General features: G+C 44.0%; 1 protein-coding gene across 1 annotated transcript; it reads left to right on the top strand.

The window, feature by feature from the left end:
- The first annotated feature begins 390,824 nt into the window (after positions 1–390,824).
- LOC141082763 (contactin-associated protein-like 5) lies at positions 390,825–972,211 on the top strand. The gene is made up of 24 exons (XM_073566679.1): positions 390,825–391,267; positions 507,270–507,368; positions 508,288–508,481; positions 657,190–657,337; positions 709,956–710,159; positions 715,561–715,745; positions 729,306–729,449; positions 733,431–733,695; positions 748,627–748,776; positions 760,443–760,614; positions 780,656–780,762; positions 805,644–805,763; positions 852,163–852,363; positions 878,121–878,271; positions 886,234–886,361; positions 886,449–886,619; positions 919,855–920,073; positions 920,144–920,383; positions 924,555–924,779; positions 931,354–931,484; positions 940,469–940,556; positions 947,924–948,142; positions 948,803–948,874; positions 963,507–972,211. Exons 1-24 carry the CDS (start codon positions 391,186–391,188, stop codon positions 963,701–963,703), a joined length of 3,912 nt encoding a protein of 1,303 aa, XP_073422780.1. The 5' UTR covers positions 390,825–391,185; the 3' UTR covers positions 963,704–972,211.
- Positions 972,212–1,153,433: the final 181,222 nt, after the last annotated feature.

Here is a 1,153,433-nt window from a genome sequence, read left to right as displayed (position 1 = left end):
GTTTCCAAAGGAATTGTACCCCATTCTTATGTTAAAACACACACCGGTTCTTTGAGCGACGATGGCGGCAGAAATCGACGTCTGACCTGAATCTCTTAAACCGGCCATAAATGATCAATAATATTGAGGTCTGGGGATTGTGGGGGCCAGATGAGATGCTCAACTTCATTACAATATTCTTCGCGCCATGCTTTAACAATTCTAGCTGTATGAATTGATGCATTATCATCCTGAAAGATGGCGTTCCCCTCCGAGAACAGTGCTTGAACCATAGGATGCACTTGGTTGGCCAAAATGCCTAAATAATCGCGACTAGTGTTGAGCATTCCGATACTGCAAATATCGGGTATCGGAATTCCGATACCAAGTACCGATATTTTTACAATATCGAATACCGGAATTGGAAGTTCCCATAATGCAATGAGCCAGTTGTGTTATCCATGTTAACTAATGGCACGGCTGTGATTGGCTGCTGAAATGATGTCATCATGATGCACGGTCTGTTCGGGCCTGCCGGGGGTCTGTGCGGGCCTGCCGAGGGTCTGTGCGGGCCTGCCGGGGGTCTGTGCGGGCTTGCCGGGGGTCTGTGTAGCCTGCCGGGGGTCAGTGCGGGCTGCCGGGGGTCTGCGCGGGCCTGCAGGGGGTCTGTGCGGGCCTGCTGGGGGTCTGTGCGGGCTGCCGGGGGTCTGTGCGGGCCTACCAGGGGTTGTGTGTGTGTGCAGGCATCGTCCGATGGGACTACAAGTCCCATCAGGCTATGACTGCTACAATGACAGTGATTGACACATTAGCCAATGATGGGACAGTAGTAGACCCCCGGCAGGCCAGCACAGACCCCCGGCAGTCCTGCACAGAGCCCCGGCAGCCCGCACAGACCCCCGGTAGCCCACACAGACCCCCGGCAGTCCCGCACAGACCCCCAAGAGGCCCGTACAGACCCCGCCCGCACAAACAGACACGCACAGTGTCTGCCCACGCACCGCTCACACTCTTCCCCCCTCCCGAACTGGATGTGCAAGGAAAGAAAGGGTTTATTTTCATTCCGATATTTGCGCCCCATTGACTTGCATGGGTTTCCGGTATCGGAATCGGCGATACCCGATACTTTTTGGGTATCGGTCCGATCCAATCCGATCTGATATTTCACGATATCGGATGGTATCGCTCAACACTAATCGCGACTGTTAATTCTTCCATGAAGGGATATCATTGGCCCGACGGATCTCCACAAAATAGCACCCCAGATCATCACAGAACCTCCGCCATGTTTTACGGTTGGGAGAAGGCAGTCTGGATGGAATGCTTCTTTTGGCTGTCTCCAAACGTACACTCGGCCGGAAGGCGGAAATTGGATAAACGATGATTCGTCTGAGAATATCACATGTTTCCACTGCTTGAGGGACCTATTCTAGAGGTTTCTACACCGCTCCAAACACTTGGAAACATTTGTCAGTGAGAGCAGCGTTTTTAAAATTGCAGCTCTTCCGTGGAATCCAGATTTGTGCAGCTCCTGACGAACATTTTTCGTGGAAAGTGTGTTCTGTAGGTGTTCATTGAGCTCAGCATTGATTTTTGGAGCCGTGGTCTTGAGATTCTCTCTCACAATTCGCTTTAGAGTACGACAGTCTCTCTCAGTCAACTTCCACTTTCTGCCGGACCTGTGCTTTGCTGCGGACGTTTTGCCTTCTCTTTCCAACAAAGTCATGGACACAGTGCCTCTTGACACACCAAGCATTCGGGCACTTTCTGTTACACTAGCGCCTGCCATGCATGCATCATCAATTTGGCCTCTTTGAAAATCAGAGAGGTCTGCCATTGGTACCAGGTTTTCATCAATGTTCTTACAATTATGCAAAACAAACAGTTAATTTAAATACACATATCACATAACACAAATAATCAACTACAAAACATTACCATATGTCACGGTTTGCATGTTTATAACATGTTCGAAGATTATGATGCCAAAATGTTAAATGTTTGCATTATTTTGTCCAACCCCTGTATATACGGAGTGTATCTAAAAGTCCTCACCCCCGACCGCAATTTTTTTTCTGCCCATCTTTACAGCAGGGAGAGGTTGCTGATGCTTTTTATCATTTAGGAGGCACTTAGGCCTGTAAACAGAAGTTCTTATGTGCTTGTGCTGAACGCAATTGTGTACAGTTAGTGTGCAGTGACAGGGATTGATTTCCTTGTGTGCAGCAGCGCTGATTATTAGCCTGCCTTACAGCAGTATTGCTGTTGGGACACTGCTGTGCAAACTGTTTTTTACACAGCACTCCTACTTTTATTCTGTTTTCTGCACAGTGAACGAACATTCATTATTTCCCACACCGTATAGAGCTGTATGCTCCTCACACACTACCGTGCACCGGCTGCTATCACGGAGAAATACATGCTGACTATCTGTATGTGAGTCTCTAAATATATGGGAGATTTACATTTTCACTTACACTATATACACCTGGTATCTGCTGATACAGTACCTTAGTTCTAAATTTTTTATTACGGTATAATCCATACTGAGTGAGCGTGTGTGATTTACTCCTTCAATATATACGGAGATAAAAAATTTCCCCTATACTATATACACCTCCTATCTTGTGATACAGTACCTTTGTTAGACATTTTGTATTACAGTCAAATCCATACTGAGTGAGCGTTTGAGAGTGACTACGGAAATATATATGGAGATTTAAATTGTACCCTACAATATACACTCACTGGCCACTTTATTAGGTACACCTGTCCAACTGTGTGTTAAGACTTAATTTCTAATCAGCCAATCACATGGCGGCAACTCAGTGCATTTAGGCATGTAGACATGGTCAAGACAATCTCCTGCAGTTCAAACCGAGCATCAGTATGGGGAAGAAAGGTGATTTGAGTGCCTTTGAACGTGGCATGATTGTTGGTGCCAGAAGGGCTGGTCTGAGAATTTCAGAAACTGCTGATCTACTGGGATTTTCACGCACAACCATCTCTAGGGTTTACAGAGAATGGTCCGAAAAAGAAAAAAAATCCAGTGAGCGGCAGTTCTGTGGCCGGAAATGCCATGTTGATGCCAGAGGTCAGAGGAGAATGGGCAGACTGGTTTGAGCTGATAGAAAGGCAACAGTGACTCAAATTGCCACCCGTTACAACCAAGGTAGGCAGAAGAGCATCTCTGAACGCACAGTGCGTCGAACTTTGAGGCAGATGGGCTACAGCAGCAGAAGACCACACTGGGTACCACTCCTCTCAGCTAAGAACAGGAAACTGAGGCTACAATTTGCACAAGCTCATCGAAATTGGACAGTAGAAGATTGGAAAAACGTTGCCTGGTCTGATGAGTCTCGATTTCTGCTGCGACATTCGGATGGTAGGGTCAGAATTTGGCGTAAACAACATGAAAGCATGGATCCATCCTGCCTTGTATCAACGGTTCAGGCTGGTGGTGGTGGTGTCATGGTGTGGGGAATTTTTTCTGGGCACTCTTTGGGCCCCTTGGTACCAATTGAGCATCGTTGCAACGCCACAGCCTACCTGAGTATTGTTGCTGACCATGTCCATCCCTTTATGACCACAATGTACCCAACATCTGATGGCTACTTTCAGCAGGATAATGCGCCATGTCATAAAGCTCGAATCATCTCAGATTGGTTTCTTGAACATGACAATGAGTTTACTGTACTCAAATGGCCTCCTCAGTCACCAGATCTCAATCCAATAGAGCATCTTTGGGATGTGGTGGAACGGGAGATTCGCATCAGGGATGTGCAGCCGACAAATCTGCGCCAACTGTGTGATGCCATCATGTCAATATGGTCCAAAATCTCTGAGGAATGCTTCCAGCACCTTGTTGAATCTCTGCCACGAAGAATTGAGGCAGTTCTGAAGGCAAAAGGGGGTCCAACCCCTTACTAGCATGGTGTACCTAATAAAGTGGCCAGTGAGTGTATATACTTGCTATCTTGTTATCTAGTACCTTTTTTTAAACATTTTGTATTATGGTCAAATCCAGACTGAGTAAGCAACTGAGGGTGACTCTGGAAATATATACCAAGATTTAAATTTAGCCCAACACTGTATACAGCTGTATGCTTCTGATACAGTACCCTTTTTTGCTATTTAGATTCTGGTGTAATCCAGACTCAGCCTGTGAACGTCTGTCTGTTACTCCGGAAATATATTTGGAGATTTACGATTGCCACCACACTGTATACAGCTGTACGCTTGTGATACATTACCCATTTTTTAATGCTTTTTATATTCTGGTCTAATGCATACAGAGCCAGTGAGAGACTGTTTCTGACTCTGAAAATATATACAGAGATTTGCAATGACCCCTACACTGTATAAAGCTGTACGCTTCTGATCCATTACCCTTTTACTGCTTTTTATATTGTGGTGTAATCCATACTGAGCCTGAGAGCATCTGTGTCTGCTTACTGAAAAATATACGGAGATTTAGAATGTTTAAACTATACTATATATAACTGGCATCTGGTGTTACTGTACCCTTTCTAAACTTTCTATATTTTTGTCACTACATTCCCCTCGCACTCCACAGAGCCAGAATATGACCATGATGAAACTCAGGTGCCCCTTCCCGCATACTATTCCACCTTACACAGTGACACAGAGGAAGGTGCAGATGAAACTGCCGGTTCCCTGAGCAGGTGGGGGGGTGTTGTGAGTTAATTTTCCCCTTCACTACTGAGGCCCGAGGAACTCCCTCTTCTGGTAAAGAAAGGTAGTGAGCCTGATTATCAAACACCTGAGGCTGATGATGATGACTGGCTGAGTGGAGTTACTGACTGGATATAAGGCTGCCGACGCCCTTCTGCCCTGCGGGTGATTTCTCTGTGGGATCCTTGGAGACCAGTCTGAATTCCTGCTCCTCTAAAGCTAAGTTTGCTGCTCGGCTTTTTGCATTTGTGCTTTGACTTTGTTTTGCTTTGTTTTTCTGGATTTCTGCCATTCCCTGCTGGGGTGTGCTGAATTCCTTTAGCTCTGTCTTCTGAAAATACCTGAGTGCTGATTTAGTTTTTGAAGCCTAGCTGCTTCAGGGCCTTTTTCATATCAGCTTGTTGGCTTATGTCTTTGATAGGGTTTTGGCAGATTGCAGACAGCAGCCTTCCTGTCCTTTCCTATCTAGGTACTTTTGGGCCCTGGCTTTGCTCAGTCTATCTTTCTGTCTGTGTTAGTGTTTTCATCTTGCTTCACCGTCATTATATGTTGGGGGCTGCCTATTGCTTTGGGGTCTGCTCTGGGGCAGTTTAGATTTCCCCTTTCTTTCTTTAGGCCTATTTAATTCTCCGGCTGTGATCGAGGGGTCTAGGGCATCGTAGGAACCCCCCACGGCTACTGCTAGTTGTGTTGAAAGGTTCAGGGGTCTGCAATCTGATAGTTGCCAACTTCTCTGGTTTTCTGGACGTAGCTTGTATTTCTGTTTTTGCCTCCTACAGTGACTCTATCATAACAGAATCACCCGCCATTCCGCAGATCCTAGGGTACTCAATAGCAGGAAAGAATTGTAAAAAAAAAAAAAAAAAAAGTGTGTATATTTTTTCCTCTATATCTCTGAGGCCGTAGGGGGAATTTTTTTTTCTCTCAATGGAGATAAAGCAATTGTCTGATCGTGTGGAGCAGCTCGCTGCGGAAGTGCGGGGAATTTCCGCCTACCTTGCTTATTCACATGCTGCTGAACCAAGGATTCCTACACCTGATGTATTTTTTGGGGATCGGTCTAAATTTTTGAATTTCAAAAATAATTGTAAATTATTTTTTGCCTTGAAGCCTAACTCGTCAGGGAGCTCCGCACAGCAGGTTAAAATTGTCATCTCTTTGCTGTGTGGCGATCCCCAGGATTGGGCGTTTTCTTTGAAACCAGATGATCCTATTCTGACTAATGTGAACGCATTTTTTCAGGCCTTGGGGTTGTTGTATGATGAACCTAATGCCATTGATCAGGCTGAAAAGACCCTGCTGGCATTGAACCAGGGTCGTGATTCTGCAGAATTGTACTGTCAAAAATTCCAAAAGTGGGCAGTACTTACTACCTGGAATGATAATGCCTTGGCTGCTCTCTTTCGGAAGGGGTTGTCAGAAGCCGTAAAAGATACTATGGTGGGATTTCCTGTTCCCTCTGGTCTTGACGATTCTATGTCATTAGCCATTCAGGTTGATCGGCGTTTGTGTGAACGCAAAGCTGCACGAGAGGTGTTGCCACCTGTTGAACAAATGTCTGAACCTATGCAATGTGATAGAGTTTTTTCCAGAGAGCAGCGTCAGGAGTTCAGAAGGCGTAATAAGTTGTGTTTTTTCTGTGGAGATGCCTTGCATATTATTTCTGTCTGTCCTAAATGAGAGAAACGCTTTGCACACACGTTTTCTGTTGGGGGTGTTCAACCTAAGTTTCTTCTGGCTATTACTCTGATCTGCTCCCTGTCCACATTTTCCGCCAAGGCTTTTGTGGATTCGGGAGCAGCCCTAAACCTAATGGACTTGGATTTTGCTAAACGTTGTGGATTTCCGATGACACCTCTGCAGACGCCTATCCCTTTGAGGGGGATTGATGCTACTCCTTTGGCTAAAAATAAACCTCAGTTTTGGACCCAGGTGGTAATGCGGGTCGCCCAAGACCATCAAGAAAATTGCAGATTTTTGGTGTTGCATAATCTGCATGATACTATTGTTCTGGGGTTTCCCTGGTTACAAATTCATAATCCAGTTTTGGATTGGAAATCTGTGTCTGTGGTGAGTTGGGGTTGTCGGTGTGCCTTTAGTGAGGCTCCGGTGTTTTCCACCTCTCCTCAGTCGCATGATGTTCCTGATTATTTGGCGGACTTTTATGATGTATTTAGTGAGAATGAGTCTGCGTCTCTGCCTCCTCATAGGAGTTATGACTGTGCAATTGAACTGAGCCCGGGGTGTAAATTTCCCAAGGGTCGGCTCTTCAATTTATCTGTACCCGAGCACGAGGCTATGCGATCCTATATTAAGGAGGCGTTGGAGAAGGGTCATCCTAGACCATCCTCGTCACCCTTAGGTGCCGGTTTTTTTTTTTTGTAGCCAAAAAGGATGGATCATTAAGACCTTGTATTGATTATCGTGCCCTCAACAAAATTACTGTTAAATATCAGTATCCGTTACCCCTGATTTCTGATCTATTCTCCAGAGTTAAAGGTGCTTGCTGGTTTACCAAGCTTGACCTCAGGGTGGCATATAATCTTATTCGCATTAAGCATGGGGATGAATGGAAGACGGCGTTTAATACTCCGGAGGGACATTTTGAGTACCTGGTGATGCCTTTTGGGCTCACTAATGCCCCTTCTGTCTTCCAGTGCTTCATGAACGATATTTTCCGAGATTTTGTCGATAAATTTTTGATTATCTATCTGGATGATATTTTGATCTTCTCCAAGGATTGGGATTCTCATGTGGAACATATTCGGACTGTATTCCGGATCTTGAGGGAGAATTCCCTGTATGTCAAAGGATCTAAATGCCTTTTTGGAGTACAGAGGATTTCTTTTTTGGGATTTCTTTTGTCCCCGTCAACTATTGAAATGGACCCGGCCAAGGTACAGGCCATTTACGATTGGGTTCAGCCCACTTCTTTGAAGGCCCTCCAGAAGTTTTTGGGTTTTGCTAATTTTTATCGGAAATTTATAGCAAAATTTTCTAGTATTGCCAAGCCATTGACTGATTTGACTAAGAAGGGTGCTGATGTGTTAAATTGGTCTCCGGAGGCTGTTTCTTCCTTTCAGGAGCTGAAGCGAAGATTCACCTCCGCCCCAGTTTTGCGGCAACCTGATGTCTCACTTCCATTCCAGGTAGAGGTGGATGCTTCTGAGATTGGTGCAGGAGCTGTTTTGTCCCAAAAGGATCCTGTAACATCTAAAATGAATCCCTGTGCTTTCTTTTCCCGAAAGTTCTCTCCATCTGAACGTAACTATGATGTGGGGAATAGGGAACTGTTGGCCATGAAATGGGCATTTGAGGAGAGGAGACATTGGTTGGAGGGAGCTAAGCATCAAGTCGTGGTCCTCACTGACCACAAGAATTTGATTTACCTAGAGTCGGCTAAGCGCTTGAACCCTAGACAGGCTAGGTGGGCCTTGTTTTTTACACGTTTTGATTTTGTGGTTTCTTTTCTTCCTGGAACGAAGAATGTCAAGGCAGACGCCCTCTCTAGGAGCTTCTTTGCTGATTCTCTTGTGGTGACCAAGCCTGCTACCATCTTAGGCGAAGGGGTAGTTCTTTCTGCCATCTCGCCCGATTTGAGACATGCTCTGGAAGAGTTCCAGGAGGACAAACCTGAGCGTTGTCCCAGTGGAAAGTTGTATGTTCCTGACCAGTGGAAGAAGAGAGTGATGTCTGAAGTTCATTGCTCTGCTTTGACTGGTCATCCAGGTATTTTTGGTACTAGATATCTGGTGAGTCGGTTTTTTTGGTGGCCCTCCTTGTCTCGTGATGTCAGGAATTTTGTGCAGTCCTGTGGGACGTGCTCCCGGTCTAAATCGTGTTCTCGCTCTAGTGGGTTGTTGATGCCTTTGCCTGTCCCCAAGAGGCCATGGACCCATATTTCAATGGATTTCATCTCTGATATGCCTGTCTCTCAAAGGATGACTGTTATTTGGGTGATTTGTGATAGGTTCTCTAAGATGGTTCATCTTGTACCACTCCCTAAGTTGCCGTCTTCCTCTGAGTTGGTGCCCCTGTTTTTACAACAGGTGGTTCGTTTGCACGGGATTCCTGAGAACATTGTATCTGACAGAGGAGTCCAGTTTGTGTCTAGATTTTGGAGAACTTTCTGTTCCAGGCTGGGAATTCAGTTGTCCTTCTCCTCTGCTTTTCACCCTCAGACCAATGGGCAGACAGAGAGAACAAACCAGACCTTGGAGTCATATTTGAGATGTTTTATTTCTGCTGATCAGGATGATTGGGTTTCATTTTTGCCCTTGGCCGAATTTGCTTTAAATAATAGAGCTAGTTCTGCCACTTTGATGTCACCTTTTTTTTGTAACTTTGGGTTTCATCCTCGATTTTCTTCAGGGCAGGTGGAGCCCTCTGCCTGCCCAGGTGTTGACACTGTGGTGGAGAGAATGCACCAGATCTGGGACCAAGTGGTGGATAAGTTATCTCTCTCCCAGGAAAAGGCCCAGCGGTTTTCCAACCGACATAGGACCATTGGTCCCCAGTTTAAGGTTGGTGATATGGTGTGGTTATCATCAAAAAATATTGCTATGAAGGTGGCTTCTCCTAAGTTTAAGCCTAGATTTATTGGACCTTACAAGATTGTGGAGATTATTAATCCGGTCTCTTTTCGTTTGGCTCTTCCTGTCACATTTAAAATCCATAATGTGTTCCATAAATCTTTGTTGAAGAGGTTTGTTGAACCTGTTGTTCCGGGGGTGGCACCTCCAGACCCTGTATTGGTTGAAGGTAACATGGAATATGAGGTAGAGAAAGTACTGGATTCCCGTCTGGCTAGACGGAGACTCCAGTATTTGGTTAAGTGGAAGGGTTATGGTCAGGAGGACAATTCCTGGGTCTCTGCCTCTGATATTCATGCCAAAAGATTGGTGCGTGCCTTTCATCGGGCTCACCCTGATCGCCCTGGTGGCGTGGTTGAGGGTTCGGTGACCCCTCCTCAAGGGGGAGGTACTGTTGTGAGTTCATTTTCCCCTTCACTACTGAGGCCCGAGGAACTCCCTCTTCTGGTAAAGAAAGGTAGTGAGCCTGATTATCAAACACCTGAGGCTGATGATGATGACTGGCTGAGTGGAGTTGCTGACTGGATATAAGGCTGCCGACGCCCTTCTGCCCTGCGGGTGATTTCTCTGTGGGATCCTTGGAGACCAGTCTGAATTCCTGCTCCTCTAAAGCTAAGTTTGCTGCTCGGCTTTTTGCATTTGTGCTTTGACTTTGTTTTGCTTTGTTTTTCTGGATTTCTGCCATTCCCTGCTGGGGTGTGCTGAATTCCTTTAGCTCTGTCTTCTGAAAATACCTGAGTGCTGATTTAGTTTTTGAAGCCTAGCTGCTTCAGGGCCTTTTTCATATCAGCTTGTTGGCTTATGTCTTTGATAGGGTTTTGGCAGATTGCAGACAGCAGCCTTCCTGTCCTTTCCTATCTAGGTACTTTTGGGCCCCGGCTTTGCTCAGTCTATCTTTCTGTCTGTGTTAGTGTTTTCATCTTGCTTCACCGTCATTATATGTTGGGGGCTGCCTATTGCTTTGGGGTCTGCTCTGGGGCAGTTTAGATTTCCCCTTTCTTTCTTTAGGCCTATTTAATTCTCCGGCTGTGATCGAGGGGTCTAGGGCATCGTAGGAACCCCCCACGGCTACTGCTAGTTGTGTTGAAAGGTTCAGGGGTCTGCAATCTGATAGTTGCCAACTTCTCTGGTTCTCTGGACTTAGCTTGTATTTCTGTTTTTGCCTCCTACGGTGACTCTATCATAACAGGGGGGCATATTCGTGGGCGACGGCACTGGCACAGGGCCCCTCATAGTACGCAAAAGTGTCTCTGCCAGTGGGAGGGCCCACTCGCTGTCAGACACACCGGCATACTATGAGGGGCCCTGTGCCAGTGACGTCGCCCACGAGTGGGCCCTCCCTGCTTGCTCAGGGCCACAACACTTGCAATACTTATCTCTCCCTGCTTCACCGCTGTGACGTCTTCCGCTTTTCCTGACAGTGACATTCAGGTCAGAGAGCGCAATGACATCACATCTGTATGCCCTCTGCCTAAACAGTCCAAGTGCAGAGAGCTGGAAGACGGTGATGCTGAGGTGTCCATAGTAGAGCAGTGCCCAGCGAGGAGAGGTATTTAATTTTTTTAAAGGTTGGTAGCAATTTTTGGGGAGCACTAGACATTGTAGAATGAGATATGGGGCCCATCATACACTGGAGCATCATCCATAGGGCCCATCATATACTGGGGCATTCTAATTGGGGTAGATTATATATGGAGCATTATTTGGGCCCATCATACACTGGAGCATCATCCATGAGGCGCATCATATACTGGAGAATTCCAAATGGGGGATAACAGACACTGTAGCAGCATTTATGGGTCCCATTATACAATGGAGGATTAGAAATGGGGCCCATTAAATATGGAGCATTATTTGTGTCCATAACACAATGGAGCATCATCCATGGGGCCCATCATATACTGGAGCATTCTAAATCGGGGACATCAGACACTGGAGCAGCATTTAAGGGGCCCATTATACACTAGAGCATAAGAAATGGGGCCCATTATATATGGAGCATTATTTGGGCCCATCATACACTGGAGCATCATCCATGAGGCCAAACATATACTGGAGCATTCCAAATCGGGGACATCAGACACTGGAGCAGCATTTAAGGGGCCCATTATACACTAGAGCATAAGAAATGGGGCCCAATATATGGAGCATTATTTGGGCCCATCATATACTGGAGCATCATCCATGAGGCCCATCATATACTGGAGCATTCCAAATGGGGGACATCAGACACTGGAGCAGCATTTATGGGGCCCATTATACACTGGAGGATTAGAAATGGGGTCCATTAAATATGGAGCATTATTTGGGCCCATAAGACACTGGAGCATCATCCATGGGGCCCATCATATACTGGAGCATTTTAAATGGGGCAGATTATATATGGAGCATTATTTGGGCCCATCATACACTGGAGCATCATCCATGAGGCCCATCATATACTGGAGCATTCCAAATGGGGACATCAGACACTGGAGCAACATTTAAGGGGCCCATTATATATGGAGCATTATTTGGACCCATAAGACACTGGAGCATCATCCATGGGGCCCATCATATACTGGAGCATTCTAAATGGTGCAGCTCAGACACAGGAGCAGCATCTATGAGGCCCATTATACACTGGAGCATTAATAATGGGGCCCATTATATATGGAGCATTATTTGGGCCCATAAGACACTGGAGCATCATCCATGGGGACCATCATATACTGTAGCATTATGTGGAGCTCATCATATACTGTATGGAACATTATATGGGACCAATTCTGTGTGGAGAAATATATGGGGCTCATTATTCTGTATGGCGCACTATGTGGTGGCCATAATACTGTATGGAATAATATACTGTCCGTTATCAGTCATGATATGTAAGAAGTGAAGTATTTTTCATTGTACTATACCTATATTTCTGTGTCGTATCAGAGCATCATGAATTGTGGTATGTGTTAAAGGGGCGCACTGACACTCTTTGGCCCGGGGCACACAAAAACCTGGAGCCAGCCCTACCCCCCCCACAGCTTTATCAAAATAACCCCCGTAACTATTATTATAAAGTTAATTAAGATTGACAAGCTTAAGTAAAAAGAATTGATGTTTTTGGCATTGAAATGGGCACTGTAGGTGTGTTTACTGTCCTCCACTCCCTGTCGACTTTGCTTCCCCATTGACTTGCATTGGGTTTCGTGTTTCAGTCCGACCTCCGACTTTTCACTATAGTCGGCCCATTTCATTTGACTCGACTTTTGAGAAAGTCGGGTTTCATGAAACCCGACTCGACCCTAAAAAAGGCAAAGTCGCTCATCTCTAATGACCAGGTTTACTGGTGGACATATGATCTATCTTGAGTGTAATAGCAATTTATTTTTTTGAATACCTTAGTAAAGGAGGCCACCAGATATATGAACTTTACATTATGGAGCAGATTATACCTCATGTTACAATCTTTAATGGATGATATTGACCTTATTGACCTTATTTAAGAACCATTTAAAGATTTGACTATCACACCACTCATCTGACTTGTGATTATATTAATTTTAGATATGAGCCCAGGTACGGACTGGGGATGAAATTCAGCCCTGGTATTTGAAATCACACAGGCCCATGCTGTCATTGTCCCCAAGCACCAGATGGAGATATATTACTAATATAACCCTAAATGGAGGAAAGCAAGATTTACTACAAGACTATTTCTAATGATACCCATGGCTTGCTGGGGTAAGTGACGGAGTCAGCCAATTTGTGCTCCGTCACAACTCTTAACAGTATGGGTGTCTTGAGAACACCAATTCTGTTAATAACGTAGCAGACATGGCGGCCCACGATCAGACAGGCCCTTCTGGCATTTGCCAGAATAGCCAGATAGCCAGTCCGGCCCTGTATTAGCCTATGACCCTCAACCACCAAACTGGCATACTCCACTGATCTGATTTCTGACTTCTTTATCTTCATTTTGTTATTCACGTGTCCCAGCTGCAGTGCCAGGCTTGCTCCCTTCTCTTATGGTTGGCTCCCTGTGCACTAATTTGTGGATAATTACTCTAGTAAAAATAAAAAAATTTCCATGGCATTGTCACCCTTCCAGATGAGGCCAATTTCTTTTTTTTTTTTTTTTACTTTTTTTTCCACATCTTCTTCCAAGAGTCATAACTTTTTAATTTTTCTGTCCACATAGACATATGAGGGCTTGTTTTTTTGCTGGACGAGTTGCACTTTTGAATGGTACCATATATTTTAAATCACACTGTGTACAGGAAAACGGGAAAAAAAATTCCAACTGCGGAAAAATTGTGAAAACTCAATTCTAACATTGTTTTTTGGGGTTCTTCTGTTACAGTGTAAATTTTTGCAGTGAAAATAATCTCACAATATGATTTTCCTCCTCAGTACGATTACAGTGATACCAAACATATCCAGTTTTTTATTATTTCAGTGTAGAAAAAAAAAATCAAAAAGGCTGTTGTGACACCGTTTTCTGAGACCCGTAACGTTTTTATTTTTCGGTCGATGAAGCTGTGTGTTCGCTTATTTTTTGTGGGGTGAGACAATTCATTTATTGATACCATTTCAGGATAGATATAATATTTTGATTTGTTGCTCCTGCATTTTTTGTTATTGCATCATCCAAAAAACTTAATTTTGATGTTCTTTAATTTTTTTTCATTAACGGTGTTTACGAATTGAGTTTTGTTTTTTTGTATTTTGAGACAACAGACTTTTCTGAACATGGTGACACCACATATGTGCACATTTTTCATTATTTTTTTATGTGGGAAAAGGAGGTGACTTCTGCTTTTTTTCTTTTTTAATTTTTTAAAATATTTTTCAGTGTTTTTAATAGTCCCCTTAGGACTTGAAACTGTGATTGTCTGTATATAGCAGAAATCACAGTCTCCTTTCAAGCATAATGGTCTTCAATAGACCCCTACTGTCATAGCATTCCATTAGCGACCCACGATGATGTAACGGCACGCCGATAAGCACATGGAATGATATACTCCCATGCCGGCGAGTGTTAATGCCGCTGTCAAAGTTTGATAGCGGAATTTAACAGGTTAAAAATTACGGGCGGCGCATCGTCCTACCTGCAATTGTCAGGCTGTGTGCACATGTCTGGAATTCCCGCAAATTTTATGCGTTTTTGCAGTGTTTTTTCGCCGCGAAAACGCGGCGTAAACAATGCAAAGACGCAAAAAATAAGCAGCCCATTGAATTCAATGGCATTCCGCACATGCTGTGCTAATGCTGCATATTTTTCCGTGGCAAAATCGCATCGCGGAAAAATATGCAGCATGCTCATTCTTTGTGCGGAATCACGGGAATTCTGCACACATAGGAATGCATTGTTCGGCTTACTTTCCACATATGGCAATGCCCACAATGCGCAAAGTAAGCAGAAAATGTGCGGATGGTACCCAGGGTCTGGAGGAGATTAGATTCTCCTCCAGGCCCTGGATACCATATCCCTGTAAAAAAAATGAATTAAAATAAAAAATGGTGATATTCTCACCTTCCAGCATCCCACGCAGCGCCTCCAAGCCTCAGCGATGCTCCCGCCAGCTCCCGTACCCAGCGATGCCTTGCGACAATGACCTGTGAAGTAGCTGTCTCGCGAGACCGCTACTTCATCAAAGGTCATTGTTACAAGGCATAGCTGGGAACGGGACTTGCCGGGAGCATCGCGAGGATTGAGGGCTTTTCGTGGGACGCCGGAAGGTGAGAATATCACCATTTTTTTTTTTTTTTAATTAATTTTAACTTTATATCTTTTTACTGCTGATGCCGCATAGGCAGCCGCAATAGTAAAAAGTTTGTCACACATGTCAAACACTATGTTTGACGAGTATGACCAACCTGTCAATCAGTTTTCCAAGCGATGCTACAGATCGCTTGGAAAACGCTACCATTCTGCAAGCTAATAACGCTAGTTTATTGCGAGAAATATGCGGGAATTATGCATGCAGAATTCTAGCCCATTTCTCGTGGCAAGGAGTTGCGGAATTCCCACGGAAATTTCTGCGGGAATTCCGCAACGTGTGCACATAGCCTTAGAAGTCCTGGCTGTAACACATAGCCATCTCTCTGCATCTACTTTACCTCTGTGTGTATCCAAATGGCTGGCTTTGCTTCTTCTGGTACTTTCTACTCTCCTTGTCTGTCTCACATCCTGCATACACCACTGTCCTGGTCTCCAGTGGCTCACATGGTGGTCATCAAGACATGTTCCCCTGCACCATCGCTTCTGGTCCCATTTGCTCTTTATGACATATTGCTAAGAGATTCCACCAGATGAGCCTTTTTACAGAATTTTTTGCAAAGTGGAGATTATCACAATGTTTGGGCTGCACTCTTAAAAAGGCTGAGACTCGGAGAGTATTCTCAAGATTTTTAGTCACACTAATGCAATTCTGTGCTTTCCTTATTGTAAAAAAAAGTTGCATTTTTGTTTTCTTGCTTTGAGTGCCAGTCTGACATCGAAAAGCATTGGTGTGAACAAAAAACTTTGCATGGTTGATACCCCTGAGCGCAGGGAATTCATTACACTGGGCCTGGGTCAGATCCTTTCTTGCTTTCATGGGGTTTGGTGTCCATGCCTGGTACTATCGTTTCATTGTGAAAAAATGGGCACATGGATGTGGCTGTGCAGGAGTTAACAATGGTTCTTATACGGTTTTTGTGTGGTGGTAATCAGGTACGGACTGGGGCTGAAATTCAGCCCTGGCATTTGAAATTACACAGGACAATGCTGTCCCCACCCCCAAACACCAGATGGGATATATTACTAATATTACCCTGGATGGAGGAAAGACCAATATTTCTAATGATACCCATGGCCTGCTGGGGTAAGTGACTGAGTCAGCAACTTTGTGCTCCGTCACAACTCTTAAAAGTATGGGTGTCTTGAGATTACAGATTCTGTTAACATTGTCGTATACAAGGCAACCCACAACCAGACAGGCCCTTCTGACATTTGCCAGAATTGCCAGATGGCCAGTCCGGCCCTGGTGGTAATGGTGGTGTTCCCCATGGTGTTGGTGAGGAGGGAGACAGGAGAGAGAGAGGAGGCAGATGAACTTTAAAAACAGATAAAACTTTTACTTGTAACACAGCTAAAAAGGATTACAGCCATAGATGGCATAACATTACATGTGCATATGACAAATTTCCTCAGGCGGGCACTTAGCGACAAATGCAGGAAACGGCACATATGAGGCGTGATAAACAGCAAGTGTAAACAGAGCCTATCCTGATATCCAAGCAGACACGATACAGACTTCTTCTGTGCCACTGGGGAGATGTTCCCCAGTAGTCCCCCATATCCCTGCTTCCTCTGATTTTCATTATGATGTAGAATTCATGTTTTCCCATCTCTATTTTGGGGAACCAGCCTCCAGGTCACAGCGTACTATTGTGGTAGGTTAAGGCTGCTGTGCAGACCAGGGAATTCCATCTGTCTCAGGGGTCCTAGTCCTCAGGCTATCCTACAGGTTTTTTTGGTCAGTCCATCTCTATTCAGCACACTTGAAGGGGAAAAATAATAATCCCCTCACATAGTTTCTGTCTGGTTCACTGGCAGGTGACTGTACTCTGAGGTGCTCACTGGAACTCTGACTGGAATAACGGTTTCAGCTATTTTTAGTTCCCCCTAAGGCTCCACCCACCAAGCTATCACCAAGAGGCTCCACCCACCAAGATATCACAAAGAGGCTTCACCCACCAAGCTATAACCCACAAGCTCCACCCACCAAGCTATCGCCAAGCAACTGCCCCAGTTGGTAGTCTAACTCCTTCCTACCAGGGCTGCTGCACTAAGTGTTGATTCACCTTGATAAGACAAATCCTGAAATGAAACAATACTAAACTTCAATAATATAATAATAACATTATATTATTTTAAATAATTATTTATTATAAGTATAATAAATAATAAACGTATAAATATATATAATATATTATACAGTATATGTTTAATAATATATATAAATAAATATAATAAAAAAAAAATATAATAATAAAAGTACATAGAGATACAGTAATACCCTCTGCGGTATTACACTTATACTCTCCAGATCTCATCCTTTTCGTGAATGCAGCCTGGATAGCGTGACTGACAACTTTGTCAAACTGCTATCTGGACGATACTTTCCTCCAGCGACGTGACTGCAGCTATGGCACATCAGGCTTCTACAGGTGTTGTGTCCTTACACAACTCTCACAGGTGAGCACTACCAACACCCCCACTACTATGTTGTTCCTTATGATACTGCCCTTTCTGTGCATTTTTTATCCATCCGGATCTTGTATTTTAAGATCTACTTGTTAGTAGATTCATGCTGGCCAAATCATACACATAAGCCTGGCTGCATTATTGTAGCCAGGTATGCTTTACTCTTAAATGCTATATGGAGATACTTGACTTGTCTGGATCAATCTTAGACCAGCTTCTCAACACCCCAGAGCTAGCTGTTGGCAGGTCTCCTCCTTGTGTGCTCATAGATAGAGACCTGTTGATCACCTGGAACAGTGCAGAGACACACTGAGTTTGGGCCATGCTGGACTAGTCACTAGAGTTGAGCGACTTTGATCGGATCGGGTTTCATGAAACATAATTTGTTTCAGATGAAAGTGGTCCGACTAGGGCAAAAAAAGTCGGAGTTTCGTCCACTCAATGCCGACTTTTATTCCCCATTGACTTGCATTGGGGTCAGGTTTCGGACGAAACTCCGACTTTTTTTTGCCCTAGTCGGACCACTTTCATCTGAAACAAATTTTGTTTCATGAAACCCGATCCGACCAAAGTCGCTCAACTCTACTAGTCACTTCTCTCCGAAGCCAGGCTCTGATTCATACTGCCCATGGTGTCCAAGGTTCCAGCCACCGTTGACGAAGCTAAAGTCTATATCCTTCATTTGAGGGGACACCAGTGGAGGTTGACATTCTTTCGAGCCACCATCTTCCTTCATATCTTTACCTATTTTATCAAGTCAGCATACACTGTATAATATAATTTACATTTCTCCAGCTATACAAATGGCGACTGTTTTCTTTACCAAATGTCCATAAAAAAAGAAACTAAGAGAGAGAACTTTCCAAACCTCCACAAGACATTCTATATACAAAGCGTGTTTTGTTCTTTAAAATCTTTTCAACCCCCAAAATATTTTGTAAATGGTGTCCTGGTGAACGACTAAATCAGCGCTGCAAGCAAGGAGCACAACATCAGCCTGGAGAATTGCAATTTCCTTATCAGATGAAAGTTAAATATTTTTAAGATTTCAATTAAATGTTCCCCAGCCTCTCAGGTTGTGTATGCAAAGAGTATGATCATAGCAAGTAATAAAATATTTCCTATTACAGATATGCAGCATAAACAACATATAAAGGCATAATCCTACTTTATTTCCTTAAAATAAAAATAAACTAGTCTGTACTAAATAGTAATTTCATTTATGTAAAATGTAATCAGCGGACATTGCTGCACAGCAAAACATATCGTAATTTCGGACTGTCATGAGCTGTATCTCCCTCCTTCTCCTTTTCCTTGTCTAATTTTTTTTTTCAAAAAGTAAGAAAACAAAAACTGAACCATTAATCTATGGTTAGATAATAGCATGTATCAGTGGCTGACACAGACAGAAGAGGCCCCTGTGCAGAAACATGGGATCGCAGACCCTATAGATTTCTTACGACTAAGCAGACGACAATAAAAAAAAGCACTAGACACCTTAGCCGGCATGAAATGGCCGAGAGGCATTAATAGGGTGACTTTTTTAAATAAACGAATAAATATAATATTCATTAATACTAAAATAATCAAAGTTATCAAAGTCCATATATGAACCAATGAACTCAGGACCATTTTAACTTAAAACTTTCCCCTCAAGAAAGCCTCATGACGACTTTCCTTCGATGAACGTAGCAAACTCCAGGGGTTGGGTGGGCGGGGGACAGATAATTCATCTCTTCAGAGACACTTAGGAGAAAACCTGAGGGCAGGTATAAATAGGTCACCTTTCTGCACTTTTCCACCAATCAGAGTGACATCTGACAGACGACCAGGCCAGCCAATCAGCGCAACCGCCCGTCTCCGTTACTTTAACCCTTTACCGTTTGCTCATGAGAATCTTCATGAGAACTTAAGGAATCTATAAAAACAAAAACTGGAAAACAGCATAACAGTACTAAACCTCATTTAACATCCTTTAAACTTAAAGTGGCACAAACCCATGTAGCCGCCGCTCTAATTGCTGTGGGGGCTGTCCAATATATGGGCCCTTTCAAGTCCAATAGATCATCATAATATGCAATTCCACTAGCTTTGGAGATAACAGTGGACCCCCTTACCTCTTGGGACCCTGCAAGGATGCACAGACCGCTCCAATGAAATCTATACCCCTGTCACATATGTCTTCGCAGCTATACAAAGACATATTGGCTGTACAATCTACAGACTAGATCCATATACCAAGGGACCTCCATTATAACCTACAGTCATTATCCATATACCAGGACACCTCCAGTATAATCTACAGTAATTATGCATATACTGCGGGACCTCTAGCACAATATACAGTGAATATTCATATACTAGCGCACCTCCTGTACACTATACAATCATTTTCCATATACTTGGAGACCTGCTGTAAAATTTACAGTTGATCATCCACATGCAAGGAGACCTCCAATACAATATTGGGTGATTATCCTTATACCAGGAGAACTACAGTAAAATATACAGTTCATCGTCAACTGTATATATCTGGAGAATTCCAAAACAATATAATAAACAATAATATTTTTTTTCATATGGTGCCAACATATTCCGCAGCACTTTACAATTGAACTGTGACATACAGACAGTAAATTCAATACAAGGTAAGACAGTTTAGACAGTGACATTAGGAGGGGGGGTCCTGCTCGCAAGTTTACAATCTACAAGGACATAGGGGGGACAGAACAGGTGAAAAATGCTTGTTATTTCAGGTCTGGCAATTATAATAAATAGGGATTTTCAAATAAAGCTGCATGATCCGGTCATCATTCCATGTGTTTGAGTGCAATTATCAAGTGCATGGAGGGTATGGAGACAGATGAATATTATTTAGAAGGAGAGAACGAGGGAGAGTTAGGTTATTAAGTAGTGATGAGCGAGTATATTCTATACTATTCCCTATTCGCCCGGATAGTACGGTATTTGGGTTACTCATTACATTGCGTGTATTTTTGTACTCGCTATATTCGGATGTCCCCCCCTGCAGTTTTGGCGCCTCCTTTGCAGCCACTAAACATGGTGGGCTTCTTAACCAATCACAGTCATGCCGCAGACATCTTGTTTCAGGCATTACTCTGATTGGCTGGCCGCCCAGCGTCATAGGCTCTATTTAAGCCCTGCCTCCGCATTTTGCATACATTGCATCTACAAGCATAGGGAGAGATCGCTCAGCTGCTAGGGAGAGTCTTTAGGCCTCTTAATAACACAAAAGCCATTTTCAGGGCTACCTGCAGTGTATACTAGGTCAGTGTAGAGTAGGGAGAGAGAGATACTCGAGCAGGGACAATTTAAAGGAGCCGGTCACTAGCTCCATAATACCACCAAAAAATAGCTCTTTTCAGAGCTGAAGACACACAGCAAAGTCAGAATACAGGGAGGGTGAAATTGGTGTATTAGGTGGGGAGAGGTTAAAGTGTTCTTCCAGTGCTTATCTTAAAACAGGTCTTATTAGAGGAAATGCAATAATTTTCCAGCACACAGAGTACTAGCATTTTGTGCTGCCTTTCTTTTTAAAGCACCAGTCAATTCTCTCCTCCTTTTTGGGGTTAGTGCCCTACGCAAAGCAATAGTCCAAACATTGCCTACTGCCTGCTACCAAGCACGCACCGGCCATTGTCCCCACTGTTTTTGTGGTCACAGTCTGGCTTCTACTATCCACATTTGTCCACTAAAAAAGGAGGTTAGTTCCCTACGCAAAGCAATAGTCCAAACATTATCAGAGCTGTGGCAAGTTTTAAAACAACAGACTGATCAGTGGCTCTCCCCGCTGCACCACCAACCCGGTCTGGTTGTCTGCGATAATAGGTGTAACCTGGTGGAGGCTTTAAAGGTCAGCAAGTTGTTACACATGCCATGGATGGCGTTCTGAACCTAGTTGTTCATAAATTTCTGAAAAGTTACCCTGCATTGCTACTTGAGAAGGTGTGCTGTATTAGTGCCCATTTCCGCCATTCCTCTACCACTTTTGCTGGTCTTATAGTGCTGCAAAAATGCTTGAATTTGCCAAGTCATCGACTCATTTGCGACCTGCCCATGCGAGCAACCTATCATATGTTGGCGAACATTAGTGAGCAGCAGAGGGCAGTAGTTGAATACCAGCTTCAACATGCCTGTCAGACTGAGAGTCAGCCACCACACTAAACAACTGTGTGAATGGTTGTGGATCACTGACATTTGTGAGGTTCTTGAGAGAAAAAAAAGAAAAAAAAACTTTGAGTACTGCACCAACCTCATGAGCGGTGATCAGGCTATTATCAGCATAACCATCCCGCTGCTGTGTCTCTTGAAACAATCACTGCATAATTTCAAAGAGGAAGCTTTTAGTGCCCAGCATGTTGGTAGGGAGCCAGATTTCACAATGAGTGATACTACCCAGCCCAGCCAATATTCTGAGGCAACGTTGGGTGATGAGGAGGAAGAGGAGGAGAGAGAGGACTTGTTTTTCTGTGCTACCGAGGGGACTCATAATGCTAAAGAGGGGACACCCAACCCAAGTTTCATGTCTATGCAGCCTGAATGGGCTGGAGTGGAGGAGGTGGTGGAGGAGGAGGAGGCGAGTCAGCATGAGGAGAGGATGAGTACTGTTCCTACTGTTGGGGACACAGAACATTTGCCTTTTTGCAGCTTGGCTCACATGGCACAGTACATGTGTAAGTGTCTGTGGCAAGACCCTCACGTGATACACATTTTATCCAATAACCAATACTGATTGGCCACCTTTCTCGATCCACGGTACAAGGAGAAATTTCCTTCTCTCCTTTTGAAATCACCAAAGAGTTTTACAATGGAATTGTTCAAGAGGGCCATTGTAGATCAGTTGCTGAAAACATCACCCTCAGACAATGCTGGTGGCAGAGGTAGCGGCTGTTTTCACCGCCAAGGGATAATAGGGAGAGACATGAACACCAGGTCCAACAGAGGTGGGGCAAATTGTGCACAAATTGGGCAATTTTCAATAAACCAGCAGAACAGCAAGGGCTATCTGTGCATGTAACAATGCCAAGGAGGGAGAAGTTGCAGAACATGGTCAAGGGGTACTTAAGTGACCATATGTGCGTCCTTTCTGATGTTTCAGTTCCCTTTAATTATTGGGTGCACACGCCTCTCCATGGAAAATGCAGACTTATTCTGATTAAATTCAACAAGGACTGGATATCTCTACAGTTTGCAATCCCGCGAGATGACAGCAAGCCAACCTAAATTCACCAAAAATGCTGATTCATGCTACTGCTGTTAACGTCAACCCCTTCCCATAGAAACCCATTTTCTTCCTTCGTCAACCATGACTCAGCCCATAGGGCTAATTTTTACAAACCCTATGCACATTGCACAATGGACAAACCAGGGCTGTATTCCTACTCCAGCCTAAGTACTATTTGTGATTGAAGGCCCTTGGGATGGTGGCTTCCTGCGTCAACCATGACTCAGCCCATAGGGCTAATTTTTACAAACCCTGTGCACATTGTGCAGTGGACAAATCAGGAGAGTATTCCTACTCCAGCCTAACTACAATTTGTGATTGCAGGCCCTTGGGATGGTGGCTTCCTGCATCAACCATGACTCAGCCCATAGAGCTAATTTTTACAAACCCTTTGCACATTTTGTAGTGGACAAATCTTGAATGTAGAGTGTTCCTACCAAACTAATATTTGTCACTGGAGGCCCTTGTGACAGATAGGGGATACATATTCAAAAGAAATCTAGGTTTGGTAGTTGTTCTTGTGTATCTGTAAGAGTGGCGTAATACTGCGACAAACTTATTGCCAGAAACCATATGTGAGTCAGAAATGCATGCAGGCATATTCTCCAGGCTCTTCCCAATCTGTTTCATCACTTTCCCATACATTTCAGCTTTTTCCTCAGGCTCCAGATCCCTTTGTAGGGTCCAGCAGGAAATTACTAGCATTTCCTATTGACTTGCATTGTACTCGCTATTCGGAACGAATACGTGATTTTTACAAAGTATTCATTAAGAGTATAGCGATTACAAATATTACGGTACTCGCTCATCACTATTATTAAATTAAGATGATAACCTTACTTAAAGAGATGTGTTTTTAAAAAATGTTTAAAAACATGAGGGCTAGGAATCAATAAGATTGTCTGGGGTAGTGCATTCCAGAGATGTGGCACAGCACTGGAGAAATCTTGGAAACGGAGGTGAGGTTTGAATTATGGAAGATGCTAGTCTTAGGTCAGTTTCAGAATGGTGGGAGAGTACATGGGTCGCCCGCCCAGGGCTGTGGGGTACTCGGTACCGAGCCAGTCTCTCAGATGGGAATGTCCCAGCAGCGGTGACCCGGTCCGTGGCCCTGGGTGCCCATGTAAAAGGGGTGTTGAGTTGGGAATAAAGTTTATAAGTGATTCCTGACGCCACCTGTGGTGTTCGGCAAGGGAGGTGTTAAGCTGACGCTGCAAGCAGATCCTCTGGGACAGATGGTGTAGTGCAGCTATGATATTGTAGCCCTCCACAGGCAGGGCTGTTGGTCACAGGGCAGTGTAGATAAAGGTTTAGGAAGAGGGTGCAGTGTTTGGCGCAGAGATGTAGCAGTGCTGAGGATGTTGCAGGAAGGAGGCAAGGACACAACTGGGTGCAGTTTCTTTACCTTTACTTGGCAAACACAGTCCAGGGTCCTGATTACAGATGGCACAGGAGTAGGCTAGGCTGGAAGCAACTCAGGGATCTCTCTCTCAGATGGGTTGTGTAGTCTCCTTCCTAGCGCTGGCTTGAGGTACATGCAGTACAGTGTTACACTGAAGTTCCTCCTTCTTATCTTCTCTTAGAACTACCTCGTATGGCAGACAGCTGTAGCTCTCTATCTCTCTTGGCTCACCCGTTACTGTTGTGTCTCCGAGTCTTAGGTGGGAATAGAGCATTTACAGCTTCCTATTCCTCTGGTTTCTGTTGCAGGACCTTGAGTATCCATACAACCGTGGAGACCAGGCTCCAGATCATGTGCTATCACTGGGAGGGAGCTCTCTCTCCTTAGCTCTCTCTCCAGCTTCTCTCCACATGTCTACACACTTTGCCCTCCTCACACTAACTCCTATTTCCCCTCCTGGCCCTCAGAGAGCACTCCTAAAGACTGGCATAATGTGGAAGCATTGGTGAAGTGGCTTGACAGAAATACAACCCTGACTGCTATATTCAGTTGATCATCCATATTCCAAGAGCTCGCCAATAGTATATACAGTGATTATCAATAGCTCAGGAAACCTCCAGATCAATCACGTGTCATTATGAATGTACCGTGAGATCTCTAGTAAAACTGCAGTGACTCTACAAATGCCGAGAAACCTCAGCTGTAACTGCGGCATAAAACAATGTCGCCATGGCCACTAAGATGTACCTTATTAATGGTGGAGAAGATTACCAGGTGACAACGCTCTATTCTAACATCATGTCACATTTGATTCATTAGATGGAGATCTGTTTATTGGAGAGAATGAAACATTAATCTAAAATCAATGTCTCCACTTCATGGAACAATTCCATGATGTCAGCCGCAAGCACAAAACCATTGTCAAATTAAATGACAGAATATATTGGAGATGATACTCACATATCCTGTATCCTTAATGAGCTGACAGAATCAATAAAAAACAATGCCTGTCCCTCAGCCTCTGTGACGGCTTGTCTAAGGCTTCATGTGCATGACTCCATGAAACCTCCAAGCCATAGAAAGGCTTAAAGAAGACTTGCCACTGGGCCAAAAGTGGCCTGTTTTTGCTCTTATTTAGTTCTTGCTGTTCTGCCGGGTATTGAGATGCGAGACTCGTGCAAGTTTCTCGCAAGTGTGACCCTGGCCTAACACTGACTAACACGGTGCAAAGATATATTTTCCCTCTTCCTTATAAATAACAACTTGATTTGTTTTTTTTAGCTCATGATAAAACCTGATCATCAGTAAGTAGTAATATTATATTAAAATCACTGTACTTCAATCCGGGCTTGGCATATGGTATCTCGTACATTCTTCAATGCTTTAAATTAGCATTTCCTCACTAAGGGGCCCAATTCTTGAATGTGTTTTCAATGTAAAACACTTTTAAATGTCTCAAAATTCTGGAACTTTTTGCTTTTCACACTAGTTTTGGCTAGATCCGCCAAGGTGGGTAGAGCAGGGCTGAACGGAGTGTAGCAAAGCCAGCAACAAATTCATGAGAAGTTGTGATGTATCCTATGCAAAAAATCTTACTCCAGTACATTTTCAGTGGACGCAGATAGCAGTTGTAATATACACCTAAGTGGTGTGCGCTTTTACGGATTTAGAGGAATCTTACACTAACAAGCTCATCATTAAAACAGGGAAGCACAACAATAAGCTTAATAAATCGGGCACAGAGTACCATAAAGTGCTAACCGATGCCTAAATAACTGTAACATGCATTGGACTTATAATACTCCTAACATATCGAACAAAACAATAAACCATACATTATCTAAGTATCAGTGCAGCACAAAGTAGGCACTACCAAACAGTGCTTGTGTGGCGCCCCTGAGGGTCCAGTCGCCACAGAGGTACTGCACCTCACCCAGAGGTGTGGTACCCCACAACCAGGTAAGGTGAGTCCACCTGACCAGACTCCAATACCCACACCCCACACACACCTGCAGTGTAGCAGAGCACCCTTTATGGCTCCCTACTTGGAAAATGAAGAGTGCTGGGAGGTGGGCAGAGCATAGCTTAGAGCGGGAGCAAGATAGAAAGTGAGATGAGATCCCTCTGAGGGAGGGAAAGCAGAAGGACAGAAGCTCTACTGCTTAGAGGCTGCTGGTCATAATGGAACACAAGGGAAGCTCCCTAGGAAAGAAGGTTCTTCTGGGACCCGGCTGGAGCAAACTCCCCGTGGATCCCTTATCCACGCTGACTACAGGTCAGGTAGAGGAAGAAACTGGTCACAAAGGGAATGGCCCCTAGCCTAGATCGCATTCCTTTGGGTGCCACTAGCAAGTCGACAGCTTTGGTTACTTTATGGACCATCACCCCTACCACAGTTAGTCCGACTGGAAAGGTTGCTATAGAGAGTCACAGAAACGGTGGGGCGTTGTCTGAGCAGGATTCGCAGCCGCTGGCCCAGAACGATAACTGTGAAGTGCTGGAGTGGAAGTCAGGTGAGAAAAGCAGTATATTGTTTGGAGACGGCCAGGAAAGGCACACAATGATTAGGAAAGCTGGAAAGGTGCTTTTCATCTTATCTGGAAGTTGGCTGGACCCCTCACCTGGAGGACACAGCACTGAAGCGGGCATCTGTGTGTGCGGCAGAACTGTGAGTAAAGCCCATTGAACTACATGCAATGTGTACTCCGCATTCTTTCTGCGCCACCCATCCAGCACTGCTACAACCTCCACTCCACACTACCTCACCATTTACCAACTCATCTCTACAGCCCTGGGACTACAGCTCTACCTGTGGAGGGCTTCAACATCTCAGCTGCACCCAACATCTGTCCCAGAGAAGCAACACCGCAGCGCTGGTCAATCTGACCAAAAACCACAGGTGGCATCATGAATCACTACATAAACTTTATCCCCATTCAACTCAACCCCTTTTACATGACCGTCTGAGGCCACGGACCGGGTCACTGCCACTGTGACATCTCCCATTGAAGTTAACGGGCCCGGTACCGAGTATCCCACGGCCTCTGGGGCGCGTCACTTGAATAATAATACTAGATATGAGGGAATCGATTCACAGGACTCTATTCCAGTGGGCACGTCAGTATTACATGGCTGCTAGACAGGAGCCTTGCAAACCACCTCCTGCCTCTCAGCATTCCTAGTGCCTCTTCTGATTTGCTGGGCCTGCATGACCTCATGTCTAGCCTTCAGACCTGGTGTGTACATCTTTAATAGGGACGAGCAAGCAGTAAAATGCTCAGATGCTCGTTACTCAAACCAAGCAATTCCTAATGCTAGGATGCTCATTTCGAGTAACAAGTATAATATGAGTCAATGGGAAATCCAAGAATTTTTCCAGCAGACCCTACAAGGAGGTCTGGGGGGCAGTGAAAATGTTGAAATGGATGGAAAAAGTGCTGAATGGAAGGAGAATAGCATGACGAAGACCATTGGAAGCATCTCTAATGCCAATATTACTGCTGAGAACAATTGTGTCACACTTTCACTCTAGTTTAAGGACTAAAAATAAAACATTTAAGATTGATGAGAAATTGGAGTTTACAGAAAAAAAAGTTAAGAAACATTGCTTACTGTATGAATTATAAATAAGGCAACATTTAAAGAGGGTTTAAAAAAAGGAATAATATAACTGAACCAAAATTGTAATCTTTATTAAAAATTGGAAATTTTAGTGTAATTTTTTAAGAATTGCCATAAATTTGATGGAAGGTCTCACATACACCCAGTATTAGACCTAAAGGAGGGCCTCACACACATTCTGTTCAAATTGTCATGTAGTGGATATCCTAGACTCATAAAGGCAGTGCACTAAGTGCAAAAGCTGTCAAAAATTTGAATCAGTGTGGTCCATGTACCCTTCAAGGCACCAAATGAAGTACCTCATTCAAATATTGTGAACAAAGTGTAGCTGTGGTTCTTTCTTACTCATAAAAGGTCTGCACACTGTGAAAAAACTGCCAAAAATTACAAGCAGGGTAACCCATACACCTGTGAAGGCACCCACTGGAGTGCTTCATAAAAAAATTAAGAAAGTGTAGTTTTGTGACACTTCTACACTGGTAAAGGTATTTCACACAGTGCAAAGCCAGGAAAAATATTTAAGGAGAGTCATCCAGTCATCTATAGACTCTTGAAGGTAACAACTGGCGAGATTCGTTCAAATATTGAAGATTAAAAACTTATTATGTGCTGCTGTCACCTGGTTGTGCGGAAAAGTCGGGGCTAATCCATGCTTTGTTAATTTTTATCATTGTGAGCCTGTGTGCATTTTCTGTTGACAGCCGAAACTGCATGTCTGCTTTGTTCCCGCGGCGGCATCAGAAATCTCCTCAGACTCTAATGGCAGGCAAGCACAACACCTCCAAGGCACAGTGGGACAGCACATGCCAAGTGCCCAGCTTTGAGACCCAATAGTTGAAAACTGTAGAGGAGTGAGCTGGTTTTGTCAGCCAGGTATTGCTTGACCATCTTTAAAAATTTTCCTCTCCTTGTCAAAAATACCCAGTCATCCGGGCATGGATGCTGGGAGGGTGTTATGAGATTGACCAAGGTCATTGACAATATACCGCTGTTTCTGATGCAACTGGTGTGTGTCTCTTCTATTCTCCTCCTTGGTTGAGCAAAGAAGCTTGCCTCCTACCACTAGCATTGTCTGATGGGAATTTTTTCTACATATTTTCCACAATGGCCTACAGGTATAGTACCATTTTAGTAAACATATCCGCCTCAGGAAGGAGAGATTCAAAGTTCTACTTGTAGCATGGCTCTGGCAGGGTGAACAACCAGTATTCTTTTTTTGGCCAAGTTGAATATAACGCAAAGGTCACAAGAAAGGCAGCGGTACATAAAGTCGTCCATATGTGCCAAGCGCCATACAGCCAACACTTCCCTGTCTCCTCCATGACTACTCTCAATGTCCTACTCCTCCACCTCCATCTCTTCCTCCTCATTCCCCTCCTCATCCCATCCATGTAGTAGAGAAGGGGAAAAAGCTTGTGTTGACACTAGCTTCTGTTGTGCAAGCAACCAGTTCCTGTTCCTCCTCCTCATTCTCCCCATTCTCATTGTTACCCAATCCGCACTTAGGAGATGAGATGAGGCTGGGATGGGTAGTATCCCCCTGTCTCTCTCCATCTATACCCGGTGTGCATGCAAAACTTCAGCTTTAATTGTCAGCAGCAACTGTTTCAGTAAGCACAGAAGTGGGATTGTTGCGTCAATTATGACGTTGATGAGCTTACACTTCCATTGGCTGTTGCAGCACTGCCAGTGCAGGGGCAACTGTAGCCGAGTTGTGGAAATGAGCGCTGACATTGCTTAGCTTGACTAGAAGCTGTAGCAAATCTGGGTAGGTTTTCAAAAACTAAAAAGAGAAAAGAAGGCCATTAGAAGTCCACCAGGCCAGATCCTTTTTCTATCTACATCATTTGACAGAAGAAAGTCATGAGGCTCTCATAAACATTAGACTGTTGACTTAATCTGACCAGATTAGCTGACTATATTCTATTGCACCTGGGGTCCTTTTTGCTTGTTTTATTGTATTAGAACTTTAAGGGTGTGTGCACCCTTTTTACCGGTAAAAACGCTTAAAAATCGCTTAAAAGAAGCATCCCATTCATTTTAATGAATTCTGCACTTTTTGTGCATATTGTTGCCTTTTTTTTTCAGCGAAAAAAACGCATCGCGGTAAAAAACGCAGCATGCTCATTAATTTCAAACTATTTTCTATGAGAAGAATAAAGAGAAAAGGTCCTCCAATGAGAATAAAATTTTTTTAATTTTTATTTGGACATATAAGATAAACAGAATCGGCAAAGCATACTAGAAATGAAATGGCATGAAAAAACACACAGCCTCTGGGTGAAAAACACTTTTTCATAAATGAGGTAAAATGTAATTTTACACATAAATATGCAAACTGGCAACAAATAATCATATGGATCTCACAGAGCACATATTTTTGGTGGATAAATAGCTTGCATTAAAGTGCATAAATGAGGTAGAATGTAATTTTACACATAAATATGCAAGTTAGCAAAAAATAATCACAAAGCTCTCACAGAGCACATGTTTTCAATAAATAAACAACCTGCATTAAAGTGCATAAATGCGTTGTCTAAACATTGCTGGTTTCTCACATTCAATCATTCCCTATGCAGGAAATAGCCCGCAATATAAAGTTATAAGATTATTTTGAAAATTTATCAGGGGTAGATAAATGTGAAAAATACACCTTGTGCGTTAGACAATATACACAAATATTTCAAACATTATAAGTTTCTCACACCTCATCCCTCTCCAAGGGAAATGTCCCACAATACAAAAGTCATACAAAAATATATACAGATTTATGAGGGGAGAAAGGATAGATGTGAAAAAAAATATATCTCATGGCTCCATTAATAATATACTGATGAAAATCGTTACCAGAAAGGATCACCCAGGGACCCCCTGACGCGCATTTCGATATGAATATCTTCCTCAGAAGGGGTGCTCATATTTTCTATGAGACTGGGGCCGCTGCGGAAAAAACGCGCGTTTTCTGGGAAGGAGTCTGATTTTCATGCAGAAATTTTCTGCATACGTGTGCACATAACATCAAGTACACTCCTCAACATTAAAATTGGAAGACGAACAAGGAAAAATCATGGAATAGAAATCAGAGGATTGATAGACATGTTAATGATATCCAAATGATGAGAAAATAGACACAACATTTTTAAAACATCTCGATTTATTCAGTGTCAAGTATGAGAGACCTGTGTTGAAATCCCAACATTTACAAGACTTGGCTTTTATCATTGAGGTTAATAATAGTTGTATGAAAAATGTTCTGTCATGTGGAATGAACTTGGGCAAATCATCAAGATTTATATCTGGCAGCTCACTTCGCAATTACCAACTAATGACATTCCAGGTGTGCTCAATGGGAAACACGTCAGGACAAACGCCATAAAGAGGACTTCATGAGGAAATGTGAAATTGGCCCCATTCAATTTTTGATTACAGGTATAATAATAGCTCGGCATTACATTGATTTGGTTTTCAGAATGAGTTGTGTGGCCATTTCCACACAGCATCTCAGGAGCCCTTTTTAACACAAGACAAGGCAGCATGATGCTCATGATGTGGTGAGCACTATGTGTGGCCTGAATGTGCTACCATGGCCTGCAGTGTCTTCGGACTTGTCTTCCATGAAGCATATTTGGGAAGTCATTGGTCAGCAATTTCATATGGAGTTGTCAGCAGCGAATTTTGATTAGTTATGTACCCAAGCGCATCCAGTGTGGCAGAATATTCTTTAGAAAAACATTAATTGCTGGGCTAGTAACATGTCAAGGTGTTTATGTACAAGGATTTCTGCACGTGGCACTCAATTCAGTAGTAAATAAATGGAAATGTTCTAAAAATTTGTTTTCCATTTTGCTCATCATTTGCATATCATTAGCATGTCTATCCACCCTGTGATTTCCATAATTCCATGAGTTTTCCTTCTTGATGTTGTAATTTCAATGTAGGGGAGTGATAAGTAGACATCATACTTTCCAACCATAATGGATCCAGTAAGGCATTCACGGGTTTGTAAAGCCAGCCTATTTTCATGGGAGGTCAAGGTCAAATGTATCTGAGTCATGACTACATAAATACATTGGAATTAAGAGTTGGTGCATGGAGCCGTCAATACATGTCTCTGTTTCCAGTCTTTCAAAGTAGGGAGTCATGGTACTTTGGAGCTTTTTTATTGTTAATTAATGCATCTGACCATATTGACTGTGGCTGGAGCCATTTTTTTGTGAACATTCCTGTAGATTTTGGCAGTATGTCCTAGCAATTCTCTATACTTATTTTTATTATTGGTGTTAACTAAGTTATTTTAATGATTATAATGGCAGTTTCTGCTGCTCCTAATCTTGTCACCGACACGCTGTGCTAGGTCCATGGTTTAATTCTGCTATTCTAATGGCCGAATTACAGTCTACAGCTAATTAAGAAGCCTAATTAATCTTGATTAATGCACAATGCTACAAAAAGGCTAAAAATGTTGGAGTCACCTTAATTAATGACAAACAAAAGCCAATCCCTCCCTAATGCATGGCTACAGAACTGACCAGCAGGACCTGTAATTAGAGGCTGTGTTCACTGCTCAATCATGATTTGTGCTCTAATTGATAAGGAAAGGAATGAGATCCTGGGAGTGATCACCATCTTTGAGCATCTCACACCTTACTGGCATTTGAAGAATGAGTACCACATATTACCGAGCTTGTTTTCAAACATTTAAGACAATAGAGAGAAAAACAGTGCAATACATACAGTAGATTATATAGGGGAAATATAGGGTAATGCTCTGATTGTTATCACAGTCTGCTGTTGAAGAATAGAGCAGAGATGGGAAACAAATTTCCGTTTGTGCCAATTAAGTTCTTCTTAAAATGAAGCAGCTGGACAACAGGCATGCATGATAACCCTCTCACAGACTGAAAGAGAATTTCCCACAAGAACCACTTATCCAAGTAAGTACTAGACTCCCTTTAGCTACTTCTGGACTGCCCATAGATAATAAACATCTGGATGGTCCATCTTCTATTCTGCAGTGAAGTTCTAAAATATGCCTGCATAGAGCAGGGAGCCAGCGGTCAGACACAGTTGCTCTTCCCTATAGAAATGGCAGAGACGGTTTAGTACCATTTCTGCCTTCTTTATCACAGTATACACAGTGCTTAAAAAATGCTGTGTATTCAGAATATGAAGCGCTGCTAGTTACTAGCAGACCCATCTCTGCTATGTAGCCAGGAGATTAATTTCCTCTGCAACTGGGGCTAATATACCAGCCACAGTTACAATGGAAATCAGATTTTAAAAAAAACTACCGTATTTTTCGCTTTATAAGACGCACCTGATTATAAGGCTGGTTTCACATTTGCGCTTTTGTGCGCAGCGCATCGTGCGCACCAGTGCGCATGCGCACTGCGCACCTATATTTAACATGATGTGCGCATGGTCTTGCGCATACTTGTGCTTTCGTGCGCATGCGTTTTTTTGTCGTTCGCGCCAGGCGCGTCAGACGCAACATGTTGCATTTTTGGTTCCGCCCTGTCTCGTCAAAAAAACGCATGCGCACGCTTGCGCACGGAATGCGCAAAAACACCACATTGGAGCCTATGGGAGCGCATGCGTGCGCATGGTCTTGCGCACGCTTGCATTTTTATGCGCATGCGTTTTTAAGATAAACACGACTGAAATGTGGTCTAGACAGTAAAAAAAAAAATTAAACCAAGGTGATAAAATGGTGTGGGCACTGGGATTCCACAATACTTTAAGGATTGCTCACGAGTGGACACACAGCACAAGCTGCACCAATGTAAGTATGAAAAACCTAATGTCTGGCTGAAATTTCAATACATTTCTATGTACTTATGTCTCTTTTTTTTTTTATTGCAGCATGTCTTCATCTGGTGAGGAATATGTCCCCGGGACAGGGCAAGAGGCAGAAGAAGTGAGTACCATGCTTCCGTATGGATTGGAAAAAATAAACACATGTGGTTAATTTTTTTGGTTTAATTTTCAGACCTCATCCTCCATCACGCCACCACCACCGGAGGAACGGCAGGAGCAGCAAGGCCAAGTGCGGGCGGGAAGACGTGATGTAAGTACAGACGGACTGTTTTTTTTTTTTACTTATTTTCTAGGCTGGTTTATTTTTATTTATTTTTTTTTGGTATTTTTTAAAGTTTTTTTTTTTTAAATTTTCATGGTTGTTTTTTTCGATGTTTGTTGCTTTTTTTTGCATTTATTTTCATTTAAAACAAAAATTTTTTTCATGGCTTGTGTATCAATATCTAAAGCTCAAAGTGTGTATGTGTGTATGTGTATGTGTGTGTGTGTGTATGTTTGTTTGTTTGGGTATATGGGCACGGGACTATGGGATGGCGGATATGTATGATGGTATATGGGCACGGGACTATGGGATGGAGGATATATATGATGGGTATATGGGCATGGGACTATGGGATGGAGGATATGTATGATGGTATATGGGCATGGGACTATGGGATGGAGGATATGTATGACGGGTATATGGGCACAGGACTATGGGATGGCGAATATGTATGATGGGTATATGGGCACAGGACTATGGGATGGCGAATATGTATGATGGGTATATGGGCACAGGACTATGGGATGGCGAATATGTATGATGGGTATATGGGCACAGGACTATGGGATGGAGGATATGTATGATGGTATATGGGCACGGGACTATGGGATGGAGGATAATTATAATTTTCTATAACTAACCACAGTTAGTTACTATGCCCGGGCAGCGCCGGGCTCTTCAGCTAGTTTTCGAGATTTTTTATTTTAAAATCTTTCAAAGATTAATGTTTGTCTTTCTTTTCTAGGCTCCACAGCGGGAGGAGGACCTCGCCCTGGACAACGACGAGCTCATCCGTCTAGTCCAGGAGCGAGTCCCGTTGTGGGACACCCGTCACCAACTGCACTCGGACAACGTGGTGATCCGGCGGCTCTGGAACGAGGTGGCCGCATCGCTGATGGATGGCTGGGACAACGCCTCTCCCCGGGTCCGCAAGGATTTTCGTAAGTATTTAAATGCAGTGTGATGCAGCAGTGATCTTGGCCGGGATCACCCAACTGTGTGTGATGCTATTAACTCCATGGAGTTTCTATCATCACACACAGTTGGATGATCACAGCCTCCAGTGCATAGTCTTACTTTTTTTCTTTTTTTTTTTTTCCACCACAGTGAACAAAGTCAGAACCCATTGGCGCTCGATGAAGGACCGCTTCAACAGGGATATCCGTCAGGAGAATCAGGTTCGCAGTGGTGCTGCGGCAAGGACCGGCACGAAGTGCAGATACCATCGTGCCTTGGCATTTTTAAGACCGGTCCTTGCCTCCCGAACGTAAGTATTTTCTAGTTGTATTGTGTTTTATTGTGTGCTTTTCTATTCCACAGGAGTTGGCGATTGTTAATTTATGGTAGTAATTTCTTTCTTTTCTTTTCACAGCACCTGGAGCAGCACCCTGCAACCTGGGCCCGAAGCGGTCCTTCATCAAGCTGCCCCGGACCCCTCCCAGCCATCCATCAGCGAGGAAGCACCTTGCAGGTCTGCACCACAGTCATCTGGAGACCAGGAAGCTGGTCGCTCAGGTGTTCCCCTGTCCCAGGTCTCTGCCACTGGTTTTGCGGGCACTTCCCGCCAGCAGCGGCAGAGGACCTCGGACAGGCCTCTCATGCCCGAGTTCGTTGAATTGAGCTCGGTCTTTCAGAGTAGCCTCAAGGCACTCTCCGATAGACTTGAGAGTGGTTTCCTCCTTTTGGACCAACGCTACAAGTCTATCGAGGGTCGCCTTGAGTGCCTGGAAGTCGACCTCGCCAGACCAGCGCATCATTTTTATACCCAAATAGCTCGGGACACGGCGGAACACCTTACCCCTGACCTCCAGTTGACTGTCATGCAGGCCTGCAACAATGCTTTTATGCAGCAGAGTAGGATTATGCAGCAGTCAGCGGTGGCATTTCCACCGGTGCCACCCCTGACTCGTTTTACAGCATTACCTACTTCTGCTGCATATCACTGCACAGCCACCACACTTCCAAGCCTCGGCGGACACCAATATACCGCCCCAAGTCCGAGTGCAGCTGGACACTTACCCGCCAACACCATGCCAAGCGCTGCTCCTGCCTGGCCCACCACTGCTGCCGCCACCACCACTGGATAGCCCGTCGTCACCACCCCTGCCTGTAGCGCCGCCACCACCACCACCAGCGGGAGGACCACCCCGGTATGGACCGCCACAGCCACCACACCTGTATGGACCGCCACCACCACCAGCACCACCACCTCGGAGCAGCATCAGCTGGGGGACCCGCATTCAATATTTACGGCCCCTGCCAGGACATCCACCACCACCAGCATGCCACAGCAGGTACAAGATCCTGGCAGGCGGTCCACAAGCGCCAGGCGGTCCCCCAGCTCCAGCCAGTCCACAGCCTCCGGGCGTTCCAGAGGCTCAAGGCGGTCCAGAGGCTCAAGGCGGTCCAGAGGCTCAAGGCGGTCCCCGGGGTCTAGCCAGTCCTCAGGCTCTAGCGAGGACAGCAGCAAGACGACGGGCCACCGTCATAAAAAAACAAAGAGGAGGACTCTTACCCTCCCTCCTCCCTCACCTCCCACTTCACAACTTTCCTTGCCTCGGCTCCCTTCCCCCACTTCTTTGGTTCCTCCTTCCCCTAGAACCCCTTACTCCACCCAAAGCCGTTCCTCATCCCTCCACACCCCCCAGTTTCCACCAACTAAAAAATAAGTAAAATAAATGTTATATTTTTGTTTCAAAATAATGTTTGGTTATTGTGTCTTTCGCCGCCTGCACACACTGCGCCGTACACTATGGTTTGTTTTTCTTTAGTTTATACCGGATGGTCAGCCATCCAACTCTGAAAGGGATACTATATTTCATTTTTTTTTTTTATTTATATATATACAGTATATATATATATATATATATATATATATAAATAAAAAAATGAAATATAGTATCCCTTTCAGAGTTGGATGGCTGACCATCCGGTATAAAGTAAAGAAAGGGAAACCACCAAAAAAAAAAAAATAAATAATATATATATATATATAGATATATATATCTATATATATATCTATATATATATATACACTCACTGGCCACTTTATTAGGTACACCTGTCCAACTGTGTGTTAAGACTTAATTTCTAATCAGCCAATCACATGGCGGCAACTCAGTGCATTTAGGCATGTAGACATGGTCAAGACAATCTCCTGCAGTTCAAACCGAGCATCAGTATGGGGAAGAAAGGTGATTTGAGTGCCTTTGAAATTGGCATGATTGTTGGTGCCAGAAGGGCTGGTCTGAGAATTTCAGAAACTGCTGATCTACTGGGATTTTCACGCACAACCATCTCTAGGGTTTACAGAGAATGGTCCGAAAAAGAAAAAAAATCCAGTGAGCGGCAGTTCTGTGGCCGGAAATGCCATGTTGATGCCAGAGGTCAGAGGAGAATGGGCAGACTGGTTTGAGCTGATAGAAAGGCAACAGTGACTCAAATTGCCACCCGTTACAACCAAGGTAGGCAGAAGAGCATCTCTGAACGCACAGTGCGTCGAACTTTGAGGCAGATGGGCTACAGCAGCAGAAGACCACACTGGGTACCACTCCTCTCAGCTAAGAACAGGAAACTGAGGCTACAATTTGCACAAGCTCATCGAAATTGGACAGTAGAAGATTGGAAAAACGTTGCCTGGTCTGATGAGTCTCGATTTCTGCTGCGACATTCGGATGGTAGGGTCAGAATTTGGCGTAAACAACATGAAAGCATGGATCCATCCTGCCTTGTATCAACGGTTCAGGCTGGTGGTGGTGGTGTCATGGTGTGGGGAATTTTTTCTGGGCACTCTTTGGGCCCCTTGGTACCAATTGAGCATCGTTGCAACGCCACAGCCTACCTGAGTATTGTTGCTGACCATGTCCATCCCTTTATGACCACAATGTACCCAACATCTGATGGCTACTTTCAGCAGGATAATGCGCCATGTCATAAAGCTCGAATCATCTCAGATTGGTTTCTTGAACATGACAATGAGTTTACTGTACTCAAATGGCCTCCTCAGTCACCAGATCTCAATCCAATAGAGCATCTTTGGGATGTGGTGGAACGGGAGATTCGCATCAGGGATGTGCAGCCGACAAATCTGCGCCAACTGTGTGATGCCATCATGTCAATATGGTCCAAAATCTCTGAGGAATGCTTCCAGCACCTTGTTGAATCTCTGCCACGAAGAATTGAGGCAGTTCTGAAGGCAAAAGGGGGTCCAACCCCTTACCAGCATGGTGTACCTAATAAAGTGGCCAGTGAGTGTATATAGATATATATATAGTTATATATTTTTATATATATATTTATATATAAATATATATATATATATATATAAATATATATATATATATATATATAAATATATATAAATATATATATATATTTATATATTTATATATAGATTTATATATTTATATATATATTTATATATTAATATATATATATATATATATTTATATATATATATAAATATATATATATATAAATATATAAATATATATATATATAAATATATATAAATATATATATATTTATATATATTTATATATATATATATATATATATATATTTTTTTTTTTTATGGTGGTTTCCCTTTCTTCACTTTAACCTGGGCAGGTGAGTAGTGGAGTTTATTAAGACACAGTACACTGGGTACAGGTATAAAAAAACATGTATTTTATTTTTAACAAACAACAAAACTATTAAACCATTTGATCCTGCCATGCTACACGACCAACATCGGATAAAAAGAAGTCCGCAAATTGGACCCTCATTTGGGCAAGTTCGACTGAGGACCGAAGAGGGTGCTGAGTAAAATCTGGCAAAGGGTTGGCAGCAGGCTCATCCATGTCAAAGTTCGGCCGCTCCTTTGCCATAACAAAATTGTGCAGAACCACGCATGCCTTCACCACCTCATCCACTGTTTCCATTTTGAGATTGATGGCGGTGCTGAGAATTCGCCATCTGGACACTAGAATGCCAAAGGCGCACTCTACAGTCCTGCGAGCCCTCGTAAGCCTGTAGTTGAAAATTTTCTTGCGGTGGTCCAAGTCACGGCTGGAGTACGGCTTCAGCAGGTTTGGGCACATCTGAAATGCCTCATCCCCAACCACTACAAATGGCAGTGGTGGAGTTTGGGTTTGGGGAAGAGGCCGTGCCAGTGGAAAATTGAAATGGTTGCCGTACAACCTCCAGCCCATATCAGAGTTCTTAAAAGTCTGTGAATCGTTGCCCCGTCCGAATGCCCCTATGTCCACCGCCACAAACCGGCAGTCTGCATCCGCAATGGCCATTAGGACTGTGGAAAAGTACTTCTTGTAGTTGTAGTACTCAGAGCCACTTCTTGCAGGTTTTGTGATGCGGATGTGCTTCCCGTCCACCGCTCCTAGGCAGTTCGGGAAATTGCAGACTGCCCAGAATTTCTCCGATATTTGAAGCCACTTTTCGGCAGTGGGCAATGGCAGAAACTCCGGACACAGAACATCCCACAGAGCCCTGCAGGTGTCGGCAACAATCCCGGATAAAGTAGAGATTCCCAGCCGGTACTGGAAATGCAGGGATGAAAGACTCTCTCCAGTTGCCAGGAACCTGCCAAACATAAAAAGAAAAAATAATTATATTTCTGTCTTGGGTATTACTAAAAACACTGAAAATAAAAAAGTACATGGCCTAACTATTTTGCATGTTTTTTTAATACAACATAGCAAAAAAACATTTTATAAAGGCTTGGGATTAGTACATGCCAGAAGAAAAACCATTATGCAAAAAAGCAATTTCCCAAAAATAATGTTAAAATTCAATAGCCAAAAAAAAACCTAATTTTTTGGATCAAAAAAAAAAAATGGGATTAGTACATGACAGAAGAAAAACCATTATGCAAAAAAGCAATTTCCCAAAAATAATGTTAAACTTCAATAGCCAAAAAAAAACCTAATTTTTTGGATCAAAAAAAAAAAATGGGATTAGTACATGACAGAAGAAAAACCATTATGCAAAAAAGCAATTTCCCAAAAATAATGTTAAAATTCAATAGCCAAAAAAAACCTAATTTTTTGGATCAAAAAAAAAAAATGGGATTAGTACATGACAGAAGAAAAACCATTATGCAAAAAAGCAATTTCCCAAAAATAATGTTAAACTTCAATAGCCAAAAAAAAACCTAATTTTTTGGATCAAAAAAAAAAATGGGATTAATACATGACAGAAGAAAAACCATTATGCAAAAAAGAATTTCCCAAAAATAATGTTAAAATTCAATAGCCAAAAAAAAACCTAATTTTTTTGACCAAAAAAAAAAAAAAAAATGGAAAAAGCCAAAAAAATTATGCAAACATAACAACATACATACCGTAAGGTGACAAGGAGCCTTTCTTCGGGAGGAATGGCACGCCGGAGCTGAGTGTCCCGTCTCCGGATGTTTCCTCCAACCATACCCAGCAAGTCAAGGAAGCTTTCCTGGGACATCCGTGTATAGTCAGCAAATTTCTCCGGGTTTTCCTGTAGCTCGCTGTACAGCATGTGATATGCTCCACGGCTTGCCCGGAGTTCGATGATTGGATGCCTCCAAAACCGACGCCGCTGCCGTCTCTGCTGTCTCTCCCTCTCCCTTTCTTGCTGGCAACAAAAGGCATACGCCTGAGACAGCGCGATGTCAAGATCCAGCTTGAAGCGGAAATTATCCAGACGCAGGTCCATCTTGACACCGGAAACAGCAGCAAAATCTGATGAATTCAGCAGTACAGGGTCTATAAAACATTCCAATGACACACGCCCACTGGTGACCCATTGGTGTTCAAGGATTTTTCTATTGTGAAATGTCACACCTAAAAACGCATGCGCATAAAAAACGCAACCGCATGCAAAAACGCATATAAAACACAAGTAACGCTGCATTATTTTGACACATCAGCGTGCACATGACGAAAAAAAACGCGCGTTTGTTTTGCGTTTTTTATGCGCACGATGCGCTGCGCAAAAAAACGCTAATGTGAAACTAGCCTAAGACGCACCCCCAAATGTGGTGAAGGAATAGAGAATTTTTTAATAAATGGGGTCCGTCTTATAATGCCAGTGTCCGTCTAACAAATCATATAGGGTATATGTCCCTCATAGCCCCCCCATCCTAAAATTAGCCCCCTTAATCTAGATATGGCCACCTTATATTGAATATAGCCCCCTTGTGCTGGCACACGGGCCCCCTGTGGCTGGCACACGGGCCCCCTGTGGCTGAAACACGGCCCCCTGTGGCTGGCACACTGGCCCCCTGTGGCTGACACATGGCCCCCTGTGGCTGGCACACTGGCCCCCTGTGGCTGACACACGGCCCCTGTGGCTGGCACACGGCCCCCTGTGGCTGGCACACTGGCCCCCTGTGGCTGACACACGGCCCCCTGTGGCTGGCACACTGGCCCCCTGTGGCTGGCACACGGCCCCCTGTGGCTGGCACACGGCCCCCTGTGGCTGGCACACTGGCCCCCTGTGGCTGGCACACGGCCCCCTGTGGCTGGCATACTGGCCCCCTGTGGCTGACACATGGCCCCCTGTGGCTGGCACACTGGCCCCCTGTGGCTGACACATGGCCCCCTGTGGCTGACACACGGCCCCCTGTGGCTGGCACACTGGCCCCCTGTGGCTGGCACACGGCCCCCTGTGGCTGAAACACGGCCCCCTGTGGCTGACACACGGCCCCCTGTGGCTGACACACGGCCCCCTGTGGCTGACACATGGCCCCCTGTGGCTGGCACACTTGCCCCCTGTGGCTGACACACTGGCCCCCTGTGGCTGACACACGGCCCCCTGTGGCTGGCACACTGGCCCCCTGTGGCTGACACACTGGCCCCCTGTGGCTGACACACGGCCCCCTGTGGCTGGCACACTGGCCCCCTGTGGCTGACACACTGGCCCCCTGTGGCTGACACACGGCCCCCTGTGGCTGGCACACTGGCCCCCTGTGGCTGACACACGGCCCCCTGTGTTAGATATCGCCTCCATGCTGCTGCTTTTAGCAAAATAAACTCTTTCCTTACCTTCTCAGCGCTGTCCCTCCTCGTGTCTCCCTCAGTGTGGTTGAGCTCCTCCTCCACTTCCTGGTTCTCAGTGCTGGTCATGTGATCAGCACAGCAGAGTGATATCATCTCTGCGTGCCTGATGACAGCGGCAGCAGAGACACTGGGAGATCAGCGCTGGAGGAGGTAAGGAAAGAGTTTTTTATTTTACTATGGGCAGCAGCATGGGGGCGATATCTAACACAGGGGATCATGTGCGATCAAAGGAGGGCGCAGGCAGCTATAATATGCGCCGCTCCCCCAGCCAGTCACCGTGGTGCGGTTTCAGCACCATGGTGATGGACAGCGGAAGTGCATATTATATGAGCGGGAGCAGGAGATCAAAGGCTCCCTCCGGCAGCTTTTACCAGCTCACAGCACCGCTCCAAAGCTGCCCCCACCTCCCCTGGACCCTGCAGTATATATATATATATACACCCCCCTCCCCCGTATATTCGGATTATAAGACGCACCCCCTACTTTCCCCCAAAATTTGGGGGAACAAAAGTGCGTCTTATAAAGCGAAAAATACGGTATTTTGTGGTTAAAATTGAGCTGTAAAGTATAGAATTAAAAATCTCTACATTTGTAAGACTGGAAGACTATGTGAATTATTTTTTCAAATATACTAATATTAATTACCAAATATAAGGACGCCAACATCAGATTAAAACATAACAATGATAATCCTTCTTCCATATGTTTAGAGACAATATTAATAAAATAGTACAATACATATGCCTTTTGTAAACCGTGTTCATAATATATATTATTACTCTGAAACATTGAAATTGCATTACTGCCATAGAAGATGGGAAAAAGGAAACAAAGCACTATTTAATATATATATGAAATATTCATCTGCAAAATTGCAAAGCAAATTACATTAAAAATGAAGGTACTTAGCGCATAGATTGGCCAATATATGTGAGCCCAACTGCCATGTCAAGGTGTCCTTCAAAAGTTGGGTCCCTGTCCTGATATGTCACCTCTACTGGGCAAAAAAGCCTACAATTTATGGGGCAGGAATGGACCAGCTAACTACTTAAAATCACCTGTGGCTGATGGGAGTGGGAGTGCACAAGTCCAAAAAGGGTTTCATACAAACAGAAAAAGACCAGCACATCCAAACTAGTGTGAACAGGTGCCATCCAAAAAAAGCATATAACTTGAAAAACGGAAAAGGTTGCACCATGATTTACCAAGAATAATTACTCTGAAACATTAAAACTGCATTACTTGCATTACTGCCATAGAAGATGGGAAAAAAAGGAAAAAAGAGCTATTTAATGTATATACTGTATGAAATATTCAACAGCAAAACTACTATGAAAAATACAGGAAAAAAGGCGGTACTTATCCCAACTGATATATTAAGGTGCCCGTCAGAAGTTGGGCCCCTGTTCTGAAATGCCACCTTTCCAGGGACCCAACTTCTGAAGGATACCTTGATGTGGCAGTTGGGCTAAGTACCTTCTTTTTTACAGTAATTTTCATAGCAAATTTGAGGATGAATATTTCATATACACATTATATACATTAAAACTTTTCTGCCATCTGACGTACTATCCCGTCCATGTTACCTGGGACTTAATTCGCATTGACGGGATAGTACGTCAAAGCGATCAGCAGTGCTCACGGGGGGAGCACCGCTGATCGTTGCTGGGTGTCAGCTGATTATCACAGCTGACACCCGGCACTATGTGTCAGGGGCGGTCATGGACCGCCCCCAGCAGACTAACCCCCGGCATACTGCGATAAAACATGATTGCAGTGTACTGGGGGTATAGGGAAGAATCAGGCAGGGAGGGGGCTCCCTGCGTGCTTCCGTGAGCCCCTCAGAACAGCGGGATGTGATCGCACTGCTCCGAGGACCTCCTCCCTGCAGGCCCCGGATCCAAGATGGCCACGGGGGCCTTCGGGGTCCTGCAGTGAGGTAGCTTTCTCAGTGCCTGCTGAGAGCAGGCGCAGAGAAGCCTCCTACACTGCCTGATTGCTGTACAGTGATGTCTCCCCCGGGACAATATAATAAAGTTAAAAAAAAAATAATATGTTAAAATAATTAAAGAAAAAATTCTAAATAAATAAAAATAAGAAAATCCCTAATCAATTCTTTTTTTTTAAATAAAAAGAAAACAATAAAAATGCACATATTTAGTATTGCCGCGTCCGTAGCGACCAGCTCTATAAAAATGTCCCACTAGTTAACACCTTTAGTGAACCCCTTAAAAAAAAAACCCAAGGAAAAAAACAAAAGCTTTATCATCATATCGCCGAACAAAAAGTGCAATAACACGCAATCAAAAAGACGTATATAAATAAACATGATACCGCTGAAAATGTCATCTTGTCCCACAAAAACCGAGTTGCCATACAGCATCATCAGCAAAAAAAAATAAAAAAGTTATAGCTCGCAGAATAAAGCGATGCAAAAATAATTATGTTTTATATAAAATTGTTTTTATGGTATAAAAGCGCCAAAACATTTAAAAAAATGATATAAATGAGGTATCGGAATCGTACTGACCTGAAAAATAAAACTGCTTTATTAATTTTACCATACGCGGAATGGTGTAAACACCCCCCAAAGAAATTCATGAAATGCTGTTTTTTGTTCATTCTGCGTCCCAAAAAGCAATCAAAAAATGTCACATGCCCAAAAATGGTACCAATAAAAACGTCAACTTGTCCCGTAAAAAATAAGACCTCACATGACTCTGTGGGTCAAAATATGGAAAAATTATAGCTCTCAAAATGTGGTGGTGCAAAAACTATTTTTACAATAAAAAGCGTCTTTTAGCGTGTGACAGCTGCCAAACATAAAAACCCACCACAAATAGTAAATCAAACCCCCCGTTATCACCCCCTTAGTTAGGGAAAAATAATAAAATTAATTTTTTTTTTATTTATTTCCATTTTCCCATTAGGGTTAGGGCTAGGGATGGGGTTAGGGCTAGGGTTAGGGCTAGAGTTAGGGTTTGGACTAGGGTTAGGGCAGAAATTAGGGTTAGGGGTGTGTTGGGGTAAGAGTTGGAGTTAGAATTGTGGGGTTTCCACTGTTTAGGCACATCATGGGGTATCCAAATGCAACATAGCATCTGATCTCAATTCCAGCCAATTCTACGCTGAAAATGTCAAACAGTGCTTCTTCCCTTCCAAGCTCTATCATGCGTCCAAACAGTGGTTTATCTCTACATATGGGGTATCAGCCTACTCAGGACAAATTGCACAACTTTTTGGGTCCAATTTCTCCTGTTACCCTTGGGAAAATAAAAAATTGGGGGCAAAAATATAATTTTTGTGAAAAAAATATGATTTTTTTTATTTTCATGACTCTATGTTATAAACTTCTGTGAAGCACTTGGGGTTCAAAGTGCTCACCACACATCTAGGTAAGTTCCTTGGGGGGTCTAGTTTCCAAAATGGGGACACTTGTGGGGGGTTTCCACAGTTTAGGCACATCAGGGGCTCTCCAAATGCAAAATGACACCCGCAGACCATTCTATAAAAGTCTGCATTCCAAAACGTCACTTCTTCCCTTCCGAGCCCCGACGTGTGCCAATACAGTAGTTTTCTCCAACATTTGGGAAATCAGCATACTCAGGACAAATTGGACAACAACATTTGAGGTCCAAATTCCTCATGTTACCATTGGGAAAATAAAAAAAATAGGGACTAAAAGATCATGTTTGTGGAAAAAAATATGATTTTTTTGTTTTCACGCCCGGGCTCACTACACATCTAAATAAGTTCCTTGGGGGTGTAGTTTCCAAAATGGTGTCATTTGTGGGGGGTTTCCACTGTTTAGGCACATCAGAGGCTCTCCAAATGCGATATAGTGTCAAGTCAATTCTGCGTTGAAAAAGTCAAACAGAACTCATTCCCTTCTGAGCTCTGCCATGCGCCCAAACAGTGGTTTACCCCCACATATGGGGTATCAGTGTACTCAGGACAAATTGCACAATAACTTTTGGGGTCCGGTTTCCCTTGGTTCCCTTGGGAAAATAAAAATTGGGGGTGAAAATATAATTTTTGTAGAAAAAATATGATTTTTTAATTGCATGGCTGTACGTTATAAACTTCTGTGAAGCTCTTGAGGGTTCAAAGTTCTCAACACATATCTAGATAAGTTCCTTGTGGGGTCTAGTTTCCAAAATGGGGTCACTTGTCAGGGGTTTCCACTGTTTAGGCACATCAGGGGATCTCCAAACATGACATGGTGTCCGATCTCATTTCCAGCCAATTTTGTATCAAACGGCGCTACTTCCCTTCTGAACTCTGTCATGCGCTGAAACAGTGGTTGTCACCCACATATCAGGTATCAGCGTACTCAGGACAAATTGCACAATAACTTTCATGGTCCAATTTCTCCTGTTACCCTTGGTAAAATAAAAAAAATTGGACCTGAAATAATTTTTTTGTGAAAAAAAGTTAAATGTTCATTTTTTTAAAACATTCAAAAAATTCCTGTGAAGCACCTGAAGGGTTAATAAACTTCTTTAATGTGGTTTTGAGTACCGTCATGGGTGCAGTTTTTAGAATGGTGTCACTTTTGGGTATTTTCTATCACATAGACCCCTCAAAGTGACTTCAAATGTGATGTGGCCCCTAAAAAAATGGTGTTTTAAAAATGAAAAATCGCTGGTCAACTTTTAACCCTTATAACTTCCTAACAAAAAAAATTTGGGTTCCAAAATTGTGCTGATGTAAAGTAAGCATATGTGAAATGTTACTATATACTGTATATATATATATATATATATATATATATATATATATATATATATAGTCAGTCAAAAAAAAAATAAACATCCGGCACTGTCCCTGAGAAAAAAAATACGCGCAAAGTTACTTATAACCTCTATCAGTGTGACACCTGTAACCCTTGCTGAACGGGTGCTCTCTCCATGTGAAGAAAAAACATGAAATATCATAGTAGAAAAAGACAGCAGGATGGCACTCACCGTTCTATTGAAATGATTCACTTTATTTCATATTAATAAAGCATAGGCAATGGCACGGGAGAAATACAAAAAGACGGACGACAGCCGTTTCGTGCACAATGCACTTCAACATGGGACCTGTTGAAGTGCATTGTGCATGAAACGGCTGTCGTCCGTCTTTTTGCATTTCTCCCGTGCCATTGCCTATGCTTTATTAATATGAAAGAAAACGGTGAGTGCCATCCTGCTGTCTTTTTCTACTATGATATATATATATATATATATATATATATATATATATATAGCCTAATACCGATCCTCCGCGGATAGGGAGAAAATTCAGGATATGGCAACTGGTCCGATGAGAGGCAAAAAATTTCAATGAATAAAAACAATTTTACCTGTGGAAATTAAAAACAGGACTAGAAGAGGTAACCATGCATTTTGCCTCATTTCTTCCTGGCAGAATTCTTCAAAAGTTGTATCTTGTAGAGCAGTTGGCAATTTTTTTGCCCTTCTTTCCTGGCCCATTCACTTTTTTTTAAAAAAATGGATGCTTATCAAAAGCAACCCTGTTCCATGGGACTGCATGTAACATCTTCTACATTATTCGTAATCAATTTGATCAAAATTATGTTAACTAAATACCATTATTATTACTATGATTACTACCTTCATGCAATTTTTGCAATATATTTTTTTACTTCCTGGCAGAATTCTTCAAAAGTTGTATCTTGTAGAGCATTTGGCAATTTTTTTGCCATTCTTTCCTGGCCCATTCACTTTTTTTTAAAAAAATGGATGCTTATCAAAAGCAACCCTGTTCCATGGGATTGCATGTAACATCTTCTACATTATTCGTAATCAATTTGATCAAAATTATGTTAACTAAATACCCTTATTATTACTATGATTACTACCTTTATGCAATTTTTGCAATATATTTTTTTACTTTTTTATTCCGGGATATTTGTTTTGTGTTTTTGCTTTTGATTATTCGTAATCAGTAGAGATGGGCGAACCCGAATAGTAAAGTTCGGCGTCCGTCCCAAACACCTACTGCTCAGGCACAGACACCGAACATGGACTTCACCAGGAAGTCCGTATTACTGTTCAGGTACGGCTGCCCGAACACCGGGTGTTTATTGAGCTGTCATGTGCATAGCAGCGTGGCAAACACCGCTTCTGATCGGCGGTGAAATCACAGTGAAGTGAAGTCAAGTCAAAATACAGCTTGATCGCTCATCTGTGATCGGAGGTATAAACTTTACCTCCGGTCACTGGTGTCAGTTGATGGGACAACTGCTTCCATCATCTGACACCTGCTGCCGCTAATTACAGTGAGAGCAGGAGCGGCAGGTGGGAGTATTCATCAGCTGCTCCTGCGCTGTAAATAAATAAATTTTAAAAAAATGGCATGGGTTGCCTTGTATTTTTGCAAACCAGCCAGGCAAAAATCACAGCTGGGGACTGCAACCCTCAGCTGTCTGCTTCAGCAAGGCTAGTTAGCAAGAGTATAGCAGTCCCCATGCTGTTTTTTAATTATCTAAATAAATAATTTTAAAAAACGGCATGGGTCCCCCCCATTTTTGACAACCAACCTTGCTAAAGCAGACAGCTCGTGGCTGGTATTCTCAGGCTGATAAGGGGCCATGAATATTGACTCCCCAAGCCTAAAAATAGCAGACCGCAGCTGCCCAAAAAAGGCACATATGTTAGATGTGCCAATTCTAGCGCTTTGCCTGGCTATTCCCATTTGCCCTGTAGTGGTGGTAAATGGGGTTCATATTTGTGGGGTTGATGTCACCTTTGTATTGTCAGGTGACATCAAGCCCACGGCTTATTAATGGAGAGGTGTCTATAAGACACATATCCATTACTAATCCTATAGTTGTATGGTAAATAAAGACACACCCAGAATAAATTTATTTGAAATGAGACTAAGCACAGTTTTCCTTTTTTATTTAAACGCCTAATTTCAGCAAAGCCCTCGATCTCCTGTAATAAAAGTAAAATAAAAAAAACAACAATATACCATACCTGTACATTATTCTGTCCCACGCTGTAATCCATATCTGGGGGATAAACAGTTTTCAACCTGGACGGTGCTAAGATGCGTCCGTCCAGACTGAAAACCACTGGTGACTGAACTGCTTTGAGCGCAGCCTCATAGACCGGTGGTGACGTCATGGATGTTACGTCCAGTCATTGAGGCAACTGCCGTTACCTCGGTGACATCCCCGCTAGCACCATGAGGAAAAACTCTCACGCTGCTAATGGGGATTTCACCGAGGTCGCCGCAGTTCAGCCCGGCTGGGAACAGAGCTTATAGGGATAATTTCTTTGCCGATCAGAAGCGGTGTTTGCCATGCTGTCATGCACATGACAGCGCAGCAAATGCTGGATGTTTGGGCCCCCCATTCAAGTGAATGAGGTCCAGGTTAGTGTTTGGGTCCGGGTACTGTTCTGGCACCCGAACACAAACTTTTTGTAACTGTTCGTCCGAACCCGCTGGCCCCGAACATCCAGGTGTCCACCCTGCTCTAGTAATCAGAGGCATAGCTGTGTCATCTGTGGTGTTACATAGGACTGCAGGTAACACGTACTTCATTATTTGTACTCAGAGGGTTATACCTTCTGTGCCTTCTGTGGTGTCACATAGGACTGCAGGTAATGTGTACTTCATTATTTGTACTCAGAGGGTTTATATCTTTATCTGTGATGTTACACAGGACTGCGAGTTACAAGTACTGCATTATGAGTACTCAGAGTTGTTATTGTGTTATCTGTGGTTTCACATAGGACTGCAGATATCATCTTCTACACTATCTTTACTTAGATAATGTATACATTATCGGTGGTGTTACATAGGACTGCAAGTAACATCAAATGCATTATTTGTACTCAAAGGGTTACACTTTTATCATCTGTGGTGTTACAAAGGACTACATCTAATACATAATCTGTAATAAGAGAGTCATCACTGTGTTATCTGAGTTGTTACATAGGACTGCAGATCACATTACATTATCCATGCACAGGAGTAAAACTGTATTATCTGTGATGTTACATAGGATTGCTGGTGACATCTACTGCATTATCTGTGATCAGATCATTAGCACTGTGTTATATTTGGTGTTTCATAGGACTGCATGTGACATCTAATACATTATCTGTCCTAGGAGAATTATTACTGTGTTATAGGAGTAGTTGCCTAGGAATGCGTGTAACATGTTACATTATCTGTACAGAGGGGTAAAGCTGTGTTACCTGTAATGTTACACAGGACTGCAGGTAATACAGTCATATGTAAAAGTTTGGGCACCCCTATTAATGTTAACCTTTTTTCTTTATAACAATTTTGTTTTTTGCAACAGCTATTTCAGTTTTATATATCTAATAACTGATGGACTCAGTTATATTTCTGGATTCAAATGAGGTTTATTGTACTAACAGAAAATGTGCAATCTGCATTTAAACAAAATTTGACCGGTGCAAAAGTATGGGCACCCTTATCATTTTCTTGATTTGAACACTCCTAACTACTTTTTACTGACTTCCTGAAGCACTAAATTGGTTTTGTAACCTCATTGAGCTTTGAACTTCATAGCCAGGTGTATCAAATCATGAGAAAAGGTATTTAAAGTGGCCACTTGCAAGTAGTTCTCCTATTTGATTCTCCTATGAAGAGTGGCATCATGGGCTCCTCAAAACAACTCTCAAATGATCTGAAAACAAAGATTATTCAACATAGCTTTTCAGGGGAAGGATACAAAAAGTTGTCTCAGAGATTTAACCTGTCAGTTTCCACTGTGAGGAACATAGTAAGGAAATGGAAGAACACAGGTACAGTTCTTGTTAAGCCCAGAAGTGGCAGGCCAAGAAAAATATCAGAAAGGCAGAGAAGAAGAATGGTGAGAACAGTCAAGGACAATCCACAGACCACCTCCAAAGACCTGCAGCATCATCTTGCTGCAGATGGTGTCACTGTGCATCGGTCAACAATACAGCGCATGCATAACGCCTTTTTGTATGACCAAACAACTCAATCTTTGTTTCATCAGTCCACAGGACCTTCTTCCAAAATGTAACTGGCTTGTCCAAATGTGCTTTTGCATACCTCAGGCGACTCTGTTTGTGGCGTGCTTGCAGAAACGGCTTCTTTCGCATCACTCTCCGATACAGCTTCTCCTTGTGCAAAGTGCGCTGTATTGGTGACCGATGCACAGTGACACCATCTGCAGCAAGATGATGCTGCAGGTCTTTGGAGGTGGTCTGTGGATTGTCCTTGACTGTTCTCACCATTCTTCTTCTCTGCCTTTCGGATATTTTTCTTGGCCTGCCACTTCTGGGCTTAACAAGAACTGTACCTGTGTTCTTCCATTTCCTTACTATGTTCCTCACAGTGGAAACTGACAGGTTAAATCTCTGAGACAACTTTTTGTATCCTTCCCCTGAAAAGCTATGTTGAATAATCTTTGTTTTCAGATCATTTGAGAGTTGTTTTGAGGAGCCCATGATGCCACTCTTCATAGGAGAATCAAATAGGAGAACTACTTGCAAGTGGCCACCTTAAATACCTTTTCTCATGATTTGATACACCTGGCTATGAAGATCAAAGCTCAATGAGGTTACAAAACCAATTTAGTGCTTCAGGAAGTCAGTAAAAAGTAGTTAGGAGTGTTCAAATCAAGAAAATGATAAGGGTGCCCATACTTTTGCACCGGTGAAATTTTGTTTAAATGCAGATTGCACATTTTCTGTTAGTACAATAAACCTCATTTGAATCCAGAAATATAACTGAGTCCATCAGTTATTAGATATATGAAACTGAAATACCTGTTGCAAAAACCAAAATTGTTATAAAGAAAAAAGGTTGACATTAATAGGGGTGCCCAAACTTTTACATATGACTGTATCTACTGTACTCAGTGGCTTATGACCTTGTTATCTTTGGTGTTGCAATTTTTATAGGTGGAACATGGCAAAACATATGTCTTGAGACTTGCACTCCTGATCTTTTCTGACTACTAATGTCCCTAATTCAGCCTCATATTATAATACAGATCCCTTTTAGTGTAATCACCTTTAAAACGTTCAATCTTAAGTGACATTTAGCTCTACATCGTAGACATTATTGCTCATGTGTTTTAGTATTTTAGCTGGGTACAGTCAATTAAAATTGACAAGAAGAACCCAAGCCCTTACCTCGGCTAATTACCAGTAAATCCCTTCATTAGGTAATTGACTTACACTGGCATTATATATTTTGTAACTTGTGTCGTGATTCCGATGAAATCTTCTGCAGAACTTCAGCGCATGGTGTGATTGACGTTTCTCTTGTACGGTAATTGCTCTCATACCTCTCCTAATCTTATTATGAGGAATTTTATGTGTTTCACATACGTTGCGATTTTAGGTCTAATGAGCAGTTTGGTTGAAGGAAGAAGAGTCCTATAAATGTATCTGCATATTAATAAATGTAGCTGTTCATTAATTATATTTATTGCAGATGGAACAATTAAGCATTTTTTTTCTCAAATTTTAAAGAAAATCTCATCTCCAGATACAATTGAGCCAGCACGAATAAGTCCTCATTCGGACGTCAGTAGTTCTCCTACCAGTGTTGTACATGGATTTCACAGATAGAATTTATATCTGTGATAGTCTATGGGGCCATTCACATGTCCGTGATTTTTCTCCCGGTCTGCAGAAAATTTTGGAGACATGTCCGACTTTGATCCAAGCGTCGCTTCAAAGTGAACAATGCAAGTCTTTGGGTCCATGAAAACAAAAATCTGACTGCCTAGACTAGGATGATATCCAAGCACATTCCGAGTGGATAAACTTTTTTTTTACCTTGACAAAACTGATGACACTTGGGCAAGACTCTGATAAAAATAACCAGTCTGGTTTTCTGAATGAGGCTTAAGATTATAGAATGGAAAAAAGAAAAAGATATCTATCTCTTTAGAACTAGGGTTCAGTTGAACATCCTTTTTTCTTGAGCGAGTTCTATTCGAAATGTTCACAGATAGAACTCGTACCTAATTTAGTCTATGGAGCTGTTCACATGCCCACGTTTTTTTGCAAACTGAATAGTTTCAGGTCTCAAAGGATCCTCTAGGGCGTGTCTTTAGGCTCCTCTGCATAATAACCTTGTGTGCCACGCCCCCTTTGTAAAGGTCAGAAAAAGTATTAACAAATAGAAAGGTCCATATCTCTACAACTGTATGGTGTATTTTTAAAAATAAAAAAACTGAATACTCAGGGGAGCAGAGGGAATAAAAAAGGAGCAAAACTGCTCACTTTTGATGTGGTGACAGGTCTTCTATATGTGTGGTCTAAGTGTAAAAGTATAAGAACCGCCGTGAGCAATAATATTTTCCAGTTGTAGATTTGATAAGCCTTGTATCTTATCTATTATCCAGCTATAGAAATGCCTGGTATTCTACTGTATATTTACTGTGGATATGCATGCATATCAGTTTCATCAGAATTCTGCCAAGAGCTTTCTGTCGAATGGAGAAACCACATAATCCTTAATCATAATCATATAATCTTCTGTAATCACTAATGAGATATCGTTCTGCAGAACTAATAGCTTGTGGCTGCTCCTATTCCCACCATTAATCATATTTTATAAATATTTCACAATTTCTAATTACATTTCTGTGATGTTCAATTACCATAAAACTTGTCTGATCTGACAAAAGTTTCAAAATCCTCAGCTCCGACTTCAAGTGATGTCATTGGCGCTATTCCACAGAGAATTACCGAGACATTTATTAAAAAAGTTCACTTTTGATAAATTATGTCCCACATATAAGATTCACCATTAAGTAGTTTTGTTACACTTTCTAAAGCAAATTTATTAACTGGTTTACGATGAAGTCAATGTTTGTTTTTGCAAATTTTTTTATCCGCCTCATTTTTTCTAGAGTCATAACTTTTTCTTATCATTAGGTCAACTTAGCCATTGTGGGTTGAGTAATGGCATTCAAATAGACTATTAATTTTTACCATATCTAGTCCTGAAAATGAATGAAAAAAATATTCCAAATAAGGTGAAATGGGGACAAATACAAAATTCCACCATAGTTTTCAGGGTTTGCTTTTTAGTGCTCATTTTTGTTAGGCGTCAAGTACCCACCACTGCACAAGGGGAATCGAGCCATGTCCTCTGCGGTTTCCCTTTCTTCTTCAGCCTTAGAAGTTCCTGCTCAGCAGAGTTGTCAATCCCAATGTCTTGCTTAGGCCAATGCTATGCATTTGGTTGCTGCTGCCCCAGGTTCAGCTATAGCATTTAGCATTAGTCAGCGGCGAGCAGACGCTCCTGAGACTAAGTCCTGCTTTTTCCCATCTGAGCATGACTGTGAGACGACCGCTCATTGGTGGTCAGAGGTCACATGCTCAGGTCCTCAAGCAGCTCGGATTGGGCCATCAGCAAGGTCCTGGAAGGCTGCAACTATAAAACGATCGCACGGCCGTGCGCTAGTATAGTCCATGTGGAGTGAGTGTTGTATGCACATATGAATGTCTTGATAAATGACTCATTATGAAATCCCCTACGCTTGGTACTCATGTGTTATTCAGCCTTGCCAGTCAGTGCCTAGGCTGCAGGCAGGAGGCAGAGTCAGGGCCTAGCTTCAGCGCCAAGTAGTGGCTTTGCCTGTACGCCACTGTGCACTTGGTCTGCACTCCACAGTAGCCAGCGTCTATTAGTGGCATTCGCAGGTGCAATGCCATGCGCCTAGTGGGTCTAAAGAGGCTCTTACCCTGCGTCTTAGGGACAGATTCTTGTGACCGTACACTAGCGCTGATTCAGCTGTGCCCTGTGACAGTCAACAGGGTACGGCATCTGTGTTCTTCGGTTCTATGGCTCTGTGAAGCAATAGAGCCCTTTGCTACTACACACTGGGTGGCGTTTAATCCACGTGTGTCCAGTGCGATACCGCCATTTTGTGTCCGCCATTACCGAGCAGCAGTTATCATCTCTGCACGGCGGACCCCGGGCTGCGAACGCACCTTATTACGATCTTTATATTATTTGGTGTGTTCCTCCAGCCCATAACAATTTTTTTGTAGAAATGTCTTGTTAACACTAGAGATGAGAAGATCTTTTCATAATTGAAATTAACAACTTCCCCTAATTTTCCCAAAAACTGATTTATGTTGAATACATTTGTGCAAAACTCAAAACTGGAAATTGGTAATTGCTTAAAAAGTACACATAGAGTGAAGAGAGAGGACTTCATTGACCATAAGAGCTGCTGACCATAAGAGTTTACGCTTTGCAGAAGAAAGGACCCAGTTATCCACAATAGAGAGAGACTTAATGAATCTGGAGATGGAATACAAACTGTGCTCCACTGGGAGCCGCTGATCTGTGATGGCCCAACTATTGACCACCACTCTACAAGGTATGACAATCCCCTAGATGTCATCTCTACAGGGCATTATGTGGAGGCCCACAAGCCAACACAAAGTGACATCAATGCAGTTTTTGATGCTTTACCATGGTGGGAATTGTTGCTCTGAAAGGTTTTTTGTTTTTTTTTAGAGCTGCAAATTGAATCTCAAAATGTTCTAATTCATGCGAAGCCGTGAATTTCCAGAAATTAACTTGATCCTCCGTGCATAGATTCTGTCAACTCTAGTTAGCATAAGTCTTTAGGGCAGTATGATTGCAATAATAACAAACTTATTTTATTATTATTATTATTATTATTATTGTTTCAGTAATTAAAAAAACTGAACTTGAAAAAAATTGGTGTATATCTCTATTGTCGAAGAGCCATTCATTTTTCAATTACAAATTATGTTTTGACACTTAAATATGGCATTTCTCACATTTACTTTTTTCGGCATCCGAGATCTCAATCTGCGCATGCACTGCCATTTTCCCAAATTCGACCGCAGGGAAATCAATGGGAAAGAGACTCTGCTCACCACCGACATTTTATGAAAGCCTTGGACCTGCAGCCTCGCAGAGACAGGGCACCGCTCCTCCTGCACTAGTGACCCTGCCTCCTGTGGCCTAGCTAAGCTAAGCTCATATAATGCCCATTATAATATAATTTTATGTAGCCATTTTGACCTGGATTTTCAGTGAAAGTACACCAGTCTCATCAGATCTAAGAGTCCTGTTTAATAAAGTAGGCATTTTGTATTGTGAAACCTGCTGAAATATCTGCTATAATGAATTGGGTGCTCTTATTCTTTCTACCGTTCTATTTCTCCTTGTGTTACGGTTTTGTTATCTGTTAATGTGCCAATTACTTGTGCATTCATGCAAAGAACAAAGCTGCTTCACAAAGACTGATTCTATTATGCAAGGGAAAAAAGTTTACAGATCTGGTGTCTTCGCTAATATGGTACAACGGCTTCATATCATGTTCCTTATTAGCAGTCAAATACTGGAAGGAAGAAGGGAAATGTTTATCAGTTACTCGTCTATCCTGATCTGGACTCCCTTTCAGCAATTCTTTATGTCATGTAATGACACTAACCTTAGGGAATGTCTTCTCCATTGAGACATTGTCTGGTAGAAATAAAAAAGCTAATGGAATATCTTTATTATTTCCAAATTTTCTCCACTTTGGATTTAGACAGAATAGTTAAAAAGAGAATAAATGAATATAACAACTGTTCTGCCTTCTTCCATGTATGACGCTGTGTGGATTCCAGCATACGGCTAAACCTTTCATCCACTCCCAGAAACAAGACTGTATGGGTGCTTAACCCCTTAGCGACAGAGCCAGTTTGCAGCTTAATGACCAGGCCAATTTTTACAATTTTTTTTGTTAGGAAGTTATAAGGGTTAAAAGTTGACCAGCGATTTCTCATTTTTACAACAAAATTTACAAAACCATTTTTTTTAGGGACCACATCATATTGAAAGTCATTTTGAGGGGTGTACATGACAGAAAATACCCAAAAGTGGCACCATTCTAAACACTAGACCCCTCAAGGTGCTCAAAACCACATTCAAGAAGTTTATTAACCCTTTAAGTGCTTCACAGGAACTAAAGCAATGTGGAAGGAAAAAATTAATATTTAACTTTTTTTTGCAAAAAATTTACTTCAGAACCAATTTTTTTTATTTTCACAAGTGTTAAAAGAGAAAATCAACCACAAAATTTGTTGTACAATTTCTCCTGAATACGCCGATACCCTATATATGGGGGTAAACCACTATTTCAGCACACGGCAGAGCTCGCAAGGGATGGAGCACCGTTTGACTTTTTCAACACAGAATTGGCTGGAATTGAGATCGGATGCCATGTTGCGTTCGGAGAGCCCTTAATGTGCCTAAACAGTGGAAACCTCCAACAAGTGACCCCATTTTGGAAACTAGACCCATTAAGGAACTTATCTAGATGTGTGGTAAGCACTTTGAACCCCCAAGGGCTTCACAGAAGTTTATAACGTAGAGCCGTGAAAATAAGAAATCTATTTTTTTCCACAAAGATGATCTTTTCGCCCCAAAATTTTTATTTTTTACAAGGGTAACAGGAGAAATCATACCCGCACAGTTGTTATGCGATTTGTCCTGAGTACGCCGTTACCCCATATGTGGGGGGGAACCACTGTTTGGGCGCATGGGAGAGCTCGGAAGGGAAGGAGTGCCATTTTGGAATGCAGACTTTGATGGAATGGTCTGCGGACATCATGTTGCGCTTGCAGAGCCCCTGATGGGCCTAAACAGTGGAAACCCCCCACAAGTGACCCCATTTTGGAAACTAGACCCATTAAGGAACTTATCTAGATGTGTGGTGAGCACTTTGAACCTTCAAGTGCTTCACAGAAGTTTATAACGTAGAGCCGTGAAAATAAAAAATCCATTTTTTTTCCACAAAAATGATCTTTTCGCCCCCAAATTTTTATTTTTACAAGGGTAATAGGAGAAATCATACCCGCACAGTTGTTATGCGATTTGTCCTGAGTACGCCGATACCCCATATGTGGGGGGGAACCACTGTTTGGGCGCATGGGAGAGCTCGGAAGGGAAGGAGTGCCATTTTGGAATGCAGACTTTGATGGAATGGTCTGCGGGCATCATGTTGCGCTTGCAGAGCCCCTGATGGGCCTAAACAGTGGAAACTCCCCACAAGTGACCCCATTTTGGAAATTAGACCCCCTAATGAACTTATCTAGATGTGTGGTGAGCACTTTGAACCCCCAAGCGCTTCACAAAAGTTTATAAACGCAGAGCCATGAAAATAAAAAGTCTTTTTTTATTTCCACAAAAGGGATTTTTTAGACCTCAATTTTTAGACACCCAAAGTTGGCAAATGGTGGAAACCCCTCAATTCTTGCTCCAACCCTAACCCCAACACACCCCTAACCCTAATCCCAACCCTAACCCTAATCCCAACCCTAATCCTAATTCTAACCCTAATTCTAGTTCGCCCTAACCCTAATTCTAACCCTAGTCGTGACCCGAATCCTAACCCTAGCCCTAGCACAACCCTAACCCTAACCCTAGACTAACCCTAGCCCTAACCCTAGCCCAACCCTAACCCTAGCCCAACCCTAACCCTAGCCCAACCCTAACCCTAGCCCAACCCTAACCCTAGCCCAACCCTAACCCTAACCCTAACCCTACCCTAACCCTAACCCTAGCCCTAACCCACCCTAACCCTAGCCCTAACCCTAATGGAAAACTGAAAAAAAAAATATTTTCTTTATTTCATTATATTGGCCTATATAAGGGAGTGATAAACGGGGGGGGTTATGTACTATTTTTTTTATTTTGATCACTATGATCGTTTATCATAGTGATCAAAATAATGAATGGAATCTGCCAGCCGGAGCCGGCAGATTCCCGGCGGGCGCTCTGCGCATGCGCCTGCCATTTTCAAGATGGCGGCGCCCATCGGAGGATGCCGGCGGGACGTGGGACCACCGGGAGGGGACGGAGGGCCACGGAGAGGTACCGGGGGGGATCGGGGACCCTATTTCTCTCTCCTCTGATGTGCGATCACATCAGAGGAGAGAGAAATTAAATGTAAAATCGCGGCTTTTTTTTTTTTTTGCGGTCGCCGTTATAGGGTTAATAACGGCGATCGCAAAAGCGGGGGTCGGTAAAAACCGACCGATTCATGTTCTCTGGGGTCTCGGCTACCCCTGGCAGCCGAGACCCCGGAGAAAATCCGACACTGGGGGGCGCTATTCACTTAAATCACAGCGCCGTGAATTAACGGCGCTGTGGTTTTAGTACCCTTAATTACCGCCGTTAAAAGGCGTATCGGCGGTCGTTAAGGGGTTAAGTCTATTATTTATTGGGATGATATGGACAATGATGGGAGATGATAACAGGTGGATAACTCAGCAGATTGTTGTACAAAATGTGGACGACTCAGGTAAAAACTACAAAAGACAGATAATACAGTATGTCAGTACTAGTAGACAGTATGCAATACACAAATAATGGCAGGTAATAGCAATGCAGGGTATTATCACAACAGTGGCAATGATACAGGATGCTGTTATATCAGTAGCATGCATTATATAAGAGCTGAGCAATACAACATACACAGCAGTAAAAGAGAAAGAAATATCTAACACAACTAGTGGCTGCCAGCTTTACACTCACTGAACAGAGGATGCTTAATTAGAAGATGCTTATAATAAACATGCAGTGAAATAATATCACAGGAGCTGAGCATGCAGTGCAAACATCATTGGGGGCTGCATTTTGGCTGCTGACAGAGATGCATAACTCATAATTGCATTAACCTTACCGGAATCCGCTTGTTATAGCAATGGTTTTGCAAAGAGCTGAGCTAAACATGTGGGCTGCTTGGCAGAAGGCTGGAGAATGGTTACATGTTGTTGACCAAAGCTAGAAGAAGGGGCGGTTCTGAACAATTAACCACTCTGGGAACAGAAAATTCCAAACACAGGAATAAAAGAGAAGGGCAACTTATGACATCTACTGGTGATAGCTGGAACAGCACTTAAAAATATCTAGCTGCACAAAATGGGCAGAACAACCAATATCATAACTTTACCAATATTAAGAGTGAGCAGTGAGTAAGACAGAACAGTCTTCACCTAATGAAGGGCCCTTTTCTTGTGGAAGAACACCATTGGAAAGGTGGATCTAGGTGTCCAGTTTGCTTTAAGATAAGTGGACACTAAAGATGAGTGAATATGTTGAATTCTACTCAAATGCTGGAAAATTCAGCATTCCCCAAAATAATTTTTATAACTCCCCCCCACTAGGATTCATTAAAAATTTGAAACAGAGAACAACTCACCTGTCTGACCCCTCTGCTTTTTACCATCCCTTCTCCTGTCCTTTATGAATCTTCTAATCACTGCCACAGAGCACTGAATCCTCTTCATGTTCAGCCAGAAACTTCCAGCTTTGAGGAGGTTTGGGGCGTTTCCATGCATGTACAGTCATATGTTAAAGTTTGGGCACCCCTATTAATGTTAACCTTTTTTCTTTATAACAATTTTGGTTTTTGCAACAGCTATTTCAGTTTCATATATCTAATAACTGATGGACTTAGTTATATTTCTGGATTCAAATGAGGTTTATTGTACTAACAGAAAATGTGCAATCTGCATTTTAACAAAATATGACCGGTGCAAAAGTATGGGCACCTCAACATAAAAATGACATTAATATTTCGTAGATCCTCCTTTTGCAAAAATAACAGCCTCTAGTCGCTTCCTGTAGCTATTAATGAGTTCCTGGATGAAGGTATTTGTGACCATTCCTGTTTACCAAACAATTCCAGTTCAGTTAAGTTTGATGGTCGCCGAGCATGGACAGCCCGCTTCAAATCATCCCACAGATGTTCAATGATATTCAGGTCTGGGGACTGGGATGGCCATTCCAGAACATTGTAACTGTTCCTCTGCATGAATGCCTGAGTAGATTTGGAGCGGTGTTTTGGATCATTGTCTTGCTGAAATATCCATCCCCTGCGTAACTTCAACTTCGTCACTGATTCTTGCACATTATTGTCAAGAATCTGCTGATACTGAGTTGAATCCATGCGACCCTCAACTTTAACAAGATTCCCGGTGCCGGCATTGGCCACACAGCCCCAAAGCATGATGGAACCTCCACCAAATTTTACTGTGGGTAGCAAGTGTTTTTCTTGGATTGCTGTGCTTTTTAGCCTCCATGCATAACGCCTTTTTGTATGACCAAACAACTCAATCTTTGTTTCATCAGTCCACAGGACCTTCTTCCAAAATGTAACTGGCTTGTCCAAATGTGCTTTTGCATAACTCAGGTGACTCTGTTTGTGGCGTGCTTGCAGAAACGGCTTCTTTCGCATCACTCTCCCATACAGCTTCTCCTTGTGCAAAGTGCGCTGTATTGTTGACCGATGCACAGTGACACCATCTGCAGCAAGATGATGCTGTAGGTCTTTGAAGGTGGTCTGTGGATTGTCCTTGACTGTTCTCACCATTCTTCTTCTCTGCCTTTCTGATATTTTTCTTGGCCTTTCACTTCTGGGCTTAACAAGAACTGTACCTGTGTTCTTCCATTTCCTTACTATGTTCCTCACAGTGGAAACTGACAGGTTAAATCTCTGAGACAACTTTTTGTATCCTTCTCCTGAAAAGCTATGTTGAATAATCTTTGTTTTCAGATCATTTGAGAGTTGTTTTGAGGAGCCCATGATGCCACTCTTCATAGGAGAATCAAATAGGAGAACTACTTGCAAGTGGCCACCTTAAATACCTTTTCTCATGATTTGATACACCTGGCTATGAAGTTCAAAGCTCAATGAGGTCACAAAACCAATTTAGTGCTTCAGGAAGTCAGTAAAAAGTAGTTAGTGTTCAAATCAAGAAAATGATAAGGGTGTCCATACTTTTGCACCGGTCAAATTTTGTTAAAATGCAGATTGCACATTTTCTGTTAGTACAATAAACCTCATTTGAATCCAGAATTATAACTGAGTCCATCAGTTATTAGATATATGAAACTGAAATAGCTGTTGCAAAAACCAAAATTGTTATAAAGAAAATAGGTTAACATTAATAGGGGTGCCCAAACTTTAACATATGACTGTACGTGCAAGCACACAGCGCATGTCATGTCCTTACTTGGGATTATGCAGAAATGTCACAAGTCACAGTTTAATGTGTTAAGTAGAGATGAGCGAATTTGTTTGGATTCGGTTCTGAATATGATCAGACTCGAATATTACTTGTGCAATATTCGTTGAACACAGCCGAACGTCATTAGAATCAATGGGAGTAGAAATAACCGAATATGTTTGGAACCAATCATAAGACATACATTCAGTAAGAATAGTTTTCGAATATTGCCCGAATTTGTCAAAATCAGATTCGGGGCCAAAATCCGAACAAATTCTCTCATCTCTAGTGATGGGGATTCCGCACTCAGCAGCAGTGATGAGAAGATTCACTGAAGACCAGAAGGGTGACATTGAAGTGCGGCAGGAGAGGTGAGTGGTAAGGTGAATATGGGTATTTCTGTATTTTCTACATCTTACCTGTGGACAAATCAAAACCCTTTTTTTAGGGTATGGTCAAATGGCTGTTTTCTCTGCTTCAGAGAAAAATAGTCTGATTATTCTTAACAGAATCTGATCAGAGTTTGATAAGTGTGGCATGAATTTGTCTCGAACTTGGAGAGAAAAAAATGTTTCTCCACCTTCCCCATGCTGTCAGTCCATGAAAATCATCCAAGTGCAGTTAGAAAAATATTCAGAATTGAGAATCCTCAGTGGTTGATACCTTTTAATGGCTAACTGAAAAGATGGTAACACATTGCAAGCTTTCGAGACTACTCAAGACTCTACATCAGGCATTGACTAATACAAAATCTGAAGAGTCACATATTTAAGCACAAACATAGCACAGAAAAAATGCAATAGATAAGGCTAGTTTCACATTTGCATGTCAGGGCGCAGCGTCGGCCTGCGCACGGCCGCCGCTAAGCCCCGCCCCCTCCCACGCCTCCGCCGGTAGCTCCGCCTCTGGGCACATGACACTGCATGCGTCATGCGTCCCCTATCTTTACCACTGGGGACGCAGGCCGTGCGCAGTATGCATTTGGCGGCACCTGGTCCCTTTGACGGTGCGCCGTGCGCAACCAAATTGCAACAGGTTGCGTTTGGCACTGGTCGGCACACCGTCAAAAGGACACAGGCGCCGCCAAAATGCAAACTGCGCACGGCCTGCATCCTTAGTGATAAAGATAGGGGACGTATGACGCATGCAGCGTCATGCGCCCGGAGGCAGAGCTACCAGCGAAGGCGTGGCAGGGGGCAGGGCTTAGCGGCGGCCGTGCGCAGGCCGATGCTGCGCCCTGACACGCAAATGTGAAACTAGCCTAAGACAAGTGACGTGAAGCAGAACTATCATTATGGGAGAGGGAGAAACATAAATATTGGACCAGTTCATAGATAAGGAGTCTGGAAGCTTTATTGCCCTCTGATTGGGGTCTCCTAATGTGTTGTGATGCCCCCACAAGGTCTTAGGAGCAAATTCCTTAATTGATGTAAAAAGACATAAATCCATTTGACACATTCATTCCAGCTTTGAGAGTGTCAAAGGTCATCATGAGCTTGTACTCCCAGACTCTTCTCTCTCTCTGAGATGTGAAGTTACTTTTCAATACCAGTAATTTCATATCCATGGTTGATCAGGCATACAAAAATGTTTTGCCACAGGTAGATCAAAACATTTTTGTATGCCTGATCACAACACCATGGATATGAAATTACTGGTATTGAAAAGTAACGTCACATCTCAGAGAGAGAGGAGTCATGATGACCTTTGACACTCTCAATGCTGGAATGTGGAGGACAATAAAACATCCAGACTCCTTATCTATGAACTGGTCCAATATTTAACTGTCCACAAATTGAGAAAATAGATATCCGGCACCGTTGTGTGGAAAAATACCCTGGATGTCTACACATATATTTTTCACATTAATAAAAAAAACACCTTAATCCCACTTGGAGCGGGTGATCAATCCCATGTTGAAAAAACAGAACATTTCATTGTGAAGAGAAAGAAAAAATAGGATGGCACTCACCGTTCATGTGAATCAAATCACTTTATTTCACATACACAAGGCATCGGCATAGGCACGGGAGCAATGTGCTGGAAGACGGACAACAGCCGTTTTGCGCTCAATATGCTTCAACAGGTCCTGTTGAAGGGTATTGAGCGCGAAACGGCTGTTGTCCGTCTTCCAGCACATTGCTCCCATGCCTATGCCAATGCCTTGTGTATGTGAAATAAAGTGATTTGATTCACATGAACGGTGAGTGCCATCCTATTTTTCTCTTTCTCTTCACAATGAAATGGTCCAATATTTATGTTTCTCCCTCTCCCAAAATGATAGTTCTGCTTCACGCCACTTGTCTTAACTATTGCATTTTTTCTGTGCTATGTTGTGCATAAATATGTGACTCTTCAGATTTTGTATTAGTCAATGCCTGATGAAGAGACTTGAGTAGTCTCAAAAGCTTGCAATGTGTTACCATCTCTTCAGTTAGCCATTAAAAAGTATCAACCACCGAGGACTCTCAATTCTGAATATTTTTCTATCTACTGGCTAACACGGTACAAAGATATACATCTTTCCTGTACCAAGTGCAGTTAGAAATTTTTCACAAGTCCATAGATATTCTTTGCCGATTTTAAGAATCAGAATTCTAGAGTTGGAGGGGACCTCCAGGGTCATAGTGTCCAACCCCCTGCTCAAAGCAGGATTCACTAAACCATCTCAAACAGATGTCTGTTCAACCACTGTTTGAAGGCTTCCATTGAAGGATAACCCACCACCTCTTGTGGCATCCTGTTCCACTCATTGATCACTCTCACTGCCAAAAAAGTTTTTTCTAATACGTAATCTCCATCTTCTCCCTTTTAGTTTAATTCCATTGCTTCTCGTGTTTCCATGTGCAAATGAGAATAAGGATGAGTCTTCTACATTGTGACAGCCCTTCAGATATTTTTAGACAGCTATTAAGTCTTTTCTTAGCCTTCCTTTTTGCAAGCTAAACATTCCCAGATCTTTAATAGTTCCTCCTAGGACATACTTTGCAGTTCACTTACTATTCTGGTCACTCTTCTCTGAACTTGCTCCAGTTATTCAATGTCTTTTTAAAACATGGAACCCAGAACTAGACACAGTATTCCAGATGAGGCATGACCAAGGCATAATAGAGGGGAATAATTACTTTATATGATCTAGACTATATGCATCTCTTAATATATCCTAGAACTGTGCTTGCCTTTTTTTGCTGCTGCATCACACTATTGACTCATGTGCAGTCTGTGATCTATTATTATACCCAAGTTTTCTGTTGCTTACTTCTATTCCTTCCATGCCAAAGATGAAGAGGAAATTAGATTAGTCTGGCAAGACTTGTTTGCTACAAACCCGTGCTGGCTCTGGTAAATTACTGTATTCTTGTCCAAGTACTTATATACATGCTGTTTAATAATTTGTTCAAATATCTTTCCTGGTATAGAAGTAAGGCCCACTAGCCTGTAATTTCCTGGCTCCATCTTCTTTCCTTTTTTTGAAGGTAGGGACAAGATTTTTACTTTTTCTGTAAGTATTCACAGGGTTGGCACACACTCGCGGCTGTTAGAGGCATATTGATTGCTTATTAAATAGTGCAGGGAAAGATGTAGACTTGCACGTCAAAGGCAGGGCCACGACATATAAGGTAAATGTGCAGGAAGAGTCGTGAAAGAGTTAAGTTCATTAATTTAAAAACAGCCATCCACATGTATCCATCTGTATAGGCTGCAGAGAGGAACTTCCAGGACCCCACACATTCTAGGCTCAACCACACATGCAGAGACCCATTCAGAGTTAATGCCAGTCTATCGTCTCTTCAGTCCTTCTGATTCCCACAGAAAACAGTGGCTATGATGATATCATTGTCACGTGACTGTTCACAAAATCACGATATCCCCAAAGGGTCTTAAGTCCAACAAAGAACAAGTTCTGTGGTGACATCGTGGACACATGACCAGTCACCTGATCATGATGTCACAAAAGGTCCTGCATTTCTGCACAGTACAAGACCTGTGGTGACATCATGGACACATTGCCAGTCATCTGATCATGATGTCACCAAAGATCCTGAAGCAGTTTCCATATCGGAAGCTTCACTTATACTGCTATTATCGGTGAAGCTCTCACTGTAGACACTGGGGGCCCCCAAGTGAGTGGGGGTCTTTGGCAATTTCCCAGTTTCCCCTGCCTAATGCCAGCCCAGGTTATCTTTAATATACTTGTACACAGGATGCAGTATTATGGCAGGTATACACTTCTTAATAATCAAATAAAACAAATTGGTCCTAATACAGAACCTTGTGGTCCCCACTGCTGACTTTAACTTATTTACACATTGTACCAGTGATTCATCGTGTCCTGACTAGTGATAAGTGAGTATACTCGTTGCTCGGGTTTTCCCAAGCATGCTCGGGTGTCCTCCAAGTATTTTAGCGTGCTCGGAGAATTAGTGTTTGTCAACACAGCTGCATGATTTGCGGCTGCTAGACAGCCTGAATACATGTGTGGAATCCCTAACAAACAGGCAATCCCCACATGTATTCAGGCTGTCCAGCAACCGCAAATCATGCAGCTGCGTCGACCAAAACTAAATCTCCGAGCACGCCAAAATACTCGGAGACCACCCGAGTATGCTCGGGGAAAACCAGAGCAACGAGTATACTCGCTCATCACTAGTCCTGACCCTTACCCAGTTTTTTACTGTTGGGCACCCAGTGTCCTTTAGTCCCTGCTGCAATTCCTTTCAGACATATTGCCTCATCATACATTACATTCAGCAGTCTGAGTTACATACTTTTTATTATGTAGCAGTTTTTATACATCTTTGAACATAAGAACACTTCTGGTTGAAAATCTTTGTATACATAAACAATATTGAGGATAATTTGCTAAATTCTGAATATAATAAATAATTTCTGCTTTGGTGAAGACTTCCCAACGACGAACGAGCAGCTAGTGCCAGAGGCTGAAACACAGGGAGAAAAAAATCTATGAATTGATTGTTATTGCAGTAAACTGAGAGATTTTAATAACATTTCTTAGTCATTTTTTTATTAACTCATTACCATCCCACTGACATTATGTTTCACTGATAGGCAAAAATTATTCTTGGACAATTTTGAAACCTGTGATCCAAAATTGGTGAAACAAAATCCAAACCTTTCTGCCAGCAGTGATGAGTTCAACATATTTCACCGGAGTCTGTAATACAACATTTATCAACCAAAGTTTTATCACAATTTTCTACTCGTAATCTATTACTCAAAGGAGTTCAAGAAGCTGAGATACGAGATTTATTCTTTAACCCCTTGACTACCCGGCAATTTTCCAATTTTTTCATTTTCTTCCTTTCCTCCCCTTCTTCCAAGAGCATTAACCTTTTTTTTGTTTTTCTGGCTTTATGACCATATGAGGGCTTTTTTTTGTCAAGACAAGTTGTACTTTTGATCAACACAATAGATTTTACCATAAAATGTACTGGAAACGGGGAAAAAAATTACAAGTGGGTTGAAACTGCAAAAAAAGTGCAATTCCACAAATAATTTTTTACATTTTTTTATTAACCATATTTACTACATGGTAAAACTAAACTGGCAATAATTCCCAAGGTCAGAACAAGTACACAGATATCAAACACGTAGCGTTTATTTTTTTATTTACAGTTGCGGCTAAAAGTATTGACACCCCTGCAATTTTGTCAGATAATACTCAGTTTCTTCCTGAAAATGATTGCAAACACAAATTCTTAGGTATTATTATCTTCATTTAATTTGTCTTAAATGAAAAAACACAAAAGAGAATGAAGCAAAAAGCAAAACATTGATCATTTCACACAAAACTCCAAAAATGGGCCAGACAAAAGTATTGGCACCCTCAGCCTAATACTTGGTTGCACAACCTTTAGCCAAAATAACTGCGACCAACCGCTTCCGGTAACCATCAATGAGTTTCTTACAATGCTCTGCTGGAATTTTAGACCATTCTTCTTTGGCAAACTGCTCCTGGTCCCTGATATTAGAAGGGTGCCTTCTCCAAACTGCCATTTTTAGATCTCTCCACAGGTGTTCTATGGGATTCAGGTCTGGATTCATTGCTGGCCACCTTAGAAGTCTCCAGTGCTTTCTCTCAAACCATTTTCTAGTGCTTTTTGAAGTGTGTTTTGGGTCATTGTCCTGCCGGAAGACCCATGACCTCAGAGGGAGACCCAGCTTTCTCACACTGGGCCCTACATTATGCTACAAAATTTGTTGGTAGTCTTCAGACTTCATAATGCCATGCACACGGTCAAGCAGTCCAGTGCCAGAGGCAGCAAAGCAACCCCAAAACATCAGGGAACCTCCACCATGTTTGACTGTAGGGACCGTGTTTTTTCTTTGAATGCCTCTTTTTTTCTCCTGTAAACTCTATGTTGATGCCTTTGCCCAAAAAGCTCTACTTTTGCCTCATCTGACCAGAGAACATTCTTCCAAAACGTTTTAGGCTTTTTCAGGTAAGTTTTGGCAAACTCCAGCTTGGCTTTTTTATGTCTCGGGATAAGAAGTGGGGTCTTCCTGGGTCTCCTACCATACAGTCCCTTTTCATTCAGATGCCGACGGATAGTACAGGTTGACACTGTTGTACCCTTGGACTGCAGGGCAGCTTAAACTTGTTTGGATGTTAGTCGAGGTTCTTTATCCAACATCCGCACAATCTTGCGTTGAAATCTCTTGTCAATTTTTCTTTTCTGTCCACATCTAGGGAGGTTAGCCACAGTGCCATGGGCTTTAAACTTCTTGATGACACTGCTCATGGTAGACACAGGAACATTCAGGTCTTTGGAGATGGACTTGTAGCCTTGAGATTGCTCATGCTTCCTCACAATTTGGTTTCTCAAGTCCTCAGACAGTTCTTTGGTCTTCTTTCTTTTCTCCATGCTCAATGTGGTACACACAAGGACACAGGACAGAGGTTGAGTCAACTTTAATCCATGTCAACTGGCTGCAAGTGTGATTTAGTTATTGCCAACACCTGTTAGGAGCCACAGGTAAGTTACAGGTGCTGTTAATTACACAAATAAGAGAAGCATCACATGATGACAGTGCCAATACTTTTGTCTACCCTCTTTTTTATGTTTGGTGTGTAATTTTATCCAATTTGGCTTTAGGACAATTCTTTTTGTGTTTTTTCATTTAAGACAAATTAAATGAAGATAATAATAACAAAGAATTTGTGTTTGCAATAATTTTCAGGAAGAAACTGAGTATTATCTGACAAAATTGCAGGGTTGTCAATACTTTTGGCCACAACTGTACTGTAGGTGGTGAAAAAAAAATCATAATTTTTTGTAAAACATGCCATATTTTGCGGATTATAAGGTGCACTGGATTATAAGACGCACCCCAATATTTGAGGAGAAAAATAGGAAAACTAACTTTTTTTTTATAAAATGGTGGTGCTGCTTATATTCCATGCATCTTATTGCTTACCGGGGGGTTGTGGCTGCGGTGAAGCGGGGTCCCAGAGTTGCTGCTGGAAGAGGCAAGACTGGAGCCTTGCTGTAGGCCACAAGCTGGGTTGAGGGGGTGTTCCGATGTGCACCGCTGCGGGTGTTCGGGTGACGCGGCGGCTCTGCCGACATTTTGTGAAAGCCCAGAGCCCCCACACTTGCATGGTTTTATTGCGCAGTGGACTCTGGGAAAATGGCTGTTCGGGGTGGCGCATGCGCAGATGGAGATCTCGGCACCAAGATCTCGGGTGATGAGATCTCAACGCTAAGATCTCATCTCCCGAGATCTTGGTGTTGAGATCGCCATCTATGCATGCGCCGCCACGGCAGCCATTTTCCTGGAGTACACCACACAGTAAACCATGTATGTGCGGGGGGCTCTGGGTTTTCACAAAATGTCAGCAGAGCCCCCGCACCATTGAACACCTACAGTGGCGCACATCGGAACACCCCCTCAACCCAGCATGCGGCCTGCAGCAATGCTCCACTCTTGCCTCCTCCAGCAGCGACACCGGGACCCTGCTCCACTGTAGCTGGTAAGGTATATCCGCATTATAAGATGCAACCTCATTGTCCCCAAATTTTGAGCAAAAAAGTGCGCCTTATATTCCGAAAAATATCGTATATTCTTTTTTTAGTTGCCATCTTCCGAGACCTGTAACCTGGAGCTGTGTGATGGGTTATCTTTTGCTCTTTAGGCTGGTATTTTTATAGATTGCATTTGGGAGTAGATACAATGTTTTTATCGCCTGTTAGCGCATTTTATTGCAATGGCCAAACAAAGTAATTATGGAATTTAGATTTTTTTTCATTACCCCAATTTTTATTTTCCCAAGGGTAACAGAACCGTAAAAGTTATTGTGCAATTTGTCCTGAGTATGCTGATACCCCATATGTGGGTGTAAATGACTATTTGGGCGCATGGCAGAGCTTGGAAGGGAAGCAGCACCATTTGACTTTTTTGTCTGGAATTGAGATCGGACACCATGTCGCGTTTGGAAAGCCCCTGATGTACCAAAACAGAGGAAACCCCCCACAAATGACACCACTTTGGAAACTAGACCCCCCAAGGAACTTATCTAGATGTGTGGTGAGCACTTTGAACCCCCCAGTGCTTCACAGAAGTTTATAATGCCCGGGCAAGAAAATAAAAAAAATCATATTTTTTCCAAAACATGATCATTTAGTCCCCAATTTTTTATTTTCCCAAGGGTAACAGGAGAAATTGGAACCAAAAAGTTGTTGTCCAATTTGTCCTGAGTACGCTGACACCCCATATGTGGGAGAAAACAACTGTATGGGGACACGTCAGGGCTCGGAAGGGAAGTAGTGATGTTTTGGAATGCAGACTTTGATGGAATGGTCTGTGGGTGTCATGTTGCCTTTGGAGAGCCCCTGATGTACCTAAACAGTGGAAACCTCCCTCAAGTGACACCATTTTGGAAACTAGACCCCTAAGGAACTTATCTAGATGTGTAGTGAGCACTTTGAACCCCCCAGTGCTTCACAAAAGTTTATAACGCCGTGGCATGAAAATAAAAAAAATCATATTTTTTTCCACAAAAATGATATTTTTGCCCCCATTTTTTTATTTTCCTAAGGGTAACAGGAGAAATTGGACCACAAAAGTTGTTTTGCAATTTGTTCTGAGTAGGCTGATACCCCATAAGGGGGGGTAAAACATTGTTTGGGCACATGGCAGAGCTTGGAAGGGAAGGAGCACCATTTGACTTTTTCAACGCAGAATTGGCTGGAATTGAGATCAGACGCCATGTTGCGTTTGGAGAGCACCTGATGTGCCCAAACAGTGGAAACCCCCCAATTCTAACTCTAACTGTAACCCCAACACACCCCTAACCCTAATTTCAGCCCTAACCCTAGCCCTAACCCTAACCCTAACCCTAGCCCTAACCCTAATGGGAAAATGGAAATAAATACATTTTTTTTAATTTTATTATTTTTCCCTAGCTAAGGGGGTAATAACGGGGGGTTTGATTTACTATATATGGCGGGTTTTTATTTTTGGCAGCTGTCATACGCTAAAAGACACTTTTTATTGTAAAAAATAGTTTTTGCATCACCACATTTTGAGAGCTATAATTTTTCCGTATTTTGACCCACCGAGTCATGTGAGGTCTTATTTTTTGTGGGACGAGTTGACGTTTTTATTGGTACCATTTTTGGGCATGTGCCATGTTTTGATCACTTTTTATTCTGATTTTTTGGATGCAGAAAGAGCTAAAACCAACATTTCAAGAATTTCTTTTGGGGAGTGCATTTACACCGTTCCACGTGCGGTAAAATTGATAAGACAGTTTTATTCTTCGGGTCAGTACAGCGATACCTCATTTATGTCTTTTTTTTATGTTTTGGCGCTTTTATGCAACGAAAACAATTTTATATAAAAAATAATTATTTTCGCATCGCTTTATTCTGCGAGCTATAACTTTTTTTTTCTTTGCTGATGATGCTGTATGGTGGCTTGTTTTTTGCAGGACAAGAAGACGTTCTCAGCGGTACCATGGATATTTATAGCCGTCTTTTTGATCGCGTGTTATTGCACTTTTTGTTCGGCGGTATGATAATAAAGTATTATTTTTTGCTTTGTTTTTTATTTTTATTTTTGAAGGGGTTCACTAAGGGGGTTAACTAATGGGACAGTTTTATGGGGCATGTCATTACGGACGTGGTGATACCAAATATGTGTACTTTTATTGTTTTGTTTTTTTTATTTCCAAAAAATGAATTTATTAAGGAATATTTTTTTTTAAATTTATTTAGCGATTTTTTTTATAAATTATTATTACACTTTGCTTCTTTTTTTTTACTTTGTTACAATGTCCCAGGGGGGACATAAGTGTCATGTGACAGATCGCTGATCAGCGATCTGTCACAGGCAGTGCAGAAGGCTTCCTTGTGCCTGCGCTTTGCAGGCATGAGGAAGCCAGCTCCCTGGAGGCCCACAAAGGTCCCTGCCACAATTTTGGATTCGGGGACCTGCAGGGAAGGAGGCCCCTGTGGCAGCACTGCACATTGCGCTGCTGCGGGGGTCTCAGGGAAGCACAGAGGGAACCCCCTCCCTGCCGATGCTTCCCTAAAACCCCGGTACACTGCGATCGTGTTTGATCCCAGTGTGCCAGGGGCGGTCCGTGACTGCCCCTGACACATAGTGCCGGGTGTCAGCTGTGATAATCAGCTGACACCCAGCCGCGATCAGCAACGCTCACCAAATGAGCTCCGCTGATCGCTATTACGTACTATCCTATCCCTTGGAATTAAGTCCCAGGGCACATGGACAGGATAGTATGTCATATGGCAGAAAGGGGTTAAAAGGTAGTGAATGAATCCAGTATTATAATCTACAGCTGCATTCACAATTTTTCAACTTTCAGAGCAAAACCCTTCCAGAATTTCAAGTTCAATGTTATTTATTGATTGCTCTGGGAATTTTTTAATACCAGGCAACATGAAGCCATCTGATGTAGGAATACTAACTGATCCCTGATATCAAATAAGCTTAGCAAATTGTTTGTTCATAAGCTTGGCAAATGTTCCAAAAATAATTAGCAGAATAATGAATGCAGCTCCAGCATACATCACAAATTGTATGATCATGTACAAACTCATGATCAGTTTTGGAAAAATAATGTAAAAAATGTACAGTGATTTCACCAGCAGAATAGTGAGTGCAGCTCTGGGGTATAATGCAGGATGTATCTCAGGATCAGTAATATAATGTATGTATGTGATGCCCCTGAGGGTTCGGTCACCACAGAGATACTGCACCTCATCCAGAGGTGTAGTATCCCACTACCCAGATAAGATGGAGGCACCTGACCGCACTCTTACATCTGCACCCACCACACACTATAGCAGCAGGTGCTCCTATATCCCTGATGGCAAGGAAAGGGTGTTGGGAGGTGGGTGGAGCTTATGGTTCAGAGTGGGAGAACTGTAGGAAGTCAGGATCAGTTCTCCCCTAGGGGGAGAAGTGGAAGGACGTGGTTGGGGCAGCTCCTGGTTGGAAGGAGCTGATGGACGGAGAAGCTTTTGATGGAAGTTCCGTGTAGAGGGAAGGGATCCCAGAGGCATGGGCAGAGCATAGGCCACACTTGGTGCTCGTTCCACACTGACGGCTGTCAGGTGGAGGGATCAGGTCGCAGAAGGGTCTCGGTCCCTAGCCTAGTAGAGTGGACAACAGGACTCAGCTAGCAAGCCGACAGCTGTGGCAACTTTAGGGGTCACAGCCACTTACCACAGTTAACTTCACTGGAAAGGCAGCCATAAGGGAGTAAGGAAACGAACTGTGCACATTATCCGATAAGGCCCTCGGCTGCTGGACTGGGACACTGATTGTGAGGTGTTTTGTAGGAAGAGGCGAGAAATCAACACAGAGAGACAGTCAGGAAAGGCATATACTGAAGGGAGTGCTGGAAAAGTGTTTCTATCTGCCTGGGAGTTGACTGAGCCCCTTACCTGAAGGACACAGCACCAAGCGGGCATCTGTGCACACCAGAACTGTGAGTAAAGCTTTGTAACTGCACCCAGCTGTGTCTCCTGAGTTCTTTCATCAACACTCACTCAGCATTGCTACATCTACCATCGGCAAACATAACATCTTTAATAACCACTACTGCCCTGGGACAACCGCTCTGCCTGTGGAGAGCTATTCCAACTCTGCCGCATCACACCATCAATCCCAGCGGATCTGCAGCGCTGGTCACTTCTGATCAGATACCACAGGTGGCTTCACGAACACTTATTACAAACTCTTTTTATTTTTCCCCTGTAAATATCCCTATTATTGGAAGCCCAGGGCCACAGACTGGGTCACCACCACTGTAACACTGCCCCTTTAAGAAGTGGCCCGGTACCGAGTACCCCACGGCCCTGGCGGGAGCTCCATGTATGCAGTGACTGCACCAGCAGACTAGTGAGTGCAGCTCTGGGGTATAATAGAGGATATAACTAGGGATCAGTACAGGATCAGTAATGTAATGTATGTACACAGTGACTGCACCAGCAGAATAGTGAGTGCAGCTCTGGGGTATAATACAGGATGTAACTCAGGATCAGTAGTGTAATGTATGTATACAGTGACTGCACCAGCAGAATAGTGAGTGCAGCTCTGGGGTATAATACAGGATATAACTCGGGATCAGTACAGGATCAGTAATGTAATGTATGTACACAGTGACTGCACCAGCAGAATAGTGAGTGCAGCTCTGGGGTATAATACAGGATGTAACTCAGGATCAGTAATGTAATGTATGCATACAGTGACTGCACCAGCAGAATAGTAAGTGCAGCTCTGGGGTATAATACAGGATGTAACTCAGGTTCAGTAATGTAATGTATGTATACAGTGACTGTACCACCAGTATAGTGAGTGCAGCTCTGGAGTATAATACAGAATGTAACTCAGGATCAGTACAGGATCAGTAATATAATGTATGTACGCAGTGACTGCACCAGCAGAATAGTGAGTGCAGCTCTGGGGTATAATACAGGATGTAACTCAGGATCAGTAATGTAATGTATGTACACAGTGACTGTACCACCAGAATAGTGAATGCAGCTCTGGAGTATAATACAGAATGTAACTCAGGATCAGTAATGTAATGTATGTACGCAGTGACTGCACCAGCAGAATAGTGAGTGCAGCTCTGGAGAATAATACAGAATGTAACTCAGGATCAGTAATATAATGTATGTACGCAGTGACTGCACCAGCAGAATAGTGAGTGCAGCTCTGGAGAATAATACAGAATGTAACTCAGGATCAGTACAGGATCAGTAATATAATGTATGTACACAGTGACTGCACCAGCAGAATAATGAGGGCAGCTCTGGGGTATAATACAGGATGTAACTCAGGATCAGTACAGGATCAGTAATGTAATGTATGTACACAGTGACTGCACCAGCAGAATAGTGAGTGCAACTCTGGGGTATAATACGGGATGTAACTCAGGATCAGTACAGGATCAGTATTGCAATGTGTGTACACAGTGATTGCACCAGCAGAATAGTGAGTGCAGCTTTGGAGTATAATGCAGGATGTAACTCAGGATCAGTACAGGATCAGTAATGTAATGTATGTACACAGTGACTGCACCAGCAGAATAGTGAGTGCAACTCTGGGGTATAATACAGGATGTAACTCAGGATCAGTACAGGATCAGTAATGCAATGTATCTACACAGTGATGCCACCAGCAGAATAGTGAGTGCTGCTCTGGAGTACATTGGTATTGTGCATATTTTAAAGATATTCAGCATATTGTGGCTGTTGCAACTAAAACAGATCAATGGTAAAACAAAGAAGAAACGTTTACACTGTTAAAACAAAAATCTAAAATCTATTTTGGAGTCGGTCCAGCTTAATAGCAGTAACATTTCACACCACTGCCGCAGCACATTTCATAATAATTGCAGTCAATATGTATTTTGGGAAACATTTATGTCTGAGTAAAGTGACCTTTGAATTTGTGTAATCTTCCTAGCAGAATAGCTGAGGTAGCCCGTGGTTTCCCTTCATTGTTTTGTTTTACTTTTATTTATTTTTTTTATTTTGTGTGTTTTCAGCAATCATGAATCTCAGCCCAAGAGGATGCGAAGGAGAAAATATCGGCAAAACCCTATAAATGCTGTATTAAAAAGTGTTATTGTCAAAGCTTTACAGCGCACAGGAGATTTTTTCCAATCTGAGCCAAATATCGATAAAGCAATAAAACATTGGCTTTAATATCAATGTAAAGCTGTATCCAAATTACGTCTGTGCTGCTCAACTAGCTGTGGCAAAGGGGGCAATAATCTGACTTCAATCTGCCTTTTATTCAGGAAGTGGGGGCAATTACAAAAGTAAGTCACTGTGAATGCAATCTACACTGGAGACAGTCTTTTTGGGGGCTATGGTATTAATCACGGGGGGTAATAATATTCATGGACTGGATTAATTTCAGGGAACACCTAGGAAAACTGTTTATACAGAGTCATACTTTATGCAAATCAAAGCCTAATACTTGTGGGAAGGAATCAAGGCACTGCCCAATCAGTATTTGCACCATGTATCAATTTTGTCCAGCGTATTCCTTAACATTTTTGTATTTATAGTGTATGTAATATTCGAGTACTGCAGGTCATTGTAATACTTGCACTTCCAGCAGATGGAGCTCTAATTTATTGCAAAATAATAAATGATGAGGAGCAAGGTGTGACTATTTCCAGTTATTGGCGCAAAGCAAGAGCTCTAAAACAGAAAATGCACTGTTGATACTAGTTCTGCCTCACCAACTTTGTAGGTACAAGGAGTGACTGACCTGTGGTGACATTATGGTCATACTGTAGTACCATCACCAGTAGCTCAGCAGCAGTGGGAACACAAAATAAGTGGTAGAGGAGATAGGAGAGGAGCCAGGAACCTCTCCTCACATTCTCCCTTCCAATTCCAATATCACCAAGTCCTCTCTGATGGGGTGGAAATGTTGCTGTCAGCCTGGGCGGGATAGTAATGATGAAAATTTTGGGGTGAGTGAGGAAGAACATGTGATGAGATGGGATTCTGCAAAAAGAAAATGAGGAATCGGTGCTTTAGACAAAAGCATATGAAGGGAAACATTACTGTTGTCATACAAGGTTGTTTTAGGAAGGTGACAGTGCTTCTGTCATAGGAGGTAAGGTGAGGAAGGAGACAATGCTGCTATCAGAGGAAGTAAGATGAGGAAGGGGACAATGCTGCTATCAGAGGAAGTAAGATGAGGAAGGGGACAATGCTACTATCAGAGGAAGTAAGATGAGGAAGGGGACAATGCTGCTATCAGAGGAAGTAAGATAAGGAAGGGGACAATGCTGCTGTTGGAGGTGGTAGAGTTAGGAAGGGGACAATGCTGCTGTTGGAGGAGGTAGCGTTAGGAAGGGGACAATGCTGGTGTTGAAGGAGGTAGAGTTAGGACTGGAACAATGCTGCTGTTTGAAGAGGTAGAGTTTGGAACGGTGACAATGCTGCTGTTTTAGTAGGTAAGGTGAGGAAGGGGACAATGCTGCTGTTGGAGGAGGTAAGGTGAGGAAGGGGACAATGCTGCTGTTGGAGGAGGTAAGGTGAGGAAGGGGACAATGCTGCTGTTGGAGGAGGTAAGGTCAGGAAGGGGACAATGCTGCTGTTGGAGGAGGAAAGGTGAGCAAGGGAACAATGCTGCGTCAATTTTTCTGTCAGAGGAGGAAGGGCTAGGAAGGGGACAATGCCTTCAGGGGAGGCAGGATTAGAAAGGGGAATATTGGTTCTTTCATAGAAGGTAGTGTTTGGGAGGGGGTCACTGCTTCTGTCAGAGGAGGTAGGGTAATGAGTTAAAAAGTGGACAAAGCTGCTGTCAGAGGAGGTATGTTAGTAAGGTGACAATGCTGCTGTCAGAGGAGATGGGGTTAGGATGGGGACAATGCTGATACCAGAGGAGTTAGAGATAGGAAGGGAACAATGCTGCTGTCAGAAGAGGTAGGGTTAGGAAGTGGACAAAGCATCTGTCAGAGAAGTTAAGGAAGGAGACAATGCTGCTGTCATAGGATGTATGTTAGTAAGGGGACACTGCTTCTGTCCACAGAGATAAGGCTAGGAAGGGGACAATGTTGATGATGCCAGAGGAGGTAGCGTTAGGAAGGGGATAGTGCTGCTGTCATAGGAGGTATGGTTAGGAAAGGGACAAAGCTGCTATCAGAGGAGGTATGGTTAGTAAGGCGACAATGCTGCTGTCAGAGGACATGGGGTTAAGAAGGGGGACAATGCTGTTGTCAGAAGAGGTAGGGTGAGAAAGTGGACAAAGCATCTGTCAGAGAAGTTAAGGAAGGAGACAATGCTCCTGTCATAGGGTGTACGTTAGTAATGGGATACTGCTTCTGTCCACTGAGATAGGGCAAGGAAGGGGACAATGCTGATAATGCCAGAGGAGATAGGGCTAGGAAGGGGACAGTGTTGCTGTCATAGGAGGTAGAATTAGGAAGGGGACAGTGCTGCTATCATAGGAGGTATGGTTAGGAAGGGAACAATGCTGAAGCTAGAGGACGTAGGGTTAGTAAATGGACAGTGTGGTAGGAGATAAGGAAAGGAAAAGGACAATGTTGCTTACAATTAAGGTAGGTTTAGAAAGGGGACACAGAAGAATGATCTCGATGCTGGCATTACTCTGCATGCAGTATTTGTTCAGCACTTCATCTTTTAATTTTGATGCATTGGAGCAATAATAATATTGCAAAAGTATAGACATCCTTTAAAATATTAGAACTGTTTTAGAACTCACTATTGCAATTCTAACAAATTGAATTTGCAATATTTTAATATTGATTATGTTTAGAGAATGTGTACGAGTATTATGTGATAACTTTACGAGATTAGCATCAATTCTGTAAAATATGTACCTGAAATAAAGAACAGGATCATTATTTCATTCTGAAACATATCTCTTATGTCCCCAGGCTATGAGGCAAATAATGGTTAAGAAAAGTCCATCAGTGAAGCTATTACTGGTACTTAATGCCCTTAGCAGAGGAAATGACCTTTACCTCTTACAGCGTCTGCTGGTAAACACCCATATTGCTGGAAAGAGACATTCTGTGGTTTTCTATAGTTACCAACCTTTAAACTTCATAAGAAATTTAAGCTTCTCCCAGTGTAAAAGTAGTTGCCACAACTGGACTGAGCTATGTGATATCCAAAATCTATGCAAACTACAGTACCTGGTAAATAAGAAACCCTGGAACAAACATGTGAAGTGCCTTTTCCTCTTGTATCATAACTCCATATTACTCTTTACAAATTAACAGTCAGAGCTGAGATAAAAGGCCTAATTCATCAATATCAGCGTTGGCCACGCCGGTGTTGATAAGGAGGCATGGTGGTGTCAGACACTCCAATTTCATGAAAAGGTGCACACCTCTTCATGTGTCTGGAGCGTCTGATGAGGGACATGTGCCTCAACGCTCTACACCAAAATCTCACTCCACTCGGGGGTGAAGTGATATTTCTGGAATCCAAAAATCCACATGTCATCATAAATTTGCCAAATTTGACAAGAGATCTTCAAGCATTTAAGGAAACTCTGCAGAAGAAATGAGGCATCAATAATCTACATAGACTCTGACGATCTCTCTTCAAGACAAAATCCTTTCCAGAGCACTAGACCTTTGGGTCTCAACAGCGCAGGAGTAGGAGAACCTGTTTAATGAAAAGAATTAAAGATGCTTTCTCCTGGTCCATTTTTAATTCATGTTCTGGGATGATACATTCTCAAAGCAGTGAGGATCCCGGAGGCAGGTTAATGGAATCATTGTGCATACTGTGCGGAGACAGCATCTTCACTTCCTTCCCATTGAAGACGTCAGCACAAGATTAACAAGCGGATGGCAGACCTAGCAGAGAAGATGGCATCACCGGTTGCCGGACAAGACATGCAGGAAGCAGACACCTCTTGTGAGAGGACTGTCCCACAACGAAGCACTGGATTTCCATTCTAAGACGGGCTCATGAATATTCAGCCACAGAAAACCTAGGAGTAGTGGTGAAACAGACCAGGCAGCGTATGAAAAGCGATTCTCTCCTTATGCAGCATGCTTACCCGAAGCTTTACCTACTCAGTAACAACTCAAATGACTTCAGATAGGGCCATGCGATGCCTCCAGAGTCCCTTGGTAGTTTCCTTCATTGAAAGAAACAATGGAGGACACTACCAAGGGACTCTGGCGGCATCAAATGGGAAACCGATCCTCCACGGCTTGCTAAAAGAAATTTCCGCTGAAATGGAGTCAAGTTAGGCTGTCTCAACAAACCAAGCACCTCCACTAGACACATTCAGTGTCAACAGTGGAGGAAAATTATTTCCAGCCAGTGTCACTTCTCCTGCAAACCCAAAGCTTTGGAGTTTCTTCAGCTTGTTACAACAAGAACAGATGTGATGTTCCATGCTACCACAGTAGTAGCACAATCCCTTGGCATGACGGTGTTCCTGCTGCTGCTCAGCCAGCTTCACACAGTCGACTTGCATAGGTTCAGAGTAGACCACTGTCTCAGAAGGCTGGGAAACAAGTTGTCTATGGAAGAACGGAGCCAGATGCGATGGTTTCCTCTCACGTGTCATCTCTCTGGTCCATCTATGCAGATTGCCAGGAAAGGTCATCTAGGGTGGCAGGGATGTCTCGACCTGCCAGTTCATCCTTAATCTTTCCATAAACCCTCCCAGAAGGTGGCTACCAGAGAGAGCCTCGTCATTCCAGCCTAGTTTGCAAGACAGGGTGCAGAAACAGATGGTATACTGGCTTACAGACAGACCACACTGACGTAGACTGAGAATGGAATATGCAGCACAAGATACATGACCCACCTGAAAAGACCTTACAAAATGCAACCAGGAATGCCTGCAGATCCAAAGTAACAGGGTCCCCTCTCTTCCACAAGGGGTTGAGCTATGCTAAAGAGACCACAGGAGCCATAGGCGGAGTCTGATGATCTGTATGTGACCTCATCTCTGTTACATACTTTGATGCTGGGTGTGCAGATCCAGTGTAACCAGGTTACTCACTATATGAGGTATATGTGTAAAGGCTCTATTCCTGTGCTGTATACTTAACCTGTACCACAGGTCTGTATACATGATATCACTCCTCACTCTGCTATATACGGTTCATGCTGTGTTGTGAGTTCATTCTCTGGGTCACCAGTTGTGAGTTCTCCTTCCAGACTCCCTCTGGTGGTAACAGGAGGTAGTGAGGCTGATTTGATCGGTGGAGATCTGCCACCTGAGAATGAGGATGACGATTGGACCTCAGGAATCTCAGATTGGATTTAAGACAGCCGACGCCCTTTTCAGTTGCTGGTGCTTCCTTCTGGCTTGTCAGCTCTTGGTTATCAGCTCTTTTCCCGTCATCTAAAGCTAAGTTTTTCTGCTAATGTTCACACTTGATTTTGTTGGTCTAGTCAGTTTTTTGTGTGTTCAGCCAGCCCCGGCTGGGGGCTGTGCTGAATTTCCACTCTTATTTATCAGTATTTTGCCAATTTGCTTTTTGTCCCTTACTAGTTTGGTCTCTTTTTGCTCTGTTTCAGAATATTTCAGAGTGCTGATATAGTGTGAGAAGTCTAGTCACTTCAGGGTTAATTTTGCTATCAGAAGTGTTGGACATTATTTTTGTATGTTTTTTTGCAGGTTGCAGACAGTGTCTTTCCTTTCCTTTCCTTTCTAGTTAGTTTGGGCCCCATCGTTTGCTCAGCCTATTTTCCTGCCTGTGTTTGTGCCTTCATCTTGTTTCACCGTCAATACATGTGTGGGGGCTATCTATTCCTTTGGGGTCTGCTCTGGGACAGTTAGTTTTCCCCTTTTCATGCTTCAGGCTTATTTAGTCCTCCGGCTGTGACGAAGCATCTAGGAACATTGTAGGTATGCTCCACTGCTGCAGCTAGTTGTGTGGTAGGATCAGGGATCTGCAATCTGGATAGTTACCAACCTCTCTGGTTTTCTGTGACTTAGCTTGTTTTGCATTTTTCTCCTCGGTGACCCATTCATAACAGAACCACCAGCCATACCGTAGATTCTAGGGTACTCAAAAGCAGGAAAAAGTTGTTAAAAAAAGTGTCAGAATTTTTTTTATTTTTTTTTTTATATTTTTTCCTCTTTTTTTCTGGGGCCGTAGGAGGATTTTTTTTTCTTTTTCCTAATGGAGATTAAGCAATTGTCTGATCGTGTGGAGCAGCTGGCTGCTGAAGTGCAGGGAATTTCCACCTACCTCATTCATTCACATGCTGCTGAACCTAAGATCCCTACTCCTGATGTGTTTTCTGGGGATCGGTCTAAATTTCTGAATTTTAAGAATAATTGTAAATTATTTCTGGCCTTGAAGCCTAACTCATCGGGAAGCTCTGTGCAGCAGGTTAAAATTGTCATCTCCTTGCTGCGCGGCGATCCCCAGGATTGGGCTTTTTCTCTGACACCAGAAAATCCTACTCTGACTAATGTGGATGCATTTTTTCAAGCCTTGGGGTTGTTGTATGATGAACCTAATGCTGTTGATCAAGCTGAGAGAACCCTGTTGGCATTAAACCAGGGTCAGGATTCTGCAGAGTTATACTGTCAAAAATTCCAAAAGTGGGCGGACTTTACTACATGGAATGATAGTGCATTGGCAGCTCTCTTTCGGAAGGGTTTATCAGAGACCGTAAAAGATGTTATGGTGGGATTTCCTGTTCCCTCTGGTCTGGATGATTCTATGTCATTAGCCATTCAAGGTGATCGGCGTTTACGTGAACGTAAAACTACACGGGAGGCGCTGCCACCTTTTGAACAAACGTCTGAACCTATGCAATGTGATGGGGTTTTGTCTAGGGCGAATGTCAGGAGTTTAGAAGGTGTAATAAGCTGTGGTTTTTCTGTGGAGACGTCTCTCATACTATTTCTGTCTGCCCAAAATGAGAGAAACGTTTTGCACACACATTTGCTGTGGGCAGTATACAACCTAAGTTTCTTTTGGCAATTACTCTGATCTGCTCCTTATCCATGTTTTTTCCACGAAGGCTTTTGTGGATTCAGGAGCAGCGTTGAATCTGATGGATTTGGACTTTGCTAAACGTTATGATTTTTCAATGACGCCTTTGTGGATGCCTTTTCCTTTGAGGGGTATTGATGCTACTCCTTTGGCGGAGAATAAACCTCAGTTTTGGACCCAGGTGACAATGCGAGTTGCCCCAGACCACCAAGAAAATTGTAAATTTTTGGTGCTGCATAATTTGCATGATACTATTGTTCTGGGTTTTCCTTGGTTGCAAACTCATAATCCAGTTTTGGATTGGAAATCTGGGTCTGTCGTGAGTTGGGGTTGTCAGTGTGCTCTTAGGGACGCTCCTGTTTTCTCCACCTCTCCTCAGTCTCATGATATTCTTGATTATCTAGCCGATTTTTCTGATGTATTTAGTGAGAGCAAGTCTGCGTCTTTGCCTCCTCATAGGAGTTATGACTGACAATTGAGTTGATGCCTGGGTGTAAATTTCCCAAGGGCTTTTCAACTTATCAGTACTCGAACATGATGCTATGCTATCCTATATTAAGGAGTCATTGGAGAAGGGTCATATTAGACCATCCTCGTCACCTTTAGGTGCTGGGTTTTTTTTTGAGGCCAAGAAAGATGGTTCATTAAGACCGTGTATTGATTATCGTTCCCTTAACAAGATGACGGTTAAATATCAGTACCCATTACCTCTGATGTCTGATTTATTCTCCAGAGTTAAGAGTGCCTGCTGGTTTACTAAGCTTGACCTCAGGGGGGCGTATAATCTTATTCGCATCAAGCACGGGGATGAATGGAAGATACCGTTTAATACTCCGGAGGGACATTTTGAGTACCTGGTGATGCCTTTTGGGCTCACTAATGCCCCTTCTGTCTTCCAGTCCTTTATGAATGCTATTTTCCGTGACTTTGGGGATAAGTTTTTGATCATCTATCTGGATGATATTTTGATCTTTTCTAGTGATTGGGATTCTCATGTGGAACACGTCCGGACTGTGTTCCGGATTTTGAGGGAGAATTCCCTGTTTGTTAAGGGATCAAAATGCCTCTTTGGTGTACAGTGGATTTCATTTTTGGGATTTATCTTATCTCCATCGACTATTGAAATGGACCCGGCCAAGGTACAGGCCATTTATGATTGGGTTCAGCCTACTTCTTTGAAGGCCCTCCAGAAGTTTTTGGGGTTTGCTTATTTCTATCGTAAATTTATAGGTAATTTTTCTGGTATTGTCAAACCACTGACTGATCTGACCAAGAAGGGCGCTGATGTGCTGAATTGGTCTCCTGAGGCTATCTCAGCATTTCAGGAGCTTAAGCAGAGATTTACTTCAGCTCCAGTTTTACGGCAACCTGATGTCTCACTTCCATTTCAGGTGGAGGTAGATGTTTCTGAGATTGGTGCAGGAGCTGTTTTGTCCCAAAAAGACCCGGTGACTTCTAAGATGAATCCCTGTGCCTTCTTTTCTCGAAAGTTCTCCGCATCTGAACGCAACTATGACGTGGGGAATCGGGAATTGTTGGCCATGAAGTGGGCATTTGAGGAGTGGAGACATTGGTTGGAGGGAGCTAGACATCAAGTTGTGGTCCTCACCGATCACAAGAATTTGATTTATCTGGAGTCGGCCAAACGCTTGAATCCTGGACAGGCTAGATGGGCCTTGTTTTTCGCGCGTTTTAATTTTGTGGTCTCATTTCTTCCGGGCACAAAGAATGTTAAGGCAGACGCCCTTTCTAGGAGTTTCTTTGCCGATTCTCTTAGTGTGACCGAGCCTACTACCATCCTAGGTGAGAGGGTAGTTCTTTCTGCCATTTCACCCGATTTGAGACGCGCCCTGGAGGAATTTCAGGAGGATAAAACTGAGCGTTGCCCTATGGGAAAATTGTATGTTCCTGACCAGTGGAGAACGAGAGAGATGTCTGAAATTCATTGCTCCGCATTGGCTGGTCATCCAGGTATTTTTGGTACCAGAGATTTGGTGAGTTGGTCCTTTTGGTGGCCTGCCTTATCTCGTGACGTCAGGAATTTTGAACAGCCATGTGGAACTTGTTCTCGGTCTAAACCCTGTTCTCGTTCTAGTGGGTTGCTGGTGCCCTTGCCGGTGCCCAAGAGGTCATGGACCCATATCTCAATGGATTTTATTTCTGATCTTCCTGCCTCTCAGAGAATGACTATTATCTGGGTGATTTGTGATAGATTTTTGAAGATGGTCCATCTTGTACCACTCCCAAAGTTGCCATCTTCCGCTGAGTTGGTGCCCTTGTTTCTACAACAGGTGGTTCGGTCACATGGGATTCCTGAGAACATTGTGTCTGACAGAGGAGTCCAGTTTGTTTCCAGTTTCTGGAAAGCCTTGTGTTCCAATCTGGGAATTCAGTTATCCTTCTCCGCGTTTCATCCCCAGACAAATGGACAGACTGAGAGAACAAACCAGACCTTGGAGTCTTATTTGAGATGTTCTATATCTGCTGATCAGGATGATTGGGTCTCATTTTTGCCCTTGGCCGAATTCGCAGTGAACAATAGAGCTAGTTCTGCCACTTTAATGTCACCCTTTTTCTGTAATTTTGGGTTTCATCCTCGATTCTCTTCAGGGCAAGTGGAATCTTCGTCCTGCCCAGGTGTGGACACTGTGGTTAAGAGAATGCAGCAGATATGGGACCAAGTGGTGGATAAGTTGTCACTCTCTCAGGAAAAGGCCCAGCGATTTTCCAACCAGCATAGGACCATTGGTCCCCGGTTTAAAGTGGGTGATATGGTATGGTTATCGCCTAAGAATATTCCTATGAAGGTTGCATCTCCTAAATTTAAGCCAAGATTTATTGGTCCTTATAAGATTTTGGAAATTCTTAATCCTGTTTCGTTTCGATTGGCTCTTCCAGTTACGTTCAAGATCCATTATGTATTTCACAAATCTCTGTTGAAGAGGTTTGTTGAGCCAGTGGTTCCTATGGCAGCACCTCCTGGCCCTGTGTTGGTTGAAGGCAATGTGGAATATGAGGTAGAGAAAATATTGGATTCTCGTTTGGTTAGACGGAGACTCCAGTATTTGGTCAAATGGAAGGGTTATGGTCAGGAGGATAATTCTTGGGTCTCTGCCTCTGATATTCATGCCAATAGATTGGTTCCTGCTTTTCACCGGGCCCATCCTGATCGGCCTGGTGGCATGGATGAGGGTTCGGTGACCCCTCCTCAAGGGGGGGTACTGTTGTGAGTTCATTCTCTGGTTCACCAGTTGTGAGTTCTCCTTCCAGACTCCCTCTGGTGGTAACAGGAGGTAGTGAGGCTGATTTGATCGGTGGAGATCTGCCACCTGAGAATGAGGATGACTATTGGACCTCAGGAATCTCAGATTGGATTTAAGACAGCCGACGCCCTATTTAGTTGCTGGTGATTCCTTCTGGCTTGTCAGCTCTTGGTTTTCAGCTCTGTTCCAGTCATCTAATGCTAAGTTTTTCTGCTAATGTTCACACTTGATTTTGTTGGTCTATTCAGTTTTTTGTGTGTTCAGCCAGCCCCGCCTGAATTTCCACTCTTATTTATCAGTATTTTGCCAATTTGCTTTTTGTCCCTTACTAGTTTGGTCTCTTTTTGCTCTGTTTCAGAATATTTCAGAGTGCTGATATAGTGGGAGAAGTCTAGTCACTTCAGGGTTAATTTTGCTATCAGAAGTGTTGGACATTATTTTTGTATGGTTTTTTGCAGGTTGCAGACAGTGTCTTTCCTTTCCTTTCCTTTCCTTTCTAGTTAGTTTGGGCCCCATCGTTTGCTCAGCCTATTTTCCTGCCTGTGTTTGTGCCTTCATCTTCTTTCACCGTCAATATATGTGTGAGGGCTATCTATTCCTTTGGGGTCTGCTCTGGGGCAGTTAGTTTTCCCCTTTTCATGCTTCAGGCTTATTTAGTCCTCCGGCTGTGACGAAGCGTCTACAACCATCGTAGGTACGCTCCATGGCTGCTGCTAGTTGTCTGGTAGGATCAGGGATCTGCAATCTGCATAGTTACCAACCTCTCTGGTTTTCTGTGACTTAGCTTGTTTTGCTTTTTTCTCCTCAGTGACCCATTCATAATAATGCTGTGTATTAACATCCTGTGTCTCCAGGTTATTTTCCTGGCTGTACATATAATCTGGACATGACTTCCAGCTTAATGCTTGATTTCTGTAGCTATTGTTGCCTTTAGTCCTCTTATGTTACATGCTGCCCTTCCGGATATATCCGTCCTGTTTCTGTATATTGTCTCCCTCGCATGTTGCATGATCAGAGTATATCCACCAAGCAGGGGTGAACCTAGCCTATCTGCTGCCTGAGGCGAACAGCAAAATGAGGCCCCCCCGCACACAAAGTAAATTTTAATATCTATCCTGTAAAACTGAGTACAATAGTGGACATTTTGATTGAGATAAATAGAGAAAAAAGGTGTCCAAACACAAGGATGTCAGCACCATCACACGCACATACAAGAACAACACACAAGTATCCAAGGGTCATTAATGGCAATGGTATGCCTGGCACAGGGCTGGACTGGGACAAAATGCAGCCCTGCCACAGCCCTGCCACACAAACCCCACCAGCACACAAACTATAGCACTCCTCACCCTGATCAGTGAATTTTTGCTATACTTTGTCATCCCCTCATCACTCTCTTTAAGGAGTTATTTGAATAGCCACATGTGAATGGCACCACAGTGCGTATAATTGACCAAAGCTCCATTTACATGGTGCTCTTCAAAGCTATGTTTCCCAGGATCATGGAGGACCCAGCGGTCAGATCCACAACAGAAAGTCATCCCCTATCCCCACATAATGTCCATACAGTATAATTGGCCCCATATAATGCTCCATGCAATATTATGGGCCCCATATATTACTGCATACAGTATATTGGGCCCCAAATATTACTTCATACAGTATAACGGTCCCCATATATTACTTCATACAGTATAATGGGCCCCATATATTACTTCATACAGCATAATAGGCACCATATATTACTTAATACAGAATAATGGGCCCCATATATGACTTCATACAGTATAATGGGCCCAATATATTACTTCATACAGTACAATGGGTACCATATATGACTTCATACAGTATAATGGGCTCAATATATTACTTCATACAGTATAATGGGCCCCATATATGAATTCATACAGTATAATGGGCCCAATATATTACTTCATACAGTATAATGGGCCCCATATATTACTTCATACAGCATAAAAGGCACCATATATTACTTAATATAGTTTAATGGGCCCCATATATGACTTCATACAGCATAATGGGTCCCATATATTACTTCATACAGTATAATGGGCCCAATATATTACTTCATACAGTATAATGGGCCCCATATATTACTTCATACAGCATAAAAGGCACCATATATTACTTAATATAGTTTAATAGGCACCATATATTACTTCATACAGTATAATGGGCCCCATATATTACTGCATACAGCATAAAGGGCCCCATATATGACTTCATACAGCATAATGAGCCCCATATATTACTTCATACAGTATAATGGGCCATATATATTGCTTCATACAGTATAATGGGTCCCATATATGACTTCATACAGTATAATGGGCACAATATATTACTTCATACAGTATAATGGGTCCCATATATGACTTCATACAGTATAATGGGCCCAATATATTACTACATACAGTATAATGGGCCCCATATATTACTTCCTACAGCATAATAGGCACCATGTATTACTTCGTACAGTATAACGGGCACCATATATTACTTGATACAGTATAATAGACACCATATATTACTTCATACAGCATAATGGGCACCATATATTACTTTGTACAGTATAATGGGTCCCATATATGACTTCATACAGTATAATGGGCACAATATATTACTTCATACAGTATAATGGGCCCCATATATTATTTCATACAGTATAATGAGCCCCATATATTACTGTATACAGTATAATGGGCCCCAAATATTATTTCATACGGCATAATGGGTCCCATATATTACTTCTTACAGTATAATGAGCCCCATATATTACTTCATACAGTATAGTGGACCCCATATATTACTTCATACAGTATAATGGGCACCATATATTACTTCATACAGCATAATGGGCACCATATATTACTTCATACAGCATAAAAGGCACCATATATTACTTAATATAGTTTAATGGGCCCCATATATGACTTCATACAGCATAATGGGCCCCATATATTACTTCATACAGTATAATGGGCCATATATATTACTTCATAAAGTTTAATGGGCCCCATATATTATTTCATATAGTATAATGGGCCCCATATATTACTTCATACAGTATAATGGGCCATATATATTACTTCATACAGTATAATGGGCCCCATATATTACTTCATACAGTATAATGGGCGCCATATATTACTTCATACAGTATAATGGGCTCCATATATTACTTCATACAGTATAATGGGCCCCATATATGACTTCATACAGTATAATGGGCCCCATATATTACTGCATACAGCATAAAGGGCCCCATATATGACTTCATACAGCATAATGAGCCCCATATATTACTTCATACAGCATAATGGGCACCATATATTACTTTGTACAGCATAATGGGCACCATATATTACTGCATACAGTATAATGGGCACCATATATTACTTCATACAGCATAATGGGCACCATATATTATTTCATACAGTATAATGAGCCCCATATATTACTGTATACAGTATAATGGGCCCCAAATATTATTTCATACGGCATAATGGGTCCCATATATTACTTCTTACAGTATAATGGGCCCCATATATTACTTCATACAGTATAATGGACCCCATATATTACTTCATACAGTATAATGGGCACCATATATTACTTCATACAGCATAATGGGCACCATATATTACTTCATACAGTATAATGTGCACCATATATTACTTCATACAGCATAATGGGCACCATATATTACTTTGAACAGCTTAATGGGCACCATATATTACTGCATACAGTATAATGGGCACCATATATTATTTCATACAGCGTAATGGGCACCATATATTATTTCATACAGTATAATGAGCCCCATATATTACTGTATACAGTATAATGGGCCCCAAATATTATTTCATACAGCATAATGGGTCCCATATATTACTTCTTACAGTATAATGGGCCCCAAATATTATTTCATACAGCATAATGGGTCCCATATATTACTTCTTACAGTATAATGGGCCCCAAATATCATTTCATACAGCATAATGGGCACCATATATTACTTTGTACAGCATAATGGGCCCCATATATTACTGCATACAGCATAATGGGCCCCATATATTACTTCATACAGTATAATGGGCCCCATATATTACTTCATACAGCATGATGGGCACCATATATTATTTCATACAGTATAATGAGCCCCATATATTACTTCTTACAGTATAATGGGCCCCAAATATTATTTCATACAGCATAATGGGTCCCATATATTACTTCTTACAGTATAATGGGCCCCAAATATTATTTCATACAGCATAATGGGCACCATATATTACTTTGTACAGCATAATGGGCCCCTTATATTACTGCATACAGCATAATGGGCCCCATATATTACTTCATACAGTATAATGGGCCCCATATATTACTTCATACAGCATGATGGGCACCATATATTACTTCATACAGTATAATGGGCACCATATATTCATACAGTATAACGGGCACCATATATTACTTGTTACAGTATAATGGGCCCCATATATTACTTCATACAGCATAATGGGCCCCATATATTACTTCATACAGCATAATGGGCACCATATATTACTTCGTACAGTATAATGGGCACCATATATTACTTCATACAGTATAATAGACACCATATATTACTTCATACAGTATAATGGGCCCCAAATATTATTTCATACGGCATAATGGGTCCCATGTATTACTTCTTACAGTGTAATGGGCCCCATATATTACTTCATACAGTATAATGGGCACGATATATTACTTCATACAGCATAATGGGCACCATATATATATACCATACAGTTAGAAATATGAGGAAATTGGGATCCAGCAAAAGGATGAAAGTTCACCAGATTTATAAAAACTTCTTCTTTATTAATCCATTATATCATAAAAAGTATGAGCAACTCCAATCAATTGGTAGCATTCCAGCAAGGGACTACATGTTTCAGCACTATGTGCCTTCCTCACGGTCCTATTTGAACTGAGCTCCAACACTAGCAATATATCCTCCTTTGTGGAGCATATGCAAATGACCCTTAATTAACATATGATGCATACTATATGATGCATCTTTTCATATATGTTTATGTATTGTTGTATTTTTGGGGCAGTTATTTCATATTATTGTTGATTTATTCCTAAATGTTTATATCATTTGTCTATGTATAAAACATGTTCAATATAGGCATTTTTCTGGCAACATTTTTGAACTGAGTTTCAACCATCTACTCAGATGTTTTTAATTGGTTTGTTCCACTGTTTTTAATTAAGGGTCATTTGCATATGTTCCACAAAGGAGGATATATTGCTAGTGTTGGAGCTCAGTTCAAATAGGACCGTGAGGAAGGCACATAGTGCTGAAACATGTAGTCCCTTGCTGGAATGCTACCAATTGATTGGAGTTCCTCATACTTTTTATGATATAATGGATTAATAAAGAAGTTTTTATAAATCTGGTGAACTTTCATCCTTTTGCTGGATCTCAATTTCCTCATATTTCTATTTGTTGGGGCATACTCCCTGCCTGGATCCGTGCAAAGTATAGTGTGAACACTGATTACTGCTTCAAGAGGAACTCCTTTATGGTGAGCTGGCTATATGTTTTTCACATTGTTTGAATATTACTTCATACAGTATAATGGGCCCCATATATGACTTCATACAGTATAATGGGCCCCATATATTACTTCATACAGTATAATGGGCCCCATATATGACTTCATACAGTATAATGGGCCCAATATATTACTTCATACAGTATAATGGCACCATATATGACTTCATACAGTATAATGGGCCCCATATATTACTTCAAGCCTCTTTCTGTATGCTAGGAGACGGCATGTCTAGCATACAGAAAGTGGCTTGCATTCCACACTGGAGCGCGTGCCTGCAGTCATCAAGTATGAGACACCTGTCTGCGCATGCCCAGAGGAACGCCACAGGACCCTGGGTGCGCACCATGTTAGAACGCTCAGCTTGTATTTTAATCATTTGGAGCGCACGTCTATAACTGTTTAGAAATGTTATATTTATTTTATGAACGTTTAGCATCACAGTGAATTGATTTTGAAACACTCAACGTGTATTTCAGGTATTTAATTCATTCTAAGTCTCCTGCTTTTTACATAATATCATTCTATCCCCTTTTTGAATCATACCGCTGGAAATAGGGTTTGATGTGTGGGTTTTTTTTTCTTTTAGCAAATTCATTAATGAGACTCTATATATGACCTGGTGCGACCTGGGAAATGTGGGTGTGTCTGTCTTGGCTGGGCATGATTGGTCCTTGGACTCTATTTTAGGATATATAAACTAGTCCTATATGGCATTTGGATAGGTTTGCCTCTCTATCTGGACTCCTCACATCCATGAATTGGCTGGTTCCTTATTGTGCCTCCTGATGATCCGAGTGGACGGGGAAACGCATGGAGGCTAGAAGCTAAGTTTGGGTTAACCCCCAGCTGTTTCTATAATTTTTTTTTTTTGGCAATAGGTATCATCCATTGCCTTCTATGGGAACCAATATGGATATAATTCTGATGTTCTTTTATTGAACCATGCTATTTTTTACCTCTTGTCTGTGCTTGTCTGATTTTACTGCAGAGAGATTTTTTTTGGCTTTATTTGATAATGCATATGGAATCTGTTTTCTGTAGTCTATTAATACCCAAAAAGACAAGATTGCCAGTATCTACTGGTAGCTTATGGAATCTATATTTTCTGTGCTCTATTAATACCCAAAAAGACAAGACTTATTACTATCTATTGGTTATACAAGAGGTTTCTCTATGTTTACATGTAATAGCCTGTCTTTTATATATTGTACGTTAATAGCCTGTGTATTATATTACGCACTATCTTTCATCTCTTTTATTTGCTTATTGTTTTCCCACCTGTAGTTTATAAGGGTCATTTAGGGCGAGTCTGGGACAGCCGCCGCGGAGTGGGGGCGCCAAATCGTATCTTTTAGGGTGCCAACCTCCACTGTCAGGAAGGGATAGCAGGCTAGTGTAGGGCTATCGCAGGTTATTATTGTATAGAGTTTGTTAATTGTTATTGCACTAGGGGGGTGTTTTTACCTCAATTTATTAAAGTTCCATGTTTTTCAAGGGATTATATGATTGCAATTTTGATATTTCTTCCCTGGTCCTGTGGACTTTTTTTGGTTGGATAGTAAGTCAAGACTTCCAAGAGCAGGTCACAGATAAACTGTAGACTTTATTCTGAAGCACTGGCAAGTGGCAAAGAACAGGGTGTAAACATAGCAACTGAAAACTCCATACTGGTTAAGGGCAGGGTAGATACAGCATGACAGAAATCAAAATGGCCGACAGGGAAAACTAGGTTCAATTAAAAATAACAGCAGAAATGGCAAAGAGTCTAAAATCCTTACATTACTCCCCCCTTAGGGACAGCCACCAGATGACCCCAGTCAGCCTTGTCTGGGTACGTCTGATGGAACTGGCGAAGTAAGCGAGGAGCATTTATGTTATTAGCTGGTTCCCATGAGTTGTATGCAATTGGGTAGCCCTGTCACGTAATCAGATATTGTAGCTGACTTCTATGTAACCGGGAATCCAGAATCTTTTTCACCACAAATTCCTCCTGACCATCAATGAGCACTGGATCAGGATGAGGAGAAGAATGTCCAGAAAACATATTGGGTATTGCTGCCTTGAGTAAGGAAACGTGAAAAACAGGGTGAATTCTCATAGTTCTGAGCAGATTAAGACAAGCCATGGCACTTACAATCTTACTGATCTTATAGGGACCAATGTACTTATGTCCCAATTTGGATGAATTTTCAACTTGACGTTCCTAATTGACAGCCAGATCAAGTCTCCTACCTTGAAGGCTGGTGCAGGTTTACAGAACTTATCTTCTGCTTTCTTATATCTTTACTGACCTGATTGCAGAATCTCCTTTAGAAGATCAACTTTTCGTTGTAGAGAAGCGATTCTGTCGGCCACAGCTGGCAAAGGCATATCTATGGGAAATAGAGGAAGTATGTTAAGATGATAACTCAGGTTAGCATTGAAAGGAAACTGCTTGGTGGAAGCGCTCTGAGAGTTATTGTAAGAACACTCAGCCAGTGGAAGTAAATCCACCCAATCATCCTGTATGTGGCAGATAAAGCAGCTGAGAAACTGCTCCAGGGTCTGGTTGGTCCGCTCTGTTTGACCATTAGTCTAAGGATGAAAGGCAGAAGAAAGGTTTACTTTAATGTCCAATGTGGCACGGAAATTCTGACAAAACCTTGAAGTGAATTGTACCCCCGATCAGAAATGACCTCATCAGGTAGTTACTCCATGCAAGCAAAACACATTTTGAATTATTAAAGCTGAAGTCTGTCTAGCAGTGGGTAATCCGTTACAGGGAATAAAGTGAGCTGCCTTTATCAAACAATCCACCACCACCAGAGTGGTGTTTTTACCTTGAGAGGTTGGCAACTCCACAATGAATCCCATGGAAATGGATCCCCACAGACAGGATGGGGTGGGTAGGGGTTGTAATAGACCCATTGGAGAAGAACATGGTGCCTTGCATCTCGCACACACTTCGCATGAAGTGACAAAATTTAGAACGTCTCTTCTGCAAGTGGGCAACCAAAAGAAGCGAGAAAGAAATTCTTGAGTCTTTAAAACTCCTCTGTTAAACTATCTTAGAGTCGTGGATGAGTTGCAGTATTCTCAATCTGACCGTTTCAGGTATATACAGGCATTGCCCCTGAATCCACACACCATTCTTATAAACAAGACTTACATCTCTAGGAGTTTGTGCCAACAAGGAATCCGAATGGTATGCCTCCTTGATGTCCTTAAGTAGGTCTTGATTACGAATCACTCCCATAAACCTGGAATCGGAAAGAATAGTCTTAGAAGAAGTAAGTGGAGAGGTCGTAGTTGAATGGATCCTAGAGAGTGCATCCGCCTTTCCATTGCGTGATCCTGGCCTATAAGAGATTACAAAATTAAATTGATTTAATGGCGATGAGTCAAGCTGATCTGATAAATTCAAGATTGCGATGGTAGGTCAGACGACTATCTGCTGTGAAGCTCCCTGAAGATGATGTCTCCATTCCTTCAAGGCAGCAATGATGGCCAACAATTCCCTATTGTCCATGTCGTAGTTCTATTCTGCTGCAGACAACCACTGGGAAAATAAAGCACAGGGATGCAAAACATTCTTCTCACCTGTTCTCTGGGAGAGTATAGCTCCGATCGCACAGTCTGAGGGATCCACCTCTACTATGAAGGCCAATTCACTGTTGGGATGCACTAGGATAAGTGCTGTGGTAAATTTACTCTTCAGACGAGAAAACGCTTCTTTGGCTTGAGGAGTCCAGGTGAAGATAGACCTCTTATGGGTAAGTTGTGTGATAGGTGACACAACCTCAGAAAAGTTCCTAATAAAACACCTGTAGAAATTGGAAAACCTGATGAGGCGCTGTACTTCCTTCACTTTCTTAGGAACTGGCCAGTTCTTGATGGCCTGGATCTTACTTTCATCCATTCAAATTCCTCGTGAAGACATTACATGCCCCAAAAATTGTATCTTGGTCCGATGGAATTCGCATTTTTCAAGTTTGATATAAAGACGATTCTGTCGTAGGCTTTCTAAGACCATTCTCACATGTCCATGATGTTCCTCTGTGGAGTTAGAAAAAAATTAAAATATCATCTAAATATATCACCACAAAAGTATCCAAGAGATCCCTGAAAATGTCGCTCACTAAATGTTGGAAAGTTGCTGGGGTGTTACACAGACCGACAGGCATGACTAAGTATTCAAAATGTCCATAACGTGACCTGAATGCAGTTTTCCATTCATCCCCGGGTCTAATGCGGACCAAATTATAGGCCCCATGGAGATCCAGTTTAGAAAAAAATTTTGGCTTGCAGTACTCTCTCTCTAGCTCAGGGATCAACGGCGGTGGGTATCAGTTTCTGATAAACTTATTGAGCTCCCGATAATCTACAGTATGTAGGGTCTAAGAGATCCATCTTTCTTCTTCACAACAAGATTGGTGAGCCTGCAGGCGATGAGGAGTGGCATATGAAGCCTTTGGCTAAATTTTTATCGATATAGTCCTTCAAAGCCTTTAGCTCGGGCCCTGCCAAAGGATATATTTTACCAAAGGGTATACCTGCTTCAGGCAAAAGTTCAATTGGACAATCGTATGGACGGTGAGGGGGAAGCTGGTCAGCGTTCCTTTTGTCACATGCACCAGCATTCATGGTACATAGCTGGTAGCTCTGAGACTGTCATGGGTCCTTCAGGAACAGCACAATCTGCAACTTCTGGACCAATCTGTTTCTCCAGGAAGTGCAGCTCCTTGGTCTCCCAGTTAATTGTAGGGTTCTGAGCATGCAGCCATGGCAGCCCTAAAATGACGGGGAAATGGGGAGAAGCGATAAGCATAAAAAACAGTCTCTCTTGATGATTTTCACTCATGAAGACCTTCAAGGGCTCTGTCTCCTGACCCACTGGTCCGGAGTTTAACAGGGAGCCATTCACAATCTCCATCTGTACAGGAGTAGCCCTCTTGCCCATGTTTCTGGGCAAAGACGATGGTCCATAAAATTGCCGCTTGGCCCTAAGTCAATCATGGCAGAGCTAGACACCCATATTGAGTCGACCCAGAGCTTAATGGAGAGGGAGCAATGAGAAATGTTCTTATAGCTCAACTGGGACACTGCAGGGAAAACCTGAAAAACTGCTGCATTTATACAATGATAGGGCTACAAAATAACGGAGTTCAAGTCCAAAAAGTCAGTATCTATAGCTGCAGATATTCCTGGAACCTGAGGTTCAGACTTGACAGATCCCCTTTCGCAGTACTCACAGTGTACGACTGTTGCAGCAGTCTTAGGAGAACGGCTGGGGCAGCTTGTAATGAAGTGCCCTGACTTACCGCAATAGAAACAGAGATTTTCCTTTAGTGATGTTCCTTGCATGCATCACTAGCCTGTCTCTGTAAAGAGTCCACCTGCATAGGTTCAGTCTCTGGTTCCCACCTGATCCAGCTCAAAGACTCCTTAGCTGGGGAAGGAGGCAGGAAATGATTAGTGCGATTAATTTTGGACCATCTCTCCTGTCTGCGTTCAGTAAGACTGGCATCACTACGGATGCAGTAGTTAATAAAGTGTCCTAACGCAGTGGGAGGGTCAGCACAAACAAGTTCATCCTTAATCATGGGAGACAACTCTTTCCAGAAAATAGATTTTTTTGGCGGAACTGTCCCAAGTGGTATCAAAGGCCCATCTCTTGAAATCCTAGGCATATTCGGCTGCTGAGCACTTACCTTAGCGCAAAGCCACCATGGCTGCTTCAGCTGTCACACCTCGGTTCGGGTCATCAAACACCTGCCCCATGGCTGAAGCGAAAGCATCAAAATTATTTAGACATTCATCCTCAGTCTCAATCAGAGGGTTTGCCCACATCAGAGCTTTGTTGCAGAGTAGCATGATTATACTAAGTACTTTGGATCATTCAGATGGAAATTGCAAAGCATGAGCAGAGAAAAACAGTTTGCATTGGTTAATAAATCCCCTGAATTTTTCACGTTCACCGCCAAAACGAAAAGGAGGTAACTTGGGAATCCCATATCTTGGGGGTATGGCTGGTTCCTCCAGAGCCTCAATCCTGGTTCTCAATTACTGAGTATTCTGTCCGAAAACTTGCAGATTGTGATTATTAAGATCCTGCAGGCTTGCAAAGCTAGTCTTTAAAGCCTGTATATCTGTAAGAATTGTATCAGTAACTCCACACAAGTCCTTTACGTGAGCCTTCATGTTCCCAGATCCTTTGATGCAGAAGTGCTGGAAGTGGAAAAGGGCACCCAATAGTGTTTACCTGTTAAACACACCAGACTAGAAAGAAGGGAATGCGCTCACCTGAAATGCTTGCAAGAAGTCACAACTACTGTCATCACAGAAAGTATAAATGGATATCTGGCATCTATGGTCCACAGCAGACTCGGCGTTCACAGACCCAGTAGACACTAATGTTGGCTTCAGAATCTTGCCAAGTGTGGAATACAGTCTGTACAGAATCTTGTGCTTGGGTGTGAGGAAACACAGAAGGCACAGGCTTATTTAAGTAGTTCTTGTATTATTTCATGCAAGTAAGGGTTAACAACACACTTGCAGGTACAGGGCAGGAGACAAGACAGGCAGGAATAAACCTGAAGTCCAGCAAAGTCACAGAAGAAAAGTACAAGCCTCTCTCTCTCTTACTTCCCTTTTAAATGCTGATGATAAGCTGGGGAATTCCTGAGTCCACAAGTGTCCAAAGATCAAAAGTAGAAGGTGGTTGGATAGTAAGTCGAAGACTTCCAAGAACAGGTCACAGGTAAACTGCAGACTTGATTCTAAAGCTCTGATTAAACAGCTGATCCTGCTTAAAAGGGCAAGTGGCAGAGAACAGGGTGGAAACTTAGAAACTGAAAACTCCATACTGGTTAAGAGCAAAGTAGATGCAGCATGACAGAAAGCAAAATGGCCGACAGGGAAAACTAGGTTCAATTAAAAAATAACAGCAGAGTCTAAAAACCTTATAGCTGTGGTTCCCATGCTGTTGGATCACAGCATGAGCCAACAGCTGTGACCGGCGGTAAAAAGGTTACCTCCAGTCACATGCGTCTACTGATGAAAGCACACTACTCCAATCAGCCTTTGCCTGCTGATGCTGAAAACAGCAAGAGCAGGCACAGCAGATGGGAGTATTCATCAGATGGCACCTGTGCCATAAATAAATAATGTTTAAAAAAAGACTTGCGGTCTCATCCACTTTTAATAACCAGTGCAGGCAAAACTGACAGCTTTGGGCTGCAACCCTCAGCTGTCAGTTTTATCATGGCTGGTTATCAAAAATAGAGAGATCCTGATGCTTTTTTAATTATTTAAATAAATTATTTAAAAAACGGAGTGGGTCCCCCTATTTTTACAACCAGCCAAGCTAAAGCAGACAGCTGCAGGGTGGTATTCTTAGGCTGGAAAGGGACCATGGATATTGACCCCATCCAACTTAAATATAGCAGCCCACAGTCGCCCCCCCAAAAAATTCTTGCACATTGCCCAGCTCCTCACAGTTACCTTGGTGCTGTGGTAAGTAGGTTAATCGTTGTGGGGTTGATGTCAGCAGTTTTATGGCCATTAACATCAAGCCCACAGGTTAGTAATGGAGAGAAGTCTATGTTTTCAGTGACAGCAGGCGTAGGCTGATGGGAGTAGTACTCATCAGCTGATGTGTGTGACTGTAGGTAACCTTTTTTCCACTAGTCATAGCTGCTGGCTCATGCTGTCATCTGACAGGATGAGAACAGCAGTTTTCTGACTGGCGGTCATGATCTTACCGCTGATCAGAGCCTCCTTTGTTTCTCACACTGCAGATTACAGCATGGAAAACATTTAATGTCCTGGCTTCCGAATCCAAACAGTAACAGGGACTTCCTGAAGAAGTCCGCATTTGGACTCCGTGCCCCTCATTTTGACAGCCAGCTAAGCTAAAGCAGACAGCTGTGGGCTGATATTCTCAGGCTGATAAGGGACCATGGATATTGGCCCCACCGAACCTAAAAATAGCAGCCCGCAGTCACCCGAGGAGTAACATGGACTTCCTGGAGAAGTCCATATTTGGGCTCTGTGCCTTTACTGTTTGGGTTTGCCTATCTCTAGACAGCAGGTTTTTGTTATGTAATCTAAAAGCAGCATAATTTAGGCAAAGACACCTTGAATCCAACTATGTATTACTGATATTAATGGGTGCAGCTGTTGTGACATAATCAGAGTCCTTAGCACAGTCAGATAGTCATACAACAAAGATGATGATCATATTGCAATGCTTGGACTGCCCAGTGGCTCTCCTGACTCAAGCTTAAGAGCATGTATTTCTATGCTGCTGTCATGCTCGGGTCAGGAGAGCCGACAACCATTTCAAACATTGCAATACAATCGTTATCCTTGTTTTAGGGCCATCTGACTGTGCCCTTAAAAGTAGACTGCAGTAGAGCTGAAAAACCTAGCCCCTACCCATACCACAGCGGACCCCACCCACACCAGGCTCTATATGTACATTGTCTATAGACAGTGAGATGCTTATCAGAGGAGGGAGTGAAATTGGACCTGCAAGCACATGCACCAGCTAGTCACAGCAATGATAATCACCACGTGATAAAATCTTCAGTTGAGCTAAACAACAGTACACAGCTAGACATGTGACTAGTGTTGAGCGATACCTTCCAATATCGGGAAATATTGGATCCGATTGGATCTGACCGATACAAAAAAAGTATCGGATATCGCCGATTCCGATAACGGAAACCAATGCAAGTCAATGGGACAGAAATATCGGAATTAAAATAAACCCTTTCTTTCCTTGTAGGTTAATTCTACATGAAGGAAAACAACTAAGAATAATGTAGAATGTATTGGGGGAGGTGGAGGAGACATTAAAGGCATAGAGGTTTAGCCCAATCAAATGGAATAGCAGGAATAAAAAATTTTAAGACGTTCGGAGTTACAAAGATATTGACTGTTAACATTTCTTACATTTTGTCAGATATGTATGTTTCACTACTTCCATGCTCTTCATCTTCTCTTTTACTTCTCCCACATTTTCTCCTTCATGATCCTCAGCAGTAGCAGCATCTTTTTCATCAACTTCTTCTTCACCTTATTCATCTTCTTCACCTTCTTCCTATTATTCTTTTTTTTTACATTCTTCATATTCTTCTTATTCAACTATTATTCTTCTTCATATACTACTTCTTCATCTTCTTCCTATTCTTCTTCTTCATCATATTCTTATTTGTGACAGGCATTCCTGTAGTTGTTATCTATAAAAGTTTGAAGATTACACCTTCCGTTCTGCCTGTCACAAAAGATTTACAACAGGATGTGTCCGCGTTCAGGTTGGCGTGCAGCAGCAGGCTTTTTCCAGGGGCACCAGGAGGAGAAACGGACTCACCCCCATGCACTGCTTAGTCTTCTTCTGCTTATAATTTAGATAATATCTTTTGCACTGATTTTTAGTCTTATGCTTAATGTTCTTCTGCTTTTTGTTCTTCTGCTTTTTGTTCTTCTGGTCTTGGTCTTCTGTCTCTTGTTGTTCTGTATCTTGGTGGTTGTCTTCATGTTCTTTGTCATCTTGGCCATCTTCTTCAGGGTCATCTTTTTGGTCTTCTTTGGGGTGGTCTTCAGGGTCATCGTCTTTGGGGTCGTTGTCTTCTTCCGGGTGGTCTTCAGGGTCGTCGCCTTCAGGGTCATCATCTTCGGGGTCGTCGTCTTCTTCGGAGTGGTCTTCAGGGTCGTTGTCTTCAGGGTCATCGTCAGGGAGATCCAGAGTGATTACCAAAAACCATTTCAAAAAGCTTGAACTTGGAAATGTAGCAGAAGGTACAAGAAGGCTGAGGAACTGCCGAGAACCAGCTGACGGTACTGGAACCCGGAGGGGTAGCAGAAGGAACAAGAGCCAATGGCACTACAGAGGACCAGCTGATGGTACTGGAACCTGGTTACTAAGCAGGAGGTACCTGTGCTAGAAAGCACTACCAAGGATCAGCAGACGTTGCTGGAACTCAGATACCGAAAAGGAGGCACCTAAGAGAAAGGCACTGCTGAGAACCAGCTGACGGTAGTGGGAATGTGGACAGAGGAGGAGAAATTGCAGGACACACAGCAGGGGATCAGCTGACGTTACAGAACCCCAGTACAGGAGTCTTGATTGTGCAGACGGCACTTCTGAGCAGCAACTGGCGGTGTTGGAGCCCAGGGTAAATACTAGAGACAGAGTGTAGCCAGAGGCCTAATTGGAGCAAATTTGAAATCAGTAGTAGTGTGAATGTGGACAGAGCAGGAAACATTGCCGGACACACAGCAGGGGAGCAGCTGACGTTACTGAACCCCAATAACACAGGAGCTAGTGTTTTTCTGTGCAGATGGCACTTCTGAGCAGCAACTGGCTGTGTTGGATCCCAGGGATTACAGTTCAGGTGGTAGAAACATGAACACAACAGGAGACCTGGATACTGTTGCCAACCAATTATTTAATCTGGAAGAGGACTGGCAAATTCCAGCGAGATCCAGGCCTTGTTCATTTTCAGAAAAGTAAGCCGGTCAACGTTATCGGAGGATAGTCGCATGCGAGGGTCTGTTAGTACACCACCAGTGGCACAAAAGACGCGTTCCTATAATACACTAGCAGCAGGGCAAGCCAGCACCTCCAATGCATACTGGCTAAGCTCTGGCCATGTATCTAGCTTAGAGACCCAAAACTTGAAGGGGGAAGAGCTGTCTTGGAGTACACTGAGAGGGCAAAACATGTAGTCTGTCACCATTTGACGGAAATGTTGCCTCCTGCTGACTGGAGCCATCTGTGATGGTGTAGACATTTGTGGTGGGGACACAAAACTTTGCCACATTTGGGCTATACTGGTCTTGTCTTGTGCTGAGGCACTACTTCTGCTCCCTCTTTGTGCAGAGCTTCCTCCACTGCCTTGACGCACAGTGCTGCTTTGTAAAGCACTAGCAGCAGCACTGCTCTCGGGTGGAATGGAGAACATGATGGAATGCATCAGTGTGTCTTGGTACTCCCGAATTTTACACTCCCGGTTCAACGGTGTTATGAGGCTTTGTGAGTTGTCCCGGTAGCGAGGATCTAGGAGGGTGTACACCCAATAATCAGCCATGTTGAGAATGTGGGCGATGCGGCGGTCATTTCTCAGGCACTGCAGCATGAATTCAACCATGTGCTGCAGACTCCCAACTGGCCAAGAAACGCTGTCCACTGCTTGAGGCGTCTTCTCTGCCTGCTCTGCATCACCCCACTCTCGCTCTACATACTGAATACTAGAGCATTGTGTACCTCCCTCCTCTGGAGAGATGTCTTCCTCCTTCATTGACTCCTCCTCATCCTCCTCACAAAGTGTCCCCTGCCTAGGCCTTTGTGAGGAACCACGTTGCGCAGACTGTCCAGAAGCAGATGGCATTTGCGACTCCTCATCCTCCACCTCTTCCAAAACCTCCTCCCTTAGTGCTTGCAGTGTTTTTTGAAGCAGGCAGATAAGGGGGACAGTCATACTGACTAGTGCATCATCTGCAATCGCCATCCACGTGGAATCATCGAAGGCATGCAAAACATGTCAGATGTCCTTCATAGAGGCCCACTCAGTGGTGGTGAAGTGTGAACGGCGCACAGTGCGACTTGTTTGCGCCTGATGCAGCTGGTCCTCCATTACTGCTGCCCTGCTGCCTGCCTGCTGCTCACACAACCCTCCAACATATGTAAAGTTGAATTCCACCTGGTGGGTAGGTCACATATGATGCGATGTTCCGGAAGGCGGAATCGGCGCTGCAGAGCTGCAATGCGCAATCTTGCAATGCTGGAACGCCGCAAGTGAGCGCACTCTATACGGACCTTGTGCAGCAGTGCATCAAGATCCGGATAGTCCCTCAAAAAACTCTGCACGACCAAGTTGAGCACATGTGCCAGACATGGGATGTGAGTGAGGTTGCCTAGGCCCAGAGCTGCCACCAGATTTCGGCCATTGTCACACACTACCAAGCCTGGCTGGAGATTCGCTGGCACAAACCACACGTCGCTCTCCTGCTTGATGGCATTCCAGATCTCCTGAGCTGTGTGGCTTTGATTCCCCAAAGAAATTAACTTGAGTACGGCCTGTTGACGTTTGGCCACGGCTGTGCTCATATCGGTCGTGACTGGTAAGCGTTCACGGGTCCATGTGGAGGTAGACCGTGACGGCTCCTGCAGTGCTGATTCAGAGGAACTGGAGTATGAGGAGGAGTCAATGTGTCAATCCTTGGAGTTGGCAGAACACATACAGCGCCACTCTCAAGATCTGTACCCGGATCCACAACATTGACCCAATGGGCAGTGAGGGAAAGGTATTGTCCCTGTCCATGGTTACTGGTCCACGCATCGGTGGTCAGGTGGACCTTGCTACTGACGGCGTTTAGTAGTGCATGTTTAATTTTTCCCTCCACATGCTTTTGCAGGGCAGGGACAGCTTCCCTGCTGAAATAAAAGCGGCTGGGCACGTTGTATTGTGGGACTGCCAGTGCCTTGAAGTTACGGAAGGTGTCAGTCTCCACCAGCCTGAATGAGAGCATTTCAAGGGACAGTAGTTTTGCAATGCCAGCATTCAGAGCCTGTGCTCGAGGATGGTTTGCCGAGTATGGCTGCCTTTTCTCCCATGCCTGTGCTACCGACGGCTGTAGAGTGGCCTGGGAGTGTGAGGATGACAGGGAACGTGGTGCTGTGGGTGGAATTTCACTGGGTCTCTGTACAACAGTGCCAGAGGTTCCTCCATGGCAATCCTTTGAGGAAGCCGATCCAGCTGTGTGTGAGCTGGAGGAAGAGGCTACAACACTAGCTGAAGAGGTGGTAGGTGGTGCTGTAGGTTGGCCTACATCTTCAGTGTGTCCTTGTAACTCCACCATGTGCTTTATCCGCACTTGTTTCCACATATTTGTGGTATTGAGGTTGCTGACACTTTTCCCTCTTTTGACTTTCTGATTACACAGCTTGCATTTGACAATGCAAATGTCATCTGCAACTTTGTCAAAAAAGGACCTTGCACTGCAAGTCCTGGGAGCGCCCGTTTTGGGTTTTGGAAGAGGAATGCTCCTAATGGGTGCCGAAGTGGAGGCTACAGGCAACCAAGTATGCCCCCTCCCTCTCCCTCCTGTTTTGGCCGTTCAGGGAATCTCTTCCTCAGAGCTGCTCCCATCACCTTCCTGTTCCTCACGCCATGATGGGTCAAGGACCTCATCATCTACACTACCCTCTTCAAACACCTGCTTCTCCCGGGTAATCTCGCCAGCACTGTACGCACCAGAAAGTGGCACCTGAGTCTCATCATCAGATGCGTAATGAGGTGTGCTGACCATAGGCACTGGCCCACCCTCCTTTTGAGATTCAGAGAGACAAAGCAGTTGCACATCACTGCATACTCCCTCTTCTTCACATTCTAGAATGCTGCTTGGCTGGCCCCCTCTTTCCAAGCCACGAGATTCAGAGAACAGAAGAAGAGATGGCTCCTGTCCAGGGCTCTCTGACTGCCTGGGTAATTTGGCAGGTGGTGAAGAGATTGAGGGTTGCTCTTCAGTGCTCTGGACCTGAGAGGATGTGGAAGTAATTGAAGTCGATGCGTTAGCTGCCATCCAACAACGGCTTCAATTTGTTCATCCCGCAGCAGTGGGGTACGGCGAGCTCCTACAAAGCTGCGCATAAAGGACTGTTCCCTGGTAAAACTGGGGGATGCTGAGTCACTGGTGGCCGCAGCAGGCACAGAATCCCCACGTCCTCTCCCTGCTGAAACTCCACGCCCATGACCACGTGCCTTACTCCCTGCCTTCTTCATCTTGGTAGACTGATAAAGATAGGCAGAAAAGTACTAAGGGCTTAGTGTGCTTATTCCTGAACAGCTGCTAACAGGTATAAGAAACACTAATTTTATAAAGTGTTGACTACCCTTTAATATGAGCTAATGTGGCCCACACAACTGTAAAGTGGAGTGTTTGGTGAACTTTATTTACGTGTTTTTTTTCACGAAAAAAAGGATGTGACCAAAGATGTAAAAGCGATAGTATCACAAACTTTTTGTAGCTATTACAATGCAGGAAGGTAACCTACAATGCAATAGATGAGGCTCCAAAAAATAGGCTAATACTAATCTGGCTGGGGCTGCAGGGCACAAGCCAGCAGAAAGGCTCCTCTATCTACTCCTATATAGTGTTTGCAACCAATCTAGCTGGATTCGGATGGAAGCACACTAATAGGAGAAATTCAGGAAAAATAAGCAGCACTACAGCAAAAAAGGACAATGTATGAGGCAGTGATGCACGCTGAGCGGACTACAACCAGAGGTGGCTGCAGAACACACTACAGCGTGAGCTGCACTCTCACACAGAGACCTCACAGACAGCCATGAACAGTGCAGAGAGCTGTGCACAAGCACTGAAAGGCTGCAGAAAGGCTCTGCTATCTACTCCTAAATAGTATTTGCAGCCAATGTAGATGGATACGAATGGAAGCACACTTATAGGAGAAATCTGGAAAAATGAGCAGCAATAAAACAAAAAAGGACTATGTATGAAGCAGTGACGCACGCTGAGCAGCCTACAACCAGAGGTGGCTGCAGAACACACTACAGCGTGAGCTGCACTCACACACACAGACCTTGCAGACAGCAAGGCAAAATAAAGCTTCACACAGCGGTTGCTAAAGTAGCCTGGGTAAAGCACAATATAGCAAATCGCTATCTCAAACTGTCTCTCAGAGTCAGAACAGCAGCATCCTGTCCCTAACTGAATTCACAGCAGAGTGAACCCAAAATGGCGGCGGCGGCCTTTATACTGCATCATGACATCATTTCAGCAGCCAATCACAGCCATGCCATTAGTTAACATGCCTACATGCCTAACAGGATGTGCCCACACTTCTTAGGATTCCTCATTGGCTGAATCAAATCAAACTGGCTCATAGCATTATGGGAACTTCCAATTCCGGTATTCGATATGCAAAAAGGTATCGGAATTCCAATACCGCGAATATCGGCCGATACCTGATATTTGCAGTATCGGAATGCTCAACACTACATGTGACACATTGTCGAGTTAAGTATTTTAAACCCTACCTCATACTGTCCTCAAATTACTTAGCAAGAACTAGCTAACAATTTCCATTTAAGTGAGATTGCTGCCTCCTGCCAGTGCTTTAATTTCATTGACCTGGGCAGGTAAATACTTTTGCCATTTTTTTTTTTTTTTTTGCTGTTTTAATTTTTTAATTTTTGAAGCAATTTTGTCATGATCCAAGATGGGGTTTTGCTTTGGCCCGTCCTGGTCAGACAGGGGGTTAATTGTTTCTCCCTCTCTCTGGCAGAGGGCGGCTATTTAATGCTCACTGGACCTAGGTCCGGTGTCAGTTATACTTCTGCCCTCGGCTGAGTTAAGTGACCTCTTGTATACGTGTGCCTTGTGCCTGATAACTTGTTGCTTGTTTGGTTGTGATCCGATTCTGTCCCTGTTACGAGTTCTGCCTGACCCTCTTGTACTGCACCACCCCCTCGTGTATGACTCTCTGCTTGTGACTTGAATGCTCTCTGCTCGTCCTTTTGGTACCGCACCGCCCTCTTGTGTATGACCTTTGGCTTCATCTGACCTCCCATCTTCCTATTTCACCTGTACCTCGTTTGTCCGTACTGTGTATGACCTCCGTTTGCCCGACTCTGAGTGTTCTACCATCCCAGTAAGTAGGACGCTAAGCCCCGCCCCCTTGCGGTCACAAGACCGTAGGTCCTGTGCCTGCTTGCTGAAACTACAGCATTCAGGTCCTGTGCATCAGTACTTTCCAGCTGTTCCTGTCCCCGAAGCCCCTACTTTACGGGTGAGTCCCTGCGCAGCGCCGTCTGTACGCTGGCGCTGTTAGGATCCTGACATTATAACTCACCATTACCATTTTTTTCTCTCTGCTCCCCTTCTCCTATATGTGTGATGGATCCTATGCACGCTCTTTCTGAGCAGGTAAAGCACCTGACTCTGTCTCAGAAACTCCTTGGAGAACAACGAGTCCTGGTTCAGTCTCCGCAGATGATCGCTGACACCGTGCAGGGTTTTTTGTTTTCGGGGGCTCGGGACGTTACATTTGTTTCCCCTGAGTCTCCGGTTAAGTTACCGGATACCTTTTCTGGAGATAAAAAGGAATTCAGAGTTTTTAAGGAGGGCTGTAAGCTTTTTTTTTTCTTTGAGACCACACTCTTCTGGGGATGAAAGCCAGAGAGTGGGAGGTCATTATGTCTCTGTTAAGGGGAGCCCCCCAGGCTTGGGCTTTCTCCCTTCCGACCACGGCCCCTGAGTGTATGACTGTGGATGCATTTTTTGAGGCCCTGGTGCATATTTATGATGAGCCCGATCGGATACGTATGGCTGAGGACATGGTGATGAGTGTGTGCCAGGGGAAGCACTCAGCCGAGTGGTTTTGTTCAGAGTTCAGACGCTGGGCTGCTGAGGTCTGCTGGAATGATGCCGCCCTCCGGGGTTTGTTCCGTAGAGGCCTGTCTGAACATCTGAAAGATGCCTTGGCTCTCCACCCTCTGCCTGATTCCCTGGAGGAGGCTATGACACAGGACGTCCAAATGGATCGCAGGCTACGGGCGAGGGGAGTGATACAGATTGTGAGACCGTTATTCTCCCAAGGAGGGGGAGCTAGTCCTACATTGGGAACCATCGACCTCAAAGAGAAAGAAAGGAGACAACGACGCGTGGGAAAAGGCTGTTTTTTTCTGTGGCGATTCTGGACATTGGAAAAAGGATTTCCCCTCCTGTCCACTGACAAACAAGCGACTGAGCCCGGGTGATTATCGTGGAGGTCACCCAGGCTCTCAGGTACCCTTTTCTCCATTTTCAAAAATGTTATTACAAGTGGAACTTTGTTGTGGGAGTGCCTCCACATCCACTTCTGCCTTCGTGGATTGCGGATCGTCATTGAACGTTATTGACTCTGACTTGGTGTCCAGGTGTAAGTTAGGGACAGTTAGGTTGGAGACTCCTATTCACATTGTTTCCATTGACAAAACACCATTGGTTAAGAATGACATTATGCTTCGCACAGAAGAGTTTCTCCTTAAAGTGAGTTCCTTACACCAGGAACATATTTCATGTTTTGTTATGGACAACCTGCCTGCAGGACTGGTGTTGGGGTTCCCCTGGTTACAAGTGCGTAATCCAGTGATTAATTGGGAATCTTGGGACATTAAGTGGGGTCCCTATTGTTCTGAAAAATGTCTCGTTACTGTGTCTGTGTCGTCCGTAGGTCTGGACGGTATTCCAGAGTGCCTGAAAGACTATACGGACGTTTTCTCCGAAATGGAGGCCGAGGTTTTACCACCACACCGCCCATTTGATTGTGCCATTGACCTGGTTCCAAGTGCTAAATTGCCCAAAGCCCGCTTGTATAACCTTTCAGGTCCAGAACGGGCTGCAATGAAGGAATATATTTCCGAGAGTCTCCGTAAGGGACACATTCGTCCTTCTGTTTCTCCCGTGGCGGCTGGGTTCTATTTTGTAAAAAAAAAAGACGGTGGTTTACGCCCATGCCTCGATTTTCATGAGTTAAATAAGATAACTGTGAGGAATACGTATCCCCTTCCACTTATTCCTGATTTATACAACCAGTTGTCCGGAGCAAAGTGGTTTTCAAAACTAGATATACGGGGAACGTATAACCTTATCAGAGTCCGGGACGGAGATGAGTGGAAAACTGCTTTTCTCACTACTGAAGGGTTTTTTGAAAATTTGGTCATGCCTTTCAGCCTGACCAATGCTCCTGCGGTTTTTAAAATTTCATAAATCACGTGTTCTCTGATTTTATTGGACGTTTTATGGTGGTATATTTGGATGACATACTGATCTACTCTCCTGATAAACAGGCTCACATTGGTCATGTTCGGGCAGTTCTCCAAAGGCTCCGGGAGAACTGTCTCATTGCTAAACTTGAAAAATGTTTATTTTTTGTTCAAGAACTGTCTTTTCTGGGGTTCATTATGTCTGCTGAAGGGTATCGCATGGATCCTAATAAGGTGCAGGCCATTGTCGAGTGGGTTCAACCTTGTGATTTGAAGGCTCTACAGCATTTCCTAGGGTTCGCCAATTATTATCGTAAATTTATAAGGGGGTTCTCACAGGTGGTTAAACCCCTCACAGACATGACTCAAAAGGGGGCTGATATCAAGAATTGGTCAGCCGCAACGGTAGCGGCGTTTCAGTTTTTGAAAAAATGTTTCATGTCTGCCCCGGTTCTTATTCAACTGGACCCGTCTGAACCATTTATTGTTGAGGTGGATGCCTCAGAGGTGGGGGTGGAGGCGGTATTGTCCCAGGGACCCGCCACTTTGACCAATTTGAGACCTTGCACCTTTTTCTCAAAGAAATTCTCCCCTGCGGAGAGAAACTATGATGTTGGGAATCGAGAACTTCTGGCTGTGAAGTTGGCTTTTGAAGAATGGAGGCATTTTTTGTAGGGGGCTGTCCATCCTATAACCGTGATTATGGACCACAAAAACCTAGCTTACATTGAGTCAGCTAAAAGGTTGACTCCCAGACAGGCTAGATGGTCACTTTTTTTTTCCCAATTCAACTTCTCGATCACTTTTCGGCCAGGTTCCAAAAATGTCAGAGCTGATGCCTTGTCACGCAGTCTAGATCTGGTGTCCCCCCCGGAACCTCCATCCTCCATTCTTCAGCCTAGGGTGGTGGTGGCAGGTGTTTCTAACATGTTGGAATGGGAGATTCGGGAAGCCCAGTCTCTTGCACCTCCGGCTAAGCCGGTGGATAAACTCTTCGTGCCAGCTCAGTTTCGTCTCAAGGTCCTCCGGGAGTTCCATGACTCAGTTCTGGGTGGACATCCAGGGATCTCGGCTACCTGGAAGGCCATTGCTAGAGTATTCTAATGGTCTTCGTTAGCCTCTGATGTTGGGATATATTTGTCTGCATGTGATGTTTGTGCCCGTGCGAAAACCCCCCATAACCGGCCGGCCGGGGAATTGGTACCACTGCCAATTCCTGAGAGACCATGGACCCATTTGTCCATGGATTTCATCACCAACCTTCCCCCCTCCAAGGATAATACCGTCGTTTGGGTTGTGGTGGACAGGTTTAGTAAGCAGGCACATTTTGTACCTTTGGCAGCTCTACCTAATGCAGAAACATTGTCCAGATTGTTTGTTGAGCATGTGGTACGATTGCATGGGGTACCCTTGAATGTGGTGTCTGATAGAGGAGTACAATTTGTTTCCAGATTTTGGAGGACTTTTTGTAAGAGGTTGGGTATTGGTCTGTCCTTTTCATCTGCTTATCATCCTGAGACTAATGGGCATACCGAGCAGACCAATCAGTCTCTGGAGCAAATTCTGCGTTGCTTGACCTCAGCCCCCGACAGGATGATTGGTGTTCTGTGTTACCGTTGGCCGAGTTTGCATTTAACAACCGCATTAACCAGGCTACGGGTACATCTCCCTTTTTCTGCAATTATGGGTTTCATCCTCATTTTGGAGAATTTTCCCATTTGAATTCTGGGTGTCCTGGGGTGGATGAGACGATCCAGAGGTTGGGGGAGGTATGGTGGGAGGTCCAGAGTAACATTACGAACGCTCAGGATAAATTTAAATTTTTTGCAGACAAAAAATGATCTGCGGGACCGGTGTTTCAGGTTGGGGATAAGGTATGGTTATCCACCAAGAATATAAGGCTCAAGGTCCCCTCGGCGAAGCTTGGACCCAAGTTTATAGGTCCCTATGAAATTACCGAAGCAGTTAACCTGGTAGCTTTTCGGTTGCGTCTCCCGCCATCTCTGCGGATCCCAAATGTTTTCCATAGGGCCCTTTTGAAACCTGTGAGGTCTGGTGGGGAAGAATCATCAGCTTCCCCGCCACCGGTTTTGGTAGATGGGCAGTCTGAGTACAAGGTGGAACAAATTGTCTACTCCAGGTTGGTCCGTCATGCCCTCCAATATCTAGTACATTGGAAAGGCTACGGTCCTGAGGAACGCTCGTGGGTTCCTGCTCGATCGGTTCATGCGGATCGGTTGGTCTGGGCCTTTCACGCCAAGTACCCTGAGAGACCTGTGTGTCCGGTGGCCCCCCATTGAGAAGAGGGTACTGTCATGATCCAAGACGGGGTTTTGCTTTGGTCCGTGCTGGTCAGACAGGGGGTTAATTGTTTTTGCCTCTCTTTGGCAGAGGGCAGCTATTTAATGCTCACTGCCCCCTCATGTATGACTCTCTGCTTGTGACTTGAATGCTCTCTGCTCGTCCTTTTGGTACCGCACCGCCCTCTTGTGTATGACCTTTGGCTTCGTCTGACCCCCATCTGCCTATTCCTCCTGCACCTCGTTTGCCTGTACCGTGTATGACCTCCAGTTTGCCCGACTGAGTGTTCTACCATCCCAGTAAGCAGGACGCTAAGCCCCGCCCCCTTGTGGTCACATGACCGTAGGTCCTGTGCCTGCTTGCTAAAACTACAGCGTTTAGGTCCTGCGCATCAGTACTTTCCAGCTGTTCCTGACCCCGAGGCCCCTACATTACGGGTGAGTCCCTGCGCAGCGAAGGCTGTACGCCGGCGCTGTTAGGATCCTGATAAATTTTCATTTTTTTCTGTGTGTTTGCTTTTATTTTTCAAATGTGCAATTTACTAATTTTTAACATTTTCAACCATTCTTGAAGATAATAAACCTTTTCTTTTGTTTACAGATTGTTACAATGGAGACCGACCACTGCTACTCAACTATGAAACATGAGCAGGGAGTACAAGTTCTTTTCTATTGGCCTTGTAAACACTGTTTTTGAAACTAGGTTGGATCACTGGCACACACTGTTACAGCATAATCCTGGCTGCAGTTATTTTTTCTAAATTCACACAATGTTTGATAAATTTGACACATTTTAAGGGGAAGGTGCCATCAAACTTTTTTTTTTCCGGCAATTTAAAAAATGTAAAGAATTAATGTTTAAATTTTCTTAAAAAATATTATCATTTGTTTATAATTTATTAAAATATGAAAAATAATTTTAAAACATTTGGTATTTCCACTTTTAAACACTAGAGGAAGTAGCTACTGAAATTTGACAAAAACTAGTTTACAACTAGCTCACATTAATGCACTGCAGTAAATATGGGCCAAGTCTGCTGACATGGGTGTCATGTCACTCCTCTCCTCCCCTCCCCTCCTGGGTGTTTGCTAAGGGATAAAAGAGGACAACATCTAGGAACACAGTGAGCAGCCATTTTGTTGGTGACTGCAAAGTTATTGACAAGTAGACAGTCACCGAGGATGGCAGGCAGCAAGGATTCTGTTAGTTGGAGCTGCTCACTGTATCATACAGACATGCAGGGGAAGGAGGAGTGAATAGGAGGGAGAGCGACCCATGGGGAGAGAGACACGCAGGGGGGAGATGAGTGTATATGAGGTAGAGAGATCAAGGACAGGGGGATGGAGAGCACACATGCTGAGAGAGACCAGGCATGGGGGTGGAGATCATGCATGAGGAGAGAGACCAGGCACAAGGAGATGGAGAGCACACATGGGGAGACAGACCAGGCACAGGGGGATGAGCACATGGGGGATAGATAGTACATATAGGGAGAGAGACCAGCACAGGGGGTGGAGAACACACATAGGGAGAGAGATCAGGCACAGGGGGTGACAGTGACATTACTACTTGTGGAGTAGATATTATGTTATTACACTCTGCTATCCACCCTTTTCCTCGCTGGGCACTCAACGATCAGCACCATTACGGTATGTGCACATGGCTCAGCAGATAGTATTACACAGGAGAGGATGATACATGGCTCAGCAGACCGTATTACACAAAAGAGGATTAGATCCACGGCTCATCAGTCAGAATCACACAGGATAGCATTAGATACATGGCTCAGCACATAGTATCACACAGGATAGGATTAGATATATGGCTCAGCAGTCAGTATCACACAGGATAGGATTAGATATATGGCTCAACAGACAGTATCACACAGGACAGGATTAGATACACAGCTCAGCAGACTGTATCACACAGGATAGGATTAGATACACAGCTCAGCAGGCAGTATCACACAGGATAGGAATAGATACACGGCTCAGCAGTCAGTATCACACAGGATAGGATTATATACACAGCTCAGCAGTCAGTATCACACAGGATAGGATTACATACACAGCTCAGCAGGCAGTATCACACAGGATAGGAATAGATACATGGCTCAGCAGTCAGTATCACACAGGAGAGGATTACATACACAGCTCAGCAGGCAGTATCACACAGGATAGGAATAGATACACGGCTCAGCAGTCAGTATCACACAGGATAGGAATAGATACACATGGCTCAGCAGGCAGTATCACACAGGATAGCATTAGATACACTGCTCAGCAGTCAGTGTCACACAGGACAGGATTAGATACATGGCTCAGCAGACAGTATCACACAGGATAGCATTAGATACACAGCTCAGCACATAGTATCACACAGGATAGGATTAGATATATGGCTCAACAGACAGTAGGATAATGACCCAAAACACACAGCTAAAAACACCCAAGAATGGCTAAGAGAAATACATTGGACTATTCTGACGTGGCCTTCTATAAGCCCTGGCCTAAATCCTATTGAGCATCTTTGGAAAGAGCTGAAACATGCAGTCTGGAAAAGGCAACCTTCAAACACGAGACAACTGGAGCAGTTTGCTCTTGAGGAGTGGGCCAAAATGCCTGTCGAGAGGTGCAGAAGTCTCATTGACAGTTACAGGAATCATTTGATTGCAGTGATTGCCTCAAAAGGTTGTGCAACAAAATATTAACTTTCTGTCCAGGTCTATTTCATGAGTTTTATTTTTTAAAATATTCTGTGGAAGCAATGTCAGACTTCATTTGTTTATTTTCATAGATTTTTGATTTATTATTACTTTTGTCAGATTCAAGTTATTTCTGTGGCCACTGTGGGTTTTTCTGTCATTAAACGAGGAGTACCAACAATTTTGACCATGTGTACATAAGAACAACATTGAGATCTAAAGGGATAAAACTCTCATCCCCTTACATAAAATCACTCAAAAGCTGCTCGTAAATGGTGTACACCAAAGTCTGTGACTTCCTGATGACCAAAAATTGGGGTAAAATTCTTGATTACATGTTCCCCATCCACACTGAGTGAAATTTAAATAAACTCTCCAGGATAATGAATATTTCGATCTAATATAAATTCAACACTGATTGAACCTTGAGCAATTCATTAATTTGAAGCAGATCGTGAAAAGCTATTTAGATAGCAGAGAGAGGTGGCAGCATGAAGTGTGAATGTATAATACCATGCTCTCTCTGCAAGCATATCAGTCATCCTATCATTAATGCAAATAAGGATATTTTGCATAAACTGTTTTTTAACCAATTTAAATAAATATCACAGACAAGAAGCCTGCAAAAAAGAAAAAAATAACCAAACAGGTGGAAAAATACTCAAGATAAATACTGCAAGAGCAATAATCTAAATTCTATTCTGAGAGTCTCATTACACGCTTATACATGAACTTTTTATCCATTTCAGCTGACTATCCAATGCTAATGGCATTACTGACGCCTGCCAATAATGTCATGTCTTTAGATCCGCAGTTTTGGGCTATGAATAGCAAAAGCTATGTGTTTATGGCATGAGGAGCTAAATTTTGACAATTATTAGCTGATTTTTACAAGTGACCCCATTCTGAAGCAAATGGTGAACGTCAACTATACTCTTAACTATTTCACAACTTATGACGTACATTCACATTATATGTTGGGTCTCAGAATTTGATGCAAGCTCGCCCGCATTTTTACCTGCAGATGATGGCTGATTAAATCTATTATACCTACCAGGGCTGCCACTAGGAATTTCGGGGCCCCATATTGGCAAAATTTTCGAGACCACCTTGGGACTCCACCCAGGCTCCACCCTAGCCCCGCCTCCACCCTTCAAACTGTCACAGTCAAAAGATTTTTTAAGCCGCCACCACCACGACAATGTAGACTCTTTTGGCCGGGCCCTACTCTACTCTAACCTATTAAACATTTGTTAAAATATCCAATACAATTTAGGTAAATATTTAGTTATTTTTCAATTTTTAAAATGACCAATAATATCACATACAGGGGACAAATACCACCGCACCATGACCAGACACCATATTACCACCACATAGTGACCTATAATACCACATACGAGGAACAAATACCACCACATCATGTCCAGACCATATATTACCACTACAGTGACCACATAGTACCACATACAAGGAACAAATACCACCACACCATGACTAAACCACATATTGCCACCACATAGAGACCAAATAATAGCACATACAAGGAACAAATACCGCCACACCATGGCCGCACAACATATTACCACCACATAGTGACTGAATACTACAATACTGATCAGTATTAAAAAGCAGAATACTATTGTCACCATAAGTGCCATTACACACAGGAGATCTGTTCTTAGCATGCAGTGTCTTTGTACAGGAACTCTGCATATAGTGTATAATGTAAAGGTAATACAGTGATCACTGGTGACATTGTACACAGGACCGCTGTATATAGTATACAGTGTATAGTGTCAGTGTACAGGTAACACACTGACTCACCAGTGACATCTCTAGGTGAAGTCCTTCATCTTCGCTTTTAATCTTCATCCAGCACAGACCGCCGTCACCTCTTCCAGCCTGGGCTCATCTCTGCAGGAAATAACACAGTTATCTAGAGCACCGCTTGCTGAACACATTACTTTTTTTTTTTCCAAATTCTAAACTACACCAGATGAAGAAAAAAAGGAGACAGTGTTGCTCTGCACAGTAACAGGACCACCCACCCATTTAAAACAGCATCCTCTGAAAATAAAATAAATACATCACCACGGTAATAATATCGCTTAATTAGTCCCTATGGTAATAATATCCCCCATCCTGACCCCTGTGTGTCTCATTCCTTGCTCCAGCCATATATTCTCCTATCCTGCCCCCATGTGATGTCCCATCCTGCCCCACATGATCTCCCCATCCTGCCCCATCTGCCCCATGATTCTGCCCCATCTCTTGTGAATTCCCTTGCTTGGATTTCTGAGCCGAAGCTCCCTCTGGTGGTTACTGAGCGTTGTGGAGCTGGCCAGGTTGATGGACGTTCCCCACCTGATGACGATAATTAGGAACCTGGGATTACTGGCTGGGAGCATATAATTGAGCTGGCTGCTCTTGGTGGTTGCTGGTGATTTCCTCCTTGTGGATTTGGAGTTCTTTTGTCCTCTGCCTGATCTGCATGGTTTAGTTAAGTGATTCTTTTGCTAATCCTTTGCATCTAATCTGGTTGTGCCTTTTTTTTGCTTTCTGGTTTGTTGCCAGGGTTCAGCGTACTCCCTGCTGGGGAAGCGTTGGGCACTGCTCCATATGTTACAGCTTGTGTCAGTTTGTTCAGTCCCCTGTTATGTTAGTATCTTTTGCTTTGCTTCCAGTTTATACTGATCTAACAGGGGAGAGGTTGTGTGACCTCAGGCTTTTGTATATCAGAATTTTTGGATTTTTTAGCATTTTGTGCATGATTGCAGACAGTATCTTTTCTGTCCTGTCTTGTATAGACAGCTTGTGCCCTACAGTTTGCTAAGTCTGTTTGTCTCATCTTGCCTCACCGACAATATATGTTTGGGGGCTCTATTCTTTTGGGGATCTGCTCCGGGGCATTTTAGATTTCATCTTTCTGTCTTTAGGCTTAGTTAGTCCTCCGGCTGTGACGAAGCGTCTAGGGCATTGCAGGAACGCTCCACAGCTAGTGCTAGTTGTGCGGATAGGATCAGGGGTCTGCAATCCGCTTAGTTACCAATCTCTCTGGTTTTCTGGTGGCTTAGCCTGTTCCTGCCATTCTCCTCAGTGACGCATACATAACACCCATCTGTCACATGATCCTGCCCCATGATCCTACACCATCTGTCTCCATCCTGCCCATCTGTCTCCATCCTGCATCATGATCCTGCCCCATCTGTCTCCATCCTTCACCATGTCTCCCATCCTGCCCCCGTGTCTCCCATCCTGCCCCCATGTCTCCCATCCTGCCCCTGTCTACATTCTTCCCCATCTACTTTCTACCCCGTCTACATTCTGCCCCATCTCCTATTGTTCCTCTGTGTCTCCCATCCTGCCCCCATGTCTCCCATCCTGCCCCCATGTCTACCATCCTCGCCCCTGTCTACATTCTGCCCCCATCTCCCATCCTGCCCCATGTCTCCATTCTGCCCCTTGTCTCCAATCCTGGCCCTGTGTCTCCAATCCTGCCACTTGTCTTCAATCTGCCTGGTGTCTCCATTCTGCCTCTTATCTCCATTCTGCCCCCGTGTCTCCAGTCCTGCCTTTTGTCTCGATCCTGCCTCGTCTCCAATCCTGCCCCTTGTCTCCGTTCTGCCTCCATGTCACCAATCCTGCCCCTTGTCTCCATTCTGCCCCCGTGTCTCCAATCCTGCTCCCACATCTCCATTCTACCCCAGGCAGGATGGAGACACATGGTCAATGTGTCTCCATCCTGCTGGTGAAGCAATGCGGCTTGCCGCTTTCAATATAAAAAGAAAACTTTCTCCTTACCATGCCACACTTCTGTGGCTATGATCACTCCCGGCGTTTCAAGCACACACTTGCTGGCGAATGACAATGACGTCATATGCGGCGATGTACGCGCTGACATCACTGCCAGCCTCCGATTGGCTGGTGGCTTTAACTATTGCCGTGCGGGCCCGCAAGGCAAGAGAGTAACTGTACCTGCATCTCAGATTCAAGGTTCAGTTACTGCACTGGAGAATCCTGCCGCTGGGGCCCGATCAGCAGAAGAGACAGTGCTCGATGCGGTCCCCCTCTGCTGACCGGGCCCCATACGCCAGTCAGGGCAGTAATGCCCTGATGGCGGCCCTGATACCTACTATAATACTGGGGAAGACAGAGTCCTACTCACCCACATGCACTGTTTGAAAATCCAGAACAAAGGAAGAATCCCTGACTTGGACGTGGATGATTGCAAATAAAGAAAAATCCAGCTCCACGAAAATACAAAACACTACTTTTCTATTGTGAATAGAAACTCTTCAGTAAGTGAATTTAAAATGCCATGGTAGCATAAAAAACAAAAAATTTTCAGGTACTAAAACCCTTAATCCTGTTACAATATCATCTTTATAATATCATAATCATGTTACTATAACACCGCCCCTTATGTACAAGAATATAACTACTATAATACTGCTCCTATGCACAAGAATATAACTACTATAATACTGCTCCTATGTACAAGAATATAACTACTATAATACTGCTCCTGTGCACAAGAATATAACTACTATAATACTCTACCTGTGTGCAAAAATATAACTACTATAAACTACCACAATACTGCCCCTTATCTACAAGACCATAACTACTAAAATTCTGTCCTCTGTTACAAGGATACATCTACTATAATACAGCCCCTATATAAAAGAACATAGCTACTGTAATACTCTCTCTATGTACAAGAATATAACTACTATAATACTACTCCTATGTACAAGAATATAACTATTATAATACTGCCCTCTATGTACAAGAATATAACTACTGTATAATGCTGACCCCTATATACAAGAATATAACTACTATACAGCTCTGGCAAAAATTAAAAGAACACTTTCAAATGTTCAGTTTGTCCGATTTTTCTCTTTACAGGTATATTTTTGAGAAAGATGTAAATTGTTCTTTTAGTCTATAAACTTCTGACAACATGTCTCCAAATTTCCAAACAATAAAATACAGCAATATCAATGCAACCGATGCTCCTTGCTGGAAAAGTCTGCATCCCATAGAGCAGTGGATTCTACGGGCATTGGTCCAATAGACTTTAGTTTGTGGCCAGTTCCTCACAATGCTAATTTTGACTTCAAAATATCTTCTCATCTCTAACTATAATACTATCCCTATATACAAGAGTACAATTTCTATAATATTGCATCCTATGTACATGAGGAGCATCCTGATATTTGGAAGGTGAAAGGATTGGCATTTAATACAGTATGGCTTATTTACCTTTCAAGTCATATAATGATGTTAATTAGAACAGGGGTACATTTGAAAGAGCCTGTGACATTTTGATATTTATAATTATTATTAATGGAGAACAGGGGAAAGCGAGAATTAAAATATTTTGAAAAATGAAATGTACTGTCCTGCTCAATGTGGAAATTGCAACCCCAAGAAGGAAAAGTCATGGCACTATGGAAATCACAGGATCAATAAATATGATGATAATATGCATAAAATGAAAAAACAAAATTTGCAAAACGTCAAATGTATGGGGTGTTAGCATCACATGCAGAAGCCCCTGCACTTGACTGATATGAATGCACCTGAACTCACAAATCATCAAAATCCGCTGCTGGCAGCTCCCTTGGCAATAGCAAAACCCAGCACTAATAGATGGAATCCCTCAAACTCATTTTTGCTATTTACTCTGCAGAATTGTCCAAGACTTATTCTACTGAGAGCATACATTACATGAAAGGGAAGCACCACAGAAATAGAAAGTGAAACATGAGACACTGAAATTGAGAAACTGGGGCTGCCTACTCACATCAAAGATTAGCTAAAGATTCACACTTAGTATAGAAAACATAAAGAGTTTGCTATCCTCCAGAGCATTCAAGTTCCGCCAAATTCGTGTTTTGTATAGTATGTTTCTGTAATGGAGCAATTCCACGTAGTGCGGGGAGATAGGAATTCATAAGATTTGCTTGGAAATATCTGCATCTAGCCCTGGGACTAGCGGCAATCCTAATGAGAGCTGTACTATGTATTTACTACTTATTGAGAGTAACTCCGGCTGCTCAGTCATGTGTCACTGATTAATTCTGACCCAAGCCTATGTCTAACATAGCTAACAGCCCATGTCTTATTTAAAGATTACTAAGGCATTTGCATAATCCGGTTATGGGCGAGGAAAGGAAGGAGAAATAAACAAGAAACTTGTCAATTAATGGAGCAAAAATTTTCCTTAATTAAAAATAGAGTGGTATTCTGTAAGCTTATAAACAGAAAAAGATGGCAAAAAATGGATTTACTGCACAACTAGCACTTAATAATTAATAATTCTATACAATTCCATTATCAAAGAACACCCTTCCATTACTTCATTCAGCCCTGTAATCCAGTAATAATGGAAACGGGTTGTATTTGTAAATTGACTGGGCATTAACACAGTTGCATATAGTGTGTATATACTGTATGTATATATATATATACATACACTGTGTGCATGTATGTGTTTATATATATATAAACACTTATAAGTAAAGGGAACACTTAAACAACAGAATATAACTCCAAGTAAATCAAACTTCTGTGAAATCAAACTGTCCACTTAGGAAGCAACACTGATTGACAAATCAATTTCACTTGCTGTTGGGCATAAGTAATAGACAATAGATGGAAATTATTGGCAATTATCAAGACATCTCAATAAAGGAGTGGTTCTGCAGGTGAGTACCATAGACCACATCTCAGTACCAATGCTTTCTGGCTGATGTTTTGGTCAGTTTTGAATGTTGGTTGTGCTTTCACACTCGTGGTAGCATGAGACGGACTTTACAACCCACATAAGTGGCTCAGGTAGTGTAGCTCATCCAGGATGGCACACCAATGCGAACTGTGGCAAGAAGGTTTGCTGTCTGTCAGCGTAGTGTTCAGAGACTGGTGGCGCTATCAGGAGACAGGCCAGTACACCAGGATATGTGGAGGGGGCTGTAGGAGGGCAACAACCCAGCAGCAAGACTGCTATCTTAGTTATAATTATGATTTATAATGTGATTTTCTGGATTTTTTTGTATTCTGTCTATCAATATTAAAATTGGCCTACCCTTAAAATTATAGACTGTTCATGTCTTTGTCAGTGGGCAAACTTACAATATCAGCAAGGGATCAAATACTTATTTCCCTCTCTGTATACACAGATACACCATCTTTCTTCGCGCTTGATAGCTGATTTAATATGTGTATTTGGGTTGGAAGTGTTAAGGATGGGACAAAGTACTGCACTGTTTCAGCTCCCAGCTCAATTCTCAGCCAAACTCCATCCTCCACTAGGTGTTTCACAGTTAATATAGCAGCAGCATGTCAATTCCCTAGTGGAAGGTGCAGTAAAGGTAGAGGCACACTACCGTTTTATCTACATTCGAGAAAATCAATCTGATCATTCTCATCATGGTTTTATCAGAGTGGCATCAGTTTTTCTCAGATGTGGAGAGAGAACAAAAGAAAGATCTTTTACCTTCTCCATTCTGTCAGTCCATGAAAGTTGGACCGCACTCATGTCATCCAAACGCGGTCTGATTTTTTTCACAGCCCTATAGACTTGCATTGTCAGTTTGATTCAACACTGATCAAAATCGGACATGTCTTCGATTTTTTACATGGATCACTCAGTCTGAGGAAAAATTTGGACATGTGCAAAGCCCCATAAACTATCATAGGTATGAGTCCTATCTGAGAAAATCATGGATAGTACTGTCCGAGAAAATCAGTCATGTACACAAGCCCTTTATTTGAGAATGGAGATTGAGCTGTGGCAGTGGAAGTCATATTTCTAGTCTCATTTAGATGTCGCTTCTAATTTCTAATGTCAACTTCTCTGTATAAAATTTGCCAAAAGTTTTGAAAAATCATAAATTTTTCAATTTTTATGATTTTAGAAAAGATAACCATGCCACTCAAAATAAGTAGCCAATATAATCTACTATACATCTTCTTTACATTGGCATAAGCTTTATTTTAACATACTTTTATTTTTTAGGATGCTAGAAGACTAAGAAATGTAAAATACATTTTTGAAAGAAATTTCTAAAATCAGATTTTTCAAGGACCAATTCAGATATGAATTGCTGTGATAGGCCTATAAATTAGAAATCTAAGATAACTTACCCCAGTTTAAAAATTGTGACCCTCAAAGTATTCAAGACTGCCTTCAGTTTCTTCACAAGAATTAAGACAAAAGTTTAATGAAAACTTACATTATTTCCAAATAAAATTATGATACAGCCCCAAATTTCTCATTCTTTTAACAAGGAACAATAGGAGAGTAACTTCTGCAATTTCTTCTGAGTGTTAAAATACCCCATATGTTATAGGAAATTATATCTGGTATGTGAGGCTCTGAAGGGAAGGAGCTTCATTTTTCTTTTGGACTGCTTATTTTGTTTGAGTAGCTAGAGGATGCCATGTCACATTTGTAGAATCCCTAAGGTGCCGGCACATTAGAAAATCCCAAAATGTAATCTAATTCTGGAAACTAAAAATATTCCACAAATTCATCTAGTGCCATAGTGAACACTTTCAACAGGTTTCATTAAATGTTATAGAATTGGGCAGGGAAACTAAAACATTATATTGTTTTAAAATTATTTAATTTTCATTATCTTTTCTCTTAATTTATTTTAGCAAAAGGTAATAAGTTGTGATGGGCGAACCTGTACATGTTTGGGTTTGGCTGAACATCTAAAAAAAAGTTTGGTTTGAGTATCAGAACGGTACCTGAACCCGGATCTCATTCAGATAAATGGAGAGCCCGAACATCTATTGTTTGCCACGCTGTCATGCAGGCAAACACGGGCTTTGATCGGCATTAAGATCATTGCTGCCTGTCAGAAAGCTGAATTTCACACCCTGATGGGAGTATTCATCAGTCAGCACCTGTGCTGTAAATATTTTTTTTTTTTTAATGACGTGGGATCTCTTCTATTTTTGATAACCAGCACAGGAAAAACTGAAAGCTGCCGTCTGCGACCATCAGCTGTCAGCTTTATTATGGCTGATTATCCAAAACAGAGGGGTCCCACAATGTTTTTTTAATTATGTAAGTCCAGCTAAAGCAAACAGCTGGAGGCTGGTATTCTCAGACTGTAAGAGGCCATCGATATTGGCCCCCAGGCTGAAAATAGCAGCCCACAACTGCCCCAGAAAAGGTGCATCTATTAGATGTGCCAATTCTGGTGCTTTAAACAGCTCTTCCCACTTGCTCTGGTGTGGTGGCAAGTGGGGTAATGGTTGTGGGGCTGATGTCAGCTGTTTTATGGCCACTGACATCAACCCCAGAGGTTAGCAGTGGAAAGGTGTCTATAAGATACCCCCATTACTACTCCCTCTTAGTAATATTGTAAAAAAAGACACAGCCAGAGTATAATCATTTAATTGAAAGAAAGACACATAATTCTTTATTTAAAATAAAAATACAAAAGCACAGTTATACTCACCTATTGCCTAATCCATTGAAGAACATGTCATTTGTAAAATGTTGGACCGTCATGGGACAGTATGGATTATCTTCACTTCGGACAAGTTGTTTATTTTTTTTCTTCTTTTCCAGGGAACAGTCTGGAAGACCACAGCTGTCAGTTTTGCCTTCGCTGATTATCAAAAATAGAAGAGACTCCACATCATTTTATTTATTTATAGCAAAATTGACAACTAATGACACTGTGTGTGCGGCATAGCTTTTTTCTCATGAATATTCCCATCAGCGGTGCCTTCTCTCTATTATTATTAGCGACAGAAGTCGTTGGTTGATGGGAAGCGCTAGCTGAACCCATCAGGCGCAGGGCACAGGCTGAACCCACCAGGCAGTGATTCTATAACTCTCAGATTGTGCTTCAAAAAGGCTTAGTTAAGCCGAAACATTGATGGAATAATCTGAGATCATCAGGATCATTTTTTCCTTATGTTTGTTTGCCTCTGGAGTCGTATATGACAATAAACTTTCAGTTGAGTGCCGAAGTTCTGTTTTTTATACTATTTTCTTCTGAGCATCAACACCTTTAAGAGTCAGTGAGCACCCCTTGATCCCTTTATTGATTAGTAGTACTCGCTCATCAGGCGATGCCTGGGACTGGAAGTAACATTTTTTCCGCCAGTCAAAGCTGCTTGCTCACACTGTCATCTGACAGCGTGGAAACCACAGCTCTCTGTCCAGCGGTAATTATTTTACCACCAATCAGAGCAGTGAGTATTTCATCTGCATGACATAGTGAGAAACACCCGATGTTGGAGCTGCCAAACCTGAACATTAACTTGGACTTCCTGGAGAAGTCCATGTTAGGGGTCCGTACCCAAACACTGGGTGTTCAGTACGGACCCCAAACTTTACTGTTCTGGTTCTCCCATCTCTAGTAATAAGATAAAAAGTAATATATATATATATATATATATATATTTTGTAATTTGTCAAACAAGTTCTCATTGTAACTCAATACCCCATATGTGGTCATACAATCCTATTTATGGCATACAACAAGGATTAAAAAGAAAGGACCATTATTTGACATCTGGTGCACTTAGTGAGCTCCATGTCAAATCCAGCAGAACTCCTCCTAGGTCACCCTATTTTGCAAACTGCCCAGAGGGAAAACTGACCAAAAACACTTGGGAATAATGGAGATTTTTTTGGATTTTGAAATAAAATACAACTTTCCCTAATGGGCTGAACTACAAAACCAATTTATTTTATATATATTAATTCAACTATCATTGTATTTCATCTGAATTTGCGCCAATTTGCTTGCTATATGACAGTCAATATTTCCTTGCTCTGGGTTTTTGTTTTTCTTTCTCTTTGGAATCACCAGATAATCAATGGTTAATTAGTGTAGGACGCATCTGTTGTTTCTAAATGCAATTATCATTCCTTTGCACGTGATTGGTATTTATCAGTATATACTGTATATATCCCATGTGAATTGCAAACCTTTATCCTATGACTAAGGGTGCCTGCATTGTGCCAGAAATGCATCAGGTTTTATATGACTTTCATGGATCCTTGGTTTTAATAGCTTGTGAATAAACTGGATTTTAATGTTGGATGGTTGTGTCGGATTCCTTCCTCCATCCTCTTTATGACTGTGCCTCACCAAGAGAAGCGGCAACCGCCACATTTATCTCCATCCCAGACATCGATTACTTTGCAGCATGGTAAGCTCCATCCAATTTCCCCTTTTCCCTTTTCTCTTTACTAGAGAAGTAAGATGAGTATACAATTTTTAAGATTTTTTCCGGAAAAATGGAGGCTCCAGAAAACTGGGACTTGAACATGCTAACTACGGATTTTTGTTAAACTACACTGCAATATTTGTTTTAATTTCTAATGTAGAGCCAATTAGACCCTTTTTATTTGTTCTAGAAATGTTAATATTTTTCTTAAGCTTTCATATTTAGTCGAATAATTTCTTTCACCTATGCAAGACTTTGAGAAACTGTTTGTTATGGGTAGTCCACTGGTAAAGGCCCAAGAGCTAAGGTCATGGCATATTTCTGAGAAGGAGTAGGTTGGTGGAAATTTCTATTGGTAACTACATCTGTCTGTAAATGGTATAAGAAAACTGTTTATTCTCACAACCGGTTTATACTTCTTATCTTGAAGCACTCACGATAGAGGGCTTAGTCCCACCATTTGGCCACTGTGGTGATGCTTTAATTGAACTTGAGTGAGAACAAATAGCTACAACATATTGTAGGGTCTAATAGGCCACTCTGGTTGACAGAAAATTTATTGGTATCTGGTTGCTGTGGCAACCATCATCACCCTACAAATGACTTGTGGGAGACCAATGGGGTGAAAGAAAGAGGGCCACATGCAAATAAAGGTCACCATGGACAACTGCATCTAAGTTGCTAAACAGCCAGAATTGATGCTGTCACTGACATTTTGTCACCTTTCAGTTAAGCTAAGCTTCGGTCGAGCCCACCATATTACCATGACATACATGTACACCATATCTTGACAAGAACTTACCCACCATGATGTGCATGTATGACATATGTAAGGAATAAGTTAAATTAGACTTATTTTTGATTGTAAGGCTTTGTGGTTAGGCGAGAAAAAAAAATTAGAAATAGAATCTCTCCCTTTGTAACATCAGAATGATCTGCTCGATGGATTCTCTATTAACTTATCCTGCATGCTACAATAGATAGTGCAACACAGAGGTTAAAGAAGGCAAATAGTGCAAAGTTTCCAATGACATCCAATAACAAAAAATATCCAATTAAGTATGAAAAAAATGTCTCCAAATGTATAACCTCTCCAACCCTATCCATTCCCTAAATTACCTATACAGAAAAAAACAATTATGAAGAAATGCCATGCATTCTCTGTGGGATTTCTACAAGACAGGAAAATTCTGCAGCAAACTAACATTGATGGCCAGTGGTCCTACTATGTGGTGGCTTTTATCATTGATCTTGAGCTTTTCTTGGCCGTGAAGTTGATATGCTTATTAGAATATACAGTATCACAACTTTTTGCATATTCAGATGTTTACAATTTCCTTGCATATTCGTTAGGCATATAGGTCGTACAGATAAAGATGTCTTCACCTCGCGAATGCTGTATGGCTGAGTGCTCTCACACAATATAGATATCACAGGAGCCGATAAGGTCATCTCTTTCTTCTATTGGATTAAGTTAATATATCAAAAACTTCTCTGCTGAGGACAAAATCCTCTTCACAAGGGCAGATTTGTTCTCAAACAGTTATTTTCTCAGGTAATATTGGCTCCTGGTAATAAAAGTCATGAAGATTTAGGAAGACTTTGGGTCTGAGAAACACATTGTATTTGGAGAGAGAGAATACAGCATTCTTATAAAGGTTACAGATATTGTACAAAGGTGTTATTCGAGTCCATGGACAAAACGTCTGTGGTTCAAAAATGATACATTTGCCATAAAGTATGGAAATGGTAAGAGAATGAAAGAAACAGAAATCACTGTCAAAATACAATTAGACAGCTTAGAAATTAACGACTAGCAAAACTCAATATAACAATAGAGAAAATACAAGTACCGTATATAATCGTGTATAAGCTGACCCCACCCTAATTTTGCCATAAAAAACTGGGAAAACTTATTGACTCGCGCATAAGCCTAGGGTGGAAAATGCAGCAGCTACTGATAAAGTTCAAAAATAAAAATATATACCAATAAAAGTAAAATTAATTGAGACATCAGTAGGTTAAATGTTTTTGAATATCCATATTGAATCAGGAGCCCCATATAATGCTGCACAAAGGTTAATAATGGCCCCATAAAATGTTCCATAGATTATGCCCCATAAGATGCTCCATAAGATGCTCCAAAGATTATGCCCCCGTATGCTGCCCCATAAGATGCTCCATAGATTATGCCCCAATAAGATGCTTCATAAGATGCTCCATAGATTATGCCCCCATAAGATGCTCCATAAAATGCTCCATAGATTATGCCTCATAAGATGCTCCATAGATTATACCCCCATAAAATGCTCCATAGATTATGCCCTATAAAATGCCCAATGAGATGCTGCATAGATTATGTCCCAATAAGATGCTCCATAAAATGCTCCATAGATTATGCCCCATAAGATGCCCTATAAGATGTTCCATAGATTATGCCCCCATAAAATGCTCCATAGATTATGCCCCATAAGATGCCCCATAAAATGCTCAATAGAATATGCCCCATATGCTGCTCCATAGATTATGCCCCCATAAGATGCTCCATAGATTATGCCCCCATAAAATGCCCCATATGCTGCTCCATAGATTATGCCCCCATATGCTGCCCCATAGATTATGCCCCCATATGCTGCTGCAAATAAAAAAATGACATACTCACCTCTTGTCGCTGGGGGCCAGGTGCCGGTGTCACTGCTGGCTCAGGGCCCCGGCACATGCTATATTCACCTGTCCCTGATCCGTCGCTGCCGCTCTTTCTTCCGGTCCTCTGTCAGTGACGTTCAGGCAGAGGGCACGGCGCACCCTCTGATCTGAACGTCACAGTCAGAGGATGCGGAGGACAGAGCAGCGTGCAGCGATGGACCCGGGACAGGTGAATATTGCATACACTTACCTCCTCCTGGTGTGGTCTCTGCAGCCCTGCTACTCTCGGTCTCAGGCTCCTTCTTTCAGCGGTCACATGGTACTGCTCCTTAAAGTCATGAATATGTGCATATTCATTACTTCAATGAGCGGTACCACGTGACCGCTGAAGGAAGGAGCCTGAGACCGGGAGAAGTGCGGCGGCTGCAGAGACGCGCCGGGGGGTAAGTATGATGTGACACCCCCGCTCCCCATCCCTCGCCGACCCCCAGTATATGACTCGCGTATAAGCCGAGAGGGAGACTTTCAGCCCAAAAAAAAGCCTGAAAATCTCAGCTTATATGCGAGCATATACGGTAAGTCAGTATGTAAAATAGTGATATGTAAAAAAAATGCTATGACAAAACGGATCGGTAGATAATATACATTACTTACACTAGGCTTAAACTAGAATGGGTTTTCCCAAGGACAAAGTACATTTTACTCAATAGATCTTGGAATAACTTCCACAATTGGAGGTTGTCATGGTCCTGACAGCGCCAGCATACAGCCTCCGCTAAGCAGGGAATCACCCGCACCGTAGGGACCCCTGGGGACAAGAACAGCTGGAAAATAAAGATGCACAGGACCTGAATGTAGAAGTTTAGCAAGCTGGCACAGGACCTCTGGTCATGTGACTGCAAGGGGCGGGGCTTAGCATCCTTCTTGCAGAGAAGGTAGAAAACTCAGAGTCGGGCAAAGCGGAGGTCATGCACAATACAGGCAAGCGACGTACAGGAGGGATAAACAGACGGGAGGTCAGACAAAGCCAAAGGTCATACACAAGATATCAGTAAAGTACCAGGGATGAGACAGTTGGATAGTCAGGGCCAAGCAAAGATCAAAACCAAACAGACGTAGAAGGTTCCAAGCTGAATCCAAAGCAATATCCAGAGAACAGACCGAGTCATACACAGAGAATCATGCAACCAGAACACAGCACTGACACACTCAGGGGTCACCACACAATGCCAAGGGCGAAAGTATAACTGACGGGAGATGGGAGCTTCCTGAGGCTATAAGAAGCCTTCCCAGAACCAATGAGAGGCCACCATAATAGGTCCCAGGTGTGCAGGTGAGAGTCTGCACTGACGTCAGGTCATTAACCCCAGAAGTGCCGGTCACCCAGCACTAGTATCAAGACAGTACCCCCCTCTCAAGGGGGGCCTCTGGACCCCCAGGCTTGCCCGGGTATCTAGCATGGAATGCGTGAACCAGACGATCCACATGCATCAACCGGGCCGGCACCCAGGACCTGTTCTCCAGCCCATACCCCTTCCAATGAACTAGGTACTGTACTGACCACCGTACCAACCTAGAATCTACGATGTAACCAATCTCATATTTCACATGTCCCTCAACCGAAACCGGAGGAGCAGCGGACTCGGATTCTCCCCGGACTGCTTCAAACAGCTTCAGTAGAGATCTATGGAAGACGTTAGGGATCTTGACAGAGGGTGGAAGGCACAGCCTGTACGCTACTGGGTTGATTTTTTCCACAATCTTGTACGGGCCAATGAATTTGGGGCCCAACTTGGCTGACGGAATCTTTAACTTAATGTTTCGCGTGGAGAGCCAAACTTTCTCTCCAACCTGAAACATGGGACCAGGTGTTCGTTTCCTGTCCGCGAAAAACTTATACCTGCCTTGAGACCTAGATATACGCCGCTGGACTTCTGCCCATGTATCTTTTAACCGCTGAACAGAGTCCTCAGCCCCGGGGCACCCCGAATCCAGACGAGAAAACTCACCAAAATGAGGACTGAACCCATAGTTGATCAAGAAAGGGGACATACCAGTGGATTGACTCACCCGACTATTGAAGGCAAATTCAGCCAATGGCAGTATATCACACCAGTCATTCTGTCTAGCAGAAGTCAGACATCTGAGGATCTGTTCCAGAGACTGATTAGTGCGTTCCGTCTGACCATTACTCTCAGGATGGTATGCAGACGAAAAGGACAGAGATATCCCTAATTTTTTACTTAGCCACAAACTGCACACCACGATCAGACACCACATTCAGGGGTACCCCATGCAAGCGGACCACATGCTGCACAAACAATCTGGATAAGGTCTCAGCTGAAGGTAATGCGGACAGGGGTACAAAATGAGCCTGCTTTGAAAATCTGTCCACCACTACCCATACCACCATATTACCCCTGGAAGAGGGAAGATTGGTAATAAAATCCATGGACCGATGGGTCCACGGTCTTTCAGGAACTTCCAAGGGCATCAGCTCACCCGCTGGCCGGCTATGGGAGCTTTTAGAACGAGCGCAGACCCCACAACCAGAAATGAATTTCTTTATATCAGAACCAAGAGTAGGCCACCAGAAGATCCTAGCCACTGCCAGTCGCGTGGCTGATATACCAGGGTGAGCACACAACTTGGATTCGTGGAACTCTTGCAAGAGTTTAAGGCGAAGTTGCTCTGGGACAAACAACTTGCCCCCTGGCTTGGCCGCAGGAGCCAGCAACTGGGCCCCCTCAATTTCCCGTTCCAATTCAGACGAGATCCCTGCTGACACCACCCCAGGGTGCAGAATGGAGGACGGTGGCTCAGGGACAGACACAGGGTGAAAACTACGAGATAAGGCATCAGCCTTGACATCCTTTGACCCTGGATGGAATGTAATAGTAAACTGGAAACGAGAAAAAAAAAGTGACCAACGGGCCTGTCTGGACGTTAATCTTTTAGCAGACTCAATGTGAGACAAATTTATGTGATTAGTGATCACAGTAACCGGGTGACTGGCCCCCTCCAAAAAGTGCCTTCATTCCTCAAACGCCATCTTGACCGCAAGAAGCTCTCTATTGCCTGCATCATAATTTCTTTCAACAGCAGAGAACTTCCTGGAAAAGAAAGCACATGGCCTGAGTTTGGTTAGAGTGGCAGGCCCTTGGGATAACACTGCCCCCACCCCCACCTCGGAGGCATCCACCTCCACCACAAATGGTTTGGATGGATCTGGCTGTACCAAGACAGGAGCAGACATAAAACATTTTTTCAGCGTCGCAAAGGCCTCTTTTGCGAGTGAGGACCAATTTCTCACATCCGCACCTTTGCATGTTAGATCCGTGAGAGGTTTGACCACTTGCAAAATCCCCCGGATAAATTTGCGGTAATAATTGGCGAACCCCAAGAAGCGCTGAAGACCCTTAAGATCTCGGGGTTGCACCCAATCCACAATGGCCTGCACCTTCTTGGGGTCCATGCGAAAACCCTCACCGGATACAATTAATCCCAAAAAAGACAATTCTTGCACACAGAATACACATTTTTCCAATTTGGCATACAGATGATTTTCTCTCAGTCTTTGGAGAACAGTTCGTACATGTTCCAAATGAGAATGCTTGTCGGAGGAGTATATCAAAATATCATCTAAGTAGATAACGACAAAAAGACCAATGAGATCCGAGAATACCACGTTGATGAAATTCTGAAATATGGCGGGGGCGTTGGTAAGACCAAACGGCATGACTAAATTTTCAAACAGTCCCTCGGTCGTGAGGAACGCGGTTTTCCATTCATCTCCCTCTCGGATCCTTATCAAATTATATGCCCCCCGAAGATCCAGTTTAGAAAACCACTTTGCCCCTGATAGTTGGTTACATAAATCGGGAATCAATGGAAGGGGGTACGTATTCCGTACAGTAATCTGATTAAGCTCCCGAAAATCGAGACAGGGACGTAACCCGCCATCTTTTTTCTTTACAAAAAAGAAACCTGCCACCACAGGTGAGACTGAAGGACGTATGAGTCCTTTGCGCAGACTTTCAGCAATGTACTCCTTCATAGCCAAGTGCTCAGGATCGGACAAATTAAACAGACGGGCTTTAGGTAATTTAGCCCCCGGGACCAGCTCAATAGCGCAGTCAAAGGGTCTATGTGGCAGTAACGTCTCGGCCTCGCTTTCAGAGAATACATCTTCGAAGTCCTTCAGGCATTCCGGAATACCTTCCAGCTCGACAGATGATACAGACACAGATTTAACAGGTTCAACCAGCAGTGTGGATTTATCACACAACTTAAAATCTGTCACGCTCACCTGTTGTAGCTGTCAGGAGTGATGTGATAGGCGAGCGTCAGCGGGCCCTGAAGATGCTGAGACTCCAGGGGAAGGTAACTCTTGGTGGCTGGGCAGGGGCGCAGTATCTGAGATCAGGAAAACGGTCACAGGACCTGCGGGAGGGTAGGAGCGATGGAGAGGCATTCAGTACCCGCAGGTACTTCCACCATGTGACTGCTTATCAGAGGAGGGGGCGGGGCTTACCCCCGGGATGCAGCGGTGACAGGCAGGAGACTAAGTCACACAGGGGCTGAGCAGCGGCGATAGTCAGATAAAGCAGGGGGTCATACACAAATCTAGCAACGCAGTACAGATTCAGAATGGCAGAGGATCATCAGGTGTAGCAGAGGGTCAGACATGGGTTGGGCAATGCAGTCCTGAATCAGGATGATAGGGAGCAGTCAGGGGAAGCAGAGGGTCATATACGGGTCGAGCAGTACAGTACCAAATCAGAAACCAAGAGACGTAAACCAAGTCCAGAATAGATCATACACCAAACAACATATGAGAACAGGCGAGAGGCACTAGCAATGCAGGGTCGGGCACACTCTAGTTAGGAGTATAAACGACAGGGAGGGGTGCTCACCTAAGGTTATAAAAACCCTCCCTGGCATCAAAGAGAGGCTCTCCCTATTAACCCCTGCACCATCTGTCCAGAATCCTGAATAACTCATGACAAAATCATTAAACCCTCATTGAACAATCTCCCCTGTTTTCCAGTTAGTAACTGGGTTATGGCGCTGTAACCAGGGCATGCCCAACACCAACCCTGCAGGTAGATTGTCCAGAACAAAACAACTTAGGTTTTCCACATGAGTAGCGCCCACTCTGAGTGAAAACAAGTCAGACATAAAGAGAATTCCCTCCATAGTGAGGGGAGAGGAGTCAATGGCCATCACCTTGATCGGAACCTTGAGCCTAACTGTCCCTATCTTGCAGTGTGTGACCAATTGGGAGTCAATGAGATTAATCGATGATCCGCAGTCCACGAAGGCTGTAGAGGAAAAAGAACTACCGTCCACAAACAGTTCCACAGGCAATAACACTTTAGAAAACGAGGAAAAGGGTACCTGAGGGTCTGAGTAGTCTCCCCGTTGACTACCCAGACTTAGTCGTTTCCCGCCGACCGGGTTGAAGACTGGCAATCAGGACACTCCCTTTTCCAATGTCCCATTTTACTGCAGTAAAAGCATAACTGCTTGTCCTTCTGGTGTTTCCCCTCCGTATCCTTCACGGAGAGGGCGCCTACATCCATGAGCTCAGGGGCAGTCTCTTTTCCACTGGGGAACAATGGAGTCTCCACCTGCATCACCCCTCTGGCCCGCAGCCTGCGGTCCATCGGGACAGCCTGCGTCATGGCATCCTCGAGAGAGTTAGGTGGGGGATGTAACGCCAAGGCCTCCTGCAGCCGCTCGGACAGGCCTCTACGAAGGAGTCCTCGGAGTGCGGCGTCGTTCCAAGAGACCTCTGCTGCCAGCGGTGGAATTCAGTACAAAACCACTCAGCTGAGTGTTTCCCCTGACAGACGCTCATCACCATGTCCTCTGCCAATCGCACTCGGTCAGGCTCATCATAAATGTGCCAGAGGGCCTCAAAAAATGCATTCACCGACACTCTCTCAGGGGCAGTGGGAGGAAGGGAGAAAGTCTAAGCTTGTGGGGACCCTCTTAACAGAGACATAATGACCCCAACCTTCTGTCTTTCGTCCCCAGAGGAACGTGGTCTCAAACTAAAAAAAAGTTTGCACCCCTCCATGAAGACCCTGAACTCTTTTTTGTTTCCAGAAAAAAAAGTCAGGCAGTTTAACAGGTGGTTCTGGGGACACCAAAACAACATCACTCGCCCCTGCCCACAGAGACCCAGCAGCTAACGCCTCCCGCACTGTCTCAGAAACCTGCTGCTGAGAACGAGCCAGAGCTTGCTGCTCCAGAGATAAACCCTGAAACATCTGACTCAGACTTTTCATCTGGTCAGCCAGAGACTGTATGGGATCCATAACTCTCTGCATAAAAAACCCCCAAAAAACTTAATGGTCAGTTATAATGTCAGGGTCCTGACAGCGCCGGCGTGCAGCCTCCGCTAAGCAGGGACTCACCCGCACTGCAGGGACCCCTGGGGACAAGAACCGCTGGAAAATAAAGATGCACAGGACCTGAATGTAGAAGTTTAGCAAGCCAGCACAGGACCTATGGTCATGTGACTGCTAGGGGCAGGGCTTAGCGTCCTGCTTTCAGAGAAGGTAGAAAACTCAGAGTCGGGCAAAGCGGAGGTCATGCACAATACAGGCAAGCGACGTACAGGAGGGATAAACAGATGGGAGGTCAGACAAAGCCAAAGGTCATACACAAGATATCAGTAAAGTACCAGGGATGAGACAGAACGGATAGTCAGGGCCAAGCAGAGATCAAAACCAAACAGACGTAGAAGGTACCAAGCAGAATCCAAAGCAATATCCAGAGAACAGACTGAGTTATACACAGAGAATCATGCAACCAGAACACAGCACTAACACACTCAGGGGTCACCACACAATGCCAAGGGTGAAAGTATAACTGACGGGAGATGGGAGCTTCCTGATGCTATAGAAGCCCCCAGAACCAATGAGAGGCCACCATAATAGGTCCCAGGAGTGCAGGTGAGAGTCTGCACTGAGATCAGAACATTAACTCCAGAAGTGCCGGTCACCCAGCACTGGTATCATGACAGAGGTGTTAAAAAAAAATGTTACTTTGCAGAGATAATCTTATAAATGTTCCCCTGCTGTTAAGGTGTAATGGCTGTGTCTCATCATGCAGAGCTGCTCCAGTATATGGTCGGCAAATAGCACAGGTCCAAGGTAATGATCACAAGAGTGTATACAGATGAGACACTACAAGATCACAGCTGATTCTTTCTCTAAGTTAAAATACATTTTTAAACAGGTTAAGAGCTGTGTTATGATCAGACCATGTTCCTGCACGGTCAGACACACCTATAACTCACTAGATAGCAGGGGGACATTTATAAGATTGTCTCAGCACAGGAACATTTTTTTAACACATCCAATTATAAAACGTATTTTTATTCCAAGAGCTAGTGATTAAAATGTACTTTATTTGTGGTACTAACCATTTAAGGAATAAGATTTACATGAAAGGTATACAAGCGTGTTTTGACACCAATGGCCAGAGTGTACTTGATGCCAAATTGGTGACTAAAGAACCTATAAATGGTCTATATAATAGTTAAGGAACATTTAGATGGTGCAATAATTGGGGAACAATGTTTTGTAGAAACACTTATTTCTAGTTGTGACGAACCTGCACCCCGCCTGACATCACTATTACAAAGCACTATTATGTCAGAGGGATCATGTGGTACAGTTTCCTCACTTGCACAAACGTGACATTCCACACCCTCTGGGGACATGTAAGGTCAGCTTTGCACTGTTTTACACAGACATCCCCCCTGTCCACCCAGGCCCAGGGAGGCATGGCGAGTAAGAGGATGTGGCTCACACAGTCACTGATGTGACATCACACTCGCTCACAGCTCTGACAGGCTGAGAGGCCCCTTTCACTAACAACAGTGAAACAGAACCTTATCAGCCCAGTAGGACTGCCACCAGTTCCTTGTTAGATATAAGCCCAGTCCGTTAACGGGATTATATTGGGCCAGAAACCAGTCCCGGTAGCATGGAAAGTTAAATCCTGAGAACACGGATGTGTGGATTTGTGGATCAAGATAAAAGAGCATCCCCAGGTTAATTTATATATTTAATCTCCTTAAAGGTGCTCTAGGCAATGTACTATATACACAAGAGTTACACATATACAATGGTCCAATATGCAAATACAGGTGATAGTACAAAATTTAAAAGGAGATGAATCATATTAATTACGGGTTTGATGTTCGACCACCATGCCCCCATACGGTCCACCACATGTGCTGGTCCATATTGGGGCATGGGGCTGTCAGCTGATTCAGTTTCTTCCAGCACATTACACAAGGTAGCCCACCCTTTACAGTAGAAGTGAACAAGAAGCATGACAAACAGGTATATGGCTAGGATGTATGATACCTCCATATTAATCTTAAATCTCTTTATGAAATTCCCCTCTGACTGGACAAAGCAGTTACACAGCGTGGGCTCCACAGGATTTCATCTTCTATGAGCTTGGATACTAGCTGGTGAGGCTGGATCACTTGCTGAGCCAGGTGTCCTGTTACAGCTATGCATGCTGAATGAGGATTGCAATCTGCCAGAAAATCCCCCCATTCTTCACACTAGTTAACAACCCATCCAAATAGACTAGCAAATACCTATAGAATGAGAAAACCAGCTGTTCAGCTGATTGAGCAAGGGTCAGCAGTGGTGGTACAGATGAGCAGTAAGGTATAATTTCGTGTTTAGTTTTTTTTCACCCATTTTCCCACCCTCTATAAATCCTCATCAGGATTGTCCACAGCACTGTCTGTATATGGGCCTTTGAAGTTCATATGCAAACATCCTCTGTAAGCAAGGGACCATTAATAGAGATTTTTCCTCTGGTGTGTTTACTTTTCCCTCTATATGGTTTTGCCGCATTATAAGAAGGCATCATCATAAAAACACAAAAATAACTAATAAAAAATAAAAATAGCAAACTCCCTCAGAGGATGTCAAAACATGTTTTTTAATGTCATCTGGAGAGACTTAATGGCTCTGAATAAGCAAGACCATTTTCTATTCGGTCTTGATGAAGGAGCATGTTGGGGTTATGAATCAAGAGCAACGAATGAGCAGTGTGTGCCTTGAGACACTAGTCCCTGCCTAAATTAATAAACAATGACATCATGTCCCCATCGTGTCCCTGTCATACTCCAACCTACATCCAGCTCTTCTCATTATTTTGGCATAGCTAGGAGAAACTGTTGTGAAAACAGCAGAAGTAGCAATATTTTTGCACAAGTTTGATTTGCATCAAAATTGTATGACTTCTCAAAGCAATTTAGGCCAAAATTCTGGTGACATTGCTTTGATAAACTTAGTCACACTGACATGTCCTCCCTTTTGCTTACTGAAATTATTGCTCTGAGAGAGGAGAAGAGCTGCTCTATAATGTCATTACATTCAGCTCTCTGGATTTATTCCAGGTATCATAGAATAATGCCTTAATACCTGGAATACATCCAGAGCATTGTCCCAACTGCAGCTCTTCTCTCCCAGTGTTATAATGACTTTACTGTGCCGGGAGAGGAGAGCTGCAGCGGACATTACAGTATAGCTCTCTTCCTCTTCCAACACTTGTAACATCAGTAAGTGAGGGCAATGATGAGATCTCAGTGTGATATGATTAGACACATTGTTCACATTTATAAAGCCCGGCTCTGATATTTTCTGCAAGGTTTTCTTTTTTTTCCCCTTCTATGATGCTGCTCCAATAAGACTGGACAACATCATATGGGGGAAAAGCAAACTCGCTCAGAGTAGACTCTCTATTAGGCCAGAGTCACACTACAGCGAGATATGGCCGAGTCTCGCAGGTTAAAACCAAGCTCTGGCACCGGCACTCCGGAGCGGAGCGTGCAGCTCCACATATTGCTGTGCGGCTGCACGCTCCGCTCCAGAGTGCCGGCGCCAGAGCTTGGTTTTAATCTGCGAGACTCGGCCGTATCTTGCTGTGTGTGATCCCGGCCTTAACGCCACCCTTGGAAGAAGGGGAAAACTGCACATAAACTTCAAAAGCCCATATCTTCTTAATACCATGGGGGAAAAAAAAATTGAAACAGTTCTTCTGCCACTGATTTAAGCAGAGTTGAATAAAACAATTGTGAAAGTTCCTTTTTAAATCTTATTCATCCCTTGATCCCCAGTAGCATAAACATTGCGTTTTTTATGGTGCATATTTTTGTGCAGAAAATCAGCTGCACTTACCACTTTAAGCAAAGTGGATGTGATTTAACCCCTATCCTACACTGGACGTACTATTCCATCCATGTGACCTGGGACCTAAGTCCCATGGATGAAACAGCACATCACACATGTGGGGAGCGCCGCAGATTACGGCCGGTGTCAGCTGATTATCACAGCTGACACCCGGTACTGTGTGTCAGGGGTGGTCAAAGACCGCCCCTGCCACATTAACCCCTGGCACACTGCGATCAAACATGATCACAGAGTACCGGGGTCTCAGGGAAGAATCACGCAGGGAGGGGGCTTCCCTAAGACCCTTGGAGCAGCGCGATATGCTTGCGCTGCTTCGAGGGTCTCCTCCCTGCAGGCCCCCGGATTCAATATGGCCGCGAGGGCCTTCGGGGTCCAACAGGGAGACGGCTTTGTCAGTGAATGCTGAGAGCATATAAAAATAAATTCCTAAATAAATAAATTTAAAAAAATTCCTTAATAAATTCTTTTTTTTGTAAATAAAAGAACAAAAAACAATAAAAGTACACATAAACTGTCCCACTAGTTAACCCCTTCAAAAAAAAGCAGAAAACAATGCTTTATCATCATACCACCAAACAAAAAGTGCAATAATGCAATAACACGCGATCAAAAAGACGGATATGAATAAACATGGTACCGCTGAAAACATCATCTTGTCCCACAAAAAATGAGCCACCATACAGTGTCATATGTGAAAAAATAAAAAAGTTATAGCTTGCAGAATAAAGCAATGCAAAAATAATTATTTTTTATATAAAATTGCTTTTATTGTATAAAAGCGCCAAAACATAAAAACATATAAATAAGGTATCGCTGTAATTGTACTGACCCGTAGAATAAAACCGCTTTATCAATTTTACCGCACATGGAACGATGTAAACGCCCCCCAAAAGAAATTCATGAAATGCTGGTTTTTGATCATTCTGCATCCCAAAAATCGGAATAAAAAGTGATCAAAAAATGTCATGTGCCTGAAAATTGTACCAATAAAAATGTCAACTTGTCCAGCAAAAAATAAGTCCTCACATGACTCTATGGGTAAAAATATGGAAAAATTATAGCTCTCAAAATCTGGTGACGCAAAAACTATTTTTACAATAAAAATCGTCTTTTAAGATATGACAGCTGCCAAACATAAAAACCCACTATAAATAGTAAATCAACCCCCCTTTATCACACCCCCTTAGTTAGGGAAAAATAATAAAATTATAAAAAAATTATTTATTTCCATTTTCCCATTAGGGTTAGGGCTGAGATTGGGGTTAGGGGTGTGTTGGGATTAGGGTTAGAGTTAGAATTGGGGGTTTCCACTGTTTGGGCACATCAGGGGCTCTCCAAATGCAACATGGCATCTGATCTCAATTCCAAATTAAACAAAATGATACTCGCGCTATGAATCAATGTAGAATAAAAATATATATATATATATAGTTACCTGTAGGATCAAGGCAACAAACTCACAAGCACTAGATGTCAGAGGATACTGAGTATTGATGGATCAAACTACAAAAAGACAAAACAAAGCATAAGTTTTAAATCTGAAAATGCAAAGTCATACCAAAAAAAAAAAAAAGGGTGAAGTGTCCGGGTTAGACTCTAGTGACTAAGAGCATGGTTGGTATTGCGTTCTAATAGTTAATTAAAAACACCTAATTAACGATTAGGACGCAATACCGACCTTGCTCTTAGTCACTAGAGTCTAACCCGGACACTTCACACTTTTTTTTTTTGGTATGTCTTTGCATTTTCAGATTTAAAACTTACGCTTTGTTTTGTCTTTTTGTAGTTTGATCCATCAATACTCAGTATCCTCTGACATCTAGTGCTTGTGAGTTTGTTGCCTTGATCCTACAGGTAACTATATATATATATATATATATATATATATATTCTCCATTGATTCATAGCGCGAGTATCATTTTGTTTAAATTGTTTATTTTCACCCCTGGTGGTGTGGGGGTTCCTTACTCGCTGCTGAATCAATGAATCAACCCTGCACACTAGCGCCATTGGTATATTGTATATATATTTGATCTCATTTCCAGCCAATTCTGCTCTGAAAAAGTCAAATGGTGCTCCATCCCTTCCAAGCTCTGCCATGCGCTCAAACAGTGGTTTACCCCCACATATGGGGTATCAGCCTACTCAGGACAAATTTCACAATAACTTTTGGGGTCCTGTTTCCCTTGGGAAAATAAAAATTATGAGTGAAAAGATAATTTTTGTGGAAAAAATATGATTTTTTAATTGTACGGCTGTACGTTATAAACTTCTGTGAGGCACTTGGGGTTTCAAAGTTCTCACCACACATCTAGATAAGTTCCTTGGGGGGGTCTAGTTTCCAAAATGGTGTCATTTGTGGGGGGTTTCCACTGTCTAGGCACATCACAGGCTCTCCAAATGCAACATGGCGTCCGATCTCAATTCCAGCCAAAAAAGTCAAATGGCGCTGCTTCCCTTCCGAACTCTGCCATGCGCCAAAATAGTGGTTTACCCCCATATATGGGGTATCATCGTACTCAGGACAAATTGCACAATAACTTTTGGGGCCCTGTTACCCTTGGGAAAATAAAAATTGGGGGTGAAAAGATCATTTTTTTGGAAAAAATATGATTATTTAATTGTACAGCTGTACGTTATAAACTTCTGTGAAGCCCTTGGGGGTTCGAAGTTCTCACCACATACCTAGATAAATTCCATGGGGAGTCTAGTTTCCAAAATGGGGTCACTTGTGGGGGTTTTCCACTGTTTAGGCACATCAGGGGCTCTCCAAATGTGACATGGCGCCCGATCTCAATCCCAGCCAACTTTGTGTTGAAAAAGTCAAGCAGAGCTCGTTCCCTTCCGAGCTCTGCCATGTGCCGAAACAGTGGTTCCCCCCACACATCAGGCATCAGCGTACTCAGGACAAATTGCACAATAACTTTTGCAGTCCAATTTCTCCTGCTACCCTTGGTAAAATAAAAAAAATTGTACCTGAAGTAATTTTTTTTGTGAAAAAAAAGTTAAATGTTCTTTTTTTAAACATTCAAAAAATTCCTGTGAAGCATCTGAAGGGTTAGTAAACTTCTTAAGGGTGTGTGCACACGTAAACATTTCTTTCATGTTTTTTAAGCGTTTTTACCTGCAAAAATGCTTAAAAATGCTTACAAGAAGCATCCCATTCATTTTAATGAATTCTTCACTTTTTGTGCATATTGATGCATTTTTTTCCGCGAAAAAATGCATTACGGCAAAAAAACGCTGCATGCTCATTAATTTTGCGGAAAAATCTGCATTTCTAGCTATTGTCTATGAGACTGGGGTCGATCCAGAAAAACACATAAAAACGTGCTTTTTTGCGGAAATAACGCGTGGAAAAAACGCATGTTTTCTGGGAAGGAGTCCAGTTTTCAGTCAGGAATTTTCTGCATACGTGGGTACATAGCCTGAATGTGGTTTTGAGCACCTTCAGGGGCGCAATTTTTAGAATGGTGTCACTTTTTGGTATTTTCTATCATATAGACCCCTCAAAATGACTTCAAATGTGATGTGGTCCTTAAAAATAAAATGATGTTGTGAAAATGAGAAATTGATGGTCAACTTTTAACCCTTATAACTTCCTAACAAAAAAAAAATTTGGTTCCCAAATTGTGCTGATGTAAAGTAAACATTTGGGTAATGTTACTTATTAAGTTTTTTTGTGTGCCATATCTCTGTGATTTCAAAGTTGGAAAATTGCAAAATTTTCTAAATTTTCACCAAATTTCTGTTTTTTTCTCAAAGAAACGCAAGTTATATGAATTAAATTGTACTAATATCCTGAATTACAATATGTCACGAGAAAACAGATCCATGGAAGCATTTCAGAGTTATTACCTCATAAAGGGACAGTGGTCAGAATTGTAAAAATTGGCCCGGTCATTAACGTGCAAGCCACTCTTGGGAGTAAAGGGGTTAAGAAAAACTCATGCCCACCTTGCATTTAAAGACTTATTAAACTATGTTTTTATGGTTGTTGTTTTGGTTCATTTTTTCCTTATATGCAGCTATGGTGAGTCTGAAGAAAGCATATACAGTATAAAAATTGCAGTTGTTTTTTAAGTGCAGAAACCCCAGCGTTTTGTCAATAAAGAAAGCATTGAAAATGCTGGTTAAATCTTCACCAAAAACACATAAAGGTGGAAAAATGCATAAAGAATACAGCAAAAACATAAATATTGCATATTTTAGTGTGGAGACTTGCCGAAAAAACAGTACATGGAAAAAGGTGTTTTTGCATGTGCGAACACGACTTTACTATTTCTATTTCTTTGTTCAGAAAACTCTTGGAATCCTGTAATCCTGTGTTTAGCAATGTTTTTAGAACCCTCCAGAGTTGAGATACAGCATCTCCTGCAGATTTATCCATCTCATCTCCTTTGCTCCGTTATATTTTACAGGCTGTAATAAAATCCCCTTCTCTGCAGAAATTTATCATCACTTGATAAGATCTAACAAACTGGAGTCTGAATTCTTCCTACAGTCGGATGTTTCTGTATATCTTCCACAGTGGATATTATGTCTTTGTCAAGAAAAAAAAATTCTTTCTTGTATAACTAAGACGAAAAATAATTTCTCATGATAATACAATCATTTATATAAAGCTCTACGGATGATTTTATTTATCCCTTATTTTCCAGGATTTAAAAAACCCTTGACAAAAATCTATGTGAAAGACACCATAAAAAATTTCATGTTGTGATGCAGTGACCCCTGTTACAGCTAAGAGGTGCTGTATGTGCTCCTCAGGAAATGCATGTGAGCGTTTCTTTGATTGTGATGGTGAAACAGTGATCGGCATGATTGTAAATGGTCGGTATGTGTCACAGAGGTCCTCTGCGCTGTAAGCTCAAAAATGATGTTGTTGTGCTGGGACTTGTAGTCCATTAGTTTATTTACCTATCAGGGGGGCTTATAGGGCTAGTTGGAGAGCTGGGCAGGATGGCTAGCCACACATACACCACTCACTCACATATGGGGGTGATTTGTCATATATAATGTGACTGAGGTCTGGTCACATGTCATGTGTTTTGAACCTGAGTGGTCAGAGTGCAAGGTCCTGGAAGGCCTGTGTGCTGGGAATTGCTAACTTCTGGAAGAGCACATGGTGAGGCCTTGGACCTGGAGACCGGTGTGTTGGGAGGTCCTGGCCGTGGGATCTGATCCCTGAATAGCACCCAGTGAGGCCTGTTTGTTGGACGGACGTCCTGAATAGCACCTGCTGAGACCATGTGTGAGCAGAGTCTGTGACGGCCCTGCGTTGGGTGGGAGAGAGAACTGACAAGAAGTCAGTCTGGAGAAGGCGCTCCTGTAAGGTACCTCCACAGACTTGTTGGTGCTTGCATTGTTCCATGAACGTTAAGGAACTGTTTGGTGTGCGGTCGCCCCGGTAACTGGACAGGGAGGACTAGCAGGTTTAGGGACTGCAAGTTAAAGCTACTTGTTGAAATATTATGGACGGTGGTAGGCCTGTGAGGTGCAACAGGGCCTACCGTGTGATTTATGTTGTGTAAAATAAACCGATAGAGACTGTTTTATGTGCAAAACCATGCCTGTCTACGTTAATCCCGTGCCAAGCGAGTGTCCCCCAACTCACACAGTAGGCGCAGAGCTACAATGCCCACAGAATTTTATGCTTTAAAAAAGATTAACACCAAGTGAAGCAATATATAAAAAATATTAAAATTAAAACACTTTCTGAACTATGTAAGCAGCATTTCTGAACTAAAAAAAAAGTGAAAAATTGCAATGAAAACTTAAAAAACTAGTAAAAACACTGTGGGGTGTGGTTACAAAATTAAATGTGCTAGAAATCTGGCAAAATTAGGCTCTTATGTGACGGAAAATTTCTGCCATGTCCCACCTACTCTGTCAATTTCTTTTGTTGAAGGCAGAGGAGGGAACAGGGCTCAATTATAAATTTTGCTATGGATCCCCATGATTTCTATGTACTCCCCTGTACAGACAGACATGTGAACATAGCCTTTCTTCAAGAATCTGTACTAGTCTACTAAAAAGTATCTGCTTTTTTCCATAAAAAACAGCTCCTGACTTTGGCTAGTTCTTGCAGTTCAACAAAATCCATACAAATTCCAGATATACAGTAGTCAATGGGAAAATAAAATTAGACTTTTCCATCTAATCGCATACAAACTCTTTGAAGATAAACCAGAACAAGATGAAGGAAAGAATTTCTTGGACACTCAAAGTGCTTACCCACCTGATTTCCCCTGTAACCGGAACTGGTATATTACAGTGAAAATTCAGACCTGTGGCTACATAGTAGAGCTGACTGAGTCACCTAGGACCTAGCAGCTCCTTCTCCCTCCGTACACTCAGCAATCACATGACCGGTGGGTCCAAAAGGGGAAGCGCAGACGGTGCTTCCTGTTACTGCACAGACAGTGTTTGTTCAGCAATGTCTATAAAACTATCGAAAAGGCGCTCATAGGGAGTCTGGCTGTGTCTGACAGCTTGATCCCTGCTCACGATCTACTATTCATTGGTGTTTTAGAACATAACTGCAGAATAAAACGCGAACCACCTGGACGGTTATCATCCATGGCGGGTCTGAAAGTAGGTAAAGTGAGACTCCAAGAATACATGAATAATTAGCAATGCTATTGGGGGAAGGTAATATATTAGGGCTGTTAGTTTATTCAATGCATTCCTGCAAATACAAGCTTCCACTCTACTCTATGTGCAGCACAGTAGGTTGGAACACAAAAGGCATTAGCAAACTGCTGCAGATAACTACTTTTCATAAAGGATGAATTCATAATCATCTTGCAAAAGATACTTGGTACTCATTCGATGCATTCAAACAGGAATATTTTATTCAAAGTGGAATATCCAGAAAAGAATAAAGATGTTTCTGTCAATATAAGACCTTCTTCAGTCATCTGGATGGTGGGAGACTGAGTTCTGCAGTGCAGTCTGCGAAATCCATCACTTAGGCTAGGTTCACAATTGCATTGGGCAGAGCTGTGGAGGGCTGCTTACTTCCTGCGTTAAGCCCCACCCACTGCCACACCTCTTCCATTCATCTCTGCCTATGTCTGCATGCATCCTGCATACTTATCTTTAACATTGGGTATGCAGGCCATGCGAATGTATGCTGATGCCTCCGCATGCGTCGTTTTGGCGCTGCGCCGACCGCAACAAAATGCATCATGCTGCGTTTGGCGCAGCTTGATGCAGCATTAAACCAACGCATGCAGAAGGATCCGCATACATTCGCATGGCCTGCGTACCCAATGTTAAAGATAGGTACACAGGACGCATGCAGACGTAGGCGGAGCTGAATAGAAGTGGTGCGGCAGTGGGTGGGGCTTAAAGGAGGAACTACGCAGCCCTCCGCAGCTCTGTCCTATGCAAATGTGAACCTAGCCTTAGATATCTGGCACTTCTCCTAACATCGACCTAAGGTATTGTTATATAGAGCTTGACACTACATGCCCAAATAATTGTAGGCTTTTAGCCAGGAAGAGGCATCATGATAGGTTTAGATTTCAACAAAGAAGTACGCGCTGTCACCAGCTGTTGGGCTCGCTCACATGAACTGGCCAATTTTGTGCTAACAACCTTCAGTATTTAACATGGTTTCTACAGCAGCAATGCAGTTCCAATTTCATGTATTCAATGTTACACATTATAGCATATGAGTTCATAGAAACTTCATTCTTATAATGTCTATATGTAAATTATTCATAATTATTGCATTGCGTTTTCTAAATCTACAGTATCCGTACTAATTAGGTGCAGGAAAACGAAAATAAGCACAGTCTCTGTGAAAGCCTCTAGAAGGGATTAACAGGTTAAATAGTAAAAAACTATTACATAAATGCTACTGCTGAACTTTCAATTAAGATTTTGCAGATCGCTTATTTATTGTGGTGAATTGGAAAGATTACTTATTAGCAGAGTAAAACACTTAATTCCTTCACCTGTTTCACAACAAGAAATCCCTGGAGGTGAAAGTGAGCGTCCACGTGTGATAACATCCAGTGAAAGTGATAGCAAACATTTTCTGTCATGTTGATTCATTCTAATAAGTAATCTTATTCAATGTGATAACATGCACAAAAATGAAAATGGATTTGTCATCAGGTTTCACCGTAAAACTGCTTCTATTAATAAACAGATCTCTTAAATCTGATGAGTACTTATCATATAAAGAATCATGTCAGAATGGACATACAACACTTTTTAAATATTTACCCACCTAACCTGGTTGACACCTCAGTATTCGACTTCCATACTATTTCTGAATTTCTTCTACCCTAGCCTGATTCACAGTTCTTCAGTGTCCCTCTTCACTGCTGCTGCTAAATCTCTCTGACTTAGCTGGATTCACAGTTCTTGAATGTTCCTCCTCCATGCTTATGCTAAATATCTGCCCATCTAGCCTTATTCACAGTTCTTAAGTGTATCTCCTTCCTGCTGATGCTGAATATCTCCACATCTAGCTTGATTCACATTTCCTCAGAGTCCCTCTTCACTGCTGATGCTTAATCTCTGCATACTTAGTGGGATTCACACATCCTCAGTGTACCTCCTCCCTGCTGTTGTTGAAATGCGCATCTAGCTTGATTCATGATTCCTCAGTGTCCCTCTTCACTGTTGATACCTATTCTCTGCCCATTTAGCTGGATTTACAGTTCCTCCTCCATGCTTATGCTAAATATCTGCCCATCTAGCCTGATTCACAATTCTTCAGCGTACCTCCTCCCTGCTGATGTTGAATATCTCCACATCTAGTTTGATTCACAGTTCCTCAGAGTCCCTCTTCACTGCTGATGCTTAATCTCTGCATACTTAGTGAGATTCACAGGTCCTCAGTGTACCTCCTCCCTGATGATGTTGAAAATCTGCGCATCTAGCTTGATTCCTGGTTCCTCAGTGTCCCTCTTCACTGCTGATACCTAATCTCTGCCCCCTTAGCCAGATTTACAGTTCCTCGGCGTACCCCCTACTTGCCGATGTTGAATATCTACCCTGATTCACAGTTCCTTTGTTTCCTTCTTTACTGCGGATGCTGAATCACTGCCCACTTAGCCTGATTCACAGATTTTTTTTTTTATCCCCTTCACAATACACAATGTATATTTACATCATAAGCCGTGTCCCTGTGCTGAGCCAGCGTCTTTCCCCGCAAATGTGCCTCTAATGACTACCTGTCATTAGTATCCTCCTGGGAACACTGGCCTTTGATAGTAGATCGTGATTTCTGCTATATATATCAGTGCTAATGCTCAGCTATATATAGCACAAGCAAATGGATGACCACAGATTTAAGTTCAATTGGGGTACTATTAAATACAGTAAAAAGTGGGGAGAAAAGTTTTACCCCATTGAAAATAAAGCAATAAAAAAAAATAGAAATATTTGGTATCACTGCATTCAGAAACGCCGGATCTATCAAAATTTGATACAAACTAATCCAATTGGCAAACAGCATAATGAAAAAAATGCAAAGCCAGAATTACGTTTTTCTGTCCATCCGCAACATTGTAATAAAATGCAATGAGGGATGATCAAAGCATCGCATCTACCTTAAAATGGCAATCGAAAAAACGTAAGCCACCACACAGCCCTGTTAGCAGAAAAATGGAAATGGTACAGGTCTTGGAAAATGGTGACAAAGGCCAAAAATTTGTACTGATCTGGAGAATCATATTGCCAGTTCAGTTTAACCATATAGTGAACATCTATATATATAATCGTCTTATCATGTCTGTCTGTCTGTCTGTAACCGAAATCCCGCGTCGCAGATTGGTCGCGGCCGCCAGGCTCAATCTGTAAAAAATAGAATTAAAATTATAAAAGGTTATACTCACCTTCCGACGGCGTCCGATCTCCTTTCCACGTGCCCGGCCTCGTGGTCCCAGTAATGCTTTGCGCCTTAGACCGGAGATGACATCACTCTCGCGAGAGCGCGACGTCGTCAGCGGACTAAGCCGCAAAGCATTACTGGGACCGCGAGGCTGGGCGCGTGGAAATATGTAAAAAATAGACTTAAAATAAAAAATAGTTATATACTCACCTTCCAAAGGCCCGCGATCTCCACTCCACGCTCCACGCGCCTGGCACCTTCCAGTCCCAGTAATGCTCTGCACGAGAGCGCAACATCATCAGCCGTGTTTTGCACAAAGCATTACTGGGACCAGAAGATGCCGGGCGCAAGGAGCGTATATAATTATTTTTTATTTTAACAGAGACTATGCATACCAGGAAAGGGGGATGAGGGGACCATGCATACCAGGAAAGGCGGGTGAGGGGACCATGCATACCAGGATAAGGGGAGTGAGAGGACCATGCATACCAGGATAGGGGGGGTGAGAGGACCATGCATACCACAAAAGGAGGGTGAGGGGACCATGCATACCAGGAAAGAGAGGTGAGGGGACCATGCTTACCAGGATTGGGGGTGAGGGGACCATGCATACCAGGAAAGGGAGGTGTAGGGACCATGCATACCAGGAAAGGGGGTTGAGGGGACCATGCATACCAGGAAAGGGGGGTGAGGGGACCATGAATACCAGGAAAGGGGGTTGAGGGGGACCACGCATACCAGGAATGGGGGGTGAGGGGACCATGCATACCAGGAAAGGGGGGTGAAGGGACCATGCATACCAGGAAAGGGAGGTGAGGGGTACCATGCATATCAGGATTGGGGGGGGTGAGGGGACCATGCATACTAGGAAAGGGAGGTGAGGGGTACCATGCATATCAGGATTGGGGGGTGAGAGGACCATGCATTTCAGGATTGGGGGGTGAGGGGTCCATGCATATCAGGATTGGGGGGTTAGAGGACCATGCATACAAGGAAAGGGGGGGTGACGGGATCATGCATACCAGGAAAGGGTGGTGAGAGGACCATGCTTACCAGGAAAGAGGGGTGAGAGGACCATGCATACCAGGATTGGGGGGTGAGAGGACCATGCATTCCAGGATTGGAGGGTGAGGGGACCATGCATACCAGGATAGGGGGGGAGGGGTACCATGCATATCAGGATTGGGGGGTGAGAGGACCATGTATATCAGGATTGGGGGGTGAGAGGACCATGCATATCAGGATTGGGGGGTGCATTATTGCATTATTATTACAACTTCATAAATAAACTACATACATATTCTAGAATACCCGATGTGTTAGAATCAGGCCACCATCTAGTCTACTATATAATCGTCTAATTTTGTCTGTCTGTAACAGAAATCAGCGCATTCGAATGACGCACACCCCCGTCGGGAGATTTGCGGCACAGAGAGAGAGAGATAAAATATATATATATATAGATATACGTCTGTATGAGGAGAAATATATATATATATATATATATATATATATATATATATATAGTAGAAAAGAGTGGCAACATGTAACCTGTGGAAGCGCCTTTGCAGCGCGAAACGATCGTCGTTGCTATCTCCTTTTTGCACCCGTTCTCCTGCTGATATGCTTTTATAATAAAGCCTTGACTACACTACCCGGTGAGTGCCACTCTTTTCTACTATTTTTGCTATGCGGATTAGCTTATTTTCCATGAATGTGCACCTAAGGGTAAACAGTTATATTGCCGGCTGCGTCTCTTTTATACACGTATGATGGTTCGGATGTGTGGACTATTGTGATGGTGCTCGCCTTCTATTTCTGGACTATATATATATATATATATACAGTATATACACGTCTGTATGAGGACAAATATATATCTATATACACGTCTGCATGAGGTGAAATACATATATACACATCTGTATGAGGAGACATATATATATACACGTCAGTATGAGGAGAAATATATATATATATATATATATATATATACTGTATATATGTCTGTATGAGGAGAAATATATATAGTAGCTGAAGAGCCCGCCATTGTCTGGGCATAGTAACCAACTGTGGTTAGTTATAACAAATTATAATGATTATATTGCACATAAAAACCGTGCATCTAATCCTATCCTGTGTGATACTGACTGCTGAGCCGTGTATCTAATCCTATCCTGTGTTACTGACTGCTGAGCCATGTATCTAATCCTATCCTGTGTGATACTGTCTGCTGAGCCGTGTATCTAATCCTATTCTGTGTGATACTGTCTGCTGAGCCGTGTATCTAATACTATTCTGTGTGATACTGTGTGCTGAGCCGTGTATCTATTCCTATCCTGTATGATACTGACTGCTGAGCTGTGCATCTAATCCTATCCTGTGTGATACTGACTGCTGAGCCATGTATCTAATCCTATCCTGTGTGATACTGACTGCTGAGCCGTGTATCTAATCCTATTCTGTATGATACTGTCTGCTGAGCCGTGTATCTAATACTATTTTGTGTGATACTGTGTGCTGAGCTGCGTATCTAATCCTATCCTGTGTGATACTGTCTGCTGAGCAGTGTATCTAATCCTGTCCTGTGTGATACTGTCTGCTGAGCCGTGTATCTAATCCTATCCTGTGTGATACTGACTGCTGAGCTGTGTATCTATTCCTATCCTGTGTGATACTGACTGCTGAGCTGTGTATCTAATCCTATCCTGTGTGATACTGACTGCTGAGCTGTGTATCTAATCCTATCCTGTGTGATACTGACTGCTGAGCTGTGTATCTAAACTTTTCCTGTGTGATACTGACTGCTGAGCTGTGTATCTAATCCTATTCTGTGTGTTATATTGACTGCTGAGCTGGGTATCTAATCCTCTTCTGTGTGATACTGACTGCTGAGCCGTGTATCTAATCCTCTCCTGTGTGATACTGACTGCTGAGCCGTGTATCTAATCCTATCCAGTGTGATACTGGGCTCCCCCTGCAGTCTGTGTCAGAGGGTGGTCTGTGTTGGCACGGTAATAAATTGTGTTATTTCCAGCTTTACAGAAGGACAATAACACCATAGAAATGATAAGAATAATAGGCCTCAGTTACCACAACTGTCTACAAAGAAAACTGTTGCTGATAGCAACCAATCACAGCTCATTTTTCATCTTTTAAACAGCTCTGGGACAGCGTGGCGAGTTTTGAGTGGTGACTTTTGTGTTTTGACTTTTATGTGGCGAGGTTGGTGTATGTGTGGTGAAATGTGTGCTGAGGGTGGTATATGTGTAGAAGCACGTGGTAGTGTGTGGCGCATTTTGTGTGTGTTCATATCCCCGTGTGTGGTGAGTATCCCATGTCAGGGCCCCACCTTAACAACTGTACAGTATATACTGTTTGGCGCCATCACTCTCATTCTTTAAGTCCCCCTTGTTCACATCTGGCAGCTGTCAATTTGCCTCCAACACTTTTCCTTTCACTTTTTCCCCATTATGTAGATAGAGGCAAAATTGTTTGGTGAATTGGAACATGCGGGGTTAAAATTTCGCCACACAACATAGCCTATGATACTCTCGGGGTTCAGACATGTGACTGTGCAAAATTTTATGGCTGTAGCTGCGACGGTGCAGATGCCAATCCCGGACATACACACATACATATATACACACCCACATTGAGCTTTATATATTAGATATACATGTCTGTATGAGGAGAAATATGTATATATACTAGATTATGGCCCGATGCTATCGCATCGGGAGGATGCGATAGCATCACACCTCTTGCCATGTTAACCCTCAACACACACACTCCTCTCACCTTTCACCATCTCCACTCTTTCACTCCACATACGACCCCTTCTCTCACTCCGTCTCTCATACTCACGCCGTCATCGCCGCTGCTCCACGATCCCCGACATCTTCTTCCGCCAGCGCCATCCTGGATCCAGACGTTGTCCACGCCGGCGACATCTTCTTGCGGCGACGCAATCTTGAGTATCATGAAATCCCGCGATACTCAAGATGGCGTCGCTGGAAGAACATGTAACCGGCGTGGACGACGTCGGGATCCAAAATGGCGTCGGCGAAATCTCGTGAGTTTTCGCCGACGCCATTTTGGATCCCTACGTCGTCCTCGCCGGCGACATGTTCTTGCGGCGACGCCATCTTGAGTGTCGCGGGATTTCGCCGATCCAAAATAGCGTCGCCGCAGGAACATGTCGCCGGCGTGGATGCCGTCGGGATCCAAAATGGCGTCGGCAAAATCTCGCGAGATTTCGCTGACGCCATTTTGGATCCTGACGTCCTCCACGTCGGCGACATGTTCTTGCGGCGACACCATGTTCAGTATCGCGGGATTTCGCCGATCCAAAATGGCGTCGCCGCAAGAACATGTCGCCGGCGTGGAGGACGTCTGGATCCAGGATGGTGCCGGCGGAAGAAGATGTCGGGGATCATGGATCAGCGGCGATGACGGCGTGAGTATGAGAGACGGAGTGAGAGAAAGGGTCGTATGTGGAGTGAAAGAGTGAGTGGACGTGAGTGGAGATGGTGAAAGGTGAGTGGAGTGTGTGTGTTGAGGGTTAACATGGAAAGAGGTGAGCGGTGACGTCACCGGTTACAACTGGACGGAAGTTGTTACAACCGGAAGCTGCTTAGGGCATTTATTATTATAGATATACACTTCTGTATGAGGAGAAATATATATATATACACATCTGTATGAGGAGAAATATATATATACACGTCTGTATGTGGAGAAATATATATATATACACATCTGTATGAGGAGAAATATATATATACACGTCTGTATGTGGAGAAATATATATATATACACATCTGTATGAGGAGAAATATATATACACGTCTGTATGAGGAAAAATATATATATATACACATCTGTATGAGGAGAAATATATATATATACACGTCTGTATGAGGAGAAATATATATATACACGTCTGTATGTGGAGAAATATATATATATACACGTCTGTATGAGGAGAAATATATACACTCACTGGCCACTTTATTAGGTACACCTGTCCAACTGTGTGTTAAGACTTAATTTCTAATCAGCCAATCACATGGCGGCAACTCAGTGCATTTAGGCATGTAGACATGGTCAAGACAATCTCCTGCAGTTCAAACCGAGCATCAGTATGGGGAAGAAAGGTGATTTGAGTGCCTTTGAACGTGGCATGATTGTTGGTGCCAGAAGGGCTGGTCTGAGAATTTCAGAAACTGCTGATCTACTGGGATTTTCACGCACAACCATCTCTAGGGTTTACAGAGAATGGTCCGAAAAAGAAAAAAAATCCAGTGAGCGGCAGTTCTGTGGCCGGAAATGCCATGTTGATGCCAGAGGTCAGAGGAGAATGGGCAGACTGGTTCGAGCTGATAGAAAGGCAACAGTGACTCAAATTGCCACCCGTTACAACCAAGGTAGGCAGAAGAGCATCTCTGAACGCACAGTGCGTCGAACTTTGAGGCAGATGGGCTACAGCAGCAGAAGACCACACTGGGTACCACTCCTCTCAGCTAAGAACAGGAAACTGAGGCTACAATTTGCACAAGCTCATCGAAATTGGACAGTAGAAGATTGGAAAAACGTTGCCTGGTCTGATGAGTCTCGATTTCTGCTGCGACATTCGGATGGTAGGGTCAGAATTTGGTGTAAACAACATGAAAGCATGGATCCATCCTGCCTTGTATCAACGGTTCAGGCTGGTGGTGGTGGTGTCATGGTGTGGGGAATTTTTTCTGGGCACTCTTTGGGCCCCTTGGTACCAATTGAGCATCGTTGCAACGCCACAGCCTACCTGAGTATTGTTGCTGACCATGTCCATCCCTTTATGACCACAATGTACCCAACATCTGATGGCTACTTTCAGCAGGATAATGCGCCATGTCATAAAGCTCGAATCATCTCAGATTGGTTTCTTGAACATGACAATGAGTTCACTGTACTCAAATGGCCTCCTCAGTCACCAGATCTCAATCCAATAGAGCATCTTTGGGATGTGGTGGAACGGGAGATTCGCATCAGGGATGTGCAGCCGACAAATCTGCGCCAACTGTGTGATGCCATCATGTCAATATGGTCCAAAATCTCTGAGGAATGCTTCCAGCACCTTGTTGAATCTCTGCCACGAAGAATTGAGGCAGTTCTGAAGGCAAAAGGGGGTCCAACCCCTTACTAGCATGGTGTACCTAATAAAGTGGCCAGTGAGTGTATATATATACACGTCTGTATGAGGAGAAATATATATATTCACGTCTTTATGAGGAGAAATATATATATACACGTCTGTATGAGGAGAAATATATATACATGTCTGTATGAGGAGAAATATATATATATACACGTCTGTATGAGGAGAAATATATATATATACACACGTCTGTATGAGAAGAAATATATATATATATATACACGTCTGTATGAGAAGAAATATATATATATATACACGTCTGTATGAGGAGAAATATATATATATACACGTCTGTATGAGGAGAAATATATATATATATATATACACGTCTGTATGTGGAGAAATATATATATATATACACGTCTGTATGAGGAGAAATATATATATACACGTCTTTATGAGGAGAAATATATATATACACTTCTGTATGAGGAGAAATATATATACACGTCTGTATGAGGAGAAACATATATACACGTCTGTATGAGGAGAAATATATATATATATACACACGTCTGTATGAGAAGAAATATATATATATATATATACACGTCTGTATGAGGAGAAATATATATACACGTCTGTATGAGGAGAAACATATATACACGTCTGTATAAGGAGAAATATATATATTATATATACACGTCTGTATGAGGAGAAATATATATATACACGTCTGTATGAAAAATATATATATATATACACGTCTGTATGAGGAGAAATATATATATACACGTCTGTATGTGGAGAAATATATATACACATCTGTATGAGGAGAAATATATATATACACGTCTGTATGAGGAGAAATATATATATACACGCCGTATGAGGAGAAATATATATACACGTCTGTATGAGGAAAAATATATACAGTGGGGCAAAAAAGTATTTAGTCAGTCAGCAATAGTGCAAGTTCCACCACTTAAAAAGATGAGAGGTGTCTGTAATTTACATCATAGGTAGACCTCAACTATGGGAGACAAACTGAGAAAAAAAAATCCAGAAAATCACATTGTCTGTTTTTTTTTTCATTTTATTTGCATATTATGGTGGAAAATAAGTATTTGGTCAGAAACAAGCAATCAAGATTTCTGGCTCTCACAGACCTGTAACTTCTTCTTTAAGAGTCTCCTCTTTCCTCCACTCATTACCTGTAGTAATGGCACCTGTTTAAACTTGTTATCAGTATAAAAAGACACCTGTGCACACCCTCAAACAGTCTGACTCCAAACTCCACTATGGTGAAGACCAAAGAGCTGTCAAAGGACACCAGAAACAAAATTGTAGCCCTGCACCAGGCTGGGAAGACTGAATCTGCAATAGCCAACCAGCTTGGAGTGAAGAAATCAACTGTGGGAGCAATAATTAGAAAATGGAAGACATACAAGACCACTGATAATCTCCCTCGATCTGGTGCTCCACACAAAATCCCATCCCGTGGGGTCAGAATGATCACAAGAACGGTGAGCAAAAATCCCAGAACCACGCGGGGGGACCTAGTGAATGAACTGCAGAGAGCTGGGACCAATGTAACAAGGCCTACCATAAGTAACACACTACGCCACCATGGACTCAGATCCTGCAGTGTCAGACGTGTCCCACTGCTTAAGCCTGTACATGTCCGGGCCCGTCTGAAGTTTGCTAGAGAGCATTTGGATGATCCAGAGGAGTTTTGGGAGAATGTCCTATGGTCTGATGAAACCAAACTGGAACTGTTTGGTAGAAACACAACTTGTTGTGTTTGGAGGAAAAAGAATACTGAGTTGCATCCAGCAAACACCATACCTACTGTAAAGCATGGTGGTGGAAACATCATGCTTTGGGGCTGTTTCTCTGCAAAGGGGCCAGGACGACTGATCCGGGTACATGAAAGAATGAATGGGGCCATGTATCGTGAGATTTTGAGTGCAAACCTCCTTCCATCAGCAAGGGCATTGAATATGAAACGTGGCTGGGTCTTTCAACATGACAATGGTCCAAAGCACACCGCCAGGGCAACGAAGGAGTGGCTTCGTAAGAAGCATTTCAAGGTCCTGGAGTGGCCTAGCCAGTCTCCAGATCTCAACCCTATAGAAAACCTTTGGAGGGAGTTGAAAGTCCGTGTTGCCAAGCGAAAAGCCAAAAACATCACTGCTCTAGAGGAGATCTGCATGGAGCAATGGGCCAACATACCAACAACAGTGTGTGGCAACCTTGTGAAGACTTACAGAAAACGTTTGACCTCTGTCATTGCCAACAAAGGATATATCACAAAGTATTGAGATGAAATTTTGTTTCTGACCAAATACTTATTTTCCACCATAATATGCAAATAAAATGAAAAAAAAACAGACAATGTGATTTTCTGGATTTTTTTTTCTCAGTTTGTCTCCCATAGTTGAGGTCTACCTATGATGTAAATTACAGACGCCTCTCATCTTTTTAAGTGGTGGAACTTGCACTATTGCTGACTGACTAAATACTTTTTTGCCCCACTGTATATACACGTCTGTATGAGGAGAGAAATATATATATATACACGTCTGTATGAGGAGAGAAATATATATATATACACGTCTGTATGAGGGGAAATATATATATATATACACGTCTGTATGGAGAAATATATATATACACATCTGTATGAGGAGAAATATATATATACACGTCTGTATGAGGAGAAATATATATACACGTCTGTATGAGGAAAAATATATATATATACACATCTGTATGAGGAGAAATATATATATATACACGTCTGTATGAGGAGAAATATATATACACGTCTGTATGAGGAAAAATATATACAGTGGGGCAAAAAAGTATTTAGTCAGTCAGCAATAGTGCAAGTTCCACCACTTAAAAAGATGAGAGGTGTCTGTAATTTACATCATAGGTAGACCTCAACTATGGGAGACAAACTGAGAAAAAAAAATCCAGAAAATCACATTGTCTGTTTTTTTTTTCATTTTATTTGCATATTATGGTGGAAAATAAGTATTTGGTCAGAAACAAGCAATCAAGATTTCTGGCTCTCACAGACCTGTAACTTCTTCTTTAAGAGTCTCCTCTTTCCTCCACTCATTACCTGTAGTAATGGCACCTGTTTAAACTTGTTATCAGTATAAAAAGACACCTGTGCACACCCTCAAACAGTCTGACTCCAAACTCCACTATGGTGAAGACCAAAGAGCTGTCAAAGGACACCAGAAACAAAATTGTAGCCCTGCACCAGGCTGGGAAGACTGAATCTGCAATAGCCAACCAGCTTGGAGTGAAGAAATCAACTGTGGGAGCAATAATTAGAAAATGGAAGACATACAAGACCACTGATAATCTCCCTCGATCTGGTGCTCCACACAAAATCCCATCCCGTGGGGTCAGAATGATCACAAGAACGGTGAGCAAAAATCCCAGAACCACGCGGGGGGACCTAGTGAATGAACTGCAGAGAGCTGGGACCAATGTAACAAGGCCTACCATAAGTAACACACTACGCCACCATGGACTCAGATCCTGCAGTGTCAGACGTGTCCCACTGCTTAAGCCTGTACATGTCCGGGCCCGTCTGAAGTTTGCTAGAGAGCATTTGGATGATCCAGAGGAGTTTTGGGAGAATGTCCTATGGTCTGATGAAACCAAACTGGAACTGTTTGGTAGAAACACAACTTGTTGTGTTTGGAGGAAAAAGAATACTGAGTTGCATCCAGCAAACACCATACCTACTGTAAAGCATGGTGGTGGAAACATCATGCTTTGGGGCTGTTTCTCTGCAAAGGGGCCAGGACGACTGATCCGGGTACATGAAAGAATGAATGGGGCCATGTATCGTGAGATTTTGAGTGCAAACCTCCTTCCATCAGCAAGGGCATTGAATATGAAACGTGGCTGGGTCTTTCAACATGACAATGGTCCAAAGCACACCGCCAGGGCAACGAAGGAGTGGCTTCGTAAGAAGCATTTCAAGGTCCTGGAGTGGCCTAGCCAGTCTCCAGATCTCAACCCTATAGAAAACCTTTGGAGGGAGTTGAAAGTCCGTGTTGCCAAGCGAAAAGCCAAAAACATCACTGCTCTAGAGGAGATCTGCATGGAGCAATGGGCCAACATACCAACAACAGTGTGTGGCAACCTTGTGAAGACTTACAGAAAACGTTTGACCTCTGTCATTGCCAACAAAGGATATATCACAAAGTATTGAGATGAAATTTTGTTTCTGACCAAATACTTATTTTCCACCATAATATGCAAATAAAATGAAAAAAAAACAGACAATGTGATTTTCTGGATTTTTTTTTCTCAGTTTGTCTCCCATAGTTGAGGTCTACCTATGATGTAAATTACAGACGCCTCTCATCTTTTTAAGTGGTGGAACTTGCACTTTTGCTGACTGACTAAATACTTTTTTGCCCCACTGTATATACACGTCTGTATGAGGAGAGAAATATATATATATACACGTCTGTATGAGGAGAGAAATATATATATATACACGTCTGTATGAGGGGAAATATATATATATATACACGTCTGTATGGAGAAATATATATATACACATCTGTATGAGGAGAAATATATATATACACGTCTGTATGAGGAGAAATATATATACACGTCTGTATGAGGAAAAATATATATATATACACATCTGTATGAGGAGAAATATATATATATACACGTCTGTATGAGGAGAAATATATATATATACACGTCTGTATGAGGAGAAATATATATACACGTCTGTATGAGGAAAAATATATATATACACATCTGTATGAGGAGAAATATATATATACACGTCTGTATGAGGAGAAATATATATATACACGTCTGTATGAGGAGAAATATATATACACGTCTGTATGAGGAAAAATATATATATATACACATCTGTATGAGGAGAAATATATATATATACACGTCTGTATGAGGAGAAATATATATATATACACGTCTGTATGAGGAGAAATATATATACACGTCTGTATGAGGAAAAATATATATATACACGTCTGTATGAGGAGAAATATATATATATACACATCTGTATGAGGAGAAATATATATATATACACGTCTGTATGAGGAGAAATATATATATATATACACGTCTGTATGAGGAGAAATATATATATATATACACGTCTGTATGTGGAGAAATATATATATATACACGTCTGTATGAGGACAAATATATATATATACATGTCTGTATGAGGAGAAATATATATATATATACACGTCTGTATGAGGATAAATATATATATATACACATCTGTATGAGGAGAAATATATATATACACGTCTGTATGAGGAGAAATATATATATACATGTCTGTATGAGGAGAAATATATATATACACGTCTGTATGAGGAGAAATATATATATATATACACGTCTGTATGAGGAGAAATATATATATCCACGTCTGTATGAGGAGAAATATATATATATATACACGTCTGTATGAGGAGAAATATATAAATATAATCGTCTGTATGAGGAGAAATTCATATACAGTATACATTCTGTATGAGGAGAAATATATATATACACGTCTGTATGAGGAGAAATATATAAATATAATCGTCTGTATGAGGAGAAATTCATATACAGTATACATTCTGTATGAGGAGAAATATATATATATATACACGTCTGTATGAGGAGAAATATATATATATATATACTCGTCTGTATGAGGAGAAATTCATATACAGTATACATTCTGTATGAGGAGAAATATATATATATATATATATATATATATATTCTGTCTGTCTCTCTGTTTGTAACGGAAATCCCGCATCGCTGATTGGCCAACCGGGCGTGACCAATCAGCGGCAGGCGCAGTCCAGCCGCGAATTGGCACGGAATTCGAACGATGCACGCCACTGCTACCATCGGGAGATCTGTGGCGCTAGCTGCTGATCTGTCGATGGTTGCCGCGTGTCATCTCCTGCCGCACAGATTTGCCGCAATCATTGATATTGGCACGGAATCTTCAGAAATAAACTACATACATATTCTAGAATACCCGATGCGTTAGAATCGGGCCACCATCTAGTAGTGAATAAAAGGGTTAAAAAAAACATTGCGACATTGCACTTTTTTTAACACTTTTTTACAGTTTCACCACACTTGAATTTTTTTCCTGTTTTCCAGTACAACCGACCGAAACCCGACCCCAATGCAAGTCAATGGGGAATAAAAGTTGGCAGGGAGTGGAGGACAGTAAACACACCTACAGTGCCCATTTCAATGGCAACGACATCAATTTTTATTACTCAAGCTTGACAACCTTAATTTACTTTATAATAATAGTAACGCATTGAAAACTGGGGGTTATTTGGCTAAAGTTGGGGGGGTTACAGCCCAGTTAGGGAGATGGAAAAACTGGCATATGTTAAGGTGTAGGCTGCACGTTCAGCAACTGCAAATGGAGGAATTGGAGAAGTCGGAGGAAGAGGAGGACAAAGCGAGCCAGGGGAAGGTGGTACAAGTTCCTTTGAAACCCAGGCATGATTCATTTTAATGAAGGTGAGATCACCTACATTTTGGGTCGACAGCCGGGTCCTTCTCTCTGTCAGGATTGATCCAGCAGCACTGAAGACTCTTTCTGATAGCACACTTCCAGCAGTGCAAGCGAGCTCCTGTAAGGCATATTGTGCCAATTAAGGCCAGATGTCCAGTTTACAGGCCCAGTAGTCAAAGGGGAATGAACAGTGAGGGAGAACATTGATAGGGGAGGAGAGGTAATTTTGAACCATAGTTGACAACTGCTGTCTCCTGTCTGTTGCAATTAATTCAGTATTACCAGTCGTGTGAGCGGTACTCGAGAAATCAGTCCACAACATGGTCATGAAACCCCTATCTCCAACACCACTTCGGCTGTGTGCACCACGAACACCTCCTCCATGTTGCCCAGTACGACTCGTAGTAGAACCTGCACCGCTGCTGTGTGCTGGGAATGCCTCTAACAAACGGTTTACCAGAGTTACTTGTTTGTTCGCCAATATTAGCTCTAGGTTCTCCTGTGGCATGATGTTCTGTAATTAGCCTTTATAGCGTGGATCGAGGATGCTGGCCAAGTAGTAGTCGTCAACGTCATCCTTCATAATTTTGGCAATGCGGGGGTCCCTTTTTAGGATCCGCAAGAGATAATCACACATGTGGGCCAATGTTCCAGGTGTCAATGATGCACTGCCAGTGGTGGGTGAAGGAGCACTTTCTGCCAAATCCACATCCCTCCAGTCACGCACAAACCCTGTTTTTCTCTTGCCCCCTGAGAAGCATCCTCCTCCCTAAAATAATCATCCCCCTCATCCTCCTCCGCCTTTTCTTCCTCTTCTTCCTCCACCTCGTCCAGGACAGTTCCCTGAGCAGACAATGCCTGACTGTCATCAAGGCTTCCCTCTTCCTCCTCTTCCGCTGCAGACGCCTGATCCTTAATGTGCGTCAAAGTTTGCATGAGCAGACGCATAAGTGGGATGCTCATGCTTATGATGGCGCCGTCTGCACTTACCAACCATGTGCATTCCTCAAAACACTGAAGGACTTTACAGAGGTCTTTTAGCTTTGACCACTGCACATCCGACAACTTGATGTCTGCCCTCAAACTGCCTGCCTGTGTATCCCCCCACAAATGCATTACAGCCTGCCTCTGTTCGCACAGCCTTTCAACCATGTGCATTGTGGAGTTCCACCTTGTTGCAACGTCTATGATTAGGCGGTGCTTGGGGAGGAGAAGTGACCGCTGCAGCCTCTGCATATGACTGGAGTCTATGGGCGAGCGACGGATATGCGAGCACAGTCTTCGCACCTTATGGAGCAGGGCTGGTAACTCCAGATAATTATTTATGAAGCACTGCCCCACCAGGTTCAAGGTGTGAGCCAGGCAAGGTATGTGTCTGAGTATTGTCTGAGTATTGCCAGGGCTATGGCCTCCACAAAATTACGTCCATTATCACTGACTACCTTGCCCAGCCATGACTCAGTTTCTTGCTGCAAGTAGTCGGCCAGTATCTCCGCGGTGTGTCTGCTGTCGCCCAAAGAGATCATCTTTAAAACAGCCTGCTGACGCTTACCACTAGCTGTTCGACAGTGGGACACCCCGTGTGCAACACTGGCAGCTGCGGATGGAGTGCTTGTGCAACTGCGCTCTGTCAACGAGCTTTCGCTTCAGGAGGAGGAGGAGGCAGAGGGTCGAATGCCTACAGTCAACTGTTGCCTATACCATGGGCTAGGCAGCACTGTCCCACCGCTGCTGTCCTCTGTCGACCCTGCATCCACCACATTCACCCAGTGTGCAGTGATGAACACGTAATGGCCCTGGCCATGCCGACTGGACCATGCATGTGTTATGAGGTGCACCTTTCCACTCACTGATTGTTTGAGTGCATGGCCAATGTGGTCTTTCACATGCAGGTGGAGGGCAGGGATGGCTTTTCTAGAAAAGAAGTGCCGACTGGGTAGGTCATAGCGTGGGACAGCATAGGCCATGAGCTCTTGGAACGGCCAAATGGAAAGGCATCATCTCTAATGAGATCAGTTTGGCAATGTAGGCGTTCAAAGCTAGTGTACATGGATGAGAGGATGAGTACATTCTTGTCCTACTCAGAGTCTCTGCTAGGGTGAGCTGGACTTGAGAGCTGCATATGGTGGATTTAGCGGTGGACATGGTGGACTGAGAGGGGGATGGTGATGGTGATGGTGGTGGTGGTGATGGCCTAGATGCAGTCTTTCGTTGGAAAAACATTGTGATTCCCTGAATGCTTTGGCCTTCTGACAACACCTCAATATTTCAAGCTGGTGGTGTGCTAACTGGTGGGCTTACAGTGGGGGAAGCGATGTAGCGTTGCTGGCTACCTTCAGTCAGAGCAGGTGCACGTGTGCTAGCCGAGGTTTTGTAGTCCGTCCACGCTTGCAAGTGCATGATGTATACATGTCTAAGCATGCAATTGGCATTCAAATTTTGGATATTTTTCCCTCGGCTATTGGTCCTTCCGCACTTCTTACAGATAACCTTTGCCTCATCAATAGGATTTTGGTAAAAAAAAGTGCCACATTGCACTCTTCCTACTATGGGAAAAATTTTCAGGGCTTGCACGCTGTGCTAATTTGACCATCTGGCCAAGCTGTCCTGCAACTCTTTTTGTTTTTTTAACACATTTTTGGACTGCTACGGGCCTGCCAGATAACCGCAGCTGCGATGTCGATGCCTGCTGCGGATCCTCCTCCTCTTCTGAGCTATTGCCAGGGGCACCCTCTTGCCCCAATGGATGCCAATCCGGGTCAACAACTGGGTCATCCATCACCAACTCTTCAATTTCATCTGCACCTTCCTCTGTGTCTCCTTGTAAGGTGGTATAGTACGAGGGAAGGGGCACCTGAATTTCATCAGGGTCAGAATCTGGCTCAGTAGACTGCAAGGGCAATGCAGTGCTCTGGGTGAATGTACCAGCAGAATCAAATAGCACTGGCTGTGCATCAGTGCATTCCATGTCAGTTTCATCTTGGACTGAGGAATTCAGGATTTCACTTGATAACTTAGGCATGGTATGTGAAAAGAGTTCCAGGGAGTAATCTGAAGTGTGGCCTGCCGCATCCTTCACTTTTGGTGGGGGTGAAGGACACAAGGAAAGGTGTTGTTCCTGACCAGGAGCCTGCACTGATGACTCAGTGCTTGCAGTTTTTGAAACTTCAGAAAAGGAGTCAATAGAGCTGGAGGCTGTTTCAGCAATGTAAGCCAAAACCTGTTCCTGATGCTCCGGCTTTAAAAGCGGTTTACCTACTCCCAGAAAAGGGAGCCTTCTAGGCCTTCCGGAGCCAGATGATGATGCAGGCTCAACACCTCCTGCCTTAGGTGCTATTGTGCTCTTGGCACTACCAGCAGATGCACCACCACCACCATCAGTACCAGCTGGCCCCCCCAGCCCACATCCGCAGCCTCTTCCATCATACTTCCTCATGTTTGGGAAAATGTACCAAAAATACCAGCAGATATAAGGCACTGTATGAGGAGCGTACAGCTGTATACGGTGTAGGGAAAAATTTAAATTTCATTATGTATTTCCGGAGTCACACACAGACGCTCACTCAGTATGGATTTGACCGTTATACAAACAGCAGATATACTGTACTGTATGAGGAGCGTATAGCTGTATACGGTGTAGGGGAAAATTTAAATCTCCATATTGATTTCCGGAGTCACACACAGATAGTCAGCATGTATTTGTCCGTGATACCAGCCGGTACATGTTAGTGTGTGAGGAGCGTACTGCTCTATATGGTGTGGGAAAAAATGAATGGTCGATAACTGTGCAGAAAAAAATAATAAAAGTATTAGTGCTGAGTAAAAAGCAGTCTGCATAGCAGTGAACACACAGCAATACATCTATCAGGCAGCCTTAACAACCAGCGCTGCTACACACAAGAAAATCCTCCCCTGTCACTGCACACTAACTGTACAGCACAATTGCTATCAGCACATGCACATAAGAACTTCTTATATCTTTACAGTCCTAACTCTTTCCCTACTGATCAACTGCAACCTCTCCCTACTGTTAAGATCGGCAGAAGTAAAATGGAGGTCGGCGGTCAGGGCTTTTATAGACACTATGATGCCCCCCAAAGCAAGCCAATCACTGCAATGCCCTTCTCTACGATGATGGAGGATGCTGCACATGTCATCTCATTGCCCACAGTGGACGTCCTTGCTCATTGGCTGAAAAAAAGGCACCTGCAAGCATTCTGGGAAATCCGACTTTTGCGCTCGTTTTGCCGACCACATGGCCGACTTCACGCTCTGGTCGGGTTTCGGTCGGCGAAAACTGACTTTGGCATAAGTCTTAGCACTATGAGCCTGCTTCTCTGGGACCTACATCACTGAGGCTTAGCACATCAGGGACACATACCTCCTGTCCACGGCTTGTCCAGCTGCCACCTTGCAAATGTCTCAACCTCCAAATGCATTTCTATATGCATGTGCAAAGAGGACATGGACCTGGTTACAGACAGATGCTCTGGCTTAGTGTTAAGAGACCGAGGTTTAAGCACAAGGTGGCAGTAAAGAGAGGTGGCAAGAATAGTACTGGAGGGGGCACCTAGTAGAGGTGTTGGTAGATAAGGATAAGATGAGTACAGTATTTATTTTTTTAACCTCACCCTCTAAAGTTTGGTAAAAGGGTGACCAGTTGGTTGACATCTTGCTGAATTAATGCATACCAAATAAAAAAAAAACATACTGGAGAATATACATTTTTGAAAAATTCAAAACTCCAATCCCACATGAATAAATCTTTCTCTGGTTAGCACAGCTACTTTAGAGATCTGGAGTTCTGGTACTAAATGCATTTGGATCATGAGACCTTGTGGACAAGTGAGTGATGACAAAAAATGCAGCGAGCTTTGAAATTTGTTGATGCCATAAAAAGCGAAAAGAAATAAGAGTAATAATAAAAAACAGATCCTCTATACTAAAGACACAGGAGAGTTAACAAATCCTCTACAGTATACACTATACTAGACAGAGGAGCTGATGAATTCTCTATATATCACACTAAACAGGAAGACTCAAAGATCCCCTAAATTCTACACCACACAGGACATATCCTCTATATACTACACCATACAGGACAGCTGACAGATTCTCTATAAACTACACCACACGGGAGAGCTGACAGATCCTCTATATACTACACCACACAGGAGAGCCGATAGATCCTCTATGAACTACACCACACAGGAAAGTTGACAGATCCTCTATATACTACACCAAACAGGAGAGCTGACAGATCCTCTATATACTATACCACACAGGAGAGCCGACAGATCCTCTTTATACTACAACACACAGGAGAGCTGACAGATCCTCTATATACTACACCACACAGGAGAGCCGACAGATCCTCTATATACTACACCACACAGGAGATCTGACAGATCCTCTATATACTACACCACACAGGAGAGCCGACAGATCCTCTATATACTACACCACACAGGAGAGCTGACAGATGATATACTATACCACACAGGAGAGCTGACAGATCCTCTATATACTACACCACACAGGAGATCTGACAGATCCTCTATATACTACACCACACAGGAGAGCCGACAGATCCTCTATATACTACACCACACAGGAGAGCTGACAGATTCTCTATATACTATACCACACAGGAGATCTGACAGATCCTCTATATACTACACCACACAGGAGAGCTGACAGATCCTCTATATACTACACCACACAGGAGAGCTGACAGATTCTCTATATACTATACCACACAGGAGAGCCGACAGATCCTCTTTATACTACAACACACAGGAGAGCTGACAGATCCTCTATATACTACACCACACAGGAGAGCCAACAGATCCTCTATATACTACACCACACAGGAGATCTGACAGATCCTCTATATACTACACCACACAGGAGAGCCGACAGATCCTCTATATACTACACCACACAGGAGAGCTGACAGATTATATACTATACCACACAGGAGAGCTGACAGATCCTCTATATACTACACCACACAGGAGATCTGACAGATCCTCTATATACTACACCACACAGGAGAGCCGACAGATCCTCTATATACTACACCACACAGGAGAGCTGACAGATTCTCTATATACTATACCACACAGGAGATCTGACAGATCCTCTATATACTACACCACACAGGAGAGCTGACAGATCCTCTATATACTACACCACACAGGAGAGCTGACAGATTCTCTATATACTATACCACACAGGAGAGCTGACAGATCCTCTATATACTATACCACACAGGAGATCTGACAGATCCTCTATATACTACACCACACAGGAGAGCTGACAGATCCTCTATATACTACACCACACAGGAGAGCTGACAGATTCTCTATATACTATACCACACAGGAGAGCTGACAGATCCTCTATATACTTCACCACACAGGAGAGCTGACAGATCCTCTATATACTACACCACACATGAGATCTGACAGATCCTCTATATACTATACCACACAGGAGAGCTGACAGATTCTCTATATACTATACCACACAGGAGAGCTGACAGATTCTCTATATACTACACCACACAGGAGAGCCGACAGATCCTCTATATACTATACCACACAGGAGAGCTGACAGATTCTCTATATACTATACCACACAGGAGAGCTGACAGATTCTCTATATACTACACCACACAGGAGAGCTGACAGATTCTCTATATACTACACCACACAGGAGAGCTGACAGATTCTCTATATACTATACCACACAGGAGAGCTGACAGATCCTCTATATACTACACCACACAGGAGAGCTGACAGATCCTCTATATACTACACCACACAGGAGATCTGACAGATCCTCTATATACTATACCACACAGGAGAGCTGACAGATTCTCTATATACTATACCACACAGGAGAGCTGACAGATTCTCTATATACTACACCTCACAGGAGAGCCGACAGGTCCTCTATATACTACACCACACAGGAGAGCTGACAGATCCTCTATATACTACACCACACAGATGATCTGACAGATCTCCAATAAACTACACCACACAGAAGAGCTGACAGATCATCTATATACTGTTAGGGTTGGCGGATTGCACTAAATAAAATATAAAATAAAGTGCAATCGCAACTCGGGGTCCACCGTGCAAAGATGTAGCCAACTCCGGGTACTCCGGTTTCCTCCCACATCCTAAAGACATACTGATAGGGAATTTAGATTGTGAGCCCCATCGGGGACAGTGATGAAAATATGTGCAAACTGTAAAGCGCTGCGGAATATGTTAGCGCTATATAAAAATAAAGATTATTATTATTATAACTACTAGTGTAAACTATGACGGAAAAAGCAGCAAGCGTTCACCTTACACACACTGTGTTAACACCACACAGAGGTATAAGAACACTGAGTACCAAGCTCTGTTACATCACAGAGAGGTACATCACTAAGGCCTGTTTCACACATCTGTTTGTGTCCATCAGTCAAAATCCGCCGTTTTGCAAAAAAAACGGATCGGACATTTTTCTTGGCGGATCCTTTTTTTCCCATTGAGTTGCATTACTGGCGGATCTTGACGGATGGCCATCCGTTGGATCCGTTTTTTTGCGGATCCGCCAAAATTTTGACGTCCGCCGACATGCCCGAACGGACCATGCAACGTTTTTTCGGGGAGCAGGATCAGCACTTATCACTGCGCATGCCCGAAAGACTTCACTCAGACGGAAATTTAACCCTAAACTCTGTTCTGGCCGCTGAAAAGTCTCTCTATCTCTCTCCTTCCCCAGGGCAGCGGGCCCTTTAAAATTCTTCCTTTGACGGATCCGTTAAAATAACGGTTCGGTGACAAACGTTGTGGTCAGTACAGGAACGGATCCGCTATCCGCCATTTTAGCGGATTTTGACTGACAAAAAAAGCTGATGTGTGAAACAGGCCTAAGTATGCTAAGTACTATGCCCTGTTAACATCACAAGGAAGTTAGCACATGGATTGAGCTATCTCTGCAACTAAACTGTGCTAACCGCAAACAGGAGTGAAGCAGATGCTGAGCCAAAAGAAAGAACTCTTATGACGCTAGGTACAATACCCTGTTGCCTTTATAGAGAAGGATAACAAAGGGTTGAGCTTGCTCTGTAGCTGAACTGTGCTAACCGCACACAAGAACACAACAGATGCTAAGCCAAGTGGTTAGTAACCCAATCCTGACGCTACTGAACTTGTGCCTGACCATCACCCTAAGCATGTAGCATAATAGAGACTCAGGCACTGACTCATGGGTACAATGTGGCACCCCTGAGGGTTCAGTCACCACAGAGGTACTGAATCTCCTCCTGAGGTGTAGTACTCCACTCTTCAGGTAAGATGGGGACACCTGACCAGACTACAGCACCTGCACTCAGCATGGAAACCTTGGAACAGAAGGGCACTGTCATGGTCACGTGTGACTGGACACACCGCCTCCAGCAGGGCGAATTTATATGACACGCGTGACCCTGGATACACCGCCTCCAGCAGGGTGAATTTAAATAATAGAACATGCAGCCGGATACACCGCCTCCAGCAGGCGAATTTCAGTAGTACACGTATGTCTGGATACACCGCCTCCAGCAGGGCGAATTTCAGAATAAAGGGGAAAACCAGGAAAACAATTACAATGGTGGCCCTGCGTAGGGAGCGGGGATGTGGAGACCTTCTGCACTCCCCTGAGTCAGTGTCTCTACACTCCTAATGATCCCTAGGCCGGTTCCGTACCGGGCACTGATTAGGATACCTGAAGTCCCTCGCTCGCCCTAAACCAATTCCTTACTAGAGAAGTGGATGGTGCAGAAACTAATCCCACCACTGCACTAAAACACACCTTGAGGAAAGTGACAAACAGGGAAACACCACTTAGCTTTGCTCTGTTGCTAATGCTCTCCCAGCAACAGTGTCCGACAACTGAGTGCATCTATTCCTCCAACCGGATCCAACACCTAAGTGCAGCTTTCAGGTAACAGAGTCCAGCATCCAAGTGCAGTTTTCCAGCAACAGAGTCCAGCATCCGAGTGCAGCTTTCCAGCAACAGAGTCCAGCATGTGAGTGTAGTTATCTTCCAGCAACAGAGTCCAGCATCTGAGTGCAGCTTTCAGCAAAGCTGCCACTCCACCAAGCTGTGCAAGAACTCCTCGCTGACACCATAGCTGCCACTCCACCAAGCTTTTCAAGAACTCCACACTGACACAATAGCTGCCACTCCAGGATTCTGACTGAGCTGCCTGGGACTCTTCTCAAGTTCCTTCCTTCACCAAGGATGGTTGGAAAAGACCAATATCACCAACAGTGAGTGAGAACACCTGACACACCATTATAGTTAGGAGCCAGAGTCTCACACGGTGCAATAACGCTCACCATCACCAGGGGCAAACTAGAGCAAAAAACACCACTGTGTAATAACCCTAATGGCCACCGGGGGCAAAACCAATTCTAAGCAACCGTCTCAAAGGAAAAAAAAAGGTTACTTATTCTAAACCTGTCGTATCCAACCCGGATCATGACAGTACTCCCCCTCAATGAGGGGCCTCTGGACCCTCAAGACCATTCAAAACCTGCCATATCCAACCCGGATCATGACAGTACTCTCCCTCAATGAGGGGCCTCTGGACCCTCAAGACTGCTCCTCATCAGGGAACCACCTACAGAGGGGATGCCCAGATCCATACTTCACCTCTGCAACTACCTGTACCTCAGGTTAATGACAAATGGGCACCGCTGGTATTGGCAATGCATGTTCTGGTGGCATTGCACATCCCCAGAGCACCGTCCTGGGGAGTGAGTTGTGTATGAGCATGTTTGGAGGTAAAACAAGCTGACAAAACTCCGCACACACTTCCAATGGATGTTATTTGGTGGACACCCATACACGCTCATTCACACACTGGTCCGGACCAGAACGTTTATAGCCACCCATTACTTTGTCAAATACTGTGAACTTTTACTGGAACTGACAACAGAGGCGTCCCCCTGTGTCACCACACTCACACCCCCGCTATTCACAAAGGGAAACACCACCCTCCAACCCCTCCTACTACGAGGCCTGCGCCTTTCTGGGTTGGCTAATGGCAAGGGTTGAGACTTGCCCTTACTCCCTGGCAGCACCCCTGCAGCCACAACTGGAGGAGAAGGGGATGGGGGTATGGAGGAAATATACACTCCTTGGTCGCCTTCCTTCATACGACCAGGAGGGGGCGGCTTCTTCGGTGGTATGGAAGGTTTGGCGTGAGCCCCGCTGACTATAACACAAATCCGCCCACCACAGGGAAGTACCCCTTCACCTCGGGGAACACCAGGCAGCACCATGGGGACACCCACTCCTCCCACCTGCCTGGGTGCATCCGCGTGCATGAGCAAGTCCCGCTCACCAGCAGGGACTCTGGGGGCTTCTTTGCCAGAGCTGCAATTTGATTTTCTGGTTGAGCCAGAGGGAAGGCCCCCAAACCTTGATAACTGCCGCTGGAGCTGCTTCAACACACCATGCAGCTCCTCACTCACCTCAGTGAGGCCCAGCAGCAATTACTCACCGGCCTGAACCTGGCCAAAGGCCTACCAGGAAAAAAAATGTACGGTTGGTGATAATGTCATGGTCACGTGTGACTGGACACACCGCCTCCAGCAGGGCGAATTTAAATGACACACGTGACCCTGGATACACCGCCTCCAGCAGGACGAATTTAAATAATAAAACGCGCAGCCGGATACACCACCTCCAGCAGGCGAATTTCAGTAGTACACGTATTTCTGGATACACCGCCTCCAGCAGGGCGAATTTCAGAATAAAGGGGAAAACCAGGAAAACAATTACAATAGTGGCCCTGCGATAGGGAACAGGGATGTGGACACCTCCTGCACTCCCTTGAGTCAGTGTCTCTACACTCCTAACGATCCCTAGGCCGGTTCCGCACCGGGCGCCGATCAGGATACCTGAAGTCCCTCGCTCGCCCTAAACCAATCCCTTACTAGTGAAGTGGACGGTGCAGAAACTAATCCCACCACTGCACTAAAACACACATTGAGGAAAGTGACAAACAGGGAAACACCACTTAGCTTTGCTCTGTTGCTAATGCTCCCAGCAACAGAGTCAGACACCTAAGTGCATCTATTCCTCCAACCGGATCCAACATCTGAGTGCAGCTTTCCAGCAACAGAGTCCCGCATCTGAGTGCAGCTTTACAGCAACAGAGTCCAGCATCCAAGTGCAGTTTTCCAGCAACAGAGTCCAGCATCCGAGTGCAGCTTTCCAGCAACAGAGTCCAGCATCTGAGTGCAGCTCTCTTCCAGCAACAGAGTGCAGCTTTCACCATAGCTGCCACTCCACCAAGCTTTGCAAGAACTCCTCGCTGACACCATAGCTGCCTCTCCACCAAGCTTTTGCAAGAACTCCTCGCTGACACCATAGCTGCCACTCCACCAAGCTTTGCAAGAACTCCACACTGACACCATAGCTGCCACTCCAGGATTCTGACTGAGCTGCCTGGGACTCTTCTCAAGTTCCTTCCTTCACCAAGGATGGTTGGAAAAGACCAATATCACCAACAGTAAGTGAGAACACCTGACACACCTTTATAGTTAGGAGCCAAAGTGTCACACCTGTTAGAGATTCCCATGCAATAACGCTCACCACCACCAGGGGGCAAACTAGAACAAAAGACACCACTGTGTAATAACCCTAATGGCCACCGGGGGCAAAACCAACTCTAAGAAACCCGCTCAAAAGAAAAAAAAGGTTACTTATTCAAATTCTGTCATATCCAACCAGGATCATGACCCCTGCTTGATTCATGAAGGGTGATGGGAGGTGGGTGGAGCTTAGTTTGCACTAGAAAGGGGAAAACTGACAGGAAGTTAGGAGCAGATCCCCAGAAAGGGATGGAGAGAGAAGATGTTTATTCAGCAGCCTCCTGTGAGCTGGAGCTGCTGGCAAGGAAAGAAAGATCAGTTCTTCAGAAGAAAGTTAGATAAGGATGGAACATATGGAGGAGAGCTGGGGACTGGGGCTACAGCAGAGCCCTTCCCTAAGTTTAAGCGCCAAAGGCCGGGTGCCGGTATCCGATGCTGTGTGAATACTATTGGTTCTACAGCAGAAACCGGAGGAATAGAAGTTGTGACCACTTTATTCCCACCTAAGACTCGACGACACAGTAGCAAGGATTGTAAGGAGTCCCTGAAGAAGGTTACAGCTGCCTGGCATGCGAGTGGAGTTCAAAGTAACAGCAAGAAAGAGGAACTTGAGTGTAATTCGTAACTGCAAGTACTTCAGATTAGCGATAGTAAGGAGACGTTCAGAAAAGGCACATAAGGAAAGGATTGCTGGAAGGGTGTTCTCCATCTGCCTCAGAGTTGGCTGAGCCCCTCACCTGGAGGACACAGTACTGAAGCAGGCACCTGTGTATGCCAGAAATGTGAGTAAAGCTTTGGAACTGCATTCAGTTGTGTCTCTGCCTTCTTCCTGTGTCACCTACTCACCACTGCTACATCCTTTGCCTGAACACTACACTATCTACTTCAACATCTACTATCACTGCCCTGGGACTACAGCTCTGCCTGTGGAGAGCTATTACACCTCTGCTGCATCACACCATCTGTCCCAGATGATCTGCATTGCAGCGCTGGTCCCCTTCTGACCAGATACTACAGGTGGAGTCACAAACTTATCTACACATAAACTTTATTCCACCTATTTTACATGGACATCCAGGGCCATGGACTGGGTTACTGCCACTGTGACACATCCCCTTTGAGACACCAGCCCGGTACTGAGTGAGTGAACCCCACTTGCCCTGGTGGTGATCCATACAAAACCACATAGATGTGCTATCTGCCTGCCAACTTGTACAATCTTTGAGCATAGACAGATACACACAAACTTGCATAGAGAGTCGTAGAGTATTGTAACGATAATGTAAAAAATGACGTAAGATTTTCCTGATCATCACGTTTTCTGGAACATTTCAAACTCTTTTATTCACATTCTGAACTCTGCTATGCCCAGCTGTGACCCCCCTTCCTTTCCTGTGCCTGTCACAGCTGCAACTTTTTCTCCCTCTGCCTGACTGTAATACGAGACTACAGCTCACACACACACTCAAACTGCTTCCCGCCTCACAGCAGGGGGTTCCTTTGTCTACAAAATGTGCAGCTACTCTCATAGACAATAATGAGAATCTAATCACTTGGTTCTAAAATGCCGCTAGATTATGATAGAAATATAAAAATGACATCTTGGGACGTGCTCCGATCGGGCATCAGTGGTTCTTGCTAAATTCTGGCACCAACAGAACCAGAGAAGTGGATTTCTCCTGAGTAGAGCGGAATAGACAGCTAGTGTTTGATGTCAACAGAAAGTTAATTTCAATATAAGATGAAAGATGGTTCTGCCGATATTCTGCTAGGCTCTCAAGCCCAGATATGATGGTTATACGTTTTCAGAATCCAAATCTGTACATTGAGAAAGGGGAGGACTGTCACAAGCCAGCCCCTTTAGTGATGTCACAGGCCCAAAGGTATAAGGTATTTTCCCCTATCCCTCCCTCATTCGAGCTTGGGATGCTGTGGCAATAAGATCTCTAATGCATGGAGACGTTTGGCTCCTCTTCCCCGCATGGTTCTGCCTAAGATGATCTAAGCAATATGTAAGTTTTATTTCTGCTTTTTAAATCCCTTTTATTTGTATTCGCTCTATACATACTGTTATTGTCTCACATTGTAAAACCTTTTTATCTTCTGTAATCACTGCTTATCTTTTGATAATAAACTATAGAATTTATTAGTTCCATCTCCTTGCTCTGTGACAAATTCATGTGCCTATAAGCTAATTACTCTACTAATTTGGGTTTGCTTCGAACCTAATTTTTAATATTAATAAGAGAAATCTGAAGCTGGTAGCAGCGAAGTGTGTTCTGGCTAGGTGAGTAGCACTGGCAGTGACTGAGCAGGTTTTATAAGCTGATTGTGTGGCTGCGGCCAAAGCATTTATAACTCCCTCACTGCAAGCGGGCCTAATAGCCATTGCACACCAAGTAGCCTGTCCAGTGACTAATTATCCTAGGTGCAGTTCTCTGACTGACCTGAGGGTAAGGGAGGTGCCAGCAAGCTGTGAGTTCCAAAGTGGAACTGAAAGTGGGATATACATAAATCCCAGCAGCTTGTGATACAGTGTGGCAGATGTGGGATAGCCAAAATAAGCCCCCCTGCGGTAAATTGTTAGGGCAAGACTAGCTTGCTGTTTTCATCACATTGTTGGCAGCAGTGGGATAACTAAGATAAGCCCCCTGCACATGTGATAGCCATGTGCGGCCAATGGTCACACCCCTGATTGTGACAAGTATCCACCCACACACCAAACAGAAATGACACTAGTGCGCAGGTGAGAGCCTTTTATATGCTAGGCCCAACCCCAAACAGTCACACCCAGTCGATTGAGGCATCGCCCGGGGGCCAGTCCAGAGCTGCCACATCACCAGAGCAGCTAACGTCCAACCACCAATAAGAAGATGCCACATCACGGACATGCTCAGTAATGTGATCTCTGGACTTAGACTCCGGAGCTCAAGGCTGCACCTGTATACCAGTGGTTACCATATACTTGGCTGGAGAGCAAGCAGTAACCAAATGTATACCACGAGCCTGAGCAAGACACTGGGATCGATGTCTGTGCTGGGCAGCACCTGCAGCGGCCGGACCTGAATGGGAGACCACAGTACAAGCTAATGCTTGGGATCTATCCCGTGCAGTGAGAGACTCCTGACGCCTAACTTATACTACACCACACAGGAGAGATGACGGATCCTGTATATACTACACCACACAGGAGATCTGACAGATCCTCTATATACCACATCACACAGGTGAGCTGACAGATACGTTATGTACTACACCACACAGGAGAGATGACAGATCCTATATATACTACACCACACAGGAGAGCTGACGGATCCTCTTTATACTACAACACACAAGAGAGCTGACAGATCCTACATATACTACACCACACGAGAGCTGACAGATCCTACATATACTACACCACACAGGAGAGCTGATGGATCCTCTATACACTACACCACACAGGAGAGCTGATGGATCCTCTATACACTACACCACAAAGGAGAGCTAAAATAAATCCTTTATATACTACATGGGAGAGCCGTCATATCTTCTGTACACCACATGAAAGAATGAACAGCTCATATAAAATGTCCTCTTTTTTAAAAAATGCTGTCGAAAAACTCCCACAATCTCTTCAATAACACAAAACTTAATAATCATTGGAATCTGCCATAATAAATATTATTTCACTGAAGCTTTGCCTTAAATAGCCTTAAGGTTTCATTTGTCAGCTGGCCTGCAAATACAGTATTAACCTACCTTTTCTAAAGCTTATAAAAAATAGGATTACCCTATATTTTTCTAAACTATTACAGATAGTTGATCCCATTAAAGCAGAAAAGTCCCAGTATACAGCATTTATGAAACAACTATTTGTGCCAAAATGTTCCCATTCAAAAATCCCCAGTGGAAAAAAGACTTTAATATATCATTCTGTGACTACATTACTGTATGGTATAAATTTCTCTTGACATTCAAAAATGTGTCTATACAGATCTGTGTTGATATTTTCTCGAAATATAGATGGCAATACAAACTCTTCAAGGACAGTCTTGGGTCAGAAGGGGCTTCCCATTTAAGTTCCGTTTTACCTATAAAAGTTCCTCTCATATTATTACACTCCTAGATGTTTACAGTCAACTTTTAGTGCACCTCGGTCTTCACACTGAACCCCATGATCCATTATTAAGGCATCGGTCACAAAGATGAAAACACTTGTAGACGATTGCTCAGAGAAGAATGCTTCAGTTGTCATTCACCAGGACCACATTAGGCTCCTTGGATCTTTAAAAGGACTTTAGCAATCATAAAGTATAGCTGAAATGTTTAGTAGTTATGCCTTCTAACAAAGTTAGGGTTCTCGCTATAAACTAAAAAGCTTTCTTGTTCACTGTCTACTAGTTGCCGGATACTTGCATCTCACCTGCATGCTGACCATAAAGCCATAGTATCACTCCTTTCCATTTTTGGCTACCTACTCTGAGCAGTATTTTGGCATTTTGTTGAATTATGTTATTAAATGGTTGATACTAGAGTCATAGGGTTTACAGTAGATACTTTAGCATTTTTTGTTACTCTCTAACTTTCCCAAGTTAACCAGTTGGGGAAAAAAGAAGTCTAAAAAGAAGTCATTTCCCGAGTAGCTTCTTTGTATGGAGTAATATATAGGGTATTATAATCTAAGGGATGGTACTGTCTCCATAATTCCATTAGCGATAGATGATGTAATATATTAAGGATTTCGGAAGAGATCACATAAAATCTTTGTGGGAACTCCCATCTCTTTCGTCATAAGGAACCACAATTAAATCCCCACTTGAAAAATATCGAGAGTCAGAGAAATACCGCATATACTCAAATATATTCCGAGATTTTTCAGCCCATTGTTTTGGGCTGAAAGTCCTCCTCTCGGCTTATATTCGAGTCATATACACCAGGGGGTCAAAGGGGGAGAGGGGGCAGGGGTGTCAGGTCATACTTACCCATCCTGGCGCTGTCTCTTCAGCCCCCAGCTTCTCCGCGATCTCCCTTCCTTCTTTCAGCGGTCACATGGTACCGCTCATTAAACTCATGAATATGCCCATATTCATGAGTTTTAATGAGTGGCAGCACGTGACCGCTGAAGACAGGAAGGGAGATCACAGAGAAGCTGGGGGCTGAAGAGACAGCACCAGGATGGGTAAGTATAGCAATACTCACCTGTCCTGTATCCATGGCTGCATGCTGCTGTCTATCACATCATCTGTCAGTGACTTTCAGACAGCAGATGGCGCGGTGACGTGGTTAGTGTGCGCCGTGCCCCCTGCAGTCTGAACGTCACTGACAGATGATGAGCCAGACAGCAGCAAGCAGCCATGGATGCAGGACAGGTGAGTATCTCAGGTGCCAGCAGTGACACCGGCACCTGGCCCCCAGCGACGGAGAGGTGAGTATGTCTTTTTTTATTTTTAAATGCAGCAGCAGCGGAAGCACATGGGGGCATAATCTATGGAACATCTTATGGGGGCAGCATATGGGGGCATAATCTACGGAGCATCTTATGGGGGCATAATCTATGGAGCATCTTATGGGGGCAGCATATGGAGGAATAATCTATGGAGCATCTTATGGGGGCAGCATATGGGGGCATAATCTATGGAGCATCTTATGGGGGCAGCATATGGGGGCATAATCTATGGAGCATCTTATGGGGGCATAATCTATGGAACATCTTATGGGGCCATAACCTTTATGGAGCAGCATATGGGGCATATTATTCTATGGAGCATCTTATGGGGCCATTATTAACCTTTGTGCAGCATTATATGGGGTGTATTTTGTATGGAGCATCTTATGGGGCCATCATGAACTGTATGGAGCATTATGTGGGGCTCCTGATTCAATATGGATATTCAAAAACATTTAACCTACTGATGTCTCAATTAATTTTACTTTTATTGGTATCTACTTTTATTTTTTAAATTCACCAGTAGCTGCTGCATTTTACACCCTAGGCTTTTACTCGAGTCAAAATTAGGGGGGTTGGCTTATACTCGGGTCGGCTTATACTTGAGTATATACGGTATATAAATGACAGGCGAATGTAAAGAAAAAGAAGGAGAGGAATAAGCTGCATATTGAGTAAAAAAATGTTATTCTGTGTTTTGTTAAAGTCCAATAACAATTAAATACGGTCATGAAAATATATAGGAAAGGAGGTGAATTATGAATTACAATAGCTAAAGCTTTTACTTTAGGGTCTGATGTGGCCAATTTTAGCCTATGGTAATGTCTATCTAAGATAGATGGGTTGCTGGAGTAAAAAAATGGGCCTTCTGAAGTTTTATAGCATTGCAATAGAGTCCTCCTTATCATGTAAAAGCCACCTATCTCTTTACTGTGCTATTAAAGCCTGAAACATTGTGACTTATAACAATACAGCCAATTACTGTCATGTTTGCCAAAGAACCCTTACAGTTCATCACAAAGCAACATATCTCTCTGCAAATCTCCTAAAAATTCTGACTTCATGCTATGCTGAACATATCTGTAAACTCATTTAAATGAGTATGAGTATCAAAATTCCTTATGGTCTTGAGAAATTGTGCTTAAGGGTGGCAGATTTTAAACATCACACCTTGGGTTGATCTTTAAAAAGGCTCAAAATCTTTCAAAAAGATTGCTTCGATATGAATTATTTTAGAAGATCGGTCCAGGTGTCAGATATCTTGGTTGACCCACTTAGCTACAGTTTGAATGTCCATTCTTGCTCAACATGCCTACTTGTATTGGACCCACTCGGTAAGATTCTATAACCATGTAGTTCCAGTATTATCTTTCTTCTCATTTTGTTTAGATGGCTTTATGGAATTGCAATTCCCAACAGGTTAAGTGGATACTTTTTTAATTTCTCACTGTTTCCTTATCATTCCTAATGTTATTAAAGTGGTGACTTTCATTAGATCTGAACCTGACTCTCACTACAAATACAAATCTGTATTTTCTCACATTTTGGCTTACCTACCTCTCTCTCCCTTGCACTCCTCAATTTATCTTACCCAATACTGACTTTCATATGGGCGTTGCTCATCTGAATTTCCTTGGTGGTTTCAGAATGATTTCTTATTGGAAATTCTACAGAGATGGAGATGTGATCTTTTTTCTGCTATGGAGGAATCATAAGATCCCACTGTGAGAACATTTCTTTTACATGGAGGTCCATCTATTTTGTTCTGCCTCTTAAGTTCCTGCCTACAAACTTCCTATTAATAACATTTGGAGTAAACCAATGGAGAAAGACTTTATATCTACCATTTACATTAGGCTTACAGCTGAGACTTTTAGTGTCTCCTATTTATATATGAAAATATAAGAATGAAAGTTGAGACCAATCCCATTGAAAACATTTTATTTTATAGATCCATTAGGTGTTTTGTCTAATACAAGTGCTACTCTAAATTAGAATATAATCAAAAAGTTAATTTATTTCAGTTCTTCAATACAAAAAGTGAAACTCATATTATATAGAGTCATTACAGAGTGATCTATTTCAAGTGTTTATTTCTGTTAATGTTGATGATTATGGCTTACAGCCAAAGAAAACCCAAAAGTTATTAGCTCAGTAAATCAGAATACTTTATAACACCAACTTGAAAAATGATTTTAAAATCCGAAATGTTGGCCTACTGAAATGTATGATCAGCAAATACACATAGTACTTGGTTGGGGATCTTTTTGCATCAGTTATTGCATCAATGCGGCGTGCCATGGAGGTGATCAGCCTGTGGCACTGCTGAGGTGTTATGAAAGCCCAGGTTGCTTTGATAGCAGCCTTCAGCTCATCTGCATTGTTGGGTCTGGTGTCTCTCATCTTCCTCATGGCAATACTCCATAGATTCTCTATGAGGTTAAGGTCAAACAAGTTTGCTGGGTAATCAAGCACAGAGATCCTGTTGTTTTTAAATCAGGTGTTGGTCCTTTTGGCAGTGTAGACAGATGGAAATTTCCACCTCCAAAAGTTTGTCGGCAGAAGAAGCATGAAGTGCTCTAAAATTTCCTGGTAGACGGCTGCTCTGACTTTGGTCTTGATAAAACACAGTGGACCTACACCAGCAGATGACATGGCTCCCCAAACCATCACTGATTGTGGAAACTTCACACTAGACCTCAAGCAGCTTGGATTGTGGCCTCTCCACTCTTCCTCCAGAAACTGGGACCTTGATTTTCAAATGAAATGCAGAATTTACGTTCATCTGAAAACAACACCTTGGACCCCTGAGCAACGGTCCAGTTCTTTCTTTTTCTCCTTGGCCCAGGTAAGATGCTCCTGGCGTTGCCTATTGGTTATGAGTGGCTTGACACAAGGAATGTGACACTTGTAGCCCATGCCCTGGATACGTCTGTGTGTGGTGGCTCTTGAAGCAATGACTCCAGCAGTAGTCCACTCCTTGTGAAGCTCCCCCAAATTTTTGAATGGCCTTTTCTTAACAATACTTTCAAGGCTGCAGTTATCCCGGTTGCTTGTTCACCTTTTTCTACCACACTTTTTCCATCCACTCAGCGTTCTATTAATATGCTTGGATACAGCACTCTGTGAACAGCCAGCTTCTTTAGCAATGACCTTTTGTGGCTTACCCTCCTTGTGGAGTGCGTCAATGACTGCCTTCTGGACATCTGTCAAGTCAGCAGTTTTTCCCATGATTGTGTAGCCAACTGAAACAGACCTTTTTAAATGCTTAGGAAGCCTTTGCAGGTGGTTTTTGTTAATTATTCTAATTTCCTGAGATAATGACGTTTGGGTTTTCATTGGCTGTAAGCCATAATCATCAACATTAACAGAAATAAACACTTGAAATATATCACTCTGTAATGACTCTATATCATATATGAGTTTCACATTTTTGTATTGAAGAACTGAAATAAATTTACTTTTCGATGATAGTCTAATTTAGTGAGAAGCACTTGTAACATCAAATAAATCTCAGACAAAATCTCTTCTTTGGGTTATAAAAGGGAATAAGTCAGTAATCTGAGAGCAGCATTATGTAGATGCAGAGATCCTGATTCCAGGGATGTGTCACTTACTTCGCAGCTTGCAGTAGTTTCAATGAAATTCATGCTTTATCAGTAGGAGACTGACACTAGAGGACTAGTAGTCACATGCAAGGCAGTCCAGCTAATCTGTGTAACCCCGCCCCCACCACTGATTGGCAGCTTGCTGACAATGTACAGTGTACACAGGAAACTGCCAATCAGGAGTGTGTGTGGGTTTAAACAAAGCTTGGAATTAAAAGTGCTGCTACATCTACTGCAAAGAATACAGAGATTTTATCAAAACTGCAGCAAGCAGCCTACTAAGACACATCGCTGGAATCAGGATCTTTGCCTCTACATCATGCTGCTCTCAGATTCCATAGCAAAAAACCTTCTGGCAGATTCCCTGTAAAAACCTTTAATACTATGACTTAAGACTTCCTAAATTGTGGAGAAATAGTATTAATGTTCCATTTCAGGTTGTTCTATCCAATAGCCCCATGTCACTGGCATACAGTTTAAAGGTTTACCAATTCCACACTCACAAGTGTTTGCCTATTTCCACTGTCCTATGAAGAGCAGATACATGTCTCCCCAAAAACCTCAAGAACTTAGTGTCCCATATACTTGTCACTATCCAATGGCAGTCTTGGCCAATTATGTTTCTCCCAGACATTACCTAAAATGTGAAATATTTAGCATGATGAATGGTTTGCATAGCCTTAAAGTACAACTCCAATTTTTTTGTTTTTTCTTCCAGGGCTGGAGTGCTCCTTCTAATGTAAAGTCCCTTCCCCCTGGTCTTAAACTCAATTTTCAGCATCTTCACTGTTATTCGTCAACCCTTTGGTTTACGGTGCTATCTTGTGACCCCAATTTATGACTGTCGAGAAGTCAGAAGCTAAGGCCGGTTTCACACTAGCGCATTTTCAGCGCGCGCACGGCCGGGGGTAGCTCCGCCCCCGATCCGGCTCTCTGCCCGGCGTGCCCGCCCCTTCCTTGTAGCGCCGCCTCCTAGCGGACAGCGGCGCCTGCGATCGGCGCACCCTATCTTTAGCATAGGGTGCGCCGATCGTGCGCAGGCCGTGCGCTAGTTGCGCTTTGACCTGCGCTGCGCACTTTTGACGGTGCGCCGTGCGCGCCAAAATCCGAAAAGTTTGATTTTGGCGCGCACGGCGCACCGTCAAAAGTGCGCAGCGCAGGTCAAAGCGCAACTAGCGCACGATCGGCGCACCCTATGCTAAAGATAGGGTGCGCCGATCGCAGGCGCCGCTGTCCGCTAGGAGGCGGCGCTACAAGGAAGGGGCGGGCACGCCGGGCAGAGAGCCGGCTCGGGGGCGGAGCTACCCCCGGCCGTGCGCGCGCTGAAAATGCGCTAGTGTGAAACCGGCCTTAGACACAAGCTCTTAATGCAAGTCTTTTAGAGCCAGAATGAAATAAGAATGAGGCTCTCATAGACTTATATGGCGCTGTGACTTTGGCTCGCTGCATAAAGCGATCCGGCAGGGTACAAACTGCTGAAGACCGATAGGAGCTGTGGTTATAGAAGGTGAAGACGTTGGAAGGTGAGTATAAAAGTATGATCAGGAACCTTAGATTAGAAGCACCACTCCAGCAGTAAAATAAGCCTGATTTGCATGTGAGAGTTCCTGGGAAAGTAGATTTTTGATCTCAGACTACTTCCTATTTACATCTTTCTGGTCACCTTGACCCATCTTTCAGATTTTTGTTCTCTTGAACTGTTTGTTTTATTGGTTCTTTAGGGCAATGTCAAATCACTGATGATATAACCCATCATTCCTTCCACAACTTACCTTTTTGCCCCTCTACTTTATCATTCCTCTACATGGCTCTTGTATCCCCAAAGTATATTGAAGTTTCCCTGCTCCAAACATAAGAAATAAGTTACAAAATAAAAGGTTCTCAGTCATGTTCTCTTACCACAAGTCCACAATGGCGGCTGGATATTGTAGGAATTTTACATTTCTGCAAAAAGGAATTTGGCAAAAGAATAAAAAGAACAGTTCTCAGACAACATGCTGTTACATAGCTCTTTGTCTTTCTCTTTCTTGGCAAGGATAAAATAAATACCAACAGGGAGTGCTTTGAAAACAGGCACTAACCGCTGTGTGCAATCCATAATGTAAATTCTACAGTCACACCTTCAGTGTTTAACATGTATTTAACGGCAACGTGAAACAAAAAGGAATAATCTGCTCAACACATTGAGTATCTTCCATTTTATGACCCTGTGATGTGATAATCCTTAGTTTCGCTACATGATTTATAAAGAGCAGCATTTTAATTTGCTTATTTGCTTTACGGTTTATAAGAACGCTCTGCGGTATGTCCGTTGAGTAAAGCTAATCTGAAAATCCTCAAGATAAGGCATGATACTTAAGACAGCTCTGTAATCATAATGACTTCAATTTAGCTAAATGTAGAGCGTAATATTTGTATGTGGGATATGTATCCTACAAGGTCGTAAAAAGTTGGAAGACTGGCAAACTGTTTTTGTATTTCAAAAAGGGCTGTTTACTTTCACAAAATGTTTTGACCCGGATGGCAGTTTGTTAAAAAATAACAAAGCACTTTACACTTACCGTCTTACAGTCCACCGTTGAGTCTCTGTTGCCAATCCCTGGCATTGGCCGTGGAGCGGACGTCTCATCAAAAGAGCAACAGCCAATTAGTGAGCTCAGCAGCTCTGCCAGAGTAGACATAATGCCCCCTTCAGAGCCACTGAGCTCACTCATTTACTGGCGCACTGTCAATGTGATGTCAGTTTCGCAGCCAATGTCAGGGCACCAGGAGCAACCGGGGAGACTCACCAGTGGACCGGCTCATGTTCTCTTATTTTTTTAATCAGTTTACATCTAGGGCTGAAACATTATCTGACTACTTTAAGGGGTAGTTTGGTTTAGAAAACTACTTTCAGTTAACAGGGGTTTCAGAGTGGAAATTGTCTCTCTTAATGACCTGTCAAGTCCTACATTACACACACAATGTATGGATAGTAGTAAACCCTATATAATGCTGCATTTCCTCTGTGGTGGAGCTGGAGGAAAAATTAACACTTATTTTAGATTGCCCTGTTATTTAGTACTGATCAATATTGAAAAATATTCTTTTTAAAGGGTTGTTATCACTTTTCATCATCAGCAGTACATGGTACTTTTGAATCCTAGTCTCCTGAGTGCCAGGGGTGGGTCACATCTTAAGATTGACAGAAGACCTGTGTCATGGTTTTGTAGCTTACTCGATCTGTGATCCCTCCAATGCTGCAGCTGCGGCAGTAAAACAATCTGGGATGGATTTGCTGGAGCAAATCTGAACAAAAATCTGTCCCAACTCACAATTCAAGTAGATTTTGTTATTTCTCCTTTCTAAAATCTGTTGTTGAGTAGTGACCTGTTATAACAAAATCAGCTTATTCACCTTGCAGTCTTCTGCTTGCCCCTTTTTTCATGACTTTCACCATGATATTTCATCATAGAAGGACATACGAAAAGAGATGAGCATAAAACTGGTAAGGTGAGCTAGCTCATTTTTATAATAGTCATGTAATATAGAAGACTCAATAGGTTCCCTGTGTAATATGTAAAAACTAAAGGTAATGGAGTAAATCTGGAACATGAAAACAACCTATTCACTAAAAACACTGTGTATGGAAGTCCACTTTTAAACATTGAAACTTCAGAAGGGCTAATTTAAATACATTCTGAACAAGCAAACTAATAGGAAAGTGTTCCTTACTGGTTGATTACTAGGTAAAACTGATCTGAAGAGGAGCGAGTTTAAGTCAAATTTCCTGAAATTTTGAGATTTGATTTTTGGTTTGCATAAAAGAAAACCTTTCCTGGTGCCATTTCCCAAACTGAGTGTAAGCTCTTAAGATCAGCTGGGTCCTCTCTCTCTCATTCTTCTGTTGAGTGTAAACTTTTAAGGTTAGCGGGTTCCTCTCTTATTCTAATGTAGAATGTAAACTCATTATCAGCGGGGTACTCTTTCTCTCCAATAGAGTGTAAGCACTTATGGTTAGTAGAGTCCTTTCTCTCCTGTAGAGTGTAAGCTTTTACGGTTAATAGGATCCTCTCTCATGTAGAATGTAAACACTTATGGTCAGCAGGGTCCCTTCTTTCTCTCTCTTTTGTGGAGTGTAAGTTCTTATGGTCAGCGGTTCCTCTGACTCTCCTATAGAGTGTAAGCTTTTATGGTTAGCGGGGTGCTTTTTCTCTTGTAGACGGTAAGATTCTATTGTCAATGGGTTCCTCTCTCTCCTTCTACTGTAGAATGTAAGATCATAATCCGCACGGTCCTCTCTCTCCTGTATAGTGTAAGTTCTTATGGTCAGCGTGGTCCTCACTCTCTCTTCTTGCGTGTAAGCTCTTATGATCCGCAGGGTCAATTCTTTCTCTCATCTCCGTCATGTCTATTTACTGAGCAATTACAAGCTTTCCAATAATGAGATTCAAGAAAATGTATTTGTCTGGGAAAATTTAGCGAAGCCAGCCAACTCAAATTTCAAAAGATCTGCTCATCTCTACTTTTGGACAATGTTTTAAAAGCAAAACTGGTAGCTCGGTCTAGGGCCCATTACAACAGGAGAGGTACTCATCTTGATGAGATGAATACATTATGTAAAACAGGGTAAAGATGCTCCAAAGATATAGAAACCGTATGACAAGAATAGAAACGAAAGTAAATGGAAAAGAAGATGAAAACGTATTATCATCTCCCCACAGATCAGATGTAACTGGATTTCCATGATTTTTGAAGATATAATCCGCTTACAGTTTCAAAAACTTGTCGTTTTCGAAACTGTAAATCATTTTGTACCATCACAAGTGGAAACGTTACATCTCTACATTTTAATGTCAAATTTAATATTAATCTGCAATAATTCTTTTTTCTCTAAAATAAAGTCATTTTTATAAAGGGCAATGAATTCTATGAATTTAAAGAAGGGCTGACAATTAAGAGAGCAACACAAAGCTTTTGAGAGGCACCACATTCGTACACCAGGTACCACTGACTTAGATACCCTGGGTTGAGTCTTTAAAGTAGCCACTGGCTAGTTGAGTGGGCTGATAGGAATGGTCAAGCCAACAGATCAGAACCAGTAGACGAGGAACAAAAAATGAGTCCGAAGAATTGTCAGTTAATGGGCCAAATTTGCAACAATGATCAAACAGTAAATGCAGGGGAAGAACAGAATAGACAAGAATTATTATGATCTATAACTCACAGCTAAGTTTTAAACGTGTGTGGTGCATCCCATTAGCCTAAATAGGGAGCTGAATTATTTAGCTAGACAGAACACACACTCATGCTGCTAGACTGTATGGCACTACAGGAACTAGGCAGCCTATTCTCAGTGGCTGGGCAGAAAATGCAACACTCAAATATATGAGAGTTGCGACATCAGTATCATTGCCTGTCTTTCCTGTCTCTGCTTCTGATGGCACCACACTCTTGTTGCAGGTGACACGAGGGTGAAAACTTTAGTTCTGTGCTCCCTATAACTTGTAGTTCCGTTCATGCCAGGGATTTGATGATTAAGTTTTGTCAGTGTTTGCTTTGTCCTGTGAGGCATAGGTGAGGCTCAAAGCTATTTAAGCCAGTTATAATTTGACTAGATTTAGTGAACATATGGGTATCCTGATTTAATTCCCAGTTGTAAATTGTATAGATTTAGTGAACATATGAGTATCCTGCTTTAATTCTCAGTTATAATTTGACTAGATATAGTGAACTTATGGGTATCCTGCTTTAATTTCCAGTTATAATTTGACTAGATTTAGTGAATATATGGCTATCCTGATTTAATTCCCAGTAGACACTTCTGATTTTTTGACTACTCATCTGAATTTCTATTTATCCCTGAATTGACCTTCTACTGGACCATGCTTCTTGCCAAACCACACCATCAAAAAGCAACTATCATCATGGCTCCAGTCTAGGGGTCCCTGTCGAAGTCTAGATCCTTGTATAGGTGGTTAAAAGTTGAAGGTCAGAGCAACTCTAGGGATCTGATAGATTAAGTAAGTGTAAGGAGGAAGGCTGCGGATACTTGTATTGAGCTGGGTCTGGAACTGTCGAGGCTGCATCCCATATTTCCCTGGGGAAGGAATAGGGGACCGGAGAGGCCCGATGACCCGGGCAGGGGGGGTCGTGGTTAGACAGGGAACCCGGTCGGAAGCTGAGAGAAAAGCGCATGAAGCAGCAGTGGGATTCCCACTGTCAGCATGCGAGCAGCAAAGTGGGCAGTGTGCTTGGCACCCAAAGTGCCAGTGCTGTGGCGGACAGCAGCAGATAGCTCTCAGTGCCACCAGCGAGACAGCTAGTGTAGGAGGCACCGTGCACCCAGTGACAGTAAAGTAGGTGCACATGCAGAGAGCCCAGGGCCGGTTACAGGACAGTACCCTGCGGACCTTATTGCAATACAGCATACCACAACCCTCGTTTAACCCCCGAATTGCTGCAGCTATTGTTGTGTTTGTTGCACCAGCTTATGGATTAGGGGCTCAGCGGAAGGTATCGGAGACCGACCGCTGCTGCCTGAAGATGGATAGCTAACCTTGGACCCTCCTTGAGGAAATTTCGTCGACAGCTACAAAGACTACTACCTTCATCGGAACATTTGCGGCTGAGGAAACCATAGACACGATAAGTTTACTGAGTGAACTGTTGCTATTTACTGTTATTCTTTCCCAGTTTAACTGTTTATCTCCCTGCAAGGACTACCTTTATTTTTAATTAAATTTGTTAACCCTTGCTCTGCCTCCTGTTTGTCACTGCATCCCGCACTTAGCGTTGTTGGCAGGATGCAGTCTACAAGCACAGAGACAGCAGACCAAGTGGCCATGGGTGCCCCAAGGGCTAGCTAACTCCTGGGGGCCATGCTTAGCAATCTCCCAAAATTTATGGGAAGCAATTGTAACGAATGGAAGCGGAGGCAGAGATGGTGAAGTTCACATTCGTTTTTTATTTTTAAAGTGGAACCTCGGGACCACGGTCCGGGGGGCTCCGAAGGGGGTGTAACTAGTGAGCCCCAGGTACCCGTAGTAAAGCCCCTCAGACAGGACCAGAATGGAATACCCGGAGGACACAGGTGCTACCTCCAGTTAGACCCCGGACACGTGGCAGCTGTCTCAGCGGGACCAAAAGGGATAACAGAAATGACAGCAGAGTTCATAATGAGATGGGTCCTGGATCCGGGTAGATGGTGTGTAGCTGGCTCCAGTAACCTTGACTCAGTTCTCGGACTCAGATGGCTGTTGGCGGAACGGGATGGCTTTCGCCCAGATGATTGCAGGTATGACCAGGGTTATCAGGATTCAGATATTTCTGTGGAGACAGACAGCATAAGAAAATGCACAGAGACTGCTACGCAGCGCAGACAGGTTAGCAACAGAACCAGGTGTAGCAATGATTGATACTCATTGCTCCGGCGCTCACCCTATGGAGGAGAGGCCAGAAATAGCAGCCAGTGCACTGCCATTGGATAATTGCTTATTTTGAAAAATGCACGCTGTCCCTTTAAGAAGCCAGGGGGTCATGCGCGCGTGCCCTAATAGCTCTGGCTGAAGACCTGCCGACAGGACCCCAGGAGGTGGGGGAAGGGGAGAGAACTGAACGCTGAGAACTAGGATGGGACACACAGGGAGCTGGCTGCTGCACAGGCACCGCGTGCAAGGCACGAGGTGAGTGCCCTGAACGGGGAGCAGCAGCAGACCGAGGCACAGAGCCAGGACAGGGACCGGGTATAACAGTATCCCCCTCTTTATGCCCCCTCTTTTTCAAGCCTGCGTGAAATCTTTTAAGAAGAAGAGGAGCCTGGATGTTCTCCCTAGGCTCCCAAGATCTCTCCTCAGGACCAAAGCCCTTCCAGTCCACCAGGTAATAAGTCTTACCCCTTACTTTCTTAGTGGCCAGGATATTTTTTACCTCAAAAACATCATCCTCTGAGAGAGGGTCAGGAGTGGTACCCAGATCCTTAAAGAAGGGGCTCAAAACTACTGGTTTGAGGAGAGAAACACGAAAGGAGTTAGGCACACGTAAAGAAGAAGGCAGCTTCAGCTTATAAGAGACTGGATTGATTTGTTTCAAGACCTCAAATGGTCCAATGTATCGGGGGCCCAATTTGTAGGATGACAACTTCAGATAGATATACTTGGAGGAGAGCCATACCTTGTCTCCGGGCGAAAGGTAGGCGCATCCAAACATCTCTTGTCCGCGTGCCTCTTCATAGGCTGGGAGGCTTTATCCAGAGCAGTTTTGGTGTCCCTCCAAACCTTAGAAAAAAATTCAGAGAAAGTATAGGCAGCCAGAACGCCAGATGATCCGGAGATGGGAAGAGGTGCCAGACGATTGCAGGTATAACCAGGGTTATCAGGATTCAGATACTTCTGTGGAGACAGACAGCATAAGAAAATGCACAGAGACTGCTACGCAGCGCAGACAGGTTAGCAACAGAACCGGATGTAGCAATGATTGATACTCGTTGCTCCGGCACTCTTCCTATGGAGGAGAAGCCAGAAATAGCAGCCAGTGCGCTGCCATTGGATAATTGCTTATTTTGAAAAATGCACTCTGTTCATTTAAGAAGCCAGTGGGTGTGCGCGCGTTCCCTAATATCTCTGGCTGAAGACCTGCCGACAGGACGCCAGGAGGTGGGGGAAGGGGAGAGAACTGAACACTGAGAAGCAGGATGGGACACACAGGGAGCCGGCTGCTGCACAGGCACAGCATGCAAGGCACGAGGTGAGTGCCCTGAAAGGGAAGCAGCGGCAGACCGAGGCGCAAAGCCAGGACAGGGAGTGGGTATAACAGCAATTCACTGCTGTGGGATTGGACCGAGTGAGTCAAGGGAATGCTGAGAATGCACCCTATGACTCCCGCTAAGCAGGCAGAGATTGTTGTGATGGCCCTGGACAGAGAAGCCAGATGTTCTGTTATGTTTCAGCCCCCGCATGAGCAGAACGCTTTCACCAAGGTGTTGCAAATTTTGGAAGAGATGCATGGGGACCCCACGGATGTCAGGGAACTGCACATGCACCTGTTTAACCGCATACAGAGTGAGAGGGAGTTTGTGACCCAGTACATAAACGCCTTACAAGAGATTGACGCGGCAATCACCAAGCAGGATGATGTGGGTGTGGGGCCCCCTGATGTGATTTTAAGAGACCAACCAGTAGCCAGTCTCAGAAGTTCGCTGCTTAAGCAGGCCCTGCGTGAGTGCTTGCGTGTTAATCCTCAGATGTCTTTCTTAGAAACTGGAGCGGAAACGCGCATGCATGAGCAGGAGCAGGGGATGGCAGCCTTGGCAGGGAAGGTCCAGAGTGGGGAGGTACCCACTTCACCCATAGCTGAACCAGGATGGGTCAGAGAGATCCCAAAATAGACACAGGAAATGCGAGAAGAGAGGTCTGACCTCAGAAAACCCCCCTCTGTGGCTCCGAATCTATCCAAAGACAGAAACAGCCCAGAGTCTCACTTGCCCCCAATACCTCGCCAGGAAATGAGACAACCCCAGACAGAGGGACGACCAATCTGTGTCAGATGTGGAGACATTGGACACTATGCTCGTGGGTATATGCAAATTGGGGAAGACAGCTCACCCAGCAGCCGTTAAACTAGTGGGCTCCATGGTGGGGGGATGACGCCCGGAGCCTTAGCTGCCAAGAAAGATAGAAGGCAGGCCTGCAAGTTTGATTTCCTTGTGCCCTCTCGCATGGGCTGATATGGTCAGCCGAAGTGTCCACTATCTCATTGATACTGGTTCCCAGGTGACCACCATGCCAGAAACTTACTTCAGATGTCATTTTTCTGAAGCGATGCGGCACGAATGGGTCCCAGTGATTAGACTAACAGCGGCCAACCAGTTGCCCATCCCGGTCTCAGTGGTTGTCTGGATGCAGATTACCATGTGTAGCAAGGATGTGGGCCAAAAAGGAATTGTATTAACTGCTGGAGACTCAGGCAATGGCCCCACCATGACTTTGGGGATGAATCTACTAAAAGATCTCAGAACTTTCCTGATCAGCGAGTCACCAGACACTTTTCTAGACCAATGGAGCCCCCAAACTCCCCAGAGGAAAGTGTTTCAACAACTGATACGAGTTACCCAGGCTCAAGAAACATCAAGATGACTTCGGATGCACTACAGCTATAACACACGAGATACTCACAGGAAGTGCCGCACCGATCCGGGAGACATACCGCCAGATTCCACCTCAGATGTATCAAGAGGTGAAAGAAATGTCACACATACTGCAGAGTGGAGTCATTCGGGAGACTCAAAGCCCGTGGGCAGCTCCCATTGTGCTAGTGCAGAAGAAGGATGGGACCTTGCATTTTTGTGTTGACTATCGGCAACTGAATGCCTATACAGTGCGGGACTCTTATCCCATACCAATAACTGAGGAGCCGTTGTCTGCCCTGGGAAAAGCTAATTATTTTTCATTGTTAGATCTGGTCAGTGGTTATTGGCAAGTGCCCATGCCTGAGCAGGACCAGCTAAAGACGGCATTCATACTGCCCATGAGGTTGTTCGAATTCAACTAAATTCCCTTCAGTCTTACCAATGCGCTTGGAACCTTTCAGCGACTGATGGAGTGGTGTTTAGGAGACTTGAACTTTGAGGCTACTCTCATTCATCTGGATGATGAAGCTACTTTTAAAGAGCATCTCCGATGGCTAAAGCAGGTGTTGAGTCGGCTGCAGAAGCACAGCCTGAAGGTGAAGCCTCAAAAATGTCACCTTTTCCGCAAGCAGATCGAATATCTGGGGCATGTTGTATCCACTAAAGGAGTGAGGCCTGCGAAGATAGCTGCAGTCCAGGATTGGCCCACCCCGAAGACGGTGAAAGATGTACGAGCCTGTCTGGGGCTCACTGGATATTACTGAAGGTTCGTAAAGAATTTCACTAGCATCGCCAATCCGTTGTTAGAATTACACAAAGGAGTGCCGTCAGGTGCGAAGGATCAGACCATCCAGTGGGGAAGTGGCCAGGAGGAGGCCTTTCAGGCTTTGAATATGGCCCTGACAGAAGCTCCAATACTGGCCTATGCAGACTTCTCCCAGCCCTTCATTCTGCACACCAACGGGAGCCTAAAAGGGCTGGGGGCTGTGCTATCTCAAATGCTAGAGGGGAAAGAACGAGTGATTGCCTACCCAAGCCAGACCCTGCATGACTCCGAATGGAACCCGATAACTACAGTTCCTTCTAGCTGGAGTTGCTGGCGCTAGTATTGGCAATGACCAAAACATTTGCTGAATTCTTGTTGGGGTCCGAAGTCTTGGTGCAAACTGACAACAATCCCTTGGCTCACATGGAAAATGTCAAACTGGGAGCCCTGGAGCAAAGATGGGTGGCCCATTGTCACGATCCATGTTTGGATCAATGTCAGATCTGGATCCTCATATATAATCTTTGTTCATTTCTGGCCATCGGTGGTTAATGTCAGTTGTTGCCCCCGGTGGCCACTGGTGTTGCTACAACTTTAGTTAGTTTGCTGGTGGGTTCCCCCCCCAGTTGCCGCTCATGTTACTGCATTGTGATTAATTATCCATGCAGGCGGAAACCACTCCCACCTTCCTATTTAAACTCATCAGGTGCACCAACTAACTCTTGGTGATATTGTTCCTCTTAGGAAACCAACCAAGCTGGAGTTCAAGAGCTGACAGAGTTCTGTGGTGCTACAGTTGTATCCTGTTTCAAGTGGCTAACTCTGCTGTCCTGGAGCATTGCTGCAAAGCAAGCTAAGTCTAGTCTTTTACTTTATTTAACCCCAAGGTGTCTGTATTGCCTTTTTCTTGGATTTTTGGTGCAGTTTACTTTATTCCCTGTCTCACCTCCTGGGGAGGGGGTTGGGTGTTTACCTCAGGGCTAAACAGGAGATAAGGACAGGTCGGAGACTTGGGCCTCACTACCATTAAGTGTACCCCCAAGTTAAGTAGAGTCAGGACCCCCCTAGTCTTAGGGGCAGTTCAGGGGCCCTGGTTCCACATCCCCTGTTTTCCCCTTGCTGCCCCATGACATTATCACCAACCCATCCCATTTTCTTTTTTTTCCCTGGTAAGCCATGACTCAAATTCAGACCTTAGCCCAACTGGTTCAGCCTCTCACCGATGTGCTCAGGGTGCTGCGGGGTGAGATGATGCAGCAGCTGATCCTAAGATATCTCTCCCTGACAAGTTTTTTGGCAGGAGAAACAAATTCTTAGTGTTTCAGGAGACCTGCAAATTATATTTCAGGCTCCACCCCTGTTCTTCTGGGAGTGAGGATCAGCGCGTAGGGATTATCTCCCTACTCAGGGGGATCCCCGGGCCTGGGCTTTTTCCCTGCCCACTCATTTGCCATCCTTACGAGCAGTAGACATTTTTTGCAACTCTGGCGCTGGTGTATGGCGATCTAGATGGCGTGTCTCTAGCAGAAACCAGACTCAGCAAAATCAAGCAGGGGGGCCCGCCGGTTGAGGAGTACTGCTCTGAGTTTAGGAGGTGGGCCACGGATACTCAGTGGAATGACCCTGCCCTTAGGAGTCATTTTGTGCAGGGTCTGTCCCCACGGTTGCAGGATACTCTTGTGCAGTGCACCGCCCCCAGGTTGCTGGAGGCCGCCATGTCCCTTGCCATCCATGTGGATAGACGCTTCAGGGAGAGACATACACCATATGTGCCCCCTATAGTCCTTCCTAAGGAGGAGGACACACCTGAACAGTCAGAGGAACCCATGCAGATCGGAGTAGTTGATTTAAAAAGGGGTTGCCTGCGATTCACAGTGGTGTGGGGGCATGTTTTTTCTGTGGGCAGACTGGCCATTTTATAGGAGTCTGCCCAGCATGCGGCAAATCTTCGGTGGAACCTAAGAAGTCGCATCCCCCTGGTGGTGTGGAGGGAGGCGACCAGGGAGTGTATATTTCCTCCATTTTGCCCTCTCAGTGTACTTTATCAGCTGAAGTGGTGGTTGACGGGGGAACCTGAGGGCATACCGGTGTTTGAAGTTAAGGAGAATCAGGATCCCCCTAGTCTTAGGGACAGTTCAGGGGCCCTTGTTTCCACATCCCCTGTTTTCCCCTTGTTGCCCCATGACACCCATATGGCAAAGTATCAGTATAAAATTGCATATCGGAAAGGAGCTGAAAATACACACGCCTATGCTCTGTCCCGAGTGACTCATGAGCGTCCGGGACACAACCGGCATGAAGAGTTAGAGGCAGAAGATATTCCTGGCTTCGGGGACTTCGCCAGGTCGTTGGCGGCAATGCAGATACAGATCGGCGAGGCGTCTGGAGAACAGGTGCTGGGACGACCTCAAGATGACTGGGTGCAGCTATAGCAGGAAAATGAGGAACTGGCCCAACTGAGATAGTGGATGGCATTGAAGCGTCTCGCTAGCCGAAATGAAAGAGGTGCTTTGTCCCTTGGGTTTCTGCAGATTCTATGACAATGGAAGAGGCTTCAATTAAGAGATGGCTTGCTGTATCGAAAAGTGCTGTTGGTGCGAGAATCGGGGATCACCTGGCAAGTGGTGCTCCCTGAGAAGCTGATCAGCATAGTGGCTACAGAGGCCCATAAAAGAGGGGCTCACTTTGGTCCAGAAAAGACGTTCCAGTGGCTACAGAAGCTTATCTATCACCCTCGCTTGAAGACTGTAGTAGAGGAAGCCCGTCAGCAATGCCGAAGTTGTGAACTGGCTTAATCTTCGGAGCAGATGGCCCCAACACTAACCATCATGACCGATGCTGCCAGAAGACGGATCTCTAACCTTGGACCTCCCTTGAGGACATTTCATCGACAGCTACAAGGACTACTACCCTCGTCGGAACATTTGCGGCTAAGGAAACCATAGACACAATAAGTTTACTGAGTGAACTGTTGCTATTTTTGCTATTCACTGCTATTCTTTCCCATTTAACTGTTTATCTCTCTGTGAGGAGTACCTTTATTGTTAAATTTGTTAACCCTTGCTCTGCCTCTTGTTTGTCAATGCATCCCACAACCTGCTTATATAGCTATCACCAATCCTATTCATTGTGGCTATCTTTATAATTGCTAGATGACCATAAACTGTGCCCCATTACAACATTACCCCATTTCTAAAAGGGGCTTTCAGATCCTTTGGACCAGGTCTAGCCATGATAATAGATGAAAGTCCACATTAGGTTGTAGTTGTTTTTGTTTATGTTATATATGGAATTTAATAACTCTCTTCTGGATCATAAAGTATCCAAAACATCAAATGTCATAAGGATCCCTCAACACATGTGAATCTAGGATTTTTTTGTACCTCATATTTGAAGTTTCATTTCATTATTATGGAAGGAAGATCTCTGACAGAATGAACAGAAGAATCCTATGACTTAGGTGGGGATATCTGAAACAAACCAGGTATTTTGAAGGACACAATAAGTTATAAGTGGAAACCTACAGAGTTAATGACCTTCATTATTTCATAAGTGCCAAAAAAAATTGAGACAGAGCTTGACAGAAGGAACTTTAAGCTTGATATCTTTCATTGTAAGCCACACCAAATAAGTTGGGAGTTTTAATGTGGTGTGGTGCTGTGTCCCATTGGCCAAATGTAGTTGTTTAATCGATAAGGAGAGCACACAAACCCATACTGCCAGAGTGGACAACTAGCTCCATAAGCGTCTGGTTTCATTGTCTTCTACAGCACCAGTACCTTAGAAGCAAATGTCACAGAAGCAGGTCCCAGAGGTGATATAGTAATAACATTCTAATAATAATAATCTTGATAGTAGAGATGTTTAAAAAAAGGTTCATGTCTTCAATTATCATCCAAACTATCTTGGAGGCCACAACAACAAATACAACAGTTATATACTTCATTAGATTGAATAAAGACACAACCATAAATTTGGCTCTTTATAAGCCTTGAATTGATAAAAATAAAGGTATTTCCTTATTCTTTATTTTAATTTATATGTGATATAACATTTTTTAACTGCCAACTCCAGGACATTAGGACACAGACAAGAAGTCATTAGAAAGAGATTGTATAAATTGCATTATGTTTTCGTATGAAAATCCTCATTTGATGGGAAAAAAAATACTGTAGATGCTCTTCAGCACATTGACCTAGAAAGATGTTGCTTACACTCTGTGACAACGGCAGGACGAGATGTTAATAATGTATGGATTGTACAATGCATTAACTAATTACACCAATTTTTGACAAGCAGGGTACATCTGCTCACACTTCGTGTTTACATCTGTATGATCAAGGAGCCTGAGATGAGATGAGGTAGAGATACAATTATTTTCATACATAATATTATCTATCTGGAGCCTTTCATGTTTCCAAATATTATATAAGGACAAGTTGAGGTAATTAGGAGCCATTGTGAATATTTATAAATAAAAAAGTAAGGTACCACATCTTATATTGAAGGAAGGAGAATGACAGAGAGAACAGAATATGGTAATTTAGATCTTTCTGCTTTCTCAGAGACCTCCTGTTCAGGCAAATGAGCAGACTCTAAAGGGATTGCCCACAGCAGGGATAACTTTTTCTCAGATAGTATATTTCCCTTTGTAAAATAATAACAGCCTGTACTCACCTCTGTTACTGGTGCTGTTCCAGTGACGTTAGTGCTGGTTCTCCCGAGGCTCACGTGACATTGTTATGTCACGTGAGCTCTGCAGCCAGTCAGCAGCTGCTAATGGGTCACTTCACTAACATCTGAAGGAATTGTGAGGCCGGCAAAAGTTATGACTTCTCTTGGATGTCATTTTCGTCCAAAGGAAGTGAGAGTAAAACACACTATTATCGGAAGAGCTCCATGAGACCTGGCACTGATGTCACTGTAACAGCGTTGACAACGGAGGTCAGTAAAGGCTGCTTTTATTTTACATAGGGGAATACAGTAATTGAAGATAGTTTTTCTGAATAGTAGTTCTATTATTTCATCAATTAAAAGGTGCTTACTGATATGTTATGTAATGTAGAGAAACATTGCTAGGATGACCACGATTGCTGGATATCTGCTGCTGGTTCCTAGCAAACCAAAATCAGCATTTCCAGTCATTTTTGTTACAATAATGGTCAATTTTTATTACTTGCAACTATGCTCCTATGAATGATCCAGTTACAAAGGAAAAAATGATTTGAAAAGGAAAAAAAATTTCTTATAGACCAATTTATGTAAATATAAACATATACAGCTCTGGCAAAAATTAAGAGATCACTGCAAAATTTTCAGTTTGCCTGATTTCTCTCTTTATAGGTATATTTCTGAGTAAAATGTAAATTGCTCTTTTATTCTATAAACTATTGACAACTCAGTGTTGAGCATTCCAATACCGCAAATATCGGGTATCGGCCGATATTCGCGGTATCGGAGATCCGATACTGAGTTCCGATACTTTTTGCATATTGAATACCGGAATCGGAAGTTCCCATAATGCTATGAGCCAGTTTGATTTGATTCAGCCAATGAGGAATCCTCAGAAGTGTGGGCACATCCTGTTAGGCATGTAGGCATGTTAACTAATGGCATGGCTGTGATTGGCTGCTGAAATAATGTCATGATGCACTATAAAAGCCGCTACCGCCGGCATTTAGGGTTCACTCTGCTGTGAATTCAGTTAGGGACAGGCTGCTGTTCAAGACTGTGAGGGACAGTTAGAGATAGCGATTAGCTAAATAATATTGTGCTTTACAATCACTAGGTATAGATATAATAATGTGTATTATTTTATTAAACAAATAATCAAGACATACAAAAATATCATTGCATACGATTTAGAACATTAGACTGCAGCAGGAAAAAACTGGGGTGCGTCACAGGAGGAACCATGCTTATTGCAGCTTATTTTTCCTGATTTTTTTCTCCTATTAGTGTGCTTCCATCCGTATCCATCTACATTGGTTGGTTGCAAACACTATATAGGAGTAGATAGAGGAGCCTTTTGCTGGCTTGTGCCCTGCAGCCGCAGCCAGACTAGTATTAGCCTATTTTTTGGAGCCTCATCTATTGCATTGTAGGTTACCTTCCTGCATTGTAATAGCTCCAAAAAGTTTTTGATACTATCGCTTTCACATCTTTGGTCACATCCTTTTTGCTTTTTTGAAAAAAAAAAACACGTAAATAAAGTTCACCAAACACTCCACTTGACAGTTGTGTAGGCCACATTAGCTCATATTAAAGTGTAGTCCACACACTTTATAAAATTAGTGTTTCTTATACCTGTTAGCAGCTGTTCAGGAATAAGCACACTAAGCCCCCCCTTACTTTTCTGCCTATCTTTATCAGTCTACCAAGATGAAGAAGGCAGGGAGTAAGGCACGTGGTCGTGGGCGTGGAGTTTCAGCAGGGAGAGGACGTGGGGATTCTGTGCCTGCTGCATGCACCAGTGACTCAGCATCCCCCAGTTTTACCAGGCAACAGTCCTTTATGCGCAGCTTTGTAAGACCTCGCCGTACCCCACTGCTGTGGGATGAACAAATTGAAGCTGTTGTCAGATGGATGGCAGCTAACACATCGACTTCAATTAGTTCCACATCCTCTCAGGGCAAGAGCACTGAAGAGCAACCATCTGTCTCTTCACCACCTGCCAAAGTGCCCAGGCAGTCAGAGAGCCCTGGACAGGAGCCATCTCTACTTCTGTTCTCTGAATCTCTTGGCTTGGAAACAGGGGGCCAGCCAAGCAGCATTCTAGAATGTGAAGAAGAGGGAGAATGCAGTGATGCGCAACTGCTTTGTCCCTCTGAATCTGAAGAGGTGAGTGGGCCAGTGCCTATGGTTAGCACACCTCAGTACGCATCAGATGATGAGACTCAGGTGCCACTTTCTGGTGCACACTTTGCTGGCAAGACTACCCAGGAGAAGCAGGTGTTTGAAGAGGGGAGTTTAGATGATGAGGTCCTTGACCCATCATGGCGTGACGAACAGGAATGTGGTGGGAGCAGCTCTGAGGAAGAGATTCCCCAAATGGCCAAAACAGGAGGGAGAGGGAGGGGGCAGACTTGCTTGCCTGTAGCCTCCTCTTTAGCACCCGTTAGGAGCATTCCTCTTCCAAAACCCAAAAAGGGCGCTCCCAGGACGTGCAGTGCGTGGTCCTTTTTTGACACAGTTGCAGATGACATTTGCTTTGTCAAATGCAATCTGTGTAATCAGAAAGTCAAAAGAGGGAAAAGTGTCAGCAACCTCAACACCACAAATATGTGGAAACATGTGCGGACCAAGCACGTTGTGGAGTTACAAAGACACACTGAAGATTTAGGCCAACCTACAGCACCACCTACCACCTCTTCAGCTCGTGTTGTAGCCTCTTCCTCCAGTTCACACACAGCTGGTTCGGCTTCCTCACAGGATCGCCATGGAAGAACCTCTGGCACTGTTGTCCAGAGACCCAGTGACATTCCACCCACAGCACCACATTCCCTGTCATCCTCTTACTCCCAGGCCACTCTACAGCCATTAGTAGCACAGGCATGGGAGAAAAGGCGGCCATACTCGGCAAACCATCCCCGAGCACAGACTCTGAATGCTGGCATTGCAAAACTACTGGCCCTTGAAATGCTCTCATTCAGGCTGGTGCAGACTGACACCTTCCGTAACTTCATGGCATTGGCAGTCCCACAATACACCGTGCCCAGCCGCTTTTATTTCAGCAGGCAAGCCATCCATGCCCTGCTAATGCATGTGGAGGGAAAAATTAAACATGCGCTACTAAACGCCGTCAGTAGCAAGGTCCACCTGACCACCGATGCGTGGACCAGTAACCGTGGACAGGGACGATACCTTTCCCTCACTGCCCATTGGTTCAATGTTGTGGAGCCGGGTACAGATCTTGAGAGTGGAGCTGTACCTGTTCTGCCAACTCCAAGGATTGCAGGAATCCAGTCTGTACACATTGACTCCTCCTCATACTCCAGTTCCTCAGAATTAGCGCTGCAGGAGCCTGTTACGACCGATATGAGCACAGCCGTGGCCAAACGTCAACAGGCCATACTGAAATTAATTTCTTTGGCGAATCGAAGCCACACAGCGCAGGAGCTCTGGAATGCCATCAAGCAGGAGAGCGACGTGTGGTTTGTGCCAGCGAATCTCCAGCCAGGCTTGGTAGTGTGTGACAATGGCCGAAATCTGGTGGCAGCTCTGGGCCTAGGCAACCTCACTCACATCCCATGTCTGGCACATGTGCTCAACTTGGTCATGCAGAGCTTTCTGAGGGACTATCCGGATCTTGATGCACTGCTGCACAAGGTCCGCATAGAGTGTGCTCACTTGCGGCGTTCCAGCATGGCAAGATCGCGCATTGCAGCTCTGCAGCGCCGAATCCGCCTTCCGGAACATCGCATCATATGTGACCTACCCACCAGGTGGAATTCAACATTACATATGTTGGAGCGGTTGTGTGAGCAGCAGGCAGCAGTAATGGAGTACCAGCTGCATCAGGCGCAAACAAGTTGCACTGTGCGCCGGTCACACTTCAGCACCACTGAGTGAGCCTCTATGAAGGACATCTGCCACGTTTTGCATGCCTTCGATGATTCCACGCGGATGGCGAGTGCAGATGAAGCACTAGTCAGCATGACTGTCCCCATTATCTGCCTGCTTCAAAAAACACTGCAAGCACTAAGTGAGGAGGTTTTGGAAGAGGTGGAGGATGAGGAGTCACAAATGCCATCTGCTTCTGGACAGTCTGCTCAACGTGGTTCCTCACAAAGGCTTAGGCAGGGGACACTTTGTGAGGAGGATAAGGAGAAGTCAATGGAGGAGGAAGACATCTCTCCAGAGGAGGGAGGTACACAATGCTCTAGTAGTCAGCATGTAGAGCGAGGGTGGGGTGATGCAGAGCAGGCAGAGATGACGCCTCAAGCAGGGGATAGCGTTTCTTGGGCAGTTGGGAGTCTGCAGCACATAGTTGATTTCATGCTGCAGTGCCTGAGAAACGGCCGCCGCATCGCCCACATTCTCAACACGGCTGATTATTGGGTGTACACCCTCCTAGATCCTCGCTACTGGGACAACTTACAAAGCCTCATAACACTGTTGAACCGGGAGCGTAAAATGCGGGAGTACCAAGACACACTGGTGCATTCCATCATGTTCTCCATTCCACCCGAGAGCAGTGCTGCTAGTGCTTTACAAAGCAGCTCTGTGCGTCGAGGCAGTAGAGGTAGCTCTGCACAAAGAGGGAGCAGAGGCAGCGCCTCAGCACAAGGCAAGACCAGTATGGCCCAAATGTGTCAAAGTTTTGTGTGCCCGCCACAAATGTCTACACCATCACAGACTGCTCCAGTCAGCAGGAGGCAACGTTTCCGTCAGATGGTGACAGACTACATGTCTTGCCCTGTCAGTGTACTCCCAGACGGCTCTTCCCCCTTCAAGTTTTGGGTCTCTAAGCTGGATACCTGGCAAGAGCTTAGCCAGTATGCATTGGAGGTGCTGGCTTGCCCTGCTGCTAGTGTATTATCGGAACGCTTCTTTAGTGCTGCAGGTGGTGTACTAACCGACCGTCGCACGCGACTATCCTTCGATAACGTTGACCATCTTACTTTTCTGAAAATGAACAAGGCCTGGATCTCGCCGGAATTTGCCAGTCCTCTTCCAGAATAAATAATTGGTTGGCAACAGTATCCAGGTCTCCTGTTGAGTTCATGTTTCTACCACCTGAACTGTAATCCCTGGGCTCCAACACCGCCAGTTGTTGCTCAGAAGTTCCGTCTGCACAGAAAAAAACACTAGCTCCTGTGTTAGTGGGGTTCAGTAACACCAGCTGTTCCCCTGCTGTGTGTCCGGCAATATCTCCTGCTCCCTCCACATTCAAACTACATCAGATTTTACACTTGCTCCAAGTAGGCCGCAGCCTAAGCCCTGATTGACCCTGGGCCAACACTGCCAGTTGCTGCTCAGACGTGCTGTCTGCACAGAGAAAAACACTAGCTCCTGTGTTAGTGGGGTTCAGTAACGCCAGCTGCTCCCCTGCTGTGTGTCTGGCAAATGTCTACTGCTGCCTCCACATTCACACTACTACTGATTTCAAACTTGCTCCAATTAGGCCTCTGTACTACTGTACTAGTAGTGGGAATGTGGAAAGAGCAGGAGACATTGCCAGACACACATCAGGGGATCAGCTGATGTTACTGAACCCCAGTAACACAGGAACAAGTGTTGATTGTGCAGATGGCACTTCAGAGCAGCAACTGGCGGTGTTGGAGACCAGGGTAAATACTAGAGACAGAGTGGAGCCAGAGGCCTAATTGGAGCACATTTAAAATCAGTAGTAGTCTACAACAGATAATAGACTTGATGAAATTAGGCCTCAGCCTACACCCTGATTGACCCTGGGCTCCAACATCATCAGTTGCTGCTCAGAAATGCTGTCTGCACAGTCAACATATGCTCCAGTGTTATTGGGGTTCAGAAATGTCATCTGATCCCCAGCTGTGTGTACAGCAATTTCTCCTGCTCTGTCCACACTCACACAACTACAGATTTTAAACCTCCGTCTCCACTCTGTTTGTAGTATTTTCCCTGGGTTCTAGCACCGCCAGCTGTTTCCCGGCATTGTCTTTGGCACTTGTACTCCTTCCTGCCCAGCCTGGTTCCTGCACGCCTGCTGTTTCTGGGTAGCGTCAACGTCACTTTGCCACCAATACGTTGTCCTGTCGTGTTGCGGTCGGGTTAGCCGAGTCTATGGTGCCTGCAGTTTATGGGCTTCCTTTGTGGGCTGCGGGATCTGGCAACAAAGGCTAGTTCCGTAGTACCAATAGGACAAGCACCCCCTGTAGGACTGTGGGTTTCGGTAACTGCGGCCGGCTCGTGGCCTTGCAACATTGTTTTTCATGGGTACCTTCTGCTACCCCTCTGGGTTCCAGTACCGTCAGCTGGTTCTCGGCAGTGCCTTTGGCTTAGGTGCCTCCTTCTCAGTATCCGAGTTCCAGCAATGTCTGCTGGTCCTTGGTAGTGCTTTCTAGCACAGGTACCTCCTGCTTAGTAACCAGGTTCTAGCACCGTCAGCTGGTCCTTGGTAATGCCTTTGGCTCTTATTCCTTCTGCTGCCCCTCCGGGTTCCAGCACCGTCAGCTGGTCCTCGCTAGTTCCATTGTCTCTTGCAACTTCTGCTACCCATCCGGGTTCCAGCACCGTCAGCTGGTTTTCGGCAGTGCCTTTGGCTTAGATGCCTACTTCTCGATATCCGAGTTCCAGCAATGTCTGCTGGTCCTTGGTAGTGCTTTCTAGCACAGGTACCTCCTGCTTAGTAACCAGGTTCCAGCACCATCAGCTGGTCCTCGGTAGTGCCATTGGCTCTTGTTCCTTCTGCTGCCCCTCCGGGTTCCAGCACCGTCAGCTGTTCCTCGGTAGTGCCATTGGCTCTTGTTCCTTCTGCTACCCATCTGGGTTTCAGTACCATCAGCTGGTTCTTCGCAGTTCCTCAGCCTTCTTGTACCTTCTGCTACATTTCCAAGTTCAAGCTTTTGGAAATGGTTTTTGGTTATCACTCTGGATCTCCGTGACGACGACCCTGAAGACCACCCCGAAGAAGACGACCACGAAAACGATGACCCTGACGATGACGACCCGGAAGACCACCCCTAAGAAGACCAAAAAGATGACCCTGAAGAAGATGACCAAGAGGACAAAGAACATGAAGACAACCACCAAGATACAGAACAACAAGAGACAGAAGACCAAGAAGCAGAAGAACAAAACGCAGAAGAGCATTAAGCATAAGACTAAAAATCAGAGCAAAAGATATTATCTAAATTATAAGCAGAAGAAGACTAAGCAGTGTATGGGGGTGAGTCCGTTCCTCCTCGTGGTGCCCCTGGAAAATGCCTGCTGCTGCAGGCCAAACTGAACGCGGACAAATCCGGTTGTAAATCTTTTGTGACAGGCAGAACGGAAGGTGTAATCTTCAAACTTTTATAGATGACAACTACAGGAATGACTGTCACAAACAAGAATATGATGAAGAAGAAGAATAGGAAGAAGATGAAGAAGTAGAATATGAAGAAGAATAATAGTTGAATGAGAAGAATATGAAGAATGTAAAAAAAAAGAATAATAGGAAGAAGAAAAAGATGAATAAAGTGAAGAAGAAGTTGATGAAAAAGATGCTGCTGCTGAGGATGATGAAGGAGAAAGTGTGGGAGAAGTAATAAAGAAGGTGAAGAGCATGGAAGTAGTGAAACATACATATCTCACAAAATATAAAAAAGCTTAACATAGTCAATATCTTTGTAACTCCAAACGTCTTTAAAAAAAATTCTTTATTCCTGCTATTCCATTTGATTGGGCTAAACCTCTATGCCTTTAATGTCTCCTCCACCTCCCCTAATACATTCTACATTATTCTTAGTCAACTTTTTTCTTCATGTAGAATTAACCTACAAGGAAAGAAAGGGTTTTTTTTAATTCCGATATTTCTGTCCCATTGACTTGCATTGGTTTCCGGCATCGGAATCGGCGATATCCGATACTTTTTGGGTATCGGTCCGATCCAATCCGATCCGATATTTCATGATATCGGATGGTATCACTCAACACTACTGACAACATGTCTTCAAATTTCCAAGCACTACATTTTGTATTTATTTTCAGAAAATGAGAAATGGTAAATGCAGGGCTTGCAGACCTCAAATAATGCAAAGAAAACGAGTTCATAATCATTTAGAAACAACAATACTAATGTTTTAACTCAGGAAGAGTTCAGAAATCAATATTTTGTGGAATAACCATGATTTTTAATCACAGCTTTCATGCGTCTTGGCATGCTTTCCACCAGTCTTTCACGCTGCTTTTGGGTGACCTTATGCCACTCCTGGTACAAAAAAGTAAGCAGTTCTTCTTTGTTTGATGGCTTGTGACTATCCATTTCCCCTTGATTGCATTCCAGAGGTTTTCGATGGGGTTCAGATCTGGAGATTGGGCTAGCCATGATAGGGAATTGATGAGGTGGTCCTTCATCCACTCATTGATTGACCTAGCTGAGTGGCATGGCACATTGTCCTCCTGGAAAAATCAGTCCTCAGAGTCGGGAAACATTGCCTAAGCAGAAGGAATCAACTGTTTTTCCAAAATAACCTTGTATGCGGCATGATTCATACGTCCTTCGCAAAGATTTACCTGCCCAATTCCAGCCTTGCTGAAGCATCCCCAGATCATTACCGATCCGCCACTAAATTTCACAGTGTCTGTGGCTTGTACATCTCTCCAGGCCTCCGTTTAACCATTAGACGACCAGGTGTTGGGCAAAGCTGAAAATTAGATTCAGCACAGAAAATTACCTTACTCCAGTCCTCTATGGTCCAATCTTTATGGTCTTTGGCAAACTTCAGCCTGACTCTCCTTTGTTTCTAATTGATGAAAGGTTTTTTTCTATCTCTATATGACTTGTTGGTCATCCCGGGAAGTGGAGAGTCGTTTTTGCCCTCTGCCGGTCTGTAGCTTCATTGTCCCCAATGTCTGCTGCTTGACCTTGTTGTAATGGACTGCCGTCTTAGAAATTTTAAGGATGGAGGCAACATGACACTAACTGTATCCCTCTGCTAGTGAAGCCAGAATTGACCCCTTCTTTTCCTCACTCAAGACTTTTCTTTTCAACTCTTTTGTCATGGTTAAAAGTTATTTTTTCATTCCTATTACTTTTGAGATATTACTAGCACTTGTTTTGCCATCCAACTTGTCCTATTGCAAGAGGAATGTGAACACCACAGCAGGGTTTTTTATACTCTCCTTTGGTAAATAAGATTTGTTTCAGGTGATCACCTAATCAGAAGCACATTAAGTAAAATGAGGTGTACTCTGGTTGGAATTCAACCGACACTGGAATGGAATGGCTGTCAGACATGTAGAGAAGCTGATTTTTATTATATATACAGTCATATGTTAAAGTTTGGGCACCCCTATTAATGTTAACCTTTTTTCTTTATAACAATTTTGGTTTTTGCAACAGCTATTTCAGTTTCATATATCTAATAACTGATGGACTCAGTTATATTTCTGGATTCAAATGAGGTTTATTGTACTAACAGAAAATGTGCAATCTGCATTTAAACAAAATTTGACTGGTGCAAAAGTATGGGCACCCTTATCATTTTCTTGATTTGAACACTCCTAACTACTTTTTACTGACTTCCTGAAGCACTAAATTGGTTTTGTAACTTCATTGAGCTTTGAACTTCATAGCCAGGTGTATCAAATCATGAGAAAAGGTATTTAAGGTGGCCACTTGCAAGTAGTTCTCCTATTTGATTCTCCTATTAAGAGTGGCATCAAGGGCTCCTCAAAACAACTCTCAAATGATCTGAAAACAAAGATTATTCAACATAGCTTTTCAGGGGAAGGATGCAAAAAGTTGTCTCAGAGATTTAACCTGTCAGTTTCCACTGTGAGGAACATAGTAAGGAAATGGAAGAACACAGGTACAGTTCTTGTTAAGCCCAGAAGTGGCAGGCCAAGAAAAATATCAGAAAGGCAGAGAAGAAGAATGGTGAGAACAGTCAAGGACAATCCACAGACCACCTCCAAAGACCTGCAGCATCATCTTGCTGCAGATGGTGTCACTGTGCATCGGTCAAATTTTGTTAAAATGCAGATTGCACATTTTCTGTTAGTACAATAAACCTCATTTGAATCCAGAAATATAACTGAGTCCATCAGTTATTAGATATATGAAACTGAAATAGCTGTTGCAAAAACCAAAATTGTTATAAAGAAAAAAGGTTAACATTAATAGGGGTGCCCAAACTTTAACATATGAATGTATATATGTATATATATATATATATATATATATATATACAGAGAGAGAGAGAAAGAGATGAGCGACTTTGCCTTTTTTAGGGTAGAGTCGGGTTTCATGAAACCCGACTTTCTCAAAAGTCGGGTCGAACGAAATCGGTCGACTATAGGGAAAAGTCGGAGGCCGCCTGAAACATGAAACCCAATGCAAGTCAAGTCAGCAGGGAGTGGAGGACAGTAAACACATCTACAGTGGCGGTCATCTACAGTAGCGGTCATATACCGGCCCCCAGGCTCACCCACCCACTTCCTGGACCATTTCTCTGCCTGGCTGCCGCACTTCATGTCCTCAGAACTACCAACCCTTATCCTGGGAGACTTCAACATCCCCATTAACAGCCCCACTTCCACATCTGCATCCCAGCTTCTATCACTAACCACTTCTCTAGGCCTCTCTCAGCTCTCAACCTCTGAAACACACAAAGACGGTAACACCCTGGACCTGGATTTCGCCCGGCTCTGCTCAATCTCCTACCTAGATAACTCACCGCTTCCCCTCTCTGACCACAACATTCTCTCCTTTACACTCACAAATCCTCGCTCACCCCAGCACCCTCCTACCTACCATTCAGTCAGGAATCTACAAGCCATTAACCGTCATACACTTTCAGACTCCCTACACTCATCACTGTCCCCTATCTCTTCTTTGTCCTGTCCTGATCTGGCTGTACATCACTTCAATGACACTCTTAGAAGCACCCTTGACCAAGTAGCTCCCCTCACCCTCAGAACCTCCAAACACAGAGTGAAACAGCCCTGGCTCACATCGCAAACCCGATTTCTCCAGCGATGCTCTAGGTGTGCTGAACGCTTATGGAGGAAAACACGCACACCAGAAGACTTCATACACTTCAAATTTATGTTAAGGACATATAACTCTGCCCTTCACCTTGCCAAACAGACCTACTTCACCACCCTGATCTCCTCACTATCCAACAACCCCAAGAAACTTTTTGACACCTTTCACTCCCTCCTCAGGCCAAAAGCACAAGCCCCTATCACAGACATTTGCGCTGATGACCTGGCCTCCCACTTTATAGAGAAAATAGACAATATCCGTCAGGAAATCCGCTCCCAATCACCAAGTTCAGTGACTCCCATCCCTCCCTGCATTTCCCCTGGCTCACTCTCCACATTTGCTCCCATCACAGAAGAAGAAGTCTCCAGGCTCCTCTCCTCTTCTCATCCGACTACATGCACAACCGACCCCATTCCCTCACATCTCCTCCAGTCTCTCTCCCCAGTCGTCACAACTCACCTAACTACAATCTTTAATCTCTCCCTCTCCTCTGGCATTTTCCCCTCCTCCTTCAAACACTCTATCATTACTCCATTACTAAAGAAACCCACCCTCGACCCATCCTGCACAAACAACTACAGACCAGTCTCCAATCTCCCCTTCATCTCTAAACTCTTGGAGCGCCTGATATACTCACGCCTTACCCGTTACTCTCCACTCACTCCCTCCTAGACCCTTCACAGTCCGGTTTCCGCCCCCTACATTCGACAGAAACTGCACTCATCAAAGTGACCAATGACCTTCTGACAGTAAAACGTAATGGTGACCACTCTCTGCTCATTCTTCTCAACCTTTCTGCAGCTTTCGACACTATTGACCATCCTCTCCTACTCTCTAGGCTCCAGTCACTAGGCATTAAGGACACTGCTCTTTCCTGGTTCTCCTCCTATCTTTCCGACCGCTCCTTCAGTGTTCTGTTTTCTGGCTCCACTTCATCCCCTCTTCCTCTCACTGTTGGGGTACCTCAGGGCTCAGTCCTTGGCCCCCTTCTCTTCTCTCTCTATACGGCCCCAATTGGACAGACCATCAGCAGATTTGGCTTTCAGTACCATCTTTATGCTGATGACACACACCTGTACACATCATCCCCTGACCTTACCTCTGCTGTACTACAGAATGCCACTGACTGTCTGTCTGCAGTCTCCAACATCATGTCTGCTCTCTATCTGAAACTCAACCTCTCCAAAACTGAACTTCTTCTGCTCCCACCATCTACTAACCTCCCTAAATCTGACATTTCCCTCTCTGTGGGTGGCACCATAATAACACCCCGACAGCAGGCGCGCTGTCTGGGTGTTATGTTCGACTCCGATCTCTCCTTCACCTCCCATATACAATCTCTTGCCCGCTCATGCCGCTTACACCTAAAGAACATCTCTAGAATCCGCCCTTTTCTCACCATGGAAACAACAAAAACTTTCACTGTCGCCCTGATCCACTCCCGCCTGGACTACTGTAATGCTCTATTAATTGGCCTCCCTCTCACTCGACTCTCCCCTCTCCAGTCTATCCTTAATGCAGCAGCCAGGGTTGTCCATCTGGCTAATCGTTACTCAGACGCGTCCGCTCTTCGCCAGTCGTTACACTGGCTGCCAATTCATTACAGGGTACAATTCAAAGTACTTGTTCTCACCCACAAAGCTCTCCACAGTGCGGCACCCCCTTACATCTCCTCCCTCATTTCTGTCTATCGGCCTAACCGACCGCTGCGCTCTGCAAATGACTTTCTACTAACCTCTGCCCTAATCCGTACCTCCCACTCCCGACTCCAAGACTTCTTCCGTGCTGCGCCAATCCTCTGGAATGCTCTACCCCAAGATATTAGGACCATCCACAATTTGCATAGTTTTAGGCGCTCGCTCAAAACACATTTGTTCAGAGCGGCCTATCACATTCAGTAATCAAAGTCATGTTATGTTTGTGTGTGTAGCCCATTCACTATCTCCATCTAACCCCCACCCCCTGAAGATGGCTGGACCATCATTGTAAATACATCATTGTAAATACAAACCTGTGCTTTGTATCTCCCCCACCTCATTGTAGATTGTAAGCTCCACAAGCAGGGTCGTCTTATTTCGCTTTAATTATTGTATTGTTAACGTTGTTACTTATGACTGTTATGTTTGAAACTGTTCAACTGTAAAGCGCTGCGGAATATGTTGGCGCTATATAAATAAAGATTATTATTATTATTACAGTGCCCATTTCAATGCCAAAAACATCAATTCTTATTACTTAAGCTTGGCAACCTTAATTTACTTTATAATAATAGTTACACACTTAAAACTGGGGGTTATTTGGATAAAGTTGTGGGAGGGTAGGGCTGGCTCCAGGTTTTCATGTGGCCTGGGCCAAAGAGCATCGCTTTAACACATACCACAACTCATGGTGCTCCGATACGGCACAGAAATATAGGTATAGTTCAATGACAAATACTTCACTGCTTACATGACATGACTGATCTATTTTATTGTACAATAGCTCAAAAAAAGGACAGTATATTGCTCCATACAGCATTATGGCCACCACATTGTGCGCCATACAAAATAATGAGCCCCATATATTTCTCCATACCAAATAATTAGTCACATATAATGTTCCATACAGTATCTGATGAGCTTCACAAAATGCTCCATATATAACGGGCCCCATTTCTAATGCTCCAGTGTATAATGTGCCCCATAGATGCTGCTCCAGTGTCTGATCTGCCCCATTTAGAATGCTCCAGTATATGATGGGCCCCATGGATGATGCTCCAGTGTCTTATGGGCCCTAATAATTCTCCATATATAATAGGCCCATTTCTAATGCTCCAGTGTATCATGTGCCATATGCTGCTCCAGTGTCTGATCTGCCCCATTTGGAATGCTCCAGTATATGATGGGCCTCATGGATGATGCTACAGTGTGAGATGTCCCCCATTTGGAAAGCTCCAGTATATGATGGGCCCCATAGATGCTGCTCCAGTGTCTGATCTGTCCCATTTAGAATGCTCCAGTATATGATAGACCTCATGGATGATGCTTCAGTGTCAGATGTCCCCCATTTTGAATGCTCCAGTATATGATGGGCCCCATTTTTAATGAACTCAGGCATGGTATGTGAAAAGAGCTCCATGGAGTAATCTGAAGTGTGTGCTGCCGCATCCTTTTCTCTTGGTGTGGGTGAAGGACACAAGGAAAGTGGTTGCTCCTGACCAGAAGCCTGCACTTACGACTCAGTGCTTGCATTTTTTTAAACTTGAGAAGAGGAGGCGATAGAGCTGGAGGCTGTTTCAGCAATGTAAGCCAAAAACAGTTCCTGACCCTCTGGCTTTTAAAGCAGCCTACCTACTCCCAGAAAATGGAGCCTTACAGGCCTTCCAGAGCTACACCATGACGCAGGCTCAACACGTCCTGCCTTAGCTGCTATTGTGTTTTTGGCACTACCAGCAGATGCACCACCACCACCAGGTGGCCCTCCATGCCGACGTCTGCATCCTCTTCCACCATACTTCCTCATGTTTTAGAAAATTGACCCAAGATACCAGCAGATATATGGTACTTTATCAGAAGCGTACAGCTCTATACAGTCTAGGGAAAACAGTAAATCTCCGTATATATTTCATGAGTCATACACAGATGCTCACAAGCTCAGTATGGATTACCCAATAAAATAAAAAGGTGAAAAAGGGTACAGTATCACCAGATACAAGGTATATATAGTATAGTGTAAACATTCTGAATCTCCGTATACATTTCAGGAGGCAGACACAAACGCTCTCAGGCCCAGTATGGATTACACAAGAATATGAAAAGCTGTAAATGGATAATGTAACACAAGCGTACAGCTGTATACAGTGTTGGCCAAATTTGAAATCTTGGTATATATTTCTGGACTCACCCTCAGACGCTCACTCAGTCTGGGGTGACCATAATAAAAAATGTTGGAAAAAAGGTACTGGATAACAAGATAGCAAGTATATGTATTATGGGGTACAATTGAAATCTCCATATACATAGTCCCGTAGTCAGTCTCAGATGCTCACTCAGTATGGATTTGACCGTAATACTAAATGTCGAACAAAGGTACTGTATAACAAGGTACAAGCTGTATCGAGTATAGGGTAAAAATTGGTCTCTTCGATTCACCGTATATATAGAAGGCGTAAACCACACACGCTCACTCACTATGGATGATACCGTAATACAAAATTTTGAGCAAAGTTACTGTATCAGCACATACCAAGTGTATCCAGTCTAGTGGTAATTGTAAATTTCCATCTATGCTTCCGGAGTCAGACACAGACACTCACAGGCTCAGTATGTATTACACCAGAATTTAACAAGTAGAAAAACGGAAAGGTAGTCGAAGCGTACAACAGTATAGTGTTGTGGTACTTTTAAATCTTCGTATATATTTCAATCTCAGTAAGCCAGTCCAGACTCTCCGCTACTGGAAACTACATGGATACAAGTACAGTATAGACGGAAATTCAAGTGTTATCAGAAATTTGGGAATTACTCATCGCGGGAAAACCTCCCGGTAGATGTTGCAGAGGCGATGCAGACCCTCAATTACTGTGTCTGAGGAGACAGCGAAAATGGTTCTTTGTGAAGAAAGGATTGCTTTATCGCAGTAGCGTGGATCACATCACCGTTACTCGTCTCCATCAAACTGTGATCACAGGGAGAGATGTACACGTGGTCCTCACTGCCTATCATGATGTGTCTGGTCATTTTGGAGTGCCAAAGACAGAAGCCACAGGCCGTAGGCGATTCTATTGGATTGGCATGAGAGGAGACATTGAAAAACGATGGCAGGAATGTCACACGTCTGTGACTATCACAACTGTGAAAGGTGATCATAAAGCACCACTGCATCTGCTTGTAAGTTGATGTCCATTACAAATGGTAGCCACTGATCATCTGAAGGTAGAGGCCAGCAGGACAGGGCATAGCTACATCTTAACCATCATCGATCAATGCACCAAATTTCTAGTGGCCGTCCCTGTGAAGAATTTAACTGCCCAGATTACACAGCGGTGGAGCAGGGAGAGGTAAGTATTGCAACTTGCAAGTGCTGTGGCCATGACCAAGCAGGGGGGGCACACTCTTGGTCGATGGTACTGGCACAGGGCCCCTCATAGAACGCTGGTGTGTCTGACGGTGAGTGGGCCCCTCAACGGTCATAGACACTGTATTGTACCATGAGGGGCCCTGTGCCAGTGCCGTCAGCCATCTGTGGTCCCATCCACCTGTTCAGAGCAACAGCACTTGCCCGGGTGCACCAGATGTTGACCCCAGCGATTGGGGGTGTGGGCAGCCCACTTAGGGAGGTTTAAAAAATGGCAGATGTTGATGTGTTGGCTGGACATTCAGCTGCTGCAAAGGGCGGAATTGGGCAAGTTCGAGGAAGAGTAGGACAAAAGCGAGGCAGTTTTCTGGGAACCTATGTGTCATCAGGGGAAGGTGGGACAAAATCCTTTGCAACCCATGCATGGTTCATTTTAATGAAGGTTAGATCATCAACATTTTGGGTAGACAGACGGGTCCTTTTTTCTGTCAGGATTGATCCAGCAGCACTGAAGACTCTTTCAGAAAACACACTAACAGCAGGGCAAGCGAGCTCCTGTAAGGCATATTGTGCCAATTCAGGCCAGGCGTCCAGTTTAGAGGCCCAATAGTCAAAGGGGAATGACTTGTGAGGGAGAACATCGATATGGGAGGGGAAGTAGTTTGTAACCATAGTTGACAACTGCTGTCTCCTGTCACTTTTAATCGATGTAGTATTAGCAGTCCTGTGAGCCGTACTTGAGAAATCATTCCACAACATGGTCATTAAACCCCCTGTCTCCAACGACACTTTGGCTGTGTGCACCACAACACTTCTTCCATTGTGCCCACTACGACTTGTGGGAGAAACAGCACCACTGCTGTGTGCTGTGAAAGCCTCAAACAACCTGCTTGTTTGTTAGCCAATATGATCTCTAGGTTCTCCTGTGGCATGATGTTGTGTAATTTGCCTTTGTAGCATGGATCGAGGATTCTGGCCAGCCAGTAGTCGCTATCTCTCATCGTTTTGGAAATGCGGGGGTCCCTTTTTAGGATCCGCAAGGCACAATCGCACATGTGGGCCAATGTTCCAGGTGACAATGATGCACTGCCAGTGTTGGGTGGAGGAGCACTTTCTGGCAAATCCACATCCCTACAGTCATGCACAAACACTGTACCCTGACCTTGGAACGCCAACATTTTCTCTTGCCCCCTGAGAAACATCCTCCTGCCCAAAATAATCATCCCACTCATCCTCCTCCTCCTCTTCCTCTTCTTCCTCCACCTCATCCAGGACAGTTCCCTGACCAGACAATGGCTGACTGTCATCAAGGCTTCCCTCCTCCTCCTCTGCAGATGCCTGATCCTTAATGTGCGTCAAACTTTGCATGAGCAGACGCAAAAGTGGGATGCTCATGTTTATGATGGTGTTGTCTGCGCTTACCAGCCGCGTGCATTCCTCAAAACACTGAAGGACTTTACAGAGGTCTTTCAGCTTTGACCATTGCACACCCGACAATTCCATGTCTTCCCTCAAACTGCCTGCCCGTGTATCCTCCCACAAATGCATTACAGCCTGCCTCTGTTCGCACAGTCTCTCAACCATGGTGGCTCAGTAGATAGCACTGCAGCCTTGCAGCACTGGGGTCCTGGGTTCGAATTCCACCAAGGACAACATCTGCAAGGAGTTTGTATGTTCTCCCCTTGTTTGCGTGGGTTTCCTCCGGGTACTCCGATTTCCTCCCACATTCCAAAGACATACTGATAGGGAATTTATATTGTGAGCCCCATCGGGTACAGTGATGATAATGTGTGCAAATTGTAAAGCGCTGCGGAGTATGTTAGTGCTATATATAAAAAAAATATAAAAACCATGTGCAGGGTGGAGTTCCACCTTGTTGCAACGTCTATGATTAGGCGGTGCTTGGGGAGGTGGAGCAATCGCTGCAGCTTCTGCATACGACTGGAGTGTACGGCCGAGCGACGGAAGTAGGGATGTTAACTCCGGATAATTATTAAGGAAGCACTGCACCACCAGGTTCAAAGTGTGAGCAAGGCAAGGTATGTGTGTGAGTTTTGCATAGGCTATGGATGACACAAAATTACGGTCATTATCACTGACTACCTTACCTGCCTCAAGATGTAGACTGCCCATCCATGACTCTGTTTGTCGCTGCAAGTAGTCGGTTAGTACCTCCGCGGTGTGTCTGTTGTTGCCCAAATACATCATCTTTAACACAGCCTGCTGACGCTTACCATTAGCTGTTCGATAGTGGGACACCTTGTGTGCAACACTGCCAGCTGCGGATGGAGTGCTCATGTGACTGCGCTCTGTGGACGACCTTTCGCTGATGGAGGAGGAGCAAAAGCCTACAGCCAACTGTTTCCAATACCGTGGGTTAGGCAGCACAGTTCCACCGCCGCTGTCCCCAGTGGAGCCTGCATCCACCACATTAACCCAGTGCACAGTGATGTACACGTAACGGCCCTGGCCATGCCTACTGGTCCATGCATCTGTTGTGAGGTGCACCTTTCCAGTCACTGACTGTTTTAGTGCATGGACAATGCGGTCTTTCACATGCCGGTGGAGGGCAGGGATGGCTTTTCGAGAAAAGAAGTGCCGACTGGGTAGGTCTTAGCTTGGGACAGTGTAGGCCATGAGGTCGCGGAAAGCTTTGCTTTCAACCAAACGGTAGGGCATCATCTCTAATGACATTAGTATGGCAATGTAGGTGTTCAAACACAGTGTACGCGGATGAGTGCTTACTTGTCCTACTCAGAGTGTCTGGTAGGGTGAGCTGGACTGGAGAGCTGCATATGGGGGAAGTAGTGGTGGACCGGATGGAGTGAGAGGGGGTTAGTGATGGTATTGGTGGTGATGGCCTAGATTCAGTGTTGTGTTGCAAAACCATTGTGATTCCCTGAGTGCTTTGGCCTTGCGACGACACCTCCACATTTAGAGCTGGTGGTGTGCTTAATGGTGGCTGTGGTCTTACAGTGGGGGAAGCGATGGAGCGTTGCTGGCTACCTTCAGTCGGAGCAGGTGCACATGTGCTACCTGAGGTTTTGTAGTCCGTCCATGCTTGCAAGTGCATGTTGATTAAATGTCTAAGCACGCAACTGGTATTCAAATTTCTGAGTTGTTTACCTCAGCTAAAGGTCCTTCCGCACTTCTTACAGGTAACCTCTGCCTCATCAGTAGGATTTTGGACAAAGAAGTGCCACACTGCACTCTTCCTACTATGGTATACATTTTCTGGCCTTGCACGCTGTGCTAAGTAGACCGTCTGTAGAAGCTGTCCTGCAACTCTTTTAGTTTTTGTTCCACGTTTTTGGATAGCTACGGGCCTGTCAGATAATCGCTGCTGCAATGCCAATGCCTGCTGCGGATCCTTCTCCATATCTGAACTATTGCCAGCGCCACCCTCCTCCCCCAATGGATGCCAATCCGGGTCAAGAACTGGGTCATCCATTGCCTCCTCTTCAAAGTCATCTGCAACTTCCCCTTTACCTTCCTCTGTGTCACCGTGTAAGGTGGTAAAGTATGCAGGAAGGGGCACCTGAGTTTCATCAGGGTCAGATTCTGGCTCAATAGACCGCGAGGTCAATGTAGTGCTCTGGGTCGATGTACCAGCAGAATCATCTAGCAGTGGCTGTGCATCAGCGCACTCTATGTCAGATTCATCATGGACTGGGGAATTCTGTATTTGACTGGATAACCCAGGCATGGTATGTGAAAAGAGCTCCATAGAGTAATCTGAAGTGTGGGCTGCTGCATCCTTAACTTTTGGTGGGGGTGAATGACACAAGGAAAGGTGTTTTTCCTGACCAGAACCCTGCACTGACGACTCTGTGCTTACAGGTTTCGAACGTTCAGAAGAGGAGGCAATAGAGCTGGTGGCTGTTTCGGCAATGTAGGCCAAAACCTGTTCCTGATGCTCCGGCTTCAAAAGCGGTTTTCCTACTCCAAGAAAAGGCAACCTTACAGGCCTTCTTGGGCCAGACAATGACACAGGCTCAACACTTCCTGCCTTAGCTGCTATTGTGCTTTTGCCAGAACCAGCCGATGAACCACCACCGTCAGTACCAGCTCCGCCCTCCTGCCCACGTCTGCGGACTCTTCCACCATACTTCCTCATGTTTGGGAAAATGTACCAAAAATACCAGCAGAGAGATGGTACTGTATGAGGAGCGTCCAGCTGCGTAAGGTGTATGAAAAAAATTAAATCTAAGTATATATTTTGTTAGTCACAGACGCTCTCACAGTATGTATTGGACCGTAATCCAACAAGCAGATATACGGAGCTGTATCAGAAGTGTACAGTTGTATACGTTTTTTGTGTAACTAACAATCTCTGTATATGTATTTACGGAGTTTCACACACACACACGCTGACTCTGTATAGATGTTACTGTAATGGGAAAGGCTGATATACAATACTGTTTGAGAATCAGACAGCTCTATACGATGTCTGTATGGAAAATTGTCAATCTCTATAGGGACTAACAAATATGAACCTAGCACTCAACTTAAAGGCGGTTTATTGTAGTACATGAAAAAAGACGTTTCGTTCAATGTGACCTTCTTCAGTTACTACAAGGGTAAATATAATTACAAAACAAAACGTCATATAAAACAGAAAAAATAACAAAGTAAAAAAAGGAAAAAAAACAAAAAATAAAGGAAAACAGAAGTATATACAAACAATAGTCAAAATGGTCATACAAAAATAGGATAAATTGGTCGCAGATAACGCCAGGTATCCCACACTGCCCATATCACGCCAAATAATTTAAAAAGAGCCATAGAAAATATATAACAGCAATCCATAAGAATGTCAAACATACCGTGTGGTATATAGATTGTGTAGAGCTTATAGGCATCTATCAGAAAGGACGATGATGCTTTAGGCATCTAAAAAACAAGATGTGGTGAAATGGAGCGTATGATAGTGGTTGTGAATCATGTAGCAGGAAAAAAAAAAAAGTACTTACTGAGGAGAATGATCTCTCTAAGGTAATGAGCTGTGGAGGATATAGCAAGGGGGAGCATTATTGCAATGTGTGCATAAATAGTATCACCTCCCCTGTTGATAGGTACATATCAGCACTAAGTATTTACCTTGTCAGTATATAGGAGAGGGGCAAACGTGCCTCCAGTAAACAGGAAGTGACTAACAGGAAGAATATGGCTGTGTGATCCACAGTACAGGGAGCTTGCTTTCCACCAGAAGAAAGACATAATACCAGCTGAAAATGTGGAGAAACACATGCTAATAATAGCGGCTATGTGTGGGGATGCTATATATTGTTGGTAGGGAGATTGGAAAGCAGAATTCAAGAGATAGAAATTAACATATAAATGACCATAGCCTGGTCAAGAGAAAACATTGAAGGGGTGGGAGTGAGCAGACAATGGTCCCTGGGTGTCGGGATTATGCTAATTGAGACACTGTGCAGAGGTCCAGAGAAATATACTAAATAACTTTATTGTGATAATTCATACAAAGGCAGTATATAGATCCATAGTATTTGAGCTGTGCAGACTTGTGGGAGAGAAATAACGCTATGTAATCCCAAATAGATAGAAATAGGCTTGCTTTGCTGTTTGCAAAGTGACATTAAACCACTGAAATTAGACTTTAAGCCTGTGTGTTGCCTCGTTACTGCAGCCCTGCCATTACCTACCAGAGCGAATCCCTAAAATTGGTGGAGAATGCAGACAAACGCAGTGAGGCCAGGCTTTTTTTTTGCTTATTTTTGATCTGTACCCCAGTCTATGTCCTGGGTGAAACAAGTTGCAGGATAAAAAAAATCCTGCAGCTTCTACGTCGGTCCCTCGTGGATCTGTGGTTTCTGCAACAGCGAATCCTCCATGCTTATTACAAGCTCCACCTGGTGAGTGCATTATTTTTAAATTGATATACCTACACTGGATAATACACTATTGCGCTATATCTCTTAAATAGTATCCCTGGGTGAAACAAGTGGCACAGACCCAGGCGGGGAACTTTCCAGAAATGGAGGCCATGGTCAAAACGCTCATAGAGGCCATGAGACAGCAGGCTATGCAGCAGCAACAGGAAACCAATCAGCTGTTGATACAGCATATCACGACAGCACAGACAAAAGGAACTAACCGGGGAATCCATGATGTCCGGAAAGCGGCTCATACAGCGGTTCCGAAAATGGAGAAGTCGGATGATGTGGAGGCGTACCTGGAGATGTTTGAAGGAGTGGCTGAGAGAGAGAAGCTACCCTGGGACCAGTGGGCAGAAATCATCGCTCCGTTTCTGGCCCAAGGACCTTTGAAAGCATATCAGGACCTACCCACGGAGCAAAGGGCGGACTACACGGTCGCCAAGGGTGAGATACTGGCACGTCTTGGGGTAAATGTGTTAATTCGGGCCCAGCGGGTACACCAGTGGGAGTTTACCTCCTCCAAGCCGGCTCGGTCCCAGTATTATGACCTGTCGCACATGTTACGAAAGTGGTTACAACCTGTGGTGTTGTCCCCCACTGCCATGCTGGACCGCATAGTGACTGATAAGTTTTGGAGGGCTTTGCCCCACTCCCTCCAGACATGGGTTGGACAGGCATCCCCTACTAATGCCATGCAAATGATAGACCTCATAGAAAGGTATGGGGCTACCAAAGAGCTACAGGGTGGGACTCCCCAGAAGGTAACAGGAAGGTTCCCTAAGTCTCCACCCCTGGTTCGGCGAGCGGAGCCCAGGAAGGCCGCTCAGGGCTTATCTGGGGAAGTAAGGAGCCCCATAATCTGCTGGCGGTGCCTGGAACCAGGGCATATGAGAGCTGGTTGCCCCCACCTGGCTGAGCCCATGCCCATGGACACGAACTTTGGGTACCGTCAGTCTCACTATGCTGAACCGATGTATGCAATGGGCACTCTGAAAGTTCCCAATATGGAACATTTGTGTCAGGTTAAAGTGGAGGGCACCCCGGCTGTGGCCCTATTGGACTCAGGGAGTCTTGTAACCCTGGTACAAGCCAGCTGGATACAAACCAGCGAGTATACAAGTCGGAAAATTGGGGTGTTGTGTACATGGGGACTTAAAAGACTATCCCACTGTACTTGTGGTGATCAGCACACCAGCGGGGAGGAAGTGCCACGAGGTGGGGGTTGTGACTAATTTGCATTATGAGGTGATAATTGGAAGAACCTTTCCCTTATTTTCTATGCTGTGGCCATCTGTTGTCTCACCCACGGAGCAACTGCCGGCACCAGAAGCAACCAGGTTACATTCTCCAGAAGTAGGGCATGAACCTGGTGGCCCGGAGGAAGAAGTGTTGGCGGTAGGGGTAACCCTTCAGTGGATGAGGGTAAGAGTTCTCCCATAGAAGTATTGGCTGGAGAGGTGGAAGACTTGCCACCGGGACCCGAGTTGTCAGACTTGAATGCGTCACGTGACAATTTTGGTACAGCGCAACTCCGAGACCTTACTTTGGCCCGGGCCAGAGAAAATGTACTGTTTGTCAATGGGGAACTTCAACTACCTGGGGCAGCTACAGTGCTGCCAAGCTTTGAGCTACACCAAGATTTGTTGTACCGAGTGGAGAAAATACGTGGGGAACTGGTAGAACAGTTACTCGTACCTCAGACATATCGTAGGCTGGTAATGGACATAGCGCATGTACTTGGTGGGCATTTGGGCCAAAAGAAAACCCTAGACCGAATTCTGCAGCAGTTCAACTGGCTAGGGGTCCATGAAGAAGTTAAACAGTACTGTAGTTCCTGTCCAGTGTGCCATGTAACAAGTCCCCAGCCTCATTTTCGGAGTCAATTGGTGCCTTTGCCAATTATAGAGGTACCCTTCGAGAGAGTGGCAATAGATTTGGTGGGCCTCTCAATAAGTCAACAAGGGGACACCAACACATCCTGGTCGTTCTAGATTATGCTACCCGATATCCTGAGGACATTCCTCTGCGCCACACATCAGCTAAGCTTATAGCAAAGGAACTCATGGGTATGTTTTTGCGGGTGGGAATTCCTTAAGAGATTTTAACAGACCAGGGACCTCCCTTTATGTCAAAAATTATGAAGGAACTCTGCCGTTTACTAAATGTTAAGCAGTTGCGCACATCGGACTATCATCCCCAAACAGACAGTCTGGTAGAAAGGTTCAATAAGACGCTGAAAAGCATGTTAAAAAAGGCAGTTTCCAAAGATGGGAAGGACTGGGATCTCTTATTGCCATATTTGTTGTTTGCAGTGCGGGAGGTGCCTCAGGCATCTACGGAGTTCTCGCCCTTTGAACTATTGTATGGCAGACATCCACGGGGCTTACTCGATATAGACAAAGAGGCCTGGGAGAACCAACCTACCCCCCCAAAAGTGTGATAGAACATGTTGCAAAAATGAACATATGGAGGCAGCACAACAGTCCCAGAGTCGGGTCTATAACCGGGAGGCTCGGGTAAGAACCTTTAGCCCTGGGGATCGGGTGTTGGTACTTGTGCCTACCGTAGATAGCAAATTCCTTGCAAGGTGGCAGGGACCATACGAGATCATGGAAAAGGTGGGGCCAGTAGAATACAAGGTACACCAGCCAGGACAGAGAAAGCCAGAACAGGTTTACCATGTTAATTTGCTTAAATCATGGAAAGATAGAGAAAACCTTGGTGGGGATAGTCCGCTGCCTGCGTTTCAGATGGAGAAGGCTCCATTACCTCTGGGCGAGGCAGGAGAAGCCTAACCCGCAGTCAAAATTGCAGGTACTTTGTCTCCTAGACCGGTTCAGGAGGTCCGGGAGTTCATTAGCCGAAATACAGATGTTTTTTCGGAGCTCCCCGGATGCACCTCCGTAATCCAACATGACATTGACACAGAGCCACAGGCCAAAGTCCGACTAAAGCTATATCGGGTGCCTGAGGCCCGGCGACAAGCCATCTCGGAAGAGGTGAAAACTACGCTACAGTTAGGGGTCATAGAAGAGTCCTAAAATGAGTGGGCCAGCCCGATAGTCCTAATACCCAAGCCTGATGGGTCTCTAAGGTTCTGTAATGATTTTAAAAAGCTTAGTGACATTTCAAAGTTTGACGCCTACCCCATGCCCCGGATTGACGAGTTGATAGAACGATTTGGGCAGGCACGGTATTTTACAACTCTGGACCTCACAAAAGGTTATTGTCAGGTACCCCTAATAGAGGCGGCGAAGGAAAAAACGGCTTTTGTAACGCCCGAGGGGCTGTTCCAGTATAAGGTGTTACCCTTGGGGTTGCATGGTGCACCAGCAACGTTCCAGCGATTCATGGATATTGTTCTCCGTCCCCATCTCCGCTATGCTTCAGTCTATCTAGACGATATTATTGTGTACAGCACCGACTGGGAAAGTCACTTAGCAAAAGTACAGGCAGTGATAGACTCTCTGCGACAAGCAGGGCTAACTGCCAACCCAAAAAAGTGTTCCATAGGGTTGGAGGAAGCTCAGTACTTGGGTTACGTCATTGTGAGAGGAGTTCTCAAGCCTCAAGTAAACAAAGTGGAGGCAATTCAGAACTGGCCCCGTCCTCTCACAAGAAAACAGGTAAAAGCCTTTTTAGGTTTGGTGGGATATTACAGGCAGTTCATTCCCAACTTTGCAACCCTGTCCGCGCCTTTAACAGACTGCTTAAAAGGAAGGAAATCTGTGATGGTCCACTGGAGTGATCAGTTATGGAGGGCCTTTACAAAGTTAAAAAAGGTACTGTGTGGTACACCAGTCCTGATCACTCCAAATTTCAAAAGAGAGTTCGTTGTGCAGACTGATGCCTCTGAGATAGGGCTCGGTCCCGTGCTGTCTCAGGAGGTTAACGGGGAAGAGCATCCCATTAGTTTCCTAAGCCAGAAGCTTACCCCAGCTGACACCAGGTACAATATGGTGGAGAGAGAGTGCCTGGCCATCAAGTGGGCACTGGAGTCATTGCGCTACTATTTGCTGGGGAGAACATTTCGGTTGGTGACATATCATTCCCCTCTTACGTGGATGAGTCAAGCTAAGGAGAGGAATGCCCGAGTCACCAGGTGATTCCTGTCTGCAAAATTTTAAATTTTCAGTAGAACATCGGGCAGGCAGACTACAGGGGAAAGCAGATGCCCTGTCCAGAGTTCACTGTATGTCATGTGTCCACCCCTCTAGGGTTGAACATAGGAGGGAGGTATGTGGTACAGTAAAGGGTGTTTTACTGGATGGGAGATACATTTCTCCCAGCAGATTAATGTTTGGCTGGGTTTTTCCCTAAAGACAGGACCTGCGATGATGTCATGGTCACGTGATTAGCTCATGTGATGTCTACCTCACCGGTGGGAAGGGTTATGGGCAATGTAATGGAGGTTGGTATTTGGCACATGGCGAGTGTGTGTCTGGAAGTTACAGGAACTTGGCTGGACTTAGCCTGAACTTGTATACAGGATCCCCGTGCTGCAGGACTACAGCAGCAAGACTCTCAACAACCCTGGGAATGGCATCTGGTGGATGCCGCAGGACCTGGCAGCCGCTTAGTTTAGCCCGTCCCGTGCAAGGGGTGAGTCTGTGATCAGTGGTTCTCCAAGCTGAAGTACATTTATGTTTTTCCCTTATTTTCTGTTAACCTGCTGTTTGCAAAGTGACATTAAACCACTGAAATTAGACTTTAAGCCTGTGTGTTGCCTCGTTACTGCAGCCCTGCCATTACCTACCAGAGCGAATCCCTACTATATATATATATATATATGTATATATATATATATATATATATATATATATATTGTGGTGTAGTGACCACTGTGTCCGCTAGGGGGTGCTGTGTGTATGTCCCAAGAGAGAGGATGAGTGGCAGATTCCTGAAGGACCTTTATGTATCTCAAGGTGGGTGGCCTTGAGATGGAGACTCATGTGTGTGTTGATCAGCAATGATATTGCTGAGGTGTTGTTTCAATGTGTCAGGGAGAAGTCTCCAGGTAACTGGGGAGACGGGCGGCCCAGTTACCTACAAACCCACCCAGGGGGTATGTTTGAGCACGTTGTGATAAAAGTGTGTGAATGGTTCAAGGACCTGTGATGAGGTCATAGCCATGTGAACCGGTGGGCGTTGCTACGGACCGTATAAGGTGGCCAGGGTAGGTCACATGTGGTGAATGCTGGAACCCGGTTTGTCCAGTGTGGAAGGTCCCGCTGAGATGGGGCTTCCTGGCTAACAGCCTGTGAAGTGGCTGTGAGTATTGGCTGCCAGTATCTGAGAGTTCCCAGAGGAGGGAATGAAAGTCTGGAGTGTGAAGCAGTCGTGAGGTAAACCCTGACTGGGTGAGATAACTTGGTGGCTAGAAAGCCTGTGCATTGAACATTACATAACCTGTATGACGACAGGATAAACAGAATGAAGCTCTGTCATGGACGATATGCTGATTATATGAATTTTATGTTGCTGCTGCGGGTTTATGTTGCTGAATAAACCGCATTGGACTGTGATTATTTTATGGAAAACCCATGCCGGATCTGGTTTTGTGGCTGCTAAGCGAGTGATCCCCTATGTGAATGACAGCGCTACCTTACTATATATATATATATATATATATATATATATATATATATATATATATATATATATATATATATATAGTGTGTATACATATATAGAGAGAGAGAGAGAGCAAAGACCAAAAGTTTGGACACACCTTCTCATTCAAAGAGTTTTTTTTATTTTCATGACTTTGAAAATTGTAGATTCACTCTGAAGGCATCAAAACTATAAATTTACACATGTGTAATTATATAATTAACAATGTGTGAAACAACTGAAAATACTGTATGTCTTATATTCTAAGTTCTTCAAAGTAGCCACCTTTTGCTTTGATTACTGCTTTGCACACTCTTGGCATTCTCTTGATGAGCTTCAAGAGGTAGTCACCGGAAATGGTTTTCACTTCACAGGTGTGCCCCGTCAGATTTAATAAGTGGGATGTTTTGCCTTATAAATGGGGTTGGGACCATCAGTAGTGTTGTACAGAAGTCTGGTGGATACACAGCTGATAGTCCTACTGAATAGACTGTTAGAATTTGTATTATGGCAAGAAAAAAGCAGCTAAGTAAAGAAAAACGAGTGGCCATCATTACTTTAAGAAATGAAGGTCAGTCAGTCCGAAAAATTGGGAAAACTTTGAAAGTGTCCCCAAGTGCAGTGGTAAAAACCATCAAGCGCTACAAAGAAACTGGCTCACATGAGGACCACCCCAGGAAAGGAAGGCCAAGAGTCACCTCTGCTGCGGAGGATAAGTTCATCCGAGTCCCAGCCTCAGAAATCGCAGGTTTACAGCAGCTCAGATTAGAGACCAGGTCAATGCCACACATAGTTCTAGCAGCAGACACATCTCTACAACAACTGTTAAGAGGAGACTTTGTGCAGCAGGCCTTCATGGTAAAATAGCTGCTAGGAAACCACTGCTAAGGACAGGCAACAAGCAGAAGAGACTTGTTTGGGCTAAAGAACACAAGGAATGGACAATAGACCAGTGGAAATCTGTGCTTTGGTCTGATGAGTCCAAATTTGAGATCTTTGGTTCCAACCACCGTGTCTTTGTGCGACGCAGAAAAGGTGAACGGATGGACTCTACATGCCTGGTTCCCACCACGAAGCATGGAGGAGGAGGTGTGATGGTGTGGGGGTGCTTTGCTGGTGACACTGTTGGGGATTTATGCAAAATTGAAGGCATACTGAACCAGCATGGCTACCTCAGCATCTTGCAGCGGCATGCTATTCCATCCGGTTTGCGTTTAGTTGGACCATCATTTATTTTTCAACAGAACAATGACCCCAAACACACCTCTAGGCTGTGTAAGGGCTATTTGACCAAGAAGGAGAGTGATGGGGTGCTATGCCAGATGACCTGGCCTCCACAGTCACCAGACCTGAACCAACTCTAGATGGTTTGGGGTGAGCTGGACCGCAGAGTGTAAGCAAAAGGGTCAACAAGTGCTAAGCATCTCTGGGAACTCCTTCAAGACTGTTGGAAGACCATTTCCGGTGACTACCTCTTGAAGCTCATCAAGAGAATGCCAAGAGTGTGCAAAGCAGTAGTCAAAGCAAAAGGTGGCTACTTTGAAGAACCTAGAATATAAGACATATTTTCAGTTGGATCACACTTTGTAAGGCCGGTTTCACATTAGCGCTTTTTCAGCGCGCGCACGGCCGTGGGTAGCTCCGCCCCCGAGCCGGCTCTCTGCCCGGCGTGCCCGCCCCTTGCTTGTAGCGCCGCCTACTAGCGGACAGCGGCGCCTGCGATCGGCGCATCCTATCTTTAGCATAGGGTGCGCAGATCGTGCGCAGGCCGTGCGCTAGATGCGCTTTGACCTGCGCTGCGCACTTTTGACGGTGCGCCGTGCGCGCCAAAATCCGAAAAGTTTGATTTTGGCGCGCACGGCGCACCGTCAAAAGTGCGCAGCGCAGGTCAAAGCGCAACTAGCGCACGGCCTGCGCACGATCTGCGCACCCTATGCTAAAGATAGGGTGCGCCGATCGCAGGCGCCGCTGTGCGCTAGGAGGCGGCGCTACAAGGAAGGGGCGGGCACGCCGGGCAGAGAGCCGGATCGGGGGCGGAGCTACCCCCGGCCGTGCGTGCGCTTAAAAAGCGCGAATGTGAAACCAGCCTTAATTATATAATTCCACATGTGTTAATTCATAGTTTTGATGCCTTCAGAGTGAATCTACAATTTTCATAGTCATGAAAAGAAAGAAAACTCTTTGAATGAGAAGGTGTGTCCAAACTTTTGGTCTGTACTGTATATATATATATATATATATATATATATATCATGTAAATGTGCAAAAAAGTAAAATAAAATATTAAACCATTTTTTTCAAATAAAATACATTTATTATATGCACATAAGAAAAAAAAACATAAAGTTACACAGTTACACACATGGGTATCTATATATAAAGCTGAACCAAAAAAATTAGATAAAGTAGACAAAAATGTGCATTAGAGATCAGCGAGCACTGAAATGACGAGATGCTCGTTACTCAAACCGAGAAATTCCTAATTCTCGGAAGCTCGTTACTCAAGCCAAGAAATTTCTAATGCTCGGATGCTCGTTTCGAGTAATGAGTATAATAGGAGTCAATGGCAAATCCAATCATTTTTCCCGCAGACCCTACAAGGAGGTCTGGGTTGCAGTAAAAATGTTCAAATGAATGGAAAAAAGTGCTGAATGGGAGGAAGATAGCATGGGGAAGAGCCCTGGAAGTATGTCTTACTCTCTGGTCGCTTCTGAAAAAAAATGTTAAGAAACATAATGACTTGTATATAAGGCAAAATTTTAAAAGGATTTGCAAAAAAAATAATTTTAATTAATCAAAACTGAATTTTTTTTATTAAAAAAATGGAAATTTCAGTGCAATTTATTATGGAAGCAAGAACTGCCAAAGATGTGATGGAAAAGGGGAAAAAAATATAAGAGGGTCATCCAATCACTCTTGGAGGCACCAACTGGGGTACCTCAAAGTGTAGTTGTGGTACTTCTAAACTCATAAAGGCTCTGCACCCTTGAAGTCAACAACTGGAGAGCCTAACTCAAATATTAAAGGTCAAAAACATTTAATGAGCTGCTGTCAACTGGTGATATGGAAAAGTTGGGGTTAATCCAGGCTTTGTTCATTTTGATCAGAGTGAGTCTGTGACCATTTATTGTTGACAAGTGAAAGCGCCTGTCTTTTATGACCCCCCCCCCAAAAGTCCACTCAGGCAAGATGCTAGCGATAGTGTAGCACACCACCTCCAATGACATCTCATGCCAGGTGTTCAGCTTTGAAACCCAATAGTTGAAGATCGCACATGAATTAGGGAGTACCTGGTTTTGTCAGCCAGATATTTCTTGACCATCTTTGAAACCGTTTCCCTCCTTGTCAAAAATAACCAGTCATCAGGGCAGGGACGCTAGGAGGGTGAAATTGGCCCAGGCCTTCAACGTGGTACCCATGCCTCTTCTGTACCCGGTGTCTCCCTTGCCTCTCCTCTTTGGTTCGGCAAGGAGCCCCCCTCACTATCGTTGTCTGATAAGAATTTTTTTCAACATATTTTCCACAATGACCTTCTGGTAGAGCACCATTTTAGTAGACCTCTATACCTCAGGAAGAAGAGATGCAAGGTTCTCCTTGTAGCATTGGTCTAGCAGAGTGAACAACCAGTACTCTTTTTTAACCAAGATGAATATAAAGTGAAGGTCAAAAAAAGGCAGCGGTACATAGAGCTGGCTCACTACAGCCAATACTTCTCTATCTCCACTATGATGACTGCTCTCCATCTCCTCCTCCACTTCATCCCCTTTCTCTTCTTCCTCATTCCCTTCCTTCAAAACCTTAAGGAACTTTTTTAAGGACTTCGTGTGCTGCTAAACAACGGGCACGATTCCAGTTGAGATGAAAGATTAATGTTTTAAAGTAATAGTTGAATATTTGAAATTTGGCGCCAATAGTCACATGTTTTTTTACAAGAAGTCAAAGTTCAAATGACGTTTGGATCTGTTTAATAAATATATTTTTAATATTCACATATCCATATGATTTTTTATTTTTTCTGATTGTAGTGAAAGTTCCCTTGGAGATCAGTACTCGTTGTGGTGTAGTGGTTAGAGCTTCTGATCTTCCTCTTTTTTCTTTTTTTTCAAAGTGGGATCTGATTTTTCGGACATAATGAAACATTTTTTATCATATTTCTTTCTTCTTTTTCTTCTTTTTCAAATTTTATCTGTGAATGAATAAAGAAATTGGGTTATTTTATATAGAAATTGAAGATTATGTTTTAACATGTGATAGATCCAAACATCATTTGAACTTTGACTTCTTGTAAAAAAAACATGTGACTATTGCCGCCAAATTTCAAATATGGAGTGTATTTAGTCTGGCAACAGCGTTATTTTTTCATGTCTGTCATCCCCTGAGGAAGAAGTAACTATTACGTCGAAACACGTTGGGAATAAAACATTAATCTTTCATCTCAACTGGAATTGTGTCCGTTGTTTAGCAGCGCACGAAGTCCATAAAAAAGTTCCATAAGGTTTTGATATATCGGCGGTCACTGGTTTGGCCCTTGGACGTGCAGCAGCTGAACACTTATTCCACATGCTTTATCTCTCCTATAACGGGTGAGTAGATATCATATATTTGTATATATTTTATCATCGGATAAGACCCTATTTGCGCTTCTTTCGTTCCTGCAGTATAAATCATTCCCCTCTTTAGCCTATCCACATAGGAAAGACGGGATAAAGCTTCTGTGGGTACTAGCCTCTGTAGCGCTAGCAACCAGGTGCAGGGTGGGAAGCATATACACCAGTGTCATGGACATGGAACTGGCAAGCACCTAGCACAGGGGAAGAGGCAGTGGTGTCACTCACTGGCACAAATTGTGGACCCATGCATTCGACCCACCAACACGGGTGCTTTGATGACATATCACTAACTGGTGGTGGTTAGGCTCTTAGTGTTCAGGCCGCTGCTGATCTTTGCATGGTACATTTTGCAAATAACCTTTTTTTTGTCTCAGAACTCTCTTTAAAAATGTCCCAGACTGGGGAGCACCTAGCTCTTTGACAGCAAATTACACGAGTGTCGGTGCCCTGCAGAACTCCTTCTAGTCATCTCACTGCCTCTTCCTGCCTGTTTCGGTGCTGCCAATCCCTTCCTCTCAGCACTGCTGGCCTCGCTATGCACGTCAGCTTCCCAGGTTGGGTAGTGACTTTGTTATCCACCACCTCGTCTTTCACCACCACATCCTGGTCTGCGTGACTTAACAACAACCTGACTTCTCGGCAACAGTGTCTCATCTTGCCATTCCTCACCATCATCTTCTTGTGACCTTTGCTGCTCTAAGTTTTGCCCATCACTAAATAGCATGTCTTCCTGTTCCTCTTGGAGCATGAAAGGTGAGAGGCCACAATCAAGAATTTATGTAAAAAGCTCCTCTGAGTGCACTAGTGGGCAATTGCAAGTCTCCTGGGACTCGACATGGTGGGAGGAAGGAGTAATAGAGTGAGGATTAAGTGATTCAGACTCTTGGCTGGTGAGAATAGACCGTGTCAAAGACTGGGTGGTGCTCGCAAGCATGCTGAAAGCATTATCTGCTATCCAACCGACCACCTGGTCGCACTGGTTTGGCTTCAGACGTGGTGTCCTATGCCTCCCTGAAAAGTTTGACAGGAAGCTATGTGTCATGGATGGGCGTGTTGCTTGTGTTCCAGCAATAGGCGCAATCGCACCTGCCCCACATCCTTGCCGTCTGCATGTACTATCATCAGCACTTCCAATTCACCGTTCCTTACCACAAAATTTATACATTTTCTAATTGATAAGTCTCTGCAAAAAAAATTGTGCTCATCCGTAGCAGCTATAGATTTAGCAACAGACTGCAAAGCCCTATGCCCTGTCTAGAGGCTTTATTCAGCCACTATCCCTGCTCCAGCTGTTCCTAGGCTAAAAGAAGAATGTATCGCATAGAAACAGTAAAGCACAAGATTAACCCTAAGAAAGACTTTTAGCATGATAGTTCAGCAAAGTATCACCAGTAGAGTTGAGCGATACCGTCCGATACTTCAAAGTATCGGATCGGAATGGATCGGCCGATCTTAAAAAAATGTATCGGTATCGCCGATTCCGATACCGGAAGTCCCATTCAAGTCTATGGGACTTCCGGTATCGGAATAAGAAAAATCCTGTTTTTCCCTTGTACAGCCTCTCTGGGGTCTGTACGGGCCTTTCGGGGGGCTGTGCCGGCCTGCCAGGGGGTCTGTGCAGGCTCCGGTGGTCTGTGCCGGCCTGCCGGGGGGCTGTGCCGGCCTGCCAGGGGGGCTGTGCAGGCTCCGGTGGGCTGTGCCGGCCTGCCGGGGGGCTGTGCCGGCCTGCCGGGGGGCTGTGCAGGCTCCGGGGGGCTGTGCCAGCCTGCCGGGGGGCTGTGCAGGCTTCGGGGGTCTGTGCAGGCATCGTCCGATGGGACTACAAGTCCCATCGGGCGATGCCTGCTACCATGACAGTGATTGACACATTAGCCAATGATGGGACAGTAGTAGTCCCATCATCCGGCTAATGTGTTGAATGTAAAAAAAAAAAAAAAAAAAAATTACATGCTACATACATACAACATGCATACTACATACATGCTACATTCATACTACATACTACATACATGCTACATTCATACTACATATATACTACATGCAACATACATACTACATATATACTACATGCAACATACATACTACATATATACTACATGCATGCAACATGCATACTACATATATACTACATGCAACATACATACTACATATATACTACATGCAACATACATACTACATATATACTACATGCATGCAACATGCATACTACATATATACTACATGCATGCAACATGCATACTACATATATACTACATGCTACATACATACTACATATATGCTACATACATACTACATATATACTACATGCATGCTACATACATACTACATACATACTACATATATGCTACATACATACTACATATATACTACATGCATGCTACATACATACTGCATGCTACATACATACTACATGCTACATACATACCACATATATACTACATACATACTACATGCATGCTACATGCTACATACATACCACATACATACTACATACATACTACATGCTACATACATACTACATATATACTACATGCATGCTACATACATACTACATGCTACATACATACTACATATATACTACATGCATGCTACATACATACTGCATGCTACATGCATGCTACATACATACTACATACATACTACATGCTACATACATACCACATATATACTACATACATACTACATACAATACATTCATACAATACATACATAGACATACAGTACATATAACATAGAGTAACATACTTACCAATACTTGTCACATTGTTCCCCGAAGCCATTGTCTTTTACGGAATAAATATTAACATAACAAACCACAAAAATACTCACCCACGATCCGAAGCAGTCCACGAGTGTGTCCCACGACGATCTTGGGTAGAGAACTGCAGCATCAGCTGTTGCTGCCGTTCTCTACGGGCTGCAGGAATCCAATGACGGAAGGTAGGTATCCTTCCGCACTGTATTCCTCCGCCACTTAAAAAAAAAAAAGTCCCTAGTCTCACTTTATGCCATTGCTGTGTGGTAGGCCGGTACAGACCCCGGGCAGTCCACACAGCCCCCCGGCAGGCCGGCACAGCCCCCCGGCAGGCCGGCAGAGACCCCCGGAAGGCCCGAAATGACGGTGCATCATGATGCGCACACACCGCGCATCATGATGACGTCAGGCTGTCAATCAACTTTGAACTTCCGATTCCGATGCCGACTTCCGATATTGAAAAAATATCGGAAGTCGGTATCGGAATTCCGATACAGCAAGTATCGGCCGATACCCGATACTTGCGGTATCGGAATGCTCAACACTAATCACCAGTATAGGAATCCGATTCCTAAAATTGTGCGCACAGGCCTGGAAAACTACTCTGTTCCTCTAAAAAGAACTGTCCTTGAGCTGTGTAATGGCATCAGTGTGCCGAGCGTGGTGACGACCTTCCTGGTATAACCTCTGATGAGGTAATGCGCCCAGCCAATCACAGTAATGCCACTACCAAGATGGCTATGGCATTACAATGACTGGAAGGCAATCTCCTCATCTTTATTGGATGTATAACAGGTGCCAAACATGTGAGGTGAGGAACTGAGCATTCAGTCCGAGCACCAGCCTAATGTTCGATGAGTGCCGAGCACATCCTTGCACTCAGATTCTTGAATGATATCCGAGTACCACTGAGCACGTTCGCTCATCACTAATTTGCAGGCATGTCAATACCGTGGTAAAAACAATCCAACTAATCATTAAGAAAACAAATCCCCATCATGAAAAAATAAAAAAAAAGTTATGATTGTAGAGAGGCTAAAAACTAAAAAAAATGACCAGTCAATAGTGCCCTTTAGGCATGGTTATTAGCAGGTTAATACAGATTACATAAGACTGTGTATGTGCAGCATATATAATAATAGCGAATAACTGGAAGGAATCACTGGCAGCAGATCAAAAAAGGAAAAAGTCATTTCAAATTGGGAAATAGGTTATGAATATTTCATTGTTTAGGAATATTTATATTGACAGCAAGAGGAGCAGCAAAGCCGAGATGAATATTCCTGGAGTCATGTAGTGTATACAGTCCTCGGTATGTTGCTCAGATGGAGTTACTGTCTGTAATCATATTGCAGAAATCACGAGTCTCATTTACCAGATACCAGTGTGGGAATGTCACCTGTCAATGTTATTCCATGAAGAGCTGATCTATACTATTCCTATGTCAAACTATTTGTTAGCCTTTGTCCCTATGACAAAATTCCCTACCTATCTTCCCTAGAAATATTTGCAGTCGTAACAGCCATTCATTTTTTTTCCCTTTATCTTATAATACATACATGTTTTGTAGAAATATAGCAGGGTTTTTATTGATTGCCATGATGCTCAGTGACCTTTGAAAGGGATTTTATCAGTAGGATTTAACCCCCAAACTATTTAAATGCACTCTGTAGCTCTTTCAAAGACAAGTCCAGATATACTTTTACAAATTCAGTCCATTCCTCCTTTATTAAGAAATGAATATATGAATTAATATGCAAATGATGCTGAAGACCTAAAAGAGATCTAAAGCCTCTGTCACTCCAGCTCTATTTCCCACCCAGCTCTGATCCTCCTGTTTGGCTAACAACATGTATGCTGTGTAAATTCAAGCAAAAGTGCCATCAGTAAAGCATTCGGAGTTGTTGCTGGGTGGCGCTCAATTTAGCTTGAGTGACAGAGGCTTCAGATCTATAATAACACTTTAGCCTCATTTTCAAATCAAATTTTTCAGGACTGACTTGGCCATGTAAAGGTATTGGCCATTAAGGTATCCTAAGAGCTGATTTGGATTTGAGAGATTCATGACCGTGCTATGGTTAGCTACAGAAGGGGAAGATCGATAGGTGACTGATTAGAGCACAGCTTTTATCAACCCCCAAATGAACAGGGGACATGACTGGACAGGAAAATCTTGGGTACGTACAAATGTGGTCACTCTAAATTTTGGAGCTGGATCCTTCTATATACAGTAAAATGTAACCTGTGCTACCACAGGGATGAATTTTACAATACATGATTTTTCCAATTGTACAACCAGAGGAGTCATCTATGTGGCAACCTGCCCTTATCACATGGATTAGATTGGCAAAGCAAAGTGGGAATTCTGAAGGCATGTGGGGGTACACTTAGAAGATATCAGAAATTCCAGAGATACAGATTGGGAAGACACATTAGATTTACACATGGGGTATCTTTGGTGAGTTATCTTTTAGGGTTTTTGAAGTAGTGACCCCATCATTAAGAAAAGGGGACTGGAATGGCATGCTATTACAAAAAGAATGCCAATGGATTTTCCGTTTTCAGTCAGTACAACCAAAGGGCCTAAAAAGCAGTTCACATGTGGTTACTTCACATAGCTTAATATTGTAAAATGTTGATTTAATCTTTTTTGGTTTTGGAGGTAGAGAATTCTTCTTTTTCATCTAGAAAAATAAGAGAATCAATGCAGAAATTGTTCTTTCACGTTGCTTTGAACCCCATAGCTATAGGGTGAGTGTTGCTTCTGTATTTACATAGTAGGCTAATTACTGTTAATTATACTATTCTTCTGATGATTTGAATGATAACATTGCTACTGACACATGGCATGATTACTTTATTTGATCATGTGTTTCCCATAGGTTATAGATGTAAATATGGGCATTCTTGTTCAAACATCGTACCTTTGTTCATACGATAGGCAATTGTGCCAAAGAAGGGACATAACTCTCCTGATGAACCCTATCAAATGATGCTTGAAAAGCGTCGGAACGAAGAAACTAGATGGGAACTATCCTATAAACCTAAATCAAAAAAGGGAATCTCTTTACTCATGCTAAGTGTAACCCTTATCTGAATTTTTGTATACGATATACAATTGTGCTCAAAAGTTTACATATCTCGACAGAATTCTTGCTTTCTTGGCCTTTTCAGAGAATATCAGTGATAACATCAAAACTTTTTCTCCACTCATGAATAGTGGTTGGGTGAAGCCATTTACGGTCAAACTGCTGTGTTTTCTCTTTTTAAATCATAATGACAACCAAAAACATTCAAATGACCCTGATCAAAAGTTCACATACCTAATTTCTTAATACTGTGCTTTGCCCCCTCTAACATCAATGACCGCTTGAAGTCTTTTGTGGTAGTTAGAGTTGAGCGACTTTGGTCGGATCGGGTTTCATGAAACAAAATTTGTTTCAGATGAAACTGGTCCAACTGGGGCAAAAAAAGCCGGAGTTTCGTCCGAAATCCGACCCCAATGCAAGTCAATGGGAAATAAAAGTCGGCATTGAGCGGATGACATTCATCCACTCAATGATGACTTTTATTCCCCATTGACTTGCATTGGGGTTGGGTTTCGGATGAAACTTCGCCTTTTTTTGCCCTAGTCGGACCAGTTTCATCTGAAACAAATTTTGTTTCATGAAACCCGGTCCGACCAAAGTCGCTCAACTCTAGTGGTAGTTATAGATGAGGTTCTTTATTTTCTCAGATGGTAAAGCTGCCCACTCTTCTTGGCAAAAAGCCTCCAGTTCCTGTAATTTCCTGGGCTATCTAGCTTGAAATGCATGCTTGATATCTCCCCAGAGTACAGTAGCTCAATGATATTGTAGTCAGGAGACTGAGATGTCCACTCCAGAACCTTCACTTTGTTCTGCTCTAGCCAATGACAGTTCGACTTGGCTTTTCCGTTTTGGATCGTTGTCATGTTGGAACGTCCAAGTATGTCCCATTCACAGTTTTCGGGCTGATGATTGCAAATTTGCCCCAAGTATTTGCTGATAACGTGTTGCATTCATCTCTACTTCAAATTTGACCAAGTTTCCTGTGCCTTTGTAGCTCACACATCCCCAAAACATCAGCAATTCACTTCCGCGCTTTATAGAAGGAATGGTGCTCCTTTCATCATAAGCCTTGTTGACCTCTCTCCAAATATAATGTTTATGGTTGTGGCCAAAAAGTAAAATTTGGTCTTATCACTCCAAATTACCTTGTTCCAGATGTTTTGAGGCTTGTCTCTGTGCTGTTTTGCATATTGTAGGTGAGATACTTTGTGGCATTTGCACAGTAATGGCTTTCTTCTTGTGACTCGACCATACAGCCCATTTTTTTTTCAAGCGCCTCCTTATTGTGCATCTTGAAACAGCCACACCACTAGTTGTCAAAGAGTTCAGTATTTCAACTGAGTATTTGTAGGTTTTTCTTTGCATCTCGAACAATTTTCCCGGCATTTTTTGGACTAAATTTTTGTTGGTCTACCTGACCGAGGTTTTGTTTTTACAGAGTCCCTGATTTTCCATTTGTTAATCACAGCTTGAACACTGCTGGATGGCATTATCAATTCCTTGGATATTGTTTTATATCTGTCACGGGGGCTTAGTTCAACTAAGGCTGAAATACCCGGGGCCCCTGTGGTGTCCCTTTACTAGGGGAAACCCTGTCTGACCCTCAACCCAGGGTTTTTGCTGAAGGTGCAAATGCCTGAGCCTCCGACCTTTCCTTATCTCCTGCTCAGCCCTGCACTTAACCCTCCACCCTCCACCCAGTGAGAAGTCACCACCAAAGCTCCCACACAAATAATGACAGACAGGGAGAACTTAAACTGCACTGCGCCGCACACACACAGGAATAAACAGTAATGTGAACAGGGCACAACTAAACACAAATATGGGAAGGAGAAAGGATAACGACGGATCATACGACACCAGATATGAATCTCTCTCTCTTGAACACCTCCACTCCAGACCGGAACCACTTGGTATGAAACACAAGCTATAATCGGCGACGCCCATAGGCCAGCATGACTATTTAAAGACCGTGGGCGTGACTAACCATCCAACCTGGTCTCCAGCAGGATTAACCCCCGAGAGCCTGAAGATCAGGCCGGCGCCACTGAGGCTATAGTGGCTGGAGGTGGAACTACCTCTGCCTGCCGGATGCTGTGGTGTGAACAGCGTCCGACATGACAGTACCCCGTCTTCTACGAGGGACCCCAGGGCCCTCAAGACTCATAGGACCCGGCTTGTCCGGATGACGACGGTGAAAAGAACTGACCAGCCGATCCGCATGTATGTCTGAGGCTGGAACCCAAGACCTCTCCTCTGGACCATACCCCCGCCAGTGCACCAAATACTGAAGAGTACGGCGTACTACTCGAGAGTCCACTACCTTGGCGACCTCGAACTCTAACTCGCCATCCACCATGACTGGAGGTGGCATCGGCGTCGTGTCCACCAAGCCTACCACCTTTTTCAATAAAGCCCTGTGAAAAACGTTATGTATTCTGTACACCGCAGGAAGTTCCAACCGATAAGCCACTGGGTTAATGATGGCAGAAATCCTAAAAGGCCCAATAAACCTTGGACCCAGTTTTAAAGAAGGGATTTTGAGTTTTATGTTCTTCGTAGCTAACCACACCCATTCACCCACACACAGGTCCGGACCTGGCACGCGTCTACTGTCAGCCACCCGTTTGTACCTGGCACTCATGCTCAACAAACGCTGTTTCACCCGCCTCCAGACTGATGACAATTGGGCTCCTAGCTGATCCTCCTCCGGGACACCCCCGGAGTCACCCTGACGTAAGGTACAAAACTGAGGATGTTGACCGTACACACAAAAGAATGGAGACTCTCCTGATGACTCTTGGCGGTGATTATTTAATGCAAATTCGGCCAGAGGAAGGAAAGTAGACCACTCCTCCTGGTTGTCGGACACAAAGCATCGTAAATATTGTTCTAGATTTTGGTTCATGCGCTCAGTTTGTCCATTAGACTGTGGATGAAACGCCGATGAATGTGACAACTTGATCCCCAACCTTGAGCAAAAAGCTTTCCAAAACCTCGCCACAAATTGCGTACCCCTATCAGATACTATGTCAGACGGTACTCCGTGGAGTCTGACCACCTCCTTCACAAATACCTGAGCCAACGTCTTAGCATTGGGCAAAGAGGACAACGCCACAAAATGCGCCATCTTTGAAAAACGGTCAACCACCACCAGGATGACCGTGTTCCCTGCCGAGGCTGGCAAGTCAGTGATAAAGTCCATGGAGATTTCTGTCCATGGCCTATTGGGTACCCCCAGAGGCTGTAGCGTGCCAGCAGGACGGGTTCGGGGTGACTTAGCCCTAGCGCACGTGATGCAAGCTGCCACATACGAGACCACGTCCTGCCGGATTTTGGGCCACCAGAAACGACGCGATACCAGCTCTAAGGTGCCCTTCACCCCTGGGTGACCAGCCAGTACCGAATCGTGGTGTTCCTTCAACACCTTAGGCCGAAGATGCAGGGGTACAAATGATTTGTTGGCGGGAAGTCCTGGTGGTACCTCCTCTTGGGCCTCGGCAATCTCCGCCTCTACCTCAGTCGTGAGAGCCGAGACCACTACCCCTTTCTGGAGGATGGGTACCGGCTCTTCCCGAGGTTCTCCCCCCGGAAAACACCTAGACAAAGCATCCGCCTTGGTGTTTTTAGCCCCGGGACGGTACGTCACAAGAAAATTGAAACGAGTAAAAAACAATGCCCAGCAAGCCTGCCTAGGAGACAGACGCTTGGCCGACTCCAGGTAGAGCAGATTCTTATGGTCGGTGATAACTGTGACCTGGTGAGCCGCCCCCTCCAAGAAGTGTCGCCATTCCTCAAAAGCCAGTTTGATGGCCAACAACTCCCTGTTGCCGATATCATAATTCCGTTCGGCCGGCGACAGCTTCTTGGAGAAGTAGGCGCATGGATGCATCTCGCTCAAGGACGAGCCTTGAGACAGTACTGCCCCCACTCCCACCTCCGACGCATCAACCTCTACCACAAAAGGTTTAGACACGTCTGGTTGCACCAGAATGGGGGCTGAAGCAAAACTATTCTTCAGACGCTCAAATGCACGTATAGCCACCTCAGGCCAGTTCGCCAGATCGGCACCCTTTTTAGTCATGTCCGTGAGCGGTTTGGCGACAGTCGAAAAGTGTTTTATAAATTTCCTATAATAATTCGCAAACCCAAGGAACCGCTGGAGTGCTTTCAGACTCTCCGGCCTCTCCCATTGCAACACCGCTTGCACCTTAGCGGTGTCCATTTTAAAACCAGCTGCGGACACAATATATCCCAAAAAGGGCAACTCCTGGACATAAAAATAAACATTTTTCCAGCTTAGCATAGAGCTGGTTCTCCCGGAGCAACTGTAACACCTGCCTAACATGCTGCAAATGAGTGTCCCGATCGCTAGAATAAATGAGGATATCATCCAGGTATACAATCACAAATCTCCCCAGGACATGAGCAAAGACATCATTAATAAAATGTTGGAAAACGGCAGGCGCGGTGGTCAACCCAAACGGCATAACCAGACTCTCAAAATGACCCTCAGGAGTGTTAAACGCCGTCTTCCACTCATCCCCCTGACGGACCCTTATGAGGTTATACGCCCCCCTGAGGTCCAGCTTGGAAAACCATTTTGCCCCCGCTACCTGGTTGAACAAATCCGGGATCAACGGCATTGGGTAGGGATCACGGATAGTAATCTGGTTTAACTCTCGGAAATCCAGACACGGGCGTAACCCCCCATCTTTCTTCTTAATGAAGAAAAACCCCGCGGCTACAGGCGAGGACGAAGGCCGGATGTGACCTTTGCTCAGACTCTCCGCGATGTAGTCTTTCAGAGCTTGTCTCTCAGGACCAGAAATATTAAACATCCTGGCCTTAGGTAATTTGGCCCCGGGTTTTAACCTAATAGCACAGTCATAGGCTCTATGTGGAGGCAGTTCTGAGCAACCCTTCTCAGAGAAAACATCCGCGAAATCCTGCAAAGCCTCCTGCAGGCTGGGCGTCACGGCGGACACACATGTGGCCAAGCAATTGTCTTGGCAGAAACCACTCCATTGTACTATGTCCTGAGTTTTCCAATCAATTACCGGGTTGTGCCTGGACAGCCATGGAAAACCCAGGACCATTTGAGCTGGGAGATTACGGAGGACCCTACATGTAACCGACTCAGAATGTAGGACCCCAATGTGGAGTTTCACCTCTGCCACAAACTCAGTAATCTCCCCTTGAGGGAGGGGAACAGCATTAATGGTCACCACCTGTATGGGGTGAGGAAGTTTTTCAATCTTAAACCCGGCGGTGTGTGCAAACTCCTCATCTATGAGATTGGTGGCGGAACCGCTATCCACAAACACTGATATAGGTAGCTCTCTGCCGGCGACAATAACCTTGGCAGGGAGCATACATTGAGATACCATCATGGAGGATATGCATACGCTCAGTTGGGTCTCCTCCATACCCTCTGAGCTTAACAGTTTTCCGCCGGTGTGACCCTCTTAGGTAGTACCGGGCAAACGTTAACATAATGACCTCCTTTACCACAGTAGAAACATGCTCCGGACTTCCGGACTCCCGGAGCGCGAGGCTGAACCTGTGCCACGCCAGCAATCTGCATAGGTTCAGGGGACTCATCTACTTCAACCACACCTGCACCTCTGTTTTCCCCCAGAGGTAGCGTCTCCTGTGCCCCCTGACGAAAACGGCGATCAATACGTATCACCAAACTCATGGCAGACTCCAATGATGCCGGAGTCTCATACATCAGGAGGGCTTGTTTCACCCTCCCTGATACCCCATGAATAAACTGGCTCCGCAGTGCTGGGTCATTCCACTGTGTGTCTACAGCCCAGCGGCGAAATTCCGAACAACAGTCTTCTGCCAAGCGCTCCCCCTGGAGGAGGGCGCGGATTTTAGATTCCGCTAGAGCCAGTCGGTCAGGGTCATCGTAAATGAGCCCGAGGGCAGAAAAAACATTATCGACCGAATGAAATGTAGCAGACTCAGGTGGTAAGGAAAATGCCCATGCTTGGGGGTCACCACTCAGTAATGACAACACCAGCCCTACTCGCTGGGCCTCATTACCTGAGGATATTGGCCGCATGCGGAAGTATAATTTGCAGGCCTCCCGAAATACGACAAATTTGCTGCGATCGCCTGAAAATCGTTCTGGCAGCGGAAACTTCGGCTCTGCACCGATACCTGCAGATGCCGTTTGCACCTTTGCTACTACCAGGCCCTGCTGCTGAACTGCCCCATTCAACTCGGAGACCTGTATGGACAGCGCCGCCAACTGGCGGGTTATGGAATCTAATGGATCCATGGACTCCTGAAAAAATGTGGGCCGATTATAATGTCACGGGGGCTTAGTTCAACTAAGGCTGAAATACCCGGGGCCCCTGTGGTGTCCCTTTACTAGGGGAAACCCTGTCTGACCCTCAACCCAGGGTTTTTGCTGAAGGTGCAAATGCCTGAGCCTCCGACCTTTCCTTATCTCCTGCTCAGCCCTGCACTTAACCCTCCACCCTCCACCCAGTGAGAAGTCACCACCAAAGCTCCCACACAAATAATGACAGACAGGGAGAACTTAAACTGCACTGCGCCGCACACACACAGGAATAAACAGTAATGTGAACAGGGCACAACTAAACACAAATATGGGAAGGAGAAAGGATAACGACGGATCATACGACACCAGATATGAATCTCTCTCTCTTGAACACCTCCACTCCAGACCGGAACCACTTGGTATGAAACACAAGCTATAATCGGCGACGCCCATAGGCCAGCATGACTATTTAAAGACCGTGGGCGTGACTAACCATCCAACCTGGTCTCCAGCAGGATTAACCCCCGAGAGCCTGAAGATCAGGCCGGCGCCACTGAGGCTATAGTGGCTGGAGGTGGAACTACCTCTGCCTGCCGGATGCTGTGGTGTGAACAGCGTCCGACATGACAATATCCCTTTCCTGTTTAAGGCTATGTGCACACGTTGCGGATTCTGCTGCGTTTCCGCAGTGTTTTTGGCTCTGCGGAACTGCAGCAGTTCCGCAGACATGGTACAGTACCATGTAACCCTATGGGTTTTAAAAACCGCTGTGCTCACGCTGCATTTTTTTCCGCGTGGTTTTGCTGCGGTTTATAAACCGCAACATGTCAATTGTTTCTGCGGATTCCGCTGTGGTTTCACACCTTTAACATAGTAGAGGTGTGAAACCGCAGGCCAAACTGCAGGAAAACTGCAGGTAACTTTACCTGCGGTTTTACCTGCGGTTCCGCACAGAAAAACCCGCAGGTGAATTCGCAGTGTGTGCACATAGCCTTATACAGTTCAACTACCTTTTCCCGTAGATCCTTTGACAATTCTTTTGCTTTCCCCATGACTCACAATCCAGAAACGTCAGTAGCAGGATGAAAGATGCAAGAGTCTGTCTGGATCCCAGAAACTCACTCAGCTTTTATGCACACACTGATTACAAGCAAACAGGTCACAGGTGAGGATGTTATCTTTAGTAGCCATTCAAACTCATTTGTGTCAACTTCTGTGCATGTTATCAGGCAAAAATCACCAGGGTATGTGAACTTTTGATCAGGGTCTACATGACTGTAGAAAAAGTTTTGGAGTTATCATTCATAATCTCTGGAAAAAGGCCAAGAAAGCAAAGATTCTGCCAGGGTATGTAAACTTTTGAGCATAACTGTATATTATTGAATAATAGGGCTATACTAAGAGACACACTCAGAGACACCTGGCAGTGAATGGGGGAGCCATATTGTGATTTTAAGGTGTCAACCCCAGTGGTCAGGCAGGGGTAGATAGGAGGGCTTTTACAGGGCCTGTATTGAAATAGGTATTCTCTGCTGCCACGTACACCAGTGTGTCACTGTATATGGCTGGATGCAATAATTTAAAGGTGACTCTATATAATAAAAAATTGGTTCACATTTATCTACATTAAGATCCTTTGGTCACAGCCATTAAAATTTATGTTATTATATATTTAGTTATTACAGGGCCTTTAGTTTAATAGGTTTTAATAACAAAATAAAGATGTGTATTTTAATATTAGATATTTTTTATGGAATCAAATTCGAATTCTATATATTACCCGAGACATCGTGAAGACTATTATCATTTCTGGTATTGTCTTTGAAAGATCTACATGTGCATGTAAGTAGTTTGGGGTGTGAAAACCTTCTGGCAGGTTCTCTTTAAAACCCAGAGCTATAAAATCATTATCAGGAGAGTTTTATCATGAAAACTTTGAAAAAAAGCTCTACTCAAGACTAAGATATGTATGTTTTATATGCAATAATGCAAATAGCCTCTTTAGAGAGGATGAGAACGTTAAATCACTTGCTACATATTGGATTTAGCAATCCTAGAAGTCAATATTCACCCTTTAATGAGCCTTGCTATATAACTTAGGAAAAAACACTCCACTCACAGACACATGTTATGGTGTTTCAGGGCGCTTGTGGGTCGCCCCCGCTGGCTTCACCCAGGGCTGTGGTGTACTCGGTACCGGGCCGGTGTCAGGGGGATGATGTGTCACAGCAGCGGTGACCCGGTCCGTGGCCCTGGGCCCCAATATCAATGGCGGTGGTGTTTGGTTGTAATGTAAAGTTCGTGACGCTACCCGTGGTATTTGGCAAGTAAGATGGTAAGCCAACGCTGCTTGCATATCCACTGGGACTGATGGTGTGATGCAGCTAAGATGGTGTAGCTCCCCACAGGTGGAGCTGTAGTCCCAGGGCAGTGTATTGGTGCGATGGAGGAGTAGGGGCACAGAATGGTGTAGATGTTGATACCCCCAATGTAGCGGTGCTGATGCGGGAATGAATGGAGGACATCAGGGCTTGCAGTTTCAAAGCTTTACTCACAGTTCGTGGTGCACACAGGTGCCCGCTTCGGTACCGTGTCCTCCAGGATAGAGGCCCAGTCAACCTCCAGGCAAGATAGGGCTCTCCCCGCCAGCACCCCTCCAACATGTGCCTTTGCTGAATGACTCCTCTATAGTGCCTATTAGTGTGAAGAGCTCCAGCACCGTGGTTCTCTGAAGTTCCTCCTGTCAGATGTTCCTAACAACTCTCTCACTTGTATGACAGACAGCTGTAGCCTGCTTCGGGGACTCCCTTCTCCTGAATCCCGGCTCTCTATCCGTTTTGCTGTTGTGTCCCAAGTCTTGGATGGGAGTAGTGCATTTACAGCCAACTACTCCCCCGGTGTCTGCTGCAGAACCATAAGTGTCCATACAACCTCGGGGACCGGGCCCCGGCCGTGCGCTGAGAACCTATAGGCAGGGTTCCTATCCAACCCACTCCTCCTCTCTGTTCTCCTTCCACTTCGTTCCGTACTTGTCTTTCTCTCTCTTATGGAAATGCAGGTTACAGTTCTACGTCTCTCTCTTTCTCTTTCCCGTGGGAGCTGGCTCAGGTCACTGAGGCAGCTGCAGCATTCTTTCTTCTCTTTCTTTCTTCCAGGGACCCTCACTCCTGTCTGAGTGGCTTCTGTCCCGACTGACCTTCTGTCAGCCTGTCCTCCTCAGGGACTGAGCTCGACTCCCCTCTGGTAGACTGACCTTTAATTCTATCTTTCCCATTCTTTTTATACTAACTCCACCCACCTCCCAGCACATCTCATGTTACGAAGCAGGGTTCCCTCTGCTACCCCCAGCCTGAAGCTGCTAGGTGTCCCTGCTGAACTATCCTGTGTGTGGGATGCAGGTGTTGGAGCGTGACACGGAGTTCCCACCTTACCTGGATGGTGGGGCACTACACTTTAGGAGAAGGTGCAGTACCTCTGTGGCGACCGAGCCTCAGGGGCGCCACACTTGCACCTCTTCAGTGCAAAAGCAGAAGATCGGAATTAGTTAGGCAAGAGGCCTTTGGCACGAGTTCTAATGGGGAACATTTCTCTTTGTGTATACTGTCAAGCTGACAGAAGTGTGACTAGGCTCATTAAGGAACCAATATTAACTTTTAGAATTAGGTGGCACTAGAGTTCCTCTTTTATTCCCCTCTGAAGAGACTACTTGCATATGTGTATTCCCAAAGAAGCAGTGCATGACCTATATGTCTACTTACACCAGCTTGACATTCTTCGAAAGGAGAAATATTCCCCCTTAACACTAGAATTACCGGAGGGGTCATTTTGACCATTTTGCTATTACTTTTTCCTATAATTTCTAAAATTTTAACAAATGAGTTCTGACTTTTTGTGACTTTTATTTATTTATGGTAGTGTACAGTATATTTTACGACACAAAAATGAATTGTAACTTTTTCAGGGGCCCGGATTTTACAATTCATACCTATAAGTACTGAAGGGGTCAATTTGACCCCATACATAAAAGAAGTAGTAGGCAAGTCACCTAATATTACAGAGTAAAGAAAATCACAGTGATTCTCCCTAGCTGTAGAGTGTAATTGTATCTTTGCATATCAGGGATGATTCAGCATTTTGTTTTGTCTAAACTTGTCTGAACATGGTTGATCCATGTCTCTTGTAGCGATTTCTGTCTGCACTTCAGTAGCAAACATTACAGTTGAAGCTACAACTCTGCATGTTTGTACAGTGTCGTTTTATTACTTCTGCGATCTTACAAGTCCCTTTTTGCAACGTATATTTGAAGCATGAGTAAGCAGAGGGGTCTGACAAGTGATGAAATTTTGAAATGTCTTCAGAATTTATCTGAAAATGAGTCAGAAGAAGTGGCTCATCATCCGCAATGTCTGAACCACAAACAAAAGGACAAGAAATCCGCAAGCGTCGAAAATCTGGAGTTGGAAGATGCAACGAAAACAAAACTACTTAAACTTGCGCAAGCTGTGACAAACCAGTTTGTGGAAAATGCACTGGGAAAGTGGAAGAAAGTACTGTTTGTGTTAACTGTTGGACACCGCATGCTATGACCATGTAAAAGGAAAATGCGTGCTGTACTTGGTCTTAACACTGTTCCTACTAAGTTAAAATAAATGTCCTTTAATTTGTTGGCAACAAAAAAGTTATTTTTACTCCAGAGTCAGTACTTTTGAATGAGGGTCAAAATGACCCCTAATGGTAGTTATAGGTATTATGAAACACGCGGTAGTTCTAGTGTTAAACTTCCTCTTATATATAAAACACATTACAAGGGGTCTAATAGAAATGTCTTATTTAGTGCACATTCAGAAAAGAGTATGATACATACTGGTTGAATTTGGAGTGTGGATATTTTGCTATTCTTAATACTTGTCCAATACTTGTCCAACCCCTTCTCAATCCCTTTGTTTCCACCTTAAAAAATAAAAACACCTATATGAAAATCTGGCTTAGGTGCCGTTCCAGCAGTATTGGCACTGACGCTCCAGGAGATCACTTAAAATCGTTACTAGTGATGAGCGAGCACTAAGGCTACTTTCACACTAGCGTCGGCCGACGTACGTCGCATGGCGTCGTTTTTGAGAAAAAACCGCATCCTGCAAAGTTGGCCGCAGGATGCGTTTTTTCGCCATACACTTACATTAGCGACGCATTGCGACGTATTGGCGCATGTCGCATCCGTCGCGCGACGGATGAGTCGTGTTTTGGCGACTGCGACGCACACAAAAACGTTACATGTAACTTTTTTTGTGCGTCGTCTCTGCCATTTTCGACCGCACATGCGCTGCTGAAACTCCGCCCCCTCCTCCCGGACATTACAATGGGGCAGCGGATGCGTTGGAAAACTGCATCCACTGCCCCCCGTTGTGCACAACTTTCACAACGTGCGACGGTATGTCGCCCCGACGCAGGGCGACGGCCATCGCACGACGCTAGTGTAAAAATAGCCTAAAATGCTCGGATACTCGTTACTCGAGTTGAGCAAATCGTAAAGCTCGTAAATACTCGAATAAAGAGTATAATGGAAGAAAATAAGAAGCTCAAGCATTTCTCTGGCGCCCACCATGGAGGTCTAGAGGGGTCTAAAAATTGCTGAAAATGATTAAAACAGTCCTAAAATGGCTTGGGAACAGAATATGGAAGACCCCTTTTAGCATCTCTGAATCCTAGGTCGGTGCTAAGAGCAATGTTGTCAGACTATTTCCCCACTTTTACAGACTGACAATAAAACATACAAAACCGCACTTAAAATGGATTTAGCTGGAAAAAAATATTAAGAAATATTCTTTCCAGGATAATTACTTGTATATAAGGCAAAATAAATAAGAAAAAAAATGCTCCTCCACACCTTGGGCTGTGTTCACACATATTGTTTTTGCTGCATTTTTGGACGTTTGCATTGCTTTCAATGGTGGAAAAAAAACATTCAGCAAGAAATGTAATTTTATCATTTTAATTCCTTATCTGGCCATGTAGTGTGTGTCAGACATGATCAGACACATTGAAATTCACAGTTTTTTTTCCTTTGCAATCAGCCAGCCATCACTGTTTGTAGAGGGACATCAGGTGGCCCTTTCTATGGTTAGACGACCAGCAGGTGTCTTGTGGACAGATGAGACTAAGGGTACAGTCATATGTTAAAGTTTGGGCACCCCTATTAATGTTAACCTTTTTTCTTTATAACAATTTTGGTTTTTGCAACAGCTATTTCAGTTTCATATATCTAATAACTGATGGACTCAGTTATATTTCTGGATTCAAATGAGGTTTATTGTACTAACAGAAAATGTGCAATCTGCAATTTAACAAAATTTGACCGGTGCAAAAGTATGGGCACCTCAACATAAAAGTGACATTAATATTTCGTAGATCCTCCTTTTGCAAAAATAACAGCCTCTAGTCGCTTCCTGTAGCTATTAATGAGTTCCTGGATCCTGGATGAAGGTATTTGTGACCATTCCTGTTTACCAAACAATTCCAGTTCAGTTTAGTTTGATGGCCGCCGAGCATGGACAGCCCGCTTCAAATCATCCCACAGATGTTCAATGATATTCAGGTCTGGGGACTGGGATGGCCATTCCAGAACATTGTAATTGTTCCTCTGCATGAATGCCTGAGTAGATTTGGAGCGGTGTTTTGGATCATTGTCTTGCCAAAATATCCATCCCCTGCGTAACTTCAACTTTGTCACTGATTCTTGCATATTATTGTCAAGAATCTGCTGATACTGAGTTGAATCCATGCAACCCTCAACTTTAACAAGATTCCCGGTGCCCGCATTGGCCACACAGCCCCAAAGCATGATGGAACCTCCACCAAATTTTACTGTGGGTAGCAAGTGTTTTTCTTGGAATGCTGTGTTTTTTAGCCTCCATGCATAACGCCTTTTTGTATGACCAAACAACTCAATCTTTGTTTCATCAGTCCACAGGACCTTCTTCCAAAATGTAACTGGCTTGTCCAAATGTGCTTTTGCATACCTCAGGCGACTCTGTTTATGGCGTGCTTGCAGAAACGGCTTCTTTCGCATCACTCTCCCATACAGCTTCTCCTTGTGCAAAGTGCACTGTATTGTTGACCAATGCACAGTGACACCATCTTCAGCAAGATGATGCTGCAGGTCTTTGGAGGTGGTCTGTGGATTGTCCTTGACTGTTCTCACCATTCTTCTTCTCTGCCTTTCTGATATTTTTCTTGGCTTGCCACTTCTGGGCTTAACAAGAACTGTACCTGTGTTCTTCCATTTCCTTACTATGTTCCTCACAGTGGAAACTGACAGGTTAAATCTCTGAGACAACTTTTTGTATCCTTCCCCTGAAAAGCTATGTTGAATAATCTTTGTTTTCAGATAATTTGAGAGTTGTTTTGAGGAGCCCATGATGCCACTCTTCATAGGAGAATCAAATAGGAGAACTACTTGCAAGTGGCCACCTTAAATACCTTTTCTCATGATTTGATACACCTGGCTATGAAGTTCAAAGCTCAATGAGGCTACAAAACCAATTTAGTGCTTCAGGAAGTCAGTAAAAAGTAGTTAGGAGTGTTCAAATCAAGAAAATGATAAGGGTGCCCTTACTTTTGCACCGGTCAAATTTTGTTTAAATGCAGATTGCACATTTTCTGTTAGTACAATAAACCTCATTTGAATCCAGAAATATAACTGAGTCCATCAGTTATTAGATATATGAAACTGAAATAGATGTTGCAAAAACCAAAATTGTAAAGAAAAAAGGTTAAAATTAATAGGGGTGCCCAAACTTTAACATATGACTGTATGTGCACACTTTGCAGATTTGTGTGCAGAATTTTCTGCACAAAAAATGCATCTCCTGGCAGAAAACGCAGCTGCAGATTTCACAAACTTCAAACTTCATTGCGTTTTTTGTGCTTTTTTGTGCGTATTCTATGCTTTTTTAATGTGGTTTTTCATTGTGATTTTCCACTTGTGGATTTCTAGAATGGAGCAGGTGGAAAACTGCAGCAAAAGCGCACAAAAGAAGTGACATGCTGCTTTTTTCATTCCGCACCAAATCTGCGTGGAAAAAAAAGCAGCATGTGCACTGCGGATTTTGTTTCACATAGGCTTTAATGCTACTGTACATCACATGTAGTTCTGCTGCACATACGCAGGGCCAAATCCGCTGCGTATATGCAGCAGAATCCGCACCGTGTGCACATAGCCTAAGACAGAGGTTTTTGGTAAAGCACATCATTCTACTGTTTACTGTAAATGGAGTGAGGCCCACAAATAAAAGAACATTGTAGTTACAGTCAAATATGATGGAGGTTCAAAGATATTCCCAAAAGATTTTGGGTCACAATGTCATGCCCAGGGTCAGAAAGATGGGTTTGTATCCTAGGTCAGTGGTCTTCAAGCAGGGCAATGACCCTAAATTTTCTTTAGGAACTACTCAGAAATAGATGGAAAAAAAGATTGGAGAGATCACAAGTAACTTGTGTGATGCCACCAATGGTGACACTGACGCAGTCTAGGGGGCGCTATCAGGGGGGCACGTGAAGGAGCGCAGGGAGTGCAGGAACAAGGCACGCCATACACAAGGACCTGACACTAAGCAGTGCGCACAGGACCTGGGACTAAGCAGTCACGTGACTAAGGGGCGGAGTCACCACACGTGAGTACAGGGAAGTCAACTGAGTGCACGAAGTACAGGGCACAAACAGTGAATGTAGTCAAAGGAGAGCCAAGGGTCAAAAGCCAGAAGGGAGATTAGTACCTAGGGATGAAGCCAGGGTCACACTGGCGAGGAATACGGCCGAGTGAGAGGCGCTAAAAGCACGCATTAGACACGGACAAATGATTCTCTATGGGGTCACTCGCACCAGGCGTATATTTCTCATCCGTATTCTACGCTCCGTGCCAATCGCAGCATGCTGCGATTGTCAGCGTACTACGCCCGTAGTACGCCAATGCAAGTCTATGGGTGCGCAAAAAATACGGATTACACACGGACCAGACGTCTTTTGGCTGGTGACAGGAAATGGGCCAATCCATCATCAGGAAGCCTAGACATGCAAATGAGCTCAAAAAGTGCTCCAGGCATCCCAGAAGTACGCCTCCACGGAGTACAGCAACAGCATGGCGTCCACTTACATATATGTGGAGATGCTCATTGTCCTGGTGCAGGAGCATCCCGAAATCTGGGACCAACGCAATGCCAATTATGCAAACCGGGCAAGAAAGGAGGCGTCATGGAGGCGCATCTGTCGCCAGATGTACCATGACTTTGGTGACCGACCACGTGAGGAGCAGCATAAAATTCGTAAGTACAAGGCAAAACATGAGTAACCTTAGCGCACAACAAAAAAGGAATATAGAATCAGCACCCCCCCTTCCTGTGCTTGTATTTTTTGCCTCACGAGGCCGTTAGATTTGGATGTGACACGTGGAATCACACAGCCATAATTTGGGGTTAGGCCACAAGCTCCTCATCCTCCTAGACAAACCAATTATTAAGTGTAGCTAAAGAGACCCTGTGTATCTGCCCAATTAGATATGCCACCATGGGTAGAAAGCACACTCCAGAAGGCCCCATGCCTAGACTACTGGTAGCAAATGTGACCTATCAAATATGTGAATTTGACAATATTTCCTGTCACATTGCAGTGGAAGATGTGATGAAACGCTGGCGAAGCATCCGGGACCAATACCGCCGGGAACGCCAGCAGCGGTCCAGGAGTGGGGATGCGGGATACGTAAAAAGGAAATACATCTATTATGACCGGCTCTCCTTCCTCGCCCCAATTCTGGATCTGAGACCGTAAGTAGATACCTCACACCACATTACCCAAATACTTTACAGGGCAAAAAATATTGATGTATTTTTGCCTCTGTTCTATTTCATAACAGAATTCAATCCAACCTTATGGATCGAGGAACGGCCTCAGAGACAGAGCCCATAATTGATCCTGTAGGGGATGAGGTGGCTGGCCCATCTTCTCCCCCTACAAGAAGGATGGCAGAAGATGAGGCATCACAGGACAGCCCATTGGTTGCCCAACACACAACACCACCAGGACGGTCTGCTGCTGCCCCATCACCCATCCTGGAAGAGCCGGGCAACTTGAGCAGCAGCCCAACTGGCCATATCAGGGGATCCCCACAGGCTGCTGTTACATCCCGGCGAACACGAAGAAGGCGCCAGGTCACTGTTCAAGAGAGTAGGACCAATGTGGACACAGGGGTGCTAAATTATTTATCAAGAGTAACTACAGATGATGAGGAGGAGGCCTACTCACGTAGCCTCACCCTTTATCTCCGTGCCCTTACCCGTGAGGTCAGGCTCCGTATTAGGGGATGTTTTCAGATCCGGCTTGATGCAATCACCACCCCCAATACCCCATATGAGCTTTTCGAATATCTGGAGAGGTGGCAGCTCTCACCCAGAAATCTAATGCGCATGAGACCATCCACACAGATGCTTGCTCAAGCAGGGTCCGATCATCCTCTAATACGTGGGCCTACACCTCACCCCTTCCTCTCACTACCCAACCTTCTATTCAGCAGCCACAAATGTCAGCCTCTAGCCAACCCCACCAATATGGCCACTTGTACCCACCCAGTGTTGGAGGCTGGTCCCAACATGGTTGGGGACGATCTGGCTATTTTGGTGGGTATGAGCCACCTGCCTACCACAGCCAACAAGATGCCCCTCCCCATCATCATTACTCTGGCCAGTATCCCCAACAGTCCCAGGAGGCAGGACAATTCCAACATCATGGGCAACAGTATGGCCCCACACAGGGCGATGTTGGCCACAGTGTCCAGCAGCACACACAGGCTGCTCTTCCACGTTCCCCTTCCCCAACCTATGAGGATTTATAAGTCTGATGGCCGTAGATGTCCAGTGCGGTTTAACTGGTGCTCCAAATACAAAGGAAAAAACAGGTGCTCTCCATCAGCAAACTTTGTTACCAAATTTAACATTCTAATTTTTTAACAATGTTTTCCAATCATATTAAGAATCCATCATGACAGGCAAGGCTACCTCACGCCTTTCAGACAGATATTACATGTGTGTACAAAAGAGAATATTTAAACGCGCTATGCTGTAAAGTCAAAGGATGAAAATACACTACTCACTTGCTAACGCCTAGGAAAGTCGTGCTGGCCTTAGTGAAGTAGTCACCTTTTTTGCTAGCAATCTATAGTAACAAATCAAGGCGACCAGCCTTCAGAATATCATGCTCTCTATGTCTTAACAAGTGAGTTTTGTTTTTTAATCCTTTCCAGTATAGCATGGTTAAATATTCTCTGTTCTACAGACAGGTAATATCTGTCTGAAAGCCGTGAGGTAGCCTTGCCTGTCATGGTGGAATATTTCTATGATTGGAAAACATTCTGAAGAAATGTGAGCGTTATCTTTTAGCATTAATTTTGTTGATGGAGCTCACCTATTTTTTTCCTTTCTAGTTAAATATTCGTATGCAGCAATGTTGTTATTGCCTAATGTTTTTTTGGGTTATGTTATATAATGTTACTTTTCAAAAAGTTTAAGAAGGCAAAAAGGGCCATTTTGCCCATTGCCAAAATGTTCATATGGCAATATTTTGTTTGCCTTTAAGAAACAAAAAAAAAAGGCAAAACTAAAAATTTGTCTACTATAGTTAACGTCTCTGTGTGATTTTTCAAAAACCCTGTCAACATACTAACATACACTAACCAATGCAATGAAACAGTCATAGAATCAAAAGGGCTTGAGTAATATATATTTAGACACACTTAAAGAAACAAATTATAACATAGACACAGCATGCTCTTGCCAAGAAGTTGCCCCCTCAGGTGAGATAAAGTAATTAGTGAAAATATCACGCACTTTGAGGCCAGAGAGCGGTCTACGTTGAGGGTTCATAGGTGGTCTCACCCTGCGCACATTGTCCTGCCTATGCACAACACCATCAGAGGAGGAACAATCATGTATCCTGGTGAAGTTATGCAGAATCACACAGGCTTTCACAACTTCATTCACATTTTGTTCTCTCAACTGAATGGCAGACTGGAGTACCCGCCATTTGGCACAAAGAATCCCAAAGGAACACTCCACCAGTCGCCTAGCACGTGATAGGCGCAAGTTAAAAATTCTGCGCCTGTGGTCAAGGTTGCGCCGGGGATATGGCCTCATGACATTGCACGATAACTGAAACGCCTCATCTGCCACAAGGACATAAAGGACTGATTCTTCAGGGGAGCCTGGTAGCTGGCGTGGTGGTAGATCCAACTAGTTGGTGCGTAGCCGCCGAGCCATTATGGAAGTATTGAAGACTCTAGAGTCTCCCGTCCTTCCATAGGCCCCAATGTCAACAATTATAAACTTGTATTGAGGGTCTACCAGAGCCAACAATACAGCAGAAAAGTATTGTTTATAATTGAAGAATTGGGAGCCAGAGTTCAGCGGCTTACGCACCCGGATATGTTTGCCATCCAGGGCCCCAATACAATTTGGAAACTGGCAGTCCTCCTCAAAGTCCCTTGATATCCTTAACCAGTCTTCCATCCTGGGCTCAGGCACTTGATGGAGTCTTGTCCAGATTTCTGTACATGTAGACCTCACTATGCCTGAAATGGTTGACTTTCCAATGAGAAACTCATGGTGGAGGGCGGCATAAGACAGGCCAGTGGACAGGAAGCTGTAGAACAACAGAAATTGATAATTTTAGAATGCATAAAGTCCAAAAACATCAGTTACATGCCGACCAAACTTGGTAGGTATTGAGATAGAAGAACACACACATATTTGGTTGCACAATGACTGCAGTGATATGCAGGACATATTAGAGCTAACATTCTGGTGTGTAAGTTGAAACATATTTGGAGTAAGATGAGAGCATTAAACTTAGTCCAAGAAGGCAAAAAAACAGACTTTAGCCCACACATTATGAACATAGAGAATGTGGTTGTGTAGTACATACCGTATTGTGAGTAGAAGTCGCTCCTCTGCAGATATCGCTTTGCGCATCCTTGTGTCCTGAAAGGTTATCCCAGGGCACACTGTCTCCAAGAGTCGATCAAATGTGGAAATGCTCATGCGACAGTATTGGTAGAATTTTACAGGATGCTCCCGCAGAGAAGAATAGAGGCGGTGAAAATGACCTCTTGTGAGTCGCTGCCTCAAAAGTGGATGGACCCACATGCGTCTCCTTCTCCGCGGATCCACTATCACTGGGTATGGTTGCCCAAAGCGCCATGACAAAAGACAGTTGAAGAGAACCTGCTCAGTTGTATTGAATCTCAGACCCTCTGCCATGTTGCACAAAGAACACCAACACACCTCGTGAAAGCAAGCTCACAAATGGACAGAATAGAGGCAGCCCACCTGTTTCTGAGTGTATAAATAGGGTGCAGGCTAATTATTTAAATTGTTAGCAGGCCTCAAAACCGTTAAATGTCCATTTTGCAAGGCTGCGAGAAAATCTCGCCATACGGATTGCATACGAATGACATACGGATTACATACGGATGCAGACATGCGCAAAATACGCGACCTCACCTTGCTTACGGATGACCTACGGAGCACTATTTAGAGGTCATTCATCCGTATTACGCCTGTAATCTACGGACCGTATTTTGCGCAGGTTAGTGTGACCCCAGCCTAAGACAAATAGTAAACAGAGACAAGCCAAGGGGTCAGATAACCAGGAGGGACAAAGCAGGATACAGAGGCAAGAGTCAGGGGATAAACCGGGTCATACACAGCAAAGCACAAAAGCACAGAGGCACAATGTTTATGGACGAGTAACCTGGGTCAGCAACCACAAACCGAGTATATGGAAATATCACCACACCAAATCCAGGAACTGCCAACATTAAATAGCCACCCCAGAACCAAAGAAGCAAACTAAAATTAACCCTGACCTGACTAGGATGGAGGCGGTGCCATCCTGTCCAGAGTTATGACTTCCTGCTCCAGTAGCGTAAAGTCTCCCACCTCTACCTCTTAGATACAGATGCTAGAGAGAAACTGTGATTGGAAACATTAAATCAATTCATTTTGCCTGCTTTGATGAACTACTTCAACACCTCACCGTAGAAAAATTACAGATAAGAGAGGTATTATTGTAGAATATGGAAGAGATTTAAACCAGCCGACAAAAGATTTTTTCTTGTACGTGGTAGCCACAAAGTCTGGAGGCACACAAGTAACACTGGCATCTTTAATGAATTTCTGAGTACAGATTAGCATGGAAAACATTAATCGGTCAATGAGTCCATGGAAAAAAAGCAGGGTAAAGCTTAGAATTTATAAGGCAATAATTCCTGGATAGATGCCTGTCATGCGCTATACCTACTGCTCCACCTCACAGTACACTAAGTACAGATAAGAGCGGTATTATTATAACAGAATAGAATCTGTTTGAATTAGCCTTGAAAAGAGCAATTAGTTTAATGTAGCAGTATCAAAGACTGCTATTTCATCAACGCTGCTGTGGAATATAGCGGAGCATTTCTCATCTACTCAGCCTGATATTAAAGTTACCCCAGGATCTTCTATACTAACTGTAAAAACTGTTCTGTCTCAGCTGTGAAATGCTGTATGCAGTGTGAGAACTCCCTATGTGTTGACCACCTGACAAAAAAGCATATATAGAATAGGAGAAATAGGGCTAAGCAACAGCATGCATGAAAAAGACTTGTATGCAATAATAGATCATAAACTGAACATGAGTAAACATGCAGCAGCAGAAAAATAAAATACAATTCTTTGATGTATTAACAGAAGCATACAGTCTAGATCACGTGAAGTCATTATTTCCCTCTACTCCTCTTTGGTCAGACCTCATCTGGAATATTGTGTCCAGTTTTGGGCACCACATTTTAAAAAAGACATCAACAAACTGGAGCAAGTTCAGAGAAGAGCGACCAGAATGGTGACCAGTCTGCAAACCCTGTCTTATGAAGAAAGGTTGCAGGATTTGGGAATATTTAGTTTGCAAAAGAGAAGACTGAGAGGAGACTTAATAGCTGTCTACAAATATCTAAAGGGCTGTCACATTGTAGAAGGATCAACTTTATTCTCATTTGCACAAGGAAAGACTAGAAGCAATGGGATGAAACTGAATGGGAGGAGACACAGATTAGATATTAGAAAAAACTTTTTGACAGTTAGAGTGATCAATGAGTGGAACAGGCTGCCACGAGAGGTGGTGAGTTCTCCTTCAATGGAAGTCTTCAAACAGAGGCTGGACAGACATCTGACTGGGATGATTTAGCGAATCCTGCTTTGAGCAGGGGGTTGGACCAGATGGCCCAGGAGGTCCCTTCCAACTCTACCATTCTATGATTCTGTGTAGTGAAGGTCCTAACGAAACATTTTTTTCCCATTATTAACCCCTTCCTGACATGAGACGTACTATCCCGTCCACGGTACCCGGGCCCGTATGACCGGGGACGGGATAGTACGTCTACCGCGATCAGCGGCGCCCACGTGGTGAGCGCCGCTGATCGCGGCCGGGTGTCAGCTGATTATCACAGCTGACACCCGGCACTACGTGTCAGGGGCGGTCACGGACCGCCCCCGACACGTTAACCCCTTGCACACCGCGATCAAACATGATCGCGGTGTACCGGGGGTTAAAGGGAAGCATCGGCAGGGAGGGGGCTCCCTCCGTGCTTCCCTGAGCCCCCCACGGCAGCGCAATGTGCAGCGCTGCTGCGGGGGGCTCCTTTCCTCCAGGCCCCCGAATCCAAGATGGCGACGGGGGCCTTCGGGGGCCTGGGGAAGCTGGCTTCCTCAGTGCCTGCAAAGCGCAGGCATGAGGAAGCCTTGTGCACTGCCTGTGACAGATTGCTGATCTGTCACAGTGATCTGTGATGTGACAGATCAGCGATCTGTCACAGGACAGTGATGTCCCACCTGGGACTATGTAATAAAGTAAAAAAAAAAATTAAAAAAAAGTGTAAAAATAAATTTAAAAAAATCGCCAAATAAATTAGTAAAAAAAAAAAAAAATATTCCCCAATAAATTCATTTTTTGAAAATAATAAAAAAAAAAAACAATAAAAGTACACATATTAGGTATCGCCGCGTCCGTAACGACCTGCCCTATAAAACTGTCCCATTAGTTAACCCCTTTAGCGAACCCCTTAAAAAATAAAAATAAAAAACGAAGCAAAAAATAATGATTTATTATCATACCGCCAAACAAAAAGTGCAATAACGCGCGATCAAAAAGACGCATATAAATATCCATGGTACCGCTGAAAACGTCATCTTGTCCCGCAAAAAACAAGCCGCCACACAGCATCATCAGCGAAAAAATAAAAAAGTTATAACTCGCAGAATAAAGCGATGCAAAAATAATTATTTTTTATATAAAATAGTTTTCATTGCATAAAACCGACAAAAACATAAAAAAACGACCTAAATGAGGTATCGCTGTAACCGTACTGACCCGAAGAATAAAACCGCTTTATCAATTTTACCGCACGCGGAACGGTGTAAACGCACCCCCCCCAAAAGAAATTCATGAAACGCTGGTTTTTGTTCATTCTGCGTCCCAAAAATCGGAATAAAAAGCGATCAAAAAATTTCACGTGCCCGAAAATGGTACCAATAAAAACGTCAACTCGTCCCGCAAAAAATAAGACCTCACATGACTCAGTGGGTCAAAATAAGGAAAAATTATAGCTCTCAATATGTGGTGATGCAAAAACTATTTTTACAATAAAAAGCGTCTTTTAGCGTATGACAGCTGCCAAATATAAAAACCGCCATAAATAGTAAATCAAACCCCCCGTTATCACCCCCTTAGTTAGGGAAAAATAATAAAATAAAAAAAATGTATTTATTTCCATTTTTCCATTAGGGTTAGGGCTAGGGTTAGGGCTAGGGGTGTGTTGGGGTAGGGTTAGGGCTAGGGTTAGGGCTAGGGCTAGGGTTAGGGCTAGGGTTAGGGCTAGGGTTAGGGCTAGGGTTAGGGGCGTGTTGGGGTTCGGGTTGGAGTTAGAATTGGGGGTTTCCACTGTTTGGGCACATCAGGGGCTCTCCAAATGCAACATGGCGTCTGATCTCAATTCCAGCCAATTCTGAGTTGAAAAAGTCAAATGGTGCTCCTTCCCTTCCAAGCTCTGCTATGCGCCCAAACAGTGTTTTACCCCCACATGTAGGGTAGCAGCCTACTCAGGACAAATTGCAAAACAATTTTTGGGGTCCAATTTCTCCTGTTACCCTTAGGAAAATAAAAAATTGGGGGCAAAAATATCATTTTTGTGGAAAAAAATGATTTTTTTATTTTCACATCCGAGTGTTATAAACTTCTGTGAAGCACTTGGGGGTTCAAAGTGCTCACCACACATCTAGATAAGTTCCGTGGGGGGTCTAGTGTCCAAAATGGGGTCACTTGTGGGGAGTTTCAATAGTTTAGGTACATCAGGGGCTCTCCAAACGCACATGACACCCGCAGACCATTCCATCAAAGTCTGCATTCCAAAACGTCACTGCTTCCCTTCCGAGCCCCGACGTGTGTCCATACAGTAGTTTTCTCCCACATATGGGGTGTCAGCGTACTCAGGACAAATTGGACAACAACTTTTGGGGTCCAATTTCTCCTGGTACCCTTGGGAAAATAAAAAAATGGTGACTAAAAGATCATGTTTGTGGAAAAAATACGAATTTTTTATTTTCACGCCCGGGCGTTGTAAACTTCTGTGAAGCACTGGGGGGTCAAAGTGCTCACCTCACATATAGATAAGTTCCTTAGGGGGTCTAGTTTACAAAATGGTGTCATTTGTGGGGGGTTTCCACTGTTTAGGTACATTAGGGGCTCTCCAAAGTCAACATGACACCCGCAGACCATTCCATCAAAGTCTGCATTCCAAAACGTCACTACTTCCCTTCCGAGCCCCGACGTGTGCCCATACAGTAGTTTTCTCCCACATATGGGGTAGCAGCGTACTCAGGACAAATTGGACAACAACTTTTGGTGTCCAATTTCTCCTGGTACCCTTGGGAAAATAAAAAAATGGTGACTAAAAGATCATATTTGTGGAAAAAATACGAATTTTTTATTTTCACGCCCGGGCGTTGTAAACTTCTGTGAAGCACTGGGGGGGTCAAAGTGCTCACCACACATCTAGATAAGTTCCTTGGGGGGTCTAGTTTACAAAATGGTGTCATTTGTGGGGGGTTTCCACTGTTTAGGTACATTAGGGGCTCTCCAAAGGCAACATGACACCCGCAGACCATTCCATCAAAGTCTACATTCCAAAACGTCACTACTTCCCTTCCGAGCCCTGACGTGTGCCCATACAGTAGTTTTCTCCCACATATGGGGTATCAGCATACTCAGGACAAATTGGACAACAACTTTTGGGGTCCAATTTCTCCTGGTACCCTTGGGAAAATAAAAAAATGGTGACTAAAAGATCATGTTTGTGGAAAAAATACGAATTTTTTATTTTCACACCCGGGCGTTGTAAACTTCTGTGAAGCACTGGGGGGGTCAAAGTGCTCACCACACATCTAGATAAGTTCCTTAGGGGGTCTAGTTTCCAAAATGGTGTCATTTGTGGGGGGGTTCCACTGTTTTGGTACATCAGGAGTTTTCCAAACGCGACATGGTGTCCGATCTCAATTCCAGCCCAAAACGTCAAATGGCGCTGCTTCCCTTCCGAGCTCTGCCATGCGCCCAAATAGTGGTTTACCCCCACATGTGGGGTATCAGCGTACTCAGGACAAATTGCACAATAACTTTTAGGGTCCTGTTACCCTTGGAAAAATAAGAATTGAGGGTGAAAAGATCATTTTTGTGGAAAAAATATGATTTTTTAATTGTATGGCTTTATGTTATAAACTTCTGTGAAGCCCATGGGGGTTCAAAGTTCTCACCACACATCTAGATAAGTTCCTTAGGGGGTCTAGTTTCCAAAATGGTGTCATTTGTGGGGGGTTTCCACTGTTTTGGTACATCAGGGGTTTTCCAAACGCGACATGGTGTCCGATCTCAATTCCAGCCAAAAACGTCAAATGGCGCTGCTTCCCTTCCGAGCTCTGCCATGCGCCCAAATAGTGGTTTACCCCCACATGTTGGGTATCAGCGTACTCAGGACAAATTGCACAATAACTTTTAGGGTCCTGTTACCCTTGGAAAAATAAGAATTGAGGGTGAAAAGATCATTTTTTTTGAAAAAATATGATTTTTTAATTGTATGGCTTTATGTTATAAACTTCTGTGAAGCCCATGGGGGTTCAAAGTTCTCACCACACATCTAGATAAGTTCCTTAGGGGGTCTATTTTCCAAAATGGTGTCATTTGTGGGGGGTTTCCACTGTTTTGGTACATCAGGGGTTTTCCAAATGCGACATGGTGTCCGATCTCAATTCCAGCCAAAAACGTCAAATGGCGCTGCTTCCCTTCCGAGCTCTGCCATGCGCCCAAATAGTGGTTTACCCCCACATGTGGGGTATCAGCGTACTCAGGACAAATTGCACAATAACTTTTAGGGTCCTGCTACCCTTGGGAAAATAAAAATTGGGGTGAAAAGATCATTTTTGTGGAAAAAATATGATTTTTTAATTGTACCGCTGTACGTTATAAACTTCTGTAAAGCCCTTGTGGGTTCAAAGTTCTCACCACATATCTAGATAAGTTCCTTGGGGGGTCTAGTTTCCAAAATGGGGTCACTTGTAGGGGGTTTCCACTGTTTAGGTACATCAGGGACTCTCCAAACGTGACATGGCGTCCAATCTGAATTCCAGCCAATTTTGCATTGAAAAAGTCAAATGGCGCTCCTTCCATTCTGAGCTCTGCCATGCGCCGAAACAGTCGTTCCCCCCCACATATCAGGTATCTGCGTACTCAGGACAAATTGCACAATAACTTTTGCAGTTCAATTTCTCCTGTTACCCTTGGTAAAATAAAAAAAATTGAACCTGAAGTATTTTTTTTATGAAAAAAAGTTAGATGTTCATTTTTTTTTAAATATTCAAAAAAATTCCTGTGACGCACCTAAAGGGTTAATTAAACTTCTTGAATGTGGTTTTGAGCACCTTAAGGGGTGCAGTTTTTAGAATGGTGTCACTTTTGGGTATTTTCTATCATATAGACCCCTCAAAGTGGCTTCAAATGTGATGTGGTCCTAAAAATAAAATGGTGTTGTAAAAATGAGAAATCGCTGGTCAACTTTTAACCCTTATAACTTCCTAACAAAAAAAAATTTTGGTTCCAAAATTGTGCTGATGTAAAGTAAACATGTGGGAAATGTTAGTTATCAAGTTTTTTGTGTGCCGTATCTCTGTGATTTAAGGGCATAAAAATTCAAAGTTGGAAAATTGCGAAATTTTCAAAATTTTCGCCAAATTTCCGTTTTTCTCACAAATAAACGCAAGTTATTTGAACGAAATGTTACCACAAACATGAAGTACAATATGTCACGAGAAAACAATGTCAGAATTACCGGTATCCATGGAAGCGTTCGAGAGTTATGACCTCATAAAGGTACAGTGGTCAGAATTGTAAAAATTGGCCCGGTCATGAACATGCAAACCACCCTTGGGGGTGAAGGGGTTAAGTAGTGAATGGGCTCAGAAATATTTAACCCTGGGGTATACACATATATAAAAGAACGTTCGAGGTATGACTCTAAAAATTGTCAATTGGCATCATTAACCCCTTAATCACATATGACGTACTATCCCGTCCATGTGCCCTGGGACTTAATTCCCAGGGACGGGATAGTACATCATAGCGATCAGCGGCGCCCACGATCGCGGTGTAGCGGGGGTTAAAGGGAAGCATCGGCAGGGAGGGGGCTCCCTCCGTGCTTCGCTGAGCCCCCCACAGCAGAGCAATGTGCAGCGCTGCTGCGGGGGTCTCTTTCCCTACAGGTCCCCGGATCCAAGATGGTGACGGGGACCTTCGGGGGCCTGCAGGGAGCTGGCTTCCTCAGTGCCTGCAAAGCGCAGGCATGAGGAAGCCTGCTGCACTGACTGTGACAGATCGCTGATCTGTCACAGTGATCTGTGATGTGACAGATCAGCGATCTGTCACAGGACAGTGATGTCCCACCTGGGACAAGGTAATAAAGTTAAAAAAAAAAGTATTAAAATAATTTTAAAAAAATCGTCAAATAAATTAGAAAAAAAAAAATACAGTCATATGTTAAAGTTTGGGCACCCCTATTAATGTTAACCTTTTTTCTTTATAACAATTTTGTTTTTTGCAACAGCTATTTCAGTTTCATATATCTAATAACTGATGGACTCAGTTATATTTCTGGATTCAAATGAGGTTTATTGTACTAACAGAAAATGTGCAATCTGCATTTTAACAAAATTTGACCAGTGCAAAAGTATGGGCACCCTTATCATTTTCTTGATTTGAACACTCCTAACTACTTTTTACTGACTTCCTGAAGCACTAAATTGGTTTTGTAACCTCATTGAGCTTTGAACTTCATAGCCAGGTGTATCAAATCATGAGAAAAGGTATTTAAGGTGGCCACTTGCAAGTAGTTCTCCTATTTGATTCTCCTATGAAGAGTGGCATCATGGGCTCCTCAAAACAACTCTCAAATGATCTGAAAACAAAGATTATTCAACATAGCTTTTCAGGGGAAGGATACAAAAAGTTGTCTCAGAGATTTAACCTGTCAGTTTCCACTGTGAGGAACATAGTAAGGAAATGGAAGAACACAGGTACAGTTCTTGTTAAGCCCAGAAGTGGCAGGCCAAGAAAAATATCAGAAAGGCAGAGAAGAAGAATGGTGAGAACAGTCAAGGACAATCCACAGACCACCTCCAAAGACCTGCAGCATCATCTTGCTGCAGATGGTGTCACTGTGCATCGGTCAACAATACAGCGCACTTTGCACAAGGAGAAGCTGTATGGGAGAGTGATGCGAAAGAAGCCGTTTCTGCAAGCACGCCACAAACAGAGTCGCCTGAGGTATGCAAAAGCACATTTGGACAAGCCAGTTACATTTTGGAAGAAGGTCCTGTGGACTGATGAAACAAAGATTGAGTTGTTTGGTCATACAAAAAGGCGTTATGCATGGAGGCTAAAAAACACAGCATTCCAAGAAAAACACTTGCTACCCACAGTAAAATTTGGTGGAGGTTCCATCATGCTTTGGGGCTGTGTGGCCAATGCCGGCACCGGGAATCTTGTTAAAGTTGAGGGTCGCATGGATTCAACTCAGTATCAGCAGATTCTTGACAATAATGTGCAAGAATCAGTGACAAAGTTGAAGTTACTCAGGGGATGGATATTTTGGCAAGACAATGATCCAAAACACCGCTCCAAATCTACTCAGGCATTCATACAGAGGAACAATTACAATGTTCTGGAATGGCCATCCCAGTCCCCAGACCTGAATATCATTGAACATCTGTGGGATGATTTGAAGTGGGCTGTCCATGCTCGGCGACCATCAAACTTAACTGAACTGGAATTGTTTTGTAAACAGTAATGGTCACAAATACCTTCATCCAGGATCCAGGAACTCATTAATAGCTACAGGAAGCGACTAGAGGCTGTTATTTTTGCAAAAGGAGGATCTACGAAATATTAATGTCACTTTTATGTTGAGGTGCCCATACTTTTGCACCAGTCAAATTTTGTTAAAATGCAGATTGCACATTTTCTGTTAGTACAATAAACCTCATTTGAGTCCAGAAATATAACTGAGCCCATCAGTTATTAGATATATGAAACTGAAATAGCTGTTGCAAAAACCACCAAAATTGTTATAAAGAAAAAAGGTTAACATTAATAGGGGTGCCCAAACTTTTACATATGACTGTATTCCCCCAATAAATTCATTTTTTGGAAATAATAAAAAAAAAATAAACGTACACATATTTGGTATTGCCGCGTCCGTAATGACCTGCCCTATAAAACTGTCCCATTAGTTAACCCCTTTAGCGAACCCCTTAAAAAATAAAAATAAAAAACGAAGCAAAAAATAATGATTTTTTATCATACCGCCGAACAAAAAGTGCAATAACGTGCGATCAAAAAGACGCATATGAATATCCATGGTACCACTGAAAACATCATATTGTCCTGCAAAAAACGAGCCACAATAGAGCATCATCAGCGAAAAAATAAAAAAGTTATAGCTCGCAGAATAAAGTGATGCAAAAATAATTATTTTTTATATAAAATAGTTTTCATTGCATAAAACCGACAAAACATAAAAAAAGACCTAAATGAGGTATCGCTGTAACCGTACTGACCCGAAGAATAAAACCGCTTTATCAATTTTACCGCAGGCGGAACCGTGTAAACGCACCCCCCCAACAGAAACTCATGAAACGCTGGGTTTTGTTCATTCTGTGTCCCAAAAATCCGAATAAAAAGCGATCAAAAAATGTCACGTGCCCGAAAATGGTATCAATAAAAACGTCAACTCGTCCCGCAAAAAATGACCTCACATGACTCTGTGGGTCAAAATACGGAAAAATTTTAGCTCTCAATATGTGGTGATGCAAAAACTATTTTTACAATAAAAAGGGTCTTTTAGCTTGTGACAGCTGCCAAAAATAAAAACCGCCATAAATAGTAAATCAAACCCCCCGTTATCACCCCCTGTATTTATTTCCATTTTCCCATTAGGGTTAGGGTTAGGGCTAGGGCTAGGGTTAGGGCCAGGGCTAGGGCTAGGGTTAGGGCTAGGGTTAGGGCTAGGGCTAGGGTTAGGGCTGAGATTAGGGTTAGGGGTGTGTTGGGGTTAGGGTTGGAGTTAGAATTGGGGGTTTCCACTGTTTGGGCACATCAGATGCTCTCCAAATGCAACATGGCATCTGATCTCAATTCCAGCCAATTCTGAGTTGAAAAAGTCAATTGGTGGTCCTTCCCTTCCAAGCTCTGCCATGCGCCCAAACAGTGTTTTACCCCCACATATAGGGTATCAGCCTACTCAGGACAAATTGCAAAACAACATTTGAGGTCCAATTTCTCCTGTTACCCTTAGGAAAATAAAAAATTGGGGGCAAAAATATCATTTTTGTGGAAAAAAATGATTTTTTTATTTTCACGCCCGGGCGGTATAAACTTCTGTGAAGCACTTGGGGGTTCAAAGTGCTCACCACACATCTAGATAAGTTCTGTGGGGGGTCTAGTTTCCAAAATGGGGTCACTTGTGGGGAGTTTCAATAGTTTAGGTACATCAGGGGCTCTCCAAACGCACATGACACCCGCACACCATTCCATCAAAGTCTGCATTCCAAAACGTCACTACTTCCCTTCCGAGCCCCGTCATGTGCCCATACAGTAGTTTTATTCCACATGTGAGGTATCAGCATACTCAGGACAAATTGGACAACAACTTTTGGGGTCCAATTTCTCCTGTTACCCTTGGGAAAATAAAAAAATTGGTGACTAAAAGATCATGTTTGTTGAAAAAATACGATTTTTTTATTTTCATGCCCGGTCGTTATAAACCTCTGTGAAGCACTGGAGGGTTCAAAGTGCTCACCACACAACCAGATAAGTTCTTTAGGGGGTCTAGTTTCCAAAATGGGGTCATTTGTGGGGGGTTTCCACTGTTTAGGTACATTAGGGGCTCTCCAAAGGCAACATGACACCTGCAGACCATTCCATCAAAGTCTACATTCCAAAACGTCACTACTTCCCTTCCGAGCCCCGACGTGTGTCCATACAGTAGTTTTCTCCCACATATGGGGTGTCAGCATACTCAGGACAAATTGTACAACAACTTTTGGGGTCCAATTTCTCCTGTTACCCTTGGGAAAATAAAAAAATGGGGACTAAAAGATCATGTTTGTTGAAAAAATACGATTTTTTTATTTTAACGCCCGGTCGTTATAAACTTCTGTGAAGCACTGGAGGGTTCAAAGTGCTCACCACACAACTAGATAAGTTCCTTAGGGGGTCTAGATTCCAAAATGGGGTCACATGTGGGGGGTTTCCACTGTTTAGGTACAGCAGGGGCTCTCCAAAAGCAACATGACACCCGCAGACCATTCCATCAAAGTCTGCATTCCAAAACGTCACTACTTCCCTTCCAAGCCCCGACGTGTGCCCATACAGTAGTTTTCTCCCACATATTGGGTATCAGCGTACTCAGGACAAATTGGACAACAACTCTTGGGGTCCAATTTCTCCTGGTACCCTTGGGAAAATAAAAAAATTGGTGACTAAAAGATCATGTTTGTGGAAAAAATACGATTTTTTTATTTTCACGCCCGAGCGTTATAAACTTCTGTGAAGCACTGGAGGGGTCAAAGTTCTCACCACACATCTAGATAAGTTCCTTGGGGGTCTAGTTTCCAAAATGGTGTCATTTGTGGGGGGTTTCCACTGTTTTGGTACATCAGGGGCTTTCCAAACGCGACATGGTGTCCGATCTCAATTCCAGCCCAAAACGTCAAATGGCGCTGCTTCCCTTCCGAGCTCTGCCATGCGCCCAAATAGTGGTCTACCCCTACATATGGGGTATCAGTGTACTCAGGACAAATAGCACAATAACTTTTAGGGTCCTGTTACCCTTGGAAAATAAGAATTGAGGGTGAAAAGATCATTTTTGTGGAAAAAAATATGATTTTTTAATTGTACGGCTGTACGTTATAAACTTCTGTGAAGCCCTTGTGGGTTCAAAGTTCTCAACACATATCTAGGGGGGTCTAGTTTCCAAAATGGGGTCACTTGTGGGGGGTTTCCATGATTAGGTACATCAGGGGCTCTCCAAACGTGACATGGCGTCCGATCAGAATTCCAGCCAATTTTGCATTGAAAAAGTCAAATGGCGCTCCTTCCATTCTGAGCTCAGCCATGCGCCGAAACAGTGGTTCCCACCCACATATCAGGTATCAGCGTACTCAGGACAAATTGCACAATAACTTTAGTAGTCAAATTTCTCCTGTTACTCTTGGTAAAATAAAAAAAATTGAACCTGAAGTATTTTTTTTGTGAAAAAAAGTTAAATGTTCATTTTTTTTTAAATATTCAGAAAATTCCTGTGACGCATCTAAAGGGTTAATAAACTTCGTGAATGTGGTTTTGAGCACCTTAAGGGGTGCAGTTTTTAGAATGGTGTCACTTTTGGGTATTTTCTATCTTATAGACCCCTCAAAGTGACCTCAAATGTGATGTGGTCCGTAAAAATAAAATGGGGTTGCAAAAGTTAGAAATCGCTGGTCAATTTTTAACCCTTATAACTTCCTAACAAAAAAAAATTTTGGTTCCAAAATTGTGCTGATGTAAAGTAAACATGTGGGAAATGTTACTTATCAAGTTTTTTGTGTGCCGTATCTCTGTGATTTAAGGGCATAAAAATTCAAAGTTGGAAAATTGCGAAATTTTCGCCAAATTTCCGTTTTATTCACAAATAAACGCAAGTTATATGAATGAAATTTTACCACTAACATGAAGTACAATATGTCACGAGAAAACAGTGTCAGAATCACCAGGATCCATGGAAGCGTTTCAGAGTTATGACCTCATAAAGGGGCAGTGGTCAGAATTGTCAAAATTGGCCCGGTCATGAACGTGCAAACCACCCTTCGGGCTTAAGGGGTTAAAGAAGTTGTCCACTACTATAACTTTTTTTTTTGATAACTCTTGCTATTATGTACCGCTAAAAACATCCACTGTGCTTATTTTAGCAATATTACTTTTTATCATGCTCTAGCAGTGCATTTTCAGTGCTGGCTCCAGCTCTCATGGGGTTAATTGACAACTTCCTTTCTCCTGACTTATTGTGCTCTAATACTACAAGTTCCATGATGCATTGCACTGCTGGCTTACATGCAACAAGCACACCCACTCCTAACCACACCCAAACCCCTCCCTCCTCTATCTTCAAGCTGAAGGATGTTATTGTAAGGGTCTGTGCACACGTTGTGTGGATTCTGCTGCGGAATTTTGCTGAATCCGCTGGTAAAATGACCTGCGGATTTTTTGCAGATTTTGTGCGGATTTCACCTGTGTTTTTACACCTGCGGATTCCTATATTGGAGCAGGTGTAAAACGCTGCGGAATCCGCACAAAGAATTGATGTGCATGTGCACAGTTTTTTGTTTTACATTGAAATTATGGTACTGTACAATGCAGGAGATTCTGCTGTGGATCCACAGGGCCAAATCCACTGCAGATCCACAGTAGAATCCGCAACGTCTATTGCGGATCCTCATATTTCCATAGATATATCTCTAGATATATACATATCCATGTTTATTAATGAACCATGTTTCATTTAAAAAAAAAAAAAAAATGGCGTGGGCGCCAGCGCAATTTTCTGCTCCATAGGGGGAAAGCCGACAGCCGGGGGCCAATATTTGTAGCCTGCGAAGGTGGTAATACCCATGGCCCCTTCCCAGGCTATGAATATCAGCCCGCAGCTGTCTGCATAGCCTTTACTTGCTATTAAAATAGGGGGACCCCCCCAAAAAATGACGTGGGGTCCCCCTATATTTTATAGCCAGAAAGGCTACGCAGACAGCTGCTGGCTGATATTCATAGCCTAGGAAGGGGCCATGGATATTGCTCCCCCCTGGCTACAAACACCAGCCTGCAGCCGCCCCAGAAATGGCACATCTATAAGATGCACCATTTCTGGCACTTAGCCCTCTCTTCCCACTCCCGCGTAGCGGTGGGATATGGGGTAGTAAGGAGTTAATGTTACCTTGCTATTGCAAGGTGACATTAAGCCCGGTTAATAATGGAGCGGCGTCAATAAGACACCGTTCCATTATTAATCTAAAAGTAATAATAGGTTAAAAAACACACACATAAGAATAAAGAATTTTAATGAAATAAAACACAACATGGTTTTCATATTTTTATTGCTCGCCCAGATCCAAGTGACGCCCTCGTCTCCTGTAATAAAAGTAAAAAAATAAACAAACCGCATACTCCATATCCGATGCAGTCCAATTAATAACGAAGGTCCCACGTCGATCTCCTCACTGCTCTATTGGGCCTCCCAGTGATGAACTGACAGGAGACAATGCCTCCTGCAGTCCATCACTGAGGTTACCTGAGTTCAGAGTCTCACTTTACAGCAATGCTGCGTGAGAATTAGGGTTAGGGCTAGGGTTAGGTCTAGGGTTAGGGTTAGGGCTAGGGTTAGGGTTAGGGCTAGGGCTAGGGTTAGGGCTAGGGCTAGGGTTAGGGTTAAGGCTAGGGTTAGGGTTAGGGCTAGGGTTACAGGACCTCTTTCCCGGCAGAGAGATATACATCACGGAGGATTACGTCTGCCTGTCATTTCAGTGCTGGAGCCCCTGGAGAGCGGTCGCATCAGCTGATGCGGCTGTTCTTCATGGGAGATCGTCGTGGGACCCTCGATATTAATTGGACTACGATGGAAAGGTAAAAATAGGTTGCTTTATTATTTTATGTTTATTACAGGTGATCGAGGGCTTAGGGGAATTAGGTGTGTGCGGTGAGTACGTGCGCTATGTTATGTGCTGTATGTTATATGTTGTATATTATGTATGTGTTTTTTCTGTTTTTTTTTACATTCAACACATTAGCCAGATGATGGGACTACTACTGTCCCATCATTGGCTAGTGTGTCACTCACTGTCAGGGTAGCAGGCATCGCCCGATGGGACTTATAGTCCCATCGGATGATGCCTGCATACAGACCCCCGCAAGGCCCACCCACCGCCCACACAGCAGTACGCACATTGCCGCCGCCACCCGCCCCGCACATTGCTGCCGCCTGCCCCGCACATTGCCATCGCACATTGCCGCCGCCCACCCCGCACATTACCACCACCCACCCCGCACATTACTGCCGCCCACCCCGCACATTACCGCCACCCCGCACATTACCGCCGCCCACTCCACACATTACCGCCGCCCACCCCCGCACATTACCGCTGCCCACCCACATATTACCGCCACCCTGCACCTACCGCCATCCACCCTACACATTACTGCCGCCCACCCCGCACATTACTGCCACCCCGCACATTACCGCCACCCCACACATAACTGCCGCCCACCCCGCACATTACCGCCACCACGCACAATACTGCCGCCCACTCCGCACATTACCACCGCCCACCCCGCACATTACAGCTGCCCACCATGCACATTACCGCCGCCCACCCCGCACATTACAGCCACCCTGCACATTACCGCTGCCCACCCCGCACATTACTGTTGCCCCGCACATTACCACTGCCCACCCTACACATTACCGCCGCCCTTCCCACACAATACCGCAGCCCCGCACATTACCGCCGCCCACCCCGAACATTACTGCTACCCTGCACATTACTGACGACCACCCCGCACATTACCACCGCCCACCCCGCACATTACCGCCGCCCAACCCGCACATTACCGCCACCCCGCACATTACCGCCACCCCGCACATTACCGCCCCCCACCCCGCACATTGCCGCCTTACATTAACGCCACCCACCCCGCACATTACTGCCACCCCGCACATTACCTCCGCCCACCCTGCACATTACCACCGCCCCGCACATTACCGCCCCCCACCCCGCACATTGCCGCCTTACATTAACGCCACCCACCCCGCACATTACCGCCGCCCCCCACATTACCACCGCCCACCCCGCCTATTGCCACCTTACATTAACACCGCCCACCCTGCACATTACCGCCGCCACCCACCCCTCACATTACTGCTGCCCCCCACATTACCACCACCCACCCTGCACATTGCCGCCATACATTAATGCCGCCCACTCCGCACATTACCGCCGCCGCCCACCCCGCACATTACCGCCACCCACCCCACACATTGCCGCCATACATTAATGCTGCCCACCCCGCACATTACTGCTGCCCCCCACATTACCACCACCCACCCTGCACATTGCCGCCATACATTAATGCTGCCCACCCCGCACATTACTGCTGCCCCCCACATTACCACCACCCACCCCGCACATTACCGCCACCCACCCCACACATTGCCGCCATACATTAATGCTGCCCACCCCGCACATTACCTCCGCCGCCCACCCCGCACATTACTGCTGCCCCCCACATTACCACCACCCACCCCACACATTGCCGCCAAACATTAATGCTGCCCACCCCGCACATTACCGCTGCCGCCCACCCCGCACATTACTGCTGCCCCCCACATTACCACCACCCACCCTGCACATTGCTGCCATACATTAATGCCGCCCACTCCGCACATTACCGCCACCCACCCCACACATTGCCGCCATACATTAATGCTGCCCACCCCGCACATTACCGCCGCCGCCCACCCCGCACATTACTGCTGCCCCCCACATTACCACCACCCACCCCACACATTGCCGCCATACATTAATGCTGCCCACCCCGCACATTACCGCTGCCACCCACCCCGCACATTACTGCTGCCCCCCACATTACCACCACCCACCCTGCACATTGCCGCCATACATTAATGCCGCCCACTCCGCACATTACCGCCACCCACCCCACACATTGCCGCCATACATTAATGCTGCCCACCCCGCACATTACCGCCGCCGCCCACCCCGCACATTACTGCTGCCCCCCACATTACCACCACCCACCCTGCACATTGCCGCCATACATTAATGCCGCCCACTCCGCACATTACCGCCACCGCCCACCCCGCACATTACCGCCACCCACATTACCACCACCCATCCTGCACATTGCCGCCATACATTAATGCCGCCCACTCCGCACATTGCCGCCATACATTAATGCCGCCCACTCCGCACAATACCGCCGCCGCCCACCCCGCACATTACCGCCACCCACCCCACACATTGCCGCCATACATTAATGCTGCCCACCCCGCACATTACCGCTGCCGCCCACCCCGCACATTGCCACCACCCACCCCGCACATTAACGCCGCCCGCCCCGCACATTGCCACCGCCCGCCCCGCACATTTATGCAGCCTGCCCCACACATTGCCGCTGCACATTACCGCCGCCCGCCCCGCACATTGCCGCCACCCCCACACATTGCCACTGCCCACCCCGCACACAGCCCGCACATCGCCACCCCCCACACACACAGCCTGCACATCGCCACCCCCCACACACACAGCCTGCACATCGCCACCCCCACACATCACTACCCCCCGCACACACAGCCCGCACATCACCACCCCCCACACACACAGCCTGCACATCGCCGCCCCCACACATCACTACCCCCTGCACACACAGCCCGCACATCGCCACCCCCCCCACACACAGCCTGCACATCGCCGCCCCCACACATCACTACCCCCCGCACACACAGCCCGCACATCGCCACCCCCCACACACACAGCCTGCACATCGCCACCCCCACACATCACTACCCCCGCACACACAGCCCGCACATCGCCACCCCCCACACACACAGCCTGCACATCGCCGCCCCCACACATCACTACCCCCCGCACACACAGCCCGCACATCGCCACCCCCCACACACACAGCCTGCACATCGCCGCCCCCACACATCACTACCCCCCGCACACACAGCCCGCACATCGCCACCCCCACACACACAGCCTGCACATCGCCGCCCCCACACATCACTACCCCCCGCACACACAGCCCGCACATCGCCAACCCCCACACACACAGCCTGCACATCGCCGCCCCCACACATCACTACCCCCCGCACACACAGCCCGCACATCACAGCCCCCTACAGCCCTGTCACTCTGAATGGGGGAGAGAGTGAGAAAGAAGCTGCAGAGCGAAGGGGCTGCTTGTGACGTGCGGTGCAGCTCCGCCCACTCCTTGACGAGTGACAGCAGTGTGCAGAGGCTGGGGCACACCTGCTGATACATCACGTCAAATTCCAGAGTCAGGAAATTGATGTAACATAGGTGGATGTTAGCGGCGGCTGCAGCCTGGGGGTCACGTGACCTGGACTCAGCCGCTGGCATAGCGCCGCTCAGAGGCAGAATTAGCAGCGCAAGGTAATTACAATGATCATTAGGGGTCCCGGGGGGATACAATGAGGGGTTAATAAAAAGTAGTGGACAACCCCTTTAACACCCTTAAAAAATTTATATCGAAGGTAGTATGATCACCCTGTTGATATGGTGGTTGAGGAGGAGAATGACACAAAAAAGACGAAATCCTGACGCATATACCGTTTTTTGAGTGGGAAAGGGTGCATGGGAATAGATCAGAAAAAAACAAACAAAAGAATACTGGATTTGCATTTATGTTCTGATGCTGTCATCCGATGGTGTACAGAAGTCTAGCCCAATCCAACCCTTGTTCATTATGATAAGGGTCAGCCTGTCTGCATTTTCAGTGGATGCACCTATATCAGTTATAATACACTCGGCGGTACTAAAAACCCTCTCTGACAAAACACTAGCAGCAGGGCAGGCTCGGACCTCCAAGGCGTAGAGAGACAGTTCATGCCACATGTCTAGCTTGGATACCCAATCGTTGTAAGGCAAAGAGAAATTATGGACGACGTTGGCAAGGTACTCCTTTTGCATGTTCCAAAACTTTTCCCTCCTTGTCAGAGTAACCTGCGCATCAGGGCTTGGGCACCTAGAGGTTCTGAGAGAACTGTCCCAGACATTTGAGAGTGTTCCCTTGCCTCTGCTGTATCTGGTGTGTGTCTCCTTAGTCTCCACTCCTTGGTTGTCCAAGTAACTTTGACTTCTGCTGCTAGTATTGTCAGATGAAAATTTTTGTTAAATAATTCTTCAACTATGGCCTTCTGGTACTGAAAACCCAGACGGCACTAAAAACCCTATCTGACAAAATGCTAGCATCAGGGCAGGCCAGGACCTCCAAGACGAGAGACAGTTCTTGCCACGTGTCTAGTTTGGATAATCAACAGTTGTAAGTCACAGAGGAATCATGGAGGATACTGGTACGTCCAGCAAGGTACTCCTTCAGCATCTTTCAATGCCTTTCCCTCCTTGTCAGAGTACACCATGCATCAGGGCTGGCCTGGGCTACATCCGGTGTGTGTCTCCCTAGTCTCCATTCCTTGATTGTCCAGGGAACGGTGATCTCTGCTGTCAGAATTTTTTTAAGAATTCTTCAACTAGAGCATTCTGGTACTGCAACATTTTATTAGACCTCTCTGTTACTGGAAGGAAAGATGTGAAGTTGGTGCTCTGGGGAACAGATGCCCACCTTGTGTGGCGCCCCTGAGGGTTCAGTCGCCACAGAGGTACTGCACCTCCTCCTGAGGTGTGGTACCCCACCATTCAGGTCAGGTGGAGACACCTGACCACACTCCAACACCTGCATCCCACACAACATAGTAGTGTAGCAAAGACCGCTTTGGTGGCTCCCTGCTTGGAACACGAAGCATGCTGGGAAGCGGGTGGAGTTTAGTCTGCACTAAAAGAGTGGGAAGAGTTTAGGATTTAGTCAGTCAGTCTGATGAGGTCAGTCTGTGAGAGAAGATCCCCTAAGTGGGATGGATGAAGGAAGTGCTGCAGCAGACCTCAGTGACCTGGGTCCGCTGGCACAGGAAAGGAACTTTGATAGAAAGCCTGACTCTCCATAAGAAGGAAAGGATTAGTACGGAACGTGAGGAGAAGAGAACTAAGGATTAGGGTTAGAGGAGAACCCTTCCCAAGTTCTAAGCGCAAGGCCGGGGTCCGGTCCCTGAGGTTGTATGGATACTAATGGTCCTGCAGCAGATACCGGAGGAATAGAAGTTGTCACCACTTTATTCCCACACCAGACTTGGGGGCACAACAGCAACGTAAGAGAGCTGGGACTAGGTAGTAAGGAGTCCCCGAAGCAGGCTACAGCTGTCTGCCGCACAAGTAGAGTTCATAGGAACATCTGACAGGAGGGACTCCGGTGTAACTCAGTACTGTGAGTACTTCAATAAAGGCGCTAAGAGGGAGACATTCAGAAAAGGCACATAAGTTGGTGGAGTGTTGGAAAGGAGTACTTCATCTTGCCTGGAAGTTGGCTGAGCTCCTGACCCGGATGACATGGCACGGATGCGGGCTCTGGTGCCACAACAGACTGTGAGTAAAGCTTTGGAACTACATGCCCCGGTGTCCTCCACTTATTCCTGGGTCAACCTGCCCCGCACTGCTACATCCCCTGCGCCCGACACTACACCATCTACGTGTCACTTCACCTACTCTGCCCTGGGACTAAAGCCCTGCCTGTGGAGGGCTATAACATCATTGCTGCACCACACCATCTGTCCCAGAGGATCTGTCTGCAGCGTCGGCTTAACACCTTCATTGCCAAACACCACAGGTGGCGTCACGACTCATTCATTCTAATCATCATAAGCACACTGAGCATTCCATTCCCACTATTTTACAATGGGTGCCCAGGGCCACGGGCCGGGTCCCAAGCTCCAGTGACATCTCCCATTGAAGCTCGTAGGGCCCGGTACCGAGTACCCCACAGCCCTGGGAGGGCGACCCACTTGTGTCTCTGGCCATTCAACTGCCATTTCCTGCCTGTTGTGGTGCTGCAGATTCTTCCCCCTATGCGCTGCTGTTCTTACTCTGTATGTCACTTTCCCAGCACGTGACTTCATCGTCCACTACCTCATCTTCAATTTCCGCCCCCTGGTCCTCCTCCTGATTTGCTGACGTAACAGCATCACTTCATGGCAATTGTGTTTCATTGTCAGTATCTACCTCTTGCAACAATAATTGCTTTTTCCCACGGTTGCCTTCTTGTAAGCGTGGCTGCTCAAATATTTGGGCATCGCTACATGTGATCTCCTCTTGTCCCACTTGAAACAGGCATGGCGAGACACCAGAATCTTTAAATGGAAATGTAAACAGCACTTCGGAGTGTCCAAGTGAGGATCACTTGTCTCTGGGCACTCGGCATGATGGGAGGAAGGAGAATCAGGGTGAGTATTACATGGTCCAGAATCACAGCTACTGAGACTGGACCGTGTCGTAGACAGGGTGTTGCTTACAAAGTGACTGGAAGTATTTAGTCTTCTAGAGTAGTGTTCCTCTCCCCCCTACAAAATGGAACAGGAAGTGTCATGATTAGTGTTGAGCATTCCGATACTGAAAGTATCGGGTATCGGCCGATATTAGCGGTATCGGAATTCCGATACTGACTTCCGATACTTTTGTCATATCGGATACCGGAATCGGAAGTTCCCGTCATGCTATGAGCCTGCTTGCTTTGATTAAGCCAATGGGAATCCTCCGAAGTGTGGGCACATCCTGTTAGGCATGTAGGCATGTTAACTATTGGCATGGCTGTGATTGGCTGCCGAAATGATGTCATGATGCACTATAAAAGCCACCGCAGCCGCCATTTCTGGTTCACTCTGCTGTGAATTCAGTTAGGGACAGGCTGCTGTAGAAGACTGTGAGGGACAGTTAGAAATAGCGATTCCACCAAACATCTAGTGCTTTACCCAGGCTACATAAACCACCACTGTAGCCTTCTTTGCCCTAGCAGCAGTGTTCACAGCTGTCTGCAAGGGCTGTGTGAGTGCAGCTCACGCTGTGGAGTGGGTCCTGCAGCCACGTCAGGTTGTAGGCTGCCCAGCGTGCCTCACTGCTGCCTCATACATCTTTTAATTTTTGAGCTGCATTTTTTACATAATTTCAATCTAGTGTGCTTCCATCCGTATCCATATACGTTGGTTGCAAACACTAGTAGTAGACAGCGGAGCCTTTCTGCAGCCTGTCAGTGCCAGTGCCCACTTAGCTGCACTGTTCACGGCTGTCTGAGAGGTCTCTGACTGTGTGTGAGTGCAGCTCACGCTGAGTAGAGTGTCCTGCAGCTACGTCTGGTTGTAGGACGCTCAACGTGCGTCACTGCCTCACACATATTTGTCTTTGAGTGCAGCTCATTTTTTCTTCTCCTATTAGTGTGCATCCATCCGTATCCATCAACATTGGTTGGTTGCAAACACTATATAGGAGTAGATAGAGGAGCCTTTTTTTCTGGCTTGTGCCCTGCCGGCGCAGCCAGATTAGTATTACCCAATTTTTTTGGAGCCTCATCTTTTGCATTGTAGGTTACCTGCCTGCATTGTAATAGCTCCAAAAAGTTGGTGATACTATCAGTTTCAATTCTTTGTTCACATACTTTGAGTTTGTTTCCAACAAAGAAACCACAAAAAAAGTTCACCAAACACTACATTTGGAACTTGTGTAGGCCACATCAGCTCCTATTAAAGTGTAGTCCACACACACACACTTCATAAAATTAGTGTTTCTTGTACCTGTAACCAGCTGTTCAGGAATAAGCACACTAAGGCCCCCCCTTTGTACTTTTCTGCCTATCTTAAGCAGTCTGGCAAGATGAAGAAGGCAGGGAGTAAGGCGCGTGGGCGTGGGCGTGGAGTTTCAGCAGGGAGAGGACGTGGGGATTCTGCAGGGAGAGGACGTGGGGATTCTGCAGGTAGAGGACGTGGGGATTCTGGGCCTGCTGCGGGCACCAGTGGATCAGCATCCCCCAGTTTTAGCAGGCAACAGTCCTTTATGCGCAGCTTTGTAGGACCTCAACGTACCCCACTGCTGCGGGAGGAACAAATTGAAGCCGTTGTCGGATGGATGGCAGCTAACGCATCGACTTCAATTACTTCCACAGCCTCTCAGGATCAGAGCACCGAAGAGCAACCATCTGTCTCTTCACCACCTGCCAAAGTGCCCAGGCAGTCAGAGAGACATGGACAGGAGCCATCACAGTCTCTACTTCTGTTTTCGGAATCTGTTGGCTTGGAAACAGGGGGCCAGCCAAGCAGCATTCCTGAATGTGAAGAAGAGGGAGTATGCAGTGATGCGCAACTTCTTTGTCCCTCTGAATCTGAAGAGGCGAGTGGGCCAGTGCCTATGGTCAGCACACCTCAGTACGCATCAGATGATGACGAGACTCAGTTGCCACTTTCTGGTGCGTACGGTGCTGGCGAGACAACCCTGGAGAAGCAGCTGTTTGAAGACGGGAGGGAAGATGATGAGGTCCTTGACCCATCATGGCGTGAGGAACAGGAAGGTGGTGGGAGCAGCTCGGAGGAAGAGATTCCCCTACCGGCCAAAACAGGAGGCAGAGGGAGGGGGAAGACTTGGTTGCCTGTACCCTCCATTTCGGCACCCGTTAGGAGCATTCCTCATTCCAAAGGCAAAACGGGCGCTCCCAAGACTTGCAGTGCGTGGTCCTTTTTTGACACAGTTGCAGATGACATTTGCTTTGTCAAATACAAGCTGTGTCATCAGAAAGTCAAAAGAGGGAGAAATGTCAGCAACCTCAATACCACAAATATGTGGAAACATGTGCGCACCAAGCACGAGTTGGAGTTGCAGAGACACCCTGAAGACGTAGGCCAACGTACAGCACCACCTACCACCTCTTCAGTTCGTGTTGGGGCCTCTTCCTCCAGCACACACACTGCTGGTTCGGCTTCCTCACAGGATCGCCAAGGAAGAACCTCTGCCACTGTTGTCCGGAGACCCTGTCAGATTCCACCCATAGCAGCACGTTCCCATCCATCACAGCCATCGGTAGCACAGGCATGGGATAAAAGGCGCCCTTACTCGGCAAACCATCCCCGAGCACAGTCTCTGAATGCTGGCATCGCCAAACTTCTGGCAGTTGAAATGCTGTCATTCAGGCTGGTGGACACTGACACCTTCCGGGACTTAATGGCATTGGCAGTCCCCCAATACAACGTGCCCAGCCGCTTTTATTTCAGCAGGCGAGCCGTCCCTGCCCTGCAGAAACATGTTGAGGGCAAAATAAAACATGCGCTACTAAACGCCGTTAGTAGCAAGGTCCACCTGACCACCGATGCGTGGACCAGTAAGCATGGACAGGGACGATACCTTTCCCTCACTGCCCACTGGGTCAATGTTGTGGAGCCGGGTACAGATCTGGAGAGTGGCGCTGTACGTGTTCTTCCAACGCCACGGATTGCAGGACTCCAGTCTGTACACATAGACTCCTCCTCCTACTCAAGTTCCTCAGAAACAGCAGAGCAGGAGCCTGTTACGACCGATATGAGCACAGCCGTGGCCAAACGTCAACAGGCTGTACTCAAATTAATTTCTTTGGGGAATCGAAGCCACACAGCGCAGGAGCTCTGGAATGCTATCAAGCAGGAAAGCGATGTGTGGTTTGGGCCAGCGAATCTCCAGCCGGGCTTGGTAGTGTGTGACAATGGCCGAAATCTGGTGGCAGCTCTTGGCCTAGGCAACCTCACACACATCCCATGTCTGGCACATGTGCTTAACTTGGTCGTGCAGAGCTTTCTGAGGGACTATCCGGATCTTGATACACTGTTGCACAAGGTCCGCATAGAGTGCGCTCACTTGCGGCGTTCCAGCACGGCAAGATCGCGCCTCGCTGCTCTGCAGCGACGATTTGGCCTTCCGGAACATCGCATCATATGTGACCTACCCACCTGGTGGAATTCAACGTTACATATGTTGGAGCGGTTGTGTGAGCAGCAGGCAGCAGTCATGGAGTACCAGCTGCATCAGGTGCAAACAAGTCGCACTGTGCGCCGTTCACACTTCAGCACCATTGAGTGGGCCTCTATGAAGGACATCTGCCTCGTTTTGCGTGCCTTCGATGAATCCACGCGGATGGCGAGTGCAGATGATGCACTAGTCAGCATGACTGTCCCCCTTATCTGCCTGCTTCAACAAACACTGCAAGCACTAAGGGATGAGGTTTCGGAAGAGGTGGAGGATGAGGAGTCCCAAATGCCATCTGCTTCTGGACAGTCTGCGCTACGTGTTTCCTCACAAAGGCCTAGGCAGGGGACACTTTGTGAGGAGGATGAGGAGGAGTCGATGGAGGAGGAAGACATCTCTCCAGAGGAGGGAGGTACACAAACCTCTACTCAGTATGTACAGCGAGGGTGGGGTGATGCAGAGCAGGCCGAGGTCATGCCTCAAACAGGGGACAGTGGTTCTTTGGCAGTTGGGAGTCTGCAGCACATGGTTGATTTCATGCTGCAGTGCCTGAGAAACGACCGCCGCATCACCCACATTCTCGTCTCGGCTGATTATTGGGTGTACACCCTCCTAGATCCTCGCTACCGGGACAGCGTACAAAGGCTCATACCAACGTTGAACCGGGAGCGTAAACTGCGGGAGTACGAAGAGTCACTGGTGCAGTCCATAATGTTTTCCATTCCACCCGACAGCATTGTTGCTAGTGCTTTACAAAGCAGCTCTGTGCGTCGAGGCAGTGGAGGAAACTCTGCACAAAGAGGGAGCAGAGGCAGCGCCGCAGCACAAGGCAAGACCACTATGGCCCAAATGTGGCAAAGTTTTGTGTGTCCACCACAATTGTCTACACCATCAGCGACGCCTCGAGTCAGCAGGAGGCAACGCTTCCATCAGATGGTGTCAGACTACATGTCTTGCCCTGTCGCTGTACTCCCAGATGGCTCTTCCCCCTTCAAGTTTTGGGTCTCTAAGCTGGATACATGGCCAAAGCTTAGCCAGTATGCATTGGAGGTGCTGGCTTGCCCTGCTGCCAGTGTATTATCGGAACGCGTCTTTAGTGCCGCAGGTGGTGTACTAACAGACCGTTGCACGCGACTATCTTCCGATAATGTTGACCGGCTGACTTTTCTGAAAATGAACAAGGCCTGGATCTCCAAAGACTTTGCCATTCCTCTTACAGACTAAATTAGTGGTTGGCAACTGTATCCAGGTCTGCTGGTGTGTTCATTTTTCTACCACCTGAACTATAATCCCTGTGCTTCAACACAGCCAGTTGTCGCTCAGATGTGTCGTCTGCATAGAGAAACACACTAGCTCCTGTGTTAGTGGGGTTCAGTAACGCCAGCTGATCCCCTGCTGTGTGGACGGCAAAGTCACCAGCTCCATCAACATTCAAACCACTACTGATTTTTAACCGTGCCCAACTTAGGTCTCTGGCTCCACTGTCTCTACTATTTCCCCTGGCCTCCAACCCCGCCATCTACATCTCTGAAGTGGCGTCAGCACAATCTACACTTGTTCCTGTGGCTCAGTCCCATCAGTTTATCCCCTGATGTGTGTCCGGCAAGGTCTCCTGCTCTGTCCACATTCCCATAACCAGTAGTGGGAATGAGGACAGAGCTGGCGAACTTGCCGGACAAACATCAGGGGATCAACTGACGGGACTGAGCACCAGTAACACAGGAACAAGTGTAGATTGTGCTGACGCCACTTCAGAGATGTAGCTGGCGGGGTTGGAGGCCAGGGTAAATAGTAGAGACAGTGGAGCCAGAGGCCTAAGTGGAGCATGGTTAGAATCAGTAGTAGTCAACAACCTCCATAAAAACCGCTGCCCATTGGCCTCTGCATGCGGCATGTGTAATCCTGGGCTCCAACAGCGTCAGTTGGTGTTCAGAAGTGTCGTCTCCACAGAGCCAAACACATTCGTTCAAGTGTTAGTGGGGTTCAGCACTGCCAGCTGTTCCCCTGCTGTGGAGATGGCAAGTCTCCTGCTGCCTACACCTGCCAAAATCCAGTAGGCCCCAGCCTGCTCCACGCCTGATCCTGGGCTCCAACAGCGTCAGTTGGTGTTCAGAAGTGTCGTCTCCACAGAGCCAAACACATTCGTTCAAGTGTTAGTGGGGTTCAGCACTGCCAGCTGTTCCCCTGCTGTGGAGATGGCAAGTCTCCTGCTGCCTTCAGCTGCCAAAAGCAACAGGCCCCAGCCTGCTCCTCGCCTAATCCTGGGCTCCAACAGCGTCAGTTGGTGTTCAGAAGTGTCATCTCCACAGAGCCAAACACATTCGTTCAAGTGTTAGTGGGGTTCAGCACTGCCAGCTGTTCCCCTGCTGTGGAGATGGCAAGTCTCCTGCTGCCTACACCTGCCAAAATCCAGTAGGCCCCAGCCTGCTCCTCGCCTAATCCTGGGCTCCAACAGCGTCAGTTGGTGTTCAGAAGTGTCGTCTCCACAGAGCCAAACACATTCGTTCAAGTGTTAGTGGGGTTCAGCACTGCCAGCTGCTCCCCTGATGTGGAGATGGCAAGTCTCCTGCTGCCTACACCAGCCAAAATCCAGTAGGCCCCAGCCTGCTCCACGCCTGATCCTGGGCTCCAACAGCGTCAGTTGGTGTTCAGAAGTGTCATCTCCACAGAGCCAAACACATTCGTTCAAGTGTTAGTGGGGTTCAGCACTGCCAGCTGTTCCCCTGCTGTGGAGATGGCAGTCTCTCCTGCTGTCTCCGCATTCCAAAGACAGTAGGCCTCTGCCTACACCCTCCTATTTCCTGGGCTTCAACACAGCCAGTTGTAGCTCGGAAGTGCCGTCCACACGGAATGAGACACTTGCTCCCGTGTCTCAGTGGGGTTCAGTAACGCTAGCTGATCCCCTGCTGTGTGGATGGCAAAGTCTCCTGCTGCCTACACAGTCCTACTACTACTGATTTTTAACCGTGCTCCAATTAGGCCTGTGGCTCCACTGTCTCTTGTATTTCCCCTGTCCTCCAACCCTGCCAGTTACAGCTCCGAAGTGGCGTCTGCACAATCCACACGTGTTCCTGTGTTACAGGTGTTCAGTCCGGTCAGTTAATCCCCTGATGTGTGTCCGGCAATGTCGCCTGCTCTGTCCACATTCCCATAACTAGTTATGGGAATGTGGACAGAGCAGGCGACATTGCCGGACACACATCAGGGGATTAACTGACCGGACTGAACACCTGTAACACAGGAACACGTGTGGATTGTGCAGACGCCACTTCGGAGCTGTAACTGGCGGGGTTGGAGGACAGGGGAAATACGAAAATCAGTGAAGCCACAGGCCTAAGTGGAGCTTGGTTAAAATTAGTAGAAGTCTACAACCGATCTTAAAATTTCTTCAATGCAGCCTCAGCCTGCTCCGTGCTTGTCCCTGGGCTTCAACACAGCCAGTTGTAGCTCAGAAGTGCCGTCCACACGGAAAGAGACACTTGCTGCCGTGTCTCAGTGGGGTTCAGTAACGTCAGCTGTTCCCCTGCTGTGTGGATGGCAGTCTCTCCTGCTGTCTCCACATTCCAAAGACAGTAGGCCTCTGCCTACACCCTCCTATTTCCTGGGCTTCAACACAGCCAGTTGTAGCTCGGAAGTGCCGTCCACACGGAAAGAGACACTTGCTCCCGTGTCTCAGTGGGGTTCAGTAACGCCAGCTGATCCCCTGCTGTGTGGATGGCAGTCTCTCCTGCTGTCTCCGCATTCCAAAGACAGTAGGCCTCTGCCTACACCCTCCTATTTCCTGGGCTTCAACACAGCCAGTTGTAGCTCGGAAGTGCCGTCCACACGGAAAGAGACACCTGCTCCCGTGTCTCAGTGGGGTTCAGTAATGCCAGCTGATCCCCTGCTGTGTGGATGGCAGTCTCTCCTGCTGTCTCCGCATTCCAAAGACAGTAGGCCTCTGCCTACTGTCTCCTATTTCCTGGGCTTCAACACAGCCAGTTGTAGCTCGGAAGTGCCGTCCACACGGAAAGAGACACTTGCTGCCGTGTCTCAGTGGGGTTCAGTAACGCCAGCTGTTCCCCTGCTGTGTGGATGGCAGTCTCTCCTGCTGTCTCCGCATTCCAAAGACAGTAGGCCTCTGCCTACACCCTCTTATTTCCTGGGCTTCAACACAGCCAGTTGTAGCTCGGAAGTGCCGTCCACACGGAAAGAGACACTTGCTCCCGTGTCTCAGTGGGGTTCAGTAACGCTAGCTGATCCCCTGCTGTGTGGATGGCAGTCTCTCCTGCTGTCTCCGCATTCCAAAGACAGTAGGCCTCTGCCTACACCCTCCTATTTCCTGGGCTTCAACACAGCCAGTTGTAGCTCGGAAGTGCTGTCCACACGGAAAGAGACACTTGCTCCCGTGTCTCAGTGGGGTTCAGCAACGCTAGCTGATCCCCTGCTGTGTGGATGGCAAAGTCTCCTGCTGCCTACACAGTCCTCCTACTACTGATTTTTAACTGTGCTCCAATTAGGCCTGTGGCTCCACTGTCTCTCGTATTTCCCCTGTCCTCCAACCCTGCCAGTTACAGCTCCGAAGTGGCGTCTGCACAATCCACACTTGTTCCTGTGTTACAGGTGTTCAGTCCGGTCAGTTAATCCCCTGATGTGTGTCCGGCAATGTCGCCTGCTCTGTCCACATTCCCATAACTAGTCCACTAGTTATGGGAATGTGGACAGAGCAGGCGACATTGCCGGACACACATCAGGGGATTAACTGACCGGACTGAACACCTGTAACACAGGAACAAGTGTGGATTGTGCAGACGCCACTTCGGAGCTGTAACTGGTGGGGTTGGAGGACAGGGGAAATACGAAAATCAGTGAAGTCACAGGCCTAAGTGGAGCTTGGTTAAAATTAGTAGAAGTCTACAACCGATCTTAAAATTTCTTCAATGCAGCCTCAGCCTTCTCCGTGCTTGTCCCTGGGCTTCATCACAGCCAGTTGTTGCTCGGAAGTGCCGTCTTCACAGAGTAAAACACTAGCTCCTGTGTTTGTGGGGTTCAGTAACGTCAGCTGTTCCCCTGCTGTTTTGATGGCAATCTGTCCTGCTGCCTCCCAATTGACAGCACATCAGGCCTCAGCCTGCTAAGTGCTTGTCCCTGGGCTCCAACATCGCCAGTTGCTGCTCATAACTGACTTTGGCATGGGTACTCCCTCCTGCCGAGCTTGGTTCCAGCCCTGCCTGCTGTTTCCGGGAAGTGTCAATGTCAGTTTGCCACCCCAAGTTGCCATGTCGTGTTGCGGTTGGGTTAGCCGAGGCTAGGGTGCCAGCAGTTTAGGTGCTTCCTATGTGGACTGCGGGTTCTGGTAAGAAAGGCTTGTTCCGTAGTGCCAGTAGGACAAGCACCCCCTGTAGGACTGTGTTATTCGGTAACTGCGGCCAGCTTGCGGCATGCCAACTTTGCTTTTCAGGGGTAACTTCAGCTGCCCCTCCGGGTTCCAGCACCGTCAGCTGGTTCTCGGCAGAACCTTTGGCCTAGGTGCCTCCATCTCGGTATCCGAGTTCCGGCAACGTCTGCTGGTCCTTGGTAGTGCTTTGTAGCACAGGTACCTCCTGCTTAGTAACCGTGTTCCAGCACCATCAGCTGGTCCTCGGTTGTGCCATTGGCTCTTATTCCTTCTGCTGCCCCTCCGGGTGCCAGCACTGTCAGCTGGTCCTCGCTATTTCCATTTGCTCTTGCAGCTTATGCTACCCATCCGGGTTCCAGCACCGTCAGCTGGTTCTCGGCAGAGCCTTTGGCCTAGGTGCCTCCATCTCGGTATCCGAGTTCCGGCAACGTCTGCTGGTCCTTGGTAGTGCTTTGTAGCACAGGTACCTCCTGCTTAGTAACCGTGTTCCAGCACTGTCAGCTGGTCCTCGGTTGTGCCATTGGCTCTTATTCCTTCTGCTGCCCCTCCGGGTGCCAGCACTGTCAGCTGGTCCTCGCTATTTCCATTTGCTCTTGCAGCTTATGCTACCCATCCGGGTTCCAGCACCGTCAGCTGGTTCTCGGCAAAGCCTTTGGCCTAGGTGCCTCCATCTCGGTATCCGAGTTCCGGCAACGTCTGCTGGTCCTTGGTAGTGCTTTGTAGCACAGGTACCTCCTGCTTAGTAACCGGGTTCCAGCACCGTCAGCTGGTCCTCGGTAGTGCCATTGGCTCTTGTTCCTTCTGCTGCCCCTCCGGGTGCCAGTACCGTCAGCTGGTTCAAGAGGACAAAGAACAGGAAGACAACCACCAAGATGCAGAACAACAAGAGAGAGAAGACAAAGAAGCATAAAAAAACAAAGCAGAAGAACATTAAGCATAAGACTAATACTCTGAGCAAATGATATTATCTTATTTATAAGCAGAAGAAGACTAAGCAGTGTATGGGGGTGAGTCCGTTCCTCCTCGTGGTGCCCCTGGAAAAGGCCTGCTGCTGCAGGCCAAACTGAACGCGGACAAATCCTGTTGTAAATCTTTTGTGACAGGCAGAACGGAAGGTGTAAACTTCTAACTTTTCTAGATAACAACTACAGGAATGCCTGACACAAATAAGAATATGATGAAGAAGAATAGGAAGAAGATGAAGAAGTTGAATATGTAGAATAATAATTGTTGAATAAGAAGAATATGAAGAATGTAAGAAAAGGAAGAAGAAGAAGAATGTAAAAAAAGGAAGTAGAAGAATTTAAAAAAAGGAAGAAGAAGAATGTAAAAAAAGGAAGAAGAAGAAGAATGTAAAAAAAGGAAGTAGAAGAATGTAAAAAAAGGAATAATAATAAGAAGAAGAATGTAAAAAAAGGAATAAGAAGAAGAAGAAGAAGGTAAAAAAAGGAAGAAGAATAAGAAAGAAGAAGAAAGAAGAAGACATACATGTCTGGCAAAATATAAATGAGGCTAACATAGTCAATAACTTTGTAACGTCTTTAAAAAAAAAGTTTAATTCCTGCTATTCCATTTGATTGGGCTAAACCTCTATGGCTTTAATGTCTCCTCCACCTCCCACAATACATTCTACATTATTCTTAGTTGTTTTTCTTCATGTAGAATTAACCTACAAGGAAAGAAAGGGTTTTTTTTAATTCCGATATTTTGGCCCCATTGACTTGCATTGGTTCCCGGTATCGGAATCGGCGATACCGATACTTTTTTTTAAGATCGGCCGATCCATTCCGATCCGATATTTTCAAGTATCGGCTGGTATCGCTCAACTCTAGTCATGATGTGTGTTTGTGTGTTTGTGCTCCCGCAGCAGGAAAGTTTCACCTTGCCCACAGCTTCATCTTCTGCGCTCACAATCAGCATCACGTCAACTTCCCCATCCCTTAACATGTGCCTTACCCATTTTAAATTATGTAGAAAAAAAGCTGCAGACGGTATTACAATGCCAGCAAAATTTGCCAACTATAGCTTGCAAACAACAAAGCTGGGAAAGAAAGGAAGCTCAATAGGGTCTTAACTGCTAACAAAATGGTGGCAAGGAAAGGGATCCACTCAACTTATATAGTTGCTACAGAGCAACATGTAACTGGCATGACATCAGCTGCTGCAAGAACATTGGTCCCTTGAAGGACCAAATAATGCATAACGATCGGGAGGGAAATGTCACCTCCTGCGCTGCTGATGATGAATCCACAATGGTTTCCAACAGATAAATTTTATTCATAATCCTTTGCCCTGATGAAGAGGTCCTGTGTGGTCTCGAAACGCATTGACCCTGTAAACCTGTTTTATCAATAAAATTTATCTGTTGGAAACCATTGTGGATTCATCAGCAGCAGCGCAGGAGTGACGTCTCCCTCCCGATCGTTTCCCACTATAGATTGACATATAAGACTGCAGTATCAATATAGCAATGCAATTTTAAAAAAAAATAATTTTGGGGGGGTATTTTGAGGCCCTACTATAGCATAATATATGCCCTATAATTTTTCATTGCAGAAAAAAATCACAGTAAAACAATGTCAGCAAAATGTGACCACTTCAGATGAACGTATAAGAAAGCAGAATCAATATAGCAATGCGACTTAGTTCACAAAGTATTTTTTTTTCTCTGGTTTTGAGGCCCAACTCTAGCACGATAAATGCTGTATAAAATGTTACTGCAGAAAAAAAATTTGCAGTATTATAATGTCAGGAAAATTTGCCCAATTCAGATAGATGTATAAGACTGCAGTATCAATATAGCAGTGATATTTGTAACTAAACCATTTTTATGTGTTTTGAGGCCCAACTCTAGCATCATAATTGAAGAATAAAATTTCACTGCTCAAAAAAATTGCAGTACTACAATACCAGCAAAATGTGCCCACTTCACATGGATGTATAAGACTGCAGTATCAATATAGCAATGCTATTGAGATCCAACCAAGTCTGGCTGTATGCTTTTGACACACAACTGCCACAGTAAAATTGGTGAGAACAATTTGCAGGATTAACAGCAAAAAAGAATATTATGAACCCTGAGAAGGGGTTTTGGTATGAGTTGCGGGCTGCAGCATAAAGGATGTACAATTCACCCTATCCTGTCCTACACAATCCCTTCAGCACAAACTCTCTCTAATTGCTGCTAACAGCATTATTACTATTGATTATCATTAGCCCTAAAAAGGGCTATTGTAGTACTTAAAAGGAATATAAATGTGGTTGTGTCCCTGGCTAATCTGCAGCTACAATTCTGTCCATCATTCAGCAGCAGGTCTCCCTGCTTTGCCTGTCTCAGGGTTACAGAGTTCCTAGCATAGCATTACAGGTCTTAAATCGACCTGATGGCGCTCTGTGGTCGGCCAATCACAGTCATAGAATCATAGAAATGTAGAGTTGGAAGGGACCTCCTGGGCCATCTGGTCCAACTCCCTGCTCAAAGCAGGATTCGCTAAATCATCCCAGTCAGATGTCTGTCCAGCCTCTGTTTGAAGACTTCCATTGAAGGAGAACTCACCACTTCTCGTGGCAGCTTGTTCCACTCATTGATCACTCTGTCAAAAAGTTTTTTCTAATATCTAATCTGTGTCTCCTCCCATTCAGTTTCATCCCATTGCTTCTAGTCTTTCCTTGTGCAAATGAGAATAAAGTTGATCCTTCTACAATGTGACAGCTCTTTAGATATTTGTAGACAGCTATTAAGTCTCCTCTCAGTCTTCTCTTTTGCAAACTAAACAATCCCAAATCCTGCAACCTTTCCCCATAAGACAGGGTTTGCAGACGGGTCACCATTCTGGTTGCTCTTTTCTGAACTTGCTCCAGTTTGTTGATGTCTTTTTTAAAATGTGGTGCCCAAAACTGGACACAATATTCCAGATGAGGTCTGACCAAAGAGGAGTAGAGGGAAATAATGACTTCACGTGATATAGACTGTATGCTTCTGTTAATACATCCTAGAATTGCATTTGCCTTTTTTGCTGCTGCATCACACTGTTGACTCATATTCAGTCTGTGATCTATTTGTATACCCAAGTCTTTTTCACATGTGCTGCTGCTTAGCCCTATTCCTCCCATTCTGTATATGCTTTTTTCATTTTTATTGCCCAGATGTAGTACTTTGCATTTTTCCCTGTTAAAAACCATTCTGTTAGTTGCTGCCCACTTCTCCAGTTTATTTATATCTTTTTGAATCCTCTCTCTCTCTTCTCTAGTATTAGCTATCCCTCCTAGCTTTGTGTCATCAGCAAATTTAATAAGTTTACCCTCAATTCCTTCATCTAAATCGTTGATAAAGATGTTGAACAATACAGGGCCCAGTACAGAGCCCTGTGGTACCCCACTTGAGACATTCTTCCAACTGGATGTGCAGCCATTTACGACCACTCTTTGGGTCCGATCACTAAGCCAGTTATGAATCCACCTAACAGTTGCCTTGTCCATTCCATACTTAGTCATTTTTTCAATAAGGATTGTATGAGATACTTTGTCAAATGCTTTGCTGAAGTCAAGATATACTATATCTACAGCATTTCCTTGATCCACCCAATCAGTGATTCCGTCATAGAAGGAAATTAAGTTAGTCTGACATGACTTATTAGTTACAAACCCATGCTGACTCTGTTTAATCACTTCATTCCTATCCAGGTACTGACATACATGTTGTTTAATAATTTGTTCAAAGATCTTTCCTGGTATAGAAGTCAGACTCACCGGCCTATAGTTGTCTGGGTCCACCTTCTTCCCCTTTTTGAAGATAGGAACAACATTTGCTCTTCTCCAGTCTTCTGGGACTTCTCCTGTTCTCCAAGAATTTTCAAAGATTATGGAGAGGGGTTCAAAAATTTCTTCTGTTATCTCCTTCAGTACTCTGGGGTGTAATTCATCTGGACCAGGAGACTTGAATTCATTTAGGTTAGCTAAGTGTTTCCTCGCTATCTTTCTGTTTATAGATATCCTGGATTCTTCTATTCCCTTAATAGGACAGTGAAGAACAGTTGATGTTATGTTTCCTTTCTAAGAGAAAACAGATGCAAAATAGGAATTTAAAAGTTCGGTCTTCTCAACATCCTGTCTTACCATTTCATCATTTTCATCCTGTAAAAATCCTATAGCATCTTTGACTTTTCTTTTACTTTTGACATATCCCCAAAATCCTTTATAATTGCTTTTGACATCTCTTGCGAGCCTCAATTCATTGTCAGCTTTAGCTAATCTGATTTGTGCCCTGCAGGTTCTGCAGACAGCATTATATTCTTCTTTAGATATGCCTCCCTCTTTCCATTTTATAAACGTTTTTTTCTTCCTTTTTAGCATGTGCTTAAGTTCTGTGTTCATCTATTCTGGCTTCCTTAAATGCTTCCTATTCTTCCCTCTTTTCGGAATTGTTAACAATTGTGCTTTGAGAATTTCATTTTTCAAGATTTCCCATCCTTCCTGGACATTTTTGTCTTTAAGGATATCCAGCCATTGGATCCCTCCAATTCTCTTTCTGAATCCCTTAAAATCTGCCTTTCTGAAATCAAACCTTGACGTCTGAGTCTTCACAGGTCTTCCTCCTCTAGTTATCCAAAATTCTAAAATAGCATGGTCGCTACCTCCTAGGGTCCCACCACTTTTACCTCCTCAACCATTTCCTCCCTGTTTATAAGAATTAGATCCAAGGTAGCAGTTCCCCTTGTTTTCTCCCCTACCTTTTGGAAGATAAAGTTGTCAGCAAGAGAGGATAAAAATTTCCTTGACCTGTTAGTTTTGCCTGAGAGAGATTCCCAACAAATGTCTGGATAGTTAAAATCTCCCATGACAACTATGTCATATTTTTTGGAGAACTTGGCCATTTGATGCATAAAGAGTTCATCCATATCTTCAGCTTGCACAGGCGGCCTGTAGTAAATGCCTACAATGGTGTCCTTTCCATTGTTCTGTCCTTGTATTCTTACCCAAACAGTTTCCACAGAACTCCCAGTCTCTGAAGCTTCAATCTCTGTGCAGATATACGCGTTTCTAACATACAATGCGACACCCCCTCCTCGTTTATCAAGTCTGTTTCTTGCAAATAAGTTGTATCCTTCTAGTCTTGTATTCCAATCATGTGTATCCTCCCACCAAGTTTCAGTGATTCCAATGACATCATATTTCTTTTCCTGTGTTAGTAGTTCCAATTTTCCTTGTTTGTTGCCCATGCTTTGTGCATTAGTATAGAAGCATTTTAGTTTGTGATTGGTTTCTCTTTCTCCAATATTTTTATTAATTAGATTCTTTTGTCTTTGTTCTTCCTTTCCACTTCTAATAGCAGAGTTCTCAATAGTATTTGTCAGGTGTATGGCTTTTTCTGGTCTTTTGCTTCCCTTCCCATGTTGTTCTAGTTTAAAGCTCTCCTTACAAGTGTAGCAAGGCGACTTCCAAATACATGTTTTCCAGTCCTCATAAGGTGCACCCCATCTCTAGCAAGTAGTCCATCGTAAAGGTAATTCACTCTGTGATCCATAAATCCAAATCGTTGCTGACGGCACCATCGACGTAGCCAGTTGTTCACCTGCAGAATCTTATTCCACCTCCTTGTTCCATGGCCATCCACTGGGAGGATGGAAGAGAAGACCACCTGCGCTCCCAGTTCTTTCACTTTCTTGCCTAAGTCTTCAAAGTCTCTGCAGATGGTTTCCAGGTCGTTTCTTGCGGTGTCATTTGTCCCCACATGTATTAGCAGGAATGGGTAGTCATCTGTAGGTCTGAAGAGTCCTGATATCCTGTCAGACACATCTTTAATTTTTGCACCTGGAAGACAGCACATTTCTCTTGAAGTTATATCCGGTCTGCAGATAGCGGCCTCTGTTCCTCTCAACAGGGAACCACCCATGACCACCACTCTCCGTTTCTTCTTCACAACATTTTTCTTTCTCCATCCAGGAGGACTCTGAAGGCGTACAAGGTTGCTGTTTGTGGGCAAAGTCTTATCCTGATGTATTTCTTCATCGTTTTCCTGCGTGAGAGCCTGGTACTGGTTCCTGAGGAGTATGGATGCTGACTGCCTCTTGATCCTCCTGCTTCTCTGGGTCACATGTCTCCATTCCTCTGTTTCTTCAGGTGCACTTCGAATTTCTTCTCTCTCTGTAACATGAAGAGATAATTCTGCTCTGTCTAAGAACTCTTCACCTTCCTTAATGATCTTCAATGTAGCTAACCTCTCTTCGAGATTTTGCAACTTTTCCTCCAACAGGGACACAAGCTTGCATTTGTGGCATGTGAAGTTCGGCTTTTCCACTGGTAAGTCTGTGAACATGTAGCAAGAAATGCAGCTCACCAAATGGCTCCTGGCATCTTCCATATTGAGATTTCTTAAAAACGATGCGCGGTTTTCCAATCTCCTCTTTTCAGCTGCAACGGCCAAAACCCAGTGATCGTTGAGCTCGCGGAGACTCTTCACTTATCCCAGAAGGCACTGGGAATATGCAAATGATCTCCTCAAGACTCTTCCCCTTGGCCCTGGCGTCTTCACCGTCATAAGTAATCCAGGTAACAGTGTGAACTAGGGTGCCTAGTGTTAGGTACAGGGAAGGAGTCCTGGGTTTTGCGATACCCGACAACAGAGTCATGACAGGGATACTTGAAAATGTAAAAATGTAAGGAATAAAATAAATTCTCAACTTTCCAATTGAAATTTTAAAAATACATTTGTATTCAATATAAATTTTTTTATGAAGAATAACATCAATTTTTTAAGTAAAAAATAAATAAATGAAAACAAACACTGTCCTAACGTTCAGCTACATGAAATCTGATGAGATTCATCTTATGTGGGTATAATGGCAGAACACTGACCTTTCTTTGATATTTAGAGATAACAAAGATGCAATGTATAATATCGGATAAAAGATCTATGGGGTGCTTTCCAATAGCCAGCCTCCTCCACCTTTTACATGTTTAGTTGAAGATCATGCGTCCTATGCTTGAAAGTTTACCTTCCGCTCAAAAAAAAATTGTGTGCCTACGTCCAGCATTGAGCCAAATAACTTTTTCTCTCAGCTTTATTAGTCAGACGATGCAGTGCGATCTGTTTCATTACTCCAAAGTGTGTTGATTTGTTGGATAAGCGAGTTTTATGAAAGCGCATAATATATGGCGGCAATGCTCCCGAGAAAATGAGATGCTCATTCTTCAAATTGATCACAGTAAACAGAGAAATGATCGTCATTAATAAAATATGTTTGTGGTGACACATTGTATCGGCAATTTCAGCTGCATTTTATAGTGCGGGATGGGAGGGGGATTGATGTATAAAGCAGCCAAAAGAACCAATGCTCTTACTTCAAGGAAGAAGAATTGAATCTAAAAGCAAGATGTCTAAGAGCAAAAGAATTAGAAAAAAGATATTTATGCTGAATAATTAGAGTGTGTAACATAATTAGAGACATTTTCAAAAAGGTATAAACCTACTTATACCCAACCCATATAGTATATACGTTCTTAGACTTAGAGAGCAATACAGTAGTAAAAAGATTCTTGAAATATTATAGTAGTTTTATTCCCATACAAAGGAGCAGTATTATAAAAACACTATTACAGTAGTTAAATTCTTGTAGTTAGGAGCAGTATTAAAGCAGTTATATTATTGTACATATGATCAGTATTATAGTAGATATATTTTTCTACACAAGAGCAGTATTATAGTAGTTATTTTCTTGTACATAGGAGCAGTATTATAGTAGTTATATTCTTGCGCATAGGAGCAGTATTATAGTAGTTATATTCTTGTACATAGGAGCAGTATTATAGTAGTTATTTTCTTGTACATAGGAGCAGTATTATAGTAGTTATATTCTTGTACATAAGAGAAGTATTATAGTAGTTATATTCTTGTACATAGGAGCAGTATTATAGTAGTTATATTCTTGTACATAGGAGCAGTATTATAGTAGTTATTTTCTTGTACATAGGAGCAGAATTATAGTAGTTATATTCTTGTACATAGGAGCAGTATTATAGTAATTATATTCTTGTATATAGGGGGCAGTATTATAGTAGTTATATTCTTATACATAGGAGCAGTATTATAGTAGTTATATTCTTGTACATAGGAGCAGTATTATAGCAGTTATACTATTGTACATAGGAACAGTATTATAGTAGTTATATTTTCCTACATAATAGCAGTATTATAGTAGCTATTTTCTTGTACATAGGGGCAGTATTATAGTAGTTATATTCTTGTACATAGGAGCAGTATTATAGTAGCTATATTCTTGTACATAGGAGCAGTATTATAATAGTTATATTCTTGTACATAGGAACAGTATTATAGTAGTTATATTCTTGTACATATGAGCAGTATTATAATAGTTATATTCTTGTACATAGGAGCGGTATTATAGTAATTTTATTCTTGTACATAGGAGCAGTATTATAATAGTTATATTCTTGTACATAGGGGCAGTAATATAGTAGTTATATTCTTGTACATAGGAGCAGTATTATAGTAGTTATATTCTTGTACATAGGAGCAGTATTATAGTAGTTATATTCTTGTACATAGGAGCGGTATTATAGTAGTTATATTCTTGTACATAGTGGGCAGTATTGTACAGTAGTAGTTATATTCTTGTACATAGAGGGCAGTATTATAGTAGTTAAATTTTTGTACTTAGGAGCAGTATTATAGCAGTTATATTATTGCACATATGATCAGTATTATAGTAGTTATATTGTTCTATATAAGAGCAGTATTATAGTAGTTATTTTCTTGTACACAGGGGCAGTATTATAGTAGTTATATTCTTATACATAGTGAGCAGTGTTATAGTAGTTATATTCTTATACAAAGAAGCAGTATTATAGTAGTTATATTCTTGTGCATAGGAACAGTATTATAGTAGTTATATTCTTGTACATAGGATGCACTATTATAGTAGTTATATTCTTGTACATAGGAGCAGTATTATAGCAGTTATATTCTTGTACATATGATCAGTATTATAGTAGTTATATTCTTGTACATAGGGGCAGTATTAAAGTAGTTATATTCTTGTACATAGAGGGCAGTATTATAGTAGTTAAATTCTTTTACTTAGGAGCAGTATTATAGCAGTTATATTGTTGTACATATGATCAGTATTATAGTAGTTATATTTTTCTACATACTGTAAGAGCAGTATTATAGTAATTATTTTCTTGTACATAGGGGCAGTATTATATTAGTTATATTCTTGCACATAGGAGGCAGTATTATAGTAGTTATATTCTTGTACATAGGAGCAGCATTATAGCAGTTATATTCTTGTACATAAGAGCAGTATTATAGTAGTTATTTTCTTTTACATAGGCGCAGTATTATACTAGTTATATTTTTGTACATAGTAGCAGTATTATAATAGTTATATTCTTGTACATAGAATCAGTATTATACTAGTTATATTCTTGCACATAGGAGGCAGTATTATAGTAGTTATATTCTTGTACTTGAAAGCAGTATTATAGTAGTTATTTTCTTGTACATAGGGGCAGTATTATAGTAGTTATATTCTTGTACATAGGGGCAGTATTATAGTACTTATATTCTTGTACATAGGAGCAGTGTTATAGTAGTTATATTCTTGTACATAGGAGCAGTATTATAGTAGTTATATTCTTGTACATAGGAGGCATTATTATAGTAGTTATATTATTGTACTTAGAAGCAGTATTATAGTAGTGATATGCTTATACATACAGGCAGTATTATAGTAGTTATATTCTTGTATATAGGGGCAGTATTATAGTAGTTATATTCTTGTACATAGGAGCAGTGTTATAGTAGTTATATTCTTGTACATAGGAGTAATATTATAGTAGTTATTTTCTTGTACATAGGAGCAGTATTATAGTAGTTATATTCTTGTACATAGGGCAGTATTATAGCAGTTATATTCTTGTACACAGGGGCAGTATTATAGTAGTTATATTCTTGTACATAGTAGTAATATTATAGTAGCTATAGTCTTGTCCCTAGGAGAAGACAGACGTATGTTTCTGAGCTCTCAGCAGGAATGAGGCTTGGCTTTTGAATCACATGGATGGAAGGGAAGCTGGGCTGATGATACACAGAAAACCCAGAGTCTGGTGTTTGGCATGCAGCATACCTTAAGTATTTTTAAGCTGGAATTTCAAATCAGCAAACTATAAGATGAAATAAAGAAAGTGACTGATCCAAAGATAAAACTGATGAAATGTGAGTATGTAAGGGGATGACAGAGGCCGCCATGTGCCTCTCCCTCTCCTGACTGTGTTGGCATTGCATATATATTGTTCCATTGAGTTTTATGTGCATTATTATATTTGCTTGATGTTATTATATTGTGTATGTACTTTACATTTGCTTGGTATAGGATTAGGGAAATATATAGAAGATAGCATAGAAGGGTAACAGTAGAATAGGACAATATTGGGAAAAGGTTAGTGGGGCACAATAGAGGTAGGAAATGAAAGTGTCAGGATAAGCTTAGCTAGAATAAGGGGTTTTCCCAGGTTGGGAGGAGTTACAGATGGGAGTAGAGCAGAGCAGTGAGCTATAGTGTGAGACTTCCTGTTTAGTGGGAAGTAGTGATGCAGCAGTGAAGAGGACAGACAGCCATGGGGGTGAAGTTTGCAATAAGGGACCCCAGGCTTAGCAGCATGCAAATGATCACCATCTAATTAAGTAACCATTTCAAAGAGGATCCGGGGCCTAAGGTCCAGATTAGGCAGAGCTAGGCACGCCTTTTACCTTTTCCAATTGAAACCGGATAAGGGAAATGGGAGGAAGTTAGTAGACCTAGGGGCACGGACGCCGCCGAAGAGAAAGGAGTATCTGCGGGACAGAGATTGTCGGAAGAGACAGGGATACAAGTGTTTTCAGGAAGGAAGTTGACAGAGAAGGCAGGGAGAGCTCAAGGAATGCCAATGTATGTGAACTGTGCTACATTTGTATTAAGAATCCTATTTTCAAGTAAAGTTGAATTGTTGAGTATGTACATGGAGTCTGGAGTTGTTTGTGTGAACCGTGAATCTGGAGCTGAGATTACGGAAACAGAAGGAACCCTGGAATCTAATGTGAGTGTTCTACTTGGTATCTATTACACACAACAGTCGGAACTTTGTGTTTCCTTTGTGGGGTGCCAGGGTGTGGGAATGCAACAGCACCTCACCACGACTACCACCCTGGCCACCTCACAAGTCCCTTGATGATTGCTAGAGATGGCCACAGAGAAAGAAAAACTGGACAAAGACTTAAACTCTGTGCACAGAATGGAAAATTGGGCTACGGAGAAAAAGAGAAGATCCAAAGCCCAGACTGTAAGTAGAAACCGCTTCACTGGTAATAAAGACATTAAAAATCAAGCTGTGTATGGTATTGTGGAGCAAGGAAGTCCAGTAAGAAGTGCAGCATTTGTATCAGGTACGCAATGTGAAGGAAAATGCTGGGAATGCTGCAGAGGAAAGTATGAGGGGAGCAATGAAGTGAACAGTTCTTCTGTGAGTGATAAAGTACCCCCTTTACTGATACTGTGAGTGAGACCCTGCTCACTAGTGTGAGCCAATGCCTGTCTGCAACAGAGAGAACAAATGTTATAATGGACTCTTAACTCTCCATGTCAGTGGAGACAATATTTTACAACAGTCAGTGGTAATGGACTCTCAGCCATCCATGTCAGTTAATGGAGATCACATTGTGCAATAATCAGTAGTGGATCTGAGCATCATTGCAGCACAATGAGGTGTCAGTAATAATGGGGCTGGGGAGAGCTCCAGTATTATCCTCCTGCAACAGTGAACACTTCCAGCACTAATCCACATGCGGCTGGGGAAATCTCTAGCACTGATACATTTGCTGATCAAAATTCGTTTAGGAGGCTATTCTCCAATGTTACAAAACTAGTGAATCTCCCACCTCAGACGAGGAATACTGTCAGGATTAGGGTATGTTCTCACGGTCCGTAAACTCTGCGGGTTTGACGCTGCTTTTATCCACAGCGTCAAACACACAGCGGCCAGATGTTACAGCATTCTGGAAGTCATCTCCACTATGCATTCAGAGATGCCTGCGACATCCCTGCGTAAAAGGACATGCGGTGCGTCTTTCCAGACTGCAGCATGTCTATTTATGTGGGGGAGACGCTCAGTAGTTGTAGGGGCAGGTGGAGAAGGGGCTGCTCCACAAGTCTTGGAATCCCTAAGGCCTGCCGGACAAACCTCTGTATCTAACACTCCTCCACTGCTTCTGACTCCTCCATCTCTTCTAGGGCCACCATCTGTGCCCTCAACCTCTCCCTTAATGTTACACACGTTCCAATAGTGCAGAGAGAAACCCCGCTCCCCACCTCCTTGGGGCTCATCACAATCAGGCAGTGTTAAAATTAATATACCTTGGAGATCTCAGTCACACAGCTATCCAGGCCTAGTTTGAGCAATAGCTGTCTACACTGAGCCTGAAGCTCAGTGCGATAATGGTGCAAACCTGGTGGCAGCCCTACGCCGTGGCAACCTCACACACGTGCCTAGCATGGCCCATGTCCTCAACCTGGTGGTACAGTAATTTCTCTGCCATTACCCTGGCCTGGATGCACTGCTGCAGAAAGCTTGGTCACTGTGTGCTCACTTCTGACAATCGCACCCCGCAGGTCATCGACTTGCATCACTGCAGAGGTCTTTTGGCCTACCAGTTTACCGCGACGGAGAGGATTCAGAAGACCAAAGCGTTTGATTTCTCCTACTCCTTTACTGATAGGAAGCACTTCACCTTCTTATTAAATGGTGTCAATTTCTTTTAACAGAGCAGAGGTTTATCTGCTCAGTTGAGGGGTTCTGTTGCTTTAGGGCTCTCAGTTGTGCACTGTTAGCCACTCTCATCTCCTATATAAACTGGGCCCTGGCTAGCACTCTTTGTCAGAGTAGCTTTTGCTGCAAGGCTGGAGGTTGTTGTTTGTGGTTATTGGAGAACACGGTTGTTGGATTTATCTGTGACTGTTGCATTTGAGTGTGTGATAATTCTCTTTCTTCTCCTACTTTGGTTTCTCCCCATCCTTCACTCCCCAGTGCATCCCTCTGTTATATGTGTATATACTTGTATGTTTGATATTTTTTGGGGTACATTTCTGTGTTATATAACTCTCCAAAAATGCATAGAAAAATTTGTCTGGATTTGATTACTCGTTCATGAAGTATTAAGTGCTTTCTGTTAAATTTTGGAGTCATATAAAACTAAAAAAAAACATTTAATCTTTTTTATGAATGCAATGATTCATCGATACACTGTAATGCAGTTTATGTCACATTACAATGGTATATAAAACTGCAAAAAACATTGCAAAACTTTTTATGTATTCAATGATTCATCCATACACTCTGCAAATTGCCTCTTCAGAGAGAAAGAGGACTTGAACTCTATAGCCTCACCTGTTGGAAGCAGCGATCCTACTGTACAAGTCACGATCAACCCGAGTCTTGCAATATGACTTAGGATAAAAGCCAAATCAAAACCACAATTTGCAGACATAGTGTGTTAGGGCTGGTGGAATGCACCAAATAAAATAAAGATGGTAATAAAGTGCATTCACAGCCCGGGGTCCACCGTGCAGAGATGTTAACTGCTGCTCGGAAATGGCAGATATTAAGTGGCAGTATCGCACTGGACACACATGGGTTAAACGCCACCCCTTATGTAGTAGCAACGGGCTCTGTTGCTTCACAGAGCCACTGGACCGCATAACATAGATGCCGTACCCTGTTAACTGTCACAGGACACAGCTGAGTCAGCGCTAGTGTACGGTCACAAGACTCTGCCTCAAGGACGCAGGTAAGAGCCTCTCTAGACCCACTAGGCGTACGGCATCACACCTGAGAATGCCACTAATAGGCGCTGTCTACTGTGGAGTGCAGACCAAGTGCACAGTGGCGTACAAGCAAAGCCACCACTTGGCGCCGAAGCTAACTCAGCCAAGGCACTACCTGGCAAGGCTGATCAACACATGCGTACCAAGGGTAGGGATTTCATAATGAGTCAGTCACCGGAGAGATTCATACGTGCATGCAACTCTCACTCCACATTGACTATACTAGCGCGCGGCCGTGCGATCCTTTTATAACCACAGCCTTCTGGGACATTCCTGATTGCCCAATCCAAGCTGCTTGGGGACCTGAGCATGTGACTCCCAACCACCAATGAGCGGTCATCTCACAGGCATGCTCAGATGGAGAAAAGCAGGACTTAGTACCAGGAGCGTCTGCTCACCGCAGACGGATGCTGCATGCTATAGCTGAACCTGGGGCGGCGGCAGCAGCAGCAGCCAAACGCATAGCATTAACCTGAGCAAGATGCTGAGACTGACGCCTCTGCTGAGCAGGGGCCTCTAACGGCTGCAGAAGAATGGGAGACCACAGAGGACACGGCTTGAGATTCCACCTGTGCAGTGGTGGGAACTCGATGCCTAACACGGTGTTTCGGGCTATTGGCCCTCGTCCGTGCGAAATGTGAGAGTATCTATACACTGTAACACTGTTCTTGTTACTTTACAATGGTATTTAACACTTGAAAAATCTTTCACGGATTCAGTGATTCACCCATACACTGCAACGCGGTTCTTATTACATTATGGTGATGTATAAAGCTGAAAAATTTCCAAAATTTTTTATTCATGCAATGATTCATCCATACACTATAACATGGTTCTTGTTACATTATGATGGTATATAACACTCCAAAAAAGCATTGAAAAAATGTCTGGATTCAGTTTGCCATCTATACAGTTAAATGTGGTTTGTGTAAAATTGCAATCTTTTAAAATAAAAAAAAAAGCTTGGCCTGATATAGTTCACAAAATATTTTTGCTCTAAAATTTATTTTTGTCATACATATTGTATAGTCTGCTTTGTGTGAAATTGTGTTTGAAATAAAAAAGAAAAATTGGCCTGCTACTGGTGTACAAATTTAGTTGTTCCACAATTGACTGTTATCATTTATACTGTAGAACCTGCTTTGTGTATACAGGTGTACATATTTGGTCCCTCATTACTCGCTTCCCAGCCGCCACTATTTCTCCCAGTTTGGCATCCCTGCCTTGTACCAGCACGTATCCAGGAACATCACCCGTGCCCTTACCAACATGGTGACTGTGATTGTCCACTTAAAGAGTCACACGTGGACAAGCACTTGTGGCCAGTGACACTACATTTCCCTGATGACACACTGTGGAGGCAGTGCCTTTTTAGCTTCATAGGCTTAGTGTACACAAAAGCCTGAATGTCCACCTCGAGGTTCCCAGGCCGACAGACGGATTTGAATGGACAGGTTCTTTGGCAATAAACTGCCCTGAGTAACAGGCTGAAGCTGTTCCTAGCAGCCTATACCTGAGACCACTGCCATCACTTCATCACACTCTCTGTAACTGAACTTGACACTTCTTGAACTTGGCACTAATCCTCAGTCCCTCCCTAATCCAGGTTGGCCTTTACAGTTAACCCTGTCTAGGCTAGGTTGCAGCCCCAGAGGGTTTTACTTTCAAATAACATACTAATATAAAGTACATTTAGCCACTTGGGGTGTCAAGGTGTAGAATATCACCTCCATCACTCATACATTTGGGTCACATGCCTAACTTTGTAGCTCTGCGGTTTCTGAAAACCAGCCAAGATTTGCCAGAGTTTCTGGTCAAGGTACGCCATGTGAGCGCCCAATTCCACAAGTTATCTACAGCTCCAACATGCCTGTCAGTATTCTGGTCAGCCTCCACACATAACAACTGAAGAGTGGGCATGGATGTCCGACATTCGTGCACTTCCCCAAAACTTTGAGGACTCCACAAAGATGGTGAACGTTGATGATGCCATCATCAGCACAAAGATCCCGCTTATGTGCTTACAGTTGCTGCAAAAAATTAAACATGAAGCATTGCATGCGGACCAGATGGAGATGAAGGAATACATGAGACAGGGAGTTACTACCCAGCCCAGCCTCATCTCATCTGCTCAGCTCAAATTGGTTAACAATGAGAAAGTGGAGGCTGAGAAAGAACAGGAGCTGGTTGCAACAGAGGCTATTACCGACACAAGCTTAGTCTCGTCTCTCCTATTTGCATGGGGTGAGGAAGAGATGGAGGAGGAAACGAAGAATAGCTATCATGGTGGAGGCAGGGAATTTTTGGCTGTAAGGACCTTGGCACACCTGACTCTCTTTCACCTGGCCCTTGTGTTCTCTTCATCTTGGTCAAAATACTGGTTGATCACCTCAAGAACAAATGCTAATGTCATGATCCAGGCTGGATCTGACAGTTTAAATGGACAAAGATGAACTTTTTTTCCTTTTGGCTAGGTGCCAAAGTGATGTAATTGCCCCCGGTGGCCATTAGAATTATTACACGTGGTGTTTCATTCTAAGTTGCCCGGTGGTGGTGAGTGGTATCGCACCTTAGTTTTAGGGTTAATGTGCACGCAATTACAAATCAGGTGTTAGGCTCTATAAAAGGGAGCCAGGTGGGTTCAATCACTGTTGGTGATATTGTGTGTTCATTTGGCAAGGAAGCCTGGGTGAGGAAGGAGCTGAACATGAGTCCTGCACAGCCCAGCAAGAGGGGATGAGTGGCAGCTACGTGGTCTGCAAGAAGGTCTGGCATGACGTGGTGGAGTCACAGTTTATGGTGTCGGCAGGAAGTGCTTGCATGGCTTGGTGGAGTGACAACTATGGAGAGTTGCACTCAGCTTGCGGGACTTGGTTTCTCAGAGCTGGACTCAAGCATGCTTGACTTTTTGGGCAGGAGCTGAACTCATCTTTGGGACTCTGTTACTGGACTTCTGCAATTGGTGGTGGACTCTGCTCCAAGGCTGCACTATGGTGAAGGATCCAGTTATGGTGATGGGTCCGGCTGGAGAAGATGCACACAGGTGATGGGCTCTGTTGCTAGGAGCGTACGCAACAGAGCAAAGCTAAGTGGTGTTTCCCTTGTTTTGTCATCTTTCCTCATGTGTGTTTTAGTGCAGTGGTGAGATTAGTTTCCGCACCGACCAATTCCCTAGTGAGGGTTTAGGTCTGGACGAGCTAGGGTTTTTAGGTTCCTGTTGCGCGCCCGGTGCGGAACCAGCATAGGGAATGTTAGGAGTCCAGGGACACTGGCTCAGGGGAGCTCAGGAGGTCTCCACTTCCCTATTCCCTATCGCAGGGCCCACCATTGTTAATGTTTCCCAGGTTTCCCTTAGGCTGAGTTCACACGTGGCATTTTTTTCTCGTTTCCGCGGCGGTTTTAACCGAGCAATTTTACCACGAAAACGCGAAAAATAAGCATCCCATGCATTCCTATGGGATTCCGCAATGCTGTGCTAATGCTGCGGTTTTTACCGCGGCGGAATCGCTTCGCGGTAAAAACTGCAGCATGCTCATTAATTTGCGGAATCGCGGCGATCCTGCACCCATAGGAATGCATTGTTCCGCTTATTTCCCGCCTGTGGCTGTGCCCACCATGCGGAAAGTAAGCAGAACAATTGCGGATGGTACCCACGGTCCGGAGGAGAGGAGACTGTCCTCCGGGCTTTGGGTACCATATCCCTGTAAAAAATAGAATTTAAAATAAAAAATATTGTTATTCTTACCTTCCGGCGTCCCGCGCAGCCTTCCCGCTTCTCTTCACGCTCTCGTTCCCAGTAAGCCTTTGCGAAAATGCCCGCGATTGCGTCCGTTCTCGCGGGATCGCGAAGTCTCGCGGTCATTCGCGCGACGTCATCGCGAATTACCGTGAGACATCGCGATCCCACGAGAACTGACGTCATCGCGGGCATTTTCGCAAAGGATTACTGGGAACGGCTGCGCGGGACGTCGGAGGGTGAGAATAACACCATTTTTTTTTTTTTTTTACATTCTATCTTTTACTACTGATGCTGCATAGGCGGCCTCAGTAGTAAAAAGTTGGTCACACACGTCAAACACTGTGTTTGACGAGTGTGACCAACCTGTCAATCAGTTCTCCAAGCGATGCTACAGATAGCTTGGAAAACGCTAGCATTTTGCAAGCTAAATACGCTTGCAAAATGCTAGTTTTTCCGCGGGAAAATCGCGGGAATTTAAAATGTGATTTTCCCGCGGACTGGAATTCCGGAATTCTCGCGGTAATTTCCGCGAGAGTTCCGCTACGTGTGCACTTAGCCTAATTGTTTAAATTCACCTTACTGTAGGCAGGGTTTCCAGACTTGTATATACGTGTAATGTCTAAATTCGCCAGTTGGAGGCAGTGTATCCAGCTGCACGTGTTTATTATTTAAATTCGCCCCACTGGAGGCGGTGTATCCAGGGTCACGGGGGTCTTATGGGTTCGCCTTGCGGTACTCGCTGCGTCCAGACACACGTGACCGTGACAGCTAAATGCAGAACTTTGCTCCTCTTCTTCGGGACGCAGAAAGGTCCTCTAAAATGGTGCTATACCAGGAGGCCATTGTTGAAAACATGTTGAAAAAATTGAATTCAAACAATACTAGTGGCAGGGGGCAAGCTTCCTCCTTGTCAAAACAATGAGGAAAGGTGAGGGAGACACACAGCAGAGCTGGTAAAGCTGGGAAAAAGATGTAGATAATTCTTCTTTCAAGCTGAGGTTGAAGTTTATTTAGAAATAAGCAAAGGACCAGTTCATGAAAGTCATTGAGACAAAGCATGCAGGCACAAACAGGTGACCAGACAGGAAAAGTAACGCTCTGATATCTGGCGATGGTCTGGCGATAGTGTGGCCTGGCAGTAAACTGGTGATGTGGCCTATTGGTAGACTGGTGATGTTGGTGATGTTTTTCTACATGGTTTACACAAAGAAAGCTGCACCTTGCAGCAAAGGGCAAATACATGATAATCTCATACTGCAGAGAAGAAACGTATTTAAGAACAAAACATTTAATGACACAATATGACAACATTAATGACTTTTTCCTATTAATCTCCATGTACCTTTTAGCTAATTTCATTACTCATATAACTCTTCATATACTGTCAGTTCATGATTCTAGTTTATATCTTAATTCTATTTATATAATACTCACTACCATATAATACCACTTATTTACTATCACAGTGCCCTGTAACTGTTCCATTTCACCTTTGTGCATACCAATTATACTTGCTAATAGCTATGATATCATCTTATGTCTCCAATCTGACTAGGGCTTCCAGAAGTACATCTTACTGTATTTGCTATAGAATTAGTTGGTCTCTAACTTTGCACAAGTTGCTGCCATATCCAACATGGCTGTTCAGTATACTATGGCTGACCATTATTTTACAAGGTACACTGTCAAAGGCCTGGGACAATTTCATGAGACCATCCCAGCCTCCAGGGTCTGATAACAGAGAATTTTTGACAAGGAAGGAATAGTTTTTAAGGTTGGTCAAGCAATACCTGGTTAACATTCAACTATTGGTTCTCAAAGCTGGATGGGTCTCCCTCACACCCAGTGCTGTGGGGTACTCGGTACCGGGCCGGTGTCTCACAGGGAAGTGTCACAGTAGCGGTGACCCAGCCCGTGGCCCTGGGCGCCCATTGTAAATGTTCAGTGTGAATGTATAAGTCGTGACGCCACCTGTGGTGTTTGGCAATGTAGATGTTAAGCCGACGCTGCAAACAGTTCCTCTGGGACAGATGGTTTGGTGCAGCAGTGATGGTATAGCCCTCCACAGGCAGGGCTGTAGTCCCAGGGCAGAGTGGATGTAGCGACACTTAGATGGTGTAGTGTCGGGCGCAAGGAATGTAGCAGTGCTGGGCAGGTTGACGCAGGAATAAGTGGAGGACACCAGGGCATGTAGTTCCAAAGCTTTACTCACAGTCTGTGGTGGCTCAAGAGCCCGCATCGGTGCCGTGTCCTCCGGGTCAGGAGCCCAGCCAACCTCCAGGCAAGATGAAGTACACCTTTCCAACACTCCTCCAACTTATGTGCCTTTTCTGAACATCTACCTCTTAGCGCCTTTAAGTGAAGTACTCCTAGTACTGAGTTACACTGGAGTTCCTCCTGTCCGATGTTCCTATGAACTCTACTTATACGGCAGACAGCTGTAGCCTGCTTCACGGACTCTCTGCTTCTAAGTCCCGGCTCTCTATCTCGCTGCTGTTGTGCCCCCAAGTCTTGTGTGGGAATAAAGTGATGACAAACTTCTATTCCTCCGGTGTCTGTTGCGGGACCATAAGTATCCAAACAACCTCGGGGACCGGACCCCGGCCTTGCGCCTAGAACTTGAGAGTGGTTCTCCTCTAACCCTCAATCCTCTGTTTTCTTCCTCTCCTCACGTTCTGTACTAATCCTTTACTTCTTATGGAGAGTCAGCGTTTCTTTCAGTGTCCCTTTCCTGTGCCAGCGGACCCAGATCACTGAGGTCGGCTGCAGCACTTTCCCTCCTTCATCCCTCTCAGGGGATCTCCTTACACAGGTCCGACCTCGTCAGACTCCTGTGACTAACTCCCTCTATCCTATCCTCTTCCCGCTCTTTACTGCAAACTAAACTCCACCCGCTTCCCAGCACGCTTCGTGTTCCAAGCAGGGAGCCACCAAAGGGTGCTTTGCTACACTACTGTGTTGTGTGGGCTGCAGATGTTGGAGCGTGGTCAGGGGTCTCCACCTTACCTGAATGGTGGGGTACCACACCTCAGGAGGAGGTGTAGTACCTCTGCGGCGACTGAACCCTCAGGGGCACCACATGGAAACCTGGCATGAGCTGTCCCTCTATGCCTTGGAGGTGTTGTACTGCCCTGCCACAAGCGTCTTGTTTGAGCAGATTTTTAGTGTTGCCTGGGGGGTCATAAAAGACAGGCGCTTTTGCCTGTCAACAGAAAGTGCCCACAAGCTCACTGTGTTAAAAATGAACAAAACTAGATTAGCCCTGGATTTTCCGCACCACCAGATGACAGCAACACATAAAGTGTTTTTAATTTTCAATATTTGAATAAGGCCTGCCAGTTGTTGCCATCAAGGATCTATGGATGACTGGATGACCCTACTTTTTGGGAGGCTTTGCACTTAGTGCATAGCCTTTATGAGTCTAGGAGTACCTCAGTTACAATTTGAATACATTATGTCTAATACAGGGTGTATCTGAGTCCCTGAGTCCCTAATTTTTGGCACTTTTTGCTTCCTTAGCAAATTACAGTAAAGAAAAAATTCAATTTTGACTTCCTAAAATATTTTTTTTTAAATCATTTTTAAATGTTATAGAGACCCAAGAAAGGAGGAAGTACCAGACAAGATAAAAGTTAAGGTTAGCCAGGAGGCTACAAACAATGAAGTACAATGTATACCTGTCAGATGGTGGCACAGAGATGAAGACCCCGACACGCATTTCGCTGATGTCACTTCTTCCAAGCCTCCTGGCTAACCTATGAATAGTGGCCCTTATCCACACATCTTACAGCACTCATTTTTGGCACTATTGTGTTTATTTAGCATGGATATTTCCTGGGCTTATAGGTTTACTTAAGTACAATAAACCCCCTTTTTTCAGCACGATGCACTTGTGTATGACTTTGTGAAATATGGCATTTTATATTCTGGCACAATGCACTTTTTACGATATACTGTAATTTAGTATCAGAAATTGTCTCACACGAATTCTAGACCACCACTTTCATATCCACATGGATTTATTGTTGTGAAATTAGTGGTCATTGTTCTGGTCTGTCACTAATGCAGTGTTTCTGCTGTTTTGTATATCTGATCACCTGATTTCACTTTTTTGGTTGCATGGAGTACATTCTGCCTTGTTCTTCATAATTCTTTGCACATCATTGAATGATTGATTTCATTTTAATTGTGATTAATAAAAATTTCTTAACTTTTTTCTTGTCTGGTACTTCCTCGTTTCTTGGGTCTATGTAATTCCTTTTGGAAGTTGACAATTAATTTTGGTCTCCCTTTTTGGGTTTCTCATTTTTAAATGTTGCCTTATATACAAGTTATTATACAGGAAAAAATGTTTATTATTTTTTTTTTCCTGTTAACTCCCAATTTCTCTTCACTTTTGAAGGTTTTATTGTCAGCCCTTAAAGTGGAGTAAAAGAGTGACTCCCATTGTTCTCAGCAGGGATCTGGAAGTTAGAGATGCTTCCAGGAGTCTTCTCCATGCTGTTCTCAATCTATTCAGCACTTTTCTCATTCATTTGAACATTTTCACTGCCTCCAGTTCTCCTTGTAGGTTCTACTGTAAAAACAAGGAAGAAAAAGACAATAGGGTTTTATCCAAGAGAGATAAATGTAGTTAAATAAGGTTATACCAACCTGATTTAGTTGTGTATACACAACATTTCAATTGCTTATATATCCAATTTCTGCAGGTCCAATGGGTCATCAGACCAGGAAAACACACGTAAAAAGGATTTGTGGATAATCTGCTCTGCTGGTCTTCCCTATAATAAATCCAAAAGCCAGACTGAAAGTACATGCATTTTTTTTCTTTATTTAGTTATTTATTTATTAGTTATTCCGGATATCTCATTGACTCCCATTATACTCATCACTCAAAACGAGCATGCGAGTATTAGGAATTGCTCGGATCAAGTAACGAGCATCATAGCATTTTAGTGCTCGCTCATATTAACAATGACTTACAAGACCATCGATAATCTGTCTTCTTCATATATCTCCAAACTTATCTGCTGCTACCTCCCCACATGTAATCTCTGGTCTTCACAAAACTTCCTTTTCTCATCAGCTATATCAATTTTTTGGCACCCATACGCTACTTTTTCACTTCATCACATTTGATGGGGAACTTAAGACCCATACCCATAAGCATATATAGTTTGTAATTGTTCTATTCTTTTTCAGAACTAGGAGGATACTCCATGCTATATATAGTGATGCCCGGTACTGCATGAAACCTATGAAGACTGAGGAAAGGGTCTTAAATTGTAATTAAAAGGATTATGAAAGTTTACGTTGTTTTATTTCAGAGGCACAAATGCTAAAATCTGAATATCTTACCTCTTTCGGAGCCAGCTCTGCCTCTCTGCTGCAGAACCTGGTCTTTGTTGATATGGTAGCAGTGGTGATGTCACTATTATAGCATGTGGCCATTGCAGCCAATCAGTGGGCTCCCTGACACCTTGTACCATCTACATTGCCTATGAAATAAAACATTGAAAACCCCTTTGCTGTATCTATTTAATCATTTTCAGACTTGAGTATTTAGAAAAGTTAGAACCTATTCTGTATCTTCTTCTGGGCAGGCTGGGGCAGAGATTTTGCACTCATATTGAGTTAATGCATGTTCAATAAATGCGTCTAGAATCCTCGAGCTTTCGTCTCTTCAGGAGACCAGACATCACCATTCCCTCTCAATTAATTTTCATTACCTTGAGGAAAGACAAGTCATTAACATCTGAGAAATCAATAATTTGTGTTTTGTGTCCCTTATTAGACAGAATAAACATTTTATACATGTGGCTGACGAGCGCCACCATCCAGCCTATTCCTCATTGAATTTCTCATTGTTAGAGATTATTTATGGCCAAGTTATAACAAACTAAGTGAGCAACAATGAGGGCTGATTAGTGATAACTAAAATAAACTATTGCTTATTCTATATCTTTGTGGACAGCGTAACTTGCATTTACATTTAGCGATTATCATGTATGAGCGTTTTCAACAACGCTCATAAAAAATAATCTAATAGTGTTAACAGGCTGCTGAGCACCCAATGAATAAGAAAATGCTAGTTCAACAAGTTACGATGATTTGTGCAGCGCAGAATATCATCGTTCTTGGTGGTCCATCGCCCTTTGTAGGCGGACATGAACTGCCAAGAACTATGGCAGCCTATGTGTACTGAGCGATATACTAGGTCATTTACTGTGAACTGCTTGCGTAAGCAGGCTATTAAACGGCCAACGATGATTAAATATTTATAGAACAAGGACTGCTTTGTGCCCCCTGTTAGTCCATGAAAGTGGACCCATAGCTAGTGGCATTGGTGTCATGTTATCAGCAATTCCATACAACTGGAAACAACGTGTGAGGTCTGAGTAGAAAGGTTTTGGGGGTGGTCACCCCGGGCACCACAAGTTTGGGTGGTGCAAAATTTCACTGCCAGCACTATAAATTGATCGGTACTTGAAAGTTTGAATTGAATGCTTGCCCTTCGTTGCTTATGCAGGATGGGGTGGATGCAGGTGGATGAGTTTGTCATCAGCCGTTGCACTGCACGACAAAGTTCAGTAGAGCGAAGTGAGCTTTGTCATCTTGGCAGCTCTTTATGCAGAGCGTAACAGCACATGATTCATTACTGTTTTATTCATTAATAAGAGCTACTTTCAGTTTTTTTTTGCAGCTTTTGTAACCTTAACCAGGGTTTGGGGTTAGGGCTAGAGAGTCAATAGAAACAAAGAGGAGCTCCCCTGATCCACTGAAGTAAAGATCAGCTTTAATGAATAATCCACTGACAAGAAAAAAGATGCTACTACAGACAGTACAGAAATGCAACGCATTTTGGATCACTTATTATGTGCTTCTTCATAGCATGGTTGACTTATAGTTCTTCATAACATAGCACACATTTCAGATCACATATGATTCTACTTCATAGCATGCTATGAAGAAGGATTAGAAGTCATCATAAGTGATCTGAAGCACGTTGCATTTCTGTACTGTCTGTACTTGTATCTTCTTTGTTATTTGTGGATTATTCAATAAAAGCCAATTTCTGCTTCAGTTGATCATGGGAGCTGGATTCTCTTAGTTTCTCTTGATTGCTTCACACTGACCATGTATTCCATGCACTTGGTGGTGAGTAAGGCTAGCTTCACACTAGCATTTTGGGCAGCAGCGCACGGCCGCTGCTAAGCCTCGCCCCCTACCCGCCCCCTCCGGTCATCTCCGCCTAGTATCGCACACGGCTGCATGCGATCTGCACACCCTATCTTTAGCATAGGGTGCGCAGACCATGCACTGACCGTGCACTAGTAGAATTTTGCGCGCGCTGCGCCCTTTTCATGGTGCGCCGGTGTGCACCGAACGCATCACGTTGCATTTTGGTGCGCTCGGAGCACAGTCAAAAGGGTGCAGCTCACACAAAATTCTACTAACGCATGGTCAGCGCACGGTCTGCGCACCCTATGCTAAAGATAGGGTGTGCAGATCACATGCAGCCATGTGCGATACTAGGCGGAGATGCACTGCGGCCCAAAACGCTAGTGTGAAACTAGCCTAAGTTGGATTTTTTTTTCTACTGCAGAGCTAGACAATGTTTTATGGCCTAGACTTAGGGTTAGGGCAAAGCTTTGCGCTACATATTAGTATAGCGTTACGCTTAGGGCTAGGTTTAGGAATTCGGTTAGGCTTAGAGTTAGGCTTTGGGGTAAACATAGGTTAGGTCTAAGGTAACATAAATGTTACTTAAAAAATAAAATAAAATGTAATAAAAGAACAAAACAATAATAACAGATGTAACAAAAAGCAGAAAAAATGTAGGAGGTCAAAGTGAAAACTTGAAAACTATAATTACATCAGTAATTTTCTCAAACTATAATACATGTGATTGGGGAACAAATGGTTCAATATTGAACTGGTAGAAGGAAATCTGGGAGAGATAACAGTTCACATGCTAGGTTTGCAAAATACTTGTCTTGCTCAATTTTTAATTAAATTGGGAAATTTACGACGTTAAAAATTGTCTTTTATGACTTGCACCATAATTATTCAGTATTTTAGACACTTTCTGTGTGTTGTCCAATAAGGTAGCGTGGTGCAGCGGTAGCACACTATGCAGTTATGAGGCAGTGACCCAGGAAATTTGAAAAACAAAACAGCTTATTAATGTTCAACTCACAAAACACAACACACGATATCCTCTGGTTCACAGATGGGAAACGGGACAGTCCACCTCCGGTTTGCAGCCAGGCACTTATCCTCTTGATTACAGTCACTAAACATGCCAGTACTCCTCTTGAGACTAGTTGCCATGGGCGACTGCACCATTGTGTTAATGTTCTACTCATATCATTACATAGTACACGATATCATTTGGATCGCAGCCAGGAACCATATCCTCCAGTTTACAGCACTAAACACGCCAGTCCTCCTTCAGGCACAGGACAGTCTACCTCCAGTCCACAGCCGGGCACAAGACAGTCCACCTCCGAGACCTGTTACTGTGAGTGACTGCACCACTGTGCACACTGTGGGTGCCATGCTTTTACAGCTGCCTTGACTGTTTGGCTCCACTGGCCTGTGTTCCCTTACACAGATTGAGCTCTGCAGAGCCTTCTGCTCTGTGCTCCTCCAAACACCAGACTGACACTGACTCTGAACCTGACACACCCAAACGCTATACTGCAGGGTTTTTATCTAGCAACCTGTGGCCTTCAGCCACATGGAAAACCTGGTCCTAAATGAAACGGGCTGCACCACTGCCATCTGTAGTCTGTTTCAAAACCCAAGAGCCCAGAGCAGGTTTTCTCTAAATATGCCTTGGACAACCAGCATGTCCAAGACCTCTCATGGCCTCAATACGCCTCCGTGTGCATCCTGGGGGGAACATACAGTGACATGTAATGCCAGTCACTGCCTCACAGTAGTCATAGCTTCACTGAAAAGGGACGTAGCCTAATGTGTGATGATGTGTGAAGAAAATGGACATTTTTAATGGATATTTCAGCAAGAATAAGCCAACTCATAAGTGATCTAACGTTAGAGTAGACCAACTAAAGATGGACAACATTTATGAACCTAGCACATTTTAAGATCATCTTGTCTAAGTTTGCGCTTTGATTTGCCAGTATTGATAAATGTGTCCATTTTTTAAAATTGTTTTGCATCATTATGTTTTATATTCCATAATATAATTTTGCAATGTATTCATTAGATGAAAATTACTTGTGAATTTCATTTTAGCCATGGCTTATCTAGACAGAAGCACAAATAATGAATTTCAATAATTAAATTAATTTTGCAATATTCTTCATGAATATTTCTTTGGCACTAATTACTAAATTACATGTACATAATTTGAGACTCTCCTCTTGTTTCATTTTTCAGCAGCCAAGAGTCATGATTAGAATCATTGTTCTATGAATATTTCTCACCTGCAACTGAAGTAATTCTAAAACTCATTTACAAAGTGAATTAAGAAACTGGCAATTTTACATGTTCCATTTTATTCAGAGACTAATAGTAATAGCTCACTTTCACTTTCTAATGGTACAAGGTGTGAATTATATCAATATTGCATTTGCCACTAGGCATAGGAGGGCAAGTGCCTAAGGTGGCAGTGTTTGGGAAGGCGGCATGTAAATGAGATTTGTTTTTAATCTTTCCAATTATTTTGAGTTCAAGGTTGGAAGCTTCTGAACTGCAGGGGAGGAGGTCTTTAGATGGGTAGCAGGATGAGTCTGGGGTCTGGTGAATTGTAGGCAGTAGGCAGCAACAGCAATCTTTTTTGCAAAAAAAACAAAAGACTGACCATCACTTACAAAGAGAAAACAGGTGTATACAGCAGAAAACTAAAAGTAGCCATCTCCATAGAAGACTAACAGTTAAATTTGCACTCTGTAGTGCTATAGCATGGAAACATGAAATATAGTGAAGAGCAAAAGGGTAACAATGTTTTGAACTTTTGACTTTCAGGCTCCATATCTCACCATCCACTACTGCTTTGATCTTGAGACTTCCAGCATTTTATAGACCATCATCTTGGCTGTCTTTTACATAAATTTCACTTGCAACTATTTAGCATATGATTAGTTATGCAGATTCTTGTCATGTCACTGCATTGTTACTGTTTTACTCGTGGTGGTAGAAAAATATTTTTCTTCCTGAATACTACAAAATACAACCTGTTGCAAGACTAAGAAAAATGGAGTAATCCATAAACCACCAAAGAGCTTAATATGAACTAAATACATTTATTTTCTTGATACAAAATATGCAGACATGTTAAAACAGAAGACACAGAGCAAAATATTTATATATATAAAAATGAGTGTATGTATGTATGTGTGTATCAGCCACACCTACTCCACATAGCAACCAATCACTAAGCATCTTTCATTTCACCAGAACTGTTTAAAAGAAGCTGAGCTGTGATTGGTTGCTCTGAGCAAGTTTTCCTTGTACACAGTTGTGGTAACTGAGGCCTATAATTCTTATCATTTCTATGGTGTTATCGTCCTTCTATAAAGCTAGAAATTACACAATTTATTACCATGCAAACACAGACCACCCTCTGACACAGACTGCAGGGGGAGCCCAGTATCACACAGGATAGGATTAGATACACAGCCTAATATCACCCAGGAAAGAATTAGATACATGCCTCAGCAGACAGTATCACACAGGATAGGATTAGATACATGGCTCAGCAGTCAGTAACACACGATAGGATTAGATACACGGCTGAGCAGTCAGTATCACACAGGATAGAATTAAATACAGGGCTCAGCAGACAGTATCACACAGGAGAAAATTAGATACACGGCTCATCAGACTGTATCACACAGGAGAGGATTAGATACACGGCTTAGCAGACAGTATCACACAGGATAGGATTAGATATACAGCTCAGCAGTCAGTATCACACTGGATAGGGTTAGATACACGGCTGAGCAGTCAGTATCACACAGGATAGGATTAGATACACAGCTCAGCAGTCAGTATCATACAGGATAGGATTAGATACACAGCTCAGCAGTCAGTATCACACAGGATAGGATTAGATACATGGCTCAGCAGACAATAACACACAGGAGACGATTAGATACACAGTTCAGCAGACAGTATCACACAGGAGAGGATTAGATACATGGCTCAGCACACAGTAACACTCAAGATAGGATTAGATACACAGCTCAGCACACGGTATAACACAGGATAGGAACAGATACATGGCTCAGCAGATGGTATCACACAGGATAGGATTAGAAACACAGCTCAGCAGTCAGTATCACACAGGATAGGATTAGAAACACAGGTCAACAGTCATGATCACACAGGATAGGATTAGATACATGGCTCAGAGATAATAATACATAGGAGAGGATTAGGCCTCTTTCACACTTCAGTTTTTTACAATCAGTCACAATCCGCCAGGCTTTGAAAAAAATGGATCCTCAATTTTCTTTTGAGGATCCGTTTTTTTCCCCCATTGACTTCCATTAATGGCGGATTGTGACGGATGGCCGTCCGTTTTTGAGGACCCGCCAAAAGTTGCTGTCCGTCACCATCCTCAAAGATTTGAAAACGGAGCTTACAACGTTTTTTTCTCTGGCGGATCCTCCAGACACTCATTTAACCCAAAATTCTTTCTGGGTGCCGGACAAAAACAAATTCTCTCTCTCTCTCTCTCTGCGATTCCTTTAAGATTCTTCATTTTGTGGATCCGTCAAAAAAAACGGATGGGTGGCATCCGTTGTCATCAGTACTAAAACGGATCCGCCATCCGTCCTTTTGGCGGATTTTGACTGATGCAAAAAACTGAAGTGTGAAAGAGGCCTTAGATACACAGCTCAGCAGACAGTATCACACAGGAGAAGATTAAATAGATGGCTCATCAGTCAGAATCACACAGGATAGGATTAGATACATGGCTCAGCAGTCAGTATCACACAGGATAGGATTAGATACATGGCTCAGCAGACAATATCACACAGGAGAGGATTAAATAGATGGCTCATCAGTCAGAATCACACAGGATAGGATTAGATACATGGCTCAGCAGACAGTATCACACAGGATAGGATTAGATACACAGCTCAGAAGACAGTATCACACAGGAGAGGATTAGATACACAGCTCAGCAGACAGTATCACACAGAATAGGATTAGATACACAGCTCAGCAGACAGTATCACACAGGAGAGGATTAGATACACAGCTCAGCAGTCAGTATCACACAGGATAGGATTAGATACACAGCTCAGCAGACAGTATCACACAGGAGAGGATTAGATACACAGCTCAGCAGACAGTATCACACAGGAGAGGATTAGATACACAGCTCAGCAGACAGTATCACACAGGAGAGGATTAAATAGATGGCTCATCAGTCAGAATCAAACAAGACAGGATTAGATACACGGCTCAGCAGACAGTATCACACAGGAGAGGATTAGACACATAGCACAGCAGACAGTGTCACACAGGATAGGATTAGATACACAGCTCAGCAATAGGATGTGCCAAAGGAGAGGACATCTTCAATCCAAGAATTCCACTCATTCCATCTGATTTGCCTTTTGATTTTAAACGCCTCCAGTTTCCACTTCGACTGGCATTTGCAATGTCCATTAACAATGGTCAGGGACAGTCCTTAAAGTAGTAGGGATTGATTTACAATCTCCATGCTTTTCTCATGGTCATCTTTACGTGGCCTGTGCAAGAGTTGGAACTGCCAAAAATCTGTTCATCTTTCCACCGAAATGAAAAACAAAAATGTTGTTTATCAAAAGGCTCTTGAATGAGTTGAAAGTAAAATACTATCAATACTAGTGTTGAATATATGATGTGAAATGTTTTTATGTGCAATATAATCATAATTTGTTATAACTAACTACAGTTAGTTACTATGCCCAGGCAACGCCTGGCTCTTCAGCTAGTAATATAATATAATGTGCATCGGCAGTGTGAGCTGTCATCAAGAATCATGCCTGCTTACCCATAGTAGGTCTGGACCACTGTCACCCTCCTTGCAGCCCCTAGGTCAGACCAACTATGGGTAACCCGGCAGACTACTGTAGGGAGGAGTGCCCCGCAGAGTGTCCGGGCCGGAACCAAAGGGACCGCCATCTGGGTTCCTAAGGGAACTGTACCCGGGGAACGGAGGAGGAGAGTGGACTGCTGGGATTGACAGGACAGCAAGGGGAGGGGCGAGTATAAAAGGGACAGGGACCGCGCAGGGGAGTCAGTTGGCGGAACGGCAGACACGAAGCAAGAGACTGTAGGAGTTTGAGAGGACCAGAGTGACAGACGGTGACCAGACAGGAGACTAGCGGCAGAGGGGAGATTTACAGTGGCCGTCAGAGAGGAAGCGCTGAACTTACCGACAAGAGACTGCGGCTTCACTCCAATCCGGGGTCACAACCTGCCCGCGGTCGTCCGCAGCCGTTGCCGCTGTGCTCCAGCCCGTTGCGGCCTGTCCGCCACCTCTTGCGGCTGCTGCAGCTTCACTCCAGCCCGCGGCTGCGGCCTGTTCATTATCGCCCGCAGCTGACATCACCCCGCAGTAGGGGCCTACTCCTTGCCTACGGAGAAACTCTTTGCCCAGGCCCAGGCCGTGCAAGTGGCCTGCCAACCGCCACTCCTGGTAACTGCGACACATACCTGCTTGGAGACTGGAGTCTGATTGAACTCGCTAACTAGCGGAACCCCGCTGTTTCTACAGGGGGTTACCTCATCAAAGGACTCCCTTGGGGCCTATTGTGCCCCAACTCCTCTTGGGCGCTGGGGCGCCTGAAGACTGCGACAGATCTTCAGCAGCTGGGCCCAGCGGCTGCGACACCAAAGCAGCTTCATCAGAGTCACTGAGGGATGTCAGGACGGATAAGTGATACTATAGGAAATAAGGACCCGAAGTCGGCCATATTGTGGCCCTATAGTAACCGGCCTTTGCTGGGTTAGTCTTGTTCCCTTTAAAAGTGTTTGTTTGTGCTGAGTCCCTGCGAGGACAATAGCTGTTACTTTATTTTGGTTGCTTAGTATAGCCCTAGCAGCTTAAATTTATAAAAGTTTCTCCCCAAAGTGCAACCAGTCTCGCGTCTTGTCACTGCATCCTGCGTACCTGCTATTACCTACACTACCAAGAACTACAGTTAGTTATTATGGGTCACTATTGTCACCCGGTAGACTACCAATAATAAAAGCATGGCAGGAAGACAGTCTACCTCTGATTCCCAGGGTGGGCTACAGGCACTTAATCTATTTACTCATTCTTTTACAGATGTCCAATTAGAGGTGTTGGGGAGGGGCCTGACCTTCTCTCCAACTAACACTTTTGATTATTTTACAGCCCTAAAGGATCTGCATTTATTTTCTCGAAAACTTATTTAAAAAAAATTACACTACAAAGATCAATGCATGCAAGAACTTTCAACTGAGACTGAGAGGGAGGCACTGCAAAATATGGGAGATCTACTTGGCGAACAGTCTACATCACTCCAAGGTATGTTCCCATCAACTATCATACACAGATCTACGAAGTTACTCCTTTGTCCTTATGTCCGGCTATTGACATCGTTACTAAATTAGTGTCTGAGGATTTGAAAAAATTATCCCCCGCACGAAAATTTGACAACCTTACGCATCAACAACTGCAGGCTGTCAAAGAACTACAATCCATTAGTGACATGGTTAATAAACTGGCGGACAAGCGGGGGGACATCGTGATCTGGCCATGTGACAAACATGAAATATAGGCCTTTCGCCAATTAAGAGATGTAGAAACATATGCAAAATTGTCATATAATCCTTTGACCTCCTTCCCATCTCAGTTACAACAGATCCTTGTCAGGGCCTTTGAGGATGGTATCATCAATAAGAAGGTGTTGGAGGGTTTGACAGTCAGGACCCCAAAATACCAACTTTCTACCTTTTACCTAAGGTCCACAAAGACAAAGATGCCGTCAACCCTCTGGGGCGCATGATCATGTTGGGCATTGAGGGTCTTTGTGATCGGGTATGAAAGTTCATTGATTATTACCTTAAAATTTTGGTTGAAACCTTACCATTATATGTCCGTGACATGATGGACATCCTTTCACGAGTTGACGGCGTCTCTGTGGACCAAGATGTTGTTTTGGTCACTGCTGATGTCCAAACCTTATACACGTGCATTGATCATACCCACGGCTAGGATGCTGTCCACCTCTTTTTGGTGACTTCTGACTTGAACGGCCCATTATATGAGCTTATTCTCTAGCTGTTGTGTTTTGTCCTCACCCATAACTTCTTTGTTTTTAAAGATGTTTTTAAAGATGCCTGTGCACCCTCGTAGGCTAATCTCTTCCTGGGTTCCTGGGATAGAGTCTTTTTTATCGATATGGGCGCGCAGACCTCTGACCATGTGCTGTGCTGGCTGAGATATATAGACGACATCTTTTTTATGTGGGGTGGGACGACACAGCACCTCGAGAGGTTTATGGATCAGCTTAATACAAACTCTTATAATATCAGGTTGACATACCAATACGATTCTCAGAATATTGACTTCTTAGATGTCACTCTGGAGATCAACACCTCCTGGCGTATCCAGACTAACATCTTTAGAAACTCAACTTTGGTTAACGCCTTGATTCATGCTGATTCTGCTCCCAACCCTGCCACCATTAGGGCCATCCCGGTTGGACAGTTCCTAAGGATGAGGTGAATCTGCTCCTCCAGGGATAAGTTTCATGCTCAGGCCACCGATCTTAGGTCACGGTTTGAATTATGCGGCTATAGCCGCAGGAGCATCAGATGTGGTTTTGATAGGGCCAGAAGAACACCACAGAATGATCTTTTATGCTCATTGAAAACTAAGAAGAGAGGTAGAGTGGAAGAAGACAAAATTAGATTTAAAGCAATGTATAATCACGAATTGACTAACATTAGAGACATCCTGACTAAACACTGGTCCATATTGAAGACCAAGCCCTCTCTGGGGCCAGTATTAGGCAACTTTCCATCCATGACTTCTAGGAGATCACCTAACCTGGGTAACCTCTTAGTTAGAAGCCATTATATCCCACCTACTAAAAATCTGTTTGACTCTAGAGGTACCCTATTAGGGTGCTTCCAATGTGGCCACTGTCTTGCCTGTGCAAATGTCCTGCACAGCTCAACCTTTGAGTCTTTAGATGGTTACACGTTACATGTGGTTGCTCTCTGATATATGTAGGACTGACATCGAGGGAGCTCCGGGTCCGAGTACATGAACACGTTCGGGACATTTGCGGGGCCAAGACAGTGGCCGATCCCACTGACTTAAAGACAATTCCCCATCACTTTAAATTATATCATGATTGTGACGCTGGGTCTCTGTCAGTCAGGGGGATCGAGAGTCTACATTTGGGCATTAGGGGGGGCAACTATATAAAACACTTAGCACAACGGGAGGCCAACTGGATGGTGCAACTTTATACCATGATAACCAGAGGCCTTAATGAGTCCCTCAGTTTCTCTTCATTTTTATGATCCATAATATATGCATAATTTGCATTATTGACTTTTGCATTTAATCTTTGTCCCATGCTCCTTTTCTTATCTCCTCAGACCTATTCTGGATTCCTTTCGTATTAACAAGTGAAACGCGCGTTGCAGTTCTCTTGAATGCATCCCGAAGCTTCTTACCCTCCATAAATACTGGTAAGCGCTGCTCTTGGTACAAGTATGTCTTATAGTGTTACTTGACAGTTGGTTATATTACTTATATTATTCATCGTATTGAGCAGCTCTCTGCCTTTGTATATATGTGTTAGGTGGTTAATTGGCTCCGGTGGTCCTCTTTTTCTATCCTTGTGCACTTTATTACTACTATTTTTGTACTTTTTTGCATTATTTAATTATGTGTTACTAATAAAAATATGCCTTTTTTAACCAAGTAACTCCCTCTTTCTCCTTCTTTGTCACACATAAAACGCAGTCTACCAGCACAGAATTACTGACCGGCAGCCTTTTAATACCACTACTTGGTTTCTATCAAGTAATTGGACCCTTACAGTTTGACTGTGTTACTCGCTCTGTGAAGCTTTCCCTGAGCTAACTCCTGCCACTAAGAAGACTGACCAGCAGACCCCTCTGTGATCCACTCAGGCCCAATTCTCCCTTATAGAAGATAGAAAAATCCAGCTCATAAATGAAATCCAAAAAAGGTACATGAAGCAAAGATTAAAATTATGTGTTCACAAAAAAGAGAATACAGGCATCTTTTGATGCGTTTTGAGCAACAAGCGCTCTTTGTCATGAGGGAGAACTTGCTTTGTGCTTTCTGATCCTTCTCTAGCTAATCATCTGGTAATGGATGAGGCACTTGTTCCTGAGTATATTTCCACTTACCTTCTCATATGAGCAGCAGCTTCACCTTGAATTTCCAGGACTGGTAGTTCTGGTTAGTAAGGTTTGACACTGAGAACTTGACAGGATTGCTGCTAGTGGACATCTTCTCTGTTGCTCTGTGCTGCATTTGCTTTGGGCTTCTGTTGCTATGTTACTCTGGGGTTCTTTGTCACTTTGGGCCCATAACCTGTTGGCAGCAGATTATTCAGGATACTCTCCAAGCGTGTGACAACAGCGCTTCTTTATTCAGGAACAAGCAGGAACAATATATGATAAGCTTAATAGATCAGGAATAAATCATTTGTGTGACTCTATCTGTGCAGCATCTACAGCAGGCTGCTTCTCTCATACACAGACACAGGAAACAATCAGAATATACAGTCACATGCTATTCCTGTGTGAGCCTATGGAAGTCTTTTTCATTCTCACTTTATAAACAGCATACAAATCTAGCAACTGAACACTCATAGACAGGAATTGAGTTGTTGCACCAAACATATTCCAACATCTACGATCAGCCAAGCATCTATTACCTGTTCATCATGTCATCTATGCTGTAGTACTTCTGCTTTCAGGGCAGAGATTGCTGACCCTACGCTGCCACACATCTCATTGCATGGCCTGTGCTAAGTTTTTTTTACAATTCGACTTCTCCCACTGCCACTGTACAGCCACGCCAATCACATGTCTCATCACTGCCTGGCCACTGTGTTTTATAGTGCTTGACTTTACTGATACTACAGGGCCTGCCTTTGCTGACCATTTATTGCTAAGACATCTCCCTGCTTGCTCAGTCCTTCTTCTCTACCATGCGTCTTCTGCTGTTGCTACTGTTACTGCACAACCACTCCAGCCATACCTTTGGCTGCAGACTGTATTTTACAACAATACATTGTACTTAACTGGCGGAAAATGTACTCTCGAGTGTACATAGACATCAAACATCCCATAAATTGGGGTTAATTGTTTGAATGGTGTCTTGACAAGCCTTTAAGTCCTAGCCTGTTCCTGCTCCCTGAATAAAGGGATAATTTTTAGAAGCCTTGTAAAAACACTTTTGTTTCTTCATTTAGCAAAAAAAAATCTTTAAACTCCCCAAAGAGGGAACATTTTTGCACCACCGCATAGGAAAACATTTTAACTTCTTCCTGTGACACATTTTGTGTATAAAATCTGACACAGCAAATTAATAATTTTGGGATAATTTTTTACAATTTATCAATTTAAGTACCCTAAAACGTCTGATTATGCAGTGTGCTGTTAAATATGCTATTGGTTACTTATGGATACTAGCTGCTTTTTCCTATTCAGGAAGGTTGAGGTCATTTGGCCATTTATAAGGCTATCTTTACATGGAGCTCAAAAGGGGTTCAAATACAGCCACAAGAGACTTCTGAGTGTCATACATCTCTTTTTTTGGCAATTAGAGGTTTTGCACCCTTTTGAATCAATTCACAGCAAATCAAATTCTTGGTGAAAATTATGTGAAGCAGCAGGGCCGGATTTAAGAGGTGGGTGGCTCAGGGCCCATTTTGGTGGGAGGCCCACTTTTCAAGGTGTTGCAATATGTAATGCAAAAACACAAAATGAAACTAACGCAAGTTTATTTAGAAAAACCATTTACGCAGATTAATTCAGGTAAAATCATTCATTTTTTACAGTCCAGGCATTTTCCTTGATTTTCATGCTGCAAAATCAATAATGATGTCACTAAAGTCCAATTCACGGACTATATCTGACTCGATGCTCATGATAGCCAAATTTACAAGTCGTTCCTGCTTCATGGATGTCCTTAATCGGTTTTCAACTAATTTGAGTTTTGAGAAGGAACGCTCACCACTGCAGTTTGTTACCATCAAAATTAGATATATCCTTAGAGCTATCTCAATCTTTGGGAAAGTGTCCTGCACACCTTTTCCATGATAAGCTTGTACATGAAAAGTTCAGTGCTGATATATTTTGGCTCCTCTTCTGTGAATAAATTGGCAAATGTTACAAACTGACACAGTTCATCGATAAATGTAAAGTCCAAGTCATTTGAATAAGACCTGACGAGTTGCTCTGCTGTGGCCTTAAGCTCGTCTGAAGATAGTTCTTTTAGATGGCTAAAAAAGCTAAATTTGCTTGATATATCTTTATATGCTTGAAGACATTGGTCAAGAGAAGAGATAAACTGATCAATGATAGGTAAGAAAGTTTCTGTTCTGTAGATTTCCGAGGGGCTGCGTTGTACTTCTTCCCTATGGCCATAATCCAATGGATTGAGACACATGTTTCGGTGCCTGTGTCAAGTTATCGTATGAACATACTCAGATGAACCAGACAGCTCTTCACCTTGCTTCTCATAAATTTTGAAGGAGTCACGCTTTGATGCGACATAGTTTTTTAAGCTGGTCAGTGACGCCACAGCAGTGTTTAGATCGAGTTTTGCGTGTTGTAGATTTTTACTAGTAGCATCTGTTCTTTGCAGGATATCATTCCAGAAGGTGGTGTTAATACCAATCTCAAGCTGATTTATTTGTCTTAGCAGTCCTTCTGCTTCACACCGTACACAGCTTTTTTTCTTCAAAGTCATTAGCAATCTGTTTACGTAGATCTTTATTCTGCTGATAGCCATGCTTAAAGGCGTTGTCCGGGCTTTTCACATAATCTCAGTACATATCTGGGTTGCAGAATTATGACAATAAGTAATTTACTTTCAGTCACTAGTTTGCACGGTTTTCTAGATATTCTGAACAGAACGTCCAGGGGGGGGTGTTATGGCATTGAAATGAGAACTAGTCGTAACCTCCTACTGTACTCCAAACATGCCCTCTATAGCAACAACCCCACCCTCCATAGCTACAGGCCCTCCCCATCCACATGAAGAAGCCCTCATCACACAGTAATGAATTCTTTCCCTCCAGCAGCCTCAGTGCAGAGAGCAGAGAGCTGCTCCTCCCCCAGACACACACTAAACAGTGATCTATGGAAAGTGAAACTAGTGAGGAGGAGGGAAAATTGTCCTGTATTCTGGGCCACTCCATGATTACAATACATAACTCATTATCAGTAATTCCTTCCTTCACTGTCCCAGGCTGCTGGCAGCAGTGAGAACAGACTGTGTGATGGCCAGTGATGGGGGTCTGCAGCTTCAAATCTGCACAGGGGATGTCAGTCACTGATGTAATCTGTTGTGTGACAAAGCCTCTGCTGCTGTGTGAATGAGACAGCTCTGTGTCACTGATGTCTTCACACAGCAGCAGATTTGGTGCAGTGTATGTGTGAGCACTGTGTCTCTAATGACACAAATACTGATGGGAGCAGCCTGTCCAATCAGCACCTGTAACAGTGTGAAGTGTTGTGGGGTGTGTGTATCTATGTATGTATGTATGTATTGTGCTGCTTTCACAAATACAGGATCACTGCTGTGTTCTTTCCAATGCTGGAATGATAATAAAGATGAGTGCTGGTGCAGTTTACTGCCAGCCAATGAGTGGGCAGTGGGTGGTGCTGGTCACTGGAGCTTGCTGGGAGTTTGGTGGAGCTTCGCACATACACTGCACCAAATCTGCTGCTGTGTGAAGATATCAGTGACACAGAGCTGTCTCATTCACACAGCAGAGGCTTTGTCACACAACAGATTGCATCAGTGACTGCCATCCCCTGTGCAGATTAGAAGCTGCAGACCCCCATCACTGGCCATCACACAGTCTGTTCTCACTGCTGCCAGCAGCCTGGGACAGTGAGGGAAGGAATTACTGATAATGAGTTATGTATTGTAATCATGGAGTGGCCCAGAATACAGGACGATTTTCCCTCCTCCTCACTAGTTTCACTTTGCATAGATAACTGTTCAGTGTGTGTCTGGGGGAGGAGCAGCTGCTCTCTGCACTGAGGCTGCTGGAGGGGAAGAATTTGTTACTGTGTGATGAGGGCTGCTTCATGTGGATGGGGAGGGCCTGTAGCTATGGAGGGTAGGGTTGTTGCTATAGAGGGCATGTTTGGAATAGAGTAGGAGGTTACGACTAGTTCTCATTTCAATGCCATAACACCCCCCCTTGGATGTTCTGTTTAGAATATCTAGAAAACCATGCAAACTAGTGACAGAAAGTAAATGACTTATTGTCATAATTCTGCAGCCCAGATATGTACTGAGATTATGTGAAAAGCCTGGACAACCCCTTTAAGGGCCTTAGTAGCTCCAGCTTTGCAGGACCAATGCATTGTTGTGACATGTTTGAATGTCAATGCTGTGGCTGAGTCAATATTTTTCAATGCCTCAGTCAGGAGCTGATGCCGATGCGTTGAAACTGTGAAGAAGAGGAACAACTTTTCAAGGAAGTCAAAAAAATGTACAGCACTCGAGCAGCTTTCTACAGCATTTTTAGCAACCAGATTTAAAGAGTGTGCCGTACAAGGAATCTAGGATGCAAGATTATTCTTCTCTCTCACCTTGGCTTGCAGGCCATTGTATTTGCCATTCATTGCAGAGGCATTGTCATAACTTTGACAGCGGCAATTTCCCAGGTCTAGGTCATGTCTCTTCAAAAATTCCAACAAGGCATTGAACATGTCTTGAGCGCCATGGTATTTGTTTGCCATGAATGTTACAAAGCATTCCACAGGGCGATCTTTCTCCATACATGCCAAAACAAGGGTTAGTTGGTAAACGTGAGCTGCATCGGGTGTGGAGTCCAAAGAGATGGAGTAGTATTTTGATTTGTTAACTTGAGAAATAGTTTCTCTGAGGACTTGTTGGCCCATTACATTGATAATTTCTTCCATAATTATAGATGACAGGTAGTTTGTATGACCCTTGCCGTGATTCGCTTGAGTTTTGATATGCTGTGCAAGAAAGTTGTCTTACTGGGCGATGAGTTCAAGAATGCCTAGAAAGTTTCCATTTCTAGGTGATCCAACCAATTCGTTATCTCCTCTAAGTCACGCTCGGCAATAAATTGAATAACATTTACTACTCGTTTCAATACTGACCTCCTGAGCCTCGACCTGTTGTGTTAAGCTCTGTATCAATTCACCCAATCGCTTTTAACCTCACATTGAAAGCAATTGTAGAGTTCAGATGTTCCGCTGACTGCTCATGACTTTTTATACATTCTTGTGAATGTTTCCAATCACAGAATCCATTAGACGAAAGCTGAGAAGACTCAGATGCTGTAATAAACCACATCAATCTGCACGTGAAGCAGTAAATGCGTCTTTTAGAGGGAGAGAAGCATAGCCAATTCCTCGTTATGACTTCTCCATTATGATTTTGATGACGGAAAAGCCCGAGTGTGCACATTCTTGGAATATTGTGGTCCTTTCTAGGTTGCTGGACCGAGTGTGCAATGAAGAAACTTTCATCACAGTGCTGGACTATTGATACACCCCTTTTCAGCCAGTAATCTTTCATCTATTCCAAAATAATGGATGGCCAAGTCCAATGTCATCGCCCCCTGGTGGGCCCTCAACTTCACCTTCTTCATAAGATGTGCCACTATCAGTCTCCTTTTCTTTGTGTACTTCAGTTGTACACATTACTATTTCAGCCTTTTCTTTGCCAGGATCAACAACCATTTACACTGAAGCATTGTCCGGTTGATCAGATTCTACAAGGTCATTATTTCTTTCCGACACTTGCCTTGAATGAACAGTGAGGATCTCTTCCAATTTTCTTGTCTTCGCTATCTCTTCTGTTGATTTCATTGTTGCTTCTTTTGCCTTATGTCTTTAAAGGCACTTTTACATTTAGCGATGCACCAGCGATCCGACCAGCGATCCGACCCGGTCAGGATCGCTGGTGCATCGCTAAATGATCACTAGTGAGCTTTCACACAGAAAGATCTCACAGCAATGCAGCAGCGATGCAGCGCACGATACTCACCTTTCATACACAGCGATGAAGACGTCCTCCCGCCCGCCTCCACGCGTCGCTCGTCGTCACAGCAGGAAGCCCCAGCAAGATGCAGACAACGAGAAATGGAGCCGGACATTCTCACGCGATCAGCGATAACCAGCGGGGGAGCCGGTCGGAGGTAAGTATCACACATAGCGATATCGCTAGCAATATCGCTATAACGTCACAAAATCGGTGACGTTATAGCAATATCGCTAGCGATATCGCTATGTGTAAAACCCCCTTTAGAAGCCCCAGACTCCCAAATTCGTGTGCGATGTCTGTGCCTATCTCCTTCATGATTGTCCATGATAGTAATCTAAAACTAACAAAATGACCTTGTCGACCCTTGAAGTCCTGAAAGGGAATTAAAGATTAGAATATGTACATATGTATGTATATTGTAGAAATTTGGCCTGTCTATATCAGAGACTGCTGCTGGGCTCTATATGTCAGAGGCTGCTACTGGGCTGTATATGTATGAGAGGCTTCTGCTGGGCTGTATATGTATGAGAGGCTTCTGCTGAGCTGTATATGTATGAGAGGCTTCTGCTGGGCTGTATACATTTATGAGGGGCTGTTGCTGGGCTGTATATATATATATATATATATATATATATATGAGGGGCTGCTGCTGGGCTGTATATATTAGAAGCTGTTGTATATATATGAGGGGCCTCTGCTGGGCAGTGTATATCATAGGCTGTTTATCTGGCTGTATATATCAGAGGCTGTTGCTGTGCTGGCTGTATATAGAACAGAGGCTGAGGGGCTGTATAAATTGTATACATAGCACTATACTGTAAACAGGTCCACACTATATACATACAGTATACGCAGACACTGTAATGCAGGAAATAGTGTGGGCCTGTATATACAGTATGGTACTGTGTAGGACAGGAGCTGCAAGAAAGATACACAGACAGACACACAGAGACACACACACAGACACACACACACAGATTGAGATCATACTCACCCACAGCGACATTGTGAAGACTGAACCACTTCACTCTGGATCTTCAGTGACCATGGTGGAGAATCCTCTTCTCGTGCCGACATCGTGGCTCCACCTCCTTCCTTGAAGGTAGGTGAACTGAGCAAACTCTCATCTGATCTAATCCAAGGGAGCGATATAGCTGAATAGTAGTGCGGCGCGCCTAGGAGCTTCTATTGGGATCGTAGAAGGCAGCCGCATGCCATAAACTAAGCATTAGGTACAGGTACTAAGGAAGTTTGGCTAGCCAGGTCAGTGGATTCTGATGCAGGAGCCATGACTCTGCCGCTCTGCGCCAGCCACTGAGATGTAGGACCGTAGCCAGGTCACTACACTTTCAATAGTTTCTCTTTTGTTAAATGTTCCTTATCATTAGAAAAGGTTCACAGCAAAGAGAGACATGTATTTTACATGTTTTGAGATATCTTTCCCTATATTGGTGGGAGGCCCCCGCTTGGTGGGTGGCCCAGGGCCCGGGCCCCTTTGCCCCCCCCCCAAATCCAGGCCTGTGAAGCAGGCAGATTCTAATTTCAAATGGTTGAATCCTCTCTAGACTTTATTCGAATTTAGCAGATCGATGGAATTAAGCCTAGAATTTGAGAAAAATAAATGTGTGGAAGTTATTAATTAGAATTGAATTTTTCTTATTATGCTATGAGGTCTTCTGAGGCCTCAAAGGATATTAAATGTAAGGAATAAAGAATGCTCACTTTGCCACTCACATGTCTCACAGCTCGCCCAGCCCACTGACTAGCCCCTTCTTTCTGTTTTCCTCCATCTTCCAACAGAGAATGGTGCCGAAATGTCACGACGCACGTCATAATGTCATGACATTGCAAGGCCTAGTCATGTGATGCACATTATAACATCATGATGTCACGACCTGTGCCACATGAAGCAAAGTCATATGATGTCTGAGGACTACTCAGTGTTGAGAAGCTAAGAAAGATGTCTTGTAAAGGTGGAAAATAGGGGCCGGGTGGCATGGAGGACAAGGCAGAAGGCGGCTGCGGAAGCAGTAGGGTGGGTGAGCAGCTAGTTGAGTATTATTATTTTTATTATCCCTTTTCCTGGCCCTCTGTAATTTAACAAAACAGAGATAATTTTTCTTGATGAATTCACAGCAAATCTTAAACATTCGGATACAAGAGGATCCAAAGACTATGTATAATTTGATGGAAATACAATTCACCTTAAAGCATTGCTTATTTCTAGAAGGGGGTGGATGAAATAAGAAAGGATGAAAGGAAAAGGAAAGAAATGAGGCACAAGAGAAAAGCAAATAATGCACAGAAAATAAAAACAAATGGATGCAGGAGGCAAAGAAATAAAGGAAAAAAGGAAGGTACAAGGACAATCTGTGGGTTTTTTTTCTGTATAAATATGTGATAGGAAAGAGGGAAGGAGAAATAGAGAAAAAAGGAGAGAAAGAAACAGTGAAGAAATTGTGGAAATAAAAAAGGAGGAGGGAAGGAAGGAGAGATTAAAGAAAGGCATGAGAGAATGAATAAGGAAGGGAGGAAGGCAGGAATTAGGAAATAAAGAAATAATGGGTGGAGAAAAAAAGAAAGAGAAAAAGAAAGAAAGATAAGGAAAGAAAAGAAAAAAGGAAGAGGAGGAGAGAAAAAGAAAGAAAGAAAAAGAAAGAAAAAGAAAGTGTAAAAAATGGAAGTACAGTAGGAAGAAATATTGAAAGAGAAAAAGAAGGGGTCAAAAAATGAAGGTATTAAGGAAGGAAATAAGGAAGATAGAAAGGACCATTCATGTCATTTCTTTCTTTCTTTCTTTCTTTCTTTCTTTCTTTCTTATTATGAAAATCTCTAAAATTATATATTACATAAACTAACCTTGGAAAATATGCACTGTAAATTACAGTGCATATTTCCCAGGGTAGTGTATGGATTTAGTATTGATAATTGCTTGACATGGTAAGAGAATAATCCAGTCTGTTGGGGAAAGCTTTTACTCACTTTACCCCTATCATGCAGTACATTTTTCAGAAATCGCTACCAGGGACAAGGCATGTGATGTCAAGGAAAGTGAATCTACTCGCCAACATCTTAATACCTCTGCAAAAAAAATTCTAAATGTTCCAGCAGGCAAAAAACCAACATGCACTCAGTGATTGATGGCACGTCTAATGGAAATATCCGCCTGATGACTGGAGCAGTGAGGATTTAACATTCCAATCTATCACCGTGATTTGCTTTAATGTTCCTCCTGGGATCTTTGTATGGAAATTCTAGGCCTCTTACACATAATGTATCTTGCAGTTTACACTTCAGCCACAGAGTTTATAGGTCATCGGAGGAGGGGGTCTCATCTATGGTATATCACAGGATAATGCACTCTGTGGAGCAGTCGTTAAAAGAAAGTAACATTTAATGCTCAATCAACAGAGCGAACACTGGAAGCGAGAAATCCGGAAGGACGAGGCTACAACATATGTTCTTCGTGTGTTATATCGAATGAATGTGCTCCTCGAGGCTGAACATTACAGAGAGGAAGGCATGAATTGTGCCATTTTTGGAAAAGTTTGTAAAATATCAGCTAATGTTTGTAATATGTTGTTTGATAGGAGCAGATTTGTGGATATACAATAGCTGAGCTGTGAATTATGAGGTTCTGCAGCAGCTGAGGTGTTGGTGTGTACTATGTGGTTCTGCAGCAGCTGAGGTGTGTACTATGTGGTTCTGCAGCAGCTGAGGTGTGTACTATGTGGTTCTGCAGCAGCTGAGGTGTGTACTATGTGGTTCTGCAGCAGCTGAGGTGTGTACTATATGGTTCTGCAGCAGCTGAGGTGTGTACTATGTGGTTCTGCAGCAGCTGAGGTGTGTACTATATGGTTCTGCAGCAGCTGAGGTGTGTACTATGTGGTTCTGCAGCAGCTGAGGTGTGTACTATGTGGTTCTGCAGCAGCTGAGGTGTGTACTATGTGGTTCTGCAGCAGCTGAGGTGTGTACTATGTGGTTCTGCAGCAGCTGAGGTGTGTACTATGTGGTTCTGCAGCAGCTGAGGTGTGTACTATGTGGTTCTGCAGCAGTTGAGGTGTGTACTATGTGGTTCTGCAGCAGTTGAGGTGTGTACTATGTGGTTCTGCAGCAGCTGAGGTGTGTACTATGTGGTTCTGCAGCAGTTGAGGTGTGTATTATGTGGTTCTGCAGCAGTTGAGGTGTGTATTATGTGGTTCTGCAGCAGCTGAGGTGTGTAATATGTGGTTCTGCAGCAGCTGAGGTGTGTACTATGTGGTTCTGCAGCAGTTGAGGTGTGTACTATGTGGTTCTGCAGCAGTTGAGGTGCGTACTATGTGGTTCTGCAGCAGTTGAGGTGTGTACTATGTGGTTCTGCAGCAGTTGAGGTGTGTATTATGTGGTTCTGCAGCAGCTGAGGTGTGTAATATGTGGTTCTGCAGCAGCTGAGGTGTGTACTATGTGGTTCTGCAGCAGCTGAGGTGTGTATTATGTGGTTCTGCAGCAGCTGAGGTGTGTAGTATGTGGTTCTGCAGCAGTTGAGGTGTGTACTATGTGGTTCTGCAGCAGTTGAGGTGTGTACTATGTGGTTCTGCAGCAGTTGAGGTGTTTACTATGTGGTTCTGCAGCAGTTGAGGTGTGTATTATGTGGTTCTGCAGCAGCTGAGGTGTGTAATATGTGGTTCTGCAGCAGCTGAGGTGTGTACTATGTGGTTCTGCAGCAGTTGAGGTGTGTATTATGTGGTACTGCAGCAGCTGAGGTGTGTACTATATGGTTCTGCAGCAGCTGAGGTGTGTACTATGTGGTTCTGCAGCAGTTGAGGTGTGTACTATGTGGTTCTGCAGCAGTTGAGGTGTGTATTATGTGGTTCTGCAGCAGCTGAGGTGTGTACTATGTGGTTCTGCAGCAGCTGAGGTGTGTACTATGTGGTTCCTCAGCAGCTGAGGTGTGTACTATGTGGTTCTGCTGCAGTTGAGGTGTGTATTATGTGGTTCTGCAGCAGCTGAGGTGTGTACTATATGGTTGTGCAGCAGCTGAGATGTGTACTATGAGGTTCATCAGCAGTTAAGTTGTGTATTACGATGGTCTGCAGCAGCTGATGCTCATGCGGAATTGAACCTGACACCACGTTTTTCGCTACCCCATCTGAGAGCGACAGTATTTTGGGGGCAGAGAATCCGATTCCAACTATTTGTCACTCACTGGACTGCTTGCTATGACTTTCATAAATCTGCTGCAGATCTAGCAGTTTTCTGAATGCTGAGCTGTGTATAACCTGGCCCCCACCACTGATTTGCATCTTTCTGCCTATGCACAGTGTATACAGAAAGTTGCCAATCAGTGGTGGGGGTGGGGTTATGCAGCATTCAGGGATATGTTGCTCTAAATGACAGCAGGTTACTAGACCTAGTTCTTCAGCAGCTGAAATTTGTGTTATGAGATTCTGCAGCATACAGTGTGTGAATTATTGAGTTTTGAAGCAGCTGATGTGTGAAAAATGATGTTCTGCGTCAGCTTATGAAAAAACATACTGGTCCAACAAAACCAATCCCTTTAATCAAAAGGGGTAACATTCCATAAAAACTTAGAATATACTGACCTCTAGAAATAGAGGACAAAGAAGTGCCAAACTGTAATAATAAAATTCTTTTTTTTTTAAAAAATCTTTACTTTATTAGTTCAATAAATATAAACCAATACAATGTATTCACTAAAAAGGTGCCTCTAGCCCAGAGGGACCACAGCTCAAAATAACTGGGTGCTTAATACTTACAGTTAGCAATAACTACACACACCTGAGTATACTATCCTTTGCCAGAAAATTTTTAAAAATATGACTACCTAATATTCCACTAAGGTCATTTGCTGTGAATAGCAACCTATGGAGTTTCGATGATTTAGGCTAATTTTCATTGTTGTGTATATGGAGCGCCCGCCAGGGCAGTGGGGTACCCGGTACCGGGCCGCTTCTAAAAGGGGCAGTGTCACAGCGGCGGTGACCCAGTCCATGGCCCCGGGCATCCAGTAAAAGGGAAGTATTTACAAGGGAATGAGAAATAAAAAGTTTTTGTATTAAGTGTTTGTGACGCCACCCGTCGTATCTGATCAGAAGTGACCAGTGCTGCAGTGCAGGTCCTCTGGGACTGATGGTGTGATGCAGCAGAGTTGGTATAGCTCCCCACAGGCAGAGCTGAGTCCCATGGCAGAGGAAAGATGTTGAAGAATATGGATGGTGATGTAGTATGGAGCAAAGGATGTAGCAGTGCTGAGAAGGTGATGCAGGGAGAATTCAAAGGACACAACAGAGTGCAGTTTCTTTTACATTTTACTGGGCTTTGTAGGTGCAGTCCAGGATTCAGATTACAGATGGTACAGAAGTTGGTCAGCCTGGAAGCACTTTGGGAATCTCTCTATGAGGATGGGTTGTGAGTAGAGTTGAGCGATACCGTCCGATACTTCAAAGTATCGTATCGGATGGTATCGGCCGATCTTTAAAAAAAGTATCGGTATCGCCGATTCCGATACCGGAAGTCCCATTCAAGTCTATGGGACTTCCGGTATCGGAATAAGAAAAACCCTTTCCTGCCCTTGTACAGCCTCTCTGGGGTCTGTACGGGCCTTTCGGGGGGCTGTGCCGGCCTGCCAGGGGGTCTGTGCAGGCTCCGGTGGTCTGTGCCGGCCTGCCGGTGGTCTGTGCAGGCTCCGGGGGGCTGTGCCGGCCTGCCGGGGGGCTGTGCCGGCCTGCCGGGGGGCTGTGCAGGCTCCGGGGGGCTGTGCCGGCCTGCCGGGGGGCTGTGCCGGCCTGCCGGTGGTCTGTGCCGGCCTGCCGGTGGTCTGTGCAGGCTCCGGGGGTCTGTGCAGGCATCGTCCGATGGGACTACAAGTCCCATCGGGCGATGCCTGCTACCATGACAGTGATTGACACATTAGCCAATGATGGGACAGTAGTAGTCCCATCATCCGGCTAATGTGTTAAATGTAAAAAAAAAAAAAAAAAATTACATGCTACATACATACAACATGCATACTACATACATGCTACATTCATACTACATACTACATACATGCTACATTCATACTACATACTACATACATGCTACATTCATACTACATAAATACTACATGCAACATACATACTACATATATACTACATGCATGCTACATACATACTGCATGCTACATACATACCACATATATACTACATACATACTACATGCATGCTACATGCATGCTACATGCTACATACATAACATATATACTACATGCATGCTACATACATACTACATGCTACATACTACATATATACTACATGCATGCTACATACATACTACATGCTACATACATACCACATATATACTACATGCATGCTACATACTACATGCTACATACATACTACATGCATGCTACATACATACTGCATGCTACATGCATGCTACATACATACTACATACATACTACATGCTACATACATACCACATATATACTACATACATACAATACATTCATACAATACATACATACAATACATACATAGACATACAGTACATATAACATAGAGTAACATACTTACCAATACTTGTCACATTGTTCCCCGAAGCCATTGTCTTTTCCGGAATAAATATTAACATAACAAACCACAAAAATACTCACCCACGATCCGAAGCAGTCCACGAGTGTGTCCCACGACGATCTTGGGTAGAGAACTGCAGCATCAGCTGTTGCTGCCGTTCTCTACGGGCTGCAGGAATCCAATGACCGAAGGTAGGTATCCTTCCGCACTGTATTCCTCCGCCACTTAAAAAAAAAAAAAAGTCCCTAGTCTCACTTTATGCCATTGCTGTGTGGGAATTTCCCACGCAGCAATGGCATAAAGTGAGACTAGGGACTTTTTTTTTTTTAAGTGGCGGAGGAATACAGTGCGGAAGGATACCTACCTTCCGTCATTGGATTCCTGCAGCCCGTAGAGAACGTCAGCATCATCTGATGCTGTCGTTCTCTACCCAAGATCGTCGTGGGACAAACTCGTGGACTGCTTCGGATCGTGGGTGAGTATTTTTGTGGTTTGTTATGTTAATATTTATTCCGGAAAAGACAATGGCTTCGGGGAACAATGTGACAAGTATTGGTAAGTATGTTACTCTATGTTATATGTACTGTATGTCTATGTATGTATTGTATGAATGTATTGTATGTATGTAGTATATATGTGGTATGTATGTAGCATGTAGTATGTATGTAGTATGTATGTAGCATGCATGTAGCATGTAGTATGTATGTAGCATGCATGTAGTATATATGTAGTATGTATGTAGCATGTATGTAGTATATATGTAGTATGTATGTAGCATGTAGTATGTATGTAGTATGTATGTGGTATGTATGTAGCATGTAGTATGTATGTAGCATGCATGTAGTATATATGTAGTATGTAGTATGTATGTAGTATGTATGTGGTATGTATGTAGCATGTAGTATGTATGTAGCATGCATGTAGTATGTATGTAGCATGCATGTAGCATGCATGTAGTATGTATGTAGTATGTATGTAGTATGTATGTAGCATGCAGTATGTATGTAGCATGTATGTAGTATGTATGTAGTATATATGTAGTATGTATGTAGTATATATGTAGTATGTATGTAGTATGTATGTAGCATGCATGTAGTATGTATGTAGCATGTATGTAGTATGTATGTAGTATATATGTAGTATGTATGTAGCATGTAGTATGTATGTAGCATGCATGTAGTATGTATGTAGTATTTTTTTTTTTTTTTTTTTAACATTTAACACATTAGCCGGATGATGGGACTACTACTGTCCCATCATTGGCTAATGTGTCAATCACTGTCATGGTAGCAGGCATCGCCCGATGGGACTTGTAGTCCCATCGGACGATGCTTGCACAGACCCCCGGACATCAGCACAGCCCCCCGGCAGGCCGGCACAGCCCCCCGGCAGGCCGGTACAGACCCCCACAGGGTGCACAGACCACCGGCAGGCCGGCACAGCCCCCCGGCAGGCCGGTACAGACCCCCACAGGGTGCACAGACCACCGGCAGGCCGGCACAGCCCCCCGGCAGGCCGGTACAGACCCCCACAGGGTGCACAGACCACCGGCAGGCCGGCACAGCCCCGCGGCAGGCCGGTACAGACCCCGGGCAGTCCACACAGCCCCCCGGCAGGCCGGCACAGCCCCCCGGCCGGCCGGCAGAGACCCCCGGAAGGCCCGAAATGACGGCGCATCATGATGCGCACACACCGCGCATCATGATGACGTCAGTCTGTCAATCAACTTTGAACTTCCGATTCCGATGCCGAATTCCGATATTGAAAAAATATCGGAAGTCGGTATCGGAATTCCGATACAGCAAGTATCGGCCGATACCCGATACTTGCGGTATCGGAATGCTCAACACTAGTTGTGAGGTCTCCTTTCTAGTGCTATTCTGAAGCACTTGCGGTTCTGAACTCCACACAAGTTCCTCTTTCTGTCTGTTACTTAGAACTCCACTTGCATGACAGGTAGCTGTAGCCTCCCTCATGAACTGCCCTTAATGGCATCTCTGGCTCACATGTTGCTATTGTGTCATCAAGTCTCAGTTGGGAACAGAGCATTTACAGCCTCTAATCCTCAGGTTTCTGCTGTTGGACCTTTAGTATCCACACAACCTTGGACTCCGGCGTCCGGTCACTGCGCTTCAGCTTGGGAACGGGCTCTGCTGTAGCCCCAGTCCCCAGCTCATCTTCCACATCCTCCTTCTTCCTTCTCCACAGTTCAACTACCCTAACTTCCTATTCCTGACCACAGAGAGCAGCTCTTCTGCAGTTAGGTTCAGAGGTCCCTCTGCTGGCCTGGATTAGGAACTGCGTTGTGTGCTGGAACTCCCTGATAAATAGATCCTTTCACTGCTCCCAGGCATGACATCACTCACCCCTGGAGGGAAGCAAGGCCAGTATGGCAGCCGTACTCCTGGGGGCGCCACATATATCCACTACAGCATAACAGAAACAAATGCTTCCAAACATCAAGTTGCAGGACAAATATCAAATAACTAAAAATATTTTTTTATGCAATTAATGTCCATTTGATGTGCACAAGATAGATATTAAAGCTAAAATTCATGAAATGGCAATGTCAAGTCATTTGGACGGGTAAAATATGAATGTAAATACAAGTTCATTGCCTGATCCTTTGGACTTCCCAGTGTGAGTGAGAGCTGTGTTCCTCCACCCCGACGCATGTTTCACTGTCACTTCTTCCTAAGTTGGGGTGGAGGAACACAGCTCTCACTCACATTGGGTAATCCAAAGTATCAAGTAATAAATCAGGCACCTTTTCAGTGAAGGCATTGTATAGTTTTATATTTATTGAATTAATAAAGTATAGAATTTTATTAGTACAAATTGGAATTTGAGCACTTCTATGTCCTCTATTTCTAGGCAGCTGATGAGTGCATTATGAGATACTCCAGTAGTTGAGGCGAGTATTAAAAGGTTCTGAGCAGGCTTGGGTATGAATATTAATGTTCTGCAGCAGGTAGGATGTTAAATATAATATACAGTTGTGCCTAGTAAGCTAGAGTCCTATTCTTAACCCGCGGTTCGGCATCTTCTCTCCCCTCTAAGGAACTACACTGCTCAAAAAAATAAAGGGAACACTTAAACAACAGAATATAACTCCAAGTAAATCAAACTTCTGTGAAATCAAACTATTGTGAGGTAGCGCTGTCATTCAAGTAGGGAATTCTCGCTTGGCAGCCAAATAACCACAACCATCACGGGTTTTCCATAAAACAATCTCAGTCCGTGTGGTTTATTCAGGCATCATAAACCATAACCAGCAAAATAAAGTTCATATTCACAGCATAGCGTCCTTGACAGAGCTTCACTCTGTCCTCCCTGTAGTCACACAGGTTATAACATGTTCCATACGCAGGCTCTTCAGCCTCATAGTTATCTCACCAACATCAGGGTTTCCTCATGGTTCCTTCACCATGCTGCAGACAACTATTCCCTCCAGGGAACCATCAGGCATCTGCAGCCATCACACACAGCCACTTCACATGCTGTTAGCCAGGAGATACATCTCCCAGCGGGACCTTCCACAACGGACAAACCAGGTCCCTGCATTCCCCACATGTGACCTACCCTGGCCACCTTATATGGTCCATAGCCACGCCCACCGGGTCACATGGCTATGACCTCATCACAGGTCCTTGAACCCTTCACACACACTTTGCAACAGCGTTCTTAAACACACCCCCTGGGTGGGTTTGTAGGTAACTGGGTCCTCCCGTCTCCCCAGCTACCTGGAGACTTCTCCCGGACACATTGACACAACACGTCAGCAGTATCACTGCTGATCAACATACACATCCGTCTCCATCTCAAGGCCACCCACCTTGAGATACATAATGGTCATTCATGACTTTGCCATTCATCCTCTCTCCTTGGACATCCACACAGCGCACCCTAGTGGACACAGTGGTCACTACACAACACTGTCCACTTAGAAGCTTAGGAAGCAACACTGATTGACAATAAATTTCACATGCTGTTGTGCAAACGGAATGGACAACAGATGGAAATTATTGGCAATTATCAAGACACCCTCAATAAAGGAGTGGTTCTGCAGGTGGGGACCACAGACCACATCTCAGTACCAATGTTACTGGCTGATATTTTGGTCACTTTTGAATGTTGGTTGTGCTTTCACACTCGTGGTAGCATGAGACGGACTCTACAACCAACACAAGTGGCTCAGTTAGTGCAGCTCATCCAGGATGGCACATCAATGCAAGCTGTGGCAAGAAGGTTTGCCGTGTCTGTCAGCCTAGTGTCCAGAGGCTGGAGGTGCAACCAGGAGACAGGCCAGTACATCAGGAGATGTGGAGGGGGCCATAGGAGAGCAACAACCCAGCAGCAGGACCGCTACCTTAGCCTTTGTGCAAGGAGGAACAAGGGGAGCACTGTTATGAATGAGTCACCGTAGGAGGCAAAAACAGAAATACAAGCCAAGTCCAGAAAACCAGAGAAGTTGTCAACTATCAGATTGCAGACCCCTGAACCTATCAACACAACTAGCAGTAGCCGTGGGAGGTTCCTACGATGCCCTAGACCCCTCGATCACAGCCGGAGAATTAAATAGGCCTAAAGAAAGAAAGGGGAAATCTAAACTGCCCCAGAGCAGACCCCAAAGCAATAGGGAGCCCCCAACATATAATGACGGTGAAGCAAGATGAAAACACTAACACAGACAGAAAGATAGACTGAGCAAAGACGGGGCCCAAAACTACCTAGATAGGAAAGGACAGGAAGGCTGCTGTCTGCAATCTGCCAAAACCCTATCAAAGACATAAGCCAACAAGCTGATATGAAAAAGGCCCTGAAGCAGCTAGGCTTCAAAAACTAAATCAGCACTCAGGTATTTTCAGAAGACAGAGCTAAAGGAATTCAGCACACCCCAGCAGGGAATGGCAGAAATCCAGAAAAGCAAAGCAAAACAAAGGCAAAGCACAAATGCAAAAAGCCGAGCAGCAAACTTAGCTTTAGAGGAGCAGGAATTCAGACTGGTCTCCAAGGATCCCACAGAGAAATCACCCGCAGGGCAGAAGGGCGTCGGCAGCCTTATATCCAGTCAGTAACTCCACTCAGCCGGTCATCATCATCAGCCTCAGGTGTTTGATAATCAGGCTCACTACCTTTCTTTACCAGAAGAGGGAGTTCCCCGGGCCTCAGTAATGAAGGGGAAAATGAACTCACAACAGTACCTCCCCCTTGAGGAGGGGTCACCGAACCCTCAACTATGCCACCAGGGTGATCAGGGTGAGCCCGATGAAAGGCACGCACCAATCTTTTGGCATGAATATCAGAGACCCAGGAATTATCCTCCTGACCATAACCCTTCCACTTAACCAAATACTGGAGTCTCCGTCTAGCCAGACGGGAATCCAGTACTTTCTCTACCTCATATTCCATGTTACCTTCAACCAATACAGGGTCTGGAGGTGCCACCCCCGGAACAACAGGTTCAACAAACCTCTTCAACAAAGATTTATGGAACACATTATGGATTTTAAATGTGACAGGAAGAGCCAAATGATAAGAGACCGGATTAATAATCTCCACAATCTTGTAAGGTCCAATAAATCTATGCTTAAACTTAGGAGAAGCCACCTTCATAGCAATATTTTTTGATGATAACCACACCATATCACCAACCTTAAACTGGGGACCAATGGTCCTATGTCGGTTGGAAAACCGCTGGGCCTTTTCCTGGGAGAGAGATAACTTATCCACCACTTGGTCCCAGATCTGGTGCATTCTCTCCACCACAGTGTCAACACCTGGGCAGGCAGAGGGCTCCACCTGCCCTGAAGAAAATCGAGGATGAAACCCAAAGTTACAAAAAAAAGGTGTCATCAAAGTGGCAGAACTAGCTCTATTATTTAAAGCAAATTCGGCCAAGGGCAAAAATGAAACCCAATCATCCTGATCAACAGAAATAAAACATCTCAAATATGACTCCAAGGTCTGGTTTGTTCTCTCTGTCTGCCCATTGGTCTGAGGGTGAAAAGCAGAGGAGAAGGACAACTGAATTCCCAGCCTGGAACAGAAAGTTCTCCAAAATCTAGACACAAACTGGACTCCTCTGTCAGATACAATGTTCTCAGGAATCCCGTGCAAACGAACCACCTGTTGTAAAAACAGGGGCACCAACTCAGAGGAAGACGGCAACTTAGGGAGTGGTACAAGATGAACCATCTTAGAGAACCTATCACAAATCACCCAAATAACAGTCATCTTTTGAGAGACAGGCATATCAGAGATGAAATCCATTGAAATATGGGTCCATGGCCTCTTGGGGACAGGCAAAGGCATCAACAACCCACTAGAGCGAGAACACGATTTAGACCGGGAGCACGTCCCACAGGACTGCACAAAATTCCTGACATCACGAGACAAGGAGGGCCACCAAAAAAACCGACTCACCAGATCTCTAGTACCAAAAATACCTGGATGACCAGCCAAAGCAGAGCAATGAACTTCAGACATCACTCTCTTCTTCCACTGGTCAGGAACATACAACTTTCCACTGGGACAACGCTCAGGTTTGTCCTCCTGGAACTCTTCCAGAGCACGTCTCAAATCGGGCGAGATGGCAGAAAGAACTACCCCTTTGCCTAAGATGGTAGCAGGCTTGGTCACCACAGGAGAATCAGCAAAGAAGCTCCTAGAGAGGGCGTCTGCCTTGACATTCTTCGTTCCAGGAAGAAAAGAAACCACAAAATCAAAACGTGTAAAAAACAAGGCCCACCTAGCCTGTCTAGAGTTCAAGCGCTTAGCCGACTCTAGGTAAATCAAATTCTTGTGGTCAGTGAGGACCACGACTTGATGCTTAGCTCCCTCCAACCAATGTCTCCACTCCTCAAATGCCCATTTCATGGCCAACAGTTCCCTATTCCCCACATCATAGTTACGTTCAGATGGAGAGAACTTTCGGGAAAAGAAAGCACATGGATTCATTTTAGATGTTACAGGATCCTTTTGGGACAAAACAGCTCCTGCACCAATCTCAGAAGCATCCACCTCTACCTGGAACGGAAGTGAGACATCAGGTTGCCGCAAAACCGGGGCGGAGGTGAATCTTCGCTTCAGCTCCTGAAAGGAAGAAACAGCTTCCGGAGACCAATTTAACACATCAGCACCCTTCTTAGTCAAATCAGTCAATGGCTTGGCAATACTAGAAAATTTTGCTATAAATTTCCGATAAAAATTAGCAAAACCCAAAAACTTCTGGAGGGCCTTCAAAGAAGTGGGCTGAACCCAATCGTAAATGGCCTGTACCTTGGCCGGGTCCATTTCAATAGTTGACGGGGACAAAATAAATCCCAAAAAAGAAATCCTCTGTACTCCAAAAAGGCATTTAGATCCTTTGACATACAGGGAATTCTCCCTCAAGATCCAGAACACAGTCCGAATATGTTCCACATGAGAATCCCAATCCTTGGAGAAGATCAAAATATCATCCAGATAGATAATCAAAAATTTATGGACAAAATCTCGGAAAATATCGTTCATGAAGCACTGGAAGACAGAAGGGGCATTAGTGAGCCCAAAAGGCATCACCAGGTACTCAAAATGTCCCTCCGGAGTATTAAACGCCGTCTTCCATTCATCCCCATGCTTAATGCGAATAAGATTATATGCCCCCCTGAGGTCAAGCTTGGTAAACCAGCAAGCACCTTTAACTCTGGAGAATAGATCAGAAATCAGGGGTAACGGATACTGATATTTAACAGTAATTTTGTTGAGGGCACGATAATCAATACAAGGTCTTAATGATCCATCCTTTTTGGCTACAAAAAAAAACCGGCACCTAAGGGTGACGAGGATGGTCTAATATGACCCTTCTCCAACGCCTCCTTAATATAGGATCGCATAGCCTCGTGCTCGGGTACAGATAAATTGAAGAGCCGACCCTTGGGAAATTTACACCCCTGGCTCAGTTCAATTGCAAAGTCATAACTCCTATGAGGAGGCAGAGACGCAGACTCATTCTCACTAAATACATCATAAAAGTCCGTCAAATAATCAGGAACATCATGCGACTGAGGAGAGGTGGAAAACACCGGAGCCTCACTAAAGGCACACCGACAACACCAACTCACCACAGACACAGATTTCCAATCCAAAACTGGATTATGAATTTGTAACCAGGGAAACCCCAGAACAATAGTATCATGCAGATTATGCAACACCAAAAATCTGCAATTTTCTTGATGGTCTGGGGTGACCCGCATTACCACCTGGGTCCAAAACTGAGGTTTATTTTTAGCCAAAGGAGTAGCATCAATCCCCCTCAAAGGGATAGGCGTCTGCAGAGGTGTCATCGGAAATCCACAACGTTTAGCAAAATCCAAGTCCATTAGGTTTAGGGCTGCTCCCGAATCCACAAAAGCCTTGGCGGAAAATGTGGACTGGGAGCAGATCAGAGTAATAGCCAGAAGAAACTTAGGTTGAACACCCCCAACAGAAAACGTGTGTGCAAAGCGTTTCTCTCGTTTAGGACAAACAGAAATAATATGCGAGGCATCTCCACAGAAAAAACACAACTTATTACGCCTTCTGAACTCCTGACGCTGCTCTCTGGAAAAAACTCTATCACATTGCATAGGTTCAGACATTTGTTCAACAGGTGGCAACAACTCTCGTGCAGCTTTGCGTTCGCGCAAACGCCGATCAACCTGAATGGCAAATTACATAGAATCGTCAAGACCAGAGGGAACAGGAAATCCCACCATAGTATCTTTTACGGCTACTGACAACCCCTTCCGAAAGAGAGCAGCCAAGGCATTATCATTCCAGGTAGTAAGTACTGCCCACTTTCGGAATGTTTGACAGTACAATTCTGCAGAATCATGACCCTGGTTCAATGCCAGCAGGTTCTTTTCAGCCTGATCAATGGCATTAGGTTCGTCATACAACAACCCCAAGGCCTGAAAAAATGCGCTCACATTAGTCAGAATAGGATCATCTGGTTTCAAAGCAAACGCCCAATCCTGGGGATCGCCACGCAGCAAAGAGATGACAATTTTAACCTGCTGCGCGGAGCTCCCTGACGAGTTAGGCTTCAAGGCAAAAAATAATTTACAATTATTTTTGAAATTCAAAAATTTAGACCGATCCCCAAAAAATACATCAGGTGTAGGAATCTTTGGTTCAGCAGCATGTGAATGAGCAAGGTAGGCGGAAATTCCCAACACTTCCGCAGCGAGCTGCTCCACACGATCAGACAATTGCTTTATCTCCATTGAGAGAAAAAAAAATTCCCCCTACGGCCTCAGAGATATAGAGGAAAAAATATACACACTTTTTTTTTTTTACAGTTCTTTCCTGCTAATGAGTACCCTAGGGTCTGCGGTATGGCGGGTGATTCTGTTATGAATGAGTCACCGTAGGAGGCAAAAACAGAAATACAAGCCAAGTCCAGAAAACCAGAGAAGTTGGCAACTATCAGATTGCAGACCTCTGAACCTATCAACACAGCTAGCAGTAGCCGTGGGGGGTTCCTACGATGCCCTAGACCCCTCGATCACAGCCGTAGAATTAAATAGGCCGAAAGAAAGAAAGGGGAAATCTAAACTGCCCCAGAGCAGACCCCAAAGCAATAGGCAGCCCCCAACATATAATGACGGTGAAGCAAGATGAAAACACTAACATAGACAGAAAGATAGACTGAGCAAAGACGGGGCCCAAAACTACCTAGATAGGAAAGGACAGGAAGGCTGCTGTCTGCAATCTGCCAAAACCCTATCAAAGACATAAGTCAACAAGCTGATATGAAAAAGGCCCTGAAGCAGCTAGGCTTCAAAAACTAAATCAGCACTCAGGTATTTTCAGAAGACAGAGCTAAAGGAATTCAGCACACCCCAGCAGGGAATGGCAGAAATCCAGAAAAGCAAGGCAAAGCACAAATGCAAAAAGCCGAGCAGCAAACTTAGCTTTAGAGGAGCAGGAATTCAGACTGGTCTCCAAGGATCCCACAGAGAAATCACCTGCAGGGCAGAAGGGCGTCGGCAGCCTTATATCCAGTCAGTAACTCCACTCAGCCAGTCATCATTATCAGCCTGAGGTGTTTGATAATCAGGCTCACTACCTTTCTTTACCAGAAGAGGGAGTTCCCCGGGCCTCAGTAATGAAGGGGAAAATGAACTCACAACAGAGCACTGCCAGAGCAATGCAAAATGACCTCCAGCAGGCCACAAATGTGCATGTGTCTGCACAAATGGTTAAAACTGACTCCATGAGGATGGTCTAAGTACCCGACATCCACAGATGGGGGTTGTGCTCACAGCCCAACACCATGTGGCCCTCAAAAGAAATGCCACCCCACACCATTACTGACCCACCGCCAAATCGGTCAGGAAGAATGTTGCAGGCAGCAGATCGCTCTCCATGGCGTCTCCAGACTCTGTCACGTCTGTCTCATGTGCTTAGTGTGAACCTGCTTTGATCTGTGAAGAACACAGGGCGCCCATGGCGAATTTGCCAATCCTGGTGTTCTGTGGCAAATGCCAAGCGTCCTGCATGGTGTTGGGCTGTGAGCACAACCAAAAGTTTTGGTTATCATTCATATTCTCTGAAAAAAGGCCAAGAAAGCAAAAATTCTGCCAGGGTATGTAAACTTTTGAGCACAACTGTATATCTGCAAGGTGGACACAAAACTTCATAATACAGTCCATACTGGACACAGGAGGAGAAGCTTTTGCAATAAGAAAAAAGACAAGCAGTGTATTTAGTGTTATCTATAATTTTGAGGACTATACTGTAAAGTATTACTTACAGACAGGTCATTATACTATTTTTACTGACAAAATATTTTACAGTCATCTAGGTGAGACTTTTACTCACTGAGCCAGCCCAATGTACTGCAGAACAGCTTTATGATTCTAGTTGACCAGTACAATGAGTAATTCTGGATCCTTTCAAACGTGAACAGTAAGATGAAACAAAATAAACTTCTTGGACAGAAGTCACTCCATCAGTGCTGAATATACGTTGGGTATTGTAAATATATTTTACAGATTTACTGGTTCAGAATGAAATTTTTTTTTTAAGAAACTTTGCAAATGTAACATTTCTGGAAGGAAGGAATTCTTAATGCGGTGAATCTTTGCATCATAAAGAGATGCCGAGTGTTTTATTCTGGGTACCCACAAAGCAGCCGAAAAAAAAAGGTCACATCCTCATCGGCTAAGAAGACATTTCGTGAAGTCAGAGATTATGCGCTGAGAAATGTCTCTGATTCCCATAAATAGATCTGAAATCCTTTGATAATCCAGATTTCGTGTTTTTTTTATTACAATAACTTTTTTGAAGCCAGAAATTATACTTACAGATTGTGACAGCGTGAGAGCGACCGAGAAGAGGAACATCTGCTCAGAAGCATTTATTATCACCGAATCCATTTATAAACTAAAGTTCATAATGGGAAAAGCTGGCCTACAGAAATCAGAATGGGCTCCATAATTAAAAAATACACTCTGGCATTACACCCTACCAGTAGCCCGCAGAGCTCAGTGCTTGCTGTCCTCTTGTAACATGGCACGGAGCAGTAGCCGTGGGCGAGTCACTTTGGCATGTTACATGGACATGGAGGTCCTGCCTGGGTGTGTGGACTCGCGCTGTGAAGGTGCTACTGCAGTGCACGCCACATGTAACCAATGTTGCTGGTTTGCCAGGACCAGATGTTTCACAGATCGATGAGGGAGGCCACCATTCAAAAATAAACTCTTTCCTAAATGGCAATTTAGTACGGGTTATATACAAAGGATAGCAGTTACAGAGTCTTAAGGATGTTTCCTTTGCGACTAGTGTTGAGCGATACTTTCCGATGTTGGGAAATATCGGATCGGATTGGATCGGACCGATACCTGAAAAGTATCGGGTATCGCCGATTCCGATACCGGGAACCCCATACAAGTCAATGGGACAGAAATATCGGAATTCAAAAAAACCCTATCTTTACTTGCACATCCAGTTCGGGAGGGGGGAAGAGTGTGGGCGGTGCGTGGGCGGCCACTGTGCGTATCTGTGTGTGCGGGCGGGGTCTGTACAGGCCTCTCAGGGGTCTGTGCGGCCCTGCCGGGGCTCTGTGAGGGCTGCCGGGGCTCTGTGTGGGCCTGCCGGGGCCCTGTGCGGGCTGCCGGGGCTCTGTGTGGGCTGCCGGGGCTCTGTGCGAGCATCGTCCGATGGGACTACAAGTCCCATCGGGCTATGCCTGCTACAATGACAGTGATTGACACATTAGCCAATGATGGGACAGTAGTAGTCCCATCATCCGGCTAATGTGTTGAATGTAAAAAAAAAAAACAAAAACATACTACATACATACTACATACATACTACATACACTCACTGGCCACTTTATTAGGTACACCTGTCCAACTGTGTGTTAAGACTTAATTTCTAATCAGCCAATCACATGGCGGCAACTCAGTGCATTTAGGCATGTAGACATGGTCAAGACAATCTCCTGCAGTTCAAACCGAGCATCAGTATGGGGAAGAAAGGTGATTTGAGTGCCTTTGAACGTGGCATGATTGTTGGTGCCAGAAGGGCTGGTCTGAGAATTTCAGAAACTGCTGATCTACTGGGATTTTCACGCACAACCATCTCTAGGGTTTACAAAGAATGGTCCGAAAAAGAAAAAAAATCCAGTGAGCGGCAGTTCTGTGGCCGGAAATGCCATGTTGATGCCAGAGGTCAGAGGAGAATGGGCAGACTGGTTCGAGCTGATAGAAAGGCAACAGTGACTCAAATTGCCACCCGTTACAACCAAGGTAGGCAGAAGAGCATCTCTGAACGCACAGTGCGTCGAACTTTGAGGCAGATGGGCTACAGCAGCAGAAGACCACACTGGGTACCACTCCTCTCAGCTAAGAACAGGAAACTGAGGCTACAATTTGCACAAGCTCATCGAAATTGGACAGTAGAAGATTGGAAAAACGTTGCCTGGTCTGATGAGTCTCGATTTCTGCTGCGACATTCGGATGGTAGGGTCAGAATTTGGCGTAAACAACATGAAAGCATGGATCCATCCTGCCTTGTATCAACGGTTCAGGCTGGTGGTGGTGGTGTCATGGTGTGGGGAATTTTTTCTGGGCACTCTTTGGGCCCCTTGGTACCAATTGAGCATCGTTGCAACGCCACAGCCTACCTGAGTATTGTTGCTGACCATGTCCATCCCTTTATGACCACAATGTACCCAACATCTGATGGCTACTTTCAGCAGGATAATGCGCCATGTCATAAAGCTCGAATCATCTCAGATTGGTTTCTTGAACATGACAATGAGTTTACTGTACTCAAATGGCCTCCTCAGTCACCAGATCTCAATCCAATAGAGCATCTTTGGGATGTGGTGGAACGGGAGATTCGCATCAGGGATGTGCAGCCGACAAATCTGCGCCAACTGTGTGATGCCATCATGTCAATATGGTCCAAAATCTCTGAGGAAGGCTTCCAGCACCTTGTTGAATCTCTGCCACGAAGAATTGAGGCAGTTCTGAAGGCAAAAGGGGGTCCAACCCCTTACTAGCATGGTGTACCTAATAAAGTGGCCAGTGAGTGTATATACAACATTCATACAACATACATACATACTACATATATACTACATTCATACAACATACATACATACATACTACATTCATACAACTTACATACTACATACATACTTCATATATACAACATTCATACAACATACATACATACTACATACATACTTCATATATACTACATTCATACAACATACATACTACATAATACATACATACAACATACATACATACTACATTCATACAACATACAATACATTCATACATTACATACATATAGACATACAGTACATATAACATAGAGTACATACTCACCATCACTTGTCACTTTGTTCCCCGAAGCCAGTGTCATCTATAAAAAATATTAAAATAACAAACAACCGATATACTCCCTGATCCGCAGAAATCCACGAGTGTCCCATGACGATCTCCCGTGGAGAACAGCAGCATCAGCTGATGCCACCGCTCTCTAGGGGCCCCAGGAATACAATGACGGGAGGTAGGTATCCTTCCGCACTGTATTCTTCCGCCACTGTAAAAAAATAGTCCCTAGTCTCACTTTTGGCATTGCTGTGTGAGAAAGTTCCCACGCAGCTTTTGCGATAAAGTGAGACCAGTGAATTATCCTAACCTCTCAGTGATGCAGTGCAGGAGATCGTTGTGGGACACTCGTGGATTTCTACGGATCAGGGAGTATATCGGTTGTTTGTTATTTTAATATTTTTTACAGTGAGATAACACTGGCTTCAGGGAACAAAGTGACAAGTGATGGTGAGTATGTACTCTAAGTTATATGTACTGTATGTCTATATGTATGTATTGTATGAATGTATGAATGGATTGCATGTAGTATGTATGTAGTATGTATGTTGCATGTATGTTGTATGTATGTTGTATGAATGTAGTATATATGTAGTATGTATGTATGTTGTATGAATGTAGTATATATGTAGTATGTATGTATGTTGTATGAATGTAGTATATATGAAGTATGTATGTAGTATGTATGTATGTTGCATGAATGTTGCATACATGTAGTATGTAAGTAGTATGTATGTTTTTTTTTTTTACATTCAACACATTAGCCGGATGATGGGACTACTACTGTCCCATCATTGGCTAATGTATCAATCACTGTCATTGTAGCAGGCATCGCCCGATGGGACTTGTAGTCCCATCGGACGATGCCTGCACAGACCCCCGGCAGGCCCGCACAGAGCCCCGGAAGGCCCACACAGAGCCCGGGCAGCCCGCACAGAGCCTCGGCAGCCCGCACAGAGCCCCAACATTCCCGCACAGATCCCCGGCAGGCCGGCACAGAGCCCCGGCAGCCCGCACAGAGCCCCGGCAGGCCCGCACAGAGCCTCGGCAGCCCGCACAGAGCCCCGACATTCCCGCACAGAGCCCCAGCAGGCCCGCACAGAGCCCCGGCAGCCCGCACAGAGCCCCGGCAGGCCCGCACAGACCGTGCATCATGATGCGCACAGACCGTGCATCATGATGACATCATTTCAGCAGTCAATCACAGCCACAGCACTGGCTCATTGCATTATGGGAACTTCCGATTCCGGTATTCGATATTGCTAAAATATCGGTACTCGGTATCGGAATTCCGAAACAGCGAATATCGGCCAATACCCAATATTTGCAGTATCGGAATGCTCAACACTATTTGCGACATGAAGCATTTCCACAGAGTAGCCTTCCTCTGTAGTATACTCCAGGTATCTTTATGTCCACTGTTCCTCCCTACTTCGCCACAACCCAACTTTAATGCTAGAGTCCTGATCAACAAGTCTTGTTGACTTGTTCAGCGGTTCCACATCCTATTTCTTCCACTACTGGAACCCTGGAACTCCAGTTTGGGACCCTTCATTAGTCCCAGTCCTGTTTATACCCGTTAATTTTCAGCGTTACGTGCTCAAAGTCTAGTGGCTAGGTGTCCTTTCCTTGGAACCATCTCCAGAAAGCCACTTGGTCTCTTGGTCACTTATCCTCAGGATCTCAATATCTCTCCTGTTCTGTTTCCTCTCATTTAGGATCACCTTCGTAAGTGGCACTGCTCATTCTGCACTCACTCCAGACCCTATCTGTCTACCCAGCAAAAAGTAGTCACTTTCCTTAACACTATCTCATCCCACTATGGGCTAGTCCCAAACATTAAGTTCTACTGCTCCTAAACTATACACATTCTAACACATTATATTAATCGATGGGCAGACCGGTGGAAGTTCGGGTTTTGGTACCTAACCCGAACTTTTTAGAAAATTCAGTTCAGGTACCAGAACAGTACATGAACTTCCACCATAACGTGAACCCCAATGAAAATATGGTTACATGAACTGGTAAGAACAAAAAAAAATCTCTCTCTCCTCCCGCATCGCCACGGACTTATCCGAACACTGCATCGAACTTCAACAGAAAGTCCATGTTCGGTGTCCAGGACCGAACAGTCACTGTCTGGTATGAACACCAAACATTTCTGTTCGAGTTCACCTATCTCTAATTAACAATATATAATCAGTGGAAAAATAGAAAAGCTATGGTTGCAAAGAAAAAAGCTAAGAAATTGGCCAGTCAATGTAGCCCTTTAGGCATGGTTGTTAGAGGGTTAATACAGATTACATACGACTGCATCTAATATATTAAGCTAATAACTAAAAGAAATCACATTCAGGCCTGAACAGTCATTGTCCGACACGAGCATCAAACATTCGCACATATGTTATTAACATTCATTTTCCATGGGGCTGTCAGAAAAGGCCAAGCAGAGAGCTCTGCAGCCCCATGGGGAAAGAAAGGCAGTACTGTACCCAGCGTCTCCATACTGTTGGTTACACTACAATGTTTCTACGTCTCCATATTTGTCACTCAATGAGATGATGTTAATAACACCTGAGTATGGAAGGTAACAGGACCTTTTCCAAAGGTTCTGGGTGGTGTACAACAGCAGTGCTAGTCCATCTAACTTAATAATAACTAATATTGTCCTCACCCCTGAAATCTGATGTTGACTGCCCAATGGTATGCTACTCAGACAAGGAGGAGACCAGAAAGTGCCCTGTCATTGCAACACTGATAGAAAGAGGAACTTTTAATTCCCTATTCACTCTTTCCAGCATCCCTATCTAGACTGACTGGAGAAACTATGGAGCATCCAACCTGCTGCTCCATTTTGTAACAGGGTTAAAAGTGCTCCAAGGGGGGTAAAAATTCCCCATTCTGCCAATCGGTGCAGCTCCCAGCAGTAAGACTCCACAGATCTATCCAGTAATAGTAATAATAGTCCAGACATCTAGGCATTGGTAACCCACATCTATAAGAATATGATGGCTTATCACATAGATGTGTAATGTGGTGCGGCACGGTAGCCATAGGCAAGCTACTCAACCCTTACTCCCCGGCACGTTATATGAAGGTTGGGGTCCTGACTAGGTATGTGGACTTGTGCTCTGGGGGCAGTACGCCCTTTTAGGAGGCAAGTTACTGATGATTTTGGTTGGGTAGGACCAGATATTTAACAGTTCAATGAGGGAGACCACCAGTAAAAAAATAAACTCATAACTTGGTGGGGATTATATACAGTAGATACACAACTTTATGTAGGTTTCCTTCACAACACAGAGCATTTTCTAGACACAGTTCCAATTCTTTTCACTTTACTCACCTGCTCTCTATCTTCACCTTTCTACTTCAGCACCATCCAGCTTACAGTCCAGTAAGCCAGAGTCCTATTCTCAAACCGGGGTTCTGCGTCTTCTCTCCCCTCTAAGGAACTAATTTGCCAGTATGTCTGGTACTTATTTTCTCTTTCCCTGACGCTCTGTAATTCCCACCTAGGGCACTCATTTAATCTCAGGTACTCTGTTCCGTCTAGGTCCGTTACCTCTCAGAGTTATAAACTCTGGGCTGTACTGTTAGGCATCCTTTCCCTGGACTCGTCTCCCGTCGATCACTCTCTTTTCGGTCATTTCACTCCTTCCTTCTATTAGGATCTCACTATCATCTTTCACGGTCTCCTCCCATGTTAGGGACACCCAACCGCTACTGTCCAGACCTTAGACAGAAACACATGGGCCATGCACACAGTGAACAAGTCTGTATGACAGTGTTCACATCACCAAAAGACTGAAACACAGAATAACACAGTATAGCAAACGTATAAAAATACTCTGTTGTAAAAAAAAGTAACAGTAAACAGCAAGTGCTAGTAAAAAGATGATAACAAAACAGGGTATCTGGTTGATATGTTTTTTTCAATGCACACAAAAAGCAGTCTTCCATGGCGTGTCCACATCGGACATTACCTCTCTGAATCCTGCTCATATAGGTACTATACACATGACCCGGTTTTTAAATACATCAGTTAGGGACTGCTCTTGGACGGGTATACCGTGACGTGGTGGAGTGGCTTAGTATACATTTTTTGCAAAAAACGTATCAACCAAATACCCTGTTTTGTAATCATCTTTTTACTAGCACTTGCTGCTTACTGTTACTTTTTTACAACAGAGGATTTGTATACATTTGTTTTACTGTGTTTTTCTGTGTTTCAGTCTTTTGGTGGTGTGAACACTATCATACAGACTTGTTCGCTGTGTACATAGCCAATGTGTTTGTGTCTAATTGATTTCTTGTTTTTGCAAGATTGGGGAGGTCTCCACCCCTCCCTTATGGGCCATGCACACAAAAGCCATCTTCCATAGCGTGTCCACATTGGACATTACCTGCCTGAATCCTGTTCATATAGGTACTATACACATGATCAGGTTTTTAAATACATCAGTTAGGGACTGCTCTGATAGGGGGTTACCTTGACGTTTGGTAGAGTGGCTTAGTATACATTTTTTGCAAAAAAACGTATCAGCCAAATACCCTGTTTTGTTATCATCTACTAGCACTTGCTGTTTACTGTTACTTTTTTACAACAGAGTATTTTTATATGCTTGTTTTACTGTGTTTTTCTGTGTTTCTGTCCAGACCTTAGGTCTAGTTTCAAGCACACTGGCCCATATCTCTTGTCTTGGCATGATATGTCTGGGTCCCTTCATCTTAGCACCTTCCACTCTGGGCTAGCTCCAAACGTATCTCTCCCTGTCGTCGGCCAACAAACAATACCAACATTAATACCACATTTTACAATTCGCATTTCACAATGCAACATTACACTTATTCTTCAAGAACAAACGTGAGCAGTATGTCCATCTCCTTACACATGCATTGTATGCCAGTATTTACATGCTGCTGCCAGAGCTAATAACAGCTGATCGGTGGGGGTACTATGAGTGTGGTCATCACTGACCTGACATGGATGACCTATAATAAGGATAGTGTTCCTATATAGTATGCCCAGACACCTCCTGCACTGGACACCCCATTATATTTGCTCATCCCTCATAAAACATCCATCATATGACTATTTTCCATTCTAGCTTCCACTTTATAATGTGACCTATATTATCACACATCAGAACATGCATGCTCTCCATCTCCTGCAGTTTAAAGCCTATGTATCTGGGACCCTCTGATTAATGGACATTATATACCCATCTGCAGCATTTTGTGTCTTCAGTGATAAATTTCTCCCTTGTACATGCAAGTCTGGCTGTGATAATAGAAAATCACTAATGTGTTCCTCCTTCATCTCTTTACCTGGGATATGTCAATAATCAGCGTCTTATAACTTGCCCACACAAGGCTGAGACGTGCAGGGACCCCTGACTTTTCCCAGGTGCAGGATTGATTCTTTATCTTGACAGCTGATTCTCCTTTTTATCCTATTCGATTCTCTCTCGGCTCAGTCAACGCAACTTCATCCCGCATAATGGGTCAAGCTGCTTTACCCTGAGCAGGTCTCCTACAAAATGCAGGACGTTGCCTTCAGCTCGAAGATGACCGTAAGATTAAAGGTGTCATAATAATTGTGTCACTTGTCGCGGCTCTTGCTTGATTATTTCATGTCCAGCTTGGTGGAAGCATGGAGCCGGATAATAGGTGAGAGCACTGAATAAATAATATAAGGTGAATTTCTAATTCCCATCTGTCATTAGGGGAGAGAGCAGGAGACCGGTTTATTACCAAGTCTCATTTTGTATTGGCGATGATACACATTCAGCACAGCTTGTACCGGTGAAGCTTCCATTCAGAACATTGGACGTCTAGCAGGGCCGGCCCGAACGTATAGGCGAACTAGGCGGCCGCCTAGGGCGCCGACCCAAAGGGGGTGCCAGAGAAAAAATAGAAAAAATTGTAAAAAATCTTTTCAAAAGACAAAAAGTTTTAGGGATGGAAAGAAAAGTGTACATATTTAAGGGCAAATATGACGCAAGAGAGGTTGGTTGGGTTGGCAACAATTTCGATAGAATCTGAAGTTGCTAAACAAATTAATCTCGGTGACTTAGTGTCATCCTTTTAAAAAAAAAAAAAGGCAAGGAAACAAAAATTTTAATTACCTATGGTCGTTTTTGTTTTGTGTTATTGATTACTTTGTATATATTTGTCCTATACAACTTCTCAGAAGATTAAAGAGTTAGGAGAGAGTTAATTAATCATTGTTGTTGTGGTTTATTTTGCTCCTAAATTTATATCCCAAGTTTTCATCTACTGCCAAGAATAGTAGGGGCGCAACAAAATAGTTTCGCCTAGGGCGCCGTAATCTCTCGGGCCGGCCCTGACGTCTAGCAGTAGATCCTAATTTTCTACACTTGAGATGACCAAGCATAGAAGTGGTATTAAAATCTACTTCAATCATTCCAAAACAGGATTCGCCAAAATATAATTTTTTTGCGATTTGCTTCTGCATGAATTCAGCAAAATTGCCAAAATTCAGTACCAAAGGGGACTGTGAAGCCCCATCAAAAGGTTAAAAAATAAACTTAAACATCCTTATAGTTACCTCACCGTTCACCTGTCCCCTCTCCGGCCCCTCTGTTCTGCTCTGAGCCTCATCACAACTTTTGATCACCTCTGCTCACTCTCAAATCCCTCATGCCTTTCATTCTAGGTTGGGACTTCCAGCTCTGATGAGGCCTGGGAGAGTTCTGTACGTGTAAGGTCACGGCATCGTGACCCCATTATTCTATATATTTTTTGACAGTGAGGGTGATCAATGAGTGGAACAGGCTGCCACGAGAGGTGGTGAGTTCTCCTTCAATGGACGTCTTCAAGCAGACATCTGTCTGAGATGGTTTTGTGAATCCTGCATTGAGAAGGAGGTTGGACATGATGACCCTTAAGGTCCCTTCCAAATCTAAAATTGTAGGATTCTATTCTATTATTCTATCATGACATCATGACCAAACTTTGAGGAGTGGTGAGGAGTGGAGTAGCTAGAGCCGTAAGATGAGTATATGTATTTTTTGTTATTTTATTTTTTACACTTTATATTTTTTATGCTCTCGGTCTAGAGAGACCCCAGAGCATAATAAGGAACATTAAATTCGTGGAGGCTAACTTCTCTACAAATCCAATTCTTGAAAATTCACACAAACAGGCGAATTTTATATTTTCCCGATCTACTCAATTCTCTATCCTAGGATCACGAGAATTTAACGAGGTCATCCAGGATTTGTTTTTCTCATTTTGGACTTCTTTAATTACTACGGTCTGTCTAGCCCACCAATCGCTGTCTGAGGCTTTCCAGATGAAACCATTATTCACTGCAGCCAAGGAGTTGTAGATGAATCTGCCCAGAAAGTCATAGATGGAAGACCGCCAGTATGGCCAATGTGAAACTGATCCATTGATGCTATATAATACTAGCCTAGCAACTAGCAGGTGATAGATAGCCCCGGTTTGCCTTTACTTGAAGCAATGAGGTCCTAGATTTTAAACTGGAACTATCAGTCATCCTATTTTTTATTTCATAAATCATTTGTACACATGAAAGTAAAGCATTTTTTAATTTAGCATATCAATGAAATAATAATAGCAAATACCTACAATTAGAAATGTAATATAGCTCTTCTGATTAGCTATGCTACTTACCTCATATGCAGAGTATTGTAGCAGGTTAGATATCTATGGTTATAATCACTAACACCTAACTGTCACTATAAGGGTATGTGCACACAATCAGGAATGGCTCAGTATTTGTTCATGGATACAGCTACTCTTAGGGTATGTTCCCACTGTCAGTAATCGCTGCGGGTTAGACAGCGCCCAACCCGCAGCGGGCAGATGTTACAGCATAGTGTAGACGGACATGCGGTGCGTCTTTCCAGATGGAATGTCTATTTATGTAGCAGAGATTCTCAGTCTCTGCCTTTGCGTAAATTAACCATAAAATTTGTGAGGCAGCGACTGGTGTTATTTGCGAGGGTCGCTATTTGTCCCCCAGGATGCGCTCAGAAGTGTATTAGATGCCTTGTGGTCACAGCAGGAAGCTTATGAGTCACTAGGCAGAATAAAAGTAAGCATGAACCTGATCAGGTTATATGGCCAAGGAATTGTTCAGGAAAACCCGGTATGGGCTTTTATTTTTGAAGTGGACAGAAGGAAGATAGTGGGGCTGGTCCGTTTCCTCCAGGCCGAATCTTATAAGTGACCCATGGCCACAGATTAAAGATCAGAGAAAGAAAACCTTGCAGGAAGGGTTTGGGTGTGTCAGTTTTGGTCTTGGAAGCAAATCGAGCAGGAGGCTTGGCAGAGCTCTTCCTGTGTTAGGCAACACAGGGCAAAGTGGAGCCAAAAGGCCTGGCACTTCAGCGTACGCTGTGGTGCAGTCGCCCACGGCAACAAGTCACAGACTATCTTTGTTTGCCTGGCTGTGATCTGGAGGATCCATTTTACTTTCTGCTTGTGAGTACGCTGTACATTAAATGAGACTTTATTTTGAACTGTTGCCGAGTCACTGCCTTCTCACTGCGCAGCGAAGACACTGCAGCGCTACAACTTTCATCAGATGCGGGAAAACCGCATTATCTTCTTAGTCACATGTGTATTAAGGAACGCAGCTTACTACGCATGTGTACTAATTTAAATAATGGTGTACCTTGTTTCAGCCATAAGTACACCTATACTGCAGTTCTTGCGATCAATCAGCTGATCGTGAGAACTGCAGCGCACGTGACTGCTGGGGACAGGGTTATCTGCAGTCATTAGCCAAGTTCTCATTATCAGCTGACTCCAAGAACTAGAGTGCTCGTGACCTCCGCGGACCAAGCTATCTCCGGTCATCATCTTCAAGCTCCGTTGTGTTCTGGATGTCAGGCTGAATGGTGGCATAATGCCTCCATTCAGCCAAAGGCATCCAGATGTAGCGAAACTCGACTCGTTGTGGGACAGTATGTGTATCTTCTTGTTGGACAGGTAAGCCAGGCTGAGAATACCAGGCCACAGCTGTATGTTTTTCCTATGTCAGCATTATTATGATGCAGCTCCTTGTGATATGTCAGCAATATTATGTGCACCCCTGTTCCATGTGATGTGTCAGCATTATTACGTGCACCTATGCTCCATGTGGTATGTCAGCATTATTATGTACACCCCTGCTCCATCTGATGTCAGTATTATTATGTGCACCCCTGTGCCATGTTATATGTCAGCATTATATATATGCATCCCTGCACCATGTGATATGTCAGCATTATTATGTGCATCCCTGCTTCATGTGATATGTTAGCATTATTATGTGCACCCCTGCTCCTTGTAATATGTCAGCGATATTATGTGCACTCCTGCTCCATGTGATATGTCAGCATTATTATGTGCACTCCTGCTCCATGTGATATGTCAGAAGAATTATTTATGTGCACCCTTGCTCTATGTGATATTTCAGCATTATTATGTGCACCTCAGCTTCAAGTGATATGTCAGCATTATTATGTGCACCCCTGCTTCATGTGCTATATCAGCATTATTTATGTGCACCCTTGCTCCATGTGATATGTCAGCGTTATTATGTGCACCCCTGCTACATGTGTAATGTCAACATTATTTATGTGCATCATTGCTCCATTTCATATGCCAGCATTATTATGTGCCCCCTACTCCATGTAATATGTCAGCAATATTATGCGCACGTTTGCTCCATGTAATATGTCAGCATTATATATATGCACCCCTGCTCCATGTGATATGTCAGCATTATTATGTGCACCCCTGCTCCATGTGATATGTCAGCATTATTATGTGCACCCCTGCTCCATGTGATATGTCAGCATTATTATGTGCACCCCTGCTCCATGTGATATGTCAGCATTATTATGTGCACTCCTGCTCCATGTGATATGTCAGCATTATTATGTGCACCACTGCTCCATGTGATATATCAGCATTATTATGTGCACCCCTGCTCCATATGATATGTCAGCAATTTTATGTGCACTCTTGCTTCATGTGATATATCAGCATTATTATGTACACCCTTGCTTCATGTGATATATCAGCATTATTATGTGCACCTCTTCATGTGATATGTCTGCATTAATATGTGCACCCCTGGTTGACTTGATATGTCAGCATTATTATGTGCACCCCTGCTCCATGTGATATCTCAGCATTATTATGTGCACCCCTGCTCCATGTGATATGTCAGCATTATTATGTGCACCCCTGCTCCATGTGATATGTCAGCAGTATTATGTGCCCCCCTGCTCCATGTGATATGTCAGCATTATTATGTGCACCCCTGCTCCATGTGATATGTCAGCATTATTATGTGCACTCCTGCTCCATGTGATATGTCAGCATTATTATGTGCACCACTGCTCCATGTGATATATCAGCATTATTATGTGCACCCCTGCTCCATATGATATGTCAGCAATTTTATGTGCACCCTTGCTTCATGTGATATATCAGCAATATTATGTACACCCTTGCTTCATGTGATATATCAGCATTATTATGTGCACCTCTTCATGTGATATGTCTGCATTAATATGTGCACCCCTGGTTGACTTGATATGTCAGCATTATTATGTGCACCCCTGGTTGATGTGATATGTCAGCATTATTACGTGCTGTTTCATGTGATATTTCAGCATTATATATGTGCACCCCTGCTCCATGTGATATGTCAGCATTATATATGTGCACCCCTGCTCCATGTGATATGTCAGCATTATTATGAGCACCCCTGCTCCATGTGATATGTCAGCATTATTATGTGCCCCCCTGCTCCATGTGATATGTCAGCGTTATTATGTGCCCCCCTGCTCCATGTGATGTCAGCATTATTATGTGCCCCCTGCTCCATGTGATATGTCAGCATTATATATGTGCCCCCCTGCTCCATGTGATATGTCAGCATTATTATGTGCCCCCCTGCTCCATGTGATATGTCAGCATTAAATATGTGCCCCCCTGCTCCATGTGATATGTCAGCATTATATATGTGCCCCCCTGCTCCATGTGATATGTCAGCATTATTATGTGCCCCCTGCTCCATGTGATATGTCAGCATTATATATGTGCCCCCCTGCTCCATGTGATATGTCAGCATTATATATGTGCACCCCTGCTCCATGTGATATGTCAGCATTATTATGTGCACCACTGCTCCATGTGATATATCAGCATTATTATGTGCACCACTGCTCCATGTGATATGTCAGCATTATTATGTGCACCCCTGCTCCATGTGATATGTCAGCATTATATATGTGCACCACTGGTTGATGTGATATGTCAGCATTATTATGTGCACCCCTGCTCCATGTGATATGTCAGCATTATTATGTGCCCCCTTGCTCCATGTGATATGTCAGCATTATATATGTGCCCCCTGCTCCATGTGATATGTCAGCATTGTTATGTGCCCCTGCTCCATGTGATATGTCAGCCTTATTATGTGCCCCCCTGCTCCATGTGATATGTCAGCATTATTATGTGCCCCCCTGCTCCATGTGATATGTCAGCATTATTATGTGCCCCCCTGCTCCATGTGATATGTCAGCATTATATATGTGCCCCCCTGCTCCATGTGATATGTCAGCATTATATATGTGCACCCCTGCTCCATGTGATATGTCAGCATTATTATGTGCACCCCTGCTCCATGTGATATATCAGCATTATATATGTGCACCCCTGGTTGATGTGATATGTCAGCATTATTATGTGCACTCCTGCTCCATGTGATATGTCAGCATTATTATGTGCCCCCCTGCTCCATGTGATATGTCAGCATTATATATGTGCACCCCTGGTTAATGTGATATGTCAGCATTATTATGTGCAACCCTGCTCCATGTGATATGTCAGCATTATTATGTGCACCCCTGCTCCATGTGATATGTCAGCATTATATATGTGCCCCCCTGCTCCATGTGATATGTCAGCATTATTATGTGCACCCCTGCTCAATGTGATATGTCAGCATTATTATGTGCCCCCCTGCTCCATGTGATATGTCAGCATTATATGTGCCCCCCTGCTCCATGTGATATGTCAGCATTATTATGTGCCCCCCTGCTCCATGTGATATGTCAGCATTATATATGTGCCCCCTGCTCCATGTGATATGTCAGCATTATATATGTGCACCCCTGCTCCATGTGATATGTCAGCATTATTATGTGCACCACTGCTCCATGTGATATATCAGCATTATTATGTGCCCCCCTGCTCCATGTGATATGTCAGCATTATTATGTGCACCCCTGCTCCATGTGATATGTCAGCATTATATATGTGCACCCCTGGTTGATGTGATATATGAGCATTATTATGTGCACCCCTGCTCCATGTGATATGTCAGTATTATTATGTTCCCCCCTGCTCCATGTGATGTCAGCATTATTATGTGCCCCCTGCTCCATGTGATATGTCAGCATTATATATGTGCCCCCCTGCTCCATGTGATATGTCAGCATTATTATGTGCCCCCCTGCTCCATGTGATATGTCAGCATTATATATGTGCCCCCCTGCTCCATGCGATATGTCAGCATTATTATGTGCCCCCCTGCTCCATGTGAAATGTCAGCATTATTATGTGCCCCCCTGCTCCATGTGATATGTCAGCATTATATATGTGCCCCCCTGCTCCATGTGATATGTCAGCATTATATATGTGCACCCCTGCTCCAGGTGATATGTCAGCATTATTATGTGCACCACTGCTTCATGTGATATGTCAGCATTATATATGTGCACCCCTGGTTGATGTGATATGTCAGCATTATTATGTGCACCCCTGCTCCATGTGATATGTCAGCATTATATATGTGCACCCCTGGTTGATGTGATATGTCAGCATTATTATGTGCACCCCTGCTCCATGTGATATGTCAGCATTATATATGTGCACCCCTGGTTGATGTGATATGTCAGCATTATTATGTGCACCCCTGCTCCATGTGATATGTCAGCATTATATATGTGCACCACTGGTTGATGTGATATGTCAGCATTATTATGTGCACCCATGCTCCATGTGATATGTCAGCATTATTATGTGCCCCCCTGCTCCATGTGATATGTCAGCATTATATATGTGCCCCCCCTGCTCCATGTGATATGTCAGCATTATTATGTGCCCCCTGCTCCATGTGATATGTCAGCATTATTATGTGCCCCCCTGCTCCATGTGATATGTCAGCATTATTATGTGCCCCCCTGCTCCATGTGATATGTCAGCATTATTATGTGCCCCCCTGCTCCATGTGATATGTCAGCATTATATATGTGCCCCCCTGCTCCATGTGATATGTCAGCATTATATATGTGCACCCCTGCTCCATGTGATATGTCAGCATTATTATGTGCACCCCTGCTCCATGTGATATATCAGCATTATATATGTGCACCCCTGGATGATGTGATATGTCAGCATTATTATGTGCACTCCTGCTCCATGTGATATGTCAGCATTATTATGTGCCCCCCTGCTCCATGTGATATGTCACCATTATATATGTGCACCCCTGGTTGATGTGATATGTCAGCATTATTATGTGCACCCCTGCTCCATGTGATATGTCAGCATTATTATGTGCACCCCTGCTCCATGTGATATGACAGCATTATATATGTGCCCCCATGCTCCATGTGATATGTCAGCATTATTATGTGCACCCCTGCTCCATGTGATATGTCAGCATTATTATGTGCCCCCCTGCTCCATGTGATATATCAGCATTATTATGTGCCCCCCTGCTCCATGTGATATGTCAGCATTATTATGTGCCCCCCTGCTCCATGTGATATGTATGCATTATATATGTGCCCCCCTGCTCCATGTGATATGTCAGCATTATATATGTGCACCCCTGCTCCATGTGATATGTCAGCATTATTATGTGCACCACTGCTCCATGTGATATGTCAGCATTATATATGTGCACCCCTGGTTGATGTGATATGTCAGCATTATTATGTGCACCCCTGCTCCATGTGATATGTCAGCATTATTATGTGCCCCCCTGCTCCATGTGATGTCAGCATTATTATGTGCCCCCTGCTCCATGTGATATGTCAGCATTATATATGTGCCCCCCTGCTCCTTGTAATATGTCAGCGATATTATGTGCACTCCTGCTCCATGTGATATTTCAGCATTATTATGTGCACCTCTGCTTCAAGTGATATGTCAGCATTATTATGTGCACCCCTGCTTCATGTGCTATATCAGCATTATTTATGTGCACCCTTGCTCCATGTGATATGTCAGCATTATTATGTGCACCCCTGCTACATGTGTAATGTCAACATTATTTATGTGCATCATTGCTCCATTTCATATGCCAGCATTATTATGTGCCCCCCTACTCCATGTAATATGTCAGCAATATTATGCGCACGTTTGCTCCATGTAATATGTCAGCATTATATATATGCACCCCTGCTCCATGTGATATGTCAGCATTATTATGTGCACCCCTGCTCCATGTGATATGTCAGCATTATTATGTGCACCCCTGCTCCATGTGATATGTCAGCATTATTATGTGCACCCCTGCTCCATGTGATATGTCAGCATTATTATGTGCACTCCTGCTCCATGTGATATGTCAGCATTATTATGTGCACCACTGCTCCATGTGATATATCAGCATTATTATGTGCACCCCTGCTCCATATGATATGTCAGCAATTTTATGTGCACTCTTGCTTCATGTGATATATCAGCATTATTATGTACACCCTTGCTTCATGTGATATATCAGCATTATTATGTGCACCTCTTCATGTGATATGTCTGCATTAATATGTGCACCCCTGGTTGACTTGATATGTCAGCATTATTATGTGCACCCCTGCTCCATGTGATATCTCAGCATTATTATGTGCACCCCTGCTCCATGTGATATGTCAGCATTATTATGTGCACCCCTGCTCCATGTGATATGTCAGCAGTATTATGTGCCCCCCTGCTCCATGTGATATGTCTGCATTATTATGTGCACCCCTGCTCCATGTGATATGTCAGCATTATTATGTGCACTCCTGCTCCATGTGATATGTCAGCATTATTATGTGCACCACTGCTCCATGTGATATATCAGCATTATTATGTGCACCCCTGCTCCATATGATATGTCAGCAATTTTATGTGCACCCTTGCTTCATGTGATATATCAGCAATATTATGTACACCCTTGCTTCATGTGATATATCAGCATTATTATGTGCACCTCTTCATGTGATATGTCTGCATTAATATGTGCACCCCTGGTTGACTTGATATGTCAGCATTATTATGTGCACCCCTGGTTGATGTGATATGTCAGATTACGTGCTGTTTCATGTGATATTCCAGCATTATATATGTGCACCCCTGCTCCATGTGATATGTCAGCATTATATATGTGCACCCCTGCTCCATGTGATATGTCAGCATTATTATGAGCACCCCTGCTCCATGTGATATGTCAGCATTATTATGTGCCCCCCTGCTCCATGTGATATGTCAGCGTTATTATGTGCCCCCCGGCTCCATGTGATGTCAGCATTATTATGTGCCCCCTGCTCCATGTGATATGTCAGCATTATATATGTGCCCCCCTGCTCCATGTGATATGTCAGCATTATTATGTACCCCCTGCTCCATGTGATATGTCAGCATTATATATGTGCCCCCCTGCTCCATGTGATATGTCAGCATTATTATGTGCCCCCCTGCTCCATCTGATATGTCAGCATTATATATGTGCCCCCCTGCTCCATGTGATATGTCAGCATTATATATGTGCACCCCTGCTCCATGTGATATGTCAGCATTATTATGTGCACCACTGCTCCATGTGATATATCAGCATTATTATGTGCACCACTGCTCCATGTGATATGTCAGCATTATTATGTGCACCCCTGCTCCATGTGATATGTCAGCATTATATATGTGCACCCCTGGTTGATGTGATATGTCAGCATTATTATGTGCACCCCTGCTCCATGTGATATGTCAGCATTATTATGTGCCCCCTTGCTCCATGTGATATGTCAGCATTATATATGTGCCCCCCTGCTCCATGTGATATGTCAGCATTGTTATGTGCCCCTGCTCCATGTGATAAGTCAGCATTATTATGTGCCCCCCTGCTCCATGTGATATGTCAGCATTATTATGTGCCCCCCTGCTCCATGTGATATGTCAGCATTATTATGTGCCCCCCTGCTCCATGTGATATGTCAGCATTATATATGTGCCCCCCTGCTCCATGTGATATGTCAGCATTATATATGTGCACCCCTGCTCCATGTGATATGTCAGCATTATTATGTGCACCCCTGCTCCATGTGATATATCAGCATTATATATGTGCACCCCTGGTTGATGTGATATGTCAGCATTATTATGTGCACTCCTGCTCCATGTGATATGTCAGCATTATTATGTGCCCCCCTGCTCCATGTGATATGTCAGCATTATATATGTGCACCCCTGGTTGATGTGATATGTCAGCATTATTATGTGCACCCCTGCTCCATGTGATATGTCAGCATTATTATGTGCACCCCTGCTCCATGTGATATGTCAGCATTATATATGTGCCCCCCTGCTCCATGTGATATGTCAGCATTATTATGTGCACCCCTGCTCAATGTGATATGTCAGCATTATTATGTGCCCCCTGCTCCATGTGATATGTCAGCATTATATGTGCCCCCCTGCTCCATGTGATATGTCAGCATTATTATGTGCCCCCCTGCTCCATGTGATATGTCAGCATTATATATGTGCCCCCCTGCTCCATGTGATATGTCAGCATTATATATGTGCACCCCTGCTCCATGTGATATGTCAGCATTATTATGTGCACCACTGCTCCATGTGATATATCAGCATTATTATGTGCCCCCCTGCTCCATGTGATATGTCAGCATTATTATGTGCACCCCTGCTCCATGTGATATGTCAGCATTATATATGTGCACCCCTGGTTGATGTGATATGTCAGCATTATTATGTGCACCCCTGCTCCATGTGATATGTCAGCATTATTATGTTCCCCCCTGCTCCATGTGATGTCAGCATTATTATGTGCCCCCTGCTCCATGTGATATGTCAGCATTATATATGTGCCCCCCTGCTCCATGTGATATGTCAGCATTATTATGTGCCCCCCTGCTCCATGTGATATGTCAGCATTATATATGTGCCCCCCTGCTCCATGCGATATGTCAGCATTATTATGTGCCCCCCTGCTCCATGTGAAATGTCAGCATTATTATGTGCCCCCCTGCTCCATGTGATATGTCAGCATTATATATGTGCCCCCCTGCTCCATGTGATATGTCAGCATTATATATGTGCACCCCTGCTCCAGGTGATATGTCAGCATTATTATGTGCACCACTGCTTCATGTGATATGTCAGCATTATATATGTGCACCCCTGGTTGATGTGATATGTCAGCATTATTATGTGCACCCCTGCTCCATGTGATATGTCAGCATTATATATGTGCACCCCTGGTTGATGTGATATGTCAGCATTATTATGTGCACCCCTGCTCCATGTGATATGTCAGCATTATATATGTGCACCCCTGGTTGATGTGATATGTCAGCATTATTATGTGCACCCCTGCTCCATGTGATATGTCAGCATTATATATGTGCACCACTGGTTGATGTGATATGTCAGCATTATTATGTGCACCCATGCTCCATGTGATATGTCAGCATTATTATGTGCCCCCTTGCTCCATGTGATATGTCAGCATTATATATGTGCCCCCCCTGCTCGATGTGATATGTCAGCATTATTATGTGCCCCCTGCTCCATGTGATATGTCAGCATTATTATGTGCCCCCCTGCTCCATGTGATATGTCAGCATTATTATGTGCCCCCCTGCTCCATGTGATATGTCAGCATTATTATGTGCCCCCCTGCTCCATGTGATATGTCAGCATTATATATGTGCCCCCCTGCTCCATGTGATATGTCAGCATTATATATGTGCACCCCTGCTCCATGTGATATGTCAGCATTATTATGTGCACCCCTGCTCCATGTGATATATCAGCATTATATATGTGCACCCCTGGTTGATGTGATATGTCAGCATTATTATGTGCACTCCTGCTCCATGTGATATGTCAGCATTATTATTTGCCCCCCTGCTCCATGTGATATGTCACCATTATATATGTGCACCCCTGGTTGATGTGATATCTCAGCATTATTATGTGCACCCCTGCTCCATGTGATATGTCAGCATTATTATGTGCCCCCCTGCTCCATGTGATATGACAGCATTATATATGTGCCCCCATGCTCCATGTGATATGTCAGCATTATTATGTGCACCCCTGCTCCATGTGATATGTCAGCATTATTATGTGCCCCCCTGCTCCATGTGATATATCAGCATTATTATGTGCCCCCCTGCTCCATGTGATATGTCAGCATTATTATGTGCCCCCCTGCTCTATGTGATATGTATGCATTATATATGTGCCCCCCTGCTCCATGTGATATGTCAGCATTATACACTCACTGGCCACTTTATTAGGTACACCTGTCCAACTGTGTGTTAAGACTTAATTTCTAATCAGCCAATCACATGGCGGCAACTCAGTGCATTTAGGCATGTAGACATGGTCAAGACAATCTCCTGCAGTTCAAACCGAGCATCAGTATGGGGAAGAAAGGTGATTTGAGTGCCTTTGAACGTGGCATGATTGTTGGTGCCAGAAGGGCTGGTCTGAGTATTTCAGAAACTGCTGATCTACTGGGATTTTCACGCACAACCATCTCTAGGGTTTACAGAGAATGGTCCGAAAAAGAAAAAAAATCCAGTGAGCGGCAGTTCTGTGGCCGGAAATGCCATGTTGATGCCAGAGGTCAGAGGAGAATGGGCAGACTGGTTCGAGCTGATAGAAAGGCAACAGTGACTCAAATTGCCACCCGTTACAACCAAGGTAGGCAGAAGAGCATCTCTGAACGCACAGTGCGTCGAACTTTGAGGCAGATGGGCTACAGCAGCAGAAGACCACACTGGGTACCACTCCTCTCAGCTAAGAACAGGAAACTGAGGCTACAATTTGCACAAGCTCATCGAAATTGGACAGTAGAAGATTGGAAAAACGTTGCCTGGTCTGATGAGTCTCGATTTCTGCTGCGACATTCGGATGGTAGGGTCAGAATTTGGATCCATCCTGCCTTGTATCAACGGTTCAGGCTGGTGGTGGTGGTGTCATGGTGTTGGGAATTTTTTCTGGGCACTTTTTGGGCCCCTTGGTACCAATTGAGCATCGTTGCAACGCCACAGCCTACCTGAGTATTGTTGCTGACCATGTCCATCCCTTTATGACCACAATGTACCCAACATCTGATGGCTACTTTCAGCAGGATAATGCGCCATGTCATAAAGCTCGAATCATCTCAGATTGGTTTCTTGAACATGACAATGAGTTTACTGTACTCAAATGGCCTCCTCAGTCACCAGATCTCAATCCAATAGAGCATCTTTGGGATGTGGTGGAACGGGAGATTCGCATCAGGGATGTGCAGCCGACAAATCTGCGCCAACTGTGTGATGCCATCATGTCAATATGGTCCAAAATCTCTGAGGAATGCTTCCAGCACCTTGTTGAATCTCTGCCACGAAGAATTGAGGCAGTTCTGAAGGCAAAAGGGGGTCCAACCCCTTACTAGCATGGTGTACCTAATAAAGTGGCCAGTGAGTGTATATGTGCACCCCTGCTCCATGTGATATGTCAGCATTATTATGTGCACCACTGCTCCATGTGATATATCAGCATCATTATGTGCACCCCTGCTCCATGTGATATGTCAGCATTATTATGTGCACCCCTGCTCCATGTGATATGTCAGCATTATAAATGTGCACCCCTGGTTGATGTGATATGTCAGCATTATTATGTGCACCCCTGCTCCATGTGATATGTCAGCATTATTATGTGCCCCCCTGCTCCATGTGATGTCAGCATTATTATGTGCCCACTGCTCCATGTGATATGTCAGCATTATATATGTGCCCCCCTGCTCCATGTGATATGTCAGCATTATATATGTGCACCCCTGCTCCATGTGATATGTCAGCATTATTATGTGCCCCCCTGCTCCATGTGATGTCAGCATTATTATGTGCCCCCTGCTCCATGTGATATGTCAGCATTATATATGTGCCCCCCTGCTCCATGTGATATGTCAGCATTATTATGTGCCCCCCTGCTCCATGTGATATGTCAGCATTATATATGTGCCCCCCTGCTCCATGTGATATGTCAGCATTATATATGTGCACCCCTGCTCCATGTGATATGTCAGCATTATTATGTGCACCACTGCTCCATGTGATATATCAGCATTATTATGTGCACCCCTGCTCCATGTGATATGTCAGCATTATTATGTGCACCCCTGCTCCATGTGATATGTCAGCATTATATATGTGCACCCCTGGTTGATGTGATATGTCAGCATTATTATGTGCACCCCTGCTCCATGTGATATGTCAGCATTATTATGTGCCCCCCTGCTCCATGTGATGTCAGCATAATTATGTGCCCCCTGCTCCATGTGATATGTCAGCATTATATATGTGCCCCCCTGCTCCATGTGATATGTCAGCATTATATATGTGCACCCCTGCTCCATGTGATATGTCAGCATTATTATGTGTCCCCCTGCTCCATGTGATATGTCAGCATTATATATGTGCACCCCTGGTTGATGTGATATGTCAGCATTATTATGTGCACCCCTGCTCCATGTGATATGTCAGCATTATATATGTGCACCCTGGTTGATGTGATATGTCAGCATCATTATGTGCACCCCTGCTCCATGTGATATGTCAGCATTATTATGTGCCCCCCTGCTCCATGTGATATGTCAGCATTATATATGTGCCCACCTGCTCCATGTGATATGTCAGCATTATATATGTGCCCCCCTGCTCCATGTGATGTCAGCATTATTATGTGCCCCCTGCTCCATGTGATATGTCAGCATTATATATGTGCCCCCCTGCTCCATGTGATATGTCAGCATTATTATGTGCCCCCCTGCTCCATGTGATATGTCAGCATTATATATGTGCCCCCCTGCTCCATGTGATATGTCAGCATTATTATGTGCCCCCTGCTCCATGTGATATGTCAGCATTATTATGTGCCCCTCTGATCCATGTGATATGTCAGCATTATATATGTGCCCTCCTGCTCCATGTGATATGTCAGCATTATGTGCCCCCCTGCTCCATGTGATATGTCAGCATTATTATGTGCCCCCCTGCTCCATGTGATATGTCAGCATTATATATGTGCCCCCCTGCTCCATGTGATATGTCAGCATTATATATGTGCCCCCCTGCTCCATGTGATATGTCAGCATTATATATGTGCCCCCCTGCTCCATGTGATATGTCAGCATTATATATGTGCACCCCTTCTCCATGTGATATGTCAGCATTATTATGTGCACCACTGCTCCATGTGATATGTCAGCATTATATATGTGCACCCCTGGTTGATGTGATATGTCAGCATTATTATGTGCACCCCTGCTCCATGTGATATGTCAGCATTATTATGTGCACCCCTGCTCCATGTGATATGTCAGCATTATATATGTGCACCCCTGGTTGATGTGATATGTCAGCATTATTATGTGCACCCCTGCTCCATGTGATATGTCAGCATTATTATGTGCCCCCCTGCTCCATGTGATATGTCAGCATTATATATGTGCCCCCCTGCTCCATGTGATATGTCAGCATTATATATGTACCCCCCTGCTCCATGTGATGTCAGCATTATTATGTGCCCCCTGCTCCATGTGATATGTCAGCATTATATATGTGCCCCCCTGCTCCATGTGATATGTCAGCATTATTATGTGCCCCCCTGCTCCATGTGATATGTCAGCATTATATATGTGCCCCCCTGCTCCATGTTATATGTCAGCATTATTATGTGCCCCCCTGCTCCATGTGATATGTCAGCATTATTATGTGCCCCCCTGCTCCATGTGATATGTCAGCATTATATATGTGCCCCCCTGCTCCATGTGATATGTCAGCATTATTATGTGCCCCCCTGCTCCATGTGATATGTCAGCATTATTATGTGCACCCCTGCTCCATGTGATATGTCAGCATTATATATGTGCCACCCTGCTCCATGTGATATGTCAGCATTATATATGTGCACCCCTGCTCCATGTGATATGTCAGCATTATTATGTGCACCACTGCTCCATGTGATATATCAGCATTATTATGTGCACCCCTGCTCCATGTGATATGTCAGCATTATTATGTGCACGCCTGCTCCATGTGATATGTCAACATTATATATGTGCACCCCTGGTTGATGTGATATGTCAGCATTATTATGTGCACCCCTGCTCCATGTGATATGTCAGCATTATTATGTGCCCCCCTGCTCCATGTGATGTCAGCATTATTATGTGCCCCCTGCTCCATGTGATATGTCAGCATTATATATGTGCCCCCCTGCTCCATGTGATATGTCAGCATTATTATGTGCCCCCCTGCTCCATGTGATATGTCAGCATTATATATGTGCCCCCCTGCTCCATGTGATATGTCAGCATTATATATGTGCCCCCCTGCTCCATGTTATATGTCAGCATTATTATGTGCCCCACTGCTCCATGTGATATGTCAGCATTATTATGTGCCCCCCTGCTCCATGTGATATGTCAGCATTATATATGTGCCCCCCTGCTCCATGTGATATGTCAGCATTATTATGTGCCCCCCTGCTCCATGTGATATGTCAGCATTATTATGTGCACCCCTGCTCCATGTGATATGTCAGCATTATATATGTGCCACCCTGCTCCATGTGATATGTCAGCATTATATATGTGCACCCCTGCTCCATGTGATATGTCAGCATTATTATGTGCACCACTGCTCCATGTGATATATCAGCATTATTATGTGCACCCCTGCTCCATGTGATATGTCAGCATTATTATGTGCACCCCTGCTCCATGTGATATGTCAACATTATATATGTGCACCCCTGGTTGATGTGATATGTCAGCATTATTATGTGCACCCCTGCTCCATGTGATATGTCAGCATTATTATGTGCCCCCCTGCTCCATGTGATGTCAGCATTATTATGTGCCCCCTGCTCCATGTGATATGTCAGCATTATATATGTGCCCCCCTGCTCCATGTGATATGTCAGCATTATTATGTGCCCCCCTGCTCCATGTGATGTCAGCATTATTATGTGCCCCATGCTCCATGTGATATGTCAGCATTATATATGTGCCCCCCTGCTCCATGTGATATGTCAGCATTATTATGTGCCCCCCTGCTCCATGTGATATGTCAGCATTATATATGTGCCCCCCTGCTCCATGTGATATGTCAGCATTATTATGTGCCCCCCTGCTCCATGTGATATGTCAGCATTATTATGTGCCCCCCTGCTCCATGTGATATGTCAGCATTATATATGTGCCCCCCTGCTCCATGTGATATGTCAGCATTATATATGTGCACCCCTGCTCCATGTGATATGTCAGCATTATTATGTGCACCACTGCTCCATGTGATATGTCAGCATTATATATGTGCACCCCTGGTTGATGTGATATGTCAGCATTATTATGTGCACCCCTGCTCCATGTGATATGTCAGCATTATATATGTGCACCCCTGGTTGATGTTATATGTCAGCATTATTATGTGCACCCCTGCTCCATGTGATATGTCAGCATTATATATGTGCACCCCTGGTTGATGTGATATGTCAGCATTATTATGTGCACCCCTGCTCCATGTGATATGTCAGCATTATACATGTGCACCCCTGGTTGATGTGATATGTCAGCATTATTATGTGCACCCCTGCTCCATGTGATATGTCAGCATTATTATGTGCCCCCCTGCTCCATGTAATATGTCAGCATTATATATGTGCCCCCCTGCTCCATGTGATATGTCAGCATTATTATGTGCCCCCTGCTCCATGTGATATGTCAGCATTATTATGTGCCCCCCTGCTCCATGTGATATGTCAGCATTATTATGTGCCCCCCTGCTCCATGTGATATGTCAGCATTATTATGTGCCCCCCTGCTCCATGTGATATGTCAGCATTATATATGTGCCCCCCTGCTCCATGTGATATGTCAGCGTTATATATGTGCACCCCTGCTCCATGTGATATGTCAGCATTATTATGTGCACCCCTGCTCAATGTGATATATCAGCATTATATATGTGCACCCCTGGTTGATGTGATATGTCAGCATTATTATGTGCACTCCTGCTCCATGTGATATGTCAGCATTATTATGTGCCCCCCTGCTCCATGTGATATGTCAGCATTATATATGTTCACCCCTGGTTGATGTGATATGTCAGCATTATTATGTGCACCCCTGCTCCATGTGATATGTCTGCATTATTATGTGCACCCCTGCTCCATGTGATATGTCAGCATTATATATGTGCCCCCCTGCTCCATGTGATATGTCAGCATTATTATGTGCACCCCTGCTCCATGTGATATGTCAGCATTATTATGTGCCCCCCTGCTCCATGTGATATGTCAGCATTATATGTGCCCCCCTGCTCCATGTGATATGTCAGCATTATTATGTGCCCCCCTGCTCCATGTGATATGTCAGCATTATATTTGTGCCCCCCTGCTCCATGTGATATGTCAGCATTATATATGTGCACCCCTGCTCCATGTGATATGTCAGCATTATTACGTGCACCACTGCTCCCTGTGATATATCAGCATTATTATGTGCACCCCTGCTCCATGTGATATGTCAGCATTATTATGTGCACCCCTGCTCCATGTGATATGTCAGCATTATATATGTGCACCCCTGGTTGATGTGATATGTCAGCATTATTATGTGCACCCCTGCTCCATGTGATATGTCAGCATTATTATGTTCCCCCCTGCTCCATGCGATGTCAGCATTATTATGAGCCCCCTGCTCCATGTGATATGTCAGCATTATACATGTGCCCCCCTGCTCCATGTGATATGTCAGCATTATTATGTGCCCCCCTGCTCCATGTGATATGTCAGCATTATATATGTGCCCCCCTGCTCCATGCGATATGTCAGCATTATTATGTGCCCCCCTGCTCCATGTGATATGTCAGCATTATTATGTGCCCCCTGCTCCATGTGATATGTCAGCATTATATATGTGCCCCCCTGCTCCATGTGATATGTCAGCATTATATATGTGCACCCCTGCTCCATGTGATATGTCAGCATTATTATGTGCACCACTGCTTCATGTGATATGTCAGCATTATATATGTGCACCCCTGGTTGATGTGATATGTCAGCATTATTATGTGCACCCCTGCTCCATGTGATATGTCAGCATTATATATGTGCACCCCTGGTTGATGTGATATGTCAGCATTATTATGTGCACCCCTGCTCCATGTGATATGTCAGCATTATATATGTGCACCCCTGGTTGATGTGATATGTCAGCATTATTATGTGCACCCCTGCTCCATGTGATATGTCAGCATTATATATGTGCACCCCTGGTTGATGTGATATGTCAGCATTATTATGTGCACCCCTGCTCCATGTGATATGTCAGCATTATTATGTGCCCCCTGCTCCATGTGATATGTCAGCATTATATATGTGCCCCCACGCTCCATGTGATATGTCAGCATTATTATGTGCCCCCCTGCTCCATGTGATATGTCAGCATTATTATGTGCCCCCCTGCTTCATGTGATATGTCAGCATTATTATGTGCCCCCCTGCTCCATGTGATATGTCAGCATTATTATGTGCCCCCCTGCTCCATGTGATATGTCAGCATTATATATGTGCCCCCCTGCTCCATGTGATATGTCAGCATTATATATGTGCACCCCTGCTCCATGTGATATGTCAGCATTATTATGTGCACCCCTGCTCCATGTGATATATCAGCATTATATATGTGCACCCCTGGTTGATGTGATATGTCAGCATTATTATGTGCACTCCTGCTCCATGTGATATGTCAGCATTATTATGTGCCCCCCTGCTCCACGTGATATGTCAGCATTATATATGTGCACCCCTGGTTGATGTGATATGTCAGCATTATTATGTGCACCCCTGCTCCATGTGATATGTCAGCATTATTATGTGCACCCCTGCTCCATGTGATATGTCAGCATTATATATGTGAACCCCTGCTCCATGTGATATGTCAGCATTATTATGTGCACCCCTGCTCCATGTGATATGTCAGCATTATTATGTGCCCCCCTGCTCCATGTGATATGTCAGCATTATATATGTGCACCCCTGCTCCATGTGATATGTCAGCATTATTATGTGCACCACTGCTCCATGTGATATATCAGCATTATTATGTGCACCCCTGCTCCATGTGATATGTCAGCATTATTATGTGCACCCCTGCTCCATGTGATATGTCAGCATTATATATGTGCACCCATGGTTGATGTGATATGTCAGCATTATTATGTGCACCCCTGCTCCATGTGATATGTCAGCATTATTATGTGCCCCCCTGCTCCATGTGATGTCAGCATTATTATGTGCCCCCTGCTCCATGTGATATGTCAGCATTATATATGTGCCCCCCTGCTCCATGTGATATGTCAGCATTATATATGTGCACCCCTGCTCCATGTGATATGTCAGCATTATTATGTGCCCCCCTGCTCCATGTAATGTCAGCATTATTATGTGCCCCCTGCTCCATGTGATATGTCAGCATTATATATGTGCCCCCCTGCTCCATGTGACATGTCAGCATTATTATGTGCCCCCCTGCTCCATGTGATATGTCAGCATTATATATGTGCCTCCCTGCTCCATGTGATATGTCAGCATTATATATGTGCACCCCTGCTCCATGTGATATGTCAGCATTATTATGTGCACCACTGCTCCATGTGATATATCAGCATTATTATGTGCACCCCTGCTCCATGTGATATGTCAGCATTATTATGTGCACCCCTGCTCCATGTGATATGTCAGCATTATATATGTGCACCCCTGGTTGATGTGATATGTCAGCATTATTATGTGCACCCCTGCTCCATGTGATATGTCAGCATTATTATGTGCCCCCCTGCTCCATGTGATGTCAGCATTATTATGTGCCCCCTTCTCCATGTGATATGTCAGCATTATATATGTGCCCCCCTGCTCCATGTGATATGTCAGCATTATATATGTGCACCCCTGCTCCATGTGATATGTCAGCATTATTATGTGCCCCCCTGCTCCATGTGATATGTCAGCGTTATATATGTGCACCCCTGGTTGATGTGATATGTCAGCATTATTATGTGCACCCCTGCTCCATGTGATATGTCAGCATTATATATGTGCACCCCTGGTTGATGTGATATGTCAGCATTATTATGTGCACCCCTGCTCCATGTGATATGTCAGCATTATTATGTGCCCCCCTGCTCCATGTGATATGTCAGCATTATATATGTGCCCCCCTGCTCCATGTGATATGTCAGCATTATATATGTGCCCCCCTACTCCATGTGATGTCAGCATTATTATGTGCCCCCTGCTCCATGTGATATGTCAGCATTATTTATGTGCCCCCCTGCTCCATGTGATATGTCAGCATTATTATGTGCCCCCCTGCTCCATGTGATATGTCAGCATTATATATGTGCCCTCCTGCTCCATGTGATATGTCAGCATTATTATGTGCCCCCCTGCTCCATGTGATATGTCAGCATTATTATGTGCCCCTCTGCTCCATGTGATATGTCAGCATTATATATGTGCCCCCCTGCTCCATGTGATATGTCAGCATTATTATATGCCCCCCTGCTCCATGTGATATGTCAGCATTATTATGTGCCCCCCTGCTCCATGTGATATGTCAGCATTATATATGTGCCCCCCTGCTCCATGTGATATGTCAGCATTATATATGTGCCCCCCTGCTCCATGTGATATGTCAGCATTATATATGTGCACCCCTGCTCCATGTGATATGTCAGCATTATATATGTGCACCCCTTCTCCATGTGATATGTCAGCATTATTATGTGCACCACTGCTCCATGTGATATGTCAGCATTATATATGTGCACCCCTGGTTGATGTGATATGTCAGCATTATTATGTGCACCCCTGCTCCATGTGATATGTCAGCATTATTATGTGCACCCCTGCTCCATGTGATATGTCAGCATTATATATGTGCACCCCTGGTTGATGTGATATGTCAGCATTATTATGTGCACCCCTGCTCCATGTGATATGTCAGCATTATTATGTGCCCCCCTGCTCCATGTGATATGTCAGCATTATATATGTGCCCCCCTGCTCCATGTGATGTCAGCATTATTATGTGCCCCCTGCTCCATGTGATATGTCAGCATTATATATGTGCCCCCCTGCTCCATGTGATATGTCAGCATTAATATGTGCCCCCCTGCTCCATGTGATATGTCAGCATTATATATGTGTCCCCCTGCTCCATGTGATATGTCAGCATTATTATGTGCCCCCCTGCTCCATGTGATATGTCAGCATTATTATGTGCCCCCCTGCTCCATGTGATATGTCAGCATTATATATGTGCCCCCCTGCTCCATGTGATCTGTCAGCATTATTATGTGCCCCCCTGCTCCATGTGATATGTCAGCATTATTATGTGCACCCCTGCACCATGTGATATGTCAGCATTATATATGTGCCCCCCTGCTCCATGTGATATGTCAGCATTATATATGTGCACCCCTGCTCCATATGATATGTCAGCATTATTATGTGCACCACTGCTCCATGTGATATATCAGCATTATTATGTGCACCCCTGCTCCATGTGATATGTCAGCATTATTATGTGCACCCCTGCTCCATGTGATATGTCAGCATTATATATGTGCACCCCTGGTTGATGTGATATGTCAGCATTATTATGTGCACCCCTGCTCCATGTGATATGTCAGCATTATTATGTGCCCCCCTGCTCCATGTGATGTCAGCATTATTATGTGCCCCCTGCTCCATGTGATATGTCAGCATTATATATGTGCCCCCCTGCTCCATGTGATATGTCAGCATTATTATGTGCCCCACTGCTCCATGTGATATGTCAGCATTATTATGTGCCCCCCTGCTCCATGTGATATGTCAGCATTATTATGTGCCCCCCTGCTCCATGTGATATGTCAGCATTATATATGTGCCCCCCTGCTCCATGTGATATGTCAGCATTATATATGTGCACCCCTGCTCCATGTGATATGTCAGCATTATTATGTGCACCACTGCTCCATGTGATATGTCAGCATTATATATGTGCACCCCTGGTTGATGTGATATGTCAGCATTATTATGTGCACCCCTGCTCCATGTGATATGTCAGCATTATATATGTGCACCCCTGGTTGATGTGATATGTCAGCATTATTAGGTGCACCCCTGCTCCATGTGATATGTCAGCATTATATATGTGCACCCCTGGTTGATGTGATATGTCAGCATTATTATGTGCACCCCTGCTCCATGTGATATGTCAGCATTATATATGTGCACCCCTGGTTGATGTGATATGTCAGCATTATTATGTGCACCCCTGCTCCATGTGATATGTCAGCATTATTATGTGCAAACCTGCTCCATGTGATATGTCAGCATTATATATGTGCACCCCTGGTTGATGTGATATTTCAGCATTATTATGTGCACCCCTGCTCCATGTGATATGTCTGCATTATTATGTGCCCCCCTGCTCCATGTGATATGTCAGCATTATATATGTGCCCCCTGCTCCATGTGATATGTCAGCATTATATATGTGCCCCCCTGCTCCATGTGATGTCAGCATTATTATGTGCCCCCTGCTCCATGTGATATGTCAGCATTATATATGTGCACCCCTGGTTGATGTGATATGTCAGCATTATTAGGTGCACCCCTGCTCCATGTGATATGTCAGCATTATATATGTGCACCCCTGGTTGATGTGATATGTCAGCATTATTATGTGCACCCCTGCTCCATGTGATATGTCAGCATTATACATGTGCACCCCTGGTTGATGTGATATGTCAGCATTATTATGTGCACCCCTGCTCCATGTGATATGTCAGCATTATTATGTGCCCCCCTGCTCCATGTGATATGTCAGCATTATATATGTGCCCCCCTGCTCCATGTGATATGTCAGCATTATTATGTGCCCCCTTCTCCATGTGATATGTCAGCATTATTATGTGCCCCCCTGCTCCATGTGATATGTCAGCATTATTATGTGCCCCCCTGCTCCATGTGATATGTCAGCATTATTATGTGCCCCCCTGCTCCATGTGATATGTCAGCATTATATATGTGCCCCCCTGCTCCATGTGATATGTCAGCATTATATATGTGCACCCCTGCTCCATGTGATATGTCAGCATTATTATGTGCCCCCCTGCTCCATGTGATATGTCAGCATTATTATGTGCCCCTCTTCTCCATGTGATATGTCAGCATTATATATGTGCCCCCCTGCTCCATGTGATATGTCAGCATTATTATATGCCCCCCTGCTCCATGCGATATGTCAGCATTATTATGTGCCCCCCTGCTCCATGTGATATGTCAGCATTATATATGTGCCCCCCTGCTCCATGTGATATGTCAGCATTATATATGTGCACCCCTGCTCCATGTGATATGTCAGCATTATATATGTGCACCCCTTCTCCATGTGATATGTCAGCATTATTATGTGCACCACTGCTCCATGTGATATGTCAGCATTATATATGTGCACCCCTGGTTGATGTGATATGTCAGCATTATTATGTGCACCCCTGCTCCATGTGATATGTCAGCATTATTATGTGCACCCCTGCTCCATGTGATATGTCAGCATTATATATGTGCACCCCTGGTTGATGTGATATTTCAGCATTATTATGTGCACCCCTGCTCCATGTGATATGTCAGCATTATTATGTGCCCCCCTGCTCCATGTGATATGTCAGCATTATATATGTGCCCCCCTGCTCCATGTGATATGTCAGCATTATATATGTGCCCCCCTGCTCCATGTGATGTCAGCATTATTATGTGCCCCCTGCTCCATGTGATATTTCAGCATTATGTATGTGCCCCCCTGCTCCATGTGATATGTCAGCATTAATATGTGCCCCCCTGCTCCATGTGATATGTCAGCATTATATATGTGTCCCCCTGCTCCATGTGATATGTCAGCATTATTATGTGCCCCCCTGCTCCATGTGATATGTCAGCATTATTATGTGCCCCCCTGCTCCATGTGATATGTCAGCATTATATATGTGCCCCCCTGCTCCATGTGATCTGTCAGAATTATTATGTGCCCCCCTGCTCCATGTGATATGTCAGCATTATTATGTGCACCCCTGCTCCATGTGATATGTCAGCATTATATATGTGCCCCCCTGCTCCATGTGATATGTCAGCATTATATATGTGCACCCCTACTCCATATGATATGTCAGCATTATTATGTGCACCACTGCTCCATGTGATATATCAGCATTATTATGTGCACCCCTGCTCCATGTGATATGTCAGCATTATTATGTGCACCCCTGCTCCATGTGATATGTCAGCATTATATATGTGCACCCCTGGTTGATGTGATATGTCAGCATTATTATGTGCACCCCTGCTCCATGTGATATGTCAGCATTATTATGTGCCCCCCTGCTCCATGTGATGTCAGCATTATTATGTGCCCCCTGCTCCATGTGATATGTCAGCATTATATATGTGCCCCCCTGCTCCATGTGATATGTCAGCATTATTATGTGACCCCCTGCTCCATGTGATATGTCAGCATTATATATGTGCCCCCCTGCTCCATGTGATATGTCAGCATTATTATGTGCCCCCCTGCTCCATGTGATATGTCAGCATTATTATGTGCCCCCCTGCTCCATGTGATATGTCAGCATTATATATGTGCCCCCCTGCTCCATGTGATATGTCAGCATTATATATGTGCACCCCTGCTCCATGTGATGTGTCAGCATTATTATGTGCACCACTGCTCCATGTGATATGTCAGCATTATATATGTGCACCCCTGGTTGATGTGATATGTCATCATTATTATGTGCACCCCTGCTCCATGTGATATGTCAGCATTATATATGTGCACCCCTGGTTGATGTGATATGTCAGCATTATTAGGTGCACCCCTGCTCCATGTGATATGTCAGCATTATATATGTGCACCCCTGGTTGATGTGATATGTCAGCATTATTATGTGCACCCCTGCTCCATGTGATATGTCAGCATTATACATGTGCACCCCTGGTTGATGTGATATGTCAGCATTATTATGTGCACCCCTGCTCCATGTGATATGTCAGCATTATTATGTGCCCCCCTGCTCCATGTGATATGTCAGCATTATATATGTGCCCCCCTGCTCCATGTGATATGTCAGCATTATTATGTGCCCCCTGCTCCATGTGATATGTCAGCATTATTATGTGCCCCCTGCTCCATGTGATATGTCAGCATTATTATGTGCCCCCCTGCTCCATGTGATATGTCAGCATTATTATGTGCCCCCCTGCTCCATGTGATATGTCAGCATTATATATGTGCCCCCCTGCTCCATGTGATATGTCAGCATTATATATGTGCACCCCTGCTCCATGTGATATGTCAGCATTATTATGTGCACCCCTGCTCCATGTGATATATCAGCATTATATATGTGCACCCCTGGTTGATGTGATATGTCAGCATTATTATGTGCACTCCTGCTCCATGTGATATGTCAGCATTATTATGTGCCCCCCTGCTCCATGTGATATGTCAGCATTATATATGTGCACCCCTGGTTGATGTGATATGTCAGCATTATTATGTGCACCCCTGCTCCATGTGATATGTCAGCATTATTATGTGCACCCCTGCTCCATGTGATATGTCAGCATTATATATGTGCCCCCCTGCTCCATGTGATATGTCAGCATTATTATGTGCACCCCTGTTCCATGTGATATGTCAGCATTATTATGTGCCCCCCTGCTCCATGTGATATGTCAGCATTATTATATGCCCCCCTGCTCCATGCGATATGTCAGCATTATTATGTGCCCCCCTGCTCCATGTGATATGTCAGCATTATATATGTGCCCCCCTGCTCAATGTGATATGTCAGCATTATATATGTGCCCCCCTGCTCCATGTGATATGTCAGCATTATATATGTGCACCCCTGCTCCATGTGATATGTCAGCATTATATATGTGCACCCTTCTCCATGTGATATGTCAGCATTATTATGTGCACCACTGCTCCATGTGATATGTCAGCATTATATATGTGCACCCCTGGTTGATGTGATATGTCAGCATTATTATGTGCACCCCTGCTCCATGTGATATGTCAGCATTATATATGTGCACCCCTGGTTGATGTGATATGTCAGGATTATTAGGTGCACCCCTGCTCCATGTGATATGTCAGCATTATATATGTGCACCCCTGGTTGATGTGATATGTCAGCATTATTATGTGCACCCCTGCTCCATGTGATATGTCAGCATTATATATGTGCACCCCTGGTTGATGTGATATGTCAGCATTATTATGTGCACCCCTGCTCCATGTGATATGTCAGCATTATTATGTGCAAACCTGCTCCATGTGATATGTCAGCATTATATATGTGCACCCCTGGTTGATGTGATATTTCAGCATTATTATGTGCACCCCTGCTCCATGTGATATGTCTGCATTATTATGTGCCCCCCTGCTCCATGTGATATGTCAGCATTATATATGTGCCCCCTGCTCCATGTGATATGTCAGCATTATATATGTGCCCCCCTGCTCCATGTGATGTCAGCATTATTATGTGCCCCCTGCTCCATGTGATATGTCAGCATTATATATGTGCACCCCTGGTTGATGTGATATGTCAGCATTATTAGGTGCACCCCTGCTCCATGTGATATGTCAGCATTATATATGTGCACCCCTGGTTGATGTGATATGTCAGCATTATTATGTGCACCCCTGCTCCATGTGATATGTCAGCATTATACATGTGCACCCCTGGTTGATGTGATATGTCAGCATTATTATGTGCACCCCTGCTCCATGTGATATGTCAGCATTATTATGTGCCCCCCTGCTCCATGTGATATGTCAGCATTATATATGTGCCACCCTGCTCCATGTGATATGTCAGCATTATTATGTGCCCCCTTCTCCATGTGATATGTCAGCATTATTATGTGCCCCCCTGCTCCATGTGATATGTCAGCATTATTATGTGCCCCCCTGCTCCATGTGATATGTCAGCATTATTATGTGCCCCCCTGCTCCATGTGATATGTCAGCATTATATATGTGCCCCCCTGCTCCATGTGATATGTCAGCATTATATATGTGCACCCCTGCTCCATGTGATATGTCAGCATTATTATGTGCCCCCCTGCTCCATGTGATATGTCAGCATTATTATGTGCCCCTCTGCTCCATGTGATATGTCAGCATTATATATGTGCCCCCCTGCTCCATGTGATATGTCAGCATTATTATATGCCCCCCTGCTCCATGCGATATGTCAGCATTATTATGTGCCCCCCTGCTCCATGTGATATGTCAGCATTATATATGTGCCCCCCTGCTCAATGTGATATGTCAGCATTATATATGTGCCCCCCTGCTCCATGTGATATGTCAGCATTATATATGTGCACCCCTTCTCCATGTGATATGTCAGCATTATTATGTGCACCACTGCTCCATGTGATATGTCAGCATTATATATGTGCACCCCTGGTTGATGTGATATGTCAGCATTATTATGTGCACCCCTGCTCCATGTGATATGTCAGCATTATTATGTGCACCCCTGCTCCATGTGATATGTCAGCATTATATATGTGCACCCCTGGTTGATGTGATATTTCAGCATTATTATGTGCACCCCTGCTCCATGTGATATGTCAGCATTATTATGTGCCCCCCTGCTCCATGTGATATGTCAGCATTATATATGTGCCCCCCTGCTCCATGTGATATGTCAGCATTATATATGTGCCCCCCTGCTCCATGTGATGTCAGCATTATTATGTGCCCCCTGCTCCATGTGATATTTCAGCATTATGTATGTGCCCCCCTGCTCCATGTGATATGTCAGCATTATATATGTGTCCCCCTGCTCCATGTGATATGTCAGCATTATTATGTGCCCCCCTGCTCCATGTGATATGTCAGCATTATTATGTGCCCCCCTGCTCCATGTGATATGTCAGCATTATATATGTGCCCCCCTGCTCCATGTGATCTGTCAGAATTATTATGTGCCCCCCTGCTCCATGTGATATGTCAGCATTATTATGTGCACCCCTGCTCCATGTGATATGTCAGCATTATATATGTGCCCCCCTGCTCCATGTGATATGTCAGCATTATATATGTGCACCCCTACTCCATATGATATGTCAGCATTATTATGTGCACCACTGCTCCATGTGATATATCAGCATTATTATGTGCACCCCTGCTCCATGTGATATGTCAGCATTATTATGTGCACCCCTGCTCCATGTGATATGTCAGCATTATATATGTGCACCCCTGGTTGATGTGATATGTCAGCATTATTATGTGCACCCCTGCTCCATGTGATATGTCAGCATTATTATGTGCCCCCCTGCTCCATGTGATGTCAGCATTATTATGTGCCCCCTGCTCCATGTGATATGTCAGCATTATATATGTGCCCCCCTGCTCCATGTGATATGTCAGCATTATTATGTGACCCCCTGCTCCATGTGATATGTCAGCATTATATATGTGCCCCCCTGCTCCATGTGATATGTCAGCATTATTATGTGCCCCCCTGCTCCATGTGATATGTCAGCATTATATATGTGCCCCCCTGCTCCATGTGATATGTCAGCATTATATATGTGCCCCCCTGCTCCATGTGATATGTCAGCATTATATATGTGCACCCCTGCTCCATGTGATATGTCAGCATTATTATGTGCACCACTGCTCCATGTGATATGTCAGCATTATATATGTGCACCCCTGGTTGATGTGATATGTCAGCATTATTATGTGCACCCCTGCTCCATGTGATATGTCAGCATTATATATGTGCACCCCTGGTTGATGTGATATGTCAGCATTATTAGGTGCACCCCTGCTCCATGTGATATGTCAGCATTATATATGTGCACCCCTGGTTGATGTGATATGTCAGCATTATTATGTGCACCCCTGCTCCATGTGATATGTCAGCATTATACATGTGCACCCCTGGTTGATGTGATATGTCAGCATTATTATGTGCACCCCTGCTCCATGTGATATGTCAGCATTATTATGTGCCCCCCTGCTCCATGTGATATGTCAGCATTATATATGTGCCCCCCTGCTCCATGTGATATGTCAGCATTATTATGTGCCCCCTGCTCCATGTGATATGTCAGCATTATTATGTGCCCCCTGCTCCATGTGATATGTCAGCATTATTATGTGCCCCCCTGCTCCATGTGATATGTCAGCATTATTATGTGCCCCCCTGCTCCATGTGATATGTCAGCATTATATATGTGCCCCCCTGCTCCATGTGATATGTCAGCATTATATATGTGCACCCCTGCTCCATGTGATATGTCAGCATTATTATGTGCACCCCTGCTCCATGTGATATATCAGCATTATATATGTGCACCCCTGGTTGATGTGATATGTCAGCATTATTATGTGCACTCCTGCTCCATGTGATATGTCAGCATTATTATGTGCCCCCCTGCTCCATGTGATATGTCAGCATTATATATGTGCACCCCTGGTTGATGTGATATGTCAGCATTATTATGTGCACCCCTGCTCCATGTGATATGTCAGCATTATTATGTGCACCCCTGCTCCATGTGATATGTCAGCATTATATATGTGCCCCCCTGCTCCATGTGATATGTCAGCATTATTATGTGCACCCCTGTTCCATGTGATATGTCAGCATTATTATGTGCCCCCCTGCTCCATGTGATATGTCAGCATTATTATGTGCCCCCCTGCTCCATGTGATATGTCAGCATTATTATGTGCCCCCCTGCTCCATGTGATATGTCAGCATTATATATGTGCCCCCCTGCTCCATGTGATATGTCAGCATTATATATGTGCACCCCTGCTCCATGTGATATGTCAGCATTATTATGTGCTCCACTGCTCCATGTGATATATCAGCATTATTATGTGCACCCCTGCTCCATGTGATATTTCAGCATTATTATGTGCACCCCTGCTCCATGTGATATGTCAGCATTATATATGTGCACCCCTGGTTGATGTGATATGTCAGCATTATTATGTGCACCCCTGATCCATGTGATATGTCAGCATTATTATGTGCCCCCCTGCTCCATGTGATGTCAGCATTATTATGTGCCCCCTGCTCCATGTGATATGTCAGCATTATATATGTGCCCCCCTGCTCCATGTGATATGTCAGCATTATATATGTGCACCCCTGCTCCATGTGATATGTCAGCATTATTATGTGCCCCCCTGCTCCATGTGATGTCAGCATTATTATGTGCCCCCCTGCTCCATGTGATATGTCAGCATTATATATGTGCCCCCCTGCTCCATGTGATATGTCAGCATTATTATGTGCCCCCTGCTCCATGTGATATGTCAGCATTATTATGTGCCCCCCTGCTCCATGTGATATGTCAGCATTATTATGTGCCCCCCTGCTCCATGTGATATGTCAGCATTATATATGTGCCCCCCTGCTCCATGTGATATGTCAGCATTATATATGTGCACCCCTGCTCCATGTGATATGTCAGCATTATTATGTGCACCCCTGCTCCATGTGATATATCAGCATTATATATGTGCACCCCTGGTTGATGTGATATGTCAGCATTACTATGTGCACTCCTGCTCCATGTGATATGTCAGCATTATTATGTTCCCCCCTGCTCCATGTTATGTCAGCATTATTATGTGCCCCCTGCTCCATGTGATATGTCAGCATTATATATGTGCCCCCCTGCTCCATGTGATATGTCAGCATTATATATGTGCACCCCTGCTCCATGTGATATGTCAGCATTATTATGTGCCCCCCTGCTCCATGTGATGTCAGCATTATTATGTGCCCCCTGCTCCATGTGATATGTCAGCATTATATATGTGCCCCCCTGCTCCATGTGATATGTCAGCATTATTATGTGCCCCCCTGCTCCATGTGATATGTCAGCATTATATATGTGCCCCCCTGCTCCATGTGATATGTCAGCATTATATATGTGCACCCCTGCTCCATGTGATATGTCAGCATTATTATGTGCACCACTGCTCCATGTGATATATCAGCATTATTATGTGCACCCCTGCTCCATGTGATATGTCAGCATTATTATGTGCACCCCTGCTCCATGTGATATGTCAGCATTATTATATGCCCCCCTGCTCCATGCGATATGTCAGCATTATTATGTGCCCCCCTGCTCCATGTGATATGTCAGCATTATTATGTGCCCCCCTGCTCCATGTGATGTCAGCATTATTATGTGCACCACTGCTCCATGTGATATGTCAGCATTATATATGTGCACCCCTGGTTGATGTGATATGTCAGCATTATTATGTGCACCCCTGGTTGATGTGATATGTCAGCATTATTATGTGCACCCCTGCTCCATGTGATATGTCAGCATTATATATGTGCACCCCTGGTTGATGTGATATGTCAGCATTATTATGTGCACCCCTGCTCCATGTGATATGTCAGCATTATTATGTGCCCCCCTGCTCCATGTGATATGTCAGCATTATATATGTGCCCCCCTGCTCCATGTGATTTGTCAGCATTATTATGTGCCCCCCTGCTCCATGTGATATGTCAGCATTATTATGTGCCCCCCTGGTTGATGTGATATGTCAGCATTATTATGTGCACCCCTGGTTGATGTGATATGTCATCATTATTATGTGCACCCCTGCTCCATGTGATATGTCAGCATTATATATGTGCACCCCTTCTCCATGTGATATGTCAGCATTATATATGTGCCCCCCTGCTCCATGTGATATGTCAGCATTATATATGTGCACCCCTGCTCCATGTGATATGTCAGCATTATTATGTGCACCCCTGCTCCATGTGATATGTCAGCATTATATATGTGCACCCCTGGTTGATGTGATATGTCAGCATTATTATGTTCCCTGCTCCATGTGATATGTCAGCATTATTATGTGCCCCCCTGCTCCATGTGATATGTCAGCATTATTATGTGCCCCCCTGCTCCATGTGATATGTCAGCATTATTATGTGCCCCCCTGCTCCATGTGATATGTCAGCATTATATATGTGCCCCCCTGCTCCATGTGATATGTCAGCATTATATATGTGCACCCCTGCTCCATGTGATATGTCAGCATTATTATGTGCACCCCTGCTCCATGTGATATATCAGCATTATATATGTGCACCCCTGGTTGATGTGATATGTCAGCATTACTATGTGCACTCCTGCTCCATGTGATATGTCAGCATTATTATGTTCCCCCCTGCTCCATGTTATGTCAGCATTATTATGTGCCCCCTGCTCCATGTGATATGTCAGCATTATATATGTGCTCCCCTGCTCCATGTGATATGTCAGCATTATATATGTGCACCCCTGCTCCATGTGATATGTCAGCATTATTATGTGCCCCCCTGCTCCATGTGATGTCAGCATTATTATGTGCCCCCTGGTCCATGTGATATGTCAGCATTATATATGTGCCCCCCTGCTCCATGTGATATGTCAGCATTATTATGTGCCCCCCTGCTCCATGTGATATGTCAGCATTATATATGTGCCCCCCTGCTCCATGTGATATGTCAGCATTATATATGTGCACCCCTGCTCCATGTGATATGTCAGCATTATTATGTGCACCACTGCTCCATGTGATATATCAGCATTATTATGTGCACCCCTGCTCCATGTGATATGTCAGCATTATTATGTGCACCCCTGCTCCATGTGATATGTCAGCATTATTATATGCCCCCCTGCTCCATGCGATATGTCAGCATTATTATGTGCCCCCCTGCTCCATGTGATATGTCAGCATTATTATGTGCCCCCCTGCTCCATGTGATGTCAGCATTATTATGTGCACCACTGCTCCATGTGATATGTCAGCATTATATATGTGCACCCCTGGTTGATGTGATATGTCAGCATTATTATGTGCACCCCTGGTTGATGTGATATGTCAGCATTATTATGTGCACCCCTGCTCCATGTGATATGTCAGCATTATATATGTGCACCCCTGGTTGATGTGATATGTCAGCATTATTATGTGCACCCCTGCTCCATGTGATATGTCAGCATTATTATGTGCCCCCCTGCTCCATGTGATATGTCAGCATTATATATGTGCCCCCCTGCTCCATGTGATTTGTCAGCATTATTATGTGCCCCCCTGCTCCATGTGATATGTCAGCATTATTATGTGCCCCCCTGGTTGATGTGATATGTCAGCATTATTATGTGCACCCCTGGTTGATGTGATATGTCATCATTATTATGTGCACCCCTGCTCCATGTGATATGTCAGCATTATATATGTGCACCCCTTCTCCATGTGATATGTCAGCATTATATATGTGCCCCCCTGCTCCATGTGATATGTCAGCATTATATATGTGCACCCCTGCTCCATGTGATATGTCAGCATTATTATGTGCACCCCTGCTCCATGTGATATGTCAGCATTATATATGTGCACCCCTGGTTGATGTGATATGTCAGCATTATTATGTTCCCCCTGCTCCATGTGATATGTCAGCATTATATATGTGCCCCCCTGCTCCATGTGATATGTCAGCATTATTATGTGCCCCCCTGCTCCATGTGATATGTCAGCATTATTATGTGCCCCCTGCTCCATGTGATATGTCAGCATTATATATGTGCCCCCCTGCTCCATGTGATATGTCAGCATTATTATGTGCCCCCCTGCTCCATGTGATTTGTCAGCATTATTATGTGCCCCCCTGGTTGATGTGATATGTCAGCATTATTATGTGCACCCCTGGTTGATGTGATATGTCAGCATTATTATGTGCACCCCTGCTCCATGTGATATGTCAGCATTATATATGTGCACCCCTTCTCCATGTGATATGTCAGCATTATATATGTGCCCCCCTGCTCCATGTGATATGTCAGCATTATTATGTGCACCCCTGCTCCATGTGATATGTCAGCATTATTATGTGCACCCCTGGTTGATGTGATATGTCAGCATTATTATGTGCACCCCTGCTCCATGTGATATGTCAGCATTATATATGTGCACCCCTTCTCCATGTGATATGTCAGCATTATATATGTGCCCCCCTGCTCCATGTGATATGTCAGCATTATATATGTGCACCCCTGCTCCATGTGATATGTCAGCATTATTATGTGCACCCCTTCTCCATGTGATATGTCAGCATTATATATGTGCCCCCCTGCTCCATGTGATATGTCAGCATTATATATGTGCACCCCTGCTCCATGTGATATGTCAGCATTATTATGTGCACCCCTGCTCCATGTGATATGTCAGCATTATATATGTGCACCCCTGCTCCATGTGATATGTCAGCATTATATATGTGCCCCCCTGCTCCATGTGATATGTCAGCATTATATATGTGCACCCCTGCTCCATGTGATATGTCAGCATTATTATGTGCACCCCTGCTCCATGTGATATGTCAGCATTATATATGTGCACCCCTGGTTGATGTGATATGTCAGCATTATTATGTGCACCCCTGCTCCTGTCACACACTGCAGCAGAGTCTAAGTCTGCCACTTGTGTGCTGCTCCTCTGCACAGGGGGAGCTGGGGGTATGATGCTGCACGAGAGCTCCGTGCAGCCAGTGGGTGCAACCTGCGCTGGCTGTGGGTGGAGAGCACAGTGTTTGCCTATAAGGAGCTGTCCACCATCTCTGGTGCTGATTCTCCTCCTGCTCAGCGATCTGCACGTGTGAGCAGCAGATCTCGCGGATGTGTCTCCCCTCCAGGTGCCCGGGATGTGCGCGGCTCAGGGAGCTGCTGGATGATGCTGAGACGCAAGGCTTGGTCTGAGCAGTCACAGCGCAGCGGTCTGGGGACCCCACTGTACACAAGGCTTGGTCTGAGCAGTCACAGCGCAGCGGTCTGGGGACCCCACTGTACACAAGGCTTGGTCTGAGCAGTCACAGCGCAGCGGTCTGGGGACCCCACTGTACACAAGGCTTGGTCTGAGCAGTCACAGCGCAGCGGTTTGGGGACCCCACTGTACACAATGGATTCGGATGTAAAAGTGTTCTGGGCGCTGCTGTGCCTGCTGCCTCCTCTGTGTCATCCCGGATCAACAGCTGCGAACTGTGAGTACTGCGGGGTCTTGTGTGTGAACGAGGGTCTGCAAGTCAGGGGGAAACTTAGTGACAGGATGATGGACCACTGTGGGAATATTCAGCTGGGATCTTCATGTGGAAGCACATACCGTGGGGGAGTACACAACCATCTACAGCCCCATTAGGAAATATATATATCTGTGGCCCCTAGTCTCAGGATAGCTGTACAGTGTGTATATCCGTGGCCCCTAGTCTCAGGATAGCTGTACAGTGTGTATATCTGTGGCCCCTAGTCTCAGGATAGCTGTACAGTGTGTATATCTGTGGCCCCTAGTCTCAGCATCACTGTACAGTGTGTATATCGGTGGCCCCTAGTCTCCGCATCACTGTACAGTGTATATATCTGTGGCCCCTAGTCTCAGCATCACTGTACAGTGTGTATATCTGTGGCCCCTAGTCTCAGCATCACTGTACAGTGTGTATATCTGTGGCCCCTAGTCTCAGCATCACTGTACAGTGTGTATATCTGTGGCCCCTAGTCTCCGCATCACTGTACAGTGTGTATATCTGTGGCCCCTAGTCTCAGCATCACTGTACAGTGTGTATATCTGTGGCCCCTAGTCTCAGCATCACTGTACAGTGTGTATATCGGTGGCCCCTAGTCCCATCATCACTGTACAGTGTGTATATCGGTGGCCCCTAGTCCCATCATCACTGTACAGTGTATATATCTGTGGCCCCTAGTCTCAGCATTACTGTACAGTGTATATATATGTGGCCCCTAGTCTCAGTATAGCTGTACTGTGTATGTATATCTGTGGCCCCTAGTCTCATCATCACTGTACAGTGTGTGTATATCGGTGGCCCCTAGTCTCAGCACCACTGTACAGTGTGTATATATATGTGGCCCCTAGTCTCAGGATAGCTGTACAGTGTATGTATATCTGTGGCCCCTAGTATCATCATCACTGTACAGTGTGTGTATATCTGTGGCCCCTAGTCTCAGCATCACTGTACAGTGTGTGTATATCTGTGGCCCCTAGTCTCAGCATTTCGGTGCAGTGTGTATATATCTGTGGCCCCTAGTCTCACCATTACTGTACAGTGTGTATATCTGTGGCCCCTAGTCTCATCATTACTGTACAGTGTGTATATCTGTGGCCCCTAGTCCCATCATCACTCTACAGTGTGTGTATATCTGTGGCCCCTAGTCTCAGCATAGCTGTACAGTGTGTATATATCTGTGGCCCCTAGTCTCAGCATCACTGTACAGTGTGTATATCCGTGGCCCCTAGTGGCCCCTAGTCTCAGGATAGCTGTACAGTGTATGTATATCTGTGGCCCCTAGTCTCAGCATCACTGTACAGTTTGTATATCTGTGGCCCCTAGTCCCATGATTACTGTACAGTGTGTATATCTGTGGCCCCTAGTCTCACCATCACTGTACAGTGTGTATATCGGTGGCCCCTAGTCTCAGCATCACTGTACAGTGTGTATATCTGTGGCCCCTAGTCCCATCATTACTGTACAGTGTGTATATCTGTGGCCCCTAGTCTCCGCATCACTGTACAGTGTGTATATCTGTGGCCCCTAGTCTCTGCACCACTGTACAGTGTGTATATCTGTGGCCCCTAGTCTCAGCATCACTGTACAGTGTGTATATCTGTGGCCCCTAGTCTCACCATTACTGTACAGTGTGTATATTTGTGGCCCCTAGTCTCATCATTACTGTACAGTGTGTAAATCTGTGGCCCCTAGTCCCATCATCACTCTACAGTGTGTGTATATCTGTGGCCCCTAGTCTCAGCATTTCAGTGCAGTGTGTATATATCTGTGGCCCCTAGTCTCAGCATAGCTATACAGTGTGTATATATCTGTGGCCCCTAGTCTCAGCATTTCAGTGCAGTGTGTATATATCTGTGGCCCCTAGTCTCAGGATAGCTGTACAGTGTATGTATATCTGTGGCCCCTAGTCTCAGCATCAATGTACAGTTTGTATATCTGTGGCCCCTAGTCCCATCATTACTGTACAGTGTGTATATCTGTGGCCCCTAGTCTCACCATCACTGTACAGTGTGTATATCTGTGGCCCCTAGTCTCAGCATCACTGTACAGTGTGTATATCGGTGGCCCCTAGTCTCAGCATCACTGTACAGTGTGTATATCTGTGGCCCCTAGTCTCACCATTACTGTACAGTGTGTATATTTGTGGCCCCTAGTCTCATCATTACTGTACAGTGTGTAAATCTGTGGCCCCTAGTCCCATCATCACTCTACAGTGTGTGTATATCTGTGGCCCCTAGTCTCAGCATTTCAGTGCAGTGTGTAAATATCTGTGGCCCCTAGTCTCAGCATAGCTGTACAGTGTGTATATATCTGTGGCCCCTAGTCTCAGCATTTCAGTGCAGTGTGTATATATCTGTGGCCCCTAGTCTCAGCATAGCTGTACAGTGTGTATATATCTGTGGCCCCTAGTCTCAGCATAGCTGTACAGTGTGTATATATCTGTGGCCCCTAGTCTCAGCATCACTGTACAGTGTGTATATCCGTGGCCCCTAGTTTCAGGATAGCTGTACAGTGTATGTATATCTGTGGCCCCTAGTCTCAGCATCAATGTACAGTTTGTATATCTGTGGCCCCTAGTCCCATCATTACTGTACAGTGTGTATATCTGTGGCCCCTAGTCTCAGCATCACTGTACAGTGTGTATATCTGTGGCCCCTAGTCTCACCATCACTGTACAGTGTGTATATCTGTGGCCCCTAGTCTCACCATCACTGTACAGTGTGTATATCTGTGGCCCCTAGTCTCAGCATTTCAGTGCAGTGTGTATATATATGTGGCCCCTAGTCTCAGCATCACTGTACAGTGTATATATATGTGGCCCCTAGTCCCAGCATCACTGTACAGTGTATATATCTGTGGCCCCTAGTCTCAGCATCACTGTACAGTGTGTATATATGTGGCCCCTAGTCCCAGCATCACTGTACAGTGTATATATATGTGGCCCCTAGTCCCATCATCACTGTACAGTGTATATATCTGTGGCCCCTAGTCTCAGCATCACTGTACAGTGTATATATATGTGGCCCCTAGTCCCATCATCACTGTACAGTGTGTATATCTGTGGCCCCTAGTCTCAGCATCACTGTACAGTGTGTATATCTGTGGCCCCTAGTCTCAGCATCACTGTACAGTGTATATATATGTGGCCCCTAGTCCCATCATCACTGTACAGTGTATATATCTGTGGCCCCTAGTCTCAGCATCACTGTACAGTGTGTATATCTGTGGCCCCTAGTCTCAGCATCATTGTACAGTGTGTATATATCTGTGGCCCCTAGTCCCATCATCACTGTACAGTGTGTATATCTGTGGCCCCTAGTCTCAGCATCATTGTACAGTGTGTATATATCTGTGGCCCCTAGTCCCATCATCACTGTACAGTGTGTATATCTGTGGCCCCTAGTCTCAGCATCATTGTACAGTATGTGTATATACCTGTGGCCCGTAGTCTATGTTACTGTATACCAATCTGTATCTCAGCACAGACCATAGCACAGACCCATCGTCCAGTTGCCATTTGTCTTGCAGCCGTTGCAGTCAGAGTCCAGACAGTTTGTCATTCCAACAATTGTAAAGGGAATCTGTTCTCCGATTTTTTCTATCACTTCCAACAGCACCATGATGTAGGGGCTGAGACCCTGATTCCAGCTATGTATCACTTAGTTTCTTGAGTGCAGCAGTTGTAATACTGAGTTTTAGATATAGCATAAAGCAGAGCTCAAAAGCTGAGCCTGCGCACACTACAGCCTACTGTGTACATAGTCTACTGACTGGGAGCTGCTCATCAGAGCTGTGTGCTTGGTTAGACTAGGAGGCACGAGCGGCTAGTCCGGAAGGCATAAAAACACCTTATGTCCTGCTGATAAAACACTTATTGTATTGAATCAACCGCACACAGCCCAATAAGTGACACATCTCTGAAATTAGGGTCTCAGCTCCTACACCATGATTATAGCCTTTAGCTCTTCTTGGCCGCTCTTACGGGGTCTTCGAGAAGCAACTTTCCTAATACCAGGCTGCAACAAAGTCGTAAGATCGTAACGGCGAGATATCATTGCGTGGGTCACATAATCAGTGTATGTAAGGCGCTGCAGACTATGGTGGTTCTATATAAGAAAGAATAGGAAATTAATTAAAAACATGGAGGCTTCACAGCTGTCAGGACTCCCGGGATGCAGCTGGACACAGCACTGGGAAATGTACAAGTTGTGAGCAGATTGCTCTGTACATCAGGGATTTTATCCCCCCCACCATGGTTTAAAACCGTGGACTGAGCACTAGAGGGCAGCACTGCTCGCTTTACAAGATCATCTCAAATTCAGCAAACCACAAGCAGAGATGACACATTGGATAAAGGATCGATGGCAGAGAAGGAAACGAGAGAAATTCTACATTTTCAGTCTCATCCAACGCAGGATAAATCGGTGCAAACTATTACAGGGGTCTTAATCAGCTGATAGTGTGCCCATGGGGATTCCTGAAATAATAAATAAGACACAGTGACCTACCAGATCCTTATCCCTGATCTGTACTTCTACCAGTGTCCTCCATCAATCTCTTTACTTGTTCTTCTGAGAGGGAGCATCAAATGACCGCTGCAATCAGTCAGTGGCCACTGATTTTTTTGGGATGATTCATTATCATCATTCTTTTCTGGGGCAGTTTCAGGCTAGACTAAATGGTGCTCAATAACTGATTATTTATTTTCATATATTTATTGATTTAGTGTGCCACTTATGGCCACTTTATATTGAGTTGTGATATTGTCCATTGCCATGGGTGATTCCATAGACATATCTAATGTGACTTTGTATACTTAACCCTTTTAGTATATGTATTGTAGGAGTTCTGCTGTATTTGGTCTCATGTGTGCTGTCCCTAGTACAATATTTCAGTCTTATTTTATGTTGTTTTGTTAATTTTGTGTATAATTGTTCAACAAAAAAAATTTTTTATATCTTTTTATACAATTTGTATTGGCTGATCCTTCAGGTGATCTCTTTTGATTTCATGAGTGGCCACTGATTAGCTGCAGTGGTCACATTCTGCATATATTCCTGTGAACCACACCAATAACTTTGGAAGCGAACCCTGTGCCACTAACGTAGTTTGCCTATCCTACAGTATACTATCGCTTGACAGATTTATACTATATATAATATAGAGGACTAGAAACAGACTAAATACTGTCTAAAAGACTAGATGCAGAATATACATGGTCTAGAAAACTAGATACAGACTATATATGGTCTAGAGGACTAGATACAGACTAAATAGTGTCTAGAGGACTAGATAAGATTAAATACGATCTAGAGGACTAGATACAGACTATATACGGTCTAGAGGATTTGATACAGACTATGTACGGTCTAGAGGACTAGATACAGACAATATATGGTCTAGAGGACTAGATACAGACTATATACGGTCTACAGGACTAGATAAAGACTAAGTATGGTATAGAAGACTAGATACAGACTATATATGGTTTACAGGACTAGATACAGACTATGTATGGTCTAGAGTACCAGATACAGACTAAATACGGTCTAGAGGACTAGTTATAGACTATGTATGGTCTAGAGGACTAGATACAGACTATATACAGTCTGGAGGACTAGATACAGACTATGTATGGTCTAGAGGTCTAGATACAGACAAAATATGGTCTACAGGACTAGATACAGACTACATACGGTCTAGAGGACTAGATACAGACTATATACGGTTTAGAGGACTAGATACAGGCTATATACAGTCTAGAGGACTAGATACAGACTATATACGGTCTAGAGGACTAGATACAGGCTATATACAGTCTAGAGGACTCGATACAGACTATGTACGATCTAGAGGACTAGATACAGACTATATACGGTCTAGAGGACTAGATACAGACTATATACGGTCTAGAGGACTAGATACAGACTATGTATGGTCTAGAGGACTAGATACAGACTAAATACGGTCTACAGGACTAGATACAGACTATATACGGTCTAGAGGACTAGATACAGGCTATATACAGTCTAGAGGACTCGATACAGACTATGTACGGCCTAGAGGACTAGATACAGACTATATACGGTCTAGAGGACTAGATACAGACTATACACGGTTTAGAGGACTAGATACAGGCTATATACAGTCTAGAGGACTCAATACAGATTATGTACGATCTAGAGGACTAGATACAGACTATATACAGTCTAGAGGACTAGATACAGACTATATTCTGGAGGTGACTTTCCAACCGATGCTGCACAGCTGAGCTGTAATGTGCTCTGCACTCTTCATATCTGTATGGATGGACTCCTACCAATCACAATGCCATTGCAAATTCTTGAAAATTCTTGCCCAATGATATCTCAGTAAAATCAGAGCACAGAATATATGGTTATATATTTTGTTCACTTTTGAATATATTTTCGTTTTCTTAACTACATGTATTTAGGGCTAAAGCTCATTTTTGCAATGGGGTGTCATTAAAAGTTTTGCACCATTTGTCTTCTACAGACTCTGCAGTTTCTGTTTCTCTACACATAAATCAGCGTAGACCTGGTCAGATAAAGACAAATATAAAGGTATAAACTATCTCAGCAGACTGTCAGAACAAGTTCACTGATAGATTCTCAGATGACTCATTCTGCAGCCAGCAATAGACAGTGCAACCCAGAGACAATAGCAGATAAACAAATATACACACATACTGTATATCTTTCTAAGTATGGACAACTTCTGTATAAAACTTCAGATAATGTGCAGAGATCTGACCATGACTTGTATATATGTAAGCAGTTCTCTCTCTCCTCTCCTTCATCCCTAAACGTGGACATTATTTAATGAGGTGCAGCACTATGTAAAACTTCATAAAATGTGCTGAGATCTCACCCTAAGCTGTATCCCCCATCCAATGATTATCTGCATATCTACAGATCAGAGTGCTATAAACAATCAGGACTTTAATAATAATAAATATTATTATTATTATTATTTATATTTTTAATATTATGTCTAAAATGGTAGTTTTCTTTTTTTAATATTCACAATTCTCCTATACTTTGATTGCTGACTCTATTAGCATAAGGTGATCCAGATATTCTAGAATGAGAGACATATGAAACATGATATATGCAAAGTGAAGGTTATCAGCATATATTTACGGAACTTGTTCCTAAAATTCTTCATCATTCATTCATTTTCTATATATTCTTAATTCATAACTCCCATCATCTACAGCACCGCACAGTTTTAAATGATCCTGCTGTCTTCTACTAGCGAGCAATGCATACTGTATATCCCTGCAGACACACTGCCCCCTAGTGGTTGAAGAATCTTCGCTTGTGTATATCAGAGAATGGAAGATGGGAGTTCTGTACTAAATACAGGTGCTTCTCACTAAATTAGAATATCAACACAAAGTTAATTTATTTCAGTTCTTCAATACAAAAAGAGAAACTCATATATTATATAGAGTCATTACACAGTGATCTATTTCACGTGTTTATTTCTGTTAATGTTGATGATTATGGCTTACAGACAATGAAAACCCAAAAGTCATTATCTCAGTAAATTAGAATACTTTATAACACCAGCTTGAAAATTATGATTTTAAATTTGAAATGTTGGCCTACTGAAATGTATTTTCAGTAAATGCACTCAATACTTGGTCGGGACTCCTTTGGCATCAGTTACTACATCAATGTGGCGTGGCATGGAGGCGATCAGCCTGTGGCGCTGCTGAGGTGTTATGGAAGCCCAGGTTGCTTTGATAGCAGCCTTCAGCTCGTCTGCATTGTTGGGTCTGGTGTCTCTCATCTTCCTCCTGACAATACACCATAGATTCTCTATGGGGTTAAGGTCAGTCAAGTTTGCTGGGTAATCAAGCACAGTGATACTGTTGTTTATAAACCAGGTATTGGTACTTTTGGCAGTGTGAACAGGTGCCAAGTCCTGCTGGAGAATGACATTTCCTTGTCGGCAGAGGGACGCATGAAGTGCTCTAAAATTTCCTGGTAGACGGCTGCACTGACTTTGGTCTTGATAAAACCCAGTGGACCTACTCCAGAAGATGACATGGCTCCCCAAACCATCACTGATTGTGGAAACTTCACACTAGACCTCAAGCAGCTTGGATTGTGGCCTCTCCACTCTTCCTCCAGACTCTGAGACCTTGATTTCCAAATGAAATGCAAAATTTACTTTAATCTCAAAACAACACCTTGGACCACTGAGCAACAGTCCAGTTCTTTTTCTCCTTGGCCCAGGTAAGACGCGTCAGACATTGTCTATTGGTCATCAGTGGCTTGACACAAGGAAAGTGACACTTGTAGCTCATGTCTTGGATACGTCTATGTGTGGTGACTCTTGAAGCAATGACTCCAGCAGCAGTCGTCTCCTTATTAAAAAAATCCCAGAAAAAGGAGTTAAAACTGGGTGATAAAAATAATAAAAGGTATACTCCAATAAAACTTGTAAACAAAAAAGAAAGAATAAGGAGCATCTAATACCATATGCAAATAGTATTTTATTGAATATAATCATAAGTTATAAAAAAAAAAAAGATTTTTATTTATTATTTATTGTTTCGTGCCCCCTGAGGAAGCCCAAGCGAAACGCACGTTGGGGCTGCTTGCCGTGACCGGTTACACAGATATTTTCGGGTGAGACCTTTTATACTATTCAGATTGTTCAAATAGATTGTATGTGGATACTAGTTTGACATATGCTATATGTATATATATGTATATCTAAAGTGGCATAAATAACTCTATATGTCTGGTACCATTGGTATATGTGTAGATATTATAAGGTTGTCTCCCTGATCTGTAATTATAGTAACTGTGTCGGACCTTATGTCTTGTGTCCTTCACATTTTTAAATAAATAAAACATTTTATATAAATAATAATTAATAAAAACCTTTTTTTATAACTTATGAATATATTCAATAAAATACTATTTGCATATGGTATTAGATTCTCCTTATTCTTTCTTTTTTGTTTACAAGCAGTCCACTCCTTGTGAGACTCCCCTATATTTTTGAATGACCTTTTGTTAACAATCCATTCAAGGCTGCGGTTATCCCAGTTGCTTGTGCACCTTTTTCTACCACACTTTTTCCTTCCACTCAACTTTCCATTAATTTGCATGGACACAGCACTCTATGAACAGCCAGCTTCTTTAGCAATGATCTTTTGTGGCTTACCCTCCTTGTGGAGTGTGTCAATGACTGCCTTCTGGACATCTGTCAAGTCAGCAGTCTTCCCCATGATTGTGGAGCCTACTGAAACAGATTAATGGACCTTTTTAAACACTTAGGAAGCCTTTGCAGGTGTTTTTTGGTAAGTATTCTAATTTACTGAGATAATGACCTTTGGGTTTTCATTGGCTGTAAGCCATAATCATCAACATTAACAGAAATAAACTCCTGAAATAGATCACTCTGTTTGTAATGACTCTGTATAATATATGAGTTTCACTTTTTGCATTGAAGAACGGAAATAAATTAACTTTTTGGTGATATTCTAATTTGGTGAGAAGCACCTGTATATGAAATTTGAATTGCGTTACTGCTCTAGAAAGTAGGAAAAAATTGAGATACATAGCCATGAGATACTTAGTTGTTTGCACCTGTGCAGTGTTTGCGAGTACTACATATGTATTGATGTGACTTGGACATTACTAAGGCTGCGTTTGCATTAAAGAGAATCTGTCAGCAGATTTTTGCTATGTGATCTGAGGATAGCATGAGGTAGGGGTTAAAACACAGATTTCAAAGATATGTCACATGACAGGCTGTGCGGCTTTTTTACTTACACTGAAGGTTTTATCACCTGGTGATTATCATTGCCTGGACTACAACAGCTACAGCTAGTCCAACTCCACTCCATCATATGATAAGAAGCTCACAGTGTATAGATAATGTACACAGAAAGCTGTGGTGTAGGCAGGGTTAGCTGTGGTGTAGGTGGGGTTAGCTGTAGTGTGAGTGGGGTTACTTCTCTCAGCTTTGCTGCATTGATAATTCTAAGGACTCTGTGTCAGATCCACTGCACCCAGTAAACTAAATGATGCATCACTGCATTAAGAGTCTCATTGCCTACATAAGGCTTGTCTTTGATGTGGTAGCAAAAACCTGCTGACAGATTTCAGTTAAAAAGCTTGAAATGGCATGAAAAAAGTACTGGAAGACCTTGGACTGCCACACACTTAATTTGAGAACACTTGGTAACTTTGGATCACGTTCGATTGAAGCATATTGATTTGGTTCACATTGAATTTTTTCATCCAATTCCAATGAATTGAACCTGAAACAAATTTGAGGAAATATACCTTCCAGCTTTAAGCAAAGGTGGCCTCAATGAAATAGTGAAACGAGGCAAGTAATAAAACCGCGCTCACAGCTGTTATTAGTAATCCTGAAATGTACTCACATCCAAAAGAAATTCATGTCGAAATAAAACATTCTACTGCAAAAATAAATTATTTTGTTCAGAAGAGATGTAAGTTCAAGCTTTCCATATTGAAAATACTATTTAAAGAGGACCTATCACTAGACCAAAAGTTGCCCAACTTTGCTTTAATTTTATTTTCTATCTATATTCTATTTTTTTATTTTTCTATCATATGGTTCCAGAGATGAGGGCTTTTTTATTTAGTGCAAATTTTCATGGTATTTACCTGTGGGGGGCGTGGCTCACAGGATCCTCTGGGGCGTGTCTTAAGACTGCTCTCCTTTACCATTGAGCCCATATCTATGGAACCATATGGCGGATTTTAATGCAGAAAAAAATGGAATTCTCGGGCAAGCAGTAAGAAGAAAATAAGAGCAGTTCATTCACTAGGTCCCCCCGCGTGGTTCTGGGATTTTTGCTCACCGTTCTTGTGATCATTCTGACCCCACGGGGTGGGATTTTGCGTGGAGCACCAGATCGAGGGAGATTATCAGTGGTCTTGTATGTCTTCCATTTTCTAATTATTGCTCCCACAGTTGATTTCTTCACTCCAAGCTGGTTGGCTATTGCAGATTCAGTCTTCCCAGCCTGGTGCAGGGCTACAATTTTGTTTCTGGTGTCCTTTGACAGCTCTTTGACAGCTCTTTGGTCTTCACCATAGTGGAGTTTGGAGTCAGACTGTTTGAGGGTGTGCACAGGTGTCTTTTTATACTGATAACAAGTTTAAACAGGTGCCATTACTACAGGTAATGAGTGGAGGAAAGAGGAGACTCTTAAAGAAGAAGTTACAGGTCTGTGAGAGCCAGAAATCTTGATTGCTTGTTTCTGACCAAATACTTATTTTCCACCATAATATGCAAATAAAATGAAAAAAAAACAGACAATGTGATTTTCTGGATTTTTTTTTTCTCAGTTTGTCTCCCATAGTTGAGGTCTACCTATGATGTAAATTACAGACGCCTCTCATCTTTTTAAGTGGTGGAACTTGCACTATTGCTGACTGACTAAATACTTTTTTTCCCCACTGTATTTTACGAGGGATGAGACTGGTATACTTGCACTGAACATCCATATCAGATTGGCTGCATAATCCTGATATTAAAATTAACATTATAGCATTGAAAAAGGATAATATATATATATATATACTTGTATTGTGTAAGTAAATACACCACCCTCATCAGGACTAAGAGATCTATGTACTAATGTATGCCGTTCATGTTGTGAAATCTGTTGTCGGATCCCTTTTAATGCGTTGTGTTTGGAGATGCCATCACCAGAACTCATTTTAGTCCATTTGATGTAAACAATGTTAGTTCTTATTGAATGACAGCAAGCAGAGATCTTCCAAACCTTGATGAATATTGATCTGTGTCAATCACCGGTAAGGGTGGAGAACCTCACATGCATATTTGTCTTATTATGTAATTGTCTCAGTCATTATTGATCATGGTAGATCCAGACATGATTGTCTGACATTTACTGACAAAGGTCACAGATCATTACGGAGGCCAATTATCCTAGATGAATAATTATGAGGCTTTGACATGAAACGACTTTGTAGATTTATGCCTGCTCCTCTACTTCATTATCTTCTGAGCTGCTCCTTGGGGAACTCTCATTAAAGAAGATACTAGAATATTTTTACTGGAAACATTATTAATACTCAAATTATTGCTCCTAGTAGTTTTCTTTTACTTGTCATTCAAATCACAGTTGCTGATTGATGACCCTATCACATGGACTGTCCATCACCTACTGGCCCTCCACAACATGGTCCATCTTTGTTCTGCCGGCTGAGCTGCAGAAATTCAGTCAGTATTGTGTCTCTATAATATCATCCATGTCAATTTAGACATTTTTGATCCATTATGGTCAGGTATTCACAGTTTAGCATCAGTGTTCCATTACAGACTGATAAACTCTTATCTATTTTATGAGTCTGACTTTGCACCCTTACAGTATCCCTAAATACTCCTTATTCTTCACTGTTGCCCTAGTACAACTTTGACCATACCCTACATACCAAGCTTTGGGTAATACAAAACCCAAAAGCAAGAGCATTTAATGAACCTTATGCTCAAGGCCCCCATACACATAAGACTAAAATTGCGTGAACGTGCCAATCTTGACGGGATTGGCCGAAAAGTGTAATGTGGCCATCCTGATTGTCCCTGGATTGATAATATCGAGGGGGGAGGACAGAAGGATCAGACATGTCCCGTTTTGATCTGCTGATATTTTTGTTTTTCAAGAGATAAGCCTTCATAAGAGGAGTCTGGCAGTGGCTCTTTCATAGGGAATACAAGAGATTTCGGAACAAGAGATATCTGCCAACCGAACCATCAACCAAATTATTGTTCTGCCAATGGTATATGGGAGGCTTTAATAGTACAAAGAGAAGTTGCTCTTTCCAGTGGCTCTTCTATTACTAAAACAAAAAGATCCTCTAAGACCTGTTTTCATAATGCCCATGTAGCGTTCACAGAAATGGGTTGTTTTCAAAGTGTCCCTACAATGATCTGCTGATCCATGTAGGATCAACTACTGATAACTACAGAGGCAATTTAGGATCACATAGTATTTTTATAGAATTCTCTACCTGAGAACGTTGAATATAATAATATGTGATCTACTGAGTTGGGAACTATATTAATTCCTGGCTTTGGCTATTAGAGAGGATTCCAGAGCAGGAATTATGGGATGTCTCTATTCTGTATTATAGCATATGGAAATTAATTATGTAGGTGAGAATGACCCCTTTACAAAAAGTACAACCACCCATATTAATGACACAAGGCAAAGTGATTATAATACAAAAGTTGTGCCGTGTGCAGGTATGTGGATTTAAACAAGGATCATGGATTCCTTGATGTTGCTGCTGGCCGATGGAACAAGCTGGCAGGAAACTCAAGTAGCCAAGTAAGAAGTAGGAGGTAAAGAAAAGATACAAAATTGCCAGCCAGAAGAAAACTCAGCAAAGGGGTCAATGCCTGAAACAGGAATAATCATTAGAATTACAGGAGCAGAGCACAGAGGTGTGGACCAGATAAAGGAGTACTTATAACTGGCAGATAGAGATTCAAGAGTTTAAAGGGAATCTGTCACCTCATTTTGGCGCTCTATGTAAATGAGTTGATGGGCGGTGATTGCCGTCTGATGGGTGGTGTTTTGGTTCCTTTCCTCCACCCCTCCTTGGCCGCTGTCCGCAATATTTCAGGTAATTTCCGTAGTTGTCCTCTGTATTACGCGCGTGCGCATTGCAACCAGAGCTCACAGCAAGAAGTCGATATTAAACACGCTAGGAAATAACCTCCAAGCTTTTTGCCTATTTGGTACCACATGTCGTTCAAGGACCTTTCATTAGTCTCATTGTCGCATTATTGAGATGCATCAATCAGAGTGAAGGTACCGCACCACTTATTGATGGAAGCAGGGGAGGCAGGTAGCAACGTAGATGTTAAGAAAGTGATTTCATCATCCATGATGAGTGCATATGATACAGTGGACATCCCTTCTTTTTCATCAGTAGAGATGGGTGAAAAACGTATATTTCGGATTTACCAGTGTATCAAGCTATCCTACAGGCCAACCATCTGGTGAATAGTGATTGATGCACCCATTCCTAGTCTTTGTCCGTTTTCCGCTACATTAATAAGACACGAAGGTCATCCTGGAGCAGCTTTAAAGCTCGCGAATTGATAAGGATACTGCAAGCGTTTCTCAGTTGAAACATTTTGCCACATATTTGACTATTGGACTTAGCAGTTTGCAGATCTTTCCCCAGAGAATCTATGAAAGACAACGACTTTTCTTCATTTCATGCATGTTGCCCTCTCGCTGTCATCAGAGATCGCCACATCTCTGCGTCAGCATTTACTTTAAGTAATGAGTGTCTCTGTGGAAATATGGGTACTTGGCATTTTTATTAATATGCAAATAGTAATGTCAAGGACACTGGCTTAAACAAATGAAATTCTGATGATACATCCAATGCTTGTGTAATTTATCCAGCAGTACAAAAGTTATCCCCTCGCCGCGCTGCTGATATTAAGAGCGATACAACCTTTCTGAGCGCCCTGCTGTAGAAGAAGGAAGATCGTTACTTAGCATGTTGTGATGTCTAAGATTAGAAGCTTTTTGTCTGTAGACAGAAGAAAGGAGCAGATCTTCATTTCAACGGAACACAATGTTTAATTCACTGATAAATGACTGTTCTATGTCCCAAGGTGTCAGAGCTTAAAGTCGAATTACCATGCCAGGATTAAAGACCTAGCTGACATGCAATGTTTTGCGAGATCATGATTTTTATGTGGTCTAGGATGGGCGTGAATTTATTTGCACAAGCTTCATAATAGATTTGTGACAATAATAAATTAATTATTAAGGCAGTAGTTGTTCACATTAAAAAGATTCTGTCAGCAGGTTTTTAGCTATGTAATCTGACAGTAGTATGATATAGGGTGTAGTAGAGCGGCTCACCTGGCTGCACACGGAGGTAGTCACGGGAACACTGTGTCTTTAAGGATGCGCTTGGTTTACTGGATATGTAGGTAACAGCAGGTTCACAGGATGCAGTGACGAGACACGAGACTGAGTGTTGCTTTGGAAAGTAACGTTTATGAACTGGAGCCGCTAGGGCTATACTGAGCAACCAAAAAGAGGTAACACTATTTGTCCTCGCAGGGACTCAACAACAATAACAACACTTTTCTTTAACGAGAATGCGACTGACCCGGCAAGGTCGGATATTATGGGGCCACGAAACGGCCAACTACGGGTCCTTATTTCCTAAAGTCAACTTATCCTTCCTGACGTCCCTCGGTGTCTCTAGTGTGGCTGCTTTGGTGTCGCTGATGTGGCTGCTTTGGTGTCGCAGCTGCTAGGCCCAGCTGTTGAGGAATCTGTAGTAGTCTTCAGGCGTCTCAGCACCCAGGAGAAGTTGGGGCACAACAGGCCCTAAGGAAGTCTTTAGTTGTGGTAACCCCCTGTAGCCACAGCAAGGTCCCGTTTGTTAGTGAGTCCACAGGGACTCCCACCCCCCCAAGCAGGGTAGTGACGTAGTCTGGAAGAGTGGCGGTTGGTAGGCCACGCGCACGGACTGGGCCTGTGCAAAGAGTCTCTCCGTAGGCAAGGAGCAGGCCCCAACTGCCAGAAGCAGCGGGTTAATGGCAGCTGTGGGCGGTGATGAACAGGCCGCAACCAAGGACAGAGGCGAGGCGGCAGCGGGCAGGCCGCAACCACAGGCTGAAGTGGCGCATCAGCGGCCGCGGGTGGCACCGGGCAGGCCGCAACGGGCTGGAGTGCAGCGGCAGCGGTTGAGGACGACCGTGGGCAGGTCGCGGGCCCAATTTGGAGAAGGGCGACAGTCTCTTGCTCGGTACCTCCTCTCTGAAGGCCGCCGTAGATCTCCTCTCTGCTCCTGATCTCACCTCTGGTCACCGTCAGTCACTCTGGCTCTGTCACACCCCCACAGTCTCTTTCTCTGTGTCTGGCGTACTACCAACTGACTTCCCGACGCGCTCCCTGCCCCCTTTATACTCGCCCCGCCCCTTGCTGACCTGTCACTTTCAGTAGCCCGCTCTCCTCCATTGTCCCCCGGATACCGTTTCTCTAGGAACCCAGATGGCGGTCCCCTTGGTTCCAGCCCAGACACTGTACGGGGGTCCTCCTCCCTACAGATACAGCATAAACCAAGTTTTGAGCACCAAAAATAAACACGGCTCTCTGGGCAAAACAGCAAATCAAAATGGTAGCACTATGTGCAATCCTTGCATTAGTGGGGGTCAGCCCACTTCGGGTTAGCAATCTCCTTTCACAAGCACTATGTGCACAAACACTCTCCTGGAGTCTTCCTCTCCGGGCACTCAACAACCCTGCGGTGTTTGGAAGGCAACTACTTAAGCCCCAGGCCAAGTGATGCCTCCATCATGTGACTGTGAAATCACACAGGTCCTGGCAGGACACGGTGGTGCCAACTCTGCTGGTAGAGATAAGGTGAACATTCTCCCACCCGCTCAATAAATGTCCACATAAATCCAGCCCATTTAAGCAACTTCAGCTTAGCTTCACAACAATTCAGAGTGCTGGAGGAAAATACTCTGGCTTTATATCACTGACACCATTAAGGGCGGTGATACATATCTCCCCTCCATTACCTTACCAGTGACTTTTTCAAAAGGGGGCTAGAGACCCTGATTCCAGCGATGTATCACTTACCGGGCTGTGTGTTGCTTTTTCAATACAAGTGCAGGTAATGGAGAAATGAATGGGTTAAATCTGTGCTGCCATGTGGAAAGGATGATAGATGTCAATATGAGTATAAGTGGTTTATTTGTCAATGCGTTTCAAAGTATACATACTCCTTCTTCAGGATTTTTGATTCAATATTTTTAACTGCAGGCTCCGAGTTCCACCAATCACAATACTGAGAAATTCGTCTCTCTAGGTCTTAATATTTTGGGATATTAAAAATAAAAGGTCTGGCCTACAGGATGTCGTCTTCAGATATGACATGACCTGTGTACCCTATTTTCCCACGATTGCTTAAAGACAACTTGTCAGCACCATTTCAACAGTTAGAGCAAAGAAATCGCCATAATGGAGCTGCTATACAGATTAATTACGGAAGATACTTTTAGTGAAGAAATCTGCACGGTGGTTATTCTTTTATCAGCATTTGTATGAAGTCTCTAAACAACGTCTTTGGCCTAGATCGGAAGCACGGCGACATTTTACAGAATACCACCCATCAATCTGCGCAAGTGTAACATGGCACATAGCGGTAGTCACACGCGAGGCACTCATCTCCTACCACCAGTCACGTTACATGAAGGTGAGGTTTCTTGCTGGGTGTGTGGACTTCGTCTAAAGGGGTGCTACGCCCTTACCGGTCGCATGATGCCGGTGAATTCGACTGGCCAGGGCCGGATGTTGAATTGTTCAGTGAGGGAGACCACCATTCAAAAATAAATAGTCTTTTACTCAACATTAACTTGATGGGAACTATGTGCATAACTTCACAAAAGTTTCTTTCATAATACGGAGCATCTTCACACACAATCTTTCTACCGCTTCAATTTTACTTGTTCCTGCTTCAAGTTTCTCTGTCTTCACCGCTACCCAGCACAGTACTACAGTCCAGTTAGTGAAAGTCCTATTCTCAATCCGCATCCTCTTTCCCTCTTCTAGATCATCACTGTGTCCACTACTTAGGTTATCAGCTTGCTGGCACCCTGGACACTCTCTTCGTCTCATGTTCCCTGTTCCTTCCTGACCCATTACTTCTCCAAGTTATAAACTCTGGCTGTACTGCTAGGTGTCATGTCCTAAGTGTATCACGTCTGTCTGTTACTTCTTTCTGCTCAGGATCTCGCTATCCACTGTTTCGGTCTTCCCTCACATCTAGGTCACCCACATCATGTGGCTCTTCTGACTAGTCAAACCTTAGGTCTACATCCACTGCACACTGGGCTCTGACTCCCTGACAGGAAACTGTCTCTGTCCCTTCATCTTAGCATTCACACTCTGGGCTAGTCCCAAACATTAACTCTATCGATGCCTGTTGCTGGGTAGAATGCAGCTTTATCACACGAAAATGCAAAACATTAATGAGGCAAACATTATAATGCATTACGTTACCTCACAACAACACACGTGACTTCAAGTGGGAACGTGGGCAGTATGTCCATCTCCTTACACAAGCAACGCCCGTGGCGAGGATGGGGGTAGTGTGAGCTTTCAGACAGGAGACAGATCACTGACAAAGCTGTGACTTGTCATACAGACACCAGCGGTAGGCAAAGGGGCCAAGGCAACACCATTCCCACTGTCCAGCTCCTATGCATCCAAATCTTATTACCCAAATTCTTCAAATGCTGATTAACGAACAGTCACCATACGAATTTCTTCACTAAAAGTATATATTTAATCTGTATTTCAGCCTCATTATGGCAATGCCTTTACCCTTCATGACCGCCTATACGTATATTTACTGACCTGAGATATAAGGGAATATCATCCCCATACAGGTGACAATCCAGCAGCTGTCGGCTGTCCACTATATCTGACAACTTTCTGTATCACAAATGATCGGTGTTGGCACCATCCATATCTGTTTAACCCCTTAGTTGCTGCTGTCAAAAGTGACTACATCAAATAAATGGTTAATAGATTGTGGGGGCTTGCACTTTAATCTAATTGACACACCGAGATCATGATTGTGTGGTCCTGATGTTTGCCATAGCAGTTTATGGCCAAATAGCGTCCTTAGAGGCTCCCGGCTATAGCGGTCAGTTCAAAAGTTAGTGACATCTAGGTGGTAAACAAGCACTTTTTCATTCCGGCTATACCACTTTGCATTAATTCCTGAAAATCACCTGAAGGGTTAATAAACTACCTGACAGCAGTTTTCAATATGTCAGGGGGTGCAGTTTTTAAAATAGTATCATGTTTGGGCTTTTCCAATATATAGCACTCCTAAAGTCGCTTCAAACTTGGATAGGTCCCTCAAAAAAATAAATTTTGTAAATTTCCTTGAAAAAATGAAAAATTATTGCTACATTTTAAAAACCTCCTAAAAGGCTAACAAAATACATTAGCGTTTTAAAAATGGTGCTGATGTAAAGCAGACATGTGGGAAATGTTATTTATTAATGTTTTTCTGTGGTATGACTATCTGGATTAAAGGGATAATCATTTAAAGTTTGAAAATTGCAATTTTTTTTACATTTTTGTCAAGTTTCTGATATTTTTTATAAACAAACACAAAATATATCAATCTAAATTTACCACTATCATAAATTCTAATGTGCCACGAAAAATCAATCTCAAAATCACTGGGATTTGTTGAAGCATTCCAGAGCTATGACCACATAAAGTGACATTGGTCAGAATTTAAAAAATTGGCCCGTCACGAAGGGGTTAAGATGCATAATCATCCTGACAGGTTCTCTTTAAAGGAAGCTGTGGAGACACAGGGTCATTGGGTGCTCTAGTCCGCTGGCCCAAGACCCACTGAACGCTCGCTCTCCTTTTTTCTGTGGGCATAATACTGCTCATACGTCACAGGGTGAGGGTAAAACAGCATGGCAATATTTCATTGAGCCACAAAACAGACAATAACACATAGAACATTTCCAGCAAAATACAAGATGGTGCAAAATTATACAGTCTCACCCTTCCACCGACTTGCCAGGATTAGAGCAGCTGCGACTTTAGGACTTCCAACTACCCCCACTTGTGACACCCACAGAGAGAAGGTTACAACAAGCTTAGGAAACTGACACTTCATTGAGGTACTACTCCAGGTGATCGGAGGGTCACAACCTGGCTTCTCCAAATATCTCCATGGAGCCAGATGACCTGTGAGTCACAATCCTGGTTTCCTCAAGTGTATCTATGGGACTCAGGTGACCGGTGAGCCCAAATCCTGATTTCCCCAAATGAATCCATGGGTTCAGTGATGGTCAATGGAACAGATCTGTATTCTTTCAGCCAGTGCTGTGGTTGCCTAAGTTGGTATCCTGCAGAATGTCAAATCTGTGGCCCTCATGATGAGCCATGATGTCCTGGCTGCTGTCCTGAGTGTTCCTGGGTGTGGTTTTATAAAGAGTCTCTCATTCTTCTGATCTCTTGTTACAGATGCATATCCACCTTATATCGTTCACAACTGTTGTCCTTCAATCCATCATCCAAGGGTCAAGAGGAAGGTGTGATGAGATTTACTCACTTTTTTGAGTATTTAATCAATTTGCATAATTTTCCACATGTTTTGCAAATCAACAAGCCACAAGATCCCACACAATGGTCATGCAACATATTATCAAACATCTATTTTTGGATTACCTATGTCTCTATCCCTCAAACATAGCAGAGAATGATCCTGCAGCTAACAACAACTTCAGAGTCACATTCAGGCTAGTATGAACAATAGTATGTGTTTCTCGACCAACCAAAGAACAAACACATACATTCAAAAGGCAACATAAAGATAACAGTCTATGCCTCCTGGCTTACTGAAAATAGACATCTGGATATTTAAAATGAAATGCTTTGTTGCCACAAAAGCCATTAGGAAACGACCTATTGTTTAAATTAGGTTTTTATGTTCAATTTATTTTTTCTTAATTTTGACTTTTTTTTTACCAAATTGCAATCTGCATTTGAAATAAAAGTTTTAAATTTAGCAGTTTTTACACTGGTCACTGGGGCTTCTATAGACACTAATTTCCACTTGTTTCTAGAACAACATATGTACATAGCTGACTCTAAAATTTGTATTGGAGCAGGTTGGCTGTGGCATATGTGGCACCTGTAACTTGTGGGTCCTGTGTGATTAGCTCTGTATAGAGGTGTTACCTGCTATTGTAATTCTGTCTCTGATGATAAGGAGTCTGCTGAAATCTCTTCCTAATAAGACAGAAAGTAAAAAAAATGAAAATGTTTTTTTAAAAAATACATGCAACACAAAAAAATCTTGAAATAAACTATATGTCACTTTGTGATGGTAGATTACATTTAAGTCAATGAGGGACTGATTATGAGAGGATCACCATTATGAGAAGCTACGTATTTCCTTGCATCAAACTAAAAGTAGAATTGTTAGGAGGGCACTGTCAATCAACTGCTCTCATCCAATCATTGCCAAGAGAGCCATAGTCGATGCTGTGCAGCTGACCGTCAGGACTAACCTCACAAAGCTCCTCCCTCAGATCCTTTTCAGCTGTATGAAATCATCGCATACATACAAGTATATAGTGACACTTTAGCAATAAAAGACTTAATACATAATGCCGTTCTGTAACATTCTTGCCTTCCACCACTTCCACACCGGCTGCCTTGGCTGTTATATGTCACTTCTCCAGTTCAGTGGGCGGCACATACAGCACTTGGCGGTGCACTCATTGCTCAGCATGCTCTGCCCGAGGGCACAAGTCACTCAGAGCTACTGAGCTCACTGATTGGCTACAGCGCTGTCGACACGATATCATGGTTCCACAGACTATCAGGCACCAGAAGCAGGTGTAGAGAATCAGCACTAGAAATGGAAGTAAGGTAAAGAACGTTTATTCTTTTTACAAACTATGTTAGGGAACAGGATTATTCCAAACCTAGAAAAACCCTTCAAATGCAGGTAGATGTTTAATATTTCCACCTATTAACATTTTGTTAACTTGAACCCAACATTTCATCACAAAAAGGGGCTTCAGGGAACCCTTAAGGGCCAAAAATGTGTCTAGACAAGCGTCTTATCCTTAGGAATTTAGTAATCAGTGACGATGAAGAGACGATGGCCCCCAATTCATCATAATGATTTTTCCAAAATTGCTTTGAAAAGTCTCAAAATTTTTGTGTAACTCAGAACTGCACACAAATTTTTACGAGTTTTCACGCCAGTTGTTCCCGACTCTGCCAAAATAGGCAGATCTGGTGTGGGACGGGTATGTGCGGCTCTCAGTGAATCACATCTCCTCAAGACAAATGAGAAAATCACCAGTCTTGCTTATTCGGGGCCGGTGTTAGGCTCAGCTTGAGGACATTAATTGGAATTTACCATATTCTTGCCATTAATTTGAGTCAAGTCCATTAGCTAGGGCCTTAACCCATGAGCTCAATTGATAAACCCTAAAGAATTGTAAACCACATAAAATCTAATATGATACTAAGCGCCATTGCTGTGATAAATAATAACGCCATACCTATTTATATCATTGCTTCTTGCTTTTTAATACTTAAGGTTTGTCTTCTCTCTGATTATATAAAACCGCCCATGTTATAAATCAGCTGCTCTGGATAGATTTTCGTTCTTCTTCTTGATTTCCCCTTGGCTTAGCAAAGCAGAACATGCTCCTCATGTCTTCTGGGATGTGATGGAGAACCCCATGACATACACCACTAATTGCTTGTATTTCTTGGATCTACCAACAATAAACATCAAATTCCGTTATCTCGGTCGCTGTCATGTCAATTCTCATTTCTCATTATTTCACAGGTTAGAGTGTTTGCAGATCTGTGGTTATTTGGCTGTCACATGGTATCATCTTCCAAGCTGTAGACAGCACATCCCGATAATTACAGGGAGCATCATTTTATCCTTTGTGAAAAGAAAAGGGAAGGTTGCCATCACTGGATGGTAAAAAAACAATACAAAGGTGCTTTATTGGACTTACAGCATGCAACATCACGTATGGGCCTTCCAAGTGCCTTGCAAATTTTATGCTTTAAGGGCATGTCACACTAAGAGATATCGCTAGCAATATCGCTATAACTAGTGACGTTATAGCGATATTGCTAGCGATATCTCTGTGTCTGATACTTACCAGCGACCGGCTCCCCCGCTGGTTATCGCTGATCGCGCGAGAACGTCCTGGACTGTTTCTCGTCGTCAGCTTCCTGCGGCGCTTCCTGCTGTGAGGACGAGCGACGCGTGGAGCCGGGCGGGAGGACGCAGGATCGCCTGGTGTGACAGGTAAGTAGCGATCCCCGTCCCCAGCGATGTCGCTGGTGAGATCTGCCTATGTGGCAGCTCACTAGTGACCACTTAGCGATGCACCAGCGATCCTGACCGCGTCATATCGCTGGTCGGGATCGCTGGTACATCGCTAAGTGTGACAGTACCTTCCTTTATGCATACTTGTATCACAATTCCACCCTTTTAAGATCTTTTTGTTAAAACAAGAGCCTACACTGGTGTGGGGTGTTGGACTTGTGACGGGTTGACACGCTTAGTTGCTTCTTGCTTCTTCACGTAGACACAGGAAAACTTTGAGGGCAGATTACCTGCTGGTTTATTATAGTCAGCATAGACCATGGAAGGGTTCTTGTGAAAATAAGCAGAGCCTTCCTCACTTAACGGAATAGAAAACAAAGTGCAAAAGAGTCTTCTCTGCAGATTTCAACCTGCAGACGCCACACACTGTCCTCATCTCCTGGAGGCACGTGGGAGTCCTTCCTCTCCCAAGTCACCACCTAGTCCCATGTCCAGGTATTAAACAACCCATGTGATGATCACATGACCTTGACATCACACATTTCCTGTCAGGACTCTGAAGGTGGAGATATGGTGTACCTCCTCCCACCCGCTCTATGAAGGTCCACTAAAACCAGCCCATTACATAACTTTCACTTAACCCTCTCAGCACGTAGCGTGCTGGAGGAAAACTATTCTGGTTTTACATCACATATCTCCCTTCATAAACTGTGCCAGTGACTCTGTCACATATTCCCACCTTTGCCCAAAGCCATGAGTTTTGGCACCTTCAGACACTAAACGGAATTCAAGAGAGAGCATTGCCATGTAACTTCCCTGGCATATGCTCTACGTGGAAAGTGAAGTCTTGAAGGGCTAAGAACCACCTAGTCACCCAGGCGTTCATACCCTTCTCTCTCAGCCATCTCAGAGGGGCATGTTCTGACACTAGCCTACACCTACAGCCTAGAATAGCATGAATATCTTGTGAGATACATCACAAAAACACACCCAAAAGGGTGGTATTTGAGTTACCCAATGAAAACAGGACTATTAAAAGGAAAATCGCTTATAATATTCCAAAAACCAAGAAAAAATATGCGATCAAAATCCAAATATGCTGAAAGTAGAAAAATATTTATTGAAATACACAGATACATGGAGAAGGGAAGTTACACCTAAAGGCACATGTTGAAAAAAGACGCGCCATGAATCAATGCTACAATAATAAATAACATACGGGATATAGGCAATACATAGAGTAAAAGTTAGTACAATACAATAGGGTACAAGTGTAAGGATCACTGATGTAATAATATATCACAAAATTGTATATAGAAAACCGCATAGTGCATTGCTATGAAGAATAAACAGTGATCACCAGCTGCCGAAGGGGGCTGCATAAAGTAATCATATCGTCCCTATTGTTGTGCCAACCCTCAAAGAATCAGTGGATATGCTACAAAACCCACCGCACCCCAAATAGTTGTGTAAAACATCAATTACCTAAAATAGTAGCGGGGGCAGGAGCTTGATCCAGTGGCATCACCCCGACGCGCGTTTCGGCTGGAAAGCCTTTCTCAAGGGCAAGGGGTGTAACCATAAGGGGAAGAGGAAGGATTAAAAAGGCCCATCAGCCAATCATATCGACTGAGGTAATGGTCGTCAAGGTAACAGGCTGGCCAATCAGGAGTTCAGATTGCATATCATGTATAATGCCAACCACTCAGACTCCATGGTATGATGCATGCGCAGACAGAGCCGAGGGGTGGGCAGCGGCGGCAGCATCACGTGACATGCGACGTCAGCACAGACGTCGCTATGCCAACATAGACGCCGGGAGCCGGCGCACAAACCAGGGTTATGGCGCGATTGCGTGCCGGGTCTGATGAGGCAGAATAGATAAAGGCAGGATGATTTATCACATCGTGGAAAATTAGTGTAATATGCAATCATGAGCAGAAGCCCACAACCGGAAGGAAGGAGTACATAACCATTAAAGCACATATGACAATATAAAGCGTGCTATCAGAACAACATCTGATTACCTGAAAGCTAGATGTATCACCATAGCCAACACTATCATGCTAAATAGCTATACGCATAGCAAGGAAAAGGAAGGAAATCAATATATACGTATATATGGATATAGTAAAATACCAACTATCTCAATGGGGGCAATCTATATTATTGCAACAGTGTATACGTAAGCCCAATATTAACATAATTCAATAGACAACATTAATACATCTATAGACACATACAACCATTATAAGATAAGATAATCCTTTAACCGTCCCACCATGGGGAAATTCAGAGCATTACAGCAGCAAGGCAGGAACAAGTACAGATACAGATGCATAAAGGCATTACATTGACAGTAGGTAGGTACATATACGAAAAAAAAGATATAACCGGACTGTCACAACTTTGGATCTATCATTTCACTGTTTGGGTCGTTCTCCGTTTTGGACAGTGCTGGTTATACAGCCTAACTGCAGCAGGAAGGAAGGACTTTTGATAGCGCTCCCTCTCACATTTAGGATGAAGTAGCCGGTCACTGACAGTACTGCACATCTTTGTCACGGTCTCATGCATAGGATGGGAATCATTCTGCACCATGTAGCTCACCTTGGCCAGTATCCTCCTGTCGCCTACTTCCTGAACTGGATCAAGGGGGCATCCCAGGACAGAGCTGGCCCTTCTAATCAGTTTGGCCAGCCTATTCCTGTCCCTGGTTGATATGCCACTACCCCAGCACGCCACACCAAAGAAGATGACTAATGCCACAACAGAGTTGAAGAAGGATGCAGGGAGTGCCCCCCTAACTCCGAAGGCTCTCAGCCTTCTGAGCAGATAAAGCCTACTGTGGCCCTTCCTGTACACTGCATCCAAGTGATGGGCCCAGTCAAGCTTATTATTGAGGATTTATATTTATTTATTTATATTTATTTATTGAGGATTTATTGAGGATTTATAATTAGATAGGCATAGCATATACTCCCACAGCATGAAAATGTTATCATGCCCTGGGTTTTTCATGCTGTGGGAGTATATGCTATATGTTGTTTTTTATCTATTTTTTCCTCTTTCATGGGCATAATTAATTGATACATCAATATACTGTAGTGATAATTATCTCGCTCTCATTGACTTTTGCTCTCTTTCCCCCTGATGGGCATAAGCTGGGCTTCTCTGTTAACGTCTCTGTGATGTCACAGGTGACTGGATACTCCACCTCCAGCAGGGCGAATTTCTATGACACCCGTGACCCTGGATACACCGCCTCCAGCAGGGCGAATTTAAACAATGAAACGTGCAGCTGGATACACCGCCTCCAGGAGGCGAATTTCAATAGTTACACGTGTATCTGGATACACCGCCTCCAGCAGGGCGAATTTACAGAGATAAGGGAAACACCAGGGAAACCGATACAATGGAGGGCCCTGAAATAGGGAACGGGGACGTGGAGACCTCCTGCACTCCCCTGAGTCAGTGTCTCTACACTCCTGACGGTCCCTAGGCAGGTCCCGCACCTGGCGACGAGCAGGATACCTAAAAACCCTAGCTTGCCCTGCACCTATTCCTTTCTAATGATTTGGATGGTGCAGAAACTAATCCCACCACTGCACTAAAACACACATAAGGAAAGTTACAAACAGGGAAAAACCACTTAGCTTTGCTCTGTTGCTATTGCTCCCAGCAACAGAGTCCAGCACCCACCTGAGTGCAGCTTTCCTCCTGAATAGCTGCTACTTCACCAAAGCTTTGTCAGAGCTGCAAGGAACTCCTCACTGTTGCTCCTTCCACGCCAGGGCTCTGACTGAGCTGCAAGGAACTCCTCTCTAGCTCCTTCCTCCACCAAGGATGGTTGGAAATGACCAATATCACCAACAGTGAGTGAGACCACCTGACTCTCCTTTATAGACATGAGCTAGAGCAATCACACCTGCTAGTGATTCCCGTGTAATAATTCTAGCCACCACGGGGGGCAAAACTAGAACTAAAGACACCACTGTGTAATGACCCTAATGGCCACTGGGGGCAAAACTAACTTTAAGCAAACAGCTTAAAGGAAAAAAAAAGGTTACATGTGCTCTTATCTGTCACAATCCAGCATGGATCGTGACAGTACCCTCCCTCAATGAGGGGCCTCTGGACCCTCAAGACCGCTCCTCATCCAGGAACCACCTACAGAGGGGACGCCCAGATCCAGAGTTCGCCGCAGCCACTACCTGAACTTCAGGTTCATGAACACCGCTGGTATTGGCAATGTATGTTCTGGAGGCACCACACCTCTCCAAAGCGCCGACCTGAGGGACGAGTTGTGTATGTGCATGTTTGGGGGTAACTCGAGCTGGCATGACTCCGCAAAACACTAACACTGGATGTTTTTTGGTGGCCACCTATACATGCTCGTTCACACACAGGTCCGGACCTGAAAGTTTATTGCCACACATTAGTTTGTCACAATACGGTGAACTCTTACTGGCACTGACAACAGAGGCATCCCTCTGTGTCACCACACTCACACCCCCGCAATTCACAAAGGGGCTCACCATCCTCCAACCCTTTCCACCACGAGGTCTGCGCCTCCCAGGGTTGGCTAATGGCGAGGGTTGAGACTTGCCCCTACTCTCCTGCAGCACATCTGCTGCTCCCACGGGAGAGGAAGGGGCCAGTTGCAAAGAGATGGCAGAGACAGTAGCCCCTAGGCAGCAGCCCTCACACTACTGCCCCCAGCTGACTACTTCCCTAGTCCGCCAATCTATTACCGGGTTGTGTTTTTTCAGCCAAGGGAGGCCTAAAACGATAGGCACTGGCATTCCCTCCAAGATGTAGCATGCCAAGGACTCCTCATGATGTCCTATCTGCAGATGGATATTTTCTACAACTTGAGTCAATCTCCCCTGGCTCAGTGGAACAGAGTTAATGGCCTGGACGCTTATAGGTTGGGCTAGTGTCCTACACCTCAGGCCATGAGTCTGGACAAAGCGAGCATCCACGAGATTGACTCCTGCTCCGCTGTCCACAAGCACCGGTATCACCTCCGGTACCCCGCCAGCCAACACCTCCGCTGACATAGTACCTTGGGAGGGCAAAATGGAGAAAATATACACTCCCTGGTCGCCTCCCTCCAAGCGACCAGGGGAATGTGGCTTCTGAGATGGCATAGATAATTTGGCACTCGTAGGGCAAGCCTTAAGGACATGACCAGTCTGCCCGCAGTGGAAACATGCCGACACCACTCCTTGAACCGTAGGCAGCCTTGTACACAAACTAGCTCCTCCTACTTGCATGGGTTTGTCTGGAGACTTGGCACGCACTGGGCAGGCTCCCATGAAATGGCCCGGCTTCCCACAGGAAAAGCATACCCCCCCACGGCGAGCCGCAGACAACCCTTTTTTGTAACAACAACACCGGGCTGCCTGGGTTCCTCCATCCGCACTGGTGGGTCCTCCTCCCTAGTGAGGACAACAGGGGGCACATTTTGTGAATGTCTCTCCCTAAGGCGTCTATCCACTCGGATGACATGGGACATGGTGGCCTCCAGCAACCTTGGGGCAGCGTACTGCACCAGAGTATCCTGCAACTTTGGAGACAGACCCTGCACAAATTGACTCCTATGTGCAGGGTCATTCCACTGAGTGTCAGTGGCCCACCTCCTAAACTCTGAGCAGTACTCCTCAGCAACCCGGGCTCCCTGTTTACACCTACGGAGTCGGGATTCCGCCAGGGAGACGCCATCAGGATCCCCATACACTATCGCCAAAGCTGCGAAAAACTCATCCATGGACTCTAATGATGGTGAATCGTCCGGCAGGGATAAGGCCCAGGATTGGGGATCCCCCTTAAGAAGGGACATAATGATTCACACACATTGCTCTTCACTCCCTGATGAACGAGGGCACAGCCTGAAGTATAACTTGCAGGCTTGCTGAAAAACCAAGAATTGATCTCTCCCTCCAGAAAACCTGTCAGGGAGGGATATCTTGGGTTCTGGCTGAGCCTGTTCCTGAACCAAGCCCCCAAAGCCCACCAACAGCTGCAGTTGCTGCACCAACTCACCGCGCAGCCCCCTAATCTCATCAGTAAATATCTGCAGCATTTGGGCAAAGGTCTGCATTGGGTCCATGGCTCAGCAGAAAAAATGTATGGTTGGTGATAATGTGATGTCACAGGTGACTGGATACTCTGCCTCCAGCAGGGTGAATTTCTATGACACCCGTGACCCTGGATACACCGCCTCCAGCAGGGCGAATTTAAACACTGAAACTTGCAGCCGGATACACTACCTCCAGCAGGCGAATTTCAATAGTTACATGTGTATCTGGATACACCGCCTCCAGCAGGGCGAATTTACATAGATAAGGGAAGCACCAAGCAAACCGATACAATGGAGGGCCATGCAATAGGGAACGGGGACGTGGAGACCTCCTGCACTCCCATGAGTCAGTGTCTCTACACTCCTGACGGTCCCAAGGCAGGTTCCGCACCTGGCAACGAGCAGGATACCTAAAAACCCTAGCTCGCCCTTCACCTATCCCTTTCTAATGAATTGGATGGTGCAGAAACTAATCCCACAACTGCACTAAAACACACATAAGGAAAGTTACAAACAGGGAAAAACCAATTAGCTTTGCTCTGTTGCTTTTGCTCCCAGCAACAGAGTCCAGCACCTAAGTGCAGCTTTCCTCCTGAATTGCTGCTACTTCACCAAAGCTTTGTCAGAGCTGCAAGGAACTCCTCACTGTTGCTCCTTCCACACCAGGGCTCTGACTGAGCTGCAAGGAACTCCTCTCTAGCTCCTTCCTCCACCAAGGATGGTTGGAAATGACCAATATCACCAACAGTGAGTGAGACCACCTGACTCTCCTTTATAGACAAGAGCCAGAGCAATCACACCTGCTAGTGATTCCCGTGTAATAATTCTAGCCACCACGGGGGGCAAAACTAGAACTAAGGACACCACTGTGTAATGACCCTAATGGCCACCTGGGGCAAAACTAACTTTAAGCAAACAGCTTAAAGGAAAAAAAAAGGATACATGTGCTTTTATCTGTCACAATCCAGCATGGATCGTGACAGTCTCATCCTCCTCTCCAGCAAGGACACACAGGGAATCTCCACCTTTAATTCTGATGGAGCCACCTTCAGAGGGGCCTGGCTTTTTCCCAGGACACTCTGTACAGCCCCCTTTTGCCACAAGTTCAAAAACAGTGAAAAATCTGTATGACAGGATGAATTAAGTCTTTTACTACTCCAACCTCATGAGACTTACTACCACAGTTTGTTGCGATGGTTACTCTGGCTACCAGGTAGTCCTTGGCATCTCCATGTATGCAGCGGATGCCCACAAACTTATTAGGGATTAACTGGTGGGGCAGTGCAGCGCTGATTACCAGACATCCAGAGTCCAACAGTCCCAGGACCATTCCCCATTGATGGACACGGCTTGGGACTGGGGACCCTCGCCGGGTTGACAGTCCACACTGCAGGCCGGAAAAGGCATTGTAGGAGCAGCATCTGCCTAGGCTACAATCCATATGTTCAGGGAGCATATGACATCAGGCAGCTATGTGTCAAGGATAGTGACACCGCCAACAGACCACATCCTTCAAAACAGCCTTAGGGGACCCCTGCGCAGGGTTGGGATGCCCCCCCAGTTGTGGGCCCTGACATCCATCCGTGGTGAGCCTGCCCCCTTTTGGGTATACCAATACGTGGAAGTAGCAACATCTGGTTTACCAAAGGACTTCTCAACAACCTGGTATCTCTCAACCAGTCCAACCAGGTTGTCTGCATTCCGAGGGTTGCCCTGGGCAACCCAGGTCTATATTGGTCTGGGAAGGGAATAGATGTACCTGTCCATCACCACGTGCTCAACCATCTGGGCTGGAGTGGAAGTCTCTGGCTGTAGTCACTTTTGACCCAGGTGCAACAGATCGAACATTTGGGAGTATGGGGTTTGTCCCCAGCATACGCCCAGCGGTGAACTTGCTGAACCCTTACAAACATTGTTACTTCCAGAAGCGCCAGAATTTTATCATTTCATTTTCTGTATTCTTTAGCATCCTGGAGGGCTAAGTCGTAATACGCCTTTGAGGTTCACCCAACAGATATGGTGCCAGTACCTCTTCCCACTGCTCTGGAGGTAGCTTCTCATGCTCTGCCACCTGCTTAAACACAGTAAAAAAGGCTTTCACATCAACCACGGGGTCATTTTCTGTATGACTCGTCTTACCGTTTTCCGTACGTATGCATCATCACCTGAAGATGGGGAAGAGACTGCCGGCCTCTGCGAGGAGCTCCATTTGCCATGTTAGCACCTCCTAATAGATAATTTGTCTCATGTTGCGCGAATTGCTTTGTTAACTGGTGACCTGGTGTTTCTTCTGTACCTGGAAGAGATGCTTCACAAGATCCTTCATGCTGTCGGACATCTAGATCTGATTGGAGGATTTCACCCAGGACATGCAGCTGTCCACAGCCTCTATATGTGTTACTAGAGCGCTGCTTGCCTTTGAAACACCACACATGAGGGGTTGACACGTGTAGCTGCTTCTTTAGGTAGACACATGAACGCTTTGATGGCAAATTAGCTGTTGGTTTATTATAGTCAGCATAGACCACGGCAGAGCAGAGCCTTCCTGGCTTAATGGAAAACAAAACAAAGTGCAAAAGAGTCCTTTCTCTGCAGGTTTCAACCAGCAGACACCACACACTGTCCTCTTCTCCTCCTGGAGCCACGTGGGAGTACTTCCTCTCCCAAGTCCCAACCCAGACTGGCTCCCATGTCCAGATATTTAACAACGCATGTGATGATCATATGATGCTGACATCACACAGGTCCTGCCAGGACTCTGCAGGTAGAGATACAGTACAGTGAACCTCCTCCCATCCCATCTATGAAGGTCAACTAAAACCAGCCCATAACTTTCACTTAACCCTCTCAGCACGTAGCATGCTGGAGGAAAACTATTCTGGTTTTACATCACTGATAGCAGTATGCACAGTGACATATCTCCCTTCATACAGTGTGCCAGTGACCCTGTCACAGGCTATAAAGCTTTTTTTTCTAAAATTTATGTAATATGGTTTTTATCCAAATCTTTCCATGGTGTTGACAGTAAAGTGGATCCATTGCACATGCTGTACAATGATAACACTGTTATTTTTCAAATCTTATGTTAATATTTTCATTATTCATAATAGGAGAGGTGAGGGGTAGACTACACAACTTGGAAGCATTGTAGTGAATGAAGCATGCGTACCCGATTGTATACCTTGTGAGACTTTCATCCATTGCCGTTTGGTCCAGCTATAATGTTCATTTGGCTCTTGCAGGCGCATCCTGCAGTGGACAAAGTTGAGAATGGAATTCTAACCGGTCTATGACTACATATCCTCATAAATAGCAAGCTAAAATGTATATTCTGCATATTATACTGCCTTTCTATTTTGGCTGTGATGTCTTAAATCTCTTAATGTGAACACAGTCTGGCCAACTGTGAATCCAAATTCTTTAGGGATGGTTTTGTTGTTACCTTTTCCAGTCTCAACAACGCTTCTTGTGAGGTCCTCAGAAATCTCCTTTGTTTCTTCCATTGAACACTTCCACAAATGTCCGTTGTAAAGATCAGATGTTAATAGATCCATAACCTTTGAATACAACAGGTCGACAACTCACACCAGATTGTCATCCTTTCTTTTTTAGAAGACTGTTATTTCCACTTTAAACCTATCTGCTAATCCTAATGGTTCACATATTTTTGCCACTAACAAAAATGTGATATTGCATCACTGTCTGCATTAAAAAATTGACAAAATGTGTTATTTATGCCTCATTTGTTTGATTCACTTTATCTCCTTTTATGAGATGTATGAAAATCTGATGCAGTTTCAGGTTGAGTTTATGTAGAAATATGGAAAAATCTGAAAGGTTTACAAATTTTTTTCAAGCACCACTTTATTAAATTGATTGACGGTGCGCTAAGGAAACTTTGGGGTTAAATCCTAGTTAGTTTGTATTTCTTCCTGCTGTCAGCCATGAGTGGTCCTAGTCATTATTTAACCCCCTGAGAAACAGTGACCACTGCCAGTTAGAACCTAACTATCTCTTGTATTGTGTGTTGCACAGATCCTGTGTCTTAGTGGATATTCCTGATTTTGACCTGTTTACTGACTATTCTCTTGCCTGACAATTTTGTACCTACCCATACCTCATGGTTTTAACACGGCTACTTAACAATTCTTCTTGCCTTCTTGCACCACCGGCCAGCAGCTGACTCCATGGACCCAACCTAAGGGTCTCTGCAAGTCCACATCCGTATACAGGGGTTAAAGGGTGAAGGCTAGGAAAAAATGGAAAAATGGAGTAGCTACAGCCAAACCTGTACATGGTAGCCATTTTTTCAGCTGTCAGGAGACTACAAACAGCAACCATGTGTCAGTAGCTCCCAATGTTTACCCCTTTGATTAACTAAAAGTGATTGCTTAGATTTCTTTCTTGGATAAGAGCTTAGCCGGATGAAAGATTACCGTATATGATGTCAGAGGGATTTGTCCATTTCTCTATTGCACAGAGGAATTTGTCCTCCAATAGGAATATAGGAATATGGGTAGGAAATTTATTCAACACAAACTATGACTTGAGTGTTAGAGCGACTATACGTGTGAAACAAGACTATAAGTGGGAAGACAGCCATAATGCTTACTGATGCAAGATAAGTAAAAGCTCTACTATAATTACCAGAATAGTGCACACAAGCCCACCGCACCAGAGAAGGACATTGCTTCTCATATTTACAGTCACAGATGTGTAAAGCTTCATTGTTCCCAGTCATACAGTTATATGTAGTTCACCGTGCAAGTTAGCTATCTATTGGTCACATCCATACTGTTACTCAATATGCAGACTGTGCAAGCTTCATAAGACAAATTTATCATCTAATTATTCTTCTTTCAAGGATTTATAACCTACAACAGCTCTATACAGAATATGTCCAGGTTATATTGGCATGGTACTCATTAGGCCGGTTTCACATTAGCGCTTTTTCAGCGCGCGCACGGCCGGGGGTAGCTCCGCCCCCGAGCCGGCTCTCTGCCCGGCGTGCCCGCCCCTTGCTTGTAGCGCCGCCTACTAGCGGACAGCGGCGCCTGCGATCGGCGCACCCTATCTTTAGCATAGGGTGCGCAGATCGTGCGCAGGCCGTGCGCTAGTTGCGCTTTGACCTGTGCTGCGCACTTTTGACGGTGCGCCGTGCGCGCCAAAATCAAACTTTTCGGATTTTGGCGTGCACGGCGCACCGTCAAAAGTGCGCAGCACAGGTCAAAGCGCAACTAGCGCACGGCCTGCGCACGATCTGCGCACCCTATGCTAAAGATAGGGTGCGCCGATCGCAGGCGCCGCTGTCCGCTAGTAGGCGGCGCTACAAGCAAGGGGCGGGCACGCCGGGCAGAGAGCCGGATCGGGGGCGGAGCTACCCCCGGCCGTGCGCGCGCTGAAAATGCGCTAATGTGAAACCGGCCTTACAGTGCCAGCTGTACATATCAAGTCAAGGCCAACAGTTCTCAGACTGACAAAACATTTTTTTCCACAAAGTTTTTAGCTTCTGTCTTATAGTGTCAAATTTGCAGTAGATTGTTATTAAGAGTAATCAGATGAATTGCAAAAAAAATATGCTAAGTCATTCATTGCCATGGAAATTAGCTTAATCACGAAAATCTTTTTTCTGCTGATTTTCAACACTGGCACAAATTGACCTGCATATAGCATCTCAGTGATATTCTCATTAGCTCAGGTCAACGTGTTAACAAGGATAAGGCAGCTGATACCACTCTGTCGGGCTGATTGATTTATAACAGCAAACTGGTTGCTGTTAAAGGGGGCTGGAGCTTGAAATCCTTGTCTTCTACTGTTAACCATGGTAAACAAATGTAATCGTAATTGCTTTGCATCAAAAGGGCTTTACAGGCAAGTACATTGCCGCTTGTAAGATTGTATAACTTGAAGCAGCTATATACAGAAGATGACAAGATTATACCAGCATAGTATATCACAATATACAAGAACATGTACAACTATATAAAAATGAAATACAGAAAATACCTAGCTTATACCAGCATGGTCCATATCATTATGGCGATGCCCAGTTTATACCAGCATGGTCTATATTACTAAACACAAGAAGATGTATAACTTTTGCCAGCTATTTATACAGCATGGTCCTTAGCACTAATAGGTGAAATATGTAAAATATGTGCTAACTATACATACAGAATTATATATCAGAAGATACCCAGGTTATACCAGCATGGTCTGTATTGCTATATACAGGAATACATTTATGGAAGCTGCACATAGAAAATTATTTGCAGTACCCAGCTTATATTAGTGAGGTCCATATTATATACAAGCAGATGTATGACTGATCTTTACCCTATGAGCTTATGTGGTGTTTTCCATCTTGGTTGAGTCTCTGGGGTCTGGTTTCACCTTTAGCTCATCTCCTATCCTCAGGATGATGATAACATGATGATAACATTATTCCTCTTCTGCCAACAAAACAACATCATTAGTATGACACTTGGTGTGGATCCAGGTATAATGGTGCTGCTAACATGCTGCACTGATTTTCTGGCTCAGGTTGAATCCTCCGAGAGCAGATGTTGGCAACACAAAATTCTCACCTCATTCAGCAGACATCACTTTTCATAGACAGGTTGAATGGGAAACAAGGACAATAATAAGGCTCAGCTGGTTTCATCAATTTATTCCTATGTAATTATGAAAGGCACGGGATATTGTTAGTGACCAAGGATCTAGGAGCCAATATAACCCTTAGTCTGGAGTGAGGGAGTTCTTGAAGAAAGGACAAGTGCTCATAGCTTAGAATAGTCTGTACAGAGAGGTACTGTACATTTCCCATATTTATAATGATCACCGTTGAGTACAGGACACAGCACATTATTGGGTTAATAGTATTCCAGCTGTTTCTGCCAATCCCAAAGGGTGAATGGATCCATGGAGAAGTCCAGAAGAAAGCAGGATGTTCTGACTATGCTTCTGGTACTTGGTGATCCAGTGACCAGTGATGTGTAAATAAATGTGTAGCATGCACAGCTCGACGCGTTTCTAGGTCAGACTGACCTCTTCATCTTCCTGATGAAGGGGTCAGTCTGACCAACAAATGCTTCGAGCTGTTCCAGCAGCACAGCCAGAGTATCCTGCTTTCCCTTGGACTTTAGTCCACAGTTACACCTTCATCATTTATGGCCAGAACTTTCTGATAATTCATTGCCAATGCCCTCTTAGATCCATGGTCACAGTGATTGGGGTGGTTCTTGGCTTGTTACTGCAAGCAGAAGTGAGTTTCCACTTTACTCATAGCTAGGCTACCCTATTTATTTAATTGGTCATGATGAGTGCTTCAAGATGATCAACTTTAAAAGGGAACATAAGCTGATACTCTGTCAGGAGAGGAGATGTTATGCTATATGTGTCTTCATAAATGTGTAACCTCTCAGCATTTGTCACATGTATTTCAACCTGTCAAGGATTTTGCTAACATGACTGCATAATGTGTTTAAAATGTGCATTGAAAGATTGAGGTACTTAAATGTAACCTGTCAGACTCCCTCCTAACCATTTTTCTCCCAATCCAAGCCCTTTAAAAGATAAAGCAGTCAATCCCTTTATGACCCTAAAGAACTGCTTCTGCAGCAAGAAATTGTTTTGAAGATGTCTTGAAGTGCACTGAGGCGTGACGCTGCACTTCCAGATTCTCAGCCTCACATTGTGTTCCCTCTCTAGCAGTACCCTCCCCTGGCAGAATGACAGGTTGTTTACTGTTGTATATGGCCACTGACCTGTCAATCAATCTAAGGAGAGTGCTGCTCTATGGTAATACAGCACGAGACTGAGATGGTATAAGGGCATCATCACGCCCCAATGCACTTCTAGACATAGCTTCAAAACCAAATTTCTCACTGCTAGAGCAGTGCTTTCGGGTTATAAATGGAACATCTGGCTTATCTTACTATCTGACTGTAAGGCGCAAAACAAGTTGCAATCATCACCCCCATCACCATGTTTGACAGTTGGTAGAAGATGTTAGTGCCAATATGCTGTATTTAGTTTTCGCCAATCCTGGTTCAGGACATTATGATCAAACATCTCTACTTTGGTGTTGTCCGAAGGACATTGTTCCATTGGGTTTGTTCAGATGCAACTTACAAACTATAGTCATGTCACCATGTTTTTAGAAATAAGAGGCTTTATCTGAGCAAGCCATACTTACTCAGTCATTTACTAATTGTACTGGTTAGGAGGATTGAAAGTCATCCTTAGGCCACATGCACACATCCAGTATTTGGTCAGTATTTTACCGCAGTATTTGCAAGCCAAGACCAGGAGTGGGTGATAAAGACAGAAGTGGTGACGTGTTTCTATTATACTTTTCCACTCCTGGTTTTGGCTTGCATATACTGGGGTAAAATACTGAACATGTGAACGTTGCCTTACAAGCATGCATACAATGAAAGAAGTCAATTACTGGCTACTTAACGACTAAGCAAAGAAGAAGCAGAGATTTAAATGAATGAAATGCAAGTTGTACTTTTTCCTGCAACAATATATTTGTTGGTCTGTTCCTCTTGTTCTTCCACATGATACTCGCAAATCAGTGTGTATACTATTTTACTATTTAGTACAAGAATTACCAGTATGCAGAACACTAAGCTCCCCCTAGTGGTAGCAACTGGCAGACAAAATGTTTTCATTTATCTCTAAGACTATATAGACTATTGACGCTTCACATTGTTTAAAAAAAAAGAAAAAAAAAAGATTGCTATAGTTGCTTTAGCTACTGTAAAGATGTATAAATATATTTATTTATAAAAAATTATGGGGATCCGCCCCGCTGAGGGTTAGCAACACCTTCAGATCCAGTTTAGCACCAATATAAGAACTTTCCTTGAGTTCCTTGCTCCATACGTGCTAACCACTGACTGCCTCTGCAGGCCAGCTACTTAAGCCCTAAACCCCACCCTGGGGTGGAGCTAAGGTGGACAACCTCCCACCTATGTTTGTGCACAAAAAACCCAGACCTTTTACAAATTGGCTGTTAACCCCTTGCAACAGTTAATGTGCTGAAGGAAAACTCCTGGGTTTCACATCATGAAGCCATTAGCCTCACCAAAACGTATCTCCCCTCCAGCACCTTATCAGTGATGTTTTCACACCTGCCATTGAATTAAAAAATTCTGACAGCACCCAGCCAACACTAGGTGGTGCCCCACTCATACAGATATATGCATATTTAATTATTTCAGGCGCCACCACTAGGGGGAACTCACTGCATAAATCAATGCATTGAATACAATATTCTAAGTATAAAACAGTGCGACGTAAGCTCCTGACATACTTCTAGTGATGACTACATGCACCAACATGTTATCACATACCTATATATTGGAACTAGCTGTTTCCAGCCAGCTAACGCTCGGCACACTCATTGCTATTTAATTAACGCTGCTGGTGATTAAACTAAAGTAAATAATGACAACATTCAATAGCGCTTACGCAGGTGGTAAATTATATTAAAATGAAGTTAATAACAATTATAATCATAAAAAATCTGAATAATACTAATGATACATTTTATTCACAGTGTAAAATCGAAATGGGGTGGGGGCGGAGCTACTATGCAGGAAGTGGGATTAGCGAGTAATCACGATGCCTCTTATATATATAGATTATATAAAAAAATCAACTTTGAAAATTATTATTTGTAAGATAATAGTGTCCTAGGATCATAAAATAGTGCAATCTGTTCAATTCATTGAATAAAAGGTCTCATCTGTTAGAGATCTGGGACTGGGTAGAGGTGAAAGCAATGGTAAAAGCAAGAATTCTAAACACAACGTCTTTCCCGGCACATCTAGTGTTTCTGCTGATACATTCTACTATTACTCTGCAATTTTAGCCATAGGTAGTGTTGAGCGATACCTTCCGATATCGTGAAATATCGGATCAGATTGGATCGGACCGATACCCAAAAAGTTTCGGATATCGCCGATTCCGATACAGGAAACCAATGCAAGTCAATGGGACAGAAATATCGGAATTAAAATAAACCCTTTCTTTCCTTGTAGGTTAATTCTACATGAAGAAAACAACTAATAATAATGCAGAATGTATTGTGGGAGGTGTAGGAGACATTAAAGGCATAGAGCTTTAGCCCAATCAAATGGAATAGCAGGAATAAAAATTTTTTTTAGAGACATTCGGAGTTACAAAGATATTGACTATGTTAACCTTTTTTATATTTTGTCAGATATGTATGTTTCACTACTTACATGCTCTTCACCTTCTTTTGTACTTCTCCCACACTTTCTCCTTCATGATCCTCAGCAGCAGCAGCATCTTTTTCATCAACTTCTTCTTCACCTTATTCATCTTCTTCTTCTTCACCTTCTTCCTATTATTCTTTTTTTTACATTCTTCATATTCTTCTTATTCAACTATTATTCTTCTTCATATTCTACTTCTTCATCTAATTCCTATTCTTCTTCTTCATCATATTCTTATTTGTGACAGTCATTCCTGTAGTTGTTATCTATAAAAGTTTGAAGATTACACCATCCGTTCTGCCTGTCACAAAAGATTTACAACAGGATTTGTCCGCATTCAGTTTGACCTGCAGCAGCAGGCATTTTCCAGGGGCACCACGAGGAGGAATGGACTCACCCCCATACACTGCTTAGTTTTCTTCTGCTTATAATTTAGATAATATCTTTTGCTCTGATTTTTAGTCTTATGCTTAATGTTCTTCTGCTTTTTGTTCTTCTGCTTTTTGTTCTTCTGCTTCTTGGTCTTCTGTCTCTTGTTGTTCTGTATCTTGGTGGTTGTCTTCATGTTCTTTGTCCTCTTGGTCATCTTCTTCATGGTCATCTTTTTGGTCTTCTTTGGGGTGGTCTTCAGGGTCGTCGTCAGGGAAATCCAGAGTGATTACCAAAAACCATTTCAAAAAGTTTGAACTTGGAAATGTAGCAGAAGGTACAAGAAGGCTGAGGAACTGCCGAGAACCAGCTGACAGTATGTGGAACCCGGATGGGTAGCAGACGGAACAAGAGCCAATGGAACTACCGAGGACCAGCTGATGGTACAGGAACCCAGTTACTAAGCAGGAGGTACCTGTGCTAGAGAGCACTACCAAGGACCATCAGACATTGCTGGAACTCAGATACCGAGATGGAGTCACCTAAGCCAAAGGCACTGCCGAGAGCCAGCTGACGGTGCTGGAACCCAGGGGTGCAGCTGAAGGAACAAGAGGCAATGGAACTACCGAGGATCAGCTGACGGTGCTGGAACCCGGATGGGTAGCAGAAGGAACAAGAGCCAACGGCACTACCGAGGACCAGCTGAAGTTACTGGAAACCGGTTACTAAGCAGGAGGTACCTGTGCTAGAAAGCACTACCAAGGACCAGCAGACATTGCTGGAACTCGGATACCGAGAAGGAGGCACCTAAGCCAAAGGCACTGCCGAGAACCAGCTGACGGTGCTGGAACCCAGATGGGTAGCAGAAGGTACCCATGAAAAACAAAGTTGCAGGGCCGCGAGCCGGCCACAGTTACCGAAACCCACAGTCCTACAGGGGGTGCTTGTCCTATTGGCACTACGGAACCAGCCTTTATTGCCAGAACCCGCAGCCCACATAGGATGCACCTAAACTGCAGGCACCTTAGAGTCGGCTAACCCGACCGCAACATGACAGGACAACGTGTTGGTGACATAGTGACGATGACACTTCCCGGACACAGCTGGCGTGCTGGAACCAGGCTGGGCAGGAGGGAGTACCCGTGCCAAAGACACTGCCGAGAACCAGCTGACGGTGCTGGAACCCGGAGGGGCAGCAGAAGGAACAAGAGCCAATGGCACTACCGAGGACCAGCTGACGGTACTGGAACCCGGTTACTAAGCAGGGAGGTACCTTTGCTAGAAAGCACTACCAAGGACCAGCAGACGTTGCTGGAACTCGGATACCGAGATGGAGGCACCTAAGCCAAAGGCACTGCCGAGAACCAGCTGACGGTGCTGGAACCCAGATGGGTAGCAGAAGGTACCCATGAAAAACAAAGTTGCAAGGCCGCGAACCGACCGCAGTTACCGAAACCCACAGTCCTACAGGGGGTGCTTGTCCTATTGGCACTACGGAACCAGCCTTTATTGCCAGAACCCGCAGCCCACATAGGAAGCACCTATACTGTTGGCACCATAGAGCCGGCTAACCCAACCGCAACACGACAGGACAATGTATTGGTGCCAAAGTGACGCTGACTCTTCCCTGAAACAGCTGACGGTGCTGGGACCCAGAGGGGCAGCAGAAGGAACAAGAGCCAATGGCACTACCGAGGACCAGCTGACGGTACTGGAACCCGGTGACTGAGCAGGAGGTACCTGTGCTAGAAAGCACTACCAAGGACCAGCAGACATTGCTGGAACTCGGATACCGAAATGGAGGCACCTAAGCCAAAGGCACTGCCGAGAACCAGCTGACGGTGCTGGAACCCGGATGGGTAGCAGAAAGTACCCATGAAAAACAGTTGCAAGGCCGCGAGCCGGCCACAGCTACTGAAACCCACAGTCCTACAGGGGGTGATTGTCCTATTGGCACTATGGAACCAGCCTTTATTGCCGGAACCCGCAGCCCACATAGGAAGCACCTAAACTGCAGGCACCATAGAGTCGGCTAACCCAACCGCAACACGACAGGACAACATATTGGTGACAAAGTGACGTTGACACCTCCCGGAAACAGCTGGCGTGCTGGAACCAGGCTGGCCAGGAAGGACTACCTGTGCCAAAGACACTTCTGAGCAGCAACTGGCGGTGTTGGAGCCCAGGGATTACAGTTCAAACAGAGTGGAGGAAGAGTCCTAATTGCAGCAAGTTTAAAATCTTTAGTTGTGTGAGTGTGGACAGAGCAGGAGACATTGCCGTACACACAGCTGGGGATCAGCTGACATTACTGAACTCCAATAACACTGGAGCATATGTTGACTGTGCACACGGCACTTCTGAGCAGCAACTGGCAGTGTTGGAGCCCAGGATCAATCATGATGTAGGCTGAGGCCTACTTGGAGCAAATTTAAAATCTGATGTATTTTGAATGTGGAGGGAGCAGGAGACATTGCCGTACACACAGCAGGGGACCAGCTGGCGTTACTGAACCCCACTAACACAGGAGCTAGTTTTTTTCTGTGCAGACGGCACTTCTGAGTAGCAACTGGTCGTGTTGGAGCCCAGGGATTACAGTTCAGGTGGTAGAAACATGAACACAACAGGAGACCTGGATAATGTTGCCAACCAATTATTTAATCTGGAAGAGGACAGGCAAATTCAGGTGAGATCCAGGCCTTGTTCATTTTCAGAAAAGTAAGCCAGTCAAAGTTATCGGAGGATAGCCGCATGCGACGGTCTATTAGTACACCACCTGCGGCACTAAAGACGCGTTCCAATAATACACTAGCAGCAGGGCAAGCCAGCACCTCCAATGCATATTGGCTAAGCTCTTGCCAGTTATCCAGCTTAGAGACCCAAAACTTGAAGGGGGAAGAGCCGTCTGGGAGTACACTGACAGGGCAAGACATGTAGTCTGTCACCATCTGACGGAAATGTCGCCTCCTGCTGACTGGAGCCGTCTGTGATAGTGTAGACATTTGTGGCGGGCACACAAAGCTTTGCCACATTTTGGCCATACTGGTCTTGCCTTGTGCTGAGGTGATGCTTCTGCTCCCTCTTTGTGCAGAGCTTCCTCCACTGCCTCGATGCACAGAGCTGCTTTGTAAAGCACTAGCAGAACTGCTCTCGCGTGGAATGGAGAACATGATGGAATGCACCATGATGTGTCTTGGTACTCCTGCATTTTACGCTCCCGGTTCAATTGTGTTATGAGGCTTTGTAAGTTGTCCTGGTAGCGAGGATCTAGGAGGGTGTACACCCAATAATCAGCCGTGTTGAGAATGTGGGCGATGCGGCGGTCGTTTCTCAGGCACTGCAGCATGAAATCAACTATGTGCTGCAGACTCCCAACTGGCCAAGAAACACTGTCCCCTGCTTGAGGCATCATCTCTGCCTGCTCTGCATCACCCCACCCTCGCTCTACATACTGACTACTAGAGCATTGTGTACCTCCCTCCTCTGGAGAGATGTTTTCCTCCTCCATTGACTCCTCCTCATCCTCCTCACAAAGTGTCCCCTGCCTAGGCCTTTGTGAGGAACCACGCTGCGCAGACTGTCCAGAAGCAGATGGCATTTGTGACTCCTCATCCTCCACCTCTTCCAAAACCTCCTCCCTTAGTGCTTGCAGTGTTTTTTGAAGCAGGCAGATAAGGGGGACAGTCATGCTGACTAGTGCATCATCTGCACTCACCATCCGCGTGGAATCATCGAAGGCACGCAAAACGTGGCAGGTGTCCTTCATAGAGGCCCACTCAGTGGTGGTGAAGTGTGACCGGCGCGCAGTGCGACTTGTTTGCGCCTGATGCAGCTGGTACTCCATTACTGCTGCCTGCTGCTCACACAACTGCTCCAACATATGTAACGTTGAATTCCACCTGGTGGGTAGGTCACATATGATGCGATGTTCCGGAAGGCGGAATCGGCGTTGCAGAGCTGCAATGCGCGATCTTGCCATGCTGGAACGCCGCAAGTGAGCGCACTCTATGCGGACCTTGTGCAGCAGTGCATCAAGATCCGGATAGTCCCTCAGAAAGCTCTGCACGACTAGGTTGAGCACATGTGCCAGACATGGGATGTGAGTGAGGTAGCCTAGGCCCAGAGCTGCCACCAGATTTCGACCATTGTCACATACTACCAAGCCTGGCTGGAGATTCGCTGGCACAAACCACACATCGCTCTCCTGCTTGATGGTATTCCAGAGCTCCTGCGCTGTGTGGCTTCGATTCCCCAAAGAAATTAATTTCAGTACGGCCTGTTGACGTTTGGCCACGGCTGTGCTCATATCAGTCGCAACAGGTAAGCGTTCACGGATCCATGTGGAGGTAGACCGTGACGGCTCCTGCAGCGCTGATTCTGAGGAACTGGAGTTTGAGGAGGAGTCAATGTGTACAGACTGGATTCCTGCAATCCTTGGAGTTGGCAGAACACGTACAGCGCCACTCTCAAGATCTGTACCCAGCTCCACAACATTGACCCAATGGGCAGTGAGGGAAAGGTATCGTCCCTGTCCATGGTTACTGGTTCACGCATCGGTGATCAGGTGGACCTTGCTACTGACGGCGTTTAGTAGAGCATGTTTAATTTTTCCTTCCACATGCTTTTGCAGGGCAGGGACGGCTTGCCTGCTGAAATAAAAGCGGCTGGGCACGGTGTATTGTGGGACTGCCAATACCATGAAGTTCCGAAAGGTGTCAGTCTCCATCAGCCTGAATGAGAGCATTTCAAGGGCCAGTAGTTTTGCAATGCCAGCATTCAGAGCCTGTACTCAGGGATGGTTTGCCGAGTATGGCCACCTTTTCTCCCATGCCTGTGCTACCGATGGCTGTAGAGTGGCCTGGGAGTGTGAGGATGACAGGGAACGTGGTGCTGTGGGTGGAATGTCACTGGGTCTCTGGACAACAGTGCCAGAGGTTCTTCCATGGCGATCCTGTGAGGAAGCCGAACCAGCTGTGTGTGAGCTGGAGGAAGAGGCTACAACATGAGTTGAAGAAGTGGTAGGTGGTGCTGTAGGTTGGCCTACGTCTTCAGTGTGTCTTTGTAACTCCACCACATGCTTGGTCCACACATGTTTCCACATATTTGTGGTATTGAGGTTGCTGTCACTTTTCCCTCTTTTGACTTTCTGATTACACAGCTTGCATTTGACAAAGCAAATGTCATCTGCAACTGTGTAAAAAAAGGACCACGCACTACAAGTCCTGGGAGCGCCCGTTTTGGGTTTTGGAAGAGTAGGCACCAGAAAGTGGCACCTGAGTCTCATCATCTGATGCGTACTGAGGTGTGCTGACCATAGGCACTGGCCCACCCACCTCTACAGATTCAGAGGGACAAAGCAGTTGCGCATCACTGCATACTCCCTCTTCTTCACAGTCTAGAATGCTGCTTGGCTGGCCCCCTGTTTCCAAGCCAAGAGATTCAGAGAACAGAAGTAGAGATGGCTCCTGACCAGGAATCTCTGACTGCCTGGGCAATTTGGCAGGTGGCGAAGAGACAGATGGTTGCTCTTCAGTGCTCTGGCCCTGAGGGGATGTGGAAGTAATTGAAGTCGATGTGTTAGCTGCCATCCATCCGACAACGGCTTCAATTTGTTCATCCCGCAGCAGTGGGGTACAGCTAGGTCCTACAAAGCTGCGCATAAAGGACTGTTCCCTGGTAAAACTGGGGGATGATGAGTCACTGGTGCCCGCAGCAGGCACAGAATCCCCACGTCCTCTTCCTGCTGAAACTCCACGCCCATGACCACGTGCCTTACTCTCTGCCTTCTTCATCTTGGTAGACTGATAAAGATAGGCAGAAAAGTACTATGGGGGGCTTAGTGTACTTATTCCTGAACAGCTGCTAACAGGTAATAATAATAATAAATTTTATTTCTATAGCACCGACATATTCCGCAGCACTTTACATTTCAGAGGGGACTTGTACAGACAATAGACATTACAGCATAACAATAATCACATAGATGATAACAAATACCAAGAGGAATGAGGGCCCTGCTCGCAAGCTTACAATCTATGAGGAAAAAAGGGGAGTCACGGTGGGTGGTAACAGGTGCTCTGATTGTATGGACCAACCATAATGTTAAGTGTGTAACAGTACAGACACAGAGGGCTAATGGATGCATAAAGCATCTGGGAACATGATGCGGGGAACCTGGTTATGGCAAAACTTTTGGCTGTGCCACACAGGGATAGATTAGTTTAATGTGTTGAGGTGATAGGCCAGTCTGAATAAATGCGTTTTCAGGGCACGCTTAAAATTGTGGGGATTGAGGACTACTCGTAATGACCTAGGAAGTGCATTCCAAAGAATTGGTGCAGAACGTGTATAGTCTTGGAGACGGGAGTGGAAGTTTCTGATTATTGAGGATGCTAACCTCAGGTCATCAGCAGAACAGAGGGTACGGGTAGGATGGTATACTGAAACAAGTGAGGAGATGTAGGGTGGTGCTGAGCCATGAAGAGCTTTGTGGGTGAGGGTAATAAGTTTGTACTGGATTCTGGAGTGGATGGGTAGCCAGTGTAATGACTGGCACCAGGTAGAGGCATCAGTGTAACGATTTGCGAGGAATATGATCCTGGCGGCAGCATTCAAGACAGATTGGAGGGGGAGAGTTTGGTAAGAGGGAGACCGATTAGAAGGGATTTACAATAGTCAAGACGAGAATGAATAAGAGAAACAGTCAGAGTTTTTGCGGAGTCAAAAGTAAGAAAAGGTCGAATTCTAGAAATGTTTTTGAGGTGCAGATAACAAGAGCGAGCCAGTGATCGTATGTGGGGGACAAAGGAAAGCTCGGAGTCAAGTATGACCCCAAGACAGCGGGCATGTTGCTGGGGAGTAATAGTGGAACCACACACAGAAATGGCAATGTAAGGTATAGGTACATTAGTAGCGGGAGGAAACACAAGGAGTTCAGTCTTTGACAGGTTCAGTTTCAGATATAGTGAGGACATGATGTTAGACGCAGCGTTTAGACAATCGCCGGTGTTTTCTAGAAAGGCTGGCGTGATGTCAGGAGAAGAAGCGTATTGAGTCATCAGCATAGAGATGGTACTGGAAACCAAATCTACTAATTGTTTGACCAATAGGGGTAGAAGAGACCAATAGGTATAAGAAACACTAATTTTATAAAGTGTGTGGACTACACTTTAATATGAGCTAATGTGGCCTACACAACTGTCAAGTGGAGTGTTTGGTGAACTTTATTTACGTGTTTTTTTTCAAAAAAACAAAAAGCATGTGACCAAAGATGTGAAAGCGATAGTATCACAAACTTTTTGTAGCTATTACAATGCAGGAAGGTAACCTACAATGCAATAGATGAGGCTCCAAAAAATAGGCTAATACTAATCTGGCTGGGGCTGCAGGGCACAACCCAGAAAAAAGGCTCCTCTATCTACTCCTATATAGTGTTTGCAACCAATCTAGGTGGATATGGATGGAAGCACGCTAATAGGAAAAATACAGGAAAAATAAGCAGCACTACAGCAAAAAAGAACAATGTATGAGGCAGTGATGCACGCTGAGCAGACTACAACCAGAGGTGGCTGCAGAACACACTACAGCTTGAGCTGCACTCACACACAGAGACCTCACAGACAGCCATGAACAGTGCAGAGAACTGGGCACTAGCACTGAAAGGCTGCAGAGAGGTTTCGCTGTCTACTCCTATATAGTGTTTGCAACTAAAGTAGATGGATACGGATGGATGCACACTAATAGGAGAATTAATGAAAAATGAGCAGCAATAAAACAAAAATAAATATGCATGAGGCAGTGATGCACACTGAGTGGCCTACAACCAGAGGTGGCTGCAGGACACACTACAGCGTGAGCTGCACTCAGACAGACCTTGCAGACAGCTGTGAATAGCGCTGCAAGGCAAAAGAAAGCTTCTCACAGGGGTTGCTAAACTAGCCTGGATAAAGTACAATCTAGCAAATCGCTATCTCTAATTGTCCCTCAGAGTCTTGAACAGCAGCCTGGCCCTAACTGAATTCACAGCAGAGTGAACCAGAAATGGCGGCGGCAGCTTTTATAGTGCATCATGACATCATTTCAGCAGCCAGTCACAGCCATGCCATTAGTTAACCCCTTCCTGACATCAGACGTACTATCCCGTCCATGGGACCCGGGCCCTTATGCCCATGGACGGGATAGTACATCTACCGCGATCAGCGGCGCCCACGTGGTGAGCGCCGCTGATTGCGGCCGGGTGTCAGCTGATTATCACAGCTGACACCCGGCACAATGTGTCAGGTGCGGTCACGGACCGCCCCCGACATGTTAACCCCTTGCACACCGCGATCAAACACGATCGCGGTGTACCGGGGGTTAAAGGGAAGAATCGGCAGGGAGGGGGCTCCCTCCGTGCTTCCCTGAGCCCCCCACGGCAGCGCAATGTGCAGCGCTGCTGCGGGGGGCACCTTTCCTGCAGGCCCCCAAATCCAAGATGGCGACGGGGGCCTTCGGGGGCCTGCAGGAAGCTGGCTTCCTCAGTGCCTGCAAAGCGCAGGCATGAGGAAGTTTTCTGCACTGCCTGTGACAGATCGCTGATCTGTCACAGTGATCTGTGATGTGACAGATCAGCAATCTGTCACAGGACAGTGATGTCCCACCTGGGACTATTTAATAAAGTTAAAAAAAAATAAAAAAAAGTGTTAAAATAAATTTAAAAAATCGCCAAATAAATTAGAAAAAAAAAAAAATATTCCCCCAAATAAATCCATTTTTTGGAAATAAAAAAAAAAACAATAAAAGTAGACATATTAGGTATCGCTGCGTCCGTAACGACCCGCCCTATAAAACTGTCTCATTAGTTAACCCCTTTAGCGAACCCCTTAAAAAATAAAAATAAAAACAAAGCAAAAAATAATGATTTATTATCATACCGCCAAACAAAAAGTGTAATAACGCGTGATCAAAAAGACGCATATAAATATCCATGGTACTGCTGAAAACGTCATCTTGTCCCGCAAAAAACGAGCCACCACAAAGCATCATCAGCGAAAAAATAAAAAGGTTATAGCTCGCAGAATAAAGCGATGCAAAAATAATTATTTTTTATATAGAATAGTTTTCATTGCATAAAACCGACAAAACATAAAAAAATGACCTAAATGAGGTATCACTGTAACCGAAATGACCCGAAGAATAAAACTGCTTTATCAATTTTATCGCAGGCGGAACGGTATAAACGCACCCCCCCAAAAGAAATTCATGAAACGCTGGTTTTTGTTCATTCTGCGTCCCAAAAATCGGAATAAAAAGCGATCAAAAAATGTCACATGCCCGAAAATAGTACCAATAAAAACGTCAACTCGTCCCGCAAAAAATAAGACCTCACATGACTCGGTGGGTCAAAATACGGAAAAATTATAGCTCTCAATATGTGGTGATGCAAAAACTATTTTTACATTAAAAAGCGTCTTTTAGCGTGCGACAGCTGCCAAATATAAAAACCGCCATAAATAGTAAATCAAACCCCCCGTTATCACCCCCTTAGTTAGGGAAAAATAATAAAATAAAAAAATGTATTTATTTCCATTTTTCCTTTAGGGTTAGGGCTAGGGTTAGGGCTAGGGTTAGGGTTAGGGTTAGGGTAGGGTTAGGGCTAGGGTTAGGGTTAGGGCTAGGGTTAGGGTTAGGGCTAGGGTTAGGGCTAGGGTTAGGGTTAGGGCTGAGATTAGGGTTAGGGGTGTGTTGGGGTTCGGCTTGGAGTTAGAATTGGGGGTTTCCACTGTTTGGGCACATCAGGGCCTCTACAAATGCAACATGGCGTCTGATCTCAATTCCAGCCAATTCTGAGTTGAAAAAGTCAAATGGTGCTCCTTCCCTTCCAAGCTCTGCCATGCACCCAAACAGTGTTTTACCCCCACATGTAGGGTATCAGCCTACTCAGGTCAAATTGCAAAACAATTTTTGGGGTCCAATTTCTCCTGTTACCCTTAGGAAAATAAAAAATTGGGGGCAAAAATATCATTTTTGTGGAAAAAAATGATTTTTTTATTTTCACGTCCGAGCGTTAATAAACTTCTGTGAAGCACTTGGGGGTTCAAAGTGCTCACCACACATCTAGATAAGTTCCGTGGGGGGTCTATTGTCCAAAATGGGGTCACTTGTGGGGAGTTTCAATAGTTTAGGTACATCAGGGGCTCTCCAAACGCACATGACACCCGCAGACCATTCCATCAAAGTCTGCATTCCAAAACATCACTGCTTCTCTTCCGAGCCCCGACGTGTGTCCATACAGTAGTTTTCTCCCACATATGGGGTGTCAGCGTACTCAAGACAAATTGGACAACAACTTTTGGGGTCCAATTTCTCCTGTTACCCTTGGGAAAATGAAAAAATTGGGGACTAATTGATCATGTTTGTGGAAAAAATACGATTTTTTTTATTTTCATGCCCTGGCATTATAAACTTCTGTGAAGCCCTTGGGGGTTCAAAGTGCTCACCACACATCTAGATAAGTTCCTTAGGGGGTCTCGTTTTCAAAATGGGGTCATTTGTGGGGGTGTCCACTGTTTAGGTACATTAGGGGTCTCCAAAGGCAACATGACACCCGCAGACCATTCAAAGTCTGCATTCCAAAACGTCACTACTTCCCTTCCGAGCCCTGACGTGTGTCCATACAGTAGTTTTCTCCCACATATGGGGTGTCAGTGTACTCAGGACAAATTGGACAACAACTTTTGGGGTTCAATTTCTCCTGTTACCCTTGGGAAAATAAAAAAATTGGGGACTAACTGATCATGTTTGTGGAAAAAATACGATTTTTTTATTTTCATGCCCTGGCATTATAAACTTCTGTGAAGCCTTTGGGGGTTCAAAGTGCTCACCACCTCACATCTAGATAAGTTCCTTAGGGGGTCTAGTTTTCAAAATGGGGTCATTTGTGGGGGGTTTCCACTGTTTAGGTACATTAGGGGCTCTCCAAAGGCAACATGACACCCGCAGACCATTCCATCAAAGTCTGCATTCCAAAACGTCACTACTTCCCTTTCGAGCCCCGACGTGTGCCCATACAGTAGTTTTCTCCCACATATGGGGTATCAGCATACTCAGGACAAATTGGACAACAACTTTTGGGGTCCAATTTCTCCTGGTACCCTTGGGAAAATAAAAAAATGGTGACTAAAGGATCATGCTTGTGGAAAAAATACGAATTTTTTATTTTCACGCCCGGGCGTTATAAACTTATGTGAAGCACTGGGGGGTTCAAAGTGCTCAACACACATCTAGATAAGTTCCCTGGGGGGTCTAGTTTACAAAATGGTGTTATTTGTGGGGGGGTTTCCACTGTTTAGGTACATCAGGGGTTTTCCAATCGCGACATGGTGTCCGATCTCAATTCCAGCCAAAAACGTCAAATGGCGCTGCTTCCCTTCCGAGCTCTGCCATGCACCCAAATAGTGGTTTACCCCAACATGTGGGGTATCAGTGTACTCAGGACAAATTGCACAATAACTTTTAGGGTCCTGTTACCCTTGGAAAAATAAGAATTGAGGGTGAAAAGATCATTTTTGTGGAAAAAATATGATTTTTTAATTGTACGGCTTTATGTTATAAACTTCTGTGAAGCCCTTGGGGGTTCAAAGTTCTCACCACACATCTAGATAAGTTCCTTAGGGGGTCTAGTTTCCAAAATGGTGTCATTTGTGGGGGGTTTCCACTGTTTTGGTACGTCAGGGGTTTTCCAATCGCGACATGATGTCCGATCTCAATTCCAGCCCAAAACGTCAAATGGCGCTGCTTTCCTTCCGAGCTCTGCCATGCGCCCAAATAGTGGTTTACCCCCACATATGGGGTATCAGCGTACTCAGGACAAATTGCACAATAACTTTTAGGGTCCTGTTACCCTTGCGAAAGTAAAAATTGGGGTGAAAAGATCATTTTTGTGGAAAAAATATGATTTTTTTATTGTACCAATGTACGTTATAAACTTCTGTAAAGCCCTTGTGGGTTCAAAGTTCTCACCACATATCTAGATAAGTTCCTTGGGGGTCTAGTTTCCAAAATGGTGTCACTTGTAGGGGGTTTCCACTGTTTAGGTACATCAGGGACTCTCCAAACGTGACATGGCATCCGATCTGAATTCCAGCCAATTTTGCATTGAAAAAGTCAAACGGCGCTCCTTCCATTCTGAGCTCTGCCATGCGCCGAAACAGTCGTTCCCCCCCACATATCAGGTATCAGCGTGCTCAGGACAAATTGCACAATAACTTTTGCAGTACAATTTTCTCCTTTTACCCTTGGTAAAATAAAAAAAATTGAACCTGAAGTATTTTTTTTGTGAAAAAAAGTTAGATGTTCATTTTTTTTAAAATATTCAAAAAAATTCCTGTGATGCACCTAAAGGGTTAATAAACTTCTTGAATGTGGTTTTGAGCACCTTAAGGGGTGCCGTTTTTAGAATGGTGTCACTTTTGGGTATTTTCTATCATATAGACCCCTCAAAGTGGCTTCAAATGTGATGTGGTCCTAAAAATAAAATGGTGTTGTAAAAATGAGAAATCGCTAGTCAACTTTTAACCCTTATAACTTCCTAACAAAAAAAAATTTTGGTTCCAAAATTGTGCTGATGTAAAGTAAACATGTGGGAAATGTTAGTTATCAAGTTTTTTGTGTGCAGTATCTCTGTGATTTAAGGGCATAAAAATTCAAATTTGGAAAATTGCAAAATTTTCAAAATTTTTTGCCAAATTTCCATTTTTCTCACAAATAAACACAAGTTATTTGAATGAAATTTTACCACTAACATGAAGTACAATATGTCACGAGAAAACATTGTCAGAATCACCGGGATCCATGGAAGCGTTCCAGAGTTATGACCTCATAAAGGTACAGTGGTCAGAATTGTAAAAATTGGCCCGGTCATGAACGTGCAAACCACCATTGGGGGTGAAGGGGTTAACATGCCTACGTGCCTAACAGGATGTGCCCACACTTCTTAGGATTCCTCATTGGCTGAATCAAATCAAACTGGCTCATAGCATTATGGGAACTTCTGATTCCGGTATTCGATATGCAAAAAGTATCGGAACTCAGTATCGGAATTCCGATACCGCGAATATACTGTATATTTGTTTTTTCAAATCCTCTCGCCAGGCGCCCAACATCAGACACTTTTAAGTCTGGGAAAAGTAGTGAGAGAAATAAATTAGCACATTTAACTTTGATTTTATGTTGTAATGCAGCAGATTCTTAAATCATAACCCTCCCCCACCCTTCATGTATCTCGCCTTCATGGACACCCACACAATAAAGTGCAAAATGCCTGAAACAGATTTTCTTACTGATTATACAGTGATACTGCTCTGTGCTGAAACATTGATTCATAGGGTGGATGCTGGCAGAGATTTTTCTGTCAAACTGATGCTAAAAGGGGTCAAGAAACACAAGACAGATAGATAGATAGATAGATAGATATGGGAGAGATAGATAGATAGATAGATAGATAGATAGATAGATAGATAGATATGGGAGAGATAGATAGATAGATAGATAGATAGATAGATAGATATGGGAGACATAGATAGATAGATAGATAGATAGAAAGATATGGGAGAGATAGATAGATTATAGATAGATAGATGATAGATAATAGATAGACAGATGACAGACAGATAGATAGATAGACAGATGATAGATAGATAGATAGATAGATGATTGACAGATCAATAGATATGCATAGATAGTTAGATAACAGATAGATGATATATAGATGATTGACAGATAGATTGATAGATAATATATAGATAGTGTGATAAAACACTCCGGGATCGCCTTTGCTGGGGTCAAAGGTCACGTTCGTTCAGCATGAAACTCAGGCGTAGAGCTGGGATTCGGGTGTAACTGACCCTGAGTCGGTTTATTAACGGTGAAAGCAATGCAAAAAGGAAATAAAACATAAAACAAATCCTTGCCTGTCCGGCACTAACTAAACAATGGACAACCTAACTACCAACTGGCGGGCTTCTCCCGTCCAGCCAAACCACAGTTGCAGTGGGCACTGCTTCCACTCACGTGTGTCTCTCACACAGACAGGCTCTCTGTGTTCCCAGGCTGAGACACTCACACAACCACCTGGCATCCTTTTATATCCACCTCCCATTATTCATTAGCAAGCAGGTGCGATACTGACCAGACTAGGCCACATAGGAAAGGAATCTGGGCGAGATATACCTGCCCTCATCCACTATTCCCACATGATTCTCACATATCCCCCCCTTCTGCTCAGACCACTCCGGTCGAGCAATGACACCCGCCAAACAGTGCACTCGGGACAGGGCATCTGCATTCCCCATCTGTACCCCTGGGCGGTGCTCCACCGTAAAAGTGTAGGCCTGCAGGGCAAGGAACCACCGGGTCACCCGGCTATTCCGTTCCTTGTTCAAGTGCATCCACTTGAGAGGGGCATGGTCAGTGATCAGCCTGAACTTTCGGCCCACCAGGAAATATTTGAGGGCCTCTAGAGCCCACTTAATGGCGAGGCACTCTTTTTCTACGACTGCATACCTTTGCTCGTGTTTATTCAGCTTCCTGCTGAGATAGAGGACTGGGTGTTCCACTCCGTCCCTCACTTGTGAGAGTACGGCCCCGATACCGGTATCAGAGGCATCTGTTTGTACCACAAACTCGCTGCAGAAGTCCGGAGTCACCAGTACGGGCTGAGAGCAAAGTGCCCGTTTTAGGCTATGGAAGGCTTCTTCAGCCGCTAAACTCCATTTAATCATGACGGAGTCTTTCCCTTTTGTAAGATCCATCAGGGGGGTAGCGATGGCTGCAAAATTGGGTATGAACCGGCGATAATAGCCGGCGATCCCCAGGAAGGCTTGTACCTGCTTCTTGTTGACAGGTTGCGGCCAGTCCTGAACTGCCTGAATCTTATCAACCTGGGGTTTAACAACACCCCTCCCAATTACATACCCCAAATACCGGGCTTCTTCTAGCCCGATGTGACATTTCTTGGGGTTCGCGGTTAGACCTGCCTCCCACAGGTCGTCAATCACAGCTTGTACTTTCTGGAGATGAGTCTCCCAGTCCAAGCTGTAAATGACAATGTCGTCCAAATAGGCCGAAGCGTACCGCCTATGTGGCCTCAGGACTCGATCCATCAGTCTCTGGAAGGTCGCCGGTGCTCCGTGCAGTCCAAACGGCATATACACATACTGAAATAGACCTTCTGGGGTAGCAAATGCCGTCTTTTCTCTGGCAGCCTCCGCCAGAGGGAGCTGCCAATACCCCTTTGTTAGGTCTAGGGTTGTAATATACCGGGCTTTTCCTAACCGATCTATTAACTCGTCGACCCGGGGCATAGGGTAGGCATCAAATTTTGAGACCGCATTCAGTTTCCTGAAGTCATTGCAGAACCGGATGGTGCCGTCCGGTTTAGGAATTAGCACAATCGGGCTGGACCAAGCACTGTGCGATTCCTCAATGACACCTAACTCTAACATTGCCTTCACTTCTCGGGAAACGGCTTCACGGCGCGCTTCCGGGATTCGGTAGGGCTTTACGTGAACTGTGACACCAGGTTCCATTACAATGTCATGTTTCATTAGCATATTCTGCCCGGGTTTTTCTGAGAAAAACTTTTGGTTGTAAAGTAGAAACTGCCTGACCTCAGTCTTTTGCCGCTCCGAGAGAGTCTCTGCAACCCGTACCTCCGGTACGGTATGTGAGCAGACGGGACGGGCCAGCTCCGCTGACAAGGCAGACCGATCTTTCCAGGGTTTTATCAGATTTACATGATAAATCTGTTCAGGTTTCCATTTACCTGCCTGGTATACTTTGTAGTTTACTTCACCAACTCTTTCCTTAATCTCAAAGGGGCCCTGCCACTTTGCCAGGAACTTACTGTCCACCGTGGGGACCAGGATCAACACCCTATCTCTGGGTGCAAACGTACGGATCTTGGCACCCCTATCATAGATTCTTTTTTGGGCTCCTTGAGCCTGTATCATGTGTTCTTTGATGATAGGCATAACAGCCGCAACACGGTCCTGCATTTGTGTGACGTGATCTATCACTGTTTTAAACGGTGTGACCTGACCCTCCCAGGTTTCTTTTGCAACGTCTAACAGTCCGCGAGGACGTCGGGCATACAATAACTCGAAAGGCGAGAATCCCGTGGAAGACTGGGGTACTTCCCTGATGGCAAAAAGCAAATACGGAAGTAAATAGTCCCAGTTCTTCCCATCCTTGTCTATCACCTTTCTCAGCATCTGCTTCAGAGTTTTATTGAACCGTTTGACCAACCCGTCTGTTTGAGGGTGATACACGGATGTGCGTAACGGTTCGATTTGTAACAATCGGCAGAGCTCCTTCATTACCCTGGACATAAAGGGGGTCCCCTGGTCGGTGAGTATCTGTTTTGGTATACCGACCCGACTAAACACATGCACCAGTTCCTTGGCAATCGTCTTGGTGGCCGTGTTACGCAAAGGGATGGCCTCCGGGTAACGAGTGGCATAATCCAAGATGACCAGGATATGTTGGTGTCCACGTGCAGACCGTGGAAGGGGCCCAACTAAATCCATCCCAATCCTCTCAAACGGGACTTCAATAATAGGTAGGGGTACCAAAGGGCTACAGAACCGGGGCTTACGTGCAGAGGCTTGGCATTCAGGACAAGACTCACAATATACACGAATATCGTGATGCATGCCTGGCCAAACAAAACAGTGTAATATCCTTTCGGTGGTTTTCTGGACTCCCAGGTGACCTCCCATCACATGTCCGTGGGCCAGGTCCAGCACCTGCCGCCGGTAGGGTTTTGGCACGACTAATAGTTGCACCGTATCTTCCCCCTTTTTCTCTATCTGATAGAGTAAATCATTCTCCAGAACCATGTAAGGATATGCCAGCCTAGAGCCAGGTTCTACGGGTACCCCATTTATCACTTTTACATTTGTCCTAGCCTGAGAAAGGGTAGGATCCTTTATTTGCTCACTTTGGAAGTCATCTTTCTGAACTTCTAAATCCGGCAAACGGGGAGGTGGATGGCTGTCGGCCTCCTCCTCTTCCCCGGTATCCTCCGTATCACCCGCCATGACTGAAAACGGGAACTGCAGGTCATTTCCCGCAGACTCTTCCCCCGAGTCTTCCGGGGAGACATCTTCCAGGGGTTCGAGACCCCCACGCGCCCTGGGAGAAGAATCATGTACACTATTACCCGAGGGCATCAACTGATTCTCCCACAATTGCCAGAAGTGGGGAAAATCCCGGCCCAGGATAACATCATGCAATAACGCCGGGACGAGTCCCACTTTATGTTGCACAGACCCATAGGAAGTAGTAATTCATATGACCGTGGTGAGGTACGAACAGGTGTCTCCATGCACACACGTTACAGAAAATTTGTCTGATGGTCCAGTCGGGGCTGACACCAGACTGGCCTTCACCAGAGTCACCACACTTCCCGAGTCTAACAATGCCACCACATTTTTGCCATCAACAGTTAAATCACACAAGTGTTTTTCCACATCCTTTTGACCGGCATTCACACTCACTACCCATGCAACCATAGACATGCGGTTTTTAGAGTCTGTGACGTTGCACTGCATGGGTTCAGTAGTGACCGGACAGTTCGCAGCAATATGTCCCATCTCTTGGCAGCAGAAACACCTAACGGGCCCCTTGCTTAGACCATAGTTCGTTACTCTCGGCCTCGCAGTGCGGGCAGTCCCGTTTTCCTCCCCCACTGTCTTAGGGATTTTTCCATCTCCCCTACTCCCTGGAACAGTCTTACCGGTTCCACGTGGAGATGATGAAGAACGAGGTGGGGTAGCGTCGTCTCGGAGTCCTTCCGCCACGGAGTAACGTTCAACCAGATCCACCAGTTGATCTGCCGTCGTAGGATTTCCATGGCTTACCCACTTCCTCAGGGCTGGCGGTAGAGCTCTCAAGTACTTGTCCATGATGACTCTCTGGATTATCTCTAGCGCTGTCAACACCTCGGGTTGTAGCCACTTCTTCGTCACGTGGATCAGGTCGAACATCTGTGACCGCGGTGGTTTATCCGGCTGATAAGTCCATTGATGCACTCTCTGTGCACGGACAGCGGTCGTCACTCCCAGCCGGGCCAAGATCTCGGCTTTCAGTTTGTCAAAGTCCTGCGCGGCTTCAGGCTCTAAGTCATAATAAGCCTTTTGGGCCTCTCCGGAACGAAACGGGGCAATCAGGCCGGCCCATCGTGCCTTCGGCCATTTTTCTCGCACCGCCGTCCGTTCAAACGTGGTCAGGTATGCCTCGACGTCATCTTCGGTCGTCATTTTCTGCCAGTACCGACTCACGTGAATCACTCTCGACTCGGCTTCCAGGTTAACCTCATGTAGGCTTGCCAGGTGCTGCGCCACCTGCTGGAGAAGCGAACGATCGGTAGCTGTCATGTCCACCAACTCCTTCAGCTGGGCCATCATCACCCGATTAGCTTCTTGCTGGACGGCGGTGGACTGTACCAGCGCTTTCACCATGTCCTCCATGCTCATGCTTGCAACGTGATGCCCGCGTTCTCCACCACAATGTGATAAAACACTCCGGGATCGCCTTTGCTGGGGTCAAAGGTCACGTGCATTCAGCATGAAACTCAGGCGCAGAGCTGGGATTCGGGTGTAACTGACCCTGGGTCAGGTTTATTAACGGTGAAAGCAATGCAAAAGGAAATAAAACATAAAACAAATCCTTGCCTGTCCGGCACTAACTAAACAATGGACAACCTAACTACCAACTGGCGGGCTTCTCCCGTCCAGCCAAACCACAGTTGCAGTGGGCACTGCTTCCACTCACGTGTTTCTCTCACACAGACAGGCTCTCTGTGTTCCCAGGCTGAGACACTCACACAACCACCTGGCATCCTTTTATATCCACCTCCCATTATTCATTAGCAAGCAGGTGCGATACTGACCAGACTAGGCCACATAGGAAAGGAATCTGGGCGAGATATACCTGCTCTCATCCACAATTCCCACATGATTCTCACAATAGATTTTAGATAGATAATAGATAGATAGATAGATAGATAGATAGATGATAGATAGATAGATATAGAGATAGATAGATATATAGAGATAGATAGATAGATAGATAGATCGATAGATAGATAGATAGATAGATCTATAGATAGATAGATCGATAGATAGATAATAGATAGATAGATGCTAGGTAGAAAGATAATAGATAAATGATAGATAATATATACCGTAGATAGATAATAAATAGATAGATAGATAGATAGATAGATAGATAGATAGATATGGGATAGAGAGATATGGGATAGATAGATAGATATGGGATAGAGAGATATGGGATAGATAGATAGATAGATAGATCGATAGATAGATTATAGATAATATATAAATAGATAGATAGATAGATAGATAGATAGATATGGGATAGAGAGATATGGGATAGATAGATAGATAGATAGATTAAAGATAGATAGATAGTTCGATAGATAGATAGATAGATAGATAGTTAGATAGATAAATAGATAGATATGGGATAGATAGATAGATAGATATGGGATAGAGAGATATGGGTTAGATAGATAGATAGATAGATAGATTGATGATAGATAGATAGATAGATAGATATCCTGACCACTGTGAGAAATGTGTATAACTGGACTCAAAACTGTATTTTCTCCCCCGAATCCCACGTTGTATGAAAAGATGTACTGTCTAAAGGATGAAAAGAGAGGGTGAGCAAGCGTTGCCACAAAGAAAACCTACTAAACTCTAAACCTAATATATTATATAATGAAATAATAAATATTTTATTGAAATACACAACTACACAATAAATATAAAATTGAAAAGTTAATAGTAATAGACAAGAAACAAGGCAAGTAATGGGAGGCAAATGAGGCACAGAATAATGAAAATAAGATTACATATCAAAGTTAGCCACCAGACTGCTGAATACTAAGCAGTAGTAGTGATAAAAGGTATGTACTGTATATGCACACATATATATGCACAATGTTTATAATTGCAATACAATTCTTCAAATTGGATATATAGAGATTTGGTGCAATGTAATGCACAAAAAATTAAATCAATAGTGAAAAATTAAGGATACATTATAGTCAGACATACCCAAAAGGATAATAATAGATTGTGTCACCACATCGAATTCCAGATCAAAACTCAACGCGCGTTTCGACCATGCTTGTGGAGCTCTAAACTTGCAAACCAGAAATCAGTCTGAGATTCTCCACTTATATAGAGTCAGGTATAAACATGTACATGACCTTTAAGCCACCTACTAATTTCTTCAGGAGCCTATACATGAAGCACAGCTGCCTACTATCTTAAAACAAACTTCTGTTATATCTAAATGTCATAAAGTGAGCATGTTCGGTACAATATTGACCACTTCATTTTAGCATTGGTCATTTTAAGTATTAGGAACATAAAAATTGAACATTACAAAGGATTAGCTGAAGAGACCGGCGCTGCCTGGGCAGAGTAACTAACTGTGGTTAGTTATAACAAATTCTGATTATTTCTATACATATATAAAGCTGAGTATAGAGCCCCGCTCACTTCGCATAGCCACACTCACGCTAATATCCCACATCATCCCATCAGCCAGAGCCACGGTATTACTACCCCTCATATCCCACATCATCCCGTCAGCCAGAGCCACCGGACAACTACCACTAATATCCCACATCATCCCGTCAGCTAGAGCCACCAGACTTCTACCCCTCATATCCCACATCATCCCGTCAGCCAGAGCCACCGGACTACTGCCACTAATATCCCACATCATCCCATCAGCCAGAGCCACAGGACTACTACCCCTAATATCCCACATCATCCCGTTAAAGCCACAGGACTACTACCCCTAATATCCCACATCATCCCGTTAAAGCCACCGGACTACTACCCCTAATATCCCACATCATCCCATCAGCCAGAGCCACAGGACTACTACCCCTAATATCCCACATCATCCCATCAGAGCCACCGGACTACTACCACAAAATCCCACATCATCCCATCAGAGCCACCAGACTACTACCACAAATATCCCACATCATCCCATCTGAGCCACCAGACTACTACCCCTAATATCCCACACCATCCCATCAGCCAGAGCCACTGGACTACTACCCCTCATATCCCACATCATCATGTCAGGCAGAGCCACCAGATTACTACCCCTTATATCCCACATCATCCCGTCAGAGCCACCGGACTACTACCACTAATATCCCACATCATCCCATTAGCCAGAGCCACCGGACTACTACCCCTAATATCCCACATCATCCCGTCAGCCAGAGCCACCGGACTACTACCACTAATATCCCACATCATCCCATCAGCCAGAGCCACAGGACTACTACCCCTAATATCCCACATCATCCCATCAGCCAGAGCCACAGGACTACTACCCCTAATATCCCACATCATCCCATCAGAGCCACCGGACTACTACCACAAAATCCCACATCATCCCATCAGAGCCACCAGACTACTACCACAAATATCCCACATCATCCCATCTGAGCCACCAGACTACTACCCCTAATATCCCACATCATCCCATCAGCCAGAGCCACCGGACTACTACCCCTCATATCCCACATCATCATGTCAGGCAGAGCCACCAGATTACTACCCCTTATATCCCACATCATCCCGTCAGAGCCACCGGACTACTACCACTAATATCCCACATCATCCCATTAGCCAGAGCCACCGGACTACTACCCCTAATATCCCACATTCACAGCCACCAGGCTACTACCCCTAATATCCCACATAATCCCGTCAGCCAGAGCCACTGGACTACTACCCCTAATGTCCCATATCATCTTGTCAGCCAGAGCCACTGGACTACTACCCCTAATATCCCACATAATCCCATCAGACAGAGCCACCGGACTACTACCCCTAATATCCCACATCATCCCATCAGACAGAGCCACCAGACTACTACCACTAATATCCCACATCATTCCATCAGCCAGAGCCACCGGACTACTACCCCTAATATCCCACATCCATTCACAGCCACCGGACTACTACCCCTAATATCCCACATAATCCCATCAGCCAGAGCCACTGGACTACTACCCCTAATGTCCCATATCATCCCGTCAGCCAGAGCCACTGGACTACTACCCCTAATATCCCACATCATCCCATCAGCCAGAGCCACTGGACTACTACCCCTAATACCCCACATCATCCCGTCAGCCAGAGCCACCGGACTACTACCCCTAATATCCCACATCATCCCGTCAGCCAGAGCCACCGGACTACTAATATCCCACATAATTCCATCAGACAGAGCCACCGGACTACTACCCCTAATATCCCACATCATCCCGTCAGCCAGAGCCACTGGACTACTACCCCTAATACCCCACATCATCCCGTCAGCCAGAGCCACCGGACTACTACCCCTAATATCCCACATCATCCCGTCAGCCAGAGCCACCGGACTACTAATATCCCACATCATCCCGTCAGAGCCACCGGACTACTACCACTAATATCCCACATCATCCCATTAGCCAGAGCCACCGGACTACTACCCCTAATATCCCACATCATTCCATCAGCCAGAGCCACCGGACTACAACCCCTAATATCCCACATCATCCTGTCAGCCAGAGCCACCAGACTACTACCCCTCATATCCCACATCATCCTGTCAGCCAGAGCCACCAGACTACTACCCCTAATATCCCACATCATCCCGTCAGAGCCACCGGACTACTACCACTAATATCCCACATCATCCCATTAGCCAGAGCCACCGGACTACTACCCCTAATATCCCACATCATTCCATCAGCCAGAGCCACCGGACTACTACCCCTAATATCCCACATCCATTCACAGCCACCGGACTACTACCCCTAATATCCCACATAATCCCATCAGCCAGAGCCACTGGACTACTACCCCTAATGTCCCATATCATCTTGTCAGCCAGAGCCACTGGACTACTACCCCTAATATCCCACATAATTCCATCAGACAGAGCCACCGGACTACTACCCCTAATATCCCACATCATCCCGTCAGCCAGAGCCACTGGACTACTACCCCTAATACCCCACATCATCCCGTCAGCCACAGCCACCGGACAACTATTCCTAATATCCCACATCATCCCATCTGAGCCACCAGACTACTACTCCTAATATCCCACATCATCCTGTCAGCCAGAGCCACCAGACTACTACCACTAATATCCCACATCATCCCATCTGAGCCACCAGACTACTACCCCTCATATCCCACATCATCATGTCAGGTAGAGCCACCAGATTACTACCCCTTATATCCCACATCATCCGTCAGAGCCATCGGAGTACTACCACTAATATCCCACATCATCCCATCAGCCAGAGCCACAGGACTACTACCCCTAATATCCCACATCATCCCATCAGAGCCACCAGACTACTACCACAAATATCCCACATCATCCCATCTGAGCCACCAGACTACTACCACTAATATCCCACATCATCCCATCTGAGCCACCAGACTACTACCCCTCATATCCCACATCATCATGTCAGGTAGAGCCACCAGATTACTACCCCTTATATCCCACATCATCCCGTCAGAGCCACCGGACTACTACCCCTAATATCCCACATCATTCCATCAGGCAGAGCCACCGGACTACTACCCCTAATATCCCACATCCATTCACAGCCACCAGGCTACTACCCCTAATATCCCACATAATCCCGTCAGCCAGAGCCACTGGACTACTACCCCTAATATCACACATAATCCCATCAGACAGAGCCACCGGACTACTACCCCTAATATCCCACATCATCCCGTCAGCCAGAGCCACTGGACTACTACCCCTAATACCCCACTTCATCCCATCAGCCAGAGCCACCGGACTACTACCCCTAATACCCCAGATCATCCCGTCAGCCACAGCCACCGGACAACTATTCCTAATATCCCACATCATCCCATCAGAGCCACCAGACTACTACCACTAATATCCCACATCATCCCATCTGAGCCACCAGACTACTACTCCTAATATCCCACATCATCCTGTCAGCCAGAGCCACTAGACTACTACCCCTAATATCCTACACCATCCCGTCAGAGCCATCGGAGTACTACCACTAATATCCCACATCATCCCATCAGCCAGAGCCACAGGACTACTACCCCTAATATCCCACATCATCCCATCAGAGCCACCGGACTACTACCACAAAATCCCACATCATCCCATCAGAGCCACCAGACTACTACCCCTCATATCCCACATCATCATGTCAGGTAGAGCCACCAGATTACTACCCCTTATATCCCACATCATCCCGTCAGAGCCACCGGACTACTACCACTAATATCCCACATCATCCCATTAGCCAGAGCCACCGGACTACTACCCCTAATATCCCACATCATCCCATCAGCCAGAGCCACCGGACTACTACCCCTAATATCCCACATCCATTCACAGCCACCAGGCTACTACCCCTAATATCCCACATAATCCCGTCAGCCAGAGCCACTGGACTACTACCCCAAATGTCCCATATCATCTTGTCAGCCAGAGCCACTGGACTACTACCCCTAATATCCCACATAATCCCATCAGACAGAGCCACCGGACTACTACCCCTAATATCCCACATCCATTCACAGCCACCGGACTACTACCCCTAATATCCCACATCATCCCATCAGACAGAGCCACCAGACTACTACCACTAATATCCCACATCATCCCATCTGAGCCACAGGACTACTACCCCTAATATCTCACATCATCCCGTCAGCCAGAGCCACTGGACTACTACCCCTAATACCCCACATCATCCGGTCAGCCAGAGCCACCGGACTACTACCCTTAATACCCCACATCATCCCGTCAGCCATAGCCACCGGACAACTATTCCTAATATCCCACATCATCCCATCAGAGCCACCAGACTACTACCACTAATATCCCACATCATCCCATCTGAGCCACCAGACTACTACTCCTAATATCCCACATCATCCTGTCAGCCAGAGCCACCGGACTACTACTTCTAATATCCCACGTCATCCTGTCAGCCAGGGCTACCAGACTACTACCCCTAATATCCCACATCATCCCATCTGAGCCACCGGACTACTACTCCTAATATCCCACATCATCCTGTCAGCCAGAGCCACCGGACTACTACTTCTAATATCCCACGTCATCCTGTCAGCCAGGGCTACCAGACTACTACCCCTAATATCCCACACCATCCCATCTGAGCCACCGGACTACTACCCCTAATATCCCACATCATCCCATCTGAGCCACCGGACTACTACCACTAATATCCCACATCATCCCATCAGAGCCACCGGACTACTACCACTAATATCCCACATCATCCCATCTGAGCCACCGGACTACTACCCATAATATCCCACATCATCCCATCAGCCAGAGCCACCGGACTACTACTCATAATATCCCACATCATCCTGTCAGCCAGAGCCACCAGACTACTACCCCTAATATCCCACATCATCCCTTCAGCCAGAGCCACCGGACTACTACTCCTAATATCCCACGTCATCCTGTCAGCCAGAGCCACCAGACTACTACCCCTAATATCCCACATCATCCCGTCAGCCAGAGCTACCGGACTACTACCCATAATATCCCACATCATCCCATCAGAGCCACCGGACTGCTACCCCTAATATCCCACATCATTCCATCAGCCAGGGCTACCAGACTACTACCCCTAATATTCCACATCATCCCGTCAGAAAGAACATTTTCAGGTTGGCACTGTTACAGCGATTAAAATGATACCTGGGTTGGAGAAATCCGTCTTGTGTTTTGTTTTTTAATCTGTGTTTGAATTTTTACATTAATGAAATGCTTCATGCCAGACAAAGAGAAGTTCCAGATTCTGGGTTCCCCCCCTGCAGTCTGTGTCAGAGGGTGGTCTGTGTTGGCACGGTAATAAATTGTGTTATTTCCAGCTATACAGAAGGACAATAACACCATAGAAATGATAAGAATAATAAGCCTCAATTACCACAACTGTCTACAAGGAAAACTGTTGCTCATACCAGACTTAGAGTATTATACAGTTAATCATTATGTAACATAAATATCCAAAGTATGATGTGACATTTCCAAAATCCTCAAGTCTTTTGTAACCTTCTTTGTTGAGGTTTTAATCAAGCAGCCATGGCAGATGGGATTTAATATCCGTTATCAAATCTGAACCTAAAACAATATTAGCAGCTCTTGATGAATGGAGGAACCATATGGCAGAGAGTCTCTACGTGGTTAATTATATTCATAGACATTAGCATGTACAATGGGTCACTTTGACCCCTAACTTTCTCCCTTAATATGTGAAAAAAAATTATCTAAAGAGCCTGGGGTAAAAAGCTGGAGTCTGCAAGAATAAAAAGCAAATACAAATGTTTATGTTTTACTGACTTTTTGTTTTAAATGGAGCTAAACTGAATGGTACATTATTTTATTCAAGAATCACTTCTCCCATCAGAGTTTGTGTCTTCTTAATATATCGCAGTCATTATATTACACAGCACTGTGTACTTACAATTGCTCACTTTGTCTTTCTACCCAGTTACTTATTCTCTTTTCTCTGCGCTATGTAGAAACAGGGAGGATCTTGTCCCTGCACGACTCATTCTCCCCTTCAACCCATGACTCAGTTGCTCCGCTATTTCCCCTTCCATGAACTAGACAGTGACTCATGACTTGTACAGGGAAAATTGACCTCCTATTTCTACGTGGAGCTTAGAAGGATTCAGATGGTCAGTTATTAATCACATGATGTCATAGACCTAATGGAAAAGAGAATTACCAGGGTAGAAAGGCAAAATGAGCAATTGTAAGTACAGAGATATATAATATGATGACTGCAATATATTAAGAGGATAACATTTTTGATGGGAATGCTTTTTTAACACTGTAAATAATGGCACTATTCTGAGGGCACTTTCCAACGCAATAGAAAAGGTAAAATGAGCCCTTAAAGGGAATCAATCAGCAGGTAATCTGAAAGCAGCACAATGTAGGGGCCTTAGAGCCTGATTCCAACGATGTGTCACTTACTGGTCTGCTTGCTGTCATTATAATCACTGTTTTCTCTGCTGTAGATCTAGCAGAGCTCTGAATGCTGAGTGATGTATAACTCCACCCACACCACTGATTTGCAGCTTTCTATGTGGACTGTATATTGATAGAAATCAGCTAATCATTGGTGGGGGTGGGGTTATACGGAGCAGTTGACACCTAGTCTTGTAGTGATAATCTCCTACTGATAAAACACGGATTTTATTGAAACGGCAAAACTCAACCCAATAAGTGACACATCATTTAAATCAGACTCTCAGCCCCTACATCATGCTGCTGTCAGATTACAGACCAGCAACCTGCTTAAAAAATCCCTTTAACCCCTTCCTGCCATCCGACGTACTATCCCGTCCACGGTACCCGGGCCCGTATGACCGGGGACGGGATAGTACGTCGGCGCGATCAGCGGCGCCCACGTGGTGAGCGCCGCTGATCGCGGCCGGGTGTCAGCTGATTATCACAGCTGACACCCGGCACAATGTGTCAGGGGCGGTCACGGACCGCCCCCGACACGTTAACCCCTTGCACACCGTGATCAAACACGATCGCGGTGTACCGGGGGTTAAAGGGAAGCATCGGCAGGGAGGGGGCTCCCTCCGTGCTTCCCTGAGCCCCCCACGGCAGCGCAATGTGCAGCGCTGCTGCGGGGGACTCCCTTCCTCCAGGCCCCCGAATCCAAGATGGGGACGGGGGGCCTTCGGGGGCCTGCGGAAGCTGGCTTCCTCAGTGCCTGCAAAGCGCAGGCATGAGGAAGCCTTCTGCAGTGCCTGTGTCAGATCGCTGATCTGTCACAGTGATCTGTGATGTGACAGATCAGCGATCTGTCACAGGACAGTGATGTCCCACCTGGGACTATTTAATAAAGTAAAAAAAAAAAATAAAAAAAGTGTAAAAATAATTTAAAAAAAAAATCGCCAAATAAATTAGAAAAAAAAAAAAAATATTCCCCCAATAAATCCATTTTTTGGAAATAATAATAAAAAAAAACAATAAAAGTACACATATTAGGTATCGCCGCGTCCGTAACGACCCGCCCTATAAAACTGTTGCATTAGTTAACCCCTTTAGCGAACCCCTTAAAAAATAAAAATAAAAAACGAAGCAAAAAATAATGATTTATTATCATACCGCCAAACAAAAAGTGTATTAACGCGCGATCAAAAAGACGCATATAAATAGCCATGGTACCGCTGAAAACATCATCTTGTCCCGCAAAAAACGAGCCACTACACAGCATCATCAGCGAAAAAATAAAAAAGTTATAGCTCGCTGAATAAAGCGATGCAAAAATAATTATTTTTTATATAAAATAGTTTTCATTGCATAAAACCGACAAAAACATAAAAAACGACCTAAATAAGGTATCGCTGTAACCGTACTGACCCGAGGAATAAAACCGCTTTATCAATTATACCGCACGCGGAACGGTGTAAACGCACCCCCCCAAAAGAAATTCATGAAACGCTGGTTTTTGTTCATTCTGCGTTCCAAAAATCGGAATAAAAAGCGATCAAAACATTTCACGTGCCCGAAAATGGTACCATTAAAAACGTCAACTTGTCCCGCAAAAAATAAGACCTCACATGACTCGGTGGGTCAAAATACGGAAAAATTATAGCTCTCAATATGTGGTGATGCAAAAACTATTTTTACAATAAAAAGCGTCTTTTAGCGTGCGACAGTCGCCAAACATAAAAACCGCCATAAATAGTAAATCAAACCCCCCGTTATCACCCCCTTAGTTAGGGAAAAATAATAAAATTAAAAAAATGTATTTATTTCCATTTTTCCATTAGGGTTAGGGCTAGGGTTAGGGCTAGGGGTGTGTTGGGGTAGGGTTAGGGTTAGGGCTAGGGCTAGGGTTAGGGTTAGGGCTAGGGTTAGGGTTAGGGCTAGGGTTAGGGCTAGGGTTAGGGTTAGGGGCGTGTTGGGGTTCGGGTTGGAGTTAGAATTGGGGGTTTCCACTGTTTGGGCACATCAGGGGCTCTCCAAATGCAACATGGCGTCTGATCTCAATTCCAGCCAATTCTGAGTTGAAAAAGTCAAATGGTGCTCCTTCCCTTCCAAGCTCTGCTATGCGCCCAAACAGTGTTTTACCCCCACATGTAGGGTATCAGCCTACTCAGGACAAATTGCAAAACAATTTTGGGGTCCAATTTCTCCTGTTACCCTTAGGAAAATAAAAAATTGGGGGCAAAAATATCATTTTTGTGGAAAAAAATGATTTTTTTATTTTCACGTCCGAGTGTTATAAACATCTGTGAAGCACTTGGGGGTCCAAAGTGCTCACCACACATCTAGATAAGTTCCGTGGGGGGTCTAGTATCCAAAATGGGGTCACTTGTGGGGAGTTTCAATAGTTTAGGCACATCAGGGGCTCTCCAAACGCACATGACACCCGCAGACCATTCCATCAAAGTCTGCATTCCAAAACGTCACTGCTTCCCTTCCGAGCCCCGACGTGTGTCCATACAGTAGTTTTCTCCCACATATGGGGTGTCAGCGTACTCAGGACAAATTGGACAACAACTTTTGGGGTCCAATTTCTCCTGTTACCCTTGGGAAAATGAAAAAATTGGGGACTAATTGATCATGTTTGTGGAAAAAATACGATTTTTTTATTTTCATGCCCTGGCATTATAAACTTCTGTGAAGCCCTTGGGGGTTCAAAGTGCTCACCTCACATCTAGATACGTTCCTTAGTGGGTCTAGTTTTCAAAATGGGGTCATTTGTGGGGGGTTTCCACTGTTTAGGTACATTAGGGGCTCTCCAAAGGCAACATGACACCCGCAGACCATTCCATCAAAGTCTGCATTCCAAAACGTCACTACTTCCCTTCCGAGCCCCGACGTGTGCCCATACAGTAGTTTTCTCCCAAATATGGGGTATCAGCATACTCAGGACAAATTGGACAACAACTTTTGGGGTCCAATTTCTCCTGGTACCCTTGGGAAAATAAAAAAATGGTGATTAAAAGATCATGTTTGTGGAAAAAATACGAATTTTTTATTTTCACGCCCGGGTGTTATAAACTTCTGTGAAGCACTGGGGGGGTCAAAGTGCTCACCACACATCTAGATAAGTTCCTTAGGGGGTCTAGTTTCCAAAATGGTGTCATTTGTGGGGGGGTTCCACTGTTTTGGTACATCAGGAGTTTTCCAAACGCGACATGGTGTCCAATCTCAATTCCAGCCAAAAACGTCAAATGGCGCTGCTTCCCTTCCGAGCTCTGCCATGCGCCCAAATAGTGGTTTACCCCCACATGTGGGGTATCAGCGTACTCAGGACAAATTGCACAATAACTTTTATGGTCCTGTTACCCTTGGAAAAATAAGAATTGAGGGTGAAAAGATCATTTTTGTGGAAAAAATATGATTTTTTAATTGTATGGCTTTATGTTATAAACTTCTGTGAAGCCCATGGGGGTTCAAAGTTCTCACCACACATCTAGATAAGTTCCTTAGGGGGTCTAGTTTCCAAAATGGTGTCATTTGTGGGGGGTTTCCACTGTTTTGGTACATCAGGGGTTTTCCAAACGCGACATCGTGTCCGATCTCAATTCCAGCCAAAAACGTCAAATGGCGCTGCTTCCCTTCTGAGCTCTGCCATGCGCCCAAATAGTGGTTTACCCCCACATTTGGGGTATCAGCGTACTCAGGACAAATTGCACAATAACTTTTAGGGTCCTGTTACCCTTGGGAAAATAAAAATTAGGGTGAAAAGATCATTTTTGTGGAAAAAATATGATTTTTTAATTGTACCGCTGTACGTTATAAACTTCTGTAAAGCCCTTGTGGGTTCAAAGTTCTCACCACATATCTAGATAAGTTCCTTGGGGGGTCTAGTTTCCAAAATGGGGTCACTTGTAGGGGGTTTCCACTGTTTAGGTACGTCAGGGACTCTCCAAACGTGACATGGCGTCCAATCTGAATTCCAGCCAATTTTGCATTGAAAAAGTCAAACGGCGCTCCTTCCATTCTGAGCTCTGCCATGCGCCGAAACAGTCGTTCCCCCCTACATATCAGGTATCTGCGTACTCAGGACAAATTGCACAATAACTTTTGCAGTTCAATTTCTCCTGTTACCCTTGGTAAAATAAAAAAAATTGAACCTGAAGTATTTTTTTTATGAAAAAAAGTTAGATGTTCATTTTTTTTAAATATTCAAAAAAATTCCTGTGACGCACCTAAAGGGTTAATAAACTTCTTGAATGTGGTTTTGAGCACCTTAAGGGGTGCAGTTTTTAGAATGGTGTCACTTTTGGGTATTTTCTATCATATAGACCCCTCAAAGTGGCTTCAAATGTGATGTGGTCCTAAAAATAAAATGGTGTTGTAAAAATGAGAAATCGCTAGTCAACTTTTAACCCTTATAACTTCCTAACAAAAAAAAATTTTGGTTCCAAAATTGTGCTGATGTAAAGTAAACATGTGGGAAATGATAGTTATCAAGTTTTTTGTGTGCCGTATCTCTGTTATTTAAGGGCATAAAAATTCAAAGTTGGAAAATCGCCAAATTTTCAAAATTTTCGCCAAATTTCCATTTTTCTCACAAATAAACGCAAGTTATTTGAATGAAATTTTACCACTAACATGAAGTACAATATGTCACGAGAAAACAATGTCAGAATCACCGGGATCCATGGAAGCGTTCCAGAGTTATGACCTCATAAAGGTACAGTGGTCAGAATTGTAAAAATTGGCCCGGTCATGAACGTGCAAACCACCCTTGGGGGTGAAAGGGTTAAGTACTCCTTGTTATTTTTCAATTGTTCTGCCCAGAAATGACCTACACCCTTTTATTGCCATCCCTTTGTGACTTGTTTTGTTTCATGATATCACAAGATATCAAGCCTATGCAGTAAATATATCATACCTTTACATTTGGACCAGAGTGAAGCACAAGGATCTGGGAGCAACAAATCAGCATTGTCTTACCCCTGAGGACCTGCCCCAAAGTGCCGGTCACTCTGTGTCTTCTTCCTCCTTAAGTTGCTCTCCACTGCCTATTGTCAAGTCTAATCCGTCTACAGAAACAGAAAAGCAGAGGCAGATCACACAAAGTAAGGATAGGGTCACATGACCGTTTTCTCTCCATCCAAGAAACATGCTAATCATACTCTAATCAGAGTTTAGGCAGAGAGGGGTCTGTTTTTCTTGAAAGTTGAAAGAAAATAAAAGTTTCTCCACTTTCTCTACTATACCTTTCAAGTGCAGTCTGACTTTTTTCATGGACCCATGGACTTCAATCGACGCGTGCCTTCTAATGCTGCATGCTGCGATGCTTTTCTTATGACACTCCGTCCAATGAAAAAAAATCATCTTCACAACCCCATAGAAAACCACGGATAGCAATCTTCATATTCATACGGTCTTGTGCACTAGCCCTGAGGGCAATGCTTTTCTTCTGCTAGCTGTGAACGGCTGTACGCAGAGCAGATAGAGCTGGAGATCTCCGTTTTTGCAGAGATTATGCATACCCCCTTCCTTGTCCCTCTTTTTATTGATCTCCGTTCCATCCACAACCTTTACACCCACATAGTAATTATTCAGTCATTACTATCCCATCGGGTCACTCTGATCTCAAATTTACTCCCTTATATGTAATACAATTTACTAGTTTTGCCTCATTGTTAGTGTTAGCAGTGTTACAACTTTCCATGCAACAGACTGGCTGATTAGATAGGGTACATGGCAGCACCAGACCCATCAATACATAAAGACAAAAGACTACAATCAATTTTGGAATAAATGGCCTTGATGCTTTATTTAGGGTTACTTTAATTAACAAACCTTTAAAATGTGAACTCAATAAATAAATTAACCATTAAATATCACTTAAATTACCAGCCAAAACAAACAATCTCCCCTTGAAAAGGGTGATTTTCCCGCAAATATCCATTCACGACAGAACAAAACAAAAAAAGGGGGAGGGAGGGTGGGATCTTCTTTTCTTCAATCAGCTCCGTAATGCAGGAACAGCCACAAACAGGGGTTTATATACATTTGATTCGCCCGCCAAAACATGAACTATCCAATGAAAACCTTTCAAATTTGGGCGCCAAAAACTGAATAAAACCTGTCAGGACTGGTCGTAGCAGTTTCAACAGCTAAACTGATGACCTTTGAATAACCCCAAAAAACTACCATTATGTGGTGAAATACCTTTCCATATGGAAGTGATAATTAGGTCTGTAATGCCATGAGATCCCCCTTTATTATATTTTTATTTGCAGGGGGGGGGCTTCCATGGCAGCACAAGACCCATCAATAAATAAAGACAAAAGACTACAATTAACTTTGGACTAAATGGCCTTGATGCTTTATTTAGGGTTACTTTAATTAAGAAACCTTTAAAATTTGAACTCAATAAATAAATTAACCATTAAATATCACTTAAATTACCAGCCAAAACAAACAATCCGCCCTTGAACAGAGCGATTTTCCCAAAAGCCACACCTTTTAAGGTATGGCCCCCCCAAAGCATCGCAGCCATTTCTCCACAATTGTCTGCAAACCAAGGTTTAATATATCCTAACCTATATCAGATAACGGAAATCTCGCGGACTGCGAGACTTCGGCGCCTGGGAGTGGCGAGACTTCGCGCGCACCTTCTTTGCCCGTCTTCCTGGTCGTGGCGGCGACAGCAGTGGTGAATAGGATGTCCGTGGCTTCCTGCTCCGAGTGCTGGCGACCGGGTTCTGTGATGAAGAAGGCTCTTGACATGGGGGAAGAGGAGGAGGACACGGTTCTAAGGAGGAAGTATGGCAACGGGAGCTGCCGCTGAAGGTTTTATAGCCAGGAAGCTCCGAAGCCATTCAGCTCCATCCCCTTCACTGGCCCTGGACAGGACTTGCTGAAGCAGCTCTTCCATCCTGACAGAGGTAATCTTCATTTCTTCAATCAGCTCCTTAATGCAGGAACAGCCACAAACAGGGGTTTATATACATTTGATTTGCCTGCCAAAACATGAAGTACGCAATCAAAACCTTTCAAATTTGGGCGCCAAAAACTGGATAAAACCGGCCAGGACTGCTCGTGGCAGTTACCACAACTAAACTGCTCACCTTTGAATAACCACCATTATGAGGTGAAATACCTTGCGGTATTTCTGTTTCAGGAAACATCCTTAAATAATTGTCCTCCGCCTATACAAGCCAACTTTCCTGCACCATCATAATCAACTTTTCAATTCTGTTTATTAAGTGTGTGTCTACCAAGACTTGTCTGTGTAGAGTGGCGAGAAGCTGCCGAGTCCTGCATTGAACTATTATTATTTAACAGCCTTTGTCTCTATCTCAAGCCATGGTGACTTGATGGATGAACGATATGTAGAAATATCGGCCATGTTACAGCCTAGATAGGTTCATCAGGATCTTCTCCACCATTATCTTGATAGTATCAAGCTATCGGGTTGCTGGTTTACATCTTCGACTTGTTCCTTCTATTCTTCCTACCATACTGTGCTTCTCTAGTGATTTCTCACTTCGTATAATATGTCAAAAACTAGGCAAGTCATAGCTTGTGATCGTTGCTACAAGTGACATGTCTGGCTTGATTTGTTCCAAGACTTATTTGTTTCTTCTTCCATGGTATTGATAACATCCCCTCCACCAGTACTACATTTCAAAGAATTTGAATTTTCTTCTGTATTGTTTCATTATCATCCAGATTTCGCATCCATATGTTACTACAGAAACTACGCCCTAACTATGTACGGAGCCGTGTCTTTGTCTCTAATAAAATGTTCCTCGATTTGAAGACCTTGTCCAGTGACTTCATTGTTGATTTGCCCATAGCGATTCTCCAATTTACTTCCAATGTTTTATCTTGAGTGATCATCAATCCAATTAGGTTGGAATTCCTTACAACTCCCAGTTCATCGCCATCCATTTCAAATGTGTCCTGGTCGTACCTGGCAGTAGTCGATATCTTTGTGTTCTATGTATAGAGTAGCAATCCCATGTTTGAGCTTTCCATCTTGACCATCCGCAGTAAGTCCTTCATTCAATGTGTGCTTGTTGTTATCAATGTTGTATCATCTGCGGATTTAGGAGTATTGATGAGTCGTCCAGATATTTTGATTCCATCTTCTTTTTCAGCCTTCCTGAAAAGAGCTTCTGCTTATATAATAAAGAGAAATGGAGACAGGATGCATTGGATTAGTCATTCAATTTTCAAGTCCCAATCTGACTCTCCATAGTATGTTGTCTCTTAAATGCTGCAGCATTTTAGAACAAGGGCTCATACAGACATAATTTTTTTCTGGTTCAAATGTACAATCGAGTGATCCGCACAAACCACAGAGGCTTGCCAAATATGGGTTTTAGTGTCTCATCAAACTCACCAGTGCAGGTCTATGGATCTGGGAAAAATTCGGACAGCAATCGGATGCCATAGATGTACTGTCTGCTTTTCACAAACTGATGGGAGAAGCCGAAGAAAGCGTCGCCAGTTTATTTTAAATTGTGGAAAAAATGATATGAAAATCTGATCAGAAACTCGGATTGCTGTTTGCATACAAGACAAATTACTTTGAAGAGGAATCTGTCACCCGAAATTTACACTAAGCACATAGTCAAATAGGGGTCTTAGTCTCTCTAAAAATGACACCATTATTTAATAAATCTGTCCATTTGTAGTGCAAAAATTCTCTTCTTATTCCCTTTACCCTAAATCGGGTACATGGTGCACCCTTGGTGTGGCCAAGCAGCTTCGGTGCACTGTTCCACCCCAAGTTTGGATATCCCTACCTTCTAGTCTGATGATTAACAGTGCTGGCTGCCCAAAGTGGTTTGACAAGAAGAAGCTCGTGACAAACTTTCAAGTGAATGACAGTTCTGGTTTGCCTTGAGCCAGCATTGCCTCAGTAGAAAGCTGGTACCGGCACTCACTCACTGTCGGAGTTCCTAGAGCCCAGTTTGGTGCACACACGTTGTTCCTCTCTAACTTGGCCGCTCTCTACCCTGTTTAATGGAACGTCTGCTACAGAGAGGAGAGAGTTGTTTGCACTTCCCGCTCCAATCTAGGAACGTTGAGACTAATGGAGCAAAGGCTATAGAATATGGGAAAAGTCAGTGCTGTCCATTACTAGGGAGGTGGACATGAGGTTTCTCCTAAGACAGTGCTGGCTCTGAAAAAACCAAGAATGTCCATCACCAGAGGTAAGGTATCCAAATTCATAGGGCAGAATGGGGCACTATCGCTGCTTGACCATACAAAAGATGCACCAAGCACACTAATTAGCATATGGTACTAAAAGACATTTTTGCACAACGTAGGGACAGATTTATTGTGCTAAAATATGATTTTTAGGGGCTTAATATCCCATATGAGTATGTTCTCAGATTAAATTGTGTTTGGGGGTGAACAGCATGCCTTTGGTGATATTATGGATGATTGAATTTTGCTGCTATAATGATACTCAGAAAGTTAGTCAAGTTGATTTTTTTAAATTTTTTTCTGGTCAGCGTCTCAGAAAAAATCATGGTCAGTAAACTTTTTCACGGACAGAGATAAATAAATCATTATTATAAGTGATTCGTGTCTACAGACCCTAAATTCTGTCTCAAGACATCAGCTCCATTCACTGTGAACTGTAAACGGGTGATAAAAACAGTCATAAAAATATGTGAATATGGATTGAATACATTTAGTAACCCTATACATCCCTGGTGATCATTCACATTACTCTGAACAGCACTCTGTGTGGCTAGGCAGGGTAATGCAAGTATAATATTAATCATTTTATTATGACTTAATAATGCATAACAACAAAACAGAAACTCCATGTGTTAAAAGATAATTTGACATGTACAACATTTGTGGATGACGCATGTCTGTGGTGGATCCGTCTTATAATGACTTGCCAGAACAGTCAAAAAGGATTAAATAAGCCAATTATTTAGATATATGACCAAGAATAAGATGCCAAGCCTGTGAAGATCAGAGAAAAGACGACTGTGCTCTGTGGTTTTTGATGAGTAATGCTGGCTTTCCAAAGCAAATGAGCTGGGTATGGCAAAGTAAAGCTGGATCGTGTGTGCACACTGTCCAGGTGATAAAGACCTTCATTCTGGGAAGTAAATTGCTGTACAGATGACTTTAGCTGAGAAGGAGAGAAATGTGACAATATTTCCTTTATTTCCTGGCTAATTGCGATGGGCAGCAGTCCAGCCTCCCGAATTCACAGTTTGAGTTATGTCTTGATTGAATGTAGCAATGAAATCCAGGCGGTCTGTCACTTGTATCCGGGAGGTCTGTCGCTTGGCACCCGTACCGCACCATTTACAAGAAAGATTTCTGAGATTCTTTTTTAAGTATTCGGTCACTGGCATGTTTTAGTTCCCTCATCTATTTATTTTTAATTATTCCATTTAAAAAAAAATAAATGTTAGGCTCATCTGGTGAGGTGGATACACTAAGATTTAGGACTAGGTGGGCACACGGACCCGGGCGTTGGTACAGTGGACGGGAAGGCACATAGAGAGCGAGGACTTGGCAAGGTGGCGAATACAGGAACACAATATCAGTTGAAGGGAGACACAGGATCACAAAAGTAGATGCAGACTAGGAGATGACGGTGGACCACACCATGTAGACCTAACATAGGGCTAAGGCTATGTTCCCACGGGCAGAAACCGGCAGCGCTTTGGACGCAGCACATGTCCGCTCCATCCAAAGTGCTGCCGGCTTTTGAACACCGGTGATTCTGCATGTGTTCATTGAACAGAGCGGAATCACCGCATCCCATTACATTGTACGTGTGACTTTATCTTGGGGAGACTGAGCGTCTCTGCAAGATAAATAGACATTCTGCAGTCGGTAAAGACGTACCGCATGTGCGTGTACGCAGGGAAGCCGGAGGCGTCTGTACACGCATAGCAGAGATGGGATTTCATGAAATCCCATCCACTATGCTGTAACATCTGGCTACTGCGGGTTGGACGCAGCATCCAACCTCCAGCATTTACTGACCGTGGGAACAGTCCATAAGAGTTTTAACCCTGAAATACAGGTGTGTGTCTTAGTGGGCCTTAAATAGGCCTAGGAAGATGATGTTGTTGAGCCACACCAGGCAACTTTCAAAACCTGACGCGGAGCACAAAAGAGGGCAGCAGACCCAGGGCCTGGGATACCCAGGACAGGTGTGCAACAGGAAAAATAGACTAAGGGTACCGTTACACCTAGCGACTCACCAGCGATCCCGACCAGCGATATGACGCGGTCAGGATCGCTGGTGAATCGCTAGGTGGTCGCTAGTGAGCTGCCACTCAGGCAGATCTCACCAGCGACATCGCTAGGGACGGGGATCGCTACTTACCTGTCAGACGCGACGATCCTGCGTCCTCCCGCCCGGCTCCACGCGTCACTCGTCGTCACAGCAGGAAGCGCCGCAGGAAGCTGACGACGAGAAATGGTCCAGCAGCTTCTCGCGCGATCATCGATAACCAGCGGGGGAGTCGGTCGGAGGTAAGTATCACACACAGCAATATCGCTAGCAATATCGCTGTAACGTCACAAAATCGGTGACTTTACAGCGATATTGCTAGCGATATCGCAATGTGTAACGGGGGCTTTAGTAATACAAAAAAGTGTAAATCTCTACTTAAATGTTGTTGCATACCATCACCCAAAGTCATACCATGTAGTTATATAAAATTGCTGATGTTTCATATGACAGATGGGAGGAGTTTCCATGGCATAATTCCATCCTTTATAATGTCAGACATTCATAGATTCATAGAATGTTAGAGTTGGAAGAGACCTCCAGGGTCATCGTGTCCAACTTCCTGCTCAAGGCAGGATTTATATGATTTAGGACATGCATGACTCTTGGGGATAGCAGTGGGGTTTGGAGTTTGTGCCTATGTGGAAAGAATAAGGGAAAACAATCATATTATTAATTATCATTGGGGTTTCTGTGGGTTCAGGTCGTATTTTGCTAATGTCCTATGGGCTGTGTGATGTCTTTGGTGGTTGGGTTGAGGTGTTCCTACTCCTTCTCTATTAATTAACTCTTTTGCTGCATTTCAGGTTCTCTTTTATCAGTCATAGACATTTGGGAAAAGAAAAAAGAAAGCTCAAGTTTATTGTACTTAACCCCTTAACGACCGGGGTTATTTTCGTTTTTGCGTTTTTGTTTTTCGCTCCCTTTCTTCCCAGAGCCATAACTTTTTATTTTTCCGTCAATATGGCCATGTGAGGGCTTATTTTTTGTGGGACGAGTTGTACTTTTGAACAACACCATTGATTTTACCATGTCGTGTACTTCAAAACGGGAAAAAAATTCCAAGTGCGGTGAAATTGCAAAAAAGGGCAACCCCACACTTGTTTTTTGCTGGGCTTTTTTGCTAGGTTCACTAAATGCTAAAACTAACCCACCATTATGATTCACCAGGTCATTACGAGTTCATAAACACCAAACATGTCTATGTTCTTTTTTATCTAAATGGTGAAAAAAAAAATCCAAAGTTTGCTAAAAAACCCCCAAAAAACCAACACCATTTTCCGAGACCCGTAGCATCTCCATTTCTCGTGATTTGGGGTCGGGTGAGGGCTTATTTTTTGCGTGCCGAGATGACATTTATAACGATAACACTTTTATGCAGACACGTTCTTTTGATCGCCCGTTATTGCATTTTAATGCATTGTCACAGAGATCAAAAAACGTAATTCTGGGGTTTTGACTTTTTTTCTTGCTACGCCGTTTAGCGATCGGGTTAATGCTTTTTTTTATTGATAGATCGGGCGATTCTGAATGCGGCGATACCTAATATGTATATGTGGGATTTTTACTGTTTTATTTTGATTGGGGCGAAAGGGGGGTGATTTGAACTTTGAGGGTTTTTTTTATTTTTTTTATTTTTAAACATTTTTTTTTTTTTTTACTTTTGGCATGCTTCAATAGCCTCCATAGGAGGCTTGAAGCATGCACAACTCAATCGGCTCTGCTACATATGGGCGATGAGCAGATCACCCATATGTAGCAGATTTACTCCTGTGCTTTCAGCGCCGACCACCGGAGTTTCCCTCTGCCTTCCAGGACCAGGACTATCTTCGTTCACTTGCATACAAATAAAGACAGAGCCCAAGTTTAACTCGCAATGCAGAACTTTACTGACGTCTCTTCGCAGCTCATTCAGATTACAAATGTGATGGACATTAAAATCTTTGTTATCTATATACATTATATAATCATTTTATCATGTCTGTCTGTAACCGAAATCCCGCGACGCTCATTAGTTGAGCCTGGCCGGCCGCGACCAATCAGCGACGCAGGATTTCCGTGACAAACAGACAGACAGGTACTGTATGATAATGGGTATGGCGCCGAAGATCGCGATATAATGGGTATGGCGCCGGAGATCGCGATCTCCGGCGCCATACTTACATCACCGGGAGGAGCGTTGCCGCGGCGCTTCTCTTCTTACGGTTACTGGGGCAGGAGGCTGCGGGAGGAGTGTGGCACTGATGCCGGAGTACGCGCATGTGCATAGCGCTATCCGGCGCTATTTTCCTGAAGACATATTTGCAGTCTGTCTTCAGGAAAATGGCGCTGGACAGCGCGGTGTGGGCATGCGCCTACTCTGGCGCCAGTGCCACACTCCTCCCCCAGCCTCCGGCAGAATTGGACTGCGCTGGACCACAGGAAAGATGGGTGAGTATAAATGTTTTTTTGTATGTTTGCAGTTTCCTAGGGGTGAGGGGGACCATACATACCAGGAAAGGGGGGTGAGGGGTACCATGCATACCACGAAAGGGGGGTGAGGGGTACCACACATACCACGAAAGGGGGGTGAGGGGTACCGTGCATGCCACGAAAGGGGGGTGAGGGGACCATGCATACCACGAAACGGGAGTGAGGGGACCATGCATACCACGAAAGGGGGGTGAGGAGACCATGCATACCACGAAAGAGGAGTGAGGGGTACCATGCATACCACGAAAGGGGGGTGAGGGGACCATGCATACCATGAAAGGGGGGTGAGGGGACCATGCACACCAGCAAAGGGGAGGTGACGGGACCATGCATACCAGGAAAGGGGGGTGAGGGGTACCATGCATACCACGAAAGGGGGGTGAGGGGACCATGCATACCACGAAAGGGGGGTGAGGGGACCATGCACACCAGCAAAGGGGAGGTGACGGGACCATGCATACCAGGAAAGGAGGGTGAGGGGTACCATGCATACCACAAAAGGGGGGTGAGGGGACCATGCATACCACAAAAGGGGGGTGACGGGACCGTGCATACCAGCAAAGGGGGGTGACGGGACCATGCATACCAGGAAAGGGGGGTGAAGGGTACCATGCATACCACGAAAGGGGGGTGAGAGGACCATGCATACCATGAAAGGGGGGTGAGGGGATCGTGCATACCACGAAAGGGGGGTTAGGGGACCACGCATATCACGAAAGGGGAGTGAGGGGACCATGCATACCACGAAAGGGGGTGAGGGGACCATGTATACCACAAAAGGGGGATGAGCGGTACCATGCATACCACGAAAGGGGGGTAAGGGGACCATGCATACAATGAAAGGGGAGTGAGGGGACCATGCATACTAGCAAAGGGGGTGTGATGGGACCATGCATACCAGGAAAGCTGCAATTATCCAATTGCTTGTGCTGTACATAGCAGGGCTTCTACCGAAATCATGATCTATGAATGCCAGCCATGGACTGGTGTTCACAGGAGTAACGTAATAACAGTCATGGGGGACATCACGTCACGAGAATGACAGTGAGAATTAACAGGTTAGTAGCCGTGGATGGATAGCCACTTTACCATCAGCTGTTAAAGGTACATGCTGCCTTGTTATGTTATATGAGCTGCCATGTGCCATGAAAGATGTAGGCTCGAAAAGCGAGCCTGCATCAAAGTAAGGGAACCAGCACATGACATAAATGTATGTCACATGTGGTGAAAGGGTAAATAAATTGTAAAGCCACTTTTCCAAGGTATGGCCAGTCTAACATACTCAAGCTGTAAAAGGTCCTCTTTAAATGGAAGCTATTGTCAGAAAATGATCTATTGTTTAAATCAGGTTTTTTTTATCAATGTTCTTTTTTTCCCAAAATAAAAAAAATAAATAAATCTTGCAGTTCTCATATTGACCACTGGGACATTTTTTTTTATTATAACTTACTGTTATTTCAGGTAATGACACACGTACATTAGCAGCAGTGAACAGACTTTATTTTTTTCTACTGAAGTGTCTAATAAGGGTGTGCAAACATTATTGTAAAGGGACGGGGGAGCTTTGACATCGCCTATTGTGAATGGTGGATCTTGTGTTATAAGAGGTTATTAGACGTGATAACAGTCATTGCAAAAGTGGTGACTGATTCCCTTTAATGGAAGAAGCAATGGTCTTTGAATCTATTAAAGACAACCTATCACCAAGTCACATGTAGCCATTTTTTTCTGTTATTTTATTCCTACTCTTCCCCTGAGTATTCTTTTTTTCATATTTTTAAAATCTGCCATATGGTTACAGAGATAAAGACAATTTAATTTACTGCAAATTGTTATGGTCTTTATTAAGAGGGGGCGTGTCTGGTTGCAGATGAGCCTAAAGACACGCCCTAGAGGATCCTGTGAGCACTACTCCCTTGCTAAAACCAATAATAATAGTACTACATAAAAAACACCACAACTCCAGAACCGTATGGCGTATTTAAAAAAGGAAAAAAAAGAAGAGGATATTCAGGGGAGAAGTGGGGGTAAAATTAGAGTTAGAATTGGCTACGTTTGACCTGGCGACAGGATATCTTTAATGCACATTCCTATGACATATAAATATATGACAGCGCCCATTAGGTAGGGTGAGTGTAGTAATTGTTGTCTATGCTTGTAGTGTTGTGCCAACCGGGGTCATGTTAGGTAAAAGAGGGCCGGAAAATGGCGCAGAGACAGCGGAAAGAAGATGCAAAATCTCTCTCCTCTCATTTGCTACAATACTTGAATGCATAGAACAAAAACCTTGTTGCCATTGATGGGCTCACATTTATGCGCTAAGAATCTTCATTTTTGTAAGTAATTTTTTAAAAAAAATTTTTTAACTTTTTATTACAGTTTACTCAGCAATTATGATAAATTTTGTGTTCGCATGTGCATTGGTCTCTACAGAGTGCTGCTGCGCTCCTCCTTTTTGCAATACTTGAATGCAGTTGTTCCCTCACCCCAAACTCCAGACTGCTTCGATATTTTGAAATTGGTGTTCTTAAAAGTAATCTATCAGGAGGTTTTTGCTATGTAATCTAAGAGGAGGGACAGAGAACCTGATTCCAGTACTGTGACTGGGATGTGTTTAGCTGTTTCAATAAAATCAGTGTTTTCCGGGCTAAGGCTAAATTTGTGCAGTTCCTCTGTGGCACTGTAGGTAGCCAAATCCTGACAGTTTGCAGTATGCACACTGTCGGGATTCTGCCTTTTTTCTGGCTTGACTGGTCCTCACGGGAGCACAAGTCAGCAGTTTGCCCACTGATAGATGCATTCAAACCAAGTCTTTCTTTCTCTATTTTATGTTAGGTTGAGGGAGGTGGATGCGAGTCACCAATCTCAATACTTGTGGTCACGTAACAACAGCTAAAGCAGAAACTCTTACAGCGTGCACATGGCACACTCTCAGGATTTGTGCAAAACATACTTTGAGTTTTAGCCTGTAAATTGTCAACTAAATAAAATGACGAATGTACGGTATGTTATAGCTTTCTTTGCACATTGGTTTTAATCCCTTTCTTGTTAATGTTTCAGCTATATCCAGGCATAATCCAGCATCGCCTGCAGCTACCTAACATGTTTTTCTAGAATAGACACTAATAAGACAGGGTCTGGTTCCTGTCACCTCCCTAATGGCTCCTTATATCTAAAAATACCTTCACAACCTTCATATGAAGATCCCTACTTACCAAAGAGGGACAATAGAATGCCTCCAAACTGTACAACTGACAGCTCTCCACTGAAAACAGACAATGAATCCTCAGTGACTTATTACATTAACGGAGTTCCAGTGAAAGTGGGAATTAGCGCATCATGGACAGTGAAGGTCTGTGAGGCCACAGCTCTAATTAATTGCAGGAAAACAGATGCATTATGCCTTATATATTCTTTACTACTTTAAGAAAAATGATGTTATTGTAAAATGATGGAGGTGTTGCCCATGTTTCCCCTGAAAGCATCGTGCATTGTTATGATACATTTGAATATGTAATGTGTTTAGTGACATACATTATTAATTATGGATTGTATTCTGCCCAGCAGTAGGGAGCTATTAGAGACAGTTAGCATTAATAGTTGGGACTAGCCCAGAGTGAGAGGTCTAAGGTGAAGGGAAAGAGAGAGTTTCCTATCAGAATGTCAGATAGGGCCCAGCGTGTAGCAGAGGCAGACCTATGGTCTAACCAAAGAGCAGAGCAGCATGAAGTGGGTGTCCCTGAAGTGAGAGGAGACCGAGGCAATGGATAGCAAGATCCAGAGTAGTTATGAGGAAGTGAGGTAGAAGGAATGAGAGATTCTCTGGACACAGGATCTTGGGCAGGACGCCTAGCGGGACAGTCCCGAGTATCCAAAGCGGTAATGGCATGAATCAGAACAGAGAATGCAATAGAAGAGAGTATCCCGTGTAGTAGTTCCAAGGCATCGGCAGGCAGAGAAGCTACGTAAGTAAAGGCCATAGTGGAAGAAGTAGCTTCCCTAAGGAGACAGGACGTGTTAAGAAATAAGACTCTCCCTTTCTGAACTGTTGTGCCGTTATTGTGGACAAGTGAAGCTCCTTCAGCAATGTGCTTCATTGTTGGAAAGGCAGAGGGACTAGCGGAGGCAGAATAGTGTGAGTTTTGGAAGGAAAGAAAAAATGTGTATAAAAATGTTCCATTTATTTAGAGAAACGTCCACGAAGATTTGGACATGCAATCCACTGTACATACTTCTCACCTACGTTATGTTATTGTTCAGTAAAAGACAGTTAATTTTAAAGTGGTGGTCTTCAATGGTGAAGTCCACATACCTAGCCAGGACCTCCATTTTCATGTAGCTTGCTGGGGTGCAGAAGACGAGTACCTCGCCGACGGCTGCCACTCTGCACCATATTACACCATGCTGTACGCTGTCACTCACAAAGCACAGTACTCAGTAGTGCAGTGAGTCATATATGTGTAATTTGATGGATGTGCTGCTGCAAGCTGTCGAAACCACTCAGGTCTAGTGTTGAGCGATACCTTCCGATATCGGGAAATATCGGATCGGACCGATACCCAAAAAGTATCAGATATCACTGATTCCAATACCGGAAACCAATGCAAGTCAGAAATATCGGAATTAAAATAAACCCTTTCTTTCCTTGTAGGTTAATTCTACATGGAGGAAAACAACTAAGAATAATGTAGAATGGATTGGGGGAGGTGGAGGAGACATTAAAGGCATAGAGGTTTAGCCCAATCAAATGGAATAGCAGGAATTATTTTTTTTAAGACGTTCGGAGTTACAAAGATATTGACTATGTAACCTTTTTTATATTTTGTCAGATATGTATGTTTCACTACTTCCATGCTCTTCACCTTTTTTACTTCTTCCACACTTTCTCCTTCATGATCCTCAGGAGGAGCAGCATCTTTTTCATCAACTTCTTCTTCACCTTATTCATCTTCTTCTTCTTCACCTTCTTCCTATTATTCTTTTTTTTTTTAACATTCTTCATATTCTTCTTATTCAACTAGTATTCTTCTTCATATTCTACTTCTTCATCTTCTTCCTATTCTTCTTCGTCATATTCTTATTTGTGACAGTCACTGACAGGCATTCCTGTAGTTGTTATCTATAAAAATTTGAAGATTACACCTTCTGTTCTGCCTGTCACAAAAGATTTACAACAGGATTTGTCCGCGTTCAGTTTGGCCTGCAGCAGCAGGCATTTTCCAGGGGCACCACGAGGAGGAAAGGACTCACCCCCATACAATGCTTAGTCTTCTTCTGCTTATAATTTAGATAATATCTTTTGCTCTGATTTTTAGATTTATGCTTAATGTTCTTCTGCTTTTGTTCTTCTGCTTTTTTTTCTTCTGCTTCTTGGTCTTCTGCTTCTTGGTCTTCTGTCTCTTGTTGTTCTGTATCTTGGTGATTGTCTTCATGTTCTTTGTCCTCTTGGTCATCTTCTTCAGGGTCATCTTTTTGGTCTTCTTTGGGGTGTTCTTCAGGGTCGTCGTCTTCAGGGTCGTCGTCTTTTGGGTCATCGTCTTCTTCGGGGTGGTCTTCAGGGTCATAGTCTTCGGGGTCGTCGTCTTCTTCGGGGTGGTCTTTAGGGTCATCATCTTCAGGGTCATCGTCAGGGAGATCCAGAGTGATTACCAAAAACCATTTCAAAAAGCTTGAACTTGGAAATGTAGCAGAAGGTACAAGAAGGCTGAGGAACTGCCGAGAACCAGCTGACGGTGCTGGAACCCGGATGAGTAGCAGAAGGAACAAGAGCCAATGGCACTACTGAGGACCAGCTGATGGAACTGGAAACCGGTTACTAAGCAGGAGGTACCTGTGCCAGAAAGCACTACCAAGGACCAGCAGACGTTGCTGGAACTCGGATACCGAGAAGGAGGCACCTAGACCAAAGGCACTGCCGAGAACCAGCTGACGGTACTGGAACCCGGATGGGTAACAGAAGCTACAAGAGCCAATGGAACTACTGAGGACCAGCTGACAGTGCTGGAACCCAGAGGGGCAGCAGAAGGAACAAGAGCCAATGGCATTACCGAGGACCAGCTGATGGTACTGGAACCCAGTTACTAAGCAGGAGGTACCTGTGCCAGAAAGCACTACCAAGGACCAGCAGACATTGCTGGAACTCGGATACCGAGAAGGAGGCACCTAAGCCAAAGGCACTGCCGAGAACCAGCTGACAGTACTGGAACCCGGATGGGTAGCAGAAGGTACCCATGAAAAAAAAAGTTGCAAGGCCATGAGCTAGCCGCAGTTCCCAAAACCCACAGGCCTACTGGGGGTGCTTGTCCTATTGGCACTATGGAACCAGCCTTTATTGCCAGGTCCCGCAGCCTACATAGGAAGCACCTAAACTGCAGGCACCATAGAGTCGGCTAACCCGACCGCAACACGACAGGACAAAGTTTTGGAGGCAAAGTGACGTTGACACTACCCGAAAACAGCTGGTGTGCTGGAAACAGGCTGGGCAGGAGGGAGTACCCATGCCAAAGGCACTGCCGGGGACCAGCTGGCGGTGCTGGAACCCAGGGTAAATACTACAAACAGAGTGGAGACAGAGGCTTAATTGGAGCAAGCTTAAAATCTGTAGTTGTGTGAATGTGGACAGAGCAAGATAAATTGCCGGACACACAGCTGGGGATCAGCTGACAATACTGAACCCCAATAACACTGGAGGATATGTTGACTGTGCAGATGGCACTTCTGAGCAGCAACTGGCGGTGTTGGAGCCCAGGATCAATCAGGGTGTAGGCAGAGGCCTAATTGGAGCAAGTTTAAAATCTGATGTTGTGTGAATGTGGACGGAGCAGGAGATATTGCCCAACACACAGCAGGGGAGCAGCTGGCGTTACTGAACCCCACTAACACAGGAGCTAGTGTTTTTCTGTGCAGACGGCACTTCTGAGCAGCAACTGGCGGTGTTGAAGCCCAGGGATTACAGTTCAGGTGGTAGAAACATGAACACAACAGGAGACTTGGATACTGTTGCCAACCAATTATTTAATCTGGAAGAGGACTGGCAGATTCCGGCGAGATCCAGGCCTTGTTCATTTTCAGAAAAGTAAGCCGGTTAACGTTATCGGAGGATAGTCGCATGCGACGGTCTGTTAGTACACCACCTGCAGCACTAAAGACGCGTTCCGATAATACACTAGCAGCAGGGCAAGCCAGCACCTCCAATGCATATTGGCTAAGCTCTGGCCATGTATCCAGCTTAGAGACCAAAAACTTGAAGGGGGAAGAGCCGTCTGGGAGTACACTGAGAGGGCAAGACATGTAGTCTGTCACCATCTGACGGAAACGTTGCCTCCTGCTGACTGGAGCCATCTGTGATGGTGTAGACATTTGTGGCGGGGACACAAAACTTTGCCACATTTGGGCCATACAGGTCTTGCCTTGTGCTGAGGCGCTGCTTCTGCTCCCTCTTTGTGCAGAGCTTCCTCCACTGCCTAGACGCACAGAGCTGCTTTGTAAAGCACTAGCAGCACTGCTCTCGAGTGGAATGGACATGATGGAATGCACCAGTGTGTCTTTGTACTCCCGCATTTTACGCTCCCGGTTCAAACGGTGTTATGAGGCTTTGTAAGTTGTCCCGGTAGTGAGGATCTAGGAGGGTGTACACCCAATAATCAGTCGTTTTGAGAGTGTGGGCGATGCGGCGGTCGTTTCTCAGGCACTGCAGAATGAAATCAACCATGTGCTGCAGCCTCCCAACTGGCCAAGAAGCGCTGTCCCCTGCTTGAGGCATCATCTCTGCCTGCTCTGCATCACCCCACCCTCGCTCTACATGCTGACTACTAGAGCATTGTGTACCTCCCTCCTCTGGAGAGATGTCTTCCTCCTCCATTGACTCCTCCTCATCCTCCTCACAAAGTGTCCCCTGCCTAGGCCTTTGTGAGGAACCACGTTGCGCAGACTGTCCAGAAGCAGATGCCAGTTTTGACTCCTCATCCTCCACCTCTTCCACAACCTCCTCCCTTAGTGCTTGCATTATTTTTTCAAGCAGGCAGATAAGGGGGACGCATGACTGCACTCGCCATCCACGTGGAATCATCGAAGGCACGCAAAATGTGGCAGATGTCCTTCATAGGGGCCCACAGTGGTGGTGAAGTGTGAATGGCGCACAGTGCGACTTGTTTGCGCCTGATGCAGCTGGTACTCCATGACTGCTGCCTGCTGCTCACACAACCGCTCCAACATATGTAACATTGAATTCCACCTGGTAAGTAGGTCACATATGATGCGATGTTCCGGAAGGCGGAATCGGCGCTGCAGAGCTGCAATGCACGATCTTGCCATGCTGGAACGCCGCAAGTGAGCGCACTCTATGCGGACCTTGTGCAGCAGTGCATCAAGATCTGGATAGTCCCTCAAAAAACTCTGCACGACCAAGTTGAGCACATGTGCCAGACATGGGATGTGAGTGAGGTTGCCTAGGCCCAGAGCTGCCACCAGATTTCAGCCATTGTCACACACTACCAAGCCTGGCTGGAGATTCGCTGACACAAACCACACATCACTCTCCTGCTTGATGGCATTCCAGAGCTCCTGCGCTGTGTGGCTTCGATTCCCCAAAGAAATTAATTTCAGTACGGCCTGTTGACGTTTGGCCACGGCTGTGCTCATATCGGTCGTAACAGGTAAGCGTTCATGGGTCCATGTGGAGGTAGACCGTGATGGCTCCTGCAGCGCTGATTCAGAGGAACTGGAGTATGAGGAGGAGTCAATGTGTACAGACTGGATTCCTGCAATCCTTGGAGTTGGCAGAACACATACAGCGCCACTCTCAAGATCTGTACCCGGCTCCACAACATTTACCCAATGGGCAGCGAGGGAAAGGTATTGTCCCTGTCCATGGTTACTGGTCCACGCATCGGTAGTCAGGTGGACCTTGCTACTGACGGCGTTTAGTAGCGCATGTTTAATTTTTCCCTCCACATACTTTTGCAGGGTAGGGACGTCTTGCCTGCTGAAATAAAAGCGGCTGGGCACATTGTATAGTGGGACTGCCAATGCAATGAAGTTACGGAAGGTGTCAGTCTCCACCAGCCTGAATGAGAGCATTTCAAGGGACAGTAGTTTTGCAATGCCAGCATTCAGAGCCTGTGCTTGGGGATGGTTTGCCGAGTATGGCCGCCTTTTCTCCCATGCCTGTGCTACCGATGGCTGTAGAGTGGCCTGGGAGTATGAGGATGACAGGGAACGTGGTGCTGTGGGTGGAATTACACTGGGTCTCTGTACAACAGTGCCAGAGGTTCTTCCATGGTGATCCTGTGAGGAAGCCGAACCAGCTGTGTGTGAGCTGAAGGAAGAGGCTACAACACAACCTGAAGAGGTGGCAGGTGGTGTTGTAGGTTGGCCTACGTCTTCAGTGTATCTTTGTAACTCCACCACGTGCTTGGTCCGCACATGTTTCCACATATTTGTGGTATTGAGGTTGCTGACACTTTTCCCTCTTTTGACTTTCTGATCACACAGCTTGCATTTGACAAAGCTAATGTCATCTGCAACTGTGTCAAAGAAGGACCACGCACTGCAAGTCCTGTGAGCACCCGTCTTGGGTTTTGGAAGAGGAATGCTCCTAATGGGTGCCGATGTGGAGGCTACAGGCAACCAAGTCTGCACCCTCCCTCTCCCTCATGTTTTGTCCGTTCAGGGAATCTCTTCCTCAGAGCTGCACCCTCCACCTTCCTGTTCCTCACGCCATGATGGGTCAAGTACCTCATCATCTACACTACCCTCTTCAAACACCTGCTTCTACTGGGTAGTCTCGCCAGCACAGTATGCACCAGAAAGTGGCACCTGAGTCTCATCATCAGATGCGTACTTAAGTGTGCTGACCATAGGCACTGGCCCACCCGCCTCTTCAGATTCAGAGAGACAAAGCTGTTGCGCATCACTGCATACTCCCTCTTCTTCACACTCTAGAATGCTGCTTGGCTGGCCCCCTCTTTCCAAGCCAAGAGATTCAGAGAACAGAAGTAGAGATGGCACCTGTCCAGGGCTCTCTGACTGCCTGGGCAATTTGGCAGGTTGTAAAGAGACAGATGGTTGCTCTTCAGTGCTCTGGACCTGAGAGGATGTGGAAGTAATTGAAGTTGATGTGTTAGCTGCCATCCATCCGACAACGGCTTCAATTTGTTCGTCCCGCAGCAGTGGGGTACGGCGAGCTCCTACAAAGCTGCGCATAAAGGACTGTTCCCTGGGAAAACTGGGGGATGCTGAGTCACTGGTGCCCGCAGCAGGCACAGAATCCCCACGTCCTCTCCCTGCTGAAACTCCACGCCCACGACCACGTGCCTTACTTCCTGCCTTCTTCATCTTGGTAGACTGATAAAGATAGGCAGAAAAGTACTAAGGGCTTAGTGTGCTTTTTCCTGAACAGCTGCTAACAGGTATAAGAAACACTAATTTTATAAAGTGTGGGCTACACTTTAATATGAGCTAATGTGGCCTACACAACTGTAAAGTGGAGTGTTTGGTGAACTTTTTTACGTGTTTTTTTTCACAAAAAAAAAAGATGTGACTAAAGATGTAAAAGCGATAGTATCACAAACTTTTTGTAGCTATTACAATGCAGGAAGGTAACCTACAATGCAATAGATGAGGCTACAAACATAGGCTAATACTAATCTGGCTGGGGCTGCAGGGCACAAGCCAGCAGAAAGGCTCCTCTATCTACTCCTATATAGTGTTTGCAGGCAATCTAGCTGGATACAGATGGAAGCACACTAATAGGAGAAATTCAAGAAAAATAAGCAGCACTACAGCAAAAAAGGACAATGTATGAGTCAGTGACGCACGCTGAGCGGACTACAACCAGAGGTAGCTGCAGAACACACTACGGCGTGAGCTGCACTCGCACAGAGACCTCACAGACAGCCATGAACAGTGCAGAGAACTGTGCACTAGCACTGAAAGGCTGCAGAAAGGCTCTGCTATCTACTCCTATGTAGTGTTTTAAACCAATGTAGATGGATACGGATGGAAGCACACTAATAGGAGAAATCAGGAAAAATGAGCAGCAATAAAACAAAAAAAGGACTATGTATGAGGCAGTGATGCACGCTGAGCGGACTACAACCAGAGGTGGCTGCAGGACACACTGCAGCGTGAGCTGCACTCACACAGACCTTGCAGACAGCTGTGAACAGCACTGCAAGGCAAAAGAAAGCTACAGCGGTTGATAAAGCAGCCTGGGTAAAGCACTATATAGAAAATCGCTATCTCTGACTGTCCCTCAGAGTCTGAACAGTAGCCTCCTGTCCCTAACTGAATTCACAGCAGAGTGAACCCAAAATGGCGGCGGCTTTTATAGTGCATCATAACATCATTTCAGCAGCCAATCACAGCCATGCCATTAGTTAACATGCCTACATGCCTAACAGGATGTGCCCACACATCTGGATTCCTCATTGGGTGAATCAAATCAAACTGGCTCATAGCATTATGGGAACTTCTGATTCCGGTAATCGATATGCAAAAAGTATTGGAACTCAGTATTTGGAATTCCGATACCGCGAATATCAGCCAGTACCCGATATAATGCTCAACACTACTCAGGTCTCTTCATCATTCATAGTTTACGACAATATCGGAAAAATGTCAAATTTATACACAACTGGAAATAGGAATGGTGCAGTAATAAAACAAGTGAAGTGAAGCATTAAGAAGAGAATGAAATGAAACGTTGCAGCTGTTAGGCGTCGGGTTTCTGCCACTGCACAGCAGGAATCCAGAGCCTTACATTCGGCGGTCTCCCATACTGCTTCGACCGCAGAGGAGCCTGCTCAGCAGTCTCATCATTCCCGACGCTCTGCTCAGACCAGCTCTGTGGGTCTGGCAGTTGTTGCCACCTCTGGGCCAGCAATAGCAACACAGGCTGTTCAGCAGCAAGCCACTCCAGAGGCTAAGCCCTTCCGTCGCTACACTGAGCATGCTCACGGGATGATTGGAGATCGGGAGTCACATGCACAGGTCCTTCTCCAGATCTGATTGGTCCATCACAGGGATCTGGAAGCTTCCGGAAGGTCTCGGCTATAAAAGATTTGCATGGCCGCTTGGCCATGTGCTAGTATAGACTCTAGTTGCTACATGTGTGAATGATGACGGATGCATGGAACTGCGAATGACTCATTAAGATTCCCTTCCCTCTGATATTACGTCTGTGGACAGGAAACTAGAGATAGAGTCAGCGCCAGTCAGTGGCAAGCTACAGGCCACGGTGCTTATCATTCCACTGTACTAGCGTCCGATAGTGTGGCCCATTACAGGGCATTATCGTACCGCGGCAGTGTCTGTTGCCTCACTGCAGTCCACAGCAGTTATTGGCGTTCACGGCTGCAACGCCGCACGCATGGTAGGTCTAGAGGGACACTGACCCTGTGTCTTGGGCCAGAGTCCTGTGACCGTATGCTGAGCATGCATCCTGCTGAGCTCTGTGAGCTTGAACGGGCTCAGTATTTGTGTTTAGTGCTTTGGCGACTCTGTGATGTAACAGAGCCTGCCCAGCGCACACCGGGTGATGTTCAACCCGCGTGTGTTATACTGCCATATTGTGCGTCCACCATTGCTTAGCAGCAGCGTATCACCTCTGCACGGTGGACCCCGGGCAGCGAATGCACCTACTATTATTTTATATTTGGTGCATTCCGCCAGCCCTAACATTATACTAGTGCCAGGGTCTGGCTAGTAATGGTGGAAAAGCAGCAGCTACTGCAGCACATTCGGCAGCTGGGGGGCAGGTTGGTGGCTCTCAAGCGTTCAGCCTCAGCTGCGAATGTTACTGCGGCCGCTGCTCAGGCAGCCGCTGAGGCTGTTTCCTATGTCCCCACGTCCATCCCTGCACTGATGTTATCCCACCTTCCACTGCCCAAGAAGTTCTCGGGCGATAGCGCCTACTGCATGGGATTCGTGAGTAAGTGTGCTATTCAGCTTGAGCTGCTGGCCGCGTGATTTCCCTCAGAGCGGGCTAAGGTCAGATTCATCAAGTCCCTTCTGGCTGGCAGGGCTCTGGAGAGGGCCACCCCACTGTGGGAGCGTGGTTCAGGGACCTTCGCAGTTCCTAGTTTCTCTAAAGCAGGTCTTTCTGGGACCGGGGGTCACACACGATACTGCGCTCCAGCTGTTGGCCTTGACGCAGGGTTCGTTCCCGGTCAATCTGTATGCCATTCGGTTTCGGACACTGGCTTCTGAGCTGGAATGGTCAGACAATACCCTAATACCAATTTTTTGGCGGGGTTTGGCTGACCACATCAAGGATGCGCTGGCCACTTGGGAGGTTCCCTGCACTCTGGAGGAGCTCATTACCATCTCCACCTGTTTTAATCTCCGCTTCTTAGAGCGAGGGTTGTAGCGCTCCCAGTCCAGATAGAGGTTTAGGTTGGCTCCAACTTTCTCCAAACCTCTGGAGTCTCCAGATCGAGCATCTGAGTCATCCGCAGTTAGGGAGGTGCCTCCCGCGGGCTCTAAGTTCCGTCCAGATCGAACCTCCATAACTCACGCTCACTGCCGACAGTCTGGTCACCTTGCCAATAGGTGCCCACAGCGCTCAGAGAAACGTCCGTGTCTAGTGGCAACAGTAGGAGGGTCACGAGACAGTGTCACTCCTTTTATGTCCAGATAGCCTCCACCAAGGTACTTGCGCATCTTTCCACACTCCCTAGTCACTACCAACAATATGCGGACGTGTTCTCGAAAAAGTCCCCTGAGACTCTTCCGCCACATCGCCCCTACGACTGTCCTATAGACCTCTTGCCAGGCGTGGAACCTCCTCGAGGTCGCGTATATCCTCTGTCCCTTCCGGAGACGGAGGCCATGTCCCAGTACATCCGTGAGAACCTGGCAAGGGGGTTTGTTAGGAAGTCGGTGTCACCAGCGGGGGCGGGTTTCTTCTTCGTACAGAAGAAAAGTGGAGAGCTGCACCCGTGCATTGATTACAGAGGTCTCAATGCAATAACCGTCAAAAACTGTTGTCAGACAGGTTGCGTGGGGCCTGGGTCTTCACTAAGCTAGACCTACGAGGGGCTTACAACCTGATCCGCATATGCGAAGGGGACGAGTGGAAGACAGCCTTTAATACCAGGGATGGCCATTATGAGAATCTGGTCATGCCCTTCGGCCTCTGTAACGCCCCAGCTGTCTTCCAGGACTTCGTAAATGATGTCTTTTGTGATATGCTCTTACCTTGGTGGTGGTCTATCTGGATGACATCCTCATCTTCTCTCCAGATTTGGCCTCTCACCGGAGAGACGTCTGTAAGGTCTTCGACCGCTTGCGGGCGAATTCTCTCTTCTCCAAGTAGAAGTGTCTGATTGAGCAGGAGTCTTTACCTTTTCTGGGCTATATAATCTCGGCCCAGGGGTTGGCTATGGATCCTGCCAAATTGCAAGCGGCAATGGACTGGCAGGAGCCCCACTCTCTTAAAGCGGTGCAGCGCTTTTTGGGGTTCGTTAATTACTACCGTCAGTTCATTCCCCACTTCTCCACACTGGTAGCTCCTTTGGTCGCCCTCACCAAAAAAGGAGCCAATCCCAAGGTTTGGTCAGAACAGGTCCCCGCGGCCTTCTCGTCTCTTAAGACCCATTTTGCTGGTGCTCCTGTCCTCCACCGTCCCGATGTGGATAAACTCTTTATCCTAGAGGTGGATGCCTCGTCCATCGGTGCAGGATCAGTCCTTTTCCAGAAGGATGCTCAAGGTCGGAAGCATCCCTGCTTCTTCTTCTCAAAGACCTTTTCACCGGCGGAGAAAAACTACTCCATCGGGGACAGGGAGTTGCTGGCAATGAAGCTGGCCTTTTCCAAGTGGAGACATCTCCTAAAAGGAGCCCGGTTTCCCTTTCAGGTGTACACTGACCATAAAAACCTGGTCTATTTACAAACGGCCCAGCGCTTGAACTCTCATCAAGCTAGGTGGTCGCTCTTCTTCTCCCACTTCCACTTCACCTTACACTATCTGTCTGGTGAGAAGAACGTCTGGGCTGATGCTCTCTCTCGCTCGGTGGTCTCAGCGGAGGAGGAGGCTGAGCCTCGGCTAATTGTCCCCACTGAGAGCCTGAGGACCATGGCTCCGGTTGCTCTCGAGTCAGTGCCGCTGGGCAAGACCTTTGTCCCTCCCCACCTGTGGCCAGAGGTTCTCACATGGGCACATGTGTCCAGGTTAGGTGGTCACTTTGGCAATAAGCAGACCACGGAACTCCTGGCAAGAACTTATTGGTGGCCTCACATGGCTCGGGACATGAGAGAATACATTCAGGCCTGCGTCTCTTGTGCTCAGAACAGGTCCTCTAGGCAGAGGCCGGCTGGGTTACTGTACCCCTTGCTGGTGGCAGACAGACCCTGAGAGATGGTTGGCAAGGATTTTGTGGTCGGCCTGCCCAAATCCGGTGGCAGCATGGTCATCTGGGTGGTCACTGATCATTTTTCTAAAATGGTGCATCTGGTGCCATTTGCGCGGCTGCCTTCTGCCCGTGGTCTCGCCGCGCTGTTCATAAACCACGTATTTCGTTTGCACGGTATGCCGGACAAGATAGTTAGCGACCGAGGTCCCCAATTTGTGTCTCGGTTTCGGAGGGAGCTCTGCAGTCTACTCAGTATCGAGCTAAACTTGTCCTCCGCCTACCATCCCGAGATGAACGGATTGGTTGAGAGAGCTAACCAATCTCTGGTCACATACCTGCGACATTTTGTCTCAGCCCGGCAGGATGACTGGGCATCCTTACTACCATGGGCCGAATTTGCTCTGATTAATGCAGTGGCTGATTCCACTGGTCAGGCTCCGTTCCTTTTTAATTGCGGCCAGCATCCGCGCGTCCCCGTCCCGATGCCAGTGTCTTCCACTGATTCCAGGGTGGCCGACTGGGCAGTGGAGGCTCGCGACATTTGGGATTGCACCCAGGATGCCACTCGAGCCTCTAAGGAGAGAATGAGGGCGTCCGCCGACACGCATCGGCGTCCCGCTCCAACTTTTGCCCCTGGCGACTTGGTGTGGCTCTCTGCCTGAAATATCAGGCTGCGGGCCTAGTCTACCAAGTTCGTGCCGCACTACATTGGTCCCTTCAAAGTCCTTGAGCGGATCAGCTCGGTGGTCTATCGTCAGGCTCTTCCACCACACTTGGCCATCTCTGATGCCTTCCATGTGTCCCTTCTCAAACCTGTTCACATGTACCTGTTTTCTGAGTCATCTGCCGAGACATCAGACTTGTCTTCGGACGAGTTTGAGGTCAACGTCATTGTGGGACGCAGGGTGGTGCGTGGCAAAAAGTTTTATTTGGTGGACTGGAAGGGTCATGGTCCAGAGGCTTGGACTTGGGAAACAGTGGAGAACATCCACGCTCTGCTCCTTATCGCGGCATTTGAGCGTAGCGAGGCTCAGAGGGGAGGGGGGGTAATGTTAGGCATCAGGTTCCTGCCACTGCACAGCAGGAATCCAGAGCCTTGCATTCGGTGGTCTCACATTCTGCTTTGACCGCATAGGAGCCTGCTCAGCAGTCCTGTCGTTCCCGATGCTCTGCTCAGACCAGCTCTGTGGGTCTGGCTGTTGCTGACACCTCTGGACCAGCAATAGCAATGCATTCTGTTCAGTAGCAAGCCACTCCAGAGGCTAAGTCCTTCCATCGCTCCACTGAGCATGCTCACTGGACGATCTCCCATTGGAGATCGGGAGTCACATGCACAGGTCCTTTTCCAGATCTGATTGGTCCATCACAGGGATCTGGAAGCTTCCGGAAGGTCTCGGCTATAAAAGGTTTGCATGGCCGCTCAGCCATACGCTAGTATAGACTCTAGTTGCTACATGTGTGAATGATGACGGATGCATGGAACTGCGAATGACTCATTAAGATTCCCCTCCCTCTGATATTACGTGTGTGGACAGGGAACTAGAGATAGAGTCAGCGCCAGACAGTGGCAAGCTACAGGCCACGGTGCTTATCATTCCACTGTACTAGCGTCCGATAGTGTGGCCCATTACAGGGCATTATCGTACAGCGGCAGTGTCTGTCACCTTGCTGCAGTCCTCAGCAGTTATTGGCGTTCGCAGCTGCGACACCACACGCACGGTAGATCTAGAGGGATGCTGACCCTGTGTCTTGGGCCAGAGTCCTGTGACCGTATACCGAGTACCGAGCGTGCATCCTGTTGAGCTCTGTGAGCTTGAACAGGCTCAGTATTTCTGTTTAGTGCTTCGGTGACTCTGTGATGCAACAGAGCCCGCCCAGCGCACACCGGGTGATGTTCAACCTGCGTGTGTTATACCGCCATATTGTGCGTCCGCCATTGCTTAGCAGCAGCGTAACACCTCTGCACAGTGGACCCCGGGCGGCGAACGCACCTACTATTATTTTATATGTGGTGCATTCCGCCAGCCCTAACAGTAGCAGTCACTTATAGAGCAGTTCATAAATGAGAAATAAGTTTCATTGCTCACTGATTAACCCCTTTCTGACATCAGACGTACTATCCCGTCCATGGGACCCGGGCCCCTATGCCCATGGACGGGATAGTACGTCTAGCGCGATCAGCGGCGCTCACGTGGTGAGCGCCGCTGATTGCGGCCGGGTGTCATCTGATTATCACAGCTGACACCCAGCACAATGTGTCAGAGGCAGTCACGGACCGCCCCCGACACGTTAATCCCTTGCACACCGCGATCAAACATTAAAGGGGGTTAAAGGGAAGCATCAGCAGGGAGGAGGCTCCCTCCGTGTTTCCCTGAGCCCCCCACAGCAGCGCAATGTGCAGTGTTGCTGTGGGGGGCTCCATCCCTGTAGGTCCCTGAATCCAAGATGGCGACAGGGACCTTCGGGGGCCTGCAGGGAGCTTGCTTCCTCAGTGCCTGCGAAGCGCAGGCACGAGGAAGCCAAGTGCAGTGCCTGTGACAGCGATCTGTCACATGACAGTTATGTCCCCCCTGGGACAGTGTAATAAAGTAAAAAAAAAAAAAATAAGTGTAAAGATAATTTTAAAAAAATCGCTAAATAAATTAAAAAAAAAATATTCCCTAATAAATTCATTTTTTGGAAATAAAAAAAAAAACAATAAAAGTACACATATTTGGTATCGCCGCATCCGTAACGACCCGCCCTATAAAACTGTGCCATTAGTTAACCCCTTTAGCGAACCCCTTAAAAAATCAAAATAAAAATCGAAGCAAAAAATGATTTATTATCATATCACCGAACAAAAAGTGCAATAACGCGCGATCAAAAAGATGCATATAAATATCCATGGTACCGCTGAAAACGTCATCTTGTCCTGAAAAAAACGAGCTTCCATTCAGCATCATCAGCAAAAGAATAAAAAAGTTATAGCTCGCAGAATAAAGCGATGCAAAAATAATTATTTTTTATATAAAATTGTTTTCATTGCATAAAAGCGCCAAAACATAAAAAACGACCTAAATGAGGTATCGCTGTAAACGTACTGACCCAAAGAATAAAACTGTCTTATCAATTTTACCGCACACATAACGGTGTAAACGCACCCCCCCAAAGGAAATTCATGAAACGCTGGTTTTTGCTCATTCTGTGTCCCAAAAATCGGAATAAAAAGCGATCAAAAGATATCACATGCCCGAAAATGATACCAATAAAAACATCAACTCGTCCCGCAGAAAATAAGACCTCACATGACTCAGTGGGTCAAAATATGGAAAAATTATAGCTCTCAATATGTGGTGATGCAAAAACTATTTTTACAATAAAAAGCGTCTTTTAGCGTTAACATAAAAACCGCCATAAATAGTAAATCAAACCCCCCTTTATCACCCCCTTAGTTAGGGAAAAATAATACAATTAAAAGAAAATGTATTTATTTCCATTTTCCCATTAGGGCTAGGGTTAGGGCTAGGGCAAGGGCTAGGGCTAGAGTTAGGGCTGTGATTAGGGTTAGAGGTGTGTTGGGGTTAGGGTTGGAGTTATAATTGGGGGGCTTCCACTGTTTGGGCACATCAGGGGGTCTCCAAATGCAACATGGCGTCTGATCTCAATTCCAGCCAATTCTGCGTTGAAGTCAAACGGCGCTCCTTCCGTCCCAAGCTCTGCCATGCGCCCAAACAGTGTTTTACCCCCACATATAGGGTAGCAGCCTACTCAGGATAAATTGCAAAACAACTGCTGGGGTCCAATTTCTCCTGTTACCCGTAGGAAAATAAAAAATTGGGGGCAAAAATATCATTTTTGTGGAAAAAAATGATTTTTTTATTTTCACGCCCGGGCGTTATAAACTTCTGTGAACCACTTGGGGGTTCAAAGTGCTCACCACACATCTAGATAAGTTCCTTAGGGTGTCTAGTTTCCAAAATGGTGTCATTTGTGGGGGGTTTCCACTGTTTAGGTACATGAGGGGCTCTCCAAAAGCAACATGACACCCACAGACCATTCCATCAAAGTCTGCATTCCAAAACGTCACTACTTCCCTTCCGAGCCCCGACGTGTGCCCATACAGTAGTTTTCTCCCACATATGAGGTATCAGCGTACTCAGGATAAATTGGACAATAACTTTTGGGGTCCAATTTCTCCTGGTACCCTTGGGAAAATAAAAAAATTGGTGACTAAATGATCATGTTTGTGGAAAAAATACGATTTTTTTTATTTTCACGCCCGGGGGGTTCAAAGTGCTCAGCACACATCTAGATAAGTTCCTTAGGGGGTCTAGTTTCCAAAATGGTGTCATTTGTGGGGGGTTTCCACTGTTTTGGTACATCAGGGGTTTTCCAATCGCGACATGGTGTCTGATCTCAATTCCAGCCAAAAAAGTCAAATGGTGCTGCTTCCCTTCCGAGCTCTGCCATGCGCCCAAATAGTCGTTTACTCCCACATATGGGGTATCAGCGTACTCAGGATAAATTGCACAATAACTTTTAGGGTCCTGTTACCCTTGGAAAAATAAAAATTGGGGGTGAAAAAACCTTTTTTTGGAAAAAATATGATTTTTTAATTGTACCGCTGTACGTTATAAACTTCTGTGAAGCCCTTGTGGGTTCAAAGTTCTCACCACATAACTAGATAAGTTCCTTGTGGGGTCTAGTTTCCAAAATGGGGTCACTTATGGGGGGTTTCCACTGTTTAGGTACATCAGGGGCTCTCCAAATGTGACATGGCGTCCGATCTGAATTCCAGCCAATTTTGCATTGAAAAAGTCAAACGGCGCTCCTTCCCTTCTGAGCTCTGCCATGCGCCGAAACAGTGGTTCCCCCCCACATATCAGGTATTAGGGTACTCAGGACAAATTGCACAATAGCTTTTACAGTCCAATTTCTCCTGTTACCCTTGGTAAAATTAAAAAATTGAACCTGAAGTATTTTTTTTGTGAAAAAAAAGTTAAATGTTCATTTTTTTTCAAATATTCAAAAAATTCCTGTGACGCACCTGAAGGGTTAATAAACTTCTTGAATGTGGTTTTGAGCACCATAAGGGGTGCAGTTTTTAGAATGGTGTCACTTTTGGGTATTTTCTATCATATAGACCCCTCAAAGTGGCTTCAAATGTGATGTGGTCCGTAAAAATAAAATGGTGTTGCAAAATTGAGAAATCGCTGGTCAACTTTTAACCCTTATAAGTTCCTAACAAAAAAAAAATTCTGGTTCCAAAATTGTGCTGATGTAAAGTAAACATGTGGAAAATGTTACTTATTAAGTTTTTTGTGTGCCATATCTCTGTGATTTAAGGGCATAAAAATTCAAAGTTGGAAAATTGCGAAATTTTCAAAGTTTGAAGTTTCTCCTTGTGGAGAGAGACTTAAAGGCCATGCAATATTCTATTGCAAATTTAAATAAGCAAATCAATTCTCCTGCTATGCACTAATGAGGGGCAAACTCTCCAAAACATGTCTGTAAATGGTGTTTTTGGAATGAATTCTTGCCAAAAGTCATGTGACAAGGCCCTTTCAAGAGTCAATATTGGACTATTAGGATTGCTACTTCCTAAGGGAGTATTTGATGACCAATAAGTTTCCCTACATGCCAACTTGGCACTATCCACAAGGAAAAATTACCCTTTATAAACCCTTTTAATCCCTTAGATGCCCTATTAGATACCCTATTAGTTCTCCTTATTTTGCTGATAAAGGGCAAATATATTAAAATTGTGTCTGTAAAGTGAATTTCTGGTATGACTTGTTATCCTACATCACGTGGCAAGGGTTTTTTAAAAAGTGAACATTGACTTTCTACCACTAATAGGTAATTAGGCTAATAGGCTAATTACTTCCTTACATGCCAACTTGGTGCTCTCCGCAAGGACAGCCACCTGTCAGAGGTTTCTCACCCAGCCATATCAGTTCTCCTGCTGTGCACAGATGAAGGGCAAATGCACTAAAACCGTGTCTGCAAATTGAGTTTTTGCTTGGCTTTTTTGCTAAGTCATGTGACAAGGGCTTTTAAAGAGTCGATGTTGACTTTTAAGATTGATGCTTCCCATAAGTGGCACTAAAGTTCCAGTCCTCTTCCTCATTGATGTAAAATGACACAAATCCATAGACAAATTCATGCTCTGCTCTGACTGTGTCAAAGGTTGTTAGAAGTTTGTACTCCCAAACTCTTCTGTCTCTCTGGGATTTAAAGTTTCCTTTCAATACTAATATTTTCATGTCCATGATGTTGTTATCAGGGCTACAAAAAAAATACTTTGGCCACAGGTTGATCTATTACAATTTTTTTTTTTCGTGTAGGCATAAGAATGGATTCTCTTTGTAAGCCTTTGCCCCGTTTCTTCTACATTTCGACACCTTGGTAAGACATTTGGTGCATGCAATTAGGTGTCCCACATTAGGTGCAGTTCAAGTGAAGGTACTTGGGATCTTGTAATCCTGATTGGTGCTGGGAATCTTTATCTTGTCCATAGTCATTATATACACACGGGCTTTACATTTTTTATGTTTGTAGGGAAAGGTTCCTGTCATTGTTTGAGAGGGCAGGGAGCTTCTGACAATGATGCTTCTCATGTTTGGAGGTTGCCTAAAACATGGAGGTGGTAGGCCTGGAAATATGGCTTTTAAACAAGTATATTTTTGTAATAAAAGTAGTTTTCACGTGGCTCCATTCAGCACCTCCAAATGTGGATTGTAGATGACTACTTCACGTACCCAATGCATTTTTTGTTGAGTTTAGTATTGTATAAAATTTTCATGTTATTGTTCATTATCTTGATGGTGTCCAAAAAGCTTATTTCTGGACAGCAGTAGTTGAGTGTTAGGCTGGGATCACACATGCGAAAAACTCAGATGAGTCTCGCATCTTAATACCCGGCAATGACGCCGGCACTTGGGAGCGGAGCGTGCGGTTCCTTGCATTTCTATGCGGCCATATGCTCCGATCCGAGTGACGGCAGCAGTGCCGGATATTAAGATGCAAGACTCGTCCGAGTTTCTCGCATGTGTAATCCCGACCTTAACATGATAGCGGGATGATACTGAAAGAAGTGCTCATAGAATGTCTTTAGCTGTTTCTCAGATTCAATGTACATGATTAATCCCTTCCCAACATAAGATGTAATTTTTCGTCCTTATGTTGGAATCCCCTGTATGGAACGAGCTCAGGAGCTGAGCCTGCACTCTACCATGTGCCATCTGCAATTCCTAAAAAGACCTTGACTTTTTTACACAATATAGAAGACTGCATCAGACAGAAAAGGTTCACATACCTTGTGATATGACTGGGCGAGCTTTCCAATATTGCTTTGCAGCTTCACATTACATAGTATAGCACAGCAAATCATAGTCGCAGTAAAAGCCAAAGCAGGGAATGCAACTACACAACCATATTGGGTTTAATCTTTATGGTAAGCGAATGCCGCAGCTCACACCATAGCAATATAAATAGGGAGAAGAAGTAAAAAAGCCTCTGAATATACTGTTTGATACTGTGTGACAGCAGGGAAGAACAGTTACCATCTGTTTGCCAATAGCTATATATGTGGAAGTCACTATGACATTACTAAAGTTGCGTGTGTTGTGTTATTTTTAAAGAGCTTGAAAGGGGTTTGAAACAGTCCTGTGAGACATCAGAGCGTTACCCAACAACTCTGGGAAATTAAAGGCTCAGCAATACTTGTGATTAGAGACAAATTTATTCACAGCAAATCAGTTTTTGGAAAAAAAAAAGCTGAAGTTAACAAACTCGAATTTCAAAAGATTCATTCATCTATGCATGTGAGCCATCGCAGCACATAGTTTTAGGTGTCGAGTTCCTGGCACTGCACAGCAGGAATCCAGAGCTTTGCCTTGGGTGGTCTCCCATTCCTCTCCAACTGCTGTGGAGCCTGCTCAGCAGACTTGTCGATCCCGACACTCTGCTCACACCAGCACTGTGGGTTTGTTTGCTGCTGCCACCTCTTGTCCAGCTATAGCAGCGCATGCTGGTCAGCAGCGAATGATTCTAGGGACTAAGTCCTCCTTTCGGTCCACTGAGCATTCCTGCGGGATGATCTCCCATTGGAGATCGGAGGTCACATGTTCAGGTCCTTCTAGTACGGACTCTGTGTGGTAACAGAGTCTGCTCTTGCAAGCACCGGGTCAGTGGTTGCCCGCCGGTGTCTGGCTTCCACCTCTGTTATTGTATCTGTCATTGTCTAGCAGGAGTTTCCATCTCTGCACGGTGGACCCCGGGCTGCAAACACTCCATATACCATCTTCTTTATCTGGTGCGTTCCACTAGCCCTTAACACATAGAGGGTTTATGGCTCATTAGGAAGATGGCTGCATACAGCAGTGTACAGCAGTACACAGAGCCAAAACAGCTCAGCTTTGCAAAGGCCATTCTAGGCTGCTGTAGCTCAGTGTTCATCAGGCTGTGCTTGTGCACTCAGTTTACAATGTACATTCAGCCACCACAGAGCTGCAAGCTTTTTACTGGGGCGGGAGAAAAGTTGCTGGTATGTTAGGAGTTAACTCTTCTCCTGGAATGTAACTACTGTGCACTCTCAGAGTCCAGGCAGGCACTATTGGCTGAGCTCCATGGAAATGAGCTGTATACTATGAAATAAAAAGGCGCTCATTGACCAGGAATGACAGCAGATAGAAAAAGCAAGTCAATTGCAAACTTGCTTATTTTCATGTTTTCTATCTACAGTAACTAAACCATTTAATAATTAGAAAATACAATGACAGTTTGTTTTGGCATTGACCAGGGTGCATGTAGTAGAGTTGTGCATGTACCCTGGGTGCCAGATAAGGTGTCCACAAGATACTCTGCAAGATGTTATGGTACTTAAATACAGAGATAGGTCAGTAAAAAGACTCTTTGCCCTCAAAGAAGAAAAGCATGGCTACAACTTTTGCTTCTATTGCTTTATTATCAGAATTTCTGGTTTATCAGATACCAGATAAGAGGAACATTCTTCTCATTTGTCAAGGCTGCACTGTTTCTAGAAGCCTGGCAGCTGTAAATAGAGCTTTCATACACAAGCAATTCCAATTATCAGATCCAAGTGATTGTTCTGGCCTCCTTCACCCTATCTGGAATTACACAGGGAACCCTGGGCGGTGGCCACAGAGTCAGCTGCTGATTGGTGAAGTAAGGTGATGGCAATAAAGATTTTTATGCAGTGTTAATACCAAGAGGTAACATCAAGGTCAAAATCAGAATGCAAGTAGGTGATCAAACTACAATCCAAGGTCATAAAACGGGATAAAATAGGAGAATAAACTTGAATAAGGATTAGGGCTATAGACCAGGAAAGCAATAATCATTGACTAAGTGGAAGCCACTGTCTTAGAAGGTTTAAATATCAGACAGCCCTTCTCGGGAGTCTCGGGAAAGAGTAATCAAAACCAGACAGCAATTAACTTCATAGCTCCCTGATTTAGCAGCACAAAAAGTCCCCGGAATAAAACAGGACTGTCCTATGCACACGTTACCTGCAACGAAGAGGGGACAGGAGCTGACACAGATGTTATACCACCATCCATCTAATACAACCTATAATCATGTTTTATTTATACTTGGTTTTTGTGTTTTCTACATTATAAAGCATTGATATCACGGATCTGCACAGGATCTCAGGTTTGCACCTGCAATATTCTCTATGAACTCACTCCACCTTCTCATAAAATGCAGAATTTATTTTCCTCCTTGGAAAGCAAAGCTCCTGAATATCTATTACACTGTTTGCTTCATTCGGAGTCTTAATAATCGCTCTCTTCATTTACCATAAGCATAATAATCACTTTATCAATGCTGCAATGTGTATAATACTAATGCAAGACTGAAATCAATACCTCAAGCGCTGAAGTAATCATCCAGCGCAGAGGCTTCATCCCTATTAAGCCCAACAGACCTCAGCCAATTAATGCAAACATGCCTGAGATTAGCATTGCTTAAAGGAAATGTTCATCACGGAGAAAAAACATGAACCTGACTTAATTAAAAAGTGAAAGTAATAGTTCAGTTTTACATTTACTGTAGCCATAAAGGTATTACTATCCATAAAGGGGAGCAGTGCACAGCTTGGACGGGAGATAAGGAGATAAACATAGAAAACTAGAGAGCACCGAGCCTCATGAATTTACTGAACGCAATGTGCAAGAACATAAAAAGTCTAAAGAGTTCATATTCTGCACAAATAACAGTAATAGAGCCGCTGCTGCAGCCAGGATGGAAACAGTAAAGGGGAACACCATCAGAATTTACCTAAAATAGAAATATTTGAAGATCATAAAGTTTGGACCAATAAAACAAAGTCTACTTGGCACTCTGTTAAACTTTTTTAGCGCTCTCCATGATCTCTGTGGTACTTGAAAGTGTAGCACCGGAGTCCCTATATTTTCTCCCCACTGTCAACAGGTCTGGCTGATGCCCAGGGTCTGTGCTCTGCTCGCAGATCCTTTGGTACTGTGCTTAGGGTGCCCACTCTCTTCTTAAAGAGACAGCATGCACCATCCTAAAGTGTCCACAGCCAGAACACCAAGATGCTGTAAGGACACAGAGGTAGCACGCCACAACACCGCCTGTGACATTCCTAATTTTTTAATTTTTGGCCAGCCCTGGCACCTATAACATCTAGTTTTCCCTTGGGCACTGCAGAGACACGTATTATTTAAGGCACCTCCACCTGATGGGAGGTGCTTGAGCAAAGTGTAATGTCAGTAGTGTGCATGCTTGCTAGTTCTCAGGTTCCTTGTACTCACCAGTCAGTTTACCTTTGATGTACCTGTCTGCCTGTTCTTACCTTGTGTTCCTGTATTTTTGCCATGCCCACCAGAACCTGCCTGCCTGTATATCAGCCATGTCTGCCAACATTTGCCTGCCAGTATATCAGCTGTACCCGCCTGCATCTGCCTGTATACCAGCCATTTCAGTCAGCATGTGCTGGCCTTTTTATCAGCCATGCCCACCTGTCTACCTATATGTCAGCCATACCCACCTGCACTTGCCTGTCAGTATATCAACCGTGTCCTCCAGCACTTGCCTGCCGGTATATCAGCCATGCAAGCCTGCACCTCACCTGCCTGCCTGTATATCAGCCATGCTCAACTGCCTGCCTGTGTATTGGCCATTCCTGATAGGACCTGCCTGCCTGTATATCAGAAATTCCCACCTGCGCATATCTGCCTGTATGTCAGTCGTGCCCACCTGCACCTGTCTGCCTGTATTTCAGCAGTACCTGCCAGCACCTGCCTGCCTATATGTCAGCCGTGCCTGCCAGTATTTTAGCAGTACCTACCAGCACCTGCCTGCCTATATATCAGCCGTGCCTGCCAGTACCTGCCTTCCTGAATATCAGCCGTGTCCGCCAGCACCTGCTTACCTGTATATCAGCCATGTCTGCCAGGACCTGACGTGCCAGTCTGTATACCAGCCAGCCATACTTACCTGCACCTGCCGTGCCAATATGCATACGGCAGCCATGTCTCTCAGTTTTCCTCTCATGCCTGCCAAGTCCATCTAGCCTTCACCGTTTCCATTAACCGGCCCCATTTATTAAATGAAGTAAATTATTTGATATCTTATGGTTATGAGTGGCAAAACTATGTGAACACTTAGACTCAGCAGACAGAATTGGGCAGAGCGATTCACGGGTCTCTGGTCCGTGTCCTGGGTCTGTAGATTAATATATGGCTCACGTCCGCCTACTTTTGAAGACATACAGATGTGAACTAGGCCATATAAGTAGTAACATACATGAGACATTTTTAAAGCTTTAAATAGCCTGCTCAAAGGCCAATGACACCCATGCAGATTAAAAAAGAGACAAGTGAATTAGTGACTCTGTGTGCATGCAGTGAGTAACATACCAGTGAGTAACAAGAAATAATAAAATTACATGGATTTGAACTTACCAGGTCTCATGATCATGACTCAATTGTATTAGATGTCTGCTGTGCCACCACTGAACTATCTATCAAGTGTGTAAACCGCTAGTTTCCAGTGTTGCCATCTTACCATTTATTGAGATGAATAAAAAACTAGACTCTGAACTGAGAAAGTAAGTTAACGTGTATGCACAATGTAAGTGCATATTAACACATGGCCATTACACAGAGAAAAAAACCCCACAAATATCCAAAAATTAAAAATTAAAAAATAAACTGCAAATAATGCATAAAGGTAACAATAATAATAAGGGTATTTAGTAAACATAATTTTGATCAAAATAATGTACAAGCCATCCCGCCACGTCAAGGCAACCCTTGTGGGACAATCCTACTCTAGTATTTTCACTTGCCAAGTGACGTGAATGTGAACAAGGATCGAGGGACTGAACCACTAGTAAAAGCATAGGCCAGACAGGATGGTTTTCCCAGCTCAGAAAGAGGGCGGTCACACCCTTATATGCACAGAGTGCACAATGAAGTGAATAAAAAACTGGAGTCTGAACTGAGAAAGTAAGCTAATGTGTATGCACAATGTAAGTGCATATTATCACATGGCCATTAAACAGAGAAAACAGCCCTCTTTCTGAGCTGGGAAAACCATCCTGTCTGGCCTATGCTTTTAGTCCCTCGATCCTTGTTCACATTCACGTCACTTGGCAAGTGGAAGGGTTTTAAATACTAGAGATAGGACTGTCCCACAAGGATTGCCGTGACGTGGCGGGATGGTTTGTACATTATTTTGATCAAAATTATGTTTACTAAATAACCTTATTATTATTACCTGTATGCATTATTTGCAGTTAATTTTTTATTTTAGAATATTTGTGTTTTTTTTTTTTTTTTTCTATTTATTGAGATGGTCAGATAGAACATGAGGAATGATATTTTAGCTGACTATATGAACATAGTTCCCATCATTGTAAAAATGACATCTTTGTGCACATGTTCCCTCTTACGTCATTTCTTTTAACCACGTCATAATTCAGAAACTTTGCAGTGGTTGAAACTTATGACATGCTCATTCTTTGGATGGCTTCCAATTGGCCTTTCTCTATTCTTTACAGTATAAAGTAAATGGGATAGCAGGCTCCAAAACTCCCACGCCTCTAACCACCTTCCCCGCTTACCAAATAAATGACAAGATAAAAGGCTGCGGTATTTATTAATGGTTACTCAAAATTAAATATATTCAACCAATAAATAATGGTTACCCAAATATTAAATATATTAAACCAATAAATAACAATAAAATTCATTACTCCATAGACACTAAAACCATCCAGTCTCCACCCAGAAAGCTGGGCGGGCACCATCCAATAAATACCACGACGACGTTAACTTACGGAGGGCAGGCGGGCAGCTGTAATTAAGATCCCAGCTGCTGTAATTCTTCTGACAGGAATGCAGTGTTTAAGAAGTTCTTCTCCTTGGTGCCGAAATCTGTTAACCAATCAGACTCCTGTTGCTCATTTCTGCCTGTCACCTGAGGACTAGAAGAACCAATCCAGCAAAAGGTAAGTACCATTAACACAACAAATCAAAGAGGGGGGAGATATGAATTAACCCTAAACATTGAGAGAACTAAGGGAACATACCAAAACTGAACTCTAATCCAATTAGCCAATAGAAAACATGGGGGAGCTGGTGCCGTAATCCCATGAAGCCCCCCAATTATTTGCTCTAAAGGGGGGCTTGTACAGGAGCCGTAAAAATGATGCCAAAACCACCTGTGAAGCTACTTCAGGACAATGACCGCCTTCATTTTCCTGAAGGTCTTGGAAAACTCAGTGGCTGCATCAGCCTCTAATTGCATTGTGCACATTTTTTAAAAATCTTTGAGCTCGCCTGATTCTGATGCTTTCCTTTTATTTTGCTATGCGTCCCGCTATCGAGATATTCACATTTGTTATATTTGGAGCGCATTATGTGAAGTCTCTGCTTGCAGACCAACTGGCTGTTTCTTCATTGTCTTCTCTAGTGACTTTCACCTCTCCCTCAGTAGCTGATCTAGCAGTCTAAAAGTCTCAGATGCTGTGAAAAAATTGTCCTCTGAATATACCAATTGACCAACAATGGTCTATGATTTTAACACAGACAGCACACGTCCATATAATACACAGGTCTGAGCGAGCCCCAAAGCTGATCAATCAAGAGAGTGATGGGCTCAGAGCCAAACCTGGTTGTTTGCTTTTCAGAGTCTAAATGAGTGTTGAGCTTTATTTCTTCCTGACTCTGGACACCTATGAGCACCTCAAGACTCCTTGCGGAATTCTGAGTTAATGCTTTTGCAGATAATGGATGATCAGCCTTGTGGTGTGCAGTCACCCTCCCTGGCTCAGCACCAAATAGTCCTGCCATACGTAAAGGAAAATTTTAGCTGATGTTAGTTATATTACAAATATGAGCATGTAAAGAGCCTTTCAGAAGTGGCTACACTAGTCTTTATGGCCTCTGGTTCACCAAGTGAATTACTGTTGCATCAATGTGTTGCAACTATGTGATCTTCCACCCTTTACCTATCTGTTTGAAGCCTGTATCAATGAGTTCTGAGCTTTCACTGGTTCCTGCTGTTACACTGTGTGTGCACGCTCCAGAGAATTCTTTCTAAGCAGCGCTTGCTATGGCCAAAAGTCAATCAACACCAATGGAAGCGACTGTCCACGACAATTAAGGGAGCTGTATGTTGCACCAAGGGCACGTAGGCTGCTATTGTTTTCAACAGCACAAGTCTTGTTAACATGGGACGATGAACTGCTGAGAACGATGCGGCACAAAAAATCATATGATCCAATGAACAAGTGTTTTGCTCATTCATCAGATGATTGGCAGCCTGTTTGCACTGAAGGATTATTGTGAAAGGAGTCTTATTAAGAGAGTTTAATCACAGTAATCTTTCAGTGTAAATACATTATTACATATCACTTACCTCAGCATGAGGATAGAGATTCAGCTTCGCCCATATGTCAGGTTCGTGCTTGGGGAGTATAAAACCTACTAGAAACAGAAGAGAAAGAACCTAGAACAATGGTGTTTGTTGTCAAACTGTAAGAACCCAATTCATTAAACAATTGTGCTAGAATTCTTCTTGAATTGCTTTGAAAAGTCTCACCATTTTTGAGCAACTCACAGTTACACAAAGATTTTACGACTTTTGCCATTTTAATTTGCCTGTTTCTCCCAAGCTTTGCCAAAACGGGCAGAGCTGAGGTAAGACAGGGGCACGGTGGGGTGTAACACCATAGCTTGCCTAAATCATGAGGATTTCTGGTGTTCTCTACTCCATGAATCTTATTCCATTCAGGGTCTTGAGTAAGGCGCATTGAGGCAGACGCCAATCTTCAGATGCTCCTGATTTATTAAGAGGCATGCATCTCTTAATACAATAGGAACATCTGACTCCTACATGTCCACGGTCCAGGCCACTATGAGGATCTCTGGTGTTGGTGAATCTAGTCCTTACTGTTTTTTATTCCTAAGTTTGTTGACACGGTCGTTTCTCCAAATAGCTTCTCAGTTAAAAACTGACATAGGCAGGATCTGAATAATTATATAATCATCCACCAACATTATTGTTATAAATGACTTTTTTTGAGTCACTGTGTGGCTTCTATTTTCCAGGTCCTGTTAGTGTGCACTCTGAACATTGTTAAGATTCCACTCTGCTTGCCTCCTGGTGTGATGGCCGCATGAGCTCTCACGTGAGATGAGGATGAAACTCAGTAGGTGTTTCTGTGTAAATTTATTTAAGAGCTACAGTATCATTCACATGCTACATATAACCATAATGGTACAAAAACACAGTAATACATAGCTACAAACATGAATTGGATAAAAGTAACAATAAACTATGGCATATTGTTACTAATGTAGGACCAAACTTGCACTGTGGAATAATATCTATATACTAGTATAGAATTAGCAATGAAGGACATCTATGGCACACAGAGCGCAGTGAACCTAGTACACCGGTCACAGGTCGAATCCTTCTTGTTATCCCATGGGGGTTTGTGTCCGTGCCCGATCCCTGGCGCTCCAGTGCAATGAAATAGGTATATGGTGTGCCGGGTTTAATCCAAGTAGTGCTCTCCCCTTGCCTCTATGGTGTTTGGTGGTGTTCCCAGTGGTGTTGATGTGGAGTGAGACAGGAGAGTAAGCAGGCAGGTTTTGTAATCCAGGTAGTACTGTCTCCTTGCCGGCATGGAGTTTGGTGGTGTTGGTGTGGTGGAATGAGACAGGAGAGTCAGAAGGCAGGCTTTGTAATCCAGGTAGTGCTGTACCCTCTCAACCATGGAGTTTGGTGGTGTTGGTGTGGTGGAATGAGACATGAGAGTCAGTAGGCAGGCTTTGTAATCCAGGTAGTGCTGTACCCTCTCGTCCATGGAGTTTGGTGATGTTGGTGTGGTTGAGGGAGGCAGGAGAGTCAGCAGGCAGGCTCTGTAGTAAAACAGATGTAAAACTTTACTAAACAGAACATGGTACATGTAGCAGTAGATGGTACCAATAAATGATGATTATTATTATTGTTTATTATTATAATGCCATTTATTTCATGGTGCTTTACATGTGAGAAGGGGTTTACCTAATAGAAAATGAGTACAGTAATCTTAAACAATACAAGTCAGTCATGACTGGTATAGAAGGAGAAGGTGAGAGGACCCAGCCCGCGAGGGCTCACAATCAACAAGCGATGGGTGAGGATACAGTAGGTGAGGGTAGAGCTGGTTGTGCAGCGGTTTAGTGGTTACTTCAGGTTGTAGGCTGGTCGGAAGAGGTGGGTTTTCAGGTTCCTTTTGAAGGTTTCCATAGTAGGCAAGAGTCTGATATGTTGGGGTAGAGAGCTTCAGAGTAGGGGGGAAGAGCGGGAGAAATCTTGTATGCGATTGTGGGAAGAGGAGATGAGAGGGGAGTAGAGAAGGAGATCTTGTGAGGATCGCAGGTTGCGTGTAGGTAAGTACAGTAAGACGAGGTCACAGATGTATGGAGCACTCAGGATGTGGATGGCTTTGTATGCTATGGTTAGGGTTTTGAACTGGAGTCTCTAGGTAATGGGGAGCCAGTGCAGGGATTGACAGAGGGGAGAGACCAGGGAATAGCAAGGAAACAGGTGGACTATTCAGGCAGCAAAGTTTAGAATAGAATGGAGGGATGCGAGAATGTTAGAGGGGAGGCCACACAGCAGGAGGTTGCAATAGTCAAGGCGAGAGATGATGAATGCATGGACTTTGGTTTTTGCAGATTCTTGTTTGAGGAATGTACTGATCCGGGAAACATTTTTGAGTTGAAGTCGGCAGGAAGTGGAAAGGGCTTGGATATGTAGTATGAAGGAGAGATCATAGTCAAGGATTACCCCAAGACAGCGAGCTTGTGGGATTGAGGAGAGTAAGCAGACATTTACTTTACTGAATAGGTCCGATGTGGGTGTCGAGTGAGATGGGGTATATTTTCGTAAAGTCTCCATGGTACAAGCTAGCAGCAGCAGTAGACGGTGGCACATACTCTGTGATGACAAGTTCTAAAACTCAGACAATCAATGGTAGCAGACATTGAGACCAAATGCATGAGAAGAGTGCAATGCAGCAAGTCCCTCCAGTGTGAAAGGTTGGTGTCCAGTGCTGACACTATGGAATGTTCTTCCACCCCTCTAGGGCCGTGATCCTTAGATGGCCTCCATGTTTCAGTCCCACTAGTCTTCAATATGAGTGGGTAGTTGGCATTCCCATCTGAACTATGGATGACCTACTTCTGCCTGAGTACTCCTCTTGCATCCACAGCACACTTGCAATTAGACTGTGTACTACTGGGGACCAAAGTATTCCTCCGCTTCCAGTAGTAGAAGTCTTAGATGCTTTCCTCACTTTCCTCCAACTAGTCTGCTCCATACGACCTGCTGGAATGGGAGGAGTAAATCTTCTCCATGTTGCTGTGCTGCTCTCTGCCTGAACACTGCAGTAACTTAACTCTAGCAAAACTAAGATTGCCATAGTTCTGTACCCCAAGCTTCACCCACAAAACTATTCCCTATCTACCAGATAAATGAAGTGATTAACTATTTAGTACCTGGGGCTGGGAGCCTGTAATGTATAAAATGCTAAATAATGGTGACACTCGCAGTACCACTATAGCAATGTAATGTATAAAATGGTGACGCACTGTGACACTATAGTTATCCTTGCAGGAAACCATGCAAAACTTTAGTATTATAAATAACATTACTAAAATATTCCCTAACTGTGAAGTATTACACATCTGCATTATAGTTTCCTACAAAATTAAAGGGGCCTTCCGGGACATTAATCCTTGTAGCCATTTTACCAATCTGCAGCTTGATGACTCCCAAAAGCAAACAACAGAAAAGGACCTCAATAGTGATGAGCGAGTATACTCATTGCTCGGGTTTTCCCAAGCATGTTCGGAAAAACCCGAGCAACGAGTATACTCGCTCATCACTAGACCTCAACTTCCTCGCCAGTCAGAGCTGCCGCCATGTAACCACCAACATGTAATCTGCATACCCATAGCTTAGCGCCAACTAGACCCTCACCCCTGAAAATAGAACTAATCATCAAGCAACAGCAAGAATGTACACCCTTAAAGACCAAAACTCAAAGGGCCTTAAAGATTAACCTTTTTTTTTTAATTTTGCCTTTACTCTTTTCAGTAGCCATTGGTGTGGCTGAATGAAACTTTGTTTTCATGCATGACAAATGGAATGACTTTTTTAGCCCTGGCCTGCAGTACTTTGTCATTTGTATTTTGTTTATTTTTTTTGCAGTGCAATTATTGAAAAAAGCAATCTTTAGTTTTTTTCTTATGTGTATAAGAAAATATGTATTTTCTATGATTTTTTTATTCTACTGTCTTTTTTCTTTTTGTTATTCCACCAGGTACTCTCTTGAAAAAGCAATGCAAAGCCACTGCCAAAAATGAACTGACCACTCTTGCTGATGATTCCCCTGCTTCCTCATCATCGTTTTCTCTTCCACTCTTCTCTGCTGTAGGGATGTAACTGCCAATGTAATGATGACTAAAAGCAGGCTCCGCGCTTCCTAACTGAGGGGAGCCAGTGGTCAATAAGCATTACATCTAAGGTGATGTCCTGTCAATAGAGCAGACTGGGAGAGGAAGAGCGGCTCTGTTGACATCAACTTAAAGGAAGCAGGAGAATTGCCATCTGAGCCAACAGATATTGCATTGATACAGTACAGTTAGAACTTAGCCCATATGCAAAATTAATACAAGTTCTGGATAATTTCTTCAAGCACTATTTAAATGAAATTAATTCCATAGACGTAGGACTTTAGGTTTTACCTATGGGAAACCTTAAATAAACCAAAAGTAATGCATAGTGTTGGTGGGCCACAATGTGCTAAATGATCAACTTATCTCTCATGTAACCAATTCAAATCATGGCTCCAATTCAAAACCCTAACCATGACATACAAAGCCATCCACAACCTGTCTTCTCCATACATCTGTGACATGGTCTCTAGGTACCTACCCGCACGCAACCTTCGATCCTCTGAAGATCTTCTTCTCTACTCCCCCCTTATCTCTTCTTCCCACAACCGCCTACAAGACTTCTCCCGTGCTTCCCCCATACTCTGGAACTCCCTGCCACAACACATCAGACTCTCACCATCAACGGAAACCTTCAAGAAGAACCTGAAGACCCACCTGTTCCGACAAACCTACAGCCTGCAATGATCCTCAGTCTACTGAACCACAGCATGACCTGCTCTACCCTCTCCTACTGTATCCTCACCAATCCCTGTAGACTGTGAGCCCTCGTGGGCAGGGTCCCCTCTCCTTATGTACTTGTGTGTCCCTTGCCTTACACATGTTTACTATACTTGTCTATATTTCCCCTTTTCACATGTAAAGCGCCAAGGAATAAATGATGCTATATAAATGCATAATAATAATAATGTAACCCTTGTATATTACTGTAGTGTGAAGTTGAGGGCAGCATTGTAGGAGGGTTCTTACAGGTGAGGTCTTCAGGTTCTCATGACAGATCAGTCTGTTAAGGGTTTGCAAGTTGAAAGTATGGATGCTGTTTTACAGTATGCGGCCGATAAATGTTTCCATGCTTTCCTTATATCAGTGTGGTGACAATGTATCTGCTCTTTCTGTTTTCTACAGATAATTGTGATGATCCACTGGTGTCTCCGCTACCACAGTCGGCATTTGACAGCTCCTCAGAAATGTCTCTTGGTAGTGTAAAGCTCAACAGTCGAGATGGTATGTATCAAGGAGAAATCGGCTGCTACCACAGCAAAATGCACTCTTCTCTAAACTGTGATTAGGAAAATAAAATAAGAGCTGAATGTGAAGATCAACACTCCTCACTGTCTGGGATTAAATATTTTTTTCAGAAAAAACTTAAAGTGCTTGTTTGATGTTGTGGTTGAGACCCTGATTCCAATGATGTGTCACTTGCTGGTCTGCTTGCTGTCATTTTGATGCAATCCTTGTTTTCCCTGCTGCACATTTAGCAGTGCTTTGAATGCTGAGCCCTGTTTAACCCCTCCCAAACCACTGATTGGCAGCTGTGTAAAACCCTGCCCACACAAGTGATTGGCAGCTGTGTATAACCACGCCCACACCACAGATAACTTTCTGTGTACATTGCATATTGACAGAAAGCTGCTAATCAGTGGTGGAGGCGGGGTTACATAGAGCAGGAGGACTAGGAAGCATGAGACATCTAATCCTGTAGTGATAATCTAAAACTGATTTTATTGAGGCAGCAGCGTGCATGTCCAGTAAGTGACACACCACTGGAATCAGACTCTGTTGCCCTATATTATACTGCTCTTAGATTACATAGCATACCCTGCTGACAGATTCCCTTTAATCTAACATATTTGCAGTGCTGAGAACCTCCAGAGACATTTATATCACGTGTGGGAGAGATCTGCATAAATAGCCATATTTAGCATTAATAGCCCTTTAAACAACAGAAGAAACTGTGAATTGTGTAAATGTGTAATTCTCACTGCAAAGGACAGTTAAGAAGTTGACGAGATGTCAACATCCCCCATTATGTTTGAGTTGATAATTGTTTCTTTCTTGGTAGAAAATAGTGGCTCCGAACAATGCATTGATTACAGACGATCGCCTGTATTTATCCGCTCTGTGTTCTCCTCCTCTCTCGCAGAAGCCGGTGGTTGGTCTCCGCTGGAATCGAATGCAAAGCAATGGCTGCAGATTGATTTGGGAGAGAGATTTGACATCACAGGGGCGGCCACACAGGGAAGACATGGAAGCTCCGACTGGGTGACACGCTTCAGTCTTATGTTTAGTGATACCGGACGCAACTGGAAACCGTATCATCACGATAACACCATCTGGGTAGGGTTCTGCTCTTTATCAGATTTCGTCTCTTAAACAGATGGATGATTCCAGGAGGAACGTATCATATATGAAAGTCTGGAGGTTGTTGAGTAGATGAGCTTCTGTTCTCACTATTCTATATTTTTGGATTATTAGATTATTTTTATTATCTTTTTATTTATTTTTTTTTCTAACAGATCAATATTTTTCTTGGCAAATTGAATCCTTTATTACAACTTTCCCAAAAGGCCAATGATATGGAAATGATGGAAAATTATACTGTCAAGTAGAGTTGAGCGAAACGGGTCGAACAATTTTCAAAAGTCGCCGACTTTTGGCAAAGTCGGGTTTCATGAAACGAAACCCGACCCTAGGATGAGGTCGGCCACGAGGTCGGCGACTTACGCGCCAAAGTCGCGTTTCAAAAGTTTGTTTAGCGCTCTTTTTCAGCCAATCAGGATCCACGGACACTGTTGGCAACGTGATGACATAGGCAGGGGTCGCCACCATCTTTCAGAAGGGCATGCAAGTGATTGGCTTGCTTTGGTGGGCGTCACAGGGGTTATAAAAGGGCGTGCACGCCGACCACCATCTTACTTCTGCCGATCTTAGCATAGGGAGAGGTTGCTGATTCTGTAGGGAGAGCGTTAGGCAGGGAAGAAGACAAAAAAAACTGCTTCTGCTGCTAGCGATTTTGCCTGTGCAACACACCAGTCACTGTGTGTGCAGTGCAAGGGGAGGCTATATTGTGGTGGATCAGAGGTGTTGGTTGTTAGGCTGCCTTCTAAGGCTTCCTGACAGCTGCATTGCTGTTTCCCCACTGCTCTGCAAACTGCTTTTTTAAAAGCAATCCCAATTTTTTTTTGTCCTGCAAAGGTACTGAGCGTGCATTTATTCACACCATACAGCGGTGTACGCTCCTCACACCGTACCGTGTAACGGCTGTTATCACAGCCACAGTGAAGCTATCTGTGTGTCACTGTGGAAGGATAAGTGGAGGACTTGTTCCGTTCTTACAGTCCTACTCTCTAGGGAGATTCCTATTCTGCCCAATTCTACAATTCACTTTTTTCACACCTGTGCCATCGAGCCTGTGACATAGCGCTCTGATATTCAGTGGGCCTCACACAATCCAAAAGTGTCCAGTGTCCACAAGTGTCTGCAGAAATTCAAAATCTCCCTTATCCTGTAGTCACTTTTTTCACACCTGCTGCATCGAGCCTGTGACATAGCGCTCTGATATTCAGTGGGCCTCACACAATCCAAAAGTGTCCAGTGTCTGCAGAAATTCAAAATCTCCCTTATCCTGTAGTCACTTTTTTCACACCTGCTGCATCGAGACTGTGACATAGCGTTCTGATATTCATTGGGCCTCACACAATCCAAAAGTGTCCAGTGTCCACAAGTGTCTGCAGAAATTCAAAATCTCCCTTATCCTGTAGTCACTTTTTTCACACCTGTGCCATCGAGCCTGTGACATAGCGCTGTGATATTCAGTGGGCCTCACACAATCCAAATGTCCAGTGTCCACAAGTGTCTGCAGAAATTTAAAATCTCCCTTATCCTGTAGTCACTTTTTTCACACCTGTGCCATCGAGCCTGTGACATAGCGCTGTGATATTCAGTGGGCCTCACACAATCCAAGTGTCCAGCGTCCACAAGTGTCTGCAGAAATTCAAAATCTCCCACAAATTCAAAATCTCCCTTATCCTGTAGTCACTTTTTTCACACCTGTGCCATCGAGCCTGTGACATAGCACTGTGATATTCAGTGGGCCTCACACAATCCAAGAGTCCAGTGTCCACAAGTGTCTGCAGAAATTCAAAATCTCCCTTATCCTGTAGTCACTTTTTTCACACCTGTGCCATCGAGCCTGTGACATAGCGCTGTGATATTCAGTGGGCCTCACACAATCCAAGTGTCCAGTGTCCACAAGTGTCTGCAGAAATTCAAAATCTCCCAGAAATTCAAAATCTCCCTTATCCTGTAGTCATTTTTTTCACACCTGTGCCATCGAGCCTGTGACATAGCACTGTGATATTCAGTGGGTCTCACACAATCCAAGTGTCCAGTGTCCACAAGTGTCTGCAGAAATTCAAAATCTCCCAGAAATTTAAAATCTCCCTTATCCTGTAGTCACTTTTTTCACACCTGTGCCATCGAGCCTGTGACATAGCGCTGTGATATTCAGTGGGCCTCACACAATACAAGTGTCCAGTGTCCACAAGTGTCTGCAGAAATTCAATATCTCCCTTATCCTGTAGTCACTTTTTTCACACCTGTGCCATCGAGCCTGTGACATAGCGCTGTGATATTCAGTGGGCCTCACACAATCCTAGTGTCCAGTGTCCACAAGTGTCTGCAGAAATTCAAAATCTCCCAGAAATTCAAAATCTCCCTTATCCTGTAGTCACTTTTTTCACACCTGTGCCATCGAGCCTGTGACATAGCACTGTGATATTCAGTGGGCCTCACACAATCCAAGTGTCCAGTGTCCACAAGTGTCTGCAGAAATTCAAAATCTCCCTTATCCTGTAGTCACTTTTTCACACCTGTGCCATCGAGCCTGTGACATAGCACTGTGATATTCAGTGGGCCTCACACAATCCAAGTGTCCAGTGTCCACAAGTGTCTGCAGAAATTCAAAATCTCCCAGAAATTCAAAATCTCCCTTATCCTGTAGTCACTTTTTTCACACCTGTGCCATCGAGCCTGTGACATAGCGCTCTGATATTCAGTGGGCCTCACACAATCCAAAAGTGTCCAGTGTCCACAATTGTCTGCAGAAATTCAAAATCTACCTTATCCTGTAGTCACTTTTTTCACACCTGTGCCATCGAGCCTGTGACATAGCGCTGTGATATTCAGTGGGCCTCACACAATCCAAGTGTCCAGTGTCCACAAGTGTCTGCAGAAATTTAAAATCTCCCTTATCCTGTAGTCACTTTTTTCACACCTGTGCCATCGAGCCTGTGACATAGCGCTGTGATATTCAGTGGGCCTCACACAATCCAAGTGTCCAGTGTCCACAAGTGTCTGCAAAAATTCAAAATCTCCCAAAAATTCAAAATCTCCCTTATCCTGTAGTCACTTTTTTCACACCTGTGCCATCGAGCCTGTGACATAGCGTTGTGATATTCAGTGGGCCTCACACAATCCAAGTGTCCAGTGTCCACAAGTGTCTGCAGAAATTCAAAATCTCCCAGAAATTCAAAATATCCCTTATCCTTTAGTCACTTTTTTCACACCTGTGCCATCGAGCCTGTGACATAGCACTGTGATATTCAGTGGGCCTCACACAATCCAAGTGTCCAGTGTCCATAAGTGTCTGCAGAAATTCAAAATCTCCCTTATCCTGTAGTCACTTTTTTCACACCTGTGCCATCGAGCCTGTGACATAGCGCTGTGATATTCAGTGGGCCTCACACAATCCAAGTGTCCAGCGTCCACAAGTGTCTGCAGAAATTCAAAATCTCCCAGAAATTCAAAATCTCCCTTATCCTGTAGTCACTTTTTTCACACCTGTGCCATCGAGTCTGTGACATAGCACTGTGATATTCAGTGGGCCTCACACAATCCCAGAGTCCAGTGTCCACAAGTGTCTGCAGAAATTCAAAATCTCCCTTATCCTGTAGTCACTTTTTTCACACCTGTGCCATCGAGCCTGTGACATAGCGCTGTGATATTCAGTGGGCCTCACAAAATCCAAGTGTCCAGTGTCCACAAGTGTCTGCAGAAATTCAAAATCTCCCAGAAATTCAAAATCTCCCTTATCCTGTAGTCACTTTTTTCACACCTGTGCCATCGAGCCTGTGACATAGCACTGTGATATTCAGTGGGTCTCACACAATCCAAGTGTCCAGTGTCCACAAGTGTCTGCAGAAATTCAAAATCTCCCAGAAATTTAAAATCTCCCTTATCCTGTAGTCACTTTTTTCACACCTGTGCCATCGAGCCTGTGACATAGCGCTGTGATATTCAGTGGGCCTCACACAATCCAAGAGTCCAGTGTCCACAAGTGTCTGCAGAAATTCAAAATCTCCCAGAAATTCAAAATCTCCCTTATCCTGTAGTCACTTTTTTCACACCTGTGCCATCGAGCCTGTGACATAGCGCTGTGATATTCAGTGGGCCTCACACAATCCTAGTGTCCAGTGTCCACAAGTGTCTGCAGAAATTCAAAATCTCCCTTATCCTGTAGTCACTTTTTTCACACCTGTGCCATCGAGCCTGTGACATAGCGCTGTGATATTCAGTGGGCCTCACACAATCCTAGTGTCCAGTGTCCACAAGTGTCTGCAGAAATTCAAAATCTCCCAGAAATTCAAAATCTCCCTTATCCTGTAGTCACTTTTTTCACACCTGTGCCATCGAGCCTGTGACATAACACTGTGATAATCAGTGGGCCTCACACAATCCAAGTGTCCAGTGTCCACAAGTGTCTGCAGAAATTCAAAATCTCCCAGAAATTCAAAATCTCCCTTATCCTGTAGTCACTTTTTTCACACCTGTGCCATCGAGCCTGTGACATAGCGCTCTGATATTCAGTGGGCCTCACACAATCCAAAAGTGTCCAGTGTCCACAAGTGTCTGCAGAAATTCAAAATCTCCCTTATCCTGTAGTCACTTTTTTCACACCTGTGCCATCGAGCCTGTGACATAGCGCTGTGATATTCAGTGGGCCTCACACAATCCAAGTGTCCAGTGTCCACAAGTGTCTGCAGAAATTCAAAATCTCCCAGAAATTCAAAATCTCCCTTATCCTGTAGTCACTTTTTTCACACCTGTACCATCGAGCCTGTGACATAGCACTGTGATATTCAGTGGGCCTCACACAATCCAAGTGTCCAGTGTCCACAAGTGTCTGAAGAAGTTCAAAATCTCCCTTATCCTGTAGTCACTTTTTTCACACCTGTGCCATCGAGCCTGTGACATAGCGCTGTGATATTCAGTGGGCCTCACACAATCCAAGTGTCCAGTGTCCACAAGTGTCTGCAGAAATTCAAAATCTCCCTTAGAATCATAGAATCATAGAATCATAGAATCGTAGAGTTGGAAGGGACCTCCTGGGCCATCTGGTCCAACCCCCTGCTCAAAGCAGGATTCGCTAAATCATCCCAGTCAGATGTCTGTCCAGCCTCTGTTTGAAGACTTCCATTGAAGGAGAACTCACCACTTCTCGTGGCAGCCTGTTCCACTCATTGATCACTCTAACTGTCAAAAAGTTTTTTCTAATATCTAATCTGTGTCTCCTCCCATTCAGTTTCATCCCATTGCTTCTAGTCTTTCCTTGTGCAAATGAGAATAAAGTTGATCCTTCTACAATGTGACAGCCCTTTAGATATTTGTAGACAGCAATTAAGTCTCCTCTCAGTCTTCTCTTTTGCAAACTAAACATTCCCAAATCCTGCAACCTTTCCTCATAAGACAGGGTTTGCAGACCGGTCAACATTCTGGTCGCTCTTTTCTGAACTTGCTCCAGTTTGTTGATGTCTTTTTTAAAATGTGGTGCCCAAAACTGGACACAATATTCCAGATGAGGTCTGACCAAAGAGGAGTAGAGGGAAATAATGACTTCACGTGATCTAGACTGTATGCTTCTGTTAATACATCCTAGAACTGCATTTGCCTTTTTTGCTGCTGCATCACACTGTTGACTCATATTCAGTCTGTGATCTATTAGTATACCCAAGTCTTTTTCACATGTGCTGTCACTTAGCCCTATTCCTCCCATTCTATATATGCTTTTTTCATTTTTATTGCCCAGATGTAGTACTTTGCATTTCTCCCTGTTAAAAACCATTCTGTTAGTTACTGCCCACTTCTCCAGTTATCCTGTAGTCACTTTTTTCACACCTGTGCCATCGAGCCTGTGACATAGCACTGTGATATTCAGTGGGCCTCACACAATCCAAGTGTCCAGTGTCCACAAGTGTCTGCAGAAATTCAAAATCTCCCAGAAATTCAAAATCTCCCTTATCCTGTAGTCACTTTTTTCACACCTGTGCCATCGAGCCTGTGACATAGCGCTGTGATATTCAGTGGGCCTCACACAATCCAAGTGTCCAGTGTCCACAAGTGTCTGCAGAAAATCTAAATCTCCCCTGTCCTATAGACACCTTGTACCTTGTTTTACATTACTATATAGTTTGTAGGATTTTGTCTACATTTCTACCAAAAATGAGGAAGGCTGGTGGAAGAGGCCGTGGAATTGGGCGGGGGTTGGCAGCTGGTAATGATGGTGTTGGTGGTGGATCTGATGGTAGTGGCAAAAGCAAAATAGGACCGAATGCAGGAGGTGTTGAGCCTGCGTCATCGTCTGGCTCCATAAGGCTTCGAAGGCTTAGTTTTCTAGGAGTTGGCAAACCGCTTTTAAAGCCAGAGCATCAGGAAAAAGTTTTGTCTTACATTGCTGACTCAGCCTCCAGCTCTATCACCTCCTCTTCTGAAGTTGTAAAAAGTAAAAGCACTGAGTCGTCATTGGAGGCTCATGTTCATGAACCACACCTTTCCTTGTGTCCTTCACCACAACCAAGATTGAAGGATGACGCAGGCCATACTACTGATTACTCCATGGAGCTGTTTTCACATACCATGCCTGGATTATCAAGTGAAATGGTGAATTACCCAGGCCAAGATGAATCTGACATGGAGTGCACTGATGCACAGCCGCTGATAGATGATTCTGCTGGTACATTCACTCAGAGCACTACATTGTCCTCGCAGTGTACAGAGCCAGATTCTGACCCTGATGAGACTCAGGTGCCCCTTCCCGCACACTATACCACCATACACGGTGACACAGAGGAAGGTGCACATGACATTGAAGAGGAGGTGATGGATGACCCAGTTGTTGACCCAGATTGGCATCCATTAGGGGAAGAGGGTGCTGCTTCCAATAGCTCAGATGAGGAGCATCCACCGCAGACATCAACATCGCAACAGCTGTTATCTGGCAGGCCCGGAGCACTCCAAAGACAGGTTCCAAAAATCAAAAGAGTTGCTGGACAGCTTGTCCAGAGGGTCAAAACATCACAGCATGCTAGGCCGCAAAATGTCTGCCAAAGTAGGAAGAGTGCAGTGTGGCACTTTTTTGAACAAAATCCTTATGATCAGGCCAAGGTTATCTGTAAGAAGTGCGCAAAGACCTTTAGCCGAGGGAAAAATCTGAAAACTTTGAATACCAGTTGCATGCTTAGACATTTAACCAGCATGCACTTGCAAGCGTGGACACAACACCAAACCTCAAGTGCCACATGTGCAACTGATCACAAAGAAGGTAGTCAGCAACGCTACATTGTTTCCCCCACTGTAAGCCCACCGGTTAGCACAGCAGCAAATGTTGAGGTGTCGTTGCAAGGCCACAGCAGTCAGGGAATCCCACTGTTATATCAACTAAATACTGAATCTAGGCCATCAGAAAGAACACCAACTCCATCACCATCATCAACCCTCTCTCAGTCCGCCCTGTCCACCACTACTTCCACCATATGCAGCTCTCAAGTCCAGCTCACCCTCCCAGACACTATGAGTAGGTCAAGAAAGTACTCAGTCTCTCATCCACGTACACTGGGTTTGAACGCCCACATTGCCAAACTAATCTCATTTGAGATGATGCCCTATCGGTTGGTGGAAAGCGCAGCTTTCCGCGAACTCATGGCCTATGCAGTACCACGCTATGACCTACCCAGTCGCCACTTCTTCTCTCGCAAAGCCATCCCAGCCCTCCACCATCATGTGAAAGACCGCATTGTCCATGCACTCAAGCAGTCAGTGAGTGGAAAGGTGCACCTCACAACTGATGCATGGTCCAGTCGGCATGGCCAGGGCCGTTACGTGTCCATCACTGCGCACTGGGTTAATGTGGTGGATGCAGGGTCCACAGGGGACAGCAGTGGTGGGACAGTGCTGCCTAGCCCACGGTATAGGAAACAGTTGGCTGTAGGCGTTCGACCCTCCTCCTCCTCCTCCAGAAGCGACAGCTCGTCCACAGAGCGCAGTCGTACGAGCACTCCATCTGCAGCTGCCACAGTTGCACACGATGTGTCCCCCTATCGAGCAGCTAGTGGAAAGCGTCAGCAGGCTGTGTTGCAGATGATGTGTTTGGGCGACAGACACACAGCCAAGGTGCTGGCCAAGTAATTGAAGCGACAAACTGAGTCATGGCTGGGCAGTGTACATCTTGAGGCAGGCAAGGTAGTTAGTGATAACGGCCGTAATTTTGTGGCAGCCATAGCCCTTTCAAAACTCAGCCACATACCTTGCTTGGCTCACACCTTGAACCTGGTGGTGCAGTGCTTCCTCAAAAATTATCCGGAGTTAACAGCCCTGCTCCATAAGGTGCGAAGACTGTGCGCGCACATCCGCCGGTCGCCTGTACACTCCGTTCGTATGCAGAAGCTGCAGCGATTGCTCCACCTTCCCAACCACCGCCTCATTATCGACATTGCAACAAGGTGGAACTCCACACTGCACATGGTGGAGCGGCTGTGCGAGCAGAGGCAGGCCATAATGCATTTGTGGGAGGATACACGGCCAGGCACTTTGAGAGCAGACATGGAGTTGACAGGTGTGCAGTGGTCGAAGCTGAAAGACCTCTGTAAAGTCCTTCAGTGTTTTGAGGAATGCACACGGCTGGTAAGCGCAGACGACGCCATCCTAAGCATGAGCATCCCACTTATGCGTCTGCTCATGCAAACTTTGATGCACCTTAAGGAGCAGGCGTCTGCAGCCAATGTTGACGAGGAGGAAGAGGTGGAGGGAATCCTTGATGACATTCAGCCATTGTCTGCTCAGGGACCTCTTCTAGACGAGTTGGAGGAAGAAGAGGAGGAGGAGGATGATGATGGGGATGATTACTTAGGGGAGGAGTGTGACGTCTGCCTGCGGGTCTGGGCTGCAGCCAGGCAACACCCCGAGAAACACTGATACCCTTTACCCCTATACAGGGATCTGGATTTATAGCAGAGCCCAGGAGGCGCTGTCTGAGTAGGAGCAGTGACCAGAGCAGGACGGTCGCCAGAAAGGTGTTCCAATACGGGACACAAACGTGGAGATATGCAAGTCTAAACCAGTCGGACAGCAATGGTACAAAAACGGTAGACAGAAGCAGAGTCAGATTCAGGCCGAGAGTCATAAACCAGGAGAGTAGCAGAGGTACAGAATCGTTAGGCAGAGGCAGAGTCAGATTCAGGCCGAAAGTCATAAACCAGGAGAGTAGCAGAGGTACAGAATCGTTAGGCAGAAGGAGAGTCAGAAGTCCAGGTCAAAGTCAGAGTCAGTCAGAAAGTAATTCGCACAGTAACACACGGGGGGGAACCAAGAATATATCCGGCGGCTTGCAAGACCAGTCCCAAGGTATTTCAGGGATCAGGTCACCCCTCATAGGTTCCTGAACTGATGATGTCATCAGTACCGCCCCCAGGACCAGGCCAGATGGAGATGCAGTAACCTCTTGATGACTGACAGAGGGGCGGAGCCTGCGTCCACCAGATGCCTGCGCAGGTGCCCTTACTCTGTCAGCACCATAACTCCCGGGCGAGCCATAGCGCCTCCTAGTGACCACGACAGGAGCAGCAGACCCAGAATTTAACGGCGACGTGACAGACCGGCGCCTCCTAGAGGCTAGAGCCGGGACAGTAGGCTCTGAGCCTGACGTGACAGAACCACGGCCCCTTCCAGTGGCCGAGGCAGGAACAGCCGTCCCTGAGTCTGACGATAAAGTGGCGGTACGGCGCCTCCTAGTGGCCGCGACCGGAACAGCAGGCCCTAAGTCTGGCGGAAACGTGACAGTACCCCCCCCTCCAAGAGGGGCCTCCGGACCCTCAAAACCCGGTTTATCAGGGTGAAGGAGGTGAAACCTTCTAATCAACCCCTTGGCATGAATGTCACTAGCGGGGACCCAGGACCTCTCCTCTGGGCCATAGCCTTTCCAATGAACTAAATATTGCACAGACTTTCTCACTAAACGGGAATCAAGGATGCCCTGGACTTCGTACTCCAAGGCACCCTTGACCAAAACTGGAGGAGGAGGGGATTGGACGGGACAAATTGGGGAGCGGTACACCTTGAGAAGGGATTTGTGGAAAACATTAGGAATTTTAAAAGCCTGAGGGAGCTTTAAACGAAAGGCTACCGGGTTAATTACTTCTAATATCTCGTAGGGACCAATAAACCTGGGCCCCAGTTTGGCAGACGGCACCTTAAGCTTAATGTTTCTGGTAGACAGCCAAACTTTGTCCCCAACTCCTAGGTGCGGCCCCGTGGACCTCCGTTTATTTGCGGCCGAAGCCTGCCTGACCTGGGACCCTTTCAAGTTTGTGTTCACCTCTGACCAGATTGTCCTTAAGTTACGTATGGAATTCTCTACTCCCGGAAGCTCCGACATCTTGGCCGAAAAGGAACCAAAACGTGGGTGCAAACCATGATTGCAGAAGAACGGGGTGGTTTTGATAGATTCCTGGTATTGGTTATTTAGAGCGAACTCAGCTAATGGGAGATGTTCCGCCCAATCAGACTGATGTTCCGAGACATAGCAGCGAAGATATTGCTCTAGAGCCTGGTTGGTACGCTCCGTTTGACCATTGGTCTCAGGGTGGTAAGCGGAGGAGAAGGATAATTCAATACCAATACGTTTGCAGAATGCCCTCCAGAATTTGGAAACAAACTGGGTACCTCGGTCGGACACGATATTCTCTGGAGCGCCATGCAGCCTTATCACATGAACAATAAACAACTTACTCAGAGTTTCTGAATTAGGTAATCCAGAGAGGGGAACGAAATGACATTGCTTACTGAACCTGTCCACCACCACCCAGATACATGTTTTCCCCTCTGAGGGTGGTAGGTCAGTAATGAAGTCCATGGAGATGTGGGTCCATGGACTCTCTGGAGCGGGCAAGGACTGGAGCCAGCCAGCAGGCCGATTGTGAGGGGACTTGGCGCGAGCACAGATTTCACAAGCTAGTACAAAATCCTTGCAGTCCTTAACTACCGTTGGCCACCAAAAACTCCTAGTCACCAGTCTGGCGGTATTATTGACCCCAGGATGGCCTGCCAGGACAGAGTCGTGCGACTCCTTCAGAACTTGTAGGCGAAACGGCGCTGGAACAAACAATTTCTGGGGGGGCGTCGAGTCAGGGGCTGGTTCTGGGGATCTACGGATCTCCTCCAGAAGGTCCAGAGACACAGCCGACACAACAATACCATTGGCCAGTATTGGAACTGGCTCCGAGTCCTCAGCCTGTGAGGGGCAGAAACTTCGAGAGAGAGCATCAGCCCTCACATTTTTGGTACCAGGACGAAAGGTTATTAAGAAGTCAAACCTAGAGAAGAACAAGGCCCACCTCGCTTGTCTAGGATTTAATCTTTTAGCTGACTCCAGGTAAGTCAGATTCTTGTGATCTGTAATCACAGTGATCTTATGTTTGGCGCCTTCGAGGAAGTGGCGCCATTCCTCGAAGGCCCATTTGATAGCCAATAACTCCCGATTACCTATATCGTAATTTTTCTCAGTGGGAGAGAATTTGCGGGAGAAAAAGGCACATGGGCGAAGCTGAGTGAGTGATGCAGTGCCTTGCGACAGCACTGCTCCCACTCCGACCTCAGAGGCGTCCACCTCTACAATAAACGGGCGGTCCAGATCAGGCTGAACCAAAACTGGGTTGGCTACAAAGCACTCTTTTAACAAAGCAAAAGCCTGAATTGCCTCAGGGTTCCAATTGGTCACGTCTGCCCCTTTTCGGGTCAAATCCGTGAGTGGTTTAGCAATTTCGGAGAAACCCCTGATGAATTTTCGGTAATAATTTGCAAACCCTAAAAATCGCTGCAGCGCTTTTAGCGACTTGGGTTGCACCCAAGTTTTAATAGGTTGGATCTTGGCAGGATCCATACGGAAGCCTGTGCTTGAAACCACATATCCTAAAAATTGTACCTCCTCCGCAAAAAAAACACATTTCTCCAGTTTAGCGAACAGGGAGTGTTCTCGCAGTCTCTGCAGTACGGAGCGAACGTGCTGAGCATGTGTCACAGGGTCAGCAGAATAAATCAAAATGTCATCTAAATACACGACGACATACACCCCACAGATGTCCCTGAAAATGTCATTTACAAAGTGCTGGAACACAGCAGGTGCGTTACTGAGTCCGAAGGGCATTACCAGGTACTCAAAGTGGCCAAGAGGGGTATTAAAGGCTGTTTTCCACTCATCCCCGTCTCTTATGCGGACTAGATTGTATGCCCCCCGGAGGTCCAGTTTAGTAAACCAACGGGCTCCCATTAGCTGATTAAAAAGATCAGGGATGAGTGGAAGCGGATACTGGTTCTTAATGGTGATTGCATTCAATTCCCGGTAATCAATGCAGGGTCTGAGACCACCATCTTTCTTTTCTACAAAGAAGAAGCCAGCTCCAACTGGTGAAATGGACGGTCTGATAAACCCTTTTCTTAGGCTATCCGCTATGTACTCGTTCATAGCCTGACGCTCTGGACCTGAGAGATTAAATATTCTCCCTTTTGGGAGACGGGCATCTGGAATCAGATCTATAGGGCAATCATACTTTCTGTGAGGGGGTAGCTTTTCAGATTTTGCAATAGAGAAGACATCCTCAAAATCTCTGAAGGCAAACGGTATGTGGAGGGGTTTAACTTTAACTTGATTTACTGTTAGCGACATGCAGTTTTCCTGACAGTGTGAACTCCAGCGTATAACATCGCCTAGGTGCCAGTCGATGACTGGGTTATGCTGGCGTAGCCATGGCATCCCCAAAATGACTGCAGCAGACAAATTATCCATCACAAAAAATGAAATAACCTCGGTATGCAATGCTCCCACCGACATAGTGATTTTGTCAGTAACAAATTTAACCCCCTCCTGGACAATAGATGTGCCATTAATAGCCGTAGTTTTTATAGGGGCATTAAGTCTTAATAGGGGTACACCGAGACTTTTAGCAACCAAAGAATCCATAAAATTCCCTTCAGATCCACAATCCACATATGCGTTCACACACTGAGATTTCTGACCAAAAGAAAGGGCAATAGGCAATAAAACTTTAGCCGCATCTGCGGGCAATACCTGTGCCCCTGGGCAACCATAGCCAGAGTTGCCCAGAGGCCGATGTCTCAGTAGTATGGATCTCTGACGCTCAGCTCTCTCTCTGAAGGCTCCAGACTGCAGCATACTGGTGCAGGAAGATGAAAGTGCTCCTTCCGGCTGTGCACTGAACCAGGTGTTTAGGCCAGAAATCAGCTCAGTCAGAAGAAGGGAGAGAAAAAAAAAAAAAAAGTTCAGGGAGACTGCTTTTGTATATGGTGGATATATACACAAGAAGCAGTTTTTTTGTACGTGGCCGGATATAAGGTGACGTCTGCCTGCGGGTCTGGGCTGCAGCCAGGCAACACCCCGAGAAACACTGATACCCTTTACCCCTATACAGGGATCTGGATTTATAGCAGAGCCCAGGAGGCGCTGTCTGAGTAGGAGCAGTGACCAGAGCAGGACGGTCGCCAGAAAGGTGTTCCAATACGGGACACAAACGTGAAGATATGCAAGTCTAAACCAGTCGGACAGCAATGGTACAAAAACGGTAGACAGAAGCAGAGTCAGATTCAGGCCGAGAGTCATAAACCAGGAGAGTAGCAGAGGTACAGAATCGTTAGGCAGAGGCAGAGTCAGATTCAGGCCGAAAGTCATAAACCAGGAGAGTAGCAGAGGTACAGAATCGTTAGGCAGAAGGAGAGTCAGAAGTCCAGGTCAAAGTCAGAGTCAGTCAGAAAGTAATTCGCACAGTAACACACGGGGGGGAACCAAGAATATATCCGGCGGCTTGCAAGACCAGTCCCAAGGTATTTCAGGGATCAGGTCACCCCTCATAGGTTCCTGAACTGATGATGTCATCAGTACCGCCCCCAGGACCAGGCCAGATGGAGATGCAGTAACCTCTTGATGACTGACAGAGGGGCGGAGCCTGCGTCCACCAGATGCCTGCGCAGGTGCCCTTACTCTGTCAGCACCATAACTCCCGGGCGAGCCATAGCGCCTCCTAGTGACCACGACAGGAGCAGCAGACCCAGAATTTAACGGCGACGTGACAGACCGGCGCCTCCTAGAGGCTAGAGCCGGGACAGTAGGCTCTGAGCCTGACGTGACAGAACCACGGCCCCTTCCAGTGGCCGAGGCAGGAACAGCCGTCCCTGAGTCTGACGATAAAGTGGCGGTACGGCGCCTCCTAGTGGCCGCGACCGGAACAGCAGGCCCTAAGTCTGGCGGAAACGTGACAAGGAGGATGCATCTCGTGGGGCAAGTGAAAATGTTGGCGTGGCAAGGTCTGGTACAGGGTTTGTGCGTGACTGGAGGGATGTGGATTTGCCAGAAAGTGCTCCTCCAACCAGCACTCGCAGTGCATCATTGACACCGGGAACATTGGCCCACATGTCAGATTATGCCTTGCGGATCCTAAAAAGGGACCCCCGCATTGCCAAAATGATGAACGATGATTACTACTGGTTGGCCAGCATCCTGGATCCACGCTATAAAGCCAAATTACAAAACATCATGCCACAGGAGAACCTTGACCTAATATTGGCTAATAAACAAGCAACTCTGGTAAATCGGTTGCTTGAGGCATTCCCAGCACACAGCAGCGGTGATGGTTCTCACACGAGCCGTACGGGCCGGGGGCAGCTTGGCAGAGGTGTTCCTGGTGCACACAGCAGAAGTGGCGTTGGAGACAGGGGTTTCATGACAATGTTGTGGACTGATTTTTCAAGTACCGCTCACACAACTGGTAATACAGCATCGATGGAAAGTGACAGGAGACAGCAGTTGTCAACTATGGTTACAAACTACTTTTCCTCCCATATCGATGTTCTCCCACACAGGTCATTCCCCTTTGACTATTGGGCTGCTAAACTGGACACCTGGCCTGAATTGGCACAATATGCCTTACAGGAGCTCGCTTGGCCAGCTTCAAGTGTGCTATCGGAAAGAGTCTTCAGTGCAGCTGGATCAATCCTGACAGAAAAAAGGACCTGTCTGTCAACCCAAAATGTGGATGATCTAACCTTCATTAAAATGAACCATGCATGGGTTTCCAAGGATTTTGTCCCACCTTCCCCTGATGACACATAGGGTGACAGAAAAATGGCTTGCTTTGGTCCACCTCTTCCTGGGACTTGACCTATTTCGCCTTTTGCATCGGCTGAATGTCCAACATCAACATATGCCACTTTCTAAAACTTCCTAACTGTGCTGCCTCCCCCCCATGGCCGGGGTCACCACCTAGCGCACGACACCGTGCGAGTGCCGTTGCCCTGGAAAGGTGGGTTGGCCGACTCTTGGGCGCGGGCACTGGCACAGGGTCCCTCATAGTGCAATCAAGTGTCTCTGACGGTGGTGGTGCACACCCGCCGTCAGACACACCGCCGTACTATGAGGGGCCCAGTGCCAGTACCGACGCACACGAGTGGGCCCCCCTTGCTTGGGCAGGGCCCCAGCATTTGCAATCTTTACCTCTCCCTGCTCCTCCGCTGTGTAGTCTGGGCCGTCAAATCCATACTGTGCCTGACACCGTCTGAGCCTGCCTCCTGATGTATAGACATATCTTTTGAATGTGTATGCTATCCATACATGTTATCCGGGGATACGGTACCCTTTCTCACCTTTGTGCAATCACTTGCAAGCCATACTGGGCCTAACACCGTCTAAGCCTGCCTCCTGATGTATAGAAATATCTTTTGAATGTGTACGCTATCCGTACATGTTATCCGGGGATACGGTACCCTTTCTCACCTTTGTGCAATCACGTGCTAGCCATACTAGGCCTAACACCGTCTGAGCCTGCTTCCTGATTTATAGACATATCTTTTGAATGTGTACGCTATCCATACATGTTATCCGGGGATACGGTACCCTTTCTCACCTTTGTGCAATCACGTGTAACCCATACTGGGCGTGAGAATGGCTGGCGAGCTGTTAAGCAAGCTACAGCACCTGTGGTTTGCACACGTAAGTTTTTCATTTTTTTCAGGAATGACGGTTAGGCCTAATTCCGGAACTGCGGTTGACCTGCACTTACTGGGAAATCATCGTTTGCGAGTAATAATTGTAATCCGTGATCCCCATCACTAACGTTGTTCAGCGGGTTATCTGCACCTGTAAGCGACAAACGCTGGCCTTTTCAGTGTAGCGCACATGCAGCCACGGACATGTAAGGGCATGACACACCAGTTATTGGCCAATCTCATGTGCCAGAGCCTCACGTGTCCCTCTAGTAAGCCGGACTCGGACCGCGGGGCATGATGGAGTCTCGTTCGTTAACGGAATTAAGCTTGCAATGTGTGCATCTGTTCTGTAGCTGGCATGGTTGAGGTTGCCCGTGTTGAGTCAAATTACGCCATAGGCTCCACTCCTGGTGGTGCCCTTCTGGACATTCCTTTAAGGTTCAGCTTTGCAACCATACTGCCCACGTAAAACAAACACTTTGCCTTCATGAACGCTGTTTGGAGGGTCATGACTCGTGGGAATAACGCCGCCCAATCAGTTAACCTGCTAGAGAGATCCTTCGTTGCTCCCAAGCATGACATCACACTCCCTAGGAGGAAGGTAATGCCACTGTGGCGACCGTACTCCTGGGGGCGACACAAGTGCACTGATGCCCAGCCACTGCTCGATGAATCTGCTGGTACATTGACCCAGACCACTACATTCCCCTCGCACGCTACCCGGCCTGAATCTGACCCTGATGAAACTCAGGTTACCCTTCCCATATACAGTTCCATCTTACACGGTGACAAAGAGGAAGCTGCAGATGAAAGTGCAGGTTCGGCCCACCCGCCTTCAGACACACCACCGTACTATCAGGGGCCCTGTGCCAGTGCCGTCTCCAGCGAGTGGGCCCCCCTGCTTGCTCAGGATCATAGCACTTGCAAGGTTGAAATACTGTGCAGTGAGATGGAAGATGGGGACGACGAGGAGTCCAGACTAGTACAGGGATTCCCTAGCGAGGAGACTTATTTGATTGTTTTCAATGTTGGGACAGCAATTTTTGGGGAGCACTATACTCTGGAGAATGATAGATGGGGCCCACCATACACTGGAACATTCCAAAGGTGGACATCAGACACTGGAGCAGCATTTACAGGGCCCATTGTACACTAGAGCATTAGAAATGGGGCCCATTATGTTTGGAGCATTATTTGGGCCCATAAGACAGTGGAGCTTCATCTATGGGGACCAACATATACTGTAGCATTATGTGGAGCTCATCCTATACTGTTTCAAACATTATATGGGACCAATGATTCTGTATGGAGAAATAGATGGGCCTCGACATGAGATGTAAAAAGTGAAGTATTTTTCATTGTACTATACCGCTATTTCTCTGCCGTATCGGAGCATGATGAGTTGTGGTATTATGTGTTAAAGGGGTGCTCTTTCGCCCAGGGCACATGAAAACCTGGAGCCAGCCCTACCCCCCCACAACTTTAGCCAAATAACCCCCATTTTTCAGTGCGTAACTTGTATTATGAAGTTAATTAAGGTTGACCAGCTTAAGTAAGAAGAATTGATGCTTTTGGCATTCAAATGGGCACTGTAGGTGTGTTTCCTGTCCTCCTCTCACTGCCGACTTTTATTCCCCATTGACTTACATTGGGTTTCGTGTTTCGGGACGACCCCGACTTTTCCCTATAATCGGCCGATCTTGCTCGACCCGACTTTTGGAAAAGTCGAGTTTCACGAAACGAAACTCGACCATAAAAAAACAAAAGTCGCTCAACTCTACTGTTAAGGCTATTTTCTGCTTTTTTTTTTCTGCAGGCAAAACCTGCTCGAAGCTACTACAAAAAAATGCAATTTTTGCCGCGTATTTACTGCGTTTTTGTTGCCTCGTGTCCACAAAAAATCATGATGCAACTTCCTTAAGGCTTTTGCACAAGAACACAGAAAAACCTGATACCTGCGATTTATGCTGCATTTTTGCAATTACCCATTGCTTCCTATAGGTGAAAAAACACTGAAACAAGTGACATACTGCAGTTTTCAAAAATGCAGCAGCTTTTTTAAGTCAGTCAGTTTTCCAAATCAATGTTAGGACATTGAGAATCTGGAATTCCTTGCCTGAGGAGATGTTGATGGTGTAAGGAGATAGACTGGACCTCGGGTATCTGCCTGCCAAGTCCGGAACTAGAAAGACTGCATCCATTGTTCCCGAGGGGAAGCCTGAGTGGGGCGGACCTTCCCCTGCTGTGTGAGGGAAGCATGAGAGAGATGCCGCTGCCTGCTGACAGGAGGGGGTGGGGAGAGCCAGAAAAGGGCGCGCAGCAGTAGAGAGATAAAAGGAGAAAGCGCGTGAAGCAGAGCAGTTTGGCGCCAGGGCAGAGCAGCGTGCAGAACAGTGAGTGGCGCGCTCTGCTTCTCTTGTCTCCTGCACGGAGTATGGACGCTGTGACGGGTCGCATAGGGAGGGCCCTTTCATCTGCAGAGTCAAGCATGCCCAGCAGTGCTATGGAGAGAGGGACCGCTGCAGAGCTGTGCAGAGCAGAGCAGAACTGTGCAGAGCCGAGCCATATACACAGAGCTGCGCTAGCCATGCACCAAACTGGGAGAGAAGTACCATGCCCCGAGAGCACTAGCAGCGTGCCAGATAGCGCCTGTCATCGCTCACCGCGAACAGCGGGGACCAGTGAGAAAGAGATGTCCAGCGAGTCCGGTGACTGTCGGGAAGCGAAGCACAGAATGCTCTGTGTCTTTGAGTATAACACACATGCCCCATACAAGTGAACGAGGACAAGACAGACCTTTGTACCCTGACCGTGCTGTTAAACAACTCCTTGGCCACGTGGGGTCTGTACCAGATCGTGACCCCTTTTACCATCAGCCACTTTGGTCTCGCTTGACCAAGACTGTGAGGAGAGTTGTGCAGGAGTCTCGTCGCGCTTAGACAGTAGTTGTGGCCCTTAATTTTGTAGGAAACTACAGTATATGGACTAGGGGCAGTGGAAGGTACCAGAGACCGACCACTGTCACCAGAAAATGGGGGTATTGTTGTCTGGTTGACCCCATTAATAAGAACACTGCGTCGGCCGTTGCTGGCACCATTGAGATCGCAGCAGGAGCTGCAGTATTAGGACTTCCTTATACGTTTTGCTAATATTTGAACCGCTGTATGGTACTGTGCCTTTAATACTGTTTAACTCTTTACCTCTATGCTTGGAGTATTTTCCCTGTAATTAAACCTGTTAACCCTTGCTCTGCTGCCTGGGTCCCGTCACTGCATCCCGCGTTCCTGATCGTAACCTTTACAATGGCACACTCAGTCGAGGGGTTCAAGAGAGGCCTGGATGTCTTCCTGGAGCGTAACAATATTGTATCTTACAGTTATTAGGGTCTTTAGAAGGACGTAGATCTGGGGATTTATTCTGACGGCATATAGGCTGAACTGGATGGACAAATGTCTTTTTTCGGCCTTGCTAACTATGTTACTATATAGTCAGGAAAATAAAACCAAGGTGTGTGCATAAGATTTCTGAAATCTCATAGGCTCTGCTGGTACTGTAAAATGCAGCTTAAAATTTGCATTAAAAAATCAGCAAGTTGTGAACATAGTCTAATTGTCATAGTGGGTGTGTCAGAAATTAATAGTGTTTCAAAAATTTGAGAAAAAGATCAGCTCTAGTGATGAGCGGGTCAGGCAAAATTCAAATTTGCCTGTTTGAACATTTTTTTCCTGGGAGATTTAATTTGCAGACGACTTATTCTCCAGTGTCCCTTATCATGTTCTAAGGTAATCTGTAAAAAATAGCAACACCCATTTTACTCATCCTAAACTAACCTATCCAGCCACTCCACTACTCACCACCACCTGTCCAGTCCATTCCGGCATTTTCTCATTCCAGCTACTGGAATTGGAATCTTCACTCCTTTCGCTCTGTGCCAGACCGGAGGGTTGTGGGCAGATGTGCACGAGGTCCACAGTGTCACAATTTGCTTCGTGAACTTCTGCGCAAAACACTCTCAGGTGCCATGATATTCGAAAGTCCGGCACAGTGTGAAAGGTCTGAAGATACCATGACAAGCAGCGGGTTATCAGAAAATGCATCAAGGACCAGACTGATTGGGGTGCGTAGTGGAGGGGCCTGAAAAAGTGAGTGATGAGGTGAATATAACATTTTTTTGAATTTTATAATTGGTTGATGGCTCATTATGGCTGAGAAAAATGGTGACCAGTGGCCGTCAACTTGCTGAATCCACAAGGAAACAAATTAGAAATAAAAGAAATTTTGGTGAATGCAATTTTTTGTAAAATTTGAGTAGAATTGAATTATGTTCAAATTTATTCACTCATCTCACCACCTTTAAAATCCTGCAGAATTGGGCTTCACTACGGCGAAGTTCACACTAGGCGTTTTTGCTGTCTTTTTAATGCTAATTTTCAGCTACGTTTTACAGTACCAGCAAAACCCATGAGATTTCAGAAATGTCAAACCTACACATTGATTTTTTTTTGCCATCAGTATTTTGTTCCTTGCATGTTTTTTCAACATAGAGCATGTCACTTCTTTCAGTGTTTTTTCAGCGTTTTTCACCGATTGACTTGAATGGATGGTGAAAAAACCGCAGGTATCATGTTGTGCTGCGTTTCTTGTGCCAAAACCTTATTCTATTGGATAGTTGTTTTTTTTTCTCAACACTAAACTTTATCAGCATGCACAAGAGACAAATCTAGAATGCCAAAACCGTCGCAAAAAAACGCATCAAAAAAGGCTACAAAAAGTGCAAGAAAGCCAAAGAAAACCAAGAAAACATATTTCATTTCTAGAGCTTGTTTCCTGCCATGATATCAGGTTTTACTTCAGAAAAAAAGGCTCAAAAAACGCCTAGCGTAAACTTACCTTAGGAGGCGGGACTTTTCTTGCTTGGACGTCTATTGTAAGTCAAACGAATTTTCTTAAGTTTGAAAGTTATTCACTAAACACGGGAAAGGAAATAATTCCCCATTTGCTAGGCGTCTGGCTTCAGAGACCCCCCCAACAATTCCAAGAATCAGGGCTCTTCGCCCTGTGTGAATGGAACGGTGGTTGATCATGTTCACTTCTGTTCCATGTATTCTAAGTAGGACTGTTGGACATAGCCTTCAGCTGGTCATCGGCACTATCGTAAAAATGAATGGAGCTGCAGTGTGTGTAATCAACCTCTACTCCATTCACACGTGGCTCTTTAGGTCCCAGATTTTCAGGATAGTGGAGGATCCAGCCACCAGAGCACCAGTGATCAGTAAATTGTTCTCTATCCCATGATTACGAGTTAAATTCCGAACTTGAAAATAATTTTTTAAGCAACGTGGAAAGGTTTTCCTGGAGGAACTTACTTCCCAGTCCAAGTTTGATAGGACCTGAGGTTAGAAAGCTTTGATGTCAGAGGTGCATTTTGCTTGGAAAATGTATTTGGATTATCCCTGAGATTCACCATACAACATAGTAGTGATAATGCTATCTTGGACAATTTTACGTGCTCACTTGCCTGAGGGAATATTGGAATAGACAAAGCTCTTGTGACAGCATTTAAATAGCTGTGGAAGGGGGTTTGTGTGAATTATGCAGGACTAAGGCCCCAATTCATCAAAGTGATTACTGAAAACATTTAGAAAAGTCTCAGATTTTGCGAATTTTTACAATGCGAGGCTGCACAAAAATGTGGATATCACTGACATTTTTTCAACCGTTGTGTCCTGCACCGCCAAATCCTTCCGTCATTTGCATCTTTTTTAAAGTCTGTCTTCAATGCGTTTTCCTGTTTGTTTTTTATGTTACCCATAGTGGGCAGTGTGTAGGTTTTCCAAATGTTTTTGCATGATCTATCATTTGTTAAATTTTCAAAATGTCACAAAATGTGTGCCTGCCAGTTGTTTTAGCGTAAATTTTGCTCAGGTTTGTGCTAAAAAAATGCAATAGCGGCAAAGAATACTGCACAAAATTTGTCAGAGAAAATAAGAAAAAATTCTGTGTGGAGAGTCTGTTTCTAATTAAAAGGTAGAGATTAAAACTGGGTCATAACTAGGACATGTCCTTTAGAGACTGTTCACATGTGAAGTTTTTGTATCGCTTTATGCGCAAGAATATAATTACTATAATACTGCTCCTTATGTACAAGAATATAACTACTATAATACTGCCATCTATGTACAAAAATATAACTACTATAATACTGCTCCTATGTACAGGAATATAACTACTATAATTATGCCCCTATGTACAAGAATATAACTACTATAATACTGCTCCTATGTACAAGAATATAACTGCTATAATACTGCCCCTATGTACAAGAATATAACTATTATAATTCTGCCTCTATGTACAAGAATATAACTTCTATAATACTGTCCCTATGTACAAGAATATAACTACTATAATACTGCCCCAATGTACAAGAATATAATTACTATAATACTGCTCCTATGTACAAGAATGTAACTACTATAATACTGCTCTCTATGTACAATGTACAAGAATATAACTACTACAATACTACCCCTATGTCCAAGAAAATAACTACTATAATACTGCCCCCTATGTACAAGAATATAACTACTATAATTCTGCCTCCTATATGCGAGAATATAACTACTATAATACTGTCCCTATGTACAAGAATATAATTACTATAATACTGCTCCTATGTCCAAGAAAATAACTACTATAATACTGCCCCCTATGTACAAGAATATAACTACTATAATTCTGCCTCCTATATACGAGAATATAACTACTATAATACTGTCCCTATGTACAAGAATATAATTACTATAATACTGCCTCTATGTACAAGAGTATAACTACTATAATACTGCTCCTATGTACAAGAATATAATTACTATAATACTGCCTCTATGTACAAGATTATAACTACTATAATACTGCTCCTATGTACAAGAATATAACTACTATAATACTGCCCCCTGTGTACAAGAATATAACTACTATTATACTGCTCCTATGCACAAGAACATAACTACTATAATACTGCTCCCTATGTACAAGAATATTACTACTATAATACTGCCTCCTATGTACAAGACTATAACTACTATAATACTGTCCCTATGTACAAGAATATAACTACTATAATACTGCCTCTAATGTACAAGAATATAACTACTATAATACTGTCCCTATGTACAAGAATATAATTAATATAATACTGCCTCTATGTACAAGAATATAACTACTATAATACTGCCTCCTATGTACAAGAATATAACTACTATAATACTGTCTCTATGTACAAGAATATAATTACTATAATACTGCCCCTATGTACAAGAATATAACTACTATAATACTGCCTCCTATGTACAAGAATATAACTACTATAATACTGCCCCCTATGTACTAGAATATAACTACTATAATACTGCTCCTATGTACAAGAATATAACTACTATAATACTGCTCCCATGTACAAGAATGTAACTACTATAATACTACCCCTATGTACAAAAATATAACTACTATAATACTGCTCCCTGTGTACAAGAATATAATTACTATAATACTGCCCCCATGTACAAGAATATAACTACTATAATACTGCTCCCTATGTACAAGAATATAACTACTATAATTCTGCCTCCTATGTACAAGAATATAACTACTATAATACTGTCCCTATGTACAACAATATAATTACTATAATACTGCCCCTATGGACAAGAATAGAACTACTATAATACTGCCCCTATGTACAAGAATTTAACTATTATAATTCTGCCCCTATTGTACAAGAATATAACTACTATAATACTGCTCCTATGTACAAGAATATAACTACTATAATACTGCTCCTATGTACAAGAATATAACTACTATAATACTGTCCCTATGTACAAGAATATAACTACTATAATACTGCCCCAATGTACAAGAATATAATTACTATAATACTGCTCCTATGTACAAGAATGTAACTACTATAATACTGCTCTCTATGTACAATGTACAAGAATATAACTACTATAATACTACCCCTATGTCCAAGAAAATAACTACTATAATACTGCCCCCTATGTACAAGAATATAACTACTATAATTCTGCCTCCTATATACGAGAATATAACTACTATAATACTGTCCCTATGTACAAGAATATAATTACTATAATACTGCCTCTATGTACAAGAGTATAACTACTATAATACTGCTCCTATGTACAAGAATATAATTACTATAATACTGCCTCTATGTACAAGATTATAACTACTATAATACTGCTCCTATGTACAAGAATATAACTACTATAATACTGCCCCCTGTGTACAAGAATATAACTACTATTATACTGCTCCTATGTACAAGAACATAACTACTATAATACTGCTCCCTATGTACAAGAATATAACTACTATAATACTGCCTCCTATGTACAAGACTATAACTACTATAATACTGTCCCTATGTACAAGAATATAACTACTATAATACTGCCTCTATGTACAAGAATATAACTACTATAATACTGTCCCTATGTACAAGAATATAATTAATATAATACTTCCTCTATGTACAAGAATATATAATACTGCCTCCTATGTACAAGAATATAACTACTATAATACTGTCTCTATGTACAAGAATATAATTACTATAATACTGCCCCTATGTACAAGAATATAACTACTATAATACTGCCTCCTATGTACAAGAATATAACTACTATAATACTGCTCCCTATGTACAAGAATATAACTACTATAATTCTGCCTCCTATGTACAAGAATATAACTACTATAATACTGTCCCTATGTACAACAATATAATTACTATAATACTGCCCCTATGGACAAGAATAGAACTACTATAATACTGCCCCTATGTACAAGAATATAACTACTATAATACTGCCCCCTATGTACTAGAATATAACTACTATAATACTGCTCCTATGTACAAGAATATAACTACTATAATACTGCTCCTATGTACAAGAATGTAACTACTATAATACTACCCCTATGTACAAAAATATAACTACTATAATACTGCTCCCTGTGTACAAGAATATAATTACTATAATACTGCCCCCATGTACAAGAATATAACTACTATAATACTGCTCCCTATGTACAAGAATATAACTACTATAATACTGTCCCTATGTACAAGAATATAATTAATATAATACTTCCTCTATGTACAAGAATATAACTACTATAATACTGCCTCCTATGTACAAGAATATAACTACTATAATACTGTCTCTATGTACAAGAATATAATTACTATAATACTGCCCCTATGTACAAGAATATAACTACTATAATACTGCCTCCTATGTACAAGAATATAACTACTATAATACTGCTCCCTATGTACAAGAATATAACTACTATAATTCTGCCTCCTATGTACAAGAATATAACTACTATAATACTGTCCCTATGTACAACAATATAATTACTATAATACTGCCCCTATGGACAAGAATAGAACTACTATAATACTGCCCCTATGTACAAGAATATAACTACTATAATACTGCCCCTATGTACAGGAATATAACTACTATAATACTGCCCTTATGTACAAGAATATAACTACTAAAATACTGCTCTTATGTACAAGAATATAATTACTATAATACTGCCTTTATGTACAAGAATATAACTACTATAATACTGCTCCTATGTACAGGAATATAATTACTATAATACTGCCCCTATGGACAAGAATATAACTACTATAATACTGCCCCTATGGACAAGAATATAACTACTATAATACTGCCCCTATGTACAAGAATATAACTACTATAATACTGCCCTTATGTACAAGAATATAACTACTATAATACTGCTCCTATGTACAAGAATATAATTACTATAATACTGCCTTTATTTACAAGAATATAACTACTATTACACTGCCCTTATGTACAAGAATATAATTACTATAATACTGCCTTTATGTACAAGAATATAACTACTATTATACTGCCCCTGTGTTCAAGAATATAATTACTATAATACTGCCCCTATGTACAAGAATATAACTACTATAATACTGGCCCTATGTACAAGAATATAACTACTATAATACTGCCCCTATGTACAAGAATATAACTACTATAATACTGCCTTTATGTACAAGAATATAACTACTATTATACTGCCCCTGTGTTCAAGAATATAATTACTATAATACTGCCCCTATGTACAAGAATATAATTACTATAATACTGCCCCTATGTACAAGAATATAATTACTGTAATACTGCCCCTATGTACAAGAATATAACTACTATAATACTGCCTCCTATGTACAAGAATATAACTACTATAATACTGCCTCCTATGTACAAGAATATAACTACTATAATACTGCTCCTATGTACAAGAATATAACTACTATAATACTGCCTCCTATGTACAAGAATATAACTACTATAATACTGCCTCTATGTACAAGATTATAAGCAGTTTTCTGCTTACAGTAGATAGAAGTACATATCACTGTACTCTTCCTCCTATAGACATGGTTATAAGACTGATCCTTTTTATACTTCACATTGCAGTGGTGTGTAGATGTAATGTATGCTTTTTTCCCTCTCTCACCCACTTAGTTTCCGTATTTTCTGTGATAAAAGTTCCATTGAAACATGTGAGAGGAAGGCCCCTCTTTTGGCACACGCAGAACGCGCTGAGGTGGTATATTGGTTCTGTGCCTGCAGAATACCTTGTCTGTGGAAACAATTGCAGCCTTACATAACTGGCAGCACAATAGAGGGACATCTCTCTCGGGCTGTCACCATTTCCCCAGCTGTCGGCTGATTCCCGCCACCAATTAAACATGTCATTTCTAAACTTGGCATCTTCAGAACAAATAAACTACTTGTAAATAGCCTGAATAGTGCACTTATCTGGATGAGATGCGGGGGAGAAAATCCAGCTTTCTTCTAAACAAATGCCTCATTAATTTGCCATTGGTAAACAGTTTGCAGAGATTAGTTTGTAAACAGTAGAACAGGGAGTACAGACGCCCGCGATGGCTCCGAGCCTTTATTGTATGTACAATGTGGACTCAGATGGTTATTATATAGAACTTCAGCTATGCTCGCTCCTAACTACACGGATCGGGTCCATAGAAAGGGTTTTTAATGTGTTTCCTGGTACGGTATTATTTTAATTGATTTTCCAAAGGGAACAGAAACATTACTAATGGGACAAAAGATTCCTACAATGATATATATTTTAATATGTTTGAAAAACTTTTCAAAAACTCCTTTTTTGTTGATTTTAGTACTTAAACGTTTCTGGTTTAATTTCATGGAAAAATCAGATTAGTATTAGTTGCACCCATACATCTTGATACATTAAAGGGAATCCATCAGCATGTTTTGGCTATTTAATCTGAGAGCAGCATGATGTTGGGGCCGATTCCAATGATGTGTCAGTAACTAACCTGTGAATTGTTTCAAATAAATCAGCAGGAGATTATCCCTGCAGGACTAGATGTCTCGTGCCTCCTAGTCTAGTCATGATCCTTTTTTGGATCTGTAGCAGATCTGGATTCTCACATTAAAAATTTTTCCTTTCAGGCCATTGTGGGTTATTGTCAGTTTTTTACCCCGGTGTCTGCTGGTGTAATTGCATTGCTGCTGAGTTTGCTGATGCAGGTGGTGACTAGTGTTGAGCTTTCCGATACCACAAGTATCGGGTATCGGCCGATATTTGCCGTATCGGAATTACGATACCGAGTACCGATACTTTTTTCGTATCGGATACCGGAATCGGAAGTCCAAAATGCAATGAGCCACTTTTGTGGCTCTGACTGGCTGCCGAAATGACGTCATCATGATGCGCTGTCTGTGCGCATCATGATGCGCCGTCAGTTCGGGCCTTCGGGGGGGCTGTGCCGACTGTCCGGGGGTCTGTGCCGGCCTGCCGGTGGTCTGTGCAGGCTCCGGGGGTCTGTGCCGGCCTGCCGGTGGTCTGTGCAGGCTCCGGTGGTCTGTGCCGGCCTGCCGGGGGGCTGTGCCGGCCTGCCGGTGGTCTGTGCAGGCTCCGGTGGTCTGTGCCGGCCTGCCGGGGGGCTGTGCCGGCCTGCCGGTGGTCTGTGCAGGCTCCGGTGGTCTGTGCCGGCCTGCCGGGGAGCTGTGCTGGCCTGCCGGTGGTCTGTGCAGGCTCCGGTGGTCTGTGCCGGCCTGCCGGGGGGCTGTGCCGGCCTGCCGGTGGTCTGTGCAGGCTCCGGGGGTCTGTGCCGGCCTGCCGGTGGTCTGTGCAGGCTCCGGTGGTCTGTGCCGGCCTGCCGGTGGTCTGTGCCGGCCTGCCGGTGGTCTGTGCAGGCCTGCCGGGGGGCTGTGCCGGCCTGCCGGTGGTCTGTGCAGGCTCCGGAGGTCTGTGCCGGCCTGCAGGGGGGCTGTGCCGGCCTGCCGGTGGTCTGTGCAGGCTCCGGTGGTCTGTGCCGGCCTGCCGGGGGGCTGTGCCGGCCTGCCGGTGGTCTGTGCAGGCTCCGGTGGTCTGTGCCGGCCTGCCGGGGGGATGTGCCGGCCTGCCGGTGGTCTGTGCAGGCTCCGGGGGTCTGTGCAGGCATCGTCCGATGGGACTACAAGTCCCATCGGGCGATGCCTGCTACCATGACAGTGATTGACACATTAGCCAATGACGGGACAGTAGTAGTCCCATCATCCGGCTAATGTGTTGAATGTAAAAAAAAAAAAAAATTTACATGCTACATACATACAACATGCATACTACATATATACTACATGCAACATGCATACTACATACATGCTACATACTACATGCATGCTACATACATGCTACATACTACATGCATGCAACATACATACTACATATATACTACATGTAACATACATACTACATATATACTACATGTAACATACATACAACATACATGCTACATACTACATGCATGCTACATACTACATACATGCTACATACATACTACATACATATATACTACATGCATGCAACATACATACAACATATATACTACATGCATGCAACATGCATACTACATATATACTATATATACTACATGTAACATACATACTACATATATACTACATGCAACATGCATACTACATACATGCTACATACATACTACATACATAATACATATATACTACATGCATGCAACATACATACAACATATATACTACATGCATGCAACATGCATACTACATATATACTATATATACTACATGTAACATACATACTACATGCTACATACATGCAACATACACACTACATGCTACATACATGCAACATACATACTACATACATGCTACATACATACACACTACATGCTACATACATGCTACATACATGCAACATACATACTACATACATGCTACATACTACATGCATGCTACATACTACATACATGCTACATACATACTACATACATAATACATATATACTACATGCATGCAACATACATACAACATATATACTACATGCATGCAACATGCATACTACATATATACTATATATACTACATGTAACATACATACTACATATATACTACATGCAACATGCATACTACATACATGCTACATACATACTACATACATAATACATATATACTACATGCATGCAACATACATACAACATATATACTACATGCATGCAACATGCATACTACATATATACTATATATACTACATGTAACATACATACTACGTATATACTACATACATGCAACATACACACTACATGCTACATACATGCAACATACATACTACATACATGCTACATACATGCAACATACATACTACATACATACTACATACATGCTACATACATACCACATGCATGCAACATGCATACTACACATATACTGCATATATACTACATGCATGCAACATACATATATACTACATACAATACATACATATAGACATACAGTACATATAACATAGAGTACATACTTACCGTCACTTGTCACTTTGATCCCCGAAGCCATTGTCACCTGAGGGATAAATATCAAAATAAAAAAACACCAATATACTTACCCCGATCCGCAGAAGTCCACGAGGGTCCCACTTCCATCTTGCGTGGAGAACAGCAGCATCAGCTGATGCTACCGTTCTCTACCAGCTCCAGGAATACAATGACGGAAGGTAGGTATCCTTCCGCACTGTATTCCTCCACCACTGTAAAAAAAAAAAAGTCCCTAGTCTCACTTTATGCCATTGCTGCGTGGGAATTTCCCACGAAGCAATGGCATAAAGTGAGACTAGGGACTTTTTTTTTTTTTTAAAGTGGTGGAGGAATACAGTGCGGAAGGATACCTACCTTCCGTCATTGTATTCCTGGAGCTGGTAGAGAACGGTAGCATCAGCTGATGCTGCTGTTCTCCACGCAAGATGGACGTGGGACCCTCGTGGACTTCTGCGGATCGGGGTAAGTATATTGGTGTTTTTTTATTTTGATATTTATCCCTCAGGTGACAATGGCTTCGGGGATCAAAGTGACAAGTGACGGTAAGTATGTACTCTATGTTATATGTACTGTATGTCTTTGTGTATGTATTGTATGTAGTATATATGTATGTTGCATGCATGTAGTATATATGCAGTATATATGTAGTATGCATGTTGCATGCATGTGGTATGTATGTAGCATGTATGTAGTATGTATGTAGTATGTATGTTGCATGTATGCAGCATGTATGTATTATGTATGTTGCATGTATGTAGCATGTAGTGTGTATGTATGTAGCATGTATGTTGCATGTATGTAGCATGTAGTGTGTATGTTGCATGTATGTAGCATGTAGTATAAATGTAGTATGTATGTTACTTGTAGTATATATAGTATATATTGTGATAAAACACTCCGGGATCGCCTTTGCTGGGGTCAAAGGTCACGTGCGTTCCGCATGAAACTCAGGCGCAGAGCTGGGATTCAGGTGTAACTGACACTGGGTCAGGTTTATTAACAGTGAAAGCAATGCAAAAGGAAATAAACCATAAAACAAATCCTTGCCTGTCCGGCACTAACTAAACAATGGACAACCTAACTACCAACTGGCGGGCTTCTCCCGTCCAGCCAAACCACAGTTGCAGTGGGCACTGCTTTCACTCACGTGTGTGTCTCTCACACAGACAGGCTCTCTGTGTTCCCAGGCTGAGACACTCACACAACCACCTTGCATCCTTTTATATCCACATCCCATTATTCATTAGCAAGCAGGTGCGATACTGACCAGACTAGGCCACATAGGAAAGGAATCTGGGTGAGATATACCTGCCCTCATCCACTATTCCCACATGATTCTCACATATCCCCCCTTCTGCTCAGACCACTCCGGTCGAGCAATGACACCCGCCAAACAGTGCACTCGGGACAGGGCATCTGCATTTCCCATCTGTACCCCTGGGCGGTGCTCCACCGTAAAAGTGTAGGCCTGCAGGGCAAGGAACCACCGGGTCACCCGGCTATTCCGTTCCTTGTTCAAGTGCATCCACTTGAGAGGGGCATGGTCAGTGATCAGCCTGAACTTTCGGCCCACCAGGTAATATTTGAGGGCCTCTAGAGCCCACTTAATGGCGATGCACTCTTTTTCTACGACTGCATACCTTTGCTCGTGTTTATTCAGCTTCCTGCTGAGATAGAGGACTGGGTGTTCCACTCCGTCCCTCACTTGTGAGAGTACAGCCCCGATACCGGTATCAGAGGCATCCGTTTGTACCACAAACTCACTGCGGAAGTCCGGAGTCACCAGTACGGGCTGAGAGCAAAGTGCCCATTTTAGGCTATGGAAGGCTTCTTCAGCCGCTAAACTCCATTTAATCATGACGGAGTCATTCCCTTTTGTAAGATCCGTCAGGGGGGTAGCGATGGCTGCAAAATTGGGTATGATCCGGCGATAATAACCGGCGATCCCCAGGAAGGCTTGCACCTGCTTCTTGTTGACAGGTTGTGGCCAGTCCTGAACCGCCTGAATCTTATCAACCTGGGGTTTAACAACACCCCTCCCAATTACATACCCCAAATACCGGGCTTCTTCTAGCCCGATGTGACATTTCTTGGGGTTCGCGGTTAGACCTGCCTCCCACAGGTCATCAATCACAGCTTGTACTTTCTGGAGATGAGTCTCCCAGTCCAAGCTGTAAATGACAATGTCATCCAAATAGGCCGAAGCATACCGCCTATGTGGCCTCAAGACTCGATCCATCAGTCTCTGGAAGGTCGCCGGTGCCCCGTGCAGTCCAAACGGCATATACACATACTGAAATAAACCTTCCGGCGTAGCAAATGCTGTCTTTTCTCTGGCAGCCTCCACCAGAGGGATCTGCCAATACCCCTTTGTTAGGTCTAGGGTCGTAATATACCGGGCTTTTCCTAACCGATCTATTAACTCGTCGACCCGGGGCATGGGGTAGGCATCAAATTTTGAGACCGCATTCAGTTTCCTGAAGTCATTGCAGAACCGGATGGTGCCGTCCGGTTTAGGAATTAGCCCAATCGGGCTGGACCACGCACTGTGCGATTCCTCAATGACTCCTAACTCTAACATTGCCTTCACTTCTCGGGAAACGGCTTCATGGCGCGCTTCCGGGATTCGGTAGGGCTTTACGTGAACTGTGACACCAGGTTCCGTTACGATGTCATGTTTCATTAGCATAGTCTGCCCGGGTTTTTCTGAGAAAAACTTTTGGTTGTGAAGTAGAAACTGCCTGACTTCCGTCTTTTGCCGCTCCGAGAGAGTCTCTGCAACCCGTACCTCCGGTACGGTATGCGAGCAGACAGGACGGGCCAGCTCCGCTGACAAGGCAGACCGATCCTTCCAGGGCTTTATCAGATTTACATGATAAATCTGTTCAGGTTTCCGTTTACCTGCCTGGTATACTTTGTAGTTTACTTCACCAACTCTTTCCTTGATCTCAAAGGGGCCCTGCCACTTTGCCAGGAACTTACTGTCCACCGTGGGGACCAGGATCAACACCCTATCTCCGGGTGCAAACGTACAGATCTTGGCGCCCCTATCATAGATTCTTTTTTGGGCTCCTTGAGCCTGTATCATGTGTTATTTGATGATAGGCATAACAGCCGCAATACGGTCCTGCATTTGTGTGACGTGATCTATCACTGTTTTAAACGGAGTGACCTGACCCTCCCAGGTTTCTTTTGCAACGTCTAACAGTCCGCGAGGACGTCGGGCGTACAATAACTCGAAAGGCGAGAATCCCGTGGAAGACTGGGGTACTTCCCTGATGGCAAAAAGCAAATACGGAAGTAAATAGTCCCAGTTCTTCCCATCCTTGTCTATCACCTTTCTCAGCATCTGCTTCAGAGTTTTATTGAACCGTTCGACCAACCCGTCTGTTTGAGGGTGATACACGGATGTGCGTAACGGTTCAATTTGTAACAATCGGCAGAGCTCCTTCATTACCCTGGACATAAAGGGGGTCCCCTGGTCGGTGAGTATCTATTTTGGTATACCGACCCGACTAAACACATGCACCAGTTCCTTGGCAATCGTCTTGGTGGCCGTGTTACGCAAAGGGATGGCCTCCGGGTAACGAGTGGCATAATCCAAGATGACCAGGATATGTTGGTGTCCACGTGCAGACCGTGGAAGGGGCCCAACTAAATCCATCCCAATCCTCTCAAACGGGACTTCAATAATAGGTAGGGGTACCAAAGGGCTACAGAACCGGGGCTTAGGTGCAGAGGCTTGGCAGTCAGGACAAGACTCACAATATACACGAATATCGTGATGCATGCCTGGCCAAACAAAACAGTGTAATATCCTTTCGGTGGTTTTCTGGACTCCCAGGTGACCTCCCATCACATGTCCGTGGGCCAGGTCCAGCACCTGCCGCCGGTAGGGTTTTGGCACGACTAATAGTTGCACCGTATCTTCCCCCTTTTTCTCTACCTGATAGAGTAAATCATTCTCCAGAACCATGTAAGGATATGCCAGCCTAGAGCCAGGTTCTACGGGTACCCCATTTATCACTTTTACATTTGTCCTAGCCTGAGAAAGGGTAGGATCATTTATTTGCTCGCTTTGGAAGTCATCTTTCTGACCTTCCAAATCCGGCAAACGGGGAGGTGAACGGCTGTCAGCCTCCTCCTCTTCCCCGGTCTCCTCCGTATCACCCGCCATGACTGAAAACGGGAACTGCAGGTCATTTCCCGCAGACTCTTCCCCAGAGTCTTCCGGGGAGACCTCTTCCAGGGGTTCGGGACCCACACGCGCCCTGGGAGAAGAATCATGTACACTATTACCCTGGGGTATCAACTGATTCTCCCACAATTGCCAGAAGTGGGGAAAATCCCGACCCAGGATAACATCATGCAATAACGCCGGGACGAGTCCCACTTTATGTTGCACAGACCCATAGGAAGTAGTAATGCATATGACAGTGGTGAGGTACGAACAGGTGTCTCCATGCACACACGTTACAGAAAATTTGTCTGATGGTCCAGTCGGGGCTGACACCAGACTATCTCCCATCTCTTGGCAGCGGAAACACCTAACGGGCCCCTTGCTTAGACCATAGTTCGTTACTCTCGGCCTCGCAGTGCGGGCAGTCCCGTTTTCCTCCCCCACTGTCTTAGGGATTTTTCCATCTCCCCTACTCCCTGGAACAGTCTTACCGGTTCCCCGTGGAGATGATGAAGAACGAGGTGGGGTAGCGTCGTCTCGGAGTCCTTCCGCCACGGAGTAACGTTCAACCAGATCCACCAGTTGATCTGCCGTCGTAGGATTTCCATGGCTTACCCACTTCCTCAGGGCTGGCGGTAGAGCTCTCAGGTACTTGTCCATGACAACTCTCTGAATTATCTCTGGCGCTGTCAACACCTCGGGTTGTAGCCACTTCTTCGTCACGTGGATCAGGTCGAACATCTGTGACCGCGGTGGTTTATCCGGCTGATAAGTCCATTGATGCACTCTCTGTGCACGGACAGCGGTCGTCACTCCCAGCCGGGCCAAGATCTCGGATTTCAATTTGTCAAAGTCCTGCGCAGCTTCAGGTTCCAAGTCATAATACGCCTTTTGGGCCTCACCGGAAAGAAACGGGGCAATCAGGCCGGCCCATCGTGCCTTCGGCCATTTTTCTTACACCGCCGTCCGTTCAAACGTGGTCAGGTATGCCTCGACGTCATCTTCAGTCGTCATCTTCTGCCAGTACCGACTCACGTGAATCACTCTCGACTCGGCTTCCAGGTTAACCTCATGTAGGCTTGCCAGGCGCTGCACCACCTGCTGGAGAAGTGAACGATCGGTAGCTGTCATGTCCACCAACTCCTTCAGCTGGGCCATCATCACCCGATTAGCTTCTTGCTGGACGGCGGTGGACTGTACCAGCGCTTTCACCACGTCCTCCATGCTCATGCTTGCAACGTGATGCCCGCGTTCTCCACCACAATGTGATAAAACACTCCGGGATCGCCTTTGCTGGGGTCAAAGGTCACGTGCGTTCCGCATGAAACAGGCGCAGAGCTGGGATTCAGGTGTAACTGACACTGGGTCAGGTTTATTAACAGTGAAAGCAATGCAAAAGGAAATAAACCATAAAACAAATCCTTGCCTGTCCGGCACTAACTAAACAATGGACAACCTAACTACCAACTGGCGGGCTTCTCCCGTCCAGCCAAACCACAGTTGCAGTGGGCACTGCTTTCACTCACGTGTGTGTCTCTCACACAGACAGGCTCTCTGTGTTCCCAGGCTGAGACACTCACACAACCACCTTGCATCCTTTTATATCCACCTCCCATTATTCATTAGCAAGCAGGTGCGATACTGACCAGACTAGGCCACATAGGAAAGGAATCTGGGCGAGATATACCTGCCCTCATCCACTATTCCCACATGATTCTCACAATATGTAGTATGCATGTTGCATGCATGTAGTATATATGTTGTATGTATGTTGCATGCATGTAGTATATATGTATTATGTATGTAGTATGTATGTAGCATGTATGTAGTATGTAGCATGCATGTAGTATGTAGCATGTATGTAGTATGTATGTTACATGTAGTATATATGTAGTATGTATGTTACATGTAGTATATATGTAGTATGTATGTTGCATGCATGTAGTATATATGTAGTATGTATGTAGCATGTATGTAGTATGTAGCATGTATGTAGTATGCATGTTGCATGTAGTATATTTGTAGTATGTATGTTACATGTAGTATATATGTAGTATGCATGTTGTATGTATGTAGCATGTATGTAGCTAGTAAATTTTTTTTTTTTTTTTTTACATTCAACACATTAGCCGGATGATGGGACTACTACTGTCCCATCATTGGCTAATGTGTCAATCACTGTCATGGTAGCAGGCATCGCCCGATGGGACTTGTAGTCCCATCGGACGATGCCTGCACAGACCCCCGGAGCCTGCACAGACCACCGGAAGGCCGGCACAGCCCCCCGGCAGGCCGGCACAGACCACCGTAGCCTGCACAGACCACCGGCAGGCCGGCACAGCCCTCCGGCAGGCCGGCACAGACCACCGGAGCCTGCACAGACCCCCCGGCAGGCCGGCACAGCCCCCCGGCAGGCCGGCACAGCCCCCCCGAAAGGCCCGTACAGACCCCAGAGAGGCTGTACAAGGCAAAAATAGGGTTTTTCTTATTCCGATACCGGAAGTCCCATAGACTTGAATGGGACTTCCGGTATCGGAATCGGCGATACCCGATATTTTTTTTAGATCGGCCGATACCATCCGATACGATACTTTTAAGTATCGGACGGTATCGCTCAACACTAGTGGTGACTACTCCCACCATCCATCAAAAGGTCACCTGATGCATCAGTTGACTGTTGGTGTTAGAATTCATTCTGCAGTGACCAAGCTGGGAGAAGAAGCTTGCTGGGAGCAGTTGTTCGTCAGCTGTATCTAGTGTTTAATTCTTGCTGTGCAGTTCTTTGCAGCAGAGAGCTAAGTGCTGTTTTCCTTTACCTAGTCTGTTATAGCTTCCCTTTGTGTTGTATAAGTGCAGTGGTGGTACCAGTGTCCTCACTTGCCAATTCCCTACTTAGGGATAGGTTCAGGGCAAGCAAGGGCTTAGCTGTCCTGCTCAGCGACAGGTTTAAAAAACCTGTATAGGAATGTCAGGAAGATCAGGGCACATCTTTAGGAGAGTGCAGAAGGTGTCCTTATCCCCCTTCCCTATCGCAGGGCCCACCGTTGTAATTTCTGTCCCCGGTGATCCCTTGTTTGTTGTGCTGTTGGTGACCGACCAACTGTTGAGTCGTTTCATACCAGGTCAGTCACTTTTGTGACATTAACACCGACCTTCCCATTTTTTCTGGTGAGCCAGGGCACAAAAGCAGGCCTTTGCCCATCTTCTTCATACTCTCACCACTGAGTTTAAGGAGATGCATGGTGAGGTGTTGCAGCAGCTGGTGGTTGGGGTTCTCATGTACATGCTCAACCAGACCCCAAGATATCTCTTCCTGACAGTTTTTTTGGTGGGAGAGATACATTTTTTGTTTTTAAGTAGGCCTGCGAGCTATACTTCAGTCTCCGCCCTCCATCACCAATCCTGAGCCATCTCCCTGCCGACGAGTTCTCCATCTCTTTGGTCAGTTGACAAGTTTTTTGCGGCTCTGGCGCTGCTGTGTGGAGATCCTGATGGCGACTCCCTGGCGGAATCCTGACTTTGTAAAATCAAGCAGGGGGGCCGGCCAGCCGGCTGAGTAGTACTGCTCGGAGTTCAGGAGGTGGGCCACTGACACACAGTGGAATGCCCTTGCCCTTAGGAGCCATTTCGTGCAGGGTCTGTCCCCAAGGTTGCAGGATAATCTTGTGCAGTACACCACCCCAGGCTCGTCCCTCCTGTTAGGGAGGAGGACACTCCTGAGCAGGAGGAAGAACCCATGCAGGTAGGAGGAGCTAGTTCCCAAAAGGTGTTGCCTGCGGTTCGCCGTGGAGAGGGGGCATGTTTTTACTGTGAGCTAACCGGTCATTTTATCAGTGTCTGACCAGCGTGTGCCAAAGTATCTGCACCATCTAAAAAGCCGCATCCCCCTGGTTGTGTGGAGGGAGGCAACCAGGGTGTGTATATTTTCTCCATTTCCTCATCTCAGTGTACCTTACCTGCTGAGGTGGTTGTTGGTAGCGTAACTGAGAATATATTGGTGCTTGTAGACAGCGGAGCGGGAGTCAATTTGGTGGATGCTCATTTTGTCCAGTCCCATGGCCTGAGGTGTAGAACGCTAGCAAGACCCCTAAGTGTCCAGACCATTGACTCTGTCCCACTCAGCCAGGGGAGGGTTACTCAAGTCGTAGGCAATATACATCTGCGTCTAGGGGCTTGTCATGAAGAGTCCCTGTTGTGCTACGTCTTGGAGGGTATGTCAACTCCCATAGTCTTAGGACTCCCTTGGTTGAAAACTCACAACCCGGTCATAGATTGGCGGTCCAGGGAAGTAGTCAGTTGGGGTCAGTCGTGTAAGGACTGCTGGCCGGGAGCTACGGTCTCTGCCGTCATTCTACAACCTGCCCCGTGTTGTTTTCCTTTACCATGTCTGTCATACCTTTGTGTTGTATTAGTGCAGCGGTGGGAACAGTGTTCTCACTTGCCAATTCCCTACTTAGGGATAGGTGCAAGGCAAGTGTGGGCTAAGGTATCCTGCTCAGCGACAGGTTGAAAAAACCTGTATAAGGACATCAAGGGAGATCAGGGCACATCCTTAGGAGAGTGCAGGAGGTGTCCATTTCCCCATTCCCTATCGCAGTGCCCACCAATGTAATTGTGTCCCCGGTGTCCCCTTGTTTGTTGTGATGTTGGTGACCGATCAACTGTTGGGTTGTTTCTTACAGTGTCAGTCACTTTTGTGACATTTAGTGCTCAACCACTGATTGGCAGCTTTCTGTCAATTATCAGTGAACACAGAAAGCTACCAATCAGTGGTGTGGGGGCGGGGTTATACACAGAAAGCTACCAATCAGTGTTATGGGCGGGGTTATACACAGAAAGCTATCAATCAGTGGTGTGGGCGGGGTTAGACACAAAGCTGCCAATCAGTGGTGTGGATGGAATTTTTATCTATGTATCTATAGCTATATGTATCTATCTATCCCATATCTGTCTATAGATCTATCTATCAATCTGTCTATCTATCTATAGATCTGTCTATCTCATTCCATCTATCTATCTATCTATCTATCTATGTGTAATGGAGTGTGGGTTGAAAAAATGTTAAAGAGGAGATTGGACCAGAAATGACATCACAAATCTTTTTTTTTAAATGATATCTCTTTATTTAGCTTGCAAAAATTGCATACAAATCCACATGAAACAACGCATCAAAAATGCATGTAAAAATGCATCAAAAACACAAGTGACCTGCCAGTGACCTCAGGAGCAGATTTGGTGCAGATTTTACCTGCGTTAAATCCTGAGCAAATATTCATAGATGCAGTCTTGACCGTGGAAACATATCCTTAATTCCTGGAAAAACATTTCATGTAAATGGCTTCCTAACCCTGACTTTTACACAGTCTATTTCCTTCCCTTAAGCTGCATTGGTATCAGAAGGTTTTCATTTGGAGTACAGATGATGGCAGTCAGTGGATCAGATCAGCACCTGTGTCTCACAGACTACATTCACATATTTGTGTGTCACAATCTGAGCATACAGTAATAAGAGAAATGCCTTTGATATAGCATGTGCTCAGACTGTGAGACACGGATATATGAATCTAGTATAACTCTGGGAATAAGTCTGCTCAGAGAGAATGTTCTGATAGGCAGAACACTCAGAGGAGGAGACAGGGGCTGACCCATCACTGCCATCATCTGTACTCCAAATGTGTGTGATCTTGTATCAGTGCAGCTGATAGCAGCACATAGACTGGGGAAATGCAGAGGTTTGGAAGCCACTTGCATGTAATATTTTTTTACATGAATGAATACAAATCACCTAATGGAATTATTTGTAAAGTTTCATAACTTTACAGTCTGGACAAAATTATTTTAAAAAATGAAAGTTTAGTTACTTTTTTAAGTAATCATGGTAATATATGTATAATTAATAAAGGGGATGTAATTTCCAAAAATTGTTAGTGTCTGCACATTTGCGTCTATATGTGTTTTTTTATCACTCATGAAATAAATCAGACCATTTTTACAGACAGAGTGCTGGTCTCTTTAAAGTGGATTTGGAAAGTATTCAGACCCCTTTAAATTTTTCACTCTTTGTTTCAATTGCAGCCATTTGGTAAATGGAAAAAAGATCATTTTATTGTACACTCTGCACCCCATCTTTACTGAAAAAAACAGAAATGAAGAAATTTTTGCAAATGTATTAAAAAAATAAAACTGAAATATCACATGGTGATAAGTATTCAGACCCTTTGCTCAGTATTGAGTAGAAGCATCCTTTTGAGCTAGTACATCCATGAATCTTCTTGGGAATGATGCAACAAGTTTTTCACACCTGGATTTAGGGATCCTCTGCCATTCTTCCTTGCTGATCCTCTCCAGTTCCATCAGGTTGGATGGTGAATGTTGGTGAACAGCCATTTTCAGGTCTCTCCAGAGACGCTCAATTGGGTTGAGGTCAGGGCTCTGGGCGAGTCAAGAATGGTTACAGAGTTGTTTTGAAGCCACTCCTTTGTTATTTTAGCTGTGTGGTTAGGATCAATGCCTTGTTGGAAGGTGAACCTTCAGCCAAGTCTGAGGTCCAGATCACTCTGGAAGAGGTTTTCATCCAAGATATCTCTGTACTCGGCCGCATTCATGTTTACTTCAATTGCAACCAGTCATCCTGTCCCTGCTACTGAAAAACACCCCCCATAGCATGATGCTACCACCACCATGTTTCACTGTTGGGATTGTATTAGGCAGGTGATGTGCAGTGCCTGTTTCTCCACACATACTGCTTAGAATTAGCACCAAAAAGGTCTATTTTTGTCTCATCAGACCAGAGAATCATATTTCTCATAGTCTGGGAGTCCTTCTTGCGTATTTTTAGCAAACCCTATGCGGGCTTTCATATGTCTGACACTGAGGAGAGGCTTCCGTCGGGCCACTCTGCCATAAAGACCCGACTGGTGGAGGGCTGCAGTGATAGTTGACTTTGTGGAACTTTCTCCCATCTCTGTACTGCATCTGTGGATTGAGCTCAGCCACAGTGATCTTGGGGTTCTTCTTTACCTCTTTCGCCAAGGCTCTTCACCCATGATTGCTCAGTTTTGCTGGATGGCAAGGTCTAGGAAGACTTATGGTGGTCACAAACTTCTTCCATTTAACACTAGGACTACTGGACTCGTGACCCCGCCTAGAACTACTGAAAGGAGTCATTTTGACTCCTTGCTTGTTTTCGTTTATTGTTAGAGTTTCATTTGTGGTTATTTATTAATAATTATATTTTTTGTAATGTATTATTATTGTGAGATCCAACAGTAATGCTTTTGATTGTTTTTTTTCTGCTTTTCTTATTTTTCTACAGAAAATAACAATAATTATAATAGACGTTTTTCAAACATTTTTTTTTATTCAAGTGCACACATATAAACAACAACTGAAGAACAAAAAGCAGAGAAAATGTAGGTGGAGGAGCATAAAAATGAAAATATGGCGCAGAATTCACCTTCTAAACATTTGGTGTTTCGCATTTTAGGCATTGCCTTTGATTTTTGTCAGTACATTGCCCACACAAAGACTTACCACAAGTCTTACAATTGCCGACAGATCTATTTTTCTTGCACTTTTCTTTGATCTGGCAAAATTTTGTTTGAACCATCACTTCTGAGCATGTAGAAACTTGGGACGTGGAACCCTTTTCCCTATCTGTGACATAAGGACCACTCAACTCTCTCACAAGCGTTTGCAAAAATGCCTTGCGTGACATTTTTTGGTGGGTAATCTCCTTGAATATTATCCATGCATTTATAACCGCAAAGTCTAAGGCATTTTCAAATGCATGAACAGGCCATCTCCTTGTGCATGTTCGTGTGGTATATTTTCGTGCCATCTGATCCACTACATCTACTCCATATTTTGTTTCATTGTAAAACTTTACCGTTTCTGGAGTTTTTTTAGCGGAATCAGACGCAACAACAACATCTGGATGGACGGAACTCAAAATGACAACATTTTTGTTGGGCTTTCCTTGATATACTGTAAGTGAAAAATTGTCTTCATTTCTAAACACTTTAGTGTTGTACAATTCCTCTTTCATGGATTTTATTTCTTTATGCACTTCTCGCCTTATCTTGTTCAGTGTTCCCACGATGGTTGTTCCTTTGCTTTTTAGCTGTTTAGCTAATTTTACTGAAGTAAAATAATTATCGGTTGTAACATTGCGACCTTTTTTCAAAAACGGGTCCAATAACTTCATTACCACATGGTCAGCTAAACGGTCCTCAGCACGGCGTGTGTCATCTTTTGCCTAGATAAGGGAAGCCATTTGCCAGATATTTGCTCTCCTTATCAACAGCTAGCCAATATTTGTGGCCATATTTATCTGGTTTGGAAGGCATGTACTGCGTGAATGGACACCTAGTTTTGCTTGGGAAAAGTTGCTCATCCACCGTTATGTATGGGCCAGGTTTGTAACACGCAATACAATTTTCAATAAACCTGTCCCACACAGTAGAAAATAGAGCAAACTTGTCCGTTTGCAGTCTCTCCGATCGAGTAGATTTCTCATCAAATCTGATAAGATAAGAGCCTAGAGTAAACAAGCTATTTTGTTCAGTATTACACAGTAACACAAGCAGGTAAAACACAAGGAAAATGTGAAAAGTTGACATGTAAATTGAACTACATCTATATGAACATCAGGGTAAATAAGACAGAGTGAAAAAATTATGCACAAAACTTTATAGCAACATTTAGTGACAAAAGGACCTCAAAATATAGTAGGGAGTCAAAATGACTCCCTTCAGTAGTTCTTGGTAAATTTTTAAAAAAACGCGCAAATTTTTCACCAAAATTATTTATTCTCACAAAATCTTTTTTCACATCATATTTGAGGAAAAGTCACCGAGTTTCAAGCCGGAATTCTGAAAAATGTAGTCACAGAAGAGAAATAAAAAACGAAAGGAGTCAAAATGACTCCATCAGTAGTTCTAGTGTTAAGAATTATGGAGGCCACTGTGCTCTTAGGAACCTTGAGTACAGCAGAAATTGTTTTGTAACCTTGGCCAGATGAGTGCCTTCTCACAGTTCTGTCTCTGAGCTCCTTGGCCAGTTCCTTTGACCTCATGATTCTCATTTGGTATGACATGCACTGTGAGCTGTGAGCTCTTATATAGACAGGTATGTGCCTTTACAAATCAAGGTCTATCAGTTTAATTAAACACAGCTGGACTCCAATGAAGGAGTAGAACCATCTCAAGGAGGATCACAAGGAAATGGACAGCTTGTGACTTAAATATGAGTGTCTGAGCAAAGGGTCTGAATACTTATGACCATGTAATAGTTCAGTTTTTATTTTTTAAGGAATTTTCAAACATATCTATATTTCTATTTTTTCAGTCAAGATGGGGTGCAGAGTGTACATTAAAGAGAAAAAAGTGAACTTTTTTGCATTTACCAAATGGCTGCAATGAAACAAAGAGTGAAAAAGGGGTCTGAATACTTTCCGGACCCACTGTACTACTTTTGCTGCTAGCACCGAGCACCAGAAGACGAAGATTTGTGGGTTTGGTGAGCTGTAATGATTTGCGAATGTGGTGGGATAAGGTGCTATCTGAGCATGGTCATGTGCTAACCAAGTGTCATCGGCGCTTTCGAAAAATATGTTAACAGACAGTTAGTCGCTGCCTGTTTTATGACTGTCGAACAACTGCGAGACATGCAGCCATGGGGACTCGAACATATTTTTCAAGCCTGTCAAAGATCCTTGGCTAGCACCCGAGCATGCTCACTCAGATAACACCTTATCCCCAACACGTTAGCTCATCACTAGTGAGCTATAATATATTTTTTCACATGGTAATAAGTGTTATATTTTTTTATAATGCTAAACTCAGGGAACTGAAGCATTGTCCCATGGTCCATTCACATCAATAGGTTGTCTGTCTAATTCATGTCCTCCAGCCTGGCCATGTGATGAAGGATTCTAAAGGTAGATCCACCTATTGACTGTCCACTAATGAATTAATTTTCCAGACTGGACAATTTCTTTGAAGGGTGATTTGGACTTTGATTTGGCCCTTCGTGACCGGGCCAATATTTTAAATTCTGACCAATGTCACTTTATGTGGTCATAACTCTGGAATGCTTAAACAAATCCCAGTGATTTTGAAATTGTTTTTTCGTGGCACATTATAATTTATGATAATAGTAAATTTAGATTGATATGTTTTGTGTTTATTTATAAAAAATATCAGAAACTTGACAAAAATGTTAAAAAAAATTGCAGTTTTCAAACTTTGAATGATCATCCTGTGATGGTGTGATATGTTATGTGGATGTCATTTTTTGTATATTCCTATTTTTAACAATTCCAGTTATTTTCATAGTGTTTTTCTTATTACATTGTAAGCCTACAGCCTCACTGTATCTGTCTCTTGATGACCCCCTGTAGTGCATTTAATCCCTAAGGCCCTTTGTTCTCTTCTGGGAGGCAACTTGTTTGACTACCCCTGGACAAGGAAGGGGGTAGGGGGAAGAACAGCAGCTGGACAGGTCAGTTCCGGTAGAGACAAGAGGGGGAAAAGGCTGCATTCAGAGAGAAGGACCCATTTTTATCCTCTGGTGCTAGAGTTTTGAAATCTCGTTTCCCTGGACCTTTTATCCTGATACTGGACTGCATTCTTATTCTGGACTATCTTATCCTTTGTGTGGTGGACTGAATATGGACCTTTTTGTATTTTTGCCTGAATAAAGGTCTTGGAATTGTTCACTCTTCGCTTGCTCTGTTGATTGTGTGATACCAGAGAAGGACCCCGTGACAATCCCTTTAATCCAGATAGTCATACCACAGACAAAGATTAATAAATAACATTTCCCACATGCCTGCTTTACATCAGCACCATTTTTAAAACTCTAATTTATTTTGTTAGCCTTTTAGGAGGTTTAAAAATGCAGCAGTAGTTTTTAATTTTTTCAAGGAAATTTACAAAATTTATTTTTTTAAGGGACCTATCCAGGTTTGAAGTGACTTTGGGGGTGCTATATATTGGAAAACCCCAAACGTGATACCATTTTAAAAACAGCACCCCCTGACATTTTGAAAACTGCTGTCAGGTAGTTTATTAACCCTTCAGGTGATTTTCAGGAATTAATGCAAAGTGGTATAGCCGGAAAGAAAAAGTGTTTACCACCTAAATGTCGCTGATTTCTGAACTGACCGCTGTAGCCGGGAGACTCTAAGGCCGCTATTTGGTCATGAACTGCTATGGCAAACATCAGGACCACACAATCATATTCTCGGTGTGTCAATTAGATTAAAGCGGAAGTCCCCACAATCTATTAGCCAATTATTTGATGTAGTCACTTTTGACATCAGCAACTAAGGGGTTAAATAAATATGGACGGTGCCAATGTGAGTAATAGCAGGTACGCAGGATGCAGTGACGAGACGCGAGACTGAGTTGTACTTTGGGGAGAAACTTTTATAAATTTAAGCCGCTAGGGCTATACTAAGCAACCAAAACAAAGTAACAGCTATTGTCCTCGCAGCGACTCAGCACAAACAAACACTTTCAAAGAGAACACGACTAACCCGGTAAAGGCCGGTTACTATAGGGCCACTATATGGCCGACTACGGGTCCTTATTTCCTATAGTGTCACTTATCCGTCCTGACGTCCCTCGGCGTCTCTGATGAAGCTGCTTTGGCGTAGCAGCCGCTGGGCCCAGCTGCTGAAGATCTGTCATAGTCTTTGGGTGCCCCAGCGCCAAGGAGGAGTTGGGGCACAACAGGCCCTGGTAACTCCCTGTAGAAACAGCGGGGTTCTGCTACTTAGCAAGTTCAATCAGACTCCAGCCCCAAGCAGGGTTGTGTCGCAGTTACCAGGAGTGGCAGTTGGCAGGCCACGTGCAAGGCCTGGGCCTGGGCAAAGAATTTCTCCATAGGCAAGGAGTAGGCCCCCACTGCCGACTGCAACTGGGTGATGTCAGCTGCGGGCGATGATGAACAGGCTGCAGCCGCGGGCTGAAGCGGGGCGGCAGCGGGATGGCCGCAGCCGCGGGCTGGAGTGAAGCGGCAGAAGCCGCGAGAGGTGGCGGACAGGCCACAACGACTGGAGCACAGCGGCAATGGCTGCGGACAACCGCGGGCAGGTCGTGACCCCGGATTGGAGTGACGTGGCAGTCTCTTGTCGGTAAGTTCGGCGCTTCCTACCCGCAGGCCACTGTAAATCTCCCCTCTGCCTCTGGTCTCCTCTCTGGTCACCGTCTGTCACTCTGGCTCTCTCAAACTCCCAGTCTCTTGCTTCATGTCTGCCGTTCAGCCAACTGCCTCCCTCGCGCGTTCCCTGTCCCTTTTATATTCGCCCCTCCCTTTGCTGTCCTGTCACTCCCAGCAGTCCACTCTCCTCCTCCGTTCCCCACGTACAGTTCTCTTAGGAACCTAGATGGCGGTCCCTTTGGTTCTGGCCCAGACACTCTGCGGGGGCCCTCCTCCCTACACGAACACCGATCATTTGTGATACAGCAAGTTGTCAGCTATAGTGGACAGCCGACAGCTTCTGGATTGTCACCTGTATGGGGATGATATTCCCTTATATCTCAGGTCAGTAAAAATATGTATTGGCTGTCATGAAGGGGTTAAAAACCTGATGGTCTAAGAAGGTCCACCAAAGGTTTGGCTCCTCATGTCCATAGTAAGTGACAGTTGGATGCTCCGTGCATTGTCTATATGCTATGGCGGCTGTTGGAGGCAGCTCATCCATTTTAGAACATGAATTATAATGTAGACCTAATTTGTACTCTTCACCTTTTGACTTGACATCGAGCTGTTAAGCTATAATAATACTGAGGTTTTTGTTAAGTGGAAACAATGGATTTTTCCATCTCCGAATTATGTCTTCAGCACTTTTATGGACCTTGGTGACAGAGGACATATGAGGGTAAATAACAGGAGAAATGCTTCCCACCTAAACAAATCCTGTGATAAATAATTCTAAAAATGAACCAAAGATGGAAATGAATCCATTCACTTGCAAGAATATTTATCTAAGCTTCTGCTTTATAACTCCCATATGAATATTACTGTGGTGATCATGGATGGGAGGATAAATATGGAAAGTGATTTATATCTTTATTGTTTTTATCATTGACCAATAAGCAAAGAAACCCATTTATTTGTATCAAATCATTATTAATTTCAATTAAAAGAATAAAATTATTATTGACATGTGCTGCTGCAGTGTAATACAGAGCAACCCCCACCAGGGGGTGATGGTGAGGGAAGAGAGGTTGCACACACACACACACACACACACACACACACACACACACACACACACACACACACACACACCGCGTAGTAACACAGAGCAACAGCACAGGTGTCACAGGTAATAAAAGAGTAGTCAGACTAGCTGAAGTCAGCAACTGTCAGGAGCTGAAGTACCAAGAGAGACAGCAAGTGCGTAGTCAGGGATGAGCAAGAAGTCAGGACCTACCAGGAACATGGTATCAGAAATGTAAGACATAAGCCATTGTCAGATAAGAAAAAAATCCGGCACTCCCAAATGCAAAAAGAAGTTCCTTTTTATTTTTCACAGCTTAATAATCCACATGATGTACATTCAATAACGTTTCGGTCTCTATAATGGACCTTCTTCAGACTGAAAGTGACACAACGAAAGAAAAAAGAAAACAAAAAATTACATAAATAAAATTAATAAAACAAAGCTGGTTCTCAAAACGCCTATCAAAATACAAATACTGTCAATGAAGACTAGATCTGCACAGGAAACCAGATTATATAAGAGTGAATCATATGCGCATCATATTTATCTAGTGGTCACAGAAATAAGAACACATAATAATCATATACACATTTTAGAGAGGTAAAGTATCCCATATGAAACAACACCAAAAATATCATACAGCATAATATAGAGAAATACAAATACAGATGGAACTCCCAATACACGGGTTACTGAAGAGATCTTCCATATAGCTATCAAATCGTCATTTAGCTAATATCATTAACGAAAGCAAGTGATAAAATGCCCAAAAGACTGACATCAGAGATCTTAAAAAAAATACAGGAGAAATACAGAAAAAAAAAAGAAAAAAATAAAGAAAAAAAAAGAAAAAAAAAAAAAAGATAAATAGCTAGTAGAGCAGAAATACTCAATGACCTAGCATATGTCTAACAAGTTGAATAATATTATTAAGGTTCAAAGTGACCCAATAAGTCACAATCATGTTGATTAATCTGAATAGACTATTTCTGCTCTACTAGCTATTTATCTTTTTTTCTTTTTTTTTTTCTTTATTTTTTTCTTTATTTTTTTCTGTATTTCTCCTGTATTTTTTTTAAGATCTCCTAGTATGCATGGTACCCCTCATCCCCCAATCCTGGTATGCATGGTACCCTTCATCCCCCAATCCTGGTATGCATGGTACCCCTCATCCCCCAATCCTGGTATGCATGGTACCCCTCATCCCCTAATCCTGGTATGCATGGTACCCCTCATCCCCCAATCCTGGTATGCGTGGAACCCCTCATCCCCCAATCCTGGTATGCATGGAACCCCTCATTCCCCAATCCTGGAATGCATGGTACCCCTCATCCCCCAATCCTGGTATGTATGGTCCCCTCACCCTCTATCCTGGTATGCATGGTACCCCTCATCCCCCAATCCTGGTATGCATGGAACCCCTCATCCCCCAATCCTTGAATGCATGGTACCCCTCACCCCCCTATCCTGGTATGCATGGTGCCCCTCACCCCCCAATCCTGGTATGCATGGTACCCTTCATCCCCCAATCCTGGCATGCATGGTACTCCCTCATCCCCAATCCTGGCATGCATAGTCCTGTCACCCCCCAATCCTGGTATGCATGGTACCCCTCATCCCCCAATCCTGGTAAGCATGGTCCTCTCACCTCGCCTATCCTGGTATGTGTGTTCCTCTCACCTCCCCTATCCTGGTATGCATGGTCCCCTCACTCCTATTAAACCTACACACATACAAAAAAAAAAAACACTTATACTCACCCTTCTTTCCTGTGCTCCAGCGCTGTCACCATGTTCTGCTGGAGGCCGGGGGAGGAGTCTGGCGCCGGAGTATGCGCATGCCCATAGTGCTGTCCGGCGCCATATTGCTGAAGACACACTGCAAGTGTGTCTTCAGTAAAATGGCGCCGGATCGCGCTATGCGCATGCGCGATTCCTGCCGCACTCCCGCCCTGGTCTCCGGCTGAAGAGAAGCGCCGCGGCAACGCTCCTCCCGGTCAGGTAAGTATGTAAGTATGGCATCGGAGATGGCGGTATGCAGTGTGTACAGTTCCGCCATCTCCAGCGCCATACACACTCCTCACCGTTGGCTGCCTCATTCTGTCTGGAGCCAGACTGCGCAGGCGCATCGCGCTTGCGCAGTCATAAAGGCTTCGGACAGAGTGACGCTTAGCCCGTTATATTATAGATAACAATATCTAACTATTATATAATTAGTAATAATATTAATAATATAATTTCTTGTATGTTTCAAAGAAATAAATTAAAATATCAAATTTGCTTTTGTACAGTATAAATCGAACACAATAAATAATAATCCTATTGAATGCAGTTTAGATATTATATTTTATTGTGTATTTATGGAAATATTTCCTACAAATCTTCAGGTAAATTATTTATGATTTGTATGGCTTTGTGCCAATCTAATATATAAAGCTCAAGTGTGTGTATGTATGTATGTATGTATGTGTGTATGTCTGGGATTGGCATCCGCACCATCGCAGCTACAGCCAGAAAATTTGGCACAGTGACACGTCTGGACCCCGAGAGCATCCTAGGCTATGTTGTGAGGCGAAATTTTAACCCCACGCCTTCCAATTCGCCAAACAATTTTGCCCCTATCTACATAATGGGGAAAAAGTGTGTGTGTATCAAGCCCCGCCCCTCATTATGATATCATAATGGTTGCCATGGTGACGCTGATGTCATCATAGGTTGCAAGCCCCGCCGCTCATTATGATGTCATAATGGTTGACTATGGGATGGAGGATGTGTGATGGGTATATGGGCACTGGACTGTGGGATGGAGGATATGTATGATGGGTATATGGGCACGGGACTATGGGATGGAGGATGTGTGATGGGTATATGGGCATGGGACTATGGGATGGAGGATATGTATGATGGGTATATGGGCATGGGACTATGAGATGAAGGATGTGTGATGGGTATATGGGCACGGGACTATGGGATGGAGGATGTGTGATGGGTATATGGGCATTCGACTATGGGATGACAAATATGTATGATGGGTATATGGGCATGGGACTATGAGATGGAGGATGTGTGATGGGTATATGGGCATGGGACTATGGGATGGAAGATGCGTGATGGGTATATGGGCACGGGACTATGGGATGGAGGATATGTATGATGGGTATATGGGCACGGGCCTATGGGATGGTGGATATGTATGATCGGTATATGGGCACTCGACTATGGGATGGAGGATATGTATGATGGGAATATGGGCATGGGACTATGGGATGGAGGATGTGTGATGGGTATATGGGCATGGGACTATGGGATGGAGGATGTGTGATGGGTATATTGGCACTGGACTATGGGATGGAGGATATGTATGATGGGTATATGGGCACGGACCTATGGGATCGTGGATATGTGTGATGGGTATATGGGCACTCGACTATGAGATGGAGGATGTGTGATGGTTATATGGGCATGGGACTATGGGATGGAGGATGTGTGATGGGTATATGGGCATGAGACTATGGGATGGAGGATGTGTGATGGGTATATGGGGACTCGACTATGGGATGGAGGATATGCATGATGGGTATATGGGCACGGGCCTATGGGATCGTGGATATGTGTGATGTGTATATGGGCATGGGACTATGGGATGGAGGATATGTATGATGGGTATATGGGCACGGGCCTATGGGATTGTGGATATGTATGATGGGTATATGGGCACGGGACTATGGGATGGAGGATAATTATAATTTGCTATAACTAACCACAGTTAGTTACTATGCCCGGTCAGCGCCGGGCTCTTCAGCTAGTTCTTTATATATTGCAATCAGATATTCAGCCCCGGCTGATATAATGTAATCATCCCGATGTGCGGATTTTACTTTAAATATTGCTATATAGTAATAGAAAAGGTGCGAGTTTCATAAGCAGTTGCATGATATAAGATTAAAATATATTGCGAGAGATTGAGATATAAGGCAGCAGTCTCGATCGGATCTGTATTAATAACCATCAGCATAATCCACATTCGGATGACGCTCCGCTTTATCAATACTGACAGCTGTAAAGCTCCCATTCTAGTAGAACAGTGAAAGCTGCCAATCACTATGGCTCCTCTGTTATCACCAATGGAGAATACAAATCCTGCAGATGTTCTTACTGATGCCAAGCAAATAAGTCTGTTAGACAAAATTTATGGAGAAAAATTGAGAAAAACAAATCATATTACCGTACGGATCATAGCAGCATTTTAGAGATGAAATAATCTGCTTGTTTGTATTTTAATATCTGTGGGAGTTTTATAGGTATTTAACTTATTTTAATTATCAATAAATATAACACTTTTTCATATTTATGTAAAAATTAGCAAGTACAAAAATCGAATTTACATTTTTCATGCAATTTAGAGAAATGTCTCTATTTCTGAAAACCCTTGTTCCCCAGTTTAAAAAAAAAAGGATTTCACAAACCCATCTTAGGTTTAGCGCCGAGTTTCTGCCACTGCTCTCGATGTCTGTTATTTAAAAGTGGACTGATTTCATGTTGACAGCGCTGCAGTCAATCAGTGATCTCAGCGGTCCTATGCAGCTCATGCCATCAGCTTAGGCAGAGTCGCTGAGCTCAGTTATTGGCTTCAGCGCTTTTAACGCGAAATCATCGTTGCAGATAATAACACATCGGGAGCAGCAGTGAAGTGTCAGTACTGGACCAGGGGATGGTGAAAAACGCATATAAAAATAACTGCAGCCAGGATATAGGGATTTTCCAAAATTATAAATCCCTTCTTTAAAGCCATAATCTAATCTATTTTCCAATATGCTTTAATTTAAAATCTAACTGCTTTTCTTTTGTGAGGACACTTTGATAATCCCGGTGCATGCTGAGATCCTCAAACGAATTATCACTATAGTGCAGAGACTGCAGTCAATGTAGCAGCCTCTGACCCTTTCCTGAAATGAAGTGTCATTAGTAACCATCATTTCAGGGGCTTGGTTAGCCCCTACTCTGTCACTGTGAGATGTGCACAATGACAGTGCGCTCTCTTGCTCACTCAGATCACCTGTAATAAGCCACCAACAGAGTGCACTGTTAGTGTGCGTTGTAAGAATACCTGACACTTGCTGGGGTGGCAATTGTCTCTGCAAGCCCAGCATTCCTCTTAGCATGCGCACTGACAGTGCACTCTCTTGCCAGTTTGTTCCTATTTGAGCAGGCAAGACAGTGCACTGTCATTGTGCACACCGCACAGTGACACAGCAGGGACTAGCCCAACCCCTGAAATGAAGGTCACTGATGACACTTAATTTCAGGGAGGGGGCAAGGGCTGCAGCAGTAATGGCAGCCTCTGCCCCCTGATGACTCTTCATTTGAGTATCCCAGCATGCACTGGGTTTCTCAAGCAAAAAATCTTTAAAAAGGACGCTAAAAAAAGCAGTTTGATAATGTAGTAAGGGTGGGATAGGGAATTTTTAATTAAAGTATATTAAAGTATATTAGAAAATAGATTAGATCATGGTATTTAGGATAAAAAATTTTATTTTTGACAACCCTTTTAGTCGCCCATTACTTTAATCTATTAGTTTGTATTTCAATATCTGTTTTATATGTACAGAATTTATTTTAATTATTTAAATCAATAAATAGAAATACATTTCTCAAATTTATCTAAACCTGTATAAATTGGCTGGTAAAACATTAGGATTTACATTTTTATGTGCAATTTAATATGTGACTTTTTTTTCAAATCTTAAACTGTATATCCAAATTGGTAAACACTTTCCAAAAATGCATCACTGCTAATTTGTGGATGATTTAGCCCTATGGCTAAACTACAACTTTACTTGCCCAACTGTTGCATGAACCTGAAATTTTTCAACAGTTGCATAGAAATAGAATAGAAATAAGCGCTGATGCACTATGCAACTTACCAGTTTTGTAACAACAAGGTATTTGACACATCATGAATATTGAACCTCCTGACGAAGCTGTGTATAAAAGCGAAACACACATAAAAGTTCTTTTTCCTTCTCTTGAGTGTGGATGTGGCAGTATTACTTACATTTTCATGTCATTAGGTAATAGATGCCTATATAGCATTTCCAATACTTTTTATTTCATTTTTACTGCCTTAAATTCTCATTACACTTTTTTAATCTGATTATTTTGATTTAATATTACAGTTACCTTTTGTCTGTGATTATATCATTGTTATTTAATCAAATTGTAATCCTACATATATCCTTTATTTATGATTTTTTTTTATGCATTTTGATGAGTCTGATCTTTTGGATTATTATGTCTTTGGAAATCCATTAATCTGACATGTTATATATCTAAGGGTTTTTAGATTAGATTTCTAAAAACCCTTTCACCCTCTTTTTTTACCCACAGCCTTTAATATATGAACAATTATGTTAACTTTTCTGGTCAAATAAATTAAAATGTTTCATATTTTTGATGCACAATGTTTCTTTTTGGTATTCCAACATCTATAGTAAATCCACAAAATCCAGACTGATACTATGCCTGACTGATTCAACATGAATCTTATATTCAATTTTCACACCATAGGCTTCTGCCAACATATTCTGCTTTATTTCTACTGAAGCAAAAAAAAAAAAGTTACAAAGCTTTTCTTGCACATTAGTTGCTTTATCGAAGTTAGAATTATTTTTTTTTTCATTTTTTTCCATATTTATTTAAATATATTTAAGAAAATAAATATGTCTTTAAAGGGAATCTTTCACCCTTTTTTTCAACTATTAGCTGCCGGCACCAACATCAGGGGCTTATCTTACAGCATTCTGTAATGCTGTAGATAAGCCCCCAATGTAACCTGAAAGAAAAGAAAAACTTGTTAGATTATACTCACCGGGGGAGCGGTCCGGTCCAATGGGTGTCGCAGTCTTGTCCGGCGCCACCCATCTTCATACGATGCTGTCCTCTTTTCTTCCTGTCGTGGCTCCGGCGCAGGCGCACTGCTCTGCCCTGTTGAGGGCAGAGCAGAATTTGCAGTGCGCAGGCACCGGACCTCTCTGACCTCTCCTGGCGCCTGTGCACTGCAGGACTGCAGGGCAGAGCAAGAAGCCACGACAGGAAGAAAAGAAGAGGATGGCATCGTATGAAGATGGGAGGCGCCGGACCGGACCGCTCCCCGGGTGAGTATAATCTAACTTGTTTTTCTTCTCTTTCAGGTTACATCGGGGGCTTACCTACAGCATTACAGAATGCTGTAGATAAGCCCCTGATGTCGGTGGCGGCAGCAAATAGTTGAAAAAAATGGTGACAGATTCCCTTTAAGCTGATTTTATTATAAGTAGAAAAGAAGTAAATAAAGAAAATTGTAATAAAGAAAAATATTAATAAATATATCTTTATCTCATTATTTTTTATTGAGATCAATTAACAAAATTATTATTATTAATAATACAATATGATTATGAATAATAATAATAATAATAATAATAATAATAATAATAATAATAATTCACTTACCTGCATTGCACAAGTTGAGGCACGAGAAGCTTTAAAAAAAAAAAATCACATGATAGTTTAACTAATTAGTATTCTTTACAGAGCCCGTGCTATCTCATAATTGATCTCCACCATTAAATTAATGGTAATTGATAATAATTAACTGGAACTAAAAAGTATAGCTCTAATTTATTAAAAAAAAGTGGCCGAGTCCCTGAGCTTAAATAAATGGTGGGAATTTTAATATTAGACTGCAATTAGTATTGGTGTCTTTGAACTTTGTAAGTGAAAGCTTCCAGTACAGTTAATGCCTATCTGCACAGCTGAAAAAAAAAAAATAAGTAGGGAAAAAAATAAAAAAATAAAATATTTAAAATTTTTTATATTAAATAAGCATGAAGGTAAAAAGGAAATAAAGACAAATTATCAAGGGACCGCCAATTGTAAAATTGTCTCAATAATGCTGAAGATGTTAACAACACACGTATGCTACATTGATATTCTTAGGTCTTTATAGAATTTGCAACCTCATGTTATTTGCATACAACCCGAGCGCACCATAAATAAAGAAATACATGCAAAATAAAAAAGGTCCAAACAGTCCCGTGTATCTTAAAATGGTTGAAGACAACTTCAGCTTTCAACAAGCCTCTTTAAAATGTAAACATATTTTTAAAAACATTCCTCTTTAAGTCTTGATTAACACATGTCCCTGCAGATTTAGTAAAACTGTGGTTCTAGCTGATTGCATTGGCAAATAAATCCTGCAGAGGCATTTAGTATACAATTTGTCAAAAGTGGGTTTCTTCTCTGGACAATTATTCTTCCAGATGTCCCAAAGTGTCTGAAGGAGGCTTCATCATAGAAAATAATTTTACCCGCGTTCTCTGAAGTCCTATACCTGTAATTCCTGCAAAATTGTTTTCTCTGATGACGCCCCCTTCAGACTGTTTAGACGATCGGGAAGAAGGATTGTTTGGAGAAGAGGTTGTGAGCGCTACCATGAGCTCTGTGTCATACCAACAGAAAAGCATCCTGGAACCAGTCGTGTGTGGTGGATTTTCATCCATGGAATGGGTTCATTCAGAATTTTGCCTAAGACCATGTTCATGAATAAAGAACGGGATCTGAACCTCCTCCATTAGCAACTTCTTCCAACCATCTAAGAGACACTTAGTGATGAACAGTGCTTTTTACGTCATGATGGAGACATTGTGACAAGGAAAAAGTGCTAGCTAAGGCTTGGTGAACAAAACATTGAAATGTCAGGTCCCTGGCCAAGAAACCCCCTAGATCTTAGTCCAAGTGAGAATTTAAATGGCAGGTGGGCAAACAAAACACAGAAATTGTGATAAACTCCAAGCACTACTTACCGTATTTTTTGGACTATAAGACGCACCTGACCATAAGAGGCATGTAGGTTTTAGAAGAGGAATTTAGGAAAAAAATTGAAGTAAAAAATATTGTCAATTCTTCACTTAATATTCCCTATACTGGTAGATATGGTCCCCCCATCCTGATACACATGGCCCCCTCATCCCTACCCTGGTATGCATGGCCCCCCTCATCCCTATCTTGGTATGCAGGGCCCCCTTATCTCTATCCTGGTATGCATGGCCCTCAACCCAATCCTGGTATGCATGACCCCCTCATCCCTACCCTGGTATGCATGGCCCCCCTGATCACTATCTTGGTATGCAGGGCCCCCCTATCTCTATCCTGGTATGCATGGCCCTCAACCCCATCCTGGTATGCATGACCCCCTCATCCCTAGCCTGGTATGCATGTCCCCTTATCTCTAGCCTGGTAGGCATAGCCCCCTCATCCCTATCCTGGCAGGAATGGTCATCCTCATCCCCATCTTGGTATGCAGGGCCCCCCATCTCGCCCTAGTATACATGGCCCCATCCCTATCCTGTAATGCAGGGCTCCATCCTTAACATGGTATGATTGACCCCCATTTCCATCCTGGTATGCAGGGCCCCATCATTATCATGGTATGATTGACCCCTACCCCCATATTGATATGCATGGCCCCATCAGAAAACATTAAAAGCAAACAAACCATTACACTTACCTTCCCAACGCTCCCTCGCAGTGTCCTGTTCCTATGTCAGCAGCTGCTTTAGGCTTGTAAGCAGCGCATGGCAGGGACGTCATGCGCTGCTTGCAAGCCGAAGGGCAGCTGCCGGAATACTCACTGCTCTGCACATTGGGACTGTTCATCACAGAGAGGAGTGAGTATTCATTGTTCTTAAATAGTGAGCACAGTGTCAGCCGCCAGCTTCCTGCAGCTGCCGGCGGTCACATGTGCTGCTACTTAAGAGAAATGAATATTCACCGCATTCCACTCCCAATTTTTTTTATTTTATAGACTTCCTATTTGTAAATAAAATCCACATTCTTTTGCAAAGCATCTTACTGAGTGCTGAGTTTTTCTTCTACTACCATTCTACTTCTACATCACCATTATACTTCCACCTCTATACAGTTATACTTCTACAGCTACCATATATATGTTATACATCTATCTCTATATCACCGCTATACATCTACCTCTATATCCCCACTATACATCTACCTCTATATCACCGTTCTAGTTCTACCTCTGTATCACCGCCACACTTCTACATCTATGTCACCGCTATGCTTCTACCTATATCTCACTGCTGTCCCTCTGCCTCAGCTTTTCCTGCATAATGGGTCCTCAGAGATCACAAAAAGGAAAAACAGACCCCATCAATTTCTTTAATGACTCCTTGGGAACAGATCCTGTTGTATTTAGGACGTTTTAACAATGTTTCCATTTGTGAGCTGCCAAAGTCCCCAAGGACCCGATTTATGGTCTGCTTTGGAAAGAGAAAAATGAAGGTCGATCTCAAGGACAGAGCTAGTTATCTCTAGTCTTATTTGTGTAATCCTCTGCCTATTACAACCATAAGAATAGAAAAATCTTTAATTTTCTTTTTGTTTAACTGGAATATTTTTACGTTCTAGAACTGTGTTTAGTTTAGTTCTGTAAGACCAGTAATCAATTTTACGCCTGTGCTTTTCCCAGAGCAGAAATTTGTGTAGTTATCCCTTTTTTTGGGGAAATGTGGAAATAAAATGTAGTCCAGTAGAAGAAATTTGCAAATGCAAAAATGATATTACATTTCAAATAACCACAAAATCAGAACAACTGTCTTTCATGACTTACCAAACAGAAATAAAATAACAATGCCACAAAGTTACCAAATAATACCCCCACACTATTTTTTAGTAACAGTGCCATATTGAACCTCAATTTTTTCCACTCCCACAAAAAATCAAAGCAGGAATACTATACAGTGATTAAATATTACTTTCAGATTGTGTCACATGGTGTCCAAGTAATAAAATTAAAAAAAGTTTTGAATAAAGACAGTTTCATTTGTGATGGGCTAGCATGCTTGGCACAGGTCGAGGCTCAATTGAGCATCTTGACACTCAATCAAGTACTCGAATACTCAGATGACATGCTCGATTCCCCGCCCCCATGTTTGGCGCATGATTTTCAGCCAATAAACCAGTGCATATTGCCTGCCAATCATGGTAATACTGTAGCCTTGTTGGCTATTGGCATTACTGTGATTTACCAGCCATATGGTGTCATTGGGTCTCTATAAGACATGACAACGCCATTTTGGGCGCATTTGTGCCTTGAAATAGTGTAGGGAGAGTCGCTTCTGCAGATGTGATATATTCTGATATACAGTGTGATATATTCTGCTTTGAGCTGCAAATAGGGTAGGAATAGCTGGTGGAGTAGGACTAGTGTATTAGTGGCATTTAGAGCAGGCTTGATTGCATTACAGTCCTTGTGCTGCTACTTACAAGCAAAACTCTTTTTAGTGGACAATTCTCTAATTCAGCTGTTATCTGCAATTCATTTAGAGTTAGCTGGCATAGTAGGGATAGCATATTACAGGCATCTACTTAGGGTTTATTGCCTTACAGTCTTTGCTGCTGCAACCTAAAACCAACAGTCCTTATCAAGGTTACGTCTATTCTATTCCCTATTATTACCACTCTTGCCTGCATTTAGTGTAGGGACAGGTGCTGAAGGAGGGATAGTTTTTTATTACAGAAAGAGGAGGGCAAAAAAAAGAAGAAACCTTGAAACGTATATGCTTATTTGGGTGGGAAGAGGTGCATGGGAATACACCAGAAAAAAAGAAAAATTTGACTTGGCTTTATGTTCCACTGCTGTCATCCGGTAGGATTGTAAAGTCTTTGCCAATTCAGGCATTGCTCATTTTGAAAAGAGAAGAGTCATGCGGGCATCATTTTCAGTTGACATGCGGATGCACCTATCAGTTATTATGCCCGCGGTGGCACTAAAAACTCACTCTTAAAAAGCGCTAGCAACAGGGCAGGCCAGCATCTCCAAAGCGTAGAGGGATAGTTCATGTGACATGTCCAGTTTGGATATCCAATACTTGAATGGCACACAGGAATCACAGTGGACCCTGATATGGTCATCTTGGTGCTTCTTCACCATCTACAAAAAGATGACTCTATAAGAGGAAATAACTTCTTAAAAAAAATATAGGGAAGGAGAATTTTTATGAATCAGCTCATCTATGCTTAAGAACATCTATGGCGCCATTGGTACTTGGACCTCAGCTGATCATCTGGGAAGCAATTGCTGAACTTACATCTGGATATTACTGCATGCATCGAATCTGCAGTCACCAGTAGAGATGGGTGAACTCGAACAGTAAAGTTCGGCGTCCGTACCAAACACCTACTGTTCGGGCACGGACTCCGAACACGGACGTCATCAGGAAGTCCATATTACTATTCGGGTTCGGCTACCCGAACACCCGGTATTTGTCATGCTGTCATGTGAATGACAGCACAGCAAATACTGCTTCTGATCGGCAGTGAAATCATCCCCCCAGTGAGAGAGCCGCGGTTCCCATGCATTCAAAAGACAACATGATGGCTCAGCTGTGATCAGAGGTATAAAGTTTACCTCTGGTCATTGGTGTCAGTGGATGGGACTATCGCTCCCATCATCCGACAGCAGCTGCTGCTAGTAACAGCGAGAGCAGGAGCACCAGATGGGAGTACTAAATCATCCTACACTGTAAATGAAAAAAAAAGCAAGGGTTCCCCTGTATTTTTGATACCCAACCAGGCAAACCTCACAGCTGGTGGCTGCAAACCTCAGCTGTCAGCTTCAGCAAGGCTGGTTATCAAGAATAGAGGGGTTCCCACACCTTATTTTTTAATTATTTAAATAAATAATTAAAAAACGGTATGGAGTCCCCCCCTATTTTTGACAATCAACCTTGTTAAAGCAGACAGCTGGGGGTTGGTATTCTCAGACTGGTAAGGGGCCATGGATAGTGGCCACCCCCCAGACTAAAACTAGCAGCCCGCAGCTGCACAGAAAAGGCACATCTATTAGATGTGCATTTTCTGGCACTTTGCCCGGCTATTCCCACTTGCCCTGTAGCGATGGCAAGTAGAGTTCAAATTTGTGGAGGAGATGTCACCTTTGTATTGTCAGGTGACATCAAGACCACGGCTTAGTAATGGAGAGGTGTCTATAAGACACCTAGCCATTACTAATCATATAGTTACAGTATATGGTGAAGCAAAACACACATTTACTTTTTTATTTAAAAATAACAAACACAGTTATATTCACCTAACGCCTAATTCTACCGAAGTCCTTGTCTTCTGTAAGAAAATAAAAAAATCAACAATATCCCTCACCTGTAGGTCGTTCTGTCCCTTGCCGTAATTCATATCTGAGGGAAAATCAGTTTTCAACCTGGAAGGTGCAAAGTTGAGACCGTCCAGGCTGAGAACTACTGGTGACTGAGCTGCTGCAAGCGCAGCCTTAGGGACCAGCGGTGACATCATTGAGGTTGCTGCCATGACCTTGGTGAGATCCCCACTAGCATCATGAGAGTTTTTCAGGTTCGGGTCCGGGTAGTGTTCTGGTACCCGAACCCAAACTTTTTGTAACTGTTCGTCCGAACCCGCCGGATCCAAACATCCAGGTGTCCGTCCATCTCTAGTCACCAGTGACTTTTCATAGCTATTATGGGATGTTTGAATGTGTATTTTTTATCCCATAAAACCACCTTGAAATAGAAAAATACAGAATCAATTTATGCAAAATAATAACCAATAGATGTAAAATGGTAAAATTATATCAATGTGTCACAACGTTTGTTTTTAAGTGATTCTACACATCAGGCCCCTCGGTGATAACATTCATTGAATAGATAGATACATATATTGTACATATGCACATTAATATTCATGTAAGCTCCCCCCCCCGAGCAGTAATATAAGCCGAGGAAGGAAATCTCCCTGGACATGGCGCTGCTAATCAATGTTTATGTTCCTAAATGAAGTACAATAGTACAGATCAGAGTCGGAGCTGACAGCTTTGCTTCACAGCACAATCTGGGCTTTACTGTATGGAACACAACTGCTTATGGTCTCAGACAAATAACAGATGGCGGCATCGTCCGCTCAGCGGGGGCAGAACTAATTAATGGGAGAGTCCTTTTCTTTCATTATGTATTGTGTCTAATATAGAAAAGCAATAAATAAAGCATTTTTGCAAATATTCTAGTTTAAATGTGTTCATTTTTGTGAATACATATCTAATGTATGTATGTAGACTTATCCGGTATCATGGCTATAGACGACAATCAAAGCTTTTATGGCTGAAATAGCCCTGTAGGATCAGACTACATAGGGATTGTTTGTAGTCTGTAACCATGGAGAAAGAATGCTATGTACAGCAAAATTAGCTTAAAGGGAATCAGTCAGTAGGATCCACCTTCCTAAGCTATTTAAATGGGCTTGTGTGTCATAGAATGTTGAATAAAAAGATACCTGGATATCTGCAATCCAATGTTTTATTCAAGGGTAATCCTTATTTAATTCAATATGCAAATGATCTGTTGAGCACTATGGACCGGACATAGATCTCCCTGAGAATTTGCCTCTAGGGATTCTTATAAATGAAAGGGGTAGTAACCATGTGAGACATGTAGATCAGTAGAGGGGACTATCAGTCATTACAAGATCTGTAGACGGAGTCTCAGGGAGATCTATAGACAATAGATCTTAAAAGCTAATTTACATATTAAGAAAAATACAGATTACTCTGGAATCAAACATTGGATCATAGATATTAAAGTATTATTTTATTCAACATTCTATGACATACATCACTATATAGATGGCTTAGGAGGGATAATCTTCTGACAGATTGTTCTTTAAGACTTTCTGGTTAATTTACTCATGTGTGATGCAGTTCACCTGCTATTTGTTTATAGATATTACATTATGTGGCAGCTCTCTTGATTTTATTGACCTGTTAGCTTTGAAGAAGTTGTCCACTACTTAGACAACCCCTTCTCAAACCCCACGCTTGGCCCTGATAAAAAAATAAAGCTTATATTCACTTCTCGTGCCGGCATCATTCCTGCGATGTAGGCACTCACTCTATCCCAGGGGCTCTCATGTGGTGTTATGACATGTGACCCCAGCGCACAATTAACGCTGGAGTCACTGTCCCCGCCTTCGTACATATCGAACATGAAGAGGAAGTCCGAGCTGCAGCTGATTTCTGACTTCTTCTTCATATGACTTCTTCATGTTCAACTCGACAGAGGGCGGGGACAGTGACGCCATCGCTGATTGGGCGCCGGGGTCATGTGTCACAACACTGCATAAGACCCCCGAGGAGAGTGAGTCCCAACAACCGCTTTAAATAAGGCTGAACCCACCAAATAGAAGATTTAATATTCTCTTACTTTTGGTTCTATAATGTGCTTTGTACAGTCAGAATCCATAATTTCAACACTTCTCAAAATGTGAAGTGGGCTTTTATGTTGATGCCCCCCTTTGTTGATTATGGCTGAATGTGTTTCTTCATGTCCTCAAGGATTCAGAGGTGCAGCAACCCCGTCCCACCAGAAATCATCTAATTGTTTCATCTCGAAAGGTATTGATCTGCTTTTGTTAAAAGTGACAACATGGGAATCAAGATCTTAAAGCTTGGCTGAATTATTGACATATGTGGAGGCAATTTGATTGCTTTTTGCCTGTTTGCTTTACATTTCACAGCACACCTCACTACCAATAACTTTCACTCTGTCTATAATCATCTTATCTTACACGAGTATCTTTGTGATGTAGAGACTTTTTGCAAGTTTTTTTTAAAGTTTACTTTTTATAGCTGTATCTAAATTCCAGACTAATTGCAACTTCTTACTCCACTTTTAGAATCTGAAGTACATGCTGCATTTAATAACTCTAAATGTTGTCTCATATAGTTATGGCTACTGTTATGGAACAAAATGCAACCCCAGGAGCTCGAAACCTTGGTAAATGTGCGGCATTGGGCAAATCAACAAAAGAAATCAAATGTCCATAATAGGAAGAAATATGGAGAAGGGAAATGGGCTGACTGGAGCCATGGTGGGTGATAATGAGTTAGGAGATTGTGGTAGTGGAATCTGTGGTTATTGTTTGAGGCTCTCTGGCTCGTACTGGTGGCTTGTTGCTTGGTATTAGTAGCTATGACTGGTATTATGGGAAGATAGTTAACAATGGCATAAACACGAAGAGTACTGAATACATTGAGTTTATTTCATCAACTTATTTTAGCCAGAAAACTAGCGTAAAACACTTTGAAAAGTTATAAGATTTTAGTGTGACACAGATTTTGCAACTTAATGGGCAAAAATGGAAATGTGGTTTCAAATTCTGTAATTTTGCATGCCAGAAATGCTACTCTAGTCCTACACTGGGGTAACATTTTCTGATGAAGTTCAATGGAGGTACATGCCACAGAGAAGATGAGCCAAATTCATGAAGTGTCTTGTGCCCCAGGAAACGTTCTTTAAGATTGACGTCGTAAATTCCGGACTTAATGAATTGGCTCCATTGTAGTTGTAATTGACACTTGAGTCACTTTTTTAGCATTGTTATGGAGAAACTGGATACCCTAAGAAATTTCATCCATGTCCCATTTTTGCTTGGATGACATTTTCTCCTGTAATGAGCAGACTAGGAGAGTCATTGACTCTGAGCTGAGGACATTTGTCGAAATAAAGTAACGTTTCTTCAAGTTTTCTACAATCAAAAAATTCAGTTCCATTGGAAAAAAGCTAAGTATTCCCACATCAACATGAACCTCCTGAAAAGTAATGCTTTACAATGCCAGTCATTTCATTTTAAAGCAATTATCTGAAAGGCAGGAAGAATACTCTGTAAAGGGGACAATTACCGTAGGTATACAGTACTGAGCAAAAGGCAGGGCTGGAAAACATCCCACAAAGTAAGAATGCTTTCAATAATAAAACTGTTAATATTTATCAGTTAACAAAATGCAAAGTGAGTGAACAAAAGGGAAATCTAAATGGGATTTTTATTTGTTGTTACCATACTTTGTCTTTAAAATGGCATAATTTCTTTTAGGTGTAACCTGTAGGGATTTCATATGATTAGGCCATGTTCAGATGTTCAATATTTGGTCAGTATCTTTAATCAGTATTTGTATTTAACTGTGTTTATTGATTTGGAAGTTAAGGGGAGGAATGAGGAGAGAAATGTAAGGTTTTAGGAAAAGGGGGAGAGGGGAAGGAAAGGGAAATAGAGTGACAATAAAAACTAGAAAACTCCAAATATACATTTCCATAGCTTTGCATATGAAATTAATGCAGATGTAAACTGTATCTAACTTAAGTTAATATCATAAAAAACTGTAGGCACTTAATGACCAGTATAATAATAAAAAGAAAATAATAAAAAAAAATGTGTGTTGACCAGATCTGTGGGAGTATTCCATCAACCGTACCGTAGAGCAGGTGTCGTTTATTATTTGAACAATAAAGTATATCTTTGGTTTAAGCTGTAATAGGAATTTATTTCCATTTGTCCCATTTCTTTGAGTGTTTCTTTAAGTTATTATTGACAATAGCGAAGCGTAGTTCCAAAGAGTAGTGCGAAGAGATTTCCTCCAAAATGTCTGAAAACTTTGGCACATCGACTCTTTTCCAGTACAATGCCAGGGAATTCCTAACCACCAGGAAAATATGTATTATAACAAACCTTATCGAAGAGTCGAACTCTTCAAGGTCGATAGAGAGAAGAGCGGCCTGTGGAGTTAACGGGAAATGCCTCTTGAGAAGGGAGTCAACGTATATCGATACCTGTTTCCACAGGCTTTTAACTTTAGGGCAACTCCAAAAAATATGGAGAAGATTACCGTGTAGTCTGCAATTCCTCCAACATAAGAGTGAGTTCTTTTGGTCAATATGAGCTAGGCGAGAAGGGGTGTAATACCATCTAACGAGGGTTTTATAGTAAGCCTCATGAAGGATCATAGAAATGTTGGACGAATATGAGTTTCTGATAGCGTTTTCCTATTGTTTGTGGTTAATAGAAGTATTTAGTTCTGATTCCCACTTTACCATAAGTTTTTATGGAAAGTATTATCTTTATTCAAATAACTATAAAGATTTTGGTGCTCCATAAAAATGTATTATTAGGATTTTCTAATAATATAGCAATCATTTCTGACTTCGGATTTTTGTTGTTTAAATTTACGAATGCTATCTTTTAAAATTGAAAAGAACATAAAGTCTTGGGAAGTTAGATTAAATTTTTCTTTGGCTTCTTTAAAGGGTATAAAATTCAGCCCATTATGCAAGTCTCTTACTTTTTTGATTCCCGATTGCTTCCAATTATCCGGAAGATCGATTTTATAGATGGTAGTGAGCAAGGAAATTGGGAAGTTTGTTGTTAATTCTAGTTTGTGTCTTCTCTTGTTAGGTTTAGCTAGTATAGTCCAAGCGCTAGTCAACGCCTGGAAGATGGGAGATTTAGGATTAGGTAAGTGTGGTCTAAAAAGGTGATTAATAGTGTTGAGCATTCCGATACTGCAAATATCGGGTATCAGCCGATATTCGCTCTATCAGAATTCCGATACCGAGTACCAATATTTTTTCAATATCGGAATCGGAAGTTCCCATAATGCAATGAGCCACTGTTGTGGCTCTGATTGGCTGCCGAAATGACGTCATCATGATGCGCGGTCTGTGCGCATCATGATGCGCCGTCAGTTCGGGCCTTCCGGGGGGTCTGTGCCGACTTCCCGGGGGTCCCGGGGGTCTGTGCCGGCCTGCCGGGGGTCTGTGCCGACTGCCCGGGGGTCTTTACTGGCCTGCCGGGGGGCTGTGCCGGCCTGCCGGTGGTCTGTGCCGACGGTCCGGGGGTCTGTGCGGAATGCCGGGGGTCTGTACCGGCCTGCCGGGGGGCTGTGCCGACTGTCCGGGGGTCTGTGCAGGCTGCGGGGTCTGTGCGGACATCGTCCGATGGGACTACAGTAGTAGTCCCATCATCCGGCTAATGTGTTGAATGTAAAAAAAAAATACATACTACATATATACTACATGCTACATATATACCACATGCATGCAACATGCATACTACATATATACTACATGCATGCAACATACATACTACATATATACCACATGCATGCAACATGCATACTACATATATACTACATGCATGCAACATACATATATACTACATACAATACATTCATACAATACATACATATAGACATACAGTACATATAACATAGAGTACATACTCACCATCACTTGTCACTTTGTTCCCCGAAGCCATTGTCATCTGTGGAATAAATATTAAAATAACAAACCACCAATATACTTACCCCTGATCCGCAGAAGTTCACGAGTGTCCCACGATGATCTTGCGTGGAGAACAGCAGCATCAGCTGATGCTACTGTTCTCTACAGGCTCCAGGAATCCAGTGACAGGAGGTAGGTATCCTTCCGCACTGTATTCCTCCACCACTGTAAAAAAAAGTCCCTAGTCTCACTTTATGGCAAAAGCTGCATGGGAAATTTCTCACACAGCAATGCCATAAAGTGAGACTAGGGATATTTATTCCACAGATGACAATGGCTTCGGGGAACAAAGTGACAAGTGATGGTGACTATGTACTGTATGTCTATATGTATGTATTGTATGAATGTATTGTATGTAGTATATATGTATGTTGCATGCATGTAGTATATATGTAGTATGCATGTTGCATGCATGTGGTATATATGTAGTATGTATGTTGCATGCATGTAGTATATATGTAGTATGCATGTTGCATGCATGTGGTATATATGTAGTATGTATGTTGCATGTAGTATATGTAGTATATATGTATGTTGCATGCATGTAGTATATATGTGGTATATATGTAGTATGCATGTTGCATGCATGTAGTATATATGTTGTATATATGTATGTTGCATGCATGTAGTATATATGTTGTATATATGTATGTTGCATGCATGTGGTATATATGTAGTATGCATGTAGTATATATGTGGTATATATGTAGTATGCATGTTGCATGCATGTAGTATATATGTAGTATGCATGTTGCATGCATGTAGTATATATGTTGTATATATGTATGTTGCATGCATGTAGTATATATGTTGTATATATGTATGTTGCATGCATGTGGTATATATGTAGTATGCATGTAGTATATATGTAGTATTCATGTTGCATGTAGTATATATGTAGTATATATGTATGTTGCATGCATGTAGTATATATGTGGTATATATGTAGTATGCATGTTGCATGCAAGTAGTATATATGTTGTATATATGTATGTTGCATGCATATCGTATATATGTAGTATGCATGTAGTATGCATGTAGTATATATGTAGTATGTATGTAGTGTGTATGTATGTTGCATGCATGTAGTATATATGTAGTATGTATGTTGCATGTAGTATATATGTAGTATATATGTATGTTGCATGCATGTAGTATATATGTAGTATGTATGTTGCATGTAGTATATATGTTGTATATATGTATGTTGCATGCATGTAGTATATATGTTGTATATATGTATGTTGCATACATGTGGTATACATGTAGTATGCATGTAGTATATATGTGGTATATATGTAGTATGCATGTTGCATGCATGTAGTATATATGTAGTATATATGTATGTTGCATGCATGTAGTATATATGTGGTATATATGTAGTATGCATGTTGCATGCATGTAGTATATATGTTGTGTATATGTATGTTGCATGCATGTGGTATATATGTAGTATGCATGTAGTATATATGTAATATGTAGTATGTATATATGTTACATGCATGAAGTATGTATGTATGTTGCGTGCATGTAGTATATACACTCACTGGCCACTTTATTAGGTACACCATGCTAGTAACGGGTTGGACCACCTTTTGCCTTCAGAACTGCCTCAATTCTTCGTGGCAGAGATTCAACAAGGTGCTGGAAGCATTTCTCAGAGATTTTGGACCATATTGACATGATGGCATCACACAGTTGGCGCAGATTTGTCGGCTGCACATCCCTGATGCGAATCTCCCGTTCCACCACATCCCAAAGATGCTCTATTGGATTGAGATCTGGTGTCTGAGGAGGCCATTTGAGTACAGTGAACTCATTGTCATGTTCAAGAAACCAATCTGAGATGATTCGAGCTTTATGACATGGCGCATTATCCTGCTGAAAGTAGCCATCAGATGTTGGGTACATTGTGGTCATAAAGGGATGGACATGGTCAGCAACAATACTCAGGTAGGCTGTGGCGTTGCAACGATGCTCAATTGGTACCAAGGGGCCCAAAGAGTGCCAAGAAAAAATTCCCCACACCATGACACCACCACCACCAGCCTGAACCGTTGATACAAGGCAGGATGGATCCATGCTTTCATGTTGTTTACGCCAAATTCTGACCCTACCATCCGAATGTCGCAGCAGAAATCGAGACTCATCAGACCAGGCAACGTTTTTCCAATCTTCTACTGGCCAATTTCGATGAGCTTGTGCAAATTGTAGCCTCAGTTTCCTGTTCTTAGCTGAGAGGAGTGGTACCCGGTGTGGTCTTCTGCTGCTGTAGCCCATCTGCCTCAAAGTTCGACGCACTGTGCGTTCAGAGATGCTCTTCTGCCTACCTTGGTTGTAACGGGGGGCAATTTGAGTCACTGTTGCCTTTCTATCAGCTCGAACCAGTCTGCCCATTCTCCTCTGACCTCTGGCATCAACAAGGCATTTCCGGCCACAGAACTGCCGCTCACTGGATTTTTTTGCTTTTTCGGACCATTCTCTGTAAACCCTAGAGATGGTTGTGCGTGAAAATCCCAGTAGATCAGCAGTTTCTGAAATTCTCAGACCAGCCCTTCTGGCACCAACAATCATGCCACGTTCAAAGGCACTCAAATCACCTTTCTTCCCCATACTGATGCTCGGTTTGAACTGCAGGAGATTGTCTTGACCATGTCTACATGCCTAAATGCACTGAGTTGCCGCCATGTGATTGGCTGATTAGAAATTAAGTCTTAACACACAGTTGGACAGGTGTACCTAATAAAGTGGCCAGTGAGTGTATGTAGTATGTATGTTGCATGTAGTATATATGTAGTATATATGTATGTTGCATGCATGTAGTATATATGTAGTATATATGTAGTATGTATGTTGCATGTAGTATATATGTTGTATATATGTATGTTGCATGCATGTAGTATATATGTTGTATATATGTATGTTGCATGCATGTGGTATATATGTAGTATGCATGTAGTATATATGTGGTATATAAGTAGTATGCATGTGGTATATATTTAGTATGTATGTATGTTGCATGCATGTAGTACATATGTAGTATGCATGTTGCATGTAGTATATATGTAGTATATATGTATGTTGCATGCATGTGGTACATATGTAATATGCATGTTGCATGCATGTGGTATATATGTAGTATGTATGTTGCATGCATGTAGTATATATGTAGTATGCATGTTGCATGCATGTAGTATATATGTTGTATGTATGTTGCATGCATCTATTATATATGTAGTATTGTTGTGAGTTCATTTTCCCCTTCACCATTGAGGTCTGATGAACTCCCTCTTCTGGTGAAGGAAGGTAGTGAGGCTGATTACAAAGCACCTGAGCAGAATGATGATGACTGGGTGACTGGGATTGCTGACTGGATATAAGGCAGCCGACGCCCTTCTGCCTTGTGGGTGATTACTCTGAGGGATTCTTGGAGACCAGTCTGATTCCTGCTCCTCAAAAGCTAAGTTTTCTGCTCTACTTTTTGCATTTGTGTTTTGGTTTTGTTTTGCCTTGTTTTTCTGGATTTCTGCCTTTTCCTGCTGGGTGAGCTGAATTCCTTTTTGCTCTGTCTTCAGATAATACCTGAGTACTGATATAGTCTTTTTGAAGCCTAGCGTCTTCAGGGCTTTTTTCCCTATCAGTCTGTTGGCTCTTGTTTTTGAGAGTGTTTTGGCGGATTGCAGACAGCAGCTTTTCTATTCTGTTCTATTTAGTTAGCTTGGGCCCCATCATTTGCTCAGCCTATCTTTCTATCTGTGTGTGTGTTTTTTCATCTTGCTTCACCGTCATTATATGTTGGGGGCTGCCTATTGCTTTGGGGTCTGCTCTGGGGCAGTTTAGATTTACCTTTCTATCTTTAGGCTATGTAGTTCTCTGGCTGTGATCGAGAGGTCTAGGGCACCGTAGGAACCCCCCACGGCTACTGCTAGTTGTTGTTGTTGTTAGGTTCAGGGGTCTGCAATCCGATAGCTGCCAACTTCTCTGGTTTTCTGGACTTAGCTAGTATTTCTGTTTTTGCCTCCTACGGTGACCCATTCATAACATAGTATGTATGTAGCATGTAGCATGTATGTAGTATGTATGTTGCATGTATGTAGTATGTACGTAGCATGTAGTATGTATGTATTTTTTTTTTTTTCTTACATTCAACACATTAGCCAGATGATGGGACTACTACTGTCCCATCATTGGCTAATGTGTCAATCACCATCATGGTAGCAGGCATCGCCCGATGGGACTTGTAGTCCCATCGGACGATGCCTGCACAGACCCCCGCAGCCTGCACAGACCCCCGGACAGTCGGTACAGCCCACCGGCAGGCCGGTACAGACCCCTGCAGCCTGCACAGACCCCCGACAGTTGGTACAGACCCCCGGCAGGCCGGTACAGACCCCCGGCAGTCCGCACAGACCCCCGGGCAGTCGGCACAGACCCCCGGCAGGCCGGTAGAGACCCCCAGAAGGTCCGTACACACCCCCGAGAGGCGGTACAAGGACAGAAAAGGGTTTTTCTTATTCCAATACCGGAAGTCCCATAGACTTGAATGGGACTTCCGGTATCGGAATCGGCGATACCCGATACTTTTTTCGTATCGGGCTGATACCATCCGATCCCATATTTTAGGGTATCGGATGGTATCGCTCCACACTAGTGATTAATAATTGTCCTGTAGAGGGCAGTGGCTATTTTTTAAATTTTAATCAGTATTTGTAAGCCAGAATCAGGAAAGGGTGATAAAACAGAATTGTTGATGTGTTTCTATTATACTTTTCCTCTGACTAGCTTGGCCTGTGCAAAATTTTCACACATTGGACGTCGGGGGCAAGGGCAATTTCAGCAAAAGCAAGTTGGCCAAATGTTAATGTATTTCATGAGCTGATGAACACAGACAGGTATTTATATATATATATAGATTGGTAATACAATAAATTGCTTTGATAAGTAGAGGCCAAAAAATGTTTTCCAGTTGAGGTGCCACCTGCAGGTCATTGTGTCTTTCTGCAGGTTTATGAAAATGAATGTTTAAACTGCATTTAGTGATAAAATCATGGATGTGTGATTTGTTTGGCTGTTTTCTTGCTGAAGGGGGCAAGTTTACCTTTCAAATGGTGTATCATGTGTGTGTGTGGGGTGAAGTTATGAGCGAAAAAGCAGTGCATGTTTACAAACGTGTTGGTAGTGTGCGGTGGGTAATGTGGTGCCACTTGCAGGTCATTTTTCCTTACTGCAGGTTTATGAAAATTAATGTTTAAACTGTATTTTGTGATCAAATCGTGGATGTGTGGTTTGCTTGGCTATTTTCTTACTGAAGGGGGCAAGTTACCTTTCAAATGGTGTATAATTTGTGTGTGTATGCAGTATGAACGGGCATACAAAGGAATCACTGAAAAACAGTGTTTAGAAATAATAGAATAGATTGTCCCACTCCTGGATTTAATTTGCATACATACTGATGTTAAATGCTGACCAAATACTGAGTGTGTGAACGTGGTATTATCTTTTAAGTTTTTTGAGTTATCAGTTATAACAAACAGGTGAGTATAATCAGAATTTTCATATGCAGTTAAGAACTTAATTATTTATTGAAACAGAAACAGCTGTGTAGGAAGTATAAAACATGGGTTAGGAACACTCAAACTCTGCTAAAAAGGTGAGGTTGTGAAAGACAGTTTCATGTCACAGGTCATACACCATGACAAGATAGAGCACAACAACGAGCCACAAGGCAGTTATTCTGCATCAGCAAGGTCGCTCCTGAGGAAAGATTTTAAAACAGAGTGAAGTTTCAAGATGTGTTCATGCTCTTTTGAAGAAGTTACACAAGCCGTAAATGCAGTGGTTGATCAAGGAAACTTAGTTCAGTAGATGAAATACACATCAAACTTACTTCCCTTTGAAATCTAAAGATGTCCACCAGCACTCTCAGATAGAGTTGAGCGAAACGGGTCGAAAAATTTCAAAAGTCGCCGACTTTTGGCAAAGTCGGGTTTCATGAAACGAAACCCGACCCTAGGATGAGGTCGGCCACGAGGTCGGCGACTTACGCGCCAAAGTCGCGTTTCAAAAGTTTGTTTTGCGCTCTTTTTCAGACAATCAGGATCCACGGACACTGTGGGCAACGTGATGACATAGGCAGGGGTCACCACCATCTTTCAGAAGGGCATGCAAGTGATTGGCTTGCTTTGGTGGGCGTCACAGGGGGTATAAAAGGGCGTGCACGCCGACCGCCATCTTACTTCTGCCGATCTCAGTATAGGGAGAGGTTGCTGCTGATTCTGTAGGGAGAGCGTTAGGCAGGGAAGAAGACAAAAAAACTGCTTCTGCTGCTAGCGATTTGGCCTGCACAACACACCAGTCACTGTGTGTGCAGTGCAAGGGGAGGCTATATTGTGGTGTATCAGTGGTGTTGGTTGTTGGGCTGCCTTCTAAGGCTTCCTGACATTCCTGCATTGCTGTTTACCCACTGCTCTGCAAACTGCTTTTTTAAAAGCAATCCAATCTCCCTTATCCTCTAGTCACTTTTGTCACAGCTGTGCCATCGAGCCTGTGACATAGCGCTCAGATATCAGTGGGCCTCACACAATCCAAAAGTGTCCAGTGTCCAAAAGTGTGTGCAGATATTCAAAATCTCCCTTATCCTCTAGTCACTTTGGTCACAGCTGTGCCATCGAGCCTGTCACATAGCGCTCAGATATTCATTGGGCCTCACACAAATCAAAAGTGTCCAGTGTCCAAAAGTGTGTGCAGAGATTCAAAATCTCCCTTATCCTCTAGTCACTTTGGTCACAGCTGTGCCATCGAGCCTGTCACATAGCGCTCAGATATTCATTGGGCCTCACACAATCCAAAAGTGTCCAGTGTCCAAAAGTGTGTGCAGAGATTCAAAATCTCCCTTATCCTCTAGTCACTTTGGTCACAGCTGTGCCATCGAGCCTGTCACATAGCGCTCAGATATTCATTGGGCCTCACACAATCCAAAAGTGTCCAGTGTCCAAAAGTGTGTGCAGAGATTCAAAATCTCCCTTATCCTCTAGTCACTTTGGTCACAGCTGTGCCATCGAGCCTGTCACATAGCGCTCAGATATTCATTGGGCCTCACACAATCCAAAAGTGTCCAGTGTCCAAAAGTGTGTGCAGAGATTCAAAATCTCCCTTATCCTCTAGTCACTTTGGTCACAGCTGTGCCATCGAGCCTGTCACATAGCGCTCAGATATTCATTGGGCCTCACACAATCCAAAAGTGTCCAGTGTCCAAAAGTGTGTGCAGAGATTCAAAATCTCCCTTATCCACTAGTCACTTTGGTCACAGCTGTGCCATCGAGCCTGTCACATAGCGCTCAGATATTCATTGGGCCTCACACAATCCAAAAGTGTCCAGTGTCCAAAAGTGTGTGCAGAGATTCAAAATCTCCCTTATCCTCTAGTCACTTTGGTCACAGCTGTGCCATCGAGCCTGTCACATAGCGCTCAGATATTCATTGGGCCTCACACAATCAAAAAGTGTCCAGTGTCCAAAAGTGTGTGCAGAGATTCAAAATCTCCCTTATCCTCTAGTCACTTTGGTCACAGCTGTGCCATCGAGCCTGTCACATAGCGCTCAGATATTCATTGGGCCTCACACAATCCAAAAGTGTCCAGTGTCCAAAAGTGTGTGCAGAGATTCAAAATCTCCCTTATCCTCTAGTCACTTTGGTCACAGCTGTGCCATCGAGCCTGTCACATAGCGCTCAGATATTCATTGGGCCTCACACAATCCAAAAGTGTCCAGTGTCCAAAAGTGTGTGCAGAGATTCAAAATCTCCCTTATCCACTAGTCACTTTGGTCACAGCTGTGCCATCGAGCCTGTCACATAGCGCTCAGATATTCATTGGGCCTCACACAATCCAAAAGTGTCCAGTGTCCAAAAGTGTGTGCAGAGATTCAAAATCTCCCTTATCCTCTAGTCACTTTGGTCACAGCTGTGCCATCGAGCCTGTCACATAGCGCTCAGATATTCATTGGGCCTCACACAATCAAAAAGTGTCCAGTGTCCAAAAGTGTGTGCAGAGATTCAAAATCTCCCTTATCCTCTAGTCACTTTGGTCACAGCTGTGCCATCGAGCCTGTCACATAGCGCTCAGATATTCATTGGGCCTCACACAATCCAAAAGTGTCCAGTGTCCAAAAGTGTGTGCAGAGATTCAAAATCTCCCTTATCCTCTAGTCACTTTGGTCACAGCTGTGCCATCGAGCCTGTCACATAGCGCTCAGATATTCATTGGGCCTCACACAATCCAAAAGTGTCCAGTGTCCAAAAGTGTGTGCAGAGATTCAAAATCTCCCTTATCCTCTAGTCACTTTGGTCACAGCTGTGCCATCGAGTCTGTCACATAGCGCTCAGATATTCATTGGGCCTCACACAATCCAAAAGTGTCCAGTGTCCAAAAGTGTGTTCAGAGATTCAAAATCTCCCTTATCCTCTAGTCACTTTGGTCACAGCTGTGCCATCGAGCCTGTCACATAGCGCTCAGATATTCATTGGGCCTCACACAATCCAAAAGTGTCCAGTGTCCACAATTGTCTGCAGAGATTCAAAATCTCCCTTATCCTCTAGTCACTTTGGTCACAGCTGTGCCATCGAGCCTGTCACATAGCGCTCAGATATTCATTGGGCCTCACACAATCCAAAAGTGTCCAGTGTCCAAAAGTGTGTGCAGAGATTCAAAATCTCCCTTATCCTCTAGTCACTTTGGTCACAGCTGTGCCATCGAGCCTGTCACATAGCGCTCAGATATTCATTGGGTCTCACACAATCCAAAAGTGTCCAGTGTCCAAAAGTGTGTGCAGAGATTCCAAATCTCCCTTATCCTCTAGTCACTTTGGTCACAGCTGTGCCATTGAGCCTGTCACATAGCGCTCAGATATTCATTGGGCCTCACACAATCCAAAAGTGTCCAGTGTCCAAAAGTGTGTGCAGAGATTCAAAATCTCCCTTATCCTCTAGTCACTTTGGTCACAGCTGTGCCATCGAGCCTGTCACATAGCGCTCAGATATCAGTGGGCCTCACACAATCCAAAAGTGTCCAGTGTCCACAAGTGTCTGCAGAAATTCAAAATCTCCCCTGTCCTATAGACACCTTGTACCTTGTTTTACATTACTATATAGTTTGTTGGATTTTGTCTACATTTCTACGAAAAATGAGGAAGGCTGGTGGAAGAGGCCGTGGAATTGGGCGGGGGTTGGCAGCTGGTAATGATGGTGTTGGTGGTGGATCTGATGGTAGTGGCAAGAGCAAAATAGGACCGAATTCAGGAGGTGTTGAGCCTGCGTCATCGTCTGGCTACATAAGGCCTCGAACGCTTAGTTTTCTAGGAGTTGGCAAACCGCTTTTAAAGCCAGAGCATCAGGAAAAAGTTTTGTCTTACATTGCTGACTCAGCCTCCAGCTCTATCGCCTCCTCTTCTTCAGTTGTAAAAAGTAAAAGCACTGAGTCGTCATTGGAGGCTCATGTTCATGAACCACACCTTTCCTTGTGTCCTTCACCCCAACCAAGATTGAAGGATTATGCAGGCCATACTACTGATTACTCCATGGAGCTGTTTTCACATACCATGCCTGGATTATCAAGTGAAATGGTGAATTACCCAGGCCAAGATGAATCTGACATGGAGTGCACTGATGCACAGCCGCTGATGGATGATTCTGCTGGTACATTCACTCAGAGCACTACATTGTCCTCGCAGTGTACAGAGCCAGATTCTGACCCTGATGAGACTCAGGTGCCCCTTCCCGCACACTATACCACCATACACGGTGACACAGAGGAAGGTGCACATGACATAGAAGAGGAGGTGATGGATGACCCAGTTGTTGACCCAGATTGGCATCCATTGGGGGAAGAGGGTGCTGCTTCCAATAGCTCAGATGAGGAGCATCCACAGCAGACATCGACATCGCAACAGCTGTTATCTGGCAGGCCCGGAGCACTCCAAAGACAGGTTCCAAACATCAAAAGAGTTGCTGGACAGCTTGTCCAGAGGGTCAAAAGATCACAGCGTGCTAGGCCGCAAAATGTCTGCCAAAGTAGGAAGAGTGCAGTGTGGCACTTTTTTGAACAAAATCCTCATGATCAGGCCAAGGTTATCTGTAAGAAGTGCGCAAAGACCTTTAGCCGAGGGAAAAATCTGAAAAATTTGAATACCAGTTGCATGCTTAGACATTTAACCAGCATGCACTTGCAAGCGTGGACACAACACCAAACCTCAAGTGCCACATGTGCAACTGATCACAACGAAGGTAGTCAGCAACGCTACATTGTTTCCCCCACTGTAAGCCCACCGGTTAGCACAGCAGCAAATGTTGAGGTGTCGTTGCAAGGCCACAGCAGTCAGGGAATCCCACTGTTATATCAATGAAAGACTGATTCTAGGCCATCAGAAAGAACACCAACTCCATCACCATCATCAACCCTCTCTCAGTCCGCCCTGTCCACCACTACTTCCACCATATGCAGCTCTCAAGTCCAGCTCACCCTCCCAGACACTATGAGTAGGTCAAGAAAGTACTCAGTCTCTCATCCGCGTACACTGGGTTTGAACGCCCACATTGCCAAACTAATCTTGTTTGAGATGATGCCCTTTCGGTTGGTGGAAAGCACAGCTTTCCGCGAACTCATGGCCTATGCAGTACCACGCTATGACCTACCCAGTCGCCACTTCTTCTCTCGCAAAGCCATCCCAGCCCTCCACCATCATGTGAAAGACCGCATTGTCCATGCACTCAAGCAGTCAGTGAGCGGAAAGGTGCACCTCACAACTGATGCATGGTCCAGTCGGCATGGCCAGGGCCGTTACGTGTCCATCACTGCGCACTGTGTTAATGTGGTGGATGCAGGGTCCACAGGGGACAGCGGTGGTGGGACAGTGCTGCCTAGCCCACGGTATAGGAAACAGTTGGCTGTAGGCGTTCGACCCTCCTCCTCCTCCTCCTCCAGAAGCGAAAGCTCGTCCACAGAGCGCAGTCGTACGAGCACTCCATCTGCAGCTGCCACTGTTGCACACGATGTGTCCCCCTATCGAGCAGCTAGTGGAAAGCGTCAGCAGGCTGTGTTGCAGATGATGTGTTTGGGCAACAGACACACCGCCGAGGTGCTGGCCGAGTACTTGAAGCGACAAACTGAGTCATGGCTGGGCAGTGTACATCTTGAGGCAGGCAAGGTAGTTAGTGATAACGGCCGTAATTTTGTGGCAGCCATAGCCCTTTCAAAACTCAGCCATATACCTTGCTTGGCTCACACCTTGAACCTGGTGGTGCCGTGCTTCCTCAAAAATTATCCGGAGTTAACAGCCCTGCTCCAGAAGGTGCGAAGACTGTGCGCGCACATCCGCCGGTCGCCTGTACACTCCGTTCGTATGCAGAAGCTGCAGCGATTGCTCCACCTTCCCAACCACCGCCTCATTATCGACATTGCAACAAGGTGGAACTCCACCCTGCACATGGTGGAGTGGCTGTGCGAGCAGAGGCAGGCCATAATGCATTTGTGGGAGGATACACGGCCAGGCACTTTGAGAGCAGACATGGAGTTGACAGGTGTGCAGTGGTCGAAGCTGAAAGACCTCTGTAAAGTCCTTCAGTGTTTTGAGTTATGCACACGGCTGGTAAGCGCAGACGACGCCATCCTAAGCATGAGCATCCCACTTATGCGTCTGCTCATGCAAACTTTGACGCACCTTAAGGAGCAGGCGTCTGCAGCCAATGTTGATGAGGAGGAAGAGGAGGAGGGAATCCTTGATGACATTCAGCCATTGTCTGCTCAGGGACCTCTCCTGGACGAGGTGGAGGAAGAAGATGAGGAGGAGGAGGATGGGGATGATTACTTAGGGGAGGAGGATGCATCTCGTGGGGCAAGTGAAAATGTTGGCGTGGCAAGGTCTGGTACAGGGTTTGTGCGTGACTGGAGGGATGTGGATTTGCCAGAAAGTGCTCCTCCAACCAGCACTCGCAGTGCATCATTGACACCGGGAACATTGGCCCACATGTCAGATTATGCCTTGCAGATCCTAAAAAGGGACCCACGCATTGCCAAAATGATGAACGATGACGACTACTGGTTGGCCAGCATCCTGGATCCACGCTATAAAGGCAAATTACAAAACATCATGCCACAGGAGAACCTTGACCTAATATTGGCTAATAAACAAGCAACTCTGGTAAATCGGTTGCTTGAGGCATTCCCAGCACACAGCAGCGGTGATGGTTCTCACACGAGCCGTACGGGCCGGGGGCAGCTTGGCAGAGGTGTTCGTGGTGCACACAGCAGAAGTGGCGTTGGAGACAGGGGTTTCATGACAATGTTGTGGACTGATTTTTCAAGTACCGCTCACACAACTGGTAATACTGCATCGATGGAAAGTGACAGGAGACAGCAGTTGTCAACTATGGTTACAAACTACTTTTCCTCCCATATCGATGTTCTCCCACACAGGTCATTCCCCTTTGACTATTGGGCCGCTAAACTGGACACCTGGCCTGAATTGGCCCAATATGCCTTACAGGAGCTCGCTTGCCCAGCTGCAAGTGTGCTATCGGAAAGAGTCTTCAGTGCAGCTGGATCAATCCTGACAGAAAAAAGGACCCGTCTGTCAACCCAAAATGTGGATGATCTAACCTTCATTAAAATGAACCACGCATGGGTTTCCAAGGATTTTGTCCCACCTTCCTCTGATGACACATAGGGTGACAGAAAAATGGCTTTCTTTGGTCCACCTCTTCCTGGGACTTGACCTATTTCACCTTTTGCATCAGCTGAATGTCCAACATCAACATATGCCACTTTCTGAAACTCCCTAACTGTGCTGCCTCCCCCCCCATGGCCGGGGTCACCACCTAGCGCACGACACCGTGCGAGTGCCGTTGCCCTGGACAGGTGCAGCGGCACAGGTGGGTAGGCCGACTCTTGGGCGCGGGCACTGGTACAGGGTCCTTCATAGTGCAATCAAGTGTCTCTGATGGTGGTGGTGCACACCCGCCGTCAGACACACCGCCGTACTATGAGGGGCCCAGTGCCAGTACCGACGCCCACGAGTGGGCCCCCCTTGCTTGGGCAGGGCCCCAGCATTTGCAATCTTTACCTCTCCCTGCTCCTCCGCTGTGTAGTCTGGGCCGTCAAATCCATACTGTGCCTGACACCGTCTGAGCCTGCCTGCTGATGTATAGACATATATTTTGAATGTGTACGCTATCCATACATGTTATCCGGGGATATGGTACCCTTTCTAACCTTTGTGCAATCACGTGCAATCCATACTGGGCCTAACACCGTCTGAGCCTGCCTCCTGAGACATATATTTTGAATGTGTACGCTATCCATACATGTTATCCGGGGATACGGTACCCTTTCTAACCTTTGTGCAATCACGTGCAATCCATACTGGGCCTAACACCGTCTGAGCCTGCCTCCTGAGACATATATTTTGAATGTGTACGCTATCCATACATGTTATCCGGGGATATAGTACCCTTTCTAACCTTTGTGCAATCACGTGCAATCCATACTGGGCCTAACACCGTCTGAGCCTGCCTCCTGAGACATGTATTTTGAATGTGTACGCTATCCATACATGTTATCCGGGGATACGGTACCCTTCCTAACCTTTGTGCAATCACATGCAATCCATACTGGGCCTAACACCGTCTGAGCCTGCCTCCTGAGACATATATTTTGAATGTGTATGCTATCCATACAAGTTATCCGGGGATACGGTACCCTTTCTAACCTTTGTGCAATCACGTGCAATCCATACTGGGCCTAACACCGTCTGAGTCTGCCTCCTGAGACATATATTTTGAATGTGTACGCTATCCATACATGTTATCTGGGGATACGGTACCCTTTCTAACCTTTGTGCAATCACGTGCAATCCATACTGGGCCTAACACCGTCTGAGCCTGCCTCCTGAGACATATATTTTTAATGTGTACGCTATCCATACATGTTATCCGGGGAAACGGTACCCTTTCTAACCTTTGTGCAATCACGTGCAATCCATACTGGGCCTAACACCGTCTGAGCCTGCCTCCTGATGTATAGACATATATTTTTAATGTGTACGCTATCCATACATGTTATCTGGGGATACGGTATCCTTTCTCACCTTTGTGCAATCACGTGTAATCCATACTGGGCGTGAGAACGGTTGGCGAGCTGTTAAGCAAGCTACAGCACCTGTGGTTTGCACACGTAAGTTTTTCATTTTTTCAGGAATGACGGTTAGGCCTAATTCCGGAACTGCGGTTGACCTGCACTTACTGGGAAATCATTGTTCGCGGGTAATAATTGTAATCAGTGATCCCCATCACTAACGTTGTTCAGCGGGTTATCTGCACCTGTAAGCGACAAACGCTGGCCTTTTCAGTGTAGCGCACATGCAGCCACGGACATGTAAGGGCATGACACACCAGTTATTGGCCAATCTCATGTGCCAGAACCTCACGTGTCCCTCTAGTAAGCCGGACTCGGACCGCAGGGCATGACGGAGTCTCGTTCGTTAACGGAATTAAGCTTGCAATGTGTGCATCTGTTCTGTAGCTGGCATGGTTGAGGTTTCCCAGGTGGAGTCGAATTTAACCGTAGGCTCCACTCCTGGTGGTGCCCTTCTGGACATTCCTTTAAGGTTCAGCTTTGCAACCATACTGCCCACGTAAAACAAACACTTTGCCTTCATGAACGCTGTTTGGAGGGTCATGACTCGTGGGAATAACGCCGCCCAATCAGTTAACCTGCTAGAGAGATCCTTCGTTGCTCCCAAGCATGACATCACACTCCCTAGGAAGAAGGTAATGCCACTGTGGCGACCGTACTCCTGGGGGCGACACAAGTGCACTGATGCCCAGCCACTCCTCGATGAATCTGCTGGTACATTGACCCAGACCACTACATTCCCCTCGCACGCTACACGACCTGAATCTGACCCTGATGAAACTCAGGTTACCCTTCCCATATACAGTTCCATCTTACACAGTGACAAATAGGAAGCTGCAGATGAAAGTGCAGGTTCGGCCCACCCGCCATCAGACACACCACCGTACTATCAGGGGTCCTGTGCCAGTGCCGTCGCCAACGAGTGGGCCCCCCCTGCTTGCTCAGGATCACAGCACTTGCAAAGTTGAAATACTGTGCAGTGAGATGGAAGATGGGGACGACGAGGAATCCAGACAAGTACAGGGATTCCCTAGCGAGGAGACTTATTTGATTGTTTTCAATGTTGGGACAGCAATTTTTGGGGAGCACTATACTCTGGAGAATGATAGATGGGGCCCACCATACACTGGAACATTCCAAAGGTGGACAAAAGACACTGGAGCAGCATTTACAGGGCCCATTATACACTAGAGCATTAGAAATGGGGCCCATTATGTTTGGAGCATTATTTGGGCCCATAAAACAGTGGAGCTTCATCCATGGGGACCAACATATACTGTAGCATTATGTGGAGCTCATCATATACTGTTTCAAACATTATATGGGACCAATGATTCTGTATGGAGAAATAGATGGGCCTCGTCATGAGATGTAAAAAGTGAGGTATTTTTCATTGTACTATACCGCTATTTCTCTGCCGTATCGGAGCATGATGAGTTGTGGTATGTGTTAAAGGGGCGCTCTTTCGCCCAGGGCACATGAAAACCTGCAGCCAGCCCTCCCCCCCCACAACTTTAGCCAAATAACCCCCATTTTTCAGTGCGTAACTTGTATTATGAAGTTAATTAAGGTTGACAAGCTTAAGTAAGAAGAATTGATGCTTTTGGCATTCAAATGGGCACTGTAGGTGTGTTTCCTGTCCTCCTCTCACTGCCGACTTTTATTCCCCATTGACTTACATTGGGTTTCGTGTTTCGGGACGACCCCGACTTTTCCCTATAATCGGACGATCTTGCTCGACCCGACTTTTGGAAAAATCGGGTTTCACGAAACGAAACGCGACCCTAAAAAACCAAAAGTCGCTCAACTCTACTCTCAGATCAGAACTGGGAGCCACCAGATGAACCCAGCTACACCCATTTACTGTTTGGGTAAATCTGGCTGCTATAGTCTTCATGGAAGAATTGCATCCTAAAAGCCATATCTTCAAAGTAGAAGAATGCCAAGTGCCTAAACTAAGCACAAAAATATGGAAACGGTGCAGCAAAATTGCAGTTGAGCTCGAAAGAGATGAGTCATCATTTGAAATATTTGGCTGTTGCAGAAAACAGTTTGTTTACCAAAGGGCTGGAGAGCAATGCAATAAGTGTCCAGGCAACAGTGAAGCATGGTGGAGGGTCCTTGCACATTTATGGCTGCATTTCAGCAAATAGAGTTAAGGATTTGATTATGATTAATGGTGTCCTCAGGAATAAAAAATTCAGGCAGATGCTTATCCATCATGTAATACCATCATGCAGGTGTCTCAATGGCTACAAATATATTTTGAAGTAGGGCAACGAGATTTAATGTATTTTATTGGCTTCAAATATATTCAACAGCCACAAACAAACATCCAATTCCATTAAGAATGATCTTCAGCATAAAGAAGTGCAAGGAGTCCAGGAATCTGCACATGTGACATACACAGAAAATCTGTGGTTAGTTCTCCAAGATGTTTGGAACAATCTCCTGCGGAGTTCCTTCAAAATCTGTGTACAAGTGTACAAATAGTGTTAGCAGGTTGCGGGATGCAGTACTGGACAGGAGGCAGAGCAAGGGTTAACAGTTTTTACTATAACAGATTTGTACTCCACACAGGGAGAAATATGGCAAATAAGGAAAAGGCAGGGTATGAGTATGCCATAGTTGAATATGATGCAAGTAAAAGGGGAAGGAACAAACAGTTCTTAAACGTATTATTTATCAGGTCCAGGAGACTCCCGGGGTGGTATGTCCACGAGCAGTAAGATGGCACCAACAACGTTCAGCGTGTGATGAGTCCGGCGTGGTCCTCCAGACATGGATGCACAGGGTCCTGTGGGAGCGGCGAGTCCTGGCTGTCTGTCGCAGGTTCCAGGTTCCGGGAAAGCAGGGTCAGTAGAGGGATAAAGTTCAGCATCTGGCCGGAGCTTAAAGTGGTCTAGCTGGTATAAACCGGGGTGTCAGAGTACAGTTACCTATAGCGGTTCCAGTCTTTTTTAGCCAGCAAGCGCATAGCACTTACGGGCCCAGAGTCTGTCATTTTGCCTTTTGGGCAGCAGCGGATGCTCAGCACATTCTCGATCACAGTCTCTGGTCATGCTAGCATGGATGCTGCAGTATGGGCCTGCACTGCTTTAGTGTTCAGAGGAGGGAGCACTTCTCCCTGCCGCGTGCTATCTCTTCCCGCCAAGTAAACCAGCTTCCGTGCACGCTTCGTCCAATTAAACCTAGCCATGCCTCCTGCTAACAAGTGCAAAGGTCGGTCCAGGCCTCTAAGCTTTCCCCCGGACAACAGAGGAGATGGCCCCGACAGTTTTGGACCCGGCGTAAGAGAGGTACCCCTGGTTCGGTCCTTCTTATAATAAGATTCACTTTTTTCCCCCATAACTTTTTGCGAAAGTGGGTGTGTGTCTTATTGTCCAAATGTACTTACCAGGAGTGAGGTGGCAGCAGTTGTCAGGTGATTCTGCCAGCCCTGGGCTGGGAAGAGGGGTTGTTCAGTGTTCCGACGGTGCAGGGCAATGATCTGACTCCCTTTCCAGGGAATGGTGCTTGGTTGTGGGGGCTCCGCCCACATTTTGTGAAAGTCTGGTGCCCCTGCACATCCATTGATGCAATGCGGTGGCCTCCGGGAAAATGGCCATCGGAGGCGGCGATTGTGCAGATTGAGATCTCACTCATCTGACACCCATCTGTTATCAGCCTGAGATGGGAGTCAGATCGTCAACGAACCACTGAACACCTCCTGTAACCTCACTCTACAAGTGCTGCTGATTTCCCTCCCGGTAAGCAGAATTCGGACGGTAAGATGGACCCCCGTTTGAGGCATTAATTTTTTTCCCATTTTTTTCCTTCTGAAAATTTGGGGTGATTCTTATGGTCTGAAACATGTGGTAAGTAACCCTTTGATGCTGTTTTGAAGGCAAAGTGCAGTCACAATAAATATTGATGCGATTTAGATTTTTCTTCAGAATGACATTAGTGAGGTGTTGAATTCTGTAGCTGTGAATCAGGTAACACCAGGAGAAATAAATAATGGATCCAATGGAAATCTGATACAATGTTGTAAATGCAACATTGACAGCTAAAGTGTCTCAGGTTATCAGACTTGTAAGCATCTATTGACCAAAGTAACCATCCTCAGTAGAAGGTATAAACTCTGCTCCAGCACCCAGTATAGATTACACACATTGAGCTGACCAAACTCTCAAATGATTCCTCAATTCTCTTTGAAATTTTAATATGTAGTAGTAGCGACAGTTCCCCCGCAGTTTTTATTTTTCTGATGTGGTTTGAGATAGATCTGTCATCTGATCTTTTCTACACCAAAGCCTTCTGTTACTTTTCGGTAAAATGGCAGTTTCTGTGTGACTCACAGGAAATATTGGAATATCTCTGCAAAATTTTTAAAACCAACTTTGTACCTGCATCGGAGCACAATTTAAGTGGTCTGTTGTGTATTCTTTCCATTCTCTGAGCATGGCGAGAATGTATCATAAAAAAAGGCAAAACAGTTTAAAAATTATAGCGTACTAATATTTTAATTGTTTCAAAGAATATATTTCAAACTTTTTTAATGGTTTAAAATATAGAAAGTAATTTAGAATGTTTTAATATATTCAACTTTTAAAACACTAGGGGGAGCAACTGTTGAAATTTCTTATGAAAACTTGCTAGCTCTCTTTAAGACTGCAGTAAATGTGGGCGGGATCTGCTCTCATGTATCGGATATTATCCCTTCCCATCCCCTTCTGGGTGTTTGGGAAAGGAAGGGGTGGAAAAAGTTTAGGATCATAGTGTAGAGCAATTTTGTTGGTGACTGCAATATGATAATTGATGGCAGATGACAAGGATGATTCTAACTTTCTAACTAAATTAAATTCCTGAAAATTATATTGTCACCCCTCCCCAGAGTACAGAAAACCCCATTGAATACAGCAAGAACAGCAATGAATGAATGCAATTTCTCCATTTGGGGATCATTTCTTATTTTTAGGGAGGAGTGGTTAGGTAACCCAAAAAAAAAACAAATACACCATTTTGATCATTTTTCTATTGAAGGGCATATACCCTAATCGATAATTCCCTAAAGACTGGACTTTTAGATAGTCATATCAACTATTTGTATTTTTTAGTTCTTTATTTTTAATTGAGGGATACCAGGGTGTGATTGAAATGTAGTATTTATTATGATTTGCTTTAAAGTATTTTTCAATCCCCTTTTATTAGTTAAGGAATGAATTAAAAATTTATAAACTTGGCATCAAAGCATCTATAAGAGTCCGATCTATTAGTTATTTTTTTAATGATACGTAAAACAGTAAAATGAAGAAAAGATTAAAAATGCAAAAATAGTGATTTTTATGGGGGGGGGGTTACTGCGCTATCCACAAAAAATGCAATAAGTGTAGACGAAATTGTAGATGTATCAAAGTGTAAATTCAGTATGCAAAAAAAAATCTCAAACACCTCCCTCAACGCGAAAATAAAAAGTTACAGGTCTAAGAAAATAGCACAAACCAGCTTATTTATATTCTTTAAGGCTAGTTTCACACTAGCGTTACCAAGCGCAGCACAGGGCCACCGCCATACCCCCTCCGGTCAGCTCCTCCTCTGGGCACATGACGCTGCATGCGACCAGCGTACCCTATATTTAGCATTGGGTATGCTGGCCGTGCGCTGGTATGGTTTTGCCAGCGCATGCGCCCTTTTTGCGCCGAGCCGAGCGCACAAAAATGCAACAGAGTGCGTTTGGCGCACGTCGGCGCAGCGCAAAAGGGGCGCATGTGCTGGCAAAACCATACCAGCGCATGGCCAGCATACCCAACGCTAAATATAGGGTACGCTGGTCGCATGCAGTGTAATGCGCTCAGAGGACGAGCTGACCGGAGGGGGCGCGGCCAGGGTCGGAGCTTAGCGGCAGCTCTGTGCTGCGCTTGGTAACGCTAGTATGAAACTAACCTAAAAAGTTAGAATTTTATTTAACACTTTAATGTAATAAAATACTTTATTTTCTCCCCGCAGCGTCCGGCTGTGTGCAAGCACCAGGCAGATTAATTAAACTATTAACCTGCAGATTAACCCCATACTTGCATGTCACTTTCTGGTGACAGGTTCCCTTTAATTTCATTTTCTCCATATATCAGCCCTTCGGGTAAACCAGCCTCACTTTATTTAAGCACCCTGTTCCCGACAATTCCACTATATTTGCAGGTAAATATCATTTTTTCGTTCCCTTTAATTCAGAGTGTAAACAATAAGGATAAGAGAAATGATGAGTATTCAATGATAGTGTCTTGCAGCAAATTCTCATAAAATAAACATCTGGGGAGACTCGCTTGTAAAATATGTTTCAGGCAGGCTGCTAGTTATAAATATTCCCTCAGGCATTTTGTCATTATATTATATTCCTGACTTGTCCCAAACGGAATGTAATCCCAAGGACTTCTCTTATTTATTCTGTAGGTGACCTAGGTTAGCGGAGAAAATGCATATAGTGTATCGATCACACTTTGATCCTGTGTGATGTGAAGATTTAGGATTTCTTAAGATGAAGAAATAACGAGAAGAAATGCAACTGTGATCAGGGTTGTTTTTTGACCATGATCAGTTCATCTACCTGCCTTAAAGGAAACAGTGATATTTGTAATAAATATACTGTATCTGTGCAAGACAATACTCTAAGTGGGACAGTTTGTAGTAATGATGACGTGTATACTGTAGTTCTTACAGTGTGGCTCAGACGAGGAGAAGGCAATGAATTTCCCTGAGAGGCTGTGAGACTGGGGACCTCCGGAAGTGAACCCTCAGGACCGCGATGACGAACCTCCCTCAGGCGAGCTGACCAGGTGGACCACCCCCTATACAGGGAGTGTTAGGGGCAGACCCAAGAGATACTATCGCCATGGAAGCTGATACCTGCGAACAACAGGGAGAGTATGCAGGCAGGAGGGTGCAGGCGACCAGATGGGAGATGGCGACGGCCACAGGGATTGCTGCAGAGACTGCGGGAACGGCGGTGGACAGCAGACATGAATGGCAATGGCGGGCAGCAGGAACCGGTGCAGGATGAGACACAGAAGCAGGAAGACAGGCAGGAACGGACTGGATCTAGGAGGGAACACAGGAAAGTCACAAACAGGGAAGTCAGCGGAGGCCACGGAGTGGTACACAGCGCAGAGACAAGAGGAACGCAGGAGCGCGTGGACCCGATACCACAAGTGATAGTCAGGCAGAGCGCATAGGGTGAAGCTGCTTGATATAGAGCACACTGGTGAACTTCCAGGTCAGAGTGCAGCAGTACCATGGGGCCAGGAGATAGGACGCCAGGTCTATGGGGCGTATCTAGCTGTACGCCTGTGTGAAGGAGCAGGGGCCGGCCGCAGGAAGGATGATTGACAAGTGCCAGCTGAGGGGGCGGGTCGAGAGGACCAGATGCACTGGAGAGCCCCAAGCAGTGTGAAGGCACGGGAGGCGGCAGGGACCGAAGGCGCCACAGGCTGTGGAGCCGCGGCATCGGCAGTGACAGGAGCCCGAGCAGAGGTAGCAGGAACAGCGGCCGCAGATCGGACCAGAGCTGGGGAGGTGAGCGTGCCAGGCGACAGGGAGGAGGTGAGCGTGACAGAGGCTACATAAGAGACCGCGACTGTTTTGTAGTGTCGAACCAATTGGTTGAAATTAATTCTGCTTAATATTAATATTAACAAATTATCTATAACATATTGTTAGGCGTCAGGAATCTTCCACTGTGCAGGATAGATCCCAAGCCTAATCTGCCTCTGTAGTCTCTCATTAAGGCCCGGCCGCTGGGATTCTTGCTCAGCACAGACGTCAGTGCCAGCATCTTGCGCTGCTTCATAGTGTTAATATGGTTACTGCTGGCTCTCCAGCTAAGTCTGTGGTAACCAGTGAAATCTTCTTACTGAGCTTGTCCGTGATGTGGCGCCTTCTCATTGGTGCTCGGACACTGACTGCTCTGGTGATGTGGCAGCTCCAGATTAGCCCACGGGATATGACCCATCCGACTGGGTGTGAGTGTTTGGGGGTGGAGCCTAGCACATAAAAGGCTTCCAGCGGCGCACGCGGGTGTGCTAGCGTCATTTATGCTTTGGTGTGTGTGGGTGGATACTCTACCACTCTATCTGTATGCTTTTGTGTGGTTAGCACTGGTCAGCTTCAGATAGGTAGTGTAGATTTTGCCTTTCTGCTTAACTTAGCACCTGTCTCGGCCATGTGTGCAGTTAGCACGAGTCAGATGCGGGACAAGCTCAACCAATGTGCTTATTCCTTGCGGATTTAACAGGGTATTGCACACTTCTCATTTTTCTGTGCCACTCGGTGGTTAGCTGAGCTTGATACTTAGATTTTCTTTGTCTCTCGGTGGATAGCTGAACTTGGTACTCTGCTTACTGTTCACTCTGTGTGGTTTTAACACAGCGTGTTTGCTAGTTTTTTGTCTGTCATTTGTTCACACTAGCAGCAGGTTAACATCTCTGCATGGTGGACCCCGGGTTGCAATAGCACTTTATAATTTATTTTAATTTAGTGCAATCCGCCAACCCTAACACATATATTATAAATTACAGCTGCCAGATCACTAGTTGAAACCTAAGATAGAAACAAAATGAACATATAATATTCTGTAAGTAGATAAGCAAAAAGAATAGTACACAGAAATAACATTCGGTACTTAGTATACACCCGTCTATGATCAAAAAAAGCATAAAAGCCATCCCAAATTGGGATGGTCCTAACCACTAGTATTAAAACCTTACCATGTGTCAAAAATGACCTCAATGTGAATAAGAGCTGAGCAGGATTGGGGCCCGTATACGGACACCCAGCCATGGAAGCTATATATACGTAATGTCCAGATGAAAGAAAGTGAGGCCACACCCTTTCCTGGAAAACTGAAAAAAAAATAACTGGAGTGTAAGTTGGTATGCATGCAAAATAGGAGCATGTTAACACTGGTCATTAAACAGGAAAAATCTAAGATAAAAACAAAATGAACAAATACCCTGCTATAAGTAAGTAAAATCAATAGTGCACTTTAATAACACAGGGTACTTAATAAACACTGTTTTTGATCAACAAGTGTAAAAGCCATCTCACCAGCATCAAGGTCAACCACAATCGGGATGGTCCTAACCTCTAGTTACACCATATGTCAAAGTGACGTTAATGTGAATAAGAGTTAAACAGGTTTTTTTCTTCAAAGTTCCATATTTAGATGTTAGGCATTATTTTTCCTGGTCAACTTTTCTACTGTCGAAAAATTTCCCATGCAACACCTTTTTTTTCCAATTGTCTATTCTTGTTTTGATTGTATGTTTCAGATATTCTTGCTTTGTCTCTTGGACTGTTCTTGATATAGACTGCCAGTGTATGCTTCCCTTCATTGATGTTTTGCCTAACTTATAGTGGCTCTCTGCTACCAGATTTTTTGGTCAGTTACTCTTATGACATCACTGATGTAAAGAATATTGAACAGTCATCAACTTTGTTGTTTTCTGATTGAGATTGACCAACTCCATTGTTTATATTCTTAATGGTGATGCCACCTTTCAGTTTCATCTGTAGATCTGTAGAATTTTTCACTTCTTTGAATGAACTCTTGAATGCCCTGACGCATCCAGTGTGTGTATATGTGTTGAAGTGCAGCGGGGTAGGTGCAGCGTGACAGACAGGCAATGACCCAGGAAAGTTCAAAACAAAATCTCTTAATAGTCAGCATACTCACAAAGCAGAAAGTAAATAGGATCGCAGCCGGGAAATAAGATAGTCCATAACTGGGACTGCCGCATACACTGAGGGGTGCCAGGCCTTTTGGCTCCACTTGGCTGTATTACCTCACAAAGGCGGAGCTCTCTGCAGAGCCTTCTGCTCTGCATGCTTGCAAGACTAAAACTGACACACCCAACCCTCTGCTGCAAGGTTTTTTTACAAGCAACCTGCGGCCGGGAAGGAAACGGACCACCTCACTACCATCCTGTAGTTTGTTTCAAATAATAAAAGCCCAGAGCAGGTTTTCTTAAACCCGCCTTGGACAAATAGCTTGCCCAAGACCAACACTCTTTTATTTTACATTGCAATCACAGCTATGTCCATGACTGCAATGAACTCATTATACCACTGCGCGCATCCTAGTGGACACATTTCGACCCTCGCATATGACACACACACATATATACACACACATAGACACTTTACTGCCCTTGCTGTTCATGAGTTTTCCCTTTTTAATAACCGCAGAAACAAATCTTTGAAGCCACACTCCATTAAGATGTTTGTACTGATTATTCTTATAGTATTGGTTAGTGATTGAACTTTAGTATCAGAATTTCCATACAACTTCAAATCATCCATATGTAGAAGATAAGAAATCCTCTCTGAATTCTTGCTGCCTTGATAACCCACATATGTTTCCTTTCGAATTGTTGATAATGGAATTATGGCAATGATCAACATCAATGGTGGCAATGAACCACCCTGGAAAATACCCATTCGGATGTTGACCAGTTCATAGTTTTAACTTACAACCATTAGTTCTCTTTCAGTGTTTCTTTGCCTTTTCTGAAAATATTTTCATGTTTTTCTTGATACCAGTTGCTTCTAAACATTTGCTGATCCAGCCATAACTCAGTAAATCAAATACCTTTACTAAGTCAATCCAGACCATGTGGTAATGTGTTTTTCAACTTTTGCAGTTCTAATATTTTATGAATCTAGGGCTCATCTCTTTTGCTTCTCCCTTTGGTTCCTCTCTGTTCTACTGCTAAGATATTGTTTGAACATTTTTGGAAGGTATGTCATTGGCAAGTAATTTACAGGTATTATGCCTTTGCTGGGCCTTTTTGTACCAGGTAAGTTTTGCCATTTGTTAACCAACCACCAATTTCACCATTCTTTCATTAAAGTGTTTGGCCAGTGTTGGGTGAAGGCTGGTCAGGCATTTGATCCAGAAGCAATGCAGCTGGTCTTGACCCGGCAATGTCCAATTTTTGGTTTTCGTTTCGCAGGACATGATCTTCTCCTGTTATAACCAGGTCATCCTTCTGAATTTTACTGAAACTTGTCAAATTCTTTGATCCATTTTGCATTTTTGTTGTCTTTTTATGTTTTTTTTTCCAAAACGCTTTTTAGATTTGTAATATTTCTACTTTATTAGTTTTTTTTCATTTGCTTACTATTGTTATCATTTATTTTTTGGTACACTGTCTTAGGTCTGACTGAAATAGCTGATTTTGCTTGTACTGGATCATTCTCGCTTCATATCTTTAAATGTTATTTGTTACTTGACAATTTTCAGTGCTTCATCAATTTTCCTCATGTTTAGCCAGTAGTTTTTTTTTAACAACCGCTTCTTAATCTTTTCATTTTTTAATTGTTGATCTTTCATGTTCTTCAAATTGCTGGCATCAAATCATATTTTTAATTTTTAGCTCCAATCTTAGTTTCGACAGCTGTTGTATGAGTTTTTTTGTCTTAGCATTTCAGTACCAAGTTGTTCTGTTGCAATCCCTGCCGTACTATAAATGAGCTCACTTGTCTCTTCCAATGATGTTATTTTCACAGTTGTAACTACTTTGTTCACGTCTTTCATTATTGGTGCTAATTATTTTTTTGGCACTCCTTCTAACGCTGGCAATCTTTGTCTTTCCACAGATCCACATCCGTGTTCAAATATTTTTCCCTTTTAGTTCTTGGTTTTGTGTCTGTTCATCAGTTGTTTTCTGACGTTTTCATGTTGTTGTGTTGTCATTTTTTCTTGTACAGTTGCTTCCTCTACAACCTCTTCCACATTTTCTTCATTATTTCCAATTGCAGTATATCAACTCGAATATTTTCACCTCTTTGACAGCTTTGCTGAATCTCTTTGAGTTCAGTCTCGCTGAATATTATTTTTCTGAATGATAAATTGTCTTTCATTAGCAAGTCTTTGATTGCTTCTTTCTGAACTAGAATAGTTTTCTTTCCCGATTTTGAAAATTTGCTTTAAGTAGCCTTGTTTTTATTTCCCTGACTTGTAATATCAGACCATATAATAGTACAATTTTACTCTATTCTATACTAAAAATATCCTAAAAATGTCTATAAATTAAATAATCTTGCAAAATAAAGTCATAATTCACTATTGTTACTTCTGATTATACAGGCGAAAATTGTTGAAAGCTTTTTCCGGTGAAAAATGTTCTGAGTTTTCTTTTATTGTGGAGCCATCTTTGCCCCGACAATGGCAACATGGCAGTTTTTGTTTTTTTTAAATCATCCCCTTCTTAATTACAATCTTGTGATTTCAGTAGATTTTTTAAATTGTTTTAAATTATATTAAAGAGAATGTTCCTTAGCATGACCCATGTTTCAGGTGTCAACCTGCCTTGCTGTTGCTTTAAGTGCGGAGGTTTTCAAAATATATCAAGTTCACTTTTCCCCAGGAAATTCTCCATATCTCTGTGCCACTTGACAGATTTAAAATACATAGATTTTTTTTGGCACAGATTATGTGCACTTATTGGGAGCACATCAGGGATTCTATGAGATTACATTGTGGTTTGTATTGCCAAGAATTAATTTCCTCTGTGTAATGTAGAATCTTGTAATGGGGGAAAATATCCAATAAATCATTTTGTGGTGGACAAGATACAAGAGATATGAGACTAAAGTGTACATAGGTTTTCATCCATTGCTAACATAATGAGTGTGTACAAAAAATTATTATGTGGAAATGTCCTACAGACATGCCAAATACAATAAATACATATCATGCAAATTTGCATAACATGGGGCTAATAAAGCACATTGGTAAAATAAAACAATCCTCCTAGTGGCTGTAGAACATTTTTTTCCCATGTTGGATGCAAAACTGCTTCTCATGGTGATATAGAGAAATGTCCCTTCATCAAGTGGAGGAAAAGGAAGTGTGTCAGCATATCCATCCAGGATATAAGTAAAATCTTTATTAGGAAATAGATTAAAACATGGTAAAATGAAACCTCAGGAAACCTGACGTGTTTCTGGTGTATACAACACACTTTCCTAGGAGGACTCCTTCATCCACTCCCCCAGTAACTGCAGAACTATGCGCTTCCTGCTGGATGCACTGCAATACTCCCAATTGTCAATCATGGAGAAATGTCCAGCTCAGGTATTCCTTAATACCTTTGTGGCATCGGACGTAATATTCCGTCCATGTGACCTTGGCCAATTTGACCATGGACGGAATATTATGTCGTCACGATCGCCCGTGTACACGGGTTGTGTGTGGGTGATCACCGCTGGGTGTCAGCTGATTCTGACAGTTGACACCCGGCACTAGGTGCCAGGAGCAGTCACAGACTTTATCCACCGAAATGCTGTGATTGAACACTATCACATCATTCCAGAAGACGGCAGAGGGTTGACGGCCCCTCTGTCTTTGGTTCAGAGACCACAGCGGCATGGTGCAGGGTCCCAATTGTTGCCATGGTGACCCGATGTCATGATGATGACACCCAGGTCACCAGAGCGAGGAAACTTGTTGAAACATGCGCAGTGAATGATCAGCAAGTGTCTCTGTCAGTGAAGAGCTGACAACTTCTATGGCACGGTGATGCTGCTTCATCTGCATGCTATGGAAGCGATCAGCCTGCAAAATATGATTGTCCCATAGTGGGACTAAGTAAAAAAGTTAGAAAAAAGTAAAAAAAAAATTTTTTTTAAATAATTCTAAAAATATTTTAACAAAAAAATCAAAAATATGGTAATTATAAAAAATACAGTATATATGTGTATATATATATATATATATATATATATATATATATTCCATCACTAAATAAATATTTGAATGGAAAAAAATCTAAACAATAAAAGTACATATATTTGGTATTACTACATCTGCAACAACCCGACCTATAAAACTGTCCTACTAGTTAACCCATTTAGTAAACACCATATAAAAAAGAAAAAACAAAGCAAAAAACAATGCTTTATCATCATACTGCCGAACAAAATGTGGAATAACACGTGATCAAAAAGACATGGTACCATCATCTTGTCCCGCAAAAAACAAACCACCATGCAGCTCCATCAGTGGAAAAATAAAAAAGTTATAGCTCTCAGAATAAATCGATGCAAAAATAATTATTTTTTCTACAAAATAGTTTTTATTGTACAAAAGCGCCAAAACATAAAAAAATATAAATCAGAAATCACTGTAATTGTACTGACCCCAAGAATAAAACTGCTTTATCAATTTTACCACACAGAACGGTATAAACATTTTTTGTTCATTCTGCTTTTCAAAAATCGGAATAGAAAGTGATCAAAAAATGTCATGTGCCTGAAAATGGTACCAATAAAAATGTCAACTCGTCCAACAAAAAACAAGACCTCACATGACTCTGTGGGCCAAAATATGGAAAAATTATAGCTCTCAAAACTTTTTTTAGTGTGTGACAGCAGCCAAACACAAGAACACGCTATAAGGCCTCGTTCACATGTCCTGATATTTCCAGTAATGAAGATGTCAGTGTCCGTGTGGGTAAGGCTATGTGCACACGTTACGGATTTGCCGTGGAAATTTCTGTGGGAATTCCGTAATTCCATTCCGCGGGAAATAAGCGAGAAAACCGCATTTTAATTCCCACCTATTTCCCGCAGAAAAACTAGTGATTTGCATGCATAATTAGCTTGCAGAATGCTAGCGGTTTCCAAGCGATCTGTAGCATTGCTTGGAAAACTGATTGACAGGTTGGTCACACTCGTCAAGCATAGTGTTTGACTAGTGTGACCAACTTTTTACTATTGAGGCAGTAGTAAAAAGATCTAATGTTAAAAATAATGAAAAAAAATAAAAAATGGTGTTTTTCTCACCTTCCGACATCCCGCAAAGCGTTCCCGATCATCACAGTGCTCCCGGCAGGTCCCGTTCCCAGTGATGCATTGCGGCAATGACCTTTGACGTCGCGGTCTAGCAAGACCGCTACGGTTTTGCGATACCACGACGCCATCAAAGGTCATTGCTGCAATGCATCACTGGGAACGGGACCTACCGGGAGCATCGCGGAGACCTGGTGATGCTCCGTTCCTCCCGAGTCTCTCTGTATGGATAAGTAGTACTGTACAGCCACAAATGAGGTATTGACACATTCCGTAGAAATTGTGGGACAAATTTTGGTGCCATATTTACCCTTTTCTTGTGTGAAAATGTAAAATCTTTGGCTAAAACAAAATTTTGGTGGTAAACATGTAGTTATTTTGTCTTCACTGCCCAATGGTATAAAATTCTATGACACACATGGTGTCAATATGATCACTGCACCCCTAGATTAATTCATTGAGAGGTGTATTTTATAAAATGGGGTCACTTATGGGGATTTCTGCTGTTCTGGCACCTCATGGGCTCTCCCAGTAGGTCATGGCACCTGCAAACCATAACAGTAAAATCTGGCGCTCCTTGCCTTCTGAGCTTTGCACTGTGCCTGAAAAATACTTCCCGATTACATATATGATATTGACACAATCAGGAAAAAGTTGACCTCAGTGTGTTGTAATAAGAATTTCCTATTAGCCCTTAAAATTAAAAACTTAGGGCTAAAACAACATTTTAGTGGTAAAAATGTAATTTATTCTTTCTTCACCGCTCAATGGTATAAAATTCTATGAGGCACATGTGATGTTAATATGATCCCTGCACCACTAGATAAATTTATTGGGGAGTGTAGTTTGTAAAATGATTTCACATATGAGGGGTTTCTGTTCTGGCATCTCAGGGGCTCTGCCAATGTGACATGGCACCCTCAAACCATTCCAGCAAAATTTTAACTCCAATATGGTGCCTCTTCCCTTCTGAGCTTTGCACTGTGCCTCAAAAGTAATATTCTCTTACATATGGGGCAGGAGAAATTGCACACGTTTTTGGGTCCAATTTCCCTTGTTACCCATAGTAAAATAAAAAATTGGGGGCAAAAAGCTTATTATTGTGGAAAAAAATATGCTTTTTTATTTTCACGGCTCTACGTTATAAACTTCTGTGAAGCACTTGAGGGTTCAAAGTGCTCACCACACAACTAGATAAGTTACTTGGAGGGTCTAGTTTCCAAAATGTTGTCACTTGTGGGTGGTTTCCACTGTTTAGGCACATCAGGGGCTCTCCAAATGCGACATAGCATCCAATCTCATTTACAGCCAATTTTGTGTTGAAAAAGTCAAACGGCGCTCCTTCCCTTCCGAGCTCTGCCGTGTTCCCAAATTGTGGTTTACTCCCACATATGGGGTATCAGTGTACTCAGCACAAATTGCCTGACAACTTTTGGGGTCCAATTTTTCTTGTTACCTGTGATTTTTGGGTGAAAAGACCATTTTTGTGGAAAAAATATGATTTTTTATTTTTACTGCTCTACGTTATAAACTTCTGTGAAGCAATTGGCTGTTCAAAGTGCTCACCACACATCTAGATAAGTTCCTTTGAGGGTCTAGTTTCCAAAATGTTGTCACTTGTGGGGGGGTTTCCACTGTTTAGGCACATCAGGGGCTCTCCAAACACGACATGGCGTCCGATCTCAATTCCAGCCAATTTTGCGTTGAAAAAGTCAAACTGCGCTCCTTCCCTTCCGAGCTCTGCCGTGCACCCAAACAGTGCTTTACCAGCACATATGGGGTATCATCGTATTCAGGACAAATTGCCCAACAACGTTCGGGGTCCAATTTCTCCTGTTACCCTTGGTAAAATAAAAAAAATTAGATCTGAATTAAATTTAAAAAAAAATAATTAAATGTTAATTTTTTTAAAACATTCCAAAAAAATTACTGTGAAGCACCTGAAGGGTTAATAAACTTCTTAAATATGGTTTTCAGCACCTTGAAGGGTGCAGTTTTTAAAATAGTGTCACGTTTTTGTATTGTGGCATTCTCTATTATATACACCCCTCAAAATGACTTCAAATCTGATGTACTCCCAAAAAAAGGTGAAAAAAAATGAGAAATTTCTGTTCAACTTTTAACCTTTATAACTTCCTAACAAAAAAATATTTTGGTTCCATATTTTCTTACAAATAAACAAAAGTAATATTAAAGAAGTTTTACCACTATCATGACGTACATATGTCACTAGAAAACATTGTCAGAATCACTGGAATCCATTGAACCGTTCCAGAGTTATTACCTCATAAAGGGACAGTGGTCAGAATTGTAAAAATTGGCCCGGATATTAACATGCAAACCACCCTTGGAGGTAAAGGGGTTAAATTCATGTTTATTCATAAATCATTAAAAATGTATCACAATTGGCATATTATGTCGCCAACCCTCAAGGAGGTACTATATCCAGGCAGACGCATTTCGAACCTTGCAGTTCTTAATGATTCCATTGCAATACTCCCCATTGTGGTTGTAAACCAATGCTCCTCATGGTAGGTATAGAATGGTGTTCTTTTTGGTGCAGGCATAATAACGCTCCTCATATTGCATGTAAAACAATGTTTCTCTTGGTGCAGGCATATTAAAGCTCCTCATGGTGGAGGTAAAACAATGTTCATAGCAAAAAATAGTAGAAAAGAACGGCACTCACCGGGTAGTGTAGTCAAGGCTTTATTATAAAAGCATATCAGCAGGAGAACGGGTGCAAAAAGGAGATAGCAACGACGATCGTTTCGCGCTGCAAAGGCGCTTCCAAAGGTTACATGGTGAGCTGCAGCCGGCCAAGGAAGAAATACCCACAACCATAAGTCAGGACCCCTCCCACCGGTGCCGCTCACCTGCTGAGCAATCAACAAAACAACAAAAAAATATATATACATAGTTCACATAAGTGAAAACAAAACTATATAATACATATAATATTACCATAAATACAAAAGGAAAGAGAGAAAAAAAGTCAAAAAGAGGCGAAAAAATAATGATTTTTCCCAAAAAAAATTTTTTTTACAAAAAATTTTTTTTTCATTTCACAAAAAAACAGACATATCAATCCTCTCATTGAGTCCCGTACGCTCTAAAGCACGGGTTTGCATAATCCACCTGGCCTCTTGTTTCAGTAAATTCCTATTCAGATCACCTCCCCGTGAGGGTAAAGTAACCCTTTCTATGGCAACAAATGATAATGCATCGGGATTGCCACCGTGTGCTTCTCTCATATAGTTAATAAGTCTAGGGACCCCTTTGCCTGTCAAAATAGAATTGAAGTGCTCCCTAAACCTAACATAAAGAGGACGTATAATTTTTCCTATGTAAAAAAACTTGCAAGGACAAAATAAAACATAAACAACATGAGTAGTTTTACAAGAAATAAAGTCAGTGACATAATGAGTTACCGCACCTATACGCAAACAACAAGAATATGATGAGAACAAAACTGACACTGCCCACATCGATAATTACCTTTCGGGGGCATCAAATTGAGCCAATTACTATGTGGGTCTTCCATGCGATTATGTACAAGAATATCCTTTAAACTGACACTTTTCCAACAAGCAAAAAGGGGTCCTCTCTCCACCACTTCTGATAAATCAGTGTCGCGACTTAAAATGTGCCAATTTTTACGGATTGCAGACCTGACTGCCCCGTCCATAGGACCAAAATCAAATGAAAAAACAAACCTCTTTTCATCCTTCTTGCAATTAACCCTTTTATTCGCTTCACCACTTGAGTTCTGATTAAACCTGGTCTGTGTTTTTTTAGCAGGTTTTCAGTGTAACCCCTCTTCAAAAATCTGTTATATAATTCTCGCGATTGGTCAACAAATCCTTTCTGGGTATTATTTATACCTTTTAGTCTAAGAAACTGACTACGGTATACGGTAAAGAATTTTTCATGTAAAAAGGGTGATAACTGTCATAGTGGAGCATGGCATTAGTGGATGATGGTTTACAAACAACTGAAGTAAAGAGAGAACCCTCTCTAACCTCTAAAAAAAAAGTCAGAAAATTCAATTGAGGTGCCCCCAAAATTTGGAAGTAAATGACATATTCATGTCACCTAAATTGTTAAGATACTCCACAAAATTGTCAAATACATCTGGGGGGCCGTCCCACACAATGAATACATCATCCACATATCTAATATACATCTTGATGTGTTTCAAAAAGACGTTATAAAGTTAATAGATATGCCTATTTTCAAAAACAGCCAAAAAAAGATTGGCGAAAGTGCACACCACCGGAGTCCCCATCGCGGTCCCGACCTGTTGTAGGTACCAAGTATTCTGAAATTTAAATGCATTGTGTCTCAAAACAAAACAGATCCCCTCACATACAAAGTCAATGAATGCAGCGTCTTTAGGGCCCGTTACACCTAGCGATATCGCTAGCAATATCGCTGTAACGTCACTGGTTTTGTGATGTACCAGCGATATTGCTAGCGATATCGCTACATGTGATACTTACCTCCGACCGGCTCCCCAGCAGTCTGTCGCTGATCGCGCGAGAACGTCCTGGACCATTTCTAGTTGGGCGCTTCCTGCTGGGCTTCCTGTGGCGCCGATAAGCGATGCGTGGACGCGGGCGGAGGACGTCAGGATCGCCGCGTCTGACAGGTAAGTAACGACCTCCCACCACTGCTATGTCGCTGGTGAGATCTGCCTGTGTGGCAGCTCACTAGCGACCACTTAGCGATGCACCAGCAATCCATATTGTTGTCGGGATCGCTGGTGCATCGCTTAGTGTAACGGTACCCTTTGTCCATTGTGGCTAAAATTTCCATTATCACATCTACCCCTAGATCCTGGGGAATCTTAGAACAGAGACTTTCCACATCAATGAACACAAGAGAAAAACCAGGCTGCCATTCAAAATCATTGACAACTTTCAAAAAATCTTTAGTATCCTTTATATATGAGGGGATGTCGCCAAGAAGAGGACGAAGCAGCCAATCCATATACTGGGAGAGAGGTTCAGTGAGAGACCCTATCCCGGACACAATGGGTCGGCCGGGAGGGCAGGACATAGACTTATGTATTTTAGGAATACAGTACCAATAGGGTTTTTTGGGGAACTCCGGTAGCAAGCGTTCTGCTAATTTCTTGGGGATGACCCATAATTCGACATATCTCCTGAGAAAAGAACGAAGATCATTTTTAAATTTTCCTGTGGGATCATTTTTAAGCTTCATGAAAGTATTAACATCAGAAAGTTTTCTGGTGGCTTCATTCAAATAAAGTGACCTTGGTAACAGCACCGTATTGCCACCTTTATCTGCGGTTCTTACCACAACATCAGACCACTTGGTGATCTCTGACAAAGCTCGCTTTTCCTCAGGAGATAAATTAGAGGGAGCTCTCTTGTAAACCAAAGCCTCCACATCCTTCAATACCTGCATTTCAAACAAATCAATCACATTGCCTGGAGAAATTGGAGGCATAAATGTGGATTTCACACACTCCGTGAACGGTTTAACAGATTAAAAAACCCCTGCATCATTGTTTTCTGCTGATGCATTTACGTCACATAAACTGTTTAATAAAGCCGCATCTTCCCTGATGGTTGCAAATGCACTGGAGTCCGCAAGAAAACCCAAATGACCCACAGTGCATGGGCTAACCACATCAGGTGCGGCATAGTCAGATTGCGCAAAAAAAAAAAAAATTGGTTCAGAAGTATTTTTCTGACTGCCTTAAAAAGGTCGATCTTAAAGTCCACAAAATCAAAGTCCTTGGGAAGGCAAAAATTCAAGCCTTTGGATGATAAAGAACGGTGAGCCGGTGATAAACGATGGTCGGTTAAATTGATCACTAGAGTTGAGCGACTTTTGGTTTTTTAGGGTCGAGTTTCGTTTCGTGAAACCCGACTTTTCCAAAAGTCGGGTCGAGCAAGATCGGCCGATTATAGGGAAAAGTCGGGGTCGTCCCAAAACACGAAACCCAATGTAAGTCAATGGGGAATAAAAGTCCTCAGTGAGAGGAGGACAGGAAACACACCTACAGTGCCCATTTGAATGCCAAAAGCATCAATTCTTCTTAAGCTTGTCAACCTTAATTAACTTCATAATACAAGTTACGCACTGAAAAATGGGGGTTATTTGGCTAAAGTTGTGGGGGGGGAGGGCTGGCTCCAGGTTTTCATGTGCCCTGGGCGAAAGAGCGCCCCTTTAGTACATACCACAACTCATCATGCTCAGATACGACAGAGAAATAGTGGTATAGTACAATGAAAAATATTTCACTTTTTACATCTCATGACAAGGCCCATCTATTTCTCCATACAGAATCATTGGTCCCATATAATGTTTGAAACAGTATATGAGGAGCTCCACATAATGCTACAGTATACTACAGTATATGTTGGTCCCCATGGATGAAGCTCCACTGTCTTATGGGCCCAAATAATGCTCCAAACATAATGGGCCCCATTTCTAATGCTCTAGTGTATAATGGGCCCTGTAAATGCTGCTCCAGTGTCTGATGTCCACCTTTGGAATGTTCCAGTGTATGGTGGGCCCCATCTATCATTCTCCAGAGTATAGTGCTCCCCAAAAATTGCTGTCCCAACATTGAAAACAATGAAATAAGTCTCCTCGCTAGGGAATCCCTGTACTAGTCTGGACTCCTCGTCGTTCCCATCTTCCATCTCACTGCACAGTATTTCAACCTTGCAAGTGCTGTGATCCTGAGCAAGCAGGGGGGCCCACTCGTTGGCGACGGCACTGGCACAGGGCCCCTGATAGTACGGTGGTGTGTCTGATGGCGGGTGGGCCGAACCTGCACTTTCATCTGCAGCTTCCTCTTTGTCACCGTGTAAGATGGAACTGTATATGGGAAGGGTAACCTGAGTTTCATCAGGGTCAGATTCAGGCGGTGTAGTGTGCGAGGGGAATGTAGTGGTCTGGGTCAATGTACCAGCAGATTCATCGAGCAGTGGCTGGGCATCAGTGCACTTGTGTCGCCCCCAGGAGTACGGTCGCCACAGTGGCATTACCTTCCTCCTAGGGAGTGTGATGTCATGCTTGCGAGCAACGAAGGATCTCTCTAGCAGGTTATCTGATTGGGCGGCATTATTCCCACGAGTCATGACCCTCCAAACAGAGTTCATGAAGGCAAAGTGTTTGTTTTACGTGGGCAGTATGGTTGCAAAGCTGAACCTTAAAGGAATGCCCAGAAGGGCACCACCAGGAGTGGAGCCTACGGTTTAATTCGACTCCACCTGGGAAACCTCAACCATGCAAGCTACAGAAAAGATGCACACATTGCAAGCTTAATTCCGTTAACGAACGAGACTCCGTCATGCCCCGAGGTCCGAGTCCGGCTTACTAGAGGGACACGTGAGGCTCTGGCACATGAGATTGGCCAATAACTGGTGTGTCATGCCCTTACATGTCCGTGGCTGCATGTGCGCTACACTGAAAAGGCCAGCGTTTGTCGCTTACAGGTGAAGATAACCCGCTGAACAACGTTAGTGATGGGGATCTGTGATTACAATTATTACCCGCGAACGATGATTTCCCAGTAAGTGCAGGTCAACCGCAGTTCCGGAATTAGGCCTAACCGTCATTCCTGAAAAAATGAAAAACTTACGTGTGCAAACCACAGGTGCTGTAGCTTGCTTAACAGCTCGCCAGCCGTTCTCAGGCCCAGTATGGCTTGCACGTGATTGCACAAAGGTGAGAAAGGGTACCGTATCCCCAGATAACATGTATGGATAGCGTACACATTCAAAATATATGTCTATACATCAGGAGGCAGGCTCAGACGGTATAGGCCCAGTATGGCTTGCACGTGATTGCACAAAGGTGAGAAAGGGTACCGTATCCCCGGATAACATGTATGGATAGCGTACACATTCAAAATATATGTCTATACATCAGGAGGCAGGCTCAGACGGTGTCAGGCACAGTATGGATTTGACGGCCCAGACTACACAGCGGAGGAGCAGGGAGAGGTAAAGATTGCAAATGCTGGGGCCCTGCCCAAGCAAGGGGGGCCCATTCGTGGGCATCGGTACTGGCACTGGGCCCCTCATAGTATGGCGGTGTGTCTGACGGCGGGTGTGCACCACCACCGTCAAAGACACTTGATTGCACTATGAGGGACCCTGTGCCAGTGCCCGCGCCCAAGAGTCGGCCTACCCACCTGTCCAGGGCAACGGCACTCGCACGATGTCGTGCGCTAGGTGGTGACCACGGCCATGGGGGGGGGAGGCAGCACAGTTAGGGAGTTTTTGAAAGTGGTATATGTTGATGTTGGACATTCAGCTGATGCAAAAGGCGAAATAGGTCAAGTCCCAGGAAGAGGTGGACCAAAGCAAGCCATTTTTCTGTCACCCTATGTGTCATCAGGGGAAGGTGGGACAAAATCCTTGGAAACCCATGCATGGTTCATTTTAATGAAGGTGAGATCATCCACATTTTGGGTTGACAGACGGGTCCTTTTTTCTGTCAGGATTGATCCAGCTGCACTGAAGACTCTTTCCGATAGCACACTTGCAGCTGGGCAAGCGAGCTCCTGTAAGGCATATTGTGTCAATTCAGGCCAGGTGTCCAGTTTAGCGGCCCAATAGTCAAAGGGGAATGACCTGTGTGGGAGAACATCGATATGGGAGGAAAAGTAGTTTGTAACCATAGTTGACAACTGCTGTCTCCTGTCACTTTCCATCAATGCAGTATTACCAGTTGTGTGAGCGGTACTTGAAAAATCAGTCCACAACATTGTCATGAAACCCCTGTCTCCAACGCCACTTCTGCTGTGTGCACCACGAACACCTCTGCCAAGCTGCCCCCGGCCCGTACGGCTCGTGTGAGAACCATCACCGCTGCTGTGTGCTGGGAATGCCTCAAGCAACCGATTTACCAGAGTTGCTTGTTTATTAGCCAATATTAGGTCAAGGTTCTCCTGTGGCATGAAGTTTTGTAATTTGCCTTTATAGCGTGGATCCAGGATGATGGCCAACCAGTAGTCATCATCGTTCATCATTTTGGCAATGCGTGGGTCCCTTTTTAGGATCTGCAAGGCATAATCTGACATGTGGGCCAATGTTCCCGGTGTCAATGATGCACTGCGAGTGCTGGTTGGAGGAGCACTTTCTGGAAAATCCACATCCCTCCAGTCACGCACAAACCCTGTACCAGACCTTGCCACGCCAACATTTTCACTTGCCCCACGAGATGCATCCTCCTCCCCTAAGTAATCATCCCCATCATCCTCCTCCTCCTCTTCTTCCTCCACCTCGTCCAGGAGAGGTCCCTGAGCAGACAATGGCTGAATGTCATCAAGGATTCCCTCCTCCTCTTCCTCCTCATCAACATTGGCTGCAGATGCCTGCTCCTTAAGGTGCGTCAAAGTTTGCATGAGCAGACGCATAAGTGGGATGCTCATGATTAGGATGGCGTCGTCTGCGCTTACCAGCCGTGTGCATTCCTCAAAACACTGAAGGACTTTACAGAGGTCTTTCAGCTTCGACCACTGCACACCTGTCAACTCCATGTCTGCTCTCAAAGTGCCTGGCCGTGTATCCTCCCACAAATGCATTATGGCCTGCCTCTGCTCGCACAGCCGCTCAACCAAGTGCAGGGTGGACTTCCACCTTGTTGCAATGTCGATAATGAGGCGGTGGTTGGGAAGGTGGAGCAATCGCTGCAGCTTCTGCATACGAACGGAGTGTACAGGCGACCGGCGGATGTGCGCGCTCAGTCTTCGCACCTTCTGGAGCAGGGCTGTTAACTCCGGATAATTATTGAGGAAGCACTGCACCACCACGTTCAAGGTGTGAGCCAAGCAAGGTATGTGGCTGAGTTTTGAAAGGGCTATGGCTGCCACAAAATTACGGCCGTTATCACTAACTACCTTGCCTGCCTCAAGATGTACACTGCCCAGCCATGACTCAGTTTGTCGCTTCAAGTACTCGGCCAGCACCTCGGCGGTGTGTCTGTCGCCCAAACACATCATCTGCAACACAGCCTGCTGACGCTTTCCACTAGCTGCTCGATAGGGGGACACCTCGTGTGCAACAGTGGCAGCTGCAGATGGAGTGCTCGTACGACTGCGCTCTGTGGACGAGCTTTCGCTTCTGGAGGAGGAGGAGGAGGGTGGAACGCCTACAGCCAACGGTTTCCTATACCGTGGGCTAGGCAGCACTGTCCCACCACCGCTGTCCCCTGTGGACCCTGCATCCACCACATTAACCCAGTGCGCAGTGATGGACACGTAACGGCCCTGGCCATGCCGACTGGACCATGCATCAGTTGTGAGGTGCACCTTTCCGCTCACTGACTGCTTGAGTGCATGGACAATGCGGTCTTTCACATGATGGTGGAGGGCTGGGATGGCTTTGCGAGAGAAGAAGTGGCGACTGGGTAGGTCATAGCATGGTACTGCATAGGCCATGAGTTCGCGGAAAGCTGCGCTTTCCACCAACCGAAAGGGCATCATCTCAAACGAGATTAGTTTGGCAATGTGGGCGTTCAAACCCAGTGTACGCGGATGAGAGACTCAGTACTTTCTTGACCTACTCATAGTGTCTGGGAGGGTGAGCTGGACTTGAGAGCTGCATATGGTGGAAGTAGCGGTGGACAGGGCGGACTGAGAGAGGGTTGATGATGGTGATGGAGTTGTTGTTCTTTCTGATGGCCTAGAATCAGTCTTTCGTTGATATAACAGTGGGATTCCCTGACTGCTGTGGCCTTGCAACGACACCTCAACATTTGCTGCTGTGCTAACCGGTGGGCTTACAGTGGGGGAAACATTGTAGCGTTGCTGACAACCTTCGTTGTGATCAGTTGCACATGTGGCACTTGAGGTTTGGTGTTGTGTCCACGCTTGCAAGTGCATGGTGGTTAAATGTCTAAGCATGCAACTGGTATTCAAATTTTTCAGATTTTTCCCTCGGCTAAAGGTCTTTGCGCACTTCTTACAGATAACCTTGGCCTGATCATGAGGATTTTGTTCAAAAAAGTGCCACACTGCACTCTTCCTACTTTGGCAGACATTTTGCGGCCTAGCACGCTGTGATCTTTTGACCCTCTGGACAAGCTGTCCAGCAGCTCTTTTGATTTTTGAAACCTGTCTTTGGAGTGCTCCGGGCCTGCCAGATAACAGCTGTTGTGATGTCGATGTCTGCTGTGGATTCTCCTCATCTGAGCTATTGGAAGCAGCACCCTCTTCCCCCAATGGATGCCAATCTGGGTCTACAACTGGGTCATCCATCACCTCCTCTTCAATGTCATGTGCACCTTCCTCTGTGTCACCGTGTATGGTGGTATAGTGTGCGGGAAGGGGCACCTGAGTCTCATCAGGGTCAAAATCTGGCTCTGTACACTGCGAGGACAATGTAGTGCTCTGAGTGAATGTACCAGCAGAATCATCTATCAGCGGCTGTGCATCAGTGCACTCCATGTCAGATTCATCTTGGCCTGGGTAATTCACCATTTCACTTGATAATCCAGGCATGGTATGTGAAAACAGCTCCATGGAGTAATCAGTAGTATGGCCTGCATCATCCTTCAATCTTGGTTGGGGTGAAGGACACAAGGAAAGGTGTCGTTCATGAACATGAGCCTCCAATGACGACTCAGTGCTTTTACTTTTTACAACTTCAGAAGAGGAGGCGATAGAGCTGGAGGCTGAGTCAGCAATGTAAGACAAAACTTTTTCCTGATGCTCTGGCTTTAAAAGCGGTTTGCCAACTCCTAGAAAACTAAGCCTTCGAAGCCTTATGGAGCCAGACGATGACGCAGGCTCAACACCTCCTGCATTCGGTCCTATTTTGCTCTTGCCACTACCATCAGATCCACCACCAACACCATCATTACCAGCTGCCAACCCCTGCCCAATTCCACGGCCTCTTCCACCAGCCTTCCTCATTTTTTGTAGAAATGTAGACAAAAACCAACAAACTATATAGAAATGTAAAACAAGGTACAAGGTGTCTATAGGACAGGGGAGATTTTGATTTTCTGCACACACTTGTGGACACTGGACACTTTTGGATTGTGTGAGGCCCACTGAATATCACAGCGCTATGTCACAGGCTCAATGGCACAGGTGTGAAAAAAGTGACTAGAGGATAAGGGAGATTTTGAATTTCTGCACACACTTGTGGACACTGGACACTTTTGGATTGTGTGAGGCCCACTGAATATCTGAGCACTATGTCACAGGCTCGATGGCACAGGTGTGAAAAAAGTGACTAGAGGATAAGGGAGATTTTGAATTTCTGCACACACTTGTGGACACTGGACACTTTTGGATTGTGTGAGGCCCACTGAATATCTGAGCGCTATGTCACAGGCTCAATGGCACAGGTGTGAAAAAAGTGACTAGAGGATAAGGGAGATTTTGAATTTCTGCACACACTTGTGGACACTGGACACTTTTGGATTGTGTGAGGCCCACTGAATATCTGAGCGCTATGTCACAGGCTCGATGGCACAGGTGTGAAAAAAGTGACTAGAGGATAAGGGAGATTTTGAAATTCTGCACACACTTGTGGACACTGGACACTTTTGGATTGTGTGAGGCCCACTGAATATCACAGCGCTATGTCACAGGCTCGATGGCACAGGTGTGAAAAAAGTGACTAGAGGATAAGGGAGATTTTGAATTTCTGCACACACTTGTGGACACTGGACACTTTTGGATTGTGTGAGGCCCACTGAATATCTGAGCGCTATGTCACAGGCTCGATGGCACAGGTGTGAAAAAAGTGACTAGAGGATAAGGGAGATTTTGAATTTCTGCACACACTTGTGGACACTGGACACTTTTGGATTGTGTGAGGCCCACTGAATATCACAGCGCTATGTTACAGGCAGAAATTGGCTAGTGTATCACAAACTACAAGGTGTATGTAGAATTGGGCAGAATAGGAATCTCCTTAGAGTGTAGGTCTGTAAGAACGGAACAAGTCCTCCACTTATCCTTCCACAGTGACACACAGATAGCTTCACTGTGGCCATGATAACAGCCGTTACACGGTACTGAGAGGAGCGTGCACGTACACGGCTGTCCGGTGTACGTAAAATTGTCAAGCTCCGTGTTATTTAAGTATACAGACTGACACGCTGTCTCTCTATAGTTTTGAATGCGATCAAACAGCAAATATATTTAACTGTTTGAAAGCTAGACAAAACTAGTAGGTGCAGGTCTGTAAGAACGGAACATGTCCTCGACTTATTCTCACAGAGTGACACACAGATAGCTTCACTGTGGCCGTGATAACAGCCGTTACACGGTACTGAGAGGAGCGTGCACGTACACGGCTGTCCGGTGTACGTTAAATTGTCAAGCTCCGTGTTTTTTAAGAATACGGACTGACACACGCTGTCTCTCTATAGTTTTGAATGCGATCAAACAGCAAATATATTTAACTGTTTGAAAGCTAGACAAAACTAGTAGGTGCAGGTCTGTAAGAACTGAACATGTCCTCGACTTATTCTCATAGAGTGACACACAGATAGCTTCACTGTGGCTGTGATAACAGCCGTTACACGGTACTGTGTGAGGAGCGTACACCGCTGTATGGTGTGAAAAAATGCATGCTCAGTACCTCAGCAGGACAAAAAAAAAAATTGGGATTGCTTTTAAAAAAGCAGTTTGCAGAGCAGTGGGTAAACAGCAATGCAGCCGTCAGGAAGCCTTAGAAGGCAGCCTAACAACCAACACCACTGATACACCACAATATAGCCTCCCCTTGCACTGCACACACAGTGACTGGTGTGTTGTACAGGCAAAATCGCTAACAGCAGAAGCATTTTTTTTTCTTCTTCCCTGCCTAACGCTCTCCCTACAGAATCAGCAGCAACCTCTCCCTATGCTAAGATCGGCAGAAGTAAGATGGCGGTCGGCGTGCACGCCCTTTTATACCCCCTGTGACGCCCACCAAAGCAAGCCAATCACTTGCATGCCCTTCTGAAAGATGGTGGTGACCCGTGCCTATGTCATCACGTTTCCCACAGTGTCCGTGGATCCTGATTGGCTGAAAAGAGCGCAAAACAAACTTTTGAAACGCGACTTTGGCGCGTAAGTTGCCGACCTCGTGGCCGACCTCATCCTAGGATCGGGTTTCGTTTCATGAAACCCGACTTTGCCAAAAGTCGGCGACTTTTGAAATTTTTCGACCCGTTTCGCTCAACTCTATTGATCACCATATCATCTGGAAGGGTTATCTCTCCTTCCTGTTCCAAGTCACCATTTTTCTCCTGTACTGGGGCATGACGCCTCCTCCTCTTGCCCCCTCGTCTCGTTCTCCGCCTAAAGGGACCTGTATTGCGGAAGTATGTACAGTATCAGATTCACAAACCGATGTATCATCTCTCAAATTGGTCATCACCGAGTTGTCGTCTCAGTAACTGGAATCAGAATCAGTGGTTAGATATTCCCTCTGATTTTTTTTGTATTTCCTGGGGCACCTATTCCCCCTAAAGCGTGGCCGGCCAATCTTATCGCTGCCACGATTCGCTTTATTCCAAGTGAAGATATGTCCTGATTGAAAGTCAGCTTTATCTCTGACAAATTTGTCTCTTTTTTTCTGCTTAATATCTGCTTGAATTGGAATAAGTTTGGTGTCCATTTTTTTATTTAAAACTGAACACTGTTGTTCAGTTAGGCGGGACTTCATTTCCTCCTTGGTTTTAGTTATGTCCCTGTTCTGATCCTCCTAACACTGCACGTTATATTTTATGACTAGTGTTGAGCATTCCGATAATGCAATATCGGGTATCGGCCGATATTCGCGGTATCAGAATTCCGATACTGAGTTCCGATACTTTTAGTTTATCGAATACCGGAATCGGAAGTTCCCATAATGCAATGAGCCAGTTTGATTTTATTCAGCCAATGAGGATCCTAAGAAGTGTGGGCACATCATGTTAGAGCATGTTAGGCATGTAACTACTGGCATGGCTGTGATTGGCTGCTGAAATGATATCATGATGCACTATAAAAGCCGCCGCTGCCATTTTGGGTTCACTCTGCTGTGAATTCAGTTAGGGATAGGATGCTGCTGTTCTGAGGGACAGTGTGACCTAGCAATTTGCTATATTGTGCTTTACCCAGGCTACTTTATCAACCGCTGTAGCTTTCTTTTGCCTTGCATCGCTGTTCACGGCTGTCTGCGAGGTCTCTGTGTGTGAGTGCAGCTCACGCTGTAGTGTGTTCTGCAGCCAGCCACCTCCAGTTGAAGTCCACTCAGCGTGCGTCATTGCCTCATACATTGTCCTTTTTTGCATTAGTGCTGCTCATTTTTCCTGATTTCTCCTATTAGTGTGCTTCCATCCGTATCCAGCTAGATTGCTTGCAAACACTATATTGGAGTAGATAGCGGAGCCTATCTGCAGCCTTTCAGTGCTAGTGCACAGTTCTCTGCACTGTTCACGGCTGTCTGCGAGGTCTCTGTGTGACTGCAGCTCACGCTTTAGTGTGTTCTGCAGCCACTTCCGGTTGTAGTCCGCTCAGCGTGTGTCACTGCCTCATACATTGTCCTTTTTTGCATTAGTGCTGCTCATTTTTCCAGATTTCTCCTATTAGTGTGGTTCCATCCGTATCCAGCTAGAATATTTGCAAACACTATATAGGAGTAGATAGAGGAGCCTTTCTGCTGGCTTGTGCCCTGCAGCCCAAGCCAGATTAGTATTAGCTTATTTTTTGGAGCCTCATCTATTGCATTGTAGGTTACCTTCCAGCACTGTAATAGCTACAAAAAGTTTGTGATACTATCGGTTTTACATCTTTGGGCACATCCAGTGTCTTTTTGTGAAAAAAAAAGTTAATAACGTTCACCAAACACTCCACTTTACAGTTGTGTAGGTCACATTAGCTCATATTAAAGTCTAGTCCACACTTTATAAAATTAGTGTTTCTTATACTTGTTAGCAGCTGTTCAAGAATAAGCACACTAAGCCCTTAGTACTTTTCCGCCTATCTTTATCAGTCTACCAAGATGAAGAAGGCAGGGAGTAAGGCATGTGGTCATGGAGTTTCTGCAGGGATAGGACGTGGGAATTCTGTGCCTGCTGTGGGCAACAGTGACTCAGCATCCCCCAGTTTTTCCAGGGAACAGTCCTTTATGTGCAGCTTTGTAGGAGCTCGCCATACCCCACTTCTGTGGGACGAACAAATTGGAGCCATTGTCGGATGGATGGCAGCTGACGCATCGACTTCAATTAGTGCCAGATCCTCTCAGGTCCAGAGCACTGAAGAGCACCCATCTGTCTCTTCACCACCTGCCAAATTGTCCAGGCAGTCAGAGAGTCCTGGACATGAGCCATCTCTACTTCTGTTCTCTGAATCTGTTGGCTTGGAAAGATGGGGCCAGCCAAGCAACATTTGAGAATTTGAAGAAGAGGTAGTATGCAGTGATGCGCAACAGCTTTGTCTCTCTGGATCTGAAGAGGCGGGTGGGCTAGTGCCTATGGTCAGCACACCTCAGTACGCATCTGATGATGAGACTCAGGTGCCACTTTCTGGTGCGTACTGTGCTGTCGAGACTACCCAGGAGAAGCAGTCGTTTGAAGAGGGTAGTGTAGATGATGAGGTCCTTGAGAGGGAGGGGGCAGACTCGGTTGCCTGTAGCCTCCACTTCGGCACCCATTAGGAGCATGCCTCTTCCAAAACCCAAAACGGGCGCTCCCAAGACTTGCAGTGCCTGATCTTTTTTTGACACAGTTGCAGATGACATTTGCTTTGTCAAATGCAAGCTGAGTAATCAGAAAGTGAAAAGAGGGAAAAGTGTCAGCAACCTCAATACCACAAATATGTGGAAACATATGCGGACCAAGCACGTGGTGGAGTTACAAAGACACACTAAAGACCTTGGCCAACCTACAGTGCCACCTATCACCTCTTCAGCTCGTGTTGTAGCCTCTTCCTCCAGCTCACACACAGCTGGTTCGGCTTCCTCACAGGATCGCCATGGAAGAACCTCTGGCACTGTTGTACAGAAACACAGTGTCATTCCACCCACAGCATGACATTCCCTGTCATCCTCACACTCCCAGTCAAGTCTACAGCCATCGGTAGCACAGGCATGGGAGAAAAGGCGCCCATACTTGGCAAACCATCCCCGAGCACAGGCTCTGAATGCTGGCATTGCAAAACTACTGTACCTTGAAACGCTCTCATTCAGGCTGGTGGAGACTGACACCTTCCGTAACTTCATGACATTGGCAGTCCCACAATACAACATGCCCAGCCGCTTTTATTTCAGCAGGCAAGCCGTCCCTGCCCTGCAAAAGCATGTGGAGGGAAAAATTAAACATGTGCTACTAAACACCGTCAGTAGCAAGGTCCACCTGACCACCGATGCGTGGACCAGTAACCATGGACAGGGATGATATCTTTCCCTCACTGCACATTGGGTAAATGTTGTGGAGCCGGGTACAGATCTTGAGTGTGGCGCTGTACGTGTTCTGCCAACTCCAAGGATTGCAGGAATCCAGTCTGTACACATTGACTCCTCCTCATACTCCAGTTCCTCTGAATCTGCGCTGCAGGAGCCGTCTACCTCCACATGGACCCGTGAACGCTTACCTGATACGACCAATATGAGCACAGCTGTGGCCAAACATCAACAGGCCATATTGAAATTAATTTCTTTGGGGAATCGAAGCCACACAGCGCAGGAGCTCTGGAATGCCATCAAGCAGGAAAGCGACATGTGGTTTGTGCCCGCGAATCTCCAGCCAAGCATGGTAGTGTGTGACAATGGCCGAAATCTGGTGGCAGCTATGGGCTTAGGGAACCTCGCTCACATCCCATGTCTGGCACATGTGCTCAACTTGGTCGGGCAGAGTTTTTTGAGGGACTATCCGGATCTTGATGCACTGCTGCACAAGGTCCGCATAGAGTGCGCTCACTTGCGGCGTTCCAGCATGGCAAGATCACGCATTGCAGCTCTGCAGCGCCAATTCTGCCTTCCGGAACATCACATCATATGTGACCTACCCACCAGGTGGAATTCAACAGTACATATGTTGGAGAGGTTGTGAGAGCAGCAGGCAGCAGCAATGGAGTACCAGCTGCATCAGGCGCAAACAAGTCGCACTGTGCGCCGTTCACACTTCACCACCACTGAGTGGGCCTCTATGAAGGACATCTGCCACGTTTTACGTGCCTTCGATGATTCCACGTGGATGGCGATTGCAGATGATGCACTATTCAGCATGACTATCCCCCTTATCTGCCTGCTTGAAAAAACACTACAAGCACTAAAGGAGGAGGTTGTGGAAGAGGTGGAGGATGAGGAGTCACAAATGCCATCTGCTTCTGGACAGTCTGCGCAATGTGGTTCCTCACAAAGGCCTAGGCAGGGGACACTTTGTGAGGAGGATGAGGAGGAGTCAATGGAGGAGGAAGACATCTGTCCAGAGGAGGGAGGTACACAATGCTCTAGTAGTCAGTATGTAGAGCGAGGGTGGAGTGATGCAGAGCAGGCAGAGATGACGCCTCAAGCAGGGGACAGCATTTCTTGGCCAGTTGGCAGTCTGCAACACATGGTTGATTTCATGCTGCAGTGCCTGAGAAACGACCGCCGCATCGCCCACATTCTCAACACGGCTGATTATTGGGTGTACACCCTCCAAGATCCTCGCTACCGGGACAACTTACAAAGCTTCATAACACCGTTGAACCGGGAGCGTAAAATGCGGGAGTACCAAGACACACTGGTGCATTCCATCATGTTCTCCATTCCACCCAAGAGCAGTGCTGCTAGTGCTTCACAAAGCAGCTCAGTGCGTCGAGGCAGTGGAGGAAGATCTGCACAAAGAGGGAGCAGAAGCAGCGCCCCAGCACAAGGCAAGACCTGTATGGCCCAAATGTGGCAAAGTTTTGTATCCTCACCACAAATGTCTACACCATCACCGACGGCTCCAGTCAGCAGGAGGCAACGTTTCCGTCAGATGGTGACAAAACTTCATGTCTTGCCCTCTCAGTGTTCTCCCACACGGCTCTTCACCCTTCAAGTTTTGGGTCTCTAAGCTGGATACATGGCCAGAGCTTAGCCAGTATGCATTGGAGGTGCTAGCTTGCCCTGCTGCTAGTGTATTATCGGAGCGCGTCTTTAGTGCCGCAGGTGGTGTACTAACAGACCGTTGCATGCGACTATCCTCCGATAACGTTGACCGGCTTACTTTTCTGAAAATGAACAAGACCTGGATCTCACAGGAATTTGACAGTCCTCTTCCAGATTAAATAATTGGTTGGCAACAGTATAAAGGTCTCCTGTTGTGTTCATGTTTCTACCACCAGAACTGTAATCCTTGGGCTCCAACACCGCCAGTTGCTGCTCATAAGTACCGTCTGCACAGTCAACACATGCTCCAGTGTTATTTGGGTTCAGTAACGTCAGCTGATCCCCTGCTGTGTGTCCGGCAATTTCTCCTGCTCTGTCCACATTCACACTACTACAGATATTAAACTTGCTCCAATTAGGCCTCTGCCTCCACTCTGTTTCTATTATTTACCCTGGGCTCCAACACCGCCAGTTGCTGCTCAGAAGTGCCGTCTGCAATGTCAACGCATGCTCCAGTGTTATTGGGGTTCAGTAACGTCAGCTGATCCCCTGCTGTGTGTCCGGCAATTTCTCCTGCTCTGTCCACATTGACACTACTACAGATATTAAACTTGCTCCAATTAGGCCTCTGGCTACACTCTGTTTCTACTGTAATCCCTGGGCTCCAACACCGCCAGTTGCTGCTCCGAAGTGTCTTTGGCACGGGTACTCCCTCCTGCCCAGCCTGGTTCCAGCACGCCAGCTGTTTGTGGGTAGTGTCAGCATCAGTTTGCCTCCAATACGTTGTACTCAGGGGTGGATTAAGGGTAGCCAGGGCCCGGGGCAGTTCAGACTCTGTGGGCCCCCCTCGTCACGTGACGGGGGTCACGAATCGTAGAGCCACACTCTACATAGAGAATAATGGGGCCTCCAGCACCGACCTCCACCCGCAGAGCCACACTCCACATTGAGAACAATGGAGCCTCCAGCACCGACCTCCACCCGCAGAGCCGCACTCCACATAGAGAATAATGGAGCCTCCAGCACCGACCTCCACCCGCAGAGCCGCACTCCACATAGAGAATAATGGAGCCTCCAGCACTGACCTCCACCCGCAGAGCCGCACTCCACATAGAGAATAATGGAGCCTCCAGCACCGACCTCCACCCGCACTCCACATAGAGAATAATGGGGCCTCCAGCACCGACCTCGACCCGCAGAGCCGCACTCCACATACATGGCTGCTCTCAGTGCTCTGTGCTGTGTGCACAGGACCTGTGATGAGGTCACAGGAGGGGAGGAGACAGGGGTCACATGATCGGGGGCCCTGACGCCTTACCTCCTGTGATCTCATCACAAGCCTTTGCACGCTACCAGCAGCATCAGCGTTCACGCTACTTGTAGATGCTGCTGGTAGCAGAGCACATAATGCCTCCCCCACGGTCACTCACTTTTAGGTGGGGAGAAGATGGAGTGCCATTGCAGCAGCCAGCAGGAATGTGGTGGGGGCCCCCTTAGAAGCTCTTGTGGTGGGGGCCCCGGGGCTGAAGCCCCGCCTGCCCTGCCTATAATCCGGCCCTGCGCGGTGGCGGATTATAATGGGGCAATTTACTGGCCTGGGCTGTGGGCCCCTTAACCCCACTGGGCCCGGGGCAACTGCCCAAATTGACCTCATTATAATCCGCCACTGGTTGTACTGTCGTGTTGCAGTCGGGTTAGCTGACTCTATGGTGCCTTCAGTTTAGGTGCTTCCTATGTGGGCTGTGGGATCTGGCAATGAAGGCTGGTTCCGTAGTGCCAATAGGACAAGCTCCCCATGTAGGACTGTGGGTTTCGGTAACTCCGGCCGGCTCGCGGCCTTGCAACTTTTTTTTTCATGTGTACCTTCTGCTGCCTATCTGAGTTCAAGTACCATTAGCTGGTTCTTTGGAAGTCAATCTTGAACATGTCCCCCTGGGTTCCAGTAACGTCAGCTGGTTCCAGGCAGAGCCTTTGGCTTAGGTGCCTCCTTCTCGGTATCCAAGTTCCACTAACGTCTGCTGGTCCTTGGTAGTGCTTCCTGGCACAGGTACCTCCTGCTTAGTAACCGGGCTCCAGTACCATTAGCTGGTTCTCGGTAGTTCCATTGGCTTTTGTACCTTCGGCTACCCATCCAGGTTCCAGTACCGTCAGCTGGTTCTCAGCAGTTCCTCAGCCTTCTTGTACCATCTGCTACATTTCCAAGGTCAAGCTTTTTTAAATCATTTTTGGTAATCACTCTGGATCTCCCTGACGACGACCCTAAAGATGACGACCCTGAAGACCACCCCAAAGAAGACGACGACTCCGAAAACGACGACCCTGGAGCCGACGACCCTGAAGACCACCCAGAAGAAGACCAAGAAGATGACCCTGAAGAGGATGATGAAGGAGAAAGTGTGGGAGAAGTAAAAAAGGTGAAGAGCATGGAAGTAGTGAAACATAAATATCTGACAAAATATAAAAAAGCTTAACATAGTCAATAGCTTTGTAACTCCGAACGTCTTAAAAAAAAAATTAATTCCTGCTATTCCATTTGATTGGGCTAAACCTCTATGCCTTTAATGTCTCCTCCACCTCCTCCAATACATTCTACATTATTCTTAGTTGTTTTCCTTCATGTAGAATTAACCTACAAGGAAATTAAGGGTTTATTTTCATTCCGATATTTGTGTCCCATTGACTTGCATTGGTTTCCAGTATCGGAATCGGTGATATCCGATATGTTTGGGGTATCGGTCCGATCCGATATTTCCCGATACCGGAAGGTATCGCTCAACACTATTTACGACCAGTTGCAAAAGTTTCTGGGATCACTCCAGAAAAATATTGTCCCATTCAGTCTTGAAATCAGGGTTATCTTTAAAATGTGATATGTCCTTGTAAACTCTTAAACCCCGAGGCACACGACTTCAGTCTATATAAGAACTGAGAGAGTTGTTAGTCCAAAAAAGCTTCATCTCTTTTTCCAGTAAAATGCCAAATTTGTGTTCCAAACTCTTGGAAAAAACCTCATCTCGTTGAACGCATTCCTTAAAAAACGCATCCACGGTCTCCCAACCTACTAAAAGGCCACTTGACACAGAGAAAGCCGCCAAATCCATTAGGAATTAGTCGGAACACGCTGCACCCTTTAAGAAAGCCACTCTTATTTGTCTGGCTGGGAAAGTGACTAAAAAATGCGTGCTCAAGCCCAAATAGAAAATCAGCAATACAAAGTCCAGAAATGTTCATCTTGGTGGATATAGAGCAATGCTCTTTGTTGCAGATTTAGACCAGTGTTCCTCCTTATAAATGTAAGCCAATACTTTTTATGGTGAATATACAGAAAAACAATGTTCCTCATAATGCATGTAAACCAATGCTCCTCTTGGTGGATGTAAAATTATGTTTCTCAAGGTAGATGTTGAACAGTGTTCCTTGTGATGGATGATGGAAGATGCTCCTTATGACTAATGTAAAATTAGGCTCTTCATGATGGATGTGATACAATGCAATGCATGATGGATGTAGATCAAAGTCCCTCATGGTTTATGTGGAGTAATGCTCCTCATTTTGGATGTAAAGTTATTCTCCTCCTAGCGGATGTGGAAAAATGCTCCTCGTGGTGTATATAGATCAATAAATCTCTAAATGAATGTCAGCAGGACCACAAGTGCATTATTGTTTAGACTCCAACCTCACAGCCGGTGCAGTCCACGGCAATCATTAGAGAACCACTTCAGCTGATACAATATAAAAGATGACAAACAGAAATGTTCGACTCACAAAGAGTCTTTCTAAAGCTAGTATCATAATAAATAGAGTATAAAGAAATCTTTTATACTTTATCAGCTGAAATGCCTTGGTTCTCTACTATTTTCCACACATGGAATAATGCCCATAGTTGCGGATGAAGAACAATGCTTATCATGGTGAACGTTGGACAATGCTTCTTGTAAATGCCCTTACCTCCAGTATTATATTTAAGAATAGATCCATTGTTTTGGTATGTTACACATTTCCTTTCCAGCCATAGCAAACCTTAAAGAGCTGCATCACAGCAGGCTGGATGATATCAGAGAATCCAAAGCTTCTTTTATTACCCACCCACTGCAATTTATTGGCTCAGACTGATCCCATCTTCATGTTTACTTATTGTTAAATGCTATATTTACTTTCTCAGAGATTTTTGTTTATAGTTCATTTGCAATTTTATTTTTGCTAGTCTTCTTTACCTTTTTTACTCATTATGCTGCTGGAAAGTGTATGCAATTTCCTTATCTACCTAAATAATCAGAAAAAAAAATTAGATAGTACCGTAATTCATTAGAGCTCCTGGTTCTAAATCTGAAGGCTTTCTTTTCTCTCCTCTCTTATTTTAGTGTAAAGCCCCCGTCACACACAGCGATCTCGCTAGCGAGATCGCTGCTGAGTCACAAGTTTTGTGATGCAACAGCGATCTCACGAGCGAGATCGCTGTGTGTGACAGGTATCAGCGACCGGCCCCCCTGCCGGGTATCGCTGATCGCTGTAGGAAAGCCCTGGACTTTTTTTTTGATCGTTTGTCTCCCGCTGGCCAGCACGCATCGCTGCGTGTGGCAGGCGGGAGAGCAGCGATCAGAGAGCTCCCAGCTCGTATCCAAGGTAAACAGCGGGTTTCTAAGCTCCGCGCGGTGCTTAGAAACCCTCTGTGTACCTTGGATACCAGTGCGCTGGTGCAGGGAGCTGGTAACCAAGGTAAACAGCGGGTTTCTAAGTGCCGCGCGTCGCTTAGAAACCCGATGTTTACCTTGGTTACCAGCTCCCTGCACCAGCGCGCTGGTATCTAAGGTACACAGCGACGCGTGTGCTCGTCGTCACTGGTGCTGATCGCTGGTGAAGCTGCCTGTTTGGCAGCTCACCAGCAATCATGTAGCGACACACCAGCGATCCTGACACATTGATATCATTGTCGGGAACGCTGGTGAGTCGCTATGTGTGACGGGGCCCTTAGAGATAGCAGAAGGGAGGGGGTTATTAACAGATCTGCAGTTGAGTGAGGGGAAAGTATCTAATGTTTTATGGAGAGCAGGGAAAAAGGCTATAGGGACTCCCTATGGACAGGACAGGACAGGAAATAAGTGTAACTTTGTAAGTGTGCTGATACATGAAAGCAAGTTAGCACAGCAGCACCCTGGATGCATACAGCATTTATTACTGGGAGAGACACTCCCTGAAGAAGAAAATTGTGAAACTGGTAACAGGCTGCAAAATGCAAATCGAGCTATTTCAAAATGAATAAAGAAATGAAGATTACTGACTAAAGTTTAGTTCAATTTTACAGGCTAAAAATAACCAGTAACATATGTAAAAATATTTTTTTCCCATGTCCTAGATATCCATAGCCTTTAAATAATATTTGCCATTTTTTTTTTTTAAAGAAGAAGAGTTAAAAACGAACAGGCAAAATTTGCTTCTATTCAACAGGTCTTAATTTCTCTGTCCTATTAAAGGAGCTGCCACATTTTTTATATTTTTGAAATCCCTATCACTTTTGTACAATATCTAGAAATGGGAATTCACAGCTTTATGACTCAATGCTCAATGACGTGGATTTGATTTGACTCAAAATGATTTAATTTAATTAATCACATCAGCCTAACTATAATTACAAGTACAGTTTACCTACCTTTCACTTTAATACACTCGGGAAAGAAGCTGATAATTGGGAGAAGAGCTTTGGATCATGAAAGAATGATTCTTCCTCTCGAAGCCTCAGATAAATGTTACAAATACAAGTTACAGTCATCCAGGATTCAATGACAGTTCTTGATAAATCATGTCCCAAGAACCTTGAAAAGATTAATCACAGTCAATAGATTGCAACAAATGTTTCCATCCCTGACATTATTGTCACTCCTGACGGCTCCTGCGCATAAATATTTTGTGTCCAGCATGGTTTGCATTGAATTAGGAGGATTAGTAGATTTTCTGAATATTTATAACCTGCTGCGTTGGGAATGACATGGAAGTACCTTGTATACAGCTTCATCGTAAAACACCTCAAGAGCGGTTTATATGCTTTGTATGCATCTCCTGTGATCGTTTATGTGACAGATGCACTTCTGCAGTAACCAGATAGACCATCCAGACTTTCAGTCGCAATGGCCTTCACACATGATTTTAGGGCTGTGCATCTAACTTCTCCGGAGGATGCACAGCATCCAATAAAGCTCCCATCTGTCATCCAAACACCGATCAAAGGCAAATTAACTATTATGGATAAATGCGGATTTTTTGCAGCAGTGTTTTTATTTTTTACATTCCAAACACAAGCGGAAGCTGCCAAAATAAGGGACTGGTCTCTTTTGCCACTTCACAGCTTTCGAAGTTGCAAAAAGTAAAAGAAGTGACACTAGAAAGTACGTATGAATGTTAAGTTGTTGTTTTGACACTGCTGTGCATTATTTTCATTCTTTTTGGGTTTTTGTTTAGCATTTTTTCAGATGGTTTTGGGATCTGTCTAAAAAAGTGGTCATGTGCAAATACTCTTATTGTACTTAAGTGTTCACCACACTTAACATCTAGACCATTTTACAGAAAATGTGGGCCAGATGTACACAGCTTTTTCACCTGTACATTGAATGTATACGTGACTGACTCAAAGAACAAACTAATAATAGTTATACCACTCATGTAGAGTTTTTTGGGCAGCGTGACTGACTGTTTTTCAGTAGTTGGGGCTGCAGGGTTGCGACACATTCTATCCAAGTATATGCCATAGAGCACTCATTTTGCATAAATTTAGCAATTAAAGTCTAAACAATTTATGTTCCTTCGTCTTGTTTTTTGATCATGAGTAGTTTTCCCCACTTTCCCTCGTCCCGCTTCTGTCCATGGGTATGAAGACTTCGCGAACGGTTTTGTTTTTAACACAAATTTACGTGGCGGACACAGACAGAGTAGGGTCCTTGTGGAAGAATAGTAAATGGGCCCATTGGTGGACACAGACTGAAGAGGGCCTCTGGGCAAGAACAGTATATTGGCCCTTCCTTGTGTCTATGACAGACAGAAGCAGTTTTCTTATTTGAAGGTGTTAATGGGCCCCCTTACCTCTCGGGCAGCTGTACAGGTTGCACCAATGGCATGTCTGCCCTTGAATTTACAATAAGCTGAGATCAGGAAAAAATAGCAGTAATCACTGGTGATAAGAAAAATGGCAAATTTTCCTTCAACGTCTCCTTAAGTGAAAATGTTCTGAACAGGAAACATTGGCCCACAAAGTGAATAACTTCTTCAGTCCCTGAATGTTTGCAGTCACAATCACTGAACCACAGGGCTACGGCCCCTGAGGGTATTGTCTCCACACCCTGTAGCTTGCACGTGGTCTCATTATGAGGAAGGTCGTTGTGCCTGAATCTTGTAGTCCCGCATACTGTATCTACATTTTGTCACGGTGCCTGGCAGTCATCCCCCCAGAGCAGTGACAGCCCGTCTACTGATTTTCGAAAACACATTGTATGAACAAAGATCCCAATAATGCACATCCAGTTTCAGCGCTTCTTGGCAGTTCTTGGGCATCACCGCTCCTGTTCCTTCTCAGTATCTGTATATGTTGCACATGGGATTTGTTTAGAATTATAGCTCAACCTCATCTGTATGGCAATGAGATGCAGTAACAGATCCAGCCAATGGACAGAAGTGGCGATATTACTGAAATAAAGCAGACCCCAATTTTACTAAGTTTAGGCAGACCCTATTCTTGAGATAATACTACTATAACTCTCATACATGAAATATTCGAGTACAACCTCTCCCACCTCTGTACAAAATATATTGTGAATTTGGACCCTGCTAGACCCTTCCTTACATGCTAGTTTTCTGCTGTGACATAAGAAGCTTCTTTTATCAAGAGCTCATTAGTAAAGATTAGAAAAGAGCAGATCAATTCACTGGACTGCTTTCCAGCATCCTGGTCAGTGGTACTAGATGGCATGCCCACAAAGCTCTTACCGTATGGCGTTCCCATCGTAGCTTTTCATATGTCAGGCTGATTCGACGTCATCTGTGTGACATGATGAACAGATGACATGACACCAGCCCTGGCTAATGAAAGGACACAATGGGGATGTCAGAAGGAAGGCAAGAGATTTGGGGACCTCCCATCTAGTCGCCAGGTACTCTGGAGCAGCGTGCTGCAAATCGATCTGCTCATCTCTCATTGGCAGTATGAGGAGCTGTTTTTTGTAAGCCCTCCATTTAGCACTGTGGGGGACTCTTTAGTAGACACCATTACACTCTTTCTTCATTTCATTGCTTTAAAATTGCTTTGCTTTCTTATCTTTCCATCGATGGAGCTGCATAAGAACTTTGTTTGTGGGGTGAGCTGTATTTTTTATTGTTTCCATTTGGTACATTTTTTATTTTTATTGTACCAATTAGTACATGCGACTTAAATATCTTTCCATTTATATTTTTTATGGAGATGATTTTTTTTGACAATGCGTGCAATAAATAACTATGAATTTTCAAAGATCTGTTTTTTTCCGCATTGGAGGAATCGGATATACCTTTGTTTCTTTTTTCTTTTCTATTTCCAAAATAGGAAAATAAGGTGATTTAATCCTTTAAGGTTTTTACTTTTTTTAAAAATGTTTCACCTTTTTAAACTATAGTCATCTTTTTTGAATTTCTTTAGTATTGCATTATATTCTCAGATTAGTGATAGGAAGTCTGGCCAAGGAGTGCAAACAGGGCAAAAATGGGAACCTGCAATAGTCACTTAACTGCCATGTCAAAATTATCAGGATTATTGCAGGTAAATAGATATCCAACCAGTTCAAATAACTTACAGGACGTGTAGCTGACAGTGATTGACAGTGTCATCAAGGAGTTCAGCAGTGATCATTTCCATGATGTACAACTAGATGCAGGTGTTGACTCTACAGGATACATGGCACCCGTCGTATATGGAGCAGGCTCAGCTCCTGAGCTCGTTCCATACATATGCGCCTGACATCAACTGTGTGTATGTAAAACAGATTTTGTGAAAGAATTGATTTATGACTGTTTTGGGCACTCTGCTCTCATTCAAACCTGTTTATCCCTTTTTTTCTCTATAGACATTATTATAGGCTTCTTTAAAATAACAAAAAACATGTATTAATCGGGGTCCAACTGACATATAACCACCAAGGAAAAGAAGCCCCTTATAAAATATAACCGGGGGTGCACAACTCCAGGCCTTAAAGGCCTCCAACAGTGCATGTTTCCAGGATTTCCTTATTATTATACAGGTGATAATTTACTCACCTGCACAGGTGATGATTCCAACACCTTGTGAAATGCTAAGGAAATCTTGAAAACATGCACAGTTGGTGGCCCTTGAGGACTGGAGTTGTGCATCCCTGCTCTGAAAGTACATTTGGACAATCATATGTTAAATTTGAATTTAAAAGTGAAAGGTGCTTAGAGATAAGAGGGCCACAAAAATGGTAAAAAAATATAAAAATATATATATGAAAGGTGACTAATGGTCCCGAGGTTCTCTCCTTTATTGACCCTACTAACCACGGAGGTTGGCACCCTTACTGATACCCTGGAGTATCATGGCCATCTGAATGGAGTACTGCATTGTGAGCACCCTTATGCTTACTAGTCTGTTGTCTCATATTTGGTTCCACTATATAGTCTTTTTGCTAGTCTCTGATGAAGACCTGGGATCAGTGGGGGAAACAAGTCGGGATATGAACAGGACATGGATTTCTGGAACCCTATGAACACTTTGGTATTTATTGGATGCAGTCTGTGTCTATTGGTTTATTGCAATCACCCTTTAGTAATGTATTATTGGATACCATTTGTGTAAATTGGCATATTGTAATCATTTTTTGGTAGTATATTATTGACTATACAGTAAGGGTGCAGACTAGGTCATCTAAGGCCAATAACGACGGTGAGCGGAGGTGCCATTGCATATCATTAAGGGTCCCAACCTACTTGATCAGTAGGGTCAACATGGGACCGATCTAGAGATGTTTAGTCACCTCTTTTATATATGTGTATATATATACTGTATATTATAATGTGTGTATATATATATATATATATATAGATAGATATCCATATGTCTAATATATAAAGCTCAATGTGTGTGTGTATGTATGTATGTCCGGGAGTGGCATCCGCACCGTCGCAGCTACAGCCACAAAATTTGGCACAGTCACACGTCTGGACCCCGAGGCATCATAGGCTATGTTGTGAGGCAAAATTTTAACCCCGCGCGGCGCGTTACAATTCACCAAACAATTTTGCCCCATCTACATAATGGGGAAAAAGTTTATGTATGTTTTGGCATCTGCACCGTTGTAGCTACAGCCACAAAATTTTGCACAGTCACACGTCTGGACCCCGAGAGCGTCATAGGCTAAGCTGTGAGGCAAAATTTTAACCTCACGTGTTCCAATTCACCAAACAATTTTGCCCCTATCTACATAATGGGGAAAAAGTGAAAGGAAAAGTGTTGGAGGCAAATTGACAGCTGCCAGATGTGAACAAGGGGGACTTAAAGAATGAGAGCGATGGCGCCAAAGAGTATATACCGTACAGTTGCTAAGGTGGGGCCCTGACATGGAATACTCACCACACACGGGGATATGAACACACACACAAAATGCGCCACACACTACCACGTGCTTCAACACATCTACCACCCTCAGCACACATTTCACCACACATACACCAACCTCACCACATAAAAGTCGAAACACAAAAGTTGCCACTCAGAACTCACCCCGCTGTCCCAGAGCTGTTTAAAAGATGAAAAATGAGCTGTGATTGGTTGCTATCAGCAACAGTTTTTTTTGGTAGACAGTTGTGGTAACTGATGCCTATTATTCTTATCATTTCTATGGTGTTATCGTCCTTCTGTAAAGCTGGAAATAACACAATTTATTACCGTACCGACACAGACCACCCTCTGACACAGACTGCAGGGGGAGCCCAGTATCACACAGGATAGGATTAGATACACGGCTCAGCAGGCAGTATCACACAGGATAGGATTAGATACACAGCTCAGCAGTCAGTATCACACAGGAGATGATTAGACACATGGCTCAATAGGCAGTATCACACAGGATAGGATTAGATACACAGCTCAGCAGTCAGTATCACACAGGATAGGATTAGATACACAGCTCAGTAGTCAGTATCACACAGGAGAGGATTAGGCCTCTTTCACACTTCCGTTTTTTACAATCAGTCACAATCCGCCAGGTTTTGAAAAAAAACGGATCCTCAAATTTTTTTTGAGGATCCGTTTTTTTCCCATTAACTTGCATTAATGGCGGATTGTGACGGATTGCTGTCCGTTGCATCCGTTTTTTGTGAGGATCCGCCAAAAGTTGCTGTCCGTCACCATCCTCAAAAATTTCAAAACGGAGCTTGTAACGTTTTTTTCTCTGGCGGAGCCTGCAAACACTGATTTAACCCGAATTTCTTTCTGGGTGCCGGACAAAAAAAAAAATTCTCTCTCTCTCTCTCTCTCTCTCTCTCTCTCTCCCAGCGATTCCTTTAAATTTCTTCATTTTCAGGATCCGTCTGAAAACGGATCCTGTGCCATCCGTTCACATCAGTTTAGAACGGATCCGCTTGTCCGCCTTTTTGGCGGATTATAACTGATGCAAAAAACTGAAGTGTGAAAGAGGCCTTAGATACACGGCTCAGCAGGCAGTATCACACAGGATAGGATTAGATACACAGCTCAGCAGTCAGTATCACACAGGATAGGATTAGATACACAGCTCAGCAGTCAGTATCACACAGGATAGGATTAGATACATAGCTCAGCAGACAGTATCACACAGGATAGGGTTAGATACACGGCTGAGCAGACTGTATCACACAGGATTAGATACACGGCTCAGCAGACAGTATCACACAGAATAGTATTAGATACATGGCTTAGCAGTCAGTATCACACAGGATAGGATTAGATGCACGGTTTTTATGTGCAATATAATCATTATAATTTGTTATAACTAACCACAGTTGGATACTATACCCAGGCAACGCCGGGCTCTTCAGCTAATATATATATGTGTATATATATATATATATATATATATATATATATATATATACAGCTCTGGCAAACATTAAGCAACCACTGCAACATTTTCAGCTTGTCTGATTTTTCTCTTTATAGGAATGTTTCTGAGTAAAATTTAAATTGCTCTTTTATTCTATAAACTACTGACAACATGGGTTCGAATTTCCAAGCACTAAATTTTGTATTTATTTTAAGAAAATGAGAAATGGTCAAAATAACAAAAAAAATTCAGTGCTTGCAGACCTCAAATAATGCTAAGAAACAAGTTCATAATCATTTAGAAACAATACTAATGTTTTATCTCAGGAAGAGTTCAGAAATCAATATTTTGTGGAATAACCATGATTTTTAATCACAGCTTTCATGCGTCTTGGCATGCTTTCCACCAGTCTTTCACACTGCTCTTGAGTGACCGTATGCCACTCATGGTATAAAAATATAAGCTGTTCTTCTTTGTTTGATGGCTTGAGACTATCCATTTTCCTCTTGATTACATTCCAGAGGTTTTCAATGGGGTTCAGGTCTGGAGATTGGGCTGGCCATGACAGGGATTTGATGTGGTGGTCCTTCATCCACACATTGATTGACCTAGCTGTGTGGCATGGCGCATTATCCTGCTGGAAAAAACAGTCCTCAAAGTTGGGGAACATTGCCTGAGCAGAAGGAATCAACTGTTTTTCCAGGTTAACCTTGTATGCGGCTTGAGTCATACATCCTTCACAAAGATTAACCTGCCCGAATCCAGCCTTGCTGATGCATGCCTAGATCATTACCGATCCTCCACCAAATTTCACAGTGGGTGCAAGACACTGTGGCTTGTACGCCTCTCCAGGTCTCTGTCTAACCATTAGATGACCAGTTGTTGGGCAAAGCTGAATATTACACTCATCAGAGAAGATTGCCTTACTCCATTCCTCTATGGTCCAATCCTGATGGTCTTTGGCAAACTTCAGCCTGGCTCTCCTTTGCTTCTCATTGATGAAAGGCTTTTTTCTATCTTTACATGACTTGAACCCTGCCTCTAGGAGCCTGTTACAAACTGTTCTTGCCGTGCACTTCACCCAAGCTGCCATTTGCCATTCCTTTTGTAAGTCACTTGATGTCATCCTGCGGTTGCTGAGTGACATTCGAATAAGATGATGGTCATCCTTGTCAGTGAAGTGTCGTTTTCACCCTCTGCCGGTCTGTAGCTTTGTTGTCATCAATGTCTGCTGCTTGACTTTGTTGTAATGGACAGCTGTCTTAGAAATTTTAAGGATGGAGGCAACATGATGCTCACTGTATCCTCTGCTAGTAAAGCCAGAATTGAGCTCTTCTTTTCCTCACTCAAGACTTTTCTTTTCAACTCCTTTGGCATAGTTAAAAGCTATTTTTTCATTCCTATTCCTTTTGGGATATTGCTAGCACTTGTTTTGCCATCCAGTTTGTCCTATTGCAAGAGGATTGTAAACATCAGAGCAGAGTTTTTTATGCTTTCCCTCGTTAAATAAGATTTGGTTCAGCTGATCACCTAATCAGAAGCACAGAAAAATGAGGTGAACTCTGGTTGGAATTCAACTGACACTGGAATGGAATGGCTGTCAGACATGGAGAGAAGCTGATTTTTTCTAAAACTGAGCAGTGGTCCCTTAATTTTTGCCAGAGCTGTATATATATATTGTTTTTTTTCCATTTTTTTGGCCCTGTTATCTCTAAGCACCTTTCAATTTTAAATTAACTCTTAACATTTGAGTGACCGTACATCATGTTAGAAAAAATCTATTAAAGGTTACATTTTATAAGGGCTATCTTTTCCTTGGTGGTTGTATATAAGCTTTTCTAGTACTGTTGTATTATTATTTCCTTTCTGTGTTACTTTCCTAATAACCTACACACTCAGAAAGAACAAGAGGCAAATGGAAGAGAGTACCATTTTCTTTTTTTGCTCACTATCCAATAAACTATCTTTCTGTCCCTTCATTTTATTTCCTACTTAATCAACTAATTAGACATTTCCTAAATTACTTCTTCGCTATTATCATTACTATGTAGAAGTCAATGATAGATAAACACATAAACCCGTCTAGTCCTTTCTAATCTGTTATGTTGAACCTTCCCTCGTTTTATGACTCAACGAAAAAATGGCAATTTTGTGGCTTCTCCAACATTTAATTGAATGTTTTTTATTGTCTGAAGACATCTAAACGAGACAATAGATTGAGACTAATGGGGCAAAACCAATAAAAAAATAAATGAATAGCAATAATGGAAAACTTTAATTGATTTTGGTTCTTTTGTCTCCCAAAATGTCACTTGGAAATTTCCATTTTTTTTTTATTTTTAGTAATTTTGAAATTGTTCTAGAATTTGACCCCTTATTGTGCTAGACAGTGTCTGTTTACAATCATTCTTCTCCATGAATTATCCCCATGCATACCATACATTTGTAAAAGCTCCCCCTAGTGGTGACTGCACACACCAAGGATTTTCTCACATAATTCCAGCTATGTGAGGAAAAGGCGAACAGTGAACTCCAACCCCTCTACGTATATTTTATAAATCCAATCATTACAAAATAGCGAATTATTTAAATGTATTCAAATGTGAGAATTAAAGAGGTTGTCCAATACTAGGACAATCCCTTCTTAAACTAAATGTTCGGCCCTGATAAAATAATAAAGCTTATACTCACCTCCTGTGTCGACTTCGTTCCCACGGTGTTGGCACTCGCGGTCCCAGGGCTGTGATGCTGTGGAATGACACGTGATCGCCGGCACCCAATCAGCGCCGACGTCACTGTCTCCCCTTTCGGACAAATCAAACATGAAATGGAAGTCAGGGTTGCAGCTGATCCCAGACTTTCTCTTCATGTTCAGTTTGTCTGAAGGCATAGACAGTGATGCCATTTCTGCGTGTGCCGGACATCACATGTCAATCCACCGCATCACAGCCTCAGACCACGAGTGCTGACGTGGGAGGTGAGTAAAGGCTTTATTATTTTATCGGGGCCAAATATTTAGTTTAAGCAGGGATTGTCCTAGTATTGGATAACCCATTTAACGGTAACAGAATAATGCTAAAATCTCTGTTTGTGACCAAAAATGGTGACATATGATGCCATTTGGCTGCAGCAGCCCAAGCAACAGCTTTCATTTTTCAAGAGCTAAGCTTAAAATGTGCATACATAGTGTGACATGAAAAGGCGACATGAAAAGTAAGAAAAAGGTTTTTTCTTGTTGGAATTTGCAAGTAAGTTTGTTGCCATAGATCAGCGAAACTTAGAAGAATATATTTGGTAAATGTGATCTGATTAGAAATGGCATTTCGTGTTGTGTGAAGCAATTTGAAACCATTGAGTGATTATGTCATGGGAAAAATCAGGCAGCTCAAACACTTCAGAAGAGATAATGCTGACTATTATGGAACTACAGATGCCAAAAACCATAGTATGGCATATCTTACAAAAACATCTACTTTGTGGACCATATAGATTGCATCTTCATCAGAAGGTGAAACCAGACAACAAACCCAAACCCAGTCATTTTTTATTTTACTTACAGGGTTGATTGGATGAAGATAAACTCACTGATGGCCTGGTGTTCAGCTATAAGGCTACTTTTCACCTTCACAACATTAAAATTTGAGGCTAAAAAATCCCTGCACCCTAATTGAGCACATGAGGGGCACACGCAACATAAATATTCTGTGCAATAAGCAGGTGCAAAGTATACAGTCCCTTTTTACTAAGGATAAAACTGCCATTGGCTATTCTTACCTGGAAATGTGAAAGGAATAACTTCTACTATCGATAGACTATGTTTGGAAGATCTTCCTGTACCAGCAGAACGGTGAACCTCCATATTTCCATTGGATGTTTGCCAAAACCTGAATAAGTTTCTACTGGAATATTGAAAAAGCCACGTCATAAACAATGATTCTCCAATGCTATGCTGGCCTCCACGTTCACCAAACCTAACACTGCCACTCATTTCTGTGGAGCTACTAAAAGGACTCAGTGTTTCTGCACCCCATTGCCAGCCACAGGAGGTGAACATGTAACTGGACAAAATTGGAGAACCGCCCAGACATCTGCTGCACTACCAATGGAAATCACTTTGAACAGACAGAGCTTGGATGCATAGTCTGCCTTTTCATAAAATTGTGTTATGCTCCATCAGTTTATGAATCCCGAGGTTATAATTTTGCTCCCATTCATTTTCAGTTTTATATATACAGTGTATAGTTCCTAGGCTAAAATGGCACTTCAAGCACTCCAAGGCAATCAGTTTTATTGGTTCCATAGAACAGCAAAACGCAATGCAAAGGATACAAAATAATTCTTAGTCTGGTTGACCACTAAGGCTGGTTTCACATTTGTGTTCAGGAGGGCTGCGGATGGCTGCCTACTTCCTCCTTTCTTCCTCCCTGAAGCTCCACCTAGGCTCTGCCTACTTCTGTATGCATCCTGCATTTCCCTGCGTACCTATTTTTAACATTGGGTACACAGCGACATGCGTTGTAGCGGATGCGTCCGCATGCGGCGATTTGACGCAGGATGCATACAGAAGTAGGCGGAATGTAGGCGGAGCTTCAGGGAGGAAGAAAGGAGGAAGTAGACAGCCATCCGCAGCCCTACTTAATGCAAATGTGTACCTAGTCTAACTAAACAGTCTAAGCCCCGACTCACTAGAGCTGGCCATAGTGCACAGATTATAACCAAACAATTACTTTACTACATAGAGCTATCCCAGGAACAGAGAGAGAGCATCAGCTTGTGGATTCTCTGCCCTTATATACCTCACTCACATGTCCAAATTTAAACATGTACATGAAAAAAATAATGGTACTGGTGTCAATAGTGTTTTGTATCCATGTGTCCATTTTTACCATCAGTGTGTCATCCATGTGTCCGTTTTACCATCAGTGTGTCTGTTTTTGCCATCAGTGTCATCCGTGTGTCCATTTTACCATCAGTGTGTCATCCATGTGTCCATTTTACCATCAGTGTGTCATCCATGTGTCTGTTTTTTACCATCAGTGTGTCATCCATGTGTCTGTTTTACCATCAGTGTGTCCGTTTTTACCACCAGTGTTTCATCCGTGTGTCTGTTTTTACCATCAGTGTGTCATCAGTGTGTTTGTTTTACCATCAGTGTGTCATCTGTGTGTCCATTTTTACCATCAGTGTGTCATCAGTATGTCCGTTTTACCATCAGTGTGTCCATCTTTATCATCAATGTGTTATCTCTGTCCGTTTTTACCATCAGTGTGTCATCCATGTGTCCGGTTTACCATCAGTGTGTCCGTTTCTACCATCAATTTTTCATCCGTGTGTCCATTTTTACCGTCACTTGCCATCAGTGTTATTCGAAGATGAGTAAAGAAAGGAATTAATGACAAAGCTTCTCTTTTTCTAATTTTCTGTACTGAACACATACAGCACATGGACTGTGCATCCTTGTGCTGTACATGTATTTCTTGGACCCTTAGACTTGTATTGGTCCTTGTCATCTGTGCTGCCAGAAAAAAACAGACGTGATTTGCACGGTCTATGAAAAAAAATTGACATGTGAAGAGCACCATAGATTACAGTGGGCACATGTTGTATCCCTGAAACAATGAATACAATGCCGTGCGTGCAACATGGACATCTGAATGAGGCCAAAAACAGGGACTGCGAGGAAATGTACACACACTTTTTCCATTCTCCTGTTAAATATTAAATTATATCAATGAATACATGTATATTATTTGACTTCCCCTCTCTCTAGTGCATGACTACAGCCCAACTAAATATCCCTAAGTTTCAGGCAGGTGTGGAAAAAAATAGAAAAGAAGGCTTTCAAAGATAGATGTGTTAAGCAATGTTCATACACAGCATTTTTGTTATGTTTTTTTCCTACAGCCAAAACCTGCTCTCTTCACAGTAAAAACATTGCATTTAAAATACCTGTATTCACTGCATTTTCATTGTGTCATTATTGGTGCTTTTTTTACAGCAGTTCTTGGTTGTGGATTACTTGTTTGCTTTGTCTATGGTATAAAACTAAGGCCGGAGTCACACTAGCGAGATATACGGGCGAGCGCTATGCACAAAAAAAATCGCATTGCACTCGTCCCAATGTTAATCTATGGGGCAGCTCCCATCTGCCGATTTTTTTCTCGGCCGTATTATACGTGCTGGTGAAAAGCAGCATGCTGAGATTTTCACCGTATTATGCCCGTAAAACGCTAATGTAAGTCTATGGGGGAGAGAAAAATACAGATTACATATGGACCAGATGTGTGACTTGCGAGAAATATGTACCGGTGTCCTTTAACAAAAGCCGACAATTCACTGCGTGTATACTATGAGTTATTTTTATATGGTTTCAATCAGTTTAATATAATATACACTGAGATGAGGTAAGCAAAAGGTCACTGAAACTTACTTAAGATAAAGGAATGTAAATTACTGGTCATTTGTTTATCCATCAACAAAGGAACATTGATATTCAAGGCAACTACCCTAATTAGATTGGGTGTGTTAACTTTCCCAAGGATGTTATCTTGTGCTCAGAAGCCCCTCCTCCAGCTTGCTGTATTTCTGCCATGTGGCACACATGAGGCCCCCGCCTCCAGCTTCCTGTATTATATACTGGTTAAAACAGGTATTGAGGGGATGTGTTTATAGCCAATGCACAATAGACTTGTGACATCATTCTCCACATGGCTCCGAAGCCCCTCCTCCAGCTTGCTGTATTTCTGCCATGTGGCACACATGAGGCCCCCTTGTTATGAATGAGTCACTGTAGGAGGCAAAAACAGAAATGCTAGCTAAGTCCTGAAAACCAGAGAAGTTGGCAACTATCAGATTGCAGACCCCTGAACCTATCAACACAACTAGCAGTAGCCGTGGGGGGTTCCTACGATGACCTAGACCCCTCGATCACAGCCGGAGAGATACATAGACCTAAAAAAGGAAAGGGGAAATCTAACTGCCCCAGAGCAGACCCCAAAGCAATAGGCAGCCCCCCACATATAATGACGGTGAAGCAAGATGAAAACACTTACACAGACAGAAAGACAGGCTGAGCAAAGACGGGGCCCAAAAACTACCTAGATAGGAACGGATAGGAAGGCTGCTGTCTGCAATCTGCCAAAACCCTATCAGAGACAAAAGCCAACAAGCTGATATAAAAATGGCCCTGAAGCAACTAAGCTTCAAAAACTAAATCAGCACTCAGGTACTTTCAGAAAACAGAGCTCAAGGAACACTGCACACTCCAGCAGGGAGTGGCAGAATCCAAAAAGCAAGAAAAACAAAAACAAATCTTAGATGCAAAAAGGCAAAACAGCAAACTTAGCTTTAGGAGAGCAGGAATCAGACTGGTGTCTAAGAGTCCACAGAGAAATCACCCGCAGGGCAGAAAGGGCGTAGGCTGCCTTAAATCCAGTCAGTGACTCCACTCAGCCAATCGTCTTCATTAGTCCCAGGTGCCTGATAATCAGGCTCACTACCTTCCTTCACTAGAACAGGGAGTTCACCAGGCCTCAGTGACGGAGGGGAAAATGAACTCACAACACCCCCTCCTCTAGCTTCCTGTATTATATACTGGTTAAAACAGGTATTGAGGGGATGTGTTTATAGCCAATGCACAATAGACTTGTGACATCATTCCCCACATGGTGGGGCTGGACACACCTTTTAGCTGGACATTTAAAAGAACTAGGACACATGTGCTCACTCTCTTTTGGCTCCTGAAGGATGACTGGTCGACGTCTATCTGAATAGTGTAATGTATGAATAATGTCTGTTTCTGATTAATGCATATGTATTTATAGTTTTATACTGTTTATTATTTGATATCACTTATTAAGTAAATCAATTTAGTAATTCAATTCTTGTGTGAGCATTTTCTTATTCATTACAATCCATTGGAAACCCTTACAATACAGTGCACGATACAGTAAAATCACACTGACAGGTTTAATAAAGAATAGAAACAATAGATATATACACATAGAATACATATACACTGCCCAAAAAACTAAAGGGAACACTTAAACAACAGAATATAACTCCAAGTAAATCAAACTTCTGTGAAATCAAACTGTCCACTTAAGGGCCTGTCACACTAAGAGATATCGCTAGCAATATCGCTATAACTAGTGACGTTATAGCGATATTGCTAGCGATATCGCTGTGTGAGATACTTACCTACGACCGGCTCCCCCGCTGGTTATCGCTGATCGCGCGAGAACGTTCAGGACTGTTTCTCGTCGTCAGCTTCCTGTGGCGCTTCCTGCTGTGAAGACGAGCGACGCGTGGAGCCGGGCGGGAGGACGCAGGATCGCCTGGTCTGACAGGTAAGTAGCGATCCCCGTCCCCAGCGATGTCGCTAGTGAGATCTGCCTATGTGGCAGCTCACTAGCGACTACTTAGCGATGTACCAGCGATCCTGACCGCGTCATATCGCTGGTCGGGATCGCTGGTACATCGCTAAGTGTGACAGTACCTTTAAGAAGCAACACTGATTGGCAATCAATTTCACATGCTGTTGTGCAAATGGAATAGATAACAGAAGGAAATTATTGGCTGATGTTTTGGTCACTTTTGAATGTTGGTTGTGCTTTTACACTCGTGGTAGCATGAGATGGACTCTACAACCCAGACAAGTGGCTCAGGTAGTGCAGCTCATCCAGGATGGCACATTAATGCAAGCTGTGGCAAGAAGGTTTGCTGTGTCTGTCAGCTTAGTGTCCAGAGGCTGGAGGTGCTACCAGGAGACAGGCCAGTACACCAGGAGACGTGAAGGGTGCTGTAAGAGGGCAACAACCCAGCAGCAGGACCGCTACCTCAGCCTTTGTGCAAGGAGGAACAGGAGGAGCACTGCCAGAGCCCTGCAAAATGACCTCCAGCAGGCCACAAATGTGTATGGTCTGTACAAATGGTTAGAAACCGACTACATGAGGATGGTCTGAGTGCCCGACATCCACAGATGGGGGTTGTGCTCACAGCCCAACACCATGCAGGACGCTTGGCATTTGCCACAGAACACCATTGGGGGGTGAAAAATTTTGTATTAGACGCAGATTTTACATTTTCACCTTGGGAAATGGGTAAAAATAGCACAAAAATTTATCACACAATTTCTGCTGATTGTGAAAATACCCCAAATGTGGCTGTACAGTACTGCTTAAGGCCCCGTTACACATATCGATGTCCCAGCGATCCCACCAACGATCTGACATGATGGGATTGCTGGGACATCGTTAGGCTGATCGCTAGTGAGCTGTCACAAGACAGCCCCTCCAGTGATCAGGACCAGCGACGCTGGACGCTGGTTTCTAATGTAAACATTGGGTATCTAAGAGCCGTGCGACTCCTGGATACCCGCTGTTTACCTTGGAAATCAGCGTGTACACCGGTTTCCAAGGTAAATAGCGGTTATCCAGGAGCCTTGGCTCCTGGATACCCCATGTTTACATTAGAAACCAGCTCTGGTCTCTTGCTGCCACATGCAGCAATGCGTGCTGGCCAGCGGGAGACCAGCGATCAAAAAATGGCCCAGGCCGATCGAGGACTATCAGCGATAACTGACAGGGGGGCCGGTCACTGATTCCCGTCACACACAGCGATCTCGCTGGCGAGATTGCTGTGGCGTCACAAAATCAGCGATCTCGCTAGTGAGATCACTGTGTGTGACGGGGCCTTTAGCCATACAGCGAGGCAAGGGAGGGATGGAGTTCTATTTGACTCTTGCTGCACAGACATTCATAGAATAGTTTGCGGACTCCATATATAAAGCACTTAAAAGCTAAAAGAGCAGAATCCCCCCTCTAGTGACCCCATTTTGGAAATTGCACCCTTTGGGAATTTATCTACAGATGTACTGATGATTTTGACTCCATGGGTGTTTTCCAAAAGCAAGCAGCAGTGGATGTTGCTAAGTGAATTTGAAAATCTGCCATTATCATAGACCAGACGATGTCCACAGTGCCTCTATTTGCCTCATTACAGGGAATTTTCCTCCAGGGGTTACGTCTGAATCAGATATTTCAGAGATTTCCTCGGAAACCCTGGTGTAAGAGCTCAACTGCGATCTTTGGGATGCAGAATGAAAAATCAACAGCATGTGAAGAATTGGTTTTATTTTTTACGCCTTTCCTTGTGCGGTATAAATGATTAGACGGCCAGATTTATATTGGGTTTTTATGTTTGACTGCTTTCATACTAAAAGACGCTTTGTTTTTTGCAAGAACAAGTTTTTGCATTGCCATATTTTAAAAAGCTGTATATTTTCTATATTTCTAACAGCAGAGTCACGTGAAGGCTTGTTTTTTTTGGCGGGATGAGCTAACGTTTTTAATGATAGCATATTCAGGCACATGACAGTTTTTGATCGCTTTCTGTTCTGATTTTTGGGAGGCAGAATGAACAATAACCAGCAATTCAGGAATTGTTTTATTTTTTAATACCATTCTTCCTGTGGTAAAATTGATAAGGCAGTTTTATTCTTCTGGTCAGTACAATTACAGCGATACCTCATTTATTTAATTTTTCTTATGTTTTGCTCCTTTTACAGAAATAATAGTTTTTGTATTGTTGTATTCTGAGAGCTATAACTTTTTTAATTTTCTGACGATGGAACTGTATGGCCACATGTTTCTTGCAGGACAAGATGTCGTTTTCCACAATACCATTTTTGATTCCATTCGACTTTTTGATTGCGTTGTCTTCCACTATTTGTTCTTTGATATGATGAAAAAGCATTGTTTTTGCCACTTTTTTATGGTGTTCACTGAAGGGGTTGATTAGTGTGACAGTTTATGATAGCAGGACTTTCTGGACGTGGCAGCACCAAACTTTTTGTATATATATATATATGTTTTTATTATAGGTAATCTAATTATGGCTTTTTTGTGATTTTAAAAAAAAATTGTAAATTTGTTTTACTTAGTTCCTTTTAGGAACTTTCAGAACTCTGATCGCTGGTGTAATGCATTGCAATGCATTGTACACTATTTGTCAGTATTACAATGACAGAAACCTCTTCAACCATGCTTCCTGGCATGGTCTAAACAGGCCACCGTTGCTGGTAGACCTGAAGGTCTTCATGAAGACCTCGGGTTGTCATGACGACTATTGGGCCCTTATGATGACATCACGGGGCGCTGCACTAAAGGGAGAGGGGGCTTCCTCCCTATCCTAGCCTACTAAATGTTGCAATCAATATAGATCGCAGCAGTTAGGGTGTTAAACAGTCAGGGGGCGATGTGGGCACTGATCCTCTCTGTGACTATCATGTAAGCCAAGCTCCCTTGGAGTACTGATCAATGAAGGATTTACACTTGGTGTTATTGACAAAAAAGAAAAAAATTTTATTACCATCATACCCTTCGATGGCAACTTTCTATTGCCAACCTAAAATACATAAAGACTTAAAGCCACTGAAGGGTAGGCCTATAGTTGCTGGTATTGATAGTTTGACACAAAACTTGGGGGTATACATTGACCAAGTATTAAGACCATTTGTGACAAATTTAAATTCATATGTCAGGGATACAGGTGACCTCCTACAGAAATTAGATGGCCTATACTTGGAACAAGATATAATCTTTGGAAGCATTGATGTGGAGGCCCTGTATTCCTCAATACCCCATGATAAAGGGCTAATGGCGGTGGAGTATTATCTAAAACCCCGTGGACGCTTTTTTGTAAGACACAGTACCTTTGTGCTAAAGGCTTTAGAATTTTGCTTGAAAATTATCGTGTTTCTGTTCGGTAACAAGTACTTCCACCAGCTCAGGGGCACCGCGCTGGGTTGTCCCTGTGCACCCACTCATGCAAATTTGCTCATGGGCTGGTGGGAGGAAAAAGTTGTATTTAATGACGCCATGAGTTCTCGACATGATAGTGTAGCCTTATGGCTACGCTACATTGACGATATATTCATTATCTGGAAAGGTACAGAAATTGACTTCATTTAATTTGTGGGAGAACTTAACTCTAATGATCTGGGGTTACGGTTTACATATGAGGTACACAGGTCCCAGATAACATTCCTAGATGTGAGTATCCAGAGGGGATTCAATGGCGAGATTGAGACGAGTAATTAAAGAGAGCCGACAGCCACAAACTTCCTTCTAAGATGGGAGAGCAGCCATCCCTATCCCCAGAAGGGAATACCAAAAGCACAATATCTATGGCTACGTCGTAACTGTTCTAACACTCTAATGTTTAAACAACAGGCAGATGAACTAAGAGGGCTGTTCCAGGAGAGGGGCTATCCAGACTCTATCCTAAAAGGAGCCTATAAACAGTGCATAGACAGAGACCGTAGGGAACTGTTGAGGAAGACTGACAAAACGGAGGAAACAGAAGTTACCCGCTTTATCACCAAATTCTCCAATGGGTCAGAAAAACTAAAGGAAATTTTACAACGCCATTGGTCCATATTGAAAATGGACGCGGATATTGAGGGAACTTTGGGTCCTAGACCCCAAGTGACTTTCAAACGAAATAGATCACTGAAGGATAGACTGGTACATAGTCACTTTAGTGAAGCAAAAACATCCACATGGATTGGTAAGGATCTTAAAGGCTGCTATAAATGTGGGAACTGTAAAGCGTGTCCATCAATAACACAGGGGAAATCCTTCAAGAGTAATAATACAGGGACTATGTATACCATTAAGCAGTTTATTAACTGCCGGACTGAGGGTGTAATTTACAAGGCGACCTGCTCTTGTGGAATTGAGTATGTTGGAAAAAATGAGGAGAGAGTTTAGGAAAAGGAACCGTGAACATACTGTATTGGGGATGTGGTGAATCGCAGAGATACGGCGATAGCTAACCACATTAATCGAGTACATCAAGGTGATTACAAGCAAATTAAGTTCATGGGGATAGATAAAATTGTTCCATCAATTCAAGGAGGGGATTGGGACAGACTCATTTTGCAAAAGGAATGCAAATGGATCTTTTGGCTTAAAACTATACAACCTATGGGGTTGAATGATCAGCTTTCCTTTGCTTCATTTTTATGAGTCAATGTTCTTCCCTCTCCCCACTTTTTTATGAATCTTCTAGGAGCTGTTCTTCACTGGGCTCCATGTGATTCCAGATCCCTGTATAGGGGTAAAGGGTTGTGGAGTTTCTCAGGAGACTGCCCCATGGATTTTTTTAATATTTATTTTTTCTATATAGGGATAAACCTTTTGGATAGGGGACAATCCTTTAATTTCAATCTCTCCTCACAACTATAGGAAATCATGTAAAATATGTATACTTTGTCAGTTTTTGTTAATCCTTCTGATAGGGACAATTCCTTTAACCAAATCTCTCCTTACAATTATAGGGAATCATGCAGAATGTATATACCTTGTCGGGAACGGCACTTAGTCTTTTTGATCAATATTGTATCTTTTTAACCTTTGAAAGGCTGATATGGTAGTGAATTTATGAGATATATAGTTCTACTACAATGCCTTTCTATATGGTTGCTGACATTGAAGCCTGACACCTTATGCTGTGATACCCCCTCCATGGCAGTTCTTGATGTTTAAATTAATTGTAATTTTAAGCCTGCTAATATTGCCGCAGATATATGATTTAATAGGGCATGCATAATGCATCTTGACGGTTTAATCTAAGTGACTACGTACTCTGATATGGAGGAAGAGATAGTCACTCTACGACAGATATAATGTGCCTGCGTAGACGCCCCTAGATACCACTGATGCCGTTAAGATTCGCGCCTGCGCGGAAGTGACTAGTGTTCTGCTTTGCGCCTGTGCAGTGGTTGTCTTTTCTCTCTACTGAGTGCGACTATGGTGGTTCAATCTGCGCCTGCGCAATAGAAGTTAAGACTGACCGGCGGGTGCGTGGTGGCTGCTGGGTCCTGACATGAAGCGTGACTCTGAAGCTATGATGGCGCTGCTAGGTTCGGCGCCTTTGCGGTGAGTGAGCTTGGTGATATATGATGCTTGTGCCTGAGCGATGGATGACTGTACTTTATTGAGATCTATGATACCGCCATGAGCGGCGCTTATACAGCTGATGCACCTAGGTTTACATGAGATGCGTCTATGTAACTATGGTAACACTGCTATGATCTGCGTTTGCGCAGTGGGGGTACTAAGATGGAGGCTATGCTGGCTTGGCTTGCGCCGGCGTGATGGGTGGACTGGGTGGCTCATTGCTACAGGAAGCGGTCAGCACTAATCACTTACTTCACCTGCAGTAGACAGGAAGTATAAAAAGTGGCGTGTAATATAAAGACAATTGGAGAGGCAGCCAATATGATGGCAGTTCTTTGATAAGAAAGCATTCATTTACATCATATTGACTTCCCTGATGATCTGGCTAACAGTGAAACGCGTTGGGAGACGGGAGATGCACTATATGGAGGAACCCAGCAGTGTATAACATGGGTGAGATCCTTCCTTTCTCAAATGCTATGAATGCAAATTTCTATTTATGAGGAGGTATTAATTCTTCCTATAAGATCCTTTAATGTGAAGGCGGTATATTTGAATGAAATGTCCCCCAGTGTGCTAGACATGCCACTTGTTTATTGCTGCTAGAATGTCTATGGAATACTGTGTCCTTTGCGGATAAGGAACTTTATGATGTTTGGTGCTCTGATTTGAGCTTGTGCTGTACCATAAATGTTGAAATGTTCACTCCTGTGATTACGAGGGTGGATATATATGGCTCCAATGGCTCGCTAAAGTGTGACAATATATTCCAAAAGGGACGATTGTATGGCATTCCCTAAGATTTGATAGACACTTTTCATTTTATCAAGGTTATGCGAGTAAAAGTCCTTTGGGGTTCATATCTGACTATCTGGATTGTGATTTCTGATAGTCTGTTCATGTTTGTTTGTCTTTTTGTTATGTGCACTTTTTATCAGGATTTATTTCCTTTTTAAAGATTTATAATAAAGTAGATTAGTTTTATTTCTATATATTATTTGACACTAGCCCGCTGCTATTCCAAGCTCCCAGAGGCGATTGCGCTGGCACAACATCGCCATGACGTATCTATACATCATCAATCAAAAACCCCTATAAAACCATGATGTATAGTTGGTCAAATGTCATGATGGGGGTAACAACAAAACCCAAAAATAATTGCGGAATTGTAGATTTTTGGCAAATTTGCTGCACTTGGATTTTTTTCTGCTTTCCAGTACATTACAGAGGCTGGACAGACATCTGTCTGGGATGATTTAGCGAATCCTGCTTTGAGCAGGGGGTTGGACCAGATGGCCCAGGAGGTCCCTTCCAACTCTACGATTCTATGATTCTATGACATGGTAAAATGGATGGTGTTGTTCAAAGTACAACTCGTTCTGCAAAAACAAGCCCTCATGTGGCTGGATCAAAGAAAAAGTTATGGCTCTTGGTAGAAGGGGAAGAAAAATTGAAAGGCATTATTTCTGTGGAGCTTAATTGTTCTTTATATGCGGGTTATACCTGTGCACATCACTTCTTCCCTATACCTTAGCTAACAGAAATGAGTTTGATATAATAACGTATTTTAGTAAAGAGCTGTAGACCGTGTTGGCACCATATTATTTAAGATAATCGATAAAAAAAAATATTTTGTTTCTCATTTTTATGAGAAAAGTTATCAGCAGGAAGTTCCTGTACAAGCCGAGTACAGTGGAATGGAACAGCTCGAATGCTTCTGAAATCCCAAATCAGCCTCTGTCGCTTCATAATATGGAATTACCTGATAAGAGGATTTACTAAAATCAGATTTAAAATGTCAAATCCCAACAGCAATGTCCAGACATAAATACAAAGAAAGCAAATGCATGACAAAAACATTTGTTATTCCGGCATATCCCCAAAGTATGCAGCAAAAAAAACCAAACAAGCAAACAAAAAGTAAGCATGATGAGGTTAAATAAAAATATTCATAAATGGGAAGCCATCACCCCCAAACCATTTATGTAACTATGTAGACTTTTAAAAGATCAGCCGGTCTATCCCATTATGACCCCAAAAATAGCTAACAGTGCGAATTTGTGACATGAGGATGCACTTACAACTTCTCAGTTTCAACTTTATTCCTGAACTAGAAACACCCTTCCCTTGGGTGATTGACAGGTCAGTGACCAGTGTACCAGAGCAAACGACCTGTCGATCAGCCACAGGAGGGTGTTGTTATTCCAAGAATATTGGCTTGTGTAGAGTTCCATATTTTCAGTCCGAGTACTGTCTGACAAATCATCTGAACGCACTCAGACCAATGTTATTCTTTGGGGCCGTACACATGTTCGATTTTTTTCTTCTCTGATCGGGTCTGCCCGAGGAAAAAATCTGCAGCAGGCTTGATTTGCATCCATAAATCGGATTGTAGTCGGGCATGCAAATCAATGAGTCCGTGGAAAATGTTGGACTGAACTTGAATGATATCCTAGTGTGGTCCTATTTACACAAACTGAAAGAAAGGAGAAGATAGATTTTTTTTTTTTTACCATCTTCTCCCGATCCAAGAAACTCGGATCACACTCTGATCTAACTATGAACAGAATTTTATCAGAGTGTGATAATCATAATATGCCTGATTTTCTCAGAATAGCTACAATCTAGTTGTGTGACCCTAGCCTATAGCCGAGACTGAGAAGCTGTAAGTTCATCGTTACGCCCCAATGCACTTCGAGACTGCACTGTAAACTGAGATTTCTAGCCACACTTGGGGGACATAAAGAGATTGACTGACCAGTCTTTTAAAAAACTACATAGTCATGTAAATGATTTGGTTGCATGTGTTAGGCAGAATTGCTGATAGGGTCCTTTTAACCTCTTTCCATCAAAGCCAATTTCGCTCTTTAAGACAAACCATTTGATTGTAGCGTGCCAGAAACATCCATTTATTTCAATATGTGAGGGCTTGTTTTATTTGTCAGTGTATTTGGGATATATACAACAATTTATTGCCTAACTTTTATAGACCCTTTATGGGAAGGAAACAAACTAGCAGGATAGTGTGCTGTACGAATGGAGTGTTAACTACATACAGTGAATCAGTGAGGATGTCAAGTAGATATTTATTATTGGTCTCTTCAATCAGGAGTTTCTGACTCCGCATCAAGACTAGAGAAAAGTGAACTTGTTCGGAAAACGTTTCCCCAATCTCAAATTTGGCACCAACGTAGCTCATTCGGACTCGTGTTCAGATTCCCATTTTTCCTAAAAATTGGCAAAAGATGTCCAAAGTTCGGTAAATGACTGCTGTAAGGAGCAGCTGAACAGATCAGCTGTTATGTGTTTGTAAAGGTGCATGAGGGAAGTCGTGGCTTTTGACGTTTGGTTATGCTCATCAGTTTGTCGAACAAGTCGGTGAGCATTTAAATGTTTGCCAAACCAAATCTGTACATGAAAAAGGTTCCCTCATCTCTAATAAAGACTGACATTGTTCATGCTAAGCTTGATGAATCACAGCCTTCTAATAATAATAATAATAATAAATTTTATTTTTATAGCGCCGACATATTCCGTAGCACTTTACATTTCAGAGGGGATTTGTACAGACAATAGACATTACAGCATAACAATAATCACATACAGTAGATTATAACAAAATACCAAGAGGAGTGAGGGCCCTGCTCGCAAGCTTACAGTCTATGAGGGAAAAAGGGAGACACGAAAGGTGGGTGGTAACATTATGGCTGGTCCGTACAATCAGGGCAACTGTTAAGTGTGTAACAGTACAGACACAGAGGGCTGATGGATGCATAAAGCATGTGGGAACATGATGCTGGGAACCTGGTTATGGTAAAACATTTGGCTGTGCCACACAGGGATAGATTAGGTTAATGTGTTGAGGCGATAGGCCTGTCTGAATAAATGCGTTTTCAGGGCACGCTTAAAATTGTGGGGATTGGGGACTAATCGTATTGACCTGGGAAGTGCATTCCAAAGAATTGGCGCAGCACGTGTAAAGTCTTGGAGACGGGAGTGGGAGGTTCTGACTATTGAGGATGCTAACCTGAGGTCATCAGCAGAACGGAGGGCGCGGGTAGGGTGGTATACTGAAACAAGGGAGGAGATGTAAGGTGGTGCTGAGCTATGGAGGGCTTTGTGGGTGAGGGCAATAAGTTTGTACTGGATTCTGGAGTGGATGGGTAGCCAGTGTAATGACTGGCACAAGGTAGAGGCATCGGTGTAACGATTGGTGAGGAATATGATCCTGGCTGCAGCATTCAAGACAGATTGGAGAGGGGAGAGTTTGGTAAGAGGGAGACCGATTAGAAGAGAGTTACAATAGTCGAGATGAGAGTGAATAAGAGAAACAGTAAGAGTTTTTGCAGAATCAAAAGTAAGAAAAGGTCGAATTCTAGAAATGTTTTTGAGGTGCAGTACAAGAGCGAGCCAGTGATCGAATGTGGGGGGCAAAGGAAAGCTCGGAATCAAGTATGACCCCAAGACAGCGGGCCTGTTGCTGGGGAGTAATAGTGGAACCACACGCGGAAATGGCAATGTTGGGTATAGGTGCATTAGTAGCGGGAGGAAACACAAGGAGTTCAGTCTTTGACAGGTTCAGTTTCAGATATAGTGAGGACATGATATTAGACACAGCGTTTAGACAATCGCCGGTGTTTTCTAGAAAGGCTGGCGTGATGTCGGGAGAAGAAGCGTATAATTGGGTGTCATCAGCATAGAGATGGTACTGGAAACCAAATCTACTAATTGTTTGACCAATAGGGGCAGTGTACAAGGAGAAGAGGAGGGGGCCTAGGACCGATCCTTGAGGAACCCCAACAGTAAGGGGAAGGTGAGCGGAGGAGGAGCCGGCAAAAGATACCGTAAAGGAGCGGTCAGAGAGATAGGAGGAGAACCATGAGAGAACGGTGTCCTTGAGGCCAATGGACCGGAGCATAGTGAGGAGGAGTTGATGATCCACAGTGTCGAATGCTGCAGAGAGATCCAAGAGAATTAGCATGGAGTAATGACCATTTGATTTAACTGTTAGTAGATCATTAGAGACTTTAGTGAGGGCAGTTTCAGTAGAGTGTAAAGAGCGGAAACCGGATTGGAGAGGGTCGAGAAGAGAGTTATCAGAGAGATAGCGGATCAGACGGGAGTGGACCAGGCGTTCCAGGAGTTTAGAGATGAAGGGAAGATTAGAGACAGGTCTATAGTTAGCGGCACAGTTTTGGTCGAGGGATGGTTTTTTAAGTAGTGGATGTATGATGGCATGCTTAAATGAGGAGGGAAAAATACCAGAAGAGACAGAGAGGTTAAATATTTTAGTTAGGTGAGGGGTGACAGCAGGGGAAAGGGACTGGAGCAGATGTGACGGAAATGGGTCACTGGTGCAAGTGGTTGGGCGAGAAGATGCAAGGAGCCTGCTTACTTCTTCTTCTGTGACTGGTTCAAAATCAGAGAGTGAGCTAGATGCAGTGGGGGAGGGAGGACAGTGCATGGTATGAGAGGATTTGGAGATAATTTCCTGTCGGATCTGGTCAATTTTTTCTTTGAAGTAATTGGCCAGATCGTCAGCTCGGAGCTCCGTGGTTGGGGCCTGTACTCTTGGGTTGAGTAGAGAATGAAAAGTGTCAAAGAGACATTTCGGGTTATTGGACAGTGACGTGATGAGGGTGTTGAAATAGGCTTGTTTGGAGAGGTGAAGGGCAGTGTTGTATGTTCTATGCATAAACTTAAAATGGATGAAATCTTCGTGTAGATTGGATTTTCTCCACAGACGTTCGGCGCACCTGGAGCACCGCTGCAGGAAACGTGTTTGCACCGTGTGCCAGGGTTGTCGCCGTCTGCATTGTGGTGTTCTATTTATAGGGGGTGCAAATTCATCCAGGGCACTTTGAAGTGTTTCATTGTAATGCTTCAATGCAGTATCAGGACCTGAGAGGGAGGAGATAGGGGCCAATGAATACTGCAAGTTCTTCATAAGTTTCTGGGTATTAATGGCCTGTATGTTTCTATAAGTCTGGACAGTGGGGGTGACCTGAGCAGCCTGGCAGTTCTTGATAGAGAATGAAAGAAGGTTGTGGTCAGAGAGCGGGAGAGGGGAGTTTGCAAAATCATCCACTGCACAAAGCCGAGAGAAGACCAAATCAAGGGAATTTCCGTCTTCATGCGTTGGAGAATTAGTAAGCTGCGAAAGGCCAAATGAGGAGGTTAGAGATAAAAGGTGAGTAGCAGATGGTGAGAAGGGAAGAGCAATGGGGATGTTGAAATCGCCCATGATGAGGGTAGGGATGTCACAGGAGAGAAAATGTGGAAAAAAATCTTCTATATTTTTCATGCCAGCCATGGCACCTGTACTGCAGCATAATCGCTTGGTTAATGGGCACTTAATCCCTTTTGCAGATTTACTTGAGCAAGGGAAGAAAAAAGTAATTTTGAAAATGGCGCTTGCCGCGCCTGCGCAGTAGCAGCTATCAGTTTGTATAGAAATCCGATAGCTGCTGTTGCGCAGGCACCGGTGGCATCATCTTGCTGGAGAAGAAAAAAAATGTCCTCCACCAAGATGGCGCCGCCTGCACATGCGCAATAACAGCTGTCAGCGATTTCTGAGAGCTGCTACTGCGCAAGCGCGGCGAACGCCATTTTAAAAATTACTTTTATTTGAGCGAGGAAAAAAGGGCACAGTAACCATGCGATTATGCTTCAGCGCAGGTGCCACGGCCGGCTCCTGCCTGCATAAGCAGTTTCTTTTATTCAGCATGTGATGGAATTCATTATGCAAACTAGGGGTCAGGTCAGTGAGGGATCAGTGACCTGTCAGTAGTCTGTATTATGAATGTCTAATCAGAGCACCACATATCACAGCCCTGCCTTAGGGCACGAGAATCTCATTAACACAAAACTGAAAATAAAGATTAAGAAACAACCATAAGATGCATTTCATCATCCAAGGTATCGTTTTATTCAGTATAACGATGTCGACCTGCCACTGTGTGTAGGTTACTATGCATAATTGTGCTGACATGTTCCCTTTAATGACTTCAAGTTTCATGATAGGACTTCCTTTCTACATCAGCTCTCTTATGACCTTGGGAATTCGATAGAGCATTAAGTTTACCCACACATGGGGTTCCATCAGAACCTTGTGTTCTATGATCTTTATACACCCCTGCAAATCTGAGAACAGGTCCCTATTCTGCTACAGCAATTCCTGACCCTGCTTTTTTGGGCTTCAACATTGCCTAAACTATTGCAACTCCTTCAACATCTGCTTTTGGCTTGACCAACAAACAGAGACTTTCAACGGACTCTCTGTTTTGTCACAGCTTGATGAGTTTGACCTGGTAGACCTGATAGGGTTTATGTCTTCCCAGTTGGTGAAATTTATACTGTAGTTCACTTCACCAAGCTTTTCCACCACATAATACCTAATGGGAATCATTACAAGGAATCGCTCCCGGGGCTGAACTGCCTCACTGTAGCCAACCGGTTGTAGACCCTAGCTTGAGGCCCTGGCTCCTGCACAATAACATTTATGACAGTTACATTATTGTACTCCTCTATTAGAGTTAGGCCCCTATGTTGGGTCGAAAAATTATAAAATATAAGGTTATCAAGATATTAATTATTTTCTGGTGCATATAAGCTTTTCTTATTACAGTAGTTATATTCTTGCCGCGGGATTAATAGAATCTGTAATCCTCGTTTTCTTCTGAGGCATGATGGGAATGACATTTAGAATTCAAAGGGGTGTTTTGTCCAATCAATCTTGTACACTTTCCTCACCACTTAACCCAGGAAAGTTTAGGTTATTGAAATGACTATCATGTGTGACAGGAGTCTCTCGATAAATACGCTTTCTTGCCTGAATAGGTTCTGAAAACATCAGGAAGGAGTTTCTAAAGGTCATTGTAAATTAAGAGACTGAAGTATATTGAAATTGGAATATTGTGGGTTTTCTTTTCAACAATCCTTATCTTATCTGTTTTTCAAATAAAACCAATGACAAGTAAATAAGTAGAATCTAAATCTGCTTTGTGCTTCTGCTGAATATTTCTTATAAAATCCTCCTTATTATGTTATTTTTTTACTTGTTACATTTCATCAACAGGAGTTTCCAGGAAACACAAACGCTGATGGTGTGGTCAATCACAAGTTCCAACATTCCATTAAAGCCAGATTTCTACGATTCATTCCACTGGAGTGGAACCCAAGTGGGAGAATTGGAATGAGGGTCGAGGTGTACGGCTGCTCGTACAGTAAGTTTTATCATTGTATAAAACATATTTTTTAGTTATTTTTCTTCATAACGGCTCTGACATTAAGTAATTTAAATTAGGTCAATAAATTTCTGATGTCCGAGTGTTCCACCATTTGTGAGAACCAGGGAGTGACTTATATTTCACTTTCAATGCAGACAGAAATATCTTATAAAGCTATCATGCTTCTGGATGTAATCCATTGATCCTGTGGCCAGCGTCTCTTTCTGCTGAACCAAAACAGTTGCACCTTTTTAGGGGTGTTAGTTTTGTTATTTTTGTTTCTGTCAGTTTTAAGTAACAGGCGTTTTTCAGTTATTCTGTTTGTTTGTCCTATCACCTTTCGGGTGCAGCTTTATATACCTTCCCTTGTTGGTGTTTCCTGGTGGTGATAGTCTTTGTTGGATTCATTCACTTTCACTTTCCTGTAATTTAAGTTGGTTGCATTTGTTTTGTGTGTGATTCTTTTATTCCATAAGGATTTGCTACTTTACCGATACTAGGAGATGCTGAGAACATTCAGGGTAAGCCGCCATCGAATGGGGGCGCCATGGTGTTATCTTAGAGTGCCAACCTTTGCTGTCAGGCAGCAACAGACCAGGATTAGGGATCAGCTTTTTCTAATTTGGACAGGGTTATGTCTGGTTCATGTATTTGTGTCCCTGGTTTGCACATTACCCGTGTGAATGTCCTCTAGCAGTCATAACAAAAAACATCAGGAAAACTATTTAGTTTCTTCCATTTATTTTATTGTACAGTTGGCTTTCACATATCTCTACAAAGAAGATTGGGACTTGTTGGTTTGGGAGTTTAGCAGTGCTGCGATGTGACACCCTCCAGTCCCTTAAAGCCTCCATCCACATTATGCAAATGTGGACTGAACTCGCCTATATTGACAGATTCTGTCAGTGGTCTAATGTGCATGGTGGTGCCATTCAACTGATGGTCGGGAGAGAGGATGATCGTGCATGTCTGATCTCGGACCTCCTATCACATTGTTCTCCTAGAAATAAGCTGCCAACCGATGTGTCAGTCAGCAGCATTCTCACAGAGAACACAGGAGCGCTCAACCAAACGAGTGTTTCTGTGCATGGGAGAGTCGGCTGAGATGGCTGTCGGCCAAGCGATCGGCTGGAGTATGGTTTGTCTGACAGCCATCTAATGTGTATAGCCAAGAATCAATTACAATGCACGATGCACAGTGTTTAAATGACTGCCATTGGTGATTATTTATTAGACTGTTCACAAAGTCAAACCAAGCTTCAGATCCTCACCAAACAATCTGGATTACATTGTTCAGTGCACATAGGCTGCCATTGTTCTCGACAGCACAGGTCCTATTTATACAGAATGATATGCTGCCGAGAAGGATGATCATTTTCCAGAACCTTCATTCTACGGTTGATCGGCAGCCTGTTTAGACTACACAACTATTGTGAATGAGAGGTTCCTTGAACTCACACAGTCCTTACCAGGACTACATCTACAAGAGCGGCAGAAGTTGAACTGTCACATACAGAATTTGCATATGTTAAAAACAAGATTTTTAAGTGTCTTTTATCTGGGTCCCCCAGTTATTATATGACTAGGCAGGTCAGTTCTCAGTTTATAGGTTGCATCACACATCTCCTTCCACTAGCAAGAAAACTGTAGCTTAATTGGTTTACAATTGGTGGTGGTTCCATCTACTACCCCCTCCCCTATTGATTTAAATTTTCTTCATATGACATCAGACATTTTCACCAGTAATTTACATGTACACGTTTCTTTTTTGTATCTATAAGATGTAATAAGGATACACTCGCTGGCAGCGTAATTGACACTAATCAGAATGAATTACCTTGTTTTCTGGCTTTCTGTAGCACCCATACATGTAATCAGCAATTATTCAGGCATAAATATTTATACCTATCTATCAAGATGACTTGTGTTCATTATGTAAATATTTTCAAGTCTGGTAACGACAAGAACCGGCCTCTCTACTGTTTATTTTGATAGAAGATAATGATGCATTAATTAAAAGCTTTTCTCTTTTTTTATATGCATCTGAGTCATTCTTAGTAATAAGTTTAATGGAATGTGAACAGTGTCCAACTGGGTTGGCAAAAGGCCCACCAGCAACATTGATTCTTGGGGCAAGCTGATCAGTTGCATGCACAAATAATCTGACCCTAATACACAAATTTACTTTTGCTTCTATGTAATATTAACTTGACAATTTTCTTTAAAGAATGTGTAGCTTGTAACTTTTTCTGAAAATTCAAAATCCAGTATAATAGCACTGCTCCTTAGCACTCATAGAATCATAGAATCGTAGAGTTGAAAGGGACCTCCTGGGCCATCTGGTCCAACCCCCTGCTCAAAGCAGGATTCCCTAAATCTTCCCAGACAGATGTATGTCCTGCCTCTGTTTGAAGACTTCCATTGAAGGAGAACTCACCACTTCTCGTGGCAGCCTGTTCCACTCATTGATCACTCTAACTGTCAAAAAGTTTTTTCTAATATCTAATCTGTGTCTCCTCCCATTCAGTTTCATCCCATTGCTTCTAGTCTTTCCTTGTGCAAATGAGAATAAAGTTGATCCTTCTACAATGTGACAGCCCTTCACAGGGGCGGCCTACCAGAGGATTTTCCTGCTCTACTGTGGGCCAGTCCGAGCCTGCATGTAAAGCATGTAACAATATTGCCATCTGCCCAGAGGAATTTTTCTTGGCCTCATTGTCTCATAGCTTTAAGGCTTGGACTACATGGCAACTTTGGCTACGATACCTCTTGCATGACTAAAATCCACCAGTTGCATCGTTGCACAATACAAGCGAATTGCAAAGTCCGGCGTGGAAGCACTTCTTGTAATACCGTGACGGCCAATGTAGCAGTGTAGCCTCAGCCTAATGCAATGAAAATCATACTCAGATCAAACTCTGATCAGTTTGATCTGAGTGTCATCTGAGTGTGATCCAACTATCTCTCATGAGTAAAACACAGAACAAGTGGAGAGAAGACAGAATATTTATTTTTTCATCCTCTCTGACGTCTGAGTCCGTGGAAATCGGATTGCATTTCAATGTCATCCAAGTGCAGTCCGATATTTTCTATAGACTTGAATAGGTGAGTGACATCCGATTGGCGAAGTCACTCACAGCTTGCTGCCACTTTTTTCTCATGCCGAATAACATTGGTCCTAGAGGAATCCGATTAAACCTTGCATAGAACTCGGACGATATTTATGCTCGTAAGAGCGAGCCCTAAGTCTATGTGCACACGTGTGGAATTCCCACGGAAATTTCCACAGGAATTTCGGAATTCCATTCCACGGGAAATATGCGAGAAATATGCGCATTTTAAATTCCCGCCTATTTCCCGCAGAAAAACTAGCGATTTGCAAGCATAATTAGCTTGCAGAATGCTAGCGTTTTCCAAGCGATCTGGAGCATCGCTTGTAGAACTGATTGACAGGTTGGTCACACTCGTCAAACATAGTTTGACGAGTGTGACCAACTTTTTACTATTGACGCTGCCTATGCGGCATCAGTAGTAAAAAGATATAAAGTTTAAAATAATAAAAAAAATAAAAAATCGTGATCTTCTCACCTTCCGGCGTCCCGCGCAGTGTTCCCGATCCTCGCATGCTCCCGGCAGGTCCCGTTCCCAGGGATGCCTTGTGACAATGACTTTTGATGACATCGCGGTCTCGCGAGACCGCTACGTTATCACGAGACCGTGACGTCATCAAAGGTCATTGTCGCAAGGCATCCCTGGGAACGGGAATTGCCGGAGCATCACTGAGGCCTGGTGACGCTGCGGGGAAGGCCGGAAGGTGAGAATATCATGATTTTTTATTTTAATTCTTTTTTTTAACAGGGAAATGGTACTCAGAGCCTAATTCTGAATAAATGAGAGGAGATTGTATCTCTTTAGACTGCAGAATATTGAGTTCAGCTCTGGAGTATAATACAGACCGTAAATCAGGATCAGTACAAGTTGAGTAGTGTAATTCATGTTCTTCGAGATTCCACCAACAGAAGAGAGAGTACAGAGAACTGGAAAATCTGGTGTTCTCTGACAAATGTCAATCAAGCTGCAGAATGCTGCTGGCGAGCACAGGCCACTCTATAAGATATACTGCACCAGGGGCGGACACTGACAGCTTGGGGCCCTGTGTAAGAACTGTGTCTGGGCCCCCCCTCCTTTCATGGTGTCAAAGCTACATGTGTGTGTGTATAAATATATATTTATATATATACACTCACTGGCCACTTTATTAGGTACACCATGCTAGTAACGGGTTGGACCCCCTTTTGCCTTCAGAACTGCCTCAATTCTTCGTGGCAGAGATTCAACAAGGTGCTGGAAGCATTCCTCAGAGATTTTGGACCATATTGACATGATGGCATCACACAGTTGGCGCAGATTTGTCGGCTGCACATCCCTGATGCGAATCTCCCGTTCCACCACATCCCAAAGATGCTCTATTGGATTGAGATCTGGTGACTGAGGAGGCCATTTGAGTACAGTGAACTCATTGTCATGTTCAAGAAACCAATCTGAGATGATTCGAGCTTTATGACATGGCGCATTATCCTGCTGAAAGTAGCCATCAGATGCCTGTTCTTAGCTGAGAGGAGTGGTACCCAGTGTGGTCTTCTGCTGCTGTAGCCCATCTGCCTCAAAGTTCGACGCACTGTGCGTTCAGAGATGCTCTTCTGCCTACCTTGGTTGTAACGGGTGGCAATTTGAGTCACTGTTGCCTTTCTATCAGCTCGAACCAGTATGCCCATTCTCCTCTGACCTCTGGCATCAACAAGGCATTTCCGGCCACAGAACTGCCGCTCACTGGATTTTTTTTCTTTTTCGGACCATTCTCTGTAAACCCTAGAGATGGTTGTGCGTGAAAATCCCAGTAGATCAGCAGTTTCTGAAATACTCAGACCAGCCCTTCTGGCACCAACAATCATGCCACGTTCAAAGGCACTCAAATCACCTTTCTTCCCCATACTGATGCTCGGTTTGAACTGCAGGAGATTGTCTTGACCATGTCTACATGCCTAAATACACTGAGTTGCCGCCATGTGATTGGCTGATTAGAAATTAAGTCTTAACACACAGTTGGACAGGTGTACCTAATAAAGTGGCCAGTGAGTGTATATAACCACACACACATACAGTATATGTATATATTATATAGTCTCCTTTATTATGCATATTGCCGTCACCTATTATACAGTGCCCTCTCTTGTCATGTACAGTACCGTCCCTTACATATTGGATTATATAGAGGCCTGTTTTTTATTACATACCGTCCTGTCTTGTTACCTGTATAATGCAGTGATGGCTGATGGAGCATGAGAAAGTGTCCTTTCTAATGGAGGAGCTGATGGACTGGTAGTCTGGTCACCGGCTCCTCGATCAGCAGTCATTTTATATCTAAAAAGAGAGGTGACTATGTAATAAAAGATGGTGCTGTGTATAACAAATTTAACAAGAATACACTATGTAAGAGACAGCACTATACATAACAGCAGATGAAGCTATATAATAAGGGACGGCACAATATATAACTAGAGAGGATGGTATGTAATACGGGACAATGTTATCTAATATATAAAGCTCAATGTGTGTATGTGTGTATGTATGTATGTGTGTGTATGTCCGGGATTGGCATCCGCACCGTCGCAGCTACAGCCACAAAATTTGGCACAGTCACACGTCTGGACCCCGAGAGCGTCATAGGCTATGTTGTGAGGCAAAATTTTAACCCTGCGTGTTCCAATTCACCAAACAATTTTGCCCCTATCTACATAATGGGGAAAAAGTGTGTGCGCATCAAGCCCCGCCCCTCATTATGATGTCATAATGCCCCTATCTACATAATGGGGAAAAAGCGTCTGCGTATCAAGCCCCGCCCCTCATGATGTCATAATGGTTGCCATGGCGACCCTGATTCGTCATAGGTTGCAAGTCCCGCCGCTCATTATGATGTCATAATGGTTGACTATGGAATGGAGGATGTGTGATGGGTGTATGGGCACTGGACTATGGGATGTAGGATATGAATGACGGGTATATGGGCACGGGACTATGGGATGGCGGATATGTATGATTGGTATATGGGCACGGGACTATGGGATGGAGGATGTGTGATGGGTATATGGGCACTCTACTATGGGATGGAGGATATGTATGATGGGTATATGGGCACTAGACTATGGTATGGAGGATATGTATGATGGGTATATTGGCACGGGCCTATGGGATGGTGGATATGTATGATGGGTATATGGGCATGGGACTATGGGATGGAGGATAATTATAATTTGTTATAGCTAACCACAGTTAGTTACTATGCCCGGGCAGCGCCGGGCTCTTCAGCTAGTACATAATAAAAGAGGAAACTACGTAACTAAAGATGATGTTATACAGAATTAGTGAGTACACTATATACTAAGGGACTTTGTTATACTTAATAAGTACATACACTATATACTAAGGGATTGTGTTAGACATAATAAGCGATAATAATGTCTTCCTCCACCTCCCCCTATTCCTAAGGCCATTATAAGTCCCCCTCCTCCCATCCCAAACCCCACACCCCTCATTGTCCTCCTCCCCTCGCATCCCATTATTGTCCTCTCCCCCACCCCATCATTGCCCTCTTCTCCACCTCCATCATTTTCTTCTCCCCCACCACTATCTTTGCTTTTTCCCCCACCACCCCATCATTGCCCATTCCACCACCTCCATCATTTCCTCCTCCTCCACCACCCCCATTACTGCCCTTTCCACCACCACCATCATTGCATTCTCCCCCACCCCATCATCATTTCTTTTTTCCCCACCACCCCATCATTGCCCTCTCCATCACCCCCATCATTGCCTTCTCCCCATCATGGCCTTCTCCTATCACACCAACATGGCCTTCTGCCCATCACCCCATCACGGCCTTCTCCCCATCATGGTCTTCTCCCCATCACCCCATCATGGCCTCCTAGCCATCACCCCATCATGGCCTCCTCCCCATCACCCCATCATGGCCTTCACCCCATCACCCCATCATGGCCTCCTCCCCATCACCCCATCATGACCTTCTCCCCATCACCCCATCATGGCCTCCTCCCCATCACCCCATCATGGCCTCCTCCCCATCATGGCCTTCTCCCCATCACCCCATCATGGCCTTCTCCCCATAACGGCCTCCTCTCCATCTCCATCTCTCTCCATCTCCATCACCCCATCATGGCCTCCTCCCTATCACCCCATCATGGCCTTCTCCCATAACCCCATCATTGCCTCCTCCCCATCACCCCATCATGGCCTTCTCCCATAACCCCATCATTGCCTTCTCCTCTTCACTCCCATCATTGCATTCTCCAAATCACTCCCATCATTGCCTTCTCCATCACCCCATTATTAGCCCTCTCCCCATCACTCCCCTCTCCCCATCACCCATCATGGCCTTCTCCATCACTCCCATCATTGCCTTCTCACCATCACTCCCATGATCCCATTAATGTCTTCTCTCCATCACCCCATCATGGCCTTCTCCCATCACCCCATCATGGCCTTCTCCCATCACCCCAGGGCCCAGACATCATGGCCTTCTTTCCCCATCACTCCTCATGCCCCCATAATTGATGGTTGACCTCCTCCAGGGCCAGGCAGCTCCACCTACACACACACACACATACACACACTGACTGACACACACACACTGACTGACACACACACTCACTAACACACACACACACATACTGACTTACACACACTCTCACACACACACTCACACAGACACCACTCCACCTCTCTCCACTCTCACCTGTCTGCAGCATCACCCGCAGCCGCGCTTCCTCACTCTGCTACAGCAGCGGCCGCTGAATGATGACGTCATTCAGCGGCATGCTCCTCTGTGTCAGAGACCTGCCGTCTCTGACACAGAGGAGCATGCCGCTGAATGACGCAGAAAGCAGGAATCTGGATGGATACTTGCAGCTCCGCTCCTGCAATTTTCTTTTGCAGGCAGCGGTGCTGCTTGTATCGCTCCCTGCCCCTCGCTGCAAGACTGCTGCACATGAGGGTAATCTGGCCAGGGGCCCCCGGAGCCTCGGGCCCAGAGAAAATGGCCAGATTTCCCTCCTCATTAGCTGCCCTGCAGGGGCCCCCTGGAGCGTCTGGGCCCCGGTGCAATGCACCGGTTGAACTGGCGGTATGTCCGCCCATGTACTCCACTCAAGGAGTCTGTTTCTCACAATTTGGTGAGACTTATGCACAGGAGCAACCTCCTGTAGTTTATCTCGTAGGGCTTTGGCAGTTCTCCTCATTTTCCTCCTTGTACCTTGGAGCAGATGCTTGTCCTACAGGCTGCACCTGTCTGTTAGGCTGGGGTAACACTGCGTTATGGCAGTCCGTTTAACGGATTGTGTTACACCCGCGATGTAACGCAATCCGTTAATGCTGCCATTCACTCCCATTAGGAGTGCATCGCTAGCACATGCCATAAATCAGCATGCTCTAGTGGTGTGAAGTCATTCACCCTCGGAAGCAGGCTGCAGCATCCAAGGGTCCGTCACCGCTAGCGCAGATGAAGCATCTGTGCTAGCGGGCTCACATAACGCGATCGCATTATGTGAGTAGCGTTACTATGCATTGAACGGACTGCATTAACGCTATGTGAACCTGGCCTTAGAGGCAACATTCAAATTTTAATGTTGTCGAGGATTTTTCTGGTATTTAATGTAGCTTATTATTCTTCGCTCAGCAGAATAGTGAGTGCAGCTCTGGAGTATAATACAGGATGTTACTCAGGATCAGTACAGGATCAGTAATGTATGTACACAGCGACTGCACCAGCAGAATAGTGAGTGCAGCTCTGGGGTGTAACACAGGATGTAACTCATGATCAGTACAGGATCAGTAATGTAATGTATGTACACAGTGACTGCACGAGCAGAATAGTGAGTGCTGCTCTGGAGTATAATACAGGATGTAACTCAGGATAAGTACAGGATCAGTAATGTAATGTATGTACACAGTGATTGCTCCTGCAGAATAGTGAGTGCAGCTCTGGAGTATAATGCAGGATGTAACTCAGGATCAGTACAGGATCAGTAATGCATGTACACAGCGACTGCACCAGCAGAATAGTGAGTGCAGCTCTGGGGTATAATACAGGATGTAACTCAAGATCAGTACAGGATCAGTAATGTAATGTATGTACGCAGTGACTGCACCAGCAGAATAATGAGTGCAGCTCTGGGGTATAATACAGGATGTAACTCAGGATCAGTAATGTAATGTGTGTAGACAGTGACTGCACGAGCAGAATAGTGAGTGCTGCTCTGGAGTATAATACAGGATGTAACTCAGGATAAGTACAGGATCAGTAATGTAATGTATGTACACAATGATTGCTCCAGCAGAATAGTGAGTGCAGCTCTGGAGTACAATGCAGGATGTTACTCAGGATCAGTACAGGATCAGTAATGCACGTACACAGCGACTGCGCCAGCAGAATAGTGAGTGCAGCTCTGGGGTATAATGCAGGATGTAACTCAAGATCAGTACAGGATCAGTAATGTAATGTGTGTACACAGTGACTGCACGAGCAGAATAGTGAGTGCTGCTCTGGAGTATAATACAGGATGTAACTCAGGATAAGTACAGGATCAGTAATGTAATGTATGTACACAGTGATTGCTCCAGCAGAATAGTGAGTGCAGCTCTGGAGTACAATGCAGGATGTAACTCAGGATCAGTACATGATCAGTAATGCATGTACACAGCGACTGCACCAGCAGAATAGTGAGTGCAGCTCTGGGGTATAATACAGGATGTAACTCAAGATCAGTACAGGATCAGTAATGTAATGTATGTACGCAGTGACTGCACCAGCAGAATAATGAGTGCAGCTCTGGGGTATAATACAGGATGTAACTCAGGATCAGTAAGGTAATGTGTGTACACAGCGACTGCACCAGCAGAATAGTGAGTGCAGCTCTGGGGTATAATGCAGGATGTAACTCAAGATCAGTACAGGATCAGTAATGTAATGTATGTACTCAGTGACTGCACCAGCAGAATAATGAGTGCAGCTCTGGGGTATAATAGAGGATGTAACTCAGAATCAGTACAGGATTAGTAATGTAATGTATGTACACAGTGACTGCACCAGCAGAATAATGAGTGCAGCTCTGGGGTATAATACAGGATGTAACTCAGGATCAGTACAGGATCTGTAATGTAATGTGTGTACACAGTGATTGCACCAGCAGAATAGTGAGTGCAGATCTGGAGTATAAGGGTATGTGCACACGCTGTGGATTCTGCTGCGGATCCACAGCGGATTTGGCCCTTCGGATCCGCAAGCAATGTACAGTACCATGTTAGCCAATGGGATTTCAAAACCTCAGTGCCCACAGTGCGGATTTTTCTGCGCGGATTTGCTGCGGTTTTAAATCCGCAACATGTCAATTCTTTGTGCGGATTCTGCAGCGGTTTGATACCTCTTCCATTGTCCAGGTGTCAAACTGCAGGGAAAAACCGCTGTCAAATCCGCAGGTCACTTTACCTGCAAATCTGCAGGTGAATCCCCACTGTGTGCACTCACCCTAATACAGGATATAACTCAGGATCAGTACAGGATCAGTAATGTAATAATAATAAATAATAATCTTTATTTTTATATAGCGCTAACATATTCTGCAGTGCTTTACAGTTTGCACAAATTATCATCACTGTCCCCGATGGGGCTCACAATCTAGATTCCCTATCAGTATGTCTTTGCAATGTGGGAAGAAACCGGAGGAAACCCAGAGGAAACCCACGCAGTCACAGGGAGAACATACAAACTCCTTGCAGATGTTGTCCTTGGTGGGATTCCAACCCAGGACTCCAGCGCTGCAAGGCTGCAATGCTAACCAACTCAGGATAAGTAATGTAATGTATGTACACAGTGACTGCACCAGCAGAATAGTGAGTGCAGCTCTAGGGTATAATACAAGATATAACTCAGGATCAGTAATGGTGGGCACTGATCTGATTAAGGAAAGTGCCACTGACTGGGTGTGCCTTTCCTACCCTCCCCTTACCCCTGATTGGTTCGGGCATGACAGCTGCCCTTCCATGATTTAATGAGGTGGGATTTAAGTATGGGGAGCCAATTGGGATAAAGAAGGGATTAGCACAGCCCCTTCCTATGTATATAAAATCCTGGGATTTTAGCAGCCCTTCCTCTTCCTCCGTTCACTGCGGTCCTGGAAGTGCTTTTCCCACCCTCCCTCCCCTTTTTGTTACAAATTTGCTGATGTTATGTTATTTCGTTCTTTTATTCGTAGTTATTACAAGTCACGGCGTTGGAGAAGTTATTGCACGAAGCTACGGCTTGCCGGCTGACTTGCCTGCGTCTATGGAGCGGGGCATTGAGCGGCTAGCGCGTTTTAAGAAAGCTAAGTGCCTGTTTACAAAAGGTTGTTAAATTTTATAAAAGAAGTTTAATAAAGCTGTGACCGACTTTCACCCATCATTTGTTTTCAGTGTCTAATTAATAGTGGTTAAGAGGGGCTGAGGAAATGCGTTAAGGGGTTACCTTCCCCTCCTTTTAGGTCAACACAGTCTGTATGTACACAGTGACTGCACCAGCAGAATAGTGAGTCCAGCTCAGGAGTATAACACAGGAGGTAACTTAGGATCACTAATGTAATGTATGTATACTGTGACTGCACCAGCAGAATAGTGAGTGCAGCTCTGGGGTATAACACAGGAGGAAACTCAGGATCACTAATGTAATGTATGTATACTGTGACTGCACCAGCAGAATAGTGAGTGCAGCTCTGGGGTATAACACAGGAGGAAACTCAGGATCAGTACATGATCAGCAATGTAATGTATGTACACAGTGGCTGCACCAGCAGAATAGTGAGTGCAGCTCTGTTCCGCTGCTGCTCATTGTGCTAATTGTTGGTGCGGTCGACAATGATCCTGCTGTGTGTTCCTGAGCTCCAGAGAATCAACACCACTCCACCTGGGGACCTGCTCTCTCTCCTACCCAGGGAGGGAGTGGGTTTCCTGGGATGAGTGAAGGAGCCAAGTCCCAGGCTTCTGTTTCCCAGACCAGGCCGGCAGGGAGCAGAAGAAACCAGCAACCGGCCTGCACATCAGCGGACTCGGGGTGAGACGCTCCACCAGGAGTTGCAGCAATGCGGCTCCTACTCCCCCCAGGTCTACAGAGACCCAGAGAAGCTATAAGGCTTCCAACATGGAGGAGAAGCCTGCTAACAGCGTGCAAGATGGCGGTCCTTCTGGAGGAAAGCCGAGTGCTCACAGAGGTAAGACCGACCTCGCTGAGGAAAGTTGGGGGCTGCAGAAACCAAAGGAGTCTGTGTCCACCTATGCCTCCCGGGTCATGAACCACCTCCGTGATTATGAAGAGGCAAGTAAGACCATCAGGAGGCTTCGGGAGGAGCTGCGCTGCACAAGCGCCAAAGCTGCTGGTTCCTCCAGACCCAGGAAGACCCAACTCCAAGCCGAGGTAAAGCAACTGAAGCTTGAAATTAATGAGCAGGAGGTGAGGAAAGCATTCCTAAGAGAAAAAAGTGGACCATTTAAAGAAAAACTAATGAATGAGGACAGATTTAGAGAAATGGCTGATAACAGAGAGCAAAGGCAGATGGGGCAGCAGCCTGAGAGCTAGGTGGGTGATGATGATGATGACCAGCAGAAAGTCCCACCTGGCAGCCTGCAAAGTCACCCGCAGGCCACATGCCGCAAGCTCCCTGCTGGACAGGCGACATTGGCATCTGGTCGCTGTTCTGCTGGCTCTGGAGAGGACAGTGACAACAGCGGCCAGGGAGGGGCACTAATGGCGGAGATCAAGCTCCTGGAGTCCCCAGTGTGCCTTCAGAACTTCCATCTTGGTGATGATTTACCAGAGGAGGCACCTGGGGGCCAGAAGAAAAAGGTAAAGAAGAACAAGCCAAAGCTCCAGAAAGCGGTGAGCTATGTGTATGCCCCCTACCTCTACCACTGAGTCAGCTGCAGGGTCAGCTCGCTGTATAAGCCCCGTTGCCCAGCCCAGCCCGGGTTCTGCTGTGGATATGGTGCAAAGGCGCGGGGAGAGTACAGAGCTCGGTAGTGAGGCGCAGAGCTCTGTCTCTGCTTGCAGTAGCCGGGGACTTAGCAGCAGGTGCATCAGCCGAGAGGATGGACAGTGAGGGCGGTCCGGCAGCGGGTATACGGTTAGGCCACGATACTGTGTTGTGCTCCTCAGTGGGAGGGGGGAGCGGTCCAGTGTTGGGTGCAGCTCCGGTAGCCTCGGCACTCCTGAATGCTGTTGCCGCTGATCACTTAGTTGAGAAGTGGCCGCAGTGTGAGGGGGCTGTCAGGCTGGGCTTTCCGATCCTCCCAAAATTCTTTTCTGCATTGGCGCAGCTGGTCAGCAAAATCCTGATGTAAAGGATCAGCAGTGCCTCACAGCTGCAAAAGATCAGCGGCGCCTAGTGAAGCAAAGAAAACTACCAACTGGCGATGCGGAGGGCACCGGTAAGTCCAGGGGTGAGGTCACCTCCAGTTCTGTGGAGGAGACTGAGCCCCTTGTGCCTGATGATGCGGAGGTCAAAATGCCACAGCCTGTTGTCACTGGTCCAGCAGGAGTGAATGCGGTGGGAGGTGTGGATGAGGAAATTTCTTTGTCTAGTGGTGTGGTTGCTGGTTTGGTGGAGAGTGAGGTTGTTATGGAGGTGGATAATAGTGATACTGTGGGTGTTGATGTGGTCACTGGTCTGGTTGCTCCCCCGGTGGTGGCAGCACCCGTTATTAGTTAGGCCGCTGTCACCTCCGGGGGAAATAGGGTGTCCTCCTCGTCTCCGGGCTCTGGGGACGACATGTTGCAGCGGCGTCTCCTGGAGGCTCTAAAGAAGGGGGAGAGATCACTAATGGTAGAGGGTCGAGAGGTTGATCTATCCTTCTGGATAGAGAGGCATGGCCTCGGGGCCTTCCGAGAGCAAAATGGGGGAAATACAGTTTGGTCCCTTCCGGGCCAGGTAGTGTGCGTAGGAATGGGGTCCGTCTTCGGTGGAGGGGCAGTGATGCGTGTCCTCCAAGGTCTAAGGTTGTGGAGCTCCTGCTGAAGATGGGCTTCAAGGCTATTGACATCTACGCCTTGATACATCCCTATTCCACGCCTGAGTTTGAAGTCAGCTTTGTTCGGCAAGAGGGGCTTGAGCTCTTCTGGTTGAATTATGAGTTGGCAAAAAATGAGCTCGGCTGGCGAGACTTTGCCATCCAGGCGGTGTCTTGCCAAAATCAAGTCAAGAAAGTGACCGTGATGACTTGTAACAAGTTGCTTTCTTGTTATGACATCATGACGTGACTTGGCAGATATGGAAAAGTGGTGGAGATGTCAAAGAAAAACCATGATGAGTATGGTATCTGGTCAGGGGCCTGGACGTTTATGGTAAAGCGTTAAGGTGGTACGGTTGCCCACATTCCATCATCTGCCTTCCTGGGTAGGGATCATATCCAGGTCTTCTACCAGGGGCAACTGAAGCTCTGTCACAAGTGCGGCGATCCCACACACTTCAGGGCAAACTGCACTGTGCAGAAATGTGCATTGTGTGGGGATATTGGCCATCTTGCTGCATCTTGTGTGGAGATTAGGTGCCACCTGTGTGGTGAATTAGGTCACCCATTCAGCCTTTGTTCTCGCTCCTTCGCTAATACAGTCGTGACCCCGGTGGGAGAAAGCCGTGAGGCTGATTCTGCTGGGGAAGGGACTAGCAGGGGTGCGGGAGCTGAGGGGCCAAGGAGGAAAAGCAATAAAAAGACTCCTGCCCAGCTGAGGCGTCTAGACAAGCACAGACAGGAGAGGGAGCTGGGCGAGCCCCGTGCTACTGAGGTGAACCCTGTCATGGATGCCAGTCTTGCTGCTGAGGCCCCGAGGGATGATGAGTTGGATGAGGAGGTCAGGAGGATCCACAGGGAGGAAACTGCCACTGCCTCCGTATCCTCCCATTATGAAAGTATGGATGAGGATAATAGGCAGTGGCTAGAGGACAAGCGTAAGCTCAGCACCAAAAAGAAGAGAAAGAAGGGAGATAAAACATCTTCTCTCGCTCTGACCAAGGTGCCAAAGGAAGGAAAAACTGACTCCCCTCTTGTTGGTCTTTCTAACCGGTTCCAAACCCTTGGGAACATCTCTTCCTCTGAGGAGAAAGCTGAGGGTGAGGTTCCGGCTTTGGCGGAGCTTACAGGGGGTTCCGAGTCTCCTTCTTCTGGGAATGTAAGGTCCTTGGAGGGAGGGACTGGCCCAGAGTCTGGAGACGAGGACGACAAAAAGAAAAAACACGTTGGAATGGACACCTCTGTTTCGTTAAAGAGGGAGAAGGATTCCTCCTCTGAGGTAGAGGATAAGTGGGAAGAAGAAAGCCATCTAACTCAATCATCAATGATGGCGGTACTCACTCCATTGACTCTGGCGTCCATTAATGTCGTCAGCATAAAGTCAAATACAGCCAGATTTGCGGCCTTTGATTTTCTCAGCCGTATTGAAGCTGACATTTTCTTTTTGCAAGAGACCAGACTGCCAAACATGGCAGAAGTGTTCAAAGCCAAGAGGGAGTGGAGACTTGGGCCCTCCTATTGGTCTCTTGTGGCCGAGCCGTATAGCGGAGTGGCGGTCCTTTTTACCGCACTGGAATGCCGATGGGTTATTGAGTTGGAAATGGGGAGGTGCCTGATCTTAGATGTCCTCATGAAGGGACAAGAGCTCTGGCTTATTAACATCTATGGTCCCCAATCTAAATGGGACCAGAAGTGTCTCTTTATGAGGATCAAGCCCTACCTTTTTACAAGTCAGCAGGTTGTCTTTGGAGGGGACTTCAATACTGTCACAAGGCCCCAAGATAGAGGAGGTTCCATAGACAAGCTGACTTATGATAGCGTCGCCCTTAATTGTATAGCTAGTGAGGCTTGCCTGGTGGATGTCCATATTCGGGACACCCCACTCCACGAGGGGTTCACCTATCATAGAGGTAACTGTAGGTCCAGAATAGATAGGTTTTATTTAAAGGAGGAAGCTGTCTCTTCAGCAGTGTCTGTTGTTGAGGTTGAGTTCTCCGACCACTGTTTAATTTTGTTTTCTTTGAATGTTACAGAGACCCTCCGGATGGGAAGAGGCTTTTGGAGGCTCAATTCGTCTCTCTTGGAACAAGCGGACATAAGACAGTCCTTTGAGGATTTTCTTATGAGCCAATTACCCTTACTGGATCTTTGTAGTAGTAAGTCAGAGTGGTGGGAGATGTTCAAGAAAAAGGTGGCGAGATTCTTCCACCAGCTCTCATGCCTCAGGAGTCTGAACAAGTATCGCTTGTATCAGAGTCTGAGGAGGAAACTCGAGCATCTTGTCTCAACTGGAGGTAGCTGCGAGGAGATCTCCAGAGTGAAATCTTTGCTCATGAGGTGTCAGTACGATAGACACGCATCTTTGGTTTTTGACAGGGATTACAAGAAGTACTGCTCGCCCGACCCTAACAGAAACTGCAAGATGTCAGTGAACAGTAAAGTGGCTACAGGACTGGTCGACACTACGGGGTCCCTGAGGCAATCCAGATCAGGGATCCTGGAAGTTGTCAAATCCTTCTACTTGCACCTCTTGGGGAAGAGGGATCTTGATTGGGATAAGATGTCGGCTTTCCAGGCTGAAGCCATTCCTGAATTAGGGGTAGACCCCTCTCTTGACGTTTTGACAGAGATGATCAGGGAAGAGGAAGTCAGATTGGAGATTGAAGGGCTTGCCCCAAAAAATCGCCTGGTCCAGATGGCTTAACATCTGAGTTCTATAAGACCTTTAAGGACGCTTTGGTTCCCCCTTGACTGAGGTATTCAATGAGTGTCTTTCCTCGGGCACTCTGCCAAAGTCAATGAGGAGGTCTGCCCTGATCATCTCGTCAAAGGGTAAGGACCCATCATGCATTGAGAATTGGCGTCCCATAGCGCGTCTCAATGCAGACAGGAAGGTTCTGGCAAAGGTGCTGTTTAATCGGCTGGTGAAATTTGCACCCCGACTCCTTTCGGAGGCCCAGCATTGCTCTGTTCCAGGTCGCAGCACATTTAGTGCTGTGCTCAGTGTCCAGGAGGTGGTGAAGCAGGGTAGGGCTGGTCACTGGAAGGAGTACATGTTGTCGCTGGACCAGGCAAAAGCGTTTGATCAGGTTAATCATAAGTACCTCTGGTTTGTCCTTCTGAGATATGGCCTGCCATGGGGGTTTGTTGATTGGCTTAAAACCTTGTATGGTGGGGCAGAGAGTTTCCCGCTTGTGAACGGTTGGATTGGCAGCTCTTTTGAGGTTGGATCTGGTGTTCGCCAGGGTTGACCCTTGAGCCAACTGCTGTACGTGTTCGCGATTGACCCACTTCTTAGGAGGGTGGAGCGTGGACCGTTGGCCGAGATTGGGATGGATCAGGCAGCACCGGAAGCCACTCTGAGGGTGGTGGCATATGCCGATGATGTCACTGTTTTTGTTTCCTCTCACAAGAAGGCAGGGTGGCTGATGTCAGAGGTAGATCGCTACTCGGAGGCATCCTGGTCCAAGATCAAGCGGGATCAGTGTGAGTGTCTCTGGCTGGGAGGAGGAGATCCTGGTTTTGATCTCCCGGACACCCTTCCAGGACCCAAAGTCTCTGCAAAAGTCCTTGGCATCGAATTTGGCCAGGGGGATTACCCCAAACAAAATTGGGACAGCAGGCTAGAGATTGCCACTCAGAAGGTGAACCAGTGGAAGGGTTCGTCTTTGACCCTCAGGGAAAGGGTAAACCTGATCAAAACTTACCTGCTCCCTTTACTGATTTATCTGGGCAGTGTGTGCATCTTGCCAGAGTCTCTCTGGACTCGGGTCTACAGTTTGTTCTTCCAACTGTTATGGGGGAATAGACTGAACCTGGTCAAGAGGGAGGTTACTTACGTACGAGGAGACTAGGAGGGTTGGGTATGGTCAACCCTGTGGTATTCCTTGTGGATACCTTCATTAAGATCAATATTGCAAACCTCTGGAAAGAGAGGGCTCCTCTTTGGGTATTCTCCTGTAGGGGATGGTTTCAGCCTTTCTTCCAGGAATGGGAGACAGGAGGGCAAGTGAAGGATCTTCGCACACCGCATGGACATCTTCCAGGTTACACTACCTTGGTTCTGAAGGTAATTCGCTGGTGGGGTCTGGGAAAGTGGGAGATCCGGACTTTGCCAAGGAAACTCCTTGACAATAGGGTTCTGTTGACCCATTTCCAGAGGCCACTGGTGCTCACAGATTGCCCAAGTCGGGATCTTGGGGTGGGTTTGCATCTTTTGAATTCTATCATGATCCCCTCGAAGTTTTGGGACTTGGCTTGGCGCTGCTTCCATGGGAAACTGTGTGTGAGGGACAATCTGAAGTGTAGGAGCTCTGAAGACAGGAGCTGTCCTCGGGAGCATTGTGGTACCATGCTGGAAAGCATGGACCATTTCCTGCTTCATTGTCCCTTCAACACAGAGGTGTTCAACAGGGTGGACACCTCCATTGGCTGGTCTCGGCTGGCCGGTCTCTCCTATGCGGAATGGGCCTATGGAGCATTCAGAGGCCTTGGTGGCTGGGACCACTGCACTTTATTTCTAGTTAGAGCAGTGGTTAGGTATCACAAGTGGAATGCACGGTGCTTAGTATCGACGCAACGGAAAATCCTCCCAGTGGACGATGTGTTTAGGACCATACTCAGTGACCTGGTGAGGGTGCGCTCTCTGGAGTATGAGAGACTGGGCACAGGTAGGACTGCTCTCCTCTGGAGGGGCTTTTCATTTAGTGTGCCCTAGTCTGGTCTTTTTTTTTCCTGGTGGTGGGCTTCTGCTGACACTGTAGATTTTTGTTTTGTGATAGGTATACAGTGATGTAGGGCTGCAGGCGCCGAACTGTTTCTTTATATATTGTATATAAGGATATTGATTTGGGTGTAGGGGTGAGGTTGGATGGTGGGAAAAGGGGGGAGGTGGGTTTATCTTGTGGGACTATGGGAAACTGGGGTGTTTGGGGAAACACTGGCACTGCCTGATCTGGCCTATGGACGTTGGACATGGACTGAGGCATGAGACACAGAACCAGCTCTCACGTCAGTGCGAGGGGTTGGGAATGGTGGGCTTGAGTGTGAGGTGTTGAGTTTAGGCTTGTATATATTTGTATAGTTTGGTTATTTTATATATATATATATATATATTTATAAAAAAAATGTTTATGTATATATTTATGTCGGCCTTTGATTATTTTATTGTTTGTTATTAGTTTGGTTGGTGACCGGACCAGAAGGTGTAAGTTATTATTAGTTATTATTCTGTACATAAGTATAAAGTGTGAGAGGAAAGAATGAGCGGCTGGACCAGTGTTCAGTATGCAGATTATTTTCTGGCTGATATTCTTATGTTTCTGTTATTATTATTATTATGTTTTTCATTTTTATAATAAAAAGATCTACAGGATCTAACTCAAGATCAATGCAGGATAAGTAATGTAATTTATGTACACAGTGACTGCACCAACAGAATAGTGAGTGCAGCTCTGGAGTATAATATAGGATGTAACTCAAGATCAGTGCTTCTGTACTTCAGAAACTTCAATTTGATTTGTGGATGGGAAACATCGCATCAACATTTATTCAGGCTTCTGCAAAGTGGCGCTCATGTTTTGTGTCTTACAGTAAGTGATCAGTGAATGGTAGCTTTGCAATTATGTCATTTCACTGTCTCCACTGTCTGCCATTGCCAGGGAACAGTCTTCTCCAAAACATTCAATTGCTTCAACTTTGCTGATCTTGCTTCTTGAAATTATGCCGAAATCTCTTTCTTAATCGCTGTCACCTTCTACTAAATGGCATGTTTTTGTATTTGGAGTGTATATTAAATTGGAGCAGTCATTTACCTATAATAAAAAATGGCTCCATTTATTCTAAAGTATTAACTTTACTGATATTTCATTCATGGCCAGCATGCTAAGTGTTTAGTATCCACTGTGCCATTATTATGGTAGAACTCAGCTTCGACATGTAAATGACTCATGAAAATGTTTCTTAAAAGATTAAAACAACTTTCATCATGAAAAGTAGATTCACTGAAAGTTCAGTGTATCAGCGATGTACTGTATATATAACAGTAAAATCAATTGAAATGTCCAAACTTTACAATCGAGGGATATAATAGAGATGAACCAATGAACTAGAGGGAAATTAAGTTTTATATGAATTTTTCAAAAATCCACATTTGCCAAAATGTGGATTTTTTTAAATTCACTTAATTGCAGATGTAGCAAAATGGCAACCACTAGTGATGAGCGAGCATGCTCGCCACTACTCGGTACTCGTCCGAGCATCCTGCAGCCATGTTGACTGTGGCATTACAGTGACTGGTTGGCCGTACAGCATCATCAGGTCTATATCAGTCCTGGCACCGCCATGCTTGTCACATGCTGTGTCTGTGTGTTTGGGTGTCTGCAAGTTTGTGCCGGTGTCTCTGTTGTGCCCCCAGGAGTATGGTCGCCACAGTGGCATTACCTTCCTCCTAGGGAGGGTGATGTCATGCTTGGACGCAAGAAAGGGTCTCTCTGTCAGGTAAATTCAACGCACAGCACGGTTCCCACTCCAGGCCAGCAGAGAGAGCTCTGAACCAAAGCTGGGGGAGGTGCTGCTCTCTGAGGGTCGGGAAAGGGAAGTTAGTTAGTTCGTGTGAGGAGGGCAAAGTGTGTGGACGAGAGGAGAAGAGCAGCCAATTATAACCAAACAGCCACTTCAATTGGTCGCCTTGGACCATGTGAAGCTGGTCCCAAGCCGTTCAGACTACGTTTATGCTCTTACCATCGTTGACCACTACTCGAGATTCCTGGTAGTCGTGCCTGTCAAGGATCAAACAGCCAGGACAGTAGTCAGAGCATTCCAACAGCACTTTTGTCGACCACACAGATATCCCGAGCAAGTGCTTACAGCTCAAGGTCCAGCCTTTGAGGCAGAAGTGTTCCAGGAATTCTGTAACTTGTACGGTTGCAAGAAGATGAGGACAACACCGTACCATCCACAGACCAATGGCATGTGTGAAAAGATGAATCAGGTGGTGATCGATCTACTGAAGACCTTGCCTTTGGAAGAGAGGAATCTGTGGCCAGAGAAGTTACCGGATCTGGTAGACCTCTACAATCACATTCCTGTGAATTTCACCAACTGCACTCCAGCCTACCTAATGAGAGCGAGGCCTGGCAAGTTGCCTATTGATTTGGATATGGGAGTCCTTACACCTGAGGTGACATCACCAGATGCTGACTGGGATACAGAGCGGCAGCAGCAATACCAAAGGGTACAAGAGTGCGTGGAAAAGAGTGTAGCACAGCCAAGACAAGAGCAGGAAAAGAACTGCAATCAACATGCACCTGCATTTACCTTGTCACCAGGAGAACAAGTCCTAAGGAGGAAAAGGAGGATGCATAAATTGATGACCAATGGGAAGCTGAACCCTACACCATCCTACCATCAAACTTTGACACCACCAAAGTGTGCCTTATCAGTAAGAATGGAGGAGAAACCTCATCAGCAGTGTCGAGGGATCATCTGAAACTGTGCCCTGACCAACTAAAGGACAGAATGGAAGAGCAAAACAACCTTTAGCCTATAGAGGAAGAAGAAGAAAAGGTCAGCACTGTACTTGGAGAATTCCCTGCAAATTGGACTAGAGCGAATCAAGCCATAGTGGTGCCAGTTTTGACCTTTCCCCAACTGGTAGTGCAAGAAGAAGTGACTCAAGACCACCCTGAAAACCAGCAAGTACAGGCAGCGGATGCCACACCAGCAGTGGAGCAAGAGAATCCTCGCCCTGCTAGTGGTGAATCTGTCATGTCCACAGTGAGTAGAAGTGGTCCTAGGAAATCTAGTATCCCTGTGCTGCACAGAACCAACATTAGTGTAGCCAGTACAACACACACTACACCAGTAGTAGGCATCCAGTAAGGTACCCAACAACACCAGTGATACGTAGGTCTGTCCATAGTACCCAAGGTATACCACCCCTAAGGTTTCGTATATAAATAAGTTATGTGAATGGTAAACTGTAAATATGCAACTTTTCAAACTTACATGCCTACAGAGACACTGTAAGAATCTTTTGAGCAATCTCGGTTTGTTTTTGATGGACAATTCGGCCACAGGACTAAGTGTGGCCAAAACTATCCTTGTACATAGTTTACCAACTGCTCAGGAAATGGACCATGGACATTGACGCATGGACTAATCGTCACAGGGACTATTTTTGAGCTTTGGTTTTTGTAATTTTTCATTTTTTTGAACTCTTGTAACAGTTACAATTGTTCATTTGTTAATATGTTTGCATGTTTTCTTCAGTCCAGGAGTACTTAATTGCACTAGGGGGGAATGTGGCGCCCCCAGGAGTATGGTCGCCACAGTGGCATTACCTTCCTCCTAGGTAGGGTGATGTCATGCTTGGAAGCAATAAAGGGTCTCTCTGTCAGGTAAATTCAACACACAGCACGGTTCCCACTCCAGGCCTGCAGAGGGAGCTCTGAACCAAAGCTGGGGAGGAGCTGCTCTCTGGGGGCCAGGAAGGGGAAGTTAGTAGTTCGTGTGAGGAGGAAAGTGTGTGGACGAGAGGAGAAGAGCTGGAGGATTGAGCAGAGTTCAGGCTCACTTCTAGTGTAGCGCATGTTCCGGAGTCTGGTCTCCGAGGTTGTATGGATACTGATGTTCCTGCAGCAGAAACCGGAGGAATAGGAAGCTGTAAATGCTTTGTTCCCACATAAGACTCGGAGGCACAACAGCAACGTGTGAGCCAGAAGAAGGAAGCTACAGCTGTCTGCCATACAAGGGAGTTCTGAAAGAGAGCAGGCAAGAGGAACTTCAGTGTAACTCAGTAACGCAAGTACCTCAGATAAGTGCTAGAAAGTAGACTACACAACCCATCTGCATAGAGAGATTCCTGAGTTGCTTCCAGGCTGGCCAGCTCCTGTTCCATCTGTAATCTGGATCCTGGACTGCACTTGCAAAGCAAAGTAAAGGTAACAGAAACTGCACACTGTTGTGTCATTGCCTTCTTTCTGCAACCCCTTCAGCACTGCTACATCTCTGTGCCTAACACTGCACCGTCTTCCTCAACACCTATTACTACTGCCCTGGGACTACAGCTCTACCTTTGGGGAGCTATTACATCTTGCTGCCTTATACCATCTGTCCCAGAGGATCTGCCTGCAGCGTCAGCTTAACCCGTTCATTGCAGAGCACCACAGGTGGCTTCACATATCATCCACATAAACTTTAATCAGCCACGTTTCACCTCTTTTACATGGATGCCCAGGGCCACGGATCGGGTCACCGCTACTGTGACACTTCCCTCTGAGATACCGGCCCGGTACCGAGTATCCCACTGCCTTGGCAGGCGATCTATCTCCGTCTGTGTGCGTGTGTGTGTGGGTGTCTCTGTGCGGCCCAATGAGACTACTGCTCCCATCCGTCTATGTCTGGTGTCACTGATAACAGTGACAGCAGGTGCCACTGATGGGAGATTAGTGTCATCTACCGGCGCCTGTGCTCACTGTCAAAAAAACTAAAATTACATACATATTCACATAAAAAAAACCTTTATACTCACCTCTCACCAAATCCCTGACGCCCTTGTCTCCTAGAAATAGTGTAAAATAATAAACCAACATATACTCCCTCTTCGCCATAGTCCAGGTAATCCAGATTGTCCCACGGCGATCTCATATTTAAAACAGTCACATCAGGAAATGTGACTGCTCTGGCCCCCGGCAATATATTGACAGGAGCTAATCGCTCCCACAGTGTGTCAGCTGATCAGCTCTGATGCTGTCACTTGTGGCACTGCTGCATGGGAAAGTTCTCACACAGCAGTAGTAAGCGGTAGTGCCATAAGTGAGAGAGCACTGTAGTGATGAACTCTGGTGAACTCTCACGGCAGTGCAGTCATACACTATGGGAGGGATTACCTCCTGTCAGTGTATCGCTCGAGGCTGAGTAGAGCAGTCACATGTTCCAATGTGACTATTCTACACGTGAGATCGTCGTGGGACACTCGGTAAATGGACTACGTCAGACAGGGAGTATTATATGTTGGTTTATTATTTTGTTTTTGCTGCAGGAGATGAGGGAGTCAGGGATTAGGCATTCAGTAAGTATGGTTAATTAAGATTATTAAAGGAGTCTGTGTAATTATTTCAGTTAAATGACTTTATTCTGGCTGTGTCTTTATTTACCATGCGTTCAAAAAGTCAAATGGTGCTCCCTCCCTTCTGAGCCCTGCCATGCCCACAAACAGTGGCTTTTCCCCATATATAGGGTATGAATGTACTCGGGTGAAATTGCACAACAAAAATTGTGGTCTATTTTCTCCTGATACCCTTGTGAAATTAAAAAAATTGGTTCCAAAGTAATTTTTTTGTGAAAAAGTAAAATGTTCATTTTTTCCTTTCACATTGCTTTAGTTCTCGTGAAGCACTTGAAGGGTTAATAAACTTCTTGAATGAGGTTTTCTGCACCTTGAGGGGTGCAGTTTTTAGAATTGTGTCACTTTTGGGTATTTTCTGTTATATTGACTCCCCAAATTCACTTCAAATGTGAGGAGGTCCCTAAAAAAAATGGTTTTGTAAATTTTGTTGGAAAAATGAGAAATTGCTGGTCAACGTTTAACCCTTATTGTGCTGTTCCTTTCATATCCTTTTTATATCTTTCAGTTTACTGTTGTATTATTAGCTTGTTTTCAATGCTTGTCTGCTGCTGCCACCTACTGACCAAAAGTTTTACATAAGGCCTGTTTCACACTTCCGTTTTCAGGCGTCAGTCACAATCCGCCGTTTGGAGAAAAAAAACGGATCTGATGGATTTGCCTGGCGGATCCGTCTTTTTCCCCATAGACTTTTATTGGCAGCAGATTGTGACGGATGGCCTTCTGTTGGGTCCGTCGTGCGACGGATCCGTCATAAAATTTGCATCCGTCAGCCAGAAAAAATGTCCCTAGGAACGTTTTTTCTCTGCATCAAAAAGACGGCTGGTGACGGATCTGTCGCCATCTGTCGTCTGGTATAATGGACGCCTATGGGCGGTGGATCCGTTGCAGGACGGAATCCGTTCACGGATTCCATTTTTCCTTACTGAGCATGCCCGGAAGAATTTTCCTTCCATAAATTTAACCCCAAAATCCATTCTGGCACACAAAAGTCTTTCTCTCTCCAGAATTCTGTAGCTTTAAATTTCCTACGCTAACTGATGTGACGGATCTGGTGCATCAGTTTTTTCAAAATATGTAACGGATCCATTTTTCAACATTTTGGCGGATTTAGACTGACACCAGAAAATGGAAGTGTGAAACAGGCCTTACTCCCTCGCTCCTCCTTTTACATTTTTTTTCTGGCATGTGGGAGTGTCCTGCAGCCTTGTGTATGATCTCACTTCCTGGCATCCATTTTACTTCCAGTCACTGTGTGAAAAGTACACATCTCTTTTGGGCTGCAGAAAGCAAAGTCTTTTGACCTCAGTAGTGACTCCAGGGGTGAACACCCACAAGACAAACACAGTTACGGCTACTTGTACCATCTGTATTGTACCCCGTCATGTCTTGGGTTTTGGTTCAAATAAACCACCACTGATTCATCTCTCTGCGCCCACGTATGAATCTGTCCACCCAGGAGCGACACCTATTCCTGTCTGCCCTGCTTCAAGGACACAAAGGTAGGACTTCTCACACCATCCCTATATTACACACCTTCAATTGCCTTAAGTGGGGACAAAACAGTCAAAAGACTGCCTTAAGCCCAACACCCGGCTTCGGAATCGCTAAGAACCCAGTACCTCACTCTGGAATCTGCCCAGCAACAGCGCTAACCTGGATAAGTCTAAGGGGAGACTCTCATTTGCCAGGCCTGAATCACCTCTGTCTGCATTGTAAAGGAACTGTCTATGCGCCTGAGGTTTTCCTCCATCCATACCCCGTCTATAGATTTGCCATATATTATACCACATCGCTGCAGATTGTCGGACTACAAAACCTCACAATTCTCTAAAAACATCTTGGGAATCTTAACAGGGTGTCTTATCAAAGCTGCGATTTCCAGTCCCCCAATTCAAATGTTCAGATTCTTAAAGATGCAGCGCAACTTAAATCAAAATGGCCGAAAAAGTCCTTGCACAGTTCTCAACTGCAGAAACAGAGCAAATACAACCCGATACTGTCCAATATGGAGAACAGGAAGCAGAACCCACGCTTCCAGCAGACCAAGTCATTCGACAAAGACGTTCTGTCAAACCAACAATAAAGGTTATCAAAAGCTATCGCAATACAAAGGAGCTATGTGACAACGTGGAAGTGGTATGGGAATGGGTTTCCTGCCACATCTTGAGACTTCAATCTCCTTCAGGTGACACTGCAAGCTTACACAGCTCATGAAAATTGCAAGAGGCTGTTCGCAAGGTACTCTACCTATCTAAAAGGCTCTAATATCGATGAAGCCATTTCAGACCTGAGCAAGGCAGAATCAGTGTATGGGGAAAGAGATGCCAAGGTGCAAGATGTCAGAGACAAAGCAGAATACCATATCTCTCTCAGGGTAGAAGCAGAAGCCCTTGCAAAAGTAGAAGTGGAGGCTCAGATAAAGATTCATCGTTGACAGATGGAAGAAGAAATTATGCTGGCTGAACTGAAACTACTAGAGCAGGTTTTGAGCCAAGGTCCTGATCCAATTTGCTCGCCACCACAAGAAATAGATGATCCGATTGGTCACACCAGAGACTATGTGCTGAACCAGTTAACTGAGTCAACACTGGGTTGCAACACTGTCCAAGCCAACAACGCTGAGACCTCCAAGTCAACTTTACCTGCAGTGCCTGTACCTTCCACAGCATCCAAGCAAGTTAATAACAGTCACCAGGAGGTGCCTTCTCAAATGCAGTCACTACAGCAAGCAGGCTGTCAAGTGTTTTCTGACCCACCTCCACAGCTCAAGCAACAGTCATCAGAATCAGAGGCTAAATCACAGCTCAACCCTGCAGCAATATCATTCTACCTGGGAACATCTCACCCTTTCATACCAGGCAGCCCAAGTGGCATCACAAGTTGTCATGGCAACAAGCTGTGAGAAATCCAATATATCAGAGTTTGCCTGGTTTATAGTGTGAGAAAAGAAGGCGCCCAACACTCTATACCAAAAGATTGGCGGTAACCTAAAAATATAAACTGCCATTACAATAAACGTTCCACTCCATACATAATTATAACTAAAAGAAAAAAAGGAGTAATCGATTCAAAAAACAGTAAAAAAAGTGCAAAAGTTTTTATTAGGCACATGCACAGACAAATAACATGTATACAGCAAAACTGCAAAAAATCATGAAACAAGAACAGGAAAGACCGGGTAAGGGGAAATATAGCTGTGCACCAACATGACCATAATCACAGCAGCACATATGGTACATAAATATTACATAAGTGAGGGCGCCCTCTGGACTTGGTCTTCTGTGCACCACTTTGTAAGCTGCCTGCATTGCTGCATTTACCCTTATATATACCAATTACGGTCTTGTAGTTTGCATTGCGGAGCTAACCCACCACCATTACAAGCGGCACTTTATTCTTATTAGTTTTACCTTTGTGACAGGATCATCCCTTATTCTATATGCTTATTTTGGCTAAATTACTTATTACCATGGGTGGTTCTGCTTGTCACTTATGTAATATTTATGTACCATATGTGCTGCTGTGATTATGGTCATGTTGGTGCACAGCTATATTTCCCCTTCCCCGGTCTGTCCGACCAGTATTACCTGAATACAGCGCATGGAGTAAACCCATACAGTCTGCAGGAGAAGTGGGCAACGTCAGTCACCAGGTATAAAAGAGTGCATGATATCACCTTCCCCACCATTTATTCACTTCTGCAGGTTCATCGGCGAGCAGTCCCAGATGAGGAATGACCCCAGCCTTGACTTTCTAGAGTTCAACACTGCAACTTCAACTACCACATCATCAAAGTATGAAGGCATCATACAGAAACTTAGAGACTTTAAGAACACTTTGAGTGAGTGTTAGAAAGACTAATCTCCCATCACCTGCAGTATCCACAGGTAAACAGTACTCCACCTCATCGGGAGAAAAGTCCTTCATTCAGGAATGTCCCATTCATGAGAAATCTCACTCACTGAACAAATGCAGAGGGTTTAGATCCAAAACCCTACAGGAGGGCAAGAAAGTCCGCACCGAATTTGGGGCATGTCTCAGATGCTGCATTTCACTGGAGCACATGGCCAAGGACTGTAAAGCTGTCATCAAATGTGAGGAGTGTCATAGTGAAAAACACACCTCATTTATGCATCCAAACCCACTCGCCAGAGATTCATAGGCTGCAGTCGCCACCGCCGTTCCCACTCCAAGTCATGGACAGGAGCCCCAGAATCACACTGCAATGGCCGTCTCATGCTCATTCTCTGAGGTATGTGGTGATGGCCAAAGGGTGAAATGTTGTGCCCGAATATGTCTAATCAAGGTCTATCCAGAGGGGCTTCCAGAAAAGGCAATGAAGATGTATGCCATCATAGACGACCAAAGCATCCGGTCCTTAGCAGGACCAGGGTTCCTTCAAGCGTTTGGAATTAGAGATCCATCAGAACCCTACACCTTAAACACCTGCTCAGGCTTAGAGACTAGTGGCAGAAGAGCTCAGGGATTCATTGCTTCTATCAATGGAGTGTCCCAAATACCTCTACTAACCCTTATTGAATGTAACCAGATACCCACCCCATCACAGGGACGAGATTCCTACTTCTGAAGTCGCATTTCACTAACCACAGTTAAGGCACCCGACCAGTGTTATTCCTCCTATAGACATCAACGCCGAAATTCTGCCCCCCTGCTCGGCAGAGACAATCTAAGGGTACACAAGGTGCGTCAACATTGTAATGGGCCTGACTATGCACCATACATCCAGAGACTGGACTTGGGATTGATAGTCATAGGAATTGTATGTGCAAATCATTCAGGAATTAACTCCTTCAAGACTTAAGTGAATGGAGATGGGCTCATAACTTTCATCAAGCTGTGTCCTCAACATCACGGGGTGAAAGAGAAGTGTCCAGACCCCACACAGACACCTGGCATCGCCTCTTCTCTATGTATCGACAACTTGGGAAGATCAGTCTTTTAAACAACTAAGGACGATGATAAAGTAGCCCTGTCAGTAGATAACAAAGAATTCATCAAAATAATGGACTGTGAATTCTCTAAAGATGAAACCAACCACTGGGTTTCACTATTACCCTTCCGAGCTACCAGGGTGAGACTCCTAAACAATCATGAACAAGCTCTGTCTAGATTTAATTCTCTTCAGCGTACCATGAACAAGAAGCCTGAAATGAGAGAGCACATCATTACCTTTATGGACAGGATATTCTGCAAAAACTGTACAGAACCTTCCTTAAAGAAGAACGAAGAGTGCTGGTAGTTGCCTTCAATCGGAGTATACCACCCGTTAAAACCCAATCAAATTAGGGTTGTCTAATTAGGGTTGTTGAAAAATGATACCAATAAAGAGATGGTGGAATATTGCATGATGGTCCACGTATTTCGAAACAGCCCTTCACCCTCAGTTTGCAACGCATGGCCTTCGGAGAACTGTATTAGAGGGAGAGTCTGAGTATAGAACAGATGCCAGAGACTTTGCAGAGAAAGACTTTTATGTAGATGACAGGCTCAAATCACTTCTCACCAAAGAAGCAGCAATCGATTTGCTCAAAAGAACTCAAGGTATGCTGTTCTAGGCTAAACTCAGGATACGCAAAATTGCTTCAAACGGCCTGGTTTTAAAGAGAGCCTTTGAGTCAGGTGATCACGTGCCTCGGTTCAAGGACACCAACTTGGGGCTAGGTAGTCCTCCCGTGCAGAGGAGCCTGGGCATCAGGTGGGATCTTATTTGACCAGCTGGGATTCGTAGTGCCCATCACAATACAAGGCAAATCCCTGTTGAGACAGTTCTCTGAAACTGTCAAGGACTGGGATGACACACTACCTCCTGACAAGGAGCAAAAATTGGAAGCCTGGAAAAGGTCTTTGTGCAACTTGAACAACATCCACATCCCAACATGCTATGTTGAAACATCACTCGCCTTTAGTATAAAGAAGGAACTCCACATCTTCTCAGACGCTTCCACAGAGGCCATAGCAGTGGTTTTTTACCTGAAAGTGATGGAACTCAACAGGCAAAACTCGTTGGATTTGTCTTTGGCAAGGTTAAACTAGCCCCGAAGCCTGATCATACCATTCCCAGACTCGAACTGTGTGGGACCGTGTTGGCAGTGGAGATCGCCTACTTCATACAACAAGAACTGAGTGCCAACATCGATGAAGTCCAATATTACACACAGTAGGGTATGTGCACACATTGCAGATTTGCCTGCAGAATTTTCTGCACATAATCTGCATCTATTGGCAGAAAACACAAGTAAAACGCATTTTTTATGTGTTTTTGATGCAGATTTGATGCGTTTTTTCCATGCAGATTTGTATGCATTTTTGTAAGCTAAATAAAAATCTATTATTTAACAAAAAAAAAGTTGTGATGTCATTTCTTTGTCCAACCTGTTATTTTGATTACTCCATTACACAGATAGATAGATAATAGATAGATAGATAGATAGATAGATAGATAGATAGATAGATAGATAGATAGATAGATAGGACTCAAAAAGAATCAGAGACAGCAGACTGTTGTGAATTCGCTTTCTGACCTCCCTCTGGTTATTACTGAAGGTAGTGGAGCTAGTCAGATTGACAGAGGGGTTGCGAGTTCTCTTTCTGGACTCCCTCTGGTGGTTACTGGAGGTAATGGAGCTAATCTGATTGACAGAGGCTTGCCACCTGATAATGAGGATGACAATTGGAGATCTGGCGTTTCAGATTGGGATTTAAGACAGCCGACTCCCTCTATCCCTGCTGGTGATTTTCTCCCTGTGAGGTCTGATGTCTCCTGCTCTGTACCTGCATGGTTCAGCTAAGTGGTTCATTTGCTATTTTGTTTGCATTTGATCTGATTTTGTCTATCTCTGCTTTGTGTGGGTCAGCCAGCTCTGGCTGGGGCTGTGCTGAATCACTGCCCATATGTTACTGCTTGCGCCAGTTTGTTTTGTCCCCTGTTAGATTGGTCTCTTTTTGCTCTGCTTTCAGAATATACCAGAGTGCTGATATAGTGGGGGCGAAGTCGTGCGACTTCAGTGTTTTTGTGCATCAGACGTATTGGACTTTTTGCAGAGTTTTGGTGTGATTGCAGACAGTGTCTTTCCTTTCCTGTCCTGTCTAGTCAGTGTGGGCCCCATCACTTGCTCAGTCTATTTTCCTGCCTGCGTTTGTGTTGTCATCTTGTCTCACCGACAAGATATGTTTGGGGGCTATCTATTCCTTTGGGGTCTGCTCTGGGGCAGTTTAGATTTCACCTTTCTTGCTTTAGGCATAGTTAGCTCTCCGGCTGTGCCGAGGCATCTAGGATCATCGTAGGTACGCTCCACGGCTACTGTAATTGTGTGGATAGGATCAGGGGTCTGCAATCCGCTTAGTTACCAACCTCTCTGGTTTTCTTTGGTTACCTTGGGCCTGCTCTCCTCCTCGGTGACCCATTCATAACTGCACACCATTCATGATGAAAAATGGACCTTTTTAATCAGCCCAAAGTGGCGACGTTTCAGATCTAATAATACGGACCTTTCTCTCCGTATTGTTTTGACCGAAATGTCGCCACTTTAGGCTGATGAAACAGCTCCATTTTTCATCATGAATGGTGTGCTGCCTCTGATTCTTTTGAACTCCTATTATTAAGGCTTGGTATTTGCCTTGGGGGCCTTGCACCCGCTTTTCTCTTTCTCTTCTTTTTTGTGCTTCTTTATTTTTCCTTTTTTAGATAGATATATAGATCGATCTATATATAGATAGATCTATATATAGATAGATCTATGGATCGATAGAACAATCTATAGGTATATATCTATCTATCCATAGATCTATGTATCCATAGATCTATCTATATATAAATAAATCTAGCTATCTATAGATATAGATATCCATAGATATAGCTATCCATAGATAGATAATGCGATAAGACCTTCTCTCACGCTTGGATTCCCTGGAACGTTCTTGAAACCGAAGATCAATTTGTGTTGCGAGAGAAATCAGGTTATTCAGAGTCACAGGAGTATCCCAGCCTGTCAGCTCATCCTTTATTCTCCTGGACAAACCCTCCTAGAAGGTAGCCACCAAGGCCTCGTCATTCCAGGACAACTCAGTAGAAAGGATCCGGAAACGAACTGCATACTGGGCCACCGTGACACTCTCCTGGCGTAGATGGAGAAGCGAAGATGCTCTTGAAGAAGAATGGCCCGGCTCATCGAAGGTCCTGTGGAACACCTCTAGGGAAGACTAAAGATTATTAACCAGAAGATCGCCTCACTCCCACAATGGATTCAGCCAGGCGAGGGCCTCTACGGTGAGGTGCAACATAATGAAGCCCACCTTGGTCCGTTTAGAAGCAAACATATGCCCCAAGTCTTCAAAGTGCAGTGTGCATTGATTAATGAACTCCCGACAGTGAGCGGGATCGCCGTTACAGTGGGTACCGCCAGACAAAGTCCTTTACCTGCCATGCAACATGGAGCCTGGAAGCCGGTGGTCGAGACAGGAGGTATCGAGGCTATCACCGAGTCCATACGTGTAGAAAAGTTGCGCAGATAGGTTGTGATCTTGTCCTGCTGGTCTCTAAGGTGAGTAGCCTCTTGACACAACTCTGCAGCTGAAGGTGCTTGGGACCAAGCAGGTTCCATGGCCGGAGCAATCTCTAACGAATGGAAGCAGAGGCACAGATGTTGGAATGCACATTCGTTTATTGCTATTTTTGTGGAACCACGGGACCTCGGACAGGGGGGCTCCGAAGGGGGCGTGACTAGCAAGACCCCTCAAACAGGATCAGATTGGGATATCCAGGGGATGCAGGTGCTACCTCCAGTTAGACCCCAGACACGTGGAAGCTGGCCCAGCAGACAGGTGATCAGGCAGGGATAACAGGAAGCACTGAACTTGACAGGCGGGAAGCAGCTGCACAGGACGGAGCTGGCACAGGCAGTACTGACGTAGTCCTGGGTAACGAAGTGGCAGACAGCTGAGCAGGATGACACTTACAAAGGCAGTACCGGTATCGGATTAGAGATCCGCAGGAAGTCTGAGAAGACAAACGGTATTAGATGGTTACTGACAGAACACTGGTGGAGCACAGCAGAACACTGACACAACAGAACACTGAACCGGAAGCTAGCAACAGGAAACACTTGTTGCTCCGGCACCCTCTCTATGGCGGAGGGGCCAGAAATAGTACAAACAAAGATATCATTGGTTAAACACATTTTGAAAAATACACGCTGTCTCCGTAAGAGACCGAGTGTTAGAATCTGTTCAGTTTGTGACTATCCCCCATTTTCTTGTAGTGTTCTGGCTGCTGGTCTTTTTCCCCTGGTGCTGGTTTTGTCTTTGGTCAGGTGATTGTATCACCCTTTATTAACCTGCACCTGTCTCCCATTTCTTGCTGGACAATAGGGTTAATCTGCATGAAGTCTGGCTTGGAGCCTTGCTTTGCCTTCTGTGTGTTTAATTAGTGCAGTTCTGGGACCTCTGGTTCTGCTAGTCTTAGTTTCTATTTTCAGTTTGTTTCTGCAGCCTTCTCTTTGTTTTCTATTAGGAGGTGGCCCGTTTTTGTACCCTAGTCCTGTGCTGCAGAACCGTAACACCAAGAGCGCGTGTGTGCCCGAACTTGGTGTCATACCAGGGGATGTGCAGGGGCAGAGCGGCACCACATTAGGGGAACGGGGACCCCGACGGGAACCCCGTGCTGGCATGGGTGTTACAATATATCTATCTATTCATAGATATATGTATCTATCGATATCTATCTATCTATCCATAGAAAGATAGATATCCATAGATACTGTATATCTATAGATAGATAGATATATCTATAGATATATGTGAAGGAGAGATTGACACCAATCTCTCCTTCACATCCCATATACAATCGCTTGCCCTTTCTTGCTGCTTACACCTAAAGAACATCTCTAGAATCTGCCCTTTTCTCATCATGGAAAGAACAAAAACCCTCACTGTCGCATTGATCCACTCCCGCCTGGACTACTGCAATGCTCTATTAATTGGCCTCCCCGTTACTTGACTTTCCCCTCTCCAGTCCATACTTAATGCAATAGCCAGTGTCATCCATGTGGCTAATCGGTTCTCGGACGCATCCGCTCTTCGCCAGTCCTTACATTGGCTGCCCATTCATTATAGGATCCATTTCAAAGTACTTGTTCTCACCCACAAAGCTCTCCACAGTGTTGCACCCCCCTACATCTCCTCCCTCATTTTTGTGGCCTAACCGACCGCTGCGCTCTGCAAACGACTTTCAACTAACCTCTGTACTAATCTGTACCTCCCTCTCCTGTCTCCAAGACTTCTCCTGCACTGCGCCAATCTTCTGGAATGCTCTACCCCAAGAAATTAGGACTATCCACAATTTGCATAGTTTTAGGGGCTCATTCAAAATGCATTTGTTCAGAGTGGCCTATTACGTTAACTAATCAAAGTCATTTTATGTGTAAGTGTTCGTGTGTATCCCGTTCACTATCTCCATCTATCCCTCAGTCCCTCAAGATGGCCGAACCATCATTTTAAATACGCCATTGTAATTACACACCTGCACTTTGTATCTCCCCCAACCCATTGTAGATGGTAAACTCTCACGAGCAGGGTCGTCTTATTTTGATTTAATTAGTGTATTGTTAACAGAATTACTTATGACGTGAGTTTTGGAACTTTTAAACTGTAAAGTGCTGCTGAATATGTTGGTGCTATATAAATAAAGATTATTATTAGATACAGTATATATAGATAGATCTGTGGATAGATATATAGATAGATAGATACCAAGGCCGATGTTTATTACTGAATAAAATGTTTAATTTTGAAAAACAAGGGAAAAAAATCACGTGGGCTCCTGCGTAATTTTCTGCGCCAGAGAGGGAAAGTCGATGACTGGGGGCAGATATTCATAGCCTAGGAAGGGACCATGGTTATTGCCCCCCCCGGCTGTAAACATCTGCCCCCAGCCGCCCCAGAAATGGTGCATCTGTATCTTGTGCCAATTCCGGCACTTAGCCTCTATCTTCTCACTGCCCTGTAGTGGTAGAAACTAAAAGAAAAAGAGCGCAATAGGGTCTTACCCGAGAAACTGAGAATGTAAATTAATTCGTTATACTCACCTTATGTCGGAGAGTATCAGACATAAAGGAACAAAGGTCAGCTTGCTGCACATCCAAATGACCACGCCGTGGTCATAAATCATCAGATTCAAAGAAAAGAACTTTTATGGATTAAGCATGCACGCTTAATCCATAAAAGTTCTGTTCTTTGAATCTGCCCTGTAGTGGTGGCATATGGGGTAATAAGGGGTTAATGTCACCTTTGTATTGTAAGGTGACATCAAGCCTGGTTAGTAATGGAGAGGTGTCAATAAGACACCTCTCCATTACTAATCCTTTACTTGTTAAGCTTTAAATAAACACACACACAGCCAGAAAAAAAGTCTTTTAATGAAATTAAACACTACACAGTTTTGCCATATTTATTAGACGCCTAATCCATGCGACGCCCTTGATCTCCTGCAGTGCATCGCTGAAGAGCTTACCTGAGTTCATCCTCTCACTTTATGGCAATGCTGCATTAGAATTAGGGTTAGGGGACCTCTTTCGCGGCAGTGTTCTACACAGGAGATCGTTGTGGGATACTCGTTATTAACTGGACTGTGGTGAGGTAAGTATAGGTTGGTTTATTTTTATTACAGGAGATCGAGGGCTTCGGGGACTAGGTTCTGGACTACGGAAAGGTAAGTATAGGTTGGTTTATTTTTATTACAGGAGATCGAGGGCTTCGGGGACTAGGTTCTTGCTGAGTATGTACTCTATTATATGTTGTATGTACTGTTTGTAATGCACGTTATATGTATGTACTGTATGTGCTGTATGTTTTGGGGTTTTTTTTACTACTGAACACATGAATTATCTGATGGGACTACGTTCCCATTATCGGCAATGCTATCACTGTGAGCATTCATAGCCGGATGGGAGCAGTAGTCCCATCAGACAATGGCTGCTTATACAGACCCGCACACACCAGCACATACACAGGGACACACGCACACACACAGACATGCAGACCCTCACACATACAGGCGCACACAGCCTCCACCCACACACTTCCTCCCGATCTGCAGCGTTTCTATCACGCACATCCTCAGCAAATCCGCAAATCTTTTTTACATCTGCAGTTTTGCTGCAGATGTGCCTGACTCAATGGAAGTCAATGGGTGCAGAAACACTGCAGATCCGAAAAAAGAATTGACATGCTGCGGAAAAAAAATGCTGCCAATCTGCGTGGATTTTTCTGCAACATGTGCACAACTAATCTCCATTTCCCATAGATTAGCATTGGCTGTGCACTACACTGTGGATTTGATGCGAATCCGTGCGGTCAAAAATGCTGCAGATCTGCATCTAAATCTGCAAGGTGTGCACACAGCCTAAGGTCATTTTAGGTTACATCATCAACCAAAGAAGGTGATTTTATGTATGCATTGGTAACCACATTGAAAGGATTGGGATATCCTCTAAATCTGAACAATGGTATTATGTACTATCCGAACTGAACCCAACAGACCATGCCACAAGGCCTATGTCTGTAGGCTTCTTTGCTAGCTCTTCTAGGCTTACAGGTCCTGAATTTCTGCTGAGACAGACAGATGAACCTGTACAGGAAGCCTTCAGCATCCAAAATCCAGATAACAACCCAGAAGTCCGCACAGAAGTTAACGCCATGGTCACCGATACAGAGAAAACCTCCGGCCTTGGTTGTCAGCATTTCAAATGTTTCTCCAGCTGAAGAAGACTCATCAGGACTATCACAAGGTTAGTGCATATCGCCAGATGTTATCATAATAACCTTGAAGATAAGGATTGTCACGGTTGACATATCTGCCACAGTCCCATCTCTGCTGAGGACATCTCTCACTGCAAGCCCCTCATAATGCATCCCCTACATCAGGAAGAATTCACCACAGAATGGAAGTGCTTACACAATAAACAGCAGATTCCAAAAAGAAGTCCTCTCACTAGTTTAAACCCAGTTATGAACAGTTTTGGCTTACTGAGAGTTGGTGGACGTTTGAAGCAGGCCCGCCTTGGAATTGCAGAGCGAAACCCTCTCATCATTCCCAGCAAACACCATGTCATAGTGGTGCTGATTCTATACCATCATGAAAGGACAGGTCATATATGGTCCGCAGGCTTCTGGATTATTGGAATAAAGAAACGTGTGGCAAAATTACTGCACGACTTCATGCACTGTCGTAAAACGAGAGAAAGACATCTATACCAACAAATGGCTGACTTGCCTGCAGACAGATTATCTATAGAGCCACCTTTCAACTACGTTGGTCTAGACACCTTTGGGCCATGGATGGTGACCACAAGAAGGACCCACGGCGGTCATGCAAACAATAAAGGTTGGGCTGTACTGTTCACCTGCATGAGTGTACAGGCCGTTCATATCTAGGAGATAGAATCCATGGACACTTCCAGCCTGATTAATGCAATGAAAAGATTATTTGCCATCACGGGACCTGCGAAACAGCTGAGGTCTGACCGTGGAAGCAACTTTGTTAGAGCATGTAGAGAACTGAACATTGACATCAAGCATATCCAAGATCAGCTGGCAGAAAAGGGTTGCACCTGGATCTTCAATCCCCCCCATAGTTCTCATATGGGAGGCTCTTTGGAAAGAATGATCGGAATTTCACGCAACATCTTGAAATCCATGCTAAGGGCTGTCAACTCTTCAAGACTCACACATGAGACTCTGGTCACTCTTCTAGCTGAAGTGTCAGCCATCATTTATTCAAGACCCCTTGGGCCGGTAACCATGGAACCAGAAGCCCCAACCATATTGACTCCTGCAATTCTTATTACTCAAAAGACAGTAATGCCTAGCGGAGAGTTTACCCATGCAAACACCTATCGAACCCAGGACATTGGAAATGTGTTCAATACTTGGGGACTGTTTTTGGAACAGGTGGAGAAAGGAGTGTATCATCATTCTTCAAAGGAGAAGGAAGTGGTGACACCCCTAGCCGAACCTCAAGGAAGGGGATCTAATGCTCATGAAAGGCCAACTCACAGAAAGGTCTGACTGGCCTATGGGACTAATTAATAAGATACTCCCTAGCCAGGACGGCAATGTTTGGATGGTGGAATTGAAAGTCATCTAGAAAGGTGAGGCAAAGACTTTTACAAGACCCATCCACGAACTTGTTCTGTTGTTTATAATCTTTATTTTTTATGTAGCGCTAACATATTCAACAGCGCTTTACAGTTTGTACACCTTATCATCACTGTCCCCGATCGGGCTCACAATCTAAATTCCCTAGCAGTATGTCTTTGGAATGTGGGAGGAAACCAGAGTACCTGGAGGAAACCCACGCAAACACGGGAAGAAAATACAAACTCCTTCCAGATGATGTTCTTGGTGGGATTCGAACCCAGGACTCCAGCGCTGCAAGGCTGCAGTGCTATGCATTGAGCCACCATGCTGCCCATTATTGCCTGCCGAGAGCATCCCTGTGGAATGAACAGTACCGGTTTTGAACCTTTGAAACTTCCTCTTGATATGGACTTGAGTTATGTTTATTATTGCATTTTAGCATGCTTTTTCTTTACAGATTGGTTTGTTATGGATCCTAGTAGTGAAGTCCCCAAAGTGAATTTCAGACCGGGAGTGTGCTATTCCTTTCATATCCTTTTCATATCTTTCAATGTACTATTGTATTATTAGCTTGTTTTTCATGCTTGTCTGCTGCTGCCACCTACTGACCAAAAGTTTTGTGTCACTCCCTCACTCTTCCTTTTACATTTTTTCTAGCATGTGGGAGTGTCCTGCAACCTTGTGTATGATCTCACTTCCTGGCATCTATTTTACTTCCAGTCACCATGTGAGAAGTACACATCTCTTTTGGGCTGCAGAAAGCAAAGTCTTTTGACCTCAGTGGCTCCAGGGGTGAACACCCACAAGACAAACACAGTAACAGCTACTTGTACCATCTGTATCGTGCCACCTTATATCTTGGGTTATGGTTCAAATAAACCACTGCTGATTCATCTCTTTGCGCTTACATTTGAATCCATCCACACAGTAGGACACCTGGTCCTGTCTGTCCCGCTTCAATGACACGAAGGTAGGGCATCTCACACCATCGCCATACTACACATATTCAATCATCTTAAGTGGGGACAGAACACTTATAATGTCCTAACAAAAAAAATAATATTTCTAAAATTGTGCTGATGTAAAGTAGACATGTGGAAAATGTTATTTATTAACTATTTCGTGTGACACCACTTTCTGATTTAAGTGTAACAAAACTCTAAATTTTCAACATTTTTGCCAAATTTAAATTTTTTTCATGAATAAAAGCAAGTTATATTGAAGAAATTTTACCTCTGACATGAAGTACAATATGTCACGAAAGAACAATCTCAGAATCATTGGGATACGATAAGCGTTCAAAAGCTATAACCTGACAGTGGTCAGAATTGTAAAAATTGGCTTGGTCATTAAGGACCAAATTGGCTCTGTCACAAAAGGGTTAAAAAATGTTACCTCCACTAGAAGGTGGATCCTCAGAAATGTATTTTTTCTCATTACTAAGGAGTGGGTCTCCTAGACTGGTAAAGCATATGCACTAAGTGCAAGGGATGCCAAAAATTAGGAGGCATTCCAATACCCCTTTGAAGAGACATAGTGGAGGGCATTAGAAAACATTTTCTCCCATTGTTAAGGAGTGTGTATCCTAGACTGGTAATGCCCATGCACTAAGTGCATGGGCCGAAAAACCTTTACCCCTGTGGGGTATACATATGTATAAAATAATGGTCGAGGTTGGTCTCTAAAAATGTTAATGTGGGCATGTTAAACACCATTAAAAAATTTATAGCGAGGGTAGCATGATTACCCTGTTGATATAGGCGGTCAAGGCAGAGGAGGATGACAAAAAAAGATTTGAGTTTATGTTCCGCTGCTGTCATTCAGTGGAGTTAAAAAATCTGGCCCATTCAAGCCCTTGTTCATTTTGACAAGAGTCAGACTGCCAGCATTTCAAGTTGACAGACGGATGCACCTATCGGTTATAATACCCCCAGCGGCACTAAAACACGCTCTAGCAAAGTGTTGGCGGCAGGGCAAGCCAGGACCTCCAAGGCGTAGAGAGACAGTTCATGTCACGTGTCTAACTTGGATACCCAACAGTTGTAAGGCACAGAGGAATCACAGAGGATGCAGATACCGTCGGCAAGGAACTCCTTCAGCATCTTCCAAAACTTTTCCCTCCTTGTCAGAGTACTCCATGCATAAGTGCCGCGGATACCTGTTCTGTGCCGGTTCCGGAACTATGGGTCTGTCTCCTCTGTTGTCCGGGGGAAAGCTTAAGGGACCAAACGATGCCTTGCATGCAGAAGCAGGGGGTTTGGCTATGCATTTACAGCCTCAACGCGCACGGAAACAGGCAGACTTGGCAGTAACAGACAGCGCACAGCAGAGAGAAGTGTGTGCTTCGGCCCTCGAGCATCGGTACAGTACAGGCCCGCGCCCAAGCATCGCCGCCGCTGACAAAGACTGTGAGGAAAGGCGTGCAGTGTGCCCGTTGGTCACCACGAAGTGAGATGCCAAACGCTCCGGTCCCTTCAGTAGATCCAGAAGGGAATGGGACTCACCGCTATTGACTATGAGTTTAAAGATGAAACATACACTTCGGTTTTTTACACTATAAAAGATCTATCTGTTTGTGATACTAGAATTGTTATGCATTCCAAGGTGGGATGCATTCTTCCAGGTATGCACAATTACGACAGCGCATCTCCTGATGGAACTAGGTACTAGATACTGATATGCGCATTATCATCGGCCGTCCTTCTCTACAACCTTCTTTTGCATGATCTTCAAGGTTTTATTAGGTTTTATTAAATCTTTTTATGAGACTGTCCATCTGTGCGTGGTACAACAAAGTTCTAAGTGTTGTGATCTGTAGAGCTTTGCACAACTCTCTCATGACTTTCGACATGAATAGAGTCCCTTGGTCTATTAATATCTCTTTTGGCATTCCCGTTCTGGAAAAGACATGGACAAGCTCTCAGACTATCCATTTAGTGGAGGAGTTTCTTAACGGTATCAACTCTGGGTACAGTGTAGTATAATCGAGTACTACCAGGATATACCGATGCCCTCAAGTGGACTTGCTCAGAGGTCCCACTAAATGCATCGCTATGCGATCAAACAGGACCTCAATGATGGGTAGCGACACTAGGATCTACAGAAGTGAGCGCCCGGGGAGATTAGCTGGCAGGTTGGACAAAATCTGCAATAATTAATTATCTCTCTGTGACCACTGGGACAGTAGAACCTCTGAAGAATCCATTTTTGGGTTTTGTCTACCCCCAAGAGGAACACCTAAGACATGGCTATGATATATATCTAATAAATACCTGCATCTGTAGGGTCCTGGTACCAACAACTGCTTGATCACCTCACCCCTCTGCTTCGTGACATGATATAATAATTTCCCATTCATGGCAAAATAAGAATTTTGGGTGATAACCCCCGGCTCTTGAGCAACTCTATTTAGAACAGTTACTTATCAAGCACTCCTTTAAGAGTTTGGTCCCTGAGTTGGATGGTTCCAAAGTTCCTCATGGACACCCACAGCTCAGGGATGTTAGCTTCAGTGGATGCTGCCTCATCTTCATCGCAAACAAGGACACAAATGAGAAACCTATCAGACTCAGGCTGAGTTGAGATTTGTTTAATGGTGACCTGGCTGTTGCTTGAGTTACCAGGTAACCTTATTTTCCCCCACAAGTCCCAAAACAAGGCAAAGTCTTGCCCTATTATAAAAGAGTGTAATAGGTCTTTGACTATTCCAACCTCATGTGACTATGTGCCATGGTTTGTGTCAATGACCACTCAGGCCACAGGGTAGTCCTTAGCATCCTCATGGATACTGCCAACGCCAATCATATTCTCAGGAATCAGCTGGTAAGGAAGTTTTGGCCCTCACTAGAGTTACCAAATTTCCTGAACCCAACAAATCAGTCATTGTCACTCTGATCACTGATGGATGACATGCCTTCAGCCCTTCGCTGGGTTTAGAGTCAACAATACAGGCAGGATATGCATGGTAGGACCAGTGCTGACCAATGGTGCAGTCCATGGACTCGGTGGTCATGGAGCAATGGGCAGCTATGCTACCCGAGGCATGGCACCTCCAACAAATAACGTTACTAAATGGGGCCTTCAGAAATAACTCAGTTGCTTCCTGGGCCCTTAGATGCCCCCCAAATGTGGCTTTAGTTCTCTTCTTTTGAGTGTCCTCCCCATTTTGGGACCTCACTGTCATGGGTATACTGCAACAGAGAGTGGTCTCCTCTATTTCAGGAGTCAGAAGATTGCAGCGCTTGGCTACATGCAAGCCTGCACTGATTGAATCTGTGTTGCTTTCCTGTTAGCTATGCAGATTTTCCTTATTCATTCCTTGCAAAGGTTAAACACTCCTGCTTGTCTCCTAAAGCTTTCCGTCCTGAGATATCTCAGCTGTTCTGATTTTCTTCACTCCCCTCTGGTATAAGTACTTACCTTTTAGTTTGCGTAGTTGCCGTTGATACCTTGCTATGTCTTGGCATTGGTTTGTAACTGTGAGCCTTGGAAAGAGAAGTAATTTAGGAGTTTGAAAGTTTGTTAGGTGCCTTCCTTTTCCTTATCTCCCTTTTGTTTTTCCTCTCCCTTTCCCTTTATTTACCTTTAGAGTGATTGCTGTTTTCTTTTACCCTTGTCTGTTTACTTTTGTGTCTCTATTATAGCGCAAAATTAGCGTTCTTGCAGCCCCATGCACTAGCCAGGGCTGTGCTTAGGGCAAGACAAGGATAGGATTTCAATTGCTACATGGGGTGAAAGAATCCATGTAGGGATGTCATGGTGCTCAGGGTTGTCCAGGCATGTTCCCGAAGTTGTCTCTCTAATCTTTTCCTAGTGGCAGTGCTCCCTTCCCATCCGTCTTGCCATGTGCTGTCATTGGCCTTGGAAGGGAGTGTATGAACCTGTCAATGATGACCCGCTCCACCATCTGTGATGGAGAGGAGGATTCTAGTTGCAGCCACATTTGAACCAGGTGTAATAGGTTGAACATTTGGTATCAGGGTGGTTTTTACTGTGATATTTTCAACTTGGTGTACTCTTTTGCATCCTACAAGGCCAAGTCATAATAGGTCTTCTGTGGTTTTTCCATTAGATTTGGTACCAAAACCTCTGCCCACTGCTCTGGAGGCATTTTCCCTCTTTCCGCAACCATTTTGAATACCGTTAAGAATGCCTCAACATCATCACCCGAATGCATATTTTTCAAGACTATGTTTCATGTCTTGCTCACGTGTGAATCATCACCTTGACTTTGGTTGCCCTGACATATATTGTCTCTGCTAGGTGTTACATCCGCTGCTTGTGCTGCTGATGCATCCGCTGCTGCTGTTGTCAGTACAAATGCTGCTGACATAGTTGTTGCTGCTGGAGATTAGCCTTAGGCCAGGTTCATACTGCGTTAATACAGTCTGTTCAATGCATAGTGTTGACGGACTGCATTAACGCTACTCACATAACGTAATCACGTTATGAGCTCCCGCTAGCGCAAATGCTTCATCTGCCCTAGCAGTGACGGACCCTCGGACGCTGTAGACCGCGTCTGAGGGTCCATCACAGCATGACGGCACATCGCTATAGCATGCCGATTTTGACATGCGTTAGCAATGCACTATGTTATGGCAGTCTATGGGTGTGTTAACGGATGTGTTACATCGTGTTATGCCACTTTGTAACGCAGTCCGTCTAACGGACTGCCATAACGCAGTATGAACCCAGCCTTAACCAGATGCTTTATCAACTCCTCCATGTTGTCTGCTTTTCCTCCTGCAGCTGCTTTTACCCAAGACATACCAGTTTCCCCACGGTAGTCACATATGCTCCTCAGTATTCGTGCCCATTCTTCTTCACCAACTATAATGTTTCTACTCACTTGGTTGCATTTGAGGTTGCCACAGGAAGCAAGTAACATGTCCAGGCTAGTTTATTAAGACTCCATAAATTATGCCTTAAAACAAAGGAAATAATGCAGACAAAAGAAAAACAACATAAACAGTCCAAATAGCGGTACTTTGGTGATAGTCTTGTACACTTGGGCTGTATAGCATCTAGTACACAAACTCAGTCTGGAGACATCACACAGGAGGTCTTCTTACCTCCATTCACTGTGTAATAATGATACAGCTGGACTTTCTTTTATCCGCCATGCCACACCCTGGGGTGGGGATACATATATGTGAATATGTGAGCAGCCAGTCCTACCCATCTCTCTGACTGCTTGTGAACCCGTCCTTTGCCATGCTCTAGTAACACTTTTAGCGCTATACATGCTGGATCTGGCTTCCGAGCTTAAATCACTGAGGACATCCACCTGTATCTCCCTTCAGTTATATCTTCCTTCAGTGATGTGTCCAGCGGCCATCTTCCAATACGTGGATACATAGATACAAAGAGAGAGAAATATGAGTATTTTACATTTGGTTTTCTTTGGCATCTGTCCAGAGTGGCTAGCCTTCACCCTCTAAAACGTATTAAAGAGACTTAGACCTTGTTGCTGGATCAACACTTTCCCGAAATAACATTTCATCTGTAATAGAGAAGTCTGGAATGCAAGTAATAAGACCCCTGGGTATTTCCAGCTTGTCCATGTGAAATGCAGGTGCATTATAAAATTTGTATTTCTTTTGTAGTGTTATAATAGGCAGGTGCATAAGTATTTGTTTTCATTACTTTACCATTTATATGAGCCCTCAGGAGAGCGCAGCAGGTTTTATATGGTCTCAAATTGGAAATGTTCTCCCTGTAATTACTATTCTATTAGAAGCCCATGCATATTGTGCAATTACACAGAATATACAGAGTGGAAATGACAGCAGAACTTTCTCTTTGATGTCTGTTCCTCTTTAATAACTGCATCAAAGATTGAATAAAACTCTATAGAATTACCGATTTCACCTTTTTACTTTACTCATTATATCACACAGTACATCTATGTCTTAGTTGGTTGAATTGTTAAACTAAAATCATCAATGCAATAACAAATAAATACATTAAGTACATATTTTCACTCTATGATATTATTATTATTATTATGATTAATATTATTTTGCTCTGGAGGTTGGGGAAGCATAGAGAGACTATAGCCCCTTAAAATGGTATCCAGGCTGTAACAGGGCCACTGGTGCCATACATGAGGGGAGATGAGCCATAATTGTTTTCTCCAGCATATGTGCTGACAGCAATCCAGTTGCTATATATGGCCATGGCTTTTATGGTGGATAGGTCAGAGATGAGCGCGATGCCTACTCACCGTCTCTCCACCTCCAGGGTGAGGATGGAGGGAGTTAAATTACCGGCTAGTTTTGTTTTTCGGTATCTATGGAGGAAAGGAAGCCTCCTGACTGCTAGCTCCTGGGAGAGCTGCTATAGGTGTTGACCCAGAGGAACTGGGCAGGACTGTATATGAACTTTTTATCTTCATTTGAGCCAGACAGGCTGTTTTTCTGTTCCCAGTTTGGGTTTTTGGTTTATGATACAATAAACCAACCAGAGACTTTAACCACGCGTGTGCCTGTGTCTACCTCATGGAGCAACTAAGTGAATCAACCTTCCACAAGGCAGGTTTCTAGTATTGTACATGCAGCTGTGCCAGCACAGCCTAAAACCTTTAACCCTTTTCTGACATATGACTTACTATCCCGTCCATGTGCCCTGAGTCCTAATGCCCATGGACGAGATAGTATGTCATATGCGATCAGCCACGCTCACGGGGAGAGCGCAGCTGATCGCGTCTGGGTGTCAGCTGATTATCACAGCTGACACCCGGCACTAAGTGCTAGGCGTGGTCACGAAACCGCTCCTGGCACGTTAACCCCTGGCACACTGCGATCAAACATGATTGCAGCATTCCGATGACATAGGAAAGCATCGCGCAGGGAGAAGGCTCCCTGTCTGCTTCCCTGAGACCCTCAGAACATTGCGTTGTTCCCAGGGCCTGCTCCCCGCAGGACCCCCGATCCAAGATGGCCGCGGGGTCCTTCTGGGTCCTACAGGAAGGTGGCTTGTCAGTGCCTGCTGAGAGCAGGCGCTAAGAAGCCAACTACACTGCCTGTCAGATCGCTGATCTGACACAGTGCTGTGCAAAGTGTCAGATCAGCAATCTGACACTATATAGTGATGTCCCACCCTGGGACAAAGTAAAAAAGTAAATAAAAAAAATTATACTGTGTAAAAATATTTTTTTTTAAATTCCTAAATAAAAAAAAAAAATATTGTTCAAAAAATACATTTCGTTATGTAAATAGAAAAAAATAAAAGTACACATATTTAGTATTGCCATGTCCATAACGACCCGCTCTATGAAACTATCCCACTAGTTAACCCCTACAGTGAACACCATAAAAAAATAAAATCGAGGCAAAAAACAATGCTTTATCATCATACCGCCGAACAAAAAGTGGAATAACGCGCGGTCAAAAAAGACGGATATAAGTAAACATGTTACCGCTGAAAACGTCATCTTGTCCCGCAAAAAACGAGCTACCATACCCTATCATCAGCAAAAAAATAAAATAGTTATAGCCCTCAGAATAAAGTGGTGTAAAAATAATTATTTTTTATGTCAAATAGTTTTTATTGTATAAAAGCGCCAAAACATAAAAAAAATAAATGAGGTATCGCTGTAATCGTACTGACCCGAAGAATAAAACTGCTTTATCAATTTTACCATATGTGGAACAGTATAAATGCCCGACCCAAAAGAAATTCAAGAATTGCTGGCTTTTGTTCATTCTGCCTCCCAAAAATCATAATAAAATGCGATCAAAAATTGTCATGTGCCTGAAAATGGTACCAATAAAACCGTCAACTCGTCCCGCAAAAAGCAAGACCTCACATGACTCTGTGGGTCAAAATATGGAAAAATTATAGCTCTCAAAATGTGATGCAAAACCATTTTTTGCAATAAAAAGCGTCTTTTAGTGTGACAGCTGCCAAACATAAAAACCCACTATAAATGTAAATAAATCCCCCTTTGTCACCCCCTCAGTTAGGCAAAAATAATAAAATAAAAATAGTATTTATTTCCATTTTCCAATTAGGGTTAAGGCTAGGGTTAGGGTTGGGGCTATAGTTAGGGTTAGGGCTAAAGTTAGGGTTGGGGCTAAAGTTAGGGTTAGGGTTGGAGCTAAAGGTAGGGTTGGGGCTAAATTTAGGGCTAGAGTTGGGGCTAAAGTTATGGTTAGGGTTCTGGCTAAAGTAAGGGTTAGGGTTAAGGTTAGGGCTGGGATTAGGGTTAGGGGTGTGTTGGGGTTAGGGTTGGAGTTAGAATTGGGTTTTTTCACTGTTTATGCACATCAGGGGCTCTCCAAATGCGACATGGCGTCTGATCTCAATTCCAGCCAATTTTGCGTTGAAAAAGTCAAACGGTCCTCCTTGCCTTCCGAGCTCTGCTGTGCGCCCAGTGATTTACCCCAGCATATAGGGTATTGGCGTACTCAGGACAAATTGGACAACTTTTGGGGTCCAATTTCTCCTGTTACCCTTGTGAAAATGAAAAATGATTTTTTATTTTTACGGCTCTACGTTATAAACTTCTGTGAAGCACTTGGGGGTTCAAAGTTCTAACCACACATCTAGATAAGTTCCTTAGGGGTCTAGTTTCCAAAATGGTGTCACTTGTGGGGGTTTCCACTGTTTAGGCACATTAGGGGCCCGACAAACACAAAATGGCGTCCGATGTCAATTCCAGCCAATTTTAGTTTGAAAAAGTCAAATGGCGCTCCTTTCCTTCCGAGCTCTGCCATGTATCCAAACAGTGGTTCTCCCCCACATATGGGGTATCAGCGTACTCAGGACAAATTGGACAACAACTTTTTGGGTTCAATTTATCCTGTTACCCTTGGTAAAATAAAAAAAATTGGATCTAAATTTCACTTTTTTTGAAAAAAACCTCTTGAATGTGGTTTTGAGCACCTTGCGGGGTGCAGTCTTTAGAATGGTGTAACTTTTGGGTATTTTCCATCATATAGACCCCTCAAAATGGCTTCAAATGTGATATGGTCCCTAAAAAAATGGTGTTGCAAAAATGAGAAATCGCTGATCAAATTTTAACCCTTATAACTTCCTAACAAAAAAAAATTTGGTTCCAAAATTGTGCTGATGTAAAGTAAACATGTGCGAAATGTTACTTATTAAGTATTTTGTGTGACATATCTCTGTGAATTAAGGGCATGAAAATTCAAAGTTGGAAAATTGCAAAATTTTCAAAATTTTTGTCAAATTTCCGTTTTTATCACTGGTCATTAACGTGCAAACCACCCTTGGGGGGTAAAGGGGTTAAATAAGGAAGAGCACCAGTGCCAGGAACAGACTTTTGCATGGATGAGAAAATGTGTTTTGATAAACAGTGAGGGGGCCACAGTACTGCAGAGAACAGATATTCCTTCTTTCTGTGGTTTGGTGTGGTTTGGTGTGGTTCCCACTGATTACATGTTGCTAGCCTATTCTAAGATCAGTATATAAATGTCACCAATTCAAGGTCTGATAACACATACCATTTTCTAATCAATAAGATAATTAGCAAGCGAAAACAATGTTGTGTGAGAAAGCCATTGATAATTATCAAGTGCCAGCTATGTTTTACTAGGCTGTGTGCACACGTTCGGAATTCCCACGGATTTTACGCGCTTTTTTCCCGGTGAAAACGCTTATAAAATAAGCAACCCATTGTATTCAATGGCATTCCGCACATGCTGTGCTAATGCTGCAAATTGTTCCACGGCAAAATCGCATCGCGGAAAAATATGCAGCATGCTCATTTATTGTGCGGAATCAAGGGAATTCTGCACACATAGGAAAGCATTGCTCCGCTTACTCTCTGCATGTGGCTGTGCCCATCATGCGCAAAGTAAGCAGAAAATGTGCGGATGGTACCCAGGGTCTGGAGGAGAGGAGATTCTCCTCCAGGCCCTGGGTATCATATCCCTGTTAAAAAAAGAATTAAAATAAAAAATGTTGATATTCTCATTTTCCGGCGTCCCCCGCAGCGTTCCTAGGCCTCAGCGATGCTCCCGGCAACTTCTGTTCCCAGTGAGGCCTTGTAACAATGACCTTTGATGAAGTTGCAGTCTCGCGACACCATAGCGGCCTCGCGAGACCTTTACGTCATCAAAGGTCATTGTCGCAAGGCATCGCTGGGAACGGGACTTCACGGGAGCATTGCGAGGATCGGGGACACTGCGCGGGATGCAGGAAGGTGAGAAAAACACCATTTTTATTTTTTTATTATTTTTAACATTAGATCTTTTTACTACTGATGCCGCATAGGCAGACTCAAAAGTAAACCTGTCAATCAGTTTTCCAAGGGATACTACAGATCGCTTTTAAAACGCTAGCATTCTGCAAGCTAATTACGCTTGTAAAACACTAGTTAAAACGTGGGAATTACTGTATGCAGGAATTACACATGCGGAATTCTAGAGTATTTCCAGCGGAAGGGAGTTGCACAATTCCCGTGGAAATTTCCACGGCAATTCCGCAACGTGTGCACATGGCCTGACAGTCACTGATAATTAGCATGTGACAGCTAAGTTGATTTTCATTTGCACACAAGCACAGACCAACAGTAGGTGTACTGTTTACTGTATTTGAGTAGTACTAGAGTTGAGAGAAACTTCAATTTGCCCATTTTTTTTTTTTAATTGATTTGCGCTTTCTGCAAATTAAAAATCCTCCAATGCCTTCAAATGCACTGAAAAGATATGTATGATCCTCTGAGGGCTGGTAGACCATATCCAACCCCTTCAAAGCTCTTTTACCAAGATCACATACAGATCTTCATGATGTCAAAGTGAGTGACCTTCACATAAATTGCTATAGGAAAATAGATGGTAACCAGCAGCAACCAACAGCTTTTGTAATAACACACTGCACAGACAGATTTTCATTTTATTTTAATTAAAGAGTCCCAAAGTGATCCTTTTTTGTGATCAGGCAGACCATTCTAACTTGATCGGGATACCCTAGTCTTGCTGTAGTAGAAGCTGCCAAAATTCATTAAGTGGTCCACACTACTTAGTGAATTTTGCATCTCTTTTGAGTGGAATTAACCTCCATGAGCCATACCTCTCAGGGACTGGAATATCATTTATCGCGTACAAAATGCTGTCACTTTTGATTACTTTGACTTTTGTCCCACCTCAGTTCGGTCCATTTAGATAGAAGCCAATTCAAGCTGTCATAAAAACGCCAAAAATCACTGGCCGTTGCACAAGAATTTTATGACCTTTGAAAGCTTTTACACCATTTTTTCTGGTGTAAAAGCTTTGATGAATCGGCTCCAGAATTTTTACTACAAGAAAATTAATGCCTGGCTATATGTATGGCTATTTCAGATTTTTTTTTCTAAGGGAACATCGCCCATAACATCCTATACTAGCCGAATCTTCATAAGAAGAAACAGTACAGTAATTGCTTACCGGCAGAGGTGGGAAAAGGAAGGCAATGATAAAACATTCTGCTATATTAGACATCAACACTTGATTCAAGTCCTACACAATGTGAACACACTGGAAACACGCATGGAATTATTTCCTTTTTTAGCAATCATTTACCTTCATTATATAAAGCAAACATTAATATTAAAGAGAACCTTTCGTCAGGATCACGCATGTTAAACCAAAGGCTCTGCTCTACTCATTTAATAGGTACCTTCACTGTAGAAATCCGCAGCCTGATTGTTCTTTAATGATCATTAGAAGTTTGAGGGTAATAAGCTGTTTGTGCATCAGGGCTGGCCTGTGGGACGGGACTTTGGGCAGGGTCTTCATCTTTGTCATGGCCCCTCGGCTGCCTCTTCTGTTTGTATCTTCATACTGTATAAAATTTCATACCGGCACCATCCTAACTGCGGATGGCACTTTCGTAGATTGATATGGTTGCAATCTTTAGTAAAATGTCACCAGTGTCGGCGAATGCGCACATTGATCTCCCGGTGGCCTTAAGTAAAATGGTGCCAGAAGTCGCGCATGTGCAGATTGAGATCTTGGCTTGTCATTGAATCAAAACCTAAATCTGTACCTGCACTGATACCAGTGCCATACTCCTGAAGCCCACCAAGAGATGATTGTGTGCAAGTGGCACCATTTGTTAGGACAGCACCAGTGCCAAATTTTAAACACTATGAAGAAACAAGCACCAGAGGCAGCTGAGGGGCCATAGTAGAGCCGAAGAGCCTTCTTTCAGTCCCTCCCCACATGCCCACCCTGATGCATGAACTGCTTATTGCACTCAAATTTCTAATGATCATTAAAGAACAACCAGGCTGCAGATTTCTGCAGTGAAGACACCTAATAAATCAGTAGAACAGACCCTTTATGCCCGTACATTTAGTTTAACATGCATGATTGATCCTAATGGCTTGTTCTCTTTAATAGATACTGTACATTCAGTGTAGGAATCTGAAGCCTAGTTGTTCTTTAATCATAATTAGAAGTTTGGATGCAATAAGGTGTTCATACATTGGGGGGACTGTGAAAAGGGTCTTCAGCCCTGCCACAGCCCCTCAGCTGATTCTGGTATTCGTATCTTGATACTGTTTAAAATTTTGCATAGGCGCTGTCCTAACAGCGAGAGGTGCTTGCGCACATTCATCTCACAAGGGGCTTCACATAAATGGCGCTGGTGTCAGCACATGTGCAGATAGACATCTCGGCTCAATGACGAGCTGAGATCTCAATCTGCACATGTGCCCTCCACCAGTGCCATTTGACTGAAGATGGTCGAGAAGTCAATGTATGCATGCTCTGACACCGACGCCATTTTGCTGAAGCCCTCAACCAGGTCAATCTGTGCATGTGCAGCCCACAGCTTTGTGAAAATTTAAACAGTATGGAAATATGAACAACAGATGCAGTTGATGGGCCATCTCAGAGACAGAGACCCCACCCACATGCCCTCCCAGATGCACAAACAGCTTATTACACCCAAACATCTAATGATCATTAATGGACAGCTGATTTATACAGTGAAAGTATCTATTAAATCAGTAGAACAGCAACTTTATACCCATTTCTTTAGTTTAGCATGCCTGCTACTGATGACAGGTTCTCTTTAAAGGAAAATATTTCCAGTAAAAACACTAAATCTTTAGAATTGTACAATGGTTGACATAAGTGAGTAGGCAGTGACTGAATAATATTCGCCAATAAGCCTCTACTTCTGTTCATGTCAAAAATGAGCAGTATTATCATTGACCTTGCTTGTGTGTTTACCTCACCGCTTGTCAACTGCCTCTTTGTTTGTTCATTCTAGAATCTGATGTAGCCGACTTTGATGGCAGAAGCTCCCTCCTATACAGGTTCAATCAGAAACTGATGACTACATTTAAAGATGTCATTTCCCTGAAGTTCAAGAGCATGCAGAGCGAAGGCGTATTATTTCATGGAGAAGGACAGCGTGGCGATTATATTACTCTGGAGCTACAGAAAGGAAAATTGACACTGTACATTAACCTAGGTATGGACTATTCAAATTAATTTCTGAAAACTGCTTTTGAGGGTTTATTTTTCAGATTTAATCCATAATGTAAATCATAATATGCCCTCTGCAATGCCTTTTATGAATGAAGAATATATTACGGCAACTCTGGGAGTAAATAATGTTCAGACAGGTTTGGACTGACCAACGGGAGAATGGGGGATCCCCCGGAGGGCCCCAAAATACTATACATGGGAGTATTTGGCATAATACTCTTGATTCACTGTACACAAATAAAGCATCTCATCACTAACGAACTAACCATTATATTATTATATAGAAGGATAGGTACATTTGAAAATGCGGGTAATGTGATAATTGCATATAGCTGAACAGTAAGTCCTCAGAGTTATATTACCGATGAACCCTTCGAACCCCAGACCGACATATTGGGTAATGTGATATTTGCATATAGCTGAACAGTAAGTCCTGAGAGTTATATTACCGATGAACCCTTGAACTCCAGACCGACATAGTGTTCAGATGTTTAGGGTTAGCGATCGTACACCACAGAAATTCTCAATCTTAAAAAAAAATTGTAATCAGATTAATTGTAATAAATTTTGTCTCTTAATAATTCCACTCAAGCACAAGATTTATAGCAACATATTACAAAAAAATAACATATTTGTTGCTATTGTCTTATTTACTTAGATGTTTCCTCTCTGTAGTAAGAACTCCCCAGCTACAGAAGGATTATGGCTACATTGAGGAAAGTAGCTAAAAATAGTGTGGCGCCCGTGAGGCTTCAGTCGCCACAGAGGTACTGCACCTTCTCCTAAGGTGTAGTGCCCCACCATCCAGGTAAGGTGGGAACTCCTGACCACACTCCACACCTGTATTCCACACACAGGATAGTTCAGTGGGACCACCTAACAACTTCAGGCTGGGGGTTAGCAGAGCACCCCTCGTGGAACCCTGCTTCGAAACACGAGATGTGCTAGGAGGCGGGTGGAGTGAGATGATATAAAAGAGTGGGAAGAGTGAGAGTTAGAGGTTGTTGGTTAGTTGGAGAGAGAAGAGAGAAGATGGGTGTCTGAAGGACGTGCTGCAGCAGGTCCCAGTGATCTGGGCTGCTGGCACGAGAAAGACCAGAGAAAGAGACTGATAAGATTGATAACCTAACCTTCCATAAGAGAGATAGAACAGATCGGAACGAAGGAGAATAGAAGGACGGTGGGAAGCTGGTTGAAGAAAGATAGAGAACCCTTCCAGTCCAGAGCGCAAAGGCCGGGGCCCGGTCCCCGAGGTTGATTGGATCTTTGTGTACGGCAACAGACACCGGAGGAGTAGTGAGCCAATAACGCCTTGCTCCCATCATAGACTTGGGACACAAGCAACTGAATAGAGAGCCAGGATGCAGTGAGGAGTCCCCGAAGCAGGCTACAGCTGTCTGTCATACAAGTAGAGACTAGGAACACCTAGAGAGTGGCATTCCAGGGTAACTAAGTACTGGAGTGCTTCGCTCCTAAAGGCGCATTGGAGGAGTCGTTCAGTAAGGTACATATTGGCGGAGTGTGGAAGGGAGAATCCTATCTGGCCTGGAGGTTGGCTGGGGCCCTGACCTGGAGAACACAGTACGGAGGCAGGTGTGTGTGTGAACTGCAAACAGTGAGTAAAGCTTTGGAACCGCATACTCTGGTATCCTCCAGTTATTCCAGCACCGCTACATCTGAGTAACAACATCTATACCATTCTGCGCCTCTCCTCACCCATTGTGCCTACACTGCCCTGGGACTACAGCTCCACCTGTGGGGAGCTACACCATCTTTGCTGCACCACACCATCAGTCCCAGTGGATCTGCATGCAGCGTCGGCTCAACATCTTACTTGCCAATACCACGGGTGGCGTGATGAACTATCCAAATAAACTATTACATCATTAACATCACCGCCATTGATATTGGGTGCCCAGGGCCACGGACCGGGCCACTGCTGCTGTGACACATTTCCGCCTTGACATCGGCCCGGTACCAAGTACCCCACAGCCCTAGGGGTGAGAGGGCGACCAAATAGTTAAACTCTATGTCTGGTTGGATAGACATATTTTTAGCGATAATGCGGGCTTGTTGGCTTCTTTCGACCTCCTTGTTTCAAACCAATACAGCTGGCACCTGCTTAACCCAGCAGGAAGTACGGCGGCATCTAAAAATCACTACAATTGATAAATCCCCAGGCTCGGATGGGATACACCCCCGAGTACTGCAGGAATTAAGTACATTCATAGATAGACCATTATTTTTAATCTTTAAAGATACCATAGTAATAGGGTCTCTACCACAGGACTGGCGTATAGCAAATGTGGTACCAATATTCAAAAAGGGTACAAAATCTGAACTTGGAAATTATAGGCCAGTAAGTTTAACCTCAACTGTGGGTAAAATCCTGGAGGGTTTTCTAAGATATACTATACTGGAGTATCTGGAGATGAATAACCTCATGACCCAATATCAACATGGGTTTACAAGGGACTGTTCATGTCAGACTAATTTAATAAGCTTTTATGAAGAGGTAAGTTCTGGACTGGACCAAGGGAATGCAGTGGATGTGATGTACATGGACTTTTGAAAAGCTTTCGATACGGTGCCACACAAAAGGTTGATACATAAAAAGAGAACAATGGGGATAGGGGAAAATATGTGTAAGTGGGTTAAGAGCTGGCTCAGGGATAGGAAACAAATGGTGGTTATTAATGGAGCACACTTGGACTGGGTCACGGTTAGCAGTGGGGTACCACAGGGGTCAGTAGTGGGCCCGCTTCTTTTTAACATATTTATGACCTTGTAGGGGGCATAGAGAGTAGAATTTCAATATTTGCAGATGACACTAAACTCTGCAGGGTAATCAATACAGAGGAGGACAATTTTATATTACAGGAGGATTTATGTAAACTAGAAGCTTGGGCTAATAAATGGCAAACGAACTTTAATGGGGATAAATGTAAGGTCATGCACTTGGGTAGAATGAACAAGATGTATAATTATGTGCTTAACTGTTAAACTCTGGGCAAAACTGTCATTGAAAAAGACCTGGGTGTATGGGTGGAGAACAAACTCACATTTGGTGGCCAGTGTCAGGCAGCTGCTGCAAAGGCAAGCAAAATAATGTGATGCATTAAAAGAGGCATAGATGCTCATGAGGAGAGAATAATTTTACCTCTATATAAGTCACTAGTGCGACCACACTTAGAATACTGTGTACAGTTCTGGTCTCCGGTGTATAAGAAAGACATAACTGAACTGGAGCAGGTGCAGAGAAGAGCAACCAAGGTTATTAGGGAACTGGGGGGTCTGCAATACCAAGACAGGTTATTACACTTGGGGTTATTTAGTTTGGAAAATCAAAGGCTTCGGGGTGATCTTATTACAATGTATAAATATATGCGGGGACAGTACAAAGACCTTTCTAATGATCTTTTTACTCTTAGACCTGTGACGGGGACAAGGGGGCATCCTCTACATCTGGAGGAAAGAAGGTTTAAGCATAATCACAGACGCGGATTCTTTACTGTAAGAGCAGTGAGACTATGGAACTCTCTGCCATATGATGTTACAATGAGTGATTCCCTACTAAAATTTAAGAAGGGACTGGATGCCTTTCTTGAAAAACATAATGTTACAGGTTATATACACTAGTTTCCTTACTATTGCGTTGATCCAGGGAACTAGTCTGATTGCCGTATGTGGAGTCGGGAAGGAAATTTTTCCCCCAATGTGAAGCTTTCTGTTTGCCACATGGGTTTTTTTTCCTTCCTCTGGATCAACATGTTATGGCAAGTTAGGATATGATATGGGTGGAACTAGATAGACTTAAAGTCTTCCTTCAACCTTAATAACTATGTTACTATGTTACTATGTATAGGTTCTAATAATAGAGTCTAAAAATAATAATCAGCATAAATTGTAACACATTTTTCAGACTGTTACTTCCAATTTTTCTTTACAAAAGAAAAGTGAGAATGAAGCATAGAAAATATTACAAAAATTTTTCTTGCAAGGCTAAATTGTAAGAGAATAAACTGAAGAGGTCACGTTATCTTAACCATAGTCCAAAAATAATTAGATTACTATGTGTTAAATAGAACATTTAACACATTGTTACATGGGAACTATATAACAGTTTTATATGGGTGATTTATGTATTTGGGTACTATGTCTTTGGTACATATTGTTGGTAGATACCTAAGGATCAAGGCAATTTTGCCAAGATACTAAGACAGATTATATACGGCACTCATACAGTCATGGGAGTAGGTGCTCAAGTAGGGTATCCAGCCCAATCTCAATATAAACAAAAAACTTGGCACTCAATGGAATGGTTTTGAAAAGAAAAAATTCCAATTTATTTTGCACACAGTGGTTTTAACGTTTTCGGTCTGAATTTAGACCCTCATCAGAAACTGTGAGTCATATGTGAAGGGAACCATGTGTCCTAGCGCAGGGAGAGTCACGAGCTGTGTCGCCTGTGAAGAGCAGCTCGCAAATCTCCCTTCGCTGAAACACATGGTTCCCTTCACATACGGCTCACAGTTTCTGATGAAGGCCTAAATTCAGACCGAAAACGTTCAAACCACCGTGTGCAAAATAAATTGGAACTTTTTTCAAGGCAATTTTGCCTTCAGGAGCCTTAGTGGTGCCTTATATTTCAATCCAGTAGGATGCTGGATAAACTGTGCATGAACAAGACCTTGTAGAAAAGACCTGGGAAGCATCACATGAATCGCCAGCATCATCGTTAATCACTAAAAAACATTTTATACCTTTTTTAAATTCATCTTCTGAATTTGATTTGGGCCATTGCTTTGGTATGTCATATCTGTTAAATATTCAGCAGAAATGTCTTCATAAACCCTGTGCTGTAATGTGAGAAATGTCACCATTAATTAGCTTATACATCAGTGTACACCCCAGTTTGTATACATCTGTTGCGTTAAGAAATTCCAGACTCTCGATCATAAACGTCAGAAATTGCCCATAAAATTCACCAGGAGATGTAAATCTGTGCCGTAGCTTCTTCTCTTTTTTTCTATTTCAATATAGCTTATAACCTATTGTCCTAAAAAAAGAGCAGTGTGGGGATTATCAGCAAGTCTACAGCCAATTAATTATTTTATAATTTTGTAGTTTATTTATATTAGTTTATATTATATATTTACATCTTCTTTTACATTTTATTTTTTTTTTAACTGGCATATATTTATTTTTCTTTACATGTAGAAAAAAAGATTTTAAGAGTCTGTGAAGGGAATAGTACGGTACATTACTGTTTCGAAATTATAAGATAAATAAATATATGTATTGATGCATTTGATCATTAAGTTGCTATTTATTAGTGTTTTTGATTTTAGGTTTTGTCATGTGACCTTTACATATTTTTCCAGGCGATGCCAAACTACGTTTCGGTAACACTCACACAGTGGTGACCTTGGGGAGCCTCCTGGATGACCAGCAGTGGCATTCTGTCCTAATAGACCGATTCAACAAGCAAGTCAACTTTACAGTGGATAAATATACCCAACATTTCCGCACCAAGGGGGATTCTGATGATTTGGACATAGATTATGAGGTGTGTGGACATATCTATCTGAGCTTCAGAATACAGTTATGCTTGAATGTTTGTGACCACTTGTACAAAATAGCCCCGATTCATTAAGACTGGTGATTTTCTTTTGGGTATTGATAAGAGGATGTTGGGAAGTCAGTTCATGAAGGTACACACCTATTTATAAATCTGGAGTGCCTGACGATTGGCGATGTGGAGAATTGGATGAGCCTAGTGGAGAATTAGATAAGTGGTGGCATCACTCTCTTGCTTCAACGCCGTCCCGCCACAGCTTTGCCTATTTTAGTGGAGCTGAGAGAAACTGGTGAGGAAATACCAACATTTTGAGACTTTTCAAAACTTTTATGACACTTTTTTGGCAAAAATCTTTGATGAATCAGTGTCAGTATATTTGACTGTAGAGTCCTAATTCTTTACATATGTTTTTGTTACATTTTTCAGCCTGATAAACATCAACAACTTTTCTTTTGAAGTCCTCAGCAATCTCCTTTTTTCCTGCCATCATATACTTCTACAAACGTCTTGCAATAATAAGGTTTTAATAGACCCCTGTTTTTAAATAAAAAGGTTTCCCACTCACACCTGATAATCATCTTATTCATTGAAAACACCAGACTCTAATTTCCCCTTTAAATTATTTACTAATCCTAAAGGTTCATCTACTTTTGCCACTCACAGACAAGTTATGCTGGATCATTTTCCTTATTTTAAAAAAAATAATCATAATAGTTTTAGCTAATTGTATTTGGTACTGTTTGTCTACTTTAAGGACTTGTGTGAAAATCTGATGTTGTTTTAGGTCATTCTTATTCAGAGATAGGAAAAATTCTGAAGAGTTCACAAACTATCAAGCACAATTGTGCATGTAAAAGTGAAAAATAATGAAAACTGAAGTTATGTGCTAAATGCACAAATGACACTGATAAATGAATTAATTAACATCTACCTGTGTGCCTGGGTAGAGTCATGTGGGGCACACATAAATTCTTAAGGAGATGATCAAGTCGGTGATGAAGCTGTACTGTGTCCTGGATTCATGCAGTTCTGTACGATGCAGAGTAAGCAGCGTTTTGGCTGGCTGTGCTGATCCTGACACCTGATTGAAAAGGAAAAAGGTGCCGCCCTATATCTGCATGACATCACTTCTCTGCCGGCGTTCTTCTATTGCAAACAAGAGTGCTATTATCCAACGCGTTTCGGAGGCTTCGGCCTCCTTCGTTAGGGATTACAGTCTGCAGTGCTGGGCATGTTTATATGAGTCAGTTTCCAAGCACATTGTTCCAGTTGGTGATTGACCATTGATGGTAATTAGAAGGCACATTGATCCAGGTGGTGTTTGATCATTTATTGATGTTGATTAGAAAGCTCATTCTTCCATGGAGTGACTGATCATTGATGCTACGTAGAAGGCGAACAATTTTATCTCACGATTGAGGCCCATTGGTCTTAATGTGTTCAAAGTGAATATCCATCTGCTTTTCACCCTAGACATCTGATGAAATTGCATCCCCTCCAGTGTTTTTTTTAACATGTTTTAAACCCTATAACACAATTCCCTGTTGTGAGTTCATTTTTCCCTTCACCATTGAGGTCTGATGAACTCTTTCCTCTGGTGAAGGAAGGTAGTGAGGCTGATTACCAAACACCTGGGCAGCTAGATGATGACTGGGTGGCTGGAATTGAGGACTGGATATAAGGCTGCCGACGCCCTTCTTCCTGGCTTGTGATTTTCCTGCTGGATTCTTGGAGACCAGTCTGATTCCTGCATCTCTAAGCTAAGTTTTTATGCTCTGCTTTGTACTCTTCAGTTTAGTTTTTGTTTTGCCTTGTTTTTTTGGGAGTTCTGCCATCCCCGGCCGGGGGTGAGCTGAATTCCATTTTTTTCTCTGATCTGTTGATCTTTTGCTCTGTCTTCAGAATATACCTGAGTGCTGATATAGTCTTTTGAAGCCTAGCAACTTCAGGGCCTGTTTTTCCTATCAGTCGGTTGGCTCATTTTGATAGGGTTTTTGCGGATGGCAGACAGCAGCTTTCCTATCCTGTCCAATGTAGTTAGCTTGGGCCCCATCATTTGCTCAACCTATCTTTCTATCTGTGTTAGTGTTTTCATCTTGCTTCACCGTCATTATATGTTGGGGGCTGCCTATTGCTTTGGGGTCTGCTCTGGGGCAGTTTAGTTTTTCCCCTTTCTGTCTTTAGGCTATTTAGTTCTCCGGCTGTGATCGAGGGGTCTAGGGCACCGTAGGAACCCCCCACGGCTACTGCTAGTTGTTGTGGATAGGTTCAAGGGTCTGCAATCCGATAGCTGCCAACCTCTCTGGTTTTTCTGGACTTAGCTGGTATTTTGTTTTTTCCTCCTTTGGTGACTCATCATAACAATTCCCATTAATTTACCACCTTGTGCTATTTTGTATTATTGAGATAATGGGTGTCCTGTGAACTGTCCCTTGATATTGTATAAATGTTCTTTAATTCTATTTCACAGCTCACATTTGATTCTACCTATAACACACCTATATACACTGCTCAAAAAAATAAAGGGAACACTAAAATAGCACATCCCAGATGTCACTGAATTAAATATTTCAGTTGCAAATCTTTATTCATTACATAGTGGCATGCATTGAAAACAATAAAACATAGAAATGATCAATGTAAATAAAAAATAATATCCCATGGAGGTCTGGATTTGGAAGGATACTGAAAATCAAAGTGGAAAATCAAATTACAGGCTGATCCAATTTCAGTGGAAATGCTTGAAGACAAGGAAATGATGCCCAGTAGTGTGTATGGCCTCCATGTGCCTGTATGACCTCCCTACAATGCCTGGGCATGCTCCTGATGAGGTGACGGATGGTCTCCTGAGGGATCTCCTCCCAGACCTGGACTAAAGCATCCGCCAACTCCTGGACAGTCTGTGATGCAACGTGACTTTGGTGGATGGAGCGAGACATGATGTCCCAGATGTGTTCAAACAAATTCAGGTCTGGGGAATGGGCTGGCCAGTCCATAGCTTTAATGCCTTAATCTTGCAGGAACTGCTGACACACTCCAGCAACATGATTGTCCTGCATTAGGAGGAACCCAGGAGCAAGCGCACCAGCATATGGTCTCACAAGGGGTCTGAGGATCTAATCTCGGTACCTAATGGCAGTCAGGCTACCTCTGGTGAGCACATGGAGGGCTGTGTGACCCTCAGAAGAAATGTCACCCCACACCATTACTGACCTATTGCCAAACCGGTCATGCTGAAGGATGTTGCAGGCAGAAGATCGCTTTCCACGGCGTCTCCAGACTCTGTCACGTCTGTCACATGTGCTCAGTGTGAACCTGCTTTCATCTGTGAAGAGCACAGGGCACCAGTGGCGAAATTGCAAATCCTGGTGTTCTGTGGCAAATGCCAAGCATCCTGCATGGTGTTGGGCTGTGAGCACAACCCCCATCTGTGGACGTCGGGCACTCAGACCATCCTCCTGGTACTGAGATGTGGTCTGTGGAACCCACCTGCAGAACCACTCCTTTATTGAGGGTGTCTTGATAATTGCCAATAATTTCCATCTGTTGTCTATTCCATTTGCACAACAGCATGTGAAATTGATTGTCAGTCAGTGTTGCTTCCTAAGTGGACAGTTTGATTTCACAGAAGTTTGATTTACTTGGAGTTATATTCTGTTGTTTAAGTGTTCCCTTTATTTTTTTGAGCAGTGTAGTATTTCTGACAAGGGCATTTTATACAGTATGTAATTCCTTTTGTGCAACATGTTATATGATTTTTAGTGGTAAATTTTCCCTCTGAGGTTTCAAATGCGTGGATGCAGATGTAATTCATAATTGTTTTACACATCGCACAAATTTTACAGGGAAAAAAAACATTGTGCTGGCTCTGTTTAGTATTGCATTTTTTAAAAAAACTAACATTGGTTGGAGTAGAATTAGTTTCCCCACATTCTTATCTCCCTGTAAGATTGTCCAATGTTATTTTACAATCCTTTTTAGAAATCTACAATGGTGATATTATATTATAATTGGTATGGTAAATAATTTTTTATTTTCTCACTGTTTGTTACCTCAGTTGATAGAAGAGATTCCCTCAGTATACATTCCACCTCTTCATTTGTTTTTTGTTTTTTTTTTAGTTTGGCTAGATTGTATCCTTTTTGGGCACTTTTTTAATAATTAATGATTCTTCATAATAATCCTCTTTCTAAGTGCAAATTTTTGTAATCCACATGAATTATCCCTTCAGGATATTTGCAAACCTTACTGGTAAGTGTGCAGCTATCCATCCAAATATAGCTATTTCTGTCAGTTGAGTTGTTCTATGTTTTAGTAGCATTAGTATTGCCACCTATAAATACTATAATGTCTAAAAAATTAATAAATATGTTACTAGTGGTTGAAGAAAAATGTAAATTAAAATAATTTTTATTTTTATCATTTAAAAATTGATTTAATAAATCTTGATATTCAAACCAAACAAAATAAATATCTTTGATAAAACATTTCCAGAGGACCATATTCGCACCAAGCCCCCCACCCACGGTCTTCCCATTGAGATCCTCCATCATGCCCATATAACCCACAGTCTGGCCATCTGTCCATCTGTATTGGCGCAAACTTCTTGCCAATAGCAGTACCCCATGTCTGCAAATAAAACTGATCATCAAATTTGAAATAATTGTTTGTGAGTTAAGATAAACTTAATAGCCTTTTTAATAAAATCTATTTGTTCAAAAGGTATTTGTAAATGTTCCCTTCCCTTCTGTAGAAAGAATTCCACCGCTTCACATCATTTTTCATTAGTGAAAAATTGAAAAATAATTATTTTTGTGAATGTATTAACATCATGAAGTCCAACATTCTGTGCGTTTTCTTTCATATTGTGCAAAGTTTTATTTTTATGTTACAAGGTTCCAAATCCCTTGTAACTACCAATAGGGGGGAGCTCAAGAGATGCATGCAAACAGTGATAACACAGCTACACAGTATAAGTGATAAAATGATTGCAAGTTCAATGGAACCAAAAGAAAAGGGCAACTGAAAGACAAAGTAAAAATGTAAAAAAGTTGTTAAAATTATAAATAAATACCGTATATACACCGACCCGAGTATAAGCTGACCCCCCTAATTTTGCCACAAAAAACTGGGAAAACTTATTGACTCGTGTATAAGCCTAGGGTGGAAAATGCTGAAGCTACTGGTAGATTTCGAAAATAAAAATAGATACCAATAAAAGTAAAATTAATTGAGACATCAGTAGGTTAAATGATTTTGAATATTCATATTGAATCAGGAGCCCCACATAATGCTCCATACAGTTCATGATGGCCCTATAAGATGCTCCATACAAAATACGCCCATATAATGCTGCACAAAAGTTAATGATGGCCCCATAAGATGCTCCATAGAATAATATGCCCCATATAATGCTCCATAAGGGTTATGGCCCCATAAGATGCTCCATAGAATATGGCCCATAAGATGCTCCATAGATTATGCCCCCATAAGATGCTCCATAGATTATGCCCCCATAAAATGCTCCATAGATTATGCCCCATAAGATGCTCCATAGGTTATTCCCCCATAAGATGCTCCATAAAATGCTCCATACATTATGCTCCATAAGATGCTCCATAGATTATGCCCCATAACATGCTCCATAGATTATGCGCCCATCTGCTGCTCCATAGAATATGCCCCCATATGCTGCCCTATAAAATATGCCCCCATATGCTGCTCCATAGAATATGCCCCCATATGCTGCCCCCATATGCTGCTCCATAGAATATGCTCCCCTATGCTGCCCCATAGACTGTGCCCTCATGCTGCTCCATAGAATATGTCCCCATATGGTGCCCATAGATTATGCCCCATATGCTGCCCCATAGAATATGACCCCATATACTGCTCCATAGAATATGCCCTCATATGCTGCCCCATATAATATGCCCCCATATGGTGCTACATAGACTATGCCCCCATATGCTGCTCCATAGAATATGCCCCCATATGCTGCCCCATAGAATATGCCCCCATATGCTTCCCCATAGAATATGCACCCATGTGCTGCTCCATAGAATATGCCCCCATATTCTGCCCCCATATGCTGCCCCATAGAATATTCTCATATGCTGCTCCATAGAATATGCCCCCTTATCCTGCCCCATAGACTATGCCCTCATATGCTGCCCCCATAAGATGCTCCATATATTATGCCCCCATATGCTGCTGCTGCAAAAAAAATGCCATACTCACCTCTCCTCGCTGGGGTCCAGGTGCCTATGTTGCCACTCGCTCAGGACCCGGCACCTGAGATATTCACCTGTCTAGAGTCCATCACTGCTCACTGCTGTCTGCTGCATCCTGTGTCAGTGACTGTTCAGCCAGCAGAGGGCGCAGCATGCACTAACCACATCATCACGCCTTCTGTTGGCTAAATGTCACTGACACAGGATGCAGCAGACAGCGGTGAGCAGAGTGGGAACGGGGACAGGTGAATATTGAATATACTTACCCCCTCCTGGCGTGGTCTCTGCAGCCCGGTTTCTCCTACAGTCTCCCTTCCTTCCTTCAGCGGCCACATGGTACCGCTCATTAAACTCATAAATATGCGCATATGAAGGAAGGGAGACCGTAGGAGAAGTGGGGGCTGCAGAGACTGCGCCGGGGGTCAGTATGATCTCTGACACCCCCGCTCCCCCCCAATTATATGACTCGTGTATAAGCCGAGAGGAGGACTTTCAGCCCAGAAAAAGGGCTGAAAATCTCGGTGTATACACGAGTATATACGGTATACTAACAATTTTATATAAAAGTTGAAATCAACCTCTTTTCCATATTCAAAAGTAAATGAATGAAAAAAGTGGTATCATTGTGTCTGAAAAAGTCTGATATATGAAAATCTTAAGATATTTCAAATGCATTTTAAATGTCAAATAGAAAAAATTGAAATGCCTGATTTGCCATTTTTTCTTTACCACAGTTCCCAAAAGAATTCAATAAAAAAAGATCAAAACGTCATTTGTAACCTAAAACTGTATTAATAAAAAGAACTCACATGCTCAAAAAATCATGCCCTCACACAGCTCTATGGATGGAAAATTAAAAAAGTTACAGGTCTCAGAAAATGGAGTTACAACTTTCTTTTTTACAAGGATTTGAATTTTTTAACCACTAAAATGTAAAAAAATAACTTATACCTGTGGTATCTCAATAAACATATTGACCTGGAAAATCGTATTGCCAAGGTATTTTCATGGCACAGTGAGCAAAGTAAAAACAAAATAAAAAAAAAAAATGATGGACTTACATAGAGATTTTTTTTTTCAGTTTTTTTCTGTTGATTACATGATGGAATGAATGATGTTCAAAACTACAACAAACTCCAAGACCTCATATGTATTTGCCAATGGAATAATTATAGCATAGGCTTTTATAACAAGAAGAGTGAAAAACTAAAATATATATATATATATATATATATATATCTTTAGGGGAATCCATCAGCAGTGTTTTTCAATGTTATCTGACAGCAGTACGATGTAAGGGCTAAGACCATGATTCCAGCAATGCGTCACTTAGGCTGGTTTCACATTAGCATTTTTTAGCGCAGCACATCGTGCGCATCCATGCGCATGCATCTCACAGTCAGTGTCCCAGGCCAACGGATCCTGTCAGATAACGTGACTCAGGCGTTTCTTTGATTCTATGTGGCTGCCTTTCTGGCAAAGATAACTGTGGCAATTCGCTGTGGCCCATAAAGTAGCCACAGCTGTCAGCTTGCTAGTTAAGTCACGATGTACACTCCATTAGGTTAGGGGCTGAGACCCTTCTGCAACCTGGATTCTTCCCTCACCTGACTGCTATCAGAGTGGGTTGAGCCCCACGGGGAGCACTCTCCACCTGTGCCTCTAGAAGAACCACTCTTTCCTTCAGGGAGCTTCCCTTCAAAGCCAATCCTCCTGACAGGAGCTGCTCCAAACACGTCCTTTCACTTCCCCTCCCTCTGAGGGAACTTACCAACTGTCTACAAATCTCCTGCTCTTTTCCTAAGCTCCGCCCACCTCCCAACACTTTTTATGAACCAAGCAGGGGCCATAGAGGGTGTTCTGCTGTTCAAAGTGTGTGTGGGATGCAGGTGTGGTCAGGTGTCCCAATCTTACCTGGTCGTGGGATACCACACCTCTGGGTGAGGTGCAGTACCTCTGTGGCTACTGGACTCGCAGGGGCGCCACACATGCAAAACGCATGATGCGTTTTTTGCATGCATTTCTATTGCGCACGTAGTGCTGCGCAAAAAGGCGCAAATGTGAAACTAGCCTTAGTTTACTGGGTGCATCAGTTGTGATACAATTCCTGCTTTCTCTGCTGCAGATCCAGCAGTTCTCTGAATGCCGATCTCTGTATAACCCCACCCACAAAACTGATTGGCTGCTTGTATATTTACAAAATGCTGTTAATCAGTGCTGGGGGTGTGGCTGTACCAGGAGATATGAGGCACATAGTCCTGTAATAATAATCTCTTGCAGATAAAATACTAATTTTTGTTGAAAAGGCAAAACACAGTCTAGTAAGTGACACATTGCTGGAATCAGGCTCTCAGCCCCTACTTCATGCTGCTCTAAAATTAAATAGTAACCAACTACGACAGATTCCATTTAAGGGGTTAAATCTAGTTAAAATAATGAGTAACTTTGTTTTTTAGTTATGTTTTAGGTTCTAGGTTCACCCAAAATTCAGCTGCTTACCTATTTGTTTTGTCTTCAACGGGACATTATTCCGTCTTCAACGGGACATTATTCCCTACTGCCTATTTTAATTTCAGACTAATGCAGAAAAAAAAATGATAATTTATGCTGACATTTTCCTAAGATAAACCAAGTACTGGAGCAATTCTGTATCTTATTCATTTACTTTTTACTTGTTTAAAAGTGAGTGAAAACCTTTCTACAATCTGATTTTAAAGGCATGAATTTTAGGAGACAATTCTGCTTATTGAAGATAACTGTGAAGTCCAAATAACTTATCCTTTTATATTTTGTGTGTTTTTTTTTTTGCTTGTCCTTTAGTTTTTGAGCTTTTTTGCGTCTGGTATAGACTACAATGTATAGTTTTGTATTCGAGATGTTATCTGTATCATATTTATATTGTGAACCACGGTCATTAATCTTCTCTTTACATCCATACATTCGTTTGTGTGATGATCCTAACCAAGTGAACATTATAACAGCAGTTGAATTATATTTTATACCATTTCATAGGCATTAATGTGGCCGCAAATCAGCAGAATTATTGTCAATTATTAGATCATTACAATCATTACATAAACAATGAGAGATGAAATCTCTGGAACAGGAAAATGTGATGCCTGAGAGCATGGAGATGGAAATCTGGTTTATTTAGTAATTGTGGCTCTTGAAGATACAGTATATGATTATAAGTTTTAGGTGTCACAGAGGTTTATATTTCATTGTTTTGTAAATTAGACCTTTTGGGAGTCCAACATAACTATTAAAATAAAGTGGGTCTATTCATGGTCGCCTCGTAACTCTAAATAGGGCCTTCATAGACAGGCTTTGCGCTAGCTACTCCAACTATCAGGTCAAAGAGGAGCCATGGCCTCCACAATTTAACTCTTGTACAGGGATGTCAACATACACAGGGACCCCTGGGTTGAATCCTTGGAGTAGCTGCTGGCCACTGGAGTGGTCAGATCCTTAAATAACAACCACTATTCAAAAGAATAGTTAGTAAATGGACCGAGTTCTGAAACCGGACAAAACACCTAAAACTACAGTAGCAGAGGACAAAGGTATGGACCAGATGAAGAAGTATTTATAACTGGCAATGAGACACGGACTCATGTTTTTATATATAGTGAGTAGCCCTACTGGAGGTTCACAGAAGGAAATAATTAAGACCCAATCCAAGGAACTAACCCCTAAACTCACTGCCTGGGATAGCATCACAAAGTCCTAGGGAATTACCGTACACAGGCCTGGCACAGAGTCACCCTGACAGCCACATGACAGCTGAAGGAAACAGAGGGGGAAGGTACCAACACGGATGTTACAATTATTTATTTTGCAAAATATTATAATCTTACTATAGTAATGTGTATATGATACACTTTTTTATTTATTTCAGTAGATTTTAATTACCAGTATGTTTAGTACTTTTTTTCTATTAAAGTGAACTTGTGAGGTTGATTTTACAACTAAATCAAGTGATATGGCTCTACAGGCCTAAGTACATTGATAAAATGATAGCCGTTTTGTAGTAATCTGAGATCAATGTTTGAAGCTATATATAAATTTGCCTGTAAATGCATAGGGGGCATGTCTATGATCTCTAAATGCATCAACACGGGCCCCCAAAGAACTAATAGCCTAATTTTCATGTAGATTCAAAACTTGATTTCTCAGCACTAGAACACTGGATTACTACAAAACAGATATCTTTTTTTTGCTGCTATATCATTAGTTCTAATAGTATTAACGTCCCCACAGGTTACTTAAATTTTCAGAAAAATTGTATTTCTCTGCGTCTCGGAGTTTTAAACCTATGAATGTGGTGTCGGTGAAGGGGCGCAAAGAGACTTTCTGGACTATAAAGCTGGAGGCACTCCATGTTCCATATGGTGTCCTTACACTGTGCATGTTAATACAGAGATTTCTCTCTGCACAGCACTGAAAAATGGTCCCACAGACTTTTATGTTTGGACACTTATGATCATAGTCTGAGCACTAACTGGATGCATTTTCTTGAACTTTTTGCTGTGTCCTGAGGACAGTTTGGAGTTTATTGTGCGTTACATTAATAACATTTCTACGCACTCTTGATTGTGTCTCTACTTTTGACGTTTTCAAGCACCATAAAAGACATAAAACCAGTGGACTTTGTATAAAATGCCTTTTGCTGATTTTCCCAATATTAAAAATTTGTAATTTTTAATGTACTTTCTGAAATTTTCCTGAATAGACTTATAGTAGGAAAATTTGCTTTCTCACGTACTTTGAGAAAGTATAGATACAAGTAAGGGAGGATACAGCAAAAATCAAGGCTGCCATTTATAAGTATTAACAACCAAAATGAGAAATGTGTAATTTTTCCAACTTCATTTCTCTATTGTGTGCTTGTAATCTACAGTCATGGCCAAAAGGTTTGAGATCGACACATATTTTGTTTTTCGCAAAATTTGCTGCATCAGTGTTGTTAGATTTTTTAGTCAGATGTTTTTTATGGTTACTGTAGTACAAGTATAAGATTTCATCAGTTTTTACACTTTTATTGACAAGTCCATCAGGTTTATACATAGACTTAATGTTTTCAGTGTTGATCCTTATTTTCAAGACTTCTTCCCTTCACCTTGGCAAATCCTCACTAATGACCACTCATTCTTTTCCAATCATTTCTTGGAGTTTATCACAATATCTGTGTTTTTGTTTGTTCGGATTAAGTTGAGTTTCTTGTCCATGCACCCAAGTGTCTTCATATTGTAAGTTTGCCTCCATATGCCTCTTCTATAATTATATAGTAGTGCCACCTCTATAATTATACTTTCTAATAGTGCCCCAGTGCCCTGGCAATAAAAAAAAACCTAAAACTCACCTCAACTTGCTCCCACGATGAACAGCATGTAATGTGATCACATGAAGTCATAGCGTTGCCTGACATAGGAGTGTCTCCATCCTCTGGCATTGTGCAGGCTTGAAGCATCTTGTGACTGCCAGAGTAATTGGCGGAGCAGGGAGCCAACAGTCCTTTGTTCTGCCACTAATTTTAGTGGCATCCATATAATCTAAGGACATGGATACTGTTAAAAGTGATGCAGACCCAGTTGGTGCACTGCCAGACCGGCCCTTATAGTGTATACCATTATTGGTAAATGAAAAATGAAAAAAAGAGAAGCGCACCTTGTGCAGATCAAACAGGACAAATGAAGACCCAGAGGTGGTAATTTTCTCACCTGAGTAAGATGTGCATCTCAGGTAGGATGTAAGCTGTGGTTGGCTGCTGCTCCATTTGTTGAATCTCGCTGGGAATCCAGAAATCGAATCAACAAATGGAAGATAAGGGTGGTTGAAATAACACTGCTGAGGGTTTAATATACGAAAAACGGGTTTCAGAGCTGTTTCAGCTTCTTCTTCAGGAGCTCCGAAATGCGTAGCACGCCAATAAACTTTTAAATAGTCATCACCTTAGTGGTTTCATATATTAAATCCTCAGCAGTTCTATTTCAATCACCCTCATCCCCATTTGTTGAGTATCGCTAAAAGGGCAGTCTGGCCCTGAATGTTGTACTGTTCAGTCCAGTAATAAATGGAATGAGAGGCATTTGGACAGAAGATGAGGAACTAAGGAAGGAATCCGGCACAACCATCCAACGTTAAAATCCTGTTTGTTCACAAGCCATTAAAAACAAGGATCCATGGAAACTGTTTAAAACTGATGCGTTTCTGGCACAATGCAGGTGCCCTTAGTCCTAAAATAAATGTTTGCAATACAAATGGGATATATATATATATATATATATATACTGTATATACTATACCAATCATGTGTAAAAGAATGATAATTGCAGTTAGAAACACCAGCTGCGTCCTACACTGATTAACCATTGATTATCTGGTGATTCCAGAGAGAAAAAAAAAATGTTTAGGTGCTGTTCCTATAGCTGATATTATTTATATGCTCTGTTATTCGCTTTTTTACCTTCCTGGTTGTGCAGTCTAAATGCAATTATCATTCTTTTGCATGGGATTGATGTCTACCGGTATACAGTATATATCCTGTATGTATTGCAAACCTACATCCTATGACTAAGGGCGCATGCGTTGTGCAAAGAATGCATCAGCTTTTATGCGGTTTTCTTGGATCCTAGTTTTTAATAGCATGTGATTAAACTGGATTTTAAGATTGAATGGTTGTGTCGGATTCCTTCCTCCCTCCTCCTCTTCATGGCTGTGCCTCACCAGCAGAAGTCGCGCCCCTCATGTATATCTCCATCTTGGACATTGATTGCTTCTCAATGTGGTGAGCTCCATCCAATCTCCCCTTTTCACTTTTTCTCTACCTTTGGACTGGTACTTCTCTTTCCAAGGGCTCCCAGCGGCTGCATGGTGTGTCTCTACGAAACATGTACTCCAATGTCTAATGATGGGTTTTGGCTGCACAGTTATCCATGGGGTAAATTCATGACAAACCAGTAACAGTCACTGGTGGGACAAATATCTATGGAACAAATCTAACTCAACTAATGGCCGTTGGCTACAATGACATTTTCTGAAGGCCAGTGACTGCACTAATGTCTAATGATGGTTCGTAGCTTCACTGACATCTACAGGATGAAATGATAGCAGTGTAGGTTTTATTCAGTGTTCTTAATCCTTGATGGATACTAATGTCTTTATCAGTAAAGGACAATATTCTCATAACATTTAGCAAAACTTATTTTCAGGTCTTTACTGTGGATCCTTTAGGTTTCAGTTCTTTAATCTTCATTTTTTTATTGTGATATAACAAGAACAATGAGCCAAGTTTTGATTTTCTTATTTCCCGAAGTTCAGCTTTGGAGGGATTCCAGTACCAGGAAAACCCGGAACGTTTGTGAAGAGGAATTTTCATGGCTGCATTGAGAACCTTTATTATAACGGAGTTAATATTATTGACTTGGCCAAGAGGCGTAAACCTCAGATCTACATTGTGGTAAGAAACTTTTCACTGAGTTATTCCTTTTTCCTATATATAGAAGGATCAAGCAGTTTGTTACAGTATTCCGCATAACTTATATCATGCGGAGTCTGCTGATTGGGTGGGCTCTTTCTGGGCTGTGAACCAATTAGATATTTACCCTTTCTGCACAACACGGTTTCCCACATATACTTTAGGGAAAGATTCTGCAGCTACTCCCCCTTCCTCTCCCTCATCAGTCTTCTTTTATGCTGATAATTTTTTATGGCTTAGGTTGTGATGTTGCTTTTTACCCAATAACTTATATTAGGGAAATGTACTAATTAATGTAACAAATTCATTAGCAGAGTTTATGGTTTTGAAGTTTCTGGTGTCAATTTGTCCAATGCTTTTGTTGGTTTGAAAATTGTAATTCCAAGGCGAGCCAGCTTCCACAGTGCTGGAATTTGCATTTTTGCCCCCCACAAAAAAATGTATTTAGGTTTTCCAGCCAAATTAATTTATAGTGCAGGGAAAATATAGAATATAAACCTCTACTATGTGGTTGTCACATGACTTTCAGTTGGAAAATGTAATTCTGTGGGGATATGGGAACAGCTAATGGGTTAGACCCTAAATACTAGACTTATACTGCAGCATTTCCTCAAATGTCCATACTGGCAAAGCCATGTAAGGCTATGTTCACACGTTACATTTTTTTGCATTTTTTCTGAAGGCAAAACCTGTTTTCTTGGCAGTAGAAGTTGCTGACAAAAAGCAGGTTTTACTGCATTTTTTGCTGCATTTTTTCACTGTGTTTTTATCAAATACATTTGTCTCTTGTAGGTGTTGATAAACTTTAGTGCCTCCCCCAAAAACATGATGCAACTTCCTGAGTTTTCTGCACCAAAAACATAACAATACCTGTTACCTGTGTTTATTGCTGCAATTTTGCACTTAGTCATTCCTTTCTACAGTTTTAAATAAGCTGAAAAATGGACTGGCTTCAGTTTTCAAAACCACAGGAGTTTTTCCAATTCACACAATCTGTGTGCATGAGATTTCTGCAAATTGTCTCATCAGAGAGGAAGAGTATTTTTGGAGCATTGCAAGACTTAAAAGTCTCTTCACCTTGACATGTTAGTCTTCACATGTCACTCTTCGCAAGGAGAAACGTTACCCCTTGGACATCAGATTTCTGAAATCTCATAGATTTTGCTGGTGCTGTAAAACGCAGCTTAAAAATTGCATTAAAAAAGCAGCAAAAACATGACGCCTGATCATAGCCTTAGGAGATTTTTCTAATAATCAGATGGCAAATTGACCTTTATTACTTCTAACGTGAGCTCAGACTTTCAGCTTTTCCATACTATGACCTTTTTGTTTGCCGGTTTTATTTTTGCTATAGCCATAATATAGTAAGCAATAGTCTTTATAGTCCCTCATTTTGATAGCTGAAAGAAAAACATCATATTTTACATCGGGGCAGATGTAAATGATAAGAACTTTCTTCATCCTCCTCCAGAAAGCAATAAGCGACAGAAAGAACAATAGTTTGTTGAGTCTGCTCCTTCCTCCAGACTCCTGAATTATTCACAAGTGAATCCTGTACATCGTCTCTGATTGAAAATACCAAAAAGATAAAAAAGAACATCTTAAGAGAGATGTGTCGGTTTAATTCCTCTGCCTTTCGTGAATCGTGATACAGCGTTGGCACTTCTGAGCCCCCACATGCTGAGCTCGGCGCCTACAAGTCATGCCAACTTACCATTCTTTTTTACTCCGGAAGTTGTAATTAAAAGTGACAGAATTTGAAACTTTGAAGCAGTGAACGTCTTCACATTTCGATTAACTGTAAAGATTGCCTGATTTCCTACTGTTTCTCAAGATTGGCAGCCATCCTGGAGAACGCAAACACTTTTCTGTACAACGTAGTGATAAGATCCCAACACGTATTCACTTTCAGCTGCCAGGAATTATTTCTTTCCTGTAATAAGAAGCCGGAACTTGTCTGGTTGATCATAGTTCACCTGGATCTGTCATTCCGAGGACATTGTATCATTTTCTTGCATTTGAAGGAAGTCTGTCATCCCCAAATCTCAAATGACCACTTACACAATTATATAGGGGACTTAGCCTCTATAAAAAATCATGCCTGTAATAAGAATTTAGCAAAATTTGTATTATATGAAAACTGTTTTACGTTATATATAATCAAGGGGTCTTTGGTGTGCCCTTGATGTGGTCAAGAGGCTCAGTGTACTATTCCACCCCCTCAGTGCACCATTCCGTCCCCCTCAGTGCACCATTCTGCCCCTGCAGTGCACCATTCCACCACCCCCTCAGTGCATCATTCCGTGCCTCAGTGTAAAGTTCCACCCCTTCTGTGTACTGTTCTGCCCGTCTCAATACACTGTTCCGCCATTTCAGAGCATTGTTCCACCCCTTTAGTGCACCATTCTGCCCCCTCAATGCACCGTTTCACACCGTTTACACCTCCTCTTATTATGATTGACAGCCATTACTTTGGAGTTCTGCTTGAATTGAATCCATTCCTCAACTCTGCTCACACTGACACTGCAGAAGCCGCGAACTCACACAGTGTCAGTGTGAGCAGGTGCTTTCTTATCACCCTCTCCTGTCTGCAGTGGCTGCTTACTGCACACAGGATCACATTGTAGTAGTTAATTATACAGATAGTAAATGGAGAGGAGAGCTATCTGGTCAATGTCGGCCGACTGCTACTGTGTGCACACTGACACTGGATGTGCTCTTGGCTACTGCAGTGTCAGTGTGCTCAGGGCTGGGGATTCAATTTAAGCAGACCTTGAAATCGAGCACTGCCAATCAACATGAGGTGAAGAGGACTGTATTTGGGTAGGATCGTGCACTGAGCCCTTAACCATCTCTTTGGTTTCATTAAGGATCCCTCATTTACATACAAAATAAATCATTTTTTTATGTAAAAAGAAAGTAATATAATTTCCATTTGGTCTAATTTTCTAGGTGTTAAGTCAACTATATGAATGTATAAATGGTTTCTTTTGAGTTCTGTTGGTGACCGGCTCCCTTTAACATATTTTTTACTGAATTTCCTAATTAAACATTAGCTTATAGATTCAGGCGCCATGGAACCTGATGTTGTATATTGCATAGACAATACGTATTAGTGTCATTAGGACTCTTTACAGCTCCCTTTACTAATCGTGAACAAACAGAATGCAAACAGGTGGCGTCAAATCAAGATTTGTTAGAGGATATTAAATCCCATATTCATGGGACCCAGGCTACACAAACACATTGGGGGGGGGGGTTTGGTGGCTCTCCCGCTGCTTGTTACTACCCATTACATTATTAGATAAGGGAGCAAAGGTGCAGTGGAGAAGCAGTGTGACAAAGCAATATGTATTCAGTACTCATTCTCTATTCCAGTACGATGCCTATATTGGTTCAACTGCCGCTAAAGATAGGTCCATGTAGTGCGCCACTAGTGTATGTAATAGAATTATACCTTTATGGTAGTGCCTAAATCTCGTCATTGCTTGAGCCATGAGATAAGCATGATACAAGCCTCTAAGGAGTAAGTTTAGAATGGAGTGAACCACTCAAGGAGAATTTTCGGTAGAAGAGGCCATGAATGTTGTCATCTGCAGTGCGGTTGCCTCTTTTCCGCCTCTGTTTGCTTTTTTTACCCAACCACACCTATATTGTTTTGAAGCTAATTAGAAATATGTTTTACCTTCCTAAACCATCAATGTGATAGAAGCACACATTTTCTTGTTTTCCGATCCCTTGACCTAGTTGAAAATAATGTTGAAAAGATTTTACGATAAAATAACACTTTTGTTTGATGAAGATTTCACTTTAGTACATGCCTTCACCAAATTCAGTAACCTAGGTGCACACAAGCCCCTTACGTGAAGAATTATCCTGACAGTCCACTACTAGATGCAAATCGTCTTAGGTTTCAAGTTACTGCATTTCTCATGAATGTATCCAATTTTTGCATTTTTCTAGGGTAATATAACATTTTCCTGCTTGGAGCCCCACATTGTTCCTGTGACCTTCATAAGCTCCAGCACGAGTTACCTGTTATTACCAGGTATAGCACAAATGGACGACCTCTCCGTGAGCTTCCAATTCCGCACATGGAATAGTGATGGTCTCCTGCTTTCTGCTAAACTTTCTGGAGATTCTGGTGTTCTTATACTTCAGCTGTTTTCGGGAAAATTACTTCTAATGATTCAGAAGGAGATGGTGAATATTCAGTCCATAAGCACAGGTAATGTCTTCAAACCTAGTCGTGGCGCTAATCTTTTTCTAAAGTCTACGAGTTGTGAAAGCTTCTTCTCTGAGATACCTTAAATCGTGTGATCTATGCAGAGTGCTCTTCACGTTGACTTAATGCATGTATTAAAATACATGTCCACTTCTGACCATCATCTTCTTTTATGCTTCAGTCACATCGAGAGCCATATTCAACTGGTTTCCAGTTAAGAGTCAGGATGAATGACCACTGATCATCTTCTTTTTCAGTGTCTGTGCAGAGCGTGCTCAGCAGCAGTATTGTTTCTATGGTATAACATTTATGACAATCACTAGCCATTTTATTTAAAGGGAATCTGTCAGGCCCCCATGCCCTCCAGTCCAGCAGCATTCAGCTATGTGTGATTAAATTCCCTCCCTAACCAGCCCTGTGTAACGTAATTCAGTTAAATAAAAGTTTATAAAAGCCTTTCTAACCTCCACTTTTCCTATGCTAATGAGGACTTTGACTAGTCGATAGGGCAATACTGTCCCCAGACTAGTCAGCCCTCTTTTCCATGTTATCACACCCCTGTGGGCTTGATAACATAATTTGCTCATGCAAATCTTGCGCATGCGCACTGTCCATTCTGAAAGCGTCACTGCATCTCTGAAGCCGGTTGAAGGCTTCCCGGCTTTCGGAGGTGCGCACTGCAATTGTCTGTAAGTTTAGAATATAGTTTCCGGTCATGCGCAGTGTGCGCCTCTGAATCCAGGAGACATACACCTGGCTTCAGAGAGGCTGCCGGAATGAGCAGTGAGCGTGTCATTGCCCATTGGTCCACACAAGATACTGTAGAAGACCATGGAAACAGCCTCCAAAACTACTGTGGTACCTTAAAGAAGCCACATTGAGCTTCTGTGTCCTTCACAGAAGTGATTGCAGCTACAAGACATAAAAAGGAATAATGCGAGACTGCACGATCACACTGTACAGGGCATGTATGTGTATAATCATAGAAATACAAAAATCTGCATACAGGCTGAATGTACAAAACAGAAAGTGACTTTAAAGATCAACTCTATTTGCAGACTTTTATTTAACAAGAAGTCAAGCGTTAGAAAATATTTTTAAAACTCATCATACTTTTGCTATTGGCTGCATCTATTGGTTACTGCAGCGATACCCGACTGCTACTCTGCTGTCCCCTCGTGACTAGAGATGAGCGGCTTTGCCTTTTTTAGGGTCGAGTTGGGTTTCATGAAACCCGACGTTCGCAAAAATCGGGACGAACGAAATCGGCTGACTATAGGGAAAAGTCGGAGGCCGACTGAAACACGAAACCCAATGCAAGTCAATGGGGAAGCAAAGTCGGCAGGGAGTGGAGGACAGTAAACACACCTACAGTGCCCATTTGAATGGCAAAAACATCAATTCTTATTACTGAAGCTTGTCAACTTTAATTTACTTCATAATAATAGTTACGTATTGAAAACTGGGGGTTATTTGGCTAAAGTTGTGGGGGGGGGGCTGGCTCCAGGTTTTCATGTACCCTGGGCCAAAGAGTGTCAGTGCGCCCCTTTAACACATGCCACAACTCATGATGCTCCGATACGGCCAGAAATATAGGTATAGTACAATAACAAATACTTCACTGCTTACATGACATGACACCACATTGTGTGCCATACAGAATAATGAGCCCCATATATTTCTCCATACAGAATAATTGGTCCCATATAATGTTCCATACAGTATATGATGGTCCCCATGGACGATGTTCCAGTGTGTTATGGGCCCAAATAATGCTCCATATATAAAGGGCCCCATTTCTAATGCACCAGTGTATAATGTGCCTCATAGATGCTGCTCCAGTGTCTGATCTGCCCCATTTAGAATGCTACAGTATATGATGGGCCCCATAGATGATGCTCCAGTGTCTTATGGGCCCAAATAATGCTCCATATATAATGGACTCCATTTCTAATGCTACATTGTATAATGGGCCCCATAAATGCTGCTCCAGTGTCTGATGTCCCCCATTTGGAATGCTCCAGTATATGATGGACCCCATGGATGATGCTCCAGTGTCTTATGGGCCCAAATAATGCTCCATATATAATGGGCTCTATTTCTAATGCTACAGTGTGTAATGGGCCCCGTAAATGCTGCTCCAGTGTCTGATGTCCCCCATTTGGAATGCTCCAGTATATGATGGGCCTCATGGATGATGCTCCAGTGTCTTATGGGCCCAAATAATGCTCCATATATAATGGGCTCCATTTCTAATGCTCCAGTGTATAATGGGCCCCGTAAATGCTGCTCCAGTGTCTGATGTCCCCCATTTGGAATGCTCCAGTATATGATTTTTAATGAACCCAGGCATGGTATGTGAAAAGAGCTCCATGGAGTAATCTGAAATGTGTGCTGCCGCATCCTTCACTTTTGGTGTGGGTGAAGGACACAAGGAAATGGGTTGCTTCTGACCAGAAGCCTGCACTGACGACTCAGTGCTTGCATTTTTTGAAACTTCAGAAGAGGAGGCGATAGAGCTGGAGGCTGTTTCAGCAATGTAAGCGAAAAACAGTTCCTGATGCTCTGGCTTTAAAAGCAGTCTACCTACTCCCAGAAAAGGGAGCCTTACAGGCCTTCCGGAGCTACACCATGACGCAGGCTCAACACCTCCTGCCTTAGCTGCTATTGTGTTTTTGGCACTACCAGCAGATGCACCACCACCACCATCAGTACCAGGTGGCCCACCACGCCTATGTCCACGGACTCTTCCACCATACTTCCTCATGTTTTGGAAAATGGACCCAAAATGCCAGCAGATATATGGTACTGTATCAGAATCATACAGCTATATTTAGTCTAGGGATATCAGTAAATCTCCCTATATATTTCATGAGTCATACAAAGACGCTCACAGGCTCAGTATGGATTACACAATAAAATAAAAAGTTGAGAAAGGGTACATTATCACCATATACAAGGTATATATAGTATAGTGTAAACATTCTGAATCTCTGTATATATTTCAGGAGGCAGACACAAACGCTCTCAGGCCCAGTATGGATTACACAAGAATATGAAAAGCTGTAAATGGGTAATGTAACACAAGCATACAGCTGTATACAATGTTGGGGTAATCTTAAATCTCTAAATATATTTCCGGAGTAACAGACAGACGTTCATAGGCTCATTATACATACAGCTGTATACAGTGTTGACCAAATATGAAATCTCGGTATATATTTCCGGAGTCACTCTCAGACGCTCACTCAGTCTGGGTTTGACCATAATAAAAAAAGTTGTAAAAAAGGTACTGCATAACAAGATACAAGCTGTATTGAGAATAGGGTAAAAATTGGTATCTCCGATTCACCGTATATATAGAAGGCGTAAACCACACACACTCACTCACTATGGATGATACCGTAATAAAAAATTTTGATCAAAGGTACTGAATCAGCACATACCAGGTGTATCCAGTCTAGGGGTAATTGTAAATTTCTGTCTATACTTACGGAGTCAGACACAGACACTCACAGGCTCAGTATGTATTACACCAGAATTTAAAAAGTAGAAAAAGGGAAATGTATTCGAAGCGTACACCAGTATACAGTGTTGTGGTACTTTTAAATCTTCATATGTATTTCAATCTCAGTAAGCCAGTCCAGACTCTTCGCTACTGAAAACTACATGGATACAAGTACAGACAGAAAGTCGAGTGTTAGCAGAAATTTGGGAATTACTCATTGCGGGAAAACCTCCTGGTAGATGTTGCAGAGGCGATGCAGACCCTCAATTACTGTGTCTGTGGAGACAGCAAAAATGGTTCTTTGCGAAGAAAGGATTGCTTTATCGCAGTAGCGTGGATCACATCACCGTTACTCGTCTCCATCAAATTGTGATCACAGGGAGAGATGTAGACATGGTCCTCACTGCCTATCATGATGTGTCTGGTCATTTTGGAGTGCAAAAGATAGAAACCACAGGCCATACGCGATTCTATTGGATTGGCATGAGAGGAGACATTGATAAATGGTGGCAGGAATGTCACATGTCTGTGACTATCACAACTTTGAAAGGTGAACATAAAGCACCACTGCATCCACTTGTAAGTTGACGTCCATTACAAATGGTAGCCATTGATCATCTGAGGGTAGAGGCCAGCAGGACAGGCCATAGCTACATCCTAACCATCATCGATCAATAAACCAAATTTCTAGTGGCCGTCCCTGTGAAGGATTTAACTGCCCAGACTACACAGCAGTGGAGCAGGGAGAGGTAAGTATTGCAACTTGCAAATGCTGTGGCCATGACCAAGCAGGGGGGCACACTCGTGGGCGACGGTACTGACACAGGGCCCCTCATTGTACGCTGGTGTGTCTGACGGCGAGTGGGCCCCCCCACCGCCAGAGATACTGTATTGTACTATGAGGGGCCCTGTACCAGTGCAGTCGGCCATCAGTGGGCCCATCCACCTGTTCAAAGCAACGGTACTTGCCCAGGTGCATCAGGTGTTGACCCCAGCCCTTGGGGGGGGGGTTGGCAGCCCAGTTAGGGAGGTTTAAAAAATAGCATATGTTGATGTGTAGGCTGGACATTTAGTAGCTGCAAATGGCGGAGTTGGGCAAGTCCGAGGAAGAGGAGGACAAAAGCGAGGCAGTTTTCTGGCAACCTATGTGTCATCAGGGGAATGGGACAAAATCCTTTGAAACCTATGCATGGTTCATTTTAATGAAGGTTAGATCATCAACATTTTGGGTCGACAGACGGGTCCTTTTTTCTGTCAGGATTGATCCAGCAGCACTGAAGACTCTTTCAGATAACACACTAGCAGCAGGGCAAGTGAGCTCCTGTAAGGCATATTGTGCCAATTCAGGCCAGGTGTCCAGTTTAGAGGCCCAATAGTCAAAGGGAAATGACCTGTGAGGGAGAACATCGATATGGGAGGAGAAGTAGTTTGTAACCATAGTTGACAACTGCTGTCTCCTGTCACTTTTAATCGATGCAGTATTAGCAGTCGTGTCAGCGGTACTTGAGAGATCAGTCCACAACGTGGTCATTAAACCCCTGTCTCCAACGCCACTTCGGCTGTGTGCACCATGAACACCTCTTGCATTGTTCCCACTACGGCTCGTGGGAGAACCAGCACCGCTGCTGTGTGCTGGGAAAGCCTCAAACAAACGGTTTACCACAGTTGCTTGTTTGTTAGCCAATATTATCTCTAGGTTCTCCTGTGGCATGATGTTGTGTAATTTGCCTTTGTAGCGTGGATTGAGGATGCTGGCCAGCCAGTAGTCGTCATCCTTCATCATTTTGGCAATGTGGGGGTTCCTTTTTAGGATCTGCAAGGCATAATTGCACATGTGGGCCAATGTTCCAGGTGTCAATAATGCACTGCCTCTGCTGGGTGGAGGAGCACTTTCTGGCAAATCCACGTCCCTACAGTCGCACACAAACCCTGTACCTGACCTTGGAACACCAACATTTTCTCTTGCACCCTGAGAAGCATCTTCCTGCCTAAAATAATCATCCCCCTCATCCTCCTCCTCTTCCTCTTCTTCCTCCACCTCATCCAGGACAGTTCCCTGACAGGACAATGGCTGACTGTCAGCAAGGCTTCCCTCCTCCTTCTCCTGCTGTTCCTCCTGCGCTGCAGATGCCAGATCCTTAATGTGCGTCAAACTTTGCATGAGCAGACACATAAGTGGGATGCTCATGCTTATCATGGCATCGTCTGCGCTTACCAGCCGTGTGCATTCCTCAAAACACTGAAGGACTTTACAGAGGTCTTTCAGCTTTGACCACTGCACACCCGACAATTCCATGTCTTCCCTCAAACTGTCTGCCCGTGTATCCTCCCACAAATGCATTACAGCCTGCCTCTGCTCGCACAGCCTCTCAACCATGTGCAGGGTGGAGTTCCACTTTGTTGCAACGTCTATGATTAGGCTGTGCTTGGCGAGGTGGAGCAATCGCTGTAGCTTCTGCATACGACTGGAGTGTTCGGTCGAGTGACGGATGTGCAAGCGCAGTCTTCGCACCTTATGGAGCAGGGATGTTAACTCCGGTTAATTATTAAGGAAGCACTGCACCACCAGGTTCAAAGTGTGAGCCAGGCAAGGTATGTGTGTGAGTTTTGCAAGGGCTATGGCTGCCACAAAATTACGGCCGTTATCACTGACTACCTTGCCTGGCTCAAGATGTAGACTGCCCAGCCCTGACTCAGTTTGTCGCTGCAAGTAGTCGGCCAGTACCTCTGCGGTGTGTCTGTTGTCGCCCAAAGACATCATCTTTAACACAACCTGCTGACGCTTACCACTAGCTGTTCGATAGTGGGACACCTCGTGTGCAACACTGCCATCTGCAGATGGAGTGCTTGTGCGACTGCGCTCTGTGGACGAGCTAACGCTTATGAGGAGGAGGGTCGAAAGCCTACAGCCAACTGTTTCCTATACCGTGGGCTAGGCAGCACTGTTCCACCACCGCTGTCCCCTGTGGAGCCTGCATCCACCACATTAACCCAGTGCGCAGTGATGGACATGTAATGGCCCTGGCCATGCCTACTGGACCATGCATCTGTTGTGAGTTGCATCTTTCCACTCACTGATTGCTTGAGTGCATGGACAATGTGGTCTTTCACATGCAGGTGGGGGGCTGGGATGGCTTTTCGAGAAAAGAGGTGCTGACTGGGTAGGTCATAGCGTGGGACAGCTTAGGTCATGAGCTTGTGGATAGCTTTGCTTGCAACCGAACAGTAGGGCATCATCTCTAATGAGATTAGTTTGACAATGTACAGTAGGCATTCAAACACAGTGTATGCGGATGAGAGGATGAGTACTTTCTTGTCCTACTCAGAGTGTCTGGTAGAGTGATCTGGATTCGAGAGCTGCATATGGGGGAAGTAGCGGTGGACCGGACAGAGTGAGAGGGGGTTGGTGATGGTATTGGTGGTGATGGCCTAGATTCAGTGTTGTGTTGCAAAACCATTGTGATTCCCTGAGTGCTTTGGCCTTGCGACGACACCTCAGCATTTAGTGCTGGTAGTGCGCTTAATGGTGGCGGTGGTCTTACATTGGGGGAAGCGATGGAGCGTTGCTGGCTACCTTCAGTCTGAGCAGGTGCACATGTGCTACCTGAGGTTTTGTAGTCCGTCCACGCTTGCAAGTGCATGTTGATTAAATGTCTAAGCATGCAACTGGTATTCAAATTTCTGAGTTGTTTACCTCGGCTAAAGGTCCTTCCGCACTTCTTACAGGTAACCTTTGCCTCATCAGTAGGATTTTGGACAAAGAAGTGCCACACTGCACTCTTCCTATTATGGTATACATTTTCTGGCCTTGCACACTGTGCAAGGTTGACCGTCTAGCCAAGCTGTCCTGCAACTCTTTTAGTTTTTGTTCCACGTTTTTGGACAGCTACGGGCCTGCCAGGTAACCGCTGCTGCGATGTCAATGCCTGCTGCGGATCCTTCTCCTTATCTGAACTATTGCCAGCGCCACCCTTCTCCCCCAATGGATGCCATTCCGGGTCAAGAACTGGGTCATCCATCACCTCCTCTTCAAAGTCATCTGCACCTTCCTCTTTACCTTCCTCTGTGTCACCGTGTAAGGTGGTATAGCATGCGGGAAGGGGCACCTGAGTTTCATCAGGGTCAGATTCTGGCTCAGTAGACTGCGAGGGCAATGTAGTGCTCTGGGTCAATGTACCAGCAGAATGATCAAGCAGTGGCTGTGCATCAGTGCACTCCATGTCAGATTCATCTTGGACTGGGGAATTCAGGATTTGACTGGATAACCGAGGCATGGTATGTGAAAAGAGCTCCATAGAGTGATCTGAAGTGTGGGCTGCCGCATCCTTAACTCTTGGTGGGGGTGAAGGACACAAGGAAAGGTGATTTTCCTGACCAGAACCCTGCACTGACGACTCCGTGCTTGCAGGTTTCGAACGTTCAGAAGAGGAGGCAATAGAGCTGGTGGCTGTTTCGGCAATGTATGCCAAAACTTGTTCCTGATGCTCCGGCTTTAAAAGCTGTTTTCCTACTCCAAGAAAAGGCAACCTTACAGGCCTTCTTGGGCCAGACGATGACGCAGGCTCAACACCTCCTGCCATAGGTGCTATTGTGCTTTTGCCAGAACCAGACGATGCACCACCACCATCAGTACCAGCTGCGCCCCCCTGCCCACGTCCGCGGCTTCTTCCAACATACTTCCTCATGTTTGGGAAAATGTACCAAAAATACCAGATGGTACTGTATGAGGAGCGTCCAGCTGTGTAAGATGTATTAAAAAAATTAAATCTATGTATATATTTTGTTATTCACAGACGCTCTCCCAGTATGTATATGACCGTAATCCAGCAAGCAGATATACGGTACTGTATCGGAAGTGTACAGCTGTATACGTTTTTTGTGTAATAACAAGCTCCATATATGTATTTACGGAGTGTCACACACACATGCTGACTCTGTATAGATGTGACCGTAATGCAAACGGCAGATATACAATACTGTTTGAGAATCGGAAAGCTCTATACGGTGTCTGTATGAAAAATGGTAAATCTCCGTCTAATTTTATACAGAGTGACACACGCTGTCTCTGTATAGTTTTGACCGTTATCAAACAGCAGACATACGAAACTGTTTGAAAAGCGGACAGCTCTATATGGTGTAGGTCTGGAAAAATGGAAAATCTCCTCTGCTTGTTTTTCCAGAGTCACACACAGATAGCTTGTATTTGTCCATGATACCAGCCGGTACACGGTAGTGTGTGAGGAGTGTACACCGCTATATGGTGTATGTATGGAAAATTTTAAATCTCCATCTATTTTTATACAGAGTGACACACGCTGTCTCTGTATAGCTTTGACCGTTATCAAACAGCAGATATAGGAAACTGTTTGAAAAGCGGACAGCTTTATACGGTGTAGGTCTGGAAAAATGGAAAATCTCCTCTGTTTGTTTTTCCAGAGTCACACACAGATAGCTTCTATTTGTCCGTGATACCAGCCGGTACACAGTAGTGTGTGAGGAGCGTACACCGCTATATGGTGTGTGAAAAAATGATCGCTCGGTAACTGACCAGAACAAAATAATAGAAGTTGGAGTGCTTTGAAAAAAGCAGTTTGAACAGCAGTGTGCACACAGCAATGCAGCTAACAGGTAGCCTTAAAAGGCAGCCTAATCACCACCAGCGCTGCTGCACACAACAAAAATCCTCCCCTTTCACTGCACACTAACTGTACAGTGAAAAGCGCTATCAGCAGACGCTATTTTTTTTTCTTCTTCCCTGCCTAACGCTCTCCCTATTCAGAATCAGCAGCAGCACCTCTCCCTATTCTAAGATCGGCAGAAGTAAAATGGCGGTCGGCGGCCTTTTATAGCCACTGTGATGCCACACAAAGCCAGCCAATCACTTCAATGCCCTTCTCTAAGATGGTGGTGGCCGCTGCCCATATCATCGCGTTGACCTCATGGCCGACCTCACGCTATGGTCAGGTTTCGATCGGCGAAACCCGACTTTAGCTAAAGTCGGCGACTTTTGAATTTAACCGACCCGTTTCGCTCAACTCTACTCGTGACCACTGATGTGTAGCAAGGTGGGTATCAGTGGCATCTGACACTGACACTGTTATAAATTTTTATTCATAAAATCATTGAACAGTTAAAGGGAAGCTGTCAGCAGGTTTTTGATATGTAATCTGAGAACAGGATGGTATAGGGGCTGAGACTCTGATCCCATGGATGTGTTACTTGCTTGCCCACTGGCTGTCATTTTTATACAATCACTGTTTTTTGTGCTACATTTTCTAGCAGTGCTCTAAATATTGATCTGTATAACCCCATCGACAACACTGATTGGTAGTTTTTTTTTTTAAAGAAACCTGCTAATCAGTGATGGGGGAGAGGTTAAACAGAGAATTTGACTAAGAGCCATGAGACACCTAGTCCTGCAGTGAAAATTTTCTGATGATAAAACACTGATTTTAGTGAAACTGCATCACCCAACCCAGTAAGTCACACATCACTGGAATCAAAGGTTGCCGCCAATACATAATGCTACTCTTAGATTACATAGTAGAACTTGCTAACAGAATCCCTTTAAGAGGGAGATGCTACATCTTATTTTGTCATTGAGTGTTCCTTAAGTGGTTCAGGAAACTTTCATCTTTAACACTTTAATATCTCTAACCTTCAGTAAGAAGTAATTTGATGCTTAATGCAAAAGCTTTGATCTCTCTACAGTCACTGTTACAATATGGCTTCTATGTTATAGCAGCCTCTGGCTTTGACACTTTCTCATTTCGGTGTCAGAATTCACCCTTTACCTTACTTTAATCTTTGATGTTCTGACATTGGTTTGACATTCTCATCTCTAGTGGTTTGGTATTCCATAATTGACTGTATTTTTTACTGTAAAGAGCTCTTTCCTAGAAGTATACCCTTTATATATCCTTGAACCTTTTGCTGATGTTGAAGATATGATTACGGTATATCATAATAATATAATTGCCTCTTATATTTTATGTGTCCTTATATTATAAGAGCTTATTACATTAGTTTTATATACATATTTCTCTAAGGTCAAAAAGTGTGCAGGAAAAGTTAAAGGGCATTAATATAAGAAAAAGTTCTCTAGAGTAAATACAGTGAAATTGTGGAATACTAAGCGCCTATAGACAATAATCACAAAACAATATCAGAGCATCAAAGAATATAGTATGGTGTTGTCTACATTAGAAAATGTCAGTGTGTGTGAAAGCCATAGGCTGCTTCAATGTAGAAAGCATATTGCAATATTCACTGCAGAAAGAATCTAGATATTTTCAATGGACACATTTACATGTAGATTTCAATTAAAAATAACCCAAGAAAGAGCAATGAAACACAATACAAAAACACCAAGGCAGCACTGCACAAAAGGACCGAATAAATAAAAATGGACCAAAGAATAACAACACTAAAGGGTCAAAGAAAAGCAACACTAAAGGACTAAAGAAAAACAACACTTCAAGACCAAAGAAAAATAAAACTAAAGGACCAAAGAAAAATAACACTAAAGAACCAAAAAAATAACATTAAAGGACCAAAAAAACAACACTAAAAGATCTAAGAAACACAACACTAAAAACAAAAGAAATACAACACAAAAAACATATGATAACTACATACAGAACCAGGCTTTTCCACCCTTTTTTTCTCAGGCTAAGCATCCTCAGTCATATATCCACATTGCACATGATACAGTTTTTTTTTCACTCTTGAAATGTAAAATTCATGAAAAGGTTTTACTAAATGAATAGATTTTAGTGGTGACATTTCTGTACTACTTCTTTAGAACATGCAGTGAACTTTTCAGAGAATAATAGAGGAAGAGGACAAACTGTTTCACAATTTTAGGATTGCTACACCCAATAGGTGCCACTAGATTTCCAGTCCTCATACTATCTGAAGAGGATAGTTTCATATTTAAATTCCCAGAGAAGCATTGCGTGGCCTTCTTGTGCTGACTTTTCTCCTTAAATGTCATGTTTAATGCTTTGCATTGATTCAGGGCAAACACTCAGACGCACATGTCTACAAAAGAAGTTTCCGGTTTATCCTAAGTTATGTTGCAAAGATACTTAAAGGGAACCTGTCAGTTGCCCCGTGCCCCCAGAACCACCAGTAGTTGTGTCTACATAGCTAAATACCATACCTAACAGCGTTCTGTCCCCACTTAAGGCGAATGAAGGTGTGTAGTATGGCGATGGTATGAGAACTCCTACCTTCGTGTCCTTGAAGCGGGGCAGACAGGACCAGGTGTTGCTCCTGGGTGGATGGATTCAAACGTGGACACAGAGAGATGAATCAGCGGTAGTTTATTTGAACCATAACCCAAAGAAATGAGGTGGTACAATGCAGATAGTACAAGTAGCCGTTTCTGTGGTTGTCTTGTGGGTGTTGGCCCCTGGGGCTACTAGTGAGCGATCAAAAGACTTTGCTTTCTGCAGCCCAAAAAAGATGTGTACTTCTCACACCGTGGCTGCAAGTAAAATGGATGCCAGGAAGTGAGATCGTAGTCAAGGCTGCAGGACACTCCCACGTGCTAGAAAAATCTAAAAAGAGGAGCGAGGGAGTGACACAAAGTTTCTCGTCAGTAGGTGGCAGCAGCAGACAACCATGAAAACAAGTTAATAGTACAACAGTAAAATTAAAGATATGAAAAGGATATGAAGGGTACAGCACACTCTCCGTCTGAAATTCACTTTGGGGATTTCACTACTAGAGTCTATAACAAACAATCTGTAAAGGAAAAGCATGTTAAAATACAACATTAAACATAACTCAAGTCCATATCAAGAGGAAGACTCCAAGGTTCAAAACCGTTACTCTTCATCCTGCATGGATGCTTTCGACAGCTAACAACAGAGCAAGTTAATGGATGGGTCTTGTAAAAGTTTGCGCCTTCCTTTTCCTGGGTGACTGTTGCAGTTTTTCATGCTGTGATGCAGGAGGTATAATTTCCGGCTACTCTTAATTCATGGCTTTTGTAGCAAGAGCTGATGAAGCAAGTTCTTCATGGAGGAACCTGATCGGATTTTCACTGCCATCAGTACACTCAAGTGTTTCTTGTAGCTCGGCAGATGTGTTGCATTTTAAGTGATCGTTATCTTAACTTCGAAGACTGGATAAATTATCTTTGCTCTTTCTCTTGAGAAGTGAAGGGATAATGGGGACAAACTCTGGAGGATCTTCATTAACTGTCAGATCTTGGTCAGATTAAACCGCCCCATTTGGACCATCGTAGATGTCTATATCACAAGACTGCTCACTGCTGGAAGAATAATCTGGATCACTGTGCATTCCAAGAGCAGGAAAATCGGGGTCAAGTACAACGGTCTTTGGGTGGAACGGTCTCGTATGGTGTGGTCTTCTCGCTCGGCCTTCCTCGCAATTACTTTTTCCTCCAGATGAACTGAATGCGTACTTGGATTTTTTCTTTTTCGTTCGATGAATCCTTGAAGTGAGCTGCACGGTGGCGAGGGATTCAGGGTAACTTGACGGAGAGTCTGAGATGTGTGCAATCATCGTTGTTCTGCAGTTAATATTCCCCAGAGATTCCCTTAGGAGCGTAATTAATTTTCTCTTCCTGTATGTGATATGCTTGGCACCGTTCACAAGAGCTAATATGATGTTACCCTGAGCATTTGAAGATAGACAGAGGCCTCCTCCCGCATCACGACTTTTACTAAGCATTCTTTCACAACTCCCAAGGTCTATAAGATGCAATCGGCTGCGGCTTCCCGACGTTCTTCCTTTTCCATTTTTTTCTATATGATACTGGCATATATGAAGGGTGAAAAGAAATGCGAGTTCCTCCTCTCTTCTTCCTCACAATCCACTTTATCGGTAATTCTTGCAGCAATGGCAGCATCAAGGAAGTGAGCAGCTTTTTCTGCCGTCGGGGCCCTGAACTCACTCTGGTTTTGAAGCTGAGTTCCACATATTGGATCTTCTCGGAGATACACCCCAGGGAAATGTCCATCTTGAAGGCTAGCAGTGGCTACCTCTGCTAATAAATCCTTTAGGTCTTCATCTTTGCCATAGATTTGACAGCAGATACCCGGATCAAGAAGTGAATTCCAGTTCCTTTTCTCTCCTCTCGTTGATTAGTTTGAAAAGACAGGAGATTGTACAGGGTATAATGCCAAGGCTTTGCATAGAAGCATCTTTGCCAGTCATTGTATACGTCTTACCAACTTTTCATGAAAAAAGCAAAATATGTACCAATCTGCACCTTTCACGACAGACTGGATCACTTCTGTAACAGCCCTGGAGCAAACTTCAGCCCAAGAAGAGTTGTGAGGGAGCACCGAATCTAAGGCAAACATCTTTGGAGCAGGAGCAAAGGCTCTTCTGTGGCCAGGCCAGTAATGGAGGGACCACAGGTAGATGGATGATATAGAGTGATCTGTTTTTTTTGTGGGTCAACTTTTAAAAAGGACTTAAACTCCGATGTATTGTGACTTCCTTGAGAAGGTAATAGAATGTAATTGGGGCACACATAATATATATATGTGGAAGGAGAGAAAGAAAAATATCTTCCTCAGTTAAATAAATCCATCAATACACAGAAATAATAGTGTTGAAACCTTCACACATACATACTGCTATTTGGACTGGTGCGGACAAACTGCAAACTAGGTAGAGAGCACATTGAGAAACAAGCAGTCAAATAGTCCATAAAACTTAACTTTTATTAAATATGTCATATAAAATAATGGACAACAAGGTACAAGGGAAAGAAGGGGGAAGGTGAGATGCGTGCATCCAATGGCACACAGATACCGGGCTTATAACCCACTAAGCATACCACAGCATATAACCTCATGGGGATGATATAAACCAATATGCAAGTGCAGCAACATTGTTATAATCATAGAGCAAGTGCTTATGCTCATAAATAACAGGCAGACTGCCCGAGGGCAATCCAGCAGGACATGTTGCCTCAATGCTGTGGAAGCAGAGGGAAGCCGGCCCACCCTGACGTGCATTTCGGAGCACTAAGCTCCTTCCTCAGGGGGCGTGAAGAAGGACAGATCCTAAGAATGACTTTCACCTTTCCCATGCCAGGATTGTCCTTGATTTTGGACATGGCTCTCATTAAACATGGAGGAGCTGGAGGAGGACATAATTGGAGAATACCACTGAAGTTGGTTGAGTAAGTGGAATACTCTCGGGAGTGAGGAAGAGGCGGGTGATACTTCTGCTCAAATTTATTTTCTCCTGTCTAGCTATTAGATATAAAAGAAAAAATAAGTAGCCAAGAGATGTGGACTATCAGAGAAAATCAAAAGACACGTGGACTTACTGAAAATTTTTCAGGCATTTGCATGTTCTGCATTTACTTATCTTTTGCTTACGTTTTATTTTGAGTTATTGAAACCATCAGGAATAACCTATGATTCATTTTCTAGGCAGTGGTTTAGATGACGGCTTGTGGCACTCAATTACCATCAATGCAAGAAGACATCGCATTTCACTAACACTGGACAATGGGGCAGCGTCATCCGTCCATGCCATCCTCCCTGTACAGATCTCCACAGGACACCAGTACTACTTTGGAGGTGAGATATTCAGTTGTAATAGGGATGAATGTTTGGATGGACATTATACAAATCATTTACAGTAAATTAAGAATGAAAGACATTTCTCTAAAATGGTGCTACACAGTCACATGGACTGCTACAATATGTCATCTGCAAGACTACAGGCTTTCCTAAACATCTCCAAAACTGTGCCTATAACGGGCACTTGTATCTGACTCACTAGAGATCAAGAAGTGTGTAAGGAGTTCTACAAAAAAACTATGCCAAATAGGGACTGAATTAAAGAAGAGGAGAAATCTGCACCGCGAATAGAAATGCACAACTATTATCAGGATTTATTTTTTTTTCCTCACCTTGCATTTTTAGTACATGCATGCTGCACCATTGCAAGTTGACACTCACTGTTATTGTTTGCTTACTTATTCTTATATTTTTCTTTACATTTTTTATTTTATTTGTCTTTTTATATGATATATTATGTATGTATACTTGCTGGATGTTTAGTGTAAGCTGTGTTGCTTTATATATTATATTAGAATCATAGAGTCATAGAATGGTAGAGTTGGAAGGGACCTCCTGGGCCATCTGGTCCAACCCCCTGCTCAAAGCAGGATTCACTAAATCATCCTAGACTGATGTCTGTCCAGCCTTTGTTTGAAGACTTCTATTGGAGGAGAACTCACCACCTCTCGTGGCAGCCTGTTCCACTCATTGATCACCCTAACTGTCAAAAAGTTTTTTCTAATATCTAATCTGTGTCTCCTCCCATTCAGTATCATCCCATTGCTTCTAGTCTTTCCTTGTGCAAATGAGAATAAAGATGATCCTTCTACAATGTGACAGCCCTTCAGATATTGTAGACAGCTAATAAGTCTCCTCTCAGTCTTCTCTTTTGCAAGCTAAACATTCCGAAATCCAGCAACTGTTCCTCATAGGACATGGTTTGCAGATTGGTCACCATTCTGGTCACTGTTCTCTGAACTTGCTCCAGTTTGTTGATGTTTTATTAAAATGTGGCGCCCAAAACTGGACACAGTATTCCAGATGAGGTCTGGCCAAAGAGGAGTAGAGGGCAATAATGACTTCACGTGATCTAGACTGTATGCTTCTGTGAATACTGTGATGTCACAGGTGACTGGATACTCCGCCTCTAGCAGGGCGAATTTCTATGACACCCGTGACCCTGGATACACCGCCTCCAGCAGGGCGAATTTAAACAATGAAACGTGCAGCCAGATACACTGTCTCCAGCAGGCGAATTTCAATAGTTACACGTGTATCTGGATACACCGCCTCCAGCAGGGCGAATTTACAGAGATAAGGGAAACACCAGGGAAACCGATACAATGGAGGGCCCTGCAATAGGGAACAGGGACATGGAGACCTCCTCCACTCCCCTGAGTCAGTGTCTCTACTCTCCTGACGGTCCCTAGTCAGGTTCCACACCTGGCGACGAGCCGGATACCTAGAAACCCTAGCTCGCCCTACACCAATCCCTTTCTAATGAATTGGATGGTGCAGAAACTAATCCCACCACTGCACTAAAACACACATAAGGAAAGTTACAAACAGGGAAAAACCACTTAGCTTTGCTCTGTTGCTATTGCTCCCAGCAACAGAGTCCAGCACCTGAGTGCAGCTTTCCCCCTGAATAGCTGCTACTTCAACAAAGCTTTATCAGAGCTGCAAGGAACTCCTAACTGTAGCTCCTTCCACTCTAGGACTCTGACTGAGCTGCAAGGAACTCTTCTCTAGCTCCTTCCTCCACCAAGTATGGTTGGAAATGACCAATATCACCAACAGTGAGTGAGACCACCTGACTCTCCTTTATAGGCAAGAGCCAGAGCAATCACACCTGCTAGTGATTCCCGTGTAATAATACTAGCTACCACCAGGGGCAAAACTAGAACTAAAGGCACCACTGTGTAATGACCCTAATGGCCACCGGGGGCAAAACTAACTTTAAGCAAGCAGCTTAAAGGAAAAAAATGGTTACATGTGCTTTTATCTGTCACAATGCAGTATGGATCGTGACAAATACATCCTAGAATTGTATTTCCCTTTTTTGCTGCTGCATCACACTGTTGACTCATGTTCAGTCTGTGATCTATTAGTATACCCAAGTCTTTTTCACATGTGCTGTTGCTTATTCCTATTCCTCCCATTCTGTATGTGCTTTTTTCATTTTTATTGCCCAGATGTAGTACTTTGCATTTTTCCCTGTTAAAAACCATTGTTTTAGTTGCTGCCCACTGCTCCTGGCTACTTATATCTTTTTGATCCTCTCTCTCTTCTCTGGTATTAGCCATCCCTCCTAGCTATTTGTCGTCAGCAAATGTAATCAGTTTACCCTCAATTCTTTCATCTAATTCATTGATAAAGATGTTGAACATTACAGAGCCCAGGACAGAGCCCTGTGGCACCCCACTTGAGACATTCTTCCAACTGGATGTGCAGCCATTTACGACAACTCTTTGGTGGTCAGTTATGAATCCACCTAACAGTTGCCTTGTCCATTCCATACTTAGTCATTCTTTTAATAAGGATTGTGTCTTAGTCAAATGCTTTGGTGAAGTCAAGATATACTATATCTATAGTATTTCCCTGATCCACCCAGTCAGTGATTCTGTCATAGAAGGAATTTAAGTTTGTCTGACATGACTTATTAGTTACAAACCCATGCTGACTCTGTTTAATCACTTCATTCTTACATACATGTTGTTTAATAATTTGTTCAAAGATCTCTCCTGGTGTAGAAGTCAGACTCACCGGCCTATAGTTCCCTGGGTCCACTTTCTTGCCCTTTTTGAATATGGGAACAACATTTGCTCTTCTCCAGTCTTCTGGGTCTTCTCCTGTTCTCCAAGACTTTTCAAAGACTTTTCAAAGATTATGCAGATTGGTTCAAAAATTCTTCTGCTATCTCCTTCAGTACTCTGAGGTCTAATTCATCTGGACATGGAGACTTGAATTAATTTAGGTTAGCTAAGTGTTTCCTCACTATCTTTCTATTTATAGATATCCTGGATTCTTCTGTTCCATTAATAGGACAGTGAAGATCAGTTGATGTTACATTTCCTTTCTGAGAGAAAACAGATACATAATAGGAATTTAAAAGTTTGGCCTTCTCAACATCCTGTCTTACCATTTCATCAATTTCATCCTGTAAAAATCCTGTAGCTTATTTTTTTGGCATATTCCCAAAATCCTTTTTATTGCTTTTGACATCTCTTGCAAGCCTTAATTCATTGTCAGCTTTAGTAATCCGATTTGTGCCCTGCAGGTTCTGCAGACAGCATTATATTCTTCTTTAGATATGTCTCCCTCTTTCCATTTGATAAACATTTCTTTCTTCCTTTTTAGCATGCATTAAGTTCTGTGTTCATCCATCCTGGTTTCCTTAAATGCTTCCTATTCTTCCCTCTTTTTGGAATTGTTAACGATTGTGCTTTGAGAATTTCATTTTTCAAGATTTCCCATCCTTCATGGACATTTTTGGCCTTAAGGATATCCATCCATTGGATCCCTCCAATTCTCTTTCTGAGTCCCCTAAAATCTGCCTTTCTGAAATCTAACCTTGATGTCTGAGTCTTCACAGGTCTTCTTCCTCTAGTTATCCAAAATTCTAAAATAGCATGGTCGCTACCTCCTAAGGTCCCAGTCAGTTTTACCTCATCAACCATTTCCTCCCTTTTTATAAGGATTATATCCAAGGTAGCAGATCCCCTTGTTTTCTCCCCTACCTTTTAAAAGATAAAGTTGTCAGCAAGAGAATAGAAACATTTTAGTTTGTGATTGGTTTCTCTTTCTCCAATATTTTAATTTTTTAGATTCTTTTGTCTTTGTTCTAAATTCCACTTCTAATAGCAGAGTTCTCAATAGCATTTGTCAGGTGTATGGCTTTTTCTAGCCTTTTGCTTCCCTTCCCACATTGTTCTAGTTTAAAGCTCTCCTTAAGAGTGTAGCAAGGCGACTTCCAAATACATGTTTTCCAGTCTTCATAAGGTGCACCCCATCTCTAACAAGTAGTCCATCATATAGATAATTCACTCCGTGATCCAGAAATCCTAATCCTTGCTGACGGTACCATCAACATAGCCAGTTGTTCACCTGCAGAATATATTCCACCTCCTTGTTCCATGGCCATCCACTGGAAGGATGGAAGAGAAGACCACCTGCGCTCCCAGTTCTTTCACTTTCTTACCTAAGTTTTCAAAGTCTCTGCAGATGGTTTCCAGGTCGTTTCACGTGGTGTAATTTGTCCCCACATGTATTAGCAGGAATGGGTAGTCATTTGTAGTTCTGAAGAGTCCTGATATCCTGTCAGACACATCTTTAATTTTTGCACCTGGAAGACAGCACATTTCTCTTGATGTTATATCCTGTGTGCATATAGTGGCCTCTGTTCCTCCCAACAGGGAATCCCCTAAAACCACAACTCTCCATTTCTTCTTCACAACATTTTTCTTTCTCCATCCAGGAGGAATCTTAAGGCATAGAAGGTTGTTGTTTGTGGGCAAAGTCATATCCTGATGTATTTCTTCATTGTTCTCCTGCGTAAATGCCTCGTACTGGTTCCTGGGCAGTATGGGTGCTGACTGCCTCTTGATCCTCCTGCTACTCTGGGTCACATGCTTCCATTCTTCTGTTTCTTCAGGTGTACCTCAAATTCTCTTCTCTTTCTGTAGCATGAAGAGATAATTCTGCTCTGGCTAAGAACTCTTCACCTTCCTTATGTCATGATCTCAGTGCGGGTTTGACTCGCACATGTGGGGTTAATGTCTGGAACCAGTGCTGATGACTGGCATTTCTGGAGTTAAAGCTTGTGATCCCAGTGCAGGCTTACCTGCACACCTGGGGCTTATGATTGTGGCCTCTCCCTGGTTCCGGGAGGGGCTTCTTATAGCCTCAGGAAGCTCCTATCCCCGTCAGTTATACTTTCACCCTTGGCAGAGTGTGGTGACCCCTGAGTGTGTTTGTGCTGTGTTCTTGTTTATCTGATACTCTGTGTACGACTCGGTCTGTTCTCTGGATACTGCTTGTTGGATTCTGCTTGGTACCTTCTATGTCTGTTTGGCTTTGACCCCTGCTTGGCCCCGACTATCCGTTCTGTCTCATCCCTGGTACTTTACTGCTATCTCTGTGTATGACCTCCATTTTGCCTGACTCTGAGTATTTCTGTATAGTGTCCTGCTGATCTCTGGAAGCAGGACGCTAAGCCCTGCCCCTTGCAGTCACATGACCGTAGGTCCTGCTCTGCTTGCTAAACTTCAGCGTCCCCAGGTCCTGTTTGTCAGTACTTTCCGGCCATACCTGACCCCGGGCCTCCCTACAGTGCAGGTGAGTCCCTGCTCAGCAGAGGCTGCACGCCGGCGCTGAAAGGACCGTGACTTTATAACTGACCGTTAAGTTTTTTTTTTCTCTCTGCTGAGAAATATGGATCCCATACAATCTCTGGCTGAGCAGATGAAAAATCTGAGTCAGATGTTTCAAGGTTTATCTCTGGAGCCGCAAGCTCTGGCTCGTTCTCAGCAACAGGTTTCTGAGACAGTGCAGGGACTTTAGCTGCTGGGTCTCCGGGGGCTGGGGCGAGTGACGTTGTTTTGGTGTCCCCAGAACCACCTGTCAAACTGCCTGATTTCTTTTCTGGGAACAAAAAGGAGTTCAGGATCTTCATGGAGGGTTGCAAACTCTTCTTTAGTTTGAGGCCACGTTCCTCTGGGGAGGAAAGTCAGAAGGTAGGGGTCATTATGTCTTTATTAAGAGGGTCCCCACAAGCTTGGGCTTTCTCCCTTCCTCCCACTGCCCCTGAGAGAGTGTCTGTGAATGCGTTTTTTGAGGCCCTCGGGCACATATATGATGAGCCTGACCGAGTGCGATTGGCAGAGGACATGGTGATGAGTGTCAGTCAGGGGAAACACTCGGCTGAGTGGTTTTGTACAGAATTCCGCCACTGTGCCGCAGAGGTCTCTTGGGACGATGACGCACTCCGAGGACTCTTTCGAAGAGGCTTGTCCGAGTGGTTACATGATGCCTTGGCATTACATCCTCCACCTAGCTCACTCAAGGACGCCATGACCCAGGCCGTCCGGATGGACCGCAGGCTGCGGGCCAGGGGGGTGATGCAGGCGGAGACTCCATTGATCCCTAGTGGAAATGAGACTGTTTCTGTAGCCAATGGACGTAGGGGCTCTCTCCCTGAAGGAAAAGGAGAGACAACGCCGGAGAGAAAAGGAGTTATGCTTCTACTGTGGTAAAACGGGACATTGGAAAAGGGAGTGTCCTGATTGTCCATCCTCAACCCGGTCGACGGGAAACGACTTGGTCTGGGTAGTCAGCGGGGAGACTACTCAAACACTCAGGTACCCTTTTCCTCATTTTCTAAGGTGTTGCTTCATGTGTAACTGTTAGTGGACGGTTGTTGTTTTCCCTCTACAGCTTTCGTGGACTGTGGATCATCCATCAATCTTATTGACTCCCAATTGGTCACACGCTGTAAGATAGGGACAGTTAGACTTAAGGTTCCAATCAAAGTGGTGGCCATTGACTCCTCAAAGTGGGTGCTACCCATGTGGAAAACTTAAGTTGTTTGGTTCTGGACAATCTACCTGCAGGATGGGTGTTGGGCATGCCCTGGTTACAACGCCATAACCCAGTCATTAACTGGAAAATGGGGGAGATTGTTCAGTGGGGGTTTAATGATTCGATGTTATGTGATAAGTCTGCACTATTGGTTGAACCTGTTAAATCTGTATCTTTGTCATCTATTGAGCTGGAAGTTATTTTAGAGTACCTGAAAGAATTCAAAGATGTCTTCTCTGAAAGCGAGGCCGAGACGTTGCCGTCACATAGACCCTTTGACTGCGCTATCGAGTTAGTCCCGGGGGCTAAATTGCCTAAAGCCCGTCTGTTTAATTTATCTGGCCATGAAAGATTACATTGCTGAGAGTCTTCGCAAAGGACACATACGTCCCTCAGTCTCACCTGTGGCGGCAGGGTGTTTTTTTGTAAAGAAAAAAGATGGCGGTTTACGTCCCTGCCTCGATTTTCGTGAGCTCAACAAGATTACTGAACGAAATACGTACCCCCTTCCGTTGATTCCCAATTTGTGTAACCAACTTTCAGGAGCAAAATGGTTCTCCAAACTGGATCTTCGGGGAACATATAATTTGATAAGGGTCCAGGAGGGGGATGAATGGAAAACCGCGTTCCTCACGACCGAGGGACTGTTTGAAAATTTAGTCATGCCGTTTGGTCTTACCAATGCCCCAGCCATATTTCAGAATTTCATCAACGTGGTATTCTCGGATCTCATTGGTCGTTTTGTTGTTATCTACTTAGATGATATACTCTCCCGACAGTCAATCTCATCTGAATCATTTTCAAACAAAAAAAAAATTGGAGTAAAAGTCCATATTGTATTAGAAACATATGAAATTTATTATACATGAAAATAGTACTGACATATTATAAACAAACATCTACAATGAAGGAATCGGGTAATATCAGCTGCTTTTTTTGTCCTGTCCATATAATATCAAGTAAAAAAGTGCCAAGTGCTTCTTATAAAGATGGGCCATAAAAACGGGACACAAATATCAGGAGAACCCAGGTGCGCATCCTGAGAAACAACCCCTTTATCTCATGCTAAAGTGCTTACCCATCATATGCTCCAGGACAAGTGCAGCACCGCCACCGACGCGCGTTTCGCCTCTTTCTCAAGGTGCGCCTTTGCGACCCTGAAAAGAAGCTTTAAGTCTGCTCCCGTGTTAGTACAGCCAGATCCGTCCAAACCATTGATCGTGGAAGTGGACGCTTCCAAGGTGGGAGTGGGGGCGGTGTTGTCCCAAGGGTCTGCCACTCTAATCAACCTCAGGCCATGTGCTTTCTTTTCCAAAAAGTTCTCTGCTGCGGAAATAAATTACGACGTAGGCAATAGAGAGCTTCTTGCGGTCAAATTGGCGTTTGAAGAATGGAGGCACTTTTTGGATGGGGTCAGTCACCCGGTTACGGTGATCACGGATCACAAAAATTTGTCATACATTGAGTCTGCTAAAAGACTAACGACCAGACAGGCCCATTGGTCACTTTTTTTTTCCCGTTTTCAGTTTACGATTACATTTCGTCCAGGGTCTAAGAATGTCAAGGCTGATGCCTTATCACGCAGTTTTCAGCCGGTGTCTCCCCCGAGCCAGCGTCCTCCATTCTTTACCCTGGGGTTGTGTTAGCAGAGGTCTCGTCTGAATTGGAACGGGAGTTTCAGGGGGCCCAGTCGCGGGCTTCGGCGGCCAAGCCGGGGGGTAAGTTGTTTGTGCCAGAGCAACTTCGCCTGAAACTCTTGCAGGAGTTCCACGAATCCAAGCTGAGTGCTCACCCTGGTATTTCGGCCACGTGTCTGGCGGTGGCTAGGAACTTTCGGTGGCCTACCCTTGGTTCGGACATAAAAAAATTCATTGCTGGTTGTGGGGTCTGCGCTCGTTCCAAAAGCTCTCATAGCCGACCGGCAGGGGAGCTGATGCCCTTGGCAGTGCCCGAAAGACCATGGACTTACTTATCCATGAATTTTGTTACCAATCTCCCTCCGTCTAAGGGTAATACGGTGGTATGGGTAGTGGTGGACAGGTTTTCTAAGCAGGCTCATTTTGTACCCCTGTCCGCACTACCGTCAGCTGAGACGTTGTCCAGGTTATCTGTGCAGCATGTGATCCGGTTGCATGGGGTACCCCTGAATGTGGTGTCTGATCGTGGTGTGCAATTTGTGGCTAAGTTTTGGCAAGCTTTCTGCAAAAAATTAGGGAGGTCTCTGTCCTTTTCGTCTGCATACCATCCTGAGAGCAATGGTCAGACGGAACGCACTAACCAGTCCCTGGAACAGATCCTCAGGTGTCTAACCTCTGCTAGACAGAATGACTGGTGCGATGCACTGCCGTTGGCTGAATTTGCCTTCAGTAGTCAGGTGAGTCAATCCACGGGTATGACTCCTTTTTTGATCAATTATGGGTTCAGTCCTCATTTTGGTGAGTTTTCTCGTCTGGACTCGGGGTGTTCCGGAGCTGAGGGCTCTGTTCAGCGATTACAGAATACGTGGGCAGAAGTCCAGCGGAGTATATCAAGGTCTCAGGGCAGGTATAAGTTTTTCACGGACAGGAAACTAACACCAGGGCCCACGTTTCAGGTTGGAGACAAGGTTTGTCTCTCCACGCGAAACATTAAGTTGAAGGTTCCTTCAGCCAAGTTGGGGCCCAAATTCATTGGCCCATACAAGATTGTGGAAAAAATCAATCCAGTGGTGTATAGGCTGTGCCTTCCACCTTCTTTCAAGATGCCTAACGTCTTCCACAAATCTCTACTGAAACCTTTTGAAACAGTCCGGGGGGACTCCGAGTCCACTGATCCTCCTGTTTTGGTCGAGGGGCAGGTGGAGTATGAGGTTGGTCATATCATAGATTCCAGATCGGTACGGCGGTCGGTACAGTACCTGGTTCATTGGAAGGGGTATGGTCCGGAAGACAGATCCTGGATACCGGCCCGGTTGATGCATGCTGATCGCCTAGTGCGGGCTTTCCATTCTAAGTACCCGGGCAAGTCTGGGGGTCCAGAGGCCCCCCGTTGAGAGGGGGGTACTGTCATGATCTCAGTGCAGGTTTGACTTGCACATGTGGGCTTAATGTCTGGAACCAGTGCTGATGACTGGCATTTCTGGAGTTAAAGCTTGTGATCCCAGTGCAGGCTTACCTGCACACCTGGGGCTTATGATTGTGGCCTCTCCCTGGTTCTGGGAGAGGCTTCTTATAGCCTCAGGAAGCTCCTATCCCCGTCAGTTATACTTTCGCCCTTGGCAGAGTGTGGTGACCCCTGAGTGTGTTTGTGCTGTGTTCTTGTTTATCTGATGCTCTGTGTATGACTCAGTCTGTTCTCTGGATACTGCTTGTTGGATTCTGCTTGGTACCTTCTATGTCTGTTTGGCGTTGACACCTACTTGGCCCCGACTATCCGTTCTGTCTCATCCCTGGTACTTCCTGCTATCTCTGTGTATGACCTCCATTTTGTCTGACTCAGAGTATTTCTGTATAGTGTCCTGCTGATCTGTGGAAGCAGGATGCTAAGCCCCGCCCCTTGCAGTCACAAGACCATAGGTCCTGTTCTGCTTGCTAAACTTCAGCATCCCCAGGTCCTGTTTGTCAGTACTTTCCTGCTGTACCTGACCCCAGGCCTCCCTACAGTGCAGGTGAGTCCCTGCTCAGCAGAGGCTGCACGCCGGCGCTGACAGGACCCTGACACCTTAATTATTTTCAATGTAGTTAACCTCTCTTCTAGATTTTGCAACTTTTCCTCCAACAGGGACACAAGCTTGCATTTCTGGCATGTAAAGTTTGACTTTTCCACTGGTAAGTCTGTGAACATGTAGCAAGAAATGCAGCTCACCAAATGGCTAATGGTCTCTTCCATGTTTTTATTGTTAAAGAGATAACGAAGCGGTGAAAAATGTGCCAAGATTTGCCAGTAGGTGCGCGGTTTACCAATTTCCTCCTTTCAGCTGCAATGTACAAAATCCAGTGTTCTTTGAGCTCATGGAGATTCTTCACTTATCCCAGAAGGTACTGCAAGTATGCAAATTCTCTGCTCAGGACTCTTACCCTGAGGAGAGAATTTATTATTATATATGTGCTTTTCAATTTTTTTTCTAAATTTCTTTTACTATTTATTCATCATGATTTGTATGTTACATACATTTTTGCTTTTGTTTTCTTGTTTTCCATATTGCATATATTCCCCCCTTTTGACCTTGCCCAATGACCTACAGGCACATTCTTTTTCATGTAATACATTGTTTCATTGTCTTTTGGCGGAATTTATTTTTCACCTTTCATCCTTGCTTTCTCCTTGGCGACATGAATTATGACTTCCTGTCAGTGGAGTGCACTAAAGTATGTGCAAACTAATAGCAGTCTAACATCGCTAATGTTTTAAATGACTGTTTTTGGCAGAAAAGATCATACAACAGGGTAAAAAAAATTCATGGCTAGGTGTAGGCGAGTATTGGGCAACCAACAGTCATTACAAGCTGCTAATTGACTCATTAAAGGAAAGAGGGTGTTCTAATTAATAGCAGTGAGGAGTTCAGTTAGGGAGGTAATTAATTCTGTGAAGAGGTATCAATTATGGCACTTATGTACAGAAGAAGGGTAGGAAATGTTGTACCCGCTGGTTTTAGCCTTTACTCAGTGAGTAAAATAATTGGTTGTTCAACTAAAAACATTTCCAGTGGCAAAAAAAATGCAAAATACATGGTAGGAAAATAAATACAACAATCCGCATAGATCATAATGATAATAATTGTGGTCATTTACGATATTATTGTAAACTTTGAAGTTTCTATAGTTTTTCATTCATTTTAACTATTTCCATTCTTTCGTCATTATTATTGGCTTTCATTCCTAAGTAAATTGTAAGAAAAAATATATCAATTTACAAGACAGACTGCAGTTAATGAAAATGCTTGGAAAGTTCATCTTTTTCCATCTCCTGCTTGAATTTCTTACATTTCAGAAGATGAGAGTTTTATGTTAAAGTTTAAGTAGTAGAGGAGACATAGAAAAAGTGAGACCTTAGGTTTTTCCCCCAATAGCCCTCCTAATTAATAAATGTGACTAGATGCTGAGTCTTTTTCTCTCACTTAACAGGCTGTCCAGATCCGCCAGTAGATGCTTCCTGTACAAATCCCATTTCTTCATTCCAAGGATGCATGAGGCTCATATTTATTGATAATCAGCCCAAGGATCTGATCTCAATGCAGCGCGGAGGCCTGGGCAACTTCACTGATCTGCAGATCGATATGTGCGGCATTAAGGACAGGTAACTCACATTCTCATTAATAACAATCCACCTGATTACAGATCTGTGTATCATAAAATGATACAAAATGATCAGTCACGATAAGATAAAAGAACTTTAGCTAAGTTATGGATCTTACTTATATAAACACTTTCTCTTCTCTTTTTCCACTTTCCTTCTGTATCTTTGCCTTTTATTCTCCTTTTTCCAGTTACTTCTCCTCATCTCATGTCCATACTCTTATATCACATTTTTTGTTCTCCTCCCTTAGTCATCCTTATTACTTTTACTTACCATAATCCTTTTTTACCACAACTTTCTACCTCCCGTTTTCCATTTCTTCTCTTTTACTTCTTTTTGTACTTACTGTTTACCTTTTTCACTTTTTTTTCTCTTTTATTAGTGTTTCCTTGTCTTCTTTCTCCTCTTTTCATGTTTCTCAATTTTTTACTTTGTATTTTTAATTCCTTATTTGTCTTTTATTTTTGTCTTTTATATTTACAGTAGTTTTCTCTTTTCTATTTTCTTCATCTTTTGCCTTGCCTTTTAATATTTTTCTCATACTTTTCTTTTATCTTTCTCTTTTCTAAATCTCTTTAATTTTGCTTCTACCCCTACTTCTTCCGTTCATATATATTTAATTGCCTGCATTTATTTAATTCTTTTTTTAAATTTTTCTTTTTTTCTGCTAATACTCTCTCTTCTTCTGTGTTCGCTCTTCTCTTTCACATCCCCTTGTGAGCCTGTCCCTTCTCTGCCTTTCTTCTCTTTCCCTTCCTCTCATGAACCTGCACCTTCTCTGCCTTTCTCTCTTCTCTTTCCCTTCCTCTCATGAGCCTGCACATTCTCTACCTTGCTCTCTTCTTTCCCTTTCTCTCATGAGTCTGTCCCTTCTCTGCCTTTCTCTCTTCTCTTTCCCTTCCTCTCATGAGCCTGCAACTTTTCTGCCTTTTTCTTTTCTTTCCATTTCTCTTATGAGCCTATCCCTTCTCTGCCTTTCTCTCTTCACTTTCCCTTCCTTTCATGAGCCTGTCCATTCTCTGCCTTTGTCATTTCTCTTTCCCTTCCTCTCATGAGCTTGTCCCTTTTCTGCCTTTCTCTCCTCTTTCCCTTCCTCTCATGAGCCTGCAAATTCTCTGCCTTTTTCTTTTCTCTTTCCCTTCCTCTCATGGGTCTGTCCCTTATCTGCCTTTCTCTATTTCATTTCCCCTTCCTCTCATGAACCTGTCCCTTTTCTGCCTTTCTCGCCTCTCTTTCCCTTCCTCTCACGAGCCTGCAAATTATTTGCCTTTCTCTCTTCTCTTCCCCTTTCTTTCTTTCTTGAGCCTGTCCCTTTTCTGTCTTTCTCTCTTCTCTTTTGCTTCTTCTTATGAGCCTGTCCCTTCTCTGCCTTCTCTTTCCCTTCCTTTCATAAGTCTGCACCTTCTCTGCCTTTCTCTCTTCGCTTTCCCTTCCTTTCATGAGTCTGTCTTTTCTCTGCCTTTCTCTCCTCTTTTTTCCTTACTTTCAGAAGCCTTTCCCTTCTCTGCCTTTCTCTATTCTCTTTCCCTTCCTTTCATGAGGCTGCACCTTCTCTGCCTTTCTCTCTTCTCTTTTCCTTACTCTCATGAGCCTGTCCCTTCTCTGCCTTTCTCTCTTCTCTTTCCCTTCCTCTCATGAGCCTGTCCCTTCTCCGAATTTCTCTCTTCTCTTTCCCTTCCTCTCATGAGCCTGTCCCTTCTATTTCTTTCTCCCTTCGTTCCCTTCATCTCATGAGTCTGTCTTTCTTTCTGCATTTCTCTGTTCTCTTTCCCTTCCTCTCATGAGCCTGCACCTTCTCTGCCTTTCTCTCTACTTTCCCTTCCTCTCATGATTGTGTCCCTTCTCTGCCTTTTTCTCATCACTTTCCCTCCCTCTCATATGCCTGTCCCTTCTCTGCCTTTCATTTATTAATTTGGAAATGTAATGTGTCAGCGTGGACTACATTACATAATTTATAATGCAATCCTCACTGTGTCCAATGGTCCAGTCATGTTGAATGTTGTAGTGTTCTTTTCACAGTATGAAATGTGATAGGATGATAATATGATAATATTCAGTTGTTGGTCATGTAGAGGTCCAGTGGTTGGTCATGTAGAGGTCCAGTGGTCATTCATGTAGAGGTCCAGTGGTCAGTCATGTAGAGGTCCAGTGGTCAGTCATGTAGAGGTCCAGTATTCGTTCATGTAGAGGTCCAGTGGTCAGTCATGTAGAGGTCCAGTGGTTGGTCATGTAGAGGTCCAGTGGTCATTCATGTAGAGGTCCAGTGGTTGGTCATGTAGAGGTCCAGTGGTCATTCATGTAGAGGTCCAGTGGTCGTTCATGTAGAAGTCCAGTGGTCGGTCATGTAGAGGTCCAGTGGTCAGTCAAGTAGAGGTCCAGTGGTCAGTCATGTAGAGGTCCAGGGGTTGGTCATGTAGAGGTACAGTGGTCAATCATGTAGAGGTCCAGTGGTTGATCAAGTAGAGAGGTGCATTGCTCTATATTTAGCCATCCTATTTTATATCCAGATGTAATATGGTTATATCCAGACATTTTAGTCATGTTGAGGTGATGCTATATTTGGCTTCTATTAGTTAATTCTGAGTAATTAAATAATAAAAACAGATAATCACTCCATATATTGTCACCATCTGTGATTCTTTGTACAATCTGTGCACTGAACCTTCACATTTACACCTCAATAAATCCAGAATTTGAATAAGTGTTGACAGATGGACAGTTTCGGTGAGGTTTTCAAAGGATCACAATAAAATATCTCTTTATTACATGTATCAAGATTAGTTTAAATTGAAACATGTTGTGTTTAAGACAAATCAAAAGAAAATGTGACTGCACCATTTGGATTTGCTTTTTGCGTCGCATTTATGTTGGTGTTGAACATCTAGTATCCGACTTTTCATTATTTTACAAATTGTTCCCACGGTTAGTTAAATCCATAACAGGTGTGAATTTATAGAGTTTTAAGCCCAATTCATTTTTGTGTCTAGCTTTTGGCATTTTTTGCTTGTTTTTCTTTTGCCCATTATTGTTCTTTTCATTTGTGTCTTTTTTAAACTCATCTTTATATGAGTTCACCTGTTTTTTTTATATGTTCACCAGTATGGGTAGAATTTTTGTTTTCCACACAGTTAATTTATCAATTGCAACTTTTTAAAAAGTCACTAAAATTTCATGCAATTGTACAACTACCCCTCAAGGGTGTTCATGTATGCCTGTTATTTTTTGTGCAAATTTAGCAACATTTTAGGGGAACATGCGCCTATTTGCACTTTCCTCCATTTAACCTCTACATTGTGCTAACATACATTTAGTTTTTCATATTCAACATTTGTCATTTTCAGTTTGAAGCAGCTCCGCCAGTATGGGTGGAGTTGGGTCAAGATGGGGTGTGGTTATACCCGCCTATAAAATTCATTAAAGTACGGGAAAAAATGGCATCAGTGTGCAATCCATATGCTGTCCGTATTTAGCATTGTAAAGGACAGAAGAAGCTATATAATTTTTCTTTATTTGTACTGGAAAAACACTGATGACACAGTGATGGTAAAATTGGACACACGGATGATGCATGGATGACACACGCTGAAGAAAAGCACCAATTACACATGTGAAGGAGGCCTAATAGTAGCTGCAGAGCGGAGTTAAACTTACTTTTTTATCTTTCCTCTCCATTCGGGAGATAACAATTTGGCATCTAATGAGGTAACTTAAGTCCAAGTGGGTGTTATTATTTTTTTAATGGGGTGTGCACTTCTTCTCCCTGCATGAGTTGCTAGTCGATAGCACCCACTTAGACTTAAGAAAAGTTAACTCACTAGGTGCCAAATACTTTGATAATTTCTCCGCAACGGTAAGTCAAATTTTTGTAAAAAGTTTTATTCTGCTTTGCAGCCATTATTACATCATGTGCCCACCTCAGTATGAAAAATGTGGTGAAAATTCAGATTACATATTCGGGGTCCAATTCATGAAGTCTGATTTTGTACACACTAGTCTTAATGAAAGGGTCTCTGGAGTCTGATGCGCTGAAATCATTAGGAGGCACACATCACTTAAGGAATTCGGTGCATCATCTCTATGGCATGCACTTTCTTACCGCTGGCCATTAAAGTACCTTAGTCACAGACTAGAGTAGCATTTTTTTGGCTTAAAAGACTGTCACTTTTAGTGAATTTGATGGGCAGGAGCAATCACATCCTATCTTCACCCAGCTTCTCCCAAACAGGGGAAACTACTTCAGCATGAAAAGGCCACAAACTAATGTTGAATAAAAACGCAAAATACATGTTGGCACAAGGTAGAGGTTAATTAGAGGAAAGTATGACACTGCAAGACTGTACATTTACAGGACGGAAGATTGGTGTATTGTTTGTCACCATCAAGACAGATGGTTCTGCATAAGAACTGTAAGGCCTCTTTCACACTTCAGTTTTTTACAATCAGTCACAATCCGCCAGGTTTTGAAAAAAACGGATCCTCAATTTTCTTTTGAGGATCCGTTTTTTTTCCCCATTGACTTGCATTAATGGCGGATTGTGACGGATTGCTGTCCGTTGCATCCGTTTTTTGTGAGGATCCGCCAAAAGTTGCTGTCCGTCACCATCCTCAAAGATTTCAAAACGGAGCTTGCAACGTTTTTTTCTGTGGCGGATCCTCCAGACACTTATTTAACCCGAAATTCTTTCTGGGTGCCGGACAAAAAAAAATCTCTCTCTCTCTCTCTCTCTCTCTCTCCTTCCCGGCCAGCATTTCCATTGTATTTCCTCATTTTCAGGATCCGTCTAAAAACGGATCCTGTGCCATCCGTTCGCATCAATTGAGAACGGATCCGCTTGTCTACCTTTTTGGCGGATTTGAACTGATGCAAAAAACTGAAGTGTGAAAGAGGCCTAATAGAAAGAATTGGAAATTTCCAGTTGCTGAGGTGCCTATCTGAAATCTCTTATTAAACATTACTGTGAGGTTACATTCAGCTGATAAATACATAGAATATTTTTTAGCTTTTATGCAGCTAAAACTCAGTAGAAAGCAAGAGCCTGGAGTATTTTAGCGAAAACAGGATAATTCTGTGTGGGGATTTGTTTGTGATTTGGCAAGGTTCAGTTTCTTATCCACAGTTAATATACTTTTTGAGAGAAAAAGGATGGAAACTCATGTACCACCTATTGGATGTAGCAATCCTAAAAAGTCAATATCGACCTGTAAATGAACCTTCCCTCATGCCATAGTATAACAGGCTAAAAAAGAAACTCTATTTGCAGACGCGTGTTTTTTTGTGTTTACCCCTCATCAGTGCAAAGTAGGAGATGTAGTTTTATCTGGATGAGAGGTCTCTGATTAGAGGTCTAAGGGGTAATGTTTCTCTGATAGTGTAAGGAGACTTGGAGGCCATGCAATTGGGAATTTAAGTATGCAAATAGCCTTTTCAAAGAGAAAGAGGACAAGAACTCTAGATAATCTGTTCTTGCACATTTGCAATAAGTGTTGCCAGGAACATAAGGACAACATTATAAAAAAAAATCCAATTATAGATTAGTTTCAAAAGGAATCTTTGGTCTTCTGAGCAAAATTACGATTTAGCAATTATATCAAGTGCAAATGGAAAGTGGGATTCTTTGTGGCAGGAGCAGTTGTGTTAACATGATTTGCATGATGTCTTATCTCAAAAAGTAAATGTAGAATATTTTTCAGGAATATCTAAAATATATTGCATTAACACACTGCTAATACAGACCATTTTTTTTTACCAATTTTACAGTATAGTAAGTCTAATGATTAAATAATTTTCTACACATAATTAGATCTAACTAAAGGGTTTATTTATATTCGGTACCTATAGAGATACATAAGTTTGCATAGTGACAGTAGACACTAGTCGCCTAAAGGTTTGAGACTGACAACATTTGGTTTGCGCAATGTTTGCTGCTTGAATGTTTCACTCTTTTAGTCGGATGTTTCTATGGTTATGGAAGGATAATTATAAGCATTTGATAAGTTATTAACTTTTATTGGCCAATACATCAAATTTCTGCAAAGATGCAATATTTACAGTGTTAACCCTTATTAATTTTAAAACTTTTAAAATTTACCCTGACATGTAGGATATCAGCTTCTGGGCCAGATCCTGACTAATAACAGACCGTTTTTGTCTAATTACACTTTGTGTGTTTTTGGTTGTCCACCTGCTTTTTTGAAGATTGATCAAAAGTTCTTAATGAGATTGAGATCTTGTGGAGTTTTTTGTTCATGGACACAACATTTCAATGATTTGTTCATTGAACCATTTAGTTATTTCTTTTGCCATGTAGTTTGGTGCTTCGTATTAAAAAAAGCATTGTTCTTCAGCAAATTGCTCCTGTTTTGTTGGGAAAAGTTGCTCTTGGAGGATGTTTAGATCCTATTTTTCATTTATGACAGTGTTCTCAGACAAAATTGTAAGTGAGCCCACTGCATGGATGAAAAACAACCCCACACATGAATGGTCTAAGGATGCTTGACTGTTGATGTTAGCATTCACCCTTTCTTCTCAGGAACATCATTTTTCCAGATGACCCAAACAGTCTGAAGTTGACTTCATTAGAGAAAATAACTTTACCTTAGTCCTATAGTCCTATAAAGTCCAATCCTTGTACTTCCTGCAGAATGTTAGTCTGTCCTTGATGTATTTCTTTGAGAGAAATTATTTCTTTGCTGCACTTCTTGTCACCAGGCCAGCCTCCAAAAGCATTTGCCTTACTGTGCAAGGAGATGTACTGAAATGTGCCTGCTGCCATTCCTGAGCAAGCTCAGCATTGGTGTTGAACAAATTCCATTGCTGAATCCTCTTGAAAAAATGGTTATGGAAAGGTAAGATGGATTTTTTTTGCACTGCCGATGACCCCAATATAATGAAGAAGTATCCTGGAGGCAATGTGTAGAAGACTGCGGTCTTATTAGTCAATACAATTCAAAACTCATAGATTTCATGTGGTCTGTCCTGATGAAGACGTCTGTGAACTTTGAAATACATTGATTACAACCACAATCCACAATTCACCTCTTGGATTCATCTTCCTCATAGTAGGGTCCTCGGCAGCACAGAAAAAATCCATCTTCCATTTCCTGTAAATTTTCTTGGATCTGCAGCAGCCAGTCTTTTATGGTGTTGTAATCACACAACCCTGTCAGGTGAGCACATCCCTGTATTATGGATATTACACCCTGTAAATGAATAAAGCCCCCGTCACACACAGCGATCTCGCTAGCGAGATCGCAGCTGAGTCACAAGTTTTGTGACGCAACAGCGATCTCACAAGCAAGATCGCTGTGTGTGACAGCTATCAGCGACCGGTCCCCCTGCCAGGTATCGCTGATCGCTGTTGAAATGGCTGGACATTTTTGGGGTTGCTGGTCTCCCGCTGGTCAGCATGCATCGCTGCGTGTGACAGGCGGGAGACCAGCGAGCAGGAGTTGTTAACTAAGGTACACATCGGGTTTCTAAGGGGGTGCGGTGTGCCTATAAACCTGATGTGTACCTTAGTTTCCAGCGCGCTGATGCAGGGAGCTGGTAACCAAGGTACACATCGGGTTTCTAAGTGCTGCGAGCCCCTTAGAAACCCGATGTGTACCTTGGTTACCAGCTCCCTGCATCAGCGCGCTGGTAACTAAGATACAGTGCGGGTAACTAAGCGACGTGTGTCACTTGTTACCCACGTGTCGCTGGTCCTGATCTCTGGTGAAGCTGCCTGTTTGACAGTTCACCAGCGATCACATAGCTACTCACCAGCGATCCTGACAAGGTGATATCGTTGTCCGGATCGCTGGTGAGTCACTATGTGTGACGGAGCCCTAAGACCCTATTTTGTGCTATTGTCTTTCAGTTTTATTTTAATTGAAGAAATGGTTATTGCACATGCTGGACTTTCTGTTTCACCCTGAAATATTCTTCATAACAATGAAATCTCAATCTTAAAAGTTCTTGATGATCCTATAAATAGTCGATTTAAGGTCAGTCTTCAAAACAACAATGTCGTTGCCTGTAAATTCCCCTTGATAAAAAACATAACCATTGCACATGTTTCCTTGAAAAAAACATTGTTTAACAGAAGAAGACTATAACTAACTCCAAGAGGTGTATGTAATGGCACACAGCTCTGCTCTAGTTCCTTTCCCCGATTTTAATTATAGTAGATGCCAGCAGTGAGATGAGTAAAGTCAGCAGGGCTGTGTGTATTAACATGTCTCTTATATAGAGAGCCGGGTCCGACATTCTCGTATGCTTTATTTCCCCCCCATAGATGAATCTCTGATACACCCTCACATGCTTCGTTTTTGTGGAAATTAGAATCTAAACTTTAAAAGCTAATATCTCTGGAACAGAGATGAGAAATGAAAAAAATAAAAGTTATGTTTTATTCAGCTCTGCAAACAATGTTCCCTGATTTTGCAGCCTTAACGTGCTAAAACTGGCAAAAAGTGTACTTTAACCTTTTCCTGACTGCCGAGGTAAATAAATATTGACCTTGCGGAGCTTTGTGCATCGCCAACATTTTTCAGCGGCCAACTGTCTTACAGAGCTCGGGACCTCCAAAATCCTGCAACTGCCTGTGATTCCAGTGAATTATCGTGACCTGATTGCCACAGGTCCGGTTATGTCAACCCTGTCCTATCTTCTAGTTGCTGTGATCAATAGAGATTGCGGCATTTAGTAGTTTGAAGACAGAGGGGGGGCTCCTTTCACCCCTCCGATACCCATGTGATGTGATCACGGGGAGCTGAGGGTTGTCTTCGCATAATGACCTCCGGGTCTGTCATCTACTGTGGACTGTTAGACTCAGCCAGAAGCAGGGTCTATCAGGTGATTTGCCAGTGTAAAGATGAAAGGTCTCATACATTGCAATACATTGAAGTCCCATGGATGGACTAAGTAATAGAGTTAGAAAAAAAGTGAACAAAATTTTGCAAATATAAAAAAATTAAATATTATACCAATAAATAAGTATATTTATGTAAAAGCAAAAATAGACAAAAAAAAAAGTACACATATTTGGTATTGCTTCGTCCAGAAAGACCTTCTTTATAAAACTGTGCCACTAGTTAACCTTTTCAGTGAACACTGTGAAAAAAATAAAAAAATGTGGCAAACATAAAAAACTATATAAATGTGGTATTGGTGTAATCGTACTGACCCGAAGAATAAAACTGCCTTATCAATTTTACCACACCGTGAACAGAATAAAAAATTCAAACAAAAACATTCCTGAATTGTTGGTTTTTGTTCATTCTGACTCAAAAATCAAAATAGAAGGCGATCAAAAAATGTTATGTGCTCGAAAATGGTGCCAATAAAAACATCAACTTGTCCCGCAAAAAACAAGCCCTCAAATCACTCTTTTGGAAGACATATAGAAAAATGAGAGCTCTCAAAATCTTGTTTTTGCATAAAAAATGAGTATTTTTGGAATGCTCGGCAAGATGGTGCACCACCACATTATGGGTGTCAGGTCCGAGCAGTCCTACTTGAACAGTTTCCTGGAAAGTGGATTGGTCATCGTGGGCCAGTTGAATGGTCACCAAGGTCTCCAGATCTGACCCCCTTAGACTTTTATCTTTAGGGTCATCTGAAGGCAATTGTCTATGCTGTGAATATATGAGATGTGCAGCATCTGAAGCAACGGATACTGATAGCCTTTGCTAGCATTTCTTCTGCGGTGTTGCTATCAGTGTGTCAAGAGTGGGAGAAGAGGGTTGCATTGACAATCCAACCCAATGGGCAGCACTTTGAACACATTTTATAAGTGGTCATAAACTTGTAAATAACTCATGAAAGAATAAAGTTATGTTAAAACCAATCGCACCATTATTTTTCTTGAGAAATTCTCAATAAGTTTGATGTGTCACATGACCCTCATCCCATTGAAAAAAAATAAAGTTGGATCCAAAATGGCCACCATGGTCCCCACCCATCTTAAAAAGTTTTCCCCCTCCCACATACTAATGTGCCACAAACAGGAAGTTGATATCACCAACCATTCCCATTTTATTTAGGTGTATCCATATAAATGGCCCATTCTGTACAAAGTGATTAGTGCCTCATAAAGCAGCAATGTATTTAATAGCAGCCTCTATGGGAACAGTGCTCAAAATAATAACAACTATAGTGAAGGTATGCTGGGTAGCTGTATGCAGATAATCCAATCCTAGATAATAGTAAAGTGCATATGTGTCACACCAACCTCCCATTCCACGGCTCCAGCTCTCCCTGCGGCTTCTGCTCTGGCCGCCTCTGCCGCGGCTCCCACTTCCCTGCTCCTGCAGCCGCTGCTCTGGCTGCCTCTGCCGCAGCTTCTCCTATCACAGCGCCGGCGGCTCCTGCCGCCTCCCGTGTCTTCGCACCGCCCAGGGCTTCCCAGCGCTCCCGGCTCTCTCGGCCCGCCCCCACTGCAGGCGCCTGTCAATCAGCCTCCTCCCTTCCTGTCCTGCGGCTGGTCTCTGTCCCCTGTCAGGTACGCAGGCACACATCAAGGCACGCCTCTCCCAGACTGAGCCGCCCTATCCCTTGGCCTCCATGATGCTGGTGCACCCTGACCCGGAAGTCCTGCAGCGTGCCCTATATCAGGCAGTCTCACCCCATGCTCTGAGCCTGACTAACAATTGTGGTTCATGCTTGATCTCAGGTCCACGTTCTCCTGCGTTTCCTCTGTCCCTGCGCTTTGTACAATTCCTGGCCTCCGCTGGTCCTCCACCTGTGACCTCTCTATGTTCCCTTCTTGGTCCGATCCGTTCCAGCTTGTGTCCGCCTGTTCCAGCGTCTTCCCCAGAGCCTGTTCCTGCCACCTCCCTTGCCGTCAAACTTCGTCCCCACGGCTACAGCAGTCTCCCCTGTGGTCGTCGCCTTCTCCCCTCTGCCTGCCAGCACGCTTCCTGCCTGGGTTTCCCTCTGGCTGTTCCCAGGTATCAGCTTCCATGGCGATAGTCTCCCCTGGGCCTGCCCCTAATGCTCCCTGTATAGCAGGTGGTACACCTGGCCAAGCTCTCCCGAGGGAGGTTTGTCATCACAGTCCTGAGGGTTCAACTCCCGGAGCACTCCAGTTTCACAATATGCCTAACATAGCAATATCTGCAATAGCAGCCCCTAAGGTAACACTATGCATAAGGTAAGTATGTTGTAAGTCCTTACATCACAGAGGACACAGAGTACAAGTACAGCATGTTAGAAGTATGATGCACAAAGGACTCGAAAAATGAGTATATTTATGTGTCCAAAATAGATCAGAAAAGTAAGTAGAAAAGCATCCCCAGCTAATAACGAGACAGTCCTATATCAGAGGATATAAAGCGCAATGGTCCCGCATTCACAATACATTGCCCTGTAAGCAATCTGAAAGTAGCGTATTATTATTATTTTTATTATGCTGCAAGATCATGTCTCATTAGTAGCTGGGTTTATAAGTATTAGTATTAGTGGCTTTTTGGCACAGTACTCCCACAGATATGGGTGCAGAGTGCACACAGCGGCTTTTTGGCACAGTACTCCCACAAGTATGGTTGCGGAGTACACGCCGCAGCTTAAAAGCACAATACTCCCGCAGGCGGGGCTGCAGAATACACAAAGCAGCTTTTTGGCACAATACTCCCACAAATATGGGTGCAGAGTACATACAGTGGCTTTTTGACACAGTACTTGCTCAGGTGGGATTGCAGAGTACACACAGTGGCTTTATGGCACAGTAATAACATGGGGGGGATGCAAAGTACACCCAGGGGATTTTTGGTACAATACTTCCACAAATATGGGTGCAGTGTACAACCAGCGGCGTTTTGGCAACATTCTCCCACTAACACATGCAGAGTACGCACTGCAGATTTTTTCATAGTGCACAATCTAATACTGTACCTTACTCCAGCACGTCCTGTTCATACACTAATCAGATCGGAATGGCACCGGCACTCATGATCCAACATAAAGTATATACAGGCCGGGTCATGTGGTGCGTCGGTCAATCACAGCCAGGCTATGATCACTTCATAAGTGACAACAGCCTAAAAGCTTATTGACTGGCTGCCCTGTAGCCTTTCAACAATCTTTATTAGGCATCCAAACCCAAACAGGACTTCATGTTAAAAGTTTGGGGTTCTGTATATGACAATAGATGTCCAGTACGGACCACAAACTTTACAGTTTGGATTCACTCATCCCTAATATTTTGTAAAATGGGGTCACATATGAGGGGTTCTGCTGTTCTAGCACCTCATAGGCTCTTCCAGAGGGTCTGGACATTCGCAAACGATAATAGCAAAATCTGCACTACAACATGATGCTCCTTCCCTTCTGAGCTTTGCACTGTGCCTGAAATGTAGTTTTCCAATGCATATAGGGGGTATTGATGTACTCAGGAGAAATTGCACAAGAAACTGTGAGGTCCACTTTTTCCTTTTTCCCTTATAAAAGTTAAAAATGTGGGCGATAAAACAACATTAAGTAGTCAGGATGTGATTTAATTCTTCACTGTCCAATAGTGTAAAATTCTGTGAGACACATGTGGTGTCAACATACTCACTGCACCCTTTGATGAGTTCCTTGAGGGGTATAGATTGTAAAATGGGGTTACTGATGGAGTGGTTCTACTGTTCTGGTACCTCAGGGGCTCTGCTAATGTGACTTGGCATCCTCAAACCATTCCAGCAAAATCTGTACTCCACTATGGTGCTTCTTCTCTTCCGAGCTTTGCAGTGTGCCTCAAAAGTAGGTTTCAACCAGATATGGGGTATTAGTTTACTCAGGATAAATTGCTTAACAAAGTGTACCTTTCATTTTCTCCTATTATTATTTCTGAAAATTAAATACTTGGGGCCAAAAGCAATATTTTAGTGGAAAAAATAGTAACTTTCCATTTACTCAGCCCAATATCTAATATATAAAGCTCAAAGTGTGTATGTATTTGTGTATGTGTGTGTGTGTGTGTATGTCCGCGATAGGCATCCGCACCGTCGCAGCTACAGCCACAAAATTTGGCACAGTCACACGTCTGGACCCCGAGAGCGTCCTAAGCTATGTTGTGAGGCGAAATTTTAACCCCGCGCATTCCAATTCACCAAACAATTTTGCCACTATCTACATACTGGGGGAAAAAGTGTGTGCGTGTCAAGCCCCGCCCCTCATTGTGATGTCATAATGCCCCTATTTGCATACTGGGGAAGCAGTGTGTGCGTATCAAGCCCCGCCCCTCATTATGATGTCACAACGGTTGCCATGGCGACGCTGATGTCATCATAGGTCGCAAGCCCCGCTGCCGCTCATTATGATGTCATAATGGTTGACTATGGGATGGAGGATGTGTGATGGGTATATGGGCACTGGACTATGGGATGGAGGATATGTATAACGGGTATATGGGCACGGGACTATGGGATGGCGGATATGTATATGGGCACGGGACTATGGGATGGAGGATGTGTGATGGGTATATGGGCACTTGACTATGGGATGGAGGATATGTTTGACGGGTATATGGGCACGGGACTATGGGATGGCTGATATGTATATGGGCACGGGACTATGGGATGGAGGATGTGTGATGGGTATATGGGCATTGGACTATGGGATGGAGGATATGTATGATGGGTATATGGGCACGGGACTATGAGATGGCGGATATGTATGATGGGTATATGGGCATGGGACTATGGGATGGAGGATATGTATGATGGATATATCGGCATGGGACTATGAGATGAAGGATGTGTGATGGGTATATGGGCACTCGACTATGGGATGGCGAATATGTATGATGGGTATATGGGCATGGGACTATGGGATGGAGAATATGTATGATGGGTGTATGGGCATGGGACTATGGGGTGGAAAATATGTATGATGGGTATATGGGCATGGGACTATGGGATGGAGGATGTGTGATGGGTATATAGGCACTGGACTATGGGATGGAGGATATGTATGATGGGTATATGGGCACAGGCCTATGGGATGGCGGATATGTATGATGGGTATATGGGCACTCGACTATGGGATGACGAATATGTATGATGGGTGTATGGGCATGGGACTATGGGATGGAGGATGTGTGATGGGTATATGGGCACGGGACTATGGGATGGAGGATGTGTGATGGGTATATGGGCACGGGACTATGGGATGGAGGATAATTATAATTTGCTACAACTAACCACAGTTAGTTACTATGCCCGGGCAGCGCCGGGCTCTTCAGCTAGTTATAAATATTATACAAATCTGTAAATCGACTGAGAGATAAAAATGCTCACTAAACCCCTAGATTAATTCCTCAAGAGATGCAGTTTCCAAAATGGGGTCACTTGTGGGTATCACGATCTCTTCAAATGTGACGTGCATCTGCAATCTATTCCAGACAAAATTGTACTTGAGAATTCAATCAGCACTCCTTCCCTTTTTAGTCCTACTGTATGTTCAAACAGTGGTTTTCCACTACATATGTCAAATTTGTGAAAATGAAAAATTTGGGGCTGAAGCAACATTTTTCTGAGAACATTTTTTTTCATTTTCATGGCTCAATGTCGTAAAATTCTATGAAGCACCTGCGAGTTTAAGGTGCTCACAACACCTCTAAATAAATTTATTGGGAAAAAGTAAAATTGTCATAGTTTTCTTCCACATTACTTTAATTCCTGTGAAGCACCTGAAGGAGTAAAAAACTTCTTGATGGTAGTTTTGAGCACTTTGATGAGAGCAGTTTTTAAAACGCTGTCATTTTTGGGTATTTTTTTGTCCTATAGGCTCAACAAAGTTACTTCAAATATGATGTGGTCCCAAAAAAAATGGGTGCAAATTTTTTTGGAAAAATAAGAAATTGCTGATAAAATTTTATCTGTTCTAACTTTCTGGCAAAAAAATTATGTTTCAAAAAGGATGCTGAGGTGAAGTAGACATGTAGGACATGTTATTTAACTGTTTTGTGTGATATAACTACTGTATTTGGTTTAAAGGCAACATTTTCAAAATGTTTGCCAAAATTCTGAAATTTTCACAAATAAACACAAAAATATCAACCTAAATTTACCACCAACACAAAATACAATGTATCACGAAAAATTAATCTCTGAATCACCAGTCTATGTTGAAGCATTCTAGAGTTATTACCACATAAAGTTACACTGGTGAGAATTGTAAAATTTGGCCTGGTCAGGAAGGTGAATACAGGCTTGGAGTTGAAGGGTTAAGAGCAACCAGGCTGCTATTAAAATTCAGTTAACCTGACAGAGTGATATCAAATAATGAATTTGCACTGTATTGTAATTCATCTGATCCTTCTTCATAATAATCTAGATTTAATAAAAATTGCCACTATAATAACTGAAGCTGTAAACTTTGTCAAAGCCTTAATTTGTGCCAGTCCCCAAACTTCTGGCCCCAGTTGTACACAACTTGGAGATTTTTTTTTATTTTTTTTTGAATAATTACTTCCCTTTATATATCTATTTAGATGTGTTAGATCGATAAAGGAAAACTCCAGAAGCGATAATTCACAAACGCTAGACTGCAGAATATGAGACAGGTCAACAAATTCCCTGAATTTTGATCATGCACCATCCTTTTAGGTCCTGCTCTGTTGTATTTTTTTTCCTTTTGTGTGCCTTTTATCTCTATAAATTAATGTATGTACCATAAATTCAGCCTATCTTTTAGGTAGATCATCTAGATTTCAGGGTTCTACCGATCGTTTGTAATAGCTGCACCGTAGCACCAGCGTTGAAGAGGGTGTATATACTTTTCTGTAATATAAGAAGACAAAAGTATTACAATTTGCACTTGATAAATGAAGACCCTAGCATAGATTTTTCATGGGGCCCCAGAAGTTGTTTAGGTTGGTCTAATCCCCAACCTGTATATGGATATGAGCTTTATAGTTTATGCGGAATCATGAAAATGTGGATGGTTCAACAGGACTTTTTAGGGTGGACAGGACTGTCATATTTTTGGTTTAACTATGGCACTCCAGATGGAATAGCGTGTCAGTGGGGGCTCAACCCTTGTCTACTTTAAATCCAAAAGAACTAGGCATTAGAGTTGAGCGATACCGTCCGTTACTTCAAAGTATCGTATCGGATGGTATCGGCCGATCTTTAAAAAAAGTATCGGTATCGCCGATTCCGATACCGGAAGTCCCATTCAAGTCTATGGGACTTCCGGTATCGGAATAAGAAAAACCCTTTCCTGCCCTTGTACAGCCTCTCTGGGGTCTGTACGGGCCTTTCGGGGGGCTGTGCCGGCCTGCCAGGGGGTCTGTGCAGGCTCCGGTGGTCTCTGCCGGCCTGCCGGTGGTCTGTGCAGGCTCCGGGGGGCTGTGCCAGCCTGCCGGGGGGCTGTGCAGGCTCCGGGGGGCTGTGCCGGCCTGCCGGGGGGCTGTGCCGGCCTGCCGGGGGCTGTGCCGGCCTGCCGGTGGTCTGTGCAGGCTCCGGGGGTCTGTGCAGGCATCGTCCGATGGGACTACAAGTCCCATCGGGCGATGCCTGCTACCATGACAGTGATTGACACATTAGCCAATGATGGGACAGTAGTAGTCCCATCATCCGGCTAATGTGTTAAATGTAAAAAAAAAAAAAAAAAAAAAAAATTACATGCTACATACATACAACATGCATACTACATACATGCTACATTCATACTACATACTACATACATGCTACATTCATACTACATAAATACTACATGCAACATACATACTACATATATACTACATGCATGCTACATACATACATGCCAGATTTATACTACATATATACTACATGCATGCTACATGCATGCTACATACATAACACATATATACTACATGCATGCTACATACATACTACATGCTACATACATACTACATATATACTACATGCATGCTACATACATACTACATGCTACATACATACTACATATATACTACATACATACTACATATATACTACATGCTACATACATACTACATGCTACATGCATGCTACATACATACTACATACATACTACATGCTACATACATACCACATATATACTACATACATACTACATACAATACATTCATACAATACATACATAGACATACAGTACATATAACATAGAGTAACATACTTACCAATACTTGTCACATTGTTCCCCGAAGCCATTGTCTTTTCCGGAATAAATATTAACATAACAAACCACAAAAATACTCACCCACGATCCGAAGCAGTCCACGAGTGTGTCCCACGACGATCTTGGGTAGAGAACTGCAGCATCAGCTGTTGCTGCCGTTCTCTACGGGCTGCAGGAATCCAATGACGGAAGGTAGGTATCCTTCCGCACTGTATTCCTCCGCCACTTAAAAAAAAAAAAAGTCCCTAGTCTCACTTTATGCCATTGCTGTGTGGGAATTTCCCACGCAGCAATGGCATAAAGTGAGACTAGGGACTTTTTTTTTTAAGTGGCTGAGGAATACAGTGCGGAAGGATACCTACCTTCCGTCATTGGATTCCTGCAGTCCGTAGAGAATGGCAGCAACAGCTGATGCTGCAGTTCTCTACCCAAGATCGTCGTGGGACACACTCGTGGACTGCTTCGGATCGTGGGTGAGTATTTTTGTGGTTTGTTATGTTAATATTTATTCCGGAAAAGACAATGGCTTCGGGGAACAATGTGACAAGTATTGGTAAGTATGTTACTCTATGTTATATGTACTGTATGTCTATGTATGTATTGTATGAATGTATTGTATGTATGTAGTATATATGTGGTATGTATGTAGCATGTAGTATGTATGTAGTATGTATGTAGCATGCATGTAGCATGTAGTATGTATGTAGCATGCATGTAGTATATATGTAGTATGTATGTAGCATGCATGTAGTATGTATGTAGCATGCATGTAGTATGTATGTGGTATGTATGTAGCATGTAGTATGTATGTAGCATGCATGTAGTATATATGTAGTATGTATGTAGCATGTAGTATGTATGTAGTATGTATGTAGTATGTATGTGGTATGTATGTGGCATGTAGTATGTATGTAGCATGCATGTAGTATGTATGTAGTATGTATGTGGTATGTATGTAGCATGTAGTATGTATGTAGCATGCATGTAGCATGCATGTAGTATGTATGTAGCATGCATGTAGTATGTATGTAGCATGCATGTAGTATGTATGTAGCATGCATGTAGTATGTATGTAGTATGTATGTAGTATGTATGTAGCATGCAGTATGTATGTAGCATGTATGTAGTATGTATGTAGTATATATGTAGTATGTATGTAGTATGTATGTAGCATGCATGTAGTATGTATGTAGTATGTATGTAGTATGTATGTAGCATGCAGTATGTATGTAGCATGTATGTAGTATGTATGTAGTATATATGTAGTATGTATGTAGTATGTATGTAGCATGTAGTATGTATGTAGCATGTAGTATGTATGTAGCATGCATGTAGTATGTATGTAGCATGTATGTAGTATGTATGTAGCATGTATGTAGTATGTATGTAGTATATATGTAGTATGTATGTAGCATGTAGTATGTATGTAGCATGCATGTAGTATGTATGTAGTATTTTTTTTTTTTTTTTTAACATTTAACACATTAGCCGGATGATGGGACTACTACTGTCCCATCATTGGCTAATGTGTCAATCACTGTCATGGTAGCAGGCATCGCCCGATGGGACTTGTAGTCCCATCGGACGATGCTTGCACAGACCCCCGGACATCAGCACAGCCCCCCGGCAGGCCGGTACAGACCCCCACAGGGTGCACAGACCACCGGCAGGCCGGCACAGCCCCCCGGCAGGCCGGTACAGACCCCCACAGGGTGCACAGACCACCGGCAGGCCGGCACAGCCCCCCGGCAGGCCGGTACAGACCCCGGGCAGTCCACACAGCCCCCCGGCAGGCCGGCACAGCCCCCCGGCAGGCCGGTACAGACCCCGGGCAGTCCACACAGCCCCCCGGCAGGCCGGCACAGCCCCCCGGCAGGCCGGCAGAGACCCCCGGAAGGCCCGAAATGACGGCGCATCATGATGCGCACACACCGCGCATCATGATGACGTCAGTCTGTCAATCAACTTTGAACTTCCGATTCCGATGCCGAATTCCAATATTGAAAAAATATCGGAAGTCGGTATCGGAATTCCGATACAGCAAGTATCGGCCGATACCCGATACTTGCGGTATCGGAATGCTCAACACTACTAGGCATACATGTACTGTAGATATGAGGTAGGAAATTTATTTGCAATCTAAAAGTGAGTGTATAGCATTTTGATCATTGACTCTGGCCTTCTTCAGGTGCACAGATGGTGTGTGTATAGAGGCATTGATCAAGTGAGAAAACACAATTGGAGAAAGACATGACTGCATACAAGTGCTCTCACCACTGCTCATGTGTTTCTCCTATGATCCATATCTCCTTGCAAAAACCATATGTGTACCTGATGAAGGTCAAAGTGATGACTGAAATGTTGTACACTCACTCGCTTTGGGGTTGCATATAAATTTCCTACCATCCCATATCTATATGAGTGCCTTGTTCTTGGGATTTACAGAACTGTCGTAGTTTCAAGTATCTCCTGAAAGGAACGCAAGTCTCATCTTCGCTCAGGCCACAGCTATAGTGGGTGTCGATGTTTGGTTATGCTATTGGTCAAAGATTAGAGGTAAAGAGTGTGTAAAATTGTACGAACCAACTGACTAAAATTTATGTATTCAAGAAAATGTATTTCTAATTTAAATCTTCATAAAACCATCAAATGAGTTTCATCCATTTCTCTCTGAGAATTGAGATTTCTGGAATTTGACGAGATTCATTTGTAATTTCACCTTAAGTGATTCTCTTTTGTGAGAGCGGTTGAGTTTTGTTTAGTAATTCATTGTATCTGGTTCATCAATTTCCAGAGTATCTATCATTTGAAATTATTGATTTGCTCAGATCTCTTTCAGTCTCTCCACAGCTAATTAACTGTCAGCATCATGAGAAGTCATTTTTAAATCCAGATACTCAGCTGCACAATGACACAAATCAGACTCTGTGGACTTCTTGTTTCCAATAGATGCCTGCCAAATCACTGCGAACACGGAGGAGAATGTTCTCAGACGTGGAGCACATTTCACTGTGACTGTGGGGAGAGCGGCTACATGGACGCCACTTGTCATAGCTGTAAGTAGCCCTCTCCGTATATCGGGATTGGAGCTCGTGTGGATTATGTAAATATTGTCCATCTTTTTTGCCATCTGTTCCCATTCCCATGCACAGGCATCAGAGAAAAGGAATTACGACTTGGACTTGTTTTATTAAAAGTAAATGTGTTTCCGAATATTCTGCAAATCTACAGGGGTACAAAACCAGGTCCATGAGGCTTTCACAGAAATTCTGCCTGCAGAACATAGAAGCCTAGGCTCTGTCTACAGTGTGTGAACTGGAAATAAGCATGACTAAGTGAGGAGTTTGATTTAATCAAGGGGCAACATTTTCTTTGGACTCTTAAGGTACTGTCACAATTTAGCGCTGTACCAGCGATCCCGACCAGCAATATGACGTGATCAGGATCGCTGGTACATCGCTAAGTGGTCGCTAGTCAGCTGCCACACAGGCAGATCTCACCAGCGACATCGCTGGGGACGGGGGTCGCTACTTACCTGTCACACTAGACGATCCTGACGTCCTCCCGCCCGGCTCCACGCTCGTCGCTCGTCTCTCCACAGGAAGTGCCGCAGGAAGCTGACGACGAGAAACAGTCCAGGACGTTCTCGCGCGATCAGCGATAACCAGCCGGGGAGCGGGTCGATGGTAAGTATCAGACACAGCGATATCGCTAGCAATATCGCTATAACGTCACTAGTTATAGCAATATTGCTAGCGATATCGCTTAGTATGACCGGCCCTTTAAAGTCAAATTGGCAGAATAATAGAGTGAAAGTCAGAGATAAATGCTACTGATAAATGATTTTGTCTTCCTGATAGTCTTCAGCCTCTTGTCAAATTGTGACTCAGATGGAACTGAGCTCAAAAACATCAACTGTATCTTATCTCAGAAGAAACAATAAATAGTTAGTAGACTGCCCACTTTCTTCCTTCATTCATAGCATCTCCTTCTTACATCCTCACTTCCAGGCATTTTTCATTCCTTTATTTCATCTTTCCTTCCTAGTGTTTCTTCCCTTACTTTTGCTCCATCTTTAAGGTTTTTTAATGTAATATTTACTTCCTACGTTTTACTTTTTGTGTGTTTCTTCTTTCATAAGTACATTTTCCTTTTCTGTCATTGCCTCCCTATGTTTCTTCATCCTTTATTTAATTGCTTCTTTATTTCCATCCTTTTCCATTTATTTTGGTTTTCTCCCTTCAAACCCTTGTTTTATACCATTCTTTGCTCCATTTTTCTTTTTATAAATGTCCCTGCTTTTGCTTTCCTTTTTATTTCTCCTGTTTCCTTATTCTATTTCCCTATTTTTTATTTACTTTTTAAGAACTCACTTTTCCTTCTCTTTTTTCCTTTGTTAAAGTTATTTATTTTTCCTTTCATTTATTCCTCTGACTTCATGCATTCTTTAGTGTCTCCTTCCTTCCTTTTTTCCTGGCGATTTTTATTCTCTTTCTTTCCTTCACTTGCTTTCTTTTGTTTCCATGTATTTCTGTGCTTACTTCCAATCCTCCCATTCTCCATGTTTTTCTTTTTCATTGTCTTTCAATTTAATTTCACTTTCCATTTCCTTTGTCTTTCCTTTACCTTTCCTTTCCACTTTCCTTTCCATTCTCTTCTCCTTTCGTTTCATTTCAATTTTCTTTCACTTTCCTTTTCCATTTCCTTTCCCTTTCCCTGTCCTTTTTTCAAGTTCCTTTCCCTATCTCTTTCTCTTACTTTTCCCTTCACCTTCCCTTTCCCTTCCATTCCCTTTCCCTTAACTTTTCCTTTCTCTTTCCCTTTCTGTTCTTTCCTTATCACTTTCCCTTTCCTTCCCCTTCTCTTCACCTTCCCTTTCCCTTCAATTCCCTTTTCTTTCTTTTCTCTTTCGATTTCCCTTTCCACTTCCTTTCCCTTTTATTTTTCTTTCCCTTTCCCTTCTCTCCCCTTCTCTTCACTTTCCCTTATCTCCCCTTCCCTTTCCTTTTTTCTCTCACCATTAGGTCACTTGCTCTTTGATTTACAATGCATTTATTAATACTCCATACATAAAGTTCTATAGGTGGCCATGACTCCACCGTATTGTGCATTATAGAGATAGGACAGTCACGTCTTCCAGTTAATCTATAGTACATAGTTCACCTATTTCCCAATAGTCCCTGACATTTACATCATTTATAAGGTAGCTATAATATTCATCAACCATTAGTTATGTTTCCGTGACGTCTACAGGAAACAGCAGCAAAGCTTCATATTAGAAATGATCACTTTAAGAAACGTTATAAATTAAATGTGACTCTCACAATGAATAAATATAGAAATCTCATAGCACACTCCTCACCTCACAGAGTAATTCTCCAGGGATTTTCACACAAACATGAAAACTGGATGTATAAGTGTTAGCCAATTATGACTGTTTGTTGAGAGTAAAGGAGACCCTGAGAACACCGGGAGGCTTCAGGTGCTAAAGGTATAGCAGCCGCAGGGTGCGACATTACATCTTAAGAACTATTCTGCTATTAATTATAACTGTGATTAGAAACTTTAATAAACTTGTTATTGGGGAAGATTCATCACTCCACTTTGCGTCAGAAAGGATGCAAAGAAATATGAAATAATTAACTATTTAATAATGTAGATTGCATCTGTCATTACTGGAGGTAAATCAAGTTTTTATGTTATCATTTCTGTTTAATTAAATTTGTACTGAGCTCTTGCTCAATTGAAACTTTTATTTTAAGTATTGTAGTGGCATTATAGAAAAATAGTTGTTTCAAGGCACACATCTATCCTTTAGCACTTCTAGTTTTTCTTTTTTTTCTGTTTTTTTATTTTAATCTAAATGGAAGAAAAATTGTTGATACCTAATATTTGAATTTTGGTATGAATATGAAGAATTACACTTTACAGGCGCTGAAAACCCTAAAACAATAACTTGATAAGAAAAGAACAAATTCAATTAGAAAAAATTGTTCATTTATTGCAAAATAAGTTTTGTGTTTTGGGATCTATACCTAGTTCTTCAGACTAAACATATACAGAGGCGGAAACATTTTTTCCCAATTGAACTTCCTCTTATAGAAGAAGTTGTGTATATGATGTATAGAGAAGTTATGTGTATAAGAGAATACTGAATATTGTGAAATTCAAATGTGCTAGGTTTGGCCAATTTTCCCAATAAATATTATTCTATGAGAATCAATTTGCTGCAAATCACGATACTGCAAAGACTCCAATTGAGCTGAAAGTACGTGTAACATTCTGAAGTACCCTTAGACTACACACAATCACTTTCAAACTCTTAACAGAAACACAGGTTTCATAATGTCAAAGTTACCTGAAACTAATGGTAACACTGTAATATTCAGCATATTTAATAAAACAGTGCACTGACAGAATATGTTTTTTTTTATCCCTTTTAGTTATTTGTGATCAGGTAGACATTCTGTGCAACTTAGGCCTCTTTCACACTTCAGTTTTTTAAAATCAGTCACAATCCGCCAGGTTTTGAAAAAAACGGATCCTCAATTTTCTTTTGAGGATCCGTTTTTTTTCTCCATTGACTTTCATTAATGGCGGATTGTGACGGATTGCTGTCCGTTGCATCCGTTTTTTTTTTGAGGATCCGCCAAAAGTTGCTGTCCGTCACCATCCTCAAAGATTTCAAAACGGAGCTTGCAACGTTTTTTTTTCTGGCGGATCCTCCAGACACTCATTTAACCCGAAATTCTTTCTGGGTTCCGGAGAAAAAAAATTCTCTCTCTCTCTCTCTCTCTCTCTCCTTTTCCAGGCTGCGATTCCTTTAAAATTCTTCATTTTGTGGATCCGTCAAAAAAACGGATGGGTGGCATCCGTTGTCATCAGTTCTAAAACGGATCCAGCATCCGTCCTTTTGGCGGATTTTGACTGATGCAGAAAACTGAAGTGTGAAAGAGGCCTTAAACTGACATTGTTGCTGTCAGAGGTAACATCATACTGTTGCGGCTGAAATGAGGGAAAAATCTCCGAAATTTCATTACCAGTTGCATGCTTAGACATTTAATCACCATGCACTTTCAAGCATGGATGAACTACAAAACCTCAGGTAGCACATGTGCACCTGCTCCAACTGAAGGTAGCCAGCAATGCTCCATCACTTCTGTAAGCCTACCGGTAAGCACACCACCAGCAAGAAATGTTGAGCTGTCGTCGCAAGGCCAAATCAGTCAGGGAATCACATTGTTTTTGCAATGAAAGACTGAATATAGGCCATCACCACCACCACCACCACCATCACCATGACCAACCCCCTCTTTGTCCGTCAGGTCCACCGCTAGTTCCCCCATATGCACCTCTCAAGTACAGCTCACCCTACCAGACACTCTGAGTAGGACAAGAAAGTACTCATCCTCTCATCCGCGTACACTGGCTCTGAACGCCTACATTGCCAAACTGATCTCATTAAAGATGATGCCCTTCCGTTTGGCTGAAAGCGAAGCGTTCCGAGAGCTCATGGCCTATGCTGTCCCACGCTATGATCGTCAGCACTTCTTTTCTAGAAAAGCCATCCCTGCCCTCCACCTGCAAGTGAAAGACCGCATTGTCCATGCACTCAAACAATCAGTGAGTAGAAAGGTGCACCTCACAACAGATGCATGGCCAGGGCAGTTACGTGTCCATCACTGCGCATTTGGTTAATGTGGTGGATGCAGGCTCCACAGGGGACAGCAGCGGTGGAACAGTGCTGCCTAGCCCACGGTATAGGAAACAGTTGGATGTAGGCGTTCGACCCTCCTCCTCCTCCAGAAGCAAAAGCTCGTCGACAGAGCGCAGTCGCACGAGCACTCCATCCGCAGCTGTCAGTGTTGCACACGAGGTGTCCCACTATGGAACAGCTAGTAGTAAGCGTCAGCAGGCTGTTTTAAAGATGATGTCTTTGGGCGAAAACAGACACACCGCGCAGGTAATGGGCGACTACTTGCAGCGACAAACAGAGTCATGGCTGGGCAGTCTACATCTTGAGCTAGGCAAGGTAGTCAGTGATAACGGACGTAATTTTGTGGCGGCCATAGCCCTTGCAAAACTCAGACACATACCTTGCCTGGCTCACACCTTGAGTCTGGTGGTGCAGTGCTTCCTAAATAATTATCCAGAGTTAACAGTCCTTCTCCATAAGGTGCGAAGACTGTGCTCGCACATCCGTCGCTCGCCCGTAGACTCCAGTCGTATGCAGAGGTTGCAGTGATCGCTCAACCTCCCCAAGCACCGCCTAATCATAAACATTGCAACAAGGTGGAACTCCACCCTGCACATGGTTGAGAGGCTGTGCGAACAGAGGCAGGCTGTAATGCATTTGTGGGAGGATACACGGGCAGGCAATTTGAAGGAAGACATGGAATTGTCGAGTGTGCAGTGGTCAAAGCTGAAAGACCTCTGTAAAGTCCTTCAGTGTTTTGAGGAATGCACATGGCTGGTAAGCGCAGATGATGCCATCATAAGCATGAGCATATCACTTATGCATCTGCTCATGCAAGCTTTGACGCACATTAAGGATCAGGCATCTGCAGCGGAGGAGGAAGAGGAGGAGGAGGAGTAGGGAAGCCTTGATGGCAGTCAGCCATTGTCTGCCCAGGGTACTGTCCTGGACGAGGTGGAGGAAGAAGAGGAAGAGGAGGAGGAGAATGAGGGGGATGATTATTTTGGGGAGGAGGATGCTTCTCGGGGGGCAAGAGAAAACGTTGACTTGCCAAGGTCAGGGTTTGTGCGTGACTGGAGGGATGTGGATTTGGCAGAAAGTGCTCCTCCACCCACCACTGTCAGTGTATCATTGACACCTGGAACATTGGCCCACATGTGTGATTATCTCTTGCGGATCTTAAAAAGGGACCCCCGCATTGTCAAAATTATGAAGGATGACGACTACTGGTTGGCCAGCATCCTCGATCCATGCTACAAAGGCAAATTACAGAACATCATGCCACAGGAGAACCTAGAGTTAATATTGGCGAACAAACATGCAACTCTGGTAAACCGTTTGTTAGAGGCATTCCCAGCACACAGCAGCGGTGCAGGTTCTACCACGAGCCGTACTGGGCCAAATGGAAGAGGTGATCGTGGTGCACACAGCCGAATTGGCGTTGGAGACAGAGATTTCATGACCATGTTGTGGACTGATTTCTCGAGGACCGCTCACATGACTGATAATGCTGAATCGATTGCAACAGACAGGAGACAGCAGTTGTCAACTATGGTTCAAAATCAACTCTTCTCCCCTATCGATGTTCTCTCTCACAGTTCATTCCCCTTTGACTTCTGGGCCTCTAAACTGGACACCTGGCCTGAATTGGCACAATATGCCTTACAGGAGCTCGCTTGCTCTGCTGCTAGTGTGCTATCAGAAAGAGTCTTCAGTGCTGCTGGATCAATCCTGACAGAAAGAAGGACCGGGCTGTCGACCCAAAATGTTGGTGATCTCACCTTCATTAAAATGAACCGTGCCTGGGTTTCAAAGGATTTTGTACTACCTTCCCCTGATGACACATAGGTTGCCAACAAAATGGCTCACTTTGTCCTCCTCTTCCTCAGACTTCTGCAATTCCTCCATTTACAGTTGCTGAACGTCCAGCCTACACCTTAACATATGCCAGTTTTTCCACCTCCCTAAATGGGCTGTACCCCCCAGGGCCGGCGTCAGCACCTAGCGCACCAAGGCAAGTGCCGGGGCCCTGAGCAGGTGGGGGGGCCCACTCGTGGGTGATGGCACTGACACAGGGCCCCTCACAGTACGCCGATGTCTCTGATGGTGGGGGGCCCACTCACCATCACAGACACCGTCGTACCATGAGGGACCCTGTGCCACTGCCGTCTCCCATGAGTGGGCCCCCCCTGCTTCCTCAGGACATCAGCACTTGCAATACTTACCTCTCCCTGCTCCACCGCTGTGACCTCGTCTGCATTTCCTGACAGTGACATTCAGGTCAAAGAGCACAATGACATCACATCTGTATGCCCTCTGCCTGAACAGTCCAAGTGCAGAGAGCTTGAATATGGTGACGCTGAGGAGTCTAGAGTGGAGCAGTGCCCAGCGAGGAGAGGTATTTAATTTTTTTAATGTTTGGAGCAATATATGGGGAGCATTATACACTGGAGAATTATATATGGGGCCCATCATACACTTGAGCATCATAGATAGGGCCCATTATACACTGGAGCATCATATGGGGCCCATTATATATGGAGCATTATATGGGCCCATCATACACTGGAGCATTATAAATGGGGCCCATCATACACTGGAGCATCATCCATGGGGCCCATCATACACATGCGCATTATAAATGGGGCCCATCATAAACTGGAGCATCATATACAGGGCCCATTATACACTGGAGCATTATAAATGGGGCCCATTATATATGGAGCATTACACACTGTTTGTATAATTATTAGTAGGCAAGTTGTATTTGAGAGGATTCTTCTTATAATTGATCAACAACTATGTTCTCAATCAACCGAAAAGACTCATAAATATCAAAGCTTACTATTTTTGGAAGTTGGAGTGTTTTTTTTTTCGATTTGGCTATCTTAGGAGGATATCTGTTTGTGCAGGTAACTATTACTGTGCAGAATTATTAGGCAACTTAATAAAAACCAAATATATACCCATCTCACTTGTTTATTTTCACCAGGTAAACCAATATAACAACACAAAATGTAGAAATAAACATTTCTGTCATTCAAAACCCGAAAAAAGGGACTAACATAGCCACCTTTCTTTATGATGACAATCAAAAGCTTTCAATCCATACATTCTGTCTGTTGCTTGATCTGTTTACGATCATCATTGCATGCAGCAGCCACCACAGCCTCCCTGACACTGTTCCGAGAGGTGTAATGTTTTCACTCCCTGTAGATCTCACATTTTATGAGGAACCACAGGTTCTCTATGGGGTTCAGATCAGGTGAAAAAGGGGGCCATGTCATTATTTTTTCTTCTTTTAGACCTTTACTGGGCAGCCACGCTGTGGAGTATTTGGATGGATGTGATGAAGCATTGTCCTGCATGAAAATCAGGTTTTTCTTAAACGATACTGACTTCTTCCTGTACCACTGCTTGAAGAAGGTGTCTTCCAGAAACTGGCAGTAGGTCTGGGAGTTGAGCTTCACTCCATCCTCAACCCAAAAAGGTCCCACAAGTTCATCTTTGATGATACTAGCCCATACCAGTACCCCACCTCCACCTTGCTGGCGTTGGAGTCAGAGTGGAGCTCTCTGGCCTTTACTGACCCAGCCTCGGGCCCATCCATCTGGCCTATCAAGAGTCACTCTCATTTCATCAATCCATAAAACCTTACAAAAATCTGTCTTAACTTATTTCTTGGCCCAGGCTTGACGTTTTATCTTATGTTTCTTGTTCAAAGGTGGTCGTTTTCCAGCCTTCCTTACCTTGGCCATGTCCCTGAGTATTGCACACCTTGTGCTTTTTGATGCTCCAGTAACGTTGCAGCTCTGAAATATGGCAAAACTGGTGGCAAATGGCATCTTGGCAGCTTCACGCTTGATTTTCCTCAATTCATGGGCAGTTATTTTGAGCCTTTTTATATCAACACGCTTCTTGCGACCCTGTTGGCTATTTGCCATGAAACGCTTGATTGTTCAGTGATCACGCTTCAAAAGTTTGGCAATTTCAAGACTGCTACATCCCTCTGCAAGGCATCTCACAATTTTTGACTTTTCAGAGTCCGTCAAATCTCTCTTCTGACCCATTTTGCCAAAGGAAAGGAAGTTACCTAATAATTAAGCACACCTTATATAGGGTGTTGATGTCATTAGACCACACCCCTCCTCATTACAGAGATGCAAATCACCTGATTTACATAATTGGCAGTTGGCTTTCAAGCCTATACAGCTTGGAGTAGGACAACATGTATAAAAAGGATGATGTGATCAAAATACTCATTTGCCTTATAATTATGCACACAGTTTATAGGCCCATCATACACTGGAGCATTATCCATGGGGCCCATCATATACTGCAGCATCATATGGGGTCTATTATATATGGAGCATTATATAGGCCCATCATACAATGAAGCACAATGAAGCATCATCCATGGGGCCCATCATATACTGGAGCATCATATGGGGTTCATTATTATGGGGCATCATATAGGGTATGGAGCATTATGTGGAGCACATATGGGACCTTTTCTGTATGGAGCATTATATGGAGCCCATTTTGTATGGAGCAATATATGGGGCCCATCATATACTGTATGGAGCTTTATATGCGACTCATTATACTGTATGGAGCAATATGTGGGGCTCATTCTACTCTATGGGGACCATCCTATACTGTATGGCACATTATATGGGGACCATCATATACTGTAGCATTATGTGGAGCTCACTATATACTGTATGGAACATTATATGGGACCAATTATTCTGTATGGAGCAATACATGGGGCTCCTTATTCTGTATGGCGCACTATGTGGTGGCCATAATACTGTATGTAGGAATATACTGTCCTGTTTTTTAGCTATTGTAGAATTTAAAATAGATATCAGTCTTGTAATGAAAGAAGTGAAGTATTTGTCATTGCACTATACCAATATTTTTCTGCCGTATCGGAGCATCATGAATTGTGGTATTTGTTAAAAGGGCCCACTGACTCTTTCACCCGGGGCACACGAAAACCTGGAGCCAGCCCTACCCCACCCCCACAACTTTAGCCAAATAACCCCCAGTTTTCAATGCGTAACTATTATTATGAAGTAAATAAAGGTTGACAAGCTTAAGTAATAAGAATTGATGTCGTTGGCATTGAAATGGGCAATGTAGGTGTGTTTACTGTCCTCCACTCCCTGCTGACTTTGCTTCCCCATTGACTTGCATTGGGTTTCGTGTTTCAGTCGGACCTCCGACTTTTCCCGATAGTCGGCCGATTTTGTTCGAGTCGACTTTTGAGCTACTCGGGTTTCATGAAACCCGATTCGACCCTAAAAAAAGGCAAAGTCGCTCATCTCTAGTAAATACCCAATGTTTGTTATGAGTTCTGGTAAGGCCTTTTCTATAAGTCATAAACGGTTAAGGGGAAAGCCGCAAAGCCAAGTCTAGTTGTGTATTTGGATGTAATTCTATCCAAGGATTCCAGACCTTGAGAAATAAGTTCCACGTATCAGATCTAGTAGATTCTATCTGCTCATATAACACGATGATATTCATTCTTACTTTTACCAAAGATATCGACAGTGAAGGGGTTTTCCATCTTTCGGCTATATGAATCTTTGTTGCCATACACAAATAATTCACCAATTTATGAAAACTTTTAGAGAACCTTGGCGGCTTAGTACTCAATAAAAAGGCAGAGGGCTTTAAATCGATTTGTTCCCTGAACATTTGTTCTTCCAGACATTTCACTTTCTTCCAGAGCTCCGAGACCACTGTACAAGACCACCCGATGTGTTATATTTCCCCCGATATCCCACATTGCCTGAACCAATCACCCGTGACACTAGGGAACCATATTATGAATACTCTCTGGTACATAGTATGATCTCTGTAGAACCTTCAAAGAAGTCTCTACCAATGAAGTTTGATAACTACCTTTAGATAATGTCTCACTACTACGGTACCAGTCATCAATCGACATGACGAATCCTAAATCTTCCTCCCATTGTAACATATAATCTAATTTTCTTTCATTGTAAGGTGGACTAATAGTAGAGTAAATCAAATAAATCATTCCTTTCCCCAATTGATCTAGCAAGCATTGGTTCTCAAAACCCGTTATCTGGAGAGGAGTTTTTCCTAGGAGAATTTGCTTAGCAAAATTAAATACCTGGTTTATAGACATTATTTCCCTTGCAGGAGGAGTGAATTTTTGAATAAATACTTGTCTGTCCCACAATACATTAAATGGAGAGCAGAGGTGCTTGAGTAAGTAGATCCCCCAACCACCACGAAAAAAGTTGTGGATCCAGCCCTGGTCGGAACATAGGGTTATGAAAAATATTGATCAGTGTTGAAGGGTTGGATTGCATCTCATATTTAAACTTAACTTTCCTCCAGAGCATTAGTGAATGGACCTTGTAAGGGGCCATATTTATTAGATTCTGTGGTAATTACGCTGTGGACCACATTAAGCCTGAAAATGAGTACGGTCTGGATTGAAAGGATTCCAGGAGAACCCATCTAGGTGTGTTCCCGTGTAGACAGGTGTTGAATAATTGGGCAATCTGGGCTGATCTATAGTAAAGTGTGAAATTAGGTAAGGACAGTCCTCCCAGTTTCCTATGGAGGAATATGGAAAAGTTCTTCTGGGCAATTCTAGGCCTTTTCCCAAACCAAAGATATTTAGATATCATAGAATGTAAATGGGTGAACGTTCTGGTTGGTACCAATATCGGGAGAGATCAGAAAAGATATAAGAAATGAGGACGGGAGACCATCTTTATTGTGTATTGTGTGTATCCTACCCAACCAAGACAAATTCGCCGAAGACCATCTATTTAAGTCTGCTTGGAAACTCTGGATTAATGAGGCATAATTCCATTTAAATAGTGTTGTCCTATTGTTAGATTAATACCCAGGTAAGACAGAAAATGTTCATTACATATAAATCCAAATTGAGATGTTATATTATTTTGCTCCACTTTTGAGAAGTTGACAAATAACGCTTTGGACTTATCTACATTTATTTTGAGTCCAGGAATTTTTTCAAATTCGTGCAGAAGTGGAAATAGATGGGGGAGCAAGGTATGAGGGCTCTTTAATGTTAGAAGAAGGTCGTCTGCATATAGACTGACTTTATATTGCTCTCCCAAATCCTCAGGGCCCTGTATGTTTTGTTTTTTCCTTATAGCCTCTGCTATAGGTTCCAATGCGAGGGCAAAGAGGGCAGGAGACAATGGGCAGCCTTGCCTGGTGCCTCTTTGAATGCCTATTGGGGAAGGATACATCGCAGGGAGCTTTAAATAGGTTATAGGTTTATCATATAATAACTTGAGACACCTGATTAATTTAGAGGAAAACCCAAATTTATTTAATACCTTAAAAAGGTATGTGTCACGAGTGCTTCAGAGGTGACAGCCTATCATCCTGCGTCAGGCCTCAGAAGGTCTCAGTGCCTGTCCATACAGACTGCTCCCTGAACCATCTGCCTCTAGGACCCAGCGTAGACCTCCTCCTGCCCTGAGAAGTTTGGATCTATTTAGTTAGTGGTTCAGCTGTGACCCAGTGCGGGTAATAGCTTCATTTCCACTTCTGCTTGCTAGAGTGTTGGACCTTCTCAGAGTGCTCCAGTTTGGTGTCTGGAATCCCTCTTCTGGTATCCGTATCTGGTGATTCAGCTAAGTGTTTCCCTGTTTGTCTCACCTTACCATCTTTAGTTTAGAGGAGACTGCCTAGCGCGCATCTCCCTCCTGTTCCCTATTCAGAACTAGGCCCCAAGGAGATTCAGGGCCTCAGGTTCCAGCTCGGCGATTGGTGAGGAACCAATATAGGGACTCTGTAGTTCTAGGGTGAGATTAGATCTAGCCTAGGGGTCTCCAAACACCTTCCTTAGTGTCTGGGCCCCCTTCCTCATTTCCCATTATGTTACACTTAGTTTTCCCTCACTGTGCGTGACAGTATGTCCACGAGACCATGTCAAAAGCTTTTTCGATATCGAGGGCAAGCAGTAAAAGTCGCTTTGGGTGGATATTTGTTGTGTGTATGATATTTAACGCCCTCCTTATGCTATCCGGTGCCTGTCTCGTAGGTATAAAACCTACCTGGTCTTGATGAATGAGATGGGGAAGAATACTATTAATTCTTTCAGTTACAATAGATGTGAAAATTTTTAAATCTATATTTAAAAGTGATATGGGTCTATAGTTTTTAGTTAGAAGGTGATCTCTTTTGGGTTTTGGGATTACAGTTACAGTCATATGTTAAAGTTTGGGCACCCCTATTAATGTTAACCTTTTTTCTTTATAACAATTTTGGTTTTTGCAACAGCTATTTCAGTTTCATATATCTAATAACTGATGGACTTAGTTATATTTCTGGATTCAAATGAGGTTTATTGTACTAGGTAATAGGCATGAAAGGTATCATAAATTATATCAGGGTTGGCCGAAATTTGTCCATTAGGATTTTTATAGCCGAGATGATATTAAGTGACTCTCTTGCCCTAAGCTTCCAAGCTAACATTCTGTATGGTTTGTTAGCATATCTGTAAAATGTAGCCTTAGTCCAGGTCAAGGCCCTCTCCGTTTTAGGAGTGAGGATAGCGTCTAGCTGTAATTTAGTATCATAAATTTGTTTAGTTAAATATATAGATGGAGAAAGCTTGTTAGCCATTTGTAATTTAAACAACTTATTTTCTAAACTAGTCTGGAGTTCCGACCTTTCCTTTTTTTTAGTAGTTGCAAGCTTAATTAAGGAGCCAGTGATATATTTTTTATGTGTTAGCCATAATATTCCACGGGAGGGATCTCCCGTTTTGTTAGTTTCAAAAAAATTTGATAGATCCTCCTTAATTAATTTAATGTTAACCAGGTCTACTGTTGTGAGTTCATTTTATGGTCTACCAGTTGTGAGCTCTCCTTCCAGGCTCCCTCTGGTGGTAACAGGAGGTAGTGAGGCTGATTTAATCAGTAGAGATCTGCCACCTGATAATGAGGATGACGATTGGACCTCAGGAATCTCAAATTGTCAGGTCTTGGTTCTCAGCTCTGTTCCAGTCAGCTCAAGCTAAGTTTCTCTGCTAATGTTCACACTTGATTTTGTTGTTCTACTAAGTTTTTTGTATGGTTAGCCAGCCCCGGCTAGGGCTGTGCTGAATTTCCACTCTTATTTACCTGTATTTGCCAATTTGCTTTTTGTCCCTTATTAGATTGGCCTCTTTTTGCTCTGTCTCAGAATATTTCAGAGTGCTGATATAGTGGGAGAAGTCTAGTGACTTCAGGGTTAATTTTGTTATCAGTAGTGTTGGACATTATTTTGTAGGGTTTTGGGCAGATTGCAGACAGTGTCTTTCCTCTCCTTTCTAGTTAGTTTGAGCCCCATCGTTTGCTCAGCCTATTTTCCTGCCTGTGTTTGTGTTTTCATCTTGTTTCACCGTCAATACATGTGAGGGGGCTGTCTATTCCTTTGGGGTCTGCTCTAGGGCAGTTAGTTTTCCCCTTTTCTTGCTTTAGGCTTATTTAGTCCTCCGGCCGTGACGAGGCATCTAGGTTCATCATAGGAACGCTCCACAGCTGCTGCTAGTTGTGTGGTTAGGATCAGGGATCTGCAATCTGCATAGTTGCCAACCTCTCTGGTTTTTCTGGGCTTAGCATGTTTAGGTTTTTTCCTCCACGGTGACCCATTCATAACAGAATCACCAGCCATACCGCAGATTCTAGGGTACTCAAAAGCAGGAAAAAGTTGTTAAAAAAAAAATAAAAGTGTCAGAATTTTTTTTTTTATATGTATTTTTCTTCTTTTTCTCTGGGGCTGTAGGAGGATTTTTTTTCCCTTAATGGAGATTAAGCAATTGTCTGATCGTGTGGAGCAACTTGCTGCTGAAGTGCAGGGAATTTCCACCTACCTCATTCAGTCACATGCTGCTGAACCTAAGATCCCTACTCCTGATGTGTTTTCTGGGGATCGGTCTAAATTTCTGAATTTTAAGAATAATTGTAAATTATTTCTTGCCTTGAAGCCTAACTCATCTGGGAGCTCTGCGCAGCAGGTTAAAATTGTCATCTCCTTGCTGCATGGCGATCCCCAGAATTCGGCTTTTTTTCTGACACCTGAAAATCCTATTCTGACTAATGTGGATGTATTTATTCAAGCCTTGGGTTTGTTGTATGATGAACCTAATGCTGTTGATCAAGCTGAGAGAACCCGGTTGGCATTAAACCAGGGTCAGGATTCTGCAGAGTTATACTGTCAAAAATTCCGAAAGTGGGCAGTCCTTACTACATGGAATGATAGTGCTTTGGCAGCTCTCTTTCGGAAGGGTTTATCAGAAACCGTAAAAGATGTTATGGTGGGATTTCCTGTTCCCTCTGGTCTGGATGATTCCATGTCATTAGCCATTCAAGTTGATTGGCGTTTACATGAACGCAAAACTACACGGGAGGCGCTGCCACCTTTTGAACAAACGTCTGAACGTATGCAATGTGATGGGGTTTTGTCTAGGGTGCAACGTCAGGAGTTTAGAAGGCGTAATAAGCTGTGTTTTTTCTGTGGAGATGCCTCTCATGCGATTTCTGTCCGCCCTAAACGAGAGAAATGTTTTGCACCCATATTTGCTGTGGGCAGTGTACAACCTAAGTTCCTTTTGGCAATTACTCTGATCTGCTCCTTATCCATGTTTTCCACTAAGCCTTTTGTGGATTCAGGAGCAGCGTTGAATCTGGTGGCTTTGGACTTTGCTACACTTTGTGGTTTTTCCATGACGCCTCTGCGGACGCCTATTCCTTTGAGGGGTATTGATGCTACTCCTTTGGCGGAGAATAAACCTCAGTTTTGGACCCTGGTGATAATGCGAGTTAGCCCAGACCACCAAGAAAATTGTAAATTTTTGGTGCTGCATAATTTGAATGATGCTATTGTTCTGGGTTTTCCCTGGTTGCAAACTCATAATCCAGTTTTGGATTGGAAATCTGGGTCTGTGGTGAGTTGGGGTTGTCAGTGTGTTCTTAGGGACGCTCCTGTTTTCTCCACCTCTCCTCAGTCTCATGATATTCCTGATTATCTGGCCGATTTTTCTGATGTATTTAGTGAGAGTAAGTCTGCATCTTTGCCTCCTCATAGGAGTTATGACTGTGCAATTGAGTTGATGCCTGGGTGTAAATTTCCCAAGGGTCGGCTTTTCAACTTATCAGTACCCGAACATGATGCTATGCGATCATATATTAAGGAGTCGTTGGAGAAGGGTCATATTAGACCATCCTCGTCACCTTTAGGTGCTGGGTTTTTTTTGTGGCCAAGAAAGATGGTTCATTAAGACCGTCTATTGATTATCGTTCCCTTAACAAGATGACGGTTAAATATCAGTACCCATTACCTCTGATATCTGAATTATTCTCCAGATTTAAGAGTGCCTGCTAGTTTACTAAGCTTGACCTCAGGGGGGCATATAATCTTATTCGCATCAAGCACGGGGATGAATGGAAGACGGCGTTTAATACTCCGGAGGGACATTTTGAGTACCTGGTGATGCCTTTTGGGCTCACTAATGCCCCTTCTGTCTTCCAGTGCTTCATGAACGATATTTTCCGAGACTTTGTGGATAAGTTTTTGATCATCTATCTGGATGATATTTTGATCTTTTCTAGTGATTGGGATTCTCATGTGGAACACGTCCAGACTGTGTTTTGGATTTTGAGGGAGAATTCCCTGTTTGTTAAGGAATCGAAATGCCTCTTTGGTGTACAGAGGATTTCATTTTTGGGATTTATCTTGTCTCCATCGACTATTGAAATGGACCCGGCCAAGGTACAGGCCATTTATGATTGGGTTCAGCCTACTTCTTTGAAGGCCCTCCAGAATTTTTTGAGTTTTGCTAATTTCTATTGTAAATTTATAGGTAATTTTTCTGGTATTGTCAAACCACTGACTGATCTGACCAAGAAGGGCGCTGATGTGCTGAATTGGTCTCCTGAGGCTGTCTCAGCATTTCAGGAGCTTAAGCGGAGATTTACTTCAGCACCGGTTTTACGGCAACCTGATGTCTCACTTCCATTTCAGGTGGAGGTAGATGCTTCTGAGATTGGTGCAGGAGCTGTTTTGACCCAAAAAGACACTGTGACTTCTAAGATGAATCCCTGTGCCTTCTTTTCTCGAAAGTTCTCCCCATCTGAACGCAACTATGACATGGGGAATCGGGAATTGTTGGCCATGAAATGGGCATTTGAGGAGTGGAGACATTGGTTGGAGGGAGCTAGACATCAAGTTGTGGTCCTCACCGATCACAAGAATTTGATTTATCTGGAGTCGGCCAAACGCTTGAATCCTAGACTGGTCTCTTTTCTCCCGGGCACTAAGAATGTTAAGGCAGATGCCCTTTCTAGGAGTTTCTTTGCTGATTCTCTTAATGTGACCGAGCCTACTACCATCATACTTGAGGGTGCAGTTCTTTCTGCCATTTCGCCCGATTTGAGACGCGCCCTTGAGGAATTTCAGGAGGATAAACCTGAGCGCTGCCCTATGGGAAAATTGTCTGTTCCTGACCAGTGGAGAAAGAGAGTGATGTCTGAAATTCTTTGCTCCGCATTGGCTGGTCATCCAGGTATTTTTGGTACCAGAGATTTGGTGAGTCGGTCCTTTTGGTGGCCTGCCTTATCTCGTGATGTCAGGAATTTTGTACAGTCCTGTGGGACTTGTTCTCGGTCTAAACCATGTTCTCATTCTATTGGGTTGCTGATGCCCCTGCTGGTGCCCAAGAGGCCATGGACCCATATCTCAATGGATTTTATTTCTGATTTTCCTGTCTCTCAGAGAATGACTGTTATCTGGGTGATTTGTGATAGATTTTCGAAGATGGTCCATCTTGTACCACTCCCAAAGTTGCCATCTTCCGCTGAGTTGGTGTCCTTGTTTTTACAACAGGTGGTTCGGTTACATGGGATTCCTGAGAACATTGTGTCCGACAGAGGAGTTCAGTTTGTTTCCAGATTCTGGAAAGCCTTTTGTTCCAGTCTGGGAATTCAGATATCCTTCTCCTCCGTGTTTCATCCCCTGACCAATGGACAGACTGAGAGAACAAACCAGACCTTGGAGTCTTATTTAAGATGTTTTATATCTGCTGATCAGGATGATTGGGTCTCATTTTTGCCCTTGGCCGAATTCGCGCTGAACAATAGAGCTAGTTCTGCCACTTTGATGTCACTCTTTTTCTGTAATTTTGGGTTTCATCCTTGATTCTCTTCAGGGCAAGTGGAATCTTCGTCCTGCCCAGGTGTGGACACTGTGGTTGAGAGAATGCAGCACAGATGGGACCAAGAGGTGAATAAGTTGTCACTCTCTCACGAAAAGGCCCAGCGATTTTCCACCCGGCATAGGACCATTGGTCCCCGGTTTAAAGTGGCTGATATGGTTTGGTTGTTGTCTAAGAATATTCCTATGAAGGTTGCATCTCCAAAATTTAAGACAAGATTTATTGGACCTTATAAGATTTTGGAGATTCTTAATCCTGTTTCTTTTCGATTGGCTATTCCAGTTACGTTCAAAATCCATAACGTATTTCACAAATCTCTGTTGAAGAGGTTTGTTGAGCCAGTGGTTCCTATGGAAGCACCTCCTGAACCTGTGTTGGTTGAAGGCAATGTGGAATGTGAGGTAGAGAAAATATTGGCTTCTCGTTTGGTTAGACAGAGACTCCAGTATTTGGTCAAATGGAAGGGTTATGGCCAGGAGGATAATTCTTGGGTCTCTGCCTCTTTATTCATGCCAATAGAGTGGTTCATGCTTTTCACCGGGCCCATCCTGATCATGCTCCTCAAGGGGGGGTACTGTTGTGAGTTCATTTTCTGGTCTACCAGTTGTGAGCTCTCCTTCCAGGCTCCCTCTGGTGGTAACAGGAGGTAGTGAGGCTGATTTAATCAGTAGACATCTGCCACCTGATAATGAGGATGACAATTGGACCTCAGGAATCTCAGATTGGATTTAAGACAGCCGACACCCTACTCTGGTGCTGGTGAGTCCTTCTGCTTGTCAGGTGTTGGTTCTCAGCTCTGTTCCAGTCAGCTCAAGCTAAGTTTCTCTGCTAATGTTCACACTTGATTTTGTTGTTCTATTAAGTTTTTTGCGTGGTCAGCCAGCCCCGGCTGGGGCTGTGCTGAATTTCCACTCTTATTTACCTGTATTTGCCAATTTGCTTTTTGTCCCTTATTAGATTGGCCTCTTTTTGCTCTGTCTCAGAATATTTCAGGGTGCTGATATAGTGGGAGAAGTCTAGTGACTTCAGGGTTAATTTTATCAGTAGTGTTGGACATTATTTTGTAGGGTTTTGGGCAGATTGCAGTCAGTGTCTTTCCTTTCCTCTCCTTTCTAGTTAGTTTGAGCCCCATCATTTCCTCAGCCTATTTTCCTGCCTGTGTTTGTGTTTTCATCTTGTTACACCATCAGTACATGTGTGGGGGCTGTCTATTCCTTTGGGGTCTGCTCTGGGGCAGTTAGTTTTCCCTTTTTCTTGCTTTAGGCTTATTTAGTCCTCCGGCCGTGATGAGGCATCTAGGTTCATTGTTGGAACGCTCCACAGCTGCTGCTAGTTGTGTGGTTAGGATCAGGGATCTGCAATCTGGATAGTTACCAACCTCTCTGGTTTTTCTGGGCTTAGCATGTTTAGGTTTTTTCCTCCTCAGTGACCCATTCATAACAGTCTACCAAAAGAGACTCGTTCAATCGCCATCTATATAACCTGGACGTGGTGATATTAAATTTGAAAACAGAAAGGGCCACATCATGGTCTGACCATGAGGACGGGATATGACGTGTGTATAGAACTGAAGGAAGTGTGGTCGCTGTTATCAGATGCATATCAATACATAAAACCTTTCGACGACCCATGCAGCTCCCTCCAGAGATCTGCTAAATGATACTCTTTCATAAGACTAAGAATTCTTTTCCTCTCCACCTTTGAGACATCAGATCGCCTCACCGCACTGCTATCCAAAGAAGGGTTGATAGTAAAATTTAAATCTCCACACCAAATCAGGTGATGGTATGAGAGTGCGGCGAGCCTTGACAGAATCAACTTAAAGACTGAGAATTGAGCAGAGGAAGGGAGGTAACTGTTTACAATACAAATATTTTGTCCTTGTAGTGTTCCTTGTAAGATAAGGAATCTATGGGGAAAACAAAAGGGATGGTAGACAAGGACACATAACAAATATTAAAGAATTAAACTTAAATGGACTATCAGTCCAGTTTGCATAGTGATCTGGAGCTCCTCAATAGTTGGAGCAAACCAACTATCACTAAGATAGGCAACATGAATCATTCCTGCAGGCAACGCTCCTGCTTATTTTAAATTTCCATGTCGATTTAATCTAACCCAAACGGGCTTAGCAAACTTCTAAACAGCTTGGAAGGTAAATCTGTCTACACAACGGAACAGCAAAAGCTAACGGATGAAAAAGATCAACGGGGCACAAACTCTGATCAAATGTCTTTCCCAGACCTCCACATTTGCTGTAACCCGAGTAGGGTCCTATAAGGGACTCTCAGGCACACAAGGGAGGGGGGAAAATCAAAAATTACACTTCAATGTAAAGCCAATATCAAATGTCACAATTCAGGTAACTTTTGGTTGTTGTCGGCTCGATCTTCGGACTTCAGTCCATTCTCTCATGGGTCTCGATTTTCGAGGTGGTAATGGCTGAAGGATTTCTAGCTCTGGTATGCCAGATTGGTTTAAGGCTAACTGGCCATCTTCTAAAGTCTTGCACATATAGGATTTGTTGTTTGTTGAAAAAAGTAGCGCAAAAGGGAAACCCCATATATATTTGATTTGTGCGGCTTGTAGTGCGGCAGTCACCGGTCTCAAGTTTCTCCTTCGTGTGAGGGTAGCTGGGGCTATAGCTGCAAAAATATGGACTGTATCCAGGAGGCCAGGCAGCGGGGACAGTCCTTGTCACCGAGAGTATCAGGTCCCAGGTCTCCTCATGTAATAGTTTAAGAATAACATCTCTAGGGTTCTTATCCGAGCAGGGTTTTCCCAGGGCTCTGTGTTTTCTGGTAATATGAAGCAGAGCCGGGTCTGTTTGTGGGAGTAATGCAGCAAAAAGTGTAGCTGCCGTGTCTTTGAGTGCTGAAATCTCCTCAGGTAGTCCCCTGATACGTAAATTGCCCCTTCGGATCTGTTTTCCATGTCCTCACACTTTAATTCAAGGTCAGTTATATGGTCCATATGCTGCCTAAGCTCTCCCTGGTCCTCTTCTAATGAATCAGTCACAGCATCCATTTTTTCTTCTAGTGCTGATGCTCTTTGTGCAATGTCCTGTAACTGTGCAGAGACCTTCTGCTTAGCTGAAGCGAGCTCTGCCTTAAAAGTGTCTTGCAGCGCCTTTATCAGCTCTGCTGTGTGGATCGTGGTGTCCCCCTGAGGGGAGAGAACGTCCGCACCATCTGTATTGTTTGCTGACATGAGGGGAGCAGACAGGGCAGGAGACGCCACAGCAGTAGCGGCGCCCATCTTGGGTTCGCTGTTTCCAGCAAAGAGGTCAGTGATTGATCTATTCACCTGCTGTGCAGGGCCGCCCTTCTTTGGCATCGTGCTCCGGTGATCTCTGGTAGGTACCTGCTGTGCTGACCTCTCGCCCTGTCGCGTCCCAGGTGCTGAGAGGAGCGAAAAATAGCCCGCAGGAGAGCGGAGCTCAGAGGCACGCGTCTGTCCTCATCAAGCTCCATGCATGCGCCATTGGGCAATTTTTTTTAACTAAAGAAATAAAACATTATTCTCCCCTTCACAAAAATGCTTTGACAAGAAATGTGAAAATTCTATTCAGTCATTTGTGACCACAAAGCTCACCTTCCCTGACTGACACTGATTTAAGATTTTTTTTTCCTGTGGTTTCCAGCTGCTTCCTGCTCCTTTGTAGTGTGTATTAAGGAACAAGAAAAAAAAATCAGTGGTAATTCAAATGCTGGAGAAGAATAGTCAGATAAATTATATTACTGATAGGTCATACAGCATGACACGCAAACAGAGACAAAAACCGTAGAGTCAAAAATGCCATAAAAACTTACGGAGAAAAAAGGTAACAAAAAAACTCAATGAAAAACTGCAAGTAACCAAGGTGCAGACTCTGCGACCAATGCAATATATTTTGGAGGATGTGAAATGACGTTGTGCTCTCCAATCGCGCTGGCAAAAAATTAACTGTTAGTCTTGATACTCCTCTAAAAGCCGTAAGACGTGTTACATTAACAGTAGGGCTTATAAGATGCAACGTCCTTGCAGATCCTTAGCAAATTTTCAAGTGTTTGTTGAACAACGGGTGACATTTATTACCCCGACTCATGAAATAATCATCAGCAGAGTGATTTTACGGCATTCCAGCATTGTCAGCCTTCTCTGCTCTTTATGAACCATCTACGACTGAGCCTCTGACGGTATAATTATTGCTGTATTAATTCATGTATGACTTGAAATGTTGTAAAAAAACATGACATGCAATAAATATGGTGAAATTTTACAAAGAGAAGATGGGCGATGATATCTATGATAATTATCTTATTGGGCTCAAAGGCAGCAACATAAAAAGACAATTAGAATATTTTGATAACAAATAAAAGCTAACAAATGCTATTATTTTGTTTCCTTCTACCTATTCTTATGAACGATTAGGCAAACAGAATCTGCCACCAGATTTCCCAGTGCTAACTGCATAAATTATTAAAAAGATGGATTACCAGGGATGGGAACCTCAGGCCCCAGGGCCATGTACGGCCCTCGAAGACCTTTTATACCCCCCTGGGCAGATTCTCAGGGACCACAATGTTTTGGCAGGGAGCTGTATTTTGATTGCCACCAGCTCATTCATTTCTTCTTGCTCTGTGAGCACACACATGCAGTGTTCACTACTGGCATGCAATGAAAGATTACATCCTGAGACCAGTGCCAGAGTCAGGATCTATTTTGTGGGCGGAGTTTGTACGGCCCCCGAAGGATGGTATAAATATCCAAATGGCCCTTGGCAGAAAAAAGATTCCCCACCCCTGGATTAGACCTATAGTCTTTTTTGAATGTTAAATTGTGGAATTTATAAATCCAGCTTTATCTGAGTTCAGAAAAAGGCTCATCATAATATCAGGATTACATAACCATGTTAACAAAGATGTTCAAATTAAATACATCAGCTTCATCAGGACCAAGAGATGTATTAAATAATGTACAAAGTTTGCATTGTGAATCTAAGAAATATACCTACCCACACAAACATGAAGAGAAGATACAAGCTCCTTGCAGATTTTGTCCTTGGTGGGATGTGAACTTCAGATCCAAGTACAGCAAAGCAATAGTGCTAACCACTAGTTTGTGAGACCCCAGCCATGGATAGTTCCTAGTCATTTACATGTTGGAGACATTGTGTTGAGGCTCACCTGATGAGGTAGACTCTCTAAGCACCAGGTCCTGGTGGACACACTTACCCTGGCTTTGGTGAAGGAAGCAGGAAGACACATGGGAAGAAAGAGTTTTTGCAAACTCCGGAATCTCTGGAGTATCAGGATGGAAGAAGTGGAAACCAGCAGAGAAGGAATCACGTTGAAGCACAGTACGCACAGAAGTTGGTGCACAGCAAACACAAGACTAGAGTCTCAATTTGAAGACAAAAGTGTATATCCTAATGGGCTGTAAATATCATTATGGAGATAGCTTAACTGAACCATGCCGGATAACTTGCAAAACCCAACATGAAACTCAACATAGAACAGCGGACCAAGGTGATACCTGGGACAGGAGTGTAACACACCGAGTAAACCTTCTATGTCCAGTTCTGGAGTTTTACAATGAGGTGCCCCATAACACCAGCCTGAAGTTTTATTCATGCATCATAACACTAGAAATATCTTACTGGTGGTTGAGCAGTTATGAAATGTAATTGTGGCACAAGGCTGAAACTACAGTACATACTGTACTTTTTTTCTTTTTGATTGGCTTATCCAAGATATTCAGAGCAACCTCCATATTTAGACACAATGTCTGATTTGACAAAGTTTGGCTCAGGGGGCACATTCCCCTGGTGCCAGGTACAGGTGTAAGGGGATAGGAAATGTCGTTGTTACACTCTTTGTTTTTTTTATCTTATAATAATATATATCCCTTTGGTACTGCTACACAATAATGTGTATTACCATTATCCATGCCGCCTTGGTACTGCTACATCGTCCGATGTATTACCTTTACTGTTTTGATTTGTAATGTATATATATATTGTTATATCAGGGAAAGTGTAGTTTATAATTTGGGCCACTAGATGGGGGGTATCCTAGTTCTCACATTTTATAGTAGTGTATAGAGTTAGCATGGGGTTAATTACGTGGGAGGGGCTGCTCTGTGGTAAGACTAGAAATGAGTAAGAGTTAAGACAGAGCTATAGGCCGACGATGCCGCAGCAGTCACATAACTAAAAGCAAAGTGTACCTCAGCCATCCACAGCTACAGAAAAGGAAAAGCAGTGGGCTACAACAGTTTGAGAAGACTCAGGATGTGGCACCTCCTTATTTGGGCAGAAACCCTGGGAGCCAGGGCGAAACGGTCCAGGAACCCCATGGAAGCCGTGAGAGCGTACAGTGGAGACGTGGTGCAAAGTCAGAAGGCAGCACATAAAGGCAGAAGTCTCTTTCAGAGGTTTTATACTCTGGAGATTAATGATCTTTTGTCCGGGGTGAAGCAGACCAAGGGAAGCATACCCTTAGTAAAGCTGCACAGAGAATACTTTGAGGAACTGTCAGGGATGGTCCAATCCGGGCCCATGCTTTGTGACCATGAAAGTAGTGCAGGGAAAGAAAAGGAACATTGTTTGGTTAAGCATGTTATAATGAATGTAAAGTCTGTGAATGTGCTGTGCAAAGAAATCAGTAAAGATGCTATTGTTGAAGTTGAATTGGACCGTGTCTCAATTTCTTCTGAGCAATCTGGAGAGGATCTCCCACAGCAGAAAAGGGAATCTGAAGAAGCTGGACCTGAAGGCACAGGTATGCTGACAAATGGTGAATATGTTTCTGTAAGGGGAGGCCAGGACACTAAAGCCCAGGTGTCCTCGGCCATGACTACGGTCCTGTCTGACCCTTACACAGGCACTGTTCAGACTGTTGATTTCATGTTCGTATGGGGCAATACTAAAGTTTCATGTCATTTGAAAAAATGTGCAGACATTTGCAAATACTTATTCCTATTTTTCAAAAAGTAACATTTTTCTATTCTTATTTTTTCCATTCCTCCATTCCTAGCTATGCATGAACAGTCCTGTGAGGCCTACAGACACAAGGGATTCCCATCTAATTACTACTACATTGATTCGGATGGAAGCGGGCCTCTTGGACCTGTCCGAGTTTACTGTAACATAACCGGTGAGAAGCACTTTCAGTTCATTTACAGCACTGTACAAAAGTAAAAGACAAGTGCTGAATCAAAGCTGTAAAGTAAGAGTGCCTTCAAAAATAGATGTGTTGATAGTTTAATTTTGTCAATTAGCAAAATGTAAAGTGATTGAGTAAAATAGATATCTAAATCATATTAATATTTAATGTGACTTTGCATCAGAGCATCAGTTATTCTATGTACACTTGTGCACTATTTTCAAGGAAACCCGGCAGTTTTTTTAAACATCTTGGAGCTCTAACCACAGATCTTTTGTGGATTTTGCGTGTGCAAATCCTTCTGGCTTTTCATGCAATAACACACAGTCTTGATTATTTTGAGATCAGGGCTCTGTGGGGCCATATCATCACTTCCAGGACTCCTTATTCTTCTTCATGCTGAAGATAGTTCTTAATGGCATAAGCAGTATGTTTGTGGCTGAAGCTAATAAAATAAGTTGAAGCTCATTGTCCTACTGCAAGATATAGGGGCAGGGTTACTCTTTGCTCACTCATATTCTCCTTACAATGCCCAATGACAGTGCGCTTTCTTACCAGCTCATCACTTCTCATCAAAGGTGGGTAGGGAGCGCACTGTCACTGTGCACTGAGAAGAATATCGCACAGTGACAAGAGAACTCGTCCTGAGCATAGGTTGGAATTGACAATCGATGCATGTACAGTACATAAGGGTGTAGCCCAACCCAACGGATGTCAATGTGTTTTTGGCTTTTCTATTTTGATAGTTTAAAACTCCATTTCATTGAATATTGCTGTGTGAACTGAGTATTATAGATATGGTGTTTTTGAGGATTTTTGTGTTGATATAAGTCATACACTACAGTTTATATGTGTTGGTATATTTTTGTCATATGATAACTGCGAGATTTTGGTGATATTTTCAAAAGAGGGTACTACAAGTTTCTAACAATGCAGTGTGTCTAAACTTTTGCATTGGCCCATTTTCCTTTTAGTAATTTTTAAATAGTAAAAAATGACTATATATAATTTTTTTGGCTAAAATACAAAGGAAACGTATCATCTTTAGATGATAACTTTAGGCCCTTTAGAGATCATTTCATTTCAACTTGCTTAACTGATCACAATAATAGTAATTTTGACCAGGGGTGCACAAACTTTTACATGGCACTGTATTTGTATTGCTTTTCAGGCTCTTGTATCGATGTTTATAACATCTTGTATCGATGTTTGTAAAATATTACAGATCCTCCTGGATGTAATAACTCCGTTTCTCTGCTGTATTTCATTGCTGTTTCCATAGTCTTTGCAGTTTCCCAGTTTATATAGAATTAATTTCACACATATTTAGAATTTATCATTTGGTCACTTTCTGCTCCTTGCAGACTGATGTGGGAGTAAGTATTACTGTATTTTTTGGATTATAAGGCACTCCGGATTATAAGACGAAACCCAAATTTTGAGGAAAAAATAGGAAAAAAACTTTTTTTAATAAAATGGTGGTGCTTCTTATAATCCATGCATCTTATTGCTTACTGACGGTGGTGGCTGCAGTAAAGTGGGATCCCAGGGTCGCTGCTGGAAGAGAGGCAATAGTGGAACGTTGCTGAAGGCCGCAAGCTGGGATGAGGGGGGTGTATGGCGCGCCGCTGCGGGTGTCCGGTGCTGCCGCCATGCTCTGACCCAGTGCTTGCCGCTGTGCTCTGTCCAGTGCTGCAGGGAGGTACCTTGGCTTATTTCTTTAGACTTTCCCATGATGCTACACAAACACAAAGAAGCAGTGTGTTTCAGGTCTGCATTACAATACATCCACAGGTATGTCTCTAGTTAACTCAGATGCTGCAAAAAAAACTAACAGAAGCTTCAAAACACATGACATCATCATATGGGCGGTCCAGAATTGTTTAAAGGCACAGTAATCTTAGTGCATGTAAATGTTTTACTTTGCAGTAAGTAGTAAAAATGCCTTAAAACATTGTCTCTCTCTCATTATTATGGCATTTGGCAAATATTAATAATTATGGTAATCCTAATAGGCCTAAAATGGGAAAGGTTTATTCTGATTTCATGTCAGATATTGAGAAAGACATGCAGCTGTGTCTTTTTTATAGTGTATGTTAACTTCTAGTTTCAACTGTATATACATATAGGGATCTAAGCTGTAAAGTTTCTCCTTGGGCAGAATGACAAGCAAGGCCTGGCATGTCAGAGTGAGAAGACTTAGATGCAATGTGTGCTCCTTTGGGAAATTAAAAATGAAAATTGCATCATAGAGAGGATGAGGCACTAAACTCTAGTGCCACCTATTGGAAGTAGCAATGTTAAAAGTCAATTAAAGGGTCATCAAAGGGTAAACAATGACTTTTAGGAATGCTACTAACAATATAGTTTAAGCACTCTTCCTCTTTGAAGAGGCAATTTTCATAGACACACACACACACACACAGACTCAGGAGTACCTGAAGGAGACCAACGCAAGCAGAGAACATACAAACTGGTGGCAGATGATGTCATTAATAGATTTTAAGCCCAAATCACCAGCACTGCAAAGTAAACAGTGCTAACCTCTGAGCATATATACAGTATACAGTCATGGCCGAAAGGGCTATCATCCTTGAAATTATTAAAGAAAATGAAGTATTTCTCCCTGAAAATTATTGCACTTACACATGTTTTGTTATACTTATGTTTATTTTCATTCTGTGTATTGGAAAAACACAAACAAAACAGAGAAAAAAATGTAAATTACCATAATTTCACACAAAACCCTAAAAATGGGCCGGACAAAATTGTTGGCACCCTCAACTTAATATTTGGTTGCACACCCTTTGGAATAAATAACTGCAATCAATTGCTTCCTATAACCATAAACAAGCTTCTTACATCTCCTAATAGGAATTTTGGATCACTCTTCTTTTGTAAACTGACCCAAATCTCTAATATTTGAAGGCTGCTTTGTCCCAACAGCAATTTTAAGATTTCTCCACAGGTGTTCAATGGGATCTAGATCCAGACTCATTGCTGGCCACTTCAGCCACTTCAGAACTCTCCAGGGTTTTGTTTCCAGCCATGTCTGGGTGCTTTTGTGCTTTTTGAAGTATGTTTGGGGTCATTGTCCTGCTGGAAGACCTATGACTTAGGACGCAAGCCCATATTTCTCACACTGGGTACTACATTGCAACCCAAAATCCTTTGGTGATCTACGTATTCATGATGCGCTGCACATATTCAAGGCACACAGTGCCAGAAGCAACAAAACAACCCCAAAATATTTTTGAACCTCCATCATATTTAACTGTAGGTACTGTTTTCTTTTCATTGTAGGCCTCATTCCATTTTCAGTAAACAGTGGAATGATGTGTTTTACCAAGAAGCTCTATCTTGGTCTCATCTATGCTCAAGACACCTTCACAGAATGATTTTCTAGCTTTTATGTCTCTGTTTCAGCAGTTGGGTCCTCCTGGACCTCCTGCCATAGTGTTGCGTTTCATTCAAATGTTGATGGATAGTTTGCAATAGTTTGCTCTACAACTGATGCACCCTGAGCCTGCAAGACAACTTGAATTTCTTTTTGAACTTGATTGATGTTGCTTATCCACCATCCAAACTAGCCTGTGTTGCAACCTTTCATGAATTTTTCTCTCATGTCCACATCCAGGGAGATTAGCTACAGTGCCATGTGTTATAAACTTCTTGATTATGTGGCACACCATGGACAAAGGAACATCAAGATCTCTGTAGATAGATTTTTAACTTTGAGATTGTTGCTATTTTTCAAAAATGTAGGTTCTCAAGTCCTCTGACTGTTCTCTTCTCCTCTTTCTCTTTTACATGCTTAGTGTGGCACACACAGACACACAATGCAAAGATTGAGTCAATTGTTCCCTTTTTATCTGGTTTCAGGCATGATTTTCATATTGTTCACACCTGTTACTCGCCTGAAGTAATAATAATAATAATACATTTTATTTCTATAGCGCCGACATATTCCACAGCACTTTACATTTCAGAGGGGATTTGTACAGACAATAGACATTACAGCATAACAATAATCAATTTTGTCCAGCTAATTTTGGGGATTTCGTGTGAAATTATGTCTAACTTGCCTTTTTTTCCCTCAGTTTTTTTGCGTTGTTCAAATACACACAAATGCAAGAAACGTGTATGGCAAAATGTGTAATTTCAATAATTTTTTGGGAGAAATAATTCATTTTCTTGAACAATTTCAAGGTGCGCCAACAATTTCAGCCATGAGTGTGACAGACAGGCAGTGACACAGGAAATGTTCAAGTGTCAACATAGTTTAACCCCTTCACCCCCAAGGGTGGTTTGCACGTTCATGACCGGGCCAATTTTTACAATTCTGACCACTGTACCTTTATGAGGTCTTAACTCTGGAACGCTTCCATGGATCCCGGTGATTCTGACATTGTTTTCTCGTGACATATTGTACTTCATGTTAGTGGTAAAATTTCATTCAAATAACTTGCGTTTATTTGTGAGAAAAACGGAAATTTGGCGAAAATTTTGAAAATTTCGCAATTTTCCAACTTTGAATTTTTATGCCCTTAAATCACAGAGATACGGCACACAAAAAACTTGATAACTAACATTTCCCACATGTTCACTTTACATCAGCACAATTTTGGAACCAAAATTTTTTTTTGTTAGGAAGTTATAAGGGTTAAAAGTTGACCAGCGATTTCTCATTTTTACAACACCATTTTATTTTTAGGACCACATCACATTTGAAGCCACTTTGAGGGGTCTATATGATAGAAAATACCCAAAAGTGACACCATTCTAAAAACTGCACCCCTTAAAGTGCTCAAAACCACATTCAAGGAGTTTATTAACCCTTTAGGTGCATCACAGGAATTTTTTTGAATATTTAAAAAAAAATGAACATCTAACTTTTTTTCATAAAAAAATACTTCAGGTTCAATTTTTTTTATTTTACCAAGGGTAACAGGAGAAATTGGACTGCAAAAGTTATTGTGCAATTTGTCCTGAGTACGCAGATACCTGATATGTGGGGGGGGAACCACTGTTTCTGTGCATGGCAGAGCTCAGAATGGAAGGAGCGCCGTTTGACTTTTTCAATGCAAAATTGGCTGGAATTCAGATTGGACGCCATGTCACGTTTGGAGAGTCCCTGATGTACCTAAACAGTGGAAAACCCCTACAAGTGACCCCATTTTGGAAACTAGACCCCCCAAGGAACTTATCTAGATATGTGGTGAGAACTTTGAACCCACAAGGGCTTTACAGAAGTTTATAACGTACAGCGGTACAATTAAAAAATCATATTTTTTCCACAAAAATGATCTTTTCACCCCAATTTTTATTTTCCCAAGGGTAACAGGACCCTAAAAGTTATTGTGCAATTTGTCCTGAGTACGCTGATACCCCACATGTGGGGGTAAACCACTATTTGGGCGCATGGCAGAGCTCGGAAGGGAAGCAGCGCCATTTGACGTTTTTGGCTGGAATTGAGATCGGACACCATGTCGCATTTGGAAAACCCCTGATGTACCAAAACAGTGGAAACCCCCCACAAATGACACCATTTTGGAAACTAGACCCCCTAAGGAACTTATCTAGATGTGTGGTGAGAACTTTGAACCCCCATGGGCTTCACAGAAGTTTATAACATAAAGCCATACAATTAAAAAATCATATTTTTTTCCACAAAAATGATCTTTTCACCCTCAATTCTTATTTTTCCAAAGGTAACAGGACCGTAAAAGTTATTGTGCAATTTGTCCTGAGTACGCTGATACCCCACATGTGGGGGTAAACCACTATTTGGGCGCATGGCAGAGCTCGGAAGGGAAGCAGCGCCATTTGACGTTTTTGGCTGGAATTGAGATCGGACACCATGTCGCATTTGGAAAACTCCTGATGTAACAAAACAGTGGAAACCCCCACAAATGACACCATTTTGGAAACTAGACCCCCTAAGGAACTTATCTAGATGTGTGGTGAGCACTTTGACCCCCCAGTGCTTCACAGAAGTTTATAATGCCCGGGCGTGAAAATAAAAAATTCGTATTTTTTCCACAAACATGATCTTTTAGTCACCATTTTTTTATTTTCCCAAGGGTACCAGGAGAAATTGGACCCCAAAAGTTGTTGTCCAATTTGTCCTGAGTATGCTGATACCCCATATGTGGGAGAAAACTACTGTATGGCCACACGTCGGGGCTCGGAAGGGAAGTAGTGACGTTTTGGAATGCAGACTTTGATGGAATGGTCTGCGGGTGTCATGTTGCCTTTGGAGAGCCCCTAATGTACCTAAACAGTGGAAACCCCCACAAATGACACCATTTTGTAAACTAGACCCCCCAAGGAACTTATCTAGATGTGTGGTGAGCACTTTGAACCCCCCAGTGCTTCACAGAAGTTTATAACGCCCGGGCGTGAAAATAAAAAATATCGTATTTTTTCCAGAAACATGATCAATTAGTCCCCAATTTTTTCATTTTCCCAAGGGTAACAGGAGAAATTGGACCCCCAAAAGTTGTTGTCCAATTTAGCCTGAGTACGCTGACACCCCATATGTGGGAGAAAACTACTGTATGGACACACGTCGGGGCTCGGAAGGGAAGCAGTGACGTTTTGGAATGCAGACTTTGATGGAATGGTCTGCGGGTGTCATGTGCGTTTGGAGAGCCCCTTATGTGCCTAAACTATTGAAACTCCCCACAAGTGACCCCATTTTGGACACTAGACCCCCCACGGAACTTATCTAGATGTGTGGTGAGCACTTTGAACCCCCAAGTGCTTCACAGAAGTTTATAACACTCGGACGTGAAAATAAAAAAATCATTTTTTTCCACAAAAATGATATTTTTGCCCCCAATTTTTTATTTTCCTAAGGGTAACAGGAGAAATTGGACCCCAAAAATTGTTTTGCAATTTGTCCTGAGTAGGTTGATACCCTACATGTGGGATAAAACACTGTTTGGGCGCATGGCAGAGCTTGGAAGGGAAGGAGCACCATTTGACTTTTTTAACTCAGAATTGGCTGGAATTGAGATCAGACGCCATGTTGCATTTGGAGAGCCCCTGATGTGCCCAAACAGTGGAAACCCCCCAATTATAACTCCAACCCTAACCCCAACACACCCCTAACCCTAATCTGAGCCCTAACCCTAGCCCTAACCCTAGCCCTAGCCCTAGCCCTAACCCTAGCCCTAACCCTAGCCCTAACCCTAACCCTAACCCTAACGGGAAAATGGAGATAAATACTTTTTTTTTAATTTTATTATTTTTCCCTAACTAAGAAGGTGATAACGGGGGGGTTTGATTTACTATTTATGGCGGTTTTTATATTTGGCAGCTGTCGCATGCTAAAAGACGCTTTTTATTGTAAAAATAGTTTTTGCATCACCACATATTGAGAGCTATAATTTTTCCGTATTTTGACCCACCGAGTCATGTGAGGTCTTATTTTTTGCGGGACGAGTTGACGTTTTTTTTGGTACCATTTTCGGGCACGTGACATTTTTTGATCGCTTTTTATTCCTATTTTTGGGACACAGAATGAACAAAAACCAGCGTTTCATGAATTTCTTTTGGGGGGGTGCGTTTACACCGTTCCGCGTGCGGTAAAATTGATAAAGCGGTTTTATTCTTCGGGTCAGTACGGTTACAGCGATACCTCATTTATGTCATTTTTTATGTTTTTGTCGGTTTTATGCAATGAAAACTATTTTATATAAAAAATAATTATTTTTGCATCGCTTTATTCTGCGAGCTATAACTTTTTTATTTTTTCGCTGATGATGCTGTGTGGCGGCTCGTTTTTTGCGGGACAAGGTGACGTTTTCAGCGGTACCATGGATATTTATATGCGTCTTTTTGATCGCGCGTTATTACACTTTTTGTTTGGCGGTATGATAATAAATCATTATTTTTTGCTTCGTTTTTTATTTTTATTTTTTAAGGGGTTCGCTAAAGGGGTTAACTAATGGGAATGTTTTATAGGGCGGGTCATTACGGACGCGGCGATACCTAATATGTGTACTTTTATTGTTTTTTTTTTTATTATTTCCAAAAAATGGATTTATTGGGGGAATATTTTTTTTTTTTTTCTAATTTATTTGGCGATTTTTTTTAAAATTATTTTAACACTTTTTTTTATTTTTTTTTTTACTTTATTAAATAGTCCCAGGTGGGACATCACTGTCCTGTGACAGATCGCTGATCTGTCACATCACAGATCACTGTGACAGATCAGCGATCTGACACAGGCACTGCAGAAGGCTTCCTCATGCCTGCGCTTTGCAGGCTCTGAGGAAGCCAGCTTCCTCAGGCCCCCGTCGCCATCTTTGATTCGGGGACCTGGAGGAAAGGAGCCCCCCGCAGCAGCGCTGCACATTGCGCTGCCGTGGGGGGCTCAGGGAAGCACGGAGGCAGCCCCCTCCCTGCCGATGCTTCCCTTTAACCCCCGGTACACCGCGATCATGTTTGATCGCGGTGTGCAAGGGGTTAACGTTGTGGGGGCGGTCTGTGACCGCCCCTGACACATTGTGCCGGGTGTCAGCTGTGATAATCAGCTGACACCCGGCCGCGATCAGCGGCGCTCACCACGTGGGCGCCGCTGATCGCGTTAGACGTACTATCCCGTCCATGGGCATAGGGGCCCGGGTCCCATGGACGGGATAGTACGTCTCATGTCAGGAAGGGGTTAATGTCCAAAACTTACAACGTAAAAGGCATACAGTATCCTCCGGATCGCAGCCTGGAAACAAGATAGTCCACACCGGGACCGGTTTCCGGTGCACCTGCAACGCTGTGTATGCTGAGGGTGCCAGGCCTGTTGGCTTGGCTATGTCTCTGTGTTGCTTCACACAGGTAGGCCACATGGAAAACACAGCCGGGAAGGAAACAGACCGCCCACTACCATTCTGTAGTCCATTTAAAAAATAAAAGCCCATAGCAGATTTTCCTAAATCTGCCTTGGACAAATAGCCAAGATCAACATTTACTTTTATTTTGCATTTCAATCACAGCTATGCCTTTGACTGCTATGCACTCCTGCGGCCTCAACACTCTTCTGTGCGCATCCTGAGAGACACATAGCAACCCTCGCATGTGACACTGGTCACTGCCTCACAATATATATACACACACAGTCACACACATACACAGAACCCAAATTCTAAAATAGTTGCGACATTGTGTAAAATGAAAAGAGAACAAATACGCAGATATTTGGAAATCTCTTAGGGTTTTATTATATTTATATCAGAACATAGAACACAGATCAGAAGGTGAGAGTTAGACATTTTTCAATACATTTGCAAAAAGTTAACTCATTTAGAAATTGATGGCAGTAACACATATTTAAAAAGTTTGAACAGGGTCATGTCCACCACTATGTAGCAGGCCGTTTTCTTTTTACAATAGTTTGTAAATGTCTTGGAAATGAGGAGAATGATTGCTGAAGCTTTTGGGGAAGAATGTTGCCCCATTCTTGTTTAATGTAAGATCCTCACTGATCCACAATCCTGGATCTTCTGAGTTTTTGTTTCATAATTTGCCAGTATGATGGCCCCCAAGCAAGCCTTACACTTGCCTGAAAACCTACCAAGTCCTACAGGTTTATGTCACATTCTGAGGTCAAGTTACCTAAAAGTCCTTGTGAAGCAAGGGTAAGTCGGCTTCTTGCTAAAGATTTTTATTCAACTGTATCAGTATTTTGAGGACATGGATGAGGTTGAAGTTGAGACTTTGCTCTGACCTGGGATAGCTGAACCATTTGATTTGGGATGGCTGGGAGGTATGGAGTAGGTAACTGTTTGTAGTACTGCTGAGGACTTGGTGGATATGTTCTGGCTAACAAAATACAAAGTGATGCTTCAGCGCAATAGAAGACCTGGAATCAAATGATTGTCTACCTGACATCTATCGGTCCGAAGTAATATAAGGGATTGGGGTGGGAGGAGGTTTATGGCATCTTCTTTTTCTGTAACCTGCTTGTTTGTCACCTTAATTCCTTGATGCTTCCTGTTTCCATTTTCCCTTCTGGCTTCTAATTGTCCCCTCCTGTGTCTGTGATCATTCTCCCTGCTGCTCGTCCCTCCTGATCACACCTGGACTATTTCATGTGCACTTAGCTATTTATAAATGCAGAGTCGGAGGTCTGTCTGACTGTGGTCTGTCTCCATAAGAATCGCTCTATAAGCTTATAGCATAAATAGATGGAGTTGGGGTACCATCGAAATGCTGTCAAATCTCTGTCAATGACTTTGCCATGCACTTCAAAAATAAGATAGACCAAACAAAGCAAGTATTTGTTGTCTGACCACTGCAACCCCTTTGTATACCAGACCAATGCCCTAACCCCATAACTTCCCTCTCCAAAATCACTGAAGGAGAGCTTGCTCATCTTCTCTCCAAATCACACCTCACCACTTGTGCACATGACCCCGTCCCATCCCACCTCCTCCCCAACCTCACCACTACACTTATCCCATCCCTAACCCATCTGTTCAACCTATCACTAGCTTCAGGTACCTTCCCCTCTGCTTTCAAACATGCCACAATCACACCTATCCTCAAAAAGCCATCCCTTGACCCGAGCATTATGTTCAGCTATCTCCCCATATCTTGGATCCCATTTTCTTCCAAACTCCATGAGCAGCTTGTCTATGCTGAAGTTTCCTCTCACTTTGCATCTATCTCACTCTCCGACAACCTACAATCTGGATTCCGTCCCCACCTTTCCACTGTGACTGCCCTTACCAAACTTACTAATGACTTATTTACAGCCAAAGCTAACAGACAATTCCCTATACTCCTCCTTCTAGACCTGTCCTCTGCCTTCAACACAGTTGACCACTGCCTCCTACTACAGATCCTCCCTTCCTTTGGTGTCAAAGACCTTGCCCTATCCTGGATCTCCTCTTACCTTACCAACTGCACATTTAGCGTTTTCAACTCCCACAGTACCTTCTCATCTCGCCGTCTCTGTTGGTGTCCCTCAAGGCTCTGTTCTAGGACCCCTTCTCTTGTCAATCTATACCCTTGACCTGGGACAACTCATAAAGTCCTATGGCTTCAAGTACCATCTATATGCTGATGACACTTAGATCTACCTCTTTGGCCCAGATGTCACCTCTCTGTTGTCCAGAATCCCAGAGTCTCTATCAGCCATATCCTCCTTCTTCTCCTCTCGCTTCTTCAAGCTCAATGTTGACAAATCTGAACTAATTATCTTTCCTCCATCTCATATACCTTCCCTATCTGATCTATCACAATAAATGAAATCATACTTTCCCCTGTCCAGGAAATCCGCTGCCTCGGAGTAACTCTTGACTCTGTCCTGTCCTTCAAATCACACATACAAGCTGTCACCACCTCCTGTAGCCTCCAGCTCAAAAATATTTCCAGAATCCATCCTTTCCTCAACCAATGTAGGGGATTGAAGAAGAATGTCCCGTTAATGCCACCTCCCCTTTAATGAGTTCTAATAATATATTGTAAATTGTGATGTACAGATACTATTTTGCTTCGGTACTGCTACACTACAGTGCATTACCCCATGTCTCGTTGGTACTGCCACATTATGTGTTACCATATTGTATTATATTGTATTGTATGCCATATATTAATGTATAGATTAGGGTAAGACAGTGCATTCTTCGGGTTCAATAAAGGAGGGCACTGTTAGTATATAGTTCCATAGACTGAGTAAGCATAGTTCTGTTGTGGGCCACTAGATGGGGGTATACTAGTGGGCCTTGTTAGGTATAGTTGATAGGTAGTTCACATAAGGGTTAATTGTAGGAGGAGCTGCTATGGGTTAAGTAAGTGTAGGCTGTAGGAACTAGTCAGAAGGGTGACCACGCCCAACAAGTCCACAAGGGCTCTAAGCCCAGGACATCGTAGCAGCTACACAATGTTGTTTAAAGAAGAGAAGCACAGGCACAGTCACGCGGGTGCTGGATAAGACCGGAGCAGCCAGGGAATTACATTTTATGGCAGCAGCAGGAACGGAAAGGAAAATGTGGTCCAAAAGTCATGCAGGGCGCAGAACATTCACCATGTGGCAGATCTTTAATAGGGCTGAAGCTGGCAATTCCAGGGCGAAACGAATGAGTGGGATCACCTATGTCTTGTAGTCATACATTAGTGCAGCTGCGGTACCGCCACGGGCACTATTACCCCATAATGTGTGTGAGGACAAGGAAAGCAAGAAAGGGAAAGAGCAGGAGGATTGCTGTGTGGGCTGTAATGTAACTGATGTGTCCGGGACGGTTGAAAAGTAAAATTGTTGATTTGGCATCAGAACCGGTATCTGTGTCTGTTATTTCAACCCTGAGCACTGGAACCAAGTGTGCAGGAGCTGGGTCACACCGCAGTGGAATCCCTGTCCGTGGACCAGCACCCCAAACAAGTGCGCCGGTAGAAGCTGATGGTTTTTCTGTGGGAGGAGGCCAGAACACCAGAGCCCCGGTGTCCTTGACTACGACTACCATCCTGGCCACCTCTTACACCCTCACTCTTCCAAAATGCTTGTGCATGCCCTAATCATCTCCCACCTCAACTACTGCAACATCCTCCTCTGTGGCCTCCTCCCACAGAAAAACCATCTGCCTCTCCAGTCCATCTTTAACTCTGCTGCCCGACTAATTTATCTCTCTCCTCGCTACTCCTCCGCTTCTCCCCTTTGCAAATCCCTTCACTGGCTCCCAATTTCCTAGCATATCCAGTTTAAACTACTAACACTGACCTACAAAGCCATCCATAACCTTTCTACTCCATATATTTCCGAACTAATCTCTCAATATCTTCCCTCACGTGATCTCCGGTCCTCCCAAGACCTTCTCTCCTCCACGCTGTTAGCGTGGGTGGTCAGGAGCGGGAGCTCCGAGAGTGGACCCTCTGGGCCGTGGCACCGAGGGACCCCGGGCGAGCTGCCAGGTGGAACCGACCCCTATACAGGGACCGTTAGGAGCAGGCCCAGGGGTTCGAGTACCACGGTAGCCGGTACCGAGAGGGGCGGCTCAGGATGGACCGGAGTAAGACTGAGACTGGAGTAGGACGGCAGGAGCACTGAAGACAGGACTGGAGTAGGACGGCAGGAACACAAGGCAGGACTGGAGTAGGACGGCAGGAACAGTGAAGGCAGGACTGGAGTAGGACGGCAGGAACACAAGGCAGGACTGGAGTAGGACGGCAGGAACAGTGAAGGCAGGACTGGAGTAGGACGGCAGGAACAGTGAAGGCAGGACTGGAGTAGGACGGCAGAAACACAAGGCAGGACTGGAGTAGGACGACAGGAACACGGGTAGCAGGACTGAGAAGCTGCTGTGAGGAGCAGCCGAGACAGGAACTGCAGGAGCAGAGTGTGCACGATGGAGCGAGGCCAGAGTGTCAGGAAACACAACGATCAGGCGCCTCCCTCAGGGGGAAGCGGCCTGATATGGCCCCGTCTGGTCAGCCATTGGTCCAAATGTGCTTCCGGGTCAGGGCACAGCCGGAGCATAAGAAGCAGGAAGGAGGCGTGGCCGCGGCCTATGGCGCATGCGCATAGCATGCAGGGAAGGCATCGGTCACGGGTCTGTCTCAGGTGACCGCCGCGGCCGTCGGGTGGAGAGAGGCTGCGGCGTGGGAGCGGAGGGCGACTGCGGCGTGGGAGCGGAGGCCGGGTGAGTATGGCGGAGCGGTGTAACAGTACCCCCTCCCCTAAGCCGCCCCCCCCGGAGATTAACAAGAAACCTCTTGAGGATACGGGGAGCATTAATATTCTCCCGAGGCTCCCAGGATCTCTCCTCAGGACCAAAGCCCTTCCAATCAACGAGAAAGAAAGTCCTACCTCTAACCCTTTTCACAGCGAGGATGTCCTGCACTTCAAAAACGTCGTCGGCACCCACCGGCTGAGGACCAAGATCAAGCGAGGAATGGAAACGATTCAGCACCACAGGCTTCAGGAGAGAGACGTGAAAGGTGTTCGGGATCCGGAGCGAAGCAGGCAACCTCAATTTGTAGGCAACTTCGTTAATACGTCCCAGAATTTCAAACGGACCGATGTAGCGTGGACCCAACTTGTAGGAGGGCAGTTTTAGTCGGACGAATTTGGAGGAGAGCCAGACCTTGTCGCCAACACGATACGGAGGAGAATCCAACCTCTTTTTGTCTGCATAGTTCTTCATCTGATCAGCGGATCTCTTGAGTGATGTGTTGGTCTCAGCCCAAATCTTAGAAAATTCCGAGGACAAGGCATTGGCCGCGGGTACCTCAGAGGCAGGGGTTATCGGAAGAGGGACACCAGGATGTCTGCCAAAAACAATGAAAAACGGAGACTTGGCCGAAGACTCACCAGCATGGTTGTTATAAGCGAACTCTGCCCAGGGGAGTAAGCTGACCCAATCGTTCTGGTGGGCATTAGAGAAGTGGCGTAAGTATCCCGTAAGCGTCTGGTTGGTACGCTCTACTTGTCCGTTGGACTGTGGATGGTAGGCCGAGGAGAAGTCGAGGGAAACGTTCATAAGCTTACAAAGCGAACGCCAGAACTTGGAGGTAAACTGAACCCCTCGGTCAGACACAATGCGTCGAGGTAGACCATGAAGCCTGAAGACTTGATGAATGAAGATCTCGGCCAGCTCCGGCGCTGAGGGAAGACCGGGCAGAGGGATGAAGTGAGCCATCTTGGAAAAACGATCCACCACCACCAGAATGACTGAGCAGCCCGCAGAGCAGGGTAGGTCGGTGATGAAATCCATGGCGATGTTCTCCCAAGGAACCGTAGGGACAGGCAACGGAAGCAACAAGCCAGACGGAGATCTCCGTGGTACCTTGTTCTTTGCACAGGATGGACAAGAAGCCACAAAATCGAGTACATCTTGGCGAAGTGAGGGCCACCAGTAGTGACGTTTGATAAGATCAAGGGTCTTCTTAGTTCCGGCATGGCCGGCCAGTTTGGAGGAGTGCCCCCATAGAAGAACCTTTTGCTTGAGATTCTCTGGCACAAGCGTCTTGCCAGGCGGAGGAGTAAGCCAGTTCACTGGAGCCACGGTGATGATCCTAGTGGGATCAATGATATGTGACGGTTCCTCCGTGGATTCGTGTGGTTGGAAGACCCTGGACAGGGCGTCGGCTTTGGAATTCTTGCTGCCGGGACGAAATCGGAGCTCGAAATCAAATCGGGCAAAAAATAAAGACCATCTGGCCTGGCGAGGGTTTAGTCTCTGGGCAGACTGGAGATAGGTCAGATTCTTGTGGTCCGAGAAGATGACAAAAGGATGGACAGCTCCTTCCAGGAGGTGGCGCCATTCCTCCAAGGCCAACTTGATGGCCAAAAGTTCCCGGTCACCGATCGAGTAGTTACACTCGGATGGAGAAAAGGCCTTCGAGAAGAAGCCACAAGGGTGCAGGCGACCGGAGGCGGTTCTCTGGGACAGCACCGCCCCGGCACCAGTCGAGGAAGCGTCCACCTCGAGTACAAAAGGTCGATCGCTCTCAGGGCGATGCAGGACCGGAGCCGTGGAGAAAGCCCGTTTTAGGGACAGAAAGGCCTCCTCTGCCTCAGGAGACCAATCCTTGGAAGTAGACCCTTTACGGGTGAGCACAGAAATGGGTCTTGTGATCGCGGAGAAGTGGGAGACAAATTGCCGGTAATAGTTGGCGAACCCGAGGAATCGTTGTATCGCCTTTAATCCGACGGGGCGAGGCCATTTGAGGATGGCAGACAACTTCTCGGGATCCATCCTTAGACCAGCGTCGGAGATAATGTATCCCAGAAATGGCAGAGAGGTCTGTTCGAAGAGACATTTCTCGATCTTTGCATACAGACGGTTCTCCCAAAGACGCTGAAGCACCAGGCGGACACTCTTTCTGTGGGACGAGAGGTCCGGCGAGAAGACGAGGATGTCGTCTAAGTACACGACCACACAGGAGTACAAGAGATCCCGGAAGATCTCGTTGACGAACTCTTGAAAGACTGCAGGAGCATTGCAAAGACCGAAGGGCATGACCAGGTACTCGTAATGGCCATCTCGAGTGTTGAAAGCGGTCTTCCACTCGTCACCTGCACGGATACGGACCAGATTGTAGGCTCCTCTGAGGTCCAGCTTGGTAAAGACCCGAGCCCCTCTGAGACGGTCAAACAGTTCCGGAATGAGTGGAAGAGGGTACCTGTTCTTGATGGTAATCTCATTCAAGCCCCTATAGTCAATGCATGGCCGTAGAGTCCCGTCCTTCTTTTTGACGAAGAAGAACCCGGCTCCCGCGGGCGAAGAGGATTTCCGTATAAAGCCTTTGGCGAGGTTCTCTCGGACGTACTCGGACATGGCGGTGGTCTCCACGGGAGACAGAGGGTAGATTCTGCCCCTTGGGGGGGTTGAACCAGAAACAAGTTCAATTGGGCAGTCAAACGGCCGGTGTGGAGGGAGGACCTCTGCTTCCTTCTTATCAAAAACATCGGCGTAGGAGCTGTAAGCTGGAAGAAGACCCGGGAGGTCTGGAGGTGACCGTGGAGCGGCCGCCAGGCGGACAGGAGTCAGACAGCGAGCTTGGCACGGGTGCCCCCAGCGGAGTATCTCCCCAGAAGACCAGTCGAGAACAGGCTGATGAGTCCTTAACCATGGAAGACCGAGTAGAATGGCGTGAGAGAGCTTAGGTAAAACGTAAAAGGCTATCTTCTCTCGATGTAAGGCTCCGATTTGCAATTCCACCTCTTCAGTGACCAAGGTGACGGTCACCTGTAGCGGTTTGCCATCCACGGTGGCAATCTGAATTGGGTTAGATAGAGTGACTACAGGAATTTGGTATTTGTCTACCTCTTCCGGCCGAATGAAGTTACCCGCTGAGCCCGAATCCACGTAGGCCACCTCGGAACCACGCCTCCCTCCTGAAACCAAAAGCACAGAAATCGTAAGGGGTTGAGAGGAATCATCATCATCACCTAGGAAGGCCTCTCTTACCTGACCTAGGTGGAGTCGTTTCCCTGTCTCTTAGGACAGGTGCGGATATAGTGTGACGAATGACCGCAATAGAGGCACAGACCTTGTGCCCGTCTCTCTCTCTGACGTAACTCGGCCAACCTGAGATGATCTATCTGCATGGGCTCACCCGAAGAGAGGGAAGAAGATCCGACTGAACGTGAGCTGGCCGACTGAGTGAAAGGAGGAACTGACCTGGAGGAGCGCCTGTCTCTCACTGACTCCCGAGCGCGCTCCAGGAAGCGCAGGTCAATGCGGGTAGCCAGCGAGATAAGGTCCTCTAAGTTGGACGGGGTATCTCGACCAGCGAGTTCATCCTTTATTTTACTAGAAAGACCGCGCCAGAATGCCCCCACCAAAGCTGCGTTATTCCAGCCGAGCTCAGAGGAAATAGTGCGAAAGCGAATAGCGTACTGTCCGACCGTGAGAGAGCCCAGGTGTAAGTTAAAGAGTGACTCAGTGAGAGAGGCTAACCGGCCCGGCTCATCGAAAACCTTACGAAACGTATCCAGGAAAACCGGGAGACTCGAAACGACCGGGTCGTCACGTTCCCAGAGCGGGTTTACCCAAGAAAGGGCCTCTCCCTCCAGATGGGACATGATGAAGGCCACTTTGGCCCGGTCCGAGGGATATTGCTGCGGCAGCCATTCAAAGTGGAGACTACACTGATTTAAGAACCCCCTACAGAGCTTGGGATCCCCGGTGAAACGAGGCGGCTTGGCGAGGCGGGGCGTCGGATGAGCAGCAGACGCAGGGGGAGGAGTCGGCACTGCAGCGGCAGCCTGGAGGGCCGACAAGCGACTATCAAAGGAGGCCATGTAGGACAAAATGTGGGTTTGAGTATCTTGCTGCTGGCCCAGCTCCTGTTGGAGACTGGCCAGCTGAGTGGCATTTCCAGGATCGGCCACCTGTAAGGCCGACAAACGGGTGTCCATCGACTTCATGATTGACATAATGCGCCCCTGATTCTCCCGTAGGAATAGCAACTCTTTCTGGGTAGCAGTCGTAGTACCGGCGGAGTCCATGGCCTGATCGTACTGTTAGCGTGGGTGGTCAGGAGCGGGAGCTCCGAGAGTGGACCCTCTGGGCCGTGGCACCGAGGGACCCCGGGCGAGCTGCCAGGTGGAACCGACCCCTATACAGGGACCGTTAGGAGCAGGCCCAGGGGTTCGAGTACCACGGTAGCCGGTACCGAGAGGGGCGGCTCAGGATGGACCGGAGTAAGACTGAGACTGGAGTAGGACGGCAGGAGCACTGAAGACAGGACTGGAGTAGGACGGCAGGAACACAAGGCAGGACTGGAGTAGGACGGCAAGAACAGTGAAGGCAGGACTGGAGTAGGACGGCAGGAACACAAGGCAGGACTGGAGTAGGACGGCAGGAACAGTGAAGGCAGGACTGGAGTAGGACGGCAGGAACAGTGAAGGCAGGACTGGAGTAGGACGGCAGAAACACAAGGCAGGAATGGAGTAGGACGACAGGAACACGGGTAGCAGGACTGAGAAGCTGCTGTGAGGAGCAGCCGAGACAGGAACTGCAGGAGCAGAGTGTGCACGATGGAGCGAGGCCAGAGTGTCAGGAAACACAACGATCAGGCGCCTCCCTCAGGGGGAAGCGGCCTGATATGGCCCCGTCTGGTCAGCCATTGGTCCAAATGTGCTTCCGGGTCAGGGCACAGCCGGAGCATAAGAAGCAGGAAGGAGGCGCGGCCGCGGCCTATGGCGCATGCGTATAGAATGCAGGGAAGGCATCGGTCGCGGGTCTGTCTCAGGTGACCGCCGCGGCCGTCGGGTGGAGAGAGGCTGCGGCGTGGGAGCGGAGGGCGACTGCGGCGTGGGAGCGGAGGCCGGGTGAGTATGGCGGAGCGGTGTAACACACGCTTATTCGCTCCTCACCCAATCGTCTCCAAGATTTCTCCCGAATATCCCCCATCCTCTTAAATTCTGTGCCCCAACATGTCCGGTTATCCACCACATTCGGATCCTTCAGATGGAACCTGAAAAACCATCTCCTCAAAAAAGCTTACAACCTATAATGACCACGCGGCCACCTCAACACCATAGGAGCTACTGCAACCCCCAACTGTCTCCTTCCCCAAAATCCTGTAGATTGTATGCCCGCAAGGGCAGAGGCCTCTTTCCTCTGTATCAGTCTGTCATTGTTAGTTTGTTTGCTGTAAGTGATATTTGTATTTTGATGTAACCCCATCTCATGTACAGCACCATGGAATTAATGGTGCTATATAAATAAATAATAATAATGATAATAATAATAATAACCTCACAGTAATAGAGAACATTATGAGGCATCCGCTGGAGTTTACCCACATAGTACTGATGGTTGTACCCCCTAATATTAGTCGGTATACATATGATCAAGCCATGAATTTAATTTGCTCTCTCTCCATTTCTTTCTTACTGTATATTACTGAACATCTCTCACCTCCACTCGTAATTTACATTAAGTAATTTGACATTTTTTTTAATTGCTAATGTATCATATCTAACATTATTTGATTATTTTATGCTAATTTATGCTAATTGCTCATCATGCCTCTTGAGTTTCTCCTTCCCTGGGCAGTTCCCGCATCTTTTCTCCAGAAGCTATTAACCTTAGACTTACTATTCAGCTATAATCCCGGCTGCTTTTTATTTTCCCTCTTGAGGATTTTGTAAATGGATCCAGTTAGAACCTATGGGAAATTCTGCTTCTCATAATGACGAGGAGGTTAGAAATCTACATTGAAGTCTCATAATGACGAGGAGGTTAGAAATCTACATTGAAGTGGAAATCATTAAGCTGTTGAATAGCGGCGATGATGGATTCATTTAAGTATTAACATGTGGCTGCAGGGAGAATATCACTGGTCTTGAACAAATGGGAAATCCCTTTATGATCTAATCCGGATAGTACAGGAAGACAAGTCCCTTCTGTCATGGTGATTCCTAAAAATTGTCACTGTAGATAGTATGTCCTTGAAAAGACTTTGATAATTTGTTATACCATGAGCAGAGTTGAGCATTCTGATACCGCAAGTATCGGGTATCGGCCGATACTTGCTGTATCGGAATTCCGATAGCGACATCCGATATTTTTTCAATATCGGGCATCGGAATCGGAAGTTCAAAGTTGATTGACAGCCGAAATGACGTCATCATGATGCGCGATGTGTGCGCATCATGATGCGCCGTCATTTCGGGCCTTCCGGGGGGTCTGTAGCGGCCTGCCGGGGGGCTGTGTGGACTGCCCGGGGTCTGTACCGGCCTGCCGGGGGGCTGTGCTGGCCTGCCAGTGGTCTGTGCACCCTGTGGGGGTCTGTACCGGCCTGCCGGGGGGCTGTGCTGGCCTGCCGGGGGGCTGTGCTGATGTCCGGGGCTCTGTGCAGGCATCGTCCGATGGGACTACAAGTCCCATCGCACGATGCCTGCTACCATGACAGTGATTGACACTAGTGTTGAGCATTCCGATACCGCAAGTATCGGGTATCGGCCGATACTTGCTGTATCGGAATTCCGATACCGACTTCCGATATTTTTTCAATATCGGAATTCGGCATCGGAATCGGAAGTTCAGTTGATTGACGGCCTGACGTCATCATGATGCGCGGTGTGTGCGCATCATGATGCGCCGTCATTTCGGGCCTTCCGGGGGTCTCTGCCGGCCTGCCGGGGGGCTGTGCCGGCCTGCCGGGGGGCTGTGTGGACTGCCCGGGGTCTGTACCGGCCTGCCGGGGGGCTGTGCCGGCCTGCCGGTGGTCTGTGCACCCTGTGGGGGTCTGTACCGGCCTGCCGGGGGGCTGTGCCGGCCTGCCGGGGGGCTGTGCTGATGTCCGGGGGTCTGTGCAAGCATCGTCCGATGGGACTACAAGTCCCATCGGGCGATGCCTGCTACCATGACAGTGATTGACACATTAGCCAATGATGGGACAGTAGTAGTCCCATCATCCGGCTAATGTGTTAAATGTTAAAAAAAAAAAAAAAAAAAAAAAAAATACTACATACATACTACATGCATGCTACATACATACTACATGCTACATACATACTACATATATACTACATACATGCTACATACATACTACATGCATGCTACATACATACTACATATATACTACATACATACTGCATGCTACATACATACTACATACATACTACATGCATGCTACATACATACTGCATGCTACATACATACCACATACATACTACATATATACTACATGCATGCTACATACATACTACATGCTACATACATACCACATATATACTACATACATACTACATATATACTGCATGCTACATACATACTACATATATACTACATGCATGCTACATACATACTACATGCTACATACATACTACATATATACTACATGCATGCTACATACATACTACATATATACTACATGCATGCTACATACATACTACATGCTACATGCATGCTACATACATACTACATACATACTACATGCTACATACATACCACATATATACTACATACATACAATACATTCATACAATACATACATAGACATACAGTACATATAACATAGAGTAACATACTTACCAATACTTGTCACATTGTTCCCCGAAGCCATTGTCGTCTACGGAATAAATATTAACATAACAAACCACAAAAATACTCACCCACGATCCGAAGCAGTCCACGAGTGTGTCCCACGACGATCTTGGGTAGAGAACTGCAGCATCAGATGATGCTGCCGTTCTCTACGGGCTGCAGGAATCCAATGACGGAAGGTAGGTATCCTTCCGCACTGTATTCCTCCGCCACTTAAAAAAAAAAAAAGTCCCTAGTCTCACTTTATGCCATTGCTGTGTGGGAAATTCCCACACAGCAATGGCATAAAGTGAGACTAGGGACTTTTTTTTTTTAAGTGGCGGAGGAATACAGTGCGGAAGGATACCTACCTTCCGTCATTGGATTCCTGCAGCCCGTAGAGAACGGCAGCATCATCTGATGCTGCAGTTCTCTACCCAAGATCGTCGTGGGACACACTCGTGGACTGCTTCGGATCGTGGGTGAGTATTTTTGTGGTTTGTTATGTTAATATTTATTCCGTAGACGACAATGGCTTCGGGGAACAATGTGACAAGTATTGGTAAGTATGTTACTCTATGTTATATGTACTGTATGTCTATGTATGTATTGTATGAATGTATTGTATGTATGTAGTATATATGTGGTATGTATGTAGCATGTAGTATGTATGTAGTATGTATGTAGCATGCATGTAGCATGTAGTATGTATGTAGCATGCATGTAGTATATATGTAGTATGTATGTAGCATGCATGTAGTATATATGTAGTATGTATGTAGTATGTATGTGGTATGTATGTAGCATGTAGTATGTATGTAGCATGCATGTAGTATATATGTAGTATGTATGTAGCATGCAGTATATATGTAGTATGTATGTAGTATATATGTGGTATGTATGTAGCATGTAGTATGTATGTAGCATGCATGTAGTATATATGTAGTATGTATGTGGTATGTATGTAGCATGTAGTATGTATGTAGCATGCATGTAGTATATATGTAGTATGTATGTAGTATGTATGTGGTATGTATGTAGCATGCAGTATGTATGTAGCATGCATGTAGTATATATGTAGTATGTATGTAGCATGTATGTAGTATGTAGTATGAATGTAGCATGTATGTAGTATGCATGTTGTATGTATGTAGCATGTAATTTTTTTTTTTTTTTTTTTTTTTTTTTACATTTAACACATTAGCCGGATGATGGGACTACTACTGTCCCATCATTGGCTAATGTGTCAATCACTGTCATGGTAGCAGGCATCGCCCGATGGGACTTGTAGTCCCATCGGACGATGCCTGCACAGACCCCCGGAGCCTGCACAGCCCCCCGGCAGGCCGGCACAGCCCCCCGGAGCCGGCACAGCCCCCCGGCAGGCCGGCACAGCCCCCCGGCAGGCCGGCACAGCCCCCCGGAGCCTGCACAGACCACCGGCAGGCCGGCACAGACCACCGGAGCCTGCACAGACCCCCTGGCAGGCCGGCACAGCCCCCCGAAAGGCCCGTACAGACCCCAGAGAGGCTGTACAAGGGCAGGAAAGGGTTTTTCTTATTCCGATACCGGAAGTCCCATAGACTTGAATGGGACTTCCGGTATCGGAATCGGCGATACCGATACTTTTTTTAAAGATCGGCCGATACCATCCGATACGATACTTTGAAGTATCGGACGGTATCGCTCAACTCTAATTGACACATTAGCCAATGATGGGACAGTAGTAGTCCCATCATCCGGCTAATGTGTTAAATGTTAAAAAAAAAAAAAAAAATACTACATACATACTACATACATGCTACATACATAGCACATATATACTACATGCATGCTACATACATACTACATGCTACATGCTACATACATACTATATGCATGCTACATACATACTACATGCTACATACATACTACATATATACTACCTGCATGCTACATACATACATGCTACATACATACTACATACATACTACATGCATGCTACATACATACTACATGCTACATACATACTACATACTACATGCTACATACATACTACATACATACTACATATATACTACATGCATGCTACATACATACTACATGCTACATACATACTACATATATACTACATGCATGCTACATACATACTACATGCTACATACATACTACATATATACTACATGCATGCTACATACATACTACATGCTACATACATACCACATATATACTACATGCATGCTACATACATACTACATGCTACATACATACTATATGCATGCTACATACATACTACATGCTACATACATATATACTACATGCATGCTACATACATACTGCATGCTACATACATACTACATACATACTACAGGCATGCTACATACATACTACATGCTACATACATACTACATACATACTACATGCTACATACAGTGGGGAAAAAAAGTATTTAGTCAGTCAGCAATAGTGCAAGTTCCACCACTTAAAAAGATGAGAGGCGTCTGTAATTTACATCATAGGTAGACCTCAACTATGGGAGACAAACTGAGAAAAAAAAATCCAGAAAATCACATTGTCTGTTTTTTTTTCATTTTATTTGCATATTATGGTGGAAAATAAGTATTTGGTCAGAAACAAAATTTCATCTCAATACTTTGTGATATATCCTTTGTTGGCAATGACAGAGGTCAAACGTTTTCTGTAAGTCTTCACAAGGTTGCCACACACTGTTGTTGGTATGTTGGCCCATTCCTCCATGCAGATCTCCTCTAGAGCAGTGATGTTTTTGGCTTTTCGCTTGGCAACACGGACTTTCAACTCCCTCCAAAGGTTTTCTATAGGGTTGAGATCTGGAGACTGGCTAGGCCACTCCAGGACCTTGAAATGCTTCTTACGAAGCCACTCCTTCGTTGCCCTGGCGGTGTGCTTTGGATCATTGTCATGTTGAAAGACCCAGCCACGTTTCATCTTCAATGCCCTTGCTGATGGAAGGAGGTTTGCACTCAAAATCTCACGATACATGGCCCCATTCATTCTTTCATGTACCCGGATCAGTCGTCCTGGCCCCTTTGCATAGAAACAGCCCCAAAGCATGATGTTTCCACCACCATGCTTTACAGTAGGTATGGTGTTTGATGGATGCAACTCAGTATTCTTTTTCCTCCAAACACGACAAGTTGTGTTTCTACCAAACAGTTCCAGTTTGGTTTCATCAGACCATAGGACATTCTCCCAAAACTCCTCTGGATCATCCAAATGCTCTCTAGCAAACTTCAGACGGGCCCGGACATGTACAGGCTTAAGCAGTGGGACACGTCTGGCACTGCAGGATCTGAGTCCATGGTGGCGTAGTGTGTTACTTATGGTAGGCCTTGTTACATTGGTCCCAGCTCTCTGCAGTTCATTCACTAGGTCCCCCCGCGTGGTTCTGGGATTTTTGCTCACCGTTCTTGTGATCATTCTGACCCCACGGGGTGGGATTTTGCGTGGAGCACCAGATCGAGGGAGATTATCAGTGGTCTTGTATGTCTTCCATTTTCTAATTATTGCTCCCACAGTTGATTTCTTGACTCCAAGCTGGTTGGCTATTGCAGATTCAGTCTTCCCAGCCTGGTGCAGGGCTACAATTTTGTTTCTGGTGTCCTTTGACAGCTCTTTGGTCTTCACCATAGTGGAGTTTGGAGTCAGACTGTTTGAGGGTGTGCACAGGTGTCTTTTTATACTGATAACAAGTTTAAACAGATGCCATTACTACAGGTAATGAGTGGAGGAAAGAGGGGACTCTTAAAGAAGAAGTTACAGGTCTGTGAGAGCCAGAAATCTTGATTGCTTGTTTCTGACCAAATACTTATTTTCCACCATAATATGCAAATAAAATGAAAAAAAAACAGACAATGTGATTTTCTGGATTTTTTTTTCTCAGTTTGTCTCCCATAGTTGAGGTCTACCTATGATGTAAATTACAGACGCCTCTCATCTTTTTAAGTGGTGGAACTTGCACTATTGCTGACTGACTAAATACTTTTTTTCCCCACTGTACATACTACATACATACTACATATATACTACATGCATGCTACATACATACTACATGCTACATACATACTACATATATACTACATGCATGCTACATACATACTAAATGCTACATACATACTACATACTACATGCTACATACATACTACATACATACTACATATATACTACATGCATGCTACATACATACTACATGCTACATACATACTACATATATACTACATACATACTACATGCTACATACATACTACATACATACTACATGCATGCTACATACATACTACATGCTACATACATACTACATTCATACTACATATATACTACATGCATGCTACATACATACTACATGCTACATACATACTACATACATGCTACATACATACTACATACAATACATTCATACAATACATACATAGACATACAGTACATATAACATAGAGTAACATACTTACCAATACTTGTCACATTGTTCCCCGAAGCCATTGTCGTCTACGGAATAAATATTAACATAACAAACCACAAAAATACTCACCCACGATCCGAAGCAGTCCACGAGTGTGTCCCACGACGATCTTGGGTAGAGAACTGCAGCATCAGATGATGCTGCCGTTCTCTACGGGCTGCAGGAATCCAATGACGGAAGGTAGGTATCCTTCCGCACTGTATTCCTCCGCCACTTAAAAAAAAAAAAAGTCCCTAGTCTCACTTTATGCCATTGCTGTGTGGGAAATTCCCACACAGCAATGGCATAAAGTGAGACTAGGGACTTTTTTTTTTTAAGTGGCGGAGGAATACAGTGCGGAAGGATACCTACCTTCCGTCATTGGATTCCTGCAGCCCGTAGAGAACGGCAGCATCATCTGATGCTGCAGTTCTCTACCCAAGATCGTCGTGGGACACACTCGTGGACTGCTTCGGATCGTGGGTGAGTATTTTTGTGGTTTGTTATGTTAATATTTATTCCGTAGACGACAATGGCTTCGGGGAACAATGTGACAAGTATTGGTAAGTATGTTACTCTATGTTATATGTACTGTATGTCTATGTATGTATTGTATGAATGTATTGTATGTATGTAGTATATATGTGGTATGTATGTAGCATGTAGTATGTATGTAGTATGTATGTAGCATGCATGTAGCATGTAGTATGTATGTAGCATGCATGTAGTATATATGTAGTATGTATGTAGCATGCATGTAGTATATATGTAGTATGTATGTAGTATGTATGTGGTATGTATGTAGCATGTAGTATGTATGTAGCATGCATGTAGTATATATGTAGTATGTATGTAGCATGCAGTATATATGTAGTATGTATGTAGTATATATGTGGTATGTATGTAGCATGTAGTATGTATGTAGCATGCATGTAGTATATATGTAGTATGTATGTGGTATGTATGTAGCATGTAGTATGTATGTAGCATGCATGTAGTATATATGTAGTATGTATGTAGTATGTATGTGGTATGTATGTAGCATGCAGTATGTATGTAGCATGCATGTAGTATATATGTAGTATGTATGTAGCATGTATGTAGTATGTAGTATGAATGTAGCATGTATGTAGTATGCATGTTGTATGTATGTAGCATGTAATTTTTTTTTTTTTTTTTTTTTTTTTTTACATTTAACACATTAGCCGGATGATGGGACTACTACTGTCCCATCATTGGCTAATGTGTCAATCACTGTCATGGTAGCAGGCATCGCCCGATGGGACTTGTAGTCCCATCGGACGATGCCTGCACAGACCCCCGGAGCCTGCACAGCCCCCCGGCAGGCCGGCACAGCCCCCCGGAGCCGGCACAGCCCCCCGGCAGGCCGGCACAGCCCCCCGGCAGGCCGGCACAGCCCCCCGGAGCCTGCACAGACCACCGGCAGGCCGGCACAGACCACCGGAGCCTGCACAGACCCCCTGGCAGGCCGGCACAGCCCCCCGAAAGGCCCGTACAGACCCCAGAGAGGCTGTACAAGGGCAGGAAAGGGTTTTTCTTATTCCGATACCGGAAGTCCCATAGACTTGAATGGGACTTCCGGTATCGGAATCGGCGATACCGATACTTTTTTTAAAGATCGGCCGATACCATCCGATACGATACTTTGAAGTATCGGACGGTATCGCTCAACTCTAATTGACACATTAGCCAATGATGGGACAGTAGTAGTCCCATCATCCGGCTAATGTGTTAAATGTTAAAAAAAAAAAAAAAAATACTACATACATACTACATACATGCTACATACATAGCACATATATACTACATGCATGCTACATACATACTACATGCTACATGCTACATACATACTATATGCATGCTACATACATACTACATGCTACATACATACTACATATATACTACCTGCATGCTACATACATACATGCTACATACATACTACATACATACTACATGCATGCTACATACATACTACATGCTACATACATACTACATACTACATGCTACATACATACTACATACATACTACATATATACTACATGCATGCTACATACATACTACATGCTACATACATACTACATATATACTACATGCATGCTACATACATACTACATGCTACATACATACTACATATATACTACATGCATGCTACATACATACTACATGCTACATACATACCACATATATACTACATGCATGCTACATACATACTACATGCTACATACATACTATATGCATGCTACATACATACTACATGCTACATACATATATACTACATGCATGCTACATACATACTGCATGCTACATACATACTACATACATACTACAGGCATGCTACATACATACTACATGCTACATACATACTACATACATACTACATGCTACATACAGTGGGGAAAAAAGTATTTAGTCAGTCAGCAATAGTGCAAGTTCCACCACTTAAAAAGATGAGAGGCGTCTGTAATTTACATCATAGGTAGACCTCAACTATGGGAGACAAACTGAGAAAAAAAAATCCAGAAAATCACATTGTCTGTTTTTTTTTCATTTTATTTGCATATTATGGTGGAAAATAAGTATTTGGTCAGAAACAAAATTTCATCTCAATACTTTGTGATATATCCTTTGTTGGCAATGACAGAGGTCAAACGTTTTCTGTAAGTCTTCACAAGGTTGCCACACACTGTTGTTGGTATGTTGGCCCATTCCTCCATGCAGATCTCCTCTAGAGCAGTGATGTTTTTGGCTTTTCGCTTGGCAACACGGACTTTCAACTCCCTCCAAAGGTTTTCTATAGGGTTGAGATCTGGAGACTGGCTAGGCCACTCCAGGACCTTGAAATGCTTCTTACGAAGCCACTCCTTCGTTGCCCTGGCGGTGTGCTTTGGATCATTGTCATGTTGAAAGACCCAGCCACGTTTCATCTTCAATGCCCTTGCTGATGGAAGGAGGTTTGCACTCAAAATCTCACGATACATGGCCCCATTCATTCTTTCATGTACCCGGATCAGTCGTCCTGGCCCCTTTGCATAGAAACAGCCCCAAAGCATGATGTTTCCACCACCATGCTTTACAGTAGGTATGGTGTTTGATGGATGCAACTCAGTATTCTTTTTCCTCCAAACACGACAAGTTGTGTTTCTACCAAACAGTTCCAGTTTGGTTTCATCAGACCATAGGACATTCTCCCAAAACTCCTCTGGATCATCCAAATGCTCTCTAGCAAACTTCAGACGGGCCCGGACATGTACAGGCTTAAGCAGTGGGACACGTCTGGCACTGCAGGATCTGAGTCCATGGTGGCGTAGTGTGTTACTTATGGTAGGCCTTGTTACATTGGTCCCAGCTCTCTGCAGTTCATTCACTAGGTCCCCCCGCGTGGTTCTGGGATTTTTGCTCACCGTTCTTGTGATCATTCTGACCCCACGGGGTGGGATTTTGCGTGGAGCACCAGATCGAGGGAGATTATCAGTGGTCTTGTATGTCTTCCATTTTCTAATTATTGCTCCCACAGTTGATTTCTTGACTCCAAGCTGGTTGGCTATTGCAGATTCAGTCTTCCCAGCCTGGTGCAGGGCTACAATTTTGTTTCTGGTGTCCTTTGACAGCTCTTTGGTCTTCACCATAGTGGAGTTTGGAGTCAGACTGTTTGAGGGTGTGCACAGGTGTCTTTTTATACTGATAACAAGTTTAAACAGATGCCATTACTACAGGTAATGAGTGGAGGAAAGAGGGGACTCTTAAAGAAGAAGTTACAGGTCTGTGAGAGCCAGAAATCTTGATTGCTTGTTTCTGACCAAATACTTATTTTCCACCATAATATGCAAATAAAATGAAAAAAAAACAGACAATGTGATTTTCTGGATTTTTTTTTCTCAGTTTGTCTCCCATAGTTGAGGTCTACCTATGATGTAAATTACAGACGCCTCTCATCTTTTTAAGTGGTGGAACTTGCACTATTGCTGACTGACTAAATACTTTTTTTCCCCACTGTACATACTACATACATACTACATATATACTACATGCATGCTACATACATACTACATGCTACATACATACTACATATATACTACATGCATGCTACATACATACTAAATGCTACATACATACTACATACTACATGCTACATACATACTACATACATACTACATATATACTACATGCATGCTACATACATACTACATGCTACATACATACTACATATATACTACATACATACTACATGCTACATACATACTACATACATACTACATGCATGCTACATACATACTACATGCTACATACATACTACATTCATACTACATATATACTACATGCATGCTACATACATACTACATGCTACATACATACTACATACATGCTACATACATACTACATACAATACATTCATACAATACATACATAGACATACAGTACATATAACATAGAGTAACATACTTACCAATACTTGTCACATTGTTCCCCGAAGCCATTGTCTTTTACGGAATAAATATTAACATAACAAACCACAAAAATACTCACCCATGATCCGAAGCAGTCCACGAGTGTGTCCCACGACGATCTTGGGTAGAGAACTGCAGCATCAGCTGATGCTGCCGCACTGTACGGGCTGCAGGAATCCAATGACGGAAGGTAGGTATCCTTCCGCACTGTATTCCTCCGCCACTTAAAAAAAAAAAAGTCCCTAGTCTCACTTTATGGTAAAAGCTGTGTGGGAATTTCCCACACAGCTTTTACCATAAAGTGAGACTAGGGACTTTTTTTTAGTATGTATGTAGCATGTAGTATGTATGTAGCATGCATGTAGTATGTATGTAGTATATATGTGGTATGTATGTAGCATGTAGTATGTATGTAGCATGCATGCAGTATGTATGTAGCATGCATGTAGTATATATGTAGTATGTATGTAGTATGTATGTAGCATGTAGTATGTATGATGCATATATGTAGTATGTATGTAGCATGTAGTATGTATGTAGCATGTAGTATGTATGTAGCATGCATGTAGTATATATGTAGCATGCATGTAGTATATATGTAGCATGTAGTATGTATGTAGCATGCATGTAGTATATATGTAGTATGTATGTAGTATGTATGTAGCATGCATGTAGTATATATGTACTATGTATGTAGCATGTAGTATGTATGTAGCATGCATGTAGTATGTATGTATGTAGTATTTTTTTTTTTTTTTTTACATTTAACACATTAGCCGGATGATGGGACTACTACTGTCCCATCATTGGCTAATGTGTCAATCACTGTCATGGTAGCAGGCATCGCCCGATGGGACTTGTAGTCCCATCGGACGATGCCTGCACAGACCCCTGGACATCAGCGCAGCCCCCCGGCAGGCCGGCACAGCCCCCCGGCAGGCCGGTGCAGACCCCCACAGGGTGCACAGCCCCCCGGCAGGCCGGCACAGCCCCCCGGCAGGCCGGTACAGACCCCGGGCAGTCCGCACAGCCCACCGGCAGGCCGGCACAGCCCCCCGGCAGGCCGGCAGAGACCCCCGGGAGGCCCGTACAGACCCCCGAGAGGCTGTACAAGGGCAGGAAAGGGTTTTTCCAATTCCGATACCGGAAGTCTCATAGACTTGAATGGGACTTCCGGTATCGGCATCGGCGATACCGATACTTTTTTTAAAGATCGGCCGATCCATTCCGATCCGATATTTTGAAGTATCGGACGGTATCGCTCAACTCTAACCATGAGACATAAATCTCTAGGTAAGGCATTGCAATGCAACTTCAACGTGAAATGGAAATAATCTAGAGAGCACATTAATAAAGTACTAGCCGTTCACAGAGTGTGAAAAGTTTTCAAGTAATATGTCTAAGGGGTAAGGTTTCTCCTTGTGGAGAGTGACATACCAGCTCTGGCTTGTCAAGGTAAGGAGACTTATTCGCTGTGCAATGCTCCTCTGGGAAATTTTATATGCAAATTGCCTCTTCAGAAAGAAAGAAGACTTTTACTCTACAGCACCACCTATTGGTAGTAGCGATCCTTCAGGTCAGAATCTCAATTTGCACTGACGAGAGCCAATAGCTCGAAACATCATGTCTGCAAATTGAGATTCTGATTTGGCTGTTATCCTAAGTCATATTGCAAGACTAGTTAAAGGGTTGATTATGACTTGTAGGATCACTACTACCAATAGGTGGCGCTGTAGAGTAAAAGTCCTCTTTCTTTCTGAAGAGGCAATTTGCATACAAGTAATATGTCTTAATTTATTGTTTTACTAGCAATACCACTCCTGACCACATTGAGTGCTGTTGAGAAAACCCATGTTTTTGAGCAACGCCAATCATTGAGTACTTTATTTTGCATATGTATTGGGCAAGACTGATACCAAGTGGTAGAATCAATTAGTGCAGCAGTTCACATTTGCCCTGCAGTATACAAATAACACATGGGGGGATAAATCAAGCTAAAAGATCTTGAATAGAATTAGATCTGCAGGACCTTGCAGTGGCAACTATACGTTGAACAGATCTGCTGTCACCAGATCTAATATTAGCTTATTGATCAATCATACAAATTTAGCTGTCAGTAAAATAATTGGCCAATAGAAATGTTCAGCTGCAAGCTCCTGTGTTCTTTGAGAGAACAATTGTTGAATGCTGAGCCCTGTGTAGCCTCGCGCACACCACTAATTATCTCCTGCATTCGGGGTGTCACTGGTTTACCACAACAGAGAGGGGCCAGAAGACGACATTGTCTGATTTTGCATACTCCTGCACTGATTAGAAGAACTTAACCATCATATTAAACAGCACAGTTTTCTGCTAGCAGTGCAGAGGTTAATCTGTTCAGTTGAGAGCTCCCGGAGCCAGTGTTCCTTTTATACTGCCTAGTTCTGGAGTTGAAAGTGTTGGTTTTTTGAGGAGGCTTTTGGAGTGTTGCTCAGAAAACTGTTGCTTGGTGATTTGTGTGCATTTCCTCTTCCTCTCCTATCTGATTTTCCTTCCTTTGCATCCCAATATTCCACATTGTTGTTTGTGAGTGCATATTTATATGATTGATATTTTTATTTATCCCTGTACGTCTTCACTTGTTAGTCTAGTTTGTGTATTCTTATACACTATAACTCCCTGCTTCCCTGAGTGGGGAGGAGACAGATAAGGGCTGATTTAGGAGCTCTCTAAGGCATGTTCACCTTCAGAAGTAATAAGAGCAGTAGGAATAGCTAGGGTGCTCTTATCTTTAGGGATAGGGAAGGAACCCGTAACCTCACAATATCCTGCAACAGTGCTGTCACACTGGGTCTTAGTCCTTACATCATGCTGCTCTCAGATTACATGACATAGCAAATTAGAAGAACTATACTATATTTCTAATTGGAGGTATTTCCTAATATTATTATTATTATTATTACACCTGCTACATATTGGGGTAGGATCTTGGAGATGGGAATACAGTACCCCTTTAAGTTGAGCTTATAAATTCTCATTTTCAGAGTTATATGTCAGTGTAATACAAGCTGCAGTGCTGCGTCGTTGTCACAACATTTAAGAAGCATTTTGTTCTCAGGAGTGCCATGGAACTAAATCAAAATGTGTCTCAGAAGCAGATTTACATTTCTTTCTCTTGTCACTTAGATCCTTTTTATCACGTATTGTCACAGTCTCCATCTGCAGCCTTCATAGCGCTGTAGCATTTTATTAGCTGCACTTGGGAACAGCTGTTGGAGCTTTTGGATTGATTTCTTACGTACATTATTTTATAACGTGGGTCATCCTTCTCACCAAAAGCCCAGATGACTCTTTAGGAAGTAATTGTTTGCTTTGCTGCATCTTGAAGAGCCCAAAGTTGCATCGTAACGGAGAAGCTTTAGCAGAGCGATTAATGAAGGAATCCTGACATGACAGCACATAGCCTGTAACAAGACTACGCAGAGAAGTAGCCACTGAGAAATTATAGACACCATGGAAGCTGGCAAGTCAATAAATTTGAATTTCTAAATAAGCCCTTGTGTACCCATTGCTTTAACCTCTTAGTGACAGAGCCAATTTGGTACTTAATGGCCAAGGCAATTTTTACAATTCTGACCACTGTCACTTTATGTAGTTAGCTCTGGTACGCTTTAACGGATCCCACTGATTCTGAGATTGTTTTTTAGTGACATATTGTACTTCATGTCAGTGGCAAAATTTCTTTGATATAACTTGCATTTATTTATGAAAAAAATGGAAATTTGGCAAAAATTTTGAAAATTTTGCAATTTTCAAACTTTCAATTTTTGTACCCTTAAGTCAGAGTGGTGTCACACAAAATAGTTAATAAATAACATTTCCCACATGTCAACACATTTCCACACTTTACATCAGCACAATTTTGGAAACATAATTTTTTTTTTGTTAGGACATTAAAGGGGTAAAAGTTGACCATCGATTTCTCATTTTTCCAACAGAATTTACACCTTTTTTTAGGGACCACCACATTTGAAGTCAGTTTGGTGGGTCAATATAATAGAAAATACCCAAAAGTGACACCATTCTAAAAACTGCACCCCTCAAGGTGTTCAAAACCACATTCAAAAAGTTTATTAACCCTTCAGGTGCTTCACGAGAGCTAAAGCAATGTGGAAGGAAAAAAATAACATTTTACTTTCTTCAAATTTGGAACCAAATTTTTTTATTTTCACAAGAGTATCAGGAGAAAATGGACCGCAAAATTTGTTGTTGTTCTCCTAAGTATGCCAATACCCCTGTATGTGAGGGAAAGTCGCTGTTTGGGTGCATGGCAGGGCTCAGAAGGGAGGGAGCACAGTTTGACTTTTTTAACACAATATTGGCTGGAATCAAGAGTGTGCACCATGTCACGTTTGGAGACCCCCTCCTGTACCTAAACAGTGAAACCCCAAATTCTAACTCCAACCCTAACACAACCCTAACCTCAACACACCCCTAACCCTAGTCCTAAACCTCACCATAACCCTAATCGCAACCCTAACCATAACCCTAACTACAACCCTAGCCCCAACCCTAAACCGAGCCCCAATCCTAACCCTAGCTCTAGCCCCAACCCTAACCATAGCTCTAACCCTAATGTTAGCACCAGTCCTAACCCTAATGGAAAATGAATACATTTTTTATTTTATTATTTTTATCTTACTAAGTGATCAAAATGAACTAATAGGTGAAATCTCCTATTGTTTCCGGGTACCAGCCGGCAGATCTCGGCGGGCGTACTGCGTATGTGCCTGCCGTTTTCTTCTCGGAATTAGACGCAGAGGGACAGGGACACAGCCGGAGTGTAAGGATTCCGGACTTTCCTTTGTGCCTGTTTTGCCCTGATCCAAAATGGACTCTTGTATCTCGCCCTGTCATGGAACTTCCTGTGTTTTCTGATTATTTAAGTCCAGGTTGCGTGTTCCTCTTTGCCTGAGTGTTTTGTTGCTGTTTGCTCCTGAGCTTCTTCTGTTCTGCTGGTGGACTCCCTGCTGCTGCTGCTGCTGCCCTTTACTCGGTGCTCTGCCTCTCCACATTAAGCTGCCTACAGTCCTCTGTGCATTTCCCTGATGCTGTTTGTGCTTAACTACTGTCTGGACTTCTAGTGTGGAGCTATTCACCCCTGAAACTGTTGTGGTCAGTAAGGAATCCTAACATCATCTTTTCCTCTAGGTCTGTGTCTGTCTGGGCTGTTGTGTGGGACTATCAGCCCAAAAGGGACACATAGTGACATTCTCTGGTTAATGCCACTTCTATATAATGCTGGACTTCTACGTTTAAGTGCCGTGTGCATTTCCACCCTTATGATTGTTGGACTTCTAAACTTTAGTGCTGTGTGTGTGCTCATTCTTAAATACCGCTAGACTGCCTCATTAAATGTGGTGTGCTTTCTCACATACTTTCTGCTGGACTCCTACATTTAGTGCCTTGCACACACCTGCATTATGTTACTGTTGGACTGGTTATATTAGCGGTCGTGCCGTGCTCTTCAGTTACTCTGGACATTTCTGTAGTGAGCTGTGCATTCGTTACTATTGCAGGAAGTGCTCAGTTAGTTTTACTTTACATGCATCATTCTACAGTATATTGTGCTGTGCTTTTGTTACTATTGCAGTAAATGTACTGTCAGTTTTGTTACACTTGTTAATATACTTTATTTGCATCAACTTTGGTCTCCGTTTCATATTATCCAACGCAATCAGATTCCGTAGTACCCATATAATTGTTACACAGAGAGGCCGAGGCACATCGGAGGTACCGACGGGGCTTGGGGGACCCCATTTCTCTCTCCTCTGATGTGCTAGATCATATCAGAGGACAGAGAAATAAATGCTAAAATGGACTTTTTTTCTCCAGTCGCCGTTATTCGGTGAATAATGGCGATCGCAACACTGGGTATGGTAGGACAGTAAAAAACAACTTGAATTATGTTCTCCGTGGTCTCAGTTACCCCCGTTAGCCAAGAACCCAGAGATTTTCCGATGCTGGGGTCACTATACACTTATTCCTCAGCGCTGTTAAAAAGCAGCGCTGTGCGCTGTGGAATAAGTACCCTTAACTGCCACTGTTAAAAGGCGTATCGGCGGTCGTTAAGGGGTTAAAGGGAACCTGTCTGCACGTTTTTACATATGGAAGTTGTGGTATGGCTGTTTATATGATTATCCTCCTTTAAAAGTAATACCTATTTTATACAGCTCTAATGTGTCAGTCATGAAAAATCTGGTGTAGAACACATACAGTGAGGAAAATAAGTATGTGATACACTGCCGATTTTGCATTGCAAGTTTTCCCACCTACAAAGAATGGAGAGATCTGTAATTTTTAGCGTTGGTACACTTCAACTGTGAGAGACAGAATCTTAAAAGGATCCAGAAAATCACATTGTATGATTTTTACATAATTATTTTACATTTTATTGCATGAAATAAGTGTTTGATACAATAGAGAAACAGGACTTAATATTTGCTACAGAAACCTTTGTTTGCAATTACAGAGGTCAGACGTCTCCTGTAGTTCTTGACCAGGTTTGCACACACTGCAGCAGGGATTTTGGCACACTTCTTCATGCAGATCTTCTCCAGATCTTTCAGGTTTCGTGGCTGTCACTGGCCAACATTGAGTTTCAGCTGCCTCCAAAGATTTTCCATTGGGTTCAGGTCTGGAGACCAGTTAGGAAACTCCAGAACCTTGAAATTTTTCTTGTGGGAGCTACTCCTTAGTTGCCTTGCCTGTGTGTTTTGGGTTATTGTCATGCTGGAAGACGACCCATGTCTAATGCTCTTATTGAGGAAGGAAGTTGTTGGCCAAAAGCTCACAATACATGATCCCATCCATACTCCCTGAAATACTACAATATGATGCAGTTGTCCTGTCCCCTTTCCAGAAAAGCACCCCCCAGTATGATGTTTCCCCAACCATGCTTCACAGTTGGTATGGTGTTCTTGGGGTTTTACTCATCCTTCTTCTTTCTCCAAAGATGGCGAGTGGAGTTGATGCCAAAAACTTCTATTTTGGTCTCATCTGACCACCTCCTATGCCTGCTTTGTATCATCCAAAAGTTCATTAGTGAACTTCAAACTGGCTTGGACATGTGCAGTCATGAGCAGGGAGACTTTGCGTACCCTGCAGGATTTTAACCCAGACAGCTTAGTGTGTTACTAACAGTTATGTTTGAGACTGTGTTCCCAGCTCTCTTCAGGTCATTGACCAGGTCTTCCCTTGTAGTTCTGTGATGATTCCTGATCTTTTTCAGAATCATCCTTAATCCACGATGAGATGTCTTGCATGAAGCCCCAAACCTTGGAACATTGACAGTCATCTTGTGTTTCTTCCATTTTATAATAATTGCACCAACAGTTGCCTTCTCACCAAGCTGCTTGCTATTGTTCTTAAGCCCATCCCAGCCTTATGCAGGTCTACAATTTTGTCCCTGATGTCCTTAGACAACTCTTAACTCTTGACTATGGTAGAGAGGTTGAAGTGTGATTGATTGAGTGTATGGACAGAAGTCTTTTATACAGGTAGCGTGTTCAAACAGGTGTAATTAATACAGGTAATGAGTAGGAGGGCTTCTTAAAGAAAAACTAACAGGTCTGTGAGAGACAGAAATCTTGTTGGTTAGTAGGTTGTCAAATATGTATTTCATGGAATAAAATACAAATTAATTAATCATACAATGTGATTTCCTGGTTATTATTTTAAGATTCTGTCTCTCACAGTTGAAGTGTACCAACGATAAAAATTATAGACCTTTGCATTCTTTGTAGGTGGGAAAAGTTCAAAATTGGTAGTGTATCAAATACTTATTTTCCCCACTGTGTTGAAATCAGGCTGAAAGTGCACTTGGACCTATACTTTTAAGTATTTTGACACGCCCCAGTGCACTTCCAGGTGGATTTACATATGGCTTCTACATTTGATTTCTCATGGCTTTCACATCAGAGCTCTACAAAAAAGGTATCATTTTTATTGGGGAACAATCATCTACACAGCCATATGACATGAAAAAAATGAAGGAAAAGTTTTTATTCAATGAAGTTGTACTTTATATCGATTCATATCGATTTTTGATAGATATGCTGACACAGCCATTATTATATCTTATTTAAACTACAATTTACTGTTATGGCTATTTTTGGCAAAAAGCAGCATTTCACGGCCTATATGTCTCCTTTAAAATGGCATGTTAGGCATTTCATTTTCAACAAGGCGAGACCGTAACCCCTGAGATCCCATGGCTGGAGAGAGGCATTCTGCTGTATTCTTCAATAGATAGATAGTAAAATGTTCTCTGTGATCACTACTTGTATGTCACGTATCTTCTGAGCAGAGAACCTCTAGAGAAATTTACATCCATAAGTGACTGAGGTTAGTTGCTCTTCTTAGAATGTTGCTGTGTGTGAACTGTGCTGCCACATGCACAGGATCACTTCTCTCCTTCTGGGATTACAAGCTTGGAGATTTAATCTTTTTATTGAGGAAATTATATTAGGGTACCAAATTGATAGTTGCCAGATATAGAACCTGCAGAACCTGTAACAGGCACTTGACTTCACTGTTGCAGCATAAGGCCTCATTCAGACTTCAGTTTTTGTCATGTATTTAAAAAATGAACAGATTATTTTGATCAGCCTTTGATCAGAGTGTGGTCTACAGTATTTCTTGTATGAGGAGAAAATCTCCAACTTTTATGTGACTGTGTCCTATCCGAGTGCGGTCAGAAATTTTTCATGGGCTTATAGACTGGCTTTGCTGATTTCAATCCGATGCTTGGATCAAAATTGGACATTATTTTTTATGGTTTTCCACAGACCACTCAGTTCATGAGAAATCACGGCCATGTGAATGGCCACAAAGACTATCACAGGCACAAGTGCTATCTGTGAAAGCCACGGATAGCACTCGTACGAGAACATTGGATATCTGAATGAGGTCTAATAGTGAAGTCTGTGCATTGGGGTGGTTTAGACTGTTCAGTACTCTGCACAAGGGTATAGTTCACAAAGCGGTGGAGCATGTGAAACGGAGGCCAGGGGGTAGTGGTGTAGTCGTGGCTGACGGTGGCGGTATTGGCACACCCTGGCTCTCCACCACATTAACACATTGTAGTCCACTCACCTGTAAGTCAGGGTCCATTACAGAGTGCCGGGGCTCCCTTTCTTCTAGCACCACACAATGATACTCAGAGTCCAAGTTCATTTTCAATAAAACAACTTTACTCAGCTCACCCTGTTTAGTCTCAGAAACACCACAAGATTTTTCGCGGAATATCACCATTCCGTTCCCTGTACTGTCCCTCACTCCTCCAAGAATATCACATTCTGAACCGGATCTGCTGGCACTGCAACTTCCTGACTGGTCAGACTAACCTGTTTCAGGAGTCCCCCGCCCGCTTCCCTCTCCGAAGGTGAAGTTGGAGGATGGCTCTTCTATTCCTTTCCAGGCCCTAGGCCTCGGACGTTAAGGTTTGTTCCCACGAAGTTCACTGCCACCATTCTTATGCTGCCCTGATACTCCTCCACCACAGTGTGATTGTCAGCTCTTAGGCCCTGGACCGCTGGGCTCCTCTGCTTTAAACGTTCACCCAGACAAGACTGTCCTGTCCTTGCTCCCGGCTTACACTGACTAACTCCAGGGAGCTCCCCAACTACTCTTCCTTAGCCCCTCCTAACCAGACAAATCCTATTGGTCTATCTAATTCCTATCCTATTCTACTGTGCTCCCCCTACTGGTCTGAGTTCTACACTTTCGCTATATCTCCTCAACATATAAACATAGGTACAATGTAATACCCAATGTATCAACATTACGCGACATATGAAATATACCACTTTTACCAGGAACATATGCAAGGAGTGCAGGGCATTAAACTAGCCCCCTGTACCCCTTTTGGTGTTACACGTTAATCAAAGGAAATCTGTGATCAGGATTTTGCCACCTAATTTGAGAGCAGCATTTTATAGAAACGTAGACCCTGATTGCACCAGCATGTTACTTAATGGGTTGCTTGCGGTAATTTTGATAAAACGATTCAGCAGAAGATAATCACTACAGGGTTAGTAAACCTGCTGCTAGTCCTCTATATTCATTAGCTCTATATAACTCCGCCCCATCACTGATTAATAACTTTCTGCCTATGCACAGTGTACACCCAAAGCTTCCAATCAGTTTTGTGGGCAGGGTTATATACAGCTGAGCGTTCAGTGAACTGCTAAATCTGCAGCAGATAAAACAGTGATTTTATGAAAACTACAGCAAGCAGTTAGCGACACTTTGTTGGAGTCAGGGTCTCTGTACCCACATTACGCTGCTCTCAGGTAAACTAGTTAAAAAACTGATAAAAGATTCCTTTTAGGTGAACTTGGAATATATCAAATAATGAATATAGTGGTATATAATTGTGGCCATAGCTACGGAGCTACTGCTGTTTTTATCCATACTGGACATGCAATTCCTTCTGTGACTTTACAAATAAGCAATGAGCTGGAGAAATGTCATTTATAACTTATTTCTGCTCAAAATATCTATTACTCCTCTATTTACTTTAAGAAGAAAAGAAGAAGAAACCTCCATCCTTCTTGAAAAGAAGGCTCCATCTGGGGCTGTCAGCCAAGGTTTCACTGCGGCTGATTCTGCCAGGCAGATGTGCTATTCCAATGTAAGGATAAAATCCTAATGATAGATTTGGTTAATACTGAGATGGAACAGATTGCAGCATCATAACAATGAGCTTTCCTTTGTTCCGGGGAGCGTATTATGACAGGTACATGGCATTCTAAGTAAATAGAGGCAGAATCTACACCGCACTGTCTGTGCAATTAGGAAGAAAACTCCGCAGCGGGCAATCTGGGTCCATAGTATGAACGTCACAATCCGGAATGTTAGATAAAGAAAACTGAATGTTCCTTCCTTAAGAGTTTATTCACATAAGTATTTTTTTTGCTGTAAAACTTATATTCATAGCAAAACAACAACATTCTTGTTAATAATCAAGAGCGTTATATGATATTGGTCCCAAATAGAGATGATTGAATATTTCTAAGTGACAAAAGAAAAATTGTAATCAAGCACCGTGAATTTAAATAAAAAACCTTTATCGTGATTCCGTTAAAATAGTAGCATGGGTGGACCAAAGAAGCTGACGCGTTTCAGCTTCTTGAGCGTCTTGCTTTTGGTTGACTCGAAACGCGTCAGTTTATTTATCTTTTAATCCACTGTGCTAGATTGGAAACTTTCTGTCGGCACTTCAAACAAAGACGCTTAGTACTACACAAGCATTATCAATGCACACAGGCAGGCTCGGACTGGCACATAGGGTAACAGGGCAATCCCCCGATGGGCCCCTATGCAGATCTGAGCCCCCAATCTCCCTGTATGGGCAGTACTTGGCATAATTCACTTGATTCACTCTGTACAGAAAAAAAGCAGCATATCATCACTCATTACCCAAACTTACCCAGTCTATTATTAAATAGATATATAGGTAAATTTGTGAATAGGGTAGTGTAATAATTGTATACAGGTGAAAAGTGGGCCCTCCCCAAAGTTAATGTTACTGGTGGGCCCTTGGCACCCCAGTCCAACACTGCACACAGGAATGGGGACTGGTCAAGAACCTGATTGAGCAACATACATACAGTGGGGAAAAAAAGTATTTAGTCAGTCAGCAATAGTGCAAGTTCCACCACTTAAAAAGATGAGAGGCGTCTGTAATTTACAACATAGGTAGACCTCAACTATGGGAGACAAACTGAGAAAAAAAAATCCAGAAAATCACATTGTCTGTTTTTTTTTTCATTTTATTTGCATATTATGGTGGAAAATAAGTATTTGGTCAGAAACAAAAATTTCATCTCAATACTTTGTGATATATCCTTTGTTGGCAATGACAGAGGTCAAACATTTTCTGTAAGTCTTCACAAGGTTGCCACACACTGTTGTTGGTATGTTGGCCCATTCCTCCATGCAGATCTCCTCTAGAGCAGTGATGTTTTTGGCTTTTGGCTTGGCAACTCGGACTTTCAACTTCCTCCAAAGGTTTTCTATAGGGTTGAGATCTGGAGACTGGCTAGGCCACTCCAGGACCTTGAAATGCTTCTTACGAAGCCACTCCTTCCTTGCCCTGGCGGTGTGCTTTGGATCATTGTCATGTTGAAAGACCCAGCCACGTTTCATCTTCAATGCCCTTGCTGATGGAAGGAGGTTTGCACTCAAAATCTCACGATACATGGCCCCATTCATTCTTTCATGTACCCGGATCAGTCATCCTGGCCCCTTTGCATAGAAACAGCCCCAAAGCATGATGTTTCCACCACCATGCTTTACAGTAGGTATGGTGTTTGATGGATGCAACTCAGTATTCTTTTTCCTCCAAACATGACAAGTTGTGTTTCTACCAAACAGTTCCAGTTTGGTTTCATCAGACCATAGGACATTCTCCCAAAACTCCTCTGGATCATCCAAATGCTCTCTAGCAAACTTCAGACGGGCCCGGACATGTACAGGCTTAAGCAGTGGGACACGTCTGGCACTGCAGGATCTGAGTCCATGGTGGCGTAGTGTGTTACTTATGGTAGGCCTTGTTACATTGGTCCCAGCTCTTTGCAGTTCATTCACTAGGTCCCCCCACGTGGTTCTGGGATTTTTGCTCACCGTTCTTGTGATCATTCTGACCCCACGGGGTGGGATTTTGCGTGGAGCACCAGATCGAGGGAGATTATCAGTGGTCTTGTATGTCTTCCATTTTCTAATTATTGCTCCCACAGTTGATTTCTAGACTCCAAGCTGGTTGGCTATTGCAGATTCAGTCTTCCCAGCCTGGTGCAGGGCTACAATTTTGTTTCTGGTGTCCTTTGACAGCTCTTTGGTCTTCACCATAGTGGAGTTTGGAGTCAGACTGTTTGAGGGTGTGCACAGGTGTCTTTTTATACTGATAACAAGTTTAAACAGATGCCATTACTACAGGTAATGAGTGGAGGAAAGAGGGGACTCTTAAAGAAGAAGTTACAGGTCTGTGAGAGCCAGAAATCTTGATTGCTTGTTTCTGACCAAATACTTATTTTCCACCATAATATGCAAATAAAATGAAAAAAAAACAGACAATGTGATTTTCTGGATTTTTTTTTCTCAGTTTGTCTCCCATAGTTGAGGTCTACCTATGATGTAAATTACAGACGCCTCTCATCTTTTTAAGTGGTGGAACTTGCACTATTGCTGACTGACGAAATACTTTTTTTCCCCACTGAACATTAGATGGGGTGAGCTGTATCTAACAACGTTTTTTTACTAATTGAATATTTCATCAGATTCAAATTATGTTAAAAGGCTTATAATTCTCTGGCTAATGATGTTTGGCTCACCTTGTTAAATGGATCCATGAAGACTGAGGCTTGGGAGGGCACACGGACCCTAGGGTTTGGTGCAGCAGGTCAAGGATTTGACATATTGGAGAGCACAGAAGGACATATGTATAGCACGGCTGAGTAAATAGCATGATCAAAGTACAATGTGATCCGTAATTTATTGCAACTGGAGAATGATCCAGGAAATGGTACTCAGTCGGCAGCTGGTAAGATTGAAGGTGTGCAGCAACCTAAAGGCCTTGCAAGATGAGAGTACAGAAAACAGAAGGGATGAAGCACACCAAGCACAGTTTAGGAGTCTTAGTCCTAAGTAGGGATGAGCTGAGCCTTGGAAGCTTGGGTACGGGGGGGTTGGATGAACTGGAGTCTAAAGTTCATTTCGAGTACTCAAACTTAACCCTGAACCCGAACCCCATATAAACCAATGGGAATCGGAACTTTGGTGCTGTAAAATGGCTGTAAAATGGTCGCAGTAAGGGCTATGGCAGCAAAAGGAAGGAAAAAGGGGTAAGAACAGGACAATTGTCATGCAAACAAATGTGGATATGAAATGACTTCAAATACTGTAACATAGAATAAAAAAAATAATAATCTTGAACTAGGAAGCGGAGGTTGAAAAGGAGAGGTGGACCAGTGCCTTGCGTGTGTATTTTACTGCCCTTGTTAATAAATAAATAAACAATGTGAAGTCCTTCCTAGTTTTCACAACCAGCTAAGGGAAAGCAGACAGCTATGAGCTGGCCTTATTATGCTGAGAAAGAGCTAATATCCATTTACCTTCCCAGCCTATTATTATCAGCCCCCAACTGTTTGTTTTGACTGTGCTGGTTATTAAAAATGGGGGGACCCTAAAAAAATGACATGGACTTTCCTTGCACTGACATCAAGCCCATGGTAATGGAGAGGTGCCTGTCAGACACCCCCATTACTAACCCTGTAGTCAAAACAAATAAACACACACATAAAAGTCTTATATTTGAAAAAAATACTCCCCGCCAATTTCCCTCTTTCCCCTATCTATCAAAAACAAACAAATCCACAACGGTGGGCCGTAATCCAAATGGAGGTCCCATGATGATCCCCTTCTTCATCATCCAGTGTATGTAGCTCCGTTCAGAGAACAAAGCTCCATACACTGGAGCAGCAACCACTGCTGTGTCTCAAGCTGTACTCCGCAAGACCTGGCCACTGTGAACTGAGTTGACGTCAATAAGGTTACCTCAGTTTACAGGCACAGGTTCTCACAAGGGCAGTATGAGAGCTGAAGTGATCAATGGTGCTGGTATATAATGTTGATGGTAAAAACTGACACACTGACCAACCACTGACGAAACCTAGATCCAATACACTGGTAAAAACCTGTCTTTTTTCATGTACATAAAGAATCACTGATGTCTGTATGAGCTCTTAGGTACATTTTCCATTGAGCCCTGCAGCAAGGATATCACAAATTGTTCCTGAAGGGTGGAAAACAAATCTTGTAGAACAGTGTCTCAATTTTAAAGGGGACCTGTCATGTTAGAAAACACTATTTACCTGCAGATATAGGGTTATTGTGGAGATAAATAACAGTAAAACAGGAAACATGGCTACTGGGAGGAAATTAACATATATCATCCCATTTGTCTCTCACTTTCATTCATCTGGGCGGTGCAGGGAGTGGTTACAGCCCCAATTACTATACTGTGAGTGGCGGCTGTAATCACTATCCAATACTTTGATTCCTAGCCTGCTCTGCATATGAAGTTAGCTGTTTAGATTAGCCTAATGTATTAAGAGGCATGCAGCTCCAAAAAGGGTCCCCACCCTCTACCACTAAGCCATTTTTCACAAGTTAGTCTAAAATATCAGTAGAAAGTCGCAAATTATGATACAAATATTGTCTTGGCTATAACTTAATCTTTTTACAGTAAATAACAAATATTCAACAATTAGTAAAATCTGAGACTGAAGATGTTTATTGAGAGACAAAAATTAGATTTTCCCTTTGGAAATGCTGTTGATACAGCGCACGACACTATAAACAGTGACTGAGATAATGAGATGGAAGTTTTATTACTTATAAACCAGTTGTTCCAGTAATGTGTAAAAAATAAAATAGAAAAGCTTAAAGTGGTTATCTGACCAAATCTCAAAGCTTTATTTTTTTATATTAATTTGTTTTAGTCAATTATACAGCATTGAAATAATCAAGCTTACAATTAAATTGCTTTTTTATATGCTGTTTTCAGCTGTACAGCTTTTATCTCACATTGTGTACAGCTAGCTTCCATTGAGATTGGCCAACAGAACCTCGCTGAGTATGTCCTGTTACATTCCATGTGAAGAGTTAACTCATGATATCCAACCATCTAATTCCAGCCTATGGATTTCTATTCAGCAGTTAGACAGCTCTTCACCTCCCTGACCCTCTGTGTCAGTCTCTGACCATTGGCAGTTTCCAGAGCAATTCTCCTAATTTGCAGTTTCCAGAAGAGTTCTCCTAATCACTTTTGAGCATTGCTCTTGTTTAGATATAACATTATGCAATGTTAGATAAGTTCTATGTTACAATAAAACTCATTAAATGCAATACAAACTCAATTAAATGTTTCCAACAGAGGAGAAAACCTGGATGATTGTTCAGCACAACATTACAGAGGTGAAACCAGCGCTCCGATCATTTTCTGGGAGAGCGTATTCCATGTCATTTAACTACAGCGCCGGAGAGGATCAGCTGGAAGCCATGATCAACAATGCAGAATACTGCGAACAAGAAGTGGTTTATTACTGTAAACATTCTCGCTTGCTGAATTCTCCAAGTAAGTAGCACACCTACTTATTATCATAATTTTATGGTCCTGTATTTAATCTGATCATCAACTGTCCCCAGACATCTGTGTGTGAAATTGTGAAATTTTGCCTGCCTCAATATTATTTATGAAATAAACTAAGAAATTCAATGATCAGAAGCAAATGGTTAAAGGGATTGTCCAGTCTTAGAGCACAAGTCTGCATTCACTCTATGTGCTATGTGACTGCACACTTGTTAATCCTCACAGCGCGCACTGTGCACGATTCTCTGGTATAGCTGCAAGTAAGCGATTTGCATATTTCTAGCCACATTTCAACTAGACGTGTCTAACATCACTCAATTCACTTCTAGTTGGCATCTGACCACATGTTTGCGAATCGCATACTTGCATTCACACTCCCGCCCACTTCTGGCACTGGAGAATCCTGACAGCGTGCACAATGCACACTGTGAGGCTTCACACATTTACAGTGCCATAGAGTGACTGCAGACCTAAGCCCTAAACCTTGATATCCCTTTATGAATTGAATTACAAAGTATATTAGAAACTTGAAGAATACTATATTTTTTAGACCCAAGTTGCCATTTTCACCAACAGGGCCGTGGCTAGGAAGAGTTGGTCGGAAGTGGTGGCCCAGCATGCATCGTCCATCTCCATGTAAAGTCCGTTGCACTGAGCAGAAAAGCCAAGTGCCATGCTGCAACAGTCATAAACTGCATAACAGTAGCATAGTATTGCTGATGGCAGACATTAACCTCAATAGCTCAGCGTACCACAGCAAACTTATGGCAATGTAAAATCTGCAGGATGTGTTCGTGTCCAGACTTAGACCTCTTAGGTGTATGAAGCCAGTAAGTTATGTAATGTACAGGTGCTTCTCACTAATTTAGAATATCATCAAAAAGTAAATTTATTTCAGTTCCTCAATACAAAAAGAGTCATTACAGAGTGATCTACTTCATGTGTTTATTTCTGTTAATGTTGATGATTATGGCTTACAGTCAGTGAAAACCCAAAAGTCAGTAAATTAGAATACTTTATAACACCAGCTTGAAAAATGATTTGGAAATCCGAAATGTTGGCCTACTGAAATGTATGTTCAGTAAATGCACTCAATACTTGGTCGGGGCTCCTTTGGCATCAATTACTGCATCAATACAGTGTGGCATGGAGGCGATCAGCCTGTGGCACTGCTGAGGTGTTATGGAAGCCTGGGTTACTTTGATAGCAGCCTTCAGCTCGTCTGCATTGTTGGGTCTTGTGTCTCTCTTCTTCTTCTTGATAATACCCCATTGATTCTCTATGGGGTTAAGGTCAGGCGAGTTTGCTGGCCAATCATGCACAGTGATGCTGTTGTTTGTAAACCAGGTATTGGTACTTTTGGCAGTGTGGACAGGTGCAAAGTCCTGCTGGAGAATGAAATTTCCATCTCCAAAAAGCTTGTCAGCAGAGGGAAGCATGAAATGCTCTAAAATTTCCTGATAGACGGCTGCGCTGACTTTGGTCTTGATAATACACAGTGGACCTACACCAGCAGATGACATGGCTCCCCAAACCATCACTGATTGTGGAAACTTCACACTAGACCTCAAGCAGCTTGGATTGTGTGACTCTCCACTCTTCCTCCAGACTCTGGGACCTTGATTTCCAAATGAAATGCAAAATTTACTTTCATCTAAAAGCAACACCTTGGACCACTGAGCAACAGTCCAGTTCTTTTTCTCCTTGACCCAGGTAAGATGCTTCTGACATTGTCTATTGGTCATGAGTGGCTTGACACAAGGAATGCGGCACTTGTAGCCCATGTCAAGGATACCTCTGTGTTTGGAGGCTCTTGTAGCAATGACTCCAGCAGCAGTCCACTCCTTGTGACTTTCCCCAAATTTTTGAATGGCCTTTTCTTAACAATCCTTTCAAGGCTGCGGTTGCTTGTGCTCCTTTATCTACCACACTTTTTCCTTCCACTCAACTTTCAATTAATATGCTTGGATACAGCACTCTGTGAACAGCCAATGACCTTTAGCAATGACCTTTTGTGGCTTACCCTCCTTGTGGAGTGTGTCAATGACTGCCTACTGGACATCTGCCAAGTCAACAGTCTTCCCCATGATTGTGGAGCCTACGGAAATAGACTAAGGGACCTTTTTAAACGCTTAGGAAGCATTTACAGGTGTTTTTTGTTAATTTTTCTAATTTACTGAGATAATGACTTTAGGGGTTTCATTGGCTGTAAATCATAATCGTCAATATTAACAGAAATAAACATGTGAAATACATCACTCGGTTTGTAATGACTCTATATAGTATGTGAGTTTCACTTTTTGTACTGAAGAACTGAAATAAGTTAACATTTTGATGATATTCTAATTTAGTGAGAAGCACATATATACTCCTCCTATTCCTCGTTCCAAAAAATGCTGCATCTTCTTATGAATTAAACAAGCTGGGAACACCTTGTCCCACCCCACCCGTGCCAATTTTTACAAAGCTGGGATAAACTAGCGTGAAAAGCTATAAGTCACAAAATTTGACCAAAACTCAAGGTTTCTAAGCTTTTACACCTTTTGGGAGGACATAACAGCTTTGATGAATTGGTCCCTCTGTGTATAGTCTGATCCTATAGTTATGTGTTAATCTGCCACCTCTCTATAAGATATGGGAGCCTTCATTAATCCCCGGACTGTGATGGTAACACAACTGGTTCCAAGTGGGGTGATGGGCAACAGAAAAAATGACTTTGCCTTTTCCAACCTTTGAAATGCTGCTGTCATAATTGGCGATTGAAAAAGTTTGTATACTGTGAAACGTGCAAAAGATAGCTGAGTATAGAGTACTATATTATTTCTATTCTTGTACGTAGATAGCAGTAGTGTATATTATTTCTATTCTTGTACGTAGATAGCAGTAGTGTAGCAATTATATTCTTTTACATTGTCGGCAGTGTTATAGTAGTTCATGGAATCATAGAATCATAGAATCGTAGAGTTGGAAGGGACCTCCTGGGCCATCTGGTCAAACCCCCCCGCCCAAAGCAAGATTCACTAAATCATCCCAGACAGATGTCTGTCCAGCCTCTGTTTGAAGACTTCCATTGAAGGAGACCTCACCACCTCTTGTGGCAGCCTGTTCCACTCATTGATCACCCTAAAGGCCCTTTTACATTTAGCGATGCACCAGCAATCCGACCAGTGATACGACCCGGTCAGGATCGCTGGTGCATCGCTAAATGATCGCTAGTGAGCTGCCACACAGGCAGACCTCACAGTGATGCAGCAGTGACGCAGCGGACGATACTTACCTTGCACACACAGCGATCCTGACGTCCTCCCGCCCGCGTCCAGCGTCGCTCGTCTCACACAGCAGGAAGCCCAGCAGGAAGCTGACGATGAGAAATGGAGCCGCCCGATCTCGCGCGATCAGCGATGGACAGCGGGGGAGCCGGTCGGAGGTAAGTATCACACATAGCGATATCACTAGCGATATCACTATAACGTCACAAAATTGGTGACGTTATAGCGATATTGCTAGCGATATCGCTATGTGTAAAACCCCCTTAACTGTCAAAAAAAAAATTTCTAATATCTAATCTGTGTCGCCTCCCATTCAGTTTCATCCCATTGCTTCTAGTCTTTCCTTGTGCAAATGAGAATAAAGATGATCCTTCTACAATGTGACAGCCCTTGAGATATTTGTAGACAATTATTAAGTCTCCTCTTAATCTTCTCTTTTGCAAGATAAGCATTCCCAAATCCAGTTATATTCTTGTACATAGGAGCAGTATTATGGTAGTTATAGTCTTATACATAGATGTTGTACAGTATTATAGTAGTTATATTCTTGTACATAAGGGCAGTATTATAGTAGTTATATTCTTGTACATAGGAGCAGTATTATAGTAGTTATATTCTTGTACATAGGAGCAGTATTATAGTAGTTATATTCTTGTACATAGGAGCAGTATTATAGTAGTTATATTCTTGTACATAGAAGCAGTATTATAGTAGTTATATTCTTGTACATAAGGGCAGTATTATAGTAGTTATATTCTTGAACATGGGAGCAGTTTTATAGTAGTTATATTCTTGAACATAGGGACAGTATTATAGTAGTTATATTCTTGTACATAGGGGCAGTATTATAGTAGTTATATTCTTGTACATAGTGGGCAGTATTATAATAGTTATATTCTTGTACTTAGGTGCAGTAATATAGTAGTTGTATTCTTGTACATAGGAGCAGTAATATAGTAGTTATATTCTTGTACATAGGGGCAGTATTATAGTAGTTATATTCTTGTACATAGTGGGCAGTATTATAGTAGTTATATTCTTGCAAACGGGGCAGTATTATAGTAGTTATATTGTTGTACATTGGAGCAGTAATATGGTAGTCATAGTCTTATACATAGATGTTGTACAGTATTATAGTAGTTATATTCTTGCACATAGTGGGCAGTATTATGGTAGTTATATTCATATACATAGATGTTGTATTATATTAGTTATATTTGTGTACAAAGGAGCAGTATTACAGTAATTATATTCTGGTACATAGGCGTAAGTATTATAGTAGATATATTCTTGTATATAGGGGAAAGTATTAAAGTAGTTATATTGTTGTACATATTGGGTAGTATTATAATAGTTATATTCTTGTACATAGTTGCAGTATTATAGCAGTTATATTCTTGTACATAGGAGCTGTATTATAGTAGTTATATTCTTGTACATAGGAGCTGTATTATAGTAATTATATTCTTGTACATTGGAGCAGTATTATAGTAGTTATATTCTTGTATACAGGGGCAGTATTATAGTTGTTATATTCTTGTGTACAGGAGGAAGTAGTATAGCAGATGTATTCTTGTACATAGGAGAGTATTATAGTAGTTATATTACTTGATCATAGGGACAGTATTAGAGTAGTTTTATTACTTTAAAAAGGGGCAGTATTATAGTAGTTATATTCTTGTACATAGGTGCAGTATTATAGTAGTTGTATTCTTGTACATAGGGGAAGTGTTATAATATTTATATTCTTATACATAGAGAGCAGTATTATAGTAGTTATATTCTTGTACTTAGGAGCAGTATTAGGCCGGGGTCACACTGGAGAGGAATACGGACGAGTGAGAGGAGTTAAAAGCACGCATTACACACGGACCAATGATTCTCTATGGGGTACCTCGCACCAGCCGTATATTTCTCATCCGTATTCTACGGTCTGTGCCAATCGCAGTATGCTGCGATTGTCAGCGTACTATGCCCGTAGTAGGCCAATGCAAGTCTATGGGTGTGCAAAAAATACGGATTACACACGGACCACACATATGACCTGCGAGAAATACGCACCCGGCGTCTTTTAGCAAAGCCGGCAATTCAGTGCGCGATACAGTAAACTCACACTGACAGTTTTAATAAAGAAACGAAAGAATAGATATAGACACATAGAATACATACTGTATATATATATATATATATATATATATATATATGCATGCATTCTATGTCATAGGGCTCCATTATATGTCCATTTTGCAAGACTGCGAGAAAATCCCGCCATAAGGATTACATACGGATGCTGACATGCGCAAAATACGCGACCACACCTTGATTACGGATGACATACGGAGCACTGTTTAGGGGCCATTCATCCGTATTATGCATGTAAAATACTGACAGTATTTTGCGTCGGTTAGTGTGACCCCGGCCTTATAGTAGTTGTATTCTTGTGCATAGGAGGCAGTGTTATAGTAGTTATATTCTTGTACATAGGGGCAGTATTATAGTAGTTTTATTCTTGTACATAGGGGCAGTATTATAGTAGTTATATTCTTGTGCACAGGAGCAGTATTATAGTAGTTATATTCTTGTACATAGGGAGCAGTATTATAGTAGTTATATTCTTGTACATTGGGGCAGTTTTATGTTGCTATATTTTTAGTCACATGAGAAGCATTATAGTAGTAGTTATATTCCTGTGCATTAATACAATATTATTGTACAGTAGTCATAGTCTTATACATGCATCAATATTATTCTACTAATGTTCTTTTAGACTGTGGGCAGTATTATAGTAGCTATATTTTTTACATGGAGGACAGTCAGGGCCGGACTGGCCATCTGGCAATTCTGGCAGATGCCAGAAGGGCCTGTCTGGTCATGGGCTGTTTTGTGTTCTGCGCTTTTAACAGAATCAGTGTTCTCAAGTTACCCATACTTTTAAGAGTTGTGATGGAGCGCAAAGTTGCTGACGTCACTGACCCCAGTAGGCCAAGTGTATCATTCGAAATATTGGTTTTGTAGAAAATCTTCCTTTCCTTCATCCAGGGTAATATTAGTATATCCCATCTGGTTCATGGGGACGGGGACAGCATGGGCCTGTGTGATTTCAAATGCCGGGGCTGAATTTCAGACACAGTCCGTACCTGAGGACAGTATCATAGTAACTACTGTATATTCTGGTGTATTCCCGTACAAGGGGCAGCAGCATTATAGTACAAATTAATAACATGAACAGTCCTTTTTCTCAGGCGCAATGAGACAAAGTAAGTGTAGCGGCCTCATCAATCTCGTATTCCTGGCCATAGCAGCTCCAGCAGTATAAACACATTAGTGTTAGTCAGCTTGAAAAAGAAGAAATTTAATACAGATGCTTTTGACTACTCTAATAATCAAATATATGAATGGGGCAGATGGGAAAGCCAGCTTTCATCCCCCAAATCCATTCTGAAAAAACATACTTGTACTTTTTATTGGTCTTCTCATAGAAACCAAGTGACTTTCTCTTCCTCAGACCCTGAATCATCTGATGTTTCGGTTGTTAATTCTCGTGATTAGAGTTGAGCGACTTTTGTTTTTTTAGGGTCGCGTTTCGTTTCATGAAACCCGACTTTTCCAAAAGTCGGGTCGAGCAAGATCGTCCGATTATAGGGAAAAGTCGGGGTCGTCCCGAAACACGAAACCCAATGTAAGTCAATGGGGAATAAAAGTCGGCAGTGAGAGGAGGACAGGAAACACACCTACAGTGCCCATTTGAATGCCAAAAGCATCAATTCTTCTTACTTAAGCTTGTCAACCTTAATTAACTTCATAATACAAGTTACGCACTGAAAAATGGGGGTTATTTGGCTAAAGTTGTGGGGGGGTAGGGCTGGCTCCAGGTTTTCATGTGCCCTGGGCGAAAGAGCGCCCCTTTAACACATACCACAACTCATCATGCTCCGATACGGCAGAGAAATAGCGGTATAGTACAATGAAAAATACCTCACTTTTTACATCTCATGACGAGGCCCATCTATTTCTCCATACAGAATCATTGTTCCCATATAATGTTTGAAACAGTATATGATGAGCTCCACATAATGCTACAGTATATGTTGGTCCCCATGGATGAAGCTCCACTGTCTTATGGGCCCAAATAATGCTCCAAACATAATGGGCCCCATTTCTACTGCTCTAGTGTATAATGGGCCCTGTAAACGCTGCTCCAGTGTCTGATGTCCACCTTTGGAATGTTCCAGTGTATGGTGGGCACCATCTATCATTCTCCAGAGTATAGTGCTCCCCAAAAATTGCTGTCCCAACATTGAAAACAATCAAATAAGTCTCCTCGCTAGGGAATCCCTGTACTTGTCTGGACTCCTCGTCGTCCCCATCTTCCATCTCACTGCACAGTATTTCAACTTTGCAAGTGCTGTGATCCTGAGCAAGCGGGGGGGGCCCACTCGTTGGCGACGGCACTGGCACAGGGCCCCTGATAGTACGGTGGTGTGTCTGATGGCGGGTGGGCCGAACCTGCACTTTCATCTGCAGCTTCCTCTTTGTCACCGTGTAAGATGGAACTGTATATGGGAAGGGTAACCTGAGTTTCACCAGGGTCAGATTCAGGCCGAGTAGCGTGCGAGGGGAATATAGTGGTCTGGGTCAATGTACCAGCAGATTCATCGAGTAGTGGCTGGGCATCAGTGCACTTGTGTCACCCCCAGGAGTACGGTCGCCACAGTGGCATTACCTTCTTCCTAGGGAGTGTGATGTCATGCTTGGGAGCAACGAACGATCTCTCTAGCAGGTTAACTGATTGGGCGGCGTTATTCCCACGAGTCATGACCCTCCAAACAGCGTTCATGAAGGCAAAGTGTTTGTTTTACGTGGGCAGTATGGTTGCAAAGCTGAACCTTAAAGGAATGTCCAGAAGGGCACCACCAGGAGTGGAGCCTACGGTTAAATTCGACTCCACCTGGGAAACCTCAACCATGCCAGCTACAGAACAGATGCACACATTGCAAGCTTAATTCCGTTAACGAACGAGACTGCGTCATGCCCCGCGGTCCGAGTCCGGCTTACTAGAGGGACACGTGAGGCTCTGGCACATGAGATTGGCCAATAACTGGTGTGTCATGCCATTACATGTCCGTGGCTGCATGTGCGCTACACTGAAAAGGCCAGCGTTTGTCGCTTACAGGTGCAGATAACCCGCTGAACAACGTTAGTGATGGGGATCACTGATGACAATTATTACCTGCGAACAATGATTTCCCAGTGAGTGCAGGTCAACCGCAGTTCCGGAATTAGGCCTAACCGTCATTCCTGAAAAAATGAAAAACTTACGTGTGCAAACCACAGGTGCTGTAGCTTGCTTAACAGCTCGCCAGCCGTTCTCACGCCCAGTATGGATTGCACGTGATTGCACAAAGGTTAGAAAGGGTACCGTATCCCCGGATAACATGTATGGATAGCGTACACATTCAAAATATATGTCTGTACATCAGGAGGCAGGCTCAGACGGTGTTAGGCCCAGTATGGATTGCACGTGATTGCACAAAGGTTAGAAAGGGTACCGTATCCCCAGATAACATGTATGGATAGCGTACACATTCAAAATATATGTCTATACATCAGGAGGCAGGCTCAGACGGTGTTAGGCCCAGTATGGATTGCACGTGATTGCACAAAGGTTAGAAATGGTACCGTATCCCCAGATAACATGTATGGATAGCGTACACATTCAAAATATATGTCTGTACATCAGGAGGCAGGCTCAGACGGTGTTAGGCCCAGTATAGATTGCACGTGATTGCACAAAGGTTAGAAAGGGTACCGTATCCCCGAATAACATGTATGGATAGCGTACACATTCAAAATATATGTCTGTACATCAGGAGGCAGGCTCAGACGGTGTTAGGCCCAGTATGAATTGCACGTGATTGCACAAAGGTTAGAAAGGGTACCGTATCCCCGGATAACATGTATGGATAGCGTACACATTCAAAATATATGTCTGTACGTCAGGAGGCAGGCTCAGATGGTGTTAGGCCCAGTATGGATTGCACGTGATTGCACAAAAGTTAGAAAGGGTACCGTATCCCCGGATAACATGTATGGATAGCGTACACATTCAAAATATATGTCTGTACATCAGGAGGCAGGCTCAGACGGTGTTAGGCCCAGTATGGATTGCACGTGATTGCACAAAGGTTAGAAAGGGTACCGTATCCCCGGATAACATGTATGGATAGCGTACACATTCAAAATATATGTCTGTACATCAGGAGGCAGGCTCAGACGGTGTCAGGCACAGTATGGATTTGACGGCCCAGATTACACAGCGGAGGAGCAGGGAGAGGTAAAGATTGCAAATGCTGGGGCCCTGCCCAAGCAAGGGGGGCCCACTCGTGGGCGTCGGTACTGGCACTGGGCCCCTCATAGTACGGCAGTGTGTCTGACGGCGGTTGTGCACCACCACCGTCAGAGACACTTGATTGCACTATGAGGGACCCTGTGCCAGTGCCTGCACCCAAGAGTCGGCCTACCCACCTGTCCAGGGCAACGGCACTCGCACGGTGTCTTGCGCTAGGTGGTGACCCCGGCCATGGGGGGGGGGAGGCAGCACAGTTAGGGAGTTTTAGAAAGTGGCATATGTTGATGTTGGACATTCAGCTGATGCAAAAGGCGAAATAGGTGAAGTCCCAGGAAGAGGTGGACCAAAGCAAGCCATTTTTCTGTCACCCTATGTGTCATCAGGGGAAGGTGGGACAAAATCCTTGGAAAACCATGCATGGTTCATTTTAATGAAGGTTAGATCATCCACATTTTGGGTTGACAGACGGGTCCTTTTTTCTGTCAGGATTGATCCAGCTGCACTGAAGACTCTTTCCGATAGCACACTTGCAGCTGGGCAAGCGAGCTCCTGTAAGGCATATTGGGCCAATTCAGGCCAGGTGTCCAGTTTAGCGGCCCAATAGTCAAAGGGGGAGAACATCGATATGGGAGGAAAAGTAGTTTGTAACCATAGTTGACAACTGCTGTCTCCTGTCACTTTCCATCGATGCAGTATTACCAGTTGTGTGAGTGGTATTTGAAAAATCAGTCCACAACATTGTCATGAAACCCCTGTCTCCAACGCCACTTCTGCTGTGTGCACCACGAACACCTCTGCCAAGCTGCCCCCGGCCCGTACGGCTCGTGTGAGAACCATCACCGCTGCTGTGTGCTGGGAATACCTCAAGCAACCGATTTACCAGAGTTGCTTGTTTATTAGCCAATATTAGGTCAAGGTTCTCCTGTGGCATGATGTTTTGTAATTTGCCTTTATAGCGTGGATCCAGGATGCTGGCCAACCAGTAGTCATCATCATTCATCATTTTGGCAATGCGTGGGTCCCTTTTTAGGATCTGCAAGGCATAATCTGACATGTGGGCCAATGTTCCCGGTGTCAATGATGCACTGCGAGTGCTGGGTGGAGGAGCACTTTCTGGCAAATCCACATCCCTCCAGTCACGCACAAACCCTGTACCAGACCTTGCCACGCCAACATTTTCACTTGCCCCACAAGATGCATCCTTCTCCCCTAAGTAATCATCCCCATCATCCTCCTCCTCCTCCTCTTCTTCCTCCACCTCGTCCAGGAGAGGTCCCTGAGCAGACAATGGCTGAATGTCATCAAGGATTCCCTCCTCCTCTTCCTCCTCATCAACATTGGCTGCAGACACCTGCTCCTTAAGGTGTGTCAAAGTTTGCATGAGCAGACGCATAAGTGGGATCCTCATGCTTAGGATGGCGTCGTCTGCGCTTACCAGCCGTGTGCATTCCTCAAAACACTGAAGGACTTTACAGAGGTCTTTTAGCTTCGACCACTGTACACCTGTCAACTCCATGTCTGCTCTCAAAGTGCCTGGCCGTGTATCCTCCCACAAATGCATTATGGCCTGCCTCTGCTCGCACAGCCGCTCCACCATGTGCAGGGTGGAGTTCCACCTTGTTGCAATGTCGATAATGAGGCGGTGGTTGGGAAGGTGGAGCAATCGCTGCAGCTTCTGCATACGAACGGAGTGTACAGGCGACCGGCGGATGTGCGCGCACAGTCTTCGCACCTTCTGGAGCAGGGCTGTTAACTCCGGATAATTTTTGAGGAAGCACTGCACCACCAGGTTCAAGGTGTGAGCCAAGCAAGGTATATGGCTGAGTTTTGATAGGGCTATGGCTGCCACAAAATTACGGCCGTTATCATTAACTACCTTGCCTGCCTCAAGATGTACACTGCCCAGCCATGACTCAGTTTGTCGCTTCAAGTACTCGGCCAGCACCTCGGCGGTTTGTCTGTTGCCCAAACACATCATCTGCAACACAGCCTGCTGACGCTTTCCACTAGCTGCTCGATAGGGGGACACATCGTGTGCAACAGTGGCAGCTGCAGATGGAGTGCTCGTACGACTGCGCTCTGTGGACGAGCTTTCGCTTCTGGAGGAGGAGGAGGGTCGAACGCCTACAGCCAACTGTTTCCTATACCGTGGGCTAGGCAGCACTGTCCCACCACCGCTGTCCCCTGTGGACCCTGCATCCACCACATTAACCCAGTGCGCAGTGATGGACACGTAACGGCCCTGGCCATGCCGACTGGACCATGCATCAGTTGTGAGGTGCACCTTTCCGCTCACTGACTGCTTGAGTGCATGGACAATGCGGTCTTTCACATGATGGTGGAGGGCTGGGATGGCTTTGCGAGAGAAGAAGTGGCGACTGCGTAGGTCATAGCGTGGTACTGCATAGGCCATGAGTTCGCGGAAAGCTGTGCTTTCCACCAACCGAAAGGGCATCATCTCAAACGAGATTAGTTTGGCAATGTGGGCGTTCAAACCCAGTGTACGCGGATGAGAGACTGAGTACTTTCTTGACCTACTCATAGTGTCTGGGAGGGTGAGCTGGACTTGAGAGCTGCATATGGTGGAAGTAGCGGTCATCCATCACCTCCTCTTCTATGTCATGTGCACCTTCCTCTGTGTCACCGTGTATGGTGGTATAGTGTGCGGGAAGGGGCACCTGAGTCTCATCAGGGTCAGAATCTGGCTCTGTACACTGCGAGGACAATGTAGTGCTCTGAGTGAATGTACCAGCAGAATCATCCATCAGCGGCTGTGCATCAGTGCACTCCATGTCAGATTCATCTTGGCCTGGGTAATTCACCATTTCACTTGATAATCCAGGCATGGTATGTGAAAACAGCTCCATGGAGTAATCAGTAGTATGGCCTGCGTCATCCTTCAATCTAGGTTGGGGTGAAGGACACAAGGAAAGGTGTGGTTCATGAACATGAGCCTCCAATGACGACTCAGTGCTTTTACTTTTTACAACTGAAGAAGAGGAGGCGATAGAGCTGGAGGCTGAGTCAGCAATGTAAGACAAAACTTTTTCCTGATGCTCTGGCTTTAAAAGCGGTTTGCCAACTCCTAGAAAACTAAGCGTTCGAGGCCTTATGTAGCCAGACGATGACGCAGGCTCAACACCTCCTGCATTCGGTCCTATTTTGCTCTTGCCACTACCATCAGATCCACCACCAACACCATCATTACCAGCTGCCAACCCCAGCCCAATTCCACGACCTCTTCCACCAGCCTTCCTCATTTTTGGTAGAAATGTAGACAAAATCCAACAAACTATATAGTAATGTAAAACAAGGTACAAGGTGTCTATAGGACAGGGGAGATTTTGAATTTCTGCAGACACTTGTGGACACTGGACACTTTTGGATTGTGTGAGGCCCACTGATATCTGAGCGCTATGTGACAGGCTCGATGGCACAGCTATGACCAAAGTGACTAGAGGATAAGGGAGATTTTGAATTTCTGCACACACTTGTGGACACTGGACACTTTTGGATTGTGTGAGGCCCACTGATATCTGAGCGCTATGTCACAGGCTCGATGGCACAGCTGTGACAAAAGTGACGAGAGGATAAGGGAGATTTTGAATTTCTGCACACACTTGTGGACACTGGACACTTTTGGATTGTGTGAGGCCCAATGAATATCTGAGCGCTATGTGACAGGCTCGATGGCACAGCTGTGACCAAAGTGACTAGAGGATAAGGGAGATTTTGAATTTCTGCACACACTTGTGGACACTGGACACTTTTGGATTGTGTGAGGCCCAATGAATATCTGAGGGCTATGTGACAGGCTCGATGGCACAGCTGTGACCAAAGTGACTAGAGGATAAGGGAGATTTTGAATTTCTGCACACACTTGTGGACACTGGACACTTTTGGATTGTGTGAGGCCCAATGAATATCTGAGCGCTATGTGACAGGCTCGATGGCACAGCTGTGACCAAAGTGACTAGAGGATAAGGGAGATTTTGAATTTCTGCAGACACTTGTGGACACTGGACACTTTTGGATTGTGTGAGGCCCACTGATATCTGAGCGCTATGTAACAGGCTCGATGGCACAGCTGTGACCAAAATGACTAGAGGATAAGGGAGATTTTGAATTTCTGCAGACACTTGTGGACACTGGACACTTTTGGATTGTGTGAGGCCCACTGATATCTGAGCGCTATGTCACAGGCTCGATGGCACAGCTGTGACAAAAGTGACGAGAGGATAAGGGAGATTTTGAATTTCTGCACACACTTGTGGACACTGGACACTTTTGGATTGTGTGAGGCCCAATGAATATCTGAGCGCTATGTGACAGGCTCGATGGCACAGCTGTGACCAAAGTGACTAGAGGATAAAGGAGATTTTGAATTTCTGCAGACACTTGTGGACACTGGACACTTTTGGATTGTGTGAGGCCCACTGATATCTGAGCGCTATGTCACAGGCTCGATGGCACAGCTGTGACAAAAGTGACGAAAGGATAAGGGAGATTTTGAATTTCTGCAGACACTTGTGGACACTGGACACTTTTGGATTGTGTGAGGCCCATTGAATATCTGAGCGCTATGTGACAGGCTCGATGGCACAGCTGTGACCAAAGTGACTAGAGGATAAAGGAGATTTTGAATTTCTGCACACACTTGTGGACACTGGACACTTTTGGATTGTGTGAGGCCCACTGATATCTGAGCGCTATGTCACAGGCTCGATGGCACAGCTGTGACAAAAGTGACGAGAGGATAAGGGAGATTTTTAATTTCTGCTCACACTTGTGGACACTGGACACTTTTGGATTGTGTGAGGCCCAATGAATATCTGAGCGCTATGTGACAGGCTCGATGGCACAGCTGTGACCAAAGTGACTAGAGGATAAGGGAGATTTTGAATTTCTGCACACACTTGTGGACACTGGACACTTTTGGGTTGTGTGAGGCCCACTGATATCTGAGCGCTATGTCACAGGCTCGATGGCACAGCTGTGACAAAAGTGACTAGAGGATAAGGGAGATTGGATTGCTTTTAAAAAAGCAGTTTGCAGAGCAGTGGGTAAACAGCAATGCCAGCCTGTCAGGAAGCCTTAAAAGGCAGCCCAACAACCAACACCACTGATACACCACAATATAGCCTCCCCTTGCACTGCACACACAGTGACTGGTGTGTTGTGCAGGCCAAATCGCTAGCAGCAGAAGCAGTTTTTTTTTCTTCTCAGCAGGACAAAAAAAAAAAAATGGGATTGCTTTTAAAAAAGCAGTTTGCGGAGCAGTGGGTAAACAGCAATGCAGGAATGTCAGGAAGCCTTAGAAGGCAGCCCAACAACCAACACCACTGATACACCACTATATAGCCTCCCCTTGCACTGCACACACAGTGACTAGTGTGTTGTACAGGCCAAATCGCTAGCAGCAGAAGCAGTTTTTTTTTCTTCTCAGCAGGACAAAAAAAAAAAAATGGGATTGCTTTTAAAAAAGCAGTTTGCGGAGCAGTGGGTAAACAGCAATGCAGGAATGTCAGGAAGCCTTAGAAGGCAGCCCAACAACCAACACCACTGATACACCACTATATAGCCTCCCCTTGCACTGCACACACAGTGACTGGTGTGTTGTGCAGGCCAAATCGCTAGCAGCAGAAGCAGTTTTTTTGTCTTCTTCCTTGCCTAACGCTCTCCCTACAGAATCAGCAGCAACCTCTCCCTATACTGAGATCGGCAGAAGTAAGATGGCGGTCGGCGTGCACGCCCTTTTATACCCCCTGTGACGCCCACCAAAGCAAGCCAGTCACTTGCATGCCCTTCTGAAAGATGGTGGTGACCCCTGCCTATGTCATCACGTTGCCCACAGTGTCCGTGGATCCTGATTGGCTGAAAAAGAGCGCAAAACAAACTTTTGAAACGCGACTTTGGCGCGTAAGTCGCCGACCTCGTGGCCGACCTCATCCTAGGGTCGGGTTTCGTTTCATGAAACCCGACTTTGCCAAAAGTCGGCGACTTTTGAAATTTTTCGACCCGTTTCGCTCAACTCTACTCGTGATACTTCTTTTACTACTGATAGTCACGTTAAACCTACCAAGTCGCAGTCTAGTTACTTCAGAAAACCTTGCAGAAGTTATTCTCTTTCAAAAAACGCACAAGAAGAGCAGGTAGGAAACACCGCAGACACTCCAGCTTTCTTCAGAAGGAGGAGTTACAACAGGACCAGTCATTTATCTTCTATTACTTTTTCTGAAGTAGAGGTGAATCTTTTATCACGTGGTCTTCATTTTGTCCCTACATATTCCATCTGGACGTTTTTTTCTCCTTTAAAAGACATCAACAAGTCTGTCAGAGATTTAACCATAAAAAGACATTTTTTCGATGATCAAGAATCACATGTTTCACTGTCAATTAATCTTGAAAATGAATTTCGTGACAAAAATTTTTTTGGATTAACATAGTCTATTGCACCTCATGGATTTGGACACACTTGAAATCCGTAAATCTCTCTTACTTCCTATTTTTCTTTACAAATAAAAAATCTGACATTCTACCCTGTTCAGACCAGAACGGATGCATAGCTCCCAACCGTCCCGATTCTCACGGGACAGTCCCGCTTTTGACAAACCCCACCCGCGTCCCGCTCGGGACGCTATTATTCCTGCATTGCAGTGAGCCGCCACGTCCCCCCATGTACCGTCCCCATCCTCGCCCTCCCAGAGAGCCACCGCAGCCTGCAATGATGTGGCTGGGCTGTTCTGTTCCTGTGGGCACAGGACCTGTGATGAGGTCACAGGAGGGGAGGAGTCAGGGGTCACATGATCAGGGGCCTTCGTGTCTGCAGGTCTCTTTCTCTGTGGGGTCAGGAGGGGTTTACAGGGTGGATGTAGCAGAGCTGTGTGTGTACGATATGTATGGAGCGGAGTCGCGCGTGTATGAGGTGTATGGAGCGGAGCCGAGTGTGTACGAGGTGTACAGAGCCACATATGTATGAGGTGTACAGAGCGGATCTGCGCATGTACGAGGTGTACGGAGCGGAGCCGCGCATGTACGAGGTGTACGGAGCAGAGCCGCACATGTACAAGGTGTTCGGAGCGGAGCCGCACATGTAGAAGGTGTACGGAGCGGTGCCGCGCCTGTACGCGGTGTACGGCCGTGCGGCCGCACATGTACGAGGTGTACAGACCGGAGCCACGCGTGTCTGAGGTGTACAGAGCGAAGCCGCATGTATACGAGGTGTACGGAGCTGAGCCAATGTGTGTGGAGCCGCGTGTGTACGGTGCGTATGGAGCAGAGTTGTGTGTGTGTACGGAGCGTAGCCAAGTGTGTACGAGGAGTATGGATCGGAGCCGCGCATGCACGAGGAGTACGGAGCGGAGCCGCGCGTGTTCAAGGAATACAGAGCCACGTGTGTACGAGGTGTACGGAGCGGAGCTGCGTGTACAAGGTGTACGGAGCGGAGCCACGCGTGTATGAGGTGTATGGAGCGGAGCCGTGCGTGTACGAGGTGTACGTAGCGGAGCCGTGTGTGTATGAGATGAACAGAGCAGAGCCGCGTGTGTATGGGGCATATGAAGCGGAGCAACGTGTATACGGGGCGTACGGAGCGGAGTCACGTGTGTATGGAGCGGAGTCACGTGTGTGTACGGAGCGGTACCTTGCTTGTATGAGGTGTACGGAGCGGAGTCGTGTGTGTACTTGGTGTGCGGAGCTGCGTGTGTATGGGATATGCGGAGCGGAGCCGTGTGTGTACGGAGTGGAGCCATGTGTGTATGTGATGTACGGAATGGAGCCAAGTGTGTACGAGGCATACAAAGTGGGCTTTTCCCATGGACACAGGAGTACATGGTGGAGCCCCGAGGAGCACTTTAAAACTCACACATGATGGTCCACCGGAAGTGATGTGCTGGAAGTTAACTGGAAATGAGGGAATTTCATGAGGAGAATGTGATGGAACCAGGAATGCTTCAGATCCATCACTCCTCCGACAGCGTGGACAGCAGGATTGCCTTCGAATCGGGGATGCTGGCCATGTGAGCGGATCATGATATGTCCTGCACCGGAAGGCTCAGTTGGGCACTACAATGGGAGCCGGGCTGCTATAATATCTTTATAGAATCTTTCTTTCTCTCTCTCTGTTTCTGTCTTTCTCTGTTCTCTCGTTCTCTGTTTCTTTCTCATTCTCTGTTCTGTCTTTCCCTCTCTTTTTCTTTCTCTCTCTCATCTTTCTTTCTCTCTCTAATCTTTCTTTTTTTCTTTCTCTCTCGCTGTTCTTTCTTTCTCTCTCTGTTCTTTCTTTCCCCTATTTCTTTCTTTTTCTTTCCTCTCTTTCTTTCTCTCTGTTCTTTCTCTTTAATTCTTTACTTCTTTCTTTATTTCTCTCTCTCTGTTCTTTCTCTGTCTCTCTCTGTTCTTTCTTTCTTTCCCCTCTTTCTCTATGTGTCTGTTCTTTCTTTCCCCTCTTTCTTTCTCTTCTTTCTTTCTCTGTTCTTTCTTTTTTCTCTTTCTTTCTCTTTCTCTCTATTCTTTCTTTCACTCTCCCTCTTTTCTTTTTCTGTCCCCTCTTTCTTTCTCTCTCTGTTCTTTCTTTCCCCTCTTTCTCTCACTCTGTTCTTTCTTTTTTCTTTCCTTTCTTTCTTTCTTTCTTTCTTTCTTTCCCCTTTCTCTCTCTCTGTTCTTTCTTTTGCTTTCTGTTCTATCTTTCTTTCCCCTCTTTCTTTCTCTCTCTGTTCTTCCTTTCTCTTTCTCTCTCTGTTCTTTCTTTCTATCTGTTCGCTTTCTGTTCTTTCTTTCCCCTCTTTTTTTCTTTCTTTCCCCTCTTTATTTCTCTCTCTGTTCTTTCTTTCTCTCTGTTCTTTTTTCTGTCCCCTTTCTTTCTCTCCCTGTTCTTTCTTTCTTTCCCCTTTCTTTCTCTCTCTGTGTTCTTTCTTTCCCTCTCTTTCTTTCTCACTCTCTCTAATCTTTCTTTTTTCTTTCTCTCGCTGTTCTTTCTCTCTCTGTTCTTTCTTTCCCCTCTTTCTTTCTATTTCTTTTCCCTCTTTCTTTCTTTCTCTCTGTTCTTTCTCTTTCTTTCTTTACTTCTTTCTTTCTTTCTCTCTCTCTGATCTTTCTTTCTTTCCCTCTCTCTGATCTTTCTTTCTTTCCCCTCTTTCTTTCTCTCTCTGTTCTTTCTTTCTTTCCCCTCTTTCTTTCGCTCTCCGTCTGGTTTTTTTCTGTCCCCTCTTTCTTTCTTTCTCTCTCTGTTCTTTCTTTCCCCTCTTTCTTTCTCTCTCTGTTCTTTCTTTCTCTCTCTGTTCTTTCTTTATTTTCGTTCTCCTTTCTTTCTTTCTCTCTGTTCTTTCTTTCCCCTTTTTTCTCTCTCTCTGTTCTTTCTTTCGCTCTCTGTTCTTTCTTTTCCCTCTTTCTTTCTCTCTCTGTTCTTCCTTTCTCTCTATATTCTTTCTTTCTATCTGTTATCTCTCTGTTCTTTCTTTCCCCTCTTTCTTTCTTTCTTTCTTTCTCTTTCCCTTATTTCTTTCTCTCTGTTCTTTTTTTCTGTCCCCTCTTTCTTTTTCTCTGTGTTCTTTCTTTCTCTTTCTTTTTCTCTGTTCTTTCTTTATTTCCCCTCTTTATTTTTCTCTGTTCTTTCTTTCTTTCCCCTTTCTCTCTCTCTCTGTTCTTTCTTTCGCTTTCTGTTCTTTCTTTCCCCTGTTTCTTTCTCTCTCTGTTCTTTTTTCTCTCTCTGTTCTTTCTTTCTGTTCTTTATTTCTCTCTCGCTCTCCTTTCTTTGTTTCTCTCTCTCTGTTTTCTTTTTCTCTCTCTCTCTCACTCTCTCTCTGTGTGCCCACAGTACCAGCCACTGTGCCCATAATGCCAGTCACCGTACCCTCAGTACCAGTCAGTGTGATCAGCAGTGCTAAATGGGTGTGGTTGGGCATGGACATGGGTGTAACTAGTTGTGAAATGAGTGTGGTTGGTGGCGTGGCCTACAATTTGCAGCGGCACGCTGCACGCGCTGCAGCCTTTGTCCCTCTTTCCCTTCTTCAAAAGTTGGGAGGTATGTGGATGCAATGGAACGGTTTCAGGATAATGTGGAAAGAGACATCAAGAAATTATTAACCAATTATGAGTGTTATCCTTACAAATCTAATCTTTCTAACACTGAAAAAAAGCCATGGAAAAGATAAAAACACGTTCTGACATTATTATTAAAATGTCTGATAAAGGGGGCTCGGTGGTGATCATGAATGAAACAGATTACGTCACAGCTATTGATATGCTTTCTAAGGATAATACTTACGCTGTGTTGAAATATGATCCCACTGTTCCTTTTTTAAATGAATGTAAACTAATTATTGACAGAGGTGTAGAATATGTTTTAAAAAAAATAAAAAATAACAATCAGAATATCTGTATATTGATAGTCATGTTATTCCCATCTTACACGCATTGCCCAAAGCACATAAGAACGTCTTTCCACCCCTTAGGCGTCCCATTAGCTCTGGTATTGGTTCATTGGGTGAACGCTTAGGGCAATGGTTAGATTCTGTATTGCAGCCATTATTACTATGTGTACCAGGATATTTAAAAGATTCAAAGGATGTTCTAGGCATGCTCCAAGATGTCTTTTGGGACTCTAAATGGACATGGCTTAGCTGTGATGTAGTTTCTCTTTATACTTGCATACTGCACAATATTGCCGTTTCAGCAGTAGACTTCCACCTCTGAAAATACAGTCCTTTTAGTATGGCTCTGCAGGACTGTATTAAGTTCGCTTTGGACTTTTTATTGTCACACAACTATTTTTTCTTTAACAATAGGTTTTTCATACAGAACAGTGGTGTTTCAATGGGAGCCAAATTCTCCCCCTCGGTTGCCAATCTTGTTATGGCATTGTGGGATGAAATTTTTATTTATAACACCAACAATCCCTTTTCTGATCATATAGAACACTACTTTAGATATATAGAGGACCTCTTGTTGATTTGGAAGGGAAACTGTGATATCATTCCTCTTTTCATAGATTACATGAATTCTAATGACTTCAACTTAAAATTCACTTATTTTTCGCATGAAAAATCCATTTTTTTTTTAGACCTTTGTCTTGCTGGTGAACCTAACCATACCATCTCCAGTTCAACTTATCGAACAAAAAAACACGATTTTAATGCAAACGGTTTTCACACTATCAAATCTAAACCCTTAGGTGAACTCACTCGAGCCAGAAGGAACTGCAGTGATGATTTGTCATTCAAGAAAGAAACTCAAAATATTAGACACCGTCTTTAAAAGAACTTATCCGGATTGGACCATTGATAGAGCTATTAATATTACTAATAATAAATGCTAGAAGCTCCCTAATCAATGCGGTTCTAAATAAATTCTGAGTCTAAATTAGTAGCAAGGAAGTCCAAAACAAACGAATTCTGCCTTAATAATAATAAATTATCTGGCTGTCCTACCTTAGTTCTCATACATAATACCTATTTTAAATCTATTTCCAGCATAGTCCAGCATAATTTGAATATTCTGAGAGATGACCGTATTATGGATACCATCTTGGAACATGGAATTAGAATTGTCTCTAGACGAGCACAAACATTGGGAAACTTTTTATCACCACATTTTTATTGTCCTGAAAAAATCCCCCATAAAACCCATTGGCAAACTATCAAGGGATATCATAAGCGTGGCCAATTTCCATGTAAAACATGCTCTCATTCTTCCAAAGTTTCCGTTTTTTCTAATTCTGCTAACAATAAAAAAAAACAAAATCAAGGAATTTTTGAACTGCAACTCAAGTTATGATGTATATATAATAGAATGTATATTATGTAATTTTAAATATGTGGGTTCTACAACCAGGAAATTAAAAGATAAACTACGGGAACCCCTGTATGATGTCCAACATTGTTCGACTCGCAATATATCAAACATTTCAATACATTTTATTACTTCCCATAATAGGGACATTACCCATTATTTAGTCTATGCGATAGAGCAAACTAAAAAACTTTCCCATGGTGGTGATAGAGAGAAACGACTGCGTGATAGAGAGGCACTATGGATTTTTCTTTTTGACACATGCGTGCCGGCAGGATTGAATCTCAAGAGGGAATTCATGCTATACTATTAATTTTCTATGTCATGTTTAATTTTCTTTGGTGTTTTTTTTTTTGGGGGGGGGGATTTATAACATAATACCAACATGTTATATTTATGTATATATTCATTTAATTTATTATGCATATAAGTATTATCCATGTTGATTATTTTCTTGCTGTTTCTTATTAATTTTTTCACCTGTCTTGCTTGTTTGAAAAACCTGACTGGCTGCAGGTGGAGGTTATCCTGAGTCTATGAACACTGAGCTGTTTGAAGCACGCACAGGTCCTCCTCAGACAATCTTCCTCCGGTATTACCTGTTTGGGCACAGACGGCAGTCATAATATTTTAATGGCAGTGAAATAAAGTCTCGTTTTTTTATTCATCTTCTCGAAAGCTGGATCTTTTTACTTGTACAAGTATAAACACATTGACCAAACAAACACACCTCTGTTCAATTCCATGTCAAACTCCACTCTGCGAGCTAAACCAGCTGCTGTTATTGGGCATGGAACAACCTTTCCCACCCAGACTGTTTTGGTTGTTCCTGAATCCCTGACCTAAAATCCAGTCAAGTTAAAACTGTCTCAAAAATCTAGTGTCACTGGTATAGACTTTCTATTACCAGGGCCAACCACCTTGGTGACATATCCACCATCCAGTACCCTGGAAAAATATTCTGTATATATGTATCCATGTACACATCTATTATTACAGCTCTTAGTTACATTTTGAGCTCTCTTGAGCTGCTCATATTACACAGTATATGCAATATTACCTGATAAACGCTTTCTGATAAAGGGGAAATGATTTTTTTGCAGCAATTAATCAAACAAGTAACAAGGCGATGTGGCTTCATTTATAATGTATGACTAATGCTACCATTATCCCAATGAATATGCAAATCCCCCACTTCTTTCACAATGTCCCGATGAACAATGCGCATTTGGTATTTGCATTGTTGTGAGAATTCATCAACAGTTGTTCCTGATTATCCTTCACCCATCATCAGTACCGGGCTCTGCTGGTATGTGAAGACTTTTTTTTTAGTTTTTCTATCTGATTTGCTCATTGATATCAGTCTCATAAGTGATCTTACTTACAGAGTATTTATGAACAATGTCACAGTCACTGAAGCTATATACACTTTGCTAGCACCATCAGATATTACACGATCCTTACTATATGGTTTGCATTTCTGGAAATAAAGCTAAGGCCTGTTTCACACTTGCTTTTTTTTGCAGCGCGTTTTTCCCGCAAAAAAACGCATTGAAAAACGCATACAAAAGCATACAACTGCTGCGTTTTTTTCAAGCATTTTTATGAGCATGCATGAAAAAAACGCAGCATTTTTAATGCGTTTGTATGCGTTTTTAGTGCGTTTTTACCGCGTTTGCGTTTTTTTCCAACATTAGGTGGCCCCTCACACTAACCCAAACCATGACTTTACTAACCCTAACCCTGACCCTAACCCTAACCCTAACCCTGACCCTAACCCTAACCCTAACCCTTAACCAAACCATACATAACCCTAACCCTGACCCTAACCCTAACCCTGACCCTAACCCTAACCATAACCCTTAACCAAACCATACTTAACCCTAACCCTAACCCTAACCCTGACCCTAACCCTTAACCAAACCATACTTAACCCTAACCCTAACCCTGACCCTAACCCTAACCCTTAACCAAACCATACCTAACCCTAACCCTAACCCTTAACCAAACCATACTTAACCCTAACCCTGACCCTAACCCTGACCCTAACCCTAACCCTAACCCTAACCCTGACCCTAACCCTTAACCAAACCATACTTAACCCTAACCCTGACCCTAACCCTAACCCTTAACCAAACCATACTTAACCCTAACCCTGACCCTAACCCTAACCCTGACCCTAACCCTTAACCAAACCATACTTAACCCTAACCCTGACCCTAACCCTAACCCTAACCCTTAACCAAACCATACTTAACCCTAACCCTGACCCTAACCCTAACCCTGACCCTAACCCTAACCCTTAACCAAACCATACTTAACCCTAACCCTGACCCTAACCCTGACCCTAACCCTAGCCCTAACCCTGACCCTAACCCTTAACCAAACCATACTTAACCCTAACCCTGACCCTAACCCTAACCCTAACCCTGACCCTAACCCTTAACCAAACCATACTTAACCCTAACCCTGACCCTAACCCTAACCCTGACCCTAACCCTAACCCTAAACCCCCTTAACTAACCCTAACTCTAACCCAAACCCCTAAATTCCATGGTTAACAAAAAAAAACGCATGTGCAAAAAAACGCATACATAAGCATGCCAATGCGCACATATGCGCACCCATAGACTTATATTGGGTGTCTTGCTGTAAAAAAAATGCATTGCGCGCGCATGCGTTTTTTTGAGGCAAATCGGACGCACAAAAAATGCAACAAGTTGCATTTTGTGCGCCCGAGCGCATACCGCAAAAAAAGCATGCGCGGTAAAACGCGTACAAACGCATGTGTATGCGCACATAAGCGCATCCCATGCAAAGTATAGGAAAAAAAAACGCATGCGCTATTTAGCGCTAAATTACCGCGAAAAAAACGCAAATGTGAAACCAGCCTAAATCATTATATGAAAGTTCTGTAAATTCATAATGTACTTTCCAGTTAGATTAATCAATTTTTTTCAGCAGCCAAATGGGCATATGCCACAATAGACTCTACCCTGACTTATTGACTTCTTCTGCAGGGCTTTCTCCCCATGTTCTGATCTGGCAAAGAGCCAATGTACAATGAGGGGTAAGAGATGAAATGTAATCACATATTGTCCGTGGCCCTGGGCGTCCAATAAAAGAGGATATTTGCAATGGAAAAATGAAGAGTTTGTAAAGTGTTTGTGGCACCACCTGTGGTTTCTGGTCAGAGGTAACCAGCGCTGCAGTGCAGGTCCTCTGGGACTGATGGTGATGCAGCAAAGTTGGTATAGCTCTCCACGGGCAGAGCTTTGTCCCACGGCAGTGGTGATAGATAATATGTTGTATTTGATGATGATAGATGTTGTAGGGTTGGATAGGTGACGCAGGAATAATTAGAGGACACAGAGTGAAGTTTCCTTTATCTTTTGCTGAGCTGTGTAGGTACAATCCAGGGCTCAGGTTTCAGATGGTTCAGTAGTCGGTCAGCCTTAAAGCAATTTAGGAATCTCCTTATTCAGGTGGGTTGTGAGGCCTCCTCTCTAGCACTATTCTCTGAGGTACTTGCTGCTGTGAACTTTATTTAAGTTCTTCTCTGTCTGCTACTTAGGTAGAACTCCACTCGCATGACAGACAGCTGTAGCCTACTTCAGTAATCGCTCCTATATGGCATCTCCAGCTCACACGTGCTGCTGTGTCGTTCAGTATCAATTGGGACAGAGGATCTGTGGTCTTCTGTCCTCCAGATTCTGCTGCTGGAGCTTTAGTACCCACACAGCCTCGGACTCCGGGGTCAGGTCTCTGGCGCTCAAGCCTGGGGGTGAGCTCTGCTATGGCTCTTTTCCCCAGCTTCTCTCTGCATGTCCTCTCTCAACCCTGCTCAGGCACTAACTACCACTAACTTCATGCTTCTGACCAGAGAGAGCAGCTCGCTTGAAGTAGGATTTAGAGCTCCCTCTACTGGCCTGGAGCAGGAACTGTGTTGTATGCTAGAACTACCTGCTAAATGGATTCCTTCTTTGCTTCCAGGCATGTCATCACTCCCCCCTGGAGGGAGGCAAGGCCATTGTGGCAACTGAACTCCTGGGGTGCCACAATAACATTCCACTTCACCCCACCTTTTCTTTTGTCTGAGTCTGTGTTTGTAAGATTTTACTCTTTATATATTTGAAAATGTTGACCTATTAATATAGTATATGAATGGTTGTTATGCTGAAAATGATAGTGAAAAATCTGAAATGCCTAAATATTTTTTTCTTTTTCTGTAAAATTTCAAAAATTTAAAAAAAGTCAATTTACAGAATTTTGAACTATCTCATTAAAAGACAATATGTATATATTCAGTGATATTGCGGTGTGATGGATGTTTGCAGATGGTGCCCCCTTCACCTGGTGGATTGGAAGAGGTAATGAGAGGCACACGGACTGGGGAGGCTCTATACCGGGGCAGTGCGCCTGTGCCTTAGAGGAAAACTGCATTGATATGAGACATTACTGCAACTGTGACGCTGACAGGACTGACTGGTAAGACTGAAGCCCCTTTTATATCACTGCACAGATATGGGATTTGCTAGATATAGTAGCAGGGCTAGGACTGTCTGCTGGTAAAGGTCATAAAGATGTTTTAAAAAAAGCTTCTTATCAAAATGTTTATCCTCCCAAAGCCATAACTTTTTTATTTTTCTTCAAAATGGCCATGTGAGGACTTGTTTTTTGTGGGACGAGTTGTATTTTTGAAAGACACCATTGGTTTTAACATATCCTTGTACTGGGAGACAGCAAAAAAATTCCAAGTGTGGTGAAATTGCAAAAAAAGCAATAGCAATCCAGCACTGACAACCATAGAGGTCTGCTGGAGACCACTGTTTGTCATGCCAACCCATCTGTGACCCGCAAACACGTGATAGGGTCACCGATGGGCAGGATTTCCGGAGCGCTTTCCGGAAGCGCTAGTTAAATGCCGCTATCAGAAATTGACAACGGCATTTAACGGGTTCGCAGCTGCGGCTGGATCACGATTTCACCCGCAGATGTTGCAGGCACATGTCAACTGTATAGATCAGCTGATGTGCCTGGAAAGGTGCAGGCTCCAGTGCTGAGCCCGCACCAAACAGGGGGAGTCGGACATTGGCATACATTTACGCCCGATGTCGGACAGGGGTTAATTCTTCTGTTTTACATGAGATCTATGACATCATGTGATTAAAAACTGACTATCTGAATCCTTCTAAGCTCCATGTAGAAACAGGAGGTCAATTTCCACTGTGTAACTCATGAGTCACTGCAAAAGTCCCTGGCAGAGAGGAGGAGTAGGAAGAAACTGGGTGAGGCGTTAAAGAGGGGAATAATAAATGCAGGGACAAGAGACTTCCTGTTTCTACAGAGAGAAGAGAAAAGAGAATAATTAACAAGGTAGAAAGGCAAAGTGAGCAGTTGTAAGTACACAGTGCTATATACTATGATGATTGCAGTAAATTAAGAGGATGAAAACTTTGATGGGAGGAGGATTGCTACTTTAATGTCTGACTCCTGCACCTCAAAACGGGTGAGAACATTACCAGTATTGATGAATCAGGAGTTATATGTTTAGATTTTTCTGATGTTCCTTTTATGCTTAGGCCTGCGATGGGGACAAGGGGGCATCCATTATGTCTAGAGGAAATAATGTTTAATCATAATCACAGATGTAGATTCTTTACTGTAAGAGCAGTTAGACTATGGAACTCTCTGCCACATGATGTTGTAATGAGTGATTCACTACAAAAGTTCAAGGAGGGTCTGGACTCCTTTCTTGAAAAATATAAATTACAGGTTATGGTCATTGGACTCTGCAATTTTTTCCCCATGGGTTTTCTGCCTTCCTCTGGATCATGTTAAGTCTATCTTCACCCTTAAAAACATTAAAACTATGAAACATTGCCTTTTAGATTTTAGAAATTCTGTTCTGGATTAGTTTAAAGGGAATCTGCCAGTTCTAAAATCTGTATCAAAGTAATCAAAGATACTTGTAGGGGTATTGTTCTAAAATGAGCTGTTCATTTAGTTTAACCACCTCATGTACCCTCAAGTAACTGTAGCTCACAGTCTGTATATGTGTATGTGTATGGAGCAGGCTCAGGAGCAGAGCCCGCTGCATACCAGAGAGATGCCACCTATGGCACACTGTTGTCATCTGCCTGTAAAAGCAATAACATGAGCTGAATCTTATTGCTTCTGTTTAATCGTATAGATGCAGCTGTCAATCACTGATCGCTGTATTTGGTTGGATGGAATGAAAGTGTTCACCGATTCCTTTTGCCTACTTACGATGTCATCAGAGCGTGCCGATGTCAACTTAGCAGCTGATGGTCTGATGAAGGCCCCATCTCTGTCATGTTGGTAACCCAAAGGCTAGGGTTTGTAAAATAATTCATATATTAATCATAAAAAAATGTTTTAAACAAGATATCAAAAAATTGAATGAAATTTGCCCCCTTTTCCTAGTTCAATCATAAATAAAAACAAAAATAATAAACATATTTAGGATTGTCATGTTCATAAAAGTTTTCTAACCACCAAATTAAAATAATGATCAAAGTTCCAGAATTGCCCTTTTTGACTTACCATAATAACTCCCAAAAATGTAATTGATAATAATCGAAATTTTTTATTACCCCAAAAAGATATCAATGAAAACTATCAGCTCTGCAGAAAAAAGCAAACCTTCACACAGACAAGTTAAAAAATCACAGGGAACTTTTTCAAAACAAAAACAATTTTTTATATATATCTTTTAACCACTAAAATAAAGAAAAACATATATTTGGTATTGCTGTAATCACACTGAGCTGGTAAATCATATGCCAGACATTTTTACCCCTAGAGGAACAAATGGAAAAAAAAATATTGTTCCACAAAAAATAAACCCTTATGTATTGTCAACAAAATACTGTAAATGGAATAATTGGAAAGGTGGTTGGGGGGATAAGCAAAACAAAAATCGACTTGTCGTGGAGGGGTTAAAATTCTGCTCAATAGCTCAATGCACCGGGGGTGGAGCAAGTCAGCAGAACTGTTGGAAAAAGGGTGCTCCAAAATGTGGAGCCCTACCCACCTACTCTGAGCACCTCATTTACATAATAACAGAAGTAATGGTTTCTCCATAATAAACTAAACCTATGGCTCCACTCAGAGAAGGTCCCCAACAAGAAACTGTGCTTACTGCCATACATATTTCATAGTTGACCCCTTGTAATTTTCAAGGGAATATGTCAGCTTTTTTATATGGACTCTGAAAGCAGCCTGATGTAGGAGCAGAGAGCATTATTCCAGCGATATATCACTTACTGAGCTGCTTGGTGTAATTTCGATAAAAATCCTTGTTTTCTCTGCTGCAAGTCTACAAGTTCTATGAATCTTGAGCTCTGCATAACCCCGTCCACACCACTGATTGGCAGCTCTCTGCCTATGAACAGTGTACATGAAAAGCTACCAATCAGTGGTGGGGATGGGGTTATAAAACACAGGAGGACTACCTGGCATGAGACATCTAGTCTTTTAGTGATAATCTGTTGGTAAAATACGACAACAAACAGCATAGTAAGTGATACACCCCTGGAATCTCAGCCTAGTGCTGCTCTCAGATTACATAGAAAAACCTTCTGATATATTCCCTTTATTCAATCACCAGATGTATCTGATGACTTTCCAGCTACTTTTCAATGCTGTGAGAGAAGACCTCCATGGGGGAAAATATTCTTCTGTTTGGTAAAGATATGCAAGACTAAACTTACATGACTACAGTATTGTAGAGGCTTCCCTCCAATTTTCCCCCTTTTTGACCACCCCACCATTTCACAACACCATCCCGCTTCCACAGAAACCCCCCAAAATGACCACTTGTAACTAACATCTTTTCTTTGGATAAATTGGCCAAATCAGCCTTTTATTATATAAATATTACAATAAATAACTTTTTGTAAGGGAGTTCTTGGCGCTCCAAAACCTGTCGGAAACCAGTAAATAATGATTTACCATCCAGTATTACCTCCAGCCACGACCACAGGCTTGGGGGCACCTTTGTTGCCGGAAAACCTTTTTCCATAACTCCGGATCCCTTGGGCCCCACCCTGTAGAGTCCCAAAATCCACCAGACAATTAACCAAAATCTAAACCTCAAGGGGAGGTTACCATCCACCCAGTGAACAACCCCCCACCACAATTTTGCCACCAACTCCAAGAACCGCCTCACCACCGCTTGCCAAAATTACCTAATAACACCATCATCCAACATTTTGATATTTTATCTTACTTGAACTCCTAAATTAATGGACGGGAGGACGGCACCTTTGCTCTTGGCGCCTCATGCCGATTGCTAGTTCCCACCCTTCTCAAACAAACCCTGCTCAACTCCCCCTACTGGCCAACCCCTCTAAATGTTTGACTCCAGAGAACTTGCGCTTCTACCCATATTAATTTTATGCTTGCCCTACAAGCCAAATCATGAGTCACTCTGCCCATGGCTTCGCTGGGGGCTACGTTTTTCCTTACGGCAGTTGTCCCAGTGTATACAAGCCAGCCCACAGCTGTCCATTGAAGAATGCTGTCTATTATAGTAAATTGTAGGAACAGCTCTTTACATATAGGAATTTCCTGTAATTCTTCTCCATGATGATTTCTATGAATAATCCTTGAAGAGGCAGAAATAAAGTTTTCATCTCATTTAATTCATCAGCTGCATTTGCCGTAAGACAAGATCTCCATTCTCTCCGATCCTGGAACATGATAAATATGGAACAGAAGGAAAAAACATGAAGAAAATAAGTAATAAGGAGATTTATCAGACACTGAGAGTGTCAGAGGTGTCTCTTCCAGACTGCCGGTACTTCGTGTCTCAGTTATTACCTGGCGTAGCTTCACATCGGATATGACTTTTCTGCATCTCTTCTTAGGAACTCATTATTCTGTCAGCAAATTTGCATCAAAGTTTCCTGGAAATCCCTTGGTATTACCAATATCATGTTCAGCTGATGAAAGCTTTTATATAAAGCTGAGCTAAGAAATGAATCTGTGTGAAGGCTATGGAGAACACCACTGCTGCAGATAGCAGTAGGCAGGAACACTGTAGGTTTACCAGAATTTCTATAACATATGTAATGCGTATTGGGGGACACTCACTTGGCTGCGATATTGATGCACATAGGAACACTTTCCCTTAAAACAGTCCAATGCAGTTTATTGTGCCATCACAAACCGCACCGTAAGCCATGTTATACTTCACAGGCTCACACATAGTCTATAACATTGCATAGTACATGGCTTGGATATGCTGTCACTAAACACGCTGGACCTCTTTGTCCAGTTACCGTGGGTGGCCACATGCCGTACACTTCATTAATGTCCATAGAATTTCACAGGCACCAATAGTTATATCCCCATGTCTGGGGTTACCTTGCAGGAGCTCCTGTTCCAGATGCTGACTCTCGATTAGTCCTTTCTCTCAGGCCGCAATGGGCTCACTGTTCCAGACAGTGCCTTATTCACTAGGCCGCCTCACGGTTCCAGAACCACAGCCAAACAGTGGCTCCCCAAACGCAGTCTGTCATAGACTCTGCTCTCACACGTGGCGTTCTGGGACCTTCCTCACGGACCAATCAGATCCAGGCACTCTTCCCCCATGTGACCTAACCTGGTCACCTTATATGGTCCGTAGCCACGCCCACCGGATCACATGGCTATGACCTCATTGCAAGTCCTAGACACCCAACCATACCCACATATACTTTGGGCATTCAGACACATGCCCCTGGGTGAGTTTGTAGGTGACTGGTCCCTCCCATCATACCAAGCCACCTGAAAGTCTTCCCCGATACATAGTAACAAACACTCAGCATTACCTCTGCTGATTACCACATATTTCAGCTTCCATCTCACTGCCACCCACCTTGGGATACACAACGGTCATCTACCATCCAATCTCCATTACCACAATGGATATGCCTGTGTGCATGACCCATACAGCGCCCCCTAGCTGTCACAAGAGTCACTGCATCACAAAAGGTATGGTATTTATAGGGGTTGTCTCAAGTTCTTAAATGGGTACAATTACCAATGTTACTGAGTACCGTGCAGTGTCAAAGTGACAAATGAAAAAAAACAAGCACTACAACCCTTTCAACCTCTGTGTTCTAGATCCCGCTTGAGGTGGTCTGAAGCTGACAGGATCTCTAGATTCAACCAGCTTCAGTGCCCTTGCACTTGTCCCAGGCTACAGAAGCAAAGAACTGGGAGAGCACTGAGTTTGGTGTGATCATGTGTGACCATGAACCTAGGGGTGTGACTATGCCCCTAGTCTGAGCTATCAACCTTTAGGAGTGCACCACCCTCTAATCCCCTCTTGTAGAAATAACCTGAGAACACCCCTTACAATAATTATATGACATTTAGGTTGTATTATGTCTTTAAATAACTCTCACAAGGTTTAATAGTTAAGGTCAAAGGTAGATATAATTCAACCTATAGCCCAACATGTTGATCCAGAGGAAGGAAAAACCCCATGGGGCAGACACTAATGGCTCAATTTTAGGGGAAACATTCCTTCCTGACTCCACATATCATATCAGCCTAGTTCTCTGGATGAACAGCCCATCACAGAATCTTGTACCCAAAACATGTAATATGTTTTTCAAGAAAGACATCCAGTCCCTTCTTAAATTTTAGTAGTGAATCAACAATTACTGCATCATGTGGCCAAGAGTTCCGGAGTCTCACTGCTCTTACAGTAAAGAATCCATAGTCTAACTACTCTAAGGCTGTGTGCACACGCTGCGGATTAGGTGCGGATTCATCCGCGCGGATTTTGTAAAATCCGCAGGTGAAACCGCAGGTCAAAAGACCTGCGGTTTTACCTGAGGATTGCTCTGCGGTTTTGCCCTGCGGTTTTTCATCTCCTCAATGGAGGAGATGGCAAACCGCAGCAGAATCCGCAGAAAGAATTGACATGTCAATTCTTTCTGCGGATTGAAAACCGCAGATAATCCGTGCGGAAAATTCCACACCGTCTGCACTGCGGTTTTTGATTCCCATAGGGAATCATGGTACTGTACACCGCAGCAAAAACTGCTGCAGGTCCGCAGCAGCCAAAACCGCTGCGGAACCGCAGCAAAATCCGCAGCGTGTGCACACAGCCTAACAGTAAAGAATTGCTGTTTGTGATTATGATTAAACCTTCTTTTTTTTTAAATGTAGAATATGACCCCTTGTCACTGTCATAGGCCTTGGTGTAAAAAGATAATAAAAATATCTCTGTGCTGTCCCTTCATATATTTGTGAATTGTAATACGATAACCCGTCATGGTATTGCAGCCCACCCATTCCTTTCATAACTATGAAAACCAGGTAACCATGAACAAGGAGTTTTATCCCTGCAAAAAGCCGTCCCATCTTTATCCTTAATTTCCTCTTTACACCTACCTTTTTCCTTAACCTTTTCTTCTTCTCCTATCCCTTTTCATCTCCCCTTTCTCTGTCCTCTATTAGACTTCACTTTTCTCCTGCTTTCTTTTTCCCCTTCACCTCCTACTTTTTACCCTTCCTGTTTTTAGCAACATTTCTTTCTTTCTTTCTTTCTTTCTTTCTTTCTTTCTTTCTTTCTTTCTTTCTTTCTTTCTTTCTTTCTTTTCTCTTTTATCTACTTTTCACTTTTTCCTTTCAGCTTTCTTTCTTTCACCTTCCTTCTTTTTGTTCCCTTCCCCTCTTCACTTTCATTTTCTGTCTCCCCTTTTCCTACTTGCTTTTCCCCTTCTCAATATATATATTTTTTCCTTTTTCTTTCTCCTGTATCATTTTATCTTCTTTCATATTTTTTATCCTCCCTATCTTTCCCCAATCTGCTTAATTTTTCCTGCTTCTGACGCTGATTCACTTCTCGTGAACAAACCGTGAGTTAGGGAAGTCAAAGAGTCTGAGGTAAAGAGCCAGGAGGGTGCGTCATAAACAGAGTGAAGAGGCAAAGATGTAGTCAGGCAACGGTCCAAGGTCTGAATACATCAAGGTAAAAGAGATAAAACAAATGGGTAGTAAAAAGAAAAACCAAGGTCCAGCAACAAAGATCAGAATGTCAGAGTTCCGAGCACAGAGAAAGCACAATACACGGCTGAAAACTATGACTGACAGAGATCTGGGACTGACAGCTTAGCTAAATAGCTGGGTATTCGCTTAGAACAGTGACCAACATATGAAGGGAGTGAAGCACCTCACAGTCTCAGATTGGACAGCTAAGCTGTCATTCAAAATGCCGAAACAGATCAGCACACCCCTGCACAAGATTGGATGATTGAGCTGTCGCTTACCAAACTGACAGCTCAGCATGACCTTGATTCCATAGGGCAGAAAACTGTCACTCATTGTGTCCAAGACACATTGCGCGGAGGAATCATGACACTTCTTCTGTTCTTGATTTTCTTTCCCCAATCTGCTTCATTCTTTTCCTTCTACAAAATTATATAGGACAAGTGATATTGGATTTCTTACCTTTAAAGATCACTTACCGGTCTCACAGATTGTAATCACTGACACTAATAGATCGGGCTCTGAAGCCGCCTGGAAAGTTGGATCTCTGCGTTGCTACGGTGACAGTATGTAGAATTTTTTTTCTATTTTCTGTATATTCCATGCAGTTACAGTATTGTGAAAAATTAACCAAATTCACTTTTTTATTCCAGGAAGCTTTTGGAATTCAGCATCTTTCATTTCCGGGAACGCTTATCTCTATTTTCCAACATTCCATTCAGAATTTAGCATTGATATTTCATTTTTCTTCAAGACCACAAGCTCATCCGGCGTGTTCTTGGAAAACCTTGGCATTAAAGACCTCATTAGAATTGAGTTAATCTGTAAGTTATTGAAGGTGATGTGTCTATTGCTTGCATTGTGTAGGTAATACCGTATATACTCGAATATAAGCCGAGATTTTCAGCCCATTTTTTTGAGTTGAAAGTATATACACCGGGGGGACGGTGGGGGATGGGGGGCGGTATTGTCAGGTCATACTTACCCGTCCTGACGCTGTCTCTTGAGCCCCCAGCTTCTCCGTGCGCTCTCTTCCTGCCTTCAGCGGTCACATGGTACCGCTCATTAAAACTCATGAATATGCGCATTGTGGTGTAATGACCACTGTGTCCACGGGGGGGCGCTGTGTGGATGTCCCAAGAGTGTGAGTGGTTGAAGAGCCATTATGTATCTCAAGGTGGGTGACCTTGAGATAGAGACATATGTATGTTTATGAATGCTATTGTAAAGTATATATGTCTGTGTGAAGGACCTGTGGTGAGGTCATAGTCATGTGACCCGGTGGGCGTGGCTATGGACCATATAATGTGGCCAGGTTAGGTCACATGGAGTGAATGCTGGGACCTGATTGGTCCAGTTTGGAAGGTCCCGTGAGGAGAAGGATCTCCTCACTAACAGCAGCCTGTGGAGCGGCTGTGTGTGTAATGGCGGCCAGTATCTGAGAGTCCCTGAGGAGTGAGTGGACTTCTGCGGCCTGGAGAAACAGCCATATGGGAACCCTGACGTGGGTGAGATAACCCTGGGGCTAAATAGCCTGTATAATGGACGCTCTCCTGTAATGCTGTGTATATTGCTGCTGGAGGTTTATGAAGGATAAATAAACCTCATAGACTATGATTTGTTGGAAAATCCTGTGCCGGATGTGTTTTTCGATCGCTGCAAGCGAGAACCCCTTACTTACATGACAGCGCTACCTCACATATGGTGGAGAAAGCAAAGGGCAATATTGTAGCCTTGTTGCTAGGGGCAACGGAAAAGGACTGCAGATTCGGTTGCTGGGGGCAACGCTGAGCCAGGAGGGCTGACGGTCTTAAAGCCATGTGATGTGCTGACAGGAGTCAGTGGCAAAGACTTATAGGATACCTCTGCGGTAGAGAGGTCCGAGAACCTGCGCGGCCAGCAGGTGCCGGTCGGGAAAGAAGGAAAAAAAAAAGAGTGTTTTACTGACCTGGGTCAGTGGTAAAGACTGTGTTCCTGGAGGGTTCAGTGAGCAAGGTCCTGGAGGGTCAGGTTTGGGAAGAGCCCTGGAGCACATGGTAGGACCTTGGACCTGGTGAGGCTTAAGTGTTGGGCAGTCTCAGGCCGAGACGGATGTCCTGAATAGCACCCGCTGAGCCCCTGGACCTGGTGAGGCCGGTGTGTGGGGAGACCCTGGGAGGAGGGTCGCTCCCTGAATCTCACCCGGTGCGCCCTGTGTGTTGGACGGTCTCAGGTGGAGACAGGAGCGTCCTGAATAGCGCACAGTCAGGACACGTGAGTTTTTTTTGTGGTGTGTTTTTTTTTCTTTTTTCTCGACTCAGCCTGTGGTGGCTCAGTGGGAGTCAAGAAGGTGACAAGCGGCTTGATGTGGCTCAGTGGGGTCACGAAGGTGACAAGCGGCTTCCGGTGGATCGGCGGGTCCATGAAGACGGCGCAGCAGGAGCTGCAGTGACTCCAGCCGCTGTGTGTGTGAACAGCAGCCGGTGGTGCCAGTGATCGGTGACAGCAGGAGCTGTGGTGGTGCCAACAAGGACTTGTCTGGTATCGTGAGAGACATAAACTGTGTGGTGTGAACTGTGGTCTGAGAAGACCGGTATAACAGACATGGGGAGATCCCGAAAGGGGGTGGAGTCCCAAAAGGGGGCGGTGACCCAAATTGGGGTGGTAGCCCAAAAGGGGGTGGAGTCCCAAATGGGGGTGGTAACCAAAAAAGAGGTGGAGTCCCAGAAGGGGGCGGTGACCCAAATTGGCGTGGTAACCCAAAAAGGGGTAGAGTCCCGGGAGGGGGCGGCAACCCAAAGTGGGGTGGTGGTCCAGAAAGGGGCCAAGTTTGAAGAAGTGACAGCACTGGGTGACTCAGTGGGTATGTCTGGGAAACTGCAGTGTACGTGTATGTCGTTTCCAGAATGTGGGATATACTTTCCGGAGCATGACGGGCCGCAAGTGTGTACAGTGATGCTGCACCGGGAAGGAATCTCGGGACGGTTGGACTCCAAGAGTCAGGTGACTCTGATAGGAACTCCTCTCACTTTCTGTCTGACCGAGAAAATGGCCCAGGTTCGCTGTAAACATGGGGTCACGGTGAACTATATGCTAGACAGAGTGGTGTTTGAGGGGCCTGGAGGCAGTGAGTGCCAAGGTGGCGGGATACCACCAGACTTGGTGTATACCTTGGAGGGCGGCCGGGACTTTGTCATGTTGGATGACCTATGGTACGAGGAGGGAGACGTTCCTATAGTTGGGCTAACAGATATTAAGACGGTGACGGTTCCTGACGGGGAGAGGTCAGAGGTGGAAGTGACTGGGAAAAGGGGTATGTCAGCCCAACGGACGGACCTGACATCTTGTGACAAAACTGACGCTGACCTGGTGGGTAAGACGGCGGAAGTAGTCACACGGTTAGTGAGTAACTGGAGGGATGACTTAATCTCTGGGGGTGACTGTGGCTCTGAGAAAGAAAGGGAGCACAGAATAGAAGGGCTAGAGAAAGAAGTCTCTGAGCTCAAAGAACACATGGTAACGTGGCAAGGACTGAATAAGGCCCTCAGAGAGGAGGTGGATGAATGTGTCAAACAAGAAAGAGGCCTGAGACAAACAGCTGAGCACAGAGTGGATGAGCTGGAGAAGGAAGTCTCTGAGCTCAGGGGTCACCTGTCAGCGTGTCAAACTATGAACAAAGCTATAGTGAAGGATATGGAGGTGCTCAGAGAGGCCCAAGAGAAGCATCAACAGGAGATTCTCAGGAGAGAGGATGAGCGTCGCTACCTGGCAGAGGAGCGAGATAAAGTTCTGCAAGAACTCAGTGGAGTAGTAAAAGGTCTTCTGTGGGAGAAGTGGATGGGCGAAGACATACAGCGGCCATCCCCGACTGATAGCAAGGCAGAACTGACAAAGCCCATCTTGGAAAAGGGTCCTGAAGACTGTAAATTTCAGGAAGATGGTGAGCCAAGAGCTGCACAAGACAGTCATCCGGTCATGACAGATATCTTGAGGGAAGTGTCCGTGGGGAACCCAGAGCCATCTGTCCAGGATGAGAGCAAGTCCACGACCTTCAAGGTTGTAATTGATGTACCAGAAGACATGCAAGAAGCCTGTGCTGAGGAAGGTGTGCATGAGGCTTTCAAAGAGGCGGTCAAAGCGTGTAAGGTGCACTGGGCACCTGAGACTCGGCAGTTGGTGATAGTATCAGCTAGGGAAAACACATCAAACCGAGTAGCTGTCCTGAAAGAGATGCATTTGCAGTGTCTACGTGTCAAACAATTGGTTAGGCAGAGTAATATGAAGGCTGCTCGACGCCTAGAGATAGCAAGAGAGGCTATGGATCGGTTGGGTTTGAGGAAAGATGTGGTTCCGGTACCCAAAGCTCTGATTGGGAGAATCATTGGAAGGTCCGGGAAGGTGATGCAGGACCTTGTGAATGTCTCCGGTGTGGTGAGGGTGAGGATCCCTCCTGATGACGAAGACCAGGTGTCTGGTGAAGTGGGAAGGATTCCCATGATGGTGGTTGGCTCCATGGAAAGCCTGAGGAACTTTCAATTGCTCTTGGAGTATAGAGTGGGGTACCTGCAAGAGATTGAACAGTTGAAGCTGGACCGCCAGCGGATTAATAAAGAAGTGCGGAATACCAGGTGGCGGCCGCCTTCATACCAAGATGTAAGGACCCCAGGGGTACCGCCAAGAAGTGACATGGCAGATGGCCGAAGAATGTCAGCGAGTGGCAATTCGACAGACCGTACGAGGTTGAAGGGCTGTAGTTCCTGTGAGACGTTGACTGAGTCAGACTCGTGCCAGACAGCAGGATCGACTAAGACTTATGACCGCACCAACCGAGAGAGACGGTCAATGAGAGAAAGATCAGGTGACAAGGGGCACTGTAACAGTGTGGTGACTAAACAGTGTCTGATGATGCAGACAGACCGTGACTGGAGGGTCAAAGACAATGACCGGTATTATGACCGCTGGGGGCGGGGGAGGCCTAATGTAGAGATGAGGCCGTATGACAAATGGAGACAGTTCTCTCGACCTGTGGGGCAAGGTGCAATACGTGCCCGGTCTCGAGACCCTGGTGTGATGTTGTGTGTTCAACCCCACAAGTTTGAACATAGGGGGGAGGTATGTGGTGTAATGACCACTGTGTCCACGGGGGGGCGCTGTGTGGATGTCCCAAGAGTGTGAGTGGTTGAAGAGCCATTATGTATCTCAAGGTGGGTGACCTTGAGATAGAGACATATGTATGTTTATGAATGCTATTGTAAAGTATATATGTCTGTGTGAAGGACCTGTGGTGAGGTCATAGTCATGTGACCCGGTGGGCGTGGCTATGGACCATATAATGTGGCCAGGTTAGGTCACATGGAGTGAATGCTGGGACCTGATTGGTCCAGTTTGGAAGGTCCCGTGAGGAAAAGGATCTCCTCACTAACAGCAGCCTGTGGAGCGGCTGTGTGTGTAATGGCGGCCAGTATCTGAGAGTCCCTGAGGAGTGAGTGGACTTCTGCGGCCTGGAGAAACAGCCATATGGGAACCCTGACGTGGGTGAGATAACCCTGGGGCTAAATAGCCTGTATAATGGACGCTCTCCTGTAATGCTGTGTATATTGCTGCTGGAGGTTTATGAAGGATAAATAAACCTCATAGACTATGATTTGTTGGAAAATCCTGTGCCGGATGTGTTTTTCGATCGCTGCAAGCGAGAACCCCTTACTTACATGACAGCGCTACCTCACAGCATATTCACCACTTGACCGCTGAACGCAGGAAAAGAGAGCGCGGAGAAGCTGGGGGCTCAAGTGACAGCGTCAGGACGGGTAAGAATAGCGATTCTCACCTGTCCTGCGTCCATGGCTGCTTGCTGCTGTCTGTCATCGGTCAGTGACTTCAGACATCAGAGGGCGCGGTGACGGGATTAGTGCGCGCCGCGCCCCCTGCAGTCTGAACGTCACTGACCGATGACGTGGCAGATAGCGGTGAGCAGCCATGGACGCAGGACAGGTGAGTATCTGACACCCAGCGACGGAGAGGTGAGTATGTCATTTTTGTTTATTTTTACATGCAGCAGCGGCATCACATGGGGAATCATCTATGGAGCTTCTTATGGGGTCAGCATATGGGGGAATAATCTAAGGAGCTTCTTATGGGGTCAGCATATCGGGGAATAATCTAAGGAGCTTCTTATGGGGTCAGCATATGGGGGAATAATCTATGGAGCATTTCCCACCCTAGGCTTATACTCGAGTCAATAAGTTTTCCCAGTTTTTTGTGGCAAAATTAGGGGGGTCAGCTTACACTCGGGTCGGCTTATACTCAAGTATATACGGTATGTGAAAAATGTGTCATTATTTCCAAGAGGCAAGATATTCATGAATAGGTAATCATAGCGCTCTCTGCAAGGTTGAACAAGAAAATAGATTAATTACTAAATCTTCAACTTGAGACATCAGGTGCTAGTCATTGGATTTGCCACAAGGAGAAACGTTATCCCTTAGATCTCAGTCCAGAGCCTGTGACCTAGCCAAATTAGTTCTCATACTTTGCACTGACGAGGGGCAACACCCTGAAACACTGTCTGTAAATTGAGATTCTGATTTGGTTTTTTATCCTAAGCCATATTGCACTCGTTAACCCCTTACCTACAATTGACGTAATATTCCGTCCATGTGACCATGGACCTAATTACCATGGACGGAATATTACGTCATCGCGATCAGCGGCGCCCACGTGGTGAGCGCCGCTGATCGCGGCCGAGTGTCAGCTAATTATCATAGCTGACACCCGGCACAATGTGTCAGGGGCGGTCACAGACCGCCCCCGACACGTTAACCCCTTGCACACCGCGATCAAACGCGATCGCGGTGTACCGGGGGTTAAAGGGAAGCATCGGCAGGGAGGGGGCTCCCTCCGTGCTTCCCTGAGCCCCCCACGGCAGAGCAATGTGCAGTGCTGCTGCGGGGGGCTCCTTTCCTCCAGGCCCCCGAATCCAAGATGGCGACGGGGGCCTTCGGGGGCCTGAGGAAGCTGGCTTCCTCAGTGCCTGCAAAGCGCAGGCATGAGGAAGCCTTCTGCAGTGCCTGTGTCAGATCGCTGATCTGTCACAGTGATCTGTGATGTGACAGATCAGAGATCTGTCACAGGACAGTGATGTCCCACCTGGGACAAGGTAATAAAGTAAAAAAAAAAAAAAGTGTTAAAAATAATTAAAAAAAAATCGCTAAATAAATTAGTAAAAAAAAAAAAAATATTCCCCAATAAATCCATTTTTTCAAAATAAAAAAAACCAAAAACAATAAAAGTACACATATTTGGCATCGCCGCGTCCATAATGACCTGCCCTATAAAACTGTCCCATTAGTTAACCCCTTTAGCGAACCCCTTAAAAAATAAAAATAAAAAACGAAGCAAAAAATAATGATTTATTATCATACCATTGAACAAAAAGTGCAATAGTACGCGATCAAAAAGACGCATATAAATATGCATGGTACCGCTGAAAACGTCATCTTGTCCCGCAAAAAACGAGCCGCCATACAGCATCATCCGCAAAAAAATAAAAAAGTTATAGCTCGCAGAATAAAGCGATACAAAAATAATTATTTTTTATATAAAATTGTTTTCATTGCAAAAAACCGACAAAACATAAAAAAATGACCTAAATGAGGTATCGCTGTAACCGTACTGATCCGAAGAATAAAAACACGTTATCAATTTTACAGCACGCGGAACGGTGTAAACGCACCCCCCCAAAAGAAATTCATGAAACGCTGGTTTTTGTTCATTCTGCGTCCCAAAAATAGGAATAAAAAGCGATCAAAAAATGTCACGTGCCCGAAAATGGTACCAATAAAAACGTCAACTCGTCCCGCAAAAAATAAGACCTCACATGACTCGGTGGGTCAAAATACGGAAAAATTATAGCTCACAATATGTGGTGATGCAAAAACTATTTTTACAATAAAAAGCGTCTTTTGGCGTGCGACAGCCGCCAAACATAAAAACCGCCATAAATCGTAAATCAAACCCCCCGTTATCACCCCCTTAGTTAGGGAAAAATAATAAAACTAAAAGAAAATGTATTTATTTCCATTTTCCCGCTAGGGTTAGGGTTAGGGTAGGGTTAGGGTTAGGGCTAGGGTTAGGGCTAGGCTTAGGGCTAGGGCTAGGGTTAGGGTTAGGGTTAGGGCTAGGGCTCAGATTAGGGTTAGGGGTGTGTTGAGGTTCGGGTTGGAGTTATAATTGGGGGGGTTTCCACTGTTTGGGCACATCAGGTGCTCTCCAAAGGCAACATGGCGTCTGATCTCAATTCCAGCCAATTCTGCGTTGAAAAAGTCAAATGGTGCTCCTTCCCTTCCAAGCTCTGCCATGCGCCCAAACAGTGTTTTACCCCCACATATGGGGTATCAGCCTACTCAGGACAAATTACAAAACAACTTTTGGGGTCCAATTTCTCCTATTACCCTTAGGAAAATAAAAAATTGGGGGCAAAAATATAATTTTGCGGAAAAAAATGTTTTTTTTATTTTCACGCCCAGGCGTTATAAACTTCTGTGAAGCACTTGGGGGTTCAAAGTGCTCTCTACACATCTAGATAAGCTCCGTGGGGGGTCTAGTTTCCAAAATGGGGTCACTTGTGGGGAGTTTCAATAGTTTAGGTACATCAGGGGCTCTCCAAACGCACTTGACACCCGCATACCAATCCATCAAAGTCTGCATTCCAAAACGTCACTACTTCCCTTTCGAGCCCCGACGTGTGCCCATACAGTAGTTTTCTCCCACATATGAGGTATCAGCGTACTCAGGACAAATTGGACAACAACTTTTGGGGTCCAATTTCTCCTGTTACCCTTGGGAAAATAAAAAAAATGGGGACTAAAAGATCATGTTTGTTGAAAAAATACGATATTTTTATTTTCACGCCCGGTCGTTATAAACTTCTGTGAAGCACTGGGGGGTTCAAAGTGCTCACCACACATCTAGATAAGTTCCTTGGGGGGTCTAGTTTCCAAAATGGTGTCATTTGTGGGGGGTTTCTACTGTTTTGGTACATCAGGGGCTTTCCTAACGCGACATGGTGTCCGATCTCAATTCCAGCCAAAAACGTCAAATGGCGCTGCTTCCCTTCCGAGCTCTGCCATACGCCCAAATAGTGGTTTACACCCACATGTGGGGTATCAGCGTACTCAGGATAAATTGCACAATATCTTTTAGGGTCTTGTTACTTTTGGAAAAATAAGAATTGAGGGTGAAAAGATCATTTTTGTGGAAAAAATATGATTTTTTTAATTGTACTGCTGTACGTTATAAACTTCTGTGAAGCCCTTGGGGGTTCAAAGTTCTCACCACACATCTAGATAAGTTCCTTGGGGGGTCAAGATTCCAAAATGGTGTCATTTGTGGGGGGTTTCCACTGTTTTGGTACATCAGGGGTTTTCCAATCGCGACATGTTGTCCGATCTCAATTCTAGCCAAAAACGTCAAATGGCGCTGCTTCCCTTCCAAGCTCTGCTATGCGCCCAAATAGTCATTTACACCCACATATGGAGTATCAGCGTACTCAGGACAAATTGCACAATAACTTTTAGGGTCCTGTTACCCTTGGAAAAATAAAAATTGAGGGTGAAAAGATCATTTTTGTGGAAAAAATATGATTTTTTAATTGTACCGCTGTACGTTATAAACTTCTGTGAAGCCCTTGTGGGTTAAAAGTTCTCACCACATATCTAGATAAGTTCCTTGGGGGGTCTAGTTTCCAAAATGGGGTCACTTGGGGGGGTTTCCACTGTTTAGGTACATCAGGGGCTCGCCAAACGTGACATGGCGTCCGATCTGAATTCCAGCCAATTTTGCATTGAAAAAGTCAAACGGCGCTCCTTCCATTCTGAGCTCTGCCATGCGCCGAAACAGTGGTTCCCCCCACATATCAGGTATCAGCGTACTCAGGACAAATTGCACAATAACTTTTGCAGTCCAATTTCTCCTGTTACCCTTGGTAAAATAAAGAAAATTGAACCTGAAGTATTTTTTTTGTGAAAAAAAGTTAAATGTTCATTTTTTTTTTAATATTCAAAAAATTCCTGTGACGCACATAAAGGGTAAATAAACTTCTTGAATGTGGTTTTAAGCACCTTGAGGGGTGCAGTTTTTAGAATGGTGTCACTTTTGGGTATTTTCTATCATATAGACCCCTCAAAGTGGCTTCAAATGTGAAGTGGTCCCTAAAAATAAAATGGTGTTGCAAAAATGAGAAATCGCTGGTCAATTTTTAACCCTAATAACTTCCTAACAAAAAAAAATTTTGGTTCCAAAATTGTGCTGATGTAAAGTAAACATGTGGGAAATGTTATGTATTAAGTTTTTTGTGTGCCGTATCGCTGTGATTTAAGGGCATAAAAATTCAAAGTTGGAAAATTGCGAAATTTTCAAAATCTTCGCCAAATTTCCGTTTTTTTCACAAATAAACACAAGTTATTTGAATGCAATTTTACCACTAACATGAAGTACAATATGTCACGAGAAAACAATGTCAGAATCACTGGGATCCATGAAAGCGTTCCAGAGTTACGACCTCATAAAGGTACAGTGGTCAGAATTATAAAAATTGGCCCGGGAGTTAACGTGCAAACCACCCTTGGTAGTGAAGGGGTTAAAGGGTAGATAATAACTTGTAGGATTGCTGCTTCCAACAGGTGGTGCTATAGAGTTCTAGTCTTCTTACTCTCTGAAGAGGCAATTTGTATAATAAATTTCCCAGAGGAGCATTGCATGGTGAATAAGCCTCCTTACCTTGGCAAACCAAAGTCGATATGTCACTCTCCACAAGGAGAATGTTATCCTTCAGTCCAAAGCCTTTCACCTAGCCAAATCAGCTCTCATACTTTGCACTAACGAGAGGAGATACCCCGAAACACTGTGTCTCCAAATTGAGATTCAGATTTGGCTTTTATCCTAAGTCATATTGCAAGATTCGTTAAATGGTCGAAAATGACTTGTAAAATCGCTGTTTCCAACAGGTGGCGCTATAGAGTTTTACTCCTTTTCCTCTCTGAAGAGGTGATTTGCCTGTACTGTATATGCATTTGCCAGAATTTTTCCATACTTTGTACATGGTCTAAAGGGGTCCTATATGTAAATGCTATCTTTTCTCTACGGGATGATTCTTTAAGTTGTTTTAAGCCACATTCTGGCTTAAAACAGCATACCAAGTTACAATATTATTGTACAACTTGGAAATATTGTGATTTTTAGTGTTTTCATGCCAGTCCCGGCCACACATATTAATATGTTAGTGGCATAGGCGTAGCATGACCAGGATGGGACATGGCTACACCTACCCAGGAAATTCATGAAAGTCTCCAGACAGGAGGACATTAAGTAGTGTGTGCCTCTTAGTGAATTACACAATCTCCCTGATGAAGCTGTGTTCCTCAGCGATACATGTGGGGTGTTTGGGACTACATGCCTGATGGAACTTGATGGGTGACTTTGACTCTTATTGTGACAGCCATGGCATATACTAGTACTATGCGGCTGTAGCGGATTATCCTATTTGAACTATCCTATATACATTTTTTTGGCTGATATGGAAGTGCGTTATAATACGTTTCTGGATGCTAACTAGCACAGCTTGATATATTATTATTATTTTTATTATTTATTGTGGTTTAAAACAGTACCATCTATCTTGCCTTTGTTTTGTCTGCACATAGCACTTTAAGCCCCCTTTCGGATATATTATTATATTATTGTATTATCTAAAGTAACCTCAGACTCTCTTGGTGGCTACTTTTCAGTCTATCCTTATTAAGTCGGTTCTGTATTCTATCATCTATGCTATGGTGTCTATATGACACTCACCTTTTTGATGTATTGTTGTGACATATGCATCAGGTCAAATTGTTTTTAATTAACTTTTTTACATGCTTGATCAATAGAGTGTGATGTATGTACATCAATATTGCATTTCTTTCTCCTTTTCTTCTCATTGTCTTAGTGAATTAGGCACCTCGTACTCTAGCAAGCCTCCTCTTTAAGACTAGTGTATGCAATGCTGATCTTAATGAATTTGCCCTCAATGGTAACTGTTTAGGGGTAATATTGTTATTAAGATAACATTTCTTTTTTGCTAAAGATCTGTATGGTTGTAATATTCATTCACTACTATATGGTCATGGCCGAAAGTGTTAGCACTCTTGAAATTGTTCCAGAAAATGAATTATTTCTCTAAGACAATTATTGCATTTACACATATTTTGTTGTGTGTATTTCCTTGTGTGTATTTGAATGCAAACAAAATGAGAAAATGAGAAGAAAAGGCAAATTGAACATAATGTCACACACAACCCCGAAAATGGGCGGGGCAAAAGTGTTGGCACCCTCAACTTAATATTTCGTTGCACACCCTTTGTAATAAATACCTTCATTCAATCACTTCTCATAACCATCAACAGACATCTTTCACCTCTCAACTGGAATTTTGGAATGCTCTTCTTTTGCAAATTGCTCCAGGTCTCTCATATTTGAAGGCACCTTCTCCCAACAGCAATGTTAAGATCTCTCAACAGGTGTTCAATGGGATTTAGATCCGGAGTCATTGCTGGCCACTTCAGAACTCTCCAGTGCTTTGTTTTGAACTCTCCACTTCAAAACTCTCCATCGGTTTTTGAAGTATGTTTGAGGTCATTGTCCTGCTGGTAGACCCATGACCTAGGACACAAACCCAGCTTTATGACACTGGGCACTACATTGTGATCCAAAATCATTTGGTAATCTTCAGATTCCATGATGTCTTGCACACATTCAAGGGACTCAATGTCAGAGACAGAAAAATAACCCCAAAATATCTTTGAACCTCCACAATATTTGACTGTAGGTATTGTGTTATATTCTTTGCAGGCCTCATTCTATTTGCGATAAACAGTAGAATGGTGTGTTTTACCAAATGCTCTATCTCGGTCTCAACTGTCCACAAGGTGCTTTCCATGAAGAATTGTGGCTTACTCATGTACAGTTTGGCAAACTGCATTATAGCTTTTTTTATGTCTGTGTCAGAAGAGGGGTCCTCCTGGGTCTCCTGCCATAACGTTCTATTTCATTCAGTTGTTGACAGATAGTTTGAGCTGACAATGATGCACACTGAGCCTGCAGGAAAGCTTGAACTTCTTTGGAACTTGATTGGGGCTACTCATCCACTATCTAGACTATCTTGTATTGCAACCTTTCATCATAGTTTCTCAGTCATTCACATCCAGGGAGATTATTTACAGTGCTATGGGTTGTAAACATCTTGATTTTTTGAGCACCGTGCACAAAGGAACATCAAGTTTTCTGGAGATTGACTTGTAACCTTGAGATTGTTAATATTTTTCAACAATTTTGGTTCTCAAGTTCTCAGACATTTCTGTTCTCTTTTTCTGTTCTCTATGCTTAGTGTGACATACACAGACACACAATGCAAATATTAAGTCAACTTTTCCCCTTTTCATCTGGTTTATAGTGTGATTTTCATATTGCATACACCCGGAACTTATCATGGGTGAGTTTGAATGAGCAACTCATGCTTGAAACAAAGCTGTTTACCCACAATTTTGGAATGGTGCCAACAATTTTGTCGTGTCCATTCTTGGGGTTTTCATTGTGAAATTATGTCCAATTTGCCTTTTTTTTTCTTTGTTTTTTTTTTTTGTGTGTTGCTCCTATATACACAAATGAAATAAACACGTGTATAATAAAGCATGTAAAGTTGCAGTAATTTTCAGAGAGAAATGCTTCATTTTGGAATGATACTCAAAATCAAAGTGGAAAATCAAATTACAGGCTGATCAAACTTCAGTGGAAATGCCTCAAGTAGTGAGTGTGGTTTTCACGTGCTTGTATGACCTCCCTACAATGCATGGCAATGCTCCTGATGAGGTGGAGGATGTTCTCCTGAGGTTTCTCCTCCCAGACCTGGATTAAAGCATTAGCCAACTCCTGGACAGTCTGTGATGCAAAGTGGCATTGGTGGAAGAAAAAGACATGATGTTCCAGATGTACTCAATTGAATTCAGGTCTGGGGAATGGGCAACCAAGTCCATAGCATGAATGTCTTCATCATGCAGGAACTGCTGACACACTTCAGCCACATGTGGCATAGCATTGTCATACATCAGAAGGAACCCAGGGCCCACTGTACCTGCATATTGCCTCAAAATGGGTCTAAGGATCTCATCCTGGTACCTAATGGCAGGAGCTCTGGCTAGCCCATGGAGGGCTGTGTTTCCCTTCAAAGAAATGCCTCCCCACACAATTACTGACACAGTGCCAAACCGGTCATGCTGGAGGATGTTGCAGGCAGCAGGATGCTCTCTATGGCATTTCCAGACTCGTCTGTCATGTCTGTCACATGTTCTCTGTGTTGGGCTGTTAGCAAATGCACCGTGTTCAGCTATTAGCCCAACACCCACTTGTGGACATCGGGCCCTCATACCACCCTCATGGAATCTGTCTCTGACAGTTTGAGCAGACACAATGATGTTATTGGCCTGCTGGGGGTCATTTTGCAGGACTCTGGCACTGCTCCTGTTCCTCCTTAAACAAAAGAGGAGGTAGCGGCCCTGTTGCTGGGTTGTTGGCCTTCTCCACATCTCATGATATACTGGCCTGTCTCCTGGTATCTGCTCCATGCTCTGGACCCAGTGCTGACAGACACAGTTACCCTTCTTTCCACAGCTTGCATTGATGTACCATCTTGGATGAGCTATACTTCCGTGTGCAAACTGCGCATTTTTGACACCACCTCATGCTACTGTACCCTTTAGGGGTGAGAGCAATGACAAAATGCAAAAGTGATCAAAACAGTCAAAAAGGATGAGAACAGAGAAATGGTCTGTGGTGACCCCTTGCAGAACCACTCCTTTATTGGGGCCATCTTGCTAATTGCCTTTCATTTCTACCTCTTGTCTGTTCTATTTGCACAACAGCATGAGAAGTTGATTCACATTCAGTGTTGATTCATTACTGGACAGGTCGATTTCAGAGAAGTGTGATTCACTTGGAGTTACATTGTGTTGTTTAAGTGTCCTGTTTATTTTTTTTGACCAGTGTGTAATATATTGTTACGAAACCTAGTGTGGACCCACTGGATCGTGGTACCAACTGACTCTTGGCGAGCTGGCCAGGTGGAACAGACCTCTATACAGGGACCGTTAGGGGCAGGCCCAGTAGGAAGGTATACCGCAATAGCTAGTGCCAGAGGATCGGCTCGAGGACAAAGAGAAGAATCAGGGATGATTGTTATATGCAAACTCTGCTCAGGGAAGAAGGCTGACCCAGTCTTCATGATGAACATTAGTAAAGTGCCAAAGGTAAGACGTCAGGACCTGGTTGACTCGTTCTACCTGGCCGTTAGTCTGAGGGTGATAGGCTGAGTAAAAATCCAGAGTTACCTTCATGAGTCTGCAGAGAGCTGTCCAGAAGCGAAAAGTAAATTGTACACTTCTATTGGATACTATGTATAGAGGGAAGCCATAAAACTTGAAAATGTGACTAACGAAGATCTTCGACAATTCTGGAGCAGATGGTAAGCTGGTAAGCTGGGTTGGGGAACAAAATGAGCCATTTTTGAAAAACAGTCCACAACTACCAAAATATCCATACAATGCAAGGAACGAGGCAGGTCAGTAATAAAATCCATGGCAATGTGTTGCCAGGGAGCCGAAGGTACCGGAAGAGGATGCAAGAGCTCGGAGGGAAGTTGCCTTGCAATCTTGTTCTTGGCGTGGGGTGGGCAAGAGGCCGTAAAATACTCCACATCTTAATGGAGGGAAGGCCACCAGTAGTAGCGAGAGATGAGAGAAAGAGTCTTCTTGATTCCAGCATGGCCAACCAATTTAGATGAATGACCCCAGCGAAGTACCCTGACCCTGTCGTTCTCTGCCACGAACGTCTTACCCAGTGGAGATGTGGTAACCCTGAGCAGAGCCATGGTGATTACCCTAGAAGAATCGATGATGTGAGAGGAATCCTCCCCAGTATCCCGAGATCAGCTTAGTCAGTGACGAGAAATGAGAAATAAATTTGTCGGTAATAGTTCATAAAGCCAAGAAAGCGTTGAATGGCCTTGATCCCCTGAGGTTGTGGCCAGTTGAGAATGGCAGACACCTTTTCGGGATCCATCATGAGACCGGAATCGGAGATAACATAACCTAGGAAAGGTATGGAAGTCTGTTCAAAAACGCACTTCTCGAATTAGGCATAAAACTGATACGTAGTCGCAGCAATACCTGGCGAACATTCCTTCTGTGGATGGGCAAGTCCAGAGAAAAAAACAGGATGTTATCCAGATAAACCACCACACAGGAGTATAACAGATCACTGGCGATGTCATTAACCAGCTCTTGAAAAACCGCGGGAACATTGCAAAGACCGAAGGGCATAACTAAATATTCGTAATGACCGTCCCGGGTGCTAAATGCGGTCTTCCACTCATCCCTGAAGCGAATTCGGACTAGGTTGTAGGCCCCGCGAAGGTCAAGCTTAGTAAAAATCTTTGCTCCTCGCAGACGATCAAAGAGCTCAGGGATGAGCGGCAGTGGGTACCTGTTCTTGACGGTAATCTCATTGAGACCTCTTTAGTCAATGCAAGGACGAAGTGAGCCATCTTTATTTTTGACAAAGAAGAATCCAGCACCTGTGGGTGAAGAGGACTTTCAGATAAAGCCTTTGGCCAGATTCTCCTGAATATTCTCCGACATGGCTTGCGTCTCCGCTGGGGACAGAGGATAGATTCTACCCTTGGGGGGGTGTAGAGCCAGGAATGAGTTCAATCGAGCAGTCGTATGGCCGGTGCGGAGGAAGACTCTCTCATGCAGAAGACATCCGCGAAGGGCCAATAAGCCGCTGGTAATCCGACGGGAGCGGAGACAGATCGAGACACTCTGAATGGACGAACCGGTAACAGGTAACGACCATTGCAGTGCAGACTCCAACGTAGAATCTCCCCTGAGTGCCAGTCAAGGATAGGTTCATGCATCTTCAGCCAGAGTAGCCCGAGAAGAATTGCAGGGGACAAATTGGGCAGGACATAGAACGCGATACTCTCGCGATGCTGAGCTCCCACTCGCAACTCCACCTCCTCCATAACCTTCATGACAGTTTCACACAATGGCCTTCTACTGAGGAAATCAGCCGCAGATCCTCCAGAACCCTGATTGGAATCAGGCTTTCTGGCCTCCTCAAGACTTATGAAGTTGGCTGCCGTGCCCGAATCCACATATACCAACTCAGAGTAGCGCCTATTCTCAAAAATTATTAGGACAGACATGGATAATGGTAGAGAGGAGTCACAAACACCTAGGGAGCACTCTCCTACCTGACCTAGGCAGAGGAGTTTGCCGGCCGCTTGGTGCAAGAACAGAGGAAATGCAAGGCACTACAAAGTAAAAACAAAGGCCTCGCGTGACCCTCTCTTTCTGACACAGATCTGCCATTTTGACCTGATCCACCTGCATAGATTCAGGTACGGGAACAGAAGAGGACACCAATGACCGTGGGATAGGAGGCCTATGGGTGGCAGGGACTTGTTGATGGTACCTTCTCTCTTGAGCGGACTTCTGAGAACACTCCTGGAAGCATAGATCAATATGTGTGGCCAGGGAAATTAAATCCTCTAGGGAGGTAGGAGTATCCCGACCCGCAAGTTCGTCCTTAATTCGACCCGACAACCCCCACCAGAACGCATCGACCAGTGCCTCGTTATTCCACTCCAGTTACAAGGACAGAGTACGAAAACGAATAGCATATTGCCCAACTGTGAGGGAGCCTTGGTGGAGGTTAAAGAGGGACTAAGTGGCCGAGGCAACACAACCTGGTTCATCAAACACTCTGCAGAAGGTATCCAAAAAGGTTCACAGCTGAGAGGTTATGGGATCATCCCGTTCCCACAGAGGATTAACCCAAGCCAGAGCCTCCCCCTCTAAATGAGAAACCACAAACGCCACCTTAGCCCGATCGGTGGGGTATTGATGCAGAGATAATTCAAAATGTAGATGGCATTGATTCAAAAAACCCCGGCACATTTTGGGATCACCATTATACCGGGGTGGTTTACCTAGGCGGGGTGAAGGGTGCAGGATGAGATCAGGGTTAATAGACATAGTTTGTGCAGAAGCCGAGGTAGGAGACTGAAGGGATAACAGACGGTCATCCACAGAAGTCATATAGCTTAAAATGTGAATCTGGGTGTCACACTGCTGAACAAGCTTCTGTTGGAGACTGGTGAGCTGGGAAGCATTCCCTGGGTCATTGGCCTGTAAGGCGTACAACCGAGATTCCATGGACTTCATGAAAGATATTATATGCGTCTGATTCTCCCACGAGTACACCAACTCCTTTTGAGCAGCAGCCGAGGCACCAGCGGGGTCATGGCCTGATTATTCTGTTACAAAGCCTAGAGTGAACCCACTGGATCACGGTACCAACTGACCGTGGGCGAGCTGACAAGGTGGAACTAACCCCTATACAATGAAAGTTAGGGGCAGGCCCAGGAGGAAGGTATACCGCAATAGCTAGTGCTAGAGGATCGGCTCGAGGACAAAGAGAAGAATCAGGGTATTCACTGAGAATGAGACGGAGCTGAGCAGCCGCAGAGAGACACAAGATCCAGGACAAGGCAGAGTTCACAGAGGGTGTGAGATCCTGGGCTAAGCAGAGCACGCCCTGGCAGGCATACAGGTACAGAGCAGAACAGAGCACACACTAGAAAGCGTACTGGGAAAGAGCAGAGTATGCACTGGAAGCATACAGGGACAGAGCAGAACAGAGCACACACTAGAAAGCGTACTGGGAAAGAGCAGAGTATGCACTGGAAGCATACAGGGACAGAGCAGAGCACGAACCGGAAGCATACAGGGACAGAGCAGAGCACACACTGGAAGCATACAGGGACAGAGCAGAGCACACACTGGAAACGTACAGGGACCTGGAAGAGCACCTACACGGGCAAGTGCAGCAAATAATAATCAGGCACCGAGGAACGGCCGAAGCTGTCTGATATACCTGACACCGGGCGTCCAGCGAGATCACTTCCAGGTAAGGCTCTGGTAGAAGCCTAGTGCACCCGGCAAGCGCGTGACAGAAGGCCTAAGAGTGCGCATGCACGGACAGCGAGGAACCTGGGGAGGCAGCAAGGCCGGGAGCACAGTGACAGCGTGGCTCACCCCGGTCCTTGTAGCCCATTGAGAGACCGGAACGTGGGGAGCGACATGGCGCTAACATATATATATATATATATATATATATATATATACAACTGGACCCAGAAGGACAAACTGGATGGAGCAGCAGGCAGAGCTTGCATCAGAGTGCAGCTGACCAAGTTTGTGTCCGAGTGCAGCAGAAAGAGTTTATGTCAGAATGCAGCAGGCAGAGTTTGTGTCAGAGTGCAGCAGGCAGGATTTGCACCTGAGTGCAGCAGGCAGGATTTGCACCTGAGTGCAGCAGACAAGATTTGCACCTGAGTGCTGTGGGGACTGGTATGCAACCTTACACAACTTAGACTGCAAAACAGGAAGATTGCTCAGGCACTTCCCCAGTGGGGAGAAAGTAATATATACATAATGTCCCACAGCTATTGGCTGGGGAGGAAATAGCAAGTGCAAGCGCTAACCCTTTAAGAGGGTGGGAGTGCATGCGCACATGCCCTAAGGACATGACCAGAGGACCGGCTGGAAGCATGCAGAGCATTAGGAAGGGAAGAACTGACCAAAGCACGGGTGAGTGAAGAGACACGCTGGAGACCCTGCCTGTCAGAGCAAGACTCCGGCATGGTGCTAAAACAGACATTATCGTCACTGTCCCCACTGGGGCTCACAATCTAAATTCCCTATCAGTATGTCTTTGGAGTGTGGGAGGAAACCGGAGAACCTGAAGGAAAACCAATGCAAACTCCATGCAGAAATTTTCCTTGGTGGGATTTGAACCCAGGACCCCAGCACTACAACAGTGCTAACCACTGAGCCACCGTGCTGCCCATAACTTTCGGTAAGTGTGTTCAATAATTTTTCCTTGTGTCTCTTTTCATTCTTACTCATAACTTAATTTATGGACATCTATAGTTTTATTTCTTTGCCCGTACAGACTGGATGGGTTGTTACAGATATCTGGTGAGAATTTCATGTCAATAGCACCTTTAGAAATATATTTACTCAAAAAATTGGTGACCTGTTCAATATTCATTTAACCAGCTCTATATTTTGTAGGCATTCACTCTCTCTGGTAGGCATTAGGCCTCAGGTAGCGTTCACACAGGCAATGCAGTGTTTGCCTAAACACATGCAGTTTTTATTGATTTCCTCAGGTTACACATTACCAAGACGAATTCATAAACATAAATCCCTAGCCTTGTCCACTTGCTATCTAAGCAGAGCAGACACTGACCACTAATACATGGCTGAGCTATCTCCAGCTCAGTTAAACCAAACAGCTATTGTCCATAGCAACCACTGATACTTGTGGTTCTCTCCACACGGCCTGTACAGACTCCTCTCAGAGAAGGACTCTGACTTATCTCTCTTTTTGGCTCCAAGACACATCCAGTTTGGTCAGCTTCCCTGAGCTGAATTACTAAGTATAACTGCTAGCCTTGTTATATGCAGGGCCAGCCAGGTCAGATGATATAATCTGAACCTGTAGATATAGAATTTAACCATAGCCTATCTGAGTTTGCTACAATTACTGACTCCAGAAACGTTATTGGAGCCCATGCTTCTGAGCAATATTCTGGTGGGTAAGGGAAGCTCCAGATTTTGCACTAATACCCATAGGAGTCTTGTTGTGACCCTGAGTAGCCAGTTTGGACATCATTTTCTGATTAACACCCAGTGTAGACACATTTACTACTTAAGGGAATCTGTCACCCCCTGGGACGTGTATAGCCTATTAATATGGGCATTCGCCATGACTATGCATGGAGGAAGTGGGGAGAGCACCTTATCATAACGCACGGCAGAGGTCACTGGAGTGGAAGTCACAGTGACCCGCCGGCACCTGTGCAGAAGATCCCTGAAAACACTGCTTCATAGAAGGGAGGAAAAGGTATAGATTGTGTCGGGAGTGGAGGGTGCATGTGGGGTATTCTGGATCCACAACTGCATGTCATAGGGCATTGTGCATGATGGGGGGGTGATATTATAATGAAGACAGGAGATAGGGATTTCTTTCAGGCACCACACGCCCCGGAGCCTGGAAGAAATCATTAGTATAAAGAAATAAAATAACTTTTCTCAACAGCAAGACCATTAACATGAGGCATACAGGTAGGATTTGTGTAACATTTCTATTACCTGTATGCCCATATTTATAGGTCATATATGTCCCAGGGGTGACAGGTTCCCTTTACTCTGTATTTGAGATTTTAACTGTAGAAATATAGCTGATTACTACAAAAGTAGTTGTACTGGATGCCATAATAGAGGCCCTGAGGTCTTTAAACATATTAAACCAATCACACACTTTGTGAAAGCTGGTCGGCTGCTAATGAGGTGTGATATAATCATAATTGCACATCAAAGACCTATTCTGTCATATTTTAATTTCAGACATAAAATTTTAAATAAAATAAACAGTCATATGTGAGACATTTAATTGCCTCTAAAAATTTCTATCGTGCCAAACTTGTAACAAAGGAAAACTTTAAGACTTCCTCAGTAAGTATAGCTTCTCATTAGTCAAGTGCTGTTTTATGTGTAAGATGAAGATTATTTTATCGCCTCAAGGCTTTTCCAAGAGAGATAATCGCCCAGGAGGAAACCCGTCTCAGAAAGGATGCAAAAAGTCAAAATGATTGCAATGCATGCACGAGACACCTTCTATAAAGACAGGGCTGCTCCATCAGAGTAGGATAACATTCCTACTGTTTTTCTAAAATATATCACTTTCTGACATAGAAATTGACTTGAGCTCAATGCAGGAGCCATGAATATTTGATTGCTACAGACAGAGAGTAAACTGAATACATACAGTGGGGAAAAAAAGTATTTAGTCAGTCAGCAATAGTGCAAGTTCCACCACTTAAAAAGATGAGAGGCGTCTGTAATTTACATCATAGGTAGACTTCAACTATGGGAGACAAACTGAGAAAAAAAAATCCAGAAAATCACATTGTCTGTTTTTTTTTCATTTTATTTGCATATTATGGTGGAAAATAAGTATTTGGTCAGAAACAAAATTTCATCTCAATACTTTGTGATATATCCTTTCTTGGCAATGACAGAGGTCAAACGTTTTCTGTAAGTCTTCACAAGGTTGCCACACACTGTTGTTGGTATGTTGGCCCATTCCTCCATGCAGATCTCCTCTAGAGCAGTGATGTTTTTGGCTTTTCGCTTGGCAACAGGGACTTTCAACTCCCTCCAAAGGTTTTCTATAGGGTTGAGATCTGGAGACTGGCTAGGCCACTCCAGGACCTTGAAATGCTTCTTACGAAGCCACTCCTTCGTTGCCCTGGCGGTGTGCTTTGGATCATTGTCATGTTGAAAGACCCAGCCACGTTTCATCTTCAATGCCCTTGCTGATGGAAGGAGGTTTGCACTCAAAATCTCACGATACATGGCCCCATTCATTCTTTCATGTACCCGGATCAGTCGTCCTGGCCCCTTTGCAGAGAAACAGCCCCAAAGCATGATGTTTCCACCACCATGCTTTACAGTAGGTATGGTGTTTGATGGATGCAACTCAGTATTCTTTTTCCTCCAAACACGACAAGTTGTGTTTCTACCAAACAGTTCCAGTTTGGTTTCATCAGACCCTAGGACATTCTCCCAAAACTCCTCTGGATCATCCAAATGCTCTCTAGCAAACTTCAGACGGGCCCGGACATGTACAGGCTTAAGCAGTGGGACACGTCTGGCACTGCAGGATCTGAGTCCATGGTGGCGTAGTGTGTTACTTATGGTAGGCCTTGTTACATTGGTCCCAGCTCTCTGCAGTTCATTCACTAGGTCCCCCCGCGTGGTTCTGGGATTTTTGCTCACCGTTCTTGTGATCATTCTGACCCCACGGGGTGGGATTTTGCGTGGAGCACCAGATCGAGGGAGATTATCAGTGGTCTTGTATGTCTTCCATTTTCTAATTATTGCTCCCACAGTTGATTTCTTCACTCCAAGCTGGTTGGCTATTGCAGATTCAGTCTTCCCAGCCTGGTGCAGGGCTACAATTTTGTTTCTGGTGTCCTTTGACAGCTCTTTGGTCTTCACCATAGTGGAGTTTGGAGTCAGACTGTTTGAGGGTGTGCACAGGTGTCTTTTTATACTGATAACAAGTTTAAACAGGTGCCATTACTACAGGTAATGAGTGGAGGAAAGAGGAGACTCTTAAAGAAGAAGTTACAGGTCTGTGAGAGCCAGAAATCTTGATTGCTTGTTTCTGACCAAATACTTATTTTCCACCATAATATGCAAATAAAATGAAAAAAAAACAGACAATGTGATTTTCTGGATTTTTTTTTCTCAGTTTGTCTCCCATAGTTGAGGTCTACCTATGATGTAAATTACAGACGCCTCTCATCTTTTTAAGTGGTGGAACTTGCACTATTGCTGACTGACTAAATACTTTTTTTCCCCACTGTATATATTGTAAGGAAGTGGGTCGCCCCCGCTGGCTTCACCCAGGGCTGTGGGGTACTCGGTACCGGGCCGGTGTCAGGGGGATGATGTGTCACAGCAGCGGTGACCCGGTCCGTGGCCCTGGTCCCCAATATCAATGGCGGTGGTGTATGGTTGTAATGTAAAGTTCGTGACGCCACCCGTGGTATTTGGCAAGTAAGATGGAGCCAACGCTGCTTGCAGATCCACTGGGACTGATGGTGTGATGCAGCTAAGATGGTGTAGCTCCCCACAGGTGGAGCTGTAGTCCCAGGGCAGGGTATAGGTGCGATGGAGGAGTGGGGGCACAGAATGGTGTGGATGTTGATACCCCCAATGTAGCGGTGCTGATGCGGGAATGAATGGAGGACACCAGAGCTTGCAGTTTCAAAGCTTTACTCACAGTTCGTAATGCACACAGGTGCCCGCTTCGGTACCGTGTCCTCCGGGACAGAGGCCCAGGCAACCTCCAGGCAAGATAGGGCTCTCCCCGCCAGCACCCCTCCAACATGTGCCTTTGCTGAACGACTCCTCTATAGCGCCTATTGGTGTGAAGAGCTCCAGCACCGTGGTTCTCTGAAGTTCCTCCTGTCAGATGTTCCTAACAACTCTCTCACTTGTATGACAGACAGCTGTAGCCTGCTTCGGGGACTCCTTTCTCCTGAATCCCGGCTCTCTATCCGTTTCGCTGTTGTGTCCCAAGTCTTGGATGGGAGTAGTGCATTTACTGCTAACTACTCCACCGGTGTCTGCTGCAGAACCATAAGTGTCCATACAACCTCGGGGACCGGGCCCCGGCCGTGCGCTGAGAACCTATAGGCAGGGTTCCTATCCAACCCATTCCTCCTCTCTGTTCTCCTTCCACTTCATTCCGTTCTTGTCTTTTTCTCTCTTATGGAAATGCAGGTTACAGTTCTACTTCTCTCTCTCTCTTTCCCGTGCCAGCTGGCTCAGGTCACTGAGGCAGCTGCAGCACTCTTTCTTCTCTTTCTTTCTTCCAGGGACCCTCACTCCTGTCTGAGTAGCTTCCATCCCGACTGACCTTCTGTCAGCCTGTCCTAACTCTCTCTGATGGCCCCCTAAGGGACTGACCCTTCTCAGGGACTGACCTCGACTCCCCTCTGGGAGACTCACTTGTAATTCTATCTTTCCCATTCTTTTTATACTAACTCCACCCACCTCCCAGCACATCTCGTGTTACGAAGCAGGGTTCCACGAAGGGTGCTCTCCTACCCCCAGCCTGAAGCTGCTAGGTGTCCCTGCTGAACTATCCTGTGTGTGGGATGCAGGTGTTGGAGTGTGGCAGGGAGTTCCCACCTTACCTGGATGGTGGGGCACTACACCTTAGGAGAAGGTGCAGTACCTCTATGGCGACTGAGCCTCAGGGGCGCCACATCCCCCCCGCTAAACACAGCACATCCGCGGGCTGCAAGAAAGCAAAGCATACAGCAGAGAAACACACAAAATTTTTATATTGCATAAATAACTTTTCTTACTCTAAGCTTCCTAACATAGGAGGTACTCATCTTAAACGTTACCAACAATCCTATCAAAAATTCTATGTTAAACAGTGCAAATATCTAAGTGCAATTCTCTGTAAGGCTGGTTTCACATTAGCGCTTTTTAAGCGCACGCACGGCCGGGGGTAGCTCCGCCCCGAGCCGGCTCTCTGCCCGGCGTGCCCGCCCCTTGCTTGTAGCGCCGCCTCCTAGCGCACAGCGGTGCCTGTGATCGGCGCACCCTATCTTTAGCATAGGGTGCGCAGATCGTGCGCAGGCCGTGCGCTAGTTGCGCTTTGACCTGCGCTGCACACTTTTGACGGTGCGCCGTGCGCGCCAAAATCAAACTTTTCGGATTTTGGCGCGCACGGCGCACCGTCAAAAGTGTGCAGCGCATGTCAAAGCGCAACTAGCACACGGCCTGCGCACGATCTGCGCACCCTATGCTAAAGATAGGGTGCGCCGATCGCAGGCGCTGCTGTGCTCTAGGAGGCGGCGCTACAAGCAAGGGGCGGGCACGCCGGGCAGAGAGCCGGCTCGGGGGCGGAGCTACCCCCGGCCGTGCGTGCGCTTAAAAAGCGCTAATGTGAAACCAGCCTAACACATTTCTTTATTACTTTTCTCTCTTTTCCGTCACTTTATTCTCATTTTTCTTTTCTTTCTCATTCTACTAGATGCAAGACACTGACCTCACATACTTGGCCTGTCACCTGTCTCTATCAATTCTTCATCTACATTGCTCATCTCTACATCAGACATTCCTAACTCTAGCTACATAAAAGCCATTTCTCAAATATCAACTTTCTTATAAAACACATTATCAAATGCTTTTTCAATAAAACATTATAAACATTCTTGTAAGTGCTGGACACTGCTCCCAGCCGGGATCTCTTGCAGTGTCCTTTGAGGTAGACATCATTCTTCGAAAAGTGTCCATTCAAAAACATCATCTTCGCAAAGCGTCTATATCTGTAAAACACTATCTTCACAAAGTGTTACTTTATGTAAAACCAAGAAAGGGCACCTAAAGAGGTGCAACTATTTACAATATGAGTTCGGATCAATCAGCGTCTATGATCTCCTTAGTTCCATTTCAAAAATAACGCTGCCAATCAAAACTGGGCAACAAAAAGGAAAAATAGCAAAAAGGCACAACTGGTGCAACAAACCCTCCTGGGTAACGAGATTTGGAAAATAATACAAAATCTTTTAATGGTGGTCCCCTCCTGGGGTTCTGGAAACCAAACTGTAACTGCTACCAGACTCTAGGTAATCATGGACGATTTTTAGGTACTCCTCTTCCCAGGGTGTCAAATCTGTAAACTTTAACTTGGGCTGTCAGATAGGTGCAGGTACTGGGTCAGCTGGTTTCTCCGTAACCGGTACAGGAACCGTCTGGTTGGTAGCTGTAGGTGGAGGGGCAGCAACTGGTGAGCTCGGCAGGTATCGGTGGATAACTTCTTTGGGGATGCGGCGGATGTTCAGGGCATACCATCCCCTTAGTCCTTCATGCCGAGTGAATGTCACGTACTCCCAGGGCTGCAGGTCCTTGTCTGGGTGCCCCTGTCTTAGATAGGGCTCCATGTCCCGCTGGTTGAAGAACAGGTCACTGATCCGTTTGGGGTCCACGATAAAGCCAAAACTCCTCTCCCGATTCACATTCAGGACCTGTCCCCAATCGGCTGCATCCCGGGGACCAAGTTGACCAGCGCGGGCCCTCTCTTTCTGGTTTAAATCATGGCCCAGCACCGACATCTTCCGTTGCTCCCGCTCCCTATATTCGGCTGCCAGCTGCCGTAACGTAGCCCGACAATGAGCCTCGGTCTTCTCTTTCTCCTCCCGGGACCTGCTCTCACCCACTGGGGCTCGCGGTACCACCGAAAGGGGTTCAGGTGTCTCCCCCTTAGGGCTAGCATCCTGGTCCCAGATGAGGTCCCACACGACCTGTCCCGCCGCCACTACGGGCGCGCACCCCAGGGCCTCCCCATGCACAGGGCCTGCAGTCCTACCTGGGACCTCTTGGCGGTGCTCCGGTTCCATTTCAGGCCCGAAGCGGTGGGGCATTGCGGGGACATCTTCCGGAATGGTGGGTCCGGTTGCTGGCGTTGGTGGAGTAGGTGGCGGCTCCGGGTCCGTGGGGGCTTCAGTCGGGACCTGCGCGGCCGCGACAGGTCCAGGCGGGAGCACGGTCTTAACTACCGGGTCCTCCAATATTCTCTTCTGGCCAGCAGCACTCAGCTGCACGGACAGCGTGGATGTGAATATTAACGCTGCCGGAGGACAGTCTAGTGCAGCGGTAGCCGGTACTGGTTTGACGGGTGCTGCTGGTGTAGGCCCAGCCGGGGCGCGCTGCCGCCTCAGCTCTGCCAGGGCCTTCTGCCTCAGCTGCAGACGGGAGGTCAGTTCAGCAATCTCCACTTCTAATTGTTGGCGTTCCATGCTACAATCAGGGTTGGAGCCAACAGCCATGGCGCCGGGGATATGCACTTCCCCGCGCTCCGCAGGCCTCTTTCCCTTGCTCTCTAAGATGGCGCTCTGGCATTTCTCTTCCTGCCTCGGCCCCTCTCCCACCACTGGCTTCTTCTGCCCCTCCTTCCGGGGGCGGCGTCTTCTTCCAGCGCCTCCATACCAAGCCAGTATGCGAACCCCTCAAGGGGTGGGCCATGTATCTGTCACATAGTAATTCAGGCAGGGCAGGCCCAATACTCTTTGCGGTCTTTTCTTAGGACCTCCTATCTCTTCACGCCCTTTTTCTACGCTCCAGCGGCCATTTCTAATGTCCATTTCACAGTCTATCAAATCAGGTCTTCTACACATTTTCAAAAAAGTCAAAGTTCAACAAATTTCAGGCACACAGGACCCGATGGTGTCGGGTCTCGTCATCCTGTTTGTGACGCCAAAATTGGGTCGCCCCCGCTGGCTTCACCCAGGGCTGTGGGGTACTCGGTACCGGGCCGGTGTCAGGGGGATGATGTGTCACAGCAGCGGTGACTCGGTCCGTGGCCCTGGGCCCCAATATCAATGGCGGTGGTGTTTGGTTGTAATGTAAAGTTCGTGACGCCACCCGTGGTATTTGGCAAGTAAGATGGTAAGCCAACGCTGCTTGCAGATCCACTGGGACTGATGGTGTGATGCAGATAAGATTGTGTAGCTCCCCACAGGTGGAGCTGTAGTCCCAGGGCAGGGTATAGGTGCGATGGAGGAGTAGGGGCACAGAATGGTGTGGATGTTGATACCCCCAATGTAGCGGTGCTGATGCGGTAAGGAATGGAGGACACCAGGGCTTGCAGTTTCAAAGCTTTACTCACAGTTCATAATGCACACAGGTGCCTGCTTCGGTACCGTGTCCTCTGGGACAGAGGCCCAGCCAACCTCCAGGCAAGATAGGGCTCTCCCCGCCAGCACCCCTCCAACATGTGCCTTTGATGAACGACTCCTCTATAGCGCCTATTGGTGTGAAAAGCTCCAGCACCGTGGTTCTCTGAAGTTCCTCCTGTCAGATGTTCCTAACAACTCTCTCACTTGTATGACAGACAGCTGTAGCCTGCTTCGGGGACTCCCTTCTCCTGAATCCAGGCTCTCTATCCGTTTCGCTGTTGTGTCCCAAGTCTTGGATGGGAGTAGTGCATTTACAGCCAACTACTTCACCGGTGTCTGCTGCAGAACCATAAGTGTCCATACAACCTCGGGGACCGGGCCCCGGCTGTGCGCTGAGAACCTATAGGCAGGGCTCCTATCCAACCCACTGCTCCTCTCTGTTCTCCTTCCACTTCGTTCGGTTCTTGTCTTTCTCTCTCTTATGGAAATACAGGTTACAGTTCTACGTCTCTCTCTCTCTCTCTCTCTTTCCCGTGCCAGCTGGCTCAGGTCACTGAGGCAGCTGCAGCAGTCTTTCTTCTCTTTCTTTATTCCAGGGACCCTCACTCCTGTCTGAGTGGCTTCCGTCCCGACTGACCTTCTGTCAGCCTGTTCTAACTCTCTCTGACGGCCCCCTAAGGGACTGACCCTTCTCAGGGACTGGCTTTGACTCCCCTCTGGGAGACTCACCTGTAATTCTATCTTTCCCATTCTTTTTATACTAACTCCACCCACCTCCCAGCACATCTCGTGTTACGAAGCAGGGTTCCACGAAGGGTGCTCTGCTACCCCCAGCCTGAAGCTGCTAGGTGTCCCTGCTGAACTATCCTGTGTATGGGATGCAGGTGTTGGAGTGTGGCAGGGAGTTCCCACCTTACCTGGATGGTGGGGCACTACACCTTAGGAGAAGGTGCAGTACCTCTGTGGCGACTGAGCCTCAGGGGCGCCACAGATGCAGCTGGGCAGGTCCTGGATGGGAGATATGTGTCACCTAGGTGGTAATGTGAAGCCCGGAAACGAAGGCTCCAGCATTATCAATGCTGAGGGAGTTTTTAATGGGCCAGGATTTTGGGTTCAGGTTTTAAGAGCAGATGGATGAGTTGATCGGATCCCATATCTCCAACTGAGGCTTTGCAGGCCATTAAAAAAGCAGCTGAGCTGTCTCAGATGTGGTCAGGTTGAAATACCTTGTTTATATGGCTCAGCCAGAGGCTGTGAGTGAAGGACTGACACTTATACGAGTGAGCCTGTGTCCTGTATGGACTGCTTATTTTCTGTTTTGGTTCTGCTTGGTGTCCAGAAGAAGCTCGTTGTTTGGACTTTATCAGGAAGTTTACAGAGATAATAAACTTCACCTGTATTGGACATGACCACATAGCCCATCTGTGTAGAACATAACATATATATCTTAAACAACAGAACACATGTTTCTCACAGAACAAAATTTATGTATCCCACAGAACAGAATATATACAGTCATATGTAAAAGTTTGGGCACCCCTATTAATGTTAACCTTTTTTCTTTATAACAGTTTTGGTTTGTGCAACAGCTATTTCAGTTTCATATATCTAATAACTGATGGACTCAGTTATATTTCTGGATTCAAATGAGGTTTATTGTACTAACAGAAAATGTGCAATCTGCATTTAAACAAAATTTGACCGGTGCAAAAGTATGGGCACCCTTATCATTTTCTTGATTTGAACACTCCTAACTACTTTTTACTGACTTCCTGAAGCACTAAATTGGTTTTGTAACCTCATTGAGCTTTGAACTTCATAGCCAGGTGTATCAAATCATGAGAAAAGGTAATTAAGGTGGCCACTTGCAAGTAGTTCTCCTATTTGATTCTCCTATGAAGAGTGGCATCATGGGCTCCTCAAAACAACTCTCAAATGATCTGAAAACAAAGATTATTCAGCATAGCTTTTCAGGGGAAGGATACAAAAAGTTGTCTCAGAGAGGCAACAATACAGCGCATGCATAACGCCTTTTTGTATGACCAAACAACTCAATCTTTGTTTCATCAGTCCACAGGACCTTCTTCCAAAATGTAACTGGCTTGTCCAAATGTGCTTTTGCATACCTCAGGCGACTCTGTTTGTGGCGTGCTTGCAGAAACGGCTTCTTTCGCATCACTCTCCCATACAGCTTCTCCTTGTGCAAAGTGCGCTGTATTGTTGACCGATGCACAGTGACACCATCTGCAGCAAGATGATGCTGCAGGTCTTTGGAGGTGGTCTGTGGATTGTCCTTGACTGTTCTCACCATTCTTCTTCTCTGCCTTTCTGATATTTTTCTTGGCCTGCCACTTCTGGGCTTAACAAGAACTGTACCTGTGTTCTTCCATTTCCTTACCATGCTCCTCACAGTGGAAACTGACAGGTTAAATCTCTGAGACAACTTTTTGTATCCTTCCCCTGAAAAGCTATGTTGAATAATCTTTGTTTTCAGATCATTTGAGAGTTGTTTTGAGGAGCCCATGATGCCACTCTTCATAGGAGAATCAAATAGGAGAACTACTTGCAAGTGGCCACCTTAAATACCTTTTCTCATGATTTGATACACCTGGCTATGAAGTTCAAAGCTCAATGAGGTTACAAAACCAATTTAGTGCTTCAGGAAGTCAGTAAAAAGTAGTTAGGAGTGTTCAAATCAAGAAAATGATAAGGGTGCCCATACTTTTGCACCGGTCAAATTTTGTTTAAATGCAGATTGCACATTTTCTGTTAGTACAATAAACCTCATTTGAATCCAGAAATATAACTGAGTCCATCAGTTATTAGATATATAAAACTGAAATAGCTGTTGCAAAAACCAAAATTGTTATAAAGAAAAAAGGTTAACATTAATAGGGGTGCCCAAACTTTTACATATGACTGTATACGGTGTGTATATATATATATATATATATATATATATATATATATATATATTATATAGACTTATAATTATGTCGATAATTAATGGACAGTCTATAATTTTAAGGGTAGGTTAATTTTAACATTGAGAGTTAGAAAATCAGAAATAAAATCCAGAAAATCACATTGTATAAATTATATAAATTTATTTGCATTTTGCAGTGGGAAATAAGTATTTGATCCATCTGGCAAACAAGACTAAATACTTGATGGCAAAACCCTTGTTGGCAAGCCTTATTTCCATCACTGTATATACAGTATATATCCCACAGAAGAGAGTATATGTATTCCACAAAGTTTGTTCTTTGCATCGAATGAATAAAGATATTATGCAATATAAATATTTCTTTCTAAAGAGATGGAAAGACATCTGCTTTGATGTTAACATTTAATCTCTTATTACTCCATGGATTAGAGGTGAGATTGTCACAGCTTCACAGCCAGAACCTTGCTGCCTACACTGATTAATATTGTAGACCTGTTAGAAGGATTTGCAATTCATCGTTCCTACTATTGCAATAGACAGGGCTGTAAAGCATTGTGTTCTGTAGGTAAAATATGGTAGTATTAGGGTACGTCTCCACGGGGCATACTGGCAGCACTTTGGACGCAGCCGAAACCCTACTCCGCCCAAAGCGCCGCCCCCCTTTGTACCCGCGGAATCACCACATCGTGTCCATAGACAGGGTTATTTATCTTGCAGAGATGGAGAGTCTCCACAAGATAAATAGACATGCTGCAGTCTAGAAAGACGCCCCACATGTCCGAATACACAGGAAATCTGGATGCGGCCCTGCACGCATAGTGGAGATGCGATTTCATAAAATCCCATCCACTATGCTGTAACATCTGGACTCTGCAGATTGGATGCTGCGACTGTCCGGACCGTGGAAACATGCCCTATCTTGGTGAAAAGGTCATCATTGTGCAATTTGACATGGTTATCTTTACACTATGATGGTAGACCATATGGGGGGGAGGGTTGCAACAGAAGGAACTGCACAAGGCATCACTGTTGATGGCCCTTACTGCTAAACGGTGGCTTACCCTTTCATATGAGCTAGACCAGTTTAGCAATATAATCTAGTTGTGTACAGTACTACAGAGCAGGATTTACAATTCTGTTGGTTCTTACTCGTTGGCAGACACTTCAACAGCTAAGGCCATGTACAAACTACAAACGTGTTATAAGTTAAGTACTCTGTTATGACATTTTTTTACTGGTAAATTGGGTACAGACATTTCCTTTTGCATATCCATTTACTTCAGGGCTATCCTGGCAAGGTGAATTCTCTAAGTTTCAGATTAGGGTGTACAACACTGACTGAAGGTGATAGCACAGTGGGCAATAGTTTTCAGATGGCAAGTGGAACGTTCAGAACTGGCAGACAAGTGGAGCAGGGAACATGAGAAGACGAGTCAGGAATTTGCAACGTAGACAAACAAAAGAACTTAAGTTGTAAAGACTAATTATGCTTACAGCAGATGAAGGATTAATTGCAGATCTAATTCAGAAGCTAATGCAGATTGTCGAAACAAACAAGAGTTTGCTGTGATGATTGTCAGATGAGAAAAGTGATGAGACAAACTACAAGGCTTAACATAACTAAAAACAAAGGGTATTTGACACTCAGTCACTTATTGGTGTCAGAGTCGGCCATAGAAGGCCTTGGGTGATGATTTTAGGAGAGATCACCAGGCAACTTATAAAGGCCACCATAGGACACAGCAAAGGACAACAGTCAAAGAGAAAGGGATCATGGCCTGGCCCTGGAGCCGAGACAAGTGAATTACACAAAAGAGGTCCAACGAATAAGTGTTTGAGCTCTGCTTGAACTGCTATCTATTTGTGTTCTTTTTTTTTGCAGGACACAAAGGTGTAGCCTACACCACAGAGGATACCAATAGAAAGCAGTGAAAACAGAGTCCAAACGTTCAAGCATTGGACTCCATTGGGCTCATTGAAGTAAATGAATATGCCATGCCTAATTCTCGTTTTCATCTATAAATACATTACCCTGACAGAGCGCACAGTATAGAGCACTTTTCTGGTGTGAACATGACCTATGCTGACCTTTCTTTAATATAGAGGGTGTTTTTTTCCCCATAATAGATGACTGTATGGAGTTTGGTGTAATTATGAAACTTCCCAGAATGTGCAGTCACTAAGCAGAGAACGCTGATTATTTATGTTATGTATGTTCATATATTGCGTATGTCATCATATATTCTCAAGTGCAAATCTGTTATATTGTGACATTAGTTCAAATCGAGAGAAGCAGAAAAGTTCTAAAAACAAAAAGAAAAATAATTTTGCAACATTGGAATAAATAATCTTTCGCAGTCTCAGCGGAATGATAAAATAATGAGAATATGTAACAAATGGCGACATCTCCGGTGAATTTATCTGCTTGCGTCTTCTGTGTAGGAAAAAAGAGGATGTTTACATTTGTTGTTCCTAATTTACATGTAATAAATTATTCAGCAGAAAATGTTGCTTTTTAAATGTTAAGAACTGAAAAATAAATATCAAAAAACCCAAAAACTTATTTTAAGGAGGTAAGTAATGAAACGAGTGGAGCTCAGAGTCAAAACAACCACTAAATTCTCAGTTGTCTACATATAGTAGAGAGATGTCAGTAAACGAATGAAAATAAGTATTGATTATAATATTGACTGTTTCCACTTTACAGCTCCCTACCAGGTCACATTTTCATTTGATGTGGGGAATGGGCCCTTGGAGATCTCTTTGCAATCAATCTCAACTTTAAATGATGGTCAGTGGCATGAAGTCAGAGCTGAGAGGACTATTAAAGAAGTCAGTCTGATCATAGACAACCAGCCAAGAAAACTAGTGCAGAGTCCATCTGATGGACGAGTCCGTGTCCTGCCCAACACTCAGCTGTATGTAGGTGAGTAGAGGACAAGAGTATTCATCAATGTTTGTTAAAACCAATGTTATAAGGTGTTTGTTTCCTCCAGGAGGGACTTCATCCCGTCATAAAGGCTTTGTCGGCTGTCTACGTTCTCTCAAGATAAATGGACAAACTCTAGACTTGGAAGAAAAGGCCCGAGTGACGCTTGGAATCCGTCCAGGATGCCCGGGTCACTGTAGCAGCTATGGAAACTTATGTCATAATAATGGGAAGTGTGTGGAGAAACGGAATGGATACACCTGCGATTGCACCAACTCTGCATATGAAGGACCTTATTGTACAGAAGGTGAGAAGTTTCATGGCAGGAATCAATGGACCTGAATGTTCCCACCTGTCTAAGCAATGCATTCTTGTTGGGAAGAGCACCTAATGATAAACTGCTGGAAAGGTAGGGATTCACATTCCCTTCAATCCTTGGGATCAGTGGTATTAGGGAATCATCACAGAAAGGGAGTTCAAAAATGTTCTAATAGATATGGAAACGTTTCAGTTCCCCAACACTTTTAAGATTTACGTCATTGACAGATTATCGTGACATATCAGTCTGAAGTCCAGACTGTTTTATTTGCATAGGTCCTGATTCATCAAATCAATTTTTCCAGAATTCTGTTGAATCACGTGGAAAAAAAAAATCACATTTTTTTGTGCCAGTCGTAGTGCCATTTTCATATCATCATTTTCCAGGTATGCCAAAATGGGTGGATGCGGCGCGTGATGAGGGTGTGGGTGAGGTATGACATCATAGCATATCTAATTCATGATGAGCTCCTTACGGCATAAATTTTACTCCAACTAAGATTTTTGGCATGGTACACACCACTTGTCAGATACTCCTGATTCATTAAGAGCCATGCATGTGGCTCCAACAGGCCACCTTATCATGATGGATCGGCCTTAATGAATTATGGCCATAGGGTTAATTAGACTTTATAGAAATGTTTCAACTTTTCAGTTTAGAGCTGGACTAGGTACATAGTTGTGAAGTTAAAGAGGTGCCTACAGTTAGGAGTCAGGTTTCTGCGGTTGCTATGCAGGAATCCAGATCCTCACATTCCTGAGTCTCCTGCTCTTTATCCACTGCAGATTGCAGAGGAGATTGCCTTGCAGCAAATCTCTCCTGAGGCTAAGTCCTTCGGTCCTCTTACTGAGCATGCTCATGGGACGATCTCCCATTGGAGATCGGGAGTCGTGCTCAGGTCCTGCTCCAAATCTAATTTGTCCATCTCAGAGATCTGGAGGCGTGTGGAAGGTCCCGGCTGCTATAAAAGGCGCTCATGGCTGATCCGCCATGCGCTAGTATAGACCATACTTGCTGCTGTGTGAATGACGATGAATGCATGATTCTGGTGAATGACATCTTTGGCTATTCCTGTAATAATAATAATAAATTTTATTTTTATAGCGACATATTCCACAGCACTTTACATTTCAGAGGGGATTTGTACAGACAATAGACATTACAGCATAACAATAATCACATACAGTAGATTATAACAAATACCAAGAGGAAAGAGGGCCCTGCTCGCAAGCTTACAGTCTATGAGGAAAGAGGTAGACACGAAAGGTGGGTGGTAACAGTTGCCCTGATTGTATGGACCAGCCATAATGTTAAGTGTGTGACAGTACAGACACAGAGGGCTAATGGATGCATAAAGCATGTGGGAACATGATGCGGGAAATCTGGTTATGGTAAAACTTTTGGCTGTGCCACACAGGGATAGATTAGGTTAATGTGTTGAGGCGATAGGCCAGTCTGAATACATGTGTTTTCAGGGCACGCTTAAAATTGTGGGGATTGGGGACTAATCGTATTGACCTGGGAAGTGCATTCCAAAGAATTGGTGCGGCACGTATAAAGTCTTGGAGACGGGAGTGGGAGGTTCTGACTATTGAGGATACTAACCTCAGGTCATCAGCAGAACGGAGGGCGCGGGTAGGGTGGTATACTGAAACAAGGGAGGAGATGTAGGGTGGTGCTGAGCCATGGAGGGCTTTGTGGGTGAGGGTAATAAGTTTATACTGAATTCTGGAGTGGATGGGTAGCCAGTGTAATGACTGGCACAAGGTAGAGGCATTGGTGTAACGATTGGTGAGGAATATGATCCTGGCTGCAGCATTCCAGACAGATTGGAGAGGGGAGAGTTTTGTAAGAGGGAGACCGATTAGAGGAGAGTTACAATAGTCGAGACGAGAATGAATAAGAGAAACAGTAAGAGTTTTTGCAGAGTCAAAAGTAAGAAAAGGTCGAATTCTAGAAATGTTTTTGAGGTGCAGATGACAAGAACGAGCCAGTGATCGAATGTGGGGGGCAAAGGAAAGCTCAGAATCAAGTATGACCCCAAGACAGCGGGCCTGTTGCTGGGGAGTAATAGTGGAGCCACACACAGAAATAGCAATGTCGGGTATAGGTACATTAGTAGAGGGAGGAAACACCAGGAGTTCAGTCTTTGACAGGTTCCGTTTCAGATATAGTGAAGACATGATATTAGACACAGCGTTTAGACAATCGCCGGTGTTTTCTAGAAAGGCTGGCGTGATGTCAGGAGAAGAAGCGTATAATTGGGTGTCATCAGCATAGAGATGGTACTGGAAACCAAATCTACTGATTGTTTGACCAATAGGGGCAGTGTACAAGAAGAGGAGGGGGCCTAGAACCGATCCTTGGGAGACCCCAACAGTAAGGGGAAGGTGAGAGGAGGAGGAACCGGCAAAAGATACAATAAAGGAGCGGTCGGAGAGATAGGAGGAGAACCAGGAGAGAACGGTGTCCTTGAGGCCAATGGAACGGAGCATAGTGAGGAGGAGCTGATGATCCACAGTGTCGAATGCTGCAGAGAGATCCAAGAGAATTAGCATGGAGTAATGACCATTTGATTTAGCTGTTAGCAGATCATTAGAGACTTTAGTGAGGGCAGTTTCAGTGGAGTGTAAAGAGCAGAAACCGGATTGGAGAGGGTCGAGAACAGAGTTTTCTGAGAGATAGCGGATAAGACGGGAGTGGACCAGGCGTTCCAGGAGTTTAGAGATGAAGGGAAGATTAGAGACAGGTCTATAGTTAGCGGCACAGTTTTGGTCAAGGGATGGTTTTTTAACTAGTGGATGCATGATGGCATGCTTAAATGAGGAGGGAAAAATACCAGAAGAAAGAGAGAGGTTAAATATTTTAGTTAGGTGAGGGGTGACAGCAGGGGAAAGGGACTGGAGGAGATGTGACGGAAATGGGTCACTGGTGCAAGTAGTTGGGCGAGAAGATGCAAGGAGCCTGCTTACTTCTTCTTCTGTGACTGGTTCAAAATCAGAGAGTGAGCTAGATGCAGTGGGGGAGGGAGGACTGTGACCTTATACCATATGTGTAACTACTCTGAGTACTTGTGACCTTAACAGGCTCAGCTCTTTTGTTTATGTTCATAGGCATCTCTGTGATATAACAGAGATTGCTCTGTGCACTTGGATGACGGTTAACCCTGTGCACAATACCGCCATATTGCTTCTGCCACCACTTAGCAGCAGTTACATCACCTACTGCACGGTGGATCCTGAGCGGCGAACGCACTTTATTAGTTTTTTATTTAGTGCATTCCGCCGTTCCTAGCAGCCTACTACTGGATAGATCCTGCTTAATCAATTCAGTGTCCCACAAAAAATAGAAACAGTGGACCCAATTTGTTAAGAATGATGTTGTTCATGCCAGTTTTGATTAAGGGATGTGTTGGAGTTAGACACACCAAATTCAGAAAGAGGCGTACACCTCTTTATTAATCAGCAGTGTCAGAAGAGCAACGTACACCTCTGTGTGCACTTCGCCACAAATCCTAGTCCGGCTCCTGCTGGAGTATTATTTCTGGTGTAGTAAATACTGCCACTTGGCATGAATTTGACAAGCAGCAGTTGCCATGCCCCGTCCCTCTCCAGCTCCACCCATCTGGGCGGAGCTGGGAGAATATGGCGTGAATACACCGATAGTCACAAATTTAGGCCCTACTCTGAGTTCGGCCTAAATTTATGACTTTTCAAAGCTTTTAATGTAGAATTTTGACATGAAAACTTTGATGAATTGGGCCCAATCTGTGCTCCCATACCGCAGTGGTGCTCATCCAACAATGTTGATACTGTCTATTCCCGGCGGATTAAATGACATTCTTGTGTCATATAAACACAACAGCCTATCAGCTATCAATTATCGGTTGCAGCTCATCAATATTCCATCAGTGAATGGCGATTCTGACAAAATTGGCTGCTGCTGATCTGTCTAACAGTACAGAATAGTAATTCTGTCTTGTTGTGTTAACCCCAACGTTACCATGACTGAGATGTGATTCATAAAGATTTCCAGTCTGTCTCAGGGTGAAAGTGTAAATACATAATACCAAGGTGCAAGTCTTTGATCATTGACTCAAATACTGTTCATATCTATGTGATTTTTAAGCTTGTGTTTTCTCTTTTATGTTCCTTTTTAGAAGTTTCTGCTTTGTTTGAAGCTGGAACCTCCGTCACATATATTTTCCAAGAGCCATATCCAGTGTCCAGGAATAGCAGTGCGTCAGCTTCATCCATATATGCTGATACGGTGATATCAAGAGAGAATATTGCTTTCGGCTTCATGACAGCTCAAGCGCCAAGCCTATTACTCTACGTGACCACCATATATCAGGATTACCTAGCTGTAATGCTCTGCAGAAATGGTAAGTGTAAGCCATACAAGCTATTGCTGCACATGTAAAAACCTTGAGTTTATCAGTGCTCATTTTGGTCTAAGTGTATCATGAGCCCATCTGCAAGCGACAATGCGACTTCTTTCAGATGGTTCCCTGTGCTAAAGACGCACGTCCCTCTGTGCAAAGGTCTCAAATCTACTGCGGAAACAAAAGATATCATTTGACTTTGGTCTAATGAAAAGCACTCTTGGAAAAATCTGTGAATAGGGTCCACCCAAAACTCTGATACCTTGCACCCGAAAGATTGAGCACCTTATCCAGCCTTTCCTAGACTGTTTGCAATTACAATAAACTATATCTGTATATTCTTCCAAGTTCACTCGAAGCTAAGGCACAAAGAGAAGAACATCTGTTTAGTATAGGATCCCATCTAAAAGAAGACTCTGGCAGATAGGCTTATACACTTTGCACAACATGTGCAGTAAGAACCTCAACTTTTTATATTTGTCAAATTTATTGTGTATATAGTAGTATAATATATATTATGAAATTGATGTAGCATGTCTCACTATTTTCATTTTCAATGGGTTGTCAGGTAAAAGAAAGTCATCACATATCCACAGGTGGAAGTTCAACTGCTGCCCAACAGAAGAAGGAACTTTTATCCATGTTAAGGCTCCCATACCCATTAGACTAAAGTTGGATGAACCCCGCCATTATCGCCGAGTACAGCCGACGGTGTATTGTGTATGGGAGTACCAGCCGACTAATGGTCACGGTAGATGTCGATAATGCATATCCGATTTCGGACTGACAATCTCATTGATTTAATGGAGACTTGTCAGTCGAAGGCTTTCTTATAGAAAATATTGGAACGATTGGAAAAGCGATTAGTCCTGTGTATTGGAGAGCTGGCTGAGATGATAGGCCCAAGCATCAAACAGCCAATAGTAATCTAATGTGTATGGCCGTCCTTAGAAAGAAGTGGCAGTGCACATGCTCAGCCACCTTTCATTCTGTATGGGGCTGCCGAGTGTTGGGTTGGCTTTTCTAAGCAGTCCCTTAGAGTATGAATGGAGCAGGTTCAGGCACTCGACCCGCCACTCCATTTTGCAATGGGTATAAAAGTGCTCAGTCGGGGCTAAAAATCCCCCCTTCTGAGGGTCCCTGATGTTGGACCCCTACCTATTAGTAAGTTATCACCCATCCTTCACTGGACAACCCTTTTAGCTTTGCTACATCTGTGAGTCTGGTTATACTTGATTGTTTTCCATGACAGCCACAATGGCTAAATTTTGGTTCTTAGTAAGTATATAAAGAGCTGAAATCTCCAGAAATTGTATTTTCATACTGCCACCCTTGGAGGAAGGCGTTACCTTTCCTGCTATAACAGTGCATCTGTGACAGGTTCCCTATAGATATGGAATACCTGGTGGTTGTGAATGGTGCTGCAGCATTATGGAATTATATTGCTTGCAGTCATATTTTAGCATGGTGGATGCTGAAGACCCCAGGGGGCTTGTGCTATATCAGCTGATTATCCCCTCATCCGCTCCGCCTGAGACCACGCTTGTAATCTGGTAAATAAATTGCTTGGCTCATTTGTTTCTGTGACAATTTACTCACTTTTTGAGCCATAATTAAAACTTGTGGAGAAGCGGCAGATCCGCTCTTTTATCTCAGCAGCTGCCGGTACCCCTAGCAAATGTAACAAATTCAAGTCCCTTGGGGGAAAACAGTAATTAAGAAGCAGGTTTCTTCCCCGGCTATGCAGATGGCGGCACTTACCATTCTTCAATTCTTTATTATTATTCCTCAAATCTATTGAGGCTGCTGAGCTGCAATCTGAGGTTTCCAGTACATTGCCGCTAAAATAATGCACTCTGACGGCATGATGTGAACCTCTCAGACCCAGCGCTCAATCTATAAGAGGACATCAGTTTTTTCTGCACCACCGAAACAAAGAACTTGATGTACATTATTTTAAAGAGAATCCGTCAGCAGGCTTTCGCACCCAAAATTAAATATATGGGCCAGTAGATCTTTCAAAGGCAAGTCCTGAAATACCTTTACATCGCCAGTCTGTTCCTCCATTATTCAGAAATCAGCGGTTTAATTGATATGCAAATGAAGCTGAACAGCAATGGTAGATCTGAAGCCTCGGTCATTCTAGCTCTTTCCCCCACCCATAGCTGTCTCCATCTGATTGACTGATAGCTCCTTTGCCTGATGTCATATGGCATAGAGGCTGTCAGTCAAGCAGTAGGAGGTGGCTCTGAGCAGGGAATAGAGCCATTATTTTAATGATGATATAGTGTCTGCCATTACTACCTCTTGTAGTCGGCCTTCCACAGTCTGACTGCTCTAACTGTAAAGAACCCTTTCCTATTTAGCTGCCGGAATCGCCTTTCTTCCACCCTTAATGAGTGCCCCCCGGTCCTTAGTATGGCCTTTGGAAGGAATAAGTCATGCACCAGTCTTTTTTACTGACCACACATGCATTTATATGTATAAATGAGTTCACCTCTGAGTCGTCTTTCTTCTAAGCTAAATAAACCCAACTTATCCAACCTCTCATCATATGAGAGGCCTTCCATTCCTTGTAATAAACTAGTTGCCCATCGTTGAACTGATTCTAACTTCTGAATATCCTTTTTCAAATGTGGAGCCCACAATACTTTGGGATCGCAGGATTTTATCTAGTTTTATATATCCTAAAATCTTGTTTGCTTTTGCGGCTGCTGTTTGACATTGAGTACTGAAGCTCAGCTTACTTGTATCTAGAATACCCATGTCCTTTTCTTGATCTGTAGTCCCAAGTATGGTCCCATTTAATGTATATGCAGCAATAGGATTACTCCATCCTAGGTGCATTACTCTACATTTATCTACATTAAATCTCATTCACTAAGTGTTTTATTATGCGTACGGGAGAGTCACGATCCATAACTGACCGATAAATATTTGACCAATGTCTATCTCCTGGTCAGCTTTAATCATGCAGTACGTTACATACAATTTATAGTTGGCCATAATGTAGTGTTGATACTTTGTAGTTATGTTGCTTTTCTTGCAGCAGTTTTTAGCCAATCCTGTTTGGTACTCTACTTGCCTTCAGAGTTGCATTCAGCATTCTTCTAGCTTGCTCTGGCTGCATCAATTGCAGTGCAGAGCTTGATCTGCTGTGCTGTGTTGGGGGAGATATAGAAAAAAACATGAATATATTTCACTAAAATAAAAAGCAGAGCATTGTGGTGGGAGTTTAGCTATAAAATAAATGCTGTGTCCCAGTGACAGAAACATTCTAAATACAGCTTTGGTTGGAAAGCAGACGCCACAGTCAGACATGATGAAAAAATGGAAGGGTGGAAATTCAATTGTCATCCTGCTTTTCCGAGATTCCCCCTTGTAACAGGAGAAGTGATGCCGTGCATCTCAGCAGGATATAACAGCACATGTGTGACTCGGTAGAATGGGTTACCATCCGGTGCAGAATCCTACCATGATGCAGAGCATCACGCCTCCTGATACGGGGGGATTTCACAGAAGCAGGATGATAATTGAATTTTCACCCTTCCCTGTTTTCATCTTGTCTAATCCCGGCGTCTTTCTCTCTCTCCGAGTCTTTGTTCTTCAAAAATATGTAGAAACAGCTATTACACCTGTGAATCTGTCCTGACAGCGGCTTTGTAAGCTATTTTACTTGGCTGCATGTTGCGTCACGGAATTAATTCGATTTCACAGTTTATTGGCTTCTAAAGAGAATAAAGGAAAATGTCTAAAAGCAAAAAAATGAAAAAAATAAATAAAAAGATGAAAATAGAGAGAGAGAGTAAGTCCTCACATTTCCTTCCATAGTAAGAATAAGCAGAGGCTGGATATGATGAGCATTGAGATCCCTCCCGGTCTGATGCAGACCTTCATACCGCTCTGTTAGCCGCCAATTATTAAAGAGAGTCAGATTTTGCTTTGTATAGTAATGTAATGTGGTGTAGTTGTTTGAACCCTGACTTAAAATACAAAAGACAATTACCAATGACTTCATAGTTTCTCGCTAATACAATGTCTACTGGTTATGCCGTAAGAAATCAACTAATATCTGGGGCTTATAGCAGACCTGTCATCAGGGGCTAGTTTTTGAAATTATTTTAATCATGCTACTCTCCTGATTATTTATTTATTTATTTATTTTGCACTTGATAAATCCGCCTTATGGTGCCAGAGATAGGACCTTTTTATTAAGTGTTATTTTATGGTCTTTATGAAGTGGGTGTGGCTTACAGGGTGACTATGCAAATACATCTATAGACACACCCCTATAGAATACTATGATCAATGCCCCCTTAGTAAAAACCATAATAATTAGCACTAAATAAATAGATAGATATATAAAATAAAAAAATACTCAGGTGAGCAGCAGGAGCAAAAAACAGACTGTTTGACCTTTTGGCAGACTCCCTTTAAAACTTTTGGATCCCCAGTGTCAGCCAGGCCACAAAAAATGAATGTTTTACTTTTTTCACAAGAAATTTACTTTAGACTCAAACTTTTTTTTATTTTTACAAGGGTATCAGGAGAAAATGCACCACAAAATTTGTTGTGCAATTTCTCCTGAGTACGGCGATACCCTTTATGTGGGGGAAAGCCAATGTTTGGGCATATGACAGTGCTCAGAAGGGAGGGAGCACCTTTTGACTTTTTGAACACAAAAATGGCTGGAATCAATGGTGGCGCATGGTCATGTTTGGAGACTCCCTGATGTACCTAAACAGTAGAAACCCCCCAATTCTAACTCCAAACCTAACACAGCCCTAACTCCAACCCTAACCCCAACACACCCCTAAGCCTATTCCCAACCCTAACCACAATCATAACCCCAACACCACCCTAACCCCAACACCACAATTGTAACCCCAATACAACCTTAATAGTTATTAGGGTTGTTCGGTGAATAACGGCGATCACAAGACTGGGGACAGTAAAAGCAAACCTGAATCATGTTCCCAGTAGCAGAGACCCTAGAGATTTCCCCATGCTGGGGGACGCTATGCCCTTATTTTAACAGCCCTGAGGAATAAGTACCCTTAACTGCCGCCATTAAAAGGCATATCAATGGTCATTAAGGGGTTAAAAAAAGAAGTGTTAATCTTATAGAAGTGTTTATCTTTATTAATTAACAAATTGATGCCTCCTGAAGACGCTTCATTTAAGTATCTTAGCATGCACGGGGATTCTAAAACAGAGTGTCATCAAAAAGGAAGTAGAAAAAAAAAGAAAAGTCGTTAGATCATAGAATCATAGAACAGTAGAGTTGGAAGGGACCTCCTGGATCATCTGGTCCAACCCCCTGCTCAAAGAAGGATTCACTAAATCATCCCAGACAGATGTCTGTCCAGCCTTTGTTTGGCGACTTCTATTGAAGGGGAACTCACCACCTCTCGTGGCAGCCTGTTCCACTCATTGATCACTCTAACTGTCAAAACGTTTTTCTAATATCTAATCTGTGTCTCCTACCATTCAGTTTCATCCCATTGCTTCTAGTCTTTCCTTGTGCAAATGAGAAGAAAGATGATCCTTCTGCAATGTGACAGCCCTTCAGATATTTGTAGACAGCTATTAAGTCTCCTCTCAATCTTCTCTTTTGCAAGATAAACATTCCCAAATCCTGCAACCTTTCCTCATAAGACAGGGTTTGCAGACTGGTCACCATTCTGGTCGCTCTTTTCTGAACTTGCTCCAGTTTGTTGATGTCTTTTTTAAAATGTGGTGCCCAAAACTGGACACAATATTCCAGATGAGGTCTGACCAAAGAGGAGTAGAGGGAAATAATGACTTCACGTGATCTACACTGTATGCTTCTGTTAATACATCCCAGAATTGCATTTGCCTTTTTTGCTGCTGCATCACGCTGTTGACTCACATATAGTGCAGTGAGGGAAGGATAAGGAATTATTGATTATAGTATATTAGAAAATGGTTTAGATTATGTCAGTAAATGAATAGGAATTGAATTTAGGAGGAAAATTACTTTGTATTTTGTACCACCCCTTTAAATAAAAATAATAATTTCTCTTCGATTTTATAACTAAACATCTGATAATGACAAACATTTTATGATACACTTATTAAAGACTCATTAAAAAGAAACTGGGCGTCCAAAGAAGGAGGATAAGAACCAATGAGTGGACCCGTGGAAGTTTGGGTTCGACCAAAGTTTAGTCAAAAGTTTTGTTCATGTTCCAGAACTGCACCCAAACTTGAACCCGAACCCCATAGAAATTAATCTGGACCCGAACTTTTGATATGGAAAATCTTTCTCTTTCCTTCTCTTTCCCTCAATCTCCTCTTTCCTATCTTTCTCTCCCTTGGAGCAATATGTTCAGCACTGGACACTAGGTTTCCTGTACAAACCAAAACTTTGCATTTCAGGTTCACTCATCTCTACTTACAAAAAATAGACAAAAAACTTCCGGAATGTTTTGTTAAACTGCTATTCTCAGGTCTGATTTTTCTGCATTGAAATCTCATTTCCAAGGTTTGGTGTGAGGACCGGGCTGAACATGGCCAAGTTCTGATTTCACATTCTTCTTATGTTTTTTAGGAAGTCTACAAGTCAGATATAAGCTCAGTAAGGAAGGATCTTATGTTTTCACATTAGACTCTGAAAGACTTAATAATCGCAGACTTCACCACGTGAAGATCAGCAGAGAAGGCCGGAAATTATCTATACAGGTAAGGAAACCGTTCACACCGACTTCAAGTGCTGATGTGCAAAGACCCTGTAAAGGTCGGCCAGGGCAGTAGTCGTGGCTGAGTATCTCGGGCATTCTATACCCTGGCCTCCCTCTTGCATGGTACGATCAGTACTCATGGTGCTGTCAGTGTGTTCTTTGCTGTGCTGACTTGAAGCTGATCCTGGATCCAAATGAATAGAGACAGTCCAGGGTAACTCTTAAACTGAACAAATTTATTTACCTCAGGACACAGCACATCCACGTAGTTTCCATCATTTTCATCACAGTAAAGACGGCACATTACTTCATATTTCCCTTCACAGTTCCTTGCATCACTGTGTTTCCGTGGGACGGAGCATCCTCCCTGTAAAGTGTCACCACGGTGAAGTGCTCTCCTGCCCATTTTGCCCCGGACATCAGAGATTCAGCCCACATAGCTATTCGCCACAATCTGGAGTGACCTGCCCGAACACTTTTACGGTGACCTTCAATCTTCCTCTACTTCCTTCTTTTCCTCTCTACTGCTGGTTCTGCTGTACCCTTTTTCTTCTCTATGTACCCCCTGGATGACTGGGCATAAGCTTTAACGTTACGGGGTAGTTATGCAGCTCAGGCATATAGCCCACCTGAGCACATAGGGGTCAGTCCCCTGACTCACTGACACAGGAAGACCTTCCTGACTTACTCCCCAGCTAACCCCTCCTACAGTTAACTCCTATATGTCCTACAGCTATATCTACAATGTAGTGAGCTCAGTGCCCCCATCTAGTGGCCATAACATAGCCTACACTGTCCCTATCATATACATGGTGCAGCAGCAAAACAGCATATATACATATATTACACGGGTAATACAGCAACATAAAATACACATGATATTACGCAACAACGGTATTAAATACATATATATATATATATATATATATACATGCTTAATAACAACATGGTGGTTTAAAGGGGAAAGACTCTCAACCCCTTACCACCCTGAGGAGACTCTCCTTATGCTGTGTGAAAATTTATTTTTATTGAAGGGGTTTTCCACTTTTAGAAAAATGGACCCCAATCTTGCCTGACACATGAAATAACAAAATCAGACAGCAATCATCCTCTTCGGGATCAGTGATTGCTCTCCGCCGCTGTTTCAGTCTCAATGTTTTTGCGGCAGCAGTGATGTTGCATTGTCAACTTATATCATTGCTTCAGTCAATCTTTGAGCTCAGCAGCTCATACCATGCACCTAGGTTGAGCGATGATTGGCTGCAGCAGTGATATGAGCTGTCAACGTAAGGTGACCGCTTCTGCCAATTAATTAACTCAGCAGAGCGTTCCATATAACTCGGCTGAGCACAGTGATTGGCTGCAATGGTTATTTGAGCTGTCAATCTGATGTCACCGTTGCAACCAATTATTTAGTTTAGCAACCTGTGCCATATACCTTGGCTAAACGATGATTGCAGCAGTGGTTTGAGCTGTCAATGTGACTTGACTGCGGCAGCCACTTAATTAGCTCAACGGTGGTTATGTTAGCTGTCAATGCGATGTCACTGCTGCAGCCACTGTGCTTTGACTGAGCCACTGATTGGCTGCAGTAATGAAGTGGGCTGTTGATGTTATTTTTGCAGATAAAGATTGAGCTCAGTAGCCCACACAATTTACCTTGGTCGAGTCACTGAGTTCAGTGATTGGCTGCAGCAGTGATGTGACCTATAGACATGTCACTGCTGCAGCCAAAGCATTAAGAAAGAAGCAGGTGAAAGTGAGAACAGTCTCATTTTATACTTTTAGGCAAGTTTGGGGTTTACCTTTTTAAAAGTGGAAAACCCCTTTAACTGTCCAATAATCCAGAATATCTAATACATCAGTCATCATGCCTTGTCTGGATTGGATTAAAGTATGTCTTACTGTACTCGTGAAAAATACCATTAGCTTCACTGTCAATTCCTTCTAAAGAAATATTTGGTTTATTTGTTATGTTTTGACCCCTTTAAAGGGAATCTGTCAGCAGATTTTTGCTACCTCATCTGAGAGCAGCTTGATGTAGGTAAAAAGAAGCTGAATCCAATGATGTATCACTTAGATTACTAGGTGCAGCAGTTCTCACACAATCAGAGCTTTTAGATTTAGAATGAAGCAGAGCTGAGGAAGCTAACTCCGCCCACAGCAGGCTCTCCATGTACAAAGTCCATTGACAGTGAGGAGCTTATCACAGGGGAGGGGACATCGCCAGACTAGTCTGGCAATCTTAATCTCTCAGTGATAAATCCTTCACAGTTAGTAAACTACAGCACACACTTTGACAAGTGACACTTCCCTGAATTCTGTGTTTCAGCCTCAATCTACTGCAGTCTTCAGATTACATAGCATAAACCTGCTGACACATTCGCTTTAAATTATAATAAATACTCTGCAGCTTATGTGATAGAAGGAAGAAATCTACAGTTAGTAATATTCTAAAATGTGAAATGTATGCACAACATTTCTGACACTTGGTTGACAACTGCCTTGTAAGTTATAGGTTATATTCACATTTGCAATTATTATTTTTTCATTGCATCAAAACATTTACAATAAACACAATATAACAAGTTCATTAAAAATATCCTACAATTGTGTGTATGCAGTTCTCATGCAAATCTATGTATTAAAAGGAATATGTCAGCAGTTTTGTTATGTAATCTGAGAGCAGCATCATGTAGGAGAAGAGACCCTGATTTCAGTGATGTGGACTGGAATGCTTGAAAATCATATAGAAAAAGGTATGAATGACCAAAATTGCAAGTAATTAGATATAAAAGGTAATCTTTTATTGGTAGAATGAATGAAGAGGTAAGTTCCGGACTGGACCAAGGGAATGCAGTGGACGTGGTGTACATGGACTTTTCAAAAGCTTTTGATACGGTGCCACACAAAAGGTTGATACATAAAATGAGAACAATGGGGATAGGGGAAAATATGTGTAGGTGGGTTAAGAGCTGGCTCAGGGATAGGAAACAAAGGGTGGTTATTAATGGAGCACACTCGGACTGGGTCACAGTTAGCAGTGGGGTACCACAGGGGTCAGTTTTGGGCCCGCTTCTTTTTAACATATTTATTAATGACCTTGTAGGGGGCATAGAGAGTAGAATATCAATATTTGCAGATGACACTAAACGCTGCAGGGTAATCAATACAGAGGAGGACAATTTTATATTACAGGAGGATTTATGTAAACTAGAAGCTTGGGCTGATAAATGGCAAATGAGCTTTAATGGGGATAAATGTAAGGTCATGCACTTGGGTAGAACGAATAAGATGTATAATTATGTGCTTAATTGTAAAACACTGGGCAAAACAGTCACTGAAAAAGACCTGGGTGTATGGGTGGACGACAAACTCACATTTAGCGGCCAGTGTCAGGCAGCTGCTGCAAAGGCAAATAAAATAATGGGATGCATTAAAAGAGGCATAGATGCTCATGAGGAGAACATAATTTTGCCTCTATATAAGTCACTAGTGCGACCACACTTAGAATACTGTGTACAGTTCTGGTCTCCGGTGTATAGGAAAGACATAGCTGAACTGGAGCGGGTGCAGAGAAGAGCGACCAAGGTTATTAGGGAACTAAGGGGTCTGCAATACCAAGACAGGTTATTACATTTGGGGTTATTTAGTTTGGAGAATCGAAGGCTTAGGGGTGATCTTATTACAATGTATAAATATATGCGGGGACAGTACAAAGACCTTTCTAATGATCTTTTTACTCTTAGACCTGTGACGGGGACAAGGGGGCATCCTCTACACCTGGAGGAAAGAAGGTTTAAGCATAATCACAGATGCGGATTCTTTACTGTAAGAGCAGTGAGACTATGGAACTCTCTGCCATATGATGTAATGAGTGATTCCCTACTAAAATTTAAGAAGGGACTGGATGCCTTTCTTGAAAAGTATAAAATTACAGGGTATATACACTAGTTTTCTTAATATTGCGTTGATCCAGGGAGCTAGGCTGATTGCCGTATGTGGAGTCGGGAAGCAATTTTTTTCCCCAATGTGAAGCTTACTGTTTGCCACACGGGGTTTTTTTGCCTTCCTCTGGATCAACATGTTAGGGCAAGTTAGGATAGGATATGGGTTGAACTAGATGGACTTAAAGTCTCCCTTCAACCTTAATAACTATATTACAGTTAAAAACAGTGGAAATACCAAAGTTGGCCATAAGATGATGCCACATGGTAATTGGCAAATAAATACAAGTGTAAGCAGGGGAAGCATAAAAGGTCACAGAAAGTAAACATGTAACTAATGACTACAAGTGAAATGTGACAAAGGGATGGCAAATTATATAAACAATAATATAAAGTATAAATAGGGTAAGATATAAGCCATACATAAAGTCACAAGCCAGAAGTAGACATAAGAGAGCAAAATATACTGCTCAAAGAAATAAAGGCAACACAAACAGCCTGTTGCAAATGGAATAGTGTTCCCTTTATTTTTTTTAGCAGTATATATTAAATGTTTACTAGGAGTGCAGTGTGGCGCCAGGAGTCCCTACGTACGTTTCGGCGTACAAGCTTTCTTCTGGGGGAGGGAAGTTTTGCTAGACTCTAAAATCCCTATTTTCTCTGTTGTAGATATAGTAGTGTTTAGAAAGTTAGGATGTGTATAACTACACTCACACCACTGATTGGCAGTTCTGTACATTGTGTATTGTTAGCAATCAGTGGTGGGGCAGGGTTGCACAGATTAGCTGGACTGGCCTGCACATGACACCTGGTCCTGCAATGATAACCTCCCACAATTCCTTCTAAAGAAATATTTGGTTTATTTGTTATGTTTTGACCCCTTTAAAGGGAATCTGTCAGCAGATTTTTGCTACCTCATCTGAGAGCAGCTTGATGTAGGTAAAAAGAAGCTGAATCCAATGATGTATCACTTAGATTACTAGGTGCAGCAGTTCTCACACAATCAGAGCTTTTAGATTTAGAATGAAGCAGAGCTGAGGAAGCTAACTCCGCCCACAGTAGGCTCTCCATGTACAAAGTCCATTGACAGTGAGGCGCTTATCACAGGGGAGGGGACATCGCCAGACTAGTCTGACAATCTTAATCTCTCAGTGATAAATCCTTCACAGTTAGTAAACTACAGCACACACTTTGACAAGTGACACTTCCCTGAATTCTGTGTTTCAGCCTCAATCTACTGCAGTCTTCAGATTACATAGCAAAAACCTGCTGACGCATTCCCTTTAAATTATAATAAATACTCTGCAGCTTATGTGATAGAAGGAAGAAATCTACAGTTAGTAATATTCTAAAATGTGAAATGTATGCACAACATTTCTGACACTTGGTTGACAACTGCCTTGTAAGTTATAGGTTATATTCACATTTGCAATTATTATTTTTTCATTGCATCAAAACATTTACAATAAACACAATATAACAAGTTCATTAAAAATATCCTACAATTGTGTGTATGCAGTTCTCATGCAAATCTATGTATTAAAAGGAATATGTCAGCAGTTTTGTTATGTAATCTGAGAGCAGCATCATGTAGGAGAAGAGACCCTGATTTCAGTGATGTGGACTGGAATGCTTGAAAATCATATAGAAAAAGGTATGAATGACCAAAATTGCAAGTAATTAGATATAAAAGGTAATCTTTTATTGGTAGAATGAATGAAGAGGTAAGTTCCGGACTGGACCAAGGGAATGCAGTGGACGTGGTGTACATGGACTTTTCAAAAGCTTTTGATACGGTGCCACACAAAAGGTTGATACATAAAATGAGAACAATGGGGATAGGGGAAAATATGTGTAGGTGGGTTAAGAGCTGGCTCAGGGATAGGAAACAAAGGGTGGTTATTAATGGAGCACACTCGGACTGGGTCACAGTTAGCAGTCGGGTACCACAGGGGTCAGTTTTGGGCCCGCTTCTTTTTAACATATTTATTAATGACCTTGTAGGGGGCATAGAGAGTAGAATATCAATATTTGCAGATGACACTAAACGCTGCAGGGTAATCAATACAGAGGAGGACAATTTTATATTACAGGAGGATTTATGTAAACTAGAAGCTTGGGCTGATAAATGGCAAATGAGCTTTAATGGGGATAAATGTAAGGTCATGCACTTGGGTAGAACGAATAAGATGTATAATTATGTGCTTAATTGTAAAACACTGGGCAAAACAGTCACTGAAAAAGACCTGGGTGTATGGGTGGACGACAAACTCACATTTAGCGGCCAGTGTCAGGCAGCTGCTGCAAAGGCAAATAAAATAATGGGATGCATTAAAAGAGGCATAGATGCTCATGAGGAGAACATAATTTTGCCTCTATATAAGTCACTAGTGCGACCACACTTAGAATACTGTGTACAGTTCTGGTCTCCGGTGTATAGGAAAGACATAGCTGAACTGGAGCGGGTGCAGAGAAGAGCGACCAAGGTTATTAGGGAACTAAGGGGTCTGCAATACCAAGACAGGTTATTACATTTGGGGTTATTTAGTTTGGAGAATCCAAGGCTTAGGGGTGATCTTATTACAATGTATAAATATATGCGGGGACAATACACAGACCTTTCTAATGATCTTTTTACTCTTAGACCTGTGACGGGGACAAGGGGGCATCCTCTACGTCTGGAGGAAAGAAGGTTTAAGCATAATCACAGATGCGGATTCTTTACTGTAAGAGCAGTGAGACTATGGAACTCTCTGCCATATGATGTTGTAATGAGTGATTCCCTACTAAAATTTAAGAAGGGACTGGATGTCTTTCTTGAAAAGTATAATATTACAGGGTATATACACTAGTTTTCTTAATATTGCGTTGATCCAGGGAGCTAGTCTGATTGCCGTATGTGGAGTCGGGAAGCAATTTTTTTCCCCAATGTGAAGCTTACTGTTTGCCACAAGGGGTTTTTTTGCCTTCCTCTGGATCAACATGTTAGGGCAAGTTAGGATAGGATATGGGTTGAACTAGATGGACTTAAAGTCTCCCTTCAACCGTAATAACTATATTACAGTTAAAAACAGTGGAAATACCAAAGTTAGCCATAAGATGATGCCACATGGTAATTGGCAAATAAATACAAGTGTAAGCAGGGGAAGCATAAAAGGTCACAGAAAGTAAACATGTAACTAATGACTACAAGTGAAATGTGACAAAGGGATGGCAAATTATATAAACAATAATATAAAGTATAAATAGGGTAAGATATAAGCCATACATAAAGTCACAAGCCAGAAGTAGACATAAGAGAGCAAAATATACTGCTCAAAGAAATAAAGGCAACACAAACAGCCTGTTGCAAATGGAATAGTGTTCCCTTTATTTTTTTTAGCAGTATATATTAAATGTTTACTAGGAGTGCAGTGTGGCGCCAGGAGTCCCTACGTACGTTTCGGCGTACAAGCTTTCTTCTGGGGGAGGGAAGTTTTGCTAGACTCTAAAAATCCCTATTTTCTCTGTTGTAGATATAGTAGTGTTTAGAAAGTTAGGATGTGTATAACTGCACTCACACCACTGATTGGCAGTTCTGTACATTGTGTATTGTCAGCAATCAGTGGTAGGGCGGGGTTGCACAGATTAGCTGGACTGGCCTGCACATGACACCTGGTCCTGCAATGATAACCTCCCACTCATAAAACACTGACTGAATTGAAAATACAGTACACAGCCTAATTTGTGACACAAACCTGGAATCAGACTCTTAAGGGCCTTTCACACATAGCGAGATCGCTAGCGATATCGCGAAAGCTGGATATCACTGATTGTGCTCGAATGTCCCAGGCCATTTTCTGATCGTTGGAGTCCCGCTGGCCTGTGCGCATCGCTGTGTTTGGCGCCGATGAGCGACGTCGTTGGTGACGCAGGCAGAAGTCGTCATCATCGCTGAAAGGTAACAGCGACTGCCGACGGATCGCTTATCGCTGCTGCGTTGCTGGTGAGATTTGCCTGTTTGGCAGCTCACTAGCGACCATTTAGCGATGCACCAGTGAGCCTGACCAGATCGTATCGTTGTTGGGATCGCTGGTGCATCGCTAAATGTAACGGGACCCTTATGCTGCTTTCAGATTAAATACAAAAAGACAGATTCCCTTTAAATGCTACAAGCTAGTTTTTTGTAGTCTAACCCCGCAGTCATTCCTTATTATGTCTTTCTCCAATTTCTAGCTAACCTTCCATAACTACAGTCATAATCGAAAGTGTTGGCATCATTGAAATTGTTCCAAAAAATTAAGTATTTCTCCCAGGAAATTTTTGCAATTACACATATTTTGTTATACACATGTTTCTTTCCTTTTCCAAGAAAAACAGAGATCAAAAGACAAACTGAACATAATAGTAAAAAAAGGTACCTTTCCAAAATTGTGAGTAAACAACTTTGTTTCAAGCACGTGATGCTCGTTCAAACCCACCTGTGGCAAGTAACAGGTGTGGGCAATATGAAAATCACACCTGAAACCAGATAAAAAAGGAAATGCTGTCTTAATCTTTGCAATGTGTGTCTGTGTGTGCCACACTAATCAAGGTGAACAGAAAGAGGAGAAGAGAACTGTCTGAGGTCTTAAGAACCAAAATTGTTGAACAATACAAACAGTCTCTAGGTTGCAAGTCCATCACCAGAGCTCTTAATGTTTTTTTTGTCCATGGTGCACAACATAATCAAGAAGTTTTTTTCCTTTTTTTGTGTTCTTCCGATACACACAGAGGAAATAAAAATGTGCATAGCAAAGCATGAGTAATTGCAATAGTTTGCTAGGAGAAATACTTCATTTTTTGGAACAATTTTAAGGGTGCCAACACGTTCGGCCATGACTGTATATGACCAGGAAATAGGATGAAAGGTAGTCAGACTACACAGGGTTTATGTGTGGTCTGTAACCAGGGAGATGCATAGCTCTGCAAGGGAGTGTATACAAGGCTGTTGTATACGCAAAATGTCAAGGCCATGAAATCTTTGTTCTTGCTCAAAACTAACTTTTTTTCACTTTAGATTGACAAGACAATGAAGCAGAAGCAGAACTTGTCATCAGACCTCTACTTTAGAGCTATCAAGTCTCTGACACTGGGGAAGATTCTAGGTGAGATGATACAGAGATGATAAAAGCAGAAGCAGTGTTTTATGGAGATAAAAGCTGATGATTATTGTTGTTATTATTATATGTCACTTCTAAAAGTAGGCACTAGGTATCAGTTAATTGAGCGGTTACTCTGAAAAACCATTTTTTCTGCATTATCTGCTATAGTTCTCGTCCTTATAAACAAGAATGTAATTGCAAAAAAACATTCCTCCCATGAACAAATTATTATCACAAAACTACCCACTATGAGCAAGATTCTAACTGTTATGATTTAGCCCTAACACTTGACTCTGAAGGGTACGTGCCTGACCGTGGAGGTTTGGACCCTAAAATTACATAATGGTGCCCCCACTCAATGTCAGTTGACCCTGAGAGACCTTAACTGCACTCTCAGCTATACACAGAGTGTATCCTAAAACAACAGAACACAGTGACACAGAAGGTGAGGCACAGGGCTAAGGATGTGTTCACACAGTCATATATGAAAGACAGAAGAAAAAGAATGAAACACAAAAATACCTTCATTATATGTGGAAATCCCCAGACCCTAAATGGGAAGAGTGCTGTGAAGGGGAACACACAAACTGCAGAAGAAGCAATGGAGAACACTTCAGCAGCAAGTTAATCCTTAACTGGGGAGCTGGGACTCTAAACATATCCATCTAACTTGGAATATAGCCAGCAAAGACTTCATGTGCCAGGAGAGTACGAATAGCTCCTCCCAACATGTGATAGTGCAAATCAAACAAGGAAATGAAAACCCCTGCTCACAAGCAAAACAGCAATGCAAAAGAAAGACAAGAGCATTATCAGCAGTTGGACAGAGACAACACAGGCTGTGGTCCAACAGAGAGGCGAACCAACCACACAGCCAGAGGTCAACAGATTGGGCTCCAGACTTGGAGCCATGATACTAAAAACTAACTCAATGCACTCCTGTTTACCAAAGTGAATTACATCTACAACAACTAGAATTTGTATTGTACTTTCTCATAATGGACTAAAAGTACATTACTATTATATGATCCCCTATGTAGAAGCATAAAACTACTATAATCCCTAATGTACAATATAACTATTATAATACTGTCTCCAATATACAAGAATATAACCACTGCAATACTACCCCTATGTGCAAAAATATCACTACTATAGTACTGACTCCTATGCACAAGAATATAACTACTATAATCCTGCCTCCTATACACAAGAATATAATTACTATAATACTGCTGCTATGTAAAAATATAACTACCATTATACTGTTCTCTATGTACAATAATATTGCAAAACTACTGTAATACTGCTCCAATGTCCAAAAATATAGCTACCATATTACTGCCCCTATGTTCAAGACTATAACTACAATAATACTGCTCCTATGTACAGGAGTATAACTACTATAATACTGCTCCTATGTACAAGACTATAACTACTAAAATACTGCTTTCTATGCACAAGAATATAACTACTATAACACTGTTTCCTATGTACAATAATGCTGTATAACTACTGTAATACTGCTCCTATGTACAAGAATATAAGTACTATAATACTGCCCCCTATGTACAAGACTATCACTTCTAATAACTACTATAATACTGTCTTTTATGTGCAAGAATATAGCTACTATAACACTGTCTCCTATGTACAAGAAAATCACTAGTATAATACTGTTCCCTATGTACAATAATATAACTACGATAATACTGCTCCTATGTACAAAAATATAACTGCTATAATACTGCTCCTATTTACTTACAAGAATATAACTACTATAAAGCTGCTCTTATGTACAAGATCATAACTACTTTAATATTACTTCTATGTCCAAGAATATATCTACTATAATACTGCTTTCAATGTACAAGAATGTAACTACTATAACACTGTCTCCTATGTGCAAGAAAATCACTAGCATAACATTGTCCATATGTGCAATAAAATAACTACTATATTACTGTTCCCTATGTAAAAGATTATAACTACTATAATACTGTTCTCTATGTGCAAGAATATAACTACTATATTACTTTTCCTATGTACAAGAGTATAAGTACTATTATAATATTCCCTATGAGCAAGAATATAACTACTATAATACTGCTTCTATGTACAGGAATATAACTATCATAATAATGCCCTCTATGTACAAGAATACAATTACTATAATACTTCTATGTAGAAGAGTATAACTACTATAATACTTCTCCTATATACAAGATATAACTATTATAATACTGCCTGTATGTATAAGCATATCACTACTATAATACTGCTCCTATGTACAAGAATATAACTACTATAATACTGCTCCTATGTACAAGATATAACTACTATAATACTGCTCCTATTTACAAAAATATAACTACTATAATACTGCTCCTGTGTACAAGAATATAACTGCTATACTACTCCTATGTACAAGAATATAACTACTATAATACTGCCCCTATTTACAAGAATATAACTCCTATAATACTGACCCTATGTACAAGAATATAACTACTATAATACTGCTCCTATGTACAAGAATATAACTACTATAATACTTCTCTTATGTACAAGAATATAACTACTATAATACTGCCCCTATTTACAAGAATATAACTAGGTTGTACCCTATTATTAAATTGATGAGCTCTTAGTAGGATAGGTCATCAGTATCAGAATGTTACGGGCTGCCTGACACTTGGAACCCCCATGGTTCAGCTGCTATCACTAGAGATGAGCTAACTTGTTCGGAAAATGTTTGCAAAGAAAGAGCATATGCTCCAGTGGATCGCAAGCGCTGCACCAACTGGGCTCTCCTCCTTTTCCTCCACCTTAACATTGCACAAATTGCAATCCTCAGAGGTGGCACCCCAATAACCCTTGCTTCCCACTGCTTCACAAATTTCGAAACTCTCAACTGACTGTGGAGAACCACAGATGAGCCATTCTGCAATGCTGTTCACACAATCTATTCCATGTGCATCAGCAATCTGCCCCAAAGATTCACAGAATCCAGAGGAAGAAAGCATCTCCACCGATGCCCAAATTTTTTCATGATGGATCCATGTCTGGATGAAGTAGGGCTCGAGCAGAATCCAGACCCTCATCATCAGATGTTAACCACCGGGGTTGAAGGTGATCCTGATGACTCAGATACCAGAGGCACACGCAGACTATACTGTGGTGTCAGGGCAGGAAGAGGAGGAGGGTTACTCTCAGGGTGAGAAGTGTGAAAAAAGAGAGGATGACAATGACGTTGTAGATCCCACTTGGTGTGAACCCAGAAGTACACAGCTGAGTTGCTCAGCAGAGGAGGTGGGGGAGGAGGAAGATGAGGAGGTTACGATGCAGTTTCCCCCACACACAAAGTGATGCAACCACAACAAGCACTGAATTCTCTGCTCCAACTCTCGCTGTGTCCAGCATGAGTCGCGAGTGTGCAGTTCGCAGGGGTGGTAAGGGATGCCTAGCCTGGTCCTTTTTTGAGACCACAAAGGATGACACAGCTCACATTATCTGCCAAATTAAAAAAACTCCGTAGAGACAAAAATTTCAATCCATGCATGAACCGGCGCATGCAAGATCAACGTACCATAGTGTGGGAATCTCACTGCACTAAAATGTCGACTAACAGACCTTGCCAATCAGCAGTCATCCCATCAACCACATCTACTTCTTCCTCCTGGGTCACTGTGCCAAGTCTTCTCACACAGGTCTCTGGCCACAGAAACTCCATTTGTTTACCCCCTAGAGTTGGGGTAAGAGCCTGTCAGCTGTTACAGAAGTGCAAATGCCTGCTGTTTTTGTGTCTCCAAGCACAACACTTCTTTCTCAGTCCATCATAATATCTCCACCTGCACCTCCTTCACACATCAGCAGTTTGTCCTGTTCTCCGTATCCCACCATCTCTCAGCACAGCAGCCAACCCTGTTTTCCGCAGTTGTGGTCACATAAAAGAATGTTTCCTTCTATACATGCCAAAGCTATGAGCTTGAACTACATCATCTCCAATCTGTTGGTCATGGAAAATGCTGCCTTTCCACCTGGTGGATACAGACTGTTTCATAAAGTTGATTTGCCGTCGCATCCCCCAGTATCGTTTGCCCAATCGCCATTACTTCTCTCAGAAAACTGTGCCTGCTCTAAATCAGCATGTTGCATGAGACATAAGCACTGACACCTGGACGAGCATAAATGTGCAGGGGCGTTACATCTCGCTGACTGGTCACTGGGTTTCTCTGGTGGCTGTGGGGGCAGGCGGTCAAGGGGCTTCACTACCAGCCTTTAAATCCCCAAGGCTTACAGGACAAATCTCTGTATCTAACAGTTTCTTCACTGCTTGTAGCTTCTCCACCTCCTCTACTGCCTCCACCTCTCCTTTAATCAGACACGTGTTCCAACAGTGCAGATAGAATCCACCCATCTACATACTGTGCAGCCATGGCTTACCGCAGTCAGGCAGTGTTAAAATTAACATGCCTTGGTGATCGCAGTCACACAGCCCAAGAGTTCTGTACAGTTTCCAGGCCCAGATGGAGCAATGGCTGTCTCCACTGAACCTGGAGTCAGGGAAGGCCATGTGCGATAACGGTGCAAACCTGGTAGTGGCCCTACACTGGGGCAACCTCACACATGTGACTTGCATGGCTTGCATCTTCAACCTGGTGGTACAGCAATTTCTCCACCACTATCCCGGCCTGGATGCGCTGCTGCAGAAAACATGTTCACTGTGTGCTCACTTCTGAGGATCGCACACTGCTGGTCATCAACTAGCATCTCTACAGAGGTCTTTCAGCCTACCGGTTAACTATTTAATTTGCAATGTTTTGACAAGGTGTAATTCCAGTCTGCACATGTTGCAGCGACGAGCCCTGGTGCACCATGTCCTTTTGCAAAGCCCAGGCCAACACAGTATGGATGTAGTGAAAATCACGATTGCAGAGTGAGCACAGATGAAGGACCTCTGTAACCTTCTGCACAGTTTTGAAATGGCTACTAAGATGTTTGAGGCTGACGAATCTATCATCAGCATCACTATTCCGATCATCTACATGCTGGAACACACTTTGGAATAGTCTGCATCAAGAGGTGGTGTTCCCAGAGAAAGAGGTGGAAGTTCAGGGGGGTGGATTACAGCGATTGAGGGGGCTTTTGGTACCAAACTGTTAGGTGAGGTGCAGGAGCCGAGGAACAAATGGAGGAGGATGAGGAAGAAGAGATGATGGACTTACAACAGTCAGGAGATGAAGAGGATAATGATCCCCTCTCTGTTGTTCGTGGTTGGTGGGATGGGGCGGAGGAAGCAACCTTGAGTGTTACCCCATTACCAGCACACCAAGGACTTGGACCTCATGGAAGCACCAATCACATGAGTGCCTTCTTGCTGCACTATCTTCAACATGATGCCCATATTCTTAGGGTTAGAAATAGTGCTGACTACTGGGTTTGTTAGATCCATGGTAAAAGAGAAAATTTAGCCAGTTGCTTCTCCCCATGGAAAGTGACGCGTGCATGTTGGAGTATCGAAAATCACTTGTAGACAATCTTAAGAGTAGTTTTCCCCAAGACAGTAGTGTTCCTTGCATTTCCCCAACACAGTAGTGAAGCACACAGTGTGCATCGCAGTTCTAGACGTCCAACCCTGGGAACGTCAAGGCATCATCGCAAAACATTAACACCAGCAGCAGAGTAAGTGGCATAAGCAATTTCTGTGAGTCTTTCCACATGTTTATAGACCCGCCCGTACACCAGCAGAACAGAGTACAAGTCTGACACATTGTGAACGACTGGAGAGGATGGTGCAGCAGCCAGTGTTCGCTCAGAACATGTCCTCAGTAATACTGGTGGTGTCCTGACCGGTTGTCCCCTGAAAGTGTAAACCACCTAAGTTTCATCAAAATGAAAAAGTCATGGATGTACAGTGACTTTTGCACCCCAGTCGCAAACTGGGCAGACTAGGCGATGGTGTAGTTTTTAGTGTCATGCATTGATCTTGCATTATTGCAGTCTATGCCAACTTTGTGGTGTCTTTTGTGCCTGCTGTTGCTACTACTGCTGATGTTATAAACAATTTTTTGAAATGTGGAGACTCGAAGATGGGTCTCCATCTTGTGGGTTGCCTCAAGTACATGGGGTGTCAGAGGCCTATTATACTATTTCTACTTTGTGGAAATTGATGCCACTTTAGTGGTCTGTGACAATATATTTTTTAAAATGTGGGAACTCGAAGTTGAGTCTTCATCTTGTGGGTTGCTTGTAGTAGAAAATGTGTTATACTGTTTGTACTCTGTGAAAATTAATGCCACTTTAGTGGTGTATGACAATTTTTTTTTTTTTTGAAATGTGGAGATGGAGACCGCAAATTGGGTCTCCATCTGCTAGGTTGTTTGTGGTGTAAGGTGTGCCAGAGGCCTATTATAATATTTCTTCTCTGTGGAAATTGATGCCACTTTTGTGGTGTGTGACAATAATATTTTAAAATGTGGAGACTCCAGATAGATCTCTATCTGGTGGGTTGGCTGTAGTAGAAGGTGTGTCAGAGGCCTATTATACTGTTTCTACTCTGAGGAAATTGATGGCCCTTTAGTGCTGTGACAATTATTTTTTTGAATTGTGGAGGCTCCAAGTTGGGTCTCCATCTGGTGGGTTGCTCGTGTAAGTAGGACACCCAGACAGGCAGGCCTGCACTTACTTTCAGTCAACAACCTGTGTTACTATTGTTACATTTTTCTATCATTAGTAGTCTATGAAACTGAAAAAAATGGAGGTGTAGCATGAGGTGTGAGGACTCCCAGCTAAGAAGGCGTACATCGCTCTCTTAACCACTAGGTTCTCATTGAAACTGCTGTGCCATTTGCAAATTTCTACTGTGGGTTAATTGATGACACTTTTCTTGGTGTCTGAACCCTGATTTTAGCTGTTTGGGAAGCTTTTTGTCACCCATTAAGGTTTAGTGTATACGTTTGATTTGGCTTCATCTTGAATTTAATGGGGTTTGGGAATGATCGGTGAACGTCTAAACATTTGGCAAATCGATCCGAACCTTGTAAGGTTCGCTCATCTCTATTACCTCTGGCAACGGACAGGTGTAAAATATGCATATAGTAGAACACCGCAGTTCCATACAGTGTTTAGTGGCTGCAGATCTGTTCCTGTTCAAATAAAGTAGACTGTTAGCATACACTTTTTCAAAATGGACGCTGCAGAGCTGGTAACAGCTGATCAGTGGGGGTGCCGAATATTGTACCCTTCCTGTTTACCTATTAATATAATAAAAGTAGAGCGCTCCTATAATTAGAGTTTTAGTACAAAGCTGTGAAAATGTGGATAATAATTACTATACAGCTATAAATAATACCGTTATCTATCTACAGATAATCCAGGGCTTGACCCAGAAATAGCCACAGTAAACTCTATTGGTTTTATTGGATGTTTGTCTTCCGTACTGTACAACCATGTGGCGCCCCTTAAAGCGGCATTCCGGCACCCAAGTCTAGCCCCAGTCACTGTCATTGGTTCTCTAACTGAATGCAGCTGTGGATCCATCATGGAGAGCGACCTTAGTACAATCACCACCACCTACTCCTCTGCAGGTACGTTTTCTGTCACATCTCTGGGTTGCAAATCAAAAAGCACCAGGGCCACTGGAATTTCCCATTACATTAGTGAACTTGGAAGAAGCAGCCGAAGATCATTGCCACAACCTCAGTACACTTCCAACCTCATTTGCATGTGCTTTTCATGCCACAATGGATCTTTTAAAGAAAAAACACCAAAAATAACCATACTATTACCTCTATACTTCTATATGTAAAAACGTGCTGAGAGCCCTCTACACCCTCAATATATAGATTTTATATCTGAATTTTATGCTATAAAAAATTGCTGACCCATTACCTTTAGCAGAAGATGGCATTAGTAAACACATTCTTTAGTGTGAAGGACTTGCTGGACATCTCTATATGCAGAGAAGCAACCTCTTAAGTTTTATCTTTAATTGTAGCCATTAGCGGCGCTACTGTTTTAGCTATAGAGACCAACTGTAGACATATAATTTTTAAATTTTTAGATATTTTTCTAAAGCTCAAAAATTTTAGATGATTATAAAAGATTATTAGCAGGGTATAATAAATTATTAGTCTAATCCATGACCCACTGGGTGTATAAATATCCCAAGGTTCTTGGATTATAATGTTTAATAAGTCAAACATTAGATCTTTTTATGTCTTCACGAATGCATTTTGTTTCTCCAGATCCCTTTGGGAAAACAGATGACCGGGAGCCCCTGACTAACGAAATACGAACTGTTCCTGCCATCATTGGAGGTAATCACCTAATAATGAATGACTTGGGGTAAAGTTTTTGGTGCAATAACCATGTACTCAATCGTGGCCAAAAGTTTTGGGATTAACACAAATTTTTGTTCTCACGATGTTTGTGTCTTCAGTGTTGGTGGATCTTTTAGTCAGATGTTTTTATGGTTACTTAAGTACAATTGGAGGCATTTTATATGTTTTTAAACTTTCATTGACAAATACATCGTGTCTGCAAAAACTCAATATTTACAGTGTTTACCCTAATTTTTCTCGACTTGTGCTTTTCGTTTTGGCAGCTCAAATTAACTTCTGGGTAAATTCCTGACTTATGACTTATTTTTGTTAGTCTTCTTGCTTTTTTCAGTATTGACCACAGGTTCTTAATAGGATTGAGATCTTGGGTGGTTCATCAGCTTAGACCCAAAATTCTAATGTTTTGTTCACCGAGCCACCTAGATATCACTTTAGCCTGGAAAAAGTGAGGATCACCTCCAAATTGTTAGACGAAACTTAAATATCACCGTATTCATGGCAGTGTCTTATACAAAATTCTGATTGAATCCACTCTCTTGGATGAAAATCCCTCACACATGAATGGTCTCAGGATAATAATATATGTATAATAATAATTTTTATTTTCATGGCGCCAACATATACTGCAGCACTGTGATGACAATAAGGGCATTACAGAATAAAGATAACTCAGATACCAAAAAGAGTGAGGGTCCTGCTCCCAAGCTTAACATCTATGAGGAAATAGGCGAGACATGAAAGGTAAATGGTAAAATATACTTTTATTGTATGGTACAGCCATAATGTACTAACTAGGGTGTGCATATAACACTGCATGAACCCTTCACCCACCAGTATTTGTGCAGCACAGAGACAGAGGGCTATTAAGTGCATGGACGATGTGATCAGATGCTACAGGGGTCATGATTTTGAAGAAAATTTTGTATGGGCCAAACGAGGATAGTTAATGAAGTAAGATGGGATGACAGGCCAGTCTAAAGAAATGTGTTTTTAAGCTATAATCAAATTGTCCCTGGTAGTTGCATTCCAAAGAAATGGTGCAGCACGCGAGAGGTCTTGAAGATGGAAATGGGAGGTTCATATTATTGAGGATTTTAGTTTTAAGTTATTAGCAGAATGAAAGGCATGGGTAGGGTGGTAGACTAAGCCGAGGGTGGAGATGTAAGGGGGTGCTAAACCGTGGAGTGCTTTGTGAGTAAGAGTGATAAGTTTATATGAAATTGTGTATTAGATGGGACACCAGTGCAATGACTGGCACAGAGTAGAGGCATCGGTGTAGTGATTGGAATGGAATATGATCCTGGCTGCTGCATTCAGGACGAATAGGAGAGGGGAGAGTTTAGCAAGAGGGAAACCAATTAGCGGAGAGTTGCAATAGTCCACACGAGAATGCATAAGAGCTACAGTAAGAGTTTTTGCAGAGTCAAAAGTAAGAGAAGGTCTAATTCTGTCTAATTCTAATTCTGAGGTGTTGGTGACATGAGCAGGTGAGTGATCGGATGTTGCGAGTAAAGGAAAGATCTGAATCAAATATGACACTTAGAAAGCAAGTATGTTGCTGGGAAGTAATAGTGGAGCCACACATGGAAATGACAAAAACGGCAATAGGTAGGTTAGTGGATGTAGGAAACACAAGGAGCACAATTTTTGACACATTCAGTTTTAGATAGAGGGAGGACATAATGTTAGATACAGCAGAAAGACAATCACCAATATTTTGTAGTAATGTAGGGTTAATGACAGGAGATGTGGTATATAATTGGGTGTCATCAGCATAGATATGGTACTGAAGACTGATTCCACTGATTGTTGGTCCAATAGGTGCTGTGAACAAGGAAATAGGGAGTGGGCCTAAGACTGAACCTTGAGTAACCCTGACAGTAAGTGGAAGGTGAGAGGAAGAGGTGCTAGGGATGAACGAGTACTGAAGTTTCGGACTCACTATACTCATACCAAGTATACACTAATACTCGGATATTCAGTACGAATAGCGAGTCCAATGATAGTCAATGGAAAATGCAAGTAATTGTCTGCTGGACCCTTCAAAGCGGTCTGGGGGCTGAGGAAAACGCTAAGAAATGAGTAAAAGTTAAAAAATCTATTCTGTAAACATATTTATATGACATGGGGGCACCTGGTCAGAGGCTGCATGATTGTTTTTACCCCACTGCTTCACTAGAATGTACAAACACTATTATAAGTCCTTTGGTTTTTTGCCGGAAGAGCGGGACTCGTACGCCACTTGTGCAGTGCCAGTGATATATCAGAAGAAGTACCATAAGAGCGAGTGATGATGGAGACAATCTACTGACACCTAAGTGTGTAAGTGGTGTAAGGAGAGCAACCTGCCCTAGGGGTAGGGGCTGTATTATGGTTAAAGCAGGAAGAAGCCACCCATCATCATCACCATCATTATCACAAGGGATTTACAATTATAAAGCTTGGACTACTGTCCTTGTTGTGCCACTGCCCAATGTGTAGGCATAGATTTAGTGTCTTCCAAACATTAGCCCTAGGGTCTGTATCATGGCTGATGAAGGAAGCAAGGCAGGTCTGAAGGGCCTAACAATTATGATAAAGCCAGGACTACTAGCATAGAGGTGGCCATGCCCAGTGTCCAGGTATAGCAATAGTGTCTCCAAAAATTAGCCCAAGGGGCATGATACCATGGTTGATGAAGGAAGAAGGGTCTCACTCTCATCACAAGTGCCTCCAATGGGAAATATTAATTAACGTAACATTGTTTTTAGCTTATTGACCATGAGGTACATGTGTCAGAAGCAGGTTTTGAAAACATGTGTAAGAAGAAGAAAAGGGGCTTGTATGGGAAGGGAATGGGATGGATGTGATCACAATTTTTTTTAAAAAAGTGTTTGGTTACTTTAGGTTGGGATAATGTCATCTGGAAGGCTTAAATACTGTTGCGAAATCCAGTCCTTGTTAAATTTTATCAGAGTCAGCCTGTCTGCATTCTCTGTAGTCAACCGTGTGCGTGTATCTGTGATGATTGCCCCAGCGGCACTGAAAACACGTTCTGACATCACACTAGCAGCAGGGCAGGCCAGCACCTCCAAGGCATAGAAGGAGAGGTCGGGCCAACTATGCAGCTTGAATACCCAGTAATTAAACGGTACAGGAGCGTCAGGAAGGACGCAGGTATGGTCACTTAGATAGTCGTTGACCATCTTGTTCAACTTCTCCCTCCGTGACATTGCTACTGTTCCAGCTAGTCCTTGGTGATGAGCCGGTTTATTGAAGATGGCCCAGTTTGTGGACATTTTACCACCACCTCTTTTGGACCTGCTTGGCGTATCTCTCCCCATTAATGCATGCTGTTGCACAGAGCTGGTATCTCTGCTAGCAGTGGTGTCTGAGGGTGCTGTTGCCATCAAATTATCGACAACGGCCTTCTTGATGGATTCCATTGTGAAACCCCTTGGTGACTGCAACAGTAGCGAAGGAAATTTGCCCTTGTACCATGGGTCTAGAAAGGTGGCCAACCAGTATAGGTTACTATTGAAAATGTGGATTACGTGAGGGTCTTGGGACAGACAGTCAGATATGAAGTGTGCCATGTGTGCCAAGCTGCATAGAGGCAAATTTTCTGTGACCCCTGAAGGAGGAAAAATACCCATCCTCTCCTCACATTGACTCTCCTCCTCCTCCTCTTCAGCCCACCCATGCTGGACAGACATGAAGCTGGGGTTTGGCTTCCCCTCTGTAGCATGACGTGTCCCCTCGGTACCACTGAAAAAGAAGTCCTCTCCCTCCTCATTTTCATCACCCTCTTCATCCCCAATGTTACCTGATGATATTGGCTGGGCTGGGTAGGATCACCCATTGTGAAATCTTGCTCCATACCCAGCTGCTGGGCATACAAAGTTTCCATTTTTTGATTCTGCAGTGATTATTTCAGCAGACATAGCATAGGGATGGTTACGCTGATAATAGCCTGATCACAGCTCACCAGCATGGTGCAGTACTCAAAGTTATCAAGCAACTCACAAATATCAGCGATCCACACCCACTCGACAGTTGTTATGTGTCTTGGCTGAGTCTCAGTGTGATGGGCATGTTTAAGCTGGAATTCAGAAAGTGCCCTTTGCTGCTCACTTACCCTTGCCAACATATGATATGTTGAGTTCCACCGTGTTGGCAGGTCGCAAATCAGTCTGTGGTTTGGCAAATTAAATTGCTTTTGAAGCGCTGCAAGACCAGCAACAGCGCTTGAGGAGTGGCAGAAATGGGCGCAAATACGGCGCACCTTCTCAAGTAGGTATGGCAAGTCAGTGTATGTTTTTATAAATTTCTGCACCACCAGGTTCAGCATGTGAGCCATGCATGGCACGTGTACCAGCTTCCTGAGCTTTAAAGCCGCCACCAGGTTACACCCATTGTCGCAGACAACCAGACCAGGTTGGAGTTGCAGTGGGGAGAGCCACTGATCGGTCTGTTGTTTTATTCCTTGCCAAAGGTCTGCTGCAGTGTGTGGTGGGTCACCTAAGCAAATCAGCTTCAGCAGAGCGTTTTGCAGCTTTGCCAATGCTCTGCTGCACAGCTCCCAACTTGGGAGTGATGTGGAGGGTAATTCAGCATAGGATAACGAAGCGGAGGAGGAAGAAGAGGGGAGACTGGACGTATATGATGAGGCGGAATCCCTGATTGATGTTGGGCCCGCTATTCGTGGCATGGGTAGGATATGTGTTGATGGTCCAGTTTGAGACTTTGTCCCACCCTCCACCAGGTTGAGCAAGTGTGCCGTGACAGAGATTTATCATCCCTGGCCACAAGTACTTGTCCATGTGTCTGTTGTAAGGTGGACCTTCCTGGTTACGGCATTAGTGAGAGCACGCTTTAGATTGCTTAAGACGTGCTGGTGTAACGTGGGGACAGCAAAGCGGGAAAAATAGTGCTGGCTGGGAATTGAGTATCATGGGGCAGCCACAGCCAAAAGATCACGGAAAGACTGTGTCCCCACAAGCCTAAACGGCAACATCTCCACAGCTAGCAACTTAGCAATGTGCGCGTTCAGTATTTGTGCTTGTGGGTGCGTGGATTGGTATTTACGCCTCGTTTCATACATCTGGGGCACGGACAATTGGATGCTTTCCTGGGACAAACAAGTGGATGAGCTTGTTGTAGGCTGTGTCTGTGCAACTGCAGCTTGTGAGCAAGAGGTATGATGATCACCTGCTTCCTGCCAGCAGATTGGTGAGGCCGTATCACAGGCGACATGGCAGTGGTTTGACCCGCAGTCGCACACACTGATTTGGTACCCTGTTGTTCAGCCCACCGACAAGGGTGCTTGGCTGCTATGTATTTCCACATACTGGTGGTGCTTTGGTTGCCTTTGCCCTGGCCTCTGCTCAGCTTCCTATGGCAGATGCTACAGATGACAACATTTGGTTCAGAAGGACTATTGTAAAAAAATTTCCAGACAGCGACTGAACACACCCTTGCCTTGGCTTGGGGCACAGAGGGATTGCTCTGGGCAACAGATGACACACTTCGTACTCTGCTCAAACCAGTAGCCCTTGGTGTCTTTGTTGGTATTATGTATCCACCTTCATCCTCTGTGCTGCTGTGCTGGCTATGCGTGCCTACGGACCAGGTCGGATTGGTGGTCTCATCATCGACCACCTCGTCGTCCATGTCATCCTCCTTCCATGTTGATATTGGCGACTGGACAGATGGCAACTGTGTGTCATCACCATCAGCCTCCATCTCTTCACCCGGTATATCATGTGGATGAAAGTGGCTTTCTTCTGGACGTGGGGTTTCAAATATTTGGCCATCTTCAACAGACAATACCCCCTCACGTTCCTCTTCAATGTCGCGCGGTGAGAGGCCAGAGGCAACGAAAGAAAATGGACCAAACAGATCCTCGGAGGGACCAAGGTTGGGGTCAAATGTTTCCTGTGACTCCTGACCGGGTGATGAACTAGGAACAGGTTGAGAATAGGATGACCCAGCGTTATCTGTATGGACAGTAGACTGTTTTGTCATGGATGATTGGGTGCTGCTAGAACATTTTGTGGAGGCCTTGTCAGCCATCCAAGACAGTATCCGCTCTTGTTCTTCTGGATTCCAGGCCTGTTTATGTTCCAGACCGTGAAATTTTGCCAGGAAACTAGATGCATCAACCTTATTCACTCTCCCAGACTATTTGCCTTGTTGGGCACCAACGACCCCACGTCCACGTCCCTATCCCTTCACAACAGCCTTTTTAGGAATTTTGGATTTTTCTGCCATAGTTGCAGATGTTCAAATGCAGATATTGGGGAACAAGGAGCAGTTTGTGCTTTGCGAAAGGTAGCACTACAGCTTAGTACTGCTTTGTGTTTTACAAACAGCACCGCAGTAGCAGAAAAAAATTGCCCTGAGGTCTAAGGTGAGATTACGCACCCCAGGAACCATACAAGGCAGCGGTGCTGCCACTAAAAAATTGCCCGGAGGTTTAAGTCAAGAATACGCACTCCAGACACCACACAAGACAGCAGTGCTGGCTGCGTATCAGTTGTGCAGTACCGTGCGTGCGTACTATTTGCTGTTATTATGTGAACGCAGCACAGTAGAAGCACAAAAAACTGCCCTGAGGTTTAAGGCAAGAATACGCACCCCAGACACCACACAAGATAGCGATGCTGGCTGCGTGTCAGTTGTGCAGTACCGTGCGTACTATTCGCTGTGAATGCAGCATGGCAGCAGCACAAAAAACCTGCCCTGCAGGGGTAAATGTGACCTAAAAAAAACTGGGAAAACGGTCACTACTCAGTCCCACCCTGACCTTATACTTTCAGCTCTGAAAAGAGCTTTTGGGTTTCACAGAGGATTTCTGGCTGATTTGAACCAAAAAACACAACTCTCCCTAGCAGCTGCTCACACTCTCCCTAGACTAGCTGTGTTCTGCATGCAATGTGCAGAAAATGGCGGTGGCAGGCAGAGCTTAGTGCCAGGCTATGATTGGTGACTCATAGGAAGCTGGGCGGCCAGCGAATCATAGTAATGCCACCCGCAACCAAGAAGGGTGCGGCATTACTGTGATTGGCAACTGCTGGGTGGGAGAACCGAATAGCGAGGCGAGTAGTGAAATACTCGCTTTGGTTCAAGTACCGCGAGTACCGCATTACTCACTGAGTACCGAATGCCCACGAATATGCTCACTCATCCCTAGTGCCAGCAAAAGATAGAGTGAAGGAGCGGTTAGAGAGGTAGGAGGAGAGCCAGGAGAGGGCTGTCTCCTTGAGGCCTATAGAGTGGAGCATAGTGAGGAGGAGCTGGTGATCCACAGTGTCAAATGCTGCAGAGAGATCCAGGGGAATCAGCAGGGAGTAGTAACCATTAGATTTAGCTGTTGGTAGATCATTAGAGACTTTAATGGGGCAGTTTCAGTAGAATGTAAATAGCGGAAACCAGATTGTAAAGGGTCAATAAGAGCGTTTTCTGAGAGATAGAGGATTAGATGGGAGTGGACCAAGCATTGCAGGAGTTTAGAGATGAATGGAAGATTGGAGAAAGGTCTGTAATTAGCAGTGCAGTTCTGGTCAAGGGATGTTTTTTTAAAGTAATGTATGTATGCTAGCATGTTTAAACGAGGAGGGAAAAATACTAGATGAGAGGGAGAGATTAAATATTTTAGTTAGGTGAGTAGTGACAGCCAGGGAAAGGGACAGGAGGAGATGAGAGGGAATAGGGTCACTGGTGTAGGTTGTAGGGCGAGAAGATGCAAGGAGTCTGGTCATGTCTTCTTGCGTGACTGGTTGAAATACAGAAACTGAGCAAGATACAGTACAGGAGGGAGGAGAATGCATAACATTAGGGGATTGGTCATTTTTTTCTTTAAAACAATTGGCTAGGTCATCTTCACTGAAGTCAGTGGTAGGGGCCTGCACTGTTTGAACAGAAAGTGAAAAGTGTCAAAGAATCATTAAGAATGATTGGATAGTGAGGTGTTGAGGGTGTTGAAGTAGGCTTGTTCAGAGAGGTGGAGTTGTATGTTTCTAGCATAAACTTACAATGGATGAAATCTTTGGCCAGATTGGATCTTCTCCACAGATGTTCGGCCCACCTGCAGCACCGCAGGAGAAATCGTGTTAGCAATCTGTGCCAGGGATGACACCAGCTGTGCCAAGTTGTGCTAAATGTAGGAAGGGTACAGCTTCATCCAGGGCACATCGCAGTGTTTCATTATATTGTTTCATTGCAGAGTCAGGACATGTGAATGAATAGATTGGGGCCAATGATAGCTGCAAATTCTTCATAAGTTCCTGGATGTTAAATGCACATGACCTAAAAAGTACATTTTGTTGAAAGGAGCAGATTAATACCTCGATCTGATCTGTCATCAGGTCTTGAGGTATGAGAAAAGTGTAGGTCACGATATTAGAGAGCAGCAATGGAGCTGGTGTCCAACTGCTGGATCCAAGTTTCAGTAAGAGGAAAAAGTCATGAATGTAGGAGAGTTTGCTTCACGCTGACTGCATGTTACATAACTAAAAGAGATAGAAGGCATGAAAAGGAGTATTGATGAGATTAGCAAGATTTTAAAATGTAGCAGGGAAGGCGTTAGGCTGGATTCACACTACCGTAGAATACAGCCGAGTGCTATGCGAACATCGCATAGCACTCGGACCAGTGTTAATCTATGGGGCAGATCACATCTGCGATTATTTTCTCATGCTGAATTGGTATGGGAGAACAATCGCAGCATGCTGCCATTGGCACCGAGACTCGGCCGAGTCTCGGCTCACTCGCACCCATATAAATCTATGGGTGCGAGTGACACAACGCACATCACTGGGATATAATCCAAGTGCGGTGCGATATACACAGATTCTGGCAGCGGAGGAGATGGAGAAATTACTTTCTCTGCCTCCTTCGCAGCTGTGCTCTGATTCTCTCTGTGTGAGGGGATCGGAGCCCAGTAGCATGATACTTGGCTCCCGCTCGCAGCACAGCAGGAGTCGGGGGTTATTAACATATCGCATCCGATGCTCTCGCATCGGATGCCATACGCTAGTGAGACTCCAGCTTTAGTCTTATTATTACTATAAGGGCCTGGATTGGGATAGATATCTCCTGAGACTAGGAGAAGGAAAATAGAGAGAGTGAGAAGATGGTTGAATGATTTATAAAAGCCTGTCTTGTGTTGTATAGTGGAAATGAAAGAATATGTGCGGTTTTATAATATGAAGAGAGCATGAGAACTGTATATAGGATGCTTTACTATATGCATGGCACAGGACTTATGTTAGTGCTCATATTCTCTTCTCTGGACAATCATTCTTCCAGATTTCCCAAAAAGTTTAAAAGACGTTTCATTAGAGAGAATAAGTTTACCCTAATCCTTTGCAATTCAATCCCCATACCTGCAAAGTTATTTTCTTTGATGAAGCCTCAACAGATTGTTTGAAACAACAATAGGAACAAGGAAAGGAGAGTCAGCACCCCACCAAAGTCTTGCTGTCCAAGCACAGAATCGGGCTGTAGCAATGCACAAAGAAAAAAATCCAGCGTGTTCACAGGTAAGTTTAAAAATCCAGTATTTATTGAAACTTCAAATATGTAAAATCACGTTGACAGGCTGCTCTGGCCGGTGTGGGAACAACCAACGCATTTCAGCTTCAGTGAGCCTTAATCATTGTTGTGTCTCGTCGGAGCTGACGCACGTCAGTTGTTCCCATACCGGCCAGACATGATTTTACATATTTGAAGTTTCAATAAATACTGGACTTTTATACACTGCTCAAAAAAATAATGGGAACACTTAAACAACAGAATATAACTCCAAGTAAATCCTACGGCCCCCTTCACGTCTCCTGGTATACTGGCCTGTCTCCTGGTAGCGCCTCCAGCCTCTGGACACTAAGCTGACAGACACAGCAAACCTTCTTGCACAGCTCACATTGATGTGCCATCTTGGATGAGCTGCACTAACTGAGCCACTTGTGTAGGTTGTAGAGTAGTCCGTCTCATGCTACCACGTGTGTGAAAGCACAACCAACATTCAAAAGTGACCAAAACATCAGCCAGAAAGCATTGGTACTGAGATGTGGTCTGTTGTCCCCACCGACAGAACTACTCCTTTATTGAGTGTGTGTTAATAATTGCCAATAATTTCCATCTGTTGTCTATTCCATTTGCACAACAGCATGTGAAATTGATTGTCAACCAGTGTTGCTTCCTAAGTGAACAGTTTGATTTCACAGAAATTTGATTTACTTGGAGTTATATTCAGTTGTTTGAGTGTTCCCTTTATTTTTTTAAGCAGTGTACTTACCTGTGAACACGCTGGATTTTTTTTATTTTTTGCAACAGATTGTTTGGGACATCTGGTAGAATGATTGTTAGGAAAAGAAAAGGTGGGGGTTACTATGAGTCAACAGTAAAGCACCTTGTGTAGAACATTTTGACTTTATTCCATGGAGTGGGCTCACTCATAATTTTAACTAAGAACACTGCCATGAGCAAAGAATGGGATCTAAACATCCGCCAAGAGCAACTTCTCTTAACCACCAAGAGCAACTTGAGATAAACAATACTTTCTCCAGCATGATGGAGACCATGTCTCAAGGAAAAAGTGATAACTTAGTGGCTTGAGAAGCAGAACATTGACAATATGGGTCCATGGCCAGGAAATTCCATTGAGAACCTGCGTTCAGTCCTCAAAAAGCAGATGGAGAAACAAACCACAGAAATTATCAATAACTCAAAGCAAAGAATTGGTGGTCATCTGTCAGGATTTTGCCCAGAAGTTGATGTCCAGCTGTCGGGGCGTAAGGTAAAAGTCTTGCAAAATAAGGGTCAACAATATAGATATTAAGTCTTTGCGTAAACTTGATGTATTTGTCAAAAAAATGTAAAATCTTATGAAATACTGATAACTGTACTTCAGTAACTATAGAAACATCCAACTAACACATCTGAAAACACGGCAGCAGCAAATTTTGTGAAAACCAAAATTTGTGTGAAAATTACTATCTATTACTTACTCATAGCAGATAAAGTGAGAGGGCCGCTCTATCAGTTCCTGCACATTAGCAGTAATGGACAGCGACAAGTCCTCCACCAGTTCCAAGTCATGTCCACCACCACCAGAGATCTACGGTATATACACTGCTAAGTGCATAGCATTTAAAGTGACAGCATGATACCTTGGTGGCAATTTGCATGATTCATCTGTAGGTTCCTGAGTATACTAATGCTATTGATTAAACCAGAATTATTACTACATTCATAGAAAATTCACATTTCATGCATTATCTATGGTTACAGGATGATTACAGAATTAAAACGCTAGTCTGCTTTAGAAAGTACTGTACCTTCCGAAAAGGGTAGCCACATGTTTGTCAACTATAACTGAACAGGATTGTCTTCCTTTAGAGAGATTTTTTTTTTTACTTGAGGAAAAGGTTTTTGGGGCTAAAAATCATTTTTACAATTGAGTCGTAGGAAAAGAAGTCTGTTTTTTCTTATAAATAAAAAAGACCTATTAACATAAATGCGTTAGATCTTTTGGTCAGTGTGTCAGTCTTTAACTTGGACGCCTCAAGTTATTTTTGTTTGCAGATACTTGGCCAGTGAGAAATCACCAACATGAGAACATTCTCATAGATTATAATGAGAGCACGTTCTAGCTGTGAAAAAAGTGGACAAAATACGCACATGAAAAACGAATGTCTGAATCAGTCATTACAGGCATAAAAAAAAGCTTTCTGACATTGTGAGCTCATAAATGAATGATTTCTAAGAACCACATCCATTGGTGGTCCTAGAGATGCCATTGCCAACCGTTCTGAAAATAAGCGTGTGGAAAAAAAGAAGTTTAAAGAGGTTGTCCACTACTGTAACATTAATGACCTATCCTCAGGATAGGTCATCAATGTCTGATTGGTGGGGGTGTGACATCTAGCACCCCCACTGATCAGCTGTTCTCTGTACTGGCAGCGGCCAAAAGTGCTCAGTTATTGAGCTGCTCTGTCTATCAATAGTGGACTTGACCAGGAACTACACATACACCCTTATTGATTTGAATTAGGGCGAATGTGTAGTTCTTGACCGCTCGGCCACTCCACGATCAGTAGATAGAGCAGCCTTGTAACTGAGCACTTTTGGCCACCATCAACACCGAAATCAGCTAATCAGTAGGGGGGCCAGGTGTCGCACCCCTACTGATCAGACATTGAAGACCTATCCTGAGGACAGGTCATCAATGTTAAAGTAGTGGACAACCTCTTTAAATTGTGCAATACTCTAGCACAACTGCTATATTCGAACTCATCCCAAGTTTAGTGATTGATGGAATCCCCAAAGTTTATCACCTATCTGTTTCTATCTGTACTTTGTGGCAAACCCCTTTTAATATTTTTCACACGTACATCTTCCACTTTTGTATTTTGTTGAACAGACAGTATTCTGGGAGTGATACATAATGTATATGGAGAGTAGTTCAGATTGTATGTTTTTGGAGTGCACTATGTGAAATTTCTTTCTAGTATAACTGAATTTTTCTTCAGAGTCGTCTCTGGTAGTATGTGTTTTTAGTCCTCCCTCTCAGATCATGCCAATCACAGTTTGGCAATTTTTGAGATTGCTGAGCAATGATTTGCTGTATCTAGGAGTAAAGAGGTAAATGCACAAGCCCCCAGAGAAGATTCTCAAGAAACGTACACTTGAACTGCATGCAGAGATTTCACATAGTGCGCTCCAGAAGAAAAAAATCTAAATATCTCTGCAATGTAGTGACACAACGCAAAACTTTAAATAGCAGCAGAATCAGGGAGGTCAGGGAATTTTACAAGGTATTTAACTAAATACCGTATTTTTTGCTTTATAAGACGCACCTGATTATAAGATGCACCCCCAAATTTGGTGAAGAAAAAGAGAATATTTTTTTATGCTAAAGGAAGGTGTGCCTTATAATGCCAGTGTCCGTCTTTCAAATCATATACCGTATATGTCCCTCATTCTGGTTTCTATATAACCCCCATCCTGGCACATTGCCCCCTTGTGCTGGCACATAGCCCCCCCATCCCATCCTGGATATGGCACCCCGGTCACTATATGAACCCCTGCTGGCACTCACATGGCCCCCCTCTCTCTATATGCCCCCCTGCTAGCACGTACATGGCCCCCTCTCTCTATATGCCTCTCTGCTGGCACGCACATGGCCCCCCTCTCTCTATATGCCTCCCTGCTGGTACGCACACAGCCCCCGCATCCCTTTATTCCCCCCTGCTGGCACACATTGTCCCCCCGTCCCCATATTCCCCCCTGCTGGCACACATTGTCCCCCCATCCCTATTTTACACACTGCTGGCACACATTGTCCCCCCATCCATATATTCCCCCCTGCTGGCACACATTTTCCCCCCCATACCTATATTCCCCACTGCTGGCACACATGGCCCCTTGTTCATATATTCTCCCCTGCTGGCACACATTGTCCCCCCGTCCCTATATTCCCCCCTGCTGGCACACATGGCCCCTCGTTCATATATTCCCCCCGCCTGGCACACATTGCCCCCCCGTTCCTATATTCCCCTTTGCTGTCACACATGGCCCCTGTCCCTATATTTCCCCCCTGCTGGCAAGCACATGATAAAATACGGGTGCGCGCAGCTGCTGCTCATTCAGGCAGCTCATTTTAGATACAGGACCTTCCATGATGTGACCAATAGGATCTGCTGTCACGTGACTCGCAGTGCACACTGGGAGTTATGTGACCGCAGGTCCTATTGGTCAGATCATGGAAGGTCCTGAAGTGATGAACTGCCTGAATGAGCAGTTGCTGCAGCGCACCCTGCAGGAGGAGGTCAGCAGACACAGGAAAGCCACAGGGGGAGCTGGGAGCAGGAGCCATCATCAGAAGGTGAGTTAACTGTTTATTATTTTATCATGTGCTTGCCAGCAGGGGGGAAATATGGGGACAGGGGCCATGTGTGACAGCAGAGGGGGCTATACTGATGGGGCAGGGGGGAGAGTGCAGGCACATGTAATATGCATCACTCCTCTGTCCACGAATTTGGTGCTGCTTCAGCACCGAGGTGATGGACAGTGGGTGCAGTGAATATTAGTTGAGCCTAATGAGTGGGAGCATATGACCACCCGCTGTCTCTGCAGCCAGCCCACCCCTGCCCCCTGACACCATGCCAGAGCCACACACCCCCTACTCTATAACACAGCAGCACACAGATTCGCATTATAAGACACACCCCCCACTTTCCCCAAAAATTTTGGGGAACAAAAGTGCGTCTTATAATCCGAAAAATACGGTAATTTTGATCAAGTACTAAGTCTTTTTTAATATACTCTCATTACTAGTTTATATATAAACTGCAACTTTTGGTATGTTGTAAACATAGGATATCATTGAATGATTGTTAATTTTTTGAATTATCATTATTAGTTTACCTTTTTGTTCTTGTCCATGTATTTGTGATGTATTTGCTTTGATTTCCTAATTGAATGTTTTTTTTAGAACCTTTTAATGAAGTCTGTATTTTAATCTCGCAAAGTGTTCTTTGTTGTTTGTAGGAGTCTTATTGCACAACTTCTGACACCCATGTGATGAATTAAGATACTTATTGTTCTCTCTATTTGTCTCTAGGTGTCATAGCCGTTACAATTTTCATTATTTTTTGCATTGTGGCGATAACGATAAAATTTCTTTACCAACACAAAAAAACTCATAGAAAAAATCCATCTAAGGAGAAGGAATATCCGGGCAGCATGGACTATCCCTTCAGGAACGAGCCGGACGTACAGAACACAGTCAGCGAGTGCAGAAAGGAATATTTTATCTGACTCGCTTTCTACATCATTTGTTTCTTTTTTTTTTTACATTTTTGAAGATTTTTAACCACCTCATCTCTCCACGGGAATACAACAACCAAGAATTTATTATGTTGCCACTTTGTAGCTCTCGAAAGTGACCTGAAGGAGAGAATCAAGGATATTGATGGCAGAGGATTTCTTAAAATAGCTCCAAGTCATGCATTCTGGATAAAGAGTTTACCTGAAAAACACCATAGTTTGATACATTGTTTATTATCAGATGAAATATTCATCATTGTTGTATGAAGGACGCTCAGTACATGTACAGTAAGAAATATGTGTTACTTAAAAGGTTATTCCCAATTTACAGTTTGATATTGTCGGATAGTGCTTGTAAACACAAGCACTTTTTCAATTTACTTCTTATAAAAATTTTCTTCCGTTCCTGAGATATTAACAATTCTCTTTTGTTTACATCTCGTTGCCTAAGAGACCGACCTCCGGTGTTGCCTAGCAATGAGCTGTAATCAAAAGAATAGCGTTAATATCTTAAAAACAAATTACAATATTACCAAGAAGTAAATTGCAAAATTGCTTGTTTTTCGCAGAGCCATCCGATAATATCCATTTATGAAAATGGAAATATCCCTTTAAAATTAAAACTTTACAGTAATTTTTCTTATATTAAGAATCAATTCAAGGAGTTTCTTGAACATATGAGATAAAGCAGATGAGGATGGAGAACTAATGGAGAACTAATTCTTCATCACCATCTTCCTTCCCGTAGAACTCAATAACATTGTGACAGAACATGCATTGTACAGACACTAAACAAGTAGGAATCTCAACAATTTGTTGTGAACATTGGAATTAGGGGTTTCTGGGCTTGATTTATAGGGAATCACATTTTATGCAATTTTCTAATACATGTTATAAAGCAGAATAAATCAGATTCCCTGCAGATTATAAACAGTTTTTAGACTGACCACAGTCGTTACTTTTTATGGGGCTCTCAGGTTAATCATGAGGGCTTTGAGCCTTCTCCTGATCCTTAGTTTTTGATTTTCATGACTCCAATATCCTGTATTTGTCTGATGAACATATATAAGAGAATTTCCCATAATACAATATATTTATTCATTAAAAGTTATCCCAAAGATGAGAATGTTTAACAGAATAGCAATTAAATCTATGAAAAGCTTTTCCCCATTAATATAGAACCTTTTTGATTTGTCTCTTCTGTCCTACTGAGAATTATTTTGGGGGTATATATGTTTGTAGGAAAGTTAGATGGCAGAAAACCAAAATGGTTGGAAAACTGGTTGACCTCTATTTTACTTTTCCAAACATTTTATTATTATATTATAATAATGATAACATAGTAGACTCATTGTCTGCATAATGTTGGAGAGGGGTGGGGGGGAAGGGAAGGGATGGAGGAAAGAGGGAAGGGGAAACATTGACCTCTATTTTAGAACATAACTTATGTTTTATAGGAACAGATAAAACTGAATGGAAAATTGTATAATTTAGCAGAATAGGGCAACTCATATTGGGAATTAGTTTGTTTTTTTGCATGATCGTTAAGATCAGCAGAACTTGGATGTGCCTTCCAGTAGGCTGTGAGCGGAGTATTACTGGTTTCCAGAATGTGCAGAAGCCTGGGTATATCTTATTTTTGATTAAAAAGCTCGTTTAAAAAGAAGCATCTTTTCATTAGATGTTCCTAAAGATAAATGGGGGACTGTGGGTGTGTGTGTGTGTGTGGGGGGGGGGATGGTGGATTTTTACATTGTTAAGAAAAGTTAAATGGAAGCAAACACTTATTTTCTATGACTATATTCTGATTCCTGGAGACTTGTGGCCCCAATCCTGTATGACACCGGCTCTATTAATAAACACAAGGTGCTTGTGAATGCACTGGAGGATAATTCATGCTTTAATTTGAGGTAAAAGAAAGTGTTCACATTGGTACTCATTCATTTCCTATTACGTTTGGATATGGAGATAGTGGGTTGGTGTGTCCCTACTGGTGGACGGCACCTGGTCAACCACTACTGTAAATAGAGGTAATGGAGGAGTCACACATTGTAGGGTGATGTAGAAACACTTGGCATTCATATAGGTGTATTCAAGAACTTATTTATTGAATGTAGAAATTCCAGAAAATATGAGACGTTTTGGTCAATACCTGACTTTCATCAGTCATCTGGATACAGGAGACCTGTGTGGAAGAGCGTTGTGTAAGGGTCTGTGGGGTCCACCACTGAGACTGAAAGCGCTTCCAAAGTCAGGTATTGACCAAAACGTCTCATACTTTTCTGGAATTTCTACATTCAATAAATAAGTTCTTGAATACACCTATATGAGTGCCAAGTGTTTCGCAGTTGACGGATTTGGTTATCCCACTTGTGCACCACCCGAATTACAGAAGTGCCAATGTTTTCCTAATGACACATTGTAGGGTGACTCCTTCTCTATCGGTAGTTTATATGGAGGTAATGGAGAAGGTCCATATTGCAGTAGGAGGTCACCATTTTAGATTAACCCTTGCTCTATCACTAGTGTATAAGGAGGTAATAGGGGAGATCCACATTTTAGGGTGACACCTCTAATCATTAGTATATAAGGAGGTAATGGAGGAGGTTTGTATTGCAGGATGTCACCTCTTCAATCATTAGTTTTTATGGAGATAATAGATGAAAGTCCTCATTGTAGGGTGACATCTGCTCTATTATTATTGTACATTGAGGTAATGTGGGATGTCCACATTGTAGGATAAAACCTGCCCTGTTACTGGTGTATATGGAGATAATGGGGGGGGTCCAAAATGTAGAGTAATACATGCTCTATTACTGGTGTAAATGGAGATAATGGGAAAGGTCCACAATATAGGGTTATACAGTGGCTAAGGAAAGTAAAAATCATTTTTTTCACATTAATGTACACTCTGCACCCCATCTTGACTGAAAATAAGCCAGAAATGAAGAAATTTTGAAAATGTATTAAAAGAACTGAAACATCACATGGTCATTAGTATTCAGACCCTTTGCTCAGTATTGAGTAGAAGCACCCTTTTGAGCTAGTAGAGCCATGATTCTTCTTGGGAATGATGCAACAAGCTTTTCACACCTGGATTTGGGGTTCCTCTGCCATTCATCCTTGCAGATCCTTTCCAGTTCAGTCAGGTTGGATGGTGAACGTTGGTGGACAGCCATTTTCAGGTCTCTCCAGAGATGCTCAATTGGGTTTAGGTCAGGGTTCTGGCTGGGCCAGTCAAGAATGACACAGTGTTGTTCTGAAGCCACTCCTTTGTTATTTTAGCTGTGTGCTTAGGGTCATTGTCTTGTTGGAAGGTAAACCTTTGACCAAGTCTGAGGTCCAGAGCACTCTGGAAGAGGTTTTCAACCAGGATATCTCTGTACTTAACTGCATTCATGTTTTCTTCAATTGCAACCAGCCATCCTGTCACTGAAGCTCAAAAACACCCCCACAGCATGATGCAGCCAGCACCATGTTTCAGTGTGGGAATGTATTGGGCAGGTGATGAGCAGTGCCTCGTTTTCTCCACACATACCACTTAGAATTATCACTAAAAAGTTCTATCTTTGTCTCATCAGACCAGGGAATCTTATTTCTCATAGTCTGGGAGTCCTAAATGTGCTTTTTTGCAAACTCTATGCAGGCTTTCATATGTCTTGCACTGAGGAGAGGCTTCCGTCGGGCCATTCGTGGAGGGCTGCAGTGATAATTGACTTTGTAGAACTTTCTCCCATCTCCCTACTGCATCTATGGAGCTTAGCCATAGTGATCTTGGGGTTCTTTTTTACCTCTCTCACCAAGGCTCTTCTCCCATGACTGTTCAGTAATGGGGAGGTCCATAATGTAGGGCTATACTTGCTCTATTACTGGTGTATATGGAGGTAATGGGGAGGTCCACATTGTAGGGTAATGCTTGCTCTATTACTGGTGTAAATGGAAATAATGGGGGAGGCCCACATTGTAGGGTAATACCTGCTCTATTACTGGTGTTTATGGAGGTAATGGGGAGGCTCGTGTTGTAGGATTATACCTGCTCTATAACTGGTGTATATGGAGGTAATTAATGGGGGAGGTCTACAATGTAGGGCTATACCTGCTCTATTACTGGTGTAAATGGAGTTAATGGGGAGGTCTGCGTTGTAGGGTGATACTTGCACTGTTATTAAAGGAGGTAGGGGAGAGGGGATGGTAGGAGCTGTTCACATTGGTAGTATTGATTAATACATTGCTGTAATTAGAAATCAGTGGGTGCCGTACCTGCTGGTGATTGCAGCTCACAAAGAAAAAACAAGGGTAGTTTTCCGGGACAACAAACTAGATAAAAACTATACATTTGTTGAATCAAGTCTAAAGTCCATAAAAGTTAAAAACCTCAACACCTTATGCGTTTCTGGCATATTAAGACGCCCATCATCATAGGACGTGCGCCTTAGTACGCCAGAGATGCATAAGGTGTTGAGGTTTTTAGTTTGTCCTATTCTCATCTTCAAAATCAGATCAGAATAGATCATTCTCTGAGTTTCTCGGATCTGTGATTTTAATAGATGTCTGAATACCTTCATTCTGCTCAATGTGTCCGATAAAACATCACAAATGTGTGAACGCAGCATGAAGGAGTTACTATCTCACTGTCCGACCATTCCAGCAGGCTGGCTGATAGATTCTCATGTAACTAATTTTTCAGCCATGATAGATGCTTACTTAACTCATTTTACAGCCGACAATAGACAGTATAACAGGGTATAAAAAGCAAATAGTGCAACATTTTCGAAACCCAATTGCAAAAATTTATTTTTGCCCTAATCATATGCATTTAAGTAAAACCGAATAACTAAATTGTTCCCAAAACTAGACAACCTTTTCAAGGGGTTGTCTATCCTTAGGATATTGATGACCTCTCCTTAGGACGCCTCCGTTCACTGTGTTGCCTGTTGCTAAAAACTGCAGCTAAATTGTTATCTAATTTTGTGCTTGGTTACTGTGATCTATTCCCCCCTTTTGGTATCATTTTGCATATACCACTGGCTGTATTAGTAAATTTTTCTCCAATACTGGAGTTTCAAACTCTTTATAATAGATAGAAATAATTTAAACACAGATTAAATTAAATATAAATTCATATCTTTAAAACCCATATAATATAAATAGTATATTATTATAATTTTTTGGCTTTCTGGAGAAAATGATGCAAGGTGACAGTCAGAACAATAGTTTACTTAACTCACTCACCAGTATCTGCTATCCAGGTTATCGGTGTAAGGTAAGGGTGTTTTGGCACCCGTAGATTAGCCCAATCGGGACTTATATCAGAACCCCTCGCAAAATGGGATTTGACATATGTGACAACGGGGCCATAGACTATAATGGTGCCGACAGGGCTAATGTGTGCTCTGATGTGCATCATGTTCGGGTGTATGTGCCTACTGGAGGTGGAGACCCAGATGCAGTCTACTACTTCTGAGATTCCACATCCAATAGGCATATATGCCCGAAAATGATGCACGGCAGGGTGGGTTTGTATGTAAGCATTGAGGGGGCCACTGAACGAGTGCCAAAACGTAATGTGAAAGTATACTAAGACTTGACAATAATTTAGATGATAGATTAAAGTGAATCATTAAAGAGTCATTCTCCTCTTTTTTTCCACTACCAGTTTCTGGCTTCCTGCTTTGCAGAGGGTGGTGCACTCCTGAAGATTGATAGTTCGAACTAGAGGCACAGTGATGTCCGTAGTCCAAACTGTGCTCTTTCTCAGTCTGAAGCTTGGGAGAAGAATAGGGAGATTGGAGCTGGTTGCATCCCTCGATCTGGCCAGCTTCACAGTGGCATGAGCTGGTGCTAAATCTTAGAGCCTGATATTGTCATACTCCTTACCTAGGTATTTGGTCAAATTTAGACAAAAAGGTGATTGGAAACTTAGAAAAGGAGCTGTACCCTATAGAATTGAAAATTCCTGTGCTCTTGAAAATGGAAAGAATTTTTATTAACGGTGATCTGTCAGTTAGTTTTTGCTATGTAATCTGATAGAAGAATGATGTAGAGGCAGAGACCCTGATTCCAGTGAAGCTATGTTCTGTTGTTTCAATAAGATCAGTGTTTTATCAGAGGGAGATTATCACAAAAAAACTAGCTGCCTCATGTCACCTAGTCAACCTGCTCTTTGTAGCCCCGCCTCCACCACTGATTGGCAGCTTTCTATTAATATACAGTGTACATAGAAAACTGGCAATCAGTGGTGTGGGCGGGGTTATATAAGGTTCAGCATTCTGGGCTCTGCTAGATCTGCAGCAGAGAAGTCATTAATCACTACTATTGCACCAAGTATACTGACACCATTGGAATCGGAATCTCTGCCCCTACATCAAACCGCTGTCAGATAACATAGCAAACCTTATGACAGATTCCATTTAAGTGATAAATTCCTAAAAACAATTTTAACCATTTAAAAGCCTGAGAGATAGCACCTGGTTAATGCATCCTCGGAGCATGCAGTAAATACCAGCACAATCTCAAAACCAGACTCATCACTTTTTGTCGCTGTCATAATCCTTCTCTAGCTTCTATTCTTCATACTTCATGACATCACCCGACAGAGGAGAAACATCCAGAAATCATAAAATCAAAGTTGTTCAGAAAGTTTCTTGAATACGTGGATATTATTATAGATGAGAGATTAAGACAATCCTACTATTTGCTTTTCTAAAGCATAGAAATGAGTTGCATCACAAAATTCCGTCCTCCCACTGCTGACATTTGATTGAGTTGAGGAGCTTACTACTGTGTTAATATTAAAGGAAATGTGTAATCCAAAAATTACTTTCCTGTTCTGTTGAGAGAACTTTTCACAATGGATTATCATTACAGACAGGTAACAGAAAAAAGATTGTGTACACGAATTTCACTTTTAAAGGAGCATTAGCTATATTCATAAAGGACTTGGTATTGGAATATCAGTACATTATATGAATAGCCTTGGAAGGTTACATTCAATCCTTTGCATGATCTAATGCCCTGCCTAAATGTTTGAAGGTCAAGCATTCCTTCCAAGACCTTGGAAGCTTAGGATGTTCAGCACTAGAAGTTCTGTTCCTGCTGTGTTTGTAAAGTTATTGTGAAAGTCTGCATAAAAGTTTTGAGGAATAGAAGATAAATTGAATATAATGGAAGCCAGGGTAGGTCATCAGGGTTTGCATCCTATTCGGGCAAACCTGGGCAGATGAAAGAGCCTACTGGTCGCCAGGACTCTATGGCGATTTACGTAAATATGCTAAATGTTTGGAGGACCAGCTTTCCTTCCTAGACCTTGGAAACTCAGGATGTTCAGCATTAGAAGTTATGTTCCTACTGTGTTTGTAAAGTTATTGTTAAAGTCTTCATTAGAGTTTTGAGGAACAGAAGAGAAATCGAATATACTGGAAACCACGGTAGATCATCAGGGTTTGCATCCCACTTGGGGAAACCTGGACAGATGGAAGAGCCCTCCGGTCTACAGGACTCTATGGTGATTTAAGAAAATAAGCTAAATCTTTGTCAAGCCAACTTTGGGGTAGACAGTGGGAAATGGCTGTGGTTTTGTCTCACATGAGGTATATGCTTTAAGACAACTTTGGTCATGGGTTTGGGCATTTTTAAATTTGGACATAAATCAACATAAGGTTTAATAGATCTCTCCAGCGGAGCTTTACTTCAACCTAGAGCAGGTTGTGGGCATGAATGGTAGCATTTAATAGCCAGTTTAATAATGGTGTCTAATAAATGGTCTTCTTAGTTTGATGGGATTGTCAGTAGTCAGTGCCTTACATTTGGTACTGCATTAATTTGCTTGGTTGTTTTCTTCTTCCATCAACCGGCGATTCTCAAGCTGTTGGAATCCCTCCAAGACATATCATGCTGGAGAGCCGCAGGTTGGAGGACAACAGTAGGATTCCCTCTTGTGGCATTTCAATGAGAATCACTTTACTCCAAGCAATAGGCTGGATTTAAATGCCAACCATTTTTGTTGAGTGATGATGAGTTGTGATCCCATGAAACAGCATCAAAAAAGGTCTACCGTGTTGAGTCATGATTTACTGTAGGTTCCCCTCTTGTTCTTCTTCGTGCACTTTTTATACTATGGAAAAATTTACTAAAATATTTAATATTTAGCCATAAATACAAAACATTGTTGCAGTGAAAAAAAGTATGTTCCCCCTCTGGAAACAGAAATCTGTTTTGTTACCCAGAACCTACATTCTCCAGTGATATTAGATAAGGGCAATATCCCCCCTCACATAATTCAATGATCTTCTCCATGTGGATATTTCTTTACTTCTATGCTATTTTCTGCTAAATGGTTTTCAACACTTGGTGCAAAAAGAGATTTATAGATGGTATAAAATGTCTGGGCACAGAACAATTTCTCTTTATTTTCTATTCTTACTGTTGTACAGATATAAGGAGCTGTAAATAATGTATATTTAATAAAGAAATCTTTTTTCTATGATTCCGTGTAAGAAACGCAGTTTGCAGCCTTTTATTCAACGATAATGCTGGTCGTGCGAATCTTTGTCTACGCTCATCTTCGAGCTTTTAGATTATTGACTATTAAATGTTTAGAAAACACACTTATATAGAACCAAAGTATTGACAACCAATAAATTCCAACTTGAATAACGTGTAAGTGAGATTGCCTACTAGGAAAATACTGATGGAAGGTTGAGTAAAAGCATGAAAAGCTTAGTAACACTATAAAATATAGATATATGAAATTTTCTATCAAAGGAGAAGTAATATCCTATATCATGCACTCACTCTTAGGCTCCAGGATTCTCCCTCTGCACAGAAGGAATCCCAAGCCATGTCTTATCCTGTGGTCTCCCATTCAGTCCCGGCCGCTGCGGATCCTGCTCCGCAGAGACATCGGTCTCAGCCTCTTTCTCAGACCCGTTCTGTGCAATTGATTGCTGCTGCCTCTCCAAGTTCAGCTATAGCAATCAACAGCAAACAGCAGCAAGCAGTCATTCCAGAGACTAAGTCCAGGTTTCGCCCTACTGAGCATGCTCCTGAGGTGGCAACCTCTCATTGGTGGTCGACGGTCATCTGCTCAGGTCCTCAAGTGAGCCCGGATTGGTCCACTAGCAAAGGTTCTGGTAGACTGGGATCTATAAAAGGATCTCACAGCCGCACGGCCGTGCGCTAGTATAGACCATGTGGTGTGTGTTGTATGCACGTATGATTGTCTCTGGTGACTAACTAATTATGAATCCACGACCCTTGGTATGCATGAGTTGCCCAGCCCTGCCAGCTAGTGAATCCGGTCAGACTCGAGTCCCCGCGTTCTAGGAGGTGAGCCTAGAGACCTCACTTGTGCCATATAAGCTGAGCCCTGTGACATTTAACAGGGAACAGTGTTCTATTACGTAGTTGCTGTGACTCTGTGAAGTAACAGAGTGTTCACCACTGTTCACATCGGGTGACATCTAACCCGCATGTTTTTGGTGTTCAACCGCTATCTTGTTCCGCCATTGCTTAGCAGCAAGTTCCATCTCTGTACTGTGGACCCCGGGTTGCGAAGGCACCTTATTATTATATTTCATTTGGTGCATTCCGCCAACGCTAACACTCACTATTCTGCTGGTACAGTCACTGTGTACATACATTACATTACTGAGACTGAGTTACATCATGTAGATCTTTTATTATAAAAATGAAAAACATAACAATAACAGAAACAAAACAAAAATATCAGCCAGAAAAATAATCAGTATAATGAACACTGGTCCAGCAGCTCATTCTTTCCTCTCACACATATTATTCATATATACAGAATAATAACTAATATTAAGTACTTACACCTTCTGGTACAGTCACCAAACTAATAACAAACAAATAAAATAAACAATAGCAAACAAAAACTATATACATTTTTTACATTTTTTTTAAAATAAAATAACCATAAACTATACAGATATATACTATACTAAACTAATCACCACCTCCACACTCAAGCCCACCATTCCCAACCCCCGCACTGACCTGAGAGCTGGTCCTTCGTCTCATGCCTCAGTCCATGTCCAACGTCGATAGGCCAGATCAGGCAGTGCCAGTTATTCCCCAAAACACCCCAGTGTCCCATAGTCCCACAAGGTAAATCCACCTCCCCCCTTTTCCAATCACCCAACCTAACACCTACACCCAAATCTATATCCCTATATACCATATATACAGCAGCACACACTACAATAACCACAAATCACAAAGCCCAATTTCGGCGCCTGCAACACTACGTCACTGTATACAGATCACACAAAACAAAAATCTACAGTGTAAGCAGCAGCCCACCACCAGGAAAGGAAATGACCAGACTAGGGCACACTAAAAGAAAAGCCCCTCCAGAGGAGAGCGGCCCTATGTGTGCCCAGTCTCTCATACTAAACACTGGGAGGATTTTCCGTTGCATCGATACTAAGCACTGTGCGTTCTAAGTGTGATACCTAACCACTGCGCTAACTTGAAATAAGGTGCAGCGGTCCCGACCACCAAGGTCTCTGAATGCTCCATAGGCCCATTCCACATAGGAGAGACTGGCCAGCTGAGACCAGCCAATGGAGGTTCCCACCCTGTTGTACACCTCTGTGTTGAAGGGACAACGAAGCAGGAAGTGGTCCATGCTTTCCAGCACGGTACCACAATGCTCCTGAGGACAGTTTCTGTCCTCAGAGCTATAACACTTCAGATTGTCCCTCACACACAGTTTCCCATGGGAGCAGCACCAAGCCAAGTCCCAAAACTTCGAGGGACTCCTGATAGAATTCAGAAGACGTAAACCCACCCCAAGATCCCGACTTGGGCAATCCCTGAGCACCAGGGGCCTCTGGAAATGGGTCAAGAGAACTCTACTTTCAAAGAGTTTCCTTGACAGATTCCTGATCTCCTACATTCCCAGACCCCACCATCGAATTACCTTCAGAACCAAGGTAGCGTAAGCAGGAAGATGTCCATGCAGTGTGTAAAGATCCTTCACTTGCCCTCCTGTCTCCCATTCCTGGAAGAAAGGCTGAAATCATCCCCTACAGGAAAATACCCATGGAGGAGCCCTCTCTTTCCAGAGGTTTGCAATATTGATCTTAATGAAGGTATCCACAAGGAATACCACAGGGTTGACCATACCCAACCCTCCTAGTCTCCTCGTATGGTAAGTAACCTCCCTCTTGATCAGGTTCATTCTATTCCCCCATAACAGAGGGAAGAACAAACTGTAGACTCGAGTCCAGAGAGACTCTGGCAAGATGCACACACTGTCCAGATAAATCAGTAAAGGGAGCAGGTAAGTTTTGATCAGGTTTACCCTTTCCCTTAGGGTCAAAGACCAACCTTTCCATTGGTTCACCTTCTGACTGGTGATCTCTAGCCTGCTGTTCCAATTTTGTTTGAGGTAATCCCCCTGGCCAAATTCAATACCAAGGACTTTTGCAGAGACTTTGGGTCCTGGAAGGGTGTCCGGGAGATCAAAACCAGGATCTCCTCCTCCCAGCCAGAGACTCTCACACCTATCCCTGTTGATCCTGGACCCGGATGATTCCGAGTAGAGATCTACTGTACCTCTGACATCAGGCACCCTGCCTCCTTGTGAGAGGAAACAAAAACAGTGACATCATTGGCATACGCCACCACCCTCAGAGTGGCTTCCTGTGCTGCCCGATCCATCCCAATCCCAGCTAACTGTCCACGCTCCACCCTCCTAAGAAGTGGGTCAATTGCAAACACGTACAGCAGCGGGCCCAAAGGACAACCCTGGCGAACACCAGATCCAACCTCAATAGAGCTGCCAATCCAATCATTCACAAGCGGAAGACACTCTGCCCCCCCGTACAAGGACTTAAGTCAATCAACAACTCCCCCCGGAAGGCCATATCTCAGGAGGACAAACCAGAGGTACTCGTGATTAACCTGATCAAATGCTTGTGCCTGGTCCAGTGACAGCATGTACCTCTTCCAGTGACCAGCCCTACCCTGCTCCACTGCCTATCGGACACAGAGCACAGCACTAAATGTGCTGCAGCCTGGAACAGAGCAATGCAGCCTGGAGTCAGGGAGCAAACTTCACCACCTGATTAAACAGCACCTTTGCCAGAACCTTCCTGTCTGCATTGAGAAGCGCTATGGGTTGCCATTTCTCAATGCAAGATTGGTCCTTTCCCTTTGACAAGATGATCAGGGCAGACCTCCTCATTGACTTTGGCAGAGTGCCCGAGGTAAGACACACATTGAATACCTCAGTCAAGAGGGAAACCAAAGCATCCTTAAAGGTCTAATAGAACTCAGATATTAAGCCATCTGGACCGGGCAAAACACTAAAAAGCAGGTGATTTCCTTTTTTGGTTGAGCAGAATGTAGGAGATTGAGTAGAATATCCCTTTAATGCCACCTCCCCTTTAAGGAGTTCTAATATTAATAATATGTATTGTAAATAATGAAAAGATCTTATGGTGTTTCGGTACTGCTACACTACGGTGTATTACCTCATGTTCATTGGTACTGCCACATTTTGTGTTACCATGATGTATTATATTGTGTTGTATGTCGTATTTTGTCTTCTGTATTTCTGTATAGATTAGGGTAAGTTAGTGCATCCTTTGGGAATATTAGAGGAGAACACTTGTAGTATATAGTATTCATAGACTGGGTAATAGTAGCTCTGTTGCGGGCCACTAGATGGGGGTATAGTAGTGGGCCTTGTTAGGTATAATGGATAGATAGTTTACATAATGGTTATTGGTAGGAGGAGCTGCTATGGGTTAAGCTAGTGTAGGTTGTAGGAATAGTTTAGAAGGGTGAGACACGCTCAACAAGTCCACAAGGGCTCTAAGCCCAGGATGCCATAGCAGCTGTGTAATGTTTTGGCGAAGCAGAAAAGCACAGGCACAGTCAGGCGGGTGCTGTATAGGAGCGGAGCACCCATGGAAATTACAGTTTATGACAGCAGCAGGAACGAGAAGGAGAAAGTGGTCCAAGAGTCATGCAGGACGCAGAGAGTTCAAAATGTGGCTGATCTTAAATAGGGCTGAAGCCTGCAAGTCTGAGGCAAAGCGGATGAACGGGATACCCTATATTTTGAGGTCCTAAAGGAGAGATTCTGTGACACCGCCTAGGGTGCTACTACCCCGGAATGTGCATGAGGATGTAGAAAGTAAGCATCGGCAAGTGCAGGAGGACGGTTGTGTGAACTGTAATGTAACTGATGTGTCCAGGACTGTTGAAGAAAGTAAAATCGTTGACTTGGCATCAGAACTAGTATCTGTGTCCATTATTTTGAACCCTGAGCACTGGAACCAAGTGTGCAGTAGCTGGGTCGCACCGCTGTGGAATCCCTGATGGTGGACCAGCATCTCGAACAGGTACGCTGGTAGAAGCAGATGGTTTGTCTGTGGGAGGAGGTCAGGACACCAGAGCTGCGGTGTCCTCGGCAACGACTACCGTCCTGGCCCCCTCTTACAAGTGTACAATAGAAAGATAATCTCCAGCTATAGTGCCCTTGCCAAGTTGCTGACGTACATCACAAAAAAGAAGCTGCTGCAAACAGTTGAATGGACGGCTGACTGTGAGCTGTCCTTTACTGTGCCCAAAGCCACCCTTGCCAGTTTCCAAATTCTACAAACCTTGAAGTTCAATAGACTGTTTGTAGTTCAGATAGAAGCCAATGCATATGGTCTGGGTGCCATGCTCAGCCAGGTAAATTGGGAGGGGGGAAGAGTGTCTCATCATAGTGTAGGCCCTACATAAGCTGCAGTCCAATCTGTATGGATGAAACTTCACCAACAGGTAAGGCTGCCTCTTCTGTAGGGCCCACACTATGATGAGACACTCTATCCCCTTCCCCATTTACCTGGCACCGCTGACCGTCACCTACCACTAACCGTTTGCATTTAATTTGCTGCTGCTGTTCTATCTTATCAGTAATAAGGGTGTACAAACAGGTAAATTATAGTAAGGTAGCCAACATTTCTGTGCCTGCTGAGTGAAGCAGCACAGTGGTCCCGGTCAGTTCTGACCAGGTGAGTGTTAACCTGTTGCATTTTTTTGGTTGGTGGAATTGCACTCAGTCGGAATTTAACAGTAAAAGTTTATTTGACAAGTTTAAAGTTTACTGCTTTCTTCGTTCACTACTTCGCTGTATTGTGGAGAGCCCACCCCGGTCCACAGCTTACACAAACATGGCAATGCTGTCTTCGTGCCCTTCTGGGCATGAAGACTGAGTCCTGGGCTCACATTGCTTTATGAGCCATTTACCAGCAGCCTTTATTGCAAGTTAACCTGCCTCATAGACGCCTTTGTACTCATTCCACTATAATTAGCCTATGCCTGACATGAACCCTTTACTTTATGACTCCATCCCTGCAGTTAATACACTCCCCACTTATACAGCCCTGGCCTTTTCAAAGTGTTAAAGGGATTGTCCACTATTAGGACAACACCTTCCTAAAGTAACTTTTTTGGCCCCATAAAATAATAAAGCCTATACTCACTTCCCATGCAGGCACCATTCCCTCGGTGTCTACACTCGATCTCCCCTGTGCTGTGATGCAATGGAATGACACGTTATGCCCGGCACCCAATCAGCGCTGGCATCACTGTCTCCTCTTTTGGACAAATTGGATATGAAGAGAAAGTCTGGGCTGCAGCTGATCCCGGACTTCCTCTTCATGTTCAGTGTGTCTGAAGGCGGAGACAGTGACGTCAGCGCTTATTGGGTGCTGGGCATAACGTGCCATTCCATCGCATCACAGCCCCAGGTAGAGCGAAAACCGACACCGTGGGAACGGCGCCGGCACACCAGCTGAATATAGGCTTTATTATTTTATCGGGGCCGAACATTTAGTTTTAGAAGGGGTTGTCCTAACAGAGGACAACCCCTTTAAGTTAATGGGTTAATGTGGAATGAAAGACCACCATAAAAGAGTTTTATTATTTTTCCGAGGGTTGCCAGTCATATCATTCTTTGCCTCCTCTATTTTCATTTTTTTGCTTTATGAACAAACCTGCAAAAGATAACTTTTGATATTTTACTATTCCACAAATAGGAGAATAAATACAGAAATAAATATGCAGGGAAATTACCTGCAGCGCCAATGAATAGTAGCAAATGTGAAGCTTTAAATTGAGGAAACATATTTATATATGGAGAGACATTTATCTACAACAATGCCGTCTGCGCTGCTGTGGATCTCACCTGACAGTGTAATAAAGATCATTGCGCGTCTGGGTTTATATCATCTCCTCGGACATGAAAGAAACAAAAATTAAGAGCTGCACATTTCGAAATGCTAAATGCTTGGGTTTCAGGTGTAAATATTCTGTGTGGGTGGTGGAATAATGTCAGATCACTGTGAAATATTCACAATACAAAGGAGGTTTATTGCTATGATTCATTTTTAGGTAATTTGAAAAATAAAGTGCGATAAATTCTGAATTACAATATTAATAAAACACTGTTTATCTTATCTGCTGCAGTGTAACCAGTAAATTATGTGGAAAAATGTTTTTTTCAGTGTATTTTTTTATTTAATCTGGATGGCTCAAGCTATTGGTTCTGCTCCACTGACTCAGGAATAATTTTAATTTTCCTTTTGTGCTCCTGTAAGGCAGCCAGGGTGGTCATCGTAGCAATGGGCTGTACTTTTCCCACACCCTGGCGCCCCACAAATAAAACACAATGTCCCTTCTGCTGCACATGCAGCGTGCGCAGGAGAACACTTAAGGTTACTGTCAGAGTTCCTTCCAGTTCTGTCACTCTGGCTCCGTGTTTCCAAGTTCTTCAAAACACCTTGGAGTCACAGACTATTTCAAACAGTCCAACTTTACTTATCAAAAGGGCACTCATCACCTTGGCAGCACAATTCACACAGAGCCATGTATTCTTCCCTTTCCCTGCCTTCTTGGCAGACTCTACTCTTTCTGTAATCTCTCTCTCTTTCCTCCTGGCAATCCCTGCCATCTCTTTCGTGTCCCATCCAAGCAGCCGACAGTACCAGCTCCCTGTCAGCCCATTATCCGGTTCCAATTGGGAAAGGTGCCAGGAATGCCATCTCAGCTGTTCCCGCCCTGGTCATCCAGTTGAGCTGGTTCCCGACTGCACTAATCTCTGCTTGGGGTCCCTTACTGCCTTAGCAGCTTTATCCCCACAGCCAGTAAGAGTCTGCTCCATTGCATCTTGCACAACCTGCCCTGGCAAAGGCTGTCTGGGCTCTGGCTATAATCAGGAAGTGCCTGTCCTATACCTCCCTCTCTTTGCTGCTCTGCTCTGAGGCCCTCCCATTTGTTTAACCCCTATGCTGCCTGCATTGAACACTCCTATCTATTCTCTAATGTGCCCCCTTCTATTCTAACCCTGCTGTTATTCTATGCTCACATCAATCCCTAATCCTAAACCTATACACAGTACATGACATCACAATACATAAATATTACATTTCACATTAATAAACAATGAGGTGCCGCATATAATCATGCGAACAGCGTCCAGGGGAGAGGAGACATGTGAGGGGCCCCGCCACCTCCTTACATTCCTCCATTTCAAAATTATATCCCCTGGAAAAAAAGATGCAAATTTTGCCTTCAATTAACTGGATGTGTATCATAGTACCAATCAGTGGTTGTGTATGAAGTGCTCGGTGCTAAAAATTGAAAAGAATACATTTCTTTATTCGTAAGGCAATTCCAAAAATACATTTGTAACATTTTGGCCCCACAGTACGAGCCTTTTTTCAAGCTCGCATTGAGATAAGCTTCAGCATCAGATGACAGTAAGGAAACGCCCACAGAGAAGTTGCATAGTATATCACTGATCAAACAGAAAATTTGCAACGACGGTACAATTTTTGGGGCTGTCACTTTACAACAGAGGGGCAAAGGAGAAAAATCGAAACTGTTCCAGAATCCGTGGAGCTGCGGCAATTGAATGAGGTATTCAGTATAATTTTTTTAAAACAATTAGTAAAATGTCCACTTTAAATACAAATATTATGTATTTTAAAAAATATAGATCAAAAATTCTGGGTAGTATAAGTACATAATATATCTTCTATAGGAAAAAGAAAGCAGGTGTCCAGTGCTCTGAATTCCCTAAATGAATAATCCCTGTCATTAGGCAACCATTCCTAGGGGAAATTTACCATATTCATATGTGTGCTGCACTCATTGCTCTTAATAGCAAATATTAAAATCGGCAAAATTACTATCCTCCTGAGTTCCACCAAGTGATTGCTGCATATAGTCAAAATTGGATCATTAAATAGAAGCTGCTTCGATTCATCTGATTGCCAACTTAATCATTGTGAGTACAAAGAAAGCCAGGGAGTAAAATCTCTTCAATGTAACGGCTACTAGTTGTCAACTGCTTGGTGTCAAATGTGAGATAAATTACAGAAAGTTGTGTGAATCTTTGTCCCTCAAGAAAGTAGAGTCTTGGTGTCTCTTCTTTTTCCTATCTGTGAAAGGCATACAGGTATAACAGAAAGATGGGCTTTCAATTTGTAGTAGTGTTGCCACCGGACATTGACAGCAGCAAATCACACTAAGAAGCAGAAGAAAGGAAGTGTCACAAACCTGTCTGGACTCCGGGGCTGGGTTCTGTTCCCTTCCCCCCTTGCTACCACGCTTTACTGTGCTCCATGTCAGATTTCACAAGTTGCCCAGTAATTTCTTGTCACATAATCACACTAGGTATTTTAAAGGGAATCTGTCACCAGGTTTTTAATGTATCATCTGAGAGCAGCTTAATGTAGGGGCACAGACCTTGATTCTAGCGATATGTCACTTATTGGGCTGCTTAGTGTAGTATTTGAAAATTAACTGTTTTATCAGGAGGAGATTATTGCTAGAGGACTACTTGACCTGCTGCCAGGTAATTCAACCACTCCTCCACCACTGCTTGGCAGCTTTCTGCCTATGCACAGTGTACACAAAAAAGCAGTCAATCTGTGGTGTGGGTGGGGTTATACACTGCTCAGCATTCAGAAAACTGGTAGACCTGCAGCAGATAAACCAGGGATTTTATCAAAATTACATCAAGCAGCCCAGTAAGTGACACATCACTGGAGTCAGTGTCTCTGCCCCAACATAATGCTGCTCTTTGACAGGGACCAGAGGAGTTTTAGCTAAAAAAGTTAAATTTTATTACAAAATATTTAAAAACAACAACAGAGCATCAATGCTAAAGCAGGCAGTGATAGACATGAATAACAGGTGACATCTAGAGAAGAAATCCAAGTGGAAAGAATGATAATAGAGAGCGTTACTCCCTTAAGGTACTCAATAAAAAGTCGCATCCATATAATATAAATATGATCTAGAAAGCCTTATTCATTAATCTGCCATATTTATGTAGTAGAGATAATGAGGAATATTTCTTTTGCCAAAGAATTTATTATAATAAATTCACTAAAGTGTTGGTTATCAGCTAAGGAAAAAATACAGAGTCAGTATTGTATAGTGTACATACCGCCATAAGCAGTTTTCACCGCATGGAGGATAGATTTCAAAAAGCTACACCAATCACGTGAACTCGCATAAAGTGGCAAGAGTTAAAAGTGGATATAAATAATTGCCACAATGAGAGCCGGCAGAAAAGATTTTTTTCCCCTACAATAATGTTCAAAACGAACAACATAAGCAAACAAATAGTTGCTCGGCAGAGTAAACCACTTATTAAAGCAAATAAAACTGGGCGCAATTTAAGAGGAAAATACAAGTAGTAACCTCAGCAATTACTGGCAAAAGTAAGCCCATAGGAATAACCGACCTAGGGCAAGATAAAATATACTCTACTGTGCAGAGAAAAAGACCTAATGATGCAAATTGGACCAGATAACAAATAAGCAATAGAGTACCGTAACACTTACATTAAAGTGACTATGTGCTGCCGCTGCCTGCCGCCTCTACGCGCGTTGCGCCTTGGCTTCCTCAGGAGGCGTAACTCACAAATGCCCCGGAATTAGTATATATAGGGTCAATGGGCAATAAACCACATCGCGAATGAGGTGTCATCCTGATTGAGCACATGCGCAATGAGAGACCACAAGACTCCCCATTCAAAAGTCTGAAAATAGGTGACGCATGCGCTGATGTATCCCGACTCAATAAATCAGAGATTCTCCTTCAGCGCTCAAGGGCAGCAAATGGATCCCGCTGCGTGAGCAGCAGGACACCACGAGCGCACCTAGTGAGCGTGTCTGGAGATCTCAAGTAGGGAGAATCCTGGGCATGCGTACTAATCAGACTGAAAAGACAAAATGAAAAAAAAAGGAAAAAATATATTCAAAATGTGAACAACATTTGTTGAAATGTAACTAAATAATAAAGTGTGTGGAAAGAAAAACAGAAATTAAATGCTGATGCCAAATAAGTTATACAAAGAAAGTGACTAGTGATTGAAGATTATGAAATTAAAAAATTCCCAATGTTCAATCCCCAAAGTGATGGGGACGAAAACCCTACCTAAACGGTTTTAACAATACTAAGTACATAAAAAATTGGTGCAAATGAATTATGCAAACTATGTGGCTAACATTACTGGTGAACAGTAGTAAAATACACATTATAAAATAATATTAATAATATCCCCAATATTCATTCCCAAAATTGAAAAGGACGAAAATCCCAAAGTTTTCTTCTTAGTGAGTGAATGTACTTCATTTTCTGTATAATGAAACGAAATCCACGAAAATCCTAAAGTCTTCTTCTTTGTGAGTGAGATATACTTCATTTTCTGTATAATGAAACGAGATCCACAACCAGGAACAGGCTGAATGAGGTGAGTCAAATAAAATGGAAACTAAAAATAATAAGAATAAAAAGGATTAAAAAACCGAAGCAAGAGTAAAAATCATTATACACAATATGAGAATTTTTTTATAGAAAGGATCCAAAGCCATTGTTCTCATTTAAACCCACTGGTATCATCGTATTGAGCCTATAAATCCATCTGCTTTCTACCTGTGAAAGAGTTTGAAATAAATTTCCACCCCTCATACCCAACGATACCTGATCAATTGCAAAAACACGGAGATCATCAGCTCGAGAATGATGAAATGCACGGAAATGTCTCGGTAGTGTCTTCAATTGGTCCAGATCCTTGGCCTCCTTAGATTTTTCAATATCTCGAACATGCTCACGAATTCTAATTCTAAGCTCTCTTGTAGTCATTCCTATATAAATTTTTTTGCAAGGACAACTTGCATAATATATCACACCCTTAGATGAACAGGTAAGACATTTTCTAATTGAAAAGGTCTTGGAATGATCTGAATTTTGAAATTTATTCATTTTTAGTGTATTAGAGCATGCTTTACAAGTTCGACAAGGAAAAAATCCTTGGAGTTCACCAAAAATACCTTTTTGTACTTTTTCGTTGGAGGTTAGATGACTCCTTACAAGTAGGTCAGATAGATTTTTGGATCTTTTAGCTGTAATGCAAGGTCTAGCTGGCAATGTCTTTTTCAAAATAGGATCTATTTGTAGCACATGCCAGTGTTTATTAATTATACCAGTAAAGTTATCCCATTGATCATTAAAAGGGGTAATTAAACGAACTTGATTATTATCCCTAGATTTGGAGTTTCTTTTGTAAAGTAATTGATCCCTAGAGACTTCTTGTATTCTATTGTAAGCTCTACGAATTTGCCTGTGACCGTATCCTCTTTCTCTAAATCTGGAGTATAAATCTGCAGCTTGATTTTGATATGTCTTTTCCGAAGAGCAAATTCTCTTTGCTCGCAAAAACTGCCCCACTGGAATTGAACGTATAGTAGATTTTAGATGAGAGGACTTAGCGTGTAGAATTGAATTAGTGGCCGTAGGTTTTCTATATATATCAGTCGATACAGATCCATTATCATTGACTGAAATATCGATGTCCAAAAAACTAACTCTCCTCCCATAGGAATATGTAAGTTTTATGTTCAAATCGTTATCGTTTAATACAGACATGAATGTTTTTAATTCATCTAACGAGCCCTCCCATACAAACATCACATCATCTATATATCTCATCCAATTATGGGCTTTTTCAATATTGGCAACAGGAGAACACTGAAAAATTTCCCTCTCCCAGAAGCCCAAAAATAAATTGGCATAAGCCGGAGCACAAGCCGCCCCCATGGCTGTACCTTGTGTCTGCAAAAATATTTGTTCTTTAAATAAAAAACAATTGTGCGTCAGAATAAATTCTAACAGAATGATTATAAGGGCTGCCAGAGGGGGGTCCAAATTGCTATTTCTCAGAAACCAGGAGGTGGCTCTAAGTCCCTGGTCATGGCGAATGGAGGTGTATAACGCCTCCACATCAGCCGTGACCAGGATCATGTCATCCCCCAGATGTAACTGGTCTAACCTCCGTAAGGCCGCAGTTGTATCAAGAATATGAGAAGGTAGAGTGGTCACCAGAGGCTTCAGATAGTAATCTACTATCTGACATATCAATTCACTAAGTCCTTCCTTTCCAGACACGATAGGACGGCCAGGCGGATCCTCAATGTTCTTATGTATTTTTGGAATTAAATATAGGGTGGGCAATTTAGGTTTTAAAGATTGAACAAACTCCAACAATGATTTGGGAATAATGCCCTTCTCATGTGCCTCTAACAGAATATCGTTTAGTTCTTTATGATATACAGGAAGAGGGCTGAAAGTCAATTTTTTGTAGCAATTAATGTCAGATAGTAATTTATGAGCCTGTTTTTCATAGAGGTCACGTGGCCAAAGAACAAGATTGCCACCTTTATCGGCTCTTTTAAAGATTACATCTTTCCAATCTTGCATTTCCATAATTGCTTTTTTATCACTTTTAAAAGTTGGATTAAAGTGATAATTTTTCTTAAGTTCCTCTATATCATGGGTGACCAATCTAACAAAAGTTTCAACGGCCGAACATGTGTTAAGGTTAGGAAATTTTTTTGATTTATTGAACAAGGAGACGGGAAAGGAACTCACCGCTTCCACAGGGTTGCTCTCCTCTGCTAAGGATTCTAAAATCTCCAGAGCAGCTTTCTCTTCCTCAGAATTAAGTGACAATCCCATAGTGCTTTTCTCATGGAATCTCTTTAGAATCAGTTTTCTCGCGAACAGATGAACATCTTTTATGACCGTGAAGGGATCTAATTGTTGAGATGGAGAAAAGGATAAACCTTTTTCTAACAATTTCACCTGTTCATTAGATAGAATATGCGAGGATAGATTTATTACCTTAGGTTTATCATTTCTCCTGGTACCAGAGTTAGATTGATGTCTAGCATTTCCTCTGCCTCTACCACCATATCTTGTTTTAATACGTCTGGGAGTGTAATATTCCCTTTCATGAATTGAAGTGGTGTTACTAGATATAGAAGACACCGAAGACACAGATGAGCTTCTTATCTCTGATTGTTTCTGATCTTCAGCTGAAGTTCTATTTTGCCAACGGAAAACTTTTTTCTGATCATAATCCAACACATCACGTTGATATTTTTTCATTTTATTTTTACTGATCTGTTGTTCCCATTTTTCCATATCATGATTGAGATCCTGAAAGAATTTTTCCAGGACCTCTTTAGACAATTTGGCTACCAACTCTTCTTGTAATTTGTGCAGCTCAATATCTAATTCTTCCAAGATAGAAGCGTTTTTGATATTGATGATCTCCATAAAGGACATAGAGCATGCTGAGGAAACACTTTCCCATTTAGATATTAACTCAGTATCATCCAGACTAAAAGTGGGATACAGTTGTATCCGCAGGCCACGTGGAATGATTTTTTGTTTAATATAATTATCTAGGGATGTTTTTGTCCACCAAATCCTAGTTTTTTTATTAACCAAGTTTTTATATTTCATCATTAATCCTTTATCATCATATTGGGTATCATTAAAATTAGCAATAGAGCTCTGTTTGAATAAATCCGATGCTTTATCCTGCCAGACTTTTTCCCTGGCTTTGAAATCCATCATAGGGAATTAAACTGTAGTAAAACAGAAATTATACATTAAGTACCAAAAAAATCCCCTGTTAATGGGAAATAAATAATAGCATAACTCAAACAACAGTATGTATCAACAAAGAACCATATCTCAACTATTAAGTGAGAATTAGGGACCAGAGGAGTTTTACTCCAGTTACTACAGTTTAATTCCCTATGATGGATTTCAAAGCCAGGGAAAAAGTCTGGCAGGATAAAGCATCGGATTTATTCAAACAGAGCTCTATTGCTAATTTTAATGATACCCAATATGATGATAAAGGATTAATGATGAAATATAAAAACTTGGTTAATAAAAAAACTAGGATTTGGTGGACAAAAACATCCCTAGATAATTATATTAAACAAAAAATCATTCCACGTGGCCTGCGGATACAACTGTATCCCACTTTTAGTCTGGATGATACTGAGTTAATATCTAAATGGGAAAGTGTTTCCTCAGCATGCTCTATGTCCTTTATGGAGATCATCAATATCAAAAACGCTTCTATCTTGGAAGAATTAGATATTGAGCTGCACAAATTACAAGAAGAGTTGGTAGCCAAATTGTCTAAAGAGGTCCTGGAAAAATTCTTTCAGGATCTCAATCATGATATGGAAAAATGGGAACAACAGATCAGTAAAAATAAAATGAAAAAATATCAACGTGATGTGTTGGATTATGATCAGAAAAAAGTTTTCCGTTGGCAAAATAGAACTTCAGCTGAAGATCAGAAACAATCAGAGATAATAAGCTCATCTGTGTCTTCGGTGTCTTCTATATCTAGTAACACCACTTCAATTCATGAAAGGGAATATTACACTCCCAGACGTATTAAAACAAGATATGGTGGTAGAGGCAGAGGAAATGCTAGACATCAATCTAACTCTGGTACCAGGAGAAATGATAAACCTAAGGTAATAAATCTATCCTCGCATATTCTATCTAATGAACAGGTGGAATTGTTAGAAAAAGGTTTATCCTTTTCTCCATCTCAACAATTAGATCCCTTCACGGTCATAAAAGATGTTCATCTGTTCGCGAGAAAACTGATTCTAAAGAGATTCCATGAGAAAAGCACTATGGGATTGTCACTTAATTCTGAGGAAGAGAAAGCTGCTCTGGAGATTTTAGAATCCTTAGCAGAGGAGAGCAACCCTGTGGAAGCGGTGAGTTCCTTTCCCGTCTCCTTGTTCAATAAATCAAAAAAATTTCCTAACCTTAACACATGTTCGGCCGTTGAAACTTTTGTTAGATTGGTCACCCATGATATAGAGGAACTTAAGAAAAATTATCACTTTAATCCAACTTTTAAAAGTGATAAAAAAGCAATTATGGAAATGCAAGATTGGAAAGATGTAATCTTTAAAAGAGCCGATAAAGGTGGCAATCTTGTTCTTTGGCCACGTGACCTCTATGAAAAACAGGCTCATAAATTACTATCTGACATTAATTGCTACAAAAAATTGACTTTCAGCCCTCTTCCTGTATATCATAAAGAACTAAACGATATTCTGTTAGAGGCACATGAGAAGGGCATTATTCCCAAATCATTGTTGGAGTTTGTTCAATCTTTAAAACCTAAATTGCCCACCCTATATTTAATTCCAAAAATACATAAGAACATTGAGGATCCGCCTGGCCGTCCTATCGTGTCTGGAAAGGAAGGACTTAGTGAATTGATATGTCAGATAGTAGATTACTATCTGAAGCCTCTGGTGACCACTCTACCTTCTCATATTCTTGATACAACTGCGGCCTTACGGAGGTTAGACCAGTTACATCTGGGGGATGACATGATCCTGGTCACGGCTGATGTGGAGGCGTTATACACCTCCATTCGCCATGACCAGGGACTTAGAGCCACCTCCTGGTTTCTGAGAAATAGCAATTTGGACCACCCTCTGGCAGCCCTTATAATCATTCTGTTAGAATTTATTCTGACGCACAATTGTTTTTTATTTAAAGAACAAATATTTTTGCAGACACAAGGTACAGCCATGGGGGCGGCTTGTGCTCCGGCTTATGCCAATTTATTTTTGGGCTTCTGGGAGAGGGAAATTTTTCAGTGTTCTCCTGTTGCCAATATTGAAAAAGCCCATAATTGGATGAGATATATAGATGATGTGATGTTTGTATGGGAGGGCTCGTTAGATGAATTAAAAACATTCATGTCTGTATTAAACGATAACGATTTGAACATAAAACTTACATATTCCTATGGGAGGAGAGTTAGTTTTTTGGACATCGATATTTCAGTCAATGATGATGGATCTGTATCGACTGATATATATAGAAAACCTACGGCCACTAATTCAATTCTACACGCTAAGTCCTCTCATCTAAAATCTACTATACGTTCAATTCCAGTGGGGCAGTTTTTGCGAGCAAAGAGAATTTGCTCTTCGGAAAAGACATATCAAAATCAAGCTGCAGATTTATACTCCAGATTTAGAGAAAGAGGATACGGTCACAGGCAAATTCGTAGAGCTTACAATAGAATACAAGAAGTCTCTAGGGATCAATTACTTTACAAAAGAAACTCCAAATCTAGGGATAATAATCAAGTTCGTTTAATTACCCCTTTTAATGATCAATGGGATAACTTTACTGGTATAATTAATAAACACTGGCATGTGCTACAAATAGATCCTATTTTGAAAAAGACATTGCCAGCTAGACCTTGCATTACAGCTAAAAGATCCAAAAATCTATCTGACCTACTTGTAAGGAGTCATCTAACCTCCAACGAAAAAGTACAAAAAGGTATTTTTGGTGAACTCCAAGGATTTTTTCCTTGTCGAACTTGTAAAGCATGCTCTAATACACTAAAAATGAATAAATTTCAAAATTCAGATCATTCCAAGACCTTTTCAATTAGAAAATGTCTTACCTGTTCATCTAAGGGTGTGATATATTATGCAAGTTGTCCTTGCAAAAAAATTTATATAGGAATGACTACAAGAGAGCTTAGAATTAGAATTCGTGAGCATGTTCGAGATATTGAAAAATCTAAGGAGGCCAAGGATCTGGACCAATTGAAGACACTACCGAGACATTTCCGTGCATTTCATCATTCTCGAGCTGATGATCTCCGTGTTTTTGCAATTGATCAGGTATCGTTGGGTATGAGGGGTGGAAATTTATTTCAAACTCTTTCACAGGTAGAAAGCAGATGGATTTATAGGCTCAATACGATGATACCAGTGGGTTTAAATGAGAACAATGGCTTTGGATCCTTTCTATAAAAAAATTCTCATATTGTGTATAATGATTTTTACTCTTGCTGGTCCAATTTGCATCATTAGGTCTTTTTCTCTGCACAGTAGAGTATATTTTATCTTGCCCTAGGTCGGTTATTCCTATGGGCTTACTTTTGCCAGTAATTGCTGAGGTTACTACTTGTATTTTCCTCTTAAATTGCGCCCAGTTTTATTTGCTTTAATAAGTGGTTTACTCTGCCGAGCAACTATTTGTTTGCTTATGTTGTTCGTTTTGAACATTATTGTAGGGGAAAAAAATCTTTTCTGCCGGCTCTCATTGTGGCAATTATTTATATCCACTTTTAACTCTTGCCACTTTATGCGAGTTCACGTGATTGGTGTAGCTTTTTGAAATCTATCCTCCATGCGGTGAAAACTGCTTATGGCGGTATGTACACTATACAATACTGACTCTGTATTTTTTCCTTAGCTGATAACCAACACTTTAGTGAATTTATTATAATAAATTCTTTGGCAAAAGAAATATTCCTCATTATCTCTACTACATAAATATGGCAGATTAATGAATAAGGCTTTCTAGATCATATTTATATTATATGGATGCGACTTTTTATTGAGTACCTTAAGGGAGTAACGCTCTCTATTATCATTCTTTCCACTTGGATTTCTTCTCTAGATGTCACCTGTTATTCATGTCTATCACTGCCTGCTTTAGCATTGATGCCCTGTTGTTGTTTTTAAATATTTTGTAATAAAATTTAACTTTTTTAGCTAAAACTCCTCTGGTCCCTAATTCTCACTTAATAGTTGAGATATGGTTCTTTGTTGATACATACTGTTGTTTGAGTTATGCTATTATTTATTTCCCATTAACAGGGGATTTTTTTGGTGCTCTTTGACAGGGTAGCAAAAACCTGGTGACAGTTTCCCTTTAAAGACAACTTGGACGCATATGTTAGTCTTAGTATTAAGTACGTTTTATGTTTGTTACTTTCTGTCTTGGAGTTTACTCTGTTGGAATCATCTATCAGACACTTGCATGCTTCTATACACTTGCTTCTTTGCTCAGACCTGCAACTAACCTTTCATCTGCTGCAAGCATACCAAACTCCTCTCTAAAGACTGTTCACATTGCCATCACTACTGTAACAGAACTAATCTTCTCCTTACACAAGTTTTCTGGATTTTGAGATACCAGATTACAGAAAATGTATTATATAATTACTGACGTTAAGAAAATAAATGACCATTTTGCCTTTTCTTTTTTTTTACAATATTTAAACTTTTTCCCAACTTTGTAAAGATTTTAATTAAACTCTATCACGTGAATAAATTTGAATCTTTCCAGTGCCAGCGCCTCAATCCTCCATTCAATAGGAAAAACAAAGAGCTGTGTCTGATATAATGACCACTTTTCAACTGCTCCGTCTGTTTTTCACACTTCTCATCAGACTCCTGACAATGTAAGAATAAGACATAGATAATATTTTAACTAATATTTTAGAGGCCCCGATCTTCACCTCGCAGCTTTGTCTGGATGGCTGCCATCATCAGTTGCTGTAATTATGAAGAGATTAATTAATTCATGATCTGCATTATTCAAGGTGAAGTATCTATAATACTTACCATTTACCTTTGAGCATTCTGTCTCATCTCTCTAACCCTCTCACAGATGCTGGACACTGGCCAGTCTACTAATGATACAGTGTTTGTGTTTATGAACGTTAACCATAACCTCTATGTCAGCTGCCAGAGAGCTCTGCTTCCACCAAGAACAGAGGGGAAACGATTCTAATACAGTTCAACCAGGCACACAGACTGTCAAGAACTCTGAGCCAAGTAACTAATTTGTGTTCTTTTTCAAAACTTTTAGAGAAAATTAATTCTTTAGGATTTTTTCTATTTTTATGCTTCATTAAATAATAACATTTCTTCCACTAATTTAAAATTTTTTATATATTTCTGTTGCTTTTCATTTAGTCGCAGAGAAAATTGAAATCCATGATAAAATATGAGAGAAAGAAGCTCGCAGTCTGCAGGCAGCTTTCAATTTTCACTTTATAGAGCTGACCTCCTCCTTTGGAATTAGGCAACCAAGGAAACTCCCAAAGGCTAACAGATGTGAGGCACTGCTTGAGGAATGTGGAGCAGATTTACAACCGAGTTTGAAAAGTGTAAAGATCTAGGATATCTTTGTATGCTTACAAGAAATAAGGAAGGGACGTTTGCATGAACTGTGTCGATACAGTACATAGGAAAATTGTGTTTTTGGAAACTTGAGGAAATGGCATGGTTTCAAGTCACTGAGCGATGACCAGAATCCTTTCAATTGAATACAGACCTGATAGACAAGGCTGCACCTGTCTTATATGGTCTCTATGTAACAATAAAATAATGATAAAAAATTACATTGATCGCAAGCACCTGTGACTCTCTGGAGCAAAGATATATTTTATGTAGGGAATCTCATAATTTTCTGAACTGGAGCCACATCCCATGTCCAACAATGGTAGGAATCATCAAGTGGAGTTGTCTGCGTGTCACTTAGGAGCTAATAAAAGGCAAATGCCAACTTTTGGGCATCATCTGTACTTGGAGGTACAGTTCGCTGTGGGTGCTGTTCGTTTTCCTGGAATGCTTCCCTCCATAGATCTGAAGCCATTGATGTGATGACAGGTTTTGTAACTTTCTTTTGTTTTATCCTTTTATTTTATGTAATTGTATATCCTGTATTATTTTGTCCGCTTTGCAAAATCTTTTGTATATTTTTTTATAAGCATTGCCTATCATTCTGGATTAAATATTACATTTAGTAGTTTTGTTCCTTTAGTTCTGTAAACACATAAGTCATATGCTATCAGAACCAGGAGTTCAGTCAACCTGTATAAAAAAAAGATTGGTGGTGGCAGCGCGTTGTACTTGGGTTATTGAGGAGTTATCACAGAATCGTAGAATCATAGAGTTGGAACGGACCTCCTGGGCCATCTGGTCCAACCCCCTGCTCAAAGCAGGATTCGCGAAATCATCCCAGACAGATGTCTGTCCAGCCTCTGCTTGAAGACTTCCATTGAAGGAGACCTCACCACCTCTCATGGCAGCCTGTTCCACTCATTGATCACTCTAACTGTCAAAAAGTTTTTTCTAATGTCTAATCTGTATCTCCTCCCATTCAGTTTCATCCCATTGCTTCTAGTATTTCCTTGCACAAATGAGAATAAAGATGACCCTTCTACAATGTGACAGCCCTTGAGATATTTGTAGACAGCTATTAAGTCTCCTCTCAGTCTTCTCTTCTGCAAGCTAAACATTCCAAAATCCTGCAACCTTTCCTCATAAGACAGGGTTTGCAGACCGGTCACCATTCTGGTCGCTCTTTTCTGAACTTGCTCTAGTTTGTTGATGTCTTTTTTAAAATGTGGTGCCCAAAACTGGACACAGGATTCCAGATGAAGTCTGACCAAAGAGGAGTAGAGGGCAATAATGACTTCACGTGATCTAGACTGTATGCTTCTGTTAATACATCCTAGAATTGCATTTGCCTTTTTTGCTGCTGCATCACACTGTTGACTCATATTCAGTCTGTGATCGATTAGTATACCCAAGTCTTTTTCACATGTGCTGTTGTTTAGCCCTATTCCTCCCATTCTATATATGTTTTTTTCATTTTTATTGCCCAGATGTAGTAATTTGCATTTTTCCCTGTTAAAAACCATTCTGTTAGTTGCTGCCCACTGCTCCAGTTTATTTATATCTTTCTGAATCCTCTCTCTTCTCTAGTATTAGCTATCCCTTCTAGCTTTGTGTAATCAGCAAATTTAATCAGTTTACCCCACATTCCTTCATCTAAATCATTGATAAAGATGTTGAATAATACAGGGCCCAGAACAGAGCCCTGTGGTACCCCACTTGAGACATTCTTCCACCTGGATGTGCAGCCATTTACGACCACTCTTTGGGTCCGATCACTAAGCCAGTTATGAATCCACCTAACAGTTGCCTTGTCCATTCCATACTTAGTCATTTTTTCAATAAGGATTGTGTGAGATATTTTGTCAAATGCTTTGTTGAAGTCAAGATATACTATATCAACAGCATTTCCCTGATCCACCCAATCAGTTACTCTGTCATAGAAGGAAATTAAGTTAGTCTGACATGACTTATTAGTTACAAGCCCATGCTGACTCTGCTTAATCACTTCATTCTTATCCAGGTACTGATATAAAGTACATGTTGTTTAATAATTTGTTCAAAGATCTTTCCTGGTATAGAAGTCAGGCTCACTGGCCTATAGTTGCCTGGGTCCACCTTCTTCCCCTTTTTGAAGATAGGAACAACATTTGCTCTTCTCCAGTCTTCTGGGACTTCTCCTGTTCTCCACGAATTTTCAAAGATTATAGAGCGGGGTTCAAAAATTTCTTCTGCTATCTCCTTCAGTACTCTGGGGGTGTAATTCATCTGGACCTGGAGACTTAAATTCATTTAGGTTAGCTAAGTGTTCCCTCGCTATCTTTCTGTTTATAGATATCCTGGATTCTTCTATTCCCTTAATAGGACAGTGAAGAGTAGTTGATGTTACATTTCCTTTCTGAGAGAAAACAGATGCAAAATAGTAATTTAAAAGTTCGGCCTTCTCAACATCCTGTCTTACCATTTCATCATTTTCATCCTGTAAAAATCCTATAGCATCTTTGACTTTTCTTTTACTTTTGACATATGCCCAAAATCCTTTATTATTGCTTTTGATGTCTCTTGCAAGCCTCAATTCATTGTCAGCTTTAGTAATCTGATTCGTGCCCTGCAGGTTCTGCAGACAGCATTATATTCCTCTAGATATGCCTCCCTCTTTCCATTTTATAAACATTTCCTTCTTCCTTTTTAGCATGCGTTAAGTTCTGTGTTCATCCATCCTGGTTTCCTTAAATGCTTCCTACTCTTCCCTCTTTTTTCAAAATTGTTAACAATTGTGCTTTGAGAATTTCATTTTTCAAGATTTCCCATCCTTCCTGGAGATTTTTGTCCTTAGGGATATCCAGCCATTGGATCCCTCCAATTCTTTTTCTGAATCCCTTAAAATCTGCTTTTCTGAAATCTAACCTTGACATCTGTGTCTTCACAGGTCTTCCTCCTCTAGTTATCCAAAATTCTAAAATAGCATGGTTGCTACCTCCTAGGGTCCCAGCCACTTTTACCTCCTCAACCATTTCCTCCCTATTTATAAGGATTAGATCCAAGGTAGCATTTCCCCTTGTTTTCCCCACTACCTTTTGGAAGATAAAGTTGTCAGCAAGAGAGGATAAGAATTTCCTTGACCTGTTAGTTTTGCCTGAGAGAGTTTCCCAACAAATGTCTGGATAGTTGAAATCTCCCATGAAAACTATGTCATATTTTTTGGAGAACTTGGCCATTTGATGCATAAAGAGTTCACTCATACAGTTAGGTCCATCTATATTTGGACAGAGACAACATTTTTCTATTCTAATTTAGGTTCTAGACATTACCACAATGAATTTTAAACAAAACAATTCAGATGCAGTTGAAGTTCAGACTTTCATCTTTCATTTGAGGGTATCCACATTAAAATTGGATGAAGGGTTTAGGAGTTTCAGCTCTTTAACATATGCCACCCTGTTTTTAAAGGGACCAAAAGTAATTGGACAGATTAAAGTGTATATAAAATGTTCATTTCTAGTACTTGGTTGCAAACCCTTTGTTGGCAATGACTGCCTGAAGTCTTGAACTCATGGACATCACCAGACACTGTGTTTCCTCCTTTTTGATGCTCTGCCAGGCCTTCACTGCGGTGGTTTTCAGTTGCTGTTTGTTTGTGGGCCTTTCTGTCTGAAGTTTAATCTTTAACAAGTGAAATGCATGCTCAATTGGGTTGAGATCAGGTGACTGACTTGGCCATTCAAGAATATTCCACTTATTTGCTTTAATAAACTCCTGGGTTGCTTTGGCTTTATGTTTTGGGTCATTGTCCATCTGTAGTATGAAACGACGACCAATCAGTTTAGCTGCATTTGGCTGGATCTGAGCACATAGTATGGCTCTGAATACCTCAGAATTCATTCAGCCGCTTCTGTCCTGTGTCACATCATCAATAAACACTAGTGACCCAGTGCCACTGGCAGCCATGCATGCCCAAGCCATCACACTGCCTCCGCCGTGTTTTACAAATGATGTGGTATCCTTTGGATCATGATCTGTACCACGCCTTTGCCATACTTTTCTCTTTCCATCATTCTGGTAGAGGTTGATCTTGATTTCATCTGTCCAAAGAATGTTCTTCCAGAACTGTGCTGGCTTTTTTTGATGTTTTTTAGCAAAGTCCAGTCTAGCCTTTTGATTCTTGATGCTTATGAGTGGCTTGCACCATGCAGTGAACCCTCTGTATTTACTTTCATGCAGTCTTCTCTTTATGGTAGATTTGGATATTGATACGCCTACCTCCTGGAGAGTGTTGTTCACTTGGTTGGCTGTTGTGAAGGGGTTTCTCTTCACCATGGAGATTATTCTGCCATCATCCACCACTGTTGTCTTCCGTGGGCGTCCAGGTCTTTTTGCATTGATGAGTTCACCAGTGATTTTTCTTTCTTTCTCAGGATGTACCAAACTGTAGATTTTGCCACTCCTAATGTTGTAGCAATTTCTCGGATGGGTTTTTTCTGTTTTTGCAGCTTAAGGATGGCTTGTTTCACGTGCATAGAGAGCTCCTTTGACTGCATGTTTCCTTCACAGCAAAACCTTCCAAATGCAAACACCACACCTCAAATCAACTCCAGGCCTTTTATCTGCTTAATTGAGAATGACATAACGAAGGGATTGCACACACCTGTCCATGAAATAGCCTTGGAGTCAATTGTCCAATTACTTTTGGTCCCTTTAAAAACAGGGTGGCCCATGTTAAGGAGCTGAGACTCCTAAACCCTTCATCCAATTTTAATGTGGATACCCACAAATGAAAGCTGAAAGTCTGAACTTCAACTGCATCTGAATTGCTTTGTTTAAAATTCATTGTGGTAATGTCTAGAACCAAAATTAGAAAAATGTTGTCTCTGTCCAAATATATATGGACCTAACTGTATCTTCAGCTTGCACAGGCGGTCTGTAGTAAATGCCTACAATGGTGTCCTTTCCATTGTTCTGTCCTTGTATTCTTACTCAAACAGTTTCCACAGAACTCCCTGTCTCTGAAGCTTCAATCTCTGTGCAGATATACACGTTTCTAACATACAATGCGACACCCCCTCCTCGTTTATCAAGTCTGTTTCTTGCAAATAAGTTGTATCCTTTTAGTCTTGCATTCCAATCATGTGTATCGTTCCACCAAGTTTCAGTGTTTCCAATGACATCATATTTCTTTTCCTGTGTTAGTAGTTCCAATTCTCCTTGTTTGTTGCCCATGCTTTGTGCATTAGTGTAGAAACATTTTAGTTTGTGATTGGTTTCTCTTTCTCCAATAATTTTATTAATTAGATTCTTTTGTCTTTGTTCTTCCTTTCCACTTCTAATAGCAGAGTTCTCAATAGCATTTGTCAGGTGTATGGCTTTTTCTGGCCTTTTGCTTCCCTTCCCATGTTGTTCTAGTTTAAAGCTCTCCTGATGAGTGTAGCAAGGCGACTTCCAAATACATGTTTTCCAGTCTTCGTAAGGTGCACCCCATCTCTAGCAAGATGACCGTATCTGGGTATATACATGAAGGGTTGAGCAGGTTCGCAGGATGCAGTGACGAGACACTAGACAAATGGTGGTTTACGAAATTACTTTTATCTAACTTTAGCCGCTGGGCTTGGCTGAACAAAACAAGAATTAAGAACAAAACAAGCAGTCCTCGCAGGGACTCAACAATCTTAAACAAATATAATGCCACTTAGCCTTCCAGGGACTGCTGGTTTCGGTAGCGTGGCCGCGTAGAGGTCGCTGAGGCGGCTGTCCTGAAGTCTCGCTACCCCGGGTAGGAATGGGGCTCAACAGGCCCTGAAGAAAGCAATGATGGTGGGGCGCAACAGGCCCTGAAGACAGCGATGCCGGTGGGGCGCAGCAGGCCATGAAGAAAGCGATGCCGTTGGGGCACAACAGACCCTGAAAAAGCAATGCCGTTGGGGCGCAACAGGCCCTGAAGAAAGCGATGCTGTTGGGGCGCAACAGGCCCTGAAGAAAGCGATGCCGTTGGGGTGCAACAGGCCCTCAAGAAAGCGATGCCGTTGGGGCGCAACAGGCCCTGAAGAAAGCGATGAAGGTGGCGCGCGGTGATGACGCAGTTCTCCAGATGACCTGTAGCCATCCTTTATCAAGGAGTCTCTCCCAATGCCAGGGTAGCAGGCCTTTTATCTCGCCTGTGACGAGGTGGCGTTTCTTCAGGCCGGTGACGGCCGGGTCGGCGTGATGGGGGAAGGCTGGGGGGAAGTGCCCAGGCCTCTGTGGCCGGGTAACTGGTAGTCACGGCCACAAACTGAGGTAAAGTTCCTCTCTCACCAAGGCGGGGGCAGCAGGGATGATTAGAACGGGGGCAGGGAGCAGTCTCTCAGAACAGTCTCTCACGTCTCTCTCGTCGGTAAATCAACAGCTTTCTCCTCACAGGCTCCTCTCGGTGCCCCTGCAAGTCACCCTGCGTCCTGCCTTCACTCTCACTCTCTCCCAACTGCCACTGCCGCGTGTCCCCTGCTCCTTTTACCCTAGCCCCGCCCCCTGTCGCCCTGACAACTTCAGTCGCATGTCTCCCTTTGTAATCCTCCTGATGTGATTCCTTCAATAACCCTGATGACGGTCCCCCTGTTTCCGGCCCGAACACTATATGGGGGCCCTCCTTCCCGCATACATATATGCCATGCGTTGGAATCAGAGGTGTGTATATCATGCGCTCACTGTTAGTTTACCAATAACTGTCCTTAGTGGAAACAGCCACAGCCTCCTCCGTTAATCGTCTGTCAATGTAGAATTTTCATCCCTAATAAGGGCACTTTCATCCTTAGTATAAAATGTAGAGGTTGGATGTACGACCATAATATCATTTATTTTTTTGTAGTGCTGCCAGAATAAGTTGAGCACAGAGCTCAGCCCTATAGAGGACTGCTGCTTCATTTTAATGTAAGCAGGTGACCGGAATGCAACATGCAGGCAAGAACAAGGTAGAAGAACAAGGCGGAAGTAACCAACTTAACTATTTATTCACTGGGCATGAATATTGAAAAGGGGGTAATTTGCACAAAGAGTAGTCCATGGATAACAGAATAATTACAGAGTACAATATTAAACATACAACAATATCACAGTTGTTATCAGCGCAATAAAACTCTTGCAGACAGATTTCACTACATTATATATATCCCTTTTCTTATGAGAGCAAATGTCCACATTAATAAGGGTACCAGTATAATAATCCCTCTCTGTATCTTTCACTCTCGACGGTCCCGACCCTGTCAGTTGCACCACCCCTGACTGACCCTTGTACCGTACGTCAGTGTCGGAAGAAACAACTCTGCTTATTTGTACCTCCCGTTCACCATTTCAGGCATCCTCCCCCAGAGCGGAGACTCTTCATGGATCTTTGGTGCTTGAACAGAGACGGATAACTCTCATACCCAGTAGAATTAGGGCTGGGCCTCAGTTCTTGACTGGCATCCTCTGGACTCCAGGTCTTTACCAGAGTAGGACTGGTTTTTGGGCCTTGACCAGAGTAGTCTTGGCTCCGGAGCTTGCCTGGTGTAGATTGTGTCTTCGGACCTTGTTCGATGTCATCTGGTTCAGAGACGCATCTAACGCTGTCTGCGTTCTGCTTCTAGGTGCACCACAACCTGCTGCCTCTGGCCTCCTGACATGGCCTGACACCCCATCCTCATCTTCTTTCTTGATACACATCCTGTCTGTTCCCTCACCTGATGGCAGATCTGCTCCTATTTTGGTGTGCTGGCTTTTTATACCGGGGAACTGCATCATCAAAGTCACCTCATCCAGTACTGTCTTTGGATCTGTCCTCCCTGCAGCAATTCCTCTTTTTTCTCATTTTGCAGGGTTCTGTCTAAGCAGTAGATGACAGGCTCTAATCAAGAATGTTGCACACTGCAGGGGACTCTCATCTTTCATTGTACACTCTCTTACATTAATGAAGATAAAAGCTCCCCATTATGACCATCGTTCTGGGTCCAAGAGGACCCCCACAAATTAGAAAGTTGTCACCTATACTATGATTATGAGATAATTTGTTTTCATCAGGCAACCCTTTTATAGCATACATCTACATTAGCATATTTTCCAAGAGCAAAAAAAACAACAAACTAAGTTAGGATAATTAAAAAAGCAGTGCAGTGCGATCTGACTGCCTATTACACTCTTCACTTCTCTCATATAGACACTACTTAATTTTCTGCAGTTCCTCCTACACTTTCTTATCTTCAACTCCCATTTATATGGCCCGACTTCTTCCTGCATTTTTCCTATGTTTTGCTATCAATCCCATGTCCAGCATCATCTCTGCCTGCTGTGGAGTCTGAGTAATTATTCATTCTTGTACATTCTCTTAATGTGATTCAGAGATTAATAGCCTACAGTCAAGTAGCCTCAACTGTAATCTCCTGCATTACATTTGTGTGACAGTTGCTGTGCAGTTGTAACATTAGTTGTAGCTGTGGAAGAGGTACTTGTCTCTTATTCCCCGACATGTTACATGAAAGTGGGGGGTCATCACTGGTGCGTGGACTACTCCCGTATAGGCCACATTTAACTGATGTTGCTGGTTTGCCAGGACCAGCTATTTAAGGGTTCAATGAATGAGACCACATTTGAAAATAAACTTTTATTGAATGGGAACTTGGTAGGGAACACAGTCTTATGGTTTCATTTACAACTCAAAGCATTATCCACACAGTTTCCTTACATCTCTTTTCAATTGATCTCTAACTTCACCTTTTCTCTTAATTCTTTCTACTTGTCCTCTGTATCTACTATTTCTCACTACTTCACCACAATCTAGCTCAGAGCTACAGTCCTGTTTATCAAGTTTTATGTATATATATGTGTGGCGCCCCTGAGGGTTCAGTTGCCACAGAGGTACTGCACCTCCTCCTGAGGTGTGGTACCCCACCATTCAGGTAAGGTGGAGACACCTGACAACGCTCCAACACCTGCATCCCATATAACATACTAGTGTAGCAAAGCCCCCTTTGGTGGCTCCCTGCTTGAAACACGAAGCGTGCTGGGAGGCGGGTGGAGTTTAGTTGTATCAAAAGAGCGGGAAGAGTGTAGGATTTAGTCAGTCTGACTGAGTCAGTGGAAGAGAGAAGATCCCCTGAGTGGGATGGATGAAGGAAGTGCTGCAGCCGACCTCAGTGTCCTGGGTCTGCTGGCACAGGAAAGAGACATTGATAGAAAGCCTGAATCTCCATAAGAAGGAAGGAATAGTACGGAACATAACGAGAGGAGGACTAAGGATCAGGGTTAGAGCAGAACCCTTCCCAAGTTCACAGCGCAAGGCCGGGGTCCGGTCCCCGAGGTTGAATGGATACTAATGGTCCTGCAGCAGACACCGGAGGAATAGAAGTTGTCACCACTTTATTCCCACACAAGAATTGGGGACACAACAGCAACGTGAGTGAGCCGGGACTTAGTAGCAAGGAGTCCCCGAAGCAGGCTACAGCTGTCTGCCGTACAAGTAGAGTTCTTAGGAACATCTGACAGGAGGAACTCCAGTGTAACTCAGTACTGAGAGTACTTCATCTTAGACGCAAAAGGGAGACGTTCAGAAAAGGCACATATGTTGGCGGAGTATTGTCTCATATATTAGCCCAAATAACGTCTAATGAAGATAAATTGTCCAGAAGGCCTTCCTTAACACCAGTCTGTCCATATCAAGGAGGCTGCTTAAAGAGCTGCACCCATTAAGCCCAAATATACCCATCCATAAATAACCCACTCTTTCCTTGGTAAGCACAGGGAGGAAAAGGAAAAGGGGCACAACGAGAAAAGCTGAAATCTCACCATGTGCTGTGATGCCACACCGAACGCACCCCGACGGGTGTTTCGCTGCTGTTAGCCTCGCTTTCTCAATGGGAGGTGTGGTACCGCTCTTCTACAGGATTTTAAGTATCCATGGATACTAGTCACATGACGAGCATGTGATCCAGCCTATCTCCGGCTGTGTGGGTATGGCGCATGCGCGCGTCGTCACTGCACTTACCCCACGTGACCCGGACGCACTCAGCCACACACATGAGCGAGCGCCCATATGATGATGGGGTAGCCACAAGCGTCCAGCGCGCACATGCACCACAGCCATAACTGCAAGCTGCTTACAACATATACATACAGTATGTCACACCAATACATGTGCAAGGTACAAAGTTCCTTATACAACAAAAGAGCAGTCCGATCTTAATTGAAATCATCTATAATCCATAAAATCTATCGTTGTTGGTTCCACTTTTTTCAGGCTGCTTCTATTATTGCACGTATCTATATTGGGAGACATCACAGATTCAAAGTAGACGGTGGCAGGAGTGAGGCATGTAGTAAGATCAAGGGTCCCATAGGAGATGAAATTTAAGTGATTAAAAGTAAATTAACAAAAAATTTCAACGTTAAAAAACACCCCACTACCCACACACACAAACGGTAAACATATAAACATATAAATGAGGAGGGAGAAATCCCACAGTTACAGTACATATAAGACTGTCATCAACATATGGGAATCAGAGAGGGGGGAATTTTAAAAAACTACTAGCACAGCAGGAGTTAAAATGGATTGTTACATTGGGGACAATGAAACCCTCAGGCTTAAATGATTCTTTGAATTTTGCCCCCTTCTTGTGATATTGATGGCAGTCTTATATGTAACCCTGGGATTTTTCCCTCCTCATTTGTATTTCTACCGTTTCTGTGTGTGGGTTTTTGTGTTTTTTAACTTTAATATTTTTTGTTCATTTAGTTTTAAACACTTACCGTATATACTTAAGTATAAGATTTTCGGCCCATTTTTTAATGCTGAAAGTGCCCCTCTCAGCTTATACTCGAGTCATATAGGCCAGGGGGTCGGCAGGGGAGGGGGAGCGGGGGTGTCAGATCATACCCCCTCTTGGCACGGTCTCTGCAGCCCCTGCTTCTCCAAAGGTCTCCGGCGCCTGTGCTCAGCGGTCATGTGGTACCGCTCATTAAAGTCATGAATATGTGCATATTCATGACTTTAACCTCTTTACCACCAAGGGTGGTTTGCACGTTAACTCCCGGGCCAATTTTTACAATTCTGACCACTGTCCATTTATGAGGTAATAACTCAGGAACGCTTCAACGGATCTAGGCAATTCTGAGACTGTTTTCTCATGACATATTGTACTTCATGTTCGTGGTAAAATTTCATTCATATGACTTGCATTTATTTATGAAAAAAATGGAAATTTGGCAAAAATTTCGCAATTTTCCAACTTTGAATTTTTATGCTCTTAAATCACAGAGATATTGCACACAAAAAAAACTTATTAAGTAACATTTCCCAAATGTTTACTTTACATCAGCACAATTTGGGAACCAATTTTTTTTTTGTTAGGAAGTTATAAGGGTTTAAAGTTGACCAGCGATTTCTCATTTTTGCAACACCATTTTATTCTTACGGACCACATCACATTTGAAGTCACTTTGAGGGGTCTGTATGATAGAAAACACCCAAAAGTGACACCATTCTAAAAAGTGCACCCCCCCTAGGTGCTCAAAACCAGACTCAAGAAGTGTATTAACCCTTCAGGTGCTTCACAGGAATTTTTTGAATGTTTAAAAAAAAAAAATGAACATTTAACTTTTTTTCACAAAAAAAATTACTTCAGGTTCAATTTTTTTATTTTACCAAGGGTAACAGGAGAAATTGGACTGGAAAAGTTATTGTGCAATTTGTCCTGAGTACGCTGATACCTGATATGTGGGGAGCAACCACTGTTTGGGCGCATGGCAGAGCTCAGAAGGGAAGGAGCGCCATTTGACTTTTTCACTGCAAAATTGGCTAGAATTCAGATCGGACGCCATGTCAAGTTTGGAGAGCTCCTGATGTGCCTAAACAGTGGAAACCCCCAACAAGTGACCCCATTTTGGAAACTAGACCCCCCCCCAAGGAACTTATCTACATATGTGGTGAGCACTTTGAACCCCCAAGGGCTTCACAGAAGTTTATAACGTACAGCCGTACAATTAAAAAATCATATTTTTTCCACAAAAATGATCTTTTCACTTCTAATTGTTATTTTCCCAAGAGTAACATGACCCCAAAAGTTATTGTGCTATTTGTCCTGAGTACGCTGATACCCCATATGTGGGTGTAAACCACTATTTGGGCGCATGGCAGAGCTCGGAAGGGAAGCAGCGCCATTTGACTTTTTTGGCTGGAATTGAGATCGGACGCCATGTCACGTTTGGAAACAGTGGAAACCCCCCAATTCTAACTCCATCCCTAACCCCAACACACCCCTAGCCTAACCCTAACCCTAGCCCTAATGGGAAAATGGAAATAAATGCATTTTTTTATTTTATTATGTTTTCCTAACTAAGGCTGGTTTCACATTTGCGTTTTTTAGCGCTGGAAAAAAACGCATATGTGCGCATGCGTTTTTTCCCCTATATTTAACATGGGTGCGCATACCTGCGCGCTTGTAAGTGCATGTATGCGATTTTCATGCGCTGCGTTTTTTTGGGGTGTGCGTTTGTATTTTCCAGACGCAGCATGTTGCATTTTTTGGCCCTGCAAAAAAGCGCATGCGCACATATGCGCACGTTTTGCGCTAAAAATGGCCATTATAGCCTATGGATGCGCATATGTGCGCACTGGCATGCTCATGTATGCGTTTTTTTGCATATGCGTTTTTTTTTTTTAACCATGGAATTTAGGGGTTTGGGTTAGAGTTAGGGTTAGTTAAGGGGGTTTAGGGTTAGGGTTAGGGTCAGGGTCAGGGTTAGGGTTGGGGTTTGGGTCAGGGTTAGGGTTAAGTATGGTTTGGTTAAGGGTTAGGGTCAGGGTTAGGGTCAGGATTAGGGTTAAGTATGGTTTTGTTAAGGGTTAGGGTCAGGGTTAGGGTTAGGGTTATGGTTAGGGTCAGGGTTAGGGTTAGGGTTAGGGTTAGGGTCAGGGTTAGGGTTAGGGTCAGGGTTAGGGTTAAGTATGGTTTTGTTAAGGATTAGGGTCAGGGTTAGGGTCAGGATTAGGGTTAAGTATGGTTTGGTTAAGGGTTAGGGTCAGGGTTAGGGTTAGGGTTAGGGTTAGGGTCAGGGTTAGGGTTAGGGTTAGGGTCAGGGTTAGGGTTAGGGTCAGGGTTAGGGTTAAGTATGGTTTTGTTAAGGATTAGGGTCAGGGTTAGGGTCAGGATTAGGGTTAAGTATGGTTTTGTTAAGGGTTAGGGTCAGGGTTAGGGTTAGGGTTAGGGTTAGGGTCAGGGTTAAGTATGGTTTGGTTAAGGGTTAGGGTCAGGGTTAGGGTTAGGGTTAGGGTCAGGGTTAGGGTTAAGTATGGTTTGGTTAAGGGTTAGGGTCAGGGTTAGGGTTAGGGTTAGGGTCAGGGTTAGGGTTAGGGTTAGGGTCAGGGTTAGGGTTAGGGTTAGGGTCAGGGTTAGGGTTAGGGTTAGTTAGGGTTTAGGGTTTGGGTTAGGGTTAAGTATGATTTGGTTAAGGGTTAGGGTCAGGGTTAGGGTTAGGGTTAGGGTCAGGGTTAGGGTTAGGGTTAGGGTCAGGGTTAGGGTTAGTAAAGTCATGGTTTGGGTAGTGTGAGGGGCCACCTAAAAATGTTGGAAAAAAACGCAAACGCGGTAAAAACGCACTAAAAACGCATACAAACGCATAAAAACGCTGCGTTTTTTTCATGCATGCTCATAAAAATGCTTGAAAAAAACGCAGCAGTTGTATGCTTTTGTATGCGTTTTTTCAATGCGTTTTTTTGCGGGAAAAACACGCTGCAAAAAAAAGCAAGTGTGAAACTAGCCTTAGGGGGTGATAACAGGGGGTTTGATTTACTATTTATGGCGGTTTTTATTTTTGGCAGCTGTCGCACGCTAAAATAACGCTTTTTATTGTAAAAATAGTTTTTGCGTCACCACATTTTGAGAGCTATAGTTTTTCCATATTTTGACCAACCGAGTCATGTGAGGTCATATTTTTTGCAGGACGAGTTGACGTTTCTATTGGTATCATTTTCGGGCACGTGACATTTTTTGATCGCTTTTTATTCCGATTTTTGGGACACAGAATTAACAAAAACCAGCATTTCATGAATTTCTTTTGGGGAGTGCATTTACACCGTTCCATGTGCGGTAAAATTGATAAAGCGGTTTTATTCTTCGGGTCAGTGCGGTTACAGCGATACCTCATTTATGTCATTTTTTATGTTTTGACGCTTTTATGCAATGAAAACAATTTTATATAAAAATAATTATTTTTGCATCGCTTTATTCTGCGACCTATAACTTTTTTACTTTTTCGCTGATGATGCTGTATGGTGGCTCGTTTTTTGCGGGACAAGATGACGTTTTCAGTGGTACCATGGTTATTTATATTCGTCTTTTTGATCGCACGTTATTGCACTTTTTGTTCGGCAGTATGATGATAAAGCTTTATTTTTTGCTTCGTTTTTATTTTTTAAGGGGTTCAATAAAGGGGTTAACTAGTGGGACAGTTTTATAGGGCGGGTCATTACGGATGCGGTGATACCAAATATGTGCACTTTTATTTTTTTATTTTCAAAAAATGAATTTATTAGGGAATATTTTTTTTTTAATTTATTTAGCGATTTTTTTTTTTTTTTTTTATAAATTATTTTTACACTTTTTTTTTTACCTTTATTACAATGTCCCAGGGGGGACATCACTGTCATGTGACAGATCGCTGATCTGTCACATCACAGATCGCTGTGACAGATCAGCGATCTGTCACAGGCAGTGCTGCAGGCTTCCTCATGCCGGCGCTTCGCAGGCATGAGGAAGCTGCCTCCCTGCCATCCCCCGAAGGTCCCCGCCACCATTTTGGATTCGGAGACCTGCAAGGAAGGAGACCACCGCAGTAGTGTTGCACATTGCGCTGCTTCAGGGGTCTCAGAGAAGCACGGAAGGAGCCCCCTTCCTCCCGATGCTTCCCTAAACCCCCAGTACATGTTTGATCGCAGTGTGCAAGGGGTTAACGTGTCAGGGGCGGTCCGTGACAGCCCCTGACACATAGTGTCGGGTGTCAGCTGTGATAATCAGCTGACACCCAGCCGCGATCAGCTGCGCTCCCCCATGAGCGCATCTGATCGCGGTAGACGTACTATTCCGTCTTTGGGACTTAGGTCCCAGGTCACATGGACAGAATAGTACGTCTAATGTAGAAAAGGGGTTAATGACCGGTACCACATGACCGCGGAAGGAAGAGCTGTTGCGCCAGAGAGGGTGGGAGAAGCAGGGGCTGCAGAGACACACCAGATGGGGGTAAGTATATGCGATATTCACCTGTCCCCGTTCCACTGCCTCGTGCTGCTCTGTCCTTTGCGTCCTCTGGCTGTGATGTTCAGGTCAGAGGACATGATGACGTAGTTAGTGCGCACCCTCTGCATGACCAGTCACTGACAGAGGACCCAGAAGACAGGTGAATATCACAGGTGCCGGGGCCCTGAGCACTGTCCCCTGTCCTCCATAGCGCGCCAGTGTCCCCACCTGCTCAGGACACCGGCACCTGGCCCCCAGCGACGATAGGTGAGCATGTCATTTTTTTTTATTCGCAGCAGCATATGGGGCCATAACCTTTATGGAGCAGCATATGGGAAATAATCTGTGGAGCATCTTATGGGACAGCATATGGGGCATAATCTATGGAGCATTTTATGGGGCAGCATATGGGGCATAATCTATGGAGCATCTTATGGGGCATAATCTATGGAGCATCTTATGGGGCCATAACCTTTATGGAGCAGCATATGGGCATATTATTCTATGGAGCATCTTATGGGACCATAACCTTTATGGAGCATTAAATATGGCAAATTGTTCTATAGAGCATCTTATGGGAGCATAACCTTTATGGAGCAGCATATGTGACATATTATTCTATGGAGCATCTTAATGGGGCCATAACCTTTATGGAGCATGATATGGGGCATATTATTCTATGGATCCATTATTAACCTTTGTGCAGCATTATATGGGGCATATTTTGTATCGAGCATCTTATGGGGCCATCATGAACTGTATGGAGCATTATAAGGGGCTCCTGATTCAATATGGATATTCAAAAACATTTAACCTACTGATGTCTCAATTAATTTTACTTTTATTGGTATCTATTTTTATTTTTGAAATTTACCAGTAGCTGTACATTTTCCACCCTAGGCTAATACTCGAGTCAATAAGTTTTCCCAGTTTTTTGTGGCAAATCTAGGGGGTCGGGTTATACTCGAGTATATAAGGTAAATTTCATCTCCTATGGGACCCTTGATCTTAAACATTCCTCACTCCTGCCACTGTCTACTTTGAATCTGTGATGTCTCCCAATATGGATACGTGCCATAATAGAAGCAGCCTGAACCAACAGCGATAGATTTTATGGATTACAGATGATTTCAATCCTTTGTTGTGTATGGATCTTTTGTACCTTGTATATGTATTGGTGTAACATATGTATATATTGTAAGCAGCTTGCAGTTATGGCTGTGGTGCGAGTGCACGTGTTGGTCGCTTGTGGCTGCCCCCCGTCATCCGGCAATATCCCGCTGACGCACAACTGACGGGCCTATGGGTGCTCCCTCGTGTGTGTGGCTGTGTGTGTCCAGGTCACGTGGGGTAAGTGCGGTGACGACGTGCGCATGCACCATATCCACACAGCTGGAGATAGGTTGTATCACGTGTTCATCACGTGACTAGTATCCATGGATACTTAAGGTCCTGTAGAAGAGCGGTACCACACCTTGCCTTGAGAAAGCAAGGCTGACTGCAGCGAAACGCGCCGGGGTACGTTCGGTGTGGCATCACAGCACATGGTGAGATTTCAGCGTTTACAATTGTGCCCCTTTTCCTTTTCCTCCCCGTGCTTACCAAGGAAAGAGTAGGTTATTTATGGATGGGTATATTTGGGCTTAATGGGTGCAGCTCTTTAAGCAGCCTCCATGATATGGACAGACTGGTGATAAGGAAGGCCTTCTGGACAATTTATCTTCATTAGGCATTACATTATTTGGGCTAATATATGAGATGGCTGTCTTACCTTAATTATGCAAAACATGTGGGATATGATTAATGTACATTTTTGTGCTGTGTGCCAAAACTTGTCTATTATAACACATCTTTTTATCATGTGTGTCTTTTTTACATATTTGTATGGTGACAATAAAATGTTTTTGTTATTTTTCTAAACTCCTATGTTCCTCTGGTTTTTGTGTATCATTAGGTATGGAGTAAGTAGTGAGTAGATGATATTCACTGCTACATTGTATAAGTTATGAGTCTGGATATTTTTGTACTCATCCACATACAGTCTGATGACAGTTGGAGCAATGGTTGGTGTGGTGTCGTCAGATGAATTACAACAAATCACGGACCAGCTTCTGGCATCAACGGGCGGTCACCGGTTTTGCCCGCTGAGCCCCAGTCCATAAATCTGTGCAGCCAAAGTGGTGAGCACTGCAGGAGTCTCTGTCTCACGCGTGTGCTGCTTCGCATCTATCAGCAATGTGGAACACACCTCAGGGTCCTGCCACTGGTGCCGCTCTTTTGCACGAGCACTGCACTCTGCTGGGCCTGGCGCGCGGCGCTCTGAACACTCGCTGGCTCACTGGAAGGTTCACCTAAGCTCTGCCTGGGCATGTCTCCGCCCTGCCTCTGTCGTGCACCACACACCTCTTTCTGCTCTCTCTGCCGGTGGTAAACTGAGACCTCTTTCCCGTGCTTCCTGCTCACTGCCCAGCTTAGCCACGCCACCTATCTCTGGCTCATGGAACCTCTCCGGCTCCCCATTCTTCCCCCCAGCAACACTGGACACAGCCTCGACAGTTTTGGACCCAGCATGACGCAGGTACCCACAGCCCAGTCTTCCTTCTTACACGTCCAAAATTGGGGCAGGTCTTGCATTCAATACATAGGCAAACAGTATGGGTATACCAACTTCCTAATAATGGGAACATTGATTTCAGGAGGCCCTAACTGTACGTTTGTTCAAAGGGTTATTGGGGTGCGTCCAAATTTGGGGCAGGCCTTGCATTCAATACATAGGCAAACAGTATGGGTGTACCAACTTCCTTATAATGGGAACATTGATTTCAGGAGTCCCTCCTGTACATCTCTTCAAAGAGGTATTGGGGTGCGTCCAAATTTTGGGCAGCACTGCCACTCACTGCATACGCAACAACAGTATAGGAGACCCACTGTTTAATAATGGGAACAACAAAGCATAGCCGGCTGATGGCTCTCTAAGAATAGTGAGGACCGACTGCTGGCCCTTTAAGAATAGTAAAGGTCGCCTGATGGCCCTATAAAAATTCACTTTGTGACTTTCAGAGTCCCTCCTTCATAAATGAAACAGGATGTGTCTGATGATGTGTCACACACCATATGGCCAAATAAGGTTGTAAACTGTTAAAGTAACATTTCCCAGTGAATGCATTTGTCTTGGTTGAAAGCAATGGTATAGTTGAAAAACACATCAAAAATGCTACATGTGAACATAGTCCAAGTGGTGGAGGAGCATTTTTGTTTTTGGTTATTTATTTTTCCTTATATACAAGTCATTACCCTGGAAAAGATGTTCCTTAACATATTTCCCAGGAAAATCTCCATTTTGGATTCATTTTTGAGTCTGTAAAAATGGCTTAAGTATCTGACAACATTGCTCTCAGCAGTGACCTGGGAGTAAGAAATGCTTCCAGGGGTCTTCCCCATACTGTTCCCATGTCAATTGATCACTGTTCCCAATTTTGCAGCAAAAATGCTTGAGTTTCCCATAGACTTACATTGAGCTTGTTGCTCGGGTTGAGCACTTGAGAATTCCAATTTGCTTGACCCGAGCAATGAGCACCCAAGCATTTTAGTGCTCGCCCATCACTAGTCATGAGGAAGATGTGCCTTGCTGGATTTAGCTTAGAGAATTACCTGAGTAGATGACATTGGCATCTTGTATAAAATCTAGATCAGTAGGGGTTTTCAGCCTTTGAATGTGAACAAGAATGTTTTCAAACATATAAAGCAAACATGAAGTGTCTTACCATAAAATATAGTAGAGTTGTACAAATCACATCCCTTTTTTTACAGTTACTTTCTGTACAAACCCAACATCTACATTTCTGTAAAACCAATAGTGAGATAGTTGGGTAATTACTCTGTGAAATAATAGAAAAATCACACAGAGAATATGAGTTGCTTTCTCAGGCATGGCCGATCCTAACATTGTCTACAAATGAGCCTCTACGTTTTTCAGTTGACCCTCATAATGAACCCTGATTTCCCATTTCATCTCATATTCACTTATTTTCCTATTCAGAATAAACAGGGATATCTAATAGTAAAAATCAATTTTTCCTACAATCTTCACAGCTCCTGCATGTACTGAATGCATTAAAGCTTGAGAATAAAGAGCCTAATTCTTAGAAAATGAGATCCAGTGCGGGTATATCGCCACATATAGCAGTAAACTTTCCCAGAACAATTCTGACCGTAATTTTCCTGGCAGTGCTGCCTCTATTCAATACTTGACTTTCTGTGTCCCAGTGTAACTACAAGAAACAACATAGAAATTATTTTCTGTATAGTGTGAGCGCTAAATGTCTCCATAAGCATTCTCATTTCTCCGTTCTTTCCAATAATGTCTATTTCTTCCAAGAAAAAGCCTCAAAACGCTCTTTAGCTTGAAATTAGGAGAACTGGACACAAATTCACGAGTCTGTAGAATTGAACCTGAACTGTACGGACATTTACCAAGATAATGCATTCTTGCTGTGTTGAGTGTCCCAAGTACTTTGTATTTTACATCCCATTACACTTTACTCATCAATATTCTATACAGTCCAATATGCTTTTTTAAATAACCATTGATAAGAAATTATGGAAAATTATGGAAATTGTAACTTTCCTACAAATATATTTTTCCATTCTTATTTAAATAAATATATCTGTATTTCAAAATTCAAGGGTACTTACTAGCGATGAGCGAATTTGTCGGAAAAATGATCACCAAACATAAACTCAGCATGAATATGGCACATTGGGATTTGCGATCGGAAACAAGCAAAATTTTATAAAATCGCAAAAAATTGGAAACATTCGGTAAAAAGCGCGGGAAAATATTTGCGTTGACGCTAAAGTTTTTTCAGCGGTTTGGCTAAAATAATGGTGGCGTATGATGAGCGTTGGGCTCATGTTTGATGAGAGGAGGGTGGTGTGGTGTTCTTGTAAACTTTTTTTTTCTTCTTCTGACTTTAGGTGTGCACATTGCGGTTAGCCAATCAGGGAGCAGAAAACATGCACAATGTCCTGACACAACGGCTTTTGTCATTGGCTGCTGAAATCACATATCTCTCTCTGTAAAATGGGCGGGCATCTTGTTTTAGTGTCATTTTGACATTAGTGTCCTGTGTGGCTGTGAAATTGACCTTCAAGATGATTTGTTTCGCCATTACTGAGGTCCACAGACAAAGCCAGCAGGGCACATATCCTACAAGTGTGTTGTGTACTGCTTCTATTGTGCTCCATGCACAAGTATAACATTCTAAATCTTATTTTTTCACTTGCTAAATGTGATGTAGCAAGGCATATGTCACCTTGTCATTTAGTGGTGTGGTGACTTTGTTCTGTGATATGAGATGTTGGTCATGAAATAATATTTTTTTTTTTGGCAGTTGCTACCACTATTTAGCAGGCCATATCTCACCTTGTTATTTAGTGGTGGTGAAATTCCACTGTCTGCAGAGCTCATGCAGATTAAAGCAAAAACAAATTCTGTTGCTAAACGTGATACAGCCCATTGCAATTTTGTGGAGGTGAAATGGAGCTGTATGCAGACCTCATGCACAATAAAAAAAATATTTTTTCTGTTGCTATATTTGATACAGCCCACCATAATCATTTCTCGTCAGACATAGTTTGCAGTCCTCTCACCATCCTGGTAGCTCTTCTCTGAACTTGTTCCATTTTTTTAGTGCCTTTTTTTAAAATGTGGTGCCCAGAACTGGACACAGTATTCCAGATGAGGTCTGACCAAGGAGGAGTATAGAGGGATAATTACTTCATGTGATCTAGACTCTATGCTTCTCTTAATGCACCCAAGAACTGGTTGCCCATTTTGCTGCATCACACTGTTGACTCAGGTGCCGTAAGTGATCGATTTCTATACTCAAGTCTTCTTTTACAAGTGCTGTGGCTTAGATCTATTCCTCCCATTGTGTAGATGAAATTTTTATTTTTCCTGCCCAAATGTAGAATCTTGCATTTCTCCCTATTAAATACCATTCTATTAGTCGCTGCCATTGTTCAAGCTTATCTAGATCCTTCTGAATCCTTTCTCTGCCTTTTCTATTGTTAGATATCCATCCTAGCTTTGCATCATCATAAAATTTTACCTTCAGCTCCCTTATCTAGATCATTTATAAAAATTTTGAGCAACATTAGAGCCAGGACAGAGTCTTGTGGTACCCCGCTTGAAACAGTCTTCCAATTTGCTGTTCAACCATTTATTACTATCTTTGAGTATGATAACTGTGCCAGTTATGAATCCACCTATCCATAACATTGTCAGGCCCATACTTGGTCTTTTTTTTAATAAGGGTAGTATGAGATATTTGATCAAATGGTTTGCTGAAGTCAAGATATACTATATCTACCGCATTTCCCTGATCCATCCAGTCTGAGATACCATTATAGAAGGAAATTAGATTAGTCTGGCATGACTTGTTTTTACAAACCCATGCTTGCTGCGGATAATTACTGTATTCTTATCCAAGTACTTACATACATGTTGTTTAATAATTTGTTTAAAGATTTTTCCTGGGATAGAAGTAAGGCTCACTAGCCTGTAATTTCCTGGCTCCATCATCTTTCTATTTTGAAGACAGAGACAGAATTTGCCCTTCTCCAGTCATCTGGGACATTCTCTGTTCTCTAGGAATTTTCAAAGATTCTGGCTAGTGGTTCTGCAATTTCCTCTGCTATCTCTTCCAGTACCCTAGGATGTAATTCATCTGGAGCAATTAAATTCATGTAAATTAGCTTAGTGTTTCCTCGCCATCTCTCTGTTTTTGGATAGTGTGATTTCTTTTATTTGTTTGATAGGCCTTCTCAACATCAGTTTTGACCATTTCACCCTTTTCATCCTGTGAAAACCTTACAGCATCTCTGACTTTCTTTTTGCTTTTGACATTCCCCCAAATTCCTTTTTTATTGCTTTTGTTCTCCTTTGCAAGCCTTACTTCATTACTGGCTTTAGCTCCTCTAACTCTTGCACTAGATTCCCTGCAAACAACATTATATTCTTCTTTAGATATGCCCCCCTCTTTCCATATGCATTTCTTTTTTCATTTTTAACAAGTGATTAAGTTCTGAGTTCATCCATCCTGGTTTCTTTAAATGCTTCCAATTCTTACTTCTTTTCGGGATTCTTACTGATTGCGCAGTGAGAATTTCAATTAGCAAAATCTCCCATCCTTCTTGGACATTTCTGTCCTTTTGAACATCCAGACATTGGACCTTTCCTATCCTTTTTTGAGTCCATTAAAATCTACCTTTCTGAAGTCCAACCTTAAAGTCTGAGTCCTCACGCTAGTTTTCCTTCTCTTGTATTTTATATAGTTTTTAATGTCAACCAATATTTGACCTGTAGTACAGTGCTGTGCAAATTAATTGGGACAAAGCATTTTTTTAAGTAAAATCGTAAGTTTGTTACCAGTCAGTGATTCAAACCAGTTTTAACTGCTTTGAACAGGTACTCACACCTGTTCAAAGCAGTAAAAACTGGTTTGAATCACTGACTGGTAACCAACTTACAATTTTGCTTAAAAAAATGCTTTGTCCCAATTAATTTGCACAGCACTGTACGCTCGTCCTTATTTACCTGTTGGGATGTGATTGCAGTTTCCAATATGTGAGACAGATTTTGCAGCCCATCCACAAGAGAATGAACATCCACAGGTATAATATAAAAATGGGACAACTAACCACAGTCTATCTAGACTTTTTCTAAGATACCATCAAAAAAATCCAGAGAATTTGCACCTCCCTATTCTGGAGAATGCATCTGAGACCAGTCCAGATTGCTTACAGGGGCTAAACAATAGTGAATCATTCTGGATATTCAAACTGGCTGCTTTACATCCAGGAGGTTTACATATCAGTATTGAACACACATGTTAGTATAACTTCTATATTAAGTAATTGCGTTGATAATAATAATACAAGTGGTTTTGTTCATAAACACATTAGAAACAAATATCATATCTTTTGCCCTAGCCGACGGGAGCCCCCCAGAGGGATGTGAGTATGAGTACATCAGGTAGAGGGGCATACATAGAAATCATGAAGCCCCATAGCAAAAGTCTGAATGTGCCACCCCAAAAAAAAAAAATCGCCAACGTGCCCAGCTCACTGTCTTGCATCTCCACACAGCCTCAGCTCCTCACGCTCCACCAACTGTACAACAGCCGGTAGCCGCCCTCACATGTGCAACTACTTCTGGCCGGGCCCAGCATACACTGCTCTCTCGAGTTGGAAAGCTACATCACCCAGGAGGTGTGGAATCCTTATGCAAATCCAGCCAGTGAGTTCAGCTGGGAGCAGTGCAGGACTAGAAAGGAGGAGTTACGAGGAGCCAGGTACAGAATGATGGAGGTGCACACATTTAATTAAAGGCACACGGCACAGCACAGCCGTTGCGGTCCGACTCCGATGGGCCCCCTCACCCCTTGGGGCTCCATAGCAGTCATATGGCCTGCCGCTATTGGCGGTACACCACTGATCAGGTATTTATGTCTATATATTTTCTTTTAATTATTTTCTTTTAATGGGTTTGTATCCTTTTATGCATGTTTTATTTATTTTACATACTTGATTAATCACGCAAGCACACCAGTGCCTGTTTATTTAAAGCACTGAAATAAGTGTCTATTCTATACTCAACTGATGAAGGGGATGCATTGCTCCAGAAACGCGTTGTACGTAATAAATCTTCATGTTTACTGATCCGACTGGTCTCCTGTGTCTGAGCGCGGTGTCTTAGGAAATTTGCCTACTACTCCCATAATCTCTCCTCTGACGCTGCTCCTGTGCCACACACAAGGAACATATGGAAGGTGCTGCAACGCTCCAGGACTTCCGGCTTCTAATGTCTGTTCACATATGCCTTGTCTGCTCAACCATTGGAGGTGAGTGCATTATCTCCCTCTCGTCTCTTCACTGATCTGGGGTGTCCTTCACATGGAGCTCTCTCTGTCCTTTGTGTCAGGAACACCGAACTGCACTTGCTCACTGAGCCAGTGCGCGTGTCCTGAGTACAAAAACAGTGCTCAAAGATACCTGTGGAGCGGGGCAGCAGCGGTGACGATGCATGCTTCAGACTATCAGGACCTGAAGCACGTGACTGCTGGGGGTGTGACCTAAGCTCCACAGAGCTAGGAGCTGCAGGGAAACTCCTAGAAAGCTAACTACGGGACAAGTTACCAAGGGGCATAGACAGGGACGTAAACCAGATCAAGCCAGGTCAAAGCACGAGATAGCAGGACAGTACCAAAGGGTTAGACAGAGCAAATAGTCAGGATGTAGCAATAGATCAGAAAACCAGAATGGGCAATGGACGGTACAATAGGGACAAACTGTAACAGAGTAACAATAGCCAAGCCAGGAGGTCAGAACTGGAGAAGACAACAGTGCTAAAATGAGAGACGGAGTACAGAGTGAGGGGACAGACCGGGTCATACACGGGAATCAAACAAGCAATTCAGTATACACATACACCAGGGGGGTCAGACACACAGCCAAGATAACAGTATAGCTGACAGGGAATCCTAGTCTGGAGGGAGTATAAATACCCCTCCCAGAGCCAAAGAGAGGCCGGCAAAAGTTAACCCTGTGAGAACAGGACATTAACCATGTCCTAACCATGATAGTACCCCCCTCTTAAAGGGGGGCCACTGGACCTCCAGGTTTCTCATGGTATCAGGCATGAAAAGCCCGCACCAGTCGATCAGCGTGCACCAAACTGGCCGGAACCCATGACCAATCCTCAACGGAATATCCCTACCAATGAATAAGGTACTGAAGTCTCCGACGCACCCACCGTGAATCAATGATGCGCCCTACCTCGTACTCCAGTTGACCTTCTATCAACACTGGTAGAGCCACAGATGAGGGATCTTCTCTAACTGTCCCCACACGTTTTAGTAGGGACCTGTGGAAGACGTTAGATATATTGAAGGATGTGGGCAACTGTAATCTGTATGCCACCGGGTTGATCACCTCTACAATCTTGTATGGGCCAATAAATTTTGGGCCCAACTTCATAGAGGGTATTTTAAGTTTGAGGTAACGGGTGGACAACCAAACTTTTTCCCCCACTGTTAACGCAGGACCCAACCCCCTCCTCCTGTCTGCAAAATGTTTGTACTTCCTCTGGGCTTTGGAGATGTTCCCCTGCACCTCCCTCCAGAGGGTTTTTAACTGTTGTACCATCCCCTCGGCACCAGGGCAATCCGAATCCATATGGGAAAATTCCCCAAACTGCGGAGCAAACCCATAATTGACCTGAAAGGCAGACTTTCCGGTAGACTGATTAATACGACAGTTGAATGCAAATTCTGCCATGGGCAATACCTCACACCAGTCTTCCTGTCTGGAGGAGGCCAGGCATCTCAGAATCTGCTCCAACAACTGGTTGGTGAGTTCAGTGTGTCCATTGGATTCCGGGTGATAGGCAGAGGAGAATGAAAACGTGACCCCCAACTTCATACAAAACGCTCTCCAAAACCTGGCCACAAATTGCACACCCCCTTTCGACACCACTTTCACGGGCACTCCATGCAATCGAACAATGTGCTGTATAAACAAGCGGGCCAAGGTTTCAGCAGATGGTAACGCAGGTAATGGCACAAAGTGGGCTTGCTTAGAAAATCTATCAACCACTACCCATACCACTGAGTTGCCCTTGGAAGATGGAAGATTAGTGATAAAGTCCATGGACAGGTGTGTCCATGGTTTATCCGGAATTGGCAAAGGCACCAATTCCCCGGCCGGCCGGACCTGAGAGCTTTTAGAGCGCTCACACACCCCACAAGTATTTACAAACCTTTTTATATCAGTACCCATAGAGGGCCACCAAAAACCCCTATCTACTGCCCCCCAGATAGCTGCAATACTAGGGTGTGCACTTAACACAGAATCATGAAATTCTTGAAGGAGTGTGAGACGGAATTGTTCGGGTACAAACAATTTACCTGGGGGTTTATTCCTGGGAGCTTGTGCTTCCAGAATCTCTCTCTGTAACTCAGAGGAGATTTCGGCTACAACCACTCCCAGTTGAAGAATGGAGGAAGAAGGTTCTGGAGGGGACACAGAATCAAAACTTCGGGATAAGGCATCCACCTTTACATTTTTAGACCCTGGTCGGAACGTGATGGTAAAATGAAGTCGAGAAAAAAAAAGTGCCCACCGAGCCTGTCTGGGGGATCAATCTCTTAGCAGACTCGATATAGGCCAGGTTTTTATGATCAGTGATGACCATAATGGGATGAGCGGCCCCCTCCAAAAAATGCCTCCATTCTTCGAAGGCCAATTTGACCGCTAACAATTCCCTGTTACCGACATCATAGTTTCTCTCGGCCGGAGAGAACTGGGTTTGAGGTTAGTCAGGGTAGAGGGGCCCTGTGACAATACTGCCGCCACCCCCACCTCCGAAGCGTCGACCTCAACGATAAAAGGTCTTGACGAATCGGGTTACACCAACACAGGAGCTGTAGTAAAACACTTCTTTTATGTAAGGAAGGAATTTTTTGCGGCCACGGACCCATTTTTTACATCTGCCCCTTTAAGAGTGAGGTCCGTCAAGGGTTTCACCACCTGCGAGAACAGTTTAATGAACTTCCTATAATAATTAGCAAAGCCCAGAAATCGCCGCAACCCCTTCAGGTCATGAGGCTGCACTCAATTGGTAATGGCCTGAACCTTCCCTGGATCCATGTGGAATCCCTCCCCGGATACAATTACACCCAGAAAAGACAGTTCTTGCGTAAAAAAAGAGCACTTCTCCAGCTTAGCATACAAATGGTTCTCCCGGAGTCTCATAAGAACCGTACATAAATGGTGTAAGTGTGACTGACTGTCCTCAGAAGTATATCAAGATGTCATCCAAGTAGATGACTACATAACGCCCAATCAAGTCAGAAAAAACAACATTAATGAAGTTCTGAAAAACAGCAGGCGCGTTAGTGAGGCCGAAGGGCATAACCAGGTTTTCAAACAGCCCCTCGGTTGTCAGGAATGCTGTTTTCCATTCGTCCCCCTCCCGGATCCTTATAAGGTTATAAGCCCCTTGTAGATCGAGCTTAGAAAACCATTTGGCCCCCGTGAGTTGGTTGCATAGATCAGGAATCAACGGGAGAGGGTATGTGTTCTTAATAGTAATTTTGCTCAGTTCTCGAAAGTCGAGGCACGGTCGCAACCCACCATCTTTTTCTTTACAAAGAAAAACCCCGCTGCCACGGGTGAGACTGAGGGCCAAATATACCCCTTGCGAAGGCTCTCTTTGATGTACTCTTTCATAGCTTGGTGCTCAGGCCCGGACAAATTAAACAAATGAGCACAATCAAATGGTCTATGTGGTGGGAGCACCTCAGCCTCGCTTTCGGAAAACACGCCTTCAAAGTCTCTAAGGAACTCCGGAATACCCTCCAGACCAACTGACGACACAGATACAGATCTTATCGGATTGACAAAAGGAACCGGGTTACAACATAGACCATTATCATTACATCCCCATCGGATGATCTCCCCCTTCACCCAATCAATGAGAGGACTGTGGCGTTGCAACCAGGGCATCCCCATTACCAGTCCTGCAGGCAGATTATTCATAATGAAGCAACTTAACTTTTCCACATGAGTGGAACCCATTCTCATAGAAAAAAACTTCAGACATAAAGCAAATTCCATCCCGGGTAAGAGGGTATGAATCCACAGCCACAATTTTAACAGGGTCTTTTAACCTGACTGTCCCTATCTTATTAAGAGTCACAACTTGGGCATCAATCAGATTAATGGAGGAACCACAGTCAACAAAGGCGGTGGTCATAACAGGACCGCCAGCAAGTTCCAATTCAACCTGGAGCACCATCTTTGTACATGAGAAAAAATGTATCTGGGAGTCTGGACAACCTCCTCGATTGTTGCCCAGACTCAGTCGTTTCTCTGATGGTTTCTCTGAAGAAGGCGGGGAGGGGCAAATCCTTTTCCTATGTCCAGAGGCTCCACAGTAAAAGCATAGTAGATTGTCTCTACGGTGCCTTCTCTCTTTCTCCTTAACCGAGACTGACCCAACCTCCATGGGCTCAGATGCACACAATTTGGGGTACAAGGGAGACTCTTGTTGCATCATTCTTCTAGCATGGAGTCTCCGGTCCATACGGACCACCTGCATCATGGCATCCTCCAAGGTATCAGGGGGAGGATGTAATGCCAGAGCGTCCTGCAGACGGTCAGACAGGCCCTTGCGGAACAACCCCCTCAGGGCGGCGTTGTTCCAGGATACTTTGGCAGTCCAATGTCTAAACTCTGAGCAGAACCATTCAGCAGAGTGCCTCCCCTGTGTCACACTCATCACCATATCCTCTGCCACACGCACTCTATCAGGCTGATCATAAATGTGCCCCAGAGCCTCAAAGAACAAATTCACAGACATACAGTCAGGAGCAGAGGAAGAGAGAGAGAAAGCCCATGCCTGTGGAGCCCCCCGATGTAGGGAAATGACGACCCCCACCCTCTGGAACTCATCCCCGGAGGAGCGGGGCTTCAGAGAAAAAAAAAGCTTGCATCCTTCTCTGAACGACCTGAACTCCCTTTTATCCCCTGAGAAAGGGTCTGGCAATTTGACCGGAGATTCGGGGGATGCCAATGACACATCTCTATCCCCAACACTAGGAGCCCCTGCAGCGACAGCCCCCTGCACAGTATCCACCAACAGTTGCCGGGTATGGGCCATTGTGCGCTGTTCCACATTAAGTTTGTGGAACATTTGGGTCAGGTGCTTGACCTGATCAGCCAAAGCTTGCATGGGATCCATGAGGATAACAGACTTTTTTTTCCTTCAGAGGAAAAAGAAACTGAAATGATCAGCTATAATGTCAGGAATACCACACTGCACTTGCTCACTGAGCCAGTGCGCGTGTCCTGAGTACAAAAACAGTGCTCAAAGATACCTATGGAGCAGGGCAGCAGAGGTGACGATGCGTGCTTGAGACTATCAGGACCTGAAGAACGTGACTGCTGGGGGCGTGACCTAAGCTCCACAGAGCTAGGAGCTGCAGGGAAACTCCTAGGAAGGTAACTACGGGACAAATTACCAAGGGGCATAGACAGGGACGTAAACAAGATCAAGCCAGGTCAAAGCACGAGATAGCAGGACAGTACCAAAGGGTTATGCAGAGCAAATAGTCAGGACGTAGCAATAGATCAGAAAACCAGAACGGGCAATGGATGGTACAATAGGGACAAACTGTAACGGAGTAACAATAGCCAAGCCAGGAGGTCAGAACCGGAGAAGACAATAGTACGAAAACGAGAGACGGAGTACAGAGTGAGGGGACAGACCGGGTCATACACGGGAATCAAACAAGCAATGCAGTATACACGCACACCAGGGGGGTCAGACACACAGCCAGAATAACAGTATAGCTGACAGGGAATCCTAGTCTGGAGTGAGTATAAATACCCCTCCCAGATCCAAAGAGAGGCCGGCAAAAGTTAACCCTGTGAGAACAGGACATTAACCATGTCCTAACCATGACACTTTGTTTTCTCTTCAAAAAGCAGCCGACAGCACAGCAGGGACTAAAGGGATGCAAGTTCAAAAGTTCATGAACCCAGATGAACAAAAATATCCAAATAAGAAAAGGAACAGCATCCGATCCAGGTGAAAGTCGTATTAGAGATTTATTCTGTCAATATAGAATACAACGTTTCAGCCATATTGTGGCCTTTTTCAAGTACAGGCCACAATATGGCCGAAACATTGTATTCTATATTGACAGAATAAATCTCTGATGCGACTTTCACCTGGATCGGATGCTGTTCCTTTTCTTATTTGGATAACTTTGTTTCCTCTTGTCTTCCAGAATTCGAGAATATCATGATTGCTGCCTCCTAAATTCCCAGCCATCATTACTTCCTCAAACATTTCCTCCGTTCCAGTCCTGCTACATGCAGCTAGCCATAAAGATTTGGCTTCTCCATATGACGGTATCTGCACAAACAGTAATTCTATTAAAATCGCATAAAAATCAGAATCAATCACCTTTATCTTTCCACAATCTAATAATTCTGTAAATCTTTTTAATTCTTTCAGGAAAATAAATAATTTCTTGGCCCAGAGGCTGGTCAATGTTGAAATACACAAATGAGGATTGATTACCCGTTGCCATGTTTGTTATTCAGCAGCACTTTTCACATAAACATCAATTTCCTCGCAACCACTCGAGGTGACTCCTATTACAAGTCCTGCAAATTGGATCTTTTTTTGTGCCATTCAGACTAAATGGTCTTGAAACTTTATCAGGTTTCTTTCTAAACTAATTTACCTTCCGTTCTCTGAACTCAACAAAATGAATAATCATTGCAACATTATTGAAAAGTGCAAGTTTTATCATGAAAACAGTTGTCTTCATTTCAGATGCAGATGTACTGAAGTTGTAATGGAGTTCAGCTTATTCAAGTATCACAGTGTGTTATCAGTGGTTTCACTTGAACCTTTGTGGCCCAAAGCATACTTTTTAACTTGTGACTCTTAGGGTACAGTCACATTTAGTGATGCACTAGCGATCCTGACAATGATACGACCCGGTCAGGATCGCTCGTGCATCGCTAAATGGTCCCTAGTGAGCTGCCACACAGGCAGATCTCACCAGCGATGTAGCAGCGGTCGGCCGTCGTTACTTACCTGTCAGACGCGGCGATGAAGACGTCCTCCCGCCCGCTTCCACGCGTTGCTCATCGGCGCCAGCAGGAAGCCCAGCAGGAAGTGGCCGACAAGAAATGGCCCAGGACGTTCTCGCGCGATCAGCGACAGCCAGCGGGGGAGTCGGTGGGAGGTAAGTATCACACATAGCGATATCGCTAACAATATCGCTGCTGTGTCACAAAATCGGTGACGCTTAAGCGATATCGCTAGCGATCTCGCTTAGTGTGACGGGGCCTTTAGAGTACTAAAGTTAAATTCACAAGAAGTCTCTTTCTGGTGGATTCTGTCATGGAAACCAAGTGAAAAACTTATTACAAAAAAATGAATATATGTTTAATTCATATTTGACAATTTGCGCGTTTCTCCCACGTGAATTTCCATTTTATCTGCAAATTTAATGTCCCTTCTTATAATCTGTGGTCTCTCTACACCCCAGAGTGTAGTAAATGTAAGATATAAAAAGTAAAAAATATTCTTCTACTCACCATACTGCTGGCTTCCCTTACTCACAACTACCCATATGGCCCTCGCCGCATCTTCACATCTTCTGCCTCTCACAAAGGAATCTTCCAGTCTCCTGCACATTGCCAAACTTCTGGGTGTCATGGCACCCTGAAGGGTTCTGTGCTTGTGCGGGAAGGTCATTGTGTCATGAATTCACGATATATGCCAGACCTCTCCACCATTACTCACCACATCCCATCTGGTCCTCACCATAACTTCAGATCTCCTGCCTCTCACAATGGAGCCTTCCAGTCTCCTGAACCTTGCCAGACTTCTGGGTGTCATGGAACTCTGAAGGGTTTTACACATGTGCAGGAAGGTCATCGTGTTGTGAAATCACGATATATGCCAAATCTCCCCACCGTTACTCACAATTACCCATCTGTTCCTGGCCACATCTTCAGATCTCCCGCTTCTCACAATGGAGTCTTCCAGTCTGCTGAACCTTGAAAGACTTCCAGGTGTCATGGCAGCCTGAAGGGTTCTGTGTATATGCGGGAAGGTCATCGTGTCATGACATCATGATGTACGCTAGATCTCCCCTCCGTTACTCACCACAATCCATCTGTTCCTCACCCCATCTTCAGATTTACCACCTCTCATGATGGAATCTTCCAATCTCCTGAACATTTCCAGACTTCTGGGTGTCATGGCACCCTGAAGGGTTCTGCGTATGTGCTGGAAGGTCATCGTGTCATGATATCATGATATATGCCAGACCTCCTATGTACAAGTGAAAACATTCCTGGGCACCATGACATCAAAATGTTTTGGCACAGTGCAGGAGGAAATAAGATTCTATCTTGCGTGTCGGGGGTTTTGAAGATGCAGCAAAGACAGAACAGGTGGAGCTGAATAGTAGAGGTGTCAGTGAAGTCTGAATTGAGGTGAGAATAGCAATTTTTTTTTAACCTTTAGATGGTGCTTTATTGGTTAGAATAATGGAAGCTAGCAAATGCCATTTTGTTGAATTTGCGCTGAAGCAAATTACAAAAAATACACATTTTGAAATACGCAGATTTTTGTAAATTTTAAGTTGAATTTAATTCAACTCAGATATATCCACTCATTTCTAAATATTCTTTCCGGAAGAAGCTAGTGCGAAACACGAGTTGGGGTGAAGGAGGTCGCGTCTTTCACACTCACCAGAGACCTGGCATCAGCGTTTTCATAGATATTATCTTATTTTTTTTTTCCCTTTATGTATAACCTTTGTGGATTTATGCAGCAATCCTCTAGTACTTTCTCAGCCGTGATATTATTCAATTGTGCTGACATTGAGGTTATTTTTATCTGCAGCATATATCAGACTGGGTTACAATCATTCAGGTGCAATTTAAAGTGGGTTTCTATTACATTCAGAGTGAGTTGCCTGTAGTGTTGTCACAGATTATTTCCACACAGTATTTTTTGAATCTTAATGCTGAACCTTTGAGGCTTTATGCAGCAATCCTCTAGCACTTTTTCAGCTGTGATACTATTCAATCTTGCTGATATTGAGGCTTTTTATTTTAACCTGCAGCATATATCAGATTGGGCCACGACCATTCAGGTGCAATTTAATGTGGGTTTCTAGTACTACACTGTATTTTTGTATTTTTTTCAGCCACAATATATTTAGTTATTTTGACACTGAGGTTATTTAATTAAGTTACATATATCGGGCCTGATTTATATTTAATACATTTTTTAATACTGTGGTGTGAATATTCCCTACATTTATAGAGATTATATTCTTGTTGGAAATTATTTATAATTACTTATGTGCAAGGATTCACATTTGTCTGTGTGACTATAATAACCAATGGCATGAATGTTTTGAGTGCCTCCTGCTGGGCATTTTTGCAATTTTTTAGTAATTGTAATGTTTTTTCAATAAAATTTGATATGTTATTCTCATACTGGATCTCTTTGTGATTTTTTGAGCCGTCATGGTATATTTGCCCAAAAATGTTTGTTTCTGATATTTTGAAGTGCCGGAATATATGTGGTCTTTGGACTAATTTCAAGATTATCCAGTGTAAAAGATGTTGTGTGCACATACCTTTAGGTGGGAATGACTTTAGCTAGAAAAATGATACTCCTGAAATTTTGTAGTTCCTTTATCTTTCACAACTCACAACTCTCATAGCCTTTGTCCAGCTGCCATATGGTTAAACGCACTTCAGCTACCAATTTTTATCCTTGCACAGACTGTGGTTCACTGTCCTACACAGACAGAAAAGGGCCCCTGAGCATGAACAATATATGGGCCCTTTTGCTACCAATGACTTCCCAAAATGGAAAATTGCACATGCTTTGAGGGTAGAAAAGAGCTTCCTTACCTTTTGGGCCCCTGTGTGTCTGCACTGATTGCACAAATGATATGTCTGCCTCTGCTGTGGTAACATGTAGCATTATTTTATGAATTTTTTGCTTCATTTTATTTGAATGTATTCACTTACAAAAAAGAAGAAATGCGATCCAGCTCAAGGATAAATTAAAAAAAAGTTTATTTATTTGATAAATGCTAAAATAGCATTTAGCAATAGCAAAATAGCCAATATGTGATGAACAGCCCACCGCTGCCACCAATATGTGACGAACGGGCGGACCGCCGTCGCCAAATTGTGACGGACAGCGGACCCTGTGCCACCAATAGGTCACGATCCCACCACCGACACGGGTTTGTCAGCGGACGGAGGGACGTGACGCACTGCCGGCACGTGGCTATCACAGGCACAGTGGGGGCTTATATTAGTTATCCCACCACCGGCATCACGTGACAAAAATACAGCAAGCTAATCTTGCCCTAACAATTCATTACAGGGGGGTATTTTGGATGCCCCACCACTGCTAACAACCTTCCAAGAACTGCGGGGATTTATGTATATCCCACTTTCTTAGTTCCACTTTGGAACTCGCAGCTCTCCGGCGCCCCCCTTACCCTCAGGTCAGTCAGGGAACTGCACCTAGGATAATTAGTCGCCAGACGGGCTGCTTGTTGTGCACGGGCCGCTAGACTACTGCAGTAAGGGAATTATCAATGCTGTGGCCGCAGCCCCTCAATCAGCATGTAAGACCCGTCTGTACTGCCAGCTAGCCTAGCCAGCCGCGCACACCACGCTGCCCCAAGCCACGTTTTACTTAATCAAAGAGTTAATTAAGAGGGTCCACGGCAAACCCTAAATTAGTAGCGATTACCTAAAAAATCGCATGGTACTAGGTATAGTAACAAAGAGAAAAACCGCAACCGCAACTGCGGTTGCTTGTTTTAGCTCATGCAAAGACCACAATTGCGATTGAAACGTGTCGCTTTTTCTCCTTGTTACTATGACTAGTGCCATGCTATTTTAGCATCTATCATTTATTGTTATATTTAGCATTTATCAAATAACACTGTACCCCCTGAGAAAATGTTATTGCATCTTATAGATTGTGATATGCTGAACACGAATATGTGCTTCAAAAGTCTGTATCACATAAGGTTTTTAGAAAAAACAGTTTATTGTCTACATTATGACGTCCGAGACACTACATTCAATGCAGACAAAAAGTTTGGACACACCTTCTCATTCAAAGAGTTTTCTACACTCACTGGCCACTTTATTAGGTACACCATGCTAGTAAGGGGTTGGACCCCCTTTTGCCTTCAGAACTGCCTCAATTCTTCGTGGCAGAGATTCAACAAGGTGTTGGAAGCCTTCCTCAGAGATTTTGGACCATATTGACATGATGGCATCACACAGTTGGCGCAGATTTGTCGGCTGCACATCCCTGATGCGAATCTCCCGTTCCACCACATCCCAAAGATGCTCTATTGGATTGAGATCTGGTGACTGAGGAGGCCATTTGAGTACAGTAAACTCATTGTCATGTTCAAGAAACCAATCTGAGATGATTCGAGCTTTATGACATGGCGCATTATCCTGCTGAAAGTAGCCATCAGATGTTGGGTACATTGTGGTCATAAAGGGATGGACATGGTCAGCAACAATACTCAGGTAGGCTGTGGCGTTGCAACGATGCTCAATTGGTACCAAGGGGCCCAAAGAGTGCCCAGAAAAAATTCCCCACACCATGACACCACCACCACCAGCCTGAACCGTTGATACAAGGCAGGATGGATCCATGCTTTCATGTTGTTTACGCCAAATTCTGACCCTACCATCCGAATGTCGCAGCAGAAATCGAGACTCATCAGACCAGGCAACGTTTTTCCAATCTTCTACTGTCCAATTTCGATGAGCTTGTGCAAATTGTAGCCTCAGTTTCCTGTTCTTAGCTGAGAGGAGTGGTACCCAGTGTGGTCTTCTGCTGCTGTAGCCCATCTGCCTCAAAGTTCGACGCACTGTGCGTTCAGAGATGCTCTTCTGCCTACCTTGGTTGTAACGGGTGGCAATTTGAGTCACTGTTGCCTTTCTATCAGCTCGAACCAGTCTGCCCATTCTCCTCTGACCTCTGGCATCAACATGGCATTTCCGGCCACAGAACTGCCGCTCACTGGATTTTTTTTCTTTTTCGGACCATTCTTTGTAAACCCTAGAGATGGTTGTGCGTGAAAATCCCAGTAGATCAGCAGTTTCTGAAATTCTCAGACCAGCCCTTCTGGCACCAACAATCATGCCACGTTCAAAGGCACTCAAATCACCTTTCTTCCCCATACTGATGCTCGGTTTGAACTGCAGGAGATTGTCTTGACCATGTCTACATGCCTAAATGCACTGAGTTGCCGCCATGTGATTGGCTGATTAGAAATTAAGTCTTAACACACAGTTGGACAGGTGTACCTAATAAAGTGGCCAGTGAGTGTATATTTTCATGACTATGAAAATTGTAGATTCACTCTGAAGGTATCAAAACTATGAATTTACACATTTACACATTAAATAATTAACAAAAAAGTGTGAAACAATTGAAAATATGTCTTATATTCTAGGTTCTTCAAAGTAGCTACCTTTTGCTTTGATTACTGCTTTGCACATTCTTGGCATTCTCTTGATGAGCTTCAAGAGGTAGTCACCGGAAATGGTCTTCCAACAGTCTTGAAGGAGTTCCCAGAGATGCTTAGTACTTGTTGGCCCTTTTGCCTTCACTCTGCGGTCCAGCTCACCCCAAACCATCTTGATTGGGTTCAGGTCTGGTGACTGTGGAGGCCAGGTCATCTGGCGTAGCACCCCATCACTCTCCTTCTTGGTCAAATAGCCCTTACACAGCCTGGAGGTGTGTTTGGGGTTCCTGTTGAAAAATAAATGATGGTCCAACTAAATGCAAATTGTTCATTTATAATCCATGTCAGATGCTTCTCGAATAAGATTCAAGCAATAGTCAGCCAGCATTGACATACTGCACTTTCCCTGGTACCTTTTTTCCATCAGTGCAATGTCGTGGTGAAATCTTTTACTGCGTTCATCGCTAACGGCACTAAGATTTGTTGGAAAAAAGTCCAAGTGAGAATGTAGAAAATGCATTTTTACTGACATATTGCATTTCATCAAATGATATGCTGTGAGCATGTTGTCCTCTAGTTGTTCAAAGTTGGGTGCCCTGCTGTTGCCAAGGAAGTTGAAGGTCACTTCCTTAAAGGCTCTCCATGTCACTTGTTCAGTTCCTTGCAAAAGACCATCAAAGCTACTGTCATTCATTATATCTCTGATCTGTGGGCCAATAAAAGACCTTTTTAATCTTTGCACCACTTATTCTTGTAAATTTCTGTAAGTAAGAAAAGACTTCCGATTCTTTGTTCGTTGCTTTGACAAAATTCTTCATAAGCCAAAGTTTAATATGCAAAGGAGGGAGAAATATCTTTGCTGGATCAATGAGAGGATTATGTTTAACATTCTTCTGTCCAGCAACGAGTTTTTCGCGGAGTGGCCAATCGTTTCTGAAATAGTGCATTTCTCGTGTAAGACTGTCCCACTCACAAATAAAACAACACTTGAAACAACTTTTAGATCACCACATATGTTCCAGTTATGATTTCTATAATTAATGTAGGTCAACAGTAACTCCATATTCTCATACGTTTTTTTCATGTGTACGGCATGTCCAATAGGTATAGAAGGATAGATATTTCCGTTGTGTAGTAAAACAGTCTTCAGACTTAAAAATAATGAGTCAATGAACAGTCACCATTCCTTTGGGTCATGTTCGCATCCAAGAGCACCAAATAACCCCAAGGCATCGTTGCAAAAGGTTAAACTGTCAACATGGTTGAAAAATTGATTAAGGTCTTTGTTATGAATGAATCACCGAGGAGGAAAACAAGACCAAGCTAAGTCACAGAAAGCCAGAGAGGTTGGTAACTACGCGGATTGCAGACCCCTGATCTTAACCACATAACTAACAGCAGCCGTGGAGCATACCTACGATGATTATAGACGCCTCGTCACAGAGGGAGGACTAAATAAGCCTAAAGCAAGAAATGGGGAAATCTAAACTGCCCCAGAGCAGACCCCAAAGGAATAGACAGCTCCCACACATGTATTGACAGTGAGACAAGATGAAAGCACAAACACTGGTAGGAAAATAGGCTGAGCAAACGATGGGGCCCACACTAACTAGAAAGGACAGGAAAGGAAAGATATTGTCTGCAATCATGCCAAAAAACCCTGCAAAAATGTCCAACACTTCTTATAGCAAAAAATACCCTGAAGTCACTATACTTCTCCCACTATATCAGCACTCTGGCATATTCAGAGAACAGAGCAAAAAGAGGCCAATCTAATAAGGGACAAAATGCAAACTGGCATATACAATGACATAAGAGTGGAAATTCAGCACAGCTCCAGCCAGGGCTGGCTGACCACACAAAAAACTGAATAGACCAACCCAAATCAAATGTGAACATAAGCAGAGACAACTTAGCTTGAGAAGGCAGGAACTGAGCTGGAAACTAAGACCTCAGGAGGCAGGAAAAAATCACCAGCATGGGAATAGGGAGTCGGCTGTCTTAAATCCTGTCTGAGACTCCAGATGTCCAATCCTCATCCTCATTATCAGGTGGCAGGTCTCTGTTAATTAGATCAGCTTCATTACCTCCTGTCACCACCAGAGGGAGCCTGGAAAAAGAACTCACAACTCCTCTCTCAGCACAACCAGCTCCCTCACCAGAAACCGGAGGCAGACCAGAAAATGAGTTCACAACAGTACCCCCCCTTGAGGAGGGGTCACCGAACTCTCATCCACGCCACCAGGCCGATCAGGATGTTCCTGATGAAAAGCACGAACGATCTATTGGCATGAATATCAGAGGCAGAGACCCAAGAATTATCCTCCTGGCCATAACCCTTCCATTTGACCAAATACTGGAGTCTCCATCTAGCCAAACAAGAATCCAATATTTTCTCTACCTCATATTCCACATTGACTTTAACCAATACAGTGTCAGGAGGTGCCGCCATAGGAACTACTGGCTCAACAAACCTCTTCTACAGAGATTTGTGAAATACGTTATGGATCTTAAACGTAACTGGAAGAGCCAATCGAAAAGAAACAGGATTAAGAATCTCCAAAATCTTATAAGGTCCAATAAATTTTGGCTTGAACTTTGGAGACGCAACCTTCATAGAGATATTCTTTGACGACAACCAAACCATATCACCCACTTTAAACCGGGGACCAATGGTCCTATGCCGGTTGGAAAACCGCTGGGCCTTTTCCTGAGAGAGTGACAACTTATCCACAACTTGGTCCCAAATCTGCTGCATTCTCTCTACCACAGTGTCCACACCTGGGCAGGCTGAAGATTCCACTTGCCCTGAAGAAAATCGAGGATGAAACCCAAAGTTACAAAAAAAGGGAGACATCAAAGTGGCAGAACTAGCTCTATTGTTTAGCGCAAATTCGGCCAAGGGCAAAAATGAGACCCAGTCATCCTGATCAGCAGATATAAAATATCTCAAATAGGACTCCAAAGTCTGGTTTGCTCTCTCAGTCTGCCCATTGGTCTGAGGATGAAACGCAGAGGAGAAAGATAACTGAATTCCCAGATTGGAACAAAAGGCTTTCCAGAATCTGGAAACAAGCTGGACTCCACTGTCCAACACAATGTTCTCAGGAATCCCATGCCACCGAACCACTTGTTGTAAAAACAAGGGCACCAACTCTGAAGAAGATGGCAACTTTGGGAGTGGTACAAGATGGACCATCTTAGAAAATTTATCACAAATCACCCAGATAACAGTCATTCTCTGAGAGTCAGGAAGATCAGAAATAAAATCCATTAAGATATGGGTCCATGGCCTCTTGGGCACCGGCAGGGGCATCAACAACCCACTAGAGCGAGAACAGGGTTTAGACCGAGAACAAGTACCACAGGACTGCACAAAATTCCTGACATCACGAGATAAGGCAGGCTACCAAAAAGATCGACTCACCAAATCTCTGGTACCAAAAATACCTGGATGACCAGCCAATGTGGAGCAATGAACTTCAGACATCACTCTCTTCCTCCTCTGGTCAGGAACATACAATTTTCCCATAGGACAACGCTCAGGTTTATCCTCCTGAAATTCCTCCAGGGTGCGTCTCAAATCGGGCGAAATGGCAGAAAGAACTACCCCCTCACCTAGGATGGTAGTAGGCTCGGTCACAATAATAGAATCAGCAAAGAAAGGGCGTCTGCCTTAACATTCTTAGTGCCTGGAAGAAAAGAGACCACAAAATTAAAACGCGTGAAAAACAAGACCCACCTATCCTGTCTAGGATTCAAGCGTTTGGCCGACTCCAGATAAATCAAATTCTTGTGGTCGGTGAGGACCACAACTTGATGTCTGGCTCCCTCCAACCAATGTCTCCACTCTTCAAATGCCCATTTCTTTGCCAACAATTCCTGATTTCCCACGTCATAGTTGCATTCAGATGGGGAGAACTTTTGAGAAAAGAAGGCACAGGGATTCATTTTAGAAGTCACAGGATCTTTTTGGGGCAAAACAGCTCCTGCACCAATCTCAGAAGCATCTACCTCCACCTGAAATGGAAGTGAGACATCACGTTGCCGTAAAACCGGATCAGAAGTGAATCTCCGCTTAAGCTCCTGAAATGCCGAGACAGCCTCTGGAGACCAATTCAGCACATCAGCACCCTTCTTGGTCGGATCAGTCAGTGGTTTGACAATACCAGAAAAATTACCTAAAAATTTACGATAGAAATTAGCAAAACCCAAAAACTTCTGGAGAGCCTTCAAAGAAGTGGGCTGAACCCAATCATAAATGACCTGTACCTTGGCCGGGTCTATTTCAATAGTCAATGGAGACAAAATAAATCCCAAAAATGAAATCCTCTGTACACCAAAGAGACATTTCTATCCCTTAACAAACAGGGAATTCTCCCTCAAAATCCGGAACACAGTCTGGACATTTTCCACATGAGAATCCCAATCACTGGAAAAGATCAAAATATCATCCAGATAGATGATCAAAAACTTATCCACAAAGTCCCGGAAAATATCATTCATAAAGGATTGGAAGATAGAAGGGGCATTAGTGGGCCCAAAAGGCATCACCAGGTACTCAAAATGTCCCTCTGGAGTATTAAATGCTGTCTTCCATTCATCCCCGTGCTTGATGCGAATAAGATTATACCCCCTGAGGTCAAGCTTAGGCTTGTTTCACATTAGCGCATTTTACATGCAGCGCACGGCACTGCTAAGCCCCATCCCCTGCCCACCCCATCCGGTCATCACCTCCTACTATCGCACACGGCTGCATGCGATCTGTGCACCCTATCTTTAGCATAGGGTGCGCAGACCGTGCGCTGGCCATGCGCTAGTAGGATTTTGGCGTGCGCTGCGCACTTTTGAAGGTGCGCTGAGCGCGCCAAAATTCAACATGGTGCGTTCAGCACACACCGGCGCACCTTCAAAAGTGCGCAGCGCATGCCAAAATCCTACTAGCGCACGGCCAGCGCACAGTCTACGCACCCTATGCTAAAGATAGGGTGCGCAGATCGCATGCAGCCATGTGCGATAGTAGGAGGCGATGACCGGATGGGGCAGGCAGGGAGCGCCGTGCGCTGCATGTAAAATGCGCTAATGTGAAACCAGCCTTAGTAAACCAGCAGGCACTTTTAACTCTGGAGAATAAATCAGACATCAGGGGTAACGGATACTGATATTTAACTGTCATCTTGTTAAGGGAACGATAGTCAATACAAGGTCTTAAAGAACCTTCTTTCTTGGCCACAAAAAAACCCAGCACCTTAGGGTGAAGAGGATGGTCTAATATGACCCTTCTCCAACGACTCCTTAATATAGGATCGCATAGCATCATGTTCGGGTACTGATAAGTTGAAAAGCCGACCCTTGGGAAATTTACACCCAGGCATCAACTCAATTGCACAGTCATAACTCCTATGAGGAGGCAAAGACGCAGACTTACTCTCACTAAACACATCAGAAAAATCAGCCAAATAATCAGGAATATCATGAGACTGAGGAGAGGTGGAGAAAACAGGAGTGTCCCTAAGAACACACTGACAGCCCCAACTCACCACAGACACATATTTCCAATCCAAAGCTGGATTATGAGTTTGCAACCAGGGAAAACCCAGAACAATAGTATCATGCAAATTGTGCAGCACCAAAATTTTCAATTTTCCTGGTGGCGTGGGGCAACTCGCATTATCACCTGGGTCTAAAACTGAGGTTTATTCTCCGCTAAAGGAGTAGCATCAATACCCCTCAAAGGAATAGGCATCCGCAGAGGTATCATAGGAAAACCACAACGTTTAGCAAAGTCCAAATCCATCAGATTCAAAACTGCTCCTGAATCTACAAAAGCCTTAGCGGAAAATGTGGATAAGGAGCAGATCAGAGTAATTGCCAAAAGAACTTAGGTTGTACACTGCCCACAGCAAATGTGTGTGCAAAACGTTTCTCTCATTTAGGGCAGACAGAAATAGTATGAGAGGCGTCTCCACAGAAAAAACACGGCTTATTACGCCTTCTAAACTCCTGACGTTGCGCCCTAGACAAAACCCTATCACATTGCATAGGTTCAGACGTTTGTTCAAAAGGTGGCAACGCCTCTCGTGTAGTTTTACGTTCAAGTAAACGCCGATCAACTTGAATGGCTAATGACATAGAATCATCAAGACCAGAGGGAACAGGAAATCCCACCATAACATCTTTTATGGTCTCTGATAAACCCTTCTGAAAGAGAGTTGCCAATGCACCATCATTCCATTTAGTAAGGACTGCCCACTTTCGGAATTTTTGACAGTATAACTCTGCAGAATCCTGACCCTAGTTCAATGCCAACAGGGTTTTCTCAGCTTGATCAACAGCATTAGGTTCATCATACAACAACCCCAAGGCTTGAAAAAATGCATCCACATTAGTCAGAATAGAATTTTCAGGTGTCAGAAAAAAAGCCCAATCCTGGGGATCGCCGCGCAGCAAGGAGATGACAATTTTAACCTGCTGCACAGAGCTCCCCGATGAGCTAGGCTTCAAGGCAAGAAATAATTTACAATTATTCTTAAAATTCAAAAATTTAGACCGATCCCCAGAAAACACATCAGGAGTAGGGATTTTTGGTTCAACAGCAGATGATTGAGCGAGAAAGGCGTAAACTCCCTGCACTTAAGCAGCAAGCTGCTCCACACGATCAGACAATTGCTTAATCTCCATTAGAGAAAAAATCCTCCTATGGCTCCAGAGAAAAAGAGGAAAAGATACATATAAAAAAAATTCTGACACTTTTTTTTTTTAATTTTTATATTCTTTCCTGCTTTTGAGTACCCTAGAATCTGTGGTATGGCTGGTGAATCAGTTATGAATGGGTCACCGAGGAGGAAAACAAGACCAAGCTAAGTCACAGAAAACCAGAGAGGTAGGTAAGTACGCAGATTGCAGACCCCTGATCCTAACCACACAACTTACAGCAGCCATGGAGCGTAGCTACGATGATTCTAGACGCCTCGTCACAGCCGGAGGACTAAATAAGCCTACTTTAAAGCAAGAAAAGGGGAAATCTAAACTGCCCCAGAGCAGACCCCAAAGGAATAGACAGCCCCCACACATGTATTGACAGTGAGACAAGATGAAAGCACAAGCACAGGTAGGAAAATAGGCTGAGCAAACACTAACTAGAAAGGACAGGAAAGGAAAGATACTGTCTGCAATCACGCCAAAAAACCCTGCAAAAATGTCTAACACTTCTGATAGCAAGAAATACCCTGAAGTCACTAGACTTCTACCACTATATCAGCACTCTGGCATATTCAGAGAACAGAGCAAAAAGAGGCCAATCTAATAAGGGACAAAAAGCAAACTGGCATATACAATGACATAAGAGTGGAAATTCAGCACAGCCCCAGCCAGGGCTGGCTGACCACACAAAAAACTGAATAGACCAAACCAAATCAAATGTGAACATAAGCAGAGGCAACTTAGCTTGAGAAGGCAGGAACTGAGCTGGAAACTAAGACCTCAGGAGGCAGGAAAAAAATCACAGCATGGGAATAGGGAGTCGGCTGTCTTAAATCCAGTCTGAGACTCCAGATGTCCAATCCTCATCCTCATTATCAGGTGGCAGGTCTCTGTTAATTAGATCAGCTTCATTACCTCCTGCCACCACCAGAGGGAGCCCAGAAAAAGAACTCACAACTCCTCTGTCAGCACAACCAGCACAACCAGCTCCCTCACCAGAAACCGGAGGCAGACCAGAAAATGAGTTCACAACAGATCTTCTTGATGACTGCGAAAAAAGAGATTCTGTTCTTGTAGCCTTGGTCCCAATAATTCTGCCTGCCTCTTGACAATTTCAAATCTCTTACCAAGTCACTCAGATCAGCTTGACTGAACAGATTTGTATTTGATGTAGAAGGGTCAAAGTCTGTTTCTGCAGCAGTTTCATTTTCCACTGACATTGTTATTTCATCTTCGTTGTCCTCCATTGTCCATACTTTGGGTGGCTTTGGAACACGAAGACTTTCATCGTGAGACACTGGTCTTATGGCTGAAGGAAGGATTAGGATATTCTATTGATTTCTTGTTCTTTGCCAAATATCCTGTTACATTTGTAAGGCAGAAGTAGCAATCTGTTACATGATCTCTCTGCTCTCTCCATATCATTGGGACAGTGAACAGCATTGAAGGACGTGATCCATTCAGCCATGCTCTAAGTATGTCAGTATTGTCTTTTGATTCCTCCCCTGCCCAGGAGATGTGGTATGCTCCCTACACGGTCAGCCGAAAGATTCACTGCACCTGCGTGGAATTCGCATAATAAGTGCTTACATATGTGTAGATCAGCGATTTATATTATTTTAGTGGAAAATTCAGAATATACTGTTTCAGAAAAAGTTCATACAGTATATGAGTTTTTAGAATTATAACAGAATATTATAATGTTTAATATCATTTCTCAAAAACCTTACGTGATAGGAAAAATCTGAAATCATTTCTGAAATGGGCATGCAAAAATCTATCATGAACACTCAAAATTGTAAAGGGACAAAACCTTGGTAGCACAGTGTAATTATACTTTTTAATTTTATCCTGGAGCTGCAACGCAATTGTTCCTCTTTTTTCTATATTATACATTTGATCAGAATGGAGTTCCATGCATCTTGAGGATTCAGTTTAGTGAGCCATCTTCCCCTCTTTTTTCTTATTGTTTATGCTGTATTCACATTGAAAAAAAGCAATAAAATGTTTGTCAGATTATTGTGCTTTTGTTGCAATTTTAAGTGTTTTCCTCTTTATTTGGTGAATTTTGTTGCAAATTTGACAAAGCCCTGAAATGGGAGCTGTGGGTTACAAAAAGGGCCCTGCTCCTGTCACTGGTGTGACACTACAGGACGTCAACTCAGGGAACATGGTTCCAGCAATTGGAATACAGATCTGCTTCACTGTGTAACACTGAGATCACAAAGCTCTTGGATGACCCAGGTTGGGACAATCAGGTCACCTGGCCTCATGTCTCTCTGTGATAGGTCAGCTTGCCATTATTTCCTCTCTGTGAGTGGAGATGAGAAAAGAAAAAAGAAGTGTGCATGAAAAAGTAAGGATGGCCAAAATATAATGCAATTAAATTTATTAGGAGAACAAGATAGTACCAACAACAATTAAAAACATTTAAAAAGCCAAAGGGCCAATATGCAATGATAGAAAATCCATGTAAGGACTGACTCTTCTCCACTGTGTGTACTGGTAGCAAGTAGTGTTGAACATTCCGATACTACAATATCGGGTATCGTCCGATATTCGCGGTATCGGAATTCCGATACTGAGTTCCGATACTTTTAGTATATCGAATACCGGAATCGGAAGTTCCCATAATGCAATGAGCAGTTTGATTTTATTCAGCCAATGAGGATCCTAAGAAGTGTGGGCACATCCTGTTAGAGCATGTTAGGCATGTAACTACTGGCATGGCTGTGAGTGGCTGCTGAAATGATGTCATGATGCACTATAAAAGCCGCCGCCGCCATTTTGGGTTCACTCTGCTGTGAATTCAGTTAGGGATAGGACGCTGCTGTTCTGAGGGACAGTGTGACCTAGCGATTTGCTATATTGTCCTTTACCCAGGCTACTTTATCAACCGCTTTAGCTTTCTTTTGCCTTGCAGCGCTGTTCACGGCTGTCTGCGAGGTCTCTGTGAGTGCAACTCCGGTTGTAGTCCGCTCAGCGTGCGTCACTGCCTCATACATTGTCCTTTTTTGCATTAGTGCTGCTCATTTTTCCAGATTTCTCCTATTAGTGTGGTTCCATCTGTATCCAGCTAGAATATTTGCAAACACTATATAGGAGTAGATAGAGGAGCCTTTCTGCTGGCTTGTGCCCTGCAGCCCCAGTCAGATTAGTATTAGCCTATTTTTTGGAGCTCATCTATTGCATTGTAGGTTACCTTCCTGCATTGTAATAGCTACAAAAAGTTTGTGAACTATCGGTTTTACATCTTTGGGCACATCCAAGTGTGTTTTTTGTGAAAAAAAAAAGTTAATAAAGTACACCAAACACTCCACTTTACAGTTGTGTAGGCCACATTAGCTCATATTAAAGTCTAGTCCACACTTTCTAAAATTAGTGTTTCTTATGCCTTTTAGCAGCTGTTCAGGAATAAGCACACAAAGCCCTTAGTACTTTTCTGCCTATCTTTATCAGTCTACCAAGATGAAGAAGGCAGGGAGTAAGGCACGTGGTCGTGGGCGTGGAGTTTCTGAAGGGAGAGGACGTGGGGATTCTGTGCCTGCTGTGGGCACCAGTGACTCAGCATCCCCCAGTTCTCCCAGGGAACAGTCCTTTATGCACAGCTTTGTAGGAGCTTGCCATACGAAACTGCTGCGGGACGAACAAATTGAAGCCGTTGTCGGATGGATGGCAGCTAACGCATCGACTTCAATTAGTTCCAGATCCTCTCAGGTCCGGAGTACTGAAGAGCACCCATCTGTCTCTTCACCACCTGCCAAATTGCCCAGGCAGTCAGAGAGCCCTGGACAGGAGCCATTTCTACTTCTGTTCTCTGAATCTGTTGGCTTGGAAAGAGGGGGCCAGCCAAGCAGCATTCGAGAATTTGAAGAAGAGGTAGTATGCAGTGATGCGCAACAGCTTAGTCTCTCTGAATCTGAAGAGGCGGATGGGGAAGTGCCTATGGTGAGCACACCTAGTCAGTACGCATCTGATGATGAGACTCAGGTGACACTTCCTAGTGTGTACTGTGCTGTCGAGACAACCCAGGAGAAGCAGACGTTTGAAGAGGGTAGTGTAGATGATGAGATCCTTGACCCATCATGGCATGAGGTACAGGAAGGTGGTGGGAGCAGTTCTGAGGAAGAGATTCCCCAAACGGCCAAAAAAGGAGGGAGAGGGAGGGGGCAGACTCGGTTGCCTGTAGCCTCCACTTCGCCACCCATTAGGAGCATGCCTCTTCCTAAACCCAAACCGGGCGCTCCCAAGACTTGCAGTGCCTGGTCCTTTTTTGACACAGTTGCAGATGACATTTGCTTTGTCAAATGCAAGCTGTGTAATCAGAAAGTGAAAAGAGGGAAAAGTGTCAGCAACCTCAATGCCACAAATATGTGGAAAAATATGCGGACCAAGCATGTGGTGGAGTTGCAAAGACACACTGAAGACCTAGGCCTACCTACAGCGCCACCTACCACCTCTTCAGCTCGTATTGTAGCCTCTTCCTCCAGCTCACACACAGCTGGTTCAGCTTCCTCACAGGATCGCCATGGAAGAACCTCTGGCACTGTTGTACAGAGACACAGTGTCATTCCACCCACAGCACCACATTCCCTGTCATCCTCACACTTCCAGGCTACTCTACAGCAATCGGTAGCACAGGCATGGGAAAAAAGGTGCCCATACTCAGCAAACCACCCCCGAGCACAGGCTCTGATTGCTGGCATTGCAAAACTACTGTCCCTTGAAATGCTCTCATTCAGGCTGGTGGAGACTGACACCTTCCTTAACTTCACGGTATTGGCAGTCCCACAATACAACGTGCCCAGCCGCTTTTATTTCAGCAGGCAAGCAGTCCCTGCCCTGCAAAAGCATGTGGAGGAAAAAATTAAACATGCTCTACTAAACGCCGTCAGTAGCAAGGTCTACCTGACCACCGATGCGTGGACCAGTAACCATGGACAGGGACGATATCTTTCCCTCACTGCCCATTGGGTAAATGTTGTGGCGCCGGGTACAGATCTTGAGAGTGGCGCTGTACATGTTCTGCCAACTCCAAGGATTGCAGGAATTCAGTCTGTACACATTGACTCCTCCTCATAATCCAATTCCTCTGAATCAGCGCTGCAGGAGCCGTCACAGTCTAACTCCACATGGACCCGTGAACGCTTACCTGTTACGACCAATATGAGCACAGCCATGGCCAAATGTCAACAGGCCGTATTGAAATTAATTTCTTTGGGGAATCGAAGCCACACAGCGCAGGAGCTCTGGAATGCCATCAAGCAGGAGAGCAACGTGTGGTTTGTGCCAGCAAATCTCCAGCCAGGCATGGTAGTGTGTGACAATGGCCGAAATCTGGTGGCAGCTCTAGTCCTAGGCAACCTCACTCACATTCCATGTCAGGCACATGTGCTCAACTTGGTCGTGCAGAGTTTTTTAAGGGACTATCCGGATTTTGATGCACTGCTGCACAAGGTCTGCATAGAGTGCGCTCACTTGCGGCGTTCCAGCATGTCAAGATCGCGCATTGCAGCTCTGCAGCGCCGATTCCGCCTTCCGGAACATCGCATCATATGTGACCTACCCACCAGGTGGAATTCAACGTTACATATGTTGGAGAGGTTGTGTGAGCAGCAGGCAGCAGTAATGGAGTACCAGCTGCATCAGGCACAAACAAGTCGCACTGCGCGCTGCTCACACTTCACCACCACTGACTGGGCATCTATGAAGGACATCTGACAAGTTTTGTGTGCCTTCGATGATTCCACGCAGATGGCGAGTGCAGATGATGCACTAGTCAGCATGACTATCCCCCTTATCTGCCTGCTTGAAAAAACACTGCAAGCACTAAGGGAGGAGGTTGTGGAAGAGGTGGAGGTTGAGGAGTCACAAATGCCATCTGCTTCTGGATAGTCTGCGCAACATTGTTCCTCACAAAGGCCTAGCCAGGGGACACTATCTGAGGAGGATGAGGAGGAGTCAATGGAGGAGGAGACATCTGCCCAGAGGAGGGAGGTACACAATGCTCTAGTAGTCAGTATGCAGAGCGAGGGTGGGGTGATGCAGAGCAGGCAGAGATGATGCCTCAAGCAGGGGACAGCATTTATTGGCCAGTTGGCAGTCTGCAGCACATGGTTGATTTCATGCTGCAGTGCCTGAGAAATGACCACCGCATCGCCCATATTCTCAACACGGCTGATTATTGGGTGTACACCCTCCTAGATCCTCGCTAATGGGACAACTTACAAAGCCTCATAACACCGTTGAACTGGAAGCGTAAAATGCAGGAGTACCAAGACACACTGGTTCATTCCATCATGTTCTCCATTCCACCCGAGAGCAGTGCTGCTAGTGCTTTACAAAGCAGCTCAGTGCGTCGAGGCAGTGGAGGAAGCTCTGCACAAAGAGGGAGCAGAAGCAACGCCTCAGCACAAGGCAAGACCAGTATGGCCCAAATGTGGCAAAGGTTTGTGTCCCCGCCACAAATGTCTACACCATCACAGACGGCTCCAGTCAGCAGGAGGCAATGTTTCCGTCAGATAGTGACAGACTACATGTCTTGCCCTCTCAGTGTTCTCCCACACGGCTCTTCCCCCTTCAAGTTTTTGGTTTCTAAGCTGGATACACGGCCAGAGCTTAGCCATTATGCATTGGAGGTGCTGGCTTGCCCTGCTGCTAGTGTATTATCGGAACGTGTCTTTAGTGCCGCAGGTGGTGTACTAACAGACCGTCACATGCGACTATCCACCGATAACGTTGACCGGCTTACTTTTCTGAAAATGGACAAAGCCTGGATCTCGCAGGAATTTGCCAGTCCTCTTCCAGATTAAAAAATTGGTTGGCAACAGTATCTAGGTCTCCTGTTGTGTTCATGTTTCTACCACCTGCACTGTAATCCTTGGGCTCCAACACCGTCAGTTGCTGCTCAGAAGTGCCGTCTGCACAGTCAACACTTGCTCCTGTGTTATTGGGGTTCAGCAACATCAGCTGATCCCGTGCTGTGTGTCAGGCAATGTCTCCTGCTCCGACCACACTCATACTACTACAGATTTTAAACTTGCTCCAATTAGGCCTCTGGCTACACTCTGCTTCTCCTGTAATCCCTGGGCTCCAACACCACCAGTGGCTGCTCAGAAGTGTCTTTGGCACGGGTACTCCCTCCTGCCCAGCCTGGTTCCAGCACGCCAGCTGTTTCCGGGTAGTGTCAACATCACTTTGCCTCCAATATGTTGTCCTGTCATGTTGCGGTCGGGTTAGCCGACTCTATGATGCCTGTAGTTTAGGTGCTTCCTATGTGGGCTGCGGGATCTGGCAATGAAGGCTGGTGCCGTAGTGCCAATAGGACAAGCTCCCCATGTAGGACTGTGGGTTTTGGTAACTCCGGCCGTCTCGTGGCCTTGCAACTTTTTTTTTCATGTGTACCTTCTGCTGCCTATCTGAGTTAAAGTACCATTAGCTGGTTCTTTGGAAGTCAATCGTGAATATGTCCCCCTGGGTTCCAGTAACGTCAGTTGGTTCCAGGTAGAGTCTTTGGCTTAGGTGCCTCCTTCTCGGTATCCGAGTTCCACCAACGTTTGCTGGTCCTTGGTAGTGCTTTCTGGCACAGGTACCTCCTGCTTAGTAACCGGGTTCTAGTACCATCAGCTGGCCCTCGGTAGTTCCATTGGCTCTTGTACCTTCGGCTACCCATCCAGGTTCCAGTGCCGTCAGCTGGTTCTCAGCAGTTCCTCAGCCTTCTTGTATCTTCTGCTACATTTCCATGTTCAAGCTTTTTGAAATGGTTTTTGGTAATCACTCTGGATCTCCCTGACGACGACCCTGAAGACGACGACCCTGAAGACCACCCCGAAGAAGACGACGACCCTGAAAACGACGACCCTGGAGACGACGACCCTGATGACCACCCCGAAGAAGACCAAGAAGATGACCCTGAAGAGGATGATGAAAGAGAAAGTGTGGGAGAAGTAAAAAAGAAGGTGAAGAGCATGGAAGTAGTGAAACATAAATACCTGAGAAAATATAAAAAAGCTTAACATAGTCAATATCTTTGTAACTCCGAACGTCTTTAAAAAAAAATAAATAAAAATAATTCCATTTGATTGGGCTAAACCTCTATGGCTTTAATGTCTCCTCCACCTCCCCCAATACATTCTACATTATTCTTAGTTGTTGTCCTTCATGTAGAATTAACCTACAAGGAAAGTAAGGGTTTATTTTCATTCCGATATTTGTGTCCCATTGACTTGCATTGGTTTCCGGTATCGGAATCAGCGATATCCGATATTTTTGGGGTATCGATCCGATCCAATCCAATCCGATATTTCCCGATATTGGAAGGTATCGCTCAACACTAGTAACAAGTAATAAAGAATCTGCTATGTAATGACTAAAGCATCAGATGGGTGCTAAGTTGCAGGAAATATTACAAGGTATAAATGTAAATATCGAAATGACAAATGGTAGATATATTCAAAAACATGCACAAATGCACCTAGAAGAAAACCAACAAAGCAAATCACTATGTCATAGAGAAATGTATTCAAAACCAGACTAAAGCATGGAATAAGAAAAGGCTTTTATGAGATAAACAGGTCTCAGAAATAGGTGGCATGTAGCCCTGCTATCGGCTGGAATGTAAAAAAACCCAGTAAAAGCATGGTGCAAGGGGAAGAGAGCCCACGCGTTTCACCACAAAGCGTGGCTTCCTCACAGGTATGTATGTCTTTAGACTGCACTACATTATTAACTTGTGAGTCCCGCCCCTTTGCAGAGAAATAAAAGGAAGCAAATAAATAGTTCCATATCTTTGGAAATATTCAATTTTTTTTTGTAAACCATATTACAACTATAGCAACTAAAAAAAATAAGAACAAAACTAATCCAGTTTTAACCCGGTGGCAGCAAAACAAAATAGTTATACTGTTGATCCTCTGGTGGTTCTGGGTCGCTGTTGAACTCGCCACAGTAAAGTAATGAGAAGATACTGTTTAATGTCTGTTTTTTTGGCTCTAGGGCTCAAACTTTAACATAATACAATATACAACTTGAATTACGTAAATAAATTAAGTTGTCAAGTTTCTTTTTCAAAAGTTCATTATAGACATGAAAACAATTTTTCTTAAAGATGAGATAAAAGGTGTAACAGTGAGTTCAATGTCATGATTTTGGATTATTTTCCGGCTCATCGAGAGGTAAAGAACACTGCTTTAACACAGTGGACAGACACTATCGAAAGCATTTCTTGGCTTTCCTTTGGAATCAATAACTCTGACTGCTGGTGTCCAAAGCAATGAAGAAAAACTCTGCAATGTCATGACTTTTATGGAGCGCATCTGTCTCATATATTGCTGACAGATTTGGGATGTAAATATACTTTTTTCCGTCTTTTCACCTAATTCAGTGTAAAAAAAAGGTTTGTGATTTATATTGGTGTCTCATCCCTGACACTAACAGCAGTTAGGCTTTCCATATTAATAACTAAACAAAATAGATAAAATGTCCAATCTCAGCCATTTCAGCCAACCACACTGTTATGCTATAGGAATGCCAACTATGAAATGGGAGTTTTTTTTCTTTGAAATTACCTGGGACTATGGAGAAGATTTATCAAAATGCTGCAAATGAGAAATAGGGTAATTGTCCATGAAGACCAAACCAATTCTACTTTTTTTTTTTCAATAACTTGGTATAAAACTTAGTTAACTTCGCCATTTTTCTTTTGGAGTAGTTTTTCTTCAGCATGTTTTCCTATTTGCATTTGATATAGGCAATTTGTTTGCCACTGCAAGGGTCACAAATAAATATTATCGAGAGCATGGTGGATAATCTTTAAGCACCCATATACATTTAACCAAAATTTGCCCAAACTCATCAATTTTTTTTAGATCAGCCAACAATGATTTTAACACTAAAAATATGTTTGCCTGTGGCGTGACATGAAACTGTTTCTATTGGCACAACAAGGTAAATTGCTCAAAAGGTAGACAAATGACGTGCAGATAGTGATAGGCGAGCACTAAAATGCTTGGGTGCTCGTTGCTCGGGTCGAGCATATTGGAATGCTCAGGTGAGCGACCCGAGCAACGAGCCCAATGTAAGACTATGGGAAACTCGAACATTTTTGCAGCGCCCCCCCCCCCCCCGTTGGTCTTTAGAGGGACTAGAAATTGTGGAAATCGATGGGAACAATGCTGAAATGACATGGAAACATCATGGGGAAGACCCCTGGAAGCATTTCTGACTCCCAGTTCACTGCTGTGAACAATGTTGTCAGAGTCTTATGCCACTTTTACAGACTCACAATAAAACAAAAGCAAAACCAAAATGGATTTTCCTGGGAAATAGGTTAAGGAACATCCTTTGCAGGGTAATGACTTGTATATAAAGCAAAATAAGTAACCAAAAACAAAAATGCTCCTCCACACCTTGAGCTTTGTTCACACAAAGCATTTATTATGTGTTTTTGAAATTTAGTATTGCTTTCAACCACGACAAATGCGTTCACTGGGAAATGTCATTTTAACATTTTACAACCTTAGCTGGCCATGTGGAGTGTGACCCATCATCAGACACATTCTGTTTCATTTATGAAGGAGGGACTGTGAAAGTCACAAAGCCTATTTTTAAAGGGCCATCAGGTGGCCTTTACTATTCATCCATCAGCCGACTATGCTTTGTTGTTCCCATTATTAAACAGTGGGTCTCCTATACTGTTATTGCCTATACAGTGAATGGCAGAGCTGCCAAAAATTAGGTTGCACCCCAATACCCCTTTGAAGAGACATACAGGAGGGCCTCCTGAAAACAATGTTTATGTTATTAGGAAGATGATACTCCCATACTATTTGCTTATGCATTAAATGCAAGGTCAGCCCTGCAACAAATTTAGACATACGCCAATAACCCTTTGAAGAGAAGTACAAGAGGGCCACCTGAAAACAATATTCCCATTATTGGAAGTTGGTACTCCCATACTGTTTGCCTATCCAGTGAATGCAACACCTGACCCAACTTTGGACACCCCCCAATAAAACTTTGAACAGACGTACAGGAGGGCCTCCTGAAAGCAATGTTCCCATTTTTAGGAAGTTGGTAATCCCATACTGATTGCCTATGCACTGAATGCAAGGTCTTCCCTGCACCAAATTTAGATGCACCCCAATACCCCTTTGAAGAGACGTACAGGAGGGCCACCTGAAACAATGTTCCCCTTATTAGGAATTTGGTCCTCCCATACTGTTTGCCTATGGAGAGAATTGCAGTGTTGAGGCTGAAGAACATGCAGTGGAGAATTGCAAAATTGAAGCTGTAGAAAATGCAGTGAATTGCGGTGTTGAGGCTGAAGAAACTGCAGTGGAGAATTGCAATATTGAGGCTGAAGAACCTGCAGTGGAGAATTGCAGTGTTGAGGCTGATGAACCGACAGTGCAAAATTGCGGTCTTGAGGCTGAAAAACCTGTAATGGAGAACTGCATTGTTGAGGCTGAAGACTCTACAATGGAAATTGCAATGTTAATGCTTTCCTGACGGTGTTTGAAAGCATCGCTGATAGGGAGAAACTCCAGCCAGAGCAGTGGGCAAAGGTACTGGCACCATACTTGATGGGGGAACCCCAGAAAGCATACTATGATTTAGCTTTGCAGGATGCTAAAGAGTATGGCAAGCTAAAGACGGAGATTCTTGCACGCTTGGGGATAACAATGACTCTCATGGCATAGCAGGTTCACCATTGAGCATATCACCGGGACAAACCACCGCGCTCCCAAATGTTTGACCTGTTGCACCTGGTCCAGAAGTGGCTGCAGCTAGAGTCCTCTATGGCTGCGCAGATGGTAAAACTGGTGGTGGACCGGTTTGTGCACTCCCTGCCGAGGCCAGTACAGACATGAGTTGCCCATGGTGATCCCCGGAATGCCGATGAACTGGTCGGACTGATAGAGAGATACCAGGGGATGGAAGGTTCCATGGGAAAGCAGCCCACTCCATACTGGGGGTCCCAACAGGTAGCGGAGGCCCAAAAGGGTTTGAGGAACCCATACTGTTTGCCTATGCAGGGAATTCAAGAGTGTCACACCGTTCCCACATACTCACCCGGCCTCCGCTCCCACGCCATCTCTGCATACTCACCTTGCCATTGCTCCGACGCTGCAGCCCCTCTCCACCCGACAGCCACGGCGGTCACCTCTGACAGGCACCCTCCCTTCTGCTTCTTGTGCTCCGGCTATGCCCTGAGCCAGAAGCACCCCCTGACAAAAGGCAGACCAGACAGGGGCATATCAGGCTGCTTCCCCCTGAGGGAGGTGCCTGACCGTTGTGTTTCCTAGCACACTGGGCCTCGCTTCTTCGTGTGCTCTCTGCAGTCTCACAGTCCCGTTCTCGTGTGCTCCCTGCAGCAGCCTCGCAGTCCTGCTATCCGTGTCCCCTGCTATACTCCGCAGTCCAACTCCAGCCCTGCCTCTGGTGTTCCTGTTCCATCCTGCTCCAGTCCTTACGTCTCACTCCAGTCCTGCCTCCGATGATCCTGTTCCATCCTGCTCCAGTCCTTCCGTCCTACTCCAGTCCTGCCTCCGGTGTTCCTGCTCCATCCTGCTCCAGTCCTTCCGTCCTACTCCAGTCCTGCCTCCGGTGTTCCTGTTCCAATCCTGTCTCCTGTTTTCCTGCTACAACCATCCCTCCACGTTCAAGTCTGCAGTCTTACTCAACTATAAAAAAAACTCCTGTCTTCTGTGTTGCAGCTCTGTCCTGTCATCTACACTTTAGTCCCACACTCCTACTCCAGTCCATCCTGAGCCGTCTCTCTCGGTACCGGCTACCGTGGTACTCGAACCCCTGGACCTGCTCCTAATGGTGCCTGTATAGGGGTTGGTTCCACCTGGCAGCTCGCCCGGGGCCCCTCGGTGCCACGGCCCAGAGGGTCCACTTCTGGAGATTCCGGCTCCAGACCAGCCATGCTAACAAAGAGCTTCCACAAAATTTGGACACACCCCAATACCCCTCAGAAGAGACATGGAGAAGGCCTTCATAAAACAATTTTCCCATTATTGGGAAGTGGGTCTCCCATACTGCCTATGCAGTGAATGCAAGAGCTGCCACAAATTTGGATGCACCCCAATAACTCTTTGAGATGGACAGGAGGGCCTAATGAAAACAATGTTACCATTATTAGGAAGTGGGTCTTCCATAATATTTGCCTATGCAGTGAATGCAAGGGCTGCCAAAAATATGGGTGCAACCCAATACCGCTTTGACGAGACGTGGAGGAGGGCCTCATAAAAAAGGTTCCTATTAGAAAGGAGCAGGTCTCCTACACTTGTAATGCCCATGCACTAAGTGTATGAGCTGACAAACATTTACCCCTGGGGGTATACATGAACATACTGTTTAAGAATTTTTTTGGTACGAGTATTATAAACACCCTTTAAAAAAATGATGTGGGTGTTGCATCACGGACCACAGTCACCCTGGTGATCTGGTGGTGCAGGATGAGGATGAGGAGAAGGAGGAGGACAACAGCAAATAGCCAAAATCAGGAAGCGTATACCCATGTGTGGGTGTGAAGAGGTGGATGGGAATAGACCTCCCAAAAAAGACACTGGATTTGAGTTTATGTTATGGTGTTATCATTCGGTGGTGTTGAGAAGTCTGGCCCAATCCAGCCCTTGTTCATTTTTATAAGAAGCAGCCTGTCAGCATTTTCAGTTGTGAGGCAGATGCGCTTATCAGTTATAACTCCACCAACGGCACTAAAAATCTGCTCTGACAAAATGCTAGCGGCAGGGAAGGCCAGGAACCCCAAGACCTGGAGAGCCAGTTCATGACACGTGTCCAGCTTGGATACCAAATAGGTATAAGGCACAGAGGAATCATGGAGGACATTGGTACGGTCAGCAAGGTGATCCCTCAGCATCTTCCAAGACTTTGCAATCCATGTGAGAGCACCCCACGCCTCAGGGCCAGGGCAATGGGAAGGTCTGAGAAAAGTCTCCCAGAACTTTGCCAGTGTTCCCCTGCCTCTGCTGCATTGACGTTGTGTCTCTCTCGCCTCTTCTCCTTCGTTGTCCAACTTACTGTGACCACTGCCGCCAACGTTTTCAGATGGGAATTTTTTAAATAATTTCACAACAAGAGCCCTCTGGTACTGCTCCATTTTAATAGACCTGTCTGCCTCTGGAATAAGAGATAGAAAGTTCTCCTTGTAGCATGGGTCTAGAAGTGTCATCAACCAGTAATGACTGTAACCCAAAATTTTGAGAATGCGAGGGTCATGGGAAAGGCAGCGTAACATAAACTCAGCCATGCGTGCCAGACTGTTAACAGGCAAGACTTCCCTGTCCTCACCAAGAGGACAATTGACCATGCTCTCCTCATCCTCCTCCCCTGTCCTCAAGCCATCCATGCTGAACAGACGGTATGGCAGTTGTGCATGTAATACCGTCTATAGTGCATGAAAGTAGCTCCAGTTCTTCCTCCTCCTCATCTTCCTCATTGTCACCCCATCCACGTTGGGCTGGGCTGTATGTAATCACTCTGCATGGTCCCTTGCTCCATCTCATGGTGCTCTGCCTTCAATGTATCCTTTTTGATTGTGAACAGACAGAGTTTTAGAACACACAGAAGTAGGATGGTGATGCTAATTATGGCATCATCACCGTTCACCATCTTGGTGGATTCTTCAAAGTTTTGGAAGATGGAACTTATGTCTGACATCCATGTCCACTCCAGAGGTCTTATCTGTGGAGTCTGAACTGAATACCAACAGCTTTGTTGATGCTGGTAGCCAACAACTCCCCTCTTCTGCTCACAAATCCTTTCCAACATCTGTACTGTAGAGTTCCAATGCATGGGGTGATCACACAACAGTCGGTGAGCCGTAAGCTGCAAACGCTGCTGAAGCACGGCAAGGGCTGCGGAAGCTGTAGCTGACTTTCTAAAATGGGCACACAGGAGACGTACTTTGACAAACAGATCCCACAGCTCCGAGTAGGTTTTGAGAAATTGCTGAACCACGAGGTTAAGCACATGGGCCAGGCATGGTACGTGTGTGAGCTCGCCTCCGCTCAGAGCCACCACCAGGTTCTGGCCATTGTCACACCTGACCATGCCTGTCTGTAGGTTCAGCCACAGATCTGCCTGCTCTTTCAGAAACTGTCCACAACTCTTCAGCATTGTGCGCTTTGTCACGTAAGCATATTAGCTTAAGTACAGCCTATTGCCGCTTTGCTGATGCAGTGCTGCAGTGCATCCAGCTTGTGACTGATGTGGTCATTTCAGAAATGGAGGCTGAAGAGGAGGAGGAGGGTGTGGTGCAGGAGCTGTTGACTGTAGGGGCAACCCTGATTGATGTAGGGCCTGCAATCCGCGTCGGGAGGATGTGTTCCATCCCAAGTTATGACTGGGTCCCGGCTTCCACTATATTAACCCAGTGTGCCATCAGCGAGATGTACTGTTCCTGCCCATAAGCACTTGTTCACATGTCCGGGGTTAGGTGGACTTTCCCAGTAACAGCAGGGTACTGCTAATGTTGAGGGACACGTGCTGTTGTAATGCAGGGAAGACACACCGGGAGAAATAGTGGCGGCCGGGGACCGAGTCCCGAGGTTGCAGAAAGCTTCCGTCTCCGTGAGCCTAAAAGGCATCTTTTCGAGCGCAAGCAGTCGCAAAATGTGTGAATTTAGCAGTGTAGCCTGTGGGGCATTGGCTGCGTATTTGCACTTGCGATCCAAGGACTGGGATATGGACAACTGAACGCTGCGCTGCGACATGGACGTGGAAGTGCTTGCTGATAGTGTTAGTTGAGTGTGTGCTATGACAGGTGCAGGGCAGGAGGCATTTTCGCATGCACCATGGACAGGGGATTGGCTTGGATGCACAACAGCAGAAGAAGCAGTGGTATCACCCGCAGACACTGTTCTTGGACCCTGGGGTTCAGCCCACAAAGTTGGGTGATTTGCTTCCATGTGCCTAATCATGCTGGTGTGGTCAGGCTGGTAGTTTTGCTACCTCTGCTGATGCTGGCCTGGCAGGTGATGCAAATGGCCTTTTTGGGGTTATCGGCAGAGTTTTTAACAAGCAACCAGTCTTCGGAAGACCTAACATTTGGGCTGGCAAATTCCGTCGTGTTGGTGTTACAGGAAACGGTTGCCCGCCTTCTGTCTGTGGCCACCACATTGATTCTTCCTGCCTGTTGGGGTGCTACACCTCCCTTCCCCTGTGTGCTGCTGTCCTCGCTCTGCATGTCCTCCTGCCAGCTTGGGTCAGTTACTATATCATCCACCACTTCGTCCTCCACTTCCGCACCCTGGTCCTCCTCCGTACTTCCTGGCAATTGTGTCTCATCATCGTCCACCTCTTGTGACACTTTCTCACCATCACCTTCGTGTGACCATGGCTGCTCAAATATTTAGGCATCGCTACATGCGATCTCCTCGTGCCTCGCTTCAAGTGGACTGGGCGAGAGGCCTGAATCTATAAATGGAAAAGTGAACGACTCTTAAGAGTGTCCAAATGTGGGATCAGTTGACTCCGGGCACTCGGCATGGTGGGAGGAAGAAGGATCAGGGTGGGGAATATGCGGCCCAGACTCACGGCTATTCAGACATGACCGTGTGGAAGCATTATTCGCTATCCAACCAACAACCTTTTGACACTGCTCTGGGTTTAATAGTGGTATGCTGCTGCGGTCCCCTAGTAATTGGGACAGGAAGGTCAGGCGAGAAGATGTGGGTGTTTGTTGTGGCACAATTTCAGCTTGCCCGTGGCCTCAGCCTCCACATGCACCATCACCATCACCATCATGTCCCCTTCCCTGTCCCTTGCCACGCGCCTTGCCCATTTTAAATGGAGTACAATATATTTAACGTTTACTACAAATGGCTGAATTTGGAGCGAACTTATATGTGATCCGTGTGTGGGAAAACCACAGTTTAAAATATCTGGCCTGTAAATAATTTTTTTTTTTCTGCAAAATGCTGTCAATAACTTGCCTAAGACACTGCAACAAAATTTTAATTGATGCCTGAAATGGCACAATTTTGACCGCAACGATATGTGATCAGTGTGTCGGACAAACCCCAGTTTCAAATATCTGGCCTGTAGGTAACTTTTTTTTTTAAAGCAAACTGGTGTCAATAACTTGCCTAAGACACTGCAACAAAATTTAAATTGATGCCTGAAATGAACAAATTTGACCGCACTGATATGCGATCCGTGTGGTGGACAATCCCCAGTGTAAAATATCTGGCCTGTTAGGTAACTATTTTTTTTCTGCAAACTGGCATCAATAACTTGCCAAAGACACTGCAACAAAATTTAAAATGATGCCTGATATGGCACAATTTTGACCCCCACTGAAATGCGATCCGTGTGCCGGACAAACCCCAGTTTCAAATATCTGGCCTGTAGGTAACTTTTCTTCAGCAAACTGGTGTCAGTCAATAACTTGCCTAAGACACTACAACATAGTTTAAATTGAGGTCTAAAACTACACACTTTTGGCCGCACTGATATGCGATCCGTGTGGTGGACAAACCCCAGTGTAAAATACCTGGCCTGTAGGTAGCTTTCTTTTTAAGCAAACTGGTGTCAATAACTTGCCTAAGGCACTGCAACAAAATTTAAATTGAAGCCTAAAATGGCATGATTTTGACCGCAATAATATGTTATTCGTGTGGCGAACAAACCCCAGTTTAGAATAGCTGTTTTTTTACCGCTGTAATATGGACAGGATCTGGCTGTATTCTGCAGTGCCAACAAGCAAATGGAGCAGAAAAACATAGTTCTCTTTATTGCTTTTAAGGGCTCATCCTCACTTGCGAGAGACTTGGGAGAGACATGATTCGCAGCTACATGTATTTCTATGCAGCTGCATGCTCTCGTCCCAGTGCCGGCGGCAGTGCCAGGTTTTCATGCGAGAGACTCGCATGAGAATCGTGCGAGTCTCTCACAAGTGGGTATGAGCCCTTAAGAAAATAATCAGGATTAAGATCCAAAAAAAAATTATTCCTGGGCCCTGATACCTGAGGCAATGTTTATAAATATCTGTGATAGGCAGCAGCAGCAGACAGAACTGGAATGGACCCTATTGCTATATGCCCTGCAGTCTCCACATACACTGCCTACCTGCCTAGCACTGATATCTATGCAGCTATTAGTCCTCAGAAGGATTGGTAGTTGAGATAGATATGTGTATTATATGTGGTATACCCACACTATCTACGAAGCAAACAAATTTCTCCCTAGCTCAGCAGTAACTCTCCCTACACTGCCTGAGTCTGGAGCAGACTGTGACTAGCAGGGCAGCATCCGGTCTACTATAGACCTGATGATGCTGTGCAGCCAACCAATCACTGTAATGACACAATCAACATGGCTGCAGCATTACAGTGTGTGGCAGGCAATCCCTGCATATTAATTGGCTCTGTAAAGAGCGCCAAACATGCAGGGCGGGGACCCGAGCTCCTTCCAAGCAACCCTGGAAATACTCTTTGAGCTCCGAGCATCACAAGTATCGAGTAGAGGCGAGCAGAGCCTTGGTCTAGCGGCCAGATCAGTAGTCTGTGGCTCCTGAATAGGAGAGCTGTGAATAGCCTTTGAATAGCCTGTGAATAGCCCCTTGGGAATCTGTCCATGACTATCGGACACCAGCTTCTATTACCCATGCCCAGGGTTACATACAAGTAAAAACTAAAACACTGGAGGTTTCAGATTTGCTTAATCACTTGTTTTTTTTTGTTTGCCTTTTATGTTTGTTAATGTGTAACAAGGGCGACAGGGGGTAGTCAGAGCCATAGGCACAGTACACAAATAGAGGCCACTGGGCTAACTGTCACTCCCTAGGTCCCTTGCACATAGACAGTTGGGACCGACACAACCATCCTCATGACCTACCTTGTTCTTGCTCCAGCCGCATTAGTCCGGGCAAAACAGAGGCAGAAGAGGCAACCATTGTCCAACGGTGAAAATAACTTGTTTAATGTAACAGGATATAAAGAATAAAGCAACAAAAAATACATCACTGGATTACTGATCTCTCCCTGATGCTGACTACATCTGTACCCACAATGGCTGCCATGAAAGGATTGTAGATGTTGAATGTTATGGACTTAAAGATGGTGCTGACTGGTGAAAAGAAGGTGGCCGTTGGCGAGAAAACTGAAGGAATTGCCACCTTTTGTGGACACCATGCAGAGAATTTGGAGCCAGGAGAAAATAGACCTAACCCCGTTGTGATGGTCGCCCTCCCTAAATTTGTGCGGCCCCCGGCCCCGTTCCATCGGCCACAACAGCTACCTGTGGAAGACGACAAGGAGTATGAGGGCCTGGTGATGCCTCAATGGGAGCCTGCGGGAGTCCGGAAGGTGCTGGAAGCGGCTGTTCAGGGCATGATGTCGGACGCAATCAGCGATGTGGGCGGCCACGTCAGATGACTACCGACAGCTGTGGCGACGAGAGAGAAATCCCTGTCTCACCATCCCACTGCCCTGCACGCACCTCTCTTACCTCCAATGGCTCTGCCATCATCTCCGGAGATGTCCCCGCCATCTGCCCCTTCACCATCATCGGAGGCGCCCTGACCGCAAACTCCACCATCGCTTGCAGCAGTGATGGCCCCTGTGCTTCCTCGGGCCGCCTCGTTCCACCTGCTGCCAGTCGTTGAGAAGTAAAGAGGTCCCGTGCACCTGCGGCCACAGAAGACCCATGGATCCAGGAGGTCATCCGAGAAAAGAGGCAGCGGGAGCGTCAGATCGTCCGGGAACTACAGCACCCTGGTGGAGGGACCGCAGCAGGCCAGATGACCCATGTCCTCATCCGGTATTTGAACAGGAAGCAAGGTTACAGCTTTGTGCAAGAGTTAGAGACTGGAGAAAAGGTCTATATTAACGCTGACTCCCTCATGTTTTATGGTCCCCTCCCAGAGTGTGGATTACATCTCCTTCATCAAGGAAGAAAGACCTCGGGGGCCTTTTGCGGTGGCCATAAACCTGGCCTCAGGTTGGGAGACTAGTCCGCCGCGGGAGGTCCCGCATCATGAATGGCCGACTGCTACAGCCGCAGCTGCCCTGACTGCACAGGAGCAAGCGGTGCCTCAGAGCAGTGAGGCAGACACATATGTGCTTACAGAAACAGAGGCTCAAGGAGCTGCAGGATCACCAGTGGAGGGAGTGCGGAGCTGGAAGAATAGTGGGGACTCCTCCTCTTCCAGTGGGCCCTCATCCAATGTGTACATGGTAGTACAGGGTCTTCATGCTGCCCATCATGCAGCCCAGAGGCTGACTACAGAATAAGCAGCCCCTTTAAGAAAAGAAATTGTTGTTAATGCCCATTGCACTTTAAGAGCAACACTGAGGGACTGCTCCACGACCCCAAAGGGACAATAGACTTCACATGGCAGCCGAGGACGATGCCGTTTGTGGTGGCCACTAGTGTTGAGCGATGCCATCCGATATAGAGAAATATCGGATCGGATTGGATCGGACCGATACCCAAAAAGTATCGGGTATCGCCGATTCCGATACCGGAAGTCCCATTCAAGTCAATGGGACAGAAATATCAGAATTAAAAAAACCCCTTTCTTTCCTTGCGCATCCATTTTGGGAGGGGGAAGAGTGTGGGCGGTGCATGGGCGGACACTGTGCGTGTCTGTGTGTGTGGGCGGGGTCTGTTCAGGCCTGCCGGGGGTCTGTACAGGCCTGCCGGTTGCCTGTGCCGGCTGCCGGGGGTCTGTACGGGCCTGCCGGGGGCCTGTGCTGGCTGTCGGGGGTCTGTACGGGCCTGCCGGAGGCCTGTGCCGGCTGCCGGGGGTCTGTACGGGCCTGCCGGAGGCCTGTGCCGGCTGCCGGGGGTTTGTACTGCCTGCTGGGGGCCTGTGCCGGCTGTCGGGGGTCTGTACGGGCCTGCCGGGGGCCTGTGCCGGTGCCAGGCGTCTGTGCGGGCCTGCTGGAGGTCTTGTGCGTGTGCAGGCATCGTCTGATGGGACTACAAGTCCCATCGGGCTATGCCTGCTACAATGACAGTGATTGACACATTAGCCAATGATGGGACAATAGTAGTCCCATCATCCGGCTAAGGGGTTGAATGTAAAAAAAAAAAAAAAACATACATACTACATATATACAACATTCATACAACATACATACATACTACATATTTCATATATGCTACATTCATACAACATACATACATACTACATATACTACATTCATACAAAATACATACATACTACATACATACTACATATATACAACATTCATACAACATACTACATACTTCATATATACTACATTCATACAGCATACATACTACATACATAATACATATATACACCATTCATACAACATACATACATACCACATACTTCATATATACTACATTCATACAACATACATACATACTACATATATGCAACATTCATACAACATACATACATACTACATACATACTACATATATACAACATTCATACAACATACATACATACTACATACAGTGGGGCAAAAAAGTATTTAGTCAGTCAGCAATAGTGCAAGTTCCACCACTTAAAAAGATGAGAGGCGTCTGTAATTTACATCTTAGGTAGACCTCAACTATGGGAGACAAACTGAGAAAAAAAAATCCAGAAAATCACATTGTCTGTTTTTTTTTCATTTTATTTGCATATTATGGTGGAAAATAAGTATTTGGTCAGAAACAAGCAATCAAGATTTCTGGCTCTCACAGACCTGTAACTTCTTCTTTAAGAGTCTCCTCTTTCCTCCACTCATTACCTGTAGTAATGGCACCTGTTTAAACTTGTTATCAGTATAAAAAGACACGTGTGCACACCCTCAAACAGTCTGACTCCAAACTCCACTATGGTGAAGACCAAAGAGCTGTCAAAGGACACCAGAAACAAAATTGTAGCCCTGCACCAGGCTGGGAAGACTGAATCTGCAATAGCCAACCAGCTTGGAGTGAAGAAATCAACTGTGGGAGCAATAATTAGAAAATAGAAGACATACAAGACCACTGATAATCTCCCTCGATCTGGTGCTACACGCAAAATCCCACCCCGTGGGGTCAGAATGATCACAAGAACGGTGAGCAAAAATCCCAGAACCACGCGGGGGGACCTAGTGAATGAACTGCAGAGAGCTGGGACCAATGTAACAAGGCCTACCATAAGTAACACACTACGCCACCATGGACTCAGATCCTGCAGTGCCAGACGTGTCCCACTGCTTAAGCCTGTACATGTCCGGGCCCGTCTGAAGTTTGCTAGAGAGCATTTGGATGATCCAGAGGAGTTTTGGGAGAATGTCCTATGGTCTGATGAAACCAAACTGGAACTGTTTGGTAGAAACACAACTTGTCGTGTTTGGAGGAAAAAGAATACTGAGTTGCATCCATCAAACACCATACCTACTGTAAAGCATGGTGGTGGAAACATCATGCTTTGGGGCTGTTTCTCTGCAAAGGGGCCAGGACGACTGATCCGGGTACATGAAAGAATGAATGGGGCCATGTATCGTGAGATTATGAGTGCAAACCTCCTTCCATCAGCAAGGGCATTGATGATGAAACGTGGCTGGGTCTTTCAACATGACAATGATCCAAAGCACACCGCCAGGGCAATGAAGGAGTGGCTTCGTAAGAAGCATTTCAAGGTCCTGGAGTGGCCTAGCCAGTCTCCAGATCTCAACCCTATAGAAAACCTTTGGAGGGAGTTGAAAGTCCGTGTTGCCAAGCGAAAAGCCAAAAACATCACTGCTCTAGAGGAGATCTGCATGGAGGAATGGGCCAACATACCAACAACAGTGTGTGGCAACCTTGTGAAGACTTACAGAAAACGTTTGACCTCTGTCATTGCCAACAAAGGATATATCACAAAGTATTGAGATGAAATTTTGTTTCTGACCAAATACTTATTTTCCACCATAATATGCAAATAAAATGAAAAAAAAAACAGACAAGGTGATTTTCTGGATTTTTTTTTCCCAGTTTGTCTCCCATAGTTGAGGTCTACCTATGATGTAAATTACAGACGCCTCTCATCTTTTTAAGTGGTGGAACTTGCACTATTGCTGACTGACTAAATACTTTTTTGCCCCACTGTATGTACTACATTCATACAGCATACATACATACATACATACATACTACATAATACATACATACTACATACAGTGGGGCAAAAAAGTATTTAGTCAGTCAGCAATAGTGCAAGTTCCACCACTTAAAAAGATGAGAGGCGTCTGTAATTTACATCATAGGTAGACCTCAACTATGGGAGACAAACTGAGAAAAAAAAATCCAGAAAATCACAGTGTCTGTTTTTTTTTCATTTTATTTGCATATTATGGTGGAAAATAAGTATTTGGTCAGAAACAAAATTTCATCTCAATACTTTGTGATATATCCTTTGTTGGCAATGACAGAGGTTAAACGTTTTCTGTAAGTCTTCACAAGGTTGCCACACACTGTTGTTGGTATGTTGGCCCATTCCTCCATGCAGATCTCCTCTAGAGCAGTGATGTTTTTGGCTTTTCGCTTGGCAACACGGACTTTCAACTCCCTCCAAAGGTTTTCTATAGGTGTCACGGCACCGCCAGACTCAGGGCCTGCTGTCCCGGCCTCGGCCAGTAGGAGGCGCCGGACTATCACATCACCATCAGACTCAGGGCCTGCTGTCCCAGCCTCGGCCAGTAGGAGGCGCCGGACTATCACATCACCGTCAGACTCAGGGCCTGCTGTCCCAGCCTCGACCACTAGGAGGCCCCGGACTGTCCTATCACCGGCTGACCCGTGGCCTGCAGTCTCGGCCTTGGTCTCTGGGAGGCGTTGTGCTTCAACCCCGAGTGATGGCGGCGATAGTCATGAGGCTCCTGCGCAGGCGTCCGCTGGACGCAGGCTTCGCTCCTCGATCAGTCATGAAGGGGCTGGTGCATTACCATCCAGCCTGGTCCTGGGGGCGGTCCGGATGACATCATCAGGCCACGGGCCTGTAAGGGATGACCTGATCCCTCAAATACCTTGGGACTGCTCTTGCAGGCCGCCGGATATATTCTTGGTTCCCCTGCGTGAATTGCTGTTTTACTGACTCTGACTTTTGCCTGGACTTCTGACTCTGCTTCTGCCTAACGATTCTGTACCTCTGCGACTCTCCTGGTTTATGACACTGACTTCGGCCTGGATTCTGACTCTGCTTCTGCCTAACGATTCTGTACCTCTGCTGCTCTCCTGGTTTATGACTCTCACTTTGGCCTGGATTCTGACTCTGCTTCTGCCTAACTACTTTGTACCTCTGCTGCCCTCCTGGTTTATGACTCTTACTTTGGCCTGGATTCTGACTCTGCTTTTGCCTAACGATTCTGTATCTCTGCTGCCCTCCTGGTTTATGACTCTGGCTTCGGCCTGGAATCTGACTCTGCTACTGTCTACTGTTTTTATACCATTTCTGCCTGACTGGTTTAGTCTCGGATATCATTGCCTCTGTGTCCTGTATTGGAACACCTTTCTGGCGACCGTCCTGCTCTGGTCATTGCTCCTATTCAGACAGCGCCTCCTGGGCTCTGCTATAAATCCAGATCCCTGTATAGGGGTAAAGGGTCTCAGTGTTTCTCGGGGTGCTGTCTGGCTGCAGTCCAGACCGCAGGCAGACGTCACAGTATATCCGGCCACAAAAATAAAACGGCTTTTTGTGTCTATACTTAACACATATAAAAGCAGTTTTTCCTCACTTTTTTTTTCCTTCCTCCTGACTGAGCTGATTCTTGGCCCAAACACCTGTTACATTGCACAGCCTGGAAGGTCGCTCTCAGGCTCAAGCATGCTGCAGCTTGGAAGCTTCAAGGAAAATGCTGGCTGTTGGAAATCCACATCCCTGGATCATCGCCCCCTGGACAGCTCTGGGGGTCAGGTATTGCCCGCAAATGCGGCCAAACTGTTGTTACCAGTTTCCCTTTCTTTTGCTAAGAAACGTCTGTGTGTGAAGGCTTATGTGGATTGTGGTGCTGTTGGCAACCTTATGGATTTTTCATTTGCTAAGAGCCTTGGTGTACCTCTGTCAAGGCTTAAAGCGCCTATTCAGACTACTGCGATTAATGGTACATCTATATTTCAAGGAGGCGTGGAATTCGTTACTGCCGAAATTTCTATGTCAGTGGGGACATTACATAACGAGCAAATGTCATTTTTTGTTATATACAATTTATCCGATCCAGTTGTGTTAGGCATGCCATGGTTGCACCAACATAATCCGGTTATTGACTGGCGCATAGGTGACGTTGTGCGCTGGAGTCCACGGTGTCAGAGTAACTGTATGTCTTTTTCAGTAAACCAGAAAAAACACCTTCTATTCCATATGCGTTTAGGGATTATGAAGATGTTTTCTCTATAGTGGAGTCGGAGAAACTACCTCCTCACAGAGAATACGATTGTCCTATTGAATTGGTCCCTGGTGCCCGTCTCCCTAAGGGGAGAATATTCAACCTCTCTGGTCCTGAGCGTGTAGCCATGAAGGAATACGTAGCAGATAGCCTTCGAAAAGGCTTCATTAGACCTTCCACCTCACCTGTAGGAGCTGGGTTTTTCTTTGTAGAGAAAAAAGATGGTGGACTTAGACCATGCATTGACTACCGTGAGCTGAACGCCATAACCGTAAAAAATCAATACCCGCTGCCACTCATTCCTGATCTGTTTAATCAGTTACTGGGAGCTCGCTGGTTTACTAAGCTTGACCTCCGGGGGGCATATAACCTGGTCCGCATAAGAGATGGGGACGAATGGAAAACGGCCTTTAATACACCCCTTGGCCATTTTGAGTACCTGGTAATGCCCTTCGGACTCAGTAACGCTCCTGCAGTATTTCAGCACTTCGTCAATGACATTTTCAGAGATATTTGTGGGGTGTATGTCGTCGTATATCTGGACGACATTTTGATTTATTCTGCTGACCCTGTGACGCATGCTCAACACGTCCGTTCAGTACTGCAGAGACTGCGCGAAAACTCTTTGTTCGCGAAATTTGAGAAATGTGTTTTTTTTGCCGAAGAGGTGCAGTTCTTAGGATACATGGTCTCAGGCAAGGGGTTCCGCATGGATCCCGCCAAGATTCAACCCATTAAGGATTGGGTACAACCCAAATCGCTGAAAGCACTACAGCGATTTTTGGGATTTGCGAATTATTATCGCAAGTTCATCCGGGGATTCTCAGATTGCCAAGCCACTCACGGACCTTACCCGGAAAGGGGTGGACGTGACTAATTGGAATCCTGAGGCAACCAGGGCTTTTTCTACACTAAAAGAGTGTTTCGTGGCCAACCCGGTGTTGATTCAACCAAACTTGGACCACCCGTTTATTGTGGAAGTAGATGCCTCCGAAGTCGGAGTGGGAGCAGTGCTCTCACAAGGCACTGCAGCCCTCGCTCAGCTTCGCCCATGTGCCTTTTTCTCCCGCAAATTCTCTGCCACGGAGAGAAGCTATGACATTGGCAACCGAGAATTATTGGCCATCAAGTGGGCCTTCGAGGAATGGCGCCACTTCCTCGAAGGCGCCAAACACAAAGTTACTGTTATTACCGATCACAAGAACCTAACCTACCTAGAGTCGGCTAAAAGACTAAACCCTAGGCAGGCCAGGTGGGCCTTGTTTTTCTCCAGGTTCGATTTTTTAATCACCTTTCGCCCCGGAACCAAAAATGTGAGGGCAGATGCCCTCTCCCGCAGCTTTTGTCACACACACACCGAGGACTATGAACCAGCCCCCATATTGGCTAATGGCATTGTCGTGTCGGCAGTATCTCTGGACCTTCTGGAGGAGATCCGTAGGTCATCAGAACAAGCTCCTGACACTACGCCCCCAAAAAAATTATTCGTTCCAGCTACCTTTCGCTTACGAGTGTTAAAAGAATCTCACGACTCTGTCCTGGCAGGCCACCCTGGTCTCAATAATACCACTAGGCTGGTAACCAGGAACTTTTGGTGGCCAATGGTGGCCAAGGACTGTAAGGAGTACGTCTCAGCGTGTGAAGTCTGTGCCCGCGCCAAGTCCCCCCATAACCGTCCTGCCGGCTGGCTTCAGCCCTTGCCAACCCCTGAAAGTCCATGGACCCACATCTCCATGGACTTCATTACAGACCTGCAACCCTCCGAGGGGAAAACTTGTATTTGGGTGGTGGTGGACAGGTTCAGTAAACAGTCTCACTTTGTTCCCCTGTCCGGCTTACCCAACTCTGAAACCTTAAGTAAGTTGTTTGTTCTTCACGTTGTACGTTTGCACGGCGTTCCGGCAAATATCGTATCCGACAGGGGTACCCAGTTCGTCTCGAAGTTCTGGAGGGCGTTCTGTAGACGTATTGGTGTTGAGTTGTCCTTTTCCTCGGCATACCATCCCGAGACGAATGGTCAAACTGAGCGTGCCAACCAAACGCTGGAGCAATATCTCCGCTGCTATGTCTCAGCACATCAGTCAGATTGGGTGGAACATTTGCCATTGGCAGAGTTCGCTCTCAATAATAGATACCAAGACTCCATCAAAACCACCCCCTTCTTCTGTAACCTTGGACTACATCCGCGCTTTGGATCATTTTCGGCCAAGATGTCGGAAATCCCAGGGGTTGAGCAAAATATACATCGTCTAAAGACTATTTGGTCTGAAGTAAACTCTAATTTAAAAGGGGCTCAAATTAGACAGACTTCGGCAGCTAATAGACGACGATCCCAGGGGCCGCACCTGGGAGTTGGTGACAAGGTTTGGCTCTCTACAAGAAACATAAAACTTAAGGTACCGTCGGCCAAACTGGGTCCCAGGTTCATCGGCCCATATGAAATATTAGAGGTAATTAACCCGGTAGCGTTTCGGTTAAAGCTCCCGCAGTCTTTTAAAATTCCTAACGTTTTTCATAAGTCCCTCCTCAAGGTATACCGCTCCCCAATTCGTCCCGTCCGGTCCCCTCCTCCTCCAGTTTTGGTCAAGGGCGCCTTGGAGTACGAGGTCCAGGGCATATTTGATTCCCGTCTAGTGAGAAACTCGGTACAATATTTGGTGCATTGGAAGGGCTACGGCCCAGAGGAGAGGTCCTGGGTCCCCGCTAGTGACATTCGTGCAAAGCGGTTGATTAGGAGGTTTCACCTCCTCCACCCTGACAAACAGGGTTTTGAGGGTCCGGAGGCCCCTCTTAGAGGGGGGGGTACTGTCACGGCACCGCCAGACTCAGGGCCTGCTGTCCCGGCCTCGGCCAGTAGGAGGCGCCGGACTATCACATCACCATCAGACTCAGGGCCTGCTGTCCCAGCCTCGGCCAGTAGGAGGCGCCGGACTATCACATCACCGTCAGACTCAGGGCCTGCTGTCCCAGCCTCGACCACTAGGAGGCCCCGGACTGTCCTATCACCGGCTGACCCGTGGCCTGCAGTCTCGGCCTTGGTCTCTTGGAGGCGTTGTGCTTCAACCCCGAGTGATGGCGGCGATAGTCATGAGGCTCCTGCGCAGGCGTCCGCTGGACGCAGGCTTCGCTCCTCGATCAGTCATGAAGGGGCTGGTGCATTACCATCCAGCCTGGTCCTGGGGGCGGTCCGGATGACATCATCAGGCCACGGGCCTGTAAGGGATGACCTGATCCCTCAAATACCTTGGGACTGCTCTTGCAGGCCGCCGGATATATTCTTGGTTCCCCTGCGTGTTACTGTGTGAATTGCTGTTTTACTGACTCTGACTTTTGCCTGGACTTCTGACTCTGCTTCTGCCTAACGATTCTGTACCTCTGCGACTCTCCTGGTTTATGACACTGACTTCGGCCTGGATTCTGACTCTGCTTCTGCCTAACGACTTTGTACCTCTGCTGCCCTCCTGGTTTATGACTCTTACTTTGGGCTGGATTCTGACTCTGCTTTTGCCTAACGATTCTGTATCTCTGCTACCCTCCTGGTTTATGACTCTGGCTTCGGCCTGGAATCTGACTCTGCTACTGTTTTTATACCATTTCTGCCTGACTGGTTTAGTCTCGGATATCATTGCCTCTGTGTCCTGTATTGGAACACCTTTCTGGCGACCGTCTTGCTCTGGTCATTGCTCCTATTCAGACAGCGCCTCCTGGGCTCTGCTATAAATCCAGATCCCTGTATAGGGGTAAAGGGTCTCAGTGTTTCTCGGGGTGCTGTCTGGCTGCAGTCCAGACCGCAGGCAGACGTCACAATAGGGTTGAGATCTGGAGACTGGCTAGGCCACTCCAGGACCTTGAAATGCTTCTTACGAAGCCACTCCTCCATTGCCCTGGCGGTGTGCTTTGGATCATTGTCATGTTAAAAGACCCAGCCACGTTTCATATTCAATGCCATTGCTGATGGAAGGAGGTTTGCACTCAAAATCTCACGATACATGGCCCCATTCATTCTTTCATGTACCCGGATCAGTCGTCCTGGCCCCTTTGCAGAGAAACAGCCCCAAAGCATGATGTTTCCACCACCATGCTTTACAGTAGGTATGGTGTTTGATGGATGCAACTCAGTATTCTTTTTCCTCCAAACACGACAAGTTGTGTTTCTACCAAACAGTTCCAGTTTGGTTTCATCAGACCATAGGACATTCTCCCAAAACTCCTCTGGATCATCCAAATGCTCTCTAGCAAACTTCAGACGGGCCCGGACATGTACAGGCTTAAGCAGTGGGACACGTCTGGCACTGCAGGATCTGAGTCCATGGTGGCGTAGTGTGTTACTTATGGTAGGCCTTGTTACATTGGTCCCAGCTCTCTGCAGTTCATTCACTAGGTCCCCCCGCGTGGTTCTGGGTTTTTTGCTCACCGTTCTTGTGATCATTCTGACCCCATGGGGTGGGATTTTGCGTGGAGCACCAGATCGAGGGAGATTATCAGTGGTCTTGTATGTCTTCCATTTTCTAATTATTGCTCCCACAGTTGATTTCTTCACTCCAAGCTGGTTGGCTATTGCAGATTCAGTCTTCCCAGCCTGGTGCAGGGCTACAATTTTGTTTCTGGTGTCCTTTGACAGCTCTTTGGTCTTCACCATAGTGGAGTTTGGAGTCAGACTGTTTGAGGGTGTGCACAGGTGTCTTTTTATACTGATAACAAGTATAAACAGGTGCCATTACTACAGGTAATGAGTGGAGGAAAGAGGAGACTCTTAAAGAAGAAGTTACAGGTCTGTGAGAGCCAGAAATCTTGATTGCTTGTTTCTGACCAAATACTTATTTTCCACCATAATATGCAAATAAAATGAAAAAAAAAAAGACAATGTGATTTTCTGGATTTTTTTTTCTCAGTTTGTCTCCCATAGTTGAGGTCTACCTATGATGTAAATTACAGACGCCTCTCATCTTTTTAAGTGGTGGAACTTGCACTATTGCTGACTGACTAAATACTTTTTTGCCCCACTGTATATACAAAATTCATGCAACATACACACATACTACATACATACTTCATATATACTACATTCATACAACATACTACATATATACTACATTCATGCAACATACATACATGCATATGACATACTACATACATACTACATATATACTACATTCATACAACATTCATACAGCATACATACATACTACATAATACATACATACTACATATATACAAAATTCATACAACATACATACATACTACATACTACATACATAGTTCATATATACTACATTCATACAACATACATACATGGATACTACATACATGCTACATATATACTACATTCATACAGCATACATACATACGACATAATACATACATACTACATATATACAAAATTCATACAACATACATACAAACTACATATATACTACATATATACTACATTCATAAAACATACATACAAACTACATATATACTACATTCATACAACATACATACATGTATACTACATACATACTACATTCATACAACATACATACATACTACATAATACATACATACTACATATATACAAAATTCATACAACATACATACTACATACATACTTTATTCATACAACATACATACATGCTACATATATATTACATTCATGCAACATACATACATGCATACTACATATATACTACATTCATACAGCTTACATACATACATACTACATAATACAAACATACTACATATATACAAAATTCATACAACATACATACATACTACATACATACTTCATATACACTACATTCATACAACATACATACTACATATATACTACATTCATACAGCATATGTACTGTACATACATACTACATACATACTACATATATACTACATTCATACAACATACATACATGCATACTACATACATACAACATGCTACAGACATACAACATACATACTACATACAATGCATTCATACAATACATACTGTTATGATTGAGTCACCGTAGGAGGCAAAAACAGAAATACTAGCTAAGTCCAGAAAACCAGAGAAGTTGGCAACTATCAGATTGCAGACCCCTGAACCTATCAACACAACTAGCAGTAGCTGTGGGGGGTTCCTACGATGACCTAGACCCCTCGATCACAGCCGGAGAGATACATAGGCCTAAAGAAGGAAAGGGGAAATCTAACTGCCCCAGAGCAGACCCCAAAGCAATAGGCAGCCCCCCACATATAATGACGGTGAAGCAAGATGAAAACACTTACACAGACAGAAAGACAGGCTGAGCAAAGACGGGGCCAAAAACTACCTAGATAGGAACGGATAGGAAGGCTGCTGTCTGCAATCTGCCAAAACCCTATCAGAGACAAAAGCCAACAAGCTGATATAAAAATGGCCCTGAAGCAACTAAGCTTCAAAAACTAAATCAGCACTCAGGTACTTTCAGAAGACAGAGCTAACGGAACACTGCACACTCCAGCAGGGAGTGGCAGAATCCAAAAAGCAAGAAAAACAAAAACAAATCTTAAATGCAAAAAGGCAAAACAGAAAACTTAGCTTTAGGAGAGCAGGAATCAGACTGGTGTCCAAGAGTCCACAGACCAATCACCCGCAGGGCAGAAAGGGCGTAGGCTGCCTTAAATCCAGTCAGTGACTCCACTCAGCCAATCGTCTTCATTAGTCCCAGGTGCCTGATAATCAGGCTCACTACCTTCCTTCACTAGAATAGGGAGTTCACCAGGCCTCAGTGACGGAGGGGAGAATGAACTCACAACAACATACATATAGACATACAGTACATATAACATAGAGTACATACTCACCATTACTAGTTACTTTGATCCCTGAAGCCAGTGTCATCTGTGAGAAAAATATGAAAATAACAAACAACATATATACTCCCTGATCTGCAGAAATCCACGAGTGTCCCATGCCGATCTCCCGTGGAGAACAGCAGCATCAGCTGATGCGACCACTCTCTAGGGGGCTCCAGGAATACAATGACGGGAGGTAGGTATCCTTCTACACTGTATTCCTCCGCCACTGTAAAAAAATAGTCCCTAGTCTCACTTTTGGCATTGCTGTGTGAGAAAGTTCCCATGCAGCTTTAGCCATAAAGTGAGACCAGTGAACGATAGTAACCTCTCAGTGATGCAGTGCAGGAAATCGTCGTAGGACACTTGTGGATTTCTGTGGATCAGGGAGTATATTGGTTGTTTGTTATTTTCTAATTTTTTCATAGATGACACTGGCTTCGGGGAACAAAGTGACAAGTGATGGTGAGTATGTACTCTGTTATATGTACTGTATGTCTATATGTATGTATTGTATGAATGTAGGAATGTATTGTATGTATGTCTGTAGCATGTTGTATGTAGTTTGAAGTATGTATGTTGTATGAATGTAGTATGTATTGTATGTAGTATGTATGTTGTATGTAGTATGTATGATGTATGTCTGTAGCATGTTGTTTGTATGTTGTATGTAGTATGTAGTATGTATGTTGTATGAATGTAGTATATATATATATATATATAGTATGTATGTATTGAATGAATGTATGAATGTATTGTATGTTGTATGTAGTATGTATGTTGCATGTCTGTAGCATGTTTGTATGTTGTATGTAGTAAGTATGTAGTATGTATGTATGTTGTATGAATGTAGTATGTATGAATGTATTGTATGTAGTGTGCATGTTGTATGTCTGTAGCATGTTTTATGTATGTTGTATGTATGTAGTATGTAGTATGTATGTTGTGTGAATATAGTATATATGTAGTATGTATGTTGTATGAATGTAGTATATATGTAGTATGAATGTATTGTATGTAGTATGTATGTAGTATGTTTGTAGTATGTATGTATGTTGTATATATGTAGTATGTATGTAGTATGTATGTTGTATGAATGTAGTATATATGAAGTATGTATGTAGTATGTATGTATGTTGCATGAATGTTGTACAGTTGTGGCCAAAAGTATTGAAACCCCTGCAATTCTGTCAGATAATACTCAGTTTCTTCCTGAAAATGATTGCAAACACAAATTCTTTGGTATTATTATCTTCATTTAATTTGTCTTAAATGAAAAAACACAAAAAGAATTGTCCTAAAGCCAAATTGGATATAATTCCACACCAAACATAAAAAAGAGAGTGGACAAAAGTATTGGCACTGTTCGAAAAATCATGTGATGCTTCTCTAATTTGTGTAATTAACAGCACCTGTAACTTACCTGTGGCACCTAACAGGTGTTGGCAATAACTAAATCACACTTGCAGCCAGTTGACATGGATTAAAGTTGACTCAACCTCTGTCCTGTGTCCTTGTGTGTACCACATTGAGCATGGAGAAAAGAAAGAAGACCAAAGAACTGTCTGAGGACTTGAGAAACCAAATTGTGAGGAAGCATGAGCAATTTCAAGGCTACAAGTCCATCTCCAAAGACCTGAATGTTCCTGTGTCTACCGTGCGCAGTGTCATGACGAAGTTTAAAGCCCATGGCACTGTGGCTAACCTCCCTAGATGTGGACGGAAAAGAAAAATTGACAAGAGATTTCAACGCAAGATTGTGCGGATGTTGGATAAAGAACCTCGACTAACATCCAAACAAGTTCAAGCTGCCCTGCAGTCCGAGGGTACAAAAGTGTCCACCCGTACTATCAGTCGTCGTCTGAATGAAAAGGGACTGTATGGTAGGAGACCCAGGAAGACCCCACTTCTTACCCCGAGACATAAAAAAGCCAGGCTGGAGTTTGCCAAAACTTACCTGAAAAAGCCTAAAACCTTATGGAAGAATGTTCTCTGGTCAGATGAGACAAAAGTAGAGCTTTTTGGGCAAAGGCATCAACAGAGAGTTTACAGGAGAAAAAAAGAGGCATTCAAAGAAAAGAACACGGTCAAACATGGCGGAGGTTCCCTGATGTTTTGGGGTTGCTTTGCTGCCTCTGGCACTGGACTGCTTGACCGTGTGCATGGCATTATGAAGTCAGAAGACTACCAACAAATTTTGCAGCATAATGTAGGGCCCAGTGTGAGAAAGCTGGGTCTCCCTCAGAGGTCATGGGTCTTCCAGCAGGACAATGACCCAAAACACACTTCAAAAAGCACTAGAAAATGGTTTGAGAGAAAGCACTGGAGACTTCTAAGGTGGCCAGCAATGAGTCCAGATCTGAATACCATAGAACACCTGTGGAGAGATCTAAAAATGGCAGTTTGGAGAAGGCACCCTTCAAATATCAGGGACCTGGAGAAGTTTGCCAAAGAAGAATGGTCTAAAATTCCAGCAGAGCATTGTAAGAAACTCATTGATGGTTACCGGAAGCGGTTGGTCGCAGTTATTTTGGCTAAAGGTTGTGCAACCAAGTATTAGGCTGAGGGTGCCAATACTTTTGTCTGGCCCATTTTTGGAGTTTTGTGTGAAATGATCATTGTTTTGCTTTTTGCTTCATTCTCTTTTGTGTTTTTTCATTTAAGACAAATTAAATTAAGATAATAATACCAAAGAATTTGTGTTTGCAATCATTTTCAGGAAGAAACTGAGTATTATCTGACAGAATTGCAGGGGTTTCAATACTTTTGGCCACAACTGTATATATGTAGTATGTATATGTGTTTTTTTGTTTTTGTTTTTTTACATTCAACACATTAGCCGGATGATGGGACTACTACTGTCCCATGATTGGCGAATGTGTCAATCACTGTCATTGTAGCAGGCATAGTCCGATGGGACTTGGAGTCCCATCGGACGATGCCTGCACACACACAAGACCCCCTGTAGGCCTGCACAGACCCCCTGTAGCCGGCACAGGCCCCCCCGGCAGGCCCATACAGACCCCCCCGGCAGCCGGCACAGGCCCGTACAGACCCCCAACAGCCAGCACAGGCCCCCGGCAAGCCCGTACAGACACCCAACAGCCGGCACAGGCCCCCTTCCGGCCCGTACAGACCCCCGGCACAGGCCCCTGGCAGGCCCGTACAGACCCCCGGCAGCTGGCACAGGCCCCCGGCAGGCCCATACAGACCCCCGACAGCTGGCACAGGCCCCCAGCAGGCCTGTACAGACCCCCGGCAGCCGACACAGGCCCCCGGCAGGCCCGCACAGACCCCCCACAGTTGGCACAGACCGCGCATCATGATGCGCACAGACCGCGCATCATGATGACATCATTTCAGCAGCCAATCACAGCCACAACAGTGGCTCATTGCATTATGGGGACTTCCGATTCCGGTATCCGATATTGAAAAAATATCGGTACTCGGTATCGGAATTCCGATACAGCGAATATCGGCCGATACCCGATATTTGCAGTATCGGAATGCTCAACACTAGTGGCCACCTGTTGATGGCCACATTTGTTTGTTTTCCCCTCCTTCCAATTTTGTTGACACCCGTTTGTGTCCTCCTTGCTGGATCACAGGGGGTTAATGACAGTGGATTCTGGATGTGGCTGCTGTATTGCCCGCTCCTGAACTTTGTCACCATTCTTACCCTGGACTGTCCCCATGTTCAAACACAGCCCACCACTTTCAAAAAGCGGACCATGATCTGCTGCAAGGAGGGAGGGGAAGACTGTCCTCAAAAGTACTAGGGTCACGTTGACCCATGCACTTACAAAGACTATGGACTGTGTTCTTGTAGGTTCTTTCCCAGGACACCATGGCCAGGGACAGCCATGCTTAAGGAGGAGAGGAGTGTAAGGAGGTGGCAAGTACCCTCAGTTGCGCCCTCTCCTCTTGGTGTGACACCCCGTGCACCTCCTGTATAATAAGTTATGCATCACTATTAGTGTTGAGCATTCCGATACCGCTAGTATCGGGTATCGGCCGATATTAGCTGTATCGGAATTCCGATACTTAGTTCTGATACTTTTTTCATATCGAAAACCGGAATCGGAAGTTCCCATAATGCTAGGAGCCCGCTCGATTTGATTCAGCCAATGGGGATCCTCAGAAGTGTGGGCATATCCTGTTAGGCATGTAGGCATGTTAACTACTAGCATGGCTGTGATTGGCTGCTGAAATGATGTCATGATGCACTATAAAAAGCGCTGCAGCCGCCATTTCTGGTCACTCTGCTGTGAATTCAGTTAGGGACAGGCTGCTGTTGAAGACTGTGAGGGACAGTTAGAAATAGCGATTCTAAAAACAATATTGTGCTTTATCCAGGCTACATAAACCACCACTGTAGCTTGCTTTTCCCTAGCAGCGCTGTTTTCACAGCTGTCTGCAAGGGCTGTGTGAGTGCAGACCCACGCTGTGTAGTGTGTCCTGCAGGCACGTCTGCTTGTAGGCCGGCCAGCGTGTGTCTCTGCCTCATACACATTTTTCTTTTATTGCTGCTTTTTTTTTCTCCTGTATAGTGTGCTTCCATACGTATCCATATACGTTGGTTGCAAACACTAAAGGAGTGGACAGCGGAACCTTTCAGCAGCCTTTCAGTGCTATAGCCCATTTCTCTGCACTGTTTTTGGCTGTCTGATAGGTCTCTCTGTGTGTGAGTGCAGCTCACGTTGCAGTGTGTTCTACAGCCACCGCTAGCTGTAGTCCGCTCAGCGTGCGTCACTGCCTCATACATAGTCCTTTTTTTGCAGCAAATTTAGCCAGATTTTTGCTCCTATATTAGTGTGCTTCCAACCGCATCCATTGTCATTGGTTGGTTGCAAACACTATATAGGATTAGATAGAGGAGCCTTTTGCTGGCTTGTGCCCATCAGGGCCAGCCAGGCTAGTATCACCCTATTTTTTGGAGCCTCATCAATTGCATTGTAGGTTAGCTTCCTGCATTGTAATCGCTCTAAAAAGTTTGTGATACTATAGCTTTCAAACTTTGGTCACATCCTTTCCTTTCCCCCCACCCAAAAAAAAAAAGGAAATAAAGTTCACCAAACACTCCACTTTACAGTTGTCTAGGCCACATTAGATCATATTAAAGTGTAGTACACACACTCTTAGCCAAATTAGTGTTTCTTATACTGGTTAGCAGGTGTTCAGGAATAAGAACACAAAGCCACCCCTTTTTTACTTTTCTGCCTATCTTTATCAGTCTACCAAGATGAAGAAGGCAGGGAGTAAGGCACGTGGTCGTGGCCGTGGAGTTTCAGCAGGGAGAGGACGGGGGGATTCAGCAGGGAGAGGACGTGGGGATTCTGTATCTGCTGCAGCCACCAGTGACCCGGCATCCCCCACTTCTACCAGGCAACAGTCCTTCATGCGCAGCTTTGTAGGACCTCGCCGTACCCCACTGCTGCGTGACGAACAAATTGAAGCCGTTGTCGGATGGATGGCAGCTAACGCATCCACTTCAATGACTTCCGCATCCTCCCAAGGCCAGAGCACTGAAGAGCAACCATCTGTCTCTTCACCACCTGCCAAATTGCCCAGGCAGTCTGAGAGCCCTGGACAGGAGCCATCTCAATCTTTACTTCTGTTCTCAGAATCTGTTGGCTTGGAAAGAGGTGGCCAGCCAAGCAGCATTCTAGAGCGTGAAGAAGAGGGAGTATGCAGTGATGCGCAACTGCTTTGTCCCTCTGAATCTGAAGAGGCGGGTGGGCCAGTGCCTATGGTCAGCACACCTCAGTATGCATCAGATGATGATGAGACTCAGTTGCCAATTTCTGGTGCGTACGGTGCTGGCGAGACAACCCAGGACCAGCCGGTGCTTGAAGAGGGGAGTGGAGATGATGAGGTCCTTGACCCATCATGGCGTCAGCCACAGGAAGGTGGTGGGAGCAGCTCTGAGGAAGAGATTCCCCGAACGGCCAAAAGAGGAGGGAGAGGGCGGGGGCAGACTTGGTTGCCTGTAGCCTCCACTTTGGCACCCGTGAGGAGCAATCCTCTTCCAAAACACAAAACGGGCGCTCCCAGGACTTGCAGTGCGTGGTCTTTTTTTGACATAGTTGCAGATGACATTTGCTTTGTCAAATGCAAGCTGTGTCATCAGAAAGTGAAATGAGGCAAAAATGTGACCAACCTCAATACCACAAATATGTGGAAACATGTGCGTACCAAGCACGAGGTGGAGTTACACAGACACACTGAAGATGTAGGCCAACCTTCAGCAGCACCTACCACCTCTTCAGCTCGTGTTGGGGCCTCTTCCTCCAGCTCACACACAGCTGGTTCGGCTTCCTCACTGGAACACCATGGAAGAACCACTGCCACTGTTGTCCAGAGACCCAGTGAAATTCCACCCACTGAACCACGTTCGCAGTCATCAGCACCCTCCCAGGCCACTCACCAGCAATCGGTAGCACAGGCATGGGAGAAAAAGCGGCCATACTCGGCAAACCATCCCCGAACACTGGCTCTGAATGCCGGCATTGTCAAACTACTGGCCCTTGAGATGCTGTCATTCAGGCTGGTGGAGACCGACACATTCCGGAACTTTATGTCATTGGCCGTTCCACAATACAATGTGCCCAGCCGCTTTTATTTCAGCAGGCAAGCTGCCCCTGCCCTGCAAAAGCATGTGGAGGGAAAAATTAAAAATGCGCTACTAAATGCCGTCAGTAGCAAGGTCCACCTGACCACCGATGCGTGGACCAGTAGCCATGGACAGGGACGATACCTTTCCCTCACTGCCCATTGGGTCAATGTTGTGGAGCCGGGTACAGATCTGGAGAGTGGCTCTGTACGTATTCTGCCAACTCCAAGGATTGCAGGAATGCAGTCTGTACATATTGAGTCCTCCTCCTACTCTAGTTCCTCGGAATCAGCACTGCGTGAGCCTGTTAGGCCAGATATGAGCACAGGTGTGGCCAAACGTCAACAGGCCGTCCTTAAATTAATTTCTTTGGGGAATCGGAGCCACACAGCACAGGAGCTCTGGAATGCCATCAAGCAGGAGAGTGATGTGTGGTTTGTGCCAGCGAATCTCCAGCCAGGTTTGGTAGTGAGTGACAATGGCCGAAATCTAGTGGCAGCTCTGGGCCTAGGCAACCTCACTCACATACCATGTCTGGCACACGTGCTCAATTTGGTCATGCAGAGCTTTCTGAGGGACTATCCGGATCTTGATGCACTGCTGCACAAGGTTCGCCTAGAGTGTGCTCACTTGCGGCGTTCCAGCATGGCAAGATCGCGCATTGCATCTCTGCAACGCCGATTCCGCCTGCCAGAACATCGCATCATATGTGACCTCCCCACCAGGTGGAATTCAACGTTACATATGTTGGAGCGGTTGTGTGAGCAGCAGGCAGCAGTAATGGAGTACCAGCTGCATCAGGCGCAAACAAGTCGCACTGTGCGCCGGACACACTTCACCACCACTGAGTGGGCCACTATGAGCGACGTCTGCCAAGTTTTGCGTGCCTTCGATGACTCCACGCGGATGGCCAGTGCAGATGATGCACTAATCAGCATGACTGTCCCCCTCATCTGTCTGCTTCAAAAAACCTTACAAGCACTAAGTGAGGAGATTTTTGAAGAGGTCGAGGATGAGCAGTCAGAAATGCCATCTGCTTCTGGCAAGTCTGCGCAACGTGCTTCCACACAAAGGTCCAGGCAGGGGACACTTAGTGAGGAGGATGACGAGGAGTCAATGGAGGAGGAGGAACACATCTCTCCAGAGGAGGGAGGTACACAAGGCTCTAGTAGTCAGTGTGTACAGCGAGGGTGGGGTGATGCTGAGCAGGCAGAGATGCTGCCTCAAGCTGGGGACAGCGTTTCCGCTCCAGTTGGCAGTCTGCAGCACATGGTTGATTTCATGCTGCAGTGCTTGTTAAATGACCGCCGCATCGCCAACATTCTCCACACGGCTGATTATTGGGTGTACACCCTCCTAGATCCTCGCTACCGGGACAACTTACAAAGCCTCATACCACAGTTGAACAGGGAGCGAAAAATGCGGGAGTACCAAGAAACACTTGTGCAGGCCATCATGTTCTCCATTCCCCCCACAAGTGTTGCTGGTAGTGCTTTTCAAAGCAGCCATGTGGGTAGAGGCAGTGGAGGAAGCTCTGCACAAAGAGGTAGCAGAGGCAGTGCCGCAGGACAAGGCAAGGCCAGTATGGCCCAAATGTGGAAAAGTTTTGTGGGACCGCCACAAACGGCTACACCATCACAGATGGCTCCAGTCAGCAGGAGGCAACGTTTCCGTCAGATGGTGACAGACTACTTGTCGTGCCCTGTTAGTGTTCTCCCAGACGGCTCTTCCCCGTTCAAGTATTGGGTCTCTAAGCTGGATACATGGCCAGAGCTTAGCCAGTATGGATTGGAGGTGCTGGCTTGCCCTGCTGCCAGTGTATTATCGGAACGTGTCTTTAGTGCTGCAGGTGGTGTGGTAACAGACCGTCGCACGCGACTATCCGCCGATAATGTTGACCGGCTTACTTTTGTGAAAATGAACAAGGCCTGGATCTCACCTGAATTTGCCAGTCCTCTTCCAGAATAAATAATTGTCTGGCAAAAGGATCCAGGTCTCCTGTTGTGTTCATGTTTCTATGACCTGAACTTTATTTCCTGGGCTACAGCAACGCCCGTTGTTGCTCAGAAGTGCTGTCCACACAGACAAAACACTCGCTCATGTGTAAGTGGGGTTCGGAAACGTCAGCTGATCCCCTGCTGTGTGTATGGCAAACTCTCCTGCTGCCTACAACTTCTGACTACCTCTGATTTAATATGTTCTCTGATTTGCCCTCTGTCTCCACTCTGTTTTGAGTATTTCCTCCGGCCTACTACACCGCCTGTTTCTGCTCTCAAGTGCTGTCTGCACAATCCACACTTGTTCCTGTGGTACCTGGGTCCTGTAACATCTGCTCATCTCCAGAGTTGAGCACGGCAATGTCTCCTGCTTTGTCTACATTCCCACTACTTGTAGTGGAAATGTGGACAGAGCAGGAGACATTGCCTGACTCACCTCTAGGGAGAAGCTGCTGTTACAGAACCCCAGTAACACAGGAACAAGTGTGGGTTGTGCAGACGGCATTTCAGAGCAGCAACTGGCGTGGTTGGAAGCCAGCGGAAATACTCGAAACAGAGTGAAGACAGAGGCCTAATTGGAGTATGTTGACAGTTAGTAGTAGTCTAGAAACAATGGCAAACTGCCACCAAGTAGGCCTCGGCCTACTACCTGATCTTCCCTGGGCTCCGACACCGCCAGTTGGTGCTCAGAAGTGCTGTCCGCACAGACAAAACACTCGCTCATGTGTAAGTGGGGTTCGGTAACGTCAGCTGATCCCCTGCTGTGTGTATGGCAAAGTGTCCTGCTCCATCCACAGTCAAACAACCTCAGATTTACACCTGGCTACAAGTAGGCCTCGGCCTACTACCTCATTTTCCATGGGCTCCGACAACGCCAGTTGGTGCTCGGAAGTGCTGTCCGCACAGACAGAACACTCGCTCATGTGTAAGTGGGGTTCGGTAACGTCAGCTGATCCCCTGCTGTGTGTATGGCAAAGTGTCCTGCTCCCTCCACAGTCAAACAACCTCAGATTTACACCTGGCTCCAAGTAGGCCTCGGCCTACTACCTGATTTTCCCTGGGCTCCGACACCGCCAGTTGGTGCTCAGAAGTGCTGTCCACTAGTGTTGAGCATTCCGATACCGAAAGTATCGGGTATCGGCCGATACTTGCTGTATCGGAATTCCGATACCGACTTCCGATATTTTTTCAATATCGGAAGTCGGCATCGGAATCGGAAGTTCAAAGTTGATTGACAGCCTGACGTCATCATGATGCGCGGTGTGTGCGCATCATGATGCGCCGTCATTTCGGGCCTTCCGGGGGTCTCTGCCGGCCTGCCGGGGGGCTGTGTGGACTGCCCGGGGTCTGTACCGGCCTGCCGGGGGGCTGTGCCGGCCTGCCGGTGGTCTGTGCACCCTGTGGGGGGCTGTACCGGCCTGCCGGGGGGCTGTGCCGGCCTGCCGGGGGGCTGTGCTGATGTCCGGGGGTCTGTGCAAGCATCGTCCGATGGGACTACAAGTCCCATCTGGCGATGCCTGCTACCATGACAGTGATTGACACATTAGCCAATGATGGGACAGTAGTAGTCCCATCATCCGGCTAATGTGTTAAATGTTAAAAAAAAAAAAATACTACATACATACTACATGCATGCTACATACATACTACATGCTACATACATACTACATACATACCACATACATACCACATATATACATACATACTACATACATAACACATATATACTACATGCATGCTACATACATACTACATACATACTACATATATACTACATGCATGCTACATACATACTACTTGCTACATACATACTACATATACTACATGCATACTACATACATACTACATGCATGCTACATACATACTACATGCTACATACATACCACATACATACTACATACATACTACATGCATGCTACATACATACTACATATATACTACATGCATGCTACATACATACTACATATATACTACATGCATGCTACATACATACTACATGCTACATACATTCTACATATATACTACATGCATGCTACATACATACTACATGCTACATATATACTACATACATACTACATGCTACATACATACTACATGCATGCTACATACATACTGCATGCTACATGCATGCTACATACATACCACATACATACTACATACATACTACATATATACTACATGCATGCTACATACATGCATGCTACATACATACTACATACATACTACATGCTACATACATACCACATATATACTACATACATACTACATACAATACATTCATACAATACATACATAGACATACAGTACATATAACATAGAGTAACATACTTACCAATACTTGTCACATTGTTCCCCGAAGCCATTGTCTTTTACGGCATAAATATTAACATAACAAACCACAAAAATACTCACCCACGATCCGAAGCAGTCCACGAGTGTGTCCCACGACGATCTTGGGTAGAGAACTGCAGCATCAGCTGTTGCTGCCGTTTTCTACGGGCTGCAGGAATCCAATGACGGAAGGTAGGTATCCTTCCGCACTGTATTCCTCCGCCACTTAAAAAAAAAAAAAGTCCCTAGTCTCACTTTATGCCATTGCTGCGTGGGAATTTCTACCTTCCGTCATTGGATTACTGCAGCCCGTAGAAAACGGCAGCAACAGCTGATGCTGCAGTTCTCTACCCAAGATCGTCGTGGGACACACTCGTGGACTGCTTCGGATCGTGGGTGAGTATTTTTGTGGTTTGTTATGTTAATATTTATTCCGTAAAAGACAATGGCTTCGGGGAACAATGTGACAAGTATTGGTAAGTATGTTACTCTATGTTATATGTACTGTATGTCTATGTATGTATTGTATGAATGTATTGTATGTAGTATGTATGTAGTATATATGTGGTATGTATGTAGCATGCAGTATGTATGTAGCATGCATATAGTATATATGTAGTATGTAGTATGTATGTAGTATGTATGTAGCATGTAGTATGTATGTAGCATGCATGTAGTATGTATGTAGCATATATGTAGTATGTATGTAGCATGTAGTATATATGTAGCATGTAGTATGTATTTAGTATGTATGTGGTATGTATGTAGCATGTAGTATGTATGTGGCATGCAGTATGTATGTAGTATATATGTAGTATGTATGTAGCATGTAGTATATATGTAGTATGCATGTTGCATGCATGTAGTATGTATGTTGCATGTAGTATATATGTAGTATGTATGTTGCATGTAGTATATATGTAGTATGTATGTTGCATGTAGTATATATGTAGTATGAATGTAGCATGTATGTAGTATGTAGTATGAATGTAGCATGTATGTAGTATGCATGTTGTATGTATGTAGCATGTATGTAGCATGTAATTTTTTTTTTTTTTTTTTTTTACATTCAACACATTAGCCGGATGATGGGACTACTACTGTCCCATCATTGGCTAATGTGTCAATCACTGTCATGGTAGCAGGCATCGCCCGATGGGACTTGTAGTCCCATCGGACGATGCCTGCACAGCCCCCCGGCAGGCCGGCACAGCCCCCCGGCAGGCCGGCACAGACCCCCTGGCAGGCCGGCACAGCCCCCCGAAAGGCCCGTACAGACCCCAGAGAGGCTGTACAAGGGAAAAACAGGATTTTTCTTATTCCGATACCGGAAGTCCCATAGACTTGAATGGGACTTCCGGTATCGGAATCGGCGATACCGATACTTTTTTTTAAGATCGGCCGATCCATTCCGATCCGATACTTTGAAGTATCGGACGGTATCGCTCAACTCTACTGTCCACACAGAAAAACACACTCGTTCATGTGAAAGTGGGGTTCAGTAACGTCAGCTGATCCCCTGCTGTGTGGCGGGAAAACTGCTTCTGCCTCCAAATTTTAGCTACTTCAGATTTAAACATTCTCTGCTTTGGCCTCTGTCTCCACTCTGTCTCTAGTATTTCCCCTGACCTCCAACACCGCCAGTTCCTTCTCACAGTTGCCGTCCACGCATTCCACACGTGTTCCTGTGTTACTGGGGTTCTGTTACGTCAGCAGATCCCCCAATGTGTGTCCGCCACTGTCTCCTGCACTGTCCACCTTCCCACTGCAAGCGGTGGGAATGTGGACAGAGCAGGAGACATTGGCAGACAAACATCAGGGGATCTGCTGACATTACAGAACACCAGTAACACAGGATCACGTGTGGATTGGGCAGACGGCTACTGTACGTATAAACTGGCGGTGTTGGTAGTCACGTGAAATCCTGGAAACAGAGTGGAGACAGATGCCTAATTGGAGCACGTTGACAGTCTGTTGTAGCCTACAAACAATCTAAAACTACCACCAAGTAGGCCTCGGCCTACACCATGATTGTCCCTGGGCTCCAACAACGCCAGTTGGTGCTCGGCAGTGTCTTTGGCACGGGGGACTCCCTGTTGCCCAGCCTGGTTCCAGCACGCCTGCTGTTTCCGGGTAGTGTCAAGGTCACTATGCCACCAATCCGTTGTCCTGTCGTTTTGCGGCCGGGTTAGCCGACTCTACGGTGCCTGCAGTTTAGGTGACTCCTATGTGGGCTGCGGGAACTGGCACTGAAGGCTGGATCCGTAGTGCCAATGGGACATGGACCCCCTGTAGGACTGTGGGTTTCAGTAACTGCGGCTGGCTTGCGGCCTGGCTACTTTGCTTTCAATGGGTACCTTCTGCTACCCACCCGGGTTCCAGCACTGTCTGCTGGTTCTCGCCAGAGCCTTTGGCCTAGGTGCCTACATCTCGGTATCCGAGGTCCAGCACCATCAGCTGGTCCTTGGTAGTGCTTTCTAGCACAGGTACCTCCTGCCTAGTAACCGTGGTCCAGCACCGTCAGCTGTTCCTCGGTAGTGCCATTGGCTCTTGTAGCTTTTGCTACCCATCTGGGTTCCAGCACCGTCAGCTGGTTCTCAGCAGTGTCTTTGGCACGGGGACTCCCTGTTGCCCAGCCTGGTTCCAGCACGCCTGCTGTTTCCGGGTAGTGTCAAGGTCACTATGCCACCAATCCGTTGTCCTGTCGTCTTGCGGCCGGGTTAGCCGACTCTACGGTGCCTGCAGTTTAGGTGACTCCTATGTGGGCTTCGGGAACTGGCACTGAAGGCTGGATCCGTAGTGCCAATGGGACATGGTCCCCCTGTAGGACTGTGGGTTTCGGTAACTGCGGCCGACTTGCGGCCTGGCTACTTTGCTTTCAATGGGTACCTTCTGCTACCCACCCGGGTTCCAGCAGTGTCTGCTGGTTCTCGCCAGAGCCTTTGGCCTAGGTGCCTCCATCTCAGTATCCAAGGTCCAGCATCGTCAGCTGGTCCTTGGTAGTGCTTTTTAGCACAGGTACCTTCTGCTTAGTAACCGTGGTCCAGCACTGTCAGTTGGTCCTTGGTAGTGCTTTCTAGCACAGGTACCTCCTGCCTAGTAACCATGGTCCAGCACCGTCAGCTGTTCCTCGGTAGTGCCATTGGCTCTTGTAGCTTTTGCTACCCATCTGGGTTCCAGCACCGTCAGCTGGTTCTCGGCAGTGTCTTTGGCACGGGGACTCCCTGTTGCCCAGCCTGGTTCCAGCACACCTGCTGTTTCCGGGTAGTGTCAAGGTCACTATGCCACCAATCCGTTGTCCTGTCGTTTTGCGGCCGGGTTAGCCGACTCTACGGTGCCTGCAGTTTAGGTGACTCCTATGTGGGCTGCGGGAACTGGCACTGAAGGCTGGATCCGTAGTGCCAATGGGACATGGACCCCCTGTAGGACTGTGGGTTTCAGTAACTGCGGCTGGCTTGCGGCCTGGCTACTTTGCTTTCAATGGGTACCTTCTGCTACCCACCCGGGTTCCAGCACTGTCTGCTGGTTCTCGCCAGAGCCTTTGGCCTAGGTGCCTACATCTCGGTATCCGAGGTCCAGCACCATCAGCTGGTCCTTGGTAGTGCTTTCTAGCACAGGTACCTCCTGCCTAGTAACCGTGGTCCAGCACCGTCAGCTGTTCCTCGGTAGTGCCATTGGCTCTTGTAGCTTTTGCTACCCATCTGGGTTCCAGCACCGTCAGCTGGTTCTCAGCAGTGTCTTTGGCACGGGGACTCCCTGTTGCCCAGCCTGGTTCCAGCACGCCTGCTGTTTCCGGGTAGTGTCAAGGTCACTATGCCACCAATCCGTTGTCCTGTCGTCTTGCGGCCGGGTTAGCCGACTCTACGGTGCCTGCAGTTTAGGTGACTCCTATGTGGGCTGCGGGAACTGGCACTGAAGGCTGGATCCGTAGTGCCAATGGGACATGGTCCCCCTGTAGGACTGTGGGTTTCGGTAACTGCGGCCGACTTGCGGCCTGGCTACTTTGCTTTCAATGGGTACCTTCTGCTACCCACCCGGGTTCCAGCAGTGTCTGCTGGTTCTCGCCAGAGCCTTTGGCCTAGGTGCCTCCATCTCAGTATCCAAGGTCCAGCATCGTCAGCTGGTCCTTGGTAGTGCTTTTTAGCACAGGTACCTTCTGCTTAGTAACCGTGGTCCAGCACTGTCAGTTGGTCCTTGGTAGTGCTTTCTAGCACAGGTACCTCCTGCCTAGTAACCATGGTCCAGCACCGTCAGCTGTTCCTCGGTAGTGCCATTGGCTCTTGTAGCTTTTGCTACCCATCTGGGTTCCAGCACCGTCAGCTGGTTCTCGGCAGTGTCTTTGGCACGGGGACTCCCTGTTGCCCAGCCTGGTTCCAGCACACCTGCTGTTTCCGGGTAGTGTCAAGGTCACTATGCCACCAATCCGTTGTCCTGTCGTTTTGCGGCCGGGTTAGCCGACTCTACGGTGCCTGCAGTTTAGGTGACTCCTATGTGGGCTGCGGGAACTGGCACTGAAGGCTGGATCCGTAGTGCCAATGGGACATGGACCCCCTGTAGGACTGTGGGTTTCGGTAACTTTGGCCGGCTTGCGGCCTGGCTACTTTGCTTTCAATGGGTACCTTCTGCTACCCACCCGGGTTCCAGCACTGTCTGCTGGTTCTCGCCAGAGCCTTTGGCCTAGGTGCCTCCATCTCGGTATCCGAGGTCCAGCACCATCAGCTGGTCCTTGGTAGTTCTTTCTAGCACAGGTACCTCCTACCTGGTAACCGTGGTCCAGCACCGTCAGCTGTTCCTCGGTAGTGCCATTGGCTCTTGTAGCTTTTGCTACCCATCTGGGTTCCAGCACCGTCAGCTGGTTCTCGGCAGTGTCTTTGGCACGGGGACTCCCTGTTGCCCAGCCTGGTTCCAGCACGCCTGCTGTTTCCGGGTAGTGTCAAGGTCACTATGCCACCAATCCGTTGTCCTGTCGTCTTGCGGCCGGGTTAGCCGACTCTACGGTGCCTGCAGTTTAGGTGACTCCTATGTGGGCTGCGGGAACTGGCACTGAAGGCTGGATCCGTAGTGCCAATGGGACATGGACCCCCTGTAGGACTGCGGGTTTCGGTAACTGCGGCCGGCTTGCGGCCTGGCTACTTTGCTTTCAATGGGTACCTTCTGCTACCCACCCGGGTTCCAGCACTGTCTGCTGGTTCTCGCCAGAAACTTTGGCCTAGGTGCCTCCATCTCGGTATCCGAGGTCCAGCACCGTCAGCTGGTCCTTGGTAGTGCTTTTTAGCACAGGTACCTTCTGCTTAGTAACCGTGGTCCAGCACCGTCAGTTGTTCCTCGGTAGTGCCATTGGCTCTTGTTCCTTCTGCTACCCATCCGGGTGCCAGCACTGTCTGCTGGTTCTCGCCAGTTTCTCAGCCTTCTTGTACCTTCTGCTACATTTCCAAGATCAAGCTTTTTGAAATTGTCTTTGGTAATCCTTATTGATCTCCATGATGATGACCCTGATGATGACGACCCTGAAGACCACACCAAAGAAGACCAGAAATATGACCCTAAATAATAAGACCAAGAGGACAAAGAACATGAAGACAACCACCAAGATACAGAACAAAAGACAGAAGAACAAGAAGCAGAAGAAGCAAAAGCAGAAGAACAGAAAGCAGAAGAACATTAAGCATAAGACAAAAAATCAGCATAGAAGAAATCAAAATTATAAGCAGAAGAAGACTAAGCAGTAAATGGGGGTGAGTCCGTTCCTCCTCGTGGTGCCCCTGGAAAATGCCTGCTGCTGCAGGCCAAACTGAACGCGGACAAATCCTGTTGTAAATCTTTTGTGACAGGCAGAACGTAAGGTGTAATCTTATAACTTTTATAGATAAGTGCTACAGCAATGCCTGTCACCATAAGAAAATGAAGAAAAAGAAGAATAGGAAGAAGATGAAGAAATAGCATATGAAAATTAATAATAGCTGAATAAAAAGAATATGAAGAATGGAAAAAAAAAATTAATGGGAAGAAGGTGAAGAAGAAGAAGATGAATAAGGTGAAGAAAAAGTTGATGAAAAAAATGCTACTGCTGCGGATCATGAAGGAGAAAGTGTGGGAGAAGTACAAAAGAAGGTGAAGAGCATGGAAGTTGCGAAACATACATATCTGACTAAATATAAAAAAGTTAACATAGTCAATATCTTTTTAACTCCGAACGTCTTGAAAAAAAAAATTGGAATTAATGCTATGCCATGTGATTTGAATAAACCACTATGCTTTTAATGTCTCCTCCACCTCCCACAATACATTCTACATGATTCTTATTTGTTTTCAATTATGTAGAATTAGCCAACAAGGAAATAAAGGCCTTTTTTTAATTCCGATACCAGAAGTCCCATTGACTTGAATGGGACTTCCGGTATCGGAATCGGCGATACCCGATATTTTTTTCGTATCGGGCGATACCATCCGATACAATATTTTTGGGTATCGAACGGTATTGCTCAACACTAATCACTATATGTTGTCTATTGTGTAATGTAATGTATGTGCTTGTTATGTCTTATACTGTAGTGTATGTTGTCATAATGTTCCCTTCAATGTGCTGTGCCTGTCATGTCTGAAATGTACCTAGTAGAGGCATGGACAGAAACAGTTAACTGGTGGGTTGGGCCAGCAGCAGTAAGGCCACAAGAAGCTGCTATTTCCCTCCAGAACTGCCTGGGATGTGGAAAGGACAGACATGCATGATACAGGGCACTGCCAGGGCACTGGATAGGAGGAATCTGTTGCCCTGGATTCTACAGGACTGAGGAACAAGTACTAACTGCTTGCATTACGGGTCTCCAGGACTATAGGAGGGTCCCATGCTGAAGGGGTCTCAGACACCCAGATTCCAGCATGTGTATTTTTGTGATCTCCGGCTTCTTCAGCTGTTGTGGGTACGGATATAGCCAGCATCAGAGAGTGAACAGTAATTCAGTTGTGCCCTTTGTTATGTCATCTTATTCCTACCATCCTGTTCTATTAAAAATTACTTTGTTTTCCCCAGTTGGACACAGTTGGCTCTTCTGCTATTGATTTGCCCGTACTACTGCAGCTGGGGCAAGGACAAAGTACGTCATGAGGAAGGTTGTGCTGGTCTCATCTGTTCATGTGCAAGGGGACCAGGGGAGTGCTCGCTGACAGCTCAGTGGACTCTTGTCTGTGTATATAGAGAAGTGGTGATGTGTTTCTGGGTCGCCCTCCCAGGGCTGTGGGGTACTCGGTACCGGGCCGGTCTCACAGATGGGAATGTCACAGCAGCGGTGACCCGGTCCGTGGCCCTGGGCGCCCATGTAAAAGGGGGTTGAGTTGGGAATAAAGTTTATAAGTGATTTGTGATGCCACCTGTGGTGTTCGGCAATGAAGATGTTAAGCCAATGCTGCGGACAGATCCTCTGGGACAGATGGTGTGGTGCAGCAAGGATGGTGTAGCCCTCCACAGGCAGGGCTGTAGTCCCAGGGCAGTGTAGATGAATGTTTAGGAAGAGGGTGCAGTGTTTGGCACAGAGATGTAGCAGTGCTGAGGATGTTGCAGGAAGGAGGCAAGGACACAACAAGCTGCAGTTTCTTTAACTTTACTTGGCAAACGCAGTCCAGTGTCCTTGTTACAGATGGCACAGGAGCAGGCTAGCCTGGAAGCAAATCAGGGATCTCTCTATCAGATGGGTTGTGTAGTCTCCTTCCTAGTGCTGTATTGAGGTACATCCAGTACAGCATTACACTGAAGTTCCTTCTTATTTTCCCTTAGAACTACCTCTTATGGCAGACAGCTGTAGCCCTCTTTCTTTCTTGGCTCACCCGTCGCTGTTGTGCCTCCGAGTCTTAGGTGGGAATAGAGCATTTACAGCTTCCTATTCCTCTGGTTTCTGTTGCAGGACCTTCAGTATCCATACAACCGTGGAGACCAGGCTCCAGATCATGCTCTATCACCTGGAGGGAGCTCTCTTTCCTCAGCTCAACCTCCAGCTTCTCTCCACACATCTATACACGTGGCCCTCCTCACACTTACTGACTAATTTCCCCTCCTGGCCCTCAGAGAGCACTCCTCCCCAAATTCTGGTTCAGAGCTCCCTCTGTTGGCCTGGAGTGGGATCTGTGTTGCATGAAAATGATTAACGGCTAGAGAGACCCTTCATTGCTTCCATGCATGACATCATCCTCCCTGGAGGAAGGCAATGCCATTGTGGCGACAATACTCCTGGGGGCGCCACATTCCTCCCTAGTGGAATTCAGTACTCCTGGACTGATAAAGGAAAGCATGAATAACATAAACATATAAACAATATGAAGGTTACAAGATTTAAAAAAAAGGAAAATTTACAAAAACCAAAAGCTCCAAAAATAGTCCGATGATGGTAAGTCCAAGCATCAATGTCCATGGTCCATTCCTGGGCAAATGGTGAACTATTTACAAGGTTGGTGACCACACAAGTCCTGTGGTCCAATGTCCATGAAACAAATAGGAAAACTCAAAGGAAACTCTTACAGATTATCTTTAGGCACAAACTTGAAAACAGTTACATATATACATGTACAGGTTGACATTTACATTATTTGCATAACTTATTTAGATGCGGAATCTAATGGGTGGTATACCTTGTGTAGTACGGGTAGACCTGCGTAACACTGGTGTGATTGGGGACCTTACTGGTTGCCTGGTGCTAACTACTGGTGTAGTGTGTGATGTACTGGGTACACTACTGGTGGTTCTGCGTAGCACAGGGATACTAGATTTTCTGCAAACTCTTAGACTCACCATGGGCACAACAGATTCACCACTGGCAGGGCGAGGATTCTCTGGCTCCACTGCTGGTGTGGCATCTGCTGCCTGAATTTCCTGATTTTCAATGTTCTCTTGAGTCTCTGCTACTTCAGTTGCAGTAGGCTGGGGAAAGGTTAGGACAGGAACTACAATAGAGGGACCCATTCTTGTCCAGTTTGCAGGGAATTCTCCAAGGATCGTACTGACCTTTTCTTTTTTTATGGATTGGCTGTCACCTTGTTCTTCCACTCTTCCTTTTAACTGGTCAGTGCACAGTTTTAGATGATCCCTTGATACTGCTGTTGAGGTTTCTCCTCCATCTTTACTAATAAGGCACACCTTGGTATTGTCAAAGTTTGAGGATAGGATGGTGTAGGGTTCAGCTTCCCATTGGTCATCCAATTTATGCATCCTTCTTTTCCTCTTGAGGACTTGTTCTCCTGGTGACAAGGGAACTGCAGGTGCATTTTGGTTGTAGTTCCTCTTTGTCTTGCCTGAGCTAGACTCTTCTCCACACACTCTTGTACTCTTCTGTACTGTTGCTGCCTCTCTGTGTCCCAGTCAGCATCTGGTGATGTTACTTCAGGTGTCAGGACTCCCATGTCCAAATCAATAGGCAGCTTACCAGGCCCCGCTCTCATTAGGTAGGCTGGAGTGCAGTTGGTGGAATTCACAGGGATGTGGTTGTAGAGGTCTACCAGATCTGGCAACTTTTCTGGCCACAGATTCCTCTCTTCCAAAGGCAAGGTCTTCAGTAGGTCAATCACTACCTGATTCATCTTTTCACACATGCCATTGGTCTATGGATGGTATGGTGTTGTCCGGATCTTCTTACAACCATACAAGTTACAGAATTCCTGGAACACTTCTGCCTCAAAAGCGGGACCTTGATCTGTAAGCACTTGCTCAGGGTATCCATGTGGTCTACAGAAGTGCTGTTGGAAGGCTCTGGCTGCTGTCCTGGTGGTTTGATGTTTGACAGGCACAACTACCAGGAACTTGAGTAGTTGTCCACTATGGTAACAGCATAGATGTAGCCTGACCGGCTTGGGACCAGCCTCACATGGTCCAGGGCTACCAACTCGAGTGGCTGTTTGGTTATTATCGGCTGTAGAGAAGCTCTCTGGCTGTTTCGATCCTTTCTGCGCAGGTTACATTGTCCACACTCCCGGCACCAATTTTCAAGGGCCTTCCTCATACCAGCCCAGTAGAATCTCTCCGGAGCAATGCTTCCAACTTCTTCCATCCGAAGTGGCCAGCTCCATTGTGGTATGCTTCCAAGACCATTGATGCCTCTTTCTTTGGGACTATCACCTGCCAGACCAGCTCATGAGTGCGGGCATTGATACTCCTCCGACACAGCTTTCCTTCATAGATGAACAGCCGACCTCTTTCCTTCCTAAACTGCTGGGTTTCTTCAGGAGCATCCGACTCTGGGCGTGAGTCAGCTTGTAACTCCTTCACCAGGTGGACCGTGGGGTCATTATCCTGAGTTTCTGCCCAGTCATGATGGGGCAATGGATTTAGGGTGACCTCTTTCAAGCCCGACTGTCTGTCTCTCACTCCTTGAGCACGCTGGGCCGCAAATGGCCGGTGGAAGGGAGGTAACTCTATTTCTTCAAGAGCCTCAGGGTCGTCTCCTGCATCTGGCAGATTAGGCATTCTGGACAGCGCATCAGCACTGGCATTCTTGTGCCCTGCTTGGTACTTGATGGTGAATTTATAATTAGATAGCCGTGCCATCCATCGCTGCTCCAGTGCACCTAGCTTGGCAGTTTCCAAGTGAGTCAACGGGTTGTTGTCCGTGAAGATGGTAAACTTGGCTGAAGCTACAGTAGGTAATGCTTGAATCTTTCAGTCACAGCCCAGACTGTGGCCAGGAACTCCAGCTTGAAGGAACTGTAGTTGTCGGAGTTCCTTTCAGTGGGACGCAGCTTGCTGCTGGCATAGGAGATCACTCTTTCTTTGCCATTCTGTACCTGCGACAGTGCTGCTCCCAGTCCCACGTTTCAGGCATCAGTATACAACACAAATGGTTTGTCATAATCTGGGTAGGCCAGAACTTCATCTCCTGTGAGAGCCATCTTCAGTCGGGTGAAGGACCTCTCCAACTCCTCAGTCCATTCAAATGTGGAATTCTTCTGTTTGGCTTTCTTGGACTGCCCCACCAGAAGATTTTACATAGGGGTGGCTATTTCAGTGAAGCCTTTGATGAACCTTCGGTAGTAGCCTACCAACCCGAGGAATTGGCATACTTCATGGAGGTTGCTGGGCTTCGGCCAGTCCCGGATGACTGTGACTTTGTCCGGATCTGGTGCCACAACTTCTGCACTCACCACATGACCGAGGTACTGTACCTTGGACTTCAGGAGGTGGCAATTGGAAGGCTTCACCTTCAGGCCAAAGTTGGACAAGGCTTCGAACACCTCAGCCAGGTGCTCCAGATGGTCTTCATAAGTCTTGGAGAAAACAATGACATCATCAAGGTACAACAGGACTGTCTCAAAGTTCATGTGTCCCAGGCAGCACTCCATCAGCCGTTGAAATATTCCTGGGGCGGTGCAGAGCCCGAATGGCATATAGTTGAACTCACAGCGTATCATTGGGGTGGTAAATGCTGTTTTCTCCTTGTCTGCCTCTGCCACGGGAACCTGCCAATACCCACTAGTGAGATCCAAGGTGGAAAAGTAGTTAGCAGTTTTAAGTGCAGCTAATGACTCTTCAATTCTGGGTAATGGGTAGGCATCTTTATGTGTAATGCTGTTAATTTTCCTGTAATCAACACACATTCTCCTGGTACCATCCTTTTTCTTTACAAAAACTATTGGAGTTGCCCAGGGGCTACAACTGTCTCTGATAACCCCAGCTTCCTTCATCTCTCTCAACATCCCTTTAGCACATTGGTATTGTGTTTAGGGTATAGGCCGGTATCTTTCTTTAATGGGTGGATGATCTCCAGTGGGGATATGATGTTGAACCTCTTTTGCCTTCCCAAAATCTAGAGGGTGTTTACTGAATACCCGCTCATATTCCTGGGTCACCCTGTAAACTCCATTTTTCTGGTATGAAGGTGTAGAGTCAGTCCCCACCTGCAGTTGCTGCCACCACTCCTCCAGCTGCTTTACAGAGCCATTGTCCTCCACCTGGTCGGATGAGACCAAGGGCTCTGCTGCCTGCATTGCATTATTACTGACAGTGAGCAGCTTTGCAACTGTGGCTTACCGAGGTATTGTGGCCTCCTCCTCCCCACAATTCAAAAGGCGTACAGGCACTCTCCCTTTACGTACATCAACCACACCTCTGGCTGTCAGGACAGTGGGCCTACTATCAGAGTATACTGGCTCTACCAATGCCTGTTAATCCTTTCCTCTGAGACCTATAGCTGCCCGACACCAAATCAACATTTCACATCTGGGGGGTATTGCAATGGGGAAAGCATCACTCACTCCGACGCTGCCAATTTCTCCACCAGAGAGTTCTACCTGCTGTCTTTGCATAAGGGCCTTGATCTCCTTCTGCAGGACTCGTTGTTCACTGGACCAGCAGTCTCAGCCACCTGTTGCAACAAGACAATAACCTCGGACAGACAATTCTCAATTACATTTGTACCAAGAGTCATCATGGGATTACATTCACGTCAATCAATATCCACAACTATCAGACCTTGAGATTTTAGCTCTACCCGACCCACTTTAACAGTAATTTCTTTACATCCAACTTGTGGTAAAGACTGACCATTACTGGTAACTACTGTTAGTTCATCACTGGGGCCACGGGTGAGTTCAGAGTCAGCCCAATACCGCTTGTAGAGGAAATAGGGCATAGTGGTCACCTGGGAGCCAGTGTCCAGCAAAGCGTTCATGGGGATGCCGTCAATCACCACAGGAAGGATCGGTCTCCCTCCAACATACTTGGCTCACCAATTCCTTGGGCCTTGTGGTCCTACTCCTGGGGGTTGGCCCTCTGCCCCAGGGGTTACTCGTTTAAAGGACAGAATCTTGCAAGATGGCCTGCCTTGTGGCAGCAACGACAGATAGGACATCCGTCCTGGTCATAGCGATCGCTGTTCCTACTTCTGAGTGGCGGAATCCTCTTCTTCCACATCCATGGGACATCTTCTGGACTGGAAGCAAGCTGGACCTTCTCCTTGGAGGACACCTGCAGGGACTGCACGGTTTTAGTAAGTGCAGCCATCCCCTTTGTCAACTCCTGGACCTGAAGACACAGTTCTTCTGTAGGATCTTTATCCAGAGTCTGTACATCGGCCTCCACAGGGATAGAAGGGAAAGATGTTGCTTCTTGATGGTAGTAGGTGATCGCTGGGCACCTAGGGGGCGCTGGACGGCTGACAGTTGGTTCCTGCAGTACCCGAATAGCCCTGTCCTTAAAATCAGCAAAGTCCAGGTCAGGGTTTTGCAGGGTTATGATGCGCAGCTGCACTCTGCGGGTACTGGATAGGAGTCCTTCAATGAACTGCTCTTTTAACAGTTTATCTTCCTCTTTCACACTGTCAGGATCAATTTGCTTGACGGCTCGCAGCGCCTCCTGCAGGTTGAGAGCATAGTCCCTGATACTGTCTTGCGCCTTCTGTTTACATCCAAAGAACCTCATCTTGATTTCAGTGGCAGTGCGGGTGTCAAAGGTGCTCCTTAGCTTAGCCAGGATCTTTTTAACAGTCTCTTTGTCAGTGTCCTGCCAGGCTTTTACTTCTCTCTGTGCTGCATCTGTTAGCTGTCCAATAAGGATGTTCACCTTCTGGCTTTCAGATAGAGGATACACCTCAAACAAACTGCACAGTCTCTCTTTGAATTCACTCAGGGTATGTGACTCACCCGAGTACTGTGGTAGCCAGGCCACTCGCGGTATGTAGGGCATAGACAGCGGCATTATGGGGACTGCTGCGGTGGGTGCTACCGGAGCCGCAGTCACGTTGGGCACTGAATCTTGCGGCGCTGAGGGGCTGGCGGGGGCGTCCGCCTCAGACATTCTCACTCCCCCCTAGTTAACGGGTGCCAGGCCCCGGGGTAGGCTACCGGCTGTAGGACTCAGCTCCTCCCCTTCTCGCGTGCTGTCCTCTCTTCCCGCGCTGCACTTCACTTCTTCACGCTCTGCGGCAGGCTCCGCCCATGAAGGCCTGTCCCTCTTCTTCCCGCGCGTGCCAACCAGCGGGATAATGGTGGCAATGGCGCCAATTTCGAGCACAATCTATAGCACACAACAGTCTCCGGCACACAGGACCCGGGGATTCCGGGCTCCGTAATCCTGTTCGTGACGCCAAAATGGGTCGCCCTCCCAGGGCTGTGGGGTACTCTGTACCGGGCCGGTCTCTCAGATGGGAATGTTACAGCAGAGGTGACCTGGTCCATGGCCCTGGGCGCCCATGTAAAAGGGGGTTGAGTTGGGAATAAAGTGTTTCTTTACCTTTACTTGGCAAATGCAGTCCAGGGTCCTGGTTACAGATGGCACAGGAGCAGGCTAGCCTGGAAGCAAATCAGGGATCTCTCTATCAGATGGGTTGTGTAGTCTCCTTCCTAGCGCTGGCTTGAGGTACATCCAGTACAGCGTTACACTGAAGTTCCTCCTTCTTATCTTCCCTTAGAACTACCTTGTATGGCAGACAGCTGTAGCCCTCTTTCTCTCTTGGCTCACCCGTCGCTGTTGTGCCTCTGAGTCTTAGGTGGGAATAGAGCATTTACAGCTTCCTATTCCTCTGGTTTCTGTTGCAGGACCTTCAGTATCCATACAACCATGGAGACCAGGCTCCAGATCATGCGCTATCACCGGGAGGGAGCTCTCTCTCCTCAGCTCAACCTCCAGCTTCTCTCCACACGTCTACACACGTGGCCCTCCTCACACTAACTGACTAATTTCCCCTCCTGGCCCTCAGAGAGCACTCCTTCCCCAATTCTGGTTCAGAGCTCCCTCTGTTGGCCCGGAGTGGGAACTGTGTTGCATGAAAATGATTAACTGCTAGAGAGACCCTTCATTGCTTCCAAGCATGACACATCACCCTCCCTGGAGGAAGGCAATGCCATTATGGCGACCATACTCCTGGGGGCGCCACATTTCTATTATACTTTTCCTCTGATTGTTCCAATCCTGGTTTTGGCTTACAAATATTGATGCTAAATGCTAACCAAATACTGAACGTGTGAATGTGGCCTTAGAACCCGGCTCTGACTACATCACCCCCCTTCCCCGTCGCCCCTTGTTACAGTTGCAAACACTTTAGAAGAGGAACCTCATAGTATCAAGCTAAACCTTGCTGCTGGTAAGGATGGATCTAGGAGGGACAATGTCCTTTTTAAAGGCTTATTGGAATTCATGAAAAATACGCATGATATTGATTTCTTACTGATTTTATTGTGACTCTCATTTCTGGTGCTAAACAGGACGACTTGCTAATTGGTTACTGTCTCCCCAAGCCTAAAAACATTACATTTTCTAATCTATAGGAATGCTTTGATTCTTTTTTTTTCCATATAGAGGAAAAACTACTAGATGTTGCCAGGTCATCAACTGGTGTTTTTACTGCATTTTTTATGCCTATTTTCAGCTATGTTTTACAGTACCAGCAAAGCCTATGAGCTTTCAGAAATCTCATGCACACATATTGGTTTTTATTAACTTCATGATTTTGTGCTTTGCTTTTCACATACGGCAGGTCACTTCTTTCAGCATTTTTCTTCAGTGATTGTTCAGCGTTTTTAAACTATTGACTTTAATGAGTGGTGAAAAAACACTGAAAAAAAGCACCAAAAATTCAGGTAACATGTTTTGCTGCTTATGATTCTATGGAATAGGCCATTTTATTTCAACACTAAACTTTATCATCACGCACAAGAGACCAATCTAGCACGTTAAAATTGCAGTAAAAAATGCACAAAAATGCATGAAATAAAAGAAAACATGCCTTTTTTCTGCAGCTTCTTTCCTGCCAAGAGATTAAGATTTGCTGCAGAAAAAATAACGCTGAAATAACGCCCTGTGTGATCTTACCCTTATTCTTTGATTTGTCGACACAGACTTACATTTGGTTCAAGTGCAAGTACATTTGGTTCCCACATACTTTATGCATCCATTAGCCCTCAGTGTCTGTACTGTTACACACTTAACATTATGGCTGGTCCATACAATCAGGGCAACTGTTACCACCCACCTTTCGTGTCTACCTCTTTCCTCATAGATTGTAAGCTTGCGAGCAGGGCCCTCATTCCTCTTGGTATCTGTTATGATCTATGTGATTATTGTTATGCTGTAATGTCTATTGTCTGTATAAATCCCCTCTGAAATGTAAAGTGCTGCGAAATATGTCGGCGCTATAGAAATAAAATTTATTATTATTATTATTATTAAGAATACTAAGACAGCAAGGCATTATTGATGAGTGAGTATACTCATTGCTCGTGTTTTCCCCAGCATTCTCGGGTGGTCTCCGAATATTTTGGCGTGCTCGGAGATTTAGTTTCTGTCGACACAGCTGCATGATTTGTGGCTGCTGGACATGCTGGATACATGTGAGGAATTCCCTAACAAACAGGCAATCCCCACATGTATTCAGGCTGTCTAGCAGCCACAAATCATACAGCTGTGTCGACAAACACTAAATCTCCGAGCACGCCAAAATACTCGATCACCCGAGTATGCTGGGGAAAACCCAAGAAATGAGTATACTCGCTCATCACTACAAGGCATTCAATAAAAATGGGATGCTCACCTAGTATTGTTGTGTGATAGCACAACACTTTAAGGGCTCAAGGTCAAGATAATCAAGATCTAACTCCAGCTGCTGTTCCTCTGCAGGTTGGGTGATCCAATCTAGAAATCAATTGTAGGAGCTGAGGGTGTGCTGTGCTGCTTGCAACATGAAATAAGGGATATCCAGAGGGTCCAGGCTATGGTGAAATAATTGTGGCTATATTCTCAATGCATTTCAAAGTATCGATTACTTCTTAATAGGGAGAAACTATAGATACAGTCATATGTAAAAGTTTGGGCACCCCTATTAACCTTTTTTCTTTATAACAGTTTTGGTTTTTGCAACAGCTATTTCAGTTTTATATATCTAATAACTGATGGACTCAGTTATATTTCTGGATTCAAATGAGGTTTATTGTACTAACAGAAAATGTGCAATCTGCATTTAAACAAAATTTGACCGGTGCAAAAGTATGGGCACCCTTATCATTTTCTTGATTTGAACACTCCTAACTACTTTTTACTGACTTCCTGAAGCACTAAATTGGTTTTGTAACCTCATTGAGCTTTGAACTTCATAGCCAGGTGTATCAAATCATGAGAAAAGGTATTTAAGGTGGCCACTTGCAAGTAGTTCTCCTATTTGATTCTCCTATGAAGAGTGGCATCATGGGCTCCTCAAAACAACTCTCAAATGATCTGAAAACAAAGATTATTCAACATAGCTTTTCAGGGGAAGGATACAAAAAGTTGTCTCAGAGATTTAACCTGTCAGTTTCCACTGTGAGGAACATAGTAAGGAAATGGAAGAACACAGGTACAGTTCTTGTTAAGCCCAGAAATGGCAGGCCAAGAAAAATATCAGAAAGGCAGAGAAGAAGAATGGTGAGAACAGTCAAGGACAATCCACAGACCACCTCCAAAGACCTGCAGCATCATCTTGCTGCAGATGGTGTCACTGTGCATCGGTCAACAATACAGCGCATGCATAACGCCTTTTTGTATGACCAAACAACTCAATCTTTGTTTCATCAGTCCACAGGACCTTCTTCCAAAATGTAACTGGCTTGTCCAAATGTGCTTTTGCATACCTCAGGCGACTGTTTGTGGCGTGCTTGCAGAAACGGCTTCTTTCGCATCACTCTCCCATACAGCTTCTCCTTGTGCAAAGTGCGCTGTATTGTTGACCGATGCACAGTGACACCATCTGCAGCAAGATGATACTGCAGGTCTTTGGAGGTGGTCTGTGGATTGTCTTTGACTGTTCTCACCATTCTTCTTCTCTGCCTTTCTGATATTTTTCTTGGCCTGCCACTTCTGGGCTTAACAAGAACTGTACCCTGTGTTCTTCCATTTCCTTACTATGTTCCTCACAGTGGAAACTGACAGGTTAAATCTCTGAGACAACTTTTTGTATCCTTCCCCTGAATAGCTATGTTGAATAATCTTTGTTTTCAGATCATTTGAGAGTTGTTTTGAGGATCCCATGATGCCACTCTTCATAGGAGAATCAAATAGGAGAACTACTTGCAAGTGGCCACTTTAAATACCTTTTCTCATGATTTGATACACCTGGCTATGAAGTTCAAAGCTCAATGAGGTTATAAAACCAATTTAGTGCTTCAGGAAGTCAGTAAAAAGTAGTTAGGAGTGTTCAAATCAAGAAAATGATAAGGGTGGCCATACTTTTGCACCGGTCAAATTTTGTTTAAATGCAGATTGCACATTTTCTGTTAGTACAATAAACCTCATTGGACTCCAGAAATATAACTGAGTCCATCAGTTATTAGATATATAAAACTGAAATAGCTGTTGCAAAAACCAAAATTGTTATAAAGAAAAAAGGTTAACATTAATAGGGGTGCCCAAACTTTTACATATGACTGTACTTAAAAATGAGCGGAGAATAAAACCGTAATCATTTTACCTTATTCTGGATTCTCTGGATATCCTTTATTTCATACCGTCCAGCAGTGCAGTTCACACCCGCATTTCCTATAATTTATTTCAACCTCGATAGTTACTTAAAAACTTAATGGTTTCAAACTCCAAATACTCCCCAGCTATTACTAAAGCCATCAAAACTACTCATCTATTAATAAGTTTCAGAAACTGATCTTTGGTGTGCCCATAAGGCCACACATAAAGACCACTTCAAAAAACAGTCCCTTTTTAACCCCTTAGTAAAGGAGCCAATTTGCAGCTTAATGACCAGGCCAATTTTAACAATTCTGATCACGGTCACTTTATGAGGTTATAACTCTCGAACACTTTAACGGATCCTGCTCATTCTGAGATTCTTTTTTCGTGACATATTTTACTTCTTGTTAGTGTTAAAATTTCTTTGATATGACCTGTGTTTATTTATGAAAAAAATGGAAATATGTGAAAAATTTTAAAATTTTGCAATTTTCAAACTTTTAATTTGTATGCTCTTAAATCAGAGAGATATGTCACAAAAAATACTTAATAAGTAACATTTCACATATGTCTGCTTTACATCAGCACAATTTTGGAACCAAATTTTTTTTTTGTTAGGAAGTTATAAGCGTTAAAAGATGGCCAGCGATTTCTCATTTTTACATCAAAATTTACAAAACCATTTTTTTTTCAGGAACCACATCACCTTTGAAGTCACTTTGAGAGGTCAATATGACAGAAAATACCCAAAAATGACACCATTCTAAAAATTGTCCGCCTCAAGGTGCTCAAAACCACATTCAAGAAGTTTATTAACCCTTTATGTGCGTCACAGGAACTGAAGCAATGTGGAAGGAAAAAACATTTAACTTTTTTTTAGAAACATTTTACTTCAGAACCAATTTTTTTATTTTAACAAGTGTAAAACGAGAATGTGTTGTGCAATTTCTCCTGAATATGCCAATACCCCATATGTGGGGGTAAACCACTGTTTGGGCGCACGGCAGGGTTTGGAACGGAAGGAGCGCCGTTTCACTTTTTCCATGCAGAATTGGTTGGAATTGAGATCGGACGCCATGTTGCGCTTGGATAGCCCCTCATGTGCCTAAACAGTGGAAACTGTCATGCCCGCTATGTCTGTTATGCCGCTTGACCCCTGGAGCAGTGTTTACGCGCACCGAACTGTCATGCCCGCCATGTCTGGTATGCCGCATGACTCCTGGAGCAGTGTGCTTGCGCACCGAACCATCATGCCCGTTATGTCTTATGCTGCAAGATGCCTGGAGCAGTGTGCACGCGCGCCTCATCTCATGGCTGCCGGTCATTGCCAGTGCGCATGTGTGCTTTACCTCATGGCTGCTCGCCATTGCTGGGTGACCACCCATCTCTGCTCTGCCTGCAGTGATCCTCTCTATGATCCTGGAGACCCTGACCATGTGACCTTTCCAATGGTCCAGCACAGTCTGACCCAGCTATCCTCTCTATGGTCCTGAAGGACTCTACCATGTGGTCCTCGCTATGGTCTTGGAGGACTCGACCATGTATTCCTCTCTATGATCCTGGAGGATCTGAACCGGAAGTCCTCTCCTGGTCCTGACTCGGAAGTGCAGGTGCTAATGCCCTATATCAGACCGCCCGTTCCTATGGTCGAGGCCTGAGTACTGTGTTGCTTCCCTGCATGGCTGCTTGGTCTGCTCGGTCGCTCCCTGTATTCTGTGTCCCTGCACTCTGCCCTGTAGTGCTTCTCTGCACACGCTCTATGCTTGTACTCTGCCTCTTGTCCCGTGCCTTGTCTTGTGTTGTCTTTTGTGCCATGTTTTGTCCTTGCTATGCTTTGCCTTATAGTCCTTCCTATGTTCTCTGATTTTGCCTGTTTTTCACCATGCCTTGTCATTGCTATGCTTTGCCTTGTAGTACTTCCTATGTTCTCTGCCTTGCCTGTTTCGCCATGTCTGCCCTTTGCTATTCTGAGCCTTGTAGTACTTCCATGTTCTCTGTCTCTGCCTGGTTTTTCTTACTCTGCCCTATGGTGCTCTCTTGCACATTTCCAGGCTAGTCTTCAGGCTCTGCCTTGACCCGGCTCTGGGCTTCGGCCTACGCTCCGCTGCTAGCTCTATGTCTCTGTACCCGGCTCTGGGCTCTGGGCTCTAGCATACGCTTCGCTTCTCTTCTCTTGTACCCGGCTCTGTACCTTGCCTCGCCTTGCCTTGTTTCTTTGTGTGCCCTTTGCACGCGCCTGGCCTTCCTAGCCTCCTGTCTGTGCCTCAGCCATGCCTGCTCTAGCTGTGCCCGCCTGCTTATGCCTCAGCCATGCTCGTCGGCCAGTGACAGCTGTGTCACCTGTTATGCCTCAGCTGGGTTCGCCTCAGTCTTGCCCGTCTGTCTGTGCCTCAGCCCGACCAGCTAGCCAGTGCCCCAGCCGTGCTCTCTGTGCTTCCTTGCACCCACCCTGTCTCTGCACTATGCTTTGCGTGCCCTCTTAGCACACGCAGGCCATAGCCTGCTTCATGGCAATACCTCCCCGTGCTTCTCTAAAATATGCGCAGGTCTTGCCATGTACCCTGTCGTGCCCTCTTGCACGTACAGGTCCTAGCCTGAACCCAGTCATGCCCCCTTGCATGTACAGGCCCTAGCCTGAACCCTGGCTTGCGTCCTAGCATGCGCAGGCCCTTGCCTTAGCCTAAACCCTGGCGGCTCCTCTAGCGCGCCCAGGACCTTGGACCTTGAATACTGGTGTGTCCCTACACACGCACCATGTCTTGTACTTTGAACTTTGAACCCTGGCGTGTCTCCTACTCATGCACCGTGTTTTGTACTTTGAACTTTGAACCTGGCGTGTCCCCTACACACGCACTTGCCTTGCACCTTGCCCTGGACCCTGGTGTGCCCCTAGCATGCACCCTGCCTGGAAACTTGCCTTGGACCTTGGCGTGTTCCCTAACACGCACCATGTCTGGAGATCTGTCGTGCCTCCTTGCCTGAACCCTGGTTTGCCTGCCAGATGCCCGGAACCTGCCGATCGCTGCCAGAGACTGTAAGCCTGATGACTGCGGCCTGATGTTCGGAGCTGATGTCCGCATCCTGATGCCCTGATCCTGTCGATCGTTGCCAGCTGTCCGGAGTCCGATGCCATTGAGTCCTTGCCGGTCCCCAGGCGTGCCTCCTGGCACATACCATGCCATTGACCTTGGCATGTCCTCGCATGCACCTCGCGGTGTTTTCTCTGTTATCACGTCTTGCACCTGATGTTACCCTGAGTTTGCATTAATGAAGACACCTTCAATTCACATCTTGTCTTGTCTTGTTTCCTGCACGTCCTTTGTCGTCAGGCACTCATACTTAGTGTCTACCTGAGCTAGCCGTCTGGTTACAGCACTCGTGGTGGCTCACTCCCTTGATCTTGCCCCTGACACTCCCTGTATAGGGGGTGGTTCCTCACAAGCTCAGCTTGCCCTAGGTGGGTGGGTGCCACGACCCAGAGGGTCCACTCTAAAGAAAACGACACAGCGTAAGCTGACTCCATCATAGAAACCCCCAGTAAGTGACCCTATTTTGGAAACTAGACCCCTTAAGTAACTTATCTAGATGTGTGGTAAGCACTTTGAATCTCCAAGTGCTTCACAGAAGTTTATAATGTAGAGCCGTGAAAATAAAAAATCATTTTTTTTCCTCAAAAATGATTTTTTTAGCCCATTATTTTTTATTTTCCCATGGGCACCAGGAGAAATTGGACCACAAAAGTTGTTGTTCAATTTGTCCTGAGTTCTCTGATACCCTATATGTGGGGGGGAACCACTGATTGGGCGATTGGGCGCATGGGAGAGCTTGGAAGGGAAGGAGCGCCATTTTGGAATGCAGACTTTGATGGAATGTTCTGTGGGTGTCATGTTGCGTTTGCAGAGCCCCTGATGTGCCTAAACAGTAGAAACCCCCAACACGTGACACTATTTTGGAAACTAAAAACCCAAAGGAGCTTATCTAGATGTGTGGTGAGCACGTTGAACCCCCAAGTGCTTCACAGAAGTTTATAACGCAGAGCCGTGAAAATAAAAAATCTTTCTTTTTCCACAAAAATGATTTTTTTAGGCCCCAATTTTTTCATTTTCCCAAGGGTAACAGGAGAAATTAGACCCCCAAAGTTGGTGTGCAGTTTGTCCTCAGTACGCTGATGCCCCATATGTTCGGATAAACCACTGTTTGGGCACACGTCTGGGCCTGGAAAGAAGTGAGCACCATTTGACTTTTTGAACGCAAAATTGGCTGGAATCAATGGTGGCACCATGTCGCGTTTGGAGACCCCCTGATGTGCCTAAATAGTGGAAGCCCCTCAATTCTAGCTCCAACCCTAACCCCAACACACCCCTAATTCCAACCCTAACCCTAATTCTAACCCTAACCCTAATGGTAAAATGAAAATATATTTTCTTTATTTCATTAGATTTCCCTAACTAAGGGGGTGATAAAGGGGGTATAAACTATTTTTTTTTATTTGATCACTGTGATAGGGTTTATCACAGTGATCAAAATGTACGTTGAATGATTAAATGGAATCTGCCGGCCGGCAGATTCAACGGCTGCACTGCGCATGCGCCCGCCATTTTCTTTCCGAAAGAAGATGGCGGCGCCCACCGGAAGATACAGGAGGGCCCAAGGACCTCTGGGAGTGGACCCTATTTCTCTCTCCTCTGATGTGCGATTACATCAGAGGAGAAAGTAAATCCAAAATCGCAACTTTTTTTTCTTTGCGGTCGCTGCTATATGGTTAATAGCGGGGTCGGTAAAAACTGACAGGAATCATGTTCTCTGTGGTCTCGGCTACCCCCTGTTAGCCGAGACCTGGGAGAAAATCTGACTCTGGGGGCGCTATAAAATTTTTCCACAGCTGTGGTTTAAGTACCCTTAACAACGACCGCCGATACGCATTTTAACGGCGGTAAAGGGGTTAATAAAAAATAGTTATTTTTACACTGCACATTTATCATTTAATGATAATCATTCTGTATCAACAGGCTGCAGATCTCCAGATGAACCAAATGCTCGTTAGGCGAATTTAATTATATTTTTGTGCTGCCCAAAAATAATCATCATTGCATTATCCTGTGTAAACCACACTCACTGCTGAGAATATTTGCAACATATGCACTTTGAATGATTTATCACTGATTGTTCAGTTTTCATCTAAAGCGGAGTCTGGCAGTGTTAACAGGCCATTAAACAACTGCCGACCGGCGCTTCACGCAGTGTAATCAGACCTTTAGACAACCATACCAATTAGATATTACTATTATATTAGTATATTATATACTATTCGAGCTCCATTCTTACAAACATGACTGATATAGAAGAGTTAATATCTTTATAATTTCTATATATTTTTAGCATTATTAACTAGTCTCATAGTTTATATTTTGTGTAATTATTTTCTTAAGTATTTGGTTTAATATTTTCTTATCTCATATGCAAAGGCTCTGAGAAACTGTGAGAAAGACGACATAATATCGAAAATTCTTATAACGGGGCAGCGGGCGGAAATTTCCAATGGGAACTATATTTGTCTGTAAATGATATAAGAAATCTGCTCTTGGGGTAATAAACAGAATTGTTTTGCTCACAAATGGTGGGCATTTCTTTTCTCTGAGCGCCAGTGATGATATGGCCGAGTCCCACAATTCGGCCTCACTGGTGATCCCGTAATTGGACTTGGAGTCAGAACAAACAGCTACAACATGACCAATCCCTGAAAAGGCTAAAAACGTAATATTCTTGCCATGGAAATATGCCCTTTTGGCTAAATAATTAAGAAATCCCCTTCTTGTTTATTTACAAAATTTGATGGTCATAGACACAAAAGGGTCAGCAGTTGCTTATAACTTATTATACCCTTATAAAACCCTTCTAAATATACATGAAAAATAAGTGTACAAATCCTCCTCACCTCATTCTACCATAGTGGATGTATAGAAAACAATCTAGCCTTCTCACCCCAGCAAAAAATGAATAGAATATGTACACCGAAATTAATTGTGTGAATGAGCCTTACCACAACAAGAATTAGCATATTACCCTGTGAAGAAACCACAGTGGCGAAACACTGAGTTGGGCCTCTGAGCTCATCACAAGCATGGAGAAGCACCAAACTTATTTAGTTGAGTATGCCTCTTAATGAAATTGTTGCCTTGTACTCCAGCAAAACTGATGTAGTGTGAGTCACTCTTAATGAATTGGCCCAATTGTATATTTGAAACAATAAGAAAAGTTCCATGACCATAGATGGAAGGCTGTGGTGTCCTGACCAATCATAAGGATAAAAAATAATCTGTTTCTTGACAAAGCAAAACAAAGTTGGCCAGCCTTTTAGATGTAAAATATCACCAATTCATTAGTACAGTTTAAAAGATTCCAGGTACGCTAAAAATATTGTATCGGGGCAAAAACTGACGCTTTTTGGACATAGGAATGTCCTTAGTCGTGGTCATGGTTTTTGACCTGACGCGATATTTTTTATATTTAGCTGTTTTAATTGATTTGGAAGTTTTAAAAAGGGGAGAAGTGAGGAGGGAAATGTAAGGTCTGACGCAATATTTTTAACGTACGTGTAATCTTTTAAACCGTACTAATAAATTGGTGATGTATTACATCCAAATGGTTGGATACCTTGGTTAGCTTTGCATCTCAAGCCCAGCACTAGCTTCTACTTCACTGCCAATCTACATGGCCTGGTGAACTTGTAGTTTGTGCCTATTCTGATTCTTGCTGTTTTACCCCTTTTAGGGGCCTGTTACACATAGCGATATCGCTAGCAATATCGCTGTAACGTCACCGATTTGTGACGTAGCAGCGATATTGCTAGCGATATCGCTATGTCTGATACTTACCTCCGACCGGCTCCCCCGCTGCTCATCGCTGGTCGCGCGAGAACGTCCTGGATCATTTCTCGTCGGCCACTTCCTGCTGGGCTTCCTGCTGTGGCGACGAGTGACGTGTGGACGTGTGCGGGAGGACTATCAGGATCGCTGCGTCTGACAGGTAAGTAGCGACCCCCGCTATGTCGCTGGTAAGATCTGCCTGTGTGGCAGCTCACGAGCGACCACTTAGGCCTCTTTCACACATCAGTTTTTCGCCGTCAGGCGTGATCCGGCTTTTTTTTGTAAAACCGGATCCGGCGAAATGCAATGCCGGATCCAGTTTTTCCCCAATGACTTGCATTAGCGCCGGATCGTGCAGGATGGCATTGCGTTTCATCCGTTTTTTCCGGATCCGGCTACTTGTCTCGTTCCGGCGCCTGGAAAAAACGACTACTGTAACGTTTTTTGTCTCCGGCGAAAAAGCCGGAAGCGCCGGATCCGACACTTCCGGCTTTTTGCCACAATGAAAGTCTATGGGCGCCGGAATGCGCCGGATCCAGAAAAAGACGGATCCAGCCACCGGATCTGTTTTTTTAAGTCTGCGCATGCTCAGATCCAATTGGCCAGCCCCAGGAAACAGCTATAACCTGCTAGACGGATCCGGCAGAAAAACGGATCCGTTTCTACAGTTCTCCAAAATTTATGCCGGATCCGTTTTTCTAAAAATAGTCGGATCCTGCCTGATGGCAAAAAACTGATGTGTGAAAGTAGCCTTAGCGATGCACCAGCGATCCATATCGTTGTCGGGATCGTTGGTGCATCGCTAAGTGTAATGGTACCCTTACACTTAGCCTCAGAGATTACAATCTTCAAGAAACCAGCTTTACATGATAAGGAGAGAAGTTGTCAGAAAAGGAATAGGTGAACTCTTTACAAGAACATCCCACTTCCACAGGATTGCATTGTCTTATGGTATAATTAGGATTAATATGTAGGAAATAATAGTAATTACACACTTGGCAATCTCCATCTTAGTTTTAGAGAGCAAAATAAACATTGAGCACAAGCTGTCAGTCTCGTCTACATTTTTTTTTGCTAAGAGCAATTATTACCACATATTTATCAAATGCAAAAAAAGGAAAAATATTCAGGAGGAAAATTCACATTTTCCTCTTGGTTGCCACTACCCAACAAACCACCTGTCTGTTGCTTGGTGGAGATAATTGATCCAGAAACGCGCTGTGCCGTATGCACTAGCATGAGCGCAGACATCTGGGCAGGCTTAATGGCCTTCTCTTGGCATATCAATAATCTATGTGGGATAGCGTCATGTTGAGAGTAGGAATACTTTTCACAGCGGTGAGTTTTTGCACATTGCTTTCCTAAAGGATTTTTATTGTATTTGCCAAGTCAAGAAATAGCAGAAACAGACGAGCCGAACAGTCAGTAATTAATTGTGATGTAAACCAGCAATAACTGCAGGCATTTTTCGGAGACATGCATTGCATAGACTACTATTAATTTCAGTGGTCAACGTGTGATGTTTCAATTCCCCTGCCGAGACCTCTAAACGGAACAGACAAATGGAACAGAAGTGGGAAGGTAAGCTTAGAGAGTTAGTAAAAATGTTTTTTCAATACAAATAAACTTTTTACCTACAAGAGAAACTCGTAAACACAAGCAACACATGGGCACACTTACACACATACTGTACAAACCCATACACAATCAAATATTAACACATACTCCGAAATATTCACACATAATCTTGACGGCATAGTCACACATATACAGGTGTATTCACACATACAAATTAGAGATGAGCAAATAAATGAGATTGGTATTAATTCTACTTGAATTTAAAAAAAGAACACATTTACCAAAATGCATATTTTTTATAATTCGCTTTTGTGCGGAATCAGCAAAATTAGGGCCACTGATCACCATTTTATGAGCCAAAATGAAACATCAAAAGGTTAACAAATAAACAAATCTTTACACTCATAACACCGCTCACCTCTTCAGCCCCTGCTGCTCACCTCCACACGACTAGCCCTCGCCTCATCTTCTGATCCCCTGCCTCTCGCTATGGCATCTTCTTTAGGCTTCTCGCATTGTGACGGACTTTCAAGTGTCATGGCGCCTACAAAGGTTTTGCTCATATGCACAGAAGGTCAAAGCACCTTCAGAAGTAATGACATCAGAAGTAATGATGTCATTATGTGGCGTCCTTGAGGGTTCAGTCGCCACAGAGGTACTGCACCTCCTCCTGAGGTGTGGTACCCCACCATCCAGGTAAGGTGGAGACACCTGACCACACTCCAACACCTGCATCCCACACAACATAGAAGTGTAGCAAAGCACCTTAGGTGGCTCCCTGCTTGGAACATGAAGAGTGCTGGGAGGTGGGTGTAGCTTAGTCTGTGGATCGCCCGCCAGTGCAGTGGGGTACTCGGTACCAGGCCGGTATCTCAGAGGGAAGTGTCACAGTAGCGGTGACCCGGTCCTCGGCCCTGGGCGTCCATGTAAAAGGGGTTAAGAGTGACTGGTTAAAGTTTATGAGTGGATGATACGTGACGCCATCTGTGGTGTTCGGCAATGAAGATGTTAAGCCGACACTGCAGACAGATCCTCTGGGACAGATGGTGTGGAGCAGCAATGATGTTGTAGCCCTCTACAGGCAAGGCTGCAGTCCCAGGCAGACTAGATGAAGAGGATAGGTGTTGAGGTGGTGGGTGTAGTGTCTGGCACAGAGATGTAGTAGTGCTGGAGAGTTTGCAGGTAGAAGACAAGGACACAACAGGGTGAAGTTTCTTTTACCTTCACTTTGCTTGGTAAATGCAGTCCAGAATTCCAGATTACAGATGGAACAGAGGCTGGCCGGCCTGGAAGCAACTTAGGAATTTCTCTATCACATGGGTTGTGTAGTCTCCTTTCTAGCGCTTATCTTAGGTACTTGCAGTACTGTATTACACTGAAGTTCCACTTGCTTGTTCTCATTTAGAACTCCCTCGTTTGGCAGACAGCTGTAGCCTTCTTCTTCTTCTGGCTCACCCGTTGCTGTTGTGCCTCCGAGTCTTATGTGGGAACAGAGCATTTACAGCTTCCTATTCCTCTGGTTTCTGCTGCAGGAACATCAGTATCTATACAACCTTGGAGACCGGGCTCCAGATCATGCGCTATAGCTAGAAGTGAGCACTCAACTCTGCTCAATCTTCCTGCTCCTCTCCTCCACATCCACACACGTTGCCCTCCTCACACGGACTCCTAATTTTCCCTTCCTGACCCCCAGAGAGTAGCTCTTCCCCCAATTTTGGTTCAGAGCTCCCTCTGCTGGCCTGGAATGAAAACTGTGTTGTGACTATCAGAGAGACCCTTTATTGCTTCCAAGCATGACATCCCACTCCCTAGGAGGAAGGTAATGCCATTGTGGCGACCATACTCCTGGGGGCACCACATTCCCTCTAGTGCAATTCAGTTCTCCCGGATTGAAGAAAACATGCAAAAGCATATTAACAAATGAACAACTGTAAATGTAACAAGATTTCAAAAAATGAAAAATCATAAAAACCAAAGCTCAAAAATAGTCCTTGTGATGATTAGTCCATGCGTCAATATCCATGGTCCAATTCCTCAGCAAGTTGGTAACTATATACAAGATTGTTTTGATGGACAATTGGGTCACAGGACTATGTGTGGCCAAAACTAACTGAGATTGTTCAAAAGTTCTTACAGAGTGTCTGTAGGCACATAAGCTTGAAAAGTTGCATATTTACATTTTACCATTTACATAATTTATTTATATACGAAACCTTATGGGTGGTACACCTTGGGTACTAAGTACAGACCTACGTAGCACTGGATGCCTTGTGTTAACTACTGGTGTAGTGTGTGTTGTACTGGCCACACTACTGGTGGTTCTGCATAGCACAGGAATACTAGATTTCCTTGGACCACTTCTACTCACTGTGGGCATGACAGATTCACCACTGGCAGGGTGAGAATTCTCTTGTTCCACTGCTGGTGTAGCATCCGCTGCTTGTACTTGCTGGTTTTCAGGGTGGTCTTGAGTCACTTCTTCTTGCACTACCAGTTGGGGAAAGGTCAAAACTGGCACCACTATGGCTTGATTCGCTCTAGCCCAATTTGCAGGGAATTCTCCGAGTACAGTACTGACCTTTTATTCTTCTTCCTCTATGGGCTGAAGGTTGGTTTGCTCTTCCATTCTGTCCTTTAGTTGTTCAGGGCACAATTTCAGATGATCCCTCTACTCTGCTGATGAGGTTTCTCCTCCATCCTTACTGATAAGGCACACTTTGGTGTTGTCAAAGTTTGATGGAAGGACGGTGTAGGGTTCAGCTTCCCATTGGTCATCCAATTTATGCATCCTTCTTTTCATTTTTAGGACTTGTTCTCCTGGTGACAAGGGAACTGCAAGTGCATGTTGATTGTAGTTCTTCTCCTGCTTTCGTCTCGCCTGAGCTAGACTCTTTTCTACACACTCTTGTACTCTTCGGTATTGCTGCTGCCGCTCTGTATCCAAGTCAGCATCTGGTGATGTCACCTCAGGTGTAAGGACTCCCATATACCAATCAATAGGCAAATTGCCAGGCCTCGCTCTCATTAGGTAGGCTGGAGTGCAGTTGGTGGAATTCACAGGTATGTGATTGTAGAGGTCAACCAGATCAGGCAACTTCTCTGGCCACAGATTCCTCTGTTCCAAAGGCAAGGTCTTCAGTAGATCGATCACCACCTGATTCATCTTTTCACACATGCCATTGGTCTGTGGATGGTACGGTGTTGTCCTGATCTTCTTGCAACCGCACAAGTTACAGAATTCCTGGAACACTTCTGCCTCAAAAGCTGGACCTTGATCTGTAAGCACTCGCTCGGGATATCCGTGTGGTCAACAAAAGTGCTGTTAGAATGCTCTGGCTGCTGTCCTGGCTGTTTGATCCTTGACAGGCACGACTACCAGGAATCTCAAGTAGTGGTCAACGATGGTAAGAGCATAAACGTAGCCTGAACGGCTGGGACCAGCTTCACATGGTCCAGGGTGACCAACTCGAGTGGCTGTTTGTTTATTACTGGCTGCAAAGGAGCTCACTGGCTGTTACGGTCCTTCCTGCGCAGGTTGCATTGTCCACACTCCCGGCACCAATATTCAATGGCCTTCCTCATTCCAGCCCAGTAGAATCTCTCCCGGAGCAAGGCCTCCAACTTCTTCCATCCGAAGTGTCCAGCTCCATTGTGGTATGCTTCCAAGACCATTGAGGCCTCCCTCTTTGGGACTACCACATGCCAGACCAGTTCATGAGTGCGGGCATTGATACTCCTCCGACACAGCTTTCCCTCATAGATGAACAGCCGGCCTCTTTCCTTCCACAACTGCTGAGTTTCTTCAGGAGCATCTGGATCTGGGCGTGAGTCAGCTTGTGACAGTAGCTCCTTTACCAGGCGGACTGCGGGGTCGCTATCCTGCGTTTCTGCCCAGTCATGATGGGGCAATGGATTTATGGTGGCCTCTTTCACGATAGACAGTCTGTTTCTCACTCCTTGGGCACGTTGGGCTGCAACTGGCTGGTGGAAGGCACGTAACTCTATTTCTTCGAGTGCCTCAGGGTCTTCTCCTGCATCTGGCAGATTAGGCATTCTGGACAGCGCATCAGCATTGGCATTCTTGTGCCCTGCTTGGTACTTGATGGTGAATTCATAGTTAGACAGCCGGGCCATCCATCGCTGCTCCAGTGCACCTAGTTTTACAGTTTCCAAGTGAGTCAACGGGTTGTTGTCCGTGAAGATGGTAAACTTGGCAGATGCTAGGTAATGCTTGAATCATTCAGTCACAGCCCAGACTATGGCGAGGAACTCCAGTTTGAAGGAACTGTAGTTGTCAGGGTTCCTTTCAGTGGGATGAAGCTTCCTGCTGGCGTAGGAGATCACTCTTTCTTTGCGATTTTGTTCCTGGGCCGTAATGCTCCCAGTCCCATGTTGCTGGCATCAGTATACAGAACAAATGGCTGGTCATAATCTGGGTAGGCCAGAACTTCATCTCTTGTGAGAGCCATCTTCAGTCGAGTGAAGGACCTCTCCAGTTCCTCATTCCTTTCGAATGTAGTACTCATCTTCCTGGCTTTCTTGGGCTTGCCCACCAGAAGATTTTGCATAGGGGTGGCTATCTCAGTGAAACCTTTGATGAACTTTCAGTAGTAGCCTACCAACCTGAGGAATTGACATACCTCATGGAGGTTGCTGGGTTTCTGCCAGTCCCGGATGACAGTGACTTTGTTTGGATCCGGTGCCCCACCTTCTGCACTCACTACATGACCGAGGTACAGTACCTTGGGCTTCAGGAGGTGGCATTTGGATGGCTTCACTTTCAGGCCAAAGTTGGAAAAGGCTTCAAACACCTCAGCCAGGTGCTTCAGATGGTCTTCATAAGTCTTGGAGAAAACAATGACATCATCGAGGTACAACAGGACTGTCTCGAAGTTCTTGTGTCCAAGACAGCACTCAATTAACCATTGAAATGTCCCAGGGGCGGTACAGAGCCCGAACGGCATGTAGTTGAACTCGCCCTACTGGTGTGGTAAATGCTGTTTTCTCCTTGTCTGCCTCTGCCATGGGAACCTGCCAATACCCACTAGTGAGATCTAAGGTGGAAAAATAGTTAGCAGTTTTAAGTGCAGCTAATGACTCTTCAATTCTGGGTAATAGGTAGGCATCCTTATGTGTAATGCTGTTAATTTTGTGGTAATCAACACACATTCTCATGGTACCATCTTTCTTTTTCACAAAGACTATTGGAGCTGCCATGGGCTACAACTGTCTCTGATCACCCCAGCTTCCTTCATTTCCCACAACATACTTTTGGCCCATTGATATTGTGTTGGGGGTATAGGACGGTACCTTTCTTTAATGGGGGGATGATCTCCAGTGGGGATATGGTGTTGAAACCCTTTTGCCTTCCCAAAGTCTAGAGGGTGTTTACTGAATACCCGCTCATACTCCTGAGTCACTCGGTAAACCCCACTCTTTTGGTATGAAGGGATGGAGTCAGTCCCCTCCAGCAGCTTCTGACACCACTCCTCCAGCTGCTTTACAGAGCCATTGTCCTCCACCTGGTTGGATGAGACCAAGGGCTCTGCTGCCCGTATTGCATTGTTACTGACAGTAAGCAGCTTAGCAACTGTGGCATACCGAGGTATTGTGGCCTCCTCTTCCCCACAATTCAAGAGGCGTACAGGTACTCTCCCTTTGCGGACATCGACTACCCCTCTGGCTGTCAGGACAGTGGGCCGGCTATCAGAGTACACTGGCTCTACCAATGCTTGGTAATCTTTTCCTCTGAGGCCTATGGCTGCCCAACACCAAATTAACATTTCACACCTGGGGGGTATCACAATGGGGAAAGGATCACTCACTCTGACGCTGCCAATTTCTCTGCCAGACAGTTCTGCCAGCTGTCTTTGCATCAGGGCCTTGATCTCCTTCTGCAGGACTCGTTGTTCACTGGAACCAGCAGTCTCAGCCACCTGTTGCAACAAAACAATAACCTCGGCAAGACAATATTCAATCACATTAGTACCTAAGGTCATCATTGGATTACATTCTCGTCGATCAATGTCTACAACTATCAGACCTTGAGATTTTAACTCTACTCGCCCCACTTTAATGGTAATCTCTTTACATCCTACTTGCGGCAAAGACTGACCATTGCTGGCAACTACTGTGAGTTCATCACTTGAGCCGCGAGTAAATTCAGAGTCAGCCCAATACCGCTTGTAAAGGATATATGGCAAAGTTGTCACCTGCGAGCCAGTGTCCAGCAAAGCGTTCATGGGGATCCCGTCAATCACCACTGGGAGGATCGGTCGCCCTCCAACATACTTGGCTCGCCAGTTCTTTGGGCCTTGTGGTCTTACTCCTGGGGGTTGGCCCTCTGCCCCAGGGGTTGCTCGTTTAAATAACAGAATCTTGCGATGTGGCCTACCTTGCAGCAGCGACGACAGATGGGACGTCCGTCCTGGTCATAGCGATCGTTGTCTCTCCCTCAGCTTGGCGGCATCCTCTTCTTCCGTAGCCACGGGACATCCTCTGGACTGGAGGCCAGCTGGTTCTTCTCCTTTGAGGACACCTGCATGGACTGCACAGTTTTGGCAAGTGCAGCCATATTTTTGGTCAGCTCTTGGACCTGAAGGAGCAGCTCTGTAGATGGATCATTATCCAGAGTCTGTGCATCAGCCCCCACAAGGCTGGGAGGGAAACATGCTGCTTCTTGGTGGTATGTGATCGCTGGGCGCCTAGGGGGTGCTGGACGGCTGACATTTGGTTCATGACGCACCCGAATAGCCCTGTCTTTGAAATCTGCAAAGTCTAGGTCAGGGTTTTGTAGGGCTATGATGCGCAGCTGTGCTCTGTGGGTACTGGAAAGGAGGCCGTCAATAAATTGCTCCTTTAACAGTCTGTCTCAATCTTTCACACTGTCTGGGTCAATCTGCTTTATGGCTCGCAGCGCCACCTGCAGGTTAAGAGCATAGTCTCGTATACTGTTCTGCGCTCTCTGCTTACACCCAAAGAATCTCATTTTTATTTCAGCTGCAGTGCGAGTGTCAAAGGTGCTTAGCTTAGCCAGGATCTTTTTAACAGTCTCTTTATCAGTGTCCTGCCAGGCTTTTACTTCCCTTTGCACTGCACCAGTTAGCTGCCCAATAAAGATGTTCACTTTTTGGTTTTCAGACAGAGGATATACCTCAAACAAGCTGCACAGTCTCTCTTTAAATTCACTCAGGGTATGTGACTCCCCTGAGTGCTGCGGTAGCCAGGCTGCTTCCGGTATATAGGGCATGGACAGCGGCATTATGGGGACTGCTGTGGTGGGCGCTGATTCTTGCGGTGCTTTGGAGGCAGCGCTGGCTGCTTGATTCTGCGGTGCCATTGGAGCCGCAGCTGCACTGGCCCCTGCATCTTGCGGCGCTGTGGGGGGTGCGGTGGCGTCCACCGCTGCATCTGCTCTTGCCTCAGACATTCTCATCCCCCCTAGTTAACGTTGGCCAGGCCCTGGGTTGCTCTGGTTTACCGGCTGGGGCTTAGCAGGTTGGATGATCAGGGGGACGCCGGGGCTGCAGGCTTCTGCTTCTCACTTCCTGCGCGCTGGTCCCTTCCCGCGCAGCACTTCACTTTTTCGTGCTCTTCGGCTGGCTCTGCCCACGATGGCCCGCCCCTGTTGCTTCCCACGTGCGCCAAGCGGCGAGGTAATGGCGGCAACTGCACAAATAGTCTATGGCACACAACACAGTCTCTGGCACTCAGGACCCGGGGACACCGGACTCCGTAAATCCTGTTTGTGACGCCAAAATGGATCACCCGCCAGGGCAGTGGGGTACTCTATACCGGGCCGGTTTCTCAAAGGGAAGTGTCACAGTAGCGGTGACCCGGTCCGTGGCCCTTTACGTCCATGTAAAAGGGGTTAAGTGTAGCTGGTTCAAGTTTATGAGTGGATGATACGTGACGCCACGTGTGATGTTCGGCAATGAAGATGTTAACACTAGGACTACTGGACTCGTGACCCCGCCTAGAACTACTGAAAGGAGTCATTTTGACTCCTTGCTTGTTTTCGTTTATTTTTAGAGTTTCATTTGTGGTTATTTATTAATAATTATATTTTTTGTAATGTATTATTATTGTGAGATTCAACAGTAATGCTTTTGATTGTTTTTTTTCTGCTTTTCTTATTTTTCTACAGAAAATAACAATAATTATAATAGACGTTTTTCAAACATTTTTTTTTATTCAAGTGCACACATATAAACAACAACTGAAGAACAAAAAGCAGAGAAAGTCTTAGTTACTCACCGGTTAACGGTATTTTTCGGAGTCCATGACAGCACCACCTGAGAGAGGGGATCTGCCCTTCAGGAACAGGAAACATACAGATACAAAAGGGCGGCACCTCTCCCACGCATCAGTTGGATTACAGAGCACAGAGGACCACAATGGTTAATAGCATAACTTATATACAATACTATACACGACTATTTAAATTACCCGTGTACGTATAAGAGGAAGGAGTGCACACCCAAAATAGACTAAAAGGGAGGGAATATATGGGTGCTGTCATGGACTCCGAAAAATACCGTTAACCGGTGAGTAACTAAGACTTTATCGGCCGTCCATGACAGCACCACCTGAGAGAATTACAGAGAGTAATAACTATTTAGGGAGGGACTACAGCCTGCAGCACCCTTATACCAAAAGAGAGGTCTGTGGAAGCACCCAGGTCTAGCCTATAATGACTATAAAAGGTGCTCGGAGAGGACCAAGTAGCCGCCTTACATATCTGGTCGATGGAGACTTCTGATCTCTTGGCTCACGAGGTCGCCATGGCTCTGGTGGAATGCGCCCTCAGCTTCCCAGGTGGCGACCTGCCTTTTGAAGTGTATGCTACAGAAATTGCTTCTCTAATCCACCTGGCTAGTGTATTTTTTGACACTCTACAACCTTTCCTAGGGCCTTGGTGGGAAATAAATAGGGCATTATCTTTCTTCCAAGGATCGGTAGCTGCCAGATATTCTATGAGGCATTTCCTAACATCCAGGGTATGTAGTTTTTCTTCCTTCTCATTAGCTGGATTAGGGAGGAAGGATGGAAGGACTATTTCCTGAGTCCTATGAAAGTTAGAAACCACTTTAGGTAAGTACGCCGGATCAGGTCTGAGTATTACCCGTCCTAACCTGTATATAAGGAGGGCGCCTAAATAATGCCTGGATGTCGCTTACTCTGCGAGCTGAGGTTAGAGCTACCAGGAAGGCTACTTTGAGGGACAGATTTTTAATGGAAGCTGATGAAATAGGTTCGAATGGAGCTTCCGTCATGGCCGTAAGGACTAGATTCAAGTCCCATGGCATGAATCTATCCTTCACTACTGGCCTGGACCTACCTGCTGCCTTAATGAACCTACTGATCCAGTAATTACCTGCGATGTTGCAGCTAAAGAGAGCCCCCAAAGCTGATACTTGTACTTTAAGAGTACTAGTGGAAAGTCCCATATCCAAACCTTTCTGAAGAAACTCTAAGATCTGATTTATTGGAGTTGAACCCCCAGCAACTATTTCAGAGCGCTGCAGGAACTTCTAGCATAGATCTTGGTAGTAATGGCCTTCCTATTCTTAAGTAGGGTGTTAATCAAGTCTGGGGAGAAGTTTTTTTCTTTTAAGAGTGCCCGCTCAAACTCCACGCCGTCTGATGTAGGCCAGCCACCTGAGGGTGGAAGACTGGGCCGTGGGATACGAGATCCGGGATGTCCGAAAGAACCCAAGGATCGGACACCGACATGGTCCTGAGGCATGAGAACCGTGCCCTCCTGGGCAAAAATGGAGCAATAACTATGACCCTTGCTCTGTCTCTCTTGATTTTTCTCAACACCAAGGGTAGTAGCGAGGGAAGGCGTATGCTAGCCTGAAGTCCCGCTTTATCAGAAAGGCATCTACCGCCAGGGGGTTCTCTCTGGGATTTAGGGAGCAGAATAGTCTTAATTTCCTTGGTGGCGAAGAGATCTACCTCTGGCTGTCTCCATTTTTGTATAATCAGGTCGAAGATCGAATTGTTTAGGGACCATTCTCCTTGTTTTAGTAGGTTGCGGCATTTATGTCAACAGGACAAGGGATTCCCAGCCAGTCTCCCATGCCGGTACTGGCCCGGCCTCAAGCTGCTTAACGGCTGCGCTCTGACGAGGGCATGCACATTCAGCTTAGAATGGCTGTTCTGCTAGTTGGAACAACCGTTCTGCCACATTCCTCAGGGGTTTGGAACGAGTCCCACCTTGGTGGTTGACATAAGCCACTGTGACCTGATTGTCGGAGAACACTCGCACATGATGGCCCTGCAGATACATAAGTAACTTCTTAGCTGCCTGCTCTACTGCTGTCAGTTCTTTTCAAATTAGATGACATTTTTATCTGGTGATGGTCCCATAGGCCCTGGACTAGGACTTCACCCATATGAGCTCCCCAACCGGAAGGGCTAGCATCCGTAGTGACTATGGGGGATATGTCACACTCCCAGGGAACCCCTCTGGACAAATTATCCTTTTCTAGCCACCACTCTAGGGACTCCCTTGTGCTTCGGGACAAGGTTAGCTGGCCCTCCAAGTAACCTCCAAGGATTTTTTGATGCAGTAAGACCTCCCCTGTAGTGTTCTTAAATGAAACTGGGCCCACTGGACCGCCGGATACAGGAGGAAAGGGAACCCAGAAGGGACATGGCTTTCTTGAGGGACATGGTGGGGTTATTGGCAGCGTTTAGGATCTGATAGTGTAGGCGAACAAGCTTCTCCAGAGGCAGCCTGTTTCTCTGAATCTAGAATCAGGCCTAAAAATTGCTGAATTCTCATTGGCTGTAACCGAGATTTTTTGATATTAAGCAGCCAACCTAACCGCTCTAGGGCCGACATTGCCCTCTGTAGCTGTTCCTTACAATGTTTTGCCGTTTTCCCTATAATCAGGAAGTCATCTAAGTAGGGGACTACTAGAATGTTAGATTCACGTAGATGGGCCATAACTTCCTTCCACCACTTTAGTAAACACCCGGGGAGCGACTGCCACCCCAAAGGGGAGGGCCGCATATTGGAAATGTTCAACTGACCCATTTAACTGAACCGCTACTCTGAGGAAGCGCTGATGGGCTGTATGAATGGGTATATGGTAGTATGCATCTTTTAAATCTAACACCACCATAAAGCAGTTTTGAAACAACTTTATTGTTGAATTGATTGTTTCCATTTTGAACGGCCGTATAACCAAGAAATCGTTTGAGGGACTTGAGATTAATTATAGTCCTAAAGGAGCCGTCTGGCTTGCGGACCAGGAACAGAGGGGAGTAGAAACCTTTCCCCCTTTCTCCCTCTGGAACCATAGTCAGGACTTTCTTGTGGCAAAGCTCATGAACCTCGGCCTCCAGGGCAGCTTGTTCTGATGTGGAAGACCTGAGAGGGGTGACCTTAAATTGATCTAGGGGAACCCGGGTGAACTCTAGTTGTAAACCCGCAGCTATCACCCCCAGTATCCAGTTGCTGCTAGAGATCAGCGACCAGGCTGGGTAGAAGGCAGCTAGTCTCCCCCCACAGCATCTAGTCATTGGGGCGGTTTTTTAGTGTCACGCGATGGACATTCCTGGCGCCCCCCTCCTCCGAACATGAAACCTGTACTCTCCTTCTTTTGTCGTCCCATCTGCCCTGATCTCTGGACGGCCTTCTATGGAAATATCCTTTCCTGGTGAAGGGGCGTCTATAAGAAGGATTCGGGAGGCTGGGGAACTTCTTTTTATCGTTCCCGGCTTTCTCTAAAAGTTCGTCCAGGATGGGGCCAAACAGATATTCCCCTCATATGGAATGGAGCAGAGTCGTGACCTGGCCTGGATATCTCCTGGCCAGCATTTTAACCAGAGGGCCCTTCGAGCTGCGTTTGATAACCCAGCTGATCTAGCCGCCATCCTTGCCGAGTCTGCTGAGGCATCAGCCAAGAAAGCCGCAGCACTCTGGATGATCGGTAGAGTTTTCCGACTGGATGCTCTTGGGGCTCCGTCCTTCAGATGGGAATCTAGTTGATCTAGCCAGACCCTCACGGATCTGGCTATACAAGTGGCAGCTATCGCTGGTCTTAGGGCGCATGCTGACATCTCCCATGTTCCCTTTAGAAAGGAATCCGCTTTTTTATCCAGCGGGTCTTTTAAGGAGGCCATATCATCGAACGGTATGGAGGACTTTTTGGAGGCTTTGGCTACTGCCGCGTCCAGCTTAGGGGCCTTATCCCATCTGTTTACCACTGGGTCATCAAATGGGTACCTCCGTTTGAAGGCAGGTGGTAAGGAGCCCCTTTTTTCGGGTCTCTTCCATTCCCTTTCTATCAGGCTCTGGACCTTATCATTTAATGGAAAAGCTTTGTGTTTCCTGGGATCTAGACCTCCGAACATTACCTGTGCCGAAAGCTCTGCTTTGAGTCTGCTACTGCCATGGTGGACCTTATTGCTTTAACTAGCTTGTCCATCTGGTCTAATGGAAAGCAGAATCGGCTTGAGTCTTCATCCGAAGAGGATGATGAAGTGGAGGCCGGGGAATCCGAGGAGTAATTGTTCCTAGGGGCAGCTGAGGACTCCGACCCTGAGAAACTAAATTCTCTCCCCCTAGAAGAGTCCCTTTTAGATAGGGCTTTCATCTCTGTCCCTGTAAGGATGGGGGAGAGTGCAAGGGCCTGTCTATGCCTGGCCCCCGTCCCCTTCCAACCCCTACCGTCTGTCGCACACATGGCTGACATAGTCTTTTGGGGTGGCCGTCTGGTAAGGGGCAACTACAGAGCGCACATTCCCTGTGCTTCTGTTTTACCGTAGCTTTCCTCCCCTGCGAAACCAGCATAAGGGAACACTGCATCAGGGTACATTCACGGAGATCTCTTACCCATGCAGATGAGGCAGGTACCGGATCACGGAGGGAGGCAGGGGGAATCCTTTAGACTGGAGGAACTTCTGCGGCTCTGCTCACTCGTCCGCTTCCACTCGTATGAGGCTTCACCGAGGCCTCCTTCTGTGGGTGCTCCTGCACGTCCTGCTGCTCTATGGGGGTTCTGTCATCCATCGCTGGGCCTTCAGAAGCACCCCGGCAGCATCACCTCCTGCCCTTTAAGGCCTCCCAGTAACCGGTCAGCAGGGCACTGGCGCGGCACCTCCCCCAGGAACCCTCCCGCGACCTTCCCCCGCATGAACCGTCCCCCCCACCGCCTCGGGTACCGCGCGTCCCCCCGGATCGCCGCGCACACGCGGCGCACACTAGGAAGGCGGCCGGCACCAGACTTCCGGTTTTGGCGTTCCCGGCCCCGCCCCTTCCACTGCGTCACTTCCGCCGCGCGTCAGAGGCCGCGGGAGCGCGCGGAAAGGAGCCGGCACGGCGCCCCCGGCTCCGGTATGCCCGCCGCCCCCATGCGCGCCAGCCTGCGCTCGGCGACCGGACGCAACCGCCGACCCGGCCGGAGGGGGTTTGAGACCGGACCCCGGGGGAAAACGCATCAGGAGGGGCCTGCATACATACCTGGTGCCCGCATTCTGGAGACGGCTGTCCACCGGACCCTTTGCTCCGCCTGCTCTAACCACTGCCGTGGCGACCTACCCGGCCCCACCGTGGCGCTTCCAGGTACCCCGAGCTTGACCGAGGTAGGAGATCCCCCCGCTACCTGAGTCGGTCAGCCGGCCTGGGAATCCCTCGACGACTCCATGATGGACGATCTGAAGGAAGTCTCGTCCTCTAGGAACAGGAAAACAACTGATGCGTGGGAGAGGTGCCGCCCTTTTGTATCTGTAGGTTTCCTGTTCCTGAAGGGCGGATCCCCTCTCTCAGGTGGTGCTGTCATGGACGACCGATAAAATGTAGGTGGAGGAGCATAAAAATGAAAATATGGCGCAGAATTCACCTTCTAAACATTTGGTGTTTCGCATTTTAGGCATTGCCTTTGATTTATGGCAGTACATTGCCCACACAAAGACTTACCACAAGTCTTACAATTGCCGACAGATCTATTTTTCTTGCACTTTTCTTTGATCTGGCAAAATTTTGTTTGAACCATCACTTCTGAGCATGTAGAAACTTGGGACGTGGAACCCTTTTCCCTATCTGTGACATAAGGACCACTCAACTCTCTCACAAGCGTTTGCAAAAATGCCTTGCGTGACATTTTTGGGTGGGTAATCTCCTTGAATATTATCCATGCATTTATACCCGCAAAGTCTAAGGCATTTTCAAATGCATGAACAGGCCATCTCCTTGTGCATGTTCGTGTGGTATATTTTCGTGCCATCTGATCCACTACATCTACTCCATATTTTGTTTCATTGTAAAACTTTACCGTTTCTGGAGTTTTTTTAGCGGAATCAGACGCAACAACAACATCTGGATGGACGGAACTCAAAATGACAACATTTTTGTTGGGCTTTCCTTGATATACTGTAAGTGTAAAATTGTCTTCATTTCTAAACACTTTAGTGTTGTACAATTCCTCTTTCATGGATTTTATTTCTTTAGGCACTTCTCACCTTATCTTGTTCAGTGTTCCCACGATGGTTGTTCCTTTGCTTTTTAGCTGTTTAGCTAATTTTACTGAAGTAAAATAATTATCGGTTGTAACATTGCGACCTTTTTTCAAAAACGGGTCCAATAACTTCATTACCACATGGTCAGCTAAACGGTCCTCAGCACGGCGTGTGTCATCTTTGCCTAGATAAGGGAAGCCATTTGCCAGATATTTGCTCTCCTTATCAACAGCTAGCCAATATTTGTGGCCATATTTATCTGGTTTGGAAGGCATGTACTGCGTGAATGGACACCTAGTTTTGCTTGGGAAAAGTTGCTCATCCACCGTTATGTATGGGCCAGGTTTGTAACACGCAATACAATTTTCAATAATACAAGCAGGTAAAACACAAGGAAAATGTGAAAAGTTGACATGTAAATTGAACTACATCTATATGAACATCAGGGTAAATAAGACAGAGTGAAAAAATTATGCACAAAACTTTATAGCAACATTTAGTGACAAAAGAACCTCAAAATATAGTAGGGAGTCAAAATGACTCCCTTCAGTAGTTCTTGGTAAATTTTGAAAAAAACGCGCAAATTTTTCACCAAAATTATTTATTTTCACAAAATCTTTTTTCACATCATATTTGAGGAAAAGTCACCGAGTTTCAAGCCGGAATTCTGAAAAATGTAGTCACAGAAGAGAAATAAAAAATGAAAGGAGTCAAAATGACTCCATCAGTAGTTCTAGTGTTAAGCCGAAGCTGCAGACAGATCCTCTTGGGACAGATGGTGTAGTGCAGCAAAGATGTTGTAGCCCTCCACAGGCAGGGCTGCAGTCCCAGGGCAGAATAGATGAATGTTTAGGAAGAGGGTGCAGTGTTTGGCACAGAGATGTAGCAGTGCTGAAGATGTTGCATGAAGGAGGTAAGGACACAAAAGGGTGCAGTTTCTTTTACCTTTACTTTGCTTGGTAAATGCAGTCCAGAATTCCAGATTACAGATGGAACAGAGGCTGGCCGGCCTGGAAGCAACTTAGGAATCAGATGGGTTGTGTAGTCTACTTTCTAGCACTTATCTTAGATACTTGCAGTACTGTATTACACTGAAGTTCCACTTGCTTCTTCTCATTTAGAACTCCCTCGTATCGCAGACAGCTGTAGCCTTCTTCTTCTTCTGGCTCACCCGTTGCTGTTGTGCCTCCAGGTCTTATGTGGGAACAGAGCATTTACAGCTTCCTATTCCTCCGGTTTCTGCTGCAGGAACATCAGTATCCATACAACCTTGGAGACCGGGCTCCAGATCATGCGCTATAGCTAGAAGTGAGCACTCAACTCTGCTCAATCTTCCAGCTCCTCTCCTCCACGTCCACACACGTTGCCCTCCTCACAAGAACTCCTAATTTTCCCTTCCTGGCCCCCAGAGAGTAGCTCTTCCCCCAATTTTGGATCAGAGCTCCCTCTGCTGGTTTGGAATGAGAACTGTGTTGTGTGTTGTGATTAACAGATGGAGAGACCCTTTATTGCTTCCAAGCATGACATCCCACTCCCTAGGAGGAAGGTAATGCCATTGTGGCGACCTTAATCCTGGGGGCGCCACATCTGCACAAGAGAGCGGGAGATCATTAGGACTAGGTCAGTCTGACTAGGTCAGTCGGTGAGAGAAGATCCCCTGAGTGGGATCGATGGAAGGAAGGGCTGCAGCAGACCTCAGTGACCTGGGTCTGCTGGCACAGGAAAGAGATATTCAGAAAGCTTAATTCTCCATATGAAAGATTGATTTGTACAGAACGTAAGGAGAAGAGAACTAAGGATTAGGGTTAGAGCAGAGCCCTTCCTCAAGTTCTAAGCGCATGGCCGGGGTCCGGTCCCTGAGGTTGTATGGATACTAATGGTCCTGCAGCAGACACTGGAGGAATAGAAGTTGTCACCACTTTATTCCCACACAAGACTTGAGGGCACAACAGCAACGTGTGTGAGCCGGGACTTAGTAGCAAGGAGTCCCCAAAGCAGGCTACAGCTGTCTGCCGTACGAGTAGAGTTCAAAGGAACATCTTAAAGGAGGAACTTGGGTTTAACACACAACCACAAGTACTTCATTAGAAGCGATAGAGAGGAGACGTTCAGGAAAGGCATATGTTGGCGGAGTGTTGGAACGGAGTGCTTCATCTTGCCTGGAAGTTGGATGAGCTCCTGCCCTGGAGGACATGGCATGGATGTAGGCACCTGTATGCACAACAGACTGTGAATAAAGCTTTGGAACTACATGCCCTGGTGTCCTCCACTTATTCCTGTGCCAGCACCCTCAGCACTTCTACATTGCTGTCCCTGACACTGCACCATCTATGTCTCTTCCCTATCTCCTCACCTACACTGCCCTGGGACTACTGCCCTACCTGTGGAGGGCCACAACATCATTGCTGCACCACACCATCTGTCCCAGAGGATCTGTCTGCAGCATCGGCTTAACATTTTCATTGCCGAACATCACAGGTGGCGTCACGAACCATCCACTTATAAACTTTAATCATCATCCACACATTCAACATCCTCCCTTTTACAATGGACGCCCAGGGCCACGGACCAGGTAACAGCTACCGTGACATCTCCCTTTAAAACCCAAGGGCCCGGCTCCGAGTACCCTGCCGCCTTGGGTGCGAGGGCGATCCATTTCTTGGCGTCATGAACAGGATGACGAAGCCCAGTGCCACCAGGTTCTGTGTGCCAAAGATTTATTGGACTTAATTGCTGAGAATGTGCAAAATAACTAAAATTATAGACTGTAAAATGGACTCTCAAAATGGCCGTCGGTGCGGTGAAGAAAGGCGTGACAACATGGGTGGTCCTAAGAAAAGAGCGCAAACTGTCCTGGGCCTCCCCTGATTAAACTTTTATGGTACAGCAGCATGGCCCACCCCCAGAGGGGTTCGTATACTGGCCTGGTATGGAGGAGTAGGAAGAAGACACCGCCCCCAGAAGGAGGAGCGGAGCCCTGTGGCAGGAAAGGAGCCCGGGAAGGAGAGAGAACGCCAGGACGCCATGATGAAAGAAGGACGGAGGCCAGGAGAAAGCGGTGGAGAAAAACAACTCTCCCCCAGGCAGCACCTGCGGAACATACGACCGCTGTGATACCCTTTGCAGTGCCCGCCACCACCTCCAAGCTGATACTGCCACTGGATGCGGCCTGCAAGGAGGAGATACATGAGGGCCCCGGAGCGGCCTGTGGGGCGGGGGTTGTATCCCTGCCCGGACCTGGCGCGGCCGCGCAGGTCTCCATCGGAGGCCTCGGCAGGCACCCATCCAGTGCCAGCTCGGATCCAGCTACCGCCCATTCACCAAGCAGCTCTGGAGGTTGCAGCTGCCACCGTTCACCACCCTGTACCCGCACCGGAGCCAGAACATCACCGGGAGGTACCAGGTATGATCACCGCCCCTGCCATGATCCTGGTGCTGGGAACTGTACCTGTGGACCGAAGTGGTCCAGTGCTTGCTCAAGTCTTAAGTGGCAGCACCCAAGTTTCACCAGCTGTCAGGCCAAAAAGCAGAGTAGCGGAGATACCATCTGAAGCTGAAGTTCAACATCCATTGGTACAAGTTGTTACCCCTGCTGTACCACAGGCAGCAGTTCCACCAGCTGCCACCCCATCAGCACAGGCAGCCACCAAACTAACTCCTTGGGAGAAGGAATACCTGCAATTTGTAGATCATCAACAGGAAGAGGAAAACCTGAAGTTCTCCCCTGGAAGCAGCCAAAGAAACCAGCTTCCACCACCCTAGGAGGAGACCACTATTAAAGAACATGTCCACAATAACTATCTGTTACCCAGGAGGGTATTAGCACCATTGTGCCTTTTTGTTATCATGTTTTTTCTTCAGTTTTCTTTTTGCCTAGTTTTTGGCATCAGTATTATGAAAATTTGAACTGCAGAGATAATGGACAATGAGTGATCCACAAACTGTCTTGTAAATAGTTGCGCCTCTTAAGGTGCCCTCTCTTGGTTTTACATAGGTCTTATTTAGATAAGACCTACCTCAACCTGGAGCATTGCTCCAACCCAAGGAGGTGAGGTGTGGTAACCCACCATCCAGGTAAGGTGGAGACACCTGACCACACTCCAACACCAGCATCCCACACAACATAGTAGTGTAGCAAAGCACCTTTGGTGGCTCCCTGCTTGGAACACGAAGAGTGCTGGGAGGTGGGTGGAGCTTAGTCTGCACAAGAGAGCGGGAGATCATTAGGACTAGGTCAGTCTGACTAGGTCAGTCAGTGAGAGAAGATCCCCTGAGTGGGATGGATGGAAGGAAGTGCAGCAGCAGACCTCAGTGACCTGGGTCTGCTGGCACAGGAAAGAGATATTCAGAAAGCCTAATTCTCCATAAGAAAGATTGATTTGTACGGAACGTAAGCAGAAGAAGAGAACTAAGGATTAGGGTTAGAGCAGAGCCCTTCCTCAAGTTCTAAGCTCATGGCCGGGGTCCGGTCCCCGAGGTTGTATGGATACTAATGGTCCTGCAGCAGACACCGGAGGAATAGAAGTTGTCACCACTTTATTCCCACACAAGACTTGGAGGCACAACAGCAACGTGAGTGAGCCGGGACTTAGTAGCAAGCAGGCTACAGCTGTCTGCCGTACAAGTAGAGTTCAAAGGAACATCTTAAAGGAGGAACTTGGGTTTAACACACAACCACAAGTACTTCCTTAGAAGTGCTAGAGAGGAGACGTTCAGGAAAGGCATATGTTGGTGGAGTGTTGGAACGGAGTACTTCATCTTGCCTGGAAGTTGGCTGAGCTCCTGCCCTGGAGGACACGGCACGGATGCGGGCACCTGTATGCACAACAGACTGTGAGTAAAGCTTTGGAACTACATGCCCTGGTGTCCTTCACTTATTCCTGCACCAACACCCTCAGCACTGCTACATCGCTGTGCCTGACACTGCACCATCTACGTCTCTTCCCTATCTCCTCACCTACACTGCCCTGGGACTACTGACGTACCTGTGGAGGGCCACAACATCATTGCTGCACCACACCATCTGTCCCAGAGGATATGTCTGCAGCGTCGGCTTAGCATCTTCATTGCCGAACACCACAGGTGGCGTCACAAACCATCCACTTATAAACTTTAATCATCATCCGCATGTTCAACATCCTCCCTTTTACAATGGACGCCCAGGGCCATGGACCAGGTAACAGCTACCGTGACATCTCCCATTGAAACCCACGGGCCTGGCTCCGAGTACCCCGCCGCCCTGGGTACGAGGGCGATCCAATTATGCTGTTGAACAGAAATCTGGCACATTGAGAAATGACCGAAGATTTCAAAGTGATGCACACTGGATAAGAATAAGTGGCGAGAACCAGATGGCTGGTAGGGCTAGAGAAGTGAGGGAAAGTTGAGTAGAATGACTTTTCTCATTTTTTACATATGACATTTATTATGCTCTGGGGTCTGAAGAAGAAGGAATCAATGTTGGACCTTGAATAGCCAGGAGAACCATGGGGATGCTGGAAGTCTTAGGATAAAGGGTCAGTGCAAGCACTTCTCAGGGAGCCAACAAACAGTGGAATGCTCTGTGCAAGATGTCTTGATGCAAGACAGTGTTAGACTTCAGAATGCTTGTGTCAAGACTTTGAGTTCTAGCCTGGTGGAGGTGGCCTTTAAACTGCACGTAGCAGCTGATATGCCTGTAGACCTAAGCATGACCTAAGGGCTCGGTTCGGCCACCAGCCAAACCTGCCTGCCCTTGCTGTTGACCTTTATAAAATACGAAATGTGATCTGTGAATCTCACGATGCCTATGTATTGTTTTTCCTCCTTCCTCTTTTACCTGTAAAATGCTTACCCTCCATATATTACTTTCTGATTATCTCATACAGTGAAGAAATAACTGTTATATAATTGTGAAATTATTTATAAGATTAGTGGTCTCGCTCAAGGCAGAGATCAGCGGCTACCTCCTATGACTGCTGACCCACTGAAATAATGCTGTCGCTATAGATAATGAGAGTAAAGTAAAAATTTTCCATGGAAAAAGTGATTAAACTCGATCAGTTCTGGATTTAAATTAGTGATTCAAAGAGGGGGAGCTCCATTGTAATGAGCATCAGACAAGATAACAGCAGAAATTATGGTCTTTCTTTAAAATGTACAAGTTTTGCATGTTAAAAGAGACCTAAGGCAAAGTGTGATAATTTTCAATATCTTGGCAAAATAGACTGAACCAATGAAAAGTCTAGATATAGACTAGGAAGTTAACTACTCACCTGCTGATAAGATTTATAAAATTGAGGCAAATAATGCTGGAAACCATGTGTCTCAAGGACATAAATAGTATAATGATACTGGGCATGTGTCTCGCCCAGAGCGGGGTACTCAGGTCACCAGGCAGCGTTAGATTCAGGAGATCACAGGGGTGGCAGTCGTGCCTGGTGCCTGAGCTCCAGGGACAGTGAAATGGGGGTTGAAAAATAAAGTAAAAATAAAAGAAACTTGAGAAAGAGTAAGGGACTCCAGTTGGAGTGTTTGACTGTAGGATAGCCGGCACTGCAGATGGTCCCTTGGGGGTAGATGGTGATAGCAGTGCAGATGTTTAACCCCCTCCAACCAGGGCTGACCCCCAGAGATTGTGATGGAAGTAGATGGCACGGAGTAATAAGGCAGGAGACAAGGAGAGTCACTTTATCATTTACTGTAGTTCAGATGCAGCTCAGAGGAGATATTACAACTCTCACCAGGTTTACAGTCTGCTCTGCATGATGGGAACTTCCTGCTGTTCTAATCCCTTCAGGGACCAAGGCTTCCCGTAGTTTAAAACTTCCAGTATGGCCACTTACTCACTGTCTTTCCTCCCCTTGGCAACTTGCAGCTTGGATCCTGTGTGAAGCACAAGTTTCTTCTTGCATAATCCTTCTTCGCTGATCCTCGGTTGCTGTAGACTTCCTGGGGGAAAACACTCTGCTGTTTGTTGTATAAACCCACACAGTCTCTCAGCTTACCACCCGGCTCTAAAAGCATGGATGGCCTAGGGGCTGATTTCCTGATTCTTCTTAGCATTGCTCCTGGAGGGAGCACATGTTATGGCTTCCAGGAGCGTTCTCCATTTCTCTCCACCGTCTTCCCCTCAGAACAGCAACTCGACTCCTCCCCCTCCCAGTTAGGTTACGTCTCCAAAGCTCTAAGCTTCAGGGATCTAAGGGAGTGAGGTAAAATTGTGTGTGTGTCATGGTCTCTTAGCAGAGAAAGCATAACTCCCATTGCTTACAAAACACATACAAAACAGTACATATTTAACCATTTTGTGGTGGCAAAGATGCAGGGCGCCACACATGCAGAAGCAGGCCACAAATATAGCTAAAAGGAAAGAAAGCAGTTAACTCTTTGACTTCTTAGCAAAGTGTGTGTGTCACAGACTACTGTACTATATTTTCCTCTCGCATTTCATTAGTCAAACTTAACATAGTGTACATTACATTGCTGCTGCTGTATTTTGAGTGAATATCTAGCATTTTTTGTCAGGTCCTTTTTAGTGATGAGCGAGTATATTCATTCCTCGGGTTTTCTCGCGCAAGCTCGGGGGTGCTCGGAGATTTAGTTTGTGTCGACACAGCTGCATGATTTATGGCTGCTAGACAGCCTGAATACATGTGGGAATTCCCTAACAAACAAGAATTCCTCACATACAGTATATTCAGGCTGTCCAGCAGCCACAAATCATACAGCTGCGTCGACACAAACTAAATCTCCTAGCACGCCAAAATACTTGGAGGACACCCAAACATGCTCGGGAAAACCCGAGCAACGAGTATACTCGCTCATCACTAGTCCTTTTTGATACTGAGAAAATTGTGTTAAAACAATTAGAAAAAAAGATGAAAGAAAAAGACATTGAACTGTTCTGATTGCTTCAAAAGGTTAGTGTTTTATGAACATATCTGCAACATCAATACTCTGGCCTGCTACCACTGTTATTTTTTGGATGTGCCACGTATCTAAAAATTCTTTATCAATTTGTTTTGGGAAATGTAGAATTGTCACTCAATATAGTGGCAATGCTTATGTCTACTGTAGTAAAAGTGTATGGTAAATGAAAAAGTACTACTAGCTATAGATGAGGTGATGTAGAATAAAATAAACTATTACCACCGCACCTGGCAATAAGAATATGGGAGGTGTACGCAGTACCACCACTGCCACCAGCCATTTTGGCAGAAAAAACACCAAATGCAGGTCACGATTGCCCTCCTTTGCCTCTGGTAAATGCATTATTAGGGAAGAAGCAGAAGGTGTTCGGTACTGTAACACTTAGTCTTTTACATGGCTGACTTTCCATTTTATTAATTATACTTCTCTCTTTTCTTTCCCCTTGTTCTCTAAGCCACAGAAGCACAGCCCTTAAAGGGAATCTGTCACCTATTTTTTTGCCTATTAGCTGCCGGCACCGCCATCAGGAGCTTATCTACAGCATTACAGAATACTGTAGATAAGCTCCCGATGTACCCTGAAAGAGAAGAAAAAGGAGTTATATTATACTCACCCAGGGGTGGTCCGGGTCCGGTTCGGGTCCTGAGGGAGTCGCGCGGTCCGGTCCAGCTCCTTCCATCTTGTAGCGATGACATCCTCTTCTTTCCTGAACGATGCGGCTCTGGCGCAAGCTCATTGCTCTGCACTGTTGAGGGAAGAGCATAGTACTGCAGTGCGCAGTCGCTGGACCTCTTCCGGCGCCTGCGCACTGAAGTACTCTGCTCTGCCCTCAACAGGGCAGAGCAGTGCGCCGGAGCCGGAGCCGCGTCGTTCAGGAAAGAAGTGGACGTCATCGCTACAAGATGGGAGGCGCCGGACCGCAACTCCCTCTGGACCCGAACCGGACCCGGACCGCCCCTAGGTGAGTATAATATAACTCCTTTTTCTTCTCTTTCAGGATACATCGGGGGCTTATCTACAGCATTCTGTAATGCTGTAGATAAGCTCCTGATGGCGGTGCTGGCAGCTTATAGGCAAAAATAGGTGACAGATTCCCTTTAAGGATGTTAATTCACAAAAACTTCTTCCAGTTGATGATTCAGATGAGATGAACAGTCAGTGTTTGGACTTGGCTGTAACAGGGTCAGAGGAGGTGGAGGACATGATTGAAATACATATATGTGTTGGTGATGGTAACCATAGGCATTGGCAGTAACTGTTGAAATTTCATAGTTTCATTGTTTTCAAGTTGAAGCTAGATATATGTCCATCAATTCAAACCATGTTGATCCTGAAAAAGGAAAAATCCCCATAGTACAGACAATAAAAGCCCCATATTAGGGGAAATATTCCTTTCTGACTCCTCATACAGCAATCAGACCAGTTCCCTGGATCAACGTCCCATCACAGAAAATAGTGCTCACAACCTGCAGTATTATACTTTTCAGTAAAGGTATCTTGGCCTCCTTGAACTTTTGTAGTGAATCGACCATTAGTAAAGACCCATGTCTGTGATTATGAATAAACCTAGACCTAAGTGTAAAAGGATCATTAGAAAGATCTCTGTACTGTTCCCTCATATATTTGTACAGTGTAATAAGATCACCTCCAAGACTACATTTCTAAAATCTTAACCCCAAATTTAATAACCTGTCTTGGTATTATAGTGATAGTGGCACTCTGAGTGGGAACGAGGAGAGGCAAGGAGCTCAGGAAATTTACCAAAACAGAGGCAATTGTAGCCAATTCTGAGATGATAATGCCAATGAGTTCATGACAGGTCCTTGGACCAAGATTGGCATGATGAAAGATGATGTCATCAAAGGAAAAGGGTGGTGGCATTAAGAGCAGAGCTGATGTCCATCCACAAGATTTTCTAGGCATTGATGTGTTTTTCTTCAGTCAGCCAGGGAGCTAGTGATTCAGCAACTTCTGTTAGTAGAGGAGATCAACAATAATAATAATAATAAATTTTATTTCTATAATGCCGACATATTCCGCAACACTTTACATTTCAGAGGGGACTTGTACAGACGATAGACATTGCAGCATAACAATAGTCACATAGATCATAACAGATACCAAGAGGAATGAGGGCCCTGCTCGCAAGCTTACAGTCTATGAGGAAAGAGGTAGACACGAAAGGTGGTGGTAACAGTTGCCCTGATTGTATGGACCAGCCATAATGTTAAGTGTGTAACAGTACAGATGCAGAGGGCTAATGGATGCATAAAGCATGTGGGAACATGATGCGGGGAACCTGGTTATGGTAAAAACTTTTGGCTGTGCCACATAGGGATAGATTAGGTTAATGTGTTGAGGCGATAGGCCAGTCTGAATAAATTTGTTTTCAGGGCACGCTTAAAATTGTGGAGATTGGGGACTAATCGTATTGACCAGGGAAGTACATTCCAAAGAATTGGTGCAGCACGTGTATAGTCTTGGAGACGGGAGTGGGAGGTTCTGATTATTGAGGATGCTAACCTCAGGTCATCAGCAGAACGGAGGGCGCGGGTAGGATGGTATACTGAAACAAGGGAGGAGATGTAGGGTGGTGCTGAGCCATGAAGAGCTTTGTGGGTGAGGGTAATAAGTTTGTACTGGATTCTGGAGTGGATGGGTAGCCAGTGTAATGACTGGCACAAGGTAGAGGCATCGGTGTAACGATTGGCGAGAAATATGATCCTGGCAGCAGCATTCAAGACAGATTGGAGGGGGGAGAGTTTGGTAAGAGGGAGACCGATTAGAAGAGACTTACAATAGTCGAGACGAGAATGAATAAGAGAAACAGTAAGAGTTTTTGCGGAGTCAAAAGTAAGAAAAGGTCGAATTCTAGAAACGTTTTTGAGGTGCAGATAACAAGAGCGATCCAGTGATCGAATGTGGGGGGCAAAGGAAAGCTCGGAGTCGAGCATGACCCCAAGACAGCGGGCATGTTGCTGGGGAGTAATAGTGGAACCACACACAGAAATGGCAATGTCGGGTATAGGTACATTAGTAGCGGGAGGAAACACAAGGAGTTCAGTCTTTGACAGGTTCAGTTTCAGATATAGTGAGGACATGATGTTAGACACAGCGTCTAGACTATTGCTGGTGTTTTCTAGAAAGGCAGGCGTGATGTCAGGAGTCAGGAGAAGAAGCATATAATTGGGTGTCATCAACATAGAGATGGTACTGGAAACCAAATCTACTGATTGTTTGACCGATAGGGGCAGTATACAAAGAGAAGAGGAGGGGGCCTAGGACTGATCCTTGAGATACCCAACAGAAAGATGAGAGGAGGAGGAGCCAGCAAAACATACAGTAAATGAGAAGCCAAAAAAAAAGCGGTCTGTAGGAGCGCTAAAGGAGAGGCAGAAACCAGAAAAAAGGGTAAAAAACAATTCTTCCTCCAATACCCACAATGTGTTTCTACTGTCACATCCATCTTCCTCAGGTGGAATAAAGGAAGCATCAATTATTACAGCCTTTATAGGTAGCCCTAGTTGGAACAACCCACAATCCTATGCGACCTCCCCTTGATATTGCATGTTAACCCTTACATCCCCAATAAAAACATTAAAAATAAAAACATTATAAAAAAGCATTCGTTCGACAATCATTATACCTTTTGCAGGTTACAACATTCATCAATATTCCATAAAAAACTAATGATAAACCCTGTCCAAATAAAAAAAAAAAAAAAAATTCCAAAAAAGAAAAAAAAAGCCTCTCCTTTTAAAAAGCTACATATTGCACATAAAAAGAGAAATCAATCATAAACACTAAACCATTAACCCTACCTAGAAAATTTCTCTATAGTGAGATTCAACCCTTCTGGATATAACGTAACCAACTTAAACATCCAGTAGCTTTCTCTCCTAATAAGGTTATCCAACCTCCCTTCACCAAGTTCCTTAATATGGTCAATGATGGTCAATCTTATCTTTCCTGGATCCTTATTGTGACTTCCTGCAAAGTGTCGGGGCACACTGTGTAATTGCTAACCCGAGCGAATGTTCTGTCTATGCTTATTCAATCTTGCATGCGCTGTTTGGATAGTCCTTCCCACATATTGAAGCCCACAAGGGCATTCTAATAATTATATAATAATATTTGGTTTATCGGGAATCACTGGGGCCAAAAGAGGATCTCCTTGTAAGATGAACCAATGCTTCTCCAGCAATTTACGCACAACTGATCTCGAATGACTGAAGGTGGTTATCAAACTCCCTTTATTCCTCTTCAGATTTCCCCCCAGTGTCCTATTTTTATCCTCCTTTTTTTTAAGCACAATTCTTGGGTAAAATTACATGTCCTCTTATAAGCATCTTTTAAAAGATTTTTTGGGTATCCTTTCTCCACAAACTTCTTCCTGAGTATTCTAGATTCAGTTTGGAAGTCTTGATCAGAAGTGCAATTTTACCTTATTCTCCAGTATTGGCCATAGGGTACATTCTTCACCCACCTGGGGAGGTGCCCACTGTCAAACCTAAGGTAACTGTTGACATCAACCGGTTTGAAGTGTGTTGCAGTGGACACCATCCCCAGGAAGAGGTTTGTGGAGAAAGGATACCCAAAAAATCTTTTAAAAGATGCTTATAAGAGGACATGTAATTTTACATAAGATTTGTGCTTAAAAATAATGGAGGATAAAAATAGGACACCGGGGGGAAATCTGGAGAGGAGTAAATGGAGTTTGATAATCACCTTTTGTCATTCGAGATCAATTGTGCGTAAATTGCTGGAGAAACATTGGTTCATCTTACAAGGAGATCCTCTTTTGGCCCCAGTGATTCCCAATAAACCAAATATTATTTATAGAAAAAATATAAGTTTAAAAAATTGGTAGCACCAAACATAACATAACACGGAAATATAAAACGCCATATGAAAATGATAATAGCAGCTGGGGCTGTTTTGCATGTAAAGTACCCAAATGCTTGTGTTGTGGAGTGATTCAGGATAATGGGAGGAATTTTCATTCTAATACTACCAATGAGATATTCCAGATCAAGCACAAGGTTACTTGTCAGTCCACATAAATAATTTATCTATTAGAATGCCCTTGTGGGCTTCAATATGTGGGAAGGACTATCCAAACAGCGCATGCGATGCGATGCTGCACAACAACCACCTACTGGTGAGGTCTTCACATTCAGGTGCTAAATCTGACTATCAGACTGTATAGAGAAGTTGAGAGAAAGGATATACTGTAGGATGAAGCTGTATAAACAGGGCTAAAAGGATAGATATTCTGCAGATTGGGCTATGTATAAAAGGGACAAAACTCAGACCTATATCTCTCCTTTCTCTCTCATCTATACAAAGCATATCCTGGTGTGGAATGCAGGATGGGTTGTATGTACAGGGTTCAGAAAAGAGATTTATTTCAGGATGGGCTATATATGCGGGGAATCAGAAAGGAAAGAAATAAAGCAGGATGTGCTTTATGCAGCAGGCTCAGAAGAGTTATATACTGTATTATGGGGCTCTGTGTGCAGGAGATTAGATTATCTGAGCTGTGTTTGTTACCTGTTATTGAGAGTTTAGTGATGTCAAGCTGCAAATAATGCTTTATTGATGCATTATCTCCTGCTGTATACATCAACTGAGCAGCATTTGTAGTTTCACATCACTGATCTGAATACAGCAGGCCATAAAAGATACTTCTGCTCTGCTATTGTGGTGGCAATAGAGCTTTGCTATAACCAGCTCATGGCTTTAAACCACATTGAAGCAATACAGATGTAGATGGCAGAAGATAAAGTTAGTCAAGCATAGTATTGTACAGGAGCAGAGGAAGCACAAAATAATAAAACAAATTCTGAATTTAGATTGCCTTAATAATAACTCTGAGAAGTAAGGCTTGTCAGAAGCATACAGAAGAGGGGGGAGAGGCATGCAGCACCGAGGAGAAGGAAGTGCTACTATATCAAGATGGATGCACCAAGCGGCATAAACAGAAGGAAAAACACACAAAAGTACAAGAGAGAAACATTATGCATTATGTTGGAATAAGTCTGTATGTTGCCAATAAGTATGCTTTTACTGTGTTTTAAAAAAAGTACTGTGATTCTAAAAATAACCCTTTACGCTCCAGAGTAGAATGATTATTTGAACTCTGCTATATCTGTATTTTATCAGAATTCACATTTATTTTTAGCCAACAAATATAGTTGTACTTTGTAACGCTATAGCATGCAAACATGAAATATATGAAACTTGAATTGCATTACTGCTCTAGAAAATATGAATAACTAGCTGAAGAGCCAGGCATTGACCGGGCATAGAAACTAACTACGGTTAGTTATAACAAATTATAATGATTATATCTATATATATATATATATATATATATATATATATATATATATATATATATGTTGAGTGTAGAGCCCTGTCCATTCCGCATAGCTACATTCACTATAATATCCCACATCATCCCGTCAGCCAGAGCTACCGGACTACTACCCCTAATATCCCACATCATCCCATCAGCCAGAGCCACCAGACTACTACCCCTAATATCCCACATCATCCCGTCAGCCAGAGCCACCGGACTACTACCACTAATATCCCACATCATTCTGTCAAAGCCACCGGACTACTACCCCTAATATCCCACATCATCGCATCAGCCAGAGCCACTAGACTACTACCCCTAATATCCTACACCATCCAGTCAGCCAGAGCCACCAGACTACTACCATTATTATCCCACATCATCCCATCAGCCAGAGTAAGAGAGACTGGGGTCTGAATCAGAGCACTGAGTGGAATTACCCTAACCTCCATACCTGGGATCCCTTTAAGAGAGCCTGGGGCCAGAACCAGAGCGCAGAGTGGATTTGCCCTGACTTACATACCAATGATCCCTTTAATAGAATCCTGGGGTCAGAATCAGAGCGCTGAGGGATTTGCCCTAACTTCCATACAGGAGATCCCTTTAAGAGAACCTGGGGTCAGTACTAGAGCATTTGAAGGCTATTGCCCTGACTTTCATACCAGGTATCCCTTTAAGAGAGCCTGGGGTCAGAACCAGAATGCTGAGTGGCATTGCCTTAACTTACAAATCGGGGATCCCTTTAAGAGAGGCCTGGAGTCAGAACCAGAGCGCTTAGTGAAATTGCCCTAACTTCCATACCAATGATCCCTTTAAGAGACCCTGGGGTCAGAACCACAGAGCTGAGTGGGACGGGCCTAAGTTCCATACCGGGGATCCCTTTAAGAGAGGCCTGGGGTCAAAACCAAAGTTTTAGATGGATTTGCCCTGACTTCCTTACTAATGATCCCTTTAATAGAAGCCTGGGGTCAGAATCAGAGTGCTGAGGGATTTGCCCTAACTTCCATACCGGAGATCCCTTTAAGAGGGTAGATGTGCCTATGGAATGGAGGATGTGTGATGGGTATATGGGCAGGGAGGAGGTGATTCATTTCTACCATGTGTTCTGTGCTCCTTTCTGGGGGACAGACAATGGCTGGGAGCTTATGTTCCAGGGATGCTAGATTTCTCCCACCCGGTCAGTGTCTGCAAAGGTGTTGTGGAGTAGGAAAACTGTTGCTCATAGCAACCAATCACAGCTCAGCTTTCATCTATTAAACAGCTCTGGTGAAATGAAAGATGCTTAGTGATTGGTTGCAAGGAAAACTTTTGCTCATAGAAACCAATCACAACTCAACTTCTTTAAACAGCTCTGGTGAAATGAAAGATGCTTCGTGATTGGCCACGATAAGGCGATTCTCAATGTTGGGACCTGCTTAATGTGAATTCTCTCTTAGGCTGAAGTTAAACTAGCGATTTTAAAATCTGTCCGGTTTTGATGCAGGAGAGTCGGACGAGCGTCATGCGTTTTTTATGCGAGTACAATCCGATTTTTCACACCTAACATCCGATTTACATCCAAGTACCGTGTGATTGCTATCCGACTGCAATGTGATTTTAACATGATCTTTAACAAAGAGAAATTCTAAGAAGTCATTTACACATCGTTTTCAAAGGGAATACTCTTCAAAACATATACAGCTCTGGCAAAAATTAAGAGACCTCTTTCAAATGTTCAGTTTGTCTGATTTTTCTCTTTATAGGTATATTTTTGGGTAAAATGTAAATTGTTCTTTTAGTCTATAAACTTCTGACAACATGTCTGCGAATTTCCAAGCAATAAATATTATTGTTTTTTTTCTGAAAAGGAGAAATGGTCAAAATTAAAGAAAAACAGTGCTTTCAGACCTCAAATAATTATTAATCATCATTTAGAAACCACAATACTAATGTTTTAACCCCTTTCTGACATATGACATACTATCCCGTCCATGTGCCCTGGGCCTTAATGCCCATGGACGGGGTAATACGTCATACGCGATCAGCCATGCTCACGGGGGGGAGTGCAGCTGATCGCAACAGGGTGTCAGCTGATTATCACAGCTGACACCCAGCACTAAGTGCCAGGAGCAGTCGCGGACCGCTCCCGGCACTTTAACTCCCAGCACACTGCGATCAAACATGATCGCAGCGTTCCGGTGGCATAGAGAAGCATCGCGCAGGGAGGGGGCTCCCAGCGTGCTTCCCTCAGACCCTCAGAACAACGCGATGTGATTACACTGTTCTGAGGTTCTCCCTGCCTGCAGACCCCGGAGCAGGAGAGCAGGACCAGAGAAGCCTCCTTCACTGCATGTCAAATCGCTGATCTGACATAGTGCTGTGCAAAGTGTCAGATCAGTGATCTGACTTTATATAGTAATGTCCCAACCTGGGACAATGTAAAAAAAGCAAAGAAAAAATATTGTAATGTGTAAAGATATTTTTTTCAAAATTCCTAAATAAAGACCACAACCTTCTTTCATTCTCTATCAAGAACTGCCAGGCCACTCAGGTCACCCCCACTGTCCATATTTATACAAACATACAGGCCATTAACATCCAGAAATTTATGAAGAACTTGCAGTCTTCTTTGGCCCCTATCTCCTCCCTCTCATGTCCTGATTCTGCACTGAACCATTACGATGAAACACTTCAACGTGCCCTGGATGAATTTGCACCCCCTATAAATAGAGCACCACAACACAGTCGGCGACAACCCTGGCACACCCTGCAAACACGTTTCCTGCAGCGGTGCTCCAGGTGTGCCGAACGTCTGTGGAGAAAATCCAACCTACCCGAAGATTTTATCCATTATAAGTTTATGCTTCGAACATACAACACTGCCCTTCACCTCTCCAAACAGACCTATTTCAACACCCTCATCACCTCACTATCCAATAACCCTATACGTCTCTTTGACACTTTTCATTCCCTGCTCAACCCAAGAGTGCAGGCCCCAACAACAGAGCTTCAAGCTGATGATCTGGCCAATTACTTCAAAGAAAAAATTGACCATATCCGACAGAAAATTATCTCCCAATCACCTCATACCATGCACTGTCCTCCCTCCCCCACTGCATCTAGCTCACTCTCTGATTTTGAACCAGTCACAGAAGAAGAAGTAAGCAGGCTCCTTGCATCTTCTTGCCCAACCACTTGCACCTGTGACCCATTTCTGTCACATCTCCTCCAGTCCCTTTCCCCTGCTGTCACCTCTCACCTAACTAAAATATTTAACCTCTCTCTCTTCTGGTATCTTTCCCTACTCATTTAAGCATGCCATCATACATCCACTACTTAAAAAACCATCCCTCGACCAAAACTGTGCCGCTAACTACAGACCTGTCTCTAATCTTCCCTTCATCTCTAAACTCCTGGAACGCTTGGTCCACTCCCGTCTTATCCGCTATCTCTTTGCTAACTCTCTTCTCGACCCTCTCCAATCCCGTTTCCGCTCTTTACACTCTACTGAAACTGCCCTCACTAAAGTCTCTAATGATCTACTAACAGCTAAATCTAATGGTCATTACTCCATGCTAACTCTCTTGGATCTCTCTGCAGCATTCGACACTGTGGATCATCAGCTCCTACTCACTATGCTCCATTCCTTGGTTCTCTCCTGGTTCTCCTCCTATCTCTCTGACCGCTCCTTTACTGTATCTTTTGCCGGTTCCTCCTCTCATCTTCCCCTTACTGTTGAGGTTCCTTAAGGATCAATCCTAGTCCCCCTCCTCTTCTCTTTGAACACTGCCACTATTGGTCAAACAATCAGTAGATTTGGTTTCCAGTACCATCTCTATGCTGATGACAGCCAATTCTATGCTTCTTCTCCTGATATCACGCCTGCCTTTTTAGAAAACACCAGTGATTGTCTAAACGCTGCGTCTAACATCATGTCCTCACTATATCTCAAACTAAGCCTGTCAAAGACTGAACTCCTTGTGTTTCCTCCCTCTACTAATGTACCTATACCCGACATTGCCATTTCTGTGTGTGGTTCCACTATTACTCTTCAGCAACATGCCCGCTGTCTTAGGGTCATAATTGACTCCGAGCTTTTCTTTGCCCCCCACATCCGATCATCTGATCACTGGCTCGCTCTTGTTATCTGCACCTCAAAAACGTTTCTAGAATTCGACCTTTTCTTACTTTTTGATTCCGCAAAAACTCTTACTCTTTCTCGCATTCATTCTCATCTGGACTATTGTAACTCTCTTCTAATCAGTCTCCCTCTTACCAAACTCTCCCCCTTCAATCTGTCTTAAATGCTGCAGTCAGGATCATATTCCTTGCCAATCGTTGCACCGTTGCCTCTACCTTGTGCCAGTCATCTCCTCCCTCGTTTCAGTCAACCACCCTACCCGCGCCCTCCGTTCTGCTGATGACCTGAGGTTAGCATCCTCATAGTCAGAACCTCCCACTCCCGTCTCAAAGACTTTACAGGTGCTGCGCCAATTCTTTGGAATGAACTTCCCAGGTCAATACGATTAGTCCCCAATCCCTACAACTTTAAGCGTGCCCTGAAAATGCATTTATTCAGACTGGCCTACCGCCTCAGCACATTAACCTAACTGTCCCTGTGTGGCACAGTCAAAAGTTTTACCATAGCCAGCCCGCATCATGTTCCCACATGCTCTATGCATCTATTAACCCTCAGTGTCTGTACTGTTACACACTTAACATTATGGCTGGTCCATACAATCAGGGCAACTGTTACCACCCACCTTTCATGTCTACTTTTTTCCTCATAGATTGTAAGCTTGCGAGCAGGGCCCTCATTCCTCTTGGTATCTGTTATGATCTATGTGATTATTGTTATGCTGTAATGTCTATCGTCTGTACAAATCCCCTCTGAAATGTAAAGTGCTGCGGAATATGTCGGCACTATAGAAATAAAATTTATTGTTATTATTATTAAATAAATATTTTTCCAATAAATACATTTCTTTATGTAAATAAAAAAAATAAAAGTATACTTATTTAGTATCACAGCGTCCATAACGACCCGACCAATAAAACTGTCCCACTAGTTAACCCCTTCAGTGAACACTGTAAAAAAATTAAAAAACTAGGCAAAAAACAATGCTTTATCATTGTACCGCCGAACAAAAAGTGGAATAACACGCGATCAAAAAGACAGATATAAATAAAATTGGTACTGCTGAAAACGTCATCTTGTTCCGCAAACAATGAGCCACCAGTGAAAAAATATAAAAGTTATAGCTCTCAGAATAAAGCAATGCAAAAATAATTATTTTATCAAAACATAAAAAATTATATAAATGATGTATCGCTGTAATCGTACTGACCCGAAGAATAAAACTGCCTTATCAGTTTTACCACACGTGGAACGGTATAAACGCCCCACCCAAATTAAATTCCTGAATTTCTGGTTTTTGTTCATTCTGCCTCCCAAAAATCATGATAAAAAGCAAACAAAAAATGTAATTTGCCCGAAAATGGTACCAATAAAAACATCAACTCGTCCCTCAAAAAAATAAGACCTCACATGACCCTGTGGGCCAAAATATGGAAAAATTATAGCTCTCAAAATGTGGTGATGCAAAAACTATTTTTGCAATAAAAAGCGTCTTTTAGCGTGTGACAGCAGCCAAACATAAAAGCACGCTATAAAAACTCACTATAAATAGTAAATCAAACCCCCTTTATCACCCGCTTAGTTAGGGAAAAATAGTAAAATAAAAAAGTATGTATTTCCATTTTCCCATTAGGGTTAGGGTTGAGGTTAGGGTTGGGGCTAGTGTTAGGGTTGGGGCTATAGTTAGGGTTAGGGTTACTAAAGTTAGGGTTAGGATTGGGATTAGGGTTAGGTGTGTGTGGTTAGGGTTATAGTTAGGGTTGGGATTAGGGTTAGGGGTGTGTATGGATTAGGGTTGGGGAGTGTTGGGATTAGGGTTAGGGTTGAGATTAGGGTTAGGACTGAGATTAGGGTTAGGGGTGTGTTAGGGTTAGGTGTGTGGTTAGGGTTATAGTTAGGGTTGGGATTAGGGTTAGGTGTTATGAATGGGTCACCGAGGAGGAACAACAAAAAAGCTAAGTCCTAGAAAAACAGAGAGGTTGGTAACTATGCAAATTGCAGATCCCTGATCTTAACCACACAACTAACAGTAGCAGTGGAGCGTTCCTACAATGTTTCTAGATGCCTCGTCACTGCCTGAGGGCTACATAAACCTAAAGCAAGAAAAGGGAAAACTAACTGCCCCAGAGCAGACCCCAAAGGAATAGACAGCCCCCACACATGTATTAACGGTGAAGCAAAATGAAAACACAAACACAGGCAGGAAAATAGGCTGAGCAAACGATGGGGCCCGACTAACTAGAAAGGAAAGGAAAGGAAAGACACTGTCTGCAGTCTGCCAAAAAACCCTACCAAAATAATGTCCAACACGTCTGATAGCAAAATTAACCCTGAAGTCACTAGACTTCTCCCACTATATCAGCACTCTGAAACATTCTGAAACAGAGCAAAAAGAGGCCAATCTAATAAGGGACAAAAAGGCAAATTGGCAAATACAGATAAATATGAGTGGAAGTTCAGCATAGCCCCAGCAGGGGCAAGCTGACCACAAGAAACTGAATTGACCAACAAGCACAAGTGTGAACATTAGCAAAAAACAAACTTAACTTGAGAAGACTGGATGAGAGCTGAAGTCCAAGACCTGAGAAGCAGACTGAATCACCAGCACTAGGATAGGGCGTCGGCTGTCTTATATCCAGTCTGATACTCCAGAGATCCAATCGTTATCCTCCTCATCAGGTGGCAGATCACTACCACTTAAACCAACCTCACTACCTCCCATCACCACCAGAGGGAGAACAGAAGGAGAACTCTCAACTGGTGGAGCAGAAAATGAGCTCATAACAGTTAGGGATGTGTATGGATTAAGGTTGGGGTGTGTTGGGGTTAGGGTTGGAGTTAGAATTGGGTGGTTTCCAATGTTTAGGCACATCAGGGGCTCTCCAAACGCGACATGGCGTCTGATCTCAATTCCAGCCAATTCTGCATTGAAAAAGTCAAAGGGTGCTCTTTCCCTTCTGAGCTCTGCCATGCTCCCAAACAGTGGTTTACCCCAACATATGGGGTATCAACATACTCAGGACAAATTGCACCACAACTTTTGGGGTCAAATTTCTCCTGTTACCCTTGGGAAAATAAAATATTGGGGGGTTAAAATATCATTTTTGTGAAAATAAGATTTTTTATTTTTACGTCTCTACATTATATGGGGTATCAGCATACTCAGGACAAATTGCACAACTTTTGCGCCATACCACACAGCAAGGTCAATCAATGTGTAGATGATGGACCACCACATCAATTCCCTGTCATGGCCAGCCCATTCTCCAGACCTGAACCCCATTGAAAACCTCTGAAATGTAATCAAGAGGATGATGGATAGTCACAAGCCATCAAACAAAGAAGAACTGCTTAAATTTTTGTGCTTGAAGCAGTGTGAAAGATTAGTGGAAAGCATGCCAAGACGCATGAAAGCTGTGATTAAAAATCATGGTAATTCCACAAAATATTAATTTCTGAACTCTTACTCCAAATTTGGGTGAACAAAATGCATCTTAGAATTCAAAAATTACTGTATATATTGGAAATGGAGATCTTGGTGCCGAGATCTCCATCTGCGCATGCACCGCCCAAGATCTCCATCTGTGCATGCACCGCCCCTTGCAGCCATTTTCCCCGAGTCCACTGCATAGGAAACCAAGTAACTGAGGGGGCTCTGGCCTTTCACAATATGTCGGCAGAACCCCCGCAGCACTGGAGACACCCGCAGCAGCACCAGACACCTCCGCAGCAGCACCGGACACCCGCAGCATCACTCCACTCCTGCCTCCTCCAGCAGCAACCCTGGGACCCCGTTTCACTGCAGCCACCACCCTGGTAAGCAATAAGCGCATGGATTATAAGAAGCACCATAATTTTATTAAAACTTTTTTAATAATTTTCTCCTCTAAATTTGGTGTGCGTCTTATAATCCAGAGTGTCTTAGAATCAGAAAAATACAGTGTACACATAGATATATAAATATATATATACTAGATGGTGGCCCAATTCTAACGCATCAGGTATTCTAGAATATGCATGTAGTGAGTGAGTGAGGGTTAAATTCCACGCCAATATTGCTGATTGGTCGCTGGGCGCGACCAATCAGGCTAGCGCCGGTCATCTCCCGGCTGCGTTGCCGCTGACCTCCGTGTGGCAGGAGATGACGCGGGGCCCGAGATCCCACCCCGCAGTCTCTTCTGATTTATTCACACTGCGGAGCAGGATCTCGGGCCGCGTGTCCACGCAGGCGCGAGAAGGAAGACATCATGTGATGTCAGTGGATGGGCAGCGCTAACTGCACATGCCCAAGAAACAAGATTACAGTGCAGGCGCCTGGTAAATAACTGAACGCTGAGGAGGTGGTGCCAAGAAGAATGGAGGAAATGACTGATGGGTGTGAGGCGTCTGTGTCCTGGGGGAAAGGCCTTCCCCCCGTACAAACTATAGGTATGAATGACAAATTATAAAAACGATTCTTTCAGCGGTGGAAGGGACCCCAACTAAAAGAGCCACCTTAACAGAATGTAGCATTAGTGCTGCACAAGGTGGCTCGCCTGGGCGGGGGGGGGTGACAGGTTCCCTTTAATACTTGGTAGCAAAATCTTTGTAGGCAAACATAGCAGTCAGACATTTTTTGTAGTTGATGATGAGGTTTGCACACATGTTAGGAGGAATTTTGGTCCACTCCTCTTTGCAGATCATCTCTAAATCATTAAGATTTTGAGGCTGTCACTGCTTAATTGAGTCTGTGGACAGGAGTCTTTTATAAAGGTGACTATGTAAGACAGCTGTCTTTAATGAGGTAACGAGTTGATTAGGAACGTTTAATTGGTCTATAGGTGCCAGAACGCTTAATGGTTGATAGGGGAACAAGTACTTATTTCTCCCTGCAAAATGCAAATAAATGTATATAGTAACATAGTTATTAAGGTTGAAGGGAGACTTTAAGTCCATCTAGTTCAACCCATATCCTGTCCTAACCTGCCCTAACATGTTGATCCAGAGGAAGGCAAAAAAACCCATGTGGCATATAGTAAGCTTCACATTGGGGAAAAAAAATTCCTTCCCGACTCCACATACGGCAATCAGACTAGCTCCCTGGATCAACACAATATTAAGGAAACTAGCATATACCCTGCAATATTATACTTTTCAAGAAAGGCATCCAGTCCCTTCTTAAATTTTAGTAGGGAATCACTCATTACAACATCATATGGCAGAGAGTTCCATAGTCTCATTGCTCTTACAGTAAAGAATCCACGTCTGTGAGTATGCTTAAACCTTCTTTCCTCCAGACGTAGAGGATGCCCCCTTGTCCCCATCACAGGTCTAAGAGTAAAAAGATCATTAGAAAGGTGTTTGTACTGTCCCCGCATATATTTATACATTGTAATAAGATCACCCCTAAGCCTTCGATTCTCCAAACTAAATAACCCCAAGTGTAATAACCTGTCTTGGTATTGCAGACCCCCTAGTTCCCTAATAACCTTGGTCGCTCTTCTCTGCACCCGCTCCAGTTCAGCTATGTCTTTCTTATACACCGGAGACCAGAACTGTACACAGTATTCTAAGTGTGGTCGCACTAGTGACTTATATAGAGGTAAAATTATGTTCTCCTCATGAGCATCTATGCCTCTTTTAATGCATCCCATTATTTTATTTGCCTTTGCAGCAGCTGCCTGACACTGGCCGCTAAATGTGAGTTTGTCGTCCACCCATACACCCAGGTCTTTTTCAGTGACAGTCTTGCCCAGTGTTTTACAATTAAGCACATAATTATAAATCTTGTTTGTTCTACCCAAGTGCATGACCTAACATTTATCCCCATTAAAGCTCATTTGCCATTTATCAGCCCAAGCTTCTAGTTTACATAAATCCTCTTGTAATATAAAATTGTCCTCCTCTGTATTGATTACCCTGCAAAGTTTAGTGTCATCTGCAAATATTGAAATTCTACTCTCTATGCCCCCTACAAGGTCATTAATAAATATGTTAAAAAGAAGCGGGCCCAAAACTGACCCCTGTGGTACCCCACTGCTAACCGTGACCCAGTCCGAGTGTGCTCCATTAATAACCACCCTTTATTTCCTATCCCTGAGCCAGCTCTTAACCCACCTACAGATATTTTCCCCTATCCCCATCGTTCTCATTTTATGTATCAACCTTTTGTGTGGCACCGTATCAAAAGCTTTTGAAAAGTCCATGTACACCATGTCCACTGCATTCCTTTGGTCCAGTCCGGAACTTACCTCTTCATAAAAGCTTCAGATTAGTCTGACAGGAACGGTCCCTTGTAAACCCATGTTGATATTGGGTCATGAGGTTATTCTTCTCCAGATACTCCAGTATAGTATCTCTTAGAAAACCCTCCAGGATTTTACCCACATTGAGGTTAAACTTACTGGCCTATAATTTCCAAGTTCAGTTTTTGTCCCCTTTTTGAATATTGGCACCACATTTGCTATACGCCTGTCCTGCGGTACAGACCCTGCTATTATGGAATCTTTAAAGGTTAAAAATAATGGTGTATCTATGACTGTGCTTAATTCCTGCAGTACATTTATACAATGTGATGAAGGAGGGACTGTTAAAGGAGGAGGGCCATCAGGCGGACTTTAATCTTCTTAAAGGGACAGCAGTTTGTCCTCACTATTCTTAGAGAGCCATCAGCCGGCTATGCTTTGTTGTTCCCATTATTAAACAGTAGGTCTCGCATACTGTTATTGCCTGTGCATTGAATGCAAGGCCTTCCCCAAATTTGGATGCACCCCAGTAACCCACTGAACAGATGTGGTGGATTCCCACATTAAACCGAAGTTCCCATTCTTATTTATTTGCTACTCCCATAATATTAGCTTATGCATTGAATGCAAGGCCTGCCCGGTCCCAAAGTTACACACACCCCAATACCCCTTTGAACCAACGTACTGGATGGTTACATGAAACCAAAGTCCCCATTTTTCTTTATTAGCTACTCCTATAATGTTAGCCTATGCTTTGAATTCAAAGCCTGCCCTGCCACAAAGTTACACGCACCCCAATAACCCATTGAACCAACGTACTGGATGGCCACATGAAACAAAAGTTCCCATTTTTCTTAATTTATTACTCCCATAATGTTTGCCCAAGAAATGAATGCAATGCCTGCTCCAACTTTGGATGCACCCTAATACCCCTAGGAAGCGACGTGGAGGAGGGCCTCCTAAAAATCTTTTCCCAATTTAAAGGAGCGGATCTCCTATGGTTGTAATGCCCATACACTAAGTGTATGCGTTGACAAACATTTCCTCCTAGGGGGTACACATCAACATACTGTGTAAACTTTTTTTACAGGCATCATAAACACCCTTGATAAAAAAAAAAACCTGGCTGTTGCATAACCGAACAAGTTCACCCTGGTGATCTTGTGGTGGTGTCGGAAGAGATGTGGAGGATGGCCTACTAAAAGTCTTTTCCCAGTTTAAAGGAGCGGGTCTCCTACAGTTGTATTGCCCATACACAAAGTCTATGGGCTGACAAACATTTCCCTCTGGGGGGTACACATCAACATAATGTGTAAACATTTTTTTACGGGCATCAAAAACACCCTTTAACACAATAACATGGCTGTTGCATGAGGGACCACGGTCACCATGGTGATCTGGTGGTGTAGGATGAGGATGAGGAGAAGGAGGAGGACAACAGCAAATAGCCAAAATCAGGAAGCCTATACCCATGTGTGGGTGTGAAGAGGAGCATGAGAGTATACCTCCCAAAAAATGACACTGGATTTGAGGTTGTTTCGCTGTTATCATTCAGTTCATGCCACGTGTCCAGCTTGGATACCCAATAATTATAAGGCACAGAGGAATCACGAAGGATGTTGGTACGATCAGCAAGCTACTCTCTCAGCATCTTCCAAAACTTTGCACTCCTTGTGACAGTACCCCGCGCCTCAGGGCCACTGTGATGGGAGGGTCTGAGAAAACTCTCCCAGTGTTCCCCTGACTACTGGATTGGAGTTGTGTCTCTCTCACCTGTACTCCTTGGTTGTCCGATGAACTGTGACTTCTGCCACTACCGTTTTTAAATGGGAATTTTTTTAATAATTCTGCAACAATGGCCTTCTGGTACTGCACAATTTTAGTACACCTGTTTGCCTCTGGAAGAAGAGATTGAAAGTTCTCCTTGTAGCGTAAGTCTAGAAGTGTCACCAACCAGTTATGACTGTCACCCAAAATTTGCAGAACACGAGGGTCATGGGAAAGGCAGTACAACATGAAGTCAGCCATGTGTGCCAGACTGCCAACAGGCAAGACTTCCATGTCCTCACCAAGAGGATGACTGACAATCCTCCCTGTCCTCAGACAATCCACGCTGAACAGATGGTATGACAGTTGTGCTTGTAGTACCGTCTATAGCGCATGAAAGTAGCTCCTGTTCTTTCTCGTCGTCTTCCTCATTTTCAACCAATCCAAGCTGGGATGACATGAGGATGGACTGTGTGTAATCACCCTGTAAGGTTCCTTGATCCATCTCATCGTGCTCTGCCTGCAATGCATCCTCTTTGATTGTGAGCAGAGAGCGTTTCAGAACACAGAGAAGCGGGATGGTGATGCTAATTTTGGCTTCATTGCCACTCACCATCTTGGTGGACTCCTCATAGTTTTGGAGGATGGTACATATGTGTGACATCCATGTACACTCCTGAGTTCTTATGCGTGGAGTCGGAACTGAATACCGACGGCCTTGTTGATGCTGGTAGTCAACAACTGCTTTCTTTCTGCTCACAAATCCTATCCAACATATGCAGTGTAGATGTCATGATCCCAGTGCAGGTTTTGACCTGCATGTCAGGGGTTAATGTCTTGAGCTCAGAGCAGGCTTTGACCTGCAAGCCTGGGGTTAATTATTGTGGCCTCTCTTTGGTTCTGCGAGAGCATCTTATAGCCGTGAGAAACTCCTATCCCTGTCAGTATACTTTTGCCTTTGGCCGAGTGTGTTGACCCCTGTGTGCCTGTGCATTGTCTTCTAGCTTGCTGTATGGTTCTGACCCGGTTCTGTCTCCCGTTGTGAGTTTGCCTGTTGATTCTGTACTGCGCTAACCTCTCTGTGTATGACTCATTGCCTGTGACCCGACTATTCTTTGCTCGCCCCTTTTGTACTTTGCAGCTATATCTGTGTATGACTCATTGGCTACGTCCTGACTATCCGTTCTGTCTAAACACCTGGTTTTGTCGTGCTATCTCGTGCTTTGACCCCGGCCTGATCTGTTTTCGTCCCTGTCTATGCCCCTTGGTAACTTTGTCCCGTTGTTACCCTGCTAGGAGTTTTCCTGCAGCTCCTAGCACTCTGAGATCTAGGTCACGCACCAAGAAGTCACGTGGTTCAGGTCCTGTTGGTCTGAAGCACGCACCATCTCTGCTGCTGCCCGCTCCACAGGTATCTCTGAGCACAGTTTGTCTTACTCAGGACACGCGCACTGAATTAGTGAGCAAGTGCAGTGCGGTGTTCCTGACATTATAACTGACAGTGAACTTTTTTTTTCTCCTCACTTCTGCAGCATGGACCCAATGCATGCTTTATCTGAGCAGGTGAAATGCTTGACTCAGTCGCAGCAGAAGCTAGGTTTGGAACACCAAGCTCTGGCCCAGTCCCAACGTCAGGTTGCGGACTCGGTTTAGGGGGCGCTTTCCGCAGGCTTTCAGCAGATGGGGAATAGAGATGTCATTTTAGCCCCACCCGAATCCCCGGTTAAATTGCCAGATTCGTTTGCTGGTAACAAAAATGAATTTAGAGCATTTAAGGAGGGCTGTTAGCTCTTTTTCTCCTTGAGACCCTGCTCCTCTGGGGATGAGAATCAGAGGGTGGGGGTGGTTATGTCCCTGCTTAGAGGGGCCCCACAAGCCTGGGCATTTTCTCTTTCCTCTTCTGCCCTGGAGAGAATGACTGTGGATGCGTTTTTTGAGGCCTTAGGGCTTATTTACGATGAGCCTGATAGAGTGCTTTTGGCTGAGGACAAGGTGATGAGTGTCTGTGTTAGGAAGCACTCGGCCGAATGGTTCTGTTCAGAATTTAGGCGTTGGGCAGCTGAGATTTCTTGGAATGATGTCGCCCTTCGGGGGTTGTTCCGTTGAGGCCTGTGTGAACATCTGAATGATGCCCTGGCACTTCATCTTCCACCTGACTCCCTGGAGGATGCATGACTAGTGTTGAGCGATACCATCCGATACCCTAAAATATCGGATCGGATGGTATCGGCCCAATACGAAAAAAGTATCGGGTATTGCCGATTCCGATACCGGAAGTCCCATTCAAGTCTATGGGACTTCCGGTATCGGAATAAGAAAAACCCTTTTCTGTCCTTGCACAGCCTCTCGGGGGGGGGGGGGGTGTACGGACCTTCTGGGGGTCTGTGCCCGCCTGCCGGGGGTCTGTGCCGACTGCCCGGGGGTCTGTGCCGACTGCCGGGGGTCTGTAACGGCCTGCCGGGGGGCTGTGCCGACTGTCCGGGGGTCTGTGCAGGCTGCGGGGATCTGTGCAGGCATCGTCCGATGGGACTACAAGTCCCATCGGGCGATGCCTGCTACCATGACGGTGATTGACACATTAGCCAATGATGGGACAGTAGTAGTCCCATCATCCGGCCTATGTGTTGAATGTAAAAGAAAAAAAAATACATGCTACATACATACTACATATATACTACATGCATGCAACATACATACTACATATATACCACATATATGCTATGTGCATACTACATATATACCACATGCATGCAACATACATATATACAGCATATATACTACATGCATGCAACATACATATATACAACATATATACTACATGCATGCAACATGCATACTACATATATACCACATATATACTTCATGCATGCAACATACATATATACTACATGCAACATACATACTACATATATACCACATGCATGCAACATGCATACTACATATATACTACATGCATGCAACATACATACTACATATATACTACATGCATGTAACATACATATATACAACATATATACTACATGCATGCAACATACATATATACAACATATATACTACATGCATGCAACATACATATATACAACATATATACTACATGCATACTACATAAATACTACATGCATGCAACATACATATATACTACATATATACTACATGCATGCAACATACATATATACAACATATATACTACATGCATGCAACATGCATACTACATATATACTACATGCATGCAACATACATACAGTACATACTACATATACCACATGCATGCAACATGCATACTACATATATACCACATATACTACATGCATGCAACATACATATACACTACATACAATACATTCATACAATACATACATATAGACATACAATACATATAACATAGAGTACATACTCACCATCACTTGTCACTTTGTTCCCCGAAGCCATTGTTATCTGTGGAATAAATATTAAAATAACAAACCACCAATATACTTACCCCTGATCCACAGAAGTCCACGAGTGTCCCACGTCGATCTTGTGAGGAGAACAGCAGCATCAGCTGATGCTACCGTTCTCTACAGGCTCCAGGAATCCAATGACGGGAGGTAGGTATCCTTCCGCACTGTATTCCTCCGCCACTGTAAAAAAAAGTCCCTAGTCTCACTTTATGGCATTGCTGTGTGATAAATTTCCCACGCAGCTTTTGCCATAAAGGAACCCCCCACGGCTACTGCTAGTTGTTGTTGTTAGGTTCAGGGGTCTGCACTCCGATAGCTGCCAACTTCTCTGGTTTTCTGGACTTAGCTAGTATTTCTGTTTTTGCCTCCTACGGTGACTCATTCATAACAGAATCACCCGCCATACTGCAGATCCTAGGGTACACAATAGCAGGAAAGAATTGTAAAAAAAAAAAAAAAAAAGTGTGGATATTTTTTCCTCTATCTCTGAGGCCGTAGGGGGAATTTTTTTTTCTCTCAATGGAGATAAAGCAATTGTCTGATCGTGTGGAGCAATTCGCTGCGGAAGTGCGGGGAATTTCCGCCTACCTTGCTCATTCACATGCTGCTGAACCAAAGATCCCTACTCCTGATGTGTTTTTTGGGGATCGGTCTAAATTTTTAATTTCAAAAATAATTGTAAATTATTTTTTGCCTTGAAGCCTGACTCGTCAGGGAGCTCCGCACAGCAGGTTAAAATTGTCATCTCTTTGCTGCATGGCGATCCCCAGGATTGGGCGTTTTCTTTGAAACCAGATGATCCTATTTTGACTAATGTGAACGCATTTTTTTCAAGCCTTGGGGTTGTTGTATGACGAACCTAATGCTATTGATCAGGCTGAAAAGACCCTGTTGGCATTGAGCCAGGGTCGAGATTCTGCAGAATTGTACTGTCAAAAATTCCGAAAGTGGGCGGTCCTTACTACCTGGAATGATAATGCCTTGGCAGCACTCTTTCGGAAGGGTTTGTCAGAAGCCGTAAAAGATACTATGGTGGGATTTCCTGTTCCCTCTGGTCTTGACGATTCTATGTCATTAACCATTCAGGTTGATCGGCGTTTACGTGAGCGCAGGACTGCACGAGAGGTGTTGCCACCTGTTGAACAAGTGTCTGAACCTATGCAATGTGATAGAGTTTTGTCCAGGGAGCAACGTCAGGAGTTCAGAAGGCGTAATAAGCTGTGTTTTTTTTTGTGGAGATGCCTTGCATATTATTTCTGTCTGTCCTAAACGAGAGAAACGTTTTGCACACACGTTTTCTGTGGGTGGTGTTCAACCTAAGTTTCTTCTGGCAATTACTCTGATCTGCTCCCTGTCCACATTTTCCGCCAAGGCTTTTGTGGATTCGGGAGCAGCCCTGAACCTAATGGACTTGGATTTTGCTAAACGTTGTGGATTTCCGATGACACCTCTGCGGACACCTATCCCTTTGAGAAGGATTGATGCTACTCCTTTGGCGAAAAATAAACCTCAGTTTTGGACCCAGGTGGTAATGCGGGTCGCCTCAGACCATCAAGAAAATTGCAGATTTTTGGTGTTGCATAATTTGCATGATACCATTGTTCTGGGGTTTCCCTGGTTGCAAATTCATAATCCAGTTTTGAATTGGAAATCTGTGTCTGTGATGAGTTGGGGTTGTCGGTGTGCCTTTAGTGAGGCTCCGTTTTTTTCCACCTCTCCTCAGTCGCATGATGTTCCTGACTATTTGGCGGACTTTTATGATGTATTTAGTGAGAATGAGTCTGCGTCTTTGCCTCCTCATAGGAGTTATGACTGTGCAATTGAACTGAGCTCGCTCTTGCTGGTCCCCAGGAGGCCATGGACCCATATTTCAATGGATTTCATCTCTGATATGCCTGTCTCTCAGAGAATGACTCTTATTTGGGTGATTTGTGATAGGTTCTCTAAGATGGTTCATCTTGTACCACTCCCTAAGTTGCCATCTTCCTCTGCGTTGGTGCCCCTGTTTTTGCAACAGGTGGTTCGCTTGCATGGGATTCCTGAGAACATTGTATCTGACAGAGGAGTTCAGTTTGTGTCTAGATTTTGGAGGACTTTCTGTTCCAATCTGGGAATTCAGTTGTCCTTCTCCTCTGCTTTTCACCCTCAGACCAATGGGCAGACGGAGAGAACAAACCAGACCTTGGAGTAGTATTTGAGATGTTTTATTTCCACTGATCAGGATGATTGGGTTTCATTTTTGCCCTTGGCCGAATTTGCTTTAAATAATAGAGCTAGTTCTGACACTTTGATGTCACCTTTTTTTTGTAACTTTGGGTTTCATCCTCGATTTTCTTCAGGGCAGGTGGAGCCTTCTGCCTGCCCAGGTGTTGACACTGTGGTGGAGGGAATGCACCAGATCTGAGACCAAGTGGTGGATAAGTTATCGCTCTCCCAGGAAAAGGCCCAGCGGTTTTCCAACCGACATAGGACCGTTGGTCCCCAGTTAGGTTGGTGATATGGTTTGGTTATCATCAAAAAATATCGCTATGAAGGTGGCTTCTCCTAAGTTTAAGCCTAGATTTATTGGACCTTACAAGATTTTGGAGATTATTAATCCGGTCTCTTTTCGTTTGGCTCTTCCTGTCACATTTAAAATCCATAATGTGTTTCATAAGTCCTTGTTGAAGAGGTTTGTTGAACCAGCAGTTCCTGTGGTGGCACCTCCGGACCCTGTATTGGTTGAAGGTAACATGGCATATGAGGTAGAGAAGATACTGGATTCCCGTCTGGCTAGACGGAGACTCCAGTATTTGGTTAAGTGGAAGGGTTATGGTCAGGAGGATAATTCCTGGGTCTTTGCCTCTGATATTCATGCCAAAAGATTGGTGCATGCCTTTCATCCGGCTCACCCTGATCGCCCTGGTGGCGTGGATAAGGGTTCGGTGACCCCTCCTCAAGGGGGAGGTACTGTTGTGAGTTCATTTTCCTCTTCACCATTGAGGTCTGATGAACTCCCTCTTCTGGTGAAGGAAGGTAGTGAGGCTGATTACCAAGCACCTGGGTATGATGATGATGACTGGGTGACGGGAATTGCTGACTGGATATAAGGCTGCCGACGTCCTTCTGCTTTGCTGGTGATCTTTCTGAGGGATTCTAGGAGACCAGTCTGATTCCTGCTCCTCAAAAGCTAAGTTTAATGCACTGCTTTTTGCATTTGTGTTTTGTTTTTTTTTTTGTTTCCTTATTTCATCTACCCCACTTCATACGGTCCTTGCCACTCTTGTAACATGAAAATAAAAGTTGTGTCTCATAATGTCAGGGGGCTAAATAGCCCTTGGAAGAGATTTTCCATTGGTAAATAAATTAACGGTTACATCCTGAGGTTGTATGCCTCCAAGAAACTAAGTTAAAAAAAGACAACCACCATTCTATAAATCTCAAAAATTTCCCATTTGAATTTGAGTCTTGCGGCCCACGAAAGAAAGCAGGGGTTTTAACCCTGATAGGTAATTCAATTTCCTTTGAATTTCTCTCTGAAGTCAAGGATGTAAAAGGTCACTATCATATTCTCCTATGCAAATTGAACGGCCACACCTTCACAATAGTTAATACTTATGTTCCCACCATCAGACAACTTAGCTTCCTAAATAAGCTAATGAAAAAAATCGACACCTTACGCTCAGGAACTCTACTTTTATTAGGTGACTTTAATATGGTGCCAGATAATACACTAGACTCCACCTCCCCCAGCAGACAAAGATCGCCATCCTTGAACAGCTGGATTTATAATCACAAGCTATTCGACTCATTCCACTGTTTGAACACCACATCTAGAGAATTGACTCATTTTTCTGATGGCCATCAGTCGGTCTCTAGAATGGACTTGATACTCACAGATGTCTTCTCCTTGCCAAGGTTCTCCTCTGTCTCCATACTTAATAAATCTATTTCAGATCATTCTCCGGTAACAGCAGAATTGACAATAGGGCCTCTAACTCACCCCCAATTCATGTGGAAATTCAACTCCTCTTTGCTTCATAACCCCTCCACCAAATCTGAAATCAGCTC

Source organism: Dendrobates tinctorius, unplaced genomic scaffold (assembly GCF_039654945.1).
Source record: "Dendrobates tinctorius isolate UK_male_01 unplaced genomic scaffold, ASM3965494v1 ptg000019l, whole genome shotgun sequence".
In the NCBI taxonomy this organism is placed as follows: Eukaryota; Metazoa; Chordata; class Amphibia; order Anura; family Dendrobatidae; genus Dendrobates; species Dendrobates tinctorius.
This window is presented reverse-complemented; position numbering and strand designations above follow the sequence as displayed.

Bases quoted from the DNA above. Each gene is read 5' to 3' on its own strand.
- LOC141082763 (XM_073566679.1), top strand. From the start codon at position 391,186: ATGGATTCGGATGTAAAAGTGTTCTGGGCGCTGCTGTGCCTGCTGCCT. The intron at 924,780-931,353 runs GTAAGTGTAAGC...TATGTTTTTTAG, and splicing joins TGTAATGCTCTGCAGAAATG to GAAGTCTACAAGTCAGATAT. The intron at 940,557-947,923 runs GTGAGATGATAC...ATCTATCTACAG, and splicing joins GACACTGGGGAAGATTCTAG to ATAATCCAGGGCTTGACCCA.